The following is a 1,153,433-nucleotide window of genomic DNA, read 5'->3' on the forward strand; positions in this document are numbered from 1 at the left end:
AGACTACTTAAATATCTTGAATAATCCTGCCAGTGTGGTGGCACACACCTGTAATTTCAGCACTCCAGAGGCTGAGGCAGGAGGATTGCCATGGGTTTGAGGCCAGCTTGGCCTGCATACTAAGTTCAAGTTCAGCCTTAACTATGTAGCAAAGACCTTGTCTCAAAAAAAAAAAAAAAAAAGAACAGAAAAGGAAAATCCTGAGTAATCCAATAAAAGGTGATGAAATGGAAGCTGTAATAAAAAGTTTACCAATTTCAATCCCTGGTACCAAACAAACAAAAAAAATGTTTACCAACTAAGAAAAGCCCAGGACCTGATGGATTCGGTGGCAAATTCTACAAGAACTTCGGGGAAGATATAATACCAATACTCCTCAAACTCTTTAATGAAATCAAAATGGAAGGAGTATTCCCAAAGTCATTTCTAGAGGCTAACATCACCTTGCTTGAAAATTAGCTAAGAATCCAACCAAAGAAGAGAACTACAGGCAAAACTCTCTAATGAACATAAATGCAAAAAAAATCTCAACAAGATTCTGTCAAGCAGAATGCAACAAATCATCAAAAAGAGCATATACCATGACCAAGCAGGCTTCTTCCCAGGGATGCAAGAATGGTTCAACATACGCAAATCAATGAATGTAATTCATCATATAAACAGAAGCAAGAACAAAAATCACATATCATCTCAACAGATACTGAAAAAGTCTATGACAAAAGTCAAAATCCATTCATGCTAAAACACTGATGAAAATAGGTATAAAAGAATCTTATCTCAATCTGATAAAAGCGATTTATGGCCAACCTACTGCCAACATCATATTAAATGGGGGGGCGGGGTGAAAGTTTTTCCTTTAAAATCCAGACAAAGATTTCCTTTTAAAATCCACTATTACCACTTCTGTTCAGTGCAGTCTTTGAAACATTAGCCAGAATGCAAGTTAATGTTTGCATTATTATTTTGTAATCAGGCAAAAGAAAGAAAGAAATGGGATATATATAGGAAAGGAAGAAGTCTAAGTAACATTATTTGCAGATGACATGATCCTCTACATAGAAAACCCAAAAAATTCCACCAAAAGGCTCCTACAATTAATAGTCAAATTCCACAATGTATCAGGACACAAAATCAACACCAAAAAATCAATAGCATTCCTTTACACTAATAATGAAAACACCAAGAAAGAAATTATGAAAACAACACTATTTACAATACCATCAAAAACAATTAACTTAACTAAGGAAATGAAAGATCTCTACAACAAAAATTACATCACTTTGAAGAAAGGAGACCAAAGAGGACATTAGAAAATGAAAAGATATCTTATGTTCCTGGATAAGCAGAACCAATATTAGTAAAATATTGGCTATACTTCCAGAACTCATATGTAAATTTAACACAATCCCAAGCAAAATAGCAACACCATTTCTCACTGATTGAGAAAAAACAATCCTAAAATTCTTATAGAATCAGAAGAAACCCAGAATCGCAAAAGCAATCCTGGGTAACAAAAGCAAAGCAGGAGACATCACAATTCTAAATTTGAAGTTATACTACAAAGCTAAAATGATAAAGACAGTATGGTACTGCCTCAAAAACAGACATGTGGACTAACAGAATAGAGGGTGCAGAAATAACTCCAGGCACCTTCAATTATCTGATCGTTGACCAAGGTCCAAAAGCTTATGCTGGAAGAAAGACAGCCTCTTTAGTAAACAGTGCTGGTGATATTGGATGTCCAGATGTAGAAGATAGAATCTAGACCCATATATCTCATCATGTACTAAACTAAAATAAAAATGGATTAAAGATCTAAAGGTTAAAACAAATAATCTGCTAGAAGATAAAATAGGTAAAACTCTTAAAGACATAGATGTAGGCAAGGATTTTCCAAACAGAACCCCAATGGTTCAGGAAATGGTACAAATCAACAAATGGGATCATATGAAAGCTTTGGCACAGCAAAGAAAACAACAACCAAAATGAAGAGACAACGTACAGAATGGGTCCTCAGACAGAGGACTCAAAACATTAGACCTCCCCAAATAAAAGACCCAATCAAAACTGGGCAACCTTAAAATGAATACACACTTCTCAAAATAAGAAGTACAAATATCCAATAAATACATGAAAAATGTCAATTTCTCTGACCATTAGAGAAATTCAAATTAAGACAACAACTGAGATTTCATCTTACTCCAGAAAGAATAGCTATCATCAAGAAATCAAATAATAACAAATGCTGGCAAGAGTATGGAAAATAAAGGAACCTTTCTGCATTGTTGGTGTGTATGTAAAATGTCATAACAATCATGGAAGTCAGTATGGGAATTTCTCAAAACACTAAAATTAAAGATTTCATTTGGCCCAGGTATTCCTCTTCTATGTATCTTCCCAAAAGAGTTAAAGACATCATATTACAATGACACATGCATATATGTTTATAGCAGCACAATTTACAATAGCTAAATCTTAGAAATGGCCTCTATGCCCATCCATAGATGAATAGATAAGAAAATGTGGTATTTATATGCAATGGAGCACTACTCTACCATAAAGCATAAATTTGAGGCATTTGTAGGTAAATGGATGTAACCTGAGGCCATAATATTAAATGAATAAATGCCAGACACACAGGCTTAAATATTGAGTGGTTTCTCTTACATGAGAAACCCAAAATATCAATAAAGAACAAAATTAAAAATAGCTTTAGGTAGTAGGGAGACCTTTTTCAACTGGGAAGGGAAATTAGATGGAAGGAGGGGAGAGAGGAAAGGGAAAGAGGATAAAAATTGAAAGAAAAAAATGGAAATCGAGCTTTTGCAGATGGGAAGGGGATCAAGAGAAGGGGGCAGTAAGGAGGGCTGGGAGGTGTGCGGGATGTAGAGAATTAAGAGGTGTTATGTACAGGTACCACCTCCCCTTGAGAAATGTATTCATCATGTTCTGCAAACATATACTAACAAAAATAAACCAAAAATCATAAAATAAGTGTTTTCACTACTATGCAACAAAATCCTAAATCTATAGTTCTTAAGGTTTCTGGCCTAGCTGTGGTATTTCTATTCATTCACTCTGCTGCAGAGGCCCTTGATAATCCAGTGGAAGGAAGGGAACTCAAGTGTGTGGATGTAAATCACCATCTTAAAGTGAAATAATTATTACACAAACTTCATTAACATCTCACTTGTGTGTATATATATATATACACACATACATATATATATATACACACACACACATATATATATATATATATAAAGTAGGATTGATTAGTAATGAGCACTAGAAAAAATAATAGTGCCATTAGCTTTCCGCTATTAAGGCCCAAATGACCAATGACCAATGATGTCAGAAATCCCTGCCCTGGGTCATCTGGCACTGAGCATCAGCTCAAGGCATTTTCTTCCCTTCCATTGAGGAGTAATCTTCCCCCAGAGAACTTGCTTAGGTACCTAGCTTAGAAGATATTTAAGAGCATTTCTCAAAAATATTTTAATGTCAGTAAAAATGGAAAGATAATGTGCAGTGACATTTTCTCACTCTTCTTGCTGAAGGGAGAAAGGAAGCCTTGAGGTACAGGTTGAGCTAAGGGAGCGCTGACAGTCAGCAGCTCGATGAGGAGATGGCCTGGATGCCAGGAGACACAAGGCACCTTTTCTGTGCCCACACCTGACCAGGCACTTTGCACAGATTAACTCATTTAATCCCGGTACGAGCCTACACAGAGAGTGGTATTAATTCTGTTCTTTTACAGAGGAGAAGCCCAGCTCATAGGGGCTCCTTCTGGCCAAGATCACGTAATACTGAAGTGGCAGAAGGAAGGTGGGTTGCTCCTGTGTAAGTAAACACTGGGTTGAACAACAGGGTAGGAATCACTTACCTTAGATATAGCTTTAGAGTCAGACAGCTTTAGAGTCTTCCAGCCTTGTCGCTGCAGAGTTCCAACCAAAAGAGAAACTTTGAGAAAATTGCTTATCTTCTCTGAGCCTTGGTTAAGTCATCTATAAAATGGAAATAATAACACCTACCTTGGGGTTAAATGAGTCCAAATTGGTGATACTTGCTTCAGAAGTACATTAGTTCTCTTCTCCCACTTTCCCTGAGCTAAAAGAGGAAGCACCCCTGAGGGAATTCTGACCTGTCTAGCTTTTTTATATTGGCAATACCTTCTCTTCCTCAAAGTACTTTCATATGCATTCTCCTAGGAAATTCTGGTTAGGAACGTCTAATACCCATGCCACTGCTCTGGCAGATGGAGAAATAATCCCAGAGTCACTGAGAAATCTCCCCTAGGTCACAGAGCTGGAGCTGGAGCTGGGCCCCAGATCACCTGACTTCTGGTTACAGATGCACCTAATAGAGCAGACCCTAAGCACTGCATTTGCTGAATTAGAAATCCAGTGTAGCTGTACATCAAAGCCAAAAGCTGTAACAAGCTGCTGTGACAGCAATTTCTGGTTGAATTTCTTTTGACCTGTTAGCTGTCTACTCCTGACTGAGGCATCAACTATCTTACCCTTTCGGTGTACAATGTGAGGTTTCAATAAAGACTCAGGTAGGGACCATCCGTCAGTGTCACTTACTGTGTCTGGAGGCCTCTTGAAACACAAGTAGAGGAAAAGAAACAGAGCTGCAATTCATAAGCTGAGAACAGACTTACCTATAATCACCATTTTATAGGGATTCAGGCTTCCTAATTTCAAAAGTGTGAATTATTATAAATAATATCAAGTAAATCAAAATATCAAAAATAATATTGATTAAATAAAATTATTTAAGGTTTACATACCCAACATTATTTAAGCTTCCATACTCAGATTTCTATATATATTACTCAATCTCTCTCATACATAGAGACAGAGTCTAACTCAGATTCAGGTTTTTTGATGTATGTTTATCTTGACTTTCACAGAAAACAAGGCAAATGTTCAATCCTTTTCCACATTTGTATCCAAATCAATAATTTTTGTGAGTCTTAACACTAGGATACAAGCTCCAGAGTAATGCTCAGTTAAAATGCTGTGCAACCAGCCTCATTTCCATTGCAATATCTTAAGCTCCTGACTGTTAAACCCTCTGTAGTGGGAATCCTTTGCTTACTATTCCCCTCATGTGCAGGCTGCACGATTAGCTTCTCAAATATGAGCAATGCTTTATGGCAAGGTGATTGCAGGCTATTGAGCAGAGCAGACTCTGCGTATAGGGGGAATAAATCTCAATGACCCTAAAATCTTTCTCTCATCAGTTTTCTTTCCTATAACTGTATCTCTCTGAGGACTGTCTGGGGCTTTACTGCAACAAATAAGTGAATGTAGAAGAAGAAACAGATGGGCTTTACTCCATTCTGGGATTTTTATAAAGCAACTCATTTCAGAAAGAGCAAGCTAGGTTTTGTCTACAAATTCCACAAAGAAATGAATAAGGAATGGGAATTTGTATCCCAAAATAACAAAGACGGGGCATCATTAAGGTTCTATCCAACAAGTGGCCTGAGAATCCAGTCAGTAGCACTGCGGCTCCAAATGTTAATTCCAGGATGGTCACCAACTCACTGTGCCTCCATTTTTGCTCAAGGTTGCTTGAGATTATTACTGGTACTTGGAACAATAACAACAACAAAAATCGCCATCTAAGACAAACATCAGATAAAATACTTAATTCCCTCCATACCCTATCAAGAAGTTAAAAGCACTCTCTAGGCTTCTCAGAACCTCAAATGAAAATGAAACTTAAGTGCCAAAGACTTGATTCTACCAAAGAAAAAGAAAGGTCACTATCACTTGATCAGCATACTTCTGCTTGAAAATCTTTGAGGTTCAAATATGGCTAGAACTGAGAGTAACATATTTCTAACCCAAGAGGCAGTGGGTATAGAGGAGACAGCATCATCAGTGTTTGAGGCAAATGCACTGTCAGAGCAACTACAAACTGCCCAAGAAATTCCTTGAGTTTTCCTCCTCAGGTCATCCCAACCTGAGGGCATCCTTACTCCCCACTGACACCTAAATGAATAACTGTTGGGAGGGTACTTGATCAAATCTAGATAGAGAGAATTGGGCTATTCCAATGTCTGTACTTGTTAAAGTCACCTACACAAGATCTTAGCTTTTCTCCCAAAGTATAAAGCAATGTGATACATGACAGGAAATGGACTTGGTGAACATTCTCCCTAGCAGCATCCATGAAAATTAACTTTCATTGATTTTCTATTAAAATTCTACATCCATAATTACTTTATATAATCATTTACTCAGTAATGCGGATTTTGAGTCATGAGCTGGCAGGTGCACAGGTACATTTATAGAAGATATTACAGTTCTGTTAAGGGCACCAGTGGATGCCTAAACTCAGCACCACTCTTCACCCCAAGGCTCCCCAAAACTGGAATCTCTACATCTTCCAGAGACATAGCTTACAGAAACTACCGCTTGCAAAATAAAGATGATGTCTGTGAGGTCACTGGACCTTGGCCTAAATCATATTTGAATAATTACATTTCACTCCACCCTCAGTCAGTAGAGGCCCCTGATTAAAAATCAGCATTTGCTACATGCCAGTGAAGTGTTTGCTGCTATAAATAGATAGAGTTAACAATCTAATTAACTTTAGAAACTGGCAAGATGAACAATCCCTTCAGAGAGAACGATAGATGATAATATTTTTAAAACCTGTGAGCATTGAGCTGTTCCTGACCCTAACCCATTAGCAGTTATTGTCAAAGGTCACTGTGTTAACCCTCATTCTTAAAAATCCCTTTCAAAAGCTGTTGCCTTTTCTTCCTAGGAGCAGACATTTTGGCAATAAATATTCTATAATGATACTGTAAGACTCTGAAGCCCCTAAAGATAAAATATTTCTAGAGAAGCACATGTCACCATCATTCTACCACTTTTACGCCTGAGTTCATAGCCCTTGGACTTGCCATCCCCAGTGACAAGGTCCCCTAACTCTAGCTAGGAAGTAGGAAAAGTTCTGCCATGGCCTTTTTCACAGCAGTGCTTGGGTCTATGGAAATCTCTTTGACACTTTCATCTACCCAGTTGAAGGAAAAAGAATGTGTCCCTTTAAGTGATTTACAATATGAAATTCATAATCTGATTTCATTCTAAGAGTATCTGAATTTGGTATACTATTGTATAAAAATAAACATTTTGACAATGGTAGGATTTCTGTCCTGTTTTTTCTTTTATATTTCACTTACAATAATGTGTATTCCAGGGGCCAGGGATTTTGGGGGCCGGGGATTTAGCTCAGTGGTGCTGAGCCTACCTCGCAAGTGCAAGGTCCTGAGTTCAACCCCCAGTACCGCAAAATAAATAAATAAATAAATAAATAAATAAAGTGTATTCTTCCCTTGTCTTGCTCCTCAACAAGGAATACTTCAGTCCTACATTATAGGGCCAGCACGCCGGAAGTGGTGGTGCACACCTGTAATCCCAACATTGGAGGCAGAGGCAGAAGGCTCACCATGAGTTCAAGGCCAGGCTAGGCTACATAGTGAGTTGAAGGACAACCTGAACTTATAATGAGACCCTGTCTCAAAAAACAGAAATAAAAAATAAAGCCAGCTAAACTGTGACCTCATTGTTTAGCCAATTGTTGGCTTTTACAGAACTTCTTAAAGTTGTTGTTCATACATTATCTAAATGCATAAAATGTCACAGAGACCGTGAACCCAGAGCCTGGGGTCCATCTCTTCATTTGGCCTTACATCATGCATTTCTCTCCTTCCTTACTGCTAAGCCTCTCTTCTGAGTGATTCATATCTGTTGCTTGGGCTTCTGGCTTCTTGGCTTTGTCAAATACTACCAATGGTGACAAAATATCATTTCCATGTCTTTATTGAAGCATCTCTGACCACTGAAAACCAGTGTTATGGGTGCCAGACTTAGCCAATAAATCTATAAGACATTCAGTTAAATTTGATTTCAGATAAGTATACATGGGGCATATTTATACTAAAATTTATTTGTTGTTTATCTGAAAATCAAATCTAACTGGGTGTCTTTTGTTATAATCTAGCAATTCTGCTTGGTGATGATATATCACTAGGCTTTCCTTCCAGGTTTTAGACTTTGTTTCTATTATTTTGTTTATCCTCACTTGTCCATCTCTGAATTTATCTTTTCCAACAGGCTCAACCATCATCTCACTCCTAGATCACCTCTCTCCTTCCTCTGAACTCTTTAAACATATTCAGCAGTTTTACTTGCTTTCTTGTCACATACACATCTTCTATTGTCTTAAATTATGATTTGAACCTTTCATGTGTCTATTATTTGTTGCTTCAACTTGATGTCAAACTCCTGAAGGTCAGAATTCTTTGTACCCCAAAGCCTGCAGTACAGTTTACATGGTTAGGGGGCTGTCAAAAAATGTATGGAATTTCCCAGTCTTTGTTTCTGTTCACAAAAATAAACTCTTATAGTTTTATATAATGCTGCCTGGACATTCTACTACATTTCTTGCAGTCCATTCACTCTCTCACACTGCCGGATGTCACACCTCTTCCCCCACCTGACTCTTAGCTGATGACCTTGCTTCCCACATTGCTGGGAAAATAGCAATTGCAGCAAAATCCCACGAGTTCTCCCTTGTATAACAAACAACCAGCCGGTGCCTGTCTCGTATATTCTGCCTCTCCTCCTGTGCCAGTGAATCCACTCTGTGCTGCTGACTAAAGCTTACCCTCCCTTCGCTCCCGGATCTCATGTCCCTTGTTGACTGAAGGACACTACCACAGCAATTCTCCATTCTGACCATACATAATTTTCTTCTGTTGTGCTTTAGTATTTTCTCTCCTATTAAGTAAACAAAAACTTTCCTCTCCCTTGACATCAAATTACCCTGCAGCTACCACACAATGTTTCTGATCCATTTGCAGAAAAAAAAAATCCTTCAAAGGGTTTTGTAGTCTACTTTGCCTCCTACCATTTTCCTTTGAATCTACAGCCTTCAGGATTTTGTTCCACCTACACCTAGACTGCTTTGGTCAAGTTTATTTATTAATCACCCCAAAATCGCCACACTAAATAACAAGAACTTAGTCTTCACCCAACTCTAGCAGTCACCAGTATGCGACCTGAGTTTGTTGCTTTAGCAGTTGTCCCTGTCTCTCCTGTGTAATAAGTTTTGAAAGATTATTTTCCCTCAGCCTCTACATCATCACTTCTCTCACAGTTTGGGAAGCTCAGAATCTGAAATCAAAGTGTCAACAGGATTGTGCTCTCTCTGAAGGTTCTAGGGAGGAATGTTTTCATGCCTCTTTCTAGCTTGTAGGGTTTGCTCACAATCCTTAGCATCCCTTGACTTGTAGAGGCATCACTCCAATCTCTGCCTCTGCCCTTAGACCCCCTTCTCCCCACGCATCAGTGGATTTGCACCCAAGCTGCCTTTTGTTATAAGGACATCAACTGTTGGATTAGGGCACATCCAAATCTAGTGTGATTTCATCATAACTTGATTACATTTGCAAAAACCCCTATTTCCAAATAAAATCACTTCACAGCTCCCAAGGTTTAAGACTTAAACATCTTTTGGAGAATACAACACAACTAATGACAGTATCTGAACGGTCTGGAAACATCTTGCCAAGATTACGTCAGAAGAGGAAGTTAACATTATGGGCAGGTATGCATGTCCAAAGGCAGCCCAGCTGTGCATGGAGCAGACACATGCACCAGAGTTTCCAGCACAACTGAAAACAAATGGCAGGCATTCAACCTATAGGCATGAAATTGCCATCCTGGTGGAAAAGGCTCTGGCAAAATGCCCTTGTTTCTCTAAGAGGCAGATTGATTCATAGAGTAATCTACCTTAATCAGCATTATATAAGCCCTCTAAAGGACATGCAATGAAAGCGGTGATGCAAGCAGGGCGGAGCTCAGGGAGGAATCTTGCCCTACATTGTCAGGCAGCACTACTGCGCAGCTGGCATGCCTTTCTGCTTGCTCTGTCTCTAGCACCTTGCCCAGCAACTAACCCAGTTTATTCAGACCTTCCAATGGTAAGACAGCTTCTATATTTAGACAGTGTTCCCGGCCTGAGGATGAACTGTACCAGCAGCAGTGTCACACCTTAGCATAATTCTGTTCCTACCCTTTGTTGTTTGTCGGGGAAATCAGCAGCCTTTCCTAGCACATGAAGTGGAGGAGTTTTTAGAGCCACAGAGACCCCAGAAGCTCAACCTTTTTACAGCATCCAAGTGCAGACTTTAAAGCCTGGGTTTGAATCATGGTCCCAAGGTTTCCTTAGCTGCATGCCTTTGGATCAGTTCCTTAACTTCTCTGTGCCTCATTTTCCTAATGTGTAAAGTGCAGACAACAGTAGAATTTGCCTCAAATGGCTATATGTAAGAAAATTTGATGTGTGTAAAGCTTTTAAGGCAGTGCCTGACACATAGTAAGTTTCAAAGAAATTTTGACCACTATTGTCATTGTTTTAGATGAGTTCACTAAGGCTGAGAGACGTGAAGTGAGCTGCCCAAGTTAACCAGCAATTTAGTAGTACACAGTCAGAGCTGGAACTGGTCTGCTGAGGCACTGCCCTCTTACTTTGTCCACAGTCAGCACAGCAGACTAGATCCTTTTAGATGGACAGGAAAGGGAAGATCTACGCCTCACCAGTTCCATGCTCTGAGTTTAATTTGTTTTCCAGACTACCTAATTGTCACTGTGAAAGTCAGGAGATGGCCCTGAGGGGATGAGATAATAACAATAACAGCAAGTTAGATTGGAGGGGTGTGAGATTAAAGGCAGGAAAACCACCTGGTGGCCATTGCAGTAGTCCAGCTAGTAAATAATTAGATAAGAAAGGAAGGAAGAATGGGGAAATTAAGTTTATTAAAAAAACATAATAAACTAAGATGGCTTATTGTCAGCCAAAGTATGTGGCAAGTCTGTGAAAATATAAGTGCTTTTCCTGATGAAGGAAGACTCTAGGCCTCTGAGGCTGGTTTCGTGAAAATACATGATCACTTTAGCCAGTTAGGGCTTAGGTGGAAGGCAGAATACTGAGGTGCCTGGTGGAATCCTATGATGTTTCAGCAACTATTTCAATCATATGAAGACGGTGAGGAGGAAATTGTAGGTGGATTTGCTCCTTCGTTCTGCATCAGTGCCAGAGGGTGGTGACAACTGAGCATTGACAAGTCCAAGAGAGTGCCCTGCTCTACACAGCACAGAATACTGTGTATGGCACAGAAGGCAGGGGTGTCTTGGGGAAAGGTTTTGATGAATTTTCCTCAGGATAAGGAGGAAAGCTAATATGTTAAAAAGATCTCTGTGCTCCAGACATGTCAGCTCATCTAATCAGGTTCTGGTGCTTCACATCAGACCTCAAATCATAATGAAATTGAAAAGGGGGTTACCTCCACTTTATAGAGAAGAAGAAGTATTAATAGAAACTATAAGGTGATTGCATGTGAGGATAAAGGGAAATGAAGCCTTAAGAATGATGTCCTGATGTCTGGTAAATAATATGGAGGATGGAGGCATATTCCCAAGGTTCAAATTAACAAAAAGCACATCTATGTTCACTTCTCATCCCTCCAAAGTACCTGAAGAGACTAGTAATCACAACAGCAAATATTCGTTTTTCATATACACTTTCTTATTTAAGCCTCAAAACATTCCTACTAGGTAGATTTATTTTTAATCTTTACAAATAAAGGGAAAACATTCAAGAAGGTCACAGAATTCTGGTTTTCTGTCATTATACTATGAGCATTTTCAAATCTGTCAAGATCATGGTAACAGGTCTTGTGAAAAAGAGGAGGCAAATACAGCAGTAACTAAGGAAATCACACCCACAGGAGCTTTGTGGTCTGAAGTCAAAGAGAAATGTGGTTTAAAATGTCACATCCAACTGGTGGGACAAGAACATCCTAGCTTCATTCTATTCATAGTTTGTCTAGTTTTGACACCCTAAGAATGTGAGCCTTTGGCAATATATGGAATCAACCTAAATGTCTATCAACAAATGGGTTAGTTTTTCATCACTGTGACAAAATACCTGAGGAAAAGATCTTCAAAGAAGAAAATATTTATTTTGGCTCATAGTTTCAGTCCATGGTCACTTGGTTCCATCATTTTGAGCCAGTGGTAGGGCAAAACATCAGGGCAGGGAGCACGTGGTGGAGCAAAATTACTCACCTAATGGCAGTCAGGGAGAAAGGAGATATAGAGAAGGAGATGTAGCAAGGAGAAGAGGAGGAGAAAAAGAAGGGAAAGAGGAGGAACAAGAGGGAAAGAGAAGAAAGAGAAGGAAAGAGGATGAAGAGGGAAAAAAAGGAGCAGGAGGAGGGGGAGGAGGAAAGAGGAAGAGGAAGAGGAGCACATTGTGCTTAGCGAAATAGCCAAGCATAGGAAAACAAATACTGCATGATCTGACCTATATGGGGAGACGATCAAAAGAAATGAAGTGTCAGTTAAACAGGAAGAATAAGTTTTCAAGATCTATTGTGCAGTATTGTGACTACAGTTAATAAGGTACTGTATATTTTTAAATTATTAAATATTTTAAATTTTCCCAGTACAAAAACATTAAATATGTGAAGTGATGCACTTGAAATCATTCCACAATATTTAACTTTGAAAAGTCCTGAAATAAAATCATTCATTCATTCATTGAAGGTATTTTAGTACATATTCTTGTCAGGCCGGTAAGGTTTTGAAGGCTAAGGACACTGTCAAGGGCAGCACAGACAAGGTCACAGTGCTTTGGTGCTTGAGGAGGAGAGAGGAGATAAAGCATAAAAAAGTAAGCAAATAAGTAGTTTCAGATCAAGTAAGTGCAACTGCTGTAAGAATTGTGAAAAAGTATTCAGCATCATAAAGAGGGTGGATTAGAGACCACAGCCTTATCTACGTAGCACCTGAGAACCTCGTGTGGAAAGTCACCCTTGCTAAGGTATAGGCAAAGCACTTTCCAGACAAAGAACAGAGCAGATTCAAGGTCTCAAGGCTGAGCCAAGTCAGTCTATGGAAGGACAGCAGTAGATGAAGCTGGAGAAAGAGACCCGGGTCAGTGTGTGTAGTCCTAGCCTGCTAAGGAGTTCAGATTTTCTTCTAAATTCAAAGGAAAATCAGTGCAGGGTTTTAGGCAGAAAAGTGATTATTCTGATTTACATTTTTAAAACATTCCTTTAGTTATGGGCTGGAGAATTAATTGCAGAGCAGCATGAATGAAAGCTGGGAGAACAATTAGGAGAGCATTCTGTAACCTATAATGGAGACAAGGTAGTGGCTTGGATTAGGGTGCAAGCAAAGATAATGGGGAGAAGTGTGTGGATATGGCATGTCTAAATTTTGGGCAGAGACCTAATGGACTAGACGTGGAGAATGGCAGAATAAGAGATTCCAGAATAATTTATACAGCTAAGTCCTTATTGTCTGTCCTGGTGAGAGATAACAATTTTAAATTTAGGCATGGATGCTGTAAGTTGAAGCAACCAAAGCAGTACACAGAATTAGGAAGGGTTTAGACTTTGGTGATAACCCTAAATTTAAGTTCTGGTCCCACCTCTAATTGCTGAGTATGTTTTTGGCAAAATTTCCTATATCTCTGAGTATGCATTTCCTCCTCTATAAAATGGTTATAATAGTACCTGTCTCTGAGGATTGTGGCAAGATAATTCTTATAAAACTTTTAACACAATAGTACTATATAGTAACTATTCAATAAATGCTAGACTACTATTATTTTCATTAAGAATTATTTATAAGAAAACAAGCTGTTCATTATCATTTTTGCTTCTAGGTCTCTTGCTTCTTATCACATGCCTAATTATACCATCCTCTTATATATGAAAATAGTATCTCTGTGAATCCACAAAACAAAAACAAAAAATCACCTGCTCGCTGAGTATTCATCTCATGCCAATAGTTACAATCTTCCTGAGTCTGCTCTAGGCAGCCTTGCCAGAGACATCTAGCACAGATCACCTAAACCAACCCTATTCAAGTCAACTAGAATTTCCTTCATTATATTTGACATATTTCGAAGCACAACTCACGTGTTAATACAACATAATAAAGCGCAGTTATTCATGAATGGAGTCAGGTTGCAATATAACTGGATTTGTTATATTCCAGAGCAGCATTCATATACATATACACATACACACACACACACACACACACACACACACACACACACACACACACACACATATATATATATATATATATATATACACCATGACCTACAGTAAGAAATACATCATGATCCAGTATGCACTGTAATGGAAACAAACCACCATGAAACAGCACTAACCACACATGTAATACCCAATAGTTCCACTTCCTCTCCCCATCATTACTACCACCACACTACCACTTTTTTTTTTTTCAAATTCTAGTCACAACTGATTAAATTGATTTTATGACCTATTAATGAGCCATGACTCTGTTTGAAAAGCCGTGCTGGAGGGTTACGGCTGACTTTTAAATCTCTGAGTACACTTGTTTCTCTAAACCTCCCTTCCCAGAAAGTTTCTGTGTCTCTAGCCTCACTCCGTGTGTTTTGCTATGATTTGCATGTATTTGAACTCTGTACATCTGTATAAGGCACTCATTGCTTGTAATTTTTCAAAGGATGCTTTTAACTCAAGTTTTAGCCCATCTGTTAAGACCTATTTATTGCTTTTCACAAGAAAAAAATTAAAAGCAAATTAAGAATACCAGGCTCACGCTAACCAGGATTTATCCCCCTCTTGCAAAAGCCTTCCATCTGTCTGTCCTCTTTTGGACACAACTCAAATAGGAGCACACATCTCAACAAATCAAATGTGGGTGCTGTCAAAAAGCTGCCAAACTATCATGCCATTTGCTTTCATTTTTAAAGGAGAATTAAGATTACACCTAACATAAAGAGCTGTATTGTTGTTTTTCTTTCCATCCATTACAGAAACACGAACCTCCGTTTACTACTCCATGCAGGTTTTACATAGTAGCTTTCCAAGGGTAACCCCAAAGTACTCTAAAATAAACCAGATAACCCCTTTCTGCTAGGATAAAGATTAATGGTGGGGGAAAAACAGTGTAGGAAAGGAAGGGACACCAAAAGCTCTAGGTCTGAATCTCATTAGACAAGGAAACCCAGAATGAGGGCAATTACTCCATCTGGCTTGCTTTTCTCTCTCTTGCAGAGGCTAGTGCAGAGGAGGTTGCACAATACCATCTAATTCCATTCCTCTGGGAAGTCATTTAATCTTTGACTAGTTCTCTTTTTTTACCTAACTTTAAGATTAAAATAAAAGCTGTATACCTACTCTTCCAAAGATCTTCTGAGAATAATCAGGGATTTAAAAGTTATATATGAGAAGATAAAAGGACTAAACAGTTACTGCACAGTCATCACATGACAGAGCCTGAAGTCTCACTGAGGGAGTGCTCCTTCTCCAACCAAATCTCATGGTCTCAGGTGTATGTCACAGCCTTAAAACTTACATTAATGGCAGGTGCTATGGAGCGGTTAAGATAAAAAACTAAAGTCAGGTTGGGCCGGGGATTTAGCTCAGTGGTTCTACCACCTGCCCGGCAAGTGCAAGGACCTGAGTTCGATCCCTTGTACCAAAAAAATAAAAAGACAAAAACTAAAGTCATGTAGACCTTTGTCTTATAATTCTGACTCCATCACTTAGATCTGTGTAACGTGAACAAATCACATGTCTCTAAACCTGTTTCCTCATTAAGTTGTTGGAGGATTAAATAAGAATTAATCATATAGAACACTTGGCACTTTTTAGCAAAAATGAATCCCATAAATGGAAAACACTATTATTATTGTTATAAAAAAAGCTGAAGTATCTTGTAGAGCCAGAGCAATCAAAATGTGGAGAAGTCTATAAAAAATGCAGGCAGAAATGTGCGTAAGGTAAATATGGTGGTAAAATAGGCTGCTTAGGCGACACAATACAAAATGAGAGATTGATGAAGCTGAAGAAGTAAAGCTGGAAAATTGTTTAAAATGGAGTACTCAGGAAGAGCTGCTTTCCTGAATCTGTATAATGTCACAGTGGTTAGATCCTCTTTAATCATGCAAATATCTTGTTATCTAATCCTAGGGACTTATTAAAGCAGAAGCTTATTTTTCAACTTCCCTTCACATCATTTTCATCTCTTCTTGTTACTTTCTCACTCTGTAGAGTCTTCTTCAATAAAGCTAATTTTTGTCTACTCAAAACATGCTTCTGTGGACTCGGTCACACATTCACCACTAAGCCTTCACTTTGATATGATGTTACATCATTTTCTGTGGTTATAATCAGTGTGCCTCTTAAGTTTTACTTGAGTACTCTGTATGTTATATCTGAAATAGAAATAATTTAAAAGGTGGCAGGGGATCTTTAAGTTTGAAGATCCTGATAGTCTGTTGTAACATTTTTGGTTGGGTTTTAGCAACATCTCCTTGTTTACAGAATATAGGATAAACTATTTATCTGGTCTGCCCTTTTTCCTAAACAAGAATCTTGTTTCCAGTTTTCAGTTCAGCTCAGTGAATCTTTTAACAACATCTGACAGGGTTCTTTTAATGCAGAGCTTGTAAAATTCATCTCCTAACTAGGAAGAAAATCTAGCACAAACATCCACTTTTAGGATATATGTAGTTTTTGAAAACATGAATACATTTAGTTATAATTCCTAGTGGTTTATTTTTTAAAAATTATTTTTCCTCCTTTCTACTTGATTGGCATTTGGAAGTGGTTCCTCAAATTCTCCATCAAGTAACTAATGACTAACAAACAAAATGGGCTAAGGAGACTATAATTTAAAGAAATCTTGCTAATTTAAGAAATTTTGTTTGTAAAGTAAGTGTTATTTTATAATGTGAATAACAAGTTCTTAATTTATCTAGGTTTATATTTAGATTTCTACAGAACACTTTTATTAAAGTAGAACTTCAAGGCTATACCATAAAGGAAAAAAACAAGTCCATATTAAAATCTTAGTATGCCTCCTCTGGACATCTTAGGCAAGGTATTTAGCTTGTCAGAATGTTATTTTTCTTACCTGTTAATGGCAGTGAAAATATATAGCTCAAGTGTCGTCAGGATTAAAAATGATAATGTTCCTAGCACATGGTGGACACTTAATAAAGGCTTGCTATTATAATCAGAGTTTTTAATAGAAAATAAGAGGCTCATGAAGCTGAATAATAAGAAAGGCTGGAAAATTATTTGTAAGTGAACTCTTCAGGAAGAACTGCTTTCATGAATGTCTCTGCACTACTGCCACTTACACTAAACACCCGATTGCTGTCTTTCTTTGATATTTGTGGCCCTTTGGGAAAAATATTGAAAACTTACATTTCTGTCTCATTGGAGAACTTTTCCACCATGTTGATATCCTGCTATGTCAATTACCAAGTAACATTGTTTTATTTACCCAGGTGTCATCTCATTCTAAGTTTTTCTATTGAAGGCGAGACACAACATTTGTCAAAGGTTAGCATCTTAAGTGTTTATTTAATTTGTTATTTCCTACAAGAAGTTTAACGTCTTAGACAAGACGGTCTTTTTTTTTTCTCTTAAATTTTTTTATTGGTACATTTTAGGTATACAACACATTTACATTCATCATTGGGAACGTGTACCTATACATGATGTATCTTGGTTCTTATTTTTTCCCCCTTCCCCTGCCCTCCCTTCAAACTCTCCACCCCTCCCTATTTGCAAAGGCTTTCTTTCCATTTATTTCTTATCTCATATTTTTTCCTTTCCCTTCTTTCCTTTCCCCTACCCCTCTCACTTCCCCTACCCCTTTAAACCTTTTCTTCCTATTTCACATTATCAATTATTCATTTTAATCCTTATTTACACTTTCAGTTTCTCCTACCAAAGAAATTATTTGGTATTTACACATGTATGTACTATTTATTTCACTTAAGATTATGGCCTCAATGTGCATCCACTTAGCTATAAATGTCTAATTTCTCATTCTTTATGGCTGAGTAGTACTCTATTTTATTTTTTTAAAAAAACCCACATTTTCTTTATCCAGTCTCCAGTTAATGGGCACTAGGGCTGTTTCCAAGCTTTAGCTATTACAAAATGCGCCGCTATAAACATGGGTGCACATACATCACTGTAGTATGATTCTTTTCATTCTTTGGGGAAGATACCCAGCAGAGGAATAGGTGAGTAAAATGGACTTTTAATGCTAGTTTTTTGAGATATCTCCGTACTGATTTCCACAGTAGTTACACCAGTCTGCACTCCCACCAATAATGGAGAAGGGTTCCTTTCTCCCCACAACCCCGCCAACATTTGTTATTGGTTGATTTCTTGATAGCAGCCATTCTTTCTGGAGTGAGGTGGAATCTCAAGAGTTGTTTTCATCTGCGTTTCTCAAAAGACCAGTGATGATGAACATTTTTTCATATGCTTATCTGCTATTTCTACTTCTTTGTCTGAAAAATGTCTGTTCATTTCAGATGCCCATTTTTGAATTGGGTCTTTAAATTTTGAGGGAGTCTGACTTTTTAAAGTTCTTTATATATTCTAGGTAGTAGTCCTTTGTCTGAGAAACAGCTGATAAAAATTTTTTCCCAACTTGTAGGTTTCTCTTAGCTCAGATGGTGGTTTCTCTTGCAGTGCAGAAGCTTTTTAATAAGATGAGATCCCAGTTGTTGATTCTTTGTGCTAATTCCTGTGCTACTGAGGTTTTTGTTCATAAAGTCTTTTCCTATGCCGATGTCTTCAAGAGTTCTACCTAACTTATCTTCCATCAAATTTAGTGTTTCTGTTTTAATGTTTAGATCTTTAATCCACTTCAATTTTAATTTAGTACATGGTGATAGATATGGGTCTAGTTTTAATCTTTGGCAGGTTGAAATCCAGTTTTTCTAACACCATTTATTTAAATAGGCTATCTTTCCTCCAGTGAGGATAGTTGGCTCCTTTGCCAAAGATGAAGTGGCTGAGTATGTCTGGAGTTGTTTCTGCATCTTCTAATGTATTCCACTGATCCTCAGCTCTGTTTCTTTGCCAGTACTGGGCTATTTTTATCACAGTAGCTTTGTAGTATAGGTTCAAGTTGGGGATTGTGATACCCCTGTCATGTCTGTGTTGCCTAGAATTGCTTTTGCTATTCTAGGTCTCTTCTGGTTCCAAAAGAATATTTGGATTGTCTTCTCTAGTTCTGTGAAATGTACTGTTGTGATTTCAGTTGGGATTGCATTAAATCTATATAGCAGTTTTGGAAGTATGGCCATGTTTACTATGTTGGTTCTTCGTACCCAGGAATAAGGGATGTCTTTCCATTTTCTTATATCCTCTTGGATCTCTTTTTTCAGAGTGCTGTAGTTTTCAATGTCAAGGCCTTTTGCTTCCTTCATTAGATTGATTCCTAGATATTTTATTTTTTGGGGTGCTACTGCAAAAGGAATTGTTTTTCTAATTTCTCTCTCAGTGAGTCTGTTATTTGTGTACAAAAAGGCTATTGATTTTTGAGTGTTGACCTTCTATCCAGCTACTCTACTGAATCTGTCAATTAAGTCTAGAAGTCTTTTGGCAGAGTTCTTTGAGTCTTCTATGTAAAGTATCATATCATCAGTAAATAATGCCAGTTTAATTTTTTCCTTTCCTATCGTTATTCCTTTTATTTCTTTCTCTTTTCTAATTGTTGTGGCTAATGTTTCAAGAACTATATTGAATAGGAGTGGTGACAGTGGACATCCTTGTTTTGTTCCTGATTTTAGCGTGAAAGTTTTCAGTTTTTAACCATTTAGTATGATGTTGGCTGTTGGTTTTTCATAGAAAGCCTTAATCAAGTTGAGCTAAAGACTTTCTATTCCAAATTTCTGTAGGGTTTTTATCATTAATGGGTTTGGATTTTTTCAAATGCTTTTTCTGCATCTATTGAGATGATCATATGGTTTTTGTCCTTGGCTCTGTTAATATAGTGTATTACATTTATTGTTTTATGGATGTTGAACCATCCTTGCATCCCTGGGATAAATCCAACTTGGTTATGGTGTATGATCTTATTGATGACCCTCTGTATTCGGTTTGGCAGTATCTCGTTGAGGATTTTTGCATCTAAATTCATTAGGGAGATTGGCCTATAGTTCTCTTTTTTGGTTGGGTCTTTCCCTGGTTTTGGAATCAAAGTAACTCTTGCTTCCAAGAATGAATATGGGAGTGTTGCTTCTCTTTCAATTTCATTGAAGAGTTTAAAGAGTAGTGCCAATAGTTCTTTAAATGTCTTGTAGAATTCAGCAGTGAAGCCCTCAGGACCTGGGCTTTTCTTTGTTGGTAAATTTTTAATTGTGTTTTCAATTTCACTGATTGTAATTGGGGTGTTTAGGATTTTTATATCTACTTCATTCAATTTTGGTAATTTTTATGTATCTAGGAATCTGTCCATTTCTTCTGTGTTTTCTACTTTATTAGAGTACAGGTTCTCGAAGTAGGTACTGATGATCCTTTGGATTTCTGCTGGATGTGTTGTGACTTCTCCTTTTTCATTCCTAATTGGATGGATTTGAGCCTTTTATTTCCTTTTTTGATAAGGTTGACTAAATTTGTTCTTTATTAATTTATTCTTTATTAATTTGATAAGGTTGGCTTATTTATTCTTTCAAAAAAACAACTCTTTGATTCATTGTTTTTTTTGTATTGTTCTCTTAGTCTCCATTGCATTGATTTCTGTTCTCATCTTTATAATTTCCTCCCTTGTATGAGCTTAGGCTTTGTCTTGCTCTTCTTTTTCTGGGAGATTGAGGTTAAGCATTAGGTTGTTTATTTGAGCTCTCTGTTTTCCTAGTATGGACATTCACTGCTCTGAATTTCTCACGTAGAACTGCTTTCATTGTGTCCCATAGATTCCTGTATGTTTTACTGGTATTATCATTTAATTGTAAAAACTGTCTAATTTCTTCTGTGACCCATTGGTTGTTCAGGAGGGTGTTATTCAGTTTCCATGTGTTTGTGGGGTTCTTGCAGTTTCTTATGCTATTGATCTCCAATTTTATTGCACTATGGTCTGATAATATACAGAGGATAACTTCAATTCCTTTGCATTTATTGAAGCACGTCCTATGAACTAGCATGTGATCTATTTTGGAGAATGGCTCATGTGCAGCTGAAAAGAATGTATATTCTGATTTTGTGGGGTGAAACACTCTGTAGACATCTATTAAGTCCATTTCTTCAAAAGTTTCGTTCAGTTCTATTATTTTGTTGTGGATTTTCTATCTAGATGATCTGTCTATTTGTGACAGTGGAGTATTGAGGTCTTCCACTACAACTGTATTAGTGCTTCTTTGGATTTTCACGTCCATTAATATTTGTTTTGTATAATTGGGAGTGCTAGTATTTGATGCATATATATTTATGATTGTCATCTCTTCTTCTTCGATTGTTCCCTTTACAAGGATGTAGTGACCTTCTTTGTCCCTCTTAATTAGTTTTGGTTTGAAATCTACCTTGTCTGCAAATAAAATAGCTACCCCTGCTTTTTTCTGGGTTCCTGTCACATAGAGAGATTTTTTCCATCCTTTTACTTTCAGTCTATGAATTTCTTTTTGAATTAAGTGTGTATCTTGTGTACACCATATTGTTGGATTTTTCTTTTTAATCTATTCTGCCAGTCTACTTCTTTTGATTGGTAAGTGGAGGGCATTAACATTGATGGCTATAATTGATATGTAGCAACTCATCCTTGTCATGACATTTTACTGTTTTTGGCTGTTTTATTTTTTATTTTTCCCCCTTTCCCTTTAATTTCTTGCCTTGCCTGATGGCTTTACTCTGTTGTCCTCGTGGAGTTGTGACTTTCATTGTCTTTTTCTAGGATATTGTTTAAAACTGTGTGGAGTGCTAGTTTGGTATTCATGAAGTTTCTCAGGGGTTCTTTGTCATGGAAGTATCTAATTTCCCCATCAATTTTGAAAGATAATTTTTCAGGATACAACAGTCTAGGTTGGAGGTTATTTTCTTTAAGGGCTTGAAATACTTCACTCCAGGCTTTCCTTGACTTGAGTGTTTGTGTTGAAAAGTCCACCGTAATCCTGATGGACTTTCCTTTGTATGTGATTTGTTTCTTTTCTCTAATTGCTTGTAGGATTTTGTTCTTTTGTTGGGTTTCTGGGATCTTGACTATTATATGTCTAGGTGTAGTTTTTCTTATCATGGCTGGTTGGAATTCTATATGCCTCACTTACCTGTATGTCAAATTCTTTTCCTCTTTTGGGGAAGTTTTGTGTCATTAATTCTATGAACAGATTTTTTATGTCAATTGTACTTTCTCCTGCTTTTTCATGGCCTCCTATCAGTCTTATGTTATTCTTCTTGTCATTGTCATTTAATTGAAGGAACTGTCTGACTTCTTTAATTTTCGCTGTGACCCATTGGTTATTCAGAAGTGTGTTGTTCAATTTCCACGTGTTTATGAAATTTTTTGAGTTTCTTTTGCTATGGATCTCCAATTGCATCACACTATGGTCTGATAATATATAGGGGATAACTTCAATTCCTTTGCACCTACTTAAACATGTTCTATGTGTGAGTATGTGGTCTATTTTGGAGAATGATCCATGTGCAGCTGAGAAGAATGTGTATTCTGATTTTGTGGGGTGGAAGACTCTGTAAACATCTGTTAAGTTCATTTGTTCAAGAGTTCGACTGAGTTCTAGTATTTTATTACTTATTTTTAGTCTAGTTGATCTATCTATTTGTGACAGTGGGGTGTTGAGGTCCCCCACTACAATTGTATTAGTGCATATATGACTTTTCATGTCCATTAGTGTTTGTTTTATATAGTTGGGTGCACTAGTGTTTGGTGCATAGATATTTATGATTGTCATCTCTTCCTCTGGGATTGTTCCCTTTACAAGGATGTAGTGACCTTCTTTGTCTCTCTTAATCAGTGTGGGTTTGAAATCCACTTGGTCTGAAAAGAAGATAGCTACTCCTGCTTTTTGAGGGTTCCTGTCACATGGAGTATTGTTTTCCACCCTTTAACTTTCAGTCTATGAGTTTCCTTTTGAATGAAGTGTGTTTCTTGTATGCAGCATATTGTTGGATTTTGCTTCCTGACCCATTCTGCCAGTCTATTTCTTTTGATTGGTGAATTGAGACCATTAACATTGATGGTTATAACTGAAACGTATTGACTTGTCATTGCCATGACTTTTTCTTCTTGTTGGGTTCTCCCCCTTTCCATTTAATTTCTTGTCATGCCAGATGGGTTCATTCTGCTTTGCCTCCTGGGTTGTGATCCTCAATGTCTGTTCCTAGGATATTATGCAAAATTCTTTGGATTGCTGGTTTGGTATTCACAAAGTTCCTAAGATGCTCTTTGTCGTGAAAGTATCTTATTTCTCCATCCATTTTGAAAGATAGTTTTGCAGGGTACATCAATCTGGGTGGGAGGCTGTTTTCTTTTAGGGCTTGGAATATGTCACTCCAAGCTCTTCTTGCCTTGATGGTTTGTGTTGAGAAGTCTGCTGTGATTCTGATGGGCTTTCCTTTGTATGTGATTTGTTTCTTTTCTCTGACTGCTTGTAGAACTTTGTTCTTCTGTTGAGTTTCTGGAATCTTAACAATTATATGCCTATGTGTAGATTTTTTTTGATCAAGGCTATTTGGAGTCCTATATGCCTCATTTATCTGTATGTCAAGCTCTTTTCCCCTGCTTGGAACGTTTTCTGCCATTATTTCTGTGAAGAGATTTTTTATGTCATCTGCACTCTCTCCTGTTTCTTCATTGAGCCCAATCAGTCTTATGTTATTCTTCTGTGCATCATCTAACAGCTGCTGGATTGATTTCTCATGTTCTCTTATAATTTTGAAGCAATTTTTCTTTTCCTGGTCACTAATTGCAATCTTATCTTCTCTATCTGAAATTCTGTCCTCGCATTGGCTCATTCTGCTGTGTAGACTTTCAGTGGAGTTTTTCATGTCCTGGAAATCTATTTGCACCTGTTTTATGGATTCCATTTGTTTCTTATGTTGGGATTCCATCATGTTCCTGAGCTCCTCTCTAGATTTATTAATCATGTCTTGCACTAGGGGCACAATTTCTGCTGTTATCTGAGAAATTATTTCTGATTTCATTTTTTCCAGATCCTCTTTTGTTGCCAATTCAGTGGGTCCAGGTGGTTGTGTATCAGAGTGTTCCATCTCATTTCCCTTTGGAGTTGCTGTAGGTGATCTGGAAGTCTGGTTTTGAGACTTATTTATGTGTTTTCTCATTTCAACTGGGGCAGGGGGCTGTTAGTGCCTGCACGGATTACCTCCTCTGAGCTGGGAGAGGTGGGACAGGGGCCAGGAGCAGCAGTAGGGATGGTGACCCAAAAGCCCTTTCCTGTGGGCTCAGAGCAGTGGGAGGGATGGTGGCCTGGAAGCCCCTTCCTCTGGGCCAGGAGCAGTGGGACAGAAGGTGTCCCAAAAGCCCTTTCCTCTGGGCTGGGAGCAGTGGGAGTGATGGTGGCTGGGAAGCCCCTTCCTCTGGACCAGGAGCAGTGGGGTGACGGCTCAGAAGCCCCTACCTCTGGGCCGGGAGCAGCGGGACTCAGTACCGTAGTCTGGTGGTCTGGTGTACTCTGTGTCTTTGTAGTGTGGAACCAGGTGGCTGTACAGAGGAGCAGGGGGGTGGTCCAGTGGATTGTTGCTGGGGCACGGGCTGATTCAGTGTGTTCCGCGTGACTTGGGACCTCAGTAGGGCATGAGCAGACCTGCCTGTCTGCAGCGAGGTGTGTTTTTATGTTATTCTTCTTTGCATCATCTAGCAGCTGCTGAATCAATTTCTCATGGTCCCTTACTATTTTTAAGAAATCTCTTTTCATGGTCACTAACTGCAATCCTGTCTTTTATATCTGATATTCTATCTTCACATTCACTCAATCTGCTGTGAATACTTTCAATGGAGTTTTTAATCTCCTGGATATCTGTTTGAATCTGTTTTGTGAATTCTATTTCTTTCCTATGCTGAGCATTCATGGCTTCCATCATGGTCCTGAGCTCATCTAATTTTTTTTATTTTTCTGTTCTAGAGTTTCTAATCATATCTTTCATCTGCTCACCATCTATGTAGTTATCTGGGGAAACTATTTCTGTTTTGAATTTTTCTAGAGCCTCACTCATCTGTTTTGTTACTTCCTGTGCTATCAGTTCAGGGTGTCCAGGTGGCTGATTATCAGATTTTTCCACCTTGTTTCCCCCAGAATTTGCCTTTGGTAAGCTGGAAATCTGGGTTTGCACCTTGCTTAAGTGTCTTCTCATTTCAAATTTTGTTGGTGCTATTTTTTGGGTTAATTCCTGGGCTGATACTTCAATATTGCTTATTGTGAGTATCTTTATTACTTGTATTTAGAGCCCTTATGACGTGATTGCTTCTCAGAGATATCTTTCAGGTATAGCTGGTCTTTTTAGGCTTTGAGTCTCTAATGACTCTTAGGCAGCCTCATTTTCGTATACCAGAGAGGACAACTGATTAGATCAATCACAACACCTTAGCCCAATTGCTACAATCAGCAACAATAGTAGCATCAAACACAGCTTAGAAAATGACAATTTGTGGTAGCAATTAATCTGTCACCTTTAACTGTGTGAGCTAGACCAAAGTCAAAGAGCAGCCCAAAAGTATGTTTGTAGTAGATAAACTCTTCACTATAGCAAATTTACCCTTTGGGATAAGGATTTAGAAAAGGTTGGGGAGGGAGGGATAGAGAGATAGAAGGAGAGGAAAAGTTTAGAAGTGAGGCTAGAGGATACAGGAAGATCATGCAAATTTTGGGAGACAGTTGAAGATGAGAGGAAAAGACAGAGTGGAGGAACATTAACAAGAACAGCACAAACTAACAGCCATAGGAAGCTAGAAACTGTATTCACCATCCTATAAGAATAGTGACAATCAAGAGAAGAGAAGAGAGAGAAACAATCCAAAATAGGACAGGAACAGGAAGAAAGAGGGAGAGAAATACAGAACAAGAGGGGAGAGAGAGAGAGAAAGAAAAGAAAAAAGAGAAAAAATATACATGTATTTTTAAAAAGGGCCTCACTCAGGGTGTATCTCTGTTGTCCTGGTAGATAACATGGGCAGCAGTGCACAGACCTAACTAAGCCTATTAGTTTCAGCAAACCAACAAGCCAGTTCAGATTCAGACTGATTTCTGGCTGCAAGGCCCAAGTTGAGGTCCCTGACCTCTTGCAGGATTGAACTCTGCAAGGTTCTACTGCAGGATCCAGCTGTCCTTACCCCAAAGTGAGCCTGGGTTTCTGTGGGAGATGCTGATCCCACCAATTTACCAACCTCAGTAGTCCAGTGTTTCTTTATTGCAGAGATTTTTTTCACTTTCCCAGTAGTCTTCAATTTTCATTGAGGAGCCTCAGATAGGCCCTCTCTCTGTTGTTCACTTCTGCTCTATCTTCTGGAGCCCATAACCATGGGCTTTATGGCCCCTCAGTGCCTCTGCAGTGCAATTCAGATACTACGTGGCCCCAACGCGTGTGGCAAGCTCTGGGGACGCTGGTGTCAGGGTGGATGGAGGTTCTGGGCTGACAAGATGATCTTTGAATTCACTCCTCCTTTTAAATATTCCACGATTTCAACCCAAAAGATACTAGTATGATTCTCTCAAAACTATAAAGGCAGTGTTATCAGTGATTATAAAACACAAACTGCTCTTAAAACTGAAAGGTTTTCATAGCTCATTTGTCCACAAACCTGATCTATATCACTGGAAAGTTATTTACAGTCCTTACATATTTTGCATACATTTTATTACAGGTTATACTTACCACAGATTCTGCTGGCATTATTGCATAGTATACACAGTTGTGTATTTCCCTTACAGAGGCCTTTAAATGTTGCAATCCTGTATTGCATCTGGAAATCTTGAGATTTGTCTGTCATCAGTTCTTTTCCTACAGAGAGCTCAGCACAGTACAGTACTTTGCCTAAAGCAACTTTCCCCATATGACTGATTAGATTCTTGTGAAGCATATTTCAGTCTTGCAATTCTTCCTGCAACCTAGGTCCTAGCCATTGACTTTCAAAAGAGAAAGATGAAAAGGAGGGAAAAAAATTAAATAAATAAATTTTCCTACTTACTAGCTATTTGGGGAGAAGAGTTTGATTTTAAAAAATCTTTTAAGATTATTGGTGAAAAATGAGATTTAGGTGTTATGTGGACATTCTATACATACACACTTCTAAGACATTGTCACCAAAACCATTGGTAAAACCATTGTCATCAAATATTTCGCTAATGCTTTTATTTTTTGTAAAAGCTCCCCCCACACCCACGCACACACACTATTTTCCCCACAGTATCTACTTGACTTATAAAAAAAATTAAACTCTTTTTACAAAGGAGAAAAGTGAGGCCTCAGCACAGTTTTCTATTTACCATGATCAACATCAGCAACAATAACAAAATTGGCATTACATAAAAGCATATAGGTCTTGGTAGACCCTAAAGTGGGGTGATTTACTATGTCTCAGTGTCCCTAGGAATAAGAAGTTTCCCAGAATGTGAGACTCTCTATGATAAGAACAGGAATTCCTAGCTAAATCTTCTTACTCTGAAGCTATTTTAGCTGTTATTTCCTTTTAATCTTTTAGCTTAGAAAAGCAATCATCTCACAGCTGAGCATATAGAAAGGGTATAAACTATAAAAAGAAGGCAGTCACAAAACCTACTTTCAGATACTATATATACACAACTTCATATTTAAATGTCCAATGTGTGGTAGGAAGCATAGAACAAGACTTCAAAAACTATTACTAATAGGTATTTTTTTCTTTCTTCAAGCTTCTCTATTTTAATTCTTATTTATGCTTTCAAAAATCATTTTTGTCACCATATAACCCAGCAATTCCATTCTTAGGAACAAAAAGAAAAAAAAGCAAGAATTTGAACAGATACTTGGTCATCAGTGTTTCATTGCAATATTCTTCACAATCTCAAAAGGTGAAATGAATGAATAAATGAGATGTGAAACATATGTACAATGGAATATTATTGACATAAAAAGGCAGGAAATTCTGACACATGCTACAAAATGATGAATCTTGAGGAACTATGCTAAGGGAAATAAGCCAGATGCAAAAGGGCAAATGTATGATTTCATTGATATGAAATGTCTAGGACAAGCAAATTCGTAAACACAACAAGTAAACTGAAAATTATCAGGGACTTACAGGAGAAGACTTAAAATGATAAATTTTGTTTTATGTACCACAGTAAAAAACATACCAAAATCATATCTAAAGATTTTTTTAAAGTCATGAAGAAAAATGTTGACAAAGTATTTGAAATTAAGATTGCTAATGAAGTAATAGCCCATTATACAAGCTGTGTGTACTAAAACCAGAATTCATATCTGATGAAATATGCAATGGATTCCTCTCTTGTGCCTTCAACATATTTTCCTTTTCTATACACAAGTGTTTCATGAAAGTTTAAGCATTTTCAAAACATAGAAGGTGATCTTTTCTATACTCTCTATTGTGGGTAAGGCTAGCTGTTTAAGTACCCAGGGACAGTTCTTCAACACAAACCCAAACAGTATAATAAGTATTGCAGTACATACTTAATGACTTTAATCATAAATATAAGGGATCTCAGATCTTAAGGTGCAGAAATTTTACCTTAGAATTGAAATATACCAGGAAGAGACCCCTTCTAGACAGTGTTCTATAAGGGTCCAAAAATCCTAATCTTTTTTCCAGTTATCCATTCATGCAGTAATTCTTTCTTACACTGCACTTGAGGGGTTCGTTTTGCATGTATATTTTCACTTGTTTCAGTGCATTTGTTGAAAGATTGCATTTTCTTATTTAATTGCCTTGGTATCCTGTGAAGAATCAGATAAACACATTATAAAATTTAATTTTAGACCCTCTATTCTGTTCTTTGATCTATAGAGTATGTCTATTTTATGACAAAAATCACATCATTTCGATTATTTTAACTTTCTAGTGAGTCTTCAGATACTGTAAGTCCTCCACCTTTGTTCTTTATTTTCAAAATTGATTTGTCTAGGGCCAGGAATGTAGCTCAGTGATGCCTGGCAAGCACAAGATCCTGAGTTCAATCCCTGGTACCAGAAAAAAAATTGATTTGTCTACATTAGATCTTTTAAGTTTCTACGTAAGTTTCAGAATGGACTTGACAATTTCTACCAAGATTCTGCTAGTATTTTGATTCATCCAATTCATGAGCATGGTATATCTATTTGTTTAAGTCTTCTTTAATTTCTTACAACAATGTTTTGAAGTTGTTAGTGTAACATTCTAGAATGTATTTTGCTAACCGCATTTCTTAGTGTATTATGATTTAGATCTGAAAAGTCACCCAAAAGTCTCATGTTCACAGGTGGGGCTTCTGGAAGATGTTTGATGATGGGGATCATATAGTCATGGATTGGTCCATTGATGATTTCATAGCTAAACTTGCTATTTATGAGATGGGTCTGGTTGGGAGAGGTATGTCACTGAGGGGTGTGGCTTTGGGAAGTATACTTCCGTCTCCAGCTCCTCCCTTCTCTCTTGCTTCCTGGCTGTCATAAGTTCAGTGGCTTTTCTCTGCCATGTCTGTCCACCATGCTGTTTCTGCATTGGAGCCAGCTGACCATGTGTGGACTGAACACTAAAACCATGAGCAAAAATAAACCTCTCCTCCTTTAAGTTGCAAGGGTTGCGTATTATAGTCCAGCTACAGAAAAATGACTAATGCAAAATATTACATAGTTTTTGATGCTATTATAAATGTTACTTTATTAAATTTAAATTTTCTAATTGTTCATTGAAAGCACAGTAAATTCTTATTATTCATTTAATTATGTTCTCATGAGTTTCTGCAAACACTAAATTACCAAATACTGAACCCTTATTAATGGAAAAATACAAAGTTGAGTTTCTGCAAGTCTGTGCTTATGTTTTCATCAACTAATCAATACATAACCATTTTATGTGTATTTCTGTTTAAAGGCACTTTATTTCACATATGTGTTGTTTCATTAACATTGAACTCACAGCTAATAATACTCTGATTCCTGTCTAAACAAAACTTATGTGACATAGATATTTTCTTTGTAAACCACATCTTGTACTTAAGAACAATTGACAGCATTCTGCACTGTGTTTGGGGACATTGAAAATAACAAAATCATCAATTAAAAAACAGTGATGCAAAACAGTGACATTAAATAGACCACAAAAAGGTGACTTGTTTAGAGCAGGAGGACTGAAACAAGGAGACAAAGCATCAGCTTTTTCAACCTCTTCCGGGAGTGGGAGCTTCAGAATATGCAATAATTCCTTGTTCTTCACATGCCCAGAAATGACTGAGAGAGCCACCAGTATAGATTTGGAATTTCCAAATTCATCTTAGCAAGTTGACACAATCACAAATACAGAACTTATAAATGATGAAGATTGATTGCACATAGAAATACAATTGATTTTTCAAGTTACAGACACAGCTGATATTGACCTTGTATCCTGTGATCTTGCTAAACTCCTAAGTTTAGCCAGTGTTTTTAAGATGTCTTTAGATTTTCCACTTCAAGTTTTATACAGTCTGCAAAGTTTTCTATACCCTTCCTGGCTTTCTATAGACTTCTACTATCTATTGTTGAAAGAGAAATGTTGAAATTTCCAACTATAATTATGGATTTTTATTTCTCATTTCAGTACTATCATGTATTTTTGAATCTTTGTTATTTTACAAATGGGTATCTGGAATTATATTTTCTTTATGAATTGATTAATTTATCATAATCATTGGTAATATTCCTTGCTCCAAAATTTATTTTATCTGATATTAATATATCATTCTACATTTAAAAAATAATGCTTGCTTATTATATTTTTATCTATTTATTTTTTTATTTATTTGTGTTTTTTTTAAACAGTCTCATTTTATAGTGTAGGCTGGCTTAGAGCTCATTATGTAGCCCAGGCTGGCCTCAAACTCACAGCGATTATCCTGTCTCAGCCTCCCAAATGCTGAGTTTACAGGTGTATGACACCATGCTCAGCTATCTATGCTTTTATTTTCAATTTATCTGTCTTTAGAGTTAAAATGGATTGCTTATAAATAGCATATAATCGAGACTTTCTTTTCGATCCAATATGACAATCTCTTCCTTTTAATTGAACTATTTAAATCATTTATATTTAATGTGAATATTGATGTTGTTGATTCTATATATCTAACAATTTGAAATTTGTTTTGTATTTGTCCCATCTCTTCTTTGTCACTTTTGTATCTTTTCTTGCCTTCTTCTATAGTAATTGTAATAGTAATATTATATAGTAATATTACTAGTAGTATAGTAATATTTTTACAATTTTATGTTCATCATGGGCTTACTAGCTATGTCTTATCTTTTGTTTTACTATTGTTCTAGAACTTGTCAAGAGGACAATGAGACCACTACTCAATATTGCAAATAAAAAATTAATAGAGGCATGCTAATCAGACAAGTATCTCTAAGTAAAGCAGATAACTGGCTTTATATTTGTTTAGAGAAGAATGGAGGTCAGCCACTGATTTACTTGGAGAGGGATAACTAGATTGATACCACCTGTAGAATGCGATTGCTCAGGTGAAACTATCATTGATTGGTTGTCACTCAATGGCATGTTTATGGAAGTTAATCCATTCTGGATTGACTGACTTCAACAAGGAGGGGCTAACATTGATTGGTTGACTTGCAAAATCATGTTCAAAGATAAGCTGTTGATTAATTAATAGTATAAAATTAATTCTGGTGACTATAGTTTATGATAGTTAAAAACTTCTAAATTTCTAGAATCTTTATAAAACTTCTCAGGTTTAAAACATATCTCAGTGATTTAAAACCTTTACCTTCAAATATTATGCCACTATGTATAGCATGCAGATCTTAACACAATATAATTGCATTTCACCCATCCATGGTTCTATTGTGGTGCTGAATTTTATTTGTTCATATTATTAATCACAAAATACATTATTCTTATTTTAAAATAATCACTCTTAAAGAGCTTTTAAGAAGCAAAATGCCTTATATATTTATTCATGTCATTGGCATTTCCAGTCATTCATTCTTTCACATAGATGACTACCATTTTCCTTCTGTTTCACAAACTTTGTTTTTTATTTCTCACAATGTAGTCTCTTGGTGATTGATTTGTTCTGCTTTTGTTTATATGAAAATACAACTTGATTTATTTATTTTTCCCATTTTTAAATTTTATTTTTATTAGTACATGTTTGCAGTATGTAATGATTTTATTCATCATTGTGGAAGTGGTACATGTATAACACATCTTATTTCTCTTCATGCCCCCTTTACCTCTCCTTCCTCCCTCTTCTTCTATCTCTTTCCCATTTGCAAAACATCTATCCCTATTTCCTGTTTTCTACCTTTTATTTTGCTCTTTAATGTATTTGTATTTCTTGTTTCTCATATAAGAGAAACCATGCAATATTTTAGCTGTGTGTCTAATTTATTTCACTTAATACTATGATCTCAAAGTTCATCCATTTTCCTATAAATGACTCAAAATTATCCTTTTTTAAAATAGTACTCAATTGAGTCTAAAACCACACTTTTTATCCATCAATCTGTTGATGGACATGCAGGCCACTTCCAAGATTTAGCTATTATGAATTGTGCTGCTATAAACATAGATATCTGTGTATTACTGTTACATGATATCTTTAACTCATTCAGGAATATACATATACAAAAGAATAGCTGGTCAAGTGAAATTTCTAATGTCAGTTTTTATGAGGAAATTCTACACTGATTTCCATAGTAGTTCTAGTTTATATTACCACTAACAAAGTAGAAAGGTTCCTTTTCCCCTCAGCCTTGCCAACATTTGTTATTATTTGATTTCTTGATGATGGTCATTCTTTCTGAAGTAATATAGAATCTCAGTGTTGTTTTAATGTGTATTTCTCTAGTGGTCATAGATGCTGAACATTTTTTAATGCATTTATTGGACATTTTGTATTTCTTCTGAGAAGTGTCTATTCATATCAGTTGCCCATTTTTGACTGGATTTTTGTTAGGAAGTCTCATGTTTTAGTTCTTTATATATTCTAGATATTAGTCCCCTGTCTATGGAGTAGCTGGCAATTTTATTCCATTCTGTAGGTGGACACTTCTTTTGCTGTGAAAAATGCTTTTTAATTTGATGCAATCCAATTTGTTGATTCTTGATGTTATTTCTTGTGCAATTGGGGTTCTGTTCAGAAATTCCTTGTCTATCCCTATGTCTTCAAGAGATTTACCTGTATTTATATTCCAGAAGATTATTCTCTTTTAATATTTATATCTTTGACCTATCTTGATTTTGATTTAGTACATGGTGAGACATATGGGTCGAGTCAATCTCCTGTATGTAGATAGTCAGTTTTCCCACCACCACTTGTTAAAGAGACTATCTTTCCTCTAGCATAAGTTTTTGAACCTTGAGCAAAGAGCAGGTGGTTGAAGGTGCCAGGGATTGTTTCTGCATCTTCTATTCTGTTCTATTGATCATCATGTCTGTTTTTGTGCTGTTTTTTATCACTGTAGCTTTGTAATATAACTTGAGATCCCAAATTTTGATGCATCCTGCTTTGTTCTTGTTGTCCCAGATTGCTTTGCTATTCTGAGTCTCTTCTGGTTCCATATGGATTTTATGATTGTTTTCTCCACTTCTGTGAGAAATGCTGTTGGTGTTTTGATTGAGATTGTATTAAATCTCTATATAAGTTTTACTAATATGGCCATTATGACAATAGTGGCTTTGCCTGTGGGAAAACAGTATATATCTTTCCATTTTCTGATGTCCTCTTTGATCTCCTTTTTCAGAGTACTATAGTTTTTAGAATAGAGTCTTTTGTTTCTTTGTTTAGGTTAATTCCTAAGTATGCTATTTAATTTTTCTTAAAGCTATAGTGAATGGATTGTTTTCCTAATTTCTTTCTTAGGGGCTTCATCATTGATGGACAGTAACCCTTTTGTCTTTTGTGTATCAACTTTCTATCCTGCTTGCTGAATTTGTTTATTAGTTCTAGGATCCTTTTAGTGGAAGTTTTGGGTCTTCTGTGTAAAGAATCATGTCATCTACAAATAAGGATACTTTGATTTTTTTTTCTTTCCTATATGTATCTCTTTTATTTCTTTCTTTTGCCTGCATGCTCTGGCTAAAGTCTCTGGACTACATTGAAAAAAGTGATGATAGTGGACATCTTCGTCTTGTTTCTAATTTTAGAGGAATAGCTTTCAGTGGGGTTTTTTTCCTATTTAATATGATGTTACTTGTGAATTTGTCATAAATGGCTTTTATCAGGTAAAAGTCTTACTGAGATATGCTTCTCTAAACTGTTTTCTTCAGGGTTTTATCTTGAATAGATGCTGGATTTCATCAAAGTTTTTTTCTGTATCTATTTGATGATCATGAGTTTTTGTTCTTGCTTCTATTTATGTTATGTATTACATTTACTGATTTACATATATTGAACTATCCTTGCATCCCTGTGATGAAGCCTACTTGGTCATAATATATGCTATTTTTAACGATTTGTTACATTCTGTTTGCCAGTATTTTGTTAATGTGAATGTGAAATCTTTGCATCTGTGTTCATTAAAATGATTGGCTTCTAGTCTTTTTTTTCAGGTGACTCTTGGTCTAGTTTTGGAATCAAAATATTGCTAGGCTCCAGATATAATTTTAGCAGTACTCCTTCCCTTTCGATTTCATTGAAGAGTTTGAGGTGTTTTGGCATTATATCTCACCTGAAGTTCTTGTAGAATTCACTGGTGACTCCATAGGGTCTGGGACTTTTCTTAGTCGGCAGATTTTCTTACTAGTGCCTCAATTCCATCACCTGGATTATTTGGGGGTGATTATATCACCTTGCTTCAGTTTCATAATTCATATGTATCTAAGAATCTATCCGTTTCTTCTGGATTCTCCAATTTTTTGAAGTACAAGTGTTTTAAGTAGTTACTAATACTCTTCTGGATTTTAGCAGTGTCCATTGTGATTTCCCTTTTCTCATTTCTAATTGTTTTGATATTTTTTCTTTCCTTTTCTGGTAAGATTGGCTAAGGGTTTGCCTATTTTATTTGTTCTTTCAAAGAGCCAGTCCTTCAAGTCATTGATTCTTTGTTCTTTTTTAAAGTCTCAATTTCCTTAATTTCTGATCTGATCTTTATAATTTCCTTTCTTGTACTAGTTTTGGGTTTAGATTGTTCTTATTTTTCTAGGAACATGAAGTGCATCATTAGGTTATTTATTTGGGCTTGCTCTGTTTTTTTGATGTGGGCTGTAACAGCTATAAACTTCTCTTTTGGGACTGTTTTCATTTTGTCCCATAAGTTCATGTATATTGTACTGGCATCATTGCTTGATTCTAGGAACTGTCTAATTTCTTCCTTGATTTCTTCTGTGACCTATTGATCATTTAAGAGTGTATTGTTTAATCTCCATGTATTTGATAATTTCTGTGTTTCTTTTGCCATTGATTTCTAGTTTCATTGCACTATGATCTGATAATATGCATGAGATAATTTTAATTCTTCTATGTTTATTTAAGCCAACCTTATAGGCTAGAAAGATGCCTATTTTGAAGAAGGTTCCATATGCTGCTGAGAAAAATGTGTATTCTGTTGTTGGGTGGAACACTCTGTAGGTATCTATTAAGTCCATTTGTTTGAGGGTGTGATTCAACTCTGATATTTCTTTGTTGATTTTTTTGTTTAGTTGAAGTGTCTATTTGTGATAGTTATAGTTCCCCCACTACAATTGTGTTAATGTTTGTCTGATCTTTTATGAATAGTAGTGTTTGTTTTGTGATTTTGGGTATGGCAGTGGTTGGTTCATATATATTTACAGTTATCTCTTCCTGTTGAATTGTTCCCTTAACTAATATGTTTTGTCTTGAAATCCACTTGGTCTGAAAATAGGATTGCTACATCTGCTTGTTTTCAGACAAGCATAGACAAGCTTGTTTCATTGCATAGAATATTGTTTTCCTTCCTTTGATTTTTAGTCTATTAATTTACTTTTGGATTAAATGTGTTTCTTGTACACAGCATATAACTGAGTTATTTTTTTATCCAGTCTGTCAATCTGTATCTTTCAACTGGGAGTTGAGATAATTTATATTGAGAGTTACTACTCAATGGTATTGACATTGCTGTTGTCACGTTATTTTCCCATTACTGATTCCTTTTTCCCCTTCTGTTTAACTGATGACCCTACTTGGTGTGTTCATTTCATTAGACATTTTGGCTTTGTTGACTTCATTGTCTCTTTCTAGGATATCCTTCAGAATCTTTTAGAGTGCTGGTTTTGTGGTCATGAATTTCCTAAGGGGCTTTTTGTCACAGAAAGACTTTATTTATCCATTAATTTTGAAAAATAGTTTTCCAGGATATATTAGCTGGAATTTGTTTTCTTTGGGGGCTTGAAACACTTCACTCCAAGCTCTCCTGACCAGTAAGGTTTGTGTTGAGATATCTGCTATCATTTTAGTGGATTTACCTTTATAAGTGATTTGTTGCTTTTCTCTAAGAGATTTTGATCTGTTTCTTGAAAGATGTTTTGATTGGGCATTAAATCCTATGTTGAAAAATTTCATTCTCCTTCCATATTATAAAAATATGATGCTGCTGCCTTCTGCTTTGCATAGTTTTTAACAAGAAGTATACTATTCATATCTTTGTCCCTCTTTATGTCTAGCTATTTTAAGTCTAGCTGCTTTAATATTTCTGTCTTCATCTCTAAATTTGAATGATGCCTTGTGTGGCTTTCTTTTGTTTCATCAACTCATCATATAGTGGATCTGTGGGTTTCTAGGCTTCATCACACTTGGAAAAACTTTTAGTAATATTTATGGAAATATATATCTATCCTTTCTTTTTTTCTCCTTTTGGAGTTCCAATTATATGTATAGTAAACCACTTGATAGTTTTTCACTAATTTTCTTGGGGTTTTTTGTCTATATATTTCATCTGGCTATTTTATATTGTGATGTCTTCATATCCAGTGAAGATTATTTTGCAGATGTCTAATTATCCATTAGTTCCGTCCAATTTATTTTTTATTTCTAACAAGTATTTTTCACTTATAGAAGTTGAATTGGGGTCTTTTTTGTATCTTTTCTTTATCTCATCATTTTTATGCTTTCCTGTTTCTTAAATACATGGAGATGGTGCTTTCCAGTCTTTGTCAAATAATCTCCCATTATCTCTATTGTTTCTGGGCATACTTCTATTGATTTTTCTCCTGATTATAGATTGTGTTGTTTTTTGCCGTCTTCTTATGCCTGGTAATTTATTCTGGATGTGGGACATTTGGACTTTATGTTCTTGGGTGTTAGGTCTGATGTATTCCTTTAACTATTTTCAAGTTTTGTTCTGGAACACAGTTAAGTTACTGAAATTAGTTTGATTACTCCAAGCTTTGCTCTTAAGTTTTGTTAGTATATATTCCAAGTAATCTTTAATCTAGGGCTATTTTGGCCTCACAAAACCTCTCTGAGGACTTTATTTCATGCCTATTAGGTCTTACTACTTTGGCTATTGAGAATACTAACTCTTACCCTATACAAGCTACCTACTTTTTTCTGTGACCTCAGGTAACTTTCAGACATGCATGAGCAAACAATCAATCAACCAAAGACTTTCCCTTTGCAGTTTTTTTTTCTCTCTCTCTCCCACACACATATATTTTTCCCTGAAAATTCTAGCCATCTTGGTTTTCCTAAACTCCCTAACAGTTATAGCTTTTCAGCATAGCTGTAACTTTCAAATTGGGTTTCCCTATCTTGTGCTTTATCCTGGAAACTCTCTCTAGATAATAAGTTATAACAATTGTAAAGCTCACCTTATTTGTTTTCCTCATCTCAGGGATCATGACCCTGTGCTCCCTGTTGTTCTGTGTCTAAAACCTACTGTTTCATCTCTTTTATTCAGTTTTATAATTAAGAAAGGTAAGTGAGTATGGTTCTTTCTACTTCTTCATGGCCAGAATTTCCCTGATGGGTTCCTTTCAATTCAAGACTTTTTTGAGACAAGCCAAAGGACTAATTCAAAGTGGTATATACATATAATAGAGTACTATTCAATCTTTAAAAAAAAAAAAAAAAAAAGGAGGGCTGGGGATTTAGCTCAGTGGTATCTCCGCCTGCCTCGAAAGCACAAGGTCCCAAATTCGATCCCCGGTACCAAAAAAAAAAAGAAGGAAATCCTGATACTTGGAATAACATGGATGAACCTGGACAACTTATTGCCAAACTCATTAAGTTGTATATACTAAAATATATGTACAGATTTTTATATGTCAATTATACCTACATAATAATCAATCATATATAACAAAGTGTTTTAAAACAAAATAATAAAACTGTTTTTTGAGATCAAGTGTTTTGTTTCGAAGGTCTAATTTAAAGTTTGTTCATATATAGGAGTTAAGTTGGTGGATGTTGGAATCATACCACCTAAATTTCGATCTTCCTATTGGCATGCTGTGTACAACTGGTCCATGTTCTTATTCCTTCTGGCTCTGCTTTCTCATGTATTAAATGAGAGTGATAATAATACCTATTTCATGAGGTTGTTGTGAACATTAAATAAGCCATAGTGTAAATAACTATACCCATTATCTAAGGCTGCATAATGAAATTTCCCAAAAATTAGTGGAATAAAATGAGCCATTTATTTAGCTCACAGTTTGGTAATGAGAGGTCTTCAAAGGAGCTAACCATTTATTTAGCTCCTAATTTGATAGGTCACAGTTTAGGGTGGGCTTCTCTGGGTCTCAGGGCAGCTTGTTCACACATTTATAGTCGATGTCTGATCAGCTAACATCCTCCTTCTGGAGTTCAGCTCATTGTTGGCTCTGATGATGGGGTAAGTGTGTGCCTCTCATTCTCCCTCTGGATGGTTTTTGCTTGTTCACATGACTATTCACAGTTCTAAGAGCAGCAACAGGGCAACTCCATTACTTTCACATTTTTCAGGCATACCTGTTTCACATTTGTTATTTTCCCATTAGCAATACAAGTCACATGACCTAGCCAAAGGCAATGTAGGAGGCACCATTGATAGTATGGATAGCGTAAGAGGTCAAATTTGTCAATATTTTTGCATTCTACCATAGGCCTTAGCAAAACTATTTATACAATACTTTTTAACTTATTGTAATATATCATAATCACACAAGCATGTGCTTGTTACTATTTCCAAACAAAAATAAAAAGAATCACATAGCTGAGATGCTACCTGTTAATTCTATCTCCCATCAGTGCACTGTTATAGCTTAATTAAATATCTTTGTCTTGGTCCAATTGATCTTTTTACCCTGCATCTGGGTGCTCCTTACAACTTCAGGGGACTTCTCTTCCCTCCAGTTCTACAATCACATTCTGCTACAAAATTCCTTCTCTCTGCACTCTTTAGTGGGAACACTTGTATAAATCATCCCGAAGCTTGGCAAGAAAAGAGATGTTTCTGGGCTGAGTGCTTTTTGAAAAAAAATATTCCCTGCTACCCAGAAGTCATTTACATAGGTCAATTCCTGGGGGTTAAAACCAAAGGCACCCCTTTTGCTGCAGCAGCTGTGGGAGAGTCTTCTCTGCAGCATCAATGAGGGATTACTACTTAAGCATTTTATGCACACTTATATGCGGGCACTCTTGGCAACAGAAATACTGTTTATTGCTCTAATATATTTAGGTCTGAATAGCCTTCCATCCCTGGATATGTTACTCTCCTGACACCAAATGTCACATTTATTGTCCTAGTGAAGTGTTGCCTGAATCTTCCTGGATCAAGCACTCATCTGCAAACCATTGCTCAATCATTCTCTAGTCCTACAACTCCAAATTTGATTCAATCATAGTGTGTATATATCCCACAAGTCTTCATTGAACCACAATAACCTACAAGTCACCTACTTCTCTGTGGCAGGATGATTCATTGAGATATTAATTTTATCTTATTCTTGCTGCTGTAGGAGAATACAAGGAATGAAAGGGAATTTTTCCTTTCCTTACCTCTCTTCCAAGAATATTCATAGCCCTGTTCTTGCTTTGTGGAAATTATTGCAGTAGCTTCTTTATTTTTCAGAAGAGATCTTGAAGGCAACACCCATAGTATTACTCACAATATAATACCCAAACCTTTGTTTGGGAAGAAGGGAGGGAGAGAGAGAAAGACAGAGAGAGAGAGAGAGAGAGAGAGAGACCATATTTCCATGGAGTGGGGGTTATTTGGAGGGGTTATGTTTTTGGAGGGGGAGATATATTTCAGGTATAGAAGAAGACTTGGGCCTCACTCTTCGGTGGTGGCCTAGGAGTGATAAAACCACTCATATGGCATCACATGGATAGTAAATGCCATAACCTTTGGAGCCACAGGCAAATTTGATGCAAGAGCATGCTCACATTTAAATGGACCAGGTAGGCTTGTGCAGTGACTATTTTAACAACAACTATGATGGAATAAAGACCAAAGGCTCTTTCTCAAGTTCTCTACATTGGATAGGCCCGGTAGAGTACCAGTCTGGTACCCGCCCACTCTGTTCCATTTGCTTGCAATTACATTTCCTGCTAGCCCATGAACAAAGCAAAAAAAAAAAAAAAAAAAGATATGCATTACATTTCTCATGCAAAAATAAAATCATCATCTAGTTCCTAGGAGCTGATCTTCTAAGCTATTTTCCATCTTTGTACTTTTTTGTTTCAAGCTAGTCACCAGATCCCAAGGATAACAGAAGACACACAGTAGTAGCCAAGAGTTGGTAGGAGTATGTCAGTGCTGAAATCTCTTCTAGATCTGGTACACAATAGCTAGCTAACTGGCACCAGTAGGCCTGTTAGCAGGTGTGAGGAAAAGAGGATTCAGACCCTACCATGGCCCAAAAAGCAATTACACAGAAATGTTGCTGTAGGACTTAACATTAAAAACTCTATTGCTCTAGTTGGTTCTATCTACTGGTCCAAAGGCAATTTCCCGCCAAATTTTTAGCATTATAGATTCCCTCTTTCCCTTTGAACCTGCAAATCCAGCTGTGTTCTCTCGCCTCTGACGTCGGCATTACTGGCTTTGATACAGCAAACCATCTGGTTGATAAGGCATGAGGCAGAATGGAATCCAGCTCATTGTTCCCTGATATTTCCACATGAACTTTACAAAACTCACTGGAGTCAACATGGATGGTGATCTGTAAATCAGACTTAGGAGGAATTAGCATGTAAAAAGCCTTGAGCCATAATTTCTAGGTTGAGACTAAGGTGGCTTTTCCTGTCATATTATGGAACTTTAAAGGCTACTTTTAGTCAGGTGGTTTCTCCAAGTCCACTAGGGGACATGATGGAGTTGTAGAATATGAAGGAAAGAAGTTAGCATGTTTAGCTATTTCATTGTTTCATGTATGAAATGTATCTGTTCACTTGCTGTTTGAACTCATACTTTTCTAAAGCTTTTTTTCTCTACCTCTTTTTCAATACCATGTCTATAAGTAATAATGTTCTACTCATCAGTATCAATTGTTTTCTTGGCCTTGCACCCCCAATCTCTCATTCCTCCAGATTTTCTGTCATTTCTGACTTTAGGATTATAAAATAAAACGCAGTGGGTGTGGGGGGAAAGCAGATTTTGTTATCAGAGAACCTGATTTAGTCTTTGTTCTGCTGCATTCTGATCTTTGTTCATCACTCATTTAGTAATGAGTGATCTTTGTGTCACATCACTTGAACACTACCTCAGATTTCTCGTCTATAAAATAGGGAAAACAACAGTAAGAGGTGATGTAAAGGGTCTGTGAAACTAAAAAGCTCTTATAGATATTATTGATTAAATAAAATTTTTGGAAAAGATTTTTAACTTCATATCATATCACAAATGGAGACAATAAAATGGAAGTGGCTAAAGAAAACTAGTTTCTCTTCATTTCCTCATGAGTAATGAAGTAGGGACTATATCTGCTTGGTTTAATGCTTTCATTATGGAGATGAATTCTTCGAGTAATTTCAATGCAGAATGAGCGCTCTCTCTCTCTCTCTCTCTCTCTCTCTCTCTCTCTCTGATTTAGGAAACATTAGTTTCCCTACTCGTTTACCTGCCTGTGTTCCTGAAACTGCCCAGTTGCCTTTCTCTAGTTCTCTTCTGAAACTGAAATACAAAAAGAAACTGAGCCAAAAAGAAAAGAAAAGAGCCTTGTCCGTGGGACAATACAAACCTATTTCATTCTTATTTTGTATTCAGGACACATGCACTCCTCCTCCTGTAGTATTTGCTGATATACTTTGCACTCCAGCTGCTGCAATATTTAAATCAGTGATTCAGTACACAGACCACACAATGTGCCACTACACTCCAATAAGCAAGGTCTGTCTCTCCATGGGGACAGAGGATCTAAGCATCTGTCATTCTCCTCCCAGCCCTTATAATTAACCACACACCCCTTTACACACATAAATATTTATGTGCAAATATAAAACTCCCTGGTGCTTTAAGCCAATCTCTCTTCTCTTCAGTGAGCTTTGAAAGTTTCCAAAATGAATTTTTTACTTAATTCAAGACTCTATTTGGTGTGAAGAACTTGTATAATTATATCCCCAGGAAATAGTTTAAAACCTCAGACTTAGAAATATGGTGCATGCACACTACAGAATGTAAACTCCATGAGGGCAACATCTTTGTCTATTTCATTAATATATCCCAAGTGTCTAGAGCAATCCCTTGTACATAGTGTGTGATTAATGAATATTTTTAAATGTTGATTGAATGCAAAGTAGCTCCAGCTACAAAACATAATTTATATGCTTTCAATGAAAAATTTAAGACTAGAATTTCTCTCTCTCTAGAAAATGTTGGAGATCAAACCCAAGGCTTCACATATGCTAGTCAAGAGCTCTACCACTGAGCTATAACTCCAGCCCCAAGACTAGAATTTCTAAGCAGACATAGCAGAACCTGAACATATTTTAATATTATATGAGAATAAAACAGAGTGAGAAATAATCATGAGATGCAAGTTCATGATTCATTTATTCATTCACTCAATAAATTGTTACTATTGCTAAGCATCATCACGTTAGGTTGTGAAGCAATTTCAACAACAACAACAATAGTAATAATTCTTACTCCAAGGAACTCTCATCTTGTGTGTGATTTTCAAAACTGATCTATCAGTTTTGAGGGAAGATACTTAGATTTTGTTTCAAATTTATTGAATCAGAATCACAAGGACCATCCAGTGAATCTATTTTCAATGTGCTAGCCAGGCAGCACTTATGAACGCCAACATTTGAGAAGTTAGTCTAGTGGAATTGAAGTTACTTGACTGTTTTTCAGGAACTATGGAGTCTCTGCTGCTGTTCAGGTAATGTTTGCATTGCCACCTCTATACATCCTTTAGTCAACAGGTAGAATCCAGTAATATTAAAATGACATGATCATTTTAGATTAGTAAATCATTATACTATTGTCAGGAGCCTACAAAAAAGTTCTCTTTTAAACTAATCCTTACTAAGACTGGGGATTCAACATGAAGGATTAAAAAGACAAATATAGCACACATATTTGTGGAATTCTAGAAACAAGTCAAAACCAAATTTCCTACATATTTTGTTTCTAAACTTCTGAAAATATGGTTTGCAACTTGCCTCAGGCCTCATCAGTTTTGAATATTCTAGCATCTACATAGCTGTCCTGCTCAGCACAAACTCCAAAATTGACTGACACCTTCACACCCTCATACTTTCTCACAAAGACTAATTAGGCCCTCAGTGCCCAAGATGCAGTCAGAACCAACTACCATCTGGCTCAGGGTGATACCATCTAACATTCTGCATGTTTAGCTTTAATTATGTGATTGTGTAATTTAATGCAATTTCCTATGGATGATTGATATAGCACATCTTTAAACTTTGCTGACCCTCTGTGGATTGTAAGATCTATTTCTCAGTTGTTCTTCTCCATTTGAGTATCTCCTTGGACCTGGCTTCTGCAGAAAGAGCCTTTTGCATGTTTCATTTCTCTAATGTCTTATTGCTTCTGCTCTTTTATGTTTACACATTGTTTAACTCTGTCTTTTCTCTTGGATCATGTATCTTGTCCTTTATGGCTCCTGGCAGTTCCAATAACCATTCTCTCCATTTTAATATTCTTGTCAATCTTTTAATTCCCCACCACTTCTTTTTTAAATTATTTGTGAAAGTTTAGTATTTAATTATTTTCCTCCTTCTATGCTTTAGAATCATGGTGTTTACCAGTTCACTACAAAAAAAAGTTAACACAAATTGAGAGTTGGATAACATAGTAATGTTGGTTATTATTTATACATTAAATTGTGCTCTCATTCTCTGTGGAACAGATATATTAAATTTCATGCTAGCTACAAAAATGAAAATACTTTGGGAATTGCGAGCATTGGCCACTGAGCTACATTTTTTTTCTGGGAAAACAGATTAATAATGATATAACCTTGTTTAATGTATTAATGTTAAACTGTGCATATTTGCTGTTAATCAAAACAATTTTTCCACTGAAAGTGATGGTACTCAGTGTTCTGTTAATTATGCAAGGAGCTAATCAATCTGTCCCTTAAATGGATGTTCAACTGATTAAGAGAAGTTAATCATCAGTTATGAAATCCATAAGGCACACATGAGTCAGGTTTAAAACACTTTTTTTTGTTAACTTGGGACCAGTAATTCTGTCTCCTTAAATTACCTCTTATTCCAACTGGGGGAAGTTATTTTCTTTCCCTAAATATGTGTTACACTTGTACTGATGAAAATTAAAGCCTAATTTACCCTATAGTGTAGGAAGCAAATCAAGGATGATGCCATAGTGGGTTCACTTCATTTAATCCCTAAAGGACAATAACTAGGCAAATTAATTTTGATTTGGCATTAAGAATATATTGCTATGAATTAAATAAGGCAGTTCATACATTTAACTTCCCTCAATGCTATAAAAGAGAATTTAAGTATGCTAATTGTTCTGCACTCTAAAAAGATAATTTTATTTGATTATATTCATCCATTCAACAAATACTTATTAAGCATCTATTATGTGCTAGACACCAAAAAATAAGGACACATCAAGTACATTTAGAAACAAAACAGCAACCACCACAATATATAATTAGATACATTTTGACTTTTTAGAGTCATTTAAAAAATAAACAAAGCAAAACAAAATGAAAAACAATCCAGCTCACATATCAACTTGTCATAGCCTATACATCAGAAATTAACACATGGAAAAAAAGAACAACAAATTCAAAAAGAAAAAAAGCACAATTCAGTGACTAAGTTCAGTGAACTGGCAGTCAGGATGTTTGGCCTTGAACTCCAGTTTGTGGTTATCACTACTCCCCTTCTGATTTTGAGAATATTTTAATCCTCTTCCTCTTGTTCATCTGCAAAAGATCAGTGAACTTTCCACCATGCAATAGAGGTCGATTTAAAACCATTAAGAGGGAAATCAAGCTGCCTTCAAGGGCTTCTTTGTTCGGAATCCAAATGCAAAGTACATTAGTCAACCAGTCAGTCAGTAAGTACTTATTGATTATCTCCTGAGTGCTCTCCTGGGTGCCAGGCCCTGTTGGAGGCATATAGAAGAGGAAAGAAAATGATCACTTTCTTCAATTAGCTGCCACCCTTGTTGGAGAAAAATAATCAGTGCACAATAACAATGAAGAACAAATGGATGAATATTTATTGAGTGACTACTATATGCCAGACATTGTTATGGTTTTTAGACTGTAAGCCTCTTTGACCTGTTAAGCTACTAAAGAGTGAACATGTAGAAATAAGTAAAATATAGACTGTGTAGCCTTATAACAGCATATAAAGTTGGAGGGGAGAGAGGTCAATGAGGATACATTCAGGGATGTCTGCATTGAAGTCAAAGGATTTGAGCCAAGATGTTGGCTACTGTGGAGTAGGTGAAACTGGCAAGACAGCAGCACATTCCAGAGGAAAGGGATCAGACCCAAAGAACACAATGAGCATAACAAGTGATTGCCGCATGCTCATTGCCATAGGCTTTCATCAGAACAGAGAACTTACATACAATGTACAGATGGTGGGAAACAAGGGGGACTTTGAATGCCCAATTAAAAATTTGCCACAGTGTCAGTTTAGAAGGCACTGTGTAGGAAGAGAAAGTGTTTAAAATAGGGGAAGGATGAAATATCTAGATTAGGAAATGGATGTGATAAAAGATGTTTGAGGACTATTGGTCTGGAAAATAGACTTTAGGGTGCAGCAATCAGATCATGGAGCTCTACTAATCTTGTATTTCTAACTTCTGCAACATCTAATTATAGACATTGCTTTATAATATAACACTTAGAAATTTCTAGATCTGCTGTTTGATTTATTGAACTTGCAGTGATAGCTGGCTTACACAATAGAAGATACTAATCCTACTGTCCAATTTGAGACTGTCATGTTTTTTCTCAAAAACAGAATATTGTACATTTGCAAATATTGTATATTTTCTCATTCTTTACTTTTTCACTTTACTGTCCTATTTACTTTTTGGTTCAGGGTAGAGTTAAATAAGAGTCAACAAAATAGTGGCTTTTCCTTTTCCTTCCTTCAATATCCAACTATGTTGAGTACTTGGCAGAGATGAAATAGGGCCATGGAGTGCTATGGGGTCCTCAAAGCTTTTCCTGGGATAAGAAGCCGTAGGTCAAAGAAAGGAAGATACAAGATAAGAACTGTTATAGCAACTTGACTCTCTGCACATCCACTTGAGAGAGTTGGGAAGGAAAAAGAGAGGAGTAGTAAATAGGAAGAAAAAAGTAGAAATAAGGTGAGCTCTATTAGGTGATGGGCTGTACTCATGTGGGACCAAAATGACTCCATTTTGGAGCCGTCTCCTTTGTTCTCTCAAATTTGTGCTTAAACTAGGAATTCACCACTTGAAATTCCTGAGTTTATTACCCAACCACCTGTGTACCCGGGGAGAGAGCGTTCCAGGCACACTATCTGTAGGATAAGCAGTTAATGAGCTGACTGTCCACACAAGATAGATGCGGCCATTAGTTAGTGGGTCTGCTAACGATCAGTATGTAACAACCGGCCGTTAATCTTTGCCCCTTTTCTCCCTCACAAAAACCAATACGTAATCCCCTTCGACCCCCAAAGCCTAGCCAACCAAAACCCTACACTTCATATGTATTAAGTATTAACCAATCACCTGGCTACTAATAACCAAAGCTTGTTGTATTCTCAATAAAAACCCTGCTAGTTAGGGACTCAGGGCTCTCAATCTCGATCCGCTGCGTCGGTGACAGTTGAGAGTCCCTGCTTAAGCTTGAATAAACGACCCTTGTGTGCTTACATCGGAAACGGCCTCCTGGTGGTCTCTGGGACTTCACAATCTGGGCACAACACTCAGAACTCAACCTATTTTGAAGCCTAGGAAAGGGCCCATAGGACCATTTCAAGACACAAGCTCAGTTCTATAGCTGCCCCAAGCATCTAAGGAGACTCTTGGGCACCATCCTCAGCAGAAGCAGAGTCTTCTTTCCTTTTTCCTCTATTTTTCCCTCTCTAAATACCTCCAACTCAACTTCCTTTTAACACATACCAATTTGGTTTTTTTGTACTGCGGATTGTACTCAGCACCTTTGCAATGAGCTCCATTCCCAGCCCCTTTTTAAATGTTTTGTTTTGTTTTTAAGACAGGGTCTTGATAAGTCACTAATTTGCCCAGGCTAGGCTCAAATTTGCAATCCTCCTGCCTCAGCCTCCCAGAGTGCCATGGGGAGTACATTATTATAAATTATGTTTTCTATCTATATGTCTGTCTGTCTCTACCATCTACTTGAGTATATATTGACCATATTCCCTTTTGTAAGCAGGGCTAAGGGAGATGTTATTTCCCAGGCCTATCTGGAATCCTCACAAATGTTCCTTTCTGCCATACTTTGTTCCTCATTTCTTTTTCCCATCCCTGCTTCCATGGTTTTGATCTCCTCACTTCTCCTACTCAAGGCACAAAAAAACATGTGAAGCAAGAGAAAATATGATGACTTCCCTGAAGAAATATTGATTCTGATAGAGGGGACATAATTTCTGGAAATGGCAGACTGTGTAGAGGAATAACCACACAGGACACACTTATTTCATGTTTTTGTCCATGGCCAAAGTATTCTCTTCTCTATAGAGGTGGATCTAAAATTGAGTCACTTTATCCAAGGCACTGTTCATCAAGATTCCAAGAATCATGTGCTACAAGCCTCGTGCTTCTTTCTTGCCTCTTGCAAGAACTTCAGTGAGGATAAGGTAATCTCACCTCTACCAGATAGATCAACTTTGTCACTCAGCAATTACCAGATCTCTGTCTCTGTCTCTGTCTCTCTCTCCTTCTCTCTCTCTCTCATACACATACACAATCTTTTACAGCAAATGAATGCTATTCTGCTTTTCTCTATTTTCCTCCATTTCAATTACAAATAGAAATGTCAGCATTGATTCTAAAGCCATAAAGTTTAGTATCAAGAAACATTTTATTTTAATTATATGACAGTACTTGGAGCAACTTACAGTTTCAGACCATGCTATGATTATTGCATTTCCACGATGCCCTAACCTCACTTAATGGTCAATTTTGTAAATGGAAATAGGTTTTACTTAATATTACTCAAGCCACCCATTCAGAACTGGTTTTCAAATTACTTGTACTAGCTTTTTAATCAAAGTGTTCCTGAAGTAGTAATTCTCCATTTTCTAGACAATAATGATTCTCTATTCTCTAACCAACAAGATTCCTTGTAAGAGATTTTACATATATCTGAATATTAAACAGTAGAATGAGATAGTGAAAACAACACTGACTTTTTTCTATGTTAAGCACAGTATCAAACACTCACATATTTTAACCTTAACCTGATTTGCAAACAGAACAGGACACTTATAGCCAGGGGGTTAATGGTTTTAAAACATCTGGGCTCTATTTATTCTACAAGTCTAATAAAAATATATTCTCATGATTTTTCTTGTAATATAATAACATAGTATTATCATATTAATCTTCCTTTTAGACTCCTTAAAGTTAATTTTAAAAATTAAAATACATTTTGATTCTTCTAGTCTCAGAATGTTTCAGATACATGCTGCTACATTGGACACATTTTACACCCACATTAATCTAAACACAGAAAAAATGATTACTAAAGATGTGAGATTGATAACTCTGTCTTGCCAGGCAATTAAAGTAAAAAGCTATTTGCACAGATTATATTCAACCCACATCCCTACCAGGCCTCAATGTATCATTAAAAAAAATATTTATAAGCCCAAAAAAGCCACCACTCAGCATGAGAGAATATATTGAAATCCACTTTACAATCAGATCCACTTTTTTATTTAATAGTATGTCTGTAGTAATGCTTACATTCTTTGTACATGTACACAATACATCTTAAATTTCTTTTTTCATCACCTTTCATTTCCCTCCCTCCCCATTCCATTCATCTTTTGATACCCTTTACCTTTAGGAAAGATTTATTTCCCTATTTTCTATTATCTATCTTTTATTTTGCTCTTTAATTTATTTATACTTTGGGTTTCTCATGTAAGAGAAACCATGCAATATTTAAATTTGTACATCTGATTTATTTCACTTAACATTATGATTTCAAGGTCCATACATTTTTCTATAAATGATTCAAGTTTATCCTATGGCAGAGTAGTACTCCACTGTGTAAAAACATCACATTTTATCTATCCATTTATCTGTTGATGGGCATATGGGTCACTTCCAAGACTTAGCTATTAAGAACAGTGCAGCTATAAACATGAGTATGCATGTATCATTGTAATGTGCTGTCTTTAACTCTCATGGGAAGGTACCTAGAAAGGGAATTGACCTAGAAGGGTCAAATGGAATTTCTACATTTAGTTTTTTAAGGAATCTCCACATAGACTTTCATCGTTAATTTACCCTCCTACCAACAGTGTAGAAGGGTTCCTTTTTCCCCACAGCCTCACCAACACTGATTATTATTTCATTTCTTGTGCATTTGTGAAATAAACAAATAAAAAGAAAATTCAGTGACAGATGTGTTACCTAAACTCTGCCCGGGTGAGCAAAAGTCATCTTCCTCTAAAAGTCACATTGCTTTCCAGGAGCAGTGATGGTAATCTACTTTTACGAGGCCCATTCACATCAGTGCTCAAATATTTTTCTGGAAAAATTCTTCATAAAAAAATTATTTGGCATCTATTAAGTACCAAACAAATTCCAAGTACTGATGATGCAAGGTTCCTCTTTTTCTGGAGCTTATATTCTACAACAGCAATGTATAACGGAACTTTCTTCAATGATGGAAATGTTCTACAAGTATGCTGTCCATTCTAGCAGCTATGAGACACAAGTGGCTGTCAAGCACTTGAAATGTGGCTATTGCAGTTTGGGAACTGTGTTTTTGAATTTTATATAATTTTGATAAATTTAAATTTGTATTCAAATGGCCACATATGAATATGGCCACATATGGCCACACTGAATAGCAGTTGTAGTGAGTGCATGAGTGTGCATGTGTGTGTGTATAAATGTGTTTATATTCTATAAATATATGAATTAATAAGAAACATCAGGTTGTATTAAATGAAAATCAGAAAAACAAAATAGAGTGATATAATGAAGATTGTTTGAGAGGCTCCTTCAAAATGGGTGGTTGAGAAAGGTCTCTCTGAAACAATGGCATTAACCTGAGATATGAATGACAAAAAGGATCCATGCCAAGACCAAGGGATAAGTATACCAAATAGAGAGAACAGCTAGTGCAAAGGCCCTAAGTTGGAAACAAACTTGTTGCTTGCTGCCAAAGGCAGCAGGGAAAGTGAAAGGGGAGGAGTGGAAGCTGGACAGTTATAAACACACTTGCATTAGTTTCCTAAAGCTGCTGCAACAAAATGCCAAAGACTTGATGACTTTCAGGTTAATTGAGAAACAATCAACGTATCCAATGATAAGTCAGCAAGTATAATCATGTCTATTTTTTACTTTCAACAACCTTAAAATTCAATAATTAAACTATAGAAACACTTCACATAGTACCTGAAAATTGATATATACCATTTTAAATGACTTATCTATGATGAATGACAAATAGTAAAATTCTTAAATGAATAGTCACTGTTTCTATTAGCAAGAGAGAATATGACATTAGTAGAAAATTAAAACTTTTGAAAAAGAGAAAAGTAGGAAATTATAGAAAGATATTGTGTGTATAGTAGGCTCTTATTCTAGGGTGTTCCCAGCTTGTCTGCCTAAGCCATTCAGTATGTTGGATGGGAGGCCTCAGTGCACCAGTGTTAAGAGCACGAACAGCACTGGGCTCTGCCACATACTATACATGGACCCCAGAGAAAATTCTTTAGCTTTTCTTACCTCCATTCCTTCCCTACTTCTTAAGAGTTTTGGTAGGACTGAAATGAGACAACACTGGAAAGTGCTTAGAGCCTTCCTAACACATAATACTAAAAAATGTGAACAATTTTCAAATTTCCTTACCATTCCCACCTTTCTGGTCTTAGTTTGTCTAAGTAGAACATGGCAAATCTATGTTCCATATTTTTAAATCATCCAGGCCAGAAGCTCCCTTAGTTAAGAAATGGTCTCTGCTACTTCTTCTAATTCCATCTGTATCTCTGCTCCTCAGAGCTAAATGTTTTCTCCAAGAAATCATTCAAAAGCCCCTTTCTCAACCCTAAAATTTCACTTCTAAAGAAAGTATTCAGGTTTGCCATTCAGATTTAGCTGCAACATTATTAACAACAGTGAGGAAATAAATTAAGAAAAACTTAGCGACCAGAAATAGTGGATTGGTTGGATAAATTGTGAAATACCACATTTGATAAAATTTTAAGAACTTCTAAAAAAGAATGTTCTATAAAAATGATAAGTTCATGACATTTTTATGTTTAAAAAGCAAGTTACAATATATAATGTACCATATAGTGCTGTTTTTCATGTGTATTTAAATACAGGCATAGAAAATGTCTGAAAGGTTTTGCAGTCACCAAAATGCAGTACATCACCTAATTCCCCTCCCACTAACCCTGGGATGATCTATTACCAAGTCTAGGCAAACAGAGCATTCTTGTACAATCTCACTCTAAAGTCTTCTTTCCTAATCAGAGATTAAGAGAAAAAAGTGGATACACAGATTACAAAGCAGAATGTAGGAGTAGCAGTCATCTGCATCTATCTAATTCTTTCCATTTATCTCTTGGCTTGTAAGAGTTTTTTCTCTAGGGTATCTCTTGTGTCATAAGTAGCTAAAGGTATCATAAATGATGGCACAAGAAAAGAGTTATTATATTTCCTACGTTAAACTCTGCCCATGGTTATTGCTGTGGCTCTAGGGCCATTCAAGTGATTATAACTATTTAAGTATGTAAAATTATTCAAGCAATGAGTGATCAAAACTAATTTTTCTGCCTCTTATTATTGACAATTATAAATTTAAATTATAATTTAAAACAAATTATAGATCCATTTTATTATATTTTAATCATAGTAACTGGGAGTGCTTGTTTTAATGTCAGAAATGGAAAGGACTGCTATGGGTTAAGGTAATCAATATTTAAGACCATTAAGTCTTCTTACAATACATTCAGATGGTCATTTCATAGTCACTGGTACAAGATTTGTGATTAACCATAAAAGCTAGTACTAAATGTGTCAGCTTCACATATTTTAATGAAGGTGCTATAATATTTGTTCTGATTTCTGAAATCACTTTTCTATCCTTGTCATTTTGACACAAAGGAAAACTTTTTTTTTACTGTGTATTGCTATATTTTAGGTATATTTTAGGTATATAATATAATGACATTCATCATTGGAAATTTGCATCTTTACATACTCTCTTGGTTCTTATTTTTCCCCCCCTTCCCTTGCCCTCCCTTCAACCCCTCCATTCCTCCCTATTTACAAAGACTTTGTTTCCTTTTTTTCATTTTCTCATATTAATTCCATTCCCTTCTTTTCTTTCCACTGCCCCTCCCAATACCCCTTCCCCTTTACTACTTTTCTTCCTATTTCACATTATCTATTATACCTTTTAGTCCTTATTTACACTTTCAGTTTCTCACACTGGAGAAACTATTTGGTATTTATACGTGTGTCCTATTTATTTTACTTAAGAGTATCGCCTCAATGTGCATCCGTTTAGCTATAAATGTCTCTAATTTTCATCTTTTATGGCTGAATAGTACCCCATTTTATTAAAAAACCACACTTTCTTGATCCAGTCTCCAGTTGATGGACATTTGGGCTGTTTCCAAGTTTTACCTATTACAAACTGTGGTGCTATGAAAGTGGGTGCACATATATCACTGTGGTATGATTCTTTTAATTCTTTGGGGAAGATACCCAGCAGCAAAATAGCTGGGTCAAATGGGACTTCCAGTCCTAGTTCTTTGAGGTATCTCCATACTGATTTCCACAGTGGTTGCACCAGTCTACACTCCCACCAGCAGGGGAGCAGGGTTCCTCTTTCCCCACAGCCCCACTAGCATTTGTTATTGGTTGATTTCATGATAGCAGCCATTCTTTCTGGAGTGAGGTGGAATCTTAGAGCTGTTTTCATTTGAATCTCTTGAATGACCAGTGATGCTGAACATTTTTTCATATGTTTATTTGCTATTTCAACTGCTTTGTATGAGAAATGTCTGTTCATTTCAGATGCCCATTTTTGGATTGGGTCTTTAGATTTGAGAGGTCTGATTTTTTTAAGTTGTTCATAGATTCGAGATAGTAGAGCTTTGTCTGAGGAAGAGCAGGTGAAGATTTTTTCCCACATTGTGGGTTGTCTCTTCACACTGCTGGTGGTTTCTCTTGCTGTGCAGAAGCTTTTTAATAAGAAGAGTTCCCACTTGTTGATTGTTTGTGCTAGTTCGTGGGCAACTGAGTTTTTCTTCATAAAATCTTTTCCTACACCAATGTCTTCAAGAGTTCTACCTAACCTCTGTTTCAGCCAGTTCAGCATTTCTATTTTAATATTTAGATCTTTAATCCATTTTGATTTTAGTTTAGTGCATGGTGACAGATATAAGTCTAGTTTTAGTCTTTGGGAAGTTGAAACCCAATATTTCCAGCACCGTTTATTAAAGAGGCTATCTTTCCTCCACTGAGGGTATTTGGCTCCTTTGTCAAAAATGAAGTGGCAGAGTGTGTCTGGAGTTGTTTCTGCATCTTCTAATCTGTTCCACTGGTTCTCTGGGATATTTCTTTGCCAGTATCATGCTGTTTTATGACAGTAGCTTTGTAGTATAGTTTCAAGTTGGGAATTGTGATACCCCCTGTCATGGCTCTGTTGCCTAGAATTGCTTTTGCTATTCCTGGTCTCTTCTTGTTCCAAACAAATTTTTCACTTGTGGTTTCAAGGTCCATGAAGTATGGTGCCGGGATTTCAATTAGGATTGCATTGAGTCTATATAGCAGTTTGGGAAGTATTGCCATTTTCACTATGTTGATTCTTCCTACCCAGGAGCAGAGGATGTCTTTCCATTTACTGATATTGTCTTCAATCTCTCTTTTCAAAGTGCTACAGTTTTCAGGAAGAGGTCTTCGATTTCTTTTGTTAGGTTGTCTTCTAGGTATTTCAGTTTTTTGGATACTATTGTGAAAGGAATTGTTTGCCCTATTTCTGTCTCAGTGAGTCTGTCATTTGTGTAGAGGAAAGCTATTGATTTTTGTACATTGACCTTGTATCCAGCTACTCTACTGAATTTGGTTATTAAGCTAGAAGACTTTTCGTGGAGTTCTTGGGGTCTTCTGTATAGAGTATCGTGTCATCTACAAATAATGACAATTCGACTTCTTCATTTCCTACTTTTATTCCTTTTGTTTCTTTCTCTTGTCTAATTGCCATGGCTAATGTTTCCAAAACTGTATTGAACAAGAGTGGTGATAGTGGACATCCTTGTCTTGTTCCTGATTTCAGTGTGAAGGATTTCAGTTTTTGGCCATTTAGTATGATACTGGGTGTCAGTTTTTCATAGATGGCTTTTATCAGATTGAGGTAGAGACAATCTATTCCAAGTTTTTGCAGGGTTTTTATCATAAATGCATGTTGGATTTTGTCAAATGCTTTTTTTGCTTCTATTGAGATGATTGTATGGTTTTTGTCATTGGCTCTATTGATATTACATTGATTGATTTGCATATGTTGAACCATCCCTGCATCCCTGGGATGAATCCCACTTGATCAGGATGTATGATCTTCTTGATGATCTTCTGCATTCTATTTGCCAGTATCTTATTAAGGATTTTTGCATCTATGTTCATTAGCGAGATTGACCTATAGTTCTCCTTTTCGGTTGGGTCTTTCTCTGCTTTGGGGATCAAGGTGATGCTTGCTTCCAGGAATGAATTTGGGAGTACTGCCTCCCTTTCAATTTCATTGAAGAGTTTAAACAATAGTGGCAGTACTTCCTCTCTAAATTTCTTATAGAATTCAGCAATGAAGCCATCAGGACCCAGGCTTTTCTTGGTTCATAAGGTTTTAATTACATTTTCAATTTCATTGGTTGATATTGGGTTGTTCAAAGTTTTTAGGTCTTCTTCGTTCAACTTTGGTAATTCATATGTATCTAGAAATCTGTCCATTTCTTCTGTGTTGTCCATCTTATTGGTGTATAGGTTCATGAAGTAGGTATTGATGATCCTCTGGATTTCTGCTGGGTTCATTGTAATTTCATCCTTTTCATTCCTAATTGTATGAATTTGGGCCTCTTCTTTCCTTTCTCTGATAAGGTTGGCTAAGGGTTTGTCAATTTTGTTGATTCTTTTGAAGAACCAACTCTTGGCTTCATTGATTTTTTGTATCATTCTCTTAGTCTCCATTGCATCTCTGCTCTGATCCTTATAATTTCCTCCCTTGTATGATGTTTGGGGTTGTCCTGCTCTTCTTTTTCTAGAAGCTTGGGGTTCAGCATCAGGTTGTTTAATTGGGCTCATTCTGTTTTTCTAATATGTGTATTCACTGCTATGAATTCCCCTCATAAGACTGCTTTCATTGTGTCCCATAGATTCCGATATGTTGTATTGTCATTGTCGGTTATTTGAAGGAACTGTCTGATTTCTTCTTTAATTTGCTCTATGACCCATTTGTTATTCAGAAGTGTGTTGTTCAATTTCCATGTGTTTATGAAATTTTTGTGGTTTCTTTTGCTATTGATCTCCAATTTCATCACACTATGGTCTGATAATATATAGGGGATAACTTCAATTCCTTTGCACTTACTTAAACGTATTCTATGAGCGAGTATGTGGTCTGTTTTGGAGAATGACACATGTGCAGCTGAAAAGAATGTGCATTCTGATTTTGTGGGGTGGAACACTCTGTAAACATCTGTTAAGTTCATTTATTCAAGAGTTTGATTGAGTTCTAGTATTTCGTTGCTTGTTTTTTGTCTAGTTTATCTACCTACTTGTGACAATGGGGTATTGAGGTCCCCCACTACTATTGTACTAGTGCTTATATGATTTTTCATGTCCATTAGTATTTCTTTTATCTAGTTGGGCACACTAGTGTTTGGTGCATAGATATTTATGTTTGTCATCTCTTCCTCTGGGATTGTTCCCTTTACAAGGATGTAGTGTCCTTCTTCATCTCTCTTAATCCGTGTTGGTTTGAAATCCACTTGATCTGCCAAGAGGATAGCTACTGCTGCTTTTTTTCGGGTTCCTGTTGCATGGAGTATTGTTTTCCATCCTTTAATTTTCAGTCTATGAGTTTCTTTTTGAATTGTGTTTCTTGTATGCGGCTTATTGTTGGATCTTGCTTCTTGACCCATTCTGCCAGTTTATTTCTTTTGATTGGTGAATTGAGACCATTAACATTGATGGTTATAACTGATATGTATTGAGTTATTATTGACATGACTTTTTCTTTTTGTTGGATTCTCCCTCTTTGCTTTTAATTTCTTGTCATGCCTAGTGGATTATTCTGGGGTTGTGGTCATCGTTGTCTTTTCCTAGGATTTTGTCTAAAATTTTTTGGAGTGTTGGTTTGATATTTGTTGGTTCCTAAGGTGCTCTTTGCCATGAAAGTATCTTACTTCTCTATCAGTTTTGAAAGATAGTTTTGCAGGGTACATCAATCTGGGTTGGAGGCTGTTTTCCTTTAGAGCTTGAAATCCATCACTCCAAGCTCTTCTTGCCTTGAGGGTTTGCATTGAGAAGTCTGCTGTGATTCTGACGGGCTTTCCTTTGTATGCAATTTGTTTCTTTTCTCTGACTGCTTGTAGAAATTTGTTCTTCTGTTGGGTTTCTTGAATCCTAACAATTATATGCCTATGTGTAGATGATTTTTGATCAAGGCTAGTTGGAGTCCTATATGCCTCACTTATCTGTATGTCAAGTTCTTTCCCCTGCTTGGGAAGTTTTCTTCCATCACTTCTGTGAACAGTTTTTTTATGTCATCTGCACTCTCTCCTATTTCTTCATTGACTCCAATCAGTCTTACATTATTCTTCTTTGCATTGTCTAGCAGCTGCTGGATTGATTTCTTGTGGTCTCTTACAATTTTAAAGCAGTTTTTCTTTTCCTGGTCACTAATTGCAATCTTATCTTCTATATCTGAAATTCTGTCCTCACATTGGCTCATTCTGCTGCATAGACTTTCAATGGAGTTTTTAATCTCCTAGAAATCTGTTTGTATCTGTTTTATGGATTCCATTTGTTTCCTATGTTGGGAATCATCATGTTCCTCAGCTCCTCTATTTTTTTATCTGTGTCCTCTCTAGATTTATTAATCATGTCTTGCACTATGGGCACAATCTCTACTGTTATGTGAGAAATTATTACTGATTTCAGTTTTCCAGATCCTCTTTCGTTGCTAGTTCAGGGGGTCCAGGTGGTTGAGTATCAGAGTGTTCCATCTCATTTCCCTTTGGGGTTGCTGTAGGTGATCTGGAAGTCTGGTTCTGAGGCTTGTTTACCTGTCTTCTCATTTCGATAGGGGCAGGGTGGCTGCTGCTGGTGCCCTCACGGCTCACCTCCTCTGTGCTGGGAGTGGTGGTAGATTGACCTGGAAGCCTCCTACTCTGCACTAGGAGCTGTGACACATTCACCTGGAAGCCTCCTCTGTGCTGGGAGCTGTGGCACGTTGACCCAGAAGCCTCCTCTGTGCTGGGAACTGTGGCATGCCTACACAGAAGCCTCCTCTGGGCTGGGAGCTGTGATATGCTGACCTGGAAGCCTCCTCTGTGCTGGGAGCTGTGGCACGTTGACCCAGAAGCCTCCTCTATGCTGGGGCCTCAGAACCCTTTTAATGAACATTAAAGTACATTTCTTCCAAGTTTCAGTGTTTCCATCACTAGAAACTAGAGGCACACACTTGCCAAGAATTTATAAACTAACATAAAACCAAATGAAATTGTCAATTTTAATCTACAAAAAATTGGCAATTTCGTATGATTCAACCTACTAGAGTAATAAAGTATGTAAATTATTTCTAAATAAAGTTTCCTACAAGTATTTTTTACCCAGATATATTTGTTACATACAACTTTTTGCTTGACTGTTAATTTTATGTTTACTAGGAGTTTTATAACCACACTGGTTTATTCTCAATGTGTTCTAAGAGCATAAGTTATATAAGTTGTTCTAGGGAGTAAACAGGTTAAATGAGGAACTAAGGAAATAGTTCTAGAGCTGAAATAATCTTATATTCCATTCAAACAATTTTTCTTGAATACCTACTATGTGTTGGACATTTTGCCATGTGCTGAGAACACATCATTTCTTTTGAAAATAATGGCCCAACTTTTACTTAATTTTACATAAATATTCTTATGAGAATACTTCTTGTTTAGATCCTAGGGGACACTTAGCTCCTGACTATGTTTTCCTACTTTAATGAAGTATTTTTTAATTGTTTTATATACAATATGATACAAAAAATATTATTTTTGCAAATTATTATGTTCTTCTTTATGTGTCATTATCATTCCATTGTATTTTATTGTAGAAAAATACATATAACATAAAATTTTCTTTTTAACTATTCTAATTCTATTTCTTATGATTAAGGATGTAAGGAAAATGTTCAATACATATGCATTTAACATTATAGATGTTTGTACATCGAATGTTGTAGATCTATCTAATGATATACCCAAGTTCACAAAGTAGAAAACCAAATCAAGAAAATCCACATATTTTTGGGGAAACTGGCAATCAGAGCATAGTATCAACTGGGCAATAAGCTCTAGATTGGTGTTTCCCAAGCCTGTTTGATATCAAAACACTTCATAATGTGATGATGAATGATCAACATGAACTCATGAAATATAACAGACATCTGGATTAAAGCAAGCATGAAAATAATTTTGAGGAAAACATAATTTCTATAGAATACAATTAAACTGTGACCTATAGTGCAAATATGCATAATAAAGACTGAAGATCATAAAATAGTTGGACATATATCACAGTTTAGAATAAGTTGGTAAAAGACTCACCTGAGTGAGTCTGCTTTGAGCACCAGTCATTTATTCTTCAGGTAACATTTATGTCTTTCTTTACTCTTAGAATTGCCCAACATATCTTAGACACAGACTTTTATATATAAAAATAAGAGAAATATGCTTAGTATTTATCTTACATATATTTTTCCAGTGGACTTTTGAAGAAAATATTGCTAAACCAGATCTTTGGTGTATGTTTTGTTTTTGCTGGACAATTTGGAAGCATCATTCTATGTGCTATAAAGGATTAATAAAAAAGACATCACTTAATTTTTTTAAAGATTTTATGAACACTGAGACTAACTTCCACTTTATGTGGCTGTGAGTGATCTCATCTACTTCTTTATCAGATTGGGACATTAAATTGAAAGCTAAGATGACCAGTTAATTAATTAAAGAGTTCCTTAGTCTGTAAGCTCCAAGTACAAGACAATTAAGAGCTCCTCATTTATATCCCTCATCGGCTCCTGTTTTACATCCTTAAAGAACCTAGCGCAGCACCTTGCATATAATAGACATTTAATAAATGCCTGTGGAAAAAAGACAGTGTGACATAGTTCAATAACCCTGGATTTAAATTCTAATTGTACCTCTTACAAGCTGAGCAGCCATACACAAATTTTTTAATCTAAAGATTTGTTCATCCTACATTATATGATGGTGATGACTTGTTCCACAGTTGCTATGAAAATTGAGATGATAAATATAATGTATCCAGTATGAAGTGTCAGTATACACCAGAGACTCAATGAATGTTAAATCCCTTTCCTTACTCTATTTTTCATATCAGAGTCAATTCTAGAAAAAACTATAAAAAGAAGTTCCTTTCTACTTTTCCCCTTAATTTCCTTGTCCCTAGTAGCTCACAGTGTTCACCACACTGTCATCACACCTCTGTCACATTGCTGAGATAGGGCTTGTGCTCAGACTTGAATTCTTATTCTGTCTCCAGCCTTCACTAGCTATTTTATCTTAGACAAGCTATTCAGTGTCAGGGGTGAGGTTTTAGCCAATTTTATTTGGAGATTGGTGAGCTAGGTATGGTAATTAAAAATCTCTTTATATTAAAAATAAAATCAGCACAAGGACCCGAGTTTGATCCCCAGTACCAAAAAAAATAATAAAAATAAATAAAATTAAAATTAAAATTAAATTAAATCATGGCCCCAGAGTCCTATGGGTTCATGTTCCCTCTCTCTGTTATTTGAGATGTGTTGTTGAAAAAGTTGGTGGCATTTGAGATTTCTTTCAGCTCAGGAATTCTTTCAGCTCATCATATCCCCACCTATTCCCCACCAAATTTCAACTTACCCTGATAAACTAGGCATCAGGGAAAACCTATTGCATATTGTCCAAGGCTTCCAGAGGCAATTTTCTGGGCACAAGCAATTAGCTGCCCTTGGCCAAACTGCACAGTAGGCAAAGCTTGCCTCCTCCTTCTCCTGCAGCACTCACCTCCTCCACTTACAGGTTTCCTCAACCATCTTCAGCCTGCCAGAGCACTCACACCCACCTACAATTTTTTCTTCCACTCAAACCTCAAGATCTAAGCCCCCCCCCATATACTTTTCCATTTCTTCCTTGGGGAATATAATATCAGCTAGGTTATACAACTTTTCTGATTGACAACTGCATTTTAAAGAATTTATTAGCATAAATAGTGAAATATTTATAGGAAATATTTCTGAACTTTGGGACCATTAAGAGGCCCTTTGCTCACTGTAGGCTACTGGACCCTGCTTTATTAGTTTCTATATCTTCGAGAGAATATAGATCATTTCTTATACCCCTGCTTCTGAAATATTGCCAATCTCCATGGTAAATTAATCCATGCCAATAGGGTTGTCTAAAGTAACATGCAAGTTACAGTGGCTTTTTTTCCCATATTACTCCTTCAAATTATACTTCACTATTCTTCCTCCATTGAAATTAGGGGTCTCAAACTTGTAGCTAAGTATTTCTATAGGGCCTTGGATGTGTTTTGTTTGGTCATGTTATTGATCAACCTGTATTGGATAATGAGATAGATATAATTTTTACCTAGCAACAAGAACAATTTAGTATTATTGTATTGTATCTAGTCTACTTCGATTATTTATTTATTTTGTGGGGGGTACCAGGGATCAAACTCAGGACCTTGCGCTTGCAAGGCAGGCACCAGAACCACTGAGCTAAATCCCAGGCCCTACTTCGTATATTTATGTTAGTTGCACAGGGCACTTGAGTTTGTGGTTCCTACTCATCCTTTAAGATCTCTTCCAAAAGTCACAGTTCCTACAAAGGTTTAAGAGCTAATTCTCTGTATACTTATGTTACAGAGAAGTAATTCCCAGCCATGCTAAATTCATGTCTCAGAATCCCAAAGAATGGACTCGAGGACGAAGAAGGTGAAGAGTAGGAAAGTTTTAGTAATAGAAAGATCCTGAGAAGGAGGAGGGGTCCTGAAAGTGGGTTGCTGCTGAGGCTCTTTGTCTAGGGGAGTTTTATACAGTAAGATCACATCACAGGTTACCTTGGCTCAAGCTAAATTAGTCCTATAGGATTATAAGTACAGTTACTTAGCTAATATTGATTTAATAGGAAAACAAGGTAAGTAGCAAGGGTATAGCATGGAGAAGAACAAAGGCATTTCTGGAAGGGGTAGGAGTGCAGGTCAGAGAGTTCTGGCCATCTAGCTATGTGTTCATTACATTGTTTCTATGTGTTTGTTATATTGTTTAGGCTTATTGGAACAAATAGTATAGTAACAGTACAGCCTTGAGCTGTTATTTATTTCTGGAGAGGCTCACAGGCCTAGTCATCTTGCCTCCCACTTGGGGACTATTTTCTATCAACTCAGCCATTAACCACAGGCTTGGTTTGCCTCATCTCTATTTTGACTTCATCTTAGACCTGGTAGCCCTCTAACTGCCTAACAAACTCTACCTAATTTAGCTATCTGTAATTCTTACAGCCAGTTAGACCCTAGTTGCATTAAAGGTAAGCACCTAGTGTGTATGCAGGGGTTGCTAATGGAATAGAATCTGCAAATGCAGTTCAGTGGAGTGAGTCTCATTCTGGAAAATTCAGATTATGGCACTAAGAAAGCAAGAGATATTTTGAAGCAGACTTAGATTTTCTGTTCTCTTAAATTGCTCAATGTAGGGTGCTGAATTCCCTTACATGTAGGAATGTCGAGTATTACCCCGGGCCTTCTAGTAACTCTGGAGGCAGTATAAATCCATATATCTTGTATACACAGTGTCAATATTTAGAAAAATTTTGTTTGCTTTATTCAACATCTTTGCATCTTTATCCCCTTCTCACATTTAAACTAAGCTATTTGAACCATTTGGATCTCAGTTAGGACCTACTTCTCTGTTACCTTTTCCCTCAGCAAAGCAAAATAAGCAAAGGCAGAATATCCTGCTTTCACTTCTCTCCAATGTCATGATTCTTGCAAGAGTATAAATGTAATAATATTGACAGTATCCACCATAAAAATGGCATAAATCACGTCTATTTTTTTCTGTGATTCTACTGTAAGACCCATTCTCCTAGTATTTTAATAACTTAATTTCCTTGGACTTGAAGTTGAAAGGAGTTAATGTTATTCTAAATCTCATCCTTTTCCATACAGAGTGTGGCATAATAATATTCAACATTTACATAAGACCCTTTTTCACGGGCATTCACAATGCTTTGCAAAATTTATTATGCATTTTCTCAATATTAGATAAGAGAGAGGAGATGATTGATTCTAGATGGGGAAAGAGGAATAGGGAAAATTTGAATTCAGAAAAACTAAAGTGTTTGAAGTAGAAAACTTAACAGAGGACACCTAACTAGAATCTAATGTTCTTTCTACTATCCTTCTTCTTCTTCTTCTTCTTCTTCTTCTTCTTCTTCTTCTTCTTCTTCTTCTTCTTCTTCTTCTTCTTCTTCTTCTTCTTTTCAGTACCAGGGATTGAATTTAAGACCTTGCACTTGTGAGGCAGGCATGGCACCACTGAGCTAAATCCCTGGCCCTCCACTATCCTTCTGATAGCAAAGAGATTTTTCTTTTCTTGAGTCTGCTATATAATATCACATTAATATTGAATAGCAAAAAAGCATTAAAATTGCCCTTAGAATTAAATATGTTTAAGAAGCAAGATTTATTAAAAATGGATTCCAAATAAGCCTATTTTTTTAAAACTAAAAGACCCATAGCAGTCAAAAATTAGAAGCAAATATGAAATGCCCACGTAAGAAGCTGTATCTTTTTGTACCCTGTATTGTTAGCCAAAAAAAATTAGACTATCCTTAAATAACCTAGAAGTAATCAGTATTAATTATAATTCATCTGATAAATATCCCAAAACAAAAATACATAAAGCCTGAACTCACCAGGGATTTTTCAGAGTACTAGATTTAGAAGAGGGAAAAAAGTACTTGAAATAGAAAAATGGGGGTGGAGAGGGTACTATATAGAGTAATTAAAGTCTGAGTCTGATTTTTCTAAGGAAAGAAAAGAACTAGAGATATAGTAATAGCCCCAGAGATTTAAAAGAATTTCCTCAAATATGTCTGGAGGGTAGGGGGGAATAGGCCCATTAATAAATGACAAATGAAATGAAATGAAGTTTTGAAATAGTTGGGGTATTGTTGGGGTGAAATAGTTGGGGTGCTTTTTAAAACATATACATTTTTATTGAATATATGTATATAATTAATAAGAAAACAGGCTAAGGAAAGAAAAGGAATAGGGCTTATCAGCATACTCCTGATAAATGGCAAGCAAGGGAATTCAGTCTCTGCAAAAATAAGGATTTCCCAAATAGCAGACTTGGGCTTTATGCCTTCCCACTAGAAATATGAATGAACTGAGTAATATATATTCTAAGCCACACTTTCTCTTGTATCTTCATCTAGCCAGGATGATCAAATCATATTATAAACCCTAGAAACCTTAACTTTATGCAAAGCATCTGCCTCACATTCTAACTCCTAATATCCTTGGATAATCTTATAATTACCAACTGTACTAGGTGCTGTGAAAGAGTGAAACATTGACATCTTTTCTAATCTTCCTATTCACATTGGGACTCTCAGGTTTGACTCAGGATTCACCTGCCCTTCAACACATAACTTACCTACAAATACACAAGTAAATATGTTTTCCCTTAAAATGATATTTACTTAATTTATTCCTAAACTGAGGAACAGAAAACTAAATTCCTAGGACCATAAACAAGCCAATCATATCCCTAAAGCTTTCTAAAGGCCAAACATTCTTTAAAAAGCATTTTAATTGAAAAAAAGGAACTAATGTATGTGATTAACATTTCAGACTTTCAAAAGGTTGACTATATAATTAAAAGTAGGTATTCTCCCCATCCTAAATCACTATCTCCTCCCTCAGAAGTGATCACTGTTCAATTATTTATGTAACCTGTCACAGAGGTACTTTTTATATACAAACATGTGTATATAAAACAAACAAAAGATGATTTAAACCTTGTTCTTTGCCTTCTGTAAAGTTAGCATTTTCTGTTTGGTAGCTTTCCATATGAATTCATGGAGGTTTTATAATAGCTGTTTATTATTATAAGGGAAACCATGGATAGCAAATGTTCTGTATTGGACATATTGATTGCTTCTGTATTGGTCACCGTTCCACTGCTGGGACAAAATAACTGACACCCACAGTTTAAAGAGGTGAGGTTTATTTTGGCTTATGACTTGAGAAATTTAGTACATGGTCAGCTCTCTGCAAGACAGATACATCATAGTAGAAGGGTATGGTGGAGAAAAGCTGCTCGATTCATGGCATCTGGGAAGCAGAAGTCAAAGAAAGTATGAGAGAGCAGGAGACCAGGGATCAGATATATTCTCCAAGGTCACGCCCCTAATGACTCTCCCAGACACACCCAGAAGTGTGCTTTATTAATCTCCTAGGTGGCTCTCAATCCAATCAAGTTGATGATCAAAACTAATCATAAGTCCATCCCTTGCCAAATCGACACCCAAACACATCTCCTTAAACCATACTTAATCTCTAAATAGAGACAATACACAATCCTGATTCAACCTAATGTAATAATGCTGCCTACAACAATAACAACAAAAAATGCACTAATTCCTTTCCTGAAATCTCACCAATCCTAACATTGCTCAACAATTCAACTCAAAAGTCTTTTCTGAGACTCAAGGCAACTCTTACCTGTGAATACCTATAAAATTCCAAAAGCAAGTTAAATACTCCCAAGATAACAATGGTTAACAGTCCCATTCCAAAAGAAAGAAGAAAGGGAATAGAAAAGAATCAGACCAAAGCAAGACAGAAACTAATAAAGTAAACTAAACCTTGTGGCTCCATGTCTTGCATCCGGATATGTGGTGGCAAGATGAAGTCCAAAGGCCTTGGGCAGCCCCACTCCTATGATCTTGCTGATTGTAGCCCACATTGTCTCTCTATCTTGGGTGGGCTTTGCTTGCTGAAGTTTTCCTCAGCAGACATTCCAAATTTCTGACATTTTCAACCTCCTGAGGTCTCTATTTCAGCTTCAGCTACCCACTCATAGTTTTATGTATCATCCTCTCAGGGGCCCCTGGCAAGGACTGCTACCCCGGCAAGGTCTAGCCAACCACACACTGTGTGGCTTCCTGTGCTTTCCTCTGAAATCTGAGTAGAAACCTTCATGGCCCCATGATTCTTTCATTCTGATGACTGCAAAACTAGCATCACATGGATAATGTCAACTTCAGCCACCAATGCTAGCAGTGGCCTGGCCTTCTTGTTTCATGGCTGTAGCAGCCTCTGAGTACCTACATGGTTACTTAAGGCTGTCCTGAGTCAGCAGGGCATCCTAGACCTCTTTTCTCAAAGCAAAGTCTTTCAAAGAGTAAACACTTTTACACTCCTCAGCCTGCAATGGGTAGGGTCTTGCTGATTCCTGAGATGTTCTCAAGGCATCTTTTTTTTTTTTGTCTTAGTGCAAAGTGCTTGATTTCTTTTTAATGGCATGAATCTCTCCAGCTACCACACTTTCCTTGGCCCCAACTTTACATATGCTTCTTTTCTGGTGAAATTCAACATTTTCAAATCTTTTGCCTCTAATTTTTGCTGCTGATTCTCATTATAAATCTGGTAAAAGCACCAAGCAGCACTGTTACTGCCTGAACATTATACTGCCTTGAAATTTCCTCCACCAGATAAATTACTTTACCATCTTTAAACTCAGCCTCACATGAAGTCTTGGGATATGGACAAAATGTAGAGAAGTTTTTTACCAAAATTTAACATGCATGGCCTCTAGTTGAATTCCCAAAAGTCCTCATTCCTATCTGAAACCTTATGAGCACTGTTTTTACTGTTCACAATGCTATCAGCATTCTGGTCTTCTGAGCTGCTACCACTATTGTCCATCAAACTTTGCTTACAGCATTCTAGCCCAAATCTCCAAACCTTTTCAAACTCCTCCTGCAAAGAAATTCCAAAAGCTTTTTAACCAGGTTATCAAGTACAGTGAAAGCAGCAACTCCAGTACTCAGTCCCAATTTTTTGTTATTCGTTACCTTTCAATTACTGGAACAAAGTAGTTGACATCCGCAACTAAGCTGAGGGGAAGTATATTTTTGCTCATGCTTTCAGTGGTTTCAGTCTATCATTGGCTGCTTCCAAGGCAGAAACATCATGCCAGACGGGCATAGTGGAGGAAAGCTGCTTCACTCTTGGCATCTGGGAAGCAGAAAGCAGGAGAAGAGTCAAGGAAGAAGGAGCCAGGGACCAGATATAGTCTCCAAGGTCACATCCCCATGACCCACCCAGACACATCCAGAAACATGCTTTACAAATCTTCTAGAAGTTCCTCAATCCAATCAGATTGACACTAAAAATTAACCGTCACAGCTTCCTATCTTTTACTATTAAGTCAACTGTATTATCTTAAAAAAAAGAGAGAGATAAGAGTATACCTTTAGTCAGGCTTGTTGCAAAAGTTAAATGAGATTATATATGTGAAAGTACCTATAATCCCTAGCACATAATAGGTATTTTTAGTACATTAGCTAAATGAATAAATTAAGAGAGCAAATGAACCAACAATGCTTCCAATTTTGCTTCCAGTCTGATAAAGTCTCCACCCACTAGAATGAAAGCCTCATGAAAGTTAAGACTTTTCCCTCTCTGTTCTAAGGATTGAACCCCAAGACTGAACACATGCTAGGCAAGCACTCTGCCACTTCACTATACCCCCAGCCCAGTGATCAATTTGCCCTATCTTCATTAACACTGAATCATTTAGTGCCAAGAATAGTTCTTATACATAGTAAGTATTTAAATAATGTTAATAAATGAATAAATATTATGGCCATTATTTTTACTTCCTTCTGACCCATAATTTTAATTTCAAGATAAAAGGTCTATTTAACACCTGTTTTTTTGTTTTGTTTTCTAGTACCAGGGATCGAACTCAGGACCTTGTGCTTGCAAGACATTTGCGGCACCACTGAGCTAAATCCCCAGCCCCTAAAAGGTCTATTTAAGATCAAAGTGTGTAGCCTTCTTTCAAGTGGTATTATTTGTAATCTCATTCAGAGAAAAGTTAAAGATCAAGACCACCCCAGATGGGTGTGGGACCCTAGCAATTTAACCTGCCTTCACTGCCCAAGATAATCTCATTTGAAAGAAGACTGCACTGCAAGCAACTTTAATAAGCTTCTTTGAATATCATTATAGACAGGAATTTTGAAAGTGATTTCAATTACATTCAAAAAAAAAGGAATAAGATACAATGCTTACATGGCCATGCTTCCCGGTGTGCGTCTCAGGACAGCTAACCTAGTCGTTCTACCCAACAGATGACCCTATCAAGACAGCCGAAGTTTATAAGTGAGTAGCCCTTAAATATAAAGTGTAGTAAACGGTTCTTTTTAAAATAATAACATTAAACTCACTGATATTTCTTTATTTGGAGAGAAAGAATTGGAGTTATGGAAAGGTCTCAATCCTAGATGTACCAAGAGTATGTGTTGCATATGGGAATGTCTCTGTCCTGTGTGTTGCCAAAGGGGAAAAATGTTGACAACCACAGTCTTGACTTAGGCTTCTAAGGTCATGTAAGAAACTTGTTCAGATTTCTAGAGCCACCTAACTACATATCTGGGGCAATCAGGGTTTTAAATTAGGGATCATGATATAATTTGGATAAACTGAGTCGAGCCTCACTTGGCTAATTTTCATATTCAAACACACGTAGTTGGGAAGTCAGAGAATAATTATTGGTACAATATTCTCTTCACTCTTTATTTTCTTACTTAGTTTCTTGATAACTCCAAAGAGGAGAGTGCATTCCGAGTGTCGAACAAGAATCATTTCAAGTCCTTTTCCCATTGTTGCCCCATCACTTCACACAGATGGAAGCTGCTTCTGAAAACATTCCTCCTCAGCTCTCAACTCCTTCAGAACGTTATCCGACCTCCAGCCAAGGGATCTGTTTCTTTTTTTTCTACTTTCCTTATGTCATGGTCAATCTGTTTAGTTTCAGAGATGGTTACTTTGGGCACAAATGGCTTTCCTTTCTAGTCTTCATTGATGATCGAGACAGATATTCTTTTTTTTCTTTTTCAGACAGGGTCTTGCTCTCTAGTTTAGGCTGGCCTGGAACTCACTCTGTAGCCCAGGCTGACCTCAAACTTGTGATCCTCCTCCTTCAGCCTTCCAAGTGCTGGGATTACAGTCATGGACCACTAAGGCCAGCAACACATATATCCTTTATTGTCAGAATTTCCTCCAAGTGAATTAAAGGAATTTTGTTTCTATTTTTAAATTTTATGTTATTTTCTAAATACTTTCTTCTTTTTTCATTGTACTTTCTATTTGTAAGATTGACCTCATAAGAGATAAGCTATTGGGCTGGGCATAAGAAATAAGTTATTAGGCTTAGTGGTTCTGCCGCCTGCCTCACAAGCGCAAGGTCCCGAGTTTGATCCCCGGTACCAAAAAAAATAAAATAAAAAAGTTATTGCTTTTACAAGTAAAAGGTGATAAGTGATTTTATGAGAAAAAAATTGATTTTAAAAGCTTATATAGGCTCATTAGAGAAAACCTGAAAATTCAGAAAAATAGAGGAATAATATAATCATGAAGAACACCTTGATTTTAGTGCATTTTCTTCCAATCTTCTAAATATACACATACACATATTATACTGTCTTGTTATTTAACATTGTGTTTTTAGTATTTTATTTTATTTTATTTTTGGTACCAGGGATCAAACATAGGACCTTGAGCTTGCCAGGCAGGCATGGCACCACTGAGCTAAATCCTTGGCCCTAGTATTTTCTTTTTATTAACTATTCCTAAAAATATTATTCTAATGGATCTATTTCACTCTATTGTATAGATATATCATAATTTGTCTATACCCCTGTTATTAGAAATTTATAGTTATTAATTTTAAAAACTTTATAATTAATGTTCACTAATATTTGCATCTATAGTTCCTTAAAACGTATCACAAAAATTGGAATTCCAGAGCCAAATATTATAAACATTTCTCTAAATTTTATGAAAAATTTGCATATGTCATCACATAGTCAGCAATCAAAATTAGGCAACATCTTTAAGTTTGTTGATATGCAGTATATTGTCAAGTGCTTTCCATAAATGTATTGATTTTCAGTTTGACTTGCATTGTGAAAATCCTACAAGTATTCTAGACAGTATCTGATCTTTGCTAGCAAAAGTAGCAAAGACATTTGGGCAGGTATTTCAAACCTACATTTTTAGAATATGGCTTATCATTGTCCCTTGTGTCCAATCTCATAGCCTTTAAGAATTCATTTCAGGGCTGGGGATTTAGCTCAGTGGTTCTGCTGCCTGCTTCGCAAGCACAAGGTCCCAAGTTCGATCTCCGTACCAAAAAAAAATGAATTCATGTCATCTCACAATGCAGTTTCTATCTTTCAAGATTGTCTGAATATCTTCACTTGAGCAAAGGAGTGCAGGCTTCAACTGGCAGTTCTTCTGCCTTTGGAGAAGGGCTATGAGCAGCTGATCCTCATCTGTGAGAATATGCTTGCTGTACTTGGGTAACCCAAACCCAATTCTGATCATCCGGTTACTCATCAGGACTCATTGTGAATAATGATGATTAAAGGTTGTTGATAGCTTGTAATCTCATGCCAAGAGTTTCCATATGTCATTCTTCTTTAAAGTCTGTATCTTTGCTAAAGAGACCAAAATTTAGAATATGTAATTAAACACTGTTTATTATATACATTATATTGAGTATCTTGCTAACTTACTATTTTGATTTGAGGCTAGATAAAGACTTACTATTATATAAATTACACAATGGCTCTATACTATACTAGAAAGATCAATAAAATGGGGAGAAAAATTAAGGACTTATCTTTGTTACTTTTCTCATTGCTGAGACAAAATACCTGACACCCAAAGTTAAAGGAGGAAAGGTTTATTGTAGCTCACATTTCGTAGAGGTTTCAGATCATAGTTAGCTGGCTCCAAGGCAAGAACATGGCAGAGGGGCATCGCAGAAGAGAAACAGTTCATGGTAGGCAGAAAGCAGGAGAGCAGCAAAGCAGTGAAGTAGGAAGTGACAACAGCAGCCCTCTTTTTATCTCTTATATTTTATCCAGACTCCCCACTCTCAGAGCAGGTAGCACTCACATCCAGGTTGAGTAACTCATAATCCTAGCATTACACCATGAATCAACCCCAGCATCACATCTTTAATCCAGAATCATGCACTCTAGATCCAGCCACCTCTGAAAAGCACTATCTATGACCACGTGAAGCTTTGGGGGGACATCTTGACACAAGCCATAATAAGACTTGAGTTTGCTATTAACTAGTTATATAATGTTAGGTTACATGTAATATGTAATATTAGATTAGTTTTTAAACAAATTGATACTTAATTTTGATTTTTTAAAATTCACTAGTCTCTACTAGTTCTAAAACTCTACAACTTAAAAATGTCCTCATACAATTCATTACCCATTTGCTATTAAAAGTACACTTAAGGATGACAGCTAGCAGAGTAGTTGTAATTACATTATCTGGAGGAGTAAGGTAAGTCACCTCGAGGTATGTTGCTGATAAATGCTTAACAATCAGCTCTCTGAAGAAAAAAAATATCATATGTATCTTTGACCTAGTCACATATAGTAAATGCTTCTACCATAGATGATTTGAAGCTATTTTAAATCAGTGAATGTGGAATTGAAAAGAAATAGATACCATCATTTCACAAGTCAGTGTGTGCTGGCTCTGATACAACACTAGCCCTGCATTTGTATGGTATTTCAGGTAGAATACATCCCACTGCAAGTAACAAAAAGCCTAGCTGTCCCTCGCTTAAACAATAAAGCATTTAAAGGTAGTGGCTCAAAGGTTGTTTTAGCAGTTCTACCATCCCAAGTCAGTCTCTTCTCTGATGAGTCAGTCTCTTTATAATTTTCTTGGCCTTGTACCTCATTGTTGGAAAATAGTTATGTAGCTACAAGTTTTTTGTCCTTTTAGGACAGTGCCCAAAGTGGGAGAGAAAGGATAAAAAGTGAATAACCTTTTTCCTTGTTTTATTTTCTCTCCTTTTATTAGAGAGGAAGCATTTTGCCACAATTTGCTCAGACCAGTTGTGGTTCTAACCCTGGGACTGAACAGGAAGCAGAAGTCATGTATGCAAATAATATTGTCTGCTACACATTAAAAAGTTTCAAGCTGAAAAATGCCAATGCTTTCAACTATCAAGTCCATTTTGATTTGATAATCATTGAATCTGTTCAATACAGAAGATGAAAGTATGTATCTGTCTTTCTTTTTTGATGATCACATGCACAAGAGTAGCTTTAGAGGGGACTTTGCAGCATAACCATTAACCCATAACCATTATCCTTTTTAAACCTGTATGTTCCTAAAAGCATATATTTTGAAATATTGTTCCATATCATAACTTAACTTCCAAACAAATTTTATTTAATTAATATGAACCCCCTAAATCAGCTTAGTAACCATTTGGAGTAAATAGTTTTTAATCAATTAAAAAATTTAGTTACTGATCTAATTCAGATCTTTTATTATGTTACTATGTAATGTGCTTTATTTTATTAGTAAAGTCTGCTTGGTTTATGGATTAGGTCATAATACATGTATTCCAGTAATAAACTTTCATGTATTTAAAATGAATCTATAGTTAATAAATAATGTTCTATTTGATAGTTCATTTTGTGACATTCATGGAATTTGCTAGAATGCATCCAAAATATAAAGTGCAAGGGAGTAGACAGTATTTAAACAAGACTTTGAATGAATTTTTGCATGGAAAAGAGCATCTTAAAAAGCCAGAAAATTCTCGAGTTTGTCTCCAAGGACAACAAAGCCTCTTAAAAATACAATCCCTGCTCTCACTCTGCTTCTTTATATATTCCTAATTATCATGTGTACTCCTCTCTTTATTTGCAAATGAAAATGAAAGAACACAGAAAAATGTTACTATACAAGAGTCTTAATAATATGACAAATGCCATCTCTTACTTTTAGCATTTAATCATTGAAGCAGTATAGGGAATAGGGGTACATAATTAGATGTTTATTTTTATTTTAAAATTATAGAAGGTTATTACTAAAATTTAAAAATTACAGCAGTGGGCCAGGGATTTAGCTCAGTGGTGCCACCACCTGCTTCGCAAGAACAAGGTCCCGAGTTCGATCCCTGGTACCAAAAGAAAAAAAATTACAGCAGTGAAATTCTTTAGGTTGTCCAATCATGTCAACTGAGGTGGTATATGAGAACATAGATCTAGAGAATTCTGTACTCAGTTTAGACTGCTGAGCCTACTTCTAATTCTGTCTATACAATATGACTAGATTGTCTAATTTGAGATGTATTGTATACCTTGAGTCGTGATGTTTACATTTTAACTGCTTAATACTTTTCTATGTCCCCCATCATCCCTAACATTGAGTGTCAAGAAATATCTGTTGCTTTGGGGTTTTGTTTTCATTTTATTTTGGAAGAGTTTCCTCTGTCATTCACTCTCTGACAGAGTACATCTAAGTCTATCAAATTAAGAAAGATCAAATTGACATTTCATATAATTTAAGCAAAACACTGCTTGAATTATCTGGATTTAAATGCTGTCTTTAAAAATGAGCACTTCAATGCAAAAAGAGAAAAGTGTAGCACAGAAAAACATTGCTCTTGAATGGAGTTTCTAAAATGGCATGCTGCAGGCCAAATGCAGTGCACAAATACACATTTTGTCCATACAGCACTTGAAAGTCAAGAGGTCACCCCCCAAAACAATCTAGATTTCTAGTTTCTCTTGAAAATAATTTAGAATTGCTAAGACGGAGTTTGCATTTTTAGCTGGACCTATTTCACCATCCCCACACCCCACTCTAAGGCTTTTGCTGCCTTCTAACACCCCTTTCCCCCCACCCCCCGCCCAATGGGCTCCACATTTGCGAGGAGCACTCCCGCCTGCCCAGTGTCTCACGTGTAAGGTGTCTAACCTGCATGTTTTTTTTCTGTACTGGGGATCGAACTTGGGACCTTGTGCTTGCAAGGCAGGCAGCAGAACCACTGAGCTAAATCCTTGTCCTCTAACCTGCATTTGATTATGCAGGTGGTTCCCTGATAAGGCCATTTTCACAAAAAGGACACGTGGGGGCTGCTCTCAACCTACCCCCACCCCCAGCAAAGACTTGCACCTAAGAGACCTTATTGCCTAAAGGGGGCATTTTTGCCCTAATTCACAAAAGGAGAATAGCAGCCCTTTCAGGATTCTGGTTCTAGAAAGTCCTGAGAGCCAGAATTTTCTCTTATTTGTCTCATTTGACTTTATAATTTTTAGGTCTAGGCAAGTCTAGGGTATACAATACAATAGGATTCAAAAAATGTAAAGCAAATAAATAAATGATTCATGAATACATGTTTTTGTCTACCTTCTACCAAAATTTATTTTCAAGAACTCTCAAAAAAATTAAGGTATATTTGGAGAAAATATTGGCACTTTTATATAGTAACAAGTCTATAGAGTTCTAGATCTTCTTTACTGAATTATTGGTTATAACTGAAATGTTCAAAGTCACACAATTGCTTCTGAAATCTCTAGTAAATCAGAAGAAAATTTTTAAAAAACTAATATACTAGTATGTCCCTAAAGAATAACACATGCCAGTATTTCTCCCAAAGAAGTAACATTTTCTTTATTACATGATTCTGAAATAAATGTATGATGTGTAGCCATCTATGGGCAAAAGTGGTGGCTGGGGAGAGTTGGTCATAGAATCATGTCTTTAATAATATTTTTAATACAGAAATGGCTATGTCCTTTTTCATAAAACTTTCTCAAGGTATCCCAAGTGAAAGGTGAAGGTGTAACATAAAATCTGACTCAGAAGAAGCTATTCTATAGAAGGCCCAGGAAAAAAAAGTAAAGATTCAAGTAAGTGGCTTTCTCCTGATGAACTGTGATTGAAGAAGAAATCTTGAAGCAGTATTTTTCAAAAACAGATCCACAGATCCAACAGCAGAATGAGCAGGGAGTACTCATAGAAACCACACTGCCACACAGGAGGAATCTCTGGGGAGTTAACCTGTAAAATCTGCAGCATTTTCAAATTCCCTAGATGATTCTTAAATCACTTAAGAGCCAGAGAACCTCTGCCCTATGGCAGTGTTCTCTAGGCATTTTGCTTTTGTGTTCTGGAAGAATTTTGAAAAAGTTGGTATCATTTCATGTGTTTTAAGTTGACATCTAAACTTTTCATTCTAATTTTAGATGGGCATAAAAATAGAATTCCTGGTATATCATAATATTGACATTTTCAAACAAATTTTATATCACTTTAAAATGTATTCAATGAATCTTAAATGCTCATATCTGACAAAAATCTGAATATATGAACAAATTTCTTCAGCAGTCAAGGTTTTTATATTTTTTTCTCCTTGAACTCGTTTCCTTCACTTCATTAACAGAATTTTATTTTAATGAAATGTGTTTTATGCTTGAAAGTCTTTTCTTAACACCTATCATACTTCTTTACAAAAGAAGTATTCATATCTATATTGAAATTTTATTTTTATTTCATGTCACCTTAAGGTGCTGTGTTAAAATCTCTTCAGAATCAAATTAGAGTTATAATTATTAGCAGTACACAATTGACAAAAGCATATGTATTTTGTACAATTTATAAACATTTTTATGTAGAACATTAATTTTTTGAAATACTTTTATTAATTTAATAAATAAGCTACTTTAGTTTGTGTTTTCATAGGTGATTATTTCTGTGTTAGTTACTTTTCTTTCCTTGTTGAGACAAAATACCTGACACCCAAAGATAAAGGGGAAAGGGTTTATTTGGCTCACAGTTTGTAGAGGTTTCAGTTCATAATCGGCTGACTCTGAGGCAGGGTGACAGAGGGGCAACAGTTCATGGCACCGGCAGGTAGCAAAAGGAACAAGGGACTTTAACAGTGTCTTTCAACTCCTTTTATCTTATTCAGACTACCGGGATTAGGGCAGTGTCAAACCAAGCGCTCATGTGTAGTGGTTTAGTAATCACACGAACTTAATCCTAGCATCACACACTCTAGATTCACCCACCTATGACTGCATGAGGCTTTGGGGAGATATCTAGATCCAAACTATAACAATTACCTATTGTTGGAATAAGACAGTCTTTCAGAATCAATTTTATCCATATATTATATATCTAATACCCATATATTATCTATAACACACAAATAAGTAGATGGGAATGGAAGATATTTTATTATTGCAATGTTACTCAGATCTTTGAAACTCCTTCTAAATTATAGGCCAAAAAGTCATTGTAATTTATTATAAAATTTAAATTCTAATAAATTTAACCTAGCAATTTGATTAGGTCTTCTTTCAATTTTGTTGAAAGCAAAGAATTGGGTCACTGGTCCCCACAAAAGAATTTGTAATTCAGTCATTAACAATTCTTCACTCTCTTTATCCGCAACACAAATATTTTGAATTTTGCTGAGTTTAATGCCCTCAAGGATTTTGCACCCCTCAAAAAAATACAAGTCACTGAAGATTTCAGATGATTAAAATGTATTACATTCTTGTAATAAGTGGGAAAAGGTGATTAGGAAAGGGGAGGTGGCAAAGAAACAAAGGGGGACTCTTAGGCAGATTCATTTTAGTAAATAGTATTTTGTAGAAATTGAAAACCTGGGGAAACAGTCTGTAAAAACTACCTTTACTTCCATCTATCTTGAAGTATTTGTGCCATTTGAAGACCAGTATCTGGACACATTAAGAAGATGCATTACTTAAAAAAAGAAAAGACCTTAGAGAAAATTTAAGAATCCCAAAATTCACCTCAAGCTTCTCAAGATCTTGAGCTCTCTCCAAATGTAGGTACAGACTAATTTGGGACAGCAGAAACAAGGATTAAAAGGAAGGAGGTGACAAAACGGTCATAACAAAGCAAAGGGAGGTATGAGTGATCTTTAAGAGTCAACAATTGTTTGTTATTATGATTTTTGTCAGTACTTCTAGATTTTAGTTAACATAATTTTTATAATCCCCTCAAGTCTTGAACTGGCTGTGAGTCAGAAAGCACTAGAACATTCTCAGGTTTCCCTCATGAAGAATTCAAGAATTCTGTAATTTTTCTTGCACACCAGAGATGAAGGAAGTGAGAATAAAAATCTTAGGAATCTCTCACTCTCTCTCTCTCTCTCTCTCTCTCTCTCTCTATATATATATATATATATATATATATACATACATATGTATATCGCTTAATTAGACTAATCTGGTTTTCTGCTGGCAAAACTAACACTAAAATGGTATTGCTCTGAGTTCTCTAATTACAGAGCAATCACACTTTTTCTTAACAGATACTAAAACCAAATGCAATAAGGATGAGGTCATTGTGAATAACTTGATATAAGTCCTATTTTGAGTTATCACATGAATTTCAGTGAATTTTATGCAGTGACAGAAAGCAACAGATTCCAGGTTTACTGTAGAAAAAATTTCTGAATTACTACTATAACTTATCCCTATAGTGAAGAACTTCCACAACTTATTTTCTAAGAAGTATGTTCATTGACTATAATCTCTATTCTTTCACCCTCACTCCTCAATCTTAATATCTGATGTCTCCTCTTGTAGACAGTCTTCTCTTCCATTTTCTTCCCTACACAGTCTGAACACTACAATCAACCTTTTGATGGATACTCACCAGTACTCTCAGCCCCCTTACTCCCTTGAACTTCTGCTTGTCTTTTCTGCCAAGTCCCAGTCCAGAGTCAACCAACCATCTGTTCTCTCAACTATTGCTTTCAGTTTTCCAACTACTGCTGGAAAAAATTGCATAACTTCTGATTCATGACATGACAAATCACCAATTTGCAAACTCACATTGACCCTTAACACTACATGGCAATCCTTCCCCTCTTGCCTGATTGACTTCCTTTGCCATGACTCAGGTCCAATTCCAAATCTCAAGTGATTGCTCTTCTGAGGTTGTCTGCCTTCCCAATCAACAGATGGCCTAACTTTCTACTTCAGAAAAAATTATTGGTCTACTTCCTTCCTTACTACTGCAAATGGTCATCTGCAGCTTCACCCTGCCTTCTCCCTGTACCCAGGACTAATGTTGTGCATCAATTATCCCTTCTCAATACTACTGAGTTTTTAAAAGCTGTTCACCATAATGTCTATGTAGGTTATTATAAGGCAAATATTCTCCCTGGAATTTATATTCCAAGTTGAAGAAATGGACATTGAAATATTAGGAAATAAAAACTGCTGATTAACTACAGAAAAGACCACATAAGATTAGCAAGTGTTCGTCCTCTTTGAATCACTTACGAGCAAGGACAAAAAGGAAGGTGAGTTGGTGTGCTGCCTGCCCATTAAATGTTTTAAAATTCTTTCATAGTTCTGCCTGCCAAATGTCACAACATGAAATTTAAAAAGGCCATGCTTTAGTGATCAATGCCATTTTTGTCCTCTACTGTTTGCTACCACCTGTCACATATGCAGTCTAAGATGCTATTAATAATAATTAGTCCACCCAATACTTCTTTGCAACTTGTGAGGCTTCTGCTCACCTTAATTCAATTTAAATTTTTCATGGATATTCCTAGGGCAACTAATGTGAATTATGGTTGATCTATTATGGCTTTTCCAATTTAAAATGATATTCACTAGGAATCACACAAAACATTCAAGTGACACATGTATGCTTTAGTGATAGTTTTTGTAGACCGTCTGCAAAGAGGCTTTACTGTAGAGGATAGTTAGTGGAGGTATGTATCTATCTAAGGCCAGATCCAGATTTTGTGAGACTTGATTGAATATAATTAGGGGAAGTTTCTCTTTCTAAAAAATATACAAAATTATAAGTACAAAAGGAGGTTAAGAGCCTTTCAAAAAGATCTTGAAAATGAAGGGCTCTGAGTTTACAGTTTCTGAAAACTCAGCTTTTTAAACTCTGACCATTTAATTGGGGCATTGAACAAACTTGAACCAACCAAAATCTCACTAAATATGAATACCAAACATGAATCAGACACCACTGTAATGCTGAACTGATATGTTTGTTGTGAGCATGACAGGAAATATGTAAAGTGACTGGTTTCTCATAATACAAAGGGCTTAAGTTATTCAGGAGAACACACCTAGAATATGGCATAGAAATGCTCCGTCTGTACTTGAAATTGACATGACAGTTCACATTTGAAACTTTCTCTGAAAATTCTGCCTTAAAAGCTTACTTAAAGGACACACACATACACACACACACACACACAGGTGTGCACAAAAATAAATGTGTAACTCTATATTATCTCCCACTTATACAAACATAGATGATACAAATGAAGATGGGATACCTTAGGGTTCAGAAGATGTGTGGTTTGACAAAAAGAAAATGAAGGCAGAATCAGAATCTGGAGGTAAGCCTAGAATTACACCCTTTAGGAAAAGAGTCCAGCTATGGAAGGACATACTCACAGTATGGTACAAAATGCATCTTCTCACTACATGTCCAATATCCTTTTACCATGACATTATGGCATATCACATTTTAAAGATTGGAAAATAATGACAATGGCTCATATATTACATTACTTTATTATATTCATACCCTTTGCCAGTTTGCCTTCTATCATTTTTTAAATGTCTCTTAGAATTATCTCATCCTTCTCCTAACCCCTCCCCCCAAAACCTGGTGCTCTGCCTCTTTATCTTTTCCTCACTCACAAATTCAGTACTTCACACAGTACTTCACGCAGGCATTCTGTAGAGATCTGTTGCCACGGTGTTGATGAGTTATTTCTGATAGGTCACCATTTTCTAACACAATAGGAATTCCATAATGGAGATACACTGAGATTCCATCCTATTCACTCAAAGACTTTAGAAGAATACTCCCAGCAACAGGCTAAAGCTAAAACAAGAATTGATCAGATATAGCTAAGTATTTTTCAGTCGACAATCCACCACTGATGCTACTCAACAAGGCCTGCTGATTTTGTGGGCTAGGACTATTGTGACATCACACTGTAGCTAAAATCAGTCCAACAAAGCAGCAGGAGTTTCAAGAACAGCTGCACAAAAATGATGTCTTAACTGAATAGGCAAAGAAGGCATATATTTTCAAGAAAGCCTCTTTATTCTTGAAGTAGAAGTTGCCCTTCAAGATGACAAGTGGTGCAAACTCTTCAGGATCTTTTGTGCCCTGGAAAAGGTGAGTCTTTAGTGGAAGAAGCCAAATGGCAACTATCCAGGAGAGAAAAATGCCTTTATTAACCCAGGCTAATGGCAGATATTATGGTGTCTCTTTCCACAGAAGCTCTAAAATAGATGACAACTACTTGAAGGAACTGAATGAGGACTTAAAGATAAGGAAGCAGGAACTCCTAGAGATGCTAAAACCTCTAGAAGATAAGAACAGCCTCTTATTCCAGAAGTTAATGTCTAACCTGGAGGAAAAGCAAAAAAGGTAAGGGCTCCCTACTCAAGTATCCTAGAGATTGAAAGACTAGAGAATTTAATCTCCACAGGATTAACAATGATTACTTACATTGTTTTGTTTTGGGTTTTGTTTTTAACTTTGGACATTCAGTTCCAGTAGAATGTAAAGAATTTGTAACACAAAATTAGGGTGAAGATGAATCCTTTACCTTTTTTTTTAGTAATATTAAATATGATTCAGCCCTCATCTCATGACTCTAGAGTTGTTAATTCTTCCCCCTCAGTGCCCACCAAAGAAACAGGTGAAAGTCTTTAATAATTTTGGTCTATTGTAGTCATACTGATAGCTTCTGCCTTCATCTTTGCAGAATCACTTTAGGATAAATGACTCTGCTCTTTCTACACTAATAAGTAGCAGAATGAATTTTTCTAAGCCTAGGAGCTCTCTGGATTTGGGCCCAGCCTCTTGTAATCATACTAGGCTGCTGAGGTCTTAATTGTTTGCTAAAATTCTTACTGCCCTTGGGATCCATCAACTCCCTGTTTCCTTTCTAGTCGCAGAAAAATCTTACCTCAATTGGTTTACCCTCTTTGTATCATAAGCAACTAAAGGAATTAGACTTTTGGAGAATACAAGCCAGGCAACAAGTTGTAGTCTAGCACCAGCTGGTTGTAAAACCAGAAGCAAAGACTTCTCTCAGGGCAAGAGAATACAAAGGCCTGGATTTCTGCTTAGAACTGGAGAGGAAACAGGACAAGAAAGAAAAATATAAATTAATACTTTAATCCCCGGTACAAAAAAAAATAATTAATTAATTAATTAATGCCTATAAAAAAAGTCCTCTTTCACAAAGACTTTATACTATTTCAGATTTTGTTATAAAGTTCTTAATGGTTTGCATGTTATGAGGACTACCAAAGATAAATGTGGTTCCCCTGACAAAATCAAATGTCTGTTTGGAGACTCAAGGAGTAGGAGAAGGTAGACAGAGATAGTATAGGCCATAAATCTAAGATTTCTCCTAAAGCCATCAGATTTTTTTTTTTTTTTTGATACTGGGGATCAAGCTCGGGACCTTGAGCTTGCAAGGCAGATGATGGAACCACTGAGCTAAATCCCCAGCTGACCCCCCCATCAGATTTTTTAACCCCCTCCTTTACAGGGGCAGAATCACTCCTTCCCCAAAAGTCATACATCAAAACATTCTTTGAGGGGGCAGATTTTACTGGCTGTTGGAGACCTAAATTTTGAGCATTAAAAAGCACAGAATTCATTAATAAACATTTAGTGCGACAGATGTCAATTAGGAATGGATTTGTCCAAGTTATAGCAACCTTCTACCTCCAAAGAGACTTCCATACCTGCTGAAATTTCAGCCCCCCTGTAACTTCCATGGTAGAGTACTTTCTGGCTGACTCAGAAAATGTATATTAACATTTAGAAGGTGTTTATGTTTTATGATATCTCTCTTCCTTTAGTCTGCAGATCATGAGGCAGATCATGGCAGGGAAGGAGTGTGATGAATCCTCAGTTGTAGAGCTCATTAAGGAAGCAGAGGAGATGAAACACAACCTGGTAAGAGGTTGGTAGGTACTCCTGAACAGGGCTCAATTCCACTGCTGGTGACAGAAGTACAAGGAAAGACAGACAGCTAATTTATAACATCTGATGCTCCAACATTCCTATTTCTTTGAGAAAGAAAGCCCAGAATGATCCAGAGGGAGTCAGATGGTATGTTGGGAAGAGCAAGAACTAGCAAGCAAAATTCTCTTTCTTTGGCTTTTTAAAAACCTTTTCAACTTGTGGTTAATGACTATAAGCATATTAACACTTCTCACTGTTACAGGCTAGGAGATATCCATCAAAGTAGAAGAAAAAAGTAGTTTGCTCTTAGAGAATCTTAATCTTTTAAAGAATCAACCATGTAAAGGATCCTAAAAATTAGAAAATATTGATCTAAGCCCAGAGATATTGTCATATGATGAGAACATCTTAGAATTTAGAACTCATTTCTATTGATACCATCTCATAATCCTCATATTTATTACTTGCAATAACAACTTTTTTAACCATCATCATCAAACTCATCTCTTGCATCCCTGGATTTTGACTAGGCCCTTCACTACTGCCTTCCTCTGTGGTTTATTATGTCTCAGGACCCCTTTGCCACCATTAACTTAGTAATTCCTTCCAACCTCACTTTAATGCCTGGACAACACATGTCTCTCTTTGTTTGGTCCCCTCCCCCAACAGGAAAGGAAAAACAAGATGTTTTGGAAGGAAATGGAGATGCTATGGAACAAGGTGTGCCTCTAAGGATCTCTTGGAAGTACTGTCCTGCAGATCATAATGCAAAGAACCTGCCATTCCTCCAGCCCCATCCTCATTTTTTCATGTCCTTGCTTCCACTCATGCCTCATTTAAATGCATTCTTTGCACAGCAGGTGACTCAAACAACTGAAGCATGTTACTCTTATGAAAACCCTTTACAGCCCTCCTTGTTGTGGCATAATCTGGCTCATGATCACCTCTCCAGTCTCCTCTCATAGAAGTCCTACCCTTATTTTCCATGAAACCATCACACTGGCATTCTTGTGAATTCTCAAACATGCCAATCTTTTTCCTATCTCAAGGCCTCTGTTCTTTGTTTGTTTGTTTGTTTGTTTTGTTTTGTTTTGTTTTTTGTTAAATTCTTTTATTGGTACATTGTAGGTATACAACACAATTACATTTCTCATTGGGAATTGTACTTTTACATAATGCATCTTGGTTCTTATTTTTTCCCCATTCCTAGGCCTCCCTTCACCCCCTCCACCCTTCCCTATTTACAAAGACTTTATTTCCATTTTTTCCATTTCTCATCATTTTTCCTTTCCCTTCTTTCCTTTCCCCTTCCCCTCCCACTACCCCTACCCCTTTGAACCTTTTCTTCCTATTTTGCATTATCAATTATTCATTCTAATCATTGGTACATTTTAGGTGTACAATATAATGACATTCATCATTGGAAATTTGCACCTTTACATAATCTCTCTTGGTTCTTATTTTTCACCCTTTCCCAGCCCTCCCTTCAACCCCTCCAGTCCTCCCTATTTACAAAGATTTTGTTCCTATTTTCCCATTTTCTCATATTAATCCCATTCCCTTCTATCCTTTCCCCTAGCCCTCCCACTTCCTTCCCCTTTGCCCCTTTTCTTCCTATTTCACATTACCTATTACACATTTTAGTCCTTATTTACACTTTCAGTTTCTCACACCAGAGAAACTGTTCGGTATTTATACATGTGTACCCTATTTATTTCACTTAAGAGTATCGCCTCAATGTGCATCCACTTAGCTATAAATGTCTCTAACTTCTCATTTTTATGGCTGAGTAGTACTCTATTTTATAAAGAAAACCCCACATTTTCTTTATCCAGTCTCCAGTTGATGGGCATTTGGGCTGTTTCCAAGTTTTAGCTATCACAAACTGTGCTGCTATGAACATGGGCACACATATATCACTGTGGTATGATTCTTTTAATTCTTTGGGGAAGATCCCCAGCAATGGAATAGTGGGGTCAAATGGGACTTCCAGTCCTAGTTCTTTGAGATATCTCCATACTGATTTCCACAGTGGTTGCACCAGTCTACACTCCCACCAGCAGTGGAGCAGGGTTCCTCTTTCCCCACAGCCCTGCCAGCATTTGTTATTGGTTGATTTCATGATAGCCCCCATTCTTTCTGCAGTGAGGTGGAATCTCAGCATTGTTTTCATTTGCATCTCTTGAATGACCAGTGATGTTGAGCATTTTTTCATGTATTTATTTGCTATTTCTACTTCTTTGTTTGAGAAATGTCTGTTCATTTCAGATGCTCATTTTTGGATTGGGTCTTTAACTTTGGAAGGTCTGATTTTTTTAAGTTGTTCATAGATTCGAGATAGTAGACCTTTGTCTGAGGAAGAGCAGGTGAAGATTTTTTCCCACATTGTGGGTTGTCTCTTCACACTGCTGGTGGTTTCTCTTGCTGTGCAGAAGCTTTTTAATAAGAAGAGATCCCACTTGTTGATTGTTTGTGCTAGTTCATGGGCAACTGAGGTTTTGTTCATAAAATCTTTTCCTACACCAATGTCTTCAAGATCAAGGCCTCTGTTCTTGGTTTAACCCCACCTGTAATACTGTTTTCTCACAGTTGGCTCATCCTCATCCTTCAAGTCTCCACTTAAGTATCACCTCTTCATAAATGGCCTCTTTGTTTACTCCATCTAAAATAGAGCATCCTCCTGGTTTCCATTATACCACTCAGTTCATGTCCTCCATTGCACTTTTCATAGTACAAACTTACTGTTATTTTAAAATAATATATATGCATTTTTTCTTGTTCTTGTTTCCCCCTGCTTGGATACAAGCTCCTCCTGTATCTTGGTTGCTCTGTTTGAATCCCTAACATCTGACATAATCCTGGGAACATAGTAGAGAATCAATAAATGTAAGTTGAATAAGCGAACAAATGAATGCCTAACTCAATAATTTCACAACAATCACTGCATCACAATGACAAGTTTAGGGCTTTGCTTTTTGGCTGGGAAACCAGGAAAGGGCGTTCCTTTGTGGACTAGCCCATGGCACCCAAGTGCTTTTTCATGGATTATGCAACTAGAAGAGCAGATTTTTCCTGTGATAAAAACAGGCATGTGGTGTGATCTCTGACTGCTTTTTTTCCATCTCACCTTTCCAGAAATAATCAGGATGCCTCCAAGTCCTGCACCTTGTGCTGAGATCTGCAGAACAGATCTGTTCTCAGCAGCAGCTACTGATCAGTTCTGCAAAGTGTCAGAAGCTTTAGTTCCTAAATTCTTGAGACATGATGGTAAGTCCAGTGCAACCTAGCTTTTCCAAGGCTCCCAATTTTTTTTTTTTTTTTGTACCAGGGATTGAACTCAGGACCTTGTTCTTGAGAGGCAGGTGGCGGCACGACTGAGCTAAATCCCCAGCCCCCTCCCAAATTATTCTTTATAATGGATGTCCATACAACTTAGCTTGTGATCAACTTACCCATTTCCTTTTTTTTTCTTTTTTTTTTTTTTTTGGAGATAGGATCTCACTATGTAGTTCAGGTAAGCATTGAACTCACTAGGTAGCCCAGGGTAGCCATGAACTGGTGGCAATCTTCCTACCTCAGCTTCCTGAGTGCTGAGATTGACAGCATGTGCTGCCATGGCTGGCTCATCCTACCCATCCTTAGACAAGGAGAAATGGAGAAGAACAGCATGACTAGTGGCTAAGAACATGGGCTTTAGAGCCAGAAAGATCTGGTTAAACTCCAGGTCTGTCACTGTATAACCCTAAACATATGACATAACCTTTCCAAGTCTAAATTTTCTCACCTGTAAAATGGAAGTAAAAGTATCCCTCAAAGAGCTGTGTGAATAACATGAAAATGATTATAATGTAGTAAAATAGTGAAAGTAATGTAGTAAGTAGCTTAGTGATTGACATGTACTAAAGGTTCAATTAATAACTTTTATTATTGTAAGATACACTTAAGGTACCAAAAGGAAGGTCTCATTATATTCTGAATCCCCTTTAGTACATAGTACAATTTCCATGTTGGGCCCTGAGAAGTTGCCGACAGGAACCAAAAGCCTCACTGTGGATTTCTATTTCTCTCATTAACTCCCACTAATTTAAAGATTTACCAAAATATCTCTCCACAGACATTGGAGACAGAAGAACTTGATGATCAACAAAAAGCACCACAGATAAAAACCAAGGCAGACTTGCAGGATGGAAAGGTAAGTGGACTGCATGTACTTAGAATGTCAAGTACTGGAAACAGACTCTTGACAATCAAGGCTAATTTTGGTAGTCAGATAGTGAGTATCCAGGCTTTTAGGATGTATTGGATTTATGGTCTCTCAAGACATGGAACTTTTTTCTTGGGACTTCCTATTCCTTTAGTTCTCTACTTTCACCCCAGGTTTCTAAAACTCCCTTATCATCTAAAAATCCAAGAATGAACTGGAGATACCATTTGCAGAGAAAGTGAAGGAGATAAGGATGGTAGTGTTTTTTTGGAACTGATAAATTAGATATATTAGCTATGATATGTTCCTGAACCATATAAATTTTTATAAGCAACTTGGTTCTCCTGGAATATTATGTTTGAGTTAAGAGTGACATCACAAATTTCCAAGAAATCATTTTAGCTAGGACAAAGTTAGAAAAGCTACACCAAAAATGACAACTCCACAATAACTATGTGATGTCAGAACACTTGTTAATTTGCCTTGGAAAATTTATGTGGGGGTATTATATTTGTATCTCATCTTCCCATAATCAACTTATTCACAGAAAATGGCCTGTTCATTTATCTTTTAGCTTTGAGAGAGTGGATTGCACAGAGGAGGCAAATTAAGACAATTTTGCAACTGAAGCCAAACTAATAGTGAACCTAAGACAGCATAATTTCACTATAAAGTTTCTGCAGCAAATTGAGAAAACTGATTTTTTTTTATCTCAATTTACCTTATCACCCAGAGGCTCTTTCTTCCACCAGGAAAAGAAACAGAGGAAAATGGAATGGGTCAAGTATCAGGAACAAGCCAACAGCCTTCAGGTATTAAGGTCTCCCAAGGCTGGACATGGAATACAATTTTGTTTATACAAAGACTTTTAGCTTAAGCCCAATCCCCTCATCCTGGGTTACAAGCTGTGCTGCTAAAAGAAATGCATCACCAGGAGGTAGCTGAAGTGACCTATCTCTAGCTTTGTCTTGAATTACTTGGAATAAATAGTACTTCATCCTACGTCATTGACTTTGTTCTCTTTGAAACAAGGTGAGGGTGGATAACATATACTACTGCCAAACTTTAAAGGATTGACCAGAAGGGGTTTATTTTTTAACTTCTGCATAAAAGACATTCAGGTAACAGTGGATTTAGAAAAACCAATATTGTATGAGTAGCTTTGAAAAATGTCTTCTTTCAGAATGACTTTCACGGAAAAGTGATTGAATTGAGAATTGACGCCTTGAAGAACTATCAGAAGGCCAATGACCTGAAATTATCACTGTACTTACAGCAGAGTTTTGAGCCAAAGCAAGCATTTTAAAATCTTCCACAATCCCAAAGTAGGTAGAGTATCCTAAGTAGACAGTTTGAGGTTTTGTTTTGTTTGTTAACATTGGAGAATCCATTGATTGTAAAGTAACACAATACCTATCATACAGAGAGTTAAATGTTAGTGGTATAATAAATGTTTTCACTGTCATCATTATTAATAGTATTCAGAAGCTCTTGTACAAATGTAAGAATTCTCTCTGAAGGAAATTATGCTTACTTTTGTAAAAATAAAGTAATATATTAGGTACTTAGTATATGTAAATGATAACAGAGTTGATACTCTATAAGATATTAGCTTCCTTCTCATCTTTTCCCTTTTTCTATGAATTAGAGTTTTTCATTTCATGAATCTTATAGTAGTAGACTCTGCTACTTCAGAGCAGAAGATCAAGGGGATAGACATCTGACAGTGGCTGTGAATTTCACCAAACCCGTTGTTTCTCTAGGAGTTTCAGCGATTTCCCCTACAGAATTTATGGCATCATTACAGGAAAACATATAGTTTTGTAGAAAAAAGTTAATAAAAAGCCAAGATAGTAGTAATCCTAGTACTCAGAAAGCTGAGACAGGCAAATCACAAAGTTCAAGGCCAACCTGGATTAGATAACGGGAACCTGTCTAAACACAAAACAAAACTAACAGCAACAATAAAAAAGCAGAATAGAGGAATGGCTCTGAGAAATAAAGAAATTTTCTTAAATTTTCATATATCTATGAGTCTGAACTCTGTATAACAGACATGCAATGAGAAATTGTAGCTAAGGGATGATAATGTTCTATCAGCAGTGGTGTTTCTAATTTCTATTCAGTCTTATTCCACAAAAGGCTTGAAAGCTTATAAATATCACACACACAACACATAGGATTAAATAAAAAATGAGTAAATTAAAGGAAAGGGAAAAATATGTGAAAATGCATGATGGAAGTACTATATGGTTGGTAGAGATAGGCAATAAATTTGATTCTGAATTCCCCAGCAAAAAGAAACATGGATTTACACTGTCCACAATGTAACAACAAACCAATTGCTTAGCAAAACATAGCTTTTGCTTGTATTGAGACCTAAAAGAAATTTGTCTTCTACATACCCATAATGGGGACAGGACCCTGTATATGATAATAGCCATCAATATCCTCAACAATATTTTTAAATGAATTCTGAATCTAAATTTTCTAGGATGTTTCTTATCTGTTCCTTAGCACAACTTGATAGCAAATTATTAATTTGAAATTTTTTAAAGGAGATAGATCAACTCAAAATAATTTGGTCACATACCACATTAACACTCTGCCTTGATTCATAGGTAAAACTTTGAAAATCTAGAGAACTACATCAACTATTTATCCTTCAGGCAGCATTTCTCATATATTTCTCTTTTAACTTATATTTTGAAAAGAATTGTACAGCAGATAGCTGGAAAGAAAAAACCTAGAGTGCAACCAGAAGTAATATAAAGTCGTTAAGATACAAATTAAAAAGACAGAGGAAAGGAGGGTTATGAAGAGGACAGAAAGATTCCTGGTTTATCTCATTCAAAATTAGCTAAAGGTTATCCAAAGGGATCCACATAAAGATCCAAAAGTTTTAAAATTCCAGATTCAAGCCCAAATTAGTATATAGTGAAGGATTCAATTCAACTTGAGTGCATCACTGGATTTTTTTTTCCTTGCTTGCAAAACGCTGAATCAGATCTAACTGGGACGACCCATCAGTCATCCCTTCTCTCCTTCATCTCCTTTTCTTCTCTTAAAATCCTAAAGAAATAAAAGATAGGGCAGTAGCTAGGATTGGTGGTGCACACCTGTAATCCCAGCAGTCTGGGAAGCTGAGATAAGATCACAAGACTCAGCAAGATACTGTCTCAAAATAAAAAATAAAAAGGACTGTAGTTGGGGATGTAGCTCAGTGCAAAGGCCCTGAGTTCAATCCCCAGTACCAGAAAAATAAATAAATAAAACAAAAAATACAAACCAACAAAAAGAAAGGAAGAGAGGGTACTATACTGTTCAGTTACCACCAATGTTGTTACTAATGTAGCCACAGACATAGCTGACCCCCTGGTCCTGTGTTTTATTATGCGTTCACTGAGCATTGGTCATAGATCAATTTCATTTTGTAACACATATATTCAAAATTTTAGGATTTGTTTGAGCCCAAGTGTATCTGTAATCTAACAGGGTCCTGAATGTTTGCTTATTTACAATACCTAGTGTTTCACTTTTTTATTAAAACAAAAAAATATTAGCTATCGTCATGGAAGAATGTTAAAGGAAATTGCATTGAGATAATTGTCAACAGTGACATGGTAGAGAAGTATTTAGTGTTTCTTAACTTTATATGTCACTTTGACTATTGTTTTTTCAATTTTTGCTACAGTAACTTCTTTTTTCATAAATCCATTACTTCAAAATAAAATGTACATTACTATTTTAATTGAAAAACCAGTATAGTTTCCCTTAATAATTATACAAAAACTTAATAAGTATACAAACAATAAGTATAAAAAAACCCAAAATTTTGATGTTCTAACAAGATATTCAAGCCTGAGGCCCATTTTATTTTTGAAAATGAGATTATAAAATCAGAATTTAAAAGAAAGCAAGCATCAAATTGGTACTTTCTCCTTGATGCCATCAAATTTTTAAAGTATTGAAAAAGGGATCATTTTCCCCCTGCGATTTATAGTATTGAATACTGTGCTTCTACGCCACCTAAATTTATCATAGTTGTACTTCAAATCATTTCACCATCATATTTTCAGAAGTTGTAAATTATTGAAAAAAAGCTTTGGGTTTAGAGTAATGTGTATGAGTTGCAGGCCCTGTTACATGACCCAAGCAAGTCATTTAATTTCAAGTTTTTCTCTGTCTAAAACAATCTTAGCACTTTACAGAGCATGTTAAGAACTTCTCCCTTTTTGTAACTTTACAATGATTCTATGCAACACAAATTATAGAACAAGAAATAAATTCAGAGAAGCTAGGCTTCTCCCTCCATATGTAAAGTTTAGTTCTTCTAGACTATGGCAGTGTTATTAAAGTACAGGATTCCTCATGCCTCTTCAAGCCCTACAAGCTATGATTTAAATCCAAACTTTTCAGCTGTTGAAAGTATTATCCTCCCGTTGAAGAATGATATTCACTTCCCAAAGCTGATGATTTACTCCATAGCAAAGAAAACATGGTTACAAAATGGGTTGAGATATATGTAATTCCACATTTCTCCCAGTAGATGGCACCAACCACAGCCAGGCTTCGAGTCCACTTTAAACAGATAATTCCGGAAGCCTGACGCGGCTGTGGAACAGATTGAGTTTCTGTTACCCTTAGGACAAAATGCACCACATTTATATACCAAATTTAAAAAGCAAAAAAACAACCTATTGATGTTTTGTGTCATAATCTATGGTACAAGATGTATTACTGACAGCATTAATTAAATCATATTAAATTCAATATTCTACCACATAATCCTTATCTATTATTCTAGTCCCTGAACTTCAGGGCTCTCTGCTCCAAAAAATAGTCACAATCCACTTCCTCCTCAACTCTTATCTAATACTGTTTCTCTCTACCGTAGATAAATTGGGCGATTAGGACACTTAGGTAAAAATGGGAAATTGCAGGGGTTTAAGTATTTAATAGTGCTCCAATTATCTTCCTTTTCTTTTAGCTTCAAAAAAATTGAAATCTATAAACCTGTCTTAGAGAAAAGATGAAATGCAATTTTGGACACACCTCCCAGCAAATCAATGTACAGGCCCCCAGTTCTGGGCATTTCCCAGTAGAGGGAGGTTTTACCCTACTGCCCTTGGCCAAGAATCCCTCCTCCCCCTGTCCAGCGTGCTGGTTGGCTGAGTTGCAGCGGTATGATCTACTTGGTTGGCAAATATTGCTGACTTTGTTATAACTCAACCAAGCTCTACACAAGAATTCTCTTGAGGCTTGGATGTAGCATTACCATTGTCAGTCTTATCTGCTTAGCATATCTGCATCACGTAGTCTTCTAAAAGAGAGAAACACTTTCCTATTGTTTACACCTTGGGAGAAATCTTTGCTTGGGTCTTTCCAGAAACAGGTCACATTTAAGGAGATTTATAAAATTATAATTTGACTCAGGGTGTTCAGCAGCTCCTTCCTGGCTTCTGTAGGATTAAGAGAACAGTTTGTGGACTTTATTGGTGACCTATCTTAGAGAGCATATGCACTAAGCAATCTCTAAATTCAGCTGAATTTCCTATCACAGCGGCTGGTGTATAAAGAAGAAATTTATCTTCAGTAATAATATAACTTGTGATAAGACATTTGATTTTGACAACCTTTTCTCTTTTCCATCCCCAACTCGTAGCATTATCTTCAGCTCTTTGAAAAGAAACAGAAAGTTCTTTGAGAAGAACCTGAGGGCTGGATGTGGATATTATGTTACGCTTATGAATTCAGATGAAAGCCCAAGAGATGGGACGTGAATATTCTTGAGATCTTACGTACGCAACAATTCTCTGCTCTGAAAGGAAGTCATTCCTCCCATCTTTAACCTTCCCTTCACTTTACTATTACTCTTCCAGATGGCTGCAATACACTTTAGCAGGTGCTTCTGAAGGAAAAATAGTAGTGTTAAACTAAAATGTTCAAAGGCAGGGGCAGAAAACCACAGCTACCTTAACTCTAGGCCCTTAATAAGTGGTTTTGTTCTCAAGTACAGGCTTTCATAAATTTTTAGGCAACCTGAACCAACTGAATGTTAAAGTTAGGTTCAGGGAGAAAGTAGAATCCTTTTTTTTCTCCTAAATATAAAGTTTGAAGCTTCAAATATCTAAACTCGGGCTGGGGATTTAGCTCAGTGGTGCCACCGCCTGCCTTGCAAGCGCAAGGTCCCAAGTTCAATCTCCCATACCAAAAAAGCCCACAACTAAACTGTATCCTTATTATCAGAATTGTTTTAGTGGGGTACCAATAGATTCAATTTGTTTGCATTGCACACTCAGGATGTCTAGGATAGGGTAGTCATATTTAATAAAAAGAATATTTGGTTAAATTTCAATTTCAGATAAACAATAATTTTTTAGTGTCAATGCGTCCTGAATATTGCATGGGAAATACTGATACTAAAAAATTATTGGTGTTCATTGAACTTCACATTTAACTGAATGTCTTAGATGTTAGTCTGGCAACTCTAACCTACACTATGGGGTCTACATAGCACCTTATGATTCCCCCTTATTCCCACTTTTATCATCTCCCTTCTCCCACTCAGACTGTGCCTTATCATTTTGCCTGCCTCCCCTTTCTCTTCCCCCTTTCTTACCCTTACCTTTCTCTTTTGTTTTCTGCTAATCAGAATTGACTGTTTTTATGGAACAGATGTCTGGGTTATCATTTCACTTCTTCATTTAAGTGTTGTATTAGAAGTACATTTTGTAGACTCTCCAAGTTGTTTTTATTTGCATGTAATCTTTAAATGGTCCCCCCACAAGGGTATAATTTTTCAATAGAAAAAAAGGACCACTACTCCAACTTTAAATGACACTTGAAGTTATTTTTTAAAACAGAAAATTCATAGAGTCTAGCCTACAATAATACAAGTATATACTATGATGAATGTTAATATTTTGCAATTCAGTATCTAGATTCTTTTCTCAAAAGAAGCTCTTATTTTGTTCATGTTTTGCATCAGGTACTATGGACACAACTATGAGCAAAACAACTTTCGACAGAAATAAACCCAATGTGGTGAGAATTACTTTCTTTTTTATTTTTTATTTTTTGGTTTTTCGTTTTTGTTTTTTTTGGTACCGGGTATCGAACTCGGGACCTTGCACTTGCAAGGCAGGCAGCAGAACCACTGAGCTAAATCCCCAGCCCTACTTTCTTTTTTAAAATCCCCAATTTTAAAAGATTGAATAGATTGTCGAAGTCGATTTTTGTAATGTATTTGTTTTTGTTTGTTTGTTTGTTTTTGTGGTGTTGGGGATTGCTAACAAGCCTAGGCAAACCAGGGTCATGCTAGACAAGAACTTTACTAGACCTGTTTCCCCCAAAACAAAACCTAACCAGGGCTGGGATTTAGCTCAGTGGTTCTGGCCCCTGCCTCGAAAGCGCAAGGTCCTGAGTTCAATCCCTGGTACCAAAAAAAAAGAAAAAACAACAAAAAAATACCTAACCAGAAAGTAATTAGCCTTGAAAACTAGATATCAAAAATGCCAGCCCCAATCAGCCTGTTCTTGCCTTACCTGCCATCACTATTCTCTTGGTTAGTGGCTACTCTGTAAGGCAGGTGATGGGCAAGGATAGGCTGATTGGGGCTGGCATTTTTGTTTTTGATTTTTTTTTTTGGTACCGGGGATTGAACTCGGGCCCTTCTGCTTGCAAGGTGGGCGGTGGAACCACTGAGCTAAATTCCCAGCCCTGGGGCTGGCATTTTTGATCTCTAGTTTTCAAGGCTGATTATTTTCCAGTTAGGTCTTATTTTGGGGGAAAAGGTACAAGGCTCACCCTAGGCGCTTCAATGGAGTTGTTGACATACATTCTAATTTAATAATTTTTGAAGATCTGCCCTCATAGTTTGAACTATCTTTTTTTTTCTATTACAGAGAATCCTAGGATCAAAAGCCTGCACAGAACAACAAGGAGCTAAAGAAAGTCAGTGTGATGATGTAGGAGGGAGGCTCTTTTTTCTGAGGTCACTGCCAGATGAAACTCAGAAGGATTAGAAAGCTTTCACTCCATTTGCTTTGGACAGGTTTAAAGACTAGGCACAGCCGTTTGTGTTAATTAAAGTCTCTCAAATCTTTGTTTCAGTGTGTTTTCCTCTCTCTCCCCCACCAATCTGGGTGGAAATGTTAGATGCTTGGCCTTAAGCGTGTCAGAATTTAGTCATTTAGGGATTATAAACAGCCTCTGACTGTTTTGTTCGCTTTTAGATTTCAGATGACTAGATTCAAACCACACTGTATGTAGTTAAATTTTTAAATAGGAGTTCTTCCTTACCTATGAGGTCTTTAATCTTAGGCAGATTCACTGCTGGCAAATGAGTATCTACAAAATGAAGAAAATCATGTTCTCTAGACTGCTCTTACTCTCTCACCAACCAGATCCAATTGCCCTGTTGATTCTACCTCCTTACTTAGCCCCTCTTTCTTTTAATTAGTTTCCCTGCTTCTAGTCTCCCTAATCCATCTATCGCAGTACTACTGAAGATATCATTTTAGAAAGAGAAATGAGAACTTGTCACTCCCCTACTGGTTTTTCACTGACTTTATTATAAAGTCTAAATTCCTTCACAGACCATAAATGATCTGCCTCCTGCCTACTTCCTCAGACTCATTTTTCATTGTCCCCCTTCCTTCATATATCTTACATCGAGCTCTACAAACATAAAGTTCCTCTTAAGTGCCATGACTTTTATTATCTCCATTCACAAAGCTGAAAGATTTTTGTCTCCTTGTCTGTTTCACCATTGCCTATTTTTCTTAAGGACTGAGTTTAGTGCTCTTTTACCCCAGTTATTCTCAAATCTGTGTATTAAAATCCCCTAGTGAGCTTTAAACACTAGCGTTTCACTGGGTCTTTCCCCAGATTATTTAAATTATTATCTCTGAGAGATAAGCATCTGTAGTTTTGCAAAGCTTCCCAGGAAATTCTAATATGAGCTAGATTTGGGAGTCATTGTTCTAGGCTCTCTTTCTTCTATCATAACACTTAATGAACTATATTGTAATTATCAATTTACTCAGCTCTCTCTTTAACCAGATGGTGAGCTCTTTGAGGCACAAGACTGTGTCTTGTTTATCTTTTTATTTTAACCAACCAACCCCAGGCTTGGGGATTTAGTAGAAGCTTAGTAAACAATATTGTATAAGAGCCCAGATATTTAATTGATGAGTCTATCTTGGTGCACTGTCTTGTATAAAATATTGGATTATATTGTCATTCCTGAGATCTTCTTTTACTCTGATTAAGTTGTCTTATGAGAAAATCTGTCAAAAAATGCTTCATTAGACATATCATGTACTGGTACAAAATTCCTATGATAAATGTTTTCTTTATGTATATCTAAAATATTCCAATAAATATTTTCCTACAAAAATCCTTAGAAATCCCTTATCCATTTTTGGTAATTAACACAGTAAGTAAACCAAATTCATAATCTTTTTTTCTCCCATGGGTCAGTTTAAATCCTTAACATGAATTTTAAGGGTAAATTTTTTAAATGTTGCTTTTAACTGGAGAAAGCTTATAGGAAAACACAGAATTATGTCATTAGAAGGAACTTTACATAAGTACAAAGTTCCATCACTTTACAAAGGAAGAAACAGTAATTCAGTTACATTGAAAGGGTGTTCCAAGTCCCACAGTTAATTTGAGTCAGAGCTAGTTACCAAAGCCTGTGTATTATTACTGCCATTCCAGTTTAAATCATATATTTCTTCTCCTGACCACAAAATTGACAATCTCCAAAGCCCTGAGATGATTAGTTCGTGTATGTCTAGCTGAGTTACCTGAGTATAGAATAATCCATATTGTTTCACGAAAGCCACCTCTGTAGATAGACTAGTCCCTGGGAGATTTTGAGATTTTCCAAATCAACTTAATTAGACAAAGAAATGAGAACAAAAGAAAGGAATATAAAATTTGACCGTTCTACTGATTACCCTGAACTAGTTGTTTAACCTAGGATTCACAATCTAAGATTAGATTAAAAGAGCACCATTTAAATGTTTAAAAGTTATTTTTTAACCTTTGCAATGGGTTTAGATTAATATATAATATCCATTCTTTGTTGTTGTTAAATAAGGCATGAAATAAGCTAGTGTACTTGCTAGCAGAGGTTTATAAGTTCTTTGAAAATGAATCACACGTTACCCCATTATGGCTTGTATCTAGATGTGCTCAAAAGTTGGGCTTTTTGGAGGTGGCTGGATCTAGGGTGTGTGAACATGAATTAAGGGCATGTGACTCGTAGCCTGAATGGAAAAAAACCAATAAGCTTGTAGCCTGAATAGAGACTTAACTGCTGCTGGCTGCCTCCTACCTGCTATGCCATGGACTCTTTCTCCTCTGCCACGCCCCTCTGCTATGCTTCCCTGCCCTGGAACCAGCTGACTGTGGACTGAAACCTCTATAAACTATGACCTATAATAAACCTTTCTACCTTTAACTTGTGGGTGTTGGGTATGGTGTCTCAGTGGCGAGAAAAGGCATCCCAAATGTACAGAAATTGTAGGTTCATTACAAGTCAGGCTTATCATCTTTCCTTCAAATGCTCCAAATCTTTCAATTTCTTCAAAACTGAAATATTATAGCTTTTGATCACACTTTGTTTTTAAGATTTCACATCGGACTCTGATTTTCACCTATAGCAATGCAAAGGTGTCACTTACATTGGCTGGCTATTTGGAAGCGGGTATCTATAGTTTGGTGAATCAAGAATATGGATCTAACTTTTTGGGTAAAGATTTATTTGATCAATTTATTCAAAAGATCAGAAACTATCCAAGATACTTAGTTGATAAAGCAAAAATTAAAAAAAAAAAAAGCTGGAGAATGGGATCTTGCTATGTTCCCCAGGCTGGCCTTGAATTTGTGATCTGTTTATTTCAGCCTCCTGAGTAGCTTGATAAACCAAATACTAATTTAAACTACAGAAAGAATTATAATTTCCAATTTAGTCAGAATATGTCTACATTTAGGGCATTTCCATCTCTAAATCAAGTTATAGGGAACTGAATTAGTAAGCATAAAGTATTAGGGGCCGAAACACCATTACAGTGATACTTTGGTTCAAGAATTTATTTTGTTGCATGATTCTGGGGAAGATGGTTACATTCATGTTCATCACCTGATGTGGAGCTTGAGAATGGAAGTCAAATTTTGCTGAACGCTTCTATTTGTGAACCGAATTATTTGCAAACAGAAAGATTTGTGAACTGAGGATTGCTATATTAGTTTTTTTGTTTTTGTTTTTGTTTTTGGTACCAGGGATCAAACTTGGGATCTTGTGCTTGTGAGGCAGGCTGCGGAAACACTGAGCTAAATCCCCAGCCTGCTGTATTAGTTTTATTTGTCCTCACAATGTTCCAATTACATTTCTCTGAGAAAAAAATCCCTGATATCCTTGACTATACTTGGAAGATACTTTTTAATTTCAAGGCCAACTGAGGAAAAATGTTGTCCTATCAGCAATACTTTTATAAACCATAACTTTGGGTGATACTATCTTTATGGCCTATTTAATTTATATTATCTTGGTTTTCTAGCTCTTCAGAATATTTGTTAATATCTCACCTCCAGATGTTGACTTTTTGCAATGACCTCAGAGCGATTAGTTTTTGTCTCACTTTCTTAAATGAAATAAGGCCAACAACAGCCTGATACCTTCTGTGTAGAATTGCAGTCTTCGAAGAGGGAAAGTCACAATGTACAACATTTTTGCCTTACATTTTTAGATGTAGGTATAAAATCCAGTTTTAGTATTGTTTGTGTGAACTATGGCCACCTTAAGTCTTATTTTATAGGTAGATACTTCCATAATCTGTCATGTGCCCAGGCAAATTTCTAACATGTTCTTTAATTCCTTGGGAGGAGCCTGCACTGATTCTAATTCAAAGACTCTGCTAGTTCAAATGTTATGCATTTAGTCATCAAATATTAGGAAATGGGAAGAGAAAAAGATTCTGTGTTGGAAAGGAAGATTTACTCTGTAAACAATCAAGCTCTCATTAGGAGATGCTCAAGCAGATATATATGAAATATACTTATTACTTGGTAAGTGAGGATACTCAGGACAACTAAAAAATTTATCTTCTGTTTCTTTCATAAATGCACTTATGCTCCCCCTAACTTTTATTTATTTATTTTCTTTTGGTACTGGGGATTGAACTCTGGACCTTGTGCTTGCGAGGCAGGTGGCACCATCACTGAGCTAAATCCCTGGCTCTCTCCCCCTAATTTTAAAACTTTTATTTAAGGTTCATTTTATGTAGAAAACATAATATAAATGTTCCTATACTTCATGTTTTCTCCATTTATTAATCTACATTGTAGAAGATGAGATGACTTAATTGTATTAGTGAATTTTCTTCACTCTGATACACAATGCCTGAAACAACTTAATATATATATTTGTTGGTACATTTTAGGTATAAAATACATTTACATTTATCATTGGGTGTTCGTACCAGAACATGATGTATCTTAGTTTTTCTTTTTTCTCCCATTACCTGTGCACCCTTCACCCCTTCCACCGTTCCCTATTTACACAGAGTTTGATTCCATTTTTTTCTCATAATTTTTTCTTTCCCTTCTTCCCTTTCCCCTTTTCCTTCTACCATCCCCAAACCCTTGGACCTTTTCTTATTTCAAATTATCAATTATTCATTTTAATCATTTTCATCGTTATTTACACTTTCAGTTTCTCACACAAGAGAAACTATTCGGTATTTGCACATGCATGTCCTGTTTATTTCACTTAAGATTATGGCCTCAATATGCATCCATTTATCTATAAATGTCTCTAGTTTCTCATTCTTTATGGTTGAATAGTGCTCCATTTTATTAAAAAACCACATCTTCTTTAACCAGTTTCCAATCGATGGGCACTGGGCTGTTTCCAAGCTTTAGCTATTACAAACTGTGCTGCTACAAACATAGGTGCACATATATCACTGTGGTATGATTCTTTTAATTCTTTGGGGAAGATTCCTAGCAGGGGAATAGCTGGGTCAAATGGGACCTGTAGTCCTAGTTTTTTGAGGTATCTCCATACAGTTTCCACAGTGGTTACACCAATCTACATTCCCACCAACAATGGAGAAGGGTTCATTTCTCTGCACACCCCCACCAGCATTTGTTATTGGTTGATTTCTTGATAGCAGCCATTCTTTCCGGGGTGACGTGGAATCTCAGTGTTGTTTTCATGTGCATCTCTCGAATGACCAGTGATGTTGAACATTTTCTCATGTATTTATTTGCTGTTTTTACTTCTTTGTTTGAGAAATGTCTGTTCATTTCAGATGCCCATTTTTGAATTGGGTCTTTGAATTTGGGAGGTCTGATTATTTTCAGTTCTTTATATATTCTTGATAGTAGACCTTTGTCTGAGCTACAGCTGCTAAATATTTCTTCCCACATTGTAGGTTGTCTCTTAGCTCTGTTGGTGGTTTCTCTTGCAGTGCAGAAGCTTTTTAATATGATGAGATCCCAGTTGTTGATTCTTTGTGCTAGCTCCTGTGCTACTGAAGATTTGTTCATAAAGTCTTTTCCTATGCCAATGTCATCAAGAGTTCTACCTAACTTATCTTCCAGAAAGTTTAGTGTTTCTGACTTAATATTTAGATCTTTAATCCACTTTGATCTTAGTTTAGTGCATGGTGATAGGTATGGGTATAGTTTTAATCTGACAGGTTGAAATCCAGTTTTGCCGACACCATTTATTAAATAGGCTATCTTTCCTCCAGTGAGGGTGGTTGGCTCCTTTGTCAAAGATGAGGTGACTGAGTATGTCTGGAGTTGTTTCTGCATCTTCTAATCTATTCCACTGATCTTCGGGTCTGTTCTTTGCCAGTACCATGCTGTTTTTATCACAGTAGATTTGTAGTATAGTTTCAAGTTGGGGATTGTGATGCCCCCAGCCATGTCTCTGTTGCCTAGAATTGCTTTTGCTATTCTAGGTTTCTTCTGTTTCCAAATGAATTTTTGGATTATTTTCTCTAGTTCTGTGAAGTATATTGGAATTTCAATTGCCATTGCATTAAATCTATATAGTAGTTTTGGAAGTATGGCCATTTTCACTATATTGGTTCTTCCTACCAAGGAACAAGGGATATCTTTCCATTTTCTTATATCCTCTTCAATCTCCTTCTTCAGAGTACTGTAGTTTTCAGTGTAGAGATCTTTTCCTTCATTAGGTTGATTCCTAGATATTTCATTTTTTTAGATGCTATTGTAAAAGGAATTATTTCCTGAATTTCTCTATCAATGGGTCTGCTATTTGCGTATAAGAAGGCTATTGTTTTTTGAGTGTTGACCTTATATCCAGCTACTCTACTGAATTTGTCAATTAAGTCTAGAAGATTTTTGACTGAGTTTTTTGGGTCTTCTATGTAAAGTATCATATCATCAGCAAATAATGACAGTTTCACTTCTTCCTTTCCTATCTTTATTCCTTTTATTTCTTTCTCTTGTCTAATTGCTATGGCTAATGTTTTCAGAACAATATTGAACAGGAGTGGTGATAGTGGGCATCTTTGTCTTGTTCCTGATTTTAGCATGAAAGTTTTCAGTTTCTGACCACTTAGTATGATGTTGGCTGTTGGTTTTTCATAGATAGCCTTAATCAGGTTGAGATAAAGACCTTCTATTCCAATTTTCTGTAGGGTTTTTATCATGAATGGGTGTTGGATTTTTGTCAAATGCTTTTTCTGCATCTATTGAGATGATCATGTGGTTTTTGTCCTTGACTCTCTTAATATAGTTTATTACATTTATTGATTTATGGATGTTGAACCATCCTTGCATTCCTGGGATAAATCCGACTTGGTCAGGATGTATGGTCTTCTTGATGACACTCTATATTCTGTTTGGCAGTATCTTGTTGAGGATTTTTGCATCTATGTTCATTAGGGAGATTGGTCTGTAGTTGTCTTTTTGGGTTGGGTCTTTCCCTGGTTTGGGGATCAAAGTAACACTTGCTTCCAGGAATGAATTTGGAAGCCTTGCTTCCCTTTCAATTTCCTTGATGAGTTTAAAGAGTAATGGTGATTGTTCTTCTTTAAATGTCTTGTAGAATTCAGCAGTGAAGCCATCAGGACCTGGGCTTTTCTTTGTTGGTAAGTTTTTTATTACATTTTCAATTTCATTCATTGTTATTGGGGTGTTTAGAATTTCTGTATCTTCTTCATTTAATTTTGGCAATTTGTATGTATCTAGGAATCTGTCCATTTCTTCTCTGTTTTCCATTTTATTAGAGTACAGTTTCTCAAAGTAGGTGTTGATGATTCTCTGGATTTCTGCTGGATCTGTTGTGACTTTACCTTTTTCGTTGTTAATTGCATGGATTTGAGCCTTTTCATTCCTTTTTTTGATAAGGTTGGCTAAAGGTTTATCAATTTTATTTATTCTTTCAAAAAACCAACTCTTTGATTCATTGATTTTTTTTTTTGGATCATTCTCTTAGTCTCCATTGCATTGATTTCTGCTCGGATCTTTTTAATTTCCTTTCTTGTATCAGCTTTGGGTTTGTTATGCTCTTCTTTTTCTAGGAGCTTGAGGTTCTGCATTAGGCTATTTAACTGAGTTCCCTCTGTTGTCCTAATATGGGCACTCACTGCTATGAATTTCCCATGTAGAACTGTTTTCATTGTGTCCCACAGCTTCCTGTATGTTGTGCTGGCATTATCATTTACTTGTAGAAACTGTCTAATTTCTTCTTTAATTTCCTCTGTGACCTATTGGTTGTTTAGGAGGGTGTTGTTCAATTTCCATGTGTTTGTGGGTGTTTTGTGGCTTTTTATGTTATTGATCTCCAATTGTATTGCACTCTGGTCTGATAATATACAGGGGATAACTTCGATTCTTTTACATTTACTTACATATGTTCTATGAGTTACCATGTTATCTATTTTGGAGAATGACCCATGTGCAGCTGAAAAGAATGTGTATTCTGATTTTGTGGGGTGGAACACTCTGTAAACATCTATTAAGTCCAATTGTTCAACAGCTTCGTTTAGTTCTAGAATTTCATTGTTAAATTTTTTTCTAGTTGATCTGTCTATTTGTGATAGAGGGGTGTTGAGGTCCCCCACTACAATTGTATTAGTGCTTATTTGGTTTTTCATGTCCGTTAATATTTGCTTTGTATGGTTGGGGGCATTCATATTTGGTGCATACATATTTAGGATTGTCATCTCTTCCTCTTGGATTGTTCCTTTCACAAGGATATAGTGACCATCTTTGTCTCTCTTAATTAGTTTTGGTTTGAAATCTTCGTCTGCAAATAAGATTGCTATCCCTGCTTTTTTCTGGGTTCCTGTGGCATAGAGAACTGTTTTCCATCCTTTTACTTTCAGTCTATGGATTTTCTTTTGAGTTAGGTATGTTTCTTGTATACAGTATATTGCTGGGTTTTGCTTCTTAATCCATTCTGCCAGTCTATTCCTTTTGATTGGTGAATTGAGGCCATTAACATTGATGGTTATGACTGACAGATATTGACTCATCTTTGTCATAATGTTTTACTCTTGTTGGCTCTTTTATTTCTTATCCCCCCCCCCCTTTTGCTTTAGTGTCTTACCTTGCGTGGTGCCTTCTCTCTGCTGGGCCTCATGGAGTTGTGACTTTCATTGTCCTTTTCTAGGAGATTGCTTAAAATTGTTTGGAGTGCTGGTTTGGTGTTCACAAATTTCTCAGGTGTTCTTTGTCATGGAAGTGTCTAATTTCCAAATTGATTTTGAAAGATAATTTTGCTGGATACAACAGTCTAGGTTGGAAGTTATTTTCTTTTAGGGCTTGAAATACTTCACTCCAGGATCTCCTTGATTTGAGGGTTGTGTTGAGAAATCTGCCATGATTCTGATGGGCTTTCCTTTGTAGGTGATTTGTTTCTTTTCTTTAACTACCTGTAGAATTTTGTTCTTCTGTTGGGTTTCTGGGATCTTGACTATTTTATGTGTAGGTGTAGATTTTTTTTGGTCATGGCTGGTTGGAGTTCTATATGTCTCACTTATCTGTACGTCCAATTCTCCACCTCTGTCTGGGAAGTTTACTACTGTTACTTCTGTGAACAGTTATTTTTATGTCAGTTGTACTTTCTCCTGTTTTTTTGTGGACTCCTATGAGTCTTATATTATTCTTCTTTGCATCATCTAACAGCTGTTGGATTGATTTCTCATGGTTCCTTACTATCTTTTAAGAAATCTCTGTTTTCATGGTCCTTAACCACCGTCCTGTATTCTATATCTGATATTGTGTCTTCAGATTCTCTTAGTCTGCTCTGCATGCTTTCAATGGAGTTTTTAATCTCCTGGATATCTGTTTGAATCTGTTTCATGGATTCCATTTCTTTCTTATGTTGGGTGATCATGTTTTCCATTTCTTTCTTATGCTGGGCATTCATGGCTTCCAGCATGTTTCTGATCTCATCTATTTTCTTATCTGTTTCTGCTCTAGAGCTTCTAATCATGTCTTTCACTCTGCTCACCATGTCTGTATTTATCTGGGAGATTGTTTCTGTTTTGAAATTTTCTAGTGCCTCATGCATCTGCTTTGTTACTTCCTGTGCTATCAGTTCAGGGTGTCCAAGTGGTTGCTTATCAGGTTGTTCCACCTCATTTCCCCCAGAATTTCCTTTTTGTGGTGTGGACGCCTGCATTTGTGCCTTGCTTAAGTGTCTTCTCATTTTTGTTTTTGGTACTGTCTTTGATTTAATTCCTGGGTTTGTATCTCAAGATTGCTTAATGTAGGTATCTTTGTTGCTTGTGTTTAAAACCCTTGTGGAATGATTGCTTTTCAGAGGGGTCTTCCAGATATAGCTTGTGTTTGGGTTTTGAGACTCTAATGACTCTGAACCTATTATATTTTTCTTATATCAGGAAGGAAAACTAATTAGATCAATCACAACATGTTAGCCCAAATGACATAGTCAGCAATACCATAGCATCAAGCACAGCTTAGAAAATGACAATTTGTGGTAGTTATTAATCTATCACTTTTAACTATGTGAGTTAAATTAAAACCGAGGACCAACCCAACATAAGTTTATAATGAATAAACTCTTTAATATAGCATCTTTCCCCTTCAGGGTGGGGAATTAAAAGGAGCTGGGGAGGGAGGGACAGGTAGAAAGAACAGGTAAGATTAGTGGTGAGGTCAGAAGACACAGAAAGATCACACAAACTAAGAAGTTGTTAAAGGCAGGAGAAAATGGCAGAATGAAAGAACAAAGATGTGAATAGAATCACCTAAGAGCAACAGGGAGGCTAGATACCAAATTTACTTTCCTTTAAACCTAATGATATTCAAGAGAAGGAAAAAAAGAAGAAAAGAAGATTAAGGGAGAAATCCAAATTCAGTGCAGAAAGGAACAAATAGGAAGATGAGGATGCCTGAAACAATTTAAAGAAAAAGAAATTCAATTTGGCTCACAGTTTCTAGGGATAGAGTCCATAGTTAGCTGGCTCCAAGGCACAAACAACATGGTGAAAAGACAAGGCAGAGCAAAGATGCTTAGTTTGTGATGGCAGAACAAGAGAAGAGCCAGAGGGAAAGGGGTGAGTGATCATACCACGCCTTCATGATCTGGCCAGACCTACCCAGAGGTATGGTCCACCAATCCCCTGGGCAGACCTCAAAGCCAATCAAGTTGACGCTCTACCCTAACAATAAAAAAATTATTTTATTTCTGCATACTGCTTTCACAGAGAAAATATTTTTCTGGGGAAGGTGGATTTAGTAAGGTAAGTTTTGGTTACATGGAAACCAATTACTGTAATAATTGAAGAAAAAAAGCATGATGCTTTCTTTCAATTTTTTTTTTTTTTTGTGGTACTGGGGTTAGAACTCAGGTCCTTGCACTTGCAAAGCAGGCGGCGGAACCACTGAGCTAAATCCCTGGCCCAATTTTTTAAAAAAATTTACTTAAAGTCAATCCATGTCAGTTTTTATACTTGTTTCTCAACTGTTTTCTTGACACACATGCTGAATCCTATATATATTGAATGTTCAATCTGAAGGCATTGTAGACAGAACCTATTTCTTTAAGAAGTAAAATAGAAATAACAATAGAAACATCAGCAAGGTAGCTGGCTAGAGGTGCATAACACCAATATGCTCCACAAAAAAGGACAAAACAGTAAATAAACAACTATGTTTGGGCTGTAGTATCTGAGGGAGTCACCTGGAATATAGCAGAGAAGTGGCAAAGACCTAGTAGAGCAGGAAGCCTAAGGATGGCCTCACCAGAAAATAGAATGAAACACCTGTCCCTGCCACACTGTCTTCCTAGTAATGATTAGCTTAGAATAAGAAGACATTTCCCTTGAAGTGAGAAGGTAAGCAGAACCCCATAAAGCCTCCATCAATACTAGGCATAGGTACAGTCTTTGGTGCTAGGGAATCTTGTCATCCCCACAGGCCCTGAAACCCGGTGTTGAGAGCTTCCTGGAGCTCACATAGCTACATTACCACAGAGAAGGAAATCACATTGTGCTCCCCAATCCTCAAAATATCCCCCTCCACAAAACCCAAGTTGTAGCTCTATGACACCATTTTAATACTGAAGCCACTTGTATTTTGCTCAAGTAGCCACTGGCTATGTTTCCATTACTCTGTATTCATACATAAACCATTCTCTAGCTAAGCTAATATAGCTCCCTATCCTCTGAAAACAAAGTGCTTAGGATGTGTTCCACCTTCCCATCCCAATGATGACTGTGCCCCAATCCTGCCCTATAAAGGAAAAGGTAGGCAGTCCTTCTCAGCAGAAGTGTCGGCCCAGATGGACTTGCCCACCAACCAACTAGATGGACTACTTTAGGGGAGCCTCACCCAGAGCTGGCAGACCAGTCTCACAAACTTCTCCAGTCTATATCACAAAGGCATCTGTAGGGCTAGCTGCTGTTGGTTATAGCAGGGGAAAAAAAACTGCACAGAGATCACACAACTGCACCTGAAACCAAAGCTAGTGTATCCTATGCAAATAATATCCTAAGACACATCTACAGAAGAAAATCTTTCTTTTTTTTTTTAAATTAAATTCTTTTATTGGTACATTGTAGGTATACAACACAATTACATTTCTCATTGGGAACTGTACCTTTACATAATGCATCTTGGTTCTTATTTTTTCCCCATTCCTAGCCCTCCCTTCACCCCCTTTACTCTTCCCTATTTACAAAGATTTTATTTCCATTTTTTCCATTTCTCATCATTTTTCCTTTTCCTTCTTTCCTTTCTCCGGCCCCTCCCACTACCTCTACCCCTTTGAACCTTTTCTTCCTATTTTGCATTATCAATTATTCATTCTAATCATTGGTACATTTTAGGTATACAATATAATGACATTCATCATTGGAAATTTGCACCTTTACATAATCTCTCTTGGTTCTTATTTTTCACCCTTGCCCAGCCTTCCCTTCAACCCCTCCATTCCTCCCTATTTACAAAGATTTTGTTCCCATTTTTCCATTTTCTCATATTAATCCCATTCCCTTCTATCCTTTCCTCTAGCCCTCCCACTTCTTACCCTTTGCCCCTTTTCTTCCTATTTCACATTACCTATTATACATTTAGTCCTTATTTACACTTTCAGTTTCTCACACCAGAGAAACTATTTGGAATTTATTCATGTGTGTCCTATTTATTTCACTTAAGAGTATTGCCTCAGTGTGGATCCGCTTAGGTACAAATGTCTCTAATTTCTCATTTTTTATGGCTGAGTAGTACTCCATTTTATAAAAAAACCCACATTTTCTTTATCCAGTCTCCAGTTGATGGGCGTTTGGGCTGTTTCCAAGTTTTAGCTATTGCAAACTGTGCGGCTATGAACATGAGCGCACATATATCACTGTGGTATGATTCTTTTAATTCTTTGGGGAAGATCCCCAGAAGGGGAATAGTGGGGTCAAATGGGACTTCCAGTCCTAGTTCTTTGAGGTATCTCCATACTGATTTCCACAGTGGTTGCATCAGTCTACACTCCCACCAGCAGTGGAGCAGGGTTCCTCTTTCCCCACAGCCCCACCAGCATTTGTTATTGGTTGATTTCATGATAGCAGCCATTCTTTCTGGAGTGAAGTGGAATCTCAGCATTGATTTCATTTGCATCTCTCCAATGACCAGTGATGTAGAACATTGTTTCATGTGTTTATTTGCTATTTCTACTTCTTTGTCTGAGAAATGTCTGTTCATTTCAGATGCCCATTTTTGGATTGGGTCTTCCAATTTGGGAGGTCTGATCTTTTTAAGTTCTTTATAGATTCGAGATAGTAGACCTTTGTCTGAGGAAGAGCAGGTGAAGATTTTTTCCCACATTGTGGGTTGTCTCTTCACATTGCTGGTGGTTTCTCTTGCTGTGCAGAAGCCTTTTAATAGAAAGAGATCCCATTTGTTGATTGTTTGTGCTAGTTCATGGGCAACTGAGGTTTTGTTCACAAAATCTTTTCCTACACCGATGTCTTCAAGGGTTCTACCTAACCTCTGTTCCAACTGGTTCAGAGTTTCTATTTTAATATTTAGATCTTTAATCCATTTTGATTTTAGTTTAGTGCATGGTGAGAGATACAGGTCTAGTTTGAATCTTTGGCAAGTTGAAGCCCAATTTTTCCAGCACCATTTATAAAAGAGGCTATCTTTCCTCCAGTGAGGGTGTTTGGCTCTTTTATCAAAGATGAGATGGCTGAGTGTGTCTGGTGTTATTTCTGCATCTTCTAATCTGTTCCACTGGTCCTCAAGTCTGTTTCTTTGCCAGTACCATGCTGTTTTTATCACAGTAGCTTTGTAGTAGAGTTGCAGGTTGAGGATTGTGATACCCCCTGCCATGTCTCTGTTACCTAGAATTGCTTTTGACATTCTGGGTCTCTTCTTCTTCCAAATGAATTTTTGGATTGTTTTCTCGAGGTCTGTGAAATATGCTGCTGGGATCTCAATTGGAATTGCATTAAATCTATATAGCAGTTTTGGAAGTATGGCCATTTTCACTCTATTAATCCTTCCTACCCAGGAGCAGGGGATGTCTGTCCATTTTCTGATATCATCTTCAATCTCTCTTTTCAGAGTGCCATAGTTTTCAGAGAACAGGTCTTTGATTTCTTTCATTAGGTTGATTCCTATGTATTTCAGTTTTTTGGATGCTATTGTGAAAGGAATTATTTGCCCTATTTCTCTCTCAGTGAGTCTGTCATTGGTGTAGAGGAAAGCTATTGATTTTTGTGTATTGACCTTGTAACCAGGTACTTGACTGAATTTGGTTATTAAGTCTAGAAGACTTTTGATGGATTTCTTGGGGTCTTCTATAGAGAGTATCATGTCATCTGCAAATAATGACAGTTTGACTTCTTCATTACCTATGTTTATTCCTTTTATTTCTTTCTCTTGTCTAATTGCTGTGGCTAATGTTTCCAGAACTATATTGAACAAGAGTGGTGATAGTGGACATCCTTGTCTTGTTCCTGATTTTAGTGTGAAGGATTTCAGCTTTTGACCATTTAGTATGATTCTGGGTGTTGGCTTTTCATAGATGGCTTCTATCATTTTGAGGTAGAGACCATCTATTCCAATTTTTTGCAGGGTTTTTATCATAAATGCATGTTGGATTTTGTCAAATGCTTTTTCTGCATCTATGGAAATGATCACATGGTTTTTGTCCTTGGCTCTATTGATATAGTGTATTACATTGATTGATTTTTCTATATTGAACCATCCCTGCATCCCTGGGATGAATCCCACTTGATCAGGGTGTATGATCTTCTTGATGAACTTCTGCATTCTGTTTGCCATTATCTTATTAAGGTTTTTGCATCTATGTTCATTAGTGAGATTGGCCTATAGTTCGCTTTTTCGGTTGGGCCTTTCTCTGCTTTGGGGATCAAGGTGATGCTTGCTTCCAGGAATGAATTTGGGAGTATTGCTTCCCTTTCAATTTCATTGACGAGTTTAAACAGTAGTGGCAGCAGTTCCTCTCTAAATGTCTTGTAGAATTCAGCAGTGAAGCCATCAGGACCCGGGCTTTTCTTAGTTCAGAAGTTTTTAATTACATTTTCAATTTCATTGGTTGATATTGGGTTGTTTAGAATTTTTAGGTCTTCTTCATTCAACTTTGGTAATTCATGCATATCGAGGAATCTGTCCATTTCTTCTGTATTTTCCATCTTTTGGCATATAGGTTCTAGAAGTAGGTATTGATGATCCTCTGGATTTCTACTGGGTCTGCTGTAATTTCACCCTTTTAATTCCTAATTACATGGATTTGGGCCTTTTCTTTCCTTTTTCTGACAAGGTTGGCTAAGGGTTTGTCAATTTTGTAGATTCTTTTGAAGAACCAACTCTTGGCCTCATTGATTTTTTGTATCATTCTTTTAGTCTCCATTGCATTGATTTATCCTCTGATCTTTATAATTTCCTCCCTTGTATGAGCTTTGGGGTTGTCCTGCTCTTCTCTTTCTAGAAGCTTGAGGTTCAGCATCAGGTTGTTTAATTGGGCTCGTTCTGTTTTCCTAATATGCGTATTCAGTGCTATGAATTTCCCTCATAAGACTGCTTTCATTGTATCCCATAGATTTTGATATGTTGTATTGTCATTGTCATTTAATTGAAGGAACTGTCTGATTTCTTCTTTAATTTGCTGTATGACCCATTGGTTATTCAGAAATGTGTTGTTCAATTTCCATGTGTTTTTGAAGTTTTTGTGGTTTCTTTTGCTATGGATCTCCAATTTCAATGCACTATGGTCTAATAATATACAGGGGATAACTTCAATTCCTTTGCACTTACTTAAACATGTTCTATGTGTGAGTATGTGGTCTATTTTGGAGAATGACCCATGTGCAGCTGAGAAGAATATGTATTCTGATTTTGTGGGGTGGAAGACTCTGTAAACATCAGTTAAGTTCATTTGTTCAAGAGGTCAATTGAGTTCTAGTATTTCATTACTTATTTTTTGTGTAGTTGATCTACCTATTTGTGACAGTGGGGTGTTGAGGTCCCCCACTACAATTTTATTAGTTTATATATGACTTTTCATGTCCATTAGTATTTGTTTTATATAGTTGGGTGCACTAGTGTTTGGTGCATAGATATTTATGATTGTCATCTCTTCCTCTGGGATTGTTCCCTTTACAAGGATGTAGTGTCCTTCTTCATCTCTCTTAATCAGTGTTGGTTTGAAATCTACTTGATCTGCCAAGAGGATAGCTACTGCTGCTTTTTTGCGGGTTCCTGTCACATGGAGTATTGTTTTCCACCTTTTAACTTTCAGTCTATGAGTTTCCTTTTGAATGAAGTGTGTTTCTTGTATGCAGCATATTGTTGGATTTTGCTTCTTGACCCATTCTGCCAGTCTATTTCTTTTGATTGGTGAATTGAGACCACTAATGTTGATGGTTATAACTGAAATGTATTGACTTGTCATTGCCATGACTTTTTCTTTTTGTTGAGTTCTCCCTCTTTACATTTAATTTCTTGTCATGCCAGATGGGTTCATTCTGCTTTGCTTCCTGGGGTTGTGATCCTCAATGTCTGTTCCTAGGCTATTGTGTAAAATTCTTTGGAGTGCTGGTTTGGTATTCACAAAGTTCCTAAGGTGCTCTTTGTCATGAAAGTATCTTATATCTCCATCAATTTTGAAAGATAGTTTTCCAGGGTACATCAATCTGGGTTGGAGGCTGTTTTCTTTTAGGGCTTGGAATATGTCACTCCAAGCTATTCTTGCCTTGATGGTTTGTGTTGAGAAGTCTGCTGTGATTCTGATGGGCTTTCCTTTGTATGTGATTTGTTTCTTTTCTCTAACTGCTTGTAGAACTTTGTTCTTCTGTTGTGTTTCTGGAATCTTAACAATTATATGCCTATGTGTAGTTTTTTTTTTTGATCAAGGCTATTTGGAGTCCTATATGCCTCACTTATCTGTATGTCAAGCTCTCTTCCCCTGCTTGGGAAGTTTTCTGCCATTATTTCTGTGAAGAGATTTTTTATGTCAGCTCCACTCTCTCCTGTTTCTTCATTGAGCCTAATCAGTCTTATGTTATTCTTCTTTCCATCATCTAGCAGCTGCTGAATTGATTTCTCATGTTCCCTTATAATTTTGAAGCAATTTTTCTTTTCCTGGTCACTAATTGCAATCTTATCTTCTATATCTGAAATTCTGTCCTCACATTGGCTCATTCTGCTGTACAGACTTTCAGTGGAGTTTTTCATGTCCTGGAAATCTATTTGCATCTGTTTTATGGATTCCATTTGTTTCTTATGTTGGGATTCCATCATGTTCTTCAGCTCCTCTCTAGATTTATTAATCATGTCTTGCACTAGGGGCACAATTTCTGCTGTTATCTGAGAAATTATTTCTGATTTCATTTTTTCCAGATCCCCTTTTGTTGCCAGGTGAGTGGGTCCAGGTGGTTGAGTATCAGAGTGTTCCATCTCATTTCCCTTTGGAGTTGCTGTAGGTGATCTGGAAGTCTGGTTTTGAGACTTATTTAAGTGTTTTCTCATTTCAACTGAGGCGGGGGGCTGTTAGTGCCTGCACAGATTACCTCCTCTGAGCTGGGAGAGGTGGGACAGGGCCCGGGAGCAGCGGTAGGGATGGTGACCCAAAAGCCCTTTCCTGTGGGCTAGGAGCAGCGGGAGGGATGGTGACCAGGAAGCCCCTTCCTCTGTACCAGGAGCAGTGGGATGGTGGCTCAGAAGCCCCTACCTCTGTGGCAGGAGCAGCGGGACTCAGTACCTTGGTCTGGTGGTCTGGTGTCCTCTGTGTCTTTGTAGTGTGGAACCAGGTGGCTGTCTGTCTGCAGTGGGGTGATTCAGCATCTTCCCCATGACTGGGGACCTAGGTAGGGCGTGGACAGACCTGCCTGTCTCCAGCAGGGTCAAGAAAATCTTTCTTTATGAAAGTCAGTCTTTAAAGCTGGAAGAGATTATCATCCCACCAGTATACAGTAATCAACAAGAGACACAATAAATATGAAAAAGCAAAGAAATATGGCAGCACCCAAAAACTACAATAATTCTCCTGTAACTGATCCCTAAGAAATGGAAATTTATGAATTTCCTAAAAAGGAATTAAAAATAAAGATCATGAGGAAACTCCAAGATAAAAGAGAATACAGATAGACAGTCCAATGAAATCAGAAAAACAATTCATGATCTGAAGGAGAAATGCAACAGAGATAAAAATAATAGAAAAAACATGAGATAGAGAAGGAAGGGAGGAGAAGGGGATGAAAAAAGTATTAAGATGTGTTATATACATGTACCAACTACCCATCATGAACATAATCATTAGGTAGTGCAAACCTGTACTAATAAAAATTAAAAATTAAGAGTCACATAGAAATCTTAGAATTGAAGAACTCAATGAATGAAATAAAAAATAATCAAAAACTTTACTAGCAAATTAAATCAATTATTAGGTCTTTTGAAATCCAGTCAGAAGGAAAAAATAGAAAAATAATGAACAAAAGTAAATAAAGCATACAGGACTTATGGTATACAATTAAGCAAACAAATATTCACATTGTGGAATTTCCAGAGGGAGAGAAAGAGAAAGCCACAGAAAACTTATTTGATGAAAAAAATACATGAAAAATTCCGAAGTCTGGGGGGAATACATGGACATCTATATCCATGAAACTCCAAGGAGTCCATAAAATTCAACTCAGAGGTTCTCTCTGAGGCACATTAAAATGGAACTGTCAAAAGTCAAAGCATGAGAAAACATCAATAACATATAAAGGAATCTCCATGAGTATCAGAAGATTCATCAGGAGAAACCTCATTGGTTAGGAGAAGATAGGATAATATACATAAAGTGGTAAAAGAAAAAAAATGCTATCCAAGAATATTATACCAAACAAAGAAATATATGAATAAGGGAGAAATAATCTTTACTGACAAGCAAACGCTGAGGGAATTCATCACCATTAGACTGGCCTTGTAAGAAGTTCTTAAGGATATATTTCAACCAGGAATAAAAGTATGATAGCCATTAACATGAAAGTATACAAATGAGTAAATCTTATTATAAGAAGTAAACTCATAAATTCAGAATGCTACATTACTGTACAATGGAGGATATAACTTTTGAAATCTCCAGTATAAAAGTTAAAATAGTCATGATAATTAAGGAACACATGATATAAATAGATCTAAATTAAGGCAACAATACAACATATTATGTGTGTAAGGCATCTAGAATATTTGTATGTGTTGTCAGCTTAAAATTGTCTCTAATAACTGTAAGTGTGTGTGTGTGTGTGTGTGTGTGTGTGTGTGTGTTTTGCAGGGGACTGAACCCAAAGTCTTGTGCATGCTAGGTTAGTACTCTAGGTTAGTACTCTAGTGTTAGTACACTGAGCTACAGCCCCAGCCCAACTAAAATATAATTTTTCAAGGTAATCTCCAAGGAAAGCACACACACACACAAATACAGCAGATCTAGAAATGAAAAAGAGAAATCAATAAAAGATTATCAACATCAAACCATAAAGGAAAACAATAAGAGGAAGAAAGGATCTACAGAACAATCAGAAAACAACACAGTGACAGGCCTTAGTCTTTATCTATCACTAAAATACTCTGACTGTAAACGGAATAAGTTCTTCAATTAAAAGATACAAAGGTGGCTGAATGGATAAAAACACAAGACAATGTATTCTGTTGACAAACTCATTTTATCTATGAGGACACAGAACACACACTGAAAATAAAGAAATAGAAAATTATATTTCTTATAAATAGAAACTGTAAGAGTGAAGTAGTATGCTAATATCAGGTTTGACTTTAAGCCAAAAAGCATTAAAAAGTACAAAGAATAGAAAATTATATTTCTTACAAATAGAAACTATCCCAGTGAAGTAGTATGCTAATATCAAGTTTGACTTTAAGCCAAAAAACATTAAAAAGTACAAAGAGGGTCATTACATAATGACAGAAGGTCAATTCAACATAAGGATACAACAATTTAAAATATATATGTACCTAACACTGGGGCACTTCAACATATAAAGCAACTATTATTAAATCTAAAGGGAAAGACAGACGGTAATACAGTAATAGATATTTCAATAGCTCACTCTCAGCACTGGACAAATCAAAAATTAACAAGAGCTGGGCATGGTGGCTAATGCCTGTAATCCTAGCACTTGGGAGGCTCACCATGAGTTCAAGGACAGCCTGGGCCACATAGTGAGTTCAAGGCTAGCCTAAACTACATTGTGAGACCCTGTCTCAAAAAATCAAAACCAACCAACCAAACAAACAAACAAATATCAGATTTTAAAATTCACTCTAAACTAAATGGACCTAATAGATATTTATGTAACATTCCACACTATAGCTACAAAGTACCCTTTCTTCTCAATAGCATATGGTAGGAACTCTTCCAAACTCATTCTACAAGGCAAGTATTGTTTTGCTACCTAAGCATGATAAGGATTTTTTAAAATAAGAATACTATAGATTAATATCTACCATAGGCACAGAAATCCACAATAAAATACTTGTAATTCAGGCTGGGCATGATAGCTCATGGCAGTAATCCCAGCATTCTGGGAGGCAGAAATAGGAGGATTTCAAGTTCAAGCTCACCATGGGCAACTTAGCAATTTAGTGAGATCCATCTCCAAATTAAAAATTAAAAATGGATAGACAGGTATGTTGGGAATGTAGCTTATTATGATGGCCCTGGTTTCAATCCCTAGCACTACAAAAATGAACAAAATAAAAATCACAAAAACAAACAAAAAACCAAAACCTTGCAAGTTGGCTTCATTCCAGAGAGGCAAGGCTGGTTCTACATTAGCAAATAAATAAATGCAATATACTAAATCAACAAAATCAAGGATAAAGTAACATGATCATTTAAATAGATGCAGGAAAAGACTGTTAAAATTCAAAATCCCAGGGCCGGGGATTTAGCTCAGTGGTGCCGCTGCCTGCCTAGCACATGCAAGGTCCCGAGTTTGATCCCAGTACCAAAAAAATAAATAAAATAAAATAAAATTCAACATCCATGATAAAAATCCTGAAAGAACTGGGTACAGAAGGATCATATCTCAACATAATTAAGCAAACATCACACTGAGGACAAGAGCTGAGAGTGCCTCCTCTAAACTCAGGAATGAGATGAGGATGCCTACCCTTACCACTCTTATTTAACATAGTACTTAAACTTTAGCAAGAGCAATCAGGAAAGAGAAAGAAATAAAAGGGATACATATAGGAAGGAGGAAGTCAAACTATCTCCACTGGCAAATAAAGTGATTCTATTCTAAGAAAATCCTAAAGAGTCCACCAAAAGTCTTAGAGCTGATGAACAAATTCAGTAAAGTAGCAGAATACAAAATCAATATACAAAACAAGTAATCCAATCAATAAGTGGGTAAATGAACTGAAGAGACACCTCTGAAAAGAAGTACAAAATGATCAAAAATTATATGAAAAAAATGTTCAACATCTTTAGCCACCAGGGAAATGCAAATCAAAACTACATTGACATCCACCTTACTCCAGCAAGAATAGCTATCATCATTACAAAAAATAACAAATGCTAGTGAGGATGCACGCAAAAAGTAGCCTTTATACATTATTGGTGAGAATGTAAACTAGTACAGCCGCTATAAAAATCAGTATGGAGATTCTTCAAAAAACCAAAAATAGAACTACCATATGATCCAGTTGTACAATTGCTTGGTTATATACCGGAAAGAATCAAAGTAAGCATTCTACAGATACCTCTGTAGCACTATTCACAATAGTCTAGTTATGGAGTCAGGCTAGAAGCCTGTCAATAGATGAACGGATAAAGAAAATGTGGCATATATACACAATAGAGTATTATTAAGCTATAAAGAATGAAATGTCATTTGCAGAAAAGTGGACAGAACTAGAGATCATCATGTTAAACAAAATAATGCAGATTCAGAAAGACAAGTTTTGCATTTTTTTTCATATTTGGAATCTAGGGGGAAAAGACAAAAAAGTAGAAGGGAGAGTATCAGAGAAGAGGCTGGGCATCAGAGGAGTAGAAGGAGCAAGGGCAGCATTGGAAAAATGATACACTCAAAGTATGTTACACTGATAGGGAAAAGTTTTAAAGTAAGTTTAGTAGATTAGCTATTAAAGTAGTTGTGGAAGCAAAATAGGGAGTGTATGCCTTTAAAAGCTTGCCTTAGCCAGTTAGTTTTGTTGTTTAAAGTGAAGCTTATATAGCTCCTTTGATCTGTAGCTCCACTATAGATAACATCCTAGCTCTGAAGAACAAAGTGGGAATCCTTGAACAAACTTGTGATGTATGTGCCTTAACTGTCAAGCGTTCAGGACTGTAATCAGTGACAGAAACCTCCTGTGTCTAACCATTAAACAGGAATTGGAACTTTATTTACTTAACAAAGACCACTAGGGATGAGATAATGACTGACAAAAGTATAAAAGGTGATGGACAAAGAATGCAGGGCATGGACTCTGACCAGACCAGTTTCTGGCAGTCCTGCCTGCTTGCGAGTAAAGCCTTTTTTTTACCCAACTTCTGTGTCTCTGCGTGTTTCTTTCCATGATTCCAGAACAACACATGTATGAAAATGTCACAGTAAAGCTCATTGTTCTGTATAATATGTACTAATAAAAAAAGGAAAAAACCAAACGTGCTCTTGAACAACCAATGGGTTAAAGAGGAAATTTAAAAACAAATTTCCAAATTTCTTGAGACAAACTAAAACGGAAATACAACATAACAAAACATATGTGATTTGCAGTAGTTCTCAGGGGGAAGTTCACAGCAATAAATGCCTACATTAGAATAGAACAAATATAACAATTTAACAACTTAATGTTTATTTTTCCCATTAAGTTTACTGGTACATTTTCGGTATAAAATACAGTTACATTCATCATTGGGATCTTGTACCATTACAAGAGTCTCTTGGTTTTTATTTTTTTTTCCCCTTCCCTTGCCCTCCCTTCACCCCCTCCACCCTTTCCTATTTGCAAAGGCCTTGTTTCCATTTTTTTCCTCTTTTCATATTTTTTCCTTTCCCTTTTTTCCCTTCCCCTACCCCTCCCAATTCCCCTGGTCTTTTAGACCTTTTCTTCCTGTTATACAATATCAGTTATACATTTTTTTTTTTTTTTTTTGGTACCAGAGATCGAACTCGGGTCCTTGCGCTTGCGAGGCAGGCGGTGGCACCACTGAGCTAAATCTCCGGCCCTAGTTATACATTTTTTAAATTACAATATTAAGATTTAGGAGACATTACCACAGATTTTACAGAACTTAAAAGGATATAGAAAGCATATTACAAAAAACTTTTTCGAAATAAATATGACAACTTCTAAGAAGTACCTTGGAAGACAAATTAATGAAACTAACTCTGGAGGAAATATAAAATTTGAATAGCACCTATTAAAGAAAGTATATTCCTAGCTTGAAAACCTACCTATATGACAACAGCAGGCTCATAAACATTTTAACTGATAAATTATATCAAACAATTAAAGCAGAAAAAAGAAGGAACACTTCTCCCCTCATTTTAGGAACTCAACATTGTGCTAATCCTAAAACTGGATAAAGAAAATAGAAGAAAAAAGTATGAACATAGATAGAAATTTGTTTAACAAAACAAACTATTGGAAGTCAGATCTGGCAGGATGTAGAAAGCGGTTTTGTTATAGAGATGGCAGTGTTGGTTCAGCATTGGAAGATCCACCCCCAAAAGTCATCATTTAAACAGAGGAAAGGTAAAAGCCATATGATCCTGTCACTAGTTGGAGAAAAAGTATTGGACTAAATTCTACAGCTGTTCATGGTAAAATCTATCAGGAGACTAGAAGTAGAACAGAACCTTCTCAACAGATTAAAGACATGTACTCCATACTTCCAGGAAAAACGCCTTATATGAAAGGAGAAGATACAATGCTTTCTCCTTAAGGTGAGGGACAAGGGCAGATATGCTTACTCTTTATCTGTCCATTAAACTTTGAAACCCAGTCCCCACCAAAATAGTCTGGCAATAAAATGATACAACTAGGATAGGATTGGCACAGCAGAAGCAAAATCTTTATCTGTAGATGAAATGATCATCTACAGAGAAAATACTAAGAAATCTCTAAGAGCCCCTAGAACTTGTAATTGAATTTAGCAGGACTAGAAAACACAAGGTATATATAAAAATGCAGGTCTGTGTATACTTGCTATAAATGAAGAACTGGATATTGAAATTTAAAAGTTATGTAGGAGTACAAAGGACCTAGAAAAGTTAAAAACAAAAACAAAAACAAAAACAGTGTTGTAAGATGTTTAGTACCTAATTTTAAGACTTCTTCTAAAGCTACAGTAATCAAGGCAGTGTTGGTGTAAGGAAAGTCATATAGATCATTTGAATAAAACAGAGAATCTAGAAATAGAACCACACATATATGGTCCACTGAGTTTTGAAAGATTATTTAACATTAGCATTTTATAGAATATAAACTCAATTCAAGAGCTGAGGAAGAGATAGTGTTTGCAGCAAATGGCACTAGAACACCTGGTATCCATATATAAAAAATTAACCTCAACCCTTTTTTTCCATACATGAAAATAACTTGAAGGGATCTATGAACCTAAATAAGAAAGCCTAAAAGTATAAAACTTGAAGAAGAAATTATAAGGGAAAATGTTTATGAATTCAGGGTAGGCAAGAACTACCTAGGATACAAAAGACATGATGTATAAAAGGAAAAAACTGATAAATGAGATTCCATCAAAATTTAGAACTTTAAATGACATCATTAAAATGAAAAGTAGTCCTTAAACAGAACATATTTACAATGCATATAACCTATGGCCAGAATATATAAAGAATTCTTAGAGCTCAATAGACAACCTGATTAAAATATAGACATAACAAGATGATAAATAGCCAGTATAGCACAAGGAATGGTGTACAACTCTAGAATCAGAAAAATACTAATCAGTACAATAAAAAGATTGAATTATACAGTCATTAGGGAGATGAAGTCAAAAGTTTTAAAAGCCTTGTCATGACTTTTTCTTTTTGTTGGATTCTCCCCCTTTGGGTTTAATTTGTCACGCCCAATGGATTCATTCTGCTGGGTTTCCTGGGGTTATGATCCTCATTGTCTTTTCCTAGGGTATTGTCTTAAAATTTTTTGGAGTGCCAGTTTGGTATTCATGAAGTTCCTGAGGTGCTCTTTGTCATGAAAGGATCTTATTTCTCCATCAATTTTGAAAGATCGTTTTGCAGGGTACATCAATCTGGGTTGGAGGCTATTTTCCTTTAGGGCTTGAAATACATCACTCCAAGCTCTTCTTGCCTTGAGGGTTTGCGTTGAGAAGTCTGCTGTGATTCTGATGGGCTTTCCTTTGTATGTGACTTGTTTCTTTTCTCTCACTGCTTGTAGAATTTTGTTCTTCTGTTGGATTTCTGGAATCCTAACTATTATATGCCTATGTATAGATTTTTTTTATTAAGGCTAGCTGGAGTCCTATATGCCTCACTTATCTGTATGTGAAGTTCTTTCCCCTCCTTGGGAAGTTTTCTGCCATCACTTCTGTGAACAGTTTTTTTATGTCATCTGCACTCTCTCCTCTTTCTTGACTCCAATCAGTCTTATGTTATTCTTTGCATTGTCTAGCAGCTGCTGGATTGATTTCTTGTGTTCCCTTACACTTTTAAAGCAATTTTTCTTTTCCTCCTCACTAATCGCAATCTTATCTTCTATATCTGAAATTCTATCCTCACATTGGTTCATTCTGCTGTGCAGACTTTTGATGGAGTTTTAATCTCTTGGAAATCTGTTTGTATCTGTTTTGTGGACTCCATTTGTTTCCTATGTTGGGATTCCATCATGTTCCTCAGATCCTCGATTTTTTTATCTGTGTTCTCTCTAGATTCATTAATCATGTCTTGCACCATGAGCAAAATCTTTGCTGTTATCTGAGTAATTATTTCTGATTTCATTTTTCCCAGATCCTCTTTTGTTGCCAGTTCAGAGAGTACAGGTGGTTGAGTATGAGATTGTTCCATCTCATTTCCCTTTGGGATTGCTGTAGGTGATCCAGAAGTCTGTTTTTGAGACTTGTTTACGTGTCTTCTCATTTCCACAGAAGGGGGTGCTTCTGGCATCCACAGGGCTCACCTTCTCTGCCCTAGGAGCTTGGAATGGCAGCAGGGGAGCTTAATTCCCGGTTCTGGGACCGGCTCTGCTTCTCTGCCCTAGGAGCTTGGGATGGCGGTGGGGGAGCTTCCTTCCAGGTGTTGGGACCAGCTGAGCTTCTCTGCCCTAGGAGCTTGGGATGGTAGCGGGGGAGCTTCCTTCCGGGTTCTGGGACCAGCTCACCTTCTCTGCCCCAGGAGCCTGGGATGGAGGTGGGAGCTTCCTTCTGAGTGCTGGGACCAGCTGAGCTTCCCAACAAGTTATTATTAACATAGCAACCAGAGTAATCCTATTAAAACCTAAAACTCATCACATCATTCTTCTGCTCAGAACTTTCCACTGGTTATTTACTCAGTAGGCTCTTCAAGGTAATTATCCCTCTAGACCTTTGATTCCTGGCTCCTAAACAGTCGGGTGATGATGACGTAACCTAACAACAATGTTAAACCTCAAGGAACTAGAAAAACAAGAACAAACATGACTCAAAATTAGTAAAAGAAAATCAATATTAAAAATCAGAACATAAATAAATCAAATAGAGAATAAAAATACACAAAAGATCAATGAAACCCAGAACATTTTTGTAAAGACAAAATTGACAAAACCTAAGCAAGAAAAAAAGAGAAGACTCAAATAAAATCAGAGATTTAAAAGGAGATGGTTATGGCTTGTATCTAGATGTCTCCTCAAAGCCTAATGTGGTCATAGGTGGGGAGTTTCAAAGGTGGCTAGATTAGGTGTGTGAATGTGGATTAATGGTGTGATACTGGAATTAAGGTATGGATAATGGAAGTCCCACTGTGGATATGGATGAGACCAGTCACTAGGCTTGTAGCCTGGACGAAATATAAAGAAACAGAAAGAAGCAGGCTTGCTGCTGCCAGTGCTGCTGCCTACTACTTTGCTGCTTTCTGCCTACCTTGCTGTGAACTATTTCTCCTCTGCCATGTCCTTGTGCCATGCCACCCTGGCTTGGAGCCAGCCAACTATGGACTGAAACCTCTACAAACTGTGAGCCAAAATAAACCCTTACTCTTTTAACTTGTAGGTGTTGGGTATTTTGTCTCAGCCACAAAAAATAACTAGGAGACTTCACAGCTAATACCACAGAAATATACAGGATCCTCATATGTTGTTATGATCACATGTCAACAAATTGCATAGCTACAAGAAATGGATAGATTTCTGGACACATACAATCTACCAAAATCAATTAATAAAAACTAGAAAATCTAGATCAATAAAGAGTGAAGACATTGAATTAATAATAGGGTTTCCCCCATCAAAAACAAAAACAAAAAGCCCAGGACCTAATGGCTACAGTGCTGAATCCCACCAAATGAAGAGGAGGGAATTCTTCCATACTCATTCTATGAGGCCAGAATTATTACCCTGATACAAAAACCAAACAACTACACAACAACAGCAATAACAAAATATAGGCCAATATCCCTTATGAACTTAAATGCAAAAATCCTCAATAAAATAGTATCAAACTGAATTCTACAGCACATTAGAAAGATCATTCACTATATCAAGTGATATTCATCCCAGTGATGCAAAAATAGTTCAGCCTGTACAAAATAATAAATATGAAACATGATTTTAAGAGAAAGAACAAAAACTATATGATCATTTAAATAATTATATGTATTATTATGTCTCAATTAGCATAAAAAATCAAATAACATCTAGTCACTTATTATTTTTTCACTTGGCAAATTCCCCATTCCTTTTCCTTCCCTTCTAGGAAATATGACCCTTTCTTCTACAGTCTACCCTTTTTTGAATTAAGGATGCAGAAATCTCAGTGTGTTTCTTACAAACCATATTTTTTCTTTCTTAGATAAGCAGACATATGAACACATAATAACCTTCTACATTTGTAAATTGTCAATACAAACCTACGACGAACTTTTCTACCTTCTGAATATTAATATGAGAATATGTGGGTGGGGTTAAAGGTATAAATTGGAGCCCTTTGGAAAAATATGAGCTCTGTAGTATAGTATAGACAGGAGGCTATATGAAGGATTTAACTGTTAAGCTACCACAGCATTAGGTTTACATAAATGCCCTCAGATATATTCTCCTTCAATCTTACAACATTTGGTAAAGGTGTAGCTGATCTGAGCCAGCGTATAACTGAGGCCTTACCAAACAGAAAATGCCATTTTTCTTACAATGTAGGGCTAATTTGTTTTCATGGAAATACACAATATAATGAATTCTCTCATTGCCCTTAGTGGGTTGAAGAGTATCTTTCCAAACTCCATATCCATCAGAACCCTAGAATGTGAACTTATTTAGAAATAGGGTCTTTGTAGATACAATTAGTTAAGACTAGATAATACTGGATTATTGCGGGGTCTAAATCCAATGACTGGTATCCATAGGAGAGACATGAAGATACACACACCCATGGAAGGTGTGTGAAGATGGAAGCAGAGATGGAGTGATGCAACTAGAAGCCAAGTAATGTCAAAGATTGCTGGTAATCACCAGGAGCTAGAAAGAGGTAAAGAAACATTCTTTCCTAGAGCCTTCAGAGGGAGTATGGCTCTATTGAAACCTTGATTTTGGACTTCGAGCCTTCAGATCTATGAGGCAATAAATTTGTTGTTTTAAGTCACCCAATTTGTGGTACTTACTTATGGTAATCCTAGCTAAATAATACAATGCTTAATTCCACTAACCTAAAGTTACTTTTGACTACAGCCTAGCTTTCTTTGGGGAAAAAAGTTGGTTAAAACCTACCAGAGCTTCACGTTACATCCATTTTTTTATTGTGAAAAATACACATATTGTACACAATACACAATTTTAAACATTTGAAAGTGTACAATTAAGTGGCACTAAGTACAGTAAGTCCACAATTTATGAACATTCAAGTTGTAAACTTTTCAGATACACATGTACCTCACATTACATTTACAGATGCAAACAAATCATAGAAGCAGCTCACGTCTGCCGGACATTGTCACAGTTGTGCTGCTGGGTGCTTACTGTCCAGTACGATAGTGTACAGTAGTACAGTGTTTAATCAGAGCCCAGAATGTCTAGAAACAAGAGGAAAAGCAGTAGTGATGTGGAGGGGACTGCCAGGAAGCACAGAGCAATGATCATGGAAACAAAAGTAAAAATAATTGAGATTAGACAGAAGGGAAAAGATGATAGCCATTAACTCATTCTTATAACATGAATCATTTGCCCATTTACACAATTCTTAAGAACAAGGACAAGATGATGGAACATGTGAAGTTTTTTTATGCTTTACACTGTATATTTGTGTCGGAATTACTAACATTTGACTTAAGAAAGTTCTCTCGGAACAGAACTCTTTCCTAAATTGGGGACTTATTGTATATTCAAAAAGTTGCTTGGACTATTTAATGTACTCCATTTTAGTTGTGGGCATTAGTCAATCAGGAAAGAAGAGTGGAATAAGCCTTAGAGGAAGCATAATCCACTCCTAATTCTTACTGGCATAAAGAAATATTTTCTGACTCCAGAAAACACCAGTAAGATTTTGTCTTATACATGTACTAAAATTCTGATTAACCTCAGGAAACCTGAGTTAATTGGGGGTAAGTGTAAAAATATTACTCCTAGAAAAAACTTCATTTCTATGATAAAAATTCTTCTGAAAATCCTTTCATGTTGTGTCAGATGCTTAAACTCTTAATTATCAAAATATTAAGAACAAAAAGAAAGAATCCTTTGGCATCTCTAACTCAACTTTTTCACTTCTGGTCTCCTCTCGGTCCCATGTTTCCTGCAACATTTGTCAGTATTTGGAAATGGTACTCTCCTCCTTCCAAAACATTTTAAAGACTTGATTCCAGGGTGAACTTTGATTAAAATTTCCAATGTAATAGGAGCACAAATGTTCATACTGTAACATAGTAATACCCTTTTACCATTCCAAAACCCTTAGTGGATGCCTGAAATCACAGCACGAAACTATGGAAAATGTTTTTTTCTTATTTGTCCTTGCCATAGTTCTTAGAAACCTGAGAATAGTTTTACTCTATTAAGTCAAGAACGTTTACCTTTTCACTTACAGGAAGTGCTTTACAGCTTCTTTTGGCATATTCAGCATCAATAGTTTTATGCTTTTGGGCTACTGTTAAATAAAATAAAGATTACTCAAACACAAACACTATGATACGGAGAGAGTCTGATAACCAAGGTGGCTGCTAACTCACTAGTGGGGTAGGTAGCAAATACAGCAATGGGCTGGGACTGCCTGTGATGTCATTATGTTTTTAGAATGGCATGCAATTTAAGTTTATGAATAGTTTATTTCCTGGAATTTCCCACTGCATATTTTTGGACATTCATTGCTGATAATTGAAACCAGAGAAGGAAAAATTGTAGATAACAGTGCTACTGCATAAAGCAGGTAAAGGTCACACTAGACAATAAAATCACTGAGCTTTTCCTGTGTAAACTGTGTTAAAGCTTGCTAAATTTCAGAGAGGAATGTACTTGAGAAAAATTACTGGAAGGCAAACATCTGTTGTAATTGTCTAATTCTATTATTTTCAACAATACAAAATTTAGCAAAACATGTTAACAAACTTTGATGTAATTTAGAAGGCTTAAATTCATTCAGCACTTCCAATTAAATGTTAATGAATTTTTCCATTACTACTTTTATAGATGCAGAAACTCTCTTGTTCTGTTGATTTGTGAAATGAGTCCTATTTACTTTCCCATGAATAATTTTAGAATATTTTAGGTTAAAAAGGTGTTTAGTATACACTTTTACTTAAAGGCAACTTATTTGTTCACTCCCTTATTTACAAAAAGGCCCATCATGGCACAGAACTTGCTAGTGGGCAGGTTTAGAACTCATCTCTAATTATTTAAAACTTGAGTGTACAGTAACAATGTAAACAACGACCTACTCTTCATCTTTAGAGCTAAAGGAAATCATTCTTTAGGATATACTTTCTCAACTATATTCCTCACTTGAAAACAGTTGTCTCTGCTGGCCACCAGGATCTATGGTAATTATGGGCAGTCTGATGATCTGGCTTAAAATTTTAATCCACTGTCAAAAATATTAGCAATATCTGTCCTAAAAAATTATTAATTTATCTCATCCCACTTCAATTCCATCCATCTTTTCTTTTGTACTCTCCATTATTTAAAATTAAATACACAATGTGACTCTTCAGTGAATAGGATGACTAATTTCATGTTCCAACTGGAATCACACAAAACTCATAGCTATCAAATCGACAGATCTTGTGTACAAATGCTGATGATCTATTTTTTGATACTAACTTTACTTTTTTAATTTTTATGCTTCCAGGTTTTAACCATGACTGAGAATAGGAGAACTTTATGTATATGTGTATACACACACACACACACACATACCCATACCCATACACACACACATATATTATTCAGAAGTAGAAAAGCCAAGAAAAAGCTAAGAAACCTACATGAAATAGCCACAGGTGATTAATAACACGAAAGGCACATGGAAATACATGGCAAAAATAGCTATGTTCACAGTAATCTCATATCCCAGAAATAACTGGAATAAAACTGATTGTGATGGCCAGGGGGATTTAGCTCAGTGGTTTCGCCGCCTGCTGCGCAAGCGCGAGGATCCAAGTTCGATTCCTGGTACCAAAAAAACCCAACTGATTGTGGTTCAGGTGGGAGAAACATGTCCTCATTCTCTAAGTAGATGGATTCGTTTCATCTACAGGCAGACGTCTTGGCGAGGAAGTTTAAGGAAAAACCGTGGGCGAGCCACGGAAGAGAGAAGCCAGTTATATCCATTCGGGAAGCCCTGCTGAAGGCTCCTAGGCTTCACTAGCAGGATAGTAGATAGGTCCTAAAGCGAGAAATCCTCCGGGCGCACTGACTGAGAAAGCAAGCCGCTACGAGAAGAGACAAAATACGGCACCCTCTTCGCCCACCGCAGGCTCAGTCTCCGCAAACGCCGTTCTGCCACCTACGCAGCTGTCTAAACCACCTCAAGGTTCTCCCGCGCCGTCAGTGGGGCTCCCGGCTGCTCCCAGGAGCTGCGACAAAGCCCCACTCACTGAATCGGCCTCGCTCCCCTGTGGTTCCTCCTCAGAGTGGCTCCGTCACTGGGGAAAGCTGGCCCGAAGCGGCGGAGTGCGGACCAGGCACCAGGCTCGGCACGAGATTGCTTCGGTCTGGGACCCGGCCGCGGCACCGTTCTTGCCTTGCGCGCACCCGCTCCACGCTCTCACAGCCAATCCGGCGCTACTCGTGCACCCAGGAGCGTCACCCGGTCCCACTCAGTCTGGCTCGGCTCCTTCCTGCTCCCAGTACTCCGCACCCGGGCTCTCCTCCCCTCTCCTGGAGTTGCACTCCTCGGGGTGTAGCTCCGCCCCTGTCCCGTGTCCGCCCCCACAACCTCCAGCGCGTGTGCTCTCCTTTCCCCTCAGGCTTGCAGCCTAGCCAGGCGTCTTGGGTCTCGCGCTCCGCAGAGGCGCCTCTGTAACTCGAACCTCGCTCTGCTGCCTCCGCGATTTCCTCAGGCGGCTACCGGGTCCCCAACCCGCGGTTCGCCTCTTCCCGGCCTGGCTCGGGGTCGCGCGCTCCGACTCCGCCCCCTCCGCGAACCTGCGCACTCCCGCCGCGGCCTTTCCCCCACGCAGTCCGGCGAGCGCTCAGCCGCCTCCCCCTCCTTCCGCGCTCGGCTCGCGCTCTCCGAGGCGAGCGCGCTCCCGGTCCGCGCGCTCCGGGCTCCGGCTTCTCCCGGCTTCTGTCAGTGCGGTGACTGCGCTGGGAAACATGGCGACCGAGGGAATGATCCTCACTAACCACGACCATCAAATCCGTGTCGGAGTCCTCACAGGTAACCGGGAAAGGAGGTCCGGGACCGCCACGGCTGCTGTCCTCGACTTGTCCGAGGCTTTGCGCCCGTGGTGGTCCTTCTCTGCGGCCTCAGGAAGAGGGAAAGCTGAGGAGAGGACTGGGCTGCGTTTTACAACCGCTGAGAGCTGCTGGAGGTTGGGGTGTTCCCGCGTGTTCCCCTGGGAGTAGGGCAGGCCCCGGGGGTGTCAGGCCCCAGCGCCTCCGCAACTGAAGTCCCTGGCCCCCGGGGACCGAGGGGCCGGTGCGGCGGGCGCTGCGGGGCTCCGCGCTGCCGGTGCAGGCGGCGGGATCCCGGCTCCGCAGTCCGAAGCGTGAGGCTCTCGCTGGCCGGCGCTGCCTGGCGAAGAGGGGAATCCCATCTCCACCCCCTTCCCTCCCCTCCCCCCCAGCCGGCGGCTCCGCGGCGCTCCAGCTGTGGCTGTCCGGGGCACCGGCCGGACCCGACTCGGGGCTTCGTCGAGAGAAACTCTGCTCCGCTTTAGGCTGCCCCTCGCGGCTCGGGTATCCTCTCAGCCACCCATGGGACACTTCTCACTCTCCTGGGGACTGGGACAGTCGTCTTGCGTCCGGAACTCGGAAAGTCTGCATTCCGCCTTTCTGAGCAAAAGGCCCTGTGCTTGCCTTTTCCTTTCCTTAGCGAGAACGGACTGCTGCTTGCGGCCCGGATCCAACCGTTTTCACTAGAGAGGGAAGGATTCCCCCAGTCTGGCTCCCTTCTCCCCCTCCTTTCTGGGGACCCCCCCACCCACCTCCACCCCCAGGTAGATGGTCCCGAGGCTGATGAGGAGCGCACTTTTCCCGGGTCGCGTTTCCCTCCCTCGCGGAAGTCGTATGTGCTCTGCATGTCTGATTCCATTGCGTTGTATTTGGGTAATATCCCTCAGTTTGGCGATAGGCAGTTGCTGCAGGGCATGACTTCCAAGATGAATAGCAAGCCGATTTGTAGGGGTTTCTGCTATGGTTCTGTAGTTGGCGAGGTTTACGTGCAATTGAGTAGCGTGGCGAGGCGGGGGTTAAAGAACTATATTTGGAATCTGAGGGCTTAGTTTAGAGTGAAGGAAATCCAAGTCTCTGATGTGATTTCGAAAAAAAAAAAAAAAGCAATGTAGACGGGAATCCTAATGTCTCCCCCACTTTTTTTTTTCGTTGTCAAATTCTGACAGGTTGAGACGGTGCTCGAGAAGGGACTAAATTGAATGAGACTTGGTTTTATTATTAGGTAGAAAAAAAATCCCTAAGATTACAGGGAGATAGTGCAATGCTTAATTTGGCTGCTGGGTTATATGAAAAGATGATTCCCTCAGCTCCCTTTCCTCTCTTTTAGGTAAATGGATTTCCTTTCCTTGGCATTCTTTGCAATCCTTAACGTTAAGGGCAGTTTATTGAATTTTGCTAATAGAAAACCCCAGGGATAGAGAGACTAGTCTGAATCATCGTGGGGAAGGGAACTCTTCCTCCCCTAAATTACAAGATGTGTTATTCTCTTTTAGTGGTGAAACTTTATGTGAAGATTCAGTGTGTCTCAGAATTCTTAAAGTTGACACTGCTGATTTTCACAGAATTTGATCATGGGATGTAAAAGTGTATACCTTATGTCAGTTCGCAACGGCACTGTAAATTCTAGCCATGCTTTGAAAATTAACAGAGGAATGAAAGTGAAGTCTAGTGGAAACCATAATATGTCACCCTGCACAAAAATGAAAGCCTGTACATACTTAAAAGTTAAACAAGATGTTTTTTAAAGGAATGATTTTTAAATTTAAGCTTTCTATTTTTGCTTAAGTGTCTTACCTTGGTCAAGTGACAAAGCAAGGTCTTGCACAGTGTGCTTTTTACCATATAGTCTGTAGCTAGTGTAAGTATACTCCAATAGGGATAACATTGATAAGCAAAGAACTGAAGAAACAATGTATGTAATTACTGTACAAAATTTTTCTAAAGTTACCTATGTATTTGGGGTCCAAATGCAAAAGAAATTCCAGATTCAGATGGATTATCAGGAAATGTGATTACCTGGAGAATTCAGTATACTTTCCGGAGTCAAGAAGAAACTGGCATTTTTAAGGTGAGTTGAAAGTCAGTGATAACCTTATAAATATGTAGTTAAGGATGAGGCTCCACAGCAGAATAAAAATGCAATATGAAGGCCTTGAAAAGCCCAGGTGGAAGAGGTAGGTGGCATAATGTCAAGGAAAGAAGAACTTTGACAGTAGAATTAAAGACAATTTGGAGAAGCTATCTTATGAATATGGAGTGTAGTAGTCCAGGAGTGAAAGTCTAGGGCCAGGAATAAGGATGTAGCTGAAGTAATGAAAAAGAATCCGCAGATTTGGAACAAGTGATGATAGACAGCAAGTTGAATTTGATTATGGAATGGGTATTTGATGTCAGAAATAATTCTTTTAAGACTTTCTTGAAAGACTTACGTATAGTATCTATTTTGATGGAGCCTAAAAACATAGAAAACATCAGAAGAAAGAGCCCTAGCTATCAGTTTGTGAATAGTGGATTTTATTGCAAGCAGTGTAATTTCTATGGTCTTGACATTGCATGTGATTTTGGGGTTTAAAAACCCAACAGAAATGAAGCTATGTTTTTATAATTTTGTGTATTCTAGAACTTCAAGTGCTGTAATTTTACTATGTGAAATTACATGATAAATTGTACATAGTAAGTTAGTCCACAGTAAATTACTGTGTAAAATTATTCTTTATTGAGCTTGAGTATTATGATTTCATACTTAATAAAAATGAGTTAACAGGCCACACTTAAAATTGTAGTTTTTACAGGTTATTATTTGTGGCTTTCTAAAAGGCAGAGAACTTATTTTATAAAATCTCCTTGGAAGTTTTACCATAGTCATTTAAAGGATTTTATCTAAATCTGTTTTACAAAGGTATGAGAAAATATGGTCTACCCTCCCATTTTATAATCTGTTTGATAATATTTTGGTGAAATTATATTGTCATTTTTAAAAATTCTTAGTTGACCATAAAATTTTTTATTACCTGTTGAAAGATATTTGTACTTTGAAACTTTCATCCTATAGATTTTTTAAAATCTTCATTGAGTTATGAATTTGACAATACAGGGCACCATCTACTGAAATGTCTGACCATGTGAATTAAGTGAATTAAGTGAATCAGATTTTTGAAATAGGAAGTATTTAGTAAAGATTTTTTTTTTTACTTGACTATTTAAAAAATCATTTAGTACTTAGAAATCAGTATGATTTCTAAGTACAAGGGTATTTTACTTATCTAGTTTTTAATAGGGAAAATGAGAACAGGTATTTGGATGAAAATAGTTGTATGTGAAAACATTTTACGTTGATTATTGTCCGTCTCTAAGAACAATATGTTTATTAATAACTATTTTATGGGTTTTTGGTCAGAAATGAAGGTTATATGGTCTTTGGTGACTTAGGTTGAGTTTTTAATACTTCTGTTTGTAATGTTCTCTACTGATACTGCTGTTTATAACAGAGATTAGAGTTAATAATGAGTAATGTGAGACAAACAAGTATCTGTTGCTTCAAAACTAGAGACAAGATATAGGACAGATGTGGAATTTTTTTAATACCTTCAGTACTAATTATACTTTACAGTCTTAAGAAGTATCAGGCTGACTATATTATGACTGTGTTGCTTTTCATGTACTTTTTTCTATTTTGAAAGAAGCTGTTTCAAGGAAGCACACTAGTTCAACTACGAGCTCTACTGAAACATTACAAGGAAAATAATAAATACATGTATAGAATGTAGAAGTAGATAATGTTTCCATGGCTATTTAATATCATATTATCTAGCGATGGCTAGTGTTTTGTACTTAGGTAAAGGTGATAATCCATTACCTAAATTTTTAGTAAGAGTGGCATGCATGGGTGAGAAAAAGATGCAAAGTTTTAGGAAAAGGCATTTAAAAATTATGCTTTTGTACTAGTAATATACAGTTGCTTCTGCACTAAGCTGTACATTTGAAATCAAAAGGAGATATTGGAACACATACAAGATTGTTAGCAGAGATTAAATAAAAGGCTAGTTGGGAACTAAAACAAAAATATTATAGTTATGTGTACAGAGTATTTCAGTCATTCATAAATAGTCATTCAGAATATTAAAAAACAAGTTCTAAGCCAAAGAGATGTTACTCCTATAACTCTGGAATTGTTCGAGCATTTATTTTATTTCATTCCTCAGACATATTCTTGTACATTATGTGCCAATATTCTTTGTTGTTGGGCCCATTTATTGATAAGAATATAGAAATATATTTTTGTTTTGGGAATAAACGTCATTATGTAGGTAAATCACTGTTGCAAACAAATCCTAAATCCTGCCAAAGGGAACGGTATGTTTCAGCAACCCTTTTTTCCTGACATGATTTTTTAATGTTAATCTATATAATTGTTAAAACTTTGTGATATCGGTATTGCCATCTTGATTTTGGAGAAGGAAAGTAAAACTCAGAGAGGTTAAATGACTTCCTGTTCAATTTATCCATGAGTTTTATCACCAGCAAGAGTAAAACCAGATTGTTCTTTATGAATTTTTGGTTGGAAGCAATGCATTAGAGAATTAAATATACATTTAAAGTAGGAAAATGTTAAAATAATATCTGATCAGCTTTTGTTTTTTGGTATTGGAACATGAGCCCAGGGCCTTTGTCTTGAAGTATATCCCAGCCCCCCCGCCTTATTTTGGTACTGGGGATCGAACTCAGGACCTTGTGCTTTCGAGGCAGGCGGCGGCACCACTGAGCTAAATCCCTGGCCCTCCTAGCCCTTTTTAAAATTTTTATTTTATTATTATCGTCATTTAAAAGATCTTGAGATAGGGTCTTGCCAAGCTGCCCAGGTTGGATTTGAACTTGTGATTGGTCCTCTTGCCACAGTTTCCCAGAGTGCTGGGATTACAGGTGTGCACCACTGCTTTACTTTCTGGTCAGTATACTTAGTACTATTATGACTGGCGAAAGACTTTACAAATTATAGTAATAATTTTAACTATTAAAAAACATGACTATTCAATTTCAACTGAGTCTATTAATGGAGAATCAACAGTATGCTATTGGGGAGGAAGTGATGAATAAGTCTATTTTTACTCTTGCTGGTGATAGATTCATGGATAAGTTGAACAGGGTGCCCTTTATTTTAGGAAGTCATTTAACCTCTCTGAGTTTTACTTTCCTTCTCAGAAATCAGGATGGTAATACCAATATCACAAAGTTTTAAGAATTGAAATAATATATGTGAAAATGCCTAGCACATATGAATTAGAGTGAATACTCAATAATCTTTAGTTCTTTTCCTGTTTGTATGTTTCTTTGGAGCAGTTTGCTAACAGTTTCATGTACTGTGTATACATCTTCAAAGTAGATTTCAGAGTTCTTCAAAGAGGTGACTATGTTTGCTTCTCTTGTGCCCTGTTGTCATAAAAGGAGTGATTGTTTAGAAGGTGTTCAATGAAAAATTGCATGGTATGAAATTTATGTAGTACCTTAGAAAGCAGATAGCCCACAGCATTTAGATAAACCATTTGGCTGTTATTATTGAAAGGATACTTCAGTATGGTAAGAGTGAGTGGAGTTGAGTATTTTTAAAATGTTATATATTCCTGGTTAACAAGATGATATTAATAATGATGTTCTGGGGTGTGTTTTACAGTATTAAATTTCATATATTAGGTTGATGAGCATAGTTTGATGAGATGTATTTTAGAGTAATGGAAATTGATGTCATTTTAAAAATGAAAATTCGAAGTTATGGGTAAAAAATTTCTGACAATGCTGTTATGTTGATGCTTAATCCTGTTGGTCAAAATAGTACTGATAAGAGTCAAAAGATACACCATTTAGAAAATATTCAGCCACATCTTACTTCAATGTCCTTACCTTTAAACAAGGATAGTTATACTTACCTTTTTTGAATTCATATGAGGAACAAATAAAATAATCCATTCAGCATTCAACACTTAAACTATATGCCAGTCCTTGTGCTAAGTGCGGGATGTAGGAGTGAATAAAGAGGTTCCATTCTTTATTCTCGTGGAGTTTATATTCCAGTACCAACATGAAAACATTAGGTTTGATATTGACAAATTTATGCTGCATTTATGTTGCATTTCAAGGAATAAAGTACTACTGTTTTTTATTTTTTATGTAGATAAGTATAAGCTGTTTTCACATCAAGCCACTTTTGATACAGAATTTTCAACTGGTGTACATTTCCTCCTTTCTGAGACAGAAAATATTGAACATAATTTTTTAAATTGGGCTTAAATAATTATAGATAATATTAATTGGACACTTTTGTGTTTTATTTATGCTGAGTGCTTTGGATATGTTATTTAATCCTTACAACTTTTATAAGGTAGTATCTTACTCCTCTTGCACTGACTGACTGAGGAGTAGAGAGGTTAACAAGGAGTACGCCAGTGACAGTGCCAGAATAAAACCACTTAGCAATTATATTTCTATATTCCATTCTGAATGTCTTATTGTAGTATTACAGAGTAATTTTGTAATGTATTTGTTTTTTAATTATGACTTTATACACTTGACCTTCCTCTTTTAGTTTCTAGTCTGTCATATCCTTGGGAAGCACATAAAAGACACTTGCTAAGAACTATATATAATATTACATTCAGTTAGACTCAAACTGATGTTCTAAAAAAAGAAGTATTTTCACTTTTGGGTTTAGGGAGTCAGAATGAATATTACTATAAAAAATGGTTTTACTTTTTTCTTTTCACTTAGTGATTTTGGGATGATGACTAATTGTGTCACCTGCTGAAAATGTTAATAAAAATGCAGAAACTTATCAAAGGGAAAAAACAAATACAATCTGAATGCTAAGTAGAAATTTTTTTAAGTTCTTTATTTATTGTCCTTTTTTATTAATTGTTTACTGGTACATTTTAGTTATACATAATGATCATATTCATCATAAGGAATTTGTACCTGTACATGATATATCTTGGTTCTTATTTTTTTCCTATTCTCCTTTCCTACCTTCAACCCCTCCACCCCTCCTTATTTACAAAATCTTTGTTTCCATTTTTTCCTTTTCTCATTTTTCCCTTCCTTCCTTTCCCCTGCCCCCTTTCCTGGTTTCCCTTCCCCTAAGCTGAAAGTGTAATTGAGGACCAAAATGTACAAAAGATATTGTGAAATAGGATGAAAATATTTACTGTCCTTTTTAAAAAACATTGTCTTAAGTTACTTTTCTTGTTGTTGAGACAAAATACTCAACACCCAATGTTAAAGGAGGAAAGGTTTATTTGGCTCACAGTTTGTGGAGGTTTCAGTTCATAGTTGGCTGGCTCCAAAGCAGGGTGGCATGTCACAGGGGCACTATAGAGAACAGTTCATGACGGGGAGAAGGCAGCAAAACAGTGAAGTAGCAAAGCAGCAGAAAGTGATGGCAGCAGCCCTTTTTCTGTTCCTTATATTCTATCCAGACTATCCACTCACACCCAGAGTGGGGCACCCTTAATCCTAGCATTGCATCATTAATCCCAGCATCACACACCCTAGATCCAGCCACCTCTGAAAAGCCCTCCTTATGACCACATGAAGCTTTGGGAGAACACCTAGATACAGCCATAACAAACATTAAGAAAAAGTATATTTTATTAATGATATTTAGAATCTAACTCAGGTTATGAGTTACTGGATGCATTGGATATAAGAAATTGAATATTGTAAATACTATTTTTAGACATCAAAGCAATGAAACATTACAATGGTGAGAGCCCTTCTCCATCCCCTTAAGAGTTAGTACTAAATGTTTTCATTCTAGTGCATACTTTAAAAATTATACTTTCATAAAATCATTATCCATGTGATAGAAAATACATTTGAATTAAATTGCAAATGGAAAGCTTTTAAATTCTTAATTTATGCTCTTAATTAGTTTAAAAATCTTAATTTGTGTTGTTAAAAATGTAAATATGAAATTAAGCTCCACCTTATTTCTCCAGTCTTTCTCATGTTACTACTTTAAATTATATATATATATTTGAAGATATATTTAAATATTTGTATATGGAATTATACAGTGCATCATAGTTTGCAAATTGAAGAGCCACTGGCTATAATTAACAAGTACACATACTGTATTTTGTTTGTCCCATGCTATGTTTTTAGAAAAAGTGTCAGTTTCTAACACTTAAAAGAAAATACATATATTTTATAAAACTCATATTTTTAGTTTAAGATTCAGCAACACTACAACCTCTTTGTCATATGACAGTGGTTAGAGTGGCTATCCCCTTGAGAATAAGGCATGGATTCTCTCGTTTCCCGTAGCTTCCACTTTTTTTTTTGTTTGTTTGGTACTGGGGATCAAACTCAGGTCCTTGGGCCTGCATAGCTAAATCCCTGGCCCAGCTTCCACTTTTTTATGTGGTCTCCCTGTATGCATTTGATCCTTTCTCAAATAATATTCTGTATCTACTTCCTTTATTTTTTCCTTCTACAGTATATTTTCGATATCTTTTCATATTAGTGGAAATAATAATAATAGTTAACTTTATTAAGAGCTTAACAAGTATAAAACACTTTCTGGAGTCTGTAGGGAGCCTATTAATTCATTTAATCCCCATGATATTAGTATTGTCACCGTTTTACAATTGAGGAAAATGTAGCTGAGTGGTTAACTAAAATTACTATAAGATTATTCTTCTACATTGTACTTTTTAGGATATAAAAATTATTTCATAGATCTTTAAAGGTATTCATGTAATGGCTCTAATTTATTACATCACAGGTTATGTTAAATCACTTTCCAATTGATGCATATTGAGGTTTGTAATTTTTCACTGTGACAAATGTAGATATACATTTGTTTTTACATTTTTATGGGCTTGTATAGTATACGATTGATTATTATAAGTTGAATGTTTGGGCTGAGAGTGTATGAATTTTAAAATTTTGATAGAAATTATAAACTTGCTTTCCTTAAAAGATATGCTAATTAATATTCTTATCTTTATTGAGTACTAACTTTTTAATATTTATGAATTATTTTGAAATATCTTTCTTGAGTTATTTAGGTGCATTAGAGCCTTTTTATTGCAAATGACACATACTGAACTCAAATGTTAGATTAAGTGAAAAGTAGAACTCAAATATTCAGAGTATAGAGGAGGAGCTGAGTTTAGGCACCCAAACACTGAGGGAGACTTTTATTAGCAAGAAAAAGAGAAGAAGGGGGAAGAGGAAAGAGAATGGGATGGAATATAAGGGTAGGTAATAGGGGCATGCATATGATCACAATACATTACACACCCCACCCCAAACATGTGAAACCAGGGTGGAGGATGGAGCAAGGGAGATAATGCGGGGGGGGGGGGGGGGGCTTGGCTGATTAAAATATGTGAATGTACAAATGGGCCAAAATGAAACCCACTAATCTGTATAACCAGTATGCACTAATAAAAAATTTGGGCTAAAAAGGACTTAATGTAATCATGGGCTCTTATTCTCCATTTTGGTGCTGAGTATGCCGCAGGCTGACTTCCTTCTTATTAGTAAGAATTGGTAGGGGAGGCACAGTTTGAGAAGTTACAATAATGGAGAATTTCAGTCTTTCCCCTTCCCATTTAGTGAGCCTAGAGGAAAGATTTTCTTTCTTATGACATTTGTATATAAAATTCCAAGATGCTTCTTTACCTGGCTTAACTCACATGTTCATATTTGGCTCAAGCATTGTGACTAGGAAGGTGAAACTCTGGCCAGGTCTGTATCCTATGTCCATCCCTGGAAGAGGGACAACAATGACCTCACCAGAAATCACATAGAGAGGGTATCTTAGTTTGCTTAGGCTGTAATAACAAAATACCTTTGACTGGTTAGTTTCTTCTTTTTTTTCTTTTTGTTTTTGGTACCAGAGATCAAACTCGGGACCTGTGTTTGCGAGGCAGGCAGTGGCACCACTGAGCTAAACCCCCAGACCCTGACTGGGTAATTTCTAAACAACAGAAAGTAACTTCTTACAGTTCTGGAGGCTGGGAATACTGCTATCAGAGCATCTGCATGTTTAGTGTTTGATGAGGGCCTGTTACTCAGGAGTAGTGGCTTTTAGCTGTGTACACCTCATAAGGTGGAAGAGCAAAAGGCCTGCCTCTAGTCTCTTATAAAGATACTGATCCCATCCATGAGGGTGGAGACCTCATGACCTAACCATCTCCCAAAGATTCCACTTCTTAACATCATCACCTTGAGGGTTACATTTCAACATATGAATTTGGGGGACATATATAATCAGATTATAGCACAAGAGAAAGGGAAGTCTTCAAAAGAAGAATTTCTGCCTTTAGAAGAGGAAATGTGTGCTGGCCAGGTAACTCCTTTTCTAGAGGCTCCCTGAAATCTTGTTGCTTTTTTGCTTTCTAATTTTTTTCCTAAGAACATAGTGTATCATGTCTGCCCCCCTTTCCCTTTTTCTTGCTTCTTTTCACGAAAATGCTCTGCTGGCAGATAGCTTTAAATTAGAAGCAGAGCAAGTTAAGTTAGGGTGTGACGATTAATGGCTTAAACCTAGAGCTCCTAAGATCAAGAGTTGTTAATTTATATACCAGTAACACTTACAATGATTGAGTTTTTCATTCTTTACATAAGAATAATCATCTAAGGACTTTTTAGAATTGTAGTATCCATGTAATAGAAAGATTTTTAAAATAGCCCTTTTTATTGCCTTCTTTTGAATTGATGATCAGCTATGGGTCTTTGGTCTCTTTTTTTTTTACCAAAAGTGTCTCTTAGTCTTTCCTAAATTTTTCTCTCCAACACTTGTCCTAGAGATCTTATAGTAGTCATGGTATGAAAGCATTTTTATATGGTCAGATACACTTGGAAAGTACCTTCCTTTTGGAGGTTCATAGTATATTAAAGAATACTAACATATTAAATATATATATGTATATATATGTGTGTCTATATATATGTATATATTACAGTTGTGGATGCTCTTAGCATTTATTTAGTCTAGTGCATCTAGACCTTATATGAAAATGGAATACTTTTTCAAGACATACAGTACCAGAGCTCTGTTAACACTTCTTTAGGAAATGATAATCTCTCCCTTGCAAATGATATTTTGGAATTGTATTTAAGAACCTTATTATTTCTTCTTTTAATTTTTTTTTTACTGTAGGAATAGTAGTTTCCTATAATAACCTCTACTGTGAAAATTATGTTACCCTGGATTTACCTTTAAAAATATTTTGCCCAATCAACACCTCCCATTTTTTCTTTTTTTATATTAAAATGGTGACTGAATATATTATTTATTCAGAAAACCTATGATAGCAAAGTCTAGAAATGACATACCAGACTTATTCTGTTACTACTACATACTTCATTGGGTGAAATTCTATTTAGGTTATTTCTAGTGGGAATTTAGTATCATTAGCCACAAAAGTGGAAAGTTGAAATTGTATTAATCCCAATCTTGCAAACATACCTTGTGTTTCCCATTCTGTGATTGGTTATCTTCATGTTATCTGTAGTTTATTAGTGACAACAAAATTATGAACTGAAATATCTTCCTTTAAACAGGAAAAATTGCTGGAAAAAGATGCTGTACTAACATTCATACCAAGTGTAAATAGAAATAAATGTTAACTTCCACTACATAATATGTGCAATTTTATTTCCTTCAATATTACGTGCTACAGAGAGTTCAAATTGCACAATGCTTAAGGCTTAGAATAAAAATTGCATGAATACAAGTATAATAACTGATTCCCATAATCAAGCTTAGAAGAATAATAGTGATTTAGAAGTATTTGAGGTATTATTTTTCTTTTTAAATTTAGAATGTATTGATATACTAGAGACCTGAAAATAAGAAATAGTGCTTCCCCAAAATAGCTATTATTTTGCTATTATATAGTTAAAATAAAGTTATTGTAAAATAAGACAACATACCTTTCATGAACAATATCAAGGTTTAGATTCACACAAATATTCAAAATAATAGGTGGGCTCTGGATTAGCCCACTTGGGTTTATATCTAGGTAGAATTAAGTTTTCAGAGTTAATTCTCTAAGCTTTAGTTTTCTTGTCTGTGAAATGGAAAGTAATAGTAAGAATGCCTGCCTTAGAGGGTTGATGTGATGAGATAATGAATATAAACATTTAATGAGTGCCCACATATGCATAAATACTCATTAAATATTGTGTATTATAATAAGTTTGAATATAAGTAGCTTTATTAACATTGTAACAGGAATCAATCAATACAACTTTTAGATATCTGACTTCAATTTTATTTTATTCTCTTGCTCTTTTTCCACTACTTTGTCTTATTTTAGGGGAATAATTAAGGATCAATACCCTACTGGGGTTCTGCTGGATCTGAATTCTTATATTCCAGCTTAAATTTTGGGCAGTTAGAGTTAGAAGATGCTATTTGTAGTGTAGTTACTCATGGAAATAATTTGAAGTTTTTGAGGTGTAGGTTTAAAGTGAAGTAACTGTGGGAAACGCCTTCTGATATTCTCTAAGACTTATTCAGAACTATGGAGAAAACTGTCTACATGTATAAGTTTTTAAAAAGATATAGTTTTAAGTGTTATTCAAAGGTTATAGTAATGCAGGATGACAATACATAGCAAAATAAAACTATTTTCATAAATGATTGTTGACTCAGAGAAATTTTTTAACTGGTAGACTAAAATAGTAAACCCCATGGATAAGGAGGTAGGTCTTAGACTGTATGTGTTTGGAGTTAAATAAACAATGACATGGGACATAAGGAAAAAATAATATTATGTATGAAAAGGGGGATACTTTCTTACATCAAATCCTGAAAGAAAATCTCTAGAGTTGAGCATTATCAGACATTTTTGGCAGGACTGTTTGGTAGTCATTAACTTAGGTTGGTATTGGACTTGAATTTTCCAGTTTTTTCCTGCAGATGGGTTTCCGAAGTACTAATTTTAAAATATTATCCATTGTGCATCATCATAAAATATTCACTCTTTTCTGATTCTTAATGACATTTAAAAGTGAGTCATATCTGATACAGGACAGAGGCTCAAAGATGAATAATGGAGACGTTCCCCATAATAGAAACTTTTAAGCAACCTAACAGTGATGGATCTAATTTATTGTTCTATTGTTTTTCTGTCCATGAGAAATATATTAGTTTGACCATAGCTTGTTAACAAACAACACAAGTCAGTACAGTATGTACCATATGATGTACTTTATATTATGTTAGGTTAAAATTACTAAATATCTGTAATGTTAACTTTAAGCATGAGAAGTTGATTGTAAAGTTGGTTTACATTTTAAATAATTTTTATATTAAAATATTTGCCAAGTACCATATGACAAGGTTTGCCAAACTTTTTCTGTTAAAAAGTTAGATAGTAATTTTTTTAGAATTTATGGGATATACTATTTCTGTCACAGCTACTCAGCTTTGCCCTTGTAGCGTGAAAGTTGCCATAGATAATATGTAAATGAATGAGTGTGATTGTGGTTCAGTAAAACTTTACTTACAAAAAGAAATGGCAGAGGGCCGGAGATTTAGGTTGGTGGCGCCTTGCCTGCCTTGCAAGCACAAGGTCTGGAGTTTGATCCCAGGTACTGAAAAGAAAAAAAAAAAACCCAAAAAACAAATAGCAGGCCAGGATTGATTTAAGGGCAATAGTTGGCCAATTCCTGCTCCAAGACATAATCTTTATTAGGAAAATATAATTCCAAGTTACCTGAATATGAATTGAACTTTTATATTACTTACATTTTGTACCATTGAACACTACAAAACTTACTTAAAACTACAGTGTAAAGGCCGGGGATTTAGCTCAGTGGTTCCACTGCCTGCCTTGCAAGCACAAGGTCCCAAGTTCAATCCCTGGTACTAAAAAAACAAAAAAACTACAGTGTAATAGCTTTCACATTTCTCTTTTTTTCTTCCTTTCTTTCCTCCCTCCTTCCTTCTTTTTTTTTTTTATTTGAGGTTTTCTGAGACAAGGTCTCACTCACTATGTAACCCAGGTTGGCCTCAAAATCTTGATGTTTGTGATACGTAATGACTACTTCCATTGTGAGTATTTGGTACATGTACATGATACATCTTTTTATCTGCCTTCCCCCCATCTCTTGGTCTCTTATTTGCAGATCTGTCTCCCTTTTTTCTACTATTTATTTTGCTCTTTAATTTTTTATATCTTGGTTTCTCATCTAAGAAACCATACAGTATTTAAACTTGTTTGATTTGTTTCACTTAACATTGTGGTCTCAAGCTGCATCCATTTTCCTACAAATGACTCACATTTATCCTTTATAGCAGAGTAGTATTCCATGTGTGTAAATACCACATTTTAAAAAATCCATTCAACTGTGGATGGAAATGTAGACTGCTTTCAAGATTTAGCTATTATGAATTGTCCCGCCACAAACATGGGTGTTCATGTATCACTATAATATTTAACTCTTTGGGGAAGATGTCTAGTAGGGAATAGCTGGGTTGAATGCAATTTCTATTTTTAGTTTTCTAAGAAACCTCCAAACTTCCATAGTGGTTGTGCTAATTTAAATTCCCACTAACAATGTAGAGGGGTTTCCTTTTCTCTGCACTGTCATCAGCATTTATTATTGTTTGATTTCTTGATGACAGGAGTAAGATGAAATCTCAGTGTTGTTTTAATTTGCATTTCTTTAATGGCCAGTGACACTGAACATTTTTTCATATATTTATTGGGCATTTGTACTTCTTCTGAGATGTGTCTGTTCATTTAAGTTGCCCATTTTTGGATTTAGTCTTTTATTTGGAGGAGTCTAATTTTTTTTTTTTTTTTAGTTCTTCTAGAGCTTTCATATTTCTTTGAATTAACTTGGTGTCTTTGCTTTAGGTAGTATTGGTTGGGATTCTGATGTAACTGTAGTCATCTAGAGGCTTGACTAGGATTATTGGCCAGCGTTTTGGTTCTTTTACAGGTGGGTCTCTATATAGGTAATTCATTAGTCTCATGGTGTGATAGCTGATTTCCAAGTACTCTAAGAGCCATTGCCTTAATTGCTGGGTCAGTTAAGGATAGATCTAAAACTGGCATGACTTTACTTCTGCTATTTTTCTGTTGGTCAAAGTAGTTCCCAGAGGGCTGGAGATTTAGCTCAGTGGTTCAGCCACTCAGGAACCTCAGTGGTTCCTTGCAAGCGCAAGGAAACGAGTTCGATCCCAGGTACCAAAAAAAAAAAAGAAAAATTAGGTAATAAATGTCTTCCAACACTTAAAAAAAAAAAAAAAGTGGTTCCCAGGCTCAGCCTATAATTGTGGCAAGAGACTATACAACGGTGTGGATTCTAGGGAAGCATTATGAATTGAGGTGTCTTCAAATTAACTATCTCTATACAAGATTGCTTTGGTTGCAAGTGATAATAGAAATTGAACTAGGTTTAGTAAAAGGGATCATATAGGTTGAGGTCCTAGAAATAGTGGACTCAGGATTGAAGGGCCAAGGACTGTTTCTCATCTTTGCTGTATGTTGTAAGTAAGCCTAATTTTCTCTAACCACAAATCTCCCTTTTTTTGCTTTGGGAAGAAAGTGTAATCAAGAGCTCTGTAATTATTTACATCTTACCATTTCAGCCATTCAGAGTATTGACTTTATTTTTGTAGTGTGTTCCTAAAGTTTTTGAGGAAGATCTCTGATTATCCTACCAGTCATCTGTGATTAAGGGTATAAGAGGTTATATTGTACCAACCACGAGGACAGGAGCAGGTCAGTTAACAGAAAAGGAATGTTGAATATATATCTTCCAAATAGTCCACCTGCATCTTCCCTAACCGTTTATTTATTGACATAAAATATTTTTAAAATTGTTTTGATAAATTCTCCATTATAGGCCTAATTGACTTCTTTATCCAGCTGTCCACCTTTGCTGTTTCATTATTTTTCTGGAGAGTAAGCTAAAGTGAGGACTATCTTAGGCTGGCTGGCTGGCTGGCTGGCTTCCTTCCTTCCTTCCTTCCTTCCTTCCTTCCTTCCTTTCTTTCTTTCTTTCTTTTTTTTTTTTTTTGTACCAGGGATTGGACTCAGGACCTTGTGCATGCGAGGCAGGTGGAGGAACCACTGAACTAAATCCCCAGCTCATAGTTCAGTATCTTGACTGTTCATTGGAAACTCTTCCAGCTCTGAGTAGGTGATAGCACTTTTAGTATCTACTATCTCACTTTGCCACTATTAACCTAGAATCAAAGATGAAGGTGATCTCATTGTGTTGTCATCTATTGATTCTAGGGTTGATTTGGCTGATCTGACTGGTGAGTAAATATATTCTTCCTTTGAAGAGGACCTTCTTGCATGCATGATTACAAGAACTGCAGCTAAAATACAGAATGAGATAAGAGCTATAATAGAAGTACAAGCAACATGCTGTGGGTACACAGAAGAAGGAACAATTCATTTTGACTAAATGACTGTAGGAGGGATGGCATTTTAAAGAAGGTGGTTTTTGTGCAAGGCCTAGAAAATGAATAACCCATCCTTAGGAAAGAAAGGAAAGGTAATCTAGCTGTCAGGTTTCTTGGCTTCTGAAGAGGTGGCAGTAAAATGTCCAGGCTAAAGTAGATGAACTTAAATGTAGGTATAGACAGTTCAGGATAAACAGTAGCAGACAGTTATCTTATTTTAACCTTTTTGAATTAGAATTACAAGACCTAATGCAGTCTTATTACATTTAAGCCTTAGGTGACTATATGGTAGTTTGAAATTTGAGAATCTTGATTATCTTCTTCTTCTTCTTTTTTTTTTTTTTTTGCTTGAATTCTTTTATTGGTACATTTTAGGTATACAATACATTTACATTTATCATTGGGTGCTTGCACCTGTACATGATGTATCTTGGTTCTTATATTTTTCCCCATTACCTGTGCACCCTTTCCCCCCACCCTTCCCTATTTACAAAGACTTTGTTTCCATTTCTTTCTTTTCTCATAATTTTTCCTTTCACTTCTTTCCTTTCCCCTTCCCTCCCACTTCCCCTACCGCTTTGGACCTTTTCTTCCTATTTCAAATTATCAATTAATTGCTTTAATCATTTTAATCCTTATTAACACTTTCAGTTTCTCACACTAGAGAAGCTATTCATTATTTACATGTGTGTCTTATTTATTTCACTTAAGAGTATGGCCTCAATATGCATCCATTTAGCTATAAGTGTCTCTAGTATGTCATTCTTTGTGGCTGAATAGTACTCCATTTTATAAAACCCCCCACATTTCTTTATCCAATTTCCAGTTGATGGCCACTTGAGATATTTCCTAGCTTTAGCTATTACAAACTGTGCTGCCATAAATATGGGTGCACATATATCGCTGTGGTATGATTCTTTTAATTCTTTTGGGAAGATACCCAGCAGGAGAATAGCTGGGTCAAATGGGACCTCTAGTCCTAGTTCTTTGAGATATCTCCATACTGATTTCCACAGTGGTTGCACCAGTCTGCACTCTAACCAACAATAGAGAAGGGTTCCTTTCTCCCCACACCCCCACCAACATTTGTTATTGGCTGATTTCTTGATAGCAACACTCTTGTATATATTAAGCACCAAGCTACCTCTATAACCCCTTTTTCATCCTAATTACTATAGTTTTATACTCAGTCTTGATATCTGGTAGTATAAGTTCTCTTAATTTTTTCATCCTCAACATTTTTGGGGGCCTATCCTCCATTCTTTGTGTTTCCATATGCATTTACAATCATGTTTCAATTAAAAATGCTATTGGTATTATGATTAGATTTAATTTAAAAATATTGCATTGCAACGATAGGTGATTGCACAGAAAATTGGCATCTTAGCAATATAATTTTTTTTTTTTTTTGGAACCGGGGATCGAACTCGGGTTAGTTTTATAGTCCATAAACATGGGTACATTTACTTGGATTGTTATTTTCTCAGCAGGTTTTTTGTTTGTTTGTTTGTTTGGTACCAGGGATTGAACTCTGATCCTTGTGCTTGCAAGGCAGGCGGCGGAACCACTGAGCTAAATCCCTGGCCCCTCTCAGCAGTGTTTTATGGTTTACAATATGAAGGTCTTGAACATTTTTTTAAAAGTATGGCTAGGTATTTGATGATTTTAAAATGCTATTATTATTGTTTTAATTTCATCTTGGAGTTATTTCATATTACTGCATAGAAATACAGTTTATTTTTGTATTTTAATCTGATAGACACCAGTCTTGCTAAATTTGCTTACTTTTAATTTTTTAATAATTTATGGATCTTTCTATATTCCCTGCATGTGGTCACATCATCCAAAAACAATTTTACTTTTTTGTAGTTAGTGGTGCTATTGTTCTGTGTCAGCAAGGATAAATTGGTTAATCATGTTTAAATCTTCAAATGAGTGATTTTTTTTACTCTATAAGTTGTGAGTCTGCTTTCCCTTTTAGTTTTTTTTTCGAGTTTCCTTTCATGTATTTTGAGGGTCTTTCATGTATTTTGAAGGTACATACAAATTTAGGATTGTTTTAACTCATGGTTGAACTGATCTTTTAGTCCTATGCAATAACCTTTGTTATCTCTAGTAGTACTTTTTATCTTGAAGTCTACTTTTGAAGTTCTGTTATTATAATCACTACACCTTTCTTTTCATCAATACTTTGTTGTTTTTCTTTCCTTTTATTTCAGCCTGTATACTTGTACTGAAGATGTATCTGGAAATAGCATATAGTTGGGTCATGTTTGTATTATCTAGTTTGACAATCTTTGTGTTTTAGTTGGGATGTTTATTTTGTTTACATTTAATATAATTACTAATATAGTTGTCATGTCTTTCATTTCACTGTTTCTTTTTGCTCTCTCATCTGTTTTTTTAATCTGATTTTCCTGCCTATTTTTTATTTTTCAAGTTTTAAAAAGTTCCATTTTTACTCATTAACTTTTCAGTTATTCATTCTTGTGTAATTATAATTTGTAGTTATCCTGTAGATTTTAATACCATTGACTTGTTACTGTATCTTAAATTAGTTCTTTTGCCATTTCCCAAACAATGCAAAACTCAACAGTCTAACTTCATTTATTTCTTTCTGTCCTTTCTGCTATTTTTTACATATATTTTACTTTGGTATAAGATAAAAATAGCATTTTGGGTAAATAAATTTTTTTTATTCACCCGCATACCCTTTCTAGTGGTCTTCATTTGTTTTTACAGTTGTTTGTTACCATCTGGGGTAATTTTCCTTTAGCCTGAGGAATTTTTTATAATATTTATTGAAGTGCCAGTCTTCTAGAGGCAAATATTTTCAGCTTTTTGTTTGTCTGAAAAATATTTTTTTAAAATTTTCTTTTGGAAGGAAATTTCCTGGTACAGAATTGTGAGTTGGTTTGGAATTCTGGGTTGGCATCTTTTACTCTTTCAGCACTTAAAATATTTAATTTCTGTTTTCTCACTGCCATAGTTTCTGTTGAAAATTTAGCTATTAGACTTATTGCTCTTCTAAAGGAGTGTGTATTTTTTGGCTGCTTTTAAGATTTTTTTGAATTTATAATGGTTTGATGATGTGGTGTCCAGGCACGATTTTCTTTACACTTATCCTTTTTGGTGTTTGCTGGGTTGATTTTTTTTTTATCAATTTTGGAAAATATTTTTCTTTTATATCTTTAAATTTTATTTTTATCATAATCTCTTTCTCCTTTACTCAACTTTATTAAATGTTTTGGCTGTGTACTACATGCTCTTGTGTTCTTTCTGTTCTTTTCTCTCTGGTTCAGTTGGGTATTTTCAGTTACTTGTTTTTTCTACTCTTTGCTGTTGTTCAGTTGAGTAGTTTCTAGTTTTCAAACTTGTTAGTTCTCTGTTTTGTAAGCATAATATTAAGTATACATATAATTTAATTTTAATATCCTACTTTTTAAATTCTAGGAAGTCTGATTCTTTTTAACTGGATTTTCTTTTTGTTGACTATCTCCATCCTTCTGTATATTTTCTTTTTGCTCTTTTCATTAGCATATAAATAATTGTTAATTTGAAGTTCTTATCTCCTAATTCCATTGTTTGCATCATCTCTGACTTTGTTTTTATTTTTTGCTTTATGTCTTGCTTATAATTCATGTTTTCTTGTCTCACATTTTTAAAGATTATATATAACATAATATATAATTTGACTATAGAGGCTGAATATGATCTCTTCCAACAGAAATGATTCTCCTTTTCAACTATTAGGTCAATTGGATAAAATATTGTCACTTCATTATAATTAGAAGTTGAGTTGGGTTTTATTAGGATCAGTCTTGATTGCCGTTTTAGTAAATTTAGTTGATTACTGTAATCATTTGTCTTACTTGACTTCCTAGGTTTTTGACTGAAAAACTGCCAGATTTCTTCTTCATAGTCCTAAAAAACTAGTCTTTTCAATTTTTTTTGGAGGTTTTGAGATTAGTTTCTGGTAAAATTGGATACCTAGTGTGTGTTGCTTATGTTTAAGTCCCCCTTTTCTAGCAAGACTTTCTCCTAAGCACCATGAGATTGAGGGATATTTCACTTTGCTGTGTCTTACCTTTCACTCTAGAAACTCAGTCTTACAGCTTTCTCTTAGAATTCATCAAATGTTCCATTATCCTTGTATTTAGGTCTTTCTAGTTTGCAGACTACTACACTAAAAATCTCCATTGATTTCTATTTTGACCAGTAAGATCCTTCTGCCTACACTGATCTCAAATTTCAGTGTATGCCCAGAATGTTTAAATGTTCCCAGGAAAGAAAATGGCACATAAGTGATACTTAGGAAGGGCACTTCTCTTTCTAGAATTTTAGTTCATCTATTTCATGTTACCACATAAACACTCTAATGCCTTAAAAATGTTAATATGATTCATTTTTTTCTAGTTGTTGAAGTAGTATAATAACTGTTGTCCTAGTGAAATCTATTTTTTTCTGATTATAAAGTAATACATGCTGTATTAACATTTGCTAAATTATGCTGCATAACAAATGAGCTCAATATTTCAGCAGCTTACAATAGCTTATTTTCTGATCTTGATACATGTTAGCTGAAGGTTGGCAGTAGGTGTGCTCTTGCTCTACATATCTTCTAATTCTGAGATCCAGGATGGAGAACAACTCCTATTTGGGCCATGCTGTTCTTCTAGAAAGGCGGGGGGGGGGGGGGACTTGGCAGAAACACACAGCTGCTTTTAAAACTTCTGCTTGGATGTTTGTTTATAAGTTACTGGCCAAACCAAATCAGTAGCCAAAGCCAAAGTCAATGGGGCAGAGTTGTTTATACCTACAGGAATATTCTAAGTTATATAGGAAGATGTAGGAATGATTCTTTTTGAAGGAAAGTAATTTAATAGTTGCAAATTGTAATAAAATCTACCACAATACTAATTGAAAATGGCTTAAGTACAGACATATAGTTACAGAGTTTTACCTTCTGCCTTCCAGGAAAATCAGTGATGAATATAAACTTAGGGATGTTGAGGCTTGAAATCTTGTATTAACTTGTGGTTTCTTAAAAAATAATAGCCTTGACAGAAATTATGAATGAGGCTTCTGTTTTTTTCAGTAATTTATTTATTAAAATAGTAGAATCCTCAAACTGGGTACCTTTAGTTCTTGTTTTGCCAGGTAGTCCCAGACTTACTACAGTGTTCAATTTACAGTTCTAAATGTAAAATATCTTTAACAAAACTTGGTTCTGATCCATGGTATGTCTGTGTCATTACTTTCTCATTCTCTGAGAGAAAATAAATTCAGAATCCTGAGATTTTGTGAACAATGTATGTTTTAAGGGTGAGGGTGCTAGAAATAAAGTCAAGAACAATTTTTTTTCCATTGCTGTGTATTGAGCCTAGGACCTTGTGCATACCAGGCAAGTACTGTACCACTGAGCTACATCGCTAGTCCTATACCACATTTTTGTTATTTATTCATTTGTTAATGGACATCTAGGTGGATTCTGTGTTTGGGCTGTTATGAATAGTGCTGTGATAAATGTAGGAGTGCAGATATGTATCTCTTTAACCTGATTATTTCATTTCCTTTGGATATATACACTGGTGGAACTGCGGTATCATATGTGGCCGTATTTCTAGCTTTTGAGGAACCTTCATACTATTTTCCTGTAGTTACTATACTAATTTACATTTCTACCAACAGTGGATGAGAATTTCCTTTTCTACATACTCTTCATCATTTGTTATTTTTTGTCTTTTTATTTGGTGGTACTAGTGGTTAAACCCAGGCCTCATACATGGTAGGCAAGTGCTCCACCACTGAATTACATATCTCTAACCCTTTTTATTTCTTATTTTGAGTTAGGGTCTCCCTAAGTTACTCAAACTGGTCTTGAACTTGTGGTTATCTGGCCTCAGCCTTCTCAGTAGCTGAGATTACTGCAAGTTTGCACCAGCATGCCTGATTTTTTTTTTTTTTTGTCTTTTTGATAGTAGCCATTCTATCTGTGATGAGATGATTCAAGGAGTGATCAAAATATACAGTGAGTACTTAAAAGTAAAAGACACATTGCTGTTAATCCTCCTCAAAATATATCCTCCTCTTTGCTTTAAACATACCCATTATCATTCTTGCCACTTTCTGAAGTAGTTCTGGAAGTCCTCTTTTGTGTCTTTGTGAAGTATGATCAAAAATATGTTGAGTGCTGCATCTGAGAGCCATCCAATGGAAAGACATACTTATAAACATTACAGTGTGTCCTCATCCACCTTATTCACCAGATCTGGCACTACAATTTTTGGCTCTTCCCCAAAATCAAAATGACCATGAAAGGTACATATTTTGAATTAATTTAAGATATTTAGGCAGCCAAGTGAGAGCAACTAAAGACATGAAAGAGGACTTCCAGATCTGCTTCAAAAAGTGTCAAGAATGACAGAATTAGTGTGTTTGAAATGATGGAGAGTATTTTGGTGATTAATGGCAATGTAGCTTTTTCAGTGATACATTTAAAAGAAAACCTAAATGTTCACTGTATTTTTTACCATATCTCATATTTCATTGTGGTTTTGATTTCCATTTCCTTGATTAGTTATATGGAGCATTTTTTCATACACTTCAACATTTGAATAACTTCTTTTGATTAATATCTGTTTGATCATTTGACCATTTTAAAACCAGTTTTTTTTTGCTGTTGAGTCCTTATACATTTCTGGATATCGGTGCTTTGTTGGATAGTTTGTATTTACTGTCTCACATTCTTTAGTTTGTCTCTTAACTCTTGTTTGTTTCCTTTGCTGTGCCTTTTAGTTTCACGTCCCATTTGTCAAATTTTGCTTTTATTGTTTATGTTTTTGGGGTCATAGGCGAAAAAATCTTTACATATGTCCTAAAGTGTGTTCCCTATGTTTTCTTCTAATAGTTTTCATAGTTTCTAGTCTTACATTCAAATGTTTGATCCATTTTGAGTTGTTTTTTGTATGTGGTGAGACATAGGGGTCAAGTTTTATTCTTATGCATATGGATTTCTAGTTTCATAGCTCAAATTATTATTATTTTTATTTTATTTATTTTTTGGTACCAGAGATCGAACTCGGGTCTTTGCTCTTTCGACACAGGCGGAATTACTGAGCTAAATCCCCAGCTCCCCCAGCTCAAATTATTGAAGAGACTATCCTCTGATATATGTTCTTGGTGTCTTTGTGAAAAAAACAGTTGGCTATAAATATGTAGATTTATTTCAGTGTTCCCCATTTTGTTCTATTGGCCTGTGTCTCTTTTTATGCTGTTATAATTCTTTCAGCTCTTGTTTATTTTACCTTCAGTTTTGGAGGAATATTAGTGCTGAATATTGAATTCTAGTGTGATACTATTTGCCTGTTGTTTTCTGACCTCCAATGAGAAGTTTATAGTCATACTTATCCTGGTGTCTCTTGTACACTTTCTTCTTTTTTCCTTTCGGCTTTTTCAAGCTGCTTTCAAAAAATTTTTTTATTTTTGGTTTTTATTTGTTTGACTATGTATGATATACCTACATGTGGTTATCTTTATATGTATCTGGCTTGGGGTTGGCTAAACTTACAAGTTATTTGAAAAGGTTTTGGGTTTTTTTTTTCCCTAATATTTCTTCCACCCCAGTATCACTCTTGCCTGGGATTACATTATATATATTTTAGATATTTGAAATTGTCTCACAGGTCTCTGAGACTTTAATCATTTTTCATTAATCCTTTTTCTTTCAGAGAATTTTGATTGCTTGGTTTTCCATTTCACTCTCTTCTACCATCTGACATATTGATAAGACCTGCAAGGAAGGTTTTAATTTCAATTATTGTACTTTTAAATTCTGGAATTTCCATTTGGTTCTATTTTATGGTTTCCATTTTGTTTATTTCTCAGTGAATCTAAATTATTGATTTTTAACACATAATAATTCCTTCACTTGTTTTAATTTCATAAAAAACACTTCATCTTGATTATGAAAAGATTCTAGATATAATTTAGTATATTTGAAAATATTTGACTACTTGCCTAAAAATTTACATTTTGGGAATTTTAAAAAACTTTTCTGAACCTTCTGTGAATTATTATATTTCAGCCCTACATGGTATTATAATGGATATGTGATTAAGCACAGAGAAAAGGATAGAAAAGAGGTTAAAGGTAGATTCTATTCAAAAAAAGCATTGTAACAAATAGGACTATGGCTTTGTTATAGTCTTACATTTGATATAGGCCGTTGTAGATTTTGGGATTTTTACCTGTGTTTTGCTTTTATATTGTCAGTTATATAGTTAAGAATCATAGACATTTAGTACTTGAACAAACTTGAGAAATGAACCTGGCAACCTTATTTTCATTCCATTAAAATGTATATGCTGGGATTTCACAGACACTGAGTTGAATGGCTAGATGATAGATACTTTTAACAGAGATTGTTAGGCCAAGAGTGGTACTATATAAAAGATTTGGGAGCTCTCAGCCAATATATAACAGATTATATTAGTGTATAGCTTTAGAATATTAGATTAAAAGTGGATTCATAATTTGCAGGATAAGCAAATCACTAGATTAAAAACAGAAGAAAAAAAATCCCACAAACTAAAAACAAATCCCCCCAAAACAGATGATAGCACAACCACTTCCTTTATTGTATCATATACAGAAAATAAATCTAGCAGATTCTGAACATATGGTAGATTAAATAGAATAATATTTTATACAGATGGTATATCAACTACATGAATAATCAAATACATGAATATCACTTAGACACACGTATTTGCCTAAATTGCATTGTTTTGTATTACTGATTAACAATTTTTGTCTTATTTCTTATATTGAGAGATAATTCATAAATGCTTACCAGTATGGGAATGAAGTTACTTTACAAATGTCTGCTTTGTTAATCACCCTATCTCCCTAGCATCTCTCACAGAATCTAGCATATGGGAGATGCTTAATAAATATTTATTTGTTGAATGAGTTAGTGAAGGAATCCTATTTTAGGCCTTCCATTTAAAAAAAATCATTTTTCTGAATGATTACATAGAAGGATGGGTTTCATTTTTATAGTGACTGTACCCAGGTACATTATCATTGTAAAGTTTAGGGATACCCAAACAAAAAAGCCTCTGAAATAGAGCTGTTGCCCACCAAACTTGGGATTTGTCTTAGTAGAGTATTTGGATTTCTTTGGGGTCTCCTTGGATGAACAGTAACTTATCTGATAATGAACTGGTAACAACTAAGGCACTTTTATATGCTGAGAAACTGACATTTTTTGAGACTTTTTTTAAAACCCCGTTCACTGGTTTCTTTTTATTTTGGCATTCAGTCACATCTACTTTGTATTTATTATTCAAGCATTTAATTGTATGGCTCTTATTCAACTGGATTTCATAGTTCTTAAGTATGAGATCCATGTTTTATACAGTTGTCTCCAGTGTAGCTTAGTATATTATTATTCATGTAGTTGATGGTTAATAGCTATTGAATGAAGTCATCATGCTTAAGACTTTGTTAATCTTTGTTAAACCTACATACTTTAAAGAGTGTAATTGTTTTTCCACTGGATTATCTTTTTTTTGGTACTGGGGATCGAACTCGTGTCCTTGCGCTTGCGCAGCAGGCGGCGAAACCACTGAGCTAAATCCCCGGCCACTCCACTGGATTATCTTTCTAGTAGAATCAGCTACTATACTCTTTGCTCCTTACAAAGAGTTTTGCTGAAGCAGTTATGTGCTTTGTATGTCTTGATACATTCTTTCCAATTGAAACCTCTTTGATTTCAGAAGGGGATATTAATTGAAGAGAAGCCTAATTTATAAACTAGCCAACAATCTATTTACTGCTTTGTGTGTAAAAATGATTTTATCTAATATGATTGGAGTTAGAAAGATGAATGATTTAGCAATGAAATTGAATTGATGAGATTTCATGAGGTGGAGTTAACTTATGTTAAGTTGAATCTTTATCAGCTGAAGTCATAAGAAATTACAAAAGAGAAAGTATGGAAGTAAGCATGTTGTAAAGAGATCAGAGCAACAGCTATTTGAACCATGCATCATGGTGCAAGCCCTGTAATCCCAGCATTCTGGGAGGCTGAGGCAGGAAGATCACAAGTTTAAGGCCAGTCTGGGTAATTTAGTAACTTAGCAAGATCTTGTGTTAAAGTAAAAAGTAGAAAAAAAGGCTGGGATTAAGATCAGTCTGAAAGCCCTGGGTTCAAGCACTGCATTAAAAACAAACAAACAAACAAACAACTCTAAGACAAGTGAACTGCCTTCACTTGAAATAGCTATTTCATGTTATACAAAATAGAATCGTATTTGAAATTTATACTTAGGAAAATAGGAGCGACATTTTGACATTAAATACTTACATGCCTATTTTGTGAATCATCTTTTGTGCTCTTTTTTAGATAGTTTGTTTGTTTTTTGGTACTGGGGATCGAACTCGGGACCTTGCTCTTGCAAGGCAGGCACTGGAACCCCTGAGCTAAATCCCCGGCCCTTTTGTGCTCTTTTTTGAGAATTCATTTTATGATATGTTAGGGCTAAACTCTCACTTTTGTTCATTTTCCACACTAAGGCTCACAGCCTGAGACCCAGGCCCCATCTGGGATGTTTAACTTAAAACCCAGGATGTTTTATAAAAGTCGTTTTAATTTAACAAGACTTGACTATGAAACCTCTGCTCAGTTCTTCAGCTTCTCAGGGGTCATTTTCTACTAGCATTCTTGGAGTTTTACCCTGTGCATTTGCCTTTTAGAAATAAATTGTTTTAGAAACAAATTGAGTGAGTGTCTTTGCAGGTTTCCTCTGCAATTGCTTTAAGCCATAGATCCAGTTGTAATTTGACAATAATTTTGTTTTTTTTCCTCTTGGCCTTCTTTCCAGAGAATATCATTGGTAGTGGTATGCTAGTTCAAGGGCTATAATCTCTGCTAGAGTTAGAGAGAACTTCAGTTTCTGTTGCCCTACAGGAGCTGACTGCTTATCTGCCATTGCTTGCTTCTGTATAAAGAATCGCGATAGGTTTGTGACTTTAGCTCTGGTTAACAATTTCTGTTTTTATTTCATTTCTGAAGTGTGGAATGAGAGTAGGGGAATATATAAAAATTAACATTGAGTAAAATTGACTTTTTTGGATACAGTTCTATGAACTTAATGTGTGTATTAGATTCATGTAACAATAACCATAATCAGGATACAAAACAATCCCCTTAATCCCAGAAAACCTTCCCTGAGTTATTTCTGTAGTCATATCCTTCACCCATGGCAGTCACTTTAGTTTCATCTTTTCAAGAATGTCGCACTAATGGAATCATAGTGTTTAACCTTTGGATCATTGTTATTTTTTCATTTTGCATAATGTCTTTCAGATTTATTCAAGTTGATACATGCATCATTCGTTATCCGTTCATTCCTCTTTATTCTTGAGCAGTATTTCATTGTATGAATATACTTGAATTTGCTTATTCATTCACTAGTTGAAGGAGGTTTTTGGTTGGGTTTTTTTTTATATTTTGAATTTTTTTAATAGAGCTGCTCTAAATATTTCATGTATAGGTTTCTGTGTGCACATAGATTTTTGTTTCTTTAGGGTAAGAATCTAAGAGCTGGCCAGGTCTTATAGAGTGTATGTTTAACTTTTTAATAAATGACCAGATTGTTTTCTCAATTTGCTGTGCCAGTCTTTATCCCCATTAATAATACATGAATTCTAGTTGCCCTGCATCCTTGCTAGTACTTGTTTTTGTCAGTATTTTTCATTTTAGGCATTCTAATAGACATGTGCAAGAATCTTACTGTGATTTGCATTTCTCTAGTACCTAATGATGTTAAATATCTTTACATGTGCTTATTTTGCATCCATCCTTTTTATCTGGTAAAATGTCCAAATATTTTGTCCACTTTTAAATTTAATTGTTTTATGATTTTTAAGCCTATCTTAATTTTTTCCAGTTTTCTCTTTTGACTATTATTGCTGTGTATTTGTAATTGATGGGTGAGTTTTAAGTATAAATTCACTATGCCATCTTGATTGGAAATTCAAGGCATAATATTCTTAAAGTCATCATTTCTTACATGAAAGGATTGTAAAAATGGTGGGAATGGAAATGGAGTGAAATAATTGAGTCTATAAATAAACTTGCTAGGTATTCCTTTTTATGAACAGATTCTAATCTATAAAACAAAATAAAACTTTGAATCTATATCAAGTAATTCTGGAAGATTAATTAATGTAAGCCATGGAGCTAAACTTTTGGTTCTGTAATTATATATCTGCCTTTAAAAACTAGTTGTCAAGGTCAGTTTATATAGTTTAATATTAAGTGTATTGGACATTTACCATTGAATTATTGAGGAGTTGCAGAAGTACTTTATAGTGACATGTTATATTTTGTTAAGATTTTAAATTGGTGTTCCTTCATAGTAATTGCCGTAGTATCTATGTGTGCTAGAATAGACAAAGGCTTTTACTCAAGCATTTGCTACATATCCTAAGTTTTAAAATGAACTAAATATGTTTAATGAGTGCTAAGATATTAAGAGGTTTTTCTAAACTTTGTTGAGAATGTAATCATAAAATTATGACAATACAAAGGAATTTAGTTAAAAGAAAAATCACTGATTTAAGTGAACTGAGGCATTTGACACTTAAAAATAGAGTGACTGCTTATGTAAGTTACCTTTAGGCATCTTATTTTTAGAAATTTGTTTTCAGTTGTATTAGCAAAGTATAATGATTTTAAGGGAAATTTCATGTTTTCTTTTAAGGAAAATGAAGATAATTTTTTTTTTTTGGTGTGTGTTAAATCATAAGGTGGAACATACTACAGGGTTATTGAAGGCAGGATATACTTTCTTTCTCAGAGCCTTCATGTTTCTCATGAATAAGGCTGAGGTATTAAATTAAAAGGAAGATAGTTGAGGACTCAGTTTCATATTAACCATTTCACCCCTGTGAATCATCTGAATGCTGTGGTTTAAATGTTGTTAAGCAAGGCTGTCATCAAAAATCACCTTGACTTTTTTTTTTTTTTGGTACCGGGCATCAAACTCGGGACCTTGTGCTTGCGAGGCAGGCAGTGGAACCACTCAGCTAAATCCCTGGCCCACCTTGACTTTTAAATTGAGTTATTTTTCAGTTGTGTAAGTTATTAGTATATCTATTGATTATATCTACTGGTTATAGAATTCCAAACTGTGATAAGCTCCTTATCTTTGATTTTCATTTTGGCTTGAGAATGTTTCTTTGGCCTAGTTGGAATTTGTAATATAATGCTAATTACTATTCACTCGAGACAACATTTGACAGTCTTAAGTAGATGAACATTATTTTAGAAATAGTTCAGCAATTCATTTCAAAAATTTCTACAAACCTTTACAAGAAAAAATATCTTCTCTTTAGAGACCTGAGAAAATTATTTTTTTCCCTAAGCCTAAACTCTCAAACCAGAGTGGGATGGGTTTTTAGTTGAAGAGTTTGGGTAATTTTTATGACAGTATGCTAGTAAGCATCACTATGTATGACATTGTTAGTATAACATCATGAGGTACCAATAGCATTGTGATAGTATATACTCTTTCCTGGAATTTTTTTCAGAAATTACATAAATACCTTGTTATAACTAATCTTTGTACAAAAAGTCCTGAGATAAGGTGAGGAAAATACTCAAGATAATAATCTCTGAAGATAAAAAACAATTTTTCTGTGAAATTCTTTAAGCCATGAAAAGATGTCAGAAAGTGAAAGTCTTGTTTTACTGTCTGTACTTTAAGTAACTTCAACTCATCAGACATATATATTTTTTACATGTGTTTTAAGAAAAAGTTAATATTTTCAGAGCCTTTAAATGTGCTCTTACTGTTAAAGACTTTATTAGACATTTTGAATCATTCTTATTTTAATTGTTTGTATAATTTAGTATAGAATTCAATCTATAAATGACATTATATAGTCCTATTTTCATTAATATAATCATGAATTAATAGCTATTTCTATATTGTTTAATCCTGGGAGTTGAATTTGATAGTATTGACAATAATTGCCATTTTATTTCATGACGCTTTGTAGAATTCTTCTTGCAGATAAGGCAATTAGTATTCAAAAGAGAAATAGTTTACCCAAGGTCACACAAGTATTTAGCTGTCAGACTAACTAGGACACAGTTTATCTTATTCTTAGTTTAGTGTTTTTGTCTATATATATGTTGTATGTATATTATTTCTAGAATTAGTCTGAGCAAATTGAACTTAATATCTTAATTTATAAAACTAAAGTTACTTTAAAGAATATATACTCAATTAGTTTTCTGTTGCTGCTATAACAAAATTATGACCAATCGTAGTTTATTCAGTCCAAATTTGTTATAGTTCTGAAGGTTAAAGTCCAGTAGGTTTCCTGGAGTAAAAATCAAGGTGTCACTGGGGCTTCATTCCTTACTGGAAGGTCTGGGGGAGAATCCATTTTCTTGCCTTTTCCAGCTTCTGTAGGCTACCTTCATTCCTTGAATCATGGCCTTTTTCCTTCCTTCTTCACAGCCAACAATGGTGGATTGATTCCTCACACTGCCAAGTATCCTGTCGTTTTTCTTTGAAAACACTTGAGAACATTCTCTCCTTCAAGGATTCACGTGATTATGTTGGGTCTACACAGATAATCCAGGACAGTTTTCCAATTCCTACATCCTTAATCTTAATTATATTTGGAGAGTCCATTTTGCTATGTGTAGTGGAGGAAAAAAGTTCTGGTTTTCCTTCTAACCTCATTGGTTCCCTGTCTGGGGCTCTATAAATTTGACAAAAGAAAGACAAAATTTTAGGTAGACCAGATAAATAACTTATGGGACTTTCTGGTGTAGCATGTTAACTATCTTAGCTTTTTGTTGCTGTGACTGAATAGCTAAAAAAAGAAAATGCAACTTAAAAGGGAAAATACTTATTTTGGCTTTTGATTTCAGAGATTTTAGTCCATGGTCAGCTGGTTCCAAGACAGAAAGAACATGACAGAAGGGCATGGAGGGTGTGACCAGGGACTAAATATAGTTCCCAAGGTCATGATTTGTTGACCTATTTAGACACATTCAGAAGTTTTCTTTACTGATCTCTTAGGTGTCTCAAGCCAATCAAGTTTACAATCAATATTAACCATCACAATGACAGTGGTTAGTAATAATGTATTATATACTTGAAAGTTACTGAGAGTAGATTTATTTTTTATTTTTTATTTTTTTTACTTAAATTCTTTTATTGGTACATTTTAGGTATACAACACATTTACATATCTCATTGGGAACTTGTACCTTTACATGATGCATCTTGGTTCTTATTTTTTCCCCATTCCTAGCCCTCCCTTCATCCCTTCCACCCCCTCCACCCTTCCCTATTTACAAAGACTTTATTTCCATTTTTTCCATTTCTCAACATTTTTCCTTTCCTTTCTTTCCTTTCCCCTGCCCCTCCCGCTACCCCTACACCTTTGGAACTTTTCTTCCTATTTTGCGTTATCGATTATTCATTCTAATCATTGGTACATTTTAGGTATACAATATAATGACATTCATCATTGGAAATTTGCACCTTTACATAATCTCCCTTGGTTCTTTTTTTTTTTTTTGTATTAAATTCTTTTATTGGTACATTGTAGGTATACAACACAATTACATTTCTCATTGGGAATTGTACCTTTACATAATGCATCTTGGTTCTTATTTTTTCCCCATTCCTAGCCCTCCCTTCACACCCTCCACCCTTCCCTATTTACAAAGACTTTTATTTCCATTTTTTCCATTTCTCATCATTTTTCCTTTCCCTTCTTTCCTTTCCCCTGCCCCTCCCACTACCCCTACCCCTTTGGACGTTTTCTTCCTATTTTACATTATCAATTATTCATTCTAATCATTGGTACATTTTAGGTATACAATATAATGACATTCATCATTGGAAATTTGCACCTTTACATAGTCTCTCTTGGTTCTTATTTTTCACCCTTGCCCAGCCCTCCCTTCAACCCCTCCAGTCCTCCCTATTTACAAAGATTTTGTTCCCATTTTTCCATTTTCTCATATTAATCCCATTCCCTTCCATCCTTTCCCCTAGCCCTCTCACTTCCTTCCCCTTTGCCCCTTTTCTTCCTATTTCACATTACCTATTATACATTTAGTCCTTATTTACACTTTCAGTTTCTCACACCAGAAAAACTATTTGGTATTTACACGTGTGTACTATTGATTTCATTTAAGAGTATCGCCTCAATGTGCATCCACTTAGCTATAAATGTCTCTAATTTCTCATTTTTTATGGCTGAGTAGTACTCCATTTTATAAAAAACCCACATTTTCTTTATCCAGTCTCCAGTTGATGGGCATTTGGGCTGTTTCCAAGATTTAGCTATTACAAACTGTGCTGTTATGAACATGGGTGCACATGTATCACTGTGGTATGATTCTTTTAATTCTTTGGGGAAGATCCCCAGCAGTGGAAAGCAGGGTCAAATGGGACTTCCAGTCCTAGTTCTTTGAGGTATCCCCATACTGATTTCCACAGTGATTGCATCAGTCTACACTCCCATCAGCAGTGGAGCAGGGTTCCTCTTTCCCCACAGCCCCGTCAGCATTTGTTATTGGTTGATTTCGTGATAGCAGCCATTCTTTCTGGAGTGAAGTGGAATCTCAGCATTGTTTTCATTTGCATCTCTCAAATGACCAGTGATGTTGAACATTTTTTCATGTATTTATTTGCTGTTTCTACTTCTTTGTGTGAGAAATGTCTGTTCATTTCAGATGCCCATTTTTGGAATGGATCTTTAAATTCGGGAGGTCTGATGTTTTTAAGTTCTTTATAGATTTGAGATAGTAGACCTTTGTCTGAGGAAGAGCAGGTGAAGATTTTTTCCCACATTGTGGGTTGTCTCTTCACACTGCTGGTGGTTTCTCTTGCTGTGCAGAAGCCTTTTAATTAGAAGAGTTCCCACTTGTTGATTGTTTGTGCTAGTTTATGGGCAACTGAGGTTTTGTTCATAAAATCTTTTCCTACACCGATGTCTTCAAGGGTTCTACCTAACCTCTGTTCCAACTGGTTCAGAGTTTCTATTTTAATATTTAGATCTTTAATCCATTTTGATTTTAGTTTAGTGCATGGTAAGAGATACAGGTCTAGTTTGAATCTTTGGCAAGTTGAAGCCCAATTTTTCCAGCACCGTTTATTAAAGAGGCTGTCTTTCCTCCAGTGAGGGTGTTTGGCTCCTTTGTTGAAGATGAGATGGCTGAGTGTGTCTGGCATTGTTTCTGCATCTTCTAATCTGTTCCACTGGTCCTCAAGTCTGTTTCTTTGCCAGTACCATGCTGTTTTTATCACAGTAGCTTTGTAGTATAGTTGCAGGTTGGGGATTGTGATACCCATGCCATATCTCTGTTACCTAGAATTGCTTTTGCTATTCTCGGTCTCTTCTTGTTCCAAGTGAATTTTTGGATTGTTTTCTCAAGGTCCATGAAGTATGCTGCTGGGATCTCAATTGGAATTGCATTAAATCTATGTAGCAGTTTTGGAATTATGGTCATTTTCACTCTGTTAATCCTTCCTACCCAGGAACAGGGGATGTCTGTCCATTTTCTGATATCATCTTCAATCTCTCTTTTCAGAGTGCCATAGTTTTCAGAGAAGAGGTCTTTGATTTCTTTCGTTAGGTTGATTCCTAGGTATTTCAGTTTTTTGGATGCTATTGTGAAAGGAATTATTGGCCCTATTTCTCTCTCAGTGAGTCTGTCATTGGTGTAGAGGAAAGCTATTGATTTTTGTGTGTTGACCTTGTATGCAGCTACTTTACTGAATTTGGCTATTAAGTCTAGTAGACTTTTAGTGGAGTTCTGGGGGTCTTCTATATACAGTATCATGTCATCTGCAAATAATGACAGTTTGACTTCTTCGTTTCTTATTTTTATTCCTTTTATTTCTTTCTCTTGTCTAATTGCTATGGCTAATGTTTCCAAAACTATATTGTACAAGAGTGGTGATAGTGGACATCCTTGTCTTGTTCCTGACTTTAGTATGAACGATTTCAGTTTTTGACCATTTAATATGATACTGGCTGTTGGTGTTTCATAGATGGCTTTTATCAGTTTGAGAGAGACCCATCTATTCCAATTTTTTGTAGGATTGTTTTCATGAATGGGTGTTGGATTTTGTCAAATCCCTTTTCTGTGTCTATGGAGATAATCATATGGTTTTTGTCCTTGGCTCTATTGATATAGTGAATTGCATTGCTTGTTTTGAGTATGTTGAACCATCCCTGCACCCCTCAGATGAATCCCACTTGATCAGGGTGTATGATGTTCTTGATGATCTTCTGCATTCTATTTGCCAGTATCTTAGTAAGGATTTTTGCATCTATGTTCATTAGTGAGATTGGCCTATAGTTCTCTTTTTTGGTTGGGTCTTTCTCTGCTTTGGGAATCAAGGTGATGCTTGCTTCCAGGAATGAATTTGGGAGTATTGCTTCCCTCTCAATTTCATTGAAGAGTTTAAACAGTAGTGGCAGCAGTTCCTCTCTAAATGTCTTGTAGATTTCATCAGTGAAGCCATCAGGACCCGGGCTTTTCTTAGTTGACAAGTTTTTAATTACATTTTCAATTTCATTGGTTAATATTGGGTTGTTTAGAATTTTTAGGTCTTCTTCGTTCAACTTTGATAATTCATATGTATCTAGGAATCTGTCCATCTCTTCTGTGTTTTCCATCTTATTGGCATATACGTTCTGGAAGCAGGTATTGATGATCCTCTGGATTTCTGCTGGGTCTGTTGAAATTTCACCCTTTTCATTCCTAATTACATGGATTTGGGCCTTTTCTTTCCTTTTTCTGATAAGGTTGGCTAAGGGTTTGTCAGTTTTGTTGATTCTTTTGAAGAACCAACTCTTGGGCTCATTGATTTTTGTTATCATTCTCTTAGTCTCCATTGCATTGATTTCTCCTCTGATCTTTATAATTTCCTCCCTTGTATGAGCTTTGGGGTTGTCCTGCTCTTCTCTTTCTAGAAGCTTGAGGTTCAGCATCAGGTTGTTTAATTGGGCTTGTTCTGTTTTACTAATATGCGTATTCACTGCTGTAAATTTCCCTCTTAAGACTCCTTTCATTGTGTCCCATAGATTCTGATATGTTGTATTGTCATTGTCGTTTATTTGAAGGAACTGTCTGATTTCTTCTTTAATTTGCTGTATGACCCATTAGTTATTCAGAAGTGTGTTGTTCAATTTTCATGTGTTTTTGAAGTTTTTGTGGTTTCTTTTGCTATGGATCTCCAATTTCAACACACTATGGTCTGATAATATACAGGGGATAACTTCAATTCCTTTGCACTTACTTAAACATGTTCTATGTGTGAGTATGTGGTCTATTTTGGAGAATGACCCATGTGCAGCTGAGAAGAATGTGTATTCTGGTTTTGTGGGGTGGAAGACTCTGTAAACATCTGTTAAGTTCATTTGTTCAAGAGGTCGATTGAGTTCTAGTATTTCATTACTTATTTTTTGTGTAGTTGATCTATCTATTTGTGACCGTGGGGTGTTGAGGTCCCCCACTACAATTGTATTAGTGCATATATGACTTTTCATGTCCATTAGTGTTTGTTTTATATAGTTGGGTGCACTAGTGTTTGGTGCATAGATATTTATGATTGTCATCTCTTCCTCTTGGATTCTTCCCTTTACAAGGATGTAGTGTCCTTCTTCATCTCTCTTAATCAGTGTTGGTTTGAAATCTACTTGATCTGCAAAGAGGATAGCTACTGCTGCTTTTTTGCGGGTTCCTGTCATGTGGAGTATTGTTTTCCACCCTTTAACTTTCAGTCTATGAGTTTCCTTTTGAATGAAGTGTGTTTCTTGTATGCAGCATATTGTTGGATTTTGCTTCTTGACCCATTCTGCCAGTCTATTTCTTTTGATTGGTGAATTGAGACCACTAATGTTGATGGTTATAACTGAAACGTATTGACTTGTCATTGCCATGACTTTTTGTTTTTGTTGGGTTCTCCCCCTTTTCAGTTAATTTCTTGTCATGCCAGATGGCTTCATTCTGCTTTGCTTCCTGGGGTTGTGATCCTCATTGTCTTTTCCTAGGATATAGTCTAAAATTCTTTGGAGTGCTGGTTTGGTATTCATGAAGTTCCTAAGGTACTCTTTGTCATGAAAGTATCTTATTTCTCCATCCATTTTGAAAGATAGTTTTGCAGGGTACATCAGTCTGGGTTGGAGGTTGTTTTCTCTTAGGGCTTGAAATACGTCACTCCAAGCTCTTCTCGTCTTGCTGGTCTGCCTTGAGAAGTCTGCTGTGATTCTGATGGACTTTCCTTTGTATGTGATTTGTTTCTTTTCTCTAACTGCCTGTATAATTTTGTTATTTTGTTGGGTTTCTGGAATCTTCACTATTATATGCCTTTGTGTAGATTTTTTTTAATCAAGAGTAGTTGGGCTTCCTGTATGCCTCTCTTATCTGTATGTCAAGTTCTTTTCCCCTCCTTGGGAATTTTTCTGCCATATCTTCTGTGAATAGTTTTTTTGTGTTCTCTGCACTCTCTCCTGTTTCTTCATAGACTCCGATCAGTCTTATTTTAGTCTTCTTTGCATCATCTAACAGCTGCTGGATTGATTTCTTGTGGTCCCTTACTATTTTAAAGAAATTTTTCTTTTCCTGGTCACTAATTGTAGTCTTTTTTTTTTATATTAAATTCTTTTTTTGGTACATTGTAGGTATACAACACAATTACATTTCTCACTGGGAATTGTACCTTTACATAATGCATCTTGGTTCTTATTTTTTCCCCATTCCTAGGCCTCCCTTCACCCCCTCCACCCTTCCCTATTTACAAAGACTTTATTTCCATTTTTTTCATTTCTCATCATTTTTCCTTTCCCCTGCCCCTCCCACTACCCCTACCCCTTTGGACCTTTTCTTCCTTTTTTGCATTATCGATTATTCATTCTAATCATTGGTACATTTTAGGTATACAGTATAATGTCCTCCACATTGGTTAATTCTGCTGCATAAACTTTCAGTGGTGTTTTTAATCTCTTGCAAATCTGTTTGCATCTGTTTTATGGATTCCGTTTTTTTCCTGTTTTAGGATTTCATCATGTTCTTCAGGTCCTCTATGTTTTATTTCTGTTGTTGTTACTGGGGATTGAACTCAAGTCCTTCTGCTTGCGAGGTACTCCTCTATTTTTTTATCTGTGTCTGCTCAAGATTTATTAATCGTGTCTTGCACCATGAGCACAATTTCTGCTGTTCTCTTAGAAATTATTTCTGATTTAATTTTTTCCAGATCCTCTTTCATTGCCAGTTCAGGGAGTCCAGGTGGTTGAGTATCAGATTTGTCCATCTCATTTCCCTTTGGGGTTGCTTTAGGTGATCTGAAAGTCTTGTTTTGAGATATGTTTATGTGTCTTCTCATTTCAAGGGTTGGGGGTGCTGCTAGTGCCCACAATGCTCAGTCTTAGGTGCTGGGTCGGGGGGCCTCTGCTCCTCGGTGCTGGGGGCTGTGGAAGCAGCCTGTAAGGCTACTTCTCAGTTCTGGGGGTGGTGATGTGGCGGCCCAGAAGGCTCCTCCTCAGCGCTGGAGGTGGCTCTGCTCCTCGACACTGTGTGCAGTGGTACTGCATTTGGGGCATTCCGTACAAGACCTTCAAAGTATGTTTGAATAGGACCAAACTCTATATATACTACGATTTTTCTTTTAGATACATGCCTGTGATAATGCCTACATGAGTTGAAAGGAGGTAATTGATGTAGGCATTGTAACATAAGGTACTATTTACATTCTGACAGTATGTCAAAAAGGAGGATCATTGGCTTGTCGTAATCCTGAATAATCAGGACATGACAATGTTGATGGTTGTGGATCTTTAATAGATGAAGATCTTTACTGAAACCTGATGGAAGAACATTGTGATCAGAAATTGTTATCTCTTTTTCATTCATCAAAGTGTTGTTGAGGTTGTAATCCTTTGTTGATTGTCCAGGTGATTTTAATGCTGTGTCCCAAGGGCTTATATTCCATAATTTTGTCTTTTAAATGACTAGTTTGAAAGCCTTTGGCAAATTTCAGTAATGTTCTCATTGCTGGTTCTTGCTTCAGTTTCTTCTTGTTCATCTTCCTCTTCCTTTGTACATGACTCAGAGTTTTTTAATTCCTCATTTGTTAATGCTTCTCAGTGACTTTCAGTATGTTCTTCCTTTTTTTTTTAATGAGGCATAGTGACAGTACTCCTCCACCAACTTGTCTTGCAGTGTGAATGATTTTCCTAACTTCTTCAAATCCATGATAGTTCTTTGAAATCATTCATTATCTCACTCCATGAGTCTTTCCAGCTGATATTTACTATAGTTTTTGGTTTTAATTCATCCATTGTAACTTTGATGAATATTAGTGTGTCAGCACTAGTGAGTGATTTCCAGTAGTGCATTATATGTCTAATACAGTATGCATCAATTGCTGATTGAATGTGATCAAGTACTGGTTGAGTGTATATGATCTTGAAAAACTGAATAACACTAGTCAGGGGACTGAAGTAATCAGGTTGTGTTTAAAAATAAAAACACAATCTCTATATTTCATTTTCATAGCAAACAGATTCAGGCTGGCCCTCTGCATTGTTGTTTATTAATAGGACTTTAAATTCTAAACCTTCCTCTCCTAATTGTTTTTTTCACTTCTGGGATGAAGCTTTGGTGTATCTATTCCGTAAAGAAGATGTCGGTCACTCACACTTTCTGATTATGTTGCAGAACACAGGCAGATAATTTTTGTTCTTGACAGCACATGTATTCTTGAAGTTGTACACAATGCCTGGCTGTAATATGTCCTGCCTCATTGCCACATAGTACCAAAGTTAATCTGTCCTTCCATGTTTTATGCTGTATTACCTCCTTTACACTTTTATGAATTAGGTCATATTGGGCATTATATTTCAGAAAAGTCTGGTTTCATTGCAGTTTAAATCATGCTTTTGAGTTCAGTTCCTTCATCTCTGCCAGAAATTGGGCAGCAGCATCTCCATCGGCAAGCACTAGCTCTAACAATTTTTATATTTTTCAATCCCAAACTATTCCTGAATATGTGTGACAGTTCCTTACTTGTGGTATTGGTTTAGTGTCACTTGTTTCAGGGGATTCCCTAGCTTGAAGTCTTCATGCAGGCACAATGCATTGCTGTCAGTGGCCACTTTTCTGTTCGTGTCTTCTACTTAGGCAAAAATTCAATGCTTTTTACATCTTCACTAACCACTTACCATGCAGTGTGGCTGTAACTTGCATTTTGAGGTACAAGAGCAAAACAGGCATAAATTCCTTTTCCTATCTTCACAATTTTGTGGATAGAAGATTCATTTTGATCCTAGTCTTAGCAATCTCAGTATATTATTATTTTTTCTTTCCTTAGGCAACAACTTTTGCCTTTTTACTGAAAGGAAATTCTTTATAACTTTTTTTTTTGGCATATCCAGCTTAGCAACATCACTACTCTTTTGTGCTTTATGGCCAATAGTAAGTAAACTAAGGATTATTTGAATGGCACACCACTGCTGTATCACAACAGTTTATCTGATAACCAAGATAACTATTAAGTGACTAAATAGATGTGTGCCATATATAGCTTGCATATGCTAGACAAGAAGATTATTCATATCTTGGGAAAATCTGCATGAGATTTCATTACACTACTCAGAACAGTGTGCAATTTAAAACTCATAAATTGTTTATTCTTGGAATTTTCCATTTAATATCTTTCAGCTCATATTTGAGTAACTGAATCCACTGAAAGCAAAACTATGGGGAAGAGGGATTATTGTACTTAGTCTGATTTGTAGGTAGGTTCAGGCTAATATTGGCCTCAAAACGAATTGGGAAGTATTCCCTCCTCTTTAGTATCCTGGAAGTAATTTTACAAAATTTGTGTTAATTTTTAAAAAATACTTGATAAGATTTTTCCAGTGGAAAAAATCCAGAGCTGGAGGGTTTTTTTTTTATTAGTATAAAACTACTCAGATATTTAGATATTCAGAACTATTTTGTCTTGATTGAGTTTGGGTTAGTTTGTGTTTTTTTGAAGCATTGGTCCCTCTGTTGTAATTTGTCAAATTAATGAGGACAAAGTTGTAGTGATCCTTTATTACCTTTTTAATGGCTACATGATATGTACTGTTTTGTTATTGACTTTGGTGATTTGTTTTTATTTTTTTCTCTGTCACTCTTGCTAGGTACCAATTGTGTTAACCTTTTAAAAGAACCAGATTTTTGTTTCATTAATTGCTGTAATTTTGAGTATGGTTTGTGTGTCCCCAAAGGTTCATATGCTAGAGGCTTGGTCTGCAATATGACAGTGTTGAGAGGTGGTGAAATGTTTAAGAGGTAGAGCTTATTGGAAGGCAGTTAGATCACTGGGGATATCACCCTCAAGTGATTAATTCTGGTCTCATAGAATAAATTCTTAGAGAGCAAGTTGTTTAAAAAAGAACAAAGGAGCCTCTGAATCTGTTTGGCTTCTTATCTCACCATGTGATCTCTTCTTGAACTATTGTCATTTGATGCCATCTGCCATGAGGCTGTCACCAGAGGCTGAATAGATTGGTTTGCACAATCTTAAATTTTCAGCCTCCAAAACACTGAGCTTATTAAACCTCTTTTCTTTATAAATTACTCAGTCTGAAGTATTTTGTTATAGGAATGGAAAATGAACTAAGACATTGACTTTCTCCATTGCTTTCCAGATTTTAGTTTTATTAATTTTTAGTTTTAATAATTTTCTTTCTTTTCTTACTGCGCACAATTTTGATATTTTTAATTTCCTAAAGTCTGAACTTGGATTACTAATTTGAGATTTGTTCTTCTAATGTAAGCATTTAGTGTTCTACATTTTACTGTAAGCACTGCCCTGTCTGCACTGATGTTAAACTGTATAATTCAGTGACATTAAGTACATATACTATAATACAACTAATACCATATCTAGTTCCAGAACTTTTTCATGACTCCCAAAGAAAATCTTTATCCATTAACTACCCATTTTGCATTCCCCCTTGCCCTCTGTCCCTGGCAAGCAATAATTTGCTTTTTTCTGTGTTGTCATATTTGGATAGTTCACTTGTGCGATCATACACTATTTGGTTTTTTGTATCTAGGTCCTTTCACTTAGCAAAATGCAGTCATTATTAATCTCTGTTGTTGCATGTATCAGTACCTGATTCTACTGTATTACTGAATAATGTTTCATGGTATTGATATTTTATCCTTTATTTATTCATTGCTGAACATTTAGGTTACTTTTATCTTCTGGCTATGGGTAATGCTTTCTTGAAGAGAAGTGTACAAATAGGTTAGAGCCCCTGATTTCAGTTCTTTTAACTGTATACACAAAAGTGGAATTGCTGGGTCATATGGAAATTCTACTTTTCTGTGGTGTGTGTGTGTCTGTATGTGTCTGTGTGTGTGTGTGCACTGGAGATTGAACTCAGGAACTGCAGAGTCAATCCCCAAACCCTTTTTATTTTTATTTTTTAAATTTTGAGACAGTCTTGCTAAGTGGCCCATGCTGACCTTGAACTTGTGATCCTCCTACTTTAATCTCTTAAGTACCTGGATGCCTGGCATATTTTAAATTTTTTTTCACATTTTTAATATTTAAAGAATTATACTGTTTTCTACATGCTTCTGTGCTTAATGGTTCTAATTGTTCTACATTTTTTACATCTTCAATTTGTTACTACCTTTTTTTAATAGCAGCCATCTTAATGGTGGCTAGGTGATATCTCATTGTAGTTTTGATTTTCATGTCACTAATGATTAGTGATGTTGAGCACCTTTTCATAAGCTTGTTGGCTTATTTATCTTTTTGAGAGAAATGTCTGTTCAAGTTCTTTGTCCATCTTACAATCAGATTGTTTGAGTTTTGGTTGTTGACTTGTAGGAGTTCATTATATACTGTGGATATTTGCATCTTACCAGATATATGCTTTGCAAATACTTTGCTCTATTCTGTAGGCTGCATTTTTGTTTTGATTTTGTACCTTCTGTGCACTGAAACTTTAAATTTTGAAGCAGTCCAATTCTTACTTTTGTTACCTGTGCTTATGGTTTTATTTCCAAGAAATTACTGACAAATTCAATGTCATGATGCCTTTTCCCTATTTTTTTCTGCTAAGGTATTTATAGTTATAGCCTTATGTTTAGGTATTTGTTCCATTTGCAATTAATATTTATATTTCCTAATGGTTTTAAATTGTTACACAATCATAAATATTTATTGTGCCTCATGGGATGTTTCAATACATATATACATTATATAATGTTAACTTGGGGTAGATATGTCTTCTCAAACATTTAATCATACTTTGCAATGAAAACATTTAAAATCCTTTCTTTGGCCTTTTTGAAACACACAATACATTATCATTATCTATAGCTACTCTACTGTGCAGTAGAACACCAGATCTTACCCCTTCTACCTATAAATTAATACCCACTGTTCAACCTTTCCTCATCCATCTTGCCTCCCTCCCCTCCCCAAGCATCTAGTCAGCATTATTTTACTCTCAATTTCTATGAAATCTACATTTTTAGATTCAACACATGGGTGAGAATGTGGTATGTCTTTCTGTACATAGATTATCTCACCTAACATAACTTCTAGTTCCCTTCATGTTGACACAAATGACAGAATTGTGTCTTTTGTTATAGTTGAGTAGTAGTTCATTTTGTATATGTGCTGTATTTTGTTTATCAGTGCATCAGTTGATAGACCCTTTGGTGTTTTCTATTTCTTGGCTATTGTTACTAGTGCTCAATAAACATGGCAGTGTAGATGTTTCTTCAACAGATTCATCTCATTTACTTTGGCTGTGTATCTCATAGTGGTATTGTATCACAGTGGTAATTCTATTTGTAATATTTTGTAATATTGTATATTTGTAATAATTTATACTATTTTGCAAAATGACTGTTCATTTACATTCTCATCAACAGTATGTAAGGGTTCCCTTTTTTCCACGTCTTTGCCAGCACTTTTGTAAGCACATTTGTTTCATTTATTCATCAGTGTTTTATAGCTTTTAATTGTAGAGATCTCACACTTCCTTGTTTAAATCTATTCCTGCTTTTTGATAGCTTTTGTAAATGGGATTGATTTCTTTTTCAGATAATTCACTCTTGAATTTTAGTAATAGACATGCTATTTTTGTATGTTGATTTTTTTCATACTGGAAAGTTGCTAATTTTTTTTTTTTTAGTGGATTCTTTGGGGCTTTGGATATGTCAGATCATGTTGTGTAAAGAGTGGCAATTTGACTCCTTTTCCAATTTAGATGCTCTTTACTTTATATCTTGCCTTATTTCTCTGACTAGGAATTCTAGCACTATGTAGAGAAAAAGTAGTTAAGTGTACATCCTTATTTTGTTCCTCACCTTAGAGAGAAAGCTTTCATCTTTTTTGTATTCGGTATAATGTTAGCTGGTGGCTTATTTCAAATGGCTTTTATTTTATTGAGAAATGGCCCTTCTATGCCTCATTTGTTCAACATTTTATTTATGAAAGGACGACAAATTGAATCAGATATCCTTTCTGCATCAATTGATGATTATGTGATTTTATTTTCTATAGTTATTCAGTTGATATTCTGTATCGTGTTTATTGATTGGTATATATATTGAACCATCCTTGCATCCTGACATGAATCCCACTTGATTATGGTTAATAATCTTTTCAAGGTACTATTTGGTTAGGTTTGATTGGTTAATAATCTTTTCACAGTGCTTTTTGATTTGGTTCAAGAGTATTTTGTTGAGGATTTTTACATCTGTGTTCATTAATGATATTGGCCGATAGCTTTCTTTTTAGTTGCATTTTTGTCTGATTTTGGTAATCAGGTTAATGCTAGCCTAGTACAATGTATTTGAAAAGATTCCCTCTTTTTTAATTTTTTGGAAACAATTTTAAAAGAATTGATACTTGTTCTTTAAATGTTTGCTAATGTTCTGTAATGAAGCTATCTGGCCCTGAACTTTTCTGTTATGGAAGATTTTTTGTTATTGATTCCATCTCAGAACTCATTATTGATCTGGTTATTTTTATTTGTGATTCAAATATTTAATCTAGCTTATATATAGTTTTCTTCTCTCTTGCTGATTCTTTGAAAGCTTGATTATATGCCTTGGGATATTTGATATATGAACTGAATCTGGTTGAATCCTTTGACCTTTTTGTACTTGGATGTTTGTATCCTTATCTGAGTTTGGGAGTTTTTGTCTTGTTTTGTTACCATGCTAGGCCTTGGCATGATAGGCAAGTGCTCTATCCCTAAGCCACATCTTCAACCCTCTTGACTCTTTGAATAAGTCTTTTACTCCATTACCATTCTTGTGTCCCTCCTGAACCACTAAAACTTGAATGTACTTTTGATTTCATCTCAAAGTTTCTATAAGCTATCTTCATTCCTCATTCTTTTGTCACTTCCTCTCCCACCTATGTATTTTCAGACGGTCAGTCTTCCAGTTTATTGTTTCTTCTGTTTCATTTGCTCTGCTTTTGATGACTTGTATTGCGTTTTTCATCTTGCTTAGTGTACTTTTCTGCTCAAGAATTTCTGTTTGAGTTTTAGAAATTACTTCAATCTCTGTTAAATTTCTCTCATAAAGTACTGAATTGTTTCTGTTTTCTTAGAGCTTGCTGAGCTTTCTTAAAGTAGTTGTTTTGAATTCTTTTGCCCAGGAGTTTATATATATCAGTTGTCTTATGGTTAGTTTCTTGCACCTTATTTTGTACATTCAGTGAGGTCATGGGTCCCTGAGTGTTCTTTATGCTTGTTGGTGCATTGTAGGATTAGATGTTTATAGGAATCTTTGTAATATGGTATTTATTTACTTATTTATTATTGTGCCTATCTTTTCATAAATTCTAAGTAATCTGTTTTTGTCGTTTATTTTAGCACTAGATGTTGGCCTATGTGCAGGTTTGCAGATTATTAATGGTGGGTTGTCACAGTTTCAGCACTAGAGGGAGCCCAAACTCCACATTTTTCCCAAAACCGCAGTCTGTGCTGGTGTTTAGAATTAACTGTGCAAGGCCAGAGATTTAGCTCAGTGGTTCTGCCACCTGCCTCGCAAGCTCAAGGACCCAAGTTCAATCCCCGCTACCTGCCCCCCCCCAAAAAAAGAATTAACCGTGCAGATGCCTAAAAGTTATCTCTGTAAGCCTCAGTCTGGGGTTATGACAGGCCCACATGCTTTGTTCATAATTTCCCACCTATCAAGAAGCCTGTAGGATTCTGCCCAGCTTTACACTTTGTAATGGAGGGACCAGCCCCCGGCTCTTAATGCAGTGCTTTGGCACATGCAGTGCTTCCCTTTTCTTTCCCCAACCAGACCATTTTTCTTTTTGTGTTGTGCTGCCCATGATTGGGGGTGGGCAGTTCTATGACTCCAATACCACAGTACTGGATCACACCTGGAACCCACTGCCTGTTAAGACCAGTGCAGGACAGTGGCAGAACTTGGCCCAAGCTTCTATGGGCTGCCAGCTGGTGTGGTTTACTCACAACTCTAGATCAGAGGCACAGGTGAGGTTAGTCAGAATAGAAGTTCAACTACCTGGGGCTGTGGGTCTCTACCTTATACCAAGGTGGGTCCAAAGAGTTCATCTGTGTTTAGTTGCCCAGTGGTAGGGGCTGTGGGAATCCTTCTAATGTTGGATTTCACTGAGTGCCAAAGCTATAAGGACCTGTGTATTTTAAGGATGCAATGTAGGCCTAACTTGTAGTTCATGCTGATACAGGTGGAAACATAAATCCATTATACCAGAATGTAAGTTTTTACTTGTGCCTAGACAGATACAGAATCTCTATTTGTTAGCATTCGCCTAAAAATAGGATTCTTTGGGTTCTCTCTGGCTTTGTGTTTCACCATGGCAACCTTAGTACTGAGTTTGAAGACAGAGTACTGTGCTTTCCTGTCCTGTGCCCGAGTAGATAGAGTCTTGCTCCTTGCTGTGCTGTTCAAGGCTGGAGATGTGGTGGTGGTCAGTGTCTTAGCCCAGTCTTCTGTTATTGTGGACCCAGAGGCTCAGTTTGTGGACACTGGCCTGGGGACAGGTAATGTGGGGCTTTGCCCTGTTTTGCTGCTTAGTCTTCATTGTCAATTTGACTGGATTAAAAGACTGCTAGAATGGTGACTCAGTTGTCAGGACAATAATCTTATCAATGGGTTAACTCTACCAGTGAATTCACAGTTGAATGGGCTGTTAAGAGGTGGGGCCCAGTTGCAGAAAGTGGGTCATTGGAGCATGTCCTTGAGGACTATATCGGGTCCAAGATCCCTTACTGTGGCTCTTACCTTGCTGTCTGCTTCCTGATAACAGTGAGTTGAGCAGCTCTCCTCCTCAAGCCCTTCTTCCATGATGTCTCTGCCTTGTAGCCAGCTGGCCGTAGTCTAAAGCCTCTGAAACTGTGGGATAAAATAAAACTCTTTTTAGTTGCAGTTGTCAGACGTGTTGTCCCAATGATGGAAAACCTGACTAATACAGAAAATTTATACCAAAGAAATAAGGAGTTGCTATGACTATATCTGATCATATGGTATAGAGGCCTTTGAAACTGGCTTGTAAGAGTTTAGAAAAAAGTTTGGAAAAGAGGGATAGAGAAAGGCTTCGATACTGTAAGCAGATCTTGATGGATTGTGCCTAGAAAACCAGCATGCTGGTAGGAATATGGAGAGTAAAGGCCAGGCTCTTGAAGTCTCAGTTGAGAATAAGAACTATTGGGAATTGGACTATAGGCCATTGCTGTTCACATTCTGATAAAGAATTTAGTCTACATTGTGTTCATGCCCTAAAACTTTGTGTGAGACTGAGTTCAAAGATGATGGATTAACTGATCTGTCAGAGGAAATTTCAAGGTAGCTCACTGTTTAGGTTGTGGATTGGATACTGCTGGCTGCTCTTAGCCAGATTTATAATGAGAATTGAGAGCAAAAAGCAGAGCAAAAAGATTTTTAAAATTTTTGACTTGACCAGAAAAGAAGCACACGTAAAGTTGGGGCCAAAAATGGTGTGGTTGTTGAAGAGATTAACTCCGTTAAAAACAAACAAACAAACACACACACACACACACAAGTATAGTAATTTGAGCCTGGACAAGAAGAAAGATGCCTCGAGGGCATTGTAGGAATCAGCATGACCCCACCCATTGTCTGGGCTCTTGCTAGAGAAGGGCTGGCTGGCTAGAGAAATGGTTTTTCTCTTGAAGATATAGGTGGTAGGCAAAGACTTTCTGAACAAAACCCCAGTTGAACAAGAAATAATACTAAGAATCAACAGTTGGTATCTCATCAAATTAAGAAGCTTCCGCACAACAAAGAAAACTGTCAACAGAGTGAAGAGATAACCTACAGAATGGGAAAAAAATTTTGCCAGCTCCTCCTCATGTAAAGGACCAATATCTAGAATATACAAAGAACTAAAAAAAATTAGACCCTACAAATTTAAAGACCCAATTAAAAATGGGCATCTGAAATGAATAAAAAATTCTCAGATGAAGAAACAGAAACAGCCAATAAGCACATGAAAAAATATTCAGCATTGCTGGCCATTTGAGAAATGCAAATTAAAACAACACTGAGATTCCATCTCACTTAGAAAAAATGCTGTCATCAAGAAATCAACCAATAACAAATGCTGGCAAGGCTGTGGTGAAAAGGAATACTTCTCCATTGTTGGTGGGACTGTAAACATCTGTAATCACTGTGGAAATCAGTATGGAGATAACTCAAAAAACTAAATATAGAAATTCCATTTGGCCCAGCTCTTCCCCTTCTAGGTATCTTCCCAGAAGAGTTAAAAGCATCACACCACAGTGATACATGCATATCCACATTTATGGCAGTGCAATTCATAATAGCTAAATCTTGGAAACAACGTATATGTCCATCAACAGATGAATGGATAAAGAAAATGTGGTATTTATATGCAATGGAGTACTATTCTGCCAGAAATAAGGATAAACTTGAGTCATTTGTAGGAAAATGGATACACCTTGAGACCATAATGTTAAGTGAATAACTCAGACACACAGGCTTAAATATTATGTTTTCTTTTATATGAAAAAACTCTCATTATATATATACAATATATATAAAATATACAATATATGCATATATGTATGTGTATAGAAAAGTATAATAGAAAAAGAGAGTAAAAAAAGGAATTATAATTCAGCAGGGACAGTATCAAAAAGTGTACCTTGTCTTAGTACAATTGTCTTACATGTTTCTTATGTTTTTTTGGCTTATTAGTCTGATTTTCAAACTGTATATATGATAATTAACTAGGATCTTATAAGATAAATTAATCTGATGCTGGAAAAATAAAAGGAGAGTGGTGGAAAGGAGAAAAAGAAAGAATTGAAATGTGTTATGTACATGTATCAATTCCCTACAGTGAATGAAATCATTATGTACTGCAAACATGTACTAATAAAAGTTAGAGGGTGGGGGGGAGTTGGTTTTCCAGGATCCACTTCATTGTGTTCATCTGTCCAGCTGCCCAACTGTGGTACACGGAAGCCTGACTACTGCTCAAGCTGGTGGCAGACCCTGGCATCATCCACATGATGCTAGTTTTTCAGGCATGCAGAATACAAGAGGTATGAGATCACAGAGGCTTTTGCTTAGTTTTCAAAGGAAGGCCTGCAAGGTCAGGCAATATGTCACAGGGTCAGAGTCCTTGCTAGGATTTCCTGAAAGTGTGATCATGAGGACATGAGTGTGAAGCCAGACCTGCAGAGGAGACTCTAGGAAATTGGAGATGTTGGGAATAAGGAATGTCTACTGAGAAAAGCCACAGGCAACAAGTAGAGGCAGCCCAAGAGAGAGCCCATGTGGGCTACAACCAGCAGGTCCATAAGGATGGGGCTGCCCAAGCCCTCTAGAGCTTGTGTCACAGCACTACATATGCCAGACATAGAATTACAGGATTCAATGTTTGCCCTGCTGGTTTTTGGTCTTACTTTGTTATACTTCCTTTATATTTCCCCAGTCCTCTGTTTAGGATTGGGAATGTTTGCTCTGTGCCATTATATTTTGGAAGTATATAACTTGCCTTTTGAATTTTATAGGGATTCATATCTAAGAGTTTCTTTGAGTCTCTGAGGAGACATTAGACTTGGACTAGTGCTGAGAGTGTTGAGACTTTGAGGAAAGAATTAGTACTTTTTCACTTGTTTGTAGTATAGTTACATCATGGTAGTGGGAATTATGACCTTGTTGATGATATGTTTATTTGAAGATTACGTATAGTTTAAGGAGTGAGGTTATGTGTCAGATTGAGAAAGGGTGGTCTTGTGCTGCTTAATCTTGATTGTCAACTTGACTGGATTAAGAGACTGATTCAGTTGTGAGTGGACTAATCTTATCAATGGATTAACCCTTTGATGAGCTCATAGCTGAGTGGGGTATTAGGAAATAGGGCCTACTTGGAGGAAATGGGTTTTTATATATTTCTGCTTGGTTCTTTTTCATAATCTGTAATTGTTTCCTAAGTGGTCATTTATATCCTACATTGTCTTTGTTAATTGATCAGCAGTTTGTGTCTTTGTAAATCTCATTAAATATCCTAATAGTCCTTTATCTGTTTATTTACAAACTCTCATTTTGTTTGTTTCTTCTTTGATCTCAAAACATTTTACCCATTTAATTGTTGAATATTTGCCTGAAACTTCCTCCACTTCAGTTGTCATGAGATCGGCTTTTGGGGAGCTAAGAGTTTTTGGAGCCATCTTTTTGCCTTATTTCCTCATATTTCTAGTTTTTGCTGAGGTTTTGAAAATCAGTTAGTGTAGAAAACTCTGTCATTAGTATGGAGAGCTTTTTAATTAGTGTATATCTCCCTGTGATAAGACCTTGGCTTTGGTTAAGTTTTGATGTTCACGTACTTAGTCAACCTACTCAACATATTTGAATTAGTCCTGATCACTGGGTTGCAAGAGAGAACAAGAACCATTTATAGCAACACCTATAGAAGCAACATATATCAGTCCTATAATTTTTTTTTGTATATCCTTTTATTGGTACATATTAGGTATACAATATAATGACATTCATCATTGGAGATATGCACCTTTACATAGTCTCTTCGTTCTTATTTTTTCCCCCTTCCCCTGCCCTTCCTTCAACACCTCCATCCCTCCCTATTTACAAAGACTTTGTTTCCATTTTTTCATATTCTCATATTAATTCCATTCCCTTCTTTCCTTTCCCCTACCCCTCCCACTTCCCCTTCCCTTTTGCCCCTTTTCTTCCTATTTCACATTATCTGTTATACCTTTTAATCCTTTTTTACACTTTCAGTTTCTCACACTAAAGAAACTATTCAGTATTTACACATGTGTCCTGTTTATTTCACTTAAGAGTATCACCTCAATGTGGATCCATTTAGCAATAACTGTCTCTAATTTCTCATTTTTTATGGCTGAGTAGTACTCCATTTTATTAAAAAAAAACCACATTTTCTTTATCCAATCTCCAGTTGATGGGCTTTTGGGCTGTTTCCAAATTTTAGCTATTTCAAACTGTGCTGCTATGAACATGGGTATACATATATCACTGTGGTATGAATTCTTTTAATTCTTTGGGGAAGATACCCAGAAGGAGAATGGCTGGGTCAAATGGGATCAGTCCTATAATTTAAGTCTTTTTTGTTTTTTTTTAATTTCACACTTTTTTCAATAACTTGGGAAAAATGGTACTGATGTCATGTAGGTTGGGATAAGAGAAAAAGGAAGAAAATAGTTCTAAAGAAGACAAAAAGGGACAGCAACAATACCAAAGAGACAGTAACAAATCAAAGTAATAAAAGAGATAGAATATTGGCGATATATGTGTGTGTGTGTGTGTGTGTGTGTATTTATTTATTTATTTGATACTGGGGATCGAACTCGGGACCTCGTGCTTGCGAGGCAGGCGGTGGAACCACTGAGCTAAATCCCTGGCCCTGGTGATATATTTTTATATCTGGAGTGGAGGGAGGGGAAGGGGCTTTAAGAGGTTATTTGTGGGGGTAGATGGGAAGACAGAAGCAAAAGGAGGGAAATACAGAGATTGAGGGAATGTGTAAGAAGGTTGGAACCACTTAATGTAGAAATCTTGTGTTTGAATTTTTCACATGGAATTTTTATTGAGGGTAAAACTGACGTGTCAATGAAAGATACTGTGTAAACTGAAACAATAATTGATTTTTATCCACCATTTTACATATACAGTTATCTTATGTATCTATTCTAAGAGAGGAACAAAGGAAAGAAAACAAAAATTGAAAATGTTTTTAAATTTTCAAATTCAGGGTTTTTAGTGCTAGGTAAGACGGCCCTACTGCATGGAATGCTGTAGCATTTAGGGGACAGTGAGGGGAGCTCACAAAGACACAGAGCTCACTTGCTTTTTGTGGGTAATGGGAGGGAATCTCACATGGGTACAGATCTCCAGTGGAGTTTGGGGTGATGTAAAAGAGTACCTACTCTAGCACTGCTCCAGTGTCTTTGCTGCACCCCTAGATCCCTAGATCCCACTGGTCACAGCTTCTGGAAGTGCATGCTACTCTCACTGTCCTATGTATCAGTCAGTGCCTGGCTCCAGATCCCTCACAAAGACTGTTTTGTGCCCTTTTTTTTTCTCTCTGTCTCTAGGTCTTGCTGGTGCCAACTCCATCACTACCCTCTGAGTGATTCTCTTCCTTGCACTTTCCTTAGTGGCCTATATGAGGAAGCCCTCTCTTGTGAATATCTCATTGTCTGGGCTCGGTCTTCCCTGGGAAGAGAGTTAGGACAGGTGATTATGGTTGAGTGCTGATCACAGCCCAGCAACCTCTATTACACTTGGCTTCTTCCTTCAGGGGATATGATCTTTTCCCAAGATGACATGTTTGCTGAACCTAAGTGGTAATCTGTGCCTTGATCACAAAGCAATCTTGCTTCTTTTTTTAAGCACCCCTGTTACTATAATTCATCTGACAGGCTTCTTCACGTAGCCTTCCTGTGTCATATGTAGGTATGGATTTCTATTTTTTTCATCCATCTTTGTATTTGTTGATTCATGTCCTTGATCTTAGCCATATTCTTTTTGAGTGTGGTTGCCTTTTCATTTGTCACTCACTATGGTAAGTAATTTGTCTAATAACATATAATTGTTCTACTTCACACTTAAGAGTATTGAAGAATGTTCTCATCAATATGGTGGCATGTGGGTTACCTGCCTTCATCTACTTCCATAAAACAAAATATATATAGCTATACACAAATCCAAGTATCCAAATTGGGCTTAAGGGGTTATTTAAGAGTTCTTGGATACCACCCTGATCCGAGAACCTTTCTAACTCTTGAATACCTGTGGTTTTAGTCATGGCTTCTCAGCTACTTTGTAAGCAGTAGTACCTTGCTTATTGTGACCAATGTGATGCTTGCCTTCTGAACACGATGCCATCTCTGGATCCCAGAACTGTAATCCCTTCACATGTGCTCATGTTTCACTTCTGAGTTCTTTGACTACTTCACATGTGCCACTTCTCATATACTGGTTCCATTGACAGTGAGTACACAGCCAAACCCCCAGTGTCATGAATAATCCCATTAGTGACAATTTCTTTGGTGAGGGAAAAAGAGATTAGGTGGACCTTAGCCATTACCAAGACCTGAACCGAGACATTGTCAGTGCAGACACCCACAACATTGGACACGGAGCATCCCTGGTTTTTTTTTTTTTTGGTCTGTTGAGGCTGAAAGAGCTGCAAAGAGTGAGTATACAGCTGGCATTTTCACTGGTGCTGAAACCAGTATAGCCCACTAAGCAAGTGCCATGAATTTCCCCACCAATAGTTGGTTTTTTCACAAAGGAATTGTATGAGGTAGATTATCAAATGAAGTCATCACTGTATAGAACAAATATGAAAAACCAAAGCAGTATAACCAAAAGAACAAGATAATCTCTTAGTAGGTGACCTCAAAGAAATGAAGATGTACTAAATCTCCAAAAAAGTTTTCAAAAAGTTATTTTAGGAAAATTCACTGAACCTGAACTTCACGAAAATAAAGAAGCTGGGCATGGTAGTGCATGTATGTAATCTCAGAGGGGGAGAGGAGGAGGGAGAGGGAGGGAGAGAGAGAGAGAGAGAGAGAGAGAGAGAGAGAGAGAGAGAGAGAGAGAGAGAGAGAGAGAGAGAGACTACTCACAGTGGTCTCTGGAAGCACCCAGTCCCAGAAGTGTTATTTACTAAATTCCTAAGTGTTTTTTAGTCCAATCAAGTGTTAGGGACCCGTGAGCTCTGGTCACAACGTTTCCCTTACCTACTAACACAATCTCCTTTTATGTTTCTGTTGTAAGACACTTTATTTAACATACATTGTTAATTCATTTGAGCTCTAGTACAGTTTGTGCCTGAAGGAAGCCTTTGTAGCACACATATTTTCTCCTCCAGACATATCATAGCCATCTTTTGTTTCAGTACTACACCAGAGGGCCATCCTAAATACTGAAATCACCAACAAAAAGCCCTCAGAATAATGAGACAGTAAGTAGAGTATGAAAATTTTAAAGTTTGCCAGCTGAAATAAGGTAGAGTTTCACTTTGTTTGATTTCAACTTAATACACGAGAATAAGGTGATTCAAAAATTTCCCCACTCTGCACATGTCCACAAATGATTGCAAAAGTGCTACTTATACTGATGTTATGATTGCAAATAAATTTTAGGGAGTAGGTCAGTTCACAAATAATAGAATCTATTCATGAAAATTAGTTGTACTTCTAAGTATTTAGTATGTATTAATTCATAGCAATCCTATAAGGTAGGTAACATTATTATAGGTCTTACATACTGTGCAACAAGGAGGTTAAGTACTTTTCTCACTGTTACGTAAAGAATGTGTGGTGGAATTGTGATTTTGATTCAACTCAGGCATTGTGACTGATGCCATGACATAGTGTTAGCCCTTACTGTTTTAAAAGCATCAATAAGGGGCTGGGGATTTAGCTCAGTGGTACCACATCTGCCTGGCAAGCACAAGGTCCTGAGTTCGAGTCCTGGGTACCAAAAAAAAGGGGGATGGTTAGTAAGATGTTTTGCTCAAATAAGTTTAAGGTAATTTGTGATAAACAGCATAAGGGCAGTGCTACCACAATACAACAGATACTCAGAGGAAAGATTATTTTGGAGGCCATGGAAAACTCATGATATTCCTCTGAGCTTTTTAGAATCAGTAAGATTTCGTTAAGTGGGCTGGCTGGCTTGTGAGGGTGAGGGAGAGAACTATTTCAGATGTTACTCCTTTTGCACATAATTAGTAGTTATAATGCTTTTGGTGGAAGGGCAGACTCTTAAGTTTTTAGTCTTCATGTGATCACTTTATGACCATTTTTCTATTATTATTTTTCTGTTGTAATTTCAGGAAATAAAGCAATAGCACTATTACACTGGAAGCCTTAAAGAGGAACATGGCATTTAAAAAAAATGTAAATGCATGAGTTTCTTATTTTGAAAAGAGAAACACCAGCTGAAATAAAATTGACATTTCTGAAGTAGTCCTGCAATGGTTTAGTGAATGAGTAAAATATTTAAGTGATTATTAAAAATTACTGAAATATAAAGACTTTTCCCCCCTTGTAATACTTTTGTAATAGTTATCATCTCTTTTAGCTATATCTCATTAACCGTATCTTTTAACTGCATCATTAGAATAGAAAATCAATAGGATATTTTAGGTTTTGTTTTAAACCAAATGTTCTAATTTTACTAGCCAAGATTATGATTACCATCTTAGAGTTGGTGTCCTTATAATTGTATTGACTTAAAATAGGTAGTATATATGTCTAATATGAGTATAACCTAGTTGATGGCAAGCATTCTGACTTTTTTATCTTTTGTGTTCTCAGTGCCTAGCAAAGTTCCTGCCACATGGGAAACTCTCATGAAAGACAACCCTCATTACTAACTAAATGAATACTCCAAAACTCTTTGTGATTAACAATTCCTGTGTTAATATTGTGGATTGTGTTGATCAATATTCTTGCATTCTGTGTACTACTTTATTTTGTCTAGTTTACCTTAGTGCTCTTATCCTGGGTGAGTGATTAAGGTGTAAAAAATATTTAGGTTTGTAACCAGAAAGCTCCATATTAATTCATAATTTTTTTGACATTTACTAGTTTTTGTTTTTATTGTCAGTTTTTCTTTAATAGTCAGAAAATGTTAGATAGTAGTTTCCAGCATAACTTTCTCAAGAACGTTCTCATTACTGCAACACCCTATTCTGTGTCAACTCAAAAGCTTTGACACACATAGTTACAAATGTGACTGTTGGTCTTATTTTTCATATTAACAATTCATTTTTATATTACCTAGGTTATCATAAAATATTACGTTAGGAAGGAACTAATTTATTATTTAGTTTCATTCCATTGTAAATGTAAATTCTTAGAAAATGTTTATTTTGGATGAAATTATTTTATTAGTAGAGATAATTTCACTCAAAAGGAAAAGTTCTAATAAAATAAAATTGAAATTTTAATATGATTTTCAAGTTTTTTGAATTCACATATAAGAAGGAGTAGAACACAAAAGTTTAAGGATCACATAAGTTCAATCAAAGGCCAATCAAGTCTATGCAGTGTTATCAAACACTTTAAAGTAAGAGTTATCACTCTATTTCAGTAATCAGTAGTTGTTCTTGGTCACCTGCTTTATTGAATTTTTTTTTTAATCCAGTGTTCAGTTTTGGTTCTCTCCATTGTGCACCACAGGCTTATGAGGATGAAAGGGGTGTGAGCATGCATTTTGTCAAAGAAAATGGCAAAAAAGCTTTCCCTAAGCATGGGATTGGATTTTGAATCTCATTACCTATGAAAACCTAGTGGTAGCAAATTTATATGTGGGTGAAAACTAAAAGGAGAATGTCTAAGAGTTCTAACTTTTAGATTATAATAATGTAATTTGGGAAATTCAGAAATAAAAAAAGAAATAAAAATTTTTTATAGTCTTTCTGATAGATCTGATTCCTGTTTATTCCCAGCTGCCAGAGTTCCTGAGTTCTGAGAGCAGTTAGAGTCTATTCCTACATACCTGCCCCACTGGCTAGGTCACAGTGCCCCTTGCTGTGGCCACATACTCAGTCATTCTTACTCTTCCAATCTCCTGTCTCTCTTTGCCTCACCCCACCTAAGTCTGTCCCACTAATTCCATTAAAGACCCAGCACAGTAAACTGGACTCCAAATTTCCTCTGGAGTTACTCCTGCAGGTCTTACTCAGAACCCCTAGATTCAGGCTGGCTGTGTTCTTTACTGGGTCATCACCATTCACCATTTACCTAACATTTGGTGCTGAAACCTGAGAGGTGATAGTTTAGAGCCCCTTGCTCCAGTGTGCAGCTCCCCCTCTCACTTCCAGCTAATAGGAACCAATCACTGCATTGCCTGCAGCCCACCAAAGACCTCTTCCCAGCAGTGGTCAAGACTGTGGGGTAAGTACTCCTGGGGAGCAGTTGAGGCTGTCTGTCCTTCCGGTCAGGTGTCCAAGTCCTAATTAGGCTCTGTCTCCAGCTTCAACCCCAACACATCAGACTTACTTGGATGCATGTTGCTCTCTTTGTCCTTTGTTCTGGCTTCTGATGTTTGCCTGGGAGATACTCCTTTTGATCCCAGTTGCCCTTCTTCCTGTTGGACACTTAGCCTTAACCCACCATGGGAGAAACTCCCTTTGCTCCTGAAAAGACACCCCCTCTGAGGTGCCTTAATAACCTCTCCCTCCAATCTTACCTCAAGCCAAAACTCATCTCTTTCTTTATTTTTATAACATGACTAGGCCACATTACAAGCTAGACAATTGCTCTCTTTGGTCAGAACATGGTTTGTTCAATTTTCAAATCTTCTGAACTTTCTCTGGAGTTCAGACAAATGGGGAGAGGTCCCCTATGATCAGGCTGTTTTTGATCTCCGCTTTTGACCTTTTACTACTTATCTGGTCTACCTCACACCAGGTAATAACTTGTGTGTGTCACTCCTTGCTCCCCCCATGCTAGTCTCCAGCCCCAGTCTCTTCTTTCTCACGAAAACTTTGATCCAACAAATAAACCTTCCCCTATGTGCCCCTTGCCCCCTCCCTTGTCACTGTGGCCTGGTAGTCCTTCCAACAGACTACTACTGCTGAGGGGACCCAAATAAACCCCCTACCCTTTACAAAAGGTTTGTGACACTAAAGGCCCCGTCCTCATCCACATCTCATTTTCCCTCTTCCATAACTCCCAACTTAAAGTTTGCTTTGGTTCCTTCTCACCCATCCTCTCACATTATATTAAGGAATTCACTTACCTTATTTACCCCTTTGACTTCACCTGACACGATATTCATGTCATTCTCACCACTACTCTCTTCTCCATTGAGGAGTAGTGAGTTTGGATGATTGGCACCTGTACATCCAATGAGATCCACACCGAAAATAATCACAAAGATGTAGGGATAGTTGCTCTTCCTACATAGGACTCTAGGTGAAGCCATAAACCTGTTCACAGAGAATGGGGGAAACACCAAGACTATCCAATACAGTCTCACTGGTCTAGACTGGCCTGCCATTTCAGTACATCAACTTTGACAAAGTCAAAAAAAAAATCTTATCAAGACCCCCAAGAAAGTCAGGCCCAATTTATGGCCCAGCTTACAGAGGTTCTAAAAGCCCACATCCACTTACATCCCTTTTCAGTTGAGGGACAACTTTGTCTCAAGATTAATTTCATTTCCCTGGCAGCCTCTGGCATCAGTACAAAGCTCAAAAAAATTCAAGGATGGTCCTCAAACTCCAATGGCCGATATCATGGCCTCTGCCTTCAGGGTTCACCAAAACCAAGAACTTGACAGAGAGGTGTCTAAAAAAAGCCTCCAATAAATTTGTCCTCTAATTTCTTACAACAATGCTTTAGTCAAACTAAACCCCTTGGGTCTTGCTTTCAATGTGGCAAAATGAGACACTAGACAAATTAAATTCCTACTTTTATTTTTTTGAGGAGTTTCCACACTAATATCCATAGTGTTTGTACTAGTTTACATTCCCACCAACAATGCAGTAGAGTTTCTTTTCCCTGATATCCTCACCAGCATTTGTTATTTTTAGGTTTTTTGACAACAGCCATTCTTTCTGGTGTAAGACGGTAGCTCGGTGTAGTTTTAATTTGCATTTCTCTGATGGCCAGCAATGATGAGCATTTTTTCATGTATTTATTGGCCATTTGTACTTCCTCTGAGAAATATCTATGCATTTTTCTTGCCCAGGTTTGATTAGGTTTTTTATTTTGTTGGGGGGGGTCTAATTTTTTTGACTTCATATAGTCTTGATGTTAATCCTCTGTCCATGAAATAGCTGGCAAAATATTTTTCCCATTCTGTAGATTGTCTGTTCATTCTATTGGTTGTTTCCTTTGCTGTGTAGAAGCTTTTGAATTTGACTAAAGACTTGTTGTGTATAATCATATTTATTGATTCTTGATAATATTTCTTGTGATTTTGGAGTTCTGTTTGGAAAGTCCTTGCCTGTGTATATAGCTTCAAGAATTGTAGGCAGATTCTGGTGAGCAACAGTGTGGGCCAGAGCCATGTGGCTGCAGGCAGATCCCAGCCAGGGCCCTGGCCAGACACCAGTGGCTCGGGCACACAAGCCCAAGCCAAAGGGCAGCCCAGAAAAGAGCTGCACAGGTGCACAAGCATCAGCCAGAGGCCTGCCCCATACCACTGGTAACAGTCAAAGGCCCTCCCAGACAACAGCTACACAGGGGTTAGGCCCTAGCCAGAGGTATGCCTAGATACCATCCCAGCTGTGACAGGCCACAGGCAGAAACCCACCCAGACAACAGGTCAGCTCAGGGACCCAGAAGGCAACCATTCTGAACCCAGGAATTGGTACACTGGTGAGCAGCAGAGAAAAGGTTGCTCGGTGGCTTGCTGAGAATTGAAAACCACTGCGTGAACAAATACTTGCCTCAACAAAGGCATGGCAGGGTGCATCTGTTGAAATGAGAAGACATGTAAATAAGTCTCAAAACCAGACTTCCAGATCACCCAAGGCAACTCCAAAGGGAAACGAGATGGAACAATCTGATCCTCAACCACCTGGACTCCCTCAACTGGCAATGAAAGAGGATCTGGAAAAAATGAAATCAGAAATAATTTCCAAGATAACAGAGATTGTGCCCATAGTGCAAGACATGATTAATAAATCTTGAGCAGACACAGATAAAAAAAATAGAAGAGCTGAGGAACATGATGGAATCCCAGCATGTGAAACAAACAGAATCCATAAAACAGATTTCCAGGAGATTAAAAACTCCATTGAAAGTTTACCCAGCAGAATGAGTGAGTGTGAGGATAGAATTTCAAATATAGAAGATAGAACTGAAATTAGTGACCAGGAAAAGAAAAATTTCTCAAAAATAGTAAAGGACCATGAGAAATCAATCTGGCAGCTGCTAGATGATGGAAAGAAGAATAACATAAGATTGATCAGAGTCAATGAAGAAACAGGAGAGTGCACAGAACATAAAAATACTGTTCACAGAAGTAATGGCAAAAAACTTTAAAAAGTAGGGGAAAAGAACTTGACAGAGAGATAAGTGAGGCATACAGGACTCCAACTAGCCATGATAAAAAAAAAAATCTACACATAGGCATGTAATAGTTAAGATTCCAGAAACCCAACAGAACAAAATTCTATAAGCAGTTAGAGAAAAGAGACAAATCACATACAAAGGAAAGCCCATCAGCATCACAGCAGACTTCTCAGCACAAACCCTTAAGGCAAGCTTGTCCATTGGGCACAACAACAAATTAAATGCAAAGGGGGAGAATCCAACAAAAAGAAAAAGTCATGACAATAAGTCAATACATATCAGTTATCACCATCAATGTTAATGGTCTTAATTCACCAATCAAAAGAAATAGACTGGAGCCCAGGATCTAGCTCATTGGTTCCACCGCCTGCCTTGCAAGTGCAAGGACCCAAGTTCGATCCCTGGTACCAAAAAAAAAAAAGAAACAGACTGGCAGAATGGGTCAAGAAGCAAGATCTCTGGGAATTTAGCTCAGTGGGTCTGCTGCCTGCCTCGCAAGTGCAAAGAGCTGAGTTCTATCCCCAGTACCAAAAAACAAACAAACAAACAAGAAGCAAGATCCAACAGTATGCTGCATACAAGAAACACAATTCAAAAAGAAACTCATAGACTGAAAGTTAAAGGGTGGAAAGCAATACTCCATGTGACAGGAACCTGAAAAAAAAGAGTACCTGTCCTCTTTGCAGATCAAGTGGATTTCAAAGCATCATCGATTAAGAAAGACAGAGAAGAACACTGTATCCTTCTAAAGGGAACAATCCAAGAGGAAGAGATAATGATAAATATATATGGACCAAACACTAGTGTGCCTAACTTTATAAAACTAATACTAATGGATATGAAAAGTCATATATACACTAATACAATAGTAGTGGGGGACCTCAATACCCCATTGTCACAAATAGATCAACTAGACAAAAAATAAGCAATGAAATACTAGCACAGATCATCAAGAAGATTATACATCCTGACCAAGTGGGATTCATCCCAGGGATGCAGGGGTGGTTCAACACACACAAATCAATAAGTATCATACACTATGTCAATAGAGCCAAGGGGAAAAAAACCATACGATCATATCAACAGATGCAGAAAAAGCATTTGACAAAATCCAATATGCATTTATGACAAAAATCAAAATAGATGGTCTCTACCTCAATCTGATAAAAGCCATCTATGAAAAACCAACATATCATACTAAATATCATACTAAATGGTCGAAAACTGAAATCCTTCACACTAAAATCAGGAACAAGACAAGGATGTCCACTGTCACCACACCTGTTCAATATAGATTTGGAAACATTAGCCATAGCAGTCGGACAAGAGAAAGAAAGAAAAGGAGTAAAGATAGGAAATAAAGAAGTCAAATTGTCATTATTTGAAGATGACATTTTACTCTACATAGAAAATCCCAAGAACTCCACCAAAAGTCTTCTAGACTTAATAACCAAATTCAGTAAAGTAGCTGGATACAAGGTCAACACACAAAAATCAATAGCTTTCCTCTACACGAACAACAGACTCACTGAAAGAGAAATGGGGCAAACCGTTCCTTTCATAATAGCATATAAAAAACTGAAATGCCTAGAAATCAACCTAACAAAAGAAATCAAAGACCTCTTCTCTGAAAACTATAGCACTCCAAAAAAAGAAATCGAAGAAGATAACGGAATATTGAAAGACATCCCTTGTTCCTGGGTAGAAAGATCCAACAGAGTGAAAATGGCCATACTTCGAAAACTGGTGTATAGATTCAGTGCAATCCCAATTGAAATCCCAGCAGCATACTTCACGGAACTTGAGAAAACAATCCAAAAATATATTTGGGACAAGAAGAGATCTAGAATAGCAAAAGCACTTCTAGGCAATAAAGACAAGGTAGGGGGTATCACAATCCTCAGCTTGAAACTATACTGCAAAGCTGTGATAAAAACAGCATGGTACTGGCAAAGAAACAGACCTGAGGACCAGTGTAACAGATTAGAAGATGCAGAAACAACTCCAGACACATTCAGCCACCTCATCATCAAGAAAGGAGCCAAATACCATCACTGGAGGAAAGATAGCCTCTTTAATAAATGGTGCTGGAAAAATTGGGTTTCAACTTGCCAAAGATTAAAACTAGACCTATATTTCTCACCATGCACTAAACTAAAATCGAAATGGATTAAAAATGTAAATATTAAAACATTCAACCTGCTGGAAGAGAGGTTAGGTAGAACTCTTGAAGACATTGGTGTAGGAAAAGATTCTATGAACAAAAACCTCAGTTGCTGGTGAACTAGCACAAGCATTCAACAAGTGGGATCTCTTCTTATTAAAAAGCTTCTGCACAGCAAGAGAAACCACCAGCAATGTGAAGAGACAACCCACACTGTGGGAAAAAATTTTCACCAGCAGTCCCTCAGACAAAGGCCTACTATTGCAAATCTATAAAGAACTTAAAAAAATCAGACCTCTCAGATTTAAAGACCCAATCCAAAAATGGGCATCTGAAATGAACAGACATTTCTCAGACAAAGAAAGAGAAATAGCCAATAAACATATGAAAAAATGTTCAGCATCACTGGTCATTTGAGAGATGCAAATGAAAACAACACTGAGATTCCACCTCACTCAAGAAAAAGTGGCTGCTATCATGAAATCAACCAATAACAAATGCTGGCAGGGCTGTGGGGAAAGAGGAATACTGCTCTACTGCTGGTGGGACCACTGTGGAAATAAGTATGGAGATACCTCAAAGAACTAAGACTGGAAGTCCCATTTGACCGAGCTATTCCCCTGCTGGGTGTCTTCGTAAAAGAATTAAAAGAATCATACCACAGCAATATATGTGCATCCATGTTCATAGCAGCACAGTTTGTGATAGCTAAAACTTGGAAGCAGCCCAGTTGTCCATCAAATAGAGACTGGATAAAGAAAGTTTGATTTTTCTATAAAATGGAGTACTACTCAGTGACAAAGAACGAGAAATTAAGAGACATAGCTCAATTCATGCACATTGAGGCAGTACTCTTAATTGAAGTAAATATGACACACATGTGTAAGTACCGAATATTCTCTGTGGTGTGAGAAAGTGAAAGTGCAAATAAGGTCTAAAAGGCAAAATACTTAATGTGAAATAGTAAGCAAAAGGGCAAAGGGAAAGTGGGATCGATAGGGGAAAGTAGAGAAGGGAATGGATTATGAGAAAATGAAAAAATGGAAACAAAGTCTTTGTAAATAGGGAGGGTTAGAGGGGTTGAAGGGAGAGCAGGGGAATGGGGAAAAAATAAGAACCAAGATAGAGTATGCAAAGGTACAAATTCAAATGATGAATGAATGCCATTATATTGTATAATTAAAATGTACCAATAAAATTAATAAAAGAATTGTACCTATTTTTTATTCCATCAGATTAAATGTTTCTATTTTAACATTTAGATCTTTGATCCATTTTGGTTTTAGCTTAATACATGGTGAGATATATGGATATATATTCAGTCTTCTGCATGTGAATATCTTTCCCAGCACCATTCATTAGAGAGACTTTCTTTCCTGTAGTGTATGTTTTTGGCTTCTTTGCCAAAGATCAAATAGCTGTATGTGCCTTGGATTGTTTCTGCTTCTTCTATTGTGTGCATTCATCCACACACATGTTTTTGTGTCAGTACCATGTGGTTTTAGTCACTGTACCTTTATAATATAGCTTGAAGTCTGGGATTGTGATGCCACCTGCTTTTCTTTTGTTACTGAGGATTGCTTTTGCTATTCTGGGTCTCTTCTGAATCTGTTTCCGTATAAATTTTAGACTTGTTTTCCCTAGCTTTGTGAGGAATGATGTTGGTAATTTGATTGGGATTACATTCGATTTGTATATACAAAAGTACTGTATAGCCATTTTGTTTATGTTGGTTCTGCTTATTCAGGAATAGGGGATATCTGTCCATTTTCTGATGTCCTTGATTTTATTTTAAGAATAATACAGTTTTCATTGTAGAGGTGTTTTCCTTCCTTAGTTAACACCGAAGTAGTTAAATTTTTTGATGTTATTGTGAATGATACAGTTTTCCTAATTGCTTTTTCATTGAGTTCATTATCAGTGTATAGGAATGCTATTGGTTTTTGTGTGTAGATATGCAGAGTAATTTTTGTTTGTTTGTTTTTTTGGTACCGGTGATCAAACTCGGGTCCTTGCGCTTGTGCAGCAGGCGGCGAAACCACTGAGCTAAATCCCTGGCCCTATGCAGAGTAATTTTTACTGGTAGCTTAGTCTTGTGCTTTCCCCATCCTACCTTTTTTTTTTTTTTTTTGGTACCAGGGTACCAGAGATTAAACTTGTGTACTTGCACTTGGGAGGCAGGTGGCTGAAACACTGAGCTAAATCCACGGCCCTATCCCACCTTTTTGTTTGTTTCTTAGGAGTTACATGAGTGCAATTATGACCTCTGTCAATTAAAAGTTTATTCCCTTGATTATAAAGCATTATTTTCACATGCAAAACCATTGATAGTAGTGGAAGAGTAGCTGAATGCAGACATTTATTGACTGAGATTCCTTTACAATCTATAAATCCTTTTAAATAGCATTTCTGAAAAGGCAACAATGCATAGAAAATATACTCATTGCTATTTGGAGTATTTTGTGACAAATCTGGATCCTTGCTCATGCTTTTGTAATAGTTTTGTAATGTTATTTTAAAAACATAATCCAGAACTGAAATTTGAACAGTAATTGAATTGACCCATCAAGTTGTAAACTAACACTTTCATATATTCTGAGGAAATTGAGAACAGACTTTGGCATCAAATATTTTGTTTTTAAAAAACACTAGGTTAGTTTTCTTAGTATTAAATTGTGCTTTTAAGAATCCCATTTAAATCTCATCAGAGCTTTATACTGAAATCTTTGCTGTTGAATACCAACTCAAATGTCTGTTTCATTGTCTTCCAGTCCTCCATATCATTCTGTTGTTAGAGTCTCATTTTTTGTTACAAGGACATTGTAATTCTTCGGTACTACTCTTTACATTACTGCTAGATTAAAGTTTATAAAGCATAATGCTTATCCTGTCATTTCCACACTTAAATGTACTGTATAATATAATTTGCTACTGCCCAGTGCAGTGATGGCAAACCTTTTAGAGTTTTCAGTGATAATAAACAGCTGGTTGTGGCACATGTGCCATAGGTTCAGTACCAATGGCTTAGTGTCTTTTTTGTAGCCTAACATTTTTGCCTACTTCCCTTTCTCCTTCCCTTTTGTCCTTCCTCTGATGTTTCAGGTTCATTTCTATTCTTTTTTCTTAACTTTATGCTTAAGCTAACCTGTTCCTTAAATAGCTCAACATCAATACTATGATTAATATTCTGTTTACACTGTTTTCTTTTTATTCTGAAATGGCCTTTCTTCACCTTTGCATGTCTAAAATCTGTCAAATGTGCCCAGTTCTAATAACTTTTGTATGATTGTTTTCAAACCAAGTTATCACCTGTTGAAACAAGCTATCACTTTTTTGCTATAAAACATATCCTCTTTTCTTTTTCCCATAGTTCCTATACATACTTGCTACTTTTAAATTTTGTTTTGTAACTTTTTATCTTAGAGAATATTAGGAATATACAAAGTATTCAAGTGATGTTCAGAGTATGGTGAAGCCACATGTACCTATCACCCAGTCACAACAGTTACTATTGTGACATTCTTAATTTTTGCCTCCTCCTGCCTTTCACCCATGCATTATTACTGTTAATTCTTTGAAGTGAAAGTTATTTACCTTAAAACCACATATCTTAGTTGAACAGTGTTGACAGTTAAGTGCACAAATGAAACCTAGTTCCCTTTTATAATATACCTAGAGTGTTTACATCTCTTCAGTTTCTCTTGCCCCCTTTCAGTCCTTCCACACTTAGGCAAGCACTGCTCAATTTTTTTCACTTTCTGTTTTACCTTTCTTTTTCTTTCTATGTAAACAAAATTATATTGTGCAGCATGCTATTTCTTAGTTTTATCCCTTGTTATTGCTTGGTCAGTTGTTCATTCCATTTTGCTGCTGAGTACTCTGTTGTATGACTGTTTTACTATTTATCCATTTGGTTAATGGACTTTCTAGTTATTCTCAGCTTTTGGCTATGAATATTTGCATACAAGACTCTTTATGTATATAGTTGATTCTTCATGGTACTTAAATTTTATAAAGTCACCACGAACACATCTAATACTGAATCACTGCTTCTAGGGGAAATACAAGATTATGGTCTTAAAAGCCTTTAGTCCCAATTTCTGTCAATCAGCATATAATTTCATTTATAGATGTTTATTTAATGATACCTTATTTAATATATATTGTTGATCCGTTAGTGTTGAACCCACAGCTAGTTAACTCACTGTTACTCATGCCTGAATAAAGCTTATCTAAGAGTATTTTCTCCTTAATGCACATCACAGCCTTCCTATGCTTAAGAAATACTAGATAACACTTCAGTACTATGCCATTCTGAACAGAAAAATCAACAAAAATCAGGAGAACTTGAAAAATATGGCACTAAATAGATCACAAAAGGGACACTTTTTTATAGTATGATAGCTTTAACAAAGTGATACTATTATAGAAAGATGAGTTATGTAGAAATATTATTGGCATTCAGATAGGGACAGGTCCTCCAGAGAGTCATGACAAAGGTGAAACACACCACAGCAAGGACACATCAGCTGAAAACCAGGCCTCAAGATAAAGACAAGATGACCAGGCCTACATACTTCCTCAAAGAACAAACACTGGGCTTAATGAAGTCTCGATAAACCCTCCATGGGTGACCAGAGACCTCTGGACCCACTACCTCCTTGGAGAATCTTTGTTCTTTCCATCCATACTTGTTACTTGGCTTGTTTCCCAATTGGACCACTATTACCTAAATGACTATACTTGTAACTTTATTGGATGTTCATGACTGTGGCCCACATTGTACCCATGTGGGTTTCACCATATAAAACTCCTCTGTAAAGTGGAGACCCTGGGCTACTCACTTGGGACTCCTTCTGCCCCTCAGGACCTTTCCTGTCAATAAATGTCTTCCTACTCTTAACCTCCATTCCTAGGACTCATTCTTTGATTTCTAGAGAACAAGAACTTGGCGAATCATACAGTTAACAGGTTGGGAGATTAAATATTTCATAGTTCATTTCTGGTATTATGTGCTGTAACAATACAATGCAGAGTAATGAAATAGTGTACCAAAGAGGAAGTTAGGAGAGTTTTATTGGAAATAAAGAGAAAGAAAATAGCTCCTGGCTTTCCAGAGAGGTCCCAGTTGGTAGCTGCATCCCTCCTCCTATCTAGAGGTAGTTGTAGATAAACAGAGAAGAGGAATTGCTTAATTGCTATTTGGCCACCTATCACAGTGGCTCTGGATTTAAATGACCAATTGGGATTCAGGGTTTTAACCCAGTTCTTTGGCTTGTAGAGTTTATAGGAAACTGGGATCTTAGAAGAAACTGGTTAATTTGCATTACAGTTACCTCAAAGTTCAGGAATTTAGTGGGGAGTGGCTGCACTTAACCTTTATCAGGGGGTGGGCTGCATTGCATGCTGCCTGAGGAAGTTCATTCTTTGTCCAAAGATCTAGCTCACTGTCTATTCTTAGTTTTTATCAATATGGCTGTTCATGGCTAGTTAGCTGATCATAAGCTAACTAAAACTATTCTCTACAAAAGTAGTGTTGCTTTCTTTCACAGCAGTGGAGAATGCATTCATTAGGTGAATCAATTTTTTTGCCACTTTGCACGTGTTTACAAATTATTTTGAAAGCACTGGGAATGTTAATTTTGGTGTTACAAATACGTTGTGCCAAGTGGATGAACAAAAAATATGAAATCTGAGAATAATGATTATTGTATTTTCTCATTGTTCTTGAATAAATAGTAATGAGTAGAATTGATGGACAGTAGTTATCATTTTCCAAAGTAGTATTATTTTTAATTCCCAATAGCATTATGTAACTGTTGTAGTTGCTTCTTATGTTCACCGACATTTGATATTGTCAGTCTGTAATTGTAACAATTTTAACTCTTACAATTTTTATTTGCTATAGATTTTTGTTAATTTCTACCAACTAGAAACTGTTTCATGACAGTATATAGTTCACATTTCTATTTGCCAAACTATTATTTTGAAGAGGTACTATAGCCTTTTTATTATGTACACAAATTATGGAGGCAAATCACCTAGCTTCAAAGCTCACAGATACTTTTTAATTAATAAATTTTATTTTATCATCCCTTTCTGCCCTCAAGCCCCCTCCCTTTTCTATGTACAAAGCTTTGTTTCCTCACAGATACTCTTGAAGAATACTAATCTGAGTCTATTTCTTTTTGTAGTATCCTTCATAACTTTAGCATCAAGATTATGCCAGCCTTATAAAATAAGTAGAGAAGCTTAATATTTGATAGAATATACCAGTGAAGTTATCTGTGGGCTGGAAGTTTCTGTTTATAGGGTTTTGTTTTTTGGAAGAGTGAGAATGTACATACACTAAAATGTGTAGTTTTATATATTTTCATACATGTATTCATTGTGAGACTATGACTATAATTAAGATAATGAAATTGTCATACCCCAAAAGTTTTGTGTTCTTTGGTAGTCTTTCTTTTCTGTCCTCCCACCTCTGTCTGTCACTGTTTTATGAATCATACAGTATGTAGTCATTTTTTCTAGCTTCTTTAACCATAATTATTTTGAGTGCACACACTTTTACTCCATTGTATGACTGTACGAGAACTTGTTTACCCATCCATCTGTACATATACATTTGATTGTTACTAACTTTTTTTGTATTGTAAGTAAAATTGCTATAAATGTACATGTTAAAGAAGTTTATGTTTTTATTTATTTGGGTAAATACCTAGGAGTGGAATGGCTGGATCATTTGATAAGTACAGCATATGTTTAACTGTAGAAACTGCTAAGTTTTCCAAATTGTTGGTTAGTGAAAGGTTCCAGTTCTTTTACGTCCTTGCCCACAGCTATGAAAATTGCTTTTTAATTTTAGCCATTTAAAAATGTATCTAGTTCTGCTTAATTTTAGTTGCAATTTACATCTCTGTATTTACTACTAATAATGTTGAGCCTCAGTAGGATTGTTTGTTATTTTAACCATATATATATTTTCTTTGGTAAGTGTTGGTCCATATCTTTTATGTATTTTTTAAATTGAGATTTTCTTATTGAGATTTGAGAACAAACTATTGATAAATGTAGCAACCTGGATAGACTTCCAAAACTTGGTAAAGAAATCAATTCCAGAATGTTACACAGTTTAAAAAAAAAAGCCAAACAAATAGTAGAGACAAGGAACAGATTAGTGGTTGCCACAGGTCCAGTATCAGGGGTGGTATGGAATGTGGATGTGAATACAAAGAAGAAATACAGGAGTTATTTTATAGTATGGGACTTATTTTTTTAGTTTCCAAATTGTTTTATGTAATTATTCTGGTAGTGGTTAAATCTATATATGATATAAAACTACATGCAACTAACAATATAAACACATATGCACACATGAACACGTGGAAAATTGAAGAAAAGGTTTGTATGCCAGGTAACAGTAGTGTAGAAATGTCAATTTTCCTGGTTTTGATATTGTACCATTGTACATTTCAACATTGGGGAAAACTGAGTGAAGGATATATGGAACTCGGTAGCATTTTTGCAGGTTCCTGTAAGTTTATGACTACTTCAAAATAAAAAAATTACATTATAATGAAATTTCCTCTTACAAATTGTATTTTAGTATTGATTCTAAGAAATTTTCTAATGTTTTAGAAAAGTAATTTCACATATTTTGTCCTATGTTCATTTTCTTTTTATTACTCATTAAATTTATTGGGACATTTTAGGTATACATATGATGGCATTTATTATTGGGAATTTATACCTTTACATGATATGTCTTGGCTCTTATTTTTTTCCCCCACTCCCCTGCCCTCCCTTCAACCCTCCTCCCCTCCCTGTTTACAAAGCCTTTGTTTCTATTTTTTCCTTTTCTCATATTTATTCCTTTCCCTTCTTTCCTTTCCTCTACCTCTCCAACCTTCCCTTCCCCTTTGGACCTTTTCTTCCTATTTCACATTATCTGTTATACATTTTGATCCTTATTTACAGTTTCAATTTTTCATACCAGAGAAACTATTTGGTGTTTCCACATGCGTGTCCTGTTATCATGGCCTCAGTGTCCATCCATTTAGGTATAAATGTCTCTAGCGTCTCATTCTTTATGGCTTGAGTAGTACTCCAAAAATTTTTTCCAGCTGTTCCTCAGAGAAAGGTCTACTATCTAGAATATATAAAGATCCTATGTTCATTTTTTGACTGTGTGTGAATCTGTAGAGATTGATTTAGGGAAATTTGAGACACATTAACAATATTGAGTCTTTAGACTTATAGGAAGGAATATATTTCTGTCTATGATCTTAATTTTTAAAAAATTCATTTTTGTTAATACATGTTTGCAGTCTATAGTGATTACATTTCTTGTAGGGAATTGATACATATAAATAACACTGTAATTCTTTTGACTGCCCTTTCTCTTCCCCTGTCATCCATCTTTTGATCCCCATCCATTTCATTTATAAAAAAAATCTATCCCCGTTTCCAATTAATGCAATGTATTTTGATTTTTAAGTTATTTATATGCTTGGTTGTTTCTTTAACAGTTCAGAAACATTTTAATTTGGTATAATCCCATTTGTTGATTTTGATATTATTTCTTATAAAATTTGAGTTTCTTGTTCAGAAAGTCCATTCCTACAGTATATCTTCAAGAGTTTTACCTGTTCTATCTTGCATAAGATTAAGTGTTTCTGATTTAAATCTAGGTCTTTGATTTATTTATTTTTTCATATATGGTAAGGACTATGGGACTAGCCTTATTCTTCTATATGTATATAGACAGTTTTCCCTCACCATTTGTTAAAGAAACTGTCTTTCCTCCAGCATATGTTTTCATCCCCTTTGTCAAAGATCAGATGGCTGTATGTTCCTGGGATTGTTTCTCTATCCTCTATTCTTTTCTATTGATTCCCATGTCTATTTTTGTGCCAGCTGTTTTTATTGTGGTAGCTGTGTAATATAACTTGCAATTTGGGCTTTTGATGCCTCCTGCTTTACTCTTGTTGCCCAGGATTACTTTTGCTATTCTGGTTGCTTATGAATTTTAGAATTACTTTTTTTTAGTTCTTTGATGAATGCCATTGGAATTTTCATTGGACTTTCATTAAATCTGTATGTCAGTTTTGGTAGTATGGCTGTTTTGAATATATTGGTTCTGCCTATCCAAAGAATAGCTTTCCATTTTCTGATGTCCTCTTTAATCTCCTTTTTCAGAGTAGAATAGTTTTTGTTACAGAGGCCTTTTGCTTCCTTGGTTAGGTTAATTCTTAAGTATTTAATTTTTCTTGTAGTTATTGTGAATGGTATTGTTTTCCTAATTTTTCTTAATGGTTTCATTATTGTATAAAGGAACACTATGGATTTTTGTATGTTTATTTATCCTGCTACCTTGAAGAATGTATTAGTTCTAGGAGTCTTTTCATGGAATTTTTTTTGGTTTTCTATGTAAAGAATCATGTCCTTTCCAGGGAAGGGAAGCTTGATTTCTTTCTTTTCTATACGTTTCCCTTTTTCTTCTTTAAGATTTTGAGTACTATATTGAACAAGAGTGATGATAGAGGATAACCTTGTCTTCTTCCTGATTTTAGAGGAAAAGCTTTCAGTTTTTCTCCCATTTAGAATGATATTGGCAGTAGGTTTGTCATTTATGGCTTTTAAAGATTGAGATAAAGACCTTGTAGAACTATGTAGTTTCTTCAGTGTTTTAACCATGAATAGATGTTGTATCTTGCCAAAGGCCTTTTCTGCATCTATTGAAATGATCATGTGATTTTTGTTTTTCCTTTTATGTGTGGATTACATTTATTGATTAGTCTATGTTGAACCCTCCTTGCATACCTGGGGATGAAGGCTACTTGGTTATTATATGTGATCTTTTTAATGATTTGTTGCATTCTTTTGGGCAGAAGTTTTTTGAGGTTACTGTATTTGATTATGTGTTTATTAAAGATATTGACTTGTACTTTTCTTTTTTAATTGAGTCCTTGTCAGTTTTGTTAGTACAACTGTTTTGTCTGGTTTTGGAGTTAAGGTAATTTTTGCTTCTGGGTATGAAATTGGCAGTAATCCTTTCCCTTCAATTTCATTAAAGTGTTTGAGGAGCATTGGCATTAGATCTTGCCTTAAGTTCTTGTATAACTCACTCATGAATTCATTGAGTCCTGTGCTTTTCTTAGCATTAGTAGGTTGTTTTTTTTGTTTTTGTTTTTGATTTTTAGTACTGCCTCAATGTCATTGCCTATTATTGGATTATTTAGGGTTTTTATATCTGTGTGGCTCAGTCTTGTTAATTCATATGTATCCAGGAATCTATCCATTTCTTCTGGGTTCTCCAATTTATTGAGGTATAGGTTTTCAAAGTAGTTACGAATAAACTGGATTTTGGCAGTGTCCATAATGATTTTGCTTCGTTTCTAATTGGATTAATATAGATCTTTACTTTTGTAAGACTGGCTAAGCATAGTCCCTATTTGTTTATTCTTTCCAATAACTCAGTCGTCAATTATTTGAGCTTACTTTATTTTTCTGATGTGGGCATTCACAGCTATAAAATTCCCTCTTAGGTCTGCTTTATTAGGTATTGGTTTGTTCTACTGACATTATCATTCTATTCTAGGCACTAATTTCTTCCTTGATTTCTTCTGTTACCCATAATTACTCATGAGTATACTGTTTAATCTCCATATGTGTGCCTAATTTCTGTGGTTTCTTTTGCCCTTGATTTCTAGTTTCATTGCATGATATATGATATGATATGATATAATATGCATGAGATAATTTATATTGTTTTTATTTAACCATGGTTTATGGGCTAATGTGTGGTCTAAGTTGAAGAAACTTTTATGTGCTCCTGAGAAGAATACGCTACAATTGTCTATTAACTTCATTGGTTTCATGTCAACTTTGATACATCTTTGTTGATTTTTTTTTGTCTGTTTCATCTGTTTGTGATATTGTAGTGTGGAGGTCCCCCACTAGAATTTTGTTGATGCTTATCTGACCTTTTTCTTGTCCAGTAGTGTTTGTTTGATGAAGTTGGGTATGGCAGTATTTGGTGCATATGTATTTACAAATACTATCTCTTCCTATTGAATTGGTCTCATAACCAACTTGTAGTTACTTTCTTTGCCTTTTCTGATCTGCTTTACCTTGAAATCCCCTCTGTTTGAAAATAGGGTAGCTACTATTACTTATTTTTAGACTCCCATAGAATGAAATATTGTTTTCCTTTCTTTGATTTTTAGTCTAAGAATTTCTTTTCGAATTAAGTGTGTTTCTTATAACAGCACACGGTTGGTGTTTTTTTTTGGTACCAGGGATTGAACTTGGGACCTTGTGCTTGCGAGGCAGGCAGTGGAACCACTGAGCTAAATCCCCGGGCCATGGTTGTGAATTTCTCAAAGTTCTCTTTGTCATAGGAACACCTTATTTCTCCATCAATTTTGAAAGATAGTTTTGCTGGATATATTAGTCTGGGTTGGAAATTGTTTTCTTTGAGGGCTTGAAATTCTTCACTCCAAACTGTCTTGGCCTTCAGGGGTTATGTTGAGAGTCTATAAGTGATTTGGTGCTGTTCTTAACAGCTTTTTAGATTCTGTTCTTTTTTTTTTTTTGTACCGGGGATCGAACTCGGGTCCTTGTGCTTGTGTGGCAGGCGGCAGAAACACTGTGCTAAATCCCCGGCCTAGATTCTGTTCTTGTGTTGGACTTCTAGGATTTTGACTTTGTTCTATCCTGGAGAAGTTCTTTTCTGATCAGTCTATTTGAGGTTTTATATGCCTTGCTTATCTATCTGTGTAAATTTCCCCCATATTTGTAAAGTTTTCTACTGTTATTTCTATAAACAGAATTTTTATGCCATTTGCACCATCTTCTGATTTTTCATTTAATTCCATTTAATCTTCGGTTAGTCTTGTTTGCATAATGTAGCAGGTATTGGGCCCATTTTTTTATATGATCTCTTGTTGCTTGTAAGGTATCTCTGAGTATGTGGTCACATGTATCAGCCTTATCTTGTAGTTCTGACACTTTTCCTCTCCTTGGCCACTGTGCTGCCCATACTTCCAATAGAATTTTATTTTTTTTTACTTTATTAGTACATACATCTGGTATATAATGTTTACATTCCTTCTGGAAAGTTGGTACCTGTACATAACACATCTTAATTTTTTTGTTCATCCCCCTTCCATTCCTCCCCACCCCCATTTTTGATCCTCTTTCACTTTGTTTTTGTTTTGGGGGAGTTACATGTTTACAGCATATAGTGTTTACATTCCTTGTAATATAACATATCCTAATTCCTTTATTCATCCCTTATCCCTTCCTTCCCATCCTCATTCCTCCTTCCCCCTTCATCCTCCTTTTGATTCCTCTTTGAGAAAGATCTATCTCCCTAATTCTTATTATCAGTATTTTCTTTTGCTCTTTATTTTTACTCTGGGTTTCTCATGTGAGAGAAACCATGTGATATTTAAGCTTCTATGTCTGATTTATTTCACTTAACCTTATAATCTCAAGGTGAATCCGTTTTCTTTCCAGTAGAATTTTTTATCACTTGTATTTCTCTTTGATATTTTTTCATGGACTTAAATTCTTTGCGAAACTTGTAATTCATGTACTGTATTGTTTACTGGGGTAGCTTTTCATTAGTGACTTCTTTACCAATCATTTTATTACTCATTAAGTGTTTAATTATATCATATCTGAGGTCTTTGAGCACCTTATTTGATCTTTCTTATTGATCTTTTGTCACTTCATATAATTCTGTTTGGTTTTGATTTCCTCTTCGTTGATGCCCCATGGATCGCCTTTGTGGAGTTGTTTTTGGAGGCATTTTGTTGCCTTGTTTCTCATGTTTCTTTTTTTTTTTTTTTTTATTATGCTGAGGGTTGAATATGAAAGTAGAAACACTTTGTTGCTAGAATGAACATCTTTTTAGTGTGTGCTTCCCAATGATATGTGTTGGGGTCTCCTTGGTGGGAGACTGGAACCTGAAGACAGTATCCTACGAAACTTATAAAATGAAGGAGCATGGGGGACCAGAACTCTGTGTGAAGTTAAGGCCAGGCTCATTGGTAATATTCTTCTTTTATATATTTTTCTGTAGGATACATCAATTGCTAAAAATTTACAATGTTAGTTAACTAACCACCAGTTATATCTGTGAATACATAAAGCATCTAAAGAAACATCTATGCTCCTTTAATCTTAGTGCATCTTATCTAAATCATCTTGGCTACTTAAAGCTTCTAAAAGATTAGCTACTCTTATCTATTCTTATACCAAGCAAATATTTGAGAGTCTCAAGGGACCACAGCAGAAAGAACACTGTGGGAAAGACAGATAGCCTTCTAAAGTTATCTTTAACTTCTCTGTCTGGGCCTGCCACAGATAATCAGGACAATCTGTCTTCCCAAGGCTGTCCCAGGGCCCGAGAACTTCTCATATCCTCCACAAATATGCTCTTGGTCAGCCCTTTACCTTTCTCCCAAGGCCCCTTCCCCATTAATTTGGGGAGGGGAAGGTTTAGTGTAATTGGCCCAACACGGAGCTTTCTAGAAACAAACCACAATAATGTTGATAACGCAAAGTCAAACTATATATTGTATTATCATACAGTAAAAAGCAATTAATTGCCACAGCTACACCATCACTGGGATTAGCAAAGAAATAAGCAACAGTAATTCAGCCAAAGACAAACTGGATATTGACATATTATAAGAACCAACAAAGGCTACCAATGTACTAGCCTTAATAACAAGAAAGAGCTCTGTAATAATCTAGACCCAGGTGCCAACCAAATATTGACATATAGTAAATATTGACTAAATATAACTATACAACCATTAACAATAGAAAAGAACTCAACAGTGATAGCACAGAGTTAGTTAAATGTCTGAAAATCAATAAAGCTTAATAGTGATACTAATAAAATTGGAAGAAGTGAGGAAGGAGAAAATGAGAGGAGTAAAATTTGAAAAATAAAGGGAAAATGACAAGGATCAGAGAAAAGTGAGATAAATGGTCCTATTAAAGAATGAAAAAATTAGTAGAATTAGATAAAAGTAACAGAAAAGAGTAAGACAAAGAAGAAAAAAAGAGCAAAAGAAAGGAAAAGAATTTCAAAAACAAAAGAACAACCCCAGTCCACCCTCACTCCTCAGGAAAACCAACAAAGACAGAAAGGAATCCAAAAAAATTCCTTGATATTTGAATGAGTGGTTTCTTTCCAGGGCTTGCAGTATTGGAATCCACCAGACATGGGGGAGGGATAGTGGATAAGTGCTAAGTCCTATTTGTTTTAACACTCTCTGTTTTAGTAAGAATACTCACACTGGGTCCACCTGTTGGCCGTGGTAAGTCAAAGATGTCTGCCTTAGGGATGTATTCACTCCAGGCTTCTACTACTTTCCCTGTCCCTCTGTGAACCCCAAGTCACTGCTTTTTTCATGTAACTTTATTGCCTATAGATTTGTGATTCACACCCCCCACCCCAAACATGGCTCCAGAGGCCCCATTGTTGAAATGCCAAAAGCTGCAACTGCCCAAGCCAAGGTGTGTTTCTGATCACATTGACAGATGGGGAAAGCGAACAGATTTTTGAGGTCTGTGCTGGATGCAGGAAGTGTGTGGAGCAAACAGTCCTGCTGGATTTGGCTACATGAAGGAGGAAGCAACTCTGAGATTTGGCCACCAACCTTGATGTAATTAGCCAAAGGAGAGAAAAATCATGTATACTGCTTCTGGTAACTCCACTGTAGTTTTCCTTTCATGCTGTTCTCTACTCCTAACTTTCCAGACTGGGAATATCACAGGTCATTTTGTGACAGTTATTATAATCTCTGTATGTGCATGTTAGAACTTTGGTCTTTGTTTTGGTATGGTGAAAAGTACTTGAATTCAGTTGATAAATTTGAATAAAGTTTAGGGTGAAAGTGCTCGCTTCAGCAGCACAAATACTAAAATAGAGTGAGAAATGTTATTAAATTGAGCATGTGGATAAAGCCCTTGGACTTATTCCATTTATATTAAATGTTTGGGCTTGATTCATTGTTCAGATAAGTGAAAATCTGATGGTGTCCATTGGGTGGCAGCCACCTTCCAGGTCCAAGATCAGTTTTGGAAGATCCAGCACAAAGGGCTGAGCTGAAAGCCTATTTTTGTTTGTTTGTTTTCCTTAGACTAGGAGTAGGGAGATTTAGCCTGTGTACCAAATCTGGCTGCAGCTTGTGTTTTTGGTGCTCTTGAACATGAAGTGATTTTTATATTTTTTAAGTATTGGGAAAAAAAGCCTATGCACCAGAGATTGTGTTGCAGTTGCAAAGCTTAAAATATGTTCTATATCCTTTTTCAGAAAAAAGATTTGCCAACTCCTGCCTTCAATAGTATTTCTCAGGATAAAGTATTTTCAAAATAAGTATCACAAAATTGACCTGCTTTCTCATGCTGAAGCACCCTTCACCCCATCTTGAGTCTACTGTTGGTGCCATACTATTGAAACAACTGTCATGTTTTTGGCTTTTTGCACTGTTTGCAATTTAACAGTGATATGTCTTTTGTCACAAAGGCCAACCTATGGATAATAATGAAAGTATGTGGTGGAGATTCTATATTGCTTGCCATCTATAGGCTTCTAGTTTGTCAAGCACTGGACTGGCTTCTTTAACTAGCAAGTCAAAAAGCTTTCTGACTCTTTCTCCTCCACCCGGTGCACATCTTGGTGAATGTGACCATCTTTGGAAAGGAATTATTTTCACTTGACTGCTTCTCTCTTGATAGTGGGTAGGATATTACATAGACCTATTTTAAAATTCAGGATTTTATGTAGACCATTCCTAGGCATAATACTCCTTTCTTTCTCCTAATAGAAGTCCCAGACCAGCTGGATGTTACACTCTCAGGATGACAGCTTAGCCGAAAGAAGGAAAGAGTTGGCTAATGAGTGCAGACTTTCTTTGTTGCTAGGATTATATATATTCTAATTATGATATTTGACACTTTCCCTTTAAATACTCATTAAATTTTTTTTCTGGTTTCTTATCTCATTTATGGTTACTTCTTCCATCTACTCCTCTACCAAGAATAAAAGTAGCTGTTTCATATTCTGGGTTTTAGTTCATGTAGGTTTCTTTGCCTTTTAGCTTTGTGATTGTTTTTTTAAAAATATTTTTATTTATTCATCATGTTCTTGATTTTAGGATGACAGTGACATTCTCTTGTGACTATATACAGAAATGCAACTTTTTAAGGAATTTAAAAAATTACTTGCAAAATTTAAAAAATTGACATAAATTATATGTATTTGTTGTATGCAACATGATTTGAAGTATGTATATAGAGATATACATACATATTATGGAATGGTTAATTCTAGCTGATTAACAAATGCTTACCTCACATAGTTAGAATTTTTATGATGAGGACATTTAACATCTTACTCTTCATATTTTTCAAGAATATATCATCAACTATAGTCTCCATGTAGAACCCTTGAGCTTATTCGTGCTGTGATTGTGATTACATATACTTTGACCAACATCATTCTTCTTGATCACGCTCTCTCTATCCATATATGTGTTTATCTTCATATTGATTCCACAATGTGAATGATATAATTGTGGTATTTGTCTTTCTGTGCCCAGCTTATTTCACTTAGCATAATGTCCTTCAGGTTTATCTATATTTTTGCAAATGACAAGATTTTGTTGGGTTTTTTTCCTGGTTGAATAGTATTTGTGTGAGTGTGTATGTTTCCCCTGTTAGGAAAGAATCCTAATCTTAGTAGGATTTCTGAACCACATAGTGTTTTTATTTTTAAGTTTTTGACAAAACTCCATAGAGTTTTCCATGATGGCTAACAATGGGGTATGTAAGGGTTTCCTTTCTCTATATCCTTGTCAACATTTACCTTTAGTCTTTTTGATAATAGCCATTCTAGCATGTGTGTGGTGATACCTCATTGTGGTTTTGATTAGTGTTTCCTTGATGATTAGTGATATTGAGGCTTTTTTTATCCCTTCTAGTTGGTCATTTCTCTGTGTACTCACATCTTTACCTGTTTATTAATTGAATTTTTGCTGTTGAATTTTTTATTTACTTATATATTTTGGATATTTGCTTCTTATCAGAAAGTTTACAAATATTATCCTATGTTACCTCTTTACTATGCTGATTATTTAATTTGCTTTCCAGAAACGTTTTAGTTTGATATAATTCCACTTGTCTATTTTTGTCTGTTGCCCATTCTTTGAATGTTATATCCACAAAAGCATTGCCTCAGATCAATGTCATGGAACATACGCTCAATAATGTCTCCCAGGACTTTCACAATTGTGGGTTTTATATTTAATGCCCTAAATTTTAAGAGATGAGAGATGCTGTGTAATTTTAGCCTTCTGCTTATGGATATTGAGTTTCCTGTATCATTTATTAAAGAGTTTGTCCTTTTTCCATTGTGTATTCTTGGTATTGTTGTTGAAAATCAGTTGGTACAGATATCTTTATCTGCTTGGATAAATTTATTCTTACATATTTTTTGGAAATGAGATTGTTTTCTTTTCTAGGTAGTTCCTTGTAGTGTATGGAAATGCTATTGATAATTTTACATTGATTTTGAATCTTGCATCTTTAGTGAACTCATTGGTTAATTCTAATACTTTTCGGATGGGATTTTTTTTTTTTTTTATGTAAAATCATGTCACCTGCAAAGCCTTATTTGACTCATTCCAGTTTGGATAACCTTTATTTCATTCTCTTGTTCAATTGCTCTGGCTAGGATTTCCAGGACTATGTTGAATAGAAGTTGCAAAAGTGAGCATCCTTGTCTTTTTTCAGATCTTAGTAGAAAATATTTCAACTTTTCTCCATTTACTATGATAGCTCTGTATTTGTAATACATTCCCTCTTTTGTATTGAAATACACTACTTCTATACTTAATTTGTTGAGAGGGTTTTTTTTATAAAAGGATGTTAAATTTGTCTAATGCTTTTTAAAAATCTATTTAAATATCAAATAGTTTTGATTATTCATTCTGTTAATGAGATGTATCACACACATTGCTTTGCTTATGTTGGATCCTCCTTACATCCCTGGGATGAATTCTTCTTAGTCATGGTGAATGATTTTTATTGGATTTGGTTTACTAGTGTTTAATGTTGAGGATTTTTGCATCTTTGTTCATAAGAGTTATTGGTCTATAATTTTCTTTTTTTGTTGTGACCTTCTCTGGTTTTGGTATGAGTGTAATGCTGGCCTTGGGAGTAGGTTTGGAACTGTTTCTACTCCTCTACAATGTTTTTTTTGTAATAGTTTGAGAAGAATTAATATTTGTTCTTTTTAAAATGCTTGTTAGAATTCAGCAGTGAATTCTAGTCCCTGTTTTTTCTTTGATGGCAAACTTTTTCTGATTAAATCTTATTGCGCATTATTGGTCTATTCATATTTTCTGTTTGCTCATAATTTAGTCTTGGTAGTATTAAGGTCCTTTTACAGTGGATGAGCTTCTCTGCTTTAGCTTTGACACTTTGAATCATATTCTCTTCACCTGCCAAATTCTGGCAGAGAGAAATGAAGCTAGTACTACTTTCCTGAACAGGACCAGCTGTTTTTCTAATTAAATACTGAGAATTTCTTAAGCTCTGTTGTGTGACCCTCTTTATTTGTTGCTGCTGAATTATCATAATTATTACAGATCATGATAAGTTCATTATCTACTATTGGATATATTTCTGTTATATTTCCTAAGACTTAAAACAATAATAATTGATTATTTCTTACAGTTCTGTAGATTGACTGGGTGGTTTCTGTCCATTTTTCATGGTGTTTTTGTTGAGATGACTGAAAGTTCCATGCCAGTCTTCCATAGTTGACATTATTGGCCATATGCATGTATTCCTTTTTACATGGTTATTTGGGCCATCTCATGGCATGGCAGCTGGATGTTAAATAAAACCACTTGAAGTGACCAATTGGTAACTCCGGCTCTCTTGAGACTAATCCTCAGATGTTACATTGCCACATTCTGTCAGTTAAAACAGGTTAGAGAGCCAATCCAGATTTAAGAGATAGAAAAACAGAGACCAAAGCACAAAAATATCGTTCCATATCAAGAGGCTTGAAAACAAGAGAAAACATTGATTTGAGGAGTAAGCCAGTGCCTGGGGAGCTGACAATATTCTATTTTATGGTTGGATGTTTATGACATGGGTATATTCACTCTGAATATTCATCAAACAAAATGATTATAAATTTTGCACTTTTGTTATGTATATCATATATCAATTAAAAGATTTGTTAAAAAAAAGAAAAATAAAGACCACATCAAAATGTAGACCTGAGAAAATCATATTGACTGAAAAAAAAAAATCACATGTGGGATGAGAGCTAATACTGTGGACATTTTTAGAAATGCAATATACTTAATTTGAAATGCCCTGTAAAAGTTTAAAACTTACTTTGAAATGGCCTTAATTCCATTGTTAAACTTAGGGAAATTTTTCTAAGGTCACTACGATGGGAAATTCAAATTTAACTGATGAGTTCATTTGTATACCATTCTTGAGCTGGCCTTCTGAGTGATCTTGTGTAACTAATACCTATGCTGTTGTCTCTTTAGACAGAGGGCAGAATGCCACTGCTCCTTAAACCATATTTAATGTCCAAATACTAAAACAAGTCCGTAATTCTACCTAACACAATACAACTTTCCTGTGTACACATGGAAACACACTAATACCCTCTCCAGAATAGAAGACAAACTTTACTTTGGCTGATACTCTTCTCTTAACACTCTATAACTTAAACATTACAATACAGATTTAATAGTACTTAAGTACTGATATTGAGTCAATCAGCATTATGTTATAAAGAGCAAAACTATCTGCATGATGTGTGTGTGTGACACCAGCATATTAACAAAATAGTGAATACTTCTGTAAATTACAAGTAAATGTAACTGGTAAAATGGTTGTAGCTGGTATTTATAACTACCTTTACTACCTTTTCTGTTTCCCATTCCTTTGGCCTTCAGCAAGTACTTCAGCAGGTCTTGGTTCCTTACCTGGCAGCTTGACCAAACCTTCATTACTGAAAGTTCTGGGCCATTGTCATCCTACCTGAATTGGATTGTTGTAGTTTCTCATTGACCTTGATAACAGAGTGTGGTAATACTAGGAGAACACCCTAAGGAATTTTTTGTACTCCATATATATTCGTTACCTGCATTGTAGAGTAGTAGCAGTCCAATTTCCTCTTGTTAGTTTAGATCAATCACTCCTATCAACACCAAAACTTACTTTTTTAGCTGTTAACTCAGAAGCATGAAGAGTTCAAAATGACCAGTAGGAAGTCTTAGCTTCCAGTTTTTTTTTTATCTATATATTTATTGATACATTTTAGGTATAAAATACATTTACATTTATCATTGGGTGTTTGTACCGGAACGTGATGTATCCTAGTTTTTATTTTTCCTCCCATTACCTGTGCACCCTTCACCCCCTACACCCTTCCCTATTTACACAGAGTTTGATTCCATTGTTTTTTCCTTCTCATAATTTTTCCTTTCCCTTCTTCCCTTTCTCCTTCCCCTCCCACCATCACCTAACCCTTGGAACATTTCTTATTTCAAATTATCAATTATTCATTTTAATCATTTGCATCCTTATTTACACTTTCAATTTCTCACACTAGAGACACTATTTGGTATTTACACGTGTGTGCTATTTATTTCACTTAGGAGTATGGCCTCAATATGCTTGTTCCTGGGTAGGAAGAACCAATATACTGAAAATGGCTATACTTCCAAAACTACTATATTGATTCTATGCAATGCCAATTGAAATTCTAACAATATACTTCACAGAACTAGAGAAAAATCCAAAAATTCATTTGGAAGGAGAAGAAACCTAGAATAGCAAAAGTAATCCTAGGCAACAGAGACATGGCTGGGAGTATCACAATCCCCAACTTGAAACTATACTACAAAGCTACTGTGATAAAAACAGCATGGTACTGGCAAAGAAACAGACTGGAGGACCAGTCGAACAGATTAGAAGATATAGAAACAACTCCAGACATACTCAGCCACCTCAGCTTTGTCAAAGGAGCCAACCACCCTCATTGGAGGAAAGATAGCCTATTTAATAAATGGTGTTGCAAAAACTGGATTTCAACCTGCCAAGATTAAAACTAGACTCATAGCTATCACCGCGCACTAAACTAAGATTGAAGTGGATTAAAGATCTAAATATTAAGCCAGAAACACTAAACTTGCTGGAAGATAAGTTAGGTAGAACTCTTGATGACATTGGCATAGCAAAAGACTTTATGAACAAATATTCAGTAGCATGGGAGCTAGCACAAAGAATCAACAACTGGGATCTCATTGTATTAAAAAGCTTCTGCACTGCAAGAGAAACTACGAACAGAGCTAAGAGACAACCTACAATGTGGGAAGAAATATTTAGCAGCTGTAGCTCAGACAAAGGTCTACTATCGAGAATATACAAAGAACTGAAAATAATCAGACCTCCCAAATTCAAAGACCCAATTCAAAAATGGGCATCTGAAATGAACAGACATTTCTCAGACAAAGAAGTAAAAGCAGCAAATAAATATATGAAAAAATGTTCAACATCACTGGTTATTTGAGAGATGCAGATGAAAACAACACTGAGATTCCACGTCACCCCGGAAAGAATGGCTGCTATCAAGAAATCAACCAATAACAAATGCTGGAGGGGGTGTGGAGAGAAAGGAACCCTTCTCCATTGTTGGTGTGAATGTAGATTGGTGTAACCACTGTGGAAATCAGTATGGAGATACCTCAAAGAACTAGGACTGGAAGTCCCATTTGATCCTGCTATTCCCCTGCTGAGGATCTTCCCCAAAGAATTAAAAGAATCATACCACAGTGATATATGTGCACCTATGTTGATAGCGGCACAGTTTGTAATAGCTAAAGCTTGGAAACAGCCCAAGTGCCCATTGACTGGAAACTGGATAAAGAAGATGTTTTTCTATAAAATGGAGTACTACTCAGCCATAAAGAATGAGAAAGTAGAGACATTTTTAGCTTCCAATTTAAGGGAATCATTGTTGTGCTTTCTTATAAAAGTGTTCCCCCCTCTGGAACTAAGACTTCTACGCCAGCAGAGCATGATTGTGGGAATAGGAAGTAAAAAATTTTGGTACTAGGAGTAGTGGTGAGTGGTAACCATTCCCATTTCTACTCCTTGATTTTTAGACCCACAAGTCCTGGCTATAGGAGAAACTGTCATATGTTGGATGCTGATTCAGAGGATATACAGGCTTTTGGAGAACATAACAGCAGCCTTGCTAAGTATTGGCACCTCACTGGCACTGAATCGGATCTATTTTATCCATCCATTTGTTTCTGGATGTTGAGGAATATGATGATAAGACCAATGAATTGTGAGCATGAGCCTGTTTTTGTACATCTTTGGCCATAAAGTGTGTTTCTTGGTCAGAAGCAATGCTGTGTGGAATACCGTGATAGATGATAGAAGCTTTATATGCAAGGAAGACAAATACAAACCTTAAGAATAAGTGTCTGTTCCCATAGAGATAAAGTATTGCCCTTTTCTTTTTCTTTTTTTTTTTTCTAGAGTGTGTGATTTTTTTTTTAATTAAATTATTTTATTGGTACATTGTAGGTATACAACACAATTACATTTCTCATTGGGAATTGTACCTTTACATAATGCATCTTGGTTCTTATTTTTTCCCCATTCCTAGCCCTCCCTTCACACCCTCCACCCTTCCCTATTTACAAAGACTTTATTTCCATTTTTTCCATTTCTCATCATTTTTCCTTTCCCTTCTTTCCTTTCCCCTGCCCTTCCCACTACCCCAACCCCTTTGGACCTTTTCTTCCTATTTTGCATTATCAATTATTCATTCTAATCATTGGTACGTTTTAGGTATACAGTATAATGACATTCAGCATTGGAAATTTGCACCTTTACATAATCTCTCTTGGTTCTTATTTTTCACCCTTGCCCAGCCCTCCCTTCAACCCCTCCATTCCTCCCTATTTACAAAGATTTTGTTCCTATTTTTCCATTTTCTCATATTAATCCCACTCCCTTCTATCCTTTCCCCTAGCCCTCCCACTTCCTTCCCCTTTGCCCCTTTTCTTCCTATTTCACATTATCTATTATACATTTTAGTCCTTATTTACACTTTCAGTTTCTCACACCAGAGAAACTATTCAGTATTTATATATATGTGACCTATTTATTTCACTTAAGAGTATCGCCTCAGTGTGCTTCCACTTAGCTATAAATGTCTCTAATTTCTCATTTTTATGGCTGAGTAGTACTCCATTTTATAAAAAGCCCACATTTTCTTTATCCAGTCTCCAGTTGATGGGCATTTGGGCTGTTTCCAAGATTTAGCTATTACAAACTGCACTGCTATGAACATGGGCACACATATACCACTGTGGTATGATTCTTTTAATTCTTTGGGGAAGATCCCCAGCAGTGGAATAGCAGGGTCAAATGGGACTTCCAGTCCTAGTTCTTTGAGGTATCTCCATACTGATTTCCACAGTGGTTGCACCAGTCTATACTCCCACCAGCAGTGGATCAGGATTCCTCTTTCCTCACAGCCCTGCTAGCATTTGTTATTGGTTGATTTCATGATAGCAGCCATTCTTTCTGGAGTGAAGTCGAATCTGAGCGTTGTTTTCATTTGCATCTCTCGAATGACCAGTGATGTTGAACATTTTTTCATATGTTTATTTGCTATTTGTGCTTCTTTGTCTGAGAAGTGTCTGTTCATTTCAGATGCCCATTTTCGGATTGGGTCTTTAACTTTGGGAGGTCTGATGTTTTTAAGTTCTTTATAGATTCGAGATAGTAGACCTTTGTCTGAGGAAGAGCAGGTGAAGATTCTTTTTCCCACATTGTGGGTTGTCTCTTCACACTGCTGGTGGTTTCTCTTGCTGTGCAGAAGCCTTTTAATAAAAAGAGATCCCATTTGTTGATTGTTTGTGCTAGTTCACGGGCAACTGAGGTTTTGTTCATAAAATCTTTTCCTACACCGATGTCTTCAAGGGTTCTACCTAACCTCTGTTCCAACTGGTTCAGAGTTTCTATTTTAATATTTAGATCTTTAATCCATTTTGATTTTAGTTTAGTGCATGGTGAGAGATATAGGTCTAGTTTTAACCTTTGGCAAGTTGAAGCCCAGTTTTTCCAGTACCATTTATTAAAGAGGCTGTCTTTCCTCCAGTGAGGGTGTTTGGCTCTTTTATCAAAGATGAGATGGCTGAGTGTGTCTGGTGTTGTTTCTGCATCTTCTAATCTGTTCCACTCGTCCTAAAGTCTGTTTCTTTGCCAGTACCATGCTGTTTTTATCACAGTAGCTTTGTAGTATAGTTGCAGGCTGGGGATTGTGATACCCCCTGCCATGTCCTTGTTACCTAGAATTGCTTTTGCTATTCTCGGTCTCTTCTTGTTCCAAGTGAATTTTTGGATTGTTTTCTCAAGGTCCATGAAGTATGCTGCTGGGATCTCAATTGGAATTGCATTAAATCTATATAGCAGTTTTGGAAGTATGGCCATTTTCACTCTATTAATCCTTCCTACCCAGGAGCAGGGGATGTCTGTCCATTTTCTGATATCATCTTCAATCTCCCTTTTCAGAGTGCCATAGTTTTCAGAGAAGAGGTCTTTGATTTCTTTCGTTAGGTTGATTCCTATGTATTTCAGTGTTTTGGATGCTATTGTGAAAGGAATTATTTGCCCTATTTCTCTCTCAGTGAGTCTGTCATTTGTGTAGAGGAAAGCTGTTGATTTTTGTGTGTGGACCTTGTATTCAGCTACTTCACTGAATTTGGCTATTAAGAAGACTTTTGGTGGAGTTCTTAGGGTCTTCTATATAGAGTATCATGTCATTTGCAAATAATGACAATTTGACTTCTTCATTTAATATTTTTATTCCTTTGATTTCTTTCTCTTGTCTAATTGCTGTGGCTAATGTTTCCAGAACTATATTGTACAAGAGTGATGATAGTGGACATCCTTGTCTTGTTCCTGATTTTAGTGTGAAGGATTTCAGCTTTTGACCATTTAGTATGATTCTGGCTGTTGCTTTTTCATAGATGGCTTCTATCAGTTTGAGGTAGAAACCATCTATTCCAAGTTTTGTAGGGTTTTTATCATAAATGCATGTTGAATTTTGTCAAATGCTTTTTCTACATCTATGGAGATAATCATATGGTTTTTGTCTTTGGCTGTATTGATATAGTGTATTACATTGATTGACTTGTGTATGTTGATCCACCCCTGCATCCCTGGGATGAATCCCACTTGATTAGGGTGTATGATCTTCTTGATCTTCTTCATTCTGTTTGCCATTATCTTATTAAGGATTTTTGCATCTATGTTCATTAGTGAGATTGGCCTATAGTTCTCTTTTTCAGTTGGGTCTTTCTCTGCTTTGTGGATCAAGGTGAATGAATTTGGGAGTATTGCTTCCCTTTCAATTTCATTGAAGAGTTTAAACAGTAGTGGCAGTAGTTCCTCTCTAAATGTCTTGTAGAATTCAGCAGTGAAACCAGTCTGGCCCAGGCTTTTCTTAGTTAATAAGTTTTTAATTACATTTTCAATTTCATTGATTGATATTGGGTTGTTCAGACTTTTTAAGTCTTCTTCGTTCAACTTTGGTAATTCATATGTATCTAGGAATGTGTCCATTTCTTCTGTGTTGTCCATCTTATTGGCGTATAGGTTCTGGAAGTAGGTATTGATGATCCTCTGGATATCTGCTGGGTCTGTTGTAGTTTCACCGTTTTCATTCCTAATTGCATGGATTTGGGCCTTTTCTTTCCTTTTTCTGACATGTTTGGCTAAGGGTTTGTTAATTTTGTGGATTCTTTCGAAGAACAAAGTCTTGGCTTCACTGATTTTTTTGTATTGTTCTCTTAGTCTCCATTGCATTGATTTCTCCTCTGATCTTTATAATTTCCTCCCTTGTATGAGCTTTGGGGTTGTCCTGCTCTTCTTTTTCTGGAAGCTTGAGGTTCAGCATCAGGTTGTTTAATTGGGCTCGTTCTGTTTTCCTGATATGCGTATTCACTGCTATGAATTTCCCTCTTAAGACTGCTTTCATTGTGTCCCATAGATTCAGATATGTTGTATTGTCATTATCACTTAATTGAAGGAACTGTCTGATTTCTTCTTTAATTTCCTCTGTGACCCATTCGTTATTCAGAAATGTGTTGTTCAATTTCCACGTGTTTATGAAATTTTTTGAGTTTCTTTTGCTATGAATCTCCAATTTCAGTGCACTATGGTCTGATAATATACAGGGGATAACTTCAATTCCTTTGCACTTACTTAAACATGTTCTATGTGTGAATATGTGGTCTATTTTGGAGAATGACCCATGTGCAGCTGAGAAGAATGTGTATTCTGATTTTGTGGGGTGGAAGACTCTGTAAACATCTGTTAACTTCATTTGTTCAAGAGTTTGATTGAGTTCTAGTATTTCATTACTTATTTTTAGTCTAGTTGATCTATCTATTTGTGACAGTGGGGTGTTGAGGTCCCCCACTACAATTGTATTAGTGCATATATGACTTTTCATGTCTGTTAGTATTTGTTTTATATAATTGGGTGCACTAGTGTTTGGTGCATAGATATTTATGATTGTCATCTCTTCCTCTGGGATTGTTCCCTTTACAAGGATGTAGTGTCCTTTTTCTTCTCTCTTGATCAGTGTTGGTTTGAAATCTACTTGATCTGCCAAGAGGATAGCTACTCCTGCTTGTTTTTGGGTTCCTGTCACATGGAGCATTGTTTTCCACCCTTTAAGTTTCAACCTATGAGTTTCCTTTTGAATGAAGTGTGTTTCTTGTATGCAGCATATTGTTGGATTTTGCTTCTTGACCCATTCTGCCAGTCTATTTCTTTTGATTGGTGAATTGAGACCATCAGCATTGATGGTTATAACTGAAACGTATTGACTTGTCATTGCCATGACTTCTTGTTTTTGTTGGGTTCTCCCCCTTTCCATTTAATTTCTTGTCATGCCAGATGGGTTCATTCTGCTTTGCTTCCTGGGTTGTGATCCTCAATGTCTGTTCCTAGGATATTGTGTAAAATTCTTTGGAGTGCTGGTTTGGTACTCATGAAGTTCCTAAGGTGCTTTTTGTCATGAAAGTATCTTATATCTCCATTAATTATGAAAGATAGTTTTGCAGGGTACATCAATCTGGGTTGGAGGCTGTTTTCTTTTAGGGCTTGGAATATGTCACTCCAAGCTCTTCTTGCCTTGATGGTTTGTGTTGAGAAGTGTTCTGTGATTCTGCTGGGCTTTCCATTGTATGTGATTTGTTTCTTTTCTCTGACTGTTTGTAGAACTTTGTTCTTCTGTTGAGTTTCTGGAATCTTAACAATTATATGCCTATGTGTAGATTTTTTTTGATCAAGGCTATTTGGAGTCCTATATGCCTCACTTATCTGTATGTCAAGTTCTTTTCCCCTGCTTGGGAAGTTTTCTGCCATTATTTCTTTGAAGAGATTTTTTTATGTCATCTCCACTTTCTCCTGTTTCTTCATTGAGTCCAGTCAGTCTTATGTTATTCTTCTGTGCATCATCTAGCAGCTGCTGGATTGATTTCTCATGTTCTCTTATAATTTTGAAGCAATTTTTCTTTTCCTGGTCACTAATTGCAATCTTATCTTCTATATGTGAAATTCTGTCCTCACATTGGCTCATTCTGCTGTGTAGACTTTCAGTGGAGTTTTTCATGTCCTGGAAATCTATTTGCATCTGTTTTATGGATTCCATTTATTTCCTGTGTTGAGTTTCCATCATGGTCCTGAGCTCCTCTCTAGATTTATTAATCATGTCTTGCACTAGGGGCACAATTTCTGCTGTTATCTGAGAAATTATTTCTGATTTCATTTTTTCCAGATCCCCTTTTGTTCCCAGTTGAGTGGGTCCAGGTGGTTGAGTATCAGAGTGTTCCATCTCATTTCCCTTTGGGGTTGCTGTAGGTGATCTGGAAGTCTCGTTTTGAGACTCATTTACGTATTTTCTCATTTCGACTGGGGGGGAGTGAGTGCTGTTGGTGCCTGCACAGATTACCTCCTTTGAGCTGGGAGAGGTGGGACAGGGGCCGGGAGGAATGGTAGGGATAGTGGCCCAATAGCCCTTTCCTGTGGGCTAGGAGCAGTGGGAGGGGTGGTGACTGGGAAGCCCTTCCTCTGGTCCAGGAGCAGTGGGATGGTGGCTCAGAAGTCCCTACCGCTGGGCTGGGAGCGGTGGGAGGGGTGGTGGCCTGGAAGCCCCTTCCTCTGGGCCAGGAGAGGGGGGACAGAAGATGACCCAAAAGCCCTTTCCTCTGGACCAGGAGCAGTGGGATGGTGGCTCAGAAGCCCCTACCTCTGGGCTGGGAGCAGCAGGACTCAGTACCGTGGTCTGGTTGTCTGGTGTCCTCTGTGTCTTTGTAGTGTGGAACCAGGTGGCTGTACAGAGGAGTGGGAGTAGGGGGCTCCAGTGGATTGTTGCCTGAGCACAGGCTGATTTGGTGTGTTCCGCATGACTCGGGACCTTGATAGGATGTCCGCAGACCAGCCTGTCTGCAGACCTGCCTGTCTGCAGCAGGCTGATTTGGCGTGCTCCGCGTGACTCAGGACCTCGGTAGGGTGTGCACAGACCTGCCTATCTGTAGCGGGCTGATTCAGCGTGTTCCGTTCGACTCCGGACCTCAATAGGGTCAGTATTGTCCTTTTCTTGATGGAAGTGGTCCTATATAATTACCCTACCACCAGGTTGCAGCAGAGAATGGTACCCCATAGGAGACTCAAGTGTTGGTCTATAATGCTGGCATATTGGGCATTCAGCAGTGGCTGTACGCATACCAGCCTTGGTCAATAGAAGCCATGTTGTTGAGCCCATGTATAACTTCCATCCCTGCCACCATGGCCACTTTGGTCATCAGCCTGTGAGGCAGTGATGGGTGACTGAGGAAAGAGGTTGGCTGATCCACAGAACAGATCATCCTACCTGTTGAGGTCACTTTTTGGTGAGCATTTACATGGGATACAATTTTACATTTTTCACCTATATGGAGACGTCTATCTACATACCTCTTCCCCAAGGTCTTTGTCACCAATTTCCCAATCATTATCCTTCTGACCATCTGGCCAGACCATTGGCTACAACTCATGAATCAGTATATAGCCACACATTTGGCCCTTTTATCTTGCAAGCAAAAATGTACGACCAGGTTCAGTGCATGAAGTTCTGCCCACTGTGAAGATGTCCTGTAAAGGGCTGTAGTACTATAACTGTCCACTTTATATATATATATATATATATATATATATATATATATATATATATATATACATATGACTGAACCATCTATAAACCAGGCCCTTGTCTTCCTGTCCTCTGTCACCTGATCATGGGTATACCCTAAGATGCCATGCTAGCGGACAGAAGGCAGTGTAGCAGGAGTAGGAACCATGGGCATTTTGTGCACTTTTTCATGTAACTTACTTGTATCTTCCAGACATGCTTGGGCCTTATCACATATATACAATTTCCATTTGATGATACATTGTTACTGTGTATGTCCAACTTTATGACTCATTGGGTAGATAGTACCCAGTTTATAATGGGCAGGTCACATTGCTTGGTAACTAGGTGTACCATGGTCAAGTGTTCAGTTTTCACTAAACCCAAGTACCAGGCCAGAAGCTGTTTGTCAAATGGAGAGTAGTTGTCTGTCGATGATAGCAGAGCCTTGTTCCAGTATCCTAAGGGCATCTGATTCACTCATGAGGGCCTACCAGAGGCTCCAAACATCATTGCTATCTGCCACTAACACCTCAAGTAGCATTGGATCTACTGGATCTTATGGCCCAAGAGTTAGAGCAGACTGGACATGTTGCAGAGCCATTTCTTGTTCTGGCCTCCACTCAAAACTAGCACCTTTCTGAGTTACTTGGTAAATAGACTGGAGTAATAAACCCAAGTGAGGAATATGTTACCTCCAAAATCCAAATAGATCCACTGGGCACTGTGCTTCTTTCTTCATGTCCATTGATATTTGTTTTGTATAGTTGGGGGCATTCGTATTTGGTGAATAAATATTTAGGATTGTCATTTCTTCCTCTTGGATTGTTCCCTTCACAAGGATGTAGTGACCATTTTTGTCTCTCTTAATTAGTTTTGGTTTCAAATCCACTTTGTCTGCAAATCAGATTGCTACCCCTGCTTTTTTCGGGGATCCTGTTGCTTGGAGAACTGTTTACCATCCTTTTATTTTCAGTCTATGAATTTCCTTTTGAGTTAGGTGTGTTTCTTGTATCCAGCATATTGCTGGGTTTTGCTTCTTAATCCATTCTGTCAGTCTGTTTCTTTTGATTGTTGAATTGAGGCCATTAACATTGATAGTTACAATTGAGAGATATTGACTCATTCTTTCCATGATGTTTTATTGTTGTTGGCTCTTTTCTTATTTTTCCCCCTTTCCCTTTAGTGCCTTACCTTGCAAGGTGTCTTCTCTCTGTTGACCCTCATGGAGTTGTGACCTTCATTGTCTTTTTCTAGGATATTGCATAAAATTGTTTGGAGTGCTGGTTTGGTGTTCATGAAATTTCTCAAGTGTTTTTTGTCATGAAAGTATCTAATTTCCCCATCGATTTTGAAAGATAATTTTGCCAGATACAACAGTCTAGGTTGGAAGTTATTTTCTTTTAGGGCTTGAAATACTTGATTTGAGGGTTTGTGTTGAGAAATCTGCCGTGATTCTGATGGGCTTCCCTTTGTAGGTGATTTGTGTCTTTTCTCTAACTGCCTGTAGAATTTTGTTCTTCTGTTGCGTTTCTGGGATCTTGACTATTATATGCCTAGGTGTAGATTTTTTTGATCGTGGCTGGGTGGAGTTCTATATGCCTCACTTATCTATACATCCAATTCTCCACCTCTGTCTGGGAAGTTTTCTACTATTACTTCTGTGAACAGTTTTTTTTATGTCAATTGTACTTTCTCTTGTTTTTTCGTGGACTCCTATCAGTCTTATGTTATTCTTCTTTGCATCATCTAACAGCTGTTAGATTGATTTCTCATGATCCCTTACTATTTTTAAGAAATCTCTGTTTTCATGGTCCTTAAATGCGATCCCGTCTTCTATATCTGATATTGTGTCTTCAGATTCTCTTAGTCTGCTCTGCATGCTTTCAGTGGAGTTTTTAATCTCCTGAATATCTGTTTGAATCTGTTTCATGGATTCCATTTCTTTCTTATGTTGGGTGATCATGGTTTCCATTTCTTTCTTATGCTGGGCATTCATGGCTTCCAGCATGTTTCTGATCTCATCTATTTTCTTATCTGTTTCTGCTCTAGAGCCTCTAATCATGTCTTTCACTCTGTTCACCATCTCTGTATTTATCTGGGAGATTATTTCTGCTTTGAATTTTTCTAGAGCCTCATGTATCTGGTTTGTTAGTTCCTGTGCTGATGTTCAGGGTGTCCAGATGGTTGATTATTCAACTTTGCCACCTCATTTCCCCCAGAATTTCCTTTTTGTGGCGTGGAAGCCTGCATTTGCACCTTGCTTAAATGTCTTCTCATTTTTGTTTTTGGTACTGTCCTTGGTTTAATTCCTGAGTTGATATTTCAGAATTGCTTTTTGCAGGTATCTTTGTTACTTGTGTATAAAACCCTTGTGGAATGATTGCTTTTCAGAGGTGTCTTCCAGATATGGCTTGTGTTTAGATTTTGAGGCTCTAGTGACTCTGAGGCTATTTTATTTTCCTTATACCAGGAAGGAAAACTGATTAGATCAATCACAACATGTTAGGCCAAATGTTACAATCAGCAATACCATAGCATCAAGTGCAGCTTAGAAAATGACAATTTGTGGTAGTTATTAATCTATCACATTTAACTATGTGAAGTATAATCCCCTGTGCCTCTGTAGTGAGGGACCAGTTAGCAGAAGAGCCGTAAAAGGGGGGGGGGATGGAATTGGGCCTTGCAGCAGGTCCCCGTGAGGCTAAGTGGAGCACTGGGTGAAGGCAGGGCTCCAATCCACTCCCAGGACCCCACCGTGCCTCGGACAGGAACTGGAACACAGCGGAGGAGCCTCAGGCTGTCTGGCCGATGCGAGGAGAGAAGCTCCGGAAGAAGTGTGCTTCTTTCTTGATTGTAGGAATGGCCAGGTGTAATAGCTTATTCATCACCTTAGAAGGGATAGCCTTTATTTCCTATTCCACTAGACTCCTAGAAATTTCACTAAAATAGAGGGGCCTTGAATTTTAGTTGGTTATTGTAGGCCTAGAGACAAAAGTAGATGAGGGTGGGTCCTGAGGTGCATCAACATTGTCTTGCTTGGTAATTGCATCAGGGAAGGTCATTACTGTTTCTTTTGGCAACATAGACTTAGCTTCCTCAGGTATTAATGGAAAGGCTGACACCACAGGGTCTAGAGTTAGGGATGCCCTGCCACTGACAGTGGGGAAACCTCTTTCTCTGGCAAAATAAACTCATCAGAATTTATGAGTTCAATATCCCCAGCCTCTCAGATTCCCCCCAAATATCTCTGTTCCAATTTACAGAATCTTATTCTTTTCTGATCAGTGCCTTTATTTTAACTGCAAATACCCTTCAAATCTCAGGGTTAAACTTGCCCTGTAATTCAGCCAATTACATTATGAGAAGTTGTGTTTGGTTTTTGGTACCTTCAGTTCTATGGCTGAAGGAGAGAATATTCCCCTTTAGGGCATGCTTAGAAGCTTTTAGGTTGTTTATGTATATCTGGAGCATAAACAGTCTTGAATTTGAATCTTTGAGGTTATTATTTTTCTTTCTTACTTTTTTGGTGCCCATAGAAGTCTTTAGATTATTTATGTGTGTCTGGGCATTTTTAAAAAAAAATAGTTTGTCCAGAGATACTAAGAGCAACCAGCCAACATCATTATATTTTTACTCTTCCAAAAGCCTTTAAAAATATTATTTATAGTCACTAAATTCATTAGCATCTCACAACTGTAATATGAAATGGATCTCTGTTGAATGCTACTAAGCAGTTTGCACCACGGACTATCAGTACCATCTGTTTTCAGAAGGAGAGATCATGGCAACTTAAGGTCTCATCAAATTAGAGAGCTAACTCTAGAAACTACTATACCAATTAGAGAAATGCACCCTTATTATTGTTTCTCTGGAACTATTCTCAGTACCAAAATCTGTAGTCATTAGGGTTCTCCAGAGGATATATGTAAAATTATGCAAGGGAGTTTATTAGTTTATTAAGCTTACAGGATCAGAGGTAAGAGTTCACATTGTCTGTGGTGGGAGCGAGAGGATCCAGTAGCTGGTCAACCCAAGAAGATAGACGCAACAAGAGAGATCAAGGATGCAGCACCATTGCAAGGTTGAAGACCTGGAAGCTTACTGTAGAATTACTGGTGCAAGTCTGCATTGGTAGGCTGAAGAAACTGGAGACATATCCAAAGGCAATGGTGAAAACTGGAGCTCCTTGGAAACAAACACACTTCTTCTTTCCCTTTTTTATTCTATCAGGGCTACAAGTCTGTTGGCTGATGCCATCCAGGATGGGTCATTCTGCTGGGAGCGCTATGCTGTAGATCACTATGGCCAGGCTTAACTTGCCTCCTCCTGCGGATGAGGCAGGGCCCTGTGGGAGGAGGACTGGTGAAAAGAGGGCATGGTGGAGCAAGGCCTGGCTGAGAAGAGGTCATGTCTTCCTCCCTGTCCATTCCCTCCCCCTGCACTTCCCTTATCTCTAGCATTATAAATAAACACACTACAGTTGCCTGGTGGTCTTTTTTCTCCCATCAGGAGAAAAACCCCACCTGGCCCCAGCTTTGTTTCTCTTATTCTTTCGTATCTCTTTGTCTTTGTTTTTTCTTAATCCCCCACCACCGTGATTCTCCATGGACCCTTCAGCCACGCAGGCCGTGGCAGTTGGTGCCCGAAACAGGAAGAGTACAAGAACAAGAGAGGAAACCAGCCAGGATAAAAGAAAAGTTCAAGATACAGGTGAGGGGATGCCTAGAAGTGTGTACGCATGGGCAAATAAGTTAGGGACTAAGTTAGGGATGAGGTAGATTGGAAATTCACCAGGTATAAAACATGGGGCACTCAGGATCCCGTGAGCGACATTTGTATACAGACATGCTCACACTTTTAAAAGCTAGAGGGTCGGATATGAAGATATCCCAATTAGCAAAGTTTCTGAATTTCTTTCAACAAACATGTGCTTGCTGCCAGGGATTTATCTCAGTGGCACCATGCCTGCCTCACAAGCACAGGATCCTGAGCTTGATCCCTGGTTCTGCCAAAAAAAAAAAAAAAAGAGAGATGTACCTTTGGTTTCCTGATCCCCAAACTGAGGGACCAGAAAACAATCCCTCTATGTACACACCTTTTCCTTCTGGACTCTAATCTGTGAGTGCTTTAATGATCGAGCCTCCCTGGAATCCACCCCTAAAGATCAGACAGTAAATAGTGTTCTTACACCACAAGAGACTGCCCAGAAATGTGGGGCTGTGGAGAGGTCCTGCCTTAGTCTGGAACAACCAGCTCCACCTGGGGAGCTTGCTGTCTCTTGCTGCATTCTATCTCAGTTTGTTGGTTTACATGTCAATCATCCACAGACACATCCAGAAGTGTGATTTACTGATCTGCTACCAGTGGTGGTGAATCTATGGCATGGATATGGCAGAAGCCTGTTATCATTGAAAGCTCTAAAAGGTTCCCCATCACAGGGTGTGGTGACACACATCCATAATCCCAGCACTGGAGAGGCTGAGGCAGGAGGATTGCTTTGATTTCAGTTCCAGCCTGGACTACATAGTGAGACCCTGTTTCAAAAAATACAACAACAACAAAAGGACCCCCCCCCAAAAAAAATCACTGTGCTAGGCTTTTCTTAATCTGTTCTAGTTGACATATTATTATCAGTCATCATGTAATTCTTATATCCACCAATTAAAAAAAAAGTCTTCCATTATTAATAAAAAAAAGAATAGAAAAGGCACAATTATATCCCTAATTCTGTGATACTGAAAATGTCATGGCTTTTATGTTTAGGCATACAGTAAAGAAAGATAAAATTCATGTGAATTTTCATGCTATTTATATATATATATTCTTAAGAAATTTGATTTTAGGTCTTTGCAAACACTTGTTCAATATTTATTCCTTCATATATTATTTTTAAAATATACTTCCTAATTGGTGAGTTCTCTCTATAATATACATCACTCCCTAGATATTCATTAATTATTCCATGAATTGCAAAGCCCATTAGAATTTATTTCAATGAATGTTAAGTACAATATTGAGACTCATTATTGGCTCATATAGGTTATATGGGCAGGTGGCTGCTCATCTGTTTTTATTTTAGGTACCAGGAAGAAGCCTCCCATGATTTTTATAGTATATTTGTATTTCCCTTTCTACCTGGGGATACTTGGTACCTCTTATTGTCAGCCACAAAAACAAATGAAAAAAAAAGGAACAAAGAAAAGAAGGAAAGAAGAAAATTTAGAGCAGATTGAATTCTTCCAACTTCTCATGTTGTTATACCCTATGGCGAACCTATGACACGCATGCTACAGCAGGGTGTTTGTATCATTGAAAGCTCTAAAATGTTTACCATCACTGCTCTATGACCTGCAAGGATTTAATGTAATTACAAAAACAGTTTGTTTATACTCAGGAAAGTAAAAAAATTTAGTTGTGTCCTAAAAATAAAAAACAGGATCACTCAGGCCTGTGCCTGGCCCCTGACCAGCTACACAGCTGTGGATTCCATACCTCAGCTTAGCTGCTGCCAACTTGGAGCTGGTTCTGCATTGTTTCCCCTCTGCATGGGACAGCAGAAGTGCCATTCAAACAATGGACCTACTCTGGGACAAGGTGAAAGTCTGCAATAGGAGATTCAAAGTGGTAGACTAGAGGAAGAGATACATCATAGAAATTGAGGAACGATCCACTGAAAAGGAATGAGCTAGAAGATCCAACATGGCTGAGTAGAGGAAGAGCCATGTTGGAGAGACTCAGAGAACATCAACAAGAAACACAGGAGAGAGGACAAGATGGAGGAGCAGCGAGTTCCAGCATCTTGGTTTCTCCAGGAAAAGATGTCTGAAGTCTGGAGTTGGAGACAATGGAAAGAGCATGTGGTATGGCTTGTGTTTAGATGTCCCCCTAAAGACTCATGCTTTTTCAAAGATGGCTGAATCTAGAGTGTATGATTGATTCATGGTGGGACTAGGCCCAAGGGCACTAGTATTAAGGGCCTAAGTGCTACCCACCCTGAGTAGTGTGAATAAGATTTAAAAGGGGGGGGGCACTGTTAAGGTCCCTTATTGCTGCTACTGTCTGTCCACATGAACTGTTGCCACTCTGCCACCCTGCCTTGGAGCCAGCCCATTATGGACTGAAACCTCTATAGACTATATGCCAAATAGACACCTTTAACTTTGGATGTCAGGTATTTTGTCTCAGCAACAAGAAAAAATTAAAACAATATGACTCTGATTCCTGAGTGACCTTCCAGTGGTAAGAGGTGGTGAGTCTCTACATTACAGACACCCCAGGACATAGCCTCACAGTGTAGGTACAGGCCTGCAAGACATTGTGGGAAAGGGCTGGAAGTTTGGACTTCAGTCTCAGATCAGTTCCCTGGTGGTTTCATGCTGCCAAGATCCCAGAGTAGGGGCCAGGGATTTAGCTCAGTGGCACTGTTGCCTGCCTTACAAGCACAAGGTCTTGAGTTCGGTGCCCAGTACCACAAAAATAAACAAACAAAGAAGATCCCAGAGTTGATAAGGGAAAGATAATCACTGGAGACTGTTGGCATTTGGAGAGCAGATTATAAATAAATGAATATAGATACAAGTAGGAAAACGGGGAAACAAGAAAATAGAAGATCTCATGCCCCCCCCCACTTCTCCAAGACAGAGCAAGGGGTTACAAAAGAGAAGAAAACAAATATGAGATAGCAGAAATCTATGAAAAGTTCTTAGAAGGGATAAAGAAAATAGATGGGTTCAAAGAGGAACCAGAAGTTTGCAGCAATTCTCAATATACCTGTGGTGAATTTCAGGGAAATAAGTAAAAAACTGGATGAGCTAACTAAAACAGTCCAAAATTTGAATGACAGATTCAAAAAGAATATGGAATCCTCAGAAAAAGTCAGATGGAAATACTTGAAATAAAAAACAGTTAGAATTAATACATTCCAAAAATGACTGGTATGAAGACAGAGTGTGTGATATTGAGAACAAGAGTGAACTACAATAAAGACCTTAAAGAAGCCAAAAAGAAAATAAGAGAAGACTATCCAGAAGCTACTAGATGACAACAAAAAGAACAACCTAAGGCTAATCAGGGTTAGAGAAAACTAGATTACGCAGATGGATTCACCAACATGCTTACAGAAATTATGGAAGAAAACTTCTCAAATATAAGAAAATATTTTAAAATACAAGTGAGTGATACTTACAGAACTCCAAACAATTATGATGAAAGGAGAAGTTCACCAAGTCATATCCTCATTAAATTTGCATATATCCAGCAAAAAACCCCCAGAATTTTAAAGGCAGTGAGAGAAAAAAAATGACATAAAAAAGTAAACTAGTTAGAATCACAGCAGGCTTCTCAGCACAAACCCTGAAGGCCAGAAGAGCTTGGAGTGAAGTATTTCAAGCCCTAAGAGTAAAAAACTCCCAACTCAGATTAACTTACCCAAAGCTGACCTTCAAAATAGGTGGAGAAATAAGATATTTCCATTAAAAGACCAGCTCAGAAGGTGTATGAGTGCTTAACCAGCTCTAGAAAAAATATTCAAGAAATACAGAAACAAAGCATTGGACACAGCTAAAAACACAGGAAACTAGTGAAGTGAATGGATAAACAACAAAAAACACCAGGAAAAAATTTAAACAACGATTTACCAATAGGTAAAGGAGTTAATGATAGTAAATAACCAACGTATCTCTCAATGTTATTGGCCTCAACTCTCCAATCAAAAGACACAGACTGGAAGACTGTATCAAAAAACAATCCAGCAATCTGTTGCAGTCAAGAGTCTCATCTAATCCAAAAAGATATTCATAAACTACAACTTAAAGGATGGAAAGCAACATTTCATGGATCAGGACCCCAAAACATTCAGGTATACGAATTCTAGTATCACACATGGTAAACCTCAAGTTAAAATGGATTCAAAGAGTCAAACAAGGTCACACTACATGCTAGTTAAAGGAACAATCCAACAAGAAGATAACATTGAAAAACATATGCACCGAATACTGGAACACATATCTTCATAAAACAGAAACTGCTGAATTGTTTATTTGACATAACATTCACACAAATCATAGCAGGAGTTTTTAACACCCCACTTTCACAAAGAGATCAATTATAATAAAAAAAATAAAGACATTTCAGAGCCGAACCTCACCCTTGAACATATTGGACTTAATAGATATATAGAGAATATTCCATCCCTATACAAGAGTATGCATTCTTTTTTGGCAGTACATGGCACTTTTTCAAAAATGGATCACGTACTAGTCCACAAAGCCTGCTTAAGTAAATATAAAGGAATTGAAATCACCCTATGCATACTATCCTACCACTGTGCAATGAAAATAGAAATCAACAACAGAAGAAATTTTAGAAAAGGCAAAAGCTCCTGGAAAATTTATCGAGGAATGCCTGACAGTTATTGGGGGAAGCTGAATCGCCTGACTGAAGGTACAGCAGATGATGAGAGAATAATAGTCAAAGAATAAAGAACAAAAGATTGTTTTTATTATGAGGGCCCAGGATTTGATCTTAGCTCTTCCTGGCTAAGACCACGATCTCTGGACTTCTCAATATTTATTGTTTTTACAACATAGTAGGGGGTGTGAAGGCAAATGTAAGGAACAGTAGGACTAAAGCACTAATGAGACTTGTAAAAGGGAGAAGCTGTACATTCATATGAAGCACAAGTCATAGTTATAAGCCACCTGTGTTATTTTTAGCTAATGTTTGATCTGGGAGAGTAGTTACACAAGAGTCATTAATCCTCAGCTGCAGTGTCATCTTGCCGTTAGAGACGTCTTGATATCATCGATCATTTAGATCTCAATTATGACCATTGACATAGAGAATTCTGTCTCTGTATGCCAGCCGAAGGCTCATTTGACAAGTCACACATAGGCCTTAGATTGACTTACAATTCAATCAATAGCCAATTTATAAGCCAATTTGTAAGCCAGTTCACTTATGTTTTATAGCCTGCTCAGTGCGGTTTCAAGCTGGTCTCCTACAAAAATTAACAACATTCTCCTAAACAGCTAATGGGCCACAGAATGAATGAAAGAAGAAATTTAAAAAAATTTCTGGAAGTTACTGACAATGACTACAACTCAGTGAAACTTCTGGAACACTGTGAAAGCAGTTCTAAGATGAAAATTCATCATAATCAATGCTCACATTAGGAAAACAGAGCAGGTCCAAATAAATAACCATATGAGAAATCTTAAGATAATTGAGAAACAAGAAACCAGCCCCAAACCAAAATTAAGGAGGGAAAGTATAAAGATGAGAGCAGAAATTAATGAAATTTAGACTAAAAAAAACTATTTTAAAAAATGACTCGAGCTGCTTCTTCAGAAGAATAAATAAAATAGACAAGCTCTTAGGAAGACTCACCAAGAGAAAGATTGAAAAGACTCATATTAATGAAATTAGAAATGACAAGGGTGAAATCACAGCAGATAACTGTTGAAATTCAGAAGATAGTAACTACTTTGAAAAATTATATTTCAACAAATAAATTTTTAAGAAATAGATTCTTAGACACATATAAACTACCAAAACTAACCCAAGAAGACATAAATGTGCTTAACAGCCCAATAACAAGCAATGAAATTGACTTAGTAATAAAGTATCTACCAAGTAAAAAAGCCTAGGACCTGATAGATTCATGGCTGAACTCCACAAAAACTTTAAGGATGTTACATCACCAATACTCTTCAAGCTCTTCAAAGAAATTGAAATGGATGAAGTAGTCCCAAATTTATGTATGGAAACCATTATCACTCTGATCCCAAAACCAGATAAAGATCCAACTAAAAAAGAGGACTATAGGCCGGTCTGTTTAGTGAACATAGATGTAAAAGTCCTCAACAAGATATTAGCAAATAGAATACAGTGCATCATCAAAAAGATCATGCATCATGATCAAGTAGGTTTCATCCCAGAGATGCAAGGATGGTTCAACGTACGTAAGTCTATAAATATAATACATCACATAAACAGGAGCAAGGTAGAAAACCACACAGTCATATCAATAGATGCACAAAAGGCTTTCTACAGAATCCAACAGCTCTTCATGATGAAAACTCTGAAGAAAACAAGCATAGAAGGAGCATACCTGACCATGATGAAGGCTATTTATGACAAACAGCCATCATCATATTAAATGGGGGGAGGGACTGAAAGCATTCCCACTAAAATCAGGAACAAGACAAGGATATCCACTGTCACTTCTGCTATTCAAGATAAAACTGGAAATATTAGCCAGAGCAATTAGGAGAAAGAAATAAAAGGGACACAAATAGGAAAGGAAGAACTTAAATTATCATTATTTGCAATTGACATGATACTCTATATAGGAAACCCAAAGAACTCCACCAAAAAACTCTTAGAATCAATAACCAGTTTTAGCAAAGTAGCAATACAAGATCAACATGCAAAAAATCATTAGCATTTATGTATACCAACAAGCAACAGGATGAGACGGAAATCCTGAAAACAGTATCATTCAGAGTCACTTCAAGTAAAATGAAATATCTGGGAATTAACCTAACTATGGAAGTAAATGAACTCTACAAAGAAAACTACAGTATTCTGAAGGAGATTGAAGAGACCAAAATGAAAGTTGTCCCTTGCTTCTGAATAGGCAGAACCAATATTGTCAAAATGGCCATAGTTCCAAAACTTTTATACAGATTCAGTGCAGTCCCAATCAAAATATCAACAGCATACTTTACAGATCTAAAGAAAACAATCCTAAAATTCATATGGAACCAGAAGAAATGCCAGATAGCAAAAGTAATGGACAATAAGAGCAAAGCAGGTGCCATAGCAATACCAGAGTTCAAGTTATACTGAAAAGCAGTAGTGTTAAAACAGCATGGTACTGGAACAAAAACAGATATATGGATCAATGGAAGAGAATAGAGGATACAGAATCCTCCCCAGACATACTCAACTATTTGATCTTTAACAAAGGGCCCAAAAGCATATGTTGGAGGATAGAGATAGCCTATTCAACAAGTGGTGCTGGGAAAACTGATTGTTTGTAGAAAAATGAAACTAGGCCCTTATCTCTCACCATCTACTACATTAAAATCAAAGTAGATTAAAGATCTAAACATTATAACAAATACTGAACCTTCTGGAAGATAAAATAGGTAAAACACTTGAAAACGTAGGTGTAGGAAAGGCTTCTCTAAACAGAACCTCAATTGCACAAGAAATAGGGAAAAGAATCAACAAATGGGATTATATCAGACTGAAAAGCTTCAGTACATCAAAAGAATCAAAGTGAAGACAAAACCTACAGAACAGGAAAAAAACTTTGGCAGTTACTCCTCAAACAGAGGATTAATATCTAGAATATATAAAGGGCTCCAAAAAATTAAACCACCTAAAATTAAAGACCTAGTCAAGAAATGGGCTAGAGAAATGAACAGACACTTCACCAAGAAAGAAATACAAATGGTTAACAAATATATAAAAAAAAGGTTCAACACCTCTGGCCATTGGAGAAATGCAAATTTAAGCAATGCTGAGTTTCCATCTTACCCTGGAAAGAATGACAGTCATTAGGAGATCAAGGAATAACAAATGCTGACATGGCTATGGTGTAAAAGGAACCCTCCTGCATTGTTGGCAGCAGTGCCAACTAGTACGACCATTATGGAAATAAGTATGGAGATTTCTCACAGAATTGAAATTAGAAATCCCATATGGCCCAGCTATTCCTCTGCTAGGTATCTTTCCAGAGAGCTTAACTCATATTACAGCAATACATGCATACCAGTATTTATAGCAGCACAATTCATAATAGCTAAATCTTGGAAGCAGCGTGTATACCCATCAACAGATGATTGGATAAGAAAAGAAAAATGTTATCTATATATAATGGAATACTATTGTGCCATAAAGGACCACAAATGTTAGGCATTTGTAGGAAGAGGGATGCATCTGGAAAATGCAATACTGACTGAAATAAATCAGACACACAAGCTTAAATACCATATTGTAGCTCTCATTTGAGTTAGGCAAAGTACAAACAAAGAAAATGATAAAGGTTGGATAGAAAAGGACGAGGCCAGATTTTGTTCAATAGGGAAGTGGTCCAAGGGAACAGGGACAAGGAGAATGGGAAGGAGAAATGAGAGGAATGATCTCTAACCACTAGGGTATTAAACATACACATTTTTGATTCTCCAGCTGTACTATATTTTTAGAACATAGGAAAATTCCTTAAACATGATAACTCTTTAAGTATATCCCAGATTAGTACTTGCTCATCTGTTAGAAGAACCAGTTCAACTTCCTGAAACTCAAAGAATGATGAGAAGTTTTCTAGTATGAGTTGGATTTAATATAACAAGTACAGTGTATCTACAAACTAGCTAGCTCATTGCTTATCTACAACTTACTGTTATTAAACTTACATTTTCTGCTGAGACAAAATTTTTGTTTTATTTTCCTAAGAAAAGAATTTAGTTCCCTGAACTTATTAATGTTGCCTGTTTGTTATAATGGGAAGATGTGACAATGTGGAAAGATTAATTTGCAATTTAAAACTTTAAGTTATATAATAGCAAGAACTTTATACTTTATCCTAAATGCATTGGGCTATTGCTAGAAGGATTTAAGCATGTTCCTATATAATCTGTCTTCTAAAGGCCAGAATCTTCGTGTGAATATCCAATAAATTGAAGAAGCTAAGTGACAATACTATCCAATATTGCTTTCCAATTCTCTAGGGGCCATCAATGAAATTAAGGAAAATATTTACAAATATACTTAAACCTAACAAATCCAGCTGTACATTCAGGAGACCTCCTATATGATATAGAAAAAGATATGAAGCAAAATAGTTAAAATCAAGATAATAAAAATTTAAGATTATGTATTCTTTGGATTGTATCAGCTCATCATTGTTAAGATCCAATTATCTTTTTTATATAAGCTTGTCAAACTGTATAGAACAAAACCAAACCCAATTATATGCTGCATTCGATAGACACATTGTAAATATAAAGACCAAGGGAAGATGGAAAAAGATATGCATTAGAAACACCTAAAGGAAAACTGGTGCTGCTGTGGTTTAGAAGGGGTGATCAAAATATATGGTTAATGTTTAAATTTAAAAAATTATTATGGTAAATGATACATTGCCATTAATCTTTCCTAAAAGAAAAAAAATGCTATATAAGCAGTATATAGTCAATATGAATGTGAAAAGGTGTGCAGCACAGAAAATTGTTAAGGAAATACAATTTAAAATTACAACAAAAATTTCTGTAAGCATCCACCAGAGTGGCTGAATAAAAAAGATGCTGTTTGTAAGTGTTTGGAAGGAAGTTATACCATCAGATATCTCACAAATTGATAACACAACTTTGAGAAGCTGGCAGTGTTTGGTAAACCTAGACATAGAAATTTCTGATGACCCAGCAACTTCACCTATAGATATATATCTAACAAAATTTTGCTTATATTCACCAAAACATATATGTAGAAATGTTTGTAGCAGTACTATTTGTAACAGCTAAAGTGGACAAAAGTTCAAATGTCTACCTATAGACATGGTTCTACTTAAATCATGGTTCATACTATACAGTGAAAATGAATATACAGTTAAGCTTAAAAACGTATTTAGGTCTCTCCTAAACATTGTGTTTAACAAATGCATCAGATAAAAAAGGATGCCTATGGTGTGGTTCATTTATATGAAGTTCAGAAACAGACAAAATTAATATGTAGAAGTCAGATAATAGCTCCTCTGTGGGTAGTGACTGGAGGAAAGTGTGAGGGGAGTTTTGTTGTATAAAAAAAAAAAATTTACATGCTGTTTCTACGCCTTATGTAGGGTTCTATTTGAGTAATTGGTGCTTTTCCTTTTTTTCCTTTTTTGGGGGTTATATAATTGTCTTTTTCACTTTCTCATCACTGGGGTATAATACTTGACATGTACAATTTAGTTTATTTTGGCTTATGTTTTTAGCCTATAGTTCACCAGCTCCAAAGTAGGATGTATGATGTAAGGTTTGGCAGAGCAAAGCTACTCACATTGGGTGATCAGGAGATGAAGGAAAAGAAGATGAAGCAGAGAGATGAAGGGAAGAGCTAAGGAGAAGGTATACCCTTGCAAGTAAACCGCCCCCTCCCTATCCCAGTGACCTGCCTCTCCTGACCAGACCTACCCCCTCTAATAGCGAGTCAAGTCAGCTAAAGTGCCTGGTGGTCCAGTTCTTCCAAAAGCTCCATCTATGAGCACAGGAGACTGTTGGGGGTCATTCTTCATAAAACTATAACAATAATAAAGGTAGTTGATTTCCTATCTTATTTTTGTCAGTTTAATAATATTATGTTCATCTTTCTTGAGCTTTATTCCTTGTGCCAACCAGGTAGTTAGGAAGGAGCATACAATTTCAGTAAACAGACGAAATTTATAAACGTTAGTTTTATTCTTTGGGTGTTGTACATTACTTTTTTCAGTTAATCATTTCTTTGCTTTCTTGTATATTCATTGGAGTTTACTTCTAAAACTGTCTATACTTTGTTGAAATTTGTATTTCCCTGTTTAATTATTTAGATTTGTGATTAGTTTTGTAAAATTTGCTATAAGCTCTGGCTAAACTCAACTTTGAGAAGGAGTAATTAGAAGGTTTTTAAAATTTAAGCAATTCCTATACTGCAGATGTCATTCTCAGTTTTTGTTCTGAGTAAATTACAGGGTAAACTAGTGATTTGATATACATTTTTAGATACTGATGATGCTTTCTAAGACAAATTTTGTTCTATCCACATTAGTGTTTTTTTTCTGATTACCTTCATGAAATTAGATAAAAAGTTAACTATTCCACTCAACATAAAATATTTAAACCATAGCATATAGTGTATCATGTTTCAAAGTGCTTTGACATGTATCATCTCATTAACTCTTTCAACAACCCTGAGCATCACATAGCACAGATATTGTTATCCCAGCTGTGTCATAGATAATGAATCTGAAGCTCAGAGATAATGAGATAATCATGCTCATACGTTAAAAACTGATTTTTAAAAAAAATAACTTCAGGTAATGCAGATTTTAATTTTCTCTTCTTTCCACTATACCAGTGTTTTGTTTTGTTTTTGGTACCGGGGATCGAACTCAGGTCCTTGCGCTTGCAGGGCAGGCGGTGGAACCACTGAGCTAAATCCCCGGCCTATACTAGTGTTTTTTAAACCTGGTTATGTCCCAAAACCTTAGCTCATAATTAGTAAACTAGAATCTGTGGACAGTGCTTCTGGTGCTTTTTTTTTTTTTTAATCAATGTTTCTGATGCACTCTGTGGTTGGGTAGCATTGTTCTTTGCCATAGTTAATTAATTGATTACAGTGAATTTGGCTTTTATAGTTTTCAAAATACCCTATACAAATTGTTGGGTATCTTCATAGTAGATCTTCTGATGACCAGACCATTTTTTTTTTTTTTCAGTTAGTTATCTTCTAACTAGGTAAATTTGTCTTCTGGAAGGGAGGAAGTATGAATTCCTGCTGAACTTCTAGTTACTTATAGAGAAAGCATTTGATTGTTTGAATGATCCTAGAAGTCAGTTTGTTTGTTTGACTTTCAGCAGGCTGAGGAACTGGTTCCTGATTCCATAGGAACTGACAATGCACAGGACATTTTGTTCATTTATTAGAAATTATGACCTAATGACTTACACAAGTTAGAAGCAAATTAAAACTCATACATGCACATTGAAAATAGTCTCAAGCAAACAGCACACTTTACCACAACTGAATACTAGAACTGTCTCTAAATATTCACAATGAACCCTTATTAAATGATAATATATTCAGTTGTAAATTCATAAAAGATATAAATGTTTTTCTCTGATGTTACTCTTCTGTTTTAAGAAGCTGAGCAGCAGAGGTTTTTTTTAAAAACGGTTTATTTTTAATACATGCATACATACTTGAGGATCTTAGAAGCAACGATTTGCGAAAAAACTAAACATTGAGTTACAACAAAGTATATTAATATGTACAAATTATGTAATATTGCTCAAGGAATTTTCATAGTCATACTTTACAACTAGCACTTAGATCAGGAAAGAGACCATAAGCTTCAAATCCATTTTATCCCCTCTCAATCACTGTCCTCTTGCCAAGTGGAATTGCTATCTGGACTTCAAACACGGTAAAATTTGCTTTTCTTATTTTAAATGTTATCTAAATAGATGCATACAATGTGTATTTTTGTGTCTGGCTCCTTTCACTCAACTTTTTATTGCCAAATTGATTTATGTTCTTTATAGTGTAGTACTGTCTTATATGACTATACTACCATTTGTTTATTTTGTGTTAAATTGCTAAACCTGTATTACTACTATTGCTAAAAATCTTTTATTTTTATACACTTTTAAATCAGAAATTAATTGAAAAATTTCAAATCTAAAGAAAAATATCAAGAATACTTTTAATGCTTATATTTTTCACCTGGACCCACCAGTTGTTAACAGTTTGACATATTTTGGCATATCCTCTCATTCTCTCCCTCCCTCCCGCAGTCCTTCCTGTCTTCTTTCAGATAGACATGCGCACAGACGCAGAAGGCTTTTTGTTTTTGTTTTTTGTTTGGCATACAGAACCATGTATAAAACTATTTTCCAAATATCATAAGATACTACCCCTAAATATTTCCGACCATGGTTGACTGGTTCCAAGGCAGAAGTGACATAGTGGAAATTCTTGTGAAGGGATGGTCCTCAATGCATGGCAGCCTGAAAGTAGAGAAAGAAAAAGCCAGAGTGAGAGCTATACTCTCCAAAGGCATGCCCTGAGCGATTCACCTCCTTCAGTCAGACCCTACCTCGTAACAGCACATACAGATATAAACTCATCAATGGATTAATTACCTGCTTTACAGAGTAACCACCAAGCAAGACCATATTGATGACATGTGAGGCAAGGATAGACTGATGGGTACTGACATTTTTTCCTCTAGTTTTCAAGACATTATTTTCTGATTGGGTCTTATTTATTTGGGAAACAGGTATAGTTCTGCATGATCCAGTCTTCTTTCAAATGTCCTACTTCTGAGCATAAAGACTTTTGAGGGACATTTGAGATCTAAGCAATAACAAATTGTAGTAATATTGAGTTACAGCTTTAATTTTCATTTTCCTTATGACTAATGATACTGCCTGATTCCCAGATCCCCTCCAATCCTGCCAAGAACTTACTGTAAAATTTCCGATTATATATTTTTCTTATTTTTTTATTGAGCTATTTGGTTTTTCTTTTATTTTTGTTCTAGATTTTTTAGAGTCCTCTTTTATATTCTGAATGTCAGTCCCTTGCAAGATATATGATTTGTGAATCTTTTCCGTTTGTGACCTACTTGTTCACTTTCTTAATGGTATCTTTTTGATAACCAAAAGTTTTTAATTGTGATGATTTAATGTATTATTTTTTTCTACAACTATGGTTTTCTATGTCCAGTTTAAGAAAATTCTGCAAAGTTACAAAGAAGTTCTTTTATGTTTTCTCCTGGAAGATTTATAGACTTATGTTTAGAACTATGACCTATCATCCTTATCCCAAGTGCTAAAGACATTGTTTTTGTCATGACTTGATAGTTGCCTATAATGTAGAATGTTACTTATTTTTTCTCTTACTAAATTTTTCATGATGTTGGCATTTTTGAGGCATCTAGGCCAGAATTTCTGTAGAATTTCACAGTTTAGATTTGGTGTCTCTTCCCCTTTTGTGTTAGATTCAGCATGACATCTGCAAAAAGAGGTAGTTTATTTGCTTTTTTCCAATCTTTGCTCCTTTTTGATAGGTCTCCCACCACCTCAGCAGCTATTATGTATAGTAGCTGCCCTCTTCCTATGGTGCCTTGCCCCCTCCCCTGTGTGACATCATGCCAAGATGGTTGCTCCCACCAAAGAACAAACCCTTCTTCCCACCATGCCCCTGTTCCCACCTGGAGAGTAACCTAATACTCGCTTACCTCCTACCGCCTAGTGACATCACTGGCTCCTCCATTGCCTAGTCACTACCTCACTCAACTCCACCTCAGCCCCTACAAGCCCCACCCCAGTCTCTATAAAAGACTCTCCCTGCCCCAGCCATATTGCTTTTGTCTCTCCTTTGTTCAGAGACAGCCCGGCAGATCTATTCCCCTAATAAAGGCTTGTTGTGGCCTGGTCTGGTCTTGGTCTTCGGCCCTTTTACCTGACACTTTTATTTCCTCTTAGTGCCTTATTGCACTAGCTAATCCTTCGATTACTTTGTTGAATAAGAGTTGTAAGAGATTATAGCTTTGTTTTGTTTGTAGTTTCTTTGGGAAACCATTCTGTCTTTTCACCATTGAATGGTATTATCTAAAGGTTTTTGTTTTTGTTTATGATACATTGTACCAATTTGAGGAGTTTCCCTTTTTGAGAATTCTTATCATTTGTTGAATTTTGTAAAATTTTTTTGCTTTGATTGTATGATCATGTGATTGTATTTCTTTAGCCTGTTAATATGGTGAATTTCATTGATTGCTTTTCAGAAATAGTCCTGCATAACTTGAATAAACACCCTTTGGTCATGGTGTATAATTCTCTATATATTCATGAATTCTTTTGTGGACACTTTGTTAAGGATCTCTTGTGTATTTTCACATAAATATTTGTTTATGGGTTTTGTTTTATTTTGGTACCATCTTTGGTATTTGTATCAGGATAATAGTAGCTTCAAAAATCAATTTAGAAGTATTCTCTCCTAATAGATGATATAAAATTGGTATAAATATTTCTTTAAAATGTTTGCTAGTATTTTCAGTGAGTTCATCTGTGCCTAGAAATTTCTTTTTTGGGGGAGGCAGTTTTAAAATTAGAAATTCAACTACCATAGTAGTTGTAGGACTATTCAAATTACCTATTTCATATTGTGTGCATTTTTGAAGACTTGGTCCATTTATTTTATATTAACACCTTTATGTGTGTGGACTTGGCTAGTAGTATTCCTTTATTATTCTCTTGATTTCTACAGTAGGTAATAATATATGAGTTATGTCCTTATATCTCCTATTTCATTACTGACACTGGTCATTTGCTTAGTCTGTTTTTTCTCTGTTAATTTTTTTTTTTGGTTTGTTTTGTTTTGTTTTGTTTTTGGTGCCGGGATTGAACTCAGGTCCTTGCGCTTGCACAGCAGGCGGCGAAACCACCGAGCTAAATCCCTGGCCCTTTTCTCTGTTAATTTTGTAAGGGATTTCTCAGGTTTTGTTTTTTGGTTTTTTAATCTTTTCTCGGGTAGAGCTCTTTGTTTTATGGATTTTTATCTATTTTCCGTTATCAATTTCATTGTTTTGTGGTCTTTTTTTGGCTAGTTTGGTTTTATTTTGCTCTTCATTTTCTAGTTCTTTGACATATTACTGATTTGAGAGATACTATTTTCAAAACAATCTTTATTGCTGTAAAATATTGTTTGAGCACTACTTTGTTTTATTATGAAATTTTGATGTCATATTGCATTTTCATTTCATTGTGTGTATGTGTGTATATGTTTTAATTTTCTTTGAGATGTCCTGTGTTCCATGGATTATTTAAAATTGTGCTATTTATTTTCAAGTATTTGAGAATTTTCTGGTATGTTTCTATTACTGATTCCATTATTTCCCTCATTCTGACACTAGTCAAAGAGATGAAGAAAAGAGAGCATGACCTCTTTACATCCACATTGTGATAGAAGTCAGGTACAGTATTCTAATTGATACTTGAGGTGTGGAGGATTCTGTTTGTAGGGCGAACATGTTAGTTCTGGCTTTTAAGTATTAAAATTTTTAAAAATAATTATAATTATTGAGTGTAATATGTGTTTCTTGGTTGGAAAAAGAAGATTATAGTTTAAATTTGTAATCAGTGGAAGTGATAATTAGTGTTCCTTGTGATGAAAATTAATTCAAATATTTATCTGTTAATGCCCATGGAATTATGCTTTATGATCCTTATGGCTAATTTTATCTTTGCAAATGTCTTTGGCAGAAATAGTTATTGATAAATACTAATCTTAAAATATCCTTATAATTTTATGTGAATATATTACCATATCCATTTGGAATCCATTTTTAGAATTCTATTAGATTTTTTCTTTTTAGCATGTTATTAATGTTGCAGACTCATCACTTCTTGTGAAGATTAGGTGGAAGCTCTTCAGTTGTAAAGTTAAATGCATTTTTAAATACAGTGGACTCTAGAGTTACAACTGGCCTGACATACAAACAACTTGGGTTATGACTGGAATTTTAGTTTTAATTTATGACCAAAGGCTTAAGTTATGACCCATGTGCTGGCCACTTATTCTTCCAGATGGTCTCAGATACAAATTTAACCCTTAAAGAGTTATTACAACACCCTTTCCTGTGTAAGGTTAATTGAGAAATCCTGGGCCAGTGTCTCTCTGAGAACACAGATCTGCCTGTATACAGGAGAGGTTCTTTGAAGGCTGTGTAGAAGAGCCTGAGCCTTTAATTGACCAACTTGAGTTAGAACCAGCCTTCGGGAATGAATTGAGTTCGAAAGTCAAGGGTCCACTATATGGAAATTTCATTTACAGTGACATCATGTCCAAAAACTTTCGCTGGAATTATAATTTGAACTTAGAAAACATAGCTGGGCATATGATGCATGCCTGGGAAGCAGAGGCAGGAACTTAGCAAGGCACTATCTCAAAAATTAAAAAAAAAAAAAAGAAAGAAAGAAAAGTGGAAGGTTGGGGATGTAGCTCGTTGCAAAGGCCCTGAATGAGCAGTCCCCAACATTTTTGGCACCATGCTAAGGCAGAAATGTGAGCCATGGGAAGTGGCTGTGAATAGAAAAGAAGTTTCCCTTGCTAACATGCCAGTTACCTTCTGCTATGTGCCCTGGTTCCTAACAGGCCATGGACCTGTACAGGTCTTTGGTCCAAGTGTTCAGCCTATAGCATAGCAGGGGGTGGGGGGGGGAAGTAACTGCTGCAAATTTTTAAGGACAGGAGATTTTGTTTTTTGTAAGTTGTCAGAATAGAAATGTGTTAAATTTTGACAGCATAAGAAATGAATGAAACTGGGGCCAAGGATTTAGCTCAGTGGTTTCTCCACCTGCTGCACAAGCACAAGGACCTGTGTTCAATTCCTGGTACCAAAAAAAAAAAAAAAAGAAATGAATGAAAACAGCTTGAAATTCCTTAAAATTCAACTTTTGTAGTATGAAATGACAACATCACACTAATTTTACACATAAACATTGTTGTAGTTTATAATTTTAGACTTGAATACATTAAGGAAATTACCATATCTAAACCATATTCACTTGGGTTTTTTTGGGCTTCTTAATGTGTATATAAATAATTTATTAAATATTGATTTATTGCTTTAATAGATACAAAACTATCAGATTGTTATCAAGTTTGTCAAATTTATAGTTGTAGATTTGTTCATAGTATTTCTTTAATATCTTTTTAATATCTATAGCATCTGTAAAGATATATGCCCTTTCATTTTTGATGTTCGTAATTTATGTCCTTTCACTTTGTTTCTTACGCTGGTTAGAGGCTTTACTAATACTGCTTATATTTTTCAAGGATGACTTCTTGCTGCCTCTAATTGTCTGTTTCTTTTAATTTTATTGATTTATGCTTCTTTTTGTAGTTTTCAGTGGAAACTCGGATTATCAGTTTTAAATTTTTTCCCCCAATGTATGCATTCAATGCTGTAAACTTCCCATTAAGTACTGCTTCTGGTATATCACTCAACATTTTGGTAAATCTTTTTCATTTAGTTAAAAATATTCTAAATTTAGCTTGAGATTTCTTCTTTGACTTATGGTTTACTTAGAGTTGATTGTTTAATCTCCAAGTATTTTGAGATTTCCTGGGTATCTTTCTGTTAGTGATTTCTAGTTTATTTCTCTGTGGTCTGAAAGCAGGAACTGCATACTTTTTTCTTTTAAATTTGTTAACTTTTTTATGGCCTAGAATGTGGCCTCTCTTGATGAATGTTCCATACCAGCTTGAAAGAATGTGTATCCCCCTGTTGTTGAATGAAGTCATCAGTAGATGATCATTATACCTAATTTATTGATGATGTTGTTAAGCTATGTCCTTACCGGTTTTTTGCCTGCCAAACTTTTCCATATTGATGGAAGAATATTGAAATCTCCAACTATAAATGGTGGATTCATCTGTTTTTCTTCAAAATTGTATTAGCTCTTGCATTATATGTTTTAGCAGTTGGTTTTTAGCAGCATCCGTGGTAAATGTGTTACTTTCCTGTTATTGCTGAGATGAAATACCCATCACCCAGTTAAAGGGGAAAGAGTTTGTTTAGCTCACAGTTTGCAGAAGCTGGCTCCAAGGCAGAGTGGAACATGGCAGAGGGGTGTCACAGAGAAGAAACAGTTCATGGTGGCCATGAAGTAGCAAAAGCAACAAGGGACCTTAACAGCATCTTTCTGCCTCTTTTATCTTATCCAGACTACCAGGATTAGGGTAGTGCCAGAGTAATCAGTGGACTGATTTAGTAGTCATACACCTTTGATCCCAGCATCACACACTGTAGATTCTGCCACCTCTGAAAAACCCCTATGACCATATGAGGCTTTGGAGGGACATCTACACACAAACCATAACAGTGAAGATTGACATATCTTCTTAGATAATTGACTACTTTATCATTGTCATGCCCTCTTTATCCCTAATAACTTCTTACTTTGAATTACTAGGTCTAAAATTAATATTGTTATACCTGGTTTCTTTTTATTAGTATTAGCATAGTGTTATGGTTTATATCTAGATGTACCCCCCAGAAGCTCAAGTGCTCATAGAAGAGGATTTTGAAAGGTAATAGGAGTATGGGAGCTTTATAGCTGAGTTGTTGTTAGGGGGTGAAGACTGGTTGGAAGAGGCTGGTCGCTGTGAGAGTGACCTAAAAGGGTATACTCCTCCCCTAACTCTCTACTTCTTATCTGCCATGAGATGAGGAAATATTCCTACACCATGTCCCTGTGCCATGCCATCCTACATTGGAGCAAGCCAACTATTATCTCTTACATCAAATCAAATATAACATTTATTTCATCTTCATTTATATAGATCCTTTATTTATATAGATCCAAGTTTGTTGTGTCATTTTTTCTCTTTCCAAAGAACTTCAGCATTTATTAATTATGTAACCAGTTACCTCAAGATTTTGTTGTCTCAGAAAATCTTTCATTTTTCCTTTCCTTTTCTTTTTTTTGGTAGCAGGGATCGAACTTGAGTCCTTGCACTTGAGCAGCAGGCAGCGAAACCACTGAGCTAAATTCCTTGGCCCCCCTCCTTTTCTTTTGAAAGATCATGTAGGATACAAAAATCTAGGTTTTGGCATGTTTTTTAAAAACCTAAATATTTCACTCCTCTGTCTTGTTACTTGCATAGTTTCTGAGAAATTGAATGTGGGATAGCCTTAAAGTAAGAAATGGTGATGGAACAATCGTATATCCCGCTTTTCCCCTTACACCATATGTAAACATCTCAAAGTGGATCAGAGATCATAATACAAGAATTAAAACTATAAAACTCGGAAGAAAATATAGATGAAAATCCAGATGACCTAGAATTTGACAGTGTATTCTTAAATATGATACCACTAGCATAGAATCTCTAAAATAAATAAACAAACAAACAAATAAATAAATAAATAAATTTAATCAAAATTGAGTGTGTGTGTATGTTTTAATCCATACTTTCAAGAGAGTTGTTAAAGTAAGGTGTAGAATGGAAGACAACATTTATACATCATACAAAGACATTATGTTTCATTGTGTAAGAAATATCCAGAATTTCCACAGAGAGATAATTTAGATTGCTGGTTGTGAGAAGTTAGGGGAAGAGAAAAATTATAGCTTGCTGTTTTTTGGGTATTAGCTTTTTTTTTTTTTCTTTGAATGATGAATATATTTTAGAACTAAATAGAGGTTGTAGTTCCATAACATTATAAATATATCAAAAGGGTCACTGATTATACACTTAGAAATGTTTAAATTTTTTTGTTTTGTTTTGTTTTTTGAGACAGGGTCTCACTATGCAGTTCAGGCAGGCCTTGAACTCTATGGAGCCCAGGCTGACCTTGAACAGCGATCTTCCTGCTTTAGCCTCTCAAGTGCTGGGGTTACAGGCATGTGCCACCAGGCCTAGCAGAAATGTTGAATTTTAACTTCAATAACAAAGGAGAAAATATAAATTTAACTTCAATAACAAAGGAGAAAATATAAATTGGAGAATATCTTAAATGGAAACGAATTAGGAAGTCAGTATAATTTGTTTTATATCACATATTAAGCTATCTGATATATTTTCAGAATATAGTAATGAAAATCAAGTGCTGAAATTTTTGGTATAATTTTTAAGCTATAGCATATTTGCATTTTGCCCTAAGTATTTAACATTCACATTGTGATTATAGATAGGGACACTTTTGGAAAACTAATATTCACAAAAACTGGTTCCTAACTTTTTTTTTTGGTACTGGGGATTGAGCTCAGGACCTTGCACTTGCGAGGCAGGCATGGTACCACTGAGCTAAATCCCCAACTCTGGTTCCTAACTTTTTGATATTCAGATATTTGTTTTTTGCAACTATTATTCAGTCTCCTTACCCTTTTGGAGGATTGTAAGTTATTCTCTTGTGCAGTTCAACTTTGAGTAAATCAGTTGGAATCTTAGTATAAATTTACTCACCACTTTTTTTTTCTGGTGCTGGGAATTGAACTTAGGACCTTGCACTTACTAGGCAGGCACAGTGCCACTGAGCTGCATCCCCAGCCCCTCAATATAAATTTATTACTTTAAAAAATTGCTAAGTATTTTTGCAGGACCACTCCTTACTTTGAAATATTATTTCACTGGTTATTTAGAAACTATAGAATTAAAGAGTTTTGAACTAAATTTATTTTTCATAATACTACATTGTACTTACAAGTGAGAAAATGAACATGAAACTTTTAGTATACAATGAATATCAACTATTATATACTTTGAGTCTGAATCTGAAAGAAGAGTATATATGAGGAAAATGCTTATTAGCTAAGAAGCATGCTAAATATTTTTGCAAATCTTTGCAATTATTTATTACTTAAGAGTGCTGATTTTGCTGACTACAGGTAATGCATGGATTGAGTCTTATGAATAAAGCATGGAAGGTAGAACTAATAGAGTTTTGCGTGAGTGTGTGTGTGTGTGAGTGTGTGTGTGTTTTATCTTGTATCATTTATTTAGTAAAATTCCTTCAAGTAAAATCTTTGAAGACAATCTACTAAAAACAGAGTTGATTGTATGGGAGAGGAAAGGGATATCATTAGTCAGTCATAGAACCTACATAGGAGCTGTGAGATACCATGAAGCGGAGTTCCATAACCAATTAACTGAAAGATCCCCAGTGTTTCTTTCAGTTACAAAAACCTGTATTTCTTGCATAAGGCTTTGAAATAATTTATTATCACATAATGATTGTACTTTTTATTTATTAATACATGTTTGCAGTACATAATGATTACATTTATTATGGGGAGTTGGTATTTGTACACAATACATCGTAATTCTTTTTTTCATCCCCTACCCCTCTCCCTCCCTGCTACTTTTAACTCTTGGTCCCCTTCACATTTGCAAAAGCATTATTTTTATCACTATTTTATCCACCTTTAATTTTTTTCCCCCATCCTTTTTTCCTTCCCTCCCTAGGTGAGAACAGTGGTTAGAATGGCACAGTGGTTAAGTCTACAGGTTCTACAGTTATATGGTGGGAGTTTTCCCAGTACTGGTATTTATTAGTTATATGACCTTGAATAGAAAACTTAACTCCTATATTTTAGTTTCCTCATTAGGGGTACAAATAGTAGTTTTCTAATTTTATGACTTTGATGATTAACTGAAGAGTAGGAAATGTTTAGCATATGATTACTGTTGACCCATTATTATATATTAGAAAGATGAACATTTACAGAAAAATGCTTATAATATTTAAGAATTTGTTCTGAAAAGCCTATTTTACAATATTTCCATGTAATTTTCCTTTCTTCTCCCAAAGGTAATTGTTATATTAACATAAACCAGAATGAGAATGAAATTTATAATTTTCATGTTAGTACTGTTTAGGTTGAGGTATTTCTATTGTGATTTCTCCTATTTTATCTTACTTTTATGATACCTATACAAATTGGGGTATTTTCATTAATCAGTGGAGCAAAGATCATAGTAAGTCCTTTAGTTCTCATATACTAAAGGGAAAAACCCTAAAAATAAGATAGCAAAAATGATTTATTTTCATGTAATTTAGACATGAAAAATAATTATCTTCTCATTTATGATTCAAAAACAGAATTTGTTTTGCATTGATAAAATCTTACAAAAAATTTTACTTTAGAAGGTACCCAGTGTTTCAGAATTTTAAACATAACAATATTTCTTTTTTCTGATTCTAACATAGTACTTGGACCAACATGCATTTCAGAAAAAATGCCTTTAGCAAAAATTGTTTCAAACATAGCTGACTAGTAAGTCGTTAGAAGGGCAAAGGTTTATTCCATTTTAATTATGTCCCCCAAACTTTCAGGCTTTAGGGTTTATAGCTATGCTCTCCTCCTTATTATGGGCAAGAAATATTATGAAAACAAACTTCATGGTACAGTATGCCTTCAATTTTAATTCAGCTGTTTTCTAACTGTCTTAGTTACTTTTCTCATTGCTGGACAAAATACCCAACACCCAAAGTTAAAGGTGGAAAAGTTTATTTAGCTCACTGTTTGTAGAGGTTTCAGTTCATAATTGGCTGGCTCCAAGGCAGTGTGGCCTTGCAGAGGGGCATTGCAGAGCAGGCAGGCAGAAGGGAACAGGCAACAAGTGACAAGCAACAGATTCTTTATTTCCCTTTATATTGTATCCAGGTTACCCACCTTTATATCCAGGGTGGGGCACCCTTAATCCTACTCAGAACTATGCCAACCCAGTCAGTGGACTAATTTAATAGTCACACACCCTTGATCCCAGCATCACACTCTCTAGACTCTGCCAACTCTGAAAAGCCGCATCTTTTCATGAGCTTTGGAAGAACACCTAGATATAAGCCATAAAACAGTGTGCCAACTTGCCCCCACCTCCTTTGGGCCCTACTTAGGCCCAAATAGCTTTCTTAAGGAAATGTTAGAGTGAAGAATGTTTGTATTAAAATTAGGAAAAGCAGAACATTTGTCACAGATTAGGTGGGGCAGTTTCTATTATGTATGGTTTGAAAATTATATATTAGCTCATTTCTCCACTGATAACAAAAACAATGGGAAGAATATTTCTTTAGAATTAATAAATTAATCCAAACATTTCCAACTTTACATTTTCTCTAACTACTTTTTAATGCAACATTTTAATATGTATTAACACTATTAAGGCAGATCTAGACTTTGAGGGCTTAAAGCATGTAATTTTGAGGTACTTTGTAATAGGGAATGTAAAGTAAAAAAGTATTAGATAATAGATCTTTAAAAGGAACAAGTAAAGTATTATATTCTTAGGTAGATTTGAAATGGCTATCATATAAAAAACTTGAATTGAAACAGAAAATAAATCACTTAAGTTTCTTGCTAACAAGAATAAAAATATATATTAATATTATGTTACCTTTAATTTTAGATAGCTATTTCTTCAAGGTATACCTAAATGACTATAGTCTTTTAGAGTTGCAGTTTTTCTCTAGCATTTTAAACAACATTCCATTGTTCTTTGGATTCCATAGTTCTTGCTTGAAACTCAGTTCTTTTTTTTTTTTTTTTTTGGTACCTGGGATCGAACTCAAGACCTTGCACTTGTGAAGCAGGTGTGACCCTTGAAATTTCAATTTTGAGTCTTATTTTTCCTTTGAAGGTGATGTGTCTTTTCTCTCCCTGTGGCTACTTTTAAGATATTCTTGTTATCTTGATTTTCAGCATTTTGACTCTGTTTTTGGTTTTATTTTACTTTTTCTAGTATGCTGTTTGCTGTACTATCTAACTGTACTTAATGTATTGAATCAATTTTGAGATATTCTCAGCAACTTTTAATCCTTTCTAAAAATATTGTTTCTTTCTCCTTTGACTGCAGTTACATGTGTATTTGATCATATGATTCCCATCTCTCTTACATTCTGTTCTTTTTTATTGTTTTCTTTTTTGTTGTTTTATTATTCTGCTTCAGTTTGGACATTTGCTGTTTATTTTCAGATTCACTAATCCTTTTTGTTGTATTGGCTCTGAAATACATCCACTAACTTTTTTTTTTTTCTGTTTGGTACTGGGGATCGAACCAAGGACCTTGCACTTGCGAGGCAGGTGGCAGCACCACTGAGCTATCTAGGCAACTTACTGATCTGTTTTTTTATCTTCTTTGTTACCCTTTTGAATAATTCAGCTGTGTGGCTTTTGATTTTCTTCACCTTGATGCTCCTTGTATCAGCCTTGGGGGATGTGGGAGTTTTCGGAGGCATTTTGTTGTCTTACCTCATTTTGTATTGTATGGTTTGTTTATTGGGTTGATTCTTTTGGGTACTTATAATGGACTTTGTTACTAGTATGGAGATCTCTATAGTTATATCCGCTTTTCAGTGATATACTCTGGGCCTAGCTAAAAATAGGCCTTTGTTTTTTTAGCAAGATTTGACCACCTCCACTAATTTGGGAGGGAAAGATCCATTTGGCTATAAATGTCTCTAATTTCTCATTTTTTATGGCTGAGAAGTACTCCATTTTATTAATAAACCACATTTTCTTTATTCAGTCTCCAGTTGATGGGCAGTTGGGCTGCTTCCAAGTTTTAGCTGTTAAAAACTGTGCTGCTATGAGCATGAGTGCACATATATCACTGTGGTATGATTCTTTTAATTCTGTTGGGAAGATACGCAGCAGTGGAATAGCTGGGTCAAATGGGACTTTGAATCCTAGTTCTTTGAGGTATCTCCATATTGATTTCCACAGTGCATGCACCAGTCGACATCCCCACCAGCAGTGGAGCAGGGTTCCTCTTTCCCCACAGTCCTGCCAACATTTATTATTGGTTGATTTCATGATAACAGCCATTCTTTCTGGAGTGAGGTGAAATCTCAGTCTTGTTTTCATTTGCATCTCATGAATGACCAGTGATGTTGAACATTTTTTCATACGTTTATTTGCTGTTTCTACTTCTTTGTCTGAGAAATGTCTATTCATTTCAGATGCCCATTTTTGGATTGGGTCTTTAAATTTGGGAGGTCTGATTTTTAAAAATTTTTTATAGATTCTCGATAGTAGACCTTTGTCTGAGGAACAGCAGGTGAAAATTTTTTCCCTCATTGTGGGTTGTCTCTTCACACTGTTGGTGGTTTCTCTTGCTGTGTAGAAGCTTTTTAGTAAGAGATCCCACTTGTTGATTGTTTGTGCTAGTTCACAGGCAACTGAGGTTTTGTTCATAAAATCTTTCCCTACACCAATGTCTTCAAGAGTTCTACCTAACCTCTGTTCCAGCTGGTTCAGCATTTCTATTTTAATATTTAGATCTTTAATCCATTTCTATTTTAGTTTAGTGCATGGTGAGAGATATAGGTCTAGTGTTAATCTTTGACAAGTTGAGACCCAGTTTTTCCAGCACCATTTATTAAAGAGGCTATCCTTCCTCCAGTGAGGGTGTTTGGCTCCTTTATCGAAGATGAGATGGCTTAGTATGTCTGGAGTTGTTCCTGCATCGTCTGATCTGTTCCACTGGTCCTCTGGTCTGTTTCTTTGCCAGTACTATGCTCTTTTTTATCACAGTAGCTTTGTAGTATAGTTTTAGGTTGGGGATTGTGATACCCCCTGCAATGTCTCTGTTGCCTAGAACTGCTTTTGCTATTCTTCTTGTTTCAAATGAATTTTTGGATTGTTTTCTCAAGGTCTGTGAAATATGCTGCTGGGATTTCAATTGGGATTGCATTGAATCTATATAGCAGATTTGGAAGTATGGCCATTTTCACTATGTTGATCCTTCCTACCCAGGAGCAGGGGATGTCTTTCCATTTTCTGATATCATCTTCAATGTCTCTTTTCAGAGTGCTATATTTTCAGAGAAGAGGTCTCTTACTTCTTTTGTTAGGTTGATTCCTAGGTAGTTCAGTTTCTTGGATGCTATTGTGAAAGGAATTATTTGCCCTATTTCTCTCTCAGTGAGTCTGTTGTTTGTGTAGAGGAAAACTATTGATTTTTGTGTGTTGACCTTGTATCCAGCTACTTTACTGAATTTGGTTATTAAGTCTAGAAGACTTTTGGTGGAGTTCTTGGGGTCTTCTATATAGAGTATCATATCTACAAATAATGACAGTTTGACTTCTTCATTTCATATCTTGATTCTTTTTATATCTTTCTCTTGTCTAATTGCTGTGGCTAATGTTTCTAGAACTATATTGAACAGGAGTGGTGATAGCGGGCATCCTTGTCTTGTTCCTGATTTTAGTGTGAAGGATTTCAGTTTTTGACCATTTAGTATGATATTGGCTGTTGATTTTTCATAGATGGCTTTTATCTGATTGAGGTAGAGCCTGTCTATTCTAATTTTTTGTAGGGTTTTTATCATAAATGCGTGTTGGATTTTGTCAGATACTTTTTCTGCATCTGTTGAGATGATCATATGGTTTTTGTCCTTGGCTCTGTTGATATAGTGTATTACATTGATTGATTTGCATATGTTGAACCATCCCTGCATCCCTGGAAAGAATCCCACTTGGTCTGGGTGTATGATCTTCTTGATGATCTTCTGCATTCTATTTGCCAGTATCCTATTAAGGATTTTTGCATCTATGTTCATTAGTGAGATTGGCCTATACTTCTCTTTTTTGGTTGGGTCTTTCTCTGTTTTGGGAATCAAGGTGATGCTTGCTTCCAGGAATGAATTTGGGAGTATTGCTTCCCTTTCAATTTCATTGAAGAGTTTAAACAGTAGTGGCAGTAGTTCCTCTCTAAATGTCTTGTAGAATTCAGGAGTGAAGCCATCAGGACATGGGCTTTTCTTAGTTGGTAAGTTTTTAATTACATTTTCAATTTCATTGCTTGATATTGAGTTCTTTAGAATTTTTAGGTCTTCTTCGTTCAACTGTGGTAATTCATATGTATCTAGGAATCTGTCTATTTCTTCTGTGTTTTCCATCTTATTTGCATATAGCTTCTTGAAGTAGGTATTGATGATGCAGTGGATTTCTGCTGGGTCTATTGTAATTTCACCCTCTTCATTCCTAATTGCATGTATTCAGACCTTTTCTTTCCTTTTTCTGATAAGGATGGCTAAGGGTTTGTCAATTTTGTTGATTCTTTTGATGAACTAACTCTTGGCTTCATTAATTTTTTGCATCTTCTCTTTGTCTCCATTGCATTGATTTCTGCTCTGATCTTTATAATTTCCTCCCTTGTATGAGGTTTGGGGTTGTCCTACTCTTCTTTTTCTAGAAGCTTGAGATGCAGAATCAGGTTGTTTAGTTGGGCTCGCTCTGTTTTTCTAATATGAGTATTCACTGCTATGAATTTCCCTCATAAGACTGCTTTCATCGTGTCCCATAGATTCCGATATGTTGTGTTGTCATTGTCAGTTAATTGAAGGAACTGTCTGATTTCTTCTTTAATTTTCTCTGTGACCCATTGGTTATTCAGAAGTGTGTTGTTCAATTTCCGTACGTTTATGAAATCCTTGCGGTTTCTTTTGTTATAGCTCTCCAATTTCATCATGCTATAGTCTGAAAATACACAGGAGATAACTTCAGTTCCTTTGCACTTAAATAAACATGTTCTGTGAGTGAGTATGTTGTCTGTTTTGGAGAATGACCCATGTGCAGCTGAAAAGAATGCGTATTCTGATTTTGTGGGGTGGAGCACTGTAAACATCTGTTAAGTTCATTTGTTCCAGAGTTTGATTGAATTCTAATATTTGATTACTTTTTTTTTGTATAGTTGATCTATTTGTGACAGTGGGGTATTGAGGTCCCCCACTACTATTGTATTAGTGCATGTATGACTTTTCATGTCCGTTAGTATTTGTTTTATATAGTTGGGCACACTAGCGTTTGGTGCATAGGTATTTATGATTGTCATTTCTTCCTCTTGGATTGTTCCCTTTACAAGGATTTAGTGTCTTTCTCTGTCTCTCTGAATCAGCGTTGGTTTGAAATCCACTTGATCTGCGAAGAGGATAGCTACTCCTGCTTTTTTTCGGGTTCCTGCTCCATGGAGCATTGTTTTCTACCCTTTAACTTTCAGTGTATGAGTTTCTTTTTTAATTAAGTGTGTTTCTTGTATACAGCATGTTGTTGGATCTTGCTTCTTGACCCTTTCTGCCAGTCTTATTTCTTTTGATTGGTGAATTGAAACCATTTACATTGATGGTTATAACTGATATGTATCGACTTATTGTCATGCCTTTTTCTTTTTGTTGGATTCTCCCCCTTGGCATTTAATTTCTTGTCGCACCCCATGAATTCATTCTGCTGTCCTTCCTGGGGTTGTGATCTTCATTGTCTTTTCCTAGGATATTGTCTAAAATTTTTGGAGTGCTGGTTTGTTATTCATGAATTTCCTCAGATGCTTTTTGTCATGAAAGAATCTTATTTCCCTATCAATTTTGAAAGTAATTTTGCAGGGTGCATCAATCTGGGTTGGAGGCTGTTTTCCTTTAGGGCTTGAAATACATCACTGCAAGCTCTTCTTGCCTTGAGTGTTTGTGTTGTGAAGTGTGCTGCGATTCTGATGGGCTTTCCATTTTATGTGATTTGTTTCTTTTCTCTAACTCCTTGTAGAACTTTGTTCTTCTGTTGGATTTTTGGAATCTTAACAATTATATGCCTATGTGTAGATTTTTTTTTTTTTAATCAAGGCTAGTTTGAGTCCTATATATGCCTCATTTGTCTGTATGTGAAGTTCTTTTCCCCTGCTTGGGAAGTTTTCATCCATTACTTATGTGAACAGTTTTTTTATGTCTTCTGCACTCTCTCCTCTTTCTTTGTTGACTCCAATCAGCCTTATGTTCTTGTTTGCATCATCTAGCAGCTGCTGGATTCATTTCTCCTGGTCCCTTACAATTTTGAAGCAATTTTTCTTTTCTTGGTCACTAATTGTAATCTTATCTTATATATGTGAACTTCTGTCCTCACATTGGCTCATTCTGCTGTGTAGACTTTCAGTGAAGTGTTTAATCTCCTGGAAATTTGTTTGCATCTGTTTTATGGATTCCATTTGTTTCCTATGTTGGGATTCCATCGTGTTCCTCAGGTCCTCTTTAGATTTATTAATCATGTCTTGCACTATGAGCCAATCTCTGCTGTTATCTGGGAAATTATTTCTGATTTCATTTTTTTCCAGATCCTCTTTTACTGCCAGTTCAGGGAGTCCACATGGTTGAGTATCGGGGTGTTCCATCTCATTTCCCTTTGGGTTTGCTGTAGGTGATCTAGAAGTCTGGGATTTAGACTGGTTTATGTGTGTTCTCATTTCGATGGGGTGGGGTTGGGGTGGAGGGGTGTGTGTTGTTGGCGCCTGTTCGACTCATCTCCTCTGTGCCTGGAGCGGTGGTCCGGTGGCCCCGAAGCCCCTTCCTCTGTGATGGGAGTGGTGGTGCAGCAGCCCAGAAGCCCCTTCCTCTGCACTGGGAGCGGTGGTACACTGGCCTTCAAAATTCCTCTAAAGCTAGCATTAGAGTCTTCGCCCAAAATCTGAGCAACTCTCTCACCATTACACCTGTGTATTCTGTTAGTAGAGCAAGCTTCTCTTGGCCCCTTCCTAATTGGAAGTCCTGTGAACTTGCTTTTTAATTGTTCTGATACTCAGTCTTAAATAATCAATTCCTTCCCCAAACAGTCCCTGACTAAACACTCTGGCAATATGGCAGTCACTACACTGGATTCCTTCGGTAACTGTTACCTTCTGTGTAGAAGGAGTCAGTTTTGAAGTAAAACCCCACACAAGTTTAGCAGTTTACAATAGCCCTATCTGTTATTTCTTCCCGAAGCTCCTGACTTCTGGGGCTTCCCTCATTTCTGTGGAGACAAGCTGCCCTCACTGGGAGCCAGGTCAAGCTTGTAGACTGTTTTGTTCTTTTCTCTGTGTTGTGGTCCTTTTCTCTAGCTCCTCTCTAATTTCTAATTTTCCTCCCAGTTCCTTCCTATTCCCAGAGATTTATTTCTTTTCTGTCTTTGCCAGTTGTTATTTTCAAGGTGTCTGGATTCTGTGTCCCAGAATGGCTGTATTTTGCTGCTGATCACTACTCTACCATTTTGGTTCATCCAGAAATAAAACAAAATGTAGACCTATATGTTTATTATTTTGCATTGTGTTTAATACAAAGTCTATCCTTCAATTATGGCTTATTACTGAAATGTTGGTTTTGTTTATTGAATATTAATATTTAAAAGGCCTAAAAATCAATCAATATATTTGCAAAAAATTTTAAAAGTCAATTTTATTTCAAAATTCATTTTGGTCATTAATAGCTTATTTGAAATGTATGTGTACATTAATTTTCTTTTCTCTCTTTTCTGTTTAGTGAGTGATAGTTGCTTCAGGAATCTTGCAGAAGATCGTAGCGGGATAAATCTTAAAGATCTTGTACAAGATCCTTCTTTGTGAGTATTGGTTTTCAGTACTAAGTATAATTTAAAATTTTATTGTTGCTGTTACATTTTCAAAAGGGTTATAACTGAGAACTAATTTATTGTTGAACAGTTTCTTAGTTTTTAATAAATTGTATTAAATGTAGCAAAATTTGATAAAACGGAGATTTTAGAAGTGATAATGTCATTATTAGAGTTTGATTTTCAAGCAGCAGGGCTGGTGGCTGAATGGCATCTTGCCGGTGTTACTGTAGATAGTGGTGAGGGACTGCTTGGGAAGGTAAGATCACCTTTGTTCCATCAATATTAAGCTTCATTGAGTATATTATTTTACTAGTTATTTGTAATTAGAAATATAAAACAATTATTTATAATAACAATATGTAGTTTAATATATTGCATATCTTCCTAATGTTCCACATTACAAAACTGCATGGTAATTTGGACAGTTTTATATCTTTCAAATTAAATATTTTTGCTCATGAGTCAGTCCCATTCCTAATCAGCAACACTCTACCAAATCACCTTCTGTTTTATGAGTCAGATATATTTTTGCACTTGTATATTTACTTGCAAATAGTTAAATTGTCTTGTATATGAATATATTCTCCCAGAAGCCCAACCTTTATTTAAAATTAATTAATTAATTAAAAAGGTGAGTTACGCCTAGGCAGCAGGAAAAAGAAACTTGGTAGGTGCTTTGGTTATTTAGGTGCAGTGCTTGAAATAAAGTATAATTAAATATAAAATGAGCCTTCCAGATTACATGTAAATCTACCATTCCAAATTAAACTAATAAATCACTGAGAATTTTGTGATGAATAAAACAACACAAGGGTATCTGGAAATTAAGGTTATTAATTCATTAGTGATTGGTCAGTCATTTAAAAAATATTATAAGAGAGTGCTAAGAATGTATAGAGTATTAAAGTTTACAATGTAATAAATTCAAAATGAGTTTCCAAACCCACTCCACTTTTTTGGTCTTGATTTTCCTCAATGAAAAGATCATTGTGAATATTCTTTCTCAAATGATTTTTATTCCTTTGAAGGTTGATAGTTGGCTTTTCAATCCTGTAAAAATTTACCCAAGATAAGAAATTATTCCATGAGGATGTACATACACCTATTAAATGGATATTAAATAACATTTATTTGTTTGAAGAGTCCTATTTCCCTTATAAATGTGGGAGGAATAATTTCTTTAAAAGATTTCACACATGTGAATGAATAAAATAAATTTTCTTATAGTAATACTTGTAAAGTATATTTTTACTAACTATGATTATATATCTGTTTAATATTAGAATAAAAAATATTTTCATATTGTATTTAATGATATAGAAACTCAAGAATTACACTTGAGTAATGTATTATCATAATATAACATTTTTACAGAATTTGGTACTTCTCAGAATGTAGAATAATATTTATCTTTCAGTGTACCTGTAAATTATAAATTTTATCTTTGTATTCTAACAAAAATTCATCATAGACAGCTTCATTGGATATGTAATATAATTCTCCATATCTGTTTAAACAGCTAGATATTTTATTTAGGATCAGTCTCTTGGACTTTGTCTAATATGTAAGAATGTTAGACTTCAGGGATAATAGTGTTGTTTTTGATTGTATCAAGTTGCATTTGGAAAGAACTTTCTCTTTCCTTATCCTTATTTCTTTATTAGTATGTGCTTGTAATACATAATAATTACATTCATCTAGGGGAATTTATTTTCTTTATTAAGTGGTAAGTTATACTATCAATGACTTACATTATGTAGAAATATTTCTTCCTTGGTAAAGTCATGTACAGAAACAAATGCCCAGTGTGAAAAAAATTAATGTATTTTTTGTTGTTATGATGGTGAATATTCTTTCTTTCTGATTAAAATAATCATTTAATACATACTTCATATGTGTAGAGTTTTTAAAAAAGAAAGTCTAGTGCCTCCTTCTGTCCCAAACTCTTGACATAAAACCTTACTACTTTTTACTGATTCATGTGTATGGCTGTAGATCGTTTTATATGAAGTTAAATTGTTTATGTTTCAACATTGACTAAGCTATATGTGGAAGTTTGTTTTTTATGAAGTTCATCTCCTTAAAATCAATGTCATTTGCTATATACTTCAGATTAATATGATTATTAACATTCTATAAATATGTTATTTTAATAAATGTTTCAGATAAAATTAATAGAATAAAATGAATATTGAATCAATGTTTTATTTATTTTTTGATTAAATTCTTTTATTGGTACATTTTAGGTATACAGTATGTTTGCATTTATCATTGGGTGCTTGTACCTGTACATGATGTATCTTGGTTCTTATTTTTTCCCCATTCCCTGTGCTCCCTTCACCCCCTCCACCCTTCCCTATTTACAAAGACTTTGTTTCCATTTTTTCCTTTTCTCATAATTTTTCCTTTCCCTTCTTCCTTTCCCCTTCCCTTCCAATACTTTATATTTTAATGTGTCTTTCGACTTTGTATTAGCATTCATCCATCTGAGCTGCTGATGCTGTAGGGAATTTATGGTAAAGAATGATTAAATATTTCAAGTACTAATCCTGTTAGAAAGAAAGACAGAGTAATACAAGAGGAAAAAGTTTTCTGAGAAAAATCTGGGCTTACCTGAACAATGTTAATCCTCAGAGTAATGTGTTATGTCTTAATCAGATAAGTGAGCAGGTACAGAATTTCTTTGGACAAAGCATAGGATGAAAACCCAATCATTTGTGTGTGTGCATGTGCACAAATGATGTTTAAAAGTCGTCACAGCCAGATAAGGAGCTTACTGCTTGAAAACTCAGAAATGCAAAACCTAAAGTGACTAATTCATAGTCTAAATCTAATTCATTCTGATGGAATAGTATGGTAGATATTCTGTAGTTTAATACCTAGACCAGTGGTGGCAAACCTATGGCACACATGCCTCAGAAGGCACTCAGAGCCCTCTTTGTTGGCACTCAAGCCAAGTCACCCAGCATCCCCCCAGTAGCCGAGCATTCAGGTCTAATTGCATTGTTGGCACTTTGCTAAGTAAGTGGGTTTGAGGTTGCAGTTTGGATACTCGGTCCCTAAAAGGTTTACCATCACTGACTTAAACTAAAGGATACATACACCAAGGATTTCATTTCCATTGTTAAAGGAGGAATGTCATAGGAGAAAAAAAAAAGATATATGTAAGACCACGTAGAGGAACTGAAATTCACTTTTAGTGAATTAATATACCTAATTTTTTTAAATTAATTAATATACCTAATTATTTTTTTATTATTTGCATGCTTAATTTTACAATAAACCATTTTAGTAGCTTGTCTTCTGTTTATGATTATAAATATCTTATTGATTCCTTTTCTATTTGTGTAATTTGTCAATTTGTATTGTGTTACGAGCCCTCTTGTGGTAATTATGGTCTCTCAATAGCACATTGAAAAGTGTTGTCACATTTAACTTGACTTAGAATCATAATAGATACATATCTAATATGTGACTATTTTCATCAATATAAAATTTATTCTTAGCATGATTGACATTTTTTCTTTAAGTAGAAAAATTCAGTGTTTAAGTTATGAGAATATACTATTTTTTCTGAATAGATTATTATATGCAAAAAAGATGTGTATAAAGTACTTTAAGTTATATTCAGTTGTGTTCTCTGTAGGGGCATTTCACTCCTTTCGATGATACCCTATAGATAAGATATAAAACATTGTAGTGTTTATTTTTTAGGTTGCTTATTGCTTATTTCTAATAATTATTTGAACTAAGATTACACATTCAGGTATTATTAAAAACTTTTTAAGAATCTAAATAAAAAACCCAAGAGAAAAGAACTAGAGAAATCTATTCATAATATTCATGGTGCTGATTCTGTTTGTGGCAGGGATGGGGAAGAATGTGATTGATTGTTGGTTTTTGTAGATATATATCATTTTATTTAATTTGCAAAAGCTCTTAAAATTTAGGAACATCTTTGGTATGTGCTGAGTAGGACTGTTAGAGGAAGAATTGCTTAATTCATGAAGGAATTGCTCATCTATGAATGTTAAAAGTATAAGTCAGAATACAGAATATTTGCAATTTTTTTCCTTCCAGTCATATGGGGAAATTTTACATGTATATACTACATTTTGTTTTTCTTTTTATCTCCATCAGTGGACATTTGGGTAGCTTCTATCTTTTGGCTATTGTGATTAATGCTTCTGTGAACATGGGTTGCAAGTGTCTTATTAAGATATGTACCCAGAACCAACACCATATTGTTTTTGATAGCAGCTATACATTTTTATATTTGCACTAGCAATATATGAAGATTTCAATTTCTGTACACCTTCCCCAACACTTATTTGTTTTGATAATAGCAATTTTAATGGGTATGATGTGATAACATCCTAATGAGTGTTCTTGGTATTTTTAATTGAACTTCACTTCTTCACATCTAGTCTTTAATAATGACTTTGATGTAACTCATCATGAAAATAAAGGGAAACGGTGTTTTCTTCTGCTTGAGTATTATAACACTGCTATACTGTGAAGTAAACTGTACAACACTGTGTTACTTCAAACACAAAGTCTCTTTCCTATTACAAAGATTAAAAACACAAGTCCATGGTGATTTTGTAACCATAGCATTTTGATAAATTAATTTTCTCATTTTGTATTGCTTGACTGGATATATATTAATACTATATTTATTATACCTTATCTATAAAGAATTGCTTTTAGGAAAAAAACCTCTTAATTACTACCTACTAGATTAGGTATGTAATAGCAACAACCTGCTAGTTGAAATATACTTTGATGTTACAGATTAATGATAAATAATGATATTTTATGTCGAAGAAGAGATAAAATTAGATAAAATAGTTGTATGTAATTGTAAATTTCTTAGACATAAAAATTTCATTAACTTTTATGTAATTTACAAATTTTACCACTGTTAATGGAAACTTTATTCTTTTGGTGGTTCTGAATCATAGCCTCATCCCCCAGAGTACACTTGTCATCACACTACAGTCTGATTAAATGATATTTTGATCCCTTGGTTCATGACATTAAATATGAAGGAAAGGCAGGATTGCTTTCTGGAAAGCAATCATCTCTAAATATAGCCAGTACTTATCTGTTGGTGTTAAGACAGGTTGCTATGGTGAATTGAATTTTTTGAAAATGCCAGTCAGCACTAGATAAACATTGGGTGCCGAAGTAATTATTTCCTACAGAGCTGTACATTCTCATTCTTCACTTTTCAGGTAGATGAATTTACTTAATGTTTTTATGCACTATTTATAAAAATTCAGTTTTAGAGTACCTTTGAGGCCTTTACTATTTATTAAAGAAAACAGAAAAGTCTTTAAAGTTTTATCCTTTATTTCCTTGTGTATGAATTTTACTTGGTAGAGAAATGTATTTTTCCAATGGCAGTGTTTTAAACAACATTGTCTTTTTTTTTTTTCTGGTTTGCTGTCGATAGTTTTGTTAAATCTAAGATAGCTACCAAAACTGTCTTGTGTGTGATTACCTCTTAGCGTAGGATTTCATCTTTTTTTTTTTAATTGTTTTTGTGAGACAGGGTCTTCACTGTGTAGTTCAGGCTGACCTTGAACTCATGGAGATTCTCCTGTCTTAGTCTCCCATGTCCTGGGATTACAGACGTGTGGCACCATCCCCAGCCTTCATCATTTTTAATCAGGTTCTTTTTCCTTCCTTGGTGGATTATATACTTTTTGGTCTATAAAGTGTATATTGGTACACTACAGTTTCAGCTAGACTGGTGTTTCCTTGTTTTGGCACCCAACTGGAAACCCAAATATGTGACTGTGTTTTTAGAAGATTACTTCATTTTCATATATTCCTAAGAGTATATGCTTAATTTTTGATGGATTATTCATTTTAAAATTTAATCCAAAATTATTATGCAGTGCTTAAGTTCTTTAGCAATTAGGTTAATCAGACATAAGTCCTGTAACCAAGAAACATGTGATGAAAGATGGATAATATGTTTTCTGAGTTATATAGGTAGCCAATTCAGTATTTTAAAATTATTATGAAATAAAGAGAGCAGTATGGTGGCTGAGTAGCATCCTTTAATGAATATCTCCCCACAGGTATACCAAGTTGAACAGCTATTCATATACCAAATTAACTTCACAAGGGGTAAGAAAATCAAGTGAGAGAACATAATGCCTGCTTTTAGTACAGTAAAATGAAAAGATATACTGAAGAAGGCAGGAAAGAAAGAGTTGCTCGTTTCACCTCTCGCCCATCTACAAGGAGCCCAGTATGGAATGGCGAAGACACTCCCTTTATCAACACTGCCCTGACCTCAAGCAGCGTAGCTCTTTGTAAGACACCATTCACCGGGTAGAAAAGCGGCTAGTAAGCATAAGACTTTGACCTAGAACCTAATGCTGGGATGGTGAGACCTAACACTGGTCAGATCCTAACAGTTACCAGCTCCAGGCCTGCCTACAGATGCACTCTGGAATAGCTCTAGTGCCAGAGGAAGACAAGTAGTCCCAGCCCATCCAACTTGTATTCCAACAAGGTCCTGTGGTTGGTTGCAGCTGTCTTAGGCCTAGAGTCCACTTAAGCATAGTACTATGAGCTTGGTCCTGCTAGTGTTGTTCTGGTCTTGGCAGGTTATGGACTCCAGAGTGTGACAGGTTGGTGTTATTGATAGCTACAGATATGACATAGTTGCCTGGGGATGGCTCATCGATGGTTACTCTGTGCAGAGCTAGGTAGAATCTCTCAGTGACTAACTACAGGGCAGCAAATATGAATAAGGCATCTATAACTACCACAGCCCAAAGGAGAGGCTCATGGATTAAGCTACTTTTTCTAGGTACTCTCCTAGTTCTTTTGAACAGCATGTCAGCAATGTATTTTGGACACACATAGGCTTGGGTTGCCTAGTACTGATACAGTGACAAACGAGCAGACTCCTGGAAAAAATGGACCAAGGCACCATTCATTGCTGAAATAGTAGAAGTGACTGCAAGCCTAGAGAACATAAGCAGCTTACTTAGAATTTTTGGAAAGATAGGCACAAATAAAGTCAGATTAGGAAGACTGGGATAAATATCTAATTCCTTCATACCCTGATAATATCATATGCCCACAAGCATCAGCAGCTTTTAGGAAACCAAGACCTCACTGAATATTCAAAATAAGGTACTAGAAATTGGCCAGATAATATTCAGTATGGGCTAATGTTATGAGAGTTTAAAACACCTATTTTAAACAAACTCAATGAGCTTGAAGAAAAAAGAAATATTTTAGTACTATAATAAAGAAACTTAACAAAATGATGGAAATAAAAAACAAATCCTTAAGCTAAGAAATATACTCAATGAAATTAAAAACGAGAAAGAAGGCATCAACAGCACTGTAAATCAAACAAGAAAGAATTAGCACAAGAGAGGATATTTGAAAACACAGTTGGAGGAGAAAAAAAACTTAACAGAAGTGAAGAAAGCTTACATGAATATTAGTACAGGACTAAAAGAGCAAGTACATGCAATACTGAGGTTCAGGAGGACATGAAAATACGAAACGATAGAATGTTTATTTTAAAAATGTCGCAGAATACTTCCCAAGCCTAGGAAGAGGATACAGATATCCAGGTATCAATAGGTCAAAGGTCACCAATTAGATTTTTTTAAAAAAAACTCAACTAGGTCTACCACAATCTTTTATTACTTTTTTATTAATTTTATCAGAACATTTTAGATAACCAAACTTATATTCAAGCTCTCAGTGATAAAAAATAAAGAGAAATCCCCCAGGCTTCAAGGAAAAAGAAACAATACAAAGGCTATCCCTATTCACCTGACATCAGACTTCTGAGAGAGAAAACTTACAGGTTAGGACAGTGGCATGAGATGTTCAAAGTACTCAAGTGGAAAACAAAAAACAAACAAAAACAACCAAAAATATTGTACCCAGCAAGCTATACTTTAGAAATAAAGGCAAATAAAGACATTCACAAACAAATAAAGCCTGAGAGAATATATCTCTTCTAGTTCAATGAAATGCTAAAGAAAGTCAAACTGAAAGAAAGGGACATTATTTGAATAAGAAGAAAACATGGGAAGATACAAAATTCAGTGGTAAAGATAATTACAAAACAAATTCAGGATGCTCTAATATTGTAAGCATAGTGTTGAAACCATATCTTAAGCATAAATACTAAAAATCAAAAAGTTAAAAATAATAAGTACATTAATATATTAAGAGATAGGCAATTATACAAAGATGTGATATGGAGCATGAAAAATTCAAAATGTGGAGAGGAATTGAGTGAAAGTATAGAGTTTATTCATATATTTTCTATGTGTTTCTGTTCTTTATGATCACGTTACTTTGTTGTCATTTTAAAATAACATTCTATAATCAAAAGATGTTTTTGGAAGTGAACTACAACAAAACTAAAAAGCGAATTACAAAATAAATAACTATCATAGGACCTTACTGATACATAATTATCTATACTGTAAATGTATTAACATCACCAATTAAAATTCATAGAGTGGCTAAATGGATAAAAAAACCCCAAGTATATGTTTATTACAGGAAACTTACTTTACTTTGAAGTGCACACATACACTGAAAATGAAGGAATGGAATAAGATATTCTATGCAAATGGAATCCCAAAGAAACCTGGGGTAGGCATACATATATTAGATAAAATGCACTCTAAATCAAAAGCAATTGAAAGAGACAAGGAAAGTTATGTTAAGAGTTATAAAGAAGTCAATTCAGATAGGAGAAATAACAGTTCTAAATATATATGTACCCAATATCAGATCACCTAAATGTATAGTACAAAGCAAATATTAATAGACCTAATGATATATTTTGAGTCCACTACAAAAATAGTTAAGGACTGTCGTACCCTCCTTCCTTATTAGATAGATCATCTAGACACAAAATCAACAAAGATACAACAGAGTTAAATTGCACCCTAGATAAAATGGACCTAATAAACATTATATACTCTTCTACCTAACTGCTGATAAATACAGATTTTTCTTAGCACATGGAATATTCTCTAGGATAGACTATATGATTAGGGCACACACATACAGACCCAGAATAACTAAACAAATTTTTAAAAGTTGAAATCATATCAAGTATCTTTTAGGACCACAATGTTATAAAAGTCAATAATAAGAAAATCACTGAAAACATGGAAATTAAACAATTAACTTTTGAACAACCAGTGGATTGAAAAGAAATCCAGAGGATTAAAAAAATTTCTTCACACAAATGAAAATGGAGATGAAACATACTACAAAACTTGGGATAAAACAAAAATAGAACTCAGAAAGAAAATTATAGAAGTTGTGACAAAAATACCTGACATACTTAAGGGGGGAAATTTTTACTTTGACTCATATTTTTAGTTATTGGAGGAATTTCCACATTGATTTCCATGGTTTACTAGTTTCCATTCTTACCAACAGTGGAGGAAGTTTCTTTTTTCCTTGCATCCTTGCCAGAATTTATTATTTTTTGAATTCTTGATGATAGACATTTTAACGAGGTGAGATGGAATCACAGAATAGTTTTGATTTGTATTTCCCTAATAGGTAAAGATGTTGAACATTTTTGCATATATTTCAGGGTCCTTTTTGCTGCTTCTTTTGAGGATTCTCTGTTCTATCCATTTGCCGAATTATTGAGCTGGACTATTTGGTTTATTGTTGTTACATTACTTGAGTTCTGTACATTTCAGATATTAATCCTCTATTGGTAAAATAACTTGCAAAGGTTTTTTTCCCATTCTGAGGTTGTCTTTTCATTTTGTTGTTTCCTTTGTAGTGCAGAAGCTTTTCAATTCGAATTAATTCCATTTGTTGATTCTTGATATTATTTCCTGTCCTCTTGGAGTTCATGAAGTCTTTATGTGTTATGGTTTCAAGTGTTTGTCCTGTTTTCTTCCAGCAGTTTCCAGTCCTATAATTATGTCTTTGATCCATTTTGATTGGATTTTACTACAGGGTGAAAAATAGGGATCTAGTTTTGATCTGCATGTAGATATCTGGTTTTCCCAGCACCATTTTTTAAAAGAAGCTATCTTTTCATTAATGCATGTTTTTGACCACTTTATCAACACTGAAATGACTCTAGGTTCTTAGGTTCATTCTGTGTCCTCTATTCCATTGGTCAATGTGTCTGTTTTTATGGCAATACCTTTTTTTTTTTATTTTAACTATGGCATTATAGTATTTTGAAATCAGGTGTTGTGATGCCTCCAGTATTGCTCTTTTTGCTCAGGACTGCTTTGGTTATTCTGGATCTTTTGTACTTTCTTATGGCTTTTAGGATTATTTTTCTTAGTTCATTGAAGAATGCAGTGTATAGATTGATTTTGGTGACATGACCATTTTAACAGTATTAATTCTGCCAATCCATGAACATGGGAGTTTTTTTCATTTTCCAAAGTCATCTTCAATTTCTTCCTGCAGTGTTCTGTAGTTTTTATTATAGTTTTTTTGTGTGTGTATGTGCACCTGGAATCTAACTTGGGACCTTTTGCTTGCGAGGCAGGAGGCAGAACCACTGAACTAAATCTCCGGCCCCTATAGTGATTTTTAATCAGCATGGTTAGGTTGATTCCTGACTCATTCATTCCTTTGTTTGAAGTTATTGTGAATGGAATTGTTTTTCTGATTTACTGTGTGGCAGGTTCATTATTGGTGTATAAGAAAGCCATTCATTGTTGCTTGTTTATTTTGTATTCTGCCACTTTGTTGAATTTATTCATCAGATCTAAGAGTCTTCTGGTGGAGATTTTAGGATATCACCTGAAAATAGAGATAATTTGACTTTTTCCTCCCCTATTTATATCTCTCGGATTTCATACTCAGAGAAGCAAAATGGAAAGCTTTCTAAGATCTTGAACTAAAAAATGATGCCTTCTTTCACCAATTTTATTCAACATACTGTTGGACATCCTAACCAAAGTAGTCTGGCAAGAGAAAGAAATAATGGGAATTTAAATTGGAAAAGACGTAAACTTCTTATTGTTCATAGATGTCATGGTCTTATATATATAGAAAATTCCAAAAATTCTTGAAATTAATAACCAAATTCAGCAAAGTTTCAGAATACTGTATCAACATACAAAAATTATTATTGTCCCTGTGTACCAGTAGTGGCTTTTATGAAATAAAACCAAGAAAGCAATTACGATTACAATAGCTAGAAAAATAAAACAAAACCCTAGAAATAAGCTTATGCAAAGAAATGAAAAGATCTGTACAATGAAAATTATAAAACATGGATGAAAGAAATCAAAAAGGACATAAAAAAATAAAAGATATGCTATGTCCATGGATTGGAATAATCGGTATTGCTAAAATATCCATACTACCCCAAAATACCTCCAGATTCAATACAATCCTTACCAAAATATTTTTTCTAATATTACAAGGAACAACAAAGAACTCTGAGTAGCCAAATCAAGCTTGAGCAAAAAGAATAAAGCAAAAGGCATTGTACCATTTGACTTTAAAATATACTACAAAGATATCGTAATCAAAACAACACGACATAAAAATAGATACATAGAGCAGTGGAGCAGAATGGAGTGCCTACAAATAAGCCCATAAATCTACAGCCAACTGAAGTTTTTCTTTTCCTTTTTTATTTCCCCCCAATTCCTTATTGAACTGAGGGCTTTATTCATGGTTGGCAAGTGCTCTACCAGTGGGTTACATATCCAGCACTTTTTATTTTATGACAGTATTTCCCTGAGTGGCCCAGGCTTGCCTAGAATTTAGAATCCTCCTGTCCCAGCCTTCTGAATAGCTGAGATTACAGGTGTGCACCACCATGCCTATCAGTAGCCAAATGACTTTTGACAAAGTTGTTAAGAATACCCATTGGAGAAAGGACAGGTTTGTTTTTGTTTTTTTCCAATAAATGGTGATGAGAAAGTTGTACATCGACATTCAGATGAATGAAGCTAGAAATCAACTCCAAATGCATTAAAAGCTTTAAATATAAGACCTGAAACTATGAAACTATTAGTAATTAGAAGAAATCATAGGAGAGTTACTTTAGGACATTTGAATGGGCAAGGAATTTTTGCACAAGACTTAAAAAAGAACAAGGAAAAAACCAAAAGTAAACAAAAGGAATTGTATCACACTAAGCAGCTTCTGCTTATAAAAGGAAATAAACAGTACAGTAAGGAGATAACTATGACAGTGAATCTTGATTGTCAAGTTGATTAAATAACAAACACCTAGGAAATTAGTAAAGCACACTTCTGGGTATATCAGCCAGGGTGTTTCCAGAGATGATTGGTATGTGGGATGGTAAACTAAGGGAGAGAACCCAGCTTGAATGTAAATGGATGGTGCAGTAGGCTGGGGCCTGGAGGCAACACAACAGAAGAAGGAAGAAGCTTGCCAGCCGAGTCTTTCTCTTTCCTGTCCACCCTGAGGTAAGCAGATGTTTTTTACCATGTTCTTTCTCTGTGATGTACTGCTCCACCACAGGCCTCAAAACAATGGAAGCAAGTTGCTATGAACTAAAACCTCTGAAACTATCAGCCAAAATAAACCTTTCCTTCTTTATATTTATTTTCTGAGGTATTTTGTCATGAGGATAGGAAGATAACTAACATATGACGAAGAGAATGAGAAAAAATATTTGCAAACTATACATCTGATAAGGAGTTGGTATCAGAATATAAAAGGAACTCCTAAAACAAACAGTAAAAAATTTGTAACAGTTAAAAACGAGTAGTTGATATAATTAGGCTTTTATGAAAGAAGACATAGAAATAATAAATTGGTACATTAAACAATTCTTCACAATACAAATAATTAAGGTAATGCAAGCCAAAACCACAAAGAGATAACACCTCATCCTAGGAAGAATGACTATTATAAAAAAGACTAAAGGTTAAAAATGCTGGCAAGAATGTGGAGAAAAGAGAATGCTAGCATACTATTGGTTGAAATGCCAATTAATATAGCAATTGTGGAATAAAGTATGGAAATTCTTCAAAAGTATAAAAATAAAAGTATATATGATCCTGCAATCCTGCTACTGTGTACATATCCATAGGAAAAGAAATCAGTCTGTCAGAGAGACATCTCCAATCCCATTTTTATTACAGCACTATTCACAACAGAGAAGAAATAACCTAAGTGTTTATTAACTAATAAGTACATAGAGAAAATGTGGTACATATACACCAGGGTATACTATTCAGCCATGGAAAAGAATGAAATTATTATGTTATGACAAAACAAAGACTGGAACTGGAAACCATTATCTTAAGTAAAATAAGGTAAGCACAGAAAGACAAGTACCACATTATCTCACTCATGTGGAATCTAAAATGTTAGTCTCATAGAAGTTCTCAGTAGTATGGTGCTTACTTACTAGTGGCGAGGGAGAATGGAGATGGAGGACAGCGGAGGATGGTAAAATTTGAAGAGTAGGTATAAAGTTACAAAAAAGAGAGAATGTGTGCATTGTTGAAACATTACATTGTATTCCATTAATATGTACAATGCTTATTTTTTTAATCAGCAGTGATAAAATTTTAAATACAAAAATAAATTTTAATGAAATAATGTTTCATTTTAGTTGATTCATTTTCAGGGTTCAGAAAGCTAAGTCCGGTTAGCTGAAAATGAAAATTAGACATGACTGGCTTACATAACTCACAGAATAATGAAAGAGCTTCAGATACCATTTAGGTGTGGGAACCTTAAGGAATAGAATTTGGGGGTTTTGCCATCAGATCTTTTTCTCTCACTCTTCGCCATGATCTGATCTTATCTTTCTTGGCTTTAGTTTCACAGGCTTTCTATGTGAAACCAGGAAGATGGTTGCTAACTTACTTTAATCCCCTTCTAACCTTCCTTATTGCTTCATGTGCTCCATCAAATGTAAGATCCTGTGGAAGAGTAATAATTTCATTTATATTATCCAGTGGCCACTTCTCAGCTAGTCAGTGTGATCAAGTGGTGTAGGCCATTTTGATTTTACTGAGTATGGGACGAAGTTTGTGGCTGGAATGGTTAGATACTCTTCAGTTGATGTGGGGAAATGTATTCCCCAAAGAAAAAAACTAAGAGGTGTCCAATGTATTCAATCTCAGTGTTTAAAAAGAATTTATATTTGACAAGAATTTATTATTTTAAAATAGAACATTTTCTTGCCTTCATGTAGTGTCTCAGATAAATATTGGTAGTAATAGTTACAATAATTGTGATATACTATATATTTTAATTAATTGACAATTGTTTTTCCCTATTTGCTGACATGATTGACTACATGATAACATACATGCACAAATGTGAAGGTACTCAGAATTTTTTTTATCTCATTGCAGCTGGCTACATAGCAGGTGAAATAATAAGATTATTTCTATTTTTCCATATTTTCAGTTTTCTTTAAAAAAGGAACTTCACCAGTATAAACCAAAAAGTAAAGGGAGTGAAACAGTGAAATTCACCATGAAACCTTAACTAAGGAATATTATTGCAGAGACATTGAACTGTTTAATTGCAATACTGGTGAAAGGTTCCAAGAGGAAGCAATCCTTGACATAAAGCTTCCATTACAAAAGAAAGAAGAATAGAAGCAGAGACGGGAGGGAGGGAGGAAGATAGGAGCAAGGAAAGAAGGAAGAACCTGGAGGAGAGAGAGATTATTCATGAGAAGGAATGGAAATTTCAAGAATTTGTTTGGAAAACACAGGCTGAAGATAAATTAGGTTATAGGAGATTAAAATTAATGCTTAAAACAAAATTTTTATCCATTTTTTTTTACTTAAATTAGTTATATATTGCTATCTAACAAATTACCATAAACTCACTTTTATAACTTCCTTGCTTACTGTCATTTATTATCTCATGGCTTCAATGAGGGAGAATTTTGTGCACAATTTAACTTCTTCTAAGGGTCTCCCAAGATTGCAACTAAGGTTACATTTGGGTGAGATTATAGGGTTTCTACTAGGGAAAAAATGCTTCCATGCTCATTCAGGTCATTAACAGACCTCATGTTTTCATGCTTGTGTAACTGAGGCTTTTTGGTGGCTTTTGGTTGCTGCTTTCCACAGCTTCTATCAGCTTTGTCATATGTTTTCTAATCATAAGAGTGAATACTGCCACCTCAGTTATATTCTGTTGGTTAGAAGCAAGGGACAGTTTCTGCCCACACTCAGGAGGTAAAGATTATATAAGTGTTTGAACTAAAAGGGTTAGCAATCACTTGGGGGTCACTTGAGGATCATTTGGCCACTAATTTTGAAATTTTCTTTCCTACTACGGGAACCATATTCCATTAATTTAAGTCTTTCAGTGTAGAGATATAAAAACTAAAGCCCAACGAAGTTGTAATTTACACAAAGTTATGAAACTACTGTACATAGCAATGGATTACCTAACAACCAAGTATTGTACACTTTCCACTCCTACTTTTAGTTTTAACTTTGTTTTTGTGATCACATCTCATTATAATTTGTGTTGCCAAGTATATTAAAAATATGAATACATCTAAGCACTGAACTCCTATGCAGTGACATTTAAATATTTAAAAATATATTTTGAAAAAAATATATATATTGTATGACTTGTAAGTATATGAGTTTTGATCATTTAATTTTTCTCTCCAAATGATCTTTTAAAAATATTTTTTCAACTTTTGTTTATAAAAGGAGTAGATGTTTTGTTTGCCTTTGTTTTTGATATGTTGATACCTGAAGAGCCAGATAAAGAACACAAAAAGGAAACTGAAAGTGAGATTTTAATAACTATAAAGGGCGTGTATACTTGTCAACAGATGATTGGACAAAGAAAATGTGCTATCTATACATAATGAAATACCATTCACTATAAAGAAGGGCAAATTTGAGAAAAGTGGATGCATATGGAAAATATAATATTGAGTGAAATAAACTGAATACACAGGCTTAAATATCATTTGGTATCACTCTTTGAGTAAGGCAAAGTACAAAGAGATCCATAGAAGATGGATAGAAGGCAATAAGGGGATGCATCTCTTACAAATGGGAAGGAGTACAGGGGCCCAGTTAGGAGGGGTGAGGGGGAGCAGAAGAGGAAATAAGTGGAATAAATATGTGCTATGTACTGGAACCTAATAACCTAAATGATTGTAAAGATTATATGCTACAAACATGGGTTAAATTAATGATACCAGTAAGAATAAAAATGGGGAAAGGAGAATTAGAGAAAGAGGGGTGGAGTGGGTTCCTTCTTAAAAAAGAAGGAAGCAAGTTGTTTTATGTACATGTACTCCCCAAGATGACTGTAAAATGTATGTACTGTAAACATGTACTAAAAAACCCCAAAAAAAACCCTCTGAATGGAATAATGACAAGTGAATCCTGTAGATGAATTTTTAGTGAAAAATTGCTGGCTATGGCTTGAAAATACAATAAAAGTAAATAAATTTGCTAATCAAAATCTGTGTCAATACCATATGCTTTTCTAATGAGCTTGCTATGAAATGCCTGCTTGTGACTCAGCCCAAATTAGGATGAACATGACAAAAGAAAAGCTAGAAGATACCATGTTTCTTTTTTAGATGTTTTGAGAATTTAGGAATTAAGTTCCAGCTGGAAAACTTCTCATACCGTTGGCAGCAGTTGCAGGAAGACCAGCTCTTGGTATTATCTAGAGGGCACAATGAATGGTAATTATGTTAATTTTTTACCCTCTGAAAGAAATTAAATGTAGGCAAATTTAAAATGAAGCCCAGGTTTTAAATTTAAGGTAATCTATTTAGGAAAGAAGACTTACCTAACTAACTGAGCCTCCTTGTCCCAGCACCTAGCAACCACTGAGTCTATATTGTCTCTATGAATTTAGTTACTCCAGGGATTTCATGTATATGTAATCATATAATAATTATCCATTGGCTTATTTTACTTAGCATAATGTCTTCAAAGATTCATCTGTGTTATACAATGCAAGAAAATTCCTTCCCTTTTAAGACTGTAAATAATATTACATTATGCAGCCATACTGTACTTTTTTTCACCATTTCTTTATGGAAACTTAGGTCACATTTTCTTTTGGCCATTGTGAATAATGCTGCTAAGAATATGGGCATACACATATTTTTTAGATTCTTGCTTTCACTTGTTTTGCTTAAATACTAGTAAGTCTAATTGTTAGAGTATGTAATAATTCTTTTTAAATTTTTGAGAAATCTATTTACTGATTTCCATAGTAGCTATACCATTTTACATTTCCACTAGCAAATATGATGGTTCCAGTTTCTCTACATCCTCACAAACACTTATTATTTCCTGAATTTTCAATTTAAGAGCCATCCAAATAAGTGTGCTGTGGCATCTTATTGCTGTTTTACTTTGCATTTCATAGTGACTCATGATGTTGACCATCTTTTCATGTGCTTATTGGCTATGACCAGTATCATTTTGAGTTCATTCAAGTCCTTTGATTATTTTTTGGTTAAGTGTTTTCCTTTTTGTTTTTAAGAATTTTTTATATATTCTGTATTTCAAACTCTTATCAGTAATGTGATTTGTCAATATTTACTTCAATTCAATTCTAGAAGCTGACTTTCAATATGTTGATATGGTTCCTTTATGCACAAAGATTTTAAATTTCTATACAGTTCAACATCTTAATTTTTTATTTTGCTGCTTGTAATTTTGATGTCATTTCGAAAAACTCATTACTACCTCCACTTTCATGAAGCTTTTTATGTTTTCTTTTAAGCGTTTTATAGTTTAGGCCCTTATGTTTAGCTCTTTGACATATTTTGAGTTAATTTTTGTAAAAGGTGTGAAGGAAGGTCTACTCACCTATTTGCATGTGAATATCCAGTTTTTCCAATAGTGTAACATTTTAATTTCTTTAACAATTCACTATGAAGTTTTCGTATTTTGTTAGTGACTGCTCTAGAGCATACAACAAAGACGTTGTCAGAATCTCTTCTAGAGTCATATTAATTTAATTCCAGTGATGTATAAAAACATTATTTGAGGGCTGCATACGTAGCTCAGTGACACTGTGCCCGCCTGGCAAGTGCAAGGTCCTGAGTTCGATCTCTGGTATCAAAAAAACCCCACATTATTTGTATGTAAGTACTGTTCCCTGTCTCTCTGTGTAATTATTATTAGACATACTTGCTTCTGGATATAGTAAACTGAACAATATGTATACTTTTATAATTACTAGATAACATACTTTTATATCTTTTTAAGCAGAGAAAAGTATGTGTATATATGTATGGTATACATTTATTAATACATATTATATAAATATATAGTTTATGAAAACAGTTATTAACCCAACCTGGTAAATAAGGTTAATATAGTAAACATTATTTTATATTTGTATTTGAGTTACTATGTAGTGTCATTTTCTAAATTCCATACACCTTTCTCTTTCCTGCCTCCTTTGTGCTGTCACTATCAAATAGATTTCATTTTTAAGTGTATAGGCTTACTTTCTAAATCAGTATAGAAAAGAAATATGCAATTTACTGTCTTTAATATTTACATAATTACCTTTGTTCTTCATTGTGTGTGTGTATATATATAGATAAATAGATATGTCTTAATTACTGTCTGATATCACTTTCCTATAACCTTGTTAGGGGAAGGTGAGTGTGAGGTCTTTAATTTTTCTGTGTGCATCCTTTGGAAACTTTATGAACACATTTTACATACCTTCAAAAGAATTTGAACAAAAATATTTGAGAAAAAGATCTTTAATGTAGACATTTGTCCTATTCTACATTAAATGTTAAATGCAAGGACAGTGGCAGAAGTGCCAATAAATGCCAATATAGAAAAAAAGCAGAACGCTTAAGGCCAGCTAGGAGCAATAAGAGTTGTCATTGAACAATAATTTACAAAGTATAAAATATAAAATTAAATCAGATTATTAGAGAGAAATGAACTGAAAACAGCAATATCCAACATGCTTACATGTGTAACTGTTAAATTTCCCCCTAAATCAAAATTGTAACTCTACTTTTTATTGAACTTTAGTTATAAAGTTACTTTATTTTTGTCATTCATTCTGGAAATTTGTGTGTGTGTGTGTGTGTATGTTAAAATTCAGTAGCTATATGTCTCTTTTAAAACTTAGTCACACAGTTAAACCTCCTCATTATCTCACCTTCTTTCCTCAAAGCAAATAAGAGTTTTGTGAAGTTCTCCATTTCACTGATAAATCAAGAAATTTTCTTTGACTATTCTCTATAGATATATAAAATATTTAACATTGTTACCTCACTAAATTTTCCACGCACAGTATATACTCACACCATTTTTATGATGATCACGGTAAAATTAATTTATTTGGAAAATTTTCCTTCATTACCTTGCTTCATTATTTATGTAAGTCCCCCCCCCCCAAAAAAAAACAGTAAGTGACTGTATGGGCTTTTTATTTTTTTACTTTGCTAGAATTTTTCATAATGGAGACTCAGATTAGACTTGTAAAATTCCCCATGAGATTAGAAATACAAGCCAGAAACATACCATTAGATTTTTCTTTAAGTATACATAGATTTAAGTGACTTTTTCTATTCTTGAGGTCCCCAAGGGGTCCTGAAGTTTTCAGGTCTGCCAGAAAGTGGCATCCTTAATTATAAGTCTGGGAACCCTGTAAACTAGGTACCAAACTAGTTTTTCCTAGGAGGATTTTTTATCATTTGTTCTTGAAGTCAGCCTTTATCCTGACACTTAAATTGTTTTCCAAAATGACTGTACCATTTTCTATTCCCACTAGAAATTTATGAAGGAAAACTAATAGTAATTTAATTACATTAAGTATTGAATTTGTGCCCCTCAGACTTTACTGTTATAAACTGTAATAACTATATAAAAGATGTAATAAAAACTAAACTTCTTGATTCTAAGACATATGGTCAGAAAAAGTGTCCTTTGTAGAGTTTGCTTTTCCATCTGTTTGTATTCATGACAACTTGATTTTCTTTTTTCTCTTGATTTACAATAATTTTCTTAGTTTAGTTTTAGTTTAGCTTAGTTTTAAATATTTCTGTTTTGTGGTTGGTATGACAAGAACAGGAGTAAATGGTTTTTTAAAACTCATGAAATATGTTCATAAATACTTATGAAATGGAGAAATTACAGCTTTGCTTTCCATAATTAACCAAAACAGTATTACTTTCTGTTTGTAATTGGAGTGGATTTCATTGGCAATTGGTGGATGATACCTAGGAATCAGATTTTAGGTATAAAATTTTAAAATATATTTTTTGAGCTCATACCTTGCTGTATTTCTAGAGCAAACAACTCTTCTTTATGTAGCTATTCTTCCTGTGTTCCAGTTATTTCTTCCTCCTCGTGCTCTTTAGTCTTAGGTTTAATAGCTGCCATTATTGTCCCTTCTGTGGGTACCATCCTATTCATTGGTGGTTTTCCTAACCATCTTTTTTTTAAAAACTTTTTTATTTTATGAAAAAATTAAATAACATTTCATAACAAAATAATAAGAGAATAACAATGGTTAATATACTGTGTATCATTGTGTTCAAAGTAGTTACTTGGATTTTAAAGCATAAACCAATAAGATTCTTACAAAACAGCAACAAAAAGATAATAACTAAAAACTTTCAACAATCAACATAAACTAGGAGTATAGACTGAATGTACCATGTGTTTTATACTAAGCTAATAAAAGAACAATTGAAATTTTTAAGATTATCTAAGGATGAGATAATGCTTCTTCTATAATTTTAGGAAATTTCCAGGTCTGACTTATCTAACTTGTGTAGTGCTGAACACAGAATAAGATGATTATGAGAATTCTAAACATGTTTATTGTAATGTATCAGTAGTAATTTTAACTGTGAAATTTCTCCAACTGATCCAGAAAATACAGGAAATAGAATCAATAAAACTCATACCTCAACTTGGTTAAATGTGCTTCTCTTGTTATGAATAGTTTTATGATTTATTCAACAGTTGAAGAAATATGTAGAATAAACATTTTAAAATACTGTCTTAGATCTTCATCAAGGTATTCTAAATAGTATATGTGATATAAGTTCTACTTTTATACTAATCTATAAAATGTATTAAACAATTAAATTTTTTTCTATAGCAGTTTTCTTGTACCCCAGTCACTCTCTACTGTTACACTTATGTATAGATAAATAAATGTATGTATTTATTTTCTCTATTGAAAAAATGAAATGGCATTTTGACCTCTCAGGGCATTCTTATTTGGAGAAGTTGTCATTATATCTCAAGTACAGTAATAAGAATATAAACATTACTGAGACTCAATTATAAACGCCAAGTGGGTGTTTTTTGTGCTGCGCATCTTTGTAAAACTTTAAAGTAGGGCCGCGGATTTATCTCAGTGGTTCCACCGCCTGCCCTGCAAGTGCAAGGTCTTGAGTTTTATCCACAGTACCAAAAACAAAAACAAAAACAAAAACTTTAAAATATATTAACAGGGAATATTTGGTCTTATTGAGGTAGCATTTTAACCTATAATGCAGCATGACTAATGACTGCACCCAAATAGCACATGTAGTCTTTTTATTAGAAATTCATATTTTTGTCTCATTTTGTACAAAACAGTGCTATTAATGACTTCAGTGTCTAAGATATGATATATCAGAGAATTTGTGCAGCCAAATATTTTTTAAAACTCGATGGTGTTTTTCATAACAGGAATTAAGTATGTTAGCTTGACTTAGTAACTATATTTGCCTAATTTAATATTCATCTATCAGAGGGAGACTGTATAACATGAGTTTTAAATGAAGCTTGCATCAATGATCTGGCTCTGGGAAATTATTTTTAGGTCTATTTCAGCCCTTGAAGCCTTGTAGAAGTGACCAAGTGACTCATGGATAGTAGACATTTCCTATGAAGTTGTCCTCATTTGTTGGCCAAATTTCCATATGTTCTTTGTCTTTTGAGTAGTAGACTTTTTAAAGCTATCTAACTAATTTTATTTTCTGGTGATTTCTCTTTCTGTGTGATTTATGATTCCATATAATCCTAAACAATGTGTGTAGCTAGAATTATTAAGATATTTTTTAAAAATATAAAACTAAAAATTCTTAAAAATTTATGACCCATGAATGTCAACAAATATTATGGTATAAAATGTATTTCTACTTAAATTAGCATACTTTTCTTGCTCCTGTTTCAAGTTTGAGTAGATTGAAAGATGATTTAAAGACAATGTACTGTTAGTCTCTGAAATGGATAAAAGGAAAAAAAATAGATAAGGAGGAAGTCTGTTAACATGGTACCAAAAAATATGTGCGCTGCTGAAGAAACAAGATAAGTACAGGGTAATTCATGGCAGAGCTTACTTCAAGTCCTTACTGTCAAACATTTCTCCCTACCAACTTGATCAAAACTATAATTAGTTAATATTTGTGCATTAATCTTAATATCTTCCTGTGTTATACACAGTTATATGATGGCAAGGATTGTCTATCTTATTTTCTTCTTTATCCTCAATCTCAGCATATGTTTAAACACATAATAGTAATTGCTCAAAAAAGTATTTGTTGAATGTATTTTTGAATCTGAATGTTTGACTTACAAATTTAACAAGTACATATGGAGGACTTGTATATTTAATGTGCATGTAATCGGTATGGTATTTATTTTATATGTACATGTCAATATTTAATAGCTATCAATTTTCTGATATTTAAAATTTGTACACTTTATTTGTTGTTCACAGAAATACCATGAGATGGATGATGGTATCATTTCCATTTTATGAGCAAGCAATGTGGAGTGTAGGTGGGGAAAATTATTTTCTCTAAGCTCACATAGGTTGTTAAGTGATGGATCCTGGCCTTGAGCCACTTGTTTTACTAGCTATGGAGAGTGACAGAAACTTTGTATGATATGCCCAGTTCTTAGTTAAACAATGATTAACTAAGTTACATTAAGAAAGTTATGTATACAATTATCATTAAAATACAGAAATAGATAAATATGTTTTATTTTACATGTGCTGAAAATAGTTCTCATTTTTTATAATAAGGATGAAATTTCATAAATCTAAGTTGTGTCTCATTCACATAAAAGAAAACAGAGCAGCCAAATTTGTAAATTACTTCTCAAAGACAAGAAAGAAATCCTTGGCAATTAATGAAATATTACATAGTAGATTTGGGATTACCTGAATTAGTTATATTCTTGCATGTTCTACAAATACTACAGTTCAGCTCATTAAATTTTGTATTATTTCTTTAAAAGCAATGCAGTTAGCAGTAATACGGAGAGTGACAGGAAATAGAAACTAAGTTATCAAGATATTTTAATTAAGAATGGATAAGTGGGGCCGGGTATTTAGCTCAGTGGTTCTGCCGCCTGCCTCGCAAGCACAAGGTCCCAAGTTCAATCCCCAGTACCAAAAAAAAAAAATAGGTAAGTGAGGTGGAGTTGGGAAATCCAGGAACAACCATAGAGATATGAAAGAAAAATAAAATTCAGCATTATATTTTACTTGAAATAAAACTTACAGAATCCCTAAGAAACATACTAAGTATAGCAGATCATCTTTTTTGAAATTATATTTAAATCTTAATTACTAGTAGCAAAATATATCTAGTACTTTATACTTTCATAAAAAGGTAGATGCGTATGTTTTAATAAGGTATAGGTGTGTATGCAATTAGTTTCATATGCATAGAGTGACACCTACGAAATTGTTATGGTAGGATAGGGAGGAAGTTTTTTACTATGCTTTTGATTTTTAAAAATATGTGTATATGTACCTTGAGACCATAATGTTGAAAGAAATCAGATACAGAAGCTTAAATATTGCATGCTTATAAGTAAGGAGCAAAATAAAAGATTAATAATAGGAAGTAGGACATAGATTTTTTTCAAATGGAAAGGTGATTAAGAGAGAAAGGAGGAAGAGGAAGGAAAGGAGATGAAAAAAGGAATTAAGATGTGTGACCAACTCCACACAAGAAATGTAAACATGTACTGAAAGCATGTGGTAATGAAAATATGAAAAAATATGTGTATGTATTGTTTATTCCAAATAATAATTTAAGTGAAAATTAATAATGACTCCATATAATAAGTTAATTTTCCTACATGTAATCATTGTTAAAAATTATCGTAATTTGATACTGCTTTCAATGTTTTCAAGATCTCTATATAGTTGATAATTATATCACTGGATAGTTTTTAAAAATCTGCTTCCTATCTTTTAAAAAAAAGTCATTAAGTTTATTGGTACATTTTAGGTATACAATATGATGGGATTCATCATTGGGAATTTGTACCTTTGCATGATATATCTTGGATTTTATTTTTTTCCCCATTCCCCTGCCCTCCATTCAACCCCTCCACCCCTCCCTATTTACAAAGACTTTGTTTCCATTTTTTCCTTTTCTCATATTCCTTTCCCTTCTTTCCTTTCTACAACCCTTCCCACTTTCCCTTCCCCTTTGTACTTATTCTTATTTCACATTGTCTGTTTTACACTTTGATACTCATTTACACTTTGTTTCTCACAACAGAGAAACTATTTGGTATTTACACATGTCTGTCCTATTTCACTTAAGAGTATGGCCTCAATGTCCATCCATTTAGCTATAAATGTCTCTAGTTTCTCATTTTTTATGGCTGATGACTACTCCATTTTACAAAAAAAAACCCAAAAAACAAAAAAACACATCTTCATTATCCAGTCTCCACATGATGGGCAATTGAGGTGTTTCCAAATTTCAGCTGTTAAAAACTGTGCTTCTATAAACATGGGTGTACATATATTGCTGTGGTATTGTTCTTTTAATTCTTTTCCGAAGATGCCTAGTAGGGAAATAGCTGGGTCAAATGGGACCTCTAAACCTATTTCTTTGCGGTATTTTCATACTGATTTCCACAGTGGCTGCACCAGTCTGCACTCCCACCAACAGGGGAGAAGGGTTCCATTTTCCCCACAACCTTGCCAACATTTTTTTATTGGTTGATTTCTTGATAGCAGCCATTCTTTCTGGAGTGAGGTGAAATGTTTATTGGCTTTTTCTACTTCTTTGTCTGAGAAATGTCTGTTCATTTCAGATGCCCATTTTCCAATTGGGTCTTTAAATTAGGGAGATCTGATTTTTTTTTAAAGCTCTTTATATATTCTAGATAGTAGACCTTTGTCTGAGGAACAGCTGGTAAAAATTTGTTCCCACATTGTGGGTTGTCTCTTCATGCTGTTAGTGGTTTCTCTTGCTGTGCAGAAGCTTTTTAATAAGATGAGATCCCACTTGTTGATTCTTTGTGCTAGTTCACATGCTACTGAGGTTTTGTTCACGAAATCTTTTCCTACACCAGTGTCTTCCAGAGTTCTACCTAACCTCTTTTCCAGCCAGTCTGTTTTAATATTTAGATCTTTAATGCACTTTGATCCTAGTTTAGTGTATGGTGATAGATATGGGTCTAATTTTAATCTTTGGCAGGCTGAAATCCAGTTTTTCCAACACCATTTGTTAAATAGCCTACCTTTCCTCCAATGAGGTTGGTTGGCTCCTTTGTCAAAGATGAGGTGGCTGAGTATGTCTGGAGTTGTTTCTGCATCTTCTGATCTATTCCACTGATCCTCGGGTCTGTTTCTTTCCCAGTACCATGCTGTTTTTATCACAGTAGCTTTGTAGTATTGTTTCAAGTTGGGGATTGTGATACCAATACCCCCTGCCATTTCTCTGTTGCCTAGAATTTCTTTTGCTATTCTAGGTCTCTTCTGGTTCCAAAGTGAATTTTTGGATTGTTTTCTCTAGTTCTGTGAAATATATTGTTGGGATTTCAATCAGGATTGCATTAAATCTATACAGCAGTTTTGGAAGTATGGCCATGTTCACTATATTGGTTCTTCCTAACCCAGGAACAAGGGATGTCTGTCCATTTTCTTATATCCTCTTTGATCTCTTTTTTTCAGAGTGCCGTAGTTTTCTGTGTAGAGGTCTTTTGCTTCCTTTGTTAGATTGATTCCTAGGTATTTCATTTTTTTGGATGCTATTATAAAAGGAATTGTTTCCCTAATTTCTCTCTTAGTGAATCTGTTATTTGTGTATAAGAAGGTTATTGTTTTTTGAGTGTTGACTTTGCATCCAGCTACTCTACTGAATCTGTCAATTAGGTCTAGAAGTCTTTTGGCAGAGTTTTTTGGGCCTTGTATGTAAAGTATCATATCAGCAAATAATGAGAGTTTAATTTCTTCCTTTCCTATCTTTATTCCTTTTATTTCTTTTTCTTTTCTAATTGCTATGGCTAATGTTTCCAGAACTGTATTGAACAGGAGTGGTGATAGTGGGCATCCTTGTCTTGTTCCTGATTTTAGTGTGTAAGTTTTCAGTTTTTGACCATTTAGTATGACGTTGGCTGTTGCTTTTTCACAGATAGCCTTAATCAGGGTGAGATAAAGACCTTGTATTCCAGTTTTCTGTAGGGTTTTTATCATGAATGGTGTTGGATTTTGTCGAATGCTTTTTCTGCATCTATTGGGATGATCATATGGTTTTTGTCTTCTGTTAATACAGTGTATTACGTTTATTGATTTACGTATGTTGAACCATCCTTGCATCCCTGGGATAAATCTGACTTGGTCAGGGTGTGTGATCTTCTTGATGACCCTCTGTCTTCTCTTTGCCAGTATCTTGTTGAGGATTTTTGCCTCTATGTTCATTAGGGACATTGGTCTACAGTTCTCTTTTTTGGTTGGGTCTTTCCCTGGTTTTGGGATCAATGTAACACTTGCTTCCAGAAAAGAATATGGAAGCCTTGCTTCTCTTTCAATTTCACTGAAGAGTTTAAAGAGTAATGGTGACAGTTCTTCTCTAAATGTCTTGCAGAATTTAGCAGTGAAGCTATCAGGACCTGGGCTTTTCTTTGTTGGTAAATTTTTTATTACATTTTCAATTTCACTGATTGTAATTGGGGTGTTTAGAAATTCTACGTCTTCTCCATTTAACTTTGGCAATTCATATGTATCTAGGAATCTGTCCATTTCTTCTGTGTTTTCTGTTTTATGAGAGGACAGGTTCTGTTTTATGAGAGTAGGTATTGATGATCCTGTGGATATCTGCAGCATCTGTTATGATTTCACCTTTTTTATTCTTAACTGCATGGATTTGAGCCTTTTCTTTCCTTTTTCTGATAAGGTTGGTTAAAGGTTTATTGAGTTTATTTATTCTTTGGAAAAACCAACTCTTTGATTCATTTATTTTTTTATATTGTTCTCTTAGTCTCCATTGTCTTGATTTCTGCTCTGATCTTTATAATTTCCTCTCTTGTAGGAGCTTTGGGTTTGTTATCCTCTTTTTCTAGGAGCTTGGGGTTCTGCATTAGGTTGTTAATTTGAGTTCTCTCTGTTTTCCTAATATGGGCATTCACTGCTATGAATTTCTTTCTTAGAACTGCTTTCGTTGTGTCCTATAGATTCCTGTATGTCGTGCTGGCATTATCATTTACTTGTAGAAACTGCCTGATTTCTTCAATTTCCTCTGTGACCCATTGGTTGTTCAGGAGGGTGTCATTCAATTTCCATGTGTTTGTGGGGGTTTTGCGATTTCTTACATTATTGATCTCTAATTTTATTGCACTGTGGCCTGACAATATACAGGGGGTAACTTCAGTTCTTTTACATTTACATAGACATGTCCTATGAGCTACCATGTGGTCTATTTTGGGAAATGACCCGTGTGCAGCCGAAATGAATGTGCATTCTGATTTTGTGGGGTGGAACACTCTGTAAACATCTATTAAGCCCGTTTGTTCAATAGCTTGGCTCAGTTCTAGAATTTGTTGTTAATTTTTTGTCTAGATGATCTGTGTATTTGTGATAGTGGGATATTGAGGTCCCCCACTACAATTGTATTAGTACTTATTTGGTTTTGCATGTCCGTTAATATTTGTTTCATATAGTTTGGGGCATTCGTATTTGGTGCATATATATTTAGGATTGTCCTCTCTTCCTCTTGGATTGTTCCCTTCACAAGCATGTAGTGACCATCTTTGTCTCTCCTAATTAGTTCTGGTTTGAAATCTACTTTGTCTACAAATAAGATTGCTACCCCTGCTTTTTTTTGTCGCATGGAGAACTGTTTTCCATCCTTTTACTTTCAGCCTATGAATTTCTTTTTGAGTTAAGTGTGTTTCTTGTATACAGAATATTGTTGGATTTTGCTTCTTAATCCATTCTTCCAGTCTCTTTCTTTTGATTGGTGAATTGAGGCCATTAACATTGATGGTTATAATTGATAAATATTGACTCATCCTTATCATGATGTTTTACTGTTGTTGGCTCTTTTATTTTTTATTTTTCCCCCTTTCCCTTTAGTTTCTTGCCTTGCCTGGTGGCTTCCCTCTGTTGGGCCTCATGGATTTGTGACCTTCGTTGTCTTTTTCTAGGATATTGTTTAGAATTGTTTGGAGTGCTGGTTTGGTGTTCATGAAATTTCTCAAGTGTTCATTGTCGTGAAAGTATCCAATTTCCCCCATCGATTTTGAAAAATAATTTTGCAGGATGCAGCATTCTAGGTTGGAAGGTATTTTCTTTTAGGGCTTGAAATACTTCACTCCTTTGTGTTGAGAAGTCTGCTGTGATTCTAATGGGCTTTCCTTTGTATGTGATTTATTTCTTTTCTCTAACTGCTTGTAGGATTTTGTTCTTCTGTTGGGTTTCTGGGATCTTGACTGTTACATGTCTAGGTGTAGATTTGTTTTTATCGTGGCTAGTTGGAGTTCTGTGTGCCACACTTATCTGTATGTCCAATTCTCCACCTCTGAGAAGTTTTCTGCTATTACTTCTATGAACATTTTTTTCATGTCAATTGTACTTTCTCCTGATTTTCCATGGACTCGTATCAGTCTTATGTTATTCTTCTTTGCATCGTCTAGTAGCTGCTGGATTGATTTCTCATGGTCCCTTACTATTTTTGAGAAATCTCTGTTTTCATGGTCATTAACCTCAATCCTGTCTTTTATATCTGATAATCTGTCTTCACATTCCCTTAATCTGCTGTGTATACTTTCAATGGAGTTTTTAATCTCCTGGATATCTGTTTGAATCTGTTTCATGGATTCCATTTCTTTCTTATGCTGGCCATTCATGGCTTCCAGCATGTTTTTGAGCTCATCTATTTTTTTATCTGTTTGTGTTCTGGACGCTCTAATCATGTCTTTCACTCTGCTCACCATCTCTGTAGTTATCTGGGAAATTTTTTCTGTTTTGAATTTTTCTAGGGCCTTATTTATCTGTTTTGTTACTTCCTGTGCTATTAGTTCCAGGTGTCCAGGGGGTTGATTATCAGACTTTTCCACCTTGTTTCCCCCAGAATTTACCCTTGGTGAGGTGGAAGTCTGAGTTTGTGCTTTGCTTAAATGTCTTCTCATTTTTGTTTTTGGTACTGTCCTTGGTTTAATTCCTGGGGTGATATTTTGAAATTGCTTATTGTAAGTATCTTTGTTGCTTGTAATTAGAACCCTTATGGAATGATTGCTTCTCAGAGGTGTCTTCCAGATATACCTGGTCTTTAGATTTTGAGTCTAATGACTCTGGGGCTGTCTCATTTTCATTATACCAGGAAGGACAACTGAGTAGATTAATCACAACACCTTAGCCCAGGTGATACAATCAGCAACACCATAGCATCAAGTACCTCTTAGAAAATGACAATTTGTGGGAGTTATTAATATATCATTTTTAACTATATGAATTAAATCCAAATTGAGGACCAACCCACCATATGTTTATAGTGAATAGACTCTTCAATATAGCAACTTTACCCTTTGCAATGGAGAGTTAGAAGGAGTTAGGGAGGGAGGAATAGGTAGGTAGAAGGATAGGGGAAGGTTAACAGTGAGGCCGGGGGACACAGGCAAGAGAAGGAAAAAGAGTCAAAAAGAAAAATGAAGAAATACGAATTAGGGCCAGCATAGGAACACAAAGGGAGATGAAGTATAGTGTGGGACAGTGAGAGAAAGGAAAGAGAAAGAAAGGAAAAAAAAGAAGAGAAAAATAAAAATTTGAAAAGAGTAGGAAAAAGAATTAAAAATAAGAGCAAAATAACAATAATAATAATTTTGAAAATAACAAATCAAAAAAATGAAAATGAAGGGCCTCCTTCAGGGTATGTTTCTGCTGTCACAATAGACAACGTGGGCAGCAGTGTGCAGATATAAATCAATGAGGCTCAGCAAGCCATTCACAGACCCATGAGATTCAGGCAGATTTCTGGCTTCAAGTTCCAAGTTGAGCTCCCTGTCCTCCTGCAGGGTTGAACTCTGCAAGGCTGTACTCCAGGTTCCAGCTGCCTTTCCCCTGACAATAGTCCAGGTTCCGATGGGAGGTGATGATCCCTCCAACTTATCAAGTATGGTGGTCTGGTGTCCCCTGTGCCTTTGCAATGTGGAACCTTGTAGAAGCACAGCCAGGAGGCCAGAGGCCTGGGTCTGTTGGGGTAGGTGGGGGTGTGGTGTGTGCAGGAGCCCATGCTGCTCAGCAGGTCACTGCCATGGGCGTGATCAATATTATTTCATTTTATAGGTCTCGTTAGATATTTTTATTTCTTCATGGTTCATTCTGGTAGGTCATTTGTTTCCGGGAATTTACTTATTTCTTCTAGATTCTCTGATTTATTGGAATGTAAGTTTACAAAATAATTTTTAATCTCTGGTTTTCAGTGGTATCTGCTAATTTCACATTTTTTCATTTCTAATTTTATTAATGTGTGTTATCTTTTTCCTTTGGTACTTTTTGCTATGAGTTCATTATTGTCTTTTCCTACTTTTTTTTTGGTACTGGGGATCAAACTCGGGACCTTGTACTTGCAAGGCAGGTGGCAGAACCACTGAGCTAAATCCCCAGCTCTATTATTATCTTTTCAGAGAACCAACTCTTTGATTAATTGACCTTTGGTATTTTTTTAGTCTCTGTTTCAGTAATTTTTCCTCTGATCTTTCCTGTTACTTTCTGTCTAAATTTTTTTTGGGGGAAGGGGTGGCTTGGTGATTTGCACTCACTTTGTTTTTCTAATGTAAGTACTACTAAGCATTTCCCTTAGAACTGCTTTCATTATACCCAACAGGTTCTGATATGTTGTGTTTTCATTATCATTTGATTCTAGGAATTTTAAATTTCTCTTGGATCTCTTTTTGTCCTGTGATCCATTTATCATACAGGAGTATATTAATCACCCACGAGCTTTAGTCTTGTCTGTAGGAAGGAAGAGTACCCATAATAGCCATGCAGCCTGGCCTGTTTGGAGGCCTCATTCTAAGCAGTGTAGGCCTTGGGGCAGGCCTCACGGGGTGACAACTTCAGAGCTGCAAGTTTTCCTGTGGTGGCAAATGGCCTCTGAGCAACTCCTTACTAGGTGGCAGTGGTGCCCATACCAGTTCCTTCTTTCCTTGTAAATGTTGTTGGACAGACCTAGGGAGGGTGATGCCTAATGGCAAAACTTTTAGATCTTTCAGTGTTACAACTGTCCCTCTGTGGCACATGCTGTAGGTTCGCTATCACTAACCTAGAGCCTGGCCTCAGTGGGGCTGGGTCTGGTTCTGGGGCCGGGACAGGAGGCATCTGGGCAGGGACAGGGTATGTGAGAGGTGACCCAGAGTCTGCTGTCACGGTTGGATGCCAGCTTTGGGAGAGGTGCTGACTTTGACTCTTGGAACTAGCTATTAGAGGAGATAGGTGAGTATTCGATACTAGCAGGATACCTTAAAAAAGAATCCCAAGCTCAACACAATAATTTTGAGTTTATAGAAGATCGAAAGAAAACTATAAACAAAATTGCAACATGCTTAGAATTGTGAAGCATATCTTCACAGCCTAGAGTCTCATGAAGAACTTAAACTGGAGAAACTAAAGAAGCTAGAACCAATCCTAAAGAGTAATCTTATATATAATCAAGAATTTGCATTTGATGTTCAGGCTGTCCTGTTAAAAAGAATTTTTGCATCTAGTGAAGAAGAGAACTTAGCATTTGAAGAAGATGAGGAAGAAGGTGATGCCAGAGCAGGTTCTCCTGATTCTTTTCATGGTAGAATTTGTGGTACTTTTATTATCAAGGTTGTAATCACAGGCAGGAATAACATGGCTCACTTTTAGAATTGAAAAAAATGATCTGAAAGACACTAGGCAATACATTGATCCTTATATTACAATTAATGTAAAACATCTGAATAGCATAGGTTAATATTTGTGCAAAATATTCCTGTGGCTTCAAGAAAAGGAGATACATATGTTCATTTTAATGTGAACATTGAGTTCCAGAAGCATGTTGAAAAATTAACCAGAGGTGCAGCTATCTTCTTTGAATTGAAACACTGCAAAGCTTAAAAAAAAAAAAAAAGTTTACCAGCACCAAGTGTTTTGTTCTCATGAGGATGGATGAGATTAAACCTGAGCCAATTATAATGGAATTATACAAGAAACCACTGACTTTAAAAGAATGGAATTATAGTTATTGACCAAGAAATCACTTTTTCTTCATCTACATCAAACATTGCACAAGGAATGACCATGACATGAATAAGCTGGAACTTCTGTGAATCTTTCCCCTTGGTAGAAACTATCATGGAGGTAAAATATTAGCCCTTCGACAAACAAGAAGTGCGGTGTGCTCATGCTAGCCAGTGAGTGAGTCCATTGTGCAGATAACAGCACATCACTGATGCATAAGACTCCTTTGGCTATAAGCTTCTTGTAGATATTGTTAATGTTTTTAGTTTTGTATTGTGCAATTAATAGTCTATTTCATAATATACCAATGTTCCTATCCTGCTTCCTAGAGCAGTGGTATTTTGCTAACATGCTCATCAAATTAAGGCAGCAATACGAATGTGTTAAAGTTTACACATATGCACACTTTTGTTCCAGTATGCTCTTTTGGTTTGAGTTAACATCAAATTCTACATTAAGGTGCATAAGTTAGTACCAAATTGTACAAAGAGGAATTGGACCGACCAGTCATAATGCATTGTCTGAATGGAAGAGTGTAGGTTGCTCCTTACACACAATGCTGCATCTCAAACTGATCTGATAGTTCTCCTGCTTAGAAATAATGTGCTTTGCCCGGATCAGCATCCCATATGGGAGTATACCCAGATGGTAGCTGCAGTTTTTACCCAATGACTAGATTCTTCTTCTGAAAGTGAGCATATTTTAGTCATGTTGATCAGCTGTTCTGCATCACATTGTTGTTGTTGTTTTTTTATAATGATTGTAGGGTTAACATTGGAAGCATCTCAAAGTAAATACAAAATATTAGATGAGTTTGCAGTGTTTTTTAAGTTATGTCATCTAAAAATAATTGAGTCGGGCTGGGGATTTAGCTCAGTGGTTTCACGGTCTGCTGTGCAAGCGCAAGGACCCGAGTTCGATCCCCGGAACCAAAAAACCAAACAAACAAACAAACAATAATTGAGTCATGTGCTAATGAGATACTGCTAGTGTAACTTCTATTTTTCTAACAACTGATTGTTAAACCTTAAAACCTGCATACCTTCTTAGAGTGATGATTGTGCAAACCTAGAGTGATACTCTGTTTTTAAGTATGTATACATAGATTAAAAAGCCATTTAGTTCCTATCTAGGTAAATTGCCATTCATCCATATGAAAATGTACAGGTCACTAGTTTATTATAATTTTAACTATTTGTATGACTTTTGATTTTAAAAAAGGATACAGTTTCATAGTACATATACAGTGAATATTGTTGTGTGATGGGCTTTCTGAATTAGCTGCATAACCCACATATTTTAACATTCAGTATTTTAAATGAACAATGCATGAGAGGAATACAGTATCAGAAAATTGCCTATATTTAAACTAATATAATAACCCAAGTTATACCATTCAGTATATTTAAAAAAAAAAAATAACCAGGGTGGGGATTTAGCTCAGTGGTGCCCACTGCCTGCCTTGCAAGCACGAGGTCCCAAGTTCAATCCCCGGTACCAAAAAAAAAAAGTAACCACAATTAAGTTGGTATAGCCTTTGTACCTCAAGAGATCTAGTCTTTACTTTCAGTTGTGTGAGGTCAGTTCTGTTCAACATGTGAAAGTTAATAAAATCTATATGAGCCTAAAATAATTCTCAATAAAATCAGTATTCTGTTTCATCTTGATTGGATCAATTCCAAATGCTGAAATGATTCAATCCACTATAGCTCTAGGGCAATGATGGTGAACCTTTTAGAGCTTTCAGTGATAACAAACAGCCCACTGTGGTGCGCGTGCCATACATTTACCACCACTACTGTAGGGGAAGAAGAATTTGCCTTAGTAAATTCTTTTGTTTTTCTTTCAATTCTTATTAAACTCCTGAGTTGTCAAATATTCAGATGATAAGCACCTCAAAGGGCAAGAGTCCCACATCTTTTCCAGATCATGCATACTTTTTAAGGTGTTCAGCAGGATTCTGTATCTTGTGCAATACTCAGTACCTCTGTTTAATGTTGGTGATAAGACCTAAAAAAATTATCCCCTAAAATGTACCAATAAAATGTAGCAAAACTGAAGAAAAGTGTATAGTATTAGTCAGTGTCTGTGTGTTTTGTAATTTTTGTGGTTTCTTTAGCTGTTGATTTCCAGTTTCATTCCATTGTGATCTGATAAGATTGTTTCAGTACTTTTGTATTTATTGGGACTTGCTTTATGGCCTAAAAAAAATGGTCTGCTTTAGAGAAAGTTCCATGGGCTACTGAAAAGAAGGTGTTTTTGGATGAAGAATTCTGTGAATATGTTAAATCCGTTTGATCTATAGTGTAACTCTGATGTATCTTTGTTGATTTGGGGAGGAAGGTATTTGGTTGGCCTATTCATGAGCAGGGAGTACTTAAGTTTCTTGTTATGATTGTATTGATCTCTGTCCTTCTATGTAAAATAGTGTTTGTTTTATGAAATTGGATGTGGTGATATTCAGTGGATATATGAGTTGTAATAAAAATGCAGTGAATACTTAATTTAAAACATATTGCAGTAAAAGATATATTTTCATTAATTCCCCTCAAATTACTCCCTCTCACTTCAAACAAACTTACCCCATCATTCTTGCCACTTTCTGAAGCAGTTTTGAAAATTCTCTTTTGTAATTATATTTAGTTGTGATGTCATGGCTACCTTCAAGTCCTGAATCAATTCAAAACGTTTATCTTTTTTGATGATTTTGACTTTGGGGAAGAGCTAAAAGTTCCAACTACCAGATTTGGTCAGTAAGGTAGGTGAGAACGCTATAATGTTTTTCTGGGACTTCTTTTCCATTGGATGGCACTTAGGAGAAGTATCTGTCATTTTTTTTATCATAGCTTATAAGAACACAAAAGACTTCCAGAAGTGGTTCAGAATGTGGCAAGAATGATGGTGCAAGTGTTCTAAGTGAGAGGGAATATTTAGAGAAAGATTAAAGGCAACATGTCATTTACTGTAAAATTTTTTTTGAAAGTTTAAACATTCATTCGTTTTTATCATACTTCCTATATTTCTAATTGTTATCTCCTCTTGGTGAATTGTTCCTTATATCAGTATTTATTGGCTTTGTTTATCTCTTCTGACCAGTTTTGATTTGAAGTCTAATTTATTGGAAGAATATAGCTATTCCTGTTTGCTTTTGGACTCCAGCTATTTGTAGTATCATTTTATTTCCTTTCACTTACATTCTTTGTATATCATTGTGGATGAGGTGTGTTTCTTGCAGGCAACATATAGATAGTTCTTAATTTTAAATCCATTTTGCCTATATGTGTTTTGTTAATTGGAGAGACCATTTACATTAATTATTACTATGGAAAGGTATATAGTAGTTTGTGTCTTTCTGTCATTTTGTTATTTTTCTGCTGTTTTATTTATTTCTGTTTCTAACTCATTTAACTATTCTCCAAGTGAGATTTATTCTTTCTGTTAGCCTCGTGGTTGTTGTCCTCATTGTCTCTGTTTAGGATTTCTTTGTGGTCATGAAATTTTAAAATTTATCTTTATCACAGATAATCTTCCAAGTATGAATGAGATCCTTGTGGGATATAGTCATTTGGATTGGAAGTGATTTTCTATCAAGGCTTGAAAATCTTCATTCTAACCTCTCTTGACTTTAAAGGTTTTTTTTTTTTTTTTTGAGAAATCTATTATTCTGATGAATTACCCCTTATAAGTATTCTTATAAGTATTCTTCTACTTTTAGTATTCTTTTTTTATTTCTGGATTTCTGGAATTTTAACTGTCAGATACCATGAATAGGTACTTTTTTTTTTTTTGGAGTGCCTAGAATTTGGTAAAAGTTCACTTAGTAGGTGTCATAATCAAACTATTGTTTCATTAAATGCTCGTCTTTTTCAGAAGAATTTTTCAAAAAGTATAATATTTTAAATTAAAATTAGCATAGCTTGTTGTTGACACAGTGTGATCAAGACTTCTGATCTTGAGGTGTTGAATTATCCTAGTGATTTTCTCATGACTTTTGATTTGCTTTAGGTGTGTTAATGTTGACCAGATGTACACCAAATTAAACTGATAATACAATTTCTGGCATCACTCATTTTTTATCCAGAGCAAAACAACTTGGTTCTGTACTTAGTTCAAATCCTATTTATTTACAGAGGCAAAAATGGCTTTGCAAAATTTAGTATGTATTCAAGCAGCTACCAAAATTAATTTCTTGGACTATTAGGTTGGCTCTTTTCTATTTCTGGTGCAGTCATTGTGGGAGCAACTATGTTCTGAGTCTTACAGGTCTCTCTGTTGCTTAGCTTGCTCTCCCCACCGGTTCTCTTCCCTGTCTCCCACTTGAATAGGTACTTTTTTGATCATTTCTATTTGGGGTTCTGCATGTGTCCTATACTTATGTATTAATTTCATTACCCAAATTTGAGAAATTTTCTGGGATAATTTCACTGAATAGTTTCTTTAAAAATTTCATTAGCTTATAATTCAACCCCTTGCTTAAGGCCAATGATTCTTCAGTATGTTTTTTTAAGAGCTGTCTATTAGCTCTTGGATAATCTTTTCATTATTTCTTGTTCTTATTATTACTGACTGTTTTAAGATAAGTCCTAATATGCTTTCTTCTTATTCATCTTGAGTATTGCCAAGAGATTCAGTTTAGCTTCTTGATTTATTCAGATTTTCATTTCCAGGATTTATGCTTGATTTTTGCTTCAAAGCTTCTGTCCCTTCACTAAAGTGGGATTTTGTATCCTGCATTTCTTTATGTTAATTTTTATCATCATTGAGCTCATTGATCATTTTAGTAATGATTTCCTCTGCTTATTTGTTTTTTGATCTAATTAATAATTTTATCTCAGTTTTATCCCTACTTAATCAATATTACATCAGCAACTACACTTGTAACTTTATTGGTTGACCATAGTTTTGTCCTGCCTCATTGTGATTTTCCATAGGATCAATATTACCTAAGCAACTGTACTTGTAGTCTTATTAGTTGACTATAGTTTTGTTATACCTTATCCCCACCTCACCTCACCTCATGGCTTTGCTCTGTAACGCTCCCTTGAGAAGCAGAGTCTGTGGGCAACCCACTTTCCAGGCCCCTTTCTGTCTCTCTTAGACAGAAGCTATCTTTCTCTCAAAATATTTCCTACTCTTAACTTCTGTTGTTCCTAGAATTCATTCTTCAGTTTTAGAGAACATGAACTCGGCATGTCTGGATTGATCTAGCAGGTTGGGAGTTTTATTTTCCTTATATTATTTGGAGGTCCATGTATCATCCCTGAATCATATGCCCTATATCAACAGCAACTATAGAGGTAAAAGCAGTAAGTAGCACTCATAAACACTTAGGTATACACATATTAATTCCCCCAGGCAAATATAAAAAGAAACACCAAATAAATATGTCAATAAAACCAGATTTGATATTTCCTCTTGTAGTATTTATACTGCAGTCAATTGTTGAATGTTGCCTGATTGGGGTAGGCCGGTGAAAGTATTTTTATTTTTCAGTTCTGTCCAATTAGGAATGCTGTTTAGAGAAGGCATGAAGTCTAGCAATGTGCAGAGCTGGCTCATACCTATTGTGTGATTTTTTTTTTTTTTTCATACCAGGGATCAAACTTGGGTCCTTGCGCTTGCGAGGCAGGCGGCAGAACCACTAAGCCAAATCCCCAGCCCTTCGTACCTATTGACTTAATCTCTTCCATACCTGAGAATGGGGTGTGGGGTAGAAAGTTCAGGCTATCTGCTGAATCTGTAACAGTTCCACAGAATGCACCTGAGTGCTTTAATTTTCCAGACTGTTTTTGGAGGTGTAAATGGCCAGTGTCTCCATGCCCCATCTTTACTATGAATCTCTCTGAGCAGATTGGAGGGGTATGGATACACAGGTTGTTTGTATTAGGGGCCATGGATGCCTAGCTTTCCACTGGACCCTATAAAGATGCCTGCAGACTGAGAACCTCTCCTACCAAAAAACAAAACAAAAACAAAAAACTAAAAAAATGTGAATGAATGTGTTGCCTGGCACTGTATTCAAATTGCTACAGTTTTGCACTCAGCAAAATCCCTCCACCTCACTGAGGTTCTTCCAGCCTAGAGTTCAAACTCTTTAGAAGCAGAACCTGGAGTCTTTCACCTGGTTTTGTGATTTTAGTTTTTACTGTATCATACTACCTTTTTCTCTGGTCCTAGCTACTAGGGCAGGTGTTACAGAAAAGTGTGGGATTTTTCTATCCCTAGGCAGAGGTAGATATCTACTCAAAGTGGCTTCTCACCTCAACTCCTCCTGCATCCAACTCTTGTTTGTTCTACCAAGGCAAGGAATAGGGTGGGGGTGTTGCTTCTAAGGTGGCTTCCCAATGTTACCCTATCTAAATCTGGAGAGGAAACAGGAATTACTACTCCTATCACTATTTGGTTGGTTGCACTCAGATCTCCTACTTCTCAGGATGTTATGTATCTCTGTCTAGCAGCAGAGTCTGTGTTAACAAGAGTATGCTGAATTTTCTCTTTTATCGCTGTGTAGGAGGAAAACTTTCTCCTCCGCTAGTGAACTGCAGTTCATTTAGTTCCAGAGTGTGTTGCTTCAGTTAATTTACTTATCTTTCTAAACACCAGTATTTTAGGGTTTTGTCTGGTTGCCAGCTCTGTCAAGTTGCAGTCTCACGATTTCCGTTGGTACCCTTATCCCTTCACAGACTTGTTGTTTTGGAAAAATATTCTGGAGTGACTTGTGAGTGTAGGCTACTTGCAGTCCTCCATCTCCCAACTCTGCTAATGAGTTTTTAAAGCTTCTTATAGTTTGTGGATATTAATTCTTTGTTCAAGATGTAATTTGCACATATTTTCTCAGAGTATGTAGATTGTCTCTTCATTCTGTGGTTTATGCTGAAGTTTTTTTACTTTGTTATTGTGCTCATTATTTCATATTAATTGTACAAATTAATGAATTTGTTGTGAAATTTCCATAAGTGTATATAACATACTTTGATTGTATTCACCTTCCTTCCCCCGCCATCCTTCCCTTTCCCTAATAGTTCCCTTTCTGCTTTCACCTCATTTTATTTTTTTCCCTTGATTCCAAAAATGAGAGAAAGTATGCAGTACTAGTCTTTCTGAGACTGACTTATTTTGTTTAACATTATGATCTACAGGTCCATCCATTTTCCAGCAAATTACATAATTTAATTATTCTTTATGATTCAATTATATTGCATTGTGTATATATACCACATTTTCTTAGTCCATTCATCAAGGGATGGGCATCTAGGTTGATTCCATAAACTGGTCAAGGTGAATAGTGTCACAATAAGCATGTGTATTCAGGTTTCTGTATAGTGTGTTGACTTGGTTTTTTTTCAGGTATATATACCCAGGAGTGTTAAGTTTTATGAGGAAACTTCATACTGTTTTCCATAGCAGCTGGAATTTACATTTGGTGGGAAATTACCTTCCCACCAAAGTATAAGGGTTTATTTATTTCCCCATATCCTCACTAGCATTTTTTTCTTTCTTTTTTTCCTTAATAATTTCCATTCTGACTAGGGTTAAATGGAATCTAAATGTAGTTTTGATTTGCCTTTCCCTAATGGCTAAATAAAGTTTAGCACTTTTTCATATGTTTATTGGACATTTGTACTTCTTCTTTTGAGCAGGATCTGTCCAGTACTTTGCCTATTTATTGAATTACTTGTCCTTCTGGTATAATTATTCTGTGTTCTTTATATATTCTGAATATTAATCTTGTTGGATGAATGGCCATGAAAGATTCTTTCCCATCCTGTAGACTGTTTCCTCATTTCCTCACTTTGTTGATCATTTTCTTTGCTATGCAGAATCTTTTCAATTTGATGTAATCCCATTCAGCAATTCTGCTATCATTTCCTGAGTTTATTCAGGAATGATTACCTATACCAGTATCTTGAAATGGTTTCCCTATATTTTCATCTAGTACTTTCTCAAATTTTGGGGTCATACATTAATATTTTTGGTGCATTTTGAGTTGACTTTTGTACAGGATAGGAGATAGAGATCTAGTTTCCAACTTCTGTGGGTACATGTCCAGTTTTCCCAACACCATTTATTGAAGAGGCTATCGTCTCTGTGTTGTATGTTTTTGATTCCTCTGTGGAAGATCAGCTTAGATGCCCATCAGTTGTAGACCCTTGATTTTATTCCTGGGTCCTCCACTCTTTTCCATTGGTCTACTTGTCTGTTTTTATACCAGTACCATGCTTATTTTGTTACAATGGTTCTGTAGCATATTTTGAAATCAGGTATTGTGATGTCTCCAGCATTGCTGGTTTGCTCAGGATTACTCTGGCTATTTCAAATTTTTTATGCTTTCATGTGAATTCTCAGACTTTTCCCTAGTCCTCTGAAAAATGTCATTAGTATGTTGTTGACTGTTACCTTGAATCTGCATATTGCTTTGGATAGTATGACCATTTTAACAATAATAATTTTCCCAATCTATGAACATGGGAAGCCTCTTCATCTCCCACTTTTCTTCAGTTTCTTTTCTCACTGTTTTATAATGTTCATTGAAGAGGTTTTTCACCTCCTTAGGATGATTCCTAGGTATATTTTTTGTGACTTTTATGAATAATAACTTCTGATTTTTTTCCTCAGCAAGTTTATTATTTGCATATAGGAAATCTATGTTGATTTTGCATCCTACTCCTTTAATGAATTTGTTTATTAGATCTAAGAGACTTATATTGAACTCTGTTATTTTCTAGGTACAGATTCATATTATTTGAAAATGGATAATTTGATCTACTCCTATTGCATTTGTACTTCTTTTATTTTATTTTACTTTTTTGTCTTGCCTAATTATAATTGTGCTGGATAAAGTTTCCAATACTATGCTGAATAAGAATGGTGAAAATGGGCTCCAGGCCCAGAGGTAGGGGCTTCCAAGCTGCCATCCTGCCACTCCTGGCCAGAGGAAGGGGCTTCCAGGTAGCCATCCATCCTGCCGCTCCTAGCCCAGAGGAAGGGGCTTCCAGGCCGCCATCCATCAGACCGCTCCCAGCTCAGAAGAGCTGAGCCAAGGGGACACCAACAGCACCCTCACGCCAACAGCACCCTCCTACTCCCAGGTCAAAATGAGAAGACAGGGAAACAAGTCTCAAAACCAGACTTCCAGATCACCTACAGCAACTCCAAAGGAAAATGAGATGGAACACTCTGATACTCAGCCACCTGGACCCCCTGAACTGGCAACAAAAGGGGATCTGGAAAAAATGAAATCAGAAATAATCTCTCAGATAACAGCAGAGATTGTGCTCATACTACAAGATGTGATTAATAAATCTAGAGAGGAGCTGAGGAACATGATGGCATCCCAACATAGGAAACAAATGGAATCCATAAAACAGATGCAAATAGATTTCCAAGAGATGAAAAACTCCATTGAAAGTCTACACAGCACAACGAGCCAATGTGAGGACAGAATTTCAGATATAGAAGATAAGATTGCAATTAGTGAGCAGGAAAAGAAAAATTGCTTTAAAATTGTAAGGGGCCACAAGGAATTAATCCAGCAGCTGCTAGACGATGCACAGAAGAATAACATAAGACTGATTGGAGTCAAAGAAGAAACAGGAGAGAGTACAGATGACATAAAATCTGTTCACAGAAGTGATGGCAGAAAACTTCCCAAGCAGGGGAAAAGAACTTGACATAGAGATAAGTGAGGCATATTGGACTCCAAATAGCCTTGATCAAAAAAATCTACACATAGGCATATAATTGTAAAGATTCCAGAACAAAACAGAAGAACAAAGTTCTACAAGCAGTTAGAGAAAAGAAACAATCACATATAAAGAAAGCCCATCAGAATCACAGCAGACTTCTCAACCCAAACCCTCAAGGCAAGAAGAGCTTGGAGTGACATATTCAAGCCCAAAAGGAAAACAGCCTCCAACCCAGATTGATGTACCCTGCAAAACTATCTTTCATAATTGATGGAGAAATAAGATACTTTCATAACAAAGAGCACCTTAGGAACTTCATGAATACCAAGCCAGCACTCCAAAAAATTTTAGACAATACCCTAGGAAAGGACAATGAGGATCACAACCCCAGGAAACACAGCAGAATGAACCCATTGGGCGCAACGAGAAATTAAATGTAAAGGGGGAGAATCCAACAAAAAGAAAAAGTCATGACAATGATAAGTCAATACGTTTCATTTATATCCATCAATGTTAATGGTTTCAATTCACCAATCAAAAGAAATAGACTGGAAGAATGGGTCAAGAAGCAAAATCCAACAATATGCTGCATACAAGAAAAAAACTTAATTCAAAAAGAAAGTCATAGACTGAAAGTTAAAGGGTGGAAAACAATGCTCCAGGACATGGGAACCCAAAAAAAAGCAGGAGTAGCTATCCTCTTTGCAGGTCAAGTAGATTTCAAAGCAACACTGATTGAGAGAGACAAAGAAGGACACTACATCCTTGTAAAGGGAAGAATCCAAGAGGAAGAGATGACAGTCACAAATATCAACATACCAAACACTACTGCACCCAATTATATAAAACACAGACATGAAAAGTCATATATGCAGTAATATAGTTCTAGCGGGGGACCCCAATACCCCACCGTGACAAATAGGTAGATGAACTAGACAAAAACTAAGTAATGAAATACTAGAACTCAATCGAACTCTTGAATAAATGAACTTAACAGATGATTACAGAGTGTTCCACACCACAAAATCAGAATACACATACTTCTCAGCTGCACATGGGTCATTCTCCAAAATAGACCACATGCTCATGCATAGAACATGTTTACGTAAGTGCAAAGGAATTGAAGTTATCGCCTGTATATTATCAGACCACAGTACAATGAAATTGGAGATCCCTACCAAAGAAACTAGAAAAATTTCATAAGCACGTGGAAATTGAACAAAACACTTCTGAATTATCAATGGGTCACAGAGCAAATTGAAAAAATCAGACAGTTCCTTCAATTAAATGACAATGACAATACAACGTATAATCTATGGGACACAATGAAAGCAGTCTTAGGGAAAATGATAGCAGTGAATACACATATTAGTAAAACAGAACAAGCCTAATTAAACAACATGATTCTGAACCTCAAGCTTCTAGAAAAAGAAGAGCAGGACAAACCCAAAGCTCATACGATGGAGGAAATTATAAAGAAATCAATGGAGACTAAGAGAACGATACAAAAAAATCAATGAAGCCAAGAGTTGGCTCTTTGAAAGAATCAACAAAATTGACAAACCCTTAGCCAGCCTTATCAGAAATAGGAAAGAAAAAGAAAAGGCCCAAATCCATGTAATTAGGAATGAAAAGGGTGAAATTACAACAGACCCAGAAGAAATCTAGAGGATCATCAATACCTACTTCCAGAACCTATACGCTAATAAGATGGAAAACACAGAAGAAATGGACATATTCCTAGATACATATGAATTACCAAAGTTGAACGAAGATCTAAAAATTCTAAATGACCCAATATCCATGAAATTGAAAATGTAATTAAAAACTTCCCAACTAAGAAAATCCCAGGCCTTGATGGCTTCACTGCTGAATTCTGCAAGACATTTAGAGAGGAACTACTGCCACTAATGTTTAAACTCTTCAATGAAATTGAAAGGGAAGCAATACTCCCAAATTCATTCCTGGAACCAAGCATCACCTTGATCCCCAAAGCAGAGAAAGACTGAACCCAAAAAGAGAACTATAGGCCAATCTCACTAATGAACATAGAAGCAAAAATCCTTAATAAGGTACTGTCAAATAGAATGCAGAAGATCATCAAGAAAATTATACACCCTGATCAAGTGGGATTCATCCAGGGATGCAGGGATCATTCAACATAAGAAAATCAATCAATATGTAATACTCTATATCAATAGAGCCAAGGACAAAAACTATGTTATTATCTCTATACACACAGAAAAAGCATTTGACAAAATCCAACATGCATTTATGATAAAAAACCCTACAAAATATTGGAATAGGTGGTCTCTACCTCAAACTGATAAAAGCCATCTATGAAAAACCAACACCCAGAATCATACTAAATGGTCAAAAACTGAAATCCTTCACCCTAAAACCAGGAACAAGACAAGGATGTCCACTAACACCACTCCTGTTCAATATAGTTTTGGAAACATTAGCCATGGCAATTAGACAAAAGAAAGAAAAGGAATAAAGATAGGAAATGTAGAAGTCATATTGTCATTATTTGCAGATGACATGATACTCTATATAGAAGACCCCAAGAGTCTTCTAGACTTAATAACCAAATTCAGTAAAGTAGCTGGATACAAGATCCACACACAAAAATCAGTAACTTTCCTCTACACGAATAACAGACTCCCTGAGAGAGAAATAGGGCAAATAATTCCTTTCACAATAGCATCCAAAAAACTGAAATACGTGGGAATCAACCTATTGAAAGAAATCAAAGACCTCTTCTCTGAAAACTATAGCACTCTGAAAAGAGAGATTGAAGATGATATCAGAAAATGGACAGACATCCCTTGCTCCTAGGTAGGAAGGATCAATATAGTGAAAATGGCCATACTTCCAAAACTGCTATATAGATTCAATGCAATTGAGATCCCAGTAGCATACTTCACAGACTTTGAGAAGACAATCCCAAAATTCATTTGGAACAAGAAGAAACCCAAAACAGCAAAAGCAATTCTAGGTAACAGAGACATGGCAGGGGGTATCACAGTCCCCAGCCTGCAACTATACTACAAAGCTACTGTGATAAAAACAGCATGGTACTGGCAAAGAAACAGACCTGAGGACCAATGGAAGAGATTAGAAGATGCCGAAACAACTGTAGACACACTCAGCCAAACCCAGCCTTTATCTTTGATAAACGAGCCAAACACCCTCAACTGGAGGAAAAATAGCCTCTTTAATAAATGGTGCTGGAGAAATTGGGCTTCAACTTGCCAAAGATTAAAACTCGACCTATATCTGATGCCATGCACTAAACTAAAATTGAAATGGATTAAATATCTAAGTATTAAAATAGAAATGCTGAACCGGCTGGAACAGAGGTTAGGTAGAACCCTTGAAGACATCGGTGTAGGAAAAGATTTTATGAACAAAACCTCAGTTGCCCATGAACTAGCACAAACAATCAACAAGTGGGATCTCTTCTTATTAAAAGGCTTCTGCACAGCAAGAGAAACCACCAACAGTGTGAAGAGACAACCCACAATGTGGGAAAAAATCTTCACCTGCTTTTCCTCAGACAAAGGCCTACTATCTCGAATCTATAAAGAACTTAAAAAGACTAGGCCTCCCAAATTTAACAACCCCATTGGAAAATGGGCATCTGAAATGAACAGACATTTCTCAGACAAAGAAGTAGAAATAGCAAATAAATACATGAAAAAATCTTCAACATCAATGGTCTTTCAAGAGCTGCAAATGAAAACAATGCTGAGATTCCACCTCCAGAAAGCACTCCAGAAAGCATGGCTGCTGTCATGAAATCAACCAATAACAAATGCTGGCGGGGCTGTGGGGGAAGAGGAACCCTGCTCCACTGCTGGTGGGAGTGTAGACTGGTGCAACCACTGTGGAAATCAGTATGAAGATACCTCAAAGAACTAGGACTGGAAGTCCCATTTGACACAGCTATTCTGCTGCTGGGTATCTTCCCAACAGAATTAAAAGAATCATACCACAGTGATATATGTGCACACATGTTCATAGCAGCACAGCTTGTAATAGCTAAAACTTTGAAACAGCCCAAATGCCCTTCAACTGCAGACTGAATAAAGAAAATGTGTTTTTTAAATAGAATGGAGTACTACTCAGCCATAATAAATGAAAAATTAGAGACATTTATAGCTAAATGGATTTACCTTGAGGCGATACTCTTAAGTGAAATAAGTAAGACACACATGTGTAAATACAGAATAGTTTCTCTAGCATGAGAAACTGAAAGTGTAAATAAGGACTAAAAGGTAGAGTAGATAATGTGAAAAAGGAAGAAAAGGGGTAAAGGGGAAGAGGAAGTGGGAGGGGTAGGGGAAAGGAAAGAAGCGAATGGAATTAATATAAGAAAATGGAAAAATGGAAACAAAGTCTTTATAGATAGGGAGGAATGGAGGGGTTGAAGGGAGAGCAGGGGAATGAGGAAAATAAGAACCAAGAGAGTGTATGTAAAGGTGCAAATTTCCAATGACGAATGTCATTATATTGTATACCTAAAATGTACCAATGATTAGAATGAATAATCGATAATGCAAAATAGGAAGACAGGGTCCAAAGGGGTAGGGGTAGTGGGAGGGGCAGGGGAAAGGAAAGAAAGGAAAGGAAAACATGATGAGAAATGGAAAAAATGGAAACAAAGTCTTTGTAAATAGGAAAGGGTGGAGGGGGTGAAGGGAGGACTGGGAATGGGGAAGAAATAAGAACGAAAATGCATTATATAAAGGCACAAGTTCCCAGTGAGAAATGTAAATGTGTTTTATACCTAAAATGTACCAACAAAATAATTTTTAAAAAATGGTGAAAATGGATACCCTTGTTTCATTTCTGATATTAGAAAAAAATGTTTTTAGTTTTTTGTCATTCAGTATGATATTGGGTATGGGTTTGTCATATGTAGACTTTATTATATTGAGCTGTGATCCTTGTATATCTAATTTATTCAGAGTTTTTTTCATAAACGCCTATTTAATTTTTTCTCCATTATGGAATTGATCATGTGATTTAAAAAAATAATCCTTGATCTTTATTTATGTGATGTTTTATATTTCTTGATTTGGGTATGTTGAACAAACCTAGTATTCCTGGAATGGAACCAGTTTGATCATGTTGTACATACACTCCTTTAAATGTGATTTTGAATCAGTTTTCAAGTATTTCTTTGAGGATTTTTGCATTCATGTTTATTAAGACTATTGCTCTATAGCTTTTGTTGTGTTGATACGAGGTTTTGGTAACAGGGTAAAACTAGCTTTACAGAATGCATTTAGAAGAGTTCTGCCCTTTTCATTTTATGGAATAGTTTGACAAGTGGTAATATTCAGCAGTGAATCTATCCAGTCCTGGGCATTTCTTTCTTGGGAAACTTTATTATTGCTTCAAACTCATGCTGGACCTTAACACTGAGGTACACCCCTGTTCTTTTTTATTTTTGAGACAGGGTTTTGTTAAGTTTCTTAAGTTGCTTACACTGGGCTTGAACTTGCTGCCATCTGGCTTCAGCCTTCTAGAGTGATGGGATTACAAACATACAACACCATGCCTGGCTTTCACTTCTCTTTTATACCAGTTTCACTGTGTCCCACAGGTTCTGGTAGGTTTCTGTTTCCATTTTTATTTGAATCGAGAACTTTTAAATTTCCTTGATTTATTCAATAATTCAATGCTTGACAATTCTGGGCAAAAAGAAACATGGTAGGGGGTATCACAACCCCCAACTTGAAACTATACTACAAAGCTACTGTGATAAAAAAACAGCATAGTACTGGCAAAGAAACAGACCTGAGGACCAGTGGAACAGATTAGAAGATGCAGAAATAGCTCCAGACACACTCAGCCATCTCATCTTCAACCAAGGAGTCAAACACCCTCACTGGAGGAAAAATTGCCTCTTTAATAAATGGTGCTGGAAAAATTGGGTTTCAGCTTGCCAAAGATTAAAACTAGACCTGTATCTCTTACCATGCACTAAACTAAAATCAAAATGGATTAATGATGTAAATATTAAAACAGAAATGCTGAACTGGCTGGAACAGAGATTAGGTAAAACTCTGGAAGACATTGGTGTAGAAAAAGATTTTATGAACAAAACCTCAGTTTCCCATGAACTAGCACATACAGTCAACAAGTGGGATCTCTTCCTATTGAAATGCTTCTGCACAGCAAGAGAAACCTCCAACAGTGTGAAGAGACAATGTGCAATGTGGGAAAATATTTTCACCTGCTGTTCCTCAGACAAAGGTCTACTATCTATAATCTATAAAGAACTTAAAAAAAAAATCAAACCTCCCTAACTTAAAGACCCAATCCAAAAATGGGCATCTGAAATGAACAGACATTTCTCAAAGACGTAGAAATAGCAAATAAACATATAATAAAATGTTCAGCACCACTGGTCATTTGAGAGATGCAAATGAAAGCAACACTGAGATTCCACCTCCAGAAAGAATGGCTGCTATCATGAAATCAACCAATAACATGCTGGCGGGGCTGTGGGGAAAGAGGAACCCTGCTCCACTGCTGGTGGAAGTGTGAACTGGTGCAAGCACTGTGGAAATCAATATGGACATACCTTAAAGAATTAGGATTGGAAGTCTCATTTGACCCAGCTATTCTCCTGCTGGGTATCTTCCCCCCAAAATTAAAAAAATCATACCATGGTGATTGATATATGTGCACCCATGTTCATAGCGGCACAATTTGTGATAGCTAATACTTGGAAGCAGCCCAAATGCCCATCAACTGCAGACTGGATAAAGAAAATGTGGGGGTTTTTAAAAATAAAATGGAGTACTACTCAGCCATAAAAAATGAGAAATTAGAAATATTTATAGCTAAATGGATGCACATTGAGGCGATACTCTTAAGTGAAATAACTAGGACACATGTGTAAATACAGAATAGCTTCTCTAGTGTGAGAAACTGAAAGTGTAAATAAGGACAAAAAGATATAATAGATAATGTGAAATAGGAAGAAAAGGGGCAAAGGGGAAGAGGAAGTGGGAGGGGTAGGGAAAAGGAAAGAAGGGAATGGAATTAATATGAGAAAATGAAAAAATGGAAACAACATCTTTGTAAATTGGTAGGGATGGAGGGATTGAAGGGAGGGCAGGGGAATGGGGAAAAAATAAGAACCAAGAGTTTATGTAAAGGTGTAGATTTCCATTGATGAATGTCATTATATTGTATACCAAAAATGTACCAATAAAATTAATTTTAAAAATAATAATAATTAAATGCTTGATCAAAAATATATTGTTCAGAGCCAGGGATTTAGCTCAGTGGTTCCGCCACCTGTCAAAGAAGTGCAAGGTCCCAAGTTCAATCCCCGGTAGCCCCCCCCCCAAAAATATTGTTCAATCATCATATGTTTAAATAATTTCCACATGTCTTGGTGTTCATCTTAATTTCATTCCATTATGTCCTAATAAACTGTAAACAGTTTTTAAATTTTTGATATATGTGAAGATTTGCTTTATCACCTATAATAGCTACTTTGGAGACCATTTTGTGTGCTAATGAAGTGAATGTTTCTTTGTTGTTTTTGAATGGAATATTCTATATATGTCTGTTGAGTCCATTTGATATCAAGTAAAATTTAACTCTGGTGTTTCTGTGTTGATTTTTTTGCCTAGCTTCTCTGCCTATTGGTGTGAGTGGGGTTTTGAAATTACCCACCATTATGATATCGGGTCATACTGTGTGTAGTATTCCCTATGTCCTGTAGTACTTGTTTTATAAAATTGGGTGCTTCAACGTTCTATTTGATGATTTATAGAAATAATCGTGTTTGATTCTTTCCTATTTATCACCTGCTTGTTTACTCTTCTAGTGAGACTTATTCTTTCTTCTGCTTTTGTCGTTATATTTCCCAGTGTCAATGAAGGATTCTGTTGAATATCTTCTTTAGTGCTTGTTTAGTGGACATGAATTCTTCTAGTTTATGCTTATCTTGGAGAATCTTTATTTCTCTTTTGATTCTTATGTATAACTATACAGGATATAGTAACCTAGTTTGCAGTTATTTTCTTTCAGACTTTGAAATATATCATTCTGTGCCACCCTGTCCTTCAGGATTTGTGCTGAGAAATCTGCAGGTATTCTGATAAGTTTGCTTTTATAAATGACTTGGCACTTCTTTTTTGGAGCTTTTAATATTCTTTCTTTGATGTGAACTTTCGGCAATTTGACTACAATATATTGTGGGGAGATTCTTTTCTGGTCATGGATAATTTGAGTTCTAAATGTTTCCAGTATGTGGATGTCCATGTCTTTTCCAAAATTTGGGATATTTTCTACCTTCAATTCCATGAGTACATTTCCTATGCCATAAGTCTACATTTCAACCTCCTTCTCTAAATCTATGGTTCATAGATATTAATTACTAATATTGTCCCAGAGCTCTTGTGTGTATTTTCCATAGTTTCTTTTCTTTTTTTTTCTTTGATAGTATCTGGCTGTGCTAATTCATTTACCTTGTGTTTAATCCCTGCTATTATTTCTTCCACTTCATCTAGTCTATTAGCGATATATTCCCCTCCATTTTTGACTTATTTAGCTTGATATTTCCAAGTTTTTTGTTTAGTTCCTTTTCAGAATCTCTGTTTCTTTATTGAATTGTTTTTGCCATATCTTGCACTGACTTCCTTAATACTTTCAGCTGTTCATTTGTATATTCTTGCAATTTGTTCGTCATTTTTCACATCATTATTTTCAAATCTTTGTCCAACATTTCATCCACTTCGGTATCTTTGGAGTCATGTACTTAAGAGTTATGAACTTTTGGAGCTGCATGTTGCCTTGTTTTGTCTGTCTTTCTGTTTCTATGCTGGGATTTACACATTTGTTTCAATGAGTAGCTCTTCCACTTTTAAGTGAAAGCCTTCTTAGAGAACAGACTTCTCATGATAATATTTCCCGGGATTTCTTTCCAACTGGACTTAGAGCGTAGTTTCCATTACTACTTTAGCTGCAGTTTGTATGATTTGACCAATAATGTGCTGTATTGGAACCTGAAGATCCCACTTTCTCTGTAGGTCTTATAAGAGTTTGGTCTGTCTAGTAGTTCAGTTGGTTGTGTTATAGACAGACAGCACAGTACTTAGGGCATGCTTTTTGTGCCATCCAAAAAGTTCTTCGTTTATTTTTGAAAGGATTAACAAAGTTGACAAATTTGTACCTAGATGACTTACAGGGGAGAAAAAGACCTTAAATTTAAATTTAATCAGAAATGAAAGTGGGAATATTGCTACTAATCTTACAGAAATAAAAAGGATTATAAGAAAATACTATCAGGCTGAAGATTAGCTCGGTGGTGCTGCTGCCTTCCTCATAAGCGCAAGGTCCTGAGTTTGATCCCTGGTACCAAAAAAAAAAAGAGAAGAAAAAAGAAAAATACTATCAACAATTGTATGCCAACATTTTAGTTGACCTGGATGAAGGGGAAAAGTTCTTAAATACAAGTGAATTACCTAATTAGAAATAGAAAATGTCAGCAGACCTGTGACAAGTAAAAAGACTGTCCAAAACCTTCTAACAAAGTGTAGTACAAGTTGATTTCACTGGTCTGTTATACCAAACACTTAAAATATTTACACCATTCTTTCTAAAACTCTTCCAAAAGATGGAAGAGGAGGAAACCGTTCCTAGCTCATTATGAGAAGCCAGCATTGCTTTACTGCAAAACCCCGTGCTCTCTTCGGTGGCACATATACTTTACTACAAAATCCAGATAAAGACATCACAAGAAAATTACCTATCAATATCCTTTCTGAATATAGTTATAAAATATTGTAGCATACTAAATCTAACAGTATGTTTAAAAACTATACAGTATGGAAAATTAAGAGTTGAGCCAGAATGCAAGACTAGTTTAACTTAAAGCAGATCAATTACTGGCCAGGAGTAGTCTTGGCACTCCAGAGGTTGAGCCCAGAAGTTTGAGATGAGTGTGAACAACATAAGAAGACCTCATCTCAAGGAAGACAAGAAAGAAAGGAGAAAGAAGGAAGGAGAAAGAAGAAATGGAAAAGGAGGAAGGAAAAAAAAGAAAAGCAATTTTTACAGTACTACAATAATAGAATGAATAAAAAAAGACACGATCAACTCATTTAACACACAAAAAGTATTTTAACACAATCTAACACCATGTTATGATAAAAGGACTTAGATAAAAGGACTTATGTGAATAAAAGGCATCCCCAAAAAGTCCATAGTTAACTTCATATTTAGCAGTGAAAAACTAAAAGTTTTCTCCAAAGACAAAGTTACTCACTTTGACTATTGCTGTTTAATATTATAATAGAAGTTCTAGCCAGACATCTAGGCAAAGAAAAAGAAATGAAAGAAATCTTTTTAAATGAACCTAATTGGAAAAGAAGAAGCAAAACTGTATATTCATATATAGCATATAATTTGGTAAACTTCAGCAAAGTTGCAGGGTACAAAATCAACACCCAGGAATCATTTGTATTTTTAAATACAAATAATAAAAAATCCAATTTAAACTACCATTTATCTGAAAAGAATAAAACCCCTATGAAAAAATTTTTACCAAGTCTATGAAAAACTTGCATATTCACATACAATTGTATGAAATTTATAAAACATTGATGAAAGGAATTAGAGCTGACCTAAACATGTGGAAAGGCACTCCCTATTAATGGAATAAAACAGTACTACCTATTGTGATCTACAGATTCAGTATAATACCTATCAAAATTCCTGATGCCATTCATTGTAGAAATGGAAAGACTGAACCTGGAATTTTTCTGAAATTGCAAGAGGTCTCAGATGGTCAAGCAATCTCAAAATAAAATATTCAGAGATTCACATTTCTCAATTTCACAACTTACTACAAAGCTTACAGTAATCAAAGCAATGTGGTACTCTTGTTACTAGGCACTCATGTCTGTACATTCAATTGTATCTGCTTGTTGCTGACAAAACCAAAGGAGGCCATTTATTTGGTGAAAAGGTAAAAGACCTATTCAAGCTTCAAGCTTAGCTCCAAGAAGGTGTAAGGACCTCTTTTATTTCAGTCATCATCTCCCTGTATCCAGGTATATCAAGTCTTTTATAGTAAGAAACAGAGGAAAGGGGAAATACAGTGAAATGATACATATCTCTAGGTTTGGTTAATCTCTCCCAGACATCTTTAGCTCTCTCCTTTTCCTGTGGAAAGGAAACTGAGACCCAACTTTGTGTGGCTAGCATTGACATTTTCTGTCACTTTATCTGGGCTAAGGAGAGGAGGGGGTGTTTCTCTGTAGGAAGAAGTTTGGAGAAACAGCTTGTCTCTGAAAGAAGCTACTCTCTCTAAAAGAAAAAAAATCAAATTTTTAAAGTTCAATTATGCTGTACTCCTTAAACTAGTGTTTTAAAAACTCTGTATATGATACAATATATACATGTGTTGAAACATCACATGGTACCCATAAATTTGTACAATTTTTACATATTATTTAAAATTATTTTGAATGATAAAGACCTATAGACCAAAGGAAGTAGAATTTTTTAATGTCATTTTCCTCATCATTGGGACAAAATACCTGACACCTGAAACTTAACGGAACAGAGGCCTATCTTGGCTCACAGTTTCAGTGGGTTAATTCCATGGTCAGCCAGCATCAAGCAAGAGCATGTATGGTAGAAGGGCCCAGCAAAAAGCTTACATAATGGCATCAGTTATGAAGCAGTGAGAGAAGGGAGGAGCCAGGAGTAACAATACATTTTTCCAGTTCACACCTCCAACTATGCCCCACCTCCTAAAAGCACATTTAATTATTGAACTCATCAATGGATTAAACCACTGATGACTATATTGCTCCCATGATCCTGTCAACTTCCAAACCCATGAGACCTTGGGGGGACATTTTAGATCTAAATCATAACACAATTGAAGATCTAAAAATAAGCTCGTGCATTTCTGACAGTTGATGTTTAACCAGAGTACGAAGTCAGATCTGTGACAATAGCTTTTGGGAAAAAAATAGTCTTCTCAATAAATGGTCCTAGGGCAAAGGGATTTCCACATGCAAAAGAAATAGTTAAAGCTATACATTACACCATGTTAAAATGAACTCAGTATGAATTAGTGACTTAAGTGTAACACTTATCACCATAAAACTCTTCAAGGAAAACAGGCAAATGTTTATCACCTTGGATTTGGCAGTGGATTTTTATGTTGGACATATTCTTATAAAGGACACCAATAATATAAGCAACAACAACAACAAAAACTTGGTAAATTGAACTTGATGGTTTGTGCATCAAACAACATTATCAGAAAAGTGAAATGATAACTTAGAGAAGGGAGAAAATATTTGGTGAAGTTGGATATCTGACAAGGCTTTAAAATGTAGAATGAAAAATAACTCCTAAAACTCAGCAACAGCAGCAGCAGCAATACCAAAATCTTGTTTTAAAAAAATAGTCAGAGGACTTGAATAGATACTGTTCAAAAGATGTACAGTGGATCGTTAAGCATATGGAAAGATCTTCAGTATTATTAGTTGTTACAGAAATGTTCCTACAAAAGCAAAACCATATCACACTCCACCCATTTGCATGACCATTTAAAAAAAAACAAATGAAAACGAGTGTTGGTGACTATAGAGAAATTGCACTCTCATATATTGCGTGGTCATTCTGTGTTTAGAATTACAAACTTTTTTACAGTTGCTAAATGACCACGCAATTCTGCCTTATTAGATCTATTTAGTGTAATGAAAATATATGGTGAATATTTAAATTTTTAAAAATTCTTTTCTTTTTTTTTTGATACCAGGGAATCGAACTCGGGTCCTTGCGTGTGCACAGCAGGCGGCAAAACCACTGAGCTAAATCAATCCCCTAAAAATTCTTGTAGTAAAAAGCACACTGCCATTAATCCCTCTCAAAATACTCCCATTAATTTCAACATACTTTACCATCATTCTTGCTACTTTCTGAAGCAGTTGTAGAAGTCCTCTTCTGTGAGTATTTTTTGAGGTCTGATCAAAAATATGGTCAATAATGGTGCCAGTTGCCATCCAACAGAGAAGCAGCCTCCTTCAAACATTGTAATGCATCATCTTCTACCATATTTATAATTCAGGCACTGTGCAAATCTGGCTCTCCTTCAAAGTCAAAATAACCATGGAAGGTAAACATTTTGAGTTGATTTAGGACATGAAGGCAGCCATAACAGCACAACAAAGGACACACACCAGAAAGGACTTGTAGAATTGCTTTATAAGGGGAGTATGAGATGAGTGTGTTTGATGAGAGGGGGATTAATGACAGTGTCTTTTACTGTAATAATTTTAAAAAATTTAAATCTTCATATTTTTAGATTACATCTCATATACTCAAGATAATTGAAATGACTCAAACAGGTATTTGTATGCCAGTGTTCATTGCGCCATTATTCAGTCATAAAAAAGAAACAACTCAAGCGTCTATCAACAATGAGTGGATAAACATTACTCAGGCATAAAAGGAAATAAAAATTTGCTACATGCTATAACACAAATGTTCCTTTTAAACTTACTGAAATAAGCTTGACACAATATGATTCTGCTTGGTGAAATGTCTACAGTAAGCAAATTCATAGACACAGAAAATACATTTACCAGGGGCAGGGGCAAGAGAAAATGGGGAGTTATTGGTTAATAGTTATAGTTTCTGTTCAGGGTGATAAAAAATATTTGGAAATAGCAGTAATGGATAGTATTGGGCATATAATTAATGCCAATGAATTGCGCACTTAAAAATGTTTAAAATGTGAGTTTGTTAAACACAGTTTTTTCATACTGTTAAAAAGGTTAAAAAAGGAAAACAAAAACATTTACTCCTAAAACTGAAGTTTATTTTTAGATTATCAGTTGTATTTTATTGTTGTATCTGTCTATTATTATACTATTGATATAGGGGGAAGAGTTGTAACACCCAAACCTACTAGATATCCGAAACATGAGTTCGTGTTCTCTAAAATCGAAGAATGAATTCTAGGACAATGGAGGTTAAGAGTAGGAAAATTTATTGAGAGAAAGATAGGTTCTGTCTAAGAGAGACGGAAGGGGGACCGGAAAGTGGGTTGCCTGCCCACCCCACATTTCAAAGATGTTTTATAAAGCAAAGCCATGTGGTGAGGGGGGTACAAAGTGGGACAAAATTATAAGACCCATTGGAAATGTACAGGTGGGCATGAGGTGGGACAAAACCATGACCAACCAATGAGATTACAAGTACAGTCACCGAGGTAATATTGATTAAATGAAGATCAAATGGGAAAACAAGTCACATACAAGAAATTTCCCATTTAGAATATCAATTACTGTGATCTATATCTAGGGGGAGTAATGTCTCTTTCCCTTTTTATATTGCTAACCAGTAAATATGCCTTAATTGTTCTCCATGTTGCCTTCTCCCTTTGTTGGCTCCTTAAAGGCTGGCTCCTTGAGGGCTGGCACCTTGATGGTGGCCCTGTCTAACTGCCTATAAGATAATCTAATTAACTTACCTATCTACAATACTATTATTGATACAGGGGGTATAGATGTAACTCCCAAACCTGCTAGATAACTGAAACGCTAGTTCATGTTCTCTAAAATCAAAGAATGAACTCTTAAGAACAGTACAGGTTAGAGTAGGAAAAATTTATTGAAAGATAGCTTCTGTCTAAGAGAGACAGAAAGAGGTTCTAGAAAGTGGGTTGCCCACCCACCCTACTTCTCAAAGGTGTGTTATGAGACAAAGCTAAGAGGTGAATTATGTACAAAGTAGGACAAAACTATAGTCAACTACTAAGATTACAAGTACAGTTGCTTAGATAATATTAGTGCAATGGGGAATCACAAGGTGGACATGAGGTAGAACAAAACTGTGTTGTTTTGGGTTTTTTGAGATAGGTCTCACTATGTAGTTTAATTTGGTTATTAGTTTGAAATTAATGTGGGAGATGTAGGAATACTATTCTTAAAGCTAATCAAGAGAAAAATGAGTTACTTATTGCAAGTTTGTTTATACTGTTCTTGAAGATGTCGACCATTTTTGTCGTGGCAGTGTTGAATTATTTTAGTAACAACTGTTCTTAATGAAACTGTACTTAAATCTATGCCATTTGTGTAACTGTTGCTGTAGGCTGCTTTAATTATAATCAGTCTATTTTATAAAAGAGGTCTTTTAAAAAAGTTATTTTGAAATTTGAAAGTTTTTGAATTACACTTCTAGGTAGTTCAGTAATTTTATCATAATATTTTCATTAATATCCCAACAATCCCAACTCCTATTGAGTCACTTTACTAACTGCCAGTGAAACCTTTATTTAAAATACCAACACTAGGGCTGGGGATTTAGCTCAGTGGTTGTCACTGCCTGCTGCGCAAGCACAAGCACAAGGACCCAAGTTTGATCCCCGGTACCTAAATAAATACATAAATAAGTAAGTAAGTAAATAAATAAAAAATACCAACTTTAATTGCTTCTCGGCCTTTTGGCTAAGATCAAGTGTAAAATACCAACTTTAATTCTGTTACAAAAAGATTTGGATTTTTATTTTTAGTAAGCTGTAGTGCTGCTCTTTTAGTTTTGTCCTTTTTTTCCCATTTTTTGTCTTGCTACTTATCTTATTTAGTACATCCCTGATTTGCCTTACATGAATGGAATTAAGTTAAAATTCATTAGTGTTTACAGCATTCAGTCATGGTACTTTTAATAATCTAAGAGACAGTTCTCAAATCAAGATCTGAATAATAGTTTCATTAGCAAGAATAAATGATATTAGTTTTTCAATGAAGTCATTTAGTTGATTTCTCAGTTCATACTTTTATTAGTACATGTTTGCAGTACATAATGATTACTTTTCTGTTGAGGTAATTATAAATTCAAATAAATAATTGGAAAGTTCCTTTGTAAATAAAGAATTAGAGCAAAGGCAGGTAGATAATTTTGGAGCTTTAGAGCCTAGAGCACTTGATAGAGATGTAATGGGCACAACAAATGTCCTGCCTTTAGTAGGTACATTTAAAAAGTAAAAAGAACCAGATAAAATTATTAACTTTAATAATGTACTTTTATAATTTAGTATATCGAGAATGTTATTTTAGCATGTAATGTTTTTAATTATTCATTTTTTATATTAAGTATTCAAATTCCGATGTAAACTTTATAGTTAAATATCTATTAACTCATCTACTTACTAGTTCCTTCAGTTACTTAAAAATTACTGAATGTCTGTATGGCTCAATTTCCCCTTTTTTTTAATAGACAGAATGAAAAAGAATGAAATTAGATAACATACATGACATGCCCGTATTATACAAATCTTGGTCATTTACTAAAAAACATGAATATTACAAGGCAAAGAATATACATAAAAGATTAAATTATTTGTAACCCCCAAATTTCTTTCTCTTTTTGTTGAATACTGCCAAGCATTGCTTTAAAAAAGTGAAAAAAAGGAAAGAAAAACAAGTAAGAAAAATTTAGTTGTAGATAAAAATCTAACTTAATGTTTCCTCTTTCAATGCTAACTTTTTAGCTCTTTTAAACTAATAAATAAGAAACTTAGAAACTTTTTCCTCCATTACTAGTGTGGTGGATCTTGAGAAGTTATTGGTGGCTTTCTAATGTGATAATATAAATCTTCCATTTTTTAAATACATTGTTGCTGGTTTTGAGAATATTTTTTTCCTCCTAATTTCAGGTTGGGTGGGACTATATCAGCATACAAGATAGTACCAGACGAAATAGAAGAAATCAAGGTATAGTATGGCACTTTTCACCTCTACACAGACTTAGTATTTTGATGGGGATGTGGCGAAAGAACTTCTTTCTCTCACATCATTGAATCTTTAGTTATGCTATAATATTGTTAAATTGCCAGTTATTCAACTTGAATTAAAAGTATATATGTAATGGATAATTACCATCACATTTCATCTGCTTTTTGCAGTGCATTTCTGAGAAAAATATTAGGAAATTCAAAAAGCAACACTCCTGTGAAATTCCTAAGAAAGCATTCTGCATATGCATTAGTCTGTATAATGTATTATCTTTGTATCTTGTTGCAGTTTATTTTCTGCATAATCCTTCACCAATAACAAATAATAAGTCTTTTAGTAAATATTTCCTGATTTATTTTTAAAATACAAATGCCAATTTCATTTTAAATGGGTATTGCAATAAATAATTGACCTTATTCTCCATTGTTATGTTTTTCTATCTCTTATCTTTTTAGTAAGTCCTGTGGAATGTTAATCATGTAGCACAATGTGTTGCTCTTTTCTGGAAGCAATTTACCATTTATATTCAGAACTGAGCTTTTTCATAAATGAAATTTAACAATTGGATAGCAGTAGAGAAGAATAAACAATACTGCTTATGTTATTAACAATTACATATAAAAGCCAATAAATTATTACACATAATTTGACTAGAATTTTTATTATCAAGTTCAGTGTAATTCAGACATTAATAATTTGTACTACTTTTACATTGGTTTAGCCCACTGATCATTATTATGTGATATGCTATTAATTTCAATATGTCGACTATTAAGTACTGTTAAATAGTCTGAAACATGAGTATGTTACTTTTTAAAATACATTTTACAGTGACTCCAAAAAAAACCTAAAACTCTAGAAACTTAAGCAATCAATAAATATATAAAAAATAAAAATTTGTATAGGTAATATAAAGTTTAAATCCACCAAAAAGTTACTCTGTCTTATAATACAGTAAAATGTGTTAATGGACTCATGATAAAAATCCTGACAAAAATAGGTATAGAAGGACCTTACCTCAAAGTGGAAAGAAATTTATGGCAAACCCACAGCCAGTATCATACTAAATGGGGCAAAACTGAAAATGTTTACTCTAAAATCAGGAACAAGGGATTTCCTCTGTCACTACCTCTATAATAAAAACTGGAATTTGAAGAAAGTAATTGTAGAGGACATTAGACAGTAGAAAGACATTTCCTGTTCCTCGAGAGACAGAGTTAGTATTGTCGAAGTGGCCATATTACCAAAATGGTAAATAACTTCATGCAGTTCCTTTCAACAATAGTCTTCACAGAACTAGAAAAGGAAATCCTAAACTTTTGTTTGTATTTTTTTTCCATTAAGTTTATTGGTACATTTTAGGTATAAAATACAGTTACATTCATCATTGGGATCTTGTACCATTACATGAGTATCTTGGTTCTTATTTTTTTTCCCCTTCCCCTGCCCTCCCTTCACCCCTTCACCCTTCCCTATTTACAGACATTGTTTTCATTTTTTTTCCTTTTCTCATATTTTTTATTTTCCCTTTTTTCCTTTCCCCTACCCCTCTCACTTCCCCTGCTCCTTTAGACCTTTTCTTCCTGTTACACAATATCAATTATACATTTTTAAAATTACAATATCAAGATCTAGGAGACATTACCACAGATTTTACAGAATTTAAAAGGATATAGAAAGCATATTACAAAAATCTTTTTTGAAATAAATTTGACAACTTCTAAGAAGTACCTTGGAAGACAAATTAATGAAACTAACTCTGGAGGAAATATAAAATTTGAATAGCACCTATTAAAGAAAGTATATTCCTAGCTTGAAAACCTACCTATATGACAACAACAGGCTCATATACATTTTAACTGATAAATTATATCAAACAAAGCAGAAAAAGGAAGGAACAGTTCTTCCCTCATTTTAGGAAATCAACATTGTGCTAATCCTAAAACCAGAGAATGATAATAGAAGAAAAAAGTATGAACATAGATAGAAATTTGTTTAACAAAACAAACTATTAGAAGTCAGATCTGGTAGTATGTAGAAAGTGGTTTTGTTATAGGGATGGCAGTGTTGGTTCAGCGTTGGAAGATCCACCCCTAAAAGTCATCGTTTTAACAGAGGAAAGGAAAAAGCCATATGATCCTGTCACTAGTTGGAGAAAAAGTTATTGGGCCAAATTCTACAGCTGTTCATGGTAAAAGCTATCAGGAGACTAGAAGTAGAACAGAACCTTCTCAACAGATTAAAGACAAGTACTCCATACTTCCAGTGAGAACACCTTATATGAATGGAGAAGATACAATGCTTTCTCCTTAAAGTAGGGAACAAGGGGAGATATGCTTACTCTTTATCTGTCCATTAAACTTTGAAACCTAGTCCGCACCAAAATAGTCTGGCAATAAAATGACACAATTAGGATAGGATTGGCAAGGTAGAAGCAAAATCTTTATCTGTAGATGAAATGATCATCTACAGAGAAAATACTAAGAAATCTCTAAGAGCCCCTAGAACTTGTAATTGAATTTAGCAGGATTAGAAAACACAAGGTATATATAAAAATTCAGGTCTGTGTATACTTGCTATAAATGAAGAATTGGATATTGAAATTTAAAAGTTATGTAGGAGTACAAAGGACCTAGAAAAGTTAAAAACAAAAACAAAAACAGTGTTGTAAGATGTTTAGTACCTAATTTTAAGACTTCTTCTAAAGCTACAGTAATCAAGGCAGTGTTGGTGTAAGGAAAGTCATATAGATCATTTGAATAAAACAGAGAATCTAGAAATAGAACCACACATATATGGTCCACTGAGTTTTGAAAGATTATTTAACATTAGCATTTTATAGAATATAAACACAATTCAAGAGCCAAGGAAGAGATAGTGTTTTCAGCAAATGGCACTAGAACACCTGGTATCCGTATATAAAAAATTAACCTCAACCCTTTATTTCCATACATGAATATAACTTGAAGGGATCTATGAACCTAAATATGAAAGCCTAAAAGTATAAAACTTTAAGAAGTAATTATGAGGGAGAATGTTTATGTATTCAGGGTAGGCAAGAACTATCTACAATACAAAAGATATGAAAAAAATTGATAAATGAGATTCCATCAAAATTTAGAACTTTAAATGACATCATAAAAATGAAAAGTAGTCCTTAAACAGACCATATTTACAAAGCATATAAGCTATGACCAGAATATATAAAGAATTCTTAGAGCTCATTAGTAGACAACCCAATTAAAAAGTAGACATAAGAAGATGATAAATAGCCAGTATTGCACAAGAAAAGGTGTGCAACTCTAGAATCAGAAATATACTAATCATACAATAAGAAGATTGAATTATACAGTCATTAGGGAGATGAAGTTAAAAGTTTTAAAAGGCTTGTCATGACTTTTTCATTTTGTTGGATTCTCCCCCTTTGCATTTAAGATTCATTCTGCTGGGCTTCCTGGGGTTGTGATCCTCATTGTCTTTTCCTAGGGTATTGTCTAAAATTTTTTGGAGTGCCGGTTTGGTATTCATGAAGTTCCTGAGGCGCTCTTTATCATGGAAGTATCTTATTTCTCCATCAATTTTGAAAGATAGTTTTGCAGGATACATCAATCTGGGTTGGAGGCTGTTTTTCTTTAGGGCTTGAAATACATCACTCCAAGCTCTTCTTGCCTTGAGAGTTTGCATTGAGAAGTCTGCTGTGATTCTGATGGACTTTCCTTTGTACGTGATTTGTTTCTTTTCTCTCACTGTTTGTAGAATTTTGTTCTTCTGTTGGATTTCTGGAATCCTAACTATTATATGCCTATGTGTAGATTTTTTTGATTGAGGCTACTGGAGTCCTATATGTCTCACTTATCCGTATGTCAAGTTCTTTTCCCCTGCTTGGGAAGTTTTCTGTCATCACTTCTGTGAACAGTTTTTTTTAATGTCATCTGCACTCTGTCCTGTTTCTTCATTGACTCCAATCAGTCTTATGTTATTCTTCTTTGCATCGTCTAGCAGCTGCTGGATTGATTTCTCATGTTCCCTTACAATTTTAAAGCAATTTTTCTTTTCCTCCTCACTAATTGCAATCTTATCTTCTATAAGTGAAATTCTATCCTCACATTGGTTCATTCTGCTGCGCAGACTTTCAATGAAGTTTTTAATCTCCTGGAAATCTGTTTGCATCTGTTTTATGGATTCCATTTATTTCCTATGTTGGGATTCCATTATGTTCCTCAGATCCTCTATTTTTTATCTATGTCCTCTCTAGATTTGTTAATCATGTCGTGCACCATGAGCACAATCTTTGCTGTTATCTGAGAAATTATTTCTGATTTCATTTTTCCCAGATCCTCTTTTGTTGCCAGTTCAGAGAGTACAGGTGGTTGAGTATGAGATTGTTCCATCACGTTTCCCTTTGGGGTTGCTGTAGGTGATCCAGAAGTCTGTTTTTGAGACTTGTTTATTTGTCTTCTCATTTCCACGGCCAGGGGTTGGTGCTTCTGGCCCCCACGCGGCTCACCTTCTCTGCCCTAGGAGCTTGGGATGGCGGCGTGGGATCTGCCTTCCGGCTGCTGGGACCGACTCACCTTCTGTGCCCTAGGAGCTTGGGATGGCAGCGGCGGAGCTTCCTTCCTGGTGTTGGGACCAGCTCAGGTTCTCTGCTCTAGGAGCTTGGGATGGTGGCGGGGAGCTTCCTTCTGGGTGCTGGTACCGGCTCAGCTTCTCTGCCTTAGGAGCTTAGGATGGCGGCTGGGGAGCTTCCTTCCAGGTACTGGGACTGGCTCAGCTTCTCTGCCCTAAGAGCTTGGGATGGCAGCGGGGGAACTTCCTTCTGGGTGCTGGTAGCAGCTCACCTTCTCTGCCCTAGGAGCTTCTCTGCCCTAGGAGCTTGGGATAGCAGCGGTGGAGCTTCCTTCTGGGTGCTGGCACCAGCTCACCTTCTCTGCCCTAGGAGCTTCTCTGCCCTAGCAGCTTGGGATGGCAGTGGCGGAGCTTCCTTCTGGGTGCTAGCACCAGCTCACCTTCTCTGCCCTAGGATCTTGAAATGGTGGCCGGGGAGCTTCCTTCCAGGTGCTAGGACCGGTTCAGCTTCTCTGCCCTAGGAGCTTGGGATGGCGGTGGGGGAGCTTCCTCGATAAATCTTTTATTAGACTAATAGATAAACAAGAAAAGATTAGATGAGGTACTATACTATTCTTGAAATGTCAAAATTCTGGGCATATAAAATAGAAAAGTAGAGTAAGATAGGAAGGAGAAATAGGATGAAAGGTTTCTATATATAAAATAGTAACATGAAAAAAATATTTGTGATGGAGATGTTATATATCTGGACTGTAATGATGGGCACACAAATCTACATACATAATAAAAAAGTGTAGAAAATACAAATAAATGCATGTAAAATTGGTTCAATCTAAACAACGTTGATGGACTGTGTCATAGTCTGTTTTTTGGTTGTGTCACTGTGCTGTAGTTACACAAGTTGTTTCCACTGGAAAAAAATGGATAGAGGACGAAGATAAGGCTTCTCTGGTTTATTTTTTATTACTACCTGAAGATCTATAAAATATTTTTTCAAAATTCAAACTAAAATTTACATAACTAGAAAATTTACCTTTAATTTGAGAAGCAAAGATATCTTTAAAAAATGAGTGCTTACATTCAGAAATGTAATTTAAATCTGACTGTAAAGTTTAGTTTTGCTGAAATCTTTTTAATTTCATTTACATTTGTATTTGGTCTATCCTACTTTTGTTTTCTGCTATAAATGGAATATTTTCTCAATAATTTTATATACATAAGTATTTTCTATTGTTTTTTATCTTTATAATTTTTATATTAACACAATAGAAGTATAAGATACTTTTAAAATTGGATTATCAAAAAACTCACTTTTACAAATAGTGCATGAGGAGCTCTGTTAACCTGTTTGCCAGTGAAACAGCCATAATTGATGAAAATTATAATGAAACAAATTATCTGGATATTGTTCTAATGCCCTACCACAAATGAGGAAACATGCATTCAAGTAAAACTACTAAATTTAAGATAAAACAGAGTTTGTGGCACTTTAGCAACCTAATGCTTCTCCTACTCTGGTTGAGCCTGATCGAAGATTTACTGTGGGCCGATAGGACCTCTAATATGGGGCTCTATTTATCCTGGCCCTCAGTTAAGGTATGCAGTATTTCTCTGAGATGGACAGGTATCCATCGTTTATCATGCCATCAACTCTGACTTATAGAGGCTAAAATCCTGATCAGCTTGTCTAATAGGGCAATTCTTCCTCCTTCCTCCCAGCCCTGACTCATAGCAATGAAGCTGTAGTTGTGGCCATAGTAGTATTACAATACTGCAGTCCTAGTCAGTCTTACTGTATCTTTCTCATAGGGTAGAACATGCACATCAGGAGAGGTCAGCCAGGGTTACCATCATTCCACAGCATTCAGAACAGTGGCTCAGGGGCTGGGGATTTAGCTCAGTTGTTCTGCCGCCTGGCTCACAAGCACAAGGTCCTGAGTTCGATCCCTGGTACCAAAAAACAAAACAAAAACAAAACAGATCAGTGGCTCAGATACTTTTGTTCAGACAGGGATAATCCATAAGGACACTTTGCTCCAAAAATCTCTGCAAGGAACTGACCTTAATTGAAACAATGTGGGGGCTATTAAGCTAAATAATTCTTTAAAACAAAGGAGACTTTGATAGGTTAATAAGAGGAGGATGATCATTGTTTATAAGATTAAGAAACTAAGCCATCTAGTTTATCAGAAATATCCTGCAAGAGATATGACTAAAACGAGTCCTCCCAGATTAGAACAAACTCAAAGTCTGAACTAAAGAACTATCCCTGCTTGAATTTCATTGGATCAGTCTGTGAAGTAAGTTTGTATCCATGTATATTTTTTAAAACAGTAAATGTAATCAATGGGACAAGTACTAGTGAAAATTAGTGGGGTCTTATAACCCAGTGTGATAGAAAACAAAGAAGGCAAATGGCTTAACAGAAAGATCAGAGAAAGAAAAGAAATAATGGAGAACTCTAATAAAACAGACAGTCATACTGAGGTGAAAATGTTTGTACCTAAGCTGAGCCCTCAGAGGTAACATCAGAGGCTTCATCCTGGATAGAAATAGACTTTACATAATTAGCCTAGTGAGTTCAGTAAACAAATAAGTGAGGAAAGGGTGCGGGGGGGGGGGGGAATGGGACGGGGACGGACGGACCTACAAGGAGTCAGTATCCAGAGTTGCTACAGGAGAGAGAGAGGAGAAGAAAGAAGACCTACAAGGAATCAGTATCCAGAGTTGCTGCAGTATATTTTATCATGTCTGGTTTAAAAAAAAATCATAAGACACATAAAGAATAGGAGAATGTGACCCATATATGAGAAATTAAATAACAGAAACTGTCTATGTCAGGTTCTAAATGTTAAATTTTAAAAATAGATTTCAAAGCAACCTATGTTCAAAAGACCATGAGTTAAAAAAGTAAAGAGAACTATGATGACAGTGTGTCATCACACAGTAATAGTTGGACATCTCCATGGGACCATAGTCAATAGGAGACATACAGATATGCAAGAGAAGATTTATTTTGAGAATTAGCTCGTGAATCAGGCCAAGAAATTTCATGCTATAGCATTTGCAAGCTGGCAATCAGGAAGGCCAGTGGTATAAATCAACCTGACTCTAAACAATTGAGAACCAGAGGAGCTGGTAGTATAACTCCCACTTTGAAGCCAAATACTTGAGAACTGGAGTCCTGCTAATGTAATTCCCATGAACAAACACTTGGAGAATCAGGAACTCCATGATCAAAGCATTACTGGCTTTTGGGTCCCAGAGAAATTTCTCCCAGGTTTTTGGTGTCTTCAACAAAGAATTGGACAAAACAACAAAAAGGCAGCGAGGATTTACCTTTATTGAAGGAGGGAAAGGAATATGCTCCACAGAGTGAGAGTAGGCTGGTGAAAGGCTCACAGCAGCCACAGGGTTAATGGTGGGTCTCTTTTGTATCTCTAAATTGCTTCTCTCCCATGCAAACGAGGCATTTGAGAGGGTTGTCCTATCAGAAAATCATTTGGACTCATATCAGATCTAAAATGTCCAATCAAAGGCCAGCTTGGTTTCCTGCGAAATGTAAATTAAGAATTGAAGATATCACTTTCTGATTGGTTCCCGGTACAGTGCTGCAAGGACATTCTTGATTCTGTGCTCTGGGCATGTGTTCTGAATCTCTGTGATCCCTATGTCACTCCCACTTGCTCAACCAATTTCCCCCATCCTAAGAAGTTGAAGTTCCTTAGGGGAGAAAGAGGAAAGAGGAGCCAGTGCTGACTTTTTGTTCAGTTTGGGCCTCAGCAGACTGGATGATGCCTGCCTCCTTTAGTGAGAACCTACTGTTTTGAATGGTAATCTCTGCCACAAACGTACAGAGACACACTCAGAAGCAATGTTTTACAACTGTCTGAGCATTTTAAGTTGATGAATAATATTAACTTCAACAAATAGAGAATATCAATTGAGATGGATTTTTTTTCAGATTATAAGAACTAAATCCAGTTCTGGAGATGAAAGTACAATAATGAATTACAGGGGCTCAACAGCAGATTTGAGTTAGCAGAAGAACTTGAAGACAGAACAACAGAAATTGTTCAAGGCAAAGAACAGAGAGAAAAGAGAACAAAGAAAACTGAACAGAGCTTCAGAAATGTGGAGCACCATTAAGACAACCAACATTTGCATAATGAGAGCAGAAAAAAGAAAATAGCAGCAAAATAATTTAAGAAATAATGGCTGAAACTTCACAAATGTTATTAAAAACATGAATTTATATGTCCAAGCTCAGTCATCTCCAGATAGGATAAACTCAAAGAGATCTACACTCATGTACTGTCATAAAAAACTGAAAGACAAAGTTTTTAGAATTACTCCTCATATACAAGTGAACCCCAGTAAAATTAGCACGAGTTGTCAGCAATAAGTAAGGCTGTTTCAGAATGACATCTGCAAAGTACTGAAAGAAAAAAATTGTCAACCACGAATCTTGTATCCATAAAAATTATTTTTGAAAACAAAGGTAAAATAAAAATATTCTTAAAAAAACAAAACTGAAAGAATTTAAAATTCTGTTTCCTAAAATAAACTTTTATTGTATTATAATGTTATATATAGTGTGGATATAGAGACATACACAAGTTATTAAGTATAAAGTTTTGATGGATTTTTATAACCACACCTATATAACTACCACTCATATCTCCCTGTACCCCCTCTCAATCACTGTATCTTCCGTCTTCCCCAAAGTAATAACTATCCTCATTTTTCACACCATGAATTATCTTTACTTGTTTTGAACTTTATATCAATGGAATTGTTGTTGTATCTTTTGTTTCAGTAATATACACCAATTTATTTACTCTTTTATTTAAAGATACTTGGGTTGTTTCCAGTTAGAGGCTGTTGTGAATAAGTTTGCAGTAAATAACCTGGTACATATCTTTTGATGCATGTATATACACATTCCCATTAAACATCCACTCAATGGTTCAGATAGATATGGCTTAGAAAAGCTGGGTCAGAGAATTTGCAAATGAATTCCGAATACTAAATTCTTCGATTTTCCCAAGTGGATAATACCAGTTTATACTTCCGCATTTTACGATAATTTCAGTTTGCTTTACATTCTCACCAACAGTATTGTCAATCTTTATTGTAGTCATTTTAGAAAGCAAATAGTGACACCTGAGTATTGTTTTAATTTTTACCTGATAACTAATGTTACTGAGCATCTTTATATGTCCTTCTTGGCCACTTGAATCTCCTCTTTTGTGAAGTCCTGTTTAAGTCTTTTCCACGCCTCAAAGATTAGATTAACTGTCTTTTATTTATTAGTAGTTATGCCTTATATACACTAGATAGGAATCCTTTGATACATGTATTGCACCTTTTTTCTCCCATTCTTTTGCTTTCCTTTTACTCTCTTAAAAGTTTTTTTTGCTAAATAGAAGTTCCTAATTTGATTATGTTGCCTATTGATCTTTCATTTACAGTTAGTGAGTAAATATAGTATTAAATGAAGGATCCTGTAAGAGTTTATTGTGTACTAAAAGAGGAAATCATTTTATTACAAAGTATAAGTTGCATATAAAATTTTCAGTACAGAGGAGAGCATGGCTATATGTCCAAGGAATTCTTCATAGGTGGTATAATGGGGAGGACCCCTAAATAAAAGGAAACATGAGTAAAAACACTAAACATGAGTAAACATGATGGTTTTTAGAAGTACAATATGGCTAAAGACAAGGGTTTATCAAGAATAATTATAGGAAATAAGGCAGAAAATTTAGGTTGGAATCACATTGTAGAGGATGTGTATGTCTTAGTCACAAGATTTTGAAGCAAAGGAAAAATATTTTCAGATTTATTTTAGGGGATTTACTATTTTTATCAAAATGGATTGGAAGGAGGCATAGAGGCAAATTACTTAGGCTATTCTATCTGAATAATTATAAAGATCATAAGTTTATCAGTGCCAACAGAAATGGAAAACATGGGAGGTAAATTATTGTGGTGATTAAATAGATGCTGATCCTTAAAAGGATTGTGACATTACGGGCATTTTAAGCCTTTTGAGGTTTTCTAAAAACACAGGTAAGGAAACTTAGCTTTGGTGAATGACAAAATACACTGTTGTCATTTGAAATTTGAAGATTTGTACTCAACATGATACTTTACATAATAAGTGCACAGTAAATGACAAATTACCACCATGTAATGTGATCCTAATAGACTTGAGAAGTGAGGGATAGAAATAAAGATTAATTCAAGATTTTTCTTTTTAGCTTAGACTACTTCATGAAAGATACTCCAGGCCCTGAACTAAAGAATAAAAAGAAATAGCATATTTTGAGTAAAATAATGAGTGTTGGGGGGTCTTTCAGAAATATAGGTGAGAACATATATCTGGTTTGTTCTTTGGAAATGACTTTCATCTGTTTTATTTTGTTTTCTGGTACTATTCACTTATTTGGAAGCCCACTTTTCTTGGAATAAGGTAGTCCCAGACCATTGATGGGAAAAATATGAACAACATTAAGTAGCTGCAAGTTTTTGTCTCTACTGTATTTTTTTATATTCTAGCCCCCTCACATTTTTAAACCAAAACTTAGCATACCATTGTGTAATGTGGAGTGGATAATTTTCTTTTCAACATCAGAGCATTCTGATCTGGTAAATAGAAAAGTTCTTGGGTCTATTTGAAAAGATAACTTAAATCTATTTCTCTGGCATTTTTTGCTATGTATAGATAGATTAATGACCTATTATTTCTCTAATTATTACATATCCTTATATGAAAATCATCAGAACTAAAGTCCCATCAGACCTTGTATATTCCACATAAGGCTAATAATCAGTGAACTAAATTTCAGATATTTATTATTAAAAACATTAAATAGAATTAAATAAATTATATAATATATGTCATCTGTGTCCAATCACTTGTCTAACTAAATTCATCCTGAATTTTAATGTACAAAAGAAAAGCCATATATGAAACTTTTTTCAGAGATACTCATTAACTTTTGAGAGAAAATATTAACTATGACAGAAATTCTTCTGTTTCCTACTAATTATATAATATCAATATGGAAATCATATTCTCATGTCAAATGTTGGTACATACAAAACTCAGTAATAATATAGTTTCACCATGTTATCTTTGCTTCCTTAGTAGTTTGGTAATGTTTGTAGAACCAAGTATTTCATTTTTTATTTCCTCTTATGGAACCAGAATTATAGTAGATTTTTAAAAATTACCAAGTATTAATTATACATACTAATGGAGCTCAGTGTAATATTTCAGTAAATGCATGTAACATATACTGATCATACCCAGTTTCCCTTTATCCAACTTCACCTCCCTAACCACCAACCTCTAGCAATTACTATTCTATATTCAGATTGAGGTTTGGTTTTTAATTTTGTTGATTGTTTTGAGTTGTCTTCCACATATGAGGGAGAACATTTGACACTTGCCCTTCTGTTTTTGGTTTATTTCATGTAACATATGTCCTCCAGTTACATCCATTTTGCTGCAGATGCCAGGACTTCATTCCTGTTTATGGTTGAATAATATTCCATTGTATAGATATACCACAGTTTCTTTATCTGTTCATCTATTGATGGGCACTTAGTTTGATTTCCTTAGCCAGTGAGAATAGTACTGCAGTAAACATGGGCACACAAGTATCTCTGAAATCTCCATGTTGTACTTCTTAATGATTGTACTAATTTATATTCCCTTCAGCAGTATATAAAAGTTCTTTTTTCTCCACATCCTTGCCAACATTTGAAAAATAATATCCATTCTCACTGGAATAAGATGTTATCTCATAGTAGTTTTGATTTTCATTTCCCTGATGGCTAGTTATATTGTGCATTCTTTCATGTATTTGTTGCCTATTTGTATTTCTTCTTTTGAGAAATATATTCAAATGATTTCCCATTTTTAATTGAACTACATTTTTATTAATTTTTTTAGTTCCTTATATATTACTACAGGTATGAATCATTAGTTCAATGAATATTTGGTAAATATGTTCTCCTTTCTATAGGTTGTCTCTTTACTATGTTGACTGTTTCCTTTACTGTGCAATAGCTGTGTAATTTAATAAAATCTCACTTTTAATTTCTGCTTTTGTGTTTTTGTACTTCTCAGATATCCAAAAACATTACTTCCTATACCAGTGTCTTGAAGTGTTTTCCTCATATTTTCTTCTAGAAGTTTTGCTGTTTTAGATCTTAACATTTATATCTTTATCCACTTTTCAGTTGATTTTCATGCAGAGTGAGAGGGATGAAAATTTAATCTTCTGCATCTAGATATCCAGTTTTCCCAGCACTAGTGACTTTACAGGCTATTCTTTCACCAATCTGTGTTTTTAGCAGCTATTTTAATAATCAATTGGCTATAGACACAAGTGTATTTCTGTGACTTTTGTTTTATAATGTTGGTCTTTGAGTCTGTTTTTATGCAAGTATCATGCTGTTTTCATTACTATTGGTCTGTAGTATGCCTGAAATAAGGTATTGTGGTTTCTTCAGCTATGTTCTTTCTGCTCAATACTTCTTTGGCTATTTGGTCTTTTGTGCTGTATGAATTTTAGAATTTTTTCTAGTTTTGTGAAGAATGTCACTGGTTTTTTGATGCAGATTGATTTGAATCTGTAAATCACTTCAGATAATATAGATATTATAACTATTAATGTTTCAATCTGTGAATGTGGAAGGTCTTTCTGTATTATTGCCTCTTCAGTTTCTTTTATCAGTATTTTATAATTTTAATTGTAGAAATCTTTCATTTCCATAGTTAAATTTATTCATGGATTTTTCTTTTTTTTTTCTTGTAGCTATTGTGAATGAGATTTGCTAACATGAGTTCTTTTTCAGCAGTCTAATTATTGGTGTGTAAAAATGCTGCTTTTTTGTTTTAACTTCATATCCTGTAACATTACTTATTTGTAAATTCTAATAGTCCTTTCATAGAGTCTTTAGATTTTTGTATATATAGAATTATCATGTGCAAAGAGAGATAATTTGACTTTCTCCCTTCTATTTGTGCATTTCTTTTTCTTGCCTAATTGCACTGGTTAAAACTTTCAGTACTGTATTAAATAACAGCATTACAGACTCATAGCAAACATCATACTAAAAGTGGAAACACAAACTGTTTGCTGTGGTTGTTGGATCCTTATCTGGTTTTGATGTCAGGTAATGTTGGCGTTGTAGAATGAGTTTGGAAGTGTACCCTCCCTTCCAATTCATTAGAATAGATTGAAAATAGCTAACATTGTCTGAGTGAAACCATCATATTAGACTTTCCTTTGTTGAAAGACTTTTATAACTGTCTGAATCTCACCACTCATTATTGATGACTTTAGCTTTCAGTGTCTTTTTGGTAGGTTCTATGATCTCAGAAATGTATCTATCAATCTAGGTTATCAAATTTGTTGGCATGTAGTGGTTTCTGATAGTCGCTAATGATTCTTTTTGTTTCTGTGGTATCAGTTGTAATGTCTCCTTTTTCAGCTCTTACTGTATTTATTTGGTTATTTTCTCTTTTTTTTCTTAGTCTAGCTAAAGTATTTTTTTTTCTTAGTCTCTATTTTATTTATTTTTGTTCTGTTATTTCTTTCTTTCTACAAATTTTGGGTTTGGTATACTCTTCCTTGCATAGGTCTTCAAGATCCATCTTTAGGTAGTTTATTTGAAAACTTTTTTTTTTTAAGTTGTAGGCATTTATTACTATAAACTTCCTTCTTTGTACTGCTTATGCTATATCCCATACATTTTGATATGTTGTATTTCAAGTTATATGTGTTTCAAGAAAATTTTAAAGTTGTCCAATGGCCCATTTATTCAGTAGTACATTGTTAAGTCTCCATAAATTTGTATTGTTTGTGAAGTTTCTTTTGTTGTTAATTTCTAGACTTATTCTAATATGCCCCAAAAAGATAGATGATATGCAGTAATGCCATGTTCATTTAGCAGTCCTTGCATTGAATGACATGCCTGACTTCATGAGAACATTTATGCAATTTACTGGCACTGTATGTTCTGCAATAGTGGTACTCTCTTGTTTATAAGACCCTAAAAAACATATGTGAAGAATAAGCTCTGGGAATCTTATGTACAAAATGATGACTATAGTTAATAATACTGTATTGTATGCTTGAAATTTGCTCCAAATAAACCTTAAATCTTCCTACCACATACATGAAAAAAATGCTAAGTATATGAGGTGATAGGTGTGCTAACTAAATTGATTGTGGCCATCATTTCACAGTATACACATAGATTGAAGCATCATGTTGTACAACTTAAATATATAAAATTTTGTCAGTTATACTTCACTAAAATATCATCTGTACAAAAGACAAATTACAGTTTATAGTCACCAGCACTCTGATTTCCAGGTAAAGTAATCCAGGTTATAGTAATGGAAGAGGGACTATTAGGATATAACTGATGCCAAATACATCATAGACAGTTTAAGTAAACATTACTGGGAACTATATACGAATATTATTGAAGTACTATTAAAAAAAAAGAGAGAATGCCGATCCTTCTTCCTAGATTAGAAAAGCATGAGAAAATGATGAAACTCCCCTTAAGAAGGTTAAGGAAAAATGGTGTTATCTAGAAAAACTAGTTTTCAATTTGAGCGAAAACCAAATGGATATAGGTAAATGATATTTCATAGACAGTAGAATAAGTGTTTCTGAGTATAAGTGATAAGGCAATAGGAAAGAAAACAGGATTAGCATGGAAAAACTGAGCCATGGACAAGAACCATCTAGACTATATGAGAGAGAGCTGCTTACTAGAGTATTTATACAGTACTTAAACTGTGTTATGATGGTAGCTATAGAATACTCAATAACTTTTTTTTTTCTTGTGGTGCTAGTGATCAAATCCAGAGCCTAACACATGCGAGACAAACACTCTACCCCTAAACTACATCTCTAGCCTCACATTTTGAAGTATTGGCTCTCAGTGTTATACATTAATATTTTAATATAGAAGACTTTATGAGTATGGTGCTGAATTTTTAAAACATACACTTTTTGTAAGAATTTAGAGCAGAATACATCATGTAATATAACAAAAGTGTATTTACTTTGAGTAAGAATCATATCATAGTGTCAAGTTGGCATTTATGACTGATTATATCATATGATGACTAGAACATGTGAGAATTTTTCCTATAGATTATATTAGAAAATATAATTGAATCAATTAATACTTAAACAGGAACATAGGACTGAAGAATGGAGACCAAATACTATATCCTGTGTTAAACAATGTAAGACAGTGTCATTCTAATAGTGATTGTGTTGCAATTATTGCTTACTGGGTTTGTGTAGTTTGAGTCTTTTAATCTCTTCAAGTGTATGACACTAAAAAAATTTAATACTTGAAACTGTGCCACTATTCAAATAATTTGAAGAATATTGCTTCAAAGTAAATTATCAGCAATGCCATGATCATTTTGCCTACTATACAGCCAAGGCACTCATTATATGTGTAATATTAATAGTTTTACATTATTGTATAAAATATTTTATAAATATTATAGCATATAATAGTAATTCTGCATTATTCTCCTGTCATAAGTTTATCACTCATATCCCCTTTAATTTAAAAAATGTGTTTTTCCCCTCACCTACATAAAGAGAGTAGTTTTCAGACATTTAATTTTATTCCTTCAATATTCAGTCTCTGATAATACACTTCAACTCTTTTGGAACTTTGTATCACTTTGGCCTATCTCCATTGTAAAATTCAATTAGTTTTTAAAAGGAAGATCTTAATAACTGAGCTGTCTTTCATGGCTGTATAGACTACTCTTGAGCTTATATATTCATTTTCTGAGCATTTGCCATATTGAAAGAGTTGAAAATTTAGATAGAAGTTAGTTGATAGCAAAATTGGCTGTTGATTCTTGAAGTTATGTCACTTTCACTGTAATAAAATATCTGAGATAATGAACTTATAAAAGAGAAAGGACTATTTTGGCTCACAGTTTCAGAAGTTTCAGTCCATAATGCATTAGCCTCACTGGGGCTGGGATGGCTACAGAGAGGAAGCACATCATAATGGAAATTGTGGCAGAGCAAAACTACTCACCATTAAGGAAAACAGAGAAAAGAGGAAAAGTACCATGGCCCTAAGATTCCTTTGGGGACATGTCCCAGTGACCTATGTACCCCAACAAGGCCCCACCTCTCAAAGGTTCTACCACCTTCCAGTAGCACCACCCTGGGAGTCAGGTCTTCAACACATGTGTTTTTGGGGGACATTCAAAAATCTACACAGTAGCAGAAAAAATATAAAAAACAAGATATAGAAGATAGTTCTATAAGAGACTGATTTGAGAAAACAGTAAGTACAGAAGTAACACTCCAAAACACCATATGTTTACAAAATAATTTTTTATGAAGGAGAATAATATCTGATTGGCTACTTAGAAAAAAGCTTAAAGCAAATAAGTAAATAGTGGTTTCCTTTGTCACTTTAAATTTACATTACTGCCTTGTGTTGAGGAATGGAAGCAAAAGAACAGATTAATGTATAGGAAATTAATGAATGGAAATTAATGTCTAGGAAAGAATAGCAATGGAAAAAGTATTGACAAAAGATGGATTCTCTTTGACTCATCCATCACTGAAAGTGTTAAACTGTCCAAATATAACTACTAGTTTGTTTTTCTTCCTGTCATTTGGAGTTTGGATTTAGCAAATTCCCAGATACAATACAAAATTGGAAATTAGAAGTCATTCAAGGTGAATATAGAATGATATTTTAAAACTTAATGTTCCTATAGATGAAGGGAAAAAAGATAATAGAAATATGAGTATGAAGAAATTTATGACCTGACTACAGTTTTGGGAAGGAGGTGATTCTTTTTTTAAATTATCACTACTACAGTATAGAAACCATTACCAGAGGAACAAAGGTAGATATTCAGATATCATAAACATTTGTTAATTATCTGTACCATAGGAGGAACTGTACTAGCCCTACTGCTCTCAATCCTTATTCTATTTTCCTTCCTCTCCACTCATGAAAACAATGAGAAATAACATTTTGCCCTCTCAGCCAGTGCCTATTTTGAATGTTAGTAGCGAAACTTCTCACATTGAGATGAATAAGAAGCTTACCATTCATTACTATTGTGCATTCTAAATGTATTATTGTATATCAATTTTATATTTCCTAACTATTCCTTGGGTAAAGGGCTAGAAATAAAGGGAGACAGAGTCTTGGTTTATGAAATAGTTGTTAAATCAAAATCATAATAAATACTCCAAAATATATTTTTGAGACGCAAGAACAACATTAAAAAAGAGTTCCTTTGAGGAAAGATATTTTAAAGTCTAAAGAGTAGGATAGGGTAACCAAGAGGGAGGCATAAGTAAGAAGAAAGAACATGCCATGTTCATTGTAAAAGAAAGAATGTGACCTGTTTAAGGAAATAAAGTGTGAACAAATTTATTAGATACAAAGGAAAAGAGGAGAGAATTGTATGATAAAAAGCTTATAAGAAAAGATATAATGAAAACAATTTAAGAGAAAATTCAGGCAGAACTTGGTTATTCTTTAATCATGGATTATTATGGGAAAGACAGTCTAATAATACTTCAAATGAGATAAAAAATAGAAAATATCTTAGATTTTGGCAACATGAAGAAAGACATTGGTGATCTTAGCAAAATCTCAAATATAGTGGGGAATAGAAAAGTCATGTTAAAGTGTTTGGGGAGTGAATGAAAGGTGAGTAGAAAGAGTTTTTTTTAAAGTGGGAGTCATTGGATCAAAGAGCAGTAGCTACAGATGAAACTTGAGTTTTGAGTTTTGGGGTTGGTATTCCTAATAACCTACAAAGACTTAGATGAAGTATATTATTCCCTATTCCCCAATATTACTCCCTCTCTGGCTTGATTTCTTAATTTTCCTCATTCCTTCCTGCCACACTTGCCTTCTACTGATCCTAGGACACACCAGGTGTATACTCCCAGATTAGGAGTTTTGTAGTGGCTACTTTGCCTAGAATATTCTCCCCCAAAATAACTGCAAGACTAATTCCCCTTTCAAATATTTGTTCAAATGTCTCCTTACTGAAACCTACCATGACCTTTCTATTTGCAACTGCCACCCGCTCTACCACCCCATTAGTACTCCCAGTCTCTCTGTAACAGTTACATATTGCCATAAGGTATGGCTTATTAAGGAACTTCAAAACTCAATGGCATAAATAATAAATAGTATACAAGTCTGAAATTTGGCATTTTTTATTACTTAAATACTTTTATTAGTACATTTAAGGTATACAACACATTTACATTTCTCATTGGGAACTTGTACCTTTACATGATGCATCTTGGTTCTTATTTTTTCCCAGTTCCTAGCCCTCCTTTCACCCCTTCCACCCTTCCCTATTTACAAAGATTTTGTTTCCATCTTTTCCATTTCTCATCATTTTTCCTTTCCCTTCTTTCCTTTCCCCTGCCCCTCCCACTAATGCTACCCCTTTAGACCTTTTCTTCCTGTTTTGCATTATCAATTATTCATTCTAATCATTGGTACATTTTAGGTTATACAATATAATGACATTCATCATTCGAAATTTGAAATTTTACATAAGCTCTCTTAGTTCTTATTTTTCACCCTTGCCCAGCCCTCCCTTCAACCCCTCCATTCCTCCCTGTTTACAAAGATTTTGTTTTACATTTTTACATTTTCTCATATTCCATTCCCTTCTTTCCTTCCCCTACCCCTCCCACTTCCCCTTCCCCTTTGCCCCTTTTCTTCCTATTTCACATTACCTATTATACCTTTTAGTACTTATTTACACTTTCAGTTTCTCACACTAGAGAAACTATTCTGTATTTATACATGTGTGTCCTATTTATTTCACTTAAGAGTATTGCCTCAATGTGCATGCATTTAGCTATAAATGTCTCTGATTTCTCATTTTTTATGGTTGAGTAGTACTTCATTTAATTAAAAAACCACATTTTCTTTATCCAGTCTCCAGTTGATGGACATTTGGGCTGTTTGCAAGTTTTAGCTATTACAAACTGTGCTGCTATGAACATGGGCACACATATCTCACTGTGGTATGATTCTTTTAATTCATTGGGGAAGATCCCCAGCAGTGGAATAGCAGGGTCAAATGGGAATTCCAGTCCTAGTTCTTTGAGGTATCTCCATACTGATTTCCACAGTGGTTGCACCAGTCTACACTCTCACCAGCAATGGAGCAGGGTTCCTCTTTCCCCACAGCCCCGCCAGCATTTGTTATTGGTTGATTTCATGATAGCAGCCATTCTTTCTGGAGTGAGGTGGAATCTCAGCATTGTTTTCATTTGCATCTCTCGAATGACCAGTGATGGTGAACATTTTTTCATGTATTTATTTGCTATTTCTACTTCTTTATCTGAGAAATGTCTGTTCATTTCAGCTGCCTGTCTTTGGATTGGGTCTTTAAGTTTGTGAGGTCTGATCTTTTTAAGTTCTTTATATATTTGAGATAGTAGATACCTTTATCTGAGGAACAGCAGGTGAAAATTTTTTTCCACATTGTGGTTTGTCTCTCCACACTGCTGGTGGTTTCCCTAGCTGTTCAAAAGCTTTTTAATAAGAAGAGATCCCACTTGTTGATTGTGTTAGTTCACGGGCAACTGAGGTTTTGTTCATAAAATCTTTTACTGCACCATTGTCTTCAAGAGTTCTACCTAACCTGTGTTCCAGTCGGTTCAGCATTTCTATTTTAATATTTAGATCTTTAATCCATTTTGATTGTAGTTTAGTGCATGACGAGAGATATAGATCTAGTTTTAATATTTGGCAAGTTGAAACCCAATTTTCCCAGCACCATTTATTGAAGAGGCTGTCTTTCCTCTAGTGAGGGTGTTTGGCTCCTTTATCGAAGATGAGATGGCTGAGTTTGTCTGGCGTTGTTTCTGCATCATCTAATCTGTTCCACTGGTCCTCTGGTCTGTTTCTTTGCCAGTATCATGCTGTTTTTTATCACCGTAGCTTTGTGGTATAGTTGCAAGTGCGGGATTGTGATACTCTCTGCCATGTCTCTGTTACCTAGAATTGCTTTTGCTATTCTGGGTCTCTTCTTGTTCCAAATGAATTTTGGGATTGTTTTCTCAAGGTCCATGAATTATGCTGCTGGGGTCTCAATTGGAATTGCATTGAATCTATATAGCAGTTTTGGAAGTATAGCCATTTTTACTATGTTGATCCTTCCCACCCAGGAGCAGGGGATATCTGTCCATTTTCTGATATCATCTTCAGTCTCTCTTTTCAGAGTGCTATAGTTTTCAGAGAAGAGGTCTTTGATTTCTTTCGTTAGGTTGATTCCTAGGTATTTCAGTTTTTTGGATGCTGTTGTGAAAGGAATTATTTGCCCTACTTCTTTCTCAGTGAGTCTGCTATTTGTGTAGAGGAAAGCTATTGATGTTTGTGTGTTGACATTGTATCCAGCTACTTTACTGAATTTGGTTATTAAGTTTAGTAGACTTTTGGTGGAGTTTTTCGGGTCTTCTACATAGAGTATCATGTCATCTGCAAATAATGACAATTTGACTTCTTCATTTCCTATCTTTGACTAGGAATGAGTATAAAGCGTTTGGCATATAATATGCCCCATATAGCATTACCTGGGATTACCTTTGTTGTTCTCCATTTATGCTTGTAACGGGAACAATCCAAGAGGAAGAGATGACAATCATAAATATCTATGCACCAAACACTAGTGCACCCAACTATATAAAACAAATATGGACATGAAAAGCCATATATAAACTAATGCAATTGTAGTGGGGGACCTCAACACCCCACTGTCACAAATAGATAGATCAGCTAGACTAAAAAAAAGTAATGAAATGCTAGAACTCAATCAAACTCTTGAACAAATGAACTTAACAGATGTTTACAGAGTCTTCCACCCCACAAATCAGAATACACATTCTTCTCAGCTGCACATGGGTCATTCTCCAAAATGGACCACATACTCACACATAGAACATGTTTAAGTAAGTGCAAAGGAATTGATGTTATCCCCTGTATATTATCAGACCATAGTGCGATGAAATTGGAGATCCATAGCAAAAGAAACTCAAAAAATTTCGGAAACATGTGGAAATTGAACAGCATACTTCTGAATAACCAATGGGTCACAGAGGAAATTAAAGAAGAAATCAGGCAGTTCCTTCAATTAAATGACAATGACAATACAGCATATCAGAATCTATGGGACACAATGAAAGCAATCTTACAAGGGAAATTCATAGCAGTGAATACACATATTAGGAAAACAGAAGGAGCCCAATTAAACAACCTGATGATGAACCTCAAGCTTCTAGAAAAAAGAAGAGCAGGACAACCCCAAAGCTCATACAGGGGAGGAAATTATAAAGATCAGAGGAGAAATCAATGCAATGGAGACTAAGAAAACAATACAAAAAAATCAATGAAGCCAAGAGTTGGTTCTTCAAAGGAATCAATAAAATTGACAAACCTTTAGCCAACCTTGTCAGAAAAAGGAAAGAAAAGGCCCAAATCCATGTAATTAGGAATGAAAAGGGTGAAATTACAACAGACCCAGCAGAAATACAGAGGATCATCAATACCTACTTCCAGAACCTATATGCCAATAAGATGGAAAACACAGAAGAAATGGACAGATTCCTAGATACATATGAATTACCAAAGTTGAACGAAGAAGACCTAAAAACTTTGAACAACCCAATATCAATCAATGAAATTGAAAATGTAATTAAAAACTTATCACCTAAGAAAAGCCCGGGTCCTGATGGCTTCACTGCTGAATTCTACAAGACATTTAGAGAGGAACTTCTGCCACTACTGTTTAAACTCTTCAGTGAGATTGAAAGGGAAGCAATACTCCCAAATTCATTCCTGGAAGCAAGCATCACCTTGATCCCCAAAGCAGAGAAAGACCCAACCGAAGAAGAGAACTATAGGCCAATCTCACTAATGAACATAGAGCAAAAAATCCTTAGTAAGATAATGGCAAACAGAATGCAGAAGATCATCAAGAAGCTCATACACCCTGATCAAGTGGGATTCATCCCAGGGATGCAGGGATGGTTCAATATACGCAAATCAATCAATGTAATACACTATATCAATAGAGCCAAGGACAAAAACCATATGATTATCTCCATAGATGCAGAAAAAGCATTTGACAAAATCCAACATGCATTTATGATAAAAACCCTATAAGAAACTGGAATAGATGGTCTCTACCTCAAACTGGTAGAAGCCATCTATGAAAAACCAACAGCCAATATCATACTAAATGGTCAAAAACTGAAATCCTTCACACTAAAATCAGGAACAAGACAAGGATGTCCACTATCACCACTCTTGTTCAATATAGTTCTGGAAACATTAGCCACAGCAATTAGACAAAAGAAAGAAATAAAAGGAATAAAGATAGGTAATGAAGAAGTGAAATTGTCATTATTTGCAGATGACATGATACTCTATATAGAAGACCCCAAGAACTCCACCAAAAGTCTTCTAGACTTAATAACCTAATTCAGTCAAGTAGCGGTTACAAGGTCAACACACAAAAATCAATAGCTTTCCTCTACACCAATGACAGACTCACTGAGAGAGAAATAGGGCAATAATTCCTTTCACAATAGCAACCAAAAAACCTGAAATACCTAGGAATCATCCTAACGAAAGAAATCAAAGACCTCTTCTCTGAAAATATAGCACTCTGAAAAGAGACATTGAAGATGATATCAGAAAATGGACAGACATCCCCTGCTCCTGGGTAAGAAGGATTAATATAGTGAAAATGGCTATACTTCCAAAATTGCTGTATAGATTCACCGCAATTCCAATTGAGATCCCAGCAGCATACTTCATAGACCTTGAGAAAAGAATTCAAAAATTCATTTGGAACAAGAAGAGACCCAGAATAGCAAAAGCAATTCTAGGTAACAGAGATATGGCAGGGGGTATCACAATCCCCAACCTGCAACTCTACTACAAAGCTACTGTGATAAAAACAGCATGGTACTGTCAAAGAAGCAGACTTGAGGACCAGTGGAACAGATTAGAAGATGCAGAAACAACGCCAGACACACTCAGCCATCTCATCTTTGATAAAAGAGCCAAACACCCTCACTGGAGGAAAGACAGCCTCTCTAATAAATGGTACTGGAAAAACTGGGCTTCAACTTGGCAAAGATTCAAACTAGATCTGCATCTCTCACCATGCACTAAACTAAAATCAAAATGGATTAAAGATCTAAATATTAAAATAGAAACTCTGAACCAGTTGGAACAGAGGTTAGGTAGAATCCTTGAAGACATCGGTGTAGGAAAGGATTTTATGAACAAAACCTCAGTTGCCTGTGAACTAGCACAAACAATCAACAAGTGGGAACTCTTCTTATTAAAAGGCTTCTGCACAGCAAGAGAAACCACCAGCAGTGTGAAGAGGCAACCCACAATGTGGGAAAAAGATCAGACCTCCCATAGTTAAAGACCCAATCCAAAAATGGCCATCTGAAATGAAGAGACATTTCTCAAACAAAGAAGTAGAAAGAGCAAATAAATACATGAAAAAATGTTCAACATCAATGGTCTTTCAAGAGCTGCAAATGAAAACAATGCTGAGATTCCTCTTCACTCCAGAAAGAATGGCTGCTATTATGAAATCAACCAATAACAAATGCTGGCAGGCTGTGGAGAAAGAGGAACCCTGCTCCACTGCTGGTTGGAGTGTAGACTGATGCAACCACTGTGGAAATCAGTATGGAGATACCTCAAAGAACTAGGACTGGAATTCCCATTTGACCCTGCTATTCCACTGCTGGGGATCTTCCCCAACGAATTAAAAGCATCATACCACAGTGATATATGTGCGCTCATGTTCATAGCCGCACAGTTTGCAATAGCTAAAACTTGGAAACAGCCCAAACGCCCATCAACTGGAGACTGGATAAAGAAAATGTGGGGTTTTTTTTAAAATGTAGTACTACTCAACCATAAAAAATGAGAAATTAGAGACATTTATAGCTAAGTGGATGCACATTGAGGTGATACTCTTAAGTGAAATAAATTGGACACACATGAATAAATTCCAAATAGTTTCTCTAGTGTGAGAAACTGAAAGTGTAAATATGGACTAAATGTATAATAGGTAATGTGAAATAGGAAGAAAAGGGGCAAAGGGGAAGGAAGTGGGAGGGTGAGAGGAAAAGATAGAAGGGAATGAGATTAATATGAGAAAATGGAAAAATAGGAACAAAATCTTTGTAAATAGGGAGGAATGGAGGGGTTGAAGGGAGGTCTGGGCAAGGCTGAAAAATAAGAACCAAGAGAGATTATGTAAAGGTGCAAATTTCCAATGATGAATGTCATTATGTTGTATACCTAAAATGTACCAATGATTAGAATGAATAATCGATAGTGCAAAATATGAAGAAAAGGTCCAAAGGGTTAGGGGTAGTGGGAGGGCCAGGGGAAAGAAAGAAGGGAAAGGAAAAATGATGAGAAATGAAAAAAATGGAAATAAAGTCTTTGTAAATAGGGAAGGGTGGAGGGCATGAAGGGAGGGCTAGGAATGGGGAAAAAATAAGAACCAAGATGCATTATGTAAAGGTACAATTCCCAATGAGAAATGTAATTGTGTTGTATACCTACAATGTACCAATAAGAGAATTTATTAAAAAAAAAATCTACTTGATCTGCAAAGAGGATAGCTTCTTCTGCTTTTTTGGGGTTCCTGTCACATGGAGTATTGTTTTCCACCCTTTAACTTTCAGTCTATGAGTTTCATTTTAAATTAAGTGTGTTTCTTGTATGCAGCATATTGTTGGATTTTGCTTCTTGACCCATTGTGCCAGTCTATTTCTTTTGATTGGTGAATTGAGACCATTAACATTTATGGTTATAACTGAAACATATTGACTCATCATTGTCATGACTTTTTCTTTTTGTTGGGTTCTCCCCCTTTACATTTAATTTCTTTTTGCGCCTGCTGGGTTCATTCTGCTTTGCTTCCTGGGTTTTGATCCTCATTGTCTTTTCCTAGGATATTGTGCAAAAGTTTTTGGAGTGCTGGTTTGGTATTCACAAATTTTCTAAGGTGCTCTTTGTCATAAAAATATCTCATTTCTCCATCAATTTTGAAAGATAGTTTTGCAGGGTACATCAATCTGGGTTGGAGGTTGTTTTCTTTTAGGGCTTTAATACGTCACTCCAAACTCTTCTTGCCTTGAGGGTTTGCGTTGAGAAGTCTGCTGTGATTCAGATGGGCTTTCTTTGTATGTAATTTATTTCTTTTCTCTAACTGCTTGTAGAACTTTGTTCTTCTGTTCAGTTTCTGGAATCTTAACAATTATATTCCTATGTGTAGATTTTTTTTTTTTATCAAGGCTAGTTGGAATCCCATATGATTCACTTATCTGTATGTCAAGTTCTTTTCCCCTGCTTGGGAAGTTTTCTGCCATTACTCATGTGAGCATTTTTTTATGTCATCTGCACTCTCTCCTGTTTCTTCATTGACTCCAGTCAGTCTTATGTTATTCTTCTGTGCATTGTCTAGCAGCTGCTGGATTAATTTCTTGTGGCCCCTTACAATTTTGAAGCAGTTTTTCTTTTCCTGGTCACTAATTGCAATCTTATCTTCTATATCTGAAATTCTGTCCTCACATTGGCTCATTCTGCTGTGTAGACTTTCAATGGAGTTTTTCATCTCTTGGAAATCTATTTGCATTTGTTTTATGGATTCCATTTGTTTCCTGTGTTGGGATTCCATCATGTTCCTGAGCTCTTCTCTAAATTTATTAATCATGTCTTATACTATGAGCACAATCTCTGCTGTTATCTTAGAAATTATTTCTGATTTCATTTTTTCCAGATCCTCTTTTGTTGACAGTTCAGGGGGTCCAGGTGGTTGAATATCAGAGTGTTCCATTTCATTTCCCTTTTGGGTTGCTGTAGGTGATCTGGAAGTCTGGTTTTGAGACTTGTTTCCCTGTCTTCTCATTTTGACCTGGCGTGGGGTAGGTGCTGTTGACATCCACGTGGCTCACCTCCTTTGAGCTGGGTTAGGTGGGACAGCGGCTCAGAAGCCCCTTCCTCTCGTCGGGGAGCGCAGGTCGGATGGTGGCCTGGAAGCCCCTACCTCTGGGCCGGGACAGGAGGATAGTCAGTGATCTGGAAGCCCCTTCCTCTGGGCCAGGAGTGGTGGCATGGCAGCTCAGAAGCCCCTTCCACTGGGCCGAGAGCAGTGAGACAGACAGAGGCTTGGAAGCCCCTTCCTCTAAGCCAGGAGTGGTGGGATGGTAGCTCAGAAGCCCCTTCCTCCAGGCTTGCAGTGGTGGGATGGGCACTGGCCCAGAAGCCCCTTCCTCTTGGCCGGGAGTGGTGGGACAGCAGCTTAGAAGCCCCTACCCCTGGGCTGGGAGTGGCAGGACGGATGGCGGCCCCAAAGCCCCTTCCTCTGGGCCAGGACCGGTGGGTGGGATGATGGCCCGGAAGCCCCTTCCTCTGGGCCGGGTGCAGCAGGACGGATGGTGGCCTGGAAGCTCCTTGCTCTGGGCCCTGAACGTTGGGACAGCAGCTCAGAAGCCCCTTCCCCTGGGCTTGGATTGGCGGGATGGACATTGACCTGGAAGCCCCTTCCTCTAAGCCAGGAGCAGTGGGATGTTGTCTCAGAAGCCTCTTCCTCTGTGCCGGGAGCGGCTGGATGGCTGAAATTTGGCATTTTAGACTTGTCTTGCTAAGATTTTCTTTTGATGTGAGCTAAACTCAACTCACAGTATTTTCATGGCCAGAAAACTACCAGTAGGTGATATATTATCATTCATTCTGTAGCAGAGTAGCAGTGGTGTGTTCACATGGAAATCACAGAGGAACAAGGAAAAAGTAGCTCACCTGTGAATGTTCTTTAAGTGCCTCTTGAAGTCACTGGGTTTATTAATAACACATTGGACAAGAGAAGTCACATGGCCAAATTCAGATCAGAACCTCAGTGGGAGAATAATACATGGGAGAAATAAAGGGGATTAATACACATAAACACTACCCTGCTCTATACTGTTCCACTTCTTATTGCATGCATGTATCACCTCCCAGCATAATGTGTAATTTCTTATTTATTATATATAAGGTGTGAGTAACCTTTCATGATCCTCCATTCTTTGTATGTATATGCTATGGCTTTCCTTACATTTGGTTGGGGAAATCTTCAAATGTTTGTTTTTGTCAAGTATATATGTGAAAGTACTTTGTGTATAATAAAATATTATTCACACTGATAAGATGTTAAGTATACATTCTTTTTTTTTTAAGTATACATTCTTATAGTGCATCTTTAGGAACTTAAACTATTGGAATATTAAATGTAATATTCAGTATTATAAGTTTCTACCATTGATTAGCTTCTCCACATAAGCAGAACATCAATAAATATAGTATGGAAAAGGTTTATATTGCTCATATTGTTTAGCAACCTTTTAACTTTTAGTAGTAGTGTTGCTTACTTGTTTTAAGACACTGTCTGTCTATCAATCAATTGATCTCAGTACTGGGATTGAACCCAGAGCCTTCACACAGAGCCACATTCCTCACCATTTTTTATTTTTTATTTTGAGACAGGGTCTTACTAAGTCAGTAAGTTGCACAGCCTGAGCTCAAACTTGAAATCCTCCTACTTTAGCCTCCCAGAATGTGGGGATTACAGGCATGTGAACCATGCCCAGCTGTGACACTCATATTCATTTGCCTCTTTTTCATGGCCTATGACAGCAGAATGTCAAACAAGAAAAAATTCTATCTGATGATTGTTAGTATATGTGCTAAGATTTTTTTTAAGTGAGGGCTGGACAGGAGTGTGAGAGAAATTATATATTTTATAAGCTGATTTCACCTCTAGAGCAACAGACTTCAAGTATGACTTGCTAATTTTGAAGGCAGAGTTTGGCTTCTCCAATTAAAACACTAGAGTTCAACACAGTGAGAGGTAGGAATTCTGTAAATGGTTTGTGTATTTTATAAGAAGTAGGAGAATATAGTGATTTATTTTTTATTAGTAGTATACATTTCTGATACATAATGATTACATATATCTTGGGGAACTGGTAGTTATCTATATTTCATCCTGATCATTTTTATTGCCCTCCCCCCAACCCTTCCCTCTCCCTGCTTTTTCATATCCCCTTCCCATCACCACAAAGTCTACTGCCTGTTTCTTACCATCTTTCTTTTTTCCTCTTTATATTATTCATATTTCTGGCTTCTTATATAAGAGAAACTATGATATTTAACCTTCTGTGTCTGATTTATTTCACTTAGCATTATGGTCTACAAGTGACTCCAATTTATACTTCTTTATGGCTGAATATTACTCTCTTGTATATATATGTGTTACCTGTTCTTTTTCCACTCATCTGATCATGGCCATATAGGTCATAATTTAACTACTGTAAATTGTGCTGCTATAAACATGTATATCCATGTATACTTACAATATGATGACTTTAACGCTTTCAGGAAGATACCCAGAAGAGGTATAGTATAGCTGGGTCAAATAGAATTTCTATGTTTAGTTTTGTGAGGAATCTCCATACTAATTTCTATAGTGGTTGTATTACTTTACATTTCCATCCACATTGTAGAAGGGTTGCTTTTTCCCTGCAGCCTTGCCAGCATTTGTCGTTTCTTGAGTCTTTGAAGATAGCCATTCTTTTTGGAGTAAGATAGAATCTGAGTTATTTTGATTTGTATTTCTGTAATGCCCAAAGATGTTGAACACTTTTTTATATACTTATTTACCGTATGTACTTCTTTTGAAAAGCTTCTATTCATTTCAGTTGCTCACTTTTTGATTGGGTCTTTTATTTGGGAGGATCTAAATTTTTTGAGTTCTTTATATATTCTAGATATTAGTCCTCTGACCAAAGAATAGCTGCAAAAAAAATGTTTTCCATTCTGTAGATTGTCTCTTCACCCTGTTGTTTTTTTCCTTTGCTGTGCAGAGCTTGGTAGTTTGATGTAATCCCATTTGTTCATTCTCATCCTACCTACCAAGTTGTCAGGTTACCTAACTGGGGAACAGACTGGTGCCAGGAATATTTTAAAGCCACTTCTTTGGGAACACAGTTGTCCCAAAAGCTACTGAACAGGAGGCAGTGTTTAATATGGAAACACTAAAGAAAATGCATTGACACACAAAGTGTGTATAATATTTGAGCACCCCACCACCTCTCCATTGCCACACATTCTAATAACAGCTTATATCTGATTTGCTAGTACATGACTATTTCCAAGTGTGGGATGAAAGAGCTTGAATATAAACTTTTTCCATTTCTCCTTATAGTCTCTGTTGTTAGAAAGATTGATATTTAGCATAAAAGAAAAGAAAGAACTTAGAGAAAAAATATGAAAGTAGAAGAAAATCAGTTTCAACATGATTTTATTAAAATATACAATGATATGCAAAAGAGCATACAAAACAGAAGTTAGGTTATTTTCTTTTGTTTTATTTTGTTTTTTCGTGATAGTTATTCTAGTCATGTTCTTCAAAAGAAAGTATGAGAAAAGACCACATACTTGCTTTTGGCTCAGAACAAACCCAAGTATTGAAGAAATGTCCTAGTTAGAGACCATTCTGAAAAGTGTTTGTTTGTCTCTTTTCTAAGCTCCAGACATTCAAAGAATTCTTTGTCAAAACATTAGCTGAATGCAAGTTAAAGGCACAGGGGTTTCAGAAACTAACATGACAAAGACATGTCTTTGCGAAAACAATGTGAAAAAATACTAAACAGATGATTTTAGTCCTCCACAATCAAAATAATAGCATCCCTCGGGAAGGAGGAGAACCTGATTTCCAAAGTTACCTCATAATATAAAAATGTGTGGTTTTCAACAACCATAAAAAAACTCACAAGGCATACAAAGGAGCAGGAATTTATAGTTCATTCAAAGGAACAAAACTAATTGACAGAAATAGTCCTAAGAAGCCCTGACTTAGACTTAAAGACTTTAAAACAGCTGTCTTAAAAATACTGAAAGAGGGCCGGGGATTTAGCTCAGTGGTTCCGCCACCTGCCTTGCAAGCACAAGGACCTGAATTCGATCCCCGGTACCAAAAAAAAAAAAAAATACTGAAAGAGATACAGGAAAACATAGACGAGGGTCTAAAAAAATCAGAGAAAAGATGTCTGAACAAAATGAGAATATCTGTAAAGAGATAGAAATTATGAAAATAAACCAAGTACAAACCCTTGAACTAAAAAACTAAAATACATGAAATAGAAAATTCACTGGAGAGGTTGAACATCAGGCAGAAAAAAGAATCAGCAAAATAAAAAATAAAAAATCTGAAGTTATTCAGTCTGAGAAACAGAGAAAGTATGAAGAAAACTGAACAGAGTCTAAGGTCCTATTAAATCTAAGAAGTACAGCCACATGTACATCGTGAAATTTTTAGGGGGGGAAATAAAGAGGCATAAAATATATTAGTAAAGATATAGTGACCAAAAATGTCTTAAATTTGTTGAAAGATATGGGTCTACACATCCAAGAAATCTACATATTCCAACAAGATAATGTCAAAGACATCCAGACTGAGGATGCAAAAGCAAAAGATCTTCAAAGCATCATGAAAATCATCATGACCTTAGACTGGACAGTGGTTTCTTAAACATGATAACAAGTCACTAGCCATAAGAGAGAAATAAAGTAAGAAGAGTTTTCTGAAGCTATGGTAAAAGTAAAGAAGTAAGAATCTAAAATGTATTACTACTCCTAACTGCTACGTACTAGTTTAATAAATTTGTGTCAGTAAAGAACAAAATATGTTGGTAAGGTATATAAAGTGGGGATAATGAAAGGAAACAGTGCCAGTAGTAACAGAAAAAAATAAATACATATACTATTAAATATTTATGTTTGCCTTCTTAGTGTTCCAATCTTTTATTCTAATATTACGTGCCAGTGCTTCATAAACTATGTAAAATATTTACAAATAAAAAGCACACAGCATGTAACAAATCTAATAAAGCTTATGATGGTTTTACATGAATCATTGAAAAGATTTACCCTCTAGGTTATATTTCTCTGTAGCAAGACTTTTCCATTGATATTTGATAAATACTAAAGGCCAACAGGAAAGTTTCATCATCCCTTTTTTTCTTAGATCTTATAACTTTTTAAATATCTAATAAAATACTAAACAAATCAACACATACTATATTAAATATTATTCCAAAAGGTTAACTGTAAAAGCACCATATTTTGACATTTATGTTGACTACACTGATCACAGCAGTCTGAAAATGCTTACCAAACTTCCTGATGGTAAATTGATTATCACCAGACTTACAAATTTCTTGTATTTGGCATTTCTGTAAAATGAGAATTCTTGCTATTCTCTCAGCTATAAGCAAATTTGGCTAATAGTTCTTAATAGCCATCCTAGATTTAGAAACCAAAGAAACCTGTTTTTTATCTTTAATGGAAAAGTGATATTAATGTAACTGGCACACACCAGTCAAATCAATCAATATGCCACACCTGAAGACTGTAGCAGTATGTATTATATATGAGTGTTGTTACTCATGTTTAACAACTTTGCAGATCAAACTTGGTAACCTAAAGAGATACATGGTTTTTTTCCTCCTGTTTTTGAAGCTTAGTTTTTATTGATTCATACTGAATACCTAATATTGGATTATTCTCAGTTTTGCAGGATTTTATTTCTATTTTGTTTTGATATACAACAAACTAATCCTAGAATTCTAAGAGGAATTTTGATGAAAGGCTGTTTCATTGTCTGTCTTCCATATCTTAGCTCTTCCCATTTTCTAGGCAGTAAATACACATCTGCTTGAACAAAACCTTGAATTGCTTTTCTTCTGTAGGGTAATTTCATAAGGATTCCTGCTAAAGACAACCTAAGACAGTATGTCTCATTTCCTTTTGTGTGATTTTAAAAATTCCTAAGTCTTTAATGGTTAATGCAATCTTTGAACAATCTTAATAAAAGAAATGAGCATATTTACTTTGAGTTAACTGTTTTTTATTATAAGATATTAAATAAAGGTCCATCTAAAGTTTAAAAATGAGGAAAATCATTACGAGGTTTCAGTCATATGTTTAACTCTCTTTTTAAATGACATACAGGATTGCTTAAGTCATGTTATGAAATATAACAACATTAGTACTATTATATTTCTTTGCACCTTACCACTCCTTACTTTCAAATTTCTGCATATAATTATTAGAAAGAAACTAATAGAACAATATCCAATCCTCAAATTCAAGCTTTGTTTCAAAACCATTAGAGGGATGTAGGAAGAATGATCAAAAGCCTAAACTGTGTAACATCTTATACAGAAAAATACAGGGAAACAAGAAACCAGAAACAATTTGTTGGAATACTGTGTTGCTCTTCCCCCTTGAAATTTTATTAATTGCCCAGTGCTAGAGTTTTGAAGAATTTAGCTCATGATTATGCCGATAGGGTTTCAGCTTAGTTCCCCAGTTCAGTGTACCTTGCTTCTGAACTGTCTTGATCACAGTCAGTCCCTTGTAGTATCTGTTTCCCAAAGCAGCTGCTTGTAAGACAAAAAAGATAAGGAATCTTTTTCAGCTTGCTGATAGTCTTAGAATTTCTACGATTTTGGTAATCTACCTTTATGACTTATTTGGGCTCCAGAGCAGCATGAGGAACCACAAAATGTTGCACTGTGCTTCTCAAACATCTTTTATCTCTGCCCTTGATCATCCAGCTTTTGAGATTTATGACATGAGACTAGATCTTTTTTTCTTTTTTAATTTATTTGGTCATTGCTGGTGGCAATTTTTTTGTTTGTTTGTTTTGCTTTTTATTCATTTTATTAGTTGTGGAGAGAAGGAAGAATTCTGCAATATACTTTTGTTCTATTGTATTAACCTTGAAACTCAAGGCAGTAAATTCTTTTTTTTTTTTTTTTTTTTGGTACCAGATACCAAACTTGGGACCTTGTACTTGCGAGGCAGGCACCAAAGGCAGTAAATTCTTCAAAGAATCATGTTCCACAAAGGAAAAAATTAATCAGTAGATGATGTTCTCAGCCTCAGTTTTTAAACAGATGCACAAAGGAATTTTTCATAAAGCCATTTTATGCAAAAATCTCAATGGCATCCTTCCTGGTAGAAGCAGCTAAATATTTAAAAATCTCAGCATGAAAGAGATCTTACAGGTATATAAACAAAACAGTAAGATAAATTACTTTCTAACCAAGCTAAGATAAATTACTACATTGAATAAGACAAGATACTAAGATAAATAATTAGCTAGGACCACATTTTTTTTTTAAAGCATGGTGGATAATCAGGAATGGTACATGATTAGAAAGTATATTTAGTCCCACTTAATGTGCATATATCACCTTGACCAATTTTTCTAAAAATGTAGTTTCTGATTCAGGAGACGTTGGATGTATCCTGAGATTCATTAATCCTAACAGCCTCCTGGATAATAGTAATGTTTTGATGTTGAGATCACACTTGTAGTAAAAAAGTTCTAGAAAACCATGAACTCAGAGTTCTGCTACTTGAGTGAGGACTTGAGAAAATGAATTGCGCCTTTTTAATTTTTGTGTTGCTGATTTCTAGTGAAGTAACAAATGTATTCCTTGAAATAATTTTCTTGTTAAGTATTAAGTATTGGAGTATTGGTATTCTGTCTATATCAGTGGTTGAGGAAGAATCCCTAAGTTTTGGAAATCAACTGAGGAATAGGGTGATATGATTATACTAGTTTGTTTTAAACTTCTAAAAGAGTTTTGTCCTGATAAAAATTTTCTATGCATCACAGCTACTTTGGACATCAAAACATTATTTCCCAAATATTCAAACAAATCCTATTTGAGCTCATAATATCAAATATTATTTAGGTGAAAGAAATCTATATAGTGTTAACAGTTATTCATCCTGGAAATAGGGAAACTTGAGTAATGATACACGATAATACAGATTTTAAGCTGTCTGTCATAACTGTGGGCCTATCCAGTTGACTTGTGAATTAACCTTCAAATAACTGTACTGATTGTCTCTTTAGAGACTAGTATTTTCTCAGTTGTTTGGCTGCATTTTAAAATTACAAGACTTTGAGAGTTGAAGTACTCTGGGTATGTGGCTGTAGCTCAGTGTACAGTGTAAGTTTAGCATATGGGTCCAATTCCCAGCACACACACAAACATAATTTTTTAGACTGTAATCCAGAAATGGGACGCCAGGTTTTGTTTTTCTTTTTTTGCTGCAACTGGGAAATTAAAATAGGACCTTTGCACTGAGCTACATCCCCATCTCTACTTTTTAAAAAAAAATTTTATTAGTACACTTTAGATACATTTTAGGTATACAATATAATGATATTCATCATTGGAAATCTGCACCTTTACATAATCGCTCTTGGTTCTTATTTTTTTTTCCCCATTCAACCCCTCCATCCCTCCCTATTTACAAAGACTTTGTTTCCATTTTTTCATTTTCTCATATTAATTCCATTCCCTTCTTTCCTTCCCCTACCCCTCCCACTTCCCCTTCCCCATTTTTTTCATTTTCTCATATTAATTCCATTCCCTTCTTTCCTTCCCCTACCCCTCCCACTTCCCCTTCCCCTTTGCCCCTTTTCTTCCTATTTCCTACATTATCTATTATGCCTTTTATCCTTATTTACACTTTCAGTTTCTTACACTAGAGAAACTATTCGGTATTTACACATGTGGGTCCTATTTATTTCACTTAAGAGCATCGCCTCAATGTACTTCCATTTAGCTATAAATGTCTCTAATTTCCCAGTTTTTATGGCTGAGTAGTACTCCATTTATTTTACAAAAATTGTTTTCTTTATCCAGTCTCCAGTTAATGGACAATTGGGCTGCTTCCAAGTTTTAGCTATTACAAATTGTGCTGCTATGAACATGGGTGCACATATATCACTGTGGTATAATTCTTTTAATTCTTTTGGGAAGATACCCAGCAGGGGAATACTGTGTCAAATGGGACTTCCAGTCCTAGTTCTTTGAGGTTGTTAGACTGATTCCTAGGTATTTCAGTTTTTTGGATGCTATTGTGAAAGGAATTGTTTGCCCTATTTCTCGCTCAGTGAGTCTGTTGTTCGTGTAGAGGAAAGCTATTGATTTTTGTGTGTTGACCTGGTATCCAGCCACTTTACTGAATTTGGTTATTAAGTCTAGAAGACTTTTGGTGGAGTTCTTGGGGTCTTCTACATAGAGAAAAATGTCATCTGCAAATAATGACAATTTGACTTCTTCATTTCCTATCTTTATTCCTTTTCTTTCTTTCACTTTTCTAACTGCTGTGGCTAATGTTTCCAAAACTGTATTGAACAGGAGTGATGATAGTGGACATCCTTGTCTTGTTCCTGATTTTAGTGTGAAGAGTTTCAATTTTTGACCATTTAGTATGATATTGACTGTTGGTTTTTCATAGATGGGTTTTATCAGATTGAGGTAGAGAACATCTGTTCCAATTTTTTGTAGGGTTTTAATCATAAATACATGTTGGATTTTGTTGAATGCTTTTTTGTGCATCTGTTGAGATGGTCATATGGATTTTTCCTTGGCTGTATTGATATATAGTGTATTACATTTATTAATTTGCTCATGTTGAGCCATCTCTGCATCCCTGGGATGAATCCCACTCAGGGTGTATGATCTCTGCATCCCTGGGATACATCCCACTCAGGATGTATGATCTTGGTCATCTTCTGCATTCTGTTTGCCAGTATCTTCGTAAGGATTTTTGCATCTATGTTCGTTAGTGAGATTGACCAATAGTTCTCTTTTTCAGTTGGGTTTTTCTGTGCTTTGAGGATCAAGGTGATGCTTGCTTCTAGGAATAATTTCGAGACTATTGCTTCCCTTTCAATTTCATTGAAGAGTTTAAACAGTAGTGGCAGCAGTTCCTCTCTAAATGTCTTGTAGAATTCGGCAGTGAGGCCATCAGGACCCGGGCTCTTCTTAGTTGGTAAGTTTTTAATTATGTTTTCAATTTCATTGATTGATATTGGATTCTTTAGAATTTTTCGGCCATCTTCGTTCAACTTTGGTAATTCATACATATCTAGGAATCTGTCCATTTCTTCTGTGTTTTCCATCTTATTGGCGTGTAGGTATTGATGATCCTCTGGATTTCTGCTGGGTCTGTTGTAATTTCATCTTTTCATTCCTAATTACATGGATTTGGGCCTTTCCTTTCCTTTTTCTGATAAGGATGGCTAAGGGTTTGTCAATTTTGTTGATTCTTTCAAAGAACCAACTCTTTGTTTCATTGATTTTTTTGTATCATTCTTTTAGTCTCTATTGCATTGATTTCTTCTCTGATCTTTATAATTTCCTCCCTTGTATGAGCTTTGTATTTGTCCTGTTCTTCTTTTTCTAGAAGCTTGAGGTTCAACATCAGGTTGTGTAATTGGGCTCACTCTATTTTCCTAATATGCGTATTCACTGCTATGAATTTCCCTCATAAGACTGCCTTCTTTGTGTCCCATAGATTCTGATATGTTGTATTGTCATTGTCATTTAATTGAAGGAACTGTCTGATTTCTTCTTTAATTTCCTCTGTGACCCATTGGTTATTCAGAAGTGTGTTTTTTAATTTCCATGTGTTTATGAAATTCTTGCAGTTTCTTTTGTTATTGATCTCCAATTTCATCGCACTATGGTCTGATAAAATACAGGGGATAACGTCAGTTCCTTTTCACTTACTTAAACATGTTCTATGAGTGAGTATGTGGCCTGTTTTGGAGAATGACCCATGTGCAGCTGAAAGGGATGTGTATTCTGATTTTTGTGGGGTGGAACACTATAAACATCTTTTAATTTCATTTGTTGAAGAGTTTGATTGAGTTCTCATATTTTGTGCTTATTTTTTTGTCTAGTTGATCTATCTATTTGTGACAGTGGGGTGTTGAGGTCCCCCACTCCAATTTTATTAGTGCTTATTTGATTTTTCATGTCTATTAGTATTTTTTTATATAATTGGGCACACTAGTGTTTGTTGCATATATATTTATGATTGTCATCTCTTCCTGTTGGATTTTTCCCTTTACAAGGATGTAGTGTCCTTCTTTGTCTCTCTTAATTAGTGTTGGTTTGAAATCCACTTGATCTGCAAAGAGGATAGCTACTCCTGCTTTTATTCGGGTTCCTGTCACATGGAGTATTGTTTTCCACCGTTTAACTTTCAGTTTATGAGTTTCTTTTTGAATTGTGTTTTCTTGTATGCAGCATATTGTTGGATCTTGCTTCTTGACCCATTCTGCCAGTCTATTTCTTTTGATTGGTGAATTGAGACCTTAACATTGATGTTTAGAACTGACATATATTGACTTATCATTGTTATGAGTTTTTCTTTTCGTTGATTTCTCCCCCTTTGCATTTAGTTTCTTGTCATGCCAGATGGATTCATTCTGCTGGGCTTCCTGGGGTTGTGATCCTTGTTGTCTTTTCCTAGGATATTGTCTAAAATTTTTTGTAGTGCTGATTTGGTATTCATGAAGTTCCTATGGTGCTCTTTGTCATGAAAGTATCTTATTTCTCCATCAATTTTGAAAGATAGTTTTGCAGGGTACATCAGTCTGGGTTTTCCTTTAGGGCTTGAAATAAGCTCTTCTTGCCTTGAGTGTTTGCGTTGAGAAGTCTGCTGTGATTCTGATGGGCTTTCCCTCATCTATACTTTTTTGAGACAAGGTCTCACATTAATCAAGCTAGGCTCAAAATTTATATTTCCTTCCTCAGCCTCCCCAAGTGCTGGAATTACAAGTTCATGCTGCCAGGCCTGTCCCAAGTATGTTTTAAGTCCCATAGATGTTTCCAGTTTTCAGCCATGGATGAGCACCATTACTTTACTATTAGCTTTGAAATCAGAGTCAATGTTTTATTTAATTTATAACTGTTAACACTTTTAATAAGTAGCTAACATATAGGATGGATTAATTTAATTGCTAATAGATGGAAAAAGTACGCAAATTGACATCTACTTTTGTACAAACTAGTTTTGTAATTTAGAGAAAATTAATTAATTAATTTGTACTTCAGTTGTCTCATGTATAAAATAAATAGGTAAATCTGGTAGCGTTCCTGTTAGTTCCTAAATTTTAACATCTATATTCTTAATCTAAAAATAAGTGTCAAAGTATACATTTAGCAAACAGTAAACCTTAAGAAATTATTCTTATCCCTTGCTTTTAAGAAGCCCATGTAAATTAACGATGAAAAGTATAAAGCTTTCTTAACCTCAAATTGAACATAAAATATTGAATTAATAACAGGCAAAATATAAGGAAATATAAATTCCAGATCTGGCAGACCTGGTTTGAACTGTAGCTCTTTTCCCTTTTAGTTTGTAAGCCGATGAGAAAGTTTTTTACCTTTCTGAGTCTGTTAATTTTTTTAAAAAGAATGATTCCACAATTCTGATTCTTTATATATAAAAGTAAAGTATCAATATTTAGCTGGAAGGATTGACATAATTATTAAATAATAAGATCATAATTATCACAGTCATCAACTTTTTAAACTTGAATATATTTGTATGATTGAAAAGAACTTAAAATATGCCGTATAAGTCCATAGTAACAATTACTTATAAACTCTTTATGATATTTCTTTTGTTTCATTTCCTTTCAGTAATTTGATGCTTATATGTCACTTTGCATATTTAATAAAATGCGTACCCCAAACTGCAGTGCCTTTCAATTGAGAAATTTTTCCATGAATTGTTTTTCAAATTTTTCTTGCTTATTACTGAAAAGAATCTGTGTTTCTTCATTACAAAGTTTATGAGGACTTGAATGTTCTGAGCAAGCAAACAAGTCCTTCTGTTTGTGACAATACTATTGTTTTCTTTCAGGAAACTCTGATAGATTGGTGTGATGAAAAGGAACTTAATTTGATATTAACAACTGGAGGAACAGGGTTTGCACCACGAGATGTCACTCCAGAGGTGAGATAGTATATGCCTTTCTCATATTCAAGGAAGAAACTAATGTTATTATCAATCCTTTTTACTATATTATACTTTTAAAATTTTTCTAGGCAAAACCAGTGACTTGTGGTTATAAGAATATAAAAATTTGGCTGTGGAAGAATTATTATAAAAATATTTATTAATTTTGGGCCTAAACTAGAAGTGATAGACTATGAGGAAGAGTTGGCTTTTTCAAGTTAATCCATTTGTTTGGTCATCTTCACTATCAGCTGAACTTCAGGCACATTAACTTGACTGTTAGCCTGGGATCTGGTCGATGTGTTTTTCACTGCAATTCAAAATTGGATCTGACTTCCTTTACTTGAGGTACCCTCATCATTTACCTCACAGTACAATAGGATAACTGCAACAGAATATTAGTACCACTTTTATTATACTATTAATGATAAATGAATTCTTTTCCATAATTTTTAATGTGAACTACATATAATTGTGTAATTTAATAAACCAAAAGGTAGAATTATTATTAGACTTCTTGCCACATAAAGTGCCTTCAACCATTGTACAGGAAGAAAACGTAGAAATGAAAAGTAAGTAGTGTTCCCTAATACATGAGGAACAGATCTGTATTTTCTTTTTAAGTAAGCCATAACTTCAGGTGTCACTTTGTAATCATTTTGAAACTTGTATTACCAGGGGAAACTTATATTACCAGTATATTAATGCTATTTACTTCATTCCAAAAGAATACTTGTTGGCTCAATTTCAACTTAGTATTAACTGTGTTCTGTTTTCAAATCAGTACACTATTTCAACAACCTGATTAACAGCAAGATACTTTTTTTCTGCATTCATTAAATAGTACTGTCCTTTTGTTTGTACAGTGGTTTTGAAACTTTAGCTTGCAGCAGTACCAGTTGTTAGAACACAGAATGCTAAACTCCCATACAGTTTCTGCCTCAGCACATTTGCAGTGGATCCCAGAATCATATTTCTCACCCAGTGGGCGGTACAGATAGTTATGATTAGAGCAGTACTTCTAAACTTTGAGAACCACTGCTCTAGTATATCAAAATACAATTTTCTAAAACAAGGATAAAATATTTACTATTCTTTGTAAATATACATTTTATATTATTATCATTAGGGTTATAAATAAGAGATTTGCTTTTAAAGCAATCAGAGTTGCACTGGGAGATGATTTATAAACAAAAAGGCCATCTTTATATAATTTATATAGTTTCTGGGTCATAATGGGAAATGGTTCTTTGGACAATATTTATATTTCTTTTATACTGTAGAATAACTCAAAAGTAAAACTGGAAAAGAAGTCTTCTGCAGAGATGTATTTGTGTTTTGTTTTGTTTTTTGTTTTATTCGGAAGGAAACTGACTCTAGATGTAAACGCATCTAGATATTTGGAATTTGGATGTTATAGTAAGTGAACGACCTTCATTCAGTTTATTTAACTCTAGTTTTTATATAATGGTTTGATATTTTCATAGTTATTTTTATATCAGCAAAGTAGAAAAAAATTTTACCATAGATTTCATTCATAAACGACAGCATTATTTTCAACCACAGGAAAATAATTGACATTACAGAGTATCTTGTATCTTGTATCTTGTGAGTTTCAAGTTAATTCCAAAGTGCTAAGCTAAAAATTTAAATCTTTGAATTCTGGCTCTGCTACCAATTAACAAAATGACGATAGACCATTTTTACTCACATTAATGATTAGAAATGTATGGAAAATTTTCTTACACCAACCATTCAACCATTTCTCCAACTTCTCCAGACACCAAATGCCCTTCACTACATTTCAGTTGAATTCTGACATTACCTACCTAGAGTTAGGTCAGAATCCACAGGCATAAATGCTATGTTCACTTCTGATTCCAGTCCAAGTGTTGAGTCTACAGGTTACCCACACTTCTTTCTCTTACAAAGTCAGTAAGTTTCCCACAACTCCCCACCATCAGATTTGATAATTAGGCTAGAATAGCTCTGAAAACTCTAGGACATATTTTACCTTACTACCAGTTTATTATCAGGATACACCAAAGAACAGCCAAATGGAAGCCAAGTGGATGTGAAGGCCAAGGTGTGGGAGGGAGGATTTGTGAAGTCTCTATGCCCCTTTCAGATGTGTTCGCCCATTAGTGAGCTCTGTGAATCTTACTGTTCAAGACTTTCCTATAGAGCTCAGTCTCCAGCCTTACTCCTTCAGTGAATGCGCTAAAAGTTTCCACCCTGACTCCACTTGGTGTTTTTGATAATATGCACTATCCTGAGGCTATCTAGAAGTCTCTTTTGATTTTAAGGTATTTGTCAAAGATGATAAAAGTTAGTCTTGTCACTCAGGAAATCCCAAGGATTTAAGGAATTCTGTGTCAAAAACCACATATATATTGGTGTTATACTATAATAGATTTGTCATTTAACCACTCTGTGCCTTAGTTTCCTTAAAAGAATGGAAATAAAAGTACCTACCTACCAAGATGATTGTGAGCACTCAACAGTAACTATTCCTGGCATTTTAGAATTAACTTATACGGATTATTTTTTTATTAGTTGCTATGTAAATACCAAGTGGACAAATACAGTCTTACATACTGCTTCTGCAGTTTCTATGAAATCTTTACAATCTTGTTTAATTATTTTCTTAATTTTCATTAAGCTTCATAGTTGATCTTTTCCATCTCTGTATAAATCAGATATCTTGAATTTTTGTCTTCTAGTATGTTTTTTTCCTACTGTTAGTTGGCAAGTATATGTCCATAATCTTGTATATTTTATTATATCAGAAATTGAGTAGGCTTCTTTTCTTAAAAGTTTTTCAATTACTTGAAAAAAATAGAGATGCTCTTGTAGAATCTCTTGTAGATACTCTTATATGGCTATAGTAGCTCCATGGCTGAAGTTATTTTGTGAATTTTAAAAATTCAAAATGTGCATAAATTTGTCTTTTATGTCTGTTTTTAAAAGAGGCAATTTATTTGTGAATAACTTTATCTTTAATAGGTTTACTTTTCATGTTTTACATATATAAGCACACATGATATGAATATCTATGGTAAAAAAATCTATAAAACTGTTAAGCCTTTTCAAAATAAATAAATATAAAAGCAGTAAGGGCCACCAAAAATAATTTTTACTTAGTTCACATTTACTTTTTTTAGTACCGGGGATCGAACTCGGGTCTTTGTGCTTGCGCAGCAGGCAGCGAAACCACTGAGCTAAATCCCCGGCCCCCAATTCCGTTTTACACTTAGTAATTTGTCTTTTTTTTTTTTTTTTTTTTGGTACCAGGGATCAAACTCAGGACCTTGCTCTTGTAAGGCAGGTGCGGTGCCACTGAGCTAAATCCCGGCCCTACACTTAGTAATTTGTGATTCTTATAGTATTGAAAATATAATACTGGCATGTCATATAGGAAATGAGAAATATAATTATGGACCTGAACTGCATAGTATTTTTCTTTAATTTGTCTGTCTTTGGCAGTTATACCTAAAGGAAAGGAAACTGCTTCAAGACACATTTACCTGTGTACAATTTAGGATTGCAACATTTGTAACACGTCCAGAAGTTCTTGATAGAAAACACAATTATGAACTACACAAATGTAAAACTTATCCCTTACATTACTAACATTTAATAGTCAGTAATTGTCAATAATTTGTTTGATCTGCAAACAGAAGAAAACAATCATTTGTGGAATGTTTGTATTTGGGGGGTAATAAATAAAGTGAATGAAATAAACCAACTTAAAATTATTGTCAATGATATGAATTCCACAAAATGAAGTTTGATCAACTTAGATTTCTACTGAGATATAGTAAAAAGGAAAATGAATTAGCAGGTTTAGTAAACTTTAATAAAGTTTATTTTGTTTATATATGTTACAGGAATAATCTTATCGGAAATGATTTATCTAAATTATGAACATATTTCTGTTTTTAGATTTTATGTCACAGAATGTGATTCAGCCATCTTACAGTTGCATGCCTACTAACCTTTTTCTTTTCTCCATAAGATGCTATCCAGACTTATGTATACTAATATAATCCATATTCTTCAACTTTTTAGGCATTTATTTTGTTATAAAAATGTCTATTTTTAGAAATATATTTGTCTGATCTGATAAAGTTTGGCCAATTTATTTATCTATTTATTTATTTTTAAATAACTTTATTTTCAAATACAGACACATACAGAAATTAAAACCATTCAAAGAAGAACAATCCAAGGAAAAAAAACTACAATAACATTCAAACACAGTAGAACTGTATTTTGGCCAATTTATTGGCACTAGTGAACTCCAAGTCATTATAAAATTCTTACAGCACTGAAGAATTTACTACTGTGCTAATGATCTCATGTTTTTTATTAAAAGCAGTGTGTGTTCAAAAGAATCTTATTATTCTTTAAATATACAAGTTTAATTATAAATATATAATTCTGAAAGACATTAAGATTAAGAAGCATACAAATAATTATTTAAAAATACTTGATAATATTTTATAGTAAATTAGAAAATATTAAGCTGTTTAAAATTTGTAAGTTAAAATTGTTTTTAGTACTTTTACAGTACTAGACTATGTCAGAATTGTGGGTTAGATATTATTAAATGATTCTTATATCTAGTTTATTATGGAAGAAACACAGCATCTGTTAAAATGACCAATACTGATAGGGGAGAATACGCAGAACCTGGTACAAAGGAAACATGAATTTCCAAGAAAAACTGAATTCCTGAAGGCATGTTCTGTTCATTGCCTACTTTAGATTTCTTTGGAATAGATTACTAACTAAACTTTTTAAAAATATTTTCCACTTAGGTAATTAGAAATTTTTTTCATGAAAATGTACTATCCAATACAAATAAAAGAGAAAGCTATTTATAAACTTGTTTTAAAACCAATTTTTTGAAATTCATGTTTTTCATAGTTTTAGGTATGTATATTGTAAGTCAGGTATTATTTTCTTTAGTCATTAATCATTTTTCTTTTTTCTAAAGTTTAAAAACCAGGAATAGTGTATAAGTCCTGGGAAGAAAACAAAATTTGTTATTCTTGTCAAAATTGGTGAGAACTTAACGTTTAACAACTTCACCTAAAAGTTAATATCAGACATCTTAACAATTAGGAAAACTCTCTTACATTATAACAAATGCACAGGAAATTACTGTGTTTCATAATCTGTTTCTGAAAAAAATTTGATCGCTAACATAAATCATTTAAACAGCATAGTTATTTTTAAACTGTACACAGTAGTCTCTAGAAAACATTGGCAAAGTGTTATGTACTAATACTCTAGAATATTTATACTAGAATAGACTCAATATTCTTTCATAGTTCCAGAACTGTTTAGAATGAAATAAAATACTTATGTATAATAAAACAAAATAATTGTAATAAACTATTATTTGAGTATACTAAACCTTATTTGTCATAAATAGGATAATTCAACAATAGGAAATTGCTTGCAAAGCTGAATACTAGAAAGCCATATACTTTATATATTTATACTAAATTGAATAAAATACACTTCTATCTATGATCACATTTTATGGTTATATTTTATGTCATTTCAAGCTCTTCTTATAACTTTTATGAAGTAATTCTATACATAAGAGATATAATATATTCCTATGTGATACCTTTGTCCAAACACTTTGGAATAAATTATGGTGTAGTGGAAAAGCTTACACTATCAAATCAAGCAGACCTGAATTCAAATACCACCTCTACTTCTATGAAATTTAAGGCAGATTAACATGCTCAGACCTCAGTTCTGTCATCTGCTAAATTCATTAATGCCTTTCTCTCAAAATTGTCATTTATGATAATTGAGATGATAATAGCCAATAATAAAAACTGTTACATCTTTCTGAAGCTTTTTAAAGCATATTTTAAATTACTTAGTTTTTCAGAACAATCATATGAGGCAGCTACTATTGTTATGTCTACTTTAAAGATGGAAATACTGAGACAAATGTAATAGACTTGCCCAAAATCATCCAAATTATTAAATTACAATAATGCATGTAAAACGATGTAATATAGCAGTTGTCATCTTTGTAGATATTAAATAAGTGTTCATTTTTATCTTTTTCCTGCTTCATTTTATTAATAATAATACCCTGTGACTTCTAATTAGATATTGTAGCCACAAATATTTCTACTAACCATTGTACTTCTGCAAGCTATTATTAACTATAGAAATAACTGATGGATATGTCTATAAAATAAAGATGTCAGGCAACATTTCCCTGCTGCTGCTTTCAAGGCATAAGGTAAAGAAATAAGAATTTCTGGAATCTGAATCATATGTGGATTATTAGTACACTCAGATCCACTCCTGATGGTTTCCCTCTAAAAGTTTCCGGATGAAGTTCGTTAGGAACATATCCTTCCTCGCCAAACCTGTTCATTTTGGTTTAGATCTCTAATTCCCTTTTGTTTTAAATTTTTAGAATTTGGCTTTAAAAAGGTCCAATTTGTGAAAGGATAGTTTTTTAAATAATATTCCTCTTTTAAAATTTAATTTTTTAACAGATACATATAAGCATACAATTATATATATTTATGGGGTCCATGTATTGTTTCAATAGATTATATAAGATTTAAGTAAGCTTGAAAAGTAATATTTCTTTTTTATATCTGGTATTTATAATTATTTTTGCACTACTCATTGAAAAGCAGTGCTATTTCAGAGCACAAGCATGCTTAACAACTTTTCAGTTTACTAAGAACATCATTCATTGGCTTTCTTCACCTTAACAAATATTTATGAAGCAAGTTGGGAGTCGTTGGGCTCAGTGCTAAAGTACATGTTGCCCTAAAATGATCACACGAGAAATTGAGACAGTAGTACTAGAAATGTTCTACCAAGTTAGCCCCAAAGATTTCTTTAAACAGAAATATTAAGAGGCAATGAATATCAGTGAAATTTTTGTAAAAGTATAATTTAAACAAGTTGATTACTAGGACTAGGGTTCAGGTTAGGAGAGAGAAATGAGGAAGAGGGAAAATAAATGAGCAAGATACACAGAAATATAAACTTATGATCTTCCTGACTACATTAAAGGATTCACCTTTACATAGAAGGATGAATAAACTAGATCTTTGTTATTTTATTCCTTTCTAAGGACAGCTAGAGTGGTATGTATATCAAGATGAGAAACAGAATTGTTATTATTCAGAGATTCCTTAGAAACCCAAACCCATATGACCATTATCAGCCAGCCATCAAGACTCTCTTTAAAATACTCTTTTTAAATAAACAACTTTTCAAATGGATATAAACACATTCCCCAGCAAGACTAACTTCTTTCATTTTGAAGATTGTTTTTATGTCCTGGTATTTAAATGGGGGGTGGGGAATAGCTTAGCTTGCACAAGGCCCTAGGTTTTAAACCCAGCACTGGGGGGAAAGAAGTCCTGCACAAATTTTAAACTGCTGGGGACCACCAAGTTTTGTTGATTTATTTTTTTTAAACTTTTAAATCAGTACCTTTCTCAGAATCAAGATAATCAAGAAATACTTTATCATAGACTTTTAAAAATTTAGTTTATTAGTTCATTTTAGGTATACAATATGATGACATTCATCATTGGGAATGTGTACCTTTACATGATATATCTTGGTTCTTATTTTTTCCCCCTTCCCCTCCCCTCCTTCAGCCCCCTCCACTTCTCCCTATTACAGAGACTTTTTTTCTGTTTTTTCCTTTTCTCATATTTATTCCTTTCCCTTCTTTCCTTTCCCCTACCCCTCCCACTTCCTCTTCCCCCTTGGACCTTTCCTCCTATTTCACATTATGCATTATACATTTTGATCCTTATTTACACTTTGTTTTGTGCCATGTCTCCAGTTAGCTTAACATTTTATATAAAATTGTAAATTTTACAGTAATAGAAAGGTCACAGGTGCTCCCTTCGGCAGCACATATACTAAAATTGGAACGATACAGAGAAGATTATCATGGCCCCTGTGCAAGGATGACATGCAAATTTGTGAAGTGTTCCATATTTTTAAAATAACACACATACTTTTGAAGTGTATTTTATCTTTATATAGTTTATTTGCAAGAGTATTTTCCTAATAACTTCACAGTATGAATGTGCATCTTTAAAAAAAAACAAACAAATGATGGTGTGACATTTTGACATCCATAAAGACAAATGTAGATATTTTTCTAAAAAACTGTGAGGGACTGATAGCTTGGTCAGTGTATATTGTAGTTTATAAACATGAAATCTTACAAGGTTTCAGTTTGACAGAAGTGTGATACATGTAACTTGTGCCATGGACTAAAAGGTCACTTTACCCCAGCTTAAAGTGAGTTACAATAGCAGCTAGATGGTGATTGTATTGTGTTCCTTTAAGCAAAAAGGAAAAACTTAATATTCTAAATATCTTTAGCCCAAATTGAGCATTTTTCAAAAAAACAGATTCTGCTGTTTTTCATATATGAAGTTGACACTACTGATTTGTCAATACCAAATGTTGGTTAAAGTTCAAGTATTTAATTATTTATTTATTTATTATCTTGTTGCATCAAAAGATGATTGCGTTCTAACTTTTGTTACCTACCAAATTTGAGATGTGTATGTACTGTTATTTACATTGTTCTACAAAAGAGGTTAATGTAGTGACCTTGCTCACTCAAACCACAGAAATAAATGGCTTTCAATGGAAAAGAAAAAAGAAAAAAGAAAGGTCACAGTATTTCATAACTTGGGGAGCCAAAGACCATCATGTTCAAAGCCCTACTATATCTTTTTTGTTGTTGTTAATCATGCTGAGTCTTTGCTTGAATATCTCAACAACTGCTTCCATCTCAGAGTTCATTGCTTGAACAGTTCTAATAGTTTGAAAGTTCAGCCATCAAACCTGTCACCTCCTAAGTTCTGGCTCTTTTAAGTTCACTAGCCCTTTCTCTGCCTTTGGCAATACACAAAACAAGGTTAATTCCTCTTTTACATTATAGTACTTAAAGTATTATATTTTCCCTTTAAGTCCACTTATTCTTATTTTTGCATTAATTTTTTTCCACTAGCCTCAGACTTTCATGGGACCCATATTCTTTACTTCATTCATACATTTAAAAGAAAAACTTTATATATACATATAATGGTACCAGTGGAAAAATAAGTCTTTATTTCATCCCTACTCTGTACCAGAACATGCTTTCAGCTTTTATGGTACCTTGTGGGAAAAAGAAATCATACTTTGTTTAAACATACAAATATTTATAAATACAAATTATGTTAAGTTCTCTTTATGATTAGAATTCTAACTGGAAAAATAATGTTGCCTATATAACCATTTATAAATATATATATGTTAATATATATGTTAAAAGAACAGACTGTGTTCAAATCTCAGATCTACCTCTTACGAGTGTGTGATGTGTAGTTTCTGTACTTCTGCTTTTTTATGTATAAAGTAAAAACAGTAGGAGCACTTACCTGGTAGGATAATTATGTTACGTTAATTAATGTAACTCAGATCTTATAGTAGTTCTTTTTTGTTATTATAATAAAATGCTTGAAATTTGGTAACTTATAAAGAGATGAATTTTGGTTAGCTCACAGTTTTAGAGACTGAAAGTTCAAGATCAGGTGATTTCATTGGCTCAGATTCTGTTGAGTGTCTATTATGACTATCATGGTGGGAGTTTACAAAACAGGAAAATAATTCAATCATCAGGCTCAGGCTGTTTTAACAACTCACTGTTGGGAGAACTCAAGAGTCAGGAGAGAGCTGCTTTAATCCCTTCGGAGGGCAGCTAATCCAATAACAATTTAAGGGCTTTCCAATATGTACCCCATTTCTTAGAAGCTCACATCATTTCCTAGTATCTCAACACCAAGGTCTAAGCTTCGAACTCCTAAACCATAGTAGGCTCTAAAAGCAATTTTTGTTACATAAATATTTGCCGGTTTTGTTTTGTTTTGAGACAGAGTTTCCCTGTGTTACTCAAGCTGGCCTAAAATTCTCAGACTGAAGCAATCCTTCTGCCTCAGCCTCCCAAGTAACTGAACCTGCAGGCACATGCCACCATACTTGACTTACTTTTGTTATTATATGAAATATTAATAAAAAGAGCTTTAGCCTAAAAATAAGTGAATAAAGATTGAATAAATACTGAAAAAATTCTGTGGAAAAATATCAAACTGGATAGGACCAGGAGTACATAATAATATAGTCGTGGTGAAGTAAAAAAAAGCATTAGAGAAGACATGCTAAGTGCTTATTTTATCTTGAATTTATAGAGTGATAAATACCTGAGATCATCTTTCCAGTGAACCCTTACAAGCCTACTGTCATAAAATTCACAGAGGCTAGCGTACCAGAATATTTTGGTCTTGCAAATATAAATGTTACAGTGAAGATTTCCTTTTCTCATTACTGACTGAAATCAAGCATGTAAATTTACCTCTTTATATATTAGATATTCATCCATAAAATGGATGTATTGTTGCTTTTTACAAAAAATAAGGTGACAACAAATGTGTTTCTATGTATGAACTCAGAATAATATATGAAGGGTAACATACTTATAACTTCATGTTGTTGTCTGCCATAAAAGGAAACTGATATGGAGTTTGAAAGAGAACTCAAATGACCAAACAAAGTAATTTAGAATGATTCTAATAATTTTACTAATTTTTTTTCGGTACCGGGGATCAAACTCGGGTCCTTGCACTTGCAGGGCAGGCAGCGGAACCACTGAGCTAAATCCCCGGCCCAATTTTACTAATATTATCTCCTTATGTTGGAAGTTGGAAGAAGCATGGCTACTATTAAAGAATGGACACAAAATGTCCAGTGGAAAAAGTAATCATTTTACATAGTCATTAATGACACAGAGATGAGAATTTCCAGGAAGGATCCAGGTTTCTTCAAAAGATGCTTAGAAGAGAGAAAGAGTAGGCCTCTTTGATATTAATTGTGAAGATGACCAGTTGAAAGTAAAAAATTACAGAAGAAGCAGTTAATAATGCTGGAAAGACTAATTGATATAAGAAGTAAAGAATGCTTGTCTACAAAGAATAAATATAGCATTACAGTGATAGGGGCAGTGAGATAATTTAAATGCCTTTCCCTCAGCTTTTTTACCTCTTTCTGTACGTTTGACTGCAGCAAGGAATATAATATCCTTGAATGTATTGCTCTTCAGAATGAGATTTTATGAAAGGAAAAATAGTTCAGTTTTTAATAAGTGATTTTGAAAAGAATTTTAGAAATTTTTTAAATACTTTCGTGCAAAACATAGGTATATGAACCACTGAGAAAAAACTGTTAATTTTGTATAAATGTAATAGAGTCTTATAATGTGTCTCTTGCTTGCAGTGACTCAGGACTGTGTTGTATAGGCAGCAATATTATACTGTCACATTAGTACTAACCTTATTAATAAGGTTCAAAAAGCGACTCACATCATGCAAATTTCTGGGGTAAAACAGGGTATGTAGAAGTTTATATACAATTATGTGACTCTTAGATATGAGTTCTATTTGTAAGCTATATTTATTTACTTTTTAATTCCCTCCTTTTTTTTTCTCTTTTGCCATTTTCAAGACTCACCAATACTGAACTCTGTGCCTTAAAATAGGACTGTCCTATGGATATATAGTGGGTATCACTATCAGGAATAAATATTTAGAGGAATGAGAGTATCAGTTTTACATAGTATTGAAACCAAATTCTCGTATAAATGTACCTTCCCTCAGAGGTATACCAATGACAACAGTGGCAACAGTATTAACGATAAGCTGTAGTCTATCTTTACTCATTAAACCGTAGTTATGAATTCTTGCTTATATATGTAAAATACTTAAGGACACAAGTTAACAAACTTATTTTTAAAGGACCATTTATAAATATATTAGGCTTTATGGTTCATATGGTCTCTGTCAGAACTCTGCCAAACCTGTAGCACGAAAGCAACCATAAATGATGTACATGAATAAGCCTGGCTTTGATCCAGTAAAACTTTAATGTGGACACTAAAATTATATATAATTTTCATATGATAAAATGTTATTCTTTTTATTTGTTTAAATCATTTTAAAAGGTAAAGATCATTCTCGATTGCAGACCATACAAAAAACCAGCAGTAGTGAGGATTTGGCCCATGGGCTATTTGCCGATCCTTATTTTACATTTTATCCTATCATGCACTAGCATCTATTCTGTTAATCCAAAAGCCTTTGAGCTTTCAGAAGAATGTTCTGAAATTTGAGATCATTAAAGGAGAAATCCCATAAGAAATTAATGCTTCTTAGACTCAAAGATGTTGAGATATAGCCATGAACAAAGAAGTCCAAAGTCCCTACCTTTGGGGATTTACATTTTAATGAGGGAACCCAAGCATCAGAAAACAAGTAAAATATGTAGTATCTGAAATGATAAAGATGAACCTGAGAAGAAAGATAAACAGTCCAAGCAGGAATTAGCATTATAATTTAAAATAGGGCCATCCATTAAAAAGAGGGGCATTTTATCAAAGATATTAAAGGAAGAAAGAGGAAGCCATGGATCATGTAAAACCCTTATAGCACCTTTAGTTTAATGGAGCACAGACTTATATTTTGACAGGGAAAACAATATAGGAAGCCACTGAAATAATCCAGATGGAAAATGTCAGTGGTTTAGACTAAGAGAAATAGATTATTGATATATTTTGTAGGTAGGAGTAATAGATGGTATAAAGAGAAAGAACTAAGCCAAGTAAAAGATGCAGGATTTAACTTTGGCAATTGAAAGAATGGAATTGCCACTCATTGAAGGTAAACCCTGGAGGAAGCTTAGGCTTGAAAAAGAAGGTCAAGTTTTGCTTTGGTCATGGCATGTGGAACTGCCTTTAAATATACAGATGGAGATACTGAATTACAATTAGCTATATGCATCTGGAGTTCAGAGAAAATGTCTGGGCTAAAAGTTTACTTTTTAGAGTCATCAAAATATAAAGAAAATTCATGACAACTGATTAAATCACTATAGTATTTACTGATATTGCTATGTATTTATTGGAATTACTGCCCCTAATTTTTTTTCTTATCCACTTTCAAAGAGGTAGGTAGTTTCTAGTATTGTCCCCTCTGCTCACCCACAAAGAGTGAAAGGAATCCCACTGAATCAGAAACCTGATCTGCACAGAAATTACCATTTATCATTTGCCATGATGTAAACATGGGAGTGCATTTTCCCAACTACCTCCTTGCTGGAAACTGTTTGCATTGGAGGTAAGTGTGACAGGGGAGGTTATGGGTAATGATGGGGTGAGGGCTTCCTAAACCTTTCTCAAAACTCAGAAATGCTTTGATTCTGAGGAAAAGAGAAGGTTCAGGCTGGTTCTTGTTTACCTGAACCAGTTTATACAGCCCTAAATTTGACCTGCTTTCCTCAAACTGGGAATCAGAAATCCCTTTTCTCTTCTGTTTTTCTGCTGCAGAAATTCCCAACATTCCCATTTTGTGGGCTCCAGAAAGGGGTAAGCGAAGACTTCAATCCTAGCCAATCATTTCGAGATTAATAATTTTTAGAGTTTTGGTTTCTTTTATCATCATAAAAATGCTTGGACCCATTTTTCCCATCTGTTTAATTTCTTTGTGGATTGTTATGTATCTGTTTTAGGGTGGTCATTCTGTATCCCTTGGCAGTAGAGTTCAGATCCATCTGCTATTTCCATTTTTGTGGTGTTCTCTTGTGGATTCTCATGTGTAGTTTATAGTTTACTGTTTCCTAGATGGAAGGTGCCCAATTCAGGAACCGTTTTCACTCTCAATCTCATCTTTTCCTGAATGGTATTTTGTTCCCCTGCTGATGGCTTGTCTCTTCCCTACCCAGCTGCTTCTGATGATCTGTCATTGCTTCTCTACTGTTCCATCTTCCTGCTTGATTGCCTTTGGATTTTGTCTCTACTTTTTGCCTCACTTCACACATCTGCTGACCAATTTGCATTCTTCATTTACTAGTGATTTGTCCATCAGCAAATGGGCTGGTACTGCTATACCTGTCTGCTATCTTAGCATTTTAGACCGCCCAGCACTGTCTTTCTGCTGTCCTACCATCCCACTGTATTATGACTTCCGAAATGCTTTGCCATCTGCCTGTTTTGTCTTGCAATGTCCAATCTATGCTTGTAATTTCTAAGTAGGTACAGATTCTTTAGCACTCCTGCTGTCTATCCCTACTTGCCTTGTGCCACTGATATGGACTGCTGACTGAATTTGCTTGACTATTGCCTTCTCTACCTATTTGTTTTCCATGGCTGCCTCGTTAATTTACTTGAGACATTGCATTCATCTGCTATAAACTTGCAACTTGCTGACTGGCTTGTATTGCCTCCTTTATATTTCGCTGCATCTAATAAATCACTGCTGTTGTCTTCTGTTGTCTTGTAACTCTGATCAGATTTTATTTCCAAGAAAAAATTTTCATGTATATTGTCCAAATATATCTTAGAAATAGAAAAATACTTTGCTATTTAACAGCACCGTCCAGTTTATTCCTAAATTTTAGACTCACTATCATCCATTCATTCTGCTTTTTTATACAACTCCACATTGTTCTCTTTATTTAGGATTTTTTCTAAATCATTCATTATCCTTGCTTCAGCTATCTTTTTGCATCATGTATTTTATACATTTATTTTTTCTTTATGGGATCTTTCAATAATTTTCTGTATACTAAATTTATTTCTTATTTTCACTTAATTTTCCAGGGTTTCATGAGGACAGATTACTCCTATCAATTTTATTGTTTTTTAGTAATACCAAATTATTTTAAACGTTAAATGTATAACCTAAAAATAATAAATTTAATTATATTATGCTTCTTTGTAGTATAAATTAAAGTAGCTTTCAGCTATGCTCCATTTTTGACTTTGAGAATATTCTCAGCCTCCCCTTAGCTTATGTAATATGAGTTGTACAGAGATGTTTCTGATGTGTTTATTTTTCCCTCCTTTTAAACTGTTTTCTTATATGTGAGTAGACACTTGAAATTGATATTTCCCCATTATTTACAGAATACTTGGCCTCTAAAAATACCCTGCATTATAAAATTATCTGCACTATAGTATTTCTGCTCTTACTCACTTATTTTTCAATGAAATATCAAACCTAAGAAGTAAAGGAGAATTTTTGTGAAATTTACAAGAGGCTAAAAGTAGATATAAAGTAGAGTGGGTCTGGGTATGTGTGTGCATGCACATATATATGTATAGATTTAAAGTGTTCTGTGTATGTATTCACAATATCATTGTGCTTCCAATGTGAAAAGTATGAAAAATCCATACTAAATTTTATTTTATTTTTGTAAAAAATGAGAAAGGGAAAACCTTAAAATGAAAGTGATTCATTCAAAGAATATAGGGAAAAGTATGGACAAGTTCTTTTTTAGAATTTTATTTTAATAATAAAAATAAAAATAAAGGGTCACTGTGAAGAAAAAGGCCACTTTAGGAAAGTCAAGAAAATCATTTACCAGCTCTTTAGTTTTTATTATGATAAATAGTACATAACATAAAATTTACCGTTTTAAACCTTTGAAGTAAAATTCCATGGTTTTAGTTCATTCAGTGGTCCAGCATTACTGCTATATTTTATATATCTGCACTACTATTTCTAGAACTTTACATCATCCCAGACAGAAAATGCACACATTAAACAAAACTCCCATTAATTAACTCCCTAGCCTCTGATAAACTTACTTTCTGACTCTGTGAACTTGCCTATTCTAGGTGCCATATATATATATATATATATATAAACAAAATTTATTCCTTCCATGTCTGCTGTATTTTAATTAACATATGGTTTTCAAGGTTCATCCATGTTCTATGCACATATTAAAATTTCACTTTTTAATACTAATATTTCATTGTATCTGTATGCCACAGTTTATCAACTCATCTTATTGGCGGACAAATTGGGTTGTTTCCCTCTTTTGACTATTATCAATAATGCTGGTATGAACATTGGAATGCAAATGTCTATTTGGTTTTTCTTTCAGTTCTTTTCATTATACAACTGGAAGTGGATTTGATAGTTTTTCTTTTGTTTATTTGGGAGGAAACTAACAGTAAAGAGATCAGGGAAGCTGCATAATTAACATGAATGATGGATAAGTCCAAGATATTGTATTAGGAGCTGAAGAAATATAAACTTTTAGAAAGACTATACACGTGTAAGACTTTATAAGGCCCTGTGTTCTAAGACTAAAAGAAAAAAATAATGATAAATGAAGCATCTTGGATGTTTGAGAGACAGGAGAAATAATTTTGAAGACTTTTTTATGCTAACTTTAGAACAGAATAATGGCATGTCTTTATTTTTTTGTTTTTTGAGATAGGTCTCACTATGTAGTTCAGGCTGGCCTCAAACTCACTGTTTAATACAGGCTACCCTCGAACTTGGAGCGATCCTCTTGCCTCAGCCTCCCAAGTGCTGGGATTGCAGATGTGAGCCACCATGCCTGGCTCAATGTCATGTCTTTGAAAGAGGAATTGTGTGGACTTTTAAACAGGGAAAGAAGTAGTTATTTGAAAGGGAGAGTTTCAGTGATAAATAACACGAGAGAAACCTGGTCATGTTTAGAGGAACCGGCAATGTAAATAGGAATTCTTTTTAATTCAATAGTCTTGAATTCTGAATACCTAACCTTTTATCTATAGAGACTTTTCTAAAACAATGCTACACCCAATTCCACGAGATTCTGATTCATTAAGTTGGCAATATGGTTTAGACTCTGTGTGTGTGTGTGTGTCTGTGTGTGTGTTACAATGTGAGTAAAATTAAACTCTGTACCGTAATGCTGTAGATCTCACAGAATTGGCCCTTGTGTTCACAAAGTTAAAAAGTAGAGTTTTAAAAATAATGTAATGAATGGAGGAAAGAAGACTTTTGTACATTAGATGGATGTTTTCACTCATTAATTCATAAATTTTGATATGAATTTTTACATACTGTATCCTTTCTCAACTAAAGTCTCTCATCTTACTATCAAACACAGAAAATTAGTCACTAATTTGAGTCACTGTTGAGTCACTATTTCTCAATTCTTACAAGTGTGGTGTATAAAACCTTACCATCCTGTAAGTGAAAGAGGGAAGTTAACTCACTATATACAGCCATTCTCTCAAAACTTGTTAAGAAATGCTACTCTATATCATGTAATATGCTAGGAATATGTGACACTAAGTTATTAAATTTGCTGTGAAGGTATCAGGGATCAAACTTGGGATCTTGTGCTTGTGAGGCAGGTGGCAGCACCACTGAGCTAAATCCCCGGCCCCCCCAAAAAAGATATTTAACAAAAATACTCATTTCTAATGTCATCCACCAAATTTTATTATTTTCTTCTAATTGTTTGCAGGAAATGTTCAAAGTCAGAGTGGTTGTGTAGAAGAAAATCCTTTCACCTCTCCTAAGCATCACTGACTAAGGAAAAATAATCTCTTCTGTATTCAAACCTCATCACAGCTGATTGGTACTGACAGTAATTTAAATGCCAATGGAAAACTCTTAATTTTAAAGTCTAGTTCATCCAGTGACAGATTAGAGATTTGACTGGTAGCTATTAATAGTAGAACAGATGTGTTATGTAGTGGAAGAGTAAAGAATGTAGTAATTGACAACTAGGGTCCAGGAGGTTGTTTGTGAATGTAATCACCAGTACACTGAAGGATTTTTTACCCTGAGGTATAACTCTTATACCAGTCAATGTGGACAGTGTTCAAGAATTCACTTTATCCACACTACCAGTTAAAACTCACTGAATTCCTAATATCAGAAGGTTTAGACATAATCATTAGCTTTTATTATATGTCTGATAAATTACTCATCTGAATTTGAAATTTATGTATCCTTGCTATATTGATACATGGTCAAACTTCAGAGCAGTTAGCTTTCATTCCTGTCTTTTACTGCCTCAGACTGATTCCTTTAAAGCTGCACTTAGGATAAGTTTTAGTAGGTTGGTTTTTTGTTTTGTTTTGGTTTGGTTTGGTTTTTCTCCTGATTCCCACTGAAGTTGTTTATTTTAACTGCAAGGCTATGGGAAGATCAAAGTTCTCATCTCAAGAGGAAATCACTTAAATAGAAACTACATCAGATTTAGCTTGTTTTCTTAACAATGACTAACTCAAAAAGATTTTTCCTCACTTACGTTTATTCTAAAAAACATTTTGAAGCAAAAAAATTATGGAGATATTTTAAAGATATAAGATAATGTGAAATATAAGGGACATCATTTTATTAAACTTACTTCATTAATAATAAATATACTTTTTCTTGCGGTCTCTAAACTTCCATTTTTAATTTCAAAGAAAATTGAACATACAGTCATGTGTTTCCTTTGTACAAAACTTAATCAGAAAGTAATATATCTATTTCACCCTTATTAGGCATAAGTGGTTTTCATATTTAATAATTTAAAAATCCTCTAAATTTTCTTGCTATCAGAGATTGTTTTTAGGAAACTCTTCTCCAACAAACAAATATCTAAGTTTTCTCTTTTTCCCTCTCTCTACTAATAGTCAGACATACTCATTCCAGTATCTTTTTAAAACTGTGTGGCTTTTTTATATGAACATTTTGTGAAAGTACTTTCTCTTTGGTTCCAAATCATACAACAAGAGGAGGAAGCTCTAATAACCAGTCTTTATATTTCCCCTGATCCCTTTCCTGCCATTTTTGCTCCTACTATCAAATAGTTTAGTGTTGCTGCTCAAAACTATGGGATAAGAGGTTAGACTGGTAAGGAGATCACTGAGGGAAGGTAAATTACTTCAAAAGGAGAAACTGGAATAAAGCTTTTTATTCATATGTAGCATTGTTTTAATTTAACATCAAAAATCAATGAAAAGTTCACTAGTTAGGTATTTGGATGTTTATAATATACAAGCCAATGCCAAACTTTTGTATTTTGAATGCTTTTAAGATTTCTTAAAATATTTAGTACACGTGCAGAAATTGAGAGTATTTTCTGTTCTTGTCACCAGCATAAAAACTGCTTAGATTAATTCTTCAGATAATCAGGAATCAAATTTTCTTTGGTTCATTTACTTCCATAGTATGGTAGTACATGTGTATTTACTTTGAAGTTAAGGTCATAACCCTGTTACAGAAGTCTTAAGCAACAACATTAATTTTTCAGCTTTTACTGCATCTGATCAAACTTAAGATAGACTTTGTGAAAGTGGCAAATGGCAAAGCCTGTTTAGGTATCCTGCTTCTTGTGAAGTTTAGAAAGAATAAGGTAAAACTGAAGACCACCTGTGGGAAGCTTCTGTTATATCAACAAGATCCATCTTCAAATTTCCATATTTCCTGGTTAGTGCCAGAATATTAGGAGCATAGCATTTTGCATATTATAGGTGTTTCATTAAAGCACAAAATGGTGACTTTTTATTGTGAGATAGCTATTAAAGATGTGATTTTAACTGAAACATATATGATCATTAGGAAAGGGAAATAACAGTTTTTATAATTATCTTTTAATAATAGATTTAAAAAAATAACCCCCTTTTAATATAACTCCTTTTTATAATATGTGATTTTTTTTGCCAAAAAATAATTTAAAAATACAAAAAAGTACATTGAAGTAAATAAAATTCACCAGTAATGCCAGACCTCAGTTATTTTCTAGAATAAATTGATTAATAAACATAATGGAAACATACCAGATGTATAGATTCATATTTTGAATTTTTTAGTAATATCACTGTATTATATACACTTACTGTGTGCCAAGCTTTATGATAAGCATGCTGTGTAATATCTTATTTAATCTGACATAACCTACAAAACAGATAACATTTTGCAGATAAGAGGAGCAGGTTCAGAAAGATTAAAAGATTACATATGTTGACCTAGGTCACAAAACTAGCAGAAGGTAATAGAACTAGAATTTGAATTAGGAAGTCATAACTCCAGAAGCTTTGCTAGTAAACTCTCTCCTTTTCACATGATATAAAATTTTCTTCAACTAATTACTATTATACAAAAAATTGGTATGTCCATCACTGTAGATTATAAGTAAACTCTGAAAATTTAATATCTTTGTAAAAACATTTTGGTTCTTTTCTATTTTCTGTCACAAATTTCTTCATAAACTTGTCATATATACTTCTAATGATCACCTTAAAAATACTTTCTTAAAATAGAATAACTGACTCAAAATTGTGACTTCTAAAAATATGTATTGGCATATTGACTTCTTAAAATACATGTACAAATTTGGACTATTGGTCTGTGGTGTTACATGTCCATTATAGTTTTTAATCTTCCCAATTTATAGTTAAAAACTATATGCTTTATTAACAGGCTGCAAGTTAATAATGAAATGAAATACTCTTCTTAGATTTGATCAGTTTTCTTTTTTTAAACTGCCTTTTTTTGTTCTGTTTTAACTCAGTATTCCAGACTTAAAGACCAATTCTAATCACAAAGAGGATCTTAAGGAATTGCAATAGTACTCAATTATTTTATCACTCACATTCCTTCAGCAATGATTAAACTAAAAAGCTCATCCTGAATCTATGGCAAGATTTTGATAAAATATAAATGCAGTTTATTAAATGTTATGTTTTGCCTTTTGTGAAGTTCCCTCTCCACATTGCTGATAGATTTTAGCATATTTTCTAGCTGTGTTTTCCTCGTAGAATGCTTCCTATTAAATATTTTACAACCAAAAATTTATTGAACCTCAATAATTTAGCAGCAATGGTCTATTCCTGGACTACTTTTAAAAACCTTTTGAAATAACTTATAATTAGGATATTAAATATATATAACTACTATTAGCAATAATTTTTAAAAATTACAAATATATAACCTTATACGTATTTTGCATAGCAATTCATTTTTCTGCATAGGAATTTCAAAGGAAAAATTAGGATAATCTGCATTCATGTTAATTATATTTTATTATTTGACATCAAAAATATTTTGTTAACATTTTCTAGCATGTAGACCTTAACTCTTCTTCCTGTGTCCAAATGAGTATATTTTTTATTCGCCCTCAACCGGCAAACCATTTCACAACCTTGTCTTTCATAACTGAATTAACATTTAGTTATACTTTCCAATAAAAACATGCATAAGAGCTTCTCAACTAGTGGAGGCATTTTGATCCCCCAGCAAATATTGGCAATGCCTGATGACATTTTGGGTTTTCACATTTGGAGGGTGATCTGATATTGACAGCCAAGAAGCCATAGATTTTTTACAATTCACAGGATATCCCCCTACATACAGAATTAGCTGCCACAAAATATTAATAATGCAAAATTGAGAAACCTTCATTTAAATAGTGTTATTCAGCACCCATTAACTTGCAGCCTCTGTGCTGAGGATTGGAGGTATGTGAATAGGAAGTTATTATCTTAATAGTTTGAAAAGTGAAATTATTATTGGGAAGTAGAAAGAACTGGATAAATAACTATGTGATACTTGATTTAGTTTTGTATTAAGAGCAAAAAATGTTGACCTGAGGGGCTTAGTTTAGGGAAACTTTCAAGGCAGTGACATAGGGATTGCTTTTTGTTGTTGCTTACATTTTATTTAAATTACAAAAACACACAAATAGTATGGTTATAGCTTAGTGGATTTTGAAAAAACTGAACATACTCATATAATCAGGTAATCAGGATACAAATGAAAAAACCAAAATGCTACCAGCATGCCAGAAAAGCCCTAGTGCTCTTAGAATAATAGCTCATCTTCAAGAGTAACTACTATTCTTTTTTCAAATTAATTTTATTGGTACATTTCAGGTATACAATATAATGACATTCATCATTGGAAATTTGCACCTTTACATAATATCTCCTGGTTCTTATTTTTTCCCCATACTCCTGCCCTCCCTTCAAACCCACCATGCCTCCCCATTTACAAAGACTTTGTTTCCATTTTTTTCATTTTCTCATATTAATTCCATTCTCTTATTTTCTTTCCCTTATCCCTCAGACTTCTCCTTCTCCTTTGCCCCTTTTCTTCCTATTTCACATTATCTACTATACCTTTTAGTCCTTATTCACACTTGCAGTTTCTCACTCTAGAGAAACTATTTGGTATTTACACATATGTGTCCTAATTATTTCACTTAAGAGTATGGCCTCAATGTGCATTCATTTAGCTATAAATGTCTCTAATTTCTCATTTTTTATAGCTGAGTAGTAGTCCATTTTATTAAAATCCACATTTTTTTATGCCAGTCTCCAGTTAATGGGCCGTTGGGCTGCTTCCAAGTTTTAGCTATTACAAACTGTGCTGCTTTGAACATGGGTGCACATATATCACTGTGGTATGACTCTTTCATTTCTTAGGGGAACATACCCAGTAGGGGAATAACTGTGTCAAATGGGACGTCTAGTCCTAGTTCCTTGAGGTATTTCCATACTGATTTCCACGGTGGTTGCACAACTCTACACTCCCACCAACAATGAAGAAGGGTTCCTTTCTCCCCACAACCCTGCCAGCATTTCTTATTGGTTAATTTCTTCAGAGCAGCCATTTTTTTGTGAGGTGAGGTGGAATCTCAGTATTGTTTTCATTTGCATCTCTCAAATTAATGTTGAACATTTTTTCATATTTTTATTTTCTATTTCTACTTCTTTGTCTGAGAAATGTCTGTTCACTTCAGATGCCCATTTTCAAATTTGGTCTTTAAATTTGGGAGGTCTGATTTTTTTAAGTTCTTTATAGATTCTAGATAGTAGACCTTTGTCTGAGGAACAGCGGTGAAAATTTTTTCCCACATTGTGGGTTGTCTCTTCACGCTGTTGGTGGTTTCTCTTGCTGTACAGAAGCTTTTTAATAAGATGACGTCCCATTTGTTGATTGTCTGTGCTAGTTCACGGGCAACTGAGGTTTTGTTCATAAAATCTTTTCCTACACCAGTGTATTCAAGAGTTCTATTTAACCTCTGTTGCATCCGATTCAGCACTTCTGTTTTAATATTTAGATCTTTAATCCAATTTGATTTCAGTTTAGTGCACATGAGAGATATAGGCCTTGTTTTAACCTTTGGCAAGTTGAGACCCAGTTTTTTCAGCACCATTTATTAAAGAGGCTATCTTTCCTCCAGTGATGGTGTTTGGCTCCTTTACTGAAGATAAGGTGACTGAGTGTGCCTGGAGTTGTTTCTGTATCTTCTAATGTGTTCCACTGGTCTTCCAGTCTGTTTCTTTGCCAGTACCATGCTGTTTTTATCACAGTAGCTTTGTAGTACAGTTTCAAGTTGGGTGTTGTGATACCCTCTGCCATGTCTCTGTTATCTAGAATTGCTTTTGCTATTCTGGGTCTCTTCTTGTTCCAAATGAATTTTTGGATTGTTTTCTCAAGGTCCATGAAGTATGCTGCTGGGATTTCTAATAGGATTGCATTGAAGCCATATAGCAGTTTTGGAAGTATGGTCATTTTCACTATGTTGATCCTTCCTACCCCAGAGCAAGGGTTGTCTGTCCATTTTCTGATATCATCTTCAATCTCTCTTTTCAGAGTGCCATAGTTTTCAGAGAAGAGGTCTTTGATTTCTTTTGTTAGGTTGATTCCTAAGTATTTCAGTTTCTTGGATGCTATTGTGAAAGGAATTTTTTACCCTATTTCTCTCTCAGTGAGTCTGTCATTCGTGTAGAGGAAAGCTATTGATTTTTGTGTGTTGACCTTGTAACCAGATACTTTACTGAATTAGGCTATTAAGTCTAGAAGACTTTTGGTGGAGTTCTTGGGGTCTTCTATATAGAGTATCATGTCATCTGCAAATAATGACAATTTGACTTCTTCATTACCTATCTTTATTCCTTTTATTTCTTTGTCTTGTCTAATTGCTGTGGCTAATGTTTCCAGAACTATATTGAACAAGAGTGGTGATAGTGGACATCCTTGTCTTGTTCCTGATTTTGAGGGGAAGGATTTCAGTTTTTGACCATTTAATATGATATTGGCTGTTGGTTTTTCATAGATGGCTTTGATCAGATTGAGGTAGAGCCTGTCTATTCCAATTTTTTGTAGGGTTTTTATCATAAATGCATGTGGGATTTTGTCAAATGCTTTTTCTGGATCTATTGAGATGATCGTATGGTTTTTGTCCTTAGCTCTATTGATATAGTGTATTACATTGATTGATTTGTGCATGTTGAACCATCCTTGCATCCCTGGGATGAATCCCACTTGGTCTGGGTGTATGATCTTCTTGATGATCTTCTGCATTCTGTTTGCCATTATCTTATTAAGGATTTTTGCATCTATGTTCACTAGTGAGATTGGCCCGTAGTTCTCTTTTTCAGCTGGGTCTTTCTCTGCTTTGTGGATCAAGGTGATGCTTGTTTCCAGGAATGAATTCAGGAGTATTGCTTCTCTTTTACTTTCATTGAAGAGTTTAAATAGTAGTGGCTAGTTCCTCTCTATATGACTTGTAGAATCAGCAGTGAAACCATCAGGACCTGGGCTTTTCTTAATTGGTAAGTTTTTAATTATGTTTTCAATTTCATTGATTGATTTTGGGTTGTTGAGAATTTCTAGGTCTTTGTTCAACTTTGGTAATTCATACCTATCCAGGAATCTGTCCATTTCTTCTGTGTTGTCCATCTTTTGGCGTATAGGTTTTGGAAGTAGGTATTGATGATCCTCTGGATTTCTGCTGGGTCCATTGTAATTTCATCCTTTTCATTCCTAATTGTATGAATTTGGGCCTTTTCTTTCCTTTTTCTGATAAGGTTGGCTAAGGGTTTGTCAATTTTGTTTATTCTTTTGAAGAATCAACTCTTGGCTTCATTGATTTTTTTGTATTGTTCTTTTAGTCTCCATTGCACTGATTTCTCCTCTGATCTTTACAATTTCCTCCCTTGTATGAGCTTTGGGGTTGTCCTGCTCTTCTTTTTTCTAGAAGCTTGAGGTTCAACATCAGGTTGTTTAATTGGGCTCATTCTGTTTTCCTAATATGAGTATTCACTGCTATGAATTTCCCTCATAAGACTGCTTTCATTGTGTCCCATAGATTCTGATATGTTGTATTGTCATTGTCATTTAATTGGAGGAACTGTCTGATTTCTTCTTTAATTTGCTGTATGACCCATTGGTTATTCAGAATTGTGTTGTTCAATTTCCATGTGTTTATGAAATCTTTGCAGTTTCTTTTGCTATTGATCTCCAATTGCACTGCACCATTATCTGCTAATATACAGGGGATGACTTCAATTTCTTTGCACTTACTTAAACATGTTCTATGAGTGAGTATGTGGTCTGTTTTGGAGAAAGACCCATGTGCAGCTGAAAAGAATGTGTATTCTGACTTTTTGGTGTAGAATACTGTAAACATCAGTTAAGTTCATTTGTTCAAGAGTTTGATTGAGTTCTAGTATTTTGTTGCTTTTTTTTTGTCTAGTTGATCTATCTATTTGTAACAGAGGGCTGTTGAGGTCCCACACTCCTATTGTATTAGTGCTTATTTGATTTTTCATGTCTGTTAGTATTTGTTTTATATAGTTGGGTGCAGTAGTGTTTGGTGCATAGAAATTTATGATTGTCATCTCTTCCTGTGGATTTTTCCCTTTACAAGGATGTAGTGTCCTTCTTTGTCTCTCTTAGTCAATGTTGGTTTGAAATCCACTTGATCTGCAAAGAGGATAGGTACTCCTGCTCTTTTTCAGGTTCCTGTCACATGGAGTATTGTTTTCTCCCCTTTAGCTTTCAGTCTATGAGTTTCTTTTTTAATTAAGTGTGTTTATTGTATGCAGCATATTGTTGGATTTTGCTTCTTGACCCATTCTGCTAGTCTGTTTCTTTTGATAGGTGAATTGAGACCATTAACATTGATGGTTATATCTGATACATATTGACTTATTGTCATGACTTTTTCCTTTTTGTTGGATTCTCCCCATTTGGGTTTAACTTCTTGTTGTACCAGATGGATTCATTTTGATGGGCTTCCTGGGCTTGTGATCCTTGTTGTCTTTTCCTAGGATATTGTGTAAAAATTTTTGGAGTACTGGTTTGGTATTCATGAAGTTCCTAAGGTGCTCTCTGTCATGAAAGTATCTTATTTCTCCATCAACTTTGAAAGATAGTTTTGCAGGGTACATCAATCTAGGTTGGAGGCTGTTTTCCTTTAGGGCTTCAATCCATCACTCCAAGCTCTTCTTGCCTTGAGGGTTTGTATTGAGAAAATCTGCTGTGATTCGGATGGGCTTTCTTTGTATGTGATTTGTTTCTTTTCTCTCCTTGTAGAATTTTGTTCTTCTCTCGGGTTTCTGGAATTTTAACTATTATATGCATATGTGTAGATTTTTTTTGATCAAGGCTAGTTGGAGTCCTATATGCCTCACTTATCTGTATGTCAAGTTCTTTTCCCCTGCTTGTGAAGTTTTCTGCCATCACTTCTGTGAACACTTTTTGTATGTCATCTGCACTTTCTCCTGTTTCTTCATTGACTATGGTCAATCTTATGTTATTCTTCTTTGCATCGTCCAGCAGCTGCTGGATTGATGTCTTGTGGTCCCTTACTATTTTAAGTAGATTTTTCTTTTCTTGGTCACTAATTGCAATCTTATCTTCTGTATCTGAAATTCTGTCTTCACATTGGCTCATTCTGCTGGGTAAACTTTCAGTATTGTTTTTAATCTCCTGGAAATCTATTTGCATCTGTTTTATAGATTCCATTTGTTTCCTGTGTTGCAATTCCATCATGTTCCTCAGCTGTTCTATTTTTTTAATCTGTATCCTCTCTAGATTTATTAATCATGTCTTGCACTATGAGAACAATCTCTGCTGTTATCTGAAAAGTTATTTCTGATTTCATTTTTTCTAGAGCCTCTTTTGTTGCAAGTTGAGGGAGTTCAGGTGGTTGAGTATCAGATTGTTCCATCTCATTTCCCTTTGGTATTGCTTTAGGTGATCTGGGAGACTGGTTTTGAGATTTGTTTATGTGTCTTCTCATTCAAATGGGGGGCATGCTATTGGTGCCTGTGAGGCTCACCTCCTCCAGGCTTGGGGTGCCTCTGCTCCCTGGCACTGTGGGCGGTGATAGGGATGCCGGAAAAGCTCACCTCCTCGGCACTGGTGGCAGCCCTGCTCCTCAGCACTGGGGGCAGTGGTTCGGCAGCCTGCAAGGCTCCTTCTCAGTGCTGGGGTCGTTGGTATGGTGGCCTGGATGGCTCCTCCTCAGTGCTGGGGCCGGCTCTCCTCCTGGGCTCTGCCGGCAGTGGTACGGTGGCCCAGAAAGGTCACCTCCTCAGTGCTGGGGTCGGTGGTACAGTTGCCTGGCAGGCTCCTCCTTAGCACTGGGAGTTTCTCTGCTCCTTTGCCCTGAGGACAGAGATATGGCGGCTGGGAAGGCTCCTCCTAGGCACTGGGGGGGGGGGTATAGCTGCCTGGAAAGCTCACCTCGGCGCTGGGGGCAGCTCTGCTCCTCGGCCCTGGGGACGGTCATACAGTTTGAGTAACTACTATTCTGACCTTTAACAGTATACATTATTTTTTTAATAAACCTGATATAAAGGGAATCATACAGTAACAATTTGTGTCTGTATTCTTTTGTTCATTGTTCTGTTTGTAAAAATGATTCATTTCATTTCATGTAGTGGTTTATCCACTTTATACCTCTACCAATATTTATTAACCCATTTTACTGTAAAATCACAATGGCTTAAATTCAAAACCAGCCATTAGATCTCTTTGGCAGCAGAATGAATTTTGAGAGACATATCAATAGCTTGGAAATATAGTGATGTCAAATGATAGAAGATATCTGTGTCTTATAAAAGACATTTGGGTTATTTTGTAGGAAATTAGATTTTTTTAAAAAAGATGTTAAACAAATGAAGAATTTAATGAGGCTTGTATTCTTAGAAAAACCACTTTGGTAGCAGAATAGAGAATAGGTCGAGTAGGAGTAGACTTGCCCATAACACCAGTAAAGAAGTCGTTGAAATAGTTCAGATAAAAGATATTGAGAGCCTAAATGAGAGAAGTGCAGATTAGAGTGGAAAGGAACATATAATTCTCTGGATAGAATTACCAGCACTTTTGGACTAATTGAATGTAGAGGTTTGCAAAGATTAGTTTCTTCAGTCAAAATTCAAAGCCATTATTTTTTTTTAAATGAAAAATATGTACAATAAAGAAAAATAATATAATTCAATGTTAGTAATTAAAGTTAAATTCAAAATAACTTTCAAATTTGTCTTTAATGTTTAAGGTTGTGGAAAAACAGATACCATTATTTGAGAATAAATGGATGAAAATTTGTACAGAGAATCTGAAAGGAACTTGCCAATAATATAGGTCAGTGGTGGTGATTCTGTGGCACATGTGCCACAGTGGAGCTATTTGTATCATTAAAAGCTATAAATGGTTTGCCATTACTGGTGTTAGGTTAGTAAAACTAGGTGTTAATTTTTGTTTAAAACAGTTGGCTTTCTTTTGTTATTTTAGGATTTCACCATTTGTACATTTAACCATGATTAAAGTGGTTTTCCTCTCAGGAAGAAAAAATAAGGGCAAGAGAGAGGGATATTGTTTGTGTGTGTGTGTGTGTGTGTACATAAAAAATTGAGAGAGAAGGGAAAACGGTTTAAAATATTGTGTCTGTATGCATAAGAAGGCAGCTGTCTGAAGTGGGATTAAATGGGTTCCTAGTTATTGTCGCCAGGTAGGAAGATTACTGTCCTAATTTTATTTGTGCGTGCATCCCTAAAAAGAAAGAAGAGAGTGAATAAGAATGTTTCTCCTAGTCACCAGGCAGTAGCATCACTTCACAGATGTATCGATTAATGAGATAGTGATCAAGCTAGTTGTCCTTAGAAACCTAGAGAATGAAGGCAATTAGTTTCTGATAAACAGAGCACTACCTAACAATGTTTTCTAAGATAAAAAAGTGAAATATGATCTATACTAGTTATGTTTTCTTTTTATTGAATAAAATATATGATTTTTAAAATTATAGTTCTTGTGTGAGACTTTTGGATGAGTTTATATTTTATTAACTACATCTATGTTTAAGAGATATTAAAAATATATAAAAGGGAGTTTATATTTACCCACTATCATTAGTGCATTAATTGGAGAAATGTTTATAATTATTGTGGGTATATAAGAGACTTGGTTCCACAAATTAAGAACATTATGCATATTCTCATACTTTTTTATTTTGTTTTTTTCATTTTAGGATCATGTGGATTTGGTCCAAATATTTGTGAATTCTTAATTTTATGCATTAGCATTTATATTATATTTTTCTAAAAATCATTAAAGGGTAAATTTTATAAAAATTTTTTTGAAAACTTGAGAATTTGGAAACAAAATACATAACACCAACAGAGTAAAGGACATCTATATTTTTTAATTTTAGGAAGAAATGTGGATTGCTTTCTGATCTCTTTATTTTATTTGAAGAAAAGAAAGGAAAAAAAATAAGAATACTTGTCAGTCTTCAGCACATATTCAAAGATCTGAATACTATAACAGAAAGAAAAATAAATTAAGTAGCTGCCAACATTGTATTTGTAGTTTTTGTGTCATATCGTTTATTCTAATTTCATATTATCACCAAAGTTGTAAAGTCAACAAAATCCACAACTAAAAATATTAAAGCATTTTCAAACTATCGTATAATAAACCAAGGAAATATTAAGACTTCTTCCAGTCTTAAATAAGGAATTAAAATAAAAATTAATTGTGGAAAATATTTAGTTTTTAAATCTACATAGATGCCTATTAAATTCAAAAGACTATATAACCTACCAAATCATTGTGGTCTACATATTTAGTCATTAGAAGAATGGCTAAATATACTTTTGATACTTTAATGTCTTTTAATTATCAGTTCAAGTATTCAGACCTCATTCTAAGCTCACATTTTATCCTGAATCATAGAAAATTGCAAAAAATAGTGTGTACTTTTTTCTTCCTCTAAGCTGTATTTGCATTAACAGGAGATAATATCAACTATAACATGGAATCCCTATTTTCTCAATAAGATCCTAAACTGGAAAGATTATGCATCTTAAATATATCTACTTTTAGAGATTTAGATAAAATAGTGACTTAATTCATTAAAGTACAAACCCAAATGTAAAGCCACATAGAAAATAATATATTATTTAGGACAATTACATCTTTTTCATGGAAATTTTATAAAAAGTTTTATTCAAACTCAACATATACCATTAACATCAATGTCTTTATCATTGCCAGTCCTTTTTATTTGTTTTCCATAACTTATCAGCCTTTATTATTTATTTGTCTTAATAGCACTATTAACATAATTTCCTTTCAAATTAAAATATATATAAGAACTTAATTTTTAAAAGAAATATTTTCATTTTAGGTGCTGTTTTACATTTTTTGTTAGCAAAGATTAAGTGCTCTTTTTAGAAGTTTCACAAAAATAAGGCCTCTGATTATTTTTCAGTACCTTTTTAAGATATCTTTCTCACAATAAAGATAAAATATTTTCTCCCATCTAACTTTGTTCTATTTTAGTTCATGAATAATTTTTAGTATGAGCAGCAGAGCCCTGATTTTAGCTGAGTGGAACATTTTTCATTGTGTTCCCCTGTAAATACTACCTTGAGTCTTATTTCCATCTTGACCGAAAAGGAAGTAAAAAAGGAAAGAAAAGGTATAAGCTGCTGTTGTTTATACAGCTATAATTTTTAGTACATGGTTGTTATAGGAATTTAAAAATTGATAAAAACTTTCTTGGCTTCCCAGTTCAACTGCTTACCACAAGTCATTATGGACAGTTGGTTGTATATTTTCATCTTTGCTCAAATACATAATTATATTGTTATTTTCTATAGAAATTAAGGTTAAAGCTACAGTCCACATGTTGTTAGATCTTTTATTCTTCATGAGATATTTTCAGATCCTCACATTTCCTAGTCTACCTGCTCAGAGGTTTCATAGTAATGTCCAAGGCTATGTTCCTGGTAACTTATATCTCCAAAACTGCTGCTGCTTGATAAATCTTCATTGACTTTTCAAAATTAATGCTGGTGTGTTGTATTCCTTAGACATCTTCAGATAACTGCATCCATTCAAAAGCATATGTACCTATAGCCTCTATTGTGCTTCTGATAGACCTATTCAGTTTTCACAGTTGCTTTGACTGTAGTCTATAAAATGAATATCTACAATATGCATGACTTTAGATTTGTCTGTTAGTAAAAATAAGTATGTATTGAACAATGTATGTGAAGGATGGTACTGAGAACATTGTTTTCTTTCACATTTAAGCAGACCACAAGATCCTTCCAATATCTGAATAGGATGTGATGGTACCTTGTAAGCTTAAAGCATATAATATTACATTAATAAATTCAGAACTGGAGTCTACAGATTCAATTCCCCATAGGGAATTTTCTGTTAATTTACTCTATGGCCTTGGATCAAATAATTTCTTGGTCTATTTCTTTACTTTTAAAAAGAGAAATAGTAAATTATATCTTCTCTATGACATGCAAAACAAGAACATTAACTATTTAAATAATGTCTATAGGTGTTTTTTAAAAAGTTACCATAAATAAAATCTTCTTGTGTCAATATTCCTTCTACTATTAAAGTAGGTGGCTAAATAATAATAATTCATGTTTAACTCTCCTAGTGAAGAGAAAAAAGAAATCAGAACTTTTGATGCACTGCAAGTTTATGTAATATATCATTAGCATGATAAATATTATGACCTTATTTTAATTAACTAAAAATGCTTTATAGTGTTGATAGTTTAAACTGATATATGGGAAACAAGTATCATTGCCTCCTTTTTTAAAATGAAAAACAGAGAGATAGATAAATTTCAGCAGACATAAAAATGAAGTTGATATTTGTGTAATATGTGAATGTTGAGGGATTACTAGGCTATAAGGTTACAAATGAGGAAAAAGCCTGATTACAAAGTGAAAGGTTAGAAGAATTAAATCAATCTTTACATGTGGAAATCTGTAAAAAGCAGATTATTTAACTCAAACTTCCAAATATCATAGCCTCCAAATATTTATATGTATATATTTTACTCTCACTATTGGAATTTGTATTTAGTTAAGCTGATCTCAAGGCAATAGAAATACTGGATTTTCTTTGCTTTTAAGAGTACTGCAGTCATTTTTCTTTTTCCTAATTGGCCAATTTTTTATCTTTTTTTTTGTTTTTAGTACCAGGGATAGAACTCAGGACCTTTGGCTTGTGAGGCAGGCGCAGCACCACTGAGCTAAATCCCCAGCCCAATTGACCCCCAGTTTTAAAACTGGGGTGTGGGTAGTATGAAATGACAAAATGTAATACCTTATAATAATAATTAAAATCTTTCTAGGGGCTTTTTCCCCCTCCTTCTAAGAAGTTCTCTTTACTTCCTTTACTCATCTATTTTCTATTTCTTCTTTTTTTTCACATGCCTATTTTGGTGAGAATCCAGTTTTGCAGAAAGGAAACTTCCGAGGTGATAATTAAATGTTTTCAGTATGAATGCTTTCTTTAAAAAGAATACCAAAGAGAATTATCACATCTCAGGGTAAAAGAACAAAATTTCAGAATTCATAAAATCAGTTGGCAGTAACCTTTTACAAATAGTACTTACAGGCAAAGAAAGACTTTATTCCTTTTATTTTTAATTAAGATATTTAAGCATAGCCTAAAGTCACATTGTTATATGAACATTAAAAATTTGTACTGCATTCAGTAAAGCAACTAATTAAATAATACAAATCCAATATATAGGTTTTTTTAGAGCAGCCATTATGTTTCTGCTTATTTCAAACACTATAATAAGTCCCCAACTTATGAACAATTGAGTTCCAAACTTTTACAGATACAAATGGACCTTGCATTTGTGGGGTTTTTTTATGCTTTACATTTACATATTTGTGTCAAAGGTGTATAAGACTCACTCTATTGGACTTACAAATGAATCTCACAAACGTTCTCCTGGAACAAAACTTGTCCATATGTCCGGAACTTACTGTACTTCCCACAGTTAACAGACTGCAAAGAGGCTAGGCTATGTTTTCACCAGTTCACTGATCAAAGAGCAGGTTCTCAGTTTATTTCAAATTAGATTATCTTTCAACCTCTTAATTCTTTTTTACCCCATATTTATTGACATATATTTAAGTAATAAAAGTTGTGTATAGATTGATTTGATAAATATGTGCATTGTGATATGATTAGCACAGTAAAGCCAATTAAAATACTCATCATCTCACATAGTTATTTTTTCTGTGGCGATATGATGAGAACATTTGAGCTCTATTCTCAACAAATCTCAGGGAAACAATACAATTACTGATGTTCTTTCACCATGTTGTCTATTAGATCTCTCAAACTTATTCTTGTTTTTTTATATTTGTGTGTTTCCACATCTACATATAACAGTTGAGGAACAGGAATGAGAATAATTTTTCCTAGGTAGGTTGAATGAAATGTAATTAATACCCTACCATTAGGAACAACTTCGTTACTTTGTACATAATACAAAAAATGAACATATATATATATATTGCAAATATAGAAATGCTAATAATTCCAAAAATATTAATATTTCACCTTTCCTGGAAATGAGATATAAAGTAGTGATATTCATGTAAGCATAATATTAAAATAAATATTCTCATGAAAATCTTATTGTGTCCCCAGGTTTTTGATCTCATATATTTTTTATCAAATTATTATTTAGATAAAGAAGAAAAGCTACATGACCAATAACTCAGTATGTAAAGAGAAAAGTTGTAATGCTGCAGGGTGTTCCTTTTTATGTACTTAAGTTGGTTATTGAACTTAGGATGATCTGTAAATGTTAGCTAGTTAAAGTGAAACAACATTTGGATATCTTTATTCACCCATATTGTATTGTACAAAGACATATTATGTCTTGGTAAGTCCTACAAGCAGATTTTTACGCTAGCATTGAAGTGAGACCTTTAATTGAGCCAGATAAATTAGTGACTTGCTTTAGAGTGTTGTGCTGTAATTATGGAGATAAATAATTACCTTTAACAACTGAAACCTTACCTAGTACAATGATTCACTAACCTCAGGAATTGATGCAATATGTGAAAACAGCTGACTCAATTCACCAACTTACTGCACATAATATGCTCTTTGATATTACAGTGATACATGCATACCATGTTTATATAGCAGTGTAATTCATAATACCTAAATCTTGGAAGCAGCCTATATCAGCAGATGAAAAGATAAAGAAAATGCAGAATTTTTATACAAGGGAGTACTACTCTGTGATAAAGAAAAATAAAAATCATTTGTAGAAGAAAATGTTTTTTGAGTGGAAGGTAAGATGAAGTTGATTGCATTATTGCCATTGTAATCTCTTTCTTGCTTTTTCCCTACAATTATACTGACTTCTTTGAACTATCATCATAAACAGATATTAGTTATATATCATGCAACTTAAACTAAAAATATAACAAAACTGGGGTTTCTTTTCCCACATAAAAAGTTCTCTGCTTCCTCCAAGAGCAGAAGACGATATAAATATCTAAGAAGATTAGACACACATTAGCAATAAGACACACATTAGCAATAAGGTGTATCACCCAAGTAAAATTGAGATTCCTTTTTAAATTTTATTTCTACTTTTTAAAGTGTCAACTGTATTTTAATCTTACAACTATTTAATTTCAATTGCATATAAAAATGCTTCCATTGATCTCTTGGTTCTATCTTTTCTTTCTTTGCAGCAGTAGTTTATAACCGTTCAGTCATATTGTTATGATACACTGATGTGATATGATTGGCTGAACAAGAATATAAATTAATTGAAGCTAATATAAAAATAACAAAAAACTGTAAATGAATGTTTTTAACTAATTAGAATAGATTCATTTAACTAATTAGAATAGATTCATTCACTCATTAAAATATGTGAGTTTTGGGCTGGGGATTTAGCTCAGTGGTGCCGCCACCTGCCTCACAAGCCCAAGGTCCTGAGTTCAATCCCCGGTACCAAAAAAATATATATATATAAAATATATATATATACATGATATATATATATACATATATATAAAATATATATATACATAATATATATATATATATGACTTTTACCTTCAGTTTACTCTGTCATTGAAAAGAGAAAGGGAATAGATTTATAAGTGGTGTTCCTTGAATATCCCAGGAGTTTTATTCTATATGTAGATTTTATATATGTGTAATCCGGTGGGGGAGTATATTTTAAGAATAGTTTCAGTGTACCATAAGATACTTTTTTATTGCTGAAAGGATAAGGGGAACAGGGAGGGAACTGAAAATTTGATCCCAAAACTTCACACATGCTAGGGAAGCACTCTACCACTGAGCTATATATCCTCCTCCCTTTTTGAATTTTATTTTGAGACAAGACCTCTCTAAGCTGCCCAAGCTGGACTCAAACTTGCAATTTTCTTGCCTCAGCCTCCCAGTGTACTGGGATTACAAGTGTACCCTGCCACATTCCGCTATCATAGAATACTTAATAAGGAGCAGCTTCTTGACTGATAGATAAAAAGGAAAATTAAATTAATATGCTTGCCTTCATGGAAAGTACTCAGGAAAATGTAACTGGCTGACATTAAAGTGCCTATTTTTCTTCTTACTAGGTCTATATTTGACTCTAATGAAATATTTTCACATTTTTATAAACCTACAAAGTTGAATATGCAGTGATCTTGAAGATTAGACCAAGTGATGCACCTTACATCGTGCATTCTTTCCCTTAGCAATGTACTGTATTTTCAGTGTGATCCTCTAATAAGCATCATAAGTATCACCTGGAAGATTATCCGATATGCGAAATCTGTGGTGCATTAGATGTTCCAAATCAGGAAAGAGATGTAAGACCCACCAATGATTAAATTGCTTAATAAGCCTTAGGTGATTCTGATGTGCACTGAAGTTTGAAAACCACTGCTGTAACCATATCTCACCTTTGTAGTATAACAAAATAATTAGTAGCCATTAGCTATGTATCCATGACATTCTTTACTATTTAGGGTTAGGTTGAATTAGATTGAGTTTGGTTTGGGTGTGGCACAGTGTCTCCTTATATACTCCAGGCTGGCCTTGAACTCAGTATGTAGCCCAGGCTGCCTTTGAACTTGCAGTCCTCTGAGTGCTGGCATTACAGGTATGCTCTACCATGCTTAGCAATAGTCTTTTGAATATAAATTTATTTTATTATTAAAATAAAATTTTATTAAATCTACCTAGTCAGTTAATAAGTATGTGAATATAAATCACAAATTGTTCTGCTTCATTAATAAAAGTGGTACCAGACCGGGGATTTAGCTCATTGTTTCTGCCACCTGCCTCGCAAGCACAAGGACCCGAGTTTGATCCCTGGTACCAAAAATAAAAAAAATAAAAGTGGTACCTCAGTTTACAACTTAATTGGTTTTACAGTTTTGGGGAAGATAGCTGGCTATATTTGTCTTTGTGTACAGAAGGTGGCCATGTTCGTGTTCTCACCTGATGGGGAGTTTGTGAATGGAAGCAAAACTCTGCAGAAGGCTTTTGTTTGAGAACAGAATTATTTTCAAACAGAAACATTCATGAACCAAGGTATTACTGATATCTGTATACATAAGTAAAAGCACTGTACTATATGCTTTTCCACAGTCACCATCTATATAAGAAACTTAACACAGAGTTAGCTATTGTGTGTTCAGTATATGTGTAAACATTATTGCCTGTTAGCGAACTTTTTACAGGTCTTTTTTTCTACAAAGTTAAAAAATTAACATGAATTTCATTGACAAGATCTCTTGGACATAGAATCATTGTATATGACACTATTTTTGCAAATAAACATCTTTTGAATGACCATTCTGAATTTAATGTTATCTTCAAAGTGTCAAGGATAAAAGGAAAAGATCACAATTGTGTGATCTTTGATACTCAGTTGGAACTTTCATAGTTAAAGTATTTGGAAATTTAAAGATAAATATTTAAATAGAGTAGCTAAATCCAACTTACTATTTTTATATTACTAATTCAAAAGAACTTATTTATGAAGTAGAACTGTTAATTTCCACTACATTTTAAGAAAAAAAGAATTTGGTAATCAATAAGTAATTAAGAAATTAGGTAATAGAATTTTAAGCTAATTGTGAGAAAAATAATTCCAACCTTTATGGCATTATTTTCCATTTGATAATGAAGTCTATTGATAATAAATATTTAGTATCTACACATTAACAGACATGGATAACTTTTACTTATCTATATTGGGCTAAAATATGTGTTTGAAAGTAACACTGCCTTCTTAAAACCATTCTTCTGCTTGGATTTGTCTCATATTTTATACAAGTACTTTTCTCCTATTTTATTTGAAATCAATTTTTATTCTCTTGCTCTCTGCCTTCTAGTTGTGCTTGTCCATTTAAGGCTTATAGATCTTTGCACTTAGCTTTTGTGCTCTGTCTTCCATTCTCCACCTCATTTGGCTGCTTGCTCCCTAATGTAGATTGTACTAATCCAGTACTCTGCCTCCCTACTCTGCACTTACCAGTGCTCTTCCGTTTGAGTTCTTAATCTTCATTCTCTATCCCTTCATCTTTCTCAACTACTGTTTCTAGATGGTTTATAGATTTTTATATTTTTCCTGTTCTCTGATACAATATATATCTTCCTTTTATGTTCTAAAAATATATAAGATCTGTGTGTATATGCCCAAATTCTCTCAATGATCTTAAAAAAAAATTAACTCTCCTCCTTGGAGTAGTTTTTTGGTTTTTTTGTTTTGTTTTGTTTTTTTGTACCAGTGATTGAAATCGGGAACTTCCACTTGCGAGGCAGGTGGTGGAACCACTGAGCTAAATCCCCAGCCCCTGGCATATGTGTTTCAAAAAGATAAAGAATGTATACACTGATTAACCTATACACTTATATAGTTTTATACCCTGAAAGATAGTCAAGGTGTCATTCCCAAATACATAAATACAACAGAATTTTTAAAAGGACAACAATCAGGCAAAGAGATAAAACTAAGCTTTGTTCAATAGGCCTGCTGAAAATTATTGACAAATTTGCCTCTATTTTCAGGGGTAACTTGATTCACAAGCATCATAATTTTAAAACTAGTAGCACAGAAAAGAATCTATTTCTAGTTATTACACTTGAGAAGGAATTTCACCTACGACGCTCCTAAAAACAAATCACAGCATAACATGAACAATGATTCCACATAATTCATAATAGAGTTTTACCTGAGTAATTATTTTTAGACCCCTTTGAATACCACAAACATGAAATCCAGCCAGCCGTGGTGCTGCATGCCTGTACTCACAGCACAGAGGAGGCTGGGGCAGGAGTATCGCCATGAGTTCGAGACCAGCCTGGACTACAGACCAAGACCCTGTCTCCAAAAACCTAAAAAAAAATCAAAGTCCAATAAAACAATTATATGAAAAATAAATGAGCTGGGCATCCTGATGCATACCTATAATCCCAGCACTGAGGCTGACCTGAGGCAGGAGGATCACGCAAGTTTGAGGCCAGCCTCAAACTTCATAGTGAGACCTTGCCTCAAAAGAAAGAAAAGAGAGACAGATAGAAGACAGAGGAAAGAAAGGAAGGTGAAAGAGAGGAGAAAGGAGAAGAAAAGAGAAGAGAGATTTGTTCTGCTGCTGGTGAGGGCTCCCTTAGTTCCATCACAGCACAACAGAGAAACAGGGAAATGGCTCTGCGGGAGGAAATATTATATGGTGCAAGAGAAAGCTCACACTTTTTTATAGCTTGTTCTCTCAGGAAGTAAATCCACGAGGCTGGCATTAATCCCTTCTGAGGGCAAGTGTCTCCATTTAGCTAATTTCTTTACACTAAGCACCATATCTTAAAGGTTTCACTGCCTTATAACATTGTCACACTGTGACCCACTCTTCTAACACATAAATCTTTGGGGGACAATCAAATCCAGACCATAGCAACCCCTAAACTCATCAAATGTCAGCCATTGCTTATATGGAGGTCCCAAAGTCCTCCTTTAGTATTATTCTTAATAACATTCCCTTGCTTAATTTGTAAGACTTAAGATTGTAAATTCCCTTAGAAGAAATTTAAAACCTTAATAAAACAATCTCTAACATAAAAATGCTCTAGTTTTCAGGTGGCCTCAAAATCATATCAGATAGATTTGGCTTTGCAAATAGAAATAAGATTTAGATAATTCTAGCTTAACATTGTTTAGCTGTGAACCTAAATGGTAGTAATTTTCTTCCAAACTGAAGAAATTAAGTTTTGGTTTTTTTTGCTGCATCCTGCCCCCTATATTTAAAGTTTGTTTGAATGGGAAGCATTCTTTGTTAGTGTTCCATTAAAATTTGTACCAGATTAAATATAACAACGTGCTGGGATTAGGTTAAACAGCAGATTGCATCAATTCTGGAAGTCCTATACTCTATATAATTATAAGACATTAACAATTTATATGCGTCCTAAAATTTTGTTTATAATATCCATTAGCGTCTAATACCTAGATGACACATTTTAACTCCTTTGACAAGTTTTCAACTTTTGTGCAGAGGAAATTTACCAGAGATATAATCTTATCTAGGACTCTTACTATTTATAGTGAAACACTGAAATATCAACCTTTTTCTATATCTCTCCACAATTTATATTTTGTTTGCTTTTCTTATTTAGTGGAATAATTTATTTTGCAATCTTTGTTTTTGTGTTTTCAGTTATTATAATTTGCTTCATTTATTTAAAAAGGCAACTAGAAATGGATTGTCATATACTTTTTCCACTGCTTTTAGCCTAAAGGATAGATATCTTGACCATTCCAGTAAAATATACAGGTACGACTCATTTTTTGGAGCTTCAATTTTTACACTTCACAAGTAGATGGGTTTGTGGCAACCCTGTGTCAAGCAAGTCTTATCAGTGCCATTTTTCTAATGTGTGCACTTCCTAGCTCTGTGTCAGATTGTATTAATTCTCACAGTATTCCAAACTTTTACATTATTATTATATATCTGTTGATCAGTCAGAAGCCATCAACAACCATCATCAGCAGCCGTGGAAGCAAGAACCTGCACCAGCAAAACATCTAATGGCTTGCCTAAAGTTCAGATGAGCATCAGCATTTTTAGCAATAAAATATTATTACCTATGTACTTTTTAGACATAATACTGTTGCACAATTAACAGACTACAAGTTGTGAAAGCAAAACTTTTATATACACTGGGAAACCAGAAAAACTGTGTAATTTGCTTTATTGTGATACTTATTTTATTGTGGTGGTCTGAAAACCAAACCTGGAATGTCTCTGTATCCCCTTTTTCACAGGTCATTAGAAAATTAAATTTCTTGCCTCTTTTATTAGCTTATTCCAAGTTTAACTACCTTTGTCTTATGAACCTTAAGAATCCTAATGCTCCTAATATATAGCTAAATCCTATTACTTTATTTTTTATTTTACTTTATTGTTTAATTTATATTAAAGATATCAAAAATAGTACATATAGAGTTGTTCTTCTAGCCAATACATGAGGAAAGTTGACTTGATAGTTGTTATCCCTTTTAATCATGTTATAAAATCATAGGACTAGGAGGGATATAAGATCTCAGGTTTTCAGGAACTAATTGTTTCAAAAGCATAATAGACAAAGAAAAATGCCCAGCTTTTTTACCCTGTGAAAATCTATAGTGCTATTATAGCAATTTGAGGCTTCAGTTTGGAATTTAGGTGATTAGACAAGGTGAGATTTCTATCAAATATTTCTGAACTGTAAGGAATAAAGCAGGATTGCCAATATAAAAGTTCTCTGGATTTTCTAGGTCCTCAGGTTTTATCCAGTGATCCTGAAAACCTAATACTATATGTTTTAAAAATATATCAGTGTTTGGGGAACTACAGAGTATGGTTTATAGAAAGCCTGGTTTATAATTATCTTTAGTAGTGAAATTTACTACTCTGCCTTTCTTCTTTTTTGGCTAATTTCACTCAGTGCGCTATTTAATCTTTAATTACAGGCCACAAAAGAAGTAATAGAACGGGAAGCACCAGGGATGGCCCTGGCAATGCTGATGGGATCACTTAATGTTACACCTCTGGGCATGCTCTCTAGGTAAGAAAGACACCAGCGTGTTACAAAGAAATTAATCCAAACCACTCATCAGTACAACAGTATGAAAAATCTGAGAATCTTTAGTACGAACACTTAAGTCTACCCCCCTTTTAACCCAGCATTAGGGTCTTAGTATCCTGTGTAAGCTAAATCGTGAACAGTCACTTTTTTTTTTGCACTTTATGCTTGAACTTTTAGAGACTAATAGCTGCTGAAAATTATCATAATCCAAAGAAAAGCCCAGTTTATTGATGCAAAATTACTTTTTGTGTTTGTGATCATCAATTGATACTTCTCAATTGTAGTTAAAAACTAAACAACAAAGTTTATTAAAATAACTTGTGCTCACAAGTTAGGAATGTTTATTCCAATTTGTAAATAGACATATTGATGTGTGGTCATGATGAAGTTTATTCATATTGGTAATCTTGGCAACACGATGTATTTAAATTATATTAAACTAAGAATATACTACTATATTAAATTAGTAATTTAAAACTATTCCTTTATTGACAGAGATGTTGACATCCATCCTCACTATGATAGCTTAAGTGGTACTAGTTTAGCAACTCTTAGATTAAAATCCCCTAAATAAGGACAGTGTACATCATTTAAGTCACAGGTGTCAACTTAATCATCATCTTTGATCCAATAACCATTAATTAATACACAGTTAACCCAAAACAATCATAATATATTCAGCAACTTTAAAATTTTAGAATTTTACAAATCATTTATAGCCATTTATATTTTGTATGTAATATGTATGTAAAAGTAAATGTATCCATTTAACTATATAGAATGTGATTTATGATATTCTCTCCATTATTCAGATTAATTTTACATCTTGTCCATGCAGCCACTGGAAGCACAGCTACAGGAGGATAAGAGTGGGTCATTAGTTACTATATACTCTTTACTTTTATGTGGTACTGTTTTATGACATTTAATTTAGAAAAAAGCAAATGAAAAATTAACATAGCATGATAAAGATTTTTTAAATCCATGCTTGTCTTTAAGAAACTCAAGTTTATTTTCTTTGATACTTTTTTTTTAAACTCTTACTGACCTTACCCACACATAATGTAGTCAAAGGTAACATTTGATTCCCTTTTTCCTATGGAACTTTGCGGGTTTTTAACATGAAAAGAACTCTGTGGTATACAGGGAATATAGTCAAGAAAGAAATGTCATGTCTTATTAATACTTTTTGTAATAATGTTTTAATTTGATGAATGTAATAATATGATTAATTATGAGGTCCTATATTAAGCATTAGGGATTCTAAGGATGGAAAAGAAAATGGGACATGATCCCCATTTAAGGTTCCCACAATTTGACTAAAGTCATTCTTTGCAATTGTTGAGGCAACTCTTTGAAGATAGCTTCCTTGATCCAGTATAGAAAGTAAAGAAAATAGAAATTTTCTTATTGAAAGTTATTGGTGGATTACTTCCTCCTCTTCCTTCTTATCCTCATCATTACCAAGTGCTGGACTACTGAGTAAGTAAAAAGTTAGCTCACAAGAGGTAATTCTAAGTGCTTTGGAACAAGTCCATTACCTTTATCCTGGAGGCCTCAAAAACTAATATGTATATATAGTATGGTAACACCTTCTTTTGGCTTTTCTTTCTGTTTATTGCTGATTTAATTGAAAGTTTATTTACAAATTTTGGAAAAGAGTGTATATTAGTTATGTGAAAGGAAACAGATATTTCCTTGAATTTTCATTTTTAAGAAAACTAATCAAGATTTCTTAAAATTATTTTTTTTAACAATCATGATTAGATTGGTACTTCCTTTGTACAGCTTTGACATTTTGTTTGCACTTTGGGATTTGTACATGCTTCTGTTATAGAACATTTCATACTATATAGTAATTAGTTACTTATCTGCATTTCCTGATTTGTTATACATCCATTAGCACAGGAACTTGTTTTGATCTTGTTTTTGTATTTATTTGGAGATTGAGGATGACTTAAGGACATTTGTTATGGTGTAAAGTCAGTAAGGATTGGACTTGTATCAGTTAATGTGGCATTTTAAATTATTGTTACCATAATTTTATTAGTGCCTCTTAATTTTACAAAATATTAGGTTTCAATGTAAATTTTTTATATATATTATTATTCTTTTATTATACCTCCCTTCCTTTCACCCTTATTCCATTGCTCTTGTCTAATAATAATGTCCCTTCTACTTTCATGTCTTCTCTTTTATATTCCACATATTACAGTGAGAACAAGAGGCTTGCCTTATTCATTTTTACATCCTCAGTTCCTAAAACGATGTCAGGAACATAATAAATACTGAATTTAAAAGAAAAAATGTTTATATTTAATGGTTACTGCTGATAAATCAGTGTTTCACTCTAGTTCTAATAGCATCTTTTTTCCAGATGAAGTAATATATCAAGTCGGAGCCTTATCTTTCTATTTTTTGCTCTAAAGCAGCATTAAATTAAAATAAAATTTAGATTATTAGTAATGATTTCAATCTACTGTGGTAAGTTCATATCTTTGGGAGGGTACAAGTAGGTTGAGAAGTGGTGGTTAAGAGTATCATCTCTAGGCCTGGATGTGATGGCAAATGCATGTAATCTTGAGAGGCTGAAGTAGGAGGATCATGGCAAGTGCAAGGCCAGCCTGGGCTACATAATGAATGTAAGCCCACCCTGAACTACATAGCAAGGCCCTGTCTCAGAAAAAAGAAAGAGTGTCATCTGTGAGGCCAGACTTCTTAGACTCTACCCTGGCTCAACATCACTTACAATTACTTAAATATCTTTTCTGAGTTTTGTCATCTGCATAATGAGGGTTTATAATGGTACCAAATTTCTTGGGTCAAATAAGTTAACCTGTGTGAAGTGCCCAGAACAACAACTGATTCAAAATAATGCTTAGATATTGATTGTTCTTGTATTGGTATTTTTTAAGAGTTTTAGTTTTAGAGCAAGTTGGCTGGCAAAGGCTTCTGTTAGCTTTCTTTCATCAGTGGATGTCTTCATGTCTTTGTTTCTAAAGGAATGTGTAATTTCACTACATGAATTCTGAGATGACTGCTGTTTTCTTTCAGCATTTTTAAAAGAGTCTTCCACTGTCTTCTAGTTCCATGGTTTCTAAAGAGAAATGCAGCAGTTAAATTGCTATTGCCTAATGTATAATGTGTACTTTTTCATTGACTGCTTTAAAGATACTTTTTCTTTATCCTCGATGGCAGTAATTTGATTATGATATATCTTGGTGTGGTTTTCTTCGAAATTACCCTTTTGTAGTTTAGCAGTTGCTATACTGTTAGGGCTTACACAGCAAAGGAAACATCAGAGGTTAACTTAAGACATCATTAGTGATATATATTGTACTTGTGTTTTAAAGCCCCTTTGTGTACTTCTTTTAGTTAATTCACAGAGCATGATGAATCTGTAAACTTCTGTTTCTCATTAAATTTGGTTTTAATTATGTTTTTGGTCCCTTTGTCAAAGATCAAATAGTTCAAAGTGCTTGGAGATGTTTGTGCATCTTCTGTTCTGTTCCATTGATCTGTTTTTGTGCCCATACCATGCTGTTTTTTATCACTGTAGCTTTGTAATATGACTTTAGAACTGGGATTGTGATGCCTCATGCTTTGCTCTTGTTACCCAGGATTGCTTTTGCTATTCTGGGTCTCTTCTGGTTCCATAGGAATTTTAGAATTGTTTTCTCCACTTCTTTGGAGAATGCTGTGATATTTTGATTGGGATAACATTAAGTCTATATCTCAATTTTGGAAGTACTGTATGGCCATTTTGACAATATTGGTTCTGCCTATCCAGTAATAGGGAGTATCTTCCCATTTTCTGATATGTTCTTCCATCTCCTTTTACAGAATACTGTTGTTTTCCTTGTAGAGATATTTTACTTCCTTAGATTAATTCCTAAGTATGTAATTTTTTTGGTGCTATTGTGAATGGTAATTTTTTTTCTAATTTAATTCTCAGTGAGTACAGGAATGCTACTGATTTTTGAGTATTGACTTTGTATCCTGCCAGGCTACTGAATTTCATTATTAATTCTATTAGTCTTTTGGTGGAATTATGTAGAGGGTCATGTCATCTGCAAATAATAATTTAACTTCCTTCTTATCTGTATCCCTTTTATTTTTCTCTTAATGTTATTGCTATAGCTAATGTTTTAAGAACTATATTGAACAGGAGTGGTGATAGTGTATATCCTTGTCTTGTTCTTCATTTTAGAAGCAAAGATTTCACCTTCATCCCATTTAGTATGATATTGGCCATTGCTTTGTCATAGATGGCTTTTATCAGACTGAGATAAAGACCTTGTATTCCTGTTTTATTCAGGGTTTTTATCATGAATGGATGTTGGGTTTTGTCAAATGCTTTTTCTGTGCCTATTGAGATGATCGTGTGATTTTTGTTCTTACTTCTGTGTATGTGATATATTATATTTATTGACTTGCCTATGTTGAACCATCTCTGCATCCCTGGAGTGAATCCTTCTTGGCCACAATGTATGATTGTTTTGACGAATGGCTGCATTCTGTTTGCCAGTATGTTATTGAGGATTTTTGCATCTTTGTTCATTAAAGAGATTGGTCTGTAGATCTCTTTTGGGGGGTGCCATTTCTGGTTTTAGTATCAGGGTAATGCTAGTTTCCAGGAATGAGTTTGACAGTACTCCTTCCCTTTCAATTTCATTAGTGTTAAAGGAATATTGCATTAGATCTTCTCTAAAATTCTTGTAGAATTTGGCAGTGAGTCCATCAGGACCTGGGATATTTTTATTTACTAGTTTCTTTTTCTTCAATTTCACAGACTGATAATTGGATTATTCGGAATTTTTATATCTCCTTGGTTCAGCTTTGGTAGTTCATACATATCTAGTATAATCTATCTATTTCTAGATATCCATTACATTGAAGGACAGGTTCTCAAACTAGCCACCAATCTTGTGGATTTCAGCAAATTCCATTGTGATTTTGCTCTTTTCATTTCTAATTGCATGTATTTCTGTCTTTTCTCTCATTATTTTGGTACTATTAAGGGTTTATTTTGTTTAATCTTTTAAAGAGCAAACTCTTTGATTCATTGATTCTTTGTATTGTTTCTTCTCAATTTCATTAATTTCTGCTCATATGTTTATAATTTCTTTCCTTCTACTAGCTTTGGGTTTGGATTGTTCTTATTTTTCTAAGGATGCATGATTAAGCTATTTGAGTTCACTCTGCTTTTCTGATATGGGAGTTCATTGCTATAAACTTCCCTCTGACTCTTTTCATGTTCCTTAGGTTCCAGTATGTCATAGTCACATTATCATTTGAATGTAGATACTGTTTTAATTTCTTCTCTAAATTAATCTGTGACCCATTGATTATTCAAGAGGATATTGTTTAATGTGTTTACATGGTTTCTGTGGGGATTTTTGCCATTGATTTCTACTTTTATTGCACTATGAACCAGTAATATGCATGAGATAATTTGATTCTTTTGCATTTACTTAAGCATGCTTTGTGGGCTAGCATGTGGTCTGTTTTGGAGAAAGTCCCACGTGCTACTGAAAAGAATATATATTCTTTTCTTGTTAGGTGGGACACTCTGTGGATATCTATTAAGTCCATTTGTTTGAATGTTTAGTTCAACTCTAGTATTTCTGGATTGATTTTTTTTTTTTTTTTTTTTTTTTTTGGTCTACTGGATCTGTCCATTTGTGACATTGGGGTATTGAGGTGCCCCCTTATAACTGTATTGGTTTTTATCTGATTTTTTTGTCTATTAGTGTATATTTCATGAAGATGAGTATGCAGGTATTTGGTGTATATATGTTTATAATTTTTAATTCTTCTTGTTGAATTCTTCCCCTCTCCAACATGGATTGGCCTTCTTTGTTTATTCTAATCAGTCTCTGCTTGAAATTCATTTTTTCTGACATTAGGATACCAACTCCTACTTTTTTCTCGATTCCCATTGTATGGAATATATCCTTTGATTTTTAATCTGTGAATTTCTTTTTAAATTAAATTTGTTCCCTGTGTACTACATAGTGTTGGGTTTTGTTTCCTGATCCGGTCTGTCAATCTGTATCATTGATTGGGAAATTGTGGCCATTCACATTCACATTCACTTATTACTTAAAGGTATTGGTTTATTCCTGTCATTGTTTATTTTCCCATTGCTGATTTCTTTTGTTCCCCTGTTGATTAGCTGTCACCACCAAATATATTCATTCTTTTTGACTTATTGGCATTGTTTGCTTTATTGTCTCTTTTTAAGATATCCTTGAGAATTTTTTGTAATGCTGGTTTGGTGGTTGCGAATTTCTTGAGGTATTCCTTGATATGGAAATACCTTATTTCTCCATCAATTTGAAAGGAAATTTTTTTCAGGATACGTAAGTTGGGGATAGAAGTTATCTTTTAGGGCTTGAAACACTTCACTCAAAGCCCTCCTGGCCTTTAAGGTTTGTGTAGAGAAATCTGCTATAATTCTAATGGGTTTACCTTTATGTGTGATTCATTGCCTTTCTCTAACAGCTTTTAAGATTTTTGTCCCTGTAATGGACTTTTGGTAGGTTGAGTATAATGTGATGTGGAATGGTTGTCATTTAGTCAAGGCTCTTTGTGCTTCTAGATGCCTAACTTTGTCTGTATGTTGATTTCTTTTCCTATACTTGGGATTTTTTTCTGCTATTATTTTTGTGAACTTGTTTTTTATATCATTTGTGTTGATTTCTGATTTTTTCACTTATCCCAGTTATTAGATTAGTCTTCTTTGGATATCATCTAGCAGTTGTTGGATGTATTTTGCATGTTCTCTTGTTGTTTTAAGGTATCTTTCAGTAGTTGGTCTTTGAAGTCACCATTGTATTCTAGTTCTGAAATTCTCTCCTCACATTGGTTGGTTCTGCTGCCCATAGTTTGATAATGATTTTTAATTTCCCGGATTTCTGATTGGAATCTTTTCATGGACTCTTAATTCTTTGGTAAACTAGTCATTCGTGTTTTATATCATTTTGTTTAGCTTATCTAGGTTTTTATTTGTGTTTTCTGAGAGCTCCCACATCTTTTTGCTTATTACTTCCTTTATCTGTTTAGTTATATCTTCTGTAATCCTGCTAAGTACCTCTTTAACTGTTTTCTAACCTCCTCTCCTATCTTTTTGACTAATTCAGGTGGTTTATGCTATTCTGGCCCTTTTTGCTTCTAGGATTTTCTTGGGGAAAGTTGGGAGTTTTGGAGCCATTTTGTGGCCTTGCCTTCACAAGTTTCTATTTTTGTTGTTGCTGTCGTTTGTCTCCTTGTTTTTTGTGCTGAGGCTTGCAGGCTCATTACAGTGGAAAACTCTGTTGCTAGTACTGTGTGTAGACCTCTTTAGTTGTCTAGTTTTCAGTGATGCCCTCTGGGCATGTCTACTTATTAGCTTGTCCTTCTGTCCCAAGGTCCAACCACCTCTGTTTATTTGGGAGGGGGGTTGCAGCATATTTGGCCCAGTATCTAGTTTTCCAGGAATGGGTGCAGTATTGATAATGACATCAAGGTGGTTCCAATATTGGCATCCCAAGAAAACCAATAAACAATTCTGTCACCCTGGCTATTGTAATAAAATCAGCAAAAATAATAGCATCAAAGAAAAACCGAATATTGACAGATCCTAAGTACCAATAGTGTACCACCCTGCACTATAAAAAAAGATATCTATTATTGTAGTGTAAATACTAATACCAAGTATTGACCTATAGTAAATATCTAAATGGAACAACTTTACCTCCACTAAGAATGGAACAGTGTTCAATAATAATAACATAGTTAACAAGCTATCTAAAGATTCATAACGCTTAACAATTATACTAGTAAAGGTAGAGGAGGTGGGAAGCCAGAGAATGCAAAAATTAAAACTTGAAAAATTAACCAAAAATGAGAAAGAAGAGTGAGATGAAGGTCCTACTGAGGAGTAAAAGGAAATTAATAGTGTTAGAAAATAGTCACAGAAAAGATTGAACAAGAAAAAAAAGAACAAAATATAGGAAATAGAAGAAAAATAAGAAGAAGACAAGTTAAAAGAAGAAGAAAGAAAAACAAAAACCTAAGACCGCCCAAAAAGTGAAAGAAAGTGAGAAATAATTAAAAATTTAAAAGACTGAGTCAAAAGAATTTCTCTGTGTTTTGAATGAATGGTTTCTTTCCAGTATCTCAGACTAAGACTCTAGCCAGTCACAGTTTTCTTTAGCTTTAGGATATGTGGGTTTTTTAGGTGTCCTGACTGCATAAAAGTCCCTCTGTCCATTCACCCCAGACTATGATAATTGCCCAATCTGAGGCATGTCCTTAACTCAGATTGGTAGATAGGCAAAGCAGTTATCCCTCTTGTCTCCAATGGGCATAAGTCAGGGTAGGAGTTCAAGCAGACTGTTGGACTTAATGTCAGCACTCACCTGGTTTCTCCTTACAGACAATGTGGCCTAGCCTATGCCCAGTCAGAGCTTAAACTCAAGGGGTCTGTGTCGAACCCACCTCCTCTCTGTGGCAGTCTCCCATGATTATCTTTCACTCAGTCACTTTGTGTGGGAAACAGTGGTATCCCTGAAGCTGCTAGGCAGGTCAGTACTTTATCCCTAGATCTAATGGCCCCCTGGACTTACCTTCTCTCCCTAGGCATTGTCCTCATCCAGGATCAGGTTAGTCAGGTTAATCAGTGCCTCTGCATCCTCTTGCCAACAGGAAGCAAAACTTAAAGCCAGTTTGGAGTTGGTGGGTGGTTGTACTGTGAGCATTCAGCAGCATTACTCTAGATTTCTGAGACTCAGTGCTGCAACTATCAAAGCAAGTCTAAATCTGGAAGTTCCTGTCAATTTCCTGGGCTGCACAGTTCCCTCATTCTCCTTTCATTCTAGGATTCCTATAACATGGTATTTAGATTTCTTTTCCTTTTTAAAACTTTTTTCTCTATATTTTTCATATTATTTCTATAATCTGTCTTCAAATTCACTGGCTTTTCACCTCTCTCATCTCCATCTGCTTTTCAATTTATCCAATGAAGTTTTTATTTCATATAAACTATTTTTTGTTCCTAAATTTCCACTTGCCTGTTTTTTTATGATTCCAGTTCTCTAAGAACTTCTATCTTTACATTTATTTCAAAAATATTGACCTTTATGTCGTGAAGAATGATTATATTAGGTGCTTAAAATTATTCTTCTGACAGTTCCATTTTATGGCTCACCTTGAGGTTTATAGCTATTGGGTTTTTTTCCCCATAAGGATTGATCAGATTTTCCTGATTTTTTCTATATTAAATAATTGTAGGTTATGTCCTTGATATTTTAGATATTATATTGTGACTAAAATATTTAAAATCTTCTAGATTAATGTTAATTATTTAGTGTTAGCAATCAATCTTATTGGGTTCAGATTACAAATATTATCTTAAAATCCAGAGACAGTTGTTTATCTTTTGCTATACCATTAGGATTTAACCACTATATCCTTAAAGGAGTTAGCTTAAGACTTAAACAGTGATCTATATTGTACTTGTGTTTTAAAGGTCTTTCCTGATCTTCTTTGAATTTATTCTACATAAGCACAATTCACAGATGAGTCCAGGACTTGTATTAGTTCATCGACAGAATTAGAGGTTCCATCTCCTCCACCTGTCTCCAAGAGTTTTCCTATGCTCTCTTGGTTCCAGGTGCCCTCATTCCCAGTTATTCTAATTAGAAGAGATTTCTGGTGAAGTAACCTTTTGCTATTATATAGTTCTATACAACTGGAGCACTTTGGGGACAAAAGGGAAAAACAATTTTTTAAAAAGAAAGAAAGATTCTTCTCTAGCTTCATTAGACAATAGAAGTACCTTTTCTATACCCATTAACCAAGGAGTTAGGTCCTTTCTCTGGACTCTAGGTATTTAAACCATCATCATCATATTATTACAGTTCCACAACTAAGACTAGCTCCAGTAAGGTCAATTATTGAACTTTTAACTTCAGTCTCAAGTCTAAAATATCCTTTGTATTCTCTCCAAAATCACTAGAAGAAACTATAGTTAACCATCTTCCATCTTGGCCAATACCACAGAAGAGTAAGTGCACTAGCTCCTTAACGTGAGATCTTTAAAGTTATATCCTGCATTTACTAGCATTTAACAGCAGTGTGACCTTGAGCAAGTCACTTAACTAGGTTTAGCACTTTCTGTTCCAGTAGCTATGTGAATTGCCTACGACATAGCAGCATATAACCTCCCTGAATCTGTAATTTTTTCTCACTTTAAAAACCTGACAAATACTTTTTCTAAACTTCATTAACAATAATAGAGTAACTACTGTGATTATACATTAAGGAATTATTTATTTCAGGTTTTATTCTCAGTTCTATTCACTAACTTGATTTATAATCTCCACTTAGTTTTTTAGGGACATGACATAGTTTATAGAAATGTTGTAAGATCCTGTATAGATTTATTCACTGAAACATATCTAAATCATAAAAAGAAAAGCTACTGCTACTCTTTCTTTACCAAAATTTTCCATTATAAACCTAAATAGTCAATTTTTCAATTGTGCTTTAAATATTTAGTTCATTTTTAATTACATAGAATTTTCTGTATTATCCCTATTTTATGAAATAGAACATGAAGTCTTTAGTTTTTGATCTATGAAATGAAATAAGGCCTATCTGTTTTTATCATTATTTGTCTTATTACTTACCATTATAGCCAGTCTGATCTTTATACCTTACCTGGTCAGAACTAAATATAGAAACTCTGATAAACACATGTACTATTTGGAGGTTATTTTTCCCTCTTGATGCCAAGGATAGTTTCATACTAATATTTATTAAATTTTTTTCTAAGGAAGAAAAAAACTCACTAAACTTAAAATTTTTTATCAGTCAAATTACCTTAGTCATAATTCGACAATGTCAAAGCAACATGGGTCACTTAAAATAAGTTGCAATAACAGTACTGTTATCTTAAAGGGTTTTTTTAGCCCCAACCCCAAATGTAATTAGCTTATAAAAGACTATAGGAAGGGAACAGATGATGACTAAGTAAGGAGCACCAGGAATCTGTTTCTTTACCTGGAAACAGGTGAACTTGTAGGATCTTTGTGATTTAAGTACTATGCAATTTAAGAGTCTATTTAGACTTGAAGCTTCCAGGGGAAGTCTTGACTGGTAAACTGTGGTTAATCTTGGTCAGTTTCCACCTGGTATGATAGTAGCTAACCATCTTTCAACATCCTAGCCCATGGCACACTGTTATTCTTAGAACAGCTTGTAGAAGTCAGAGTGGGCAATAGGACCCATATCCTCCAAATATTGGCAATCTGGATTCTTTTTGTAGATTACTGCTTTCAGTTGTAGAAGTAAAAACACAAACACAACCTGTCAGTTTTCGAATTTTTGTTGGCTATAGTGTCTTTAAGGGTATTCATAAGGACAGTACTTTCTTTTTTTCCTACATTTTTCTCTTTTCACCATTTTAGGAGCCAGATATTTAGCAATTAGTATATTCCAAAGCAACCATGTATATGGAGAAGTTTTAAAAGTCACTGTGTATGCCTAGAGTAAAAACGCAAGGTCTGAAAAGACATCAGATAATGTTAAGTTTACATCTAGGACTGGTCCCTGACATAGATACACCCTATAATAATTCTTTATAAATAGCATAACCTTGGGAAGGTGGAAAATCATATTTCTAAAATTACTATATTATAAGATTCACATGTACAGTTTTTAACAAACAATCTTGACACAGAAGGATAAAAGTACAGTCCATTTCAAATGAAATTGATAAATTGACAAAATATATGAGTAAGACCATATGGTGAACTTACTAGACAAGGCTTTAATACAACCGTCTTAAAGATTTTAAAAAAACTAAAAGACTAAATTTATTCATTTATATTCATTTACATTTATATTTATATATTATATTGGTAAATATATTTTTAAAGAGCCAAATATACAAGAGCTATAAAGAAACTCTTGTGTTAGAAAGTGTAATAACTGAAAAATTCAGTAGGAGTACTCAAAAGCAGATATATGAAAGTAGAAAAAAGAATCAGTGAACTTGGAGACAGGACACTTGACATTGATAAGTCTGAGGCAAAGAAACTAAACTGAGCCTGAGAGACCTATGGGATAACATTAAGAAAATCCAATATACACATTATGCAAGCTCCACCTAGGAAGAGAAGAGAGAAAGGGGCACAGAATTTGTTTGAAGAAAATAATAGCTCTAATTCCCAAATTTGATGTAAGATATGAACATATTCCAAGGTAGGATAACTTGAAAGAAACCCACACCAGAAAGCATTATAATTGAACTCTCAAAAGCCAAAAAAGAAAGAAGTAATATTGAAAGCAGCACAAGAACAACGACTCACTATATGTGAGATATCTTCCATAAGATATTCTTTTCTCGTTAGAAACTTTAGATGTTAGAAAATAGGGGATTTATAGATTCAAAGACCTGGGAGGAAAACCATCAACCAAGAATTCACTCTCTGACAATTGTCTCTCAAAAATGAGGGATAAATTAAGACATTCTCAGATAAAAACTGAGAGAAACTGTTGGTACTATATCTGCTGTACAAAAAGCTTAACAGGAATTCTTTAGGTTGAAGTAAAAGTATGCTAGACTCAATCTTTAAAAAGAAATTTAAGAAGACATTAAGAAGGATTTCAAGAGTAAAAGCATGGGCAATTAGAAAAGCTAGTATTATTGAGATTTTGATTTATAGCTATTCTTTCATAAATTTAAATTTTCATTATTTAAAGGACATTCATAGGACCTAGCTTCCAGTTCCATATGTAAAGAATACAGGAATCACCACTCCATCTTAACAATAAGTGAAAAGTTAAACAGATGGAAAATTCATTGTCTTGTCCAGGACCCATAATAGAGATAAGAAAATAGGGCAGACCCCTCGCCCAAGACTGGAAAGGCAGACACACACATACAATAATGGCTCACTGGTGCAGAGACTCATAAATGGAACTCACCACAAGAACAAGTATCAGAATAGGAAAACCAGAACTATAATTGATAAATTGTTAGAGGTTCATTGCAGACAACTCTCTGAGAGTTAAAAATTCCAGGAAGACCCAGTCATGAGGAGTCCCTAATCTTGTGAGTTTTACCACCTGGCTCTCATTGTAAATTTTGAAGAAAAATCACCACATAATTTGCAAGGGAAGGAAAACAGGAAATATGTAGAAATACAACAGAACACTCTTTTCTTCTTAATGTGTCCTGCCCCTGTGAAAGCTAGGTAGCAAGACCCTAACATTCTAGGGGAAAAAATCCAAGCCTAGCTCACATAGGAAAAGGGAAATATTCAACTACAGTCCACTCCTTTCTCTCCCACATACAGGAGGAAGGGGAAAAAAAAGAAAGTCTAGGAAACATTCATGAAGTTCATAATTCAGAGTCCTAAAAGGCTAATCCTAGGACTATAAAATGCTTCCCTTCCCCCCACAACTCACATGACATTACTAAATGACTATGTACAGCAGGTCCTTTTCCCAGTACATTATGTCCAGGTATCAAGAAAAAGTTATGAGGCATACCATAAGAAAAAAAACACACACAGTTTGAAGATACAAAGCAAGCATGAAACCATATACAGCAAGAATGTTGAACTAGCAGACTGGAAATTTAAAATACCTCTGATTAATATACTAAGGAGTCTAATGTATAAAGTAGATAGGGAAGAACACATAGGCAATGTACACAAGAGACTGAATTATTTTAAATGTACTGGAAATAAATGCTAGAGATAAAAAGCATTACAACAGAAATGAAGAATGCCTTGTTAATAGTTGGACACAGCTTGAGGAAATAATACCTGAACTTGAGTATTTTTCAATATAAACCTCCAAAACTAAAAAGCAAGAAAAACAAAGATGGTAGGAGGACCCAGACTATCCAAAAACTGTGGGACTACTACAAAAGGTATAATGCAGTCTAATAATAACAATACCCAAGTGAGAAGAGCGAAAAAGAAGAACTATCTGAAAAAAAAATGACTGAGAATTTCCCCAAATTAAAGTCACAAACTGTCTTAATTGCTTTTTTGTACTGTTATAACAGAAAATCACAGAGTAATATATAAAGAAAATAAATGTATTTCAGAGGGTGGCTGGAGTCCAAGATCAAAGATTCACATCTGTTGAGGACTTTCTTGGTACATCATGGCATAATGGAAGACATCACATGATGGGTAATGGGGGGAGGAAAGGAGGAGAAGGAAAGAAAAACAATGAGAGTAAGAGAGAATGCACACGCAGGAGTAAAGGAGAAAAATCAAGCCAAAATCATCCTTTTATCAGGACCCTGCTCCCATGATAAACCACTCATAAGGTCCTTCAGTAGGACCTTAATCTATCCATGAGGGTAGTGCCTTCATGACCTATTCATCTCTTAAAAGTCCTGGCTCTTAATGCTGTTACAATACCAATTACATTTCAACATTACTTTTGGAGGGGCATTCAAATCATAGCAGACACCGAGCAGGATAAATATCAAATATACACCTAGGCACATTGTTTTCAAACTAGAGAAAATCAAAGATGAAAAAATCCTGAAATAAACTGGTGAGTGGGAGCAACTTACCTATGAAGGAACAAAGATAAAAATCACATCTACCTTCTCAGACATGTATAAAAAATGTCTCATTTGGGGCATATGACATGAAAATGTACAAATGTACTAATAAAAACCATATAAAAATGTAATTTGTGACACTAAAAATGGATGAGGACAAAACAATAAAAAGCAGTTTTTATATGCTATTGAAGTTAACAGAGGAAATAATGAAAGATTAGAGCAGAAATAAATGAAATTTTAAAATAGAGAAAATCAACTAACCAAAAAATTAATTCTTTGAAAGATAAGAAAAACTGACAAAATTTTACTTACATTAGCTAAGGAAAAATGAGATGACTTAAATTATTAAAATCAGGAATGAAAATGGAGTTTTTCTGCTACTATAGAAATAAAGAGTATAAGACAAATTGGATACCTTAAGATGAAATGGAAAACTCCTAGAAACAACCTGAATCACAAAGCAATAGGAAATTTCAATAGAACCCTACCTTGTAAGAAGATTGAATAAATAATCAAAACACTCACTATATTTAAAATGCCTAGACAAATGGCTTCATTGGTAAATTCTACCAAACATTTAAACAGAACTGACATTAATCTTTCCCAAGTGCTTCCAAAACAATTGAAGACAGCACCTCACTCTGTGAGGTATGTTGTGATACCAAAGTCAAAAATAAACTTATAAGAAATCTACAGACTAATATCCCTTATGATACTGAGGCAAAAATCCTTAATAAAATAGTAGCCAGCTTAATTCAGCAGCATATTAAAAAGGACTATGCACCATGATCAAGTGAAATTTATCCCTGAAATGCAAGAATGGTGTCATACAACATATAAAAATATGCAGTAATGCCTCTGTTCACTAATGCTTCTGTCCACAAACAATTCAGCTCACAAACAGAGGCTTTCAGGAAAATTTTGCTTTCATTCGCGAAGTCCATATCAGGTGACAACACAACCCCATCCATCTTCTCCATAGGAACCTGAACACAGCCATCTTCCCCAGAATTGTGAAATAAGTTTGTGAAGCAAGGTACCACTGTACAGTACAATAACAGAAGAATGAAAGGAGAAAAACCAAACATGATTATTACAGTAAGAAATGCATTTGACAAAATTCAACATACTCCTTCAGCAATGTTTTGTAATTTTCAGTAGCTGTTTAATTACTTGAAGTTCATTAAGTTAACATCGTTATTCAACAACAGCCAAAAAATGGCTAGAGGACTTGAATAGCTATTTCTCCAAAATGGGCAGAGGACTTGAATAGGTATTTCTCCAAAGCTATACTAATGACAGATAAATAAGCTCATGAAAGAATCCTTAGCATTACTGGTCATTAGATAAATGCAAATAAAAACTACAACGGTATAATACTTTACACCCATTAGTATGGCTATCATAAAGTAAAAAGAAAAACAAAATAAGTGTTGAAGAAGATTTTGAGAATTTGGAATTCATATACATTGTAGGAATGTAAAACGGAACAACTGCTGTGAAAAATAGTATCATTTCCTAAAAATGCAAACAATAGAATTACCTTATGCCCCAGCAATTATACTTCTGGTTATCAAAAAAAACAAAAACAGTACCCTAATAGATACTTTTACATCAATATTCATAGCAGCATTATCCAGCCAAAAAGTAGAACCCAAGTGTCTATTGACTGCTGAATGGATTAAAAAATATATATTTTAAATGGTCAGCATATTTTACTATCCATGAATAAAATGTCTCTATAGTTTTTTTCTGTATTTTGCAATTTTCAGTATGTAATTTCTATACTTGTGTTCTTAGAGTTACACATAATTATTTCATTTTGGTTTGAGTTATTAAAATGGTATTTTAAATTTCAGTGTATATAACCTGTTCATTGCTTTTATGTAGTTCATTGTATGTTGGTATTATATACAGCAATTTTACTTAGCTGATACTGTTATTCTAGGAGAGTTTATTCTTTCATTGCTTTTTGTTGTTTTCTTTTTACTTGTTTGAAGGTTTAGTTTATTTGAGATTTTCTTTGTAGTCAATCATGTTATATGCAAATAGGGATAGATTTGTTTCTTCCTATCTGATCTGTATGCATTTTATTCTTTCTCTTACTTGTACCAGATAAAACTTCAGTACTGGTTGAATAGCCAGGGTGAGAAAGGTCATCCTTGCCTTTTTCCAGATCATAAAAGGAAAGCATTAACCATTAAGCACAAATGTTAGCTGTATGTTTTTTTGCAGAAGCTCTTTTTCAAGGTGAGGAAGTACCCCTGGAGACATTCCTAGTTTTTCTGAGTGTTATCAGGAATGAGTGTTGAATTTTGTCCATTGCTTTTCCTACATTAACTGATATGATTGCATGATCTACTTTTTTGTTCTTAGTCTGTTAAAAGGCAAATGATTTTGATTGATTTTCAGATATTGGACCTATCTTGCATTTTTTATAATAAACACCATTTGGTCATGGTATATAGTATATGCATGTACACACTCATGCACTCTGGGGACTTCTAGTTGCTAATATTTTGATAAGGATTTTCACAACTACGTTCATAAGAGATATTGGTGTATAATTTTCTTTTTCATACTGTCTTATCTCTTTAGTATTTAATACTGACTATAAAATTTTATTGTGAAATGTTCCCTCTTCTGCAGAAGATTTTATGTAAACTACTTATTAGGAGTTTTTTTCTTTTTTAGCTATTTCATAGGATTCACTAGTGAAACCATCTGGCTTAAAATGTTTCTTAGAATTTTTCCACTATAAATTGAATTTCCTATTTAAATTATTTATTTTATAGTTGACTAATTGTGACATTTTTGACTCTTTAAGAGTGTCTCCATTTCATCTGAGTTGTCTAATTTTTGTGTGTAGAGTTGTGCCTCATATTATGTTACCAGTTTTTTGTCTTTTTTATTAAAATTCGTGTTTCACACTTAATACTGGTAATTTCTATATTTTTTCAGTCTTACGCTGTATTGTATTGGTTTTTATTAAAGAACCAGGTTCTTGTTTCATTGATTTTTTTTTGTCTTAAATTTCATAAAAACTTCATTATATATAAACCTTCTGCATGGTATAAGTTTGTTTTTGTTCTAGGCCTACACCCCTTTTTTTTTTTTTTCTTTGGTACTGGGGATCAAACTGGGACCTTGCGCTTGCGAAGCAGGATGCAGCACACTGAACTAAATCCTCAGCCCTAGATCTATACTCTTGAAGAGGGAATTTATATTATTTATTTGAGACTTTGCTAATACAAGTATGAGAAGCACTGCTGTAGGTACCTCCCATAAATTTGCTATACTGTTTTTGCTTTCATTTTTTTAATTTCTTTTGAGCCTTCCTCTTTGATCCATGAATTATTCAGACATTTCTTGTTTAGTTTTCAATTTATGAGAATTTGCCTGTTTTCTTTCTTTTTTTGACTTCTTACTGGATTTCATTATGGTCAGAAAGTAATATGATTTGTGTTTTAAATTTTTTATTAGTATATGTTTGTAATACATAATAATTACATCCATCTTAGGGAATTGGTACATATGTATATCACATCTTGATTGTTTTTACTCCCTCTTTCCCTTACAAAAACAATTTTTTAAAAATTTGATCTGAGATAGGATCTTTCTTGTGACTGTGCCATGGACATTGTGTATGGATGTATATTATTCACTATAGAATGTTCTATAAATTCCAATTCAATCCTTAAGGCTGATAGGAATTCTACATCATTTTTATTTGCTTTCTGGTTCTTTATATATCTGAAAAATGACTATTCCAAAATCCAAAAATGTGAGAATTCATGTCTATACAAAAATCTGCATACAGATGTTTTATAACAGTTTTATTTACAATTGCCAAAAAACTGCAATCAACTAAGATATATTTTGATAGGTAAATGGATAAGCAAACTGTGGTGCAACCATACAACAGAACATTTTTCAGTAATAAAAAATGAATTATCATGCCCAAAAGAAAAGTCTTAACTGCAAATTGTTAAGCAAAAAGCCAATCTAAAAAAGATAAATACTGTATGATTCAACTTTTATAATATTTTAAGAATAAAACTATAAGGACAATCAAATAACCATTGCTTGCTTCAGCTTTTGTGAAAGAGGGAGATAAGTAAATGTATGAACCACAGATTTTTAGAGCAGTAATACTATTCAGTATGACACTTAGAAACATGGAAACATGACATTAGATATCTGTCAAAACTCAGAACTTTAAAGCAGAAAGCACACTAAATATATGCAGATAGAATTGAGAAGGAATGTAGATTCTAATAAAATCTAAATGTATTACAAAATAAACCAAGTAGAGGGGTGGAACAATTGAGTACTAACTTTAATAACTTTACATATAAGTGGAGTCTGTAAGACCAAGGGCCAAAGCAATCACACAAGTACATCTGTTGATAAATATTAGTAGCATGCATTTATGAGTATATGTCAAAGTAACATAACAGACAACTGACAGGGCTGGGGATTTAGCTCAGTGGTTCTGCCGCCTGCCTCACAAGCACAAGGAACCGAGTTTGATCCCCAGTACCAAAAAAAAAAAAAAGGAGAGAGACAAGTGACAGAACTCCCAATGCCCAAAGATAAAAAAAAACTAAGCAACAAAATAAAATAATATTTATTATACACCAAAATATAAAATAAGTATCTGAGTCCATGCTAATATAAATTTTTGAAAGTGAATATGTAGAGAAGAAACAAATCTCCCATAAAAGTTTCCAAATAGTTTATGGAGATTTTCCACCCTTAAGGAAGGGGCACACAACTCCCCACTCAGCCATAGTCTACACACAATCTCTTCATTCCAAAAGTACAGTTTTTCAGGGTGCTGAATGGGGAAGTGTATCTCTACTGTGGAGAGACCTGACAAACACTTCAGCTAAGTAATGGAGATTATTGTTAGTGTTTATAAATCATGTAGATAGTGTATACCTTTGATATGATATAATGGAAATGGCACTTCTATGGTCTTCCTTTACAAATTCTATAAAACTAGCATTAGAAAATATTAAAAACACTCTTGCAAAAACCTGACCAGACTCCTCAATCTGTCAAGATCTTCAAAAGCAAAGTCTGAGAAACTTTCACTGCCAAGAGACACATTAAGGAGACATGACAGCTAAATAAAATTTAATAATCTGATTGGCTTCTTGGAACAGAAAAGAGGATTAAATAAAAACTAAGGAAATATAAGTAAAGTTATCCTTGGTAAATGTAATGTATCAGTACTGGTTCATTAATTTTAACAAATGTACCAATTAATGTAAGATGTTAAATATAGGAGAAATAATGTAGGGTCTATGGGAGCTCTCCATACTCTTTTCTCCATTTTTCTATAAATCTAAAACTATTCCAGAAAATGAAGTTGTTGTTTTTTTTAAAAAAGGACTAAGTTCAATTAATTGTAGAGGTACATTTTATGAACTTTCAAGGAACACACCATTTCAATCTTACATAAACTTTTCCTAAGAATGATAAAAAAAAGAAATAGTTCCTAATTCGCATTGTGAGTGTAAGTTAATCTCTTTACCAGAACCATTAACAAAGATAATTAAGAGGGAAATATAGTCTAGTATTTGTTGTGAAGATAGGTATAAAAACCTCAAAAAAATATTGACATACCAAAAAAGATATCAAAAAAGATACAAAATCAAGACAGATTTATTTCAAGGATACAAAGATACCAGATAGATAACTGATTAACATCAGTCACCATATTAATAGGTTAAGATTTTAAAAATCATATAATCTCAATTGATTTAATAAAAACATTTGAAAATATAGCAAGCTATGATTAGAAGGGAACTTCCTTGGGCCAGGGATTTAGCTCAGTGGTCCCGCCACCTGCCTCGCAAGTGCAAGGTTCTGAGTTCAATCCCAGTACCAAAAAAAAAAGGAAAAGAAAAAAGAAAGGAACTTCCTTAATTTGATCAAGCAAATATAGTTAATAGTGGTCAATGAAATATTTTATTTAAAGTTAGAAATAAGACATTCTATTACAATTAACTCATATTCTAAGTAAAAGAAATGACATAAGTATTAAAAATGAAAAAACAGAATTTCTTGATTATATAGAAATTTATTAAAAATCAGCATTTTACAACTAATGGAAGAATTCAAATTAGATGGATACAAGATTAGGATATATCAAATACCTTCCTGTCACCCAAAATGTATTTTTAAGGGAGTAATTTATAAGATCTTTTTCTTCTTTATTTCACAGTGTAAAAATTATATTTTAACAGTTTTCTGAGCTTGCTTTGTTTCATAAAAATGTATTTGTTAAATGATTATATTGTATTAAGTGTTATACAAAATAATCTTATAAAACTGCCCTCTTGAAATTGTTTCTTGGGTATCATCCTACACAAACACATGGCAATACACTGACTGCAGAACAAAAATAATAAACCAATGCATAAATGAACAGTAAGTTATTTAAATTTAAGCTTAAAATTATAATTAAAGAAACAGCTATACTCCATCCTTTTATTTGAGAAAAATTTAAACATATTCTAAATTGAAAGAATTTTAATGAATACTCTTACACATATTACGTAGATTTTACTATTAACATTTTATTGTAGTTGCTTTATCTCTTACCTATTCTGTATTCCACCAAAAGTTATTTTTTATAAAATTATTTTAATAACATCAAGCATTGTCAGAACAGGCAGCAGCAGTGCTGATATTCCTGATGCAAATACTGAAGAAAATTATTTGTTTTTATATAGTAAGGTTACACATCTACTTATTTTTATTACTCATAAACTCCATTTCTATTTATATACCCTAACTTTCAACCTTTTTTGAACATAAGTCATAGTAGAATATATAATCCAGTACTCCACACACAGATATATATGCATGTTTCTGTCCGTATATATAAATAGATATTTAATGTATACCACACATATGTATAAAAACACAAGAGTTTATGAAGTATTATTCTAACTGCAAAGAAAGCATTCTAATACTTTCTGTAATTTCTTAAAGTAATGACAAAGTTTACTACCTGTGTTAGCCCTTTCTGTGCTGCTGTTAACACTGGCAATTTATATATTATGGAGATTTATCTTATACAGTAGTTCTGGAGGCTTAGAAGTCCAGGAAGGCACTTACATCAGGTAAGACTTCTTCCTGCGTCATTCCATAGCAGAATGTGGAAGGGCAAGACAGTATGGATTAGAGAGAGCCAAAGATTGAACTCACAGCCTTAAGCCCTTTTAAAATCACCATTTTTCATCCATTTAGGAGAGTAGACCCCTCATGACCTCAAAACTTCCCCTTTGGTCCCACATCCCAGTGCTGTTGCCTTAGGGTTTAAGTTTCTAATACATGGTTTTGGGGGGATATATTCAAATCATAGCACCATCTTACTAATTGATTATGACATTCAATTTGAAGAACACTGCCCAAGAGGAAGTCTCACACATCTATACTAGGACAAATTTTAAAATGTTAATAACTACATTGTTTATAATTACAACAGATGGAAACAAAAAATGTACATTGAGATAATGGATAGGTAAAATGTGTGACAGTCATGCAGTGGAATAATACAGCAATGAATATGACCCATACATACACATACACACATCCCTAGGGAGGAATCTCATGTGCACAGTGTCAAATGAGTATACCAGGTTGTGTAAGAACATATACAGTATGTCTTTGTCTGTATAAATTTTCCAAATATGCTAAACTAAACAATATGTTTAAACCTATGTGCAAAAATATTTTTAAGGTAACATACACCTGTAATCCCAGTGACTCAGGAGGCTGAGGCAGAATAGATTGAACCCACAAGTTTATGACCAGCCTAGGCAGCATGAACAAGATCCTGTCTCTAAAAGCAAACCAAAACAAAATCATACTCTAAAAAATAAGTAAGTGACATATATATATTCTACATGGATGAACTTTGAAAACATCCTAAGTAAAAAAAGTTAAAAATGTCACATATGCTGATTCCATTTTTATTAAATTTCAAAAATAAGCATATCTACAAAGCTAGAAAGTAGTTGCTTAGGGTTGAGAGTTGAGAGAAAAAGTAAGAGTGTTTGTTAAATGGGTAAAGGATTTTGCAGGGAGGGGTGGGAACTGGTTAAAGTGCTCTAAAATTGTGCTGATAGTTGCATAACTCTGTGTATATTCTTTAAATACTATTAAATTGTACACTTTTTCTTTCGTTTTTATCAGTATATGTTTACAATACCTAATGATTACATTTATCACAGGGAGTTGGTACATGTACATAACACATAATTCTTTTTTTGTACCCTACCTCTCCCACCCCTTCCTCCTCCTTCTATCTCTTGGTTCCCTTCCCATTTGCCAAAGCTCTGTTTCCACTTTTTCTTCAATTTCTTTTCCTCTCCTACTTCCTCCCTCCCTGCACCTCTTGTTCCCTTCCCAAATGATAATTTTAAAATTCAAGATTGTAGTTATCTGGGAAAGAAGAGAACTTGAGATCAAAACATGTCACATAGTAGTCTTTGAGGATATCAGTAATGGTCTATTTCTTCACCTAGATGGTAGACATATTGGTGGGGTTTTATTGTTCTTTCTATATTTTACACATTATAAATTTTTGTGTATTTGATAAGTAGAAATGTATTTTTAAGAGAAGCAGTATTTTTCATATTTTATATATCAATTCCTATTGTGATCAAGTTTTTATCATATATTAAACTTCTACTATAAATCAAAGATTAGTTTTTATCCAAATATATCTTGTTTCAAAATATTATTTTATATACATTAAAATGTCCAAAATATATTATAGAATCAAATGATGGGTGTCATATTATATTCTTGGTAGTTCAGAATGCACTTAACTATAGCTCTGCTTTTCTTCATCACCTTTGTAACCACCCTAATTCAGCTCTTAGGTTATTTCAACATTCTCTTAACTGATTTTCTTGCTTTTTTTGCACTTGTCCAGTTAGTTTTCCATTTTGAAGCCAAAAATCTCTTGAAAACACAGACATGTAATTCTTCTGCTCAGAAATCAGTATCACTGTCATTAAAGTTAAACTCATGTACATAATACTTAGAAAAGGAAGCTACAGAAATGCAAGATGGGATGAAGTTGCTGTGTAGAATTACAAAGATTCCAGAGCAATTTATCAGTCCAATTCTCAGGACATCAAACTATTTTTCATATTTTACAGAAAACTATTTTTCTCTCCTCCATAGGAATGTTAAGAGCATAACATGCAATAATTGTTTTGGGAATATTTCTAATTCTTAGGAGAAAAAGTACTACAAATTTTCTGGTGTAGATAACACTATATTCTTTGAAGGAATACTACCCTTAGTTGAAATTCTAGATTTATACAATAAATTGCCAGATTTGACATACAAAATTGCCTTAAAATTATTGATGTTTCAATCATATTGTAATCAATTAGCTATCAAATTGATTAAAAGTTACTATGTAGCACTTTTGTTGAGAAAGGCAGTCAAAATTTGTAATAGAAACATACTAAGAACTATATAATATACCCAGTGCCGTTTTGGCCCTAAGTAGTTTATCTAATTCTATTAGATGAAAGCAGATTTTGAAGTAACATCATTAAGATTAAAGGTTAGAAAATAAATCTTAAATTTCTTAATGAAATCATAAATTCCAATAAGAAAGGCAAAGGGTGATTCCACAGTCATTTTCAGATAGATGGAAAGTTTTAAATAAATGCTGTCAATTCTGCTTTTTCAGATTGAAAACAAGATGAAAAGATAATGAAATAAGAGTTAGGTTTTTTAAGAAAGTGAAAGTGGTTAAAGAATAAATTCAATCATAAGAATATTCAGGAAAAATTACATGGCTAAAAATCTTAGTTGTAAATTTTTTTAAATAGCTTGTTCTCTGTTTGCAAAGGTGAAAGTGAGATGATCTTAACACATCAAAGTAACACAACCAATTAGTAATAGAGCATGATTCTGTCATTTGAAAACCTGGCCCTTCAATTCTGAACTCCAGTCTTCTAATATTTTCCCCACTGTTTTATAGTTCTTATCTGAATAGTTGGCTTAAATGTGTACTAGAAATTAACGGTGATCTCTCAAAGATTTTTCTAGCTTAAAATGCCTATGATTATAAATGCATCTATTGACAGTTGAGCTCTCTTTACTTCTTTCCCACTTCCATTCACTTGTGAAAAACATTGTTTTACTTTAAAACTAGACTTCTTTAGAAACAGAAACTCAAGTAGAAATCTCACTCAGCTTTAGTGTTTATGGATTATACTTTTGAACATACACATTTCTATATTAGACATTTAATGTACTGTCTTATTGATATCTTACTACTCTATGAGATATGAAAAAGTTGAAGTTGGGCAAAAATTTTTAAAAGGTTAGCTGTGGTGTAACTGCTTTATTCTGATTTGATTTTCAGTGCTTTTTTTTTTTCTTTTTTGGTACTGGGGATCGAACTCAGGACCTTGCACTTGTGAGTCAGGCTCCAAATCCACTGAGCTAAATTCCCAGCCCCTACAGTGCATTTTTCCAATCCAGCACACTACCCATCAGCCAGAATGCCCAGTTTGTATAGCAATTTGTAAATTTCTTACTGTAACAGTTTTATTCCTAAACAGTTGTTCACATATAAAGTAAATTGACTATCCTTTATTATGGAATATATTTAAAACAAACATCCATGCCAAATTAGTATTCATGCACTTTCTCCTTTCAGGCCTGTATGTGGAATTAGAGGGAAAACTCTCATAATTAACCTACCAGGTAGCAAGAAAGGATCTCAGGTAAGCATCCTTGGCATTCATATGGTTTAGTGTAAGTACATTTAACCAACTGTTAAGAGTTAACCATCCAAAAAGTCGGAGCATTCTCTAAGATTGCTCTTGCTTCAGACACTAATTTCAAGTTCAAGCAATTACCAAAATCACCCTCAGGTTCAATAATTTACTAGAAAGACTATCAGAACTCACTAAAAGTAGTCATACTTAACAGTTTATTACAAGGAATACAGATTGAAATTATCCAAAGAAGGAAAGTACCTAAGATAGAGTCTAGGAAAAAATGCCAAATCTGGACCTTTCATTGTCCTCTCCCTGTTAAGTCATGAATGCTTTATTCTCCTGGCGCATGCTTTATTACCGTGTGACAGGACACATGGGATATTGCCAATCAAAGGAACTCATCTAAGCTGTTATTGTCCTGCGGTCTTTTCTGGAGTTCATCACACACTGCTGATGTGGCTAACCTTTAGTTCTTAGCCCTTCCCAGAGGTTGAACTTATACCTTTAGTCTCTGATACCTTGCAGTGGAAAAACCAATACCCATCATAAATCACAATGTTAAGCTATCTGATGGCCAGAGCCCCCAGGCAATCAAAGGTATTCCTCTCAGGCATAAAATTCTGAGATCTAGAGATTATCTCTCAGTAGCTGACAAAGGCCAGGCTCTCCTACTGTCTTAGTAATGTTAATTTTTCACTATACTAGCTACTCCTAGCCTTTGGCCAAGGCTTTCTTATAGCAAAACAACTAAAAATACTCAAAAAATCTGGTCATCTATATTTACTATAGCATATGTGACAGGTACAGCAGTGCTATCTGTGAATGTGTGTAGATTGGGAGCAGGCAATGTGCAGTATGAATAGATTCAGAGAAACAGCTGGTCTAACCTCTAAAGGCATTGAATACATTTTCATATTTTTGAAGTAATTTGCTAAATTTCCACCTTAATCTCCTACTGTTTCTACCATATGATATATTTGTGCAGAACTGGGTAACAGAAAAGTTAGCTGAACTAATTCCCAGTTCTTCATTAAACCAGTCATTTTCCTGGGGAGATTTAAGCTCAATTTCCCATACATTTGACTGTCATCAGTATCAGTACTATATTACTAACAATGCCAGTATTACAACATATTACCTTGTGAAAGGGAATATAACAAGGGCAGAGGGGAGGAGATACTGGTACATTACTAGACTCCTTCTCAGACATCAACAGTTAGCTCATCCATCATCACTCAGGTTTGCAGGCTTGTCAGTTTCCAAAAACAAAAGTAGCCTCAACATATGACTTCACCCTTTCAAGCAGCTGTTATAGTTGTGCCAAGAACCAATATCATCTCTTGTTCTGGGCCTCTTTTGAGACACCAATGTAGTATTTTGTTTCCCTCATTGCATAACCTAGTCATTCTTCCTCTCCATTCATACCTACACTATTCTGTCTTTGAAAGAGATTTAAGGTGCAGCCCTTTCCTGGTTCAGACTGCCTTCAGTAATATTAAGTTAGCAAGTGCCTCCCACGCAGTCTATTCCTATTCATATACGGTAAGGTTAAAAAAAGAACTAGTGGACTATCTTAACCTAATCGGTAGTTTAACTGCCTTCACTGTCAACTCTAATTTGGCCAGATGAGGTAAAAGCAAAATGAGGCCCATAGGAATTTTCACAAATGTTTAAAGACATTTACAGTTTTCTTGCTTAGGAAGAACCACCCGCAGTTGTATTATGGGTCCTAAGAACCACTATATCAAGTAGAGAAAATGAAAACTCTGAGGTGACCTGAGAAAAAAAATATAAAGAAAACATTATAGTTGTATCAGCATCCTTTCTCAACTCCATGTTTCCCAGAAAAGCAAAGGAATCTATATAGTGAGAACCTACCTTTTTTACCCCTACATTGAGTGTAATCACATACTCATAAAGGCATGTAAACCAGTCCTTTACACATTTATCTCACCCTGCTGAAGACAGCAGATATTTCAATTGCTTATTCTATTATCTATCAAATTATTACACTGAGGACAAAAATGCTAGGACCCACTGATAGCCTTTAGGAGCTGTTGGAATCAGTCTGACTTGCCAGTTATACGTAGGCCTTTCCCCCCTTTGGAATATACCCCAGAGTCTTCTGCAGTCTCTCTTTGGCACATGTAACAGTTCTAGTCAGCATTTAGTGCCTCAGAGAGTACAAGAGGTATATATCTAGATTCAGTCTCCCTTTGCTGTGTTGCTTCTGTGTCCACTCATTGCATGGGCCCAGGTGGCAACATCAAGCAACCACACTGAATGTCTGCTCTTTGCTTCTAATGCTTCTATCCCTGAAAGGAGTTTCTCCAATGGACACTGACACATCTATTTTCATGTACTCCTGTACTTAGTTCCCAGAATGATTTCCATAAGGACCCAAGCAGGCATTCCTTAAATACATCAGTTTTTATTGCCCTTTCTACCTGACCATATGGGAAGGCCACTGGACAATGCATCACCAAACTGTCAGCAAAAACAAGCAAAAATCATGCAGTTCCAGTCACTGAGTTGATTTGTGTTTATCTCATTTAGCCAACTACAAAGTTGAAGCACAACAAAAGACTGCCCTCCCTCACTTCTGATACCAGTTGCAAATTCAGGGAATTCCTAAAAACCACACAAGTTTAATAATTCACTAACATTCACAGAACTCACTGAAAACTATTGTACTTATAGTTATTTCTTATTAGATTAAAAATCAGCCAACAGAAAGAGTGCATAGGAAAGAATCTGAGAGAGGCACCAAATAAGGAACTTCCATTGTCCTCTCTCCTTGGAATCATAGGCATGTTGCCTTCCTGCCATTGATTTATACACTCAGAATATTGCCAGCTAGAATGCTAACCTGAGCCTTTGATGTCCAGAATTTTTAGTATCTAAAGTTGCCTAAAGTCCTCAGGCAAAAAAGGACATTTTTTATCTGGCATTATACTCCAAGGGTCTAGAAATAACTCTAAGAAGCTGACAGTAAAATCCACACCTTTCTTTGTCAATGTTAAATTATTTACTGCACAGCATTTAAACTGTAAATTGACAGAGCCCTACAAAGAGAAGTCAGAAGATTAGGTATCCTTCTAGGTATTCCAGTATTCTATAGAAAGATTTAAGAAATTTTTTCACGTCTTAGTTTTTAATTAAGGTGTTACTTTAAACGTGAAAGAGAAAGACTTCCACTTATTCCCCAAACATACCTGGCTCTTAAGTTCTTCCCTATTCTCTTTTAGTGATGTATTGTAGGTAACATTTGCTCTTGAACAGCAGATTATATTGACTTCTATGTGGAGCTCATTATACACTTGTTTCTATTCTTATATTAGGTATGTTCTAAAAATACAGTGAATATTTACATTTTGAAAAAAATTTATTATAGTAGAAGACACATTGCTATTAATCCCCTCAAAATACTCCCTCTCAGTTCCTCCCATAATTCTTGCCACTTTCCAAAGCCCTTCTGGAAGTCTTTGATGAATGTCTTTAGTTGCACTGTTATGGCTGCCTTGATGTCCCGAATCAATACAAAATGTTTACCTTTCATGCTTATTTTGACTTTGGAGAAGAGCCAGAAGTTGCACAGTGCCAGATGTGGTGAATAAGGTAGATGAAGACACACTGTAATGTTTTTATGAGCTTGCTTTTTCATTAGATTGCACAGGACAATGCCATTCACCATATTTTTTTATCACATCTTGCAAAGAAATGGAAAAGACTCCCAGAACAGCTTCAGAAATTGACAAGAGCAATGGGATAAGTATGTGGGAAACGAGGGAGGGTATTTTGAGGGGATTAGCCACAGTGTATCTTTTGCTGTAATTTTTTTTAACTTAAACATTCACTATATATTTCAACAACACCTCATATGTTATATAGTTATATTTTATGATGGTAATTAGAACTCTTGCTCTGAATGAAATAAGCTGACCCTCCTGTGTTTTGTTAGTTTTGGTGTCTTGCTCTAAATAAAAATGTGAAAATTCTTTCCTGCCTTTCCCACTTTTCTCATAATGAATCTTTAAACTGTAATGCTATGTTAAAATTTAACTTACAAATGCAGTGTGTGCTTTATTAGTACTGTATTTTCTACATTCTTGAAGGAGAATACTATGTACCAAGCTTCATATTTCACATTACAAAGACATGCTTTAAATATGATTCATTCTTGCTGGGCACAGTGGTACACAACTGTAATCCTAGCACTTGGGAGACTGAGGCAGGAGGACTGCCTCAAGTTCAAGGCCAACCTGGAATACAAAGTGAGATGCTGTCTCAAAAAAGAAAAAAAAAAAAAGATTCATTCTTGAGATTGAGGGAGGGAAATGCAGATCCAAAATCAAGAATCACTTTGCTTGTCATCATTTTGTAAGTCTAGAAACAGACTTCATCATCTTCTTTGCTTTTTTCTTCCTTTTGTGGACAGGAATGCTTTCAGTTCATACTGCCAGCTCTACCTCATGCCATTGACCTTTTACGTGATGCCATTGTAAAAGTAAAGGAGGTGCATGATGAACTTGAAGATTTACCTTCCCCACCACCTCCACTTTCCCCTCCTCCCACAACCAGCCCCCATAAACAGACAGAAGACAAAGGGGTGCAGTGTGAGGAAGAGGAAGAGGAGAAGAAAGACAGTGGTGTTGCTTCAACAGAAGATAGTTCATCATCACATATAACTGCAGCAGCCATTGCTGCCAAGGTAAGCTTGCTGAGCGAGACTGAGATCTGAAGGACTCACAGGTGAATTACTGAATTCATTCCTATTTCCATCCCATCCTTGAAATTCCATTATCTCTTTAGGGCATACTAAAAAAAATAAAAATATTTGGACAATCCAGTATACTTTACTACTATGTTTCCTTCCAGATACAGTTTCCTTGAGGTTCTGAAGTTTGTTCTGTGCGCTAAAGCATTAAAACTGCTATTGTTACTATTAAAATTATAGCTACAGTGATAAACAATGACATTCAAGAGCTCTTTGAAGCTCTGTCTATTTTTGTGGACATATTAAATAAGCAATGTTTATATATTCAGAACATTAAAACTTCACAAAATTTTAAAGATGTAAAAAACTTAAATTAAAAGACCTTAGATGACTCAAGAAATGAGTTGGAAAAAACTAATTAAAATTTTTAAAAGATGTGGCTTATAAGCAGTTGTTGAATTCTCCTTAACTAAGCATTTATTCAAATATTGCGTGACATAGATTACCTTAATGCTACAGAGAAATGGATATATTTGCACTGTAATTTAATAAAATAATAAATATTAATAGGATAATACCAAAGTATTATAAATTCTCTCTACACAGTTCTGGGGATAAATATACTACCATGAGATATTTGAGTAAATTTAATCATCTTTAAGTCACAGAATAAAATTTACATTATTATCCATACCTGATAAAAACCACCTAGTCTACTCTAATTTCTAGAAGGATGTCACTTCTAAGAATTATAATTGTCCACTGATTAAAAGCATATAGGTTGAAAATTTTAATTGCTATATGGAGTAATTTGTAGCATTTTATAAATCATTCACTATTTTGGCTACGAACATAGTGAAGATTTTATTGAGAACATATTGATTAGAATCATAAAGAAATCCTTTTCAAGTATCCATTCATGCAACCAGTAAAGATTCCTTTACTGAACACTAGATGATTTCATTTCTCCAGATCATTCATTGACTCATTTAGTCCTTATTTGATACTAGTAAGTATTTAAGTTGTATATGATTTTAATGGAACTAATTGGTGAAGTAAGTTCATTTTAAAATCATTATATGTTTCTTCTCTTTTTCTCTTAATTAAAAGAGTAAAAAGTATCATCATTTTCAGTCTTATGGAATAAGCCTGTAGCATTTTAAATCTACACTGATTTTATCATTTTACATGTAGAAAATTTTGGCATATCATTATTTCATGTTTTCACCTTTTTTTCCTTTTAGTCATTTTGTTTGTATAGTGTTGCTTTCCTGTCACTGAATTCATAATTGTTATGTGTTGTGCATTAGAAGCATCCATTCTACACAAGTACTGCTGTTATCATGGCACATGGTGAGCAGCCCATCCCTGGTCTCATCAATTATTCCCATCATGCAACAGGCAGTGCAGATGAACCGGTAAGACAAGAGGCTTTTGCATTAATGATTTTGCAACTATACATCCTACTTCCTGTCTTTGGAGGCAGGTTAAAACATACGTATCATGGAAGGTGTGTTATTTTATTCTGATGGATCTTCCTTCAGTAGTGCTTTCTTATGAAAGTGCTGTTAAGCATATTGCTTCAAGGAATTTAATAGTTTCTCTTATGCCTAAAGAACTCTTCTATCATCAAGAGTCTGTAGTTTGTGACAATAAACTTTTGTCATAAAATTTTTAAGAAATTTAATTCTCCAGAAGTTTTTTTTAGCAATTTCATTGATTATCTTTAAATAAGTTGCCTGATTTTAAATAATCTCTTAAGATCATTTTGAGTCATAAAATCTAGACAGATTGGCCAAACTAGTACCTAATTTGTATTAACCTTGCTTTTTTTTATTCTCATGACTTTCATTTCATTTTACTTTCCTTTACTGTATGCTCATTACAAACATTTTCGGAGTTGACTTGATGCAAATTCTGTGGTTACTGATCTTTAGATATAAGCTTTTAAGGATATATATTAGCTCTTTCAGTCAAAGTCTGAGTGATAGTTTGTAAAAATTGTCAGATTAGAAAAGAATAAATTGATAGGTATAATTCATTAAAAAGTGATAATTAAGACCATGACTGCCAAAAAATGTCAATCTCAATCCATGCTATGGATGTAAAATGAAAAGGAATCAAAAAAAGAATAACAAATATTAATTTGGCTTTAAATACTTAGGAAGAAAAAACACCCAAAATTTGGAAGGAAAAACCCAACAACTTTGCATGAGTGGTCTCTTAGGAGAATACTAGCAAATGAAGACTTCAACCCTTATATTTCACAAGTCATATCTCATTAAAAATAAACTTGGGTTAGTCACAGGCCAAGTAAACATTTAAATCTTGCTTAGTAAAAATATTAGTGAATTTAAATTGATAACTAGTATGTGAATTTTCCAGATGTAGCTTTGTTATAAATATTTCAAAATGTACCATTTTGAAGGAGATCTTTTTAAATTCTGATTGCACAGTGCAGCCATAGCTACTATATTAACTGCTCTGGATTTTCAAACTAAAGTAATTAGAAGTTTCTGTATTCATAATCAACATTTTAAGTTATCACATTGAGTTTCAGATTAGTGTACCGAAACTTATTTGAGGTATTTTTTCTTCAGTTCTCACAATTATTTATATAACTAGTATTACTGAAGATGCATAAGAGAGAAGATAATTACATTTGATAGACTCTTTAAATTATTAGAGCTTAATTCTCTAGAGGAACTAATGGAGAATGACTGTTAAACTGTTCTAACCGTGTGCCCTCAAATGGCTTCACCCAGGAACTTCTCATTTATTCAGTGGTGTTTAATCCTTTATAAGTAGCAGTATAGGTCATTTTTAAGAGATGTTCAGTTCCTTAAGTAGTTTCCCATTTTTGTACTTCCTCTGATAAATGAAATAGGAGCTGTACATCAAAGAATATAATGTGCTTGTCCTTTTTACCTGCATCCATTCAAAGGAATGAAAGAAAGAAATTTGAAGTAAAAAATAAAATTTTTCATATTAGTGTTTAATTTTTTAATAAATACAAATATGAATAGATTGTTCCAGCCCATGAAGAATTTATAATCTTGCTAGAGTTGCTTTTTATTACTTCTTTACTTTCCTAATTCAATTTTCTACTTCTTATAATCAAGAAAGTTAAGTCTGATGAATGTACTCTTTAATAGTTACTTGTAATCTGATTATTTTTTATTGCAAAACTCATCAACTTGCTATTTCAAGAGACAAAAAGACATGGGAAATGCCTCTTGTAATACTCATTTGTTAGCTGCGCCACCAGCAGCAATTCCGATTTCTTCTTCTAATACTATACTTCATTTCCCAGTTATGTTGTTAGGATACATTGGCTTAATTTAATCAGCATATTCATTTCACCTAGCCACTGTTACTGGTTCAAAGACCACATAATTCAAACCAGTCAGAGGCAGTGTGTATCGTCTCTTAGATTTTTGTGTTTAAGTACAACAGACTCTTTCCTGCTAAATATGAATTTTAAAAATATACAATCCCAAGAAATGGCATCTTAGGACCATTGAAAAGAAGTCCTGGGTTGGGGATTTGGCTCAGTGGTTCCATCGCCTGCCTCTCAAGCACAAGGTCCTGAGTTTGATCCCTGGTACCAAAAAAAAAGAAAAGAAAAGAAGTCCTGCCATAATAGAATCAACAGTAGAAAAGCAATCCTGAGAAATGGAAAGTAGAGATAATGGGTCCTAATCATGTTGTTTCAACTACTTACTAGAGCCTCTGTTGAACTGTATCTGCCTCTTAACCTTTCAATTTATATGAGCTAATACATTAAGAAACTTAACTAGTGATCAAGTTAGTATATACTGTTGTTTATACCAAGAAGGCTTTTTCTCTAATGTATACTATCTCATCAAAGAGATGAAAACTATTCTTAACCACGTACCAGTCCAATTATTTAAATACCAAATGACCAAGATAAAATGACAATTTTATCAAATTTATTCAGTACAAGAATTGACTGGTTGAAATGACACCTGTCCCAGCAACACTCACAATAGTCAGTATGTAAACAAACATGCTCCCCAGCTGACACTTGGGGTATACTGTTTTTTGTGTGCGGTTTTGGGGATTTTTTTTGTTTTGTACCAGGGATCGAACTCAGGACCTTGCACTTGTGAGGCAGACAGTGGCACCACTGAGCTAAATCCCCAGCCCAAGTTTCATATTTAGATGAGAAAGGTGATTTAAGGAGTATAGGTAGGGGAATGTGACACAAAGGAGGAAGAAAAGGGGAAAAAATATCTTGTCTGTCTGTCTGGTAAATAAGCCTAAAATCTTTTCAAGGAGACTGGATGCAAACCTGAAGATAACAGTTGATGCTTTATAGCCTGAAGGCAACTGATAGATTAAAAAATCCAAGACATAATAACAGGCAAAAGATGAATTTAAGACAAAGAGGGAAGATACCCTTGGAGATATATAATAGAAAGTCCATCCCACTCACAGAAATTAAGTCATCTAGGTAAAATAGGTAAAACTCTTGAAGACATAGGTGTAGGCAGAGACTTAAGAAACAAAACACTAGTCACACAGGAAATATTACAGAGAATCAACAACTGAGATCTCACCATATTAAAAGCTTTTGCACAGCAAAAGATTCCACCAACAGAGTGAAGAGACAACCCACAAAATTGAAAAAAGATTTTACCAGCTATTCTGCCGACAAAGAACAAATATCTAGAATATATAAAAAACTCAAAAACAATCAGAACACCCCCAAATTTAAAGACCCAATCCAAAAATGGTCATCTGAAATGAATAGACTTTTGTCAGATGGAGAAATACAAACAGCAAATAAATATGTGAAAAAATGTTCAACACCACTGTTCCTTCAAGAAATGCAAATTAAAACAGCATTGAGGCCTGAGGATTTAGTTCAGTGGCACTGTGCCTGCCTTACAAGAACAAGGTCCTCAGTTCGATCCCCAGTACCAAAAAACAAACAGACAAAAAAAAAAAAAAGAAAAAACAGCATTGAGAGTCCATCTCAATCCAGAAAGAATGGCTATTATCAAGAAATCAACCAATAACAAATGCTGGGAAGGTTGTGCCAGTAAAGGAACCGTTGTTCACTGTTGGTGAGAATGTAAATTCATGCAACCAATATGGAAGTCAGTGTAGAGATTCCTCAAAAAAACTGAAACTAGAGATTCAATTTGACCCTACTATTGCCCTTCTTGATATTTTTCCAAAAGAGTTAAAAGCATCATACCATAGTGATATGTGCACACCCACATTTATAGCAGCACAGTTTGTAATAGCTAAATCTTGGCCATAGCCCAGATGCCCATCATCGGATGGATGAATAAAGAAAATGTGAGTTTTATATACAATAGAGTACTACTCTGCCATAAAGAAGGATAAACTTGAGACATATTTAGGTAAATGGGTGCACCCTGAAACTGTACTTTCAAGGTAAATATATCAGACACACATGTTTAAATACCACATTGTTTCTCTTGTGAGAAACTAAAAGCACAAATAAAGACCAAAGTGGAGTACAGATATTGGGAAGTAGGAAGAAAATGTTAAAATGCAATGGGAAATAAAGGAAAGGGGAGTGGGGATGGAAGGAAGGGAAAAGAAAAAAAAAGAATAGAGGAAAAATGGAAACAGGTTTTGTAAAGAAGGAGGAGAAGAGGGGTTGAAGGGAGGGGAAGGAAATGAGACTAATTGTTTGTGATGAATGTGATCTTTATGTTTATCAAAAGTATACCAATAAAATTAATTTTTTAAAAAAGATATTAAGTCATGTAGAGAAATACAGAAGAAAAATGATGCTCTCCAACCTGCACTGTATGGGAGAAAATCTATTGCTTGCCTCAGGAAAAGTTGATGATTTTCTCTTGGTTAAAGATATGGAAGGGCCTGGGATGTAGGCCAGCAGCACCACACCTGCCTGGCAAGTACAAGGTCCTGAGTTCAATTCCTGGTACTAGGAGGAAAAAAAAAAAAAAAAACAGAATATGAAGAAAACTGTATGTCGAATCCACATAGTCAGTTGGGAATAATCTGCCCTCCTAGAACATGTATTTGGATCTTGAAAGAAAACTTGCCTGGAAATAAATGACACTGTTAAAATTGACCAACAACACACTATAAAGTTTTTGGTCAGAAAATTAAGGAATATATAAACGTGTGTGTGTGTGTGTGCGTGCCTATCCATGAAGATTTTGGTATATTAAAATAATATTAAAAGTCACTCTTCTAAACATTTTGCATACATCAGCTTTTCAATACATTCTTATTTTGCTTGTTAGAAAAATTGAAACACAAAATGGTTGAAATCATAGAAATAACTTGTGACTGAATTGATATTCAAGTACAAGCAGTCTGGTTCAAAGATGAGCACTTTTGACTACTGTGCTGTAGCACCTCTCAGTGTAATAGAAAAAGAAAAAGGGAAAAATTCTGAAAGATGACTTGATAATTACAAATGAGAACTGGGAGATGACTTGATAATAACAAATGAAAACTGGGAATTTTAAACCTTGGTTTGAAATTCTTGAGATAAGATGCACTGTACATTCTAAGAATTGTAAACAATAGAATGTGATTACTATTCAGGCTTAGTGATATAGCCAAAAGAGCTCTGAGGTGTAAGCAGGAGTAAATGAGAAAAATATTTACATAAAAATATGACACTAATACTTTGGAGAACACAGTATGATACTTGTTAAGGATAAATTGTAGAAGTTGAGTCATAACTCATACAAATTTAAAATAGTTCTGTGTCAAAGATTTTCACATATGAATTAAAGAGAGAACTAGAAAGCTGTTAACATCAGTTCATAGAATTCAGAGGACATTGACATATGAATAGTCACAAAGGCTAGAATGAATTCACAAATAAATACAAATCTTAATAAATAGCCATAAGACAATGATTATTTGCTCCTCAGAACAAGATTTATTTGCATTTGTATGGACAGGAATCATAACTTGCATTATTACCAGTGTTCTGCAGCTTATTGAGTTATAAACTAGTAAAAGACAGTGAAAAGAACAGATAATCCTGAGTATACATGTCAAGGTATTCTAGTACTCTTTATAAGCTCAAGATGTTTTTTATCAAAAATATAGCTGTCCTAACTCATTCCTGGAACCTAGCATTACCATGATTCCTAAACAAGACAAAAACCCAACTATAAAAGAAAACCACAGACAGAGTTCTTTAATGAACATAGATGCAGAAATTCTCAACAAGATACTGGCAACAAATCATTAAAAAGATCATACATCATGACCAAGTAGGCTTTGTGCCAGGGATGCAATGATCTTTCAACATATGCAAATCCATAAACGTAATACACCACATAAACAGAAGTAAGGAGACAAGTCACATGTTCATTTCAGTAGACACAAAATAAGCCTTTAACAAAATCCAAGACCTATTCATGATTTAAAAAAAAACTGAAGAAAGTAGGTACAGAAGGACCTTCTCTTGATCTGATAAAAGCCATTTATGACAAAGCCATCACCAAATGAAATTAAATGGGGAAAAAGTGAAAGCTTTCCCTCTAAATACCGCAATAGGACAAGGATATGCACTATCGTCACTCTTTTTCAATATAGTACTCAAAACATTAGCAAGACAAATCAGGCAAGAGAAAGAAATAAAAGGGATTTGTATAGGAAAGAAAAGTCAAAACTCACTTTTTGCAGATTACATGATCCTTTACATAGAAGAACCAAAAAATTCCACTAAAAGATTCTTGGAACTAATAAGCAAATTCAGCAATGTAGCAGGATGCAAAATCAACACTCAAAAATTAATTGTGGTCTTGTATATCAATAATGAAGTCACCAGGAAGTATGTTAGGAAAAAAATACCATTCACAACATCATCAAGAAAAATTAAATATTTAGGGATTAGCCCAAGTTCGGTCCCTGGTACCAAAAAAAAAAAAATGGCCATATTACCAAAACTGACCTATAATTTTTTTTTTTTTGTACCAGGGATCAAACTCAGGACCTTGAGCTTGCGAGGCAGGCGGCAGAACCACTGAACTAAATCCCCAGCCCAAGACATATAGATTTAATGCAATCCCAAACAAAATACCAACATCATAATGTGAAATAGGAAGAAAAGGTCTAAAGGAGTTGGGGAAGTGGGAAGAGTAGGGGAAAGGAAAGAAGGGAAAAGAAAAAATATGAGAAAAGGAAAAAATGGAAACAATCTCTGTAAATAGGGAGGGGTGGAGGGAGTGAAGGAGGGCAGGGAAATGGAGAAAACATAAGAACTAAGATACATCATGTAAAGGTACAAGATCCCAATGATGAATGTAACTGTATTTTACACCTAAAATGTACCAATAAACTTAATTTAAAAATATCAACATCATTCCTTACAGAACTAGAAACAAAATTCATATGGAACCAGGAGAGATGCAGAATACCAAAAGCCATTCTGGTCAACAAAACAAAGCAGGAGGCATCACAGTCCCAGATTGCAAACAACATTACAGAGTTACAGTGATTAAAAAAAAAAAAAAAAAAACCAGCATGACACTGACTCAAAAACAGACATGCAGATCAATGAAACAGAAGACATAGAAACAATCACAGGCACATTAAGTCATCTGATCGTTGACAGGGGCCAAAAACATATGTTGAAGGAAAGATTGTCTATTTAACAAATGACACTTTGAAAAATGCTTACATTAAGAATCTAAACCCATATCTTTGTGGTGCACCAAAATAAAATCAAAACTGATAAAAGGCTTATATTTTAAAAGAGAAACACTTAATCTGCTGGAAGATAAAATAGGCAAAAGCCTCAAAGCAAAGACACAGGTAAGAACTTTCTCAACAGAACTCCAGTTTTTCAACAAAAACATCAGACATCAACAACATGGGATTATATCAAATTAAAGAGCTGCACAGCAAGGGAAATAACCAACAGAGTGAAGAGACAACCTAAAGAATGAGAAAAAATTTTGCCAAGCTATGCCTCAGACAGAAGACTAATATCCAAAATACAGTATATAAAAACCTCAAGAAAAGCAGATCCTCAAAATAAAAATACCAGTTAAAAAATGAGCATTTGAAATGAATATACACTTCTGAGAAAAATTAAGACTGACAAATACATAGATGAAAACTCTTCAGTTTCTCTGGCCATTAGTGAAATAAAAATTAAAACAACACTGGGATTCCATTATACTCCAGAAAGAATGACTACCATCAAGAAATCAAACCATAACAAATGCTGGTGAGACTCCAGGGCAGGATGGAGAACACACTTCTACATTGTTGGTGGGAATGTAGTACAACCACTTTAGAAATCAATATCTCTATCCCTTAAAAAACTAAACCTAGGAATTTCTTTCAACCTAGCTACTCTCATTCTAGGTATCTTCCTGAAAATGTTAGAGACATATTATAGTGAAATCCACATACTCATGTTTAAAGTAGCACAAATAGTAGCAGTCAACAAATGAATGGATAAAGAACATGTGATATTGCCAGGGATGGTGGCACACATCAGTAATCCTGGCACTTGGGAAGCTGAGGCAGGAGGATCACCATGAGTTCCAGGCCAGCCTGAGCTGCAAAGTGAGTTCAAGGCCAGGCTTAACTACATAGCAAGACCCTGTCTTCCAAAATAAAATTTTAAAAAAGAACATGTGGTATTTATGTATAATGGAGTACTACTCTGCCCTAAAGAAGGTAAATTTTCATCATTTGTAGGAAAATGGATGCACCTTTAGACCATAATGTTAAGTAAAGTAAATCAGACACACAACCTTAAATATTGTATAACTTGTCTTATATGAGAAACCCAAAGTATAAATAATGAGCAAGAGAAAAGATAGACAATAGGAAATGGGCATATCTTTGGTAAATTGAAAAGGGGTCTTTAGATGGAGGGAGGGGTACAGAAGGGCAACAAAAAGAAGGTACATTATACACATGTACCTTCTACTTACAATGAGTGTAATCATGTTCTATAAATACATACTAATAAAGAAATACTAATATATGGATAGAAAGCGTGGGGCTGAGAAGGTAGCTCTGTTTTAGAATGCTTGCCTACAGTGTGAAGCACTGGATTCAATCCCAAAACACACACACACACACACACACACACACACACACACACAAAACTGGTATTACTATTTCTGGCTTATTTACACAGGTGTAACAAGAGTATTAATTAGCCATACAGCTTCCTTGAGTTAGTTTTACAAATACTGTATTGAGGCCATAAAATGAACTTCTCTCTGGAAGTTTTTGTAGGGAATATCAGATCTACTTAAATCTCTTTTTTTTTTTTTTTTTTTTTTTTTGGTACCAGGGATCAAACTTGTGAGGCAGGCAGCGGAACCACTGAGCTAAATCCCTGGCCCTAACTTTCTATTTTTGATATCCATAATTAAGAAAATAAGATATGCTTAAAAATCATTATCATATTTAACCTGCAATACCTGTCATTTGAATGAGTGCCTTTTTTGTCTAGGTTACCAAAATTTAATTTCTACGTGTATGTGACTTTCCTTACCACATGTATCACTGAGATGTTCTATTCTAGGTTCCAGCTCAGTTTTCCTCCAAAGTCTTTATAGATAGTGGCTTTAGGATTATAGCCAGTCTTTTGATTTCAAAGAAGTGGTAAAATCTGATTAGATAAACACGCTTCCCAAATACACACTCTAGCTAAAGCTTTAGTTGTATAATTTTTCTAATTATATTCTGTTAAAAAGGAAGACATTCTCATTAAATCTGTGTAAATAGCTATATTGTCAAGAAAAGTCAAAATAAAAATTTCTGAATTTTGATGGCATCTGAATCATATATTTTAAATCTTTCATTTTAATAGACTCAAATATTATTTTTAAATGCTTCATTTTGGGTTTAAAATTAGAGCTACCAAATTGTATAGGTTATAAAAATCTTTAGAAGAAAAAAATTTCCTAATATATCCAAGAAATAGAACATTTAAAACAACCAACTTCAATGATATTCCAAACAAATAACCAGGAGAAGTAATTTCTACCTTTATTTTTCAGCCATATATACAGTCAATCTTGTATAATTAATTCTCATGCAACTCTGCATTAGTATACCAGTGTACTTTCATGAAGCTTTGCTCCTGAACTAAAAATAGTTTTGGAAATCCAGACTTAGTCCACCATTATGTTTTAAAATGGTAGAAATGGTCAGTTCAGAAGTCTGTACCCATGCATCTATTCTCTGAAAGGACAGTAGTTTGAACTATCTGGCACAGTTCTTTCCATAGAACTTTTGAAACAATCTTCATTGAATATAAATACTCTGGCCTGTAGCTTATAGCTACTGTCAGGCAAGCATGAAAATCTATCTGTAGATGACAGAGTAAATAGCTGTGGTTATTACTATAACCAGCAATATCAAAATGGACAGGAGTAAAATTTCCTGATGAGGAATGGGGGAAATATTTCAAAAGAGTTTTGATAAGTAAGTGCCCTTAGAGTAAAAACCTTATGGACAAAATCCTTGCTTATATGGTCCAATGATTTTTGACAAGGGTGCTAAGACCATTCAATGGGAAGAAACAGTCTTTTCAACAAATTGTGTTGAGAAAATTGTATATTCACATACAAGAGGATGAAGTTGAACCCTTATCTCATATACAAAAATTAACTGCAAAGACCTAATGTAAAAACTAAAGCAGTAGAACTGTTAGAAGAAAATACAGGATAAAAGCCCCCTGACATTAGATCTGGCAGTGGTTTGCCAGATCTGTGCATAGGAAACATAATATAGACAACTTAGAATTCTTGAAAGTGTAAAAACTTTGTGCATCAAATGACTCTCTCAACAGAGTAAAAAGAGCAGCCCACAGAATTGGAGAAAACAGTCATAAATCCTACCTGGTAAGGCATTAATATCCAGAGAATCCCTAAAACACATCAACAACAAAACTCAATTCAAAAATGTGTAAAAAATTTACATAGACTCTTCTCCAAACCAGATATACACAATGACAATAAGGAAATAAAAACATGTTCAACAATATTACTTATCATTAGAAAAATGCAAATCAAAACTACAATGAGACACCACTGCATACCCATTAGGCTACAATCAATCAATCAGTAACAAGCATTGACAAAGTTGTGGAAAAAGTTTAACCCTTGTACACTGTTGATGGGAATGTATAGTGGTGCAGCTGCTTTGGAAGACAATATGGTGATTCCTCACAAAATTAAAAATAGAATTACCATGTGATCCAGCAATTCCACCTCTGGGTTTAGACCCAAAATAATTGAAAGCAAGGTCTTAAGGAAATATTGTTACTTCTGTCTTCATAGCAGCATTATTCACAGTAGTTAAAATTTGGAAGCAAGCCAAATATACAACAACAGATGAATGCATAAGAAAACCGTGGTATATCCATATAGTAGACTATTATTCACCCTTAAAACAGAAATTTTGCAATATTTTACAACATGGATGAACACTGAGGACATTATACTAAGAGTAATAAGCCAATCACGAAAAGACAAATACTGTATCATTCCACTTATTTCAGGTACTTACTAGTCAAAATCATATAGAAAGTAAAATGTGAATTAATATATTTGATTTAGTGATTAGTCTGTATATCAAAATATGTTGTATATGATATGTACATTTTATTTGTCAATTTTGTTAATTTTTTAAAAGTGGAATGGTGTTTGCCAGGGGCTAGAAGGAGGGAAAACTATTGAGGTATTGTCTAAAGAGTATAAAATTTCAGTTTTTCAGAATAAAAAGCGCTATAGAAATCAATGTACAACATCATAAATGAATCAAAACTTTTAACTGTATGGTTTAAATGGTAAAGTTGGCAAATTTTATATTATGTGTATTTTACCACAAACAATTTTTAATTTAAGAATAAGTGACTGATAATTCTCAAAATTTGAATTAGAAATGCCAACAAATGTTGCTATCATTGCTGTAGTTGTTAATAGACTTGTTAGATTGCCTGTTGTTTTTTCCTATTGACTTTTTGAGTAGTATTGTATCAAGTTAAACATTCCTACCCTGAAAATTTGTACGATTACAAAATCCAAAACTTTACTTTTGGAGCGTTTTGGATTAGGAATGCTGAAGCAGTAAAGTCTATGCAAATATTCCAGCATCCAAAAAACTTCAAAATCTGCAGTACCTGTGTTCCCACACATTTCAGATAAGTGAAACTCAACTTGTACTCATTGTGTCTGTATGTATGTTGAATCTATAGTATTTATTACTTGGGTTAATATGTTTTCATATATTGTTCACAAAGCCTACTATCAATAAAGCCATATTTAATAAACCACAGAATACTTTTTCAAATTTGGAAGGCAGTAAGTATTGTGCTTAACATAAACTTTTGAGTCAGTTTCAATTCTGTCAATTATCAGCTGTATTATATTGGGTGAATTGCTTTTCCTTTCTAAGCTCCAATCTCCAAAGTAGCAAAAATAACAATATTAACCCCATTATTACTCATAAGTGTTTGAATATCAAATTAAAAAATGAGGGCCGAGGATTTAGCTCAGTGGCATCATGCCTGCCTTACAAGCACAAGATCCTGAGTTCGATCCCCAGTACAAAAAAAATTTTTTTAATGGATATAAAAAACATTTAACCTAGTACCTAGATCAAAGTAAATATTCACTACTATGAAGTTAATATCTTCACTGATCCTGACTCAATCTTCAAGGGTTAATTCAAACAGTATTCCCTTCACATTTCTTCTCTCCTTTCCTCAACTGAGGAATTCTTTCTTACTATTAAACTTTTAGACACCAGGTGGGGGATTAAGCTCAGTGGTGCCACCACCTGCCTCGCAAGCACAAGGTCCTGAGTTTGATCCCTGGTACAAAAAAAAAAACAACTTTTAGTCATCTTTTAAGCCAAAATGCATGGCTCTTAATTTTCTTTTTTCCTTTTTTTCTCCCAGTATTGGGCACCAAACATAGGGCCTTATCCATGCTAGGCAAGCATTTTACAACTGAGCTATACCACTACCACCTAATCTTGATTCTTAATATTTTACAGGTTTCTGGGAAGATGATTAATGTTATTGACCCATTCCAAAGGCTCATACATACATACATACATAGATTAAGATAGCAAGAAAGGTCCTTTGGATTAAGAACTGTGTCACCTAGGGGCGGGGGATTTAGCTCAGTGGTTCCGCCGCCTTCCTCACAAGTGCAAGGTCTGAGTTTGATCCCTGGTTCAAAAAAAAAAACAAAAAAACTGTGTCACCTAAAGTTTACCTCCTCCATTAAAAACTTTCAATCTCCTCCATTAAGCGTTGCATGAATTCAGTCAATAATTATCTTCCCTTTTGTTTTATATTCATTTATTCATTCATTCTCCAAACATTTATTCTGACACTAGTGTAGATATATCATTCTGCTAGATGCTGTGAGTTTTTAAGTTGACCTGGACCCTGCCTTTGAGGAACTCACAATGGAAAATGTATTCATAAATGAGCTATTTTTATAGTGTATTATGTAACTATTAGTTTTCTCATAAGATGAAAACTATTCTGCTATTCTAAATCCCATTTTAAATCCTATGAATGTTATTGGTAACTTTTTACTTCACTTGATAAATTTCCAGGAACAACCTAGTCTAATCCACCATCATCTTTCACCTTTGTTATTTAAAGAAGTTGGTCTCATCAGTCCCATCCTTGCCTTTATTCAATTCACTCCTCACCTCACAGTCACTGTGAATTTTTAAAACATAAAGTCACATCACTTCTCTACTTGAATTTTAATGTATTTTCAATATATTTAGAATAATACCAAAACTCCTTGAGTTGATCTGCTAGATTCTACAATATCTGGTTTCTCTCTATGCTTCTAGGCCTTCATGCTTCATATGTTTGCTATCTAGACACAATCACAAAGCATGGCTTTGTTTATAAATATGTCATAAATTTGTGTGGATTATTTTGTATCATTAATTTTAACATAAATTCAGATCTTCACATATATTATTAAATTTCATCTTGTTGGATTTACCCCATCAGTCTACTAAGAAGATCTTTTTAAAATCTATACTAGTCATCCAGTATATTACCCCTTTTTTAACTTCTATCACCTGCAGACACATTAAACTTACTTTCATTCAAGTTACTGATAAAACTTCTTTCTAGGCCATTCCACACACCAGCTAAAATCCTGTTCATTCTAATTGCTTAAATAACTGACACACATTTCTCTTCCAGCCTGTTAAAACTCACTGTATTTTGTCCACAAGAATTGTATGCATGGTTTGACAAACACCTTATGAATTAAGATACATACGTTTGACAATTTTGTTTTTTAATATAATTTTTCTTACATGTAACAATAGCCTCTAAAGGATCAGTATCAGAAGCTCTGGGAAGACACATGTTTGCTGCAAGACCCATGTAGATATTGTTAGGAAAAAGAAGGAAAAAAAACAAAAGAACAAGCTCAACAGGACAGGTTTATTTCAAAACAAATCTGAGAGGGACTGCACTGGCACTGAAACTAGACTGGATTGTCTCCCACAGGATATGGGGTCTTTTATAGAGTCTTGGGGGTGGAGGGAACTAGTGAAAGGGGTTGTGGCCTCCTGCTAAGAATAAGGCTTGAAAAAACACAAGTAATGGTTGTCCAAGGATAAGGCTTGGGAAAACTCAGGGAGTAATGGCTGACATTAATGGAGGGCTGATAATGATATGAATCACTGAGTGTAGCTGTGTTGAGGGATGGGTTTAAAGTGATCTCTGTCAGGATGGCTATGGTTGGATTCCTTTAGACATTCTCATATAATCACCCTTTGTTATTGATTCAGATCCTATATTGAATATTGTAATGTCTGTTAGGATTTTTAGAAAATTAAATCTTAAAGGTCTCTAAACAGAGAAATTGCTAGAAAAGGGTATAAATGGCAGACCTGGTACCAGTCTGGGCAAGGACTCCAAAAACCTCTGCCATGAATACTGACAAATTATAACTGTTGAAACTGTACTCCAAGAATACTCCTGTATTCTTGGTTGCTTTGGAAGACTCACTCCAATTATAAGTTTGCTCACCAGCTACCTAAAATTAAATCCAGAGAATTAGACTTGCAACTTTTATGTAAATTTAAATATTTTTAGAACAAAAATTATAAATAATAAAATAACCATTAGATGGAGAAATATATACTCATTTACAAATTTCCTTGTCATCAAATACATATTTGTGTTACTAGTATTGATAACAAGCATGTCAAAATAATACTGCATTCAAAAGGGAAAATAATATTTTGGCTGTGTTTTCTGGTTTTGATAATATGTTCTCTATTTTTAAAAAAAGTATCTGCCCAGCTACTCAACTTAGATTTAGGACAGAAAAGCAATGTAGATACTCAGCACAGTTCCTAGGAAAGTACAGTATATATTCCCATTTCAGTTTTCCATAATGAAAAACTTCTGTTGTTTATTAATTCACAATTGAAATTACATTGCATATCTACAGAGAGTTTGAGATAAACTGAACAAATTGTTTTCTCCGTGCTAGAAGTTGCATAAGATAATAAGGAATACAGATCAGTTTTCTAAAAGTAGAAATAATTGCTTTTAGAAGTGATTTGGCATTTCTCCTCCTCTTTGTGCTGAGTTAACCCACTGCAGATTTTGCTGACTCTTGGTAGATCCTCACTGGACTTCTTGGTAAGCATATGGTTGATCTCTTGATTCCCTTATGTACACTGCCAAATTGCAGTTTTCAGACTTTGCTCTTAACTCCTTATTTCCCCTATTCTCTTCTCTTGTTTCTCATAATATGAAAGATCATCAAGGTTAATGAAATGTCATTACTATTTAAATTTTTCTCTTAATTAACACTTTGTTCCATGTATTTTTCTGTCTCAAAAACAGCTTGTAATACTAAAGTCAGTGGCTGCTTTTACTTTCTCATTATTAAGGAAACAATTACTAATTATCAGATATGTGCAAAACATACTTTTGTTTCCATACCTACCCTTTTATTTCTCTCAGGTTGTTGAATGTATTAACTACTTCCTATTTTTCAAAGTAGTTCATCCTATGGTTTTCATTACTGAATTTTTTTAATTGTGCAAGTAATACACAAGCATGTTTTCCTTGTTAAAAAATAGAATGAAACATGTCTAAGATTAACATCCACGTGGAGCCACCCTCTCATCCCATTCTTATTTATTCCTACACTTCCCCAGAGGAACACTTTCATCATTTTGAAAGATATCCTTCAAAACTTTTTCATACTTTTTGTACAAACATAGGAAATGAAGTAAAACCCTAGCAATTTGAGTTGGGGTTGTATCTCAGTAGTAGAGCCCTTCCCTAGCATGCATGAGGCCCTCGGTTTATTTCTAGCACCAAAGAAAAGCAATATGTAGCAATTTGTAAGGGGGTGTGGGTATGTGTTTAATTAAAAGAGGGGTGAACCTTTCAAGCTGTTTTTAAAATTCATGTAGAATAGTGCCAAAAATAACCAATATACTTGAGCCCAAATGAGAAATATGGAAAAAACTGCTTTACCAAATATCAGGACTTAGTATAATGTTATTAGATTCATTATTGGTATAAGAATGAATACTTAGACAAATGGAACATAATATAAAGCCCAAAACACATATGTATATGGACACTTGCCATATTGCAGTTTATACTGTAGATTGGAAGAGATTCTTTTTAGTAAAAGATACTGGAACCATAGGCTGTCCACATTTTTTAATTAAAATTTACCTCCCTACCTTATGCAGTACACCCAAAATCAATTCCAGTTATATTAAAGCCCAAAATATGAAAAGAAAAACTATGAAATTTTTATAAATTATTTAGGACTAAACATTATTCTGGGTTGAAAAAGGATTCCTTTGAATTTAATTGAAGTAAAATTCACATAAGATAAAATTCACTGGTTATAAAATAATAGAACTTGGCCAGGGATTTAGCTCAGTGGTTTCGCCGCCTGCTCCGCAAGCGCAAGGACCCGCGTTCGATCCCTGGTACCAAAAAAAAAAAAAAGAACTCAGTGGCTTTTAGTACATTTTTACAATATTGTGCAACCATTTCTTTCATCTAATTCCAAAATATTATATCATACCACCAAAAAAAAAAAACTTTGGCCAGTAAGCAATCATTCTCTCTCTCTCTTCCCTATACCCCCAGCACCTGACAACTGTCAGTTGCCTTTCTGACTCCGCTGATTTGCCTCTTCTGGACATTTCATAAAAATGTAGTATATAATATATGGGTTCTTATGTATACCTTATTCCATTTAATAAGTTTTCAAGATTCACCTGTGCTTCAGCATATAGGAGTATTTCCTTTGTGTCTATACAGTATTCTGTTGTATAGATGTATCACATTTTGTTTATCCATTGATGGACATTTGGGTTGTTTCCACTTTTGGGTTATTAAAATAATGCTGCTTTGCTCATTCTTGTAACAGCTTTTGTTTGTATGCTTTTGATTCTCTTGTATACATACCTAAGGTATGTAACTATTGGTCATATGACTGTTCTATGCTTTGCTTTTTAAGGGTGCACTAAACTATTTTCCACTATTTTATATATGCTACAGCAATGTATGAAGCTTATTTTCCTCTACTTTCATCATTTGTTATTCTTTTAAAAATTTATTTTTTTCAGAGTGTGAAGTAGGATCATTGTGGTTTTGATTTGCATTTTCCTAATGACTAAGGGTATTGAACATATTTTCATGTGTTTGTTAGCCATTTGTATATCTTCTTTGGAGAAAGTCTATTCAAATCTTTTGCCCATTTTTAAGTGAGTTGTAAAATTTCTTTATTCTAGATACTATACCTTTATCAAAGATATGATTTGAAATATTCCTGTCATTCTATACTTTGTCTTCATTATCTTGAGGATGTCTTTTGATGTACAACAGTTTTTAATTTTGATAAAATCTAATCTATCTAATTTTCTGCTGTTGCTTATGTTTTTGATGTCCTATTTATGAATTCATTGCCAAAACCAAGGTCATGAAGATTTCCTTCTATATTCTTAGAATTCTATTGTTTTAGCTATTATATTTAAATATTTAATTTTTAAGTTAATTTTTGTATGTGATATGAGTTAAAGTTTAAACTTCATTGTTTTTTAAAGATATATCTGGTTTTATTTGCAGTCACTATAACTTCTTATTGAACAGATTTTCATGATTTATGTATACATTTACATTATTTAATAATCGTGATTTGGGAAAAAAACTTCAGAACTGACTTCTGGTAATATCCTAGCAATCTCAAGTATTGTTCTACGCATGAAAATTCTATACATGATCTTAGCCAAAAGGCTGAGAAGTTAGAGCATAAAAATTCCATAAACATGAAGAACTTCCTATTATATTCATCTTTTTTGATAAAAGGTTTGCAAATTAAAGTCTATAAATTCATGAGTTTGTGTTTTCTTAGAAGCATCAATTTCATTCTTTTGCATTTGAATATCTAATTGTTTTGCAAAATTTTTTGAGAAGGTAATTTTTTCTGGTTTTTTGGCACTTCTCTCAATTAAATTAGCTATAAGAGTAAGGTAATACTGCTATTTCTGGACTCTCAATTCTATTCCATTGACCTATGTCTGCTATTATGCTTGTATCACATTGCTTTGATTATATAGCTATGAAATCAATTTTCAAATCAGGAAATATGAGTCTTCCAATGTTATTTTTTTCAAGATTGTCTTAACTAATTGGAGTCCCTTGATTTTCTACATAAATTTTATTGTAAGGTTTTTTCTATTTTTTGCAAAGTGTCTTTGGAATTTGATAGGAATTGGACTGAATCTGTAGATATTTTTGAGTTGTGTTGCCATCTTAACAAAGCTTTCACAGATGACTTTTCAACTCATTCATGTTCCCTTTCTACAGTCTTTTATATTTTTGATGTATAAGTTTTGCATTTGCTTGGTGAAAGTTATTTTGAGTACTTTATTCTCTTTGATGCTATGATAAATAGAACTGTTTTTTAAATTTTCCAGCATTGTTATATATAGGTACGGCTCTAATTTGATTATTGGTTAATCTTGCGGAGTCTGTAGTATTTTACATGCCTATACTCATGTCACCTATGAATAGATATATTTTTACTTCTTCCTTTCTGATTTGAATGTTTTCTATTTCTTTTTCTGACCACATTTGGCATGTGTAGAACTTTTAGTACAATGTTGATTAAAATTAATGGAAGCAGACACCTTCTTCCTGATTTTATAGGAAAGTTTTGAATCTTTACTTCTTAAGTAAGATAATACCTGTGGGTTTTTCATAGTTACTTTATCAAATTGAAAAGTTGCCTTTTTCTACTATTCTACATGTTTTTATCATGAAAAGATGCTTTATTCATAAAGGCTTTCATTTAAGATTTTCCTTCTTTATTATTAATGTGATTTATTACATTGATTTATTTCCTTTTTAAAATGTTATTAGTATATATTTGAAGTACATGAAGTTTATATTCATCCTAGGGTGTAGGTGCATGTACATAACATAGCTTGATTCTTTTTTTAATCCCCTTCTTACCCAACTCCTTCCCTCCATCTAAAATCCCCTTTACCCTTTTTCATTTTTATTGTTACTATTTTAGTTCATGTTTACAACGTGTAATATTTACATTCATTGCGAATATTTGGTAGGTGTAAATAACACATCCTAAATCTTTTTATTTCCCCTTTCCCTCTCTGCTTCCTGCCACTCTCAGACTCCTGGACCCCTTCCCATTTGCAAAAGATGTATCTCCTTGTTTCTTTCTATGAGTCCTTTATTTTGTTCTTTACTTGCGCTTTGCCTTTTACAAATGAGAGAGATCATACTATATTTAAACTTGTGTGTCTGATTAATTTTAGTCAACATTATAGTTTTAAGGTACATTTTTTTACAAATTACTCAGGTTTATCCTTCCTTATGGCAGAATAGTACACCACTATATAAAAATATCACACTTAGGCTGGGAATTTAGCTCAGTGATTCCACCGCCTGCCCCATAAGTGCAAGGACCTGAGTTCAATCCCTGGTGCCAAAAACATAATAATAATAATAATACTTTATCCATTCATCTGTTGATGGACATATAGGCTGCTTCCAAGATTTAGCTACTATGAGTTGTGCTGCTAAAAGCATGGATATACATGAATTGTTGTAATATGATGTCTTTAGCTCTTTTGGGGAAGACCCCTAGAATGAGAATAGCTAGGTCAAATAGAATTTCTAATTTTACTACTTTAGGAAATCTCCATACTGATTTCCATAATAATTGTACTAGTTTACATTCCCACCAACAATGTAGGAGGGTTTCTTTTTTATCCTAGCCATGCCAGCATTTGTTATTCATTGATATCTTGATGATGGCCATTCTTTTTGGTATAAGATGAAATTGTAATTTGCATTTTTCCAATAACCAGAGATATTGCACTTTTTTCATAGGTTTGTTGGTCATTTGTACCTCTTCTGAGAAATGTCTATTCATTTGCCCATTTCTTTTTGGGGGGGGGGGGGTCTGATTTTTTTTTTTTTTTTACTTCTTTATATATTCTAGATATTCTCTCCTGACAAGAATTCTTGCTGTTCTGTAGGTTATCTCTTCACACTGATAGTTTCTTTTCCTATAAAGAAGTCTTTTAATACAATATAGTCCCATTTGTTGATTCATGCTGTTATTTCTCATGCAATTGGAATATTGTTCATAAAGTCCTTGTCTGTGCCTACAACTTAAAGAGTTTTTCCTAATTTATCTTCCAGTAGGATAAGTGTTTCTGTTTTAATATTTAGACCACTGATCCATTTTGATATCAGTTTGGTACAGGGTGAGAGATACTAGTGCAGCTTGAATTTTCTGCATATGAATAGCCAGTTTTCCCAGCACCATTTGTCAAAGAGGCTGTCTTTCCTCATATGTTTTTGGCCCCTTTCTTGAAGATCAAATAGCTGAATGTGTTTGGGGATGTTTCTGTATCCTCTGATCTGTTCCAGTAACCCACATGTCTGTTTTTATGCCAATACCATGATGTTTTTATCACTGTAGCTTTGTAATGTAACTTAAAGTCAGGTATTGTGATTATTCCTTTTTTCTTGTTGCTCAGGATTATTTTGCTCTTCAGGGATTCTTCTGATTCAGTATGAGTTTTAAGATTGTTTTCTTTAGTTTTATGAGGAATGCTGTTGGCATTTTGATTGGAATTGTGTTGAATCTGTATATTAGTTTGAGGAGTATGTCCGTTTTGACAATATTAATTCTGCCTATTTAAGAGCAGGGCACATCTCTCCATTTTCCAATATCTTCAGTCTCCTGTACCTTTTTCAGAGTATATGTCATTGTAGAGGTCTTTCACTTCCTTGCTTAGGTTAGTTCCTAGGCTTTCAATTTTTCTTGATGCTATTGCTAATGGTATTGTTTTACTAATTTCCTTCTCATTGAATTCATTATTGATATAGACAGTACTATTGATTTTTATGTGTTGAATTTTTTATCCTACTATATTGCTGAAATTGGTTATTCTAAGAGTTTTTGGAGGAATTCTTTAGGTCTTCTATGTAGGGAATTATGTCATCTGCAAATAATGATAATTTGACTTCTTCCTTTCCCATACATATCCCCTTTATTTCTTTCTCTTGCCTGTTTGCTCTGGCTAATGTTCCAAGTACTATGTTAAACAGAAGTGGTGATAGTGGCCATCCTTGTCTTGTTCCTCACTTTAGGAGGAAATCTTTCAGTTTTTCCCAATGTAACATGATATTGACCATTAGTTTATCATAAACAACTTTTATCTGATTCAGGTAATTTCCTTCTATACCTATGTTCTTCAGGATTTTTATCATGAATCAGTGTTGTATTTTGTCAAAAGCCTTTTCTGCATCTGTTGATAGGGATCATGTGGTTTTTATCCTGGCTTCTGCTTATGTGGTGTATTACATTTAATGATTTGTAAATGTTGAACCATCCTTGCAACTCCGGGATGAAACCCTCTTGATCATTATGTATGAACTTTTTGATGATGTATTGCATTCTGTTTGCCAATACCTTGTTAAAGATTTTTTCAACTGTGCTCATTATGGAGATTTGCCTCTAATTTTCTTTTTTAATTGAGTCTTTGTGTGGTTTTGGGATCAAAGTCACGATGGCTTCTAGAAATGAGTTTGGAAGCACTCTTTCCCTTTTAATTTCATTGAAGAGTTTGAGGAATATTGGTAATATAACATCCTTAAAGATTTTGTAGAATTTAGCAGTGAATCCACCAGGTCCTGAACCTTTTTTAGTTGGTAGGTTTTTTTATTACTGCCTCAATTTCATTGCTTGTTATTGGGTTGTTCAATATTTTTATATCTTCTTGTTTTAGTTTTGGTAATTCATATGACTCTAAAGATCTGTCCATTTCTTCAAGATTTTCCCATTTATTCGAACATAATTTTTCATAATTGTTACTATCTGAATTTCTATGATATATATTGTGATTTTGGCTTTTCATTGATAATTGTGTTGATATGAGTCTTTCTTTCCTTTGGTAAATTTGGCTAAAGGTTTACCTATTTCATTTATTCTGTCAAAGAACCAACTCTTTGATTTGTTGGTTCTCTATATTGGTTTTTTAGTTTCAAATTCATTAATTTCTGCTCTGATCTTTACAGTTGCCTTCCTTAATTTCAGTTTGGGCTTAAATTATTGTTTTTCGCGTATCTTGACGTTCCTCATTAGGTTATTTATTTGAGGTCACTCTTATTTTCCTAATGTGAGCACTGATTGCAGTGAACTTTCCTCTTAGGACTGCTTTCATTATGTCCTATATGTTCTGGTATGTCATACAGGCATTGTCATTTGCTTCCAGAGATTGTTTCATTTCTTACTTGATTTTTTTTCTGTTACTCATTGGGTGTTCAGGAGTGTGTTGTTAATGTTTTAAGTTCTTCTGATTTTCCTGTGGTTTCTTCTGTAGTTGATTTCTATTTTCATTCCACAGTGGTCTGAAACACAGGGTGATTTTGATTTTTTTACATTTGTGTAAACAGGCTTTGTGTACTAGTATGTGGTTTATTTTGGAGAAAGTTCCTTGTGCTGCTGAAAAGAATGTATATTCTGTTGTAATAGGGTAGAATACTATAGATATCTATTAAGTCCACTTTGTTCAAGCACATGGTTCAGCTCTCTGATGTTTATTTATTGATTTTTTTTCTCTGGTTGCTCTGTGTTATTGTGAAAATGGAGTGTTAAGGTCCACCACTATGATTATATTATGGTTTATTTGATCTTTTATGTTCAGCAGTATTTATTTTATGAAGATAGGTGCTCCAGTATTTGCATGTATATTTACAAATGTTATCCCTTTTTTTTTATTCATTAAGTTTATTGGTGCATTTTAGGTATACAATATGATGACATTCATTGTTGGGAATTTGTACCTTTACATGATATATCTTGATTCTCTTTTTTTCCCCCATTCCCCTGCCCTCCCTTCAACCCCTCCACCTCTCCTTATTTACAAAAACTTTGTTTCTGTTTTTTGCTTTTCTTGTATTTATTCCTTTCCCTTCTTTCCTTTCCCCTACCTCTCCTACCTCCCCTTACCCTTTGGATCTTTTCTTCCTATTTCACATTATCTGTTATGCCTTTTGATCTTTATTTACACTTTCAGTTTCTCACACCAGAGAAACTATTTGGTATTTACGCATGTGTGTCCTATTTATTTCACTTAAGAGTATGGCCTCAATGTCTATCCATTTAGCTATAAATGTCTCTAGTTTCTCATTCTTTATGGCTGAGTAGTACTCCATTTTATTAAAAAAAATCCACATCTTTATCCAGTCTCCAGTTGATGGGTAATTGGGCTATTTCTGAGTTTTAGTTGTTACAAACTGTGCCACTATAAACATGGGTCCACATATATCGCTGTGGTATTATTCCTTTAATTCTTTTGGGAAGATAACCAAAAGGGGAATAGCTGGGTCAAATGGGACCTCTAATGCCAGTTTTTGAGGTGTCTCCATACTGATTTCCACAGTGGTTGCACCAGTCTGCACTCCCACCAACAGTAGAGAAGGGTTCCTTTTTCCTCAAAACCCTGCCCACATTTGTTATTGGTTGATTTCTTGAGAGCAGCCATTCTTTCTGGAATGATGTGGAATCTCAGCATTGTTTTCATTTGCATCTCTCAAATGACCAGTGTTGTTTAACATTTTTTCATATGTTTATTTGCTATTTTTCTGCTATTTATAAGTGTTATCTCTTCTTCTTGGATTATTCCCTTAACACATTTATGATGGGGCTTTGTTTAGCTGCCAGACTACTCTGATTTGAATTCAATCATTCCTGTTTGCTTGAATCACTGGTGCTACATGCATGACTATACTATTGGGTGGCTTATATTACTTCTTAGGGGTTCTTTCCTTACAGTTATGCAAAGGCATTGATTTAGCAGACCAGATGTCATCATGTACAGTTCCTTAAGGAAAACATTAAAATGGTATAAAAAATTATAATATAATTAATTTGTGGTAGACCAGTTGTAAATACATATTGTATACACCTAAGTAACGGGTACTTGTAAGACTTTCATGTTAAAATTTAAAGAAAATAGTTATTGATAAGGTATTCATGAATATAAATAAATTTGTTTTCATTTAATGAAATAAATTTATTGGTTACTGTAATAATTTTTGTTGGCATGAATACTATTGATTCATATTTATATTTGGGTGGTAATTATTCAAATTCAAGCAACTAACTAGATTTGCTCCATCTGTAGGTTTTTTATTAATTTTATTAGTAAAGACACCAATAAAAGTTATATCTGTTTGTACCACCAGTAGTATGAGCTGCCCAGTGGGACCAGGACATGCACATACCACCTGAGGTTCAAGCTGGCAGGAACATATTAACTAATATGTAGTAAACTTCTTTTTCTCTTCTGACCATTTTTGGCTTGACATTTACCTTGTCTGAAACTAATATTCCTACCTCTGCTTGTTTTCTGCTTGATGAAATATTGTTTTCAATTCTTTTTTGTCTATGAATATCTTTTTGGTTTAAATGCATTTTTCCCCCCTCGAACTCAGGACCTTGTGCTTGTGAGGCAGGCACAGTGCCACTGAGCTAAATCCCCATCCCTAAATGAATTTCTTGAATGCAACAGACCATTGAATTCTGGTTTTTGATCCAATCTGCCAATCTGTGTCTTTTAATTCGAGAGTTGAAGCTATTACCAATAAGTTATTACTGAGAGGTGTTGATTAAATCCTTACTTTGGACTCTTTCTCTGTTACTTCTTTTTCTTTTCTTTTGTTGTTTGTTTGCTTACTTGCTTATCTGTTACCATTGCTCGATATATTTATTCAGTGTGGATTTTTGTTTTTGCTGATTTCATCATTCCTGTCTAGGATATTGATCAGTATATTCTTAAGTATTCTTAAGTATATTGGTTTGGTATTCGTATATCTCCTAAGTTGTTCTTTTTCATGAAATGTCTTTAATTCTCCATCTATCTGAAGGAATGTTTTGCTGAATGTGTTAATTCTGTTTGAAGTTTTTTTGCTTTTAGGGCTTGAAATACTTCACTGGGAGTTCCTCTGGCCACTAAAGTTTGTGTTGAAAAGCCTGCTGTAATTCTAATGGGTCTACCTTTGTGATTCATTGTTTTTCTTTGGCTGCTTTTAAAATTCTAGTTCTTTTAGACTTTTGGCATTTTTAATTATGATATGTCTTGGCAAGCTGTTTTTGCTCATCATAGTTGGTGTTCTGTAAGTCTTACTTGAATGTTGAACTCTTTTCTCGTATTTGAGAACTTTTCTATTATGATTTTTTGCTTTGTTTTGTTTTTGTTTTGTTTGTTTGTTTTTGAGATAGGGTCTTGCTTTGTAGTACAGGCTAGGCTTAAACTCACTATGTAGCTCAAGTTGGCCTCGAACCCAAGGTGATCCTCCTGCCCCAGCCTTCCAAGTACTGGGATTACAGGTGTGCACCACCATTCCTAGCTTCTCTTATGATTTCTGAAGGCAAATTAATTGTTTCATGTATGTTATCTTCTAGTTTCTCTCTAACTCCAATTAGTCTTAAGTTGGGCTTATGTCATCTAGTAGGTATTGGGTAACTTTTTATTGTTTTTGAGGCTCCTTTAAGGGCTTTGTCATAATTTATCATTTTGTCCTCAGTTTCAGAAACCTTGTCTTCACACTGATTGTTTCTGCAATTTGTGAATTCTATACATTATTTTTTACTTTTATTTTTAAATTTTGCATTAATATTTATGTTTGCTGTATATGATGATTACATTAATTGTGGGGAATTGGTACATGTACATAATACACCTCAGTTCTTCCCCCCTCCTTCCATTTCACCCCGCTTCCTTTTTTGTCAGTATCAGATTCATTTGTCTATACAGTTTTTATTTTAGTCTGGCATTTCTTTCTGATACCTTTTTTTGGATTCTATATCTTTGGTAAAGTCGTCATTTATGTTTTAAACCATTTTGGTCAACTCATCCATCTTTTTTTGTTTGCACCACATCCACATTGGTCATTTTGTATGACAATTCCATAAACTTGAGGTCATGTTCTCTGAACTCCAAATTTCTCTATCTCTTCTTTAAGCAGTTCATAGAGCTCTGCTAGCTGGTGCTTGCTTTCCTCTCCATTTGTGCCTCTCCCCCAAGATCTTCCATGGGAGAGTTGGGGGACGTTGGGAGTCTTTTGTTGCCTTGTGTATTCGTGGTTCTGTGTGTGTATATATCTGCTTTCTGTTGTTGTTTTTTTTTCCTCGTTTTTTGGTGCCGAGAGTTGAGATCTAGTAGGATGAGGAGAGCTTATAATTGATACAAAGATCTTTTCAGTAAGATACTGCCTTCCCATGATATGTTTTCAATCTTTATTTGTCCAGAGATTGTATTTACTCTTATAGCTATTTAATTTAAGTGATTTAGACTCTTTGTTTTCATGAAAAATTACTTCTTGTTATGAACAGCCTAATCAAATTTATTATCAGGGTAGTACAACCCCATTAAATGAGAAAGTATTTCTTCCTTATATTCTGTGGAAAAGTTCGTGAATAATTTATGTTAATTCTTTAAGCCTAGCATGAAATTCCTCAATTAAGCCATCTTATCCTGAGCTTTAACCTGTCATAATTTTTTTTTTATTTCTGGTTCAATCTCATTACTGATCGTACTTATATTCATATTTTCTATGGTTTCTTAAATCTGTTTTCGTAGTTTTTGTGTTTCTAAAATTTTAGCCATTTCATCAAGGTTACCCAGTTTGTTGACAAACTTGATCATATTATCATCTTCTAAACACTTATTTTTGTAAGATCAATAGTAACCTTAATCCTCACTTTCATTTCTTAATTTACTAATTTTAGTCTTCTCTTTTTTCCTTGTTCATTCTACTTAAAGATTTGTCAATTTTGTTATCTTTTTAAATCACCAACTTTGATTTTGTTGGGGCTTTTAATGTCTTTCTGTTCTCTATTTCATTTATCTCCACTCTAATTTTTATCTTTCAAAAATATGTTTTGTGCTTTTTTCTAGTTTTTTAAAAGTAGATACTTTTTAAAGTAAATATTTTTGAAGTAAATATTTATGGTCATTAATTTCTCTAAAGCCTTGTTTTTGTTGCATCCATGAGTTTTGTATGTTTTATTTTCATTCATTACAATTTTTTTCCAATTTACCTTGCCTTTTTCTTTGTCTCATAGGTTGTTTAATAATATGTTTACCCAAGCATGGTGGTACATGCCTATACTGTCCGAAATCATGAGGCTGAGTGAGAAGATCCCTTGAATCTAGGCATTTGAAGCTAGCTAGGACAACATAGCAAGATTCCATCTCAACAGTAAAGTTTAAATAAATAAATAAATAAATAAATAAATAAATAAAACAAGCCCTGGGTTTGATATCCAGCACCACCAAAAAAAATGTGTTTTGTCTTGACATGGTTGTAAATTTCTCAAATTTCTTTTTGATTTTTAATTTTCTGAAACTTATTTTGTGATAACCTAAACCATCCCTGTAGAATAGTCTGTGTTCACTTAAGGAAAAATGTATATTTTTTCTGTTATTGGGAGGAGTATTTCTGTGTGGTTCTTAGGTCTAATTGATTTATCCTTTTGGTTAAGTCTTCTTTTACTGGGTCTTCTGACCAGTTATCCTAACAATTATTGAATGTAGGACATTTAAGTTTCCCAATCTTATTGTTGAATTTTTTCCCTTTTTAACACTATTTTTACTTCATTTATTGGCTTACAATTGTCGTATCTGCTTGATTAACTGATTTTTTTTATCATTATGCAATGTCCTTTTTCTTTGTAACAATTTTGATCTTAGAGTATATTTTCTCGAATATTCCTATAGCCTCTGCAGATTTCTTTTGGTTATGGTTTTGCAAGGAATATAGTACCAATAAATGTTTTTACCTTCAACCTAAGTGTGTTTGGGAGTCTAATGTGAATCGCTTATAAATACCATATAGTTAAATCATGTTTTTTTAACCCATTTTGCCAATTTCTCTCTTTAATTGGATGGTTTAATATATTTATATTTAATGTAATTCATGATCAGAAAGGATTTTTTCTATTTTTATATGTTTTCTTTTTGTCATATCTTTGTCTCTCATTTTCCCCACTACTTTTTTCATAGATATTTTTTAGTGTACTATTTTCGTTCCTCTCATGTCTTTTACCAAATAGTTTATTTTGTTAGTGATTGTCCCAGGGATTACAAGTTACATCTTAGCTAACAATCTAATTTGAATTAATACCAGAATTAGTTTCAATATTATGCAAAAACTTGACTCTATGGCCCTTCCTTATATTACTCTTACAAGTTACATATTTATACATTGCATCCCCATCAATATAGATATATAATTATCATATCATGTAGTATTATTTTAAATTATACATAGGAAAAATGGATTTACAAACCAAAATACACATTTATACTGACCTCTGTTTAAGTGTTAGTTTGTTGTAAAGTCATTTTTTATGAGTAGTACAAACATGTTTGCAGTAAATAATGAATACATTTATCTTAGGAAGGTGGCACATGTACACAAGACATCTAATTATTTTTACCTTTCCTTTTCTCTCTTCCCCTTCCCTCCTCCTCTTGGTCCCTTTCCCACTTGCAAAGAGACCCATTCTGTTCCCCATTATCTATCTTGTTTTTTGATCTGTAAGGTACTCATACTTAGGTTTCTCACATAGGAGAAACCATGTGATATTTAAGCTTGTGTGTCCGATTTATTTCACTTAACACTATTGTCTCAAGGTGCATCTCTTTTCCTACAAATGACTCAAATTTATTCTTTATGGCAGAATAGTACTCCATTGTGTATAATTATCACATTTTCTTTATCCATTTATCTGTTGTTGGTCATATAGGCTGCTTCCATGATTAAGTTAGTGTTGGTTGTACTGCTATAAACATGGGTATGCATGTGTCACTGTATACAAAGTCTTTGATTCTTTCAAGATAATACCTAGTAAGGGAAAAGCTGATTTAAATAGAGTTTCTGTTTTTAGTTTTTAGAGGATCTCCATACTGATTTCCAAAGTAGTTACACTAGTTTTTATTTCCACCAACAATGAAGAAGGTCATTTTTCCCTGCAGCCTCAGCAGCATTTGTTATTATTTGATTTCTTTATGATAGCCATTCTTTCTGGAGTAAGATATAATCCCAGTATTGTTTTAATTTGCATTTCTCTAAGAACCAGAGATGGTGACCACTTTTTCAAGTGTTCATTGACCATTTGTACTTTTTCTAAGAAGTATCTGTTGATTTCAGTTGTCTATTTTTTTATTCAGGTCTTTTTCTTGGGGGAGTCTACTTTTTTTAAGGTCTTCATATATACTAGATAATAGTCTTCTGTCTGAAAAGTAACTAGCAAAAATAATTTCCCTATTCTATAACTTGTCTCTTTGTTCTATTGGTTGTTTCTTTTGCTGTGCAGAAGCTTTTTAATTTGATATAATCCCATTTGTTGGCTCCGGATGTTATTTGTTATGCAGTTGGAGTTCTGTTCAGAAAATCCTTGCCAGTGCCTATATCTTCAAGAGTTTTACCTGTTTTATCGTCTAGCAGATTGTTTCTGTTTTAATATCTGGGTCTTTGATCAATTTTGATTTTATTTTAGTGCATGGTGAGTGATAGATTCAATTTTCTGCATGTATGTAGCCAGTTTTCCCAGCACAATTTGTTATAGTCTCTTTCCTCCAGCATGTGTTTTTGGCTCCTTTGTCAAAACCCAGATGGCTAAATGTGTCTGAGGTTGTTTCTATATCCTCTTTTCTGTTCCATTGATCCACATGTCAGTTTTGTTTTTATTTTTGTTTTTTGTTGTTTTATTCTGGTTTGATTTGGTTTTCTTTACCAGTACCATGCAGTTTTTATATCACTGTAAATTTGTAGTATAACTTGAAGTCTGGGATTGCGATACTTTCCACTTTGCTCTGCTTGCCCAGGATTGCTTTTGCTATTCTGAGTGTCTTCTTCTTCCATATAAATTTTAGAAATGTTTTTTTCTAGTTTTGTAAGGTCTTTACTCCACCATTTTTACTCTTCCCTGAAGTCTTTTAAATGATTAGTTTATAACTGTAAGTCATGATCCCAATGACTCTTTTACCTCCTGCTGCTGGCTCACCAAGAGAAAGTGTCACTGGACATAATTATATTCACCTATATAGAATACTTTACCTATGCAGAATTTTTTATTTCCTCATCTGAATTCCAATTACTGCCTAATATCCTCTCATTTTGGCCTAAAGGACTTGCATTTTGGTTTTTTGTTAGACAGGTCCATGAGCAGTAGCTCTCTCTTTTTTTATTTATCTTGGAATCTTAATTTTTTTCCTTTAGTTTTATAAGCATATTTTGACCAGTTAGAGAATTCTTGGTTGACACATTTTCACTTTCAGAATTTTGAATAGCCTTCTGAGTCTAATGGTTTCAGTGAACGTGACTGGGAAATCAGCAGTTAAATGTTTGGTGACCAGACATTTAACTTGGTTAGTTTTGACAGTTTGATCATAATATGCCAATCATTTTTAGTTACTCTTCTTGAAGTTATTGAGTGTTTGTGTTCAATAATGTCTTTCATTAAATTTGGGAAATTTTTAGACATTATTTCTTCAGACAATCTCTTTGCCTCTTTCCTTTTCTTCTGGGACCACCATCTTTGTAGACTGAATTTTGTCCCACAGTGTTTTTTTATGTCCTGAGTTGTTATTTTTGTTTTTTGCTTTTTTTTCCTTTTGGCATTTGTTTTTTTCTGCTCCTTAGACTAGATAATCTCCATTGACTTGTTTTCAATTTCAGTAATTCTTCTGCTGGCTCAGTTCTACTGCTGAACCCCACTAGTAGATTTTTTTCAATTCATTCGTAATTTTCAACTTCAGAATGTCTATTTGGATCATTCAACAATAAAAAGAATGAAATCTTATCATTTACAGAAAAATTGATGCAACTGGAAATCATTATGGTAAATGAAATAAGATAGGCACCAAAAGACAAATATCACATGATCTCACTTATATGTATTATCTAAAAAAGTTGAACTCATAGAAGTTGAGAGTAGAATGTTGGTTACCAAAGGCTAAGGAAAGGAACTAGGAAAATGTTAATCATTGAGTAATAAATTACTATTAGGAGCAAGAAGCTGTGGTGTGTTATTACACAATAAGGTGACTATAGACACCAACAATGTAAAACAAAAAAGATGGAAGGATTTTGAAAGTTTTCATCATAAAGAAATGATACATATTTGAGATAGATATGTTTAACCTCATTTAAATATTCTGTAAGATAAACAGATGTCAAAACAACACATGGTACCCTATATAAATACATGATTTTTATGTTTTTATATATGAGTTTAAATTTTTTTGTGTTTATTTATTAATTTTTATTAGTTCATGTTACTTATATGGAATAATGGCTTTCATTTTGGAATATTTGTACATACATATAACACCCTTTAATCATTTCTACCCAGACTTACCTTCTCACTCTTTTCCTCCTCCCTGATTTCCTTCCCATTCTCTAATAGTCTCCCTTTTACTTTCTTGTTATCTCTTTTTTCTATAGATTCCGCATATAGGAGAAAACATATGATATTTATCTGAGTTCAGCTTATTTCACATAACACAATGGTCTCCAGTTCCAACACCATTATCCTTCAAATGACATTTGTTCTTTATAGCTTATTAATACTCCATTGTGTATATATGCCTTTGAGAGCACCTACACTCTTTCCATTGTTTAGCTTTTGTGCATTGTGCATCATTACACATTAGTGTGCAGGTGTCTCTATTGTATACTTTAATTTGGGGAGTATATACTGAGGAATGGTATAGTAGGATCTTATGGTAGCTCTGTTTTAGTTTTTTTGAGGGACCTACAAACTGATTTCCATACTTGCCATTCTAATTTACATTCCCACCAGTAGTGTAAGTGTTCCTTTTTCCTCACATCCTCATTAGCATTTTTTTGTATTCTTGAGGATACTCATTCTGACAGATGAATTGGAATCTCAATGTAGGTTTGTTTGTTTATTTGTTTTTTGTTTTTGTACCAGGGATTGAACTCAGGACCTTGCAAGGCAGGTGTGGTGCCGCTGAGCTAAATCCCCAGCCCTCAGTGTAGTTTTGATTTGCATTTTCCTGATCATTATTTTTCATTGGTCACTTGTACTTCTTTTAAGAAGTGTGTGATCAGTTCATTTTCACATTTATTAATTGGGTTACTTCGTTTTTTGATATTGAGTTTTTTGAGTTCTTCATATATTCTGGCTATTAATCCTCTTTCAGAAGAATAGCTGAAAAAGATTTCCTCCCATTCCATAGGCTGTCTCGTTGCTCTGTTAATCATTTTCTTCACTCTATAGAAGCCTTTTAATTTGCTGCAATCCTATTTCTCAATTCTTGCTATTATTTCCTATATTATTGGAGTCCTATTCAGGAAGTCATTGCCTCTTCCTATGTCTTAAAGTGTTTCCCCTGTGTTTTCTTCTAGCAGTTTCAGTTGTAGGTCTTATACTTAAGTTTTTGATACATTTTGAATTGATTTTTTACATGGTAAAAGATAGGGATCTAGTTTCAGTCTTCTGTGTATAAATACCTAGTTTTTCCAGCACCACTTGTTAAAGAGGATTTTTCTCCAGTGTATGTTTTTGGTACTGTTGTCAGGAATCAGATGGCTGTAGCTACATAGATTTGTTTCTGTGTTCTATTCTACTTCATTGGTCTGTGTATCTGTCGTTATGCTAGTACCTAGGTATTTCTTGGGTATTTTATAAAAGCTATTGTGAATGGAATTGTTTTCCTGATTTGTTTCTCAGTGGTTTCATTATTGGTGTATAGAAAATCTATAGTTTTTTTATATGATTTTGAATCCTGACACTTCTTGGTCTTCTTCGAAAAGATCATATCCTCTGAAAACAGATAATCTGACTGCCTCATTCTTATTTATATTCCATGTATCTCTTTCCACTCCCTAATTTCTCTAGCTAAAGTTTCAAATACTGTGACAAACTAGAGTGGTAAGAGTAGACATCCTTGCTTCATTTCTTATTTTAGAAGAATGCTTTCAATTTTTCTGAATTCAGTGTTATGTTGGCTGTGTTTTCATCATATATAGCTGTGATTATATTGAGGTAAGTTTTTTTTATAGTACCTAGTTTCATCACAGCTAACATGAAGAGATTTTAAATTTGGTGAAGGCTTTTTCTGCATCTGTGAGATCATTTGATCATATGATTTGTGTCCTTGATTCTATTTATGTAGTTCATTGCATTTCTTGATTGGCATATGTTGAACCATTATTACATTGCTGGAGTGAAACCAACTCAAAATGGTGTGTGATCTTTTTTTTAATGTGTTATTAAATTCTGTTTTCAAGAATTTTGGCATCTAAGTTCATCATGGATATCACTCTATAGTTTTCTTCTTTTGTTGATTCTTTATCCATTTTTGGTACCGGGATAACAATGGCTTTATGGAATATTTGAATGTGTTCTTTCTCTTTCTATATCATGGAATAGTTTGAGAAGCATTGATATTCTTTAAAGTTCTAGTAAAATTCAGCAGTGAATCTGTCTGGTTCTAGCCATCTCTTTTATTACTGCTTCAGTCTCATTACTTGTTACTGATCTGTTTAGGTTTTTATATCCCCATGGTTCAATTTTATTAAGTCATATGTGTCTAGAGATTTATCCTTTTCTTCTAGATCTTCTAATTTATTGCAATATATTTCATAATAATCCTATGAATTTCAGTATTAACTTTTATTAATACTCCCTTTCTTGTCTCTGCTTTTGTCTCTTTCTTTTGCTTAGCTCAGCTAAGGTTTTTTTGTTTTTTGTTTTTGTTTTTTTGGTACCGGGGATCGAACTCGGGACCTTGCCCTTGCAAGGCATTGGCAGAACCACTGAGTTAAATCCCCAGCCCTAGTTTAGCTAAGGTTTTATCAATCTTGTTTATTTTTTCAGAGACCCATGATCCTTTGTGTCTTTCTTTTAGTCTCTGTTTCATTAATTTCAGCTCTAATTTTTATTATTTTTCCCCTTATTAGTTTTATATTTTGTTTTCTATTGTGTCTATAAGACCTTAAAAATGCATCATTAGATTAGTTTCACCTCTGATTTCTTCAGCAAATCACTGATCATTCAAAGTGCATTGTTCCATCTTCATGTGTTTGTGTAGTTCCTAAAGTATCTCTTGATAGTTATATCCAGTTTTATCTAATGTTATGCATGGATTTGTTTCAGGGTTTTTTGTTATAAGTGGCTTTATGGCCTAAAGTACGATCCATTTTGAAGAAAGTTCCCTGATCTGCTGTAAAGACTGTATTCTGTTGTTGTTGGATGGAATACTCTAATTCTGCTGTTGCTTTGTTGATTTTGTCTGGATGATCTATTTGTGAAGGTTGGGTATTGAAGTTACCCTTTATGATTGTATTGGGGCTTACCTGTTCCATTAAGTTAAGCATTGTTTGTGTAATGAAATTGAGTGTGCCACCATGTGTAAAACTGGGTGTATATATATTTATGATTGTTATTTCTTTTTGGTGGACTGTTGCCTTTACTAGTAATATCCTACTTTGTTTCTTCTGACTAATTTTGGCTTGAAGTCTGCTCTGTCAGATGCTGAGTGTAGCTACTTCTGCTTGCTTTCAAATTTGATTTGCATGGAATATTGTTTTCCATCCTTTTACTTCCAATCTGTATATATCTTTGTCAGTGAGGTGTGTTTCCTGCAAGCGGCAATGTATTGGGTATTATTTTTTAATACAATCTGCTAGTCTGGGTCTTTTAATTGGAGAATTAAGACCATTTATATTCATGGTTATTAGTATACATACTGATTGCTATCATTTTGTTATTTTTCTAGTGTTTGATTCTTTCACAATAATCATTTGCTTGTCTACTGTTCTTCAGTATGTACTGTTTCTTTACATATCTTTCCCAGTGCAACCTCTGTGACTATAAATTCTGTTAATTTCTCTTTATCTTGGAAAGTCTTAATTTCTCCTTTGATTCTGAAGGATGGCTTCATTTTATATAATAATCTAAGTTGGCAGTTATTTTCTTTCAGGGCTTGACATATAATATTCCATGCCCTCCTGGCCTTTAGAGTTTCTGCTGAGAAATCTGCTGTTATTTGATGGGTTTGCCTTTATAAGTGACTTGGCATTTCTCTCATACAGACTTAAATTATATTTCTTTTTTCTGCACTTTTGACATATAGACATTACCTTTTGCAGTGTACTTCATTATAACTATTCTGGGTTTGAAATAGTAGCAAAAACACAGTTTCATCATGGCAGTGCATTCTAGCATAAGAAATAGTCATTGATCAGCTATCACACTTGTAAATGTTGTAGAAATGTGGCCATTGCTATAAATGAGAGGGACTCAACGTCATGTGTGCTATAAAAGGGGAATTTAACCTTTCTAATACATGACCTGTTTTAGTAAACAAAGTGGCAAGAAATAGCTCCTGTAAAGAGCACCATCTTTATTTCTTGAAACTATCACAATCCATTGTTCAAATGTACTGCCAAATGCAGAAATTTTTTTTCAAAATGTCCATTATTTGTCATCCTACTTATCTATTCCATTTATAAGTCTCATAAAATATCAAACACCGAAATGGTGGCAATATTATGAGTATTTAGGATGTTAGTGTAAAAACTAAGTAAAAGAATCTTCTTTGAAAATAGTGTTATATACTTTATGAGAAGGAAATTGATGCAAAATATCAGGAGTACTTTTCTAGTCACCAAATCTGCCTATTTCTTCCTTCTTTACTTGTACTAACTGATATTTGTTAATAGTTTGTTCCTTTGTGATTTGAGTTTCAAGTCTTGTGCACAGAGCTGCAGAAGTAGCTCAGTGATTGACCACTTGCCTGAATGCATGAGGCCCTACATTTGATCTACAGCACCACGTAAAAAGTTTTATACACAAAACTTGAAAGTGATTAAGTTTCCATTCTTAGAATAATAGACCTGTGCCTATTAGTGCTAGCTCAAAATGTGAAATAAATTATACATAGCCTAAAATAATAAATTTTGTAATAACATAAATATTAATATTTAAAATATTCTACATTATTGTCCTAATATTTGTCTACTGTTAAAATGGTGATACTCAATTATGTCAGACTTTACAATATTGATAAGTGTAATATAATAGCCATCATTAAATATTTACTATTTCAAAATACTAAATAATTGATGTACATTATTTACTTAAGCTTCACAGTAAGTATCATGGTTATTTTTCTCATTGCTGAAACACAATACCTGACACCCACAAGTTGAAGAAAGGTTTATTTTGGGTCACAGTTTGTAGAAGTTTCAGTCCATAATTGGCTGGCTCCAAGGCCAGGGTGGCGTTGCAGAGGGGCATCACAGAGGAGAAACAGTTCATGGCATGGCAGACTGAACGCAGCAAGCAGTAGCAGCCTGCCTTCTTTCTGTACCTTTATATTCTGTCCAGGCTACAACTATATTGATTGGTGCCATCTACACCCAGGGTGGGAGTTCCATTATTCACACCCTTAATCTTAGTATCACACCCTTAATCCACATCCACACACCCCAAATCTAGCCACCTCCAAAAATCCTCACCTATGACCACCTGAGGCTTTGGAGAGACATCTAGATTCAAGCCATAGCAGTAAACCAATGAGGCAAATATCATCCTCATTTTTCACATAAAAGAGATGGAAATTAAAATGATATATTCATCACAGTCTTAGCAAAAGTGAGATATCACATTTAATGAATAATTTAAAAGACTTTATAATGGCTTATCATGTTTCCAAAGGTCTGGGTTGAATTTTGGGGAAACAGCAAAGTATCATGGACTACCAAGGAATTAGTAACAGTGAACTATTAATGTTCCTAGCCCTAATGTGGCAAAGGAAATCAAGATAATTCCAGGGAATCTATTAAAATCTATAAAGAGAACTGGTATAAATAAGGTGCTGTAATCTTGAGTTGAGAGACATAGCTAACCTATGTTGACCTCGTAGAGAGGGAACCAAACAAAAAAATTGCGGATCTTATTCTCTTCTCACCCTCAATCTTCTGCCATTGCCACCCACTGACTAAACCCAAGAAATACAAAATTGCTTGTTGATGCTGTCTATACAGGTCAATTAGAAGCAGAGAGGGTGAAGAATGTTGGAAAATGAATCTGAAAAGAAAGTGGAAAATATCTAGGAATTAAATATCTTGCTCAAGATTTCAAATTATTAAATAACAGAGCCAGTTTATAAATGATACACTTTACTGCTAACGACATTGCTGTACTACTTCTCATATAATGTTTTCTGACATATTTTAAATTTGAAATTATCCTGTTGCAAATTTGGGGATATGTTTATACCTAACAGTAATTGATATCCACTACATGAGAGTGAACAGCAAAGAATGCCAAAAACTAAAAGTAGATGTGGGTATTGATTTTATATATTGTTGATACTTTCAGAACTACATTGAACTGTAGTTGTTCCCCTTGTTCAGATTCCAGACTCCATCATTTCTCGTGGTGTTCAGGTGCTCCCACGAGACACAGCCTCACTCAGCACTACTCCTTCAGAATCGCCTCGTGCTCAAGCTACATCTCGCCTTTCTACAGCTTCCTGCCCAACACCAAAAGTAAGTATAGTTCTTTGATACCTTATACCTGCTGTACTATAAAACCTGAGAAAACTAACCAGTATTTCCTGCTGCTTGTCAAGGTTAGATTGCATGCAAGATACTATGAAATAGAAATGTAATGCCACCCATTATTTCATAAACTGTCATATTAGGCCACTTGTAGGGCAATAGAAATTTCATGTAAAATGTCTGCTATATTACAGCTAAAGGTATCACTTTATATAGCTCCTTTTTCTTTGTTGTAGACCTGTGATTTTTTTTGTAATACATTTATCAGTATAAAGTTATATTTTTATCTCAAGGATAAATGTGGTTTGGGCCAGTAATCTGCAAGGTGAATGAAATACTGTCACCAAAAGTATTTTTTTTAACTTGTCCAGGCTGGGATAGCTCCCTGCTCTAGTATCATTCCAAATTTTTTCAAACATACTCAACTTGGAATATTGCTGCCTAATATTTGGAAACAAATCTAAATTTATTAGAAAGTTTTAATGCCAACCTTTGGAGTAAGGAGGGAGTTTCTTAGACTTAATTTTTTATATGTCTCAAATTGCAGTGGGAGAAAGATTAGACAATTTATTTGCTGCCTCATATCTTTGTGTGTATGACAAATTAGCAGACTTAGTAATGCTGTGACTACTTCTCTTTGGATTGTTCCTTCTCTGGTTAAGTTAGTTATTTGTGCTTTCAAGTTCTCTATGTGATGGATCCAATATAGTATCAAAAGACTATTAGTAAAATTATTTCTTGTTTAATAACATATGGTATTAGTTATCAGGCTACATATTAAATCTCTTCTAAGGATCTGACAATTAATTTTTCAAACTGTAGCTCTTTCCCCCATCATCAATTTTTAGGGCTTGTGTATCTGCCTTCATCAATTCTAACTCTTCTATCAGTTTTATGAATGTTATAATTGCATTTGACTAGAAGTGATCTCATATAGATCTTGATTTCAGTAGTACAGTTTGTTTTGCGTTACATGATACAACCTTCTCAGCAAAGTCTTCATGTTACTGTTGTAAAGCATTGTTTTTTAGTTGTGTCAAAAATAAATGATACTGATTTTATCATTCAAAAAACTCGGGTTGTAAATCTTCAATGAAGAAAAATTGCAAGAACATTCTAGATATAAAATATATGCCATTTGGGTGCCAGGTTTGGAGGAGAATAAATGGCTTGTCTTGAGATTTTTTTCTTAGATAACATTTAGATGTCCAAATTGAGAATGAATTTAAATAAAACACTGTATTTGTATTTAGGAATAAAACTGTATTCTTTTCAGAATATTTTTACCAGTACTAGATTATACATCCTAAAGATAAAATTATTGCCTCTATATAATTTCTAAGTAAACATTAAATGCTGAATTAGAATTCTAATATAATGAAAGAAACTAGTTTGAATACTAATAATTTAAAAGGAATAAAGGAAGTTAATCTGTCTACTAAAAAAGTTATAAATTATAAGACTGCTTTCTTGAATATTAGCCAGGTACACTTATTTATAAGTGTTTTAACACGAGTGACAGATACATCTTCTGTCTTCATGGCACTTACAGTTTAGTCAAAGGTATATTAAAATAAGCATGAAGATGAAGATTTAATAACTATAATGTACAACAAGTTACAATTATAAATTGAAATACACACCAAGAAGAAACAAAATGTATAGCAGGAAAACCTCATTTAGAGAGAGTGAGGTGGCACCATCAAAGAAGATAGTGGCATAGAGGATGGCTAGAATCAAACATGAGCTTTTGTGCTGTGTGGAGATTTTACGAATTATATTCAGCAGTAATGGCCACTTTAAAAGCACTTGTCAGCAGTCAGAAATTCTCAGGGTAAAACTTTCTATTAGTGTATGATTAGTCTTAATTCGGTAGCTTCAGTATCCATTTCCAAATATCAGTTCTTTTCATTTTAAATCATGAATCTACTCAATCAGATTTCAGGGCCATAGATTTTAACACTTACCTCTGTTCTAGGTGAGTTATTTATTTTAATTTTTGTAAGCATAAAATTTGGGGGCAGAAAAGTAGTCAAAGTGGTTCTCATTTAAAATATTGGGTGGGTGATGACATTGTATTAAGGACTAAAAGAGAAGCAGCAAGTTTTCATTTTAGGTAATAACATTTTGATTGTGAATGTTTTCAACCTGAGGTATGTGTGAGACATTAAAAAATGACACACAACACAAAATTAGAAATAGAATCTAAGTTTGACATTCTTACCTTTACTGCATCTTGGTTGTAATATTTATAGTTTAATAGATATTAGTTTTTCCCAACCCCCATTGAAATTCATTTTGTATATTTCAGAGCAAGCATGCAGAGTCTCTCATGTACACAACTATATGTGCAAATGAAATGAATTTTCTTTGCATCAGAAATACCATGTAGCCTTGAATGAGCTGCATTTGAAAGAGAACTTAACTTGAAATAGAAGACCTGGATTTAAATGCTTGTTTCTCCACTTAATAACCACAGAACATTAGGCAAATTGCTTAATATTTCTAAGCTTTGTATCTATTATGAAACCAAAAATCCTGTTTCCTTAACAAGTTTATTAATCTTTCCCTAGTAGTATGAAAGCAAATGTGAACAAATAAACATTGACTCCAGGCTAGGCAGTATGGTGCATACCTGTAATCCCATCACTCTGGAGGCTGAGCCAGGAGAATTGCCATGAGTTTGAGGCCAGCCTGGGGTTCGTAGTGAGTTCAAGGCTGGGCTACAGGCTGAACTGCACAGCGAGATCCTGTCTCAGAAAAACTTGAAAAAAAACAAGACATTGACACTTGCCTTAATAAGCAGATAAAATAGGCAACTACAGATTATAATAAAGTATAATTAAATGTCACAATTGATCACCAAAGATACAGAATATTATGGGAATAATATTCAGAAACACTTAACTAAATCTTTATAGAATCTCAAAATAGAGGGTATAGGGCATAGCTCAGTGGTAGACCACTTGCTTAGCATGTGTGAGGCCCTGGCCATGATCCCCAGGACCACTACCACCTCCAAAAAAATTGAAATTTAGAATGGTTAAATAACCAAGTAATGATTCAAAACTAACAGTCCCAATCTTTTGTGGTTTTGTTTTTTTTTTTGTACCGGGGATCAAACTCAGGTCCTTGCACTTGTGCAGCAGGCAGCGAAACCACTGAGCTAAATCCCCGGGCCAAAAATGCAGTGGAATACTTGTTGAGATGATTCCCTATGATTTTTTTGTTTTTTGGGCGGGTACCAGGTATCGAACTTGGAACCTTGCACTTGGCAGGCAGGCACCAGAACCACTGAGCTAAATCCCTGGCCCCAACAGTCCCAATCTTTTCCTCTGTAGCTTTTATTATCAGACAGTATTAAGCAAAAGAGTTACTGTCCATTTGCATGTATGTATTTATATTAAGCATTATTTTGGATTAACATTTTATATACATACTGCAATATAATGTACTAAATTGTGCTTTGATTCGTTAGGATTCTCCAACTATAATAAGAACAAGTTCTATCTATAAAGTATACTTAAGTTCTGTCATCACAATATAATGAAGATAACCATGTATTATATTTTCTAACCAATTCCTTACAGAGTGGCATTTTCTCCAGCAAATATTTATTTGCTGAGTAACATATTTCATTGTATATAGATAAAATGTCACTTTTTCTTTTATATCAGACATTTTCTTTCATCAAAATTTGACTGAAATGATGAATTATTTTCACTTCTATTGATTTATAGAAAATTTTTCTAAATTTTGAAGAAATTTTTCGAGAACAAACTTGGAATTTTAGTCTTTTGTTGCCCTAAATAAAATACAGTAATGCCAACAAAATGGCATGTAGATTCTCTTTAAAAGACTGTAGGCAACATCTTAAGTTCTAAAATGATGGTAATCTTCCAAGAAAGATTTCCTGAAAGAATAATTATAACAGATGACTTCTCTTTTAAAAATGTTTCCCTCAGTACTGGGAATTGAATCCAGGACCTTCACATTGAGCTACATCCCCCACCTTTTTTTTTTTTGAGACAGGTTCTCACTAAATTGCTAGGTTGCCCAGCCTGGGCTTGAACTTTTGATCCTCCTGCCTCAATCTCAAGGTACTAACTGGCACAGGAAAATTATTTTCTACTATTTTTTAAGAGCCTAAACAAAATCAGAATACTGTACTAACCAGCAGGTTTCTTTGCGTTTGTCTTTATGTCAACATTGGCATATTAAGCTGTTCAGCTGTTAATGACATTATAGAAATTTATTGGTTCTACATGTAGAATTGACAAACAAAAAGATTGAAAACCATTGAAATATAGAAATCAAAAATACATCCTCTGAATAACAACCAAAATACTCATTTTCTTTTCTGAAAAGTTAACTACGCCATCTAGGGGATGTTGAATAATAATTATCTCACTGTTTTCAGTCAAATCTAACAGTTCTCAAACTGTTCTCAAGACTCCTTTGTACTTTTAAATATTATTAAGAATTCCAGGTACCTACTGTTAATGTGGGTTGTATCTAGCAATGTTAACTGGAATAGAAGTACTGAAAATAATATATAAAATTTATTTATTTATGATTTTAAAATAATAAAGCCTTCACATGTTAACATAATACGTTTTTATAAAAAAGCTAGAATATTTTCAAAACCCCCCAAAAAATCTACTAGAAAGAATGGTGTTATTTTATATTTTTTCAAATACATGTTGATGGATGGCTGGTTTAATAAAAGAGAAGTATATGTTCACATGTGCCCCTGCTTGTTTTATCAAAGAATATGAAGAAACAAACTCACCTTGTAGTCAGAAAAGAATGTACTATTTTATTATCATTTGCAGATAATTGTGAATTTTTTTAATACTACACCAAAAATTCACAACTGTTAGTCAAAATGTAAAAGGTTATTTGAAGCATGAACTCTGAAGCCTTGTCTAGGAAATGGTTAGTACAATGGTGAAATCTGAAAGTGTGTCTAGGGCCATTCCATACCCTAATACATTAAAATCAATTGATCTGTCGCCCACTTTGAATGAATCTTTTACCTAAGCATTATTCTGGAACATATCTTAGTCATTTGGAAAGTAAAAGCTCTTCCAAATGTTGACATACTGTCTTATATCAAAAAAAAATCATCTTTAATAATATAACCACCCAGCTATGTAAAAATTCATGGAAGTGTTCGAACCTCTCAAGCTCACAGTAGTAGATACACATTTTCTACAATTCTAATATTTGCTTTAAAACTACAATTTTATCATCTACAAGAAAGCAACAAATAATGTCAGTCTTGCTTAAATTGACTGGCTCATTGTATTCATTATTAAGAAAATGTTTACCAAACATTTAAATGTGAATAATCATGGTTTATCAGTTACAGTTTTATTCTTTCAAGTAAAATGATGTTCTGTACAAAAACTGGCTGGTTCAGTTTATAACTTAATTGCTTATGTGCTTTATCTTGAGACAGCCATCCTTTGGTGTGCAGCAGAAATATTTTACTCATACTTCTCATTTTGTCATACTCAAGAGTCAAGTTTTAATTAGTTTATTTAAGTACATACTTATACTGTTTTGTCCAGGACAATATTTAATGAAACCAGATTTTTTTAAAAGCTATTAGTACATTAAAGTGAATAATGTAATGACTATTCATAATATTTGGATACATTTCCTTGATTTGCACCAAGTTATCAATCCACCATTGCATTTGTACCATCAGTGAAAATGTCAAAATAGCAAAAAAGGCAAATAATGTCTACATACAATTAGTAAGTTAATTTTGACCTTGTAGATCATGAAAGGATCTCAAGGACCCTCATGGGTTCTCAGACTACACTTAAAGAAGCAGCGGTATAATCAAAAAGAAAACTGGTACATATTTCTTAGAAATATTCAGGGTCAAAATGATGTATGTTGAATCTTATTTTCTCATATTTGCTTAGAGACAATGTTACAATGATATTTTCAGTCCAAGAGATCTGATCCTTTAGGTAAATTTCTTTAATACTATACTTAAGTATTATAAGTAATTTTTTTCAGACTCTAATTGATTCTTGGTCAAGGAATAGTTATTCTATGAATCAAATGAGATAAGATTTCATGAAATTTTTTGAAGCTCTAAGGTAAAAACTAATTTCCAGCTAACTCCATTCATTTTCAGTGTGATGCTACTTCTACATGTAGGTAACAACTATTGTTTCCCCAGAATATCCAGAATACTAATTGGTACACACAAAGGCCTCTTTTAAGTAATGATAATAATCTAGTTGTTGGCAGATAATTTTATTAAGGATATACAGTAATAGATGATGGTTCTTTTGGTAAATTAGTTTGGAGCATTTAAAATTTTTAAAATTTTGGGTCTACAGGTATATCTCAGTGATAAAGGGCTTGCCTAGTATGTGCAAGGGCTTGGGTTTGATCCCCCTACCATGGCAAAAAAAACTTTTTTTGAAATTTCAAGTAAAAATTACAAATTTTCAGCATTTCTTTGAAAATCAGATCAACATTTCTGGGCGAGCACTGACGTACGTCAATACTTTGCTGGCATTCTTTAGACCCTCCAGACTGTTTTGCTCCTTTATATTAAATGCCTGACTCCATAGACATTTGAGGAACTGATTTCTGTGACAGGCCATCATTGTCTAGTCTCCCCTCCTCTGTAACATGTTTTGCTATTTATTCTTTTGATAGCAAAACAGAATTTTGAAACCATAAATAAAAGAAATTTTTACTTTCTTTTGTAATGAGAAAACCACTCTTGGTATAGTAAAATATTTTATATTTTAGTAAAACTGGAATTAGGTGATGATAATAATGTATTTTGTCTACTTTGAGTTCTTAAATTACCTTTAATCATTTTTCTATGACATTGTGATAGGTATATATGATTTTACATTGATTTCTATATTTTCATTCCCATAAGAGCCCCCTGTGTTTTCATATGTAAAGATAATATTAATGGAATATCCCCCATCCCTTTGTAATTCCTTAGTAATGTTCACAGAATGATATTAATTACTAAAGCTAAGTAAAACCTAACTATAAAATGTATCATTACCACTCTGAAATCTGAACTTACAGAGGAAATTTGATACCTAAGACCAAACAGCAAACCAGATATTAGGAATAGAATTAAGTTTTATAGTTGAGACAAACTGTAACTGGCATGTCTCTTATTTTAAAACAGTAATACACACAGGCTTGGAAAATTTAGCAAACTCATAGAAGAAAAAACTTTTTGTAATGAAATACCCTCATAAGAAGTCACTGTTTAAATTTGACTGGATATCATTGTTATTTTTTCCTATGCATTCAAATATTTTATTCTATCATGAAGGCAGTGATTAAGAGCTCAGGTTCTAGAGTCTGAAGCTTAATGATGAATCTCAGCTTATCTGTTCCTATATGTAAGGCTTTTAGAAAGTTATTTCCTCTCTATAACCTTAATTATCTCATCTGTAAAATTTAAGATAATATTGTTTGGTCTCATAGGATTGTTTTAAGAATTAACTATAAAACTGCATATAAATCACTTAACATGGTGTTTGACTTACAGGTACTCAATGAATGTTAGCTATTTTTATTAAATTGTCTATCAGATTTTAATCTCATTTACTTACTAATATGAACATTTTTCTATGTCACAAATATCTTTACATGTTTTAAATTATCTTCTACAAAATTATTTCAATTATTGTTTTATATTCTAATTTATGTATATAGCATAGTTTGTCACCAGGCCCTATTTTAGATATTTTTATTGTTTTTTATTTTCCAGTTTGATAAACAGTACTCTAGAAAATCTCCTGTAAGTTAAATATTTTTGGAGTACTCTCTTAATTAAACTGAGTAACTTGTGTTAATTCTTTATTAAAATATCCAGTACTTTTAGGCCCTTGATTCTTATAACATGGATACCAGTAATGAATCAGTTTTGCATCCTCCCAAATTCAATTTAATGACATATTGAAAGAAGCTGTTTTTAGTATTTGTATTTAAATGATTTACTGGCAGGCATTTAAAAAAAGGACTGAAAATCCTTTGAAAAGCTAGTAACAATAAAAATTCAAAATTAATGCATTATGAGAAACTAAATATTAAGCGTGAGTCCTGCCATTTTATGGGAACGGGTAAAGCTCAGTTTCTGTGTCTGTAACATCAGGGTACTAAATGAAATACCCTGTCAAGTCCCTCCTAGACCTATAAGCCTATTCCTTTGCATAGTTGCTATCCCAGCTGAGTATATATTGTTATTCTTTTTAGCCCTTCTCAGATACCCTAATTTCCAATTAATATAGAAAACTACATTTATTTATTTCAGCTCTTACATTTTTACATAGTTGAGATTTTCAACTGCAAATATAACTTAACTAAAGATCTTTCTCAGTCTTGTCTGCTAAATGAGGTATTGATTTGGCATACAAATGAGTTTTTTTTCAACTTGGAAGAAGATAGGGATGTGAACTATAGCAATACAAGAAATAGTGAAATTAAGAATAGTGACTTTCAGTGTAATTAAATAATTTGATTCCTATAGTTTTTTAATGGTTTGGAACATACTTTGTGCAAACGGAACCCAACAATAATGATTTGTCCCATCATTTCATCAGCAAAATTAATTAGATACAGTCATGATTCAAATCTGTATAATTAACTTTTCATCTCCTTTATGACTTTAATGCAGTGTATCTCAAACTAAACTGTTCTGTGATGCTTTATATTTTTAAATGATATATATTGGAAATTTAATAAGGTATTTTCTGACCCAAAATTTCACGATTATCAACTTTTCCTATACATTCGACGTTCACTAAGGAGAAAACACAAATTCAGAAATTTGTTCAGTAAATATTTTTTAGTGTAGATATATCTGTGTGTTGGTGATACATCATGGGTAGAATTACTAACTCTGCCCTCAAGCAGCTTTTTGTGGAGCTAACATGAAAATAAAATATTTACAACAAATATGTCAGAGTTCATAACCTCAAAAAGTTCTAATCTTGGAACTTGGAAAAACAATGGGAAGATTATAGGACAGGAAGAGGTATTTCATAAAAGAAATACATGCAACAAGATATATGTGAAATAAAATGTACCCTGGCTAAAAACCTAAAAACAACACAAATATTGCAGTCAAATTGATAGTTATTTTAAAGTTGTAATTGTGAATTCTGTATTGAATAGTAACATGAGTATTCCTGTCCACAATAATAAGAATATTAATTAATTTATATAACCTTTGAAGCAAAGGAGATACAGTACAGTACATTTGCATGAAATGTATGTTTTTATATTGCATCCCCAGAGAGAGAAAAGGAGAGAACCTTAACATTTGTATTTTAACTGCTAATCTTTTTTCTAGAAATCTGAACTAAAGGAAATTTTCAGAGACCCATCAAAGACTGTCATTTTCTCTCTTTTTTTTATTTTGGTACCGGGGATCGAACTCGGGACCTTGTGCTTGCAAATCAGGTGTGGAACCACTGAGCTAAATCCCCGGCCCTAAAGGCTATAATTTTGAAAAATTAAAAATCCTCTTAATGTGTGTGGTTAAATGGTTAAATAACTTGTGATATGCATATGTATAAATTATTCTATAATCTTTCAAATAATGTTTACCAATATGTAATGTTATGAGGAAGTATTCAAAATAACATACTCAAAGTAAAATAGTTTTAAAATGTAGTAAGCAAAACTGCATAGGGATAGAATCACAGTTTATTTTATAATATACATTGTTTTTAAAGAGGAAAGCATATTTTTGTTTGTTTAGATTTGTTTTTTAGATATACCAGGTACTGACAAGGATGCCTATTTTGCCTACTTTTAAGATTTGTAGCAAATCTTTATGAAGCCAACTGGAGGTTTTTGTTTCTATATTTATACCAAAGCTTTTTTATATCCATACTAAACCATTCTATTCTTAATTCTAGTGGAGAGAAAATTATATCATTTCAATGGAAGTTCAAATATAGGCAAACTTTTTTCTGTCTCATACACAAATAACCAATGAAAACTTCTTAAGAATATATGATGTACTAATAGTTATCTGTTTTAAGGTACCTAACAACTCCTTTATTCCATAACAGATGGACTGTATAATATCTTTTCAGACAGATAAAAGTTAGGGAAAAATAAAATGAATTATTTCTGGCTAGAAGGTAAGAAATAACTTGTTTAAATGTCTCATTTATCTTGGATCAAAGCTATTATAAAACTGAAGGATTAAAATTATAAATTTATAATAAAATATAAGTGAATTATTGCAAATGTTAGTAAACCATGAGAAATCAAAGACTTTTACAAAAAGAATCTCTTAGTGATAAAAATACATGGGATGGGGAGAGAGTGAAGAATCTGCAACTTGCTACTAAGATTCGAATTTTTGGCTTCTCATATTTTCATTGCTCTTTGAAACTGTCCTTAATCATTTTTATCCTTTCATTTGTTTAGTTTTATAATCATATTGTCTTTCCTCTAGAAATACTGATGTAATTATTTTTCCTTGACACATTTACATAACTATCACTGTTAGACTTTCCAGTTCTTTTTTCACTTTTTTATTTTGTCTTAATCAGTAAAGAAACTATTGTTTTACAGTGAGGCACTAGTTTTATTGAAAGGGCTGAATAACATAATAAAGTAAAACATTCATCAGATCCCACGAATATTTCCCCTTTCTTCCTTCTTCCCTCCTGCTCCCCCCATTTTGGTGGTGCTGGGCATCTAATCCAGAGCCTCCGACATACTAAGCAACCACTCCACCACTGAGCTATATCACCAGCCCTAAATGTTGAACTCTTAAGCAAAATATTTTTTTAATCTTCAAATTATAGCTTTCAGAAAAATACAGCTACACCAATGTATACTGAGTGATACTGGTTGGAAGTAAAAAATGTATAAGCAAAAATTTGTTTCATATCATTGATAGCCATAAGTTTTAAAAATATAAATCTGTCAGGATGAATTTGAAAGTAAGTTAGATGGCTCTAAAATAACACTGTCTAGTCCTTAGGGCAAACAAACAGAAATGTCAGTTCATTAATATGAACTTAATCTAATCATTATAAAATATTATCAATGGAAGAATAGTAGATGATCTATATTAGTCATTCCATAGGTAAAAGTCTAAAGTGTGTGTGTGTGGGTGGGTGGGTGTGAGTGTGTTTTTGTGTGTGTGTGTGTTTTACTGGGGATTGAACCCAAGGCCTCCACACTGAGCTACATCCCCAACCCATTTTAATTTTGTTTTTTTTTACTGTGAGACAGGGTCTCACTAAATTGTTCACACTGGGCCTGAACTTGAGATCCTCCTGCCTCAGCCTCCCAGAGAGCTGGGATTACAGGCATGCACCACCGTGCCAGGCTGTAAGAGCCTAAGTTTAATGAAAAGAACTGAGGGAGAATTTAATCCTATCTTTACTATTTTTTAACTGATATGTTCAAAAAGCCAATGAGCCTCTCTAGACCTCAATTTCCTCATCCTATATCAAACAAAATTATAGTCTTTTCTAAAATATTTTCACCAAACATCTTATAACTAAAATGTGAGTGTTTGTACCCAGTGATATAGGAGCCCATCTTCATGCAGCTACCTTGTTAACAGTAGAAATTGTTTTACAAAAATGGAAAATTCTGCTAAATGAAAGGGAATCAGTACCACATACTAGATTATGATCCAGGCAGCTTCTTGATTGCATGGTATTTCTGGAATCTCTTTTTTAAAAAGAGAAATATAAATGGTAGAGTCATTTTACTGTTTTATAGGCCACATCCTCAGTAATAAATGCTGAGAATAACTGACCCTAGGAATTTGGCATCACACTAATACTTCTACTAACTCCCAAAAGAGGATTATCACAGCTAACTTGACCTATGCTAGCCTGAACTGAGAAGTTCATTCTATAAGTATAGGAATTCTCTGTCTTTAAAAAGCATTGGTTATTATTAGAGCACCATTTAAAAAAAAAAAAAAAAGCACCTCATCTCACAAGAGACTTTGTATTGGGAATCTTCCTTTACTCATTTGGTGATATCAGGCAAGTGATTTAAAATTTTACTTTTTGCCTACCTTACCAGGAAGGAAAATTTATTTGAAACAGTAGAAAACTTTGAAGGAGTGAAACATCTGTCACTGGTCTGGCATTAAAATTTTCTGGTTGGGCAGCACAGTTGTTTAATTGGGAATTTCAGTGACAGTTGAACAACCTCAGTGCTTTGACACCAAGCAGAGGAGCTTCACTGCCACCTATCAAGAATGATGCTTGTCAGGACTAATCTTTCCTCTTAAAGAACACTCATGTTTCTAGTCGTAGCATTGATATTTTCTGATACTACAATGGAATAGACACAAACACTGAAAGAGAAAAGCTGCATAGGTGTATTTGTAATTCTTTCTTTTTGTAAGCCAAATGCAAATGTAACACTACTCCAGATACTGCTTCATCAGGAGTCCCCAAGATAACTAAAAGTAAGTGCCAATTTCCTCATCTCAGGAATAGTGCCATAATAAAAACTGAATTGTAGTGACCAGCCTATTTGCAGAGCATGTCATACAACCTCTGGGTTAGTTAACTCGGACTCCTAAGAGGTACCTGAACGGTTCAATTGATGTTTTTGCATGTATTACATACTAATGTGTAGAAAATTTTTTAAGTTCACTTTTTCTTTATTCTGTCTTTTTTACCCATCTTCCCTCATTGTAGCAAATTAGACGGCCGGATGAAAGCAAAGGAGTTGCTAGTAGAGTTGGATCCCTCAAAGTAAATATGTTTCTAACATTTTTTGGCAAGATTTCGTCTATAGCCTACACTTCTTCCTTTTTGGAGGGTGGTGGGAGGAAGGGGGCTTTTTCCATTTTTCACCATCCCATTTTTTTATTGGCTGTTGGGTCATATTATTTTTCTGTTTCAGCTACACATAGAGCAACCAGCTGAAGGCAAGCTGCCAAATAACTAGCTTTGAATGGCACCACAAACAAGAGAAAGGGCAACTGCCTCATCATAGGTGCCTATAATTTGGGGTTCTAGAGTAAACCGTTCCTCTGATTGATGTCACTGATTGTGTGTTAAGTTCCTTTTACTCAGAGAACTAATATATTTTCAGATTATTACTTCCCCTTTTAATTTTTTGTAAAAAAAAATTTTTAATGTTATGTTAGTGTCATTACCTGTTGTAGTTCATTCCAGAAAAATATTATGTGTTAATAACATATATTGTATACATGTAATCTTAAGAACTATAAAGGAATTTTATATGATGCTAGTATAATGGGCCCACATAGAGCTAATAGTGTTTAAGCACTATTAATCACCTTTGTTTTACTTTTAAAGTTTAAAAAATTGGTATAGTTTTTAAAGTTTAAAAAATTGGTATATAGAGAAAGAGATATTCTAATGTTCTCCCATTTGTGCATACAGTCTGCTAAGCTACAATTTAAAGATTTCTGACTTGATGGTCCCATTTTCTAGTGGTTAAATACTACTTGGTCAGTATATCTTGAGCAGTCACTACTCTTAAATTTTAATCACAAAGAAAGGGAAATGGTTATCATTATCATCTGTAAGAAAAACAGACATAGTCATTGACCACTTATGCTGCCACCATAAATGCAAGTTAGAAAATTGCTGAACTCAAAAAATATGCAGAAAATCCCACAAAATTAACAACTTTTTTGTATCTCTATCCCATTTGTCCTTACAGCAATTGTAACTGTTAAATTAAAGTGCCAGATAATTCATTGCACTAGGATGTCCTAAATTCAGTAACTACCTTGAGGCCTAATATTGCTTCATTTCAAAATTTTATACACCTCCAGTTTACTTCTATTTAATAATTTATGAGATACAAATTTCTACACTCTTTCCTCTCCTTGCCTCTTCTGCCTTCTTGGTTTTACTTTTTTTGTTGTCATTTATTTATTTCTATATGCACACACGAGTGCACGTGGGTGAAGGTGTGTTAGTATGTTTGTGTTTTTATTCTAGAAAAGCCATTCTCTATGTTCTTTAATACTGCTTCATAGTGGGTAGCTATTATATTAAAATGTTACTTCACTTAGAACAATCAGAGGGAATGGAAAGTGTTGGTTATATGCCTATTTCAAAAAGTAGGCAATTTAAAATTATTCAGTCAGGAAAATGTCATATATCAGTAGCATTCCTCACTACATGTGAGATATCATGTTGTGCCTTTGTCTTTAAGAAAAAAATAAATTCATTATTGTTTAAACTATGAATTATGTCACAGATTGAAGTGAAAGGGTGAAGTACACCATTTTTGAAAATTACTGATAGGGAACTAAAATTAAAAAATGGCATCTGTAACTCCAGAACCTTCTGCTATAAACTGGTTTGTATGTGCAAGTGTGTGTATATGTGGATGTGTGTTAGTGTGTGCAGTTATCTCTAAAATCAGCTTTTGACCTGTGCGTGTGGTGTCGCACACCTATAATTCCAGCACGTTGGGAGGCTGAGGTCAGAGGATTGCTGTGAGTTCAAGGCAACCCTGGACTACACTGCAAGACCCTGTCTCAAAAAAACAAAAACAAAAATTAGCTTTTGGATTATAGAACTTCAAATTATAAATGAGTTTATTATTAAGTGTATATACAATATGATTATGTGTATACACATGTGTTTAATAACAAAAGATATATTTCACAGTTCAAATCAGCTTATTTCAATATGGATGCAACCTTACATCAAAATGTGTGGTTGGAAAAACAAATTTCATAATCTTTATTTTTACTTTCATATTTCTACCAAACAAATTTTTAAAGTGATTCTCTAGGGCATTATAAGGATAGTTGTAGTATTTTGTTGCTTTGGGGAGAAAAGATATTGTAACTAAACAAAATATAATAGCCTAGTTACAGGTTTGTTAAGTTTGTATTCTTATATTATACAATGATTTTTGATGTTTTAAAATGTTTGCCAAAGACAGTGAAAAATGTATAATGCTATGATCTTATTTTTAAAAGGAAAACTGAAAAGAGAACAAGTTGCCTTTTCAATTCATTTTCTGATGTTTACATGTAGCTCCATCGAAAGCTGGAGGAGCTCAGAGATCACCTAGAAGGCAATGTGAAAGGATACTCTCTCAGAGTAAATGTACGATTTTTCTTGGTGATTTTTTTTTCTTAAACTTCTGATGACTGATAATTCCAAATCTGACTGGTTTGTCCTCTCATCTCCATCTTTTTTACTTTTTGTCTCTTCCCTCCTCTTTCTTTTCTAGCTTCAGCTTCATGCTCTCATTTATGAAATAAAAATTAAATTGGCAGTATAAAAAACCTTTAGCCACACTAATATTGCAGTAGACCTAATAACATTTTGACTCCAATGCAAAATAAAAACTTTCTTTTCAAAATTAGTATTTCTTAAATAAAAGTTTAATTTTTGTGAGATTTCTGTTCAGGGCTTTTTCATTGACTGTATTTTTTGTTCTTTGTTGGATGTTTTAGCAAGATTATAAATTATAGACTGAACCTAAGGAGTAGAAACTTGATGATTCAATTTTAATTTTCAAGAAAAATTATTAGTAGCACAGATCATCATAATCAGACAAGTAGACATGTGTATTCTGAGTTAATAGAATAAACTTAATTCAGATTCTTTTAAAATAATTGTCATATTTTATTTAAAATAAGAAAACTAATGGGAAGCATCATTACCAGGAATACCTTCACATAACTTCTTACAAATACTTGAGCTGAAGGCTTATATACTCAAGACCACCATTAAAGAAAAAAACACCTTATATCCATGCAATATTGTACATATATTCTATAGGCAGTACTAATAAATTGTTATTTGTGACAATTCAGACTTTTAGATTCTAAATCTGTATTTTCAAGAAAAAAGTAGGAGTAAAATCTCCAAAGTAGTATATCATATAAATATGACAGAAAAAAATTTAATTCTTTAACTAAATAATTTGTTATTTAACCTTGGCCTCCTGTTCCTGGAGCATCTAAAAAAAATCCCGTAAAGTCCAACTCCTAATGTACTTCTCCCAAGGTTATTGCCATTCATTTCATTTCTATTGCTATAATACTTTAGTCATAAAACTTAAAATAAAAAAAGATTGCAATCCTATGATATCTTGGCTTATTTTTAATTTTGTTCCATTTATAGGCATAATTATATGCTTATTAAATTTCTGATTACTAAAGTTCAAAGTGTTTTTATTAATAGCAGTTATTGAATCCTGATACCTAAACACAGAAGTAAATTAATACAAGTACCTCATTTCTCTACTGCTTTCTTTGAACCAGTGTTTCTTTTCTATGTATATACTTAACAAATTTGGAAAGATCATGCATAATCAGTCCCTAGAATCTATTACACTGTCTTTAATTTTAAAAAATAGTATGAATGTTATCCTGAAACTCACAAAATTATTCATATATATGTTTTAGGGTTATACTCTTCCCTACCCATTCATGAAAAGTGATATTTTCCATTTAAGAAGTCAGGTGCCGTAAAATTGGATCATCTCATGCCACTCTTTAATTTCTATTTTTCAATACCTGTACAGCTATATAATGACTAAACTTGACATCATTTCACTCTGAAATACTTTGTTTTGATTTTCTTTTTTCTAAAAAGATTAAATATGGGTTGTATCATTCTAAGAACCTATTAGCTACCAGATAGAAAACTAACAAAAAAGTACAAAAGGCAAATGGTGTCTTTTCTAGAGAGTTCAGATGAGAAAATATGCAAATCAAATGATTACCTGAGTGTTCAGTTTTTGTATTGCCCCTTTAATTTCTACTACCCAAGTATATTTAAAATATACCTTGTATACTAGAAATTGTTGAAATCCAGCATGGAGGTACACACATGCAATCCAGCTATGTGGGAGGCTGAGGCAGAACTGTTTAAGCCCAGGTGTTCACTTCCAGCATAGGAAATATGGCAAGACCCAATCTCAAAAAATAAATAAAAATTAAAATGTTGCTTAAAAGAAAAAGTTATCCTCAGAACTACAGGCTAAATTAAATCGATTTTCTTTCTGAAATGAAGTAAATTGGCTAACAGTCACCATTCTGTTTTGTGAAATTTATCTACTTTTCTGTTTTGTGTGAGTAGTTGCTCACACAAGAGCAATGATGTGGGTACCTTTTAATTCATTGAAACACTGCTGAATATTTTAGTAAGTGAAAGATTTAGAACCATGGTATGAAATAAATATTTTATATAATATTTGGAGAAAGTGACATCACTCAGAGCTTTAGGATAAGGATTTAATTAAATCATAGATGCTTCAATTGATATGATGTATACACAATATTATTTTTTAGAAAGGGAAGAACTCTGCATTCTTTTGATGAATGAGCCCTGCAATTTTCAGAATAATTTTGGATTTTATTTATTTCTCATATGGCAACGTTATTCACCCTACATTGACTCTTCTATAGCAAAAAGCAGGATGTATATTTTTTTTAATTATGAATGCATCATTTTTTTCTTTACATTGTACAAAAGCAGGAGCACTCTGAACCCTAAATGGTTTTCAGTAACTTTAATAAGAATATAATTATTTTAATAATACCTAAGCAGAATTTGCCTGATTTAATAACTGAAAAGTTACTGCAAATTCTAAGATTGATATGTTGAGAATAATTACCAAATAATAAAGCCATATAGAAGAAATTAATTTTCTATCTTGTCAAATGTATGCACAAAATAGGGACAATATTAAAAGTAATGCACAGAATTGAAGACAAACTCGGGTGTGCTGATAGTTGCCTAAAATCCCAACACTTGAAAGACTGAAGCACCAGGGTCATGAGCTAAAGGCCAGCCTAGACTACATAGTAAGACAGTATCTGAAAAAAAAAGGATCGAAGACCAGTGTAAATAGTGTTAAGAACAGAAAAACATAGGATAAGATAATGCAAACTAATTATTTGTTTAGCTAATGTAAATTAAGATAAATGTGCAAAGAAGTTACTTGATTAAAGAGCAGTGGGGCCAAGAAGAGCCTAAATATTAAATTAATCAAAAAATGAATAAGTGGCCATAAAATACAGATTTTTATCTAGCTAACCAGATATGTTAATTTTTAATGGCTTTGGCATATTAAAGAAAAAGGAAAATAACTTATGAAAACAGATTACTGGCATGTGAGTGAAACCAAGATGAAAGACATATAATAATTATCAATAAGTACTTGTTATGCTAACACAAATAAAGGAATTATATTTGAAGTGAGAAATAATTAAAGGACAAGGTTATCACCTAACATGAGACTATTTTTTATAAATATTTTAAAAGTATCAGAATCAAGTCAGAAAACAATACCCTTTTGGATAGTGATTTTCAAGCATTTAACAGCTTTCCTGAATATCAAAGTAGAGCTAGTATGGAATAAAACTGATGAATTAGAGGGCTGGATTTTTAGATTTGTTTAAAATGAGCATTTTCAGTATTTTAGCTTTAGTTCTGAATTACTTTCATATATTTTTGATTAGTAAGTACTTATCTCTGGGGCCTTTTGCACATTTATATTCATTGAGTGAGTTCTGTAACTCATAGGTTGGTGAATCATCCTATGAGCCAAATTCCACTTTTTGTAAGACCACAAGCTAAGAATGACCTTTGCAATTTTAACTGGTAGAGGAAAAAAAGTCAAAAGAACACTTTATGGCACTTAAAGCATTCTAAGACATTCAAACTTTTTAGTGTCCAAAAATGAAGTATTATTTAAACATAGACACATTCATTCATTTGTGTGTAATCTACAGTTGCTTTTGGGCTACAACAGACAGTTGAATAGATGAAGAAGATATTGTATGGCCTGCAAGGTCTACTCTCCAATCTTTTACATGAGAAGGTTGCCTAGCTCTGGTATTACTGGCTAGTGCATCAAGATAACATTGACATAGAAATGGTTATAATAGAGTCTGAAATATCACTTTAAAACTTCAGAAAAAAAAGAGCTGCTTTTTTTCTGGGAATGATTTCACACTATCCTGCATGAAGGGAAAAGTTGTTCCCCTGAGATGTTCTATCTTTATATTTTTATTCTTTCTTTTTATATTTTTCTTTACTCTCTTCACATACCACCCTCTCGCACAACACAGTCATCCATACACAAGAAGGGAACCCACAGAGTTATTAAGCCTTCAAATGCAGAACAGTTATACAGAGTATAGCTTGTGAATTCCTCTTCTCTAATTAAGAGTATAAAGATAAACTCCATTTCCTCTTCACAACTTTTTTAAAAATTTGTGATTTTAGAGTGTTTTTTGCTATCTATACTGCATTTTTCAATTTATTACTTCATCACATATTAATAAAGATATTTCCCCTAAAGCCCATGATCAGCTTTTGGTTTCTGCTAAATTGCCTACTTGACTTCATAATTAATTCATAAATTACCTACTTGACTTAAAATCTTATACCTTCTGTAGAAAACTTTATACAACTGAGAAAGATACCCTGATATGATAAAAAAATTATCAGACTTTAATATACAGAGCTGAAAATGCTAAAAGCCACTTGTATTCAATCAGCCAATTTTGAGCAGAATGAACAGCAGAACATTAGTCTTTAGATGAGTAAACAATCAGTAGCCTTTAGATAACAAAACATCTGTTTATTTATAATACTAATTTCTTTAGGCAAATTTCATTGTCTTTTAGCTCTTGTATGTAGAACATTCTTTGAGCCCTCTAAATTTTCCCTTTTTATATTTTCACTTATATTAATAATATGCATTTATTTATTATTCCATTTATAATAATTATGTAACATCCTGAATATATTGGTAGATGATGTCTTATAAATAGGACCAGATTACAATAATGAAGTAGATAATACTGGTCATTTAAGAAATGCAAATTAAAACATTGAGATTCCATCTCACTCCAGAAAGTATGGCTAGCATCAAGAAATCAACAAATAACAAATACTGGCAAGGCTGTGGAGAAAAAGAAACTCCACTGGTACAGCCACTGTGGAAATAAGTATGGAGATTCCTCAAAAAACTAAAACTAGAGGTTCCATTTGACCCAACTATTCCCCTTATAGATATCTTCCCAAAAGAGTTAAGACCATCATACTCCACTGATATAGCATACCCATGTTTATAGTAGCACAATTTAAAATAGCTAAATCTTGGAAAGAGACCATATGCCTATCAACAGATGAACGGATAAAGAAAATGTGGTATCAATACACAAAGGAATACTACTCTGCCATAAAGAAGGTTAAAACTTGGTTCAGGGATTTAGCTCAGTGGCACTGTACCTGCCTTGCAAGTGCAAGGTCCTGAGTCCAATCTCTGGTAACAAAAAAAAAAAAAAGCATAAACTTGAGATATTTTTAGGTAAATGGTTATATCTTGAAACCATAATTTTAAGTGAAATAAATCAGACACGAGTTTAAATACCACATTGTTTCTCTTGTGTTTGAAACCCAAAGGGTAAATAAGGAACAAAATGGAGGATAGATATTGGGAAGTAGGAAGAATTTGTTCAAGTGGGAAAGGGAAGAGGGATGAGAGGGATGAAAGGGAAAAGGGTTTTTTTAAAAAAGAAAATGAGGGCCAGGGATTTAGCTCAGTGGTTCCACCTCCTGCCTTGCAAGCAGAAGGAACCAAGTTCAATCCCTGGTACCAAAAAAGGAAAAAAGAAAATGAAAGGAAAAAAATAGAAGCAAAGCTTTTGTAAATGGGAAGGGGAAGAAGGGTTGAAAGGAGGGGAGGGAAATGAGAAAAAGTTGAGATATAGTATGTCAGATACAAATTCCCTGTGATGAATGCGATATGGCAAACATGCTAATAAAAAATTGTAAAAATAAATTAAAAGATAGCAATGAAAAAATAATGATATAGATGATAATAAATCAATTTTAGCATTATCTCTTTGGAAAGCAGGCTGTTTGCTACTTTTTACTTTATTAGTATTCCCTTTATGTAAAAACTTAATTCAGTTTTGAAGTTTCAGTTCTACTTAATAAAAAGGAAAATTCATTGAAAATGATTAAGATACATATACCAATTCCTCCAAATAAACATCATATTCTGTATTACAAACATGTGCTAATAAAAACACTAAAAAAAATAAGAAAATTCTATCTTATTCCATGCTTCAAACCAAAAAAAAAAATCTCATGAATTATTTATAAAATAATCTAAGACACCATTTGAAATGAAAATGTCACATCTGTGAGATGTCTAATGCTCATTGTGGAATTACCCTTCTCAAAAATGACTTTAATACAAAAAAATAAGGTACTAATAAAAGATATCCTTGGTGAGACAGTTTACTTAGTAATAGAAAAGAGAGAACTGGAAAAAAAATTCCAAACTGTTTTGAACAGAACAAACAGGCAAAGCAGTATTTTCTTAGAACTGTCATCTTGCTAAAGAAAATCAGATATGTATGGTTTAATTTAATGTTTCTTACTGAATAGAATTGATTATGTTTTGGAAATTACCTCAAGATAGTAGGTGGCATGATAATTTTATCACAAATATTTGTGATGGTAAGCTTTAAAACTTCTGCATATTGATCAGTTTAATTTTTTGGAATAGAATAAAAGAGTTTCTTCATTCAATAAACACTTATTGAGCACCTACTACATTCTGCTGTGCTGTGTGCTAGAAATACAGGTAAGGGACAAATCTGATAACAAGGTTGTTTCTGATTCCTGCACTTCATCATCTTCTCTAATTCCTTTTGTATTCAGAAACTTCATTGCAGAATGTGTAACTGAAAAATGCATACGTAACAATTTTAGCTCACATGGCATTGAGAAACATAATACAGAAAGAGGCTACCTAATTAAACGTGGCAGTATGATAACCTAGAAAGTAAAAATAGGCCAGAAAATTACAAATTCAAAATCATGGTGGCATGCTTCAGAAGGGCAGGAGGATCACTTAAGCCTGAGATTCAAGGCCAGCCTAGGCACCACAGCAAGAACACATCTAAAAAACAAAAAAGAAATATGCAAAATCATAAGGTTAAATATGGTTTACAAGTATTAAATAACTTGGGCCCGGGGATTTAGCTCAGTGGTGCCACCTGCCTCGAAAGTGCAAGGTCCTGAGTTTGATCCCCAGTACCAAAAAAAAAAAAAAAAAAAGAATTAAATAACTTTAAAAATTAGTGATAAAATAGATGTTCAAAAAAATCAATGAAAAAAGGATAAAACAGTCTAATAAAAGATAAGTCTGAAGAAGAGTTTTATTTTTAAGTTTTTATATTTTTATGGTGTTGGTATGGGCATTTATATAAAAGAAAAGAGAACTATAAAGGGCCAGAGGGCATTCAGTAATACTAGAATAGAAAGAACAGGAAATCAGAATACTGAACTGCCTTTGATGCCTTCTTCAGAGACTAACATGAAGTTGTACAATAGAGTTATAAGCAGCCTCACCTTTAGTTTCTGAATATTAAAGCAATGAACATTGCTAACACCTGAAGAAAAACTGTCCAGTGTCCTTCTTTCCCCTTATGTGAGCATCTTCTCAGGAAGATTATATGAGAATCTGCCTGATCAGAAGGTGTCATCTCCTTCATAGAATTTTTTTTTCTTTTTAGCAAGGTATTTTTTTAAATCACAAGATTATCCTTCTAATAACCTGGGCCTTGGGATGTTTTCACACTCAAGCATTCACCTGTAAGGCTGTTGTATTATCTGGCAAAATTGTTGGTGATGGAGCCATCTAATCCTCCTGAGACCCTTACTATTCTATCATTTCCTCTTTAACAGTGTTTTCTTTTCCCTATGCAAAACCAGGCTCGGCTTCCCTCGTGCTCATCTACCTATAGTGTATCAGAGGTATAATTTGCACGTGTTTTCTTACATGGTCAGCAACATGCTCGCACTCACCATTTTTATTTTATTTTCCTTTTGCCTTAATTTATTTTGCCTTGCACTTTGCACTTGGCTGAAAGGGATGAGAGTACCAAAGGGTAAACATCACCTATGTTATTGGGAAAATTCTATATTTTTATAATGAACTGTTTTCTGAATAACTTTTTTGACAGTCACTGTGTTATAGCCAACTCACTTGTTACATCTACCTTATCCTATAAAGATTTCTTTGAACCATATTATTATTAAACTCATATTGGCTAAAGACAAAGATTTCACTTTGTACACCCATATGTGTCAGTCTGATAGCTGAAGATTTGCATTAAATCAGTGATGATCCTTTCCCATTACAGATACAGGAGAGCTTCCGTAATTGTTACTAAATGTTAAAAAGTGAAAAAAAAGTTGAAGGCAAATAGTCTGATCTTTAGGCAATTCACTTCCTTTTTAAAAATCTAATTGGTCTGCTTAAATAGTTTCCTTGACACTTGTATTTTCTTAGGGTTCATATAGTCCAAAAGTTTGTCAGTCACAAAAATCATTTTTAAATAAAATATTTAACATGAAATTTGGCCTGTGTTTTTGAGTCTTAAGGGGCTTACTTCATTCCTATTGTGTTAAACTGCAGTATAAATGAGTTTTCTTGTTTTTATAAAGCAGAATTATTAAAGTATTATTGACAGACTTTAAATATCCAATCTGTTACATCTACTTTCCAAAGAAAGACACTGTTGAGAAGCTGAGAGAAAAGACTATATAGAAAGATTTAAATAGCCTATGAATTTTGTTTACAATCTCAGTCTTTTCTTTACAACATAATATATTGCTATACACACTTTATATAACTTCTATAGCTATCATATTAAGGCCAGCTTAATTTTGATCACAGAAATATGTCCTCCAGAATGTCATGCCAAAGAAACAAAAAAAAACAGAACGAGGCTACTATCTAAAATGCCACATAATACATACAGAGCCAAAGACAGAACATTATCTTTTAGACTTCATCTTTTAAGAAAAAATATTGAAAGAAATAGCATGACAAAATCCATAGTCTTAGAGTTCAATTTATTGAGCCCAGAGAATAATAGTCATCTTCTTTCATTTTTATTTTGTAAGTTATAACTCTCACAGATTTTTTTCTCATAAAACTGAGACTGTGAAGCATTAATTACTTGTTATTTTTCTTTAAGGTGAGAAACCTTTAATTCTGTTTACAAAACACATTACACTAATAATATACTTTTAAAATAAATAGAAAAGAAAAGAAAAACATTCAATTTTAAAAGTGTATATAGATTTATAGTGTTCAGGAAAAGTGCCATGAAAATAATACAAAATGTTGAAAACTGCCAATTATAGGACTGATCCTTATATAACAAATTCTAAGGGCCAAATTTCTTTATTTGCATTATCATTTTTGTATTTTAAGCATCAGATTGTACTTGAAATGTATAGATGAATGGTTTAACATAAACTTATTTTGGTCATGTGTTTGATATAGTTTCACTGTCATCTTAATATTATTCACAAAAAACTAAAGAGATCTTTTGAAAAGGATCCTTAAGCAACATAAAATGCAGTGGGTTAAACAGTGACCCATGGAAGATTTAGACCCACAACAATTCTTTTAAAAAATGTATACAACGGAACATGTCTCCTTTCCTGAAATGATGACATTATTAGAGATGCTGGTGTTTTACTATAATAAAGATGAAGAGTTAATTTCCTCTTGAAATACAGTGATGGAGATGCAAAACATCACAAGGAGATGAACTACTATGATATCAAGGACTTTTGAAAAAGAAAGTTATATCATTTCATAATTATATTTTCTCTAGGTCTTTTCTTAATTCCCCAGGATTAAGACTCCTAGTATAAAAATATATATAACACATTTCTTTCTGCCACTTCATCCAGGCAATTCTCCATTCCCCATGAGAGTGTAAAAGAAGTCTACCATTGGCATCATCTCCAATCACAGCCTACAGCATCCATCAGGGTATTACTCTCTGTAACAGCATGTATATAGGAGGGCTTTCAGGTTGGAATGTGGAACTGGCTTTTGGGGGGATTGTGTATGCTGTGGCATTTCCTCCATAGCCCTCAACTCTTAAATGAATTCCAGCATCATCTGGGTTTGTTTCTTCCATTGTGATATGTGGGCTTTATTTGTTATGAAGTATGTCTCTCTCTCTCTCTCCCTCTCTCTCTCTCTATTTTGGTAGGATATTTCTGTTCCACTCAGTGCCACATTTCTGTGGTCTCCATAGATGATGTTTCTATTTAATTTATGTAGACCAATAAAATGAAGAACTAATTAAGGAATCTAAATTCATGAAATACACAGAAATAACACTCTGTGAGATTTTTTGTATTTAATCTTAAATTAGTAAATGTTTCCCAAAATTTTAGAGTTATAAATCTTGATCATTAAAATTTCAAGAAACAGCCTTGTGTTTTAATTTTGCTTATGGAAGCCTCTTGACAGGACTGCTATAAAGTGCAGAATTATATATAGCATCACTATGGAGATAGCCAAATCTTCTATGGCTCAATATCTTGTTTTACATTTATATCATCACTTATGTCCACTGCTGAAGAAATAGTCTCGTCTCCAACCCCTAATGTTGGCTTTACTATGTTCACTATCTTCTATGGCATTTATAAAATGAAAATATAAGCCTTGCCCAAAAATGAGCCTACCCATAAGTTATACAAGAACGAGATAATTTGTAAGTACATCTGGCTGATAATGTGGGCAAATGCTACTCCATGTAGTTGATGGCCCCTTTGTAAGTAATCCACCAAATTTGTAAAAAAGAGAAGACCTCATCTTCCAAATTTCTAACTGATCTTCAGCTTTTTCATGAAGTGTGCATTTAAAAAAAAAATCCTTTGAAAAGATTGCTCAAGATTTCCTTAAACAAAGGCCAGAATAAGTACTATGGTGTGTGATCTAAAAATGCAGTGAATGTTTACTTTCTTTTTTTTTTTTTTTTTACTCAGGACTTTGCACTTACAAGGCAGGGGCCGGAACCACTGAGCTAAATCCCTGGCCCCTAATGTTTACTTTTTTCAAAATTTATTACTTACATTACCATTAATCCTCAAAATACCCTTACTTTGAACACACTTACCCCATAGTTCTCGCCATTTTCTGTATCAGTTCTGAAAGTCCTCTTTCTCTAGTATCTTTAGTTCCACTGTCATGACTCCTCAGTGTTCTTGGTCAATTCAAAATGTTTAACTTTCATGGTCATTTTTGACTTTGTGGAAGAGCCAGAAGTCTCATGGTGCCAGATCTGGTAAATAAAATGAATGAGAACATACTGTACTGTTTGCATGAACATGCACTTCCATTGGATTGCCCTCACCAGAAGCATTCACCTTATTTTTTATCACATCTTGTAAATACACAAAAGATGACTTCTAGAACTTGAAAGTGGCAAAAATAATGGAATAAGTATATTTGAAGTGAGGAGAGTATTTTCTGGTAGATTGATGGCAGTATGTTTTTCACTGTAATAAAATTTTTAATTTAAATACCATGTATTTTGATCACACTTCATACATCTTGGTAGAAATAGTGTTTGTTCTGACTTAAATAAGCTAGAATATATATTAGATATAAATCTATTATGATTTGTAACAATACTAAAACAAAAATAGAAATTTTTAAGTTATTATGTTATTATCATCCAAACTGAGTCTTTTAAAAACCTTATCTTTAATGTTTTAGATTTTCCAGTAGCATAGTTGATTTTTGATATCTTGAAATTTCGAGGCTAAGATATTTCTTGTTGAGTGGACAAAGACTAAAACAATTACATTTTCATTTGGTGTTTTAGAACTTTCAGCTACCTAAGGAAAATAGTATTTAAAAGTTGTAACGTACTAAACAGTTGTCCTTTGAATTATTAACACACTTATTAGAATACCAATTATGACAAACAAATGCTGACTGAATTTGGAGCTTTTGCAAAAAAGAGTTTTAAAAACAAAGTTTCAGTTCAATCCTAGTTAGTTGGTTTTCTAAGAAGAAGGGAAGAGAGAAAGGGGAGGAAAACAACTGGACATTAGATACCATACTATGTTGCGCTTTTTTTTAACTACTTTTTTAAATAATAAGGAATCATAAACTGAAGTGAGAGAAACTTGGTAACCATAATATAAAGGTTCTACCACGTGAAGTAAGCCCTCACATAGAAAATCTTTAATAATTGATTTTCTATTTATTTCAATATAGTTGTCTATGATAGTCTAATTTTTGCTCTCAGTCTTGTGTTATTTTTATATCATTTGTACACAATGATAAGGAAACTGGAGATAGTGGGAATAAATCTGTTAGAAGTAGTATCTTTTGAAAACACTACAAGTGGTGCTATTAAAATATGTTGATTCTTTTGAACTTTTGAAAATGAATTGCAATATATGAATTGTTTTGGTCAAAATAAGAACATTAAGTACATACCACTCTCTGACATCCAAATAAGTTACAGTCATAAAGATAATGAGGTAACACATGACTCTCTCTTTGACAAATATATTTGATAAATATATCTAATTAAAAACTTCCTTAAAAGGAACTGCAAATAATTGGTTGATACATGTTGAAACAAGATGATGAGTACTTTGTCCTGGGCTTACATTTTTTAATTTCTATAAAATATTTTTAAACATAATCGTAGTTGACACTAATGAATTTATGTTTACATACTGCACCATATACTGTGAACATTTAAAATATAAAAGAGATCACTAGTGAAAATAAGGCATAAGAAATTTATATTTTAATATGAAATATTAATGCATGGATAGCTAGGAAGATTTTGAGCTGAGAGTCTTAAAGCTAATATATAATCTATGTATGTCTGAAAGGCAGGAAATAAAGAGAAGAGAGATAGAGATGCTCTGTAGAAATAGGGATGAAGAAAGTCCATAAAATGCTACTGTGGAAGTCCGGTTTTACGTAAATACAGATAAGCTTATCATCATAATGTTATAAGTTTTCAGTCCTTTGCTTACAAAGGAACTTAGAAATGACATTAGAGATACAGCAAAGTAGAGCTCACATAAATGATAGTACATTATAATATGCAATAAAATGGCATAGCTCACCTAGATTCATGCTTAAATTCCCAGCTGCTATTTGAATGTCTTTTTATGATCTCAAACAGAGTAGTATGTCAAAATCTGCTTTCTAAATACATTTTCTCTACCAAAACTTACATTCTTCACGTTTCTTGGCATAGAAATTTCTTATTTTTCACCTTTGACATCCACTGTCATGATTTCATCATCTTTGTTATTTCCTTCTTTGAATTATTTTTTAAAATCCCAATATATACAGTGAAATTGGTAGCCAGATCTATTTTCAAATTTTAGTATTAGAGAAGTAATAAACTAGATGTGTCATATAAGAAAAAGACACAAAAATATTTGAGAAATGGTGAATGAGTGTGGGAACAAATACTTAAATGTTTATAAAGTTTCTATATCTGAGTTTCAGGGAGAATTGATAATTTATGTAAAACCTAATATAGTCCCTGAGATATAGTAAGTATTAAATAAGCATAAGTTTTATTTTTCTTCCCTAACATAGATAGATGATGAAACCCTAACCACCTCAGACTTAGATTACTATAGTTGCTTAATAACTGTTCCCTTGGCATAGTTTCTCTTTCGCTAGACCAATCTTCCTAAGCACTACTTTGTTACCCTCATCTTTAATCAAAGAAGCTACAAGGTGTACCTGTTAATTACTGTATCAAAAATAAATGCCTCTGCTTCTCTTTCCAAGTCCTTCATACTTTAGCCAAGCATTATTTCTCTAGTGATCAACTCCTCACAGCTTGCATAGGACTTTACTGATTTGGGTGCTGAAAGTTCCACATCTGGTACTGTCCAGTTTTTAAAACTGAAAGTTCCAAATCCCAAGAATCCTTCAGTCCTAGGCAAAACAGGACAATCAGCCACTTACTACCTATCAAGACTCCCATCAAAATGAACCTTCTTGTCACCTATGTTCCTTCTTTCTTCTTGGCCATTATTTGTGTTATTTCTAACTGTGGGCAGCACCATTCAATAGGGTGAGGGCCCAGATGGAACAAAACATGCTTTCTGCTGTCTGCCTCATGACTGCTATCCTCTGCGTGAGCAGCTTCCCCCTGTCATACCCTTGCACTCCGATGTTCTGCCTCACCTCAGCCTACAAGCATTGTACCCCCTAGCTATGGACTGAAATCTCTGAAACCATGAGCCAATGTAAATGTTGCTTCTTTTAAGTTGTTTATTTCAGGTGTTTTGCTACAGCCACACAAAACCAATATACCTGTTTTCTAGAACTACTTTCAGTGATGTAGTCAGATTTCTCATTTGGATTTCTAGATTAATCTCCAAACTCATTCTCCTCTAATTATTCCCTAAGTAATCCATCTCTACACTCTTCACCCCAGTGAACTTGTTAACATATTAATATAACTACACCATTCCCCTATTTAAAATCTTTCAGTGGCTTTCATGACCCCTAAGAATTGGCCTCTACCAACCTTGTCAACCTCTCCTTTTATACTTCCTTTTATAGGCTAAGGTCAGCTTCAGTCATACGCAATTTCCCAGTTGCCAATCTCCAACACCTGTGAATTGCCCTTGCCTTTTTCTCTAACTATGCCACTTTGTCTTCACCTAATTAAATTATAATTATCCCTTAAAACAACAAATTTTATTTTCAGCATGCCTCTCTACCACCACCACTAAAGGGAAGTAACCCCTACTCGTGTATGACAACTCCAGGAAGCTTTTTCTGTTAATATCTCCGCACCCCTACCCTAGTCATTTTTTACACAGACTCCTAGCACTGCTGAATGCACTATTTCTATCATAGCATTTGTAATCTATATTTACTCTATTTTCTTTATTGTGTTCTGAGCTATTGTAAACCAGGAGCTGCTCCTTTTTATATTTTTACCTATATTTTACCAGTTAAACCAGTTTGGGGCAAACAATAGGGATTTAATAAATACGCTTTAAATAAATAACAATTATGTTCTAATCAGTACTTTATAATGGTATTTAGTTTGTTACTAGATTATAAAATTTGGTTTAGTAAAGACATTGACTTAATTTCTTTTAGGTTTTAGTCCTTTCCTCCATCTAGTACATAGTAAACATAATAAATACATGTTGACTAGATCATGTTAGAACCCAGTCTTAAATATCCCATTATATATTAGTGTCAAATGTCCCTAAGATTTGTATGCATTTTCTAATTCCCTAAATTCCCTAAAGCATGTATTAATCTAGGTCAATGTTTCAAAGAGGTTTTAATTCTACACTATTTCTCTAGTATACTCTGATGTTCCACATAAAAAATACATAAATATATAGATAGGAAGGATAATCTGCCCAATTTTTCCTGTGGGTGGGCTCAAATAAAATCAAATAGTTATTCCTCTCTCTACAACCCTAATTCTTTATTGACATTGGATATAATGAGAGGGAAGAAAATCTCAAACTCTAGAATTGACCTTACCCTAAAGCAAAAAATGTTGGCAGGCAATTTAAGTGAAAAGAAAGATCAGCATATAAATTTCTCCTTTTTTTCTGCCCTCTTACCAATAGTGAGAGAAACTGAAATGAAAGAGAGTTTTACCAGCTTCCCTAGTCTGATAACTATTATTCTTTTTCTTGTGCCCTTATGCACCACAGGCCAGCATTTTGTCTTCATTTCTCCTTTCATTCTTTATGAACTCATTGTCTCTTCTGTCTGGGAGGTCATGCACAGTATTCTATAAATTACAGAGGTTTAATGAATGCTAAGCAGCTCTTGATCATATCTTGTGATCATACCCATAGATTTATAGACAACTTTTGTACACCAACAATCCTAGTTTAATTTTTCAGAAGTCCACTAAGTATCATTTATACTAGCAGCAGTGTGTATTTTCCTTACTTACTCACACCAAATGTGCATTATCAGTTTTCTCTAGTCACCCTTTTTCTCTTTCAAAGCATTTCCTTCTCAACCAGGATTCAGGAAGTAATTTGTTTGATTGTATTCTTATATCTGCGTGAAGTTGGTGCTGTTCTAGATTTATAAAAGAAGAGTTTATTTCATTTCATGCAATGAATGCAAATACATTAGGACGTAATTCTCTCCTAGAATTGATGAAGATGCAGTAATTCTTTTAAGTAGCTCATTATTTTCTGAAGCTTTTTTACTTAAAAGCCACACTTTTCTTCATTGAAAATTCTTCATATTGGCTTCTTGGGATCCCTAGCCTGTTTAGTCTATGCTTACCATGTGGATTTAGGTTTTGAAAATAGGAGGCATGTTTTTGAGAATTTTTTAAAATATCTTTTTCTGAACAAATCTAAGTAGTTTATCACTGTTCTAAAAAGATTTTTAGGGCCGGGGATTTAGCTCAGTGGTGCCACCACCTGCCTCAGAATCTCAAGGTCCTGAGTTCAATCCCCAGTACCAAAAAAAAAAAAGATTTGTATATTTTTGCAGCTTGTACTATTTTATTAGTTTTCTCACAGTTCTGAAATAAATTTACTGCAAAATAAATTCACCATCACATTTAAAAGTTTTAATTTGGGGCTAAATTTGAATTCTACCCCTGAATTTGAAACCTAACCCTGTTCCTTAAGCAAGTTAACTTCTCTGTACCTTCTATTCCTGTAAAATCAGAAAGATACCACTTTTGGGGGTGCCATAAATATTGAACAGCTTAATATTGCTTAATATTACATTGCACAACATGCAGAGAACTCAATATTAACTATTATTATCAATACTTATATTAAAGGTCCATTGGGGCCAGGGATTTAGCTCAGTGGTTCCACCGCCTGCCTCGCAAGCACAAGGTCCCGAGTTTGATCCCCAGTACCAAAAAATAAATAAATAAAGGTCCATTGTAAAGTTATTTTTAGTTTAAATGAACTCTTTCATATTCATTATCTGCTGTTTATCATGAAGTAAAATGTTTTGTATATAACAATTAGCCAGGACCTGATTGAAAAATCAAATGTTATTAATTTCATTATTAACTTGTCTTAACATCAGCACTTGTACTATTCTTACCTTGCTTCTTTTTCCTAATCATTGTAAAATACATGGGATATAAAATATATGAACACTTTTTATAAGATAGCAGTACAGTTGCCCATCAACTGGAGACTGGATAAAGAAAATGTTGTTTTATAAAATGGAGTACTACTCAGCCATAAAAAATGAGAAATTAGAGCCATTTATAGCTAAATGGATGCACATTGAGGCGATACTCTTAAGTAAAATAAATAGGACACACATGTGAAAATACCGAATAATTTCTCTGGTGTAAGAAGCTGAAAGTGTAAATAAGGATCAAAAGGTATAATATATAATGTGAAATAGCAAGATAAGGTCCAAAGAGGAAGGGGAAGTGGGAGGGGCTGGGGAAAGGAAAGAAGGGAATGGAATTAATATGAGAAAATGAAAAAATGGAAACAAAGTCTTTGTAAATAGGGAAGGGTGGAAGGGTTGAATGGAGGGCAGGGGCATGGGGAAAAAATAAGAACCAAGATATTTTATGTAAAGGTACACATTTCCAGTAATGAATGTGATTATATTGTATACCTAAAATGTACCAATAAAATTAATTTTTAAAGATAGCATCCAAAAAAAGAAATAAAATTATATAGGAGTAACGTTTCTATATATTACTGGAATTGTTAAGAATAGTCCAAAAAAAAAAAGATATATTTCCATTCATTCTGCCAGTTGACTATCTTCTCCAGTTTTTTTATTGTCTTTGTCTCCAAAATCACTTTCCAATTTAGGTTCTGGAATATTTATTCATCTACATACACCCCCCAAATATAATGGCTAGTATGAATAGTGCTTTATTATTATTTTTATAGTTTTCAAATTATACATCATACTCTGTAGGCAATCACCAACTTATAAGTGAGACAAAGCAGTTTCCAATGAAAACAACTTTATAAATGATACCAGATTTCTAGGGTAGTGTTGAAAAGTTTATATAACCCTTAAAAAGCTGAAATTGCATCATAGTTTAACTGAATTGAGAGTTACAAACATAATAAACGTATATATATATATGGATTGATGCAGTATTTTGTCTACTATTTGTAATAGTTTTTCTTGGGGAAATGCTTTTCAACTAATAGGATCCAGCCTACTTCAGGGTATTTTTATCTGGCATATTTTGAATGATGACAAGATCCTGTTTATTCCTCTGATGGCTCATTCTTCCTTAGAATAGTAATTGTAGTGGATGGTAAATGTCTCAGTTATTTTCTTTGTTGTTGGGACACACAATACCTGATGCCCACAACTTAAAAGAGGAATAATTTACTTTGGCTCACTGTTTGTAGAGGTTTCAGTCTATAGTTGGCTGGCTCCAAATTAGGGTGGCATGGCAGAAGTGAAACGGCTCATGGCATGGTGGCAGGAAGCAGAAGGGAGAGGTCAAGCGAGGAAGACACGATATATACCCTTCAAAGCCACTCCCCCAGAGACCCATCTCCTCTGACCAGGTTCCACCTCCCAATATCACATTCAGTTCTAAACTCATTAGTGGACTAATCCATTTGGTCCCCATGATCCAATCACATTCCCAAGCTCCACCTATGAGCACTTAAGGCTTTGGCAGGATATCTAGATATAGATCATAACAATAAAGGGAGAGGAAAACTGGAAATTTGGGGCAAGGATTTCCTCAGCGTCAAAAATCAATTTTTGTGGAATGAATAAATTAAGTAGATATTTATATTGAGGTCATGTTGAATCCTATGCAAACTGAGTGCAAGGTCTCAAAGAACAAAGTCACAAACCAAAAAGAGGTTAGGAGGGTTTTTACTGGAAATAAAGAGAAGGAAAAAAAGGCTCTTAGTTTCTCTAGGAGGGGAATCCAAAAAGTAGAATTTCCATTTGGCCCCTCAGTCCAGAACTTTATGGATAAGCAAAGCATGGATATTGCTCAAATGTTTAATGGCCACCTATCACAGGTGGCTCTGTGAATTTAAAATGACCAATCAGAGCTGACAATAGATGATAAAATTAAGTCCAAAAAGCATATAAATTTATTAATGTGCACATATGCACAGGAACCACACAGAATACAGAAACTCAGAAAAGGGTTAGATGATTTAAACATTAAATGTTCTCTTCATAAGGGAGAGGAAAATGGGAGAAGGGCCTGTAGAGGGATAGTAAATGATTTTTAGGAGAATGAATGTCACTTCACACCCAAGAACAGACAATAACAAAGATCCTCTGGGCTCTGGGGAGGTGGCAACAAGATTGGGAGATGATGGGTGAAACTGCGCTACAGATAAAAGTTGTTTGATTATGCAGATAGTCTCTCAGGTATTGATCCTCAGATGCTGTATTTTGAAAACTGATGCAGAACTTTTAGTTTTCTCTTCTATGAGTGAATTTTCTCTGGTTAATAAGATTTTAGGGAGGGAATTCAAGATAATTATATTTCTTTTAAAGACCTTCCTTCAGAAAGATAAACTTCATGGAAGGGAGGGGGGAGGGAGACAAGGGAAGATTAGACAGACCTTTCTAAGGCAGCATCTTTGGCCTTCAAGTGCTTAGCATGTCATTGTCAAAGTCTATAATGATATATATGTATGGAAATGTCATAGTAAAACCAATTAATTTATACAACTTATATGTATTAATAATTATAATAATTTAAAGTCTTTAATAAATTTTGGTGTCTTGAGTGGATATAAAAATTGAAATTGATATGATTGTGCCAGTTTTACTTGATTTATGCTTCCAGTTGTGCTGACTGCACCAGTGGGCCATGATAATTTAGAGGTATTTATTAAGCATGTATTCTATCGATACTGTCATAGTAAGCGTATATAGAGAATGTTGCAAAAATTAAACATGGGACCTCACTTCAGGACTTTACAAATTGGAGTGTCTTTTTTTTTTTAATTATACTCTATTCAGGCTCTGTTGTTCTGAAATATATCTAAAGGAAATGCCTTTGGCTGTGAAAATCAAAAAAAGTCTGTAGGGAAATCTTGGATCCTGAATTCACAAAATAGTCATGAGGAAGTTATTTTAAAATTCATCAAAATATTGTTAAGTTCCCAAAAATAACTTATCATCCTTATTACTTAATTTTAAAAGTGCCATAATAAGCAGAGCATAAATTAATGAAATTGAGACTACAAAAAACAATACAAAGAATCAATGAATTCAAGAGCTAGTTCTTCAAAAGAATACACAAAATAGACAAATCCTAAGCTAATCTTACAAAAAAAAAAAGGAAGGACACATATCAGTGCAATTAGAAATGAAAAAGGCAAAAATCACAATAGACACTACTGAAATGTAGAAGATTATTAGTAACTGTTTCAAAAACCTATAGTCAAGTAAATTGGAAAATCCAGAAGAAGTGAATAGACTCCTAGATACATATAAATTACCAAAACTGAACCAAGAAGATATAAAAACCTGATTAATCCAGTAAAAGAGAATCAAGTTGAGATAATAATAATAATAATAATAAAAACCTACCAACTAAAAGAGCCCAGAACCCAATGGATTCACCAATGAATCTAGAACTTCAGGGAAGGTCTAATGTCAGTACTCCTCAAACTCTTTAATGAAACTGGAAGGGAAGGATTGCTGCTAAACTCATTCCTGGAAACTAGCATTACCTTGATTCCAAAACCAGATAAAGACTCAACTAAAAAACCAAACTACAGACTACTCTCTTTAATGAATATAGATGCAAAGGTCCTCAACAATATACCCACAAACAGAATGCAATAAATATTAAAAAGATCATCCATCATGACCAAATTGATTTCATTTAAGGGATGCAAGGATGGTTCAGTGTATACAAATCAAATGTAAATGTATCATGTAAATGGAAGCAGGAACAAAAGTCACATGATCATCTCAGTAGATGCAGAAAAAGCTTTTGACAAAATCTATTCATGATTTTTTAAAAACACTGAAGAAAATAGGTATAGAAGGACCTTCACAATCTGATAAAAGCCACCTATGACAAACCTATTGTCAACATCATATTAAATGGAGGAAATTTTTCAGTTTTTTCTCTCAAACCAGGAACAAGGCAAGGATGTCTCACCAATCCTTTTCAATATAATACTAAACACTTGCCAGAGCAATCAGGCAAGGGGAAAAAAATAAAAGGAATACATGAAGGAAATGAAGGAGCCAAACTGTCTCTATTGTCATGATCCTTTATATAGAAGACCCAAAAAACATCACCCAAAGACTCCTAGAAATGATAAACAAATACAGCAAGGTATGAGATACAAAAACAACACATGAAAATCAGTAGCATTCCTGCACACCAACAATGAACCCACCAAGAAAGAAATCAGAAAAATAATACCATTCAAAATAGCTTCCAAACAATTAGTCGTTAACCTAAGGACCTCTATAATGAAAACTATAGTGCGCTAAAGGAGATCAAAGAAAACATCCCAAAATGCAAAACTATCCTGTTCCTGGACAGGCAAAACCAATATTGTCAAAAATGGCCATGGTTCCTAAACTGATATATAGATTTAATGGAATCTCAATCAAAATATAAAGTGTTCCTCACAGAACTAGAAAAAAACAATCCTAAAATTGGAAGCACTTAAAGAAAGAGTAGTTTAATACATTATAGATTAGAATTAGTCATATGTACCTAGGAAATATATTTTGTGAAAATGAATGTAGTCTTTTTTTTCTTTTCTTTTTTTGGAACCCGTGATCAAACTCTGGACCTTGCGCTTGCAAGGCAGGCAGCAGAACCACTGAGCTAAATCTCGGGGCCTGAATTTAGTCTTTTTAAAGTTCACTCAGTTGAATTTAAAGACGTACTTTGAGTCCTATGGAATACATTTTAACTATACTGAGTCCTGTGAATTTTTAACCATTTGTATGATCAAAAAAATGCTTGTTAACCTTTACACTTGTAACACTCATTTTCCAAAATAGATTATAACATTTATAGCCTTAATAATCTTGAGTGCATTACCTATTAACCAGTATTTACTTAATAATATCATATGAATAATAATAATATTCTATTAATATCTTTAAAATATTAACATCCTATTAATCTTAAGATTTTTATTTTCATTCTACATAAGAATTAAGAATTATAGAGAAATTGAGAGTTTTTTGCCATAAGGTACTCCATCATCAGACATAGAGCAAACTAGAAATAGAAATGGAGAATATATTGTGATGTCCTTTCCATTATCTTCAAAAAGTCTAACTTTATGGTTACACATACATGATGTCAGAATATTTTATAAGAATGCCTTTTTTAATACTAACTTGTTTCTCTTTAGTGTAAATTTTTTTTTTGGTATCAGGGCTTGAACTCAGGACCTTGCATTTGCGAGGCAGTCAGCAGCACCACTGAGCTAAATCCCTGGCCCTTTAGTGTAAATATTTTAGGAACCCAGACTCATTTAGCTTTTTAATGGTGAATTAAGTATTAATGCAGTGGTTGATAACTTGAAATCATGCACATCCTTTGAAGTACATGTATTTTACATCATCTATGAATCTACCATTTAAAGTGCTGTTGGCTTAATTTCCATGTGACTTTTGTTATTTAAGAAAGCAATAAGGATTATTATATATAACAATATTATTTTATAATAAAAACAGTTCATTGTAGGTAATACTTTAAAGGGCTAATACTGCATATATATATATATATATATATATATATATATATATATATATACCTTAGAATTGAGAGAGGAGAAAAAGATATGTTGATACTCAAATGTTTGACACTTTAAGGAAAGAAAAAGAATGGAAAAGAGAAGGGAAGGTGGAAAAAAGAGAGGAGAGATGGAGAATGGAAGGACATAAGGAGGGAAACTACCTATAGTTTCCATTCCTTTTTCTGCTTTAGTAGTTAAAGAATAGGTCACTTATTCTGACTCTCCCATAATAAATAGTTACAGAGCATAAACAACAACTTATAGAAGAAGACTAAATTCAGGAAGACCTTAAAGATATTTTGGATTCATGTTCTGTGAGACCCTGAATAGAATATAAATTCATCTGAACTTTTTATAACCATAGTTTTTAATTCTATTAGAAATTTTCCCCATTCTGTTTCAATGTCTGACTTAGGATAAGAAAAGAAGGCTCTATTTTTGGAATTTTTTCCATGCTATTCTACAGTCAGTATTATCTGGAATCATAAAATATCTAGCTTGCTGCTATTTTTTCTTTATGGCAACTTGCTACTATACTATCACACAATAATTAAATTAAACTCTGTTTGGGCCACCCTGCTTAAAGGTCTTGCTAAGAAGCATAGGATGAACTAATACACGGCTCTTTGAGGACACTGCTGTGTTCACCTACAATGAAAGAAAAATTCCCATGGTAATCTACCCATTAGAATTTTATTCTGAAGCTGCAGAATAATGATGAGTTTCTGTAGTGCTTGACAAAGGGAATTCCCTAGGAATAAAAGTGGAAAGAGAAGTAAAAATGATCTTCTACAGTCAGATAAGACAGTAGTCACTGGTACTCCTTGGTTGTGAAAGTTAGGCATCTCTTCAAAGAATGCACCTTAGTTGGTGAGTAGGAAGGAGAGTAACCAGTGAGACTTGAAAGAGATTGTATGAGAAAACAATGAGTTGATTGTCATTAGTACATTGTCTAATATATTTGGCTCAGAGTCTGAAGTAGTTTGAGTCAAACTAAGACTGATTTAAATTGTATCATAATATTTCACATCATAACCATTCAGCCTAATATGTCAAACATGACAACTCCTTTGTATCCATGACAGTTTAAACTTTAATAAACATTTTAATTGCCTTCAGTACTTTAAATGTTTATTAGGAGCATTTGTTTCATGATCAAATGATCAGTATACTTCATTAATTCAATTAAGCATTTATCCTATTTCATATGTACATTTTGTTACTAGAAAATAAAGCAAATGTTATTTTTTACAACAGAAAAAAAATGGACAAGTATGATGGTCCATGCATGCCTGCAATCCCAGCACTCACAGAGGCTAAAGCAGGAGGATTACAAGTTTAGTGAAGCCTGGACAATTTAGCAACTTAGTGAGACCCTACCTCAAAATGAATTTTTTTAAAAGGATTGGGGACACAGCTCAGTGTGAAGGCCCTGGGTTAAGTCCCCTCTGTTGGGGGTTGGGGGGGAAGACTTCCTTTTTTTTCTTTCACATTATGGTTTCCTCTTGAAAAGATGAGAAGCAAGTAAATAGTGCTGAAATTGAGCATTTAATCTTTACATTCTTACATCATCCTCAGGGCTGTGAGCCACCAAGTGTTGTTTAATTTATATCAGAATTTTACCAAAGAAAATTAATATAATAGTAATTGAACTATACACCTATCAGGTACTCCAACCTTGAATATGTAAGCTGATAAAGTTTAAATTAAAAAAAAAATCTTGTATAACCAGAAGCCTGCTGTCAACTAAATGACTTCCACTAATGCATTTCCACTTATACCTAGCCAGTTTATCCAAAACCTCACCAACTCATCAGATATACATACATGTAGAACATTTCAAGAGTTCAACGGATAGGTCAAATTGGAGTTATTTATTCAACCTCAATTGCTATCATGTAGCAAGGATCTCTATAGCTATTTTCATTGTTACAGGTTACTATCCTATTACAGACAGCCACTTTTTTTTAACCCTTTGTGGTGCTTAGGATCAAACCAAGAACTCACACATGCAAAGGATACACTCTACTACTGAGCTACGCCTCCACCCCTGATAGTAACATTTCTAAAGTACTGTATTCTTAGCCATGTAAGTATCACTCTTTCAGTCCTCCTATGTCTCTACCATATCATTGGAAATTACCTAACTTTTAAACCTAACTTTTAAACATAACTGAGCTCTGTTTGAAGGCTCTGGTCTGAAATGTTCCCTGGCTAGAGTTAGCTAATTGGTCTTTGCTTTATGGAATCATACATCTTTGTGGATATTGTCATATTATGTCGTTGCTTTAAACTAAATCTGAAATCTCTTTGTCTTCTTTTTAAAACATCCTATCCACAGAGGGAAATTTTGCTACAACTCTTAAGATTAGTCATAATGTCAGAATGCCTGTCTTTTCTCCTATACACTTATACCTGCTTAAATTTTACAAGCTATGCCTTTTGAATACTACCTAGTTGACTTTAAGTGACAATTTCAAGTCAAAGATGATATTTGTATTTTTAAGGTCTGCCTTGTATTTTAAAGATTAAAATAAGTGTGAAGAGGAGACTAAACTGTATAAGAATCCCCATTCCATTATTTATTTTACCTCATTTGCATTCACCAGCTTTCTCACCACAGTTCCCTATACTTCACTTTTCTTGTGTTTCTGTTCTTTTCCTTTCTTCTTCCTTTCTTTTTTTCAGTGTGTGTGTGTGTGTGTGTGTGTGTGTGTGTGTGTGTGTGTGTTGTCGCATTGTTTTTCCGTTAGGAATCATTGGTCAACTTTATCTTTAGCCCCCTCCCTTTTTTCTTTCCCTTTTCAAAGAGTAATAACTCATTTTACCTAATGAGAAAGAGAATAATAATAATTATCAATAAAAGGAATTTGTATATGTCAGTTTGCTTTAAAGGTACAAAATTGGATGGGCATAGTTTAGTATTCCAGTATACCAAGCATAATTCTAAACCATACAAATCACAGGAATCTGAGAGAGTCTGAATGACACTGGTATTAATAAATTAGCTACAACACTTCTAGCTACAAAAATTCTAAATCATCCAATGACCCTGTTAAAAGACTTTATAAATAGATTTATGTACCTTTTTTAGCTTAGTTGAGTTTTTAAAAAATGAGCCTATGCTTGCAGATATGTCAAGGTAATTAGCTCATAGCCATTCAGTTTAAAGTATACTTTGAACTGATCCCAACTGATTGCAGTTATTTATGCAGGAGAGAAATGAGAAAACATGTGTTGATGGTCCAAATTAAATCAACAGTTGAGTAAGATTGATTTGAGCAGATAATATAATGGATAGTATATATTATAATAAAAGGTTTGAATGTTTTATTTTTAAATCAAATATTTGTCATTTTCAAAAGCAGTTTCTATTTTTATTTCACTTTAAGTAACATTTGTCTTTGTTTTCATATAGTCATAAACATTATAGATAAGCAAAGAGAAAATAAAAATAACCCTTAAATTCCTCCCATGTCAGTAGTTGTTAATATTTAACAGAAAGAAATAATGAGGATGATGAACTGAAGGAAAGAAAAGGAAAAAGTAGGTAGCTCTATAGGGACTGTAAGCCAAACAGGGAAAAAGAAACCTATGTAGAAAAAAGAACTATCATTGGAGAATTTTGGAAAAGTTTAAGAACAGCTGACATGTAAGATTAAGAATTTGAAAGCACCGGTGAGTGACTTTCTGCAGTTTGACTTGATTGTATTCCTCATGTCATACTTGAACAATGTAAGGCACTTATCGTAAAGCTGTCTCAGACCACCCTGAGAAGGACGGAGAGAACAAATTTGCCAATGATGAAACTGCTAGGACAGTGGTTAGAATTTAAAAGCATTCTTAGTTCAAGAAATAATGGATGAAAATGTAATTTTTAAAATGTGTGTTGAACACATTAGCATAGTGTTTGTTCTTAGAATAAAAAGTGTAGGAGGATATTTAGATGATCTCAAATTCCAGATGTGAAAAATTTAAGCTAAAGGATTTATGGATATTGCCAGTCTCCTATAAATATACTTTCATGCTGTGTGTGTGTGTGTGTGTGTGTGTGTGTGTGGTGGTGGTGGTAGGGATTAAACCCAGGGCCTGCTGCACATGAGCTGTACCATTGAGCTGCACCCCAAGTGCTAACCATCTAGCATAAACAAGTGTTTTCTTATAATTTCTTCAGATCATTTCACATTTTATAGAAATTAAAGTTCAATCTTCCTTGTCATAGAATTGTTATATAAACTGGCCAGAAGCAGCTAAGATGTCCAGACTACTCTGATTCTGACTAAGCCACTGCATCATAGATTTATATGAAAAATATATTGTTAAACAAAGTGAGAATTTCAAAGAAACAAAAAGCACTAATACTGAACCACAGCATCTCAGTATATTTGGGGATGGGTATTAATGATTCTAAAAGTAGAGCATCTCAGTATATTTGGGGAATGGGTATTAATTATTTCTAAAAGTATTAATTATGTATAATTAAGCTTTTAGTTTAGTGATTATTGAATCCCCTGTGATATATTTTCAATAAATTTTGAAAATACCTAACCATGTCTAAATGCAAATCCAACTGTCTGAAGAACGCTAATAAGTATGATAGCTATCATGGATCAGTTACAATGTGCTGTCATAAGAGTTTGTATGCAGAAATTTAATTATAGTAAAACTTCAGTAAACAGCAAAAAAATACGTTCACTCCCTCTAGGGCTGGGGATCAAGCCCAGGGCCTCACACATCCTGGGCAAGTGCTGTTCCACTGAACTATCCCCCTAACCCTTATATGTATTTTTTCAGAGTTGCCTTCATTGAATTTTATGAAGTAGCAAATTTTTTCCAGAATTCATTTTTTGTCCCTGTTATCAGAACCCTAAGTCTGAACACTTTTGACTCTTTATCAATATTTGGCCCTTTTGACAAATTACAACAATTTCCTTTGATTTGGTTGTAGACAGTTCTGGGCAAGGAAAGATTGAAGACAGTAATTCTAGCACCTGTATTTTCTTAGCTAGTATCGTACACATAATAGCAATCATAATTTTCCACATTGTTACCATCACAGTAACATAGTTATCTTTTATTAAATATCAAGTACAGAACCAAATTTTCTACCTGCATTCATTTGTTTATTTCACAATAATCTTATGAAGTAGAAACTCAGCAAAGCATTTGAGCCGTTGCATACTATTAGCTGTCCCCTCAGCCTTGGGAATTCTTTCCCTTACTTATTCAGGAAAGTCTTCCTTGCCCATTATATAGCTATACTAATATCAGTAGTCACTTTATCCCATTAGTTTTATTTTCTTTATAGCACTTATTGCCATCTGTAACTATCTTATTTATATACTTAACTAAAGTACTTATTAGCTGTTCACTCCTATTAGAATGTAACTTCCATGGTTGTAAGATCCTGTCAGTCTTGTTTATATTTTACCCCTTGCATCTGGATCAGATCCTGGATTGGGTAGGTGCTCAGGAAGTATTTGTTCACTAAATGAGTAATATTATTATGCATACATAAGGCCCTGGGTGCAGTCCCCAGAACCACAAGAACAAAAAACAAACATAATTATATATTAAACCTTTGCAGTTGTATTTTAAGTCATACTTCAATGAGTAATGTATTTTTATAAATTTATTCCATTTTTATTGATAAACTACTGTTTTAACATTACAGTAAAAACAAAAACTGCAGTCCACTTAAAATGACTAGAGTAGGTAATGCATATAATCTTAGAAACCAAAAGTAAACACTAGGAGAAAAACTCTCCATCTAGAATTCAGTTAACAGACATATGAACAGGGGCTTCCAAGCCATAAAGTGTCAGATAAAATTGTGAAAGAGTGTGAGACAAAAATGATTACTGGCTGAAGAGTCTAGGGCACCTCTTCCCCTCCCATTTTCTGTGCTATTGTGCAACTCTAAATTGTGGTATACAAATAGCAATACAAATGATCCTGTGTTATAGAGATGTAAATTGTGTCTAGTTAGCAGTATAATTGATTTTTGCCCTAAAAGTAATTGGTTTCTCTGCAAAATTCATTTCATCATTCTTGTGTGTTCTCGTATATGTGTGTTTTCAATTCCCCTTTGAACCAAATGGAGCATCTTCCTCTCTTATTTATTAATATTTTAGATAAGATCTTTAACACACGTTCATTTTATATTTGTGTGAGTCATGAGTTTGCCCTTTTTTAAAAAAAATAACTTTCAATGCAGTGATCCCTTCTCTGAATATGTAAATTAGTTTGATTTAGCCTTTCCATTTGATTTAGCTCAGATGCCCAAAATTTGAATATCCAGAAAAAGTGAAAGGATATGTATAATGTAAATACAAGTCCAATATTAAACTGCATTTCTTAACTACTTGGTAAGATCATGGGAGGCTTGATTAGCAACATGATACATGGCACACATGGCTGTGATGCAAGGCAAGAGCTTAGCTTTTATCTCTAGTTCTCAAAGGAATGTCCTACACATTGCTACTCCACTAATATGACATAGATGTATCTTTGTATATCTTCCTGTGTACATTTTACATGCTAGTTAAGCATTTAGAAAAATAAGTCACAACCTTTTCAACAGTACTGAAATGTAGCAGCTTTTGATTTAAAAAGAACAGTGCAGCCATTCCCTTACATTATGAGTGCATTATACTCAAAAGCACTATTTCTTTTTTATTAATAAATAAGTGATGTAACATGACGTTTAAGAATGAAAAATAAGGTAAATATTAAATCCAATTATAAACTCAATATTTTAAAACTTATGCTTAATAAAAATAAATGTGAATTTTTTCCAGACATGCCAGAAAACGAATAATGATTACAAATGCTCAGCAATTTATATCTTTTCTATCAATGACTATCTTTTAGGTTCCATTTCTTAAAGTTAGTATTTTTAACACTTTCTATTAAGATACTTAATAAAATTAACCTTAGTTGATATTATTTATAAGAGCTATCAAAATCACAAAAAAATTAGTCCACATGTTTTTATTACAGATCCAGAATATTATCCAAACAAAAGAGTGTCAGTAGTAACAACATGGTAATACCAAACCCTCACATACTGTTGACTCTGGAACACAGACTCTTCTAAGCAAATTTTTTACATATGTTCTCACATTTTGTTCATAGTTATTCCATGAGTATAAATAGGTCTTATTATTATACTCAGTCTATACATAAGGAAAGAAAGACCTAGAGAGAGTATGACTTACACAGTGCTACATAGTTTATAGAGCCAAGATTCAAATCTAGGCAGTCTGGCTCCAGAGGGCTACTCCCCCAAATGCTTTTCAGTATATTTACCAGTTTTCCTTCACTCCTACACACACATTCCAAGTGTCAGTGTTCTCATTCCTAAAAGAAATAGTCAAGAGCAAAGAAGCAATAAAAATTCATGGAAGTCTAATTAGATTGCCTTCAGTAAGTTGGAAAGGTAGAGTCAACTACTAGCATACAAATAATTAAGTTTGGCAGTCAAAAGGGCTAAGATCTATTACTATTTTATTGTGTGCCCTAAAACCTGTACTAATCCCTGCCTGATAACTTCTATAATAAAGATAAATCCCTCTATAAAATAACTTATTCATCTGAAGATTGGGAAATGATGTCATGAATGATCTGAAGTCCCAACTAGTCAAAATTACTTCATTTAGCTTTGTAATACATTATATAAGTGGGTAGTGTCTTTCTTCATACTTATGATCAACATTAAAGTTCTCAGAACAAACACTAAATCAAAAACGTTGGTTCCAAGGGGAGACTAGCCTGGGATTTGCTGTTTCTGCAAGTCATTGAGAATGATTCAGTTTAGAATTAAGGCTTTATATCGGAAACACATTAAGAATATTCACCACTAATGACCTATTTCCTTGATAACCAGTTCTATTCTCAGGTATGTTCTGCATTATGTATTATAGTACTGTACTACAATATTTCCAAGTACAAGTAAGGAAGTCATCAAGTTACAAAGCATAAATAAGCTTTGATGTTCAGGGGTAATTATAATTCACTTCACTAGCTATGTTGCCCTTTAGAGGAGGTCATTAACAAAGAGGAAGAATTTGTCACATTAACCAAAAACGTAGGAAAGCTCAGTGAAGTTTAAGACAATAGAAAGACACTTAACAGTGAGAAAACGCTTAAGAATGGTCCCTTGGAGAAAGCTGTATAAAATTGTTTTGCTTATAAATATTGTCTATTCTCCTTCAAAGGCTTATGTTACACATAGATAATACTGTTGTTGCTGTCTGTTAGCAACAAGTAGATTTCAAAAAACTCAGTTAAGGCATGTGTGTGTGTGAGTGTTTCTACATAAGTTTACATTTGGTTAGAAGGTTTTAAATATAATGACTTTTAAATGATTATTCTATTTAATTAATCATCTAAACCAATGAGAAAGGAGCAAGTGAGCAGAATTTTTAACCTTGAGGAATCCTTTCTTAGTATGATTTGATAAAGTTCAGCAAATTGAGGTGCAATGTTTTCTTAGAGCCACAAAATCCTGCAAATAAAAAAAAGCTTGGAAATTATCTATTCCAGAAGTTTTTAACCTTGTTTTACCATGAACTCATTTGGTATTCTGCCAAAGCCTACAGCCTTCTTTTCAGAAAAATATTTTTAAATGAATAAGATGCACAGAATTACAAAGAAAAACAATTAAATTGAAATATTGATCAAAATATTTTTAAAAAACAAATTGTGCCTTAATGCATCTGTTTAAATGCATTGATAACTCTAGAAGCCAGTTTAGTAACTTCCATAGTTTCAAATTATATTATGTAAATAATACTTTAAAATATTATAATAACTTGAAGTAAAAGGTTCTTTTAATATTATCGTTTTCTAGGAAAGGAAATAGTAAATATTAGTTTACTGATTATAAAGATTATAATTTTATTTCTCCATTCCAGTAAATGGACAACTGATTTTGATCCATAAGTTCTTCCAAGGGGCCCACTGACTTCAGTTTAAACCCCAGAAACGTCTTTATTTTACATGTGAAATACTAAGACCCATATGGAGGAGATAAAGTCATATAATGTAGAACTAGATTAATCATTGCAGAGCTAATCTTGGGGCTTTACTCAACAATTTTTGGAAGCTTTAGTCTTAAAATGACAATTATACAGTAGTCTGTTAGTTGTTCATGCCATGATCTGGAGGAAATATTTTAATCTTATGCCTCAGAGTCTAGTTATATAAAATATAGGTGACTGTAGTGCTCACTTCAGCAACATATATACTAAAAGATAGGTGACTCTAAATCTGTATCAGAATAAGACTAATGATTTAAATTTGTACTGCTCTTTTCACTTATAATAATATTCAACTTCATCTACATTTTTCTATATAGTTTTCCCCATTCTATAGATAAGGAAATTAAAGCTCCAAATGTACAATGCTATGTCCAAGGTCACATAGAAAGAGGAAACTATTGGACTTCAAATATGTTCCCTTTACTATCTTTCCTCTCTTATAAATAAGCCAAAGTTCTCTGAGTTCTTTTGTTGAATTGTGTTGTGATACTGTCATTCTAATTAAACACAAGTCAATTATCATCAGGCCCAGGTGAGCCAAATACTTGTATTCTTATTGAGTTCAATAAAGTGATGAATTAAAGAAACCATGGAGGTTCCGCCGCCTGCCTTGCAAGCGCAAGGACCTGAGTTTGATCCCTGATACCAAAAAAAAAAAAAAAGAAACCATGGAAAAACGATTTTCTAGACCAATTCACTATTTTTCTGTAATAGTGAAAAGAGAAAGAAATAGAACCTAAGACTCTAAGACTGTAGAATTGTTGGCTTACTGTTGCTTAAATCAGGTCTTTTCTTTCCTCTGTTCTAAGTAGAATAAATAGGCAAGTAATCTCAGTAAATACCAGTGAGGCCCATTTTCTCTATCCTCTTAAGTGTTATTTTAATGAATAAATGATACTCAAAGAAGTTTGTTCTTTCAAAGCAGATTACTCTTAAATAAGTTGTAAAAGGTAGAAAAAGTCAAAAGGACCATGGTTCATCAAAAATCTCTATCATCTCTACCATTCCAGTGACCTGACCATATGAGATAATAGAACATCCTGCTCTCTTAGAACGTAAGGAATCTTCTTAAGCATGCCTAATCCTAGTTACAGAAAAGCTTTGTTGAACTCTGCATGTCACTATTTAATTAACTGTAAATAATATCAATAGTAATATGTTTTCTAAATTCTCAAGATCATTTTGGAGGGTATCCAGGTATCTCTTAGCTATAACACACTTGCTTTTCAGCTTTGTGAACTTACAAAATATCATTACCTTATACAGGAATGACTCCATACTTAGACTAAAAAGAAAATGTTAGTCTGCTGAGAACAAAAAGAACAATAATTACTGCAAGATCAACTGACAATCAGATTTAGCAAATGTTTACTCTGTGCAAAGCATTATAATTGATGTAGTGGGAGATAAAAAGAGAATTAACGTCATAATAATTTGGGGAGACCTTAACCTAGATTGTAGTAAAAGTCATCCAACTGTATGTTTAGAATGAATGAGTTTTATGGTAGATAATTACATTTCGACACCTAAAAAGAATTTAGATGAAGAAGATATTATTTCTGATTGAGGGACTTGGAAAGCATTTTTTGCAACTGCTACAATCTGAGCTGAGATCTTAATGTAGAAGTAGAGTTTTGATCAGAAAAGAATCAACAAGCTTGTTTTACTCATGAGAAAACTGAGATCGTAGGAGGACCAAGAGCCAAAATACTAAAGTCATGCTATGAGGAATATCAAAATAATCTGGCCTGCTAAGAATAAAATGAGAGAGAAAAAAATAGTAATATAAGTATATGATCTTTGAATACTTACAAACCTGCTAACTAAATTGATATGCCACACAGGAATCAAAATTCATCTCATACTAAAATAGATGGTATTAACTACTGTCATCAGTAACAGAGAAGCAAAATTGAAATTTCTTCTCATGAGTTAATATCACCTTGTTATTGATAGGAGCAGCATATGTTAAATTTTGTTGAGAGTAAAGTTCATAGGAAATATTACAGATTCTAAATAGGTAGTCTTTTTTTTTACTTTTAACAATATAAAACAAATAGAGTTTAAATGATATCTTTCTAAACTGTAGAACTTCTCAGATTTCATAAGTAAGCAGAATCTTTATTTCTAGTATAAAATGTGATTCCTGGCCAATAAAGTTATGCTAAAAATAGAGTGATAGGATTTTTTTAATGGCTATCAAAGTAAGTAACTTCCTTCTTTCTTGATTTTGACCCCATCTGACCAACGTTTCAGAATTTTTCCATATAAGCCATACTGTATATCATTTACAAGATAAACACTATGAATTAGTCTGGTGAGCAGCAAAATAGAATCAGTTTTTGTGAAACCTGATTTGTGTTAACCTGCAATCAAATGTAATCTTCATTTTAATATTTATACATCCTTATATTGTTATGAACCTATCCTTAACATGAGTGTGATTTTGTTTCTCCTCCCTTACTTCTGTGAAATGCAGAAGGAAAAGGATATTTGTTATTCACACATTTGCACCCCCCACTAACTGGTGTTACACATCTGGCTTCCACTGGAGAGCCCCTGACATCGCAGGGAACGGTGATCAAAATTCCACACATTAGCTTCAAGCTGGGGGCTCGTAGCTACTGCAGCATTGAGAGGGAATCTTTTCCTGGCTTCTTTAAAATAAGCATGGTGATGGGATGGTTTAAGGGAAGAACACCTCTCAAATCACGTGATCACTGCTGTGCTTCCTTATGTCCTGCTTTCTTCATAACAGCTTGGCACTACATTCTTTCCCTGTATCCTATGGGCTTGTGTGTGTGGATGAGTGGGGTGGGGACATGGGGAGGTAAATGGATGGTGGTACATTATGCATGCATCTTTCACCATTAGAGTGATGTGCCTTCCCTTATATGTCACAAATGATAGTCACATTAAATCTGTGTCCTGAGAGATTGGGTCGTCTCTCCCTTTTGGTGTGAGATTTATATGTTTTGATGTGTTTTGATGTTTACACCTTCTGTTATTCTTTATGTTGCATTAAACATAAGTTGAAATGTTCTCCCGTAAGAGTTAGCTTTTCATGTTGGGCTGAAAAAGTCTTCATTTCTGTGTAGCAATTCATGTTATTATAACCTATGGCTTTCAATTGTACCTCCCATAATGAAGAGCTGACTTTAAACACTGTGCTATTCTTGTTATGACCTAAGCATAAGGTAAGTGATTTCTCTAACTGTATCTAAGATTGTAATTGTTTCTTAAAATTTCTCAGCTTTTTAAAGGCATTTTCACTTTTGTTCCATACCATTTATTATGTGATTTTTCCCTCTTTTGTTTTCTGTTTCGTATCTTAAAAGGCAATGTGATCTTCAGCAAAAATTATATTACACATGTAAACACATGTTGAAATGAATAACTTGATGTTTCAAAGCAATCTTGATTAGTAAATGAATAATTATGTTTTCAGTAAATCTCATGTTTTTCATTTCCTCCATTGACTTTAATATATTATTTATACCTGTTATTTTAGTTTTGATTCCAATTGAAAGGGAAATTATTTGTCAGTACCATAAAGTCAGTCAAATATTAACTGTAGTAAAATAACATGACCCAATAGAATAAAGTGGTAGATAATCTGATATCATGCCATTCATTTAATCCTCCATTTTAATCCCTGACAAATTTTATATTAGATCAAAATCTCAGTTTATTTTGTTTTCAGAAATTTTTTCCCATTGAGTAAAGCCAGGTAACAAAGAAAAAAACAACAAACCATAAAACTTAAGACAGACTTCTTTACATATGTGAGAAGAAGAGTCAGAACAATCTTATTAAGTAAATATTATAAATATGAGTTTCATAGTACAAAAGAGATGCTCATTCACTGTACACATAAATAGTAAAGAAAGTTTTTTAAAAATTATTTTCTTCAGCATATATATATTCAAGATCACTAAAATAGAGAAAATCTCATAATTATTGATATTAAAATTGATTTCCCTCAAATCTGGTTCAAATAGCAACTGTAACACAGATGGGAAAACTGGTGTACCACAGTTGGCAATTTGCAAGCCTTGATAAATGCTTCTCTGCAGGGAATTGAATTGCTTTCATTATGCCATTGTCTCTTCCAGAGGTGTTTGAAATATTGTTCTAAAACAGGGTATCACAAAGCAACATAGATTTCTTTATTAAATTCATGTCATAAATGATTGTCTTGTTAATTTCTTAAGCCACCTAGGGAGGAGAGAGGGTGTTTTGTTGTTTGGTTTGCTTTTTGGTTTTGTTTGTTTGTTTGTTTTAGTTTTTAACCAGCTAGTTCTCACCATCATTTCCATTATATACATTATCTAATGTATATAAGAGACATTATATAAATCTATTGGAACATTTTATGAGACAAACTACTCATCTGAACTGCTCTGTTCATTATAAATCTCTTGTTTCTATCCGTACACTAGCTCCACTCTAGATTGGAAGGGCTTAAAGATGAACTCTGGAGGAGTAGAGGCTACGATTTAAGAGTAACTATTACTGATCAAAGGAGCTACTTTTCCATTCGCAAACACTGCTTTGCGCTATGGGTTTGGGCTCCTTCTGTTTCACATCTTGTTGAAGACTTTCTTGACTTCCATTTGACTTTTTTGAACTTGTTTTTGTCTTTCAACATTTTCCTTTCTTTTCCCTATCTCCCAGATTTTTCTCCACACTTTTAGCTTTCTCTTGTGTCCCTTGAATCACTTTTCAAAATGTAGTTTTTCTTTCTTAGATTTGTCTATTAATTTGTCTATTAATGTGTTTCTTTTCTTCTTTAAGACTGTAGTAGTATAACTTATTTTCATTCCACAGTATGCCAACTTGCTTATTTATTTTGCAGCAAGTTCATTAGTCATTCTTACCCTCTTGGTATAAATTTTTAATAAGAAATTGTAGAACATCCTTCGTTTGCACACTGTTCCCTTCTGTAAGCTCATAGTTTCTTTTCTATCACCTAGATTTGCTCCCTGAACCTCTCCCTTTTCCTTTTCTTTTCCTTATTCTTATGTCTTCCCTATATTGTTTTCTTTAAGCAGTCATTAATTTATTTCTCATTTGGCTCAAAATTGTTCTTTAATCAAACTTTCAAGTAAAAGAATATAAGAATTTTTATCTTCCAAATTAGCTTCTTCAGTCTAGTATACTAAAAATTACTTGAACAACTGGGCCAAAAGAGAATAACTTTTAACATTTGGAATTATTTTTCCTTTTTTTTTCTTTTTGGGATATGTGTGTGTGTGTGTGTGGTCCCCGGCCCCTTGTCTGTATGTTTGTGACATTTTTATTGTTATTTATTTAAACATTAACAATTGTTTTTTTCAGGAAAGGACAACCATAACCACCCTGTTACAACATTTCTTTCATTAGTTGTTTCATACAAGAGTAGATTGTGTTAAGCTGTAGAAATTAATTTGTGTGTGTGTGTGTGTGTGTGTGTGTGTATATATATATCCATTTGGGGCAAGCTGCTGCAGAGTGGGAAGAAGAGGTGTGGAATTTGAATACATTTATGTCTAAAATTAACATTAATGCCATCCACCATGGTCCTTGAATACAAGTTTTACAACATTTAGAAGAATGATCCACTTTGACCTAAATACTTGAATCAGACCATGAGGGTTTCTGATTGATAAATTACATACACACCTAACAACTGGTAAATAATGAGTTCTTTTTCATTGATTCCTAACAGAAACATCTTTCATAACCAGTATAATTATAAATTATTATAATCAAATCACAAAGGTTATTAGAATTAATGGTAAATATTTTATATGAAAATTTCTCTCAATAGCATATATATAGTACTAAAAAATGACTACAATGAAATGTTGGATTATAAGTTGATTACATTAACTTTATTATTATTTTACTTAAAAGATATGTTAAATTCTTTATGATTAAGGGTGTGTATTTGCAGGTGAATATACAGTTAATTTAATTTTTTCCACTTATAATCATCTCTCGGTATCCATGGAGAATTGGTTTCAGGACCCCTATGAATACAAGAATCCACAGATCCTCAAATCCCTTGTGTAAAATGGCAAAGTATTTGTGTAAAACATCTGTACATCCTTACTTATGCTTTAAATCATCTCTAGGTTACTTATAATATCTAATACAATATAAATGCTATATAAATTATTGCTACACTGCAAGGACACCCCCTCTCAGAAAAAGTTTGTACAATACAGATGCAGGGTTTTTTTTTTTAATATTTCTGATCCATACTTTGTCAAATTCATGGATAAATGTGGATGGCCAACAGTACAGATTTCAAACACACATGAATAAAAATTGCTTTTGGTTTTATCTCTGTCCAGTTTATGATATTGTACCCATAATCTTTTTCATGAAGTCAGTCTTTTTAAGTAAGTAAAAGATGAATTAAAATATATATGAAACAAGTATAATGCATTTTTACTAACATTTTATGACATCTGAGATACATAAAACCTCTCCTAGACCTCAGGAGCTTGCCCATTAAATACGCATATCTAGCTATCTGTATTAGGAGCCCTCAATTACTGAGTTTATGGTCTCTCTGCAGGTCCAGTCCAGGTGCAGCAGCAAGGAAAACATTCTCAGAGCCAGTAAGTATTTCATCATTTTAGGTAAGCTACTGAGCTAGAAACTATAAATCAACGAAAAGTAGAGCTGAAGTGACATTTTGATGAAATGAAGAAGAATGGGGAAATTTCATATAAAGAATATGAATATTAGGATTTTTCCCTAAAAATATTAGTGTCAATATATAGATAAATATTTCCCTTAATTCAGCTGTTTTGCAACCAAAGCTTTGATGCATTCTTGGTAGGGGTAGAAATGAGCTCCTTTATGACTCTGGATCCCCTGAAACTGCCAAAAAGTTTTATATATATATATATCTTCATGAGGGTTCATCTTTATCATTTTGTGAATATGAATTCTGATTTTACCTTCAATGGGCAGAATAAGTTTTAGAACATAACACCCTGAACCAAGGGCGAAGAATGTTTAATTTTACTTTTTTGTTTCATCTTTCATAGTGTTAACTTTAAAGTTATTGAGCTTTGTATAGTGTATATTATATTGTATATTATTCATTTTCCTATTTTATCAAAATAAATTCCAAACTACTTTTCCTTATCTGTATCCTTAAATGATATCACATGGAATGATTTCTCCTAAGAGCTTTGTGATCTTAAGAAAGAAGTGCTATATAAATGCTAATTATTTTATTGTTATTTATCACTTAATAGCTTAGTAACATGTTCCCATGTTCTTCCTGATCTTTATCAAGAGAAGAAGTACCAGTGGGACATATATAATGGGTCTACTGGAAACCCATACTGCTGGGAGTTTTAGTGAATGGAGTAATTTGTTTCCAGTAGAATATCAGTAGTTTATAACAATCAAAGAGTACCTGGAGAATTTCAAATAGATAAAATCTATGTTTTATTTTCTTTAGTGGAAATTTTTCCCACTTCTGTTTTCTAAATCAGTTAACTTAACTCAGAACCCTTGGTCAGGCACACTGCAATTGTTTGCCCAAGACCTATACTGGCAATATTAAATACTAAATACATTCACACATACATACATACTAAGAGGCAAGTATACTTTCACAAATTTCTGTATCATTTGACAAATATATGAATCTGAAGGAGGCTCTTCAATAAAGAGATATAAAATCCTATAACCCTTTACTGAGACCTAAGATGGAGAAATCTAAGGGTCAGAGGCATGATAATTTCCACATGTTGTTCCTGAAATAATGGATTACTGATATGGATTATGATGATTACGAACAAAAATGGTTTCTTAATTAGGACAGATTTCTTTGAATCTTCTTTCACTTCTATCATGGATTGTTGTATGGCTAGAACCTTCTTTTAGTTATTTTCTTACTGGCATGTTGGGTAATAATCAATTTGGATGGATATCATGCTGATTAAATTTTATTGATCCTGTTTTCTTATGGTGATGTAGTTCTATAGATAGCCTTTATTGACACTTATATCATAATTTTGTGACTTCTATAAGTTTATGATCATTCCCATCAATGCCATGTTAATAACTTATGCTCATGCCATGGCCTCACTCAAGAGCCAAGACCATGGAGTGTTCTCTCTGAACTTTTTAACTAAAATCCCACATTGCTTATTTAGACCATTTTTATCTATTTTTCTTTTTTTCCGTGTATTCCAATACTGAAGTCATATAAAGCATAAAAACAATTCCCCTTAAAAAAAAAATTCCCCTTTCTCTCAGTGCTAAACCTTGCCTCTATTTCTTTGAACCCATACCCCCTAGTCCAGCCCCACCCTCAAATAAATTATCCATTCCCTTGTTTTCCCAGAAAGCTCTTAGTTATCCTTTGACTTACTTCAGGTATGCTTCCTCTGAGTTCTCTGTAGGCAGCATAAATAAAACTATAATCAACTTCTTTTTAATGTATATAAAAACATAACACAATATATTTGGATTCAATAGGAAGGAGAAAAGTTAGAACTTAATAGAGCTTATCTAAATTGTCCAAGGAAGAGGTAACTTTGGTTACATTGTCAAAGGAAAAAATAACTTTGCTTTGATTCTTTAAAAATATCAACAAAACAACCTGTTAAGTTTCAACAAACTCTTAGTCTCAGAGTCTCAGGAAGGAAAGGGCAAAGTCAGGATATATTTTAAATTTGCTCTAAAACAAATTTTTTATGTAACAGTTTGATTAGAACTGGATAAAAATCATGATATAATCTTTTAGGACTGATGGACATAGCAAGGCAAGCAGTTTGTAGAGTGTTGGTATATAAACTGTCTTTTGATATTTATTTAAGAGTTGATGGCTTGTTCCATGAGTTTCTAGGATAAACAGGTTATTTATAATTTTTATCTTCAAGGGAAGAGTTTTCTAGTACAGTAAAGTTGTTTTGATTTTTCAGAAAGATAGTGGAATAGCATTATTATGCTAATGAAGATACTGAGCTGTATAGTTGCAGATGGTTTCAGGTATCAGGGATCCCTAATGGTCATTCTTCAGCTTTCACTGAAAGATAGAGTTAATATCTGGGCATGTGATCACTCCAAACCTCATCATCTACTTAAAGTATCAGAATAGTATATCAAGTATCTAGAGGAAGTTGTCCCATTGTCAAGTTTTCTAGTTTGGTTGTTATTGTTGGATATTCATTTATTGATTCATCTGATGTGACAACAGCTATACAGCAGCACTTAGAACTCAGTTGTGCTACCCACATATGAAAAGGCTTATCAGAGGTTATGTTCTTTTTCTCAGTTAGGAGCTGCAACTGTCTAAATCAAGCCAAGATAATAGATATCATCTCCAATATAAGAGTAAGGGTTAGAATAACCGAATATAAGAATAAGGATAGAATAAGACAGAGGGGTTATTGGCCAAATTTCTTAATTTTATAATTTGTTTCCTGAATCTTTTTAGCAATATCAAAAATCCCAGAGAAGGTGAACAGAGATGTAAAAATAATATTCTTACCCTAAAGCAACATATGAACCACACATTATTCCTTAAGAGGTCAGTATTGTATCTAAAGCCATTGAGTCACTGCTTTTCTAATCTCATGAAGCTTTCAAGTGAGGAGTTCTTTAGGCCTGCTAGCAATACTTTAACTTACCTGTTCAACCTTGAATCAAAGCATGTGGAATCCTCCATGCTTTCTAGGCAATTTTGACAGAAGAGGCACAAATCTATAAATTGCTTTGGGTAGTATTGCCATCTTAACAATATTAAGTCTTGTAGCCTAGCTTCCATTTACTCTTAGCATGAAGCTCACTCTTACGTAACAGGTATTTTTACATTTTCACCAAATAGTAGACGAAATCACATAAATATCTGGGAGAGGTTCCACTCCCAATCACAAAGCAATATGTGTATTTCTTTGTGGAGAAACTTACCACACAAATCTCTGGCATTTTCTTACCTCGGAGGTGAAAATATCATACCATTGTTAAACTTGAGACTAGCATGAACTACTATACTGGACTCCATGCATTTCTCCCAAGCTGCTCCTCTAGCCAGGATCCAGGGCCATTTAAGCTAGGCTGTGCGCCAGTCCCATAGTAGGCTACCACACAACCATCAGCAGCGGTCGGGAGCCTGTGCCCATAATGCACCTGACTTCCTTACAAAGGGCTTCATGTCATATCAGTGCTCAAGTAGGCCTCAATAAAAGGATCTCAGGGTTAAGTTTTAAAACAAATTAAACTGGTTTTAATGCTTTCAAATTACTGTCTTTGAATTCAAAGATTATTTTTGTCACTCAGTGGTAGAGTACATGTTTCATATGTATAAGGTCTTAGATTTGATCCCTAGCACCACTCAAAAAGGAGGGGGTCTTTTTATTTCATTAACATGTTTTTAAATTGATATATAGTGATTGTATATATTTATGAAGTATAGTGAGTATGACATTTCAGTACATATATACAATTCATATGATCAGATCAAAGGAAATTGGCATATATTTCTCCTCGAGTTTAAAGACTCTTTTCTTTGATCCACTCTATGTTAATGTTCTCCATTGCATCTTTTTAATCTACTCCTTGTATTCTTCAGCTGTGGAATTTCTGTTTGGTTCTTTTATGATTTCTACGTCCTTATTGAACTTCTAGTTCTGTGTATTGTTTTTCTGATTTCATTATCTGTGTTCTCTTCTACCTCACTAAACTTCCTTAAAAGAATTGCTTTGTATTCTTTTTTAGGCAGTGTATGGATTTCCATTGGGGAGGGGGGTAATTACTGAAACATTATTGTGTTGCTTTAGTAGTCTCAAGTTTCCTTGAAATTTTCTGTGTTTTTCTTACCTTGGATTGATATCTGCACATTTGATGAAACAGTCACCTTTCCCAGACTGTACAGACTGGTTTTGAGGGGTGAGACCTTCTCATTTGGATGGGTGTGAGGATGTGAGCTGAATGGAGTGCAGGCCCCAGGGGCATAGTCCATCAATTAAAATCAGCATCAACAAAAATCTCAGTTGTCAACAGCCAAAGCTGTGGGTGTCTGCAGCAGTGGTAAAAGATACTGAGGTCTTTAGTGTTAAGGATTATGGGCATCATCCTGTTCTCTTTTTCTCATATGGAGAATATTTTGGCTTTGGAGATCTCTCTTAGCACTAAATCAAGCTCATGGTAGCAGTGGCACAAGTATCTGATACACAGTGCCCATGAAGTGGCCAGCATCCAGGGTCTGGAACTCAAGAACACATGAAGAGACCTCAGCATTGGGGTCTGGGTTAATGCTAGCACCAGTGCCTAGGATGCAGGTACCCCAGGGCAATGTTAGTAATGGTGTTTGAGATTCCAGTGTTTGTGGTGCAGCCATGGATTTGGGGTCTGGAACAAAGCTATGGAAGCTTTTTTGGACGTGTGCACTTTAGCAGTGGTTCTGTTATCCTAGGCAGTAGCTTCTGAGCCAGTATCTAGAGCAAGCATGGGAGTGGGATATATGAATCTGAGGCAGTACAACAAATAGCTCCTTGAAGGAGCAACTCCCTCTTCAGGGAGACTGAAACAGTCATCCCTGATTTATAATGTACTTTTAATTTTATAATAACCATCTTAGAGACATGTTTATTGAAGACATTACTATTTTTTTGGAGACATTCATTATATAATAATAGAATAGTGTTCAGTGAGACATACATAAGATAAATACCATTCACTAAAAATTCTTACTATAACTACTAAAAGAAAAATTTTAGATACATAGTCATTCCTCAGTATATTCCGGGAGTTGGTTCCAGGACCCTCCAAAGATGCTCAAGGCCATTATATAAAATAGTGTTTGCATATAAGTCTGTTTATTAAAAATACTATTTTTCAGGGCCAGGGATTCAGCTTAGTGGCACCATGCCTGCCTGGCAAGCTCAAGATCCTGAGTTCGATCCCTGGTACAAAAATAAAAAAATTTAAAAAATAAAGTATTTTTCTTAACTCCTCTTTAATTCATTACATGTTTTCACTTTATCCATTCATTTTTCTCACTTCTGCAGCCCAGGTTCAGGACATATTATTATCTCTTGTCTGGAATACATTTTCAGACTTTTCAGTTCTGATCCTATGTCCTTTAATCTATCTTACATATATAGGTTTTTTTAGTTAATTTCTTTGCACCTTGCTATTAAGAAACATGAAGGTTTCTCTTTTTATGATTCTCCAGAAAAGAGAATTTTGAACTAATCCTTAGAGAAGTATGCTTCTGATTTCTCTGTAGATTTTCAGAAAATTTTTTCTTAATTCCCTCCTACAACCTAATGCCTTATCTTCTTGATGGGCATTCAGTAGATCAGACAACAGCTGATCATCACTTAGATAATTTTTCTTTTTTTACTGGTTGGTTAGTTAGTTAGTTTTTTGAGACAGTGTCTCTATGTAGTTCAGGCTGGCCTTAACCTCACTGTGTAGTCCTGGAAGGCCTGGAACTCACAGCAATCCTCCTGCTTCTCAGCCTCTAACTGCTGGGATTACAGGTGTGTGAGCGTCATCACACCAAGCATAACAATCTTTCTTTAAATAACTAGAGATAATTAACAATTGACTCAAATATTTATTGAGTTTTTATAAGCACTGTGTCTCTCAACTGTCTCATTTTTCACCTAAATAAATCAACTTTAATCCATTTTAATATACCTCTACATATTTTATTTACTAAGTTCTCAAATATTTTTGTTACTTTTTTATTTTTGCAACCCAGTAATTCCCTAAGCAGTATTTTCCTTCAGTATAGTAAATTTATTCTCACTCATCTTTTTTCTTAGATTACCACATTTTTATTTTCTATGAAAAATTGTATCATTCATTATTTCTAGCCAATCTTCTTACCTTCTTCATTGTCAATATTATAGTGGTATAGCTAAAAACTTTGTCACTAGATGGCAGAATAGGAAGTCCTGGCCCTCATTATGCCACAGACACACCAATTTAACACCAATATACACCGCAATATATCCATGAGTACTCCAGAAAATAAGTAAGACGTCACAGTGTTCCAGGCAGACACAAAGCTGGGAACAACCACAATGAAATGGATAAGAAGAGCTGGTTCACTTTACCTGTAATCTCACCTTCCCCAACCCATCACAACGCAGCATAATAAGGAGAGAACACCTGACTCTCCTTGCAAGAGAAAAGTTGAACGTGCATCCAACATTCCAGCATTTCATTTGGGGTGCCTAAAGAACTACTTTCTATTTCACTATACTGATAGAACCAGCATGATTTAGATACTTGGGGTTACTGAAAACAGAGAATGGGGACAGTTTGTCATAACACCACAGGGCCTACCCTGCCAAATAAAGATGTCAGCACCTCTCAATCCAGTCAGAAGAAAGTACCGGCCTCTTGACTTCTCTCATAGGAAGGAAGGAAACAAATGGATCATGCATTTGGTGTTCCAGCTTTTTGGAGGGCTGCCCAAGGGAATAGATTCTGTCTTGTCTAACTGTGGTGCTAACTAGGAGCTGTCTGATTTTGTATGCCTAGGGATAAAGGAAGAAAAAACTTGCTACCACTTCAGAGAGCATTCGGTACTGGACACAAGCACCAGAGAGAGCAATAATTATAAGCTTCTGAAAAATAAACTTGCAAACCTATGGAGAAGTCACATCCTTCAAAACAAGTTTCAGCCCACCCACTCCCAGATCTCTAGCTAGGTTAATTTACAAGGATCTTTTCCTATACAAAAGTAGATTTGGCTGCTTTCCTGAATGAAATCCAGCAAAATAAATAAATAAAAGGTACATCAAAAATTACAGAAAGGTAGCCCAACCAAAGGAACGAAATAAAATTCCAAAAACATCTTTTAAAAAATCAGTAATCTAAAAGAGAACACAGACAACCAAATACAATACGAAAACAATGCATGAACAAAATTAGAATATCACTAAAGACATTAAAACTGTAAAAAAAAAAAACTATAGAACTTGAGGAACGCAATAACTGAATTGAAAGCTTTACTGAAGGGTTCACTAGTAGACTTGATAAAGCAGAAGAAAGAATTAGTTTACTTGAAGACAAATAATTTGAAATTATGAAGACAGAAGAGAAGAGAGAAAGAAAAGTGAAGGAAAAACAAAGGGACTTTAGGATGCCATAAGGCCAGTCAATATTTAGTGCTTGAAGAAGAGAGTGAGACACAAAACTTATTTAAAGAATAATGACCCAAAACATCCCAAATCTAAGGAAAGAATTCTATATCCAAACACATGAAGTCCAAAGGACTACAAGAATGACTTCAAAGAAGTCCACAGCAATACATGTTATAATCAAAAGTCAGTAGCCAGGGACAAAGAGAAAACCTTGAAAGGATCAAAAGAAGAATGACTTATCACATACAAGGAAACTTCCATAAAGATAACACTGAATATCTCAGCAGACCTTTAAAAGCCAGACAAGACAGATATTTTTTAAGAGCTGAAATAAAAGAAATATTTTGACCAAGAATTCTGTCCGATAAAATTGTTCTTCAAAAATGAAGGAAATGAAAACTTTCTCGGATAAACAAAGGCTGAGGGAAATTATCACCATTGGATCAGGCTTATAAGAAATCATAAAAGACGTTCTACAGCTTGAAATGTCACTGGACAACAACATGAAAGCATATGGAAATATAAAACTCATTGTTACAAGTATCTCCCTCCTGGGCTCCTCCCTTCTCTCTCTGCTCCCTGGCAGCTTTTCCTCTGCAATGCCCCACTGCCATGCCATTTCCTGCCTTGGAGCCAGCTAACCATGTACTGTAACCATAGACTAAAATAAATTTTTTCTCCTTTAAGTTGTAAGTGTTGGGTAATGTATCTCAGCAATAAGAAAGCGACTTAAGAAATGAGGTGTTCCTAACAAAATGCATAGTGAGCCAGGCCGTGGAATATTTTCATTGTAAATGCTATTGATATTAAAATAGAAAATTAGATTTTTTTCTTCAGGAGACCCTTGTTCCAAGCATTCTCTAAACAAAAAGTAGGGCAAAAGTAATTTTTCACCAAAAAATATTAGCTATTATATCCCTCATAGAGTCTGTAGAGATGGAAAGGGGATCTGGGATGGAGAGAGAGGGGGGAAAAGGGAAGAGAAGTAGAAGTAAAAATGACCTTAGATGTGATATGTGTATGTACTGATTGCTCAAGATGTAATTATTATGTATAACAAATACATATCAACAAAAAAGCTATTATATCTCTCAAGGTAGAGCCTGAAAAGTACCTCTTAGAGCCCTTTTGAAGCATTAACAAATCAGTCTGTATAATGCACTGCGAAAATGGATCAAGATAAATTCAAGATCATCTTTGCAGATAAAGGTATTATATCAGCTGATAAAAGTTGTATTTCCTTTTGTCAGGCTTAGTCACTCTACATGGTATTGTTTCTCATATTACTAGGTATAAGCACACAGGCTTCAATTTCCAGAATGCCTACTCTAAATATTAACATCAATGACAGACTAATAAGAAAGCAAACTTTAGTTAATTTTTTTCAAGATGTAAAATATATTAAATATGATCTGAAGGTATGTATGTAATAGATGCTAATTTTTATAGTTGAGAAAGGAAATCCTAATGGATGATCATAGAGAATGATGCAGAATCTCTCCCAAATATGACAGCTGAGTCAGTATCAATGGTGAAAACTCCCAAGCTTCTAAGCTTAATTCTTAGCTTCTGAGATATTTTACTCATGTATCTATATAGATAGATACTATTATTATTCTTTATTCTGTATTTATTTGGTGCTGGATATAATACAGGTCTTTTTATAGGTCTAAAAAGTAGCATTAATTGTACAACTAACTCTGATAGAAGTGCTGCAGTTAAAAGTATAAAGCAAAGTAATGATTGTAATTATTGAGAGAAAAAGCAGTAGTTGTCTTACATAATAGTAACAGGAGTGACTTTTTCTACTTTTCTGTATTGCTCAGATTCAACAATGACACTGTATCACATAAAAATTTAATAAATGCTTTCTAGTTTGAAATAATTATTTTCTTAGCCAACCACCATCAATATCTTCCAGAGTCATAGTTCAAATATTGGAGATTCTAGGGAAATTTCTTAACGAGTGTCTAGCTTAATTATGTTTTTAACCATCAAAACTTCTACTACTCTAAAGTTTAGACTATTCAGAGTGATATGCTAGACCTTTCACGATCTGACCTTTCTCTTCAACTTTATCTCCCTTTGCTTTTAAGCATAACCTTATTCAAGCTTTAGCAATAAAAATTTCCAGTATATACCATGACTTTTTTCGCATATCTTGTATTTTTGTCTGGCTTTAGTATAAAGGTAGCACTGGCTTCATAGAATGAGTTTGGAAATGTTTCTGTGCCTCTCTCTTTCAGAATTTGAAAAAGATTGGTATTAATTTGTCTTTAAATCTATAATAGAATTCTCTATTGAAACCATCTGGTCATGAGCCCTTCTTTGTTGAGATGTTGTTGACTATTGATTCAATATCTGGAGTCATTATGGATCTGTTTAGATTTTCTATTTCTTCATGATTCAATCTTGGTAGATTGTGTGTTTCTAGAAATTTATCTATCTCTCCTAGGTCATCCAATTTATTGTTATGTAATTGTCCATAGCAGTGTCTTATCATCTTTATCTTTGCAGCATTGGTTTCCACTGTCTACTCTTTTCAGTGCCAAGGCCCTGAGTTCAGTTCCCCAGTACTGCTAAAACAATATGAGTGCTCATCACTATAAACTTTCATTTTACTTCAGCTTTCATTGCAACTAATGCACTTTGGCATGCTGTGTTTTTATTTGTCTTAAAATATTGTCTAATTTTTCCTGTGATTTCTTTTCTTTGACTCATTGATTAAGAGCATGATATTTAATTTCCACATATTTGTATATTTTCCAGTTTTCCACTGCTTTTTCTAATTTTATAAAACTGTATCTGTAAAACATAACTGATAGATTGTAGTCTTCTAATTTTTTTTAATACTTTTAGCCTACCATGTGATCTGTCCTAGAGATGTTCCACGTGTGCTTGTGAAAAATGTGTATTCATTCTGCTACTGCTTGGTGGAATGTTCTGTAAGTTTGTTAGGTCTAAGTTGGTCTATAACACTGTTCAAATTCTCGGTTTCTTATTGCTCTCCTATCTCACTGTTCTACCCTTCACTGAAAGTGGAATGTTAAAATTTTCCATTCTTATTTCATCCCTGTCTATTTCGCCCTTTAAAATCCTGTCAAAATTTGCTTCATATATTTGGGTGCCATGATATTAGGTATATTTACAATGGTTATATCTTTAATAAATTGAACTTTTCATCAATATAATGTCATTCTTTGTCTCCAGTGAGATGTTTAGTTAAATAGTTTTGGACCTAAAGCTTATTTTGTCTAACATAAATATGGTTGTCCTTGCTCTCTTTTGGTTATGAGTTGCCTGGAATATCTTCTTCCATCCTTTCACCTTCAGCTTATATGTATCTTTACATCTAAAGTAAGCCTTTTTTTTTTTTTTTTTTGTACCGGGGATCGAACTTGGGTCTTTGCGCTTGCAAGGCAGGCGTCAGAACCTCTGAGCTAAATCCCGGCCTGGTAAGACTCTTGTAGATGACTTATAGATGCATCTTGTTTTTTTGGTTTTGGGGTTTTTTTTGGTACTGGGAATTGAACTTGGGACCTTGCACTTGCGAGGCAGGCAGCAGAACCACTGAGCTAAGTCCCGGGCCCTGCATCTTGTTTTTTGTTTGGCTTTGTTTTTCTTCTTGAATCACTCTTTGGTTAGGAAGTTTTCTCCATTTGCATTTAAAGTAATTACTGATAAAGAAGAGCTTACTATTGCCATTTTGTTAATTGTTTTCTATCTTGTATCTACTTTGTCCCTCTTTTTTTGTTTTCTGTCTTCCTTGGTGTTACTGACATGCTTTTATTCCTTTCTCATTTTCTCTATAACTTACGTAGGTATTTTTTTTTTGGTTATTTTGTATTAAATAAAATATTTCATAGCTATACCAACCTATCAATTGTACAAAAATATTCTATTCTTTTACATCCCTCCACTTTGTTTTTGATTTTACAAAGGATTTTTTATATGTTACTTATCTATTCTCATGCTTATATAGGTATGTCTATGCTTTTATCTTTTAAATTGTGTACCAGAATTAAAAGTGCTTTACATACCACCATCACAGTACTACAGTATTCTATATTAACTGTCTTAATTACTTTCCTCCTCACTCAGACAAAATACCTGACACCCACAACCTAATGCAGGAGAAGTTTATTTTGGATCACAGTTCATAAGTTTTAGTCCATGTTTTATGTTTTTTGGGTTTCGGGTTTTTTTGGTACTGGGGATTGAACTCAGGACCCTGCGCTTGTGAGGCAGGTGGCAGAACCACTGGGCTAAATCTCCAGCCCCAAGTTTTAGTCCTTGTTAAGGAGACTTAGACACAGAAATGACATGGTGGAAGAACCTGAAAGGAGGATACCTGCTTACATGATGGTGGTCAAGATGCAGAGGGAGAAGGGAGGAGCCAGGGAGGGAGGTATGACCTTCTAGGTCACCCCCCAGTAACCTATCTCTTCCAAGCCAACCTTACCTCCTAACAGCACATGCAGCCTTGAACCCATAATCCAATCACTTTCCAAAAGCCATGCCTATGACCACATGAGGTTTTGGAGGGACATTGGGGGTGGGGGGCTAACCAGGAATCCAACTCAGGACCTTGCGCTTACCAGGCAGGTATGGCACACTGTGCTAAATTCCAAGCCCTGAAGGGATGTTACTGATCTAAATCTTTTTTTTTTTTTTTGGTACTGGGGATCGAACTCGGGTCCTTGTACTTGCACAGCAGGTGGCAAAACCACTGAGCTAAATCCCCAGCCCTTACTGATCTAAGTCTTAATACCTCAAATGTGATGTGTCTTTCTCAGTACATTGTATCAAGGAGCCCATGTTATCAACTTATCCCAATACTAGTGATAATAACTACAATCACTTGGCTAAGATGGTGTCTGCCAAGTTTCTCCCCTGAAAAATTTCTACTTTTGCATTAAAAATACTACTTTGTATTTAATAAATATTTTGTAAGGATTTGCTTTGAGACTATATAATCATTTTGTTTTTCTTGAGGTTTTTGCCTTCACTAATTTAATATCTATTGAGGATTTTTCCCTGAATCAGTTATTACTATGATGGGTGCCCTAACAGTAATTACCTACTTCCAACATTTCATTTATCAATTGGCATTCTATTATAAAGAACTTTTTTTTAGTCATTTCTTTATTTAGATTACTATGTGCTCATTGGTTCATATTTTCATTTTATTGAATAAATTAAAGTCTGTTTCTATACTAATTTATTTTGCTGATCAATTTATACCAGATTTGGTCAAAAGGAGCCTCTTTATGCTTGCTCTAAGATCCTTTCGACATGTTCCCATCACTATTTGAGTATTTCCTTACTTTAAAAAAAAAAAGTTGAGAAAGAAGAGTAGTAATTTCCAAAGAGAACAAAAGGTTGAGAGAAAAATTATTCTAAGAGAAAACATCATATACTATGGCAAAAAATATGAAATAATAAAACATATTCTGATATCTCCAATAATACCAGTTTCCTAAAGGATAGAGCAACAAGTGATATGGTTGAAAAGGAAGTAAAGAAGGGGTTTCTGTAGGAGGAATTGAAATTTTATTCTGTGAGTAGTAGTAAACTATTGATATAAGTTGTAGAGTGGATATTTTGTGAAAACAATGCCCTGTTTTATAATCTAGATGCACAAAAATCCTAATTACTTTCCTTTAATATTTTTTATTCAGCCCTAGAAAATACACAATCTTTTTGGGGGTTTTTTGTTTTTGTTTTTTGGTACCATGGATCAAATTCAGGACCTTGCACTTGCGAGACAGACAGTGACACCACTGAGCTAAATCCCCAGCTGCACAATCTTTTTAGTTGTCCTTTCTAAGTTTTGTCAGAAATGTCTTGAATAAGAAAATAGATAAACTGATAAAATTACCAAGTTGAAGACAATATGAGAAATTACATTCAGCTGAAAAAGTACTGCATTGTCCTGAGTATATGAAATCTACCATTGCTAGTTCTTTCCTAGTGCTTTGGCACCAATTTCCCATAATTAGAGAGATTTACAGGAGAGACTAAATGCTTTGTACATCTGAATCACACATTCTTGGAATTGCCAAAAGGCTCTAACTTTAAGCTAAGCAAATTACTATCATCTTTGCTCTTTCAGTTTTTAGGAAAGGTAGTCATTGTCACAGGTATTTTACTATTCAGAAAGATCCAGGAAGTAGAAATACTATGTTAAATACTATGTTAAATAAAGGCAGAAAAATACTATATTAAAGGCAGTGGCCAGGCATGATGATGCATGCCTGTAATCCCAACACTCAGGAGACTGACTCAGGAGGATCACCATAAGTTCAAGGCCAGCCTGGAAGCCATAGTAAGTTCAAGGCCAGCCTAAAATACATAGTGAACCCCTGTCTCAAAAAATGAAAATAAAAAATAAAGTCACTAATATTAACAGTTACAATCCAAATATTTTCCTTGAGATTTTCAGAATGTTCAAAAAATGAATAATGGTTTACAATTTAGGTAGGTTTAGAAACTGTTTTACTGATTATGTAGTCATTTTCCTGTCATTGGGACAAAATACCTGACACCTACAATTGAAAGGAGAAGAGGTTTATGTAGCTCACAGTTTCCACTGGGTTCAACCCAAAGTCAGCTAGCTCCAAGGCAGAAACAGTAAGATAGACCTGCCTGGCAGAGAGCCAGGAAGCAGAGAAAGCAAAGAGAGAAGCCTAGGGTAAGAAAATGTCATTCCTGCTGAGCATGGTGGTACGGGCCTGTATTTCCACCACATGGAAGGCTGAGTCAGTAAAATTACCATGCATTCAAAGACAGCCAGGGCTCCATAATGAGATCAAGGCCAGCCTGAACTGCATAGCAAGACCCTGTCTCAAAAAAACAATACGACTCAGGTCCACAGGCCCCAGCCAGGGCCCCACCTAGACACCAGTGGCTTGGGCTCACAGTGCCCAACCAGAGGCCCACTCAGAAACCATCAGTAAGTGCATGTAGTCCCCAGCCAGAAGCCCACTCAGACTGCAGCACTCCAGTGCACAGCCCCCAGCCAAACGCCCTCCTGGACAACAGCTATGCAGGCAGGCAGGCCCTGGCCAGAAGCACATCCAGATACCATTGCTAAGCATGCACAGGTCCCAGCCAGAACCCCACCTGAACAACGGTGCAGTGCAGGGAACCAGAAGGCCATCATTCTAAACCCAGGAATTGCCCAGTGGTGAGCAGCAGAGAGAAGGCCTGTCTAAGACTTGCTGAGAATTGAAGCCCACTGGACGAGCAAAGAGTCACCTCAACAAGGGCACAGCAGACTGCATGGTTGAAATGAGAAGATAACTGAACAAGACTCAAAACCAGACTTCAGAGATCACTAAAGGCAACCTAAGGGGCAATGAGATGGAGCAATTTGATACTTAACCACCTGGACTCCCTGAACTGGCAACAAAATATAAAATCAGAAGTAATTTCTCAGGTAACAAGAGAGATTGTGTCCATAGTGAAAGACATGATTAATAACTCTAGAGCAGACACATAAAAAAAAAATAGAGGACATGAGGAACATGATGGAATCCAACCATAGGGAACAAATGGAATCCATAAAACAGGTTCAGACAGTTATCCAGGAGATTAAAAATTCCATTGAAAGTTTGTGCAGCAGAATGAGCCAATGTGAGGACAGAATATCAGATATAGAAGACAGGATTCCAATGAGTGACCAAGAAAAAGAAAGATTTCTTAAAAATAGTAAGGGACCACAAGAAGGCTGGGGATTTAGCTCAGTGGTTCCGACGCCTACCTTGCAAGTGCAAGGACCCGAGTTCGATCCCTGGTACCAAAAAAAAAATTTTTTAAAGGGACCACAAGAAATCAGTCCAGCAGCTGCTAGGCGATGCAAAGAAGAATAATATAAGACTGATCAGAGTCAATGAAGAAACAGGAGATAGTGCAAATGACATAAACTGTTCACAGAAGTAATGGCAGAAAGCATCCCAAGCAGGAGAAAAGAATTTGATATACAGATAAGTGAGGAATATAGGATTTCAACTAGCCATGATCAAAAAAAATCTACACCTGGGCATATAATAGTAAAGATTCCAGAAACCCAACAGAAGAACAAAATACTACAAGCAGTTAGAGAAAAGAAACACATCACGTATAAAGGAAAGCCCATCAGAATCACAGCAGACTTCTCAATGCAAACCCTCAAGGCAAAAAGAGCTTGGAGTGATGTATTTCAACCCCTAAAGGAAAACAGCCTCCAACCCAGATTGATGTACCCTGCAAAACTGTCTTTCAAAATGGATGGAGAAATAAGATACTTTCATGACAAAGAGCACCTGAGAAACTTCTTGAATACCAAACCAGCACTCCAAAAAATTTTAAACAATATCCTAGGAAAAGACAATGAGGGTCACAACCCTACAAAGCCCATCAGAATGAATCCATCAGGCACAACAAGAAATTAAATGCAGAGGGGAAGAATCTAACAACAGGAAAAGGTCATGACAAGGATAAATCCATACATATCAGTTATAACCATCAATATTGATGGTTATTCACTTCACCAATCAAAAGAAATAGACTGGCAGAATGGGTCAAGAAACAAGATCCAACAATATGCTGCATACAAGAAACACACTTCATTCAAAAAGAAACTCATAGACTGAAAGTTAAAGGGGGGAAAACAATACTCCATGCAATAGGATCCAAACAAAAAAGCACGATTAGCTACCCTATTTGCAGATCAAATGGATTTCAAAGCAACACTAAGACAGACAAAGAAGGCCACTACATCCTTGTAAAGGGAACAATACAAGAGGAAGATGACAATCATAAATATGTATGCACAAAATACTAGTGCACTCAACTATATAAAACAAATATTAATGAACAAGAAAAATCAAATAAGTACTAATACAATAGTAGTGGTGAACCTCAATACTCCACTGTCACAAATAGATCAAGTAGACAAAAAATAAGCAACGAAATACTACAACTCAACCAAGCTGTGGAACACGTTGACTTAACATGTTTACAGAATGTTCAACCCCACAAAATCAGAATGCACATTCTTTTCAGCTGCACATGGGTCATTCTCCAAAACAGAACACGTACTTGCTCATAGAACATGTTTAAGTAAGTGCAAAGGAATTGAAGTTATCCCCTGTATTTTATCAGACCATAGTGCAGTGAAATTGGAGATCAATAACAAAAGCAACAACAAGAGCTTCAGAAGCACATGGATAGTGAACAACACATTCCTGAAACAACCAGTAGGTCAAAGAGGAAATTAAAGGAGAAATCAGACAGTTTCTGCAATTATATAACAATGACAATACAACGTCTCAGAATCTATGGACACAATGAAAGCAGTCTGATGAGGGAAATTCATAGCAGTGAATACTCATATTTGTAAAAGATTGAGCTCAAATAAACAACCTTAATGCTGAACCTCAAGCTCCTAGAAAAAAAAGAGCAGGACAAACCCAAAGCTCATACAAAGGAGGAAATTATAAAGATCAGAGCAGAAATCAATGCAATGGAAACTAAGAGAACAATACAAAAATCCATAAAGCAAAGAGTTGGTGCTTCAAAAGAATAAATAAAATTGATAAACCTTTAGCCAACCTTATCAAAAAAAGAAAAGACCCAAATCCATGCAATTAGGAATGAAAAGGGTAAAATTACAACAGACTCAGCAGAAATCCAAAGGATCATCAGTACCTACTTTGAGAACCTACACACCAATAAGATGGAAAACACAGAAGAAATGGGCAGATTCCTAGATACATATGAATTACCAAAGTTGAACAAAGAAGACTTAAAATTTCTAAACAACCCAATATCAATCAATGAAATTGAAATGTAATTAAAACCTTACCAACCAAGAGAAGAGAACCCCAGGTCCTGATGGCTTTACTGCTGAATTTTACAAGACATTTAAAGAAGAACTATTGCCACTACTGTTTAAACTCTTCGATGAAATTGAAAGGGAAACAATACTTCCAAATTAATTCCTGGAAGCAATCATCACCTTGATCCCAAAAGCAGAAAAAGACAACTGAAAAAAGAGAAGTACAGGCCAATCTCCCTAATGAACATAGATACAAAAATCCTCAATAAGATGCTGGCAAACAGAATGCAGAAGATCATCAAGAAGATCATACACCCTGACCAAGAGGGATTCATCCCAAGGATGCAGGGATGGTTCAACATACACAAATCAGTAAGTATAATACACTATATTAAAAGTACCAAGGACAAAAATCATATGATCATCTCAATAGATGCAGAAAACACGTTTGACAAAATCCAACACCCATTCATGATAAAAACCCTATAGAAAATTAGAATAGATGGTCTCTATCTCAACCTGATAAAAACCAACAGCCAACATCATACTAAATGGTCAAAAACTGAAATCCTTCACGCTAAAATCAGGAACAAGTCAAGGATGTCCACTATCACCACTCCTATTCAGTACAGTTTTGGAAACATTAGCCACAACAATTAGGCAAGAGAAAGAAATGAAATGAATAAATACAGGAAATGAAGTTAAATTGTCATTATTTGCAGATGACATGATACTTTATATAGAAGACCCCAAGAACTCCACCAGAAGTCTTCTAGACTTAATAACCAAATTCAGAAGAGTAGCTGGATAACGTCAACACACAAAAATCAATAGTCTTCCTGTACACAAACAACAGACTCACAGATAGGAACTGGAGAAACAGCTCCTTTCACAATAGCATCCCCAAAAATGAACCTAGGAATCAACGTAATGAAAGAAATCAAAGACCACTTCTCTGAAAACTACAGCACTCTGAAAAAAAGAGATCAAAGAGGATATCAGAAAATTGAAAGATGTACCTTGGTCCTGCATAGGAAGAACCAATATAGTGAAAATGGCCATACTTCTAAAACTGCTATATAGGTTCAATGCAATCCCAATTGAAGTTCCAACAGCATACTTCACAGAACTTGAGAAAACAATCCAAAAATTCATTTGGAGCAAGAAGAGACCCAGAGTAGCAAGAGCAATTCTAGGCGATAAAGATAGGGTAGAGGATATCACAATCCCCAACTTGAAACTACACTACAAAGCTAAAAACAGCGTAGTACTGGCAAAGAAACAGACTGGAGGACCAGTGGAACAGATTAGAAGATGTTGAAATAACTCCAGACATATTCAGTCACCTCATCTTTGACAAAGAATCCAAACATCTTCACTGGAGGAAAGATAACATCTCTTTAATAAATAGAAAAATTGGGTTTCATCTTGCCAAAGATTAAAACTAGAGCTATATCTCTCACCATGCACTAGACTAAAATCAAAATGGATTAAAGATCTAAATGTTAAAACAGAAACACTAAACTGGCTGGAAGAGAGGTTAGGCAGAACTCTTAAAGACATTGGCATAGGAAAAGATTTCATGAACAAAACCTCAGTAGCACGTGAACTAGCACAAAGAATCAACAGCTGGGATCTCATTAAAAAGCTTCTGCAGGGCCGGGGATTTAGCTCAGTGGTTTTGCCACCTGCTGTGCAAGCGCAAGGACCCGAGTTCGATCCCCGGTACAAAAAAAAAAAAAAGTTTCTGCATAGAAAGAGAAACCACCAAAAGCATGAAGAGACAACCCACAATGTGGGAACAAATTTTTACCAGCTGTTGCTCAGACAAAGGACTTCTATCTGGAATATATAAAGTACTTACAAAAATCAGACCCCCCCCCAAATATAAAGACCCAATTCAAAAATGGACATCTGAAATGAACAGACATTTCTCAGACAAAGAAGTAGAAATAGCAAATAAACGTATGAAAAATGTTCAACATCACTGGTCAGCCAAGAGATGCAAATGAAAACAACACTGAGATTCCACCTCACTCCAGAAAGAATGGCTATCATCAAGAAATCAACCAATAACAAATGCTGAGGGAAAAGGAACCCTTCTCCACTGTTGGTGGAAGTGTAGGCTGGTGCAACCACTGTAGAAATCAATATGGAGATACCACAAAGAACTAGGATTAAAGCTTCCATTTGACCCAGCTATTCCCCTGTTGGGTATCTTCCCAAAAGAATTAAAAGAATAATACCACAGTGATATATGTGCACCCATGTTTATAGCAGCACTGTTTGTAATATCTAAAACTTGGAAACAGCCCAAGTGCCCATCAACTGGAGGCTGGATAAAGAAAATGGTTTTTTTATAAAATGGAGTACTACTCAGCCATAAAGAATGAGAAACTAGAGACATTTATAGTTAAATTGATGCACATTGAGGCCATACTCTTAAGTGAAATAAATAGGGTACACATATGTAAATAACAAATAGTTTCTCTAGTGTAAGAAACTGAAAGTGTAAATAAGGATCAAAATGTGTAATAGATTGGGGCCGGGGCTTTAGCTCAGTGGTTTCACCACCTGCTGCGCAAGCACAAGGACCCAGATTCAATCCCCGGTACCAAAAAAAAAATGTGTAATAGATAATGTGAAATAGGAAGAAAAGGTCCAAAGGGGAAGGGAAAGTAGGAGGGGTAGGGGAAAGCAGAGAAGGGAATAAATATAAGAAAAGGAATAAAAGGAAAGAAAGTCTTTGCAGATAGGGAGGGGAGGAGGGGTTGAAGGGAGCGCAGGGGAATGGGGGAAAGAAAAAGAACCAAGATATACCATGTAAAGGTACAAATTCCCAGTGATGACTGTCATCACATTGTATACCTAAAATGTACCAATAAAATTAATGAATAAAAAACAACAGCAACAGGATTTCAGGTCACATCCCAAATGACCCACCTGCATCCTGGCTCCAACTCTTTAAGAGTACAGTTAGCTACTAAGTTCATCAGTGGATGAATCCGTGGTGAGTAGCATGCTCCCATGATCTAATCACCTTCCAAACACATCAGGCTTTCGGGGGACATTTTAGATCCAAACTATAACACTTGATTGTTTTGATTATCGCTCCTCAGGTTTTGATTTAATCAGTGAATACTCTCATGAATATTTTGCTTCTACTATATTCTCTTCTATCATCTGCAAATATCGTTTTTCTTCATTTACTTTTAATTTTGAAAATGTATTTTCAAATCAAGATGAAACACTGTACATTAAAAATCAGTAGGTTATATATTATGCATTTGAAGTGCAAAAAATCATTTCATTTGTATAAACAGCTGTATTTGAAGATGATCGTGCCAAAATAAAACATTTCCTTCTACATAAGAAAGCTTCTTGTTAACCCTGCACCATAAAAAGGATTACATTTGTACTTTATGTGCACCTTTGAAAGCCTTCCACATCATAGTTATTACTATTAATATTTAACCATGTCTTCAGTGATGGCAATCTTCAGTGAACTCATATTTTTTTGTATCAAGTTCTTATATAGTCTTTTTAGTGATTATAAATGTTGCATGGAAGACAAAAGCTCTATAATATTTTGAGTATTTTCCCTAAAAAGATTCTGAACTGAAATATTGTTGACACTATCTCTGGACTGAGCCAAAAAATATAAACGAACCCAGTTAAATTTTAGTTATGGAAACCTAGGCTTGTTAGAGAAAATGCCAGCATTAATCTATGGCTACTTTAATTCTGTAGCATTAATTCTGTAAATCTACTTCAAAAAATCAAATTCATTGCAGAAATCCTGCCTATTTAAATGTCATAATTATTCAGCCTGTCACTTGAGTTTAGGCATCTATTTGTGTAGAGAATGTCAAGATTCCTTCTCCTCCACCTTCACCCTGAATCCCACAGAAAGATTTCATGTTTGTTTGTTGATTCCTTGGTTTGTTGATTTTGTTTTGTTTTGTTTTGTTTTGAGGCAGGGTCTCGATATGTACTTCAGGCTGGCCTTGAACTCACTGAAGTGCAGGTTGGCCTCAAACTTGCAGCGATCCTCCTACCTCAGCTTCCCAAGTGCTAGGATTGTAGACATGCACTACCATGCCTGGCAAGATCTCATATTTTAAGACACTTTGTAGAGTCTTTTTGCCAAATTAGCCAACCTGAAATTATCAGAAACTATCATACATCACCAAGTAATTTTACCATTGTAAATTAAATATTCCCTCAAACTTTATAATTTTTTTCAACAGGACATGTGTTTTCAGAGTTTTGTTTTGCTTTGTTTTGGTTTTTCATCATGGATTAGTTTAATTAAGTTAATGCCCTCATAGATTCTATTTCTTACCATTTGTATTCATTTATAAGTTAGCTATCAGAATATATTTGTGACCATGAAATAGCTCTTTAGGAAACTATTTTCTGTGTTCAATATCTAAACTTTCTTTTCGGTATAACCTATATACCTTTTTAAAGATTTCTTGTTCTTTTCTTTCCTACTTCTGCCTAAATAGATTTTGTGGATCACTAACTGCCAGGCTATAATTCTCACCTTCAAGAGGCAAAGAACCGTGCTTTTTTTCACTCAAAATTTATTTTCTCTTTGCTCAGACTTCTATGCTAGATTGAGACTCAAGAAGAAGGTTGGGGTATGAGAGGAAAGTTTTTTGATCCTTTTTCCTGCTGATTGAATTTTTCTAATGGCCCAAGACAGTAAAAAGGCCTTGAGATTATTATAGCTTATAAATAAGTCAGACATAATTATTCATAAATTTTCTGAAGCTTTCATTTTGAAGCTCCTTATAAGTCACTGGCATCAACTTCAAAAACACTTGACATTACGTTTCTTTTAAAAATGGAAACAAACAATTATTTCCTTACCAGATTTTTTGGAAATGTATTCCTTCTAAAAATGGACTTCCCCCATCTGCCTCCCCACCGTGGGAGGCCTGCATCAGAGCCTGTGAACTCTATGTTTGTGCCTTGTGCACTCTTGGCCTGGAGCTCTGGCTGCTACTTTTGTTCAGTGTATTTCCCAGGGACTATCCTGAGAGCATTTTGGGGCAGCTTTTGATATGAAAATGAGAGTGCTGAATCAATAGTTGTCAAACTTATTTAGCTAAACTCCTTAGTTAAATAGAATCTTTTTTTCTTTCTTGCAGTTCCAGGGATGGAAGCCAGGGCCTTATATGCACTAGGCAAGTGGTCTACCACTAAGCCACATCCCCAGTCCCACAATATAATCATCTTGTATTTAATGAGGGGTACAACAGAACTGGGTATGTTAAACATCCTATTTAGTCATTGTTTTTCCTTAAAAAGAGTAGCTGTTTTCTGTTTTGTTCATTTTATTCTTGAGAGAAGAAAGAAAACTTTTTCCCATATTTATGAGAACAAGTTAAGTCTTCTCTGTTGGTGAAGTAGCTGACTATCCATACTTTGTGATTTGGGGTGGGTCATGAATAGGAAGAAGCCTCTTGGTACGTAACAGGTGCTCAGTAAATTTTTGTTGAAAGCATATGCACATATACAAACTGCATTATCTGCTGATGTGCCAGCAAATTACAACACTCCTCCTTTTGATATAGGGCATATGATATAATATGCCCTATATCCTCCAAATAATCCAAATAATGTAAAGGAAATATTACAACTCTCAACCTGAATGAATTCCAGGAACAACAGAGATTAAGAGTAGGAAGAATTTATTGAGAGAAAAATAGCTTCTGTCTAAGAGAGACAGAAGGGAGACAGGAAAGTGGGTTTTCTGCCCATCCCACTTCTCAAAAGTGTTTTATTGAGCAAAGCCACTGCATGAGGCAGGTGTAAGGTAGGACAAAACTGCAGTCAACTAATAAGATTCCAAGTATAGTCTCTTAAGTAATATTGATCAGTGGGAAATCACAAAGTAGGATGAAACTATGATCAACCAACAAGATTACAACAACTTTTGTCACTTAGGCAATATTGATTAAATGGGGATCCAGTGGAGAAGCAAGTCACCTAGCAAGCTTATGTGGGCTGAGCAAGAATTTCTGGGAAGGAATGGGCTAGGGAGGTTTGGTCCCTACCCACAGTGATTGATACCTATTTAGAATATCAGTCACTGCTGTTCATCCCTAGGGAAAGTATGTGGGTATAGTAGTTCTTCGTTTTTCAATCCTAACCTTTTAGTAAATGTGCCTCAGTTGTCTTCTGTGCTGTCTGCCAGGCCTTGCCTAGCTGCCTTATAATATTTTCTAATTAGCTTAGCTGTCTACAATACTTTGAGACATTCCTTTCAGTTATTTTATCACATAGGCAGATTATCTGTGTGCTAATTAACCCATGAATATCAAAGTATGTTAATTAATTCAACGTAGTCATTATACAATATATGAAAATTTTGAAAAAACATATTGCGCACCATAAGTATAATTTTATTTCTCAATTAAAAATAAAATAACTCTAACGTCTCAACAGCAAAAGAAGAAATAACCTAACTTTAAAACTGGGCAGTAGGAAAAAAAAAATGGCAAAGCAGTGAATGCCCGCCAGCAACTCAGCTTCTCCAGGATAAAGTGCCTAGAGTCTGGAAAACAGCTCAGAGAGGAACTGAAATAAGTGGAGGGCACATGAAAATTACAAGGGAACTGACATTGGAGAAGAAAATAGGATTAAGTGATACATAAGAAATAACGCATCAAGGAGAACCAGAGGCTGCCTACAAGCATGGAGAGCTGCTATGCAGCCACCAGCAGGGAGACAAGTGAAATAAACAACTTTTCCATTCACGGAGAAAGGGAGATCTGACATGGACCAGGAAACTCTTATGCAGTTGGAGGCAGCAGTGAGAACACGGGCCACTGTTTCCTCAGTAATCCCCAAGCGTCAACAGTTGGTAAGTGACAGTGGAGCAACACCCGAGGACACAGTCCAGCAGAGCAGAAAGAAGGGGGTGTGTGTGTGTCACCATTTTATTTAGGAAAGAACTCAGGGCTGGAACTTCATTCTAGAACAGTTGCAAGTCGCTCCATTGCCAGTTTCCCAGAGTGGAAGGAGAGAAGGACAGTCCAGTCAAGGCAGACAGACTGCCAGCAGTTGGAGAGCAGACTGGGGAAAATTCTACTGAGAGGCAGGGGCTGGGACCACCCAGACCCTGCTCCAGTGGTGGTAGCTGCAGCCGAGACTTGTTTCCATCATTAACAGACCTGTAGACCTAACACTATTCTGGGTGCAGATTGCCCTTGTCTGAACAAAGATATGCACTGCCTGGAATTCTGCACCTTAACATGAATCTGAGGAAAGGAATCATGAATCCAAAACAATTGAACTTTTTTCTTTTTTTTTTTTTAACTATTCTTTACCTGACTATTATTCTCTCATTTTTTATTCTCATTGTACTTTTAAATTTTTTTATTTCTCATTTTTCTCCTATATATTATTCCCCACACTTTTATCCCATTATTTTGTACCATTCGCTTTTAAGAGCATGTCTATGAATCTGTGCTTTGCCTGTGCTTACTTGTCTGTTTTGGTGGTTTGGTTTGGTTTGTTTTTAGAGGGTAAGGAAACTCTCCCCTGTTCATTTATACCCCCTCCTACTTTTACCCATATCTCATTGCCTGACCTCTTTCCCTTGTGTTTTTCTCATTCTTAATTTTACTTTTTTTCCACTCTCCACCTTTTCAATTGACTCTCTTAAACTTTTTGTCTAATATTTACATCATGCACAGAACCTTTCCCTGTCCCTATTTCTCACTACTAGTTTTGTACATAGTCTTCCCTGTTATCCCTTTCAAAATATGTAATAATATATTCTTAACATCAATAGGACCTTTATCTCTCTCCTGTATCCCCCTTCCCATACCACAGAGCAGAGGGCTTAGAAAAAAAATTTTTTTTCTTTTTGTTTTTTCTTTTTAGTTCTCGTCCCTTTCTCTTCCTTTGGCATTACACAAACCCCTGGGCTTCAGATGGTTGATTATATAAAACTACTGTTGTATGTTTTAGCAGTAGAGGAAACACAACCAATGCATTTGGTGCACATTAACAGTGGGTTAAAGCTTGGGTTGTTATAATGCTTATACTATAGCTGTGGATTTCTTCTCTATACCAAAGGGAAACCCAAAACAGGGTCTTATGAAATGTAATTTCTCAACTAGCCCTAGTAGATTCCATTGCAACAGATTAGCCTGTTAATGCTGTAGTTGGATTGATTTCATAGAAGTAATCCTGACTCCAAGGACAGTTCAGTGCCAGTGAACTTATCTGCCGTAAACCCACCTTTACACCCAGGGAGAGAGACAGCAAGGGTTCTTAACCCAGTATCACAGGCTCAATCAGACCTTGCAAGAATGTCTGCAACCTGGAAGAAAGAGATCTTGAATCTAAGTTGACCCCAGTTTTGCAGCGAAGTGACCATAGGAGTAATCACTCAGGGCCGGGAATTTAGCTCAGTGGCACTACACCTGCCTAGAAAATGCAAGATCCTGAGTTCGATCTCCGGTACCAAAAAAAAAGTAGTAATCACTCAGACTCTCTGGCAAAAAAGTGACTTGGGAATCACATATGCAGTGGCTCACTGAAATACCTAATCGATGTTCCCAGTGGACATCGATTTAAGTTTAAGTTTTTGTGTTTCTTGAGTTGTGTAGTAACGCAGGAATTACTTTTATGGCTTCATGTATATATTAGGTTGTTATACTTATAGAATGGTGCTTTCATTGGCTCTTTTTTAATAGTTGTCTTAAGTTCTCTCATCAAGAGAATAGACAAACAAGGGGAAGGGTAACTACAAAGACTATCATTTAGAAATGTTGTAAGGTTGAAAAGGTGGATGCTGTTATAAAGTGAAGCAATTCTTGGACAAAACATAGGGACAGAGACAAAATTTCTTAAAATAAGTAGCAAATACTAGAACTGGACATACAAAGCTAAAAATAACTCAGGGACACAACTTCCTACTAAAAAGCTCCACATAACCACATACTTGCCTCACTTCTCTAGTCCCCAGTTGACAGTAACCTCCCCCAAAAGAAAAAACAAGGGAGGAGAAAAAAGAGGGGGACTCATTATTAAAAAAAATTATATATATATATATATATATATACACACAAGTAGAATGGGGACACAAGGAAATAGATTTTCAAATCCCCCTCCCCCATTTCCCCTGAGTCAGATCAAGGGGCCACAAAGGGAGAGGAAAACAAATACCAGATAGCAGAAATCTATGAAAAGTTCTTAGAAAGGATGAAGAAAATAGATGGGTTCAAAGAGGAAATAAACCAAAAGTTTACAGCAATGACACTCAATATACCCATGGTGAATTTCAGGGAAATAGGTTAAAAAAAACTGTACAAGCTAACCAAGACAGTTCAAAACTTGAGTGGCTGATTCAACAAGGATATGGAATCTTCAAAAAGATGTCAGATGGAAATACCTGAAATAAAAAACTATTAAATTCATACATTCCAGAAATGACCAGTGTGAAGACAGAGGACAAAAACAGTGAATTACGATGAAGAGCTCAAAGACACCAAAAAGAAAATAAGAGAACAAGATAAAACTATCCAGCAGCTACTAGAAGACAACAAAAAAAATTAAGGCTAATCAGAGTTAAAGAAAAGCTAGAAAACTGCACAGATAGATTCACCTACATGCTTATAGAAGTTATCAAAGAAAATTCCCCAAATACAAAAAAAGATTTGAAAATACAAATAAGCAATGTTTATAGAACACCAAACAATTATGATGAAAGGAGAAGTTCACCAAGGCATATTCTCATTAAATTTGCAGATACACAGCTAAAAAATAGAATTTTAAAGGCATTCAGAGAAAAACAAAAAAATCATATATAAACATAAACCAATTAGAATCACAGCAGACTTCTCAACACAAACCCTCAAGGCCAGAAGAGCTCGGAATGAAGTATTTTAAAGCCTAAGAACAAATAACTTCCAACCCAGATTAACTTAGTCAGCAAAGCTATCCTTCAAAATAGATGGAGAAATAAGGTATTTCAATGAAAAAGACCAGCTCAGAAGATTTGTGAGTGCTAAACCAGCTCTTGAAAAAAATACTCAAAAATATTGCCAACAGAAACACAGGATTGGACATGCCTAAAAACGTGGAGGAAACTAGTGAAGTTAGTGGATAAAAAAACAACAGGAAAAGTAAAACAATATACCAAAAGACAAAGAAGACAATGATAGTAAATAACCAACCTATCTCAGTAATATCTATCAATGTTTACAATCTCAACTCTGCAATCAAAACACACAGACTGCCAGACTGCATCAAAAACCACAATCTAACAATCAGTTGCATTCAAAAAACCCATCTGATCCAAAAAGATACTCAGACATAAAATTAAAGGATGGAAAACAACTTTTCATGCACCAAGACCCCAAAAAACAAGCAGAGGTGGATCAGACACAGAAAGCTTCAAGTTAAAACAGATTAGAAGAGACAAAGAAGGTCAGTACCTACTAGTTAAAGAAACAATCCAACAAGAAGAGATAACATTGATAAACATATACACTAAATACTGGAGCACCTACCTTCATAAAACAAATACTGCTGAAATTAAAAGAGCAAATAACATTAACACAATCATAGTAGGGAATTTTAACACCCTACTTTCTCAAATAGAGCAACTAAACAAAAAGCTAATAAATTTCAGAGTTGAACCACACCTTTTTTTTTTTTTTCCATACTGGGGATTGAACTCAGGTCATTGTGCTTGTGCAGCAGGTAGCAAAACCAATGAGCTAAATCCCTGGCCCTGAACCACACCTTTGAACATATGAACTTAATAGATAAATACAGAGTATTCCACCCATCTACCCCAGAGTATACATTCTTTTCAGCAGCACATGGTACCTTTTCAACAGGAGATCACATACTAGTCCACAAGGTCTGCTTAAGTAAATATGAAAGTACTGAAATTACCCCATGCATACTAGCTCACCACTGTGCAATGAAACTAGAAACAAAGGACAAAAGAAAATTTGGAAAAGTCAAAAGCTCCTCGAAAATTAATAACTTACTCCTAAACAACCAATGGATCACAGAAGAAATCAAAGAATTAATTTAAAAATTTCTAGAAGTTAATGGCAAGGAGTATACAACTCAACAAAACCTTTGTGACACTTTGAAAGCAGTTCTAAGAGGAAAATTCATTGCAATTAATGCTCACATTAGGAAAACAAAACATGCCCAAATAAATAACCTAATGTGAAATCTTAAGATACTTGGGAAACAGCAACAAACCAGCCCCAAACTGAAACTAAGGAGAGAAATTATTAAGATGAGAGTGGAACATGTAATCAGATGATTTTGTTTGTTTTTGGGAGGAATATTGGGGGGGGTTTTCCTATTAAGTTTATTGGTACATTTTAGGTATAAAGCACAGTTACATTCGTCAATGGGATCTTATACCATTACATGAGTATCTTGGTTCTTATTTTTTCCCCTTCCCCTACCCTCCCTTCACCCCCTCCACCCTTCCCTATTTGCAAAGACTTTGTTTCCATTTTCTTCCTTTTCTCATATTTTTTCTTTTCCCTTCTTTCCTTTCCCCTACCCCTCCCACTTCCCCTGCTCTTTTAGACCTTTACTTCCTATTGCACAATATCAATTATACATTTAAAAATTACAATTTCAAGATCTAGGAGACATTACCACAGATTTTACCGAATTTAAGAGGATATAGAAAGCATATTTCAAAGATGTGTTTTGAAATAAGTTTGACAACTTGTAAGAAGTACCTTGGAAGACAAATTAATGAAATGGACTCTGGAGGAAATATAAAATTTGAATAGCACCTATTAAAGAAAGTATATTCCTAGCTTGAAAACCTACCTATATGACAACAACAGGCTCATATACATTTTAACTGAATAATTATATCAAACATTTAAACCAGAAAAAAGAAGGAACAGTTCTCCCCTCATTTTAGGAAATCAACATTGTGCTAATAGCAAAACTGGATAAAGATAATAGAAGAAAAAAGTATGAACATAGATTAAAAATCATTTTAACAAAACAAACTATTAGAAGTCAGATCTGGCAGTATGTAGAAAGTGGTTTTATTATAAGGATGGCAGTGTTGGTTCAGCATTGGAAGATCCACCCCCAAAAGTCATCATTTTAACAGAGGAAAGGAAAAAGCCATATGATCCTGTCACTAGTTGGAGAAAAAGTATTGGACTAAATTCTACAGCTGTTCGTGGTAAAAGCTATCAGGAGGCTAGAAGTAGAACAGAACCTCCTCAACAAATCAAAGACTTGTACTCCATACTTCCAGCAAAAATGCCTTATATGAATGGAGAAGATACAATGCTTTCTCCCTAAGGTGGGGAACAAGGACAGATATGCCTACTCTTCATCTGTCCATTAAACTTTGAAACATAGGCCCAAACCAAAATAGTCTGGCAATAAAATGACACAATTAGGATAGGATTGGCAAGGTAGGAGCAAAAGCTTTATATGTAGATAAAATGATTGTCTACAGAGAAAATACTAAGAAATCTCTAGGAGCCCCTAGAACTTGTATTTGAATTTAGCAAGATTAGAAAACACAAGGTATATATAAAAATTCAGGTCTGTGTATACTAGCTATAAATGAAGAATTGGATATTGAAATTTTAAAGTAGGAGTACAAAGGACCTAGACAAGTAAAAAGAAAAAAAACAATGATGGAAGACATTTATTACCTAATTTTAAGACTTCCTCTAAAGCTACAGTAATCAAGGCAGTGTTGGCATAAGGAAAGACATAAGATCATTGGAATAAAACAGAGAATCTAGAAACAGAACCACACATATAAGGTCCACTGAGTTTTGAAAGATTATTTAACATTAACATTTTATAGAACATGAACTCAATTCAACAGCAGAGGAAAAGATAGTGTTTTCAGCAAATGGCGCTAGAACACCTGGTATCCGTATGTAACAAGTTAACCTCAACCCTTTATTTCCATACATAAAAATAACTTGGAAGGATCTATGAACCTAAATATGAAAGACTAAAACTATAAAATTTTTTTTTTTTTTTTTTTTTTTTTTTGTGCCGGGGATCCAACTCGGGACCTTGCGCTTACGAGGCAGGCACCGGAACCACTGAGCTAAATCCCCGGGCCTAAAACTATAAAATTTTAAGAAATTATAAGGGAAAATATTTATGAATTCAGGGTTGGCAAGAATTTCCTAGGATATAAAATACATGATGTATAAAAGAAAATATTGACAAATGAGATTCCATCAGAATTTAGAACTTTAAATGACATCGTTAAGAAAATGAAAAGTAGTCTTTAAACACACTGTATTTATAATGCATATAACCTATGACCAGAATATATAAAGAACTCTTACAGCTCATTAATAGACAACCCAGTGGAACTTTCTGTGGAGGAGGAGCCAGGACCCAGCACAGCCTTGGGTGACACCGGGGCGCTGGATTCCCACCCACCAACATCTGTATTACAGATGCGCTACAGAAAATAGTCAAACTACAGCTGGGCATGGTGGTACACAGCGTGACCCCAGCAGCCTGGAGGCTGAGGCATGAGAATTGGTACTGAGGAGCCCGCTGCAGACAGGCAGGTTTGCCCACACCCTACCGAGGTCCCCAGTCGCACGGAATACGCCGAATCAGTCCACTGCAGACAGGCAGGTGTGTGCACGCCCTACCAAGGTCCTGAGTCGCACGGAAGACACGGAATCATACCGCTGCAGACAGGCAGCCACCTGGTTCCACACTACAAAGACACAGAGGACACCAGACCACCAGACCAAGGTACTGAGTCCCACTGTTCCTGGCCCAGAGGTAGGGGCTTCTGAGCCGTCGTCGCATTGCTCCTGGTCCTGAGGAAGGGGCTTCCCGGTCACCATCCCTCCTGTTGCTCCCAGCCCAGAGGAAAGGGCTTTTAGGCCACCTTCTGTCCCGCTACTCCTGGCCCAGAGGAAGGGGCTTCCAGGCCACCATCCCTCCCACGGCTCCGGGCCCAGAGGGAGGGGCTTCTGAGCCGCCATCCCACTGCAACTGGTCCAGAGGAAGGGGCTTCCAGGCCACCATCCCTCCCACTGCGCCCAGCCCACAGGAAAGGGCTTTTGGGTCACCATCCCTACCGCTGCTCCCGGCCCCTGTCACACCTCACCCAGCTCAGAGGAGGTAATCCGTGCAGGCGCTAACAGCCCCCTGCCCCAGTCGAAATGAGAAAACACGTAACTAAGTCTCAAAACCAGACTTCCAGATCACCTACAGCAACCCCAAAGGGAAATTAGATGGAACACTCTGATGCTCAACCACCTGGACCCACTCAACTGGCAACAAAAGGGGATCTGGAAAAAATGAAATCAGAAATAATTTCTCAGATAACAGAAGAAATTGTGCCCCTAGTGCAAGACATGATTAATAAATCTAGAGAGGAGCTCAGGAACATGATGGAATCCCAACATAAGAAACAAATGGAATCCATAAAAGAGATGCAAACAGATTTCCCGGACATGAAAAACTCCACTGAAAGTCTACACAGCAGAATGAGCCAATGTGAGGACAGAATTTCAGATATAGAAGATAAGATTGCAATTAGTGACCAGGAAAAGAAAAATTGCTTCAAAATTATAAGGAAACCTGAGAAATCAATCCAGCAGCTACTAGATGATGCAAAGAAGAATAACATAAGACTGATTTGGCTCAATGAAGAAACAGAAGAGAGTGGAGATGACATCAAAAAATCTCTTCACAGAAATAATGGCAGAAAACTTCCCAAGCAGGGGAAAAGAACTTGACATAGAGATAAGTGAGGCATATAGGACTCCAATTAGCCTTGATAAAAAAAAAACTACACATAGGCATATAATTGTTAAGATTCCAGAACACAACAGAAGAACAAAGCTCTACAAGCAGTCAGAGAAAAGAAACAAATCACACACAAAGGCAAGCCCATCAGAATCACAGCAGACTTCTCAACACAAACCATCAAGGCAAGAAGAGCTTGGAGTGACATATTCCAAGCCCTAAAACAAAACAGCCTCCAACCCAGATTGATGTACCCTGCAAAACTATCTTTCAAAATGGATGGAGAAATAAGATACTTTCATGACAAAGAGCACCTTAGGAACTTCGTGAATACCAAACCAGCACTCCAAAGAATTTTACACAATATCCTAGGAACAGACATTGAGGATCACAACCCCAGGAAGCAAAGCAGAATGAAGCCATCTGGCATGACAAGAAATTAAATGTAAAGGGGGAGAACCCAACAAAAAGAAAAAGTCATGGCAATGACAAGTCAATATGTTTCAGTTATAACCATCAATGTTAACGGTCTCAATTCACCAATCAAAATAAACAGACTGGCAGAATGGGTCAAGAAGCAAAATCCAACAATATGCTGCATACAAGAAACATACTTCATTCAAAAAGAAACTCATAGACTGAAAGTTAAAGGGTGGAAAACAATTCTCCATGCGACAGGAACCCGAACAAAAGCAAGAGTAGCTATCCTCTTTGCAGATCAAGTAGATTTCAAACCAACACTGATTAAGAGAGATGAAGAAAGACACTACATCCTTGTAAAGGGAACAATCCCAGAGGAAGAGATGACAATCATAAATATCTATGCACCAAACACTAGTGCACCCAACTATATAAAACAAATACTAACGGACATGAAAAGTCATATATGCACTAATATAATTGTAGTGGGGGACCTCAACACCCCACTGTCACAAATAGATAGATCAACTACACAAAAAATAAGTAATGAAATACTAGAACTCAATCGAACTCTTGAACAAATGAACTGAACAGATGTTTACAGAGTCTTCCACCCCACAAAAATCACAATACACATTCTTCTCAGCTGCACATGGGTCATTCTCCAAAATAGACCACATACACATAGAACATGTTTAAGTGCAAAGGAATTGAAGTTATCCCCTGTATATTATCAGACCATAGTGTGATGCAATTGGAGATCCATAGCAAAAGAAACTCAAAAAATTTCATAAACACGTGGAAATTGAACAGCACACTTCTGAATAACCAATAGTCACAGAGGAAATTAAAGAAGAAATCAGACAGTTCCTTCAATTAAATGACAATGACAATACAACATATCAGAATCTATGGGACACAATGAAAGCAGTCTTACCAGGAAAATTCATAGCCATGAATACGCATATTAGGAAAACAGAATGCGCCCAATTAAACAACCTGATGCTGAACCTCAAGCTTCTAGAAAAAGAAAAGCAGGACAACCCCAAAGCTCATACAAGGGAGGAAATTATAAAGATCAGAGGAGAAATCAATGCAATGGAGACTAAGAGAACGATACGAAAAATCAATGAAGCCAAGAGTTGGTTCTTCAAAAGAATCAATAAAATTGACAAACCTTATCCAATCTTGTCAGAAAAAGGAAAGAAAAGGCCCAAATCCATGTAATTAGGAATGAAAAGGGTGAAACTACAACAGACCCAGCAGAAATCCAGAGGATCATCAATACCTACTTTCAGAAACTATACGCCAATAAGATGGACAACACAGAAGAAATGGACAGATTCCTAGATACATATGAATTGCCAAAGTTGAACGAAGAAGACCTAAAAATTCTGAACAACCTAATATCAACCAATGAAATTGAAAATGTTATTAAAAACTTATCAACTAAGAAAAGCCCGGGCCCTGATGGCGTCACTGCTGAATTCTACAAGACATTTAGAGAGGAACTTCTGCCACTACTGTTTAAACTCTTCAGTGAGATTGAAAGGGAAGCAATACTCCCAAATTCATTCCTGGAAGCAAGCATCACCTCGATCCTCAAAGCAGAGAAAGACTCAACTAAAAAAGAGAACTATAGGCCAACCTCACTAATGAACATAGATGCAAAAATCCTTAATAAGATAATGGCAAACAGAATGTAGAAGATCATCAAGAAGATCATGCACCCTGATCAAGTGGGATTCATCCCAGGGATGCAGGGATGGTTCAATATACTCAAATCAATCAATGTAATACACTATATCAATAGAGCCAAGGACAAAAACCATATGATTATCTCCATAGACGCAGAAAAAGCATTTGACAAAATCCAACATGCATTTATGATAAAAACCCTAAAAGAAACTGGAATAGACGGGCTCTACCTCAATCTGATCAAAGCCATCTATGAAAAACCAACAGCCAATATCATACTAAATGGTCAAAAACTGAAACTCTTCACACTAAAATGAGGAACAAGACAAGGATGTCCACTGTCACCACTCTTGTTCAATATAGTTCTGGAAACATTAGCCACAGCAATTAGACAAGAGAAAGAAATAAAAGGAATAAAGATAGGAAATGAAGAAGTCAAATTGTCATTATTTGCAGATGACATGATACTCTATATAGAAGACCCCAAGAACTCCACTAAAAGTCTTCTAGACTTAATAACCAAATTCAGTCAAGTAGCTGGTTACAAGGTCAACACACAAAAATCAATAGCTTTCCTCTACACGAATGACAGACTCACTGAGAGAGAAATAGGGCAAATAATTCCTTTCACAATAGCATCCAAAACACTGAAATACCTAGGAATCAAACTAACGAAAGAAATCAAAGACCTCTTCTCTGAAAACTATGGCACTCTGAAAAGAGAGATTGAAGATGATATCAGAAAATGGACAGACATCCCCTGCTCCTGGGTAGGAAGGATTAATAGAGTGAAAATGGCCATACTTCCAAAACTGCTATATAGATTTAATGCAATTCCAATTGAGATCCCAGCAGCATACTTCATAGACCTCGAGAAAAAAATCCAAAAATTCATTTGGAACAAGAAGCGACCCAGAATGTCAAAAGCAATTCTAGGTAACAGAGACATGGCAGGGGGTATCACAATCCCCAACCTGCAACTATACTACAAAGCTACTGTGATAAAAACAGCACGGTACTGGCAAAGAAACAGACTTGAGGACCAGTGGAACAGATTAGAAGATGCAGAAACAACGCCAGACACACTCAGCCATCTCATCTTCGACAAAGAAACCAAACACCCTCACTGGAGGAAAGATAGCCTCTTTAATAAATGGTGCTGGAAAAATTGGGCTTCAACTTGCCAAAGACCTGTATCTCTCACCATGCACTAAACTAAAATCAAAATGGATTAAAGATCTAAATATTAAAATAGAAACTCTGAACCAGTTGGAACAGAGGTTAGGTAGAACCCTTGAAGACATCGGTGTAGGAAAAGATTTTATGAACAAAACCTCAGTTGCCCATGAACTAGCACAAACAATCAACAAATGGGATCGCTTCTCATTAAAAGGCTTCTGCACAGCAAGAGAAACCACCAGCAGTGTGAAGAGACAGCCCACAATGTGGGAAAAAATCTTCATCTGCTCTTCCTCAGAGAAAGGCCTACTATCTCGAATCTAAAGAACTTAAAAACATCAGACCTCCCAAATTTAAAGACCCAATCCAAAAATGGGCATCTGAAATGAACAGACATTTCTCAGACAAAGAATTAGAAATAGCAAATAAATACATGAAAAAATGTTCAACATCACTGGTCATTCGAGAGATGCAAATGAAAACAACACTGAGATTCCACTCCACTCCAGAAAGAATGGCTGCTATCATGAAATCAACCCATAACAAATGCTGGCAGGGCTGTGGGGAAAGAGGAACCCTGCTCCTCTGCTGGTGGGAGTGTAGACTGGTGCAAGCACTGTGGAAATCAGTATGGAGATACCTCAAAGAACTAGGACTGGAAGTTCTATTTGACCCTGCTCTTCCACTGCTGGGGATCTTCCCCAAAAAATTAAAAGAATCATACCACAGTGATATATGTGCGCCCATGTTCATAGCAGCACAGTTTGTAATAGCTAAAACTTGGAAACAGCCCAAATGCCCATCACCTGGAGACTGGATAAAGAAAATGTGGTGTTTTTATAAAATGGAGTACTACTCAACCATAAAAAATGAGAAATTAGAGACATTTATAGCTAAGTGGATGCACATTGAGGCGATACTCTTAAATGAAATCAATAGTACACACGTGTAAATACCAAGTAGTTTCTCTGGTGTGAGAAACTGAAAGTGTAAATAAGGACTAAATGTATGATAGGTAATGTGAAATAGGAAGGAAAGGGGCAAAGGGGAAGGAAGTGGGAGGGCTAGGGGAAAGGATGGAAGGGAATGGGATTAATATGAGAAAATGGAAAAATGGGAACAAAATCTTTGTAAATAGGGAGGACTGGAGGGGTTGAAGGGAGGGCTGGGCAAGGGTGAAAAATAAGAACCAAGAGAGACTATGTAAAGGTGCAAATTTCCAATGATGAATGTCATTATATTGTATACCTAAAATGTACCAATGATTAGAATGAATAATCGAAAATGTAAAATAGGAAGAAAAGGTCCAAAGGGGTAGGGGTAGTGGGAGGGGCAGGGGAAAGGAAAGAAGGAAAAGGAAAAATGATGAGAAATGGAAAAAATGGAAATAAAGTCTTTGTAAATAGGGAAGGGTGGAGGGGTTGAAGGGAGGGCTAGGAATGGGGAAAAAATAAGAACCAAGATGCATTATGTAAAGGTACAATTCCCAATGAGAAATGTAATTGTGTTACATACCTACAATGTACCAATAAAAGAATTTAATACAAAAAAAAAATAGACAACCCAATTAAAAAGGAGACGCAAGAAGATGATAAATAGCCAGTACAGCACAAGGAAAGGTGTGCAACACTAGAATCAGAAAAATACTAATCAGTACAATAACAAGATTGAATTATACACTTATTAAGGATATGAAGTTAAACGTTTTAAAAGAACAAATGTCAGCTTAGGTGTGAACCAGTTAGAACTTTCTAATACTGCTATTGTGAATGTAAAATGATAAAACTGTTTTGGAAAATAATATAGAAATTTCTTGTGTTACTGTTAAGAACCAACAGTGCTGTTCTTAAATTTTTACTTGAGAGAAATGAAAACACATGTTCATAATAGATTTGTACATACAAGTTGACTATCCCTTATCTGAAATTCTTGGGACCAGAGTGTTTCAGATTTTTGTTTGAAATCCACTTGATCTGCAAAGAAGATAGCTACTCCTGCCTTTTTTTTACGGGGGCAGGGGGCTTCCTGTCATATGGAGCATTGTTTTCCACCCTTTAACTTTCAGACTCTGAGTTTCTTTTTGAATTAAATGTGTTTCTTTTATGCAGCACATTGTTGGCTCTTGCTTCTTGACCCATTCTGCCAGTCTTTCTTTTGATTGGTGAATTGAGACCATTAACATTGATGGTTGTAACTCATACATATTGACTTATCATTGTCATGACTTTTTCTGTTTGTTGGATTCTCCCTCTTTACATTTAATTTCTTGTCACACCCAACAGATTCATTCTGCTGGGCTTCCTGGGGTTGTGATCCTCATTGTCTTTTCCTAGGATATTGTTTAAAATTTTTTTGAGTGCTGGTTCGGTATATATGAAGTTCCTAAGGTGCTCTTTGTCATGAAAGTATCTTATTTCTTCATCAATTTTGAAAGATAATTTTGCAGGGTACATCAATCTGGGTTGGAGGCTGTTTTCCTTTTGGGCTTGGACTAGTCACTCCAAGCTCTTCTTGCCTTGAGGGTTTGCATTGAGAAGTCTGCTGTGATTCTGATGGACTTTCCTTCGTATATGATTTGTTTCTTTTCTCTAACTGCTTGTAGAGCTTTGTTCTTCTGTTGTGTTCTGGAATCTTAACAATTATATGCCTATGTGTAGATTTTTTTTTTTTATCAAGGCTAATTGGAGTCCTATATGCCTCACGTATCTGTATGTGAAGTTCTTTTCCCCTGCTTGGGAAGTTTTCTGCCATCACTTCTGTGAACAGTTTTTTTATGTCATCTTCACTCTCTCCTGTTTCTTCATTGACTCCAGTCAGTTTTATGTTATTCTTTTTTGCATCGTCTAGCAGCTGCTGGATTGATTCCTCATGGTCCATTACAATTTTAAAGCAATTTTTCTTTTCCTGTTCACTAATTACAATCTTATCTTCTATATCTGAAATTCTGTCCTCACATTGGCTCATTCTGCTGCATAGACTTTCAATGGAGTTTTTAATTTCCTGGAAATCTATTTGCATCTGTTTTATGGATTCCATTTGTTTCCTGTGTTGGGATTCTATCATGTCCCTCAGCTCCTCTCTAGATTTATTAGTCATGTTTTGCACTATGAGCACAATCTCTGCTGTTATCTGAGAAATTATTTCTGATTTCATTTTTTCCAGATCCTCTTTTATTACCAGTTCAGCGAGTCCAAGTAGTTGAGTATCAGAGTGTTCCATCTCTTTTCCCTTTGAGGTGGCTGTAGGTGATCTGGAGGTCTGGTTTTGAGACTTGTTTACGTGTCTTCCCATTTTTACAAGGCGGGGGGAGTGACACTGGCACCCACGCGGCTCACCTCGTGTGTTCTGGCGGGGATGGTATGGCGGCCCGTAAGCCTCCTCTTGTGCTCTGTGTGCAGCTCACCTCCTGTGCGCTCGGGGGAATATTGTTTTGATGTTTTGCTTTCTCTACCATTCATATTTCTTTTTTGTGTTCAGTGTTTCCAATACAGTTTATATTAAACATTTTAAAATATTAAAACTGTAATAGTACAGTGGATTATTTTCTGTTACAATGTTAACATTATACAACGAAAAGTGTATGCAGTGTTGTCAGTTTGATTATTGACATATAACATGTTTACAAATAAACTGGTGTTTATGAGAGTTGATATTAATTAAATTGAGACTTAAAAAACTATAAAACAAATCAACAATGCAAAGAGCTAATTCTTTGAAAGAATAAATAAAATAGACAAGCTCTTAGCAAGACTCACCAAGAAAGAGAAACAACTCACATAAATGCAATTAGAAAGGACAGAAGTGAAATCACAACAGACACGGTAAAAATCCAGAAGATAGTAACTACTTTAAAAAAGTATATTCCAACAAATTAGCAAATTTTTATAAAATGGACAGTGTTATGGCTTGTGTGTAGATGTTCCCCCAAAGCCTCGTGTGAATAAGGTGAGGCTATTTCAAAGGTGGCTGAATCTCCATTGTTTGATTGATTCAAGGTACAATTCTAGGCCCCAGGACACTAGGATTAAGAATATGAGCACTACCCACCCTAAGTAGTTTGAATAAAGGGGGCAAGAAGAGACTGTTAAGATCCCTTGTTGCTCTTGCTACTTGTGAGTGCTGTCAACTGTTGCACCTCTGCTATCCTGTCTTGGAGCCAGCAGATTATGGACTGAAGCCTCTATGAACTGTAAGCCAAATAACCCTTCCCAACCCCCTTTAACTTTGGGTGTCCAGTGTTTTGTCTCAGCAATGAGAAAAAAGTAACTAATACAGACAGATTCCTAAACACATACAAACTACGAAAACTAACCCAAGAAGACATAAATATGCTTAACCATCCAATCACAAGCAATAAAATTGACTCAAACTTTAAAAAGCCCAGGACCTGATGAACTCACAGCTGAATTCTACAAAACCTTTAAGGATATTATATCACCAATACTCCTCAAGCTCTTGAAATAAATTGAAAGTGATGGGGTGCTCCCAAATTCATTTATGGAAGCCACTATCGCCCTGATCTCAAAACCAGATAAAGACCCAACTAAAAAAGAGAACTATAGGCCAATCTATTTAATGAACATAGACACAAAACTCCTCCATAAGACATTAGCAAATAGAATGCAGCATATTACCAAAAACTGATAAGCCATGATCAAGTAGGTTTCATCCCGGAAATGCAAGGATGCTTCAACATATGTAAGTCTATAAGGGTAGTATAGTACATCACATAAACAAGAACAAGGTTGAAAACCACATGATTATATCAATAGATACAGAAAGGACTTTCAACAAAATCCAATGCCTCTTCATGACAAAAACAAGCTATCTATGACAAACCCATTGCCAGCATCATACTCTATGGGGAAAAACCAAAAGCATTCCCCTGAAATCAAGAACAAGGCAAGACTGTCCACTATCACCTCTATTCAACATATTACTGGAAACATTCACCAGAGCAGTTAGGCAAGAGAAAGATATAAAAGGGAAACATATAGGAAAGGAAAAACTCAAATTATCATTATTTGTAAATGATATGATACTCTACATAAAAGACCCACCAAGAAACTCTTAGAATTAATAACCAGTTTTAGCAAATAGCAGAATACAAGATCAACACACAAAAAATCATTAGCATTTTTGTACACCAACAGTGAACAGGATATGAAGGAAATTACAAAAACAATACCATTAACAGACGTTTCAAGAAAAATAAAATACTTAGAAATTAACCTAACCAAAGAAATGAAAGACCTATACAAAGTAAACTACAATACTCTGAAGAAGACTGAAGAGGACATCAGAAAATGGAAAGATCCTTTGCTCCTAGGTGGACAGAACCAATACTGTCAAAATGACCATACTTCCAAAACTGCTGTGCAGATTCAGTGCAGTCCCCCTCAAAATACCAACAGCATACTTTATAGATCTAGAAAAAACAATCCCAAAGATTCATATGGAACCAGAAGACGCCCAGAATAGCAAAAGTAATTTTGGGCAATAAGATCAAAGCAGATGGCATAGCAATACCAGACTTCAAGTTATACTTGAAAGAGAAATAAGAAATAGTGATACAAATGGCATGGTACTGGAACAAAAACAGACATGTGGATCAGTGGAACAGAATTGAAGATACAGAAATCTCCTCAGACATATTCAACTATTTGATCTTTTACAAAAGGTCCAAAATTATATGTTGGAGGAAAGCTAGCCTATTCAACAAAGTGGTGCTGGGAAAACTGGTTATTTATAGAAAAATGAAACTGGATCTTTATCTTTCACCATGTACTAAATTAAAATAAAAATGGATCAAAGATTTAAACATTAAATCTCCTGGAAGATAAAATAAAACACTTAACATAGGAGTAGGAAAGGATTTTCTAAACAGAACCTCAGTCACACAGGAAGTAGCAGCAATCAACAAATGGGATTATATCAGACTAAAGAGCTTTTGTACAGCAAAAGATTCAATCAATAAAGAGACAACCTACAAAATGGGAAAAAAATTTTGCCAGCTACTAATTAGATGATTAGTATATCTAGAATAAATAAAGAACTCAAAAAAATTAAACATCCTAAAATTAAAGACTCATCAAGAAATGGGCTAGAGAAATGAACAGGCACTTCACAGAGAAAGAAATACAAATGGCCAACAAATATATGAAAAAATGTTCATCATCTCTGGCCATTAGAGAAATACAAATTAAAACAACACTAAGATTTCATCTTACTCCAGAAAGAATGGCAATCATTAAAGAAATCAAACAATAACAAATGCTGGAGTGGTTGGGATGAAAAAGGAACTCTCCTACATTACTGGTGGGAATGCAATTTAGTATAACTATTATGGAGATTGAGAGAAGGACTAAAATTAGAAATTCCATACAATCCAGCTATCTCCCTGCTGATTATCTTATAATACTCTCGCTGCTGAGCCATCATAATGCAGCAGTACTTCCATACCAATGTTTAAAGTAGCATAATTCATAATGGCTAAATTCTGGAAGCAGCCTGTATACCCATCAGCAGATGACAGGATAAAGAAAATGTGGTATCTATATATAATGGAATACTACTCCGCTATAAAGAATGACAAATTTGAGGCATTTGTAGGAAAATAGATGCACCTGGCAAACAGTGTTCAATGAAATAAATCATATACACAAGAAGCTTGAATACCATATGGTATCCCACATTTGAGTGAGGTAAAGTACAAAGAAAATGAAAAACCATGGATAGAAAGGGACAAGGGAACAGATTTCACACAATAGGGAAATGGTCCAAGTGAAGGAGGAGAGGAGGAAGGGGGAAGGGAAGAGGAAATGAGAGGAATAAAGGTATGCCATGTACAGGAACCTAATAACTAATCATTGTAAATACTATAAGCCATAACATGAACTAAGACAAATAATATCAATGGGTATGGAAAAGGTGACTAGGGAGTCAAAGGAAAGAGGGGAAGGGAAGAGGATTTAAAAAAAAAACAAGTTGTAATATATATATGTAACCACTCCTCAAGATAATTTTAAACTGCATGAATTACAAACATGTACTAATAAAATAAACCAGAAAAATGGGCAATAGACCTAAATAGACATTTCTCAAAAGAAGATACACAGATGGCCAACAGGTGTATGAAAAAGTGTTCAACTGGGCCAGGGTTTTAGCTCAGTGGTGCCACACCTGCCTCGAAAAGCACAAGGTCCTCAGTTCAATCCCCAATACCAGGAAAAAAAAAAGAAAAAGTGTTCAAAATCACTAGTCATCGTGGAAATGCAATCCACAATGAAATATTACCATATCACCTTACCCCAGTAAGAATGACTGTTTTCAAAAAGACTGAAGACCACAAGGGCTGGCAGGTTGCAGAGAAAAAGAGTTCTTGCACTCTGTAGGTGGGAATGTAAATTAGTGCAGCCATTGTAAAAACAATATGAAGGTCTTCAAAAAATTAAAAACAAGACTACCATATGCTCTAGCAAGCCTCCTACTAAGTATATATCCAACAGAAATGAAATCAGTCTGTCAGAGACATCTGTACTCCCGCAATCATTGCAGCACTATTCACAATAGCCAAGAAATGGAAATAGCTCAAATGTCCATCAACTGATGAATGGATAAAGAAAATGCAGTAAATATACACAATAGAATACTTTTTAGCCATTAAAAAAGTAAAATCTTGTTGTTTACAATAACATGGTTGGAACTGGAGGTCCTTGTGTGAAGTAAAATAAGTCAGGCACAGAAAGATAAGTACCTCATGATTGCACTCATGTAGAATCTGCAAAGGTTGATCTCAGAAGTTGAGAGTAGAATGGTGATTACTACCAGAAGCTGGTGAATGTAGGGGAAGCAAGGGATGGGGAAAGATTTATCAGTGGGTACTAGGTTACAGTTAGGAGTAAGAAGTTGTGGTATACTATTGCACTGTGAGGTGACTATAAATAACAGTAATATAGTATATGTCTCAAAAAGCTAGAAAGATTCTGAATGTTTTAACCATAAAGAGATGATAAATTGAGAGACAGATATGTTTAACATGCATTAACCTTTGTTCTCTCTCTACGTACAGATAGATTAAAACATCACATGGTATCCATTAATATGCAAAATTGTTTTATTTTATGCATAGATTAAAATTAAATTTAAGATAAATAAAATGTTTAGTGGCCTATAAAAAAGCATGAATTATATACCCAATAAGGTAGGTATTTTCTGACACTATTCAAGGCTTAAAGTAAAAGGGCAGAGGAGAAAATGCCATCTTGCTTTTTTCTTCCCAACTCTGGATTTTGCTTAAAATAGTTGCCTTTTATTCACACCTCAAGTATTTACAAAGTACCTGTCATAAATAGAAGGAGGCATTATTTTAAAAGCAGCAAAGATTACTAAGATACAGGCTTCTGCTTTCAAGTTTTCAATCTGCTAACAGATATGGTGATCTTCAAATATCTATACCATTAAAAAAAATCCATACCATAAAATCAAGAGTCGTAAGTGCTAGAAGAAATTATAAATTAAGACACAAAAGTATTTTAGAATTGGGAGAGCTTTTTCATCACTAGAAGTTATCCACACAGCAATTTACAAACAAAAGAACAAGAACTACCAATCTCTATAGTTAGAGAACCACTAGGTACTTTACTCCCATTTGACTTATTATTTATTTGCATGTCTTTCCTGTGTACTGGGCTGTAATAGTGTTTGTGAAAGAGTATATATTAGTCTATATCCTAACTCCCTAGTTGTGCCCAGCTCACAAATATTTGTTGATGGATGTGTGTGGCACTGATTATCTAACTTGCTGCTTAATAAGAAAACTTTTCTTCTATTACAAAGTATATTCAAAAGATGAAACCTATACAACTAAAAAATAAACTTTTTTCTCAGGAACTAAACATTTTTTAAAGGCAATTGTTATACATAATTTGTACCATTAAGTACAACATATAGCAGATCACATCTGAGACCTATATAGTTGAATAGAAAGCAGAAGCAGCTATCATTCTCTCCATTTACACTGATTATGACAATGTATTTGTGATATTTGATTGACCAGGCCCAGACCTCAATGAAAGTTAACTGTAAATAAATTTACATTTTAATTGTGAGTGAAAACTTGTACATGACCGTTTTTTAAGCATTTACCTACATTTTTTTTTTTTTGGAGTCCTAAAAGAAAGTTCATTCAGGGGTATATACAGTATGTGTACGTAGAAGGTAAACCAGTGAATGTAATTGATTTACTTTTAAACAAGTTCTATCCCAGAGGCTAATTTTTTTTAAATCAGGGGCTGGAGTATAGCTTAAGGGTAGAACACTTGCCTAGCCTGCATAAGGCCCTAGATTTGGTCCCTAATATGGCTAGAAAAGAAAAAAAAAACTAGTCCCCACAAGCTGATTTTATCAAAATCATTATAACTGACCAAGATAGTAAGTAGTACACAAGTCTTAAGATCATAATTAACCTTAAGTAAAGTTAATGGTGAACATAAATTTTAATAATAGCTTTCTGAGCTTTATGAGTACATAAACATGACCTGCAGGTTCAGTATGATCAAAGGCACAGGGGAAATAATTCACAGATAATCGTAAGGTTTCAAACTTCACTCATATTACCATTCATAAAAGGGTCTATAAGTAGGATTATTGTTGAGATCTGAAGACACTACCCCGTGCATTGTTTTACTTTAAAAAGCCACATGATACTATATCTTCATACATGTTTCAAATGCAATTCTGTCCAAAAAATGGTGATTAATGGTTGTTTTTACTTTCTCATAAGCAATTGCTGTTTTTCTAAGCCAATCATGCCAGTCAGAAGTAAAGAAAATGTTGAGTTAAATTCTAGAAATTGAAACGAGGGGACAATCAATGGATCTATGTTCAGTGTCCCCAAACTCAAAAGTATAGAAAATTTATTCAACTGAGGAGAGATCACTCACATATAAATTTTTCTTTCTTTTTAAACCAAGGACCTAAATACAGATAGAAGCCAAATATCTTCTTGTTTCTCCGATTAAATGAGAAAAACCAATTAAGGGAATACATATTAAGAATCTAATGAGTTTAGTAAGAAGTCTTAAAGAACTTAGGTTCAAAAGGATCATAAAGACTTAACACTTTAAGCAAAGAAGCCTCCATGCAGCTCAAAAAATTATTTGCATATGTATCAATCAGAAATTGGCATTTTGCCTTTGTGAGCAAATAATAATTTATCTAGAAAACATAAGGTCTAGTATGACTTTCAGCTATATGGCCAGTATTCTAAGGCAGATTAATAATTTGGATCATATTATAGCTATGAGTTACTAGTCATTAGTTTATTAATGAGTTATTAGCGATTACAATTTTGAATTTTAAAAAATGTTATTCAAAGTAACACTAAATAGTTTCTAAGTTCCTTCAAGCTTTAAATTTTTGTAATTTTGATTGGCTATGAGAAGAAATGTCATATTAAAGGTATAAACAACTTCATTATGCCTTAAGAGGTACTTATGACTGTTACTAGTCTTAGAATGGAAATTATATCACTATCTTTAAGTCAATTCAGTAAACACGTCTGAAGCAACCACTGGGATTCTGGTAAAAATGCTAAATTTAATAAGATGCAGCGACCAGAAACTACAGTCTTTGGAGGGATATATACATATAAGCATTATAAAGTAGTTTAAAAAGATGCAAGCTTATCTGACAAATCAAGGTCTAGAGACAGACAAGTCTAAGGCTTGTTGAGTAGCTCAATGTTTCATCAAGTTCTTGGACTCTTTTTCTTCTAGTGTTTCTATTACTCTGGGATTGTGTCCTCATAGTTGAAAAATAGCTGCAACACCTCCCATATTCATCCATGTTGCAGATAGAAAGAAAGTAGAAGGGCCAAAGTTTTTTTTTTCTCTTAAGGATTTGTCTATTGTTTTATTTGTTAATAAGATTCATTTTCTAAGCATGTCTTCTTATATCTCACTGGCCAGAATTATATTATAGTTCCACTCCCTACCACACAGGTAGCCAGGGAAGGAGAGTGGGGACAGCAGTTAAAGAACAATCAAGCAGCAGTGTTTACAGTTACTCTTTATCTATTAACCATTTGGGCTATACACTTATAAGGTTCCAAGGGTAAGCCAAGTCATTTATGCATAAGGATATAGTGCTCCAAGAAATCCTTCTGTCATTAAATGATTCACTTATTAAATCAAAAATATTTATTTTATGTATATAAATATATGGTTATGAATATCCATATATATGTATGTATATGGGGGGGTCCATGAAGAAAATATAGCATAAAAAAATGAAGAGTGATGGTAGGAATTATTACATATAGGTTATTCAACAAAGGCCTCTCTGATGAGGTGATTTTTGAGTAGAGGCCTGAAAAAATGAGAGATGGATGGTGCCATAATATTTGGAGACTGGTCTGAGAGAGAAAACAGCAAGTACAAAGCCTCTAAGGACAGAGATATTTGACATTATCAATAAAAAGGAAGGAAGCAGTGTGGCTGGAGCACAATGAATGAGGAAGGAATGTTAGGAGATAAGAACTATGGGACCAATAATATGTTGGGCCTAATAAGCCCTAGCAAATATTTTACTGTAAGTAAAAGGAAAGTCTTTGGAAAATTATGCACTGTAACCACTGTGTGGTATATAAATTATAGGACAGAAGTAGGGAGAACAATTAGGAGACTACTAAATTTTCCAGGATGTAAGTGATAATTTTAACTATTGTAGTAACCATGCAAGTGGTTAATAATGATTAGACTCTATGTGTATTTCTAAGGTAATTTAGGTATGGTTCTGACAAAGAGATGACTCAGGGATGTCTCCAAGGTTTGGGCTTAATACTGGGAAAATGGAATAGTTGTTTACTAAAATGAGAATTGCAAGAAAATAAGATACTGTATGGAAGGGTTAAGAGAGTTGAGGAATCCAGACCTATAATTTTGGACTTTTTAGGTTTGATTTCCCTGTTTCACATCCAAGTACATGTTGGATGATTACAAGTCTGGAAATATATATTGTCTACTGGACAATACATGATATACAGGCCTGGAGTTGAAGGCAGAGATTGATATTGGAGATAGAAAATTAACAATTTTGGTGGTTTAATGCCATAGAACTAGATAATGTCACACAGGGAGTAGATAGCTAAATAATGATTTTTCTCATGACTATTTACAGGGGAAATAAAATTTCCTATGAAATCCCAATTAAATTTACATTTAGGAACTTCATTTTACTAACTGCTTTTTTTACTTTCTTTCTTTCTTTCTTTGGTACTGGGGATCAAATTCAGGACCTTGCACTTGCAAGGCAGGCACGGTGCTACTGAGCTAAATCCCCAGCCCCACTAACTAGCTTATTAAAGTTTAGTGTCATGAATTAAAGTCAAAGACATGAATTCTGAAGCCAAGCATATCTAGGTTTGAGTCCTGTTTCTTCTGTTAGTAGACTGTGATTTAGACAAAGATACATAGCTTCTCTAAGCCACTCTTTCCTCATCTCTAAATACTTATGATGCCTGCCACAGATTGTTTTGAAGATTGATGAGTTAATTTAGTACAGTCCTTTACACATAGTATACACTCAAAACACATTAGGTAGTATCATCACATTTATCACCTTTTGGCACAGAATGTACTATTGGTAACTTGATTTAGTGTCCTACCGGAGCAGGCTATGTTTTGGAATCAGGAAAAATAATTTCTTACTTAGTAATATTTATTTGGGAACACTTGAATAAGGAGTTGTGATAGAAGTCATTCCTACTTTTTTATCAGTGTTTCAGCATCATATTCTTGGCTAATTATCTTCCTGTTTAGGTCACAGTGCTGTTGATATCACCAAGGTGGCTAGAAGACACCGCATGTCTCCTTTTCCTCTGACATCTATGGACAAAGCCTTTATCACAGTCCTGGAGATGACTCCGGTGCTTGGGACAGAAATCATCAATTACCGAGGTAATATTATAGTTGCCTGTTGCTCTCTCTTTATTTTTTTCCAAGTAAGGTTCATATAACATGAAGGCAGAGTCTTCCTAAAAGAAATACTGCTGACCATTGTCACAATTATAATCATTTCTTTTTGTTTCTTATTTCTATTAAACCAAAGTATCAGCCTTAACAGTATTCCAATTATGATACCATAAAGCTTCCCTTACATAAAAAATGGGGGAAATCAGCTGTGTTTCTGATTCAAAGGACCAATACCTAAAGAGAGGGCTCTCAGCACTAAGGAAAATGGTTAACTCTGAATTTATATAATGACTTTTCTTTCAAAAATGGACGATAACTACTGTATCTTGTAATTATGTTTGCATATTGTAGAAAACACATATAGCCAGTCTCTGACTTACAAAGGTTTAATTTCGAATTTTTCAACTTCGTGATGATGCAAAAGCACTCGATAAAACAGTACTTCAAATATTACACTTTGATCTTTTCCTACAGTAGCAAATGTGGTATGACACTGTCTTACAATTCTGGGGGGCAGCTCCTAGTCAGCCACACAGCTACCACAGTAAGTTTATCTAAGATATAATGATCACTATCTTAGGTATATTAAATGCATTTTAACTTAACAGTATTTTCATTTTACAATGGATTTATTGGGACATAATCCCATTGTAAGTCAATGAGCCTGTGTATTTAAATGTTACCTATGAAAAATACACTAATTTATCCATGGACCACCAAGTAATCAGTGTGATCTCACTTTCTTTGCATCATTTGTCTTCTCCTTTTTTTTTCTTTTAATCTAGTAGCATATAAAGAGGAGTTTATGAAACAATAATGGAAAAGCAGTTGTATTAGTCAAAACTTTTCATCACTATTAACAAAATACCCAAGGTAACCAACTTACAAACAGAAAGATTTATCTTCATGTTTTTGGAGATTCCATTTTGTGATTGAGTGACCCCCTGACTATGACCCTCTGGTGAGGCAGCACATTATGGCAAGAGCACATGGTGGAACAAACCACTAATCTCATGAGCCAATAAGCAAAAAAAGAAAAAAAAAAAAAAAAGGAAGTTGGGGTCTCACAGTCCCCTTCATGGACTCAACTCCAAAGACCTAAGGGCCTCCTACAAGGTCCTTCCTCCTAGAGGTCCACAGCGCACCCTGGGACCTTAGTTCCCTGGTGCTACCCTGGAGACTAAGCATTTCATGTGTGAACCTTAGAGGAACAGTCAACATCCAAACTATAGCTCTGCCCCTAGCCCTGAAAGGTTTATTTTTTAGCTCATAATACGTGAGTATTCTTTCCATTTCTAAGAATCCTCAAAATCTTAACTGTTCCCGAATTACTCTAAAGTTCAAGTCCTTAGTCTCCTCCAAGACTGAAGGCAAACCCCTTCTAAAAGCCTTTCTAAACAGAAAACAAAAAAAGGAAAACTTATATCTAGGATTTAGTGGTGGTACAGGCACAGGCAAGACCACAGCTAGAATTTGTGCTGCTCGAAGCAGTCCTTCAATTTCCCACCCTCTAACATTTATGAATATGTTAACCTATTTAAGTAGAAAATTAAAATGATGTAGTGAGAAAAACAGTCATATTTCAATGTACTTGAATCTTCTCCATGTTAAAATTGAGTAAATTGTTACAATATAATTTTCCTTTTGGCCAATAATGCTCCCCAAAAAATATGCCACCAGGGGCAGACCTTTATCCCGCCTAGCTATGCCACTGGACACAGGATAAACATTTCCTGTTCCCAAATGAGAGAATAGGTAAAACATGAGGAGGGCTCAGCCCATCAGTGCAAACATTAAATTCTGTAGTTCTGTGTCCAGCACCTGGGGCACACTTTAGTGATTGGTGGGTTCCCAAGGTTTTGGGCACCTCTGCTCCTATGGCCTTGTTGGTTACAGCCCACATGGCCAATTTCTTGGGGTGGCTCTTCCTGTTGCCTTTAACTCTCCTTATGAGCATTTTACATTACTGGTATCTCTACTTTCCTTGGGTTTCTAGCTTTAACTTCTCTTTCATAACTGTACTACACATTACTCTTTTCAGGGACTTCAATATATAACCCTACAACATACTACCTGGCTTCTCAGGCTTTCCATTGAAATCTTGGTGGAAGCCACTTGACCTGAATTGTGGAACTCTTGCATTCTGCATGCCTGAAAACTAGCATCATGTAGACAATGCCAGGGTCTGCTGCCAACAAGTCATACCTGAGTTGGTTTGAGCCATGGCTGCAGCAGCCTCTGAAGCTTTTGTTGACTGAACATGGGAAATTGAATCCCTAGTTAGTCATAGGTTCACAGGGATCTCAAGGCTCTTTTGTGAAATGATTCTACCCTTCAAAGTCTTTGAAACAAATTTGCATTTCTATTTATTTAAGCCTGTGATGAGTGGGCAGATTTTTGAGATACCCTTAAGGTATGTTTACTATTGTCTGGAAGCTAACAAGTAAACTAGTCCATTGCCTTTAAGCTCAGCCTCTCAAAAAAGTACTTACAAAGGACTAGATAAAATATACCCAAATTCTATGCCCTGGCTTAACAAGAATGGCCTCTAGTCCAATTCCCAATGGAATCTGCTTTTCCACATGAAACCTCGTCAGTGCAGCCTTTACTGTCCTCATTTCTGTCAGTATTCTGGTCTTCTGTACCCTTACCAGAATTTCCCATTAAGCTCCACTTATGAGCAAGTTTTCTCTAACCTACTCCTCCAAACTTTGCAAAACCCATCTCTTAAACCAATTCCAAAGGATCTTTCATATTGTCAGGTATAGTTAGACAGCAACAGCCCCACTTTTCAATACCAATTTTCTGTATTAGTCAGCTTTCCATCTCTATAATAAAATATCATGGCCAGTCCATGATCAAGTAGACCCATACTTTGGACCTCCAGTAAGGCAGCACATCACAGTCAGAATACGTATCAGAGCAAACCACTGACCTCATGAGCCAACAAGCAAGCGGGGTTGGAGGGGTTCTCGGGGTGTGTGATGAGAGAACAGAGAAAGAGGGAGAGAGAGAGAAAAGAAAGAAGAGAGGGGAATGGAAGAGACCAGGGTCCCACACTTCCTTCCACAGACATACCTCCAATGACCTTGGGCCCTCCCAATATGGCCCCTCCTCCTAAAAGTTCACAGCACCTCCCACTAGCCACCTTGGATACACATGGGCTTTTGTGGAACATTCAACATCCAAAGTATAAGAGTAATACCCCTCATTGCTTTTAATTTTTAATCAACAACTTCCATTTCCAACATTTCACTATAAAAGTTACAGATAATGAATCCCAGCAGACCAGACTCCCAAGGAAAACTTTAAGCCAATAACAGTTGTGGTCACTTCCCCAAAAAAGAAGTTATATTTAATACAGTCTGTATAAAATATAGTTTTTTGTTTTGTTAATGCCCATGGAAACAGCACAAAAGATTTAACTTTGTAAGTACAAGAATTTTTTTATAGAATCATAAAATATTCAGACTGTAGTGAACATTAGAGAGCATGTATACAAATACCCTGATTTTTCTCCAAGGAAACTCAGAACAGCATAAATAGAATAGGATAAAGGTACCAATACTTACATTATTTTTCTTGCTACATGATAGCACTCTTCATCCAGCATTAAAATTTAAGAATAATGGTAGCTAGCATAACAAATTATATTAAAAGACCTAAAATTAATAAAATACTGTGTACCATATTTTAGCTCTTTGGTCCCTCACCCTACTTATACAAAAATTAGTTTTTATAATTTCTACTTATCCTACACATTTGACTTACATTATTTATAAGCTTATATTATTAGGCTTAAACTTTTTTTGTTTTTGTTTTATCCTCATTAAAACAAGTAAAGATTTGAAAACTCATTAGGAAAGAGAATTTTTCAAAAATTAACCATGTTATTTTCAAACTGAGCTTTAATGAACCTACTTTATTATTAAATTCCTAATATTCAAATATTTATTGATATCAGTCTAAACCAAGGTATTTCCAGAAAATATGAATGTAAACTTAAGTTTGAAACATTTTAAATACTTGAATTATCGGGCCAGGGATTTGGCTAAGTGGTGCCACTGCCTGCCTCACAAGTGCAAGGTACTGAGTTCGATGCCCAGTACCAAAAATAAATAAATAAACTTGAATTATCATAAAAATAAATTAGCCATCTCTGGTCTCTTGTAATTTCAGAGGTATTTCCCTTAATGTCAGTCCTTAGAAAAAGATATTCCAAGTCAAATTAGACAGAAATTCCAGTCCTTTGAAGGAAAAAAAGATTTGGAAATGGCTGTTTCATTTTTCCCAGAGGAAACATGCTTTCAGGTGTATTCTCTTTTCCCTTCAAATGCTTGTTTCTTTTATTTTTTTATCAGAGCAGTTGTCACTCATAAGTAAGCAGACTTCATGGATGGTTAACTTCTTTGTAAAGTGTTCTTACTGATGATGAAAACTAATAATGATGTTTGTATTCAGCCTTTGAGTTGGATCAATCTCAATTTTTAATACAAAAGAGTATTATATTTAGACTTCCTCGATACTTCAGTTAGGTATTTGAAAGAATAACATTATATAAAAAACATAATTCAGTTTGCTCAGCACATATTGATTAAGCATCTTCTAAGAGATACTGTTTTCAGTTCTGGATATACAAATATGAATAAAAATAAAGTGTCTGCCTCATGGATCTCACAATCTAGTGCAGAAGAGAGGTAAACAATGTGGTACTTATCTTCTTGATTGGCTCCTGTGCCTGCTTGCCTTCTTTTATTAATCCTTTGAATTAAACTTTCTTTAGTTTTTTTCTTTCCCCTTTTCACATATTGTACTTTCACTTTACACAACCTCATGCATGCAACTGGTTTCATATACCACCTACATCCCTATTTTGAAATCTATGTCACTGCCCAGACCTTACCTGATCTCCAAGGTCATGCACCAATGCATTACCTATCTGCTGCTGATAAATTTAGCATGATAAATTTTAAACTTATTTTGTCTACCTCTGTGTGTCTCTTCTACATCCTCTGGACTCCATCCCTTGTTCTCCATCCCCACTACTAGGGTTTAGGTCTTTATTGTTAACTTTCTGAATTATTGTAACAGGCTCCCTCCAGTTAACATCCTCTCAATCCTTTCTCTAATTTGATAGTACTCTGTTCAAATGGCAAATTTTTTATTAAGACTCCCTGTATACAGTACCTCAGTAGTGACCATAACCTCAAGATAAAACCAGTCTCTGTGACAAGTCATGTAAGGCTCTTCATTATTTAATATCTTCTAATTTTCTTTAAATTTCTTCTCTCACTTCCTTATCATTAAGACTTGCTTCTCAGAGTATAAGACATAAATCAAAAAGATTCTTAGAAAATAAACAGATAATAACACAAAACTTTCTTCTACTGTAATTACTGTGAAGGTAATGATATAGAGTAATAAATATTGTTATTTTCTTATTATTTGATTATGAAATTTTGTGGATTTTTTCATAAAATAAAAAATTTAGAAAAAAAAACCCTGCTCCTCCCCAAATCTAACATGCAATTTCTTACCTCATATTCTCTCTTATCTCTCTAAGCCATTGCTTATATTAACTTTTGCTACTTCTCTGCCTAGCTAACTACTACATATCAAGCTTAAGCTGAACACAGTGACACAGACCTATAGTTCCAGCTACTTGAGAGCCTGAGAGAGGAGGATCATGAGTTTGAGGCCAACCTTAGCAACATAGAGAGACCCTGCTGCTCAGAAAAACAAACAAAAAAGGTCAATTTTAAGGAATTTCTCCTCCATTAAGAATTCCTTCCTGTCTACTTCTACCTTTCTCTGGCTTTCCTTGCATGCATATGTTGTATGGTACAATGACTGACCATATTTTTTCACTCTTTTTTGTGAATGCCCTAATAAATAACATGGGCATAAAAAACCAAGTGATCTAATGTGAATCACTATAGGTTTAATTGTCATAAATAAAATATGACATAATTTCCTTACTAAAGGGAAGAAAATTCTCTCAGAAAAAAGAATTAGAAACTTCTTACTGTATTTTAAACTGTTATATTTACCAAGTATGTTTGCATTTTAAAAAGCAAACCTTTGAAGTTCATTTTTATTTCAGTTAGATGTATTTCTAAACTATTTAATTTTATCCACTAATCCCTGAGTAGGCATAGTATTTTGGGGGAATTTAAAGCCTTCACAGTTCACCAAAATCTCAAATATTTTTGCTTTTACAAATACTGAAAGCCTATGTTTTGTAAGGAAAGTTCAGAATCTGAGTCTATGAACCAGTTTGGAGCTGTGACATCTCTTAAATGATTTTTTGTGTGTTTCAGAAAGTATAATAGTAAACCCTAAAGACTAAGGATATAACGTGTATAAAAATGCTGAAAGTGATTGCTGTAAAGGTCATAAAATATAATGTACATGAAATACTTAATACTAGTAAAACATAACTTGGAGATCAAGTAATCTTTCTTTAAACATGAGGAAACTCGGGATGAAAGAGTTGTAATAATGTTCTTAAAGAGAAAAAATAGTTATGATTAAACAACTTGAACCAAGAATTCTTAATTCCAAGTCTGATGTCCATTTTAACATAGCATATTGGTTCTCAAATCAATATGAAACTTGTTTATCTCAAGCAAGTTTCTAGATGTGTATATATGTATAAATTGGATTTTGTTTGTTTTTTAGTCCACTTTAGTTATAGATGAATTTTCTATTATCTTTCATCTGTCCTTTGTATACCATATCTACTATTTTCAGTCCATATTTGCGAGCACAGCTTGTAAGGAGCAAGTCCTCCATTGATATAAATAGCTTTCCTTTGGTTTCTTGGAAGACACGTATCTACCATAATAATGGATGATAATATTTGTAAGACTACCATTTATGATTCATCTAATTTACTAGTAAAATATATGACATGAATAAATTACAACTTTACACCTGATATAATACCAGCTGTTGTATAGCAAATTAAAATATTGTGGTACCATTCCCTCAAATTCCCAGTCTTTTTCAGTTAACAATAAAAAACTATGAGGGGCTGGGGATTTAGCTCAGTGATTTCACCGCCTGCTGCGCAAGCTCAAGGACCCGAGTTCCATCCCCGGTACCAAAAAAAAAAAAAAAAAACTATGAGTTTTTGATAGAAAGGATTCATTGTGTTGGGAACTTTATCATAGATTACAAGCACTGTGCTTTCCTGTTTAAGATCACATGATCAAAAACCTGGGTTGTTTTTCCATAAAAAGCTTCATCAATTGTAGTGGAGGAACCTTTTTTTTGGTAGCAGGGATTGAACTCGGGACCTTGCACCTGCAAGGCAGGCGGAACCACTGAGCTAAATCCCCGGCCCTAGAGGAACCTTTAAGTGTTGCTGTTGGAATTCAATTTAAGCGGTGAAGTATCTCTTTTAGAATACTGACCACAGCACAGAAGCCCATGTTTCTGTCTCACTTCTAGCTAGTTATAGTTTGAAAATTGCACTTATCTTAAGCAGAGATTCTCTGCCCTCTAGAAGGAATTTGAAAGCTTCTGATTCTATATGGTAGGAAGATCTCACCAAATGTGGTACACAAATTGTGCTGGGAATTCTTTAATTCTTCCTGATTGTGCAGATACTGTCAGAAAATAAGGACAGAGGAAGCAAAGTATACTAGAAGAAGCTTTGCTATTATATACTCTTTACTTTGCTCTACCTTTTACTAGCTGAGTGACTTTGAACTTACATAATCTTTCTGAATCTTATCTCCTTATGTAAAACAAATAATCTCCATCAATATAGTTATTATGGGATACTATTATATCCCATATACATATATATATTCTTTTAAACTGCCATATTTGAAAATTAGTAACTGGTTCCCTTCCCTCCATTCTCCCTGCATGGGTCATAGCCCTGCAAAAAGCACTTGTAAATTATAAAATCAAAGCTAGAATTTCCTGCCTTAGCTACATTTGCTGGTCCTTTCTAGTAGTCTTTGGATGTAATTGAATTTACATTCTGCCCACCCAAGTCATTCAGGTATGTGATCCCAGTCTTATTAGAAAATGTAATTAACCAACAGTTTTCCATTGTTTTTCTTCTTATCCCCAGTTGAATTTTACAAAATTGAACCAAAAATTGAGATAATTATTCTAATATTTCAAGTGAAAACATATACTTTTATTATTCAAGTTATTGCCTCCAGTCTATTCCTCCAATCTAGTAAGGTCTTAACTTGCAAATATCTCCTAGGTTATTGGTCTATACTAGCATTAGTTATAGATTTTTTTCATTTTTCCATGAAAACGGCCATTTGAACTTATTTATAATTTCTTTCAGGTATTCTTATCTCTTTAGTTCATGAACTTCATTATATCTCTTAAATATATACATCTCATATTTCCCTTTTTCTGCATCTTACTTTTATATTTCTCCCTGTATTCTTTTACTATGAACATCTCATTAATATCCTTACACAGTACTCCTCCCCTTTATCCACCAGGGATAAGTTCCGACCCTCGTGAATGCCTGAAACCACTGATAGTACTGAACCCTAGATACTGTGTTTCTTCAGATAGGTCCTTGAGTATTGCCATACCAGAGTTAATCTGTCTTCCATGTTGTATGCCCTTATTCCTTCTTTGTATCATTACTCTTGGGCTTTAGGGCTGTTATTAAGTAAAATGAATATTACTTGAACACAAGCTCTGCAATACCTGGTAGTTGATCTAATTATACAGATGGCTGCCACGTGACTTGGGCAGGTAGTATATACATTGTGAATATGCAGGGAAAAGGGATGATTCACATCCAAGGTGGGACAGTAGGATGCCACAAAATTTCATAATACTGCCCAGAACAGCACAGTTTAAATCTTCTGAACTATTTATTTTGGAATTTTTCATTTAATATTTTCAGCCCATGATTGACCACAGGTAACTGAATTGTGAAAAGCAAAACTGCAGATAAGTGGAGACTACTGTATATTTGTTTGTTGTGTGTGTATATGTGTACTTACACCTGTAAGTAACTGTAATGTTTTTATATCCAAAAATTATATTACCAATCAGATCTCTATATGTGTGCTTTCAGATGCCTTTTCTCCCACTATCCTCAGCACCATATGTGTATTTTTATTATGGTATTTATTAACTTTCCTTGTGTAGGAGCTTATTTTTATACTTATATAGTTAAGTAAAATTAACTTATTTACATAAGAACCAGGCCTATAACCTTGATGTAATTGTTCTATGTCACAACCAGGTAGATTGGTCTTCCTATTGCACACTTCCTTCTATGTATACCATTATATATTTTCAGATACAGCCTTGTTTTTAAAAAAGGAAGCATATTATAAATGTATCTCACTTTAATAAGTGTTGATAGAACATAATTCTTATTTAATCAAAAAAGTAAAAGGCAATCAATTTTTCAATAGGATATTTTTTTTTTGACACAAGGTTTTGCCATGTAGTTCAGGCTGCTCTACTCACAATATAGCCTAGGATGGTCTTGAACTTCTGAATGCTAGGATTACAGGTGTGTGCCACCACGCCCAATTCCCAATAGGATTTTAAAAATTAATATACTATACACAGCTTTAATTGAATATATCTGTGATTAAAACAAAGTACAGGGCTGGGGATTTTAGCTCAGTGGCACTGCACCTGCCTGGCAAGTGCAAGATCCTGAGTTCAATTCCCAATACCAAAAAAAAAAATAAGAGTAGAGTCTTTAAATATGATTCTCAGTTTTTCCATTCTTTTTAGGTACCTTAATATGTTTTCACGTCTTTAGTATACATGTCTTACTGGGCATAATTTATTAAGTAATTTTTATTCAGAACCTAATTTGAAGTGCCATAGTCTATATTGATAGCATGAAGTTAGAATTCAGAACACAAGAATGCAAAAGATACTGAATTAAAGTGGAAAAAAATAGAAATTGTCTAAGAAGTAGCATCAAAATCCCATATTGCTGCAATGATGAAAATTTCTAAGATGGCTCCTTTTTATAACAGCCACAGTAATATCCTAACATAGTGTTATTGCGGGGTAGATCCAGCAAATAGACTCCAGGCTCTTGTGTACAACAGAAAAAGAATTGCAAAACCTACACCTGATGGCAACAGAAAAGCAGCTGCATTCATTGACAATCAAGGGAAGTTGTGCTCAGAGCAAGTCCATGCCAGCAAAAAAATATGGTATGAACACTAAAGTGGTGCTGGGACAACAGGAAAGTAAAAGCACTGCACATAGATAAATAAGACTTCCTGAATTTAAAGGCTATACACCCCAGCCCAGGTGCCTCCCACAGAGTCTTGAGGTAAAATTGACAGGAATGATGGCAAGGTGCTAAGTCATCTCAGGATTTCAAGGCATATGCCTGTCCCAGAATTCACTCTGATCTTAATTACATGTTTGAGATATAGTGAATATTTATGAATCCTTAATAAGATTTAAATAGGGTAAAAGTGACGGAAGGTTAGGCCAGGAAAACAAATGTGCATGTGCTCTTGCCTAGAGTTTCAAAGATTTCCTGGGTTTTTGTTACATTCTACCTCTCTTGAGACTATGAAAGGAGGAATGGCCCTAGGGTACTGTCCAAACTCAAGTGAGTGGAGGAGAATGATTTCCTCAGCCCCATTGCTCTAACTGCACTAATAGAACCAATTGATATCGGAACAGTTAGGAATTATTTTTAGAATAGTGTATTGCACTACATGGTTCAAAATTATGTAAATTATAATAAGAAAATATTTTCCCCCTGTGGAGCATATGGCAGTTTATAGGTCAGTGATTGAGATATTACCATTGAAGAATTGTAATTGTTCAAACTATAGAATGAACATTTTGGGGTTTTGTTGGTTTGCACCAAAACCTGACCGATACATTTTCATCTATCAGTAATACTCTACTCATTTGATCTGGGTATGGCAAGATTTCCATCTTTTACTACTGAAAAGAGCAAACTCTTGCTGTCAGTCAAACCACTTTCAGTGACCTCAACATTTCAGATATTTTTTAAACTATTAGTTTTTATAGTTACATAATTATTATTTTTAAAATTTAATATTTAATGCATAGAAATGAAAAAATGTAACATATCCGTTGTGGTAATAAAATAAACTTTAAAACTCTACTCAAATTAAGAATTAATTACCAATTCCACTACAATCTTTTCACATTGCTAAATCATGATGTAATCTTTTTTTTATTTTATTTTATTGGTACAATTTAGGTATACAGTATAATGACATTCATCATTGGAAATTTGCACCTTTACATAATCTCTCTTGGTTCCTATTTTTCCCTCTTACCCTGCCCTCCCTTCAACCCCTCCATCCCTCCCTATTTACAAAGACTTTGGTTCCATTTTTTCATTTTCTCATATTAATTCCATTCCCTTCTTTCCTTTCCCCTACCCCTCCCACTTCCCCTTCCCCTTTGCCCCTTTTCTTCCTATTTCACATTATCTATTATACCATTTAGTCCTTATTTACACTGTCAGTTTCTCACACTAGAAAAACTATTCGGTATTTACATGTGTGTCTTGTTTATTTCACTTAAGAGTATGGCCTCAATGTGCATCCATTTAGCTCTAAATGTCTCTAATTTCTCATTTTTTATGGCTAAGTAGTACTCCATTTCATTAAAAAAACCCACATTTTCTTGATCCATTCTCCAGTTGATGGGCGTTTGGGCTGCTTCCAAGTTTTAGCTATTAAAAATTGTGCTGCTATGAACATGGGTACATGTATATCACTGTGGTATGATTCTTTTAATTCTTTGAGGAAGATACCCAGCAGGGGAATAGCTGGGTCAAATAGGAATTCCAGTCCTAGTTCTTTGAGGTATCTCCATACTGATTTTCACAGTACCAGTCTACACTCCCACCAGCAATGGAACAGGGTTCCTCTTTCCCCACAGCCGCGCCAGCATTTGTTATTGGTTGATTTCATGATACCAGCCATTCTTTCTGGAATGAGGTGGAATCTCAGCATTGTTTTCAGTTGCATCTCTCAAATGACCAGTGATATTGAACACTTTCATATGTCTATTATTCTACATTCTTTGTCTGAGAAATGTCTTTTTATTGCAGATGCCCATTTTCAGATTGAGTCTTTAAATTTGGGAGGTCTGATGTTTTTTAAGCTCTTTGTAGACTCCAGATAGTAGACCTTTGTCTGAGGAACAGCAGGTAAAGATTTTTTTCCCACATTGTGGGTTGTCTCTGCACACTGTTGGTGGTTTCTCTTTCTGTGCAGAAGCTTTTTAGTAAGAAGAGATCCCACTTGTTGATAGTTTGAGCTAGTTCACGGGCAACTGAGGTTTTGTACATAAAATCCTTTCCTATACCAGTGTCTTCAAGAGTTCTACCTAACCTCTGTTCCAGCTGGCTCAGCGTTTCTATTTTAATATTTAGATCCATAATCCATTTCGATTTTAATTTAGTACATGGTAAGAGATATAGGTCTAGTTTTAATCTTTGGCAAGTTGAAACCCAATTTTTCCAGCACCATTTATTAAAAAGGCTATCTTTCCTCCAGTGAGGGTGTTTGGCTCCTTTGTTGAAGATGAGGTGGCTGAGTGTGTCTGGAGTTGTTTCTGCATCTTCTAATCTGTTCCACTGATCCTCAGGTCTGTTTCTTTGCCAGTACCATGCTCTTTTGATTGCAGTAGCTTTGTAGTATAGTTGCAGGTTGGGGATTGTGATACCCCCTGCCATGTCCCTGTTACCTAGAATTGCTTTTGCTATTCTGGGTATCTTCTTGTTCCAAATGAGTTTTTGGATTGTTTTCTCAAGGTCCATGAAGTATGCTGCTGGGATTTCAATTGGGATTGCATTGAATCTTTACAGCAGTTTTGTAAGTGTGGCCATTTTCACTATATTGATCCTTCCTACCCAGGAGCAAGGGATGTCTTTCCATTTTCTGATATCATCTTCAATCTCTCTTTTCAGAGTGCTATAGTTTTCAGAGAAGAAGTCTTTTATTTCTTTTTTTAGGTTGATTCCTAGGTATTTCAGTTTTTTGGATGCTATTGTGAGAGGAATTGTTTGCCCTATTTCTTTCTCAGTTAGTCTGTTGTTCGTGTAGAGGCAAGCTATTGATTTTTGTGTGTTGACCTTGTATCCAGCTACTCTACTGAATTTGGTTATTAAGTTTAGAAGACTTTTGGTGGAGTTCTTGGGTTCTTCTATATAGAGTATCATGTCATCTGCAAATAATGACAATTTCACTTCTTCATTTCCTATCTTTATTCCTTTTATTTCTTTCTCTTGTCTAATTGCTGTGGCTAATGTTTCCAAAAGTATATTGAACAAGAGTGGTGATAGTGGACATCCTTGTCTGGTTCCTGATTTTAGTGTGAAGAGTTTCAGTTTTTGACCATTTAGTATGATATTGGCTGTTGATTTTTCATAGATGGCTTTGATCAGATTGAGGTAGAGCCCGTCTATTCCAGTTTCTTTTAGGGTTTTTATCATAAATGCATGTTGGATTTTGTCAAATGCTTTTTCTGCGTCTATGGAGATAATCATATGGTTTTTGTCCTTGGCTCTATTGATATAGTGTATTACATTGATTGACTTGCGTATGTTGATCCACCCCTGCATCCCTGGGATGAATCCCACTTGGTCAGGGTGTATAATCTTCTTGATGATCTTCTGCATTCTATTTGCAAGGATCCTTTATTAAGGATTTTTGCATCTATGTTCATTAGTGAGATTGGCCTGCAGTTCTCTTTTTCATTTGGGTCTTTCTCTGCTTTGGGAATCTAGGTGATGCTTGCTTCCAGGAATGAATTTGGGAGTATTGCTTCCCTCTCAATTTCATTGAAGAGTTTAAACAGTAGTGGCAGTAGTTCCTCTCTAAATGTCTTGTAGAATTCAGCACTGAAGCCATCAGGACCTGGGCTTTTCTTAGTTGATAAGTTTTAAATTACATTTTCAGTTTCATTGCTTGATAATGGGTTGTTTAGAATTTTTAGGTCTTCAACTTTGGTAATTCATACATATCTAGGAATCTGTCCATTTCTTCTGGGTTTGCCATCTTATTGGCGTATAGGTTCTGAAAGTAGGTATTGATGATCCTGTTGTAATTTGATGGTCTGTTGTAATTTCACCCTTTTCATTCCTAATTGCATGGATTTGGGCCTTTTCTTTCCTTTTTCTGACAAGATTGGCTAAGGGTTTGTCAATTTTGTAGATTCTTTTGAAGAACCAACTCTTGGCTTCATTAATTTTTTGTATCATTCTCTTAGTCTCCATTGCATTGATTTCTCCTCTGATCTTTATAATTTCCTCCCTTGTATGAGCTTTGGGGTTGTCCTGCTCTTCTTTTTCTAGAAGCTTGAGGTTCAGCATCAGGTTGTTTAATTGGACTCGCTCTGTTTTCCTAATATGTGTATTCACTGCTATGAATTTGCCTCTTAAGACTGCTTTCATTGTGTCCCATAGATTCCGATATGTTGTATTGTCATTGTCATTTAATTGGAGGAACTGTCTGATTTCTTCTTTAATTTGCTGTATGACCCATTGGTTATTCAGAATTGTGTTGTTCAATTTCCATGTGTTTATGAAATTTTTGTGGTTTCTCTTGCTATTCATCTCCACTTTGATCCCACTATGGTCTGATAATATACAGGGGATCACTTCAATTCTTTGTACTTATTTAAACACATTCTGTGAGTGAGTATGTGGTCTGTTTTGGATAATGACCCGTGTGTACCTGAAGAGAATGTGTATTCTCATTTTTGTGGGGTGGAACACTGTAAACATCTGTTAAGTTCATTTGTTCAAGATTTCAATTGAATTCTAGTATTTTATTACTTATTTTTTGTCTAGTTGATCTATCTAATTATGACAGTGAGGGTATTGAGGTCCCCCGCTACTATTGTATTAGTGTATATATGACTTTTTTTTTTTTTTTCTTGGTACCGGGGATCGAACTCGGGTCCTTGCACTTGTGCAGCAGGCGGCGAAACCACTAAGCTAAATCCCTGGCCCATATATGACTTTTTATGTCCATTAGTATTTTGTTTTATATAGTTGGGTGCACTAGTGTTTGGTGCATAGATATTTATGATTGTCATCTCTTCCTCTTGGATTGTTCCCTTTACAAGGATGTAGTGTCCTTCTTTGTCTCTCTTAATCAGTGTTAGTTTGAAATCCACTCGATCTGTAAAGAGGATAGCTACTCCTACTTTGTTTAGGGTTCCTGTCACATGGAATGCTGTTTTCCACCCTTTAACTTCGAGTCTATGAGTTTCTTTTTGAATTAAATGTGTTTCTTGTATGCAGCATATTGTTGGATTTTTGCTTCTTGACCCATTCTGCCAGTCTGTTTCTTTTGATTGGTAAATTGAGACCATTAACATTGATGGTTATAACTGATATGTGTTGACTTATCATTCTCATGACTTTTTCTTTTTGTTGGATTCTCCCCCTTTACATTTAATTTCTTGTCAAGCCCGATAGATTCATTCTGCTGTGCTTCCTGGGATTATGATCTTCATTGTCTGTTCCCAGGATATTATCTAAAATTTTTTGGAGTGCTGGTTTGGTATTCATGAAGTTCCTAAGGTGCTCTTTTTCATGAAAGTATCTTATTTCTCCATCAATTTTGAAAGATAGTTTTGCAGGGTACATCAGTCTAGGTTGGAGGCTGTTTTCCTTTTGGGCTTGGACTAGTTACTCCAAGCTTTTCTTGCCTTGATGGTTTGCATTGAGAAGTCTGCTGTGATTCTGATGGGCTTTCCTTTGTATGTGATTTGTTTCTTTAACTGCTTGTAAAACCTTGTTCTTCTGTTGAGTTTCTGGAATCTTTGCAATTATATGCCTATGTGTAGATTTTTTTTGATCAGGGCTATTTGGAGTCCTATATGCCTCACTTATCTCTATGTCAAGTTCTTTTCCCCTGCCTGGGAAGTTTTCTGCCATCACTTCTGTGAAGAGTTTTTTTATGTCATCTGCACTCTCTCCTGTTTCTTCATTGACTCCAATCAGTCTTATGTTATTCTTTGCATCATCTAGCAGCTGCTGGATTGATTTCTCATGGTCCCTTACAATTTTAAAGCAATTTTTCTTTTCCTGGTCACTCATTGCAATCTTATCTTCTATATCTGAAATTCTGTCCCCACACTGGCTCATTCTGCTGTGTAAACTTTCAGTGGAGTTTTTAATCTCCTGGAAATCTGTTTGTATCTGTTTTATGAATTCAATTTATTTCCTGTGTTGGTATTCTATCATGTTCCTGAGCTCTATTTTTTATCTGCATCATCTCTAGATTTATTAATCATGTCTTGCACTATGGGCACAATCTCTGCTGTTATCTGAGAAATTATTTCTGATTTCATTTTTCCCAGATCCTCTTTTGTTGCCAGTTCAGGGATTCCAGGTTCTTGAGTATCAGAGTTTTCCATCTCTTTTCCCATTGGAGTTGCTGTAGATGATCTGGAAGTCTAGTTTTGAGTCTTGTTTACATGTCTTCTCTTTTCCATGGCATTGGGTGCTATTTGTGCCCACATGGCTCACCTCCTCTGCGCTGGGAGCAGTGGAATGGCGGCCCAGAAGCCCCTTCCCCTGGGCTGAAAGTGGTGGAACAATAGCCCAGAACCCCCTACCTCTGGGCTGGGAATGGTGGAACAGCAACTTAATCATTTCTGATAGTCATAACATTTGTATTATTCAAAAATTCTATAACAGTACATAAGTTTTCTTTTATTTTATGACATAAGAACTGTAATGCTATCTCTTACTCATGGTGTTGGCAGATAATGAGTATCCGTAAGTAAAAGGTGAAAGATTTAGGTGATCTGAAGAGAAACCAGAGTATGATTATCCTTAAGTGGAAAAGTATAAATACATAACACACCAGCACTTTTAAAATGCTATGTATTTTATAAGCATAGGAATGTTATTATATTATTTCATGTACATGACTTATGGAAGAACTATAATTAACATAGGTTTTCAATAAAGGGGATCTTAACCTCTAATTCAGGGAAGCCTAATCATCCCCACAAGTTTGTGGCCTGAACTGGCTCCACAGTGGGAAGTCAGCACTGGGAAAGCCAGAGAAGCTTTGTCTTTTATTTACAGCAGTTTCCTATCACCTCCTGAGCTCTGCCCCTGGTCAAATTACCATAAGTATTAAATCCTCATAGATGCTCGAACCCTGTTGTGAATATGTACATGTTATGGTACTCTATACAATTCGTAACTACACATATTTGTTTATGATCTTCATCTCCATCAAATTTTACAATACTTTATAGAACTTAGGGATTGCAGTGTATGAAGGAAAGTAGAACAGAATGGACATTTTTTTCCTCGTACTCTGAAAGCAGGACCTTTGCTTCTTGATACACAGCCTGACTTTCAGCAAAATGAAATACCGCAGTCTGTGAAGAGCTCCAAACTCCCACTACCAAATGTTTCAAAGCAAGCAGGTTAGTTATACTAATTACACACTGTGGCAACTGTGTCTTGCCTAATATAAGTAGGGTTCTCATTAGAATAAGACAACTACTAGGGGAAAGGAATTTTGCTTCATGTTTTCCTGAAATTACATCTTGTAGTAAGTCCTTTGGTTGCCTCTGCTTCAGCTGCTTACTGCTTTTTCTGTACCAAAGGCTAAATTTAAGATACAATATGCAGGTGGGAAATTATGCTTCCTAGCTCCCATATAGGTTTGAAGGCTGAAGCTGCCTTTCTAATCACTTGTTCAAAATTTATTTAGCATAGCCGGGGATTTAGCTCAGAGGTTCTGGCGCCTGCCTTGCAACCGCAAGGTCCCAAGTTCAATCCCCGGTACCAAAAAAAGACAAAATTTATTCATCACTAATACTGAAGAGTCCACTCATGGGGCAAGGAAAAAGATGTAACATCTGTATGTATATAAGGGACACTGTCTCATGTGGTGAAGTAATTTGCAACTACATACTTATATTCTCAAATGGATAATCTAATTAGACATTGAATGAAATCTAATATTTACATGATGGAAGAGCTCTCTGTTTAGTCCCAAACTCACCTGAGAGACATGGGTATAGTTGCTTCTATAGTAGAGATGTGTATCTGACATTTATTCCTTTAATTCTTTTGTATCTGCAGCTAGTTTGGATCTCTTACCATTTTCCACTAGATTGCATATTTACTCCAATATTTTTGCTTCCCTTAGAGTTTTAGACCAAAACTTGAAGTAGGAAAGCTTTTCTCATTGATAGGACTTAAACTCTGCTAGTATGTTAACTGGATAACAACTCCAAAAGCAGAATTAATCCAGTAAGGATCTATTTTAGCTTAAAGATCACAACCCCTATATTTAACATGAGTTGAATATTTATATATATATATATTTTTAAACCTATATTAATAGTCTTAACTAAGAGTGAGGAATTTCTTTCCAGACAAATTTTTTTTCATATTTGAAGAAGGCCTATAAAGACCAGCTTGGAAAGTGTGTGCTATAAGTATGATTTTTTTCTAAATATAGTTATATATTTAAATGAGAAACTTTTTCTTTAAAAAAAAAACCTCTTATCCTTGCTTAAGAAAACAATAGCTTTATCAAGATACAATTTATATACCATATAGTTAACTCATTTAAACTCTACAGTGCAAAAGTTTTTAGTATATTCACAGATATATGAACCACCACCATAGTCTTAGAATATTTCTACCACACACATAAAAATTATCCTTTTAGTTATCATCCTCATATGCTCTCATCCTACACACACATACACAAATTCCAACCCTAATCAACCACTGGTCTACTTTGCATATTCTGGACATTTCTTATAAATGAGATAATTAATATGTGGTCTTTTGTGGCTGACTTATTTAGCTTAACGTATTTTCAGGATTCATCTATCTTGTAGTGTTTAAAAAACCCATAACATAAAACATACCATGTTAACCATTTTAAGTGCGTAGTTCAGTAGTGAATGTTTAACCTATTATCATCATTGTAAAATAGATCTCCAAAACTTTTTCATCTTGTAAATCCAAAACTCTCTACCCATTAAATAACTATCCATTTACTTTTTTACTCTAGGACCTAGTAGCCACATTCTACTTTCTGGTCCTATTAATTTGCCTTCCTTAGCTATCTCACATAAGTGGAATCATAAAGAGTTTGTCTTTTTGTGATTGATTTATTCTTCTTAGCATAATATCCTCAACATTTGTCCATGTTATGGCATGTTGTCCTTCCTTTTTGAGGCTGAATAATTTTAAATTCTCCTTTGTATTATATATCATGTTTTGTTTTTTCATTCATCCATCAATGGACATCTGAGTTGCTGTTACCTCTTGACTATTGTAAATGAACTGTTTCTATTAACATGAATATATAAATATTTCTTCAAGACCCTGATTATTCTTTCAAATATGTGATCAGCAGTGGAATTGTTGGATTCCTGAATCAAATGGTAGTTCTATCTTTGAATCTCTGAGGAACTGCTATAGTGGTCGCACCATTTTACAATCCCATCAGCAGTGCACAGGGGCTCTAACTCCACCACATTCTCAACAAAATTTATTATTTTCTTTTTTGTTTTGTTAATGGAAGCCTCTTAATGAGTATGAGATGTCTCATTATGGTTTTGATTTCTATATTTTTTATGATTATTGATGTTGAACATACTTTCATATCTTTATTAACTATTTGTAAATTATCTTTGTCCATTTGGGTCCTTTGCCCATTTTTAATTGAGTAATTCTAATTTTTTATTGTTGAATTATAAAAACTCTATTAGTTACTTTCTCGTGACTAGGACAAAATAGCATAACACCTTCAGCTTAAAGGAGAACATTGTTTTGGTTCACCATTTCAGAGGGTTCAGTCCATGGTTGGCCATCTCCAAGCAGAAACAGAATAATGAAAAAATATGGTAGAAGGATGCTCAACTCATGCAACCAAGAAGAGAAAGAAGGAAGGAGTTGCAGAAAAAATTATACTCTTCTGTGTGACACTCTCAGTGACTCACCTCTTGTTACCAGGCCCTACCTCCTAACCAGCACATTTAGCTATCATCAGTGGATTAATCCATTGGTAAATATAATGCCCCATCATTCATTCACCAACTGGAAGCCCCACCTCTGAACATGTAAGACTTCGGGGGCATTTCAATCTAAACCATAACAAATTCCTTATATGTTCTGGATATTAACTCTTTATCTGTATATGGTTTATAATTATATTGTCCCATTCTACCGTCTGCCTCTGTTCGTTATGTTCTTTGATAAGTGAAATATTTAAGTTTGATATGGCCCTACTTGTCTATTTTTGCCTTAGTTGTTTATGCTTTTGTTGTGATATCCAAGAAGCTATTGCTAAGCTGAATGGGATAAACATTTTCCCCTGTTTTCTTCTAGAAAGTTTATAGTTTCAGGTCTTCTATTTAGGTCATTAATTCATGGTGAGTTAATTTTTATATATGGTACAGAGTAAGAGCTCAGTTTCATATTTTTACACATGGACATCCAGTTTTCCCAATGATATTTGTTACAGATACTGTCCTTTCCCCATTAAGTGGTATTGGAACCCTTATCAAAAATCATTTGACCATAGATGCTAAGCTTTATTTCTGGGCTCTGTATTCTGCTCCATCTGTCTTCATGCCTACACCACACTGTTCTGATTCCTGTAGCTTTATACTATCTTTTAAATCACAAAGTGTGAGTCTTCCAACTTTATCCTTTATCAAAAATTGGTTTCACTATCCAAGGATATTTGATATTCCATATGAATTTTGGGATGATTCTTTTATTTCTATGAAAAATGCCATTGGGATTTTGATAGGAATTGTACTGAATTAGTACACTGCCTTGGATAGTACAGACATTGACAATATGAAGTCTTTCCATCCATAAACACTAATTTCTTTCCATTTATTTGTATTTTCTTCTATTTCTTTGAGCAATGCTTTATAGTTTTTAGTAGAACCTTATTTTATGGCTATGTTATATTTTACTATACGGATATGCCTCATTTTGTTTACATCACCATAGTTGACAGATATTGGGTTGCTTTTGTCTTTTGACTTATAAATAATGTTGCAAAAATATTCATATAAAAGTTTTTGTGTGGACATATGCTTTCTATTTTTTTTTTTTTTTTTTTTTTGTGGTACCTGGGATTGAACTCAGGACCTTGCACTTGTGAGGTAAATGCAGCACCACTGAGCTAAATCCCCAGCCCAATATGTTTTCATTCTTTGGGATGTGTCTTTGGCTTTTAAGAAGAATTGAATTCACATAATAATGTAAAGTCCAGGCTAGTGAAAGACATTGTGACTATGATCTTTTTTATGTTTTAAGTAGACACAAATGAAAGAAAAAATCTAGTTCTTATTCAAAAGCTAGAGGAACCAAACACATACTTTCTCATATGCAATAAATCAAGATTTTATATATCAATTTTGTAAATAGTTGCTAACTGATATATTATAAATTAAATAGATAGTTGACCAAAACATACATGAGTAGCCAAGTGCAGTGGCACATGCCTGTAATCCCAGATAGTTAGGAGGCTGAGCCAAGGTGATACAAATTTGAGGCATTGGGGCAATTTAGCAGACTGTACCTCTGTCTGAGGATGTACCTCAGTGGTAAAATAATCAGAGTGGCGATCATTCTTGATTACTATCTTAAAGAAGTCTTAAAATATGTGATTTCCTTTTGTCAGCAAAAAGGAAGATAATAGAGCAGGTTTAGGAAGGTCATGACCATATACATGGAGATAGAAAGCATCATACCAAAAACGAAAGAAAAAATGACTTGACTAGAGGAGTCCAGTTGTAAAGTAATGAGAGTAGGGCTGGGGATTTAGCTCAGTGGTTCTGCCACTTGCCCTGCAAGCACAAGGACCCAAGTTCAATCCCTGGTACCAAAAAAAAAAAGAGAGAGAGAGAGAGTAGAGGTTAGTTAGAAAGGTATCCTTGTTTTATATACTCTTTGGTTGAAGTTACTTATATATTATTGATAAGACATTTTTTTCTACCTACTTGATATTTCTTCCTTAGTCACAAACATTAATATTCTCATTTACTCCCTCATTTCACAAATATTTACTGAATACCTTTTATGCACCAAACACTGGTTGCACTGGCTTACATGGTACATGTTGTGGCAACAAGAAATCACAGTCTGATGGAGAAATCAAAGTAGTTCCACAAACAAACATAATACAATGTGAAAAGTATAAAATAGCAGGTGGATATATGTTATCAGAATTGAGAATAAACCCAATCCCTCCTAACCATTCTCTATCTTGTCACCACAAAAGTTCCCAAAAGACAGATCTCATTATCTTTTAGGAGATGTAAACTCTGTTGATAAGTTACTTTGAAGTCATTAGTCTGTTTAAAATCCCCTTATCAGATTGCTATTTTTATAAAATTATGTTTAAACTCTTTTGATCCTGTTTCATTTATCTAAAATGCTCCACACTTCTACCTGGGGCTAACTTTCTCTGGAAAATTCAGGTCAGGTGTTATCATAGCTAGGAAGATTTTCTACATGTTCTATAATGTCTTGGTTAGGTAATTTTCTGTATTGTTTCTCACAACCTGTACATATGTCTATGACTACCCGTATCATTCTATCTTATAATCATCTCTGTATTTCTCCTCTTTCTGATGTGCATTATACACATGAATTCCCTGAGGACATCAGCCAGGTCTTATTGGTATTTTCGGCCTTGTTATCCAGCGTACAGTAGATTCCCAGTATTTAATAAATGAATGAGTAAACTAGTCAATGAATTAGTTTACTTTAGTAAAAGAAAAAAAAAAGAAAAAAACAAAGAGATGACATCTATGCTGAACCTTGGAGGATGCACTAGACTTACCAGAAAGAGAAAGGGGAAAGGAAAAAGACATTCCTGCCCAAGGCAACCTTATCTTCAAAAGCACAGAGATAAGAAAAAGCCTAGCATGTTTTACTTCTTTTTTTAATGTTGTATTTGCACATGTATATGCCACATTTTGCTTATTCATTCATTTGAAAATGGACACTTGAGTTGCTGCTACCATTGATGAATGTGAAAAATGCTGCTGTGAACATGGTTGTACAACTATCTGTTCAACCCTGCTTTCAGTTCCTTTGGACATGTACCCAGAAGTGGAATTACTAGTTCATATAGTAATTATATCTTTGTGTAAGTCTTTTGTTTTATTTTGTTTTTGGCACCTGGGATCGAACTCAGGACCTTGCACTAGCAAGGCAGGCAGCGGCGGCACTGAGTTAAATCCCAGCCCTAGTAATTACCACTGAGCTAAATCCCCGGCTATATATTTAAATTTTTGATGAACTGGTTTGTAGTTTTTTTAAATGTGAAGGTAACAGGAAGAGCAGTAGGTAGAGGAACATGAATGGTAGTGATTACAGTAGCATGGTTTGAATGTTCAGATTTGTAGCAGATTTTCAATCCTGCCTTAACCACATGAGACCTTGAGTAAATGACTTATCTTACTTAAACCTTACTTTCTTACTCTGAAAATGAACATAACACACCACTAGATTTTTGTAGGATTAAATGATACTGTATATTTATATTAATTGTAACATAATTAATATAATGTCAGTAAACATTTCCTAGATTAACCAAGACCTCTGCCCAAAAAAAGCTCAGTTATTGTGCTGTCTTTTAATTATTAGCCACTATTAGTAAACTCTTCAAAATCTCAGCAAAGTCTTTTTCCTAGAATCTGAACTAGTGTGGTTTATATTTTGATCTACTTCATGCTTTGTTAGTTCCAGTTAAAGAACCACCCTAGGAGGTTGTGATCCTGGGCAAATGCCATGTGCTCACTACCAGGACTACCCAGCTTCAGGTCATTTAAGAGTTAATATTGTGTGTGTGAATACAGATCAGACCCTGTGACCTCACCACCTTCTTTATCTTAGCAAGTATGGTCCAAAATCCTAGAAGTATCTCTAAAGGTAATATCTACCAACAATTTCTTCTAATTTAGGTGTCACTTCTCTAAGAGGAGAGAGTTGATACCATTATCACTATGAATCAGAGTAAAAAATTTTAAAATCCCTGTATTTACTTGTGTGTCCTAGGATCTAGAAAGCACAAGACCTGTAAGTATTGTTTATTTAGTACTTATAGGTTGCTAAAAAGGTCCAAACACAAAAATACAGATTCACTTAACCACCTATGGAAACAATAAAATTTTATAAATTAAACAATTTTATAAATTTACATGTAAATCAATCCTATATTACTTGCCTAATTTTTTCTTTCCATTCTTCTTTTTCCTCCTGCTGTTTATTTTTCTTTTATTTCTTTTAAATTAATAGTAAAGATATGTTCTGACTGAAGGATGGAAGGAACTGGTCATGAAATACTTATTTCACTTCATTGATATCTGGTGCTCTTCTTATTGTCACTAAATTATTTAGGCTAATGAAGACAAAATCAAAGGTTAAAATTCAAGTGTAATGATTGGGAAGCTTATTCTTTTTCTTTGCTTTTCTTTTTTTAAGGAAGAAAAAGGGTTTTGATAATAAAAATGACACACATTCTTTGTAGAAACTTGGAAATTTTCAGAAAAGTTTCACAAAATGAATAAAAATTATAAATAATTCTAACATTCTAAAATAGCAAATGCTTTATATTTTCTTTTATTTCTTTTTGTCTTTTCTATTGACACATACAATACACTTAATATAGCTGAGATTTTACACTGCATGTACAACTTTGCATGGTTTTTTAAAATATATTTTGAGTTTTCTTTTGTCGGTGAATATCCTTCATCAATATTGCTTCATCCTACATACTGTTTTATCACAAGGATAGACCATTGTTTATTTAAATACTTATAGATCTTTTGATTTCTTTCCACTTTCACTAATACAAGCAGCTCTGAAGGAAACATGTACATAAAGATTAATCTATTTTCTTAGAACAGATTTCTAAAGGGAAAATTACTGGGTCAATGGATATGAAAATGTTTAAGAATTGGCTTTCCTTTTAAAAAAAATCATATTTGGGTTGTGAAAAGGTTAATGACATCAAATGAAAACATCTTTGTTTACTGTGTAGTCATTCATATTAAGAGAATTGCTGCAGGTGTTTCTATGAATTGCCCAGATTGTAATGTTTTATTTTAGGCACCAGGATGCACCTTTTCTCCCTGTCTTCTAATCCTTGGGACAGAAATCAGGAGCTCAGACTGAGCCCATTTGCAATCTGTGTCAGACCAGTACTCATGCCCATCTAGATTATAACTGCTAACTTCCTTTGTTGCTCTCAATATTCACATTTTTTTCTTGGCTTTCAGATGGAATGGGGCGAGTACTTGCTCAAGATGTATATGCAAAAGACAACCTACCCCCTTTCCCAGCGTCAGTAAAAGATGGCTATGCTGTTCGAGGTAAATGTTTGGTTTTCTGAAGTATCACATCCATCTACCTATCTGTCTGTCTGTCTATATCTACCTATCTTATTTATTTACAGATTTTTGGCTCAATCCAGGCACCCAATTATTGTTACATCTATTTTCCCCTGTGATTGTCAGAATAACTTCATTCACAGATAATTGTGCTAATTATACCTATATATTTTCTGGCACACTTTGATTAAAACTTTTCAGTAAATATAAATATACAGGGATCAAATAAAAACAGTTACTCTAATTTATTCCCTTTTAACAACTTCTAGGGTGTTGTTGTTGCAGTTGTTGTTTGCTTTTTCGTTTTTTTGAGACAGGGTCTCACTATGTAGCTGAGGCTGACCTCAAACTCATGGCGATCCTCCTGCCTCAGTCTTCCAAGTCCTGGAATACAGGCATGCACTACCACACCCGGCTATAATTTATCCTTATAACATCTACACTTGCCAGAGAGCAGACAGTCTTGGTCTGCAAGTATTCCAGATGTTTTCTAGTGAAAAACCTCTACATGCTCCCAGAAAAATAAGCAGGCACCAAATACGGGGATTAAGTGAAGCAGTCTGTTCTCTTGCTTTAGACTCAAATGTTTATCAGCAAAGAGCTTCATGAAAAGCAAGCAAGAGGGAAATCTCTCATTCTTTTTGGAAGATAGCTACTTCCAAAGCTTTGGGACCACAGATGGTACTAGCAGCTTACCTCCTCAGAGTTGCCTGAGATAGCATAAAGCTTGAAAGAAACACTAACTAGCATTTTCCTGCCTAAATTCCAATCTAAGAACCCAAGAAAAAAATGCAACTAAATTTTTAGAAACTGTTATTGGATTGTTTTGCTTTATTTTGGTTTTCTGTATGCAACATATTTTGAAATACATATACATTATGGAACGGTTCAGTTGAGCTACTTAACATATGCATTACCTGACATACTTACTTTTTTGTGACAAGAACATTTAATATCCACTCACAGTTTTCAGAATATAATACAGTTCACTTTTATTATCTTATTAATAACTCAAAGCTTATATTTTAAAAATGTCTTTTTAAAATTTCTTACTTTAGGACCAGTGATTTAGCTCAGTGGTGCCACCACCTGCCTCACAAGCGCAAGGTCCTGAGTTCAATCCCCAGTGCCAAAAGAATAAAAAATTAAAAAATAAAATAAGTTTTTTACTAAATTTCTTACTTCATCAGGGTTACTTGAGGACAATTTTTAATTGAATTTTAACAGAAACAAAAATTAAAATATTAATGAGGTACCATGTAATGTTCTGATACATGTGTAATTATCTAATATCTAAATCAGGTTAACCAGTTCCTTTTTTAATATCAGTTATAGACTCTCGTAGGTTTTTTTTCTTCTTTTACCAAATCTAGCCATTAAAATAAATATTCTTTTTCTTGTAATTAAATATATTCATCAATCTCCTTTATATTCCATTACTGCCTCTTAGCAGTATCTTTTTTTTTTTTTTTTTTTGGTACCAGGGATCAAACTCAGGACCTTGTGCTTGCAAGGCAGGTGGCAGAACCACTGAGCTAAATCCCTGGCCCAACACTATCTTTTTTTATGTTGAGGGCAGTGTAGCAAATGGTTAAGATTATGCACAGGCTTTAGAAAAATCAGAGTGATCTGAGTTCTAGTAGTAGCTCCATCTATATAACTTGAGCAAATTACTTAAAGTTTTTGATCTTCCATTTTTTTATGTGTAAAATGGTAATATTTATAATACCCTCCCAAGTTGGTGTGAGAATTAAAACTATAGAAAGCCTTTGGATAGTGCCTGGTACACACATAAAAAGAACATTCAGTATATAACTGGTTCTTTTAATATTTAATGATAATAACTATTATTATAAACATGTTTTCTTAGACCGTTTCTGAAAAAAAGGGTAATATTAGTCTGAATTGTTACTCTCATATTCTATAAGTAACATGATAGGGAGGTTGATCTTGTGCTTTAATATCCATGAATGTATTCTTTCGCAGAGATGTATTTTGAATATGCCTCATTTATCTTGATCTCACTAGATCAGAATACCTCTGAAACTGGCAAAGCCAAAACATAAATAAAAAATCTTTTATGGCTTCTATATTTTTTTCTTCCGGACTGATCCTGTAGTGTTTATGAGAATGAATATTTTCCAGAAAGAAAATTATTTTATTCTTTTGATAGCTTCATTGATTCTTCATATTTCCTATCCTCATGTAAAAAACAAATTCTGTTTTGATCTCATGGTTTGTGGCCATATAAGATTACTACTATAAAATGATAAAGAATTCTTACTTTCAGAGTAAAATAACTACAAAAAATAAAATACTAGAAACAAGACTGTTTTTTACATTCTTGGGATATAAAGTAGAAGAGAGTGGGAAAATGAATTATTTGATACAGAGTTACTCTAAAGAGAATGTTGTTCTGTGGTTTTTACTTGAGGCTGCAGCTCAGTAGAAAAAAAAAGCTATTGCCCTTATCTTTTCTGGTTGCCAAAAAATTAACCCCAATGAGCCATAAAAGAGCCTGTCTGCTACTATTGAATCTATCAAAGAAATTTTTATGTGAAATTACTATTCAGTATCTTATTTATAATTTCCTTTTAGAATGGTGTTATTTTTAGTTATTTCTCACATTCACTAAAAAGAAATCTCAAATGAATCTTACAGTATAAAAAAAAAATCCAAGAGATTATCTAGCATACACATTATTTCTTTCCTACAAAGTGTTGCTAGTTCTCTTAAGATATAACAAACGCTTAACACATAGCATAAATCATTATGGATATAGTTAGGTCTCAAATAGGAAAGGCTATAATACATTACAATTGAAGCAACCAAAATCCTCAGTAGAAGAGTTTTAGTCTTAGAGGCATAATGTATTTTTCAGCTTATACTGCCTCGTCTTCTACCACTGATTAAGGGAATTCTCATTTCTTTGAAGGTAAATGCATTCATTAGTCTCTTCAATGTTAAAACACACTGTTGTGGATATTTATATATATGGCAGTTCTTGGGGCTCTCCTATCACTTTCTGCTTCTTTTACCTCCTTTTTCTACCTCTGTATTCCTTTTCTCAGATCCTCTTTCCCTGATCCCTTTTTTCTTTTCTGCCTTTGTCTTGTGCCTTCTAGCAATACCCAATGGTACTCATGACCATTGCTAACCCTCTAGTTGTAAAGAGATTGCTAACTTGCTTTGGATCACTAAGTATTAGCCACTATTTTCTAGAAACTTACAGGATAAAACTAACCAGTTGGAGGATCACTTGCTTTAAGGTATATGGGTTGAAAAATCAAGATGGTAATAAAGTGACTAAGCAAATAAGTAATAAGTAGAAAGAATGTTTAAAAAATAGTATGAGAGAATATAATGTAAAGAAGATAGGAATCAAGTGATAAAGACATAAATAAGTAGACTTATAACCTAATAAGCCTAAAACTACATTCAGGAGGTAGTGGATCTAAAAGATAAAAGAAAATAAAAGTAGAATAGTATATTAATAATTAGAATCAATGCAATATTTTTATTCTTTATATGTTTTGAAATTTTATTTCTCCTCTCACACTGATCAAGCTAACCCTCCTTTTAATGTATTCACCCCCTTGGTTATTGATGTGGGTGCCTATCATCATACAGTTTATTCCTAGATGTTAACAAAGGTAGAAATATCTCAGAATCCCAAGTTAAACTTCCTTGAAAAAGTTCAATTTGAAAGGCTCATCACTTCAGAACTTCTTATTAAAATGAGAGAAAAAAACATTTTGAACAAGCTAGAAATTATTTTGAGAATCACATATAATATACAATTATGAAAGGATATATCAAAGAAATTCTTGCCATTTGAGTGAAATAAATTAAGAGTTTTTAGTTTTTACATTCTAATTAAAAATAGTTATGGAAAATATAGAAACTACATTTTAACTACCCAGTATTTCACTGCCTGTTTTTAACATCTCATGGGATTAATCCATATCCATTTCTTAAAATGCACTAAAACTGAATAGTCAGTCCACAACTATTTAGATTTAGAGTTGTTTCTTATTATTTTAATCATATTCTTGTTTCAGTGTTTTCATTCTATTTTAATCCTCTTCAGCCATAGCTGGCTCTTTGATTCGTTTGACGTTCTGTTACCGCTTTCCACCATAGGATGTTTTGGATAAAGAAGAGGACCTCATGATAAAGAGAATATTACTCATGTGAACTGTTAGATCATTTGGAATAATTAATTTTAGTTAATTCAAAAAAGGTTAAAATACTATATTTAAAGAAATAAAAACTTCCCTTAGTAACAATAAGTAGGCATTTTCTGTGGAACACAATACAAAATATCTTCTCAGTCATCCTACTCCCAGCTCCATAAGAAAAGGCAGATTTAAAATTCCAAACAATTTACCTGATTTAATCCCTCAGTATAATTTCTATAAGCATTAACCCTTTTATTCCAGCATTGTTAACTTCTTTTGTCACCTTCCTCACCCCAACCCTTCCTATAATCTTTATTTTACTATACACATAAATATTATTACCCTATGTTTATCATCCAGCCTCAGACGATGTAGTTTCCTAAGCAGAGCAAATTGTTTATCCTTCTGTCTTTTTTTCTCTGTCCTAGCATCTCTGAAAGTTATGCTATTAATATAAGCCTCGGTTTAATTCAGCATAGAAATGATGAAACTCTATTACTGGAAATAAATGAACACTATACAGTATTTCAGAGTGCTTAAGGGAAGATCACATATGGCTAGAAAATGAAAATGAAGGGTAATTATACACCAACTGGTTTAAGTACAATCATTTTCTATACAGTACCACAATGAATAGTCATCTACTAATACCAATTTTATATCAAATGCTATAACCAGAAATCTTCAGATAAGAGGAGAGCAAAGCTAAAACTATTTTCTGGACATTAAAAAAGGGAGGAAGGGAGGCTTTGCATTATAGCTGACTAAAGGCAGCAGTGTGTGAAAGAGGCACTAAATATGTGCTCCAGAAAAAGCCAGGTGTACAGAAACTGGGGTAGCAAAGAAAGTCAGATATGAGAAGGCAATCTGAAGGAAAAAGCCACCAGACCCAAATCCAGTAACTGGGAGGTGGCAGGGAGGAGGACTACAGCATCCCTTATCCCCCAGGTCAGGGATACATGCCTCTTGGGAGAGAATATAATACCCTGAGGTAATGAGCCTGTACTCTAATGGAGGCCAGGCCCCTGGAATAGGCTCCTAACCTTCCTCCATTCCTTACCAGGAAAGGGAACTTAAGAAAACAGGATATTCCAAATATTCACAGACTAGGATGCTAGAGAAAAAGCCAGTGAACAGTGTCTGAGAAAGCACCCACGGGCCTTTGGGAAAGTTGAAAACTAGTGCATGATCCTGATTAGGGACCCAGATTTGAGCATGGAGAAAGCCTCAGCTCTGGGGATTACTCAAATAGGCCACAACTCCAAGTGGTGAGACCCTGAGGAAATACAGTGTACCCTCAAATTAACCCAAGTTATGAAAAACTTGGGTTAATTAGGTTAATGGAAGATTCATCTGCTTCTTGTTATCTATAGCAGGTACCCAGGTAAACATCCAGATCTCAGCTGTATTGGGATACAACCAACTTGAGTTAAAACCAGCCCTTGGGAACTGATGGAGTTCATAAGTCAAGGATCTCCACAGTAATCAGACTTGCCCAGGAATAAGTGCTCACCTATTCTTCCCCTAAACACTGAGAGTGTTGGACCTACACACTGGAACTGTCCACCCTCACACACCCATGTCTGAGCCCCCACCACTCAGTGCTGAACACCAAGGTCACAAGTTGGAGAGTGGCACTTTGTGGAAAGTGAAGAGGGAAACACCACAGGCACAGAGCCTGAGTCAGAGGCATCCTACAGCATCCCTATCAGAAAACTTGTGGGGGAAGAACACAGAAGCAGTTGTACCTTTTATAACCCAGAGTGGGGGAGGGCATGTGGAAAGCATCAGAAACATGAGTTCTAAGCCTACCACACTATACTTACCCCTCTATGACTTCATGGGGGGAGGGGGCCCGATCTTAAGACAAAGGCAAAGATAACCAGTTAGCCAGGCTCAGAGTGTGGCTTGCAGCAAGGAGGCAGCCTCAGTGGTCCATCCAGATCGCCAAGCCTTGCATAGGCAGCTAATTGAATAAAGCATGGAGGTCTCCAACTTAGAGACCTGCCAGTACAGGGTGAAGACTGAGAACAGTAACAAGAAGTCACCTCCTTGGTGTGACCACTTTTGTGGTCACAGGGATGCTCTGAGGAAGGTGAGGCTTTGGGAAAGAGCCAGACCCAGAAATCCATCCAGACAATCCCTGCAGAGCAAAGCTTTCCTGCTTACGAACATGGAGGTAAGAGCATACTGACTGAAGTCAGACTACAATATACATAAGACTGTGAAGCTACTTTACTTTTGTGATTTTGCAGCTGCATGGGGCGGGGGGGTTCCCCTCTCTTTCCTCTTCCTTTCTCTCAATATTTCTTCTTTCTTATTCCTTTATCTTCCTGCTTTTCCTCTCCCCCTTTAATCTAGTATATGTATGGGAGGTCTTCATGTACACATGTGTGGGAGAATAAGAATTGAACAGTGCTTTAATTGCAATACTACCTTTCATGGGCAGTTCAGGGTAGCACTCACCAAACTTGTATATAGAGGATCCAAACCCAAGCTATCAGCAGTTCTCACCTCACAGCTTTCCTCAGTCTCCAATTACATTTCCCTTCCTCCACATCCCTTCTCCAGCTCCCACAAATATTCTCTTAAACCTTCTCTCCACCAGCCCTCTATTCTAGCTATAAAAACAATATAAACAGTTCAGTCTCCCCTATTTCTTTCATTTGTTGTTAGTTTTCTTTTCTCCTCTCTGATCTACTCCCTTCCCTTTTCTCTTCCTTTCTCACTTTCCCACCTACCACATCCCAGCCTATCTGTAGTAGTGTATTAGTCTTTATTGAACATTGATAAAAGGGAAAAATTGTTAAAACAAGTTTTTTTATAGAACTCACAATATCAGTTTTAGATTCACTTATTTATAAATTCTTATAAAGTTAATTATCATGAATACAGATTAACAACTAGACTAATAGGCCAAAAAACACCTAAGACAGTTATACTCAATTGAGGTACTCTTCTGGATATGTTGTACATGCTGGATTACAGTAACTTTTTTCTCTCTTTTTTCCTATTATCTGTCTTTTATATTATTCTTTATATACTAAGTTTCTCATATAAGAGAAACTATGTGATATTTAAGCTTATGGTCTGACTTCATGTAAAATTATAGTCTCAAAGTACATCCATTTTCCTCTAGATGACTCAAGTTTATCCTTTATGGCAGAGTAGTACTCCATTGTGTATAAATACCATGTTTTCTTTATTCGTTCATCTGTTGATGGACATACAGGCTGCTTCCAAGATTTAGCTATTATGAATTGTGCTACTGTAAACATGAGTGTGCTTGTATCACTGTAATATGATGTCTTTAACTCTTTCAGGAAAATACCTAGAAGGTGAATAGCTGAGTCAAATGGAATTTTTAGTTTTAGTTTTTGAGGTATCTCCATACTGATTTCCATAGTGGTTGTACCAGTTTACACTTCCACCAACAATGAAAGGCTCCTTCCCCCAACACCCCACAGACTTGCCAGCATTTGTTATTAGTTGATTTCTTGATGACAGTTGTTCTTTCCAGAGTGAGATGGAATTTCAGTGTTGTTTTAATTTGCTTTTCTTGAGTGGCCAGCAATGTTGGACATTTTTCATGTATTTATTGGCTGTTTGCATTTCTTCATCTGAGAAGTGTATTCATTTCAGATGCCCACTTTTTACTGGCTCTTTTATTTGAGGGGTCTTTTTTGAGTTCGTTATATATTTTAGATGTTAGTCCTTTATCTGAGGAATAGCTGGCAAAAAAAATTTTTCCCATTCTGTCAGTTGTCTTTTCATTCTGTTGGTATTTTCTTTTGCTGTGCAGAAGCTTTATAATTTGATGTGATCCCAGTTGTTGATTCTTGGTATTATTTTGTGTGCAACTGGAGTTCTGGTCAGAAAGTCTTTGCCTGCACCTGTGTTTTCAAGTGTTTTACCTATTTTGTCTCTTTCAGCAAATTAAATGTTTGTTTTCTAATGTTTAGATCTTTGATCCATTTTGAATTTAGTTTAGTGCATGATTGAGAGATAGGTCTAGGCTCAATCTTCAGTATGTAGATAGCCAGTTTTCCGAGCACTGTTCGTTACATAGTTATACGATCTTTCTTCTAGCAAAAGTATTTTACCCCTTTTTCAAGATACAGTAGCTGAGTGTGTCTGAATTTTCTACATCCTCTATTCTGTTCCATTGATCCATGAATCTGGTTTTTTTCCAACACCATGCTGTTTTTATCATTGTAACTTTGTAGTATAATTTGAAATCCGGGATGGTGATGCTCCCCTTCTTGCCCAGAATTGCTTTTGCTATTCTAGATCTCTTCTGATTCCATGTGAATTTTAGGATTGCTTCCTCCAGTTCTGTCAGGGATGCTATTGGTATTTGGACTGGAACTGTATTAAATCTGTGTAACAGTCTTAGAAGTATGGCCATTTTACTATATTGATTCTGCTTATCCAGGAACTGGCGATATCTTTCCATATTCTGATAGCCTCTTCTGTCTCATTTTTCAGAGTATTATAGTTTTAATTGTGTAGATTTTTCATTTCCTCAGGTTAATTCCTAAGTATTTTATTTTTTCTTGATGCTCTTATGAAAAGTGTTGTTTCCCTAACTTCTCTCTCAGTGAGTTTGTTATTGGTGTATAGGAATGCTATTGATTTTTTGAGTGTTGACTTTGTATCCTGCTATACTACTGAATTTGGGTATTAATTCTAGGAGTCTTTTGGTGGGGTTTCAGGGGTCTTCTATGTAGAAGATCATGTCATTGGCAAAGAATGATAATTTAACTACTTTCTTTCCTATCCATATCCGTTTTATTTCTTTCTCTTGTATAAATGATCTAGCTAATATTTCAAGAACTATATTGAACCAAAGTGGTGATAGTGGACACCCTTGTCTTGTTCCAGATTTTAGAGGGAAAGCTTTCAGCTTCTCTTTGTGTAGCACAATGTTGGCCATTGGTGTGTCACAGATGGCTTTTATCAGATTGAGAAAAACATCTTTTATTCCTGTTTTCTTTAGAGCTTTTATCATGAATGGATGCTGGAGTTTGTGAAATGCTTTTTCTGCATCTACTGAGATGATCATGTGATTTTTGTCCTTGGTTCTGTTAATGTGGTGCATTACATTTATTGATTTGTGTATGTCGAACCACCTCTGCATCCCTAGGATGAATCCTACTTGGTCATGATACATGATGTTTTGGATGATTCACTCCATCCTTTTTGCCAGTATTTTGTGGAGGATATTTACATCTCTATTCATTAAGGAGATTAGTCTGTAGCTCTCCTCTTTGGTTTTGTCCTTTTCTGATTTTGGAATCAGGATAATGCTAGCTTCCCACAATGAGTTTAATAGTACTCTTTTCCTTTACATTTCATTACAGTTTGAAAAGTATTGGCATTTGATCTTCTCCAAAGTAGAATTTGGCAGTGAATCCCTCAGGACTTGGGCTTTTCTTAGTTGGTAGAGTTTTTAATATTATTATTATTACTTCAATTACATTTAGTGATACTGGATTATTCAACATTTTTGTATCTTCTTGATTTAGTTTTGGGAGTTCATATATATCTAGGAATTTATCCATTTCTTCTGAATTTTCTATTTTATTAGAGTATAAATTTCAAAGTAGCTACCAATACTCTGGATTTCAACAGAATCCATTCAGATTTCACCTTTTTGTTTTCTGATTGCCTGGATTTGGGGCTTTTCTTTCCTTATTTGGTAATATTGGCTAATAGTTTGTCTGTTTCGTTTAATCTTTTAGAGAATAGGGGCTGGGGATTTAGCTCAGTGGTTCTGCCACCAGCCTCACAAGCGCAAGGACCAGAGTTTGATCCCTGGTACCAAAAAAAAAAAAAAAAAAAAAAAAAAATGCTAAATAATCTTTTAAAGAGCCAATTCTTCAAATTCATTGATTCTTTATATTTTTTTAGTCTCAATTTCATTCATTTTTGCTCTAATCTTTATAATTTCCTTCCTTGTATTAGCTTTGGGTTTGGATTGTTCTTGTCTTTTAGGACCTTGATGAGCATCATTAGGCTATTTATTGAGCTTGCTGTTTTCCTGATGTGGGAATTCACCACTATAAACGTCCCTCTTATGACTGCTTTCATTGTGTTGCATAGTTTCAAATACGTCATATTGGCTTTATCATTTGATTGTAGAAACTATCTAATTTCTTCCCTAATCAGTTTATTCGAGAGGGTATTGTTTAATTTACATGTGCTTGCATACTTTCTGTAGTATCTTTTGCCATTGATTTCTAGTTTCATTGCACTATGGATAATAATATGCATAATTTATATAATAATTTAATTCTTTTGCATTTACTTAAGCATGCTTTATGGGCTAGTATGTGGTCTGTTTTGCAGAAAGTACCATGTGCTTCTGAAAAGAATGTGTATTCTGTTGTGGTTAGGTAGAATACTCTGTATATATCTATTAAATCAATTTGTTCAAAGGTTTAATTCAACTGTGATATTTCTTCATTGATTTTTTTTATCTACTTGATCTGCCCATTTGTGATAGTGGAATATTGTTATACCTTGTGTTTATATGCCCCCCAAAGCCTCATGAGGTCATCGGTGGGGCTCTTTCATGGGTGGCTCGATCTAGCGTGTGTGATACTGGAATTGATTCATGGCATAATGCTAGGCTCAAAGGCACTAGGATTAAAGGTGTGAGTGCTACCCACCCTAAGTAGTCTGGATAGGATAAAAGGGGTGAAATGATGCTGTTAAGGTCCCCTTTTGCTATTGCTGCCTTCTGCCCACCATAAATTATTTCTCCTCTGTGATTCCTCTCTGCCATGCCACCCTGCCTTGGAGCCAGCCAGTTATGGACTGAAGCCTCTACAAACTCTGAGCTAAATAAACCTTTCTATCTTTGCCAACACCTTTTTTGGGTGTTGAGTATTTTGTCTCAGCAATGAGAAGAAAGTAACTAAGATAAATATTGAGACCTCCCATTACAATCATATTGGTGTTTATCTGATTTTTCATGTCCATTAATGTTTATTTTATGAATTTGGGTATGCTGATATTTGGTGCATATATGTTTGTAATTATTAACTCTTCTTTTTGAATTCTTCCCTTAATGAATAGACACTGACCTTTGTTTCTTCTAATCAGTCTCGGCTTGAAATCCATTTTGTCTGAAATTGGGATACCAATTCCTGCTTTTTTCTGGGTTCCTGTTGCGTGGAATATTGTTATCTATTCTTTGATTTTTAATCTGTGAGTTTCATTTTGAATTAAATGTGTTTCTTCTTTCTTGTGTTAAAGCCCATCCAGGGCAACTTAGTGATACCCAGTCTTGTCACCACTGTTGTTCAATATACTACTCAAAAAAATTACCCAGGGCAACCAGGCAAGAGAAAGAGAGAAAAGCGAGGAAACTTCTGGGCCACTGTACCACTGCCCCCAGCGCCCAGGAACAGAGTTGCCCCCCAGCGCAGAGGAGGTGAACCTTCCAGGCTGCCGTACCACCACCCCCACTGCCCAGGAGCAGAGCTGCCCCCAGTGCAGAGGAGGTGAACTTTCCAGGCCACCGTGCCACCGCCTCCACTGCCGAGGAGGTGAGCCAGCAGCACACATCCCTCCCCCCATTGAAATGAAAAGACACTTAAACAAGTTTCAAAACCAGACTCCAAGATCACCTAAAGCAACCACAAAGGGAAATGAGATGGAGCAATCTGATACTCAACCACCTGGACTCCCTTAACTGGCAAGAAAAAAAGAACTGGAAAAAATGAAATCAGAGATAATTTCTCAGATAACAGCAGAGATTGTGCCCATAGTGCAAGACATGATTAATAAATCTAGAGATGATGCAGATAAAAAAATAGAGCTCAGGAACATGATGGAATACCAACACAGGAAACAAATTGAATTCATAAAACAGATGCAAACAGATTTCCAGGAGATTAAAAACTCCACTGAAAGTTTACACAGCAGAATGAGCCAGTGTGAGGACAGAATTTCAGATATAGAAGATAAGATTGCAATTAGTGACCAGGAAAAGAAAAATTGCTTTAAAATTGTAAGGGACCATGAGAAATCAATCCAGCAGCTGCTAGACGATGCAAAAAAGAATAACATAAGACTGATTGGACTCAATGTAGAAACAGGAGAGAGTGCAGATGACATAAAAAAAACTCTTCACAGAAGTGATGGCAGAAAACTTCCCAAGCAGGGGGAAAGAACCTGACATACAGATAAGTGAGGCATATGGGACTCCAACTAGCTTTGATCAAAAAAAAAAATCTACACATAGACATGTAATAGTTAAGATTCCAGAAACCCAACAGAAGAACAAAATTCTACAAGCAGTTAGAGAAAAGAAACAAATCACATACAAAGGAAAGTCCATCACAATCACAGCATATTTCTCAATGCAAACCCTCAAGGCAAGAAGATCTTGGAGTGATGTATTCCAAGGCAGCCTCCAACCCAGATTGATGTACCCAACCCAGATTGATGTACCCCGCAAAACTATCTTTCAAAATTGATGAAGAAATAAGATACTTTCATGACAAAGAGCACCTTAGGAACTTCATGAATACCAAACCAGCACTCCAAAACATTTTAGACAATATCCTCAGAAAAGACAATGAGGATGACATCCCCAGGAAGCCCAGCAGAATGAATCCATCGGGTATGACAAGAAATTAAATGCAGAAGGGGAGAATCCAACAAAAAGAAAAAGTCATGACAATGATAAGTCAATATGTATCAGTTGTAACCATCATTGTTAATGGTCTCGATTCACCAATCAAAAGAAACAGACTGGCAGAATGAGTCAAGAAGCAAGATCCAACAATATGCTGCATACAAGAAACACACTTAACTCAAAAAGAAACTCACAGACTGAACGTTAAAGAGTGGAAAACAACGTTCCATGTGACAGGAACCCTAAAAAAAGCAGGAGTAGCTATCCTCTTTGCAGATCAAGTGGATTTCAAACCAACACTGATTAAGAGAGACAAAGAACACTACATCCTTGTAAGGGAGCAATCCAAGAGGAAGAGATGACAATCATAAATATATATGCACAAAACACTAGTGCACCCAACTATATAAAACAAATATTAATGGACATGAAAAATCAAATAAGCACTAATACAGTAGTAGTGGGGAACCTCAATACCCCCACTGTCACAATTAGATAAATCAACTAGACAAAAAATAAGCAACAAAATACTAGAACTCAATCAGAGTCCTGAACAAATGAACTTAACAGATGTTTACAGAGTGTTCCACCCCACAAAATCAGAATACACATTCTTTTCAGCTGCACAGGGTTCATTCTCCAAAATGGGCCACATACTCACTCATAAAACATGTTTAAGTAAGTGCAAAGGAATTGAAATCATCCCCTGTATATTATGACCATAGTGCAATGAAATTGGAGATCAATAGCAAAAGTAACTGCAAGAATTTCACAAGCACATGGAAATTAAACAACACACTTCTGAATAACCAGTGGGTCACAGAGGAAATTAAAGAAGAAATCAGACAGTTCCTACAATTAAATGACAATGACAATACACCATATTGGAATACATCATATTGGAATGGGACACATTGAAAGCAGTCTTAGGGAAATTCATAGCAGTGAATACACATATTAGGAAAACAGAGCAAGCCCAATTAAACATCATGATACTGAACCTCAAGCTTTCAAAAAAAGAGCAGGACAAACCCAAGGTCATATAAGGGAGGAAATTATAAACGTCAGAGCAGAAATCAATGCAATGGAGACTAAGAGAACAATACAAAAAAATCAATGAAGCCAAGAGTTGGTTCTTCGAAAGAATCAACAAAATTGACAAATGCTTAGCCAATCTTATCAGAAAAAGGAAAGAAAAGGCCCAAATCTGTGCAATTAGGAATGAAAAGGATGAAATTACAGTGGACCCAGCAGAAATCCAGAGGATCATCAATACCTACTTCCAGAACCTATACACCAATAAGATGGAAAACACAAAAGAAATGGACAGATTCCTAGATAAGTATGAATTATCAAAGTTGAACAAAGAAGACCTAAAATTTCTAAACAACCCAATATCAGTCAATGAAAACATAATTAAAAACTTACCAACTAAGAAAAGCCTGGGTCCTGATGGTTTCACTGCCAAGTTCTACAAGACATTTAGAGAGGAACTACTGCCACTACTGTTTAAACTCTTCAATGAAATTGAAAGAGAAGCAATACTCCTGAATTCATTCCTGGAAACAAGCATCACCTTGATCCCCAAAGCAGAGAAAAACCCAACCAAAAAAGAGAACTATAGGCCAATCTCACTAATGAATATAGATGAAAAAATCATTAATAAGATCTTGGCAAATAAAATGCAGAAGATCATCAAGAAGATCATACACCCTGACCAAGTGGGATTCATCCCAGGGATGCAGGGATGGTTCAACATACACAAATCAATAAATGTAGTATACTATATCAATAGAGCCAAGGATAAAAACCATATGATCATCTCAGTAGATGCAGAAAAAGCATTCTACAGAATCCAACACACATTTATGATAAAAACCCTACAAAAAATTGGAGTAAACGGTCTCTACCTCAATCTGATAAAAGCCATCTATAAAAAACCAACAGCTCTCCTCTGCCTCCTGCTTTTCTCCAGCCACCGTCTTGTTTTGGGAGCGCAAAAGCCGTAGCTTTCTCCAGTCTTCCCTCCCTCCCTCTTTTCCTTCCTTCCTTCCTTCCTCCCTCCCTCCTTCCCTCTCTTCTCTCTACCTCCCTCCCACCCTTCCTTTCTTCCTTGCTTTCTTGCTTCCTCACTCCCTTTCTTTTTTATTCCCTCCTCCACTTCTTGTCATGACAGATGCCTAAAAATGTTAATATTGTGCCATTAGGCACCGCAGACTTCAGACTGTCTTAGAAAAGGGAAAAATTTGCCTCTGCTACAGGTCAAGGTGACATAAGGCAAGAGCTAAAGAGAAGATCAGCTAGACTGTTTGCTAAGAAAGTAAGACTCACGTGTATCTCAGTGATAGAGCATTTACCTAGAATACATGTGTGTCTGAATTGGATCCCCAAAAATGAAGACCAAAAATGATATGGCAGAAAGAATCAGATTCAAATGCAAAAATACTAGCTGAAATCAAGCAAGAAGTTGTTAAGACTGCAACAATAAAAATGCTGAAAATGGAGAAAACAAAATTATAGAGGCACTAGCTCTTAAAAAAGAAACTGAGGAAATAAAAGATTAGAAAATGATGACACTGGAAAAGAGGGAGGAGAAAAGAAACAGTGACAGCAGAAGAAAAACAAGATGTAAAAGATCAGAAAAACAAGGAAGATCAAAGTAAAGAGAAGAAAAAGATGAAACACCAGGTCAAGAGGGAAAAGAGGACAAAGATAGAAACAAGAAAGGAGAAGATGGAGAAAGGGAAGATTATCAAAATGAAAAAAGAGATCAAGAAGATGAAGATGGAGAAGAGGAAAAACATGGGGAAAAAAAGGAGGTGATGAAAATGAAGACAATGAAAAAGAGAAAGGAGGTGGGAAAGAGAAGGATGATAGAAAAAAGGATAAAGATGGAAAAGAGAAAGGAGATAAAGAAAAGAAATATGAAAAAGAGAGAGGTGGACTGGAAGATGAAGTTGGTAATGCAGAAGAAGATGGAAAGGAAAAAGTAAAAGATGGAAAAGGCAAAAGGAAAAGACAAGCTGGAAAAGAACATAGAAGGAGAAAGATGCGAGAGATAAAGAGGAAGATGAAAACAAAGCTGAAGTTGGAAATGAAGCTGAAATAGAAGTTGAAAAAGATAGAAAAAAGAGTCTTTGAATATTGTTTAAAACTGCCCTATATAGTTTCATAATTTGGTAAAATGTAGCTTCATGTAATATTAAAAGAGATAAATATTTTATCCCATATTTTATAAGCACTACTTTTTTGACATTTCACGTCACGTACTTTTTATTAGTCACAAAATGCCTAGCATGAAATTGAATCTAAAAATTTGTGACAATGGTAGTGGAATATATAAAAAATATGCTTTCAAATTTGTCAGTGAATTTTGCTTTCTGTATATTCTGTTTCAATCTTTGGACTTGAATTATATATATATATATATATATATATGAATATATGAATGATAGAATATAGAATGATAGTTTCACAATGTAGGGGATTTTCAAAAGAAAAAGTTTCATGCAATATTCTTATGGTTCTCTAAAACACTTTTACAAAGAAGGTGAACCATTTTCATTTAATGCTATGAGTTAGCAGTAAGTTTCCTAAGTATAATTTTACTAATAACTTTGAAAAATATAAAATTGTAATTACATTTTTCAAAAAAATACAAATATTTATTTCAGAAGGGTAGTTTCAATTATATGTGTTTGTGAAAAGTTCTCCTACAATGCACAATTTTTTACTGGATGTATCTTAATTAAAAAGACTCTTCAAAGATGATTGTAGTTTGTTATATCTCAAAACTGTGTCTAGTGAAACATTATAACTCTAGATTTTTATGTTGTGATGTTATATGACAGCATATAAAAATTTTTATTGAGATACAATTATCATAATATTCACTACTTTAGTAATTTCTAAGAGTGAAGTTCATTGTTTTTAGTATGTTCATAATGCTTTGCAATCATCACATCTGTCTCCTTCCAGAGCATTTTCATCACTTAAATAAAAAACAAAAGTACTCATTAATAGTTTCTCCTTTTTCTCATCAACTATGCACCACCCTCCATCCTCTGCCAATGATTTCAAGTTCTGTGAAATTGCCAAATTCGAATAGTTCAAATAAATAGAATCATGCAAAAAAAAACAACAGCTAACATCACACTCCATGGTCAAAAACTGAAATCCTTCACACTAAAATCAGGAACAAGACAAGGATGTCCACTATCACCACTCCTGTTCAATATAGTTTTGGAAACATTAGCCACGGCAGTTAGACAAGAGAAAGAAATAAAAGCAATAAAGATAGGAAATGAAGAAGTCAAATTGTCATTATTTGCAGATGGCATGATACTCTATATAGAAGACCCCAAGAACTCCACCAAAAGTCTTCTAAACTTAATAACCAAATTCTGTAAAGTAACTGGATTCAAGGTCAACACACAAAAATCAATAGCTTTCCTCTACATGAACAATAGACTTACTGAGAGAGAAATAGGGCAAATAATTCCTTTCACAATAGCATCCAAGAAACTGAAATACCTAGGAAACAACCTAACAAAAGAAATCAAAGACCTCTATTCTGAAAACTATAGCACTCTGAAAAGAAAGATTGAAGAGGATATCAGAAAATGGAAAGACATCCCTTGCTCCTGGGTAGGAAGAACCAACATCGTGAAAATGGCCATACTTCCAAAACTGCTATATAGATTCAATGCAGTCCCAATTGAAATCCCAGCAGCATACTTCACAGACCTTAAGAAAACAATACAAAAATTCATTTGGAACAAGAAGAGACCCAGAATAGCAAAAGCAATTCTAGGTAACAGAGACATGGCAGGTGCTATCATAACCCCCAGCTTGAAACTATACTACAAAGCTACTGTGATAAAAACGGGATGGTACTGGCAAAGAAACAGACTGGAGGACCAGTGGAACAGATTAGAAGATGCAGAAACAACGCCAGACAAACTCAGCCATCTCATCTTTGACAAAGGAGCCAAACACCCTCACTGGAGGAAAGATAGCCTCTTTAATAAATGGTGCTGGAAAAATTGGGCTTCAACTTGCCAAAGATTAAAACTAGACCTATATCTCTCACCATGCACTAAACTGAAATCGAAATGAATTAAAGATCTAAATATTAAAACAAATGCTGAGCCAGCTGGAACAGAGGTTAGTTAGAACTCTTGAAGACATTGGTGTAGGAAAAGACTTTATGAGCAAAACGTCAGTTGCCCATGAACTAGCACAAATGATCAACAAGTGGGATCTCTTCTTATTAAAATCTTCTGCTGGGCTGGGGATTTGGCTCAGTGGTTTCGTCACCTGCTGCGCAAGCGCAAGGACCCCTGTTCAATCCCCAGTACAAAAAAAAAAAGAGTTTCTACACAGCAACAGAAACCAACAACAGAGTGAAGAGACAACCCACAATGTGGGAAAAAAATCTTCATCTGCTATTTCTCAGACAAAATTCTACTATCTAGAATCTATAAAGAACTTTTAAAAAATCAGACCTCCCAAATTTAAAAACCCAATCCAAATGTGGGCTTCTGAAATGAACAGACATTCCTCAGACAAAGAAGTAGAAATAGCAAATAAACATATGAAAAAATGTTCAACATCACTGGTCATTCAAGAGATCCAAATGAAAACAAGGCTGAGATTCCACCTCACTCCAGAAAGAATGGCTGCTATCATGAAATCAACCAATCACAAATGCTGGCAGGGCTGTGGGGAAAGAGGAGCCCTGCTCCACTGCTGACGGGAGTGTAGACTGTTACAAGCACTGTGGAAATCAGTATGGAGATACCTCAAAGAACTAGGACTGGAATTCCCATTTGACCCAGCTGTTCTCCTGCTGGGTATCTTCCCCAAAGAATTAAAAGAATCATAGCACAGTGATATATGTGCACCCATGTTCATAGCACCACAGTTTGTAATAGTTAAACCTTGGAAGCAGCCCAATTGCCCATCAACTGGAGATTGGATAAAGAAAATGTGGGGTTTTTTTATAAAATGGAGTACTACTCAGCCATAAAAAATGAGAAACTAGAGACATTTATAGCTAAGTGGATGCACATTGAGGCGATACTCTTAAGTGAAATAAATAGGACACACATGTATAAATACCAAATAGTTTCTCTAGCGTGAGAAACTGAAAGTGTAAATAAGGACTAAAAGGTATAATAGATAATGTAAAATAGGAAGAAAAGGGGCAAAGGGGAAGTGGGAGATGTGGGGAAACAAAAGAAGGGAATGGAATTAATATGAGAAAATGAAAAAATGGAAACCAAGTCTTTGTAAATAGGGATGGATAGAGGGGTTGAAGGGAGGGCAAGGGAGTGGGGAAAAATAAGAACCAAGAGAGATTATGTAAAGGTGCAAATTTCCAGTGATGAATGTCTTTATATTGTATGCCTAAAATATACCAATAAAATTAATTAAGAAAAAGAAATAAAAGGGATATGTATAGGAAAGGAAGAAGTCAAACTACAGTATCATTATTTGCAGATGATATGATCCTTTACATAGAAGACCTAAAGATTCGTGGAACTAATAAACAAATTCAGCTATGTACCAGGATACAGAATCAACACACAAAAAAACAGTTGTGCTTCTGTACACCAATAATGAAGCCACCAAATAAAGAAAATTAGGAAAACAATACCATTCACAATAGCTTCAAAAATAAATACTTAGGAATTAATCTAACCTAACCAAGGAAATTTGAAAACCTCAGTGAAAACTAGAGTACTCTGAAAAAGGAGATCAAGGAGGACATCAGAAACTATGAAGTTATCCCCTGTTCCTGGATAAGACAGAACCAATATTGTCAAAACACCCATGCTTGTATGCCCCACACTCAACTCAGGCAATAGTGCATGTGGCATAGGGTCACTTCCAGGTTCCTTGAGTACTTCTGGGTAGTGGGTCCTGCTCTGTGGTTTCCGCACAGGCTGAAGAAGTTGTCAGCTAGGTGACACCTCCTGCAGGCCCCTGGCCTCAGGGCTGCTGTGTTCAGTGACAGAAGCGCCTCCTACAGGGAGTGAATATCAGTGCAAGCCTGAAGAAAAAGCAATTCCTCCTAAGCTGTGGAGGAATCAGTTATACAGAAATACCACTTTGGGAAACAGTCTTCAGGAAATCCTAGATGAACGCATACAATCTCAACAGATCACTCACCAACTTGCCCTCCAACTTCTACTTGAATTTCATAGGGCTATAAACTCAGCATTGGCTCAGAGGGTCAGGGGATGGTTGTCAGTGATCACATGTGAGCTGCTGGAAACAACTGGATTCTCATTTCAGATCACCATCAGAAAAAGCTAAGTTTGCCATACATCAAGGATCAAGAGATCAGATCCTGATTGCAGAACTATCCTTGATGACAGAATCTTGGGTTGTGTCACCTACATCATCCATCCAGACCATTCCAGAAGACCTGTAAGATTCCATCTGGGAAATTACTAGCAGTTTTTTGAAAGGAAAGAAGGACAGTTGTTGGTTGGAATAAAAACAGAGTTGAATGAGTTCCAGAAAGCAGGGTTCTCAAACTCATGGAGAGCAATCTGCAGAAGATGACATCGTCAAAAAGCCATTCCAAAGCAATATGCAGAGAAATAAGATGAGAGCCTCCTCGGGAAAGAAAACAGCTGGTTCACAGTCAAAGAATCTTGAGTCAACAAGCTCTTCCAGGAAGATGAGGGAGTTACTCTGTGAAGAACACTCCTTCATGATTTGTGAAGAAAACGAGAGAACAAACAGAAATCTCCTGGGAATGGAAATGGTGCCAGAACCAGTAAAGCACCCCAGGCTTCTCAGAAGAGAAGAGCCCTGGCAGACCCCACTATTGAAATCACGAAGGCATTTAAGAATAGAGTGAAAAGTTAAAGTGAAGATTCCTGAAGAATTACAACCATGGCTTGCTGATGACTGAGACTTAGTGAACAGGCAGAAGCAACTCTTTCAATCTCCTACTAAGAAGAATAGACATGTCAGTCTGGAAGTCTATGCAGATTGTAAGAAGCCACAGTGAAATTTTGATAATAAGGAATAGTTAGTGAACTTGTGGCAGGAATAAAAGAGTATTTCAATGTGCTGTTGGGCACTCCACTGCTCTACAAATTTGAGAGCCCCCAGTATGCCAGAAACCTCTTGACTCACCCTGATGTGCCAGTGTCTCGGGTTAATGGAGCACCACACCTATTAAGATTATTTGTAAGACTCAGAGCAATGTTGGCATATACAACCCTTGATGAGAAGAGTTTTGCATTATTGTTGGGCTATTTACACTAAAATTTCCTAAAGTATCTAGCAAAGAATTCTGCATCATTGTTTACTGCTAGTGATTACAAAGTAAGTGGCTTCTACTGACTAACATCTCAAAGCCCTGTGAGGGTCTACTGACTACTCACTGCTATTGTCTGGTATCTAATCGCTTTCTGTTCTTAATATTTTCTTTGTATAATTGATGTTCTTTAAAACTGTCAATGTATAACAGTCCATTTCAACTTGTTTTGTTTTCTGTTCTGTTTTAAACAGAAAATAAGAGGAGTATAAACTCCTTTCCTCATTTCAAAGTTGCTACCAGTGTATGCAGTAATTAGACAAAGAAAAAAATTCAGTAAACTATTTTATTGCCCAGTTTACAACTTTCCTTGAATGCTGGTGGTTCTAGCCCTTTGACACAGCACAATTTTCTAATATATGTTAAATGCTATATGACAAAAATGCTCTGATTTGTAGCGCCACAGGTTCAACTTAATGTATGTACCTGAGAACCCATGCATTTTTGCTCTTTTTTGTTTGTTTTTCTTTTTTTTTTTTCTTTCCCTGGCACAACTCTTAAAAATAAAATACAACTCTTTATAAGAAAGAAAAAATCCCTCAAGGTAAAAAAATTCTAAAACATAAAAATAACTTGCATTTAAACTGACATCCTTCCAGATCTTTACATACACTTATATATACATATATGCACATACATATACATATTCTGTGCATGCTGATCTGCAGGCTGCTTTTTTCTTAGGGAAAAAGGCCTATATTCTATGGACATACTTTTATGTAAAAGAAGAAATTTAAAACATTGTTTTTAATGAATATTTAAATTTAAAACGTTTTTAATTGAATATTTCATTACATGCAGGCACCACAATGTTCCTGTGTTCCAGTGATGTTATTTCTACATGAATTTTTTATGTAAAAAAGCCATGGCAAGCAATATCCTTGTGCATCAGTTTTCCTTAAATGTCTAAAAAGTGAGCTTTCTGGGGCAAAAACTAATACATGCTTTAAATTTTGGTAAATAAAGTTGTATCAATTTCATCTTGACACCAGTAATGCACAACAGGAATTGTATTCTCACACGCATACCAATACTGATAGACAAAAAGATGTTTGGAAGTTGTACATTTTTCATTTGTTAATTGGACGTTTTTCTTGACTTAGGAATGTCCTATTGATTCCTCTTGCCAATTTTTATTATTTGTGGTATTTTTAACTGATTTTCTAAGAGGTCTTTGTATATTAAGAATCTTTTTCTTTTTTTTGCAAGGATGTGCACTCTTTTCAACTTTATATCCAAGGTATAATCTTCGTATGTTAAATTTTACCATTTTTTTCTTTTAGTTTCTAGTTCTTGTTTCATACTTGGAAAAGGCCTAGGTAACCTCAAGTATAATCACATTCACCTGGATTTTCTTCCACCTTTACAGTTTCATTCTGTAAGTCACCAGCATTTATTCTGGTGTGAGAAATGAGATAGATGTAAAGTTCTTTTTACTAACTAATCATTTCTCCAAGGATCTTTTTCTTGCTGAACACTGATTTACAATGTACAGTTTACTGATTACTACTAAGACTTCTGAAATTGTCTGGCTTCAACATTCATAAGTAATGGCTCTGGGAAACTTTATAATATAGAAATAATTATACTTATTTTATAGAGCTGGGAAGGGGAAAATAATCTGAAAAAGTGATTGATATGTAAGTGCTTAGCAGATGTGAGCTCTTGTTATTAATACTAAACATACAAGCAGGAATTTATTTCTGGACACTATTCTGTACATGTATATATCTCTCCTATCTCATTTTTAAAATCTAATAATACAATGCATTCTGATGTTCTTTTTTTTCATTTCAACAAAATATCACATTTCATTTGCTTTTCTAATCATAATTAGGTCTTGAATATAGTAACTTAGCAGGTAAAAATAAGGTGTGATTCAAAGGCAGTGAGAATTAAAATCCAAATACAAACTAAAACACTGAACAAATGTGGAGGAAGAAAAGGTGCCTGTTTCTCTTACCACCTGTTCTGAAAGTATAAGCCCTTCCATATTTCATCCTTTGGTTATAAATAATATTGTCAAAGATGGTAGCCTTCTACCTCTATATCCTGAAGACAAGTAGTTACCATGTTATCCTAGTAGACCAATTAGGCCCTGAATTTGGAGCAGGAAGGATTCCCTCCTGGGCCATGGTCCTGACTGTAAGCTCTCTTGTCACAAGCTGAGCCAACTCCCCATTTGTGGATTGATGCCCCAGGGATGGCGTGGGTAGCAGATGAGTTCAGGAGCTGGAAAACATGCCTGCACAGACATTAGCTGACAGTCCACACCACTGCCCTCAAGGCCCTCAAATGAGAAGGAGTAAGGGGCCTAGGCAGATGGAAAGAGATGCTGCCTCCCACCACCGTGCACAGGAAACAGCTTCTAGCTCCCAGACACATCGTTCAGGTTCCTTGAGGCAAGGACTTCCCATTCCCTTGGGCTCGGGATTGTCTGCGGTTCCCCAGTGGCCTCTGAAAGGCTGCCCACGACGTTGCTCCCATTGTGGCTAGCAGCCTCCCCACTGCTGTTTGTTTTAATGGTGCTTGAATGAAGTAAAACAGCCCATCATCTGCAAACCCATCTACGTTGTTCCTTAGGCATTCTATCTTTCCTCAAATTGTTAAGGATGGTGGTTTGTTTCATGGGTCTAATGCACATTCTAATGTAATAGGGGCAGTGCATTATTGTGTAGACACAGTTTTCTGAGAGTTGATATTTTAGGAATTGTATTTCAGGTCTGAAATAAAATTTGTTTCTAATTTCAAAGCAAAAAATAAAAGCCATACTGCTATAGATGTAATGCAATCTCAACCAAAATACCAACAACTTTACTCACAGAAAGAGAAAAAACAATGCTAAAATTTATATAGTGCTAGAAAAGCCTCAGAATAGCAAAAGTAATCCTGGGCAAAAAGAGCAAAAGAGGCATCAAAATCCCAAATTTTAAGTTAAATTGCAAAGCTACAGTGATTAAAAATGGCAAGGTACTGGCACAAAAACAGACATGTTGGGTCATTGAAACAGAAAGGAGGATGCAGAAACAACTCTAGGCAAATTCAACTGTATTATCTTTGAAAAAAGACCAAAAAAACATGTTGGAGGAAAAATAACCTCTTTAACAAATGGTTCTGGGAAAATTGGTTTTCTACATTCAAATTAGACCCCCAAAAGACCCAATAAATAAAATGGACCATTGAAATGAATATTCTCTTCTCAGAATAAAAAAATACAAATGGCCAATAAAAACATGAAAAAATGTTCAGCATCTTTGGCAATTAGAGAAATGCAAATCAAAACAACAGAGATTTCATCTTACTCCTGAGAGAATGGCTGTCATCAAGAAATCAAACAATAACGAATGCTAGCAAGGGTGCAGGGAAAACAGAACATTTCCACATTGTCGATACAAATGTAAACTGGTAAAACCACTATGAAAATCTGTATGGAGATCCATCAACAAACTAAAAATAGAAACTCCAATCAACCCAGCTAATCCCCTTCTGAGTATCTTCCTGAAAGGGTTAAAGACATTATATCACAGCAATACATTTATACCTATGCTTATAGCAGCAAAAATCATAATAGCTAAATCTTGGAAGTGACCTAAATGCCTTTCAGTAGGCAAATGGGTAAAGAAAGTGTGGTATATATCCTCAATGGAGTACCACTTAGCCATAAAAAAGGATAAATTTGAATTATTTGTAGAAAAATGGATGCACCTTGAGACCATAATGCTAAGTGAAATAAACCACAAAAGGTTAACTATTGCATGCTTTGTTTTATATCAGAAACCAAAGGTATACATAATTTAAAGAGCAAAATAAAAAATAAATAATAGGAAACAAGGAGATAGATCTTTTCCAGATAAGAAAGGAATCTAGAGATGGATATCTAGAGAGGGCTATGAGTAGAGGGGAAGAGAAATTAAAAGGTATTAAGATGCAATGTGCATGGGGCTGGGGATTTAGCTCAGTGGTTTTGCCGCCTGCTGCACAAGTGCAAGGACCCAAGTTCGATCCCCAGTACCAAAAAAAAAAAAAAAAAGATGCAATGTGCACATGCAGCAACTTCCTAGAATAAATGTATTCATTATGTGTAATAAATATACTAATAAAAAAAAGAGGAAGAAAGGGGAGCAGCTTTAGAGTCTGGCATTAAGCTTTATGAATTGTTTACATAATGCATGTGCAATTAGGGTTTGGTTTGTATTATTTTATTCCTTCCTTCAAGTTCTGAAGTTACAGAGTTACAAAGCAGAAAAGGAAATGCATATATATTAGAATTAGAGGGGGAAAGAGAGTTTATAGAAACCTCCAGACTTTATCCTTCTTTTCTAATGTCATACTACGGCTTACTTTTTATTTCTTTCCAAGCTTTAGGTTCATGTGCCACCATGCTTCTATTTCTGCCCCTTCCCACCCAAGCTTATAGGAGTCATCTTGAAAAATGGCATCTTTTTAATAGATATTTTAAAATAAATATCAAGTTGGATTAATAATTTTATTTTTTGTTTGTGTAAAATTAGATCTTCTTGGGTCACTAATTTTTATGCCTCAAATTTTCTCAGTCTGAACTTTTTATATTGAGTTTATCTTGTGGTACTGTGATCCTCCAAAAGGGTAGTCTGAGGACCAGCAGCATCAACAGTAAATTGTTGATACCAGACCTCCTGTGTCAGAAGCCTTGTATTATGAAGTCTACATTATTTGAATGCATATTAAAGTTTGAAAAGATTGTTATAAGGGAAAAATTAAAATAACTCTTTTGTACCAAGAGCCTTCTTACTGTTGGTTGACTGAGCCTTCTTTGGTCAGCTATATAGAGATGCATTTATGAGGTGGAAAAGATTCAGGGAAAGATGAAGAGCATAGTTGAACTAAGCATATCTTCTCCCCATCATGGTGCATCTTCCTTGATAGCACAGGATCTTGCTTCTTGAATCACTTAAGAACTCTTTCAGAAATTGACCCCTCTGAGAGTCTATACCAGATTTGCTCCTGTACTGTTCTAGATTATCTCTAGTCACTCATTATTCTGAAACATTTATGAGCATTTGTGCACAACACAGAGGTAAGCCTTTTGAGTGTATGTGCATGTATAGCAGAACTGGAAAAAGGAGAAAGTTTGAAAAACAGAGTTTCAAAAGAGAAAGGAAGTGGTCCCCACCTCCAAGGAGCTCATAATCTACCTGAAAAAATCTAATATAATCACTAATGGCATTAAGAAATGTTGCAAAGCATAGTAGTGATAAGCACAAGTCAGTTTATAAACTTCCCTCTTAAGGAGTGTCAAAATCCCAATTTCATTTCTTTATTCTTTTAACAAATACTGAGTATCAAAAATGAGCTAGACTCAATGCTAGACAGAATAATGAAATAATCTAAATTGTATGAAATTAATAAATACAATCTTGCTAAACATCCTTAAATTAAGATGGTCAAGTTTGACTCAAGTTATGAAGAAAATATATGAATTAGCAGAAAACATACACAGTTTAGCAAATATAAAATTTTGTTTTAGAGGGCTAGGGATTTAGCTCAGTGGCACCACGCCTGCCTGGCAAGCACAAGGTCTTAAATTCAATCCCAGGTACAAAAAAAATTTTTTTTCTTTTAAAAAGTATTATTTGTTTACTTATGCATTTTTCTAAAATGATTTTTAGACCACACATTCTTTTTTTTAACAATTTCAATACTTCAGATATTAAACATTTATGTAACACCTATTGTATGGCAAAGGATAGAGATTCTCCTCAGACAACTAAACAAATAACTGCAGATACATTTGGAGTTATTTCAGGCTACACTGGAGAAGTGGGTGACTGTTAAGGGGAGGGAAATAAAATATAACTTTATAGGGAAAGTAACACTTAAGCTGAGTCTTACAAGCTAAGAAATCTCCAATCAGATGACAATGATAAGGAAAAAACACTACAAGCAGTGGAAGTAGCATGTCATAGAGCTGAAATGTGAGTCATCTTGGTATACTCAGGAACTACAATACTAAAAGTTAAAAATGGTTAGAGTATAAGGTATAAAGAACACATGAACCAAATGCCTTTCAACAAAATGTTTCTGCACACAGTAATCGAACATTTCTATCTCCTTCCATGCCCCACACACGTGCGCACACACACACACCCCTACTTAACTCGTACTCATCCTCATTCAGAAATCCTTTTGTCAGCATGACTTTCCTGACCCTTTAGGGTACCTCAGATTGTTTAATTGAATATTCTGATAAAATCATGTTTTTCTCCTTTGGAGTGGTTTCCCCAATTTGTATTTATATATTCATTATATATGATATGATTATATGGCTAGTAACTATTTTCCTCCATTATATCAGTAGCTTTAAGAGTTTGTTTGAACCACATACACAGAGGAAAATATATTACGTATCACAAGTCAAATATATCCACACATATATGACATATATAATATATAAATGTACATATGTAAGCAAAAAGTAGGAACAGTGGTTATATTTACCAGGCATGATAAGATATATTTTTTCTTTTTCCTTCTTTTGGGATGGGGCGGGCATTGAAGGGGGAGGGATGGTGAAGTCTCATTATGTTGCCCAGGCTGGTCTTAAACTCCAGGGCTCAAATGATCCTCCTGCCTCACCTGTTGGAGTACCTGGGACAACAGGTTCATGCCACTGCACCTGGCCTATGATACATATTTTCTATGCTTTTTCATTAGAAAATATCTACAAGTTGATTTTATAGTCCACCTCTATGATCCCAAGTTTGAAAAACCTTATAACAGACTAGCACTCTTAGAATAGAAATAATGTCCAGTTTTGCTTTCTGCACTGTCTCCATTCTAAAGTATGAATGACACTTAGAACATAGAAGACACTTTGTAGAAATTTACTAAATGAGTAAAAGGAGTGAATACCTTTAAAAGGTATTATTTTTATAGTATGATTATTTCATTTTTATCAACAAAAAAACTGAAAGTTGCAGAGGATTGGTAATTTAAATGAAAGTAATAGTAAGCAAAATCATGATTCAGATTCAGTCTTGTTTGATGAAATCAGCTAATTTTCTCTCACACAAGAAGTAAAAGGAAAGTGTGTACATTGATACAGGAGGTAGCAAGCTAATAATTATTTCACTAGAAGAGATAATTTTTTTAAAGTTTATTCACATTTAAGATGCAGTTAGTGCAGAATTCTGAAAAATAATTGATATGTTAATTTTCATTTGCTTTAAAATTCTGCAAAAATAAGCAGGTGAATAGATTAAATAGCATTGGTAAAATGACCAGTTATTGAAGCAATAACTTTTATCCCTGTTTTAAGTTGTTAATTACAAAAAACTTTTTTAAAAAAGAATCATGAAAGTGGCATAATAAAAACAGCATTGCAGGAAAATTCTGACTTTTACAAATGAACATTAAAAAAATTGAAGAAATAAAGATACCCATAGATACCCCTGAGAAGTGTAAAAAGAACAAGATACAACATGTGGTGACAGAAGGGTCATGATGTTAATTTTTGTCCTGTTCTACATCAGGGTAAGCAAAGCCATTTGTCCAAAGAAGTGACTCATTATAAAAAGTAGTTTATTTAAGCCCTTAGAAAACATACTGCTTTATAGTTACAATAAAAGTTGTATCTGTTTTTTAAGAGGCAAAATATTTTTATTATTTATCAGTATTATGGCAAATATGATTAAAATTTTTATGTAAGGGGTTCTCTTTTTTCTATATATCTCTCAAGCAATTGCTACGTGCAGATAATTATAGTCATGATCATAAGACACATTAGATAAGCATTGCTAGTAGTATTTGTCTAAAAGCCAAATAATATATCAAAATTTTAAAAAGAAAAAAACATTTTGAATCTCCAGAGATTTTTTTTCCAGGGCCAGGAGGGTAGCTTAGTGGTAGAGCTAGGGCCTAGCATGCATAAGGCCCGGGGTTCAATCCCCAGCACCATAAATAAATAGCCATAGAATGTAGTGTAGTACTGCCTATATATTCTGATTCACAAATAGCATTATTTATGATCCATTGTTTTAAAAAAATACTATTCTGAGACTTAACATACTATGTTTTAGTACTACCTCTACCATTAAGCAGATCTTATTTTAGGTACTTAATCTTTTCCATATGAGTTCCTTTATACTGTTACTCATTCCCTTCAACTGTAAAATGAAGAAAGAAATATAGTTTCCCTACCACATTTAGTTATGAGGTAGTTAAAATTTTATCAAAAATGGAAAAATATGGATATGTATAGTGCTATATATCCATGAGTATGTTTATACATCACAAATGCATGTACACAGATAATTATTTAGGAGGATAAGCTAAAATAAAATCATCTTAGAAAAGCACAAGTGTATACACTATGGAGTGACAGGAAGAACATCTCCACTGGCTCGAAGAAACAGCACATTTAGAACCACTTCTGCTGGTACTTGGGAGTTATGGATACCCAAAGTCAAACCATTAGTAACAAAACCATTGCCTGGTCTAGGAAGTCAGAAAAATATCCCACTCCTAAAAATTTTATTTATTTGAGTAAAATTTTAGAATTCCAATACTAAGTTCTTGATCCTTACTATAGGTCCATATTGACGTTTATTCTTGGTCTGTTCCATCTCACAGCCGCTGATGGTCCAGGAGATCGTTTCATCATTGGGGAATCCCAAGCTGGTGAACAGGTAAGACCTAACAGGCCTGAAAGGCACTGAAGATTTCAGCTTCATGGTCTTTGGACATGTAATTCAAACCTCTCCTGTCAACATGATTGAAATCTCAGGGATTACTCAGAAAGTATCAGAGATGTAAAGAAATAGTTCCCATAAGAACCAAATAAATTATTTCTCCATTTAAACAATCTACCTCTAGGATATGTTAATTTGAATTGTAATAATAATTTCACAACCTGTCTCTCAAAACATCGTGCTGTACACCTTAAATATACAGTATATGATTTTTTCAATTTCCTCAATAAAAATAATTTTAAAAGGGGCCAAGAATTTAGCTCAGCAGCACCATGCCTGCCTTGCAAGTGCAAGGTCCTGATTTCAACCCCCGGTACCCCCAAAAAATAATAATAATTTCAGAAGAGAATCTACATCTATTATTATATGGCATGATGCTGTATATGTCACCTGTAGACACACCCTACAAGCATTTTCTAGTCCTACTACTGAGTGTGTCTTTCTTCCTATAAAAATACTGAGTTTCTGGATAGAACTACTTAGATCGCCTCAGTGCTTGGTTGCTGAAATAAAGAAGCTAGGTTCATTACCATTATCATTCTTCTTTACAGATTGCTTTAACCCTTTTTTATTATCAGTAAGCACATGCTGAGAGAGAGAAGAGAAGGGAAAGAGAAAAGGAAGGAGGAACAAAGGGAGGGGGTAGGAATGACTTTTGTCCAAACTGCCACCTTCTTAAAAATTTTATTTATTATTTACCATCTTTATTTTTATATAATGCTTATGAGTATTTCATAGTGGAAGTTGAGTCTGCTAGCCTAGAAAGAAACTAACCCTGGTACCATAGTGGTAAAATCTTTGTCCATGTTGTACACAGGCTGTGTGTAGTCCCTATGACCATTTTCCTGACAAAAAAAAAGTAGCTAGACTTAATTCTCTTTTATAAGAGACTTACCTTGTGACTTATAATTTAATTTTTATCAGCAGTGAACATCTAAAGCATCCATTTTTTTTTAGCAAAGCTACAAAATACCCATTATTCAAGGAGTACTTGCCTAATCTTCAACTGAGTCTATTTAGCATGTATCAAACAAAACTATATGTGTACCAAGTACTAGGTTCTGGTGATACAAGTTACATTAAAACACAATTACTGTTCTTAAGGAGTTTAGTGGAAGAGACAATCTAAATGACTAAATATAACACAGCATATTAGGTGTAAAGCTAATAGTATCATTCAAATACTTCGTAGCACAAAAGAGAAGTTAAGCATTTTGGCCTCAGAAGGTTAGGGAAATGGCTTGAAACTGGCCTTAGAGAGTTCTGCAAAAGCAGCAGTGGCAGAGAGAACAGTATAAGTCAAAGACCCAGGGGTATTTAAAAACAAATTACTTGGGGGACCAGGGATTTAGCTCAATGGTTCCGCCACCTGGCAAGGTTCCGAGTTCGATCCCCGGTACCAAAAAAAAAAATTACTTGGTATGCTTAGGGAAATAAGTAGTTTGTAGTAGCCACAGCAGAGCAAATTATGGACCTCTTAAACCTTTACTATTACTTAAGAGAATTAGGAATTGTATTACTTAAAAAATGTTAACATCTTTAAGTTCTTATTAAGAATTCTATAACTTAAAAGTTAACTTCCTGTAAGTTCTCCAGAAAAGTGGGTTTTTCTTCAAATTACTTGTAACTGACGTAACTGATGTGTCACATATTCTTTAGAACAATCTGAGAGATTTTGTAAGAACCAAATTGCTCACATTGAGGCAGTGGTTTGTAAAATGGTTTCTTGGCATACTGAAATACTTGACCTTAAGTAACTTATAGTTTGGTTCTTGGCACTTATACTTTGGTCCCACTCATGAGCACTGGGCACTTACAAAGAAAATATTATGTAATTATAAGGTGTTATCAAAAAGTCAGTACCTTTTTTAAAGTCAAAATTTAAACTTTTTATCCTGTATAAAGCAAATAAAAATCAATAAAAATAAAAAGACAGAATAACTGCTAACCTTAACAAATATAGGAAATATTTTACATATCACTAGGATATGTCACTTCAGCTGACTTAATTCAGTTGCAGTTTCTATTGTCTACTCTAAGTATATAAATGTTTCTATATCTAATACATCTTTAATACAGAGTTTAATAAATATAAGCTGGTAGTAATTCTTTACCCAAAATTAAGAATTGCTGATCTTTAAGAAAAGCCAACTGTTTATTAATAAGCACACGAAAAATAACATAATAAGAGTCAGCTTAAGCCAAGATAGAGAAAATTAGAAATCCAACTATAATAAAACTTAAAGTAAATTTACAGACTATAATAAATTGAATCTGAATAAATTGAGGCAGGGCTATAGGCTAACACTGTACAGCTTCAAAAAAAAACTGCCCTACAGAGAAAGTGAGCCAGTCCCAGCACCCGGAAAGAGGCTCCCCCGCTGCGATTCCAAGCTCCTAGGGCAGAGAAGGTGAGCCAATCCCAGCAACCAGGAAGAGGATCCCCTGCCGCAGTTCCACACTCCTAGGGCAGAGAAGGTGAGCCAGTCCCAGCACCCAGAAGGAGGCTCCCCCACTGCCATTCCACGCTCCTGGGGCAGAGAAAGTGAGCCAGTCCCATCACCTGGAGGGAGGCTCCTCTGCCACTATTCCATGCTCCTAGGGCAGAGAAGGTGAGCTGTGCCCCCTACCCCGGAAATGAGAAGACATGTAAACAAGCCTCAAAAACAGACTTCCAGATCACCTACAGCAACCTCAAAGGGAAACGAGATGGAACATGCTGATACTCAACCACCTGGACTCTCTGAACTAGCAACAAAAGAGGACCTGGGAAAAATGAAATCAGAAATAATTTCTCAGATAACAGCAAAGATTGTGGCCATAGTGCAAGACATGATTAATAAATCTAGAGAAGACACAGATGAAAAAATAGAGGATCTGAGGAACATGATGGAATCCCAACATAGGAAACAAATGGAATCCATAAAACAGATGCAAACAGATTTCCAGGAGATTAAAAACTCCATTGAAAGTCTGCGCAGCAGAATGAACCAATGTGAGGATACAATTTCACATATAGAAGATAAGAATGCAATGATTGACCAGGAAAAGAAAAATTGCTTTAAAATTATAAGGGACCACGAGACATCAATCCAGCAGCTGCTAGACGATGCAAAGAAGAATAACCTAAGACTGATTGGAGTCAATGAAGAAACAGGAGAGAGTGCAGATGACATAAAAAAACTGTTCACAGAAGTGATGGCAGAAAACTTCCCAAGCAGGGGAAAAGAACTTGACATACAGATAAGTGAGGCATATAGGACTCCAAATAGCCTTGATCAAAAAAACTCTACACATAGGCATATAATACTTAGGATTCCAGAAACCCAACAGAAGAACAAAGTTCTACAAGCAGTGAGAGAAAAGAAACAAATCACATACAAAGGAAAGCCCATCAGAATCACAGCAGACTTCTCAATGCAAACCCTCAAGGCAAGAAGATCTTGGAGTGATGTATTTCAACCCCTAAAGGAAAACAGCCTCCAACCCAGTTTGATGTACCCTGCAAAACTATCTTTCAAAATGGATGGAGAAATAAGATACTTTCATGATAAAGAGCTCCTTAGGAACTTCATGAATACCAAACCAGCACTCCAAAAAATTTTAGACAATATCCTAGGAAAAAACAGTGAGGATGACAACCCCAGGAAGCCCAGCAGAATGAATCCGCTGGGTGTGACACATTAAACGCAAAGGGGGAGAATCCAACAAAAAGAAAAAGTCATGACAAGGCTTTTAAAACTTTTGACTTCATCTCCCTAATGAGTGTATAATTCAATCTTGTTATTGTTCATGATTAGTATTTTTCTCATTCTAGTATCGCTTTTAACTTTTAACTTCATCTTCTAACTTTTTACTTTTGAACTTCATCTCCCTATTGAGTGTATAATTCAATCTTGTTATTGTTCATGGTTAGTATTTTTCTCATTCTGGTGTTGCACACCTTTCCTTGTGTTGTACTGGCTATCATCTTCTTTTGTTTACTTTTTAATTGGGTTGTCTATTAATGAGCTGTAAGAGTTCTTTATATATTCTGGTCATAGGTTATATGCATTGTAAATATGGTCTGTTTAAGGACTATTTTTCATTTTAATGTTGTCATTTAAAGTTCTAAATATTGATGGAATCTCATTTATCAGTTTTTTTCTTTTATAAATCATGATTCTGTATCCTAGGTAGTTCTTGCCTACCCTAAATTCATAAACATTTTCCCTTGTAATTTCTTCTTAAAGTTTTATAGTTTTAGTCTTTCATATTTAGGTTCATAGATCCTCTCAAGTTATTTTTATGTATGGAAGTAAAGGGTTGAGGTTAATTTTTTATATATGGATACCAGGTGTTCTAGTACCATTTGCTGAAAACACTGTCTTTTCCTCAGCTCTTGAATTGAGTTTATATTCTATAAAATGTTAATGTTAAATAATCTTTCAAAACTCAGTGGACCATATATGTGTGGTTCTATTTCTAGATTCTCTGTTTTATTCAAATGATCTATATGTCTTTCCTTACACCAACATTGCCTTGATTACTGTAGCTTTAGAGGAAGTCTTAAAATTAGGTACTAACGTCTTCCGACACTGTTTTTTTTTTTTTTAACTTTTCTAGGTCCTTTGTACTCCTACATAACTTTTAAATCTCAGTATCCACTTACAGCAAGTATACATAGACCTGAATTTTTATATATACCTTGTGTTTTCTAATCCTGCTAAACTCAAATACAAGTTCTCGGGGCTCCTAGAGATTTCTTAGTATTTTCTCTGTAGATGATCATTTCATCTACATATAAAGATTTTGCTTCTACCTTGCCAATCCTATCCTAATTGTGTCACTTTATTACCGGACTATTTTGGTTTGGGGCTATGTTTCAAAGTTTAATGGACAGATGAGAAGAGTAAGCATATCTGCCCTTGTTCCCCACCTTAAGGAGAAAGCACTGTATCTTCTCCATTCATATAAGTCATTTTTGCTGGAAGTATGGAGTACATATCTTTAATCTGTTGATAAGATTCTGTTCTACTTCTAGTCTCCTGATAGCTTTTACCATGAATGGCTGTGGAATTTAGTCCAATACTTTTTCTCCAACTAGTGCCAGGATCATATGGCTTTTTCCTTTCCTCTGTTTAAATGATGACTTTTGGGGGTGGATCTTCCAACGCTGAATCAACCCTGCCATCCCTATAATAAAACCACTTTCTACATACTGCCAGATCTGACTTCTAATAGTTTGTTTTGTAAAAAAATTTTTTAGTCTATGTTCATACTTTTTTCTTCTATTATCTTTATCCAGTTTTGCTATTAGCACAATGTTGATTTCCTAAAATGAGGGGAGAACTGTTCCTTCTTTTTTCTGGTTTAAATGTTTGATATAATTATTCAGTTAAAATGTATATGAGCCTGTTGTTGTCATATAGGTAGGTTTTCAAGCTAGGAATAGACTTTCTTTAATAGGTGCTATTCAAATTTTATATTTCCTCCAGAGTCCATTTCATTAATTTGTCTTCCAAGGTACTTCTTACAAGTTGTCAAACTTATTTCAAAACAGATCTTTGAAATATGCTTTCTATATCCTCTTAAATTCTGTAAAATCTGTGGTAATGTCTCCTCGATCTTGATATTTTAATTTTAAAAATGTATAATCGATATTGTGTAATAGGAGGAAAGGTCTAAAGGAGCAGGGGAAGTGGGAGGGGTAGGGGAAAGGAAACAAGGGAAAAGAAAAAATATGATAAAAGGAAAAAAATTGAAACAAAATCTTTGCAAATAGGGAAGGGTGGAGGGGCTGAAGGGAGGACAGAGGAAGGGGAAAAAAATAAGAACCAAGAGACTCATGTAATGGTACAAGATCCCAATGATGTATGTAAATGTATTTTATACCTAAAATGTACCAGTAAACTTATTGGGGGGAAAAAAAACTGGCCTGAAAATTCACTTTGCACTTTACCCAAAAAGGCATTTTTTTTCAGCAAATGAAGGCTATCTTTTGGCCTATTTTTTTCTTTTTTCTTAAATTCTTTTATTGGTACATTTTAGGTATACAACACAATTACATTTCTCATTGGGAACTTGTACCTTTACATGATGCATCTTGATTCTTATTTTTTCCCCATTCCTAGCCCTCCCTTCAATCCCTCCACCCTTCCCTATTTACAAAGACTTTATTTCCATTTTTTCCATTTCTCATCATTTTTCCTTTTCCTTCTTTCCTTTCCCCTGCCCCTCCCACTACCCCTAAGCATTTGAACCTTTTCTTCCTATTTCGCATTATCAATTATTCATTCTAATCATTGGTATATTTTAGGTATACAATATAATGATATTCATCATTGGAAATTTGCACCTTTGCATAATCTCTCTTGGTTCTCATCTTTCACCCTTGCCCAGCCTTCCCTTCAACCCCTCCATTCCTCCCTATTTACAAAGATTTTGTTCCTATTTTTCCATTTTCTCATATTAATCCCATTCCCTTCTATCCTTTCCTCTAGCCCTCCCACTTCCTTCCCCTTTGCCCCTTTTCTTCCTATTTCACATTACCTATCATACATTTTAGTCCCCATTTACACTTTCAGTTTCTCACACGAGAGAAACTATTTGGTATTTATACATGTGTGTCCTATTTATTTCACTTAAGAGTATCGCCTCAATGTGCATCCACTTAGCTATAAATGTCTCCAATTTCTCATTTTTTGTGGCTGAGTAGTACTCCATTTTATTTAAAAACCCACATTTTCTTTATCCAGTCTCCAGTTGATGGGCATTTGGGCTGTTTCCAAGTTTTAGCTATCACAAACTGTGCTGCTATGAATATGGGTGCACATATATCACTGTGGTATGATTCTTTTAATTCTTTGGGGAAGATCCCCAGCAGTGGAATAGTGGGGTCAAATGAGACTTCCAGTCCTAGTTCTTTGAGGTATCTCCGTACTGATTTCCACAGTGGTTGCAGCAGTCTACACTCCCACCAGCAGTGGAGCAGGGTTCCTCTTTCCCCACAGCCCCACCAGCATTTGTTATTGGTTGATTTCATGATAGCAGCCATTCTTTCTGGAGTGAGGTGGAATCTCAGCATTGTTTTCATTTGCATCTCTCAAATAACCAGTGATATTGAACATTCTTTCATGTATTTATTTGCTCTTTCTACTTCCTTGTCTGAGAAATGTCTATTCATTTCAGATGCCCATTTTCAGATTGGGTCTTTAAATTTAGGAGGTCTGATCTTTTTAAGTTCTTTGTAGATTTGAGATAATAGACCTTTGTCTGAGGAAGAGCAGGTGAAGATTTTTTTCCACATTGTGGGTTGTCTCTTCACACTGCTGGTGGTTTCTCTTGCTGTGCAGAAACCTTTTAATAAGAAGAGATCCCACTTGTTGATTGTGCTAGTTCACGGGCAACTGAGGTTTTGTTCATATAATCTTTTCCTACACCAATGTCTTCAAGAGTTCTACCTAACCTCTGTTCCAACTGGTTCAGAGTTTCTATTTTAATATTTAGATCTTTAATCCATTTTGATTTTAGTTGAGTGCATGGTGAGAGATACAGGTCTAGTTTTAATCTTTGGCAAGTTGAAACCCAATTTTTCCAGCACCATGTATTGAAGAGGCTATCTTTCCTCCAGTGAGGGTGTTTGGCTCCTTTATTGAAGACAAGATGGCTGAATGTGTCTGGCGTTTTTTCTGCATCTTCTAATCTGTTCCACTGGTCCTCAGGTCTGTTTCTTTGCCAGTACCATGCTGTTTTGATCACAGTAGCTTTGTAGTAGAGTTGCAGGTTGGGGATTGTGATACCCACTGCTATGTTTCTGTTACCTAGTAGTGCTTTTTCTATTCTGGGTCTCTTCTTCTTCCAAATGAATTTTTAAATTGTTTTCTCAAAGTCTGTGAAGTATGCTGCTGTGATCTCAATTGGAATTGCATTGAATCTATATAGAAGTTTTGGAAGTATGGCCATTTTCACTCTATTAATCCTTCCTACCCAGGAGCAGGGGATGTCTGTCCATTTTCTGATATCATCTTCAATCTCTCTTTTCAGAGTGCTAGAATTTTCAGAGAAGAGGTCTTTGATTTCTTTTGTTAGGTTGATTCCTAGGTATTTCAGTTTTTTGGATGCTATTGTGAAAGGAATTATTTGCCCCACTTCTCTCTCAGTGAGTCTGTCATTCATGCAGAGGAAAGCTATTGATTTTTGTGTGTTGACCTTGTAACCAGCTACTTGACTGAATTAGGTTATTAAGTCTAGAAGACTTTTAGTGGAGTTCTTGAGGTCTTCTCTATAGAGTATCATGTCATCTGCAAATAATGACAATTTGACTTCTTCATTTCCTATCTTTATTCCTTTTATTTCTTTCTCTTGTCTAGTTGCCGTGGCTAATGTTTCCAGAACTATATTGAACAAGAGTGGTGATAGTGGGCCTCCTTGTCTTGTTCCTGATTTTAGTGTGAAGGATTTCAGTTTTTGACCATTTAGTATGATATTGGCTGTTGATTTTTCATAGATGGCTTTTGTCAGTTTGAGGTAGAGATCATGTGTTCCAATTTTTTGTAGGGTTTTTATCATAAATGCATGTTGGATTTTGTCAAATGCTTTTTCTGCGTCTATGGAGATAATCATATGGTGTTTATCCTTGGCTCTATTGATATAGTGTATTACATTGATTGATTTGCCTATATTGAACCATCCCTGCATCCCTGGGATGAATCCCACTTGATCAGGGTGTATGATCTTCTTGATGATCTTCTGCATTCTATTTGCCAGTATCTTATTAAGGATTTTTGCATCTATGTTCATTAGTGAGATTAGCCTATAGTTCTCCTTTACGGTTGGGTCTTTCTCTGCTTTGGGGATCAAGGTGATGCTTGCTTCCAGGAATGAATTTGGGAGTATTACTTCCCTTTCAATTTCATTGAAGAGTTTAAACAGTAGTGGCAGTAGTTCCTCTCTAAATGTCTTGTAGAATTCAGCAGTGAAGCCATCAGGGCCCGGGCTTTTCTTAGTTGGTAAGTTTTTAATTAGGTTTTCAATTTCATTGGTTGATATTGGGTTGTTTAGAATTTTTAGGTCTTCTTCATTCAACTTTGGTAATTCATACATATCGAGGAATCTGTCCATTTCTTCTGTATTTTCCATCTTTTGGCACATAGGTTCTGGAAGTAGGTACTGATGATCCTCTGGATTTCTACTGGGTCTGTTGTAATTTCACCTTTTTAATTCCTAATTACATGGATTTGGGCCTTTTCTTTCCTTTTTCTGATAAGGTTGGCTAAGGGTTTGTCAATTTTGTAGATTCTTTCGAAGAACCAACTCTTGGCTTCATTGATTTTTTTGTATTGTTCTCTTAGTCTCCACTGCATTGATTTCTGCTCTGACGTTTATAATTTCTTCCCTTATATGACCTTGGGTTTGTCCTGCTCTTTTTTTGAAAGCTTGAGATTCAGCATCAGGTTGTTTAATTGGGCTCGTTCTGTTTTCCTAATATGCATATTCACTGCTATGAATTTCCCTCATAGGACTGCTTTCATTGTGTCCCATAGATTCTGATATATTGTATTGTCATTGTCATTTAATTGAAGGAACTGTCTGATTTCTTCTTTAATTTCCTCTGTGACCCATTGGTTATTCAGAAGTGTGTTGTTCAATTTCCACGTGTTTATGAAATTTTTTGAGTTTCTTTTGCTACAGATCTCCAATTTCATCCCACTGTGGTCTGATAATACACAGGGGATAACTTCAGTTCCTTTGCACTTACTTTTAACATGTTCTATGTGTGAGTATTTGGTTTCTTTTGGAGAGTGACCCATGTGCAGCTGAGAAGAATGTGTATTCTGATTTTGTGGAGTGGAAGACTCCGTAAACATCTGTTAAGTTCATTTGTTCAAGAGTTTGATTGAGTTCTAGTATTTCATTACTTATTTTTTGTCTAGTTGATCTATCTATTTGTTACAGTGGGGTGTTGAGGTCACCCACTGCAATTGTGTTACTGCATATATGACTTTTCATGTCCATTAGTGTTTGTTTTATATAGTTGGGCGCACTAGTGTTTGGTGCATAGATATTTATGATTGTCATCTCTTCCTCTTGGATTGTTCCCTTTACAAGGATGTAGTGTCCTTCTTCGTCTCTCTTAATCAGTGTTGGTTTGAAATCTACTTGATCTGCCAAGAGGATAGCTACTCCTGCTTTTTTTCGGGTTCCCGTCACATGGAGTATTGTTTTCCACCCTTTAACTTTCTGTCTATGAGTTTCATTTTGAATTAAGTGTGTTTCTTGTATGCAGTATATTGTTGAATTTTGCTTCTTGACCCATTCTGCCAGTCTGTTTCTTTTGATTTGTGAATTGAGACCATTAACGTTGATGGTTATAACTAAAGAGTATTGACTTATCATTGCCATGACTTTTTCTTTTTGTTGGGTTCTCCCCCTTTACATTTAATTTCTTGTCGTGCCAGATGGGTTCATTCTGCTTTGCTTCCTGGGGTTGTGATCCTCATTGTCTGTTCCTAGGATATTGTGTAAAATTCTTTGGAGTGCTGGTTTGGTATTCACAAAGTTCCTAAGGTGCTCTTTGTCATGGAAGTATCTTATTTCTCCATTACTTTTGAAAGATAGTTTTGCAGGGTACATCAATCTGGGTTGGAGGCTGTTTTCTTTTAGGGCTTGGAATATGTCACTCCAAGCTCTTCTTGCCTTGATGGTTTGTGTTGAGAAGTCTGCTGTGATTCTGATGGGCTTTCCTTTGTATGTGATTTGTTTCTTTTCTCTCACTGTTTGTAGAACTTTGTTCTTCTGTTTTGTTCTGGAATCTTAACAATTATATGCCTATGTGTAGATTTTTTTTGATCAAGGCTATTTGGAGTCCTATATGCCTCACTTATCTGTATGTCAAGTTGTTTACCCCTGCTTGGCAAGTTTTCTGCCATCACTTCTGTGAACAGTTTTTTATGTCATCTGCGCTCTCTCCTGTTTCTTCATTGAGTCCAATCAGTCTTATGTTATTCTTCTTTGCATCATCTAGCAGCTGCTGGATTGATTTCTCGTGTTCCCTTATAATTGTGAAACAATTTTTCTTTTCCTGGTCACTAATTGCAATCTTATCTTCTATATGTGAAATTCTATCCTCACATAGGTTCATTCTGCTGCACAGACTTCGATGGAGTTTTTAATCTCCTGGAAATCTGTTTGCATCTGTTTTATGGATTCCATTTGTTTCCTATGTTGGGATTCCATCATGTTCCTCAGATCCTCTATTTTTTTTATCTGTGTCCTCTCTAGATTTATTAATCATGTCTTGCCCCATGAGCAAAATCTTTGCTGTTATCTGAGAAATTATTTCTGATTTCATTTTTCCCAGATCCTCTTTTGTTGCCAGTTCAGAGAGTCCAGGTGGTTGAGTATCAGCATGTTCCATCTCGTTTCCCTTTGAGGTTGCTGTAGGTGATCTGGAAGTCTGTTTTTGAGGCTTGTTTATGTGTTTTTTCATTTCCTCACGGTGGGGGGGGGGGGTACTTCTGTCACCCACGCAGCTCACCTTCTCTGCCCTAGGAGCTTGGGATATCAGAGGGGAGCTTCCTTCCGGGTGTTGGGACCAGCTCACCTTCTCTGCCCTAGGAGCTTGTTATGGTGGTGGGGGAGCTTTCTTCCAGGTGCTGGGACCGGCTGAGCTTCTCTGCCCTAGGAGCCTGGAATGGAAGCGGGGAGCTTCCTTCAAGGAAGTCTTAACATTAAGTAATAAATGTTTTCCAACACTGTTTTTTTTTTTCTTTTTACTTTTCTAGGTTCTTTGTACTCCTACATAACTTTTAAAATTATAGCTGGTATACATAGACCTGAATTTTTATATATACCTTGTGTTTCCTAATTCTGCTAAATTCAAATACAAGTTCTCAGGGCTCCTAGAGATTTCTTAGTATTTTCTCTGTAGATGATCATTTCATCTACATATAAAGATTTTGCTTCTGCCGTGCCAGTCCTATCCTAATTGTGTCATTTTATTGCCAGACTCTTTTTGTTGGGCCTAGGTTTCAAAGTTTAATGGACAGATAAAGAGTAAGCATATCTGCCCTTGTTCCCCATCTTAAGGAGAAAGCATTGTATCTTCTCCATTCATATAAGGCGTTTTTGCTGGAAGTATGGAGTACATGTCTTTCATCTGTTGAGAAGGCTCTGTTCTACTTCTAGTCTCCTGATAGCTTTTACCATAAACAGCTGTAGAATTTAATCTAATACTTTTACTGCAACTACTAACAGGGTCATATGGCTTTTTCCATTCCTCTGTTAATGTTGATGACTGTTAAAATGATGACTTATGGGGGTGGATCTTCCAATGCTGAACCAACACTGCCATCCCTTTTACATCCTGCCAGATCTCTCTTCTAATAGTTTGTTTTGTTAAAAAAAAAATTTATCTATGTTCATACTTTTTTCTTCTATTGTCTTTATCCAGTTTTAGTATTAGCACAATGTTGATTTCCTAAAATGAGGGGTGAACTGTTCCTTCTTTTTTCTGCTTTAAACATTTGATGTAACTCATCAATTAAAATGTATATGAGCCTGTTGTTGTCATATAGGTAGATTTTCAAGCTAGGAATATACTTTCTTTAATAGGTGCTATTCAAATTTTGTATTTCCTCCAGAGTCCGTTTCATTAATTTGTCTTCCAAGGTACTTCTTAGAAGTTGTCAAATTTATTTCAAAAAAGATTTTTGTAATATGCTTTCTATATCCCTTTAAAGTCTGTAAAATCTGTGGTAATGTCCTCTAAATTTTGATATTGTAATTTTTAAAATGTATAATTGATATTGTGTAATAGGAAGTAATGGCCTAAAGTGGTAGGGGAAGTGGGAGGGGTAAGGGAAAGGAAAGAAGGGAAAAGAAAAAATATTAGAAAAGGAAAAAAAATGGAAACAAAGTCTTTGCAAATAGGGAAGGGTGGAGGGGGTAAAGGGAGGGCAGGGGAAGAGGAAAAACTAAGAACCAAGGTACATCATGTAAAGGTACAAGATCCCAATGATGAATGTAACTATTTTATACCTAAAATGTACCAATAAACTTAATGAAAAAAAAAAGAGAGAGAAACCAACAAAGGGTTTCGAAGCACCCAGGTGCTAGCAACAGTGAGATTCTCTTACTACTTGTAGGTCTGAAGGAGCAGAGGGAAATAGAAGTAGCTGAAGCCGGAAAGATTCAAAACTATAGGACAGGGCCACCCAAAAAGGAGTAATGGCTCTCATTTAGTAGAGATGTCTAACCATCACCAAAATGCAGCCCACCAGGAAAAAAGGAAGAGGAGTGACAATCCTATTTCTCTTTCCTTCTCCTTCTCTAAGTTTTGGTGATGGAAGCCTAGTTAAAATAGCATATAGATATCATAGTATATAGTTAGAAAATGATAATGTGATCTGGAGACGCAAACCGAAAGTAAAACAAATCTCTGCCTTTTTAGGGCTTATATTCTAGAATATATAATGCATCTAATACTGTAGCTAGCATACATTATGGATTCAATAACTATTAGTTACTGGTACTATCATTTGCATCATTGTGTTATAGACAAGTTTTAGAGGCTTTTCTAACAAGTAAATGTCCAGTTTTACTTTGATTGTACCTCTAGTGGTAGGGTATGTCTCCTTAACCATTCCCTAAAGTATGTATATATGATTTTTCTTTGGTGGAAATGAAATTTAGCACTTAATCATTTTTAAGCATACAGTTCAGTAATAGTAAGTTTATTCATACTGTAATGACAATATTTTAAACACTTATGAAGTAGATGTCCTTAAAAAGATTTTATGAAGTAGAAAATTTATATCATCACATGATTTATTTTAAGGAGAAATCTGAAGCACTCCTTTTTTCCTTTTGTGTGTGTGTGTTTGTTTTTGATACTGGGGATTGAACTCGGGACCTTGTGCTTGCAAGGTGGGCCACGGCACCACTGAGCTAAATCCCTGGCCCACTCCTTTTTTCAACTATCACCTAAACCGTGACCCTTGACAAGTGAGTCTCCAAAGACCTGATCAAAACTATCAGATGAATCTTACAGAAATATACTTTCCTTTATGCTGGGAGAAGACAGTTGGGCAACTCCTGTCATTGTACCATCAATATGAAAACTCAAATAATAAAAATACTGTTTCTTAATTTCAAAAATAATGTTTAACCTAGGCCATACAAACTCTGGGTCATTTTTAAATGATTTAATTATATTCATTAGACTTTATTAGTAATTGCTAAGTAGGCTAATATGTTTTAGAAAGATATCAATAGCAATAATTAAAATTATTTTTCTGGCCTGCTTTTATTTAACCAAAAAATTTAGTTAATAAACTACTGCATTCGTCAAATATCAGAACTTCCAAAATTATCAAGGTGCTAGTTTTTCATAATTGTTATTCATAATATTGTATGGTCTCGCATTTTTTTCTTACAGACTCTCAAATCGCTTTACATTAATTCACATTAAAGTACATATAATGTCAGTTTAAATAATGTTGAAGCCTCTTGGGTGTGAGTGTACCTGTTTGTGGGTACCTTCTATTATATGGGCTCAAAATGAGTAGGATTGAATGACTTTTCATGTTTGTTTCTAAAAAATATCACTTCCCTGGCAGGTTTTCCTTTGCAGTAGCCAAATAATCAACTATCTCTTTCACATTTGTACTTTCAGCCAACTCAGACAGTAATGCCAGGACAAGTCATGCGGGTTACAACAGGTGCTCCAATCCCCTGCGGTGCTGATGCAGTAGTACAAGTGGAAGATACCGAACTAATCAGGGAATCAGATGATGTATGTCACTGCCAGGTCTTACCCTGCTGATGTTCCTGTGGCAATTTTAGAAGTCATGCCCATTTTCTGCCATGTTTATAAGATTAACCTTGTTTGTTATTTTTTTGTTACATTGGGATCTTACATTGTAATGTATGGCTGTACAGTAAGAAATTACCTCAGGCTTAAAATTTTATGTTATAAGATGGTTGGTTCTTTTTATACTATTACTATAATAGAATTTGAGCCATGTTTAATCCAAGAAATTTCACATGCAAAGAATAAAGAAACACTTCACGCTCAAAAATAGTGATATTAATATTTTACCTATCTTCTACCTCAGAAATTTGTCATTGAGACTAGCTTCTGATATAATGTGAGGGTGTTCGTAAAATCAAAACTTAATAGAGAAAAATTTAACAAAGAACACTTGGGTAATTTTTTTAATATTACTCTTAAGCCAAGCATTTTAACCCAGCAACCTTTTTGCCTCTAGTTTCCTCTAATTCAGGGAAAAGCTGTGGCACCAAATGATAGCCTGGAAATGCTGAATTTATGTCATTTTCCCTTCCCTTGTCTAGTGGACTGTCTTAGTTCTTTTCTCATTGCTGAGACAGAATACTCAACACCCAAAGTTAAGGGAGGAAAAGTTTGTTTGGCTTACAGTTTGTAGAGATTTCCATCCACAGTTGGCTAACTCCAAGGCAGGGCAACATGGCAGAGGGGCAACACAAGGAGAAACAGTTCATGGTGGGCAGAAGGTAGCAAAGCAACAAAGTAGCAAAGAAGCAACAGTTGACAAGCCTCTTTCTATCCCTTATATCTTATCTAGGCTACCCGCCTTTGGGCAGGTAGCACTCACATCATTAATCCTAGTGCCCTTAACACACTGTAGAATACTATTCTAACCACCTCTGAAAAACCCCAAGTATGACTCTGTGAGGCTTTGGGGTACATCTAGGCACAAGCCATAACAAGGCCTTGGGCATAGATCTACACATGTCTTTTTTCTCATTGAAACTAGAGGCGACTGTTGAAACCAGAGTATCATCCAGTAATAAAGTAGGAAAATTCAACTGAGGTTTTAATGACTGGTAATCTTACTTGTTTTATAAAGAAGTTTAAAATATCTTATATTTCTAAGCTGTGGTAAAAAAATAAATAAATATATATTTTCCAAGGTTGAGTAGACTAAAATATTAGCAATGCTGACAGCATTTTTCTCAATCTGGAGAGGTTCTTTTTAATCACTTTCCCACATGTAGGGCTTATAAAATTCAAGTCTTGGCATACAGATCACATTGCCTACTGTTAAAACTGTCCAAGCTGGGATTTATTTGCATCAGAAAAGCCCATTGAAATCCAAAACACATGTATCCTTAGCTTCTAGATGCTAAGACATAGTTCTAATGTCACAGTATCATCAGCAACCCATAAATGTGAAATTGATGATCACCATTAGTTTACAGAAATATACTACCAAACGAACTATAAGTCCTTCATTGAAATTTCTGCAGGTATTTCAGAGCTTTGATTTGGTAATGATCCCATGATTCAGGGAACAGAACACCTACCTCCACGTACTATCATTTATCTGTTAGGGTAGGCATATAACACATATGTACCTTGTATTATATGCTTACCTTAAAATATCTAGAGATATAGAGAGAAAATACTAGTTACAAAGTAAAATCCAATATTTGAATTGATACATTTTTAAACAAATGAAAATTAGAGAAAATATTTGTTTATTTACTTACTTATGAGCACCAAAGCTAACTTTTCAGGAGCTTGCATTAGAAAATCATAATTTCTAACAGCTATCAAATGGTTTCCGGTCTCTGTATTTGGCCAATCAATGATAGAAGTATCAGGGAAACTAAATTCTACTGATCAGAAATTGTTAGATTTTTCTGTTTGAAATTACACACCCTTCTCTGATTGTAGGGCACTGAAGAACTTGAAGTGCGAATTCTAGTGCAGGCTCGGCCAGGCCAAGATATTAGGTAAGTTCCTAACATATAGAATGTATAGCCAAGTTTTCTATCTACCTCATCATAAACTCAGGAGAACATGACTGTTACAAATTCACAGCAATGTCAAATATCCATGTTCCTTGGAGTTTAATAAGAAACAAAGTGAATTTTCTGAATTCTATATCCCATGTCTGCCCTGCCTACTTTTTAAGAAAATGATAAAGATAAATGAAATAATCAACAGAGAGGAAGGTAAAATTATAAACCTACATAATCCACAGGTAATTCTATCTATAAATAACCCAAAATTATCCAACCCCTTCCCTAAATTATCTAGAAATTGATATTAACACATAATGAAAGAGTTGAGTATTTACACAGTTAGATGATAGTGCATCTTTTACTGACTACTCTTAATAATAGAATAACCTGCTTCCCCTCACAAACAAAAATGAGTCTATTGTCCTACCATAAATAGTGCATATGCTTTAAATTACTTTTCTTACAACGGAATGTTTGCCTAGATTCCATTAATACTAATTTGTCCAACATCCCAGTGTAACACAGGCTATGCATCTCCCATCCCTATAGCAACAGGGCAAGGTGAATGAATATACCTCTGTGACCTCGGATTAGGACCAACCTAAATAGTCATTAGAAATTATTTCTGCAAATGTAACCTCACTAACATTATTATCCCTACAAAGCTAACCTGCTGTGGGTCTCTGTTAATGGCACTAGGTATTTCCATACAAATCTTTCCTTTATGTTAGAGAAAGTTTGCAATTGGTACTTCCAAATACATGTAGTACAAACCAATTTGTAAAATAATGTTTAAAGATGAAGTGATATATTTTCATTTAGCAGTACTGTTAATAGAAGTACTGTTTCTGTCTTCTGTTGTGTTAACTTTTTTAAAAAGAGTTTTTTAAATGTCTTTATTTGATTATTTTGCTCCTGCCTCATCTGTGGATATTTTTCTCCCCTTGAATCTCTTCCTTCTCTGACACTACAATTTCCTTCTGAGTTGAGAAAATGTTATTCTTACCGTTCTACTTTAACTTTCAGACCCATCGGCCATGACATTAAAAGAGGAGAATGCGTTTTGGCCAAAGGAACCCACATGGGCCCCTCAGAAATCGGTCTCCTGGCAACTGTAGGAGTCACAGAGGTTGAAGTTAATAAGTTTCCAGTTGTTGCAGTCATGTCAACAGGGAATGAGGTAAAAAAAAAAAAAAAAAAAAAAAAATTAGGAGAGAGGGCTTTCAAGATAAAGACATTTCTGACATGTGTTCTATGTTATAAATAGAAGATTGTAGTTTCTGGATCTTACCAATGGGATTACATTCCTATAAAAAGAAAATAAGTTGGCTTCGGGGTGTAGTTCAAGTACAGAAGATGAGAAGGAAAACTAGAAATTACATAATAAGAAATGTTCCCTTCCATTTATTAGAATGAAATATTATAAGCAGTGACCTTTCCATATGTTCAGTACACATAAATAAAGAACATTAGCAGCAAGCTATAGATATCAAACTGTGCAAACTCAATACTTTGTCTGTTAGGGCAATGACTTGTGCTTATCCTGTTGCTGAAATGATGGGCCACCCAGAGTGGGAAATAAATCAGTGAGTGAGGATACTATGCTTTGTCCTTATTTAAAGTTCCATGAGATCTTTAGCCACCAGGAGGGACTTGATAATCATTTTTTTCTCTTCTGATAGTATCTTTAGTGCATACTATTAAAAAATGGTTTAGAAAGGGAATTTAGTCATTCTTTTTCTAAGAAATTTTGAAAAACGTCTGCTTACTATTTTGCCTATGTTGCTAAAAACCTCACACTGATAATATTGAAAGTGAATCTGCTGCTGGAAATTTAAAGCCTTAAAGCAAAATTTGAAACTACTGAAATTCTAAAAAATAATTCCTTCAGACCATACTATTAAAGAAAAGATTTAACACAGCTACGTTTTGTTTTTAATCTCTAACTTTATTCTGAAAGTACCCCTTCATTAGCATTTTTAATTTCTCAAGGCCTTGGAAATGAAAATGACTCTTTGGAATTCCAATGACTCTTATGATTCTTTAAGACAAAGGAAAAAATAGAATCTTTTGTTTTGCTGATGGAGTACTAAGTCAACATTTTGCTTATGGCCCAGTATAGGTACAGTAGTCATTCCTGAAACTATTGAATGACCTGAAACAAATATTCTTTTCAATCTGATCTATAAAATGATGATTTTAATATCCCTAGGACCAACTGGCACTATATTTAGCATCAGGAAGAAATTTCTTTTAAAATAATTGACTCAGTGAACCATTCTTATTTGTGATTTACTTAAATGTTTTGGGCAACTAAGTTCACGGGATTTGGGAAAGGTACATAGAATAACCAAACTCATAAATAACTATTATTAGGAAACTTTATTTGGGCTATGTCACTCATAGTCTTTCTAATGTTTTTGTAGCACTGGACTAATATTGTTTGTTAACCCCCAGAGTATATTAGTAGTATTTTTAAAGCCACTTTTTACATGCTATTAAAACTACTTACTGGTCATAAGGAAAGGTGATAGAGTGTTAACAGAGATGATATTTCTATCATAGAGTCTAAGGAAGAATTTATGGTTTTAGTTCCCTGTCCCCACAGAACTCATTATCCCTGAAGAGGCTTTGAGTGATTCTATATGACTCCGTTCTCTTACTTACTCTGGCCTGCTATACTTAGCATGGTTTTCAAGGGAATTAATATTCCAGATTTACTCATTTCCCATTATAGATGCACTAGTCATTCCCTAAAACTACTGATTTACATAAAATATTCTTTTCATTTTGATATATATAGCAATGATTTTAATATCCCTAGGACCAATTGGCAATATATTTAGCATCAGAAAGGAATTTGCTTCTAATTCCTACAATCTCTGGTTCCATATTGGCCAACATCCTACCCTCATCCTATTCAAAATTAGCTTTTGCCATGACCATATAGTTTAGTTTAGCACAACAGATGTTTCTTGGGTACCTCTGTGCCAGGCAAGAGAGAGATTAAAAAAGAGACAAATAAAGCATAGTATCTCTCCTGACAGCTTGTGATTCTCTGATGTGTAGTAAGCAATAGGCCCTCCCAAAAAACCTTTTTCATTACTTTCAGAGGCCAAAAGAAATTGCATTTATCTGTTAGTGTGGCAAGGCTATAATTCAGCTGGTCACAGTGCCAGGTTCCTTTATATGTGCTGTTTCTCCTTGATATGTTTGGTTTCACATATGTCTACTTCTTACAACCAACACGACATTGTAAGAAGTAAGTAAGAAGTTGCCTTAAGCAACACAAAGAATATCATAGAAGATGTCTATGTATATTATTCAAATCCTGCTCAATATTTTAACTGTATAACCTTGAAGATGAGAGAATTCTTTCACAATTAAGGAAATAGATTTATCAACTGTAACACAGAGTAACTAATTTAGACATTTGTTGATTTCAACAGGCTATACATATTAAAATTTCGATAATACCATTAATTGATTGTGGGCATGAATTCCCACCTTCATAAACTTGTTCAATAAATGTATACCAAACATCTGTTACATGCCATAATGCTCACCAAGGGGTTCTCTTAACTAAACATTCAGATTTGAAGGCTGAGACTGTAGATCAGAGGTAGAGTATTTGCTGAGCATGTGCAAGGCCCAGAGTTGAAACTCTAGCACCACAAAAAAAGTTGGAAGGAAGGAAGGAAGGAAGGAAGGAAGGAAGGAAGGAAGGAGAAGGGAAGGGGAGGGGAGGGGAGGGGAGAAAGAAAGAGAGAAAGAGAAAGAAGAAAGAAGGAAGGAAAGGAAGGAGAAAAAGAAAGAAAGGAAGGAAGGAAAGAAAAAAGAAAGAAAGAAAGAAAAAGAAAGGAAGGAAGGAAAGAAAGAAAGAAGAAAGGGGGCAGGGAGGGAGGGAAGGAAGGAAGGAAGGAGGGAAGGAATCAGACTAATAAGACATTGAATAGACCATGGCTTGAACTCATTTGCTTGGAAAGGTATTGAACAAGAATCTCAGGTCCAGCAGAGCAATATAGGTTTTCTTCTTCAGAGGGACTTACACTCTTAGCAGTCCACATAGCTATCCATAGCTATTCTATTTATTCTCCAAGTGACAGCTTAGGTAAAGGGAATAAGACTCATACTAGGAGAGTGTGGGAGACACCCTGACTTAGAACCCACATGTTCTATATAGGAATCAATATTTCTTATAACAATCTTGGTTAGATAGTTTCCAGGCCCTCTACAAGGTAAATGCCTAGTTATAAATATCACCACACACGGAAACTCAAACCTAGGACTTCCCACTAGGTATTTATAGTTCATTTATAGTGTCACCCAGGCTATATACAAGTACTGGAGATCATTTTTACCATAGTCAGTATTACCTAGCCAGACATACTGATCCACCCCCATATTCCTAGCACTCTGGGAAGCCGAAGCAGGAGGTTCAGAAGTTCAAGCCCAGTGTGGATGACTTAGCAAGACCTATCTCAAAAGAAAAAATTTTAAAAGGCCTGTGGATGTAACTCAGTGCTAAGGCCTTGAGTTCAATCCCCAATAACATAGAAAGAGGGAGGGGGTGGAGAAAGAGAAAGAGCAAGAAAGGGAGGGAGGAAAAGAGGAAAAAGTTGCCTAGTAATAAGATGATGTTTTATCTTTATCAAATTTCTAAAGTAACAGAGCTAGAAGCAGAGCATTTTCTATAGAAAATTAGAAAACAATAATAAAACTGACTAAAAATCAGTCTGCTTTCTATTATCACCATGTACTGGCAATTCTAAACAATGATAGTAATAAAAATATTCCTCTCCACTAGGTCATACCACCCTTCCTCACTCAGTGTGCTGCTTATGCAGGCAGTGTTCTGATACTGCTGATCTGCTCGTACAGAATTTATATTCTAATTGGGAGTTTATCAATAAATAAATAGTGATAAGTTGTATGAAGAAAAATTTTAAAAGACAAGATTATAAAGAGTGTTAGTAGAAGAGGTATGTACCAGATATTATCTGTTGAAATTTACCCCACTTCACCCCTTGTATACTGCCCCGTCTAACAATCAGTCTGGAAACCTAAAAATTAGATGTGCTATGCTCTGCAGCTGTGGTCTAATTAGGTTCTGTCACTGGAATGCATTCACATGATATTAAAATGTGATAAAGTAGAAGCATCAGCAGCAGTACAATTCTCTCAACTTAGTAATAACACTCCACCCACCAACAGCCTTGGAGATAATGCCTTCATGCAGTCACTCACCTTTGGTAACACAATTTTCTCCTTTTGCCCCGTCAACTTTCACAACACATTTATAATGAATTCCCCACATTAAACACTCCCTACTCCCATCCCCCTCCCTTTGAAATATCTAGAAGAGATTTTTATTTTCCTGTCTAGACATGACTGTTGAAGTCTTCTATTATAGATAGGATAAAAAAGCCTCACTGATAAAATGGAATTTGAATGCATTGAGAGTATATGCCCTGTAGGGGACCTGTGTTCTAGACAGAGGAAACAGCAAAAGGTAAATCCCCATTTATCGTGATTAAGGAACACCAGAAGATCAATATGGCAAGAAGCAAAATAAAAGGTGCTGACTTTGGAGAGGTAACAGAAGCTAGATCATTTTATTCTAAAGGGCCGCTTTTGAGGCAAGAAAACAACGTGGAACATAAGGGAACATACTATGTCTTAAATTTTAAGTGTACTCTGCTTCTACATAGCATGTGGGGACAGTAGGGACAAGAGGAAAAGTAAAGAGACTAGTTAGAAAGCTATTCAGTTCAGTAGTAAAATATTTGGACCAGGGGGTAACAGTAGAGATGGTGAGATATAATAGACTCAGGATATCTTTTGAAGGTAAAGCTAGCAGGACTTGTTGCAGATTTTAAAATAGAATATAAGAGGGCCAAGGATGTAGCTCAGTGGCACCACACCTGCCTGGCAAAAGCAAGGTCCGGAGTTTCATTCCCAGTACTAGAAAAAAGGAAAAAATAAAAATAGGATATAAGAAAATATATGAGTCAAGATGATCGCTTCTCGGCCTTTTGGCTAAGGTCAAGTGTAAGAATCAAGATGAACTCAAGGTTTTTCCCTAAGCAAATCTAAGGATAGTTGTTTACCTAGAAATATCAGGGAATAGAAATCAGGGATTCTATTTCAAACGTGTCAAGTTTGAGATACCTGTTAGAAACTCCACTAGAAATATTGATGAAACAATCCCTCTCCCTCTCTCTCGTCTCTTTTCCTCTTTTCCCCTCTTCCTCTCTCCTCCTCTCCTTCTTTACCTTTCTCTCCCTCCCCCCATACACACAGATCTGGGTTTATTAATCTTCACTGTGTCTTTGCTTATTCTGTTCCATCTTTTATCATTTTCCCAGCTATTGTCAATAACCGAGGCCTATACAAACAAGTTTGTTTTGTTTTTGTGGCACTGGAGATTGAACCCAGGGTTTCATGCATGTCAGGCATGTGCTGTACCACTGAGCTACATCCCCAGCCCAGAATTTTGAATTTTATTTATGTAAAAGTGTAAAGTTTCTGTGTAATCATCATTGGGGTCTTCCAAAAGTAACCATTGTTACAAAAACTGGATTCTTTAAAACCTTACCCCCACTAATAAGAGAAAAAAAGAAAGGAGGTTGAAAGACTTCCCAGTATTCAAAGACTAGCCAGTATTGCTATCTGCCTTATGATTCAAGCAACTCAAAGAGATTAATCCTCGTTTTATAAAACAGGAAATTGATACTCAAAAACAACCTGCCCATCATATATCTTGTGTAAGTGGTACAGACTGATTTCCCACCTAAATCTTTTGGCTACGATGTCTTTTTTACACTATATCACAATGCTTCCCACTTAAATTTTTCAATGGCAATCTCTGAAACCTATCCAATTAGGTAGTCCATTACTTTCTTGTAAGCCATACTTCTTGCCTAGATTAAAGGCCATGGCTCACCACTTTAAAGACGCCCTCACTAGTACTTTCTAGTTTAAATCCTTTAATCTATTCTTTTGCTTATATGCTAATGCCCAAACCAGGGCCAAGGATTTAGCTCGGTGGCACCATGCCTGCCTCACAAGAGCAAGGTCTTGAGTTCTATCCCCAGTACCAAAAAAAAAAAAACTAAATCATTCCATCCTCCACTTTCTCCATTTTGTTCTCAAGCAGAAAAGCATTACTAAAGAAATTCATAGACTTGTGAGTGCCTATCCAACTTGAAATTTCTGCCATTTAATCTCAACCTGGAACTTAAAGTTGTTCAGTAATTCTTTTCTAACTGTCTTGTTGATTCTCTGACACATTCCTCAAGTGGACAAGTTAGTCATGCATTCCATACCCTCTTTAAACATCAGTAGCAGTCCTGCTTTCCTACACTTGGCAGATGACTTTACCACCCTAAGTTTTTTAAAAAGTTAAAAAACGTCTGTTCAAAATGAGCTAGAGGAAGACTTCCTTATCATCCCTACCCACTACCTCAAAATTTCTCCTATTCCTTCAGATATCTTCCTTTATTCTAACCCAAAGGAAAAGGTACTTACTTCACGAACCTTTTTTTTAATCTTCCTGGGACCTTTTATTTCTAAATCTTTGTTGTTGTTGTTGTTTATCCTTGATGTCTTTGTTTTCTCTCTAGAGGTTCCTCCTACTTCTATGTCAAAATATACAGAGATTACTATTATCATAAGAAAATTTGTATTTAAACACCCTGTTCATCCTTGAGCTACTGCATTATTCCCTTTCATTTCACTACTAGCTTTGTCAAAAGAGAAGTCTATACCTACTGCCTTTCCTTCATTATCCACTTTTTCTTAAAACAAGAATATGATTAGTACTTCATTACTGTATAACAGAAACTGCTTTAATGAGGACACTAATAACCTCCTAACCTCCAAATTCCCCTGTGACAGTCATCCTTCTTAACCTATGTGTACCATTCAATATCAATTACATTCCTTACCTACCACTATAAAATTGTTTCTTTCTGTAACTCTGTTCTCTCTTGATGCCCTACTATTTTTTTCTTTCTATTGTTATTTACTCTTCTACCATGACCTAAATGGAGTGTTCCTCCAAGATTCTGTTGTCTATTGGGTCCTCCACACTCTCTGAATTCTCCTTAGAGTTTTCGTCTTATGTCAAATATCTGCAGATAATTTCTTATATCTGTAGTCCCAATTCTGACCTCTTTTGTAAATTCAAGCCTCTATTTTCACCTTCCTTTGGATAGTTCCGCCTGATATTCCACCATTTTCTAATCTCACTCACTATGCTTCCCTTGATCCCATCTAAAGAATACCTCTTTCCTGTATTGCCTCATTTTATAATATTACTCTTCTTCAAGATTATTTTCACTATCATTAGTGACCTTTGTAAATTGTTTTTAAAAATTTATTGTAGTAAAATTTACAATCTTAATTATTTTTTATGTAAATTCAACAGTGTTAATTATATTCACATTCTTGTACAACCACTTACCAGAAGTCTTTTCATCTTACCAAATAGAAACTCTATATCCATTAACAGTTTTCCAATACGCTCTTACACCTGCCTCTGAAAACTGCCGTTCTACCCTCTCCCTCTAGATAGCTCATATAGGTGGGATTATACAATATTTGTCTTTTTGTGATTGCCATCTTGCACTTAGCAGAATGCCCTCAAGGTTAATCTATATTGCAGCATGTGTCAAAATTTCCTTCCTTTTTAAAGATGAATAATAATCCACTGTATGTGTATATCGTATCTTGTTTACCCATTCTGTTGATAGACATTTGAGTTGTAGCTACCTTTGGGGTATTGCGAATAATACAAAAACTACAAATATCTCTTTAAGATCTTGCTTTCAGTTTTTTTAGTATATACTCATCAGTTGTATTATAAAGAAATTAGATTCTAGTTAACAGTTTAATTACAGGAAATTAGAAAATATAAGTAAGATTTCATTCATTTACTTATTATATATTCAATCTGTACTATGTGCAAAATATTATTTATTTCCTGGGAATACAGTAGTAAATAAAAGGACAACCACCTCTGGCCTTATGAAACTTATACTCTGATGAAATCCACAAATGAGAAAGAAACCTCCTAATGTTTTGCTATATAGTTATCCAGTTTTATTTCTGTGCCCAGATAAATATATATATATGTTAAAAGTGGAAGTGCAATAAATACTATTTTATGATTTGCATTTTTTCACTTAAAACACCACATCACAAATATCTGAAGTGTCAGTAATACATATCTGTAATCTATCTTTGATGGATGCATAGCAATTCTATTGAATGTGTTTCACATAATTACCTTATTAGGCATTTAGTTTGTTTTAGGCATTTTTCCTATTAAAATAGAAAATGCAGAGCCGGGGATTTAGCTCAGTGGTTCCGCCACCTGCTCCGCAAGCGCAAGGACCTGAGTTCGATCCCCAGTACCAAAAAAAAAAGAATTAAAATAGAAAATGCTATGATGAACATCTAATTCTACTTGTATTTTGTATGTTTTTATTAAATTAATAGAATTGCTAGGTTGAAAGGTATGCCTTCTTTATCTTAAGGCTTTGGATAATGTTTTTGCATAATTACTTCCAAAAATGTACTCTTTAATCTTCCCTTAATTACTGTGAAGTGCCTGTTTTTCCATACCCTTGCTAACAGTATTATTATTGTTTTGTAATCTTTCATGGCCTACTTTTAGTTCTTGTCTTAATTCATTAATTCAGTAATTAAACAAATCCTATACCATCTAACCAGACTTCATGTCTGCATATCTCTTCTCATTAAAATCTAGTCACTTGAAAATATTATGTATCTTCAAACCATGTTCCACATGTTTCTTCCTACATGAGGCCCATTACCACACTCACTATATTTGTTCTCTTCCAGTTTTGACTACCTAGGTAAGCTTTATTTCAATCAGCCACACTGCATTTATCATATAATTCCTTGCACATACATCATACATACATCTCGGGGGGGGGGGGTTGTTTACTTGTTTGTTTTACAGTACTGGGGGCTGAAACTAGGGCCTTTGCACTGAGCTGCCCCTGCCCATTTTTTATTTTGAGAGAGTCTCACTAAGTTTCTAAGTTGCCCAGGTTGGCCTCAAACTTAACAATCCTCCTGCTCAGCTTCCCAGAATGCTAGGATTATAGGCCAGCACCACTAGCCCTGGCTTGTACATCTTTTTAAGAGTATTTTTGGTTATCATCAAATATTTTAAAAAGAGGGAAAATCATACATAAAATCACCATGCCTAGCATAAATTTATATTGCTAATTATATAGCTGTCATCATAATATACATAAAATTTTTCCTTTAAAAACTTAATATTATGCCAGGCATGGTGGCACACACCTGTAATCCCAGCACTTGGGAGGCTGAGGCAAGATCACTGTGAGTTTGAGGCCAGCCTAGGCTACATAGTGAGTTGAGGGTCAGCATGAACTGCATAGCGAGACCCTGTCTTAAAAAAAATTAACATTATATGAAAGCATTCTTATAACTTTATCTCCTTAAAAATTGTTTTGTTAGCTGCATAATATTATATGAGTATGTATACTTCTCCTTCCTTTACATACATATTCCTGTTCATTAAAGGACACATTACAGCTTTAAAAACACCAAAAGAGTGGTTCCCTCATTCCTGACATTAAAAGGAGAAATGAGGGCCAGGGATTTGGCTCAGTGGTGCCACCGCCTGCCTTGCAAGCACAAGGTCCTGAGTTCAATCCCCGGTACCAAAAAAAAAAAAAAAAAAAAGGAGAAATGAGAGGGCAGTCTCTAGAAAAACTTGTTAGGTTTTTTTTTTCTACTCTACTACCTATTTCCACTCCCATTCCCACTCTGCTGCTTCACGGAGATCTATTTTTCCCCTCCTTTTCTCCCTCCATCTTCCAATCCTTCTTTCAGCTCTCTATGTTTCCTTCCCAGTGCTCAAAGAACTGACCAGTGAGCTCACTAGAATGTACTCTTTTTCCACTTTGAGCCCACCACAATTTATAGAATATTTTACAATGATTAAGCACAGTGGTGCCTCAGAATAAGTTTCTACTGATTATTAACAGCACTAATTTATAGTATATGATAACATGTATCCCAGCTCTCCTCTGTACTGTGTCTGTATTTATGTTACCTATTATCTACATATCTATATATTTATAAATTATACCTATATGTTCTGTTGATAGATATATAGATAGACTCCATATATTACAAAACAGAAAAGTAGGCATTTTATTTCATCTTCAAAGTAATTGTGTAATTTGGGGGTGGGTGCTAGAGGTTGAATTTAGGGCATTATGCGTGCTAAGCAAATACTCTACCATTGAGCTAAACCCCTAATACCCTATACATTTCTATTTATAACAAATAATCTCAGGTATGGAGTTTAAATTTTATATTGAATTAACATTTTATATTAAGCTCTATCTCACAAGAGAATCGGGGTTTTTTAATTCTATTAAGTTTATTGGTACATTTTAGGTATACATTATGATCACATTCATCATTGGGAATTTGTACCTGTACATGATATATCTTGGTTCTTATGTTTCCCCATTCCCCTTTATTCCCTTCTACCCCTCCACCCCTCCCTATTTACAAAAACTTTGTTCCTGTTTTTTCCTTCTTTTCTCATATTTTTTCCTTTCCTTCTTTCCTTTCCCCCATTCCCCTCCCTACTTCCTCTTCCCTTTTGGACCTTTTCTTCTTCATTTCAATTATTCTATACTTATATTTCTTTTATTATAAGAGTTCTTGAAGATGATCATAAAAGGATGTTTTAGTCTCTCGTACTAAACTATAGCAACATATATTTATATATTGCCTCTATTCTAGAGATTTAACAGTACCTTAATTAATATTATCTCATTTATCTTCACTATACCCTTCCCTCTGTGATATGTTGGTAGTAAGTGTTACTATGCCTTCATAATTACAGCAATCAGTATTCCATAATGTATTCCCTAGAAGAAATATGGACTCCAAATACTACACCATCTGCAGTCCAAAGGATCAAAGGGTCAAGATGCCAACAGGAGACAAGCTACCACTACCAGTTGTAGCCCAAATCCTTGAGTCATAAAACTCCTTGTCTGGCTGGGCATGATGGTGCCCCTTTATAATTCCAGCACTCAGGAGGCTGAGGCAAGAGAAGCACTGCAAGTTTGAGGCCAACCTGGGATACATAATGAGTTCAAGGCCAGCCTGAACTACGTAACAAGACCCTATCAAAACAAAACAACAAAAAAACCCACCTTGTCTGTTTACCACCATATTCCCTTAAAGACAGTTGAAAAGAAATTCTCCTGCTTTATTCTTAACCCTAGATTCTAGACCCTTGGCTTAATATTTTGTAAATATTTATAGATCATATCTTATATAACACAGGTAGTATAAGAAATTGTTAATGGATAGAAAAAACATACTGGATAATCTTTTTTTTTATTAAATTCTTTTATTGGTACATTGTAGATATACAACACAATTACATTTCTCATTGGGAATTGTGCCTTTACATAATGCATCTTGGTTCTTATTTTTTCCCCATTCCTAGCCCTCCCTTCACCCCTCCACCCCTCCCTATTTACAGAGACCTTATTTCCATTTTTTCTAGTTCTCATCATTTTTCCTTTCCCTTCTTTCCTTTCCCCTGCCCCTCCCACTACCCCTACCCCTTTGGACCTTTTCTTCCTATTTTGCATTATCGATTATTCATTGGTACATTTTAGGTATACAATATAATGACATTCATCATTGGAAATTTGCACCTTTACATAGTCTCTCTTGGTTCTTATTTTTCAGCCTTGCCCAGCCCTCCCTTCAACCCCTCCATTCCTCCCTATTTACAAAGATTTTGTTCCTATTTTTCCATTTTCTCATCTTAATCCCATTCCCTTCTATCCTTTCCCCTAGCCCTCCCACTTCCTTCCCCCTTTGCCCCTTTTCTTCCTATTTCACATTACCTATCATACATTTAGTCCTTATTTACACTTTCAGTTTCTCACACCAGAGAAACTATTTGGTATTTATACATGTATGTCTTATTTATTTCACTTAAGAGTATCGCCTCAATGTGCATCCACTTAGCTATAAATGTCTCTAATTTCTCATTTTTTGTGGCTGAGTAGTAATCCATTTTATTTTAAAAAACCATATTTTCTTTATCCAGTCTCCAGTTGATGGGCATTTGGGCTGTTTCCAAGTTTTAGCTATCACAAACTGTGCTGCTATGAACATGGGCGCACATATATCACTGTGGTATGATTCTTTTAATTCTTTGGGGAAGATCCCCAGCAGTGGAAGAGCGGGGTCAAATGAGACTTCCAGTCCTAGTTCTCTGAGGTATCTCCATACTGATTTCCACAGTGGTTGCACCAGTCTGCACTCCCACCAGCAGTGGAGCAGGGTTCCTCTTTCCCCACAGCCTCACCAGCATTTGTTATTGGTTGATTTCATGATAGCAGCCATTCTTTCTGGAGTGAGGTGGAATCTCAGCATTGTTTTCATTTGCATCTCTCGAATGACCACATACTGGATAATCTTATAACCCAGTTGATAAATTATGTACTATAATGTACTATATAGAGGGACTGCCAAAAAATCTGTAAGAGATACACTCAAAATTACTATAGATAAATAAATATGGAATTTTAAAAAACGTTCAAATAATCCACAAGAAGGCAAGAAAAAGAAAACAGAAACTAAATGAAAAATAATAAAAGAACTAAAATGAAAAATAAAATGGCAGGCCATTTATTATAAGTCCTAATATATCACTAATTACATTAAATATATGATCTACTTTATTTGTAATAGCCACAAACTAGAAATACCAATCAAAAAGCACAAACTATTTCTCCATGCCATAACCGGGTGAATCTCAAGAGCATCATTCTGCGTGAAAAAAGGCAATCTCAAAAGGTCACATCTTATATGATCCCATTTATGAAACATTCTCAAAATGACAAAATTATAAAGATGAAAACATATTAATGGTTCCTAGGGACTGGGAGGGCACAGGGGGAAAGGAGATCATGAACATAACTTTGGCATGAAGAATACTTTGTAACAATTGGATAATTCCAATCCTGATTGATTGAAGATGCAGTTACACAAATCACATGTGGAAAAGTGGCAAAGACTTATACATGTGTATTACACAAATGTCAGTTTCCTACTTTCGATACTATTCCATAGGTGTATAAAATGTTACCGTTGGGAGAAACTGGATACAGAGAGCCTCTCTATGGTTTTGACAACTTCCTATTAATTTGTAATTATTTTAAAACAAAATATTCCATTTGACCCAGCTATTTCCCTTCTAGGTACCTTCCTGAAAGAGTTAAAGTCATCAATTACAGTGATACATGCATACCCATGTTTATAGCAGCACAATTTATAATATAGCTTATATGCCCATGAATAGAGGAACGGGTAAAGAAAATGTGGTATTTGTACACAATGGAGTACTGCTCTGCATAAAGATAAACCTGAGGCATTTGTAGGTAAATTGTAGGTAAATGGATGTACCTCAAGACCATAGTATTAAGTGAAATAAATCAGACATGCAAGTTTAAATATTACATGGTTTCTATTATATGAGAAACCCACAATATAAATAAAGAGCAGAATAAAAGGTGGATGATAGGAAGTAGGGAGATCTTTTTCAAAGGAGAAGGGGAACAAGAGGTGAAAGGAGGGAAGATGGAAGGAAGGGAAAGGGATGGAAACATGGAAACAAAGCTTATGTAAATAGGGAGGAGTGGACAGGTTAAAGGGAGGGAAGGGGAATGGTAAAAAAATAAGAATCAAGATATATCATGTACAGGTATAAATTCCCAATAATGAATGTGATCATAATTATACCTAAAATGTACCAATAAATTTAATTTTTTTTAAAGAATTGAAGAAAAAATGGAAATAGAGCTTTTACATATGAGAACAGGAACAAGAATTGGAGAGAGCAGGGAGGGATGGGAGGAGAAAGAGACAAAAAAAGGAAGATGTGTCATGTACATGTACACACTCCCAATAAATGTAATCATTGTGTACTGCAAATGTCTACTAATAAAAAAAATAAATAAAAAATTTAGGGCGGGGGATTTAGCTCAGTGGTTCAGCCACCTGCCTCGTAAGTGCAAGGTCCAGAGTTCGATCCCCAGTACCAAAAATAAATAAATAAAATTTTTAAATATAAATCTTTTTTAAAATACACATATAAAAATTAGACAAAGTAGTAATAGTTCACTAGTATTAGGTAACTACAAAATTTTTTTAACTATAGCTATATGAGCTAAAATTTGTTATGGCAGTTTTTTTGTTTGTTTTTGTTGTTGTTGTTGTTTTGGAACCACTGAGCTAAATCCCTAGCCCTAATGGCAGGTTTTGTTTTTTATTTTTGGTACCAGGGATCGAACTCAGGTCCTTACACTTGCCCAGCAGGCAGCGAAACCACTGAGCTAAATCCCCGGCCTGGTAGTTTTTTTTAAGTAAGTGACTCTTAAACCTTTGGTATAGTTATATTGGTTTTTTGTTTGTTTGTTTGTTTCTGAGACAGGGCCTCATTATGTAGTTCAGGCTGACCTTGAACTCATTATGTAGCTCAGGCCGGCCTCAAATTCGTGGTGATCCTCCCATCTCAGCCTCCCCATTGCTGGGATTACAGATGTGTGCCACCACCCCAGCTTGGTATAGTATTTAAATAGTATAAAATATCACCATGAATTGACAGACTGAGAGATAACACTAAATTAAACTGAGGAGAAAAGAGAATAAAACCAGTATTTGAGGAAAAATAACGTTAGTATCTTTGTGCCACTGAGGTGTCCACTTGTCAAAAACCCCATACAGGGCCAAGGATTTAGCTCAGTGGTGCCACCTGCCTCGCATTCCCAAGGTTGAATTCAGTCCCCGGTACAAAAAAAAAAAAAAAAAAATACTAAAAACACCAGAGAACCCTGTTAATCTGTTTTTTAAAGTGCATCTTAAATTTGTAGAAAAGGAGGGTACCACCTTGATAGTCTCAGTAGTGTCTCTAAAGGGCAAGTTACAGAGTTATGTATAAAGTATCGGTTGTGCTAGTTACTATAGGGTGATTAGGGGTAGAGATGATCTGGACAAGGCTTGGTTAGAATTTGTAATCCAGCCAAGTCCCTGAAACAATCAGTAATCTTATCTTTGGAACATATGATGCTATCAAATTGTTCGTGCTCATTTCTTAGAACATATGATCTGAACAATTAAACAATTTAAGCTAACATGTCATAACTTGGCATAATTTGTTTATTTTACAAGGCATAGTATAGTTTTGCAAATTTGTAAATTCAGTTTAATTTTCAGTTTTTTCATTTTTTTTATCTTTCAGCCTAAATAAGGCCATTATCTTCTGAAGATGATGTCAGTCTAGATTTGTACTGCTTTTTGTTGGACCGTGATTGTGTATTAGGTATTCTGTAATTGTTTTTACTCTCTACAAGCATTATGCCTTCATATTCATCAAAGTTTTTTAATTATATAGCTTAACCACAGATTAAGTTGCAGCAATTTAAGGCTCTAGAGATTACACATTTTACCACTGCCCTACAGACAAACAGTAAAACAAGATTATTGTCAAAGTTTGCATGGTAACTCAAAGCCATGATTCTGGATTTCCAAATCTGGACATGAAAATATGTCAAATATTTTAGCATCCTTCCTTTTATAAGTGGAAAGGAGCAAATTTTTGTATTATCTAGTAGCCATCCAAGAAACTCAACTATAGCTGAAATATGAAAGATATCTTAATAGTTTTTTATTCTCAACTGGAGAAAGGTAAAATCCAGAAGAGTTGACTTAAGAAGCAAGATATTAATGTCATAAGTAAAGGCAAGAAATACTTATAGGAGTAGAGGATATAACTCATTGGTAAGGTGCTTACCCAACATGTACAAGATCCTAGGTTTAATCCCCAGCACCACCAAAAAAAAATCTCTTTTCCAAGAGACATTTGTATCATTCAATTTAGATTATCACAATTTTGCTATTTTCTAACAAAACCAATCAAGGCAATTTAGGAGATTTTAGGAGATTCAAATTAGGATTTTTGAATGGAAAATAAACCTAAGATTTGCATAAGTAGAATATTGTTCTAATATAATTTTCTTACATTGTGCATAAGTTAGGAAGAAAACACAAAACGACTTTTAAACCAAAACTATTAAATCATTCTAATTTGTCCAAAGAAGCATCCTAATAGAAATACAACATGAATTTTTTTCTAATACTATTTAGAAACTAAAATTTTTAAGACTTCTTAGTTAAATCTAAAAACTGCGAATGTTTTTCTTTCTTATCTGGATAGTGCTTGGTAACCAAGTAACTAAGGCAATTAGCCGAACTCTCAGTTATGCTTTTTTTTTTCAGCGTATGACTAAACAATATTTGGAATAGGAATAAGCCCCCATCAGAGTTTCTAATTTGACTTTTCTCCCTTTTTGTGTTATAGCTATTTATTTGAATGATCTGGATAATCTAGAATATGTAGCCTTGTAATCTTCCATTTAATTCTGTTCTTTTTCTTTGAAAATACTTACATTGTAAATCCACACCCGCACTTAACCAGCTATTATTTCATTATGTCAGTTTTGCAGACAAATAATTTATTTTCCAGTGATCTCTAATTGTTCTGCTATTTCTGGGATTGTTTGCAACAAAATAACAGAGAGGAACATGAATGGTAAAGAAAACACTCTAGTGTCAGCACCCTGCTATGGAAAAAAAAAATTATATAACCACAAAGTTTTTCTAAAGCAACTTGTCTGATTAATGAAGTTAAAAAGCTGTAAGCCTTGGCCTTTATAAAATTTGAATGACTTCAATAACTGTGTGTTAATTAATTCATATTGGTTTTGCAATAGCAATTTTCCAAGCACTCCCAGTGACTCAGGATGAAAGTGGGTTGCAATGTCATACAGCAGCCAGTTAAATTAATACAGTATTTTTAAGGAAGACCTCCAGGTGACACTAAATAAGATGGTCAGAGTTTTCTCCAGCGTATTATAAGAGGACAATTAGTGGCAGACCTCCTGCTTTTCCAACATAAAACCAAAAGTCTGGTCACAGCATCACTAATAAGTCAGGAGGAAAAATCAAAGGGGCTAGCAGTTATCATTTAGGAAAATTGATATATGTAGCCCTGGGTATTGGCCATGAGAACAACCTAAGCATCTAAGATGTGCAGGTTTGCCTTCAACCTAAAATAATATTTCAAATTCACTTTAAAGAAGAGGGCCAGGGATTTAGCTCAGTGGATCCGGCGCCTGCCCTCGCAAGCACAAGGTCTCAAGTTTGATCCCCGGCACCAAAAAAAAAAAAAGTACTTAAGTACTTTTCCAGCTGTAGGTGTAGCTTAGTGATAGGACACTTTGCATGAGGCTTTGGTTGATTCCCCAGTGCCACAAGAAAATAAATAAATGAATAGTTTTTAAACTTTATAATATTTCTGAAATCAAAATATATCCTAAATGTAATATATGTTAAAGTTATTTTTGTAATTGTGTATCTGTTTGTGTTAAGGACCATCTGCTTAAGTATTTTATCAAAATTTGTGTTTGTTTACACTGTAAACTAATTCCATGTGTACTAGCATATAGCAGTAACAATGGGGAGTTCTATCCCTGGTACCAAAAAAAAACAAAAGAAGTAACAATGGGAAACAAACAATTGGGAAAGTAAGTGCTCTTTAAACATCATATATCATAAAGAAAGGAAAGACACTCACATTTGGTATATATTTATCTGCATAAGCTGAGTATTCTTTATCTCATTGTTCATAACCACCCTGAAAGGTAGTTATTATAACTGATTTTATAAATGAGAAAATTAAGATGAGAGCTTGGGCAACTTGAATTTTAATCCTGTCTCATTTCAAAGCTCTCCCTACTATATACTCTGACTACCTCATTAGAACATCCTAACATAAAAGAAGCTTATTCTGATTTTTTCATACATATACTATTAGTAGATATTCAATCTCTAAAGGTGAATTAAACTCAGAGTAATGGAATTATAGAGATGTGCAGCTAAATAGTATTTATTTAAGTTAGTCTGAGAGACAAAACACCTGTCTCCTTCAGAGAGTTTTAATGTCTTTAATACTTTTGATCCTACTTCAGAAAAGAGATCAAAAATTTGGGGAAAAAAGATAAATGATTATGTCATACAGTTTTACAGTCCCTACTACCACAGATATTCTTATTGAAAGGTAAATTTGAAGATAATGTTGGGAGGAAAAAAAGTTAATTGTTTTATTTGGTTAGACCAGTAACCATTACGGGGTAGGCCCAGTATGTTCAGAGCATTATTGTCAAATTTTGCTGTTCAATCACAATTGAAATGTCTACATTTTTTTAAATTCTGCAGGAATATTTTCTCAACCTTTACTTCCAATATTTATTCATAGATTCTTTGAACATATACCTTCTACATGCCAGATACTGTTATAGTTGCTAGAAGTGCTATTAGCACATCTGTCTTTTTTTCCATTAGAAATAGGCAACATTACCTAAGAAAATAATTAGTGGTGGTTTTTTGGCTTTGTAGCTGCTAAATCCCGAAGATGACCTCTTACCAGGAAAGATTCGAGACAGCAATCGTTCAACCCTCCTAGCAACAATTCAGGAACATGGTTACCCCACAATCAACTTGGGAATTGTGGGAGACAAGTAAGTATTGTGTTTTACCTTAAAAAGTTGTTGTTGTACCTTTATGAAATTTTAGAATACTAAGTAGAGTTTCTGCTAGAGACACACTTAACATCATAATTTTCGTTGATCATTTCCTTCATATGCCAAAGAGCTATAGAGGTGCCTATATCCTTTAGTAATAGACATTTTCTTGGAATCCATACTATAACAGAAAAGATATTTTACTTTGTTATGGGTATAATACATTTGCAGGGATCTTTTTTCCTAGTTTCCTTAGGAACTAATGGCAATGGTAATATTCCTATGCACAATTTTGTTTCAAAAAAAGATATGAATGAAAAAAAAAGATATGAATGAGACTAGATACCTGACATGAGATCATATGACCTGGTGACAATAGAAATGAGAACCACACCAGGGAGCACAAGCATATGCACACAAACCAAGCTTTGGGGTGGAGGGAGGATTAGCTTCCAGTAGATGGAGAGAAAAATCAGGTTAGCCTCTTAACAAAGAGAGAGGTGGGCCGGGGATTTAGCTCAGTGGTTTTGCCGCCTGCTGCGAGGACCCAAGTTCGATCCCGGTTGAAAAAAAAAAAAAAGAATTAATTAACAAAGAGAGCGGCAAGCTTCTTATTGGATTGCTGGGTGAATTTAGGGTCTGGTTGATCATTATCTCAATTGTGGTTCTGTAACATGGCTCTAGAGGAGTCCTTACTGCTTTAGGGGGCAATCTGGTTCCCATGAAGTGATTACTCTTGCTTGGATTACTCATGCTTGGAGAGGGGGAGGCTTGGTTTTTATCATGAAATAATTGTTCCCATTTAGAGTCGTGATCTCATTATAGGATGGTTTGTCTGTGAAGCCCTGCTATTCCTGCAATCCAGAGTGACTGACTATGGGTTGAGGGGAATGAGTAGCGGCTTTTAGGCATCACTCCAGGGGATCTAAAATACAGGGTGTTGTAAAAGCTAGCAATTGAATGTTCCTGAAAATCTTTAAAATACATTATTCTTGATGTCCTGTCTTGAGGATGGAGACAATAGGTTAGGGCTTGTCTTACTTTTCTCATTGCTGAGACAAAATACCCAACACCCAAAGTTAAAGGAAGGAAAGGTATTGTACCTCAGTTTGTAGAGGTTTCAATTCATAATTGGCTGGCTCCATGGCAGGGTGTTATGGCTGAGGGGCATCACAGGGGAGAAACAGTTCATGGTGGGAAGAAAGCAGCAAAGCAGTGAAGTAGCAAAGCAGCATCAAGTTTGCCTTCTATCTCTCCCTTTATATCCACCCAGGCTACCTGCCTTTTGGGTACTACCACCCACACCCAAGATAGGCCTTCTCATTATCCACACCCAGAACTGTGCCAATGGACTGATGTGGTAATCACACACCCTTAATCCTAGCATTAAATACCCTAGCTCTAGCCACCTCTGAAAAGCCCCACCTATGACTGTATAAGGCTTTGGGGGGATATCTAGATGGAAGCCATAACAGGGTTTAAGGCCTAACTTATTTTTCCATCCTCTCTGCATACCATTCTGTTTAATAGATGAGAAGTCAGGGGCTAAGGAATAAGATTCTTCATCTTTTGTCCCTATGATGGTCCCTGTCTCAATAACTTTGAAAGTCTTTTATTTTGATATGCTAATGTTTAATTGTGTGGGTTCCACACTGTTGATTTGTAAAGGATATTTCTTGATAATGTTATATTTTACTCCAAAATTTATCTTGAAAACAGTAAGAATAGTAAACTCTAAGCAGGTACAGGCAATTCAGAGAAATGTGCCAATCTTTGTAAATGCCTTTTTATTTGATAGCAGTACTTTATATCAAAGTGGGAATAGTTTGTTTTTTTAAGCAACTGATACAAATCAAAGCTGTCTTAGTCTTAGAGTGTTGTGTTGAGAGGCCAAGAGTGAATGGTTTAGAATGCAGAGGTTGAATGTGGAAAGCAAGAATTTATAACTATTCTAATGGAAATATGTGCCAGGAGTTGAGCAAAGGTATATTTACTCTATTGCCTGTTGATATTCTGTGTAGGATGCCTCCCTTTTCATTTTTCTTGCTCTGTGGCTGTTTGCTAAAGAAAGCAAATGTTGTTATACAGAAACCTGTATACAAAGCTTTCCAAGGAAACAGTCATGGGAGAAACTCTGCCCTATGTTTAAAGCAGGGAGAGAAATAGCTCAAGATATCAGCATGCACAAAACCCTTTCTAAGATATGGCAGATAAAAGGAGTGACAGTTCTATTCTTGTCATTTAAAAAGGCTTACATTTGGCATTTAAATTGTGTATAATTCCACTTCTCTTAGTTCTTGTTCTTATCACCTACCATAATTTTGACAATCAGTATAAAATATTGTAACACATTGTAACTATTTAGATTGAATTGGGCTAAAATTTGTCTTTCTTACTGCTACTTTTATTTAAGAGGAGGGTAGTTTAGTAGTACAGTGAAGATTATGGGACAGGTGCTTCAAATATTGAGCGCTAACTATATTTGCAAAGTACTTATAAATATTTTGTGAATATTAAATACATTCACTAAGATATGTTTTCTTACACAATATGGAACACAGTGCATTGTGATTCCTAGGGGTTTTTTTCTTTTAAAAGATAAACTTTGATACACGCCTGTCATCCCAGCACTCAGGAGGCTGAGGCAGGAGGATTACCAAGAGATTGAGGCTAGCCTACAATACCTAGTGAGTTCAAGGCCAGCCTGGACTGCATAGCAAGACCCTGTCTCAAAAAACAATCAATTAATTAATTTTTAAAGTAAAAAGATAAATTTTAGAACCCAGAGATACTAAGTAACTTGCCCAGCACTATACAACTCCTTCATGGTAAAAATAGAGATGTAATTTAAACTTCTTGGGATTAACAGTCCACAGTTCTTTGCTATTGATACAGGGATGATATAGGGACCTCCGTGTGATATAAGGGAAATATTATAACTCCCAACCTGTTAGATGTCTGATACGCTGAGTTCATGTTCTCTAAAATCAAAGAATGGATTCTAGGAACAATGGAGGTTAAGAATGGGAAATATTTATTGAGGGAAAGATAACTTCTGTCTAAGAGAGTCAGAAAGGGACAAGAAAGTGGGTTGCTGCAGACTCCACTTATAGGGGAGGCTTTATAGAGCAAAATCACAAGGTGGGTACAAAATCATGAGGTAGGTAAAAGGTGGAACAAAACTATGGTCAACTAGTAATATTACAAGTATAGTCGCTTAGGTAATATTAATCCAATGGGGAAGCAAATGACATAAAGAACAAAGTCTTTTCCTGGAAAGAACGAGTCAGGGACCTTTCCTGGAAGGGATAGGTCAAGGTCTTGGTCCCCCACCTAGGTGATTGATTCTTATTTAGAATATCAATCATTATTGTTTATCCCTGGGGAAGTAGGTATAGTCATTTCATCTTTGTCTTGAGGTTTGGCTTTTAATGAATGTACCTCCACTCACTATCTCATTATTATCTTCTGCACTGGCTTCTTCAAGAGCCTAACCCTATCTGACTGCCTATAATATTTCTAATTTAACGGTCTATAATTTACCCCCTCTGAAGAGGTACCCCTAACTGCCATGAGGGGTTAAGGAGCAAAGACCATTCTGGCTCTTTCTGGCTGAAAGAGGTCATACTTGTGATCCTAAGTCAGAGATACTCTACAGAGGATCTACCTAAAGGCCCTCAATAGGGGCCAGGAATTCTCGTCTTAGGTAGGTGTATAGATTTAAGTCGGGAGGAGACAAGGCCAAAGACACAGTTAAGTATGCATGGGCCAAACATAAGATCAACAAGACCATCATGAATACAACCAACAAAAGTTTCCACCAGGAAGAGCCAGTGATAGCCTCCCACAAAGAGGATAAAGAGAAGGTCCAAGGAATTTCAGAATCTGACATGGTATGAATCTGTCATTTAATATCTTGAACAGCCATCGAGATATTAGTAGGAGGATCGGGAATGTACACAAAACATTTCGCTTTTATAATTGCACAAGTATCCCCTTGTACTGCTATTAGAATGTCTAATGCCATCTGAGTTTGGAAGATGGCTTGCCTCATTAATTTTACTTCTTCATTCAGGAGCAAGATCAGTCCCAGTGTTGTTTAAGGCTCATTCAGTAGTTAGTCAAGGCCTCAATGTGTTGCATGACATCCTCTAATCCTAGGAAAGGGATAAAAATACAAGCCAGATGCTCATACCAGTGAAACACACTTCTAGACCATGGATGTTGTAGCTGGGGTAAGTTTGCAGGTTTGTTGATACTTTTTTTTTTTGATGCTTTTGACACTCCTGCCTTGTAACCACACAAATCCTAGCATGCATCTGCCTATCCAGGCAGGGGGTAGCCAGGGCCACAAATTGGTTCCACAGGACCAGTGAGTGCCATTGGGGGCTTCCCATCTAATTTTAGGATGATTCAACCAGTTTGTTGCAAACTAGTCTTTAGCCTGTAAGTTATTGAGTGTATACACTGCTGGGAGCCTGGTGGGGGAGGGCATCCATGCCAAGTATTTAGTAGAGTTAGGCTAATGAGAGTAGGAGTGATTTTTTTTGTTGTTCTCCACATAAAGGGCCTTTCTACTAAGTTGTCCTATAGTTGGAGTTAACCACATATAATCATTATCAGTATAAATATTGACTTTCTGTCCTTCACTGAGTTGTAAAGCCCTTATCAGAGCTATGAGTTCTGCTAGCTGAGCACTAGTCCCAGGGGCAAGTGAGAATCTTTTAAGTGTCTGATGTATCTGCCTTTTGGGCTTCCTTCATAAACTGATAGAGGGGTCATGCAATCTCACCACATCCTGCTATCCAAAGGCAACAAAAGCCTGTAATTCCTAGGAACGCCCTTAGTTGTCTTAGCGTCTTGGGTTGTGGGAAGGAAAGTATTGTTTTTATTCTCTCTTCCCCTAGCCTTTCAAGCTCCCTTAGATACAACAAGGCCCAAGTATTTTGCCTCAAGGCTACAAAGCTGTGCCTTAGACCTAGAGAGGTTGTAACCTCTGTCTGATAGAAAATTTAGTAGAACGCAGGTGCCTTGCCTAGAGAGCTCTTCTGAGGGGTGCATGGCAATGTATCATCTACATATTGCAAGACTGTGACTTGGGAAAATTTAAAACATGTGAAGTTGTGGAAAAGCACTTGTCCAAAAAGATGAAGACTGTCTCTGAATCCTTGAGGAAGCACAGTCCAAGTGAATTGGAGGCCTGGTTGTGAGAATTTTCAAAGGCAAAAAGAAACTGGGAATCTGTATGTAAAAGAATACAAAAGAAGGCATCTTTTAAATCCAACACAGAGAACCAACTGGCATTTTGTGGGATCTGAGAAAGCAAAGTGTACAGGTTAGTTACCACCAGGCAGCAAAGACAAAGGACTCCCAGAACATCTAGTGTTTATTTATTAAAAGCGTGGGAAGGAGGGGGAAGTGGGCAGGACTTGGGACACCTGCTGATAACAAGTATCAAGCAGGCGGGACTGTAGAATGAGGACACAAACATATCTTTGCTGAAGAGAGCAAACAGTTAATTCAGAGGGGAAGAATTTATTGGAGTCAGTTGACCTTGACTGGGAGTGAACGCAACCAAACTCTGCTATTTCCAATGTTACACAGTCAAATTAGGGAGGGACAATAAGCTTGTGTCACTATAGCTTGCTAATACTGGGCGAAAGTGTCTGCTACATACCAGATAATACAGTTATAGCCAGAACTGAGTTAAAATATTAGCTGTTTGAGCATACTCTACTTTTGTATTTTCCCCCTCCTTTCCAGTTTCCTGATAATATTCAAGACATTTCTATCTTACATAGCCCAAACAGAGTGGAAAGGGATTTGTTTATATTGAGTTAGTATGGTATTCTTTCCTACTAGATAATAATAAGTTCCTTGAAGTAGCAGTACATCTCCTGGATTAGATAGTCCTCATATATTTTCCTATATCTTCCCTTTCCATGTAACCTAGAAACTTGTACCCTACAACTATCCAGAAGAACCTTACTGGAATCCCTTTAAAGTAAGTCCAAAAACCACAGCCAAACAAAAAACACTTTGGAGATAGGAATAGGACAGAAAATAAGGCACTGAAAAGAGAGTTGCATTAGTGACTGAATTGTATCCATCCCCCCAAAAAATGCACAATGTGAAAACTTTATGGCTGGGGTTATTATAGACAGCTGAGTTAGGTAGAAATATTATAGACAGTCAGATTGGGCTAGGTCCTTGAGAGAGTCAGGACAAAGGTGAAACATACCACAACTGCAGCCAGAGACACATCTTTTGGAAACCAGGTCTCAAGATAATAGCAAGAAGACCAAACCTGTATACTTCCTCAGAGGACAAATACTTGACCTAATGAAGTTTAGATAGATATCAGCCACCCCAGTGGTGGGTGACCAGAGACCTCTGGACCCAACATTTCCTAGGAGAAATCTTTGTTCTTTCCATCCATACTTGTTACGTGACTTGCTTCCCAATTGGACCACTATTACCTAAGTGACTATACTTGTAACCTTATTAGTGAATCATGGCTGTGGCCCACATTGTACCCCCTTGAGCTTTGCTCTATAAAACTCCCCTATAGAGTGGATTCCCTGGCTAACCATTTGGGAGCCCTCCTGCCTCTCAGGAGCTATCCTGTCAATATATCTCTTCCTACTCTTAACCTCCGATGTTCCTAAAATTCATTGTTCCATTTTTAGAGAACACAAGCTCGGTGTATCAGACATCTAACAGGTTGGGAGATATAATATTTTGTATTTCATCTCCAGTATTATTTCCTGTATCAGGGTAATTCACTTTTACTTCTAAAGAAAAGGATCTTGGGGAAGAGAAGAATGGAAAATTTCAAATGGGTTTAGGAGCTCTTCATTTTAAAAATTGGAGAACTGCTCTTTCAAACTTAAATAGTGATCTCACACATTTATCTCTTGAATTTGGCAAGCAGTAATCATGTCCAAATACAGAATCCACTTAGATAAATTTTTTTAAGTGAATTTCAACATTAATTGAGTTTATGTCATTCCTACGGCTGATTTTAACTATTGAATTGTTTGTATTTCTCCTCAGCTTTAAGACAGCTCAGTAATGTATCTTCCCAAAGAACTGAAGGATTGGGAAATTCCCATAGTTAGGAAAAGGGTTCCCCCTTCTGGAAAACTGCCATCACAGAAACTTGCTCATCACAGAAACCACTCAAAACATACTGGGCTTGCTTGGCTCTTTCATAGACTTGTTTTCTGGATTTGAATTGCTTATTCCTAATGCTGCCAATTTGTGAAGCTACCTCTTCACATTAAAGCATGAAGTAGAAGATTAACAAGTACTGAGATAGCAAATTGGATCCTTATAAAACTGGCATGCTAAGCAGGCATTATCATGATAGATTTAACAGTACAGTGATTACTTGGGCAAAACCCAATGCCTTACAACTTCCAATTTTGTGAATCAAATATGCCCTAACTTCTTAGTGCTTACCTAATATTCTTAAGATAGGGATTTTCTAATTATCAAAGAGAATTTAGATTTGAATTCAGTTCGTTCTTGTCTTCTTTATCAACTGCCTGCTTTTCTTATGAAATAAACCTTTCCTACTCAAAATGCAAAGTTTTAATTTTTCAGTCAGTATAATAGATTTATTTTCTGATCATTTGTCAGCAATGCTCTTTCATTATCTATTAATTAACAAGGATTATTCTTCCTACCTTAATGACATATGCTTAACAAAATATTCTTCCACTCTTTTTTTTTGTACTGGGAATCGAACTCAGGACCTTGTGCTTGCAAGGCAGGCGGCAGAACCACTGAGCTAAATCCCCAGCCCTCTTCCACTCTTAATGAGAGACTTATGGTGACTATTACAGTTGCCTTCATTAATCGCTAAGAATATTACAGTTGATGTTTCTGTTTCTTCTAATAAAAACCTCATCACCTCATAAAAAGTATTATCTTCCAGAAAGCATTTCCTAATGATTGCAACCCTCTGATCATTCTGTCTCACCATTTATATAATTTCTCTTTATGTGTTTTGAAAACAGTTGAATTCAGTAATGACATTATAATTGTTTCACTCATTTTCTTAATTTTTTTCAAATGTTGCCTATACAAGCTTTCTCATTTACAGACTTGCACCATGCTTTTTTATATGACTGTAGTGCCAGAACACCTAGTAACTAAAGAAGGGAAAAATGATGGCTGTATAATATGTAGTTTTATTCCACACATGAAGCAAACACCCAAAAAAATATTTGTAATTGAGGAATTTGCACTTGAGCTAGAAGAAATTAATATATGTCCCATACTATTTTATGTCACCTTGGTATGATTAACAGCCACTGTTCCTTAATCTAAAAATCTTAGAACTTTTTCTCATGATCCAAAAGTCATATTCACTCATCTTAAAATGATACAGCTTGTAGTTGGTATAACAGATGAAACAGAAAACTAATTAGCTGCTGTTGTCCATCTGTGTGTTTATATTAAATATTTTAAAATAAAAATGTATTTGCATTCTGAATATTCTGTGTAAAATTTTTAAATTCTAAACTTGGGTAAAGGCTCTGTCTTGGATTTAAATTTTAAAGCAAACTTCATAGTAAAGCAGAATTTTATGCCAGAATCAAGATTAAAGTAGTTTAAGACAGATGCAAATTTTAAAACCAAAATCTTAACAAAATAACCCCCATGCAATCAGATTTGCTGATTTGCAGAGCAAAAAAAATGGTGTACCCTCTAGATAGTATATTCTTCCTTCACAGAAGCTGATTTGTGCATATACTTTTGAGAAAGTCACATTCATTCTCTGATAGATATATTTTGTTATAGTCTTCTCCTTTCTGTTTTTCTGTGGATTAAGTTTATGTTTTTCTGATATGTGATGAAGCTAGGGAAAAATGTTACTATTTTGGTAGCCATCTCCCAAGTTATAGATGAATGTCTTGGCTTTAGGAAGAAAAGATATTTGAGGGTTTTTTGGTTTGGTTTTTTTTTGTTGTTTTTTTTTTTTTGTACCGGGGATTGAACTCGGGACCTTGCACTTGAAAGGCAGGGTGGGACAGAACCAGTGAGCTAAATTCCCGGCCCAAGATACTTGCATTTTTTCATGTAATTCAAATAGTCAGATGTTCCTGGTATTCAAAAAGTGAGAGGAAGAAGAATATGATCTATAAGATAATATCATATTGCAATACTCAAATCAGTTTCTCCTGTTGTGCTACAATCTATAGGGAAGAAAAATCATCATTGTTTATGCAGCTTTCAGTATTTCCATAGACTCACAATATCGTAGAATTACAAGGAACTTTTTTTTTTAGTACTGGGGATTGAACTCAGAGACCTTGTGCCTGCAAGGCAGGTGGCAGAACCACTGAGCTAAATCCCCAGCCCTACGAGGAACTTTTGATGTTAGCTCATCCAGTCTTTCACTCAGTGGAGACATTAAAGAAAATACCTTTCTGCTAGCCCTCAAGTTTTTATTTTAGTTATTTTAGTGAGAAAGATATTGCTTCATCATGATCTATTGGTTCTAATTCTGCCCATTGAACCAACACTAAATATGTTAACTCCCTCTTCTATGTGATGGCCTTTTGACTGTTTGAATGCATGGTCCTGTTTCACCTTAGTTCTTCTTTTTAAAAAGTACTTATTTATGATTATATAAATGTTAAATAGCATCTTCTCTTTCATTCTCAGACAATATTATTTTCTATAAATCATTACAATTATAATAACTAAACATTACTTATTCCCAAAACTACTGTGAATAGATTGATTTGAAATTCAGGTTCTTTCAGCATTGAGTGCCTCCAGTGTCCAAGGATTTGAAAAACAATCATCAAGCCTAGATAAAATGAAGCCATGTCTTGTGAGATAGTTATATATTCCTGTATCATCTTTATAAATGTGCCTTTTATCACAATTTGTTGCTTCTTTCTCCTTTTTTGTTCTTTTAACTTTAAATCCCATTTTGACATTAACATTGTCACTCCTGCTTTTTTGCCTATTACATTTGCCTGGCTACTTTTTGCTCTACCTACTATTTTTAGTCTTTCATCTGTTTTTGTCCCTTACAAGTAACATAAAATGGGATTTGAACTTAAAAGAGAAAGCTTAATCTTATATCTGCCTTAAATTACTGTAACTCTGATCCCGGAGTTACCAGAAAGTTTTCTGTAAATGAGTCTTGTGATTTTTTTTTTTTGCTTCCTTCTTACTTTTTATTACTATTTGTACAAATTTATTATTTCTTTTTCCCTTTTCTATTGTTTAAATCCTGTTACTATTTCTCTTTTATCCTCTTATTTTGGAAGTTATGCTATACCTTCCAATTCCCCTCATGTTTTCCCTTCCAATTAGTGATATTCAAAATCAGAAAGCAGCTGGAAATGTAGCTCAGTGGCACAGTGCCTCCCTGGCAAGCACAAGACCCTGAATTCCATTCCTAATACCAAAAAAAAAAATCAAAATCAGATATATATTTATTCACTATTATGTAGAGAGAAAGTACTAACTATATCCCTCCTACAAGGCATTTCTCCAAAATAACCTCCTGCACCAATAAAATGAGAACTTTAGAATGTTTTTATTCCCTCCATCTCCCCTACCTAATCCCTCAACTTTTACATAATGCTTAGAAATATTTTAATTAAGTCCTTTAAGATGTTTGTTAAGCCTACTAAGTTTTCTTTTAAGTAAATCTCTGCCACTTCGTGAATTCATATTTATTATATAATTATAACTCACTGATGTATTCAATTATTACCCACCTAGATTTAGCTATTTTTAAAATAAATGAACATGTATGCATGTATATTTAACTTATTTTTCTCCATCTTTCCCTATCTTGAAGTATCTATTATTCCCTTTTTCATTTATAGTCACTTTTCTGGAACATTGCTGAATGATTTTTTTGTTTGTTTGCATTTTCACAAATATTATTCTTCCATCCTGACTGGTGAGTGGTGTCTGACTGGTATAGGATTTAGCATTCATATACCTTTTCTGTCAGTTATATTTATGTTAATATATCAGTGATATATTTACTGCTTTCAGCAGGATGTGGTGGTACAGCCTGTGATCCTAGCTACTCAGGATGCTGAAGAAAGAGAATTACAAGTTTGAGGCTGGTCTGGACAATTTAGGGAGACCCTATCTCAAAATAAAATAAAAAAGATTAGGGATATTGCTTAGTGGTAAGAGTACTTCCAGAGCATATGAGAGATCCTGGGCTTAAATCTCAATAACAAAGAAAATTAGTTTTCTAGTTTGGGGTACTGTAAGTACAAAGTCCAAGGCTAGTGTCATTTTTCCTCATCAGTAACCAATCTTTCTGTCTGGCATCATGTAAGATCTTGAAATTATCCTTGCAAATACAAAATTTTACCAGAACTTCCTTAGTTTTATGTTTTTCTTCAGTCTTGACTGGACTCAATAAATCTTTTGAATCTCCAAGCCCAGTACTTTCCAAGTAAAAGAAATTTTCCTCTGTTTTCCCCTTCTATCTATTCTTTTTTCTTCTTATGGAATTCCTATTGTTTTTGTTTGGTATCAGGGATCAAACTCAGGACCTTGTGCTTGCAAGGCAGACAGCGGCACCACTGAGCTAAATCTCTGGCCCTCTGATTGGTTTTTTATCAGCCTTTTGTTCTGTCCCCCATATTTTTTATTATTTTGCATGGCTTCCTTTGTTTTCCTTTTTGTTCATTCCTAGGAGATATTTCTACCACTTAATCTTCCAGGAAGCTAATTAAATTTTCAACAGGGTTATACTTACCTTTATCTTTATCTACTATATTTTAAAATTTGAAAATCATAGGTTATTTTTGTTTTAGAACACCATTTTAATATTATAATTAAATATCCATTAGTGATTTATGTGTTGTTCATGTTGCTGTTGTTGTTAAAGCAAGCCCCCTCTCAAAAACTAAACAAAAAAATTATTACTCTAGCACTTTTATTTCACTAGGAGCAATCCTAAATATTGTACTTATTCTTTCATCCTCCAGTTTCTGGCTTCTTATATTTATAAGTGTTTTCCTTTACTTACTGAGGGTGCTTTTCTCCCTCCAGGCTCAAGAAGTTACCTAGCATCCTTTGACTTGGAGTTGTAGAAAAGTTCACAAATAGCAAAAGACATGAAAGCCTCAACTCCTGGGTTGGCAAAGCACCAGTGGCAAGCTATGCCAGTCTTCTATTGAAGTATCTAAAAAGGCCTCTTTGCTTCCTGGACTGTTTAGTTGTAAAGGCTGGACTTCCCCAACTTTAGAGAGAGGGCAGTTTGATATTTTAAGTAGACTTCTGAGTCGACTTGAAAGCTCTACATATGTACTTGAACTGTATCCCCACTAGCCTCAAGTACTTAGGATCAGTGAATGTTAGTGATGAAAAGAACCTGGCCCAAATGTCCTCATTTGGCAACCCCCCAAAAAAAGTTAGTTTTTCAGTTTCATCTAGGTAATTAGTAATAGAGATAAAGCTAGATTCTTGACTTTGTGGCACTCAAGTATTCAATTAATGGCCCTATCCTCTGTAACCTAGTTCTTACAGTCCTAGGTAATACTTGTAGAATGTTTTTGTGTAATAGTGGTACTCTAAGAGAACAGTGGGCAGGTACTTAATAATTCAAATGCAAATGAGAATGGAGGAGAAGAAGAAAAAACAGAATTGAAATGTGTTATGTACAGTACCAATTCCCCACAATGAATGTAATCATCATGTACTACAAACATGAGCTAACAAAAATTTTTTTTAAAAATTTTTAAAGAGGTAAATAACAAAAAAGAAAATGACTAAAAGAAAGTCTAAGTAAATCAAGATTAATACTAGTATTAGAAATATCTATAAAGAAATGGTTATCATCCAGATTTAATTTAAACTGTACGTATTAATGAAGGACAATTTAAATGATATTATAATATCCCTGTAAGATCTGCTGCTATTTGAGAAAAGGGAAACCACTGGTGTTTACCTATAAAACTTAAATCTCCTTGATGCAACAGCCCCTCTAGTGGCAATGGGAAAAAAATTTCTAAATATTAAAGGTACAGTTTTTTTGTATCAGTATTTGGCAAACACAGATCTGATTTATATATGTGTATAAGTAATGATTTAAAAACTTATCTGAAGGTGTACTGTGTATAACAAATTGTCTTCTACAAATTGTCTTGAAAAACCAAGATAACTTTGAACCTCTTCCTACCTCTGTGAACTGCAGTGTCCTCTTGTCCTGCCTACCTCACACTATTGTGAGATTAACATGTAGGTGTGAAAAAATATTGCTCTTTTAAGATATAAGCATTATTGTCTTCTTTTCCTTTTTTTTTTCCCAGTGGTTGAGGAACTGCAGATTGAACCCAAGGCCTTTATACTGAGCTACATCGTCAGCCTTTTTGTTTACTTTTTATTTTGAGACACAGTCTTGCTAAGGTGCTAAGTTATTTTTTGCAAATTACAAAATTTCATGTAGATATTTGATGACTCCATAGCTTTACAAAATAGGAAAAAGTTCCTAGATATGAAAACAATGAGTAAAAAACTACTAAAAAGTGTAATTATTTGCTAGTTCATCAGCAGCTAATCAAGACTTTATCTACCTACAAAGATTAGTACCATAATGATGTGCATGGCATTGTTGCTTTGTGTCTAATGGTTTTACAATATCCCATAGAGGTGACATGTTATGTATTATAAGATTGTTGAAATTAGCTAATGCCTCTTTGTATTAGCACAGAATTGCATTTTGTTGATAATAGTCATTATCCATTCACCTGAACCATATTCTACATGGTGCTATGTTTATGATATTTCCCCCATTTATTCCATAGGTCAGCCATTTTTCTCAGCTTAATGACAATATGATCCAGCAAGGCAAGGAGCCCAGAACTCTGGATGTTAGGAAACCATCACATGAATTTTACATAGTATTTCCACACAACAGAATAATTTTTCCCTAAAGCAAAATAAAAAGGATTAATGAGAAATCTTTTCAAAATACTTAGTTCAAAAACACTTTAAATATACTCACTATTCAATATAATCCCTCTTAGATGCTTGCCCAACTAGTTTAATTTTGAAATCCATGTCAGGCATTTTTTAAATTTTCTTACTTTACACATAGATTCTACCTTCAATGAATACCTGGGTACTTTGTTGCTTTGTAAGCAATTAACTGAATACCTCGGAAGCTATGTTGGCAGGCTAAACCTCATGCAAGCCAGTTTTCAAACTTTTATTTTTGTCCCTTCTTGGGAGCTTGCTTCCCAGAACTAGAACAAAGTCAGTTCACAGATCAACACTCCAAGAATAGGAAATTTTATCCAGATTCTGTAAGAGAATCTAAAAGTAAATGAACTAATTTAAGCTGGAAACAGTGTACTTTTACTGGCCAGGGCTTAGTCAGGCCTAAATCTGGGTCCCTGATGTCTGGGTTTCTGGATTTGCATGTCCACAACCAGAAGTATGAGAAAAATCCATGAAAATGGAAAAAATTAGTTCACTTGCAACTTGACCAAACTAGCTACTCCACCCCCTTCTAAATAAAGGATCTCCAATTTATAGAAGAGATAAAACAAAAGCTAGTAAATATCCATACATAGATTTAGCCAAGCTTTGGTCCAGAGGGCAAGAAATATTGAATTCTCCTTAGTGTTAGGCCTGGAAGATAGCAATTCACATTCTCAGCATAAGGAAGCATAGAGAAACAGTTTATCTCAAAAACAAAATCCTAGTTTTTAAAGATCCATTTTAACCTCTCCGTTACACTGTCTCCATTTGGATCTTTCACAGGTACCTCTGTGAATGTATTAAGTCCAAATCCAAGATTTCCTTCTGTGTTAGTCATGGATATTCTCCAGAATACATTGCCAAGTATGCTAAAGTTCTACTTTACCAGATTGTTGGATATGTAGTTATGTGGTTAATTTCTCTCAGTACAACAGCAATACTGATGACAACTAACCTCTCTTAAACTTGGTTTGTGCCAGGCACTATTTCAACTGTTCTATATGCATTATGTCATTAATCCACATAACAATTCTATTATTGTTACATTAAAGGTGAAAAACTGAGGCAAAGAGAGAATTAGTCAATTTTTCCAAAGCTTTACAATAGTGAATAGATACCGAAATTTAAGCACAGGCAGTCTTCCTCTAGAGTTCACATACTCAATCTCTGTGCTATGCCACCCCCAGATGGCATATATCTATCTCTTATGGAGCCTGGGAAGGTAGTATGTCTGATACCCCTTTCATGCCCGGATTTAAAAAGTGGGATGATATTCTAGTTACAATTCTTGCCACCTGTAGTCTCTAACTTTCCTTCTTTCTCTCTTATCAAATATATCAAGTAGTTCATTAGGGTGAAAGAACATTCAACTTACAGTCATGAACTGTTTGAGAGAACATATGCTATCTCATTGAGAAATCACCTGAAACTTGCCAAAGCTAGTTTAAGCAAAGGAGAGATTTAGTTATGGGAGGATACAGAGATATCTTACAGAGCCATAGAGCAAGAATTCAGGCAGAGCCTAAAGAAAGACTAAAAGCAGAAGCTAGAAAATTAAAAGCTATGATTATTCTCTTTCCAGATGATATCCATAAGGGAGAGGGAAATGTAGAGTCAGAGAGTATAAAGGGAAACAACCTGCTCCTCCATAGGTGGAAGTTCTCAGAAAGTAAGAGTGTGGGTTGGATATATACTCCTGCAAAGTACCTTTTCTACAATCCCATCAATTGAAGGGAAAAACTAAATGCAGATAACATTGCCCAGTAACTTTGTATGGATTTAAAGTAGTGACTAAACAGTTCCTTTCAGGGCCGGGAATTTAGCTCAGTGGCACCATGCCTGCCTCAAAAGCACAAGGTCATGAGTTTGATTCCCCAGTACCAAAAAAAAACCAAAACCAAAAACAAGCAATTCCTTTCACCTATTCCCTGCCATCCTGTCCCTCCTTAAATTCTGATGCTTGGCATATTTTGATTTGACCAATCCCAAGAAAGGCCTTTGCAATCCTTCTAACATCCACAGGATGGGGCTCTTGATTTCCTTTTCTCCTCCCCAGGACTTTGATAAATGGCCATCAAAGGTCCTGAGATGCTAGATGTGGTGGCCCATGCCTGTAATCCCAGCACTCTGGGAGTCTGAGGCAGGTGTATTGAAAGTTTGAGCCTACCCTGAACAACTTAGTGACTTAACAAGACCCTGTTTCAAAATTAAAAATACAAAAATGGGCTCAGTGCAAAGGCCCTGGAATCAGTTCTCAGTACCACAAAAAGGAAAGAAAAAAGTCCTGATACATTGATACACTTCCCTTTTTAGCTGCCAGTCTGGAATATGCCTAGTTTTAGTCCCTAATAATCATCCTGTCTTACTGTCGCAAAATAGTTCATAGAATCTCTGCCTTTCTTGTCCTTTTCCCTCTACCTTTTTCTAAAGAAAAACTTTACTGACTCTTCATATTTCTAGGGATCCCCTCCAATTCTGTTAAATGTACTTCCTATTCTTAAACTTGAGAACCCTCGAAAATTATGCCTGTCCTACCTATCTCTAATTTCCATCAGGTACCATCCTTCTCACCAAATTATTATCTATACTAATTTAGAAATACCAAGGCTTAATCACTGTTCCTGGATCCTCTTGCTTATAGCGCCCCTTCCTATTCCTTTCCACCTCTCAAAAGCCAGCCCATTTCTCAGGACTTCCCTGAAGTCATTCTCCCTAAAAAGTCTTATGTGATTTTTCCAACCTAAGGTGACCAACTATCCTGATTTGCCTGGAATTTCTGAAGACATGTGACTTTCAGCTCTAAAAATGAGGTATTCCTGGGCAAACCAAAACAATGAGACATTCTACAACTTGTCATTGTTTGCCATCATTATACTCCCTTATTAGAACAAAAACCCTTTGAAAGCACCAGTGATCACTAGTTCAGCCCTTATAAGGATTTATCCACAATAAAACTTATGTTCCTCTTGTGCAGAGACCTTTTTATTTTTATTTTTTATATATTTGTTACTGAAGATCTAATCCAAGGCCTTCACATTGAGCTACATTCCCAGTCCTTTTTATTTTTTGACAGAGCCTCACTAAATTGCTAAATTACCAAGGCTAGGCTTATCTTGCAATCCTCCTGCCTCAGCTTCCTAGAGTGCTGGGATTACAGGCCTGCACAACACACCCACCCAAAGAATCTTTTGATTCCCACTTCCTACAGAATATATTGCTATACTTATACTCATACCTACTCAGTGAATAAAATGGCTTTAAGTTAGTACTGTATCTAAAATATTTTCCTTGCGTGTTAACTTATTTGTCTTTATTTTTTCCAGCCCTGATGACTTACTCAATGCCTTGAATGAGGGAATCAGTCGTGCTGATGTCATCATCACATCAGGGGGTGTATCCATGGGAGAAAAGGTATGGAAAACAAGGTTCTTGAAGATCTGTCTACTTAATGTCTTTGCATATGATTGATTAACTGCAGTCTGGTTGGCATCTGATATCTATTAATGGGCTCCCATAAAGCTGAAAACCCCATGACACTTCAGAAATTACTGGTCTCTAAAAAAGATGGTGCAAAGGAGATCAGGAAACTTGCCTGAGGACCAACCTGGAGGACTATCCACCAATTGCAGAATGTTTTTTGCCATTTCCCTGGAGACTGCTGGTTTGGCTTTCTCTCAGTTTCACTACATTAGGACTCCTTTGTATGTGATATTTTTCCCCAGGGTAAAACTACAAAATCCTCCCTCTAACTTAAATTTACATTGACTTTTTTTTTTGGTACCAGGAATCGAACTCAGGTCCTTGCACTTACGAGCCAGGTGGTGGAACCACTGAGCTAAATCCTCAGCCCATCTCTGATTTAAATTTAAATATGACCTCACAGAGCCAATCATCTCACTCACAACGTATTCCAAATCTTACCAAAATCTTTTAGCTCTCCTTCCCTGTAGGGAAGAAAGAGGATTAGGCATTCCTTTTACCCTTCTATTATAACAACAATGAAACTCTATACACACACACACACACACACACATACACACATGCACGCGTGTGCGCGCGCGTGTGTGTGTGTGTGTGTGTGAAAATTTTAGGGCCTAGTATATGCTTAGTCCTATAAATATCCTGGTGAACATTTCAGTGTCATTAAGCTTATATATACATTACTGAAATATGATTGTGATGATAATTTGATCTCTTGAATAATGTTATTAAAGTAAAATATTCTTTACTACAGTAGCCAATTTATGTTTTGACTCAAAAAATTTCAGATCACATAAGTTTTGCCAGCCTATAGTCCCTTGCTTATTTTATTTTATATCATATTAATGACTTAAACTAAAAATTATAACATTATCATAATAGTTTTTGCTGAAATTCATATTTTCTAAAATTTTGGGTTATTTTAAGCTAGATTATATGTGTATGTGATAGTTCTTAATCACTGCTACCTCTAGCTATAAAACTGCCTAAATTTATAACCTGTTTGGACAGTAAACTCTATAGGCTCTGAGAACAAATGTTAGAATTCAGTACCTTGAACATAGAACGCCTACCTTCCAGTCACAATCTTTAGTATCAGAGTACTTGAGAACAGCACTTCAGCTACCAAAACCACAGAAGAAAAAGAATCTCAGTCCAAGACACATTTTATCTAAGAGTAAAACTATTAATATGTGGATATGTACTCTTATAGCAGACAGGTGCCTGGGTTAGTCTCTCCTCAAAGTCTCCCAGAAGCCTTTAGCTCCAGGTAGAGCAAATTGCTGCAGACCTCTCCTGAGATTGCAGAAGCTAGAGGCTAAGGTCTGCACTGTGGTAGAGCTGTAAAAAATAATTTGCAGCATGTCTGTTTGCATTACTGTCAAACTGCACTCAGTATCATAAAAGCACACTCTGAAGTCAGGATTATTTAAGTGGGTTTGTTTTGTTTGATTTGGTTTGGGTTTTTTCCCCATTAAGTGTATTGGTACACTTGAGGCATAAAATACATTTACATTCGTCATTGGGATCTTGTACCGTTACATGAGTCTCTTGATTCTTATTTTTTTTCCCCTTCCCCTGCCCTCCCTTCACCCCCTCCACCCTTCCCTATTTGCAAAGATTTTGTTTCCATTCTTTTCCTTTTCTCATATTTTTTATTTTCCCTTCTTTCCTTTCCCTGACCCCTCCCAACTCCCCTGCTCTTTTAGACCTTTTCTTCCTGTTACACAATATCAGTTATACATTTTTTTAGATTACAGTATTAAGATCTAGGAGACATTACCACAGATTTTACAGAATTTAAAAGGAAATAGAAAGCATGTTACAAAAATATTTTTTGAAATAAATTTGACAACTTCTAAGAAGTACCTTGGAAGACAAATTAATGAAACTAACTCCAGAGGAAATATAAAATTTGAATAGCACCTATTAAATAAAGTATATTCCTAGCTTGAAAACCTACCTATATGACAACAGCAGGCTCATATACATTTTAACTGATAAATTATATCAAACAATTAAAGCAGAAAAAAGAAGGAACATTTCTCCCCTCATTTTAGGAAGTCAACATTGTGCTAATCCTAAAACTGGATAAAGATAATAGAAGAAAAAAGTATGAACATAGATAGAAATTTGTTTAACAAAACAAACTATTAGAAGTCAGATCTGGCAGGATGTAGAAAGTGGTTTTGTTATAGGGATGGCACTATTGGTTCAGTATTGGAAGATCCACCCCCAAAAGTCATCATTTTAACAGAAGAAAAAAAAAAGCCATATGATCCTGTCACTAGTTGGAGAAAAAGTATTGGACTAAGTTCTACAGCTGTTCATGGTAAAAGCGATTAGGAGACTAGAAGTAGAACAGAACCTTCTCAGCAGACTAAAGACATGTACTCCATACTTCGGGCGAGAACACCTTGTATAAATGGAGAAGATACAATGCTTTCTCCTTAAGGTGGGGAACAAGGGCAGATATGCTTACTCTTCATCTAGGACTATTTAAGTGTTACACTTGTTATTTCCAAGATTATTTTGTGTAGAATTTATCTTTGTTCCTAATAAGTTATGGGACAATACTTACTTCACAGGCCTAATGTTTTTTCTAGTACTTCTAGAGAGACAACAAGCTTATAGCACACACAGGTTTGGCAGCTATGGCTCAATTGTGGTAGGAAAGACACTTCTGAACCTAACCTTCAGTATTAGTGATAACAAAGATGTCAGTTATCCTAGGACTTTCCTTTCAAGTAAACAAGGCCAATATAATTGAGGATAATTGTTTTATTTATTTTATTGTCTATGTGATAAGATGCTGACATATACCTTTAATTTACTAAGAAAGAGATTTTAGGACCGGGACATCCTGAAGTATTCCCTAGAAGATAATAAATCCTCTTCTTACCTCCTGCAGTAGGAATGAGATAATAGAGGAGCTAGGAAAAGAGGTAAAACATTGTGTAGCAAATTCCTGTAAGCCAACCAATTATAGTCCCAAAAGAATTTCAGTGTACTTTAGTAACAGAAAGAAAGAAAAGCATGAAATATAGAACATCTGTTTTAACTCAGGAGCTCAGCCTAAAAATCAGTCACTAAAAAGATAGGCAGATAAGAAAAGATCCAGAGGCATTATGATGCATACATGACTCTTAAGTATAAAAACTCGGGTATACGAGAAATTTATTTGATTCCACTTAAATCATATTAGGAGCACTTGTGCTACAGAACTATCAGGAAATTTTATTGAAGTCATGACTGAAACTCACTTCCTCTAAGAATTATGCCAAGAAACCTGGAAGTGCTTAAGCTGCGCAGAAGGATCAAGAAGACACATCTGGTCATTAGCCTCCACTGGAAATATCTAGAGTGTTCTCGCTGTGCCATTATATCTTAGGTCTTTGTTCATTTGGGCTATGGGAGCAGCACTGGAATCATGGGGTAGCTAGGAGCCTCAGGGCAGCCAGCCTTCTTCTGTGTTTTTCACAGGCATCTCTTCTAAAGTGTGACCACCTCCATAGCATATTGCCTGCTGAGCAGAATGGAAGGAGGGGCCCCTGTTGCTTGCATGTACCACAGACCTCCATGCCAAGGAGAAATGACTCTTTCATGGTTTCTTACCTAAAGATCTCTCCCCACTTCCACCTTATCCTGCCCCATGTAGCTTTTTCAAAGAGGTTTTTATCCTTCCAGAATACTGAAAGTTTCAGTTAAATAGTACTGTAATTGCTTTTTGCCCTGAAAACTAAAGAATCATATGCATTGCTGTAAGTTTTCCACAACCTACAAAATTATGAAATTGTTTAAAAACAATGAAAGGTATCAGTTACCCAGATGGATGTACTAAATGATATAAGTACTCTATTTGCCCATTTTAAGGTCTTTTAATTTTTCCCAACAGTGTCTCCACTTCCCACGTGATCAAAATAATTATAAATAAGTCACTGACCACAAAAAAGTCTAGTCTGATTAAATTTGCCCTGATTTGAACACAAGAGTGTTAGTTAACTGTATAAACACCCTTGAATTTGTTTTGTAAATACAGAGCTATGCAGCCACAAGATATTCGAGACTAACAGTATCCCAGATAAAAACACAGTGAAGTTTTACTTATTTCATTCAGCCTTATCTCATTCTTGTTCTGGTAGATCTCAGGTTAACAATCTGCTTTCACAAAACTTTCTGCTTCCAAACTAAAGAATTCTGGAATTCTTGATTTAGTCCACTGGTGCCATATAAAAGTTACCTAAGGTATATCACCACAGAAGCCCGTATCCAAGAGGCTATTCTTTGAAATGTCAGTAGTTTAAAAGTCCCTATTACAGCTCTTTTCCTTAGCGCTTTGAATCTCTCTTTGTCCCAGACACAACTTATTAACTGTGCTTATAACATAGTTTTCAGGCATAAGTTTTCTGTAGATAACAAATTCTTTTAATTTTTTTTTTAGATAACAAATTCTTAATGGCCATGTTTAGTTTACTACTGTAAGCAATAATATCAGAATATTGGATAAGTAAAATTGTCTATTGGAATACAGTATCAAACTATTTCATACGAGTTTGTGGGATTGGTTTTTTTTCTTTTTGCAGCACTGGGGACCAAACCCAGGACCTCATGCATACTAGACAAGCATTCTAACACTGAGCTACATCCTATCCAATGTCATAAAAGTTTTGATCACTGTCTTCTCTGAGAATAAAATAGCAAAGGCATTGTCAAATCTCCAGGGACTGAATGCCCATTGAACAAACAATTCTGAGATAGTTATATTAATACAGATTTACCTACATGAATCTAACCTAGGTTAGACTGAGCATCTCAGATTCATAGCTCCTCCCATAAAACTCTTTACCATATCAAATAAGCCTAATTTCTAGCATCTCTTTTTATAAAAAGAGAGAACAAATCTGTGATTTTCTAGATAATTTTACATATAAAAGATATTCTGGCTGGGCATGGTGGCACGCACCTGTAATCTCAGCACTCGGGAGGTTGAGGCAGAAATGAGTTCAAGGCTAGTCTGGGCTACACAGTGAGTTCAAGGCTTGCCTTTACTATGAAGCAAAACCTTACTCAAAAAAGCAGAAAAGAAAAGAAAAAAAGATATTCTGAAAAATGTTTCCTAAATTTAGAAGGCAAAATCAAAAGAGTATCAGAAAAGAACTGAACACTTGATTAATATAAGTTCATGTGTATCCACAAAAGAGTACAGGGTTACCTAATTTTTCTAGTATCAATAAAATATTTGAAAATACTCAAAGAAGATAGCATGTTTATTAACAACATTCTTATAACGTTTGACTAATTCATTGAGATTGTTGCTTTTTTGTTTCTTTAAGTAATCAGAGACAAAATAAACATAAAGCACAAAAAGGCAGATTACACAAAAACAATAACCTTTCATATTGTCGAGAATGCATTAATACCAAAAACATAAGCTCATTAAAACTGAGTGAATGCACTAATGGGGTAGGAGGTTACTGGGATAGACTCCAGGACCTTCATAGTAAGTTACATTCCCAGCCCTTTATTCATTTTTTAGTTTGAGACAAGGTCTGGCTAAATCACTGCATTGCCTAGCTGAGCTCAGATTTGTGATCCTCCTGTCCAAACCTCCTAGAGTGTAAAATTTTAATATATTTCTCAGCTTCTTTTCAGACACAGGTATTATAAACAAAGACAAATAAAAATCATTACAAAGTTTTTGCCTTGATTTTGCTCTTTTACATTCTAGAATAGACTGACACTTTAGAAAAAAAGATTGGCCTCTGAACTCCCAGAGACCTTTTATTAAATGGCCCTACAAGAAAAACTGTTTTCATAATAATAAGACTTCATTTGCCTTTATTCTCCTTCTTTTATCAGTGTACACTGTACTTTTTCCAAGCAGCTAAATGACATCTCATCAGATTGAATGGAGCAGATATGAGAATTTATCTACCTGACTTATATTAAGCCAGATATTAGATTTTTAAAATTATAAAACAATGCATAAAAAATAAGTTATGTTAACACAAAATGGCTTCACATCAGCATTTTCAAGTGAACCAACAAATCATTTTTTATTTTCTAATACAGTAAATATCAAAAGATATAACCCACATAAACAAAAGTTCTTAGATATCCTTAATCAATTTTAAGAGTCTGTAAAGGGATCCTGAGACCAAAAATTCTGAAAACTGGACTCTAAGAAAAATATATTCTTTTTCCTTGAAAAAAAAAGAAACACACATGGTTATACTCTCATTCTTCCTAATGTAATTGCAACCACACATATTAATTATAACATTTTTAAAAATAACTAATTTCTAGTTTATAGAAAAAAACTACGGGGCATGGATAATTGAGAAATCATATGTAATCATTTTATCAAACTAGCAAACCTTATAAACACAGAATGTAACTTTCTGCAGCCACAGGCAACCCTTTTACACCTTCTTAATGTAGCAAAGTTAAACAAACACATTCATTAACATAACCCAAAGATATAGTCTCTCTACAGTATATAAAAATAAAAATTAAAGTATAAGTTTTTAAATTATTAACTTAAAATTTTACTTAGTAAGCAATGATCTAATATTTTCTTAGACATTTGTGGGTAGCTGATGATTATTCATTAATTTAATATCAGTCCAAGATTTTAGCTTACATAAAAATCTTAAAAATTATTCTCAAGCTGACATACTATAAAACATAATTACTATTGAAATTTAAAGTTTCTCAGAATAAGTATTTCATTTCATTAGTCTTATTTTTAATTTTTTTATAATCTTAAATACTATGTAGAACAACTTATTTGATAAGTAAGTCTATATAAACTTGGTGAAATAAAATGTATACCTTTATTATACTTAACACTGACAAATAAAGAATATGACTGGGGTTTTTTAATAACTAAAATTATGAAGCTAGGCTCATTTGCCAAAGATTTATCTTATTGCTCAAAATGGACAACACATGAAGTAAAAACAGAACAAAATCAAAGAGAAACTGGAAGTTAGGAAATTTATACTTTCATTGCAGCTCAGAACCAAGGAAACTCCAGGAGCCAAGGAAAGATGAACCCAGGTTTCAGCCACTCATAAAGTATATTTCTCTCAAGGAAGTTTAACTGGCTTTGTGCAATAAAACAGTGGGGACTCTCAGTGGAGCCTCTAAAAGATTAAATCATATATCTAGGTAGATTATAGGAAACAGGATAGATCTTTTACAGATAGAAAGGGGACCAACAGATGGGGGGCAACGTAAAAAGAATTAAGATGTGTTATGTACATGTACCAACTTCCCATGATGAATATAATATTATGTACTGTAAACATGTACTAATAAAAATAAAATTTTTAAAAATAAGATCATGTATCTCACAAATATATAAAATGAACACATGTAAAAGATTTTATTTAACTCAATAATGTCATAAGTTTTTATAACTGACTCAAAGGAAAATTCAAAGATCAACCACAAATAGGTAATCAGGAGGGCTGAAATAAATTTATTAATAATATAAAACTGATCTATACCTATAGGAGAGTGATCAGTTACATCTACATCAAACAGTTCATTTGCGTTTCTTTGGATAGCACGTTCACTGTCTTCGCTCAGGCTGCTGTAACAAAATACTATAACCTGAGTGGCTTGAACAGCAAACATTTATTTCTCACAACTCTGGTATCTAGGAATTCTGAGATTAAGATGGCAATATGATGGGTTCTGATAACCACCCTGTTTCTGGCTGCAGACAGCTCACTTCTTTTACCTTCACATGGCAGACTGAGCTAGCTAATTCTCTTCTAAGTGTATGAATCCCATTCATGAGACCTCCACCCTCATGACATACTTACCTGGCAAAAGTTCTACCATCATATTGAGATTAGGGTTTCAATATAGTGAATTTGGGGAAGGCAGGGCATATCCAGTCCATTACTGTAAGTTTTCTATAGCTTAATTGCTATAATAACTCAAAGATACATCCCAGAAGGTGGTGTTGCACTGGACTTGCAGTGATCTTTCTCACTCATTTCAAAGTCTTTCACAATTTTTCTGACACTGGTATTATTCCTTACTACAGTTGAAGAAAACACCTTGCCCTTTTATCTGTTTTTCTTCTTACTTGACTGTGCATCCAGAAATCAGACAAAAATTCTTGTTGCTTCAACAGTAGACAAAAATTTAAGAATGATGACCCTCAGCCTTTATCACTAAGTAGAAGATTTCCCTCTGCCATGAAGAACATGAAGCTCTTCTTCATGTTCCAAAAGAACTAAAAAGGGCATTGTTGGAAAGCAGGGTGTTTTTTTCAAGAGAAATAAAACACTTTGTTCATTTAGTAAATATATTTAATAAGCATCTGTTTTCCTCTGTATTATAACCTTAAAGCCCTGCAGGAATTGCCTTTGCCTACTTCTGCAGCCTCACCTTACACCTCTCTCTTTCTCATTCAGTACTTTACATTGTCTTTACATTCTAAACACATGCTTTGCAACTTTCAAAGCCTTTGTACATACTTCCGTCTCTCTGGAATTCTCTTCCTTCCACATTTCACATTCTTGAATCCTTATCCTGCGGGGATTAGCTTAATATATCACCACCTCTTCTAAAATGGCCTTTCCTTACTCTCCACCTGACCCCATCACTATCCCAGCGCCTGCTTATTTTTTCATAGCATGTATCACAAAGGACAATTATTTTATGTGTTGTTTTATTTACTGTGGAATATTCCTTCTAGCAAAATATAACAAGACCTCTTTATATGTCTTGTTTACCATTAAATCCTGAGCACATAGAACTCCTGATACATAAAAGCATTCAAAAATGTTTGTTGAGCTGGGTATGGTAGTGCACACCTATAATCCCAGCTACTAGGATGGCTAAGGCAGAAGATCACAAGAACAACGCCAGGCTGGGCAACTTAAGAAGACCCTGTCTCAAAATCAATTTTAAAAGAAAAAGGACTGGGGCTGTAACGCATTGGTAGAGTGCTTGCTTAGCATGCTTAAGATCCTCTGTTCAATCTCCAGCACTGTTAAAAAAAAAAAAAGTTAAACAAATGAGTTAAAGGCATGTGATATTCCCTAGAGATTTATTTTATAAATATAAATATATAAAGACTAAGTTGGATGCACATGTACCACTCTGAGCAGTGGAGGCAGGAAGATTGTAAGTTTGAGCCCAGTCTAATATACCCAGCCTGAGTAACTTAGCAAGAACTCTAAAAAATAAAAAAGATCTGGGGATATAACTTAGTACTAAGGCCCTGGGTTGAATCCCCATTACCAGTAAATGGAAAAACGTTGCTAATTCTGAACCTGGGTACAAGGTGAGGGAAGAGAGGTGGTACAAGAGACCAAGAATCTAAGCATAAAAGAGTAGCTAGAACCTAAGAAATAAGCAGAATTTTCATCCTCCTAGGAGTTTAGGGTCTGCCATGGAGGAAGCATTTTGGAAAATATCTTAATCTTTCAGTTTACACCCTTGAAGAGCTGAATTCTAGGAATAAGTTCACCGTAATTAACTGCTAGAAGGAATTAAATTTCTCCTAGAGGAATATGTCATCATCCAGTGCCTCATCAGGTTTTTGTGATTATGACAAAACTACTAAAACCAAGACAAAGAGAAAATTGTACCAGCAAAACGCATTACCTTCAAAAAACAAGAAAAACTGTTCTCAGATTGCAATCCTGATAAACATAACCCAAAAACATAATTATATTTGCTTTAAAAAGTAGAGGAGGAGGAGAAAGAGAGGCAAAGAGAAATCTGGGAGTATGACTCAGTGGTGGAACCCTTGCCTAGGATGCCTGAGGCCCTGGGCTTGATGAGAGGTATATTTTACTTGTCATTTTAAATGAGTTAGTTCATCAGGAATATGTAATGATTCTAATTTTTATTTACTTTTTTCTTTTCTTTCTTTTAACAATTCTGATTTTATTACATCTAATAATATAGATGTTGAAATGTCAGAATAAAAATAAATAAATTAATTAATATGTCATCCAGCCTTGGTAGTTCAGAGGAGGCTGAGAAGATGACTGAACAGAGATAAGGAGTGGAGAGGAGGTTAGAAAATATTTAAGGTAGAAGAAAGAATATTTTCAAAGAGTGGAAACAAGAGAGCTTAAGAAACTAAAGGCAGAAAAAATGTAAACAAAGTCTTTGTAAATAGGGAAGGGTGGAGGAGGTGAAGGGAGGGCTAAGAATGGGGAAAAAATAAGAACCAAGATACATCATGTAAAGGTACAAGTTTCCAACGAGAAATGTAAATGTGGGCCAGGGATTTAGCTCAGTGGTTTCACTGCCTGCTGCGCAAGCGCAAGGACCGGAGTTCAATCCCCGGTACCAAAAAAAAAAAAAAAGAGAGAGAGAGAGAAATGTGAATGTGTTGTATACCTAAAATGTACCAATAAAAGAATTTAAGTTAAAAAAAAAGAAAAAAAAAGAAACTAAAAGCAGTATAATCTTGGAAGAGAGACAAAAGAATGTGGCTGAGTGGCAAAAAAGGTTGACTGAAGAGACCAATGATTGGTAAAAGAGGGCTAGAAAATGTAAAAATCTTAGAATATTTAAAAGATGAGACTTTTTCCTAAACACCAGTAAGTTGTTGAAGTATTATAAAGTCACTTGCTCAGATTTGTCTCAGAGGAGCAGAGAGTAGGACAACTGGCATGGGGACACATTTCAATCCATGCGAGATGTTGGGTGAGGCTGTGGAGATAGAAGGGAGTGGATTTTAAAAATGAAACAGTATCTCACAGTTTGTGAAACATTAAAAATTTTAGCAGGTTAGTAGACTCACTCATATTAAGGAAGAAAAAATTCAGTAATAGACCCAGAAGTTGTATTACATAAGAGAAATTTTAAGGACTGCAGTTTTTTCTGTCTATAGCTAACCACAGGGCAGTGTTAACTTTCATTACAAAGATCAAGTTTTGTCAGATCACTGGGTTATCATAACCACAGGTTGGTTGTGTTTTTGTTAGCAAAACATTTATTTTTAGAGTTTCTTCCCATTTTTATTTTTCAAAGTTCACTTCTTTAGACTTGGTGATTTGTAGGCAAATGTCCAAGTCTTTCTTCAAAGAAGGTAAATTGTTATAAATCCATTAAGCAGAATAGTGTAGGGACATACATGGGGCTTCCCTGCCTAGAGATAACTTTTTAAAACACTCTTGTTAATAATAGCCTTTCTAGACATAGGATTCTGTCTGAAAAGACAGTCAATAGCCTATCAAGTAAGTTTATTATACATTAATGTGGTTATTTTGCTTATTACCTAATTTCCTCTACTAGACAGTACTTTTCTATGAAGGCAGGAACGTTGTCTCTTTTGTTCAAGACTGTCACTCCCTCACCTAGATCGGTATTCAGCATACACCAAGTAGTGAACAAGTATTTACTAAGTGAATAGATGAATGAATGAAGAATTAAATCACATTTGTGTTAAATAAACCTCACTAAAATAAGAAGGATGTTTCTTTTCAGTCTTATAAATTCATTTTATTTTCATTTAAGGTATTAAAGATCTGATACTAAAATGTTTGAAAGTAAAATGATTATTTTTAATGTTTGCAGGACTATCTCAAGCAGGTGCTGGACATTGATCTTCATGCTCAGATCCATTTTGGCAGGGTTTTTATGAAACCAGGGTATGAAAATAATCTTATCTGCTATGTGGGGTTGGTTTGGGTTGCTTTAGTAAAGTTTTAAATGCTTTCTTTTTATATTTTCTATTATGAGTTAACTATTCTTTAAAAAATAAATATTATAGTGATATAATCCTTTGCATAACTGCAACTACTATTTGAAATAAAAATTCATCTTTCTCCTGGGGATTTAGCTCAGTGGTGCTGCCGCCTGCCTCGCAAGCACAAGGTCCTGAGTTCGATCCCCAATACAAAAAAAAAAAAAAACAATTCACCTTTCTTATGAATCAGTGAGTTCGGGATAAACAAAGAAAGGAACTTTACAAACTTCCTTTTTAGTTATTTGTCTAGTTCCTTCCTCTTTTTTTCTTTCTCCCTGTACTACTTTATTCTTTTTAAAAACAATTTACTATAAAAATTGTTAATTATACATAAAAGTAGGGATATACCCCCCGTTTTTGTATCCATCACTTAGATCAGTGGCTATCAACATTTTTCTGTAACTGTTTTATCAATCTCCTTTGTCCTGTCTCTTTTAGGGGAGGGAGGACTGGATTGCTATAAAGCAAATTGTAGAAATCATCTCATTTTTGTTATAAATATCAAATAATAAAACCAAAAGCATTCTCTTAGATAAACACAATGGTGTTATCTCACCTAACAAAATAAAAATATTTTAATTTCATCTAATATCCTGCTCATGTTCAAAAATTTGCCAAACATCAAGAAAAAGAATACCTTTTTATAATTGTTTTGTTTGAATTAGGATTCAGTTAAGGTCCACTCCTTGTATTTAGTTAAGCATCTATTACATCAAAACATTTAGTCCTTCTTGCCATTTTTTTTAACTTTTATTTTATTTATTGACTGATTGATTGTTATGCCATTGATTTTTTGGAGAAACTGAATGACTTGGCCTGAGCAATGGATTTGCCTTTTTGCTCCCAAGGGTTGTATTTAACATGTTCCTCTATCTCCAGCATATTCTGTAGATTGAGAGCTAGACTTAAAGGCTTAATTAGATTCAGATTCTTTTCTTTTTTTCCTTCACAAGTAGAATTTCATGCTGCTTCTTACTGTTTCCCAGGAGAAAAGACAAACATACCAAGATTATACATATTTCCTAAGAACTAATAACTCCTAACAAAGGACCAATAGAGGGAAACTTTGTATTAGTTGTAAACCCTCAAAGAAGAACAAACCTTGCTAAGACCCCTGTTAACTCAATGAACCTTTGATTTCTATTCAAAGAACTCAGTGTATGAGTGAGCATTTCAGGACATCTCCACGCTGTCAGGAACAACAGTAATACTTTAGTTCAGAATTGCACTCTGATGGATGCTCATAGGAACCCTGAAAGAATGGAGTAGTCGCTTCCTGGTTGTTACAAGGGAGCTATGATACAATGGCTGGGTGTGGTGGTACATTACTATAATCCCAGCACCATAAGAGACTGAGGCAGAGGATTATAAACTCAAGTCCAGCCTGAGCAATTCAGCAATTTACCAAGACCTTTGTCATATAAAAAGATAGGGGTGGGGAGGAGAAAAAGAAGAAGAAAGGAAAAGGTTGGGGGCGTATCTTGGTGCAAAGGCCCTAGGTTCATTACCAGCCTAACAAAGAGGGGGGACGGAATGTGAGCTAGGGGAAACATGAGCATATTCTGCCTTATCAAGCCAACTCTCCTAATATCCCTGATTTGTTGGGTATTTCAGTTCTAATACACAAAATAGGATTTACCTCCATGGTTTGACCACTTTTAAAGTTAAGGTTATACCTAAAGCTTTATCCACAATTGATAGAATTTATACAGTAATTCTTGCCAGTATATTTTTGTAGTTGCCTATTGAGTGTCCCTTAATATGACTATACTAACAAAGACCTTCCTATTGAAACTGTGGTATTTGGGTCATTCTTGTTAAGAATTGTTACACTAAGCCTTTTTTTTCTTTTCCTGTCCCTTTAGATGTACTAATTTGATTAGAATACAGAGGACATGGCAAAACCATGTAATATACTTCTCACTAATCTCAACACTTGATTTTCTCCTTTGTGATGGAAAGGATGCCAACATAACTTGTCTTCACCTGTAGAGAATTGTTTGTATATGTTATTTAAAATACAGCACCTATAACAATAATTTTTTGTACTCTTTTTTTTTTTTTAGTTTAGTATGTACCACTTGTTTCCCCTTTAGGAGTTCTTCAATTCCTAATGTTTATTCTTCTCCCCTAAAGTCATCACACTTTGGGACTTCAGTCATTGTATAACTGCTATTACATTCTGATCTTAAGAGGAAGATTGAACAATAAATGTTGAATTCCAAAGAAATGGCTTCCCAGAGCTCAAATAAAAACTTCACAGTCTAGAAGTAGGACACTTATGACAGCAGTATATGATAGTAAAATGTTTTGCTGTAAGTAGAATCTATTTTGCAGGGGAGGGGGTTCCAGGGATCAAACTCAGGACCTGCACTTGCTAGGCAGGCATGGTGCAAATGAGCTAAATCCCCAGCCCTGTAAGTAGAATCTTTTAAAAGTGAATACCTTTTGAGAAATCACATTCCTTATCTACAAGATACAAAAAATGATTTAAAGTGGCCTTATAATTTAAATTGGCTTTAAGTATAGAAGAAAGGAGAAAACATTATGCATTCCCACCTCCTCTGTATGCTAGCTTGCTATAATAAAGTGGTTTAGAAATCTAAATGGGCTTCCTTTAATTGGCCAGAATTTATACTTATCTAAAATTAACCAGAATGTAAAGGTAACTGCTACTTTCTAGTAGAAAAAAATATATAGAAAGCTCAAATACAATTTAGTTTTGCTCTTCCCACGTGCATTACAAATATAATTTCCAGGCCGGGGATTTAGCTCAGTGATTTTGCCACCTGCTACGCAAGCACAAGGACCTGAGTTCAATCCCCGGTGCCCCCAAAAAAAAAAATTTCCTCCTTCGTTTTAGAGGCAGATACCCAGAAAAGCATTTGGAGTATTATTAACCAGAACTGCCAAAGACTGTTTTTATGGGTCATGTGTAGTAAGCATACCTATTAACAAGACCATATTTTGGAAATTATTTTATTATACAGTAATGGTAACTACCAAATTACCTATCTATAAATCAATGTGACAGTGTGATTTTATTTTTCTAAAACACAGCAAAAAAATCAGGAAGTAAACAAAAAGAAGCCTCGGAAGAGCCAGAGTAGAGGTCATAAAATCTGAGTACTAACACTTCACAGAATGTCCAATCAGAGCTTTACCTAAATATGAACCATAAAGTTAAAATAACCTTGACTCAAATCTTTGTTTTCTCACTTAGAAGCTGAATAATTTTTGGCCAAATTGCTTCATTTCTCTGAGTTTCAATTTCCATATCCATAAAAGAGATGAAAATTGTCACCTCTAGAGATTGTTGATGAGATTTTTGAAATGAAATAATGAATGTAATACCTAGATATTACTTTTAAAATACTTTTATTATCTGTATTAATATTATCATTCTAATAACATGACTATTACTGCTGCTCTTTCATTGCCATACCTAAAGCCAGCTTTTTAGGTTGAAGTGTTAGCATTCTGACACTAAGAGAAGCCACAGGGGAAAAAAAACTAGAGGGAAGAAAACAGAAATGAGAACCATAGAAACACAGCGATGAAGAGTTATGTTTTACAGATGAAAACAGCTAATAGTATCTTTGTGATCTAACATCACTGTATTATGACAGATTATATTAATAATGATGCCTATAAATCATAAAAATAGCAAAATTATTAGAAAAGTTAATAAATGAGTGATCCATTTTTGAAAGATCAACCTGCAAAAATGGTAAATATGATAATTTGGATAAATCAGATACACAAACTTAAATATCATATGGTTTCTCTTGTATAAGAAACCCAAAGTATAAATAAATCAAAGAGCAAAATAAAAGATAGATAACAGGAAACAGGAAGATAGATCTTTTGCAAATGGGGAGGGGGCCAAGAGATGTTGGAGGGGGAAGAGGGAGAAGGGGAAGGGGATGTAAAAGGAATTAAGATGTATCATGTACCTCTACAAACTACCCACAATGAATGTATTCATTATATACCACAAACATGTACTAATAAATAATAATAATAACAATAATTGAGTGCTTAAAAGGACAAATTTTTACCTATATGGAAGTTTCAGTATTCCCTAAGGATTCTGCATTGCTCATTTCATTAATATAATGAGGATAATTAATAGAAAAAGATCACTTTTCTCAACTGTCCACTGCTTCCGTACTACTCACCTCTCCCATCTCCCCATGATAGAGTTCAAGTTAGAATCTTAAGAGTATAATTTGATAATATTTTTAATTACTATTGTTTTACTTTTTTTCTACCCATGGTAATTTTTTTTTGGATATTTCAAAAGCTCTTTTTATATGAAGGACATTTTTATGTAAGTTGCTGCGTATAGTTTTAAAAGGATAAATATCTCAAACAGTAGGCAGTCAAATATGTATTATCAGGTCATCTTCTGATAATAAGAATAATTATTGTAAATCTCCAGCAAAAATAATACAGACATAATTAACAAGAAGTAGGGGGCAGGGGAAACCAGGTGTGGTGGTAAATGACTGTAATTCCAGCAGCTCAGGAGGCTAAAGCTGGAAAATTCCAAGTTTGAGCCCCACCTGGGCTATATAAGATATTGTTTCAAAATAGAAGATAAAAAGGGCCGAGGATGTAGATCAGTGCAGAAGCCCTGAGTTCAATTTCCATTACAAAAAAGAAAAAAAAAAAGGAGGGTAGAGAAACTCAGAAACCAGAATTTAGAGTATGCTTCTGTGACACTGTCAAGAAGAAAAAGAGTAAGCTATAGAAAACCAAGAAGTTTAGTTACACATAAATCAAAAATGCTAAAAACAAATTTATTTAAATGTTCCTGAAATACTTCAGAGTATAAAGTTTTAAAGGCAAATCAATAGAAAAGTGTTCTGTATAATAAGTGATCTGACTGGATAGCCACAAACAAAAAAACCAGAGGACTTACTATACTTGTTAGGTCACTTAGCAGTCACTAACAAGTGACCTCTTTTTTCCCCTTTAGCCTGCCAACAACATTTGCAACTTTGGATATTGATGGTGTAAGAAAAATTATTTTTGCACTACCAGGTAAGAATCAAAGAAATTTTTTTCTGCTTTTTATGGGAAAATGACCAAAAACTTTCTGGATTTCTTATTTGACCAGTCTCTGATCAGAGCAATTGATTTGGATTCTGACAGACTTGGCTCAAGACTCAGCTTTACTAACAGATCACTTACCTTCTCTGAGGCTATTTCTTCACCTATAAAAATGGGATTAATGCCTGCTTCACAGGATGGTGGCATGAAAATCAAACTAGATACTCTCTGCCAAAGCACATTCCAAAAACTAAGATGATAATCAAATGTTGGCTATCACTAGATCTTTCTAGGGCACCTGTCTTTTCCTTCCAGGAAATTCATCAGTTAGCAGTATAATCGCCTCTCACAACTAGAAATATTGTGCTCAAGGGTCCATAGGGCCTTGGATCACCTGTGTACATATTTAAATAAAAGCTAGGGCTATGCCTTGGCTAACGTGCATGAGGCTCTGGGTTTGATTCCCAGTGTGACAAAAAATAAAAGTACAAAGCTGCCTCATTCCTTGCCAGATTTGAGGTGGCTGGGGGGAGAGAAAGTGGGAAGGAGGGAACACCCACACTGGTACAGTTGAGCCATGTCCCACACTTTATCAGTGTGACAACCTCACCATCACCACCCTTGCTCCCATGTATTAAGATTGTAGAAAAAGCAAAGTGGTTCATTTTACATGGATTTTCAAATTCAAATTTATTATTTTTGGCCTTTTTTTTTTGGTACCTGGGATCGAGCTCAGGACCTTGTGCTTATGAGACAGGCGGCAGAACCACTGAGCTAAATCCCCAGCCCTGGCCATGTATTTAAGGCCATTATGAATTGTGATAAATTTTAAAGCAGTTTAGAACTTTTATGTAGCTACTTGCTATTTTTTAACTTTTAAAAGTATCCTCTAATAATTCTTTACTGATTCCTATTTCTTTTTAGCACAGAGTCCTTCAGAATTAACCTACTTATTCCTTCAGAGACACAAATTTTATAGGTTTGGGATATTTATTTGCTTTTTAAGAAAATCTCAAAATAAAAATATACAGAAATGGAAGCAAGCAGAACATTTTTAAACTTTAACATTTTTAAGCCCCTATTAGTGTAAAAGAGATATTCATCATGTGGAAAATGTTAAGGGAATGTGTAAGTAAAATAGTCCTCAGAATGTATTGTACCTTGGGCTGGGGATTTAGCTCAGTGGCGCTGCACCTGCCTTGAAAGCACAAAGTCCTGAGTTCAATCCCTAATCCCCAGCACCACCAAAAAAAAAAAAGAATGTATTGTATCTGTAGCATAAAACTCCCTCGTCTAGTTTAATATGTTTTTGGATACTCTGAAAACTATTTTATGAAGAAAAGACTACTTTGTCTGCAGAAGAGAAGACTTGACTTAACGTGCAGACCATCAGTGACAGTACAGCAATGAAGGTTATTGTGGGACCCTGTTCCACCATTATTAATGAAACGTTGTTGATCTGCCTAAGAAATTGTGAAGTTAAAATCTATCTTCAGATTGTTACCTTTATTCAAAACCTTTTCTGCTCAGATTGAATAAACCAAAAGAGGGCAGCAACAACTCACGTGTCCAGATTACAGAACCAGCAAGATGGTTCACATTACAAGGTGTTGGGTTTCTTTTTGAGGGTTGTTTGTTTTGGTTTTGTTTTTTGATTTGGCTTGGTTTGGTGGTGCAGATGGAACCCAGAGCCTCATGAATGCCTGGCAAGTATTCTACCATTGAGCTATCCTCAACCCCTAAGGACTTTTATTTTCTAAAGTGTATTACTGCTTTCCTTGAGTACATCTGTTTGAAGATTATCACTAATCTTGATGCACTTTAGACAATTTAAAAGTTTTTTAAATTTACTTGCTATTTTTAAATTTTGCAAAATTACTATAGCAATACATATTAAGTACAAAAAGCATTGGAAAATACAGATACGCATAAAATAATGTTATCCATAATTCCCCACCTACACAAAAATAACCAATATTTACAACTTTTTGGTATCATTCCTTCTAGTTCTTTATCTTATACAGAGCAGTTGATTTTTAAAAAATATTTTATCCTTAAAGTTTTTTAATTTTTAGTTTTTCAAAGCACCAAATTATAAACCCTACTTGGTACAGCCATATAGCAATAGCCATATACTGAATATAGCCTCAAGTATAGACTTTGGGGTAATTCAAGTGACAGCAGAGGCAGTGCCAGATGCTTCCCCTACCCGGGCGAATAAGAGACAGGCTGTACAGCAAACTTCCTCGTGTGTGCAAGATATTGTAGGAATCAAAATGTTTGTACCTGTGGAGTTCAGCCTTGCTGTAATCATGGCACACTATTTGATGTTGATATTTCTGCAGCCTACTTAACATACTTAACACTAAATGAGTTGGCAATACTGGCATCACAAACACTGAAGTATCACACTGTTCCTTGGAGTCTTTTGAAGCACCTGGCTCTGCTTGCCTGTCACCCTCAGAGAAGTTCATTGTTGAACAGTAATTTTATAAGGCAGTAATATTACAGGAATTTTGTAATCATTGATATTTGAGGCAAGGGAAAAGTAATTGATTCTCCTTAAGAATCTGCTGTTCTGTTATGTAACTTATTTGTCCATTGAAATTACTAGTATCACTCATTACTTTCCACAACTTAAAAAATCAATTCTTAACTACTTTTGTGGATAAAAAAGAATAAATGTATGGCTGTATCTAATAATAGAATGAAATGTTCATTACCTTTTACTTTGATGATGGAATTAGCAGTTCTTAAGTCAAGGAAACTTACGAAGCTAAAACACCTATTCCCCCAATATCTGTTGGTACATATGTATTCATATACAACTTATGAAAGAATGAATAAAATTAAAATTTTAGAACCAGAAGAGATTCTAAAAATCTTAAGAGTCCAAACCCTTCGTTTTGTGGCTAGGGATTTAGCTCAGTGGTTCCGCCGCCTGTCTCGCAAGCACAAGGTCCCAACTTCAATCTCCGGTACAAAAAAAAAGTGTAAACCCTTTATTTTGTAAATGAGTAAAGTTAGACTCAAAAAGGTTTGAAACTTGCCAAATTTGCACAGTTTGATTAGTTAATAATACATACAAGCAACCAAATCTTATATCCATGGCCAGTTAAGTTGTTGTTGTTGTTGTTGTTGTCATTGTTGTTTTTCATAGCCTTACTCCCTAAGAAGTGCGTGACACAACCTAGATTTCTTTTTGGAGAGGTACAACTGAATTTCTCAAATTCTTATAACTGTAAAAGAACTTGAAGCTAGGTGTGGTAACACATGCCTGTAATCCCAGCACTCCGGGAGGCTGAAGCAAGTTTGAGAGAATCACAAGTTCAAGTTCAAGACTAGCCTGAGCAATTTAGTGACTTAGCAAGACCCTCTCTCAAAATTAAAAAAACAACACAAAACAAAGAGGGGTGGGATGTAGTTCAGTACAAAGGCCCTGGGTTCAACCCCCATTCTCTCCCCGCTCCAAAATATAATAACAAGATAGAGAGGGAGAGAGAGAACTTGATATTTGTGGCAGTCTGTTACAGCTGCCATAACAATACCACACAATAGGTAGCTTAATAGAAATTAATTTTTTCATAGTCTGGAAGCCAGAGGTCCAAAATCAAGGGGCCAGCAGGGCTGTTTTCTAGTGAGCCTTTCTTCCTAGCTTACAGAAGGCCACTTTATCATATCCCTACATGGTCTTTCTTCTGTATGCACACACTTCTTGTATCTCTTGCTCTTTATAAGGACATAAGTTCTCTTGGTTTAGACCTAAAGCCCTATGTCTTCATTTGACTTTGCTCATCTCTTTAAAGGCCCTATCTCCAAATACAACCACACTGGGGGTTAAGGCTTCCTCGCATGAATTAAAGGAGACAGAGGGCTAGAGATGCAGCTCAGTGGCGTCATGCCTCCCTGGAAAGTGCAAGATCGGCAAGTTCAAGGTCTTGAGTTCAATTCCCAGTACCAAAAATAAGTAAATAAATGAATAAATAAGACACAGTACATAACAGTATTCATCTTCAAGTCCTTCACATCTTAATTCAATTGGTTTTTTTTTTTAATTTAAAGAAATTTCTGGGTAGAAATAGATAAATTTCCTTATGTTTATCTATACTTTCTAATTTTTGATACCAAGCGTATAGTACTACACTAATTTTTAAATGTGTTAAAAATAGCAAGAAGATATGTAAAACATTTAACCTCTTTATAGCTCATCACATTAAGAGGCACATGCTCACTGGTAGAGTTTATACATAGCATGAAAGCCTGGGTTCAGTCACCTTCACTAAATGGGGCTGGGGGGGGTTCTTACCAGGATTAGTAATAGCTTTCAACACATGTCTGTCAGGAAAGCAGAAATAGTGTCAAACAGCTTCTAGGTATCACAGATTTCAGTATTGTATTGAAAGATCCAAATGTTCACATCATCTGTGGCATTTGGTCAACTATTCCTGTATTGTTATCCTCTTGGATTTAAGATGATTCAGAAGAGGAAGCACTAGTAGTTGATTACTTACATCACATTCTGTGATACCTGAAGGTATGAACAGATGTAACTATTTGGCAAATTTTTATTGACAGACTGTAAATAACTGCTTGGTTGACTTTCAGGGAATCCTGTATCAGCCGTGGTCACCTGCAATCTCTTTGTTGTGCCTGCACTGAGAAAGATGCAGGGCATCTTGGATCCTCGGCCAACCATCATCAAAGCCAGGGTAATGCTTTCTAATGACCAGAAACCGAATAGAAGCCTGATAAAAATTAGAGATCTGATTCTCTAACTGCCCAAAATAAAAATGTAGGATTTTATATGTTTTGATGACAAATATGGTAATATTTTTCCCTCTATAATAGAAAATGGAGGGGAAAAGTTCAGTTTTATTCCCTTGTATAACTTCTAAAGTAAATCTTTCTGGGCTTGGGATTTGGCTCAGTGGTTCTGCCACCTGCCTCGAAAGCGCAAGGTCCGGAGTTCGATCCCCGGTACAAAAAAAAAAAAAAGTAAATCATTTTTTCCAGCTAGAAGTTCATAAAGTCCAGGAAGCAAGGATTAAAACTTTAAATGGATACAAGAACAGAGCAGTGAATGGAATGAAGTTGGCACCTTAACACTAGACCTATATAGAATGACAGATAAGAATTCTGTTTCCCAGTGTAATCTCACAGAGGACAACAATTAACCTGCTCACTTTTTCTGAGACCTCCATTGATAAATTTCAAATAATTTTTAAAAAGACAATCAAAGAACTAGAAAGAGACCCTAGTGCTTCAGGAGCAGAGTGACCCTATTTTTTTTTTAGAAAAGGATTACTAAGACTGAAGAATTATACTTACAGTAAAAGTCAGTTGGAAATTAGAGTCCCTTTCTCCACCAACACTACTTAATTTAACTTACTACTACTCTATTGATTATATCATACACAATCTACATTACTGACAAACAACTTTCTTGACAATATAAACAATAGTATCAAACCATTTTTCAAGAGTTCTGAAATAAATTCAGATATGACAGAATGTTATCATTAACTGACACAAAGAACATGAAACAGAAGGGGAAAGGAAATAATAAATATTACTCTGTGAGTACATAGAATAAAAACATTTAGAAAAATCTGGGCTTTAGATAGTCTTAACATTGATCTTCTAAATAGAGACTTTGTGGACTAATACATCTTTCCTTAAGATTTTATTAAAGAATCAGCTAGGGTTTTTTTCTTTTGTTTGTTTGTTTGTTTATTTGTTTGTTTTTGGTACCGGGGACCTTGCGCTTTCGCGGCAGGCCCGGAACCACTGAGCTAAATCCCCAGCTTTTTCAACAATCATAGTGGTGGTCTTATATAAAATTAAGTTGAAAAGAAAAGCCATCAGTGAACAAAAGTATTCTGACCAAGCCATAAGGTCAGAGTCCTAAGGCTTAAGTTGAGACAGTCAAACCAGTGATGCTGAATTTACTAAATTAAAGAAGTTAGAAAAATACACATTATTGTAAGAGAGACTTCTCTTTGACTCTGAAAAGTTCTTATGAATCCTTTCATTTATTTTTCATTTTAACATCCATCATCTCCTTCAGACTGACTTCATGGCAGCCATACATTCTGACAGCGTTGATGAGGTAGCTCTTTGATCAAACTGATGCTTGATACCATTTCCAGTCAGTTCAGGGAACTGAGAACTCATCTAAGAATCAAATGCCATTTTCTTACAGTCGCATCATTGGAACTGCTAGCATGGGTCATCAGTTTTTTGGCTATTTGTCCCTTTTGTTTTTAACTCCATAAATCACCCACACACCTTCACTGACAGTCTCTGCCACTTCAGTGCACTGTTCACATCCTTGAGGCCTGGTAAATCTTACCTCTGTTCTGATGCAAGGTACAGCTCACAGACACCACTTACTACTGCTCTTCAAAATAGATGCCACAGTCTGTTGCGGATTTGGGGAAATGGGATGGATATTGAAAACTAGTGTTGGCTATATGCTACCATACTCCATTATGACCACCTTACAGGTAGGGCAGTGTTTCATTATTTTAAAGAGATCACCACAGAAGATGTGATCCTTTTTATCAAAGCATTCAGAAAAGCATCAGTTTAGAATAAATATTTCCCATGTGGTTGGAGTAGAAATACTTCTGATTTTCAGTACACAATCAGAAACAGAATTATACAGTTTTTCAAATAGAATTATTGACTCAGTATGTCCACACCAGGACATTCTTTTTTTTTTAATTTTATGAAAAAATAAAAATTTTATAATCACACTGTATATTGTTTTTTTCTTTTTCTTTTTTTCTTTTTTTCGAGACAGGGTCTTGCTCTGTAATTCAGGCTGGCCTTGAACTCATTATGTAGCCTAGGCTGGCCTCAAACTCATGATCCTCCTGCCTCAGCTTCACAAGTGCCAGGATTTCAGGTCATTATCTTCTATCATGTTTCCTTAATATCCAAAGTACTCTCTACTGCCCTTGTTCTCAGTTTCTTCCCTTCCGAGACAAACCTGAGGTAATTCCCATCTGTATTAACAGCTTGCCTTAGACTGTGATGGAGAAGCAGAAAAGGGAAAAACACATTCCTCTCCCATGGACCAGCTGAGTCCTGAGACCTGTGTGCCTTTTGGGTCTCTACCACACTGCTGTAATTCACCTGTCTTTGTGCTTCCTTTCAGTACTCCTACTCTGCACAGTGGAAGAGCTTCACAGATACTCTGACTAATGACACAAACAGCCAAGTAGAAAGCATTTCAACAAAATGCTTATATTGTTTGAAAATTGCTAAGGTGTTTTCATTTTTAGAGGGAAATGTGATTATTTAATGTGATAAGATCAGTGATCATTCAGAGATACTATGGGATGTCTGTTCATGAGACTATGATGGCCTGTGGATTTAAAATATAGAAATTTAGCTGGGTGTGGCAGTGCCTGCCTGTAATCCGAGCCTGCCTGAGGCAGGAAGATCACCATAAATTTGTGGCCAGCCTGGAACAAAATAAAATAAATTATAAATATTTAAAATGACAGTACTTCCCATGACTTACAAGAAATTACATTGGATTTAACATATTAAAAAAAAGAACTAAAACTAGCTGTGGATGATAGTGTGCACCCATAATCCCAGCACTCAGGAAGGCTGAAGCAAGAGGATCACAAGTTTAAACCCAACCTGGACAATTTAGCAAGACCCTGTCTCAAAAAAATTTAAAAGGGATGGGGGTGTAGCTCAGCATGAAAGCCCTGGGTTCAATCCCCAGTCCTGCAAATTAATTAATTAATTAATTTTATAAAGAAATAAAACTAGGCTAAAGAGCTTTGCACACTTTTGAAAATGATCCATACTGGCATATGTATGGATTTTAAGTTATGTGGTAAATTTTAGACAGATTATTTATAGGGTAAATGTGCTCAAGGTCCTCTGGTGGTATACTAACGGAAACAATGCCTCATAACTTTTAAAGCACTCATTAAAAAGTTAGTGTGATAAGGTTCCTTTAACCACTCTTTGGAAGCTTCAACCAGACCCCAGCTGAAATGCAGCCTCAGTACTGCCTAGAGCCTCAAGTGTGTCACCCTGGGCCTCTACCCAGAACAGAATCCCCTTTGGACATCTGTTTTCTCACAAACTCTCCTTGATACTGTGGATCTCTCAGTCCAGACTTTTTCCCTGAATCCTCTGGAACATTCATACCCAACCCCATCACTGTCATCAAACCATTGCCCATAGACATTGAGGTCTTTGGCAGTTGTTTAATAGTGTTCCTCTCTACTTTACCTCTGCCAATCAGTTGCTTTACCTCCATAATTCTAACTACCTCTTACTTCTACTTCAACAATTCACATGCACATCCTTTTCGTTATCCTAAACTGTTCCATCTCAGAAATCACCAACTTTGGTATACCATTTAGGAATAATGGCAAAGTACCTATCAGCAGACATGCAATCTAATGTAAAACCTCACTCCTATGACCTCTACCTTTTTTCCTCAGTCCATAAGCCCCTTTGGGTCACAACTTTCTTCATCTAAACCAAACCCTGTGGTGTGTGTGTGATACAACATACACAACTTTTTCCAGTAGTCTCAACTTTATTTTCCTCTTCTTCTTTCTGTTTTAACACACTCAAAGGATACCCAAACTTGACTCAGTTCTCTTTCTTTGTCCTTCATTTTTATTCCCAGACCACTAAGCACAACTAAGAAAAACATACACCTATTTGAATTATCACTTTATCAGTTCAATAGGAGCCAAAGCTCACTTTACTTATATTTTTATATATTATGGACTATTTCTCACTTAATCTTCCACATCTCCATTTTTCTCAAACTACCTCCTCATCCATATCTTCTGAGTTTTGAAGCCAAATAAGCCTGGGTTTGAATGATAGATCCAACACTTACTAGTATTATAACTTTTGGCATATTTAATGACTTTCCTTCCCATCTTGTCTCTTCTTAAATCTTTTTTATGTCTACCTCTAATTATCTATCTATCTCCAATTAAAATCCTTCAGTGCAGGCTGGGGATTTACCTCAGTGGTTCCACTGCCTGCCTCAAAACCACAAGGTCCTGAGTTCGATCCCTAGTACCAAAAAACCCAAATGCTTCAGTGCTTCCTATAATACCAGGATTAAATCCAAACTCCTCAAAAGGGCATAGAAGGCCTTCTCTCCCAAGGTTTTTCTTCTCCAGCTTCCCATCCCACACTCTGACCCTACCAAGCTATGCACAGCTTCCGCAATGAACTTGAAGTTCCCGGCCTATTTCTGTGTTTCTTCTCCATGGTTCTTTCTTCACCACCACCATTTTCTTTCTTATCTTTATAAATTCCACAGTTTTGAGACTCAGATATCATGTCTACTGTGAAGCCTTTCTCAGAGTCACTTTGAGGTTACTTCTCTGTAAAAGGAGCAAGACAAAGAGAAAAAACAGTATTTTACCATTTAAATTAATAAATTTTTCTGTTAAGACACTTTTAGTTTCATAACATTTTGAAGGAAAAGAACAAAGAGTTCCTCTATACATATATATATATATATAATATATACCCTGTCTGTATGCATGTCCAACCTCCCCCCACTATCAACATCTGGCACATGAGTGGTACATTTGATAAATCTACATTGACATATCATCAGCTAGAATCTGTAGGTTTACATTCCAGTCCCCCCTCTCTCTCTCTCTCTCTATATATATATATATACACACACACACACACACACACACACACACACACACGCACGCACTTATTGGTACATTTTAGGTATAAAATACATTTACATCTATCATTGGGTGTTTGTACCAGAACATGATGTATCTTAGTTCTTATTTTTTCTCCCATTACCTGTGCAACCTTCACCCCTCTACTCTTCCCTATTTACACAGACTTTGATTCCATTTTTTTTCTTTCTCATAATTTTTCTTTTCCCTTTTTCCCTTTCCCCTTCCCCTCCTGCCATCCCCAAACCTTGGATCTTTTCCTCTTTCAAATTATCAACTATTTATTTTAATCATTTTCATCCTTATTTACACTTTCAATTTCTCACACTAGAGAAACTATTGGGTATTTACACATGTGTGTCCTATTTATTTCACTTAAGAGGATGGCCAAAATATGCATCCATTTAGCTACAAATGTCTCTAGTTTCTCATTCTTTATGGCTGAGTAGTACTCCATTTTATTAAAAAACCACATCTTCTTTATCCAGTTTCCAGTCGATGGGCACTTGGGCTGTTTCCAAGCTTTAGCTATTACAAACTGTGCCGCTATAAACATAGGTGCACATATATCGCTGTGGTATGATTCTTTCAATTCTTTGGGGAAGATTCCTAGTAGGGGAATAGCTGGGTCAAATGGGACCTGTAGTCCTAGTTCTTTGAGGTATCTCCTTACTGACTTCCACAGTGGTTGCAGCAATCTACATTCCCATCAACAATGGAGGGGAGTTCCTTTCTCTCCACACCCCTGCCAGCATTTGTTATTGGTTGATTTCTTGATAGCAGCCATTCTTTGTGGGGTGAGGTGGAATCTCAGTGTTGTTTTCATCTGCATCTCTTGAATGACCAGTGATGTTGAACATTTTTTCATGTATTTATTTGCTGTTTTTACTTCTTTGTTTGAGAAATGTCTGTTCATTTCAGATGCCCATTTTTGAATTGGGTCTTTGAATTTGGGAGGTCTGATTATTTTCAGTTCTTTATATATTCTTGATAGTAGACCTTTGTCTGAGCTACAGCTGCTAAATATTTCTTCCCACATTGTAGGTTGTCTCTTAGCTCTGTTGGTGGTTTCTCTTGCAGTGCAGAAGCTTTTTAATATGATGAGATCCCAGTTGTTGATTCTTTGTGCTAGCTTCTGTGCTACTGAAGATTTGTTCATAAAGTCTTTTCCTATGCCAATGTCATCAAGAGTTCTACCTAACTTATCTTCCAGAAAGTTTAGTGTTTCTGACTTAATATTTAGATCTTTAACCCACTTTGATCTTAGTTTAGTGCATGGTGATAGGTATGGGTATAGTTTTAATCTCTGACAGGTTGAAATCCAGTTTTGCCGACACCATTTATTAAATAGGCTATCTTTCCTCCAGTGGGGGTGGTTGGCTCCTTTGTCAAAGATGAGGTGACTGAGTATGTCTGGAGTTGTTTCTGCATCTTCTAATCTATTCCACTGATCTTCGGGTCTGTTCTTTGCCAGTACCATGCTGTTTTTATCACAGTAGCTTTGTAGTATAGCTTCAAGTTGGGTATTGTGATACCCCCAGCCATGTCTCTGTTGCCCAGAATTGCTTTTGCTATTCTAGGTTTCTTCTGTTTCCAAATGAATTTTTGGATTGTTTTCTCTAGTTCTGTGAAGTATATTGGAATTTCAATTGCCATTGCATTAAATCTATATAGTAGTTTTGGAAGTATGGCCATTTTCACTGTATTGGTTCTTCCTACCAAGGAACAAGGGATATCTTTCCATTTTTTTATATCCTCTTCAATCTCCTTCTTCAGAGTGCTGTAGTTTTCAGTGTAGAGATCTTTTCCTTCATTAGGTTGATTCCTAGATATTTCATTTTTTTAGATGCTATTGTAAAAGGAATTATTTCCTGAATTTCTCTATCAATGGGTCTGCTATTTGCGTATAAGAAGGCTACTGGATTTGGCAATTAAGTCTAGAAGACTTTTGACTGAGTTTTTTGGGTCTTCTATGTAAAGTATCATATCATCAGCAAATAATGACAGTTTCACTTCTTCCTTTCCTATCTTTATTCCTTTTATTTCTTTCTCTTGTCTAATTGCTATGGCTAATGTTTTCAGAACAATATTGAACAGGAGTGGTGATAGTGGGCATCTTTGTCTTGTTCCTGATTTTAGCATGAAAGTTTTCAGTTTCTGACCACTTAGTATGATGTTGGCTGTTGGTTTTTCATAGATAGCCTTAATCAGGTTGAGATAAAGACCTTCTATTCCAATTTTCTGTAGGGTTTTTATCATGAATGGGTGTTGGATTTTTGTCAAATGCTTTTTCTGCATCTATTGAGATGATCATGTGGTTTTTGTCCTTGACTCTCTTAATATAGTTTATTACATTTATTGATTTATGGATGTTGAACCATCCTTGCATTCCTGGGATAAATCCGACTTGGTCAGGATGTATGGTCTTCTTGATGACACTCTATATTCTGTTTGGCAGTATCTTGTTGAGGATTTTTGCATCTATGTTCATTAGGGAGATTGGTCTGTAGTTGTCTTTTTGGGTTGGGTCTTTCCCTGGTTTGGGGATCAAAGTAACACTTGCTTCCAGGAATGAATTTGGAAGCCTTGCTTCCCTTTCAATTTCCTTGATGAGTTTAAAGAGTAATGGCAATAGTTCTTCTTTAAATGTCTTGTAGAATTCAGCAGTGAAGCCATCAGGACCTGGGCTTTTCTTTGTTGGTAAGTTTTTTATTACATTTTCAATTTCACTCATTGTTATTGGGGTGTTTAGAATTTCTATATCTTCTTCATTTAATTTTGGCAATTCGTATGTATCCAGGAATCTGTCCATTTCTTCTGTGTTTTCAATTTTATTAGAGTACAGGTTCTCAAAGTAGGTATTGATGATTCTCTGGTTTCTGCTGGATTTGTTGTGGCTTCATCTTTTTCATTCTTAATTGCATGGATTTGAGCCTTTTCTTTCCTTTTTTTGATAAGATTGGCTAAAGGTTTATCGGTTTTATTCTTTCATTGATTTTTTTGTATCATTCTCTTAGTCTCCACTGCATTGATTTCTGCTCGGATCTTTATAATTTCCTTTCTTGTATGAGCTTTGGGTTTGTTATCCTCTTCTTTTTCTAGGAGCTTGAGGTTCTGCATTAGGTTATTTAACTGAGTTCTCTCTGTTGTCCTAATATGGGCATTCACTGCTATGAATTTCCTGCGTAGAACTGCTTTCATTATGTCCCACAGATTCTTGTATGTTGTGCTGGCATTATCATTTACTTGTAGAAACTGTCTAATTTCTTCTTTAATTTCCTCTGTCACCCATTGGTTGTTCAGAAGGATGTTGTTCAATTTCCATGTGTTTGTGGGAGTTTTGCGGCTTCTTATGTTATTGATCTCCAATTGTATTGCACTATGGCCTGATAATATACAGGGGACAACTTTGATTCTTTTACATTTACTTAGATATGTCCTATGAGCTACCATGTGATCTATTTTGGAGAATGATCCATGTGCAGCTGAAAAGAATGTGTATTCTGATTTTGTGGGATGGAACACTCTGTAAACATCTATTAAGTCCATTTGTTCAATAGCTTGGTTCAGTTCTAGAATTTCATTGTGAATTTTTTTCCTACATCATCTGTCTATTTGTGATAGAAGGGTGTTGAGGTCCCCCACTACAATTGTATTAGTGCTTATTTGGTTTTTCATGTCCATTAATATTTGTTTTGTATAGTTGGGGGCATTCATATTTGGTGCATACATATTTAGGATTGTCATCTCTTCCTCTTGGAATGTTCCCTTCACAATTATGTAGTGACCATCTTTGTCTCTCTTAATTAGTTTTGGTTTGAAATCTACTTTGTCTGCAAATAAGATTACTACACCTGCTTTTTTCTGGGTTCCATTTGCATGGAGAACTGTTTTCCATCCTTTTACTTTCAGTCTATGGATTTCCTTTTGAGTTAGGTGTGTTTCTTGTATACAGCATGTTGCTGGGTTTTGTTTCTTAATCCATTCTGTCAGTCTATTTCTTTTGATTGGGAATTGAGGCCTTTAACATTGATAGTTATAATTGAGAGATATTGACTCATCCTTGTCATGTTTTACTGTTGTTGGCTGTTTTATTTCTTATTTTCCCCCCTTTCACTTTAGTGTCTTACTTTGCGTGGTGCCTTCTCTCTGCTGGGCCTCATGGAGTTGTGACCTTCATTGCCTTTTTCTAGTATATTGCTTAAAATTGTTTGGAGTTCTGGTTTGGTGTTCACAAAATTTCACAGGTGTTCTTTGTCGTGAAAGTATCTAATTTCCCCATAGATTTTGAAAGATAATTTTGCCAGATACAACAGTCTAGGTTGGAAATTATTTTATTTTAGTGCTTGAAATACTTCACTCCAGGCTCTCCTTGATTTGAGGGTTGTGTTGAGAATTCTGCCGTGATTCTGATGGGCTTTCCTTTGTAGGTGATTTGTTTCTTTTCTCTAACTGCCTGTAGAATTTTGTTCTTCTGTTGGGTTTCTGGGATCTTGACTATTATATGTCTAGGTGTAGATTTTTTTGGTCATGTCTGGTTGGAGTTCTATATGCCTCACCTGTCTGTACGTCCAATTCTCTACCTCTGTCTGGGAAGTTGTCTACTATTACTTCTGTGAACAGTTGTTTTATGTCAATTGTACTTTCTCCTCTTTTTTCGTAGAGTCCTATGAGTCTTATGTTATTCTTCTTTGCATCATCTAGCAGCTGTTGGAATGATATCTCATGGTCCCTTACTATCTTTAAGAAATCTGTTTTCATGGTCCTTAACCTCAGTCCTGTCATCTATACCTGACATTCTGTCTTCAGATTCTTAGTCTGCTCTGCATGCTTTCAGTGGAGTGTTTAATGTCCTGAATATCTGTTTGAATCTGTTTCATGGATTCCATTTCTTTCTTATGTTGGGTGATCATGTTTTCCATTTCTTTCTTATGCTGGGCATTCATGGCTTCCAGCATGTTTCTGATCTCATGTATTTTCTTATCTGTTTCTGCTCTAGAGCTTCTAATCATGTCTTTCACTCTGCTCACCATGTCTGTATTTATCTGGGAGATTTTTTCTGTTTTGAAATTTTCTAGAGCCTGCTTTGTTACTTCCTGTGCTGTCATTTCAGGGTGTCCAAGTGGCTGCTTTTCAGACTTTTTCACCTCATTTCCCCCAAAATTTCCTTTTTGTGGCATGGAAGCCTGAGTTTGTGCCATGCTTAAGGGTCTTCTCATTTTTGTTTTTGGTACTGTCCTTGGGATAATTCCTGGGTTGGTATTTCAAAATTGCTTAATGTAGGTATCTTTGTTGCTTGTGTTTAAAACCCTTGTGGAATGATTGCTTTTCAGAGGTGTCTTCCAGATATAGCTTGTGTTTAGGTTTTGAGACTCTAATGACTCTGAGGCTATTTTATTTTCCTTATACCAGGAAGGAAAACTAATTAGATCAATCACAACATGTTTGCCCAAATGACATAGTCAGCAATACCATAGCATCAAGCACAGCTTAGAAAATGACAATTTGTAGTAGTTATTAATCTATCACACTTAACTATGTGAGTTAAATTAAAACCGAGGACCAACCCAACGTAAGTTTATAATGAATAAACTCTTCAATATAGCATCTTTCCCCTTAAGAGTGGGGAGTTAAAAAGAGTTGTGGAGGGAGGGACAGGTAAAAAGAACAGGTAAGATTAGCGGCGAGGCCAGAAGACACAGAAAGATCACACAAATTGTAAGAAGTTGTTAAAGGCAAGAGAGAAAGGCAGAATGAAAGAACAAAGATGTGAATAGAATCACCTAAGAGCAACGGGGAGGCTAGATACCGAATTTACTTTCCTTTAAACCTAATGATAATCAAGAGAAGGAAAAAGAGAAGAAAAGAACAATAAGGCAGAAATCCGAATTCAGTGCAGAAAGGAACAAATGGGGAGATGAGGAACAATGTGGGACAGCGACAGAACAAGTGAGAGAGAGAGAAAAAAAGAAAAGATGAAAGAAAGAAAAGTAAAAATTTGAAGAGAAAAAGAAGTAAAAATTAAGAATTAAAAATAAGAGAAAAAAACCTTTTTTTTTTTTTTTTTGCAAAATAGCAATAAAAATTATGGGCCTCCTTCAGGGTTTGTCTCTGCTGTCACAGTAGGCCACGTAGGAATCCGTGTGCATATACGAGTCAATGTGTCTCAGCAAGGCAGCAGCAGACCAAGTACAGAGTTCTGGTGGTCTGATGTTTACTGTAGAGATTCTCTTTACTTTTCCGCTGAGCTTCTGTTTTCATGAAGGCACGTGAGAGGCCCTCTTTCTGTTACTAACTTCTGCTCTATCTTGTGGCGCTCAGGACAAGGGTCTTTATAATCTCCCGTGCCTCTGTAGTGTGGAACCAGGTAGCAGAAAAGCCTGAAAGCAAGCGGGGGCGGGGGGGGGGGGGGGATTGGGCCTTCCAGGCGCCCGAGCGCAGCTAAGCGGACCTCACCGTGGCGTGGGCGGGGCCCAAGACGGCCGTGGAGCTTCCAGCTACTTGTCTCTCCTGGCTGGTCGCGCTTGGAGAGCCCGGTCCACTCTTATTGTTGTACAGAATATGGGTTTTCACAAATGTATAATGCCATTACAGTATCATACTGGATAGTTCCACTATCCTAAAAATCCTTTGTACACTACGTGTTCATTCCTCCCTCTAACAACCTCTGTCAGCCATTGATCATTTTACTGCCTCCGTAGTTTTGGTTTTTTCAGAATATCATATAGTTGGAATCATATAGTATGTAACCTTTTCAGATTGACTTCTTTCACTTAGAGATGTGATTTACTTTTCTCTCATGTATTTCATAGCTCATTCTTTTTAGTGCTGAATACTATATCATTGTCTGGATATACTGCCACTTATGTGTACATTTACCTACTGAAGGACATCTTGTTTACTTCCAAGTCTTGACAGTTTTGAACAAAACTGTTATAAACATATAACAGGCTTTTATGTACATAAAAGTTTTCACTTCATTTGAGTAAATTCCAAGGAACATGATTTCTGGGTGGTATGGTAAAATTATGTTTATCACAAACCACCAGTCTTCCAAAGAGGCTATACCATTTTTTTCCTTAAATTCTTTTATTGGTACATTTTAGATATACAGTACATTTACATTTATCATTGGGTGCTTGTACGTGTACATGATGTATCTTGGTTCTTATTTTTTCCCCATTACCTGTGCACCCTTCACCCCCTCCACCCTTCCCTATTTACATAGACTTCATTTCCATTTTTTTTCCTTTCTCATAGTTTTTCCTTTCCCTTCTTTCCTTTCCCCTTCCCCTCCCACCACCCCTACTCCTTTGGACCTTTTCTTCCTATTTCAAATTATCAAATATTCATTTTAATTATTTTAACCCTTATTTACACTTTCAGTTTCTCACACTAGAGAAACTATTCAGTATTTACACATGTGTCCTATTTATTTCACTTAAGAGGCTATATACCATTTTTGACTTCTGCAATCAGTGTATCAGAGTTCCTTTTGCTCCACATCCTTCTCAGCATTTTGTGTCATAAATGTTTTAGATTTTTGCCCTTCTAGTAAATGTGTGTTGATATCTTATTGTTTTAACATGCAGTTTCATAATGACATATGATGTTGAAGATCTTTTCATATGCTTGCTTATTTTCCATTTGATGAAGTGTTTGTTCAGGTCTTTGACCTATTTTTTTGAAATTGGATTATTCATTTTCTTATTGTTAAATTTTAAGAATTTGAATATTTTGAATGCATTCCTTTATCAGCTGTATCTTATGCAAATTTTTTCTCTCAGTCGATGGCTTATCTTCTCATTCTCTAGACTTTTTTTTTTTGGTACAGGAGATCAAACTCACAACCTTGCAAAGCAGGTGCAGTGCCACTGAGCTAAATCCTTGGCCCTCTCTAGACTTTTTTAAAACTAATTCTCTCCCATGGACATTTACATATAGACTATAAAATATGCTATAGAAAATAATATAATTGTTGCTCTTGAGTGATAAATGTTAGGTAAATATTCAGTGAAACTAGAGAAAACACATCTAGTCCACAGTCTACTGTCCAATTTTTAATGAATAAAATAAATCCTCAGAAGTGAAACATCAACCAGTTATAATTCTTTTTTCATCAAAAAGTGTATGTCTACATTTTTGCAATTAATCATTTTTAAAGCATTGAAGCTCATAGTAAACAAGTTCTTTCTTAAATGAAGCAATGTAATAGACCAGAATAATTATGTCAGTACAAATAAATATCTTGGTTAATAGAGTATTTTGGCTGGGCATAGTGGTACACACTTAAAATCCCAGCACTCAGGAGGTTGAGCCAGAAGGATTGCCATAAGTTTGAGGCCAGCCTGGGCTACATAGTGAACTATATAACAAGACCCTGTCTCAAAAAAACAAAACAAAACAATAAAAGTATTTTGTAAAGTGCCTCAAAAATCTAATCTGTTTCATTTCTAGCTCCAAAAGGAATAACTCTTTGTGAAGAGGCTATGAAAAACATTTGATTCACTGTAATTTGATGCACTTGACTTTTGTTTCTTAAATTTACATAAATGTCTTCCTTTAAAACAATACGTTTTTATTTTTAAATTCACTAGAAAATAGCTTCTAATGTTAGTATCATAAAGCTTGAAGATATTGTAGCCATTATGTAACATAACCCCGTTTTGTAGATGAACAAACAGGTATAGGAAAGCAAAATAACTTTCTAGTACAGAAGACCATTAGCAGTAATGCTAGGAGAAGACCTAGATGTCTCATATCCTAGTCCAGTGCTTGTTACACTGTTCTACCATGAACCAATCAATGCCATTGCTAGGGGAAAAACCTTGTTGAGACACTGCTAAATAAAACAGTATATGAGGGCTGAGAGTGTAGCACAGTGGTAAAGCACTTGCCTATCCTGCCCTGAGTTCAATCTCTAGCACTGCAAAAAAGCAAATAGAGCAAAACATTCATGTGAGTGGCTTCTTGTAGTTTAGTACTGGGGAATGCAAACACACACACACACACACACACACACACACACACACACACACACATACACACAGAGAAGTGTAGAATGATTTAGGAATAATGGTAGGTTACCCTACCAGTAAATATAAATGTAAGCAATATCAAGTGAAAATATTTTGGGTTGAGTAGCTGAATAGTGCCTAGTATGTGCATACTAGGTACTTTGTATTTACTAGATGGATAGGTAAATGGATTCTAGATTCATCTGTGTTTGTTCAGGTCTTTATTTTCAATATTAAGAGAACTACTTCAAAGATTAAGGGCCTCTGTGCTCAGAATCCCTAAAAGTAGGCTTCAGACCTTGTCTTTCTCATCTGTTCTTTCTCCTACTACAGACATTGGCTTCTTAGCCTTTTTTACTCTTTTCAATAGAGCAGTTCAACCCCTGGACTTCATGGACTAAAAACATAAGGTGAAAGTGATGGGAACAGCAGAATGCCAAGAATATTTTCCATGCCCACTGTGTTTTCCATTCAACCTCCAATACTTTGTAGTTTTGAGAAATGATGAGGAGACCAAGTTTACCTTCATTTCTTCTTTATTCTATAGTTATCCTGTGATGTAAAACTGGATCCTCGCCCAGAATATCATCGGTGTATATTGACTTGGCATCACCAAGAACCACTACCTTGGGCACAGAGTACAGGTTAGTCATTGCAGGTGACCCTACTCACTCACTCTAAAGAAAGCCTTCTGTTTATACTGAATTTTGTAATTATTGTACATTTTCTTCTTTTTGAAAGGTCCTAAATAGTATAGCATAACAGGACAAGAGTTTTTAAAAACTTATTTCATTGAGCCATATTTTCTACATAAACATTTTAAATACAAATTTAGAATTATGTAAGATTTTGATCTGTTAGTTTAAGCAATTCTCTGGGCATAACTTTGTAGGAAAAGGATGACCCTGTGGCTATGTCATCCTGAAATGTGAGATAAAGGCTTAATTTATAATATGATCTCTATAGACTTTATTATCCTCTAGATATTGGTAAAGTTTAGGGAAAAATTGAGAAAAATTCAGAAAAATCAATATTGATAATTTAGAGTTCTAAAGTTAAGAGAACAATTTCACATAGATCAGAGGCCTCTGTCCTCACAACCTAAGAGTAGGCTTCAGACCTACTCTTTTGCGTCTGTCATTTCTCTCATACTAGCTTCTTAGAGCTTCTTTTCTCTTTTCATCAGAGCAACTCAACCCCTAGACTTCATGGACTAAAAACATAAGATGAAAGTGGTGGAAATAGTAGAATACCCAGAATACTTTCCATGCCCACTGTGTTCTCTGCACAACCTCCACCACTGTTCTAGGGTTTAAACATTTCCCTCAACTTCTGTAGTCATATTTTGCCTAACCTTTGAAGCAACTTCACAAAAATTGTATTAGCCTTTAAAACAAGGGTCCTATCAAGTGCAAACATCAACTAACATAGTGACTAATGGGCTTTGCCATCCAAGAGACCTGCATTTAAACTAGCCACCAACCCAGCAAGAAGGACCCCAAGCAGATTATCTAAGACTTTTTTAATTTTGTGAGACTCAAGTAAGATATTTAAGTAAAGTGACTAGTACCTTATCTGGCACTTAGTAAAGAAATTATAAATCCTACTATTTTTATAATTATTGTAGGTTTTTAAACCTCTCTTTTCAGGCTCATGATATTTCAGGCTGAAGAAAGAAGTGGTGTGACATTTTGAGTAATCCTGATTTTATTCTTTTAAACAAGAATTTCTAATGTTTGTTCTTAAAGTGAGAAAGTGTAGGATACAGTATGTAAGCTATCTAAAAAAGGTACCAGGAAGTCTGATCATCTCTCTTCCTCTTGAAATCCTGCATTTCTGTTTGTCAGTTTTTGTGTTGACAAAGTCTGCATGGGCTCCAGATATGCATACCATAATGCTTATGCTGCTGTAATAAGAGTATTTCTTTCCAGGTAATCAGATGAGCAGCCGTCTGATGAGCATGCGCAGTGCCAATGGGTTGTTGATGCTACCTCCAAAGACAGAGCAGTATGTGGAGCTCCACAAGGGTGAGGTGGTGGATGTCATGGTCATTGGACGGCTATGATGGTCATTAGCAGGAGAAAGCTTTGATGCATGTCCACATATCATTGACTGTATCCTGTAATATGCAATGGCACAGCTAGTTTTTCTGATTTGGATAAAAGTTGATCTGTATAGTCAACATCTTGAACTATATTTCAAATGAATTTAAATACCTTTTAAAGAAAAAAACCTAAGAATAAATCTTAGACAATTCTATTCTGATTATATCAAAGCAAATTTTTTCTTTCTTGCAAATTGCTTTGTGTGTTCAATGCTAGGTCTGATAGCGATAGCTTTTAGTAGACAGCAGTAGGTGCCTGCAGAACTTGTGTTTTTCTCATCTTTAAAATACAACTACTTATGCTCTTAAATCAAGGCTGTCTGCTCATTTATACTAGTGTAGGCAACACTTGGATTTCCCTTCTTAGTATGCTTCATAACTGCTTTATGGAGAGCTTTTGCTTGTTCTTTACCATATATCTCGTGTTTATGTGACCATGCCAAAAGGAGAATGACTGGGGAGAGGCCCTGCCTGCCTCAGGAACAGTCCCTGCAGAGAGAGAGTCAGGGATGTTTCTCACCCTCATAGCCTCATGGCACAGTACTCTTGGGCAGTAAATGGATATCTTTTATTTGAACAAACTGGGGGGAAATGCTTCCTTAAGTGCTGACAGCCTTTTTAACCAATACATTTAAAATTGTACAGAAAAAAAATAAAATCAAAGACTGATCTTGTACAGATATTAGTGTTACCAGCATTCATGTGGAAATCAAGAGCAAAGAGAAAATAATGTTAAAAAACTCTGTACCATAACATTTTCTGTAATGACACTAAACTTAATGAATAAAAAAATCCTTGATCACCTTGATCATTATTTAAAAATGTATTGTGTTGGCCTTGTTATTTTAAAAATAGAATATTTGTGCCATTCTGACAGGGATCTCCTTGGATAAAGGAAATAGTTAAGATGGTCTACCAGAGTTAAAAGATGGGAGGGAGAGTTAAAGTGTAGTATAATATAACTATAATTTACCATACTATTTAGGAAAAATAACAACCTGATCTACAGCACTGTGAAAAAAATGTGTTAGAAAGTAAAAGAACCATCAGTTAGGCTGGTCTTTCAGGTTGTAGCTGCAGAATAGTGAGCATATTTAGAGGAAAGATACAAGATTTAGAAAAAAAATTCGTATTTTAGATGCCATAAAATCAAATTCCAAATATTTACAGTTTTTTTAACTGAAGGAAAAAATAAGTAATGAACAAGAAATTTTCAGGTAAGTGCATAAAGTTTTTCCTTTACTGTGTTTGAAAAGAAATGGAAAGTGGGGAAAATCTATGCTGACCATTGAAAATACAACAAATAAAATAAACTTTACCTACAATATCTCTTTAATAAAACCTAAGGAGTACTTTTCAAATGGTGCTAACAAAGTATGTGCTATAGAATGTGCTTACTAAAGTAAACTATGAAAACCTGCATACTTGAAAACAAGGTGCCAAACTGTAGTGATAAAGGCAAATAGTAACCAACAAATATTTGGTACTGATATTTGACAAGAGTTAAAAGTAAAATGTTCTATTTTAAATTTTCTTCTGTATGTACAATTGAAAAAAGATTTCTCAATACACATCCAATAAAAGCATATCCAGAGTGCTTTACCTGCATTCATTCAAGAAATATTTATTAAGAATCTACCATGTACTTGAATACAAAGTATATCGTGCTGCTATTTACACAAATGAGTGGGCAGTGTAGCTGATATTGCACTCCATCAGAGACAACAAAAACATGTGCAAGTCACCATAATATTATATATATATTTGATTAGACCTGATAAAGAGTATATAAATATGATAAATGTCATAATGAAGACTTCGAGGGTTGAGGAAGTTCAAATTACAACTCCCTATTGGGCAAAATTTCAAGGAATAAGATAACATTTTAGTGGAACTTGAAGGAAGGGTAGAATTAAGATGATGATACAAAAGAAGGATATTCCAAAAATAGAGAATTATACAAACTATGTTTGATTTTTTGTTTTTTGGTTTTTGTTATGGGTTTTTTTTTTTTGAGACAGGGTCTCACTATGCAGTTCACATTGGCCTTGAACTCACTATGTAGCCCAGGCTGGCCTCAAACTTGTGGCAATCCTCCTGCCTCAGCCTCCTGAGTGCTGAGATTACAGATTGTACCACCATGTCCAGTTGAGAATTATGCAATTTTAGTAATCATTATTATAGAAGGTAAGCTCCACAAAAGCAGAGATTTTTGTTTATTTTGTTCATTGATATTAACCCAAATACTTAGAAGAGTTCCTGACAAATGTACGTATGTGTAGGCATAGTAAATATTTGTTCAGTGAAACACATTATATGAAGTTTACTATATGCCAGGCATTGTTCTAAACACTTTTCATTTTCCCAACACTCCTACAATTCTTGTTCCCATATGACAGATAAAGAAACAAAGGCACAGCTGTCAGGAAAGGACAAGGATTCAAATTTAACAGTCTGGCTCCAGAGTCCATACTCTTAAGCACTAAGCTGATACAGAAAGTTAATAAGATATGGTAAGACTAAAAAAGTACATATTTAGGGCCTAAACTATAAAGTTTTTGAGTACCAAGTTAAGTCTAGATTTATTCTAAAGATAATAAAACTATTAGAGATCTTCAATCAGGGAAGAGTCATGATCAGAACTGTCCTTTTCAGGGAAATCCTCTGGCAGACTCAACCAGGACAAATGAGACTAGGGAGAGACTGAGAGGCACCAGTTAAGAAGTGATTAAGGTTGTGGAGGTGATGATAACAGGAATGAGTGATGGCGAACCTTTTAAACCTTTCAGTGATATAAACAGCTCACTGTGGCCCTTGTGCCATAGGTTCACCACCACTGGGACAGATGAATGTGCTTTTGGAGAAAAGAATGAAAAACTCTGATGATTAATTTCAAGTTTTGGAAAGTTAATAGATGATTCAGAGTCTTTTGTCTTGGCTCATTGAGGAAGTGTTAAATGATTAATAAAGAAAGTCAGAAAAAGATTTTGCAGAGGACCTGATTAGTTTGGACATGTTTCAGATGCCGTAGGAGTACTGTACTAAAGTAGCCATGTCCTGTTAGTATTTGAAAGTTGGAGTTCCAATCAAGATGGTGGAGTGGTGAGCAGAGAAACAGCCTCTCTGAGATGTGGAGTCCAGATACTGGAATATAGCAATGTGAGGAGGAGAAGGAGGAGGAGTGGGTCCCCAGGACTCAGGAAGAATCTGAAGTGAAAAATGAAGCCCACAGGGAGACCAAAGAGAGAGACCTCAACACAGAAGTAGGTGGTAAGCAGCACTTTCTGCCTGAGCCTTGACTGACCACATAGGAGGGGTCCCTTGAACCTGCAGATGCACAGTGACTACTGGCAACCCCAGAGTCCTCCATGGAGAAATACACCAGTGGAACAGAGCAGTGCACTCAGCAAACTGCAGTGGCTGGTGAATTATTCAGGTTCAGATGTCCCCCAGGAGAGGGCCAATAGTCATCTTGGAGAGGTCCCAACTAGGAATTCAGAGCAACTGCTGACAGGGTGAGGCTACCAAGTTGAAGTTGGCAGAAGGCCAAAGAACTGAGTTCAAGCCAGCAGGAGACACAAGGAGTGTTACAGACTGAACAAATCGGGTTCCAGCCTCACAGCCAGAAACCAGCCTGGACTATGATGTAACTAAAGGTCCAGGCTTGCTGGGATTATCCACTACCCCAATGTAAAGCTATGGGTGCCCTGCTGGAATTAATCAACAAGGATCTGGACTTTGACTACGTTGTCTACCAGTGACAGCAGAGACATGCCTTGAAGTGAACATTTTTTTTCTTCTTTTGTTTTTGTTTTTTTGTTTTTTTCTTGATTGTTATTGTTTTTATATGAGTATGAAAATGATTTCTGGTTTTTTTGTTGTTGTTTTGTTCTGTTCTTGTTTTTATTTCTTCCTTCTCTCTTTCCCTTCTTTCTTTGTCACCAGTTTCCCAAAGTTTTTATAACTTCTCCAGCCTTGCTTCTAATTTCTTCCTGCTCTTTTTCTCTACTTTTACCCCCAACCCCTTTTAAATTTTCTCCCCTGAGGATAAAGTACCATACTGGGGGCTTATTTACTGTATACAGTTTTCTGGTTGGTTTTACATTTCATTATATAACCATAAATCTAGTTCATACGGTTAAAGGTGGCAAATTATGGTCACCACAGTTTGTCATTTTCTAGGATGCATTTAATGCTATTCTTATAGATGATTATACTACTTTAGCCAAGGTGACATAATTGTTCTAATAAGTTCTTCCTGGTATGCCAAAACTGAGATTTCCTAAGGGTCATAAACAATACTGTAGACCAGTGCTGAAGAATCAGATGTTGGCCAAGTAGGCAGCAACTTCTCATCCCCAATAAATTGAAGATGTAGGATCCTGCAAAAGACTCAAGACCCAAAAGCCAGTACACCTACAAGACGTCTCTGAAAAGTAGTCATTTCCTAAGTATTCTAAATACTAGCAAAAAAGCCACTACTTGCCATAAGCAATTTACAAGCATCAACCCAGGGAATAAATTTTTTTAAAAATACAAAATGAGAGGCTCAGAGGAAGGAGCTTCCAGACCTCCATCTGTCCCACTGCTCCCTGCCCAGAGGAAGGGGCTTGTGAGCCACCATCACACCACTCCTGGCCCAGAGAAAGGGGCTTCTGGGCCACCATCCATCCCACTGCTCCCTGCCCAGAGAAAGGGGCTTCCGGGCCAGAGGAAGGGGCTTCTGGGCTGGGAGCAGCGGGATGGACAGTGCTCCCAGCTCAGAGGAGGTGAGCCGTGTGGGCGCCAACAGCACCCACCCTCCTCGGGTTGAAATGAGAAGACATGTAAACAAGTCTCAAAACCAGACTTCCAGATCACCTACAGCAACCCCAAAGGGAAATGAGATGGAACAATCTAATACTCAACACCTGGACTCCCTGAACTGGCAACAAAAGAGGATCTGGGAAAAAAGAAATCAGAAATAATTTCTCAGATAACAGCAGAGATTGTGCCCATAGTATAAGACATGATTAATAAATCTAGAGAAGAGCTGAGGAACATGATGGAATCCCAACATAGGAAACAAATGGAATCCATAAAACAGATGCAAGTAGATTTTCAGGAGATCAAGAACTCCATGGAAAGTCTATACTGCAGAATGAGCCAATTTGAGGTCAGAATTTCAGATATAGAAGATAAGATTGCAATTAGTGACCAGGAAAAGAAAAATTGCTTCAAAATTGTAAAGGACCATGAGAAATTGATCCAGCAGCTGCTAGACGATGCAAAGAAGAATAACATAAGACTAAGTCAAAGAAGAAACAGAAGACAGTGCAGATGACATAAAAAAAAATCACAGAAGTAATGGCAGAAAACTTCCCAAGCAGGGGAAAACAACTTGACATACAGATAAGTGAGGCATACAGGACTCCAAATAGCCTTGATCAAAAAAAATCTACACATAGGCATATAACTGTTAAGATTCCAGAAACTCAACAGAAAAACAAAGTTCTACAAGCAGTGAGAGAAAAGAAACAAATCACATACAAAGGAAAGCCCATAAGAATCACAGCAGACTTCTCAACACAGACCATCAAGGCAAGAAGAGCTTGGAGTGACATATTTCAAGCTCTAAAGGAAAACAGCCTCCAACCTAGATTGATGTACCCTGCAAAACTATCTTTCAGAATTGATGAAGAAATAAGATACTTTCATGACAAAGCACCTTAGGAACTTCATGAATACCAAACCAGCACTGCAGCAAATTTTAAGACAATATCCTAGGAACAGACAATGAGGATCACAACCCCATGAAGTACAGCAGAATGAACCCACCGGGCACAACAAGAAATTAAATGTAAAGGGGGAGAATCCAACAAAAAGAAAAAGACATGACAACAATGAGTCAATACATATCAGTTATAACCATTAATGTTAATGGTCTCAATTCACCAATCAAAAGAAATAGGCTGGCAGAATGGGTCAAGAAGCAAAATCCAACAATATGCTGCATACAAGAAACACACTTAATTCAAAAAGAAACTCATAAACTGAAAGTTAAAGGGGGAAAACAATACTCCATGTAACAGGAACCAAAAAAAAAAGTAGGAGTAGCTATCCTCTTTGCAGATCAAGTAGATTTCAAACCAACACTGATTAAGAGAGACGAAGAAGAAGATCTTCTGATCATACACCCTGATCAAGTGGGATTCATCCCAGGGATGCAGGGATGGCTCAAAATATGCAAATCAATCAATGTGATACACTATATCAACAGAGCCAAGGACAAACACCATATGATTATCTCCATAGATGCAGAAAAAGCATTTCACAAAATCCAACATGCATTTATGATGAAAACCCTACAAAACAAATCAAAGACCTCTTCTCTCAAAACTATAGCACTCTGAAAAGAGAGATTGAAGATATCAGAAAATGGACAGACATTCCCTGCTCTTGGGTAGGAAGGAACAATATAGTGAAAATGGCCATACTTCCAAAACTGCTATACAGATTCAATGCAATTCCAATTGAGATCCCAGCAGCATACTTCACAGACCTTGAGAAAACAATCCACAAATTCATTTGGAACAAGAAGAGACCCAGAATAGCAAAAGCAATTCTAGGTAACAGAGACATGGCAGGTGCTATCACAACCCCCAACTTGAAACTATACTACAAAGCTACTGTGATTAAAAAAAAAAAAAAAAAAACAGCATGGTACTGGCAAAGAAACAGACCTGAGGACCAGTGGAACAGATTAGAAGATGCAGAAATAACGCCAGACACACTCAGCAACCTTATCTTTGATAAAGGAGCCAAACACCCTCACTGGAGGAAAGATAGCCTCTTTAATAAATGGTGCTGAAAAATTTGGGAAACATTTCTAAACGTGGAAATTGAAGAAAACACTTCTGAACAACCAATGGGTCACAGAGGAAATTAAAGAAGAAAACAAACAGTTCCTACAATTAAATGACAATGAAAATATAACATATTGGAATCTATGGGACACAATGAAAGCAGTCCTATGAGGGAAATTCATAGCAGTGAATATACATATTAAGAAAACAGAATGAGCCGAAATAACCTGATGCTGAACCTCATACAAGGGAGGAAATTATAAAGATCAGAGGAGAAATCAATGCAATGGAGACTAAGAGAACAATACAAAAAAATCAATGTAGCCAAGTGTTGGTTCTTCAAAAGAATAACCAAAATTGACAAACCCTTAGCCATCCTTATCAGAAAAAGGAAAGAAAAGGCCCAAATCCATGCAATTAGGAATGGAAAGGGTGAAATTACAACAGACCAAGCAGAAATCTAGAGGATCATCAATACCTACTTCCAGGACCTATATGTCAATAAGATGGAAAACACAGAAGAAATGGACAGATTCCTAGGTATGTATAAATTACCAAAGTTGAATGAAGAAGACCTAAAACTTCTAAACAACCCAATATCAACCAATGAAATTGAAACATAATTAAAAACTTACCAACTGAGAAAAGCCCGGGTCCTGATGACTTCGCCACTAAATTCTACAAGACATTTAGAGAGGAACTACTGCCACTACTTCAATGAAATTGAAAGGGAAGCAATACTCCCAAATTCATTCCTGGAAGTAAGCATCACATTGATTCCCCAAAGCAGAGAAAGACCCAACTGAAAAAGAGAACTATAGGCCAATCACATCAATGAACATAGATGCAAAAATCCTTAATAAGATACTGGCAAATAGAATGCAGAAGATCATCAGGAGTCTGGGAACATACTGCAGGGCTCTCCAGCATTGTCCATTCCCCCTTTAAACAATAGAGCAGATATAGATTGAAAAAATAAAGAGGCTTAGGAAAATGATAGAAACCATGAACAGCCAACATAGGAAAGAAATGAAATCCATGATACACATTCAAACAGATATTGAAAAGTCCATTGAAAGTGTACATCACAGAATGAGCCATATGAGGACAGAATATCAGATACAGAAGACAGGATTGTGCTTAGTGATCACGAAAAGAAAGATTTCTTAAAAATAGCAAGAGACTATGGAAAATCAACCCAACAGGTGCTAGATGATGCAAAGATTGGAGTCAATGAAAAAGCAGGAGATAGTGCAAATGACATAGAACACCTGTTCACAGAAGTAATGGCAGAAAACTTCCCAAGCAGAGAAGAAGAAATTTGACATACAAATAAGTGAGGCATATAGAACCCCATATATTAATGATCAGAAAAAAACCTACACTAAGGCATATAATAGTCAAGATTCCAGAAATTCAACACAAGAACAAAATATTAAAAGCTGCTAGAGAAAACAAATCAACTATAAAGGAAAACCTGTCAGAATCACAGTGGACTTCTCAATACAAACCTTCAAGTCAAGGAAAGCTCGGAGTGAAGGATTTCACGCCCTTGAAGAAAACAATCTCCAACCCGGATTGATATGCCCCACAAAACTATCTTTCAAAATTGATGGAGAAATAACATACTTCCATGACGAAGAACACCTGAGGAAATTCATAACCACCCAACAAGCACTCCAAAATGTTCTGAAGGACATCCTCAAAAGAGATAACAAGGACAACTTCTTGAACCCCAACAGAATAAATTCACCAGGCAAAACAAGCAATTAAAGGAGTGGAAAGAAGGGAATCAGCAACAGGAAAATAATATGACAAGGATAAGTCAATACATAGCAGTTATAATCCTCAATGTTAATGATCTCAAATCACCAATCAAAAAACCAGACTGGCAAACTGAATCAAGAAACAAGATCTAGCCAGGTGTGGTTATGCACACCTGTAATCTCAGCACTTGGGAGGCTGAGGCAGGAGTATTGCTTTGAGTTCAAGGCCAGCCTGAGCTACATAATTTGTTTTGTTAGGTTGATTCCTAGGTATTTGTTTTTTGGATGCTATTGTGAAAGGAATTATTTGCCCTGTTTCTCTCTCAGTGAGTCTATTGTTCATGTAAAGAAAAGCTATTGATTTTTGTGTGTTGACCTTGTATCCAGCTACTCTACTGAATTTGGTTATTAAGTCCAGAAGACTTTTGGTGGAGTTCTTGGGGTCTTCTATATACAGTATCACGTCATCTGCAAATAATGACAATTTGACTTCTTCATTTCCCTTTTTTTTTTTGTACCAGGGATCGAACTCCTCATTTACTATCTTTATTCCTTTTATTTCTTTCTCTTGTCTAATTCTTGTGGCTAATGTTTCCAAAACTATATTGAACTAGAGTCTTGATGGTGGACATCCTTGTCTTGGTCCTGATTTTGATGTGAAGGATTTCAGTTTCTGACCACTTGGTATGATACTGGCTGTTGGTTTTTCATGGATGGCTTTTATCAGTTTGAGGTAGAGACCATCTATTCCAATTTTTTGTACATAATGAGTTCAAGGTAAGCCTGAACTACATAGTGAGATTTTGTCTCAAAAAAAAGCAAGATCCAACAATATGCTACATACAAGAAACACATTTAATTAAAAAATAAATTCATAGACTTGAGAGTCAAAGGATGGAAAACAATTCTTCACATGACAGGGACTCAAAAAAAGCAAGGATAGCTCTTCTATTTGCAGACAAAGTGGATTTCAAGCCAAGACTAATTAAGAGAGACAAAAAAGGTCACTACATCCTTGTAAAGGATACAATCCAAGAAGAGATAACAATCATAAATATATATGCACCAAATACTTGTCCACTTAACTACAGGAAATATTAACAGACATGAAAAAATTAAATGAGCACTAATAAAGTTGTAATGGGTGACCTCAATACTCCACTATCAAAAATAGATCAACTAGATGAAAAACTACAATGAAATATCAGAATGGAACCAAACTTTTGAACAAATAAACTTAGTGAATGTCTACAGAGTGTTCCACCTCACAACAGCAGAATACACATTCTTCTCAGCTGCACATGGGATGTTCTCCAAAACAGACCACACAATAGCTCATAGACCAAACCAGCACTACAAAAAATTTTAGACAATATCCTAGGAACAGACAATGAGGATCACAACCCCAGGAAGCCCAGCAGAATGAATCCATTGGGCATGCCAAATTAAACGCAAAAGGGGAGAATCCAACAAAAAGAAAATGTCATGACAAGGCTTTTAAAACTGTTGACTTCATCTCCCTAATGAGTGTATAATTCAATCTTGTTATTGTACTGATTAGTATTTTTCTGATTCTAGAGTTGCACACCTTTCCTTGTGCTGTACTGGCTATTTATCATCATCTTGTGTCTACTTTTTAATTGGGTTGTCTATTAATGTGCTGTAAGAGTTCTTTCTCTATTCTGGTCATAGGTTATATGCATTGTAAATATGGTCTAAGGACTACTTTTCATTTTTATGATGTCATTTAAAGTTCTAAATTTTGATAGACTCTCATTTATCAATTTTTTTCTTTCATACATCATGTTTTTTGTATCCTAGGTAGTTCTTGCCTACCCTAAATTCATAAACATTTTTCCTTATAATTTCTTCTTAAAATTTTATACTTTTAGGCTTCATATTTAGGTTCATAGATCCTTTCAAGTTATTTTTATGTATGGAAATAAAGGGTTGAGGTTAATTTTTTATATACAGATAACAGGTGTTCTAGAGCCATTTGCTGAAAACACTATCTTTTCCTCAGCTCTTGAATTGAGTTTATATTCTACAGAATGTTAATGTTAAATAATCTTTCAAAACTCAGTGGATCATATATGTGTGGTTCTATTTCTAGATTCTCTGTTTTATTCAAATGATCTATATGTCTTTCCTTACACCAACACTGCCTTGATTACTGTAGCTTTAGAAGAAGTATTAAAATTAGGTACTAAACGTCTTCCAACAATGTTGTTTTTTTTTTACTTTTCTAGGTCCTTTGTACTCCAACATAACTTTTAAGTTTCAATATCCAATTCTTCATTTATAGCAAGTATACATAGACCTGAATTTTTATATGTGCCTTGTGTTTTCTAATCCTGCTAAATTCAAATACAAGTTCTAGGGGCTCCTAGAGATTTCTTGGTATTTTCTCTGTAGATGATCATTTCATCTACATATAAAGATTTTGCTTCTACCTTGCCAATCCTATCCTAATTGTGTCATTTTATTGCCAGACTATTTTGATTGGGCCTAGGTTTCAAAGTTTAATGGACAGATGAAGAGTAAGCATATCTGCCCTTGTTCCCCACCTTAAGGAGAAAGCATTGTATTTTCCCCATTCATATAAGGCGTTTTTACTAGAATTATGGAGTACATGTCTTTCATCTGTTGAGAAAGTTCTGTTCTACTTCTAGTCTCCTGATAGCTTTTACCATGAACAGCTGCAGAATTTAGTCCAGTACTTTTTCTCCAACTAGTGACATGATCATATGGCTTTTTCCTTTCTTGTGTTAAAATGATGACTTTTGGGGTGGATCTTCCAATGATGAACCAACACTGCCATCCCTATAATAAAACCACTTTCTAAATACTGCCAGATCTGACTTCACTGCTGAATTCTACAAGAAACGTGGAGAATACCTAATGCCTCTACTTCTTTAATGAAATTGAAAGGGAAACAATACTGCCAAATTCATTCCTGGAACCAAGCATTACTGTGACACCAAAACCAGAGAAGGATCCAGCCAAAAAAGAGAACTACAGACCAACATCTCTAATGAGCATACATGCAAAACTCCTCAAAAACTGCTGACAAACAGAATGCAGCAAATCATCCAGATTATACACCACAACCAAGTATGATTCATCCCAGGGATGTACAGACGACTCGACATACACAAATCAATAAATGTAATACACCATATTAACAGAGCCAAGACAGAAACCACATGATCATCTCAATAGATGCAGAAAAAGTGTGTGATAAAGTGCAATGTCCATTCATGATAAAACCCTGCAGAAAATTGGAATAGATGGTCTTTATCTCAGTCTGCTAAAAGCCATCTATGACAAACCGTCAGCCAACATCATACTAAATGGCCAAAAATATGAAACCTTTTACTCTAAAATCAGGAAGAAGACAAGGATGCTCACTGTCCCCAGTCTTATTCAGTATAGTTCTGGAAACATTAGCCAGAGCAATTAGACAAGAGAAAGAAAGAAAAGGAATAAGGTTAGGAAAGGAAGAAGTTAAATTATCATTATTTGCTGAGGACATGATGTTCTACATAGAAGAAACCCAAAAACCACTAAAAGACTTGTAGATTTAATAACCAAATTCAGTAGTGTAAAAGGATACAAAGTCAATACTCAAAAATCAGTAACATTCCTGTACACAAATAAACTTACTGAGAGAGAAATTAGGGAAATAACACCATCTGTGCATCCCTGAGATGAATCCTACTTGGTCATGGTGTGTAATCTTCTTAATGACTTACTTCATTTTTCTTGCCAGTATTTAATGAGGATTTTTGCACCTATGTTCACAATAGCATCCAAAGAAATGAAACACTTAGGCATCAGTCTAACCCAGAAAGTAAAGACCTTTACATTGAAAACTATAGTACTCTGAAAAAGAAGATTGAAAAAGGATATCAGAAAATGGGTTCTTGGGTAGGAAGAACCAATATAGTAAAACTGACCATATTTCCAAAATTGGTGTATGGATTTAGTGTAATCCTGATCAAAATACTAATAGCATATCTCACAGAATTAGAGAAAAAAAATGCTAAAGTTAATTTGGAACCAGATGAGACCTAGAATACCAAAAGCAATTCTGGGCAACAAAACCAAAGCAGGGGGCATCACAATTCCTGACTTGAAATTATACTACAAAGTTCCAGTGATAAAAGCAGCATGGTACTGGGCGGGGGGGGGGGGGGGGAGACCCGAGGATCAGTGGAACAGATTAGAAGATGCAGAAGCAACTCCAAACATACTCAGCCACCTTATCTTTTTATTTTTTTCTTTTTGGTATCAGGGATCAAACTCAGGACCTCATGCTTGCAAGGCAGTCCCAGTGTAAGCCACTTTATCTTTGACAAGGGAGTGAAAGATTCACAGGAAGAAAGATAGCCTCTGTTATATATAGTGCTGGAATAACTGGATTTCCACATGCTGAAGTTTAAAACTAGACTCATATCTTTCACCATGCACTAAACGAAAATTAAAATGGATCAAAGATCTAAGTATTAAGACAGAAACACTAAATCTGCTGGAAGATAAAATATGTAGAACTCTTGAAGACACTGGTGTAAGAAAGACTTTATGAACAAAACCCAAATTGCACAGGAAACATCACAAAGAATTAACAACTGGGATCTTATCTTATTAAAAAAGAGACCAAAGAGTGAAGAGGCTACCCACAGTGTGGGGAAAAAAAATTGCCAGCTATTCCTCAGACAAAAGACTATTATCTAGAATATATAAAAAACTGAAAAAAAGTAGATTATTCAAATTAAAGACCCAGTCCAAAACTGGGCATCTGAAATAAATAGACATTTCTCAGATCAAGAAGTAGAATCAGCAAATAAATATATGAAAAAATGTTCAACATCACTGGTCATTCGAGAGATGCAAATTAAAATAATGCTGAGATTCCATCTCCAGAAAAAATGGCTACCATCAAGAAATCAACCAATAACAAATGCTGGCAAGGGTGTGGGGAAAAGGAACCCTTCTCCTCTGTTGGTGGGAGTATAGACTGATGTAACCTCTGTGGAAATCAGTGTGGAGATTCCTCAATAAACTAAAACTTTTCCATTTGACCCAGCTAATCCCCTTCTTGGTATCTTTCCAAGGAATTAAAAGCATTATACCATAGTGATATATGCACACCCATTTTTATAGTGGCACAGTTTGTAATAGCTAAATCTTGGAAATAGCCCAAATGCCCATCAACTCGTGATTGGATAAAGAAGATGTGGGTTTTTTATGCAATGGAGTACTACTCTGCCATAGAAAAGGATAAGCTTGAGACATTTCTAGTTAAATGGATGCTCCTTGAGACCATACTCTTAAGTGAAATAAATTGGACACACACATTCAAATATCACATGATTTCTCTGGTGTGTAAATAATAACCAAAAGTGTAAATAACAACCAAAATGTACAATAGATATTGGGAAATGGGAAGAAACTGTCCAAATGAGATGGGGAACAAAGAAGAGAGAGGGAGGAAAGGAAAGAAGGAACAAGAAAAAAAGGAATAGAAGGAAAAAATGGAAACAGCTTTTGTAAATACAAAGGGGGAGAAGGGTTGAAGGGAGGGGAGGGGAATGGCAAAAAAAGAAGAAGAAGCAATATATATCATACACAGGTACAAATTCCGTATGTTGGATGTTACCATTATGTATATCTAAAATGTACCAATAAAATAAAGAGAAAAAAATCCCACCAAACAGTCCAATAATGTATATTGTTATTTGTAAAATTAAATTTAATAAAAATATATCTTGGTTTTACTATGTGAAAAAAATGAAAATTCAGGTGAGGAGTTGACAAGATGCTATTTGGGTACAACTTGGAGATCCTTCACATAAATGATCTTTGAGAGTACATGAACAAGATTACCAAGGAAAGGCATGCCAAGAAAAGAGGACAGCGTGTTGGGGTGTTTGGAGGAAAAAGCCATGAATGGAAGGAGGGGAACATTAGTTTGCTGAAGAGAAGAAATGGGAGTGCAGCATCGCACAAACCAAGAAAGAGAATCTAAAGAAGGAAGGATTATCAACTGTCAAATGCAAAGGAAATATATTTCTTGACCAGGTGATCATTTGTGAGCTGTGATAGTGCAATTTCAGCAAAAAACAGATTGAAAAAATTTAATACAAAAAACAGATTGTAGGGCTGGGGATTTAGCTCAGTGGTGCTGCCTCCTGCCTCACAAGTGCAAGGACCCAAGTTCAATCGTCAGTACCAAAAAAAAACCAAACAAACAAAAAAAACAGATTGCAAAATAGAAACTGTGAATATAATTTCTTTGGGACTTGTACATGAGAAAAGAAATATACAAAACAGTATATTGAACTGTTAAGATGGAAGGAAGATTTTTATTTGTGGCTTTGTAAAAAGAGAAACAACAGTACTGGGCATATGAAAAAGATAATACCAAGGTTCCTAAATGGAGAAAGAATTTAAGAAGGGCTGAATTTAAAGACCCTTGTAGCTCAATTAATCTAAAGAGGAAAAGGACATTTTTCCTTCTGGGTTAGAAAAAGGAGGGCCAGGGATTTAGCTCAGTTGTTTCACCACCTGCTGTGCAAGCTCAAGGACCCGAGTTCGATCTCTGGTACCCCGGTACCAAAAAAAAAAAAATGGAGATAGGAAAATATATGAACACATTTGGAGTGGATACAAGGGAGATTTGAAAGTTAAGGATTAATTATATGATTCTGCATGTCACAGTGATCATCATTGTCATTTAAACTATTCACATTTATTTGACCAAGATTTGTTATGAATTAAGCATATATAACATGTTACATATTACAAGGGGTTGGGGGAGTTTGGGGGAGTGGTCTTAGCAGACAGTACTTGCAAGCCTGTAGAAGATGTTTTCAGATCCATAGAGTTATGTAAAAATACCAGATTTGGGGGCTCTATATTTTGATTGTTTCAAACTACATTATATAATGAAAAAAAGAACATAAGCAGTTTATGATAACCAAGTAAATGTTATTAAATGATGTATAATGATGTATGTTATAGCAAATATATTTTTATTATTTTTATTTTTAAAATAATGCACTAACAAAACTTGATAGATTTAGCCCATTATCAACTCTTGATCCCCATGAAACCATAACAAGGTAAGTCATTATCATGCCCACTTATAGAAAGTGGTGGTTTATGTAAGCACAAAATTCAAAGCAAATAAACTACATTTTTTATCCTAATGATGGGCCTGTTAAGTAATTGTATTTTATTGTATTATATTATATTGTAATATATTGTATTGTATTGTACTGTAGCATGCTTATAAAAAGTATTATGCTAGCCGGGGATTTAGCTCAGTGGTGCCGCTGCCTGCCTCGCAACTGCAAGATCCCGAGTTTGATCCCTGGTACCAAAAAAAAAAAAAAAAAGAAAAATATTATGCTTGACTCCCTGAGACAATTACATTGTTACAGAGTGTATTAATAACTTGCCCTAAAACCAAAAAATTAAAGAATTGATCAATTCCTTCTTTTTTTTTTTTTGGTTTGGGCTGTTACCAACATCTCTTGTATGGTCTTTTGTAATAATGTGTGTAAGTGGCAAGTTCCTACAGTATGCCAGGCTCTGTGGTAGGCACTGAGAAAACAGTCATGAATGAAACAAAGTTTCTGATATCCAAGTAGAGGAAGTAAACTATGAGAAACCAAAAAAGAGTATTTTAAATACAGACTAGGAAAAGTCTATGAAGAAAGGCCAGTGGTATGTTTGAGAGTGAGTGAAAGTCTAAATCAGAGTCAGTTGTGGCAGGGTCCAGACCTTTTCTTAAAGGCAAAAATTGTGCTATTTATTTCAAAAGAGAGATTTTAATATAGGACTAAATTAAATAGATGTTGGAGGCCTGGAAAAGCATAGCAGAAAAACTGAGATATCAGGGGTAATAACTAGAGGAAGCAACTGCCACAATTAGGGCAGAGGGATTGGGAGGAAGGGGTTAAGGTGATTGGATCTAGAACCTCAGATCCGACAGTTTGGAGACAGGGCTCAAGATATCTCTGCTCAGCTGCTGATTTTGAGAGTTAAAAAAAAAAAATTGCAGGCTTTTACCATTTGCTGTTACCAGGGTGACACTGACAGAAACAAACCAATGTGAAGGAACAGGAGCCCCTTCTCCCCTCCTACTGCTTTCCAAACTCTGACTAGTCTAATACAACCTATTGTTGAACCTAACAGAAAGCCACCTGGAGAAAGAAATGCAGTTCTAGCCCCAGCACCACAATGCAGAGTCTGCAATGGTGGATTTGGAGCTGAGAGATTATTAATCAAGTGATTGAGAAAGAGCTCTCCAAACAGGTCACATCTGAGGTGGGTTCTGAAAAATAACAATAAGTCCCACATGTGAAGAGTTGGGAAATGATTTCAGCCAGAGGAAAGGATTCAAGGAATGCAATATCAGCAGAGACAGAAGTATGAGAGAGGTGGTTAGTAGGCCAGAACATAGTTGGAGGTAGAAGGGAGTCCAGCTGTGTTCACCAAAAGATGGGCTTTTCATGACATATGTCATGGTCTAAGAGCACCAAGAAACAACTGAAGTTCTAAGAAAGAGACCAGTTATGTAAACACCAAGTTAAAGGCCCTGTGCTGAACAAAGGTTCCTGCAAACAGGCAACTTCTGCTCTCTGCCTCCTACACTGTTCCTCTGTCTATATTTTGTTTCCTGGTTAATGGCATCATCATTCATCCAGTTTCTCAAGCCAGAAATTTCTGAGTCATCTTTCTGACTCCCCACATACAGTTAGTCACCAAATTCTGACTCTACTAATAGTTCTAAATTAATCCTCCTTCCCATTCTTACTGCCATTACCTTGGTCCTCTGTGTCTCCAGAACTGTTCTCCCCAAATCTATTCTTTACACTGTAACCAGTATGATCAATCCACAACATAAATCAACTTACATAAAACTACTAGAACACCTCTGCAGCAGATGAGGTAAAGTGCCCAGTTATATTTATTATTCAAAGCCTTCCACAATCTAGTTCCTTCCTCCCCAACTTCATTTTCTCTCTCTTCCAGTTTTATATAAGACCAAACCATTTGCAGTTACTCCCTCAAACCCTGTTATATGATGGCCCTGTGCCTTTGTTTAAGCTGAATAATCTTTCAAGATTTAGCTTGAAGGCTAGGAATGTAGCTCAGTGGTAGAGCTTGGCCAGGTGACACCACCAAAAAAAAAAAAAGTTCAGCTTAAGCATTAACTTCTGCTGCGAGCCTTCCTTAAATCCCCAAACTGGACAAAATGCCCTCCCACCAGGGCTCTCAGAGTTCAATGGGCACCCCTCTATCTTACAACTGAATCTCATTAAAATAATTTGCTTACATGTTTTGTTTCCTCCCCCACTTAATGTAAGGTCTCTGAGGACAGAGACTGTTCGTTCATCTTTATAGCCCAGTATGGATAATAGATACTCATTACTGAACTGACCAACAGAACTGACCTTGCATAGCACTCATCAGGGAGCCAGAGATGGAACACGGAGGAAACCTTCATATCCCAAGCTTGGAACAGGCAGTTGAAAGGATCCCACCTAGGCATGAATAAGCAGGCCCATCTCAGAAGCAGCAATGACAGAGGGTGGCTTGGTCATGGGCCTCACTTTGATAAGTTCTTCAAGTGCACTTACAGCAATATCTCCAAATGAAGTCATAAATATGTTTTTATGTTTTGCACATGTTAAAGAGCATTAATATTTTGGAGCTATATATTTAAAATACACCATAATTTTTATTTCCCTCTTTTGGTATTTCTGTACTTTTTAATATATCAATATGAAGCAATACTGGAGGAATTAATCAATCTTCTCCAGAAATAATATCATCAAGGCTGAAGAAAAGAAACCAGATTTATGCAAAAATGTTTCCCGTCCCTGGGGCAGGAAGAACAGGATTTGGCAATTGGTGATTATGCAATAAATATGCTGAATGAAGAAATGGATGACTAGAAACCTAGCCAACATCCTCTAGGTATGGCTGGGGGGAGCATTTGTCCATCTGAAAGATGGTGCTCAGCATAAAATATGGGAAGCAGAGTGTCTAAGGCAAAATTACCCAGGGCACCCTCAGGCCTACACAGGGAGAGGCTGCCTTTGTCTGCAGACTGAGCTAGTTGATAGCTCAACACATACAGCAGAGCTTGCGCCATCAAATATTGGAGCTATCCCTCAGGCCCTAGACTCTGCTTCTGGGAAAGTGTCCTGATACATATCCTGTGGGAGTGCCTGCCATCAGCTCCTAACATCCATACCTCATCCCAAATGGCAGTTACAGTTGCAGGAAAATTGTCACTTGGATAATTCATGTTGGTTCTGAGAAACTGAAATACTGTCTGGGCTCTGCCAAAATCAAGCACTCAAATGTAGAATACAGTGACCCAAATGAAGTGACTTCACCAAGGTAATGCCCCCTCTCAGGGTTAAGTGGTCAGCTAGTATCTCCTCGTGTGATTTTGTCTTCACAAGCAGGCAGTGAGGTTGCTAGCCAGGTGAGCATCTGCATCATTTGACTAAAACATAAAAACAAAGGATGAGGAGAGAGGGGAAATCTAAACACACAGAAAGTCAAGGACAAATAACCTAATCACATATTATCAAGAGAAAGGATACTTTCAGAAAAAGAAAGTCATGTGTTAAAAAATAAGAACCAAGATGCATTATGTAAAGGTACAGTTCCCAATGAGAAATGTAATTGTGTTGTATACCTACAATGTACCAATAAAAGAATTTAATAAAAAAAAAAGTCATGTGTTTATTTGTATTCATTCATTCATCCAACCAACAGTTCCTGAGTGCCCATTTAGCATGTGTCCAGAATACAGTAGATGCTGGAGATCCAAAGATGAAAGAGTCAAGCTATATATCAGAACCCTCAATTCTTCCTGTAAGCAGAGTTGCCCTCAGAGGATGCTGTTCTTTTGAAGCTTTTCTTCAGAGATGTCTCTGAAAATTAGTATATAGGGAGAGTGCATGATACATTATCCACTGAATGATAAATGATGTACAGTATTTTCAACCTTCACGGCATGATATCTTTTCCATGGTCATATTATTTCTAGGTTGAAAATTCTCCCCAAGGAGACCCTAAAATCTTCCAGGCCACCAGAACCACCTATAATCGGTCTGAGCTCCAGGAATGCTGCCCGCAATCATCTCAGCAGTGGAATCCTCCGGACTGCTCCTGCTCTGTGCTCTCTTACTTCAGAGCCTACTTGTGTCAACACATTATGATGCAGGAGCAACAGAACAATGCCCAGAACAGCTTGACCTGCACTTCTTTTACCACTTGGTTAGTTGCCTGCCCAGGACACATAAAAACCTTTGCTAAGGACATGTGAGAAGAGTAGAAACGTGCTCTTTAGAGATTATTGTCCTGGTAGATACCCAGGAGATTTCCAGAGACCTATTTCAGCCTCACTTCTGTGTAAGTGTCTGCCTGGTTACTGGTTACTGCAACCTGAGTGTGAACCTGAGGGAGAAGGGACTGGACAGTTCCATTAATACTGATGCTTAAGGGAAGAATGTCTACTTTCCATTTTCTTCTTTTCCTTGTAGTTTCATTTCATGTACCTCAACAGGAACAATCAGGAAAGTCAGGGACTTTTTATAATCTGGTGGCAGAATTTCTTTTTCTTAGACATAATCTCATTGATGATTTGAGCTTTAAATAAAAGCATGCTTTCTGGATTACTTTGAAATTTTATTTTTCAAACAATTTTCTTCCATTAGTAACTGAGAATTTAATAAATGTACTGGAAGTCCATCTTTTTTTTAACACTGGGATTTGAACCCAGGGCCTTTGTACTAATTTACGTCCCCAGCCCCTTTTTAATTTTTTATTTTAAGACAAGTTCTCGCTAAATTGCCTAGGCTGGGCTGGAATTTATAGTCCCCCTACCTCGGCCTGCCAAAGTGCTAGGATTATAGGCATATGCTATCACACCTGGCTTTTGATGACCACTGTTGTGCCAAGCGAGCCTATAAATCACCAAACACTGGGACCAACGACAAAGTTAAACTGAAAGGAGTTTATTCACGCGCGTGGACTCCACTCCCTAAGCAAAGTGAAGCCCTGAGTCCAGGAACAGCACAGTTTATATAGGGTGTTATAGCAGCATAGCTTTTATAGTTGTTATTTTAAGAAGAGAAGTTCAAGGATAGGTTAATTCACAACTCAGCTATCTTGCTGTCTTGTCAGATTAGGGCAGTTTACAGTAAAGGGAGGCTCCAGGCACTATCTCTTTCCAAGAAGCGATGAAGCAAGTTTACAGAAGCAGAACAAGCAGTTTCAAAAACATCTATTTTATAAGGGGAGGGGAATGAGGGGAGTTTATCTACAGGCCAAGATGGTGTTTCTTAGGTTTATCCTGGTCTCACAACCACCATATTTAATTACCCAGATGAGAGAAAAGATCCAGAACACAGGGCCTGCTGGTCGAAGCTGGAAGGTTGGGAGTGGGGGTGCCATTGTGAAGAGAAAGGACACCACAACAATCAAACCTCAAAGATGCAACCAGAATTGCAACCTAAAATCATGATGGACCTATCCTAAAATGTATTTATTAGTGTGTTAAGAATCTTGGAAAAAATCCTCTATGTAAAATGTTATGCTTCAAAGTGCTATGAAATGGGGTCTCGGATTTAGCTCAGTGGTTTCGCCACGTGCTGCACAAGCGCAAGGACCTGAGTTCAACCCCTGGTACCAAAAAAAAAGCTATGAGAATTAACCTCAAGCACCAAGAATTATAGAAAACAGCTTTAAATGAGTGACAGACTTTATCACTTAAGAGCTATCATGTAATTACAGACAAGAAACAGTACAATAAAAAGAAAAGACCACACAAGAATCTAGGTGGTGGGTGGATGAATATTCACTATAGAATTCTTTCAATTTCGCCATAGGTTTGAAAAGACCCCATGGGAACTCTAAGTAGCAGACATTTACAGAGAACATTTTAGGGGTATAAACATCCCTCTGAATCAGGCAGTCAGAAAACCCAATCAAAATACTTGTATGCTAGCTCCTCAGGTTACCACTCCCTCCTCAAGTTGTCATGTTTCTGAAAAATTCCAGACAATTGCATTTATTCCTGGGAAAATAAAGACAACTTACCAGAAATATAGCAGGAACATACCCCACATCCATACTGTTCTCAGCCCTAATAATGTGCTTTGGTCATCCTTGAAATAGTAAACACACCTGGGGAAGTCCTAGGAACAGTATGGAGAGTTGAGAGGAAGGGTATATTAGCTCCACTCCTGACAATTAATATAGTCTCTTGCTTCTCTGTCCTTGATTTCCCAGTTGTATGCCTAGCAATGATTTCTGGTCTGTAAGTAGATTTAATATAGAATCTCTCTACCTTTTCTTTTAGTAAAAGTAACCAACAAGTTTTTCAGATGAAAATTACACTGTAATTCTGCAGAAAAGTACAGCCACACATAACTGCCTGTTAAATTAATGTTCATTCAATTGGAACTGAAAAAAAAACAGAGAAAAATGATTGAGGGGGAGGAAAAGCACTAAATTAAAGGAAATAGCAGCTAGGCCTGGTGGTACACACTTGTAATCCCAGGACTCTGGGGGACTGAGGTAGGAGGATGGTAAATTCAAGCCCCTCCTGGGCAATTTAGCCACTTAGCGAGACCCTATCTCAAAAAAAAGACCAGAGAATACAGCTCGGTGCAAAGGCCTTGGGTTCAATCCTGGTTACCAACAACAACAAAGCAAAGATTGCAAAGCATCTACTAGTGGTAGAGGAGGTTAGGGTTCATCTCCAATAGGATTAAACTTCTTCACGCTGTCCTTGCCCTGTAGCACAGTTAAAGCCTTTATCCACACTGTATGCTCTGCATCTTGCTTACTTGATTTAATGTATAGGGCAATGGATGGGTCTAGCAAAAGACATAAATATGTATTGGAAAAATCTAAACTATGTTTGAATAATTTGGGAGGGGGGTGCCAGGGATCAAACTTGGGACCTTTTGCTTGCAAGGCAGGTGACGGAACCACTGAGCTAAATCCCTGGCCCTCTAAACTATGTTTGGGAAAATTGGTATACAACCCTGGAACAACAAATTATAACAAAAGATTCTGTGAATCCATGAAATGAAGCCAGTTCTTTGTCCCCACAATGACCTATAGAAACCCTGCTGTGCTTTTCTGCTTTAGTTCACACATTCATTCAACATGTATGTGTTATAATTCAATTAAATATACATAAATCGGCCCTTAATATAGTCTCTTTTAATACTAAAATTTACTTTTTATTTACAAATTTTATATTGTAGAGCTCTAGTGCATATATATTAACAAAGCATGATAGTATGAGCTTTCATAAAGAATTTTTATAGATAAGATTTTTACTGTTTAAAATATATTAAATCTATAAATGTTCAATTTATTAGTATAAGTATCACTGTAAGTTTCACTGGCAACATCACTCTGCTCTAACTGCTCATCATGAAAGGCTGGGGTGGCATCATTCCCTCTGACATGCAGTGACCACAAGGTGATACAAGGTAGACAGACAGACATGCACTGTTCATATTTTTTATTTTTCCTTATTAAAAGGGTATCCATAGATAATGATGAAAACGTTCTAAATTAGATGATACTGATAGTTGCAAAGCCATTGAAATTTGTACTAAGTGAGTGAACTGGATGGTATGTAAATTATTTTTCAATACAGCTATTTTTAAAACTAAGCCAGTCGTAGTGATGCACACCTGTAGTCCCAGCACTCAGGAGGCTGAAAATGGAGATCATTGACCTCAGGAGTTTGATACCAGCCTGGGCAGAAATCCCATCTCAAAAAAAGAAAAAAATCAATTTAAAGATAAAAGTATCAGCCAGGCATGGTGTCACACACCTATAATCCCAGCACTCAGAGGCTGAGGCAGAAGGATTGCCATGAGTTTGAGGCCAGCCTGGGCTACATAGTGAGTTCAAGACCAGCCTGGACTACACCACGAGAACTTGTCATGATAGATAGATAGATAGATAGATAGACAGACAGACAGATAGATAGATACATAGATTTTTAAAAATAAAACTATCTGCAACATTCCAACCCATACAAAATTTTTTTTTTTTTTTTTTTTTTGGTTCTGGGGATTGAACTCAGGACCTTGCACTTGCTGGGCAGGTGCTGTGCCACTAAGCTACATCCCTGCCCCAAAATAAAAATTATTTTGAACCACCAAAATTAACAACAGTAGAAGGGCTACTTACTGGGTAAGAGTGTGAGGGCTGAGCTGACTCCCCCCCCAACTCCAAAAAAAGCAAAGCCAAGCACAAGTAACTTATTAAAATCAGAGCCCTGAATCTATCCACTATTTTTTTTTTTTTTTTTTGATCCCGGGGATCAAACTCAGGACCTTGCCTTTGCGAGGCAGGCGGCAGAACCACTGAGCTAAATCCTCAGCCCTATCCACTTCTTTTTAAAAGAAAATAATTTCTCAAACATCAATTTAACCACAAGATACAATTAATTTTGGCATATCTTATGAGAGATTATGATGTTCCAAATAGCCCTACACCATGATTGGTAACTAGTGCTTTAAATAATAATTTTCTGGGAAAATATTAATATATAATAAATAATTAAGTGAAAAATTTATTTGTAACTCTGAAAAGATCAAAATTTTAATTCTGCCACCAAGTATTAAAAGGTAACATAGTAAATAGTTAATGTATAAAAAATAAAAAAAATAAATAAAAAGACAAAACAAATAGTTAATGTAATGGTTTGATTCTGAAACCACTGACAAAATACATAGGAGTGTGTGTGTGCTTGTGACCAAAACTGGTTTCACAGAACTACTCATCTGTCTGACGAGAAGGCAGTCTTAACTAAATAACTAGGATACTTGGAGAGATTGGGAGAGTGCAATTTAGAAATAATATCAAATCACAGTTATAACATAATTAGTCAAAATTCAATCCATACCCAATCCAAAAGTGTCAAAATAATTCCAGGACAAAATTATAGAAACAAAAACCATACCATCAGAGATAATAAAAGAGCCTGTTACATTTTCTGCTCCTTAGCTGACCTCATCTTTGTTCCAGGTTCAAAAGAGACAAGACAGGCAAAATCAATGCACGGACCGCATGGCTACAAATCCTCTAAATCCCTGCCCTTCCCCTCATCTTCTTTTCTGTGTCCTGATTCCACAGTGACACTGGTCCCCTGGGAGATCTCCTGCCAATCCAAGGGCCCCTGGAGAGAGCCTAAATGACCTCACTGAGAAGAGATACACCTGAGTCCCAGTGGCCATGTGGTATTGAGTAATTAACAAGGATCTCTGAACAATAGGCACAATTTCCAACATGTGAGTGTTTTCATTTCTCTGAGTGGTTTTTTAATAGGTACTCTATTAAACCTCTGGATGAATAAGTCAACTGCTACATTTCCTCAAATCTAAGATTTATCATTAATAAGATATACCATTATTTTATGGACCCATAAGAAAGAAAAAAATGCTGCTACTTATATAACTCAATGCTTTCTTATTACTTAGAATTTTCCCACACAATATTTTTCTTTTTTTTCTCCAATTAAGTTTATTGGTACATTTTAGGTATAAAATACAGTTACATTCATCATTGGGATCTTGTACCATTACATGAGTATCTTGGTTCGTATTTCTTTCCCCTTCCCCTGCCCTCCCTTTACCCTCTCCACCCTTCCCTATTTGCAAAGACTTTGTTTCCATTTTTTTTTCTTTTCTCATATTTTTTCTTTTCCTTTCTTTCCTTTCTCCAACCCCTCCCACTTCCCCTGCTCCTTCAGACCTTTTCTTCCTATTACACAATATCAATTATATATTTTTTAATTACAATTTCAAGATCTAGGAAACATTACCACAGATTTTACAGAATTTGAAAGGATATAGAAAGCATATTACAAAAATCTTTTTTTGAAATAAATTTGACAACTTCTAAGAAGTACCTTGGAAGACAAATTAATGAAACTAACTCTGGGGGAAATATAAAATTTGAATAGCACCTATTAAAGAAAGTATACTCCTAGCTAGAAAACCTACCTGTATGACAACAGCAGGCTCATAAACATTTTAATTTATAAATAATATCAAACATTTAAAGCAGAAGAAAGAAGGAACACTTCTCTCCTCATTTTAGGAAATCAACATTGTGCTAATCCTAAAACTGGATAAAGATAATAGATGAAAAAAAGGATGAACATAGATAGAAATTTGTTTAATGAAACAAACTATTAGAAGTCAGATCTGGCAGGATGTAGAAAGTGGTTTTGTTATAGGGATAGCAGTGTTGGTTCAGCATAGGAAGACCCACCCCCAAAGTCATCATTTTAACAGAGGAAAGGAAAAAGCCATATGATCCTGGCACTAGTTGGAGAAAAAGTATTGGACTAAATTCTACAGCTGTTCATGGTAAAAGCTATCAGGAGATGAGAAGTAGAACAGAACTTTCTCAACAGATGAAAGACATGTACTCCATACTTCCAGCAAAAATGCCTTATATGAATGGAGAAGATACAATGGTTTCTCCCTCAGGTGGGAAACAAGGGCAGATACGCCTACTCTTCATCTGTCCATTAAACTTTGAAACATAGGCCTAAACCAAAATAGTCTGGCAATAAAATGACACAATTAGGATAGGATTGGCAAGGTAGGAGCAAAATCTTTATATGTAGATGAAATGATCATCTACAGAGAAAATACTAAGAAAGCTCTAGGAGCCCCTAGAACTTGTATTTGAATTTAGCAGGATTAGAAAACACAAGGTATATATAAAAATTCAGGTCTATGTATACTTGCTATAAATGAAGAATTGGATATTGAAATTTTAAAGTTATGTAGGAGTACAAAGGACCTAGAAAAGTAAAAAGAGAAAGAAAAAAAAATTTTGGAAGACGTTTAGTACCTAATTTTAAGACTCCCTCTAAAGCTACAGTAATCAAGGCAGTGTTGGTGTAAAGAAAGACATATAGATCATTTGAATAAAACAGAGAATCTAGAAATAGAACCACACATATATGGTCCACTGAGTTTTGAAAGATTATTTAACATTAGCATTTTATAGAATATAAACTCAATTCAAGAGCCGAGAAAGAGAGTGTTTTCAGCAAATGGCTCTAGAACACCTGGTATCCATATATAAAAAATTAACCTCAACCCTGTATTTCCACACATAAAAATAACTTGAAAGGATCTATGAACCTAAATATGAGAGACTAAAACTATAAAACTTGAAGAAGAAATTATAAGGGAAAATGTTTATGAATTTAGGGTAGGCAAGAACTTCCTAGGATCCAAAAAACATGATGTATGAAAGAAAAAAATTGATAAATGAGATTCCATCAAAATTTAGAATTTTAAATGACATCGTTAAAATGAAAAGTAGTCCTTAAACAGACCATATTTACAATGCATATAACCTACAACCAGAATATATAAAGAACTCTTACAGCACATTAATAGACAACCCAATTAAAAAGTAGACACAAGAAGATGATAAATAGCCAGTACAGCACAAGGAAAGGTGTGCAACTCTACAATCAGAAAAATACTAATCAGTACAATAACAAGATTGAATTATACACTCATTAGGGAGATGAAGTTAAAAGTTTTAAGAGCCTTGTCATGACTTTTTCTTTTTGTTGGATTCTCCCCCTTTGGGTTTAATTTGTCACGCCCAACAGATTCATTCTTCTGGGTTTCCTGGGGTTGTGATCCTCATTGTCTTTTCCTAGGATATTGTCTAAAATTTTTTGGAGTGCTGGTTTGGTATTCATGAAGTTTCTAAGGAGCTCTTTATCATGAAAATATCTTATTTCTCCATCAATTTTGAAAGATAGTTTTGCAGGGTACATCAAACTGGGTTGGAGGCTGTTTTCCTTTAGGGCTTGGAATATATCACTCCAAGCTCTTCTTGCCTTAAGGGTTTGCATTGAGAAGTCTGCTGTGATTCTGATGGGCTTTCCTTTGTATGTGATTTGTTTCTTTTCTCTCACTGCTTGTAGAACTTTGTTCTTCTGTTGGGTTTCTGGAATCCTAACTATTATATGCCTATGTGTAGATTTTTTTTCATCAAGGCTAGCTGGAGTTCTATATGCCTCACTTATCTGTATGTCAAGTTCTTTTCCCCTGCTTGGGAAGTTTTCTGCCATCACTTCTGTGAACAGTTTTTTTATGTCATCTTCACTCTCTCCTGTTTCTTCATTGACTCCAATCAGTCTTAGGTTATTCTTCTTTGCATCATCTATCAGCTGCTGGATTGATTTCTCATGGTCCCTTATAATTTTAAAGCAATTCTTCTTTTCCTGGTCACTAATTGCAATCTTACCTTCTCTATCTGAAATTCTATCCTCAAATTGGTTCATTCTGCTGTGTAGACTGTCAATGGACTTTTTAATCTCCTGGAAATCTGTTTACATCTGTTTTATGGATTCCATTTGTTTCCTATTTTGGGATTCCATCATCTTCCTCAGCTACTCTATTTTTTTTATCTGTGTCCTCTCTAGATTTATTAATCATGTCTTGCACTATGGGCACAATCTCTGCTGTTATCTGAGAAATTATTTCTGATTTCATTTTTCCCAGATCCTCTTTTGTTGCCAGTTCAGGGAGTCCAGGTGGTTGAATATTAGATTGTTCCATCTCGTTTCCCTTTGAGGTTGCTGTAAGTGATCTGGAAGTGTGTTTTTGAGGCTTGTTTATGTGTCTTCTCATTTCTATTGTAGGGGAGAGTTGCTGCTTTTGCCCGCGCCGCTCACCTCATCTGCCCTGGGAGCAGTGGAATGGCGGCCCCCACACAATATCTTTATTCTATCATGTTCTGCACATTTCTTAAGGGAATACTTTGAGACCTTCTTCCAAGCCTCTGACATGTGCTCTGCTAGTTTTGTACTGGGACTTTCTCAATCTTTGTTTTGGTTTTTTTTTTTTGGTACCAGCAATCGAACTTGGGACCTTGCAGCTGCGGGGCAGGCAGCGGCACCACTGAGCTAAATCCTCAGCACCTCTCAATCTTAATAGAATGTGTCAACATAAAGCTTCAGATAACCATAGGAACACATTTTATGTGGCATTTAAACACAACTCAGATGGTACTCTATATTACTTTCTTTGCTACATTATCAAATATCTTCTGTGTCAGAGAAGACTAGGATTTCATGGTCTGGCAGTTTCAGGCCAATGATGTGCTATAGACTATGTCTGGTTCCATTCACAGAAGATCATGGTCATCAATAATGGCTGGGTTCAAATGTGCACAGCAGACCCCTCTGACTATTCTTTGCCCACCTAATATACTTAGGAAAAGTAGAAGTAAAGTTTAGAATTGCAATCACCTTCCTTTGTATAATACTTTATTTTTTATTTTTGTTTCTTTCACAAAGGTTTCATCATGAAAAGGAGGAAGCCCAAACTGAAATGAGTTACAAACCTTGTCATCAACAGAAAAGAGTGGTTGGGCCCTGATATGAGGTAAGAACCAATAGTCCTTATGGATGAGCCCATGTGCAAACCTTCTCTTTTCCTTTTGTCTCTTCTCTCTCCTTTCCTCTTCTACTTATTTCACATTCCAAGCCTGGTTTCTCTCTTCCTCTGTCTTGGAGACTCAGTGTACAAAGATGCTATCTATTTATTTACTTTTTGGTACCGGGAATTGACAAAGATGTTATCTATAGTGATCAACTTTTCTAGATATCTGGAGAGACATGTGAACTGATATGAGACTGAGCTGAGAGGGGCACAAGAGAAATCCAGACTGCTCTGCCTTCCTTGGATTCTGAGCTGTGGCTCCCCACTTCTTCCACCATAGATTCCTGCCTCTCTCTCTCTGTCCCACCAGTGCATTCAGGACTAAATTTTTCAGGAAGGGGAAGGAACAGGAAGAAGGGGAAGGACGCTTTCAGTGTTCTTATGCTCCTCCTCCTCTTTGTCTTCTTTCCCACATCCTGACCTATCCTGATCCCTTGCATCCTTGACAGCACTCACAATCATCTTTCCAAGTGCCCAAAGCAGGGTTGAACATTGGGTAATAAATAGCTCTAGTCAGACTACCAGGGTCTAAATCCTGGTTTGAGGACTGATTAGTTGTGTGATGTTTGGGCAGTTACTTTCCCTCTCTGAGCCCCCATTGCATGGTAATAAAATGAGTGTCTTAATAGTGTTTCTTCATAGTGTTATACAAATTGAATGATAGTCCCTATAAATGAAGCCTTTATTGCCTGCCACTTAATAAGCACAAAATGAATACTGCTGAGTATTATCGTTCATCCTTTCTGTTTTAGGTGGTGTTGGTTGTTGTATCTCTTTCTTTTTCTGAGTACTCTTTTTTAAATCTCATTTTAGCTTCTATAGACTATTTAAATTTCTTTACTTTTTTGCTTTTCTTGAGACATTTCACTTTCCCTCTGTACATGCATAAGATATAGTTAAGGGAGCCATTGAGTTGCCACCAGTAGGAGGCATATAATTGTGTTTGGAGTTGGATTCCCATGACTGGTTGTGCCCCAAGCCATGTGTTCATGGCATGTTAGGTAATGGAGAATTCTGCATCTCACAGCCCTAGCTGGGCTGCAACAAGATATGCTCACTACTGACCTTTTTGCTTGGGTTATGAAAGAAAAGGAGTCTCTGATGAAGGACTGAGGTGAGACTATATGTGTGTGTATATATATCTATATACACACACACACACACACACACACACACATACACACATATACCTGATCTACTGCTTCCAGTTAATTACCATCTTAACTATTTTAAAGTGTATAGTTCAAGTGTTATTAAATATAGTCATAATATTGTTGCAACCATCACTACTATCCATCTCCAAAACTTTTTTCCTCTTGTAAAAGTGAAACTCTGTACTCATAAACACTATTCTGCCATCCCTATAGCTCCTAACAATCACCATTCTACTTGTCTCTGTGATTTACTTGCTCTAGGTACTCTTATACTGTAAGTAGAATCATAGAATATTTGCTTTTTGTGGCTGGCTTAGTGTAGTGTCCTTATCCATATTCTACTATGTGTCAGAATTTATTTCCTTTTTGAGGCTAATATTCCATTGAACATATATACCATATTTTGTTTACCAATGCATATTTAGATTGTTTCCATATTTTAGCTGTTATGAATAACAGTTATGGACATAGTACAAATATCTCTTAAAGACTCTGTTTTCAGTTTTTTAATATATACAGCAGTGGTATTATTGGGTCATATACATTTCTGTATTTAATTTCTTGAGAAGTCACCATCATTTTCCATAGCAGCTGTGCCATTATACATTCCAAACAACAGTACACAAAAGTTTAAATTTCTCCATATCCCTGTCAACACTTGTTATTTCTTGTTTGTGGTTATTTTGGGTGGGCGGTTGGTTTTGGGTTGTTTTGCAGTAATAGGAGTTAAACCTAGGGCTTTGTGCGCACTAAGCAAGTGCTCTACCACTAAGCTACATCTCCAGCCCTGGTTTGTTTTTGGTTTTTTATTGTTATTGTTGTTTTTCTTTTGAGACAGGGTTCCACTATGTAGTTCAGGCTAGTTTTGAACTCCCAAGTGCTAAGACTAAAGGCATGCACTACCATGCCTGGCTTTGTATTTCAGCTTTCTTTGTTTTTAATAGTACTCAACCTTATGGATGTGAAGTAATATGTCATTGTAGTTATGATTTGCAATTCTCTAATGATTAGTGATATCTACATTTTTCATGTAATTATTGGCCATTTGTACATCTTTTTTCCATGTAATTAGGAAGAGTGATCTTTATATTTACTGGGGCCTAGTTCATTAGAATTGTCACAGCAAGGGATGAACTGTTATTGATTAGATAGCTACTGTTTATCTTCCAGCCAAGAGCTGAGGCTCAGGTAGGAGTTAATTGTATGGAAGAAGTGTTCTCAGTTTAGTATAGTTTTGACATCCTACGTATATAAAAAGGATTTGAGAAACCTGCATAATTTCAAGAGTAGTACTGTATACCATTAATTAGGAATATATAAAGTTATAGTTTGGGGTGGGGGACCATATATATTGATAAGTCTGCTAGTGAGGCCTTTCCTAAGCACCCTAATAAACCCTAATAGCTTGCTAGCTACACATCTCCATCACTTTTTATTACAAGTATCTGTTTTACGGTCTTTATATAGTCTCTATCATCTAATTTTTTTTTTTTTGCTTATAATCTGTCACCCTATGGGATGAAAGCTGTATGAAGACATGGATCTTATTAGTCCTGTTTAGATGTATATAGATGTTAATAAAATTTGCTAAATTGATTAATAAATGAAACTTAATTGTGATATTCTGTCTGTATTTGCTCCCTCAATTTTCTGATGTTTGTGTATAAGCACAATGAAGAAGAACAAAAGGGAGTCAATCGATGAGCATGATCCAGGACATCTTCAAAATATGTTGGATGGAGGAGGGTATGCCCCTTTTGTATCTCCTCCCATGATACAGAGCAATTTTATTCAGGTAAATACTTGAGCATCGAATAAAGTTGCAGTATTTAATTTTCTCAAGACAACTGAATAGGTTTGGAGGAGAATTGTTTTAAATGTGCCAAGGGAATTTATTGTATTGTTAAAGCAAACAGTTTTAGAATTTCAAAAAACCTGGAATACTTACAGTGTTAAAGGGACATTCATTTCAAATGTTCCAAGCAAACTCTTATGTGGGAATTCTGTCCTAATTCTACCACAATTGTCATTTTACCATAATTTTCCCACAAAGTGAGAAGCCACACGAAGTGATTTTTAGAACATCCTATCACAGGATGGCATTCAGATAACTTCTTTCTAGAAGACATTTTAAGAAAAACGTGTATAACAAACTAAGAATTAAAATGACTCTTAGCTCTTAGTTCCAAAGGAAGAAACATAACTGTCATGTAGTGTCAGGGAGAAAAGCTTTCTTCTCATAGGAATGTGCCTATATTATGAATGAAACTACATCTAAGTGCATGGAAGAAGTGCCAACTCTCCTCTAAACATGGAACATTAAAATATTCACCCAAGGAAATAGGAAAATGAGCTCAGTGGTATGGGCCATACTCTCACAAAAATGTCTAGTACTGAACGCTGAACCTCTAACTCCAAAACATCCAAGCAGACTCAGCTGATTCCACAGGGGTTACAGAAAGAATAACAGACACTTCTCCAAAAGTAAAGAGGTTTCCTCTTTCATAAATGTGTTCTCTCCACCGACACTTAAGTGCTAGTGTGACCTCTCCAGCCCAGTATATTACAGACAGGAGGTAAAGCCTTCAGAGGCATGTCCAGTGATGGCTCCAGAACTTATGTGAGAAGTCATGATTCAGTGTTTTTTGGCTTCTACTTGCTTCTTTCCTACTAATTTATTTTATTTTTAACCTTTCTTGCTGTGCTATTTTCAAATCACCTTTTGCACATTCTAATTATATAGTACATGCACTTCACTGGGGAGATAGCAGTGAATAGATCAGACACAACCCTGTGTCCTAATGTGATGTCAGACCCTTAAAGATGCACACCCTCTCCTGATTTGTATGTCTTTCCCAACAAGCTACCAGGATTTCTGACTGAATAGGCTTGAGTGAGAAAGAAAACAATGATATCAGAGTGAAAGAACCCAGGATACCTGTGTACTCTGAGGGACCTAGGTTCTCTCTTTTTGTTGTCACCCTCTAGCAAGATGTCACATCCAAACAGGACAATAATACATGAAAAACTGTCTCATCCTGGTGTCCCCTAGTGAGGAGGCTCAGAAATCTTTTCTAGAACCACTAGGAGGGCCCCACCTTTGTCTCACTGGCCAGGCCTGGGCCACAAGCCCCCTGCTGAAATCAGTCTGTCAAGGAGGTGAAGTCACCATGTCAATTTTAGGTTAATTGGAATTTAACCCCTGAGCTGAGTCACTATCTCTGAGAGATGGGTAATGAATAAACCCAGGATTCTGTTAGTCAGAAAAGAGACATGGCTTTGGGTGGGCTACAACCTCTTTCTGAATATATTTGCTTTTAAAAGGTTTATGTTTTAATTGAACAGGTCATCATACAACTAAGAAACCAAAGTATACCTCCTCTCTGGCTTCCTTCTCATCTCTGACTACCCCTTTTCCAGTCTTCTTTTGCCAAGTAGCAAAGATATTATTGCTATACATAATGTATTTATACCCTCTCCTCTCCACCCAGCCTGTTCATTGTGGTATTTCCAAAAATTAACATAAGCAAATTTAGGATTGGATGCATCATGATTCATTTCTCCTTTATTTCCTGACCTCCCATACAAATCCAGTAAGCAAGGTAGTCAGGGCCATGCCTTTTATCAAAAACCTCCTCTCCTGTTCTCTGCACTCAGGTCAACAGGAGAGGTGAATCCATTTACGTTCACAACCGAGCCAACTGGGTGACTGTGGGAATCTGTTCTTCCAGTTCTACCCATAAGATCCCCAATGTGATGCTGTTGGCACATCTGAAACCCACTGCACAAAAACATGGCAAACCCCTTTTTAAAAGTCTCCTGACATCTCCTACAGAGAAGCTGGTGCTCACCAGGTGAGTTACAAAGAGAAGAGGTTAAGACTCTCAGAAAACATGCTTTATCCGTGGGGAGCTGAAAATGAAAACACTCAAGACAGTTGCTTCAAAGGAGCAACTCACCTTCACTCCCTTCCTCAAATGACCGAATTGTGTCCTGAAAGTCCAGGAAAATGGTTTATGACAAAAGCAATCAAACAGGCATTTGATTTTTAAAACTTAAAACTAAGAAACAGGAAATGAAGATTCATAATAAATTGCTTCTCAAGAAAATGCCTCCTCTCCTTCCAACATCCCAGCTTCTATCAGGATTACCTCTGATTTTGTCTCAGCCACTAACTTGCTTTATGATATTGAGCAAGTACCTTGACATCTCTTAAGAGTCAATTTTTAAAGATTAATTAAAATGGACAATATCTCTTGTGGTAAATTGTTGGTGTTCTGTTTTTTTTAGTACATTAGAGTCTTAGGCACGTAATTAAGGTCAGATGACTCTCAGGAATCCCCACCAAGAGCCAGCTGTGATACAAGCCTGTTGTTCTGTTGCTATAAAATATAAAAGGAAAGACTTTTTACAGATTTCCAACCAAGTCTCTTGATAATGTTACACTGGCATCTGTTTGCAGGTTTCTTCCTCTGCAGTTTGTGACTCTTTCTGTGCATAATGCTGAGAATATGTGCCTCAACGTAAAGCTGGTGAGTGGTAGAGCCTACTACTTGCAGCTTTGTGTCCCTGCGAATAAAAAAGATGCCTTATTTTCTCAATGGATGGACCTCATCTGCCTCTTACATCAGGAGAAAGCCAAAGCTTCCAAAGTGTCTGAAGTCTCAAGCCTCTCAGAAATCACAAACAGCACTGAAGTCACAAGCTCCATGGCTATCATGGATATTACAGCATTTGCAGATGTACAGACCCCACACATGTACCTATGCACAGAACCCCATACATGTCACAGAAAGCATACATTTTTCAGAGTTCTCAGATATTACTGACATTACAGATGTCACAGATATTCCAGAAAATGAGGTCATGGAGTGCCCTGATGTAAGAATTATCATGGAAGTCACCGAAGTCATAGAAGCCATAGAAGCCACAGAAGTCAAAAATACCTCTGATGCCACAAATTTCTCGGGGGTCACTGTGGTGTTTGAAAATGATGATATAATAAGGGCCAAGCAAGAAGAAAAGGTATGTGATATGAAACTATTTAACTCTTTCATAATCAGGCACTAGAACAACCTCTCCCCCCAGGTCACAGTTCTGGAATGTTCTGAGTAACTATTTTAACAATGAGATCTAATCCCTCAGCTTGGTATAAAGGACTTCTAAGATGTCTCCTGAAATAGGCAATCCTTACCATCAAACTTAACCCAGTATCTGAAAGCCATGTCTCCCCAAAAATAAGACCTAGCCAGAAAATAAGCGCTGGTCATTACCACAGTGATGGCCAGTGTCATGCAGATTATACTTCACTATTCTCTTGCTCGGTGGTTACTCTGTAATGGCAGGTAAGGCAAGGTGATTGGGGCTGGCATTTTTAATCTCTAGTTTTCAAAGCTGATTATTTTTTAGTTAGGTCTTATTTTCAAGGAACTTAGGAGTCAAAGTCAGAAGACCTGGGTTAGAATCTTAACCTGCTGTGTATTAGTTGTGTGGCATTTGCTAAATCACAGAACCCACTACATAAGCCTTCATTGTTATTTTAACCTCTAAAATGAGGATATTAATATAATGTAAGCATTATTTTAAGGTTTAAGTATATACAGAATTACTAGTACCTTGGAGAATGGGTTGAAATTTTAATGGTAAAACTGAGGATGGAAATCAAAATTTCTAAAAAAAATTTTTGGTTTTAGAAAAAAACAGGAAGTAGAAATACAGAGTTATGTTCAAGAATGGCTAATTCAGGTGGGATGGTACATAATATATGTGGAGAATATTAGAATGTAGAAGTAGAAAGTTGCTTGCAAACCTTGAGTACAAAAGTGGGAACTTTACTCTTTGAACAGACCTTGGCCTAAACTAAGAGCTTCTATGTGGGGAAACAAAGGAACTGGTTTTTTAAATGATTAATAAGGATCAGTTTGAAGATAACTGCTTAAAAGTGTTCACTTAAGGAAAAGAGGCAAAGAGGAGGATAGACATTTCACAGAAGAAATCACTCATAAGTAACAGTTGAGAAAGCTTTAGCGGCCCCAAAATGGTGGAGCAGTGAGTGCCCGCAATTCAACTTCTCCAGGACAAAGTGTCTAGAGTCTGGAAAACAATAGCTTGTAGAGGAACCGAAGTGAGTGGAGGTTACCTAGGAACCAAGAGGGACTGATGGAGGAGAGGAAAATAGGATTAAGTGATACAGAAGAAATAGATCACACCATGGAGAAGAGACCGCGCATGCAGCACAACCCACAGTGGCTGGCTAACCACCAGCTGGGAGGCAAAGTGAAACTAACAACTTTTTTGCTCAAAGAGAACCACAGAACTGCATTGGGACTGAAAGAATCACCTGCAGTTGGAACCTGCAAGGAAAACATAGGACACTGCTTCCAGAGTGGCCTTCCATAATCAAAAGTTGGTGAGTGACCTCAGTACAAGCGCCCGCAACTACAACCATGGAGCAAAAGCTAGCAGGGACACCACTGTAGAGAAAGGCTGCGTTCCAGAGCGGCCTCTTGCCTGCTTCACACTGGCAAGTTCCCAGAGTGGATGAGGGAAAGACGGTTACTGGAGACTGCTGGAAGTTGGAGACAGACTGGGGGCACTTCCTCCGAGAGGCAGGGGCTGGTGAACACAGATCAGACTCCTGCAGTCAGTGGCCAAGTTCTGCAGCTTGGAAGCTCGCATTGGCACCATGTGCTCACTGTAAGCAGATCTCTACACCCAACACTGTTCTGGAGGCAGACTGCCACCTCAGACCCCAGAGTAAGCAGAAACACATCCTAGCTTGAGCTCTGCTCCTTAACCCTAGGCTGGGGAAAAGAGCTATGCATACAAAACAATGGGAAACTTTTATTATTCTTTATTTGATTGTATTCTTTTTTTCTTTTTTTTACTTTTTTATTCTTTTACTTCTTTGCTGTTTTCCTCCTGCTGTACATCCCCCCTTTTATTCTATTATTTTACCCTTTTTTCTTTTATGACTGTGTCTGTGTATGTGTGCTTCTCTTCCTCTGGCTTTCTACCTCCCAATATAGTTAGTTTATAGAGGGTAAGGGAATTCTCCTGTGTCCCTGTATAACCCTCCTACTTTCACCCATATCTGTTCACCTGACTTCTTTCTCCCATGTATTACTCATTCTCAATTTTTCTTTTCTTTCCTCTCCCCCTTTTCATTTGTCTCCCTTTAATTTTTTCTCTAATATTTATATCAGTCATAGAATCTTTTCCCATCCCCATTTCTCACTACCAACTTTGTATCCAGTTTTCCCTGCTATCTCCTTCTAAACATATAACATACCCTTACCATCATTACTATTCTATGCCCCCCCTCCTTCCCATTCCACGGAGCAGGGGGCTTAAGAAAAATAAAAATAAAACTTTTTTCTTTTTTCTCTTCTCTTCTCTTCTCTTCTCCCTCACCCTGGCATTACACAATCCCTAACACCCTGGGGTTTAGATAACTGATTCTATAAAATTACTATTGAATGCTGGTTTTCACCATAAGAGGACACTCAGCCATCACATTTAGTGTACATTAACTGTGGGTCAAGACTTGGATTGTTAAGATGCTTACACTATAATCAGTGATGGCTTCTGTGAGCTAAAGGGAGACCCAGAACAGGGTCTCATAGTATTTTTTTCTGAACTAGCCCTGATAGATACCACTGTAATGGACTACCCTCTTACTGCTGTAGCTGATTTGATTACATAGGAATAATCCTGATTCAGGGGACAATTTCGTGCCGTGAACCTATTTGCCAAATCAGTCACACCCTGGAGGAAGGACAGCAAGAGTTCCTAACCCCAAGAACTCAGACTGGATCATTCTGCAAGAATGCCTGTAATCTGGCAGAAAGAAGTCCTGAGAAGGAATTAGCTTCAGTATTGCAGTGGAGGGGTCAGAGGAGTTACTGGGATGTCAGCACTCAAACTCTGGCAAAGAAGCTACTTGGGAATCACATATGTAATGTCTCATCAGAATATTTAATCTGTGTTCCTATTGAACATCTTATAGGTTTAAGTTTTTGTATGTTTCTTGATTTATTTAGTAATGTGGAGTTATGTTATGTTCTTTTATGATTTCCTTTGTTTTTAAAGCTGTTATTTTTGTGTATTTGTTCTTTCATTGACTCTGATTTAATAGGTATCTGGTTTATCTCCCTTGTCTCAGCTTCCTATCTAGTTTCTTCACCTCAAACCCCCAAGAAAATATTATTAATGTATCTTTATTGTTTTTCCAAAAACATAAACTCCTCCTCCCAAGTTTTTTAATTCCCCATAGTTAGCTCCCTCACAGTCACTCCTATCATCTCTAGTATTATTCCTTGATCATCCTCATCCTAACACTTTGGCTCTTTCATATCTTACCTACTTTATTGTCCTCCCTATCAGCAAGTTCTGACAACCACATAGACTTTCTCAATCACAAAGTAAACCCCCTTTCTCCCAGTTCTTGCCCTTGCCCTTACAAAATATCCTCTGAAAACTGTCAGTACTAACCCTTCAATGCAACTAAAAGGACTCCAATAAAATCAGACCCCATGTCAACCTCTTCTTCTCAGCTACCACTATCCCCTTCTTCACATCGACCCCCTAGCATCAAAACTCCTTATTGCACAACAACCCTAATAAACTATCATAGCATACATAGTGAATAGGCAAGGAGGAAAAGTATAACAGCGAGAACTATCATATGCAAGTGTTGTAAGCTTGAATCGCTGGATGCTTTTATAACCAGAAGTAATCCTTTCAGCAAAACATCCAGACATAGTTGAAATCACTTAAAGAAAATAATCGGAGTGCCGGGGATTTGGCTCAGTAGTGCTGCCACTTGCCTTGCAAGCACAAGGTCCCGAGTTTGATCCCCGGTACCAAAAATAATAATAATAATAATAATAATAATAGAAGGAGTAAATACTAGTACTGGACATACAAAGCTGGAAATTATTCATCGGAAGTCAACATCCTACTAAAAAATCTCCATATAAGCCACAAACTCTCCTCACTTCTCTAGTTCTCAAACTACGTAACTCCACCCTCCAAAAATAAAGGGGGGGGGAGAGGAGGCCATACATAATTAAAATACACACATATATACACAAATAAACACAGATAGACATAGGAAAATGGGAAAGCAAGGAAACAGAAGACTTCCTACCCCAGACCTTCAGCTCACAGAAGGCACATTGAGGAGATATTAAGGTGGAAGCAATTAAAAGCCACCCAACTGAACTTTCTGAAGTGGTAGCAGCAGAAGTAACAAACACATGAATCTCTTTAAAAAAAGAAAGAAAGAAATGATTGCACAGATAATTAAAGAATGATGACAATAATGAAGGACATGGTTAGTGAATCTAGAGCAGACACATTTTTAAAAAAAGAGGACCTTAGGAAAGTGATGGAAACCATGAATGGCCAACATAGAAAAGAACTGGATTCCACAAAACAGATTCAAACAGTTATTAAGGAGATTAAAAATTCTATTGAAGGGCTGGGGATTTAGCTCAGTGGTGCCGCTGCCTGCCTTGCAAGCTCAAGGTTCCAAATTCAATCCCCAGTACCAAAAAAATAAAAAATAAAAAATTCTATTGAAAGTATACATAGCAGAATCAACCAATGTGAAGATAGACTATCAGATCTAGAAGACAGGATTGTTCTTAGTGATCATCAAATGAAAGATTTCTTAAAATTGCAAGAGATGTCAGGCATAGTGGCAATGCATGTGATCCTGGCACTCAGGAGGTTGAGGCAGGAGGATTACTGTGAGTTCGAGGCCAGCCTGGGCTACAAGTGAGTTCAGGACCGGCCTGAACTACATAATAAGACCTTATCTCAAAACAAACAAACAAACAAAGCAAAGGACCAATAGAAAGCAATACAACAGCTGCTACATGATGCAAAGAAGAATAACATAAGATTGATTGGAGTCAATGAAAAAGGAGATGGTGCAAAGGACATTAAAAAACTTGTTCACAAAAGTAATAGCAGAAAACTTCCCAAGCAGGGAAAAAGATTTTGATGTACAGATAAATGAGGCATACAGAACTCCTACTAGCCATAATCAGAAAAAAAAACTAAGCCAAGGCATATAATAGTCAAGATTCCAGAAATTCAACACAAGAACAGAATATTAAAAGATGTTAGAGAAAAACATCACCTATAAAGGAAAACCCATCAGGATCACAGCAGACTTCTCAACATGAACCTTTAAGTCAAGGAGAGCTTGGAGTAAAGTAGTTCGAGCCCTAGAAGAAAACAACCTCCAACCCAGATTGATATATCCCACAAAATTGTCTTTCAAGATTGATGGAGAAATAACATACTTCCATGACAAAGAACACATAAAGGAATTCATGATCACCAAACAGCCCTCCAAAAACTTCAGAAGGATATTCTAAAAATAGGCAAGGAAGACAGTAATTCCATGAATCCCAATAGAATGAATCCACCAGGCAAAGCAAGCAATTAAACAGAGGGGAAACAACAAGAAGAAAATAATACGACAAGGATAAGTCAATACATATCAGTTATAACGATCTATGTAAATGGTCTCAATTCACCAATAAAAAAAACCCCACAGATTGACAGAATGGATCAAGAAACAAGATCCAACATTATGCTGCATACAAGAAATGCATTTAATTAAGAATAAATTCATAGACCAAAAGTCAAAGGATGGAAAACAATACTCCATGCAACAGGAACCTGAAAAAAAGCAGGAGTAAGTATTCTATTTGCAAACAAAGTGGACTTCAAGCCAAGACTGATCAGAATAGAGAAAGAAGGTCACTACATACTTGTTAAGGGAACAATTCAAGAAAAAGAGATAATAATCATAAATATATATGCACCAAATACTGCCACACCCAACTATATAAAACATACATTAATGGATATGAAAAATCAAATAACCACTAATACAACTACAATGGGGGACCTCAATACCCCACTGTAAAAAATACACAGATCAACTAGACAAAAACTCAACAATGAAATATCAGAGCTTAACCAGACCTTTAAACAAATGGATTTAGTAGATATTTACAGGGAATTCCACCCCACAACAACAGAATACACATTCTTCTCAGCTGCACATGGGATGTTCTCCAAAATAGACCACATAGTAGCTCATAGTACATGTTTAATTAAATGCAAAGGAAGTGAAATTATCCCACGCATATTATAAGACTATAGTGCAATGAAATTGGAAATCAATGGCAAAAGAAACCACAAAAAGAGGATAAAAACATTGAAATTAAACAACACCTTCCTGAACAACCAATGAGTCACAGATGAAATTAAAGAAGAAATCAGACATTTTCTACAATTAAACAATAATGCCAGTAAAACATATCAGAATTTATGGGACACAACGAAAGCATTCCTAAGAGAGAAATTTATAGCAGTGAATTCCCACATCAGAAAAACAGAGCAAGTTCCAATAAAAAACCTAATGTTGAATCACAAGCTTCTAGAAAAAGAAAAGCAGGGCTGGGGACTTAGCTCAGTGGTTCTGCCACCTGCTGTGCAAGCGCAAGGACCCGAGTTCAATCCCCAGTACCAAAAAAAAAGCAAGTTAAACCCAAAGTGGGTACAAGGGAAGAAATTATAAAGATCAGAGCAGAAATTAATGCAATAGAGACTAGGAGAACAATACAAAGAGTCAATGAATTGAAGAGTCAATTGTGTGAAAGATTAAATAAAATGGACAAATCCTTACCCAACCTTATCAAAAAAGAGGAAAGAAAAGATTCACATCCATGCAATTAGGAATAAAAAGGGCAAAATCACAATGGATCCTACAGAAATCTAGAAGATCATCAATACCTACTTTAAGAACCTGTGGTCTAGGGCCAGGGATTTAGCTCAGCGGTTACACTGCCTGCCTTGCAAGCACAAGGTCCAGAGTTTGATCCCCGGTACCAAAAAAGGAATAAATTGGTGTCGTGTGGGGACTGATGTGTACCCCCTCTTGCAGGCCCAGGCCTTGGTGCAGTACCTGGAGGAGCCCCTCACTCAAGTAGCAGCATCCTAGCAGGCAGTGGTGCACGCTGATGACAACAGTTGCAGGGGCAGGGCCCGTGGAAAACCTTCCTGGTCTGTGGGGGAGAGGACGGGACTTGTTTTTGCCAGAATAAACTTTAACTCCTGCAAAAAAAAAAAAGAACCTGTACTCTAAGATGGAAACACAGAAGAAATAGACAGATTCCTAGATACATGTGAATTACCAAAGTTGAATCAAGAAGATGTAAAAATTCTAAATAACCCAATATCAATCAACAAAAATTTTTTTTTGCTTAAATTCTTTTATTGGTACATTTTAAGTATACAGTATGTTTACATTTATCACTGGGTGCTTGTACCTGTACATGACATATCTTGGTTCTTATTTTTTCCCCATTACCTGTGCACCCCTCACCCCTCCACCCTTCCCTATTTACATATTTGGTTTCCATTTTTTTTATTTTCTCATAATTTTTCCTTTCCATTCTTCCCTTTCCCCATCTCCTCCCACCGCCCCTACCCCTTTGGACATTTTCCTATTTCAAAGTATCAGTTATTGTTATTAATCCTTTTAATCCTTATTTACACTCTTAGTTTCTCACACTAGAGAAACTATTCTGTATTTACACATGTGTGTCTTATTTATTTCACTTAAGAGTATGGGCTCAATATGCATCCATTTAGCTATAAATGTCTCTAGTTTCTCATTCTTTATGGCTGAGTAGTACTCCATTTTATTAAAAAAAAAACACTCATCTTCTTTATCCAGTTTCTAGTCAATGGGCACTTGGGCTGTTTCCAAGCTTTAGCTATTACACACTGTGCTGCAATAAACAAGGGTGCACATATATCGCTGTGGTATGATTCTTTTAATTCTTTTGGGAAAATACCCAGCAGGGGAATAGCTGGGTCATATGGGACCTCCAGCTCTAGTTCTTTGAGGTATCGCCACACTGATTTCCATAGTGGTTGCACCAGTCTGCACTCCCACCAACAATGGAGAAGGGTTCCTTTCTCTCCACACCCCACCAGCATTTGTTATTGGTGGATTTCTTAATAGCAGCGACTCTTTCTGGGGTGAGGTGGAATCTCAGTGTTGTTTTCATCTGCATCTCTTGAATGACCAGTGATGTTGAACATTTTCATATGTTTATTTGCTGCTTTTATTTCTTTGTCTGAGAAATGTCTGTTCATTTCAGATGCTCATTTTTGAACTGGGTTTTTGAATTTGGGGGGTCTGATTTTTTTCAGTTCTTTATAGGTTCTTGATAGTAGCCCTTTGTCTGAGTTACAGCTGCTAAAAAAATTTTCCCACGATGCAGGTTGTCTGTTAGCTCTGTTGATGGTTTCTCTTGCAGTGCAGAAGCTTTTTAATAAGATGAAATCCCAGTTGTTGATTCTTTGTGCTAGTTCCCGTGCTACTGAGGTTTTGTTCATAAAGTCTTTTCCTATGCCAATATCTTCAAGAGTTCTACCTAACTTATCTTCCAGCAAGTTTAGTATTTCTGTCTTAATATTTACATCTTTAATCTACTTTGATCTTAGTTTAGTTCATGGTGTTAGATATGGGTCTAGTTTTAATCTCTGACAGGTTGAAATCCAGTTTTTCCAACACCATTTATTAAATAGGCTATCTTTCCTCCAATGAGGGTGGTTGGCTCTTTGTCAAAGATGAGGTGGCTGAGTATGTCTGGAGTTGTTTCTGCATTTTCTAATCTATTCCACTGATCCTCAGGTCTGTTTCTTTGCCAGTACCATGCTGTTTTTATCACAGTAGCTTTGTAGTATAGCTTCAAGTTGGGTATTGGGATACCCCCAGCCATGTCTCTGTTGCCCAGAATTGCTTTTGCTATTCTAGGTCTCTTCTGGTTCCAAATGAATTTTTGGATTGTTTTCTTTAGTTCTGTGAAGTATATTCTTGGAATTTCAATCAGCATTGCATTAAATCTATATAGTAGTTTTGGAAGTATGGCCATTTTCACTATATTGATTCTTCCTGCCCAGGAACAAGGGATGTCTTTCCATTTTCTTATATCCTCCTTGATCTCTTTTTTCAGGGTGCTGTAGTTTTCAGTGTAGAGGTCTTTTGCTTCCTTTGTTAGATTGATTCCTGGATATTTCAATTTTTTGGATGCTTCAATCAACAAAATTGAAGAAATTATTTAAAATATATCAACAAAGAAAAGCCAGGCCCCAATGGATTTACTGCTGACTTCTACAAGAATTTAGAGAATATCTAATGCCTCTACTCCTCAAGCTCTTTAATGAAATTAGAATGGAAGCAATACTGCCAAATTCATTCCTAGTAGCAAGTCTGACACGAAAACCACAGAAGATCCAACCAAAAAGAGAACTACAGGCCAATCTCCTTAGTGAACCTAGATGCAAAAATCCTCAATAAGATACTGGCAAACAGAATGCAGCAAATCATCAAGAAAATTGTACAGCATGACCAAGTAGGATTCATCCCAGGGATTCAGGGATGCTTCAACATATGCAAATCAATAAATATAATATACCACATTAACAGGGACAAGGATAAAAACCATATGGTCACCCCTATAGGTGCAGAAAAAGCATTTGACTCTCCAACATTCATTCATGATTTTAAAAATACAGAAATTTGGAATAAAACATCTTTATCCCAATCTAATAAAAGTCACCTATGACAAACAACAGCCAACAGCAAAAAATGAAAGCTTTCCCTCTACAACCAGGAACAAGACAAGGATGCTCACTGTCACCACCCTTATTCAATATAGTTCTGGAAATATTAGCCAGAGCAATTAGACAAGAGAAAGAAATAAAAAGAATAAGGATAGGAAAGTAAGAAGTTAAACTATCATTGATGAAATGATACTCTACATAGAAGACCCAAAAACCACCAAAAGACTCCTAGAATTAATAACCCAATTCAGTAGTATAGAAAGATACAAAGTCAAAAATCAATAGCATTCCTGTACACAAATAGCAAACTCACTAAGAGAGAAAATAGGGAAACCACCTTTTACAATAGCATCCAAAAAATGAAATACCTAGGAATCAATCTAACAAAGGAAGTAAAAACCTTTTACATGGAATAGTATAGTACTCTGAAAAAGGATGTCAAAAAGGATATCAGAAAATGGAAGCAGAGCATAGGGCCACACCCGTGTAAACAGTTGGGAGTCTGAGGCAGGAGGATTGCCATGAGTTCAAGGCCAGCCTGGACTACACAGTCAGTTCAAGGCCAGCCTAGAATATACAGTATGACCCTGTCCCCCCTCCCCCCAAAAAAATAAAGGAAAAGAAAGAAAGAAAAGAAAATGGAAAGATATCCCTTGTTCTTAAATAGGTAGAACCAATATAGTGAAAATGGCCATACTTCCAAAACTGTTGTACAGATTTAATGCAATCCCAATGAAAATATCAATAGCATAGTGAAATAAATAGGACACACATGTGTAAATACTGAATAGTTTCTCTGGTGTGAAAAACTTAAAGTGTAAATAAGGATCAAAATGTATAATTGATAATGTGAAATAGGAAGAAAAGGTCTAAAGGGGTAGGGGAAGTGGGAAGGGTAGGGGAAAGAAGGGAAAAGAAAAAATATGAGAAAAGGAAAAAAATGGAAACAAAGTCTTTGTAAATAGGGAAGGATAGAGGGGGTGAAGGGAGGGCAGTGGAATGGGGAAAAAATAAGAACCAAGATACATCATGTAAAGGTACAAGATCCCAATGATGAATGTAACTGTATTATAAACCTAAAATGTGCCAATAAACTTAATGAAAAAAGTATCAATAGCATTTCTTACAGAATTAGAGAAAACAATTTTAAACTTTATTTGGAAGCAGAAGAGACCTATAATCACAAAAGCAATTCTGGGCAGCAAAAGCAAGGCAGGGTGCATCACAATCCCTGACCTGAAATTATACTACAAAACTACCATGATAAAAATAGCATGGTACTGGCAGAAAAACAGACCAAGGATCAATGGAATAGAACAGAAGAAGTAGAAACAAGTCCAAACACACTCAGCTACCTTATCTTTGACAAAGGGGCTGAACTCCTTCACTGGAGGAAAGACAGCCTCTTTAATGGTGCTGGGAAAACTGGCTTTCAACATGCCAAAGATTAAACCTAAACCTATATCTCTCACCATGCACTAAACTAAATTTGAAATGGATCAAAGATCTAAGTATTAAAACAGAAACATTTAATCTGCTGGAAGATAGATTAGTTAAAACTTTTTAAGACATAGGTGTAGGCAAAGACTTTATGAGCAAAACCTTGATTACACAGGAAATATTACAAAGAATCAACAACTAGGATTATGTCATATTAAAAAGCCTTGGCACAGCAAAAGAAACCACCAACAGACTGAAGAGACAACCCACAGAATGGGAAAAAATTTTTACCTGCTGTTCCTCAGAAAAAGGACTATTATCTAGAATATATAAAGAACTCAAAAAAATCAGATGCCTCAAATTTAAAGACCCAATCCAAAAATGGACAACTGAAATGAATATATGCCCGCTTCTCAGATGAAGAAGTACAAATAGCAAATAAGTATATTAAAAAATGTTCAACATCACTGGTCATTCAAGAGATGCAAATTAAAATAATGCTGAGATTCCATCTCCAGAAAGAATGACTATCATCAAAAAATCAACCAATAACAAATGCTGGCAAGGGTGTGGGGAAAAGGAACCCTTCTCCACTGTTGGTGGGAGTGTAGACTGATGTAACCTCTGTGGAAATCAGTGTAGAGATTCCTCAATAATCTAAAACTAGAGGTTCTATTTGACCCAGCTATTCCCCTTCCTGGTATCTTCCCAAAAGATTTCAAAGCATCATACCATAGCGATGTGGCCACACTTTTTTTTTTTTTTTTTTTTTTTTTTTGTACTGGGGATTGAACTCTGGACCTTGCACTTTTGAGGCAGGCAGCAGAACCACTGAGCTAAATCCCAGGCACTCCACAATCACGTTTATAGTGGCACAATTTGTAATAGCTAGATCTTAGAAACAGCCCAGATGCACATCAATAGGTGAATGGATAACAAAAATGGGGTTTTTATATGCAATGGAGTACTACACTCCCATAAAGGATAAACTTGACTGACGTTTAGGTAAATGGATGCACCTTGAGTTCATAATTTTAAGTGAAATAAATTTGGAACACATGTTTAAATATTGGACTGTTTCTCTTGTGAGAGAAACTCAAAAGCTAAAAAGGACCAAAATATTGGGAAGTAGAAATAAAATGTTCAAATGGGAAGGGGAACAAGAGAGAGGGGAGAAAGGAAGGGAGGAAATAGGGATAAAAAATTTAAAGAAACAAAGTTTTGGAAAGGGAGAGAGGAAGAAGGACTGAAGGAAGAGAGGGGAATGAGGAAAAAAGAATTAAGATATATTATGTACAGGTACAAATTCCCCATGATGAATGTGATCATTATGCATGTCAAAAGTGTACCGATAAAATTAATTTTTTGGGGGGGGTACCAGGGATCGAACTCGGAACCTTGTGCTTGCGAGGTAGGCGCCAGAACCACTAAGCTACATCCCCAGCCCATTAAAATTAGTTTTTTAGGGCCAGGGATTTAGCCCAATGGTGCTGCCACCTGCCTCGCAACCACAAGGTCCCGAGTTTGATCCCTGGTACAAAAAGAAAAAATTAATTTTTTTAAAAAAAGAAGAGATAACATTGATAAACATATATGCACTAAAGACTGGAGAACCTATCTTCATAAAATAAAAACTGCTGAAATTAAAAGATCAAATAAACACGAACACAATCACAGGAGATTTTAATTTTGCAAAGAGATAGATCAACAAAACAAAAAACCAATAAAGAAATTGCAGAGTTGAACCATGCCTTTGAACCTATAGACTTAATGAATATATAGAGAGTATTCCACCCCTCTACAACAGAGAATACATTCTTTTCAGTAGCACATGGTACTTCTTCCAAAATAGATCACATACCAGTCCACAAAGCCTGCTGCAGTAAATTTAAAAAATAGAAATTATCCCACACTATCAGACTACTGTGCAGTGAAAATAGAAATCAACAACAGAAAAATTTTCTGAAAATGTCAAAGTTCCTGGAAATTTAATATACTCCTAAACGATCAATGGGTCACAAAATAAATCAAAGAAGAAATTTTAAAACTTCTTAACCTTAACCCTAATGACGACAATGACAATACAATTCACCAAAACCTGTGGGACACTATGAAGCAGTTTGGAGAGGGAAATTCATTGCAACCAATGCTCACATTAGGAAAACAGAGCAAGCTCAAATATATAACCTTAAGAGAAATCTTAAGATACTTGAGAAACAACAGCAAACCAGCCCCAAATTAAAATTAAGGAGGGAAATTATAAAGATGAGAATGAAAATGAAATTGGGACCTAAAAAACTAAAAAAAAAAAAAAAAAATCAACGAATTAAAGAGCTGGTTCTTTGAAAGAATAAGTAAAATAGATAAGCCCCTAGCCAGACTTACCATGAGAAAGCAAAAAAAAGACTCACATCAATCCAATTAGAAATGAAAAAGGCGAAATTGCAACACACACTGTGGAAAACCAGACAACAGTAACTACTTTGAAAATTTAACACTCCAACAAATCAGCAAATTTTGAAGAAATGGACAGATTTCTAGACATATACAAACTACTAATACTAAACCAAGAAGACATAAATAGGCTTAACAATCCAGTAACAAGCAATGACATTGACACAATAATAATTAACCAACTTTTAAAAGCCCAGGAACTGAAGGATTCACTACTGAATTCTACAAAGCATTTCAGGATGTTATATCACCAGTACTCCTCTGGCTCTTCAAATAAATTGAGAGAAATGGAATTCATTTGTGGAAGCCAATATTACTTCCCTGATCCCCAAACCCTATAAAGACCCAAACGACTATAGGCCGATCTCCTTAGTGAACACAAATCAAAAATCTTCAACAAACGATTAGCAAATAGAATGCAGCATATTATCAAAAAGATCATACATCTTGATCAAGTAAGTTTCATCCTAGAAATACAAGTATGCTTCAACATATATGAGTCAATTTCTCAAAGAAGTAGAAATAGCAAATAAACATATGAAAAAATGTTTAACATCATTGGTCATTTCAGAGATGCAAATGAAAACAACACTGAGATTCCAACTCACCCCAGAAAGAATGGCTGCGATCATGAAATCAACCAATAACAAATGCTGGCGGGGCTGTGGGGAAAGAGGAACCTGCTCCACTGCTGGTGGGAATGTAGACTGGTGCAAGCACTGTGGAAATCAGTATGGAGATACCTCAAAGAACTAGGACTGGAAATCCCATTTGACCCAGCTATTCCCCTGCTGGGGATCTTCCCCAAAGAATTAAAAGAATCAGGGCTGGGGATTTAGCTCAGTGGTTCCGACGCCTGCCTCGCAAGTGCAAGGTCCTTAGTTCGATCCCTGGTACCAAAAAAAAAAAAAAAAACCTCCAGAATTAAAAGAATCATACCACAGTGATATCAGTGATATATGTGCACCCAACTTGGAAAGAGCCCAACTGCCCATCAGCTGGAGATTGGATAAAGAAAATGTGGTTTTTTAAATAAAATGGAGTACTACTCATCCATAAAGAATGAGAAATCAGAGACATTTATGGATGCATATTGAGGCGATACTCTTAAATGAAATAAATAGGACACACATGTGTAAATACTGAATAGTTTCTTTGGTGTGAGAAACTGAAAGTCTAAATAAGGACTAAAAGGTATAATAGATAATGTGAAATAGGAAGAAAAGGTGCAAAGGGGAAGGGGAAGTGGAAAAAGGGAATGGAATTAATATGAGAAAATGAAAAAATGGAAACAAAGTCTTTGTAAATAGGGAGGAGTGGAGGAGTTGAAGGGAGGGCAGGGGAATAGGGAAAAAAATAAGAACCAAGAGAGTATGTAAAGGTGCAAATTTCCAATGATGAATGACATTGTATTGTGTACCTAAAATGTACCAATCAAATTAATTAAAAAATATGTAAGTCAATAAATGTAATGCATCACATAAAGAGAAGCAGGTCAAAAACCATATGATCATATCAATAGATAGAGAAAAGGCTTTTGACAAAATCCAACACCCCTTCATTATTAAAAAAAACTGAAGAAAACAGGTATAGAAGGACCATCTCTGAATATGATAAAGGCTACTTATGACAAACCAATAGCCAGCATCATGCTAAATGGGAGGAAACTAAAAGCATTCCCTCTAAAATAAAAAATAAGACAAGGATGTCCACCATCATATCACCTCTTCTATGGTACTTAAAACATTAGCCAGAGAAATTAGGCAAGAGAAAGAAATAAAAGAGATACATATAGGAAAGGACGAACTCAAATTATCATTATTTGACAATGACATGATACTTTACATAGAAGACCCAAAGAATACCAAAAAACTCTTAGAAGTAATAGGGAACTTCAGCAATGTAACAGGATACGAAATCAGCTCACAAAAATCATTAGCATTTGTGTACACCAACAATGAACAGGATGAGAAGGAAATTGTGAAAATATCATTCACAATAGCTTCAATAAAAATGGAGTACCTAGGAATTAACCTAACCAAAGAAATGAAAGACTGTACAAAGAAAACTATGGTTCTCTGAAAAAGGAGATTGGAGAGGACATCAGAAAATGGAAAGATGTCCCCTGCTCCTGGATAGACAGAATCAGTATTGTCCAAAGGGTCATACTCCCAAAATTGTTATACAGATTCACTGCAGTCCCAATCAAAATATCAACAGCATACTTTACAGATCTAGAAAAAACAATCCTAAAATCCATTTGGAACCAGAAAAGATCCAGAAGAGCAAAAGCAACTTTGGGCAACAAGAGTAAAACAGGAGGGATAGCAATACCTGACTTCAAGCTATATTACAAAGCAATAGTGATTTTTAAAAAAGGCATGATACTGAAATAAAAAGAGGTATATGGATCAATGGAACCGAATTGAGAATACAGAAATTTCCCCAGAGATATTCAACTATTTAATCTTTGACAAAGGGGCCAAAAGCATACGCTGGAGGAAAGACAGCCTATTCAACAAGTGGTGCTGGGAAAACTGGTTGTCTGTGTGCAGAAGATTGAAGTTGGACCCTTCTCTCACCATACACTAAATTAAAATCAAAATGGATAGAAGGTCTAAATATTAAAACAGAAACATTAAACCTATGGGAAGATAAAAAAGGTAAAACACTTGACATATGTGTAGGAAAATATTTTCTAAACAGAACCTCAATTGCACAAGAAATAACAGCAAGAATCAACAAATGAGATTATATCAGACTAAAAAGCTTCTGTACAGCAAAAGAATTAATCAGTAGAGTGAAGGAAAAACCTACAGAATGGGAAAAAATGTTTGCCAGCTACTTCTCAGACAGAGGACCAATAGCTATAATATACAAAGAACTAAAAAAAAAAATTAAAGATACAGTCAAGAAATGGGCAAGAGAAATGAACAGACACTTCATAGAGGAAGAAAGACAAATGGTCAATAAATATATGATACAGCCCAGCGTGGTGGCATGTGCCTGTAATCCCAGAACTCAGGAGGCTGAGGCAGGAGGATAGTCATGAGTTCAAGGCCAGGCTGGGCTCCATAGTGAGTTCAAGGATAGCTTGAACTACATAGTGAGACCCTGCCTCAAAAATCAAAAAAATAAACAAGCAAGAAACATGTGGTAAACTTCTCAACATCTCAAACCATCGGAGAAATGCAAATTAAGATAACACTAAGATTCCATCTTATTCCAGAAAGAATGGCGATCATTAAGAAATCAAACAATAACAAATGCCAGCGATGCTGCGATGAAAAAGGAGCCCATCTACATTGTTGGTGGGAATGTAAACTAGTACAACCATTATGGAAATCAGCATGCAGATTTCTCAAAGAACTGAAATGAGAAATTCCATATGATCCAGTGATCCCCTTGCTAGGTATCTTCCTCAAAGAGCTGAAGGCATCATATTACAGCAATACATGCATACCAATGTTTATAGAAGCACAATTCAAAACAGCTAAATCCTGGAAGCAGCCCATATGCCCATCAACAGAAGATTAGATAAAGAAAATATAGTATCTATATAAAATAGAATACTACTCTGCTATAAAAAATGACAGATTTGAGACATTTATAGGAAAATGGATGCCCTTGAAAAATTTAATACTGAGTGAAATAACCCAAACACATAAGCTTAAATACCATATTATATTTCTCATTTAAGTGAGCCAAAGTAACAAACAGAAAATAATAAGCATGTGTAGAAGGGGACAAAGAGATGGATCTCTTGCATTAGGGAAGTGGTCCAAGGGAAAAAGCGCAAGGGGTGAGGAGGAAGGGAAGGGAAAATAAGTAGAATAAAGGTATATTGTACCATGTACAGGAACCTAATAACCTCAATAAAGGCAAACATTGTATGCCACAACATGAGCTAAGATTAATAATATCAAGAAGAATGAAAAATGAAATAGGGGAATAGGAGGAGGAGGCAGCGAGGTGGAGGGAAGGGGAAGGAGACCTTAAAAAAAAAAACAAGCTATGGTATGCACATTAACCACTCCCCAGGATGATTGTAAACTGCATGAACTGCAAACATGTACTAAAAAAATAAAAATTAAAAGAGAAAAAGCTTTAAGTCCACTTTTATTTTTTTAATCTATAACCACCATGCTGTGGAATAGAACACCAGAGCTTCCTCCTCCCATCCAGCTGTAGCTTTGTACCTATGACCGATGTAACCTGTTAACCAATGTAACTGTCAATTAAAAAATAAAACCTTTCAATGTCACTAAAGGTGTAGTTAACTGGAAATTTATACAGATTCATGGTATAGAGGAGAGTTGCCTCAGCTTTCCTTTTAAAAAATATATATATATTTATTGGTACATTTTAGGTATAAAATACATTTACGTTTATCATTGGGTGTTTGTACCAGAACATGATGTATCTTAGTTTTTATTTTTTCTCCCATTACCTGTGCACCCTTCACCCGCTCCACCCTTCCCTATCTACACAGAGTTTGATTCCATTTTTTTTTCTCATAATTTTTTTCTTTCCCTTCCACCATCCCCAAACCCTTGGACTTTTTCTTATTTCAAATTATCAATTATTGATTTTAATCATTTTCATCCTTATTTACACTTTCAATTTCTCACACTAGAGAAACTATTCAGTATTTACACATGTGTGTCTTATTTATTTCACTTAAGAGTATGGCCTCAATATGCATCCATTTAGCTATAAATGTCTCTAGTTTCTCATTCTTTATGGTTGAGTAGTACTCCATTTTATAAAAAAACCACATCTTCTTTGTCCAGTTTCCAGTCGATGGGCACTTGGGCTGTTTCCAAGCTTTAGCTATTACAAAGTGTGCCGCTATAAACATAGGTGCACATATATCACTGTGGTATGATTCTTTTAATTCTTTGGGAAAGATCCCCAGTAGGAGAATAGCTGGGTCAAATGGGACCTGTAGTCCTAGTTCTTTGAGGTATCTCCATACTGATTTCCACAGTGGTTGCCTCAGCTTTCTTGAAATGATTATAAATTTAAAAACCCTAAAAAAATCTATACCTTTTGACAGGAATGAAGATTTAGTTACAGAGATTTTGATTATGGGCTGAGGGTGTTGCTCAGTTGGAGAGAGAGTGCTTAGCATGCCCGAGGCCTGGGTTCCATCCCAGCACCAAACAAACAGGGACATCTGTTGTTAATCACACTATGTCTGTACCGTGCGATAATAATGAATTAATGAGAGCATGGACACAACCTAATCATCCACCAGGAATGGCTAAATAAAGTTAAACCTATGAAGGGCAGGTGTCATTATTTATCTTGTTCAGGAGCTATCATCTGGCAAAATCATAGGCACTCAATAAAAATTTATTAAATCAATTGCTATTCTGTTGAAGAATGTTTCTTGGCCTGGAAAAATTTTCATGACAGAAGATTAAGTAAAAATGAAGAATAAAACCTCCAGGATGTAAAAATGTATTTACACACATATTAAAGAAAAAATCCATTGTGTGACTAGCAGTTTATCTCTAGATTATGGGTTTGTGGGCAGTTTATGTCTTAGTCATACTTTTCTTAATTTCCTCTTTCCTACAAAAAAGATAAGCAATTTTTAATTTGGAAAATTTAAGCAGTTTTATACAAATTTTAGTGACAGAGGAAAATGTTTATAATAAAACATTGGGTGAAAAATGTTGGAGACAACTTCAAAATGATCTCACAACAGTGAGAAATAAATGAACAAAAAGACAGAAATAATCATGCCAGAGGAATAGTTGTTTCTGGGCAATAATATCATACAAAGAATAATTTTCTACCCTTCATTTTATTCCTTAGGAGATTTTCCAAATGTTCTATTATAAGTGTGTATTCCATTTATTTTAAGAAAAAATTAACTTTTATTTTTAAGAAATATAATTATTGCATTGTTTTCAAGAAAAGTTAATAAAGATAATAAATCAGGCAGGGCAATAGGAGGAAAGAAACGCAGCTGTGAGGGACATTAGAGGCACAGGCCTTAGGGCACGGACCAATTGCTCTGGCAGCCCCGGGAGAGATTCCGCCTTGCCAGTGAGTGACTGGGAGACGTGGCACATTAACAGATACCAGAAATTAAGAAAAGAGGTTTCTCAGTATGAGGTTTCAAGTATAGGCTCTAAGGTTTTTGAAACGCTATTATTATTATGAACCCCAAGTAATCGTCACCAATTTGATGCTCATAAAAGCAACCTCAGGCTGAGGTGCAGAAAGCAAGGCATTTCTAGAAAGCCTGTCTTGCCCCTCCACAAATCACAGACAAGAAGAGCTAAAATTAAGTGCTAATTGTCTTGTGGGAAATGAAGTTGTTGTCTAACAGCATGAGGTTGAGGATGCACTGGTGGGGCTGCAGTGGGCCAGGCCCTGGTTCCCTGACCAGCATCTCTGACACCAGTCTGGGCCTCATTCCCTGGGAGTGTACCTGTGACCTCTCAGTAAGTATAAAGGAAATGATTACTGTGCTATATCCTGCCCCATAAATGATCTATTACTGTATGGTGCTTTTTTATTACTGATTTGCTCTGCTTGTTATTTTCAAAGGAAAAAGTAGAAAATTTTCTGAAGCCTGGATGTCTACGAGATACAAGAAGTAAAAGTGAATTCAAACAAACCTCAAAACATGTTACGATCTCAAACATAACACTGACTTTCAAAGGTGAAAGATGTTTTCAGACTTCCTTGACTCCAATAAAAAATGAGACAAACATATCCAAAGAGATGAGCAATGAAACCTCTGAAGAAATGAAGACTGATTTTAAAAACACAGCTTTCAAAACTGAATCCAGGTAGGTGAGTTTGGAAAATACAGTGAGAATTCTAAATGGGAAGTAATGTAAATAGATGTGTGCTTTAAAGTTCTTGTAACTCAGATACAGTGTAAATGAGCGATCATATAGTCAACTTGTAACTATCTACATTTGGTTCAAACTTGGCTGAATTTCATTACACACCAGCTTCTTACACCAGTTTTTTGGGGGTTTTTTGGTACTGGACATGAAACTCAGGACCTTGTGCTTGAAAGCCAGGCTTGGGGCCACTGAGCTAAATCCCCAGCCCATAACCAGTTCATTTTTCCAGCTGTTGGCTTGGTACCAATTGAGTGCTTTAGGAAATATACTGGAATCACACAGTGTTCACTTTTTGGAGTTGGAACATTGAGTTCTAGAGTGTTTGTACTTTTTCTTTTATCTCTATATTTCCCTATTTTCTCTCTATATCCTCTCTATATCTCCATATTTCTCCATACTTTGAACTTGCAGTAATTTTTAAAAACTATTTCATAATTGCAATGGCTTTATTGAAAACTTGATTCCATGCTAAATGTGAGTACTGTAGTTTTATAATCTGATCATTCTGAGTTAGCACCTAAAAAGAAAAAAGATCTAAATACTTATGTTAATAGGATGAAGCCAGTGGTGCATGCTTATAATCCCAGCTCCTCAGGAGGCTAAAGCAGAAGGTCTACTTGAGCCCCGGAAGTTCAACACCAGCCTGGGTAATCTTGTCTTTTTTTTCTTTTGGTCCCGGGGATCAAACTCGAATCCTTGCGCTTGCAAGGCAGGCGGCAGAACCACTGAGCTAAATCCCCGGCCCCTGGATAACCTTGTCTTGAAAAAGAAAAAAATGAAAAAGAAAAATACTTACATTAGTAAGAATGAAAATAAGGAATGTAATTAATTATGTCTACTTTTTAAAGAAATATAAAAAGGAATAGGGCAGGAGAAAATAAGAAAAATGAAAAATTAACCTAAAAAATGAACCAGAAAACTTTTAAAGAATTTAATGTGCTAAACAGAACTTGGTTGATTCTTCGCAGGGAAAAACAAAACTGTCTTATTTTCTTAAAACAAACTGGCTTATTTTTTTAAAAGTAAAAGTGAAAATTTGAAAGGTGTTACATCAACTTACAAGAATAACAATAAAATGTTATTGAGAAAGTTTTTATACAATTCTGCTTTAAAGGCTTGGAAACCCTAAATTTAGTAAACAACTAACAAATATACAAGATGGCAAAAACTGGCACAATAAAAAATTGAGAATTTGAAGAAATAGAAAATAATTACCAAAGAACTCCCACTAAAGAAAAAGACATAGTTTTGACATTTATTGGACAGTTTTAAGATACTCTAGAATTGTCTCTATTTTATGTAATGTTTTCTTTTAAATATAAAAATACCAGGAAAATGTTTTGTTCTAATTTCCTGAAGCAAATAACCGGCCTGGCTTCTAAAGCCAAAATTGCTACAAGAAAGAAAATTCCAGGTTAATCCTATTTGTGATAATAAATCCTAAATTCTTAGAACCTCAGGAGACAAATATATATACATATATATGTGTGTGTGTATATATATATATATATCAAGCTTAGTGTAAAATCAAGAAAGCTTAATCATATAAATATGGAAAAGCAGGTAATACTCTTGATACTTAGACACATTTGACAATTTTCCCTTTCTTTCTTTTCTTTTCTTTCTTCCCCCCGGTACTGGGGATATTGAACTTAGGGCCTTCGTACTGAGCTACATCTCCACCCCTTTTTAAATTTCCAATTTTGAGAAAGGGTCTTCTTAAGTCACTAAGTTACTGAGACTGGGCTGGAACCTGTGATTTTCCTGCCTCAGCCTCCCAGAATGTTGGGATTACAGGTATGCACCACCATACCTAGTCAAAAATTTGTATACTTGATAACAGAAAATATCCACATAGCAGTGAGTTGCCCTTTATCACAATAAAGAATATTTACTTTAAACCAGAGCCACTATTAATTATTTTTAGTGAAGAAATTCTAGGGCTGGGGGTATAGCTCAGTGGTAGATCACTTGCATGAACCCTGGGTTAGATTTTCCCAGCACAAAAGAAAAGGAAAGGAAAGGAAAGGGGAAGGAGAAAAGGAAAAGAAAATGGAAAGGAAATAAAAAGGAAAGGAAAAAAATTCTAGAATTGTGGCATTTAAAACAGGATAAATTAAGAATATTCCCATGAATATTCCTATGTGATATAATTTAAGAGGTTCTAGCAATTATAATAGGACAAAGAAATATAAAGAAAAAATACAAATTTAAAAATATCACTCTTGGAGCTGGGTGTGGTGGCACAGGCCTGTAATCCCAGCACTTTGTAGGCTGAGGCAGGAGGATTGCCACAAGTTCAAGGCCAACTTGGGCTGCATAGTGAGACCCTGTCTCAAAAAAAAACAAAAAAGAAGAAGCACACAAAAAGTAAAAAGAAAATGCAAGACAATACTAAGGATAAATTATCTTAAAACAAACTAAAGTAAGCTTGAAGAAAATGGAGTGGTATCCTTGCCTCAGTCACAGAGTTCATTTCTTGTCCACTAAAGCAACAAAATTTTCAATGCCAAAGTCTGATTCATTCACTCAATATTTAATGAATGCTAGGCTCTGGGGACATGGCAGTAAAAATAATCAAGTCGCTGTTTCTTGAAGTGTTTTATTCTAGGGGAGGAGGTAGATTGTAAACAAATAAAATATATTTTGCCAGCTGGAATGTGCTGTAAGGGGGATGGGACAGAAGGAGATTTAAGGAAGGCAGAAGGATATTTTACATGGATGGTCAAGGGAAGGCTTTCAAGGAAGTGATATTTGATCAGAGAACTGTGAAATTATGGAGTTCCAGGGGAATAATTCCAAGCGGCATAAAAATTACAAATATCTGCCAAATAAATCATTTTACATACATACATACATAGTATGCATGAAACTGGTTGAGAATAGAAGAATAATAAATTATATATAAGTAGCTGGTGGGATTTTTTTTTGTACTGGGAATCTTACTTAGGACCTTGCACTTTCGAGGCAAGCACAGCGCCACTGAGCTAAATCCTTGGCCCCTGGTGGGAATTTTTTAAAGATCCAATTAACAAATGATTTAAGAACAGGAACAAAAAATTTATTCCAGAAGACAAATTCTTGAAGAGGGATCAACCTCAATAATAATAAAGAAATACAAGATAACCAATTACCAGTTGGCTTTTCATTGGCTGTCTACAGTGTTTATGATGTCGCTGTAAATTGTGAGGAGCTTTCTGCAGAATGACTTGGGGCAATTCTGGCTACAGATGATTACACCCCTTGACTTAGGAGAATACATGTCACAGAATAACTGAAAATAGCTTGTTAAAACACAATGCATCCTAGTTAAAATCTTAAGTAATTCAAATTACTACTGGTAGAGGAATGGCTAGAAAATAGTATGTTAATTTAGTGAAAAAATAGATTTTCAGAAAAAGCAATAGGCAGAATTTCAATCAAAGGGGTATATGGCTAATAAGGATTTATAAGCTAAAAGAGTAAATTTCAAAAATTGTATGAACAGTAGTATTTTATTTCTACAACAGGATGGGGGGCACTACAGTTTGAGCATAGTTGAGTAAAGGTGTTATTATTTGTGGTAGCTATTGGTAGATGTTTTTATTATACAATTGATTACATACGTAATTTTAAAAGCAAACTGATAGTAGGATTCATTCATTGAGAGGCAGTTTAACATAGCAACTAGAGAATGGCCTTTGCAGTTAGACCTCTGGGTTTGAATCTGGCTCCTCTAACTTACTAGCTTTGTGATCTTTGGCAACTTCTTCAGGACTCAGATTTTTCATTTGTAAAATGGGAATAATACCAACCATGTAGACCTGTTACAGGGATTAAATAGATGATGTTTAAAAGGTCACAATGCCAGGAGCATGGCAATAGATAGATAGATAGATAGATAGATAGATAGATAGATAGATAGGAGGGAAGAAGAAGGAAGGAAAATGAAAGGAAGGCAGAAAGTAAAAGAGGGAGGAAAGGAAGAAGAGAAGTTCAGAATCTAGAATAAACTTAAAAATCTAGTATAGATTTGATGCCCGTTAAATAAAATACAAAGATGATTCTATACCAGGACCTCTAAAGTAATCTTTCCACTAGTGATGCTACTCAATAAACTGAACCTAGGGAAAAACTGGGTGGAGGGCAGCACAAAACTTACTCATAATTTTTATTGCAATAAAAAAATTGAGATGTAGGCCGGGGATTTAGCTCAGTGGCGCCACCTCCTGCCTCAAAGGCACAAGGTCCTGAGTTTGATCCCCAGTACAAAAAAAAAAAAAAGAAACTGAGATGACAGATTGTTAATAGATGATGATGGTATTCTGATGTATGATGAAGTCCACAGAAGGCTAGATTTAAGTAAAAATTATTTTGACTAAACGCAAAGGAGAAATTTATTACGGAGTAAAGTAAGATAGCAATCAATTAAAATAATAAATAAGTACATATTATTGATTATAATGCTCAACAACAGAACTTGTTTCTGTAGGTTATGGAATCTGTCCCCAGAGACTTCTCAGAAATGAACATTAAGGGTTGGGGATACAGCTGAATGGTAGAGTGCTTGCATAGCATGAACCAGATCCTGGGTTCCATTCCCAGTTTGCAAAACAAACCACCAAAAAAAAAAAAATCCTGTATATTTTGTCCTGTAGAGACTGGAGACTGTAGATACTTTTCTGTGATAGGTCTAGACCTTTTCATATTTCTAATTATTATGTAATTTTAATTATTTGGAAGATCTACTGCTTAAACAAATGATAGAATACAAGCTAAAGTAAAATAGAAATGTGTTCTAGGGGAGTCCTTAAAAAAAGTGTAGCAGTATGGAAACAAGTACGTTGTAGGATTCTGAGAGATACAATGTCAAAAGTATATAAAGGAATTGGGACATATTAGGCGCTCAGTAAACGATCATTATTGCCACTAATAATTCATTTCCAATTGTGTAGATTAAAGAAAGTGAGCTAGTCTGCCAAAAGATAACTTACTTAAAACAGCTTCGATTGAATATTAATGCTCAAAGCTGACTTTCTTCTTTTGCAGCAAAGTGGGGACCAAGGGAAACAAAGAAACATGAGTGATCTTTAGGAGAGCCACAAACCTTGAAATGTTTACTTTAGCCCCTAGGCACTGCATTTCTCCCAATTCTGGAACCTTCAGGTCCAAGTGCCAAGACACTGGGTCTTGTCTGCTGGAGCGAAGCACTGTTTGACGTCTAGGACTCCCATATGGTGTCTCTCAAAGGAGAAGTGCATGGGAGCTTGTCAGAGATGGAGTTCAGGGGCCCTGCTCCATCTCTCTGAATCATAAATTCTGGGGATGAGACATAATACTTTGTATTTTGCTGGACTCCCAAATAAAAATGCCTGAGCTTGAGAACAATTGCTTTATTGAGAAGCCAGTCCTATACACAAAATGGAGCTTAATAAGGATTCCTCTCAAATAAGGAGTCTCCTTTTAACCCTAAGAAAGAATATTTTTCCAGGAATCTTTCCTATATGAGTAGGTGCTAAGATAGAAAGATTGATAGATGAGAGATGAGAGATGGGAGAGAGAGGAGAGAGAGAAGAAAGGACAAAGATTGTTTTAAAAAATAGAAAAAGGGGATGATAAGGAAAGGCTAGAAAAAAGAAACTACTAGTCAAAAATAGAAATGAGAGACAGTAATATAAAATGCAGAGGGGTGAACATGGTGGCACACACCTGTAATCCCAACACTCTTGGGGGCTAAGGCAGGATGATCCCCAGTTAGTTCAAGGCCAGCCTAGGCAACTTAGCAATTTAGCGTAGCACTGTCTCAAAAATAATAAAAATAAAAAAAGACTGGGGATGTAGTCCAGTGTAAAGGCCATGGGTTCAATGTTAAATATCGGGGGGAAAAAACGATTGAGAGGAATAGAAGCAGATGTCACTCAGTGGGGAGCATACCTGTTGCTATTATTCCTGAATACAATTTAGTAGAAAAGCCTAAGATTTCTTAAAACACAAACAGGACAAAATAATCCATCTAATTTAGCAATTTGTCCTAAATAATTATTGATCCAGTCTGGTCACTCTGATCGCTTCATTCTGCTTTATTTTACTCTCTACTCAAATACAAGGTCTCCATCCACTAACACTTCAGAAACGCTGATCATAAACCAAAATCTCACAAAGTTAACTTCCTAAGTCATTTCAGCTTTTTTCCTTGCTCTTTGCTGTATAGTGAATGCCCTGAATCATTACATTACCTTTTTTTTTTTTTTTTGGTACCGGGGATCGAACTCGGGACCTTGTGCTTTCAAGGCAGGCGGTGGCACCACTGAGCTAAATCCCCGGCCCCTACATTACCTTTTCATGCCTTTTTAAAAACTTAAACTCATTGGCAAACTTTGCTTTTTAGTACAGTTTTAGATTTACAAAACAATTGAGCAGATAGAACATAGAGTTCCATATACTCATCTTATTCCCACATTCCCTTGCCATTCCCTCAGTTTTCTTTACTAACATCTTACATGTTACAATCAATGAATCAATACTGATATGATATTATTAGCTATAGTCCGTAGTATACACTAAGGTTCATTCTTTGTGTTACACAGTTCTACATTTTTTGACAAATGCATAATAACATGTATCCACAGTTGTATCTTCATACAGAATAGTTTTGCCACTGTAGAAACCCCTCAGCATTAGACTGGCTCTTAATTTCTTTTAAAAATATTAAAAATTACAAAAATTTTAGGACAAAATTTTTAGGACAAAAACTGCCTGCAGATGCTAAGTTTTATTAGTCTTACTATTATGATTAATATTAGGAATGAGAAAATGAACCTATATACAAATAGCAAAAATCATAGCATTTTAAATATATAAAGGATCTTATAATTTAGCAAATCTCAAATTCTTCAAATTCTGTCCTTTAGCTTTCTCTGCCATTTATCTACTAACTCTGCTGGAGAGAAATAGATGAAGAAAAAACAAAACAAATTTTTATTCTAAATAACCCTTCTAAACTCAGTTTAATCAAACATGGATTCTTTTTATTGCCTATTTGCATTAGGAACATAATTACTAGCTAGAGTCTAATTTGAGAGTGTTAATTATGAATGAAAGATATAATACTCTAAGAATAGAATGGAATTTACTAGGGCTTTATTCCAGGAACATTTGTAGGATTTAGGTAGGACTATGAAGTTGATAAATAATTACTGTACATTATATTTCTTCTCCAAGACTGTGGATTTCAGTCACAGTTTATAATGGTATATGTTGGCACAATGGAAAAAATTTAAACAATTACCTTCTTGAATATTCTGTCCTCAGATTCACTACTCTTAAAAATACAAATTAAGTGCCAGGGATTTAGCTCAGTGGTTCGGCCACCTGCCTCACAAGTGCAAGGTCCCGAGTTAGATTCCTGGTACCAAAACTTAAAAAAATTTAAAAATTAAAAAAATACATATAAATTAAGCAATTTAAATCTAGATCAGATAAAGATGATGGAGACTTCGACCTTTCTATACTGTCACTTTAGGTCCTTTAGACATGAAAGATTTCTTTATGATGCATTTATATTCCTTCTCATCCCTTGACAATAGTGCTATCATGACTTCTCTTTGTTTTGAACAAGCTAATAGCAGACTTTATTTTAATTTGGTCCTATTTTTTAAGGTACATCTACTTTATATTCCTCAGCCTCTTGAATCTTTTATCATTAATCTCAGGCTTCACTTAAATCACCAGAGCTATTTGGCACAAGCTGTATGAATACTTATTTGCAAAGTCTTCAGAAAATGACTACTTTGAATTTACTTTCTGAAAGATCTATTGTAGAACTTAAATTGAATATATTTGCCTGCCCCTTTAAAATGGATCATAATTATGCCTTTGCACAATTATCTGAGAAGATACTTTCTAAAGGGAAATTATTCTTCCTGAACTCTTTGTTTTCTTCAACAGCAATATATCAAAAGTATTTGAAACTCTGGCCAAGACAGAAGGATCTGGTGAAAATTAAGACTTACATTTATATTTTAGCATCCCAATGAGGTTAAGAAAATACTTGTTTCAAGTATTATTAATTTTAAAAATCAGGAGTACTAAAATGAAGCTTTTTTATCCAAAATTGTTTTTTCTTTTTTGAAGTATGTACTAGGGAGTGGGTCCAAGGCTTCTCACTGAGCTACATCCCCATCCTTTTTAAAATTTTTCTTTTTTGAGACAGTCTTAATAAGTTGCCAAATTGCCAGGCCAGGCTCAAACTTGAAATTCTCCTCAGCCTCCTAAGAGTGGAAAATTAATTGCATTAATTAATGGTGATGTATTACAGGCATCCATCACCATGTGTAGCTCTAAATAAGTTTCTGAAAGTTAATCTGAAAAACTGACTGCTAGCCTCCTATTTAATCTGACAAAACCAGTTCACTCAGGGTAGTATGGCTGAAGACCCTCCTGTTTAATCTAATAAGCCACATAAGGTATGTTCTTTGCCTACAAGACTCCCGAGTACCTCTCTCCCCCACTAAAGTCACAGAGATGGTAGTGAAGAAACTAGCAGGGTTGGCAACTCCTAATCCATCCAATCCAGAATTTACCCACAGGTCTCTGTGAGACTCTATATTCCCAGCAAAATAAAGCCTATTTACTTAAACCCCTGAACACCACCCGGAGGGAGGGGCTGAGGAGCAGCAGGGTTAGGGATGCCAGCAGCCTCATTGAGTGACTGGTGAGATGCACAATAAAAAAAGATTATATGTTATTACACACAATTCATTTTTATGCCTTTTATGGGTTGGTAACCTGTAAATAGTTTTACTCTAGTATTATAATCAATAACAGCCTTGTCTTGCTAAACATGATTCATTATTACCCACAAACCACTTAGAAAATAACTAGTTATCTCATACCTCGTAATTCTTTTATAAATATTTGTGTTACACTGGCAAATTTTTTAAATGCTCAGTTTGTTTTCACAGGAGCATGAGAACTGATTCAGACACTTCAGATATGGAACAAATTCCACTACATGTTTTATTGTGATCCTTGGTGTCCAAGAGTCACCTCTGGAGTAGTTAAGAGCAAAGGACTCCAGCTAGACTTTTTGTTGCACTCTCTTTCTTGCCTTTACTCCATTCTGAGAACCCTGCAATGGAGAAACTCTTCTTCTAAGTGACAGGCATTACTAAAGGTTTCTTTTTCTGTGCTGGTAGCATTCAGTTTTCTAGTTCCCTGAATCTAACTCATCATTCCTGAACCAACGCTAGTTCTGCAGACAGACTTCAAGCTACAATAATAATAAGACCTCCCATGTCTGCTGATGGGTAAGGGGGATTGCCCACAATTAAATTTTTGGAAAATTAAGATCATTTAGCTCCTTTTTTCTTTCTGCTTACATCTTTAGCCTCTCACTGACTGCCAGGTGATAGTATTTCATGTTGGGGAAAGGGGTGAAAAACAGTTGCTTCTTTACATATTCCCAGGTCAAAGAATCTTTAACTTGTAACAACACACATTTACAGATGTTGTCTTACAGGTGTGTGTAGGGATCTTTCCCTTTGCAGTTACTTTCTAACCTGGAAAATGGAATAGGCCTCAGCTTTAGTCATGCACATTTTTATGTATATTCTTTTAATATTATATAAGAAACACAAAGGAATATTTAACTCAATTTAAATGAAAAGGAAAAAGTGCTACTACTTCATGCTGGACATGATGGTGCATGCCTATAATCCCAGTTCTCAAGAGGCTGAGGCCGGAGGATCCCTATGAGTTTGAGGCTAGCCTGGGCTACATAGTGAGTTCAAATCCAGCCTGTCCTACAAAGCGATACCCTGTCTCAAAAAACAAATAAACAAATTATTACTTCAAAAAGCAAGATACTTGAAAGTATTTATAGGCACATTTATAGGAGTCAGTCCTACAAAGAAGGACTAAAAGAATATGTTTTTGTTTGGTTGGGTTTTTTTTGGTACTGGGGATTGAACTCGGGACCTTGCACTTGTGAGGCAGGTTCTGGCACCACTGAGGTAAATCCCCAGCGAATAGGATAGGTTTTTACACAAATGGGATTTGTCTTTAGATCTTCTCATTGATCATCAGTGTCCAAAAATACCATAAAATGATGCCTATATTGCAATCCACATAATCAAACAAGAACACTGAAGGAAAATGCTATTGTAGTTTATGAGAAAAATGCAACATTGCCTTTGCAGTTTATAGAATTTTCGTCTATTAACTTCTACCCTGGTTTGGATTTCATAAAGAAATCAAACTAAATATTTAAAGATTTCCAGTATGGGCAAATATTTTCCTCTTATTTGCTAAAGGCAAAGGTAAATCCAATGGCAGCCTTATTACTAGTATTCTAATTAGTATAATTTATGTACATTCTGAGGATTCATTTATTTAGTTGTGGAATTCTTGAGTTAATGTAGGGCATTGATATCATTATCTTTGCCTATGTGTAACTAATTCTTTCACCTATCACCTGGCACAAATCAAATTTTTTTATTTTTGCTTAAATTCTTTTATTGGTACATTTTAGGTATACAGTATGTTTACATTTATAATTGGGTGCTTTTACCTGTACATGATGTATCTTAATTCTTATTTTTTCCCCATTACCTGTGCACCCTTCCCTATTTACAAAGACTTTGTTTCCATTTTTTATTTCTTTTCTCATAATTTTTCCTTTCCATTCTTCCCTTTCCCCATCTCCCCCCACTGCCCCTACCTCTTGGGACCTTTTCCTATTTCAAAGTATCAATTATTAGTTATTAATCCTTTTAATCCTTATTTACACTCTTAGTTTCTCACACTAGTGAAACTATTCGGTATTTACACATGTGTGTCTTATTTATTTGACTTAAGAGTATGGCCTCAATATGCATCCATTTAGCTATAAATGACTCTAGTTTCTCGTTCTTTATGGCTGAGTACTATTCCATTTTATAAAAAAACCATATCTTCTTTATCCAGTTTCCAGTTGATGGGCATTTGGGTTGTTTCCAAGCTTTAGCTATTACAAACTGTGCCGCAATAAACATGGGTGCACATATATCTCTGTGGTATGATTCTTTTAATTCTTTTGGGAAAATACCCAGCAGGGGCATAGCTGGGTCAAATGGGACCTCCAGCCCTAGTTCTTTGAGGTATCTCCATACTGATTTCCACAGTGGTTGCACCAGTCTGCACTCCCACCAACAATGGAGAAGACATCCCTGCCAGCATTTGTTATTGGTTGATTTCTTGATAGCAGCCATTCTTTCTGGGGTGAGGTGGAATCTCAGTGTTGTTTTCATCTGCATCTCTCGGATGACCAGTGATGTTGAACATTTTTTCATATGTTTATTTGCTGCTTTTACTTCTTTGTCTGAGAAATGTCTGTTCATTTCAGATGCCCATTTTTGAACTGGGTCTTTGAATTTGGGGAGTCTGATATTTTTTAGTTCTTTATACATTCTAGATAGTAGCCCTTTGTCTGAGTTATAGCTGCTAAAAAATTTTTCCCACATTGTAGGTTGTGTCTTAGCTCTGTTGGTGGTTTCTCTTGCAGTGCAGAAGCTTTTTAATAAGATGAGATCCCAGTTGTTGATTCTTTGTGCTAGTTCCCATGCTACTGAGGTTTTGTTCATAAAGTCTTTTCCTATGCCAATGTCTTCAAGAGTTCTACCTAACTTATCTTCCAGAAAGTTTAGTGTTTCTGTCTTAATATTTAGATCTTTAATCCACTTTGATCTTAGTTTAGTGCATGGTGATAGATATGGGTCTAGTTTTAATCTCTGACAGGTTAAAATCCAATTTTTCCAACACCATTTATTAAATAATCTATCTTTCCTCCAAGAGGGTGGTTGGCTCCTTTGTCAAAGATGAGGTGGCTGAGTATGTCTGGAGTTGTTTCTGCATCTTCTAATCTATTCCACTGATCCTCGGGTCTGTTTCTTTGCCAGTACCATGCTGTTTTTATCACAGTAGCTTTGTAGTATAGCTTCAAGTTGGGTATTGGGATACCCCCAGCCATGTCTCTGTTGCCCAGAATTGCTTTTGCTATTCTAGGTCTCTTCTGGTTCCAAATGAATTTTTGGATTGTTTTCTCTAGTTCTGTGAAGTATATTGTTGGAATTTCAATTGACATTGCATTAAATCTATATAGTAGTTTTGGAAGTATGGCCATTTTCACTATATTGATTCTTCCTACCCAGGAACAAGGGATGTCTTTCCATTTTCTTATATCCTCCTCGATCTCCTTTTTCAGGGTGCTGTAGTTTTCAGTGTAGAGGTCTTTTGCTTCCTTTGTTAGACTGATTCCTAGATATTTCATTTGTTTGGATGCTATCATAAAAGGAATTGTTTCCCTAATTTCTCTCTCAGTGAGTCTGGTATTTGTGTATAAGAAGGCTATTGTTTTTTGAGTGTTGATCTTATATCCAGCTACTCTACTGAATTTGTCAATTAAGTCTAGAAGTCTTTTGGTAGAGTTTTTTGGGTCTTTTATGTAAAGTATCATATCATCAGCAAATAATGACAGTTTAACTTCTTCCTTTCCTATCTTTATTCCCTTTATTTCTTTCTCTTTTCTAATGGCTGTGGCTAATGTTTCCAGAACTATATTGAACAGGAGTGGTGATAGTGGGCATCTTTGTCTTGTTCCTGATTTTAGTGTGAAGGATTTCAGTTTTTGACCATTTAGTATGATGTTGGCTGTTGATTTGTCATAGATAGCCTTAATTAGGTTAAGATAAAGACCTTCTATTCCAATTTTCTGTAGTGTTTTTATCATGAATGGGTGTTGGATTTTGTTGACACAAACCAAATTTTTAAGAACACCTTAATGGTTTAGTGGCTAGATACAGTGCTTAAACTCAGTTTTGCTTAACTGAATAAGTGTTCCATGCTTATTATATATGCAGGCTCTGGGAGAGAGAGGGAGAGACAGAAGGGGAGGGGAGGGAGAAGGGGAGGGAGAGGGAAAGGGAGAAGAGGAGAGCAGAGAGGGAGAGAGAGAGGAGAGAGAGAAGGACACGTTACCGGGCCTTGAGACGTGTGCAGAAATAATATAAATCACTGTTATTTAATAACGTAAGTCATTGTTATTTACTAACATAAATGTTTTATGTATACTTTAGGAAAAAAATGGAGAGCACATTAGCCTAGGAGGGGAAATCAAGAAAGACTTTCAAGAGACAAAATTGAGTTAGAAGAGGGGAAATGATATCTTGGGTAAAAGGGATGGTGTAAGCCTGAACAACAAATGAACAGTTCAGTTTAAGAGTCATAAGGGATGCAGCTGGAAAGCAAGGCAGGAACCACATTATGGAAAATTTAAATCTTGTTTAGAAATTTGGATACAATGTTGGGAAGCTAAAGAGCAGCTGCTGGGGGGGGATTAAAAAATTAGTGTCATGTGTTAGGATGATATTCTGACTACAATCAATCACTACCAGAAGAAAAAGGAGGCTAGAAGTCCAGAGACCATTAAGTAGCTGTGATAATAGTTCAGATGGAGGGTGCCAGAGATGTGAACCAAGTAAGAAGCGGTTCTAATGGAAAGAAGGAGGAGGGCTGGTGGCACACATCTGTAACCCCAGAACTTAGGAGGCTGAGGCAGGAAGATTGCCACAAGTTTGAGGCCATCCTGAGTTATATTATGAGTTCAAGGCCAGCCTGAACTACATAGCGAGACCATCTCAAACACAGAAAAGAGTGGAAAGAAGGACATGATATCACGGTCAACAAGTTATTGATGGTCTACCTATAGGGAGAAGAAAAAAAAACCTGAGGATGATAGTTTGGGAGACAACATGACTAGAAGGCGTAAGTCCATGAAACAACCTGGGGAAAGGAATTGGAGCAAATTTAGAAAGGAAAGATGAAGAATTCAGCTGTTGAAACTAAAGCTAGAAGCAAAAGACCCAGGTTTGTGTTCTAACTGTACTGCCTCAGTTACATGAACATATCATCTCCTCTCTCTGGCCTCAGTTTCCTCGACTATAAATGTGTGTGCAAACATAGCAGGGCGCTGGGATGAGAAGGGCGTAACTAATTGTCACAAGGCCTTTTTGGCAGTTAGGAGCTGATATTTTTGTGGCCCTGGGTGCTTATCAAGCTATCAGGCAACTTGAAATAGAGCTCTGGAAATCAAGAAAACACAGCAAATTAGCAGCCAAATCCTACTTTGAGTATGTTAGATCACAAAGATAGTATAATATGCAAAATTGGCAGTTTCTAAAGAAGTATTAACTATTTTCCCTGTTTGTTTTCTTTCATGTACTTTCTTGTTTCCTTCTACTTTTCTCTCAATGTCTTTCGATTTTTTTCCCTTACTTAGGCTTGACTAGTTTTTCAGTTTTCCCCCGATTAGCATTTCTTTTCCCCATTTCACCCTCCTCTAAATCACTTTTACCCTTCATGCACTCTTATTAATCCTTAGTGCTCTTCACCCCAAGAAAAACAGATTAGCCAAGTTTTAATCCCTCATCTCATTAAATTTAGTCTAATCATAGACTACAAATGAGTCTGTAATTCCAATTTCTACTTTAGAGTAGAAGCCAAACTATTAACTACTCTGCCACTGGTAAAAACAAATTCCTGGCACTATTAAGCTCTTCTGATTGGCATTCACCTAGCTCTTGGGCAATGCTAGTTGGGAGCCTGATTTCTGAATTCATATCTCACACCTGTCAGCAATTTGAATTGCATTTTCTTCTTTCTGCATAAAGTCTTGGTAACATGGCACTTCAAATGCAGTTTTTATGGCAAGGCAATGAACCACTGGTGGGTCCCAGGCTGAACTTGTCTCTCTGGATCTGATTTAATCTCTCTCACTTCTTGACTTTTAAGCTTTATTCTCCTTCATTTTTCCGTGTCTTTACAGGAAGCACAAGTGATAGGGCTTATCTCTGATACTATGGTATTTTCCCAAGATGGAAAGAAATGAAACAAAGGATAAAGATTCTGGAGGAAAAAAAGGAAAGAAAATTGCTTATGAAATATTGAAAGTTTGCTTCTTTCTCCTGCCTTTCTTTTCCACTTTCTTCTTAAATATTATAAGGCAAATTCCTTAGACTCCTAAGCAGCCAGGTTCATTCTCTGTTTATGAAACTGAGGCTAAAAGGAAAGAGAGGGAGGCCCCTAAAAGGAAGCCAGTTTATAAAATCTAACAGTGAGCTCTGCTGGAAAAGATACATGTTTGATGAGGTGATTAGCACATAATTTGAATTTAAGACCCAAATTAAGTTCTTTCTCCTTCTGTGCCTTTTTCTCTCCCGCTTTTGTACCCTACTTTCTTTCTCATTTCCTCTCTTTCCCTCTAATGATCTCTCTTCATCTTTTCCTTTTCTCCTCTGGCTCTCTCCCCTCATATCAAATCTTCTTCTAATTTCTTCATCCTTCTGTCTCATCTGTCTCCTCCTTTCTCAGAGGAAAAAATGTGAGGAAAGAAAAGTAAAACAGAAAAAGACAAAGTTAATGGAAAACTATGTAAAACAATGTAAGGGTAAGTAGATTTTAAAAATTATAAGCCTTACACCCGGACATGGTGACACAAGTCTGTAATCCCAGAATTTGGGAGGCTAAGGCAGGAGAATTGTTGCGAGTTCAAGGCCAGCCTAGGCTACGTAGTGAGACCCTGTTTCAAAAATAAATTATGTGCATGTCTCTATAAATTTAATAGTAGGTATGACACTTTCAGAAATTATTAATCGACTCTTTTAACACGAATCTCAATATTTCAAACATACTATAAGAGAGGTGGAACAGAGTGTTGAAGGATCGGCTATGGTTTCCGTTATAAGATCCATGATGGGTCAAAGGTAGCACCCGCATGAGGAGGTGCATAGAGAGCTTCTGGTGAGGCACCGGAAGAGAGTTACATGCTGCTGCTGCTGCTGCTATAGTGACTCCTCTCATTCTCAGACCTACACTTCTTTGCTCCCTCACCAAATTATTTCCCAACTTGTCTCCTTAGATTCACTAACACAGCCAAGTCCTCTGTCTTTCATACCAAAATTTTTTTGTATTTTTGGTACTAGAGATCAAACTCAGGACCTTGAGTTTTCGAGGCAGGCACGGTGCCACTGAGCTAAATCCCCAGCCCTCATTCCAAAATTTTTAGGGTCCCAATAGGGCTGTCACATTCAGTTGTGCAGCTTGTATGCTGCATGGCGTAGGGCACATCATTCACACTGTAGTTCATGTACAGTCCATAACCTGCACAACTGTATGTGGTTCCCATGGCCTACTCTATTTAAAGATACTACTTTGAAACACCAGATCTGCAGTGAGGTGCCAAGTATAAAACTTCTCTTAGCCAACATACTAACACCAGAGAAAGAGGGAAGCAATGCAACTTTAGAGCCATTGTTTCTTTTGCTGTCTGTCCCATCATAGCTCATGTTGTATGTGCATGTGTCTGTGTTTGTATCTGTGTGTGCATGTGTGTGTGTGCAGTCAGTATTTAAGCACTAAGTTCACAGAATTGAAGGAAAGATTGGTGAACCTGGGGGGGCTGTGGCAGGAACCACTTGCCCATCTTGTGGTTCTGCTGATGGAAGAGAAATGTCCACTCTTCCACTCACCCTTTGGTCACTTTGCCACCAACGCCAGCGTAGCATTTAAGCACTTACTTTACTTAACAACCCCCCCACCATTGTTGTTGACACAGCAAAGAAAAGCAAAGTGCTAAAAAAACAACAGTATCTGTAAAAAAGAATCCCCTGGCCTCTACATATATTCCTTACCCTGCATCTGTTCTTTGTCATGTGTGTGTGTCTGTGTGTGTGAGTGCATGTGTGTCTGTGTGTGTGTGTTATACTAGAGATTGAAGCCAGAGCTTTCACACATAGATAGATAGATAGATAGATAGATAGATAGATAGATAGATAGACAGACAGACAGACAGATAGATAGATAGATAGATATCTCCACCTCTTTTTTATTCTTTATTTTGAGACAGGGTCGCTTAGTTGCCTAGGATGGGGTCAAACTTGTAATCCTCCGGCCTTAGTCTTCCATAGTTCTGGGATGACAAGCATGCACCACCATACCCAGCCTTTTGTCACTTCTTTTCCCACTTTGTTTGTTTCACTGTGTCATTGAGACTGGCCTCGAACTCACAGTGATCCTCCTGCCTCAGCTACCTGAGTGCTGGGATTACAGACGTGCACCATGCCCAGCCACTTCCTTTCCCACTTTAACATGATCTTTACATTATCTTTAATTGGTTCTGTTGTGGTAAATAGTGAAGAGATGGCATACAGGGTGACACCTAGGCTCCTACATCCACCCAGGGAGAAACCCAAACCTTTCCATCTTTCCGTATATTTTAAATTTAGAGAAAGAAATCTTTAAAACTCAAATCAATATTTTTACATTGGTTTTATTCTTAGATTTAATCTATAACAACGAAAACTCAAATATTAGCGTCTCATCAAGAGAGCTACAATGAATGACAAAACATATTTATCATACTTAAAATTTGACTTCTGAAATTGAAAAGGTGTTTTCAAAATTCTTCAACTCTGAATTGCTGATATATGAGAAATGATAGATTTTTTTGTTTAATTTCTTTTATTGGTACATTTTAGCTATACAATAGGTTTACATTTATCATTGGGTGCTTGTACCTGACCATGATGTCTCTTGGTTCTTATTTTTTCCACATTCCCTGTGCTCGCTTCACCCCCTCCACCCTTCCCTATTTACGAAGACTTTGTTTCCATTGTTTCCTTTTCTTATAATTTTTCCTTTCCCTTCTTTCCTTTCCCCTTCCCCTCCCACTTCCCCTACCCCTATGGGCCTTTTCTTCCTATTTCAAATTACCAATTATTCATTTTAATCATTTTAATCCTTATTTACACTTTCAGTTTCTCACACCAGAGAAACTATTCAGTATTTACACATGTGTCCTATTTATTTCACTTAAGAGTATGGCCTCAATATACAACCATTTTAGCTATAAATGCCTCTAGTTTCTCATTCTTTATGGCTGAGTAGTACTCCATTTTATTTTTTTTTAAATCCCACATCTTCTTTATCCAGTTTCCAGTTGATGGGCACTTGGGCTGTTTCCAAGCTTTCACTATAACAAACTGTGACGCTATTTATTAAACACGGGTGCACATATATCCCTGTGGTATGGTTCTTTAAATTCTTTGGGGAAGATACCCAGCAGGGGAATAACTGGCTCAAATGGGACCTCCAGGCCTAGTTCTTTGAGGTATCTCCATACTGATTTCCACAGTGGTTGCACCAGTCTGCACTCCCACCAACAATGGAGAAAGGTTCCTTTCTCCCCACACCCCCGCCAGCATTTGTTATTGGATGATTTCTTGATAGCAGCCATTCTTTCTGGAGTGAGATGGAGTCTCAGTGTTGTTTTCATCTGCATCTCTCAAATGACCAGTGATGTTGAACATTTTTCATATATTTATTTGCTGCTTTTACTTCTTTGAGAAATGTCTGCTCATTTCAGATGCCCATTTTTGAATTGGGTCTTTGAATTTGGGGGTCTGATTTTTTTCAGTTCTTTATAGACTCTAGGTAGTAGTACTTTGAAGTATAGCTGGTAAAAAATTTTTCCCACCGTGTAGGGTGTCTCTTAGCTCTGTTGGTGGTTTCTGTTGCAGTGCAGAAGATTTTTAATAAGATAAGGTCCCAGTTGTTGATTCTTTGTGCTAGTTCTCATGTTACTGAGATTTTGTTCATAAAGTCTTTTCCTATCCCAATGTCTTCAAGAGTTCTACCTAACTTATCTTCCAGCAAGTTTAGTGTTTCTGTCTTAATATTTAGATCTTTAATCCACTTTGATCTTAGTTTAGTGCATGGTGATATATATGGGTCTAGCTTTAATCTTTGGCAGGTTGAAATCCAGTTTTTCCAACACCATTTATTAAATAGTCTATCTTTCCTCCAATGAGGGTGGTTGGCTCTTTGTCAAAGATGAGGTGGCTGAGTATGTCTGGAGTTGTTTCTGCATCTTCTAATCTATTCCACTGATCCTCGGGTCTGTTTCTTTGCCAGTACCATGCTGTCTTTATCACAGTAGCTTTGTAGTATAGTTTTAAGTTGGGGATTGTGATACCTCTTGCCATGTCTCTGTTGCCTAGAATTGCTTTTGTTATTCTAGATCTTTCTGGTTCTAAACGAATTTTTGGATTGTTTTCTCTAGTTCTGTGAAGTATATTGTTGGAATTTCAATCAGCATTGCCTTAAATCTATATAACAGTTTTGGAAGTATGGCCATTTTCACTATATTGGTTCTTCCTACCCAGAAACAAGGGATGTCTTTCCATTTTCTTATATCCCCTTCAATCTCTTTTTTCAGAGTGCTGTAGTTTTCAGTGTAGAGGTCTTTTGCTTCCTTTGTTAGATTGATTCCTAGGTATTTCTTTATTTTGGATGCTTTGTAAAAGGAATTGTTTCCCTAATTTCTCTCTCAGTGAGTCTGTTATTTGTGTACAAGAAGGCTATTGTTTTTTGAGTGTTCATCTCGTATCTAGCTACTCTACTGAATCTGTCAATTAAGACTAGAAGTCTTATGGCAGAGTTTTTGGGTCTTCTATGTAAAGTATCATATCATCAGCAAATAATGACAGTTTAACTTCTTTCTTTCCTATCTTTTTTTCTTTTATTTCTTTCTCTTTTTATTTTTTTCTGCTGTGTCTGATGTTTCCAGAACTATATTGAACAGGAGTGGTGATAGTGGGCATCCTTGTCTTATTCCTTATTTTAGCACGAAAATTTTCAGGTTTTGACTATTTAGTATGATGTTGGCTGTTAGTTTTTCATAGATATCCTTAATCAGGTTGGGATAAAGACCTATTCCAATTTTCTGTAGGGTTTTTATCATGAATGGGTGTTGGATTTTGTTGAATGTTTTTTCTGTACCTATTGAGATGATCATATGGTTTTTGTCATTGGCTCTGTTAATATAGTGTATTACATTTATTGATTTACAAATGTTGAACTATCCTTGCATCCCTGGGATAAATCTGACTTGGTGAGGGTGTACGATCTTCTTGATGACCCTCTCTATTCTCTTTGCCAGTATCTTGTTGAGGATTTTTGAATCTATGTTCATTAGGGAGATTGGTCTGTAGTTCTCTTTTTTTGATTGGGTCTTTCCCTGGTTTTGGAATCAAAGTAACACTGGCTTCCAGGAATGAATTTGGGAGTATTGCTTCCCTTTCAATTTCCTTGAGGAGTTTAAAGAGTAATGGCAATAGTTCTTCTTTAAATGTCTTGTAGAATTCAGCAGTGAAGCCATCAGGACCTGGGCTTTTCTTTGTTGGTAAATTTTTTATTACATTTTCAATTTCATTCATTGTAATTGGGGTATTTAGAATTTCTATATCTTCTTCATTTAACTTTGCCAATTCATATGTATCTAGGAATCTGTCCATTTCTTCTGTGTTTTCAATTTTATTACAGTACAGATTCTCAAAGTAGGTATTGATGATCCTCTGGATTTCTGCTGATCTGTTGTGACTTCACCTTTTTGGTTCTTATTTTGGATTTGGTCCTTGATAAGGTTGGCTAAAGGTTTATCGATTTTATTTATTCTTTCGAAAAACCAACTCTTTGATTCATTGATTTTTTTGTATCATTCTCTTAGTCTCCATTGCATTGATTTCTGGTCTGATCTTTATAATTTCCTCTCTTATACGAGCTTTGGGTTTGCTATGGTCTTCTTTTTCTAGGAGCTTGAGGTTCTGCATTAGGTTGTTTATTTGAGTTCTGTCTGTTTTTCCTAATATGGGTATTCACTGCTATGAATTTCCCTTGTAGAAAGGCTTACATTGTGTCTCAATGTTGTATTGGTGTTATCATTTACTTGTAGATACGGTCTAATTTCTTCTTTAATTTCCTCTGTGACCCATTGGTTGTTCAGGAGGGTGTTATTCAACTTCCATGTGTTTGTGGGGGTTTTGCAGTTTCTTATGTTATTGATCTCCAATTATGGTCTGATAATATACAGGGGGTAACTTCAATTCTTTTACATTTACTTAAACATGTCCTATGAGCTAGCATGTGGTCTATTTTGGAGAATGGCACATGTACAGCCAAAAAGAATGTATATTCTGATTTTGTGAGGTGGAACACTCCATACACATCTATTAAGTCCATTTGTTCAATAGCTCAGTTCAGTTCTAGAATGTCATTGTTGATTTTTTATCTAGATGATCTGTCTATTTGTGTGTGTGGTTTCTTTGTTTTTTGGTTTTTGGGTTTTTTTTGGAACCGGGGATGGAACTTGGGTCCTTCCACTTGCAAGGCAGGCAGTGGAACCACTGAGCTAAATCCCTGGCCCGATCTGTCTATTTGTGATAGTGGGGTATTGAGGTCCCCTACTACAATTGTATTAGTGCTTATTTGGTTTTTCATGTCCATTAATATTTGTTTTGTATAGTTGGGGGCATTCATATTTGGTGCATGTATACTTATGATTGCCATCTCTTCCTCTTGGAATGTTCCCTTCACAAGGATGTAGTGACCATCTTTATCTCTCTTAATTAGTTTTGGTTTGAAATCTACTTTGTCTGCAAATAAGATTGCTACCTCTGCTTTTTTCTGGGTTCCTGTCACGTGGAGAACTGTTTTCCATCCTTTTACTTTCAGTCTATGAATTTCTTTTTGAGTTAGATATCTTTCTTGTGTACAGCATATTGTTGGATTTTGCTTCTTACTCCATTCTGCCAGTCTATTTCTTTTGATTGGTGAATTGAGGCCATTAACACTGATGGTTATAATTGATAGATATTAACTCATCCTTGTCATGATGTTTTACTATTGTTGGCTCTGTTATTTTTTATTTTTCCCCCTTTCCTTTTAGTGTCTTGCCTTGCCTGGAGGCTTCTCTCTGTTGGGCCTCATGGAGATGTGACCTTCATTGTCTTTTTCTAGGATATTGTTTAGAATTGTTTGGAGTGCTGGTTTGGTGTTCATGAAATTTCTCAGGTGTTCTTTGTCATGGAAGTATCTAATTTCCCCATCGATTTTGAAAGATAATTTTGCAGGATACAACAGTCTAGGTTGGAAGTTATTTTCTTTCAGGGCTTGAAATACTTCACTCCAGGCTCTCCTTGACTTGAGGGTTTGTGTGGAGAAGTCTGCTGTGATTCTGATGGGCTTTCATTTGTAGGTGATTTGTTTCTTTTCTCTAACTGCTTGTAGGATTTTTGTTCTTCTGTTGGGTTTCTGGGATCTTGACTATTATATGTCTAGGTGTAGATTTTTTTTGATCATGGCTAGTTGGAGTTCTATATGCCTCACTTATCTGTATGTCCAATTCTCTACCTCTGTCTGGGAAGTTTTCTACTATTACTTCTGTAAACAGTTTTTTATATCAATTGTACTTTCCCCTGCTTTTTTGTAGACTTCTATCAGTCTTATGTTATTCTTCTTTGCATCATCTAGCAGCTGCTGGATTGATTTCTCGTGGTCCCTTACTATTTTTAAGAAAATCCGTTTACATGGGTCATATATCTGATATTCTATCTTTACATTCCCTTAATCTGCTGTGAGTACTTTCAGTGGAGTTTTTAATCTCCTGAATATCTGTTTTAATCTGTTTCACGGATTCCATTTCTTTCTTATGTTGGGCAATCATGGTTTCCATTTCTTTTTATGCTGGGCATTCAGGACTTCCAGCATGGTTCTTAGCTCATCTATTTTTTTTATCTGTTTCTGTTCTAGAGCCTCTAATCATGTCTTTCACTCTGCTCACCATCTCTATAGTTATCTGGGAAATTATTTCTGTTTTGAATTTTTCTAGAGCCTCATTCATCTGTTTTGTTACTTCCTGTGCTATCAGTTCTGGGTGTCCAGGTGGTTGATTATCAGACTTTTCCACCTTGTTTCCCCCAGAATTTGCTTTTGGTGGGGTAGAAGTCTGAGTTTGTGCCTTGCTTATTTTGTTGTTGTTGTTATTGTTTGGTACCGGGGATCGAACTCGGGACCTTGTGCTTGCAGGGCAGGCGGCGAAACCACTGAGCTAAATCCCTGGCACTGTGTCTTCCTTAAAAGTCTTCTCGTTTTTGTTTTTGGTACTGTCCTTGGTTTAATTCCTGGGTTGATACTTTGAAATTGCTTATCGTAAGTATCTTTTTTGCTTGTATTTAGAACCCTTATGGAATGACTGCTTCTCAGAGATGTCTTCCAGATATAGCTGGTCTTTAGAGTTTGAGTCTCTAAGGACTCTGAGGCTGTCTCATTTTCATTATACCAGGAAGGACAACTAATTAGATCAATCACAACACCTTAGCCCAAGTGGTACAATTAGCAACACCATAGCATCAAACACGGATTAGAAAATGACAATTTGTGGTAGTTATTAATCTATAGCCTTTAACTGTGTGAATTAAATCAAAATCAAGGACCAACCCAACATATGTTTATAGTGAATAAACTGTTCAATATAGCAACTTTACCCTTCAGGATGGGGACTTGGAAGGAGTTGAGGAGGGAGGAATAGGTAGGTAGAAGGATAGGGGAAGGTTAGCAGTGAGGCCAGAGGACACAGGAAGATCATGCAAACTCTAAGAAACTGTTGAAGACAAAAGGGAAAGACAGAATGAAAGAACAAAGATGAGAACAGAACAAATTAACAGCAATAGGGACACTAGAAACTGTATTTACTTTCCTTTAAAACTAATGACAATCGAGAGAAGGAAAAAGAGAAGAAAAGAAAAATATAGAAGAAATCTAAATTAGGGAAAAACAAGCACAAAAAGGGAGATGAAGAACAATGTGGGACAGCGAGAGAGCAAATGAGAGAGAGAGAGAGAAAGAAAAGAGAAAAGAAAAACGAAGAGAAAAATAAAAAATTGAAAAGAGTAGAAAAATTAAAATTAAAATTAAGAGCAAAAAATAATAATAATTTTGAAAATAACATATAAAAAATAAAAATGAAAGTCCTCCTTCAGGGTATGTCTCTGCTGTCACAATAGACAATGTGGGCAGCAGTGTGCATATCTAAGTCAATGAGTCTCAGCAAGCCAGAAGCAGACCCCTGAGATTCAGGCAGATTTCTGGCTTCAAGTCCCAAGTTGAGCTCCCTGTCCTCCTGCAAGGTTGAACACTGCAAGGTTCTACTGCAGGTTCCAGCTGCCTTTCCCCTGAAGGTAGTCCAGGTTCCAATAGGAGGTGATGATCCCTCCAAATTACCAAACCTGGTGGTCTAGTGTGCATTTATTGCAGAGATTCTGTTCACTTTTCTAGTGGGCTTCAGTTCTCATCAGGGAGCCTGAGAGAGGCCCTCTTTCTGTTATTCACTTCTGCTCTATCTTCTGGAGCTCAGGACAATGGCCTTTATGACACACACACACACACACACACACACACACACACACACCCGTGCTTCTGTAGTGTGGAATCAGGTAGCAGCACAGCCAGGAGGCCATTAAGTTTATTAGTACATTTTAGGTATAAACTACAGTTACATTCATCATTGGGATCTTGACATACCCTGGAATCTTGTACCTTTACATGAGTATCTTGGTTCTTATTTTTTTCCCCTTCCCCTGCCCTCCCTTCACCCCCTCCACCCTTCCCTATTTGCAAAGACTATGTTTCCATTTTTTCCTTTTCTCATATTTTTTTCTTTTCCCTTCTTTCCTTTCCCCTGCCCCTCCCACTTCACCTACTCCTTTAGACCTTTTCTTCCTATACCATAATATCAATTATACATTTTTAAAATTACAATATCAAGATCTAGAAAACATTACCAAAGATTTTACAGAATTTAAAAGGATATAGAAAGCATATTACAAAAATCTTTTTTGAAATAAATTTGACAACTTCTAAGAAATACCTTGGAAGACAAATTAATGAAACGGACTCTAGAGGAAATATCAAATTTGAATAGCACCTATTAAAGAAAGTATATTCCTAGCTTGAAAACCTGCCTGTATGACAACAACTGGCTCATGTATATTTTAACTGATAAATTATATCAAACATTTAAAGCAGAAAAAAGAAAGAACACTTCTCCCCTCATTTTAGGAAATCAACATTGTGCTAATCCTAAAACTGGATAAAGATAATAGAAGAAAAAAGTATGAACATAGATAAAAATTTGTTTAACAAAACAAACTATTAGAAGTCAGATCTGGCAGTATGTCCAATGTGATTTTATTATAGGGACGGCAGTGTTGGGTCAGCATTGGAAGATCCACTCCCAAAAGTCACCATTTTAACAGAGGAAAGGAAAAAGCCATATGATCCTGTCAGTAGTTGCAGAAAAAGTATTGGACTAAATTCTACACCTGTTCATGGTAAAAGCTATCAGGAGACGAGAAGTAGAACAGAAACTTCTCAACAAATAAAAGACATGTACTCCATACTTCCAGCAAAAATGCCTTATATGAATGGAGAAGATACAATACTTTCTCCCTAAGGTGGGGATCAAGGGCAGATATGCCTACTCTTCATCTGTCCATTAAACTTTGAAACACAGACCCAAATCAAAATAGTCTGGCAATAAAATGACACAATTAGCATAGGATTGGCAAGGTAGAAGTAAAATCTTTATATGTAGATGAAATGATCATCTACAGAGAAAACACTAAGAAATCTGTAGGAGCCCCTAAAATTTGTATTTGAATTTAGCAAGATTAGAAAACACAAGGTATATATAAAAATTCAGGTCTATATATACCTGTTATAAATGAAGAATTGGATATTGAAATTTAAAAGTTATGTAGGAGTACAAAGGACCTAGAAAAGTAAAAAGAAAAAGAAAACAGTGTTGGAAGACGTTTAGTACCTAATTTTAAGATTTCCTCTAAAGATACAGTAATCAAGGCAGTTGTCGGTGTAAGGAAAGACATATAGATCATTGGAATAAAGCAGAGAATCTAGAAATAGGACCACACATATACGGTCCACTGAGTTTTGAAAGATTATTTAACATTAGCATTTTATAGAACTAAGTTTCTATGTTTTTATTGTTATTTCTGGTGGCAATGCTGGGGAGAGAACCCAGGGCCTTGCGCAAGCTAAGCAAGCACCCTGCCACTGAGCTGTGCCCCTGACCAAGAAGTTTTTATCAATGCTTCAACCTCGAGATTTTGAAAAGGAGGCTTGCAGATGTAGCTCACTGCTAAAATGCCTGCCTTACATTCATGGGCGGCACCTAAAGAAATTAATAAATAAATATGTCCAAAGAATTTTTATACTCTTATTATAAAGAAAAACTGTATTGTAAATGTAATTTTACTTTTTTTAATCACTTTTTCCTTATATTAGTTCTTGTCTTATATTTTAAAATTCTGTATTTAAAAATATATTGAATTATATGAACTGACTTCATCTTTTTGTTTTGTTTTGTCAGATAAATGCAAATCACTAAGCTAAAAACAAGCCCAGCTCAGGAAAGATAATCAATGCAAGAAGAAAACAAAGCAGATCTTTCACATGGCAGAAATAAAGGGTGCAAATAATACATTAAGAATTCAAATCCATGTCACTTTAATTTTTAAAATCTTAACTATTTTAATTGTGGATATCTGAGAGGTATGCAGAACTGTAAGATTTTCAATTCATAAAGTTTTTATAAGGTTTCTTTTCTTTGGAGTTGTTAGAAAAATTTATTATTGTCCATATTTTCACTTTTTTCAAACATTAGCACGGGCTGTGTGGGATCACTGAAGGTGGGAACCATGTTCCTTCCATCTTTGTGTTCTGCTTGAGCACTGACACTAAGGGTTTACTGAATCAGGGAGTGTCATAATCAAAAAGCTTTAAAAAGTCCATGTACTTTTAAAAATAAAAAGGGACTGTAGGGCTGCTGGCTCAGTGGTAGAGCACTTGCCAGTAATGCCCAAGACCTTGGGTTTGATCCTTAACACTGCAAAAACAAGAAAAAGAAAAAACTACAGTCACCACTTACTGTTTTGTTGTTGTTGTTGTTGTTGTTGTTGTTGTTGTTGTTGTTGTTTTGGTACCAGGGATGGAACTCAAGATTTTGTGCTTACAAGGCAGGTGCGGTGCCACTGAGCTAAATCCCCAGCCCCACCACTTATTTATTTTTCTAAAAGCTGCCAGTCATTCTACAACACTCTTTGCGTGCACTATCTCACTTAATCTCCACATATTCCAAAGAGTACTATTCTTTTCCTTGTTTTGCAGATGATGAAAGTGAAGTTTAAAAGTTACATATTCAAGGAGACACAGCTAGAAAATGGTGGAGATGGCATTTGAGCCCTGAAAGCCCTATGGCAAGCTAAAAGCAAATCTGCAACTCCTGTTAGAACTCATGCACCTAAATTAGACATAGGGATGGTCTTAAAAGGCTGTATAAATCTATTTTACTCAAATATCACACAAATAAACCAAGTGTGGTGGCACATGCCTTAAAATCGTAGCTCAGAAGACTGAGGCAGGAAGATTGCTGTGAGTTTGAGGCCAGCCTGGGGTACATAGTGAGTTAAGCCCAGCCTGAACTACATAACAAGACCCTGTCTCAAAACACCAAAAACAGTCCAAGATTTGGTGAACAAATGCTGGAATACAGCAACATGAGGAAGAAAGGAAGGAGGGAAGTGGGTACCCAGGACACATCAAGGATCTGAAGTGAGAATTGAAGCCCACAGGGAGAGCAGAGACTTCAATGAAGAAGATGGAGGTGGCAAGGGGCACTTTCTCCCTGAGCCCTGACTCACTGTGTGGGAGGGGCACCTCAAACCTGCAGTCACACAGTGACTACTAGCAATCCCAGAGGCCTCCACGGAGAAGTGCACCAGCATGTGGATGCAGGGCCAGTGACTTGTTTGGGTTCAGATGTCCCCTAGGAGAGAGTAATTGTCTGGTAGCCATCTTGGAGAAGGGCCAATGAACCCAAAACTCAGTGCAGTTCTAGGCTGGCTCCATCTAGTGACTCCCAGTGTCAGGGTGAGGCAGAAATCAAATTCAAGGTAGCAGGAGGCACACAGACTGGTGCAGGCTGAATAAAATGGGTTCCAGCCTGATAGCCTCAGCTTCAGAACTAAACATGCAGGCTTGCTGGGATTATCCACTGCCCTGCCATAAACCTATTGCGAGCTTGTTGGAATTAATAAACACGGATCTAGACTCTTGTCTCTCCACTTTTTTTACCAGTGACAGCAGAGACATGCCTTGAACTAGACTTCTTTTTAATCTTCTTTTTTTTCTTCTTTTTGTTTTAATTTTGTTTTGTTTTCTTTTTTCTTGGTTGTTTCTTCTTGTTTTATATAAGTGTGAACATTGTTTCTAGGTTTTTGTTGTTGTTGCTGTGTTCTGTTCTGTTCTTGTTTTTGTTGTTCTCTCTTTCCCTCCTATCTTCTTCACCAGTTTCCAAAAGTTTGTGTAATCTTCCTTTGTACTCCAGTCTTGCTTCTAATCTCTTTCTGTTTCTTCTATTTCTCCACTTTTCCCCCTAGCCCTTTTAAATTTTCTCCTCTGAAGGTAAAATCATCATACTGAGGGCATATTTACTATGTACAATTTTCTGGTTTGTTTTAGATTTTGTTTTGTCTTGTTTTTTGTTTTCAGAGGGTTTTTTGTACCAGGGATTGAACTCAGAACCTTGTGCTTTGCCAGGCAGGCACAGCACCACTGAGCTAAATCCCTGGCTGTAAGATTTTGTTATATAACCACAAATCTAGTTCATATAGTTAATGGTAGCAAATTAATAGTTGCCACAGATTATCATTTTCTAGGCTATGTTTGATGGTATTGTTATTGCTGATGATACTACTTTAGTGAAGGTGATATAATGTTTCTAATTAGTTGTCCTTCCTGGAATGCTAAGACTGAGATTGCCTAAGGGTCATAAAACAATACTATAGGCCAGTGCCAAAGAACCAAGGGCTAGTCCAAATAGGCAGCAAGTCTCATCCCCAATAAATTGAAGAGGTAGGGTCTTGCAGCAGACTCAAAAATCAAAAGCCAGCTATACCTGGAAGACATCTCTGAGAAGTAGTCATTTCCTAAGGGTTCTAAATACTAGCAATAAAGCTACTTGTCATAAGCAATTTACAAGCATCAATCCAGGAATTAAACAACAAAAAACAGAAAATGAAAAGACATTTAAGCAAGATGCAGCCCCAAACTTCCAGCTGACCATTACCCAGGAGGCAATGAGGTGGAACAATTTGAAACCTACCCACCTGGACTCTCTGAAGTAACAGTGGAAGTAACAAACCAGATGAATGAGGCTCTAGAAAAAAATCAAATCAATAGTAGTTTCTCAAATAACTACAGAGATGGTGACCATAATGAAAGACATGCTTAGTGATTGTAGAGCAATACAGATTAAAGAAATAGTGAAATTTAGGAAAATAATGGAAACCCAACATAGGAATTATGAACGCTCAACATGGAAAAGAAATAGAATCTATGACACAGATTCAAACATATCCAGGAGATTAAAAATTCCATTGGAAGTATACACAGCAGAATGAGGAAATGCAAGGAGAGAATATCAGATATAGAAGATAGGATTTTGGTTAGCAATCATGAAAAGAAAGATCTCTTAAAAATAGCAAGTAACAATGAAAAAATCAATCCAACAGCTGCTAGATGATGCAAAGAAGACTTATTAGTAAGACTCATCAGTCAAGGAAAATGAAAGTGATAGCACAAATAACATAAAAACCCTGTTCACAGAAATAATGGCAGAAAACATCCCGAGCAGGGACAAAGAATTTGACATACAATTAAGTGAAGCATATAGAACTCCAATTAGCTGTGATAAAAAAAATCTTCAACAAGAGATATAATAGTCAAGATTCCAGAAATTCAACACAGCAACAGAATATTAAATGCTGTTAGAGAAAAGAAACAAACCACCTACAAAGGAGAGCCCATCAGAATCACAGCAGTCTTCTCAACACAAACCCTCAAGTCAAGGAAATCTTGAAGTATTTCAAGCCCTGAAAGAAAACAATCTCCAAGCCAGATTGATGTACCCTGAAAAACTATCAAAATTGATGGAGAGGACCAGGGATTCAGCTCAGTGGTTTTGCCACTGCTGCACACACGCAAGGACCCAAGTTCTATCTCTAGTACCAAAAAAAAAAAAAACTGATGGAGAAATAACATGCTTCCATGACAACACCTGAAGAAATTTATGCCCACCAAACCAGCACTCCAAAATGTTTTGAAGTATATTCTAAAAAGATATAACAAGGACTACAACTCCATGAACCCCAGCAGAATAAATCCACCAGGCAAAACAAGCAATTAAAGGAGTGGAAAGAAGGGAATCAACAACAGGAAAATAATATGACAAGGATAAGTCAATACATATCAGTTACAATCCTCAATGTTAATAGTCTCAAATCACCAATCAAAAAACCAGCCTGGCAGAATGGATCAAAAAGCAAGATCTGGGGCTGGGGATTTAGCTCAGTGGTTCTGCCACCTGCCTCACAAGCACAAGGTCCCAAGTTTGATTCCTGGTACCAAAAAAAAAAAAAAAAAGCAAGATCTGGCCAGGTGTGGTGATGCACATCTGTAATCTCAGCATTTGGGAGGCTGAGGCAGAAAGATTGCTGTGAGTTCAAGGCCAGCCTGGGATATATAATGAGTTCAAGGTCAGCCTAAACTACATAGTGAGACCTTGTCTCAATAAAAGCAAGATCCACAAAATGTATAACAGATAATATGAAATAGAAAGAAAAGGTGCAAAGGGGAAAGGGAAGTGGGAGGGATAGGGGAAAGGAAAGAAGGGAAAGGAATAAATATGAGAAAAGGAAAAATCTTAAAGTCTTTGTAAATGGGGAGGGTGGAGGGATTGAAGGAAGGGCATGGGAATGGGGAAAACAATAAGAACCAAGATATATCATGTAAAGGTACAAATTTCCAATGATGAACGTCATCATACTGTATACCTAAAATGTACCAATAAACTTAATTAAAATGAAAAAGAGCAAGATCCAACAATATGCTGCATACAAGAAACACATTTAATTCAAAAAGAAATTTATAGACTAAAAGTCAATGGATGGAAAACAATACTCCATGTGACAGGAACCCAGAAAAAAGCAAGGGTAGCTATTCTATTTGCAGACAAAGTCAATTTCAAACCAAGACTGATTAAGAGAGACAAAGAAGGTCATTACATCCCTGTAAATGGAACAATCCAAGTGGAAGAGATAACAATCAAACATATATGTACCAAATACTAGTGCATCCAACTGTATAAAACAAATATTAATGGACCTGAAAAATCAAATAAGCGCTAATACAGTTATAATGGGGGACTCGAATACTCCACAGTTACAAATAGACAGATCAACTTGATGTGTCTAAAATATCGACAAAGAAATATCAGAACTGAACCAAACTGTTGAATGAATGGGCTTAGTAGATGTCCACAGAGTGTTCTACCCCACAACACCAGAATACATATTCTTCTCAGCTGCACATGGGATGTTCTCTAAAATAGACCACATAATAGCTCATAGAACATGCTTAAGTAAATGCAAAGGAATTGAAACTGTCCCATGCATATCATCAAACCATAGTGCAATGCAATTGGAAATCAATGCCAAAAGAAACCACAAAAACTTCATAAACACATGGAAATGAAATAACTCCCTCCTGAACAACTAATAGGTCACAGATGACATTAAAGAAGAAATCCAACAGATTCTGCAATTAAATGATAACACTAATACAACATATCAGAGCATATGGGATGCAATGAAAGCAATCCTACAAGGGAAATTTATAGCAGTGAATTCCTACATCAGAAAAACAGAGCAAGTTCCAATAAAAAACCTAAGGTCAAAGCTTGTACGAGGGAGGAAATTACAAAGAGCAGAGCAGAAATTAATGTAATGGAGACTAAGAAAACAATACAAAGAATCAATGAATCAAAGAGCTGGTTCTTTGAAAGATTAAATAAAATTTAATCTTAGCCAAACTTATCAAAAAAATGAAAGAAAAGACTCAAATCTATGCAATTAGGAGTGAAAAGGGTAAATCACCACAGATCCTACAGAAATCCAGATCATTAACACCTACTTTGAGAACCTATATTCTAATAATACAGAAAAACACAGAAGAAATGGACATATTCCTAGATGCATATGAATTACTAAAGCTGAATCAAGAAGATATAAAAGTTCTAAATAAACCAATACCAGTCAATGAAATTGAAAATGTAAGCAAAAACCTACCAACAAAGAAAAGCCAAGGACCCCATGAATTCAATGCTGAATTCTACAAGAAATTTAGAGAGGGCCTAACGTTACTACTTCTCAAACTCTTTAATGAAATCAAAAAGGAAACAATGCTGTCAAATTCATTCCTGGAAGCAAGCCTGACACAAAAAGCACAGAAGGATCCAACCAAAAAAGAGAACTACAGGCCGATTTCCTTAATGAATATCAATGCAAAAATCCTGAATAAGATACTGGCAAACAGAACACAGCAAATCATCAAGAAGGCTATACACCATAACCAAGTAGGATTCATCCCAGGGATCCAGGGATGGTCCAACATATGCAAATCAATAAATACAATACACAACATTAACAGAAACAAGAACAAAAACCATATGATCATCTCAATAGTTGCAGAAAAGGCATTTGACTAATCCGACATTCATCCATGATTTTAATAAAAACTACAGAAACTGGAATAGATGGTCTTTATCTCAATTTGATAAAAGCCATCTGTGACAAACCAACTGCCAACATCATACTAAATGGACAAAAAAAATGAAAGCTTTCACTCTAAAATCAGGAACAAGATAAGGCTGTCCACTACCGCCACTCTTTTTCAATGTGGTTTTGGAAATTTTAACCAGAGCAGTTAGATAAGAGAAAGAAAGAAAAGGAATAAGAATAGGAAAAGAAGTTAAATTATCATTATAAACACATAAACACTTCTAGATTTAATAACCAATTAATTAATAACCAAATTCAGTAGTAGAGTTGGATACAAAGTCAATGCTCAAAAATCAATAGCATTCATGTGTACAAATAAACTCACTTAGAGAGAAATTAGGGAAATAACACCTTTTACAGTGGTATCCAAAAAAATGAAATATCTAGGTTTTAATTTAATAAAGGAAGCAAAAGATCTTTACATGGAAAAGTATGTATTCTGTAAAAGGAGATTGAAGAGTCTGTCAGAAAATGGAAAGACATCCCTTGCTTTTGGGTAGGAAGAACCAATATACTGAAAATGGCTATACTTCCAAAATTGTTAGACAGATTTAATGCAATCCAATCAAAATAACAATAGCATATCTCACAGAATTAGTGAAAACAATCCTAAAATTTATTTGGAACCAGAAGAGACCTAGAATAGCAAAAGCAATTCTGGGCAGCAAAGACAAATGTGTACTAAAAAATAAAAGAAAGAAACCACTCAACACCACCACCACCTGCCCTGTGTGTAGAAAAAAAAATTGTCTTCCACCCAACCAGTCCCTGGTGCTATCCTGGAACTGTGCAGTCCAGGATTGCAGCTACAAGGTATATGTGACTATTGAGCACTTGAAATGTGGCTGGTGTGACTGCAAGATTGAATTTTAGATTCATTTTGATTAAGTTAAATTAACACTTTAAAACTTAAGAATTGTAGAATTTTTAAAAAATTAAACACAACCTTAGTTTTGGACTAAAAAGGTTTTTTCCCCATGCTGGGGATAAAATCCAGGGCCTCACACTTGCAAGGCTTGCGCCCTTACCGTTGAGCTACACCCCCAGCCCAACTGGCTACATTTTTCATGTCATTTTGATAACGTACTGTATAATTTGAAATATTAGTGTAAAATACACAATAGATTCTTAAACTCTTTGGGAAAAAATACAATAAACCATATTCTTGATATATTATGAAATAGGATATGTATAGATTCCTTTCAATATTTCTTTCTACTTTTTAATGTGACTGTTCAATAGTTTATGGCACATTTCCACTGGAGAGCACTGTTCTACAGAAAAATCCTCTACCCACTCCCTTGGCTCACAACCCAGAGGATTGTCTCCACCTTCCCTGATGCTCCAAAACTGGAAGGAATTTCTTTCCCAACTTTACAATCAGAAGTAAAAAAGATTTTTATGAAACCAAGAAGAGTCTATAACTGGGAACATTTTAAAATCAGGAATATACATAAACTAACAATTTCTAATTTGCAGATGACTTCCCCCTTATAGAAACTATTTTCTCGCTATTTTAACAAATTGATTCCTTAGGGAAGAAAGTCAGAAGCATCTATCCAGGTCCTTCATATGGATATGAGCAAAATGTGTCACGGTATTTACACTGAGCACCCCCTAATGGGGACAGCTCAAGGGAGTGACATGCAGTGGGCATGTGTGTGTAATGATTGGTTTTTTGTTTGTTTGTTGAGACAAAGTCTCACTATGCAGCTCAGACTGGCCTTAAGCTCACTATGTATCCAAACTCTTGGAGATCTTCCTGTCTCAGCCTTCTGAATGCCTGGATTATAGGCTGCCACCATGCCCAACCTCAAAGTATGTTATGTGAATGTAAGAATCTGCCAAAATGAGACCCATTAATCTGTATAACCAATAAAAAAAATGAGTGAGAAAAAAATCCTTTCCAAAGTCCAGTGTACAAGCACTTTGAAAAACAATTTGGAAGATTCTTATTAGACATTCTTATTATATGACCAAACAATTCTACTCCTAGATATTTACTCAAGAAAAATAAAAACATGTTCACAAGACAGGGCTTCAAGGGTCAGGGATTCAGCTCAGTGGGGCCACGCCTGCGTGGCAAGCACAAAGTCCTGAGTTCAATGGGGGGGGGGCATAGGTTAAAAATAAGTAATATACAAATGGTCATAGAAGTTTTATTCATAATAGCAAAAAACTGGAAACAACCCAAACACTCACCAACAAATGAGCTGTTAAACAAATTGCGGTCTGTTCACCCCACAATACTACTTAGCAACGAGAAGAAACAAACTGCTACTAAGTGCTACTACACATGGGTGAATCTTAGAAATACTATGTTGAGGGCCTGGGATGATGTAGCTCGGTGGTGCCCACGCCTCCATCTCAGGTGCAAGGTCCTGAGTAAAGAAGCATTATGTTGAATGAAAAATACAAAAAGACCACATGCTCTATAATATATGTGAGGATTTAGAAGATAAATTTTTTTCTTAAAGTAGACTTTGTTATCAAAGAAAACAAGGATATTTCATAACTAGGTTTTTAAGCTTTCTGAAATACTCATTTTCCTTTGTAACAATGCACAGGATGGGTTTATTACATTTTTCACTTACATTTGCCTGAAGACATATCAGTGGCTGCTTAGTGTAGAGTTATGTGAGAGGGTATTGACTACAAATTGCTATAAGAAACTTTTTGTGCAGATAGAAATATTCTGTCTCTTGATTAGGGTGATGATTACATTGGTGTATTCATTTATCAAACTAAATACTTAAGATGAGTACATTTTATAACACGTAATTATGCGCAATAAGCTGATTTTTAAAAAAACAATTCTGCCAGGTGTAATGGCACAGGCCTGAAATCTCAACACCCAAGAGGCTTAGGCAAGAGGACAGCTGCAGTGCCCGCTTTGACAGCACATATACTAAGAAGACAGCTGCAAGTTCAAGGCCAGCCTGGGCTCCACAGTGAATTCAAGGCCAGCCTGAACTACCTGGCAAGACACAGTCCCCAAAGCAAAAATTTAAAAACCCACAAAAACAAAAAACAAACAAGAACAAGCATATATTCAGATTTGTGTAGTTTGAATGTTCCCCAACTGCCCACATGTTGGGGGCTTAGCCCTCTCAGTCTGTGGTGCTGTCAGAGATAGTGGAACCTTTAGGAGGTGGGGCCTGGTGAAAGGAAGAGAGGTCATTGGGGCAGGACTTTGAAGAGAATGTTGAGGTCCTGACCCTTTTTGACCTGCCCTCTCTCTGCCCAGAGGTGACCACCAACCTCTGCCGTGTGTCCCTGCATGATATACTGGGCTGCCACAAACCCAAAGCAACAGGGTCAAAGAATTACAAATGGAAAACTCTGGAATAGAGCAAAATATACCTTTTCTTTAAATTGATTTTCTCAGATATTTTGTCACAGTGACAGAAAACTAATGGTTTTATTAGGTTTTAAAAAGTGCACACTCAGGGCCGGGGATTTAGCTCTGTGATTCCGCTGCCTGCCTTGCAAGCGCAAGGACCTGAGTTCCATCCCCGGTATAAAAAAAAAAAAAAGAAAAGTACACACTCAGTCTGTCTTTTGATAATGTGAAGAATTTTTTTTACGAAGCCAGGCATGGTGGAGTACACCCGTAATCTCAGCACTCAAGAGGCGGAGGCAGGAAAATCGCTGAGTTTGAGGTCAGCCTGAACTACACAACAAGACCCTGTGTCAAAACAAATAAGCAAGAAAATGTAGTGAATTTTTCTCTTAAAATAAGCTTTGTTATCAAAGAAAACACAAATATTTCACAACTAGGCTTTTTTAAACTTTGTGCCATATTCATTTTCCAAGGTTATTACATTTTTCACTTAAGTTTACCTAAACTTTTATAATCTTGCACCAACAATCCTCCATGTTCTGCATTTTCCGCATCAGTCTATTGTAAAACTAATTCAAGGGATACCATATTGACTTCTTGGAAGAGTGTTGTTCAATAGAATATCTATGCTTATAAAAATGTTTGATATCTATGTGGTCCAATATAGATAGACAAGCATAGCTTTAGAGCATAATTAATTTTTTGTACTGGCAATTGAGCTTTTTTACTTTTTATTTTGAAACAAGATCTCACTAAGTCACTAAGTTGCCTGGATTGTGCTGGGACTTGGGATTTTTCTGCCTCAACCTCCCAGATTGCTAGGATTATAGAATTGTGCCATCAAACCCAGCTAGAACATAATTCTTAAGGTATTTCCTTACTAAAAGGAAGATGCATTCATTACTTATTCTAATTTAAAACAAAATTTTAGAACTATATTTTGGCAATCTTTCAATAAAATGAGATACTCTTCTGTGTGAATGTATAAATGAGTGGTGCACACAAATATAGGATATTAATGCAGAGTGTGACTGGCTGTTGATTTTAATGGGATGGTCTGGCTACTGTCCGTAGTATAGAAAAATTCAACTGAAGGCCAAGAAGCTAATTACATAGTGTTGCAAGTGGATGCAAAGGGTTATCTTCCCCGGAAGAGGATCTTCACGATTTAGTCCTAAAATGTAAATCACTAGAGTTAGAAGAGCTCCTAAGATATAAACAGACTACGACCTTAGCAGTGCACTCCCTCTGTCACTGCTGTCATTACAGGAGCCTATGCACAGGAACAATGCTTATCTAACCGTACTGCAAGACCCACTGCTGCCAGCACTGTGTGGGAACAAGAGAAGTTGGTGGGGGCGGGGGGGGGGGCGTGGCGTGTCCCAGACGCTGGCTGCACAGAGAGCCCTGGTATAGGAAGGGACCAATTCCCGGTCTGAGGTTTCCACTTGGAAAACATTTTGCAATAGACTGATAGTAAAGTAGCACAGGACTTACATTATAGATTAAATTTTTAGGGTTTTTTTTTCCTAGTGTAAGAGCCTCACCATACCTGGGCACAGTGGCACATGGCTTTAGTCTCAGCAGTTGCCAGACTGAGGTGGGAAGATCACTTGAGTCTAGGAATTTAACACAAGCTTGACGTCAGGTATAGTGGTCCTCACCTATAATTCTAGGAGGCTGAGGCAGGAGGGGTGTAAATTCAAGCCCAGCCTGGGCAATTTAGCAACAGTGAGACTTAGTCTCAAAAAATAAAAACGGGTTGGGGATGTAATTCAGTGCATGGTCTTGGGTTCCATCCCAGCACTACACACACACACACACACACACACACACACACACACAAGTACACGTATGTGCGCACACACACAAAATCGATCATAATTTGGAGGATCTTTGTACTTTTAAACACATCAAGCAGATTTAGAGTTTGAATAGCAGATAGTATCCACAACTAAGCTCATAAGCAAACCTATGTTACTAGCAGAAAAGCAACACAACTTCTGAAAGGAAACTCATGCCACAGGAATCTATTAAAGTTTGTGGAAGAGTAAATTTGAAGACAAGGGCAACTATAGAATTTTTGAAATATGAATTTTTTTGAACTTTTGACACCTTTTGATAAAGCTGCACATTAAAAAAAAATGTTTATCTGTGGTTGAAAGTTAGCCCTGTTGTGGGAATGTGGCATTCTGTACTACTCTTAAGAAAGGAATGTATAAGGATTTTCTGCCCATACTGGAATGGGCAGCTGGGTGGAGTTGGAGCGGGATGGGAAGGAAACAGATAATACAACTATTATTAGCTATGAATGCAGACACAAACAATAGATTGTGATAATGGTTTGGACATATTTTGATTTTATCTACCGATTCAGAGGGGAGAAAAGGCCCCAAGGTCACAGATAAAATATTCTTCAACGCTGACATGTAGCTCAGTGGTAGAGTTCTTGCCTAGCAAGTGCACAGCCCTGGATTGGCTCCCCCGCATCACAAAACAAAAGTGTTCATAAATAGTTGACATTCCTCCTTGTAAGAGGTGGAGTCTGTTCTCCTTCCCTTGACTATGGACATTTAGTGACTTGCCTCTAGTGATAAAGTGAGAGTGGTGATGTGTAGCCTTGCACTAGGAGAGCCAGTGTCACATCCTAGAGAGGAAATGAGGCTTCTAGTGACAGCATGTGAGGGAGCCTTCCCCTGAGCTGAGCCTTCAGATGACTGTAGCCCCAGCTGACAGCCTGATTACACCCTCAGGAGAGACCCTCTGCCAGAGCCAACTGGCTAAATTGCTTGCTGTTTCCTGACCCCTAGAAATGGAGAGACTACATTTGCATACAATCTTTATTTTTTAATTCTAATATTAGAAGAGCTTGTCCTTCTGGATACACTTGATGTGAGAACACCCACATGATTTTATGTTAACTGATGATTTGGACCTCTTTGAAAGCACTCCATTTCTTCATTAAAGCAAATTCACACATTTTACCAAGATGCTAGGTATATTCATCTCCTCTATTCTAAAATTAAAGGGGAAAAAAAATCCATGTATTTTGTTCCTGTTGCCTACTGGTTCTCAGCTCTCCAGTGCCCTGAGCAGAGATTACAAGGCTTGGGAGACTCTTTTTTGCTGTTCTGCCTTCCTGAGTTTGCTTGAAATGTTAACCCAGAGGCCAAGAGGCCTGGAAGCTTTCAAGTGAATCCTTGAGTAATCAGGCCCTGACACCAGTGATACATTGTTTACATTTACCTGATGTAAAACTGTTTATATTCCCAAATATAGTTTGAAACATTCTTCTGGAAAAAGGAAAAGAAAACAATGGCTCTAAAGGGATCCAGTTTGGTGTTCCAGATCACCACTCTACCAACACACTTTTTAAAACTTAGTTGAGGATCAATACCTATTCCAAATCTGCTGGAGTCTATCATGTGGGAAGGTTACGAGTTCTTCATGAGAGACATTTGTAAAGTCTTACGTATCAGCTTCCACTGACAGTTTTAAAAGTACTACCAGTTAGAACTACTTCCTATACCTGATCTGTAATTTCTATCTAAAATCCCCATCCTTAGGCTGTCTTAACAAGTGTATCTCATGACAGAGGTTCATATGCTTTGAATAGACACAGTCGTTGTGGTTTAGATTTAAAATGTCCCCCCAAATTCTCAGGCATGTGAAAGATGACTGGATCACAGGTCACCTACTCTTCAGTGGCTTCATCCACTAACAGATTAAGAAGCTGCGGCCCGAGGATTTAGCTCAGTGGTTTCGCCGCCTGCTGCGCAAGCACAAGGACCCAAGTTCGATCCCTGGTACCAAAAAAAAAAAAAAGAAGAAGAAGCTGAATGTGCTGTTATGAGGTAGGCCCTGAGTGGAGGTGGTCAGTGGGGGTGTGACCTGAGAGGGTGTGCATGTTCTCGTCCTGGCTCCTCCGTGCTCCCTTTACTTCCTGGCTGCCATGGGTTGAGTACCTAACCCTCTGCCAAGTCCCTCTGCCATCCTGCTCCTGTCTTGGAGCCAGTCAACCAGAGCCTAAAACTGTGAGCCAAAATAAGCCTTTCCCTTAAGTTGTAGGTGTAGGATATTTGGGCCTAGTGACTGGAAAATGACTAAAACAGCCATTAAAAGTTCAAACACATAAGCCTTTATCAGTTGTTATATGTTAGAAACAAGATGTCTAAGCTTTTGGGAAACTTGTATAATTCAGGGTAAAAGTTAACTGCAAGTGATTAGTTGACTCTATTTGTCTTTTGAAGGGACTTTTTGTTTTTCTATTTCTCAGCTATGTGAATTCATGAGGAATTATTATAGTAGCTGGAATGAACCACAAGAGCATAGGAAGGAGGTGGTAAAAGACAAATTTTCTCTTTGTAATTGCCACTGCCTCCCTCTTGCCAAATGGAAGCAATGATCAGCCTACAGCCATTCCATCCTAAATGTACCCAACTTTCTTTGACCTTAGAAGCTAAGCAGGGTCACACCTGGTTAGTATTTTGAAGAGAGAAGCAGGGAATGAAAGCAACAATCCTTATGCAAAAATTTGACCTAAAATGAGACGGTCACAGGCCAAACACTTGATAAAGCTGAAGTTTATCTTTGACCCTTTTATCATTCTATTCTATCTACTCATGTCTATTTCATTCATTCATTCAACAAATGTTTGTTGAATGTACCACTATGTATCAGGTATTGTATTAGATGCTGAGGAATCTAAAAATAAGTAGTGGTAAATAGACAAAGTCCTTGCTTTTATGGAGCTCACATTCTAGTTTGGGGATGAATAACAAATAGATCGTGTCTCAGGTAGTTAATAAGTCCAACGGAAAATCAAGCTGGGTAGGGCATATAAGGGAGTGCATGGACATGGGGTATGGGAATGTTACTGTTTTTCTAGGGTGGGACAGGCCTCACTGATAGGATGATATTTGAAATGAGACCCAAAGGAATTGAAAGAGTAGCCATGTGGAACCTGGTTTCAAGTATAAGAAATAGCAAGTGCAGAACATTTGAGGAGAAGCCGCTGGAACATGTGAGGCACAACCAAGGTCTGATGTGAGTAGTAAAGGCAAGAGCAGGAAGAGCTGAGGTCAGGGAGGTCAGATCATGCTGGGCCGCTCACTGTGGGGCAGATGACTCGATCTCACTCAGTTTAGCAAAATCACCCTGGCTGCTCCACTGAGAAGGGAAAATACAGGCGGGAAGGAGGCTGTTGTGATAATTCAGGCAAAAGAGGTTGCTGGTTTGGAGTAGAGCGCTAGCACTGTGGTTGAGGATCACTGCTTGGCTTGGCATCTGGATATATTTTGAAGGTAGATATAACAGGGCTTTCTGATGGATCTGGATGAAAGAATGCCTGAAGAATTGGAAATTGGAAACAAGTCCGTCATTTTGTCTTATTGAATTTGCAATGCTTATTAGGAATTCAAATAGAGATGATGAGCTGACAATGGAATATATGATTCTAGAGGTTAGGGCAGAAGTTTGCACTAGAGATAAATTTGGAATTAACAGTGGATAGATGGAATCAGAGGCCATGAGACCAAACAAATTTAATTTCTTCTTTTTTGACATTTGGTCTAGATTTTTTTTTTTTTTTTTTGAGAAGGGTCTCACTATGTAATGCAGGCAGGCCCTGAACTCACTATGTAGCACAGCCTGGCCTCAAACTTGTGGCGATCCTACTTCCTCACCTTCCTGAGTGCAAGGACTACAGGTGTGTGTCACCACGCCTGGAGGTTATTTGGTCTTCATTAGAAAAATCTTCAAGTTCTAAATTTACCTGTGTCCTTTCTCCAAAATGAAATTTCACATGAACCGGGTTTAATATATCTAAACATCCCCAGCCTGCACAGGACCACTCAGAAAGGTATAAACAAAAGTGTGATAAGTGACTGACATCCTGAATATTACATATTCACCCCTGAGGTTATTATTGACTATTATTGTCCCCATAATAAGCCTGGGCTTCTTTTCTCTCTGTAGTTTTCATTCAAATTTAGGAAAAGGTTTATGACTTTTTGTTTTAAATTTAATTTAAAATTTTAGGGCCAGGGATTTGGCTCAGTGGTTTCACTGCCTGCTGTACAAGCGCAAGGACCCAAGTTCGATCCCCGGTACCAAAAAAAGAACAAAAAAGTAAAATTTTAATTGACAAAAAGGTATCCCCAGTACACAGAAATGTATATATTTATAGTTTACAACCCGATGTTTTGAAATGTGTATACATTATGGAATAGCTAAATTGAGTTAATCAACATTTCTTCACATATTTTCTTTTTTTTTTTTTTTGGTGGCCTAGTCTTGATGATTTTCAAGTATGCTATACATTGCTAACTATAATCCTCATAGTGACTGCACAATAGATCTCTTGAATTTATTTCTCCTAACTGAAATTACGTATCCTTTGATCAAAATCTCCCCAGCCCCCTCTTCTTATGACTATCTTTTTAAAGCCATGTATAAAGTTGGGTTTTCCGATTATTGTAGATACTTTCACTGCAGTTTATTCTGTCACCACCCTCACCTCTAATTAGCTAGTAAAGCTCCTGTTGGCGTTAAGGCCTTATTTTTCTTTGAGTCTACAGAGCCCCTGATTTGCATTTGCCTTATTTTCCTGGGTTTTTTTCTTGTCTTATTTTGTCCCTTTCCCCCATTTTACTGCAAGCTCCTCCAGGACAGGGGCTGTTACTGATTTCAATCCCTCCCACACAATGCCTAGCACACCGAACTGCTCATACTTTTTATGACTACGTAACCCTTCTGTTAAAGTCAGTTGAGTTGAGTGATATTGACCTGTACTGAATCATAGGAGGCCAACAGCAGACAGTGGAACCTTACATTTCACAGTATCAACTTTACAATGCTCTCAGCTCATGGACATAACATTTTTAGCTAGATCTAGAAAATGTTAGATGCAACTATAAAATACCAAGATAATAATAATAGCCAAATCCAATTACTTTAGAAAAGTTCGTGGTTTGTTGGTTTGCTCTTGTAATTTTTTTTTCTTTTTTTTTTTGGTACCCAGGATCAAACTTGGGACCTTGTGCTTGCCAGGCAGGCACCGGAACCACTGAGCTAAATCCCCAGCCCTGCTCTTATAATTTTGTTATTTTTTAAATAGTAGATATTTATTTACTAATATACCTAATACTTTATTGTTTAGTAATGTTACGGTTATTTAGTAATGTCCAATAATGTTGGACTTGGTCTTTAAAGCAGCAGTGTTCAGAAGTAGAGTATTTGGGAAGTGATAGGATCGTGTTATAGCTTGTGTTTAGATGTCCCTCCAAATCCTCATGCAGCCTTAGGTGAGGCTTTTTCAGAGGTGGCTGGATCTAGAGTGTGTGACTGGGATTGATTCATGGTGCAATGCCAGGATCAAGGCCACTGGATTAAGGGTGTGGGTGCTACCTGCCCTAAGTAGCCTGGGTAAGACATAAGGGATAGAAAGAGCTGTGATCAAGCCTTGTTGCTTTGCTACCCTCTGCCCTCCATGGACTGTTTCTCCTCTGAGATGCCACCCTGCCTTGGAGCCAGCAGATTATGGACTGAAACCTCTGCAAACTGTGAGCTAAATGAATCTTTCCTCCCTTAACTTTGGATCATGGGTATTTTGTCTCAGTAACAAGAAAAAGTAACTAAAACAGATCATGAGGGCTCTAATTTTGTTGTTGTTGTTTTTTTGTTTTGGAGGGGTTTTGCGTTTGCTTGTTTTTGAGACAGAGTCTCACTGTGTAGTTCAGGCTGGCTTTGAACTCACTATGGAACCCAGGCAGGCCTCAAACTCACAATGATCCTCTTGCCTCAGTGCTGGTCCTCCAAAGAGCTGGGATTACAGGTGGTTTTTGGTTTTTTTGAGACAAGGTCTCACTATGTAGTTCAGGCTGTCCGTAAACTCACTATATAGCCCAGGCTGGCCTCAAGCTTATGGTGGTCCTCTTGCCTCAGCTTCCCACTTGCTGGGATTACAGGCATGTACCAACATAACTGACGAATCTTATCAGTTGTCAATCCATTGATGAATTCATAGCTCAGTGGCTCATTAGGAGGTGGGAATTAACTGGATGTACCGGTCACTAGTAGCTTCTTTAGGCTGAAGAGTATATTTTGTCCCAGTCCTTTTCTTTTCTCTCTGTCTATATGTCTGTCTTTCTATCTCTGTTTCTCTGTCTGTGCCCCCCACCCTCTTCCTGGCTGCCATGAGGCGAGCAGCTTTGCTCCACTTCACTCTCTGCCATGATGCTGTGCCTTACCTCATGCCCACAGCAATGGAACAAAAAACCATGGACTGAAACCTCTGAAACTGTAAACCAAAATAAATGCTTCCTTCTTAAAGTTGACTTATATCAGACATTTTGTCACAGTGATGGAAAGCTGATTACATATCTTATATCTGAATCAATGAGCTTTTAATTTATATTATCACTGATCATCTAGTTCATACAATTTTAAGCAATGAGGCTACTATTCAGTTTTGAAAACTTGGCTTTTACTAGCACAAAAAGGAGATGTAATAACCTTAGTTATGGATTTCTCAGATAATGATGAATGTTAGAATCTTTTTTTTTCAATGATAGAATCTTGAAAACTGAGATTTCAGACCTGTCACAAATAGCTGAAATGCAATGTTAATGTCACACACCTCCATTTGATTTCAGTGCTGAAGATGGAACCCAGGCTCTCATATATGCTAGGCAAATATTTTACCATTGAACTATATCTCCAGCCCCCCTCCCCACAAGAAAGACTTTTTCATGAAATAAAATAGAATGACATTTTTCTACATAAACATGTAATAGGGGATACTGGCAGGTGCTGGGTAGCCAGATGGCAAAATGAAGAAAAAGGAAGGGTATTTACTATTGTTACTCTCCATTGTATGTATATATTTAGTACCTGGGATTGAACTCAGAGCCTTTGCTCTGAGCTACATCCCCATTCCTTCTTTTATTTTTTATTAGTCATTAAATTGCTCAAGGTGGGCTCATCATTCAGGATCCTCCTGCCTCAGCTTTTCAAGTGCTTGGATTATTACAGGTGTATACTACTGTGCCTGGCTTGTATATTCAACTTTATAGTTTGCCTTTCACTACTCAGCCATAATATTTAGTTACAAATTTGCTAGTTACAGATTCAGCAGGTTGACTACCTTGTGACAAGGATAAACAACTTTTCAGACAGGGGGTTTTAAACCTCTGATTACCAATTTCATTGTATTTTGGGACAAATAATACAGTATACTCTCTTGCTTCCATATGCAGAAGCTACTAGAATCTTAAAACTAGAAACACAACAAAACAAACAAAAAAAACTACCTTATGTTACAGATGAGAAAATTTAGGTTCAAGAAGTTCTCACTCATCCAAATCACAGAATTAGTTAGTAGCAAAGCTAAAATTCCAACTGATTTGGTTCCAATTTCTAGAACTTCCACTCTTCCAAACTGCCTTTTTTCCCCCACACAAGGCCAGTAAGTTCTGGATTTGTGGTTTTGAGGGATGGCTGTATTCACCAGAGAGGAGATTTCTTATTTGCTTTAGGGTCTGCCTTCTTCTAAAATGAAAATGCCAGCTGGGCATGGTAGTGCACGCTTGTAATCCCAGGACTCCAGTAGGCTGAGGTAGAAGGATCATAAATTCTAGCCCATCCTGGGCAACTTTATAATTTAGTGGGACCCTGTGTCAAAATTAAAAGTTTTTTAAAGTGCTGGGACTATTTCAGGGATGTAGCCCAGTGCAAAGGCCCTGGGTACAATACCCAGTACAAAATAATAAAACAAACCCAAAAACCTTTTAGAGTCAGGAATAATGAATAATATTTTATAGTACCTTTTAAAGGATTCCTGCATATTTTCAGATCAGTAGCTGCCTTGGTATTTCACACTAATAATGATTTTATTAAAGTGAAGTCCTATAACAGGAATCTAAGCAACTGGGGAAACAAGGTGAGGTACCTGGAGGGTTGATTTGGGTGGAGGTGTTTTGGAAAATTGTCTGGGCCAGCTGTGATAAAGAGATACTATTTAAAGAAGCCATTTCCTTGAACAGTTAGATCAGTGCTCTATAACTGGAGGTGATTTTGCTTGCTAGGGAAACTTTGGCAATGTCTAGACACACCTTTGTCACAACTGGGAAGGGAGATGTAGCTGGCATCTCACAGGCTGAGGCCGAATATACTGGCAAACATTCTACAATGCAGATTAAGGTGTCTAGTGGCATGCAGCACAGTTCTGACCCTGGCTCTTTTTTGTTTTGTTTTGTTTTTTTGCTTAAAAATATTTTATTAGTACACATTTGCAGTAAGTGAGTACATTCACCTGGGGGAGCTGGTAAGTGTACGTAATATATCTTAATTCTTTTTACATTCCTAAGGTCTTGCTATAGTAGACCAGGGGACCTTGTATTTGCTGTGTAGTCCAAACTGGCCTCAAACTCACACTCCTCCTGCCTCAGCCTCCTGAGTTCTGGGATAACAGGAAGCACCACCAAGCCCAGCAGCTCTATCTTAGTACATCTGAGCAAAGATTTGGATAGAATACTGATCAAATTTGAGGATGATGATCCTGGGAGGGTGGGGATCCAAAAAGATTGTGACCACCTGGAATGGTGGTTTGCTGAATTCAGAGCACCACAGTTCACTGGGACACTATGTATAGAATGTCCAGAAGACTAAAGGGAAGGTTGAGAAAGAACTGGAAAGAACAGGCCTTGGGGATACTGGGAAGGACCATTAAAAACCCTGGTGGGAGGAGACTACAAAAGACATGCTAACTGCCATATCACAGGGCTCTGAGGGAGGATTGTCTGTGCAGTGTGGCCTCTGGGGAAACTGGAATCAACAGATGTAAGTGATAGCCAGGTTTTGGCCTGATAGGAGAGGCTGATTAACAGACGTTAGAATTGTTCAAGGAAGAGCAAGGCTCGGAAAGCAGAGTTCTTGATTACGGTCAGGACGGACCCGCGATGGTTTCTATTAGCCGCGCTAGGGCAAGGCATGCACTGCAGTGAGCGCCTGCAGTCCCAGCTACGCGGGAATCTGAGGCCGGAGGAATGCCAGAGCCCTGGAGATGGAGACCCCTGTCTCAAAAACAAAACAGAAATGTTGCGGCGAACTGCCGGTTAGCACTGGTGCCTCGCCCCTCCTATAGTGGGCTCTGAGTTCTGTCCCCCTCGGGCTCACTGTCCTCGGAGGGCGGCACAGGCGCGTCCCGAGCACCAGCCCTGCCTGGGAACAGCTCGGCCCACGAAACTTGAGGTTCACTGCGAAGGTTTTGTGAAACAGCTGTGGTCCGTGGCGTCTTTCTGCTTTTCAGACTTCGTTCGCTTTTTATTTGTATTTATTTTGGTACTGCGGATCGAACTCGGGACCTTGCGCTTGCGAGACAGGCGGCGGCACCACTGAGCTCAATCCCCGGCCCCCTGGTTGCTTTTTAAAGTCGTCTGTGCAATCAGGGAATTCTGCGGGACACTACACACGCAGGTGTTTGACTGTGTCACTGCCGCGTTTTAAACAAGAGTTGAGGACGTGTGGCCCCTAACAAGGCAAGAAGGCTCGCCTACAGGGGAACTGGATTTTCCTCAGGGTAGGACTAGCTCCGAGAGGCCGTAGGGTCACGGGCTGCAGCGCGTTAGTCGACTCCCAAAGCTGCTTCGGGGAAACCTCGCGGCCCCTCACAAACCGACCGCGGGCTCTGCGCCTACCGCCGCAAGCCTAACGCGACTCGCGTTTCCTGGGGGCGCGCTAGGGCGCGCGACCGAGCCCTCGGGAGCCGCAGAACGGACCAATGAGCGGGCTCCCTCTCCGCGCGCGCTCGGGATTGGGAGAGCCGAGCCAGCAGCTCGATTTGGCAGTGGGCGGGGCGCTCCAGGGAGGGGCTGGGATAGGCGCGCCCGCTGCGCCAGAGTCCCGGGGGCGCGTGCGCGGTCTCGCGGCGGCCGCGGGGGCCGGTCTCGCGCGGTCTCGAGGTGGAGTTGCTGGCGGCGGTGAAGGCGGAGACGGAGGAGGCTGGCGGAGGGGAGGGGGCGGGGATTCAAGATTCCGAGGTGGGGATTTGGGAGTTTCTGGATTCTTTATCTCGGGTGTGAAGCGCTGCCGGAGGGCTGTCTCTTCCTGCGGTGCTTAGCAGCGGCCGCGGCGGGAGGCTGGGCGCTCGTCGTGGCGCGGAGGTAAGAGGCGGCCGGGTGGCGGAGATCCCAATCAACAGGTCGGCGGGAGCGCGGCGGGGGAGGGGCGGCGGGGCTGGGTCCCCCACTCCTGCTTCCTGGGCCCCCGCGGGACCCCACGCAGCGAGTCCGCGGTCCCGAGCGCAACCTTTGTCCCCCGAGGGGCGCTCCTGCGCCGCGGCCGGGACCCACCTTGGTCCGGGCGTCCTCTGTCCCCGCCCGAGTCGCGGGGGGCGCGGCGGGGAGCTGTCTGCCCTGGGCGCCGCGGAACTCCCTCGCTCCGGGCCAGTCGGGACGCCGGCGGAGCGGACACTTTCCTTTAGCAGACCGATGTCGTCGGCGTTCCTGCGCCTGAGTCAGTCGGCTCCTGGTGTTCTCTACTCGTGCATTCTTTGAACAGATAACCAGTTCCTGCTTCCTTGTGACCACTTTGAAAGAAAAGCCTAATGTCGTCAATGCTTTCTCATAATTTACTCTGAAATTGCGAGTTGAACTTTGAAGCCTGAAAATTGTTGGAAGCTACTTTAAATAAGAGGCGCTTCAAAGATCTTGCAAATTATGTAACTTCCTAAAGATAACTCACCTTCTGTTTAGTTGATTGACACGCAGTAATGTGTTTGGAATTTAGGTTTCGGTTGAAAGGTTTTTCGAGGCAGTTTACGTTAAAATTAAAATCTGATAGCCGAGAGGCTTTTAGAAGTAGTTTGTAGTATATTTTGACCCTGTCCCTTAGATTTGGAAAGCCTGTATAACAAAAATCTTAAAAGTTTTGATTTGACCGACAAGGTGAAAGTTAATATTTCCGGATTTTAAAAAAGCAATACTATGTTTTAATGATAGCATCCTAATTATGCGCTTAAATTATACAAGTTAATAAGCTATTAAATTCTGCAAGAGGAACACATGACGTGTTGGTTATTGGTGTCTTTGAAGTATGAGTATTGGTGGAAATGAAAATTACTAAGCTTTCTTGAATATAAACAACTGAGTTTTTTAACAAGATTACTGTGACCATAACGTAAAGTTTTAAAATGCTGTCTAAACTATAACAGGCTGAAGTAAAAGTTTTACAGATGAAACAGGCAAAAATATGAAACGCGCTTCATTATTTTAGATTTGTTTTTTAAAAATCATGTAAATCTTACCCTGAGTGACTTCCTTGGGTGACTTTTGGCTAAAGCAGACTTGAACGGGATAAGTAAAGGTAGACTGAAGAATATAGACTTGTTTTAAAATGTTAAAATAGGAAAGGTTATGTAAATTTTACTTGAAGATGACCTAAGTCAGTACAGTGGTTTGGCTGTTTATATGTGATCTTCCTGAATTATAATCTTGATTAAAAATTTCATGACAGACATACCAAGAAGTTTGGTTTGTTTTACCTATCAGTATAGTGAGATTCTGTATTTCTCATAGATTCTCCGATTTAGGGTATCTGGAAAAATAGTATCTTGATATATATGCTTTAGAGTGTAATTTATTATATACTTAATGAGTCATAGAATCATTGAGTTGGAAATAATCTTAGTGGTTATATAGTGTAACTTTGCCATTTTCTGGGGGGAAAATGTTTTATAGAGATTAATTAGCCTGTAGTCTGCTAGATAGTGATGCAGTTGGAGCTAACTATAAAAATGTTTATCTCCATGTTCTAAGTTCAGTGCATGCCTCCCTTGTGCATTTTTTCTTAACACCCACTGAAGGGTATTTTTCAGTTTTTCAATCTTTTTTCATTTTTTGTTACTGGGGATTGAATCTGGGACCTCGCACATGCTAAGCAAGCACTTTACCACTCAACTACATCCCCTTCCCCCTTTTTGAGACAGGTCTTGCAATATAGTGCAGGCTGGCCTTGAACTCACTGTATAACCTCATGTTGGCCTTGAACTTCTGGCGACCCTCCTGCCTCAGCCTCCCAAGTGATGGGATGTGCGTCACCATGCCTGACTCAGTTTTTCAATATTTCAAGCAATGTTTAATAAATGTCTGTGTTCCTGTCTCCTTGAGCATCATTTCTGCCAAGACAAAATGAGTGACAGTGGTTTCTCATCCTTATTGGTGTTAGCAGATTTTTAAGTTTCTGCCAGTTGGTTAGATCTTATGTAGTACCTGTTTCCTTTCATCTGTGGTAAGCATCAGTGGCCCCTAAACATGTACTAATGACTGGAACTGTGAATGTTTGGTTACATGATGAAAATGAATTAAGGTTGTTAGTCAGCTGGCTTTAAAAATTGGGAGATTTTCCTTGATTATCCAGGTGTGCCTAAATATCAAAAGTCGTTACAAGGGAAAGAAAAAGGCAAAGGAATAGTCAGAAAAAAGATGTAACAAAGGAAGCAGAGTCAGAGAAATGGAAACTGTTAAATTTATGGTAATTTGTTGTAACAGTATGTGAAAGTAACACTATCAAATTGTTTTCAAGATGGCTGAACCACTTTGCCTTCCCCACTAGTATTATATGAGAGTTCTAATAGCTTTAGATCCTCATCAGCACTTGGTATGATCAGTCTTTTTAATTTTAGACATTTGATAGGTATATGGTAGTATCTCATTGTGACTGTTAGTTGCAATTCTTATGATTAAGGGTGTTAAGTATCTTTTCACGTGCTTATTTGTCGTCTTATATCTTCTTTGGTGAAGTGTCCACATCTTCTGCCCATTTTTATTTACTTTTTCAGAGCCTTCCTCTGTTCTGGTTGTCCTTGAACTTGTGGGCTCAAGTGATCTTCCTGCCTCATTCTCCCCAATGGCTAGGACTATAGGCCTACACCGACTTGACTCACCGTTTGTTTCCTTATTGTTGAATTTTGAGTGTTCTTTGTAGCCTTTTGTTCAATAAATGGTTTATCAAGATTTTCTCCCAGAGGGGCCGGGGATTTAGCTCAGTGGTTCCACAGCCTGCCTCACAAGCGCAAGGTCCTGGGTTTGATCCCCGGTACCAAAAAAAAAAAAAAAAAGATTTTCTCCCAGAGTTTCATTTGTTTAATACAGTTATTCCATGACCATTTGTTGAAAAGATTCTCCTTTCTCGTTGAGTTGCACTTATCTCTGTCAAAAACCAAGTAACATAGACTCTTCTGTTTCATTGATCTGCTTGTCTGTCCTTTTGCCAATAAAGTCTTTATTATAATAATTTAAACATGTCTAGACATCAGGTAATGTGAGGCCCCCAACTTTTTTTTAAATTATTGTGGTTATTTTGGTTCCTTTGCCTTTCCAAATAATATTTAGAAACAGCTTGTTGATATTCCCCAGAAAAATCTGTTGGAATTTTTATTGGGATTATGTTTAATCTGTAGATCAACCTGACTTTTTAACAATATTGAGTCTTCTAACCTGTGAACACAGTATTTATTTAGATCTTTTTAGGTTTCTTTCATGGGGTTTTGTAGTTTTCAACATACAGGTGCAACAAATATTGTAATAGGTTTATACCTAAGTATTTCAAATCTTTTGGTCCTATTGTAAATGGTAATTTTTAAAAATTCAATTCCCAATTTATCATTAATAGTTTATAGAAATTCAGTGAACTTTTATATATTGATTTTGTATCTATATGGCAGATTGAAAACAGGAAGACTTGTTTAAAATTACTAAAGGAAGAAAAAATGTTTCATTATAGTCAAACATTTCTCACACTGGGTTTATTTAGACAAGTTGTTTAAATGGACTTGGATAGTGAAGTGTTTTTTTACAAATGTTCTTAGATGCTGTATTCATAATAATAAAAATACGCCTTTGAATGGACATTTAAACTAATATATCCATTCTGTAAAATAATATTCTGCAGTAAAAAGAAACTACTGCTACATCCCATCATCTAGATGAATCTCTACAAGATAATGCTGTGTGGAAAAAACCAATTTCAAAAGATTATTATGTGATTCTGTTTATAACATTGTTGAAATGGCAAAATTGTTGAAGTGTTGCACAGACCAGGGGTTGTGGATGTGTTAGAGGAGGGAGGGAAATACAAGAGCAACTTGAGGGGTCATTGTGATCATGGGGATCTTGTGTATCTTGACTGTTTTATTATATACCACCAGTGGCAACATCCTGATGGCGATGTACTATATGGTTTCAAATGATACCATTGGGGAAATTTGATAAAGAGTATATAGAATGTATTATTTCTTAACTACATGTGAATTTTAAATTATCTCAAACTAAAAAGTCTAATTTAGGAAAAAAAACCTCAAAAGTACTTAAAGGCAGAATAATAACTAGCTAGTTACATCTTGTATAATTGGAAGAAACTTCTTGGAAGTGTGTTCCCTATAAAGGATGAGACCTTGAGAACAATAATTTGAGGTGATATGTTAAAAGAATAAACTGAATTTACACCTCAAAATTTTGGAGACTACTGCAAATTTTTATTTCTTGCACTGATTATACAAAAGCCAGCATAAGTATGTAAGAGTCCCACATATATGTTCCTTTTACGTTTCTGTTGGCATTACTGCCTAAAAGAGGCCTTAGACTGAGAAATTGCACAACTCACCTGCCTGAAAAGATAATGATGATTAAAACAACCAATGCCTGCCTTGCTTTCCCTGCCTTTACTGTAGGTCAGAAGGGTTGAAATCATCCAAAAGGGAAGGAGACATAGAACAGAAGCATGATTGTACAGTAAATCTTCTGAAGCAAAGAAACTATTTTGTGTGAGTGTAAAGCAAATGGACCTGACCAAGAATGATCTGAGGAAAACTTAAGTCCAGTTGAGATCTGAAAGCAGTAAGACTTACTAAGGGGAACACATTACTGATGAGATAGATAGTTCATGCAAAGGTATAGGAGGACCAAATGTAGTTCATGTGGAGAACTGAAAGGAGACCAGTGTGGCTACAAGTGCAGCAGAGACATAACATTTGAGAAGTATTGATGTGGAAGTCTTAATTCCATTTCTGGCTAAGGATAAGGTTCTTTAGAGATCCAGTGTGAGGAGCTATCCATTTATGAGAACTAATTGTATTTTGAATGAAGATAAAATGATGTAATTTGGAGGTTTTTATTTAGGATGAAAATGTAAGTTTAAAACAAAACCCCAAAAACAAGCTCCTTCTTATACCAGAAAATCAACTGTAGTCATATGTTTAGGTTTGTCAGAATAGATTGATTTCATTGACTGTTAAATTGAAAAATATGAAATTAAAATATAGAATGAAGTTCCTGAAAGAAAAGTCTAGGCTGTTTTGTGTGTCCCCCCCCCCCCGTTGCTTCTTTGAGACAGGGTCTCACTATGTAGTTTAGGCTGGTGTGGAACTATGTAGCCCAAGCTGGCCTCGAACTCATGGTAATCCTCCTGCTTCAGCCTCCTGAGTGCTGGGATTACAGACATGCATCACCACTTCTGGATTGTTTTGTTTTGAAGTATGTTCCTTCATGAAAATGTGGATACATGGTGAAAGTGTATGCTTATTAAATATATTTTGAACCATGAAGTTTTGCTTCATTGATTCAAACTGCAGCAGTTTAAAGTTTCAGTAAGTTGATAATCAAGGCATTTAATTTTATTATTATAAATTTGGCCTTATGAAATCATTTAAAGTTACAAGAATTCAAAACAGTTTTTTGTCTTATAATTTTAAAGTCCCTTCAGTTAATAATTGTCTCAAAGACACTGACATTGAAGTTTTGCAGCCTCTTAGATTCTTGGCCTTTTGATCCTTCAAGGCAACTTTCTGTAAATATATTAAGCTTTGTGGGTCCCAATCATCTGTGTTGCAGGTATTCAGTTTTGTTATCAGAGTGGAAAGGTAGCCAAACAAATAAACTGACTGTGTTCCCATAAAACTTTATAACTGTGTGTCATTTAATGACAGGGATACATTCTGAGAAGTGTGGTGGGTCATTAGGTAATGTTGTCATTGTGGGAACATTGCAGAGTGCATTTAAATAACCTAGATGACATAAGTCAGTAACAGTATGGCCTCCTGATGGAGCAAAGGGATGTAGAAAAATCATGGTGGCACATGCCTTTAATCCCACCTTCTCTGGAGGCTGAGGCAGAGGAGGATCTCAAGTTCAAGGCTAGCCTGGGCAATTTAACCAGACTCTGTCTTTAAAAAAAAAGAAGTAGTATGAGGCTGCTGCCAGACTAACATGGCATATTGTTTCATAGTAAGCTTTTTTAAAAAAAAATAAAAGTACATTCTAATAATAAAGAATAGAATAATAAACACAAACCACTTTACACAATTGTTGCTGTTTTAAAGTAGTAAGTACTTTACATAATTGTATGGACTGTACTTTTATATGCAGTAGATTCTATTTACCCCAGCTTCACCACAGACGTATGAATAATGTATTAAGCAATGATATCATGAGGTGGTAGGAATTTTTCAGCTCCATTATAATCTTCTGGGATCACTGTTTTATATGTGGTCTGTCATCTTTATGTCAGGCATTACTGTACTTAAAAAACAGGGTGTGCCTGATTTGACCTTTGGGTTTGGTTTTCATACTACTGCTTTATGGTAAAAAATCAGTAGGGAATTGACAATTGTAGCATAGAAGTTTAAATTTTGATGTTCAATTTTGTTAAAATTTTTTAATGGTTTTTATTTTTGTTATATCTGAGAACTACTTGCCTAACTAAAGAGTTTCTCCTATATTTTCTTCTATAAGTTTGATAGTTTTGTATTTTGTATTTAGGATTATAATCTATTTTGAGTCAGTTTTTGTATAAAGTGGGAGTTATGGATTGATTTTTTTTTTTTTTTTTGGTACCGGGGATCGAACTCGGGTCCTTGCGCTTGCGGGGCAGGCGGTGGCACCACTGAGCTAAATCCCCAGCCCTATGGATTGATTTTTAATTTGTCCAGTTGTTCCATAGCCATTTGTTGAGAACTGTCTTTTCTCCAGTGAATTCCCCTTGTCTCTTTATCAGAAACATTGACTGTGTACATGTGTGCCTGTGTGTGAACCCTTGCATTCCACTGATCTTTGTCTGTGTGTGTGTGTGTGTGTGTGTGTGTCTGTCTGTCTTTGGTTTTTTTTTTTGCCAATCCTGTAGTCTTGATTACTGGGGCTACAGCAGTCTTAAAATCAAGTGATGTGAGTTCTCCAACTTTATTCTTTTTCCAAATTACTTTGGTACTTTAGGTCCATATAAATTTTTAAATAAGCTTGTCATTCTCTATATAATTTTTATAGATTTTGGTAGGAATTATGCAAAACCAGGATATTTAAAGTTAACATACCTAATAAAAATTAAAATCCTTAAAGGGTTGTAGAAGCAAGGTGATGAAGTAAACATATATTAAGTGTAGGCTTTGACTAGTCCACAGTGTATTGCATAATGATTACTTATGAATCTAAAATATAAAGTAATAAATTTTTCATCTTTTTAAAATGTGTTTTGTTAATTTTAAAACAATTCAAAAGCCCAATGGTAGCTTTCCAAATCTCAGCCTAATACCTAGGCCCATGAAGAACTGCACCCTACCAGTTTACCATCTTTTAATGGGCCACTTATGCAGTCAAGTTAATCTGAGTTGGTCTTTTCAGGTTAAATTGTCCTTTGATATCCAGGAGGATTCTTTGTTATCCAAACCTGATGTTCAAGTCTATAATATAAAATGGTGTACTATTTTCATATAACCTTTGTATGTCTTCCCATGTGCTTTAAATCATCTCTAGATTTCTTTTATTATCTAATGCAATGTAAATTCTATGTAAATGGTTGTACTATTTACAGAATAGTAACTAGAAAAAGTCTGTGTATGTTCAGTACAGACAGAATTTTTTTCAAATATTTTTCATCTGTAGTTGATCGAATCCACAGATGTGGAATCCATACACATTGCGGGGTGTCTGCAGTTGGTTGGTTGTTCTCAGGCTTTGTTGGTGCCATCCATTTATCTTGAACTTTGGCATTCTAACTCTTCTGACAAGACTAACAGTAAAATATATTTTACATTGGAAACCAGTACATACATATCTGTATATGCCTGTGCATATGTATATATTTCTGTTTTAAAGTTTCTCAGAACAGCAACTTTAGCTATACATGGTATGTGCTAATATTCCATTTTTTAAAAATTTGTTTATAATCCACTAAATCCATTTAAATGATCCACAAATGGGTCATACCTTGAATACCACTGATCTAGCCAGGCATGGTGCCCCTTGCCTATAATCCTAGCACTTTGGAGGCTAGGGCAGGAGGATTGCAGCGAGTTCAAGGTCAACATGAGCAATATATAGAGACCCTGTCTCAAAAAACAAACAAAATCCTGATCTAGTCTAGAGTAACCCTTCTCCAAGAATCTGTATTCGTCATTTCATTTAAAATTCAACTTGTCCACTCTTGATTCCTCTGAGAACCTTCCATACACCTTCTACTGGCAAATGATTCTATTGCATTTTAGTTCTTAATTTGTTAACCTAGAGAAGTATGCATTAACTGTTTCTTATAACTATTTTAGTGTATGTGCTACTGATGCAAGCACCCTTTCTTCAAAACTAAAGTGTAAGTTATTGAAGGCTATGACACTTGTTTTATGCTTATTTAATTATGTTCTGAAGATACGGAATATTTCCTGATCAAAAAATGTAGAAGAAAATAAGTTATGCATTAAACAGTGGTTTTTCTATCTTAGTATTAGAAATCAAATTGCATCCCATTGGAAACTGGAAACTGTACTTTATCTCAGGCATGTAAATTTAACTGTTTGGTATTTAACAAAAGATTCTACTGTTGAATAGATTGTCTTGTGAATTTGATGGTTGTTTGGGCCTTGAAGTACTTACACACACTGTTGTATATATAGTTTTAGAGGAGTTCATGGAGATTAGATTATGTTCCTAACCCAGATGATTCATGAAGGAACTATATAAATGATCTGGAAATGTTTTTCAAATGATTCACTTAAGGATCCCTGGCCCTATGGATAATCAGTAGATACTTAGGGGCTGGTCGTTGCACGCCTATAATTCCAGTACTTGGGAGGCTGAGGCAGGAGGATTGCTGTGAGTTGGAGGCCAGCCTGGGCTACCTAGTAAGTTCAAGGGCAGCCTGAAGTTATAGTGATACCCTGAAAAAAAAATAACAGTTAATGAGAGAAAATTTGATAGTTTTTTTAAGGCATCTTAAAAGAAATTGTGCCTTTTATGCTTTATAACTTATCCTTTTATATTAAATTTTAGAGCAAGATTAGTAGTTCATTTGACTTAATCATAATACCTTTTGTTTCCTTCTCTTTATCTAGAATTGTCTTCCTTGTTCCATCCCTTAATGTATTATGCAATGTGTTATATCCTTTGTATATATTTCTTAAATGTCACCAGCTGCATTTCAGATTCTTTATCAGTATTTTGCTTCTGTTTTACAAATGAAGAACTTGAGGTTCAGAGAGTATTTTATCCAAAGTCTTACGAGTGATGGCAAGGATTAAAATTCAGTTTGATCCCAAAGCCTTGGTTTTTCTACCTTGTATATTATAACCTGCCCTAAGACTTATTTTTTTTAACACTGTCTTTTTGGTAAGATTAGAATCTTTTTTTGGGGGGGTACCAGGGATGGAACTTGGGACCTTGCACTTGCGAGGCAGGTGGCAGCACCACTGAACTAAATCCCCAGCCCCAAGATTAGAATCATTTTAAAGAAAGACATCTTCTGCTTTACTTAGTATTTAAAATATACTCAAAAGGAAGAATTTGAAGTGGATAAATTATAAATGAGCTCCTTAAAGGTAAGAGGAGCTATGTCTTTTTGTCATAATTTCTCATTGTTTAATGTAGCCCTGAGTATTTGAGTGCTTAATGTGATGCAATAGGAAATATATGTTTGGTCTTTGTCTCTGGTTCCTGACATCTGTGGAATTTCCTTAGTGATAGGAGTGATAAGAGTGTCTTTTGTTGCAGTGAGGCACTTCCTGCCTGGACCCTAGATAGTTTTGGGTTGGTGGCTGGACATCAGAAAGATCAAGGCATGATTAGAGGTTGGAACAGTCCCATCCCTTAGTTCTGGAGAAAAAGTAGAGTTTACACACCAGTGGCCAGTGATTTAATTAGTCATGCCTGTGACTTGAAGGATTTGTAAGAGACCCTAAAGGATGGTATTTAGAGATCTTCTGGGTTAGTGTATTTATCAAGATCCTGGGAAAAATAAACCATTAATAGTAAGTAAAACCTTCCTGAGTTCCTGAACCCTCTAGCAAATTAGTGGACCTGAAGAAGGGGTAGCTGCATGGTCAGAATTACAGGAGGCCAATGACTTGGGGTCCGCATCTGAAGTGGGGCAGTCTTGTGGGATCTGAGGTGAGGGAGATGGTGTCCAAATTGAAATGATACCCAGTTGCTGTCTGCAGAATTGGAGATTAGTTGGTATGAGGAAGACACTCACATGTTTAGTGTCAGAAGGATTGAGAATGAAAAACAGCTAAGAATGACACATGCTGGAGTTTGGTTCCAGTTTGCATTGTTACCACTTCTTTGTTTAAACTTTAGTTTTGATTATGAAGTTAATATCAGAGGTTGTTCTGTCATACCTCCAATATACTGTGAATTCGAGATTCAAAACACCATTCTGTATGTTCTAGTTTGGCCATAAATGTGTTGAATTGGGAGGAAATGTAACTTTGTTACATTTTTTTTCTCTTTTGTTGTTGTTTGTACTGGGGATCAAACTCAGGTCCTTGTGCTTGTGAGGCAGGTGCAGTGCCACTGAGCTAAATCACTGGCCCTGTTATGGTTTTTTTTGAGACTTGGTCTTGCTGTGTAGCCAGGCTGGCCTGGAACTCTTAAGAGATCCTCCTGCTTCTGCCTCCCAAGTATGCCACCATGCCCAGCTTTTGTTGTGGTTTTGATTAAGTTTTTCTTCAAAGACATAAACTTACAGATGGAATTTGCTAATTGCTTTCTCTTGCTTTTTCACAGGCACTTGAGAGGCAGCACAGTGCATTTGCAGTGCTTGTACCCACTTACAGTGCCGACGGACAAGAGTAAGTACTTCCGACTTTGCCAAAATGCCTTCTGGACTTGGGTATGACTCTGGGCAAGTTAATTTATCAAAGCTTGATTCCTTATTTGCAGAGTGGGGATGGCATTAATACCTAATTTAGTGGGCTCTACTTTGAGAATCAGTTGGTGCCTCAGGAACACACTCAGGAATACATAGTACTTGGTGTATACTTAGTATACCATAAATATTAGATAAGAGGGAGATAGAGGACAAACTTGGTTTGTGGTATTAGATGAGGTAGTCATGAACTATTATATTTAGATATATTTTAGGTAGATTATATGATTATAATTTGATTTAGTAATTTTATAGAAGCGTGTGAATTGATTATTAGAATCTGAAACAATGATAAAAATTGTAATTATTTACTGAGGTCAGCTTTTTCATCTCTGAAATAACAGTGAAAGTGGGGGAAGAACAGCTTACTTACTCAGTGAGATGAAATTGTTCCACTTTTATTTTTTTAGATACTAGGAATTGAACCCAGGGCCTTTGCACTGAAGTACATCCGCACCCCAACCCCCTTTTTTTGAAACAGTCTTGTTAAATCACTAAATTGTCCAGGCTGGGCTTGAACTTTCCCAGAGTGCTGAGATTACAGGCATGCACCACCACGCCCAGCTTCTACTGAGCTTTACCAGTTTTTTTCCTTTGACTCTCACACATTATTCTAAGTTGTTTTTCACTACATTTTTTTTCTGTTTTGTAGTGTTGGAGATTAAACTGAGGGGCTTGCGTGTGCTAGGCAGGTGCTCTACCCCTGAGCTACATCCATAGCCCACACTTCATATTTTAAAATGGACTTTAAATGACTCAGTTTCTATAGCTGGGTTTAATTGTAATGATGTAAATCATATGTTTGGATAAAATATTTGTTTAATTTTACCAATGTTAATGTGTTTGTGTTAATTTTTGTCTTTACTTTTTTTTTTCCTTTTGTATAATAGATGTCTTTCATGTATGTCTTGGGCCTTATATTCTTTTCCCTTTATACAAGTTTTTTTAAGATCCTTTTCCTCCCTTCAGATAACTCTTGCGGCATTTTCTACAGTTCTGCCACAGCACTTACCAAATAGCATTGCAATTGTATTGGGTTTGTTTGATCACTTATTTGATTTCCATGCTAGATTTTAAGTTTCTTAAGGAAAAGGGCTGTGCCTCAACAACCTTTTTCTTGACAGTGATTTTGCAAGTGTTTAGTACCAAGTGAGTACTTAGATTGTTGAATAAAAGTGTAGTTAACCCTTTTTAACTATAGGACTTCCAGTATCGTAACCTTCTACATTGATCTTTTGCTCTTATCTCTTGTTAGTTTAGAATATCCCAATATGATATCCTCCCTCTAAGGCAGTCTGGTCAAAATCACATTATTCTGCAATCAGCCAGCAATGCTATGATACTAAAAGTTCATTGGATTCTAAACTTAGTTAACTTTGTATTCTCATCAGTCTTCCTTGTCAGATTGTTTTTGTTTCGTGTTCAGGTGACTCAACCCAATTTCTGGTACTGAAAATAGTCTCTCTTGTCCCTTCTTCTAATTTATAGATAACTCTAGATATAGTTTTTTATTAGTTTTAATTTTGATTAATATTCCTGTTGTGACAACTTTAAAGTAGTTATTTGGTATTTCTTCATTGTCAGAGCACTATCCCCCCACCTCCAGTGCTTTTATTTCTTGTTTTGTTTTGTTTTCTTTTTTGAGACAGGTCTCACTATGTAGTTCTGACCAGCCTTCAACACATTGTGTAACCCAGGCTGGCCTCAAATTTGAGATTCTCCTGCCTCAGCTTCCCATGCACTAGGAATACAGGCCTTGGCTACCATGCCAGGCTCCAGTGTTGTGTTTTTTAGGTAGAGGTAATCATCTACTAATTTGCTGACCTTTGGAGCATATTTTTTCTTTCAGTAAGGCTGCAAATCACTTAGGGTCAGAAGTTGGAGTGTCTTACAGTGCTGTTTTAGAGGCATAAAACTTTTAGACACATGTGTTAGAATAAATAATTGATTCAAAGAGATAGAAAAATCTATATGGAATACATTGAAAGCAAAACAATAGTCATGAGTTTGCCAGTTAGGATTCTGTGAGTGTCGTTGTGAATTATTACCATGATAAAACAATGCAATCAGATTTGTGAACCTGACTTTCTATTTTTTGCAGTGCTAGAGATCAAAGCTAAGGCCTCACACATCCTAGGCAAGTGCTTAATCAGAGTCACACCCCTATTCTGACATATTTTAAAGTGTTGATGGTCCCCTGTAATTTGAGTTTTTTGTTTTGTCTTATTTTGTTTTTGAGACAGGCTCTCACAATGTAGTTCTGGTCGGCCTTGAATTTATTGTGTAGCCCAGGTTGGTCTTAAACTTACTTTGTAGCCCAGGATGACCTTGAACTCTTGGAGATCCTCCTGCCTCAGTCTCCTAAGTGCTGAAATACAGGCATACCATCACACCAGCTTTTCTGCATTTGTTTTTAAAAAATATCTTTGTATTTTTTTCTCTCCTGCATTATAAAAAGTAGCACATGCTTTTTTGTGTGAATATCTTATATCCAACTTGCAAAAGTTAGAAAGTAGGAACTGTGAGTAGGAACTATTATTCTCACTTTTCAGATATATTAATTTAAAACAATGTGGTATATATCATTATAAATTTTTTTTGTTTTTGTTTTGTTTTGTTTCTGTGGTACTAGGGATTGAACCCAGGGTCTTCATACTGAGTTATATTCCTAGCTTTTTCTTTTTCTTTTTTTATTTAATTTTAAGACAGTGTATCACTAAGTTGCCCAGGCTGGGCTCAAACTTAATGATCGTCCTTCCTCACCCTCCCCTAGTTCTGTGATTGCAGTTGTGCCCCACCATATCTGACTATGGTTTTTGTTTTTTTAATAGAATCAACAATACCTAGGGCTGGGGATTTAGCTCAATGGTTTTGCCACTTGCTGTGCAAGTGCAAGGACCTGAGTTTGATCCCCGGTACTAAAACAAAACAAAACAAAAAAAACTAATACATGTCTGCATCTCTGTGTTGTTCCCAACTGGACATTATTGGTCACTCACACATATATACAAAAATGTTATACCAAAGTAACTGTTTTCACATTTATATCATTTTTTGTTCTACAGTATTTGCAAGAAAAGGTTCATTGTTACTATAAATTTCTTGGGGAGAACAGCAAAAAGACCGTGTTAGAAACTGAGAGTTGGAGCCAGAGATGTAGTTTAGTGGTAGAGCACTTGCCTAGCATACACAGGCTTTGTGCTGGGGGAAAAAAAAGATTTAAAAAATTTCTATAGTATCAAATAAATCAAAATATGAAAGAACTTACCTGCACGGTCCTTTCCTCAGGAAGCTGTTAGAGGACTCAAAAGAATGAAATAGAAATGGTAGAGAGGTTTTTTTTTTTTTTTTTTTTTTTTTTTTGCAGCACCAGGGATCGAACTCGGGACCTTGCACTTGCAAGGCAGGCATGGTGCCACTGAGCTAAATCCCCGGCCCTGGTAGAGAGTTTAATGAAAAGACTTCGCAAAAATGTAGGACAGCATAAGGGAATTAACAAAGATGATGAAGCACCCTAGGAGTAGCAACAGCAGGAAACCATTTAAACCTGGGCCTGAAGGAGCAAGGTAGGAATATGTACTTACTGGAATTTACCTAGAACTATTCTTGTAGAAGTGAATGGGAATTGTGGTCTCAAAGAAATGGAACCTTTTCCAGTCCGTAGGTGGATGCTGGGACAGTAAAAAAACCCAACCACTCTTTCCTTCCTCCCAGTGGGAACTTCCTGCTGGGTGGACCCTCTGAAAGACAAGAGGACAAGAGAATATAGGTAATGAGGCCTGTGGATTCAGCCTTCTGGAGCCTGGAACAGATAGAGAAAAGTGATGAGAGGAGTCGAGAGAACATATCCAACTGAGAGCAGGAAGATGGAGGGCTACAGAAGCCATGTCACATACACAGATAAAAATAGATTACCCGTCTACTGTTTGAATGTGTATATTAAAAAATATGGTGCCAGGGATTTGGCTCAGTGGTTCCGCCGCCTGTTTCGCAAGCACAAGGTCCCCAGTTTGATCCCCGGTACAAAAAAAAAATAAGAAAATTTTAAAAAATGTTGATTCTTCTACCAGAGAATGTGGGTATGTATATTAATGGTTTAACTAAAAAAATTAAATATGGCTCATAGGGAGAAGAAATTGATATGATAGAGAGCTAATTTTAATCTTCCTCATTAGATGGTCATCAGATACATTTGTGAGTGAAAAGAACCCATAAGAAATGATATGTATGTGTATGTTTGATCTATGGATAACAACTATTTCTTTACATGTTACTACATTCAAGATGAAACAGCCGAAAGTTAGATGTTGTTCTCTGGAAATAACTCGATAGAAGTGGTGAATTCTTTTTTATAGTAACTTTGAGGGAACCATTTAGTTTATAACAAAAACTATATTCAGATACATATGTAGTTATAGGTCACTTAGCTATAGATTCAAAACATACAACACAAAACTTTTATCAAGGGCCCAGTATACTGTATTTTCCCCAAAATAAGACCGGATCTTATATTAATTTTTGCTCCAAAAGATCCAATGCTTATTTTTAGGGGATGTCTTATTTTTTCATGTACAATCTATATTTACTCATTTATTTATGTACAGAAATCTGTTTATTCAAATACAGGCATGTCTTCTGGAACATCATCGTAAGTCTCAAAACCCCGAATTTCAGCACGAAGTTCTTGGAGCTCCCTTTCCTGTGTAACCATTGGCCCCAGTCTCTCATGTCCAGCAATAGACCTCTCCTTAAGCGAGCATTTCTTGTCCACGTAGCCTGCTCATGGTGCGTTGGCAACACAGCTGTGAGTGATTTTATTCCATGAATTCTTCACCAAGACACCAACACTTTCAGGCTGGGCTTCACAAAGTCTCCATTAAATCATATGTTACGTGAAGACTTACGGAGACAGGAGTGGCAGCAAAAATGATGACAGTTAGGAATGCTGGTCCACACAAAACCAAAAAAACCTTGCAAGCACCAGTATTCAGAAATCATTTCATTTCCCACAAGTGCATTAAGTACATCTGTAACACACAACATACTGAATTGTGAAGATTCATATTAGGCCCAACCACATCCGTTTGTTATCAATATGCATGTTATTTGTGCATTGTGTCTGTACTCCCAGTTGGTCATTTGGCATTAAGTCTCAGATTCATCTGCTTACATAGGCATTTACCTCTTGTCCAAAGGCACCCACTTGCGTATTTACAAATGCTTATAATTTATATTATTTAAGTATTGGTGTCAATGATATTATTTATTTATATTTATATATTAAAGTTATTTTATAATTCAGTACATCAGTGTGTGTTGCAATGGATGTATAGTGGTGCCTCAGTTCACAAACTTAATTCGTTCTGTGATTCTGGTCACAGACTGTCTTGGTTACTTTTCTCATTGCTGAGACAATAGCCTGCTGAGACGAAATACCTGACACCCAAAGTTAAAGGAGGAAAGGTTTATTTGGCTCAGTTTGTAGAGGTTTCAGTTAATAGTTGGCTGGCTCCAAGGCAGGGTGGCATGGCCAAGGGGCATCGCAGAGGAGAAACAGTTCATTATGGGCAGAAGGCAGAAGGTGGCAAGGTATAAGCAACTACAGCAACCCTTTTTCTTTCCTTTATATCTTACCCACCCAGGATGGGGCACCCTCAGTCTTACCCACAACTATGCTAGAACAGTCAGTGGTCTGATTTAGTAATCACACACCCTTCATCCCAGCATCAGACTTTAGATCCAACTATCTCCAGAAAGCCCTGGGCTGGGGGATTTAGCCCAGTGGTTCCATCACCTGCCTCACAAGTGCAAGGTCCCGAGTTCGATCCCTGGTACCAAAAAAAAAAAATTCAAAAAGCCCTACCTATGACTGCATGAGGCTTTAGGGGAACATTTTGGTACAAACACAGACTGAGGTGCCACTGTATTAAATGTGTCTGTCTGGCTGAAGATCTTTACCTGGGGCTCATATTATGAACATCCTAAAAAATCATGCTAGGGCCTCTGATTTAGGTCTGATTTGGGGGAAATACGATATAAAGTGCAATCATAAAAACATTGCATTCACCATACCAGTAATTATTTCTATCACTTTACTTTCTTGATTATCATTAAAGAAGTTGGGAGATCTTTCTCTCTTTGGGTTATTCAGTGTTTTGCAATAGGTAGTTGTTTTGGTTTGGATATTGACTCTCCCAAAAGTTCACATGTTGAAAACTTCGTCCTCTGGATAGTGCTATTGGGAGGTGGTGGAAAGTCTCAGAAGGGGGGAGCCTGGTTGGAGGAAGTCACTGGGGGGTGCTTAAAGGGTATGTCTTGTGGGCACCTTCTGCATTGTCTTTCTGCACTTGCCCATTGCCATGAGGTGAGCAGCTTTGCTCCACTGTGTGGGTTCTCTACCATGATATTCAGCATCATTGCAGGTCCAGAGCAATCCAGCCAAGTGACCATGGATTGAAGCCTCTAAAACCATGAACCAATATAAAATTATTCTCCTTTAAATTGATTTTCCCAGGTATTTTGTCACAGTAACAAAAAGCTAACATAGAAGGTATGCCCTGCCATTTCTATTGTTCAGATACTTGTTCATATTTAATGCAACAGCTATTAAGTTTCTAATGTGAACTTTCATAGTGCTTTGCGAGGGCTGAAAGAACCACTACTGTTAGATTGGAATTGGTATGGAATATTTCCAGTCTAGTTGGGAAGATATGTACTAATATATAAAAAATTAATAATAGAATGATGGGGCCAGATACAGCAGATTAATGACAAAATAAATAGTGCAGAAGACTTGAGTATTAAGTGAGAGCCATCAATAGATCCTTTTGTACACAGCAATATAGAAAAAAAGTATTTTGTTTAAAATTATTTACTTTAACATCAGGGATTGTGGCACATACTTGTAACCTTGTCTACTTGGGAGGCTGAGGCAGGACAATTACAAATTCAAGACGAACTTGTGCAACTTAGCCAGACTACGTCTTAAAATAAAAAATAAACAGATCTGGGAATGTAGCTCAGTGTAGAACACTTCCTAGCTTACTTTCATGAGCTGTTGGGTTCAATCCCCAGTACTGAAAAAAATTTAACAATTCTTTTCCTTTGGTTTTAACATTTAACATTGTCATAAAAACACTCTAGCTGTTCTCTGGATGTATAATGTATAAATACTCCCTTTTTTTTTTTCTGGTGCTAGAAATTGAGTCCGGGGCTCTGTGTATGCTTATCATGCACTCTTACCACTGAGCTTCACCCCCAGCCATATATCCTTTCTATACATGTGTTCTCTTTCCTATAGTCTGAGTTTTACTTTAGCCCAAAGTGAATGACACTAAAAAATCTTGGACTACTTCTTTTAAAAAAAGGACTCTATAAATCCTTAATATAATTCATTAAATTCTCTTTGAATTTGCATCAATTTTAGGAATATCTGTATTTTATAAATACAGAGTCGGTCAAAAAAATATATACACACTTCAGGAAAAGAAAAATAGTAAATGTCTGAGAGCTGATAGCCACCACTTTGAGCATCTCTTGTAATTGTAGAGGCCAGAGGTAACTTGTATTAATCTCATGATGTCTCAGTAAGTTTAGTTATTAAAATATTTATACAAATTTTTCTTTCCTGAAGAGTGTATGCATTTTTGGGCCAGACTGTATATTTAGACTGTACAGATGTTACTTTTACCTCCTATTTATGTCTTCATTTTTCCAGACTTTGCAGTTGTTCCAGCCTTGGGAATACTGTCCCCAGAGAGAAATTTAGACAAAAACACTGAATTCCTCTTCTTCATTACTTTGTTTTTGCAGTGCTGGAAGTTGAGTTCTTATTACTTGAAAACAATGGGACTGGGGCTCAGTGGTTTCGCCGCCTGCTGTGCAAGCAGAAGGACCCAAGTTCAATCCCTGGTACCAAAAAGAAAAAGAAAAGCATACACTTGGTGGAAGAATGGTCATAACTCACCCTCACTGCATATCTCTGATAAATCCTGTTCTGTCCTTTGAATGAATTTTAGATTTAAGGGCCAACTCACCGTCCACCAGCCATCCATATTGATTTAACTATAATTGTAAAAGTATGAATAGCAACATTCCTAGGAAGAAGAGCTCAGTAGTTCTTTGGGCTAGAAGATTTTCATTTAAAAAATATTTGCATTTAGCACACAATGTGTAATAGTCCTCCCTTATCCTCAAGAGTACATTGTGATACCCTCAGTGGATGCCTGAAAGTGTGGATAGTATCAAGCTTTTTAAATATTATGTTTTTTCCTATTTATACATACTTAAGATAAAATTTAGTTTATAAATAGGCACAATAAGAGATTAACAAAAATAACTGATAATAAAATAAAACAAGCCTGACAATATTCTATAATAAAAGTTATGTGAGGCTGGGGGATGCCTCAGTAGTAGAGCACTTGCCTAGCATGCACAAGGCCCTGGGTTTCATCCCACCTCCCTCAAAGTTATAAGAATGTAGTTTCTCTTAAGATATCTTATTCTGTACTCACATTTTTGTTTTTGTTTTTTGGTTTTTTTGGTACTGGGGATCGAACTCAGGACCTTGTGCTATCAAAGCAGGTGTGGTATCACTGAGCTAAATCCCCGGCCCTGTGCATCATACTTCTTGCTGACTGTTATTAAAACTCCAAAAAGCAAAACTGGTTGCAGGGGGGGCATGGATGTATTGCATGTAATAGTATATGCTCATCAGATATGAATTAGACATGCATTTTGCATCAAAGGCCTTGCAGTCTACTTGAGTCAGTAAAACTAGTTAACATTTGATTTCAAGGTATGAAATCACTGGTATAACAGGGGGATAGATTATAAATACCCTAGAAGGGTAGGTTGTGGAAGGGGACCAAGTGGGTTTGAGGACAATTTTGTAAGATACTGATTGGAAGAGGAAAATTTTTTACAGATAAAAACATTGAACAGAGCGGGGCTGGGGATTTAGCTCAGTGGTTTCGCTGCCTGCTGTGCAAGCGCAAGGACTGGAGTTCGATCCCCAGTACCAAAAAAAACCCAAAAAAACAAAAACGAAACATTGAACAGAGAGTATTTTTTCTGAGTATAAGAAACAGTGTGTGTCAAAGCTGTGAAGATGGGAAATTGCAGGGCTTGTGTAGAAAATAGTAAGTAGTTTGATTTGGGAGAGGGAAGGGAAAAATAAAATGGGAAAAGAATTCTAGGATTAAATCAAAGGAGCTATATATGAATATCAGGCTAAGGAATTTGAAATATATTGAATTGTGTCCTACAAAATCATTGTTCAAGTGCCCTGGAATCAGACTTCAGGCCCAGATGTACCATTTATTTTTTGATATTGAACAAATTACATATTTTGCTAAGCTGTCTCAGTTACTTTTTACCCAACACTCAAAGTTAAAGGAGGAAAAATTTGTTTAGCTCACGGTTTGTATGGGTTTCAGTCCATAACCAGCTGGCTCCAAGGCAGGGTGGCATGGCAGACAGGCATTACATAGGAGAGACAGTTCATTGCACACAAAAGGTAACAAAAGCAACAAGGGGGCTTAACAGGATCTTTCTGCCCCTTTTATCTTATCCAGAATACTTAGGGCAGGTAGCACTCACATGCTTAATCCAGTGCCCTTGAGCATAGCTTTGCACCATGAATCAATTGCAGTGTCACACACTCTAAATCCAGCTACCTCTGAAAAAGCCTCACCTGTGACACATGAGGCTTTGTGGGGGGGACATCTAAACATAAACTGTAACATAAGCTAAGGTACACAATTGTATGAGGAGACTTGTGAGAGTTAAATGAGATGATGCATGCCAGGTTTTTATCCCAGTGTTTAGTAAACCCTCATTAAAGGTAACTTAGAAAAGGAAAAGGCCACAGAAACATCCAAAGAGACATTGTCATGGTAATAGAGGTGCTTCAGTAAAGTTAACCTGCCAGTACTGTGTGAAATGATCAGCAAAGAAAGAGACTGAGGTTGGGAAGACTAATTAAGCAACTCATAGAAAAGCCCCTGTAAGCCGGGGATTTCGCTCAGTGGTTCCGGCACCTGCCTCACAGGTGCAAGGTCCCAAGTTTGATCCCCAGTACCAAACAAAAAAAGAAAAACCCCTGTAAGAGAAAATGTGTGTTAGTGTTGGGAGCCATTTGACATAATTTTGGGGAATAAAATCATTTCACAATTTAATTATGATTAGGGCTGTCTGAGGCCTCAATAGTCCTGTGATGCTGTGATGCTCAAGGGCAAGATTACATCAGCTGAAGACATCCTGGGTTTTTCAGAACTGAGTAGAAAAGTTTCACCTGAAGAGGGACAAATTCCTTATCAGCTTAACTCATCCCCCTGCTGTTGTAAGAAGTTTTGCTCATCTCACCATCCTAATCAACCTAAGATACTCAACAGCATGAGATCCTCATGGTCATAGGATTACCCCACCACCACCCTCCAAGTCATCTGATACTTCCTCCCATTATAGAGATCCTTATCAATTTAGGATTATTGCCGCCCTCTAAGTCATCTGATACTCCCTCTGAGCCCAATTAATAGTGGCAAGCTTGGGGTGCCTTTGTCTTTGCTGCCCAGAGCAGTACTGATCAGGCCCAAAGCTCAGTTTCTCTAAGTCTTGTTTCTTGTTTTTATTCTTTAATTCACTTTGTGAATTAAATCTCCTGGCTCACAGGAGACCAGGACTCACTGCAGGGGTTCTGGTAATGTCCCCTTTCCTGTTCCCTGTGTGAAAGGTTTAAGGTAGTGGCATGAGAAGAGAGAAGCTGGGATATGTCTGAGATACTATGGAGTGTTATGGTTTGTGTCTAGATGTCCCCCCAAAGCCTCATGTGGTCATAGGTGGGGTTTTTTGGAGATGGTTAGATCTAGAGTATGTGATGCTGGGATCAAGGGTTAACCAAATTAGTCCACTGATTGGTTTGCCATAGTTCTGGGGTTATGGGAAGGCCCACACTAAGGACAAGTAAGCCTATATAGAATATAAGTTACAAAGAGAGGGCTGCTGTGGATGCTTACTGAGGAAGTATGTAGTCAGCATGGTGTATCATTTTACAGAAATGTAACATAGCACTGTGGATCCACAAAAGGGTTCACTCATCTAGATTTTCATTTGTCTTACTACTTCTAGCTATGTCAATGCCTGTGTATTTGAAAAATGGGAAAATCTGACCTATCTGTGGTGCTCAACATAGGAAAGATGTGCTTGAAATAAGCTGTAGAAGCCAAAACACTTTATAAATATAAAAATGCAAAATCCCGGCACTCTGAGAGGCTAAGGCAAGAGGATCGATCACAAGTTCAAGCCCAGCCTGAGAGACTTAGCAAAGTTTAAAAAAAAAAAATGTTAAAAAGGGCTAGGAGGGGCCCGGGGATTTAGCGCAGTGGTTCCGCTGCCTGCCTCGCAAGCACAAGGTCCTGAGTTCAATCCAAGGTACCCAGAAAAGGGGGGGAGCTAGGAGTATAGCTCAATGCAAAGGCCCTGGGTTCAATGCCCCGATAGCACAAGGAGTGAATGAATTTGTAAATAATTTAGAAACAAGTATTTCTAGCCTCTCTCCTTAGTGTCCCATCTAGCCATTAATAATCTGTTGAAACTTTTACTTTATTGCAATACTTTAAAAGTGAAATTTGTCACCTCCTTTCTAGGTCTTATTTCCATCTATGGAGGTGGGAGACAACCTGATTCTCTGGATTTTCCTCTTTTAAGGTTCCATAATTCTCCCAAGTTCTTTTGTTTCACTACTTGACGATTATATTTGGCTTCTGGTCTCCAAGTCTTGTCAAATCATCCTGTTAGAGAAATGATTGTTTAACATACGGTTTCATTCCTTTTGCTTCTTCCTTTGTCTTCCCATGTATAAGTACTAAAACATTATCTACTGGCTGCTGTACTGATATTTTCCCCTAGTCAACTCAGTTACAGTACAGATTTAGCTTTCTAAAAAGCCATTTTGTTGTTCTTTTCTGAGAAACCTTTAGTTTTCCCTTGCTTGCAGGAGAAAATTCAAACAATTTAGCTTAGCATTCAGTTAACTCTGACTTTATCTTCTATCTCTTACATTGGCTCTGTTCCTTAACTAGACTGTTCTTATTCTCCGACTAGGCCTTACATATTCTTGGTTGGTAACCATATACAGAAAAGCCATATTGCAGGTCATTTTAAACTATGTTTAAAAAATCTATTTCTAACCTGTTTGAAAATGTTACAAATTATCTTTTGTCTTAGTGTCTTTTTTCAAAAACTTTGCTAACATTTTTGGATACATTTAATTTTTTATTACTGAGGAGTTGAAGGTGATAATGGGAGCAGTTCAAGTAACCAATCATTTGATACCTTTGATACTGTTTGGCTTCTAACCAATTCCTGCCCTGAATGTGAGGTCTTAGCTATCTTTAAAGACCTTGAACTTTGAGTTTGATATGAGCTCCTGGAGAATTTCTCACTAGTTAAAAACAAAACACTTTTGGCCAGGGGATCTAGCTCAGTGGTTCTGCCACCTGCCTCGCAAGCGCAAGGACAGGAGTTCAATCCCTGGTACCATACAAAACAAAACACTTTTTACTCAATACATATTAATATATAGGGACCCTAATTTAAAAAAAAAAAGAATCCCAGGGGTTGGAAGCCTAGTGTGCATGAGGCCCTGAGTTCTGTCCCCAGCCCTGAAAAAAAATCATGATCTCTTATTCCCTCACTCAGCTCTAACAGTGAGACACGGATTTATAAAGGAACATGGATGGTGAATGATCCAATATGTTTGTTCCTGGGGAATATTTAAGACCAAAAAGTTAAATTTTAGGCCTAAAAAAGCAAAAGGAGACTGTCAGGTGTGTGTGATTTTGTTTGTTTTAAAATTTCATCATTTAAAAGAGACTGTCGGGGCCAGGGATTTAGCTCAGTGGTTTCGCCGCCTGCTGTGCAAGCACAAGGACCTGAATTTGATCCCTGGTACCAAAAAAAAATGAATAAATAAATAAAAGAGACTCTGCAGACAAGGGAAAGAAAATCTTACAAAGGTGCCAAAAATACTGCGTGATTAATTAGTCTTGATAATCATATTTTTTTCTTTCTCTTCTCAGCATTGGTTAAAATAAATATTAAAATGTACAGTTTCTGTTTTAACATCCTACAGACTTAAGTCTTCTCTGAGCTGTTTAGAATTCTGACCTTGAGAAGCAGCTTAACCTTTCCTTACTTGTTTTCCTCATCTTTAAAGTGAGGATAACTTTGGGGATTTAGAAAGATTAGATGAGAGAATATATGGGAAATTCTTGGCACTGTGCCTATAAATAGTGCTGCTGCTTTTCCTTTTCCTACTACCACCACCTCCATCACTGATTACTCAGACTATTTAAATAATACCCCTCCTTTTTTTTTTTTTGTATTAAATTCTTTTATTGGTACATTGTAGGTATACAACACAATTACATTTCTCATTGGGAATTGTACCTTTATATAATGCATCTTGGTTCTTATTTTTTCCCCATTCCTAGCCCTCCCTTCACGCCCTCCACCCTTCCCTATTTACAAAGACTTTATTTCCATTTTTTCCATTTCTCATCATTTTTTCCTACCCCTGCTTTTGTCCTCTGTAAAATAAGGGAAAAAAATTCCTTTTAAATTACCATACAAGAAGGATCATAATGATTAGATGACATAATGGACATGAAATCGTATACAAGGAGTACCTGTTATAATTGTTGAATGTTTATTTGGAGGTGTTCTTTGGAATATATACTTACTTGGTTCTTTAACCTGTCTCCTTATTTGTTATTGGGGATAACAATACTAAAACTTGTAGTTTTGTTTGAGGATTGCCTATATCTAAAGTACATAGGTCAGTGTTCAGCACTCAGTATCATCAGTAAATAGTATTAGCTGATCACTAAATGTTTGGTCCATACCTGTTTTTACTCTTTCCTCGTTTGTACCATTTTTAATTTAACTATTATGTCATTTTATATGTTTTGTGTTTCTGGCCAGATTGTATGCAGTTGATGGGGAATGTACCATGTATTGGAATATATGACTCAAAGTGTGTCTGCTTTCTTTGACCCCAGTATACAGGGCAAGGCAGTTTATTTGGCAGTAGTTTTTATTCTTTGTTTGCTGTATTACAGTTCTGCTGGTGATCATTATTGGGTTGATTTTCTTTTTTAAATCTCTCCCACCAAGTATTTATATAATTTTAGAAAATGACTTAGATTTTCTTCCTTTGTCATTTGTAAAATAAGAACAACAAATCTGATTTTGCATTTCTTGGGTTTGGTTTGGTTTTGAGGTGGTTTCACCAAGTTACCCAGGCTATCTTGAACTCCTGGACTCAAGTGATCTGACCAACATTGTAAAGAACTCCCTTTATTCAACAGCCGTGCTAAGACTTAACTGTCTTTGTCTTTTTTTTTGGTACCAGGGATCGAACTCGGCTCCTTGCGCTTGCAGGGCAGGTGGCGAAACCACTGAGCTAAATCCCTGGCCCTGTCTTTTTTTATAATAACCATTCTGATAGGTATGAGATATCCATATCTCATTGCAGTTTTAATTTTCATTTCTCTAGTCATTAGCAGTGTTGAACATTTTTTTTTGTTTGTCCATTTGTGTGTCTCCTCTTGGCTAATTTCTTAATAATTGCCATTTCTGGAGTGAGGTGGAATCTCAGCGTTGTTTTAATTTGCATCTCTCAAATGACCAGTGATGTTGAACATTTTTTCATATATTTATTTGCCATTTCTACTTCATCTGAGAAATGTCTTTATTTCAGATGCCCACTTTTGGATGAGGGCAAATGATTTATGTGGCTTTAAGTTATAATATATGTTACTAGAAATTGAACCCAAGGCCTCTTCACTAAGCTACATCCCACACCCTTTTTAAAAAGTTTTTTTTTGGGGGGGGTACTGGGGATCGAACTTAGGACCTTGTGCTTGCAAGGCAGGCGGCGGAACCACTGAACTAAATCCCAAGCCCAGTTTTTTTTTATTTTTTAAATTTAAAAAAAAATTTTGAGACAGGGTTTTGCTAAGCCAATAAATAACCCCGGCTGAGCTTGAACTTTCAGTCCTCCTGTATCAGGCTCCCAGTGTGCTGGGATTCTAGGCTTGGGCCACCACACCCAGCACCCTCGCTTTATTTGAAGATTTTTTTTTGGTACCGGGGATCCAATTCGGGTCCTTGCGCTTGCGAGGCAGGCAGTGGAACCACTGACCTAAATCCCTGGCCCTTGAAGATTTTTTTCAATTAAGAGAATTTTGCATCTTTTCTTTATAAATTTATCTGGCATAATGTTTAAATGTAGTCAGTTTGAAAGCCTTGAGACTGCAATGGGTTCTTCAGAATGCTGTTATCTGGATGACAAATGAAAGTACTTCTATCTGAAACCTAAAATATAAACTGTGTAGAATTTTAGAAATGCCTTTATAGGACTTGTCAGGGTGTTTAAATTAAAAGTAAACCCAGGACATTTGCACTTGGTCTTTTATTTTCATATTGTACATATTGAGTTAAGTTCAGTTGATTTTACATACTACATATGCTTTCTTTTTATTTATTTATTTAGAGATAGTGTCTTGCTATGTAGTTCAGACTGGCCTCAAACTTGTGGGGATCCTCCTGCCCCAGCCTCCTGAGTGCCGGGTCTTTTTTTTATATTAAAGTGGGGTTTTTTTGGTACTGGGGATCAAACTCGGGACCTTGTGCTTTCAAGGCAGGCGGTAGAACCACTGAGCTAAATCCCTGGCCCCTTAAAAGTTTTTTTAATCCTGTAATTTAAAAATTCATTTTTTAGTTAAATCTTGAGGAGCTTATTTTTGTTTCAGTTATGTCCTTTGTACTGAGTAATAATTTTTGTCCAACCTTGCATAGCTGGCTCAATTGTATTTCAGTTTTGACCTATAATTTCTTAGTTTTGGATATGGCTAGTTGTTTTTGTGAGGATATTTGGGTCATTCACTGTTGGAAATTAGAATTTCTGAGTTAAAGCAAACATTTATTGAAAGAATAGACTTGTCCTTTTTTTGGTGCTAGATAATGAACTGAAGTCTGTAAATGAGCTGACTCCCTACCACGGAGCTTTGCTCTCAGCAAGTAAAGAAGGTGTTTTTATGATGTCATTCTGTCTTGCTTTTGGACTATGCAGTGGTTTTTTAAAAAAATTGGAGTATATATAATTTACTATCAACAAGGTGCCATTTTTCATCATCTTACAGTGACACCTGCATACCTATGTTTATAGCGACACAATTCATAATAGTTAAATCTTGCATGTGTCCTATGTGTCCATCAACAGATGAATGGATGAAGAAAATATGGGATTTAAATACAATGGAGTACCGCTCTCCTATATAAAGAATAAACTTGAATCATTAGTAGGAGAATAGGTGCACCTTGAGACCATAATGTTAAGTGAAATAAATATTGCTTGGTTTCTCTTATATGAGAAACCTAAAACATATAAACAGCAAAGTAAAAGATAGATAATAGGAAGTAGAGAAGGAGATCTTTTGTAAATAGGAGGGGGGCCATGTGACAGAGAAAGAGGGGAGGGAGAAGAAGGGAAGGAGATAAAAAAAGAATTGATATGTTGTGTATATGTACCAGCTCCCTACAAGGAAAGTAATCGTTACGTACTACAAACATATACTAATAAAAGTGTAAAAAGATGCATTGTTTAAGGTTTTATTTTCTTTTAAAATCGGATGAACAGGTATATCTTACATCAGAATTCACTGATTTAAAATGTTTGAGGTTTTTTTTTTTTTTTTTTGAGTCAGGGTTTTGGGTTGGCCTTGAACTCACTGTGTAACACAGGCTGGCCTTGAACTCATGGGACTCCTCCTGCCTTACCTTAGTCTCCTGAGTGCTGGGATTACAGGCATGCACCACCATCCCAGCTAAAGTTTGAGTTTCTAAAACACCTTTATTGAGGTATAGTTCATAAAATCCACATATTCTGCCATTGTAGTTGTAAATTTATATCATTGTGCGGACATCACTGAAATCTAATTTTGTAACACTCCTTTCACATGGAAAAAGCTCTCTGTCTTTTTGTAATTGCTACCAACCTCAGTCTCAGGAAACCACTAAACTACTTTCTATACAGGCACTAATTTTGCCTTGTCTAGAAATTTCATATAAATGGGATCATGCAATATATCCTTTTGTCTCTACCATTACATTTTTTAGAACATCCATGCTATTGTATCATTGGTCCATTCTTTTTCGTTTTTTGGTTTTTTGGTTTTTTTTGTACTGGAGATCGAACTTGGGACCTTGCGCTTGCGAGGCAGACAGCGTGGCGGCTGGTCCATTCTTTTTAATTGCTGAATCGTATCGCATGTTTTGTTTATCCATTTACCAATTGAAGGATACTGTGTCCAGTTTTAAGCTATTATTGGTAATGGTGCTATACACAATCCTTACAGATGTCATTTGTGAAAATAAAAATATACTTTTATTTATTGTGTATGGAATTGCTGGGTTGTATGGTAACCATGTGTTTAATTTTGTAAAAAACTTCCAAACAGGCTCTATCATTTTACATTCTTTCCATTATTGCATCGCGTGGGGGGCGGGGAGGGTGTTCAGTTTCTCTGTCTTTTCCAATGCTGAGTATTGTCATTTTTTAAAAAAAATTTACCAATTTTATTTTTAATGGTATTTCATTATATATTTTTTGTTGTTGTTGTTGTTGTTGTTGTTGTTATCTGAGACAGAGTTTCACTATGTATTGTAGTTCAGGCTGGCCTCAAATCGTGGCAGTCCTTCCTGAGCTCACAATTCCTGGGATTACATGTGTGTGTCACCATGCATTGGTTTCTCATTGTATTTTATTTTGGTTTTTTGTTTTTGGTACCGGGGATCAAACTCGGGTCCTTGCGCTTGGGAGGCAGGCAGCGGAACCACTGAGCTAAATCCCTGGCCCTCTCATTGAATTTTAAAAACAGCTTTATTGATAGGATTCACATACCATACCACTCATTCATTTTATTTGTACAATTCAGTGGCTTTTAGTATATTGAGAGTTGTGCAATCATAACAGTTAATTTTCATCCCCAAAAGAAACTTGGACACCTTAACCATAATTCTCTGCCCATGAGCCCTAAAATGCCACTTTGTCTCTATAGATTTGCTTATTCTGATATTTCATAAATGGAATCATATAGTATGTGGTTCTTTGACTGGCTTCTTTAACTTCTCTTTTCGAGGATCTGTTGTGTATTTCTGTATACTCTATGTTTTGTATATGAACATAAAGCTTTTTATTTATCTATTTATCAATGATGGACATTTGTATTTTATTCTCCACTCTTTGCCTGTTATAAATAATGCTGCTATGGATATTTTTTCTCGTGTTTGTGTGTGTGTGTGTGTGTGTGTGTGTGTGTGTGTGTGTGTGTAAATGTGTTTTCATTTCTTTTGGTGTATACTTGGGAATGGAATCACAGGGACTTAAGAGTTTTTGTTTAGCCTTTGGAGGAGTTACCAGACTGCACCATTTGACACATCCAGTGGCACTAATATACAACAACACTGATTTTTCATTAATGTCCATCAGAGGCTGGGGTGGTGGTGGTGGATTTTTACAGCTTTATACCAACTCTAGATATCTGAAAATAAGTTTGGATATCACACTGAGTTAACCTTTCCCTTTTTCCCACCTCCTTTAATAATACTGCAGACTTTTACACTTGACTAATCATCTTATTTTTCTGTTTTACAGAGTAAGAAAGTTAGCCTGAGTTTTTTGAAGGACCAAAAAGACAAGGTTTTTTTCCAGTTTGCATAATGTAAGTTCTTTTCACTATTCTTGGCCACAATCCTGTGTTCGCTGACAAAGCTGTTTCTATGGAAACAAATAACCCAGCCTCTTAAAACGTCAAAGGAATGCTGATCACTTAGAATGAGATTTCCCAGCTGCTGGTCAAAGGGCATTCCTTACTGAAGAAGGGGAAGAAGGATGAATTAAAAAATTTTTTAAAGTGCTGGACACTAGTGTAAACTGAGAACATGTTTATGCATATGAAGTATATCTTTTCCATCTCCCTCTGTCTAAAACTGAAAATACTACTTATTTTCCTTTTAACATGTGTTGTTTTCCTGCAAACCTGTCCTGCTTCCCAGCTATTACACAAATGGTTCTTTCTTGGTACAGTTTTCAGTGGTCCTGTACCCGTTAGGCTATTTCAGTCCCTTAATCTCCAGCATTTGCACTTTGCGCTTATTTAGCTTTCTTTTATTTCCTCTCTTAGCCAATTCACATAAGCAAAGCCCTTTCTCTGCTACTAGTTTGAAGTTAGCATCAAAATAGCTTTGGCCTGCTGACCTGAAAATTTATTTTCTTGCTTTGTGGACTATGTAAAGATTTTTTTGAGTTTTTGTTGTTCTTTGGAAGGAGTGAAATTAGGGATTCTGATGAGGATTAGAAATACAGGCCTTAGAAGCATTTTATTTTTTTTTAAATTTTAAACTTACGATTGAAGGTTGCAAAGAGAAGAATTGTAAACTCCATTATCTTCAGCCTGTTGTTTTCCTCAAAAAGGAGGTAATTTCCTAGTTTGGTCATTTACCAGCTTCTGAATTGTCAAAGGATTTGGGTCATTGTATTTTGTTTTTTTAAGTCCTTTGGACTGGGATTCTTTTACTGTTTATTGATATGTATTGACTACATATATGGACTTAGATTATTAATGGATTGCCTGCTTAAAAGTTATGATCTTGCCAAGTGCAATGGTGCATGCCTATAACCCCAGCACTTGGGAGGCTGAGGCAAAAGGATCACCATGAGCTTGAGGACATCCTGGGCTACATAATGAGTTCAAGGCCAGCCTGAACTATGTAGTGAGACCTAGCTCAAAAAATTTTTTTTTCTTTCTTTTTTTTCAGGTACTAAGGATCAAACACAGGGGTACTGTACCACTGAGCTACAACCACAGGCCTTTTTATTTTGAAGCAATCTTGATAAGTTGCCTGAGCCAGTCTTGAACTTGTAATCCTCTTGCTTTACCTCCCTCATTGCTGGGATCATAGGTGTGTACCATCGTGCTGCACTAAAAATTAAAATGACCTCAATGCTAAAACTGTCAGACACAGCATAATGTTTTTCTGTTTCTGGAAGTACTTTAGAGTCTTTCCTGGCCTTCATGAATTAACTTGTGAGCATGATAGAGTCTTTTGGATTGTGATGTGTGATGAGCTTGTTATTTAACCAAGAAGATCTAAAAGATTTCTTCAAGAAATTAGGGACTTGAGGTAAGTCTTGAAGATAGAAGATAAAAGGAGATATAGTTCAAAAGACATGTGGGCAGGAAGAAAAGATACAGATAGGCACAAATGAGGAGGCTAAATTAAAATGCTCATTCAGGATAGTAGTAAAAAATACAAAGCTTAGATTGATCTTGTAGTTTAGACTTTATTTTCTAGGTAGTATTGAAAGCCATCAGAAGTTCTAAACAGAGGAATGATTTGCTCATATGCTTCTCCCTTACTCTAGGTATCATGACTATTGAGATAAGACAGTTCCCTGCCAACTAGAACTTTACCTGTGTGAGCTGTAGTCACCTTGAAATTGATTTGTTGAAAACAAAGCTCACATTTCCCTTTAACTTCTCTTCCTCTGATTCTCTTCCTGTATTCCCAACTCTAGTTAGTAACACTGTCATCTACCTAGTGACCCAAGGATAGTGATTAAGAGTGGTAACCCTGAAATCACACTGCCTGGGTTCATATTTTAAAGCCTTGTTTTCTTGGTTCTGTGCTTGTCAGTATCGTGGATCCAGAGATAAATCAACCTGATTCCTGACCTCAAAAAGCTTCTACCCTTGGGCCGGGGATTTAGCTCAGTGGTTCTGAGGCCTGCCTCAAAAGCAGAATCTCCTGAGTTCGATCCCTGGTACCAAAAAAAAAAAAAAAAAAAAGACTGCAACTAGGTCTTTCAACTTCATCAGAGCAGAAGCTTTTTCTCTCTCTCTCTTTTTTTTCTTTTTTTGGTACCAGGGATCAAACTCAGGTTGTTGCGTTTGTGGGGCAGGCAGCAGAACCACTGAGCTAATCCCCAGCAGTTGCAGTCTGTCTTAATCAAGAAGTGATAGGGATCGTTGGATTCCATGGGAGAATGTTTTTGAGCTAAGACAAAAAAGGAGAGTTGGGTAAAGACTAGATTATAGGCAGTCTGATTAGAGGCTGTTTTCTTCAACATTATGTGGTCTTCGAGTAATTGAATGACAGTCACAGAATTGGAAATAGAAGAAGACAAAGAGGGAAGGAGTAGATTAAGGAGAAATAGGAGTTTAACTTCTGGATCCTTGTTGGAAATTTTGGGAGACAGAGTAATAGGCAGGGATGTTGCCTCTGTAACCCGAATACCTAGCCAAAAGTATATGTGCAACTAAATTTATATATAATTTACTCCTCTTTTCTAAACTTTTATTCTCTTACTGTCTTCAGGATTAAGGATTTTATTTATTTAGTTAGTTTTTCCTCAGACAGGGTCTCACTATGAAGCTCCTACTGGCCTTGAACTCACTGTGTAGCCCAGGCTGGCCTCGTATTTATGGTGATCCTCTTGCTCAGCTTCCAGATTGCTGGGATTACAAGCGTGTACCAATACCCAGCAGGATTAAGGATTTATATTTAAAACCTTTAATAAACTGCACCCAACCATACCTTCTAGTCATATCTTTCATCTTCTGCTCTCCTGTTTTAGTCAACTACCCTCCTTTGTACCTCCCCAGTTTTTATCTTTCTGCCTTGATTCATGTAGCCTTATTGATTCTTCTATCTTTTTTTTATTTATTTGCTTTTGCAGTACCGGGGATCGAACTCAGGACCTTGCGCTTGCAAGACAGGTGCGGTACCACCAAGCTAAATCCCTGGCCTTGATTCTTCTATCTTGTTCTCAAGGCCTACTTCAGTTCCCATTTTGCACATATTTAACCTACTTCTAGACTTGTCCTGAAGTTAAAATGAGTATTGTGTGAAGTGCTTGCAATACCGTAGTTCCCCCTTGCCTTTAGGGGAGACATCCACCCCTGTGGATGCCTGAAATTGAGGATCTACTGAACCATATATATCTATATATATATAGATATATATAGAGAGAGAGATATATATATAGATATATATATAGATATATATATAGATATATATAGAGATATATATATGAACCATATATATATAAACTATATATGTGTGTGATATATCTATCTATATATATATAGCTTTCTTGTGTGTACGTACTAGTGACTAATGGGCAAGTAGCATTATCATAAAAGACACATTACCGGGCCTGGGATTTAGCTCAGTGGTTCCACTGCCTACCTCGCAAGCGCAAAGTCCCAAGTTTAATCCCTGGTTACCCCCCCCCCCAAAAAGACACATTACCATTAATCTCTCCCTCACAATACTTTCCTTTTCTTCAAACACTTATTTCATCATTCTACATTTTGAAGCAGTTCTAGAAGTCCTCTTTCGTGATTATCTTTATGAAGTGTGATGAAAAATACAGTGAATGCCACTGCCATGTACCATCCAAGGTAAGCAGGTTTATAAGAACCTTATGGTGTGTCCTCACCCACCATATTCACCAGAGTCACTTCCCTAAAGTCAAAATGACCGTGAAAGGTAAATCTTTTGAATCTATTCAGGACATCAAGGCAAGTACAAAAGCACAACGAAAGACATGAAAGAGGACTTCCAGAATTGCTTCAGAATGTGGCAAAAGTGATGGCATGACGGTATTTGAAGTGAGAGGGAGTATTTTGAGTGGGATTAATCTGTCTTTTACTGTAATAAATTTTTTTAAAAATGTTAAACATTCACTATACTTTTTGATCTTGTCATGATGAAGTACTCAGTAAATGTTAGCTCTAGGTAGAGTTATTACTTCTGTCCCTTCATCTCCTTTGCTTCCTTTTCCCTTCTATTTTTGCCCTCCTGTATAGACACCAAGTTCCACTGTTTCTATAAACTACTTACAACTTTTCTTCATTCTGTTTTAGTTCAGAATCCCATGTTACAGGTGCTTTCAAACTGGTCTCATTGCCACACTTCAATCAATCCTGTGTACTTCTCTAGGAGTGCTATTTCTATAAAAACAAATGTGATTATATCATCCATCCCTTGCTTTAAATCCTTGAATGATTCTTAAGTTTCAGGGTACAGATCTTTAGCTCTTAAAATTCTTGTCAGTCTCACCTCTGCTTGTCGTCCTTTCCAGTTTTATCATTACTCATGTACGACATCCTTCCCTTTGTTCTGTCCTGCTTACTGCATTCTGCTGTTTTCTAAAAGTGCCATTTTCTCACACTGTTCCTTCCTTAATGGTCATGTAATTTCATCAGTCTGGGAACAGGCTCTTCTGTGTGACTAATATTTAGTTACCTTTTGAGATGCAGGGCAAAGAAATGTTTCCTCTCAACTCTTTTTTTTTTTTTTTTTTTTGGTACCGGGGATCAAACTCAGGTCCTTGTGTTTGTGTAACAGGCGGTGAAACCACTGAGCTAAATCCCCGGCCCTCCTCTCTTTACCACAGACTAAATTTTATTTTGTTTTGTTTTTTGGTACCGGGGATCAAACTCGGGTCCTTCCGCTTGCTAGGCAGGCAGTGGAACCATTGAGCTAAATCCCCAGCCCCTCAGACTAAATTTTAGATTTGTTCATCCTTTGTGAATTTGTGACATTCCAAGTTTAGTTGAGCAAATATTTCTTCGGCATTTCCTGTATGACATGTATTATGCTAAGCACTGGGGGTATATAGATATAAAGTTATGAACCTAACAAATTTGGAATATGTGGTAGTGAGGAGAGACCAACATTTCTTTTCTTTTCTTTTTTTGGTACCAGGGATCAAACGCAGGACCTTGCGCTTGTGAGGCAGGCACGATGCCACTGAGCTAAATCCCCAACCCAACATTTATTTTCTTTACTGTCTCTTGGTAGACTGTGAACTTTCCAGGGGAGGTAATAAAAATGAATTTTTAGTGGATTAATATCAGACTGAAGAAATTTTTCTGAAAGTAAAAGACTAGATCCAGATAGACAAGCATGGTGATAATAGTCCAACCATGAGAATTCTGGGAGAGATTTTGTGTTTTTTTTTGTTTTTCCCCAAGTCCTGGAAATCAAGCTGTGACCAACTATGAGAATTATGACCAAGATCACCTGAGCCAGCTTCTGTTGCATGATCTATAATTTTCCCTCATGATTTAGTTTAGTGGGTATATATACACTTTTTAGTGTTTTTAAGCTGAATCTTAATTTCAGATTCTGATTTATATAAAAAATACATAATCTATTATTCTTTGATTTTTGGTATCCGGTAATTGTAAAGGTTGAGAGTTAATTTTCTGAAAATATGTACACTCCTAGATTTTTAAAATTGAAGTTAAGAATAGCTAAACTATTCTTAATAACTCCTACACAATAACTCCTACACAAATTTTTGCTTACTTGTAGTGAAAACATTAAATCAGCTGAATTTGCATTTGTGTATAATCAACATCTAAAGCTTACAATCAATCTAGAATGGCTCTCATTTTAGTGAAGGAGAAAGTTAATGATAAATAAGGGAGTGTTACATAGTTGTTAATAAAGAAGCTAAAATTTGGATGAAAGATAATAATCTACCCAAATTGTTGTGAAAATGTAATTTTAGTGTTTTCCTGATTGTTGGCCTTTGTTGTTTTTCCTGGTAGCCTAGGTTTGTAAATTAAATACTTTGTCTTCTGTCCCTATTTTACTATAGCCTGACATGTGAAAGAAGATTGACTGGTGTTAGGAATATTGTCTAAAAAGCTGGTTTTTGCTTAGTTAGCATTGTGCTAGAGCAGCTTATTTACTGAAGTGATGCTCAATTCAAGGAGGTAGTAGGTGTATTACTGTAAATATTTTTAAAGCCTTGAATTAAGGAGGTTGATTAGATTTAATGTGTGAGTTTATGCACATATAAACAATTGCTTATTTATGCTTGAGAAATGGCTTGATGAAAAGCCAGTATTTCAATAAAATATTTTTGTCCCAAATATGATGGAAGATTTTAAAAATGGAATCAGATTATCTTTTCATTTTATAACTTATTTACCTTATCATATTTATAATTCAAAATAATCCTATGAATAAATTTTGTAAATGTATCTGAAGTTCAGAGGGAGAAACTGGTCTTAAATCATGAAGCTCTAGGCCAGTGACGGTAAACCTTTCAGATCTTTCAGTAATACAAACAGCCCACTGCAGTGTACGTGCCATAGGTTTGCCACTACTGCTGTAGGGAAAGTGGCACAGTCAAAATGAAAATTCAATTTTCTAGACTCTAGGTCCAGTGTTATTTTTGTTATGTAGTAGGATTTTTTAAAATTTTTGAGTGGTATTAGACACTACCATTTTCTCTAAATGAATCCTTATAAAAATTACCATAATTTTAAAATAAATGTAATAAAGTTTAAAGACTGATAACTTACTTGGCCCTTTTCTCACTCAATATAGATGCCTTTGCTGCTAATTTGTTTCTTCTGTAGGTATCTTCTTTCTCTCAGACCCCTCCCCATGAGTTAATTTTCGCAGACTTACTACCTATGTTTTGAGTGAGCTACCAACCTGGCTCACTATATGTCAAATTCATTAATTACTTTTTAGCAGTTAATTTGTTAATCCCATGTATATTAGTTGAACGTGAAGTATTGTGTTGAGGCAACTTTAAAAAGATAATTTAAAAGGCTGGGGATTTAGCTAAGTGGTTTCACCACCTGCTGCTCAAGCACAAGGACCCGAGTTCAATCCCTGGTACCAAAAAAAAACTTAAAAAAAAAGAAATTTAAACACCATTTAAGCTTTAAGTAACTTACTCTTTACAAAATTAGCAGCCAAAACTTTTTATTTTCCACTTTGCTAAACTTTCCCGTGTATTATTTTTCCTAGCTATAAAATTGAATATTATGTTTCAAATTCTTGGGAGGTAGCTTTTTTTGGAAACATCTTGATTCCCTTAGGGTTATCTATAAAATGAAAAGAGTTTAATCTACATAGAAAAATATTATTGTATATTTATTAGATATTTTCTGTATTGTATGGAGACTGGAAATGCGCTATGTAAAGTCTGCTTTTATGTTGTAATTCTTATACTTTTTCCCCCCGTCTTTCCCCTTAGATTTTCCTCATGGATATTTTTCATAGCATTATTATGTGATGTGAGAAGGTTTTTTTTTTTTGAAGTAAACATGGATTTTATACTACAGAATCAAGAAAATTGGCATTATACGAAAAATTGATTTATAAAAAGTGGTACAGGTTTTTATAGATAACCATGACAACATCCTATATGAATGGGCATGTTACAGAGGAATCAGACAGCGAAGTAAAAAATGTTGATCTTGCATCACCAGAGGAACCTCGGAAGCACCGAGAGATGGCTGTTGACTGCCCAGGAGATTTGGGCACCAGGCTGATGCCAGTACGACGAAGTGCACAGTTGGAGCGCATTCGACAGCAACAGGAGGACATGAGACGCAGGCGACAAGAAGAAGGGAAAAAGCAAGAACTTGACCTTAATTCCTCCATGAGACTTAAGAAACTAGCCCAAATTCCCCCAAAGACTGGAATAGATAACCCCATATTTGACACAGAAGAAGGAATTGTCTTAGAAAGTCCACATTATGCTGTGAAAATATTAGGTAAGTAAAAAGAGCAGAATAATAAAATGTTCCTGCTTTATGTATGCTTTAATATCTGTATGAGAAAGAAATAGAGGCTTAAGAATGTAAATAATAGTAATTTGGGTTTTTTTCTTATACAGGCCTTATACCCATCATTCTTTAGCCACAAAGAACAAAGATGCATAACTTAAATGTTACAACATGTTTTTAGGTATAAAAAGTTATGGATGTGGCTTAACATTTAAAGTTTTGATTCATTCTTCATATCAGCCTCAGATTTTTATGTCAACATATTGAAAAGCAGTTTTCAGATTTGAATTTCTCTAAAGTTTGTAAAGTAGTGAAATTAACTACAACTTAAAATCTATTTTATATCTTTAATAACTGTCAGTAACATAAACAGGTGCTGTTCATATGGAATCATACACAGAATATGGCTCAAAATCCATACACTATCCAAACTGTTCTCTGAAAAAAAATTTAAACTAGTCCTGTAAGTATATTTATATATGAAAGAGAGCTGTGACCTGATAACTTCAGTGGTAAATAAATTAAATACCTCCTCACTACAGGACTTCTTTGATCCTTTATAATGTTAATAGGCATTATGGATCTAATGAGATTGATTGATGTCAAATGCATATAACCAAACTTAGAATATTTGAGCGTTGAATTTTTCAGCCTGCCTTTCTGGCACATACTAGTAGTGCTCCCTGAACAAGTGTTGAAGAATATAGAAGTCAGTTTGAGATGCTGCTTTATATATTATGCTACCTTTAAAACTAGACTAACTCAAGTGAAATGTTTTATTTCAAAGTGATTTACTTTTTTTTGGATGTGAAAAAAGAGATATTTCCGCTTTTTGCTGAGAGTTTTTGTTGTCATTGTTATCATTTGGCTATTCATTTAAGTATCTATTGAGCCCTGTACTGGGTGCTTTAGCAAATACTAGTCTCTGTAGTAATACTTATAATAATCCTATGAATTAGGACTATAATATCCATTTGGGAGATAAAGAAGTTGAACCTCACTTAAATCATTTGCTTAAAACACCAAGCTAGTAAATGCTATGTAGGGCCATGTTTGAATTGGCCAGATCTGGATTTGATACATATACATACAAACATATGCACAAAGCGGAGGGTTTGAATGGAGACTCACATCCAGCCTTGCACTTCACTGAGGCTGGATGTGAGGAGGTTTTTTCTAATTTTCCCAAGACACTATATATATGGTACATTTGTTTCTCACAAAGTCTCTTTATTCCAAGTCTGGAGCAGTTTCTACTGTACCGTATCATATCATCTGCTTCTTTTCCTTTTTATACATTTATTCAGGACCCACACTTCAAATGTGCATGCAAAAGATCACATACATATTCTTTAGTACATTTATATGAAGATTTTTTTATCTAGTGATACATACTGAGAACATACAGAAATGTACATCTAATTCAAATGCTGTAGAATCATCTTCATTTTATGATGTGTTTTATGCAGTAGATAACACTTTAAGGTCACATATATGAAGGAATTTTATGTTCTTTTTTCTTAAAGATCTTATTAGAGTAAAAACACTCCACACCCAGTTGGCTCTTACTAGCTTTGAATTCCTACTACTCCTTTCTTTTTCCCTCCCTCCGTAAAATATTCTGTAAATATTCTTTATTGGAGAAGGTTTATGTTATAATATATCCAACTTGAATCAGGTCTTCTGTTTTTAAATTTCTTTAAGATTGACTTTATTTGCCCATTTGCATTACTTAAAAGCAGGCATAAATGTTTAGATAATCTTATAATCACAACAAAGAAACATACAGCTTAAGCCAGAATCATTTGGTGAAATGCTTTAGTCATTTTGGGGCCCTAAGCACAAAAAAGATTGTTTCTGTAATTTTTTTTTTTTTCTTTTTCCTGTTTCTTTCTCTTCCTTTTTAAATTTTTGGGATGAGTTCTTGCTATGTTGACTATGCTGGGCTCCAGCTACTGAGTTCAGGTGGTCCTCTCCTTAGCCTCCTGACACTCAGGAGCACCCTGCTGCTGTTGCTGTTTGCTTTTTTTTTTTTTTTTTTCCTTTTCTTCCTTTATTTTCATTTCTTTCCTTTATTTTCTTTCCTGGGAATAGAAACCCAGGGCTTCACACATACTAACTAGGCAAGTGCTGTACCACTGAGTGATATCCCCAGACTCTGCTTTTCTTAAGGGACTGCTGTATTTTCTTATACTTTCTAATCCCTTGTGGTTCTCATAAATACTTTGGTTTGGTCTTTGAACTTAAGGCTGTTTTACATATTTTAAAGTAATTTGAGATACATTACTAAGTATTTGTAATTCTTTTCTTGGATGGAAGATTTAATATTTTAAGAAATAAGTGATTTAATGTTAATATACTCAGTATACATGCCTGTTAATTATAGGAAATGTAAAAAACTAGCACAAGTTGTAGATTATTGTCAATCATAGTCCCAGCTTTTAGATATAGTTTGTAAGTTTTCATTTTAAATGAATGGTAATAGCTTTTTACCTTTTTTTCTGTTCATAATCTGCTAACACATCAAAGTGCAACAGAAGTACTCCCTTAAAATTGTATGTGTCTCCTTGCCAGTATTTTGATTAATACACACATGACTGGAGACAACTTCTTAGCCTTTTGCACAGCCAGAAACAGCAACCTTATTTTAAATGAGGGAAGGATAGGACAACTGATTTACTTCTTTGAGAGGGAGCCTTTGGATTTCAAATAATACATCATTTATCTGTGAGTAAACAGAGTACTCTTCAGAATTTAAAATGTCATTGTAAAGATTAGATACTTTATCTGGGTAGTTTTTAAAAATTAAAGTACTTGTAAATGTGGCAGTGTATAATAATAAAAGTACAGGGATGGAATTGATAGAAAATACTCAAGTGATAAACTAAATTTTGTTTAAAAGCCATTAGAATCGTTTAAAAATATTGATTTGAGAATTTAATTTCAAATGAATAATTAATAGTAGCATTATAAATTATAAAAATTATATTAAGGAGATTGCCTTAAAATTGGCATTAGTTTTAAACCTTGCTTTGTTATAAATAAAACTATCTTTGTTCTCTTTCGTAATCAAATACTGCCTTGTAAGAGAAATCCTGAGAAAAGAACAATGCAGGTTATAATGAGATGAGATAGAATAGGGCAATTTTCAGGTATTTCTGGAATATAGATTTCATTGCTTTTGTTTTTGTGTTCATAGATAAATAATTTGGGGCAAAGGATGTATACAAATATAGTAGTCAGTTTTTAAAGGGAATAAGCCAGGGAAGACTGCCATCTGTCATATATATGAATATGTGATTGTTATACCTTTGAAGAAACATCAGGATAGGGCACACATACTCATAGTGTGAACTGTTTTATGGTTAATAGGGAGACCTGCAATTTGTGATTAGGGGCTTTCTTATATACACCAGATATTTGAATATAAGGAAAATAAAAGACATGAGAAGGGAACTAGGGTGAATAATGCTAAAGAATGAAACATTTTCATAATGTTAATAATAACATGTTTCAGTCATAATTAGTATCTATTTTTTTTTTGCCAAATGTCTCTGAATATGCAAACTGTTACGTAAGAGCATTAATATTTTAAAGTAGGACATCTCTCCAAAATTTCTTTCTGCTGCTGACTTTTGTTTAACTGTGGGATATACCGGGATTTTGTATGACTGTGATAAACTTAACTGCTATAGATATTTCCAAGCAAACTTTCTTAGTCATTCCTTCAAGGACTTTTTTTCTTCTTGTAAATGAAATGATTAAATTATTGGTTCTAGGTTTAGTGTTCAAAGTGTTTAGACCATTTGAGAATTTTCTGATTTGGCCGCATTGCTAAAATTATAGCTAACCTAAAGCATAGATTGAAAAATTATTTGAAAATATGTTTGTAGTCATATAAAATATGGCTATTAAATATACATATGTCTACTAAAAAAATTAACTGCTACATTGTTCTGTTTCTGACATTGTATCACATTTAGCTGAGTTCTAATAATTTTCACCTTTTTTATTTATTTATTTATTTTTTTGGTACCAGGGATTGAACTTGGGTCCTTGCACTTGCGAGGCAGGCAGCAGAACCACTGAGCTAAACCCATGGCCCTGTATTTTTGTTTGTTTGTTTGTTTTTGGTACCAGGGATTGAACTTGGGTCCTTGCACTTGTGCAGCAGGCAGTGAAACCACTGAGCAAATCCCTGGCCCTCTAATACTTTTTATTGCCACTTATTTGCTATTGACCTTAGCCAAGTTACTTGATTTTTCGGAGCCTCAGTTTCAGGATTATCTGGACAACCAAATTTAAAAAAAAAAAATGTGTACAAACAAGTGGTACATTGTAGGCTCGAATAAAATGTATTTATTTATTTATTTTGTGGTTTTGGGAAATGAACCCAGGGCTCATAAATGCTAAGAAAGTATTCTACCACTGAGTTACAGCCCCAGACCTAAAAACTGATTTTTATAAGAGCCATAGGCTATCCAAGAAAGATCATCTAATGAAGTAGTATGTGCCCTTTTGTGACTAGCTTCTTTTCGCTTAGCATTATGTTTTGGGGGTTCATCCATGTATCATGCATCAGTGCTTTATTCCTTTTTATGGCTGGATGATCTCCCGTTGTGTGGCTATCCCATATTTTCTGTTGAAACATTTAGGTTGTTTCCTTCTTTTGGTGTAAAGATTGATGTGAGGAACATTTGTGTACAGCTTTTGTTTGAATACCTGTTTGTAGTTCTTTTGAATAGATACCTACGAGTACAGGTGCTAGGTCTTCTGTAATTCTGTGTTTAATTTATTAAAGAGTTGTCATAATCTTTTCCACAGTGGCTGTACTGCCTGACATTTACACCAGCCATGTGTGAAAGTTCCAGTTTCTCTGTGCTTGCCACCACTGTCTTTAATTTTACCCTTCGTATCAACCAGTAATTTTTTATGAACTAGAATAATATGGAAAATATTAATATATTGCACAAGTATACATCTTTTGTTTCGAAGAAGAATATGTATATTGGGTTAAGAAATAAAGTAAATGTTCTTAAGAGTTGCCAAAGAATGCTGAAGTACTAATCTAGTCAAACCCCTTCATTTAATAGAAAGTCTCAGAGACTTGAGGTGGGTTATCCAGTGACATAATACAATCTTTAAAAAGTGATACCAAAGGAAAAAACCAAACTACTAGGGCTGGGGATTTAGCTCAGTGGTGCTGCCACCTGCCTCGCAAGCGCAAGGTCCCAAGTTCGATCCTCAGTACCAAAAAAAGAAAAAAAAAAAGTGATCAAGCCACCACTAAGACTCAGGCATTCTGACTCCAGATTTGAAACTTTTTTTTCCCCTCACCAAGTATCTTTCAGTTTTATCCAGGGAAAAGTCATGAACCGTTTCTAAGCAGTCACTTCAAGACAATTTTCCTTTGTTTTATTACATGTGGGAGTAAGATTTTTGCTCTGTTGTCTTTCAACTATTCTCATATACTTGTAGGTGTTTGGGGGGTTTTTTTGTGGGGGGATATTTTTATTGTGCTAGGAACTGAACCCAGGAGGCATTACACATACTGGGTAAGTGCCGTATCATTGAGCTAAAACCACCAGCCCTAATACTTGTTTTTAATTTGTTAACCAGTAATTACTGCTCAGGATCTTTCATGAGTTTCCAATCTGAACTTTGTGTTCTTAAATTTAAAAAAAGGAAAGGGGCTAGGCTGTAGTGAGTGACAGGCCATGGGTTTGATGTGGGTGCACACACTGTTGCGGGTGGAGAAGGAAGGAAAAGGAGACTACACCTTATTTAAAGAAAAAAGTCTTAATGTTGGAGTAGATCACTAGAAAAAACTTCTCTTGTAGGGTAAATTAGAGCAATAAGTAAAAATAAAGCTAATTCAGAATAGATGGCTATCCCCGATGCTTTGAATCATCTCCAGAGATGGAGATTTCTTAGGTAATTTTAATTTTTACCTTTTTAATCAAAAAATTCTCCCATATAGCTCCCCAGGGTCTTAAGTATTGGAAGATAAGACTTTTCAGATACAGTAATTCTTGGTGGTTGCTATCTGTCAGTTGTTTCAAATTCTTCATTATTTTATATTTTAGACTCTTAGGAAAAGGCCATGGCAGTGGTGGGAGGTTTGTAGACCTATATATGTTTGTATTTACCTGATTAATCATATCCCAAAACCAATATAATTGATATTTTTAAGATTTTATTTCTTCTCTTTACTGTACATACAATAATTAAGTTTTAAGTGTCGTATTATATGTTAGAGATAAATGGTAGAGATGATGATGGGAACTTTAAACAGTTTCTTCTGAAGATCAATTAAGAACAAACAGATAAGGACCCGAGTTTGATCACCAGTACCAAAAAAAAAAAAAAAAAAACCACAGAAAATAGTTGTTACTATTTAAAGAACAAAAAACATAAATAGGACTTCATAGAGGTGAATAAAAGTTCTAAAGGATGATAGCTTACTTGGAACAAGTTTAAATTGGTCTTAATGCCTAAGAAATTTGAACCTTACTCCCAATTTAAATTTGTTGGTATTTCTAGGATTGGTAATGCTTCTCAAGTTCTCCCACTACTCATTACTTAGTCTTATATTTATTTGAATGTCAATACCAGTTCCTCAGCCTCTTTGGGAATCAATTATATTCTTTTGGTTGACTTCCTATTCCTGTGGATCTTATCTTGGTTCCAGGTTTCCTGAGTGCAACAGATTTCCAGAATTTTTGTTTGTTTGTTTGTTTGTTTTGTTTTATTTTTTGAGACAGGGACTCCCTATGTAGTTCAGGCTGGCCTTAAACTCACTAGTAACCCAGTCTGGCTTTGAACTTGCAGCGATCCTCTTCCCTCAGCCTCAAGCTCTGGGATTACAGGTGTGCACCACCATGCCCAGCTTGAGCTTTGTTCTTAACATTTTTTTTCTTCTGAGTTTTAAACTGTCCTAGATGGCCTTTGTAGCTTTAGACCTTCTCAATATAAACACATTAACCAGGTTTTACTTTTCTCTGAAAATTGTATTCCTTACCTTAGTTCCTATCAACATAAGAAGCACTTATTTTGTAGAATTTTAAAGTTAACCACTTGGAACTGACCACTGATTAAAAGCTCTTGTTCTGATATAATAAAAAATGAAATTCTGTATGTTCTCCTTAAGACTGCAGGAACATCCCTTTAATCAATGTAGTTCAGTTATTAAGGAAAAAACAATCTAGTAGAAAAAAATAATTAAAAGAAGAAATATAGATGACTATATCTTGTAAAGATATATTCAGCCTTACCAGGTTACAAAAAAATTTAAAAATTGATAATGCTTTGATATGTGTTTGTGAAAATAGGCACCCACAATCATTGCTAGTAGGAGTATAAGTTGATACAATTCTGGAAAGCAGTTTGTTAATATGTATCAAAGTCTTAAATGTTTTTATTTGGTCAGTCTTATCCTGGGAATTTATTTTAAGAACTTATTGGAAACCATTAGATTAGGAAACCATGCTTACAATATCATCTGTGCTGGGTGAAAAAAGAATTAAGATGTGTTATGTACATGTACCAACTCCCTGCAAGGAATATAATCATTATTTACTGCAAACCTGTACTAGTGAAAATAAAAATTGAATAAATTTTATAAACCTTGAAGGACTACATGGTATGAAACAATACTAGTAGTAGCTAGAAGAAACTCTTTTGCCTTAGAAAAATTGCAGCCCCCCTGAAGATGAAGAGACCCACTAGGGAGACAGTTACCTCCTGGACTAAGATTGCTTATTAATTTTAGTCAGTGATTACATCTGAAGTTCCTGGTATTTCATTTCTCTGGAATTCAGGCTGAATCTTTTTGACAAATTACTAAAAATTTTAGTAGGAATTTCTCCGCTCAGGTAAGGCTGATAAAGTTGTAGCCTGTTTTGTTGTAATGAAACTTTTTTAAATTTGGCTTTTTTTTTTTTGGTACCGGGGATCAATAAATTTGGCTTTTTTGAGACAGGGTCTCATCTTGTGGTTTAGGCCAGCTGGCCTTGAACTGCAACCGTCCTCCTACTTCAGGCTCCTGTAGTCCGTTGGGATAACAAGCATGTACCACCAAGCCTGGCTTTCTAATGAAACTAAAGCTATTGAATTCTTTGCAAGTGCAAGGTCCTGAGTTCGATCCCCGGCAAAAAAAAAAAAAAAAAGCTGTTGAAATCTTTATACTTCTAGGGGTTGTCTGGTGACTTCTTCTAATTTGATAGACTCTGGCATTCCATGTTTTTTCTGTCTACTCTTGTAGCTATCATATTAGCTTATGGTTAAGTTATAGCTGTCCTTCAGATCTTATCTACTTCTTGATAACAGCTTCTTAGGTCATCCTAATGGCAGTTTTGACTTTCTAATTTTCTTTTCAGTTTTGTTGAATTTTATATTACTGATAACCATGTGTGTGGGTATATTTTTTAGAATAAAGATGACTAAATATATCTTTTATAAGGAAGACTAAAGCTATTTTGATTGTCTTTTAAAATCTATTTAAAAATTTAACTGCTGTTAAAATAATGGAATACACAATAAAAGAATAACAAATCAATAGCTTTTCTGTAGGCTTTATGTAAAGAAACCTAACAAAAATGATGTAATGAGAGGTTTTTTTTCATGCAACTATGTATATAACGGTTAGTATCCACTGTATTTTTCCCAGACTCATTTACAGTTTAATTTTAGTCAGTGCCTCAATAGGGCTTTTTGTTTTTCTTTTTGTTTTTTGGTACCAGGGATCAAACTTGGGACCTTGCGCTTGCGAGGCAGGCAGTGGCACCACTGAGCTAAATCCCTGGCCCCGTTGGTGAAAATATTGCTAGTGGGATATACATCAGTGTAAACTCCCTAGAAATCTGTTTGGCTTTTAAATATGTCAGAATCTTAAACAGATTTATATGCAGCAACGATTACTACGTGCTGAAATATTAACTTACAGTAGCAAAAGTAGAAGCAATTTAAACGTTGAACTTTGTGTCATGGTTATTGTAATGTATGGTTTAGCCATGTAAAGTGTCATAGAGGCATTATATGTGAGTTTTAAAAGACTAGTGATGGTGCTGGGAATTTAGTTCAATGGTTCTGCCACCTGCTTCGCAAGCACAAGGACCCGAGTTTGATACCCAGTACGGAAAAAAAAAAAAAAAAAAAAAAGACTAGTGATGTGGGAAAACAATTATAATGTACTGTTAAGTGCAAAAAGAAAATACATCAAGATGTTCAGGAAAAATAATTGTTTTTAGGGGATGGGATTATTGGTGGTTTTAAGTTTATTTTCTGTATTCTTCCCATCATTTTTATAGTAATTATATATTACTTTTATAATTAACACCATTTTTTAAAAATATAAGTTATTCTGTTGGATGGTTTTTGAGTTTTACTTAAAAATCAGCAAAGTGACATTGATTGACATTCAAAAATATATGAAGTGATTTTTTTTCCCCAAAAATATAGTACATTGTTACCAGTTCAGGAAATTTCATCTTAAAACACATGTTGAAAACAATTAATTTTAGAATTTCTTTTCTTTCTCCTACCAGAAGTGGAAGACTTATTTTCTTCACTTAAACATATCCAACATACTTTGGTAGATTCTCAGAGCCAGGAAGATATTTCACTGCTTTTACAACTTGTACAAAATAAAGATTTCCAGAATGCATTTAAGATACACAATGCTGTCACAGTACACATGAACAAGGCCAGTCCTCCTTTTCCTATTATCTCCAACGCCCAAGATCTTGCACAAGAGGTATGTATTGTGAACATCTTGATAGCATCTACAGTAATTATTAGTGATAGTAAGGCAGTATGATTGGGAAATAATGATGTGACTATAAGGCTTGTTTAATTACTACTGACCACATGTTAATAATTTATTGTGATAGGAAAATTTTGCTTTATATCCTGAAAAATTTAGTGCTTAGACCCAAGAGTTGTTTCATGAAGAGAGTTATTTTTATATATGGGAGTACAAGTTTGGATAGTAACAAGCAGATTCCAGTAACTGGAGGGCAGAGTTTTTAAATGCTTTTGGTATGGTTCTATTCATTTTAAGCACTATACATTATAAATTAAAAAATGAATACGGTAGCAAAAATAGAAGCAATTTTAATGTTGAACTTGGTGTAATGGTTACTGTAATTTATGTTTAGCCATGTAAAGTGTCATAGAGGCATTATGTGTAAGCTTTAAAAGACTAATGATGTGGGAAAACAATTATAACTGGTTGGATAAAATTATAACTGATAATTGGGGATTATATACTGTAACTCCTAAAATTTATTACTTGTGGGTATTTTAAAGTATTTCTGTTATAAAAACTGAATTCCCAAATTATTAAATTTTAATATACATTGAGAGTTTCTCTTGTTAACATGCTATCTTAAGGTGTTTGCAAACATCGTTTAAATAGAAGATTTCAAAAGCATGTAAATAAACCATTTCTTGTTGTGGGGTATGGACGTTCTGTCACTATAAGATTTAAAGTTATTTTGATATTATAAAAAGTGGTAGTTTGGGAAGCCTACCATGTAAATGTATGAGATGTAATCAAAATACATAGTGCATGTTTAAAAAGTTATTACACTAAAAGACAAATTGCCATTAATCCCTCTTAAAATAACTCCTCTTCTCTTTACTCTTATCCCATTTTTCTTGCTACTTTCTGAAGTAATTCTGGAAGTTCTCATTCGTGTCTTTGCAAGGTGCGATTAAAAATATACTGAATACTGCTTTCCAAGTGGGACCTAATAGAAAAGCACACTTATAAAAGCATTGCAGTGTGTCCTCATCCACCTTATTCACCAGATATGGCACAGTGCAACTTCTGTCTCTTCCCCAAAGTCAAAATGACTATGAAAAGTAAATATTTTGAATTAATTCAGGATATTAAGGTAGCCGCAGCAGTGCAACTAAAGACAAGAATGAAGAAACAGAGACTTTCAGAACTGCTTCAGAAAATGGCAAGAATGATCAAACAAATGTGTTTGAAGGGAGGGGGAGTATTTTTGTTTTTGTTTTTGTTATTTGCTTCCCATCCCATCCTGGGGAATCAAACTCAGAGAACTCAGGACCTTGAGCTTGTCTGGCAAGTGTAGCACTACTGAACTACCACCCCAGCCCCTGTTATTTGCTTTTTGAGACAGAGTCTCACTATATAGTTCAGGCTGGCCTTGAACTTACTAGGTAGCCTAGGCTGACCTTGAATGTGCAGGGATCCTTCTGCCTCAGCTTCCCAAGTACTGGAATTACAGATGTGCACCACCACAGCTGGCTGGGAGGGAAAGTATTTTAAAGGAAATTAATGGTAATATCTTTTACTGTAATAAATTTTTTAATTTAAACAACTCCATTTTTTTAAATCAGGTCTTATATGCCATTGAATTCAAATATGAGAAGGAAGTAGGCTTATAGCTATAGACCTATAAATTAGGTTAAGATATACTTTTCAGATTAGCAGAGTGGTCCCAAAGGGAGAGATTTTCCTTATTAAGGTGATTAAGATGGCAGACAGCCTACATGCAAAAGTAATAAGGGAAATCTAATGTTGCCTGGGTCCCAGGAGAGAGCAACCTAAGGACTTATTCCTAGACAGGAAATTTGGAAAATTTCCATCCACCAGACTTTAAAAAGAGCTGATTGAAACCTACTCTTGAGATCATCTTTTATTATTGAAATTAACTATATAATATTTTTATTAAAAGAGTTATCAAACAGTGGGTGTAGCGCAGTGGTATAATGCATGTCCTGAGTTCCATCTGTAGCACTGCAAAAACAAAACAAAAGAATTACCACTGTAGTTTTTTAATTTAAAAATTATCACTTATATGCAATACTTTTTATTTTAAAATATTAACTCACAGTTTAAATGGTTTTTCTGTAAGTTACTTTTTTAACAGATATTTTACAGATCAATGTTACTTTGCTCTTATTTATAAATATAGTGTAATTTTTATTGTGAAGAATTGGAAGGAATACAAAGTAAATCATTGTGATCATTCCTTCCCTAAGCTGGCTGGAGGAGGATGTCTCTAGCTCGCTGCTGGGCCTTTGTTTTGCTGAATAAAACAATGAATGGAGGAGAGAATGAGAAAAGCAAGTGTTCATGAGTGCTCCAATTGAGAAAAGCTTGCTTTGGCGGTGCTGGTGGGTGTGTGGGGGTGATACTGACCTTGGGCTGAGTTTTAATATGAGTACTACAGAATCACTCACCTACCTGCTGTGCAAGCAAGTGCAAGGACTCGAGTTCCATCCTCAGAACCAAAAAAAAAAAAAATTGCTCGCCTAGTCAGGGCTGTGACATGCGGCAGAGAGTGGTTTCCCCCTGGAGCAGTGTAGGTCAGGACTGTGAAGTAGCCCTGCCTTTCAGTATATTACACTTGTGAGAAAACCACACGTGGAGCTCATCAAAGAGTAGTATTAAATCTGATAATAAAGTTGTAAAGTTTCAATGGACTTGTTGCTTTATTTTATTGGAAAAAAAATCTTAGCAATCACCTGACCCAATTCCCGTTTTATATTTCTGAAAATTAAAGCCAAGTAACACTTTGTGACTGACATATGATTAACTAGGTTGCTTATGTGACTATGTTTTGCTTTTTAGTATTCATAATTCTGGCAATTTTAATATATAGTATTTAAAAGAACTTACTTCATTTGTATTTTTTTTTTTTTGGTTGTTTTTTGGTACCAGGGATCGAACTCGGGTCCTTGCGCTTGCACAGCAGGTGGCGAAACCACTGAGCTAAATCCCCAGCTCACTTGTATTACTTTTAATGGAAATTAAGTAAAAATCTCAAGAAATTTAATGAAACAGAATGTTTTTTGTTTTTATAGCTTAAAGTATTAAACATTAAGTATTACATAGTATATAAAGCCTATTAAAACTGTACATAGTGAGATCCAGATTAAATCTTTGTTGATTTAGTATATTAATAAGCACAAAACAGAATTTTTTGTTATAAGTGCATGTATTCTCTCCCTCCCCCTCCCTCCCTCTCCCTCCCCCTCCCTCCCTCTCCCTCCCCTCTCCCTCCCCTCTCCCTCCCTCTCCCTCCCTCTCCCTCCCTCTCCCTCCCTCTCCCTTCCTCTCCCTTCTCCCTCTCCCTTCTCCCTCTCCTTCTCTCTCCCTCTCCCCAGTACTCCAGGACCTTTGCACCTAGCTACACCCCTTTTTATTTTTTATTTTGAGAAAAGTTTTCACTGAGTTGTTAAGTTGCTCAGGCTGGGCTCGAACTCTTGATCCTCTTGCCTCAGCCTCCCATTATTACAAATGCTTTTGAGGGCCAGGGGTTTGGCTCAGTGGTGCCACTGCCTGCCTTGCAAGCGCAAGGTCCCAAGTTCAATCCCGGTACCCAAAAGAAAAAAAAAACAAACTCAGTCTTGACAAGTGCTTTTATAAAGAAAAGACTGAGAACTTGAATTCATTAAATGAACTTTTGCTTTTCCAAGAACACCTTTAAGAAAATAAAATGCAAGCCAGCACACCAAGAAGTGTTACTTGGTTATTTGATTTTGAGGTACTGTATATATGTGTTTAAATATATGTGACAAGAACTTGTATTTAGAATATATATTTTAGAAACATGGAAATTAATGAAACTATTCAGTTTTAAAAAATGACAGATGACAGACCCTGTTTAAACAAGGAGCCAGGGATTTAGCTCAGTGGTTCTGCCGTCTGCCTTGCAAGTGCAAGGACCCGAGTTTGATCCCCGGTACCAAAAGAAATAAAAAATAAAAAAGGAAATCTAAATAGCCCCAAAACATAAAAAGACTAACAGAGAAATACAAATTAAAACAAAAGAGATACCCCTGCACAGACACTAGAATTACTGTAATTTAAATTAAAAAGACTGGCAACAATAGCAAATGTTGGTAAACTTATGGAGCAGTAGGAAGCTGGTGGTGTATAAATTGTAGAAAAAATGCTTGACAATATCTGTTAAAGCTGATGTACCCATATACTATGGCCTAACAATTTCATTCCTAGGCCCAAGAGAAAGGAAAACATTATCAACACAAAGACTTAAGAGCAAATGTTTGTAACAGTCAGATAATAGAAACTGTAAATGACCCAGAAATCTCTCAACTTGCAGAAGTTGAATATTGTAGTCTGATGAGAAGCTTTCTAATGGCAGTATGAGAAAGTAAATTTGGCAGGGAGAGGGGGTCGTCAGGAGGAGGAGAATGATAGAAAGGAGGAAGAAATATAGAAGGAAATTTAATTTGCTGAGTCTCAAAGGATTATTGGCAATTTACAGGAACCCAGAAAAGAAAAGACATTCTATTATCAAAGGACACAAAGGTGATAGTGACAGAGAAAGCCTGGCCTGTTTCTTCAACAGTGAATTAAGGATAGGATATGATCTTAAAAGATGAAGTCCCGATCCTGAAGGCCAAGTAGATTATATTAATAAGTTTTAAATTATCTTACAATGGATACACTTGGGTAAATATTTTGTTTGGTTTTGTGTTTTGAGACAAGGTCTTGCTGTATAGTTCAGGCTGGTCTTGAGCTCACTATGTAGCTAGCCCAGGCTGGCCTCAAACTTGCCGTGATCCTCCTGCCTCAGCCTCCCAAGTGCTGGGATTACAGGCACATGCACCACACCTGGCCAGTAAATATTTTAAAGTAACTCACCTGAATAGATGGGAGGAGAAATCAGTTCAGTTCAGAAAAGGCAGTTTTTAAACTTATAGTACTTTTTCCACGGAGATGAAAATTTTTAAAAAGTCAAGCACATTTTGTTAACTTGACAAAAAATAATGCCAGAAACCAATGGCATCTTACCAAATGGCCATTTAATCCTTTAGTAAAATAATATCCATACTGTCACTGCTAGTATTCAGCATTTTTCTGGAGGTTGTAACCACTGAAATGAACAGGAAGAAGTAATGAAATATAAAGTTGTAGAGGAACAGAGAATGTATGATTTTAACAAATGCAATGAGTACTTTGGTAAAAGGAAGTATAAAAATATAGGAAGGATATATACCAAGTTGATTATCCCTAGGTATAATAAAAGTCCTTCCTTTACTTTTTTCCCTTCAGCTGTCTATTCTCTAATCTTTGATATTTAACATACTGTTTCTCTAATTGTCTCTGAAGAAAATGTAGTACAGTTAGCTAGAGAAGAATACAAGGTTAGAAGTGAATATTTTTAAGGATAAGAGATTACAGCATTTGTATAGGGCAATGGAAAGGAGCCAGTAATATATCAGAACAAGCCTTTTAATTCTTAGGCCTTTGGGGCTGGGGATTTAGCTCAGTGGTTCTGCAGCCTGACTCGCTAGAGCAAGGTCCTGAGTTCAATCCCCAGTACCAAAAAAAAAAAAAAAAAAATCTGCTGAGGCAATTCTTAGGCCTTTGTAGACTGCCTGATGCTGTGTGTTGACAGTAGCATGGGTAACATCTGGGTTAATAAGGGAAAGGAATAAGTACTGTTATAGGAATTCTAAGCTTCTAAGAAAGATGTTCTCAATGATGTTTAGGAAATGACTTAAAGTAGAAATGGCAAAAAATGTTTAGTATAGAAAATTATTTTTAAGTTTACTTGTATCTTTTGTCCTTGGTACATTTTTAATCCAGAATTATGTTTCACCCTCAGAGTTACTTTCTGCAATCAAAAGTTCTATGGTCAGGGACTATAGATTTGTTTTGGGTTTTTTGGGGGTTCGGTTTGGTTTGGGTTTGGGTTTGGGTTTTTTGAGACATGGTCTCACTATGTAGTCCAGGCTGGCCTCAAATTCACAGCAATTCTCCTGCCTCAGCCTCCTGAGTACTGGGATTATAGGTGTACATCACCGCACCCAGCAAGATTTCATTTTACATTAATGTAGATTTAATTTTAAAAATGAAAACATCCTATATCAAAAATCAGCTTTTAGTTACCCGTATTTTCAGATCATGATCTTGTCCATTAGATTTTAATGGAATTAAGATAATTTTCAGTGCAAATAATTTTTTATGCACATAGAACTCTATTAGAAACATTAGAAACCATAGGACAGACTGGTTTTGATAGTATCATCAGTTTGACATACTGTGGTAAAATTAATCCCCAAATTATTATCTCTTAGGTTTAATTGGGAAATTACTGATAAAATAGTGTAGAATTAATAAATTCCTGTTTTAATCATGAGTTATTCTCATTAATACATTCTATATGTAGCCAGTATAGTGGTCTATCCTTATAATCCCAGCAACCTGGGAGTTTGAGACGGGGGATTCATAATTTCAGCCCAGCCTTGGCAATTTAGTGACTTAATGAGACCTTGTCTCAAAATTAGAAATTTCAAAAAGGACCAGGAATGTAGTTCAATGTAAAGGTCCTGGGTTCAATCCCTAGTATGCCTCCCTCAAAAAATTTCTGTATATGGATTGACTTTGTTTTGTTCTGTGATACTGAGAATTTGGGGGGGAGGGGGCGGGGGGAGACAGGGTCTTGCTGTGTAGTTCAGGCTAGCCTTGAACTCTGTATAGCCCAGGCTGGCCTCAAACTCACACCAATCCTCCTGCCTCAGCCTCCCAAATGCTGAGATTACAGGCATGCACCACCACCACCTCCAGCCCTTTTTTAATGTTTCATTTTGAGATAGAGTCTCACAGAATTGCCCAAGCTGGGCTTGAACTTTGGTTCCTTCTGTCTCCACCTCCCAGAGTGCTAGGATTACAGGTGTACATCACTATACCTGGCATAGATTTATGTCTGCATGATTTAATTAATAGTGATAATTTTGGTTTTGTTTTCCACATTATTACAAAGTCCTATTTTTGGTAGGTAGTTGGACTTGGGGATGGAAAACAAAAAAAAAATGAGAGTCATCAATAATGAGTCCTAAGTATAATCTTTGGGGAAGGGAGCAGAGGAAATTATGTACAGTGCTATTAAATACAGGATTTATGTTAGAAGAGAAAAGGTTGAACATAAATGAACTGAACTTAAAGATCAAGTGATTAGAAACTGTAAAGGAAAACAGAGTTAGAATTAAATTGTTTACATGGAAGGAAAAATAGATTTTGTAGCATTAGAAGCTGATTCTTTGAAAAGAACGATAGACCTTTGATAAGTTAGATGAAGTTAAAAAAAAGCATTAAGACAGAAAGAAATGTGAATGCAGACCCAGACTGAGGTTATCTCATCAGTTTCTCACAAATATTTTTTATTCGTTTGATTTGTACTTTAAAAAAATTACCCTGCCTAGGTGCTACTGCTATTTCCTGTAAGATAGGAAGAATAATCTTTGTTTCTATTTCTTAGGTACAAGCTGTTTTGAAACCAACCCATCAGAAAGAAGGACAGGAATTATCTGCTTTGCTGAATGCTCCACATATTCAGGTAGAAAATGGACAGGCCCTTATATGTGGCATTTCCCACAGGATTTAGTCTTTTTTTAAAAAAAATCAAAGTCTCCTCAGGTTGGAAGAGACATTAAACATTACCTAGCCAGTCTTAATATTTACAACCCACTCTGCAAAGTAATTATTATTGTTGGATTATAAATATTCTTATTTAAAATTAACCAAATTATTTTTGAAACAACTTTTTTTCTTTTAATGTTGGACAAGTTATTTGCTTTGGGGGGTATGTATTTTCCATAAATTTTAATTAGCTAGCATGTCTAAGCATTTAAATTAATTTTGTTTTTATGAAGCTTAATAAGCATTTTGGGCTTTTTATAATCCATTTCAGTGTATGCCCTGATATACTCAGTACATCTTTAGTTATCAATAGCTCAAAAATATACAGGGTTACAATCTGTGCTTGAGTTGCAGAGTTTGAACAGATATGGACATACAACTAATTATAGCAATTTTAAAGATTTAATGAACAGAATCATATATACATGATGAGTTTAAAAGTCTCCTTCAGAAATAAGTCATGCTGTTAAATTGCTATCAATTTCTTTGAAACAGGCACTTTTACTGGCCCATGATAAGGTTGCTGAGCAGGAAATGCAGCTAGAGTCCATTGCAGATGGAAGAGTTTATGAAAGCATTGGCCAGTATGGAGGAGAAACTGTGAAAATAGTTCGTATAGAAAAGGCTCGTGATATTCCATTGGTAAGTGTTCCTCATCTCCGATCCAACTTTCTTTCCACACAAAGGCTTCTCAGATAGCTGACAGTTCTTATATTCTTGGTGGTTTTTCTCTTCTGAGGTTATTTTATCAGATTTTTTTTTCCCGTTACCGGGGATCGAACTCAAGACCTTTCTGCTTGCAAGGCAGGTGGCAGCACCACTGAACTAAATCCCCAGCCTGCCACTTCTGAGGTTAATTTTTTGCAGTTTTTCTATGTTCTTGCTCCTATCCCTTATTCAGTTAATAAAAATTTGTTCATCTTTTCTCATCTGTAACTGGATGAAAATAATAACTTGTGAATTGTTTGTTGAGGAACAAAGAAGGGATAGGTAATTTATTACATTCTCCTAACTTTTAAAAAACAATAATTAGAAATTCTGATTTTTTAAGCTAGGCATGGTGGCTTATGACTGTAATCCCAGCTCTCCAGAGGCTGAGGCAGGAAGATTGCTGTGAGTTCAAGGCCAGCTTAGACTATGTAGTCAGCTCAAGACCAGCCTGAACTACATAGCAAGACACTGTCTCAAAAATCCACCCCCAAAAAAGAAAGAAATTCTGATCTCTTAATACTGTTAAATTTACTGAAGCACAATTCCTTACGTATTTCACATATTCTTAAAAGAGTATACCTTAATGTTTGCTTTATAGCTTTTATATATATAAAACTTTTCAAATTTATTTTCTTAGTGTACTATTATTGCCTTGTTAGTTTCTTTTATTATCAAAGGAATATTCTTGAATCCTGGTGTCTTGGATTGTAGCTTGAAAAGTTCTCCCCCCTCCAAGAGAATAAAAATTGAGGGGGCCAGGGATGTAGCTCAGTAGTGCTGCAACAGTCTGGCAAGCACAAGATCCTGAGTTCAATCTCAGGTACCAGGAAAAAAACCAAGAGAATAAAAATTGAAAAGTCAAGATAAAATGTTAAAAGTTTATGAAAACAAGCTTTATTCTGTATGTTATATTTCCAGTTTTTGAACATACATTTTTCACTTAATGCTTCTAATTTGTATAATAAATATTATGTTTAATACATTTTAATGGGAGTTGGATGCAGCTAAAATATTTAACATTTGAGTAGTGAGCCAGAATGGTATTCTTCCCTTCATCATATTTTGAATATAAAAAGGCTCTTTATAGTTTGAATTATGTTTATTACTTTTGCCTAAATATATTACAACCATTTGTATAGGATTCAGGCATGCAAAATAAATATGATTATAAGTCTTTACACATTGTTTTTAAGCAAGTATATTTTTTCGCTGTTGTATGCTTCAAAAATCCACTTGAGGCCCAGGGATTTAGCTTAGTGGTTCCAGCGCCTGCCTCACAAGTGCAAGGTCCCGAGTTTGATCCCCGGTACCAAAAAAAAAAAATCCACTTGAGGGCTGGGGATTTAGCTCAGTGCCGCTGTGCCTGTCTCGCAAGCGCAAGGTCCTGAGTTCGATCCCCGGTACTAAGAAAAGAAAAAATCCACTTGATAATCATAATTCTACTGGAGTGTTTCTAAACCAGAAAATACAGGGGAAACAATCTGCTTTCAAATCTAATGACAGTTGTTACTCCAGCTATGTAAGTAGTTGAAGGCTAGTATTGTTAGAGGAAAAAATTTTTTTCACTTGGGTTTAAAGTTGTTTATTTACAAAGTTCATATTAATATAACTACTTTTAAAATATAGCAAAAGGGATCAGTTACTGATCTCTGAATTGGCACATATATGGCACAGAAAAAAATGTTAGAGAAAATTATAATTTAAAAGTAAAATGCTTGGGCCGGGGATTTAGCTCAGTGGTTTCTCCGCCTGTTGTGCAAGCGCAAGGACCCCAGTTCGATCCCCGGTACCAAAAACATAAATAAATAAATAAATAAATAAATAAATAAATAAATAAATAAATAAATAAAATGCTTAACCAAAAAAGTATTTTTATATTTAAACTAGACATTGACCTTTTTAGGGTGCCACAGTTCGTAATGAAATGGATTCTGTCATCATCAGCCGAATAGTAAAAGGAGGAGCTGCAGAGAAAAGTGGTCTCTTACATGAAGGAGATGAAGTTCTAGAGATTAATGGCATTGAAATTCGGGGGAAAGATGTCAATGAGGTTTTTGACTTGTTGGTAAGTTGACACAAGTAGAATAGAATAATAATTTATACCTTTAAAAAACTTTTCTTCATATTAGATGTAGAATAAAGTATTTTAAAACTGTTTACCTCTAATCCCAGCACACTGTGAGTTTGAGACAAGAAAACTACAAATTCAAGCCCAGCCTGGCCAACTTAGAGCCTGTCTCAAAATGAAAAATAAAAAGGGCTGGGTGTGTAGCTCAGTGCAGAGGCCTTGGGTTCAATCTCCAAACAACCCCCAGCCTTCAAGAAAGTTAAGAGCCCAGGACAGTTTCTAGCCTTATTTTCATATGATACAATTCTTTCACAGAATTTGTTAGTAGAATTTGTTTTTGGTTGACTACCACTGATAGTATTTTACCTTGAGCTTCATTAGTACCAAGTATGTTTTGCTTCTGAAGTAAGTAGTAGTATAACTAATTAGTCCATTCAGTAAATATTTATTGAGTGCATGCTAATATGTTCTAGCCACTGGGACAACAATAAAAGAAGTCCACATCCTCTTTTTTCTTTGGTGGTGATGGGTGGGATTGAACCCAGGGCCTTTGCCCTGAGCTATATCCAGCCCTGTTTTTATTTTTATTTTTGAGATAGGATCTTGCTATGTTGGTAAGTTGCCCAGACTGGGCTCCAACTTTTGATCTTTTTGCCTTGGCCCCCCAGAGTGCTTAAGATTATAAGCATGTGTCACCATACCTAGTTCCTCATGATTTTTCTGATCGTTTTTTTTCTTATCTACAGTAGTTTTTTTTCCCTAACAATGCAAGATGTAATAGTGCTGTAGATCTACAGTGTATAATACAAAATTCAATTCCTTATTCATACTACCATTATTTCAGGTGCTGAAGGGCAATTCAGTATGTTACTAATGGCTCCCATATTAAGATACAACTATAGCTATAGTATATTTCCATTACTTAAGAAATTTCTGTTGTACGTGCTCTATAATCAGGAAGTCATTATCTTTTGTGTGTGTGTGTTTGTGGTGCCAAGTATCAAACCCAGGGCCTTATGCATGCTAGGCTTATAATGACCTTTTTTTTTTCCCCTGGTACTGGAGATCTAACTCAGGACCTTGTACTTGCAAGGCAGGAGCAGCGCCCCTGAGCTAAATCCCCGGCTACTTATAGTTATCTTTTGAGGGCAATTTATGATCACTTTGTATACCTCACAAACCAAAATTTGTATTCTTAATTACTAAGCATCAGTTGCTAGAGTAGAACCTCTGCTATTTGCCAATGACTACTATAAAATCTAAAAAACATCCTTCATGTCCCTATTTCTATTTATTGTTTTGGTAAGGCAAAATGGCATTTGTTGTTATTTTTAACCCATTGTGTTGTTTGTTATCTTAGGTTGAACACTGCTATATCAGTACTGGATGTTATGATTACTGTCTAGGCTGGAGGTATCTGAATAAGCAGGGCATGCGTGTTGTATTGAGCAGTAATATTGAACCTAGCAGCAAGACTCTATATGGTTAAAAAATATGAGTAACAAAAACAAGGCATCTTGGAATTGAGAATATTTGCATATAACACTTTTTAGGGCTGGGCATGGGGATATGCACCTCTGATCCTAGCTGTTTGGGAGGCTGAGACAGGAGAATCTCAAGGCCAGCCTGAGCGACTTAGTGAGATCCTGTCTCAGAACAAAATAAAAAGGGGTTGGGATGTAGCTCAGTGATAGAGTACTTGCATGGCATATGTGTGAGGCCCTGAGTTTAATCCCCCATTCTTCACAGGGAAAAAAGAACAAAACAGAGACAATGGGGATGTTTGGAATAGTCCATTTTGGGGAATATTGCTCATAAGATCATGGAATGATTTTCATAATACAGATTTTTAAAGTAACCTCGTCTTTCTGTTACAGTCTGATATGCATGGTACTTTGACATTTGTTCTGATTCCCAACCAACAGATCAAGCCTCCTGCTGCCAAGGAAACAGTAGTGAGTGACTTTTTCATGTTTTTATTTATTGTTGTTTGGCTGATGTTTACTTATCTGTGTAGAAATGTCACGGTTTCTTGCACTCAAGTAAAGGAGTACAGTAGTTTTTATTTAAATTTATGGGCACTTCAGATTTAGTAAATTATGAACCTTTTAAAATAAAAAGCAGAAAATACTTGTTTCAGAAGCTTTCTTATTTCCAACATGGAACTTTGTCTTTCTGTAGTTATAAGTGGTTTTAATTTAAACATACTTAGTATAGAAGTGCTTTTACAAATATCGTGTACATGTAACTCTTAGAGTGTATTGCTTTATATTAAACATTTATTCAACTGTATTAAAAGATGCATTTTATTATGTACTATGTAATCCACCATTTCCTCTCAAATATATATCCAAGAGAATTCAAAGCATACATTCACAGAACTTCTGCATAAATATTATAGCAGCATTATTTGTAGCAGCCAGAAAGTAAAAACAACCCCAAATATCCATCAGCTGTTAAATGGAAAACAGTATGATTTATCCATACAATGGGATATTATTTGATATAAAAGAAACTATATATGCTACAACATGAATGAACTTGAAAAATTTATCCTAAGTAAAATAAGCCAGTGAAAAGGCCATGTATGGGCTTATTTATGTGAAATGTCCACAATAGCTCTATCTATAGAAACGGAAAATGGATTAGTGATTTCTTAGATGTGAGGATGGGAAATTAGGAGAGAATGGGAATAATTGCTATCGATACTGAGGTTTTTGGGTGGTAATAAAAACATTCTAAAATTGTGGGGATAGATTTATAACACTGTGAATATATTGAAAGTCATGTAGTTATGAATTATATTGCAAGTTGTTAAAAGTGACAGACTTTAAGCCAGGTGTGGTGGTGCATGCCTGTAATCCCAGCACTCCGGAGGCTGAGGCAGGAGGATTGCCATGATTTTGAGGCCAGCCTGGACTACATATTGCATTCAAGGCCACCCTGAACTGCATAGCGAGACCCTGCCTCAAAAAACAACAAAAAAGACTTTATAATCCTGGACTAACATGGTAGCCTGATTTATTGCATTTGTTATTCTAAACTTTTATAAAAGCTTAACAGTTTGAGAAAGAAAAGCTTCATTTTTTTCCACAATATTTCATCACAGATAGGCTTTTATTTTGGCTGTCATTTCATGTTTTCTGTTTGTTTTTTATGGAATGCATTAAAGTTGATGTTGCATCTGCAACCTTCCTTCTATTTATGATTCTTTTAGGAAGAGAAATGAAGAAACAGAGCTAGTCTGAGTTCAAACTCCTCTGAATAATCCTTGAATTTCAAAAGTAGCTCTGTGGGGTTGGAATATGTGTTACTTAAACGTTTATAGTAATCCGTTCCTGCTGAGCAAATGACTTTCACCTTTTTAGAATGCGTGTCAGAGCTTAAGACATTTTATCAACATTTCTTTTCTGCTCTTCATGCAGAGTCTGGAATTTTCTAAAAGAAAGTCATTTCTTTAATGGATAAAATTAATCTGTTATGTTGATACCTGCTGCTTCTCATTATATGCAAGAGTAGATTATCAAAGTAATTGAGAACTCAAATTGGTTGAACATCAGAATGAAATAACTTACCCTTTAGTGCTTATTTAAGTCTTACCTACTTTTCATTATTGAATGTCTGTTGGGGGGGGTTGTGGAAAAATAGAGACATGGTAAACAGTCTTAGGAATTACTTAACTAGAAAATGAAACAGCTTGAGGGGTGGCAGGTTTATCCCTTTTAAAATACAGCATTTGATTAATAACATTTTTGCCGAGGATTTAGCTCAGTGGTTTCACTGCCTGCTGCACAAGCACAAGGACCCGAGTTCAATACCCAGTCCCAGAAAAACCCCAAACAAACAAACAAAAAATAACATTCTTAAGGTTCTTTTCAAAATAGAGTGATATTTAGTATTTTTCTTTCAAGAAAAAACCAAAGTCCCCCAAAACTAAAGTAACTAAATAGAAACATGGGGCCGGGGATTTATCTCAGTGGTTCTGCCGCCTGCCTAGCAAGCGCAAGGACTCAAGTTCGATCCCTGGTACCTAAATAAATGAATAAATAAATAGAAACATGTATTTCAGATAGATGTATAAAATAGGCATTATTTGAAGCTCCAGTATAATCACTTGCTGAATTATAGTGAGAGGTGTTATGGTATGTATCTAGATGTCCTCTCAAAGCCTCATGCAGTCATGGGTGGGGCTTTTTGGAGGTGGCTGGATCGAAAGTGTATGATGCTGGGATTGATTCATGGTGTGCTGCTAGGATTGTGGCTGCTTCACCCTGGATGTGAGTGCTACCTGCCCTGAGGGACAGATAGAATATAAAGGACAGAAAGAGAACTGCTGTTGTCACTTGCTACTTCTTCGCTGCTTTTCTGCCTTCTGCCTGCCACGAACTGTTTCTCCTCTGCGATATGCCACCCTGTCTTGGAGCCAGCCAATTACGAAATGAAACCTCTCAAACTGTGAGCTAAACAAACCTTTCCTCCTTTAACTTTGAGTGTCAGGTATTTTGTCTCAATAATGAGAAAAGTAACCGAGACAGCCATGTATGACAAAAATAAGCTTGTAGGGAGTATTCTTTGAAATGTTTGATTTCTCATGCATTATAAATAGCAGCAAACAGTGGCAGCTCTTTCAGTAGCATAGGGCAAAATTGTAGAGGGCAAGAGTATTATCACCTTGTGGTTTGATTCCTAGGTGACTGGCATATTTGTCTTAGGAAGTACACACATTGTTCAAACTACGTGGCATCCTTCTCTCACAGAGCCTTTAAAAATGTTGATCCTGGTTGGTGGTGCACACCTGTAATCCTAGCTACTTTAGAAGCTCAGGCAAAGCAAGTTGGAAGGCAGCCTGAGCTTAACAAGGAAAAAAAGGAATTTCCCACAATGGTCTGTAAAACTAAAATTATTCCATACTCTAATTGAAATAATATGGAGGAAGTACGTACTAGTTTTTTGTGCTGCAAAGGACTGTTACTCATCTGCCTTAATGCTCTGTAAATTGAAATGAAATCACACTGCTTAATAGTGGTGGGAATATATGCCAGAAAATTCATAGGCTAACAGCTAATAAATATTAGCTGTTGTTATTATTACTTATTCTGTGTCTGACAGTACAAAGATAACTGGGTTGTAAGTAATTTTGAAGAAAGAGTACAGCCAAATGTATTCATTTCACTGTTAGAGAAATAAAATGTACTATATTATTTTCATCATAATTTTTTTATCACTTGGAAGAAGATCTGGAATTTCATAGAGAATTTCAGTATATATTGGATTGGTGTCTGTCTTAGACACTTTGTTCATTGCTGAGTACAACACCTGACACAACTTAAAGGAAGAGAAGTTTATTTTGGCTCACAATTTTTAGAGGTTTCAGTCTGTGTCAGCAGGCTTCAAGAAAAAAGGCCCTGGCAGAGGAGCATGGCAGTGCGGAAGCAGAAATTTAAGGGAGGAGCATGGGATGGAGGTGAGCCCTTCTGGGCCACACCCCCAGTGACTTGCCTCTTCCCACTGGATCCCACTTCCTAACAGCAGCTCAGCTATAAACCCCCACAGTCTGGTCATCATTCAGAAGTTCTGTTTATGAGCTGGAGGCTCTTGGATATAAGCCATAATAATGCCCTTTTTCAAGTTAAGGCAGTTCCTCTAACTTTGCTAGTGCCCCAAGTTCATATTTCTATGACATAGAAATGTCACACAGGATGTCACACAGCCTAAACTTCTCTCACAAGAAATAGAAGAGAATAAATAGTAAAGAAAATTCCTTTGAGTGTGGTTCAAGCCTCTGATCTAGATATTCAGGACACTGAGGCAGAAAGATAACGAGTTTTTAAAGTCAGGCTCAACAATTAAAAGACCTGTCTCAAAATAAAATAAAAAGGGCAAAGCTTTTAGCTCAGTGGTAGAACACTTGCCTAGCATATGTGAGGCCCTGGGTTCAATCCCCAGCCTCACAAAAAAGTAATATAAAACTCCTTTTTTTTTTGGTACCGGGGATTGAACTCAGGTCCTTCCACTTGCAAGGCAGGCGCCAGAACCACTGAGCTACATCCCCAGCCCTAAAACTCCTTTTTTGATGTTGAGGGAAAAGAAGAATCCCAGAGTTGGGGAGAGATAATTGAAAAGCATTGCTTGATGCCACAAAGGTAGTTCTTAAATCTGCTTTTCTCTTCTACAGGTAACTTTGAAAACTAAAGACAAATCCATAAAAAATAGAAAAAAATTTAAATGGAAAATTTCATTTGATTTAGAACCCAAACACCATTTTGATCAGATACGTTGTACTGAAGTTAATTAATTACAGGATTATTAGATACTGGAGCTTTCCCGTAAAGGTCAGCTTTTCTCCTTCATTTAAAAATGGTTTTGTTTTGCTTTATGGGGGAAACAGAATAAGCCACTACAGAGAAAAGGTTGGTAGAGATAACTTCTAGAACTAAGAAGAATAAACAGAAGTTATATAATACATGTTAAGGCAGTATGTAGACTTTATTTAGCTCATTTAAGTAGTGAATTTCTTGAGTCTGAAATATATTTTGCCTAGGAAAAATTCAGAGCTTTTTTTCTTGTTCTTTTTTTGCGGGGGTGGGATTGAGACAGGGACTCGCTATGTAGTTGAGGCTGGCCTTGAACTCACTATGTAATCCAGGCTGGTCTTGAACTCACAGTGATCCCCCTGCCCTTGCCTCCTGAGTGCTGGGATTACAGGCATGCACCATCACTCCCAGTCCTGTTCTTTTTCTTGATCTTAATTGTAGGGTATATTTTAGATGAGGCTATGTAAATTTGTCATATAAGCAAAGTATGTCCTTTGTCCTTCTCTTCCCAGCCTACTCAGAGGAACTCCATGCCAAGCCATTTAAATCAGAATTAGTCAGGGGGTGTGTTAGTTACTTTTCTTTTGTTGCTGAGACAAAATACCTGATACTCAAAGTTAGAGGGGAAAAGGTTTATTTGGATTATAGTTCGCAGAGGTTTCAGTTCATAATCAGCTGGCTCCAAATTAGGGTGGCATGGCAGACAGTCCTTGTAGAGGAGAAACAGTTTATGGCTGCCAGAAGGTAACAAAAGCAACAAGGGACCTTAACAGCATCTTTCCGCCCCTTTTATCCCATCCAGACTACCGGAATTAGGGTGGTGCCAAACAAATCACTCTCGTGTAGTGGTTTTGTAATCACACGCCCTTTATCCCAGCATCACACAATCCATATTCAGCCACTTCTGAAAAAGACTGCCTGAGGGTTTGGGGGAACATTTAGACACAAGGCGGATTGGAGTGAGAGCTGCCTAGCTAAGAGTAGATAGAAAGCTTTTCTGTGTGATTTTGTTGGCCTTTTAGTTATTTCCTCTTCACTGTTCTTTTTATTTTTTTCATTTTTGTTTTTTTTTTTAAAGACCAGTGTCTAGTCCAGGCTGGCCTTGAACTCACAGTGCTCCTCCTGCCTCAGTCTCCTGAGTGCTGGGATCACAGGTGTGGACCACCATGTCTGGCAAACATTTTATAGCTCTTTATCTGATAAATGTAGCCCAACATAATCTTCTTTATATTATAATTTTATAGCATATATTTATGATACATAATTGCATGTAATTTGAGGAATTGATATATATAATTTTATCTTTTTTTGTTGTTATTTTTTTCCTTTGGTTTTTTGAGACAGCATCTCGCTATATAGTTCAGGCCGGCCTTGAACTTACTGTGTAATCCAGGCTGGCCTCTAACTGGCAGCAATTCTCCTGCCTCAGCCTCCCAAGGGCTGGGATTACAGATGTACACTACCATGTCCAGCCCCAAATTCACCATTTTAATAAAAATCTCAGGCAAGTGATTTGGCAAAACATTTTGAAGTACAATATGCTGGGTATTTCTTTCAGAAAGTGATTTGATAAAATCATCAGTCAGTCTAAGAAGTAGTCCAATGCAATACATCTTTGAAAAGCTTGATAAAAATAATCTCTCCACTACTTCAGGTGGTACTTAAAATTTCATTTTTAAAACTCCAAGGTTTTTTTTTTTTGGCTAAAATATAACCATTTAAATAAATTCTGGAAGCATTATTAACAGACAGGGAGGGATAGTACTCAAGAGTTTTTAAAAGCACGTTTCTGGGTCATCCTACATACAACTTTTCTCATACTAATATTACAAATTTGTGTTGTGTACTCTTTTTAACTAATCTCTCAACTCTGAGTCATTGCCATCCCATGTAACTTTCTAAAATTCATTTTTGGTACTGATTGACAAAGTACTCAAGGTTTTAATTACAATTCCAATGTTTTCACATCAAGAATAAGGTTCCTGGGCCAGGGATTTAGCTCAGTGGTTTCGCTGCCTGCTGCGCAAGCACAAGGACCCAAGTTCGATCCCCAGTACCAAAAAAAAAAAAAAAGAATAAGGTTCCTTAGGGCATGCTGTGTGTGAGATGCAGCAGAATGCTGTCAAATTGGGTGAGATAGCTTAACGGTGTTAGACCCAAGACCGTGCAGTTCCACTTACATAAAGCAAACATGGGGAAATCGGTGTTTACATAAATTGAGATGGTATTTACCCTATGAGGAGAAGAGATGAGCAGTGACTGAAAGGGACATGAGACAGGGCTTCTGAGGTGCCAGTGATAGTCTGGTTCTCCAGTTGGATGCTGGTTACACAGATGCATTCAGTTTGTGAAAATTTGTTGTGTGATTATGTATATTTTTATACCTCTGCAAATACATCCGTATAAAGTTACCCCTAGACTAATTTGAGTTCCAGTTCTTAGCCATTTCACTTTTTTTTCCACTGTTAGGGATTGAACCCAGGCCCTCATGCATGCTAGGCACTGTACTACTCTACCTTTATATCCCCAGCACCCCCCTTCTTTTTTCCCTATTATTTTGAGATAGGATTTCAGTAAGTTGCACAGTCGTAAGTTGCAGCAGCTAGGCTGGAATTTTGGTCCTCCCGAGTAGCTGGCATTACTGATGTGTGCCACACCCAGCTACATTACATTTTTATTTTATTATTATTATCTTTTATTTATTTTTTTTTTTTGGTACCAGGAATCAAACTCAGGACCTTGCTCTTGCAAGGCATGCACAGGTGCCACTGAGCCAAATCCCCAGCCCTACATTACATTTTTAACTGGGTCATCTTCTAGTCTCAGTTTTGCTATTTGTATATAGAAGGCTTTTCACATTTTCTGCAGTAATTAGTAAAATTTTCTTTGGAAATTAAGAAATAATTTTTAATGATACCTCAAACCAGATTTCTGAAAGAAGCTGTTGCTTTCATTAGGATTCAAGGTTTCATGTAATGGAGACATCCATCATATAGTTCATCATCACTGAGAGATAGTCAATTTTATCAGTGTTTTATGTCCTTAAAAAAGATGCTGACTTCTCTAAAGTGACTTTTGAGGACCGAGGATTTAGCTCAGTGGTTCTGCCATCTGCCTCCCAAGCGCAAGGTCCTGAGTTCGACCCCTGGTAACAAAAATAAATAAATAAAAATAAAGTGACTTTTGAGGAAGATAAGTATTATCTTTATGATACATAGCCACATTTATGGTTTTTAGAAAAACCAAGAGAGCCTGTTAAGGAGTGCAGCCCTGTAATCCTAGCACTGGGAAGCCTGAGGTGGGAGGATCACAAGTTCCAGAGCAGCCTGGCCACTTGGCAAGACACTGAACAAACCCCTCACCTCCACCCCCCAAAAAGTGAAGTAGTACTTGGTTAGAAATGGACTCACAAATTATAAATAAAATACAAAATAAAAGATAATAGGAAGTAGGGAGCTAGATCTTTCTCAGGTGGGAAGGAGATCAAGAGATACAGGGAGGAGGGAAGGGAATGAAAAAAAGGAACTAAGATGTGTTGTGTACATGCCCCAACTCCACACAAGGAATGTAAACATTATGTACTATGAACATGTACTAATAAAAAAAAGAAATGACCTCTAAGTTATAAAATTTTTAGACCTAATTTATTGCTGGCTCTTTGAGCCCAAACTTGTAATTTTACCTGTGTGGAGTAGAAACATTCTTTGCATATAGTTGTTAGATTTCATTAACTAAAGGTAGGTTTCTTACAGACTTTGGAAATGCAACAAAGGCAAATTGGAAGAAATTCCATAGGAAATAACTTAGATTTCTGTAAAGTTCGTGTGACTCCTTAACTACCTCGAATCGTAATAGCATGCAACAATTCTTTGATTTATTCTCTTATGAAAAAACATTTATAACAAAAATTATAACTTATATTGATATTTCGAAGCCTACTTAGTGTACAAAGAAATTGATTATAATCTTGAGTTAGATAATTTTAGCAGTTCAAGTGTGCTTGTTTCATGAGCCTTTAGAAGAAATACTGGCAGAGATTAAGGCACAGTTGTGCTGACATTGGGGTCAAAAGGCTGTGACAGCCCCAGGGAAACGGACACCTGCTTCCATGAGAAGTGATGAGGTTTAAAGTTGGCCTTTCTGGTGGCAATGGTTTAGACATTATATACCTTATTGCAGCGCCAACTGTTTTTGCAGGTCAGATAGCTTTTTATGTTTCTTCTGTTTCTCAAGCCATTGAGGCATCTCTGCACCCCAGCTTGTGAGCTGGTAATAATATTAGTAGTTTGGACACTCATACATGTTTGAATCAAGAGAGAGAGGACAACAGATCAGCCTGAGCAAATACTGCTCTCAAATACTGTTACTTAACTGACCAACTTTCAAAATTCATTTCTTTGCACTGATGAAAAATTGTAACAGTTGAATTATATTTATGCTAAATATTTTCTTTTGCCATTCTATTGTTTTTATTTTTTCCTTTTTCTTCTTTTAGATCCATGTTAAAGCTCATTTTGACTATGATCCGTCAGATGACCCTTACGTTCCATGTCGAGAGTTAGGTCTGTCCTTTCAGAAAGGGGATATACTTCATGTGATCAGTCAAGAAGACCCAAACTGGTGGCAGGCCTACAGGGAGGGGGATGAAGATAATCAGCCCCTAGCTGGGCTGGTTCCAGGTAAGAGATAATATAGTATTGATTTTGGGGCCGGGGATTTAGCTCAGTGGTTTCGTCGCCTGCTGCGCAAGCACAAGGACATTAGTTCGATCCCCGGTACCAAAAAATATATGTGTGTGTGTGTGTGTGTGTGTGTGTGTGTGTGTGTGTGTGTGTGTATTGATTTTATTTGTATTTATTTATTTTCTTGAGACGAAGGATCTCACTCTGTATCCCAGCCTGGCCTTAAACTTACAACCCTCCTTCTTCAGCCTCATGAGTTCTAGGATTACAGATGCGGGTACCATGACTGGTTAAAAATATGTGTGTGTGTGTGTGTGTGTGTGTGTGTGTAATTTTTTTTTTTTTTTGTACCAGGGATCAAACCTTGCGCTCGCGAGGCAGGTGGTGGAACCACTGAGCTAAATCCCAGGCCCTGTTCTTTTAATATTATATACTTTTAGGAGCCAGGGATTTAGCTCAGTGGTTCCGCTGCCTGCCTTGCAAGCTCGCAAGCTCTCAAGCTCAAGGTTCCGAGTTCTATCCCTGGTACCCAAAACAAAAAACAAACAAAAGAACATTTAAGGAGAATGCTGCTCAGTGGTAGAGTATGTGCTTAGCATTCTTAAGGATCTGGGTTCAGTCCCTAGCACAGAAAGAGGGGGTGGGGGTGTCGGTGTTAAGACAGAGGGCTAAAAAGAAAACAGTCAGTCACCTTGAAAGCCTCCTATATTAATATCTTAATGAGGGAAAAACATGTTTTCATTTATTTGTATCTTTGGTAACTTAAAGGTAGGGGGAAAGCCATTAACACATATACATTCATTCAAACAAAAAGAAGGATTACAAGTAAGAAGTGGAAGGGAATATGTTAAATAGTGTCTTGAAATCATAAAGGGATGAATGCTCCCATACTACTTTAGAAAGTTAATGCCGAGAATTGATATGCTTTATATGATGTTATTCTAGGTGACTATAATCACTATAAGGTCTAGCATAGTACTTTCTACATAATAAATGCTCAAGAAAAATGTTTTAAAAATTGAACTACTAAATTTTCTAATACTGGCTTATTTATACTAGATTTATACATCAGTAATATATATCATAAGATTGGTTGAGTGGGGTTGACTTTTGGAGGTTTATATATCACAGCTGACATTATCCTCACATGTGGCTGAAGGATTTGAAAGGGAAATATATATGAAGAATTACTTCTAGTAATTCTTCTAGTAATTACTTCTAGTAATCTCCTTGATTAGAAAATACTCTTTTGGGCCAGGGATGTAGCTCAGCAGCACAGCGCCTGCCTGGCAAGTGCAAAGTCCTGGGTTTGGTCCCCAGTACCAAAAGAAAACACTTTATCCTTTTGTTTTAAATATTTTGACCTTTTTCTTTTTGCACTTAAGGGAAGAGCTTTCAGCAGCAAAGGGAAGCCATGAAGCAAACTATAGAAGAAGACAAGGAGCCAGAAAAATCAGGTTAGAAACTGCTACTTGGCATTAATAAGAAGTTTCTTGAGTTTTCATCTTGAACCATATTTAATTTGCATATTATTTAGAACTTTTGAGAAAGATGTACTATGGAAAGAACAATAAAAAAGCAAATCTGGTCCCTCTTCTAGATCAGTTCTCTTTTGATTTGGGTATGTTTGCGGTTTGTTGAGAATGAAGTTGGAGCAAAGTTCCAAGAGTGAAATTATAGTGTGTTAGAGCGTGGGGGGAAAATTAGTCTTATTTTTACCTACATGGGATACAACACTGTGAAATTCAGTCTTCAACCAAAGGCCCTACAGTTCTCCTAAAACATAGTTCTTTATTTCTTTCTTTAACATAGTTTGAGCTAGTGTTAATAAATTAAAGAGGAATTGCTTGTCTGTCCACTTCAGCTTTGTTTTATGCCCATTTCATGTTGTTTTATGTGTTGTAATTCATACTTTTGATACCATTTCTGGTGTGTAAAATTGGTTGTCTTGTAAATATTTTATAAAGAGTTCAATTGTAAATAAACTATTGTGGCTGTTAAAAAAAAGCGAAACTTTTAGGATGGTAAAGAAAGATTAAAGAATTAATGTGTAATTAGTAGAAAATTATAAATACTGGAAAATATGTGTGAATGGTGTGTTTTAAAATTTTAAATTAAAAACAATTTGAGGTCTTCAGTTGGAAATATGTAGCTTTGTTTGATGAAACAAATTTATGTACACTTATTTATGTTGCAGGGAAATTATGGTGTGCAAAGAAGAATAAAAAGAAAAGGAAAAAAGTCTTATATAATGCTAATAAAAATGATGGTAAGTTCTGCTCTTAGGCATAGCTGGAGTTGTGTCTGATGCTAGAAATTAAGCTGGTATTTCCAGGGAGTTTTATTTCTAGTCCTGTTTTTTTTGTTGGGGGGGGGTGGTACCAGGGATCGAACTTGGAACCTTGCACTTGTGAGGCAGGCGGTGGAACCACTGAGCTAAATACCCAGCCTCCTAGTCCTGTTTTTTACTTAAATATAATATATGTATGTAAGAAAGTCATTTATTAGAAGTTACTTTCTTTTGGAGTTCTATGAGTAACAGTGTTTTCAGTTCTGGAAAAAACTGATATAAAACGTAAAGTACTTTTCAGTATTTTTAGTGTTAATTTGATGGTTTCTTCTAACTTTTCTGTTTAAATTCTTTGAAAAATTATTTACTTCTAACAAATTCTTATGAAACAGTTGTGTTTGAAGTAAAATATTAATATTTCCTGATAGCTCATATCATAGAAGCAGCTCATCTCACAAGACCTCACTACTTAACTGGCTAAGTCAGGCACACAGGAATGTTTTTTGTTTCATTTTTATTGCTAAGATTAAAAAGTTTTAAAGTAACTTCTCTTAAAAGCTCTGATAACACTGGGCTTGTGTTCCCCAGTGACAATAATCTTCTGGACCTGAATGATTGTTGTTGCCCTTATATTTGGTACCTTCTGCCTATTTACGTTTCTACCACTGTTAGTTTTTTTAATAAGCCCAACCTGATTTTCTGATTTCATTACCTTCTTGGTTGGTCTTCCTGGATGTCTAACTTGCTTTGGTCATGTTAGAAACAAGCCAAATAATAAAGCGAGGAACTCCTTCTTACATAATTTACAGAGCTTATTATCTCAAGAATGTGAAATATTTTAGAGCACTAAAAATTAAACTAATGAAAATAAAATGTTACAGCTCTTCAGGCAAGATAGGGGTGGGGGTCAAGGCTGGAGTGATCCTGGAACAGCCTCACCTTTCCAGTCAGGGTCTCGCCACCTTGGATGTTACCAAGTTGACTCCACTTTCACATGAAGTTATCAGCAGACACACAACAATTAATATAGGTACCATTGGTCATGTAGCTTATGGAAAGTCCACAGTTGTAAAAGCCATTTCTGGAGCTCACACTTTCAGGTTCAAAAATGAATGAGAAAGAAACATTACAATCAAGCTTGGATATGCTAATGCTAAGATTTGTAAACTTGATGACCCAAGTTGTCCTTGACCAGAATGCTATAGGTCATGTGGAAGTGGTATACCTGATAAGTTTCATACAGACATTCCATGGGACCAAAGGGAACTTCAAATTAGTCAGACATGTTTCCTTTGTTGACTGTCCTGGCCACGACATTTTAATGGCAACTATGCTGAACAGCACAGCGGTGATGGATGCAGCTCTCCTGTTGATAGCTGGTAATGAATCTTGCCCTCAGCCTTAGACTTCTGAACACCTGGCTGCAATAGAAATCATGAAACTGAAGCATATTTTGATCCAAAGAATAAAATTGATTTGGTAAAAGAAAGTCAGGCTAAGGAACAATATGAACAGATCCTTGCGTTTGTACAAGGTACAGTAGCAGAAGGAGCTCCCCTTATTCCAATTTCTGCCCAGCTGAAATACTATATCGAAGTTGTCTGTGAGTACATAGCAGAGAAAATACCAGTGCCTCCTAGAGACTTTACTCTGGAACCTCAAGTTATTGTTATTAGGTCGTTTGATGTCAACAAACCTGGTTGAGAAGTTGACGACCTTAAGGGAGGTGTGGCTGGTGGTAGTATCCTAAAGGGGGTATTGAAGGTGGCCCAGGAAATAGAAGTCAGACCTAGTATTGTTTCCAAAGATAGCAAAGGAAAACCCATGTGTAAACCAATCTTTTCCAAAATTGTATCACTTTTTGGGGAACATAACGATCTTCAGTGTGCTGCTCCTGGGGGTCTTAGTTGGAGTTGGAACAAAAATCGGCCCCAGCTTGTGCCGGGCTGACAGAATGGTGGGGCAGGTGCTTGGTGCAGCCGGAGCTTTACCTGAGATAGTCACGGAGCTAGAAATTTCCTGTTCCTACTCAGACAGCTTCTGGGTGTACACACTGAAGGTGACAAGAAAGCAGCAAAGGTCCAAAAGCTGTCCAAGAACGAAGTGCTCATGGTCAACATAGGATCTCTGTCAACAGGAGGGAGAGTTAGTGCTGTCAAGGCTGATTTGGGCGAAATCGTTCTGACCAATCCTGTGTGCACAGAAGTGGGAGAGAAAATTGCCCTTAGCCAGAGTTGAGAAGCACTGGCGTTTCATTGGTTGGGGTCCAATAAGAAGAGTGGCAATCAAGCCAACCATAGATGATGACTGAAGAATCCCAGTTAAATAATACATTCAGGTGGAATTCGAATGTCTCTGAACAACCTAGGGGTATATTTTCAAAGCAATACTAGGGAATTAATTTCACAGCTCATTACCTTAGTAGGTAGCTGTAAGGTTATTCTCATTTTTTGGTGATGAAAATTTAACTTCTGGTACTAATAGGAGGTCTACAATAAATGTAAGGATGGGTGTCATGTTGGAATGAATCTACATTTTAGTAAATGTTAAGCATTTCCAAATCAGGTCTAATTCATATATCAGTACAGGTTTTAAAAGAAACTGCTAAAACCAGTCTTCTCTGTACCACACATGCTACTGAACCTATCTGAAATAAAGTTTTTCTTCTTTTTCACGATTCATCTTTGAATTAAAAAAAAAGAAAATGTTACAAATTATTGAAATATCCCATAGCATGCTAAATCTGAGATTTAATTAACTTTAATAAATTTTTTCTAAAACATTTTTAATGCTAACTGAAAGATTATGTAATTAGAATTTATTGGGTTTTTAATTTTACCCTCTATGGTTGTAATTAATAATATCTCTTTTTTGAGACTAAAATTAATTGGTCTAGTTCTAAGAATTGCAATGCTATAGAAAACTTGGTAACTATGAAACCAACAAAAACATAAAATCTGTAGATCAGAATACTATAACAATCTCGTTGTGTATGTTAGAAGCAATTCAGAATAGAGGAAAACATTTTGAGAAAGAAAAGATTATTTTTGATAGTTTCAGTGTCTCTGATATTTTTAAATAAATATCTACCATTAATAATATCTACTCTAACCAGACATGGTAGCACATGCCTGTAATCCCAGCACTTAGGATGCTGAGGTAGGAAGATTGCCGCAGGTTTGAGGCCAACCTGGGCTACACAGTGAGTTCAAGACCAGCCTGAACTACATAGTGAGACCTTGTTTCAAAAAACATGTACTACATGCATACATACATACATAAATTTGGGGGGTGGTGCTAAAGATGTAGCTCAGTGGAAAGGCCCTGGGTTCAATCTCCAGTACTGAAGCAAAATTAAAATAATAATATCTACTCTATTCTGTGTCAGGAGGTCACAGATTAATAGATTCAAATTCAGCTATTAAAGTCATGTGCTTAAATCCTTCCAAGCTAATAAGCAGTTGAGCTGGAATTTAAAGTTGTAGTTTGAGCTCCTACTCTATATCAAGCTCTGCTGAGCACTGGCCAGACTAAGACGGTCCCTGCCCTCATGGAATTTATAGCTGAGTCTGACTAACATAATCTGATGCCCCTTCCCAGGTGAAATAATGTGAGTGGGGATGTGGCACACGGCTAGTTGTCTGCCTTTGTTTTTATCACTTAATAGCCCAGGTTTCGTCTGGATTATGGGCTTTAGGAATGTTACCCGACCTATCATAATTTATATATTATCTTAAATCACAACTCTGGGTTAGAATAGTATTAGTGTCTGCATTTTACAGAAGTGACACATAATCTTACTGGGTTACCCCCGGATCCCTCCCTCTGTCAGAGTATTCATTGCAAACTAGCTGTTTTATCTAAGGATCAGTATAATAGTCTCAAGTGTTCCAACTTTGTGTGAAACAAGATAAGCAATAAAAATTTTCAGGAGGATTAATATATTGTCCTCTGCTTCATTTTCATGGTACCCTGCTAAGAATATAGTGACATAGCAACATGTTCATGGTGTAGTACTGTTTATTACTTCTATCATGATACAAAAATTAAGCATTTTAATAATGAATTGTTCTTTCCAGTGTTGGGAAATCTGTAGGAATTTCTATCTTTATGATATGGCAGTAATTCTGTCTAAAGGGCTTAAACTTTTCTTTCCCAAAGATTATGACAATGAGGAGATTTTAACTTATGAGGAAATGTCACTTTATCATCAGCCAGCAAATAGGAAAAGACCTATCATCTTGATTGGTCCACAAAACTGTGGCCAGAATGAATTGCGTCAGAGGCTCATGAACAAAGAAAAGGACCGCTTTGCATTGGCAGTTCCTCGTAAGTTTGGACACATCCCCATTTTCCTCTGCTTTTCAATTTATTACCTCAGAACCCACTTGTCATCCATTTGACTGAGAGAGTTTTGTCAATGAAACAAAAATTTTGTTCAAATATTTTGATAATTTTTTATTAAAGACAATTCTTGGGGAACTTAATTTTTCATAACTGTGGTACTAATTATTTTCTAAATTAATTTCACTTCAGGTCCTTTACAATCCCCTGCTCATTAGGAAATCAGGTCTTGCTTCTTTGTTCTTTAAACTGATATTGAAGATAAAAATCTAGACCTAATTTCTTAAAACTGACCTTCTGTTTTAACATTATATAGTACCAAAATCTGATGGAAATAATAGGAAAAGGTAAGTGGTAATGCTTTAAATACAAGGTGAAGTAATTTAAAGTATAAGCATAAAATGGAAATTAATCTAATGAGATACTACAAATATAATTCTTATTCATGTCTCAATCTAAAAATAAGATCAGTGTTAAACATGTGGGCTCTGAACATTTCTTCAGTTCATTATTTGCTAATCTGTTACAGAATAAAAATTCTTCCTAACTAAATTATCTTCCCTCTTCACTGTGATCCTGTTATTTTTATCTGATTATTTCTGATTTTATCTGATTTTATTTTATCTGATTTTGTTAGATACAACTCGGAATAGGCGAGACCATGAAGTAGCTGGTAGAGATTACCACTTTGTTTCCAGACAAGCATTTGAGGCCGATATAGCAGCTGGAAAGTTCATTGAACATGGTGAATTTGAGAAAAATTTGTATGGAACCAGTATAGACTCTGTACGGCAAGTGATCAACTCTGGCAAAATATGTCTTTTAAGTCTTCGTGCACAGGTAAAGCTAGAATTTTGGTTTAGAATGTTGAACTTAAGAGGGTGTCTTAGTTACTTTTCTCATTGCTGAGATAAAATACCCCACATCCAAAGTTAAAGGAGGAAAGGTTTACTTGGCGCATAGTTTGTAGAGGTTTCAGTCTGTAGTTGGCTGGCTCCAAGACAGGGTGGAGTCACAGAGGGACATCACAGAGGAGAAAAAGGCAGGTGAGGCAGGCAGGTGAGAGCACATTAGCCCTCTTTCTATCCCTTTTATTTTATGCAGGCTACCTGCCCTAGGGTGGGTGTGACACACCCTTAATCCTAGCCAGAACTGTGTCAAACCATCAGTGGACTGATACAGTAAAAACACACCCTTGATCCCAGCACCACACTCTCTAGATCCACCTCTGAAAAGCACTCCCTATGACTGCATGAAGCTTTGGGGTCACATCTAGACACAAGCCATAACAGAAGGCATGTGTTGGAAAGTAACCTAGTAGAAACTGTTTTATTCCAAGAACATCAGAGCTTCATTAAGTTCTCACAGTTTTCCCAGTAATTTGCTATATAAAATTCAGTAGGCTGCTAGATGTCCTTCACTTTGCATGTGTGTATATTTTCTGAAACTTAACATACAATAACTATGGTATTGATAATATTTTTAGGTATTTTAGAATATTATAACGATAATATTTTTAGGTATTTTCTGATTCTGATCTGAGAAAAATCAGAAAATTTAAGTTATCTTTAGGGTTTTAAATGCCAGTATTCAAGTATTAACAAGTGTCCCAATGAATACTTAGTTTTATGTAAATAATGAAACCTCAATTTCAGTTATTTGATTAAGCAGAAACTTACTAATGCAACTTTGCTTGAGTTTCTATGTAAGTAGACAAAATTAGAAATTTTAAAATTAGAAATTGTGTTTGTTGTGGGAAAGTTTTATTTTTTTTCAACTTCAGCAAAGAGCTTTGTTTAATATGGTAGAATGTTGCTGATGTCAACTCAAACCACATAGTCAGTGGTCATTACTGAAGAAATACACATACAGGTGAACTGACTCTTAAAATGGCTATCCTAAAATAGTAAATAGGTTTTGCTTTTTTAGTGGACAAAGACAATATGGCTCCACTATTTCAGTTATAAACATTTGATCTATGAGATGTATGTTTTTACTAAATTCCTTCAGAATTCCTTTTTGAGAGAACAGATTTTACCAAAGAACTCAGAGTGGTTCATCAGATTATTATCTTAACATTTTTAGATAGAAAAGCACATGTCCATATACGCAATCTCCATTTTTGTAAAGTGCTCAGTTTCAGGATACACAGTGACACAATGATAAAGAAAAAAATGAAAAGCATAGCTGTTAATTCAGAAATCTTGTTTCCTTGGATGTCCTTTTCCAGAATTATTTTTGGCATGTGTACATGAAGTTTTATCTCTGATTTTACTTAAATAAGCCTGGCAATAGGATAATTATCTTGAGTCTAATTCTTCCAAAGTGGATCTTTAATATGGTTATAATCTGTATAGTCTTATTAGTGAGATATTTTAGCATCATATAGTTGTCATTCTTCATTGTTACTTATATTTCATTACATAAAAGAGCAAGCTAACAACATATATGAATTTATAGTTACATAATTTTACAGTTACTGATATGATCTTATACTATTGTGAATAGTTGTTATGAAGATGTTTAGAAACATTAATTGGCAATATTTTTTAAATGACTTTATTATGTTCCAAGCATACTGTTGAGAAATAATTCGGTGATAGAAATTATTTTAAAAATCCAATTATCTTTATTAACAGTCTTTGAAAACCCTCCGGAATTCAGATTTGAAACCATATATTATCTTCATTGCACCCCCTTCCCAAGAGAGACTTCGGGCCTTATTGGCCAAAGAGGGCAAGAATCCAAAGGTAAAATTGTTACTTTATTGTATGGTTCCATTGAAGATAAATATGATACAATGCAGATGTAATCAGTCACGATGTTTGAAAGGTACATCACCTTCACTTTTCAAACTGATTATTCTTTCTGCACCATCACTTGCCCCTGAATTGCCATACTTGCCGCTAGTTGGACTATGGCAGCTCTCCAAAGCAGCGAGATGCTCTTGTTCCCCCAGATGTTTCCTGTTGTTAACTCCAAATGTATGATAATCTCCGGGGTTCTATAAATCTATAATCTTCACATGCATCTGTGACATTTCCAAAGGGATTATGTGGATCACTACCCACCACAAAGTTCTCAGCAAACTCATGGGGATTATCCACACTTCTCTTTATTAGTCCACACATTTCTCTTTAGTAGTCCACAATTGTAGATGCTAGAGTTGAGTCTTTCTCCATTGAAACTTTCTTCTGTTTTTTCTTCTTTTTGGTCTTCTCACATGATCTAGAACAGAAGGAAAGGTTTTTTAAATTACTTTATATATGTTCTGGATATGGTTGAAGTAGTCCATGTTATATTAAATAATAATAATTCAATGAGTGATAATGTACAGATATATTCATCAGAAAGTATTGACTTTGTGTAAAATGAAAATTCGGTCAGATGTTTGGTATCTCAGAGTCATATTATTCCTTGGTCATTTGCTATTTCTTAAATTACCTATTTTAAAGAGAAATCACAGATGGGGGATATAACTTAGGGGTAGAGCACTTGCTTAGTATGTGCAAGGTGCTAGGGTTTGATCCTCAGCACTACAAAAGTAAAACGGGGAGGGGGCCATTCAGATTGTCTCATTTCATTTGCTCTGCCTCTAAACCTCCTTACAGATAGTCATTTAAACCACTGTAACAAGTTTTTCCTTTGATTCTTGACTTTTCCACCATGGCCACCAGCCTTCCATGCTCTGTCCCAGTATATCTTTTTTTTTTTTTTTTTGGTACCAGGGATGGAACTCCGGTCCTTCCACTTGCGAGGCAGGCAGTGGAACCACTGAGCTAAATCCCCGACACCCCAATATATCTTTTTGCACTCTGTCTACTTAACATTTTTTAATGGGTTTTTTTGGTCCCAGGGATCGAACTCAGGACCTTGAATTTGAGAGGCAGGCAGCAGAACCACTGAGCTAAATCCCCGGTCTGGATTTTTTAATGTTTTAAGGTATAGACATGGGCGCTTTCCCATTCTACATATAATTCTGGTTGTTTTGTCTTGGCTCAGTAGGCTAGCTGGTTAAAGTAATGTTTTACCCTTTTTCCATTATTGTAGCTTACTTAAATTCAAATAACTGGAGTCCATTGTCTCTCTTGTCCTTTGCACTTCGATAATACAAAAGAAGTATGAGATGGGGGCCGGGGATTTAGCTCAGTGGTTCCACCGCCTGCCTTGCAAACGCAAGGTCCCGAGTTTGATCCCCGGTACCAAAAAAAGAAAAAGAAGTATGAGACAGGAAGATCACAATATAATAAGGGAAACAGGCTCAGTATTATATAAAAATTAGTGCCTGATAACTACTTAGGTAGACCAGAAACACCATAGTTGCCCAGGGAAAAGGATGCACACTGTGGACCAGGGTGGCTTTCATTCTGCTTATTCAGCTTAATTTTCTATAATTTTGGCATGCACATTTATTTCATTAGGCTCTTCTTTTCCAGAAGGATTCAGTATAATATCAAGGGCCTTGCACTTCCAAAACATGTTAAGAAACTTTCATTTGACTGGTATTTGGTAGTACTCTCATGGAAATTATATCACTTGTATTGAATTGGCTGCACTAAATTGAGCCAAGTCTAGGAAGATGTTATTTACATGTTTTTAAAGCAAGAATTTAATACCAGTATATTTTAACAACGTACAGTATGCTAGAGTTTCTAATTAGAAGTTCCTGACTCCTTTTAACTTTACTGATGTATACTTTACCTCAATATATATGGATTTTCACTGTGTAGTTTACTTGAGTTTTGGCAAGTGTAGGCCTATGTAACCACCATGGCGGTCAAATTTTACAACATTTCTGTCTTCTAGAAATTTTTCTCTTATGCTCCTTTGGAGTTAATACTCCTCTGTTCTTCCCTGAATAACCACTAATCTGCTTCCTGTTACTATGGCTTTGTTTCAGCTTCATATAAATGAAATCATTCATTATGTTTCAGTGGGTGTCTGGCTTTGGGTCAGCATGTTTGAGATTCATCTATGTTGCATCTAACAGTTTTCTTCCCTTCATTTTTATTTTAACTTATTAAACTGGCATTTTATTTTTATTAGTACATGTTTACAGTACATAAAATTTACATTTCTTGTGTGGAGTGAGGACATGTACACAACACACCTTCCTTTTTTTTCTTGTGGTACCAGGGATTGAACGTGGGACCTTGCGCTTGCCAGGCAGGCACAGTTCCACTGAGCTACATCCCCAGCAACACACCTTTTTTTCATGCCTTTTCTCCCCTCTGCCCCTCCATCTCTTGATCCCCTTTCCCATTTGAGAAGGATCTCTCTCCCTACTTCCTATTGTCTCTCTTTAATTTGCTCTTTCTTTATAATTTAGGTTTCTCATATAAGAGAAACCATGCAATATTTAAGCTTCTGTGTCTGATTTATTTCACTTAGCATTATGGTCTCAAAATGCATTCCATTTTCCTACAAGTGTGACTCAAATTTTATCTTTCTTTAAGGCAGAGTAGTACTCCATTGTGTGTAAATACCACATTTTCTTTATCCATTCATCTGTTGATGGACTGCTTCCAAGATTTAGCTGCTATGAATTGTGCTGCTATAAATATGAGTGTTAAGGTTTCCCTGTAATATGATGTCTTTTAACTCTTTCAGGAAGATACTTACAAGGGGAATAGCTAGGACAAATGGAATTTCTAGTTTCAGCTTTTTTGAGGAATCTCCATATTGATTTCCACAGTGATTGTAGTAGTTTACATTCTCATCAATAAGATAGAAGGGTTCCTTTTCTCCCTGTGGCCTCCCCAGCATTTGTTATTAACTTGATTTCTTGATGGTGGCCATTCTTTCTGGAGTAAGATGGAATCTTAGTGTTTTTAAAATTTGCATTTATCTAATGGCCAGCGATGTTGACCATTTCTTCATGTATTTATTGGCCATCTCTACTTCTTCTGTAAAGTGTCTATTCATTTTGCCTTGCCCATTTTTCAACTGGGTCTTTTATTGGGGAAGTCTAATTTTTTTTAGCTCTTTATATGTGCAGAGGATATTAGTCCTTTGAGGAAAGGCCAGCAAAAAAATTTTCCCAAAATTTGTTTATCCGTTCTCCAGTTGAAAATACTTCCTGTTTCCAGTTTTGAGGTAGTATGATTAATAGCTATTGTGAACATTCATGTAGTCTTATATTTTCATTTCTCTTGGATACATACCTAGAAGTAGAAATGCTGGATCAAATGAGATATGTATGTTTTAACTATATAAAATCTGTTCAATTATTTTTAAAGTTTGCCATGTTACACTCTTACCACCAATGTATGATAGCTCCAGATAGTCTGTATCCTTATCAACTTCTGCTTTTGTCAGTATGTAACTTTTTTTAGCCATTCCAAGTAGATGTGAAATGTTATCATTATGGTTTTTATTTGTATTTTCCTGATGACTAAAGATTTTTTTTCCTATATTAATTTCAGCATATTCTTTTATGAAATGCCTTAAGCCTTCTCATTTTTAAAGAATTGAGTTGGTTTTCTTTTAAAAATTCTTACAAGAATTTTTTTGTTCCTTTGTTTTGTTTTTGGAGGGGTAACTGGAGATTGAACCCAAAGTCCTTTACATTGGGCACACCCCCCCCTCTATCTCTTCTAGCCCCTGAGACAGGGGCTCCAACTTGCCTGAATCCTGCCTACCTCCTAGTGCTAAGATTATAGGCATGTGTCACCACACCCAGCTATGTAGCTTTATTGTAAATTGCAAAAAACAGGCAATAAAAAGGAATGAAGTAGCCAGGCAATACCTGTAATACCAGCACTTGAGAGGCTGGGGGAGGAGGTTCAAGAGTTTGAGCCCAGCTTGGGCCGTGTACACATGGCAAGACCATGTCTTTAATAAAAATAGAAAGGACAGGGGATGTAGCTCAGTGGTAGAGCATTTCCCTAGCATGTGTGATGTCCTGAATTCAATACCCAGACTAAACGATTTTTAAAAAATAATTAAGTATTGATTCATCCTTCAGCAGGGTGAGCCTTAAAAACATGCCAAGTGAAAGAAGCTAGATACAGTAGACCACATGGTATATGATTCCATTCATACACAATGTCCAGAATTGGCAGATCTTTTGAAACCTAAAGGACTTTGGTGGTTGCTTAAGGATAGGGATTGCGAGAAAAAAAGTGACTGCTAATGGATATGGATTTTAGGGGGTGGGGGTGAGGAATAGATGATAAAATGTTCTAATGTCCTAAAATTAATTGTGGTACCAATTGTAGAACTCTGTCACTGTACCAAACACTACGGAATCCTAAACATTAAATGGGTAAATTGTACAGTACATGAATGCTGTTACTTCCCCACCCAGATCCCAGCAGGCTTATCTGTAGAAATTGAAATTCTTAAAAATTGATACAGAAGTTAAATGGAATTAGCAAAACACTAGAAAAACTGAGTTGGAGGGCTTTTGTTTTTATTTTTTGTCTATTTTCTATTTCATTTTTGCTTATTTTTATTCATATACTTACTGTGACTTTAATTTGCCTTTCTAGTTCCTGAAGAGGAAAGCTTAAATTTTAAAACCTTTCTTCCTTTTAAATACAGGCATTTGAAGTTAGAAATTTCCCTCTAAACAGTTCTTTATTTGCATCCCAAAAGTTTTGTTTTTTGATTTTTTTGGTACCAGGGTTCGAACTCGGGGTCTTGCGCTTGGGAGGCAGGTGCCAGAACCACTGAGCTAAACCCCCGGCCCCTCATCCCCTAAGTTTTGATGTATTGTCATCATTTTGTTAGAAATATTTTCTGATTCCCCTTGCCATTTTCTTTAACCCATGGTTATTTAGAATTATGTTGTTTAATTTCTACCTATTTGAGGATGTTAAGAAATACTTTTGTGATTTACAGTTCTATTATGGTCAGAAAATAGATGCTGACAGATAACCAATCTTTTGAAAATTTTGTTAAGCCTAGTAATAGTCCACCTGTTCTGTCTTAGTGAACATCCCATGCACACCTGTAAAAATGTGTATTATACATTTGTTGGCTAGAAGGTGGTATATCTAGTTGTTTCTTTTATTCCACTTATGTTTTTATTTTACGTTATTTTTTTGAGACAAGGTCTCTCACTAGTTTAGGCTGGCCTTGAACTGCAGTGATCCATCTGCTGGGATTACAGACATCATCACCACCATGCCCAGCTTTTTTTTTCTTTTTAATAGGGAGTGCTTCATGAATCCTTGCACAGCGACCATTCTAATCTTATCTGTATCATTACAGTTTTAAGCGTATGTGCTGCTGAAAAGAGCACTCCTTTGAAAATTTTCACATGATAGAAGTAATGAGTAAAAACAAATTTTAATTTTATGAAATTGTACGAAGAAAGTAGTAAGTGATCCACCTGTCCTGGTGGAAGGTGCAATTTGAGAATGATTGGTTGACAGTATGAACTGATGGTCAGTTTTGACTGTAGGCTAATTATTTCAGTTCAAAAAGTTTGAGATAAAACATTTCATTTTAGTCATGAATTATAAACAACAAATTCAGGTAAGTACTAAACAGTTATATAAGCCATATTGGTATGCAATGAAGTAATGCCTTAAATTTAATAAAAGCTAATCTCAAGCTTTGATGGGGAGATACAGTTTAGCAGAAATGTCAGTTCGTTCAAGTTGCAGTGCTGAAGTTAAGTCCCTGCTGGGGAACAAAGGACTATGCTAGTTCAGACGCACAGCATTCCAGAATGAAAATAGAACAGTACACAAGACACTGCCTCAGTACAAGTAGTGTTTTTAATGTTTCCCTTCTGTTGCAGAAGTTCAGCTAAATGATGTAAGTCTCTGCCCATATAGTATTGATGTGACCTTTTTATTTGTTGCGTTTATCTTCACCTCACAAGGGTGATTTGGGGGCAGTTTCACTTTCTGAAACTCATGTCTCATGAGCAGAGGGTTCTGGATCAGCTTTGTACATAGCCTTGCTATCTGCTTGTCCATGCTCAACAGCACTTTCCTGTACACAATATTTTACAATAGTCTGCTCTGTATAGAGTCCCAGACTCTGTCAGGATACCTTTTGCATTTTAAAGATGTTCTTTATGTACTGAAAACAGAGCAGTAATTCAAAGTTTTAAGCTCCATATTTTCACCTCTCAGTGTATATTAGGTTATTAGATCTTGAGCAAGATTTTCTTAGAAAACAGAGAAACTATTCTATCCTTTTCTTTTCCCGTAATGTTCATTTTGTCTTACTAGGCTAAAGACCTAAAGGGCAGGCCCTCTTTACAAGAGCCAAGAGAAAGGGGGCTTTGAGTCCTTACTCCAGCCAGAAAAGTTGACCCTGTGTTACAGATGTTACTTTTTATTGTACCCTATAATGTTTGAAAATAAATGTCTGTAAGAAAATCAAAGTAACAGTCTGCACTTCATAGTCTTGGTGAGAAAAGACAGATGTGTAAACCTAAATAGTGGTACAGAACAGGATATATTGAGTCCCAAATAATTTGTAATGTGACTCCTAAAGGTGCCAGAACAAAGAAAACCACTATGGCTCCATGAAGTGGTTTAAAAGGAGCTCTAGAAGTTGAATATTTTCAGACAAAAGCAATTTAAGGATAGTCCTTATCTTGGGCCATCGGACTCATCCCATATTTTGGTAAAGATGGAAATTATCTCACAGTTCTTATCTTTTCTCTGCAGCCTGAAGAGTTGAGAGAAATCATCGAGAAGACTAGAGAGATGGAACAGAACAATGGCCACTACTTTGACACAGCAATTGTGAATTCAGATCTTGATAAAGCCTATCAGGAGTTGCTTAGATTAATTAACAAACTTGATACTGAACCTCAGTGGGTGCCATCCACTTGGCTGAGGTGAAGGAACAGTCATTCTGTGGCAGTAGTAGACTTGTTATGGCAAACTGCCAATATGAAGGTGGCCGATACTTCTGCAAGATGGAAGATAAGGTGGGAGGCGGCAGGATAAGATACAGACCTGTTATTAGATCTCTTAAACTTGTGAAAAGAAAGTCCCCATAGGCAATTTGTGCACAGCATTCTTTATGCTCTACACATGGCTTTAGGGACTCTTGCCTCCTTTGGTGATTTTAAAATGGAAGCTTTCAACAGCAGTTCCATTTTATCCTGTTAAAACTTTATTAATCACCTAACTACATCTTTTCTGCTTGGTCATACTTCTGTGAAAAATTTGTATGTATATACGCAGTAATCCATGGCTCACATAGTTACAAATATTGACATTATTTAACATTAACTTAAATGACTTCTTGGGAATATTTGGGGGAACTGTGCTTCTGTGCACTGGGCAAAACAGCAGTTGCTTAAGAGACTGGTTTACCCATCAGAAGTACTTTCTGAGGGCCGGGGATTTAGCTCAGTGGTGCTGCAAGGTCCCAAGTTTGATCCCCAGTACCAAAAACAAGAACTTTCTGAAAAAAAGAAGAAAAATGTTGCCACTTTGGTTTGAGCTACTTGTTAAGCCTTGAATTCATCTGGATGTCTTCTAACTCTAAAAACAAAAATTCCATTAGAAGTCTCAGGTTTTTTTTAACTTCAGCTTTGTGGATCAGACCACATACTCAGCAGACTCTAATGTAGTTAAAAGTATACAAAATATGCTGATCTTTTTAAAGTTACAATTTTGTGAAATTTTTGCAAGTGATTTGATAGCCTTGCTTCCTTTCTCTGATCTGAAGAGTACAACAGAATGTATAAGGTACAGTGTTTCTTCATAATGCAAATAGTTTTTTATGTACTTGGGAGGACATAACACATTTCACAGTTTTTGCATTTTTACATATGAGCACAGTATTTGTCTAACTGTGCTACATCTGTAAATAACTGGAATTATGTTGATGAATATAGCTGCTGTACTGTATACTAATATTTAATAGATCAATGATCATTGATAATACTTGTTCAGCATTGGAATAAAATTACACACACACACACACACACGCACACACACGCACACACTAGGGGAACAGCATGACAACTGACTTTGAGATCAGAAGGAAAGGATGACCTGAAAGTCATTTGAACATTTTAGGAAAAGGAATTGGAGGAAAAAGTTATTAGGCATATAGAAACAAGTTTTTCTCCTAACAAGATCTGCTTTATGACCAGAATGCAACAGCTTTTAAGCTAACATGATTTTTATACTGTCTCTATAGCCATAGCTTTAAAATTGTAATTGGCATGGAAAGTTAATTTGTCATCTTTCAGGCCTTTAAGGACAGTAGGATGTGTGACAACCTCAAATATGAATGCCTTTTTATTTTTATGATGACTTTAGCTACATTTCCTGTTCCCAAAGCTAAACACTGGAATAATACTGACTTATCACTTAATTTAACACAAGCAATTGTTATTAATGAGGTAGTCTCACTATCATGTATATAGTAGTTTTTTCTCTTCTACATAATTTTATTGGAACAAATGTAATCAGTTTGTGTGTTGCCTTTTCTGTTCAAATTTGCATGGCCTCTTTTAGTTGATGGGGAGTATGTCTTATTTGGAAATATTTTCAAGATAATGTTCCTTAGGAAGAAAAGTAACATTTGTGGGTCGAGGAAAGGGATGCTGTGCCTACCCTCTCCTCAGGTCTGAAACACTCCAGCTTGTAGCAGGAAAATACAAAGATCACACCCATTTTCAGATTTGAGAACTGAGGAATATACTTAGCACTTAATCTTTTCAGTTTTCTACAGTTTACTTTCTCAGGAATGAAAGGCAGTCTGTGGTTGACAGTGGAGTTTTGTGAACTGTATATTGTAACTGATAAGTATTTTCAATACTTACAGTTTATGTTAGGTTCACGCGAGGTTTTAGTGTCAGTGAGTGGCTATTGTGCCACCTGCCAACTTAGGGCCGCCGGTAGGGCTATGTCCTATAAAGACTTAGGCACGTGGCTTTCATAGACATCCTATACAAGACACATGCCATGATGCCACTTCTAGGAACTGTAAGGTAATATATTTTCAGGGTCACTGAAGCCCAGAAGTTCTCTCCTTCCTCATTCACAGTGGTTGAAGGATAGAAATGTTTATGTCTCAGTCTGTTCTAAATCCTACCGATACAAATGTGCTTATGTTCAGCAATCCCTAAAGAAAGTGAAAACTTGAGTTGTGTTGACTTCTACAATGGGAAAAAGCCTTGCTATACACCTAGCTGTACAACTTCTCTGGCCAGTTCTACTTCCTGTCCCTCAGCAGTTCTACCTGGAAACTGCAGTGTCAGGAAGGCCTGAACCACTTATTACAAGTTGATGAAATGTACTTAAGAAATCTAAATAAGGAAGTATCTTCATTTCCTAAATTTTCATGAGTCAGAACAAATGGAAGAATATAGTATTTAGATTAATCCAGATTTGCTTTCTATGAAAATTAATGTCTGGATTTTTTTACCTTTTCTCATGCCCTAAGGAATAAGTATTGATAAGGAATGATTTGAATGTAATTTTATGAATGTGTGTGGAAAATATTAACCAGGGATTTAGCCTTAATAAAGGTAACCATTCTGGCATCTGTTGTTAATCCCCATTTGTACTCTTATCCTGTATCTACACTCTTTATTTTGAAATGTCATACTGCACACTGTATTGCAAAAATTTAAAAATTATATTTCACATAAAAGCCACTGAGTACTTTTCTCTTGTTGTTTTTAGTCCATTGCCATTCAGGATTCCCACACATAAAATGACTGCTCTCCCAAGTGTTTGCCAGAGACCACTGGAATCTTTGGCTGGAACAAATTACACGTTAACCTGCTGTTTGCTGTGAGGGAGGGAGTATGTGTTGTCACAGAAATAGGTAGGTCCTGTTCCCTAAATGTCAAACTGCTAGTACAAAGCATGAGTCTGCAGGGGAAGGAGAGATCTAATACTGTACTCAAGCAGACTTAAGTGACCCAGGGATTTGAGAAACAGAACACGATGTGCACTGTTGGCAAATACGTGCATACTGTCCCACCCCCTCCCTCCCGCCAAAGGAGGGAAGGTATTTTCAGAGGTTTGCATCCATAGTCAGCTGGCTACATTGCTAGACCTATGGCAAGGCAAAAACACAGTAGACGCTCTCCCCTTTTTTTCTACTCTGTCTTTCAAAGGATACAAATCATTCATATACCAACAAGTTTAATATGTACCCAGACGCCTATAACCCCAATCTAGCTTTCTGTTCCTGACCTATCCCCATCGCCTGTGGATCACATCACTCCAACTCCACACAACAAATTCTCTGTCCACTGTTTTGTTTTTGTATTTGTTTTGAGACAGGGCTTCACTATGAAGTCCAGGCTGGCCTCGAACTCATGATCCCTCTGTCTTAGCCTCCCAAGTGTGGTATTACAGGTGTGTTCCATCAACCCAGCATACTAATTTCTTTTTAACAAACACCAGATCTTAAAATAATCTTCAGGGTTTTGTTTGTTTGGTACCAGGGATCGAACTCGGGTCCTTGCACTTGTGAGGCAGGCAGCGGAACCACTGAGCTAAATCCCCAGCCCAATCTTCAGTTTTATAGACAGTTTAACCCACACCAATAAATAAATCCCAGCACTTTAAGAAACCACAGAAGGAATCTAGATTTCTCGAGTCAGTGCTTTAAGGTGGATGCTTTATTTACTACATGAGAAAAAAAAACACTAATATGGCTCTCTACCCCTGCCTTCAGATTAAATTTTTGCCTCCTAGAAAAGCAATTCATAATGTTTAAGGACCAACCCTCTGAAATCAAGATCCACTTGATTCGTAATTTGAGCTATGCTATTTTACCTTATTTAAGCCTTACTTTCCTTCTCTACAAAATGGAAATGGTAGAATTTGCTTCTCACCAGGGTGTTGGAAAATGTTAAAACATCTTATGTTACCTATTTTTAAAATACTGGTAAATTCAGTTACTAATTTTCCAATCACTACTGAAATCTGAGGTTTTATTCTGTGAGCAACAATAGGTTAACTACAGATCACCTCCTCCAGGACAGACCCCCCATCCTAGCTTTCAATACTGTAGTTTTTAAATGAAGGATGAAAGTTCAGGGTGTGGAACTGAAGGTAGACTACTTTAAACCCTGGATTCACCATTCTCTAGCTTTTTAACCTACTAACAATTACTTAAGCCCCCTGTGCCTCAAATTTTTCCTCCAGGAGATGAGGAATAAAATTTGTATATTTGTAGTTATTGTGATGAGATGAGAAAATACAATAAATAGTGCCTTGGACAAAACTAAGACCTGTCACTTTACAGCAAGTGTTAAAACTCATTAGTACTTTAAAAAGCCTAGACTATGCTATTAGTTGATTAAAAACAAGGCTGGTGTCCCATAACTAAGAGCAATTCCATGGCCAGTCATGCCCCAAATACCAGAACTGCTGGCAAGAGAGGCTGAGTTTAAAACAAAAACAGGCTTCATGACACACACCTGTAATTCCAGCACTCAGGAAGCTAAGGCAGCCTGAGCTACATAGTGAATTCCAGGCCAGCTTGAACTATACAGCAATACCCTGTTTCTTTAAAAAAAAGAAGGCTGCGTAATCATGAAACAGCTCTAAAACCTCAGTCACTGTCTGATACAGCCACTCAAGTGCCTTGTCTTCATACATGAAAGCAGGTTATTACTACTTACAGTAAAAAGATACCACATAAAATTAGTATTTTCAGACTACGAAGCATGAAGCCCTCTTAACTCACTGGCAATCATTTATTAGTACCTAAATGCAGTTGTCTAAAAAGTAAGCCTTTTAATAAACCTTAATAAATGGAATAAAAAAGGCTACTCACGAGGGGTCTACAGAGAAATCTGTGGATGGCAATATGGTCACTGATCTAAGTGTAAAACATGACTATTACTCTCAGTAAATGAATAATAAAAAGAACAAAATATTTTCAATCATTTTACTCTGTGTATAACAGTCATATTTAAATTGGCAAAACTGCTCCCAAGACAGGACAGATGTCATGCAAGGGAAAAAAAAGTGCAGATTTTCACAAAGCTTGAGATGTACCATGGCGACACAGGTGGCTGTGGCATCTCAAATATGTGCCAAGATTTCCAAGTGGGGTAGGAACGCAGGTCTTCACAGCAGCTGACCTGAGACCACTAATGTTTCCTAAAGGGTACTTCTTAAAATGCTTGGTAAATGGGTCACATGTGACACAGATATAAATAGCCATGTGACACTCCAGCAAGTAAAGCCTGCGAGCATGGAGCAACTTTACAAATCTCATTTGCCTATGATAAATGGTTGCTGAGTCATGATTCTGCAAAAGTAATCCCATAAATCAGACATCCAGGTAAATTTTACAATTGGTGAAATTCTTAGGCCAAAATACAAATACCCACACATACCAAACCTACACACTGAATTTAAATGGAGCCATGCTGGGTTTCCGAAAGCAGCAGAACAGAAAAGACTATTCAAACAGAAGATCTTCGTCCTTCTCCTCTGCTAGAAGGTTAGCAGGCTCCATCACCTCACCAGCTGCCATCCGTTGCTTCAAGTCCTTCTCAGATTTTTCCTTGAGAATCTTTTTCTTCTCCTGTATCTTCTTTAACCTATAGGATTGAGGGAAATTTTCTGAAAGCCATTTCAGTACTAAGTAGATTTGCTTTTTCTGAGTTTTACAAGGACAACAATGAACATGTACAACTAGAACAAAAACTGATACTCCCATTTCAATTTAATTTATAACTCATTTTTTTAAAAAACATTTGAGCTGGGAATGGTGGCACAACCCTATAAAAGCCCAGCACTTGGAGGCTGAGGTAGGAGGATCATTTCAAATTCAAGGCAGCCTGGGCTACACTGTTCAAGGCCAATCTGAGCTACATAGTGAGAACCTGTTTCAAAAAAGCCAAATGAAAAAAAAAAAGATAGGCCCCCATCCAGGTTTAAATAAATTTAGCTCAGCATGATGGTACACGCCTATAATCCCAGCACTCAGGAGGCTGAGGCAGGATTGCTGCAAGATCAAGGCCAGCCTGGGCTACATAGTTCAAGTCCAGCGTGAGCTAACATAGACCCTGTCTCAAAAAAAAAAAAAATCAATAAATAGATAAACAGGAAATCCATTCCTAATGGAACAGAGTTTAAGCATTCTTTTATTAAAATTTGGGTAACCACAACTCTGAACATCATTGAAAGATAGAAACTAACCTTTGATTATTAAGATTTGACATCATACTCATGCTACACAAGGTCAAAGACGAACAAGTTTTCCCTAAATACTCCTGATTTCACCTACCCTGACCCACTCTCTGAACCAGGTATAATGAGTTCCGTACACAAGTGATTTATCCTGACTGACTAAATCTTCACAACCAATTCATGCACGCACATCATTTCTCTCCAAATACTGTGCTAATTCTCTAATGACACGATCTATACTATTTGATAATGCTCAAATACTTTATACCATCTCCTGTTGCTGGTTAATTCCAGTTTTTATGCAGGAAACAGCAATCTAAACCTGAACAGTCTCCATGGTCTTTGGCAATACAGTCATCCTGCTACCAGCAGGGAATCTACTCTGACCTGGAGGGGAGGTCTGACACCGAATCCTGCATATACTGTGCTTTTTCCTAGATACTCTGCATCTGCAAGTTTTACATCTGTAGGTTAAACCAACTGGTGCAGCAGTGCTGTCATTACATAACATGAAGGTTACATTAACAAGCACTGCAACAGTTGATGGTTGGTGTGAGAAGTAAGACAGCAACCAAGTGGCTGGCAGCAGGGTGGCACATATAGTGCAGACAGCTGCAGAGAAGGACAATCCCCCCCCCGCCCCCCGATGGAGCAGGACCCGGCTGCTACTCAGAACAGCATGCAACTGAGAACTTAGCATTTCCCAAATCTCCCATTTAATATTTTCAGATTGCAGTTGACCGTAAGTACTGAAACTATGAAAAACCAGATCTGCCGGTAGGAGGAAACTACAGCATTATTCTTACTTCCAGTTATCAGAATAATACACAAGTGAAATAGGAAGAAAAGGGGCAAAGGGGAAGGGGAAGTGGGAGGGGTAGGGGAAAGGAAAGAAGGGAATGGAATATGAGAAAATGAAAAAAATGGAAACAAAGTCTTTGTAAATAGGGAGGGATGGAGGGGTTGAAGGGAGGGCAGGGGAAGGGGGAAAAATAAGAACCAAGAGAGATTATGTAATGGTGCAAATTTCCAATGATGAATGTCATTATATTGTATATCTAAAACGTACCAATAAAATTAAATTAAAAAAAAAAGAATAATACACAAGCTATGCTAATTCTAAAGCATGTAAGCCAACTGGTCACTCAGCAAATTGAGCCTTTGGAATATGAAAAACAAAAAAAACCAAAAAGATCACTGCAAATTTCAACAAACCTATAGAATTCTTCTCGCTCTCTCTCATCCAGCTCTGTGATGATGTAAGCAAGGGTACGTTCAATCCGAGGTATAATAACTAGAGTTTAAAAAACAGACATGTGAGTACGTCAAAGCACCTTGTTTCAAATTAACAGTCTTCATTTGTGTAATAGTTACTTATCTTTTCTAATTATAAAGCTAACATACACTTAACACAAAGAATTTCAGGACAAAAACAAACTGAAGTATAATCCAGCTACCCACAAGTAACTATTGTAAATATTTTGCTATGTGCCCTTCTAGTGTCCTTTCTGTGCACGGATAACATACTAGACTACAAAAGATCCAATGCTGAATATACTGAAAAAGATGAATAAATAACACTGTACCACAGTGTAATAGAAATCCATTAAAAAAATCAGAGAGAATCCTGTAAGTTTTGTGAGTCACTAGGTTCTACTTTACATGGAATTTGCCTAGTCTGCTTCTAGAATGTGAACTCTCTTGAAGGTGAGAACTGCCAACTTTACCCATTTTGTTGTGCTTATAGTCCCATGTGCAAGGCCTGGCACTAGCAGGCAGTCAAAGAAGTTCCGGCTGGGAATATAGCTCAGTGTTAGAGCACCTGCCTACCGTGAGCAGGGCCTAGGTTCTATTCCCCAGCACCAAAAAAAAATGTTTCTGAATTTTTAAAAAATGAAACACTTCAAATAATCTTAACAGAGCCTCAATCAGAGGAATTTCCTTCAAATTTTGCTCCTTTCTTAACCTTAGAATTGAATAAATATTTCTCTAAGGGAAACAGTTTCTTGAGCAAAACAAATTTTTAATATTACCCAATCATGTTTTTAAAATAAGTAAAAGAGATGGAAAAGAAATGCATCAAATAGAAAAATTTATTTTGCCAGGCTTGGTGGTGGCATATGCCTGTAATCCCAGACTTGGGAGGCTGGGGGAGGAGGATCACTTCAAGTTTGAGGTCAGTCTTAACTACACAGTGAGACTGTCTCAAAAACCAATAAATAAGTAAATAAGAGCATTTTATTTTTAGAAGTCAAAGGGAACAGCCTAAAGGAAAAAATTTAAAGTTAAATACAGTGGTACCTCGTTTCACAAACTTAATTCGTTCCACGAGTCTGGAAAAGATGGCCATGTTTGTGTTCGTCACCCAATGCAGAGTTCGCACACAAAAACAAAATTGTGCCAAACACTTCTGTTTGAAAACCAAATTGTTCACAAACAAGTGTTGGTGAACTAAGGTATCACTGTATTCAACATATTCAAAAAGATAACACTGTTCAACCATTATAAAGAACTAAAGAAAACATTAAGCCTTTTGACAAATAGTTTCCAACCTAATTGTATCAGTGACTGGAAATGAGATAGTCCACAATTTTTAACTCACCCTTTCCTCTGTCACCCCCAAATCATACACACAGACCTCCCTTCATTATGCTCCTAGTGCTATTGACACGCTCTCTCCTCACACTGTTCACGGAGCACCATCTCCTTCACCTTCCAGGAGTGCAGGGCCTGAGCCCTAGCAGCTGTCCAGCGAGTAGAAATGGGGAGCAGTGACTCCAGGGCACCTCCCAGCAGCTCCAACTCACCGTGCTCGATGGCATTTACACGCCTGTTGGTTATCTTAATAGCTTCATCCAGAGTAACAAAGGAAGTCTAAAGTAGGAGGACAAATTAATACAATAAGCACAAAGTCTTCCCAATCATGTCCTGTTCACTTGGCTCCACTCAGACAGCTCTTGTAAAAAACATTTAGGAACCCAAAGACCACCTTTTCAGCACGTTTAAAGAAAAGAGAAAAATCATGTGAGACTTCCATACAGCTAACACAATTTCCATGCTATTACAATTTGTTTACTTCTGAGTCAACTAAATGAAGACATAAACAACACCAGGAAAAGTTTTTTAAAATGACCTAATAACCTAGTTACATAATGAACTGGCCACAAAGGGAGAAAATGCTTTCATGATCAAACATTATATTTACATTTAAATCTAGTTTTGACTGTTGCTGTTCTCACCTAGTGAAGAGTGAAACTATACCACTGCACATACAATTTGTTAGTAATAAAAAGCAGACGTGGGGCTGCAGATTTAGCTCAGTGGTTCTGTCGCCTGCCTTGCAAGCGCAAGGTCCTGAGTTCAATCCCCAGTACCAAAAACAAAAAAGCAGAGGGAACTGCAGGAGCCACTGTTTCAGAAATCCAAACTTTAGGTATGAAGTACACGCATAACATGTGCCACTCCAGCCCCACGTGCGCTCCACCCAAGCCTCTCCACAGCTGTCCCCACTGCCACTCACCTGCAGCGAAGCAAGTTCCACCAGTAGCTCCACTGCTTTGGCATAATTTCTCTTCAGTTTAGCCAACTGTTCCCCACCTCTGGCTAAACCAGTTAGTTCATAACCTGAAAGAACCAGTCAGACAACATTTGTAATTAACAGAGTAAATAATCTTCTTGCAGAAAATTCCCAAAAGGAAGATAAGCAGAAAACTACCAAACACAAAGACAAATCCACTTAAATTCGTTTAACAGGAGTTAAATGCAACAAGAAGTGCCTGCCTCACTCCTAGACACCATAGGATGCTGCTGCTGAACAGTTTCCACAAGAAGACTGTGCGGCACTCGGATGGCACCCAGGGCCCTGTGAGTCTGAGGCAGTGTGTCTAACACCGGATGGAACCTCTCTGACCTCTAAGTCTGACTAGTGTGCTTTCCAGACAAGTTTCATCTAAAAAGGAAAGAGGAGATCCAGAGACAAACACTAACACAGTTTCAGACTTACTGTCAGTTCCTTCATGGTAATGTTCAAACACTGGCAAAGTAACACCTGTTAAATACAAAAACAGACAGGCACTCACCAACAAAACACAGCCTTGAAGTACTGTTTCTTATGCACTGTCTCCTATGTTTTTTGGTTTTTTCTCAAAAGTCAAACGATTTAGTCTGGAAATGTAACTGGCTTCACTCAATGAATATCAGAACCTGTTTGCTTAAGTCTTCGTTTCTATTCAAAAGTCAGATTATCCTGAGCAATAAGGACCTGGTTGCTAATGGTTTTAACAAAGCCAATCAAGTTGTTCTAACAGAAGAGAGAAACTGGGACATCAAGATATTGTTGAATCAATGGCTATTTTAAAATGTCACCTATTCTCCTCAAAGGGTTCCAAAGAGTTGAAAAGTTACCTGCTACATTATCTTTCTTTGCACGAATCTTCACTTGGGCTTTATTTACATTTTGGATAACTGTGGTGCTGTAAAAGAAGACAGACCCTTTATTTAGTTGCCTCTTTAGAAATAAACCCACAGGGACCCACTAGATAGTTTCAACATTAAATGAGACCAAGAGTGAGATGTCACAGTTACTTGTTTTGATAACTGTCCTTTTCCAAGAAAAAAAAACTTGCTGCTGTCTTAGGGGGGCCTCAAGGAGCAGAGAACAAACAATGTTAAAACCGCTGTAAGCAAGAATGACTTAAAGTATTGGAGTCTGGGTTTTCAGTCAGTGCACGGATGGGACTGAGTTCAGAGTTCTCATTCTGCTAGTGTAATTGGAGAAAATTTTCCTTCTAGGTTTGTTATTGAGTTGGTTAAGCTGGTATTCAAACTCTGTTACCCTACTTCTGGCTTTAACTCTATCTGTTATAAAATAAAGTGTCTTCCCCATAACCACTCAAAAACCACTTACTACCGAGTTCCTCCCTCTGGCAAAGTCAGTGAAAACTGTTACCTTACTGGTATTGGCAAAAATTAAAGTCTACACTTCAAGGGGCCTAGAGCCCTCAGGCTCTAAGGCCTGCTGCCAGGGAACACTCCTACATAAAGAGAAATCATGTTACTGGGAGAAGGACATTAAAATCAAAACTCTTGAAAACAGCCAAGAGTGGCAGTGCTCGCCTCCAATCCTAGCTATTCAGGAGGCAAGGGCAGAAAGACCCCAAGTTATGCCAACTCGGACAACTTAGTGAGAACCCTGTCTCAAAATAAAATTTTAAAAAGGGCTTGGAGTGTGGCTCACTGGTCGAGTGCTCACCTTACATGTGCAAGCCCCTGCATTCACTCCCCAATACCATCAAAAATAAATTTAAAACCCTGAAAGCAACTTTTCCTTCTGTCCTTAACTAGCCATGTGACTTCAGAAAAGAATGTCACTAAGCTGCAAACATAACTTGCTGAGTTATGTGAAGCGTCATTAATGCATAAAGTGGCATATTTTGCAAACCATTGTGTATGTGTTATAAACCACACACTGCTTCAACAAAAGCCATGAAACTCTTGCCTTTTAAATAATGGATCCTACACTGCTGAAATCAATCAGGATTCAAGCTCTATGATGAGACAAGAGAGAAAGCTTGTTTTCTAGGACACTGGGTTTACATGGATGTGTGACAAGTTGACTGGGAACCCTGGAACTTCATTCTATTCTGTTCTGAGGTTCTCGTCTCTTCTTCCTCCCTCCCCTGCCCACCCCCTCCTGTAAAGGTGATTAACTTGTGCCAGGAAGGAGCCTTTGGGGATATAAAATTTTTGTTTTCCGAAAGTAAATAAATAATGGATTCCAGTCTCAAAAATTTACCCTAATAATTCAATGAAAACCAAAAAAAGATATGCATTAAGATGTTTAATCTACCTTGTCTAATATTCCAAAAAACTGAAAAATCACAGCAAAGATCCAGCATTTTGAGAAAAGATATCATGGTACCCCTTGAGAAGGATGAACCATCCTCATAAAAACAAGGAAAAATGTTTATGGTACAAGGTCAAATGAAAATGGATGACAAAATAAGTACCCTGTGCCCGAGACTGTGTGACAGCCCCTGTGGGGGAACAGACAGCCCGAAGGAGAGGGGTTACAAGTGGTCCCTCTCATTACCATGTGTCTGTCTATAATACTTACATACACTTATATACATTTACAGTTTTTAAAAAACTTTCACTGTAATTATGAACCGGAGAGCACTGCGCTTTTACCTGAAGTCCCCCGCTGTGAACTTGGCCTCGGCAAGGGAGAAGGCAGCTTCTCTCATGACTTCGCCCATCAACATCTTGGTCTGGAAAAGCACAGAGCCACAGCAGGTTCAGCCAAGTATTCTAGGTCAGACCTCACCTACTTAAGTTCTTTTAACAACCATCAGTATTTTAGGGTAGGCGTTGTACATCAGTATCAGACACTGATCTCATAAACGATAAAACAAAATTTCCAAATCTGAACAGTCTTGGTTATGGTAACAATGCTGCAAAACCACAAGTTTAATAAGTAAAACATCAGAACAGGGCTGGGGATGCAGCTCAGGGGCAAAGAGCTTGCCTGGTATACGCAAGCACTGGGTTCCATGCCCAGTATAAAAGTGAACAAAATAAAACATCACAATAAATGTATTAATAAATAGAAAACCAATTCTTTACCAACAGAGTTTTTTATTCCTAAATGGGTACATGTGGATCTGCTTAAATTACCCTCTGAAATTCACCGAAGTTAGAGTTAAAAGCCTAATGCCATACTAATGCTAAAACACAGCTAGAAAACATAATGTTTGAGAATATTCAATCATTTTGGGGTTTTTTGGTACCAGGGATGGAACTTAGGACCTTGCGCTTTCGAGGCAGGTGGTGGCACCACTGAGCTAAATCCCAGGCCCTCAATCATTTTTTTTATAAAAAGAAAAACTGGGTCAGGTAGTTAGGAGTTGGCTTACCAAGTACTGAAAAATCTACCCCTACAAAAAGGAAAGATGCCTGGTTTAGGATAGATAAGAAACAGAACAGAAGGTTCAGAAAGAAGCCCAGAGCCGGACCTAGTGGCTCACACTGTAATCACAGCATTCATGAGGCTGAGGCAGGAGGATGTCTGAGAGTTCAAGGCCAGCCTAGGCTACATGGCTAGTCGAGGCTAGCCTGAGCTACACAGGGAGACTGTCTCAAAAAAACAAAAAGCAAAAAAATAAGAGAAAGAATCCCAGGTCTATATGGGAATTTAGTACAATAAAGATATCATTCAACTGTCCACCCATTTACAAAATGATAAAACTAAATCCCTATCTTACACCATCACCCTACACAAAAGAAAAGGATCCAGACATATTAAAGAGAAAGATTTTTTAAAAATCTATAAATCCAGTATGGTGGCTTCCAGTCACTCGGGAGACTAAGGCAAATGAACCACCTGTGCTCAGGAATTTGAGCCAGCCTGGGTAATATAGTGGGACTGTCTCTAAATAATTCCCAGAACTGAGGAGGCTGAGGCAGGAGGATCTTGAGTTCAAGGTTAGTTAGCCTAGGCTACATAGTGAGTCTGAAGCCTGACTAGGGTAGACAGGGAGACTCTGTCTCAAAACAAAAAGATCAAACTGTTTTTATCTGACCAAACAAAAATTAAAATATTTTTCAAAAAATGTCAAAAGACAATCAAATGATGTAGAGAAAATATTTTTTGAGTGTTCTACACATATTAACCAAAGAGAGCTTCTTTTTGGGGGGGTGATTTTTTGAGACAAGGTCTCACTATGTAGTTCGGCCTGGCCTTGAACTCACTATGTAGCCCAGGCTGGCCCCAAACTCACAATCCTCCTGCCTTAGCCTCCTGAGTGCTGGGATTACAGGTGTGTACCACCAAAGAGAACTTCTTTAAAAAGAAAAGAAATTCACCAAGAAAATCAAATTACTGGTACTAAACATGAAGAGCTGTTCAACATCAGAAATAACAGTGCAAATTTAAAAGAGACCAATTCTAATCCCATAGATGGACAACATATAAAAGTACATGCATTAATACCCAGTTAGACAAAAAGAAAATAAGTCCTCTTCTATACCATTTGGTAGGAACACAAATTAGTATAACAATTTGGAGGACAATTTATCAGGTAACAAAAATTTAAACAGCTGGGCATGGTGGTGCATACCGGTAATCCCAAATATTCAGGAGGCTGGGGCAGGAGGACTGCACATTTCAGGCCAGCCTAGGTAATTTATCAAAACCTTGATTGATTGATTGATGGATGGATTGACTGACTGTTTTCTGAGACAGGGTCTCACTATGTAGTCAAGGCTGGACTTGAACTCGGAGTGATCCTCCTGCCTCAGCCTCCCGAGTGCTAGCCTTATAGCCATGTACCACCACATCCAGAAAAAAATCTTGTTTTAAAATATAAATTAATTCAAAGTGAGCCTGGGCTACATAGTGAGCTCAAGGCTAGCCTGAACTATAAAATAATACCCTGTCTCCAAAAAAAAAAAAGTGTTAAAAAAATAAATAAATAAAAGGGCCTGTAGCTATAGCTCAGTGGTACAGCGTCCAATGTGTTCAATCCCCAGTATTTATCTTTATCTCTATATCTTTATATGACATATGTAAAATTTAACATATACATATAAATATCTCTCTCTCTCCTTGGATCAAGAGATCAGATTGCAAGATTCTTTTCTAGAGAAATGTTAGCACACATACACAAAGCATTTAAGAGTTTCCCCTACAAAAAAACTGTTAAGACTAGACATGTTAAGACTAGATATTCATTGATAGTTACAGCTAAACTCCACTGTCCATATAGTAGTGTGTGACGCAGCAATTAGAATGGGACAGACCGTCATATGCTGACACAGACAGCTGTGCTCTGCCACAGGAGAGGAGGGAGAGAGGAGCAGGCAGGAAATGTTAGAGTGGTATGTATGCATGGAACCACTGTATGTTTATTATTATTAAAAGCATCCATGTGTCTATAATATTCCTGCTTTACAAATGAAGTACCTTTTGTGCATGCTACCAAAAAGGGAGACTAAGAGGCCAGAAACCAAGGTATCATGAAGAACTACCTCTTGGAAATAAGAGAAGGATCATCAGGTGGAAAAGAGAGATATAGGAAAAGAATCTTTCTTTTTTATGTAATTTTGTATTCATACATCATTACCGAAAAAAGCACTAAATTAAAACCTGCTAAGAAAGCCAGGTGTGGTGGCAGCTGCCTGTAATGCTAGCAGTTGGGAGGCTGAGTTAGGAAGATTGTGAGTTCAAGCCCAGTCTGGGCTCTATAGCAAGCTCACGGCCAGCCTGGACGACTGTGCGCTGGTTCTATTCCAGGCACTGGGAATACAGTACTAAGGACAAAGTTCCTGTTCTCTGGAATTTACACTTTCTAGTGGGGGAAACAATGAAGAGAACGTCATGAAGCCTCACATGCTATGATAAAGATAGTAAGAGGTATGACGGAATAAACATGGGGCCGCTCCAAACTGGGTGGTCAGCAATGGCCAGGAGTGGCCGCCACGGGGACACACGCACACACGCGTGCACACACACACACACACACACACACACACACACACAGCAGGAAGGAGGCCCAGGGAGGCCAGAGGAGTGGGTGGGGCCGGGCACATTTGGCTCTGGGTCTGCAGGTAGAATTAGGTGGGATTTTCTTAACTAAGGTTTCTTACCTGAAACGTAAATCTTTATGGCATGTATGCTAGCATTTGTCCAGTGTTATACTTGTTGTGATAGTATTTTTACTTCTGAAAGAAAAGTCAATTAAAATAACAAAAACTTATGGGCTGGGGCTGTAACCCTGTGGGAGAGCATGTTCTTAGCACATGAAAAGCCTTGGGTTCAATCCCAGGACTGGAAAAAGTAAAAGAAAAGAAAAAAATGCCAAGGCTGTGCTAGCTTTTCCTTGGGATATTCATAAAATCAATACTTCGCTCAACAAAGTTGATCCCACCTCTATTATCTTCTTTAGGATCTGTCGAAATCGAAGAGTTAAGGCGTCAGATTTTTTCTTTAGGAGGTTTCGGCCTGTCTGTGCTCCTTTTAAACGAGCCTTCATGATGGTCTGTGCCCTGCAGAACAACGTTAAAGACACCTACTGTCACTGTTAAATGACACAAAAGCACCTCTGTGACATGATGTTAAAATTATTCTTTATCCTTTAAAATGAGTGTAAGAAAAAGTATTTGTTGCTGGCAAATTTAACTGGTTTGCCAATATTATAGACTTCTACCTCAGTGTTCCATAAATGAGAAGTTTATTTACTTACAATACAATTCTATAATCAATATCTGGAATAAGTATTCATTAAATAATAAACACTATCAAGAGCCTTATTTTATGCCAGTATAGTTTACTTATTTGATTTGTAAGTAAAAATAGTATGTAATGTTTCAGATCCATTAGAAATGTAGTATTAAGGATAAAAATAATCTACCCATCGCTTATCAGCCTTCTGGCTAAGATCAAGTGTAAAATAATCTACCCACTAATATATACCAAAATTTGGGGCACCGAAGGTTTAGCTCAGTAGGAGATGTCTAGCATACACAAGGCCCTGGGATCAACACCCATCACAGCAAACAAAAATCTGAAATGTAATCACCTTCAGGACCAACAATTCCACTTTGAGGAATTTATCCTATAGACTTATTCCCACATGTGTACAAAAACATGTACAGGACATGTACATGTACTCTAGCATTATGTGTAAGAACAAAAGGGTAGAAACAACTAAAATGTTAAATAAATCATGGCTTGCCATATAACGGAATGATACGGAGTCATAAAAAAATTAGGAAAGTTGGTCTACATGTGCTTCCTGTACTACACCGTCTTACTTACCTAAAGTAAGCAATTATTGTGCTTATATAGATGTAGAGAATAGCTCTACAAAGGATTCCCAGAAACAAGGCTGAGTGAAAAATACGAATTTTTATTACTATATTCTTTAGTACTTTTTGTACTTTGTTATATCTTCTATAACCAGTGTGGCATTTAAGTGTTTTGATGGCAATCAATACCTAATATCAATCACTGAATCAAAGTGTAAATGATTCTAGGTAGTAAATGGCATATATAAGACTTCTAAGTGACAAGGTAAACTTTCAGTGAAGCCTCGTTTTATTTCAACCTTTCTCCCACCAGAAGCCCCATACTAAAGTTTTTTTGTTTGCTTTATCTTTTGCAGTGCCGGGGATTGAACCTGGGGCCTGGCACATGCTGGGCAAGTGTTCTACCACTGCACCACGGCCCTGCCCTCCCAAAGGAAGGACAAGCATGCAATGGAAGAAGCTGCTGATTCTGTTCTCACTACCATCTGCCAGATAAAATTTAATAACTAAAAAGTGTTCTGACAATAAAATACAACAATAAATTACATACAACCTAGACATTTACAGTGATTCAAGTAGATATAATTTCATGATGGTGTTATACTCAACTGCAAAACAGTACATATTGATAAACCTTTCAACCAAATTCTTAATTACACAAACAGTACCGAAATCTTTTACCACAGGGTTAAATGAGACAATTCTATAGATGAAAGAGATTTTAGACATGAACTTAAACATTAGAAAAATGAGCGTGGTGACACATGACCACAAGGCTAAAGCAGGAGGATCGCAAGCTCTGTGGGAAGGCCCTGGGTTCACTCGCCAGTACTGCTTCAAAAAAGAAAAAAAGAGGGCCTGGGATTTAGCTCAGTGGTTCCAGTCCCTGCCTTGCAAGCGCAAGATCCTGAGTTCGATCCCCAGTACCAAAAAAGAAAGAAAAATTAGAAAAATGAAGCCCAGAAATGTGAAAGAACTTTCTCATAGCCACTCAGTGAAAAAAAGGCTGAGTGGGAAGCTGAAACAGACTTCTGACTGCAACCTACCCAAAGTTCCAACTAAGGCTCAAAGCTATGTCCACTGCAAACTAAGAATATGCCAAGGGCCCCTCCTGAAGACGCCTGCAGCAGCAGGGAGCAGTGCTCACTCTGAGAGTCACCAGCAGTGCCACCAGGAGAAGCTGTTTCAGTCCAGCCTGGGCGGGAGCCACCCAGACCGGCTGTATACATTCAACACACCACGTTGTTGACACCACAATCTGAATGCGGACTCGGAGTTGGGTCAAATTTAGGTAAAATCCTACTACTGCAGATTTCAGCAAGTTTACAGGTTAACTGGTTGATAAAACTGAATTTACCACAGTACTTTTCATTTCCTCTTAGATGGCACCTCTATGAAATGGGCAATTTTTAACTACCAACCTGCCTGGGCACTGAGAATAAGGTATAGCAGAACTTGGTCTGCTTGACTTCTGTTGAGTCCAAATCTTTTATTCCTCTTTTGCTCCCAGTAAACTTGTTTTCCATGGTACGTAAGTAAAAGCAACATTTCACAAGATAGTGCTATAAAGTTGACTTTCAGTAAAACGAAAGTCACTAGTACATTTTTTAGCCTATGACTTTTTTTTTTTGTACTGGGGATCAAACTTGGGACCTTGTGCTTTCGAGGCCAGCAAGGGCACCACTGAGCTAAATCCAGGCCCGCTTTTTTTTTTTTTTTTTTTTTTTTTTTTTTTTTTGAGACAGGGTCTTGCTATGTAGTTCAGACTGGCCTTGAACTCAATATGGATCCCAGGCTGGTCTTGAACTTGCAGTGATCCTCCTGCCTCAGCCTCCTGAGTGCTGGGATTAGAGGTGTGGGCCACCACACTTGGTGTTAGGTCTTTAAAAACCTGTCATTTTACTTATTTCAGAGCTGCTTTTTCCCACCAAAAAAGGTTTGACCTTCAGCTAGGACAATGACTGTTTCCAGCTGAATCAAAGACATCTGACTATATGACAAAGAACCTGCTGTTGGGCCTTGGGAAATATATTTACTTCCAGCACCTGATTTTCCTCAGTCAGCAAGCTGAGGGCTCTCAAATACCAGTTTTCACCTTCACAAACCTATCATTTCTTGTCTAAGCCCAAAGAGGTTCATTTTCACCTTAGTCTTGAAAGTTCCAAGATAGAAACAAAAACATGTTAACCTTCTGACTGCTGCCATAGATAAACATAGCCAAACGTTAGCTAAAACAATGGAGATTTTGTTCCCTAACAACTGACAGGAGCCCAAAGAGCTGAGCTCCATTTTGATTTGTGCAGAGGTGACTGGGTGTTCTGAAGACAGAGTGAAGGAGTGGGCCTCAAGTAGAGTTGGCAACATGAAAATTTACAAAGGGGTGGTCAGTGTAAATACAATGAAGCCAGGTGTGTCTGCTCGCTGGCAGTTATGGCAATCAGGATCCTATCTTCCCAGAGAGGCAAGGAAACAAAGATTCTATACTTTCTAAGAAAGGTTCTCAGATCCTTGAGAGAGATACTTCTAACAGGTACACATTCACAACTGTAAACCCTTTTTAATAAGGGCTCTAAGAAAGGGAGGTCAGGCATCCATCAATGTTGTATTGGATAGAACAAATATTTAATTCTTCTGGTAGCTGTGAGCTTTTTCAGACAAGCATTTTTCTCATTTATTTTTGCAGTGCATATTTTATTTTTTTGTGGTGCTAGGGATTGAATAGAGGGAGGGCCTCAAATGTTTGGCAAGTGCTCTGCCACTGAGCTACACCTCCAGCCAGTTATTTCAGTGGACAGCTGGAGTCATCCTTGGGACATGGCCTTATGCTGAGAATTCAATTGTCTGTCAGTGCAGAAGTTTGGAAGGAGTCATTATGTGCTGAGAGTTCTGCAATCTCCCAGGGTGGTCCTGACCCTTATCTATTTCACAGTTATCACCTTTCTCCACAGCTAGCTTGTAGAATAATCAGCCCTAGGAAAGTCAGTGAGCGGAGCATGGTGCTGCACATCTGTAATCCCAACACTGGGGAGGCTGAGCCAGGAGGATCGCCCTGAGTTCGAGGCCAGCCTGGGCTACATAGTGAGTTCAAGGCCAGCCTGAACTACATAGCAAGACCCCTGTCTAAAACAACAACAAATAAAATCAGTGTGATGAAAGTAAAAAATTTACAAACTACATTTTATTACATGCTAGTTGCCCTGGAAGAGACAAAATCTAGTTTTAGAGTTTGAATATAACTTTTACGAGTGGACAGCCCCAAAAAGACCGCAACAAAAAGATCTAAGTGTCAGAGTCAAAACTGACTTTCTACTTCTTCACTGACAAAAAAAGAGAGCTTTTTATTTTGGTACCGGAGATCGAACTCAGGACCTTGCACTTGCAAGGCAGGTGGCAGAACCACTGAGCTAAATCCCCCGGCCCCAAGAGCATAATTTAAAACTTTTACTCTCACAAGCCGTTAAGGACATCTGAGAAAACTTCAAAACTTTCTTTACAAACTGACCACCACGGTGCTGTCATTTCTCTTGACAAAGACTTCAGGCCAAAAGAGGCTGCCAGTTGGAAAGTGAGCAGATTCCAAGACACGGGTTCATTCAATAAACATTCTTTGTGGATCTTTCAGGAATTTACAATCAAGATGCTCTCTGCCTGGAGGAGCCCAGAGACTGGTGGGAGGGAAAGTTATGCAATAAATAAATATCTACGATGTGACCAGCGCTAATAGAAGTCTGAAAAGGTGTAGGAGTCACAGTGCAAAAGGAGTGCTTCAGAAACTCACGGATATCTTCCAACAGCAGGTGACATTTGATTTCCATCTTGGAAAATAAGGAAATCTGACGCCCATGCTACGATAATCTGGTTCAACCCCATTTTGACTCAGGGGCCTTCTATCTTCTTCCCATCGCAGCAAACTTCCCCTCTCAGAGCAGTTTACAAACCTTATTGGCTTCTCCCTCTCATCACTAAACTGTGGGCTGCGGGAAGGACCCAATTACCGAGTAAGGACTGCGGAACTCCATAGACGCAGGCAGGCCGCGCGCCTTCCTCTGGGCTGGGATCGCTATGTTCAGTCTGGTTCACGCTGGAGGAACCTCTGAGGGAGCGAGAGGGGGCCTGGCCCTGAACTCATGAAAAGACCCTAGGGAGATTTCGGCATCAGTCCAGGAAACTAGGATCCTCGCTCGGGCCCCCGGGTGTGGAAGAATCGCGCTCCAGGCAGGCATTTCTGAAACTATGAGCGCCACTAGTCCTATTCCTTTACTTACATTCGCGAGGGGAAGATTTCAATCCGGTCTTTGCCCGACATTCTGACGATGACCGCTCAGCTCCGGTCCCTGGCCGGGCAATCGTGGCTGCAACAGCTCCAATACTGGCCGCCACAGTCCCTTCCTCTACCGGAGTCAGCTGATTGTGTCACTTGACCGCGCGTTGCTAAGAAGCTGCGGGGACACCTATTTTTCACTTCCGCTTCCTGTTGTCACGGAGGGGCAAGAGGGAGGGATGAAGGCGATGCCCGGATGTTGAGGCGCGCGCACTGCGGAATTCCGGTTCGCCTCCCCTCCTTGCCTTCTCCACCTCCCCCGTCCCACCCCCGCCCGCCCGTCTGCGACTGAGCAAATCGCTGCACAGGCATATCAACTGAAGTACGCTCCTTCTCTTCCTCCATTTTTATCCTTCACAGCGCCATCTTATGGTTGACTAAAAGTTTGAAAGAGGATTCATTCTTGAGGAATAAGAAACCAGAGCCCTTCCTCTTACCCATGCCTTCAAGGTTAGCAAAATATAAGGACAGTGAAAAAATGTATTTTTCAGGTCTTCCTGCGATTGACATTCATCCTAATTCTTGGATGTCCCAGACTCTATGATTAGTGATGAGGAGCGGCCTCCTTCGTCGGCGCTTGCGCAGTGTGAGGTGGTTCCGCATGCGCGGTGGGGTTGAGCGAAGCGCACGCTGAAAAGGCTCGGTGACTGGTGCGGGTGGAACAAGTCTGTTCTCTCGGCCTTAAGAGCCCGGCGCGGGACCCTAGTGTGAGGCTCACACATACTTCAGGTGATTAATTGCACAGCTCGGTGCTCCCAAGAACCAACTTTAGTTTGTGTCCAGTGACAGGAGTGGTCGAGAGAGGGTAGGCCCTGCGAACACCCCCTCCCTTCCCCTTGCTGCGCGGGATGTGTCTCTGGACACCAGTGCCACCTCTCGTTCTGCCACGGGCCTCCTAGGCAGAGGACCCTCGTGACGGAGAGCCGGCCCAGGGGATTTCACGGCCCCTTCGGTGTGTAGGAGAGAAAGAAGGCTTGAGGTGGGGCGGCCTCGGGAGATGGCTCAGACACCGTCCCTGCCCCGGACGCGGAGCTCTAGGCTTTTTCCGGCCCGGAGAATTTTTTTTCTCATTCTGATCCGCCGTTCTACCAGAATTTTCCCCTGAATTTCGGTGGAAACCAGACCGTACTTCTCCCAGAGAATCAGTAGGATGGGCCTCACCATACTGAAAAGATCCAGGTCCAAGGATAATTTATTAACCTATCGTTAAATGTGAAGCTCAGGTTGCCTTAGCGCTCTGGTTTCTGTAGACTGAGGCATCCCTTGAGTTGTCCCACTGAGAGGTTTATTACCGTTCGTATCAATTTGCCGTATTTTGGCAATGATGAGAATACAACTGTGGTATTAAATTATGCATAACTAAGAATTAAACGTGTGTTCATCCTGAGGTCCCAAAACTTTGACGGCTTTTTCACTGAACAAGAAACAGTTTCTTGGAAAAGAATTTATGGGAGAAGTCTTGATTTTCCTACTGACTGAGTTGTTACTCAAGAATAAAACTCAAATCTGTTTTCAGTTCACGTGATGCCAGATGACAGTTGCTAATTCCCAAAAGATGTAGTTTCTGACACATGGTAATGCCTGCAGAGATTGGTGATAATTCGTATTTCAACCACAGTGAAATAGTTTAAAATTTTTATTTGTGTAGCACTCTGGACCAAGAATTAACATTCAGAGAACATTACTAATAAGCATTATAGCTAAACAAGGCTTTTCCCAACGCATAGTGCACTTTGGAAAGGAATGTGGGTTTCCTGCATCCATTATGTGACTTGACCACACACTGATGTAAGAAAGAAGTTCTCTCTACAGTTGGTCTGGGCAAAATTGACAAGTCAAGGTCTTTGATATTAGGTTGGAGATTGGATAATATCTTTTGAAAGCTAGATAATGTTTTGTACATTGAACACAACAGTATTATAGTATTTTCATATTGAATACTATGTAGTTTTGAGACTGGATAAAAGACACTCTGGTTTAATATCAGAAGACTTGGGTTTAGTTCCTACTTTAGTACTTACTAAGCATTTTTTCCTTGAGCAAGTTATTTAATATTCCTGTTCTTTGGTGCCCTGTTAATTGATTGCTTCACTGTGCTTCTTTCATAGCACCTTATATTGTAATTATTTGCATATTAGGTTTTTCTCCTGCTCTATACTTAATTCCTCAGGTAAGAATCTTCTTGGTTCAGCAGTGCTTGGTATACATAGCAGATACTGAAAAAAAAAATTGTTTAGCAAATTAAGTTACAAAGTATGTTTGTGTGGCATCAGATGTTTGTTTGTTTGTTGCTATCAGGGATTGAACTCAGGACCTTGTGCTTATGAGGCAGGCATGGTGCCACTGAGCTAAATCCCCTGCCTGGCATCAAATGTTTTTACGTGTATTTTATTTCATTCGATACCCTCCACAAACCTGGGAGGTACATAACACAGACTAGAAACCAGAGTTCAAAGAGGATGCCTTTCCCAAGCAACTACAGCTGGAAAGTAGGAGAGCGAAGACTGGAACCCAAGTTCAGTGCTTTTCCCTGAGTTCACCATGCTGCTTGCCTGGCTCAACACTTGAGGGCCAAATACAGATGCTTGAAAATAATAGAAAGGACTGAATAAATCCCAGTGTGGTTTCTGTTTTCGTGACTGAGAAAAACAGTTAAAAAAAAAAGTTTAAGAACAGTTACTTTTAAAAGTGTTACTTGCATTTTTAAGGTGATATGTTCAAAATGTATCAGTCAATATGCAGATTCTTTTTTGAGAGGGATCCTTTTGTAGTTACTGGGTACTTTCTGTCCTTAATAGCATACCATCAGTGTTATTCCATTATTTACATATTGCAAAAAGACTTGTGCAAAGAAGTAGTATTCATAGCTCCTTTCAGGATTCTTTTACCCTACTCTGTGTTCTTTAAACATCAAACTCAGGCTTGCCTCCCCAAAAGCATCACCTTTGCTATTTGTAGAAATTTGGTAAGCAAATAATGGTTACCATCTATTAAATCTCTTAAAAGTCTTCCACACATGTCCGTGACATGATTTATTTTGATATCCAGTTTGGAACTCTTAGCTCTCAAATACAGATACTGTATATTGAGATATTTGACAATAGTTGCTCTCCCATCCCTGGTAAATCCCTGTTTAAAAATGAAACAACTAGCTCAGCTTTCTCTTAGTATGTAATTCTGGCCATTGAGTGTCTACTTCCCTTTGCTGAATCCCTATTTTGTCAAGCTACAAGGGCAATCTCTGCCACATACATTGCTTTTTGTTAAACAAGATAGATTAATACTAATAGTTTGTACCAATTTGTGGTGTGTACTTCAATGCTGAATATGTATACTAATGTTGCTTTTTGTTTGTATCTGTTGTAACATTTATAGATGATATTGAGAGGAAAAACCCTGATTTATGTGAGCAAAGACTCTGGATCCAAATTTGATGGGTATCAGTATATGAAAGAACAAGTTGCTCAACCTGTGCCTCAGTTTATTTATAGAATGAGGAGATCTAGAAAGAAAGTGGTACTTCAAGGAAACAGGCAGTGACCAGGTCATACAGGACTCTTAGTTAATAAAAAGAAATATAAGTCCTACATGTTTCTTCCCATTGGGCAGACTCTATATGTGGGTGCCAAGTAGAAGTCCTTAAACTGCACTTAAACAGAATTCCGGTATCCCACATGTTGGATGTATGTGATCTACTTCTCACCCTCCCCCACGGTATGGGACTCAAACCTAGGGGTGTTCTTCCACTAAGCAATGTCCCCGGTCCATTTTATTTTATTTTACTTTACTTTGAGACAAGGTCTCTCTGAGTTGCCTGTTTAGAACTCAAACTTGCTATCCTCCTGCCTTCGTCTCTTCCAGTGCTGGAATTACAGGCATGTTTCAGTGTACCCAGTGTAGTTAATCTACTTCTAAGATCGGATATTGGCAGCCTTTTTTCCCAAATTTTGTCTTAGACTTTGAAATCCTGCCACTGACTTGTTTTGTTGTTTTTCTGGGGGTTTTTGTTTTGGTTTTTTGAGACAGGGACTCACTAGGTAGTTCAGGCTGGCCTTGAACTCACCGTGTGCCCCAGGCTGACCTCGAACTCAGGGCAGTCCTTCTGCCTCAACCTCCCAATTACTGGGATTACAGATGTGTGCCATCACACCCAGCTCTGTCACTGCTTTTTTTGGGGGGGGGGGTACTGGGGATCGAACTCGGGTCCTTGCGCTTGCAAGGCAGGCGGCAGAACCACTGAGCTAAGTCCCCGGCCCTCTGTCACTGCTTTTTAAGTCCCATCTTCTGACCTTTAACAGTAAATAGGTTAAGGTTAATAGAAAAATAGGGAAATCATCAGCCATGATTAGTCTGAGAACTTCCTTTTAAAAATATACTTCTATGCATGGTATGATTTCCAACTCATGGATCATAAAAGGGATGTTCCCACCTTAGGTTGGGTGGATCAGAGGGGATAATTTTAAATATCTTTAATATCTGGAGGTTAAGAAAAGTTTGAACTCTTTAGAAGTGAAGATTTATGAAGCTGTTTTCAAGATTAGGTATACCTAAAAATAGAGCAATAGAGTACTTACCTAGAATGCTCTAGACCTTGGGTTCAATCCCAAGCACCACGAAAAAAAAGATTAGATATATTGTTTGTTCGGTTGCTTGAGGTTTGGGTAGTCAGAAGATTCTTCTTTATATGCAGGGGAGTAACATGCAGTCTTAGCTGACTTGAAGAAAAGAGTAGCTTTGGTTTTGCTGAAAGGTTTATAACAGTAGTTATGCTTCCCATCGTTTGGTACTTCTTAAAGTGGTAGGATTTAAATACTGTTTTACTTTTGAGGTATTCCTTTAATCCTTAGTTCTCATAGTACTTTATAGAAGGTCATTATTTTTTTATGATTCCTCTGAAACTGGTGGCAAAGGCCTGCTGGCAAGCCTTAGAAAAATACAGAGCAAAATAAAAAATTAAAACTTGCTTCCTGGATATTCATCTATTTTCTAGTACCATTTAAGACATTTAAAGAGATAAGAAGACTAATAGTTATATTTTCTTTTATCTTTTGTGTTCTTTCAGTGGCAAGATGTGGAAAACTGACATTTCTTTGTTTTCACCTTAACTGGACCCTGAATTTGAGTCTTTTGTTTAAATTACAGAATGCCAGGTCTAAGTTGTAGATTTTATCAACACAAATTTCCAGAGGTGGAAGATGTAGTGATGGTGAATGTAAGGTCCATTGCTGAAATGGGAGCTTATGTCAGTTTGCTGGAATACAACAATATCGAAGGCATGATTCTTCTTAGTGAATTATCCAGGAGACGTATCCGTTCTATAAACAAACTCATTCGAATTGGCAGGAATGAATGTGTGGTTGTCATTAGAGTGGACAAAGAAAAAGGTAAGTGAGGACAATATCTTAAAAATATAAATTTCAGATTTAAGTTACTTGGGAGGGATTAAGATGTGCTGTGTCGGGCCGGGGATTTAGCTCAGTGGTTCTGCCACCTGCTTCACAACCTCAAAGTCCTGAGTTCGATCCCTGGTACCCCCCTCCACACACACACAAAAAAAGATGTGCTGTGTACATGTACCAACTACTTAAGATGAATGTAATCATGTACTGTAAACATGAAGTAATAAAAATTTTTTTAAATTTTTTTAAACTTATGAATTTCAGTTGTATATTGCCTCAGAAAAAATTTTATACTTTGACTCTTTTACATATGAAAAGGATGCTTACTGGAGAAGGCTGTTAATTAGCCAGTTAAGCAAGACCTCTTTAAGTTAGTGGTACTTAATTAGTACATCCCAGGATTAGTATTTATGGGTTAGATGGGGAGGGGGGGTATACAGCCTACACAATCCAGCAATCCCATTTCTAGGTATTTGCCCAAGTGAAATGAAAATTTGTATTTACAAAGAAACTCGTTTTGTATTATGATTTGAGGACTGACAGTTTTTTGCTTGTGGTGGTTATAAGAGTATTCTTCAACAAGAAAATAGGCACTGGGTGGTAAATTTTGACATAGGGTTTTGCTTAGTTGTCCAGGGTGGGCTTGAATTTGGAATCCTGTCTCAGTCTCTTGGGATTATAGATATGTGCCACCACACCCAAATAAACCATACATAGGGGCCAGGGATTTAGCTCAGTGGTGCTGCACTTGCCCCAAATAAACCATACATTTAGTTTATTAAAGAAATGCTCAGAATCTGAAATAGAAAGTCAGTGTGTAGTAACTAACATGAGGAAAATCTTACCATGTAAATAATACCAAGAAAGCATTTGACAAAACTCACTGCCCATTTGTAATAAAAAGACAGTAAGCTAGAAATACAATAGGATTTCCTTCATCTGATGAAAGCTGTGTAGGAAAAAAACTACAATATGCTTTCCTTCAATATGGAGAAGAAGGCAAAGATACTCCCTCACGACTGTTATTTAGCATTGTACTGTGAGTTCTAACCAAGCAAAGGTTTGTGGACTTCCACCATGTTCTAGCTATTTGACAAGTTGCTTAATTTCTCTTTGTTTCTTCAGATTAAAAGGGTTAGGAGTTGTGGGAAAGAGGATTTACCATGCAGGATTTTAAGGATTCAATGAGATCCTTAAGTTAAACACCTGTCATCATCACTTGGATGTGGTAGTCACTCAGGAGATGGCAATTTTAATATGTTCCTTTAAAAAACTGCCAGGCTTGGAGCACACCTGTAATCCCAGCACTCAGGAGGCTGAGGCAGGTGGATTGTTGGGAATTTGAGGCTGTTCTGGTGTACGTAGTGAGTCGCTGTCTCAAAAAAACAAAACAAAAACTGTTGACAGCCTCTTAAATCAGTGAGTTCCTACTCTTCAGAAGCTCAGAAAGGAAAACTGGAAAGGAGAGGCATCAAAAAAAAGGGGGGCCGGGGATTTAGCTCAGTGGTTTCACCTCCTGCTGCACAAGCGCAAGGACCCGAGTTCAATCCCCGGTACCAAAAACAAAAAAGAAAGGAGAGGCATTTCACTAATTTTCATTTAGATAATTCAAAATTGTTAATTCCCTCCAACAAAGTAATAGCAAATATATAATTACCTGATAGTAAAGATGCATTCCTAAGAACAAATCAGAATTTCTCATCTTTTATTTCTTCTTATGCAATATTTTGTTGATATGACTTTAATAGAGAATAATTATAAGCTTGTCAATCAAACACTTCATTTATTTGTAAAAATTGCTCACAATAGTATGCTAGCACTTGAACATAGATTTTTTTTTTTTTTTAATTTTCTCATAGGATACATTGATTTGTCAAAAAGAAGAGTTTCTCCAGAGGAAGCAATCAAATGTGAGGACAAATTCACAAAGTCCAAAACTGTAAGTTGATTTTTGAGACAAATTAGTCCACTATCTGTGTGTTTAATAAGTAAATCACCATTTGTTATCACTCTGATCTTGGAATTCTTGCTCTCTTCATTCTGTTTGTAGGTTTATAGCATTCTTCGTCATGTTGCTGAGGTGTTAGAATACACCAAGGACGAGCAGCTGGAAAGCCTGTTCCAGAGGACTGCCTGGGTCTTCGATGACAAGTACAAGAGACCTGGTTATGGTGCCTACGATGCATTTAAACATGCAGTCTCGTAAGAACACCTTGATTCTGTTTCTGCTTTATATATCGGCTGCTGGGTCCAGCACACAGGTTGATAGTCTGGCATTTAATCACACAACATCATGTATTAAGTCCTTGCCAAATTTAGATTCAACTATCTCAGTATGAAAGGCCATGATGTCTATAGAGTCTCATATACCATAGTTGCATGGTTTCATAACCCATACAGTTTCATCTCAAGCTACTCAAATTTGCATTTCCTAGTTTCATTCTTATCCTGGATGACTTCATGATGTGTGTGGGTGTTGCATCCAAAACTGCAGCCTCTAATTTTCTTTACCTCAGTTCCTTTGACCTGTAGACCTTGGCACTTTAGTCAGTCTTCCTTATGGCCTCACTCCAGGTCATTTTATTTGCCCTGCCTCTGCTTTTTTCTTTGTTTCTTTCTTTGAGACAAGATCTAACCATATATGTAGTTTGGGCTGCCCTTGAACTCACAGCAATCCTCCTTCCTCAGCCTCCCGGATGCTGGTGGATACAGGTGTGCACCACCATACTTGGCTTGCTCTGTCTCTGAAACTTTTAATTTATATATTCTGTACTTTCTAATACAATAGTCCCCTATCCTTCCAGCTCCCATTTACCTTGTCCTACTGTGTTTGTTCTTGAATTCCTATGTATTAGGATCTGGTTCCAAACTTGTTTTGCTGGGGGTGGGTGGGGGTGTGTGTGTGTGTATTTCACCCTTTCCTGCATTTTCTGTTTTATTCAGCACAGACAACACCAGAAGTTATCGTTTCAATAATTTTCTTAACAATATCATGAGCTTTTGCCCTGCTTTTCCTTCTGTTACATCCAGCCTTAGATTGATGCGCCTGCCTTCTCTGCACTTTTAGACTGCTGAGTGCTACTATGAAAAAAGTCTTCCAGGTTGATGCCACTGCACAGTCCTGGTCTCCAAACTCAGCTGGTCCTTCACTTTTGTCCCACATCCTTTGTGCTTTTAGTGAGTTTTTTTCCTCAGAAACCCAAGTCTTGGGCCGGGGATTTAGCTCAGTGGTTTTGCCCCCTGCTGTGTAACCTCAAGGACCTGAGTTCAATCTCTGGTACCAGAAAAAAAAAAAGAAACCCAAGTCTCTACTGTTTTTCTCTCTCTTAGCTCTCTTACCTTCTGTTGCCTCACTCTTAGCTGGTATGTTCAATACTGGTTTAGTTTGGTTTGGCAGTGCTGAGAATTAAACTCAGTATCAAACCCAGGATTTCACATTCATAGGGCAAGTGCTCTGCCACTGAGCTACACTCCTGGGCCATTAGTATATATTTTACTGTGGGTTACTGTTAGCACCTCGCCCCCAGCTTACCTCTTCAGCTTCTATATCCATTAACAATAAGCCTTGGCATATGTTATTCCCTTTAAACTCTTCTACTTCCTTTCTCAGGTAGCAACTGTTGAGATTTAACTAATGCTGATTCTTTGCCACATGTGCTTCGTATTTTTTCTTTATTAAGAAATAAAATTTTTTAAATAGAAATAATATGTATATCATTATTATTTGTTTTTGTGATGTTACTATATACAAGTTTTGCATCCCTAACACAGAAATCACTCTGGAACTTTTTAAGGACAAACATGATCCCACAAGTGGAAAATTCCACACCTGACCTCCTATGACAGATTACGGTCAAATGCAGGCACACTAAAAATAATGTTATGAAATTAGCTTTAGGACATGTGTATAAGGTATTGATGAAACATAAATGAATTACATGTTTAGACTTGGGTACCTCCGCAATATACCTCATTCTATACATGCAAATACAGTAATACTTCAGTTCACAAATGCTTCTCTTGGCAAACAGTTTGGTTTGCAAACTAAAGCATTTGGCAAATTTTGCTTTCCTTCACAAACTCTGCATAGGATGACAAACACAACCACAGCCATCTTCCCCACACAAACATAAATGCATCCATCTTCCCCAAAATCATAAGTTGTTTGTAAACTGAGGTACCACTATATTCCAAAATCTGAAAAATCCCAAACACTTCCAGTCCCAAGAATTTAGGATAAAGGATGCACAACTTATATACGTATGCATGAAGTACATATAGAATAATTTATATATTTAAAATGTTACTGTATTTTTCTGTAGCATGTATTTTGCCTTACAAGACTTATTGAGTCAGGTTTCTCTGAGTTAATAAGATGTGTACCTACTTCATCTTTATTAATCTCTATATAGCAATTCATTCTGAGAATATACTTTGTCTATTTCCCTATTCAAAAACATAGTCAGGCATGGTGGCACATGCCTATAATCCCAGCACTCGAGAGGGTAAGGAAGAAGGATCACTGCAAGTTCAAGGCCAATCTGAGCTACACAGCAAGATCCTGTCTCAAAACCAAAAACAAGCTGGACATGTTGGCGCATGCCTATAATCCCAGCACTCGGAAGGCTGAGGCAGGAGGATCATTGCGAGTTAGAGGCCAGCCTGGGCTACATAAGTGACTTCAGGGCCAGCCTGAACTACAAAGGGAGACCCTGCCTCAAAAATAAAAAAAACGGGCCGGGGATTTAGCTCAGTGGTTTCGCCGCCTGCTGTGCAAGCACAAGGACCTGAGTTCAATCCCCAGTACCAAAAAAAAAATCCAAAAAACTAAACAAAACAAAAAAACCCAAAACAAAAGTATTTAGTGCCTAGGTATGCCTGTAATCCAAGGGACTTGGGAGGCTAAGGCAGGAGTTTGAGGCCAGCTTGAGTAACTTGACAAGATCATCTGAAAATTTAAACAATAAATAAAAAGGGATAGGGGGATGACTCAGTGGTAGACTGCTTCCCTAGCAGGTGTGAGGCTCTGGATACAGTCCCCAGTACCAAGGGGCACAAGTTTAGTTTGGCCTTTTGTCCCATTTTTCAAACAAGGCTGTGATGAGTATCTATGCATATATGTGTGTGTGTGCATGCATTTGAGAGTTCCTGAGACATGTACCTAGGAATGACTATATATATACACCTTTAAATTGATTTGATTTTGCCAAGTTACTTTTCAAATTGATTCTGTAATTTATATTCCCTCCAGCAACTGTGTAGATACTCCTATAGCCCCTCATCCTCACCAACATTTGGGTTTTTGTTTTTTGGTTTTTGGGGGTTTTTTGGTACTGGGGAATTGGGACCTTGTGCTTGCCAGGCAGGTGCTGTACCAGTGAGCTACATCCCCAGCCCCAACATTTGGGTTTTGATTGTTTTTGTTTCATTTCGTTTTGTTTTGTTTTGTGGTGCTGGGGATTGAACCCAGGGCCCTGCCCTGGGTTGAGTTACATCACCAGAACCTTGTTTTTTTATTTTGAGACAAGGTCTCAATAATTCACTAAGTTGACCAGGCTGGCCTTGAACTGGTGATCCTCCTGCCTTGGCTCCCAGAGTGCTGGGATTATAGGGCATATGCCAACACATCCAGCAGCCAACATTTGGTACATATATCACATTTTTTCCTTTTGCATGTATCTTTGGATTTGAATGCTCCTGATTATTAGTGAGGCTATTAAACATATTTCCACTGGCTTGAACCACCCATGGTTAGCTATTTAACATCAGACAATGAAATTCACATCATAGCCACGTGGCAGCAAGACATACAAATTACAGCCCTGTTGTCATCTCTCTTCTTTCCTTGGTTTTTCAACATAGGGTCTCACTGTGTAGTTCAAACTGGCCTTTAACACACTCTGTAGCCCAAGCTGGCCCCAAATTTGTGGCAATCCTCTTGCCTCAGCCTCCCAAGTGCTAGGATTACAGGTGTGCACCACCACAGCCAACTTGAAACATCTTTTTATCTGTTTTGCCTGTGTTCTGTGCATTTGTCTTCCTTTGTAATCTGTTGGCTTGTCCTCTTGTTACTTTGTATTAGCTAAATGACTGTTCCACTGGGTGTGGAGGTACATGCTTATAACTCCCAGCACTCCAAAAGCTGAGGCAAGAGGAGCACTGTTAGTTCAAGACCAGCCTGAACTACATAGTGAGACTGTCTCAAAAAAAAAGTTAGTTCCCTGCACCCAGGTTCTGTCACTTTTCATTCCTTAACCAACCCCCATTCTTTTAGTCATTTTTTTCCTTTGTTCAACATGCCAGAGACTGTGACCCTGATGCCTGTCTCGTGGCACTCAAGAAAGGTAGAGGAGATGCTGCTTTTCTGCATACACCTTTTCCTGACCCCAGTTACTGGAACTAACACTCCCTCTCTGATGCCCATGGATGTTCTTTTATTTGTATAAATTATATCTTTTTGAGCTAGATTATAGAATCCTTGAAATATGACTGTTAATGATATGGGAATGCTTAAATATAGTTGGATGTCACATGTATGAGAAGGGATTAAGTTGCTTATTTTAGCGATATTTAGAGTTTGTCTTCTATAATCAGTTGGGTGTTTTCTGCTTATTATGTACTGCTAAGTACTTTACTGACATTATCTTATTTAATACTTAAAACAATCCTGTGAGGTACATGGTTTTCATCCTCATTGTGCATATGTGGAAACATGTTTGGAAAGGGTTAATACACATAGTTAAAAGTGCAGAACTAAAATTTGAGCTCATTCTGACACTAAAGCCAATGCTTTATTGTTATGTGCATTATTCTGTGGTGTGCTGTGCTTGGTTTCACAATTGTCAGTAATGTAACCTTGCCCTTTTGTCTTGTTTTAAATTAGAGATCCGTCTATTTTGGATAGTTTAGATTTGAATGAAGATGAGCGGGAGGTACTCATTAACAATATTAATAGGCGTTTGACTCCACAAGCTGTCAAAATTCGAGCAGGTAAATGACTTTTTAAATGATTTTCAAAATATTTTGCATGCACCACAAAAGCTGTTATGTAATGAGACTTGCTGAAGAATACGTTGCTATATCAGTAATTATAAATTTTTCTAACAGTTACAAAAATATAGTGCAGATTAGTACCTTTACACATACACATTCACATGTTTATGCATCAAGACAAACTCCTAAAGGAATTGCTGGGCCAAAGATTATGCGATTCTGAACAGTTCTGGACAAAGTGTTAAATTTCTTTTGTCTTTTATAGTTTCACAATTAGGTGGCTTGCTATACATGAGAAGATAGGTTTATTTAGTATTTTTAATTATGAAAATTAATAGCTAGTCATTGATTTCTAATTAGGATAATAAAAGCTTTTACAAGGAGTATTTGAATACTAGTATATCTGCCACATCTCTAGTTCTTACAAATTTTTAAATATTTCTTGCATTTGTTGGCATCAGCTTTTGAACCTTTGTCATTTTAGATATTGAAGTGGCTTGTTATGGCTATGAAGGAATCGATGCTGTGAAAGAAGCCCTGAGAGCAGGTTTGAATTGTTCAACAGAGACCATGCCCATTAAGGTAAGTTGTCAGTTTTCTCCAACTCTGCTGAAATAACCACCTAAACAAATCATATCCTGGTTTTAATTTTTTCCCCTTTTTTGGTGCTCTAGACTGAACCCAGGGTTACTAAACACTCACACTCCAGCTTTTTTTTTTTAAATGATCCGGTGGTCCTAAGCTAGGAGGGTAACTTCGTGGTAGAGCACTTGCCTAGCATGTGCAAGGCTCTGGGTTTGATACCCAGCATCACAGAAAAAGAACTATGTTTCATAATGAAAGTGTTTTGTTTTTAATTGAGCAGAGGTAAGTGATGATGTTTCTGAGAAATGTTTGTGACCATGTGGTGGCTTTTTGTTGTCGCTGCTATCATAGTAGATGGGAATTCCTGTTGCGAGTGGGCCAGGGCCCCAAAATTTTTACAGCACCTTGAAAAGGATAAGCTATTCTGTCAGCTATACATGTGCAACTTATATACAGTTTGATCTGGATCTTCCAATAGCAGTAAAATAAACAGGATGGCTGTTAGTTCAGAATCTCTTGTAAGTATTTCTTTCCATCAATTTAGAGACAGTTATCTATTATGTTGGTGATGACTATAGCTTAGCCACCAAAGACACCCAAAATTCATCATTCTTCATACCAATTAGCTTTTGCTGCATTAGCAGTTGGTCCCAAACTGCTAACCTACAGAATTAGGAGATGAGTTTTGGGGTGACTTATTAATGTACAAATATTAAAATATCCTAGTAGTTGTATTCTGTAAGTATATTCATAATCAAATTTTTGTCTTTCTACTTTATAGATTAATCTAATAGCTCCTCCTCGGTACGTGATGACCACAACAACCCTGGAGAGAACAGAAGGCCTCTCAGTTCTCAATCAAGCCATGGCTGTTATCAAAGAAAAGATTGAGGAAAAGAGGGGTGTGTTCAATGTTCAAATGGAGGTGAGATCAGTGCCTTCATTTTTACGTTGTTCTTAAAAATTTTTTTTAAACTTCAATTATCTAAAGGATTTTTATTCTAAAATAACTGATCACTGCCTTTTAAAACTAGATAAATTTGCTCAGGTAAGAGAGTTGTTAGAAAGGAAAGTATTTCTTTTTCTTCTTCATTTTTTTCTTCCTCATCTGGTTGGTTGGTTGGTTGGTTGGTTGGTTGGTTGTGAGAGGGTCTGGCTATGTAGTTCAGAGTGGCCTGAAACTCACTATGTATGTAACTGAGGCTGGCCTTGCACTCATGGACATCCTCCTGCCTGAGCGCCTGAATGCTGGGATTATAGGTGTATAACACCACCTGGCAGGAAAATATTTAAGAGTTAAAATTAAAGCAGGGCTTGGTAGCAAACACCAGTAATCTCAGTACCCAGGGAGACTGAGGCAAGAGGATTGCAAGTTCAAGCCCAGCCTGGGCAAATGAGTGAGACCCTGTCTCAGAATTTTTTTAAAGAGAGGAGGGGGATATGGCTCAGTAAGGCAGTCCGGGGTCAATCCACAGTACTGCTCCCCCCAAAAAAACAAAATTTAGGATAAATTTGCTAAGGATTGAGAGGGTTCCTAAAAAGGGTTTATGTAGGTAATCAAGAATTATTACTACTGGAATGTCATATTGTAGGATGGGCATTCAGGCCTCTGATCACCAATGGTATGGGGGGGGGTTTCCCACCAGCAAGAGAAATAAACAATAAAACTGAGATTTTTTTTTTTTTTCTTTTAGTTTTTTGAGACAGGGTCTCACTTTGTAGTCAAGCCTGGCCTTGAACTCATGGTGATCCTCATGCCTCACCCTTCCTAGTGCTAGGATTACAGACACCTGCCACCATGCCCAGCTGAAAAATTTATTGTTAGGATTTGACTGTAACATGCTTAAAAATTTGATCAGAATTAGAAATAACAGCCAGGCATGGTGGCACATGCATGTAATCCCAGCATTCTTGAGGCTGAGGCAGGAAGATCTTAAATTCAAGACCAACTTGGGCTTCATAGCAAGTTTGGGGCTGGCCTGGACTATATAGCAAGACCTTGTCTCAAAAAACAAACCAGTCATCTCATCTCAACAAGAACAAAACCTAATCTCCACACATGCATGTATATCTATGCATATGATTTGCTGTCTAGAAAAGAATAGTAATTTATTCGTGGTCTTAAAAGTTTTAGCCACTGAGATTATTTTATGTATATTCAGTTCATTTTAGCTTATAAAGATGACAAAAATGTATTGTTCCATTTTGACGTAAACATCTTTCTCTTATACCTTAGTCTTGTTCTCATAAATTTCTTCTATTTTTTTTAGCTAATAGAATTCAATAGTAATAAGTCAACACTCAAAAGTGAAGAAATTTGACAGATTTGTTAGAGAGGAAAGTACTTCTGTAAGAGTTAAAATTAGAGCAAGATATAGTGGCACACATCTGTAATCCCATCACCCTGGGAAGCTAAGGCAGGAAGATCATCAGGAGGTGCCCTTGGGTTACATAGTGAGTTCAGGACCACGCTGAACTACATAGCAAGACTGTCCCAAAAAGACAAAATAATAATAATAAGATAAACAAAAGACTGCGGATATTGGCTCAGTGTGAAGGGTCTGAGATAAGTATCAGTTGTGTGAGGGGAAAAAGATAAAATACTTGACAATGATAGTATTGAATTGGATTTGTACAGAGTCCACCAAAAAAGCATACACACTTCAGCAGTTCGCCATACTAATAAATGTCTGGCTGTGAATGGGCACCTTGGGCACCTCTTATAATTGTAGAGGCCAAAAGTAACTTGTATAAATCTCTTGGTTCCTCAATAAATTTAGTATTGAAGACCCAGGAGTTAGCTCAGTGGCACAGCACCTGTTTGGCAAGCAGGAGGTCCTGAGATCAATCCCCAGTACCAAAATAAATAAATTTAGTATTGAAATATTTATGCAAGTTTTTCTTTTCCTGATATATATATTTTTTCGGCGGACTCTGTATGTTTAACTGCTTCACTTTGAAATTATGCCTGTACTTCCACAGCCCAAAGTGGTCACAGATACAGACGAGACTGAACTTGCGAGGCAGCTGGAGAGGCTTGAAAGAGAAAATGCAGAAGTGGATGGAGATGATGATGCAGAAGAAATGGAAGCCAAAACTGAAGATTAACTTTGTGGGAAACAGCCCAATTTGAGGAACACGAAGCGGTCCTTCCTGGCTGTAAACTCTAGACTTGAAAGTTTTCCAGTATTGAAAACTTCAAAGCTGAATATTTTTTATTCCAAGTATTTAAATGTTCCAGCAGACCAGAACATGAAATGCCCTCCCAAATGTCAGCAGTTTTCACACAGTAGCTCCAACACATTGAGCATTTTTTAAGGGAGTGGCTTGATTTCACGAGATACAAATCTTTAGCTAAGAACAGTCCTAAAATTGGGCTTGTGATTTCCATTTCTTATATCTTCAGATTGGCACCCTTTGTAGTTAGTGCCTCCATGAGATTTACCAGAGGCACCCAAAGCAAACAACAATCTCAATCTTTCTATATAAAATGTATTCAACCAAACATCAAATAAATTTCTGGGATATTTAATTATAGGCTTTTTCCTTCTTGTCACCAGTTAAAAGCATTCTGAGTGCTAAGACCCTAACTCTGTTATCTTTAATCTAGATGTAGAAATACAAGATCAGGTGGTCAGTGGACCTATACAACAGACCGTTTCAAAAGGAGAGTTCAGAGAAAGTATTTTAACTTTAATAATAGTGAAATTGACTCTTGGGGGGTAGCCTTAAATGCAATTAAAGGATTACATTGTTGTGTGCCTTTACCTATTCAAGACTGAAGATAGTTTGGTTTACGAGAATTTGTCACACTGGGGCCTTGGTGGTATTCTAAGCTGCTTGCCTTGAGTTTCTCAATTCAAGATGGTAAGGGTTTTCTTCTTCTAAAGAAGATGCTGCTATTTTGATTTAGTTAACATCATCTCCCAGCTTTTGATTTTTTAATTTTTTCCTTTAAAGTACCTGTCTTGCCACCTATGTCTTTGGTTCTCCTTAGAACAGGGATCTGCTTGAACAGTTACAGTGATTTTTTTTTTTTTTTCATTTCCATCATTTTTAACAAGAACAAATTATTTTTCAAGTATATGTAGAAAATTTTACAGGTAACACATCATTTGAAGTTACACCTATAGTAGTCAAGTGTAGAAAATTGTGCTAGGCATGGTGGCGTGTGCCTCTTAATCCCTACTACTCAGGAGGCTGAGGCAGGAGGATCATAAGTTTGAGGCCAGCTAGGGCAACTTAGTGAGACCTTGTCTCAAAGGTCTGGGAATATGGCTCTGTGATAGAGTACATTGGGTTTAATCCCCAGTACTGGGCAAGGGATTGGGAGTATAGAAAATAACAAGTTACTTTAGTATGCTTATCTATAGATTTAATATCTAAAAATACTTGAAATACCAGTTATTTATTATTATCCCTAGGAATAGCTATTAAAACATTAAATTTAACCCACCCTAATCAATGCAGGACTAGACTTCACTCAGTATTAAAGGTACTAGAGCTGGAAATGCTGGTTTTTGCCTACGCTCCCAGCCACTTGGGAGGCAAAGGCATGAGGACAGATTGAACCCACATCAAGGCCAACCTGGGCAGCATAGCAAGAAAAAAAGGCCCTGGAAAATAAGAATGTGATGGAGATCGTAGATAGTTCATGACCTTTATAAAGGTTTGTCCCTTATTTAACAGCCTGTAACTTTAATCCAATGGTCTAACTAAAGATAGCCCATTCCAAAAGGGAGCCATGTCCACCCACCAGCATGCCACAGGGAATCTGGATGTACTTGAGGTTGGCACATAATTCTTACTTTTGTCTGTGAGACATCAAAAAACAGGTTTATAAAACTCATAGCATCAAGATGTTTCCAAAATCTAACTGGTGCTCCTTTGTTGTATCCAGGGGAATTGAACTTTTTTGTTTACTGGAATTTTTAGACTTCAAAAGCCGTAACTTGAAAAGTACTCGTGGCCTCCATGGTGATTTTTATCCCACACAGGCCTTTTGCTCAGTGGCACAATTTTGTCTGTTGAAGAGCCTGGCCAGAGGACAGATCACTTTTATAGCATGAGCAAGAGAACTAAAAGCATATGTAAATCTTGCTGACCTAAAAGCAAAGACAAGATGCCCAGAGACAAGATGCACACCTAGCTCTGACTTACACAGGATTGACAGGCAACTGAACAAATCTTGATTCTCTTACCAAAGCCTTTTCATTTAAAATGTTGACCATTTCCTATTTTCCCCATCTTCCTTTGCTTGAGGTCGTGACTATCAACTGATAAAATTAGTGATAGTTTGGGTCCACACATAAATTGAAGATAATGTTAAAATATAAACATTTAAACCATTATATTTGTTTCGTAACAAGCCAATTCTTTTTTTTTTTTTTTTTTGGCGGAACCAGGATTGAACTCAGGATCTTGTACTTGCCAGGTGGGTGCTGGGGCCACTGAGCTAAACCTCCGGCCCACAAGCCAATTCTTATATGACCAATGTTTAAGTCATAATAGCAACACAAAAAGCTAACTACTGCATCATGCTGACCAGAATTACCTGTCATGTCCAACAGTTCATGACCTAGCAACTTTGACACTAAGAACAAAGGGGTTAGGGAATTTTTTTTTTTAAGTTCAGCACCTTGTCAACTTCACTGATTTGCCTCAAGCTGATGATCATATACTTTCCAACACTTGTAAATCTTGAATCTCTGATAACAAAGGCACAGTTGTGCCAGTTTGGAGACAGGAAGCCATCAAACCAAATGTAGTTTAATTCAGATAAGCACCTATCAATATTCAAAAGGCAATACAAGTAATTCCAGGGACATTAAGCCTTGGTGAAATGCCAAATAGAAAATGGTGTTTTAAAAGGTAATCTAAAATGTAAGGAATAAGGAAAAAACATTTTAAGAGTTCCTGATAGCTTAGGTCAAGTAGACAAGATTAAGAGGAAGAAATTCAAGCTGGGCACAGTGGCACACGTGTAATCCCAGCACTCAGGAGGCTGGAGGGTCACAAGTTCCAGGCTAGCCTGGACTACTTAGCAAAAACTTGCAAAGGAAAAACAATTAACAAATTTTTACATAAGCACTTTGAAAATACCCATTCCCCTTAACTGTAAGTTACATATTTTATCTATTAAAGTCCAAGAAGTTGTACTTGGCAAGAATCCTGGCAATATCTTGTGCCAAATCACTGTATAAACTTGGAAGTAATAAAAATTGTTCTTTCAAAAATACCGTATGATACAGACTTTTCACTACTTTAGATTAACCTCCCAACTAGGGAAGTTTCTTGGTGCCTATTTGTCTCTGCTAATGTTCATTTTAAAACCAAAACTTTGTGTCTTAACTTTTCCTTTACATCTTGCTGTCCCTTTTCTAACTGCCTATTTTTCATAGAAAAGCTGTAATTTCATTGTTTTTGTATATGATTAATTTCTACAAGTGAATCCATGCCTCTTTCCAGACTTATTTTCCAAACCAAAACACTATCTCCTGAATGTTCAAGTGAAGTTTTGCCAGCATCCCCACTTTAAGATAAAGTGTCTTAGTGACACAGATCATTTGAAATATTTCCATAATCAACCTGAGTAATATAAGACCATACAGATAGGAAACCTTTGAAAATGATAAAACTCTGGGGCCAGGAATTTAGCTCAGTGGTTCTGTCGCTTGCCTTGCAAGCACAAGGACCCGAGTTCGATCCCTGGTACCAAAAAAAAAAAAAAGAAAATGATATAACTCTGTATAAGAATTATAGCAGGAAAAAATAAATTAAAAAATTTTAAGAAAAAAATTATAGCAGGGTCGGGATTTTAGCTCAGTGGCATCATGCCTACCTCCCAAGTGCAACATCCTGAGTTTGATCCTGGGTACAAAAAAAATTAAACAGCAGCCAGAAACAAATGTCAAATTTTATTCCAAAGGAGGAGATAAGAGTTACAAGTCAGAGAAGCATCCTCAGACGATTTATTTAAATAGCATGGCCAGTATTAGTGTTCCAACGAAGGGTTTTGGCTCTGGTGCCCAAAGACATGGCTGGCCATCCTGATGGGCAAAAGTTAAGATGATGGCACCTAATGGCTATCTTAGCACCACTGCTGTGTGTCATCTGAGGAACTATTCAGTAGTCTTACTCTAAAACAGTACAAAATGTACATTAGAGTCTTTTGTTGTTGTTGTGCTGGGAATTCAACCCAGGGCTTCGCACCTGCAAGGCAGGCAGTCTACCATTTAGTGACATCCCTAGCCCAAGTCTTAACACACACCCATTCTTCAGGAAATCCTCTGTATCATCCCATCAGAGGGAGGAGTCCTGGTACTTGTCATGTTAGCTTCTTGATAGCTTCAATCCACTCTGCTCGTTCAGTCTTGCTGCTGGCCTGGATATAATAGTGTGTGTCATCCTTTGTAATCACTTTGAAGAGATTTCCTTGGACATTTCCTTTAACTCCTAGGCAGGAAAAAAAAATTAAGTCGAATATCCACATCTGCTTTCACCTTGAAGTAGCTGCAAGTCAACTGAGACATGGGCAAAAACTCATTCTTCACACAAATGTATGTGGTTGGGAATCCCACCAGACACATGCATTCCTCTTTTCCTTCCTCGCTCCCTTTCCTACTCCCTCCAGAGCATCTTAGGACCTACTACTGGTTATCTGGACATTCCTCCAGCACTTTTGCTTGCTCCCTATGCTAGCCATACACCTAGTTTCATTTACATCAAAGAATCCAGTGTGTTTATGTTAAAAGCGGGTACAGAATTTGATCTGACTCTGAGCTTCATTTTCCACATCCTCAAGATGGAATGTTATCCTCTTACTGCAGCTGGCTAGTATGAAATGAGTAAACAACAGGAAGAAACTGTTACAACCTAAACACTATAACCCTTAGCTACTGTTCTCAGGTAGAATCTTACGGGCCATCAGCACAGAAACTGAGGAGAAAGAGTACGTATTCAATTAGGTTATTTGAATTGAATTTTTATATTAAGAACATCCCAGGGCTGGGGATTTAGCTCAGTGGTTTCGCCGCCTGCTGCACAAGCGCAAGGATCCGAGTTCGATCTCCAGTACAAAAAAAACAACAAAAAAAGAACATCTCATATACCCTTTCCTCTATTTCTGAAATTGGCTTCAAAACACCATAGCTGGGCACGGTGGCACACATCTGTGATCTCAGCACTCTAGGAGACTGAGGCAGAAAGATCACAAGTTTGAGCCCAGCTGGACAACTTACTAAGAGCCTCTTTCAAAAAGGGCTGGGTGGGCCGGGATTTAGCTCAGTGGTTCCACCACCTGCCATTCAAGCGCAAGGACCTGAGTTCGATCCCCAGTACCAAAAAAAAAAAAAAAAGAGCTGGGAAAGCCAGGCATGGTGGCACATGTGGGTAGGCTGAGGCAGGAGGATTACTGTGAGTTCAAGACCACCCTGAGCTACATAGCGAGACCCTGTCTCAAAAAAACAAAAAAGGGGGGGAGGGGCTGGGGATGTAACTAAATGTGAAGGCACTAGGTTCAATCCCCAGTGCCACCAAAACAAACCAACTAAAAAACACGCCATTCATTGTCTCACTGAGTAAAGCTCCTGCTCAGCTCCCACAGTGCAGGCTTTCCTCGGCAGTATTACTGAGGCACAGAATGGAGACCTGGAGACCACCAGGTCAGTTTTGAAGTTGTACCTTACCCATGGGAACGCCATTATCCTCCAGAGCAGACACGAGTGAACCACGAAGAGAAAACCCACCTATTGGCCTATTCTCTTCCTGCAGAGAAAAAGAGCAATTTTGTGAATGCACCAAAGGGAAGTCACAGCAGCCCCTATATTACCATCCTCATTCGTGGGGCTGGCAATGTAGCTCAGTGGTAGAGTGCCTGTCTGAGATGTTGGAGGTCCTAAATTCAATCCCCAGCACTATAAAAATAGAGAAAATTATTTACAATAATAGAAGATGAGGCTGAACCTGGACATCATATGGCCAAATTACACATACCAGTGAGGAAGTTCGGGCCTCTTTGTTTCACAGCTGAGCAACAGTGCCACCAGCGTTGCTGTTGCCAAGTCTGGTGGAGTTGAGCATCAAGCTGCTTTTTATTCTTGGACACCTCTCAAATAGAGCCTCAATCAAACACTAAAAGAAGCATACATTCACTTCCCTAATCCTGGATGCATCTTAACCACCAATCAGAAAAAAACCCATGGGGCCAGGATTTAGCTCAGTGGTGCCGCTGCCTTCCTCGAAAGTGCAAGGTCCCAAATTTGAGCCCCAGTACCAAAACTGGTAAGATAGTCCTGTACATTAGACACCACTATACAAGACTCTGGTTATGTTCTTGGCATGAAACTGAGTGCAACAGAACTGTGATTTGTGGCATCTCAGGATGATTCAGAGCAGTTTTACATACCAGGAGCCTCAGCCCAGGGCTCCCTTCAATTAAGCAGTAAACAATTTCATACCAAGCGATGGGCTCACCAAGAAGTATGAAAAAAAAAAAAGCCATTAAATAGCAATGCCAGAGATGTTCACTGTTCAATGCCAAGAGAGGAAAAGTTCAGAGGAAAAAGAAACCTACCACTGGTAGGGGCTCAGATCCACCCCTGCTGGGGTTGAGGGCAGCCTCAGGGAGGGGACTGAACTGGCCTTGAGAAACAAGCCCTGCACACAGGGTGGACCCTCAGCCCACCCAGAAGGAAGGTTGATGGCAAGTCAGGGAGGAAATCAGCCACAAAAATGTCTTTTCAGATGGGGTTGGGCTGAGGCATTAGAATCATCAAAGACAGAGCACAGGCTGGGCAGGACTGAGAGACAAATGCAAAGCTAGTGCCTACTTTGTTCATTGTTTTCCCTGCTTCAAACAGGAATTAAGTCACCATGCACTAAATTAAGATCGAAGTGGATTAAAGATTTAAATATTAAGACAGAAACTCTAAACTTGCTGGAAGATAAGTTAGGTAGAACTCTCGAAGACATTGGCATAGGAAAAGATTTTACGAACAAAACCTCAGTGGCACAGGAACTTGCACAAAGAATCAACATCTGGGATCTCATCTTATTAAAAAGCTTCTGCACTGCAAGAGAAACCACCAACAGAGCTAAGAGACAACCTACAGTGAAAAAATTTTCAGCAGCTGTACCTCAGACAAAGGACTACTACTAGAATATATAAAGAATTGAAAAAAATCAGACCCCCCCCAATTCAAAGACCCAATTCAAAAATGGGCATCTGAAATGAACAGACATTTCTCAAAGAAGTAAAAGCAGCAAATAAACATATGAAAAAATGTTCAACATCACTGGTCATTCGAGAGATGCAGATGAAAACAACGCTGAGATTCCACCTCACCCCAGAAAGAGTGGCTGCTATTAAGAAATCATCCAATAACAAATGCTGGCGGGGCTGTGGGGAGAGAAAGGAACCCTTCTCCATTGTTGGTGGGAGTGCAGACTGGTGCAACCACTATGGAAATTAGTGTGGAGATACCTCAAAGAACTAGGGCTAGAGGGCCCATTTGACCCAGCTATCCCCCTGCTGGGTATCTTCCCAAAAGAATTAAAAGAATCATACCACAGTGATACATGTGCACCCATGTTTACAGCGGCACAGTTCGTAATAGCTAAAGCTTGGAAACAGCCCAAGTGCCCATTAACTGGAAACTGGATAAAAAAGATGTGGGGGTTTTTTTATAAGATGGGAGCACTACTCAGCCATAAAGAATGAGAAACTAGGGCCAGGGATTTAGCTCAGTGGTTCCACCACCTGCCTCGCAAGCTAAGGACCCGAGTTCGATCTCCAGTACCAAAAAAAAAGAAAAAAAAGAATGAGAAACTAGAGACATTTATAGCTAAATGGATGCATATTGAGGCCATCCTAAGTGAAATAAATAGGACACCCATGTGTAAATACCGAATAGTTTCTCTGGTATGAGAAACTGAAGAGTGTAATTAAGGATACACACAGATAAAATGGTCTAATAACATATTTCTCGGATTGTGTTTCCATCGCATGTCATATGACTGTATCAAAATTTAAATTAGGGAGAAGCTTGGCTTATGTGGAGTCTGCTAGCTAACTGGGGTTTTTTTTCCAGACCACTATTTGTTCAATGTTGGTTTTGGGAATCTTTCTGAAACAAATCACATCCTCTGGTGTCTTACTGGTGCTTGAGATGTTTTTTTAAGTTATATGGAAAAACGTTTAAATGCTTTTCAGTTTTGTTTTGGTTGAGTTCTACTGTATTTGAATATTACTGTAGGTTTTTTTCCCTTCCATTGATCTTCTTTGAATGGTTTTAATTTTTGTATGTGTGTGTGTTTGATAATAAAGTTATTTAAAAAAAAAAAAGGAATTAAGGTCCTGAATTCCATCCCTGGTATGGAAAAAAAAACTGAAGTAGCCACAAAAGTTTGACCTGTATGCCACAGCCAGGACACCATGACCCTGGAGAGGTCAATGAGTGCTTTTGGAGGCCCCAGGAGGGTGACCCCTTGGGCAGCCATCAGTATGTCTTCCCCTGGCCTCGGCCTTCCTTGCTCCTGCCTGAGTCCTGGGGCTCCCTCTGGGCTCCTGGCTGAGTGAAGGGGTTCTTGACTGAAACCCAGGGAGGAAAAAACTGCTTTCTTTTCACTATTTCAAATGAAATGAAAATCACACAAGCACCAAGACAAGGCTGAAGGGCCCAACTAAAGGCCGTTCCACTTCTCTCTCTTTTTTTTTTTTCCCCACTTCTCTTTTGACTGGAACTGGATTAACTCAGCATGAGGCCCTACTCATCTGAAACTCGAACAGCAATTCTTAGATCAATTGAAAAATAAGAAAATTAATAACATATCATAATTATGTGATTAAAAAGAAATTTCAAAACATAGGTGAGAACAAGAAATTGAGGAAGTCATGGATCTCTGGATGAAAAGGGGAAAAGAGATTGGGAAGCACCAGTTAGGAATCTCATCAACACTGCTCACAGAGAAGGCTTTGGGGAAAGTACAAGATGCTTTTCCTCTCAAAGAATCAAAGATCCTCTCTCATGGAAGTGGGGGTAAGCAGTCAACAGGAGACAGAGGGGCGGCCCAGTGCAGCAGAAGTTGGCAGGGACTGGGGCCTGGAAAGAAGCAGAGCAGCAGCGTGCTCTGTGGAGGCATCTGGAGGGAGCAGGTGCACTCACTTTGGAAGGGTCATAGTAATGCAGGAAAGCCGGCTCCTTCCTCAGCACAAAGCGACGCACCTTCCAGTTCTTCCTCTTGTGCCCCTGAAGCAAAGAAAGGATTCCAGGTTCACTGATGACCACTCTCCATCCCTGTGCCACTTCCATGTGTCTCCCTAATGCCGATCCCAACAACGGGCTACTTTCTAAAGACAGTCTTCGGCCTGATGCACAAGGATTTCAATGGTGTGCCGTGAACTCCCCTGTCGTCCCCTGCTCAGTAACACTTTAGCAGCAAGAGCCTCACATGTAGTTGACAGAGCCAAGGGCAGTCAGCACCAAAGGAAACCAGGTGCACCACCCACTCAAGAGCATAAAGGATGACAGGGAGGCGGCAGGCCAATGTGTTTTATTAACACATGTTTGCAGCACGTAATGTTTACATTCCTTGTGTGAAGCTGGTAGATGTACGCAACACATTTTCATTCCTTTTTTCATCCCCTTTTCCTCCCTTCCTTCCCACTCCCTCCATTTCTCAATCCCCTTCCCATTTGAGAAAGATCTCTCTCCTTACTTCCTATTATCTATTTTGCTCTTTATTTATACTTTGAGTTTCTCATATAAGAGAAAGCTTGTGTGTCTTATCCATTTTCCTTTGAATGACTTAAGTTTTCTTTATGGCAGATAGTTCTTAAGAATCAACTTAGTTCAAAAACAAACATGGAGCAGCATATGTGTGCACATATGCAGAAAACCACTTTAATATTCTGCATCAGAAAAAGAAATGATCACCAGGTATGGTGGCATACATCTGTAACTGCAGCACTTGGAAGGCTAAGGCAAGAGGATGACCTCAAGTTCGAGGCCACCCTGAACCTATATAACAAGGCCCTGTCTCAAAAACCTAAAAAAAAGAGAGAAAAGAAATCATTTCTTTCTCTCTTTTACGGTATGTAAAATAATCTAGATGTATATGACATTAATCTGAGAGAGAGACTCTTTGGCCTCTCACACTCTAGATCACAAACCATCCTTAGTACCCTCAGAGTCTCTCCCACACTCCCTTCATGCTTCTCCAGAGACCTCATGACCTCCCCTCCCAGGACTCCTGTCAGAAGCTGGAAGTGGTGGTGCACACCTGTAATCCCAGCACTCTGGGAGGCTGAGACAGGAGGATTCTAAGTCTGAACACAGTCTGGACAACTCAGCAATTTAGTGAGACCCTGTCTAAAAATATAAAATTTAAAAAGGGATGGGGATGTGACTCAGTGTGAAGGTTCTAGGTTCAATCTTCAGTACCACCAAAAATAAATAAATAAATAAAAGGATTCCTGTCAGTACACAGGAAAACACATGGATAGTAAACACTACTCAGGAAGTGGGCAGGCGCCAATATGGAAAACTGGGCAATTGTGGGGAAGCTGCTTTGAATGCTGTGATAATCACACAAGCGTGTTTTCCCAGAACAACCCTTGCCTGCATTTCTTTTGCTTCTGGGGTCTAGCACTGGGCTCCTGTTGGCAGTGAGTGTCCGAAGCACTGTCATCTCTCCCCGCCTCTAGGCTCATCCCTGCCCTCCCTGCAACCCCGGCTGACACCTGCCCCTCTCCTCCCTGCTTGAAGGCAGCTGTACCTGCTTGGAAAGATAGCCTTGTTTGACCACCTCACCACTCAACTCCATGGTGCTCAGACTCATCTCCTCCTTGGGAGTTACCTTCTTCTTGTAGCTCTCAGCCTGTGGAAAGGGGAGCAAGGACTCAATAACAAAAAAGCCTCTGGCCAAGCCCATGGGGGCTTCAGGCAGAAAGGGAACTCCGCAGTGCAGAAGCCCCAGGACCCCTTGGGATGAACCTGTCCCCCAAATCCTAGGCCTCTCTCCATGGTTATGGGCCCCACATACCCACACTTTGCCACTTCCTTCCCTCTGGCAGCAAGAGGAGCCCACTCCCTAACTTACAAAAGTGTACAGAGCCGTGGAGTCATCCAGGAAGTGCTCAGCCAGATCCCCTGAACGGATGGCACCCATGCTGCGGGCCCCCACTGGCCTGAGGAAGTTCTCCTCCAACAGCATGGAGCCCAAGGTCACCGCCTCTAGACGGCTGGCTGTGAAGCCATTGGAGATGAGCCAGTCCACCAGCGAGGAGCCTACATGGGGTAAAGGCAGCACCGTCAGACCTCAGGCTACAGCCTGACCTCCTCCTTAGTCAATGACTTCATTGACCTCGACCTCCTGGAAAGCCTCAAGGCTCCACCGTCAGACCTCAGGCTACAGGCTGACCTCCTCCTTAGTCAATGACTTCACTGACCTCGACCTCCTGGAAAGCCTCAAGGCTCCACCTAAGAGCTGCCTGGAGACCACACCCACACATGGCCATCACAGACCAGCCCATTGCTCAGAAAGCAGCTGTGGCCACAGTATGGGCTGTTCAGGCCCTCAGCTGAGCCCCAGGTCACAGGGGGATGGGCAGGCTCACCCAGGAAGGTCTTCTTGTAGGTGCTTCCCTGCTCCATGTTGGGGCTCGGCCGGATCCCACTGCTGCTGTCACGCATCTTGTCTACAATACGACTGCATGGAAGGAAGAAGGCACAGAAGGGACCCTTGTCATACTGACAGCTACAGGGAAGATCCTGAAGTCACTGCTAAGGGTACAAAGCAAGAAACACATGGTGTGACCCAACCCATGGAGAGAGGGGGCTTTCACTTATGCACTGGAATTCAAGAGGCAGGATTCTGGACATTTCTTCTTGTTCATCTAGGTGGTCAAAGACATCCACTAGAGGCTTACTTTTTCGGCAAGACTAAAAAGCTGGGCCTTGACTTCACATGGAAAGTGTGAAGTGGCCCATGTGGTTCTCTACAATCTGTTATACTCAGTGCCACTTGGCCAGCGACTTCTCAATGCTGCCCCCTCTGAACCCACCACTTCCCACCTTGATCTGCCACTCTCTGCTGGTGTGGAGTTTCTACAAGCCCAGGAATGGACTCCTACCACATCTTTGTTTGTTTGGTTTGGGGGTTTTTGTTTTATTTTGTTTTTTATTTTTTCGAGACAGGGTCTCACTATGTAGTTCAGGCTGGCCTTGAACTCACTATGGAACCCAGGCTGGCCTCAAACTCGTGGTGATTCTCCTGCATCAGCCTCCCAAGTTCTGGGATTATAGCCTTGCTCCACCATGCCCAGCCAGTTTCTTCAATGAATAAATGAGGAACTCCACTGAGCAGAAGGCAACAGCTAACATAACACAACATTCTTGTGACCAGGCTGCAAATAAGACCTGGTGATGCAGAGTCCTGAGGGGCTGACGCAGCCCTGAAGAATGCGCAGGCAGCCCTGAAGCATGCGCCTGAAACAGAAGGGCAGGATGTCTCTTCTACCACAATCAAGGAAGTTGCAGAGGCCTTAGGCAGTTATACCGAGTAGGGAGAGTAGACAAAGCCCTACTCGGGCAGAGAGAAACTTGTGCCCTGAAGCACAGTACAGACAACCAGGCCTAGGCAGCACCACTGCACACAGACAGGAGCGGCTGCAGACCAGGGAGGGTGAGGGCAGGGGGCAGCACTCACTGCAGGCTGATGTGAGGGGGCAGCTTGAAGGAGTTTCTCAGTATGTGGAGCTGCTGGACCTTCCCTGGCTGCCCAGCATGAATAGCTCCCGTTATCTCAAAGGCCCAGGCATCCCTTTCCTCTCGAGAACAGGCCTCCAGGAAGTACTCTGTGGAAGTCTGAGTCTTCAGCTTAATGAGGAGCTGTGGAAGAGATGGTTGGTTGGTCAGGCCTGCGCTCAGAGGCAGAGCAGCAAGAGAATGTAGGCACCCAGCAGAATGACAGGGCTTGCCAAGTACAGTGGCGCACACCTGTGATCCTAGCACTCAAGAGGCTGAGGCAGGAGGACTTCCATGAGTTCGAGGCCTGCCTAGGATACACAGTGAGTTCAAGGCCAGCCTGAGCTACATAACGGGACCCTGTCTCATAAATAAATGAGTGAGTGAATGAATGAAATGACAGGGCTATCATACAGGCCAGTGACTGCCTAATGTCCTCAACCCTCCCCCACACCCCAGTAGGTGACCTTTAAAGATTCACTTGCAAGTGGGTGTGATGGTACACACCTGTAATCCCAGTACTCTGGGAGACTGAGGTTGGGGGATTGCAAGTTCGATCCCAGTCTGGACAATTCAGCAACTTTGCGAGACCTTGTCTCAAAATAAAAAATAAAAAGGGGTAGAGGGCTAGGGGTGCATCTCAGTGCAACAATCCTGGGTTCATCCCTAGTACCACCCAAAATAATAAAAAAAAATTTTTAAAGATTAGCTTGGACACCTTCAGGATCAAGGAGCTCATGGCCTCCTAGGGCAGCCTTTCTTTCTGGACAGAGAATTAGCATAAGGACGCATCCCAGATCCACACAGCGAAGGCTCACAACCTGAGACACCCCTCTGCTGAGGTGGGGCATGCTCAGACTATGGTCAGGCAGCTCTGCCACACAGCTGCAGATGCCAGGGCAGGTCAGGAACCTCGCCAAGCCTCAGTTTCCCCATATGTAGTAACAGGACATTAATGTGTAACTCAGTAGAACTGCTGGTAATGCTCGCTTCAATCCTCCCCTCTCCAGCTTAGGCACCCCGAGTCTTTTACACATTCCTCATATGATGCAGCTGGTTCACTCAACACTAAATGCCCCACTGGTGGTCAACACTCACAGAATAGGACTTAGAATGCAAGGTAACGCCCAGGACCCAGGGGCACAGAGCAGCTGACAGCCTGGGGCATGTGGGCTGTGGACCACTGTGGGCACTGTACACCCAGGCTCCTCCACAAAGTCTTTTTCATGTGGGCCCCTAACTAGTCATTTAGAGGGTTCATGGATAAAGTGTGGGATTTTGTATTCCTCTCCCTATTAATAAATGTCATCTGAGTAGCCCAGGGAGGCCACTTCTTTCTTTGTTTTGTTTTTGAGACAGGGTCTCACTATGTAGTCGAACTCAGGGCAATCCTCTTGTCTCAGCCTCCTGAGTGCTAGGTTTACATATATGCACCACCATGCCCAGCCCCAGAGAGGCCACTTCTGAGGCATTCGATTTCATTCTGATTTGCCCCCAGTGCCAGGAATCAAACCCAGGGCCTCATGCAGGCTAATTCATTCCATTTTCCAAAGTATTAACTCCCAATTTACTTTGCTTGAAAGCTCAATCAATATCCTTTGTCTAAATACCAAAAATGAAAGGCTCGAGATTTAGCTCAGTGGCACCGAGACTGCCTCACAACCACAAGGTCGTAAGTCCGATCCCCAGTTCCAAAAAAAAAAGAAAAAGAAATCAACAGCAAGAGAAACTACAGAAATTATACAAACATATGGAGGCTGAGCAATAGCAAAAATGGCAAACATGACCTGGCTAGCTCACCCCCACAAGGAACATCAGGAAGATGTTCCCGAAGGTGATTTCACACTTTAGCACCGTGGGAGTGAGGTTCTGCCAGACCCTGACCCTGAGCTGTCAGTCACAATTCACCACTGAAATGGAAAGTCACACGATTCCAAAAGAAATCCAGGTACAACCTTTGTATCACTTCCCTGATCTCCACAAATCCAAGCAGGTACACACATAAACACACATAGACAAGCACACTTTGGCTTGATCATAGTGAGCCTGTTGGCTCCTCTCATCTCAAGCCCAAGGACTCTGGGCCCAGGCAAAGCCTGGGATGTAGCTCAGGGGGCCCAGCCCTTGCTTAGCACACGCAAGGCCCTGGGTTTGATCCCCATTGTTGCCAATTAACTAAAATAAATCAGGGGCAGATGAAAATCTGAGAATTTTATGTAGATGTAACACAAACTTAGACCAGTTTCCCATCTCCAGCCCATCAGCTCGCCAATTTCCTAAAGATTATTCAGGAACAACAGGTCAGCAATTCACCTGTGAGTGTGGGGATTTCATTTACCAAGACCCAGAATCTTAAATTCACTTAAGAAACAGGTTTTCTTCTTAAAATCATCTTAGTTACACATGTCTTCATTGTTCAATATTTATTCAGAGAATGTTTACTAAGCACTTACTATATGCATAGGCACTGTGCTCAGCCTTGCAATGCTAAAGGAAGAGGACACAGAGTCAGTTCTTCCCAGGCTCAGCATCTCTAACAGTCCTACCTCCATGTCGACAGAAAGCTAGCACTACCTGGCTTCTCGCTTCAGTCAACAGCACCTCCAGGTGTGTCACAGCAATAACTGACATTGCAAGCTGGGCATGGTAGCACACACCTGTAATCCCAGCCCTTGGGAGGCTGAAGCAGGAGGATCGCAGCAGTTCGAGGCTACCCTGGGCTACACAGTCAGTTCTAAGCCAGCCTGAACTACATAGCGAGACCCTGTCTCAACAAATGAAACAAAACAAACCCTGACATTTCATCTGGGCAGCCTCCTAAGGTGGAACGACACTTTTTAAAAATATACATAATTCTATTAAATAACCTTTACAACAGTTACTTGTAAATTAATTCTGAAAACGCTTGCAATCTTTCTTCCCTTCCTACTTTGATACACAAGCTTGTTATATAGAAATATATAAATAAATCAGCTAAGTCTCTGAAATAGGACCAACTCTGCCTCATTCCATATCTAAAGCTGATATGAAGGGCCCGGGATTTAGCTCAGTGGCACCATGCCTGCCTCACAAGCACAAGGTCCTGAGTTTGATATCCAGTACTGCAAAAAAAAACCCCCAAAATCTAAAATGATGGCTGTTTAAGACTAAAACTTCCCAATTTCAACCAAATTATTTCTCTGTTTGTCTGTTTGAGATGGGATCTCACTACGTTGTCCGGGCTGGTTTCAGACCTCTGGTCTCAAGAAATCCTCCCACCTCAGCCTTCTTGAAAGTAGCTGGGACTACAGGCACACACCTGTGTTCAGCTTCTCTCCCTCTCTCTCTCTGTGTTACTTGGGATTGAACCCAGGGCCTTCATACTGAGCTACATCCCCAGTCCTTATTTATTTATACACAGCATCTTGCTGAGTTGCCCAAGCTGGGCTAGAACTTGCAGTCCTCTTGCCCAGCCTCCCAGAGTGCTAGGATTACAAGCATGCCTCCCCTTATTTTTATGTCATCAAATATACTCTCAATCTCCAGAAAAAAGTCTTGGTTGTGAGAAAAACATTAATTTGTAGAATGCAACACTTACATATTCTTTTTGTTTGTTTGGTTTGGTTGTTCGAGATGGGTCTCACTATGTAGTTCAGACTGCCCTCAACCTTGCTGCGATATTCCTGCCTCAGCCTTCTGAGGCTAGGATTATAGGCATGTGCCACCATGCCCAGCACTCTTCTGGGGAGGCGAGAGAATTCTGTTTCTTCAACCTCAAGCTCAATGAAGGCCATGACCACCTCCCTTCTGGATCCCCCTAAAATACCTAGAACTGAAAATCCACTACACATAGCTCCCAGTTAACAGAAAGGCATGAAGATCAAAGTACTCCTTACCAAAAAAAAAAAAAAAGTGATAGCTTAAAAAAAAAAATATTTTCCCTGGGATTTAGCTCAGTGGTTTCGTTGCCTGCTGTGCAACCGCAAGGACCCGAGTTCAATCCCCAGTACCAAAGAAAAAAAAGAAAAAAATCAAAGTACTCCTTCCTCTTCTCTCCTGCTCGGTACTGTCCCCCTCTCCCCTTGGCACTCAAGCCAGAATATCCTATCACCCTTCAGTGACATGTGATGCCCCTCATCAACCCACCTTCAAAATCCGGTCAACCACCAGGTCCTGTGCACATTTCTTTCATAATGCATTCTCAAGTTCATCCCTTCATTTTTTTCCTCTTTCACTTCCCTCTCTTCCTCCTCCATCCATCTCTTGGTCCCCTTCTTTCTTTTTCTTCACATGTGCAATATATAACCTACATATTCCTTGTGTGTAGTTGGTACATGTACATAATATAAAAAATAGTTTCTTTGGTTCAGCTTATGAATAAGCAGCTAGCTAGGGGAAATGCCAGAGATAGAATTGGGTGACCAGCCATATTGATAAGAATTAAAATAAAAGTAAGACAGTTTGTAATAGCTAAAGCTTGGAAACAGCCCATCAACTGGAGACTGGATAAAAAAGATGTGGCTTTTTTTATAAGATGGAGTACTACTCAGCCATAAAGAATGAGAAACTAGAGACATTTATAGCTAAATGGATGCACATTGAGGCCATCCTCTTAAGTGAAATAAATAGGACACTCGTGTAAATACCAAATAGTTTCTCTGGTGTAAGAAACTAAAAGTGTAAATAAGGATCAAAATGTATAATTGATAATGTGAAATAGGAAGAAAAGGTCTAAAGGGGTAGGGGAAGTGGGAGGGGAAGGGGAAAGAAGGGAAAGGAAGAAATATGAGAAAAGGAAAAAATGGAAACAAAGTCTTTGTAAATAGGGAGGGATGGAGGGGGTGAAGGGAGGGGTGGGGAATGGGGGGAAAAGACCCAAGATACATCATGTACAGGTACAAGCTCCCAATTATGAATGTAACCATACTGTATACCTGAAATGTACCAATAAATTTAATGGAAAAAATAAGAGTAGAAAGTGAACTAGGATTTTGGATGAGACTGAATTTCCTCAGGCAACATGGAATGCAGCCCCTTCCCTATCAAAGAGAGTTACAGCCTCTCCCTACTAATTTCTTGAGTTCCCAGGAACTTAAAATGCAAAATAACCAGTTTTTCTTTACAATCTCTTTCCTTTAACCCCTACATACTGAGTAACTGGGTTAGAGAGCTGGGTTGTAATTGGTCATTTTAAATCCACAGAGCCTCCTGTGACAGGTGGCCACTAAACAACTGAGCAATTCTCAAGGTCCCCTTACTCATAAAACCTTCTGCACCAAGGGGCCAAGTGGAAATTCCACTTTTCAGATTCCCTTCCTGGAGAACCAGGGGCATTTTTTCTTCTCCTTATTTCCAATGAAAACTCTAACTTCCTCCTTTTGGTTCATGACTTCATTCCTCTGTTGTGGGACCGCAAGCCTGGTTTGTGGTCTATTAACTATTAACTACTTCAATAGCCTGTCTTGGTTCCCTCCCCTCCTCTGCCCCTCCATCTCTTACCCCCTTCCCATCTGAGAAACATCTCTCTCCCTACTTCCTATTACCTATCTCTAATGTGCTATTTATACTTTGGGTTTCTCATATAAAAGAAACCACGAGCCGGGGATTTAGCTCAGTGGTTCCGCTGCCTGCCGCACAAGTGCAAGGATCCAAGTTCAATCCCCAGTACCAAAATAAATAAAAAAATTAAAGAAACCACATGAGGGCCAAGGATTTAGCCCAGTGGCACTGCGCCTGCCTTGCAAGTGCCAGGTCCTAAATTCAATCCCCCCCTGGGGGGGGGGGGGGAACCATGAGATATTTAAGCTTGTGTGTCTGATTTATTTTGCTCAACATTATGGTCTCAAGGTGCATCCATTTTCCTATAAATGACTCAAGTTTATCTTTCTTTATGGCAGAGTAGTACTCCATTGTGTGTGTGTGTCTATATATATATATATATATATATATAGACACACACACATATATATATTTATATACTCTATTGTATATATTTTGTCTATTCATCTGTTGGATATATAGGCCACTTCCAAAATTTAGCTGTTATGAATCATGCCGCTATCAATATGGGTATGCATGTATCACTGTAATATGATGTCTTTAATCTTTTCAAGAAGATACTTGGAGAACAGCTGGGTGAAATAGAATTTCTACTTTCAGTTTTTTGAAGACTGTCCATATTGATTTTCTTAGTGGTTATACTAGTTTACATTCCCAGCAACAGTGCAGAAGGGTTCCTTTTTCCCCCACAGCCTCTCCAGCATTTATTATTTGATTTCTTGATGATGGTCATTCTTTCTAGGGTGAGATGGAATCTCAATTAATTTGCATTTATCTAAGGGCCAGTGATGCTGAGAATTTCTTCATGTATTACTGGCCACATGTACTTCTGTGAAGTGTTTATTCATTCCATTTACCCATGTTTTGATTGGGTCTTTAATTTTTTGAGTCTATTTTTTTTTTTTTGAGACAATGTTTTGCTATGTAGTTCAGGCTGGCCTTGAACTCACAGGGATCCTCCTGCCTTGGCCTCCTAAGTGCTGGGATTATAGGCGTGTGCTAACACACCTGGGAAATTTTATAATTCTTTATATATTCTAGGTATTAGTCCCCAGAGGTACAGCTGGCAAAATTTTTTTCCCATTCTGTACATTTTCATTTTGTTGGTTGTTTCTTTTACTGTGCAGCTTTTTAATTTGATATGATCCCATTTGTTGATTCTCAGTACTATTTCCTATGTGATCAGGGATCTCATAGATCTATTCTGAGATTTGAACATAAATCTCTTCAGAAAGTCCTTGTCTCCACCTATGATTTCAAGAAAAGAGTTTTATCTATTTTGCCTTCCAAAAGTTTAAGTGCTTTTGTTTTAACATTTAATTCTTTAATCCATTTTGATTTTAATTTACTACATGGTGAAAGAGATGGGTCTAGATTTCATCTTCTGCATGTAGATACCCAGTTTTCCCAACACCATTTATTAAAGAGGCTGTCTTTCCTCCAGTGTATGTTGTTAGCCCCTCTGTCAAAGATCAAATAGCTGAACATACGTGGAGTTGTTTCTGCATCCTCTCTTCTTTCTTCATCCTTACGATTATTTTTGTGCCAGTATCATGCTGTTTTTATCACCATAACTTTGTAATATAACTTCAAGTCCAGGGTTGTAATGCCTCCCACTTTGGTCTTTTTACCCAGGATTGCTTTTGCTTTTCCAGGTCTCTTCTAGTTTCATATGAATTTTTTGAATGTTTTCTGTTTGTTGTGGTTTGGTTTGGTTTTTGGTTTTTTTGACACTGGGTCTTGCTGTGTATACTCCAGGCTGGCCTTGAACTCACTATGTAGCCCAAGCTGACCTCGAACTTGCAGCAATCTCCTGTCTCAGCCTCCCTAATGCTGAGATTATAGGCATGCACCACCATACCTGGTTCCACGTGAATTTTAGTTTTTCTCTCCAGTTCAGTGAAGAATGCTGTTAGAATTTTGATTGGGATTGCATTAAATCTGTGTATCATTTTTGCTAATTTGGCCATTCTCACTATTGGTTCTGCCTACAGGAACAACCCTATCTTTCCATTTTCTGATGTTCTCTTCAATCCCTCTCTTCAGGGTACTATAGTTTTTATTGTAGAGGTCTTTCACTTCCTTGGCTACATTAATCCTAAATATTTAAAAAATTTTTGCAGCTATTATGAACAGGACTGTTTTCCTTATCTTTCTTGGGGGGTTCACTGTTTGCTATTGATTGGTGTGTGCTGATTTTTACCCTGCATCCTTCACTTCTAAAACACACATCTTTCAGGAAATGAAAGCATTATACTGAACCTCAAGACAGCAGTAATTGCTCATATCTGTGCAGGGCCTGCATCATCCTAGCTTACATGCTTTAACAGACCATTACCTTCACAATCCTTGTCACAACTGTGTGAGGTACTCAGGTGTAATTATTTTATACCACCTTACAGACAATGAAGGAAGGCTCACACATCTGGTACCACTTGCCCAAGGTCACACATCTGGTACATGGTGGAGTCAGGATTTGAATCCAAGATTTTCAGTTACAACTGCGTTTTCCCCACTACTCACCCCACCTTCCCCAAAGAGGCCCCAGGCAGGATGTGTTGGGGAAGGGAGCTGGGTAGCAAGGGCCTACACGTACCGGCCGGTTTTCATACTCCAGGCAGGGACAGGTGATGGTGCAGCCATCCAGGAGGATCCGGCCCTTGGGGGGGGTCACTTTCCGACCCCCCTCAAGCTTGTAGTACAGCAGAGTGTTCTGCTGAAGGATGAACCATCGCACTTTCCAGTTATGGACAACGTGGCCCTGTGGACAGACAGAAAAGCCCTGAGGTGAGGAGGTGAAGGGGAGGACACTGTGTTCAGGGAAAGGTGTTGTTGTCCAGGCAACCAAACTGCACCATGGAAACAACTGTCTAATGAGAGAGAGAGTAATATTTTTGTCTGGATCTCTCTTGGTCATCTCTTGAGTATGCAAGCAAAGGTACGGGAGACTGGAATACTGATTATGCCCAAAGCAGGCTGTAAGCAGTGAAGGCTGTAAAGAGTTAACCCTACAATTGGGTTGTTTATAGAAGTGAGTCAAGCCAAAGCCTGAAGCCTATGTGCCTGGGTCAGAGTAACTCGTACCCAAATTCCATTCCCACAAATGAAACCTTCTTACTAAAAGGACAATGTTCTAATTACAACCATATACTTTGTCTATTCTGTTCCCAATTTGAGAATGCTTTGTCTTGTCCTTTATAAGTCTTGTTTATATTAATTTCCATAGAAACAGCACAACTGTACCTCCTCACAATAGTTCTGTTGTTGCATGTAGCTCACTTTTACCCCAAATGAGTACCAATAAAAATCAGTGGCTTGGGCCAGCCAGCACCTTTGTCACTTGCACCAGCATTGGTTGTCCTGGCACTCCACTTTCTCTTAGTTCTGTCTTTTGGTTTTATTTCTCAGGCCTGCATCATATACTAGGCAGGATACTGGAATCTAACTGCAGGGGTCTTCAGTACAGAGGCCTTCAGTTCCCACTGGTATTTTTTCAGGTTTTATCTCTTTCTTCCTTTTCTTGTGCTGGTGGCACTGGGGATCAAACCCAGGACCTTGCACATACTAGACAAGCACTCTACCACTTAGCTGCACCCCCTTCCTTAATCCATGGTCATAAATCTTAAACTGCAAAGCACTAAAAAAAACCCAAAAAATAGAGCATGGTGGTGCACACCTCTAATCCTAGCACTCTGGGAAGCTGAAGCAGGAGGATCACAAGTTCCAGCCCAGCTTTGGTAATTTAGCAACTTAGTGAGAGCCTGTCTCAAAATAAAAAAATAAAAAAGGTCTAGGGGTGTAGCTCAGTGCAAAGGCACTGGGTTCAATCCCCAGTACCACAACAACAACAACAAAATCACTCACATGTAATCCTGCTACAGTGCCAGGAGGCAGCTATTGTTAATACTTGATATACCCTTCTAGTCTTTTTCATTTCAGTTTTTTTTTTCTCAATTGGGACCACATTATATATAGTTTTATCTTCTGGTTTTTGTTTTGTTTATCCTTGCTGAGCATTTTCTCAAACCACGTAAATTTCTTTAAAACATTCTATAATGACCACTATATGGATCCGTAATTAACTTGCAAGTTGAAGCCTCCAAGAGTCTGTAGTGCTAAGGGTCTACCAGTCACCTGCCAGCTGTGACAGGCGCAAAAGGCAGGGTAGTTTCAGAGGTACTCAGGTGGGTCTTGGAGCCAGTGGACAGGACAGTCAGGTGCAGGCAGAGACCCAGTTTCTAGAACTGACGGGTGCACAGGGGACATCTGCAGAGGGTCAGAAAGGAAAGAATGTGGCACACAGAAAACCTCCCTGACATAGTTCCAAGCAGGGTGCAATTTGGGATGAAGTTCTCACCCAGACAGATGTGCTTTGTGTGAGTTGAAGACCACCTCCTTAATTCACTCATTCCTTTAGCTAGCAGGTATTAATATCAAAGGCCCCTTCAGTTCTCATCTATGGCACTATGATCCCACTCCATTTTCAGCAGGTACTGAGAGCTGTTAGGGAGCCAGAAAGTATGGACGAACCACCTGTGCTGGAGTTATCTGTGTATACAGCCAGGCTTTGTGGGCACAGACTTTAGCTCAAACAGAATGTACTGTGGCAACCAAACAAAGCTCACAGCAAAGCTCACCTGACAAGCATTCTCTCTTTGCTTTCTCCCTGATTTACAGTCCCTTTGTGTAGCCTGAGGGTTGATAGCTTTACAATAGGGCTCTCTACAGCTCTCCACATTGCCCTGTCCCAGTCCCAGGTTCCCATTCCTTCTGAGCCCCAACTGGGGGGTCTTGGGGCAACACCTGCAGGGCTGGGCCAGGGTGTCTGCATGCTGAAAAATTCAAGGCAGTTAGTTACTGGCACACAAGGTTGTAGCTGACATGGGGAAGAGGATGCAGTCTAAGTTGATGGTACAGGTATAAGGCATAAGGCAGAGAAGAGAGGGCAAAATAATCTTAAACCTTCAAATACAGGTGGTTAGGGGCTGAATTGTGTGGTCCCCCCCACTCCTCGCTGAAATCCAAATGTTGAACCCCTAACCCCAATACCACAGAATGGGATAATTTGGAGACAGAGCCTTTAAGGAAGTGATTAAGTTAAAATGGGCCATTAGGTTGGATCCTACTCAAATCTGATGTCCTTAGAGAAAGATGTGGATGCACAGAGAAGTGCCAGAGATGGGCACATATAGAGGAGAGACCACATACAGCAGGCACAGCAAGAAGGGAGCCACCTTCAAGCCAAGAAAATAAACCTCAGAGGAATCAACCCTGTCAGCACCTTGATCTTGGACTTCCAGACTCCAGAACTCCGAGAAATAAATCTGTTGTTTAAGCCACCCAGTCTGTGATATTTCATGACAGCAACCCCAGCAAACTAATACAGTGGGAAAGAGGAAGACAGCTGGAGATGTAAGTAGAGAAAAATGCAACCAACAGACGTTGAGCAAAAGAACAAAACAAAGAGATGTATTTTCCTGGACCAAGTGCTACACTTCCCAGAATCCCTTGCACTTAATAATAGGCAGGTGACCAAGCTTTGCTGATCCTAGACATAAAGCACTGGTGCACAGTTGGCAGCAACCAAACATAGGGCAACGGGAACCTTTGGCAAGGACAGGAGTAACAGAACAGTTTCTTCTGACACCCAAACCCTAGGACAAGCGTCAGTGTCAGCAGTCTCTCTGCCAGTAGAAACATCTTCCAATAGAAATAAATAACACCAATCTGAGCACATGTCTGTAACTCCCACTTGGGAGTTACAGGGAAAAGGAAGGAGGTGAGTGGGCTAAAAATTCAAGTCCAAGGGCCAGGGATTTAGCTCAGTGGTTCTGGTGCCTGCCTTGCAAGCGCAAGGTCCTGAGTTCGATCCCCGGTACCAAAAAAAAAAAAAAAAAAATTCAAGTCCAACCCGGACAACTTAGTGATTTAGGAAGTCCCTTGGTGTTTTTGTCTGCCTGCATTATCCATGGCTGTATAGAATTCCAACCTGATTCTCCAGTCTCCCAAATATTCCTGAGTTAATAACCTCTTCCTGTTCAAGCTTAGTCCAGTAGAATGTGTTATGAGCAACTAAAAATCCTAACTGAAAGCCTGGCATGGTGGCACAAACCTATAATTGCAGCACTTGGGAGGCTGAGACAGGAGGATCACCATGAGTTGGAGACCAGCTTGGTCTACATTAGTGAGTTCAAGGCCAGCTTGAACTGCATAGCAAGATCCTGTCTCAAAAATAAACCCTAACTGAAGGCCAGGGATTTAGCTCACAAGCACAAGGCCCTCAGTTCAATCTGTTATCAAAAAACAAAAAACAAAAAAATACCCTAACTGGTAGCAAAGGTCAAATGTCTGAGGAAAAGGCCAATGAGAAAGGATTTACTATATAGGGATAAAATTCAAAGAAAGTGGTGACCTCAAACAATGTTCAAACCCTTTAACCTAATAATTCCACTTCCCTGTCTGTGCTAAGTAAATAATCTATAATACAGAAAACGTTTTATGTATTGTAACACAGGGTTATTGGTTATATAGTGAAAAAATGGAAAACAATCAAAATGTATAACAATATGGTACTGGGTATATAATACTGGTGACTACAATAGGGAGATTCTCATTCTAACAGATGACAGGCCCTCACTTGACCCCACAAGGACAGATGCAACAATTTGAGTCACAGAATCAGTGGCAATGTCCTTTAACACGGGCAAGCCCTGTTGCCAATACTTCATGATACATAAAATACTGTCATTCAGTTGGGTGTTTTGGGGGGTGGGGTCTGGGGATCGAATCCAAGGCCTTTGCCCTGAGCTACATCTCTAGCCCTTTATTTTTTCATTTTTAGAGCTTGTTTGGAGGTTCTAGCAGGTGAACAGTTACTCGTACAACCTTGACCAAAGAAATGGTCCTCCTCTATCAAGGGTAGTTGTCCTCTTTAGCCGAGCATGCACCTTCAGGAGGGACATACAGGGAGCAGTCGGGGGAAAAGAGGACACCTGCCTAGCCAGCCAGATCAACTGAATCAACCCTGCTGGTCAATAAGGTGACAGATGTTACAGCCAGATCACCCTCCTCATATCCTATTTTTTTTATTTTGAGACAGGATCTTGTTAAGTTGCTAAACTGCCCAGGCTGAATTTAAACTTATAATCCTCCTGCCTCAGCCTCCTAGAGGGCTGGGTTTACATGTGTGCACCATCACATCCAACTCCTAGTAGTATTTTAGAAAATATATCTAAATATTTAATATTTCCAGGATCTAAGTATTTCTAGTATATTAGAAAATTTCTGTAAAGATACTCCACAAATATTAACAATGATAACCTCAACAGTCTTAAGACTGGATACAGGGAAATAAGAATGGAAATCTGTTTTCCACTTTACACCCCTGAGTACTATTCTGTTGGTTTTTAATACTACGAATTTTTATTTTTATATTTTTGGCAGTGCTAGGGATTGAACTTAGGGCCTTGGGCATGTAGGTAAGCATGCTACCACTGAGCTACACTCCCTGGCCTTAGAATGTATTATTTTTATAGTGGAAATATTAATTTAAATTTTCTAATTCAAATAAAAATCTTGATAAGCTATTTAGGAAAATCATCTCTTCATCTATTCTATCAGTAATCAACGACTGAGACAAAGATGAACAAAACTCTGGCCCAAGCTAGAGGAGAAGATGGAAAACTAATCCATCAGTGTAAAATTTCAGGTCAAATGACTGGCAGGAACCAGAGGTACTGCTGTACACCTGGGATCCTAGCACCACGGGAAGCTGAGGCAAGAAGATCCTAAGTTCAAGCCTAGCCTGGGAAAGTTAGCAACTTAGTGAGACCCTATTTCAAAATAAATAAGGGCTGGGGATGTAGCTCAGTGCGATCCTGGTTCAACAACTTGTACAGGAAAAAAAAAAAGAAAACATTGGTAGGACCCTCCACCATGATTCCTCCCTTCTAATATTCACTCACTTGTGTAGCCTCCACCACATTTTGCAAGGGTTGGTCTGAGTGACTCAGAATATGGGAGAGTGATAGTAGCTTTGACATTTGGTTATAAAAGATTCCTGTAGCTTCTTATTGGCTCTATCCCCAAGCCCATCTCACCCTACTCCTGCCCCCAATCATTCACTCGAGGGAAAGGTGGCTGCTCTGTCACAAGCAGCCTTATAGACAGGTGAGGAACTGAGGCCTCAGGCAATAGCCAAATGCATGAACTTGGAGTGGACCCATCAACCCATGAGGCCTTCAGGTGACTGCCACACCCGGACATCTTGGCTGCAATGGCATGACAGACCCTGAGCTGGAGTCTTACAGCTGGACTTCCTGCACACCTGACCCTCAGGAGCTGCAGATCGGGTCAGGCACGTTCCCTGGAGGAGCTGACACAGACCAGGGAGGCTGGGAAAGGTGGGCACAGAGCCACTGCCAGGGCTGGCACTGGAGCTCATGGGAGAGCCCTTGCCTAACACACACAAGGCCCTGGTTCTATTCCCAGCACTGCAAAAAGCAATGCTGCCACTTTGGGGAAATTCCCTGTGGCTCTGTATGTCTTGGGCGGTGAGGCTTGTGGGGAATGGACAGAGGAAATGACAGGGACTGCATCTTACCGATGTGGCTTCACGTTCCATATTGCAGTTTGGTCTCCATACTACAAAATTCCTGCCGAATTTTAAGAGGAAGCATAACAATTTAGGTTCTTGTGTTAAAAAGATCATTCTGACCACAGTGTGGCAGAACAACTGAATGACACAGGTGAGACTAGAGGCTGCTGGATAATCCATAAAGCTGGCGTGAATGGACCCAGTGTCTCTGCTCTGCAGGGAAGCCACACAGTTCATGTGGCTTGTGACTAGTCCTAAGTCATTAGGCAAAGTGGGTCAGGGGCCAAAAAACTGGTATGAACTGCAAAGGAACCCAGGTCTCCCCCTACCTGGGCATTTCAGGTACCCTGTCTGGGACCAGAGGCTGACTGAAAGCAAGAGTGGCTTGTTGTCCCAGAAGCTCTTCTAGGAGAAAGGAGAGGAGCCCATAAGCTGGGGTGAAACTCAGGGCTGAGCTTAAGAGGCACAGAATGTCACGGCTGGAGAAGGGCCTAGAAAAGACCTACTCTACTCTCTAAAGACAAGGAATTGGAGGGCCAGGGATGTAGTTCAGCGGTACAGCACCTGCCTGGCAAACATGAGGTCCTGAGTTGGATCCCTGGCACCAAAAAATTGTTGGACAAGGAATTGGGGCCCGGAAAGGTCTTGCCCAAAGCCCTATAACCCCCAAAAAGCAGGGATGGTATTTATTAAGGGTTGAATTGTGTCTCCCCAAAAGTTTAAGTCTGAACTTCCAGTACCTGTGAATGGGATCTTACATGGAAATAGTCTTTGTAGCTGTTATCAAATTACAATGAGGTAATGCTAGACTAGGGTGCACACAAATCCAGTATGACTGATGTCCCTGCAGGAAGTGGACAATTTGGACAATGAATAACACACGTGGAGCACATGGTCATGTGATGGGTAATGTATCTCCAAGGTTCGGAGCTTGAACAGGCAGGCGAGGGTTCTCTGGACGGGTTTAGAAGGGAGAGGGGCCCTGCCATCACCTTGATATTAGACTTCCAGCCTCTAGAACTCCTTCCAGGCTTTTGCCTTCTATGCCTATTTATTTTTTCTCTACTCATACCTTGTATCTTTTTACTTATTGAATTTTAATACCATAAACACTTTTAACATCTGCATAACTGTAATTCAGTTAGTTGCTTATTTGAGGAGACATATAGGTAGTTAGTTTCTGGGTTTTTTCCATTCATAAATAACATTTTCTTCATAAAGCTTTCACAGTGTTGGGACAGAGTCCTTCAAGTGAGATCCCCAGGTCAATGTGTGTTCCCACTGTAGGACTGGTCAGGATAGGAGCTTCTCGAAGCTTCTGCCTGCTGCTCCCTGCCCCTGCCCTGAACTCTCCTGAGGTCCAGCCTCAGTGAACTCCCTGCATTTTGCCAGAGCTTTGCTTCTTTCTTGTCTGGGCGGGAGTGGGAACCAAACCCATCATGCCCCTGCCTGCCTGGCTCCAGTGGGGCTTCCCTGCTGACGACTGTTCTGCCCTCTGCTGCCAGTCTGGCCCCACCCCACCTCTGGTGCGGCCAGCCACCTTCTGAATCTTCACTCCCAGTGCTGCATCCTTGTAACTGCCCCGGGAACAAGGGTTACTGTTGCCACAGATACGGAAAGGGGATGTGGGGATGGTGACCACAGCAAGGGTATGGGGGCCAACTCCCTCACCAGGTGAGAAGGGGTGCGGTTTCCATATACCTCAGGGTCAGGCTCCAAATCCCAGGTTTTGCCTTTGGTTAGAATGAAGTTTAGATATTTCAGCCAAACCCTGGACTTGTTGGGGCCTGGGGGCCAGACCTGTTGACTCCTCACTTCTCTTACTTTTTAATTTTTAAAATTTTCCCCTGTAATGGGGACTGAACTTAGGGCCTCGACACTAAGCCTCATCCCCAGCCCTTTTTTATTTTTTACTTTTGAGGCTCTATAAACCACTAAACTGCCCAGGCTGGGCTTGAGTTTGACTCCCCTGCGTCAGTCTCCCAGAACACCACCCCAGTTCCTCCTCACTTCTCTGCACCTAGATTCCCTGACCAGGGCTTCCAGAAGAGAATGCCCACCCTCTCCCCCTCACATTCTACACTTTTGTGGCTTTCCTGTAACCCTCTCCTAAGCCTGTGTAGTTGCGGTGGTGGAGAGTCCTGCAGGTAATCTAGGTGGGAGGCCCACAGAGTCTCCAAACTAACTTCACTCCCCACCAGGGCCCAGCGGTGAACAGTCCGACCTAAAGTCCCCACCCAGCTCATACTGTCACCTCACAAGCTGCAGTCCGGGGAGACAGCACAAGTTCCCCACAGGTTGTTTCTGAGGCAGCCACCTCCACAGACCCTGAGGGACCAGAGTTTCACTTCAGTCACAGCAACATGAACTGGGTATGGAATTCTGGACTGCTCACATTTTTGGTACCAGGGATCAAACTCAGAACCTTGTGCTTTCCAGGCAGGCAGTGGCACCACTGAGCTAAATCCCCAGCTGGCTCAAACCCAGTCTGACTCTTGATCTGGCATCAGCCTCCCACCCTCTTTGCTGACAGCTTTGAGCAAATAGCACACCCAGCCTTCTGGATCAACTGTGCAAGCTAATGGGGACACAGTGGAAGTGGAACAGGAAAGTGACCAGAGCCAGGGTGGGTCTGGCCACCAGGAGAGCAGTGAGAGGAAGAGAAAGCCCCTTCATCCCTCCTCACTGTTCCCAAAGCCTTAAACTGAGAAGAGCAAAGAGGCACAGCCCCACATTCATATACTTACAAGATACTGTTAGCATAAATATTTACTGTTAATATTTCTTTTTTTCTGTGCTGGTGATCAAACCCAGGGCCTCTCACATCTTAACCAAGTGCCCTACCAGTGAGCTATACCCCCAGCCCTAAAAATAATTTTAAAGTATCAAACTTCCTCTTGCAGCTGCTCTTTCATTCACTTTCGACTTGGATCCAGATATCCTGTTTTGGTTTGGACTCTTGCTGGCCACATGGAACCATGGGGATGGTCTGACTACAGGACAGGGGTTCTCATTCCAGTGATTACTAGCTCTAGGCAAGCTGTTTCATTTTCCTGACCCTCAGAGTCCTCCTGTGTAACAGTGACAATAATACCCACCATGCATGATGCTCAGTAGACAGAAAAATGTTTGGGGTCAACCTGAGATGATCTGATCCCAACTCTACCAATCACAGCCATAACCCAGAGCAAGTTACTTAACATCTCTGAGCTTTGTTTTTCCCTTGGTGAAAGGAGGGTAATGTACTATAGACCTGCAGAAGTACTGGGAGGATAAACAAGACCAGGTCCAGGTCTGGCAAACGCTCAGTGCTAAGGAAGCACAGAATCCCTCTTTCCTCCCCGCTTGTAAACTACAGAACACACCCACGTTGTTTTAATAAATTACATTTAGGCTAGGGGGGTAGTTCGGTGGCAGAGCATAAGCTTAACATGTTCAAGGCCCTGGGTTCAATACCCAGCAGCCCAAAGTGTTGAAAAAATAAATTATATTTAAATGTACTATTCATAATATATTTTTTAATTGACACATAACATATTTATGGGGTACAGTGTGATGATCCATACATGTACACAATACATAATGATCAGATCTGAGTGTCATATCAGTCATCTCATTTTTTTGCCCACGGTACTGGAGATTGCACCCAGGACTCACACTGAGGTACATCCGCAGCCCTTTTTATTTTGTATTTTGAGACAGTGTCTTGCTAAACCCACTGGCCTTGAACTTGCTGTCCTCCTGCCTCAGCCTCCTGAGTAGCTAGGATTACAGGTATGCCCACCACGCGGGCCACTGATCATTTGTGTTAGGACATTCAAAATCTTCTCACCTTGCCATTTTGAAACAGGTATACCCTTAACTGTTGTTAACTTTACTCCTGCACTATCGGTCATTAGGAGTTAGTCCACTGCACTCATTAACCGATCTCTCACTATATCCCCCAATTCTTATTCATATATTAATGTCTTTTGTTTGTTTTGTTTTTCGTGTGGTCCTGGGCATTGAACCCAGAGCCTGGTGCTGAGGTCCAAGATGTCCACACCCGTGCCACCGCCGGCCGACGCCACACCGCACTGCCCGGCGCCACTCTCCTCCAGGCCTGTGCCCCGGGCCCCTTTTCCCTCCAAAGTTTCCCAGGCCTTCGTCCGACGCCAACCACCGCCCCCGCGGTCCCCTGGCACGCGGAGCTCGGGGCCAGGGCTGGGGACCCGAGGAGCGCGTCCCCGGCGCACGTCCGCCCCGCTCCGGTGGGTCGGGCCGCCGCCGCCGGGCCCCCGCGCAGCCCCAGCCCGAGTCCGCCCCGCGCTCACCCTCTTCACGAGGAAGCCTTCCTTGAGCACGCCGTCCTCCATGCCGCGCGCCGCCACCTCAGGTGCGCTGCCCCCGCGCTCGCCCGCGCCCTCAGTTAGCGCAGCTCGGGCCCACCGCGCCCAGGAAACAGCTGCGACTCCGCGGGGCAACGCCTGCTTAGAGCTGGGCCAGACCTGAGACGGCCGGGCCTTGAGGGCAGGAAGTCGGCCGGGTCAGACTCCACCAGGATGCTCCCGCCAGAACGCGCTCCGGGGCAGCGAAGTCGCCCCGCCCCACCTGGGGCGCCTCGCCCCGCCCTCTCTCCCCACCCACTTGCGGGAGCCCCGCCCCACCGGCGGGAGCCCGGTGCCGACGCTGCCCCGCCGCCGCCCCCTCCCCCCCCAGACCACAGACTTGTCGCCGCTCTCGCCTGGCACCTAGCTTGCGACTCCAGACGAAAGTTCATCGAATTAATTAAATAGCACTGAAAGACTTTTACGGGTCTGGAGCCATCCCTGAGCTCCGTGGAGAAGGAGGTGGAGGAGGAGAGAGGGAAGGGAGGAGAAGGGGACGTAAAAAGAATTAAGATGTGTGCAGGTACCAACTCCCCTAGGGTGAATATGGTCATGTACTGCAAACTTGTACTAATAAAAATTACAATTTGAAAGGAAAAAGAAGTAAGAGACTGCACAGGATGGAACTGGCCTGGGAACACTGTCCCTACCTCTCGTTGGGGCACTTTCCCAGTGAAAGGAAAGTCGCTAGTTTTAAGTCACCTCGCAGCCCGCAGGCCTCTCTTTCCTCAGAATACACCTCCCACTTCCCCCGCCAGGGCCAGATTCCAGCGCTGGGGGCAAAAGTCAAGGAGGTGCCACCGAAACTCAATAATCTACAACATAATAACCTACAACATACCTTGGTTCTCCACTGTTTTGGAATTCGTGGAATTTGGTATTCGATGCATTTTGACTCACAAATTTTGTTCTGCTATGTTTGTTTGGTACTCGACCCACAGTGTAGCACTTGGCCTTGTAGATAGATCGTCTCCTGACTGGCTACCTTTTCTAGCCAAAACAATTTGTTTAGTACTCCTCATTTTTGCAATGGCTCACTCCCCTCATGAGTATTCTAATACCTTTGGCTGCACTGGGCAATGAGACCAGGGCCTTCAAACTGAACTACATCCCAGCTCTTTTTTTTCTCAGCTCTTTTTTATTTTATATTTTGTGAAAGGGTCTAAGTTTCTAAATTGCCTTACTGGACTTGAGCTTGAAATCCTCCTGCCTCAGCCTTCAGAGTACTGGGATTATGGACCTGTGGCACACCTTGCTTAATGTAATATTTTTGAAAAATCAAAATTAATGTCAATTTCTGTAAATAAGGAGGATGAAAGGGGCCAAAGGGAGGGGAAGGGAAAGGGGGGGGGAAGCAAGATATATCCTGTACAGGAACAAATTCCCTGTGATGAATGTTATCATTATTTATATCTAAAATGTACCGATAAAGGGTTTGCTTCAAAAAAAATTAATGTCAAAAAATCCACGATGAAAAAACTAACAGCATGTCCTACCAGGCCATATAGGCAGCTGAAACAAAAGGAAATGTCAGTGGTACTAACTGTCTAGGCTCAGAGTCACCTTTGTTCCTTATTCACACCCGGGTGTGAGGCCCCCCATCAGGGTCAGACACCTTCTCAGGCAGGGAAAGGCCCACAGCTGCCTAAAAGGGAAGAGTCCGCAGGCTGTGAAGGACAGGGTCTTTCAAAACTAGCCCCAAGATGACTCCCAAAGCACCTGGTGCCCCTGAGCTGGGCATTCTGCCCCTTACCCCAACCCTGGCCCCAAAAGACCCAGTGGGCTCCAGGGTACTGTGTTGCCAGGAGAGTGGCTCTCTGGCTTTTGGACCTCCCAGCAAGTCCGAAAGCAATGGGATTTCCATTCTGGTTCCAGTAGTTGGCCTTAGGTTTTATTTATCTAATGCACAGCAATTCCCTGAGTTGAGTTTATCTTAGTTTTCCAGCCAGGGAAACCGAAACCCCAACCAGTTAAGTAACTTGCCCAAGATCACACACCTCCAAGGCATTGCAGAGGAGCTGGCTTCTCTAGGATTTGCCCCAGCTGTGGAAACAGCCAGGCTCAAACCCTGGATGAGAGAGACTGGGAAGTTCTAATCACCTCTGGCTCTGTTCCTCCTCCCAGAAGCTGCTGTGCCTCTGCCTTCTGAGGCTTAGAAGAGGTGCCTTTGTCTTTGGCAAGAGGGCTTCTGCAAGGAGTTCTCAGAAGTGGTCCTGACCTGGTGTTCCATCCACAAGATAGTTTGGGCCTGCCATACCCAGAGCTCACCTCCACCAGAGGGAAGCCCCAGGTCCAGTTCATCCTATGTGACTCACTGGACCTGGAGCCTGAGTCACTCCTTCCCCAGGCTGTGGTGGCTGGGCCACCGGCGCACCAAGGAACCACACTGACATAAACCCAACTCAGTGTCAGGGAGGAAGATGGAGTCAGAAGGAACCAGACAGCAGTGAGCAGCTGAGACTGAGGAGGGGCAGGGAAATGGAGGGAGCTCCAGACCCAGGAACTTGTCTTGCTCCTTCAGGCAGAAGCTACCCTCTTCTTCTCAGGGCTGCTGCTGATAAAGAAGGAGCCCTGACCCTCTCAGCCCTTTTACTCCACCTCTATGTGTTAGCTGTGTATCACAGCTGTAAGGTCAGTGTTTGGTGATGGTGAGTCACACACCATTAGAGAATCATTCTTATAGCATTAGATAAGAATCCTTTGTTTAAAATACAGATAGTGGCAAAGGGTAAACCATGGAGCCTTGTTCACAATAACTCAATGAGTGAATCACAGAATCACATTCTAATCCTTAAAGATCATCCGATCTAGATACTTAATCTATAAATGAAGACCCCCAAAGCCCAGAGGAATAAAATGACTTGTTCAAGGTCTTCATCCAGTTAGTGGCCACGTAAGGACCAGAACACAGGGCTGACACAGCTGTGTACTTCAAGGCTGCGGTGAGGGGGCCTGGAAGAGCTCTGTCTGTAAAACTGGAAACGACTTCAATTTTTTTTCTGTATTTTTTCTGAGCATGAAAATCAATTTCTAATAATTAAAAAAAATTTTTTTTCACTTATCAAAGAAAAACTAGAAAACACCAGAGTCAGGCACAATGGTGTATGCCTGGAAAACTGAGGCAAGAGGATGACAAGTTCAAGACCAGCCTGGGTAACTTACTGAGACTGTCTCCAAATATAAAATGAGTTTGGGATGTAGCTCAGTGTGAAGACCCTGAGTTCACCTTATAGTACAGAAAAAACAAACAGCAAACGAAACAACCCAATAATCCATCTGAGTTATAGAATCTGGGTATTTTGTTTTGTTGTTTGCAGCACTGTAGATTGAATCTGGGGCCTTTATACTGAGCTATATCTTCTCTGCTCTTTTTCCTTTCTTTATTTTGAGGCAGAGTCTCACTAAATCGCCCAGACCAGGATTGAACTTTCTTTTTTTATTTTTGTTTTTTTTGTACCGGGGATCGAACTTGGGTCTTTGCACTTGCACTTGCGCAGCAGGCATTGGAACCACTGAGCTAAATCCCTGGCCCTTGAACTTTCAACCCTTGTGCCTCAGTCTCAAGTGCTGGGATTGATATAGGGGAAATAAATGTAATTCCCAACCTGCTAGATGTCTCATATGCTGAGTTTGTGTTCCTAAAATGGAGGAATGAATTCTGAGGAAAAATAGAGGTTAAGAGTAGGAAAATTTATTGAGGAATAGGAATAGCTCCTGAGAGACAGGAGGGGTCCCAAGTGGGTTGCTTCAGAGCCCACTTCAAAGTGAGTGCAAAATCACAAGATGGGTGTAAAATCACCAGGTGGGTACAAGGCAGGACAAAACTAAGATCAACCAATAAGAATCCAAGTTTAGCCACTTAAATAATATTGATCCAATGGGGAAGTAGTTCAAAAAGCAAGTGTACGTGGAAAGAAAAAGGACCTTTTTATGAAGAGGCAACTGAACTAGGGAGTTCTGGCCACTCACCACGGCAACACAATCCCCAACCCATTGCTCATCCCTCTGGAGAGGCTGCAGGCACAGCCACTCTGTCTCCATTTTGAGGCCTGGGCCTCAACAGATGTGCCTCCAGGCACAGTTGGGATGTATTCTCATCTTCTGCACTGTCTTCCTCCCAGAGCCTAGCCCTGTCTGACTGCCTATAATATTTTTACCTAACTTAGCTGTCTATAATAGGATCACAGGCATGTAACATGACACCTGGTTTATCTGAACATGTATTTTTATTTTAAAAATTTGAACCCTAATCTTCTTACTTATAATAGCTGATACACATCTTAACAGATCATTACATGGGACTGGGGATTTACCTCAGTGGTCCTCATGCTGGGAGTATGGGTGGGTGACACCACATTACAGTGCATGTAATCATTTCCATCTTAGTTGAATTTCCCCTTTTGCTTTGTAAACAGTGCTATGATAAATATCTCTGTGCATAAACATTTTGCAGCATCTTTGATTATTTCAAATAAATATCTCAAGTATAATTTTAGGAGTGAGGGTATTCATTTTTTGTTTAATTTTTTATATGGTACTGACAATTGAACCAGGGCTTCATGCATACTAGAAAAGCACTCTATTGCTAAACACTGTCCCTAGCGCTAAGAAGTCTATAAATTTTTTAAATTCTTAATAACTATCACCAAATTGTTTTCTAGAAATGTACCATGTGGCATACCTACCAGCTCTACACCCCCGCCCCGCCCCCCCCATACCGGGGATCAAACTCAGGATCTTGCACTTGCCAGGCAGGGGCAGCTACTGAGCTACATCCCCAGCCTACCAGCTGTGTCTTGAAGCCACTTCTCAAGGTGTCCGAAGCAGCATCAGGTATAATATTTTTACAAACCTTTGATGATTTCATCAAAGCCAGCAGAGGTCATCCCAGTGGCATAGCTGTTTTTCCCCTGAGGACGCAAAACTGAGGAGTTGCCAGGGACTAGGGGACCACCCACAGGAGGAGGTGTGCCTGAGGGTCCCGGGACACCCACCCACCGGAACACCCTGAAGGTACTTAATTCACTAAAAGCTTAGGCAGGGCCTGGGGGGAGTAGTTCAGAGGTCTAGGTGGGGGAGAGGCTCAGGGGTCTAATGCAATCCCCAGCACCACAAAGACAAAACAAACCAAAACAAACTTGAGCAGAGGCAAAAATGGGGAGGAGAGGAGCTCAAAGCTTAGGCAGGCAGAGACAAAACAAAAATTTCACCTAATTCATGTCCATCCATCAAGTAGCCAGGTTACACCAGAAATATATCCAGCTAGTCCTTGGCGCGTGATGGCTTGACTTCTTGACGGTAGTCCAAAAGCAATACATACTCAATAGAAACTTCTTTTGGATGTTAAATTGTGTATCTTTTCCCAGGCTATCAATGTGCTGTACCAGAGTGTAGCTAAGCTGTGATGTTCAGTGAGGTAGGGTATTAAATGCATTTCAACCTAGGATATTTTCAACCTTCCCACTTGGTAAAAGTGGAGGAGCATCTGTGTTCATTCATCCACCAATTCATTCATTCACTCATTCATTTATTCAGCAGAGCAGAGGACTGCTCACTGAGTACTTTTTTTAGAGGAGAGGACCGAACTCAGGACCTTGTTCTTGCAAGATAGGTGCCCTAACCACTGAGCTAAATCCCCCGCCCATGAGTACTTTTTAATTACAAAGCACAAACTGCTCAGACTCTCCCATCAGTGAAATCACAGTGGCCTTAGTAAATGTTGACTGATACAATTTCTCTCCACGCCGCCACACTACAGAGAAATGCCAGAAGGACTCTGTGGCTTGTAGCAATGCCCTGAAACGCACCTCCTTGTTCTACTGAAAGAGCTGAGAATCTTGAAAAATTTGTTACTCCCTCTGGAGTGCTCAGCAAGCCCAGAGTGAGGATCAGAACCCAGACTCCCTGCCTCCCCTCCCCCAGCCCAGCCTGGCAGGAGGAATTCCCGCCAGAGGCAGGGTGGGGAAGGGGCCGGACGGGCTGACTCAGCCCTAGGAGGCGGCAGGGCTGAACCTGTTGGAAGCAGATAAGGGCCTTCCACGCCTTCCATGCCCCCTTCCCTCCCTCCCTTCTTTCCCTCTCCTCCCCTCTTTCAATGTTATTTCTGAAAGTTAGGATTTCTTTTTTCTTACTTCGTGTGGGTAAAAATAAAGGGCCAGAACTTTGGCCGGCAATATCTGAGGAGCCCTTGGACAAGAACGGGGTGGCGGTGGGCTCTACTGCCCCCTGGGCCTGGGCCTCTGGTCATATCTGCTCTGCAGCTTCAGGGGCGCCCACCTGGCTCATCAGCAGAATTACCTGCTGGGTTTTACCAGTCCCACCCAGGACCACCACTGAGACACAGCAGGCGGTCTTGCGCCCACAAGGAAAGGACTGCGATGTCCCAGTGTCCACCCTGAGCCTCCAGCCCGGCTGCGTCCCCAGGGGAGGGGACTTCCCTCCACCCAGCAGCTCTGCATTGGCCCTGCCACATTGCAGGACTGCATTTGCCCAGGGCAGGGCCTGTTTTCTAAGTCATGGAAAGGTAGCAGGGACAATGGTGACCCCCAGAAGATTCGGGTTCCTGGGTGGGGAATTCTCATTTTAAGAAATCTCTTATAACCTACAAGGAAACTATTGGGGTTGGGGGCTGCAGTTCTGCAGGTGGGTGGGCTCCGGGAAACTTGGCAGTCCTGCTTAGAGCAAGGTCCTCCTTGCCCCCAAAGGTCAGCTCCTCTGCTTCACAGGAGCCCCAGGGAGCCTCTGCCCCTCCCGGGGTGGGGCTGTGACTGGCGGGAGGCTGCGCTGGCTCCCTCGAGCGCGCTGAGGCGGGCAGAAAGCCACCCCAGCCCCAGCACCCCGCTCCGCCAGGGGAGGAGCCTCCTGTTGCTAGGTGGAGCAGCTTGGTGGGGGGAAATTAAGAGGGGTGAAGCCAGACCCAACTTCTCCCGCGCAAGACTGCCAATTTAGAAGCGCGGGAGTGGGTTCAGACTTCCTGGAGTTGAAAAATAGAGCAGGGATGTCTCTGATGAAACTGTTTCCTGATTTTGCATCTTGTGAAATGTTTTTTTGTACTTTTGTTGAAGGTTAAACATTTGTATAATTGTAAATATATTTGGTTTATTACAGTAAAGGGTTTAGTACCAAAAAAAAAAAAAAGAAGAAAAGAAAATGGGAAGAGAGCCCGGGTCCGCGGTGCGTGTCTGGAATCTCAGCACTCTGGAGGCTGAAGCAGGAGGAACAAAATTTTGAGGCCAACCTGAGCAATTTAGTGAGGGCCTCCCTCAAAAAATTTAATTAATTAATTAATAATAATAAATGAAAGTTTCCACTAGATGAAGAAACGGAAGAAAATAGCAAACAATGAGAATGCAGGCTCTGGATTTGATCTTGGTAAAGTGCAAATCTGACTCTAGAGGTCTGCCTGGCCTGGGACTCTGAATTTCTGACCACCTCTCCGTGAAGCCATTGTTCCAGGTGGCAGGGAGTTAGACGATTTGGTGTAAATTACTCAGCTGCTCTTAGGGAGAGACTTTGAACCCTGGACCAGCTGCATAATGGGGGGAAGACTGAAAATGTATGCCCCTGTTTCTAAATTATTTAAATTTGTCAAGCTGAGCATGGTAGCACACACCTGTAATCCAGGCACTCTGGGAGGATGAGGCAAGAGGATCACAAGTTCGAGCCCAGCCTGGGCAATTTAGCAACTTGGTAAGACCATCTCAAAAAAAAAAAAAAAAAAAAAAGCCAGGGATGTGGCTCAGAGCAAAGGATCTAGGTTCCATCCCCAGCACAGGAGTTGGGGTGGGATGGGGAGATGACATTAAAGCTGGGGACAGTGGCACACTCCTATAATCTCAGCACTCTGTGAGGCTGAGGCAGGAAGATTGCAAGTTTCAGCCCAGGCTGGGCAACCGAACAATTTAGCAAGCCCCAGTCTGAAAGTAAAAAATAAAGAGTGGGAATGTAGCTCAATGCAAAGTCCCTGGTTCAAGCTTCATTACACAAAAAGAAGAAGAAAAGGAAAAAAAAGAGAAAAGAAAGATTTTCAAGAGTATGCTATTTACTTTTTTGTTTGTTTGTTTGTTTTTAAAAGTATACTATTTTCAATAGTAGGTTTTTACAAGAAGTGTGGGGCACTTTGAAGAGCAGGGGACTGTGACTGTGTGCAGCTGCCCGAGCCTCAGAGGGCTGCTGCAAGGACTAAACAGGTTAAGCACAGTGGGTGCTCTGTGAGTCAATCCACGGAATTTATTTTCCCCGTACCTGGGATCGAACTCAGGACCTTGCACTAGCAAGGCAGGCGTGGCTCAACTGAGCTAAATCCTGGGTCAAATCCATGAAAATTTGACACCGGTGTGGTTGTTCACACCTGTAATCCCAGCACTCAGGAGGCTGAGGCAGGAGGATTGCTGCAAATTTGAGGCCAGCCTGAACTACATAGGAAGACCCTGTCTCAAAAGAAAAGGAAAGAAAGATGGGCTGGGGATTTAGCTCAGGGGTGCCACCGCCTGCCTTGAAAGTGAAAGTTCCTGAGTTCGATCCCCAGTACAAAAAAAAAAAATCAAAAAAAAGAAAGAAAGAAGGAAATATTGCCAGTCAGCACTGCCCCGGCCACAGCCTCTCCCCGAATGTCTGGACTCTTGGACTGTGAGTTTGTGTAGAATATCATTTCTGTTTATAAAGCAGGAAACTATGCCCCGTGGTAGCAGCTGGAAGTATAAGTGTTGGGTGACTGGAGCAACTCATTGACGTCATACTTGGGCCTCTTGACAGCCAAGCCAGGGCTCTTCCTTCTGGGCTGTCTCCTCAGTGGGCAAAAAGAAAAGACTTGGTAGCAACAGGTAACACTGTGCCTCTCAGCAATGCCCCGGAGGAGAGTGTGAGGCTGGAAGGGTAGGCCAAGGTTGTCCATAGAGGAACTTTTATGGGTTTTTGCTTGTTTGTTTCATATTGGATTCATGGGCTGCTTTTCATGGTTTTCCTATCTCCTCTCTTGTTGCCAACTGCCACATCTTGTTGTCAGAGTGCCCACTCCAGCTATAAGTTGCTGACCATCTGACAGACTCAAACAAATAATTAGATTATTAAAACATCATTTATAAGAAGGATAAATGGTATCAGATTGAAGATGTGAGAGGTGTGTAGTCATGTGCATGTTTTTTTTCTGTATATTATGAAGTTGGTTTGTTATTTTTATTTTAATTTTTTGGCACTGGCAATGTTTATTTGAAAAAATAAATAAAAATGAAGAGTGTGAGAGAAACTGGCTCTGCAGAGTGAGCTTGGGCTGAGTAAAAGAGGAAAAAGCAAGATAAAAGTATACCCTAGAGGACACAGGGTGGGCTATCGTGAGGAAAGTCACAATAGCAAGTTCTTCATGGCATTCACTCAGTGCTTTGTTATACACATGAATGAGACTGAGTTCTGGATGAATGAGTTATCTCTGTAGCATAAAGGACACTGACAGAAGAAAAAACGTTACCTTTTGGGGGGACACAAGGCAGTCTTGCCAAGTACAGTAACCTCAGTTCATGAAGGCTTCTGTTTGCAGGTAATTTGGTTCACAAACAAAAGCGTTCAACAAAATTTTGCTTCTGTTCACAAACTTTCAAACTTCACATTGGGTGACAAACACAAACACGTAAAACAAATTAAGTTCATGAATCAATGTACCATTGTACTTCAGGCTGGCCTTAAACTCATTCACTGTACAGCCCAAGCTGGCCTCAAACTTGAGGTGATCCTCCTGCCTCAGCCTCTGTAGTGCTGGGATTACAGGCCTGTGCCACCATACCCATTGCCTTTTTTTTCTTTTCAGTGTTTTGAGACAGGGTCTTGCCATGTAGTCCAGCCTGGCTTTGAACTCACTATGTAGCCCAGGCTAGCCTTGAACTTGCAAACTTTGTGCCTTAGCCTCCTGAGTGCTGGGATTACAGGCACACACCACCATGCTCAGCTAAGCATTGCCATTATTACTGTTTTGTTGTTATTAGATTGACAGAGAATTTCTGAAGTTACTCTGAGAACCAGACCAGCTCTCCGAATGCCAAGTGAGGTAACCTGTGCAACAGCAGTGGTGGTTGCTTCCTCTTTCCAGTGGCCAATGTCAGTCCATATTGATGACAATACTTTGCCCTTGACCCCTCACTGTACTTTTCTGAGGATGGTGGAGGGGGGAGCCCTGTGGCCCAAGGTCACTCTTCTCCTCTCAGTGGTCCTTCCCACGCCACTTTCCAGCAGGGGTCTGCTTATTCCTCAGGCCCCCTCAGTGGCACCTGTTCTGTGGCTCAGCCCTCTGTCACCACAGTTTAACTGTCCTAATAACATCTGACATCTTCTGGGGAGTGTGCTAAGTCATCCATCAATTACACTACCCCTATAAGGTGGGTGCTATTTTTCTCTGCGTTGGCAGGTAAAGAAACATGTTAATTAGCTTGCCAAGTTGTTCAGGTCTGATTCCAAGTTCTAGGCTCTTAAGCTCTGAGGCACACTGACGTAGCACATTGTACTACATGGAGATGACTCCCAGGGAGCAGACCAGCTTAGTGATCTGGTGCCCAGCTGAACAGAATGAACAAGTGCAGGAGGTAGCAGCACATCGGAAGGCAGCACAAGTCCAGGGTGCTTCCCCTGCTCAGCATGCTGCTGTCCTCTGGAAGTGGACCTGGGGTGTCAGCTACCATGCGGAGGTCTCTTGGAAGTAGGCCACTTAGAGATCAGTCCATCTATTCTTCAAGGCCAGGAACAACCTGAGAGATTGCTGTACCTGTGAGTGAGACCCCGAGGGGCTCAGTGAGGGCAGAGCTGGTGACAGGCGGCTAGCCCAGGCCTGGAACTGCATGGCCCCTCCTGTGTGACTTTTGTGGAACCGACTCCCTGAGCTTCTGTAACACAATCCCCTGGAATGCTGGCTTGCTTACACAACGGAAATTTCTTTCTAACACCTCTGGAGGCTGGGAAGTCCAAATCAAGGTTCGAGCTGATTTGGTTCCTGGTGAGGGCCTGTTTCCTGGTTTGCAACCTTCTTGTTGTGTCCTCATATGATGGGGACAGATTTCTTGCCCATGTCTCCTCTTATGAGGGTACCCATCCTGTTCAAGAGGCTCTGGCCTCACTACTGTAGGGCCCGCTCCAAATGCCATCACCTGCAGATTAGGGCTTCAGCATATGAATTGGGAGCTGGAGACACAAACAGCCAGAGTCCTTAGCCCTTGAACGAAGGTAGCAAATCAGGGTTGCACACGCCCTCTCTGCCCAAGGGCTCCCACCCTCGCATCTTGTAGCCTCACACCTTCTTCCTCTTCTGGCTCAGAGGCAGCATCAGGAAGAGTCAGGACTGGATTCCAGGGCGGTGGCCTCCTCCTGGCCCAAGTTGGGCAGGTTCAGGACCTCTGTGACCCTGAGAGCTCTCTGTGATTCTGCCTCCTGGGTTCAGCTCTGCAAGTGCTAAGGTCTGCTGAGCTCATCTAGAAGTCGTGAAGGCTGACCCCCTGGCCTGCCCACGTCTTGCACCTGTGTGCACCCGCACACACACTCACATGCACACACACAGGCCAACCTTCCAGGCTTCTCCAGCTGCCAGTTGGCCCCAGTGTGTATCTTGGTCCAGGAGAGGGATGGTGGATCTCCTATCTACACGTGGTCTTTTTCTCTCGGCCAACGTTGTCCAGCCACTCTTTGCTGCTAGAAATCTGAGCACATCTGCTCAGCCTATCCCACTAATGGCTGTTGAGTGTTAAAGTGTGGCTAGCATGAGAAACTGAAGGATATATTTCTTTTATTCATTAAGTTTATTGGTACATTTTATGTATACAATATGATGACACTAATTATTGGGAATTTGTACCTGTACATGTTATATCTCGGTTCTTATTTTTCCCCATTCCCCTGCCCTCTCTTCAACCCCTCCACGCCTCCCTGTTTACAAAGACTTTGTTTCTGTTCTTTTCCTTTTCTCATGTTTTTTCCTTTCCCTTCTCCCCCGCCACCCCCGCCGCCACTTCCTCTTTCTCTTCCCCTTTGGACCCTTTCTTCCTATTTCACATTATCTATTAGACGTTTTGGTCCTCATTTAGTGAAGGATACATTTTATCTCATTTGAATTAGATTGTAGCCACATGTGGCTAGTGGCTGGCAAATTGGACACAGCAACTCAAGACCAATAGGGACCATTGTGGTTTCCAAATCAAAAACCAGGACTGATGAATGGGAATGGGCATGTAGGGAGAAATATCTGAAATTGGGACTGGACTGGCCATTCCTACATGTGGCATCTTTGCTTGAGGTCTAGTTCAGCTTTAGAAGCCTCATCATCACCCCTCATTTATACTCTTTCTTTCTTTTTCTCTTGGCAGTGCTGAGGTTTGAACCCAGGGCTTCCTGCATGCTGGGCACAAAGCCACACCCCTACCCTGCTGAGTCCTTTTAAAATCAGTTCGTGGAGGGAGCTCCAGCCCATCCACAGAGCTCAGAATAGGGTTTGGCTATTGGTGAACCTCAGGAAGAAAGAAAATGACTGACTCACCCAGAGCCCGACTGGCCTCAGACCCTGCCCTGAGAGCTGACAGCCCTCTCATGAGGGAGGCCTGATGGGCAGGAGCCTCCTCCTGCCTGCAATCCTTTGTTGTCTGAATCCTGCCACTTACAGGCTGTGTTTTGTTCTCTTTTAAAAATGTAGTCCTTAGGGCCGGGGATGTAGCTCAGTGGCCCTCTGCCTGCCTGGCAAGCTCAAGGTCATAAGTTTGATCCCTGGTACAAAAAAAAAAAGCACGCCTGTGATCCCAGAACTCAGGAGGCTGAACCAGGAGGATCACTGTGAGTTTGAGACCAGCCTGTGCTACATAGTGAGTTCAAGGCCATCTTGGACTACATAGCAAGACCCTGTCTCAAACAGACAAACAAACAAACCACAACAAAAACCAAACAATTCTCAGGGCTGGGATGTAGCTCAGTGGCTGAGTATTTGCTTAGCATGTGTGAGGCCCAGGGTTTAATTCCCAGGACCACCAGATAGATAAATAAATAAAAATGCAGTTCTCTAGCACCACCAAGAAGACAAAGGTCATTTGAAGGGAGAAGCTGGGAGAAAGGTGGGTCTGGTGGAACCTCTGGAGTCTCAGAAGTCGAGATTCAGTCAGAGAGCTCAAGGACACAGGGTTCCAGGGTGGGGGTGAGGCTGGTGCTGGGGTGGGGCTGGCAGTGGGGGTAGGATGTGCAAAGAAGGAGGAGACAGTGGGAAACATTGAGCAGGTTTGGGAGATGCCAAAGGCAAACTTTTTTTTTTGGTACCGGGGATCGAACTCGGGACTTTGCACTTGGGAGGCAGGTGCCGGAACCACTGAGCTAAATCCCCGGCCCTCCAAAGGCAAACTTTTAACAGCTTCAACTCCGACTGTTTTTCAGGGGTTCTCCAGCTGGCTTGCCCAGTCGCTGCCCCAGGGCCTTTGTACAGGTAGCTCCCTGCTCTATTCCCAGTCCTCACTAGCTTCTGGCAAATTCACTCCTCTTCTTGCCGCTTCAACTTCCACCTCAAGGTTCACTTTCCCAGGGAGGTCTTTCTGACTCCCAGCCCTTGTATTCTATGTGTAGTCATCCATCAGTATTGCAGAGAACCCCACTTAATTACCAAATTCCACAGATGCCGATGTCCCTCAAGGCACTATTGAAATGCTCTTATATAAAATCGTATTGTCACCAATTTTAAGAGAAGAAATTCTGCCTAGTGGCCACTAGGGGGAGACCAAGTCCCAGGCTGTCAAGCAGGTCACTGGTAGGTCAGGTCCTTGATTTTCAGGACCAGGCAGTCCTGGGGGGCTGTGGCTCGTGGAAATGCACCCAGTGGCAGGCCCAGGGGGTTGGGAGGAGAAGCTGAGGCATGTCACCCTTTGACCCATGATTTTCTCCTTGCTCTCTGGAATTCCCACACTACACCCAAAACGCACTCAGGGACAGCTTCCTGTCTGCTGCCCAAGCCCCACCAACAAGGGCTCGGTTCTAGCCTAAAAGACTGTTAGCTTGTAAGTAGGCAGTCAGTAAGGCACAGGGCCCAAGACAGAGTCAACTAGATACAAAGAGTGCCTACACCCGAGTCAGGAGCTAACTCAAGCCTACAGCTAGTTATGCTTAGAGATAGATGTAAAAGCAAACAGAAAAAGGGATAAAGAGTTAAGATAAGGATGGGCAGATAAGAACCCTAACTCCCAGAAAAGAAACTTCTTCCAGGCACGGTGGCACCGCTGTAATCCTGGTACTCTGGAGGCTGAGGCAGGAGAATCACTGTGAGATTGAGACCAGCTTGGGGTACACAGTGAGTTCAATACAGGGAGCCTCTGTCTCAAAACAAACAACCCAAAACCTTCTTAGGCAGAATATGTTAAGTTAGTTAACAGCTCCTCAGTATGGGACCCTCCTGGATACCCACCAGGAGCTATTGTTCTTACTTACAATAAACATTCTCCCAACTTCCTCTTTTTTTTATCAGTAATTTTATTCTTCAACTTGGGCAGTAAGCTTGGGTTTACGTGGTTTGTAAGAGTTAGCTGTTTCAGTAGGACGTATCTTGCCATCTATTTTCACCTCTTATCTCTCCAGTTCTACTAAAATACTGGCTAATCTGAGAAACTCATTTACACTGAGAAAGTAACAGCAGACAGGTTAGTGTTTAGCCCTTCCAGCAACACTCAGACTTAAGGCAATTCGATCCCCAAAAATGGTGGCCTAATTTTAGCTTTCTTAGGCCTTGCATAGGGGGTTATATAACTGTAAGACCCTGTGCTTTCTGGCATCTTCTGCCCGTGTTAGAGGACCATCCTAAAAGTCTCCCACTCACATTTCCTAGGCTGCCCAGGAGCAGGTGGAGGCACCTCTGGCTCTTCCACCGGCACTCAGATGCACCCCAAAGCTGTGTCTTGCTCCCCCAGACTGTGGTAACAAACAAGCACAGAGGATTCACACTTCTTTGCACCTGCCCAGCACTTTTCTAAGTACTTATGCACATTGACTCTTCACAACAGCTTTCTGAGGGAGGAACTGCCATTACCAGGCTGAGAGAGGGAAGTACTTGACCAGGTCACACAGAAGTGAAGTGGGAGAGCCCAAGATTAGAGCCAAAGTGTTGTAGGATCACTGAGTTGGAAGAAGGAATCTCAAGGCTTACACTCATTCTCAAGTTTTACATAAAATAAGAGATGAAGTAACTTGCTCAAATTCCCAGAGATGAATTGGGCTGAAGCCATACCAAAACTGGATCATTCTCTTCCTAACAACAATAACAATGAAGATATCCAACATTTACTTAGGGCTTACTATATGTCAAATGACAGCAATAAACCCTTTATATTGCCTTATCTAGTTTATTTTTCTATATGTATAGTACTGGGAATCAAACCTCTACCACTGAGCTACATCCTCAGCCTCTTTTATTTTATTTTATTTTATTTTGGTATGGGGGATCGAACTAGGGACCTTGTGCTTGTGAGGCAGGCGACAGCACCACTGAGCTAAATCCCCAGCCCCTCTCTTTTATTTTTTGAGACAGGGTCTTGTTATGTTGCCAAGGCATGACTTGAACTTGCAATCTTCCTGCCTCAGCCTCTCAGAGTGCTGAGATTAAAGGTGTGTGCCACTGCACCTGGCTCTTATTTAATTTTTAAAATAGCCCTATAAATTGGAACCAGGGTGCACAGTTTTGTTTTGTTGTTCTTTATTGTATGTTAAATTTTAAATACATATTATTTCAATAAAGGTATAGAGTTGACAAATGGAACAAAAACATACAGTATGCATCCCTCCCACCCTTTCATCCTGTCTCTCACTCCAAGGTAGCCACTCTTGATTGGCCCAGTGCTTTACAGTTTAAACAATGTTTTCCCGTAAATTATCTCACTGGATGCCAGTACCAACTCTCCAAGGTATTTTGGGCATAAATGATTATTGCCTCCATTTGCAGATAGGGAATCTGGCTCCAAGAGGTGAAATGACCTGGCCAGAGTTAGGATCTAAAAAATGGCAGAGCTGGCACTCAGAGCCCAGTGGTCTGAGGCTTTGGCTTACACCTCACAGCTTCCCTTGGCAAAAGAGCCCTGAGAGCTTAGAATCTACAAAAGGCCATAAATAGTCTGCCTTGTACAAAGAAAGACTTGTGGTTGGTCAGGAAACAGGGAAGTGTTCATGAGTGTTTACATTCCTGAGTGGACTGCTCTCTCTGCGCTCAGGCAGGTTTACAAGGACTCCTCTCCTCTCCTTCCAGCTGAACTCACAGGGAAGTCTGCGGGCACACTGGGTGGACCAGAGTCCTAGAGCCACTGGGACAGATCACCAGGAACTGGAAATGAATGGCTTATGTCCCCAGACCTTCATCCTCCTACGGGTCAGAGAACCTGTTCTGGGGCCTCTGCCAGCTTCCAGCAGGTGCCAGCACCATTCTGAGAGCCTTGGTTTGCAGATCCATCATTCCAATCTCTGCCTCTGTCACCACGTGGCTCCTCCTCTCTATGTGTGTTTTCTCTTATAAAGACACCAGTCATTAGATTTGGGGCTCACCCTAATCCAAGTATGATCTCATTTCAATTCCGCTTGCAAAGACCCTATTTTGAAAGAAGGTCACATTGAGATTCTGGGTGAGCATGAATGTTGAGGAGACAGTATTCAGCCCGGTACACTATGTCTTCCTGTTTCATTCAATAAATAGAGATGGTTCTTCTTGAATATCCTGAGCCTTCCCTAACGAGTAGTCCTAAGCCAGGATGGAAGTGCCAGGGCAATTTTGATAGTCTTAGAGGGAGGGGAAAAAAAAGGGGGAAAGGAACCTGGCAATGTCCTAGGAGAAGCCCACAGGCTGCTGGCCACACCTGCCTTGCCAGGAGGGCAGAAGCGTGTCATTTTCACCGCATGGCTTTTGAGTCAAAATATTTTTATCTTATTTTTATTTTTTTGAGACAGGATCTCACCATGTAGCCCAGGCTGGACTTGAAATTGTGGTGATCCTCCTGCCTCAGCTTCCCAGTGCTGGAATTACAGGCATTTACCACCACGTCTAGAAAAATGCTTTTGCTTTAGTTAAGTATAAGAAAAAATAAGAGTGGAACAGAGGCTTACTCATAAGAATCACACGCTGGGTGTGATGACACATGTCTATAATCCCAGTACTTGGGAGGCTGAGGCAGGAGGATTGCTGGGAGTTTGAGGGTAGTCTGGGCTACACAGCAAGATCTTATCTCGAAGAAGAAGAAGAAGAAGAAGAGGAAGAAGAAGAAGAAGAAGAAGAAGAAGAAGAAGAAGAAGAAGAAGAAGAAGAAGAAGAAGAAGAAGAAGAAGAAGAAGAAAAGGGAGGAAGGAAGGAAAGAGAAAGAAAGGAAGGAAGGAAGAAAGAAAGAAAGAACGAAAGAAAGAACACTCATAGAATAATAAAGTAAATAGTGGGGAATTAATTTAACTTGGAATTCATGATATTGTTGTCTCTTTTTTTGTTTTTTTGAGACAGGGTCTCCCTATGTAGTTTAGGCTGCCCTTGAACTCACTATGTACCCCAGACTGGCCATGAATTCATGGAAATCCTTCTGCCTCAGCCTCCCGAGTACAGAGATTACAGATGTGCACCACCATGCTGGTAGTGATGTTGTTTTCAATTTAGTGTGAGAATCAACAAATATTTATTAGGTGCTTTTGTTTTAACCAACATTACCTTCATTTAATACTCAGAAATGTAAAACTGTGATATTTTTAGTACCAGCTTCTATGGTTGTTTATATTTTAAATCATCCTTTATGTCCTGAGTTGAACCAGTGTGAAGACTTGTTAATAAGGTTGGGTTTTTTTGGTACTGGAGATCGAACTCGGGTCCTTGGGCTTTCGAGGCAGGCGTTGGAACCACTGAGCTAAATCCCCAGCCCCAGTAAGTTTTATTTATCTGTTCTGTCTTCCAAAGTACAAACCATTTAGGTAAAAAAAAAAAAAAAAAAAAAAAAAAATCCTCAAATAGAAGTGGCTTGTTTAGTAGACTTAAAAAATGATATTGTTTTCAAATAAAAACTTTAGGTTTGTTTTTTTTTTTTTTGGTACCGAGGATCAAACTCAGGACTTTGAGCTTTCAAGGCAAGTGCAGTGGCACTGAGCTAAACCCCCAGCCCCAAATAAAAATTTTAAATGAAAGGAATAAAGGAAAACATGAATGAAGAGATCCATCTTGAACCTGTTCGTGAAGTCTAAATAGTTAAGATTAAAGTGGGAAATAAAGACAAAATGAGATGCATTGTATAATTTGACAATTAATAAAATAGCTGGAATATGAATGCGCAAAATAACAAAAAATGCTTTGTGGTGAAAACTTGATGGTGAACTTAAAATAATTGGTCGTTACAATAAAGGCAAGAGAAGTAAGGGAAATAGGATAGATTCTAAAAATACATTCAAGTTATTTAAGGACTTGATATCAGATGAATAAACATCAACATAATGCTATGAGTCCCTATTCAACAAATCCCATCTAAATGGTGGGACATCAGCAGGGATCGGAATTAGCTTCTGTCCATGTCCTTCACACCCTACCCACAGTACATTTCAAGTGGGTCAGTAATAGGCAGAGAAAGAAGCAGAAAAGCAAATGAGTTTCAACTGTAATAAAGAGAAAGCATTTTGACGAGTGTGTGTGTTACTGGGAATGGAACCAGAGCCTTTACACTAAGCTACTTCCCCAGACTTTCATTTATTTTTATTTTTTCCCCTGACTTTTAAATTGAATATAATTTAGTTTTTTGTTTGTTTTTGAGACAGTCTTCATATGTAGTTCAGAGTGGTCTTAAAACACTATCTAGATGAGACTGTCCTTAAACTCATGGAGATCCTCCTGCCTCAGCCTCCGAGTGCTGGAATTACAGGTGTGTACCACTATGTACAGCTAATTTTTTTGTTTTTGAGACAGGGTCTCCCTAAGTCATTAAGTCACCCAAGCTGGGCTCAAATTTTCAATCCTCCTCCCTTAAGTCTCCCAGAGTGCTGGGAATAAAGGTGTATGGTATCAAGTGCCGTTTGTACAACTTTTATCTTGTTATAAAAATCAATTCAGGGGCCGGAGATTTAGCTCAGTGGTGCTGCCACCTGCCTCGCAAGAACAAGGTCCCAAGTTCGATCCTGGGTACCAAAAAAACCACAAAAAAGAAAATAAAAAACAAAACAAAAAAATCAATTCAAAGTTGGGCATGGCAGCGCATTCCTGTAATCCCAGCACTTGGGAGTCTGAGGCAGGAGGATTGCTCTGAGTACAAGACCAGCCTGAACTACATAGAGAGACTTGTTTTTTGTTTTTTGTTTTTTTGGTACTGAGGATTGAACTCGGGACCTTGCACTTTCAAGGCAGGCGGTGGTACCACTGAGCTAAATCCTCAGCCCTAGAAGGACTTATTTAAAAAAAAAAATCAATGTAAATGATAAAACATAATGTGTGATAGCTCAGATTTCCTGGTGGCAAAACACTCCCTATCCTTTGATTCCACAATCCTACTTTTTTTTTTTTTCAGTACCAGGGATTGAACTCAGGACCTTGTGCTTGGAAGGCGGGCACAGTGCCACTGAGCTAAATCCCTTGCCCCACAATCCTACTTTTAAGGAATTGGCTAAAAACAAAGTAAAATTTTAAAAATCATTTCTATAAATTGTTCATGGGAGTATTTAAATTAAAAAATTAGAAACTAAGTACTTGCACAATGATTTCTAAGTCAGTGCTTCTCTGGGTAGGGCTTAAGGACTGTATGTCTGAATCCAGGGCAGACCAGGGCAGCCCAGGGCCACACTGCAAACCTTGCTATCAGACTTTCTGAAGGGAGCCCAGGAGCACTCATTCTTGTTGTGGTAGTGTTTTTTGTTTTGTTTTGTTTTGAGACAGGGTCTCACTGTGTAGTTCAGGCTGGCCTTGAACTCACTATGTGGCCCAGGCTGGCCTCGAACTCAGGTCAATCCTCTTGCCTCAGCCTTCTGAGTGCTGGGATTATAGGCCTGCAGCACCATGCCCTGCCTGGGAGCTCTCATTTTATCAAGCAGGACAGGTGATTGATTACCGCACTGGAGTTTGAGAGCCACTAGACTAAGCAAACCACAGACCATGCAGCATTTGCAGGACAGAGTGCTGGAGTACCAGACCCAGAACATGGCTAGAAACAAGAAGAGAGAGCGTGAGGGCAGCAGAGAGGACACCACACCAGGTAGGGCCGTGACAGACATAGGGCTAAAGCCCTTGAATGTTCATAACATCGAGTTTTGGTCTATTAATTATTTTTAAAATGCATCATGGTCATGCAGGCATTCATTTGCCACAGTCCCAGGAAGGTCACTTGAAGAGTTACCAGAACTCCTCCCCAAACTCCCCAGGATTCATGATTCAGGCCACCTCAGTCTGGATGTCACCTAGGACCCAGTCCCCAGGTGACAAAAAGGCCTTTTCTGCCTCAGATTCTGTCCAAAGCCTCATAGCCCATCGGCATCACCCCCACTGTGTCCTTGGCTGGGTCCTGTGTGGAATTGTCACTCTGCCATCAGGACAGTACACTTACCACACAGTTTTGCACTGAATAAGGGGAAACAACAACAACAAAAAATAATAGAAATGGCTGCCAGTGTAGTTCAGTGGTATAGCACTTGTCTTGAGTGCCCAAGGCCCTGGGTTTAATCCCTAGCACTGCAAAAAAAACCACACAAAAAAACACACAACTAAATTAAGGGCCAGGATGTATCTCAGTGGTGCTGTGCCTGCCAGCGAGTGCAAGGTTCTGACTTCGGTTCAGGGTACCAACAACAACAACAAAACTAAATTAAAAGAATTTTAGCAAGCAGGGGTTGGAGACTGATGGGTATCTGCTTCAGGAAGAGGAGGAAGACCGGTCTGATGGTTCTGGTGCTGAGCTCCTCAGCTCCCCCCAGGGCTGACCCCTGAGGCCACCACAGCCCTGCTCCCCACAGAGGCCTGGCCCCTGGAACCCGCAGATCCATTCTGGCCCAAGCCTTGGGGCTTCTGACCAGGATCTGTGGATGTCACAAGATACTCTGTCCAGCCGAGGCCCATCAGTCTCCCCTGAGAATGCTGGGCCAGTGCCTGGGATACCAGGCCACTAGGTACCCATGTGAGAGGTGAGAGTCCACTGTACCGGGGAGTCCTTGGAGGACTTTGGGGTGAGCCAGGAATAGCCCAACTACAGGTCCAAGATTTTGTTCTCAGTGCTCTGCAACCCTGAGGGAGGATACACACACCTCCTTTCAAACTAGCAGGTCAGCTCCCTGACACTCTGGCCTCCCAGAACAGGATGCTCTGACCTCAAGATGTTTTGTCTTTTCCTAATTTCCTCTTGGCTTCCCTCTTTTCCTCAAAATTCTTTTTCCAGTGCTGTATTCTGGATCTGGTGAGGTGATCATGGGCAGGGACAGGAACCCAGGAAGCAGGAAACTTGGGCCTGATGCTGGTTCAGCTCCAAGCTGGTTTGGCCTCATGACTTCCCTTCTCTGGGAACTGTGTACTCTGACTGCAAAGGGGGTACAATCCACCCTCTCTTTGCAGGGTTAGGAATAGTGCGTTAGTCAGGAAGACCTCACTTCAAATGCCAGCCAGCTATGTGACCTCGGGTAGATCATCTCTCTAAACTGCAGTCCCATTGACTATGATGATCACTTTTCCTATGGGCCTCGTGTGGGGATTGAGTGAGATTATGAGATTTTGGTGGTGATGTGCTTCACTCCTAGAACAGCTAGATAAATGGCAGCTAGCGCTGTTGTTGTTGAACATTTAAGAAGACCATCCACAAGGAGAAAGGTGACAGACAGCAGTCCCCAGAGCAGGTGGGAAATCACAGCATCTGGGATAATGAGCCATGGTCCATGTGGCCCAAGTACAAAATATGCAAGGCATTTAGAATGGAGTCGGGAACAGGCTCTTGTTTGTATCTGCCTTGTTGTAGGCTTTCATCAGTATGCTTCCTCTAGGCCTGGGGGGATCTTTTTTTTTTTTTTTTTTTTTGGTACCAGGGATCGAACTCGGGTCCTTGTGCTTGCGCAGCAGGCGACGAAACCACTGAGCTAAATCCCTGGCCTGGAGGGATTTTTGTTATATAGTGGACAATCCTGTCTCTTTGGCTGCAGGAGAGAGAAAGGGCTGGGTCTATGGCCATACCACTCTAAACGCGCCCGATGTTGTCTGATCTCAGAAGCCAAGCAGGGTCGGACCCGGTTAGTATTTAAATGGGAGAGAAAGGCTGGGCTGTGACAATTCAGCCTGAACAATCTGGAGAAAAGGCCGAAGCGGAAAGATTAATCTGACCATAGCAGAGCTTTCCGATGGATTTAGGAGTTCTTGAGATTCAAGAGTTTCAAAGCTTCAGATGTCAGAGCAGTATCAGTCTACAGCGACATTTTTCCAATTTAGGAGAAAAGGGGGAAAAATACAAAGAATCGACTAGATTTTTTAAAAAATCTAAATGTATTTCTCTTTCATTTCATTTTATTTCTTTGTTTTCTGGTGGTGATGCTGAGGATCAAACCCAGTCAAAATCTTTTTACAAATGGGGAAACTGGGCCCAGAGAGGAGACAGACTTGCCCAAGGTCAGAAGCCTGGCTCATGGCAGACCTGGTGCTACCATCTAGGTCTCCTGACTTCTGTCTAATGCTCCTTTCATCGGACCCTTCCATAGCTCATTTGGGCCTCTTTCAGTTGCAAGTGATTGGAGCCTAACTTACACCGCCTTAAGCAAAAGGGAAATTTAAGAAGAATTTCAATCAGAAGGAGAAATAGATTCATGGAAGGAAGAATCATTGGATGACCATAAAACCACTGGACACAGATGCCCTCAGGGCCAAAGTCTCCCCTCTGTGGTTCAAAACTCATAACTAGGCTTTTCTATCTCTTCCTTATTCCCACCACTACCACTACCATCACACACACACACACACACACACACACACACACACACACACGCTCCTCATTCTGAGTAGGCCCTTAGGATCCTTCATTGATTCATCCCACACTAACTCAAGCCTTCTGGGGATGCACCAGCAGGAGTGCCTAACTAGCCCAGATCCAACCAGATCTGTTTTGATCCTCAGGGATGGAGCAACTTCCCCAGGAAAGGTTATTAGAACACACACTGTCCCCAGAAACCTTTCAGCCAGTTCACTGGCCGGATAATTTTGCATTTTCTTTATTGTGTTGCTGGTGAAAGCACATTTTAAAAACAAATACCAGGAGGCCTGGATTGTTCCGATGCTAGGTAAATGCATATATTCTAAAAGATCAAAGCTCCTTGATGTTGATGTAAGTTTGCATGCAGTGTGCCTTAGGTCCATGGACTGTGGTCTATGATTCAAATATACTGGTGGGTGGCAGGATTTCCTCAGAGACTCAGCTATGCAATTCCTGCCCACTCACCTTGCCCAACTCCTGGATTGTGCTAGGGCAGGAAAGCCACCACTGGCTGCCTCGTGCTGTCCTGATTCTCCTGCCCCCTGTCTGACACACTGAGCAAGTGAGCTCCCTTCCCTATGGCCTACTTCCTCTATCTGCAGCAGGCAGAAGGAAGTCCAGACGGGAAAGGAAAGCAGAGTATCCATCCTGTTGCAGTGCATTAGTTCCTCATAGAGAGAGCCTCAGAGTTTGCCTTTTCTCTAATCCCCTTTTCTCCACCAAGTAGAGGGCCAATATTCCAAGAATACTGAAGCCAAAGGATAAAATAGAGCATCAACTTTGGGAGGTGGTACTAGGGATTGAACCAAGAGTCTTTGTACTGAACTCATCCCAACTCCTTTTTAAAGTTTTCTATTTTGAGATAGGGTTTCATTAAGTCACTAAGTTATCCAGGCTAGGCTTGGATTTGTGATTCTCCTGCCTCAGCCTCCCAGAGTGCGAGGATTACAAGACTGTGCCATTGAACCAAGCTTTATTTAAAGACCCAAAGTATAGCACCAGATAACCATTGTGTATTCAGTCATCTCCCTTGTGGTTCCCACTTAAAAAGCAATAGTTCCAAGAAAGGACCATACATAATGGTCCTCACTAATGCACAGGGCCAACTTTTCTAACAAGGTCAGTAGATTTGGTGTCTAAGACCTTGTGAGAGTTAAGTTTATGTGTTAATTTGACTCCCCAGATACTTGGTTAAACATCGCTCTGCATATCTGGTATGGTTTAACTGCAAAGTGTCTCCCCAGAAGTCTCCTGTGCTTAGAGGTGGGGGTATGGAAGGCGTTTGAATCACGGGAGTGCTCTCAGTAGATTAAGCTTGGATGAGTTCCTGGCTGAATGTGCTGTTAGGATGTAGAGCCTGGTTGAAGGAAGCAAGTCATTTGGGGGCATGACCTGGAAGGGTGTATTCCTGTCCCTGGCCTCTTCTCTCTGTCTTTTACTTTCTCTCTGCTTCTAGTCACCGTAAGGTGAATGTCTTCCCTCTGCCAGGCCCTTTCCCCAGGTCATGTTTGCCTTGGAGCCACCTGACCATGGACTGAAACCTCTGAAACCATGAACCAAAATAAGCCTTTTCTCCTTTAAGTTGTGCATGTCAGGTATTTGGTCCCAGCAATGAAAAGTGATTAGTAGCAGTGTCTGTGAGAATGTTTCTGGATGAGTTTAATATTTGAATTGTTGCCTCGTTAGGCAGATTGTCCTTCCCAGTGTAAATAGGCATTATCTAGTCTGTTGGAGGCTTGAAAAGAGCAAAAAAAGTGGAGTAAGGGAGAATCAGGTTCTCTCTGCCTGACTGTCTTTGATCTGAGACTTTGTTGTCTCCTGCCTTTGGACTTCGGTTTGGATTAGAACTGACACCATTGGCTGTCCTGGGTCTCTAGTTTGCCAAGAGCAGATTGTGGCCCTTCTCAGCCTCCATATACACATAGGGTATACATCTCCATCCCATCGGTTCTGGTTCTCTGGAGAACCCAGACTCATTTGAGTTCTCTATTTTTAGGACCCCATTTAATTTTTTTCCTATTTAATTTTAATGTACCTTAAAGTTAGAAAATGATGGATATAACAACAATGAATATAGAACAGTGAATAAAATTTGTATATTTTTCATCTTTATACCAATGCAATCAGAAAATATAATTTAAAATATATTTTTTGGAGGTATGAACCCACGAAAGCACATGTGTCTAAGACCCAGGCAAGTCATAATGTGGCCTTGCCAACATGCTGATGCATCCTCGTCCTTGAAGGTGGGAACCAGTGTCCACCCATCACTTCAGTGGGGTAACCAAGATGGTATTTCCATGGCCTTCCACTGACCTTGATGAGAAAGTTATTTTGGGAGCTGTCCGGTTGAGTTTTATCTATTAATAGAAGAATTATGCATGGGTGCACTGGCTGATAAGTCCGCTATGCGGAAGGCAGAGTAAACCAGAACCAGGTGTAGGATAAGTAACAGCTTCTCCAAATAAGGGTGACCATCAAAGAGCACTGATCCACTTCCTGTTTACCTCTGTCCTGACCTAGTTCTTGCCTAATTAGGTTAACCTCTCTCTCCTGTAGATTAGGACCAAATATTTGGGGAGCCTACATGATGTGTCAGATACTGTTTTGGACAAAGATAAACAACTGGGTGCTTGCAGCCTCCTCTTCTGGAAAACAGGCTGTCAACAAGCAGTCAGAGCCCAGAGTCCCATGCTGTGGGAAGACACACCTTAATTCTGCCTGGGTAAAAGGCGAGGACTTCACAGAGGAGGCAGCTCTGGATCTGACCACAAAGGTGGCCTCAGGTGAAAGCGGTGTGAGGAGGCAGGTGGGTATCCTTCCAACTCCCATAGCAAAGAATTTGTTGGCCAGTTCAGAAATGTGATGAAAGCCAAACATTACAAATGTCTTATTTTTTTGATCCCTGGTACCAAAAAAACAAATATCGTATTTGTTCTGTGACAGTGTAAAGCTATTTCTTCCAGTTAAAAAGTAGAAACCAGTGCAAATTAGAGTTCCATGTCATAGAAGACTTTCCACTGACACAAAGTGCTCTGTGACCTGCAACAGTTTTAATCAATTTTGACAGGAAAAGGAAGAGGATGTTCCAAGCTGATGGTCCAGCACAAGTGAAGGGAGGAGGTCCAGGGTTCTGGGAAGGGCAGGTAGTCCTGCACAGTCCCTGGTAGGGATGCAGGGATATCCTAGTCTGGGTGGAGTCCTTGTCCAGAGTGAGAAACAAGTTCTAGGACAAGAACATCCTTCTGCTTCATAGTGAGTGTGCTAAAGTATGTTTTTTGGCTTCTAGGCTATAAGCATCCTAGCTGCTTTAGGAACTACATAGGTTAGTGTAAGTAATATACACTAACCTATATAATACAAATAAATTCTTGCTCTTTGACTTTTGTTTCTGGCACAGAGCTCCTAAAACCCCTGGAATTTCCTGAGCAATAGGAATGCCTTTTGTTGTTCATAAAAAGCGCCTTTCACACACTTGAGTTTATGTGAATAAGGTGGCACTGCCACACAGCTAAGTTTAGGATGAGTGGTCACCAGGAAGACCAAATGGTGATTGGAGGGTCAGAACTTTCATCCTCACCTCCTGGCCTCCCGGAAGGGGAGACAAATTAGATGTTGGATCATAAAACTTTGGTTTTGTTTTTCAGACAGAGTCTTGTTAAGTTGCCCAGTCTGGCCTTGAACTCACAATCCTCCATCTTAACCTCCCAAGAGTTAGGATAATAGGCATGCACCACGACATCTGGTGATTATAAAAACTTTTAATTTATTATTATTATTATTATTATTGAAAGAGAGTCTTGTTATGTGGGTCCAGCCTGGCTCGGAACTCACTATGTAGCTCAGGCTGCCTCCAACTTGTGACAGTCCTTCTACTCAACCTCCTGAGTGGGATTACAGGCGTGTGCCACCAAGCCTAGCTTATAAAATCTCTGTAATGATGAGTCCTGGAGAGTTTCCCAATTGATGACACACATCTGCCCCAGGCATTGTCTCCTTTGGCCAGGCCTGACTTCTATCCTTTATAATGAAGTGGTAATTGTGAGAAGAGCATTTTCCTGAGTGAATGATCAGACTGGAGAGGGGAACTCCCTATTTTGTGGTCATTTGGCTGACCTGTGGCTGGCATCTTACTTCTGACCACTTATGGCTGGCATCTGAAGTAGGGCAGCTTTGTGGGACTAAGCACTTTAACCTGTGGGATCTGATGCTAACTCTAGGTAGACAGTGTCAGAATTTAGTTGAATTGAATTTGGTTTTTGGACACCTAGTTATGTGGAAGAATTGGAGAATCGGTGTGGAAAACAAACACATACTTGGTATCAGCAGAAAAAAAGACATTTGATTCAGAAGTGGTGCCAAAAAATGCATATAGAAATGGCTGTGAAAAGGAAACTCATCAACTTGGTTTAAGGGAGGTGATTCACAAAGTGGCTCAGTTTATAGTCTTTTTGGCTTTGGAGCCAAGCCTGCGAGAAGCAGCCCCCCAAAACACAGCTTCCCAGGTGTCTTAGTCCACTTTATACTACTGTAGCAGAATGCTTGGGCCTGCATAATTATAAAGAATGAGGCTCATTTCTCACAGTTCAGGAGGGAAGGCCAAGATCAAAGCACCTGCAGGTTTAGTACATAGGGTGAACCTGGTCTCTACTTCCAAGATGGCACCCCGTTGTTCCTCCATGGCAGAAGAATAAAGGGAAAGAATCTACCCATAAAAACACTTTCAAAGGGGTTTAAATTCACCCATGAAGCTAGAGCTTTCATGCCTTATCAGCTCTCACAGGCAGCACCTCTTAACTCTATTACAATGACAATTAAATTTCAGCATGAACTTTGGAGGGGACAAATAGTCAAACCAAAGAACCAAGGAAAACTGGCTCTTCCACCCCTGGCCTCTGTGCCTTTGGGTAAGGTGGTCCCCTCTTGGGCTTCAGTTTTCTCATCTGTAAAATGGGGGAACAGGGCTGGGGATTTAGCTCAGTGGTTTTGCTACCTGCTGCACAAGCGCAAGGACCTGAGTTCAATCCCCGGTACCAAAAAAAAAAAAGGGGGGGGGGGGAACAGGACTTGATGATTACTAAGGTCCACTCAGTACTAAGAGTGGGATTGTGTGGCCCTAAACTCAGGGAGGGGCCCGCCAGAAATTGCTAGAGGTCATGGGATTCCTAATAATGCGTGTTGAGTGAAGGAATTTTTCAGGGAAGCCAACAGTCTCCAAATGACTCCTGCCCTGGCCTGATCTAGACCTTTTCCATGAACCTGAATTCTGACAACTGCAGGGAGACAGGGGCAGGAAAGCAGAGGCTGTGATCTGGGTGATTAGAGGGGTGTCCTGTCAAGCCTCCGCCCCCTGCAGTCCTGGCTTCTCCAGAGCAGCCCTTCCACGATGGGGGTGAGGCAGCAAGGTCTCCACGTGTCCATCTTCAGGGCCCTGCTCATCTGATGAGCCCTTAAGACTGAATTAAAGCTCATTTGGTGAGCACGTTCCACAAGCTGCTGTGCTGGGTGAAAACATGTGCTGCTGTCTGGAAGGATGGGTGGACGCTAACAGGATTATGGTTAGTGGGGAGAAATTAGAATCCCAAGCTCAGATACACAGAGACTGGCTAGACCAGAGGTTTGCACACTACAGTCTGTGTCGAATCCAGCCTCCTGCTTGTTTTGTTTTGTTTTGTAGGGCGGGGGTGGGGGGTGAACCCAGGGCCTTGCACATACTGCATGTGTTTTACCACTGAGTTACAGCCCCAGCCTCTTTTTCCTGTTTTTGTAAAATAAAGTTTTATTGTAACACAGCCATGTTCATTCGTTTCTATACCATCTAGAGCTGCTTGCATGCTCCATCCACAGAGTTGAGCTCTGTTTTGTCTTACAGGGACAAAATCTATAGTCTGAAATATTGACTATCTGAATTAGACAAGGAAGATCAGGATGGAAGTATCTCAGTCCATGCAGGCTAGTCTACAAAACACCATAGACTGTCTTATAAATACAACGATTTATTTCTCACAGCTCTGGAGGCTGGGCCGTTCAAGGGGCCACAAGATTTGGTGTCTCGTGAGGGTCCACTTCCTGGTTCAAAGACTTGCTATGTTCTCTTGTGTTGGAGAATCAAGGAGGGCTCTAGAAGCCCTCTTTTATAGGGGCAAAGATCTCATCACAAAGGCTCCATCCCTTGACCTAATCACATCAAAAAGGCCTCACGTCCTAAAACCATCACTTAAGAGTTAGGATTTCAACATATGAACTTGGGGGGGAGCACGAACTTAGCAGGGAGATTTGAATTAATAGCAATTCAATTACCAAGGGTTTTAAAACAAAGTATAATTGGGCTGGGCACTTAGCTCAGTGGTTTCGTCACCTGCTGCGCAAGCACTAGGACCCGAGTTTGATCCCCGGCACCAAAAAAAAAAAAAAACCAACAATAAAACAAAGTATAATTATTTAGCCTGCATTAATAGTATAATATTAGGACACAGATTTTATTAGATAGATAGTTCTCTTTTGTATGTAAGTGGCCCAAAATATTGCAAAATTAGCTCAGCACAAGAGAAACACCTTGGAAGGATGTCCTGGAAAAGGCAGGAACAGTCTAATTGGGACCTTTCTCCCATCTCCCACCTCTTCTGACTATGGCCACTTTTCTCTTGGTATAGTCAGCTTTAGATGAGTGCAAAAAAACAGCAAGTTTTCCATCACTGATTTTTACCAAGTTTTGCTTTTTCTCTCTCCCCTTCCTCAGCACATAGAAAGAGGACGTCTCCCAGCCTCCCCTGAAGTTAGATGAGGCTACGGACTGACATCCGACTGGTGTGCGTGGGTGGAAGTAGCATGTGTCACTTTCAGGCCATGGATGTCCAGGCTGCTGGGCCTTCTCCATACCCTGACCACCCCATTCCCTCCACCTGCTTCCTCACAGCGGGAGGTGATGGTGGGGCCTCAGAATGGTAGGATCTTACGTCCCTGAGTAACCACTTGGAGGAGCACCTTCCAGGAGACCTGCCCAACCCTGTTAAACTTTGCATGCATAAGAACTAAATTTTTGTTGAATTAAGCCACTCATAAATTCAGGATTCATTGGCTTTCATAGCATCATCTGTTCTATCTTGACAGATATGGCTGCCAATAGATGCTGAGTTATATATCTTACCATTTCAGTCACTAGACAGGTAATCAAGTCCAAAAATCCTAGGAAATGAATTGATTGGAGCATATTACATTTAGAGCCAACCTCTTAGCCAATCACCTGGCCTTGGGAGCTGAGTCCTAGGTGACCTGGCTGTCCCTGGGAGGACCACATGTGTAGTCAGGTGGGGAGGGTACGGTTTCTGGAAGGAAGCCTGGAAAGCTGGAGAGGGGCAAGGGAGGGAGGGATGGCAAAGGCAGACAAAGAGAACTGGCCTGAGCACAGGTGCCAGAGGGCTCCGGCTATTCAGGAAGGAATCCTGAACTGGGATTCCTGCAAAGGCACTAGAACACACTGGGAACAGGAGGTGGGACAGTGAGGGGGAAGCCTTATGGAACGTGGGCCTAAGAGGTAGAATTAAAGGAAGCAGGAATATTTAATTTAGAAAATAGAAGACTTGGCAAAGACATAGTGATTGTCTTCAAGCGTGTGAAAGGCTGTCCCACAAAAGGAGAATGGTATGTGGCCCTCCACAGGGCCCAACTAGGCCCAGAAGGTGATCTTAGAGAAAGTCAGGTGGTGGCCCAACTTCTGAATGTCTCATCATTTCAGCCAACTGGGAAGGGCTCTCACTGTTTCAGAAGGGGACGAGCTGGTGTCACCAGGCCACATGAGCCAGCTCTGGAAGAACTGCTGAAGACAGGATTGTCACATGCCTGGTCTGTTTGTCCTCTCCAATACTGAGGCTCAGAATGACCTTAAATTGGTCACCCAGTCTTGCTGAGAGGATCCAGGAGGAGCTACCTGCAGTCCAGGCTGAGTAAACGCTACTGAGAGGGGAGACATGACCAAACTGCCCAGAAGCCAGCCTCTCGAAGCCCTGTAGCTTTAGAACGGGGTCATTGCAGGTGCTCAGGAGACCCTGAGAAAGGTGTTTTTTCTCTGTGCTCCAGTTCCTGATGCTTGAACCCAAGGCAAGGGGGCAGACCATGGCAAGCTGGGAGCAAAAGGAAGTGGTCACCCAACAACCATCCCCAGCTCCCCGTGGGCTGACGGGTAGACAACACAGTCTCACAGACAACTTAGAGGCTAAGACAGTGCTATGTGGTAGAGCATCAATGTCTTCACCCCTCCCTTTACTGTTGAGGCCCAAGTATTCATGCACCCCAAGTTACTAGCAGGGCCAAGATCTGAATTCTGCTCTTGCAGGTTTTACAGGAAGCAGGACAGTGTGGAGTAGTGGTTGGGAGCACAGACCAGAGCCAGGCCACCTCAGTTTGAATCCTGACTCTGCTACTTATCAGCTGTGTGACCTCAAGCAAGTTTATTTGCCTCTCTGTGCCTCATTTCTTGATTATAAGTTGTGACTAGAGATGTCACATATCTCAGAGAGCTGTTTTGAGGACAAGATTGGTTATTATTTAGACAGGAAAAAGCAGATTTCAGATTTGAACTCGAATTTGTCTGATGGTGAAAGTGAAGTCTTCTGCCCCTGCCGCTAATCAGCCTACCACAATTCACAGATAGAAATCTTTTCTGTTATCCTCTCGAGAAAGGTTTCCTTCTGTGTGCTAGAGCTTAAGGAACATCAGTCCTCACATGTGAGGAAACTGAGGCATACTATTATTTCCCCACCCCCACCCCAGAAAGGGGTCCTGAGTAGCTGACACCTCTACCAGATGCCTTTAGCGTCAGGTTCTTTTTTTTTTTTTTTTTTTTTTGGTACCAGGGATCGTACTCGGGACCTTGCGCTTACAAGACAGGCGGTGGAACCACTGAGCTAAATCCTCAGCCCTAGCGTCAGGTTCTTAAGGTTGAAGAAAGTGAACAGTGAGCTCTAGGAGTTCAAGACTAGAATGGGCAACATGGTGAAACACTGCCTCAAAAAAATTTCTTTTTAATTTCTCTGGTTTCAGCTTCTTCCTGAGCCTGTCAGCCACTGTGTAAAGGAAGCCCCCAGGGAGAGCAGGGATGGGGCAGAACCAGGAGAAGCACTCTGCGGTGACACAGGGTCTGCCTGAGGGAGGTGTCTGTTGCGCAGGCCTGGTAGGCCACCCCTCAGCTCACTGAGGTACCCGGATGCTGACTCCTGAATCCTTGAACAACCTTTCCTTAGGTTGCGCTGACGCCTTCCTGCCCATCAGGGATGTATAAATAGATTTTAGCTGCACCTATTTTTCTCCCCGAAAGTTGCTGATGATCTGAGTTGTCCCTTGTCCCGTGCTAGGTCAGGGCACTGTCCCAGTCTCCATCATGGTGAGGCAGAGCTTCAGAGCTGGCATGGGAAGCCGGGGCCTCAAGAGCGGTCTGCTGAGTCAGGAATGCACATGGAGCCGGAGGGCAGGACCATCAGCAGGGCCTTGGCTGAGCTTCCCAAGTTGCACAGCGAGTGGCAGAGGAGGTGACCTGGGCGTACAGCTCCACCATGAGCATCTGCAAGGCACCAAGGCAGCAAGGGTAGCTGTGAGGGTGGATCACGGGTCTGCTGCTTATCTACTAGCTGAGCTTTGGCAACCTCTTTCCATCTCAGTTTTCTCATCTGCAGAATGGGAGAGAATCATATTTCCCTCTCAGGAGGGCCTTAAAAAGGTGTTGAGTCCTAAGTTAACACCAGCAGCACAGCAAGGGCTGGCCAGAGGGCAGCACAGGGTGAGGGTAGCAGCCTGGCTTCCAGAGCCAAACTGCTTGGTTTCCAAACCTGGCTTTGTCACTTGCTGGCTGCATGTCCTGGGGTTGGGCAGGATGAGTGTGCTTTCCTCTCTGGTCAGTTTTCTCATCTGTAGTAGGGTTAATAATAGTCAAATGTTTTGTGCAATTGCCCTGAGGATTTAATTGGCTTAATACTTGCAAAACACTTAGAAAAATGCTTGACACATGACTCCTAAGCGTCTACTAAATACACCAGTGGCATCCTTGTTCACCCTTATAGACGCAGGAGCTTTGCCTGTTGACATTTTGTTCCAGCATCTGGTAAACAAATCCTTCCCTGCTTCCTTTTAAGAATGGCACCTTAAGTCCTTTTTGCCTTCGTGTGACACTGACGTCACAGCACCCTCTGACCTTCCTTTTTTCCAGCTTCCTGGCCCCTTCTCTACCCACACCAGCAGTAACCCCTGTCCACACCCTGTCTGCAGCCCAGGTCTCAGCTGAGGCATCTGAGGGTGTGGAACTCCAGACAGCATCCATTGTGTGTCATGTTCTACAGGATTTCATTGATTCACTTGCTCACTTGTTCATTTATCAAGCACTAATGAGGTACTTGTCTGGTCCTGAGTACTGTCTTAGCGCTTGGTGCTATAGGATGGATAGTGAAGCTCTCTGCCTTCAAGGAGGTCACAAATCACGAGGTAGGGAAATCAAGAAAATAGATCATTAAATAGACTTTAATAAGTTGTGTAATAAGGAAGGACTGGAGGTGGTGGAGTGATAGAGTGCTTGCCTAGCAGGCATAAGGTTCTGAGCTTGATCTTTGGCACCAAAAAAAAAAAAATGTTGGGTACCCATGAGATGACAAAGAAAAGTCCTTAATCCAGGTTTGGGGCTGGGAACAGACTCCTGGAGGAGGCAATGGCTCCTGCCAAGGGCAGCTCCAGGCTCTCTAGGATGCCACTGGCCCTTCTGTTGCTGCTCAGGCCCCACTAGGGCCCGGCCAGGTCTGGCTGCAGCCTTTATCCAGCCTGATCCTGCCTGTTCTTGTCCTCAGCCTCCCTGGCTGCTCCTCAGTGTCTCATCCCAGGCCCTACTCTGTCTGCAGTGCTCTCCCTTCCTCCCACCCTTGGCTTGTACATAGTAACTCTCTTCCTTTCCTTTCCTTTCTTTTCCTTATTTTTTGGTTTTTTTAAAGGGTCTCACCATGTAGTTCAGGCTGGCCTTGAATTTATTATGTAGCCCAGGCTGGCCTCAGACTCATGGCAATCCTCTTGTCTCAGCCTCCCAAGGGGTGAGATTACAGGGATGCGCTACTGTGCCTGGCTTCAGGCTGGTCTTGAACTTGCAGCAATCTTCCTGCCTCCGCCTCTCAAGTGCTGGAATTACAGGAATGCTCCTCCATGCCTGGCTGTAATTTTCTTTTAGATCTTAATGCAGTTGTGACTTCCTCCAGATAGCCTTTGCTGACCTCTCTGGTTAGGTCAAATTCCCACATTACAGGTGCTCCTGGAACTATGTCCCTTATTTCATCACCCTGTCATACACATTCCATGATTATCTAATTTTCATCTTTCTGATGGACCAAAAGTAGGTTGAAGAAATAACTGAATGCACGAATGATAAATGGGTAAGGCAGAACAATGTGTACATTAATCTTGAGAGACTATGAAAACTACCACCTCCTTTTAAAGTAATTTATAATAATTTATAATAATCACTTATCTTACTTTTTCTGTGTGTGGCACTGGGAATTGAACCCAGTCATACTGAACTTCACCCCCTCCCCCCACACACACACACTGTTTTGAGACAGGGTCTCACCAAGTTGCTAAATTGCTCAGGCTGGGCTCAAACTTGAGGCTCTTTCTCATCCTCAGGCTCCTAGAGTGCTGGGATTACAGGAGTGACTGCCATACCTTGCTATAATAATTGTTTTTTGGTTTTTTGAGGCAGAGTCTTTTTGTGTCATCCAGGCCGGCCTTGAACTCACTGTGTAGTGCAGGCCGGCCTCAAACTCACAGTGGTCTCTGCCTCACCTTCCAGAGGGCTGGGATTATAGGTGTGCAACTGTTATTTTTAATAACTATCATTTGTGTACCATAACATTGCAAATGGGTTTGTTTGTTCATTCATTCACCCAACACATATTAATTAAGCACTAGCTTAGGGTGAGGCACCATTCCCAGCACTGAGATGAGAAGACAATGAAACTTACACCGGCTCCCTGGCCTTTGGAGCTTATGTTTGGAGGCAGAAGACAGACAAAAGAAATAAGCAAACATGTAGAAATCTAAGCTCTGAAAAGCAAGGGTGGTCACACACACACACGCACACACATACACACACCCCCAGCTCAGGAGGACCTTCAGAGGTTGTCCTGCCCTCTGGGAGCTCACAATGACAAGGATGACATTGGGTCAAGAAAACAGGAAATATTGTTGGAAACATGCATCGGGTGGGCCAGGCTCGGGACAGTTGGAAATGACTCCCAGCCCAGGCTGAGGAATCTCTTGTTGGTACCAAATGCCCAAGGGCAGCAGACAGCCTGGGCTGAGAGACAACAGGACACCCGAGCCCCTGACTGCTGGTGGATAGGGGCACGGCTGCTAGCTGGCGCCAGTACCCTTCTCAGCCGATCAGAGTGCTGCTGTCTGTCGGCCGAGGACCCCTGGGGACTGACTGTTGGCCGCCAGGAGTGGAAGGGAAGGAGGAGCTGGCCCATTGCTGTGGCTGCCATTCCTACAGCCTGTGAAACCCGAGGAGCTGGGCTGAGGACAGCTCTTGCCTCTGCTCCCCTGTCCTGGGGTGAACTTTTGGCTTCAGATCTTTGCTGCCCTGAATGAGGGGCCAGTGATAGTGGATACAGGGTGACAGGGTCAGGATAGGGACTGCCCTGGAGAGGACAGGTTTGTGGAGTGGAGCTGGAGTGAGGATGAGGAGCCTCCGCACAGATCGGATGGAATAATGTGTGGGGTACTGTCCTTTATGGGCTCATAAGCACACCTGCCGACTCCTCGGTCCAGTTGACAGATGCTTATTAAGCTCCTACTGTGTGCCACAGCCGCACTGTTCTGGGTGCTCAGGACACAGTCGTGAATGAACCATGATCCCTTGGATCCCACAGACCAGTTGGACAATGCTTTGTTCCTCCTTGAGCATTTGTCAGGATCTCAGTTGATGCTTGTTACAATCTTGGGAGTCTCACAAGAGCACTACTGTTTGCTATCGTTTGGATATGGTCTGTCACCCAAAGGTTCATGTACTCCAAGCTTGGTCCCAGTGTAAGTGTTAAGGTAGAAAAACCTTCAAAAATTGGGACCTAGGGCAACGGAATTAGGTCATGGGGGCTTCATCCATGCAAATGGATAAAGGCTGGTCTTGTGGAGTGGGTTGTGTCTTGAAAGAATGAATTAGTTCTCTAAAGAATGAGTTGTTATAAGTCAAGGCCACCCCACCTGTGGCTGGTTCTGTTCCCATTTCTCTGCCATATTATGAGACAGCCAGGGAGACCTTGCCAGGATACCAGCATCATGCTATTTGGACCCTCCAGCCACCAGAGCTGTGAGCCAAATCAGCCTTTTTATAAGTTTTTCAGCCTCAGGTATTTTGTTACAGCAACACCAAATGAATTGTTGGGACTGTTGTTCCCATTTAATGGATAGGAAAGCAGGGATAGAGAGAAGTTAAGTAATCTGCTTAAGAGAAAGCCAGGTAGCTCGTGCTCTCCTCGAGGATCGAGGGGCCTCTGGCCATAGCCTGGGGCTGGGGAGGGAAACGGAGGCAGCGGCTCAGGGAAAATGAAGCTGCACTGGTGGTATTGGGAAGATGTCGGGCGAGGACGAGCAGCAGGAGCAAACTATCACCGAGGACCTGGTCGTGACCAAGTATAAGATGGGGGGCGACATCGCCAACCGGGTACTTCGATCTTTGGTGGAATCATCCAGCTCAGGTGTGTCGGTATTGAGCCTGTGTGAGAAAGGTGATGCCATGATTATGGAAGAGACAGGAAAAATCTTCAAGAAAGAAAAGGAGATGAAGAAAGGTATTGCCTTTCTTACCAGCATTTCGGTAAATAACTGTGTATGTCACTTCTCCCCTTTGAAGAGTGACCAGGACTATATTCTCAAGGAAGGTGACTTGGTAAAAATTGACCTTGGGGTCCATGTGGATGGCTTCATTGCTAATGTGGCTCACACTTTTGTCATTGGTGTGCCTCAGGGGACCCAAGTAACAGGGAGGAAAGCAGATGTTATTAAGGCAGCTCACCTATGTGCTGAAGCTGCCCTACGCTTAGTCAAACCTGGAAACCAGAACACACAAGTGACAGAAGCCTGGAACAAAGTTGCCCACTCATTTAATTGCACACCAATAGAAGGTATGTTGTCACATCAGTTGAAGCAGCGTGTCATCGATGGAGAGAAAACCATTATCCAGAATCCCACAGACCAGCAGAAGAAGGACCATGAAAAAGCTGAATTTGAGGTACACGAAGTATATGCTGTGGATGTTCTTGTCAGCTCAGGAGAGGGCAAGGCCAAGGATGCAGGACAGAGAACCACCATCTACAAACGAGACCCCTCCAAACAATATGGTCTGAAAATGAAAACTTCTCGTGCCTTTTTCAGTGAAGTGGAAAGGCGTTTTGATGCCATGCCATTTACTTTAAGAGCATTTGAAGATGAGAAGAAGGCTCGGATGGGTGTGGTGGAGTGTGCCAAACATGAGCTGCTGCAACCATTTAATGTTCTCTATGAGAAGGAGGGTGAATTTGTTGCCCAGTTTAAATTTACAGTCCTGCTCATGCCCAATGGCCCCATGCGGATAACCAGTGGTCCCTTTGAACCTGACCTCTACAAGTCAGAGATGGAGGTCCAGGATGCAGAGCTAAAGGCCCTCCTCCAGAGTTCGGCAAGTCGGAAAACCCAGAAAAAGAAGAAATAGAAGGCCTGCAAGACTGCAGAGAATGCCACCAGTGGGGAAACCCTAGAAGAGAATGGAGCTGGGGACTGAGGTGGGTCCCATATCCCCAGCTTGCCGCTCCTGCCTCGTCCCCTCCCACTACACCCAGGCTCTGCGAAGGGCAGTTTGACTTCTCCACCCAGGACCACCAGCAGGGCAGGATCTCCCTGCCCCCACCCCAGTCCCCCAACCCACTCCCCTCCACCAACAACAACCTGCTCCAACTGACTCTGGTCTTGGGAGGCCAGGCTTCCCAGCCACCGAAGACTACTTTAAATAGAGAAAAAGAAATTGAATAATAAAATCAGGAGTCAAAATCCATCATCTTCAAGCCCCTCTTTCTAGCCTTTTCTACTATTTTGCTTGGTCAAAGTCGGTGGCCCTACAACAGAAATTAAAACCACCGCTAAAAACTCAGCTGAAATTTTTTTATACTACTCTGATATCAGCATTTTCTCATTGATTGTTTGGGGCTTTTTTTCTTCTCTTGTTTCACACTTCCCAAGTATTTTATCTACCCTCAATATTAAGAGGAGCTGTTCTTCAAAAAGTTTTTATTTCATGTGGCTGTAGTCAGGCCCTCCCCATTTTTAGGAGCTGAAGTCTCCATTTATGAAGAGGTTGTCATCTGTCAACTGGATCTTCACTTGTGAATCTTTTTAGTCGTTTTCTTCTGCAGGGTCTTTCCTCTCCCATTTTCACAAAGCTGTAAGAAATAATCCATCTCAGCTGTGCCCTATTCTCTGGAGTCAGTGGGGCCGTCTCTCACTCCACCTTAACACAGATCTAAGCGGAAGTTCAAGTGATTGTGTTCCCTCTTTGAGATATTTTGACTTCCCTTCCTTGAAAGAAAAACCAGGAATCTGAGGAAGACTGACTTGAAGAGACAACTAGCTTTCTGAAACTGTGGACTCGAATTGGATGAATTGCTGGGGGTTTGTAGGGAAAGGTGACACATTTCAGTACCTCTGGCATGCTGTCCCAGGGAACTAGGGCTCCCACTGATTTACAAGGTTTTTAAACATTGAAAATGACATGGCGTTAAAATAAATTTCGATTTGCTCATAAAAAAAAAAAAAAAAGAGAAAGCCAGGTAGACCTACCCCCCATCCAGTTCCATTTAATCCTTTCACTGATCCCCACCACCACCAAGGGGAGTCACAGCACCGCCGTTTTTATTGATTTTTAAATTTATGCTTACTTTTTAAAAGTTTATTTTTAAACTGATTGCTATAGCTCTTCTGTAGATACAGTTTGGTGCATGAACAGCTGCTGACTTGGTGTGTCTGTGGGGACAATATCACCACGGGCTCTTGCTACCATCTTGCTCCACCACTGAGTATTGTTTTTTAAGGGTTCACCCTAAGCATTAGAGTCTGATAATGAAACTTGATGGATTAGGGAAGGCTTCACAGAACCCCTGAGGTTATTTTCCCTATTTGCTATTTCACTTTTAGCACCTTCTTGTTGAATGGAAACAGTACCCTTGACAGGCAAGGAAATAGATCCAAGGCCATTTAAAGTTCTTGCTTTCACTGTGCATGTCACACCCTGGCGCCCATCCCAACAATCCCTGCTTAGAGGGCCTTTCAGGCTGGACACAAACATGGCTTGATGAGCAGTTACACATAAGCTCCTTTGGGGACAGAGACACAGCTTGTGCTTCAGTGTCTCCAAGCACCGCAGAGCACGCTGTTCTCCATTTAGGTGCTCAATAAACCCTAATTGATTAGTTGATTGGGAACAACAACCATCTAGTCAAAGTGCTTGGAAAGACAACCTCCGAAAGGCAGCCAGCCAGGGAAAGGCTCAGGGGACAGGTGATTTCAAATCAATGTGCTTGCTCATCCCCAAGGCAAAGTTTAAAGTGAATGACTGAAGCAGTATTTTAGAACGGTACAAAACTGCAAACAGGGTCCATGGAGTAGAGATGTCCACATTTCAGAAAGAATTCCTTGAGAAGGGGCTGGTTGCAAGGTGTTTCGAATGTGGAGAAATCTGGCTCCTTCTGTTTCCTGATTCTTCTTCTTTGTCTCTCCCTTCCCCTCATCCTCCCTCCTTCTAGGCAACAAAGTCAGATGTCATCTCAAGGAGAGGAAATATAAGCCAGGATCAGATCAAGTGCCTTCAGTGGTGTCATAGGAAGAAAAAATATATAAATAACTAAAAGTTGTGCACAGATAGTCAATCAGAAGATGGTGAGTTGTCATGATCCAAATTAAACCTCTCCTTAGGAAAAAAGAAGAGTTGTTTCTTAGGGTGCTGAAGGCCCAGGCAAAGGCAGAAACAAAGAGATATTTCTGCAAAAGGTGCCATCTGGTCCTGCTGTCAGCAGGCCTGGGGCCCTGGGGGAACAGATTGAGTGAAAGTCAGCAAAATAGCACCTAATGTCATTTTGTTTCCACTTCTGAAGGGATTTTTAAAAAAGACTTAGCCCTTTGGTGTTGAAGAGGTCCAGGCAAGCTTCTGCCTCCTGCCTTGACCCTTGGCTTGGGTTTGCCAGGTCAAACTGTCACAAGAGCCACCCACGGGAAACAAAGGGGAGGATGGGCACCAGCTGACCTTGGCTGCCTCCAAAGAACCCTGGGAGCCTTCTGCAGAAAAGGATGGCAGTTAAATTGGGTTATTCCCAAATGGATCAGGCCTGCATATCCTGGAAGATTATCTATCTATCTATCTATCTATCTCTAAAAGATTAAAGGTCTGGGAACTTTATAAAAAGGACTTAGGGACTTAGTTTGGGGCCCTCCCATGTTGAAGTTTCCTTCAGCTTTCAGCAGAGTCAACCCAAGACTGAGGAGCAGACGAGGAGGGTGCTGAGCATAGATGGTAACAGGCTGGGACTCCTGGAGGAGGTGTGAGGGATAGACAGGAGATGTTAGTTTAAGACATGAGCAGCATCTCATAAAGGGTAGGAAGGCACAGTTTGAGGGCTAAAGATATGCTCACAGGAAATGGTATGTTGTTTAAAAAAAAATGAGGTAAATTGGGTATGGTGACTCAGCTAGTCAGGAGCTAAGGCAGGAAAGCCTCAAGTTCAATTTTGCCACACTCTATCTCAAAATAAAACCCCAAAAGTCCTGGAGATGTACCACAGTGATAGAGTGCTTACCTAGCATGAGTGAGATCGTGGGTTCAATCTGCAGTATGAAAAAAAATGAGTCGTGTAGCCAGGACTGGGATTGTCAATGCACAGAAGCTTTTCACTGATGGACAGAGAATGAGGAGGAGGGTTGGTTGGCAGCAAGAGACCCACCTCTGATGAAACAAAAAGGAATTTATTGGAAAGCCACAAGGAGCACCTCACAGAGTCAAGGCAAAGACTGCAGGACAAATTGAGACAACAGAATCCAAATACCTGCAGTGATCCAGGTAGCAGGAATTACTGGGCAGCCCTTTTAGTCTGTCTTGACCTTTGCTGAGGTTCAGATAAAAGAGAAAGAGGCTGATTGCTCTGGTTTGGGTCAGGAATCCATCCTGGGCCTAGAGCAAAAACCCCCAAGACCATGTCCAGTGGGAGAGGGGTCATTCTGCAGGGCAGGAACTAAGTTGTATTGCCGTTAGTAATGATGTCTTCAGCTTCCACTAATTGGGGTCGCTGATTCATCCTGGCTTGCCCAGCTAAAAATCCCACATCCTAGGAAGCCCCTTACTCTCAGGCAAACTGGGGTGGCTGGTCACCCACAAACAATGGGGCAGTGTGCCAGAGTTGACCAGTGAAAAAATCTCCCAAAGGCAATACTCACAAGTCTTTTAATAACATTCCATGTTAAGATGTTTGCTGTGCTGAGCAGAAAGCTAATGTCCCCTCTAGTTTCTCCAAACCTTCACTGTGGTTTTGTGCTCAGCTTGGAGTGGGGGACAGTGTGTGCTCTCAGGGAATTAAATCAAATTGACTGATTTTGAACTAAATCTATTGAATGAAATGTCAGAGGGGCTCAGTGTCTTGTCGGATGTCACACAGATAGTAGGTGGCAGCCAGGCATTAGAACTACAGTCTGTCTGAGTCAAAGCCTGTGCTGTCCACCACCTTTGCCCTGCTCAGGGATGTCCTAATACTGCCATGACTTCTGAGACTCCAACCAAGCATGGGTGGGTTGGAGGCTTGGTCTCCTAGGTAGCTGCAGGAGGGCCTCAGCAGATCCATCTCACAAGGCTAAGGTGTGTGGGGGCAGGGTGTGTTTGTGTGTCTGCAGCCTCACACAACCCAGCTCGGGGCAATCTGTCTGAGAGCTGGAGTAGGGAGTAAGCTTTGCAGAAGCCAGAAGACCTACCTTCTGGTCCCCCTGACCCCAATCCATCACTGGCATCTTGGGGGAAAAGACAGATGCTAAGAATATGAAGAACCCCCAAACTCTGCCTGCATTCTTCCCTTACCTGACTCCTCACGAGTGGTACCCTAAAGGGGGCTGGGCAACGCCCCACAATCCTTCCTTAGGAGCTTGCTATGGTTTGGATAAGTACCCTCCAAAAGCCCGTGTTAAAAGCTTGGTCCTTTGCCCATGGAACTGCTGGGAGTTGGTGGTCTGTAAAGAGCTGGGCCCTGATTGGAAGTCTGTCCATCACATGGGGTGTTGGGACCCTAGCCCCCCCTCTTCCTCTCTTCTGCACCTGCCCATGAGGTGATCAACTCCTCTCCCCATGCACTCCCACCATGATGCACTGTGCCACTATAGCCCCAGAGCAGAGGAGCCAAAGTCTCCCAAACTGTAAACCAAAATAAACCTTTTCTCTTTATAAGCTGATCCTTTGTTATTGTTGTTGTCATTGAGACAGGGTCTCACAATGTAGTGCAGGCTGGGCTTGAACTGGCAAAGATCCTCCTGCCTCAGCCTCCATGAGGCAGGAGATTAGAGTATGGCAACGAGGCTGGACAATAGGGCAAAGAGGCTTGACCTGTCAAGCATGGAAAGCTGGCAAATCGTGGCCGAGACATGTGCATAAGAGGATACAAAAGGATATAAAAAGATGGCTATAAAAGCACTCCACTGCTGGGATAGACTACCCACAGCTGGATTCTGTGGGGTTGCAGACACACAAACACACCTTGCCCTCACACACCATTGGGCCTTTGTCTTCCTATTGTTGTAGTGACCCACTCTGGGTGCAGGGCCTATTTTCTCTCCTTTTCACTTCTACTTTTTTTTTTTTTTTTGGTAATGGGGATTGAACTTGGGTCCTTGTGCTTGAGAGGCAGGTGGCAGAACCACTGAGCTAAATCCCCGGCCCCTGTACTTCTTCTTTTCTTTCTTCTTTTTACTTCTACTTCTTAGTTTCTTCTTTACTTCTTTTTCTGAAACATGTTCTCATTATGTAGTTCAGACTGGCCTTGAACTTACTATGTAGCCCAGGCTGGCCTCAAACTTAGGCCGATCCTTCTGCCTCAGCACCCTGAGTGCTGGGATTACAGGTGTGTGCCACCATGCCCAGCATTCTTCTTTACTTCTTTAACCTTCAATAAATGTTAGATTTTTGTGTTTGTTTGCTTTTTGGGTTTTTTTGGCACTGGGGATCGAACTCGGGACTTTGCACTTTAGAGGCAGGCACCAGAGCCACTGAGCTAAATCCCCAGCCCTTAGATTTTTGTGTTCACCAGCTGTCCTGCCCAGTTCTTTGAAGGGGACAACAAGAGCCTGGAAACAGAAGCCTGATCACATGATGAGTGCTGGGGTCACAGATGTCACCGTCACACCTGGCTATAATCCAGTTCTTTTCGGTATTTGCTACAGTGGTGCAGAGCGGATTCAGAGCTCTCACATCCCTTTCTCCTCTTTGCTCTCCTTCTCTTTGCCCTCTGCCTTCCTCCTGCATCTACCCCGGGCCTCCACAGCCCTACAGACCCTGACCACTCCTCTCATCTGTACTCTATGCTCCTCCTTAGCCTCTTTCTTCTTGTTTTCTTTTTCTTTTCTTTTCTTTTTTTGGTTTTTTTTTTTTTTTGAGACAGGGTCTAACTATGTAGGTTCAGGCTGGCCTTGAACCTACTATGTAGCCTAGGCTGCCCTCAAACTCAAGGCAATCTTCCTGCCTCAGCCTCTCAAGTGCTGGGATTCCAGGCGTGTGCCACCACACCCAGCTTGTCACCCCTTTCTTACCACACTGTAGCCACACAGCCTTTTATCTGTGCCCCCGACTCTCCAAGCTCCTTGCACCAGCTGTTTCTGCTGCACAAAACATTTTCCTGCCTTCAGGGCCTGACCCTCCCCATCATCCAAGTTTCAAACTAAATATCACCAACGGAAGTTGGCTGCCTTGACAGCTGAGCTACTGCTGTTGGTGACTGTCCCCACGAGAGTTCCCAGGGAGACAGCTCCCATCCGGAGTTTGCCTCAAGTAACCTGGCAGCTGGGCCAGGTAGGGCTCCAGGTCAACAGGAGCAGCCATGGTGGCTTTCTGTGAGCTTGTCAGTCAGCAGCTGGGCCAAGAGAGGGAACAAGAGTGTTTGGGGGAGAGGACACGGGGTGGACACCCAGAGGCAGTGAGCTGGAGCTGAAGGAGGAGCACAGATGAGTTTCCCTGGACTGTGAAGGGCTGAGAGGGAGGAGAGAAATAAGGCCAAACAACAAAGGGTTTCCTAAGCTTCACTGAGGCAGTGAACTTGATCCAGAGGGTAATTGAGAAATCACTGCAGAGTCTGAAGAAGGTAGTGAAATAGTCAGATCTTCATCTAAACAGAAACAGCCCGATAGCTAGAGGGTGTATCTTAGGATACAGAGCTCCATCCTGAACCTGAATCCCGCCTTCTCTCCCAGATGACCCCACACTGTACTTCTAGCTCTCACTCCAAATGGAATTCCAAAGTTGGTACAGGGTGCAAGGGCTTTAGCAGAGATCTTGCCTTTGACCCCTGCAGTGGGTTGACTGGTGTCCCCTCAACATCTAGCCATGGCAAATCCTATGAATGTTACATTATGTTGAAAAGGGTCTTCGCAGATGTAATTAGGTTAAGAACCTTGAGATGAGCTCATTCTGGGTTGCCTGAATGGACCTAAGTTCAAGAATAAGTCCTGTGACTTGGTTTTGAATGTTCCCCTGAGATCCACATATTGAAGGCTTTGTCCCCAGCCCATGATGCTACTGGGAGATGGGGGAACCATTAGGAGGTGGGTCCTGGTGGAAGGAAGTGAGGTCATCAGGGGCCTGAGCTCAAAGGGATCTTGAGACGCTGGTCCCTCCTTTTCTGCTCTCTTTGCTTCCTGGCCACCATGAGGTGAGCAGTTTTCTTTGCCATGAGCTCCCACCAGGATGTACTGCCTAACTTGTCAGATGGAATGAGGACAGACCAGGGACTCAGGGTCCCCAAAATGAACCCAAATACATTTTTTTCCTTATAAGTTGATTATCTCAGATATTTTGTTATAGTAACAGAAAGCTGACTAACAGTAATTGTCCTTATAAGAGACAGAAGAGAAGACACAAACAGAAGAGGAGGCTGTGTGGCCACAAGGCAGAAATTGGAGTGGTGTGGCCACAGGCCTGGGAGCCAAGGATCTCCAACAATGGTAGGAAGCTGAAGAAGCAAAGAACAATTCTCCCCAAGAGCCTCTGGGGGAATGTGGCCCTGCTGAGTCTTAATTTCAGATTTCTGGCTCTCAGAAGTTTGAGCTGGTACATTTCTATTGTTTTAAGCTACCCAGTTTGTGACGATTTGTTGCCACAGTCCTGGAAAACTAACACAACCCTGTTCCCTAACTGAGAAGCTTCAGCCTAACTCAGAGAGCTTCGCTATCCCTGGACCTTTATAAACCAGACAACTTCCTACCTGTATAGAAGGTTGATTGCTAGCGGGACGAAGAGCCACACCAGGCCATCAGTAGGTCTTTCTTCTCTGTACTGCTTGGTTCTAAAAGGCCACCTTTGCTGAATCCAAGAATATGTATCGCTAGAATGAACCAACATGCAAGTCAGTGGAGCTAAGTCTCCGCTGTGGCCCTGGGAGCTCTGCGGGAGGACAGCAGGCTGCTCTGTGGAGGTAGATGCAGGGATGGATGCTTGTTGTTTAAACAGGATTCCTAGCTTCAGGTTCCTCAGAGAGCTTGTGCTCTGGAACATTCTGCCTGGCCTTTACAGTAGCCTCACTTGTTGTGAGACTCCATGAAGAGGTCCCTAAAGCACCCACTGTGTGCTGGCCTTGTTCTGCACAGTCCCCACTTAGGCACTTCCTGGGGCATAGTAAGTGGCTGAATTTCTGAACAGTGAGAATCCAGCCCATCTCTGACAGTGTCAGGAATCAACCCTCAGGTCTGCTGTCACTTCCCTGGGTCTCCTCCCCTCTCCCCACACCCAGCCAAGTTAGGCTCCTCTGTCGGAGGTTCTCCTCTGGAAGACCAATAGACAGTGCAGTGATGCAACTGCAGTTTTCCCCTGATTCGCTGTCAGCACTTCAGTAACCAGCCCAGTCCCTGGCTCATGGGGGGTTTCCTAGAAGGAGGCGACAAGCTAAACAGGCCAGTTCTCGGTCAGTTTTCAGAAGGTGCCTGGCAGAAGGTTCTCATCCTCCAGTGGCGAAGTTTCACCTGATAATTTTTTTTTTTTGGTACTGGGGATCGAACTCGGGACCTTGCACTTTCTAGGCAGGCACCAGAAACACTGAGCTAAATCCCCAACCCTCGTCTGGTAATTTTGAACCTTCTGAGATCACCTATAGCCAGGGGCCCAGGCTTCATTCTCCCAGAGGAAATAGGATCAAGGAGAAAAGGCCCAGGGCAGAAATCAGGCTGTGTGTGGGACTGAGAGGGTATCAAGGCTAAACTCAGAATTACCAGAGGCCAAAATTTCACAACCCTCCTCCATGAGGAGGGATCTGTGACAGCTGTTTTAGCCTTCCCTAAAATGGTATTCCATACCACCTTCCCTATAATGCTCTGTTCCTTTGCTTCCCACACCGTTTTAACTTTGCAAATAGCACTCAGTTGAGCTGGACTCTAAAGGCATCCATAATCTTCTCAAGTACAGTCGGGCAGTAGCCAAACTTGGTGATAAATGGCTATAATTTCAGCTACTCAGGAGGCTGAGGCTGGAGGATTGGGAATTCCAAGCCTGCCTGGATTACAGAGGAAGATGCAGTCTATAAAAAGGATGGGGAAAAAATAAAATTTAAAAAAAAGGATGGAGAGGGGACAAAGAGTCACCTCGTTCAGAAATCCTCCCTGAAAGCTCTTCTGCTCATGCTGAAACAAGAGTGATTTGCAAAGCCGGGTGCAGCAGTGCATGCCGATAGTCCCAACAGTCCAGAGGCTGAGGCAGGAGCCTGGCTTGAGCCCGAGTTTAACGCCAATCTGGACAACATAGTAAGAGCCTGTCTCAAACAAAAAGAAAGTGATTTGCAGAGAAATGTGGTAAATCCAAGGTTGCAGACTGGTTGCCAATGACCCCTCTTTGAAACAGGGACACGATGATCCCTGTCTAAAACAAGAGAATGCTCAAGTGCATGCAGAGTGCTCGGCAGCATCTGACCACGGTCACAATTACTTGTGGTTCCGGTGCTAGGAATAGTTTATGTACCTCTGCAGTTAAAATAGTATACAGCTCCTTCTCCCACCAGACAAAGGCAGGCCACTCATTGCTTGGTTGTCCCAGGGTATACTGTGGCCAAGAACCATTCTGAGTCAGCCATTCAGGAAGAAAAGCCAAAGTCACGGTCATCTCTTGCTGTTATTAAGCACTGGGCTTTTGCAAAGTCTGTGTAGATTTCAGAAGATACAGGTCCTGACATTACCTCTCCTGGGCATTTCTGTCACTGTAGCATCCTTAGAAGGTCCGTTTAGGTTCAGTGAAGAGAGGGAAAGAAACAAGAAAGGAAGAAACCCCTTGATCTAGCTAGTTAAGAAGTCTTTTTTTTTTTTTTTAACCGAGGATTGAACTCGGTTCCTTGCACTTGCACAGCAGGCCGCGAAACCACTGATCTAAATACCCGGACCCTAGAAGTCTTAAAAAAAAAAAAAAAAGAAGTCTTTGGCCGGGATTTAGCTCAGTGGTTCCACCGCCTGCCCCGCAAGTGCAAGGACCTGAGTTCAATCCCGGGTACCAAAAAAAAAGAAAGAAAGAAAGAAGTCTTGGGCCTGGGATTTAGCTCAGTGGCACCGATCCTCCCTTGAAAGCACAAGGTCTGGAGTTCCATCCCTGGTACCATAAAAAAAGAAAAGAAATCTTTGTTGTCCTCAGTTAGGGCTCTGTCTTTTGCCTCTTTTCTGAAGGCCCATAAAGCAGACTATTTTATTATGTTTGCTTTCTTTCTATAAAATCTTACTCTAAGAGAACCACCTTATAGACTTCTTCATACTGTGGTGGCTTTATTTTAGCTCATTTTTATAAGGGGAAAAGCTTTCAAAGAAACAAATACCTTCAAGAAAGTAAGTGTACAGATGGGCTGGGGATTTAGCTCAGTGGTTTTGCCGCCTGCTGTGCAAGCGCAAGGACCCGAGTTCAATCCCGGTACAAAAAAAAAGAAAGAAAGAAAGAAAGTGTGCAGAGAGGGGGTGTAGAGGGCCTTTCCAGTGACTTAGAAAGCACACTGCTGTGTTCCATAGCTTTGCTGTGGCATGAAGTTTCGGGTGAGTCGAAGAGACTGAGCAATTTCTAAACCCTCCATCTTCTTCCTTTAAGTGGGAAAGTAGGCAAGGGCATGGTGGGAAGTAGGGGACATGGGAGCTAGACAGAGCAGAGGTACATAAACTAGTGAAGGCTCTACACGCACCAAAGACATTTTGCAAGGAAAGCAGAGGTGGCAGGGAGGAATACAGAGCTGTTTCTTCACAGCAGGACTTTAAATGTCATACAAAGGGGCCCTGGGCTTTTGGGACTTTGCGTTATCTCAGCCACCTCCTTCAGACCTTTCCACCCTGTGGGATGTCCCAAGTCATGGCCAGTGTGTTCAAGAGGGCCTCATCTTGTGGGCAGGTGCAGCCAACCTGCATACTGTGTGGGATTCCTCATTCACCTTGTGGGTAGTGACAAAGGGCCTGGACCACATTCTGCTTCATGAGGCCTGAGGGATATGGGGCAGAATGAAAAGGACTGGGAGGAGTGTCCGATGCCCTCCCTTCCCAACAGCTCTCCAGGTTCAGGACGGTGTGATGCCAGGGTGTGACTACCTGGCCTCTGTGGGCCCTGGGCAAAGGGGGTGCATATTGCATGAGATGGGTGAGCCAGTCCTGGAACACAAACACCAGTATATTTTATGTGCACACATATGAGAAGGGAGAGACAGAGACCAATGGAGACACAGCAGGCAATGCACACACAAACCAGTCATGTGTCTTTCTTAAGAGTCACTGGGATGGAAGACAGTCCCACCCATTTCAAAGCCAGGGCCTGCAGCCCCTCCAGGGCAGCCTTCAGGGTGGATGGTTCTCTCCCTGCCTTAGCCATAGCTCAAGGACTGATGTCTCACCTACCTGCCTGCCCTGGTGAGTGTCTGCACAGCTCAGAGCTTCGTAAGTGCAGGTCCTCACATGAACTGTCTCAGCAGCAGCTTCCCCAGGAGACCCATGCAGAGCAAGGACCAGGACAAGAGGGCTTCATGGACACTCCCCAGGTATTATTGCTAAGAATAAGCAAGGGCCGTTGTGACTCACTGACATTGAGGAGGGGACAGGGCACAGGAAGCCTAGCAGATGTCCAAAGCAGCTGAACCATGCAGGGCAGCACACTTGCAATCTGCAACTCAGAGAGCTGTCATGGCCAGCACAGTGGCACAGGATGCCAGAGGCTCATCAGCATCTGGCACACTCCTGCCAGCAGGCCCACAGCTTGGCAGGGCTGGGGTTACTCCAGACCTGAGCCCTGGGCACTAAGGGATTGGAGCTCTGAAGATACCACAAAAAACAAGAGTTTGAAGTCTGGGCAACCTCTTGTGAGATCTAAATCTGCAGATTCTGTGGTCAGGTCACAGGCTATAGTCTCCCTGAGCTAGGGGCTCTGCGCCCTGTGAGGGGCCACAGGGGCAACAGAGCACCTTGAAGCAAGACCACAATGCTGAACGTTTTCAGGCATGCAGGTTCAGTCCAGGAACTCTTGTACTTGGGACTTGCAGGGCCCAGAGAGGAAATGGGTGCCTGGGAATGCCCACAAGGCAACATCAGGAGTGGTACACCCAGGCAGGCCATCAAAGGCTGCACCCCTGGCTGACAGTTAAGGAGGTCTTATTCTAGGAGACCTCAGCAAGCTGGCGACTGGGTTCAGTTGTAGAAGGGGAATGTGAAGGCGGGTGGCCTGGAGGGGTGCCAGGGCACGGGAGACTGTGGCAACATGGAGTTGGGGGAAGGTACCAAGGAACTGATTGCCCAGCAGAAAGAGGAAATCCCCCTACAAATGGACGGAAAGTAATCCACCCCCTGACTCTCTGTAGTCCTAAAAGCCCTGATTGAGGCCATAACAAAAGCTAAGGTGGGCGGGGTGAGCCACCACAGACCGGAGTTTGCTATCTGAGGAGCCTTCACAGGAAACGGGCTTGGAAAACACCACGCCTCCTGCCCCTGACACGATGAATGGCAGGAAAACACTACCAAAGGCTGGGTGTCTAAACCTTTCTCCTGTCTCAGGCCGCACCTATTACCCACCCTGGCTGGTGCTGCCCATCCACTCCAGGTGTAGCAGCCAACAAGGAAGAGGAGCTCTCTCCACAAGTGGTACTGTCACTTTTTAATGATCTACAAGGAAGGGAAGGCTAATTTCTACCTCAGTCCTAGTGTGGTCAAGGTGAGACCACGTCCCACAGGGTGGTCCACTTTCTTAGGGACCCCTCCCTGTGGAGGGTGGGCGATAGAGCCAGAGGGGCTGCAGCGAGGATGTTACCTGTCCACTGCCAGCAATGGATCTGTCACAGGGAAAAGGGAGACCCCTAAGATGGTGATGACCACGAGTGCGGCAGGGGTAACACTGTCTGAGGAGCAAGCTCAAAGCTTCAGCCTTGCCAGGAGGGTGAACGGGAGGGGCAGCCCTGAGGTTTAGCTGCAGAGCTGGGGCCATGGTAGAACCAGAACGGATCCCTTCGTCCCATGAGGAAGGCTCTAAAGAGCCTCCCGTGGTCCTTTTTTTCTTTCTCATTCTCCATGGGTCTCCAACTCTGGATACCTGCTCCTCCATCCCCTAGGAAGGTACTTTGCCTCACTGGCTTGAAAATAAACCAGTACTGGCAAATAGGACCTGGAGCTGTCTCTTCCCCCACTGTACTGATTTGCCCCTTGGGCCAACTATGCACTGGGGGCTACCTTTGTTTTTAGCAGGGCCCTTGCAGGGAGGGGACGCTGCCAAGTAGCCCACCAGATCAGAGCTGAGGAGGCAGAACTCAGGACCTCCTGGTCATTGGGCCATCAGGAGGAGTGGAGGCTGCAAAAAGGCAGGCGGGGTCTGTCTCAGGATTTGACCCCTGGCTGATGCCATGTCAGCTAGGGAGCTGGGGGCAGTGAGGGGCAGGTGTGGTGACCAACACAGATAAAAGGGCTGCTAGGGGTAAAGGCCTTGAAAACAAGAAAAAAAGGGGAAACACCACCCAACACACAGGGACTGAAACCTCCAAAAGCCCAAGGTTGGTGGGAATCCAGCACCACAGGGGCCCCCAGAAGGCCAAGGGAGCAGCGTGGGGCCCTGGGGGAGGGGAGAGGAGTCAGGGAAATGTTCCCAGTGTCTGCAGACCAGCGCTGCTGCCAAGCCGCTTGGTGGCTACAGGGTCTCTCTTAGGCTGCAGCTCAGCAGGCCCCCGGGGAGGTATTGGTTGCAAGCAAGCACCTGAATATTGCCTAATGGAACCAGCCAAAGCCCAGCTACATCTGGGTGAGAGGGAGGGAAGGGGCCACAGAAGCAGCCCAAAGCCTTGGCCGACCTTGCCTCTCACCTTTGGCCCCATTCACAATGTTCCCTAGTCAAGACAGGGCCTATTGCTTCCTAGTCATCCATGCAGTCCAGACATTGCCCAGCCATGTTGCCCTGCACTGGTGGAGATCCAGGGACCCTTCCCAATGTCCTTCTGTTGCCTTGACACCTGGCCCCCCAACACAATTCCCCCACGGAGGGTATGGGGCTGTATTCACCCTACTAGGGCAGGGCTTGTGGCAAACTGAAGAGGCAATGCCACCAGCTTGGTCTTTTTGTCCATGGGGTCCATGAGAGCCTCCCTAGCCCTCCCCCAGCCATCCCCTACTCAGTCAGTCTTGACATGTCCATTAGCCAGGGCCACAGGGCCACCGGGTTCGGCGTCCTTGTCAAAGCGGAGGCGAAGGGTGTTGCGGATGATGAACTGCTCCACAATGAGGGCCCCGCAGAACCAGGGCACAGCGTACTCCAGGGTGATGAGGCCCATGAAGTCGAAGTCAAACTGAGAGTAATCCCAGGGGCAGGCGTTGAACTGGCGCAGGATGAAGCCGGTGGTGAACTCCCACAGGTAGGTCCAGAGCGTGTAGATGAGGCAGCGCAGCAGGAGCGGGCAGCGGCCCCGCAGGCGCAGGTACATGCGCTCCACGATGAGGATGGAGGTACCGTAGATGAACAGGGCCCACACGCTCGTGACGCCCGGGAACTTCCAGTTAAAGTTCACCACGAACTCCCAGGCCGCTGTGAACATCACCTCACAGAAGTAGCCGTGGATGGCGTACAGGTACCAGCGGGACAGCGCCGTCAGGGGCTCGGCAGAAGCCATGGCGCTGGCTCGGGCCTGCTGCAGGGGACACAAAGGGAGAGGTGAGGGATGGAGGGAGCCCCCACACTGCATTCCCACCACCCAGGCCCGACCAGAGAGGATTTCACACCGCCTCTACCTTTCTTCTTGGGCTGTCTATTATATCCTACAGCTCTTCTGGATTATCCGTGGTCACCTGAAGAACAGGTTGTGTTAGGTCACCAGTCACCCCATTCCTAAGCTGCCAGCTGATTTCTCACCAGGTCCATCCCCCACGGACTCCATCGCTCACCCATTTCTTCTCCAACAGTTCCATGTCTCTCTTATTTCTGAGAGCTAAGCAACCCACCACCTTTGTCTCTGTGTATGGTGACATATACATAACAACTACCATGTTAACTATTTAAGCTACAATTCAGTGGCATCCGAACATTAACAATGTTGTGTGACCATCACCACCTTCCACCCCCAGAACCTTTTCATCCCAAACAGAAACAGAAAGTAACACCTCATTCTTCCTTCCCCCAGCAGCTGGCAATCATTCCTTCTGTCTCCATGAGCGACTACTCTGGGCACCCCAAGTAAGTGGAATTACAGTATTTGTTCTTTTGTGTCTCCCTGAATGTCCTCAGGGTTCATCCATGATGTAGCATGTGTCTGAATGCCCTGCCTCTCCACGGATGAATAAATCCCCCCTGGATGTACAGAACACGCATGGTTGTCCACTCATCTGTTCAGAGGCACCCGGATTGCTTCCACCATTCCACTATTGTGAATGAATAGCATTCACAATGCATCTCTTTGAGACCCTGCTTCTGATTCTTTTGGGTCCATACCCAGAAATGGAATCCATTCTGTGATATCAGTATGGTTAACTTCTTTTTGTTGTTGTTGTTGTTATTTTAAAAAAATAATTTTATTGGTACATTTTAGGTATACAATATAATGACATTCATCATTGGAAATTTGCACCTTTACATAATTTCTCTTGGTTCTTATTTTTTCCCCATTCCCCTGCCCTCCCTTCAACCCCTCCATCCCTCCCTATTTACAAAGACTTTGTTTCCATTTTTTCATTTTCTCATATTAATTCCATTCCCTTCTTTCCTTTCCCCTACCCCTCCCACTTCCCCTTCCCCTTTGCCCCTTTTCTTCCTATTTCACATTATCTGTTATACCTTTTAGTCCTTATTTACACTTTTAGTTTCCCACACTAGAGAAACTATTTGGTATTTACACATGTGTGTCCTATTTATTTCACTTAAGAGTATGGCCTCAATGTACATCCATTTAGCTATAAACGTCTCTAATTTCTTATTTTTTATGGCTGAGTAGTACTCCATTTTATTAAAAAAAAACCCCACATTTTCTTTATCCAGTCTCCAGTTGATGGGCATTTGGGCTGTTTCCAAGCTTTAGCTATTACAAACTGTGCTGCTATGAACATGGGTGCACATATATCACTGTGGTATGATTCTTTTAATTCTTTGGGGAAGATACCCAGCAGGGGAATAGCTGGATCAAATGGGACTTCCAGTCCTAGTTCTTTGAGGTATCTCCATACTGATTTCCACAGTGGTTGCACCAGACGACACTCCCACCAGCAGTGCAGCAGTGTTCCTCTTTGGTATGGTTAACTTCTTGAAAAACTGCTACACTGTTCACATTTTACATTCCCAGCCGCAATGCACCGGGTTCCAGTCGCTCCACATCCTTGCCAATGTTCATGTTTTCCATTTTCCCCGTAAAGGCCATCCCTATGAAATACCTAAAGCAGTCTGTCCCTGTAGTCACATGTGTCTTTAACAGCCACGTTAAATGGAGTTTTGGTATTTAGTTTCAAAGTTGAAAGGGAACCAGCGGGCTAAGAGAGTAGAGTGCTCCTTCCCCTTCTCTCTGTCACCTTCCCTTCCCCCTTCTTGCCCTCCAGAGAGGGTCTCTGTCCACTTCAGATATCACCTTATTCACTTTTTGAAGTATGTGCCCTTCTGACATGACTAGCCTGGCGACTCCCTGAGGGCAGAAGGTGTATGACAGCCCCGTTTTGCAGTCCCTGGTACAGGCCTCTCTAAATGATATGCCCCACTTATACAAAGGGTGGTAGGGGAAGAGTTCAGGTGGCATGAAGAATGGAAAGCTCTACCAGCTGCCAGCTATCGGCTTAACATCTGTCAATCACCTCTCCAAGGTAGGACAGGGAACAGAGGTTAATGAGATGATGGAGGCATTAGCCTACCTGTCTGGTGTCATCTTTCAGCCAACACAGGCCACACTGGAATAATCCCTGCCCACCCTGTGCATGGATGGCTCTGTATTTTTCCCAGCACTTCAGTCACATTTTCTCACTGGTTCTTACTTAGGATTCATCTGAAGGGCATTTTACTCTATTTTTTTAATTTTTTTTTGGTCCTGGGGATTGAATCCAGGACCTCTGCAACGAGCAACATCCCTATTCCTTTCTCAATTTTGAGACAGGGTCTTACTAAATGTCGAAGTTTCCCAGGGTGGGTTCAAACTTGCAATCCTCTTGCCTCGGCCTCCCAGAGAGCTAGTATTACTGGTGTAAGCCACCACGCCCAGCTTTACTCTTACATTACAGGTGAGACAGTGGGGCTCAGAGAGGAGAAATCATCTATGCATTATCCCAAGGCCAGTAAATGGAAGATCTCAGACAAGAACCAACATCTCCTTGATTCCCACTTCCAAATTCACCCCACTACCGCCCATCTCCTAGACATGTGTATCTCAAGTCACTGTCCCACTCAGACACATTCAGTGGCTCCCTTTTTCCTAATGAAATACCACCCTATCTTTGGTCTGGCATTCAGTACTCTTCGTGATCTCTCCCCAGTCTACTTTTCCAGCCACATTCTCACTATCCAGAGTCTGTCTCACCTGCATACTTTGTAGATCCTACTCGCCCTCTTTGGTGACACTCCACAAGCACAAATCCAAAATACAGCGATCTTCAGAACGCAATCTTTCCTCTCCTCAGTCACAAATTCTCTCTTCTGAACTTCCACAGATTGTTATATTATGTTGATATACAGTACAGAGCCAGATCTCTTTCCTCTGTTCCACTCCTATATATACTGCTCTTTCCTGGTCACCTCTCCCTAAGTGTCTCACAGATATCTCAAATTTCTTTCCTAAATCAAACTCATTATCTTTCGCCCAAACCAGTTTGGCTCCTCTGACTCCGCCCTGAGTAATGGCACCATCATGCACCCAGTCATAAGCCAGAGGCCCTGAGCCACATTCGCATGTGAACCTGAGCTCCTAGTAAGGACCCATCTGTCTGGTTCAGCATGGTGTCCCCAGGGCCTGGCACAGGGCCTGGCACACAGTTAACATTCAACACAAGGATGAAGGCATGTCTCAATCACAGGTGCCCTCTAACAAACCCCCAAACCCGGAGGCCTAAATCGCCTATCAATTAGAGCAGCTCCTGCAGCTGTGGCCGGCAGACACTGGCTGGCTTTGATCAGGAGGCTGTGAGTCGCTAGGGCTCTGTTCAGTGCTTGGCTTGGGAAGCTGGGCCGGGGCAGCTGTGCTCCACCAATCTCTGTCCTCCACCCTGGCTCAGCAGACTGGTGCTGGGCACACACTTCTCATGGTGAGAGCGGAGGCACAAGAGCAGCAAGACCTGCTGTACAGGTGTTTTCCAAGACTCTGGCCGAGCGGGGAAGGGAGAGAAGGTGGTTAACTGGAACAGGGCTGCAGCTGGACAGGGGGAATAACTAGTTGTACGTTGCAAAATAGTAGAGAGGATTTTAACTGTTACCAAAGAAATGGTAACCAGTTACCATTCACCAGAGATACACCAGTTCCCCCATCTGATCATCACACACTGTGTACATGTATTGAAATGTGACACTGTACCCCATAAATATGTACAATTACCACAAATCAGTTAAAAAATTTAAAAATATTAAAATTCTTTTTAAAAAAATCTCAATAACACACTCAGAAGGCTGAGGCAGGAAAATGACAGTCCCATTTTTCAAAAGGCTCTGGTTGAGACATGCTCACTAACAGCTCACGGGCCAAGCCAAATCACATGGCAAAGCAGACATTCTTGCCCTTTCTACCTCTTGCATCTCTCTGAAATCCATCTCCTCAATCCTCAAAGAACTAGGACTACAGGTCCCATTTGACCCAACTATTCCCCTACTGGGCATCTTCCCCAAAGAATTAAAAGAATCATACGACAGCGATATATGGGCACTCATGTTTATAGCGGCACAGTTTGTAATAGCTAAAGCTTGGAAACAGCCCAAGTGCCCATCCACTGGAAGCTGGATAAAGAAGATGTGGTTTTCAACACTGCCATCCCTATAACAAAACCACTTTCTACATCCTGCCAGATCTGACTTCTAATAATTTGTTTTGTTAAACAAATTTTTATCTATGTTCATACTTTTTTCTTCTATTATCTTTATCCAGTTTTAGGATTAGCACAATGTTGAGTTCCTAAAATGAGGGGAGAAGTGTTCCTTCTTTTTTCTGCTTTAATTATTTGATATAATTTATCAGTTAAAATGTTTATGAGCCTGCTGTTGTCATATAGGTAGGTTTTCAAGCTAGGAATATACTTTAATAGGTGCTATTCAAATTTTATATTTTCTCCAGAGTTAGTTTCATTAATTTGTCTTCCAAGGTACTTCTTAGAAGTTGTCAAATTTATTTCAGAAAAGATTTTTGTAATATGCATTCTGTATCCTTTTAAATTCTTTAAAATCTGTGGTAATGTCTCCTAGATCTTAATACTGTAATTTTAAAAATGTATAACTGATATTGTGTAACAGGAAGAAAAGGTCTAAAAGAGCAGGGGAATTGGGAGAGGTAGGGGAAGGGAAAAAAGGGAAAGGAAAAAATATGAGAAGGGGAATAAAATGGAAACAAGGTCTTTGCAAATAGGGAAGGGTGGAGGGGGTGAAGGGAGGGCAAGGGAAGGGGAAAAAAAGTAAGAACCAAGAGACTCATGTAATGGTACAAGATCCCAATGATAAATGTAACTGTATTTTATACCTAAAATGTACCAATAAAGTTAATGGGGAAAAAAAAAAAGAACATGTGGGTTTTTTTTTTTTTGGTACCAGGGATTGAACTTGGGTCCTTGCGCTTGCAAGGCAGGCATCAGAACCACTGAGGTAAATCCCCGGCCAAGATGTGCTTTTTTTTATAAAATGGAGTACTACTAAGCCATAAAGAACAAGAAACTGGAGTCATTTATAGCTAAATGGATGCACATTGAGGCCATCCTCTTAGGTGAAATAAATAGGACACACATGTGTAAATACCGAATAGTTTCTCTAGTGTGAGAAACTGAGAGTGTAAATAAGGATGAAAATGATTAAAACGAATAATTGATAATTTGAAATAGGAAGAAAAGGTCCAAAAGTGTAGGGGTAGTGGGAGGGGAGGGGGAAAGGGAAGAAGGGAAAGGAAAAATTATGAGAAAGAAAAAAAAAATGGAAACAAAGTCTGTGTAAATAGGGAAGGGTGGAGGGGGTGAAGGGCGCACAGGGAAATGGGAAACAATAAGAACCAAGAGACATCATGTACAGGTACAAGCAGCCAATGATAAATGTAAACGTATTGTATACCTAAAATGTACAAATATGTAAATATAAATAAATAAATAAAAAAGAAAGAAATCCGTCTCCTCTTCAGTCCTCTCTTCTCTTTTTTTTTGGTACCAGAAATCGAACTCGGGACCTTGCGCTTGCGAGGCAGGCGCCGGAACCACTGAGCTAAATCCCCGGGCCAACCCTCTCTTCTCATTGCTGCTGCTCTGGCTCAGGCCCTCGTCACGTCTCCTTAGATAATGGCTCACTCGCTTCCTGTTCAAATTACATGACACATGCCAGGTGTGGTGGAGCACAGCTGTAATCCCAGCTCTTGGGAGGCTGAGGCAGGAGGATTGCTGCGAGTTCGAGGTCAGCCTGGGCTACGAGCAAGACCCTGTCCCCCCCAAAAAAAATCTAAACAAAAATATGTAGAGTATAATAAAAAGAATAGTGCACTGTTAAAAAACCAAAACAAAACAAAAAACAAATCGCATGACACAAGTTTTTTAGAAAGAGCAATCTTTTAGCTGACTGTAGGGTGCACATCTGTAATCTCAGCACTCAGGAAGCTGAGGCAGGAGGATGGCGAGTTCAAAGCCAGCCTGGGCTATGCAGAGTTGAAGGGCAACTTGGACTATATAGGGCGACCCTGTCTCAAACCTCCTGACCCCCAAAAGGTCAATCTTTCTATGGCAATCTGATGTTTCTCTCCACTTAAAGCCCACTGGTGAACCTTCAACACCTACATTTCCGAGGGATGGCTGGCAAAGCCCTGTGCAGCCCAACTCTGCCCCATGCTCATCTTCTGGACCTCTGTGTTGCTGTCTTTGCTCCCTGGGATGCCCTTCCCACCTGCCAATCTTGCCTCCTCCATACCCCACCATGGACCGTGAACCCCAAACCTTCCCCTAAGACTCCAGAGCTGTTTGCTGCCCAATCTGCTAGACCTACACAGCAATAGTTAGTGTTTGGCTCTGCCATGCTTCATCTAAGGCCAGCACTAGTAGCCACTTGAGGAACATTTCATATACTATTAAGACAAAAAGGCAGGATTCAAAACTGAGAATTTAATATGATTCTGATTTTGCAAAATTGTCATCCATCCATGCAAATATGCAAGAAAATGACCAACGATCTTATTTATATATGAGTCTTATTTATATTTTCCTATATACATTAAAATTCTTCCTATCAGCCAAGCATAACTTGTGTAAAAATTTTAAAAATGCTTGTTTGGGGATTGGAGTGAAGCTCAGTGGTAACCCCTGGGTTTAATCCCAAGTGCTGCATAAAAACAACAAAAGCTTGTTAGTGGGGTGTGGTGGTGCACAATTATAATCTCAGCACTCTGGGATGCTGAAGCAGGAGGGTTCCAAGTTTGAGGTCACCTGGGCAAATCAGTGTGACCCTGTCTCAAAGAATGCAGCATAGTGGTAGAGCATTCCTGGGTTCCATCCCCAGTGTTGCAAGGAAAAAACAAAAATAAAAGCTTGTTGAAAGAGCATGTATGAATCCTCTTTGGACCTTGTATATAAAGCCAAAAAGAAACCTGAAGTCATGTAAAGTTAATTCAGGTTCTTTCCTCCTGAGTTGTCCCCATCAAGACCCACAGTGCCCTGCCTGGTACTCTTCAGCCGTGAGATCTAAGACCAGAGAGCTGATTGCTGCATGCCTTAGTTTCCTGACAGGTACAGTGAGGACAGTCAGAGTAACCAGCACAGCTATTGTGAGGATGAATGAGCTCATGGACACTTACCACCTGAATGCCGCACATCCTCCAGGCACGGTAGCGTTCTTTCCGGACTCTGGACACACCCTCCTGCTTTGAGGGCCACCTCCTCCCTAGGCTGGGTCACAGTACCCTTGCCCTCTCCAGCCTTGGGGCAGCCTTCCCTGCCAAGCAGGCCACCTCCTGAGCGTGGAAACTCTGTGGATACATACAGCGCTCTCTCAAGGACACAAAGACCCCACATACAGCCTAGGAGGACAAACTCGAGCAGCCAGCTTCCCTGGGCCGAGGAGGCTGAGTTCAAGAGGATGGGCCTCAGAGCCAGCCCCCTGAGGGTCAGTCTGGAAAAGGGTTCAGTGAAAAGATGAGCATTCCCAGTGCAGCCTCTCACACCTTCATTTTATCCAGAACCTTCCTTCACCAGGTGAGGGGGAACAGATTCAGGCTGCAGGGACATAGGAGGGACTGAGAGACACTGAGGCAGGCAACCCAGGCACAGTGATCCGGAGACCACTGGGCCTCCTAGTCCAAGGCAGACCCCTTCTGCACACTGGTCTGCCTGCTGGCTTGCACACACTGCTGGCTCACCCTAAGCAGGGGGAAGTGAGTCCCTGGGGTCCTGGCTGAGGAGAAGGGGGTTCCCACTCAAGTGTTTTCCTACAGCAGCCTGGCTCAGGCTAGCCCCAGCTAACTTTAAGCCCTGTGGCCCTTCCCTCTGATTTAACACACCTGGTCAGCTAACACTGGCTTACCAGTAGGTCAAAAACCAGAGATTCTCCAGCCTTTCCCAGGTGACCTGGAAAACAGCTGGATCCCAACACCCTATCAGCAGAAGCAGGATGAAAGGAGTAGTCATCAAAGGGAGAGCGAAACCTCAGGTGAAAGAGGGCAAACTGCACAGAAGGGAGGTGGAAGGAGAGGACAGGGGGAGCCCCAGGCCTAGATTCCGTTTCTGGCACGAGGTGGAAAGCATACCTAAAGAAAATCAGACCTTGTCCAAAGGGCTGTGCTAGGAGAGCACAGCAGGTCCACACAAGACAAATGGGGCCAGCTGCAAGACTCACTGCAAGACCCTGTGCAGAAAACAGGGTGTAAAGTCAAAGGGATGAGACAGAGTCCTTAGCTCAGCATGGCAGGAGATGTTAAGGTTAGAGGCTAGGGCTTTGGCTTGGGAACATGATCAGAGCTCCACTCCTCTTTTCTAATAATCCCAGGAGCTGTGTAACTTTGAGCTAGGACAGGCTCACCACCCTCTGCTGAGCCCAAAAGTCCCCTGCTCCCTGCCCTGGTCTCCTCCCCCACACTTGACCCCCTTTATCCTGGGCTCCTTCCAAATACCTGCTTGCTCAGTCCTGGAGTCAGAGCCATGAGAAAGCCTGCAGCACAAAGAATCGGCAGCTCGGCAGATGTTGGCCTAGTGACAACACAACTATCCTGAGGACTGTGACATGAAAGCTGGACTGTTCAGGAAAGAAAATTCCAGATAAAGAGGAGAGTGTGGATAGGATTGGAACATGAGAAAATCACTTGGAGAGTAGTAGATGGTTTTACAAGCAGGGTTTTCGGAAAGAGCACTCAATTGGCAGAGTCCTTATGCTTGTTGATACAGAACTTGGGAACACGGTGTCCTTGTAATTTACAGGCCAGAGCTCAAGGTGACGTGTCAGGGCAGGATGTGACCCTCCAAGGGAACAGGTGTTGAGGAGGGGAGCTGGTTCTCAGTGTCCTGCTCCCTACGAGCATCACACCTGCTGCTCTCAAAGCCTGCTGAGCTCTTCACAGGGTAGCCAAGGATAGAGTGGCCAGTGGACAGGGGTGAACCCCTAAGAGTGGAGAGGCTGCAGGCAAAGCCAGAGGGAATGACTGCCCTTGGTTTTGCCAAAAACTCTCATTCTGGGAAGTAGGGTGCCATAACACGGTGATGCTGGGACATTTTGTCCAGAGAAGCCTATTGCTAGAAGATTGAGACCCTCTTAGCACACAGCCAGGCTGGGTAAGCCTTCTTTCACCCTGTTCACTTCCCAAGCTTTTGTCCCCATCCTCAGGCACCTAAATCACTATAGTGCTTTGCTCTGGGGAGGTGCATGGTCCCTTCTAGCAGGTCCCTGGTGAAAGGCAGTGAGGGACAGCTTAGGACAGCCTGAGTCCAGACCCCAGATTCAGTGCTGGGGCTCAGCAGAGGCAATGAGGGGAGGGCAGTTGATCTACATGTGGGGTAAGTTACATGGCCTGAAGTGGTCCTGATTCCCAAGTGAACATCAAGTATCGGGGAGGAAAACACAGACCTGCTTCAGGACCCAAGGAAAACAAGTGGAGGGAAATACTTACCGCCTCTGGCTGGCTCAGATACCCCTGAGTTTCACCCCTTTTGCTGTGGACACCCCTCAGGATCAGTCCCTGGGATCAGTGAAGCTGAAGGCCTTCAGGGGCCCTCCCTCTACCTCCAAATTCCTGGTAATAATAACCACCACAATCTTCTCAGCGCTTTCTGTGTATTAAACTAGATAAACCTCAAGCTCATTTTACAAATAGGGAAAGTGAGGCAGAGACAGGGTGAACAGTTAGCCTATGTTCTTGTAAGTATAAATGCTAAATCTGAGATTCAAACTCCACAAGTCTGGCTCCAGAGTCTTCACTCCTCACCAGCATGCTGCACCGCCCTGAATGCTAACTGAGGCTCCTCTAGCATTTTCTAAGTTGCTGTTCCTGGAAGTCTGGAATGGATGGCATCTGGAGAAACAACTGAAAGTAGGAAGGAGGCATACTTCTAGGAGGATCATCAAGGAAGCTCAGAACTGTATGTTAATACTACCAGGACTCCCAGCCTATCCGTCAAGCCAAATTCTGGCAGGATGTACACAAAAGTCCTCCGGGGTCAACACTGACGTTCACAGGGCCTCAGTGGCTATTCAAAGAGCTCTCACCAGGACCCTTCATCCACAGTCTCTTCCCACCCACCTGTCCTGCTCTGTAAATCTCAGATGGCCCAGCTGTGCTATGGTGAGTATAGACAGCTAAGTTAGGTAGAAATATCATAGGCAGTCAGATAGGGCTGGGCCCTCAACAGAGTCAGTGCAAAAGATGAAAATACATAAAAGGGGAAGGGGAAGTGGGATGGATAGGGGAAAGGAAAGAAGGGAATGGAATTAATATGAGAAAATGAAAAAATGGAAACAAAGTCTTTATAAATAGGGAGGACTTGTTCAATCCCTGGTACCAAAAATAAAAAAATAAAAAATAAAAATAGGGAGGAGTGGAGGCGTTGAAGGGAGGGCAGGGGAATGGGGAAAAAAAATAAGAACCAAGATAGATTACATGAAGGTACAAATTTCCAATGCTGAATGTCATTATATTGATACCTAAAATGTACCAATAAAATTAATTTTTTAAAAAAGATGACAACACATTACAACCGTGGCTATAGATGCATCTGTTGGAGACCAGGCCCGAAGATAAAAGACAAAATGACCAGGCCTGCATACTTCCCCAAAGGACAAGATAAGCAGTATCACCTGGCCTAATGAAGTCTAGATCAGTCATCCCAGAGGGTGACCAAGACCTCCGGACCATCACTTCCTAGAAAAAGTCTTTGTTCTTTCCATGTACACCTGTTACATGACTGGTTTCCCCATTTCACTGTTACCTAAGTGACTATACTTGTAACCTTATTGGTTGTTCATAGCTTTAACCCACATTGTACCCACATGGTTTTTGCTCTATAAAACTTCCCCTGAAGTTTTCCTCAGCTACCCATTTGGGACCCCTCCTGCTTCTCTGGAGCTATCTTATCAATAAACATTTCCTACTGTTAACCTCAGTTGTTCCTAGAATTCATTCTCCGATTTTAGAGAGCACAAACTTGACATATCTAACAGGTTGAGAATTGTAATTTTTTAAAATATCATTTAGAGGTCCTATTTCATCTCCTATATCATCCCTGTATCATGATGACGCCAGCCAAGAGCAGGGCTTGCAAGTGGGCTGCCCAAGGGAGCCACCTGCCCTGAGTGGTAGCAGCCAGTGTCAGAGACAACCATTCCACATGGAGGGCTTTAGGGGGGCTTAGAGTCTAAGCAAATCCCAGCAGGGAGGCACAAGTGGCTGTAGATGGGGAGCCCACAGGCTGGGAATCCTCTGCATTGACTAAAATGTCCACAGATCTTCATTCATGTGGCTGCCTCTCCACTGTCATTCAGGTCTCAGCTCAGCTGTCACCCCTCTGAGACCCACTCTGGTCCCCCCACTCCAAAAGAGCCTGTTCACCCTCACCATTTTCTTCATGGCATTTTCAGTTTCTAATAATATTTTGCTGATTGTTTATGGTTTTTCTCTCTCCAATTAGAATGAAAGCTCCAGGAAGGCTGGGGCTTTGTTTTAGTCACTTGGTGGGCAACCAGTGCTTAGAATGGTGCCTGGTAATAATAACTAATATTATCTGTGAAATGGACGGATGGATGGATGGATGGATGGGTGGGGCCACACAGTGATGAGGGCAGGTGTTCTGCTTTAGAACTAAAATGTTCCCCAAATGCTCATATGCTCAGAAGAAGGACTTTGGGAAGGTGATTGAATCACAAAGGTTCTAATTTCACCCCGACAAGATTATAATTTGATGGCATTGTTAGGCGGTAATGGAGACAGGAGATGAGAGGTCTTGTTGTTGAAGGAAGTGGGGCATGACCTTGGGGACGACATTTGGTCCCTGACCCATTGCTCTCTAGCTCTTTCCCTATCTGCTTCATGGTTGCCAGGAGGTAAAAAGCTTTCCTCCACCAAACCCTTCCTCCATGATGTTTCTACTTTGAAGTCAGCTGACCATGGACTGAAACCTCTAATACCATAAGCCAAAATAACTTTCCTCCTCTCAGTTGTTTTTTTTTTTTCTCTCAGTTGTTTTTTTAAAAGTATTTGTAATAGTGATGAAAAGCTGACTAATACAGTAGGTATAAACAGCTAGCTGGGTCAGCCTTTTCCCTCTCCTCTTCTTGCAATATCTTTATTGTTTTTCCAATTGCTAAAGTAACATGTGCTCATGATGAAATGTAAACTTTATAGAAAAAAATGACTTAGCAAGCAAAAGCCTCCCCTAATCCCACATCTTAGAGAAAGTCACTATTAACGGAACATTCTCTAGTCACCCAGATTAAATTGTATTAAAAGAAGCCAATCCATGCATTGCAGAAAGGAAAAGCATTCATACTAACAGCATGATCATTTCTCCCCTCACAGTTTTTCCCCCTGCGTATTTTATAAGTTACTATGATGTACTTACTCTAACCTGTCATTTTCACTTACTTCATCATAAGTGTTTTTCCAAGTTGCTATACAGCCTGTGTGTTCATTATTATAATGCCTAATATTCTACCAAGTGGAAAACTATAGTTCTTTTAACTGAGATGTTCAACAAAGGGAGCACATACTTCCCCCTTCCACAATTACAGCTTCTAGAGGCCACGTGGCTGTATGATGTGACTCCCACAATGACATAGCCTGAAAATACTCACCCCCTCCCATTCCATAACTGCAGTCTTGCTGGGCCCTTGGACAGGAAGCAGGCTCAGAACCAGAACCCCAGGCCTGAGCCCATGAGGGTGGGGTACAAGGCAGGCTGGTGATCCCTAGGTGCCTGAAACCTACTCACTGATTATAGCTTCGAGTGTGTGGCTCAGAACAGACATCAGGATCCCTGTGCAGGAGTGCCCCGGCTTAACCTCCGTCCTGGTGCCAGACTGGGCCTTGGTACCGTTCTCAGCAATGCAGGCAAGCATCAGCTCCAGGGTTCAGCTGATCCTTGGCTGGTGGGCGGGTGGTTTCCATGTGTCCCTGGGAACAAAAGAGGAGGCCTTCATTAGCTTAATCCACCCCCAGCTCTGGAATACCAGGCCAGCTGGAAAGGCAGAGCCAAAGCCAGACCAGGGCACCAAGGCCCCTCTCCTGGAGCCTCCCATTCCATGTGTGTCTTGACTGCTTCAGTCACGTTAATCCAGGAAGCCTGGGATGGCTACTGGAAATCCACAGGTTGGGTTAGGAATCGGGGCTTCTTGTACTATGTGTGAAAAAAACCACTTTCATATCTTTGTCCCCCAGTTATGAAGGGCAGTTGAAAACCTCGTGGATCGGCACCTGCCTTGCAAGTGCAAGGACCTGAGTTTGATCCCCAGTACCAAAAAAAAAACCAAAAAAAAAACCTCGCAGAAGACAGAAAATGTAGGATATTTGTTTTAATATTTTGAGAGTTATGTACAACCAACACAGAAAACCAGACAGAAACAATGCAAGTTAAAGCCCTCTCTACCTGCAATCCACCACTGTAATATTTGTCTCACTTTATTATTTACCATTACCATTATTGAGGCCCTTCCTCTTAACGCTGACAACTAGCTATAAGCTGATATAAATCTTACTTTACAAAATCCTTTTCTATGTACATGTTTTTGATAATCTCCCTGAGACTGGATACATGTTTTTCTCTAATATGAAGCTATGGCAGCTTCCCTGGAAACTCCCCGGCACAGAACCATCTGCCCAGCCCAAGGACAGGGCTTCAGCCTGCTCCGAAGCTGAGAACAGTGTGTGACTGGGGTAGAAGGTGGCATCATTGCTCCATGGTTGGGCCATCCAAGCCAACTGGACCATAGAGGCACCAGCCCGAACCTTCCTCCCCTCTTCCACCTCCCTCAAGCAAACCCTCTCCCTTCTGTCCCTGTGAGGCAGCAGAGGATCTGAGAAGTGTAAGGGGTAAGGGTGGAGACCTGAGCTGCACCCTGTGCCCATGTACTTCTGTGGGGGACCCCAGGTCTCCCCCAGGGGCCTGCACAGAGTGAAGAGCAGAGGGTTTGATGTGCACTGGGCTGCTGGGCTCAGCCTGGCTTGTCCCTCGCCAGCTTGTCCACAAACAGGCACCATCAGCCCTCTCCAACTGTTCATCCTCCTCTACCTCCTCTCCCAGCTGCCTGATGGGGGGCAACGGTCACCCTGGAACATACCTGTCACCCGGAGGAAAGAGCCTTAAGTGCCTGTCCAATACCCCCCACCACCAGCACATCACGTCCCATGGCCTGGGGAGTTCAGTTTCCCCCATGGGCACTTCCCCTTTTCTGGGCCCTAGTCACGAAGCAGCAACAGCACAAGTCAAAAGAGAAACAGAAACCAAAGACCACACCCTGCCAGAGTGTCTGCAGTCTGCAGTCAGCCCTGGAAGCTGATGGCCGGCTGAAGTGCTGCCAGGCAGATGAAGCTGCAGTGGTCAGAAGAGGCCCTTCCTGGAGCCAGACTTGGCTGGACATCTTCTGCTCCCCAGTCTGCAAGGGCTGTGCATGCCCACGCACCCCCAGCTGGTCAGGGTGGAGAAGACACTGGTGTAGCAGGCATAATGCTTCTTCCTGCAAGTGCACAAGCTGCTTTCTGACACTCTCTGTCTCCCAAGGGGACAGAGGCCCTGAAGCCCCTTTGTGGACTACGTGACCTGGAGCACATGACTGCATGGAGAGCCTCACAGTAATTTAAGCCTACCATCTTATGATTCTCTACGAACTCCTGGAGGGCAGGAAGGGCAGAAGGGACCACCTCCACTCTGGGCACAGGAACAGTGAGTCTCAGGACATTAAGAGATTTGCCCAAATCCGAACATTTGATGCAAATCCCATGCACCCTTCCCCAAACAGCACGCCTTCCACCTAAACCTCATCCTTAAGGCACACGTGTGCATGTGATCCACGCCATGCATCCTATGAGCCACTTAGTTTGCAAACACAGAGCTGAGGTTTTCCATCCAGCTTCTCCATCAATATCCCTGAGGTGCTCCTGGGAGCTTGAAGGAGCAGAGACCGTGTGCAATTTCACACCCTGTCATCTCCATCTGCCACTGCACCCCACTCACTCCCCACCTCTTCCAGGACTGCTTTCGCCTTTGTGAGGCCACCCACACCCTCAGGTTATCCCTTCTTTGATGCTCCCTGGGGACTGTGATTTTACTTCCATTGACACATGCTGTCCCACCTGAAAATTATTCCATGTGGGTGTTTCCCTCAACAAATGGTGAATTCCTAGAGGCCACACTATTTCTGTTGGATGGATGGACAAGCAAGTTGGAGAAGTATGCAACTAATTTCTGAGTGATGGAGTCATCCAGCGTATTAACCAAGCCTAGCAATGCAGTAATGTAGTCTAGTTATTATAAATAGGCAGTTCTAGTGCAGCCTAATGATAAAAAGATAAAAGAACTACATTAAGCAGCTAAGCCAAACTTAGAGATCCAAAGGTAAACACAAGAAGGATAAAAGCTACAAAAAAAAGGGAGATAGAGACCTTTCTTCCCAGGAAGAAGATATGCGAAATTAATTGACAGTTCCTCCCTACCTCCTGAGGACCGGATTTCCATGGGACTTCAACCACACTCAGAAAACATTAGAAATTCAGAATAACCAGTTTCCTTTGAACTCGTTTCCTGTGAACCACTTAAATAATGAATTTCCTTTAAATCCTAAACCCGTAAAGCCACCTGTTTAAAACAAGTGCCATATACAAAGCCAAAATAAAGAAGGAACAATGGACTTCCATTCGGAATTCTCTCTTGTGGGTATCCATCAAGAGCTTTTTTCCTTCTTCTTTCTAATAAACACACCCCTAAATTTCTCCTTTTGTCCTCAAATTCTTCAGTTTTGGGAGACAAAGAAATTGGGTTTATACAAAATTAACCGTTTGTGTAATGTCTGCTGTACAATTTCTAGGGTAAGTCTCTCTTCCACTAAGCCCCATAAACATGGACATAAACGGGTCAAGGCAGATGAGAGGAACAAAAAGAGTGCTCAAGCTCCTTTCTCCCAGCTCCAAGCACCATCACATGGACTGAGAGGTGAGGGAGGCAACAGTGAGTGGCTTGGGTCTGCATACTACAGAAGGCTTGTCCAGTGTCACACCAGGAGGCCGGGGGCGGAGACAGAACGTCCCAAGCATCCTGGGGACTGCGGCTCCTACATGGACAGGAACGGGACCGGTGGGTCCAGGTCAGAGAATAACAATGCCTATTCTGTTGCTTCTACACGTGGGCACTCTCAAAAGGCATAGCCAGTTTTCTCGCACAAAGTTTCACTTCCCGGAGAAGTTTAACCAGCAGCTGCTGGTGGAAAATTCCCCCTGCATCATTTCTTCCCTCTATAACTGGGGTAAGCTGGGCTTGAAGGATTGAGACTCTGCTTCTCTGAGCAGAACCCAAATCCTCCCACCCCCTGGAACTAAAGACTGGAGCCAGGAAGTATGCAGGCAAACACCACCCCCTTTCCTTTCCCACTGTCCTCAGCCTTAACCCTCCCCACATTTCCCAGTAAAGGAAAAAATAAAATATTCTCACACTCAACACACAATACTTCTTGACCAGATGTGTGGGATCCCCCCCGACACACATACACACCCAGCAGTTCTCCAGAGGACGCCAACTGTGTATTCTGCAATTCATTTTCTCTCAGAGTCTATCTGCCTGGAGTAATGGCAGATCCTGTATTTTGAGGACTCAGGCTCACAAGACTGTCCCCACTATGGATGTTATCCAAGCAGTACGTTAGCCCCTGTGCGCCTCACTGGCTATAAACCACGGTTCACATTTCACAAGAAAGGTTCACCCCTTTCTTGGGTCCAATTAATTTGCTAGGATGGCTTTCAGAACTCGGAAACAAGTGTCTTTACTGGAGCAGGAAGATGCAGACATAGATAGACAAGGTGTGGGGGCGGGGCTGCTTACCTCCACACTCAAATACCTGTGTGTTTGGCATCTGAGAGTTCATCAATCTTGTTCAAGAGCTTATAGAGAGCTTTATCTCCAGTTCTCACCTCTGACCTTTTGGTTGATGAATGGGGATAAAAGTTCCAAGCCTGAGATCTCCTGATCACTTGGTCTTTTGTTAATTGGCCCTATCCTAAAGCTAAGGGGGTCCCAGTCTAAGTACTTCATTAGCAAAGTTGCATTAAGGAGCCCCCTCATCATTCAAAGCCTTCCTCACTCTAATTCTCCCCACGTGACCAACTGCTTTTCCTTATCTGCTGGTATGATCAGCCCAGAACACTAGTGAATTTGGCAACTTCTCAAACCAAGGAGTGACCACATTCAGCTACAAATCCAATTGGTGTTCTAAATCCACCCCCCACCAGGAGAAAGCTGTGTCTGGCCAGGTCCCCTGGGAAAAAAGGAGGAGGTGTAGGGGGGTGGGAGGGATGGCAGCTGGGGCCCACTGCACTTGGCTCTGTCCTTCCACTCCATGCCCTTGCACTGAGCTTGCACTATGGATTTCCCAGCCTGCCTGACATCTCACCTCTATCTTCTGTTTCACTTGGAGGCCACCCTGTCCTGTTGCTCTCCTCTTCTCCCTTCTTCCTATCTAGCTCATTCTGCTTTCTGTGCTTCTTCCAATGACCCTCTGTCTCTCTGAGAGAACTCTTGACTCCTACACCTCCAAGGGTGGTCTCTGGCCTTGCTTCTCTCCTTTCCCTTCATCCCACTCCCTGGCACTGCGTAGTTCCTGCTTGCTGCCTGAAAGGCTGGACAGCTGCTGGGCTCTCTAATTAGCTGCCTGGCTGCAATCCCAGAGCCAGGCATGTGTTACTGTAAGGAGCTGCTGCACCTCCCCTCCATCAGTAATCCCCTCTGCAGACCCCATTGGGCAGCAGCCGGGGGCCCTAGAATCCTCATCACAGGAGACCAGCAAGCCTCCTCCTATCATCCACAAAGTCACCAGGAACATATGTGGGTTCTCACCATAGGGCTCTGCAGGTTACCTCAGCACACCATGCCTTCAGGAGCAACAGGGATCCTGCCCTAGGTTGCCTCAGCAGTGCAAGCAGAAAGAAGCCCAGAAGGTCTTCTGGAGATCAAGTCTGGATTGGCCCAAAATGTAACACCAGAGCTCTGCTTCTCACAGCCTTCTTCAGCCAAGCTGGCCCAGAGATTTCCAAACAACCAAGGAACCTAGTCTAAGAAGTCCTGTTTACACAAGGTATAGAATTCCAGTAGTACTTGCTGAACGCTAGGTGCTGTATACTAGGTGTGAATAAGACAATGCTCCTGCTCCCTGGAGCTCACAGGCTGGGGAGGAAAAAAAAATGCCATCAAACACACACAGAATTTCTAACATAAAGCCACAAAAAACGGGGAAGGGTATGAGGGGACAGAAAGAAACTCGACTCTCCCCCTAGGGCAAGTCTTAAACTTCTCTAAGGAGGTAGCTTTTGGGACAGACCAGAAAGATGAGAAGAAGCCATGTTTTGGGGACAGCAGGCAGAGGAACAGTAAGTAAAGAGACCTGGAATTAGATAACAGCTAAACAGTTTGAAAAATAGCAAGGGCAAGCAGCTCAGTGGCAGAGCGCTTATAAAGCATGTGTGAGGTCCTGGGTTCAATCTCCAGCACTGCAAAGGAAAGAGAGAAAGAAATAGGCCGGAGTGGCTGGTATGGGGGAATGTGAGCACTGGACCTGCCTAGCCAGCCATGGGTCTCATTTCCGAGACTGGGGACTGGCTCAGGGATGGGCGTGGTCCAATCAGAGCTGATCCAATCAGAGTTGCTCCTGGGACTTTTGTTGGAATGGCCAGAAAAAACCATTACACATGAATTGTAAGAGGACAGGGTTATGAACTAAGCTGTGCACTGGGTCCCAACACAGCAGACTGAAAGTCAAAGTGGAGTCACTCTTTCTTAGGCGCCATATCACTGAGTTCAAACTTATCCTGCCCTGAGCAATCAAGATTAAAGTGATAAGAACCAAATTTCTCAAACAGGCCAATTTCAACTGGCATGATAATGAAGTTCCCCTGCTTTAACCATTACACAAAAGAAGTCACCTAAAATAACTCAATGTTGACTGATCAATTTTTTTTCTACTGTTCTATCACCACCCTACAGGGAACATGGCTTTGAAATGACCAATGGGGGAGGAGGGGTTTGACCAATTTGCTTTTTGTTCTTTAGTTTCCCAGACTGCTAGGATTATGGGCATGAGCCACCATGCCTGATCCTCCCAATTATTATTATTACTTTTAAAAATGATCTGAATTGACTTTGGTTTTAATTCTACACTTCATTCCACAAAATACAATAAGTATTCCAATGACCCAAGCAGAGGTTGGTTTTATAAGATTGGAGGTTTTGTAAAGGTTGAAGATAGTAGGAACAAAGGAACAAAAGCAGATTGGTCAGAGTTTTGTGTATGTTAGTCAAGTGCTCTAACACTTGAGTTACCTTCCTTCTAAGCGGGGAGAAGGAGAAAAAACCCCAGCAACATAACTGATTAGTTAAATTTGGATTATTTTACTTTACTTTTTTTGGTTCTTAACAGAAATTAAGGCAGAAGGCAGGTGGGCTGGAATATGACTATAACCCTAGCACTCTGGGAGGCTGAAGCAGGAGGATTGCTAGTTTAAGTCCAGCCTAGGCAACTTAGTGACTTAGTGAGACCCTGTCTAAAAGTAAAAACGGTCTAGGAACCAGAAGTGCTGGAGAGTACCTATAATCCCAGCACTCTGGGAGGCTGAGGCAGGAGGATCACATTTTGAGTTCAGCTTGAGCAATTTAGTGACTTAGTAAGACCATGTCTTAAAAATAAAAAATATAGGGCCGGGGATTTATCTCAGTGGTTCCGCTGCCTGCCTCGCAAGCACAAGGACCCGAGTTCGATCCCTGGTACCCCCAAAAAATATCTATACATAGCTTAGTGTAAAGGCCCTGGGTTAAATTCCCAGTACCAAAAATCCAAAAACAAAACAAAAGACTTTAAAAAACGGTACAGTGTGATGGTTAAGCTTGCCAACTTCACTAAATTAAAGAGACTCTTGAAGAGGTGACTGGATCATGGGGGGTGCTATGTGCATGAGTGGATTATTCCACTGGTGTCCATAGCTGAATGTGGCTGTGGGGTGGCTGGGTGGGGCCTTTCTACATCTTTGGTGGAAATGTAAACTAGTACAACCACTATGGAGATTCCTCATAAAAGTAAAAATAGAAATTCCATTTGACTCAGCTATTCCCCTTCTAGGTATCTTCCTGAAGGAGTTAACATCCTCACATTACAGTAAAACATGTATAACCATGTTTACAGCAGCACAATCCCTATTAGCTAAATCTTAGAAGCGGTCTATAAACCCCTCAATACAACAGATGAATGAATAAAGAAAATGTGTATTTGTACACAGTGGAATACTATTCTGCCATAAAGAAAGATAATCTTGAGGCATTTGAGGTGAATGGATACACCTGGAAACCATAATATGAAGTGAAATAAGTCAGACACAAAAGCTTAAATATGATATGGTTTCTCTTACACGAGAAACCCAAAATATAAGTAAAGAGCAACACAGAAGATAGACAACAGGAAGTAGAGAGATCTTTTACAAATGGGAAGGAAAATTAGAGATGGAGGAGGGGATGGACAGGGAATGGAAAAAATGAACTGAAAGGGAAAATGGAAACAGGACTTTCACAAATGGAATGGAGACCAAAGGTTAGAAGGGGCAGGGGGACATAGGAATGCAAAAATAATGAAGGTGCCTTATGTACATGTACCAACTCCCCACGATGAATGTAGTCATCATGTACTGCAAACCGGCACTAATAGAGAGACAGGAGGCGGGCCCCCGCTGGAGGTGGTCAGGGGCTGTGCCTTTGGAAGGTCTGTCTCTGACAGGTGCTCTGCTCCCATGTCCTTTTCTGGCTGCCATGAAGTGAGCAGCTTTGGTCTACCACACCCTTCTACCATGAAGTTTCTGCTTTAGGCAGCCAACCAGGGACTGAACTCTCTGAAACTGTAAGCCAAATAAACCATTCTTCCTTTAACTTGTTGGTGTCAAGTATTCTATCCCAGCAAGGGAAAAGCTGGCCATTACATGCAACACACCAGGAAGATCTCTGTCTCTGTCTCTGTCTCTATCTTCTCTCTCTCTCTCTCTCTCTCTCTCTCTCTCTCTCTCTCTCTCTCTCTCGACTACTCTTATGACCATCAGGAGGATAACACCAAGAGTTTGGAATATACTCCTTAGCCAGATCTCTAGGAACCAACCTAAAATTAACACTGACTGCTATTTTTAATCAAGGCACTGCCAACCTACACTCAAAGATAGGTCACATATCTACACTAAAGAAGGGACTCACACAACACCTTTGTTAGAATCCCATTTGCTTGCTGTTTTGATGGAGGTTTCTGTAACTAAGATAGGGTGAGGTGGGGCATGGTGGCACATGCCTATAACCCGAGCATGTAGGAGGATCAATGCGAGTTCAAGGCCTGCCTGAACTACAGAGTGAGATCCTGTCTTAATAAACCAAAAAAAGGGGAAAAAAAGAGATACAGTGAGATATGTCCCTTTCCATCTTAATTAAGTCAAAGAAAAGTCATAATTTGATATCATCATAGATCTCAAATTTCTCTGCCCCAAGGACAATAATTGAAGGATCAGACAACTCCTGCTCTTCATGTCAAAAGCCACCTGCTGTTCACCAAAGTGCCAGCTAAGTCAAAGCAAAACTCTACCTGCTGAGTATCAGTCAGCTGAAAATGCCCCTGCAGGGCCAGGGATTTAGCTCAGTGGTTCTGGTGCCTGTCTCTGAAAGGGCAGGGACCCGAGTTTGATCCCCAGTACCAAAAAAAAAAAAAAGGAAGAAAAGAAAATGCCCCTGCAGTCAGGCACTGGAAACTGTGGGTCCTAGTCAGCCATAATTTGACAACATGTTTATTAAGGAAAGAAGACAAAATGAAATACTTTGACTGATGGCCCAAATTTCCATCTGCTTATAATTAAAGTAACTTTACCAAGTCCCAGAATACTACATCCTTACTTAGATGTTGCAGTTTAATAAGAAAGTGAACATTCCTTTTTACTCGGGCTCTTTGACAAGTTCTCTGGCACTTGTAATAAAAAAAATCCTGAGACAAGTGATTTCCCCGTCTGGAACATACCTACTCTGCATGATAGCCGCTTGTCCCCGTTTCCTGCTGTACAAACCAGTGGCTTAGCCCCTAGTAGGCAGAAGGGGAAGAACTGAGAGTAAGAGAGGTTGGATTCCTGGAAGGTGGGTCAGCCTGAGCAAGACAGCGATCTCGAGGGGCTCCAAATCTCCATTCTGGGCACTGTCCAGAATTTATCGCTCTCCCTTGAGAAGAAGAGCGGATAACAAACCTCACCTTTGCCAGCAACCTAGCACAACTTGACTGTCTCTTGCAAACAGGACTCCTGAAGACCAGAGACAAGGCACAAGCCTTACAGGTAGTGTACAAATAGGTAGTGTACTTTTTCTATAAACTCCCAAACTACACTGCCAGTTGGATAGCCACTAGCCTCATAGAGCTATTGAAAGTTCAATGTTTAGTAAAAATGAATATAATAAAAAATTCAGTTCCTCGGTTGCATGAGGCATGATGCCTGCCTTCCCCACCCCAGCTTCATTAAACAAAGGTTGCCATTATGAGCTAGAGGGGAGGGTTATCCTTTGTTCCATGAAGGTCACTGTCTACTGTCTGCAGACTGATTTAGATCCAAGAGGCAGAAGGGGGCTCTGGCGAGTGCGGTGAATAAGGACCAGCCCTTAAGTCTTTGGGATAGGCTCAGACTAGGAGGTGCTGGAGTGTTTAGCAATGGCATATTTATTGCTGGCTTTCCATGTGCCAGGCAGCCTTCAACAGCCATCTCACCAGTCCCTCCACAGGTCTATGAGATGGGATTGGCCTCAATTTACTGCAGAGGCAAGAAAAACTCAAAGAAGTTAAAGGACTTGTTTAAGGCCACAGCTAGAAAATAGGAGATATCTACCAGTGTTTCTTTCCTTATACCACTAATGAGAGATGGAGATGTGGGGACAGGAACTAGGGGGACTTGATTTGCCTATAGCAATGGGCCACCTACAGTTGAGTCACATAGAAGACAATCTCATATGAGTCCTCCGTGCAGCTTACTTGAGTCCACCTGTATTAGTCAGCTTTCCCAGTGCTGGGACAAAATACCCAACACTCACAACCTAAAGGAGGAGAGGTTTAATTTCACTCATGGTTTCCTCTTCAGTCAGTTGGCTCCAAGGCAGAAATGGCATGGTGGAAGGACATGGTGGAGAAAAGTTGAACACCTCATGGCAGCCAGAAAGCAGAGAGGGAGGGAAGCAGAGAGTGAGAAAGGAGGTGCAGGGAGCAAGGATATACTCTTCCGGGTCATGCTCCCATTGACCTGGCCCTTCTGACTAGGCCCCATCTCCGAACAGGAGACTTTAGGGGGACAACATCGATTTAAGCCATAACATCACCCATAGTCTTGGGAGAGCCTCCCCACAGGGTTTGCCCACCAAGGCCCAGTGCTCGAGACACACCCCATCAGAACTGCAGGAAGACCACAGCACAGAAGACAAGCCCAGGGAAGTGGGAGAGATCGGAATACAGACACGTGGCACTTCTTGGTGAAAAAGAGGCAAGACCCAAATGTATTTTAGAAAGCTCTCTGGATCATAAGCTCCTTCTCTTCGCATCATAATGTCCTAGCTTACACCTGACATGGAATATCCACTTGCACGCTGGGGAGAAAGGAACGGTGTGGGTCCTCCAAGAACAAGGGGGCCTGGCCAAAAGAAGCCTGGCAGGCAGTGCATGGGGGAAAGAGCACTGATGGTTGAGCTAGGGAAGCTGTACAGGTTGATATTTGCTCTCCAGACTGTCCCTTTCTCTTAGCATTGGCCCACGGGAAAGGTGGGCACATGCCCAGCTGAGCACGGACCCCAGGGACACCAGGTTCTTCCACCAGAAGCCTTAAGCCCGGCGGGCTGGCTCCCTGCTCAGCCTCTTGCTGGACAGCTCCATCTACTGTGAAAGGACCTGGCCTGGCAACATGCTCAAATAATGGCTCCCAACAGCAGTTAGGCAAGAGTAATTAAAGGGAATGTTATCTCCACCCATCTCTCTTCGCCATGTAATTAGACTGCTGAAAGTAATTAACATTCCTTTTGACAGAAGGAGACAGAGGACCCATTACATTCATTAGGACAGTCTCAAACCAGCCTGAGGAAGACTTGTCACCTTCAGTCTTGCACAGGACACAGGAGCATTGGGTGACTCAGACCAGGAGGCGAGTCCTGCCCTGGCCAGGTTATTGGTCAGCAGACGCATGTGACAAGGTACACCTTGGTGTGTGTTCTAGATAACGATACACACACATACACCGAGAGAAATAGCTTGAGGGCAAGGCAGGACTTGTCACATGGAGGCCAAGGGCATATCTCTGCCTCCCCCTTGGCCCAGAAAGAACAGAAAAGATATTTTTAGAGAAGATAAATCCATTACAGAACCAGGAAACAAGAAGGAACTATAGGGGCTCCCCAAACACAGAAGGCAAATATGAATAAATTGGTAGAAAAACTACCAACCAGAGGACTTATTGGTAGAAAATGAATCCATGAAACAATTATGATACCAGCCAACACTCACACAGCATCTATAGGTGACAGAGATTGTTCTAAGACCTCTCACAAACATCATTTAAGATAGAGACTATGATTACTTCCACTGTTTAAGGCTCCAAGTGGTTACCTGCTTTCTAATGGTCACAATGCTCATGAGGGCCAAGGCTGAGATCTGAACCCCAGCAGAGCAGGTGCGGATTGTGCCCCACCAGGCCTCAGGTTTGAGCCAGCAGACTGGGGCCTGGGAGGGTTCCTGAGATGTTGATAACTGGATGCAGAGCAGCCAGGCCAGTCTTTCCAGCTGCTACCTGGCCACCAAGGCTGCTCCCTGGCCACTGGGTCAGGGCAGAGGGAGACCGAGACCAGCCCCTCCAGGAACCTCCCACCCTCCTGTCCAAGACCAGTGGTGGCTCTGGCTCCAGTGCACAGCATCAGTATTCACAGAGAAGTGACCAGAAAGCCTCAAGAGAGAAGGGGCTGAGCACACAGGGTTCGCCTGACACTAGACAGAAATGGAGACCATGTCAGAAGTTTGAGCCAGAAAATAAAATTAGTAGAGCAACAGAATGAAATGCTTTTAAAATTACTAGCCAAGAGTGGTGGCGCACACCTGTCATCCCAGCACTCAGGAGGGTAAGGCAGGAGAATTGTCAGGTGTTCAGGGCCAGCCTGGGCTACATAGTAAGCCCAAGACCACCCTAAACTACGTCATGAGACCCTGTCTCAAAAATCCAAGAAAGGGCCAGGGATTTAGCTCAGTGGTTCCACCACCTGCTTTGCAAGCACAAGGTCCTGAGTTTGATCCCCCAGTACTCCCCTCAAAAAAAACAAGAAAAAAATAAATGTTATTAATAAAATAAGAAGGGCTTCAGAACCCATAAAACAAAGAAAGGCTAAAAATGGGCTGGGGATTTAGCTTAGCCGTTTCACCACCTGCTGTGCAAGCGTAAGGACCCGAGTTCGATCCCCGGTACCAAAAAAAAAAAAGGAAAGGCTGAAAAAGATAAGTTAAAGGTCCTGGACATGAAGAAAGTAGATGTTCCATACTGAACATGCGTTACTTTGAGAATTAGAAAGTATGTATTTATTTGTGTGTTTATCTTTTAGCTGGAGGCAAAACATAGGAGGATTTTTTTAATGCCTAGCATGAGATAGATGGTCAATAAGATTTTGAACAAATTACCTCACAGCACAGACCCTTGGCTCTATCAGGGCTGGTCTGTAAGCTGCTGTCCCCGCAGCACATGCTCTTGCCTTTGGGTCTCTGCTCACAGAATCCCAACACACACCTGGAATGTGCCAGTCGTTCCTCTCTGTTCACTTATGTTTGCCTGTCCTTCAATGTTCACTGAAAGGTTATCTTCCCAAACACAGACCAAAGGAGGGGGAGGAGGACTCTAGCAAAATCTTGCTGCAGCCTACTTAACCGACCACAATCCCTCCTCCCACAGACTCTTAAAGGCATCTAATTCCCCAGCGTTGGGGGACAGCTCTGGCTGGGCTCTCCTGTAGAGTCACAATGCTGACAACTTACATGTCCCTTACCTTTCAGTGAGTCTTTTCTCCACACCTCTATCATGGCAGCTCTGATGACACAGAGGGCCTAGGCTTGACTTGTACCCCACTGTACCCAATGAAACTGAGTACACCCTTCTATGTCAGTTGGGTGAATGATGAATAAACTTCTGTTTCTGGTGGGAGCAGGAAGAGGAAACAACTGTGGAGATGTCAGAACTCCACAGGGCTGGGCTCAGCACAGCCAGGCTCCTCCTCGTGGGCAATGCCCAAGACGGACCACCTGGTCCTACAGTTTGAACTCTCCCTCCTTTGGGCTGCTCAGAGACACCTGCAAAGCCCAAGTGGGTGGATGGGGCAGGGGTGGAGCAGCCATGAAGGACAGATCCAGGGGGAACAGTGGTTGTCAGACATCTTCACTGGGCACCAGGTTTGGTTTACAAATCTGGGGTTTCTGCTGCTAAAATGTTCCCCATGGACACATTTTCTCTTGCCACCCAACCTTCCCTTTTCTTGCTTCTCCATCATTTCACTCCTTCCTCTTTCCAAGATACAATCTTCCAAGAGGTCTCCATCCTAACCCCAGAAGAGAGGGTTACACTTCTGGGTCTATTTCTACTGGTAGTTAAGGTTTCATGGAGATGTTCTGATACTTGTTTTGTCCGCAAGCCCATGGTAATGAGTCAGGCTATACTTGTTAAACCACAGCTTCCAGGTTTTACATGGTATTTCATTTCCAAATAAAATTTTGTTGCTAGTCCTATCCACACTGCTTTGGCTGTCAGGCCATGTTCTCCCCTCTGAGATCTTACACAGGCCTCCTAGGGCAGATGCCGTTACCAACACTCACCACCTAATTCCAAAATAAATGCCCCTGGACACTGGCATGCCTCCCTCTGAAGGTTCACTGGCCCAGCTGTTTGAGGACAAGTTAAATAATGCACAGCCAGACAGCTGAAAAAAATCTTTTTTTTTTTCTTTCCTGCTACTGAGATAGAAACCAGGGGCTTTCTACTGCTGAGCTACATTCCCAAGCCCCCTTTCTTTAAATTTTAAATTTTAAAACAGGGCCTTGTTAAGTTACCCAGGCAGGACTCAAAGTTGCAATCATCCTGTTTTAGCCTCCCTCAGTGCTGGGATTACAGGCTGGTGCTATTGTGCCCAGCAAGAGTTTTTAAAGTGACACACTGATGCCAGGTGTGGGAGTACACACCTATAATCCCAGCACTTGGGAGGCTGAGGCAGGAGAATTGGTGAGAGTTCAAAGCCAGCCTGGGCTACATAGTGAGATCCCATCTCAAAAAAACAAAAAATAAATAAATAGAAACACCGAGGGCTAAAAAGAGCTGAGCAAGCCACCTATTGTATAGGTTAATTTATTTATTTCAGAAGCCCTTTTTTTATGTGCAGACTGCTGAGGGCCAAGTAGGTTGGCACATGAATGTTGAAGCACAACAACAGGGCTGGTGCTTTTAAAACATTGGAAATATAAATATTGGGCAGCTAGGGATGCAGCTCAGTGATAGAGCAACACGCTTTGCACACACAATGTCCTGGGTTCAATCAGCACTGCAGAAAGAGAAAAATTGCTGATAAAATTTTGGGAATTGTACTGTAACATCAAATACCAGAAAACTTAAAGCTTACCTTCTTGTATTTTACTGATAAAAGGCCTTTCGAGTTTATCTTATTATTCACACATCACTCACACAGTTATTCAACAATCATGCAATACCTATTTTGTGTCACCAGGTAAATGCAAAGACCACAGAATCAGAGAACCCAGCCCAGGCCAAAGGCAGCTAACATTCTGTATGTTTGGGGCCTGAGGTGGACAGAGTACCACACAGGAGATACATGCTAGGGTTAAGGGTGACCCAGGGCTGGCAGAGCAGGAGATGGTGGGAAGGGGCCCGCAGAAGGACTAGGAAGGCAGGAGGACACCCAGAAGAGGGTCCTGGGACATCCGGGAAGCAGAGGCAGAAGAGTCCCAGACATCATGATCAATTCCAGGAGCATGTTGTACAGGGACTGAAAGGACAAGAGCACTGTCTCTGGGGACCTTCTGAGGAGCAGCTACAAAGGGAAGTAACTGAGGAGTGTGTGGGAAGGCAGAAAGTAGCTTGTGCTGGAAAGGAAAAGAAAAGCTGCACAAGGAGAAGTAGACACAGTGGAGATCTCCTCTCTCCTTTTCTTTCCCCTTTTTTTCTTTCTATCTCTCTCTTCTCCCTCTCTCTCTCTTTCAAGATAAAAGAGGGGCTGGAGATGTAGCTCAGTGGTATAGTGGTTGCCTAGCATGTGTGAGGCCCTGGGTTCGATCTCTAGCAGGAGACAGAGAGAGAAACAGATCCAAGGATGTCTAAGTGCTAAGAAGAAATCACAACGAGCGCCTGTGAATGGGGTCTACATGGATGCTCTGAGCTGTGCAGAGGTTGAAGGAGGGGAGCAAAGGGAGCCACAAGCCCAGGACAGGCAGGATAGTGTGCCACTTTATTTTATTTTATTAATTTATTTTGTGACACTGGGTGGGGACTGAACCCAAGATGTTCTCACTGAGCTCACCCCTCCCACCTATTTTTCATTCTTTATTTTATTTTTCTTTGCTATATCTTGGTATTTTCCAGAGTAATAACGAGTCCCAGGAGGGAGGGGTAAGGAAATGGCTCCCCCCATCTGGAGGCAGACAGCACGGAAAGGAAGTCAAAGAAACAGGTGCCAGGCTTGGTCTGTGGAATCTCTTCCCTAATGGATGAGAAGATGAGGAAACAGTATGTAACAGGATGCTTATGGATATTTATGGAAAATGCCACGTCGTGAGGAATCACAGTCAGGAATAAGGCTGGAGAAGTGAGCATCCCCGAGGACCTCCAATAGACTAAAGTGGCAGAGCCAGAAATATTTACAGCCCAGGCTCTGAGAGGGGTTGGTCATTTAGTGGTGGGAGCAGGCGGCCTAAACTCCCACAGGCTTGGCCATCACGGCTCAACAAGGAGGAAGGATGAGAAAAAAAAAGGTGTGCCTTCTGACCAAGAGGGGATGGCAGATTCCTGAGGACCCCTGAGGGTTGGCCGGAAGGGAAAGGAGGAAGGACCAGACACAGGGCCTGGTTGTCAACCAGCATGAGCAACTCTGAGTCCCCACTCTTCCCAGTTTCCTTCTTTAAAAAACAACACCTTAGATTCCATTGCTATGCACTGCATTATTTTCTCTTTTCCTGGTGAGCATTTGTATATGTTTCCAATTTTAAAATGTCAGATCAAAGCAGCCATAGGGATTAACAAGTAAATTAATGTTCAAGAGTGGCTGCGTCATTTCCCAGATCCAGTGGAGGAACAAGGCTCTCCTAGGGTTCAAAGAAACATCCAGATACTGGAAGTGCCTCCAGGCACCGTGCAGCCTCCCAAGGGGCAATGGGTCCCCCCACGTTACACAGAGATGCCACCCACCAAAAGGTACCCCGCTCCTCCTGAGGACAAACAACTTCATCCCACGCCCACAGCCCTTCTGGATTTCAGAGTCATGCAGGGATTGAGCCATGGGCCAGGGCCAGGTAGGGCAAGAAAGGCACTCACTTCAAGTACAAAATTTAAAAGGATGTCCAAAAAATTTAGGCATCAAGAGAAATGATATTTTAATGCAACATTTTAAAAAAATCAAAGCAGCAAACCATGGCCAAGGACTGCGGCCGTAGTGGGGCCAGGGCCGGGATTCGGGGGAGACCAACACGGCAGGCTCCCCTGTGAGGTTCTGTGATGTGTGCTGAGTCTGAAGACCTGTTCCACCTCGCTACCAACAGTGGCTCTGATGAGAAACATACACAGCACCACAAGCCCTTATTCCAAACCCTTGGAGTTTAGAACATTTTAGGTTTCTTAAAGAGCACATACTGTAAATTACATAAGCCCTACATCAGGGCTGGGGCAGGACCCCTTGTCAAACATCATAACATTTCTGCAGTGCCATCTGTGCATGCTCACACCTGCTGTGGGAACAGATCATCATGGTCTTGCTAGGCCATGTCAAGCTCTTGCTCCCTAGTTAAAAGAAATGGTTTGGGTTTTAGAATTCTTCTAATTTCCACTTCTGTCATTGCCAAAAAAAGACAGTGGGCCTTACTAACATTACATTAGGTCTCAGAGGGAAAAGGCAGCAGATCAGACCTCAAAAGGTTTTCTTTTTGGATTTGGTTTTTTGAGACTGGGTCTCACTATGTAGTTCAGGCTGGCCTCAAACTCACAGCAATCCTCCTGCCTCAGCCTCCCAAGTGCTGGGACTACAGGTGTGCACCACTAGACCCAGCCTACATCTACATTTTAAAAACAATGAAACCAAGGTTGAGAGCCCAACGGCTTTGCCTAAATTAACAATGGGCAGTTGGTGGCATGAGCTGCACATTTGCTGCCCTTTGCATAAGCGTATGTGATAAATACAACTTAGTGACAAAATGGCCAGAGGACTTAAAAGCCCTAGCAGGAGTGGTTTTAGTCAAACACACCTTTGCAGCAGGGATGGGCAAGGGATTTAGCTCAATGGCACAGTGGCTGCCTGGCAAGCATGAGGTCCTGAGTTCGATCCCCAGTACCAAAAACAACAATAACAACAACAACAACACCCCCAACAAGTGGGGATGAGCTCTGGCTCAAAAAATTTACAAAGGACTCAAGAGGTTACACAGCGAGGCAGATGACAGCCCTTCGGGCAGGACAGCACAGTAAGACAGGGCGGGTGTGTGGATGGCAGATTTCTTGTATGGGTGGATTCAGCTCTGGAAAGGAGTTGTTAGGGGACAAGAGAAGATAAGTTTGGAATAGGAAGGAAAGCCAGGCTTGGTGGCACGGGCGTGTAATCCTAGCACTTGGGAAGCAGAGGCAGGAAGATCACCTCAAGTCCCAGGCTACATAGTGAGTTCAAAGCCAGCCTGAATTACATAGTTCATACGAAGGCTATCACAAAAAAAAAAAAAGAAAAGAAAGAAAGAAAGAAAGAAGTAAAAGCAATGCATGGAGAGCTTGACTGTTAGACTGAAGAAACTACAATTGCCCAGCACTCCTCTACTCCCAGCACCCAGGAGGCTGAGGCAGGAGGATTGTGAGTTCAAAGCCAGCCTGAACTACATAGCAAGAACCTGGCTCAAACAAACAAATAAGCAAACCATCAAAAAGAACCTCCGATCGCCTCCTAAGGCAGCATTTCCCAATCACTTATGTGCCACCTTCATGACTTGGCCTGGCTGCCCACCACCCTTGTGGGAAGTGACAGAGGGTAGGGGTTTAAAAGTGTTCACACTGGGCTCAGATGGCTTTCATTTGAATCTAGGCTCTGATGCCAACTGTGTGACCCTGGACAAGCTGCTTAGCCTCTCTTTGCCTTGGTTTACTCATTTATAAAACAAAGATAATTCAAATAACACCCTCAGGAGGATTAAATAGAGACAATATTTGCATACTAAAAACAGTACCTGGCAGCAGCCATACCTGGGACTCTATGGGGCATTGATTTCAGGAGACCCCAAGGATAATGAGATTCACAGATATCCAAGTCCCTCATATAAAATAGGGTATCTGCATATAACCTAGGTGCATCCTCCCCTTTGTGTTAAATCACCTCTGAGTTACTTATAAGACTTACTACCGTGTACATGCCCTGTAAATAGTGTTATACTACACTGTTAGGGAAAAACGTCAAGGAAAAGGTCTGCACGCACTCAGTAAGAAGCCAGTCTTTTTCCTGAATATCTTCAATCTGTGGTTGGTTGAATCCACAGATACAAAATTTGAATCACAGGTACAGAGGACTGACTATATAAGAACTCAATAAAGCTTAGTTTTGTTTTCATTACTCTTTTCATTAAGGTCAGGTTTTTCGTCAAATACATAGTGTAGCCTTATCCTAAGCAATAAAATCTATGACATCATGGACTTCTTGTGACAGTTATGGCTTTGGTGATATACATATAACAAGATATTAAGTCAAAAGCCTTACCTAAGGTGCAAAGATACACCAGTGTAATGCTGCCCAGTGTGATACTCGACAAAGTGCAAGCTCCTCTCTCACAAACAGGAACAGTGTAAGTGGGCAGAGCTTGGAGGAGCAGCTTTGCAGAAGACTTTGGGGGGTGCCACTGGTGGCACCTCTGATTTCACTCTACCTCCACTGAGAATCTGCCTCGAGGACAGGCTGGTGAACGGGTGCAACAGGACCAATCTGCAGACTTGATTATCTGTCCCCTGATGGGGAGGTCAGGGTGGACTGGTGTCCAGCCACTGTCTGAGACATCAGAAGCTGACACAGACTGGCCATCAGCTGCTGCAGGAGCAAGGGAGCCCTCTGAGTGCAGAGTCAGCCTGCAGTCTCAGGTTTACTGCATCCAGGAGATGTGACTCGTTTTGGGGACAAATGTGGGCCACATGCAAGAGAGGGATGGCAGGCCCTGGCCAACAGACAGAAAGAAGCACCTTAGTGGAAAGAGGGTAGAGATAAACTACTAGATCTCAGGGGCTGAAGAGCAGCAGTGATCTAGAAGAGAGGATAATTTACTCTTTTCAAGACAATAAGGAGTGAAGATCCCAGTATTTGTGGGAGGGGTCTCTGAGAAAACCATGAACGTGGCCACGAGAGACAGATTGAGCAAAAAATATGTGCAGGGTCCAGGAAACCAGAAGCTGGCAGACAGCAGCACTTCCCTGAATATCTTCTCCTGTCAGTTCAGTGACAGAGAAATGGATGTACACACTACTGAGCTGAGACCATGTTTGTGATTTAAAGTGACCACAAGACCTCCTGCTGCCTGTGAATGACCAGAAAAAGTTATGAAGCCTGACTGAGCTTTCATCCCAGGACAGGGAAAGAACTTCTCCCACTGAATAAACATAAAAGGACAGTGGAATACAAAATTAAGTTGCTTCCCAAGGAATCATGTGTCTTTATGTTCAGAAACATAGCTGTTCAAATGGAATGTTTGTCCCTGTACCAACTAAAACCATCTCCCAGACCCCCAGTAGTATGGTAATCACCATTAGGGACAACTGGTCCATTGCAATATGGAGCTAAGAAAATGGTAAGATGGGCAGGGACAGGAATGATTGGTTTGGTGGTGTCAGTGGAAATTTGTTTGCTCTTCAACCTTGAATTTTGTTAAATGAAAACAGAAGGTGTCTATCAATGAATGAGAGAATCCATGGGTCCTTAACAAGTGGTTTTGTTCAAAAAGAACTCAAGACAGCCTAGTTCCATAAACAAAGGAGCCAAGACCTTTGGGTTCTTAGGCTGAGTTTAGGATTTGGCTTTGCCCTTTCAGGTAGATAGGGCAGTAAAGGAGGCATGTTCTTACCAACACTGCATCACCTAGAAGCCACCAACCATGGGTGGCAACAGGGGAGGTAGAATCCTAGGCTGAATGTGCAGAATGTGAAAAATATACCAAACATACAACTTTACTGCTGCCTTTACTTGAAGCTTTTGCCCCAGGGATGGTGAGAGGATGAAAGGGAGGTGAGGGTCACATTTTAAGATAAAATACAGGGGATGCTCCCTGTGGTATAAGAAATAGTGAGCGTAAAGGTACACAAACACTGCCTCTCAGCTGTCCCTCAAACGAGTCAGAGGAGGAATGACTGGACCAAGCCCCCTTTCACAAGAATGGTCTTACTACAGCTCTGACTCTCCCCCTTAACTTCCAGTGTGGCTTCTTTCTCCTTCAACTCCTCCTCTCCCTCACAGCTCTGATCTTCCACACTTCCAGATCAGCTGTGTTATTTATTGCCTAAGAAAGGCCACAATCAGCCAGACAGAGTCTATTTCATCATCCAGCATAACTACTGGACGGAAGGTTACCGAATATCCTGTCCACATTCTTGTTTCATTGGTAGGGAAATCAAAAGCCAAAGCACTCATGTTCCATGCCCAGAGTCACTAAGCTAAGATAAGAACCCAAGTGTCTTGACCCCCAGCACACGGGTCCATTACACAGCATCATACTAACCCTAAGAGGAACCAGCTCACCTCCCCTAGGCCACCACCCCAACCCTTGTTTATTGCAGAATGGTAGGAGAGGCCTAGAGCTAACTTGCCTGGAACAAACAATGAACTAGCTGGTTAGTTTGAATGGAGTAATCAGTGGCCAGAAATACTTTCTCAGAAGAATAGGGTCGTCTCATGCTTTCTCTACTTTGCAGAGAGTCCTGGGACCCAAGTCACAAGCAGGGCTCCCAGCTGCAATATAATGATGGACAGGAGAAGGCACAGAAACTAGAGGATGAAGATTGGAGTCAAGAATCTGCAGGGCCGGGGATTTAGCTCAGTGGCGCCGAACATGCCTCAAAAGCACAAGGTCCTGAATTTGATCCCAGCTACAAAAAAAAAAAAAGCCTGTAAAGAGCTGGGCATGGTAGCGCATGGTTCTAATTCCAGCACTTGGGAAGTTGAGGGAGGAAGATTTTGAGTTCTGGGCTAGCCTGGGCTACACAGTGAGACCATGCCTCAAAAACCAAAAAGAAGGAGGAGGAGAAAGAGGAGGAGAAGGAGAATCTGTAAAATAAGCGGCTATAACTAGTGGCAGTAGGGTAACATTTGAAAAAAAAAAAAATGCTGCCCAAGAGCCTGTTAGGCAAGAGGAAATTTTTTGGCAACAAAATAAAATGGGGTTTATGGGGAACATTCCTATGCCAAGCAGAAAGCCTGCTCCCCTTACAGTAACTCACAGGCCATCTGGTCTACTTCCCCACTGCAGGGTACAGACCTCTCTCTCCTCCTGAACATTCATCAGAATGCTGGCTTCAAATAAGAATCCATACTTCCAACCTCCCTGAACTAGCTGTTTAATCCACATCAATTCTCCTTCTTATATGTTAACTACCTCCACTTTTGCTCTCTCCCCTACATGTTCCTTCATCCAATCCAAGGCTATAGAACACAACAGAATCAGATGGGTCTTAGTTCAAATCCCAGATTGGATGCCAAATAGCTGCATAATATGTATAATCACTTTATCTTGTAGAGGTTTAGTTTTTCTAACTATATAGAAGGGTAATTTTAAAAAACACATTACAGGCTGGCCTACAACTTGCTGTGTAGTCCAGGCTGGCTTCAGACTCAAGATCCTATTTCCTCAGCCACCCAGGTGCTGGAATTACAGGGATATACCACCATACCCAGGTCAAAATGGGGATAATTAATAGCAGCTATCTCATTGCTACAAGAGAAGGACAGTGACATAAAATGCTTAGCCTAATGCCTGGCACTTAGTAAGCATTCAATAAATGGTGGCTGTCAGCTGTTGTTCAGCTATGATAACTGAAGCCACCAAAACTCCATTTGCAGAATTAAATCTCAGAGGTCTAAAATGAGCCAGCCAAGGTCATTCAAGTGAGTGAGTCAGAAAGGGAGCCCAGCTTTCCTGATTCCTGAAACGGTTGCCATCACTAGCTCTCATACAAACAGTATCATTGCCCAATGTCCTAAAAATCTGGGTATCTGATCACATCAAAGTACCATAGCTGATGATATAATGAGCACTCATGTGCGCTAGGAACCATGCAGGCATATGAGAGCTTGAAGGTGTCCACGAGTCAGTAGAAGAATACCTCATTCCTTATGGCAAGCAAAAATCCAATACAGGACCAAAATGTGGAACTGCTGCTTATGGTGCCAAGTGGTAACACTATTTTTTGTTCCTGTTTGTTTTAAGAGGGTGGGTAAAAGATCAATGCCCTAGTTGCCTCATGAACTGGCTTGGGAAAGGTTTTTGATTGGGAACAAGAGGAAGGGAGATCCTAAGGACCAGGGACTAAAATGGAGTCTGGCCAAGGGTAAAAGCAATGGGGATGGCCAGTGGGCTAATACTAGGACCCTGTCAGCACCCCAAAGAATGGCAGTTATGGTCTCGACGGTGGGCTTCTTGCTGCACCAAGGCCTGACTCTCCACTGACTGTGCAAGCAGCAAAACTAGAGTCCAAGGAAGCACATTTTATCTCAAAGCATGAATCATCCTTCAGAAGTCCAGAAAAGAATCCCCTCTTTGTGGCCCTTCAACTTCCTTCTTGGTTGGCATCCCTAGCCCCTGAGGGCTGGTGTCAAGGCCTCACTAAAAGTCAGGGTGAGTGACCTTTCAGATGGAAACGAACCAGTCCAGAAGCTCATGTGACAGGGGTGCCTCTTAAAAACTGAAACAACGAATGAATGAACCAGCTAGAAGGCATTCATCATTCAAGTCCAACTGTGAAAGCAGTTAGAAGTAGATGATCCAGTGTGTTCTGAATGTGGGAGGAGAGGAGAGGAGAGGGGAGGAGGGGAGGGGAGGGGAGGGGAGGGGAGGGAAGGGAAGGGAAGGGAAGGGAAGGAGGGGATTGGCGGAAAGTGGTCTCTCCAGTTGTGTCCTTGTATCCATATCTGCCTGTGTTAGATGGCAGGTCTTGTATAATGCCATGTCCAGAGGAAGCAACCTGAAGACCCAAGTCTTGCCCATGTAGATGGTTTACCCTAATTTCAATGCCACTGCCTCCTTCCACAACACCAGTTACAGTGGGACCCTGGAGCCCTGAAAGGATCTCAAATTCCCTGGAAGCCCACAGAGTAAAGGATAATGGGGGGGCTGGGTGTTCAGAAATGGGAACTGGCGATGACTGTAGTTATTGTTCAAATTGCCAGACTAAATTGTGCAGAAGCATCAACATCAGAGGAGGTCAGAAAGTTTCCTTTCAGTACTATCCTTTGAAGGTGCAGGGAGCCAATATCACTCTGTGACCTTGGCCCCACTAAATGTACACACAGGGAGTTGACTGATGTTAGCACAAACATGGAGTTGGGCCTTAGAGCAGAGAGGGGGGTGTTTAGCCTGCAGGCTGAGGTATGTGAGCAAAGGGCAGAAGGCTTTGCTTTTCATCTTGGGCATGTTCGGGTTATTACTCAGCCTCAGGTCCATCTATGGCTGTGTGTGCCAGGTGTAGAAACCACTTCCTCTCCAATAAATCACAGCAGCATGTAGCATCCCACAGCTCTAAGTCTGAGGTGAATGTACCTCTTGAACCAAACACATAGGTACCTAAATTCTCTGCATGAATCTATCTCATAATGGAAAACTATACGCTGTGGTAGGAAAGGCAAATTCTCCCAATACACATTTTCTCATTTTCTCTCTCTCTCTCTCTCTCTCTCTCTCTCTCTCTCTCTCTCTCTCTCGCACACACACACACACACACACACACACGCATGCACACACACCCCACTCAGTGTGCTGACTCTTGGGGTGACTCAGTTTCCCTAAAGGGAAACCATAACCAAAAATGCCTCCCCCTTCCCCTTCCCCCAAATAGGCTTGTACTTGACTTTCCAAATACAAACCTTCTGGTTTCTGAGAAGGGTAGAGTAGAGAGACAAGAAGAAAATTTAGCCAGAAAGGCTGGATTTCTTCCTACCAGAACATCAGAATCTCTTCTCATATTCCCTCTTCGGCCAGGTATTGCCACAAAGGGAGCTGAGAGTTTGCCAAAACAGGAATTATCCATGCCTTAAAAGGAATGTTACTGAAATAAAAAACTAAAACCCAAAACCTCCTTGCCTGTAATTTGAGGGTGGCATGAGCAGGGAGGAGGGGAGTGGAGGTACATACACTTGAGAGCTTTGGGTTAGGGGAGGGTTAGCTATCCCTTTCCTCCCTCAAGGGCAGCCAGGTCTGATACGGCAGGTGCTGAGGCCAGGCTGCCTCACTTTGCTGCCCTTACCCAGGTCTCCCCTTTGGACCTCAGAGGGCCCAACAACACCAGAGACCCTTCTCACATCTTAGATGTTGCCAGCATCCTGGACCCCTCCCAGGACAAATCCTACCGGGGAGGAGCCCTGAGACATCCTGGGAGCAGAGGTAAACAGAAAAAAAACCCAATGCCTGTGCACCCCAGCAACAGCTTTTCTGACAAAACTATACTTTTAAAACCAACACTGAGCATTCTCTATCACAGAAGCTGTAATTTAGCCCTGTCCTGTAAAATGACACCTTTCCCTTTAGAAACAGTATGCAAATCTGATACAACTGAAATGCACACAGTATAAGGCTCACTAACTCATTTGCTATCGTTCATTCAAGGACTCAAGGCTCTTAAATCACTTTATAAATGTAAAATTTCATACCTCATCACTTTCACAGAGGGAGTCAAGGGAGTATCATTTTCCCTGCTTACAGTCTGTACATCTGAGGAACAGTCAGTCCCTGGAAAAGCCCACTTTTCACTACTGGGGCTGGGGAGGTCAGGCCTCTATATTATCTGCAGCTATGAATAAACAGCTTGTGATAAACCCAACAGGGGATTAGCAATAATCAACCCTGCCCAGTTACAGGGAAAAGTTCATAGGAGTGGAGCTGGCTAGGCTGTCTAGACCTTGCACCTGACTTTAGCCGTAAGTTCCAGGGACATAGCTCTAAAACCCAGGGCCTTTTACTTTCTCTTGCTACCCTTACTGGTCTTGGAATCTCTCTCACTCCTGTACTTTTTGCTGTTATTGTTGCTGTTGTTGTTGTTGTACTCAGGGTTTGAACCCATGGCCTCATGCATGCTAGGTAAGCAGGCTAGCACTCAGTTACATGCCCAGTCCTTTTATGTTGAGAAAAGGTCTTGCTAAGTTGCCCAGGCTGGCCTTGAACTTGCAATCCTCCTGCCTCAGCCTCCTGAGTACCTGACACTGCAGGCATGTGCCTCTATTCCCAACTACCTCTGTACTTTTTAAGGGGCCTAAGTCAATACTCAATATTGTGTCATTTCTCTCCAAGGATGACCCCTTCCTCCAAATCTCCATCTCCAAACATTAAGCCTCCAGGAAGAATAGCCTCATCTCACCCCACCCCTTCATGTCTCCAGAGAGAAGTGTCCTGGCAGGTCCACGTCAGCCCAGCCTCCTAGATCATTAGCTCACTCACGGAGAGGCAGGACAGTCCAGCTGAAGTCTGGAGCCATCCATCTCCACAGGCAAGCAGATGTCGCTCTGCCTTCTGACCAGGGAAAAAACTTGAGCTCCCAAAGGGCTGTCCTGTCCCAGGATGGGAGCCAGCTGGGAGCTGGAGCCACCTCATTCCTGGAGATACAGGTCGGGGACTGGGGACCTGGAGCTTGGGTCATATGTTTTCTAGAGAGAAAGACACTGTAACACCCAGGGCGGGCCATTCAGGTCATGGTACAGTGAAGAGAATCCTACGCTTTCCCATGACCCAAGTCTGAAGGCCACAGCAGCAGTCCATTTGTTACTGGGGTGCTGAAAACACATGGCATGGGCCAGCAGAGACCCCCAGTGTTACACTGGGACCACTCCCCAGGGTCCTGCTCTTGACTTCTGGGAAGAGACTGGAAGCAGTCTGCGAACAGCCGCCCAAGGCAAGCTCTGCCTGTGGCAACCAAACATAACCCCAGAAACCCTGGAGAAAGAAAGGCAAATGAGTCAGGGCAAGAAGGGTGAGCGGTCAGGTTTGGACTGGGCAGAGAGGGAGGGAAAGGAAGACACCTGCAAAAGACGCCAGTGTCTCCTGCCCTTGCCGGGACTGGGGATGCTCCCCATCCCAGTCCAGCGTCTCCCACCAAGGACCAGGGATCAGGGAGGCCAAGTGAAGAGCTGGCAGCCAGGGACAGGCCACTGCCTGGATTTGGGGCTGGGCACGGACCTGGGGAGAGGAGAGCACCGAGGTGTGCAGTCCACCATCACCCAGTGTATCTTTTTTTCCATGCACCCCGGGGAGAAAGCAACAAGGTGGTTTGGAGGGATCCCCTCTCCTTCAGCAAAGTCTTCGGTCTCAAACTCAGGAGGTCCATGGTTCCACTCCCAAGCCCGCCTTCCCCAGGTTCGACCCAGACTGGCGCCCCCCTCTGTCCTCCCAAGGCGGCCTCCAGTGTTCTCTCTGCCCAGGGGAAGAGGTGTCAGCCTTCCGCTGCCCGAGATCCCCGCTGGACACTTCCCCCTCGCCTAACCCAGGCACCCCTTTGTTTCAGGCGGGGAAAGTTGCCAATGTGCACCCCTTTCCCCAACACGCCCCCCTCCGCGCCCATCCCCCTCAGAGAACCCGAGCCCGGGCGCACCATCTCCTCTGCGGCTGGCGCTCGAGCCCGGGCAGCCGCCTCGAAACCGAAAGCAAAGAGGAAGCGGGATCCGGCGGTGTCCCCACGCCGGCTGTCCCCGTCTTGCTCATCACCGCACCCACCACCCGTGTCCCAGCGCTCGGCGCTGCCCGCCGAGCTCGACCACCTCCGCCGGCGGCGGAAAGGCCTCTCTGCGGGCATCGGGGCACCTACCGGAGCGGGGCCGGGCCGGGCCCGCGGGCAGGGCAAGACCGGGCAGGGCCCGCCGCCGGCCGGCCGCAGGTGCGGCCCGGAGCGCAGTCTCCCCACGGCTCCCGCTCCTCCTCCCGCGCGGACTCGGGGCGCTCTCCTGCGCCGCCCGCTCCCCGCCCCCACGCCGGCGCCCGCCCCCCTCCCGGCCCGTGGCCTCCCGTGCCTCCCCGCGCCGCCGCCCGCCCGCCCGCGCCTACACCCGCATCAGGGGTCGGCGCTCGTCGCGGCGGCGCCCGGGCCGAGGGGCTGCAGCCGCCGCTGCCGGAGAGGAAGCGAGCCCTCGGCGGCGGCGGCGGCGGCGGCACTCACCCATAGTACGGATGCGGTGCAAACTGCACATGCTCGCGTCTGACAGGCGCTGCCTTCCGCCCTGCTTAACTCCTGCGCGCCCGCCAGAGCCGACCTGGCTGCCTCCCGTCGTCCTGGAGCCAGGAGTCGGCCCTGCCCCAGACACCTAGAAGCGCCTCAGCCCTGGCAGTGCAAGTGGCAGCGGTGCAGGGCTCCTCGGCCTCTCTGCACCCTCCAGCGCCCCTCCCCACTCTTCCTACATTTGAGGCTGTGGGAGTTGTGGGACCGCGTGTACCGCATCCACTGTGGGTATCACGCAGGCCCAGGCTACCCGAGGCCCACCTGGTATTGCAAAGCCACTGTGACCCCAGCATTGCGGCCATTGTAGTCCATTCATTGAAACAGCTGTATCCGTTTGTTATTATTCCCATTGCCAAGACAGAGAAACAGAGGCCTATGGAAGTTTAAGGAATTGATTTGCCTAAGCAAGGCCTGACCCTGCAAAGTCCACAATTTAATTTATTCTGCAAAGATTGAACAAGAGTATGTTCAGAGGTCAACCCAGATTCTTCTGTCGGGAGGTAGAAATAAGGATGTCATCTGGAAAGTCAGAGATTCCAGAATATGGAAGTAGGAAATCAGTGGCAGGACACCCTGACTTGAGATTGGCCCCTCCAACTGGTCCTGGGTCCTGGCACAAAGGCTGAGTGGGGAGTAGGAATGAAATCCTCCATTCCTCTGCCAAGGGTCCAGGCACTGGGCACATTAGCCACAAGGAAAGGACATTTCAAAACAAATTTACCATGCCATGTGACATTTTAGAGTCCATACAGAGAGGGCCCCCTCCTCTAACTCTCGAATACATCCTATGCATGCCGAGTCCTGATCTGAGGGTGCAGTGGCTGCTTCTGTAGGTCGAGGGGTGTAGCTCAGTGGTGACTTAGCAAGTGCCTAACACTGAGGAGGCCTTGGGTTCAACACCAACCTAGAGGGAGAGGGGAAAATGAGGAGAAGAATGACAAGAGACCTTACCCACAGGGACAAAGAGTGCTTAGAGGTCCAACGCAGCATGGAGTCTTCTAAGGAAACGAAGCTGAGGTTCATCCAGCTCGTCTCGCTCCACTCTGAGCATGAAGCTGGGCTGCTTCTCTTTTCTAAACCTAATCTAGTACTGTGCCTTCCACCTAATTGCCTGGTGGGGCCATGGATCTTTCATCAACTTCCTGTTCCTGGTCAGGATGCATCCCAAAACTGGAATTGGGCAGTGTGGACCAGGAGCTTGAGACCTATCTCCCTGAGCACCCTGTTCTTGGGGTGGTTAATGCAGTCTTCTCTAAGGAAAACACTAGATTTCTGACAGGGACAGAGGGAGTTATCTCGGGTTCCTTAAACCCGTATAGGAAGGAGATAGCCAGGAGGGGCTGTTGGCCTTTGTTATCCCTCTTTGCATAATGAATATCTCCATATTGCCTGCTTCATAAATATGCTGTGATTGCTCAGTGACATCGTCCTCAGTACATTGTAGGTTTTCAGTAATACAAAACTATTTTCTGCTGGGAGAAAGACAGGGAGAAAGAAAAAGGGTTCAGGGCCATGTGGACTGGGCCTACCACATTGTCAGAGCGACAGGAGACAGCTGCCCCCACCACATGCACCCTGGCAAGAAGCAGCTTCATCAACTCCAACAGCAAGGTCCAGCTGAAGGAGAGGGACATCCTGCGCGCCCCTTGTCATGAAGCCACAGTGCTCCCACTCTGTCTCTGATTGTTTGGCAGCTGGCTCAGCTCTCTCTCTGGCTCTGGGAGGCAGCATTGCTTAGAGGAAGGTGTAATGGGCTGGAAAGGCAGCAAGATCTGAATTCCCGGCAACTTAGCTATTAGACACGGTAGGCAGGGTGTCTAGTGCCAACAATATTTTTAGGGGCCCACAAAAATGAATTTCTCATAAAATCAGAGGCAAAAAATAAACGCTGAGGTCAAAGAAAATGTGAAAATATATAATATTAATATTTTCATCCTTAATGTAGAGGCCAAGCTGCCAGTTACAGAATCAGAAAGAAGGGAGAGTTACTAACTAAGGCACAAGGATTAGCCAGACTTTATCTAGCTCCCCTCTGGGCTTAACAACATGATCAGGATTTTCCTCATCTCTCCATTATAGATCATGTCTTCCTTAAAACAATTTATATAGTGCCTTACAATTGACAACTCTTCTTTCTTTCCTTGTTTCATTAATTAATTAATTAATTTATTTATTTATTTATTTTTACAGGGGTGGCAGTTCAAGTCAGGGTCTGGCTGTGTAGCCCAGGCTGCTTTCAAATTCACAGCAATCCTTCTGCCTCAGCCTCCTGAGAGCTGGGATTATATGCAGGCACCACCATGCCTGGCTCATCTCTTCTTTCTTTGAGTAGGACACTACATAAACGAGGAGGTCAAGGCTCAGAGAAGCTGTGTGGTTTAGTCAAGGTTAGATTGCTAGTAAAAGCACAGTGCGGTTCAAACTGAGGTCTTTCAGCACCCCGTCCAAGGTCCTTTCCATTGGCACCAAGATTTCAAATAAAATCAGGCATGTATAGGGCAGAGCATTTTGCCACAGTAGAAGACCTAAAAATAGCATCCTTGGGCTCGAGATTTAACTCAGTGCCACAGCTCCTGCCTTGCAAGAGCAAGGTCCTGAGTTCGATCCCCAGTACTGGCAAAAACAACAACAATAAAAAACCCATCCATGGCAAGGAGTGGGTCCCCCTGGCTTTTCACCCAAAGAATGCTGAGACCTGCATGGAGAATTGTGGGAAGGGGTGGGAGGGTGGACCCAGGTGAAAGGGGGCACAGTGATCATGGATGTAGTGACTTAGATAGAGATTGAAAATAGAGGGTCCCTGGGACAGACTAAGGCCCCACACTGATCCACACCAAAGAATGCCTCGCTAGCCCTCTTTTCCTTCTTATTTTATCAAAGTAAAACTGTGTAGTGGACCGGACAGATTTTACACAGGCAGACCTGGAATGCATGCATCTATCTATCTAGCTATCTATCTACCTATCTATCTATCTATCTATCTATCTTTAAGACAGGGTCATGCTCAGGCTGACCTCAAACTTGCCATCTTCCTGGTTCAGCCTCCTGAATGCTGGGATTACAGACATGTGCCATTATGGCCTGACTTGAAAGATCTTAATTGGCTTTTATTTGTAATTCTAAAATTGGGCAATGGTTCATTCTATTTTGCTGAATGAGTGTTTCCCAAGCCTAGATTTGATTTCAGACTCCACATCCTTAAGTGGATGTGGGTGCCTTAAGATGGTTCATTTAACATTTTTCAACATATTTCCTTATCTGCAAAAAATGGAAGCAGCAATAACACCCACCCCTAGGGCAGCAGTAAGGATAAGATGATGTGTATAAGGTGCTTTGTGTAGTGCCAAGCCCAGAGTACCTAGGAAATCAATGGCAGTGGCTCCACTCGGTTCTGGAAGGTCCCTGCCACAGTATGCAGTTAATAGTAGCTTTCTTCACATCTCCATTCTACCACTGTGCAGACCTTGAAACAAACAAACAAAAAAAAGAGCCTTGCAGATATCTTTGTGGTTTCTAAAGTGCCTTGAGCAGGTTAGATTCTTAGGCCTATTTTCCGAAGGACAAGAACTTTTCTGCCTTGCCTGCAGAGTAAACCATCCATAAAGGGCTTGCTCTTGTCTCTACCACGAGGAATGTTCTTGATGACTTTTGAAAGAAATCAGAAATATTTCTTAATGCTTGCTAGAATTGGTTCCCTGGGGGTTGCCCTCTGACTGCAAGTCAGCAGAGTTATGACTCAAGAGAATAATTTCAGTGGAGGGATTGGCACACAGCTCAGAGAAAGGGGCCAGGAAGGATGCAGGAACTGGAGATCAGGAGGTGCCACATACAGTCTGTTACAGATTTTGTGATGAGAGAGCAGGGCAGTAGAAAGAGAGGAAACATCAGTACTGGAGGCAATCTTGAGTTTGGAATCAGATCTGCTATACAGGAAAACAAGCTGAAAGAGAAGTGGGTAGATGGGTATACAGTGCCATCTTGGTAAGATGCTGGTGTTTGAATATAGAGGGACAGCCTCTTCTCAAAATAGGGAGGAAAGGGGTTACAAAGAGGCTAAGGAATGAGAATATAATCATTTAGGATTTTTTTTTTTTTTTTTTACCACAAGCCACAGAAACTGACTTTAGCTACCTTAATTCTAAAAGGCATTTATTGTGGCGGGAGGGGAAGGGGAAAGGGAAGAAAGGAAAGGAAAAATTATGAGAAAGAAAAAAAATGGAAATGAAGTCCATGTAAATAGGGAAGGATGGTGGGGGTGAAGGGTACATAGGTAATGGGGAAAAAAATAAGAACTGTGATGCATCATGTTCAGTTACAAACACCCAATGATAAATGTAAATGTATTGTATACCTAAAATGTACCAATTAATATATAAATAAAAAAAAGAAAAGAAAAGAAAGGCATTTATTGGAAGTATATGGTCAAGTGTCTCAGATGTGAAGGGGATGCTGACAAAAACAAGCTTGAAAAGACTAAGATCTGGCTGAGTCTGCCCTGGTATGGTGGCACATTCTTTATAATTCCAGCACTCTGCAAGGATAATGTCGGAGGATGGTGAGTTTGAGCCCAGTTTGTGCAACTTAGTGACCTAGTGAGATCCTGTCTCAAAATAAAATTTTTAAAAAATGGATAGGGATTTACCTCAGTGTAAAAGCCTTAGGTTCAATCCTCTATGCTCCAAAAAAAAAAAAGAACAGCCCTAGCTTTGGGAGTCCTGCTCATGGGAAGTCACTGGAGTCTGCACAAGACTTTCTACTGGCAGAAAAACTAGTCTCCAATCTTTTTATCAAGTGTAAAGTCAACTTTTCCCAAGTTGAGTCGTGCATCCATTTTCCCTATTGGTTGAGCAGGATCCTCTGGTGGAAACCCCACATCATCAGACATTGTGAGTTCCAGGTGAGCAGTGACACAGAAATCAAGGGGCTATTGTCTAAAAGAGGAGAAAGGCTGCTAAGTGGCCCCAAACAGCAAATGTGTGTGAGAAGCAAAAATACGCCACATAGGGAATTTTTACTTGACTCAATGCCTTTGTAAGATTCTTCTTTATAAATTTTAAAAATTTTTCATTAGACTCTTGTTATATATTTTTTTCGTACCAGGACTAGAACTCAGGCCCTTACACTTGCCAGGCAGGTGCTGTGTCACTGAGCTACATCCTGGCTCTTCTTCTTCTTATCTTTTTTTTTTTTTTTTGGTACCAGGGATCGAACTCAGGACCTTGCAATTGTAAGGCAGGCACGGTGCCACTGAGCTAAATCCCCAGCCCACTTCTTACCTTTTTTTTAAAGACAGGATTTCCCTAAGTTGTCCAGTCTGGCCTCGAATTTGCAAGTCTCCTCGCTCAGCCTCCTGAGTATCTGGGACTACAAGTTCATAGCACTACTCCCAGCCTAGACTCTCTGTTTTAGAGCAATTTTAGGTTCACAGCAAAACTTAGCAGATTTCCTATGCACACCCAAATTTCATACATGCGTAACATTCTCCACTATCAATTCATGAACCAGAGTGATACGTTTGTTAGAATTTATGAACCTATGTTGACACATCATTATCATCCAAAGTCCACAGTTTGTTACGGTTCACTCTTGGTGTTGTACATTTTATGGGTTTGGACAGATGTAGAATGACATGCATCCACCATGACAGTATCACACAGAATATCTTCACTGCTATAAACAGCCTGTGTGTTCTATGTATTCATCTCTCCCTGCCCACTGGCCATTGATTGTTTCACTTTCTCTGCAGCTCTGCCTTTTCCAGAATGTCATTTAGTTGGACTCTATAACATGTACCCTTTTTATCAGATTGACTTCTTTTATTTATAATATACATTTAAGTTTCCTTGTTTTATGGTTCGATAGCTCATTTATTTTTAGCACTGAATAATATTCCTTTTGTCTGAAATTTTGTTTGTTTGCTTGTTTCTGCAGTACTAAAGACTGATCCCAGGATTGCACTGAGCTAGATACTCAGCCTTTTAATTTTTTAAATTTAATTTTCAGACAGGTTCTCACTAAGTTACCCCTTAATTGAATTACCTCTTCTTTAGCCTCCCAAGTGCTGGGATTACAGGGATGCACCATCATGCCCAGCTTTCACCAGTTTATTCATTACTGAAAGACATTGTGACTGTTTTCAAGTTATGGCAATTAAGAACAAAGGTGCTGGCTGGGGTGTAGCCCAGTAATAGAGCATTTGCCTAGCATGTGTGAGGCCCTGGGTTTGATCCCAGCACCACAAAAGATGAATAATGCTACAATAAACTGGGTGTAGGTTTTGGTGTGGGTATAAGTTTTCAGCTTCTTCAGGTAAATACTAGGGAGTACGGTTGCTTGGCCATATGAAAGTATAGTTTTGAAATTTCCAAACTGTCTTCCATTTTTCCACTCCCCTAGCATTGAATGAGTGTTCCAGTTGCTCCACACACTCACCAGCATTTGGTGTTGCCAGAATTCTGGCTTTGGGCTATTTTAAGTGTGTAGCAGTATCTCATTTTTTGGTTTTGTAAGATTTTCAGGCATGAGAGAAGGTGAAGGGAGAAACATATAAGTTTCAAGAAAGCAGTGGGAGGCTTTGAAGACATAGATGCAGAACAATAAATATTACCTCTCTTAATGGGCTTGGTACAGAGCTGGGTGACATGATTATCATCCAAAGTCCATCATTTATATTAGGGAACATCCATAAATTATATTACAAAGCAGACTTTTTGTGAACTTTGCACAGATACAGAGTAGGTGAATTGGGATGGAGAAGCAAATGCAAAAGGTTATTAAGGATGTTCTTGAGTCTTTATAAAATGTCACAGAGGAATTTCAAGAAGTACTAGAGGGAGAGGAGGTATTAAGCTCAGGGGAGATGAAGTTGGTTGTAGCTTTTATCAGAGGATTTGATCTCTATCCCATGTGGGAGAGGGATATATACTTTCACAGGGTTCTCAAAATTATATGTCCTCCTACTCTGGATATATAATATGTTATATATAATTATTATATATAACACCCAAGATATTACGTATATAGTATTAGGTGCTGAAAATTGAACCAGGGCCTTGTGTGTGCTGAGCATGAGTTACACTACTGAACTGAACTACATCCCAGCCCAATTTTGGGGCTATTTAAAAGTCATATCCTCTCTCTTTTTTCATCATCAAAAAGAAAGTGCAATGGATAAGACTACAGGACTCATGAACACCTTGAGTCTAAACATGAAGAACTTACGATTCTGTGACGACGGCAATTCATCCGTAAAGCATTAACACACTGATGTGTGTGTACTACAACAGCCCTCAAATTAGTGCAGCTTCATAAGACTAGCCATAAATTAAGAGAGGGAAGGGCCAAAGCTGATGAAATCAAAGTCAGAATATGAACACACACCGAAGCCACACCACTTCATACCTCAAAGTGTGGGTTTCAACATAGAGGTTGTAAATCTTTCAGGTTCAGGGTTGAGCAGCACACTTGGGAGTCATAGGGAGAGCCCCATTCCGCACAGTTGCTCATTCAGCTGCTCTCATTTCCGGCTCAGCAGTCAGGCCAGGTGCCGGACATATTTAAAAGAATTTCTGCCCTGGAGATTATAAACCACACTCCAAGCTCATCACCTCCCCTCTGTGCCTCCCTTTGCCAGGATACAAGGAGCTTAGTCGTCTGAGGAGGGACAAAGGAGCATTGTTAAGGCCAGCCTAGTTATGAGAAGCCTTTGCAACTAAAGCTTTTATGCTGCTGTCTAAGCCATTCTCCCCCGGGGGACACTGTGCACCTGTCCCAACTTCACCACATCAGTTCAAAGAGAAATTTCAACCTGACACAGCAATTGCAGAAGGGCATCTTGGGCCTTAGCAACATAGGTTAAGAATTTCTATCACAACATCTCTTCCAAGCAACAATCCCCAGGCCCACTAGGTCCTGGGATGGGGTCAAGTGGAAAAATCTTTCTTTCTGTAAATCTGAGCCAAAAGATTTCTCCCATCAGAGTTGGATGAGAGGTGGCCTAGCTGGGGCCACTGGGATGCAAACTGGATCACAGAAGGTCAGGTAAAACTTGTCTCTCCTGGGCCGGGGATTTAGCTCAGTGGCAGTGCACCTACCTGCCTCGCAAGCGCAAGGTCCTGAATTTGATCCCCAGTACCAAAAAAAAAAGTCAAACCTGTCTCTCCTCTCTTTACCCTCCATGTCCTGGCCCTTGTAGAACTCTGTTCTCTTCAGGAAAGATTGCATAAGCTGGAGGGGTTGATGATCCCAGGGACACTATTTTGCCTGGGGAATTAGTTGAAGTGTTCCATTAGTCTTAGACACCTATTAATTAATTAATTAACAAATGCATATTTAGTGTCTTATACCTAGTGTTGTGCTATTTTGAGACCCAGGTGCCTGGTTTCAAGGAAATTGTTCCTTTCAACAACCATTAATGCACTATGCACTATGCTATGGAGTAGGGTCCTACAGGTAAGAAAGATTGAGACCCATATGTATGGAAGATGAGAACAGTATAGGATGGTCTATATCACAGCATTGTCCATGCTCCAAGTGACTGCTTTATAGCGCTGAGAATCAAAACCAGTGCCTCATGCATGCTAGATAACCACTCTACTACCAAGCTACATCCCTGACCCTCAAGTGACTGCTTTAAATTCTGTGCTTTGCAGGAAGTGGAAGGTCTGTGATTATTCGTGTTCTACAGTGGGGCTGATTCCACAATCAGGTCTATCTCTACCACACTTTATTTGTAAACTCTCTGGGTTTGGCTCAACATTGAGTATTTGTAAATGCATATACTTCTTTCGGTCAAGACTCCTGCCTCTCTTGCCCATAGCTTAGGTCAAGATCAGCTTTCTCTTTCCCTTCAGCCAAGTACAGATGTGGAAAAGGGGTAGTGACATCTTTGGTGGGATGTTTTTCACATCCCTGGGCAATAATATCAGGTATATAGAGCTGTGACCTCCTGGGGGAATACAGTAGAGGACCCCAGGACAGAGAAGGAAGAATAGTAGGGTTTCAGTAACACAAAGAGGAGCGCAGTGGGGATGGGCCCTTGTTCTGGATCCTCAGATCTGTGTTCAGGGTGCAGAGGCTAAGGGAGCTCATTGCTCAGGGGCCCATTTTGACCCTGTAAGTGCCCCTTAGTTGTATGATGAGAGTTTAATACTCTGTCACACCCTTGGGCTTTTATTGTTTAAATCCAAATTTATGTTATAGGAAGACAACGGGCCCTGAAGGCGTCAACCCCTTCCCTGTTGATGAGCTGATGGTGCCCTAGAGCTCTAAGAGCATCAGAGAAAGGGTCATGAGAGTCTCTGTGCTGCAGTTAGGAGTGTGAAGGAACATGGGTAGCTATGGAGGGGTAGGAAGGGTAGAGGAAAGGAAGACAGGCTTGGAGCTTCCTCCTTGAAATCAGTCACCATGCTGTTCCCACCCAGAACCTCATGCCATCAGGCCTCTGGATTACACCCAACTAGCTTGGTGTTCCTTCTTTCCTCTAGTGGAGAGAATTGCTAAAAATGTCATTTCCCAGCAGGATGTGAAGTGGGCTCACATCAGAAGTAGGGGCTCAACTTAATTCTGTCCCCAGACTTGTGTCTGCTTCTTCAAGACCTAGACAACGGCCAGACCACAAGAGCATACTATATAATAGGAATCCGGTAATGCTCTTGTGGTCACAGCTTAATTGCTTTGAAGAGATAACAGGGATCCACACAGTATCAGAAGCATGTGGTTCTCCTCCTTGATCCCCACTTCTCCATACCCAGCCCCAGTATCTTAACCAGCTAGAGGCAAGACTCAAGAGTTGACACAAAACTGGAAGGGTGCGTGGTTATGGGGGTACATTCTGGCTTTCGAACTGACAAAAATTGTGCCTTTATTGAGTCACTTCTCAATTTCCCCAAATCTCAGCTTTCTTCCTTACTCATGAGATCAATACTTTCAAAACATTTTAATAGCTTTATTAGAAAAATGATTCATACTCCTTGTAAAATGTTTATATAATATAGAAAAGAACAAAGCAGAAACTAAAACCATTGTATCAAATTTCTACACCCAAAGATAAAAACTTCTAATGTTTGGGGGAAAAAAAAGACCTACCTATATTTATGTACATATGGTTAATGTTTACAGTTTTATATAAAATAAATAACATTCTAGATACTTTTCTTGAACTATTTCATTTGATGTTAAGTAATGAATATCTTTCCATCTCAATAAATACATTTCTTCATCTTAAAGTATAATAGCTGTATGCATAATACCTATCTTACTAATTAGGTCCCAATTGATGGACATTTAAGTTATATCCTTTTTGCCATTTATTTTGCTATTATTACTGCTGTATATATTAGAGGTGCACCTCATCTTTTTCCTAACATCACTTACGAGAAATATTCAGTGATACAGCTCAGGAAAGGACACAAAATTTACCTGATTCCTTTGGGTGAGCCCACTCTGAAAGGAAACCAGAAGTAATCTTCTTCTTAACCTAGAGCAAGGAGTTTAGAAGCTAGAAATGCAGAAATCTTTCTAAAAAGATGGACGGCCCACACCAGCCCTCTAAAAACTCCAAACCTCCCTTCTACCTGAGCAAAGCTCCTGATACAGGACAGAGTCCAGCAGTCTTGCTCCCGCTCAGTGTTCCATCACTTTATCCATGGCAGAGCAAGATGATGCTTAGCCTGAAGCTTGGATTACGTTTGCTTTTGAGACAGAGTCTGTATTCCAGGCTGGCCTAGAACTTGCTATGTAGCCCAAGCTGGCCTCGTACTCAAGATGATCCTCTTGCCTCAGCCTCCCCAGTGCTAGGATTATAGGTATGTGCCAACATGCCCAGCCTCAGTTTGGACTTTGTGCAGAAATATTCTCTTCCTGTCTCCTGCCTGTGTCACATGGTTATGTGACAGGTCTGCCTGGAAAGAGTATCCAATTAATAGTTGTGCATGGTGCTTTAGGTCTTGTACTTTGCCTAGAAGGCAAAGCATGCATTGTTTCAAGCTAGGTGCCTGGACTAAGAGAGCAGAATGTTCTTTTCATTTTTCCCTACTTCACCCTAGTCTTTTTAATTTGAAGGGGCAGAGGTACTGGGGGTTGAACCCAGGGCCTTTGAACTGAGCTACATCCTTACCTTTTTAAATGTTGAGATAGGGTTTAGGTTGTTGCTAAGTGGCCCAGGGTTGTGCTTGAACTTGAGATCTTCCTACATCAGCCCTTACCTGAAACTATACAAAGTTGAACAGGAACAAGACATGGAGAGCTTACATCCTCATTAACCACTTCATTTCCAAGCACAAAGACCTGAGTTCGATCCCTGGTACCGAAAAAAAACACCCAACAAATAAAGTAACCACTTCATTTCCAGGTGACCAGAGCAAGCAGTGGCCCTAGATCTGACTGGGCTGAGTCCTTCAAGAAAACAAACAGGCCATCCTGACCACTAGATGGAGCTGAGAGCTAGCCTCCCGCCTCCAGTAGGTCACAACCGGAACTTGGAGAAGGAGGACTGGTTAAATCATCCCAGCTAATCTAATCCCCTTTCACAAAAGGAGCTGGCAAAGAAAGCACCCTGAGGAGGGTGAGCCCTGACTCTCCTCCTAAAAACTCAGCCTGAGTGCAGGAAGTGCAACAAGACCAAGTCCTGATGGGTCACAGGAGATGGAAACTACTGGTTCCAGGCTAATCCAGGCTAAGCCACTGCCAGAGGGGGAGGCTGCTAAGTAGGGCCAGTCCTCTTCTCCCTGCATTTGCTTCTTCCCTTCCCTGTGAGTGCCAGGGTACTTGGCTCATCAGTGCAGCCACTCAGGCTGGAAGGCACCCTGCAGGGGCCTTGTGCCTCTGTGAGGAGGGCCCAAAGCACAGAATAAAAGCTTAGCCAGGCCACCAGGCTTCTGGGAGCCTCAGTTTACTCACTTAGAAAAGGAAGATAAATATAGCTCTAGACCCAGAGAACTGTGAGAATTAAGATAATTCATGTGAGCGGTCCACTGCTCCCAGCCCAGAGGAAGGGGCTTCTGGGCTGACGTTCCACTGCTCCCAGTGCAGAGGAAGTGAGCTGCATGGGCACCAACAGCACCCCCTCTCCCTTGTCGAAATGAGAAGACACATAAACAAGTCTGAAAACCAGATTTCCAGGTCACCTACAGCAACCCCAAAGGAAAATGAGATGGAACACTCTAATACTCAACCACCAGGACTCCTTGAACTGGCAACAAAAGAGGATCTGGAAAAAATGAAATCAGAAATAATTTCTCAGATAACAGCAGAGATTGTACTCATAGTGCAAGACATGATTGATAAATCTAGAGAGGAGCTGAGGAACATGATGGAATCCTAACATAGGAAACAAATGGAATCCATAAAACAGATGCAAACAGATTTCTAGGAGATTAAAAACTCCACTGAAAGTCTACACAGCAGAATGAGCCAATGTGAGGACAGAATTTCAGATATAGAAGATAAGATTGCAATTAGTGACTAGGAAAAGAAAAGTTCCCTTAAAATTGTAAGGGACCATGAGAAATCAATCAAGCAACTGCTAGACGATGCAAAGAAGAATGACATAAGACTGGCTGGAGTCAATGAAGAAACAGGAGAGAGTGCAGATGACATAAAAAACTGTTCACGGAAGTGATGGTAGAAAACTTCCCAAGCAGGGGAAAAGAACTTGACATACAGATAAGTGAAGCATATAGGACTCCAACTAGCCTTGATCAAAAAAACTACACACAGGCATATAATTGTTAAGATACCAGAAACCCAACAGAAGAACAAAGTTCTACAAGCAGTTAGAGAAAAGAAACAAATCACATACAAAGGCAAGCCCATCAGAATCACAGCAGACTTCTCAGTCCACACCCTCAAGCCAAGAAGAGCTTGGAGAGACGTATTCCAAGCCCTAAAGGAAAACAGGCTCCAACCCAGATTGATGTACCCTGCAAAACTATCTTTCAAAATTGATGGGGAAATAAGATACTTTCATGACAAAGAGCATCTTAGGAACTTCATGAATACCAAACCAGCACTCCAAAAAATTTTAGACAATATCCTAGGAAAAGACAATGAGGATCACAAGCCCAGGAAGCACAGCAGAATGAAAACATCAGGTGCGACAAGAAATTAAATGTAAAGGGGGAGAATCCAACAAAAAGAAAAAGTCATGACAATGATAAGTCAATATGTATCAGTTATAGCCATCAGTTAATGGTCTCAACTCACCAATCAAAAGAAATACACTGGCAGAATGGGTCAAGAAGCAAGATCCAACAATATGCTGCATACAAGAAACACAATTCAAAAAGAAACTCATAGACTGAAAGTTAAAGGGTGGAAAACAATACTCCATGCGACCGAAATCCAAAAAAAACCAGGAGCAGCTATTCTTTTTGCAGATCAAGTGGATTTCAAACCAACACTGATTAAGAGAGACAAAGAAGAACACTACATCCTTGTAAAGGGAATAATCCAAGAGGAAGAGATGACAATCATAAATATATATGCACCAAAAGCTAGTGCTCTCAGCTATATAAAACAAATACTAAAGGACATGAAAAGTCATATATGCACTAATACAACAGTAGTGGGGGGCCTCAATACCCCACTGTCACAAATAGATAGATCAACTAGACTAAAAATAAGTAATGAAATACTAGAACTCAATCAAACTCTTGCACAAATGAACTTAACAGATGTTTACAGAGTGTTCCACCCCACAAAATCAGAATACACATTCTTTTCAGCTGCACACAGGTCATTCTCCAAAATAGAACACATACTCTCTCATAGAACACGTATAAGTAAGGGCAAAAGAATTGAAGTTATCCCTTGTATATTATCAGACCATAGTGTGATGAAATTGGAGCTCAATAGCAAAAGAAACCACAAAAATTTCATAAACACATGGAAATTCAGCACACTTCTGAATAACCAATGGGTCACAGACGAAATTAAAGAAGAAATCAGACAGTTCCTTCAATTAAATGACAATGACAATACAACATATCGGAATCTATGGGACACAATGAAAGCAGTCTTACGAGGGAAATTCATAACAGTGAATACTCATATTAGGAAAACAGAATGAGCCCAATTAAACAACCTGATGCTGAACCTCAAGCTTCTAGAAAAAGAAGAACAAGACAAAGCTCATACAAGCTCATACAAGGGAGGACATTATAAAGATCAGAGGAGAAATCAATGCAATGGAGACTAAGAGAATGATACAAAAAATTAACAAAGCCAAGAGTTGGTTCTTTGAAAGAACAAACAAAATTGACAAACCATTAGCCAACCTTAACAGAAAAAGGAAAGGCCCAAATCCATGCAATTAGGAATGAAAAGGGTGAAGCTACAACAGACCCAGCAGAAATCCAGAGGATCATCAATACCTACTTCCAGAACCTATGCGCCAATAAGATGGAAAACACAGAAGAAATGGACAGATTCCTAGATACATATGAATTACCAAAGTTGAACGAAGAAGACCTAAAAATTGTAAACAACCCAATATCAATCAATGAAACTGAAAATGTAATTAAAAATTTACCAACTAAGAAAAGCCCGAGTCCTGATGGCTTTACTGCTGAATTCTACAAGACATTTAGAGAGGAACTACTGCCACTACTGTTTAAACTCTTCCATGAAATTGAAAGGGAAGCAATACTCCTGAATTCATTCCTGGAAGCAAGCATCACCTTGATCCCCAAAGCAGAGAAAGAAACAACCAAAAAAGAGAACTATAGGCCAATCTCACTAATGAACATAGATGCAAAAATCCTTAATAAGATACTGGCAAATAGAATGCAGAAGATCATCAAGAAGATCATACACCCTGACCAAGTGGGATTCATCCTATGGATGCAGGGATGGTTCAACATATGCAAATCAATTGATGCAATACACTGCATCAATAGAGCCAAGGACAAAAACCATATGATCATCTCAATAGATGCAGAAAAAGCATTTGACAAAAATCCAACATGCATTTATGATAAAAACCCTACAAAAAATTGGAATAGACAGTCTCTACCTCAATCTGATAAAAGTTATCTATGAAAAACCAACAGCCAATATCATACTAAATGGTCAAAAACTGAAATCCTTCACACTAAAATCAGGAACAAGACAAGGATGTCCACTATCACCAGTTCTGTTCAATATAGTTTTGGAAACATTAGCCACAGCAATTAGACGAGAAAGTAATAAAAGGAATAAAGATAGGAAATAAAGAACTCAAATTGTCATTATTTGCAGATGACATGATACTCTATAAAGAAGACCTCAAGAACTCCACCAAAAGTCTTCTAGACTTAATAACCAAATTCAGTAGAGTACCTGGATACAAGGTCAATACACAAAAATCAATAGCTTTCCTCTACACGAACAATAGACTCACTGAGACAGAAATAAGGCAAACAATTCCTTTCACAATAGCATCCAAAAAAAGGAAATACCTAGGAATCAACCTAACAAAAGAAATCAAAGACATCTTCTCTGAAAACTATAGCACTCTGAAAAGAGAGATTGAACATGATATCAGAAAATGGAAAGACATCTCCCGCTCCTGGATAGGAAGGATCAACATAGTGAAAATGGTCATACTTCCAAAACTGCTATATAGATTCAATGAAATCCCAATTGAAATCCCAGCACTATACTTCATGGACCTTGAGAAAACAATCCAAAAATTCATTTGGAACAAGAAGAGACCCAGAATAGCCAAAGCAATTCTAGATAACAAAGACATGGCAGTGGGTATCACAACCTCCAACTTGAAACTATACTACAAAGCTACTGTGATAAAAACAACATGGTACTGGCAAAGAAACAGACCTGAGGACCAGTGGAACAGATTAGAAGATGCAGAAACAGCGCCAGACACACTCAGCCATCTCATCTTTGATAAAGGAGCCAAACACCCTCACTGGAGGAAAGATAGCCTCTTTAATAAATGGTGCTGGAGAAATTGGGTTTCAACTTGCCAAAGATTAAAACTAGACGTATATCTCTCACCATGCCCTAAACTAAAATCGAAATGGATTACAGATCTAAATATTAAAATAGAAATGCTGAATCGCCTGGAACAGAGGTTAGGTAGAACTGTTGAAGACATTGGTGTAGGAAAAGATTTTATAAACTAAACCTCAGTTGCCCGTGAACTAGCACAAACAATTAACAAGTGGGATCTCATCTTACTAAAAAGCTTCTGCACAGCAAGAGAAACACCAGCAGTGTGAAGAGACAACCCACAATGTGGGAAAAAAATCTTCACCCGCTTTTCCTCAGACAAAGGTCTACTATCTTGAATCTATAAAGAACTTAAAAAGATCAGACCTCCCAAATTTAAAGACCCAATCTGAAAATGGGCATCTGAAATGAACAGACATTTCTCAGACAAAGAAGTAGAAATAGCAAATAAACACATGAAAAAATTTTCAACATTCCTGGTCATCCGATAGATGCAAATGAAAACAATGCTGAGATTCCCCCTCACTCCAGAAAGAATGGCTGCTATCAGGAAATCAACCAATAACAAATGCTGGTGGGGCTGTGGGGAAAGTGGAACCTTGCTCCCCTGCTGGTGGGAGTGTAGACTGGTGCAACCACTGTGGAAATCAGTATGGAGATACCTCAAAGAACTAGGATTGGAAGTCCCATTTGACCCAGCTATTCCCCTGCTGGGGATCTTCCCCAAAGAATTAAAAGAATCATAGCACAGTGATATATGTGCACCCATGTTCATAGCATCACAATTTATAATAGCTAAAACTTGGACGCAGTCCAAATGCCCATCGACTGGAGACTGGATAAAGAAAATGTGGGTTTTTAATAAAATGGAGTACTACTCAGCCATAAAAAATGAGAAATTAGAGACATTTATAATTAAATGGATGCACAGTGAGGTGATACTCTTAAGTGAAATAAATAGGACACACATGTGTAAATACCGAATAGTGTCTCTAGCTTGAGAAACTGAAAGTATAAATAAGGACTAAAAGGTATAATAGATAATGTGAAATAGGAAGAAAAGGGGCAAAGGGGAAGGGGAAGTGGGAGGGGTAAGGGAAAGGAAAGAAGGGAATGGAATTACTATGAGAAAATGAAAAAATGGAAACAAAGTCTTCATAAATAGGGAGGGATGGAGGGGTTGAAGGGAGGGCAGGGGAATCGGGAAAAAATAAGAACCAAGAGAGATTATGTAAAGGTGCAAATTTCCAATGACGAATGTCATTATATTGTATACCTAAATTGTACCAATAAAATAAAATTTTTCAAAAAAGATCATTCCTTATAAAATGTTTTTCTTTTTCTTTTTAAATCTTTCTTTTCCTCAGACAGGGCTTCACTATGCATGCCAGGCTGGCCTTCAGTTCCTGATTCTCCTTCCTCACCTTCCAGAGTGATTTCTCATAAAACATTTAGCAGTTTCCTGGAACATAGTGAACCCTCAATAAATATCAGCTTTAAACATTTTTTCAGTGAAATTAGACAGATTCCACTTCTTCTCAGTGGAATGGCCAGTTGTGGGCCAGGGATGTTTGGTGACACTGCTCCTATTGCCATCTAGCAGTTGTCACACCAGCCAACAATGTGCTTTGCATGCAGGAACACCCCTTTTCCTGAATCATGGCCCTCAGGAAGTGTCCATCAATTTTCTATCCACAGGCAGCCATGAAGGCCTTGCTCCTGTTGTATAGCTGAACATGAAGAGGCACAAGGATCTGCTGAGACAATCCTCAGATTGCAAAATAGTGGCTGAGGAAGAACTGGCCCTCACAGCCCTGTGTTAGGGCCCGCATCCAGAGCACAGGCCTCTTCCAGTGAGGCAAAGCAGCTGCTCAGGAACAGGAGAGCCCTCCCAGGCCCTGCCACCACGGATGAGCCTCTCCTCTCCACGCTGTCCCTCTCCTGCATCCCGGCCCACAGTGGACCTGTGATAAGCATGTGTTGACAGTAGGAAACCAGAACCTTACCTCCAAGACCTCTCCCACTGTTGGGCCAACTCTGACATGAGCTGGTCAGAGCTCAAACAAGTCAAGTTTGGGAATGAGGCAGGATGGGAAGACTTCCCTTCTCTCACCTTGGGTCTGTCATGGGTGGAGGAGACAATAATAATGGGCAGCATGCACTGAGTGTTGTTCTTCCTAAGGGCCCAGAATTGAGCCAAATGTCAGAGCTGCACTTTGAACTCTGGGAATGGGATGGCAGAGGCCACACACTGTCACCTCGAAAACCCCTGTGTCTGGAGCTGCCATACATGAGCCACAGAAAAGGAGGGAGGGGCCACAAGCAGCACCTTGAGTGGCCTGAGTTTCCTTGGCTTCTTAGAACCTGTGTCTCTCCACATTGAGCCTCCAGGCTGCTTGAGAACCTGACACCTACTTGGAGCTGTCCCTAACCAGCTCCTCCCTCTTGAGTGGATGTGAGCCACCATTGTTTTCATCTTTGATGAAAGCCCATGGAGAAGACAGCTGGTATAAAACCATGATATTGTAAGCTCTAAAATGATCTAGAATTCCAGTGGAATGTCTAGATTGGGGGCTCTTATTCCCTGAGCACTACCAGCTCCCAACTCAGCTTCTCTTTGTCCCTCCCTCTCTGTCCTCATCCCACTGGGGCACTCTCTGCCTGGCTGTCTCTTGCTCACAGACCCGCAGCTGCACTGGACAGATCTCTGCATTAGCCATGTTGTCATGACATCAGTTCTACCCTGTGCTCCTCTCTGGGGCTGTTGCCACTGAGATCACTGAAGTGTCAGACTGTGATGTATGGCATACCAGTCATACAGACAAGCTGCAGGTCATAGGCCTGCTGAAATGGCCAGGACTGGGGCTGGAGTCTACATTTTCAACTGCTGCCCTCAGGATTTTATGAGATGAGGTGACATTTGGAATCACTGTCTACCTCCTCATTGAAATCTTTCTTGACCAGACCCTCCTTCTCCACCCACCCCCCTTTTGGATTAGTTTATAAATCCCTAGTCTTTGGGTTGCCATTTATGCTTTTATACCTTCAAGATCCTCCTTGTTTAATAATAGGTGTCTATGTCAGGCACTCCACTATTTATTTATTTGTTTGTTTATCATCTCCACTATTATTTATTATTATCTCCTCTATTTATTTATTTAATTTTGCAGTGCTGGGATTAAAGTCAGGACCTTGCCCACGCTAGGGGAACACTCTACCACTGAGCTACATTTCCAGCCCTATCTCCACCTTGTAACCACCTTCTTAGAGACAAACACTGGCTCCTGTCTTGCAGAGGAAACTCCCTCCCCTCTGCCTCCCCTGCCCAGCTCTCTGCCTCCACAGCTGCATTGATGGCTCATTCACAGCCATGCCCTCACTGGATGAGTTTTACACTACGTTTTGGCTGGGAAGAGACAAGAATCCAGCTCCAGAGCCTTGGCCCTGAGTTCATTGGGTCATATTTGTCACATTTTGCTTCTTAGTATAGAGCTTGGAAAATAGCAAGTGCTCAGTATGTTAGTGAGTAACTGAATGAATAAATGGAAGACAACCACATGTTAAAACACACACACACACTCACACAGATTCTGCCTCTGACCATCTCATTTCCTGCCTCCTCTGCTCTTCACTGCATGCCCAATCATTGCCCTCTTGGCCCTGCTTGGATAATAATCCTCAGATTTTCTGACCCAACCCATGGTCACCCAGCTGCTCCCAGAAATTCAATAGTAAATAGCCTCCTGATGATTTCTCTGTGACTAAAAGCTACTAAGTTCCAGCCCCGGCTCCTGAGGCAGAGGCTGGACTAGAACTAGCCCGACGGTTCCACTGGGCATGGTGGCACAAGCCTGTAATCCCAGCACTTGGGAGGCTGAGCCAGGAGTGATATAGGAGATAGGGCGTGGCAGAACCGGCTGGGGGAAATGAGCAGGACTTGTCAATTACAAGATCCCAGGGGCTGGGGATTTAGCTCAGTGTTATGCTGCCTACCTTGCAAGTGCAAGGACCCGAGTTCAATCCCTACTACCAAAAAAAAAAAATAGTAAAACAAGATCCCAGGGCAACATATGTAGGATTTCTTGAGAGCTGCCAAGAGATGTGAATGGCATGAAAAAGCGCGGCCGTCATGGAAAGCAGACACCACCATGTGTGAGTTTGTAGTTTCTCAGAACTGGCACGTACTTTCATTTTTGCTTTCACCCTCTTTTTGTTTCTTTGTTCACCCCAAGTTAGCCCTGCAGAGCTGGTTTCTCCCATCCCCATTTACCCCGCACTTTTCAAATAAACTTTTTGGCATGGTTATTGGCTTGTCTCATCCAGTTCTTTGTCCGAGGAAAGAAGAACCTGGAATACTTTTGATTGATGGGCCATTTCTTAAAAAACTACCCTATAACAGGAGGATCACTGTGAGTTTGAGGCCAGCCTGGGCTACACAGTGAGTTGAAGTTTGTTTTGATTTGTGAGGGTTTGAGTGAAGAAGGAGGGGTCTCCTCAAAGGCCTGCTCAGAACAAGTGGGCCTGGAAAGTGGGGTTTTGTGGGCTGATGAATTGTCCAACATCTCACCAATTCTCCTAGAGTTACTCCTGTCTCTCTAGCCACTGCCTATTACAATCTTACATCAAAGAGGCTGCTTGACCATCTTTATATCCCCAGCTGGTAAGGGTACATGCTCTACTAGGTCATTAGATCCTCAGCAAATATTTGTTCAAAGACTGAATAACAAAAAGCTACTATTTATAAATCACATGGCAGATACAATACTATCTCACTGCATTTGTTCAACAACCCTAAGTGACAAGAATTACCACTATCACCATTTCATAAATAAGGAGTTAACTCAGAAAATTTAAGTAACTGCCTTAAGGATCGCATCACCACCTAAGTAGTAATGCCAGAACTTGAACTGTGTTCCAGCCTGTTCCAAGGTTCCCTTTCTTTTCACCCAGCCAAACCCTAAGTGTCTACTAGCAGAGTTCGGGCTGTGGTGTTTTGAACTTGGCAGGCACAGCTGATTCCAGACAGGGCAGTTCTCCCCTCTTCCCAGCCCCCTTGGCTGGCATTTTGTTGTCTGTCTCCTGATTAATAACTACTGTCTAGTACTAGGATAATGTCATAACGACTCTAGTAGGAGTTATTTTTTAAGCATTCTGGCTTAAACCTTGAGGTGTATGTATGAAAACTGACCCCTCCTCTAACCCCAGAGCAGGGAGTTAGCATCTGAAGTGGCCTAATCAGGAATCTGCTCCCCAGAGCTCAGTTACTAAGCACTTAAGAGACCATCCAGATCTACACCCGAGGGTTTAATGTGCTTGAGAGATACTTGAAATAATTTCATTGGTGAAATAAGTGGTTTTCACAAGATGGAGTTGGCCAGGAAGATTAGCTGGGCGCTACTGCCCTTGCTTCATGAATGATGGGTAAGAACCAGATCAAGTCAACTGCCTGCCTTCTTGGAAGTAGGTTAGGTGTTTCGTGTCTGCTTGCCAATATATGTGTAGTTGGCAGAGTTTGGCCTTAGCCATTTTTTTGTTTGTTTTTTGAGACAAGATTTCACAATGTAGTTCAGGCTGGTCTCAAACTCATGGTGATCCTTCTGCCTCAGCCTCCCAAGTGCTGAGATTACAGACATGTGCTTTCACACCTGGCCCTGGCCTCTGCCATTTTTAACAGCCCACCTGTAAGAGGTTGCAAAAGAGAAGATAAATGGCCTCTACAGTACTCACCTTTCGTGTCCTATAGTTGTTAATAAGAGAACCCAAAGTCACCAAAGTGAAAACTGGCTCAGACTCATGGCTCACCTCCCTCACAAAAGGGACCCTCCAACCCAGAGCACATGGTGGCACTCTTCCCATCTCTGTTTCATCCTCTTTCTCAGGTCATCTAGAAATAATAAGCTACATCCAACAGAAATGAGCTTTCGGTGTGGTGGTACCATTTCTCCGTGGATCCTCCGAGGGTTCTGGGGGCCTTTCCAGCAGACTTCTGTGACCCCCCCAGTGCCCATCCCAACGCTTCCTGCTCTTCCGCTCCCACCTCAGCATTAGCCAAAGATGGTAGGTGGGCTTTCCTTTATTTCAGCTTTGCAGAATCTCTCTCTGCGGTAACTTCCTCAGAATCCTGCTGTTCCTCTCAAACATTTTACACTCTCGGGGAGCTGGGCTAGGAAATAATTGTCTCATTTTACAACAAGACAGAGATGGGGAGCAAGGATGCCCCCCACAAACAGTCAGGGGAATCTTATAGAGTACCTGGAACAACTTCAAAGTCAGCTACCACAAGTGAATGAATGAAAGGGAGAAGAAAAGGGAAGAAGAGAGATCAGTGTCAGCTGATGTTATTGTCTGAATCTGGCCTGCAGCCAGCTGGATCCTTACCCTCAGTTCCTGGAAAAGTTTACGGAAAAACGTGCCTTAAACCAGAAAGTCTGGATCAAAGACAGTGTCCCTTTATCTCTGGTTAAATTAGAGGTGGGCCAGCCTGGAGGCCAACAGGGATTCATCTCTGGGGTGGGGTTGTTACCAGATTGGGGAGGGGTGTGTGTTCTGAACAAACAGTTCAGCAGAACACCCAAAGGACCAGCCAAGATCAAAGATGTTGAGTGTGAAAGTGTACTCCACAGGGTGGGAGGGGCCAGTGAGAAGAGCTCACTTCCCAGGAGGCTTGGTGATAAAGGTTTTGTTAGGGTTAGGATGGGATTGAGTGGCTGGTCTGAGGTTTTGCTTCAGCCAATGAGTGGCTTGGCTCTGCCCCTCTTTTACGGCCCTTGAAGGAACTGTCATGGTGTCCAAAGCCCACAGGGGGCAGGGGTGGGCGGAGAGTGGGGGTCAAAACTGCACAGTCAGTGACATGGTAATTAGGGCTGGGGTCTGCACAGCTGGGGTTGCTGAACATTGGGCACATACCCAGAGACTTGCTGTGTACAAGCTGGCTTACCCAGTTACTTTCTCCATTGTGTTTAGACCTGGATATCCTCGTCCTGAGTTAATGTTTAACCCAGAAGAGAGTTAGATCTACTCTGGAAAGCAGGTTCCAAGGTGCCCTCATTTTTTTCTCTACCTGTGTCCTCAGCTACATCCTGCTTCAGGATGGTGCAAGGGGCTGTGGGTGAGGGTGCCCCTGGATGCAGGCTTCCCTAATGCCAGAACAGCTGCCTCTGCCGACTGGGGACCCACTGGGGAGGGGACCCAATGAGAGGACCCTTGGGAGGGAGGCAAGAAGGGCAAGAAGAACTTTTCCAGGATGCCCGCTGGGGGTGGCTAATGTCAGGCAGAGAAGGCAACTTCAGCAAAGAAGGCTGATGAGACAACCACAAGTGTAAGATGGGAAACTATTCTGCCCTCAGTAGTCCCTGCTGGCCTAGCTCATGCAGGATCAGGCTGTTCAAGCCAGGAGGGGACATGCCCCATGCTCCTCTAGCCATCCGTTCACTCTGGTGAGTACAGGGTAAGGATTGGTATTGATAAATAGAAGAGCTACAAAATACAGCTATGAAAGATGCTGCAGCAATTGGAGAGATTTGAATGTGGCTCACGTACCATAAAAGTAAATGTGGCAGAATGCTAATAATTGGTAAATCCCAATGAGGAGTATATAAGCATATGAGTATTTAATGTATTATTTTTTGCAACTTCTGTTTTTTTTTTTTAATTTTTCTTTTAATAGTATGATTTTTTTTCTTTCTTTCTTTTTTTTTTCTTTTTTGGTACCGGGGATCAAACTCGGGTCCTTAGCCTGTGAGGCAGGCGGTGGAACCACTGAGCTAAATCCCCAGCCCAACTTCTGTTAAATTTGCAGGTTTCCAAGTAAAATGTTGGGAAGCTGGGCATGGTGATGCATACTTGTAATCTCGGCTACTTGGGAGACTAGGGGGCAGGAGGATCATAATTTTGAGGTCAGCCTGGGCAATTTAGTGAGACCTTGTCTCAAAGTAAAATTTTTAAAAAGTTAGGAATGTAGCTCAGGGGTAGAATGCTTACCTAGTATGTAAGAAGCCCTACATGCAACCCTCAATACAAAGAAAAGTTCGAGGATCCCAAAATTTTGTAATTCTATTATTTGATTTCATCTTTTTTTTTTTTTGAGACAGGGTCTCTCTATGCAGTTCAGACTGGCCTTGAACTCACTATGTATCCCAGGCTGGCCCTGAACTTGCTGTGATCCTCCTGCCTCAGCCTCCCAAGTGCAAGGACCTGAGTTTGATCCACGGTACCAAAAAAAAAAAGATAAGGAAACTGGCTGGGTGTGTTGGTATATACCTGTTATCCTAGAACTTGGAAGGCTGAGGCAGGAGTATTGAGAGTTTGGGACCAGCACAGGCAACACGTGAGACCCTGTCTCAAAACAATTACACCCTCACCACTACTACCACCAAAAAAAAAAAAAAAAAGAAAGACAAAGAAACTGAAAAGTTAAAAATACCAAATCCCAGAGTGGCTAAGGAACTTGCTCAAATTACACAGCTGGGATTAAAAGAGAGCTCAAGGCTGGGGATTTAGCTCAGTGGTTCTGGCGCCTGCCTTGCAAGTACAAGGTCCCAAGTTCGATCCCCGGTACCAAAAAAAAAAAAGAGAGAGAGCTCAAAGAAGCCAGAGATGGTGGCACATGCCTGTAATCCCAGCATCCAGAAGGCCGAGGCAGGAGGACTGCCTTGGGTTCAAGGCCAGCCTGGACTGCATATGGAGACCTTGTCTCAAAAAAACCAAAGCGGGGTTGGGGGGGGGAGCTCAAAGACAGGGGGAGGTCATGCTTATAGTGGTTGGGTTTAGGGGTTTTTGTTGTTTTGTTTTATTTTTATTTTTTCTCTGAGCTAATAGTGGTTGGGTTTGGGGTTTTTTTTTGTTTTTGTTTTTGAGACAGGGTTTCAGTAGAAGTTCAGAATGGTTCTGAACTCATAGCGATCATCCTGCTTCAGCCTCTTGAGTGGTGTCCTTTATTTTTCCCTAAAAGTGTTTTTTTTTTTGTACAGGGATTGAACTCAGGACCTTGTGCTTGCGAGGCAGGTGGCGGAAACACTGAGCTAAATCCCCGGCCCCCTAAAAGTGTTTTTAAATCTTTATAAACATAGCCAGGTATGGTAGCACATGCCTGACATGCCTGCACTCTGACCATTCTGGGAAGCTGAGGGAAGAGGATCACAAATTCAAATCCAGTGTGGGCAATTTAGCAGTCTAGGGAGAATTTGTCTCAATATAAAAAAAGGATTAAAAAGGGCTGGGGATATAGCTGGCCCTGGGTTGTTTTTTTTTTCTTTTGGTACTGGGGATTGAACTCAGGACCTTGTGCTTTCAAGGCAGGTGCTGGAACCACTGAGCTAAATCCCCAGCCCATCTGGCCCTGGGTTTAATTCCCACTACTGCAAATATAAATAAATACATAAAATAGAATAGAATAAAATAAAATCCTTACACACACTAGTTTGTTTAGTTTTTCCTTTTAAAAAGTTAGTATTTGGGGATAAATCATGCCACTGGCCCAGGCTGGAGGGAAGGAAGGGGCACTGGAATATATTGATACAAATATGGGTTGGTAGTTTCCTTTGAGGGCCACTTGGCAATAGCTTTTGAAATTTGAAATTTGCACTGTGCTTAGAGGCAGCAATCTCTTTTCTTCATGCTGTATGTGTGTGTGTGTGTGTTCAGTATTGGGAACTGAACTCAGGACCTTTGCACTGAACTATGTCCAGACCCTTTTAAAATTTTGAGACAGGGTCTCATTGAGCCACTAAAGTGCCCAGACTGGGCTCAAACTTGTGATCGTCCTGCCTCAGTTTCCTATAGTGCTGGAATTATAAGTGTGGGCCACCATGACTGGCTCAGTGATCTGTTTTATTATTATTTTTTTGGTACCGGGGATCGAACTCAGGTCCTTGCGCTTGCGCAGCAGACGGCGAAACCACTGAGCTGAATCCCCGGCCCTTCAGTAATCTGTTTTAAAGTATTAAATCATATGGATAGTCGCACATATAGACCAAGAAGTATGTACAAAGGCATTAATTGCAGTCAGGCAAAGGTTGGAAGCATCTTAAATACTCATTATTACAAATATTAAGAAACCATTAAAAAGTCAAGGCCGCTCTAGGTGTGCTAATGTGCCGATTAAGAGACAACAGATACTGTTAAAAGAAATAAAAAGTGGAAGTGAAGGGCCAGGGATTTAGCTCAGCAGCACCGCACCTGCCTTGCAAGTGCAAGGACCTGAGTTTGATCCCCGGTATCAAAAAAAAGGTGGGAAGTGAATACATACATACAGATAGGTATATTTATATACCCTGAATATATAAATTCTTATGTATGTCTAAAATATCTTGAAAAGCTACACATGCAAAATTTTAACAGTAGTTGTCTTTGACATGGGTGATCTGGGGACCACCCATGAGGGGGCAGGATGGGAAGGAGACTTATTTTTCAGTGTTAGCTTTGTGTATTATTGAAATTTATACCATGTGCATTGCTCACAGTGAACGAATGAATGAATGAATGAATCTCCTCTTTGCAAAATCCAGAGGATTTGCTTTTGGGCTTCCTTTGGCAACTTCTGGACTGTTGAAGGGGACAGCAGAGGCCACTGTCCCACAGAAAGGGATCGATCTGTCTCAATCTCTTTGAGCTATAAAGCCATTTACAAGTTTAAATTCAGCCTTTGGAGTCCAGTTGGCCCAGCGTGACAGCTCTCCTTAGTGTCTTGGCTCTCAAAATTGTGCAAGAGAATCCACCTGGGGAGCTTGTTCAAAGGGCAATTTCCCAGGCCTGCCCCGCGAGGGTCTGATTCAAACCTGGGGGTGGGGCCAGGGACTTTTCCCGGGTACTCCAGTGAGTCTTCCAACACCTTCGCGGAGAAACAGGCCCTGGTACTGGTTTGCTTTTGTTCAGACCTTGACTGAAAGACTGTGCTGGAGTTGGGAAGAAAGCACTATTTTCTTCTTTCTTTCTCTTCCTCTCTTGTTGTGTTGGTGCTGGGGTTGGCGCTCAGGGCTTGGTGCAAGCTAATTACACACTCTACCTACGAGCTACACCTTAGCCAGGGAAGCTCCGTCCCCGAAGTCGTTCATTTGCATCTTCCTACCCTCTACCAACCTAACCAATCCCCCGGGATGTGCGACTATAGTGGGTGAGCGGAGGGATGGCAAACTCCTGAACTACAAGGACTCGCTGATGGGTGTCCTGCTTGGCTTTCTTGATCCCTGGCCTTCTCCTTTAAAATAAAAAAATACGCACATAAGCAAGCAAGTTACCCTTTGGGCTGTGCTTGACACCTGCCCCCGCCCCCGCCCCCGCCCCCCCCTTTTCTCCTTCAAACTACAAATCAGCAGGACCTTGTGAAACAAGGACTTCTGCTCCCAATATCCACCTGGGCGCTACCTTCTTACAGGTGGCGGACAAACGCTGGAACCTTCTTCAGGGGAGGATCTGGTGGTGTCCCCCATCCTGCGAGCGTCCCGCGGTACAGAGAGGTGGGAGGCTGGAGCCCGCTGAGGTCATTTCCTGTGCCTGGCCGCGAGCCGCCGGCGATCCGCCTCGGAGGCGTTGGAGAAGCGCGGGGTGGAAGGAGCCCGGCGGCGGTGAATGGGAAGCAGCGCCGCCGCGCCGGGCTTTGTGCGCTCAACCCGCTGGGCCCCCTCCCGGCCGCAGCCGCGCTCCGCCCCGCCCCGCCCCGCCCCGCCCCGCCCACCGCGACCCCTGCTGCCGGGCGGCGGAGACCCGGCGGGCGCGCGAGACGCGGGCGAGAGACGCGAGGTCGGCGGGGCGGCGGGGGCGTGGGGGACGACCGTGTGGACCGCCGTGGGGACGAAGGTGAGCGGCCCCGCGCCCCTGCCCGGGCCGGGGTGGGCTGGGGGTGTGCGGGCGGAGAGGGTGCTCGGCGGGCGGAGGGGACCGGCTCCCGCGGCCCGAGGGCGACTCCGGAGCAGGTGCCTCCCCACCTGGCCGCGGGCTTCGGCGGCGGGGAGCCCTGGAGACCTACCGGCAGGCCGGGGCAGGGCTGGCCTTGCCGGGAGGACCTGCGGTGTGGGACCGGCTCGATCCAGTTGCTCCGGGGAAGGGCTGTTGGGACAGACGACCAGGTTTCCACCCCGCCGGTGGCGCTCGTTTTCGCCTCTCCCCTCCCCACCTCATCTTCTGGCATTTCTGGGTTATTTCTTCTGGCATTTCTGGGTTATTTCTTCTGGCATTTCTGGGTGTTTCTCGTAAAGGTCCTTATGGGTCAGGCTTGGCTTCCAGGGACAGGTCAGCCAATCCGAAAGGAAAACAGATTGGGCACCGAATGACAGCCAGGGGTTTTGTGTCCCAGGAATGGGTCCCCAGGCACCAGGTGCTTTCACAGGGGTGGCAGAGCTAGTGAAGACCCTCTTGTAGAAGTAGTAGAATTCTCTCCCCATTGGATTCCTCCCTACCAGAATATCTCCTCCTTAAGCTTTTGCTATATGAATCTGTCTGGTAAAACTTGTCTACCTTGCCTTGGTTCTGGGAGAACGCTGCAAAGATGGATCATAAAGCAACCCTTTGAATAGAAAAGGCATTGGTTCTATTATCAGACTTCTCTGTGCCAGACACTGTGTATGGTGGGTCTTTATAGACCATAATTACCACCATTTTATAAAGGAGGAAACCAGGACTCGGAAAAGTGACTTGTCCAAGGTCATATAGTAAAGAGTTGAAAAGTCAAGCCTTCTAAATTCCAAATGTGGGGGGTTAGACTGTTGCCCTCCCCCAGGGCGCAGCAGGGACCTGGTCAGAGCTGGATTGTGATTGGGTGCACCCTGTGATCCCAAATTCATTGCAACTAACAACTGAGGTGAACACGTTGCCTCTTCTGCCCTTCAGGAGTCACCAAGTGCAGGAGAGAAGCATATCCTTCCTGTTCTGTTCCACTGCCTGTGGGGCCTTCCTCTTTACACTACCACCACACCCCCTCTGCCTGGGATGGAAGCCAAGGCCTCCGAATGCTAGGCCATTCTTCCAGTCTCTGCAAGGCTGTGTATCATGTGCAGACTCTACTCTGTGCTCCTTACAGGTTAGAGAATGCTTCATGGGTGTGGTTGTTAAAGTGACCCTCCTTACTCCTGTTTTGGGTGACTTAACAGTAGACTGGTGCTGAGCCACCATCCTACATTCCCTGGGCAGCCCAGCTCAGCCATCCTGCCCTTCTATCAAAAGCTTGTTCAAAGCTGACCTCCTCTATGGGGAAATAGGCACTTACTTAAGAATACTTAGGACTGTCTGGCAATTTAAAAGGTCTATCACTTAACCCTACCATTCCATTTCTAGGACTGTCCTTCAGCTATACCTGATATATATGAAATGATGCATATTCATTGAATATTCATTGCAGCAGCATTTTAGCAAAAGGTTGGTCACAACCCAAATGTCTATCAATAAGGGATTCTTAAGTAAGATCATGTAATAGCCATACTGCAGAACACATTAAAGCTGTTAAAAGAATGAAGGGAAAATGCGGCAGAGATGTGTACTAATACTGGAAGGTCTTATATTGCTCAGTGCAGTGTCCATAATGTGCCCCCATGTGCTCGTGGGCATGTGTATATGAATGCTTGCACATACCATGGATATCTCTGAAAATAAATGAACAAAAAGGATAGGGGATAGATCTGGGTTCCCTACTACTGCCAAAAAAGAGAGAAAAAGTTGGTGGAATTAAATTTAATCTCAGCAATATATCAAATCCCCAATGTCTCAGGTCAAGTTTGTGTTTTCTGTGGTAAAGGCCTTGAGTCTGAGGTCAGCAAAGACTCCTTGAAGCTCTTTTCCATTACCAGTCCTATCAGGCCCTGCCTCTGAGACACCGCCTGCTGACTTCTGTGGCCTTTTTCATTTTATCCAGAGCGCTGGAGGGTTTGGGAAGCCCCAAAGTGTCAGGGCCATGGGAGTCCTTTGACTCACCCACCCAGTGGTTTAGCATTCTGGGTACCCAAGGATCAGAACTGGGTTTCTCAAGAGTGACCATGAGTTAATTGTTGCTGCATGGGGCATATAGGGGTTAATTGTACTGTTTTTCCTACTTTGTATGTATTTTGCAGCTTTCCAACATAAAAAATTTTAAAGAACCAATTGAGCTGGGTTTCATTCCCAGCTTACTTCCTGGTTCACCCCCCCCCCCTTTTTGGTACCTGGGGATCGAACTCAGGTCCTTGTGCTTGCGCAGCAGGTGGCATAACCACTGAGCTAAATCCCTGGCCCAGCCCACCCCTTTTTGTTGTTAATGTGGATTAGTGATGCTGGGGATCAAACTCAGGCCTGAGGCATGCTAGGCAGGTGGCTTGTCACTGAGCTGCATCCCCAGCCCTCCAGTATGTTTTTGCCATTAGTGATGTATTTGTGTTAGGCAAGCCTGGTAGCAGAAGATGCCTGGTGCCACAGCTGAAGCATCATGGAAAGTGGGCTATTCTAGATCCTGGGAAATCGGGATTGCTGGCTCACATCTGCTGTCCCTTGGTTCTGTGTCTCTCAGCCAGTCACAGATGTGATGAGTTATCTGTTCATTGTGAATCACTGCACTTGTCCTCTGTCTCCAGGTAATGAGTGAACACACCAGTCACATGCTTTGAAAAATTAAGAATCATTCTGTAAATGTCAGGTGTTCATTTCTGCTCATCCTTGAATTTCCTCTTTATGGGAGGTACAAGTGCAAGGTGACTTAGCGGGTGAGGCTATACTCATTAGTATCTTCTCTTATTTTATAGCTGTTGCTCAGACCACCTGCTTCTGCCGGAAGAGCCTCCAGGCCTTCGGCTTGGCAGCAGGTACCTTGCACCAGATCTGTTTCCAAACCTAACTCTCCTCGCATGCCGAGGCAGGCCTAACATGAGTCCCTGCCTCTTCCTGCGCTTGCCAGCAGCCCCAAGGGAGGGAGTGGATTAACCAGGTCACTGGATCAGTCCAGGACTGTGACGTCATTAAGGTTCCTGGTTGGGGAAAGCACTCTCTAAACTCTAGGTGTATCAGGGCCATGCAGAGGTTAATGACATTAAATGAAGTGTATGGGATTTTATTTCCAGAGCCCCCAGAGATTGTGATAATTTGGGTTTCCCTCTTCCCCCTGAATCTGAGCAGCAGTTTTGATGATCAGTAAGAGTGAATTAAAATTAAGCAAACTCTTAACTACACAAACGTTTGTTTCTTTCCCTTGCCCTTTTGGTTTTACTTGGGTGCTTTTATTGGTAATTCTTAGCCCTGGGCTAGATTGCAAAGCTCCCAGGTCCTAGTCAGATGTGCCATATTTTCTGTTTATAGGAGGAAAAGCAAAATCCCCCTAAAGGACAAAGGAAATCAAACATAAAGCCTCCCAGCCTCTCTGGAGGCCCTACAACGTTCTCTTTTGTCTTTTCAGCTGTGATCTTAGCTCAGAGAAGGTCTCGTTTTGTTTTGTCTTTTGTCTTCCTGCCTGTTCCAGTTGGTTCCAGTCTTTTGAGGTGGGGATGGCTGGGAGGCTACAATGTCGGGATTGTTTGGGATGACAGTTCTGGGTGAGCCCAGCTGAGGTCATGTGTCCATTGTTCTGAGGAGCCCAAAACCAAGAAAATACAACACCAGACCCATCAGTATTTAACTGCTAGGCTTTTCTCAGTGGGTCTACTAAATTTACTCAGGAAGTTTCTTCCCCGCCCCCAGTACCAGGAATCAAACTCAGGACCTTACATTTGCCAGGCAGGTGCAGCGCCACTGAGTTACACCCCCAGCCCTCTGACCCTGTATTTTAAAGGAAAAATCAGGACGCACGCCAAGAGTCTGTGCTTAGGGAGATTATGGTTCAGCCTGGGAAAATATGGAATATAATTTCACCTTAGTGCTAAGACTTCTGAAAAATTTTATGAACTGTTCCTCTCATTCGTTATAGTTTTCACAGGTCAGGCAAGCACCCTACCACTGAGCTATGTTCCTAGCCTCTTCCTGATGGGTTCAGAGCACAGTGGCTAAACAAGTTTAGAACCAGATCCCAGCCCCACTGCTCACTAGCTCTGGAGTTGTCTGCTCCTCAGTGTCCTCCTGAGTAAGGTGGACACAAGTGCACAGCTGTGATCTCTAGGTTGTTTTGAGGTTGCACACACCTGGCATACAGTAAGGACTCAATGAATGATGGCTGTTTATAGTGCACAGTCGGAGAAAGATAATTGCCAAAGTCAGATGTGAGGGAAAAGAGTATTGGTGACTGGTCACCAGAGAGGCTCCCTGCTGCTTGGAGTTGTTATTTGGCCACAGCACAGGAGGCGGCTGAGTTTCCTGAGGCCATTTGGATCCTGTGGAAGGAAAAGGATTTAAAAACACACTGTGCCTCTGCCTCTTCTTAGTCACACTCTACCTGCTTCCTCCTTTTCTTATCCCTGACCTAGTTTTTTCTCAAATACATCCAGGAGGCATCTGGGGAGATTCCCGTGGCTGGAGATATTAGAGGTGTCTACTTAATTGGTTTTGAATTTGTACTGAGTTTTTTTTGTTGTTGTTGTTGTTTTTCCCCAAAGACATGTGCCCTACTCCAGGGCTGCAGCAAAATATCCAGCAATTTTCTGGTTTGCATCTTGTGACTTGAAGGGGAGGAGAGAATGAGAATCTGTTCGGAGGTAGGGTGATTTGATGACAACTGGCAGAATCCCAGCTAAATAGGTAATTGTTAAGGAAATTCAAAGCATATTTCCTTTTCACTTTCCCTGTCAGACACCCACATAAGTGTAAGGAGAATCAGAGCACTGGAACCCAGGATTCTGCCTCCAGTTAGCTATGTGAACTTGGATTAATCTGTTACACATTTTTGTCTTTCCTAAATACCATAACCCCTACCCATTTATCCACATATCAACTGGCAATTGTGACCACGTTATTATTATTATCATATTATTATTTTGCCATACTGGGGATTGAACCCAGGAAGTGCTGAGCCACACCCCTATCCCTTTTTATTATTTTGAGAATGGGCCTTCCCAAGTTGCCAAGGCTGGACTTCAACTTGCAATCTTCTTGCCTGAGCCTTCTGAGTAGTAGTAGCAAGGATTACAGGTGTGCACTGTTACACAAGGCTCAGATTTTAATTTTGTAAGTAGAGTTCTTTGAAAAACTCAAAGACTAGGGACTGCTTTTATTTACTTTTGTACATCTGAGCCTAGAACAGGATCTGGCACATAAATGGCTGTTGAATGGTGTTTTGACTTGTGTTTAGATGTCCCCACAAAGCCTCAAGTGAATGAGGTGGGGCTGTTTTGTAGGTGGCTGAAAGTAGAGTGTGTGATTGATTCACGGTGGGGCTAGGCCCGAGGGCACTAGGATTAAGGGTGTGAGTGCTACCGGCCTCCCCAATAATCTGAATAAGATAAAAGAGGCAGGAAGAGGCTGTTAAGGTCTCTTGTTGCCTTTTGCTGACTTCTGCCACTCTGAACTGTTGCCCCTCTGCCTCCCTGCTTTGGATCCAGCCAATTGTGGACTGAAACCTCTACGAACTGTAAGCCAAATAAACCTTTCCCCTTTTTAACTCTGGGTGTTGAGTATTTTGTCTCAGCAATGAGAGAAAATTAACTAACACACATGGCTAACTGAATGAAAAATGAGCCCTACTTTTCATTGCCATAAAAAGCAGACCATGTTCTCCTTAAGGTTTTGTGACTTCCTGAGGTTGTTGCCTAAGTTATGCTGGATGGGACACTGAGAGCTAAACTGGGATTGTGAGAGAAAAGCGATGACCACTCCCTTCCCCAGCCCTGTTTTCTCTGTTCTCCCTGGCTCCTCCTTTCCCCACACAGTCCCTCCGCACACACCCTTTCTTCTCTCTGTGCTGGTTCTTAGAGCTCCCAGGAATATCCAGAAGTTGATTTCATCATGGCAGAATTCAAGGTGGACACCCAGGCCAGTGTAGACTGGCAGAAACGCTGCCTGACCCTGGAAACGCAGCTTTTCCGATTCCGCCTACAGGCCAGCAAGATCAGGGAGCTGCTGGCTGACAAGGTGAGTCCCCAGGGCCCGGAGCTGCCATCCCTCGCCTTAGAGGAGAGGGCCAGAGTTAAACTTTCAGTTACACATTTTTCCACACATGCGAAGTGAAACCCGAGGTTTCAAGACCAAGCTCAACTCAAGACCAAGCTCAACGTTTTACTGCCCTGTCATCTGGTGTTCCTTCCTGCTCTGCCTCCTCATACAGCACACCAGAGAGGTGATAGGAATCTTGGTCCTCTGTCATCTCGAGTCGCCTGGAGGCTCTGTTATTCCCTTAACATTTCTTTTCAGTGTTTAGGAGAGAAGAATGCAAGTCTCCACCCTGCTGCTCACTTCTTAGTAAGCACCTGAGCTCCCGCAGGCTGCCTGGTTTCCTGGGGACACAGGGTTTGGAGCCAGCTCTGCCTGGCTCTGCTACTTGTTAGCTATGTAACCCTGGACCCTTCACCTCAAAGGCAGGGACGCGAATGTCTTCCTCTCAGCGTTAGAGAATTATTTCAAATCACATACGCTCCTGGCCCAGAATCCATCTAAGATGGGAAGTTATCTACAGGCCCAGGTAGCTGCTCTAGGAAACTGACCGCCTTTCGTAGCATTTCTGTGGGAAGATGCACTCTAAACAGCTGACATTCAGTGGCATTTTGGAGCAGGACTCATCTCAACAATGACTTGCACTTAAAACAAAAACATATATGTGTATAGATTAAATCATACATTCTCTATAGTTTTGCCTCATCTACTTAGCAAACCATTCTTTCATAGCACAAAGGTAAAATCATGTTTCCAAGTACTGTCAAAGTCCTGACTTATTAAGGCAGAATAAATGACAAGTTTTATTGACAGTCCTGCAACCTGGAACCAGGAAGGCAGGTCAGTGGTGTCACCACGGCGCTTCCATGGCCAGGGCAGGGTCTCTGGACCAGCCTGTACTAGAACTCTTTTTTTCAGTTTTCCTGAGATAGGGTCTTGTTCAGCAGTTCAGGCTGGCCTTGAACTCACTATGTAGCCCAGGCTGGCCTTGAACTTGCTGCAATCCTCCTGCCTCAACCTCCTGAATTCTGAGATTATAGGTATCAGCCACCATGCCCAGCCAGTCCTGTACTAGAACTCTTGGGCCTTGCTGTCTCTTGGTTCAGACTGTATGAGACAGACACTCACAGTTTCCTGTGGGGGCTGCCAGATACTGTCATGGAAAGAGACGAATTCAGCCCCCTCAGGAAAAGGGCAGCAGACCTTAGACAGTGATTCTTGAGGTGTGGTCAGAACCACTTTTCTAGAACCACCCAGAGTTCTTGCTAGTTAAGCACATGTGTTTCTGGGCCCCATCTCAGTCTTCTTGATCTAAGTTTTCAGGGTGCTGCTAATAATCTACATATTTAACAAGCTCGCAGAAAATGGTTTTGTACCCTGTAAAGTTTGAGAATCTTGCCTTGGCCATGATATTGGGCTAGAGTGTGAGGGCAGGAAAGGATAAGGAGGTGTCTACTCAGGAGGAAGAGACTTCCATTTCTAGTAATGAGGACAACAAAAATAACTTTTGAAATATCATAGGGCTTGCTATGAATAAAAAGGCGAATGAGAGAAACATTTATCGACCTGCACAAGAAGATGGCAGCAGCCTTTCTTGCTTAGTTAAGGCTCAGGTAGAAAAAAGCAGAAGCAAAGAAAAAGAGGAAATCTTCAAGAACCTGACATAGAGGCCGGGGATTTAGCTCAGTGGTTCTGCTGCCTGCTTTGCAAGTGCAAGGTCCCAAGTTCAATCCCCGGTACCAAAAAAACCCAAAAAAACCCTGACACTAACAGTGTTTTAACATTAGGATTTATACCACCCGTGTGGTTTAGGAAACCTAAATTCTAGGCCAGTGTTAAACCCTGGGAAACCTTCCAAGAACAGACACAGAACCTCTCTGGAGAGACCTCAGTCCAGATCACTCAGGATCCACACAGAAAAGAGCCTTAGTGAAGATGGATCTGTAATCCAGAAGATTGCCTGCTTGGGGGAATAATCTACGAGTGACAGTCCACATCCATAGCAAACAGCTGCACTTCTGACAGTAGAACTGCTGACGTTCAAAACTTTCGAAGACTTAGCAAGAAATTGAAACACAAGACAATGATAACACAGTATCTGAAAAGATCAAGAAAACTTGAAAACCAAAAACCAAATAGAACTTTAGAAAGGAAAGTGGTTTCATTGAAATTAACTTTTTTTTTGAGACAGGATCTCACTATGTATCCCAGGCTGGCCTTGAACTCACTATGTAGCGCAGGCTGTCCCTGAATTTGCAGTGATCCTCCTGCCTCAGCCTCCCGAGTGCTGGGATTACAGGTGTGCATCACCATGTCCAGGGTGAAAACAACTTTAGCATGGATAGATTGCTTCAACATCAGGTTAGCCACTGTCAAAGATAGACATAATGAACAGAAGGCAGAGCTGAGGAAGTCATCTGGATGCAGCACAGAGAGACCCAGAGCCAAGGAGCGAAAAGACGGTAGGATGATGAGACCTCCACACACCAGATGAGACTCTGGAGTGGAGAGGAGAGCGAGGAGAGCACTTGAGGAGATAATGGCTGGAAAGTTTCCAGTCTTGAAGGAGATGAAGCCTAATGCTCAGAAGGCAGAGTGAGTCCAGATAGGATAAATTTCAAAAAACCAGTGCCTTCTGTTTTAGGTAGATTATAGTTTGGCTGCTGTAAGAAAGAACCTAAAATAACACTGGCTTAAATGAGCCAGATATTTATTTCTTTCTCAGGTAACATTCTGGAAGATAAGAGATCCAGCTCCACGGCAGTGTCTTATTGTAAAGAGACACAACACTGATAGCACCATTCCAACCCCTTCCCTCTACATGCATGACCAAAGGTTGCATACCTTCCTTCCTTCACACCCCGCTGGCCAGATATTAGCCACATGGATCTATCAGTTGCAAGAAAGGTTGGGAAATGTGGTCTTCATTCTGAATAACTATGTGCTCAGCTTAAAGTTTGATGTTCTATTTATTTGTTTTGTCATTGGCTTTTTGAGACAGGGTCTGGCTGTGTAGTTCAGGCTGGCCTTGAACTCACTATGTAGCCCAGGCTGGCCTCATACTCATGGCAGTCCTCCTGCCTCAGCCTCCCCAGTGCTGGGATTACAGGCATGGGCCACCGTGGTTGGCTTGGTGTTCTTTTTTTTTTGGTACTGGGGATCAAACTCGGGTCCTTGTGCTTGCGCAGCAGGTGGCAAAAGCACTGAGCTAAATCCCCGGCCCCTTGGTGTTCTTTTTATGAGAAGAGGAAAACAGATAATGGGAGGACAACCAGCAGTCTTTTAAGTATAGAATAGTAAGAGCAATAACAAATAGAAATAAAGTACAGTCTCTATATAACTTAAAAATCAATAGAATAGGAAAGTGGAATAAAGAAAGTATATTAAATCCAGATAGGTTACAGGAAAAAAAAAAAAGGAGTGTATATGGGACAAAATGTAGTGGTAGAAATAAATCCAATATAGTGGTCATAATGAGCTCTGTGTATTGAAGTACTGAGGTATGAAAATTGGGCCAGGCATGGTGGTCCATATCTATAATGCCAGCACTCAGGAGGCTGAGGCAGGAGAATTGCCATGGGTTTGAGGCCAGTCCAGGCTACATAGTGAGTTCAAGGCCAGGCTGAACTATGCAGAGAAACCCTGTGTCAAAAGAAGGAAAAAGGAAAAAGAAAATTGGAAATATTCTAAATGTTTATTAACAGGGATGGGCAAACACATTAGTACATTTGTACAATGGAATACTACTTTGCAGTTAAAAATGGATTAAACAAAGCTTCGTGTATAAGATCAGTAAATCTCAAAAACAAACGTTGAGTCAGGCCTGCTGGCCTATGCCTATAATCTCAATACTCTGTGAAGCTGAGGCATGAGGATTGTAAGTTTGTTCCTTGCTGGACAGTTTAGCCACTTAGTGAAACCCTATCTCAGGAAGAGGAGGGGGAGGGGCTGGAGATGTAGCTCAGAGCATGGGTCCTGGGTTTAGTCCCCAGTATTGAAAGAAAACAGAAAAATCGACATTGAACAAAAACAACCAGAAGTGTATAAATGCAATACAGTTTATGTGCTAGACACACATAGCAGTGGGCCTGTGTGCTCTAGATGTGTGGGCTGAGTGCCTACAATACTGTGCAGGTCTTACAAAATGCTCTTTAGGCTCGTGGTTGGCAATCTTTGGCTTAAATCCATTCTTTGTGTAGGTGAATCCTAAGTTGGATGACACATAGTCTATCACCTAAACATGAAAAGGAAAAGGGGAAAGAGGCTTTATTACCAGTTATGCTGGGATAGCAGATGAACATCAGACCACCCTAGGCAAACTGGCCTTATTGCTCCTAAGTGCTACCTTTGTAAAGGGAAATCCAGAACTATAAACTGCCAAGTGCCAGATAAGGTACATGTGCTTCACAAGAGATGTCTTGTGTAATCTTCAGAACAGTTCTAGGGGTTGGGTGTGTCATTACTCTCTCTGTATTGGCGAGAGAGGACGCCACACCATGTGAAGTCAGCTAGGTCCCAGAGCCTTGGCTCTTACCTGTCCCAGTCCATCAAGTGGGTACAGAGTGGCAGTGGGGATGTTGAACCCCCTTTTCAAAGGAATAGTTGAGTCCCAGAATGGGGTGGTTGGGTGTGGCAGGACTGGGCTGGGCTTGCAGGGGAGCATTTGTGGTTCTTCAGTCACAGCACCTCCATGTGGGACAAGGAGCTGTGGACATGAGGCATGAATACCATCGGGTTGGTGACAAGTACATTTCATCAGGTTGCTGCAGCCAGCTCTAAGGCAGCTTGTGAATCTTACTTGCAGCTGGTGAAAGTGGATCCCTGTCAGCTGCCTAAACTTGATGCCTCCTTGGCTGATGTCACCCAGACCCATGCATGAGGAGGACAGCTGAGGACATGGTCTCAGGGAAGCAAACAAAGGATGGCTCACCCATAGTGCCAGCTTGTCAGAGGTCCAGGTGTGGCCCTTGAAAGGATCTGCCTGAGTGACAGGTGTCAATGCTAAGATTAAAAGGCTAGTTTGAAAACTCGAAAAGTGAACACATCCTAGTGCACTCCAGCAGCAATAATTAATTTGCATAAAAATGAGGGAAACTTGAAGTTAAAAATACTCGTTTCAGGGCTGGGGATTTAGCTCAGTGGTTCCACCACCTGCCTCGAAAGCGCAAGGTCCCAGGTTCAATCCCCAGTACCAAAAAAAAAACAACAAAAGCTTTTCAAACAAGGACAGCAGAATGTTAACTGTCGAGGGCAGTGGCAGGTACTCAGATGGTGATTATTCTTTTCTAAAACAGTCATAGATATTCAGAATGTTTTCACTGTTCAGGAAGTAGTTCTAGAGAAAAATATACTGCAGCACAAGACTGAATACAACATGCCTGAGTGTCAGGTGTCCTTGGCGGGCGGACAGGAATGACTGGAGGGTGGGAGCAGTGAGACCAGCTGGCAGCCTTGGGCCCTGGCATGGACACTGCCCTACCCTTCCTTTTGCTGCAGCGGGCCACACTGCAAAGCGCTGTCAGGGAAGCCTGGGGGTGGAAAGGGCTGCTGCATGGCCAGTAACAGGATTCCTGCCTCTGGCCAGTGCCATTAACCACTCGACCTAAATGAAAATGGCCAGCTGAGAAGTAAGACTCAGACTTATTCTTCACTCTGCCTTGGTCTCCATCTCAAAATAGGAAGACAAGTTTTTTCATCAGATGAAATTAGAAAATGTTAGGTGATTGTTGCAGAAGGTCACCAGTATGAATTACCATTTCCCATGGAAGCTATGTGTCTTCTGTGCTGCAGAGCAGATGTTCAGCTAAAGGGCAATCTGGGAAACTTGTTGAGAGTCCCAGGCCTTGGCATTCAATGTTTCCTTGTAGTCTCACTTATTTTTGAGACAGAGGCTCACTGTGTAGTTCAGGCTGGCCTTGAGCTCATGTCGATCCTCCTGCCTCAGCCTCCTGAGTGCTGGGATTATAGGCATGCGCCACCACTCTCAGTTCAGTCATGATTCTTAAACCCTGTAGAGGATGGGAAGGAGATGGAATAATGGTGTCTGGACCTGGCCCTTCCCGCCACCCTACACGGGGGCAAGAGGTGGGCTGTCGCTTTCTCAGCCCCCACAGTTCTTCACCTGCCCCAAGGCACTCAGTATCCCGGGAGCAGGGAGTTGTGGGGATCTCTATCCTGACACCCTCAAGCCACTTGAGCCAGGCAGGGAAGCCTGGCCAGAGGGCGGTGTCCGAAAGCTCTGCTCAGCAGTGCTGATGTTGTATTCATACTCAGACGTGGCACCTAATCTTCCCTCCTTCCCTCTCTGACTGAGCAGATGCAGGAACTGGAGCAGAGGCTGCTGGAGGCCGAGGAGAGAGCAGAGAAGGCAGAGACCCAGGTAATGGGAGGGGATTGGTGTGAGGTGCCAGGGCAATGACCTGCCCCTCCCATGGACGCTCGTGGGTGTGCTTACCACTTTGATGAGTGCCTTACAAGGACAGAAAACCATAGTTGTGTCTCCGACTTGAACAGATTTGAGTGCAGGAAGCTTTCTGTGTGAATGCTAAGTCTTTGGGTCAGGTCAGCACAGGGAGTGGATGTATGAGTCCATAGAGACCATGCTATGCTCAGGGCAGTCTCAGTGGCTTAGCACTTTAATTCTCACACACGGTGCCCATCTTTCTAATCTGAGAAATTAGTTTCTCCCTTGTCAGTTCCTTCTTTGGCCTAAATAAAAGCCTAACAAGTGATCCCTACATTAACTAGCCCAAGCTGTTGTGGGGAAGGGCTCTGGCCTGCAGTCATGTCGTTGGCCATTGTACACAGGGCGAGTGGTGTGAAACCTCACAAGCCCATCGGTACTTTTCAGGTGGGTGTGATGGAAGAGAAGGTAAAACTGTCCAATCTTAGGAATGTGGACTCCACAGGCAGCCTGCACCGGAAATACCAAGAATTGCTGAAAGCCATGCAGAGCCAAGTAGAGCTCATCAGCCAGCTGGAGGCACAGCTGGAGAAGCAGGTAAGATGCCAGTCTCCTCACCATCTGCACCATTGGCCCACAGCCTCCAGAGCCCCTCTGCTGGAGCCCTGGAGTGATGGGGAACTCACTCCCTCAAGAGCCTGTTCTTTTATGGGCAGATTTAATTCTCCGAGGATCCCTCTCACTTCTGCGGTAGAAGTCAGGCAGGGGATATAGAGGCAGAAATACCTTGCAGACAGACTGTTCTGATTTTAGTATATGTGCTGCTGAAGCGCTCAGACAGACTGTACTGGGTATGAATCCCACTTCCAGCACCTGTTGCTCTCTGATGATGGGCATATTGCTTAAGTCACTGACTTTCAAGCCACGGACGGTGGCGCATGGCTGTAATAATGGCTCTAGGGAGGCTGAGGCAGGAGGATTGCAGCTAGTTCAAGGCCAGCCTTGGCTGCATGGTGAGTTCAAGGCCAGGCTGAACTACACAGTGAGTCCCTGTAGAAAAAATAAAAGTCACTGACTCTCGTTTTCTCCATTTATAAAATAGAGGCTATAATACCTCACAGGGCTTTAGGGAGAATTAGGCCAGGTAATCTGTGTATAGTATTAGACATGTGGTCAGTGCTTGGTACAGAGAGCTCTTCCCTCTCTGTATTAGCCTTGGGTCCTGCCAACATGTGCTGCACAATACTTGGCTGTAATGTGACCACAGCAGCACAGGCCTGAATGGTCACTCTTGGTCACCCATTTGGCCAAAGTTGAATGAACTTGAGTAGGGAGAGGCCGAAGTTGCCACAGGTCAGCGGTACAGCTAGTCAACACTCTTGGTCCCCAGAGTACTTTTTTGGTAGACAGGGCCCCCTGTGTTTCCCAGGCTGGCCTCAATCAAATCCCCCAGTCTTCCTGCCTGAGCCTCCTGTGTAACAGGGATGACAGGCATGCGCCACTGTTTCTGGACATGTGAAAGGACTTTTGGGATGTCCTTTTGTCAGGTCCTGTGCTCAGCCGCCGCCCCTCCACAATCTCATGTCTCCATCACAGTTCTGTCCCTTCCTTCTGCCACTGTCTCATCTGTCCAGTTTTCCCTTCTGTCTACAGCGCCATCCATTTCCAACAATAGACCCCACAGTAGGGTCAGTGACTTCATTTTCTATATATTTGTTCTGTGTGAAGTCCCAGGTAATCCTAGCAGTGCTTTCAACCATGGCTTTTTATGTTTTTTTTTTTTTAATCTTTATTTTTCTCTTGATACCCTGTTCACATCCTTTACAGATGTCAGATTGTTCATTTCAAATAGTCCTTTGTGTATGTGTGTAATTTGTGTTGTAAATCCTTCCCAACTGGTCTTCTGATTCTGTTTAAGGGATTTTTTATTTTCAGTCACACACTAATTTATAGTTAGGATATAGATTTAATAGTCTTTTCCTCTGTGGCTTTTTGGGATTTGTATTATGTTTAGGAATTTGTAAGAACATAACTACTTTTTTTTCTTTTAAGCTATTCCCATTCAGTCACTTGATGTTTCTTTTGGTTTCCCACCTCTGGTTATTCACTCTCCCTGTGACCTGATTAACAAAAGTCCCTGTCTTTCTTGCAGAAGCAGATGAGAGCCGAGGAAGCAAAAATTGTTCAAAAAAAAGCTGCAAAGATCAAAGAGTGGGTGGCACTGAAGTTGACAGAGGTGAGTCGGGCTCTCTGCTCGGGGCCGGCCGGGATGTGGGTGAGCTTGGTCGCCCTTCTCCCCAGCTCCCTTCCTGCTGTGTGGGTCCTCGCCTGCCCACGTGTTTGTCATCCACTTGTCCTGTGTTCATTCTTTTTTTTTTTGTTTAAATTCTTTTATTGGTACATTTTAGGTATACAGTATGTTTACATTTATCATTGGGTGCTTGTACCTGTACATGATGTATCTTGGTTCTTATTTCTTTCCCCATTACCTGTGCTCCCTTCACCCCCTCCACCCTTCCCTATTTACATAGACTTCGTTTCCATTTTTCCCTTTTCTTATAATTTTTCCTTTCCCTTCTTTCCCCTTCCCCTCCCACTTCCCCAACCCCTTTGAACCTTTTCTTCCTATTTCAAATTATCAATTATTTGTTTTAATCCTTATTTACACTTTCATTTACTCACACTAGAGAAACTATTCAGTATTTACACATGTGTATCCTATTTATTTCACTTAAGAATATGGCCTCAATATGCATCCATTTAGCTTTTTTTTTTTTTGGTACCGGGGATCGAACTCGGGTCCTTGTGCTTGCACAGCAGGCAGCGAGACCACTGAGCTAAATCCCCAGCCCTCATCCATTTAGCTATAAATGTCTCTAGTTTCTCATTCTTTGTGGCTGAGTAGTACTCCATTTTATAAAAAAATCACATCTGCTTTATCCAGTTTCCAGTGGATGGGCACTTGGGCTGTTTCCAGGTTTTAGCTGTTACAAACTGTGCTGCTATGAACATGGGTACACATATATCGCTGTGGTATGATTCTTTTAATTCTTTGGGGAAGATAGCCAGCGAGGGAATAGCTGGGTCAAATGGAACTTCCAGCCCTGGTTCTTTGAGGTATCTCCATACTGATTTCCACAGTGGTTGTACCAGTCTGCACTCCCACCAACAATGGAGAACGGTTCCTTTCTCTCCACACCCCCACCAGCATTTTTTATTGGTTGATTTCTTGATAGCAGCCATGTCCTGTGTTCATTTTAAACACTGGGACATGTGGCTTTACCTCCCTTCTGTCTTGGTCATTTTCCCTGGAGCTCCCGATTGGCTTGTGCTGGGTGTAAGTTTGGAAAGAAAGAATGAGTCACTTCCAGCCAGGCCCCTCAGTTTCCTTTTGAAGAGCACACTGTCCACTCCATCCCCTTTCTCTGTCCTCCATTATTTTTAGCTTTTTGTTTTTGTATTTTTCTTTTTAAAAATTATTTTGCCTACACTTCATGTATTTTAATTGTTTTCAAACTCTTGTGGGCTGATTTTCAATAGCTCACAGCAAGGAAGCTGCTCTGCTACACAGGAAACCCCAACCCAGAAGCAAAAGGCTTAGGGCCAGCTTCCCCTCTAACATGCTTTACCTGACAGGGGATGGGCCAGAGGGTGGCCCCTTTCTAGCCACACCATTTCCCCAGATGAAGGGCTCCCCAATTCCCCTATGGTCCCAGTGCACAGCAGGGGGACACTGTGGGGACCAGTGGAAGATTGGCTGTCTGAGGCCAGCTGAGGCACCATTGGCACTTCTTTATGTGTCTGCCTGGGTGGGGCTTTATAACTTTTTAAAACAGTGTAGTAAAATATACATAAAATGTATCGTCTTTATCATTTTTATAAAGCACACAATTCTGTGGCATTTAAGCACATGGACAATGTTGTGTAACCATCACCACTATTTCCAGAACTTCTCATCACCCCAGAACCCTCCAATCACAGTCCCCATTCTGTGCCCCACCCCAGCCCAGTACCCGGTAGCCTGTATTTCCCTTTCTCTCCATTCATTTATTTCTGTAGTGGATCAGTTGCTATAGCTGTATTTAAGAAGCAGGGAACCGGAAGCTACAGTGCTGCTGTCAGAAAATAGCTGGGTGTGGTGGTGCATGTGATCCCAGCATTCCTGGGAGGCTGAAACAGGAAGATCACAAATTCCAGTCCACAATGGACAACTTAGTGACTTAGTGAAAGCTTGTCTCAAAATAAAAAATAAAAATGGACCCAGGATGTAGCTCAGTGCAAATGCCCCATCCCCAGTACTGCAAAAACCAAAACAAAACAATTCAAAACAGCCTCCTTCTAAACAAAAGGAAAGGGGTTTGCAGTTTGAAAAGGATGGGCGTACATCTCTTCTGGTTCTGTCCTCCTGAGACAGGTGGCTCAGTCCTGCAGAAGAGCATGGGCTTGTGCCCACTCTGGTCGCTTGCTAGACTACAAGTTCTTGGGGACAGAACCGGTGCCTGGTTTACCTCTGTATTCCCAAGGCCCCAGGTGGTCCTTGTTAACAGATGCTCAATAAGTATTCTGGATTTAATTCAAAAGAAAATGCAGCCACCGTGAGAGTGGATTTCATAGGTGGTAGATGGAGCAAGAGAAACCTGATACAGAGAAGTATGTACTGTATAATTTGATTTATCCAAGTCCAAAAATGGGCACAACTAAACCAGTATGGGGATGTGTGCTGAGATAGTGAAAGCCAGAAAGTGTGGAAGTGGATGTGGTGAACTCAGAAGGATGGTTACCTTTAGTGGGTGTATGTGTGTGTGTGTGTGGTCTGTGTGTGATTGTGAAGGGCCAAGTCAGACAGTTGTGTGGGGTGCTGGCAGTTATTGTCATAATCATCATTATTTTTGATATTGGGGATTGAATGCAGAGCCTTCACACTGAGCTACATCCCTAGCCTTTCTTAATTTTTAAAAAAAAAATTTATTTTGAGACAGGATCTCTCTAAGTTGCTGAGTTGCCCAGGCAGAGCTAAAACCTGGGATCCTCCTGCCTCAGCCTCCCAGAGTGCAGGGATTACAGTCGTATGCCATCATGTCCAGCTCCAACTTTTATCTGTTAACTTGGGTGGTAGTCATTAAATAGACGGGAAGGGAGAGGTTAGGGCTCCCTGGGAGAAAAGCGTGGGATTTCGAGGGCCCCAAGTGCTTGTTTTCCAAGGTTTGGGCTTTTAATCTTATTTTGAGTTTCGTGTCTGAACCTGTAGGGGCTGTGTATTCTAAATCTTCACGTTCTTTCTTTCATTCTTTTCTTTGCGGTGCTGGGAATCAAACCCAGGGCCTTGAGCTAGGCAAGGGCTCTACCGCTGAGCCACACCCCAGTCCCCTAAATCTTCATTTTTTTCCTCAGTTGGAGATGGAGAATCAGCACCTGAAAAGCTGTAATCAGCACCTGGTGGAGCAGGTGGGAGCCCTTCAGACTGCACTAGAAGGTAGGCTGCCAGCGTGGGCAGGGTGTGTGTGTGATGTGTGTGTGGGGTGTGTGCATGAGTGTGTGTGTGTGGGGGGCATGTACATGAGGGGTGTGTGGCGTGTGTGGGGCACAGTGGAGAGAGCTCTCACTGGCCTTGTTTCTGTCGCAACCACAGCCCTTCAGATGGCACCTTCCGGGAAGCTGCTGGTGATCCCCAAGGGAACCCCAGAGCTGGAATCGGTGCCTGCAGAGTCAGGAGCCCAGCCTGTGGGGCAGGACAGTGGTTCCCAGGCCCTGGATTTGAAAGTAGCTATTCCTGCACCTTCTCTGGATGCTCCCAAGAGCAGCAAAGGCTTTCTGTCTCAAGCCAGAAACTCCACGGAAGACTCTTGTTCCAGCACATTCCATCCTGAGGAAGTGGCAGAGACCACAGTACTTCAACCTCATCTGGAAAGCGAGCACTTTCCTAGCCAGCTGTGCGTGAAGCCTGGTGCCTCAGGATGTGGGTCAGCCTCCTGTGGGGAGGGCGTGGTCACTGCTCAGGAGAGGGTGCTCCCTGGCATCAAGACCTCTGCCAGGGAAGGTGGCCCTGGCAGCAGCCTGACCCTTCCTAAGGTTCGGGCCCCCAGCACTCCCCAGGATAGCATCCAGGTGACCAAAAGGCACCATAGTCAGCCCCACGTTGGACCCAGGCGCTTTGAGCATGTCATGAATGCTGAGAGTGGGGCCCTGTCAGCCCTCCACCCATTTGGCCTTTCCAAACTGGAGACCTATGCTGACTTCTGGGAAGAACCAGAAAAGATGGAGATGGGGGAGCTACCGCCAGCAGGAAAGGAAGAGGAAAGGAAGAGCCTGAAGGCACCCACTACTGAGCTGGAGGAAGTGAAGCTGGGGAACAAGCCACCCACACCACCCCTGCACAGGTTTCCATCCTGGGTAAGAGGCAGCCTCTGGCTGGGCAGGGGGCAGAGCCAGCGATGGGTGCACTGTATCAGTAGCTTTTCTTCATGGCACCAAGTACCCGACACCACTTAAAGGAGGAAGGGTTTGTTTTTGCTCATGGTTTCAGAGGTTTCAGTCCATAGTCAGTTGGCTGCAAGGCAGGAACCTAGTGGCAGAAGGATGTAGTGGAACAAAGCTGCTCCATTCATGGCAGCCAGGAAACAGCGTAGAGGAAGTGCCAGGAGAGATCTGTCCTCCAGAGGCTCACCCCAGGGACCTGGTGCCGTGGGGGTGCTACTGCCTAATAGCACATTCAGCTGTGATCATCAGTGTCTCTTAACCTAGTCGAGTTGACAACTAAAGTGAACAGGCACATGGGCTAAGCATGAGGAGAGGCTGCATTCTCAAAACACCGCTGAGAGGCCAGTGCCAGGGAGCCTGCCCAGCTAGTGTAGGGCAGAGCCAGATCTAAACTGATGCTGGTGGTGCTGGCTGGCTGTTCCTGAGTACTTGCTGTGTGCCACATGCCGAGCCAGTGTCTTGTGCATATTTCTCATTTCATCTTTGTGACTCTTTGAGGTTGTACCGCATGTGTAGGGGTTAAGAGGATCAAGCCCCTAAGGTTCACCTGTTAATTGTGTGTCCCTAGGTAGGTTCCCAAACCCTAGTGCCTCAGTTTCCCTCTGTAAAATGGTGATGATAGTGACTGCTTTATAGGGCTGCTATGAGGATTAAAAGTGTTGATATCTAATGCTGGGGATTTAGCTCAGTTGTTCCGCCGCCTGGCTCGAAAGCACAAGATCCTGAGTTCTATCCCTGGTACCAGTGTTGATATCTAATGAACTCGCCAGGTAGTAAGTGATGTGCAAGTGTTGGCTGTTTCGGCTTCTGAGCCTTAGCCTCCCTGTAATATTGGATGAAATAACCTGATGTCTTGTAGGAGATAACAGGTTAAACAAGATCACACATTAGTGTGTAGTTAAGCTGGGCAGTGGATACAGGAGATCATACTTTATACTCTTCTCTCTACTTTTCCTTCTTTTTGTTCTTTAATTGGTGGAATGGGGGATCTAACCTGGGGCCCTCACACTAAGCCATATCCCAGCACTTTTTTTCATTTTGGAACTGGGAATCAAACTCAGGGCCTCACACTTGCCAGGGAGGCACTCCACCACTGAGCTACATCCCTGGCCCCTCAGCACTTTTTTATTTAGAGACATGGTCTTGGTAAGTTACTAAGTTGCTCAGGCTGGGTTTGAATTTCTGATCCTCCTGCTTCAGCCTCCCAGAGTGCAAGGACCACCACACCTGGCTTGTTTTTTCTATTTTTGTATCCCACATTTTCTGTGATAAAAATTTAAAATAAAAAGGGGCAGGGTGGAGTGTTAATCGTGCTTCACAGGGCAGTGGTGAGGGTGACCAGGGATTTGAAGGACATAGCACAGAGCCCAGCAAGTGGGAAGGATCCTCACCTGTGTGAGGAGTTAGGCGCTGGGTCTCCCGCGATAACTGCAAACTACTGTTCCTGCCCACGGTCATGTATTAGTTAGCAAGTGTTCTGGGGCTGCCTTTGAACCTGGCCCCAATAGGATTGGACATGGTGAAGGCACACAAATGTGGTACTCATAGTCAGACCGGATGCTGCTATGGCATGAGGCAGTGCTTCCAGGGCAGCTGAGTGAGGACTCCTGGCAACAGATGGAGTGGGGTGTCCTGCGGTGGGATTGTCTCCCCACACCACTGCCTGGGAGAGCCCCGCTTCCATCAGCATCTTCCTGGGCTTCCCTTGAAGGCCTGGTTCAGGGAGGCGCCTACCCAGGTGCTGACCAACCACTCACAGGGCACCTGCAAGACTGGACGCACAGCTGAGCGAGGGCCAGGGCCTCCCGAGGGTCAGGGGATGGGAAGGTGCAGCACCCTTGGTCATTATTGTCTTGCTCTGGAGCCCTAAAGCAGAGGTGTGGTGAGTGAGGGAGCATCCAGGCAAGGAATGTGGCAGGAGAACTCAGCAGGCGTTACCCAAGAGAAGTGGTCCTCACAGCTGCCATTTTGCCAAGATACTGCCATCCACTGTGGTGGCTAAGGGTGGCTCTTGTGTTCTACTTGTACATCTTGTGGGTGGGGAGAGGAAGTGTGAGAATGGAGACGGGAGAGAGAGAAAGAGGAGAGGTTAAATATATATAAAATGCTTCAGGCAGGCACAGTACACCTAAGGCCGAGGCAGGAGGGTCACTTAAGGCCTGTAGTTCAAGACCAGCCTGTGTAACATAGTGAGAAACAAACAGAAACCAAACAAGCAAAAACAATAAAATGCTTCGGGTGTCATTGTCCACCTGGGTATTAGCTACACCCCTGGGGTACATGTGTTTAGGGGCAACATCAGATCTTTCCCTAGGCCCTCCCTCTCTCAGCTGGGCCCTGGGACTTCAAGCATCAGCCAGTACAGTTTAAGGAGAAACTATTCCCTGCTTTCAGTCAGCTTTGTAACTCATTCCTGAGGGAAACGACACAGTGCCAGCTTGTCTGAGACCCCTGAGGTAGGGTTGTTCCTGTCCACGTGAGCTTGGGAAGCCACCAAAGCCACCGTGGCCAGAGAGCCCAGCTTGGGCAGAAGCCACTGTGGGAAAAACAAGGCCTAGGAATTCTGAGGTGTCAGATCTCTTACTTGCCTTTAAAATTTGTAGAGTTTTCTCTTGATCCTTAAAAGAGCCTTGTAAAGTAGGCATTGGATACCTTTTGTCAAACAGTGCTGCTTTTGTTTAGCCTCAGACCTTCAATCTTGAGTTTCACTTCCTTTGTGAAGTCAGAAGTCTGTCCTTGGTTTAATTCCATGACTACTATGGGCAGAAGTGATCTTTTCTATGCTTACTGTTACCATGTGCAGTCCAGCTAGCTGCCCTGCATATGTACAGGCATTCCTGCACCCCCTCCCCGCTCCTGACCCATCCTTAGCTCCTTCTCTGTTCCCCAGGTCCCACAGTGCTGCTGCCCAGCTCTGGGGCCACACCCCAGTGTGCAACCCACTCTCTTCCTGCCCCACTGCCCCCAGCTGCCTTCTGTGAGGCCAGCAGCCTCCCTAATCAGCCCTTGTGACTCACTATCACCTGGGTGGCCTTTGTTTTCCTTATAGGGTGAATGGAACAAACAGCTCTAGAACAGCCTGCCCTTTGGTTAAGAGGATCAAAGCTCTCCAAGCCTGAGGGCTGCTTCAGACCCTGGCACACCATCAGGGCCAGTGTCTTCTGCAGGGTTCCTGAGCCCCCTTGGGCTAAGTAGGCTTTGTAGGTCAGCCCTGAAGACTAGCCCCAATTTTATTACTGGAGGAAGACACTGCTTCCTAGGTTCCAAAAACAGTAGCTGGCTTGTAAAAGAGCCTGCCCTCAGCATGGGACTTTGCTTTCTCGTTGTCAACACCGACAGCCTCAGGGGTGAAATCCTGAGGCCCACAGGCCTCTAAATGGATAAGACTTTGAGAAACAGGTTCCTGACCCTTCCTCCTCTCCACACCAAGGACCAGGTTGGAGGTGAGAGGGAATGGATATCTGTTGGGCATGCATTATGTCCAGGTCTTAAAGTTTGCCATTAACTCTTTCACTTGATTGCACAAAGGCCTCCTGAAGGTCAGTACTGTTATTCCATGTTAAAGCTGAGGGAAGTGAGGCTCAGAAGTGAAGAAACTGGCCAGGAGCCTTCAGCGGCCCACCTCAGGTGTGGGCCCAGGTGGACCCAGTTCTGTGCACTTGCAAAACCAAGGTTTTCCTCTGCTCCTTGGAGGGGCTGCAATGGGCACAATCCTGGCCTTGACCTCCTGAGACTTCTCTTTCCAGGAGAGCCGCATCTATGCTGTGGCGACATCGGGCATGCAGGTATCAGATGTGTCTCCCCAGAGCAATGCTGCTGGCTGTGGTGAGTCCGTGTGAGGCTTCGGTGGTGGGCCTTTGGTGGCAGGGTAGGTGAACATGGGGGAGGAGACTGAAACACCCAAGGTCCCCAGCAGGAGCAGTGCAATGAGTTCGCATAGCCTGAGCCACTGCCATCTGGGACCCAGAGGGAAGTTGGGCAGGTTCAGCTCAGCAGAGCTGGCCAGGAGGGGAAGCGGCCAGGGACAGACCCAATCCCAGAGCTGAGGAGGGACCTGCTGCCCTCTGGTGCTTCCCTTATGCAGGGCAGGGCTTTGGTGGGAGGAACCTCAGTGCCCTGATTCAGGTGAGTTCTGCCCACCAGCTCCTCTGTCTCCTGCCAGCCCCACAGTATCCAGCCCCCAGGGGCACATGGTTTGTAACTCACCTCAGCGAGAACAGGACCTACTGTAAGCCTTGTGGATGGGGGAGAAAATGGTTAGAGGGCAAGACTTTGGGATTCCATTGTGGAGGCCTTTACTGTGAGGAGGTCAGGGCCCCTTAAATGTCATAGGGAGGGAGTGGAGCTGAGAAAGGCCCAGATCCTCCCCCTCATCTGCCCAGACCCCTTCCTGGGTGGTACCAGCTGAGCTCCCTCATCTCTCTTTCTCCCCAGCTTCAAGCCCCCCTGCCCTTGTGTGCCCTGGGCCTTTCTCTGGCCTTACCTACAAGAATGTCCCCGTGCCTGTCTACACAGCACTGAAAGGGGTAAGAAGGAGATGGGGCTACCCTGTTAGGAGAGGCACTGTCTCAGCATGCACTGCCCGGGGAGGGCTTGAGGGGCCGGGAGGGAGCTCGGCCTGATGTAGTGTTTTGTTATTTATCATTTTGGTTATAAAAATTCTGCACGTACAAAAATTTGAGTCCGTATGTATGTGGGCAAAGTAAGAAGTTACAGGTTAAGCTTGACTCTCTCCTTTTTCCCATCTTTTTCGGGTCTGCCCTACTCCTCAGGTCCGGGAGGGCAGGGGTTTCCTTCCCGAAGTGTTTATGTTTAAACACATATTCTCATAATGTTGCTACACTTTTCAAGATGAAAATGAAATATAACTGCCACATCATGTTTTCATACATATTTTTGTCTTTCTGTTACTGGTTTTTAAATCTTTATAGTAATACTTGATAAAACTTTTCATAGAAAAATAAGAAACCAAAAGTGAAGTTTCCTCATATTGCTTTCCCAATTCCTAACATTAGAGGCAACTGTCATTAATGGTTTGGTATCTGTTCTGTAAGGCCCTCTGATGTGTTTACAAAAAGGGAGCATGCATGCATGCATACATACATACATATGCAAACATGCTTTCTGTCCTCCCCCTTTCTTTCCTTCTCATCCTTCATTCTCATGCATATGTGTGAGTGTGCATGTCACATGCACTTGCACACACACTCACACTCACAGAGAGGATCATTTGCTAAGCGTAGAATCACATGCTTGCAATCCCATTACTCTGGGAACCTGAATAGGATCACAAGTCTGAGCCCAGCCTGGGCAACTTAGTGACTTAAGAAGACCTTGTCTCAAAATAAAATAAATAAAGGTCTGGGGATGTAGGTCAGTGTGAGGGCCCTGGGTTCAATCCCTAGTACTACAAAAAGCAAAGAGCCATTCTGAGACAGGCCATTCTGTGCCCTCCCTGATTGCTCATACACAACCATGTGTCAGAGGCTCCTTGCAGGTCTCTACAGGACCCCTCGGTGAATACACTGAAGCTGCCCTTGTTTATGAAGGGCTGTGTCCTTGTCTTTTCTAAAGTAACTGTTGCAGTGAGCATCACTGTGCATGTACATCCTTGAGTACTTACATGTACATATCTCCGCAGGACACTACAGGTGGAGTTTCTGGGAACATTACAGGAAGGTTGTAGATTTTTGGCTGGTACTACCAAATTACTCATTAAAAACACTTTGGGGGCTGGGGTGTAGCTTAGTTGTAGAGTACTTGCCTAATGTGCATGGAGCCCTTTTGATTTCTATTGCCACACACATACAGAACTCCTTCCACAAAACAAAACACACTTCTTTTTTTTGTAGTGCTGGGGATTGAACCCAGGGCCTTTGTACTGAGCTATTTTTTCAGTCCTTCATATGTTATTTATTTATTTTTCCTTGAGACAGAGAGTCTCGCTGCTGGGGATTTAGCTCAGTGGCACCGTGCCTGGCTGGCAAAATGCAAGGTCCTGAGTTAACTCCTGGTGCCAGAAAAAAGAAAAAACCTAGAGACAGTCTCGCTATGTAGCCCAGGTTGGCCTCAGACTTATGACAAGATTACAGGTGTGGGAAAAAAAAAAAGATTGCAGGTGTGCACACCACACTTGGCCAAAACACTCCTCCACCCCCCTGTACTGAGGATCAAACTCAGGACCTTGGGCTTGTGAGGCAGGCTCGGTGCCACTGAGCTAAATCCCCTGCCCAACACACAGATTTTTAAAAAGCAAATAAATACAAATGCTTTGCCACACTGCAGGATGTTTCCTCCAAAATCTCCTCATATTCTCACCAACATTGAGGTAATCAGTCTTGTTGAATGTGTGCCATTCAAGAAGATGCCTCCTGGGCCTGGAATTTAGCTCAGTGGTTCCGCCACCTGCCTCTAAAGCACAAGGTCCCAAGTTCCATCTCTGGTACCAAAAAAAAAAAAGATGCCTCCTATTTCCATATCCCCACATATGTATTTGCAAAGCTCTAGTCCTGCACTCTGGCCCGATATATAGGGAGTGGGGTGTCATGGTGGGCAGGTGTTCAGTCTGGATGGGGCAACTTTGGGGGACCCAGAAGGTAATGTATGGTGGGGTGGTGAGCTATGGAACAGTGCAGGCATAAGGACCCAGGAGTGAGTCAGGAAGGACTTGACCCCATTTGGAACACTGAACGGTGGTCTGTTCAGTGCCCCAGCCGCGTGATGGCCACAGGGGCGGAGCACCTGCAGAGGGGGATTGTTCTGCAGCCTGAGCTGCAGTGAGGCAGGTCCTGTCTTACAGAAAGCCACACAGATCAGCAGCGTACCCTTCTTGGACGAGTCCTCTGGCTCTGATGATGACTGCAGCTCTCAGGCGAGTTTCCGGATGTCAGTGCCCTGCTCTGAGTGTAGGAAGACCAGTGGACTGGGCAGTCCCCGGGCCATCAAGAGAGGTACCGAGAAGGGCAGCGAGAGGGGCCTGCTTGATCTGCTCCTGGCATCCTCAGCGGATCCATTCTCAGCCCCAGATGTAGGGACGAGGGTTGGGGATGAAGGCCTGGCAACTCCTGGGCTGTGAGTGTGGGGGAGGTGAGGGACCTTGACTCCTTGTCCCATGGCCAGGGGTCTCCATGTCCTCACTGAGCTCCGAGGGTGACTACGCCATTCCGCCTGATGCCTGCTCCCTGGACAGCGACTATTCAGAGCCGGAGCACAAGATGCAGCGCACCTCATGCTACTCTACTGAGGGCCAGGGCCTGGGCACGGGCACGGTGAGCAGGGGGCTCAGATGGGCGCAGATCCATGGTGTTGGAGGGAGGAGGTGGCCCTAGAGAGAGGTGGACGTACAAAGGCCCCACGAGAAAGAAAAAGCCAGCCCAGGGAGCTTCTCAGCACCACATGGGCATGTGCAGCCCTGACCGTGTTTTACGTCCACATGGATCTGGCAGGCTGGCTCAGGGCACTTCCCATCTCAGGGGCCCCTTGTGATCATTGCCCTGTCTCATGGATGGGAAGCCTGAAGCTGGGTGATGTGCACCCCATGCCAGGGCAGCAGTGAATACAGATCTGGCTCCACCCCACCCCACTGTCCTGTCTTCATCTGCCTGTCATGAGCCCTTCTCCCAGGCTGGCTGATGTGCCGTGGCTTGCAGACCTGCCTGTCCCCTTCCATCCATGCTGCCTCCTCTGACTCCTCTCCTTCCAAGGCCACTTGAGGGCCAGCTCTTTCCTGTACCCCCTTCTGGCCAGCCTCTCCCCATGCAGCCCACCTGCTGCCTCCCCTGATGGCCAGGAGTCATCTTCACCATTGCTGGGAGCCCTCAGTGTTCTGAGCCCTTTAGTCCTCTCTGAACCCTCAGCAGGGTGTGGTGCCCAGAAAATAAACACGCGGAATAGGTGCTCAGCAATTGTTTCTTTGTAAAATTAATGACAGCAGAGTGACCCAGGTGAAGCATTATGGCCTGTGTGATATCCAGGAGCCCCAAGTGATTTTCCCCTTCTGTCCCCCCCCTTCTCATGTGCCCTTTCACTCTGCAGGAGTCACTGGAGAAGTCGAGTTACCTGCTGAAAATGGGCAGCCGTGTGAAGACGTGGAAGAGGCGCTGGTTTGTCCTAAGACAGGGACAGATTATGTACTACAAGTCCCCGGTAAGGGTCTCTCCCCAAACTGTAGTCAGCAGGGCTGTACCCCAGACCAGGGCTGCATGAGAGGATGGAGGGGCAGCAGGGCCCAAGGGCAGAGCTCAGAGGTTGGTGGGAGAGGCATCTGACTGGCACCTGGGGCTCTAGTGACAGGGCCCTGAGGCTGCACACCTGCTGTCCTTGTGACTGGCCAGGCAGCTCTAGGGCAGTTGGCTTAACAATTCTTTCAGAAGCTGATGTATTTTCCTCTTGCTCCGTCCCCACCCCCTCCCCCTCCCTTCCTTTCTTTCCTTAACTCCTTCATTTCCTTTTCGCCTTTCTTTCTCTTTCTTTCCTTCCCTTCCCCTCTGTCCCTCCCTTTCTCCTTCCGTTTTTCTTTCCTGGGGATCAAACCCAAGAGTACTTTACTATTGAGTTACATCCCTAGTCCCTTGTTATTTGTTTATTTTTGTTGTTGTTGTTTTTTGAGACAGGGTATTGCTGTGTAGTTAAAGCTGTCCTTAAACTCATGATATAGCCCAGGCTGGCCTCACTGTGATCCTCCTGCCTCAGCCTCCCGAGTGCTGGGATAACAGGCATGAGCCACCATGGCCCGTTCTCCCTTTTATTTTTTGAGATGGATCTCCCCAAATTGCCCAGGCTGGTAGTGAACCTGCAGTCCTTCTGCCTCAGCCTCTAGATTACAGGCATGCACTGCTTTAAGATGGCTCGGAAGCCAGCTTCCCAGTCCTGTAAAAGCTTTTACCCAGGTTGTCTTCACCTCCTGCAGATTATTCTGACAAGCTTGGTGCCTCCTCTACCTCCTTCCTCCACTGTCTGGAATTAAGGAACCTTAGATGTTGGAAACTCACTTGCCAGGGCCTCCCTAGAGAGCCAATTTTAATGTTTTATTTATTTTAAAATTTATTTATTTAGATTTTTGGAGACAGGATCTTACTATGTAGTTCAGGCTGGCCCTGGACTCACTGTGTAGCATGGGCTGGCCTCAAACTCATAGCAGTCCTGCCTCAGCCTTCTGAGTACTGGGATAACAGATGTGCGCCACCATGCCTGGCTGAAAGCCAGTTTTAATGTTGTAAAGAAGGCAAAAAGGCCTCATCTCTTGTGCAGCTCCAGCCGGTTGGTAGTGGCTGTTTCCAACTCCGTGTTAAGGATTCTGGATCTATTCCTTCATGAGAAGCAAGCTGTGATCAATTAGTAAGGTCTATGCTGACATTGAAAAGGACAATAATAGTGATATACAAGCCACTTATTTACCATTCTTAATATAAGGATGTAGTAGAAAGGTTTTGTTTGTATGTTTGTTTGTTTGAGGTGTCTTGCTATGCTGCCTAGGCTGGTCTTGGACTCCCGGGCTCAGCCTCCTGAATAAGTGGGACTGCAGGCATGTTTCATCACGCCTTGCTCAGTAGAAAGAATTTAAGGGCTCTGTAGGTCAGTAATAACCTGGTGGTCTTTGACATAACTTTAAAGGCTCATGCTATCCTTTTTTGAGACCTGGGTCAGAAGGGACCATGACCTTAATTATGGCTCCATTTAGCTAGCATCAGAATCTAGAATAAGTTACCCATTATACAGAGCCTGGGAGGCTTTCGAATCTTTCCCCTTGGCTATGACCTGGGCTAAGATATGAGAGGTAAATATTGTGCTCTGAGAAGCCTCTACACTCCAGTGCTTTCCTCCCTGTTCCTTTCTTTACAGAATGATGTCATCCTGAAACCTCAAGGTCAAGTGGACCTGAACTCTCATTGCCAAATTGTTCGAGGGGAGGGTGCACAGACATTCCAGGTGAGCCTGCTCCTAGCTGCTAGGTTTTGTTTTGTGTTTTTGTGCAACTGAGGACTAATCCCAGGTGCCTTTGTGTTGAACTACATCTCTAGCCCATTTTTAATTTTGAGACAGGGTCTCACTAAGTTGCTAAGTGGTCCAAGCTAGGCTCAAACTTAGGATGCTCCTACCTCACCCTCCTATAGTGCTGGCATTAAAGGCATGTGCCAGCACACCTGGCACAGCTACTATTTCAGACAGATATGGTGCCAGTTTTGGATATGACCATGAGTGAGCCAAAGGTATGGCAAGATGAACATGAATGAAAGACTTTAAACTAACTATCTAACGTTAGGATGTGTTCCTAGATTTTGAGTACAAAAACAGGCAGAATGTGAGAAATGAAGTGGAAGTAGGACAGACAGGGAGGAAAAGATGAGGAAAAAAAGGGAGGTAGCAATAGGCTAGAAAGAAGGAAGGCCCAGTGGGTTCAGAAATTTGAGCTACCTCAGAGCCTGTCTTGCCATGTTTTGCTGTGCTGACTCCAACTCCTTGCCCTCTATAGCTCATCTCTGAGAAGAAAACCTACTACCTGATGGCCGACTCACCCAGCCTGCTGGAGGAGTGGATCCGGGCTCTGCAGAGCTTGCTGAAGGTGCAGGCTACGGGGCCTCCAGCCCTGTCTCAAGGGGGCACCAAGCCTGCTGTGAAAGGCTGGCTGACCAAGGTAGGAGGTGGGGCTGGGGGGGTGGCGCTGCTGAGTCAGGGGAGCCAGCTGTGGAGTGCCAAGGAGTGGTGAGCTCCTGTCGCCAGGAGCATTCTTGCAGTAATTAGCTGGTTGCCCCTCAGGAAAGGTGATGGTGATGATTCCCCAGCAACAGGGGTTAGAGTTGTTAGAACAAGTGTTCTCAAGATTGGAGGGAAAGAATGTCTTTCACCCACTCTGGTCATTAGGGGTTACACCATGTGCCCACCACATCTCGGGAGTAGCAGTGGGAAGAAGAGGCCTGAGTGAGGGGGTATGATTGGCCATTCAAAGAGTTAGAGTATCCTGGGCCTGCCCAAAAGATGTTTTAGCTAGGGAGCAGAGAAGCATTTGTTAACCCGAAGAAAGGGGACCAGAATACTATCAGAACTGAAGCAGCATCTGCTTAGCACGCTAGTGCTCACAGGCCCGCCTTCTCTGCCTCTGGGTCCCTTTCAATTTGCGCATGACCATCTCCTCTGCTTATCTGCAGTGTCTGCTCCCTCTGATCTCTGGTTCCTGGGGGCTCCAGCTTGCCACGGACATTACCTGCCTTGTGACATCCTGACAACTCTGGCCTCTGCCAACTAGCAAGTTCTTCTCATGCTTGTATTGCTGGAGGAGACCTCTGATTATCCTAGTCAGCCCTTCACTGGCAGGCCATAGGTCACTGAATAGCCTGAGGGTGGCAGGGGTGCCCAATGGCATACACCACGGTGCCCTCACTGCAGAAGAGGTTCTGCTGGAGGGAGTCTGAATGGCATCTCCACTAAGGACCTGAGTTTGGCAGCCTCCCTCTGGTTTCTCTTGGCCAGTCCTGATTTTATTTCCAGGAACCCCTGGTTCTGATAAAGTTAGTTCATTTTTGTCTCACAGGTAAAGCATGGCCACTCCAAGCTAGTCTGGTGTGCTCTTATTGGGAAAACTTTCTACTATTACCGGAGCCACGAGGACAAGGTACTTTCTTGACTTTCCCACAGTGCCCACTCTCCTCAGACCACATTACTGGAGGCTCCATGTCCTGGTGGCTGGCCCCAGTGTCACTCTCTACCCCCATAAAATCCCACAACTAGTACAAGAGCCTGCTGGCTGGATCCCTCAGAGCACATGGCCTGTGTGGTCTTTTGTTGCTTCTCCAAGCAAGCCTCATTCTGCCCTACCTCCCCATCCTGCCATCTGTCCGCATCCATGACTTCCAGCCCTCCAGAGCCCAAAGTTCAGAGAGAACAGTTGCTCCCATCCCTGACCTGCCTATTCATGGAAGGCTCATGTCTACAGCGACCTTTGGGGTGTCTGCCTGTGCGGGATGCGCGCATAGAGGAAGTAGACCGATCCTGTGACTCAGATGAGGACTACGAGGCTGCAGGAACCAGGCGGTTGCTCTCCTCGCACTGTACACTGGTGATCCACCCCCCAGAGCACAGCCCCACCTACCTCCTCATTGGCACCAAGCATGAAAAGGTAAGGGAGGGACTGGGCCTCCATGCCAAGGTTGGGCCTATGGTTCTGATTTTCCTCAAACTCAGGTTTATTTCCGTCTTGGACACTTTGGCAATTAATATTCTCTGAATGGAAACTTTGCTTTCTATTGAATTCATTCCGAGTGACCATCCCCTCTTCACTGGGGCCATGAGTTAGAACTGCAGGCTTGGTGTCCTGGGTTCACAGTCACCTTCAGGTCTTTCCCCTTAGAGACTGGTGGCCTTGATTCATGCTACCAAACTAGCTGACCCCATCATAGGAACCCTCCTTGGAGCTCTTGCCTCCATTCTTCCCACACTGTCTGCATCTAGTAGCTTTCTACCCTCTTCCAGGATACGTGGCTTTACCACCTTACGGTGGTTGCAGGTGGCAGTAGTGGCAAGGTGGGCACTGCCTATGAGCAGCTCATTGGGAAACTGATGGATGGTGAGGGAGACCCAGGTAAGGCAAGGATGGCCATCACTGTGTGGTTGGAGGGTGGTGGCTGGGTCCTGACTGATAGGTCAAGAACCCCTAAAATGCACCAAAGGGGAGTTCCCACCACACACTCCAGGGCCCCTTGGTCTCTGGGCAACATACTGAGGTAACCATTCGATCTGGAGAGTTTGTTCGGGAAGCAGACTTGTCAGTGACCTGGGTAAATGTTTTGCTCTGTTCACCCTGCAGCTTTGCTGGCTGGGCAGAGGGTTGAAGAAAGCAGGTAGCTGGTTAATTTGTAGTTACAGTTTGTTAATCAATAAGTGATGCCTAAGCATGGATCAGGCTAACCTAAGCTGGGCTGTTTGGGGGGTCTACATTTTGACACTGATTCTCAGGTCCTTCAGCAACTGTGGCCCATACCACACACACCCTTTCCTTCTGCTCCGAGGCTTGTCTGCTTCAGCCTGACATATACACCCTCCAGCCTGATCTGACCCTGGAAGGAAGAGGCCTCTCCTGCACATGCGTATGACTCAGACACACCCACAGCCTTTCTCATTCACCCCTACTGCAGCTCCACAGCGAAGTGGTAGCTGCCTTCCTGTACAGCCATGCTTGTGAGTGTGCACATTGCACGACTGCATACACTGCAGTCTGTGGATGATGAGCCAAGCACAACCCTCACCCTCAACCACTGGGCTCCAAAGTTGGCGCGGGTGTGTGGGAGGCAAGTTCTGTGTGGTAACTACTGCTGCTCTTTGGTGTTGTGCAGATTCGCCCCTCTGGAGGCACCCCACTCTGTGCTATAGCAAAGACGGACTGTACACCTCCCTCACCACCCTGCCCTCTGAGGCTCTGCAGACGGAGGCCCTCAAGCTCTTCAAGGTAAAGTGGGAGTGAGCCCAGGTCCACCATCTGGTGGTGCCCATGTGCCCAGGCTCTGCCTGGAGCAGCTTGAGCCCACAATGGTGATACGTGGAGGAGACCACCCATGGGGTTAGGGGTCGCTCACAGAGGGAACAAGAGAGGAGGGCAAAGAAAGTCCCACAGAATCCTCACAGCTTCCATTACGGCAAGAACATAAACCTCCTATGGGGAGGGAGGAGCCTTGGATGTCAGGAAATGCTAGGGAAACCGCTCCCTTGGGGCTGCCTGTCTCCTGTAGTTAACAGGAAAGGCCAGGGTTCCATTGCTTTTGGGATGCAGAGATTCTGACCTATTTGAGAATGTTTTTTGTGCCATATGAATGTGCTATATTTTAAAAAATGAATTTTCTTATGTAAACAAGCTAATGTCTTGCTTATGTAATGGAAACATCCAAACAGAGAGATTTCTGTCTGAAAGTAGCCCCTGTTAAAAGCTTCGGAAACATGAGCCTGCCTTGAGGCTCTGCTTGTGGTCAGAGATGTCACTACACTGCCAGGACAATACCGAGGGCCTGTCCCTGCCTGTGCCCACTATCGTTCCCTTCCCAGTCCTGCCAGCTCTTCATCAACGTGCCTGTGGAGGCTGCCTCTGTAGATTACCATGTGTCCCTGGCGCAGACGGTGCTGCAGGTCTGCCTCGTTCACCCTGAACTGCAGAGTGAGATCTACTGCCAGCTCATGAAGCAGACCAGCTGCCGCCCACCTCAGAAGTACTCTCTCATGCAGGTGGGCAGCCCCCCAGGGAGGCACAACTGAGCACCTGCCAATGGCCAGCCTCTGGGTTGCAGGCTTCCTCAGCAGGGCTGCGCGTCTGGGCCCAGTTACACTGTGTGATTGCCGTTGTGGGGATGGCTCTGTCTGGTACTCACAGATGGTCAGGCTGTGATGTGGGGAAGAAGTGCTGAAGGTTTTGCAGCGAGGACAGCCAGGGCAGGGGTGCTGCAAACCCAGCACTCACCCTGTGTCCCCTGGCAGTGCTGGCAGCTTCTGGCTCTGTGCGCCCCACTTTTCCTGCCTCAGCATCACTTCCTCTGGTATGTCAAACAGCAGCTCCAGCGCCATGCGGATCCCAGGTAAGTGGCCACATTTCCTCTGCTGCTCCAGCACTAGTGGCTGTGGCATGATTTTAAAAGGGGAGACAAGGGGGAGACTAGATGGAGCAAATCACTCCTCCCCTGTCAAATTTGCTTAGGGTTGAGAGACTCCAACCATTACTTTGAAAAGAATTGGGCACCTAGAAATGTGGGCACACCTAGGCTTCTCTGCACGCCAATCTGTGTGTCCCTGGGTGGTTTATAGGGGCTCAAATGTGAGCCACATTGCTCCCAAATTATCCCTACATGTTCCCTTTGTTGCCACGCTCTTCTGGCTTCTGCAAGAAAACATTTTGCTAGTAACCTGCCACAGGTAAGCCCTGACTGACAACACCCCTTCAGGGCTCACAGTCTGCCCCAGCTACACTTTTGGTCCTGGCTTAGTCTGGGTAGGCATCCCAGATGCCAGAGTTAGCGATGAGCAGAGTTCTAGTTCCCCTCTTCCTTTCCCTGCCTTTTTAGAAATGAAACTGGCCAGTATGCCACCTACTGCCAGCGGGCAGTGGAGCGGACCCTACAGACAGGAGAGCGGGAGGCCAGGCCGTCACACATGGAAGTGGTGTCTATCTTGCTGCGAAACCCCTTCCACCACTCTTTGCCCTTCAGCATCCCTGTGCACTTTGCCAACGGGACTTACCAGGTGAGGGGGCTGGGCATGCTTCCTGCCCCGAGTCTTCGTACATCTCTTTCTAGGGGAGAACACTGTTGGCCAGGTGGGTGCTAAGCCTCCTTAATAGCAAACCAACAAAAGGAGTGGGCCTAGGATTTGGTATGGAATGGGGTGGTTAGAGTCAGTGCATAAGGACAAAAGAGCTTAAATCATCCAAGGGCCTCGAAATAGACTTTTTGAACTCATTGATTGGACAGGGAAGCTGAGGCACTGAACAAGAAAGTAGCATGAGCCAGAGCCCCCAAAAGAGTGACAGTGGAGGGACCAAACCACTGTCCAGCTCCTTACACCTCCTTACACTTTCTGTATAGGAATATGGAATTCACCTTAGCTTCTCAGTTTCCCTTGCTCCTTTCTACCTGCTGTACGCCAGCCCCTCCACAAGCCATAGAAAGCACCCCAGGAAGTTCACTCTAAGAGTGAGAATGCTTCTCTCCTCCAGGTGGTTGGTTTTGATGGCTCCTCCACAGTTGACGAGTTTCTGCAGCGGCTGAACCAGGAGACAGGCATGAGGAAGTCATCCCAGTCTGGCTTTGCCCTCTTGACAGATGACCCTTCTGGCAGGGACCTGGAGCACTGCCTGCAGGGGAGTGTCAAGGTGATAGCTTCCCCACTGCTCAAGGATATTGGTGGTGGAGACAGAGCACATCCAGTGGGATTCTGACTGTTCAGCAGTCCCTTTGTTGCTGAGCCCAAGTGTTAGACAATGTGCATGTCTGTGCCATCCTCAAATATAGCCAGCTATACAGGCAAGAGAAAAGCTGCATATTCACAAAATCCCCAAAGCCTGCGTCCCTTGGCCACATAACATCCAGGCGAGGAGCTTCTTCTCAGCTTAGTGTGGGGACAGTGAGGCCCCACCAAGCCTGTCGCCAGTTACATCTGCCCACCCATAGGTGGACAGTTCTGTTCCTAGACCCACTGGGTGCCCTGTGGTGCACCAGCACCCCACTTTTACCGTCTGTCAGGGCCTCTGCTGTGCTTATAGGTCCAATTCCATTTTAAGGAGTCAGTCCTTACAGTACGTCTGTAGGTAAAGCCCCTTGAATGGGACTGACAACCGAACTGTGCTGTGGTCTGGAGTTAGTGCCCTGGTGTTAAGCATTTGTGGGAACATGCTGCAGCCCTCTGTTGGTATTATTTGGCTCTAGCATCTTCTTTCTTTACAGCGGCAGAATAAAGGCATCTAGTCTTTCAGCATTGCCTGAAAAACTGCCACATATCTTCCTCATAAATGTCCAGGCACCTGTAAGGGTTTGTTACATGTTAGACCTTTGGGTGTATTTGAAGAGGAGAATGAGGTGGTGGAATGGAAATGGAGCCAGAGTTAGGTAGCTATGGGTTTTGACTGGAGCCTGTGTAGCTCCAGGGCGGTCCCTTGGCTGTTAGGGCTGGTGGGAGAGCTTTCCTTGCTTTGCTGCTCACCTTGCCCCAGCTGCCTTCTACTTCCTTGTTTGTGAGTGAGTCACAGGCACTGGGTGCTGGGACCATGAGGCCCCACAGGGCAGCTCCTGTTGGGAGGAACCTCCTGCAGCTCTGCCTCAGTCCAGTCTTGGCTAGATAATTGTTCTGTTCTTGAAGGGCTTTTCTGATGTTCCTCTTTGGCCTCTTCAAGATCTGTGATGCCATCTCCAAGTGGGAACAAGCCCTGAAGGAGCTGCACCCTGGAAAGTCTGAGGGGGGGACACGCATCGTGAAGCTGATGTACAAGAACAGGTCCTGAGTGCTGCCCAGGTGTGGGTGGACTTGAGGTTGCCACTGGGTGCCAGCTCATCCTCTCCCGAACTGGGTGGCCTTTTCGGGACAGGGAGAAAGACCCACAGATACAACCCTGCCTGATGGCCATTAGCTGAGGCCCAGCCTGGCAGCCCTCCCCACACTGTCTGTACACAGGTGCACACACATGTGCGCACACACACCCACTCACTTGACAGAAAATCACACCAACCTAATGGGATGGGTGCATGTGTTACATTATAGGAATGCCGTTTTATGAGTACCAGATATTTAAGGCTGAAGAATACCTCCTCTACAAATTCCAGAGAATACACAAGTAGACAGCCTGACTTTCTATCAGTTTAAGAAAATCCCTTCCATTGGACTCTTGGAATCTTAACTCATCTGATTCTATGTACTATATTTCCCTTGCCAAATCCAGTAAGTCTAACGATGTATTCAATCTTCATGGCCTTGCATCTCCTCTGTCATACCTGGTTACAGCTTTCTGGGGCAATAGAAAATAGTCTCACAAATGGTATGAAGAGTAGTTTCTCTTTTGGAAATCAAGATAAACAGATCCAGAGAAAGCTTCATCCTCACTAGGGTCCCAGCTGAGACCTGGCTTCTTCTGTTCCCTGTAGGCTGCACTTTCGGAGTCATGTCAAAGGGGAGACGGAGCGAGAGCGGCTGTTGCTCGCCTACCAGACCAATGGAGAGATAGTGGCAGGGAGGTTTCCAGTCAGCAAGGAACTGGCTCTTGAGATGGCCAGCCTGATGGCCCAGGTAAGGAAGCAGGAGGGTCGGGATGCCACCTTGGGGCTGCTGGGTGGAATCACTGTGCAACCTGAAAACAGGAGCTTCTGCACATCTGAGGCACCCAGAAGGTTTCGAGTATGGGAAGCAGCACACTACACAGCACAGCTTCTCACCCACTGCAGATCCAGGCTATCTGCCGAAGGCTGTACTGGAATCCAAGAGGCGGGTTTGAGTCCTAGCTGCTTTGCAATGTGGGATCTTGGCCAAGTCATTTCACTTGTACATGCTATCTGTACACTTAAAAGAAAAACACTTCCCTAGATGCCTCCACCAGGTTGTACTCAGTGTGATACTTGGCTAATGTATATCCCAGGATATATGTGCTAAAATTTATAAGCCATCCAAAATTCAGAAGAATTAAAAGAACACACATTCAGACTTTTAACATTCTTTTTTTTTTGGTATTGAGGATTGAACTCGGATCCTTGTACTTGCGAGGTAGGCGGTGGAACCACTGAGCTAAATCCCAGGCCCAGACTTTTAACTTCCTTAGCTTTAGGAGGCCATCTGACCAGAGGTATCTGGGATATCCATGGTTACCATAAGAAATAGCCTGGATCTACATGCTGAAGCGGAAGGGGAAATAATTGTTGATCTTTATAATTATGAACATCAATATGAATACTCTGCAGCAGACCCTGTGCTAAACATTTGAGATGTATATCCCATGTAATTCTCACTCTCACTTAGATGAGGAAATGGAAGCTCACAGAGCTGGTAAATGGCAGGGATGGGGTTTGAGGTGTCTGACTCCAAATGCTGGTGTCCTCTAGGATCCGATCTGTAGCATCTTCAATCTGTAACCCATATTTTGGATTAGAAACTACAATTTCCAGTTTTCCTTTATCTGGCACGAATTAACTGTCTTTGATAAGACACTTAGCTACAAAACAAGAGTTGGTCTAGAGAATCTCTAATATTCAAGGATCCAAAGGCTGTTTCTCTAGTATCTGTGAAACATGAATTAAAGGGTCTGTTCACAAGGGTTTTCACATTGCCCATTGACGCCCCACCTGTAAAACGATGGTTTAGTTCCCCTCAGCACATAGCAGGCCCCATCCACCTCCAAACTCTTGATGTCTTCTCGTGTGCTTCTACTACAGATAGAATATGGGCACATGGAGAAGCCTATCCTGCCAGGCCCTGGGGGCACACCCCCTGCCAAGGCTCAGCATCTCCTCCAGCAGGTCCTAGACAGGTTCTACCCAAGGCACTACAGACATGGTGCTCCTCCTGAACAGCTGAGGTATGTAGGCTGCAAGGTCTTGTGGGGAGTCACTGTGGAGAGACACCAGAGCCATGAAAACATATTGGCACTTGACTGGCATTTCTTTCCACCCACCCAAACCAGGCATCTGGCAAATATGCTGGCCACAAAGTGGACATCATTGCAAGGCTGTTCCCTGGCTGAGTACACCCGTACCTACCTGACCGTGGCCCGGAAATGGCCTTTGTTTGGTGCTAAGCTCTTTGCTGCTCAGGTAAGAACCAATGGAAGGAGCAGCCAACACCCTCAGATGTACCCTAGATTAAGTTTTTCCTGGAGCTGCCTTCCCCATCTGGTCACCTTTGAGCCAGTCCTGCAGTCCCCACCTGCACACTAATAACCACTAGGGGTTGCCATCTCCCCACCTATTTCTGGACTACTCCAAATTCCCATGTTCCCAAAGGGAGGTGTGATTCATTGTTTATTTTCTTGTTTCTTTATTGACTTCTCAGTGCTACTTCTGAAAGAGATAGGGTCAACTAATTTGTACACAGATCTGAAAATAATAATCTAATGCTATGTGTTTTTATAAAGTTTGAAAGAACAGTGTATAACCTAAACAAATACATTTCTGCTGGTTTAGCACGGCACACATGGAGATTAGAACTACTCAGGCAACAGTTAATTTCACCTCTGTATGAAGGCCAGGAGGCCAATAGTAATTTCAGTTGGAGCTTTTCCTCACCAGGTGTCTGGTGTGCATGTTTTTTTGTTTTTTTTTTGTACAGGGGATCAAACTTGGGACCTTGCACTTGCAAGGCAGGCGGCAAAACCACTGAGCTAAATCCCCAGCCCCTGTGCATGAACTTTATAGGTAGCCACAGACATTATCCTGTGATCAGGCATTGTAATCACAGACATAAGCCGAATATGAGAACATTCACAGAAGCTACAGATCAGAAAATGGACATTCGTTCATCCAATAAACAGCTGTTTAGCTTCTATGTCTAGTGGTAGTTGTTTTAGGTTATAAAAAGTGGACAAATCAGACACAGTCCTAACCTTCATCAAGCTTCCTATCTGGTGGGAGATACAAAATAGTCATATACATACTCAGTTTTTCTTTCCATCCATCTATGTACTTATCAGATTTTTTTTAAACAAATGGTCATAAGTACTATGAAAGAAAAGTACAGAGGTGTTATAAAGGCATATAATGGAAGCCCACTTGGTCTGGGAGGCTGGAAAAAGCTTTGAAAAACCTCTCTGGCCTTTTGGGTAGGAGAGGGAGATCTTCTGAATTACCTTTCTGTAGCCCAGGCAATGAAAAAATGCAGGAAAGGTCCACCAAATAGTCACAAACTCACTGGTAGAGCCCAAAGCCCATAAGGTTGCATTTTTGCTTTTTATTTTATTTACAGCCCCTAGGAAACCAGCTGAGGCAAGCTGCACTTTGAGTGGGCTACTGTTTCTGAGAGCCAGAAGAAAACAGCCCGTTCCCCATGTAGATAGCAGTCATGTGTGGATAGCCTCTATTCTGCAGCCCTTGGCTTTCCACCCAACAGGATATCATCTCCTCCACCTCTGGGATGGTCAGTAGGTGGCCAGATGCCTCCTGTTACAGCAGCCTTGCCCATTCGTTCTGTATGCTATATGCTGTCCAAATGCCACTTTCAGTGTCTTCTGAGATGAGGTGCTTGAAAATCAGTTCTTAGCAGATCCCAGTACATGCAGTTCAGAATCTCTGTGGATGTGCCTGATGGGACTGTTCTGTTTATGCAGCCTGCCCAGCTGTCATCCAAGGAGAACACTTTGGTGTGGATTGCTGTGAATGAAGATGGTGTTAGCATCCTGGACCACCACACTATGGTATGGGGGGTAGGGGGCTGCTTCTGACCCTTCTTCCCTCCGAGCTCTGTCTTGTCTTCGCCCTGGACTCAAAGGCCTGAGTTACGTGACCATGGTTTCCCCACTTCCACCCCCTACCCAAGCTGTGCTGCCCTGCAGTCTAAATGTGGCCTATACATATTTGAGATATAAATCTCTAAGTCATGACCACTTTGAGGTTCTCCCTTCTGGGTTAATGCTACGAATGTCTAGAAGAGATAGGGCAGAATTTCCCTAGAACTCACTGGCTCCTTTCCACAGCAAGTGCACGTCACTTACCCGTACTCTTCATTGACAACCTTTGGTGGCTGCAGGGATGACTTCATGCTTGTGATCAGATCCACTCCAGACCAGAGCTCTGGAAAAGGCCACATTGACAAGTTGATCTTCAGAATGGCTGCTCCCAAGGTGGGTCTGACTGCTGCTATGTTTTACTTTGGTGTGATATGAGGAGGTGAGTGTGGGGCTTAGAGAGGAAATGGGTTACAGTAGGACTTGAGAGTTAACCCTGTCCCAGTACAATTTTTGGCCTTATGTGTAATCAGCAGTCGAAAGGATTCAGGGAGCAATGCATCTCAGTGTCACTGTTGAGTTGGTAGGAAAAGGGGCTGCTGGGAAGGAGTTAACTCTGGTCCCACCACTACTATGCTCTTTTACAATTCTCTAGAGCCACAATACCATTCAGATCTGAGTTGGTGCCCACCTGTTTGTCTTCTTGCTGCAGGCCCCGGTTAGGGCCTTTAAGGTGCTCTCATCTTATGCTCAGGTTCTGCTGCCTCAACACTAGTCAGTCTCCATAGTGCTCCTCATTCGTTATGAAGACAGCAACAGACCTCTTTTGCTTTAAGGTGTTGTTCCTACTAAGTAAAAGAAACATTGACCAGCATAAATAACAATTATAAGGCTCAGAAATATGACTTACTCTTCCTGGACTCCCTCTGTAAGGAACCCACGTTGTTCTCCACTTTTAATCCTGAAGTTTGCCACACTCCTCTTAATACCACCCTTGCCAAAGGAGAGGATACAGAGCCCCTTCTCCAAGGCACTCTTGCCTTGGCACAGAACATTGGCCCTCCATTTCTTGGGAGGGCCCTGTTCATCTTCAAAGATCTCCAGACCAACAGGGCCTCTTTCCACTGGGCCCCTGAACCTCAGCAATGATCTCCTCTGAACATTTTCTCCCAGGTGGGTAGTTTGAGAGAAAGAACCAAAGCCCAGGAAGGTTATCTACCCAAATAACAGTAGAAAGCCAGCATGTCAAGGCTGGTTCAATTCCTTCATTCTGTCCTCAGATTGCAGAAGCTACCTTCATCATGGCCAGCTACATGAACCACTGCTCTGCAACTGTGAACTCACCAACCTACCTGCCTGCAGCACACCTGCCAAGGGAGCTGGATGGACAACAGTTTTTTGCTTCTGTTTCCTGTGCTACCAAGGGGCCAATATTGCTGTGAATATTTTTGTTAACCCCTTTCCCCACCAGCATTGGTACCTCTGGGATTAGATTATATCCTGGAGTTTGATACTGTGATGGGTCTAACAGCCCTCTCCACCCCACCCCACCCCCCAGTTGTTCTCTGACTGTAAAACCTTTACTCTCTGGGTGTGGTGTAATGTATAAGGGCCTGCCTTTACAGATTCAGACGAGTGTAAGAACCACTTTGCCTTTTTTTTTAACAAAAATACTGACTCTGGATGCTACCTGATTTTAGACACAGACAGGGAAAGTCCATTGATACTGAGGTCAGCAGTGCTGTACTTGGGGCTTCTGCACTGATACTCTCGGGAACTAATATTTTTATATTGTATATGGTCCTTATGTGGGGATTTATACTTGAAGTTTCCTGTATATTTCTGTACAGAATAGGACAACTCTACAAAAGTGTAGAACTCACTAAAACTGGACTTCTCTTCCCAAGTGGGAAACGTATGGGCAGGTCTAAAGAAAAAGAGATAGAGTAACTTTTCCATTACTGGTGAGTAGGCACCTACAGAGCCCCTTGAGGTGAGCAGCCTCAATCCCTGTGGGACAACACTCTATTCCTGCTCAGATTCAAGCTTTCTGCCTCACACTGGGCTGGAAGCTGACCCCAGAAGCACTCGCTGTCCAAGCAGGGGCAGAGACAGGTCCAGTCCAACCTCTCCCTGTCTCACTTAATGGCCAGACAGGGCTCAGTAAAGGCTGTGCTCCACTGCTGAAGGACAGGGGGGCCACTGTCTCCTGGCTCTCTCAAAGCCTAAACAAATGCCCTCTGCTGCTCGGTGAGGCCACTGAAGATGAGTCAGGAACACAGAAGACGACCTCACCTCATTCAGGGGTGGGGGACGCTCCTCAAGGCTTCTGGCAAACTTCCACTGAGAATTAGTTGGACGCACAGGGCATGTATGTGCTATCTACCCCAGCCTAAGAGTACCATGTGAAAGGAGAAAGCTTCTTTCACCTTTTGCCTACTTGAGAACATCATAATTTCCCTCAACTCAGGTCTTCTAATTGAGTGTGGGTGACATGCTATTTACCTCCCCTCCCAAAAAACTCCAAAACGAAAGAGTTCATACTCTGATTTTCCAACATCTAAGAAACTGAGTTTTATTTCATAGCTCTAGGGCAGCCTTGCCATTTGTAAGTGCTGAAAACTGGGTTTAGCAGGAACACCTCAAAACCAAGGCTTTAACCTCAACAATGTGTGTATGTGGCACACTGCAAAAACTACAAGGTTGGAACTAGCTTATCTGAACACCTCAGCTGCTGCAAGCATTCCCTCTCTTACCTTTTAAACTGAGAATGATGAAAAAAGAGGCATGAGTCTCTGCCTCTTATAAATGAACTAGACTTTGCAAGGTAGGAAGCTTTACAGCCATTTTCCTTTCTGCCTTCCTGCCAGGGTTTGACGGTCTAGCTGGACATTTCTACCTCATACTAGGCACACATCACAACCACAGGCTCCTGGATAACCTCCAAGGCTGGTGTAAAAGGCAGATTACAGCTCTGGTTTGGTATCCCAAGCATCTCTTAGGCCAGTAAGGATATTGTCTACCTAGGAAGTTTTTAGAAACAGGGTCCCCAAGCATGGAGCTGTGTTCATACTGAATTTGGGGATCAAACTATTTCCCTTACTATCTCTCCTTCCTGACCCTTCAAGACCTTCTCTTAGTTTATTAAATTTTTTTGTTTCATCCCTCTTAGCAAAAGTGTCTTGAAATGTGCTTGATGCCCATGGCTGAAATGCCATGACCATGTTTGTCAATAAAAAGCAGCTGTCTGTGAACCAATTATTGTGAATATTTAAGGATGAGTTCTGTTTACTGAGTCATGATAGATTAACCCTGTACAGAACACAGGAGCTAAGTAGACATAAAGTAGTCTTTTATAGGACATTTATTCCTCCTAACCTGTACTTGAAGAGCTTGACTTTTTTCCCCTTCACCTTTATGCAGGGGTACTATGCAGGTGGAAATTATACCTTTCTCTTAAGATCTGATACTGATTTCCCAATGTCTTACACCACAAATTTCAACACAAAGTAAATTTGAATGTGCTTAGGAATTTCACAAAGTGCTCTTGGCCATGTTAATTTTGATATATTGTGTCAAAATTCTTAAGGTGGGGCCAGGGATTTAGCTCAGTGGCACTGTGCCTGCTTCACAAGCGCAAGGTCCTGAGTTAGATCCCTGGTACTGAAAAAAAGGACAAAAAAGAAAAGGTGGCACTTTGTTTAGTAAAGTAGGCAAAACCTTACAAGAGGAACATTATAATACAGAAATATTTTGAGTCAGATTTCCAGTCACCTGCTCTACAGTGATCTGAGACCCACTCCATCCATTCTGGTTCCTAGGACTATGTCCACCTGGTGGTTTGCAGTGGAGACAAACCAGCCACTACAGCTTAGGAGCCATCTCCCCTGGAAGATGGTACTGGCCTTCTGAATGCTGGGAACTCATGGGTTTGTTGATGTGGCTTTCTGGTGTGTCAGAACTTCTTGGCAGCTCTTGTACACTTCAATCAAGCAGTCCAGCCGGGGCTTGGCACTCTGAATTCCAAAGGGGAGAAATGCAAAGTCAGGGTGAATCTGAGAGCTTAGTGGTGCTCATCCATGTGCACCCTTACTGTCCTACCCACATCAGGGTCTAAATGGCCTAAGTGTGAGCTCAGAGAGGCAGGAAGCTCAAGCCTCAGAGAGCCTTGCTGGGAGACTCGCACCTAAGCCCACAGCCCAGCCTGTGGACTGTGTAAAGTGGGAGATTCAAAGAGAGCTTTTTAATCTGCCTGAATTTTATGACAGAAAAAAAGAGTAACAAGGCCCTGTCAGGAGGGGTCACAAGTTATGAAGCAAGCCTCAGAGACAAGACAATGCAGATTAAATATATACATTCTGAAAAATATTTTGTTCTACGAAATGTAACGCAACTGAATTAAAAGCCACAGAATGGGACAATTATATGTGAAAATTATATCTCTCTCTATATTTTTTTATTAAATTCTTTTATTGGTACATTGTAGGTATACAACACAATTACATTTCTCATTGGGAATTGTACCTTTACATAATGCATCTTGGTTCTTATTTTTTCCCCATTGCTAGCCCTCCCTTCAAGCCCTCCACCCTTCCCTATTTACACAGACTTTATTTCCATTTTTTCCATTTCTCATCATTTGAAAATTATATTTAATAAAAGTTTGCTAGTCAGAATATACAAAGAATTGTTATAAATGTATAATCAATATCTAGATTCCACTTTACTAATAGAAGAGATAGTTTAGAATAAGATGAAATGACAGGTGATACCTACAAGGAAATATGAAAAGCCTATCATTTACAGAGATTAAATTTAGTAATTATAAAATGCTTTTATCTATGTGTTAAACTAGCAATATAGCATAGAAAAACAAGTACAAAGTCCACTTGTTCAGTCTCAAACACTATAAAAATGTATGAAACTGTAGGGTTTAATAAAATAATTGTGAACTATAATGTAATTATTTTTAGTTCAGCTGTCTTAAAACTTGTGAAAAAGGAAAGGCAGTATGGTAGGGTTATATAGAAATACATAATTACCTATGAAATAATTTATTATAACCAGATTTGTATGATTTTTATAAGAGCAAACCAAAAAATAACCTGGGCATGATTTAAAAAGCTAGTAATGTATAATGACTTTGTAAAAAGATACATATTAGATGGTTTAAAAAATAAGACACAGGAGTATGTTGATGTACATCTGTAATCCCAGGGCTCTAGGAGGCTGAAGCAGGTAGATCACAGGTTCAAGGCCAGCCTGGGTAACTTTGCAGTTTACTAAGATTTTATCAAAAACAAATGAAAAAGGGCTGGGAATGTAGCTCAGTGCTAAGGCCCTGGGGTCAATCCCAGTACCAAAAAAACCCACACAAAATAATGTAAAATAGCAAATGTACTTCATTAACTTCTAAATAAAGTTGTACATTGGTAGACTGAGAAAGTCAAAGTAGATGAATGGGGTTTTGTAGACAGAGAAACGGTGAATTATATAAGCTTTTTTTTTTTTTTGTACCAGGGATCGAACTTGGGACCTTGTGCTTGCAAGGCAAGTGGTGGAACCACTAAGCTAAATCCCTGGCCTGAAACAATGAATTACAGGCAGAAGTTACTGGATGTTTCACTTTTCTTCTCTGAAATTTGCATTAATTCCTAATTTTATTGATTGGTTGTGGTACTGGGATTGAGCCCAGGGCCTATGCACTGAATTATATCCTTGGCTCTTAGTTTTTTAATTTTGAGGTAAGGTCTCAAAGTTGCTACGGTGCCCAAGTTGGGCTTGAACTTTTTATTTTCCTGCCTCAACCTCCCAGAATGCAGAGATTACAGGTGTGTACCACCATACCCAGCTGAATTCCTAATATTCTGGAAAGCCCATCTTTTCCTCAGAGATAGGCTGAAATAACTAAAATCCTAATTCCTACTGAAATTAGCTGTCAGGTATCTTCAGATGTTCTGACAACATCTATGTTCCTACTGAACATAAGTGGCATTGGACATGCAGAAGAGGAAAAGGCAGGATTTCAGTGAGAAGGGAAAATTGTTCCGTGCTCACCTGGAAGACAGGTACTACTTGAGATATCTTATGTGGTTCCAGTGGATCCTTCAGTAAAATGCAGAGGTAGTAAATCACCTTCTGCTGTGAAAAAAATAAACGAGATCTAAGTGAAACTCCTTTTTTGGCGGTATTGGGGATTGAACCTATGACCTTTACACTCCCTTTTTACATTTTAAGACAGGGTCTTGGTAAGACATTAAATTGCCCAGACTGGGCTCCAAACTGCAATCCCCTGCCTCAGCCTCCCAGAGTGCTAAGATTATAGGCATGCACCATCACACCCAGTTTCATTTTGTATTGTTTTTTTCTTCAATGAAACACTCAAAAACTTTTCCATAAATGGCTTTCTGTAAGTAGCAGAATATTTGATAGCTCTTGAAGTGGGTGAGAAATGTAATTCTATAAAGAACAAAAAAATTTAAAAAGCCCCATTCCACCATGGGAAAACCAGAGAAATCCAGCCCTGACAAAGGATTTTTAATCTCACTGTCTCCTTCAGTGTCTCTCCAGCCCTTTCTCCCCACCTCCAAGTCCCTCAATAAAATGATCTGACCACCCCCTAAAACACCATGTATATCATCATGCACCTATAAGCCCTGTTACTCAAGAGGCTGAGGCAGGAGGATTGCTCAACCCTGGGGTTTAGAGGCCAACCTGGCCAACAGAGTGAGACAACCCCATCGCCTTAAAAAAAAAAAAAAAAAAAAAAAAAGGTTGGGGGAATAGATGATTTTGATGCTGGGTTAGAAGATAAAGTTGAAATACAAACCTCCTGTCCATGAAAATCTGTGTCTGTTTAAAAATAGTCTTACTACATGTTTAGTCAACATACAACAGTGGTCCTATAAGATTATAAAAGAACAGCAAAATCCTTACCACCTAATGACATCATAATGTCACAGCGTAATGTGTTTCTTACATGATGCTGATGTAGACAAACCACCGTGCTGCCAGTCATCTAATTATGTATAGAACATATGCTTACTGATAATAAACAATAGTTATTAATTTGTCATGTACTATACTACTTTTTATTGTTAATTTAGAATATAGAGCAGCAGCTTTCCAGCTGCAGCTTGTCCTGAGTTACTCCATTTTGGATACAAATGCTAAGGAGTGACCTTGCATCTTGCTATACAAGGAAACAACCACCATCTGCATGGCATAACTATAAGGCACAGATTCATGCTAATAAAAAATTACTAGCTGGGTGTGGTGGTGCATGCATGTAATCCCAGCACTTGAGAGGCTATAGCAGGAGGATTTCAAATTGGAGGCCAGCCTGGGCTGCATAGCAAGTTCAAAGCCAGCCTGGACTACATATTAGTAAGACCTTGTATCAAAAATTGAAAAAAAAATATTGAGTGTAAGACATGCCTATAATCCCAGCACTTTGGGAAGATGAGGCAGAAGGATTATAAGTTCAAGCACAGCCTGGGTAGCTTTGTAGCTTGGTGAAACCCTGTCTCAAAAGAATAAAAATTAAAAAGGGATGTGAATGTAGCTCAGTGTGAGAGCTTTGGGTTCAATCCCCAGTACCAAAAATAAAAAATCTGTGAGTTTATTAAGTTAAATCAGAGACACACAGAAAACAAGGGCTTCTTGGATCACATCAGAGACACCAGGCTGGGAAGCTTATCAAACATATCAGACCAACAAATGATGCAGCCACCTCAATCCAAGAGGCTTGCCTAAGTAACACAGCACACTGACCCATCATCTGGTGTACACATCATGGCCTCTGCCCAGGGGAGTGCTAGGCCACAAACCACCAAGTGGCCTTGGCTCAGGGCAGTTCTTCCCTGCCCTTTGACACTGCTCACTTCAAAGCCACCCAGACCCTTCACCTCGACAGCTCCACTACTGAGTTACTGACCAATACCTCACTACCTCCAGTGACTCTTGCATTTGTAGCAACTCTTTGCTTTTGCTCTCTCCATGTCTTTTAAATCCTACAGCCTGTTCTTTTGTTTCTATAACCTAAACATTACTATTTTCTGTGTGATATGTGATTTGAGTGCTAAGATATTTAAGTGTAAGGTATTAATAATTAAGATTGGAATGAAACAAAAACACCTGGCAGTTGCCATGGTCACAACTATAGTACGAAGAAACCTGTGAAATCTGTAGTACACAGTGAAAGTAAAGCTGATGACACTGATGTAGCTTGTGAACGACTGATATCCAATAAAATCTGACACTTTGGAAAGACAAACATGTCAGTCTATATTAATGGCATATGTGGCTCACAAGAGTACCTCTACTTATAAAAAAGTTCACTGTAAGGGAGTATGGCAGGTTATGCTGGCAACAGCCTCACACGTCTCATATCGACTGGCTCTCAACTACTTTCCGAGGTCATGGCTCAGTGACCTGTCCACCTACACTGTGTACATATACTCTACTATGTCTGAGCAGTCTAACAATGCATTTCTCAGACCATGTCCCATTACTAAGTGAAGCATGACTGTAAAGGGGCTTCTCTTTTCAATATAGGTTTCACTTCTATGGTTTAATATGCTAATAAAGGAAATGCTAAAAGCACTGAAACAGAGGGTCCTCACATTTAATTCTGCAACATCAAATACTTTAGGCATTAAGACCCAAGTTTAAGCCGGGAATGGTAGCACACACCTGTAATCCCAGCATTCTGGGAGGATGAGGCAAAAGGACTGAAAGTTCAAGGCCAGCTTGGGCAACCTAGCAAGACTTTGTCTCAAAATAAAACAAAAAAGGGCTGGAGATGTAGCTCAGTGCAGAAAGCGCTGAGTTCAATCCCCAGTACAGGAGCAAGAAAAAAAAAAAAAAAAAAAAGACTCAGTTTCTATCTAGGAACAGTCTTAGGAACAGACTTCCCCTCAGAGAGGACTGTAATACTCACCACTTAAACACTTACCATGTAAATAGCCTCGTTAATGACAATGTCTTTGACTTTGCCCATCTCTATGAAGGTGGTGTTTTCTTTGCCTGAAGCATAAGATGACGTCATCTGGATGCCAAGAGAATCAATGATCAACAGAGTCTCCTGATCAATCTTTACAAAATGGAGGTAACCAAGCAGGCCTAAGAGAGTGATGAAGATGGCAGCTGAGAGGATCATGCTGTTCTGAAGAGAAAGCCAGACACAGGTGGTTAAGATTACCAAGTGGCCCTCTGCATGTATCTGCTGTAAAAGTCAACTATGCAAAGGGGTAAAAGGCCCTTGCTCTGCTGTGAGTTGAACAATCAGGGGAACACGGAACATGAATGGAAGAAGGTAAAATCACTTTTATTTGGGATCAGTAGGCCCATCAAAGTATACAGTAAAATGAATCCCAACTATTAATGAACAGGTCTGGGAAGAACCTCTAGCAAGATATGCACTATCACATCAATCTCAGAAATTCTTCTTTCAAAATTATAACTTAGGAGTCCAGATCTTTTCTTCTTGTGTTCCCTCAGAGGAATATATAGCAGAAAATTATAGACTGAACAACTGTAAAGTGCTTAGCACAGCATAAGATACTACTCCTCACCTGATAAATGGCCACTTATCCTTCTTAATAGAATTTGGAGTGAATCATGATTGGCACAGAAAGAAGCATGTGACACAATTCTGTCAATGAGATGGGGGCAAGAGGTGTGCTGTAAAGGGAGAGTATCTTATAAAGAGGGAAGAAAGGTCTCCTCACTGTGAGATTTAGATGCCAGAACTACTATAACTTCTGCCAGACAAAGTGGGAAGCTAGCCAGGGATTTAGCTCAGTGGTGCCACTGCCTGCCTTGCAAGCTCAAGGTCCTGAGTTTGATCCCCAGTACCAAAAACAAAACAAAACAAAGTGGGGAGCTAGTCTGAGGATTAGCAGAGTATAGCCAGGGTGGAAGAACAGGAAGATGAAAAGAGTCAGAATTAAAGGAACCTCTCACATGAACTCTGGAGCATTCCTACCTCATGACTTCTTTTGTTAATTTAAAGTCCTTATCATTTGTCTCAGTTCTGAATTATTCTCAGGTGACTGTGACTAAATGTTGTGTTAAAGCCTCAAAAAACAGTAGCTGTTATGTATTCCTGTGAATCTAAGACATATTTACAACCTTTTGACATTTCAGAAGTTGAACTTTTTATTAGTGTATTTTTTTTCACATGGCATATTTTTTTTTCCCCCAGAAGCTACAATTGAGAAAGCTGGCAAAGGAAAAAGTAACTGATGACCTAGAATCAATGAAATTCAGTAATTTTGGACTGCATTCCTAGTGTTTGTTTATTCTTTGTACTGACTAGACACCCTCCTTGACTGACTCTAGTCAGACTCCTTTAAGCCTTCTACACCATGACCTACGGATCTGTCTTTGTTAGACCTGCACTGCACAGTTGTAGCAAGGACCTTGCTGAGTCAGTTGAGAGAACTCTCACCCTTGGTATATGATAACCCTGGCTTGCTATGTGAATCAGCTGTTACTGTAACAAAATACTTGAGACAAACAATTTCAAAAGAGGAAAGGTTGGGACTGGAGGTATATCTTAGCGGTATAGGACTTGCCTACCATCCATAAGGCCCTAGATTCAATTCCCAACACAAGAGAGATGGTGTGTGTGGGGGGTGTATTTTGGCTCAGTTTTGCAAGTTTCAGCCCATGGTCAGTTGGTCCTGGGCAAAGCAGTATAACATGGCATGAAGCAGGCTGCTCCCCCATGGCAATCAGGAACCAAAAGAGGAAGAGACTGGTGTCACACTGACACCATCATGGCTGTCAGAGTCCACCAAAGAGACGGGAACAGGCAGAATCCCGAGCCTTTAGCCTGTTACTCAGTAAAAACTTAATTTGTTTTCTCCTAAGACAGGGATTTAAAATCAGTTTTTGCTAAAAACTCTGACTCTTCCCTTTGGCCTACAATTGTCTAATAGGTAACTAAAAGTAGGACAAAGCTTGACCTTCATTTTGTACCCTGTGTTACCGTGAATCTTCGGGTCAAATCCCTTCTCAGCTCTTTGTATGGATATGTTGATCATTTAGGGAGTGTCTAAAAGTTGGTGAAACAAGTTGAATTGCTCTGAATTTACATGATTTCACTCCCTTTCAAGACTGAGAACACCAAGATAAGAGGTTCAGAACTAAATTCAGAAGTCTTCAACCACTGTCCTAAATCTGTCAGGGCTTGCATTCCAGGAAGAACAGAGCCCCACATGACTCAAACCACCAGAGACACTCATTTCATGAGAACAGAATGCCTCTCAATCAGTGGGGATTTCAGAGCTAGGAAACAAGGACTGAAATAATGATCAACCAGACCCCAGCCCCCCAGCTAATCTTTAAAAGCCGGCCACCTGCCTTTTTGACTGGGCCAGTCTAATCCCCTCCATCCAGTGTGCCCCCTCCAGCTGCTCAAACTGAAGTCCTTTCCTGTTTTTCTTATGTTCCTTTGCTAAGGGCCGGCCTGATCTTTGTTAGCTAAATTCCCTTACCATTTTATCTTACTTTCTAATTAAAGCTTTTTCCTATAAATTTGTGCATTAGTTTTAATTTCCTTTAAGAACCCACAGTAGCCAGTGACAAGCATGCCCCCAGTGACTCAATACCTCTCACTAGGCTCCTCCTCTTAAAGTTTCCACCACCTTCCAATAAGCACCAAACTGAAGCCCAAGCCCTTATAACATGCTTTAGTCCAGTGTGGGGGTGGATGCCTGTAATCCCAACTCTGGAAGGCTGAAGTGGGGAGAACTGTAAATTTGAGCCAGTCCTGGTCAACTTAGTGACTGAGTGAGACGCTGTCTCAAAATGAAAAATAAAAAAGGTCCAGGGATGTAGCTCAGTGTAAAGGCCCTGGGTTCAATCCTCAGTACCAAAAGAGATGGGGAAAGGTAGGGGGAGATTCCACCTCTAAACTATACTAACTGACTTCTACAAGAATCTTGACAAGTCAATTCAGACAAATTCTACCTTGCTCCTGATGCTCCTTTTTAGTCATTTCCCATCCATTGATCTCCATCCTGTTCCATGGTTATAAATCCTCACTTGCCCGTGCTATATTTGGAACTGAGACCAGTTCTATACTGAAGTCTCTTTTTCCCTATTCAGTAGTTCCTATTTTTGTTGTTGTTGTTTTCTTGAAGGTACTGGGGATTGCGCCCAGGGCCTTCACACTGAGCTACATCCCCACCTTTTTATTATTTTTTGTTTTGAGACAAAACAAAAGGTCTCAGTAAGTCACTCAGTTACACTTCTGTTGCTGAGACAAAATACCTGACACCCAAAATCAAAGAATGAAAGATTCATCTGGCTCAGTTTGTAGAGGTTTCAGTTCATAGTAGGCTGGCTCCAAGGCAGGGTGGCATGGCAGAGGGGCATTGCAGAGGAGAAACAGTTCATGGCAGGCAGAAGGCAGCAAGCGACAAGGCAGCAAAGCAGCAAGGAGCAAGTGAAAAGCAACAGCAGCCCTCTTTCTGTCCCTTATATTCTATCCAGGCTACCTGCCCTTAGGGTAGGTAGCACTCACACACCTAGGGTAGACTTTCCCACTATTCACTCCCAGAACTATGCCAAACCAGTCAGTGGGCTAATTTAGTAATCACGCACCCTAATCCCAGTATCACACCCTTAATCTCAGCATCACATACTCTAGATTCACCTACCTCTTAAAAGCCCCATCTATGATTGGATGAGGCTTTGAGGGAACATCTAGACACAAGGTATAAGTCACTAAGTTGCCCAAGCTGAATTTGAACTTGCAGTCCCTCTGCCTCAGCCTCCCAGAGTACAGGGATTACAGGTGTGTGCTACCACCCGATTCTAAATAAAATGTTTTTACCACTTTATCTAACTAGCTCTGGTTTGACAGAACCTAACACTTAGTAACTGCTGGATCAGGAACCTGCAAATTTTTGGTCTGTTTTTTTCTGACCCACCTTGAGCAAAGAATGATTTTTAGTCTTTTACAGAGTTGTAGGAAGAAAGAAAAACAATAATATGAGACCGAGAACCAAAAAAACCTAAAATATTTACTACTCATATTTGGCCTTTTAAAGAAAGATTGCTGACCTCTGTGATATATAATTTTTTTTTTTTTACAAAAAAGAAAAAAGAGGAGGATTTAATGTTCAGCCTCCGATGATCCAAGATCTACTTTGAGTTAATTGCCTTATGCAGACAGTGTCTTATGGAAGAATACAGAGGAATAAACTTCAGTCCCAACCCATACAGATTTATCAGTGGCCAGGTTAACACATAGAAAAAATTTTGGAGAATACTATGATACTGACTGTAAGTACCAAAGTGTGTGTGTGTGTGTGTGTGTGTGTGTGTGTGTGTGTGTGTGTGTGTGTGTGTGTGTGTGTGACAGAGAGAAAGAGAGAGAGACAGAGAGAGATCCCATGAAGACTTTCAAGGAAGCAGGGCTTGAGAGAGAATGTGGTGGCTGTTGACAGATATTAAATAATTAGTTGGAAGAAAAAGGAGGAAACATTCCAAGTTGGAATAAATGAGGTAAAAACTTGTAGCTTCAACAGAGCTATGAATTCAAAACCAGGAAGTAATGAAAGGATGAAGAGCTTAGGGGATTTGATCGATGTCAGGTTTCTAATAACATTATCCTGCTCAAAATGTCCTAACTACTTGCATCTTTTTCTACTTCTTTTTTCTGTCTGGAATTAAATAACTCAATATTCATTAAGTCAGAGTTAAGCTACATACATGAGTAAATCCCTTCAATCAGTTTTCTTCTCCAGATATTTATTACTCTCATGGATATTCTGAATAGGAGGAAAGATAAGAAATGTTGGTACAACACAGAGCCCTAAAGAAGTGCTGGAGTAGACACTAAAGAAGATAAGTCATTTGCTTTCAAGGCACTTGGGGATAACTGGGGCAATTATTAGGATGAAAGAGACAAGTATTAGAAGGAAGCTGGCATAAAAACACTATTTAAAAATTTTGCTTAAGATAAGTATATCTACGGCATAATAGAAAAAAGGATTTCAAAGTCAGAGAGGCTTGAGTTTGAAGCCCAGATCTGTCACTTACTGGCAAGTTGTCACTTTCTGAGCCTTAATTTTCTAAGGTAGAAATAAGGAATTCAGTATAGCAATTGGTACTCAGTGCATTTCTCCTCCCTGTTTGGCTAGACCTCAGGCTAGTATCAAAGTTCAACTATGTTATAAATTAAATTGGAAGGGATTTTAAGTCAATTATTTCAACTAACTTACGAAGAAACTTGTAGAAACAATTTGGTACAAATTAAGGCAGTCTTAGTGGTTCCGGTGCCTGCCTCGAAAGTGCAAGGTCCCAAGTTCAATCCCCGGTACCAAAAAAAAAAAAAAAATTAAGGCAGTCTTTGGGAATGGTGGAGCACACCTGTAATCCCAGCACTGAGGCAGGAGGACTACCACAAGTTCAAGGCCAGCCTGTGCTACATACCAGGACCCTGTCTCAAAAAAAACCAAAGGGAAAAAAAATTAAGGCAATATTATTTTGTCTACTCTATGCTAAATTACTAAGCTTTGAAATAGCTCTGAAAAATACAGTATATCAAAGAAGCCAATGGGTACAGTAATGGAAACAATATGCAAATTACAGAAATAAATAGACCTGAAGAACTTAGCTGTGGTCAAATCACTTCTGGAATAATATATTATTTAAGTATACTATATAAGAAACTAGAACTCATCCTGAAAAGGACAATTCAGACGATTCTTTTTATTTTTTAAATTTCTTTTCTGATTCTTTTTATTTGAGAACCGCCACAAAGTTACTGCATTTGACCCTCATAATACTATGAAATAGACTTTTTTCTTTATTTTCTTTATTTATTGATTTTGAGAAAGGAGCTCGCTATGTAGTCCAGGCTGGCCTTGAACTCACTATTTAGCCCAGGGTGGCCTCGAACTGGCTGCCGTCCTCCTGCCTCTACCTCCAGAGTGCTGGGATTACAGGCGTGCGCTACCACGCCAGCCTTTCTGAAGCAGATATTAATTCTATTTTAGAGATGTGAACTCTGAAATTAATTCTATTTTAGAGATGTGAACTCTGAGGCTCAGAGAAAACTGGAACGAGGCTGGAAACTGAGCATAGAAACCACTCGTGTCTGAAATTTCGTAATTCGTTAGAAAACACACTTGAAATTGAGGAAAGGATTGGGAGAAGGGAGGATTAAATTGCCTTGAGAACTACAGGTCAGGGAGAATGCAACACTACCGGTGCACACAAACACCCACTTGTGGAGAGGCAAACGGTTTGTGGAAGTCTACACAGAAGACATGTTAGCCGTGACACTTCTGTGTGATGGACGAGGACGCTCCACTTGACACCTGTCTGAACTCGTGGGATTAAAGAACTGTGCACGCGTGCTACACAGAGCACGTGGAAGTGAAGCTTTTAGGCCATGCTAGAACAGATGAGTGCTGGGCAGATCCACAGAGCCCCAAACTTAGTGAAAAGAGCTGTCCAGCAGAGTGGTCCCGAGAACCAGGGAGTCCCCGCCTCGTACCCCACGACTGCAGGGTCCGACGCGAGGTCAGGACTCCACCCTCCCATCCCTGCGCCGCCGCACCCGAGCGCGGGCTGGGCCCTGCCGGCAGTTACCTCGCACAGAGTGAAGAGTCCGTAGGCCGCCAGCCACACGGTGCAAGTGACAGCTGTGAGAGAGCGCAAAGAGAGCCGAGGGCAGCTGACGCAGAACTCTCGACAGAACGGCGAGTAGTAGCGGCGCTGCAGAGCCAGACGGCCGCCGCAGATGTCCGAGAAGCTCCTCTCGTCCTCCATGGCTTCCTCACTCGAACCCAGGCGCGCCGCTCTAGCACACCCGCGGACAGGCGCGGTCTCGCCGGCTCCGAACGCACGTCTGCCCCTCCCCGCCCCACGCTCCGCGCAGCCGCAGTTGCGTACGGAAAAACCGCGCGTAGGGCTTGGGGGCCTTCGTGCTTCCGATCCCGGCTCAGACTGTGTTTCTTTTTTCTTTTTTTTTGGTACCGGGGATCGAACTCGGGTCCTTGAGCTTGTGAGGCAGGCGGCGGAACCACTGAGCTAAATCCCCGGTCCTCTCTCAGGCCGCGTCTGATCGCCTCTTTCCAAGGATTCGTAGGGAGACAACACATGCGGACTAATGAAAGTTGTTAATGTCCTTTCACTCGACAAACATTTCTGTTGCTAAACCAGATGAGCGCCAAGGAGATGGTCCACTAGGGTTCATTCTTCCACTCCTTCATTCCTGTGCCAAGCAGTTTTATGTGCCAAAGATATTGACAAGGTTTCTGCCTCAAGTATTTTTTTTTTCTAGTAGGACAAACGATATATAAACAACTTAAGATGGTGTTGGCAATAATGTGCCGACTGGTAGAGATGGACCTGGGACTTCCCGAGGCAGCCAGAAGAGGTCTCTGAAGACCTTGGACCAGGTGCCACACTGCGGCGCTCTGTAGAAGAAATTTGGCATAAAGAAGGACCAAGAAAAGCTCTGAGGCTGGAATGAATTTACCTTGAATATTGAAGGAGCCCAAATGCCGAAGAGATTGGTGCTTGGGTTAGAGTTTTGAGTTGGGGAAGCAGATAAGGGTGAGATTGCAGGAGGTTCTTGTAGCACCTGGTAAAAAGTTTGGGTTTCACTGCCTGGGAATTCCCTCTTCCAGTCTACTGCCTGGAGCATGGAGTAGGCAGACAAGTCCTGGCTGTGAGGTACGAGAGCAGGAGGGGAAGTGCAGAAGTTTGGACAACGAAATTACTAAACCCATGAGTAATAAATATCCTATGGGTTGGTTCCCTTTTTACTTCAGATTTGGCCCAAGAGTGGTTTGTGGCCTGGTGAAACAGTTGTGGTCCTTCAGCCCTGAGCAACGGCAGCATTAGGCATTAAAGAGATGATCGCTTTGTGTATAAAGATAAATGGCATAAAGATCAAGTCTCGGAGATGAAAATCAGGCTCAATTTCATCTTCATACACATATTCTCTATCTCTCTTCTTCCCTTCTCTCTCCCTCCCCCTTCCTTCCTGAAAAATTTCCTTCAAGCATTCTTTTGTTTTTCCAATTTTATTTCTGTACTCTGAATCTAAGTAATATATCCCTCTTAATGTTTTTTTATAATGTAAAAGTGATATTTTCTTATTGTAGAAAACCTGAAAGATAAAAAAATTTTAAACGACACATATTGTCACATATAGAAGTACGTCAATGTTTCGGAGAAACTTTAGTCCTGGCATTCTTGTTTCGTTTTGTTTTGAGATAGAGTCTCACTACCTGTGCAGCAATCCTTCTGCCCCAGCCTCCCAAGTGCTGGAATTACAGATGTGCACCTCCAAGCTTGGGTTAGTCTTGACATTCTTAACTTTAGCTCCCTGGAGAGAATCAGGGTTTTGTCTTTAGTTTCATAAACTTCTACTTGAAATGTAACATTTCCTCTGATTATGAATGTAGGTAACAAACCAATTTGTATTAACAGTACTTGTGCTGGGGATTTAGCTCAGTGGTGCTGCGCCTACCTTGCAAGCTCAAGGTCCTGAGTTCAGTCTCTGGTACCGAAAAAACAAAAAACAGTACTTGTGATTTTTGTCACTGATAGAAAAAACAAATATTTTCATCTCATAATAATCATTATAGTTATCTCAAAATGTAATGTCCATTACTACTTCAAAATTGCAAAAATTATTAGAGGTACTACTAGATCTTGTTATTTAGTGAGTCAATAAAGAGACTGTACTATAACATTTTCAAAATATTTTGATAAATATATATATTTTTGATAAATATCTTTTAATTCAGTTTGTTTTCTTTGAAATCCTATGCATTTTATTTATGCATTATTATCAAACATTATGACAAAAAGTCCATTAGCTTTACCAGTCTTGCAAAGGGTCTACAGCACAGAAGATAATAAAAACCTGTATTGTATAAGAAATTTTACAAGTAGCTGGCTTTGTTGTCAAATACCTGTAACCCCAGATATTTAAGAGGCTGAGATAAGACAATTGAGCCAGGGATTTAGCTCACTGGTTCTGCTGCCTGCCTCACAAGCGCAAGGTCTGGAGTTTGATCCCCTGTACCAAAAAAAAAAAAAGACAATTTAAAGTTGGAGGGAACTTATGGTGACCCTGTCTCAAAATAGAAAAAATAATTATTAGTTGTATTGTGGTAATGTAAACTGCTTTGTTCTGTCAGATCACAGCATTGTCTTACTTCTTACGGAGTTTGGCACTTCAGTAGAAAGTGAAATATGTATATGACATTTACCTTGATGCCAATTGAGATGTTAAGTGACAAGTTCTCTTGACCATGACCTTGTAAAATCAGCAAGGAGTGATTTTTTTCACTCTCAGCAATGGACTTCAAAGTGCTCTCAAGCCTGAGAAGTCAAGTCCCATGTGAAAAGCATTGGTTGGGCAAGGAAGTGCAGCTGGTAGAAAGGCCTTACATTTATTTTTTTTTAATTTTATTTTATTGCTACATTTTAGGTATACAATATAATGACATTCGTCATTGGAAATTTGGACCTTTACATAATCTCTCTTGGTTCTTATTTTTCCCCCTTCCCCTGCCCTCCCTTCAACCCCTCCATCCATCCCTATTTATAAAGACTTTGTTTCCATTTTTTCATTTTCTCATGTTAATTCCATTCCCTTCTTTCCTTTCCCTTACCCCTCCCACTTCCCCTTCCCCTTTGCCCCTTTTCTTCCTATTTCACATTATCTGTTATACCTTTTAGTCCTTATTTACACTTTCAGTTTCTCACACTAGAGAAACTATTCAGTATTTATACATGTGTGTCCTATTTATTTCACTTAAGAGTATCGCCTCAATGTGCATCCACTAGCTATAAATGTCTCTAACTTCTCATTTTTAATGGCTGAGTAGTACTCCATTTTATTTTAAAAAACCCCACATTTTCTTTATCCAGTCTCCAGTTGATGGGCAATTGGGCTGCTTCCAAGTTTTAACTATTACAAACTGTGCTGCTATGAACATGGGTCCACATATATCACTGTGGTATGATTCTTTTAGTTCTTTGGGGAAGATACCCAGTAGGGGAATAGCTAGGTCAAATGAGACTTCCAGTCCTAAATCTTTGAGGTATCTCCATACTGATTTCCACAGTGGTTGCACCAGTCTACACTCCCACCAGCAGTGGAGCAGGGTTCTTCTTTCCCCACAGCCCTGTCAGCATTTGTTATTGGTTGATGTCAGGATAGCAGCCATTCTTTCTGGAGTGAGGTGGAATCTCAGCGTTGTTTTTCTTTCTTTCTTTCTTTTTTTTTTTTGGTACTGAGAATCGAACTTGGGACTTGGTGCTTGCACGGCAGGTGCCAGAACCACTGAGCTAAATCCCTGGCCCTCTCAGTGTTGTTTTCATTTGCATCTCTCGAATGACCAGTGATGTTGAACATTTTCTCATATGTTTATTTGCTATTTATACTTCTTTGTCTGAGAAATGTCTGTTCATTTCAGATGCCCATTTTTGGATTGGGTCTTTAAATATGGGAGGTCTGATATTTTTAAGTTCTTTATAGATTCTAAATAGACCTTTGTCTGAGGAACAGCAGGTGAACATTTTTTTTTCCCACATTGTGGGTTGTCTCTTCACATTACTGATGGTTTCTCTTGCTGTGCAGAACCTTTTTCATAAGAAGAGATCCCAGTTGTTGATTGTTTGTGCTAGTTCACGGGCAACTGAGGTTTCGTTCATAAAATCTTTTCCTACACCAGTGTCTTCAAGAGTTCTACCTAACCTCTGTTCCAGGCGACTCAGCGTTTCTATTTTAATATTTAGATCTTTAATCCATTTCTATTTTAGTTTAGTGCATGGTGAGAGATATAGGTCTAATTTTAATCTTTGGCTAATTGAAACCCAATTTTGCCAGCACCATTAATTAAAGAGGCTGTCTTTCCTCCAGTGAAAATAGGTCTCCTACTTAGGGCCACTTACCTATAGGGAAGTGCTATGGCTTGTGTCTAGATGTCTCCCCAAAGCCTCATGCAGTCATAGGGAGTGTTTTTCAGAGGTGGCTGGATCTAAAGTATGTGGTGCTGGGATCAAGGGTGTGTGTTTACTAAATCAGTCCACTGATGGTTTGGCAGTTCTGGCTAGGATTAAGAGTGTAAGTGCTACACCCACCCTAGGTCGGGTAGTTTGCATAAAATATAAGGGACAGAAAGAGGGTTACTGTGCACTTGCCTGACTGCTTGCCATGGACTTTCTCCTCTGCGATGCCCCTCTGCCATGCTACCCTGCCTTGGAACCAGCTGACTATGAACTGAAACTTCTACAAACTGTGAGCTAAATAAACCTTTCCTCCTTTAACTTCGGGTGTTCGGTATTTTGTCTCAGCAAGGAGAAAGAAATTTCAACATAATAAGGATTTTTAAAAGGTAAATATGACCCTTTTTATTTTGATTAATCTTTGTAATATTTGTGAGTGTATTTCTCTGTACTATTTTAGTGGTTGCTCTAGATATATTACGTATCCACAACTTAACTTAACATGGTGTACTGGTACTGACATTTTACCAGTTTGAGTGAAGGGTAGAAATCTTACTTCCCTTTATGCACTTTTACCTTTCCCAATTTATAATTGTCTGAAATATTTCATCTGCTTCATCAGGAACTACATCAGACTGTGTCATAATTTTCATTTCAACCACCAAACATAATTTAGAAAACTCAAGAGGAGAAGGAAGTCCTACTGTTTACTCAGTTTTGCCTTTTCCACTGTTCTTCCTTCCTTAATAGTGTTCCAAGCTACCTTCTTTTATCATTTCTGTTTAGAGAGCTTCTTCTAGATGATATTATTATTATTATTATTATTATTATTATTATTATTATTATTGGTACCAGGGATCGAACTCGGGACCTTGCGCTTACGAGGCAGGCAGTGGAACCACTGAGCTAAATCCCTGGCCTTCTAGACAGTATTTTAAGGCAGATCTGCTAGTGACAGATTCTCTTGGTGTTCTTTCATCTGAGAATATCTTGATTTTCCATTTATCCCTCCTCCCCCAGTAGTGGGGATTTACCCATAGAGCACTAAGCTACATCCTCAGCCCTTTTTATTTTTTAAGTTTGTTAAGTTGCCCAGGGTGGCCTTGCACTTATGATCCTCCTGCTTCAGCTTCCCAAGTGGCGGAGACTACAGTTTCATGCTGCCATATCTGGGTGATTTCTCCTTCTTTCTAGAGGGATATTTTCACTGGAGATAGAATTCTGAGCTGACAGTTTTTTTCTTTCAGCACTTGAAAAATATGGTGCTACTTCTTTCTGGCCTCCATGATTTCTGATGAGAAATCTGCTGTCATTTGAATGATTCCCGCCTCCTCCACCACTGCTGTTAACATTTTTTTCTTTGTCTTTAGCTTTCAGAAGGCTATGATACCGTAGTGTGAATTCCATCGGATTTATCCTATTTGGAGTTGTCTCATCTTTCTTTCCTTTCTTCCTTCCTTCTTTCCTTTCTTTCTTTTTCTGTTTTTTTAGACAGGGTCTCACTATGTAGTGCAGGCTGGCATTGAACTCACTATGTAGCCCAGGCTGTCTTGTGGTGATTCTCCTGCCTCAGCCTTCCAAGTGCTGGAATTACAGGTGTGTGCCACCACACCCAATTAAGCTTCTAGAACTAAAAATTTATGTTGACAAATTTGGGAAATATCAGCCATTATCTCTAAATACATTTTTATAGTTCACTCTCTATCGTCTTCTATCTCAAGATCATGGAAATATTTATATCGTTCATATTTAGGCTTCTTATCCATTCTTAATTTTTGCTTGTAAGAGTTAAGGGTCATTTTTCCCCAGAAGAATTTGTTGAAAAGACCATTCTTTTTCTCACTGATTTACTTTGTCATAAATCAAGTTACTATATATGTATTGGTTTGTTTTCAGACTCTTTTGTGTTCCATTTCTTATTTTGTCTTTCCTAATAGTAACATGTGCTAATAGCAACATGACTCCATTACTGTAGCCTTACAGTAGATCTTATTTCTCATAGTACTGTCTTCTAGCTTTGTATTTTTTCCTCAAAACTAGGTGAGTTGTTCTAGGCTTTTTGTTGTTGTTTTATTTTGTACTCGGGATTGAATCCAGGTTTCTTCACTCTGAGCTATATCCCCAGCCCTTTTTTTGGTACAAGGGATCGAACTTGGGACCTTGGGCTTGCAAGGCAGGAGCTGGAACCACTGAGCTAAATCCCTGGCCCTCAAATTTATACCTTTTATATTTCCCTTTTTTTGCAATACTGAAGATCAAACAACTTAATGAGATCTTGTCTCAACATAAAATTTTTTAAAGGGGATGCAGGGGATGTACATCAGCGTGAAGGCTCTGAGTTCAGTCCCCGGTACTTCAATAAATAAATACATATGTAAATAAAAAAGAATTTAAAAATAAAATATATTCACGAGCCTGTCACCTAAACAAGTCTTTTTATTTTTCATAGCATTTGAGGCCTTTTGTTTCATTTATTTATTTTTATTTCTTGTTTTGGCTTTCTTTTTGCTTTTTCTTTGTTCATTTTTCAAACCCTCATGTTTAGTGGTCCTTTTATTTTAATATTTTTGTTGTTCAAAGATGATGTAATAATACAGTTTATTTTATTTTTTCTTATTTTATTTTATAGTATTCAGGATTGAACCCAGGGCTTTCACACTGAGCTACATCCCCAGCCTCTTTGTTTTGTTTTTCAATTTTGAAACAGGGTCTTACTAAGCCACTAAGTTGCTCAGGCTAGGCTTTGTGGGCCTCCACTTCTCAGAGTTCTGGGATTATAGGCATACATCATGGCCAGCTTTTTAAAATGTTTTTTTTAGATAGGCTCTTGCTCTGTAGTCCAAGCTGGCCTTGAATTCTCTATGTATCCCAGGCTGCCCTTGAACTTGCACCGTTCTCCCTTAGCCTCTCTGGTACTGTGATTACAGGCCTGTACCACCACACCTAGCCTATATGACATAATAGTTTTT

The 1,153,433-nt window shown here is 37.6% G+C and overlaps 11 protein-coding genes, 2 long non-coding RNA genes, 1 other non-coding gene and 3 pseudogenes across 72 annotated transcripts; 10 read left to right on the forward strand and 7 right to left on the reverse strand.

Annotated features, from left to right (window-relative positions):
• The first annotated feature begins 79,838 nt into the window (after positions 1–79,838).
• Ccdc196 (coiled-coil domain containing 196) lies at positions 79,839–94,413 on the forward strand. The gene is given in 9 exon segments (XM_021248656.2): positions 79,839–80,209; positions 80,312–80,464; positions 81,916–82,012; positions 82,691–82,741; positions 86,136–86,213; positions 86,978–87,037; positions 87,409–87,550; positions 93,217–93,272; positions 94,133–94,413. Coding segments are annotated over 9 exon segments (804 nt in total). The 5' UTR covers positions 79,839–80,162; the 3' UTR covers positions 94,253–94,413.
• Positions 94,414–123,168: 28,755 nt separating this feature from the next.
• Gphn (gephyrin) lies at positions 123,169–712,603 on the forward strand. 34 transcript variants are annotated; one of them, XM_087195039.1, is made up of 28 exons: positions 123,169–127,254; positions 254,388–254,466; positions 313,330–313,387; positions 352,898–352,990; positions 366,447–366,485; positions 393,971–394,065; positions 419,382–419,448; positions 423,884–424,156; positions 425,473–425,580; positions 463,176–463,310; positions 476,027–476,083; positions 478,361–478,432; positions 486,083–486,124; positions 514,386–514,448; positions 516,512–516,554; positions 564,786–564,923; positions 590,220–590,312; positions 620,113–620,168; positions 634,888–635,007; positions 636,934–636,992; positions 638,031–638,184; positions 656,571–656,692; positions 674,005–674,092; positions 685,724–685,797; positions 690,880–690,944; positions 695,559–695,662; positions 710,225–710,321; positions 711,609–712,603. In XM_087195039.1, the coding sequence occupies exons 1-28, from the start codon at positions 127,191–127,193 to the stop codon at positions 711,740–711,742; spliced, it is 2,592 nt and encodes an 863-aa protein (XP_087051165.1). In that variant the 5' UTR covers positions 123,169–127,190; the 3' UTR covers positions 711,743–712,603. The 34 variants fall into 34 exon arrangements, with proteins under 34 accessions (XP_087051165.1, XP_087051168.1, XP_087051169.1 ...); XM_087195042.1 differs by lacking the exon at positions 514,386–514,448; XM_087195043.1 differs by lacking the exon at positions 478,361–478,432.
• Positions 286,059–300,308, forward strand: LOC101725586 (axin interactor, dorsalization-associated protein pseudogene; annotated as a pseudogene). The gene has a single exon (XR_015444929.1). The product of XR_015444929.1 is annotated as an axin interactor, dorsalization-associated protein pseudogene (transcript).
• On the forward strand, positions 360,910–361,016 carry LOC147822745 (U6 spliceosomal RNA). Its single transcript, XR_015445245.1, has one exon. It is a non-coding gene; the product is annotated as a U6 spliceosomal RNA (small nuclear RNA).
• An 18,561-nt stretch (positions 712,604–731,164) lies between the features above and the next one.
• Positions 731,165–731,595, reverse strand: LOC147822746 (uncharacterized). The gene is made up of 2 exons (XR_015444930.1): positions 731,526–731,595; positions 731,165–731,356 (listed from the first exon to the last, which is right to left on the reverse strand). It is a non-coding gene; the product is annotated as an uncharacterized LOC147822746 (long non-coding RNA).
• Positions 731,338–796,198, forward strand: Garin2 (golgi associated RAB2 interactor family member 2). Its single transcript, XM_087195069.1, is given in 9 exon segments — positions 731,338–731,837; positions 736,596–736,750; positions 740,803–740,890; positions 743,770–743,896; positions 745,759–745,955; positions 746,564–746,881; positions 746,883–747,126; positions 767,227–767,471; positions 793,831–796,198. Coding segments are annotated over 7 exon segments (1,140 nt in total). The 5' UTR covers positions 731,338–731,837; positions 736,596–736,750; positions 740,803–740,885; the 3' UTR covers positions 793,835–796,198.
• Positions 796,199–815,393: 19,195 nt separating this feature from the next.
• Pals1 (protein associated with LIN7 1, MAGUK p55 family member) lies at positions 815,394–903,762 on the forward strand. Of its 8 annotated transcripts, none has more exons than XM_087195293.1 (18): positions 815,432–815,641; positions 826,520–826,584; positions 845,380–845,446; positions 846,543–846,686; positions 846,775–846,908; positions 852,799–853,321; positions 862,879–863,087; positions 870,601–870,678; positions 871,257–871,403; positions 873,376–873,537; positions 875,418–875,495; positions 884,350–884,533; positions 885,922–885,993; positions 886,734–886,805; positions 890,988–891,155; positions 891,808–892,010; positions 893,810–893,920; positions 900,806–903,762. In XM_087195293.1, exons 6-18 carry the CDS (start codon positions 852,955–852,957, stop codon positions 900,980–900,982), a joined length of 2,028 nt encoding a protein of 675 aa, XP_087051419.1. In that variant the 5' UTR covers positions 815,432–815,641; positions 826,520–826,584; positions 845,380–845,446; positions 846,543–846,686; positions 846,775–846,908; positions 852,799–852,954; the 3' UTR covers positions 900,983–903,762. The 8 variants fall into 8 exon arrangements, with proteins under 8 accessions (XP_021103175.2, XP_004837429.2, XP_004837430.2 ...); XM_087195294.1 differs by having other exon boundaries at positions 815,506–815,641; positions 846,783–846,908; XM_004837372.3 differs by lacking the exon at positions 846,775–846,908 and having other exon boundaries at positions 815,409–815,641; positions 853,034–853,321.
• Positions 888,120–889,272, forward strand: LOC101724127 (eukaryotic translation initiation factor 2 subunit 3 pseudogene; annotated as a pseudogene).
• Atp6v1d (ATPase H+ transporting V1 subunit D) lies at positions 893,916–922,544 on the reverse strand. Of its 2 annotated transcripts, XR_002390541.2 has the most exons (10): positions 922,342–922,544; positions 917,197–917,314; positions 913,460–913,539; positions 911,675–911,742; positions 911,274–911,318; positions 910,791–910,894; positions 910,078–910,144; positions 908,486–908,564; positions 906,472–906,678; positions 893,916–894,398 (listed from the first exon to the last, which is right to left on the reverse strand). XR_002390541.2 is itself a non-coding variant. In XM_004837370.4 (9 exons), the coding sequence occupies exons 1-9, from the start codon at positions 922,380–922,382 to the stop codon at positions 906,537–906,539; spliced, it is 744 nt and encodes a 247-aa protein (XP_004837427.1). In that variant the 5' UTR covers positions 922,383–922,544; the 3' UTR covers positions 906,004–906,536. The 2 variants fall into 2 exon arrangements, 1 of the variants encoding a protein (XP_004837427.1); XM_004837370.4 differs by lacking the exon at positions 893,916–894,398 and having other exon boundaries at positions 906,004–906,678.
• On the reverse strand, positions 899,322–899,418 carry LOC147822747 (U6 spliceosomal RNA; annotated as a pseudogene).
• Positions 922,545–922,598: 54 nt separating the features above from the next.
• On the forward strand, positions 922,599–938,906 carry Eif2s1 (eukaryotic translation initiation factor 2 subunit alpha). 2 transcript variants are annotated; one of them, XM_004837368.4, is made up of 9 exons: positions 922,599–922,719; positions 922,889–923,126; positions 927,540–927,781; positions 929,656–929,735; positions 929,847–929,998; positions 934,680–934,786; positions 935,274–935,371; positions 936,156–936,299; positions 938,357–938,906. In XM_004837368.4, exons 3-9 carry the CDS (start codon positions 927,541–927,543, stop codon positions 938,480–938,482), a joined length of 948 nt encoding a protein of 315 aa, XP_004837425.1. In that variant the 5' UTR covers positions 922,599–922,719; positions 922,889–923,126; position 927,540; the 3' UTR covers positions 938,483–938,906. The 2 variants fall into 2 exon arrangements, with proteins under 2 accessions (XP_004837425.1, XP_004837426.2); XM_004837369.4 differs by lacking the exon at positions 922,889–923,126 and having other exon boundaries at positions 922,622–922,847.
• Positions 938,907–942,272: 3,366 nt separating this feature from the next.
• Plek2 (pleckstrin 2) lies at positions 942,273–969,829 on the reverse strand. The gene is made up of 9 exons (XM_004837367.4): positions 969,568–969,829; positions 959,255–959,419; positions 951,083–951,264; positions 949,992–950,083; positions 949,475–949,662; positions 949,151–949,252; positions 947,539–947,622; positions 944,062–944,140; positions 942,273–942,829 (listed from the first exon to the last, which is right to left on the reverse strand). The coding sequence occupies exons 1-9, from the start codon at positions 969,607–969,609 to the stop codon at positions 942,702–942,704; spliced, it is 1,062 nt and encodes a 353-aa protein (XP_004837424.2). The 5' UTR covers positions 969,610–969,829; the 3' UTR covers positions 942,273–942,701.
• Positions 969,830–1,006,099: 36,270 nt separating this feature from the next.
• Positions 1,006,100–1,007,589, forward strand: LOC101722480 (proliferation-associated protein 2G4). Its single transcript, XM_013065978.3, is given in 1 exon segment — positions 1,006,100–1,007,589. A coding segment is annotated over 1 exon segment (1,185 nt). The 5' UTR covers positions 1,006,100–1,006,134; the 3' UTR covers positions 1,007,320–1,007,589.
• A 10,833-nt stretch (positions 1,007,590–1,018,422) lies between these two features.
• Tmem229b (transmembrane protein 229B) lies at positions 1,018,423–1,062,749 on the reverse strand. 6 transcript variants are annotated; one of them, XM_004837359.4, is made up of 3 exons: positions 1,062,728–1,062,749; positions 1,034,826–1,035,007; positions 1,018,423–1,021,921 (listed from the first exon to the last, which is right to left on the reverse strand). In XM_004837359.4, exon 3 carries the CDS (start codon positions 1,021,901–1,021,903, stop codon positions 1,021,409–1,021,411), a length of 495 nt encoding a protein of 164 aa, XP_004837416.1. In that variant the 5' UTR covers positions 1,021,904–1,021,921; positions 1,034,826–1,035,007; positions 1,062,728–1,062,749; the 3' UTR covers positions 1,018,423–1,021,408. The 6 variants fall into 6 exon arrangements, with proteins under 6 accessions (XP_004837416.1, XP_087051423.1, XP_021103142.1 ...); XM_087195297.1 differs by lacking the exon at positions 1,062,728–1,062,749 and adding an exon at positions 1,062,380–1,062,509; XM_021247483.2 differs by lacking the exon at positions 1,062,728–1,062,749 and adding an exon at positions 1,029,212–1,029,382 and having other exon boundaries at positions 1,034,826–1,035,002.
• Positions 1,062,750–1,087,975: 25,226 nt separating this feature from the next.
• Positions 1,087,976–1,090,333, reverse strand: LOC147822748 (uncharacterized). The gene is made up of 2 exons (XR_015445005.1): positions 1,090,100–1,090,333; positions 1,087,976–1,089,932 (listed from the first exon to the last, which is right to left on the reverse strand). It is a non-coding gene; the product is annotated as an uncharacterized LOC147822748 (long non-coding RNA).
• Positions 1,090,334–1,090,378: 45 nt separating this feature from the next.
• On the forward strand, positions 1,090,379–1,133,724 carry Plekhh1 (pleckstrin homology, MyTH4 and FERM domain containing H1). Of its 7 annotated transcripts, none has more exons than XR_015445004.1 (29): positions 1,090,380–1,090,531; positions 1,096,526–1,096,684; positions 1,103,019–1,103,081; positions 1,103,553–1,103,702; positions 1,105,258–1,105,341; positions 1,108,497–1,108,578; positions 1,108,735–1,109,495; positions 1,113,329–1,113,407; positions 1,114,017–1,114,108; positions 1,116,382–1,116,532; positions 1,116,702–1,116,850; positions 1,117,617–1,117,727; positions 1,119,423–1,119,509; positions 1,120,054–1,120,215; positions 1,121,110–1,121,190; positions 1,121,512–1,121,694; positions 1,122,048–1,122,156; positions 1,122,908–1,123,020; positions 1,123,611–1,123,787; positions 1,124,037–1,124,134; positions 1,124,618–1,124,795; positions 1,125,268–1,125,423; positions 1,126,441–1,126,541; positions 1,127,186–1,127,327; positions 1,128,464–1,128,606; positions 1,128,712–1,128,841; positions 1,130,350–1,130,436; positions 1,130,769–1,130,862; positions 1,131,747–1,131,838. XR_015445004.1 is itself a non-coding variant. In XM_013067579.3 (29 exons), exons 2-29 carry the CDS (start codon positions 1,096,559–1,096,561, stop codon positions 1,131,906–1,131,908), a joined length of 4,104 nt encoding a protein of 1,367 aa, XP_012923033.1. In that variant the 5' UTR covers positions 1,090,380–1,090,531; positions 1,096,526–1,096,558; the 3' UTR covers positions 1,131,909–1,133,724. The 7 variants fall into 7 exon arrangements, 6 of the variants coding, with proteins under 6 accessions (XP_087051427.1, XP_012923033.1, XP_087051425.1 ...); XM_013067579.3 differs by having other exon boundaries at positions 1,130,716–1,130,862; positions 1,131,747–1,133,724; XM_087195299.1 differs by having other exon boundaries at positions 1,123,680–1,123,787; positions 1,130,716–1,130,862; positions 1,131,747–1,133,724.
• Positions 1,129,954–1,146,359, reverse strand: Pigh (phosphatidylinositol glycan anchor biosynthesis class H). 5 transcript variants are annotated; one of them, XR_002390526.2, is made up of 7 exons: positions 1,146,082–1,146,359; positions 1,139,423–1,139,632; positions 1,136,524–1,136,604; positions 1,134,241–1,134,482; positions 1,131,158–1,131,314; positions 1,130,734–1,130,812; positions 1,129,954–1,130,392 (listed from the first exon to the last, which is right to left on the reverse strand). XR_002390526.2 is itself a non-coding variant. In XM_004837355.4 (4 exons), exons 1-4 carry the CDS (start codon positions 1,146,259–1,146,261, stop codon positions 1,134,390–1,134,392), a joined length of 567 nt encoding a protein of 188 aa, XP_004837412.1. In that variant the 5' UTR covers positions 1,146,262–1,146,353; the 3' UTR covers positions 1,134,151–1,134,389. The 5 variants fall into 5 exon arrangements, 1 of the variants encoding a protein (XP_004837412.1); XR_002390516.2 differs by having other exon boundaries at positions 1,131,158–1,131,311; positions 1,134,372–1,134,482; positions 1,136,524–1,136,607; positions 1,146,082–1,146,354; XR_002390519.2 differs by having other exon boundaries at positions 1,134,372–1,134,482; positions 1,136,524–1,136,607; positions 1,146,082–1,146,354.
• Between the last annotated feature and the right edge of the window lie 7,074 nt (positions 1,146,360–1,153,433).

This window comes from Heterocephalus glaber, unplaced genomic scaffold (genome assembly GCF_053883595.1).
Source record: "Heterocephalus glaber isolate CG9 unplaced genomic scaffold, H.glaber_assembly_v1.0 deba00001608, whole genome shotgun sequence".
Lineage (NCBI taxonomy): Eukaryota > Metazoa > Chordata > Mammalia > Rodentia > Bathyergidae > Heterocephalus > Heterocephalus glaber.

What these genes read in the sequence shown, in the direction of transcription:
- Plekhh1 (XM_013067579.3), top strand. Translation starts at nt 1,096,559, where the DNA reads ATGGCAGAATTCAAGGTGGACACCCAGGCCAGTGTAGACTGGCAGAAA. An exon ending in TTATGTACTACAAGTCCCCG is followed by an intron (nt 1,117,728 to 1,119,422) that starts GTAAGGGTCTCT and finishes CTTTCTTTACAG; the next exon opens with AATGATGTCATCCTGAAACC. An exon ending in CAGCGCCATGCGGATCCCAG is followed by an intron (nt 1,124,135 to 1,124,617) that starts GTAAGTGGCCAC and finishes CTGCCTTTTTAG; the next exon opens with AAATGAAACTGGCCAGTATG.
- Atp6v1d (XM_004837370.4), bottom strand. Translation starts at nt 922,382, where the DNA reads ATGTCGGGCAAAGACCGGATTGAAATCTTCCCCTCGCGAAT. An exon ending in TCCTAAAGAAGATAATAGAG is followed by an intron (nt 913,540 to 917,196) that starts GTGGGATCAACT and finishes GTGCTTTTCCAG; the next exon opens with ACCAAGATGTTGATGGGCGA. An exon ending in TGTAAATGCCATCGAGCACG is followed by an intron (nt 908,565 to 910,077) that starts GTGAGTTGGAGC and finishes TTTAAACTCTAG; the next exon opens with TTATTATACCTCGGATTGAA.
- Gphn (XM_087195039.1), top strand. Translation starts at nt 127,191, where the DNA reads ATGGCGACCGAGGGAATGATCCTCACTAACCACGACCATCAAATCCGT. An exon ending in CACGAGATGTCACTCCAGAG is followed by an intron (nt 352,991 to 366,446) that starts GTGAGATAGTAT and finishes TTTCTGCTGCAG; the next exon opens with AAATTCCCAACATTCCCATT. An exon ending in ACCTTGGGCACAGAGTACAG is followed by an intron (nt 710,322 to 711,608) that starts GTTAGTCATTGC and finishes ATTTCTTTCCAG; the next exon opens with GTAATCAGATGAGCAGCCGT.
- Eif2s1 (XM_004837369.4), top strand. An exon ending in CAGAGACCATGCCCATTAAG is followed by an intron (nt 935,372 to 936,155) that starts GTAAGTTGTCAG and finishes TCTACTTTATAG; the next exon opens with ATTAATCTAATAGCTCCTCC. An exon ending in TGTTCAATGTTCAAATGGAG is followed by an intron (nt 936,300 to 938,356) that starts GTGAGATCAGTG and finishes GTACTTCCACAG; the next exon opens with CCCAAAGTGGTCACAGATAC.
- Plek2 (XM_004837367.4), bottom strand. Translation starts at nt 969,609, where the DNA reads ATGGAGGACGGCGTGCTCAAGGAAGGCTTCCTCGTGAAGAGG. An exon ending in AAGGCTTCCTCGTGAAGAGG is followed by an intron (nt 959,420 to 969,567) that starts GTGAGCGCGGGG and finishes GTCTGTCCACAG; the next exon opens with GGCCACGTTGTCCATAACTG. An exon ending in ATTACTATGACCCTTCCAAA is followed by an intron (nt 944,141 to 947,538) that starts GTGAGTGCACCT and finishes TTTTCTCTGCAG; the next exon opens with GAAGAGAATAGGCCAATAGG.
- Pigh (XM_004837355.4), bottom strand. Translation starts at nt 1,146,261, where the DNA reads ATGGAGGACGAGAGGAGCTTCTCGGACATCTGCGGCGGCCGTCTGGCT. An exon ending in TTAACGAGGCTATTTACATG is followed by an intron (nt 1,136,608 to 1,139,422) that starts GTAAGTGTTTAA and finishes TTTTTTTCACAG; the next exon opens with CAGAAGGTGATTTACTACCT. An exon ending in AAGTAGTACCTGTCTTCCAG is followed by an intron (nt 1,134,483 to 1,136,523) that starts GTGAGCACGGAA and finishes TTTGGAATTCAG; the next exon opens with AGTGCCAAGCCCCGGCTGGA.
- Pals1 (XM_021247516.2), top strand. Translation starts at nt 852,955, where the DNA reads ATGACAACATCCTATATGAATGGGCATGTTACAGAGGAATCAGACAGC. An exon ending in AGGCTCGTGATATTCCATTG is followed by an intron (nt 871,404 to 873,375) that starts GTAAGTGTTCCT and finishes TGACCTTTTTAG; the next exon opens with GGTGCCACAGTTCGTAATGA. An exon ending in TAATGCTAATAAAAATGATG is followed by an intron (nt 886,806 to 890,987) that starts GTAAGTTCTGCT and finishes TCTTTCCCAAAG; the next exon opens with ATTATGACAATGAGGAGATT.